Source organism: Lepisosteus platostomus, chromosome 5, assembly GCF_059453375.1.
Source record: "Lepisosteus platostomus isolate fLepPlt1 chromosome 5, fLepPlt1.hap1, whole genome shotgun sequence".
Classification (NCBI taxonomy): domain Eukaryota; kingdom Metazoa; phylum Chordata; class Actinopteri; order Semionotiformes; family Lepisosteidae; genus Lepisosteus; species Lepisosteus platostomus.
In genome coordinates this window covers 4,948,695-6,080,715 of record NC_142615.1, presented here as the reverse complement: position 1 = coordinate 6,080,715, position 1,132,021 = coordinate 4,948,695, and the positions used below count along the sequence as shown (strand labels likewise).

At 46.8% G+C, this 1,132,021-nt stretch overlaps 29 protein-coding genes, 7 long non-coding RNA genes, 49 other non-coding genes and 3 pseudogenes across 171 annotated transcripts; 38 read left to right on the top strand and 50 right to left on the bottom strand.

Annotated features, from left to right (window-relative positions):
• Positions 1-4,829: 4,829 nt before the first annotated feature.
• On the bottom strand, positions 4,830-4,901 carry trnap-agg (transfer RNA proline (anticodon AGG)). Its single transcript has one exon. It is a non-coding gene; the product is annotated as a tRNA-Pro (tRNA).
• Positions 4,902-19,657: 14,756 nt separating this feature from the next.
• Positions 19,658-30,126, top strand: LOC148662709 (uncharacterized). Its single transcript, XM_088632222.1, has 2 exons — positions 19,658-20,263; positions 28,097-30,126. Exons 1-2 carry the CDS (start codon positions 19,882-19,884, stop codon positions 29,521-29,523), a joined length of 1,809 nt encoding a protein of 602 aa, XP_088488348.1. The 5' UTR covers positions 19,658-19,881; the 3' UTR covers positions 29,524-30,126.
• Positions 30,127-40,425: 10,299 nt separating this feature from the next.
• Positions 40,426-40,497, bottom strand: trnat-ugu (transfer RNA threonine (anticodon UGU)). The gene has a single exon. It is a non-coding gene; the product is annotated as a tRNA-Thr (tRNA).
• Positions 40,498-41,969: 1,472 nt separating this feature from the next.
• trnay-gua (transfer RNA tyrosine (anticodon GUA)) lies at positions 41,970-42,057 on the top strand. Its single transcript is given in 2 exon segments — positions 41,970-42,006; positions 42,022-42,057. It is a non-coding gene; the product is annotated as a tRNA-Tyr (tRNA).
• A 23,889-nt stretch (positions 42,058-65,946) lies between these two features.
• LOC148662706 (5S ribosomal RNA) lies at positions 65,947-66,065 on the top strand (annotated as a pseudogene).
• A 7,813-nt stretch (positions 66,066-73,878) lies between these two features.
• On the bottom strand, positions 73,879-73,950 carry trnap-agg (transfer RNA proline (anticodon AGG)). Its single transcript has one exon. It is a non-coding gene; the product is annotated as a tRNA-Pro (tRNA).
• Positions 73,951-82,826: 8,876 nt separating this feature from the next.
• trnan-auu (transfer RNA asparagine (anticodon AUU)) lies at positions 82,827-82,900 on the bottom strand. The gene has a single exon. It is a non-coding gene; the product is annotated as a tRNA-Asn (tRNA).
• A 1,051-nt stretch (positions 82,901-83,951) lies between these two features.
• trnaf-aaa (transfer RNA phenylalanine (anticodon AAA)) lies at positions 83,952-84,023 on the bottom strand. Its single transcript has one exon. It is a non-coding gene; the product is annotated as a tRNA-Phe (tRNA).
• A 2,830-nt stretch (positions 84,024-86,853) lies between these two features.
• On the bottom strand, positions 86,854-86,935 carry trnal-uag (transfer RNA leucine (anticodon UAG)). Its single transcript has one exon. It is a non-coding gene; the product is annotated as a tRNA-Leu (tRNA).
• Positions 86,936-90,514: 3,579 nt separating this feature from the next.
• On the bottom strand, positions 90,515-90,603 carry trnay-gua (transfer RNA tyrosine (anticodon GUA)). The gene is given in 2 exon segments: positions 90,515-90,551; positions 90,567-90,603. It is a non-coding gene; the product is annotated as a tRNA-Tyr (tRNA).
• Positions 90,604-91,349: 746 nt separating this feature from the next.
• On the top strand, positions 91,350-91,655 carry LOC148662700 (histone H4-like; annotated as a pseudogene).
• Positions 91,656-91,961: 306 nt separating this feature from the next.
• On the bottom strand, positions 91,962-92,017 carry LOC148662699 (U7 small nuclear RNA). The gene has a single exon (XR_015939013.1). It is a non-coding gene; the product is annotated as a U7 small nuclear RNA (small nuclear RNA).
• Positions 92,018-102,749: 10,732 nt separating this feature from the next.
• LOC148662698 (uncharacterized) lies at positions 102,750-109,907 on the bottom strand. Its single transcript, XM_088632206.1, has 2 exons — positions 109,276-109,907; positions 102,750-106,037 (listed from the first exon to the last, which is right to left on the bottom strand). The coding sequence occupies exons 1-2, from the start codon at positions 109,661-109,663 to the stop codon at positions 104,050-104,052; spliced, it is 2,376 nt and encodes a 791-aa protein (XP_088488332.1). The 5' UTR covers positions 109,664-109,907; the 3' UTR covers positions 102,750-104,049.
• Positions 109,908-114,398: 4,491 nt separating this feature from the next.
• trnag-ccc (transfer RNA glycine (anticodon CCC)) lies at positions 114,399-114,471 on the bottom strand. The gene has a single exon. It is a non-coding gene; the product is annotated as a tRNA-Gly (tRNA).
• A 449-nt stretch (positions 114,472-114,920) lies between these two features.
• trnae-uuc (transfer RNA glutamic acid (anticodon UUC)) lies at positions 114,921-114,992 on the bottom strand. The gene has a single exon. It is a non-coding gene; the product is annotated as a tRNA-Glu (tRNA).
• A 27,037-nt stretch (positions 114,993-142,029) lies between these two features.
• On the bottom strand, positions 142,030-142,103 carry trnan-guu (transfer RNA asparagine (anticodon GUU)). The gene has a single exon. It is a non-coding gene; the product is annotated as a tRNA-Asn (tRNA).
• Positions 142,104-143,661: 1,558 nt separating this feature from the next.
• Positions 143,662-143,733, bottom strand: trnaw-cca (transfer RNA tryptophan (anticodon CCA)). The gene has a single exon. It is a non-coding gene; the product is annotated as a tRNA-Trp (tRNA).
• A 22,278-nt stretch (positions 143,734-166,011) lies between these two features.
• trnat-cgu (transfer RNA threonine (anticodon CGU)) lies at positions 166,012-166,083 on the bottom strand. Its single transcript has one exon. It is a non-coding gene; the product is annotated as a tRNA-Thr (tRNA).
• Positions 166,084-167,250: 1,167 nt separating this feature from the next.
• Positions 167,251-167,322, bottom strand: trnaa-cgc (transfer RNA alanine (anticodon CGC)). Its single transcript has one exon. It is a non-coding gene; the product is annotated as a tRNA-Ala (tRNA).
• A 15,609-nt stretch (positions 167,323-182,931) lies between these two features.
• Positions 182,932-183,005, bottom strand: trnay-gua (transfer RNA tyrosine (anticodon GUA)). The gene has a single exon. It is a non-coding gene; the product is annotated as a tRNA-Tyr (tRNA).
• A 7,166-nt stretch (positions 183,006-190,171) lies between these two features.
• On the bottom strand, positions 190,172-190,253 carry trnal-uag (transfer RNA leucine (anticodon UAG)). Its single transcript has one exon. It is a non-coding gene; the product is annotated as a tRNA-Leu (tRNA).
• A 3,483-nt stretch (positions 190,254-193,736) lies between these two features.
• On the bottom strand, positions 193,737-193,825 carry trnay-gua (transfer RNA tyrosine (anticodon GUA)). Its single transcript is given in 2 exon segments — positions 193,737-193,773; positions 193,789-193,825. It is a non-coding gene; the product is annotated as a tRNA-Tyr (tRNA).
• Positions 193,826-194,575: 750 nt separating this feature from the next.
• LOC148662688 (histone H4-like) lies at positions 194,576-196,513 on the top strand. The gene is made up of 2 exons (XM_088632339.1): positions 194,576-194,800; positions 196,427-196,513. Exons 1-2 carry the CDS (start codon positions 194,576-194,578, stop codon positions 196,511-196,513), a joined length of 312 nt encoding a protein of 103 aa, XP_088488465.1.
• A 39-nt stretch (positions 196,514-196,552) lies between these two features.
• Positions 196,553-196,608, bottom strand: LOC148662687 (U7 small nuclear RNA). The gene has a single exon (XR_015939066.1). It is a non-coding gene; the product is annotated as a U7 small nuclear RNA (small nuclear RNA).
• A 10,853-nt stretch (positions 196,609-207,461) lies between these two features.
• On the top strand, positions 207,462-207,519 carry LOC148662686 (U7 small nuclear RNA). Its single transcript, XR_015938886.1, has one exon. It is a non-coding gene; the product is annotated as a U7 small nuclear RNA (small nuclear RNA).
• A 32,784-nt stretch (positions 207,520-240,303) lies between these two features.
• On the bottom strand, positions 240,304-241,708 carry LOC148662685 (uncharacterized). Its single transcript, XR_015936873.1, has 3 exons — positions 241,646-241,708; positions 241,138-241,301; positions 240,304-241,009 (listed from the first exon to the last, which is right to left on the bottom strand). It is a non-coding gene; the product is annotated as an uncharacterized LOC148662685 (long non-coding RNA).
• Positions 241,709-283,556: 41,848 nt separating this feature from the next.
• trnaf-gaa (transfer RNA phenylalanine (anticodon GAA)) lies at positions 283,557-283,629 on the top strand. Its single transcript has one exon. It is a non-coding gene; the product is annotated as a tRNA-Phe (tRNA).
• Positions 283,630-293,793: 10,164 nt separating this feature from the next.
• On the bottom strand, positions 293,794-1,076,912 carry LOC148662626 (uncharacterized). 11 transcript variants are annotated; one of them, XM_088632182.1, is made up of 27 exons: positions 1,075,183-1,076,912; positions 1,073,847-1,073,893; positions 1,072,746-1,072,806; positions 1,072,460-1,072,616; positions 1,071,915-1,072,109; positions 1,071,602-1,071,730; positions 1,071,118-1,071,222; positions 1,070,970-1,071,020; positions 1,070,082-1,070,138; positions 1,068,229-1,068,315; positions 1,067,473-1,067,596; positions 1,067,193-1,067,305; positions 1,066,862-1,066,915; positions 1,066,076-1,066,147; positions 1,064,928-1,065,143; positions 1,064,307-1,064,492; positions 1,063,520-1,063,735; positions 1,062,897-1,063,082; positions 1,008,301-1,008,495; positions 992,670-992,885; positions 950,750-950,944; positions 935,119-935,334; positions 893,285-893,479; positions 876,989-877,204; positions 298,628-298,843; positions 295,069-295,284; positions 293,794-294,007 (listed from the first exon to the last, which is right to left on the bottom strand). In XM_088632182.1, the coding sequence occupies exons 3-27, from the start codon at positions 1,072,778-1,072,780 to the stop codon at positions 293,900-293,902; spliced, it is 3,756 nt and encodes a 1,251-aa protein (XP_088488308.1). In that variant the 5' UTR covers positions 1,072,781-1,072,806; positions 1,073,847-1,073,893; positions 1,075,183-1,076,912; the 3' UTR covers positions 293,794-293,899. The 11 variants fall into 11 exon arrangements, 5 of the variants coding, with proteins under 5 accessions (XP_088488308.1, XP_088488309.1, XP_088488310.1 ...); XR_015936827.1 differs by lacking the exons at positions 293,794-294,007; positions 295,069-295,284; positions 298,628-298,843 and adding exons at positions 872,900-872,991; positions 875,689-876,561 and having other exon boundaries at positions 1,075,183-1,076,610; XR_015936826.1 differs by lacking the exons at positions 293,794-294,007; positions 295,069-295,284; positions 298,628-298,843 and adding exons at positions 873,669-875,586; positions 875,689-876,561 and having other exon boundaries at positions 1,075,183-1,076,610.
• LOC148662683 (uncharacterized) lies at positions 314,688-321,767 on the top strand. Its single transcript, XM_088632207.1, has 2 exons — positions 314,688-315,299; positions 318,656-321,767. The coding sequence occupies exons 1-2, from the start codon at positions 314,912-314,914 to the stop codon at positions 320,563-320,565; spliced, it is 2,298 nt and encodes a 765-aa protein (XP_088488333.1). The 5' UTR covers positions 314,688-314,911; the 3' UTR covers positions 320,566-321,767.
• Positions 332,108-332,182, bottom strand: trnan-auu (transfer RNA asparagine (anticodon AUU)). The gene has a single exon. It is a non-coding gene; the product is annotated as a tRNA-Asn (tRNA).
• Positions 339,061-339,153, bottom strand: trnar-ucu (transfer RNA arginine (anticodon UCU)). The gene is made up of 2 exons: positions 339,117-339,153; positions 339,061-339,096 (listed from the first exon to the last, which is right to left on the bottom strand). It is a non-coding gene; the product is annotated as a tRNA-Arg (tRNA).
• Positions 362,590-362,671, bottom strand: trnal-aag (transfer RNA leucine (anticodon AAG)). The gene has a single exon. It is a non-coding gene; the product is annotated as a tRNA-Leu (tRNA).
• Positions 364,358-365,170, top strand: LOC148662679 (uncharacterized; annotated as a pseudogene).
• Positions 373,757-373,850, bottom strand: trnai-uau (transfer RNA isoleucine (anticodon UAU)). Its single transcript has 2 exons — positions 373,813-373,850; positions 373,757-373,792 (listed from the first exon to the last, which is right to left on the bottom strand). It is a non-coding gene; the product is annotated as a tRNA-Ile (tRNA).
• Positions 380,697-380,768, bottom strand: trnat-cgu (transfer RNA threonine (anticodon CGU)). Its single transcript has one exon. It is a non-coding gene; the product is annotated as a tRNA-Thr (tRNA).
• Positions 384,862-384,933, top strand: trnaa-cgc (transfer RNA alanine (anticodon CGC)). Its single transcript has one exon. It is a non-coding gene; the product is annotated as a tRNA-Ala (tRNA).
• On the top strand, positions 386,135-386,207 carry trnak-uuu (transfer RNA lysine (anticodon UUU)). Its single transcript has one exon. It is a non-coding gene; the product is annotated as a tRNA-Lys (tRNA).
• On the top strand, positions 388,603-388,674 carry trnat-cgu (transfer RNA threonine (anticodon CGU)). Its single transcript has one exon. It is a non-coding gene; the product is annotated as a tRNA-Thr (tRNA).
• trnai-uau (transfer RNA isoleucine (anticodon UAU)) lies at positions 392,778-392,871 on the top strand. Its single transcript has 2 exons — positions 392,778-392,815; positions 392,836-392,871. It is a non-coding gene; the product is annotated as a tRNA-Ile (tRNA).
• Positions 407,984-408,071, bottom strand: trnay-gua (transfer RNA tyrosine (anticodon GUA)). The gene is given in 2 exon segments: positions 407,984-408,019; positions 408,035-408,071. It is a non-coding gene; the product is annotated as a tRNA-Tyr (tRNA).
• On the top strand, positions 409,537-409,608 carry trnat-ugu (transfer RNA threonine (anticodon UGU)). The gene has a single exon. It is a non-coding gene; the product is annotated as a tRNA-Thr (tRNA).
• LOC148662670 (uncharacterized) lies at positions 419,880-429,723 on the bottom strand. The gene is made up of 2 exons (XM_088632235.1): positions 429,119-429,723; positions 419,880-421,851 (listed from the first exon to the last, which is right to left on the bottom strand). Exons 1-2 carry the CDS (start codon positions 429,498-429,500, stop codon positions 420,509-420,511), a joined length of 1,725 nt encoding a protein of 574 aa, XP_088488361.1. The 5' UTR covers positions 429,501-429,723; the 3' UTR covers positions 419,880-420,508.
• Positions 459,915-459,988, bottom strand: trnan-guu (transfer RNA asparagine (anticodon GUU)). Its single transcript has one exon. It is a non-coding gene; the product is annotated as a tRNA-Asn (tRNA).
• trnaw-cca (transfer RNA tryptophan (anticodon CCA)) lies at positions 461,691-461,762 on the bottom strand. Its single transcript has one exon. It is a non-coding gene; the product is annotated as a tRNA-Trp (tRNA).
• Positions 467,080-467,161, bottom strand: trnal-uag (transfer RNA leucine (anticodon UAG)). Its single transcript has one exon. It is a non-coding gene; the product is annotated as a tRNA-Leu (tRNA).
• Positions 470,946-471,033, bottom strand: trnay-gua (transfer RNA tyrosine (anticodon GUA)). Its single transcript is given in 2 exon segments — positions 470,946-470,981; positions 470,997-471,033. It is a non-coding gene; the product is annotated as a tRNA-Tyr (tRNA).
• LOC148662665 (histone H4-like) lies at positions 471,811-472,122 on the top strand. Its single transcript, XM_088632337.1, has one exon. The coding sequence runs from the start codon at positions 471,811-471,813 to the stop codon at positions 472,120-472,122; it is 312 nt and encodes a 103-aa protein (XP_088488463.1).
• Positions 472,429-472,484, bottom strand: LOC148662664 (U7 small nuclear RNA). Its single transcript, XR_015939012.1, has one exon. It is a non-coding gene; the product is annotated as a U7 small nuclear RNA (small nuclear RNA).
• Positions 478,136-478,208, top strand: trnav-cac (transfer RNA valine (anticodon CAC)). Its single transcript has one exon. It is a non-coding gene; the product is annotated as a tRNA-Val (tRNA).
• trnaf-gaa (transfer RNA phenylalanine (anticodon GAA)) lies at positions 479,928-480,000 on the top strand. The gene has a single exon. It is a non-coding gene; the product is annotated as a tRNA-Phe (tRNA).
• Positions 480,743-480,814, bottom strand: trnah-gug (transfer RNA histidin (anticodon GUG)). Its single transcript has one exon. It is a non-coding gene; the product is annotated as a tRNA-His (tRNA).
• Positions 482,201-482,272, bottom strand: trnad-guc (transfer RNA aspartic acid (anticodon GUC)). Its single transcript has one exon. It is a non-coding gene; the product is annotated as a tRNA-Asp (tRNA).
• Positions 483,481-483,553, top strand: trnav-aac (transfer RNA valine (anticodon AAC)). The gene has a single exon. It is a non-coding gene; the product is annotated as a tRNA-Val (tRNA).
• Positions 484,128-484,199, bottom strand: trnah-gug (transfer RNA histidin (anticodon GUG)). The gene has a single exon. It is a non-coding gene; the product is annotated as a tRNA-His (tRNA).
• trnav-cac (transfer RNA valine (anticodon CAC)) lies at positions 484,894-484,966 on the top strand. Its single transcript has one exon. It is a non-coding gene; the product is annotated as a tRNA-Val (tRNA).
• Positions 486,592-486,664, top strand: trnaf-gaa (transfer RNA phenylalanine (anticodon GAA)). Its single transcript has one exon. It is a non-coding gene; the product is annotated as a tRNA-Phe (tRNA).
• Positions 486,774-486,846, top strand: trnav-aac (transfer RNA valine (anticodon AAC)). Its single transcript has one exon. It is a non-coding gene; the product is annotated as a tRNA-Val (tRNA).
• Positions 487,421-487,492, bottom strand: trnah-gug (transfer RNA histidin (anticodon GUG)). Its single transcript has one exon. It is a non-coding gene; the product is annotated as a tRNA-His (tRNA).
• Positions 488,187-488,259, top strand: trnav-cac (transfer RNA valine (anticodon CAC)). Its single transcript has one exon. It is a non-coding gene; the product is annotated as a tRNA-Val (tRNA).
• Positions 488,881-488,952, bottom strand: trnad-guc (transfer RNA aspartic acid (anticodon GUC)). Its single transcript has one exon. It is a non-coding gene; the product is annotated as a tRNA-Asp (tRNA).
• LOC148662650 (uncharacterized) lies at positions 493,260-538,028 on the top strand. Of its 7 annotated transcripts, none has more exons than XM_088632191.1 (4): positions 493,260-493,783; positions 509,983-510,414; positions 517,596-517,775; positions 518,244-519,535. In XM_088632191.1, exons 1-4 carry the CDS (start codon positions 493,396-493,398, stop codon positions 519,446-519,448), a joined length of 2,205 nt encoding a protein of 734 aa, XP_088488317.1. In that variant the 5' UTR covers positions 493,260-493,395; the 3' UTR covers positions 519,449-519,535. The 7 variants fall into 7 exon arrangements, with proteins under 7 accessions (XP_088488317.1, XP_088488316.1, XP_088488321.1 ...); XM_088632190.1 differs by having other exon boundaries at positions 517,596-517,904; XM_088632189.1 differs by lacking the exons at positions 493,260-493,783; positions 509,983-510,414; positions 517,596-517,775; positions 518,244-519,535 and adding exons at positions 530,085-531,379; positions 533,206-533,553; positions 533,893-538,028.
• Positions 521,479-527,313, bottom strand: LOC148662651 (uncharacterized). Its single transcript, XM_088632237.1, has 3 exons — positions 526,798-527,313; positions 524,380-524,718; positions 521,479-524,040 (listed from the first exon to the last, which is right to left on the bottom strand). The coding sequence occupies exons 1-3, from the start codon at positions 527,183-527,185 to the stop codon at positions 523,208-523,210; spliced, it is 1,560 nt and encodes a 519-aa protein (XP_088488363.1). The 5' UTR covers positions 527,186-527,313; the 3' UTR covers positions 521,479-523,207.
• On the top strand, positions 581,986-588,699 carry LOC148662649 (uncharacterized). 3 transcript variants are annotated; one of them, XM_088632275.1, is made up of 5 exons: positions 581,989-582,949; positions 586,550-587,038; positions 587,890-587,925; positions 587,962-588,026; positions 588,466-588,699. In XM_088632275.1, exons 1-5 carry the CDS (start codon positions 582,562-582,564, stop codon positions 588,604-588,606), a joined length of 1,119 nt encoding a protein of 372 aa, XP_088488401.1. In that variant the 5' UTR covers positions 581,989-582,561; the 3' UTR covers positions 588,607-588,699. The 3 variants fall into 3 exon arrangements, with proteins under 3 accessions (XP_088488402.1, XP_088488401.1, XP_088488400.1); XM_088632276.1 differs by having other exon boundaries at positions 581,986-582,949; positions 587,910-588,026; positions 588,466-588,481; XM_088632274.1 differs by having other exon boundaries at positions 581,998-582,949; positions 587,890-588,026.
• On the top strand, positions 591,211-592,913 carry LOC148662648 (uncharacterized). The gene is made up of 2 exons (XR_015936877.1): positions 591,211-592,213; positions 592,680-592,913. It is a non-coding gene; the product is annotated as an uncharacterized LOC148662648 (long non-coding RNA).
• LOC148662646 (uncharacterized) lies at positions 599,622-639,692 on the bottom strand. The gene is made up of 3 exons (XR_015936872.1): positions 639,527-639,692; positions 617,506-617,831; positions 599,622-600,001 (listed from the first exon to the last, which is right to left on the bottom strand). It is a non-coding gene; the product is annotated as an uncharacterized LOC148662646 (long non-coding RNA).
• LOC148662637 (uncharacterized) lies at positions 599,622-786,601 on the bottom strand. Of its 5 annotated transcripts, none has more exons than XR_015936832.1 (3): positions 613,119-613,623; positions 602,336-605,300; positions 599,622-602,203 (listed from the first exon to the last, which is right to left on the bottom strand). XR_015936832.1 is itself a non-coding variant. In XM_088632211.1 (3 exons), the coding sequence occupies exon 3, from the start codon at positions 605,206-605,208 to the stop codon at positions 603,295-603,297; it is 1,914 nt and encodes a 637-aa protein (XP_088488337.1). In that variant the 5' UTR covers positions 605,209-605,300; positions 781,748-782,076; positions 785,977-786,601; the 3' UTR covers positions 599,622-603,294. The 5 variants fall into 5 exon arrangements, 4 of the variants coding, with proteins under 4 accessions (XP_088488337.1, XP_088488338.1, XP_088488336.1 ...); XM_088632211.1 differs by lacking the exon at positions 613,119-613,623 and adding exons at positions 781,748-782,076; positions 785,977-786,601 and having other exon boundaries at positions 599,622-605,300; XM_088632212.1 differs by lacking the exon at positions 613,119-613,623 and adding an exon at positions 781,748-782,082 and having other exon boundaries at positions 599,622-605,300.
• LOC148662647 (uncharacterized) lies at positions 618,836-629,715 on the top strand. Its single transcript, XM_088632286.1, has 4 exons — positions 618,836-619,110; positions 621,289-621,621; positions 622,729-622,996; positions 625,120-629,715. Exons 1-4 carry the CDS (start codon positions 619,047-619,049, stop codon positions 625,469-625,471), a joined length of 1,017 nt encoding a protein of 338 aa, XP_088488412.1. The 5' UTR covers positions 618,836-619,046; the 3' UTR covers positions 625,472-629,715.
• On the top strand, positions 632,397-649,400 carry LOC148662645 (globoside alpha-1,3-N-acetylgalactosaminyltransferase 1-like). Of its 5 annotated transcripts, none has more exons than XM_088632278.1 (8): positions 632,398-632,576; positions 635,005-635,065; positions 635,803-635,847; positions 637,037-637,081; positions 639,949-640,047; positions 641,271-641,306; positions 645,987-646,121; positions 646,790-649,400. In XM_088632278.1, exons 2-8 carry the CDS (start codon positions 635,010-635,012, stop codon positions 647,475-647,477), a joined length of 1,104 nt encoding a protein of 367 aa, XP_088488404.1. In that variant the 5' UTR covers positions 632,398-632,576; positions 635,005-635,009; the 3' UTR covers positions 647,478-649,400. The 5 variants fall into 5 exon arrangements, with proteins under 5 accessions (XP_088488407.1, XP_088488404.1, XP_088488409.1 ...); XM_088632279.1 differs by having other exon boundaries at positions 632,400-632,576; positions 640,003-640,047; XM_088632281.1 differs by lacking the exon at positions 645,987-646,121 and having other exon boundaries at positions 632,397-632,576.
• Positions 652,442-658,085, top strand: LOC148662644 (uncharacterized). 3 transcript variants are annotated; one of them, XM_088632215.1, is made up of 4 exons: positions 652,442-653,068; positions 655,242-655,586; positions 655,924-656,073; positions 656,614-658,085. In XM_088632215.1, exons 1-4 carry the CDS (start codon positions 652,681-652,683, stop codon positions 657,660-657,662), a joined length of 1,932 nt encoding a protein of 643 aa, XP_088488341.1. In that variant the 5' UTR covers positions 652,442-652,680; the 3' UTR covers positions 657,663-658,085. The 3 variants fall into 3 exon arrangements, with proteins under 3 accessions (XP_088488341.1, XP_088488340.1, XP_088488342.1); XM_088632214.1 differs by having other exon boundaries at positions 655,924-656,280; XM_088632216.1 differs by lacking the exon at positions 655,242-655,586 and having other exon boundaries at positions 652,443-653,068; positions 655,924-656,280.
• Positions 663,263-716,739, top strand: LOC148662643 (uncharacterized). Of its 3 annotated transcripts, XM_088632203.1 has the most exons (5): positions 663,263-663,414; positions 666,143-666,339; positions 666,440-666,858; positions 668,717-668,788; positions 712,142-716,739. In XM_088632203.1, the coding sequence occupies exons 3-5, from the start codon at positions 666,471-666,473 to the stop codon at positions 714,178-714,180; spliced, it is 2,499 nt and encodes an 832-aa protein (XP_088488329.1). In that variant the 5' UTR covers positions 663,263-663,414; positions 666,143-666,339; positions 666,440-666,470; the 3' UTR covers positions 714,181-716,739. The 3 variants fall into 3 exon arrangements, with proteins under 3 accessions (XP_088488329.1, XP_088488328.1, XP_088488330.1); XM_088632202.1 differs by having other exon boundaries at positions 666,143-666,858; XM_088632204.1 differs by lacking the exon at positions 668,717-668,788 and having other exon boundaries at positions 666,143-666,858.
• LOC148662641 (uncharacterized) lies at positions 721,073-734,787 on the bottom strand. The gene is made up of 3 exons (XM_088632236.1): positions 734,139-734,787; positions 723,455-723,595; positions 721,073-722,874 (listed from the first exon to the last, which is right to left on the bottom strand). The coding sequence occupies exons 1-3, from the start codon at positions 734,515-734,517 to the stop codon at positions 721,748-721,750; spliced, it is 1,647 nt and encodes a 548-aa protein (XP_088488362.1). The 5' UTR covers positions 734,518-734,787; the 3' UTR covers positions 721,073-721,747.
• LOC148662642 (uncharacterized) lies at positions 730,605-732,477 on the top strand. Its single transcript, XR_015936878.1, has 2 exons — positions 730,605-731,575; positions 731,707-732,477. It is a non-coding gene; the product is annotated as an uncharacterized LOC148662642 (long non-coding RNA).
• LOC148662640 (uncharacterized) lies at positions 736,078-749,604 on the bottom strand. 5 transcript variants are annotated; one of them, XM_088632197.1, is made up of 13 exons: positions 748,827-749,604; positions 747,196-747,263; positions 746,781-746,858; positions 746,468-746,536; positions 745,769-745,861; positions 745,396-745,476; positions 744,088-744,168; positions 743,590-743,922; positions 742,088-742,261; positions 740,652-740,879; positions 738,297-738,593; positions 736,654-738,093; positions 736,078-736,277 (listed from the first exon to the last, which is right to left on the bottom strand). In XM_088632197.1, the coding sequence occupies exons 2-12, from the start codon at positions 747,235-747,237 to the stop codon at positions 736,654-736,656; spliced, it is 2,916 nt and encodes a 971-aa protein (XP_088488323.1). In that variant the 5' UTR covers positions 747,238-747,263; positions 748,827-749,604; the 3' UTR covers positions 736,078-736,277. The 5 variants fall into 5 exon arrangements, with proteins under 5 accessions (XP_088488323.1, XP_088488325.1, XP_088488324.1 ...); XM_088632199.1 differs by having other exon boundaries at positions 736,654-738,090; positions 748,827-749,603; XM_088632198.1 differs by lacking the exon at positions 748,827-749,604 and adding an exon at positions 748,408-748,440.
• On the bottom strand, positions 754,172-764,109 carry LOC148662639 (uncharacterized). Of its 2 annotated transcripts, XM_088632180.1 has the most exons (3): positions 763,427-764,109; positions 758,316-759,604; positions 754,172-758,144 (listed from the first exon to the last, which is right to left on the bottom strand). In XM_088632180.1, the coding sequence occupies exons 1-3, from the start codon at positions 764,007-764,009 to the stop codon at positions 755,634-755,636; spliced, it is 4,383 nt and encodes a 1,460-aa protein (XP_088488306.1). In that variant the 5' UTR covers positions 764,010-764,109; the 3' UTR covers positions 754,172-755,633. The 2 variants fall into 2 exon arrangements, with proteins under 2 accessions (XP_088488306.1, XP_088488307.1); XM_088632181.1 differs by having other exon boundaries at positions 754,172-759,604; positions 763,427-764,101.
• Positions 768,666-777,102, top strand: LOC148662638 (uncharacterized). The gene is made up of 2 exons (XM_088632188.1): positions 768,666-769,306; positions 773,562-777,102. Exons 1-2 carry the CDS (start codon positions 768,733-768,735, stop codon positions 776,537-776,539), a joined length of 3,552 nt encoding a protein of 1,183 aa, XP_088488314.1. The 5' UTR covers positions 768,666-768,732; the 3' UTR covers positions 776,540-777,102.
• On the top strand, positions 798,373-804,719 carry LOC148662636 (GTPase IMAP family member 9-like). Its single transcript, XM_088632300.1, has 2 exons — positions 798,373-798,526; positions 801,533-804,719. Exons 1-2 carry the CDS (start codon positions 798,517-798,519, stop codon positions 802,345-802,347), a joined length of 825 nt encoding a protein of 274 aa, XP_088488426.1. The 5' UTR covers positions 798,373-798,516; the 3' UTR covers positions 802,348-804,719.
• Positions 804,873-813,887, top strand: LOC148662635 (macrophage mannose receptor 1-like). Its single transcript, XM_088632277.1, has 7 exons — positions 804,873-806,025; positions 807,391-807,445; positions 808,790-809,176; positions 811,189-811,539; positions 812,384-812,475; positions 812,970-813,069; positions 813,403-813,887. Exons 2-7 carry the CDS (start codon positions 807,409-807,411, stop codon positions 813,438-813,440), a joined length of 1,005 nt encoding a protein of 334 aa, XP_088488403.1. The 5' UTR covers positions 804,873-806,025; positions 807,391-807,408; the 3' UTR covers positions 813,441-813,887.
• Positions 814,672-815,442, bottom strand: LOC148662634 (uncharacterized). Its single transcript, XR_015936876.1, has 2 exons — positions 815,181-815,442; positions 814,672-814,993 (listed from the first exon to the last, which is right to left on the bottom strand). It is a non-coding gene; the product is annotated as an uncharacterized LOC148662634 (long non-coding RNA).
• LOC148662628 (uncharacterized) lies at positions 815,669-1,040,306 on the top strand. Of its 29 annotated transcripts, none has more exons than XM_088632151.1 (34): positions 815,735-816,025; positions 816,847-816,893; positions 818,263-818,323; positions 818,453-818,597; positions 818,956-819,150; positions 819,335-819,463; positions 819,842-819,946; positions 820,045-820,095; positions 820,928-820,984; positions 822,707-822,793; positions 823,357-823,480; positions 823,670-823,782; positions 824,061-824,114; positions 824,722-824,784; positions 825,559-825,774; positions 826,063-826,248; positions 826,761-826,964; positions 827,297-827,512; positions 846,370-846,585; positions 846,952-847,167; positions 866,134-866,319; positions 866,809-867,024; positions 867,558-867,773; positions 868,428-868,643; positions 904,309-904,503; positions 924,181-924,366; positions 924,857-925,072; positions 925,606-925,821; positions 961,860-962,054; positions 981,732-981,917; positions 982,408-982,623; positions 983,157-983,372; positions 1,019,495-1,019,689; positions 1,020,372-1,021,883. In XM_088632151.1, exons 3-34 carry the CDS (start codon positions 818,289-818,291, stop codon positions 1,020,732-1,020,734), a joined length of 5,430 nt encoding a protein of 1,809 aa, XP_088488277.1. In that variant the 5' UTR covers positions 815,735-816,025; positions 816,847-816,893; positions 818,263-818,288; the 3' UTR covers positions 1,020,735-1,021,883. The 29 variants fall into 29 exon arrangements, with proteins under 29 accessions (XP_088488279.1, XP_088488277.1, XP_088488276.1 ...); XM_088632150.1 differs by lacking the exon at positions 1,019,495-1,019,689 and adding an exon at positions 984,027-984,242; XM_088632149.1 differs by lacking the exons at positions 1,019,495-1,019,689; positions 1,020,372-1,021,883 and adding exons at positions 984,027-984,256; positions 985,235-986,164.
• LOC148662633 (uncharacterized) lies at positions 829,770-834,052 on the bottom strand. Its single transcript, XM_088632860.1, has 6 exons — positions 833,981-834,052; positions 833,688-833,845; positions 832,147-832,424; positions 831,238-831,329; positions 830,538-830,637; positions 829,770-830,165 (listed from the first exon to the last, which is right to left on the bottom strand). Exons 1-6 carry the CDS (start codon positions 834,050-834,052, stop codon positions 830,128-830,130), a joined length of 738 nt encoding a protein of 245 aa, XP_088488986.1. The 3' UTR covers positions 829,770-830,127.
• On the bottom strand, positions 878,883-886,549 carry LOC148662632 (RING finger protein 112-like). The gene is made up of 10 exons (XM_088632311.1): positions 886,201-886,549; positions 885,329-885,375; positions 884,218-884,284; positions 883,944-884,088; positions 883,409-883,603; positions 883,194-883,322; positions 882,711-882,815; positions 882,562-882,612; positions 881,381-881,437; positions 878,883-878,996 (listed from the first exon to the last, which is right to left on the bottom strand). Exons 3-10 carry the CDS (start codon positions 884,253-884,255, stop codon positions 878,991-878,993), a joined length of 726 nt encoding a protein of 241 aa, XP_088488437.1. The 5' UTR covers positions 884,256-884,284; positions 885,329-885,375; positions 886,201-886,549; the 3' UTR covers positions 878,883-878,990.
• On the bottom strand, positions 940,941-945,104 carry LOC148662631 (atlastin-1-like). Of its 10 annotated transcripts, none has more exons than XM_088632327.1 (6): positions 944,214-945,104; positions 943,343-943,389; positions 942,398-942,464; positions 942,124-942,268; positions 941,589-941,783; positions 940,941-941,496 (listed from the first exon to the last, which is right to left on the bottom strand). In XM_088632327.1, exons 3-6 carry the CDS (start codon positions 942,433-942,435, stop codon positions 941,266-941,268), a joined length of 609 nt encoding a protein of 202 aa, XP_088488453.1. In that variant the 5' UTR covers positions 942,436-942,464; positions 943,343-943,389; positions 944,214-945,104; the 3' UTR covers positions 940,941-941,265. The 10 variants fall into 10 exon arrangements, with proteins under 10 accessions (XP_088488453.1, XP_088488454.1, XP_088488455.1 ...); XM_088632328.1 differs by having other exon boundaries at positions 940,947-941,502; positions 941,589-941,772; positions 942,152-942,268; positions 944,214-945,095; XM_088632329.1 differs by having other exon boundaries at positions 940,947-941,502; positions 942,163-942,268; positions 944,214-945,095.
• On the bottom strand, positions 998,501-1,002,099 carry LOC148662630 (atlastin-1-like). Of its 8 annotated transcripts, none has more exons than XM_088632316.1 (6): positions 1,001,396-1,001,758; positions 1,000,894-1,000,940; positions 999,949-1,000,015; positions 999,675-999,819; positions 999,140-999,334; positions 998,501-999,053 (listed from the first exon to the last, which is right to left on the bottom strand). In XM_088632316.1, the coding sequence occupies exons 3-6, from the start codon at positions 999,984-999,986 to the stop codon at positions 998,817-998,819; spliced, it is 615 nt and encodes a 204-aa protein (XP_088488442.1). In that variant the 5' UTR covers positions 999,987-1,000,015; positions 1,000,894-1,000,940; positions 1,001,396-1,001,758; the 3' UTR covers positions 998,501-998,816. The 8 variants fall into 8 exon arrangements, with proteins under 8 accessions (XP_088488442.1, XP_088488445.1, XP_088488444.1 ...); XM_088632319.1 differs by lacking the exon at positions 1,001,396-1,001,758 and adding an exon at positions 1,001,765-1,002,099 and having other exon boundaries at positions 998,601-999,053; positions 999,140-999,323; positions 999,703-999,819; XM_088632318.1 differs by lacking the exon at positions 1,001,396-1,001,758 and adding an exon at positions 1,001,765-1,002,098 and having other exon boundaries at positions 998,602-999,053; positions 999,714-999,819.
• On the top strand, positions 1,009,989-1,036,084 carry LOC148662629 (RING finger protein 112-like). 4 transcript variants are annotated; one of them, XM_088632302.1, is made up of 11 exons: positions 1,009,990-1,010,667; positions 1,011,512-1,011,558; positions 1,029,525-1,029,591; positions 1,029,719-1,029,863; positions 1,030,222-1,030,416; positions 1,030,552-1,030,680; positions 1,031,060-1,031,164; positions 1,031,263-1,031,447; positions 1,033,766-1,033,822; positions 1,035,519-1,035,605; positions 1,036,034-1,036,084. In XM_088632302.1, exons 3-9 carry the CDS (start codon positions 1,029,554-1,029,556, stop codon positions 1,033,782-1,033,784), a joined length of 816 nt encoding a protein of 271 aa, XP_088488428.1. In that variant the 5' UTR covers positions 1,009,990-1,010,667; positions 1,011,512-1,011,558; positions 1,029,525-1,029,553; the 3' UTR covers positions 1,033,785-1,033,822; positions 1,035,519-1,035,605; positions 1,036,034-1,036,084. The 4 variants fall into 4 exon arrangements, with proteins under 4 accessions (XP_088488430.1, XP_088488428.1, XP_088488429.1 ...); XM_088632304.1 differs by lacking the exon at positions 1,036,034-1,036,084 and having other exon boundaries at positions 1,009,989-1,010,667; positions 1,031,060-1,031,313; positions 1,035,519-1,035,600; XM_088632303.1 differs by lacking the exons at positions 1,033,766-1,033,822; positions 1,035,519-1,035,605; positions 1,036,034-1,036,084 and adding an exon at positions 1,031,658-1,031,883 and having other exon boundaries at positions 1,031,263-1,031,313.
• On the top strand, positions 1,046,317-1,057,384 carry LOC148662627 (RING finger protein 112-like). 4 transcript variants are annotated; one of them, XM_088632223.1, is made up of 16 exons: positions 1,046,317-1,046,679; positions 1,047,500-1,047,546; positions 1,047,925-1,047,991; positions 1,048,121-1,048,265; positions 1,048,564-1,048,758; positions 1,048,894-1,049,022; positions 1,049,404-1,049,508; positions 1,049,609-1,049,659; positions 1,050,446-1,050,502; positions 1,052,221-1,052,307; positions 1,052,787-1,052,910; positions 1,053,100-1,053,212; positions 1,053,489-1,053,542; positions 1,054,068-1,054,139; positions 1,054,839-1,055,045; positions 1,055,441-1,057,384. In XM_088632223.1, exons 3-16 carry the CDS (start codon positions 1,047,954-1,047,956, stop codon positions 1,055,804-1,055,806), a joined length of 1,743 nt encoding a protein of 580 aa, XP_088488349.1. In that variant the 5' UTR covers positions 1,046,317-1,046,679; positions 1,047,500-1,047,546; positions 1,047,925-1,047,953; the 3' UTR covers positions 1,055,807-1,057,384. The 4 variants fall into 4 exon arrangements, with proteins under 4 accessions (XP_088488349.1, XP_088488351.1, XP_088488353.1 ...); XM_088632224.1 differs by lacking the exon at positions 1,046,317-1,046,679 and adding an exon at positions 1,046,687-1,047,053; XM_088632225.1 differs by lacking the exon at positions 1,047,500-1,047,546.
• Positions 1,076,913-1,077,277: 365 nt separating the features above from the next.
• Positions 1,077,278-1,078,166, bottom strand: LOC148662625 (L-selectin-like). The gene is made up of 2 exons (XM_088633013.1): positions 1,078,151-1,078,166; positions 1,077,278-1,077,654 (listed from the first exon to the last, which is right to left on the bottom strand). Exons 1-2 carry the CDS (start codon positions 1,078,164-1,078,166, stop codon positions 1,077,278-1,077,280), a joined length of 393 nt encoding a protein of 130 aa, XP_088489139.1.
• A 1,889-nt stretch (positions 1,078,167-1,080,055) lies between these two features.
• LOC148662624 (uncharacterized) lies at positions 1,080,056-1,093,163 on the top strand. Of its 2 annotated transcripts, XR_015936866.1 has the most exons (6): positions 1,080,056-1,080,933; positions 1,081,768-1,082,301; positions 1,084,780-1,084,830; positions 1,090,492-1,090,530; positions 1,092,017-1,092,052; positions 1,093,128-1,093,163. It is a non-coding gene; the product is annotated as an uncharacterized LOC148662624 (long non-coding RNA). The 2 variants fall into 2 exon arrangements; XR_015936865.1 differs by having other exon boundaries at positions 1,080,056-1,082,301.
• Positions 1,093,164-1,124,717: 31,554 nt separating this feature from the next.
• Positions 1,124,718-1,129,246, top strand: LOC148662623 (uncharacterized). Its single transcript, XR_015936875.1, has 3 exons — positions 1,124,718-1,124,749; positions 1,126,924-1,126,959; positions 1,129,147-1,129,246. It is a non-coding gene; the product is annotated as an uncharacterized LOC148662623 (long non-coding RNA).
• Positions 1,129,247-1,132,021: the final 2,775 nt, after the last annotated feature.

Genomic DNA, 1,132,021 nt, shown 5'->3' with positions numbered 1-1,132,021 from the left:
CTTCCTTGCTTTTAACAGGGCGTTTCATAATTTCTAACTACGAAAATGATTTAAAATGCGACACCTATCATGAAAAGAAAAAAATACACACCAGTATTCCATTTCTCCCTAAACATTGTAAGCTTCGAAGTCTTTAACTAACGTTATACCGGAGTCAACAAGCATACTTTTAGAATTTGATTAAAAGGGAATATAATATGGAATCGCGTATCTCAAGAATTTAATAACGGTATGATTATATCCGTGTACTGCGGCAGAGCTGTGTAGGGCTGTTTCGCCTGCCTGTTCATGCGAGCTGTCTTGTAGCCTACTGGTCTAGGTGCGTGACTACCAACTGGCAGTTTGTGTGTTTGAATCCAGCTGGTGCTGGACCTTCCAGTTTTATTTATTTATTTTTTAATCGCGTAACATAAACATATTACCGTATGCAAACTGTACTGTATACAATATGTATATGTATATTTAATGTCTTAACTGTGCCCGTTTAAGTATTGGATATTCATATCTAATTTTACCACTGAAGGGAAATCTTAACATAAACATACAGTATATGGCTGGTCTCGGTACTTTAAAGAAAAAAATACACACCAGTATTCCATTTCTCCCTAAACATTGTAAGCTTCGAAGTCTTTAACTAACGTGATACCGGAGTCAACAAGCATACTTTTAGAATTTGATTAAAAGGGAATATAATATGGAATCGCGTATCTCAAGAAATTAATAACGATATAATTATATTCATGTTGCAAAAGAACTGCAACGGACATAAAAACTCCCTTGCATGGTTTCATTACGACCAGAATCGGTCTTGAGATATTTTTAACTTGATTTACAGTTTTTGAGAGGTATGTCTTAACACCGATACTACAGTGCTTAAGTACTGCTCACGTTTATGTTTCTAGGTTTATATTATGCATTTCATACGGTCAAATTACTTTTGAGCAACTAATAAGAAGCGCGAAACGGTATGCGTTTTACTTTCGTTTTGTGCTGGAACCCGTGGATTGATTAGAGATATCAAGTACATACAAGTCATTTTTTAAATGTTGTAGTTCGTCTTGAAAAAATGTTACGAGTACATCATCTATCAACAATCACACAGGTTCTGTTTCCATATTGCGGATTTTGGTTAGGTATTATCAAATCCGGTGGGGCTGTTAGTTTACTGAGTCCCATGTCACATGGTCTGTGATTGAAACCTGTAAAACTGGTTTAATTCATCACAGCCAGCACTCTTCAGGTGTGAGGGTCAAGGGGACAAGGGGATCGTGAGCTGTGTCTAGGTGAATGGTTCCCTCACGAGCTTCTTTCCAGTGACCTTGCCTGGGGGCACCGCCACCTCGTTGATCTACCAATATGCTGACGACACCAGACTGACGTTGGCGGAGATCTCGGCCATTTTAGAGGTGGTGCAGGCCTACTGCGCTGCCTCGGGCGCCAAGGTAAACTTGGAGAAGTCTGAGGTCATGCCGGTGGGGAGGGTAGACCTTGCCCCGCTCTTCGGCTACCCTTTCAGGGTTGAGACGGGTCACCTGAAGGTCCTTGGCGTCTACATTAACGCTGATGAGCAGGCCACTGGGCTTCTCCTGTGGAAGGAGAAGCTCATTAAGATGAGGGCCAATTAAATCGGTGGAGACACAGGTCCCTGACCCTAAAGGGAAGGGTCCTGCTCGTTAACACACTGTGCCTGTCCCTCTTGTGGTACCCATTGTCTGTGATGCCTCTTCCTGAACGGGTAGAGAATGAGATTAGGCAACTGGTGGTTGGATTCGTGTGGGAGGGGAAGCCTCCGCGGGTCACTCATGACATCCTTATTGGGGAAATCTCCAGGGGTGGGCTGAAGCTGTGTGATGTAGGCCTGAAGCTGAAAAGCTTTAGGCTGAAAGTAGTGAAGAAGTTCCTTGACCTGGATAATGTCAGCATTTGGAAGATTGGTATGGCAAGCTACCTCGAGACTTGCGGGGGCTTGGGGCAGGAGACCCTCCTGGTGAGGCTCACTCCGGGGTTGATAAAACATCTGCCCTCCTTTTACAGGGAGGTCCTGCTGGCAAGGGGGTAGTTCATGTCCCAGCATGTCTCCTACACGTCGGAGACCCGGGCCCAGCTTCTGGAACAGCCTCTGTTCCTCAACCCCCTGCTGGTGTCTCGATGGAACAGGCAGCTCTACGGGGCTGGCATATCCAAGGTCAAGGATCTTCTTTATGAAGTAAAGGACGGATTTCTGCCCACCCAGGCTATTGTCGACGCTGTGCGAGAGGTCGACGACGAGCTGCCTGTCAGTAAGATCCGTCAGGATTACGAGCAGCTCAAACTCGGTCTCCCGGACAGTTGGCTGGAGAAGCTCCATCTACAAGACGGGGCAGCAGGCCCGGGCTGGCCGGAGCTGAGGGTGAAGTGGGGGGACCGTGGGGTGGACCTCCTGGGGTGCACCACCAGCATGTTCTACAGGCTGATGATGGCGAAACGCTTCAGAGTGCCGGTCTCAGAGGTGTTCTGGTGTAAGATCTTCCCCCAGCTCGAGCCAGGGCGTACTTGATGGTTCTGCTGGATGGCCTGTTTCGCTCTGTTCGAGGAGCTGTTCTTGACGGGGTGCCCTAGAAAGAGCTGTTCCTCTTTGGGTACCGCGGGTCTGAGGGGGGGGGGGTTAACGCCATTTTAGTGAACCTCCTCCTCAGCCTAACGAGGACAGCTGTCTGGGATAGGAGGAACTTCATGATGTACAATGGCCTGAAGCCAGACCTTGTCAGGCTGTACATTGCCAGGTTGAAGGACTGCTTCTCTCTCAGCCTGGACTACTGCAGGGCTGAAAGGTGGATGGCCGACTTTCGCAGGATCTTCTTAAACAATAACATCTTTGTGGACCTGCGGGAGGAAGGCTTGTACTTCCGGCTCTGAGATGGGGGTGTCCTTGAACAAAAGACACACACGGCTCCACCCTTTTCCACCCCTGAATAGAATTGGACAGTTGAATAGCATTTAATTCACATCGAATAGCATTGGTCCCTGAATAGCATTGGTGAAGCTCAGCAGTGGGCCACTGGGCACAATTTCCCACCGTTTCCATAGTGTAGTGGTTATCACGTTAGCCTCACACGTGCAATATCCCCAGTTCAAAACAGAGCAGCTTTTTTTGTTGCCACGCACACTTTTTGGGGATTCGCCTATGCGCTGTGATCGAACAGACCCACTCACCTCTTAGTGTGGCGGGATCTGCACAGTGCATGTCGCAGTGCTTTCTGCTTTCACTTCAATGTGCTTCCTGATGTCGAGTCGTGTGCTGTGCAGAGGCTCTGAAAGCGAGAGCAATGAAAAGGTGCACAGTGCTGTGAAAGAAAACACAGAGAAGTGAAAGGCAGTCCTTTCTCTAAGACCGGGGTAAAGTTAGCTTGAAGTTCGAAAACGATTTTGGCACACCTGTAGTGCTTTCGCGAAATCTCTTAGAGTTACAAAAACACTTGCTTTGTGTATAAAATGCATTGTGAATGCTTTCTCAGCCTTCACTTTGTCATTTTTATGACTTTTTTTTACCACGCTCAAATATTGTTTTGTCCATATCTTCACAATGGAAGCACAGAACGTCTTCAAACCAAATGCATTTAAAAGACCACAACTTCTGGAAATTTCCACATTCTCTACATCAAACTTTCAGTGAGCTAATTTCGTTTTTCATTGATGCATAATTACGCACTAACTGGAACCCGGGGGACCGCTGTGTGCACATGTTCACAATGCGAGAAATACTGTTCAATACGGCTTCATGCGAAAAACCCGTATATTACCTTAGGAAGCAGAACAGTGCAGTCTCCAATTACCCAGACTGTAAGATGACAAGATGAGTTGATGGAAAGAGCACAAAAGTTCAGCTCGTACAATAGGCAACGAAGGTCCCAGCGTCGTCATCGCACTTGAAAGGACTGCCTTGCAGACCAAGGGCAGTGGGCGGTGCCCGGTAAGAGGGGCAGAGGCGGTAAGACATGATGCCGAGAAGCATGAAGCGAGGAGGATGAGCTCAAATGGTAGAGCGCTCGCTTAGCATGCCAGAGGTAGCGGGATTGATGCCCGCATCCTCCAGGTCTGAGTTTAGAGCTCCAGGAGCCTGGTGCTCTCATTTAGCCTCTGTGACTTCTGACAGGTGCTCCTCCGTTGCGGAGAGAATGTCCTTCAATTGTCAAGCGTTGAAGGGCCACACCTCCTTCCCAACCTCAGTCGGCACTGAGTGCGTCTCCTTCATTTTCTCATCCAATTTGTCAGCTTAGCAAGTGAAAAGTATATCCGAGTGAAAACAGTGCTGATAATACTCTCAGGAATTGTTAGAAGACGTGCTTTTGATCATCGATTGCTTAACAATCACATTCGTTCGACTTGAGCAATCAAGCTCGTAGTTTTCCTTCAAATCTTGAAAGCTCTCAGTGAGAACATCATAGGCTGCAGGACGCCCCGTAACTTGATTACTTCAACAGAAAGAAGAGCAGACAGCTCCACAAATATGCGAGGCGCAGAGAGCGCAAGGCGAGCCGCACACGTTTCGGTGGCTGAGAGAGGGCAGTTTTTGCTTCTGCATTTCCCAAGTAAGGACGCATGACAACAAGCGATCGCGGTGCTCATCTACGACATAGTGGTGATGAGTTTTCAGTACGTGTTCTTTTGAACGAGCAATGAGGTTGCCGCCTCGGACAGCTGACTGCACGCTCTCATTGTGCCACGTGATGAGAATTCACCAGACTCGTTCAGTCATTAGTCACATTCCATCGTTTGCCATAAGCAGACGCTGCGAAGTGATGTGGATATCAGTTCCCAGTCTTGTGGAAGAGGAGGAAAAGAGCACACAAGGGCTCGTCCGGGAGTTGAACCCGGGACCTCTCGCACCCTAAGCGAGAATCATACCACTAGACCAACGAGCCACAGCAGCACTTTCCATTTCAATCTGTCAGCGAGCTTGAGGATGGGGGAGAGGCGTCATTCGCTCGTCCAGTCAGACCTTCATCAATAATTCAAGAAAGCCGCAATTACACGACTGCCTTGTAGACGAAGGGCAGTGAACTGTGCCCGGTAAGAGGGGAACAAGCGGCACTAGGTGACGCCGAGGCATAAGCCCCAGCGAGGGGGGTTGGTTTGTATGGTACAGCGCTTGCTTTGCATGTGGGAGGTAGCAGGATCAATTCCCGCATCCTCCAGGTGTGTGCTTAGAGCTTGATGTGCCAAAAGGTGTCCTTTAGCCTGTGGTCACGCCTTGCATGGAGAGCATCGTGCAGCTGTCAAGCGTTTCGCAGCCACACCCCCTTTTCATCTTCTCTCTGGCTTAAGCGTCTCCGCCACTCTCTCTTGACATTTCATGTCAGCTTGTCAGAAGTCCGAGTGACATTTTTAGTGGCTGAGTGAGGGCACGATGCTGAAGCAGAGAGGCCACTTCAGCCAGAGAGACTTGTGCTAGGTGAGATCTGAAAGACGGACTCGCAACAGAAACAGACCAAAAATGTATCGGTGAGATCAAAAGGCAAATGCAACATTCAGCAGAGGACGTCTAAAGATTAGGGAACGGGCGACTGAAATCCATGTGAGGCAAACTTTCCGGTGTGTGTCCTGCAGCTGGGCTTGTTGGCGTAATTGGTAGTGCGTCAGTCTCGTCATCTGAAGGGCCTGAGTTTGATCCTCACACGGGGCAGGGCTGCTTGCTCTTTTCAAACACTTGCGGCAACTGTTCGCTCATAACCACGTCTGGAATGCCTGACCTTTACAAGGGCGAGAAGCAATGCTGCATCCCTTTTCTAAAGAACATTCACATTCAGAAATAAGTCAAGAAATTTGCCATTACTTTCGCTCGCACTGCTGTTAGTCTGCCCATGTTGCCAAAGAAAGATTCTTTCGGCGTCACCATGATAGAACAGCGATCACTTGAAAACAATGTTCCACACTCCGTAAGCAAGAACTTCAGTGTTTGCAGTCACCCGATATGCCAATAGTCAAAGGAGCGCAAAACACGAAGCGTCAAAAGACAAGATGAGTTGATGGAAAGAGCGTTGAATTGATGAGCACAAAAGTTCAGCTCGTACAAAAGGCAACGAAGGTCTAGGCGTTGTCATCGCATTTGAAAAGACTGGCTTGCAGACTAAGGGCAGTGGGATGTTGCTGTTTTGAGACGGAGGCATTGGGATGGTGGGCCGAGATCTATTCTTCTTAAGGAATTCTTCATCGTGAAAGATCGGTCCACAGGTCATCCAACGAACTCAGGGAATCATGTGCTACTGAAGAGAGTGAAGTGCTGAAACACATGACATGCCCCCTTGATCTCACATGCACAATTCTGCTGCAATATACACAGCTACCGTCCACACCAGGCAGTGGGGCTTCAGCAGAATCTGCTAGGCCATCTGCAATTACATATCCAGCTGCACACATATACATGGCCCTTCTGTCCTTTTCAGGATCTCAAAAAAAAGCATAGCGTGGTTTTCCTGCCACATGATTGACCTCATCTCCCTCAGAATGTGCCCCGCCACATTCATTGCTGAAGCAGGACGGAGGCTAACGGACATGTTCAACGATCTCTCCAAAATATTGTGGTTGTAGTGGAAGAGATATGTTTTAAATTGTACCTTGGTATTTTAAACTCTCTCTAGAATGTTATCCATTTCTATTTTATTTTGACAGGAACTGTTAAAAGGCTAATGACACTAGATGAAAAGAGAAGAAAGAAAACACAACGTTTCAGCTGTGGAGCCTTCTTCAGGTGTGTGGGCTCCACGGCTGAAATGTTGTGTTTTCTTTCTTTTCTTTTAAGCATGGAATAGACCTATTACTTGTTCCTTTGCAGCCTACACATGGTGATGCAGCTCCCCACCTGAACTGCTAATGATACTAGATGCCTGGTAGTTTGTGGTACTTGGTTATTATCTTATGTTTGCTCAAACTGCATATGTGTTGTAGCAGCGAGGCTTATTAATAAGAAAGAATTAAGTGTTCTGAGCCTTCCCAAATGAGGCCCCATCTCTGTTCATCTCTGTGGTGCAGCCACAGAGAAACTATTCATGCAGGCTGATTTAAGGTTTCCTTTGATAAGGGACAGCTCCCAAAGGGGGATGCACTTAGCTAAGCCTGGCTATCCTGATCAATGCTCATCCATTGGCGCCTATCTGTCTAGGGAGTGCCAGATGGACATCTGGACTGCATTCCTAGGTGTCAGGAGTAAATGACTCATATCTCACCTTGATCAACCAATCAGGGACTGGTAGGGCAGAGTAACCCACATGGGACTCTGATGCCCATGGAACTTTCACCAATCAACGAGCTGAAGTTCCTCCAGGTAAAAACAAGAAACACAGAGAGCCTGTAGTAAGATTCAGGAGAATTCTGTGGACTTTTCTAAAGGGAATTCAAAGGAGAATTCCAGGGCAGGACGGCCCAGGAGCAGAAGGCTCCCAAGGGCAGGACATTCTCGCAGAGCGCCTCCTGACCATCCTGAGACTCAGCCCAGACAACCACGGAACGGCCAGTGTGTCCGAGTGCCAGAACTTTCCTTTGTTCTAAAAGTCTAGAGCGGAGGTTGCCAGAGAGTAACCAGAGGATCCACCCGAGGTTAGCACCAGTAGCAGGCCTCGTGAACAGGTTGGAACTGTGGACAGCTGAATCACTATTCAGAACTAGCGCTTCATCAGGAACGAACTGGTCTTCTTCCTGACTTGCTGGGACCCACAGTCATCTTTTCTCCTGTGCGCAAACTTTGCTAGTTAAAGCCAACACTAACTAGCCGGTCAGTGAGCATCAGCAGCGCACCGTTGCAAGCCGCACAGCACAGCCTAGCACCGAGCCAGAGAGCGCGGATTGGACAGCAACAGCCTGCAACTGTTTCTTTGAGTCTGCAGGATATCTGAATCCCCAGAGATTGGATGAGTATTCAACTTCACTGCATTACTGCTCGAGAATTCAATTGTTATCCCAACCAGTTGATATCAATTTAATTCCTAAGAGTTATGTACTTGTTTTGAGTATCTAATGTAGAAGTTATAACCAAGTTCATTTACGAAACGGTCTAAATGAATGATATATTGAACGTATGTCCTTTTGATATGTGTAGCACTTTGTAACTGATTGAATATATACCTTTTGTATTCTGATAACCCTCTCGATAAGATCTGTTAGGTTTATATGCATATTCTATGTATTAATAAATGTATCCTCGTGTATTAGTACCTGTGTGTGTGCGTTGTTTGAGTTATGTCGCATGGTTGGATTCTAAAGCCATCAAAAGAATCAATTTTGTGATTTACTGCTACAATTAATAATTGTCCCAGTAAATGCCCAAACCCTACAGAACTGGTGCCTTCAGAAAGCACACTACAGTGTGATTGCATATTTTTGTGTATTTTCATATGTTAATATTTAATTCACTCACATTCCTGTATGCTTGGAAGGAAGGCAGATTGGATTTAGCACAGGACGCCTGCTCATATATGTTGATCTTTGTTGGGCTGGAAAAACAATGATAAAAAGTGAATGAAAAAAGCTCTCCCCAACATTTCCCTTCTCTTGGCCATTGTTACACTGCCCTTTCTTTCCTTCTTTTGTCCTTCTACAAAGATTCCAGGGCTCTTTATCCACCATAATATCAGAAGCCAAAAATAACCATCTAATGTGTAAACAGCATTTGTAATGTTGGTAGCTGGAAGAGGTTAAGTATGTTTGCAAGACCTAGTTGATTACACCACAGACTTACCTTGTTTTTTTTTCTCTTTTAAAGGCTGTGCTGGACTGTACCACTATCATAGAAGATTTTTTTCAAGACACATCGCAGTTCCATAGTAGAATTTATCAATAGTAGAATTCCATAGGACATTATTTATCAACATCTAACATTACCCAGTGTGAGACTCTGCCAGTAAACCTCAGAGCATTGAGTTCTCCACTGGTGAAGATGGCTTTCTGAAGTCATGAAATCCACTGCTGGGATGCCTGAGAGACAGTGATTGAATCCTGTCTGGAATTAGGCTCTCTGTTAGTGTTGATCTGTGGGAATTATGTGGTAAAAAGGGAAAACTCCTTTACTTTAGTCACTTTGAAAGTTCAAATGTACAGATCTTCAGAAACCCCAGTCTGAAGGATGAAGCAGGTTCTGCTCAAGGAGTTGCCTACGTTTTGCTCAATTCAATCCAAGCAGATAGTCCAACATTTGCCTTCTCTTGGCCATGATTACACTGCCCTTTCTTTCATCTTTGTACTTCTACAAAGATTTCAGGACTCTTAATCCACCATAATATCAGAAGCCAAAATTAACCTTCTAACATGTACAAATCATTTGCAATGAAAGGAGGTGGAAGGGTTTAAGAATGTTTGTAAGACCTGGTTGATTACCACACATAGACATACTTTGTTCTCAGTTTTTTTTCTCTTTGAAAGGCTATAGGAGGGGTGTGATGGACTGTACCACTATCATAGAAGATGTTTTTCTTCTAAGGACACTTCTGTAGCGGCAAGGCGTATTTAAAATACAGGAATTAAGTTTGCTGCTCCCTTGCCAGTCCCTCTCTCCCTCATCTCAGTGCAGCTGGATACAGAGAGGCCATTCCATCTGGTTCACATTTAAGGTGTTTTTCTAGCTGATAGAGTTTCCTGATAAGGAACAGCTCCCAAGGCTGAGATTCACCAGCCACCCTAATAAATGGTCATCTCTGGTGCCTTACTGTCTGGGAGATTCCATGGGAGAGTCTCATCCCAAGGTTTACAACCCTAAAGTCAGAGGTCACTGTTACTCATCCTCCACCTCAATCAGCCAATCAGGAACTGGAAGGGCAGGGTAACCCCACGTGGGTCTCAAATGCCCGCGGAACTTTAAGCCACTGAACTACCGTAGTTCCTCCAGATAAAACAGGCAGCACAATGCCCAGAAGGTGCCCCTCCAGGATGTTCTCAGACTCAGCTCGGACAATCACGTGACGGCCAGTGTGTCCGAGTGCCAGGACTTAACTTTGTTTTAAGAGTCGAGAACGGAGGTTGCCCACGCATAACCAAAGGATCCGCCCGAGGTTAGCCCAGCTGACAGCCTCGTGAACCACCGTTACTCCACCGCCAAAGCTCGCCTGATCAGCGAGTGAACTACGGTTGGAGCTGTCGACAGCTGAATCTCAGGATTCAGGACTAGCGCTACATCGGGAACGAACTGGTCTTCTTCCCATCTAAAGAGTGTGACTTGCTTGGACCCGCAGTCACTTTCGATGTGCACAAGCTCTGCTAGTTTCAGCCAACACTAACTAGCCGGTCTTCAAAGAGCATTAGCAGCGCATCGCAGCAGGAATCTCTCCCTCCTCTCCTTCACGCCAGCCACTCCGGCCACTGCCTGGCACCAAGCCAGAGAGCGCCGATTGCACACAGCAACAGCCTGCCACTGCTTCTTTGTGTCCGTGGGAGATCTGAATCCACACAGATCGGATGAGTATTCAACATTCTGCATTACAGCTCGAGAATTCAATTGTTACCTCAACCACAATTGATATCAATCTAATACCTATGAGTGATGTACTTGCTTTTGAGTATCTAGTGTCGAAGTTGTAATCCCAGTTCATTTACGAAACAGTCTAAATGAATGGTATACTGAATGTATGTCCCTCTTGGTTTGGAACTCTTCGTGATTTAATATATACCTTTTGTATTCTGCTAACCCACACTCTTAAGATCTGTTATGTTTATATGCACATTTTATGTATTAATAAGTGTATTAGTATCTGTGTGTGTGCGTTAATGAGTTAACCCGCAAGGTCGGTTTTCTAATAGCCATCAAAGAATCATTTTGTGACTTACTGCTACAATTAATAATTGTCCAAGTAAATACACAAAACCCCTACACATGCATGGAAACCAATATTTACCTGCTAATCCAGAATGCAGCAGAGAACAGTTGGACAGAAGGTTAGTATTTGTCGATACTGCATCACAGAGGTCAGTCTCTTCCCCCTCATTATGCAGGCTGGCTTGTTCACGATGAACTGTCCTCCAGTGACAGTCAGCTGCAATCACTGAGTCAGAGATGGTGTTGATACACTGATGGCACTTTGGCTGATTTGGTTAACATGCTTTCCTCTTAAACAGGAGATGCTGAATTCAAATCCCAACAGTGCTTTTCTTCCTGTCTTGTCTTACAAAATGTATCACTATGGATGATTATGTACAGCTTGATTTTGTTTAATGCAAGTTTTCATTTTCTTTCTTGAACAACTTGCTTTTCATGAAATTCATACAGCTTGTGAAAGATGAAATACAAATCTTGCCTTGTATATCGCAGGCTGGTAAGAAAGAAGCATTATTTTCTTTTTTTTAATCAGAAGCTTGCAAATGGAGAAAAGGGACACACGTAAGTCTCTGTTAATTGAAAGGTTAGTGGTTTGAGCCCACCCAGAAATGCACTTCTCATTATTGCAATGTAAACCTCATCTCTACTTATTTGGATTTCTTAGCAAAACCTTAACCCACTTCATATTTGCGGGAAATGTGATTCTTTTGTTAAACAATTAAGTATGTAAGTCAATATCACTGGGAATGGCCAATAATGACCATAATTCAAGGACGTCATATTCAGCCATGACTTTGATCTTCGAATGGCTGGCATGAGAATTCATTTATGCTCTCGTTGCACCCTTAGTCAGAATATTTAAAATTACAACACAGATTTGTCCTTTTTTGACAAGCAAAAAAGGACAGTTGAACAGCATGATTATGTTAGGACCATACATTTGTATTTTAATAGTTTTGTATATTTATCTTAATTTTAATATACATGTAACAATAAATGGTGTTCTATGTAAATACATTTTGTTGTATTTTATCATATTTTAGCGGAGGGCACAAGGTTGTCTATTATACCTTGCGAAACTTCCAAGACAACTATAACAGAGACTTATATTTTAAGAAAATTTGCTTTAAAAGAATTTGTACGATATCATCCCTCAATATCGATGTTCAAATGAAGGATTTGAAGAAGCAACAGCGATAGGAAAGTACATTGATCTTGGACCAATGTTTGCATTTGAACAATCCTTCCTGGAAAGGAGGTATGTTTTGAGTCTCTTGATGATGCTCTTCCGGAAAAAAAAAACGTGCAAATTTGTTTCAGATGTATTTTCAGATAAAATTATAACTGTCATCGAAGAGAAATTTGATCAGTTGAGTCCAGTCAAAACTTTCGACATTTTATATGATGACAGGACGTACATTTAGGAATCAGTACCGATAACACCGCTGCTATTGATGGAATAGAAATAAGTGATGTATTGGCAGTTTTATCTGAGGCAAGAAGTACTAGAACACCTCCTATAAAAATGTTAGGATTCAGAGCAAGAAATATTTTTTCACCTCACCCAATGATATTGCATTAACGAGGCTGAAGGTGGCTTCTTATTCGCCAGCTTCTTCTTCTGCCTTAAATGCTGTTGCTGTGATATTATGCCGGCTTTCGCCTGTAGATGGCTCTCTATAGTAATTCTTAAAAGTATTAATCGGGATGGATTACTGTACTTATCCTCAGTAAAGGGGAATATGTAAGTAGTGACTATCCAAATAGCATTTTTGTGTGAAACACATTTCAGAAAATTGTAAACCAATTTTCAAAACTCACAATAACACAAACACAATAAGTAAATAAGACAAAGGCAAAACATAAGTTCACAGGCACTTTCTGCATATTTACCACGACCTTGCCTTCTGATCATAAAAAGTCTTAAAATCTTACATTTTACAAGAACTTTTAATATAAATGGGACATTTAGAACATGGCATATGAGAATATATGGTTAACCGAGGATAAGCAAAGGGTGATGGTGTAACGAACAGTTCTTTCCGGGCCCTATGCGGACGACACGATCCAGAATGGTGAAGACACAAGGGGAAAAATAGTCATGCAGGAAAAGGGTCTGGAGACGGGGGGCATGTCAATGCAGTGCAGGTGACCAGGGGAAGTGAGTCCAGGCGAACAATCCATGTAGGAAATCCAAAAGAGTAATCCGAGACAAAGAGTAGAGTCCAAGGCCAGGGGATCCATCCAGGGAGTTAAAACACGAACCGGGTCGGAACCGGTGAGAGGAACCAGGAACTAGGAACAGAAAGTTAAAAGCATAACGGAGCCAGACGCAGCAAGACCCCGGGCTCTCATGATGTGGAAATCAATGAGGAACCCGGAGTGAGGTCCGCGTCTGGCTTTTAAGGGGGAACGGGAGTAGGGATCAGGTGCAAACAATGGGAGGGAACGAGGAAGGGCAGGAGCTCCCTTAAGAGGAGGGGTTAGCAATCGTGACAGATGGCACTTTCTGCTTATTGCTATAAACCTACCCCCTGGTTATAAAAACATCTCAAAATTCTGACACTGAGGTGTGAGACACAATGTAACAGGCTCTCTTAATCCCGAAATACAAGAAATTTTACTGTACCATTTGAACATGGCATGTCCCTCCTTCCTCATTACCAAAACATCTCAATGTTCCAACACTATTTACATTTGTAATTACAACACTTCACTGTTGCATTTCTGAGTTGTGACATTGTGAACATGGCATGTTAAAGTATATAGAAAATCTAGATCAGAACAGGCTAAATGCAATTCATAGTGATTTATCATTTTCTTACTTTCTAAATGAAAAAAAAAATTCAGTGATTATGACATTTCGGTATGACATAAAATATGCTTCAATGACAGAATAAATAATCATGGAAAATATACCCACAGTGGACATTCATATTTGTGATTATAGGAATGTTAAATATTAGGTGAGTAGCTGCGTTAGCATGCGTAGGGTGCAAATGAACAAGTAAAGGGTTGTTCCATGCTGAAAAGATAAGAAAGGAAACACAACTTGTTGGCCGTGGAGCCTTCTTCAGGTGTGAGAAAGACAGGGCAGTAAGCAAGGATAATTTTCTCTTTATCTTTGCTTACTGCAGTTTATCTTTGATGACAACATCAAAGACATTAAGTAATTTTTACCGCTAACAGCTCAACATCATTTTCCTTTTATATCTAACCTCATCAGATCTCTCAACTCCCAACTCTTCCAGTTTCTCACTTCAGAGAAGGATAAAAAACTCAATCGTCCTCTACAGAGAAAAAACATCCACACCCCTACCACCTCCACCAATCCTAACCTTGTTGTTACTGTACCCTCTGACCTTTCCCTTTCACCCCTTTGCATCCTCAGCTAACATATTTTAATATTACAACACAATAGATTGTATTAATGTTTAAAATTAAGTTAAATATGTCAAAATATCAAAATCCAACTGCACAGTGCTAACGTAACAATGCTTGTTACAATGCTTGTTAACGTAACAAAGTTCTCAAACAAATCTGCATTGTATTTTTAAAATATTTCAGCAGAGGATGTGACGGGAGTATAAATGATGATTCGACAATCATTTTTCTTGTGTGAATATGGTTTTCTGGGGAGTTGAGATGTTGGGCATTATTGGACATTTTTGACACGTGTTGAACACTCGAATTTCCTGCAAATATTAAAATGGCTATGGTTTTGCTGAGAAATCCAATCTACCTATGCGAAGACAATGTTTACATCGCAAAAGAAACCCAGCCCTGGGTGGACTCAAAACACCAACCTTTCGGTTAACAGCCAACCGCACTAACTGATTGCGCCACAGAGACTGGCTACTGGGTTCTCGAATCACAAGTTTCTGGTTAAAAAAAAATCTCTTACCATTCTTTATGCCAGCCGGTAATATTTCTTCTGCACTGATAACCAAGAATTGAATTTCATGCTTTGCAAGCTGTGTGAATTTAATCAAAAGCAAGTTTTCCAGAAAGGAAATGAACACCTGCATTTAACGAAATCAAGCCCTTTGTGAGTGACCAAAATGGTACGTTCTGTACTACAAGATAAGAAGAAATACACAGCTGGGATTTGAACCTATGTTCTTTTGTTTAATAGAAAGGCACTTTAACCAACTAACCTATGATGACAGGACACCTGGCCCCTTTTACAGCCGCTTGGACACACCGCTCTGAGACATCTGCATTCAGAAAGCGCTTAACCTGCTCTCAGAGCAAATTGCCTCTTTTACATACAGTAGCAGCCCCGACACTGAGAAACGAAGAGAACTGGCTTTTATCTGGCATTTTTCATGTCCAATGCGTTTGACATCTCCCAAGGGCGACAGAGTTCTTTTGCAACATTATTTCTTCTTCTTTTTTATTTCTGTACACTTTGATAAAAAATGAGAAATCGTGCAAGGGAAAAATGTCTTTTTTTCATAGAGAAAACGTGGACCGGGAGGTGTTGTGTTGAGAAGAAGTGATTTAACATGATACGTGACCTAATTTATCGGAGCAAATGCTCACCCAGCAAGGTCTGGAGAAGTTGGAGAGTCTGGTGGATGTGATAATTATACGGTGTTGTGGAAGAAAACAGTCTTTATTTGAATTCTCAATCAATCAGAATTTCAGTGCGAAACATAAACCCTTTGTCTGATTTAAAGAGATGATATTTTAAAACTCATAAAAAATCAGAAAACACATGTTTCTCACTTTGAAATTTTAGACGTGGCGGTGTATTACTAGTAGCGGTGCTGAGCACACTATGGGGAAATTCAAGTTTTGTGAAATACCAGCGGTTTAATAAATAACGCATCTGATTTCGGATCATAAGATTGTAGGTTCGACTTCTACCTGGCTCGTGTAAATTTTATTCAAGCTCCTCAGTAATAGATGTCTATTATGTAATGAACCGCACCTGAAAGCAAACATTGGGTCTGTTTCCTTTGTTTTCCAGCCTGAAATAGCAAATCGTTACAAAAAGCACCTGCTAATGTCCAATAGCGGGCTTTTTTTCAAATTACATTTTCAGGCTTCAGACACTATTTAATAAAAGAAAAGTGTCCGAAACTCCCTAACTTTCAGGTTTGCTTGAACCTGTATTTAAAAAAAAAAAATTATCTGAAACTTCCGGGATTCCATTCCCTGATGTACAGTAGCTGTCTCTAAAGTCAGACATGATGTTTAGCAGATGTGAACTGTGCCTTTTCTCTTGTGTTCAAGGCTATTCACTGTGTGAGCTCCACACTGCATGTCCTGTACTGCTCTATTTTGTTTAGATTATCTATGTGGTGTACAGATAGAACTCAACTGCATGGTGTGAATTCCGTGTTCAGGACCAGCATAACCTGAAAAGCTAACAGCTGACCTCAATGTGATTTGAACACGCAGTCTTCTGATCTGGAGTCAGATGCACTACCGTTGCACCACGAGGTCACAGCTACAGCGCCTTTGAATTCCCCAAAGGAGACAAATCAGGGTCACAAAAAAAATTATCCTGTGAAGAGCACCGCTCTTCCGAAGAGAGTCTCTTCTTCCCAGACCACATAACATTCTTCCTGCGCAGCTCTTGTGCAGGTGTTGTTCTCGATAACAGATCCAGGAACACTGATTGTTTTTCTATTTTTTTTTTAATTAAGTACCCCATTGTGCAACGGTAGCATATCTGACTCTAAATCCAGAAGTTAAGTTTTCAAAGTATATCGGAGTCAACTGATACTGATCAGGTTCTGCTGCTACTGAACCCGCAGTCTTCACCTTAAAGTTCAATTCCCCAAGCCTGCTGACCTTATACTGTATATTCAATAACGAAGAGTCACAAACCATGAGGGACATACATTCAGTATACCATTCATTTATACTGATTCGTAAATGAACTTTGATTACAACTTCTACACTAGATACTCAAAGGGAAGTACATCACTCATAGGCATTAAATTGATATCAACTGGGGTTGAGGTAACAATTGAATTCTCGAGCTGTAATGCAGAATGTTGAATACTCATCCAATCTGTGTGGATTCAGATCTCCCACGGACACAAGAGAACAGTGACAGGCTGTTGCTGCATCCAATCGGCATCCTCTGGACCAGCGCCAGGCAGTCCTGGTCTGGCGTGATGTGTGGGAGAAGGAGGGGAGTTAGTCCTGGCTCCACTAGCAGAGACTGTGGACATGAAAAGTGACTGTGGGTCCGCTCTTTCGATGGGAAGAAGACCGTTTCATTCCCAATGTAGTGCTAGCCCTGAATAATAAGATCCAGCTATTGACAGTTCCGACCTTAGTTCACTCGTTGATCAGGCGAGCGTTCGCGGTGGGTTCATGAGGCTTGCTACTGGGCTAACCTCGGGCGGATCCTTTGGTTACACGCGAACGTTCTCCGTTCTCGACTCTTCTGGCATCTTCTGGGCCCTGTGCTGCCTTTTTTATCTGGAGGAACTACGGTTGTTCATTGCTTGAATGTTCCGTGGACATTTGAGACCCATGTGGGGTTACCCTGCCCTACCAGTTCCTGATTAGCTGATCAAGGTGGAGGATGAATAACTATGCTCTCTGACATTAGGGTTGTAAACAACCTAGGATGAGACTCTCCCTTGGAATCTCCCAGACAGTAAGGCACCAGAGATGACCATTTATTAGGGTGGCTGGAGAACCTCAGACTTGGGAGTTGTTCCTTATCAGGAAAAACATAGAAAAAACTCAGATAGAAAAACATCTTAAATCTGAACCAAATGGAATGGCCTCTCTGTGTCCAGCACCACTAGGATGAGGGAGAGCAAGGCAAGGGAGCAGAAAACTTAATTCCTGTATTATTAATAAGCCTTGCCGCTACACCAGCATGGAGCTTGAATTCACAACCCTGGGATTTAGAGTTTCGTATGAGTTGCTCCACAGAAGACTGAAATATCATATTTACTGTATGTTACATACTGCAGGTCCTGTGCTTTACATCACTGAAGAGGTTGGTCTGCTCTCCAGGTTACCAACAATAAGTTCAGACATTACTTATGTGGGGTAGCACTTCAATTCAATGATTATTTTCTGCACATACATGGTTTCCCCCCCTTCACTCAAATAAATATAGAGGAAGCTCTTTGGCTACTGTTCTCGTAAAGGAACACCAATGACAAAGAATGCTTATTAAACAGTTTCAAATAGGAACAGTGAACACAACACAACAACAATAGGATTCTAACCCATGCGTGCAGAGCACAATGGATTAGCAATCATCACCTTAACCACTCAGCCACCTTGTCAGGGCACTGCCACTGGACCAGTCATGAGGTGGTGAGATCAAGATGATCATCTTGTCCTTGTACTTGAGGGTCATTTTCCTCTTCCACCTACAATTTCAACATATTCCTTGGGAGATGTCAAGCTTCTGAGTCTGTGCTGTGCTTCAGTGGCAGCTGTATATGGAAAGCACATTGAAGTCCTTGGACACGAAAATTCCTGGATGGTAAAAGCTTCTCTCAATAAACAGGAAATCCTGTTTCTGAAATCCTGCGGTATCTTTCTTCTTGTTTTGTCCTATAGAATGTATCATAATTATTGAAGATCAAATATGGCTTGATTTGGTTCAATGCAAGTATTCATTTCCTTTTTGGACAACTTGTTTTTCAAAAATTGCATATAACTTGTGAAAGATGAAATACAAATCTTGCTCATTAGTGCAGAAGGAATTCTGCCAGCTAACAAGAAAATCCTGGCGATTTTTTTTTACCAAAAACCTGCGAATGGAGATGTAGAACAAAAATCCACTTGAGACATTTTTTGTTAAGTAGAAGAGGAGTTTATTGAATACATGACCAAGAAGAAGTATCCTCCTTACAGTCAGGAGAGTAATTCTGACAAGAAGAGTTACAGCTGACTTTTTATACACTTACCTGATATGGGAGATTAACAGTTTAAGTCTCAACAAGAAAAACTTCAGTTGTATTTGATTTCTACTGGTTAAGCAGACTCCAAGGTGACTGATCACAAAATGTATATATGACTGAACTGGTATAACACCTAGAAATACAGGTACAGTTTTGGTTAAGCTCTTGCACTAGAACAATTCTTAGAATTATTACAATAGGCATATTTCTTTTCTGCAGGCTCCTAGTCTCACCAACATTGGCTACGCTTACATTTTGGAGGAAGAGCTATTCTGTAGAAACAGATGAACAATATGGGGCCAATCAACCTGTTGGACAGACTGAAGATGAAAACACTGTTTATAGCCTGGAAGGAAAAATAAATCAATTTAAACAAGTATGTGGCCTTGTTGAGACATATTTCATCTAAGATAAACAAAGCTATAAGTATGGAGAGATGTGAGAGATAAAAAAGATTGGGGAAAAAATAGTAAGGAAGGGAAAGAGAGGTGTATAAAGAAAATGAAAGGAAGAAAAAATGTATTTATTAGATAAGATGAATTTGAGTGGGTTGTGGAGGGGCAATAGAAGAATAAAATTTAAATCTGTTAAGTTATTGTCTGCATTCCGTCCTTTCAGTTGGTCTGGCCCAGTTCAGTGACTTATTCAGAGATTGCATTTAATATTATATCACAAAACTGAGCAGAGCAGGTGATTAGTGATGTGTGCTTCGATTTAAAAATAGCTTTACATGAAATCCTGCGCTGATAATAATGTACATTATAGTGTCCTGCAAGTAAAATCTGGAAATACATTTTCTGTTTCAAAAAATTCACACTGCGTAACTCGCAAGTGATTCACTCGTCCTGACTAGATGGCGCTAGCAGGTGTGGTGAGGTTTATATCTGTTGCAGGGGTTGCAGAAATACCTCTGTCTCAAAATTCCTCTCCTCAGTTGTTCTGAAGCTGCGGCAGCCCTAAAGAATGACGTCATCATGCTGCGCGACTCAACACAACAGATATTTCATCCACGCGACAGTGATTGAGTCAGTTGTTTTAGCAAAATAATCAAGAAGAAAGTTATTTTGTTTTTTTTACTATGCTACGAATTGTCAGCTGTGTATAACGGAATACAGGCCTGAATGCAGGATCTGTGAAGAATAAAATAAGAACGTTTTTGCGTTTAAACTCCACAATTTAGCCTTTGTTTCTGACCGACTCTACAGAAGGATGGCGGAGTGTTTGTTGAATCTGCAAACTGAGCTTCACTCTTTCATGCAGGTTTTGCTCAAATCGATCGTGTATGAAGTTTCAGACGTTTTCAGAAACAGGATGTCTGACTCTGAGTTTCAAGACAAACTCCGCAGCGTCTCCCAGGTCCTGGTGAGACGGGCCGTGTTTAAAATCACACAGTGTGTGGAGGACAGTGTTGGGAGTGAAATGGCGCAACTGAAGAAGGAGAACGAGAGCCTGAAGGTGAGATTGCAGCAGTGCGAGAAGGAGTCGGGAGCAGGAGGAGATCAGGGACAGACAGATCGTGTTGGACACACGCTTCCCTGTGAAGTCACTGCAGAAATAAAAGAAGAAATGGACACGAAACTGGAGCTGGCAGGTCAGTGTGGTGACTTGTATGAAGTCAGTGTGTGTGTGAGTTTAAAAACAATGTCCTTAACTTCCTCACTGGTGAGAATATAGTGGAGAGATACAAAGTGAAGTGGAAAGACTTGTGTGATATAGCGACAGGATGCTTTACTGGAAACTGAAATTATTATAATCCGGTTATGATGCTAAAAACAACTCAGCATCTCAGCAGATTCAGCATCTGTTTCTCTAAATCGGTGTGTAATCCGATGTTATTAGGAAATATATATATACAGTATATAATATTACACAATTATTATAATACAAATACAGTATTTGTTTAGCTTTTATATTTGTTTAACATTCCAGTCCACCAGGGTCTGTCTGTAGCAATTCCTCTGGAATATTCTGTCAGGAATATTTGGAATATTCGTGTTTTTATTAACCTTTTTCTCTCAGTGAAGTGTTAATGTACTGTAGTGACCAGTTATGAGAGGTCTGTATTAACCTCTCATTCTCCTCATCCCCTCATCTGTATTTCAGTAACAAGGCCGAGAACACATTGTTTAGACGGTTTTTAGTCTATATCATTCAGTAACTGGAGCAAAAAATGATGAGCTACTGTATTTACATAATTGTTACAGAATACATTAGTATCTTGTTGTTGAATGTTTTTTTTTATCTTTGGAATTATGTTTAATATCTTTTTAATTTATTTAACTTATTTTTAATATAATCTTGGCCAAATGTTTTTTTCAGTGATTTGGGTTTTACAAAAGCAAATAAAATCTGGACATAAACGTGACATTTTAAACAGGATAAAAATGGTCAGTCAGTCGATAGATATATGCATTCTTATGTTTTCTATTGGTCAGGGGTTTGAGGTGCAGGAACAAGTGAATATTGGAATGTCTCTGGTGAGCTGCAGCATATTGGGGTGTTTTAAGTTTGGGGATTCTGCTCTATTCATTGATCTTGGAGGAGTGTCCTGGATTTTTAAGGAATCTCTGTTCCCAGGGTTTTTCTCTTGGTGTTTCTGTGCGACAATGTCTGGACAGTGTTGTCTGCTCTTATTGATCAGTAGAACTGTACCTGTTTAATTCTGCTGCCTCCTCCCACTGTGTGGCTTTTTTCCCCTGTAAAGAGCTTTGAGAAGCCTCTTTTAAAGGTGTTATATAAAATAAAAAGAAAACTTTATTATTATGATTCAATCCACTGTTGTTGTTATTGAGTGTCTTGCACTCGTGTTAGCATTCCCTTCCCTTTCTGCGAGTAAACTCAAAACAACCCTTTCCCTCATATCAAGTAATGACTCAGTGGAAAATCATCCCCGAGTCTCATTTTCTCCCACTGGTTATCTCTGTGCCCTTTTGCCTTTTTTCCCCTCTTTGTTTTTTTTTTTCTGAATCACTAGCTCACCTCTTTCTGTTTCAGCTGGGAGCCTCTCTGTAATTAAACAGTTCTGTATCAGACTGTCTCCCTTCCTGCCTGGTTCATTTGTGCCCCTCTCTGAATTCACTGTCTAAGCCAGTCACTGCTTCTAGAGTTCAACCTTAAACAGCACACTGAGGACTATGCTTGGGCTTTGACCAATCACCACGCTGTTTTCACATTTAAACCTTAACGTGGTTATTAAAAGACTTTGCTGGTCAGTGCTGATTGTTGCGGTCAATAGAGGTATTTGTTACCAACAAATGTAATGTGTGTTTAGAAAAGTTGCTAATTCTGCGTGTTATTTTTCTGTGTATTTGTTTGCAGTGTTAATTTAGTCTCCAGTTTTTGATTTAGTCATAGTCTTAGTCAAGTCAAGTGTCTGTCATAGCCACCTTTTAGTCATCCGTTTTTAATTTAGTCCAGTCAACTCAATTTTCACTATAATAAGTCTTAATAAATTATCTTAATTAAACTGATTAAAACAAAATTAGTCACATTTTAAGCATTTTTATTTATTTGTATAATAAAATGTATAAATGTATAATAAATACTAAATTGCAATAAATAATAAAATGTATGTCTAAAACATATTTAACACATTTTATAAGATTGTCAAAAAGCACAAGTTTTTGTTGCACAGACTAAAGAGTATTGATCCCCAGAAATGTCAAATATCAATACAATAAGTAATTTATTTTTGATTAGTAATAAATAATCTTATAGAGGGACATCGTATGAATCTTTCCTAATAAGTTCTATTTATTACATCACTGTTAATAATTCTGTACTTTTCTATAAATTGTGTTGAAATGATGTTTTCAAAGGAAGTTTTTTCAAAGTTTCAAAGCAACATTATTTTCAGTTTATTTAGTAGAGGCTTCCACCAATACTGAATTTGTAATAACTAAAGGGTAATTACTGCATGAGTTACTTAAAGTACTACCACAGAACAGGAAAAGTAATATACACATTCTTTATCTCACTGATATTATTTATAACTAGGTCTTTTGATGCCATAATAATTCAGTTGAAAAACTGCCATAGTCTAAGAGTAGTGTAAGTGTTATTCATGTTGTGCTAGTATTATGTTAAGTATAAGTATTATGGCAGGCCTGTGTTTCAGTCTATAACAGTGCTTTTTACCATGCTGGGCTAGCAATTTTTTAAAAATAAAAAATAAAATGATTAAAAAATATTATACAATGATGTGTTCCTGTCTAACTTAAATATTGCATGACTTTAAAATCTATATAATTTGTTTAGATAAAAAACACTTTGTATGTGCAACCAATGGGTCAGTTTTCTTCCTTATGATCAGCTTAGAAAATTTGTGTATTCTGTTTTTTACTTTTTAGTTAAACATTTAAAATGATTGAATTTCATAAATGCAACACTCATTTCATGCAGACAAAATCACATTCTTTTCTCTTCTTGTGGTGTGAAGCAGATCATCTGGTCTTTTGTTTCCAATCAGAGGCTGGGAAAATAGCGCACTGCCCTCTGCGCGCTTTCAGGGAGGAAGGCAGTACCAAGACAGAGAGGAGTTGTGGAGCTCATCAATACAGTCTGAGCGTTCTATAGCACAAAGTTAAATGGGCGCCGTCCTTGGGATGAGATGTAAAACCAAGGTTCTGACTCTCTGTCGTCATTAAAAATCCCAGGGGGTTTCTCGAAAAGAGTAGGGGTGTTACCCCGGCATCCTGGCCAAATTTCCTATTGGCCCTTACCAATCATGGCCTCCTAATAATCACCATCTATGAATTGGCTTCATTACTCTACTCTCCTCCCCACTGATAGTGTTCTGGCACACTGTGGCTGCCGTCGCATCCTCCAGTTGGGGCTGCACATTGGTGGTGGTGGATGGGAGTCCCCATTACCTGTAAAGCGCTTTGAGTGGAGTGTCCAGAAAAGTGCTATATAAGTGTAAGCAATTATTATTAAAGTGCAAATGGCACCCATTGCTTCTGCATATATAACTTAGTGTTTAAAACTAAACAATGTGAATTTTCTTTGACTTCTAAGTCCCTTGTATAGATGTATCATTACACATCTTTCTCGCCATCTAAATTTATTTTTGCAGAAGCCTATTGTACTTTCAAATGATTGAATAATGAATGAATGAATGAATAATCAATGTTAACTGTTCATAAAAATCAAATGTCTTAACTAAGGATTAAGATGGCACAGTTGTTAATAATAATAATAATAATAATAATTAATTGCTTACACTTATACAGCGCTTTATTGGACACTCCATTCAAAGTTCTTTATAGGTAATGGGGACCCCCCTCCACCACCACCAATGGTGCCATATTGCGCAAGAACGCTCACCACACTCCAGCTATCAATGGGGGAGGAGAGTAGAGTAATTGCAACAAACTTTTGAAAGGAGCACACAGCTGCGGACTAGTTAATATAGTTCTATCTAGAGATCATCTCCAGCTCTGAGCTCAATTGTAACAAAAAGCCGTGAGGAACAAAGCTGGAGAGCAGCTGAATTTGTGCTCAGGTTTCAACACTGTTGTTTTTCTAATTAACACTAACTGCAGGGGCTCTGAATCAAAGCTTTTCAATTATTCTGGTCAGTGTGTTAATATGTAGGTCATAATCGTTATTTTTCTGTCTCGTTCAAGCATATAACTGTACATTGATATTTTTATTAAACGACGGCATATATTTTAAAATATTGCAGATCTGGGTAAGTTTGCTCTCAAAAGCAAGAAACTTAGAACGAGACTTATTTTCCACATTCAATCTATTGGTGCTTCTTTGCTACACACTGAACCTTTTTATTTTTAGCTTGAACAGAGAAAGCTATGAAGGGGCCTGAATCAAGTGTTCAAAATCCTAAAAGACATCAACAAATCCAAATTATCTACTATTTTACTGGGTTCTAGAGTCTAGTGTCCATTTTTGCTTTAACCTATGCTGGCATAATGATTATGGGTAAATATAGTGAAATATAAACATATCAACTGCAGATGCATGTTATAATAAGAAATCACATTAAAGTCTCCTGGTAAACCAAGGTTTTGAGTTTTACAACTTCAAGTACAACAATTGAATTACAAGAAGAACAAGATTAAGACATTACAAACAAAACAGACACACAATGAAGCCAATTCATAGATGGGGATAATTAGGAGGCCATGATTGGTAAGGGTCAATGGGAAATTTGGCCAGGACACTGGGGTTACACCCCTACTCCTTTCGAGAAACGCCCTGGGAATTTTTAATGACCATAGAGAGTCAGGACCTCGGTTTTACGTCCCATCCGGAGGACTATACTTGGGCATTGGGATCCACACAGAGCGCAGGGTGAGAGCCCCCTACTGGGCCCACTAACACCTTTTCCAGCAGCAACCTCAGTTTTTCCCAGGACATCTCCCATCCAGGTACTGGCCAGGCTCACACCAGTTAGTAGTGAGTTGCAGAGTGATATGGCTGCTGGCCGTATCACTTGTTGTAAGCAATCTTTTTGCATGTTTTCTCACAAATACAACAGTAGCACCAGATGTCTCAGTGGCTTTCAAAATTAAATTATGCGTGCAATTCTTTGAACTAGAAAGATGACTACGCTATCCATCCATTTCTAATTGTGGTGCAGTGGTTAGCATAACTGTTTTGCAGCACTGGGGCCCTCGGTTCAATTACTGGGGTACTATATTTGTGGAGTTTGCATGTTCTCTCTGGGTTCCGTGGGTTGGCTTATGGGAATACTGATCCTCTTGTGAGTGTGTGTTTGTGTCTGTTCGTCTGCCCTGTGATGTGCTGGTGCTGTGTCCAGGGTGTATTCTGTCTTGTGCTTTGTTGCATGCTGGGATAGATTCCAGCTCCTCTGTACTGGATAAAGAGATTAGAAAATGGATGGGATTAACGGCACTTTAACAACTCTATACATAGTGCTAAAACTGCTATGAGATGGCGGGATCTCACTGAGGATAAATTATTTTATAGTGGTAGCTTAAGGAAACAGTCTTTCCACCTCTCTGGCACATCAATATTCATAACTAGTCATTTAAACAAATTGACTCTATATATAAACATCTTAAGATCCTGGCTCCATGGATCAGCTATGTTTGCACATTCCTTCAGTTCACGTGCATCCAACCCACAGTTCAATGCAGAAAATCTAAAATGCAATCCTCATTTCAGTAGCTGTGTAAACATTCTGTCTCATAACTTCATCATCTTCTTCTGCAGTCTATAACATCCATCCATCCTCCTAACCGCATTATCCCATTCGGGGTTGCGGGAAGAGCCGGAGCCTATCTCAGCAAGCAACGAGTGCAAGGCAGGTTACGCCCTGGACAGGGAGCCAGTCCATCGCAGGCCAAGTGTGAGCCAATCATACATGGGGATAGTATGGAGGCCATGGTAAAGGCTAAGGGGGAAATTTGGCCTGGACACTTGGGTAACTTCTTACTCTTCTCGAGAAATGTCTTGGTATCTTTAATGACCACTGAAAGGTAGGACCTCGGTTTTACGTCAAATCTGAAAGACAGTGCCCACTACTGTGTAGTGTCCCTGCCATTATACTAGGGCATTAAGACGCTCATAGACCGCAAGGTGGGCACCCCCCACTGGTCCCAGTAACAGCACTACCAGCAACAACCATAGGTTCCCAGGAGGTATCTTATCCATGTACTGACCAGGCTCAATCCTGCTTAGCTTCAGTGGGCTGCCAGTTGAGAATTGACAGTCTATAACATCTCCTGTCAATTTATCAAAAGTTTGCCTAACCCTTTTAGTAAGTGTTCTTGTTATCAGCGCATTTCTCAGCTTTCCCAAAATTATCTCTTATCTACCTACATCTCTAGTTTTGCATCCTGCAAATAAATCCTCAAAAACTGCTTGTATTAATTTGTTTAATGAATATCGTATGTAAATATTGGTAGTAGCACTCTGCATTGTAGAATATCACACTGATTCCCTTTCTTTTAAAGGGCACAAGACAAACTAAGAAAGGCATTTTTCTAGAATAAATATATGCACATCCTGTTCACTGGGGTAATTAAATCCACACTGAGCAATCTCCAATATTTGGCAGCCAGAATCCTTACTGGGTTGCAATCACATTACGCCTGTCTTCAAGTCCTTGCACTGACTTCCTATCATGTTTTGAGTCAGCTTTAACTTTCTCATCCTTATTCAGTACTTGTCTGGTTTATTATCCATTTACTCCCCACCTTGCAACCTTTGTCCATCTGACTCTGGTCTTCAGGATCATCTACATTTTGTGGGTAACGGGACCTTTTTTAGCTGCACCCCAGAGCTCTATCTTCCCGACTCCATAACTAAAAAGGCAAATAGGAGTGGCCCAAGCAACATACAGAGTTGTGTAACTGACAATTTGAGGTAGCCTATGATGTAAATTACACTTTTTGCCGATAAGTTAAGCTTTCAAAACTCGGCCCCAAAGCCATGTGACATTTCACCCTGTTTCATTGGTTAAAGGCAAGGATCAAATGCACCGCCATGTTAACAGGAATGTGTAGTTTTTTTTAACTGTACTGTCTTTGGATTTGGCCAGGGCTTTAAAGAGATGTCTTAATCCCAGTGTCTGGGTGCTGTAGCTCAGATGGCACTTCAGATCTATTGCAGATTTCAACGCATAATGTGGCTGAGTTCTGTTTATCTTCAGTAATGTTGTACAAGAGTTTTTCTTGGTCTGATTATACATGAAATACTCCTGACTCCAGATCTTTTTTTTTCCCAGCTGAAAGCATGGAGAACCACAAGCATGTCTTTCTTCTCTAGTTTTCAATTTTCTTTAATCTGCTTATTCTAGTGTATACATCTCATTGTGGCAGTCAATTAACACACAATAAGAATTCATGACAGGAGGTGTTGAAAAGACCATCCAGAAATGGGAGACAGTTGTAAAACAGAAGAAGATAGAAAATGGCAGATCCTGATAACTGCGATTCTTACACATCCGTAGCCCTTAGGCAATGCACAGTCCACACACAGCCTCAGACTTAGGATTGTACCTGTTACAGCCAGCCTGCTTTTTGCCAGACAAAAGTAAATACCCAAATGGTGAATCTCATGTTGCAAAATTAATTTCACTTTGAGTTTTACTCCAGTAGGTCATTTTGTCTCATCTTAGTGCACTGAAGCAGAAATGCAAAGCAATCAAGTCCTTGTCACTATCATTGTGGATTATTTTAGTGTTTCATTTTCTTTAAAATTGCAAAACATTTCGTCGTAATTTTTGTCGACTAAATTAACACTGTCGACTAAATGTGTACTATGAAAGGATAAAGTGAACATTGGGGTGTTTTAGTATTCTGTGGTGGTCTGTATAGATGCTAAAAATCCTTATATTGTAACATTTGTTTTCTTGGATCTCCATGTTGTTATTTGCTTTTTAAATACTACTTTCATCCCATGTTAAAGGTCTTGTCCTTGTGTCCTGTATTTGCAGGATTAGAGGCCAGTGCTCTCTCTGACGCTGGGGAAAGGGCTCCTCTTGAACAGCAGCACAGTGAGGAGGAGTGGAGCTCCAGTCTGATGCAGGAGACAGAGCTCACCTCTGCAGAAGGGAAAGAGAAACTCAATCAGCAACCCACAGAGAGCAGACAGAGAGTGGAGGATCTGGACTCTGTGCCCATGATGAAGACAGAGCCTGAGAGTGAGACACCTGGATTCCTACTATCTGATGATTTTATAGAGAAGATTACCAATCTGGACCCATACAATATTACAGAAGGTTGTAGTGGATTCGGCTGTGTGTCTGTACAAGAGCACAGTGAAGAACTGGGTGAGTTTAATCTTCCAGAGCAGGACATGGAGCCCCAGCTGATTGACCCTGCAGGCCAGCAGACTGATGCACCTGTTGATAAGATCAGTACTGAGTTACAAAACACAGAGGAGAGTCAGAACAGGGAAGAACAACAGCAGCTCCAACAGGACTTGATAATAAGACCATTCAGCTGCAGTCAGTGTGGGAAGAGTTTTAGTCAATCATGCTTCTTAAAAAGACACCAGCGCATTCACACAGCAGAGAGACCGTTCAGCTGCTGTCAGTGTGGGAAGAGTTTTAGTCAGTCAAATAACTTAAGAAGACACCAGCGCATTCACACAGGAGAGAGACCGTTCAGCTGCAGTCAGTGTGGGAAGAGTTTTAGTCAATTATACCACTTAAAACAACACCAGCTCATACACACAGCAGAGAGACTGTTCAGCTGCAGTCAATGTGGGAAGAGTTTTAGTCATTCAAGTAACTTAACAGCTCACGAGCGTATTCACACAGGAGAGAAACCGTTCAGCTGCATTCAGTGTGGGAAGAGTTTTAGTCAGTCAAGTACCTTAAGAGCTCACCAGCGCATTCACACAGGAGAGAGACCATTCAGCTGCAGTCAGTGTGGGAAGAGTTTTAGTCAATTATACCACTTAAAACAACACCAGCTCATACACACAGCAGAGAGACTGTTCAGCTGCAGTCAGTGTGGGAAAAGTTTTAGTCACTCAACTAACTTAAGAAGACACCAGCACATTCACACAGGAGAGAGACCGTTCAGCTGCAGTCAGTGTGGGAAGAGTTTTAGTCAGTCAAGTAACTTAATAACCCACCAGCGCATTCACACAGGAGAGAGACCGTTCAGCTGCAGTCAGTGTGGGAAGAGTTTTAGTCAGTCAAGTACCTTAAGAGCTCACCAGCGTATTCACACAGGAGTGAGACCATTCAGCTGCAGTCAGTGTGGGAAGAGTTTTATTGACTCAAGTACCTTAAGAGCTCACCAGTGTGTTCACACAGGAGAGAGACCATTCAGCTGCAGTCAGTGTGGGAAACGTTTTAGTCAGTTAAGGAACTTAAAAAGCCACCAGCACACTCACAAGAGACCTTCATAGTCCACCAGTGCAGTCACACAGGAGAAAGATCATTCAGCTACAGTCACAATGGGAAGAGTTTTATCCACTCTTTATCCAGTGACTTAAAAACACACCAATTTAGTCACCAGTTTGATTTAATCATATTTTTAGTCATGTCAACTAAAATGTCTATTAGTTCAAGTAGGTAGCTGTGTCAGCATGTGATATCCAAAGAAAGCTTCACAGCTGAAACGTTGTGTTGCCTTTTTTCTCTTTTCAGTGTGGAATAAACCTTTACTTGTTCCTAAAATGTTTATTAGTCATAGTCACTTTGTAGTTACCCACTTTTGATTTAGTATAGATCACACGTAACTAAAGTTTTACTTTTACTTATGGTTGACTAAAATGGAATTAGTTCTAGTCGTGAAGTTTAATTTATATGTATAATTAAATGAATACAAGTTTTAGTTTTATACAATTTTAAAATTAAATCTAAATTGAATTAATTATTTCTTTGTAGTTTTGGGATGTTAAGTTTAGTCCTGTTTAATTTACAATTAAGACTGTTCTCATTGGATAGGCTTGTAATTATGTAACAGCTTTTAACTTACCATGTTAAGCAATAAACATGTATAAAACAGATTAGGATCCTTAACTGTCACACTGTCTCATTAAATTCTACCAAAAGTTCAAAGTCTTTGTTGCACAATCTAAAGTGTATTTATCCCCAGAGAGGATAAATATAAAATCCAAGAAAAATATATCCAATAAAGAGGGAAATAATAAAGAATCAAGAGATATTGTATAAATCTGTTCTAATAAGAAAATCTATTTTGGCACCATTACTACTAATTCCATATTTTTATATGTTAAGTTTTGTTTTTTTCAATGCAACTATTTTTTGGTTTAATCTGGAGAGGACAAGCGATATATATATATAAACTTAATGCAATTAAATATTATTTTCTCGTATGAAATGATTCACAGATCCTGCACAGAACCTATGCCATGCCCACCTTTATGAGCATCTTAGCTTTTCTCTCAAATAGAACATTCACTCCAGAAATAAGATGGATTATAAAAGCCGACACATTTTCCAAAGCTTTTAATAGTGTTGTCACCCTGAAGGCATGGGTTTCAATCTTACTCTTGATAAAGAGCTTGCTCTATGGTCCTTCTAGTATTGTGCAAATGAGAAAGGCACTACGATGTAGATAATGCGTTGACATATGTACAAACACACAAAATCTCCCGTTCTTATCCTGTTTCAGCTCATGCTTAATAGGAGTGAAGTAATTCCTCCTTTTTCTTGTAGAAATGTGTCCTGACCACCACAGAACAGAAACCTGTATAGCCTGGTTCTGATTCAAGAACGCCTCGCATGTTCGGCCCTTTCTTTAAAAATTTTACGACTGAACCACCAATACTCAGTGTGATGATCTGTAAAAATATATATTTATACATACAATATATATATAATATATATATATTATATAGTTTATTATATATTATATATATATAAAATAATAACTTATACTTTTTTTTCACTCAGTGCTGGATTTTGGGTGCCAAAGGAAACCTTTGGACAGGTGACAATTTTATCCTGTCTGGAAATTTTATTTTGGAGACTTTTTTCTGCCTGTGTTGTATAGTGCAGCATTCAGGAATATTCCAAAACTGAGTCAGATTAAATGGTTTAAGAAAACCAGTTCAACTGGAACATGGAAGAATAAATAAAATGGCAAAACAGTTCCTATATAAAAACTGAAACAAAACAACAACATAACTGCAGTACATCACACTATAAAACAAAACAACAACAAAAAATAACGTTATGACATAAAAATGTTAAAATATAGAAGCTGTTAAAACATAACAAAAAAAAACTGCTATCTAACATGCAATCAGAATCACATAAAACAGAACCTGAGATCGGTATAGTTTCTTTCTTGCTGGGGTATCAAGCTGGTCACTGGTTGGTCCTTTTCAACAGGGATCCATGAATGGTACCCTCATGTGAAGGCAAATCAACACAGGTGACTGGTCTGCCCAGCACAAGAGCAGGCCCGGTTTTCTTAAGCAGCACTGAGTTACCAGGAGCGATGCAGCTCTGGCCCAAATCAGTGTCCACTGGCTTGTGTCAATACTGCAGTGGGAACTCCCAGATGAGTTGAAAATGGTGCTGTTGTAACTTGCTGCTTGGATTGGGAGAAATGGCAGTGAGGCCATTGCTTTCTGGAGAAAAGATGGATTCAGTATCTTGTCTGCGCCCCTGCTGCAGTGAGGGGGATGGTTCAGGGCTGAAGTCCAGTCCTGGCTCTCCCTGGCAGAGTGGTTTAGTTGTACAGTGATGTGCTAATGGAGCAGTTATTCATGAGAGTGTGTGGGTATTTCACAGAGGCTCAGGACAAACCCCCTTCCTGAAAGTCTCCTGTGTGCATTCAGACAGTCACAGGTCAAGAGCCAGGCAGGCAGGGGAACAATGGACACAACAAAATAAAAAATAAAATAACTACAGTGGTACTAGAAGGTTTGTGAACCCTTTAAAATTTCTGTATGTCTGCATACATTTGACCTAAAATGTGATCAGATATTCGTCTGAGTCATAAAATAGATAAAGAGAACCCAAAAAAACAAATAACATAAAAAGATATACTTTTTCATTTATTTATTGATCAAAAAGTATTTTAGATTCTGGCAGCGTGGGGCCCGATGTAAAATATTTTCACTCGCCCTGATCATGGTACAAAATTTTAATGAGCACCTTTAAATGTTTTTCAAAAGCTGCAACATCTGACAAGCTAATTTTCTGATTCTCTGAAAAAGACAAATCGTGGTGAAATTGCTCAGCCACTTTAATTATCGCATATTCGTGTAGAGAGTATTCATTAAGCCGTACACACAGCCTGCAAAACCCAGATTACTGTCCAGATAATGTAAGTCGACAAGGTGTACCTTCCGTTCTATTACCCTACTGTACAAAATGGATTTAAACCTTCTGTGAGCACCGCCCTCCATATTCCATTATATTGTGACTACTAATCTGAGGGTGTCATCTGTTAGAACATCTGTATGGCTCTGTAAGAGGTCTGAGATGTGATTTTAAAAAATCATTTAATTCATTTAATTCTCTGGGACACCTTCTGAGCGAGAAAAGCAGGTCATTAAACCTGCTGGAAGACAAACATAACTGCACAAAGTCATTAGGACCTACACTTGGTGAAATTTCATCCAGTATTCTTTGGACTGCTCCATGTACAGTGTCTATAGCCACTACATATGAGTCAACTTTGTCAAGATAAACAAAACGAAATTCTTTATAGTTCTCTGATGCCCTAAATTTTTTATCGGTGCTGTCATAACGTTGCACGAGTTCCAGGAAAACTAAGGGGTCTCTATTCGTATCGCCACCGCCACCAACATGATTCTCATCGTTCATCACAACTGGCTCTCAGTTTTCAAAGTTATCGTTATCAGGTTCTACTGCAGCACCCCTGACCATTACATTATTTTCTACTCCAGCATTCTCATTGTGTGGATCGGGTTGGTCATGTGGAATGTTGTGTCTCTCTCTGAATCTTTTGTGTCTCAACAAAAATGCTTTTGCAAGTTTAATTCTTTTATTAACATACTGACGCGTGATGTTGGTAAGAGGTCGGTCTTTTAACCACTTTTAAAATCGCGTGTTTAGTCATTTACATCCATCAGCGTTCGGCGCATTTGTACCATAAAATCCCATTGCCAGGTCGCGAAATGCTGCCTTTTGAGCTAAATACGCTGTTGAAGTTATGTCAAAAAGGAAAGTGGTAAAAGACTGGACATTTTTTGGTAGATCGGGTTGTACATCGGCAAAAACAGATTTTTGGCGCACTAATTTTCTCTTTTTATCCATTTCATTAGTGTTCCCCATAGCTAGTAACTGAGCTATTTAGCTCACACACTTTAAAACATTACCACTCGACAAGTCTCTAAACGCACTATTAGTTCTATCCAAAGGTCTGACATGTTTTGATCCAGACAGCGTTTTGTTAACTACGGCCTTCCGTGATGAAATCACCACTGGGCCTAGCGTCTGCTACCCCATTTCTCCCACATCTTTTTCCACTCTCGAAGATGCCGCGTCTGTGTGAATAAGAAATGGGTATTAAGGATTAGTCAGCAATGCTGAATACATCAAAAACAGAAAACTGCGTAAACTAGGAACTTTTAATTAGTTAACATTCCTCCAAAAGAAGTAACTGTTTAAGTGATATGGATCCAGGTTCATATTTGTTTTTGGGTAACCTTTTAATTGTAACTGATAAAAGAGGTGTTTTACAATACAACTTGGCACCGCTTAATTAATACTAACCTTTTTTCATGGTTGTGCTGTGCCTCACGTTTTGGGCCCCACTAACATTATTTGAAGCCTGAGCAGTGTCTTTACGGATAAGAAAAAAAAGGGTGTTAGGTGTTGACCATGATACCTAATATCACAAATTACCAAGAAAATAGAAAACTTATGTAAGCAGGACATTTTTTAATTAGTTAAACTCTTAAGTAATACGCACCATTTGTCAAAGATTATTTAGAAACGCTCTGCTTCTCTTCCACACGTTAATTCCCCGTCGAGCCTGCTGCCTGCATCTAATCTAATGGACATGCTCTCGTTAGCAATGGTGTTAAGTTCTCTGCAGCTGACACTTGTGACGCCATTTATGTTCGCTACAGCCATTGGCTTATACCCAGACTTTCTCAGAAAGAGAAGAAAGAACACTGTCCACAATACAGATGTACACGGTTGTAATTCTTACCCACTGATGCCGGAGAGTTCTGACGACTCCAACACCACAGATTTATTCCCTGTTGAGCCTATCGCCTGCGTCAGGTGTATATCTGCTGCATGTAATGGAAATGCATCAAACAATGCTGTAATTTCAATTTTAATAAGACGAATGTACATACCCAAGAAAAATTCATCGTCATCCATCAAGTCCTGTAGTGCAAGGCTTCAAAAAAGGGAGTCTTCCACTGTCTGTATCTGCTCTTTGCGTGCCACTGTTCTATTCTTCTGAAGTCCAAAGATCTCCCAAGACTGACAGACTCGGACACTGCAAGCCAAGTCCTTATGTAGGTTTTTAGGTCACTTCACTGTCCACGCCCAAAACCGTAAAGTTCTGAGAGATGTGTTTTTTAGAGATATCAACCCTAACCCTTTTATGACCTAGCAGTTCCAACTGCAGAGAAGTTGTCAGTAAAATGTAAAGATCTAAACATTCCACAAAAGCTTTACATTTTTTAATCTGATATAATTTTGCACATAATTTTCTTTTTCTTCCCCCCAATCATGAGGTTTGTGGTTGGGGTCTACTATAGCACCCCAACCAATTTAAAAGTGTTTATGCTTAAAATTAGCTGGGGTGTCCGATATAAACTACCGACTGAGGTGTCTGGACCAGCCACTGACTGCCGCGAAGATGGCCTCTTTGAATGAGGAACACGTCGTTGAGGAAACTGAAGTGGTACATTATTACAATATTTTCTGATGGGGGTTTGTTGTTTCAATCTATGGTTAGGTATGTTATTTTCAACACTTGGCTTTTTCGCCAGACAGTGCATCAACCCAGATGGACTTCAGATTTCCTGTCTATTCTGAAAGTGATTCCGGTGATGAGGAACTGAGAATATCTGACATGAAAGAGTCACTACAAATGGTAAATATTTTAGGAAAAGGCACAAGTTAAAGTTAAAGTCTTAAAATTTATGAAGACACAGACATCCAATGACTGTATAACTGATTCATTTGTGCCCAGTCACTTGAAGCTTTAATGCGATTCTTTTCCCATCCTTATTTCTTCGTTCCCATGAATTTACTCTATAGTAAAGGAAAAAGAAAGGCTGTCAACTGCAGGTATTCTTTGTCTGTGCTGAACTGCTTGTGCAGAGAGTTATATTTACTTTACAGGGGGTGTAGTTTGGTGGTAAAGCACATGCCTTGCAAGTTTGAGGTTTTGGGTTCAATTCCTGTCATTTCCAGGTGTTTTGTTACCACCGTCACATAGCAAACGTCTTCGCTTGTGTTCAGAGAGACCCAGGTTTATAAAATAAAATCTAGATACTCTCGAAGTGCTACAATGTTGCTCTACTCCTTTAAAGGTACTTCCAATGCATTTAGTCTTGTTAACTATCAAATGATTTTAACTAATTTAACGTAATCTACAAGAAAGCCAGAGAAGGTCTTCGATTTGTCTTGGCTGTTAAAGAAGCACCTGTTTAATCTCAGCCGGGATTTCTTGAGAGCTCGTTCAGCGAGCGAGTCCTCCCTCTGGACTCCACACTGAGCTGAAAACTGCGTGAGCTCCTCACTGCGTGTCCTGTACAGTTACATGTGCTCTTGTGTAGATTAACTACATGCAGCACAGCGACAAGAACACCTTTAACGTGTTCCGTATGGGAAGAAAAATGATAAATAGAACGTGTAAAATATCCATGGTACAAATCAAAAACATGAAGGACAAAACAATGACTTTTGAAGATCACAAGAGATTCAAGAAACACAACCATCCACTTGAATGCTGAACACTTAAGTTAAAAGACTGATTGTTTACCTACAAAGCGAAGGACATGATCTGTAAATCTCTTCATGGTTTATAGTTTACGAAATAAAACAATTTCTTTATTTCTTGCTAGATGATTTATTGAATTTAAACAAAATCACAATTAAAAACCTTTTGTGTTAAACTGTTATACACACACTCTATCGAAGACAAACATTAGTGTCTTCTGATGTGTGCACGCCCATTTCTCCAAAACAAAAAAAAACTTAATTGAATTTAATTTACTTTTTATGCTTGCATCGTTTTTTAATATTTCTGTAAAATCTTGTCTTCTTACTAGTCTTGATATACATTTTTCGAACATGGTGCAATAATTTTGTTATTAGTTTCAGTTTTGGAAAATCGCGGCCAGAAGCTACCGAAACTGGTAATGTTCACATAATAGCAGCATTTTGGGTGGAAAAAGGTATTTCTTCATATGAATCCTAACACTTTTATGGGCGGCATTCTAAAACTTCTCACTTCAGATAAAGCTGTCAATACATCATACATTTCTACTCCATTAATATCAGCAGTACTATTGCTACCGAACGCTAAATATAGATCCTGGCAATACTTCATGAGATCATTTTTAGAAAATTGTTTATTTTAAGTTTTCCAACAAATCTGAACTGTAATTGTGAAATATTACAGCTGAGAATACAAAAGGAATATGAAGATCAAATTCAATGTATGAAAATTATTTTCTTGGAAGTTGCCAACCTAAATGGAGTCACACGTGTTTCCATGGTAAATTTACTCCTGCTCCCAAACCAATATGGTGCAGCGATATCTGAGAATGGCACTGTCACTGCATGTGAGTCACGTGTTCCAGCTGTCAACCTACGATACCATGTTCAACCAATGCTAGTAATATTACTATTGTAATAAAGGAGCAAGAGAGGTGCAGTTGGTAGAGCTGGCGACCCTTAAGTTCAGAATTGTTGATTCAAGGGTCTTTTCTGATCCCTTTAATCTTTTAGTAGGACAGTGCAAGCAGGACGTGATAGTGTACAATGACAACCCAATGTCGTATGTGCTTTGTGTAATTCAAGTTTCTTACTGCTTTGGGGCTTGATTCAGATATCGCTGTGAAAGCAAGGGGTAAGCAAAGGTTTTTTCTAAATCGAGGGTGATCTGCTCACGAGTAAGTATAAACACCTGAGCATTTACTGTTTGAAGATGACACTTTGTTGCAATACTTCTTCTTCTTAATCTCACATAATGGTATTTTGGTGGGGCAAAGAAGTGTAGCCCTTTTACAACTTTGATAACTGATTAGAGCTTTAAGTTACAGCAGCAGGAGTAGCAGTAATGGCAAGATCGTATTTGGAGTCCAGCATTTCTCATTTCTTATGCAGAGCCGTCGACTCTGAAAGCACTGCTGAGCGCAATAAGGAATTGTGGCTTCAGATCGCTGTAACTTAGAGCTGCCTTGGTCTGTTCATGCTGCCTACACACTTTGAATTGCTGGCATTTTCTGCAAACTTTCCATTCTGAGGTTTCATGAAATTTCTTACATTTGAGACAACACTAAAATATTTCATTTGGGTTACCTAATACATAGTGCAAACTGTATCTGCATGGGGATCCTGTGGCTCATGAAGCCATTTGTTATTCTGTTGTGAGGTGTGAGGGGCAGAATGCAAATCGAGTTGGTGAATAGAAAATGAAACAGGAGTCACTTCTTGAGCTACGAATTCCAAATAGTATGAAAACCCATGGATTTTAACAGTGCAGAATACTCTGCAAATTGCACTGAGTTGCTTGCTTACTTCTGCTGCTTTTACAGTCATTCACTGTCAGCAAGCACTGGAACAATTCAAGAGAGGTAAAAACAGAAGTTGTCAGGAGTGGGATTTGAACCCACCCCTCCATTTGGAGACCAGAACACCCAAGCCAGCTAGAAAGACACACATCCTTGAGTTTTGCGCCTTAGACCACTCAGCCATACTGACAAGCCAGAGTAAAAGGTGTGCTGAATGCACCAGTAGTTGACTAAACTGAATTTCTTCCCTGAAATGATTTGCTTGTGAAGAGCCAAGTTGCTTTGAACGGATCTTGGAAATCAAATATACGGATGGATTCAGAGTGTGCTTTCCAAAGTTTGTGTAACATTTTCCTTTGCTAGGGTACAGTTGTCTTCCCAATCTTGATTACCTAAAACCGGGTCCCATCATATAAAACAGCTTTTCTTCCTGGGGAACAAAGGTTGTTTTCAATATTTCTAATTTTGGTTTCAAGATTGCAATTTAGTGTGATTTAAAGAAATTATTTAACATCATACGTGATCTAATTTTCATTTTTCTATTGTAATCTCTTGTGAATGTGTGCATAGGTTTCATGGTTTCAATATAAGACTATAAAATGTCTTCTTTGTATTATTCTGTAGTAATTTGTGAAAAGACAATAAAGTTCTTAACAAATCCCATATATTTGATTTCTGCATTCTGTTAAGGCTATAACAGATAACTTTTCTCTACAATTTTGAGACAGAGTAACAGAGTAAGTAGAGACATTTTGCAAGTTACTTGACAATCTAGATAAAATAACATGGAGGTGAAAAAGGAAGGCACAGTAGGTTTAGAAGACTGATAACTTAGCTCTTGGCCACCATCCCATTGCATTCAAAGTCTCAGCCTACTATACTATGGTGAATCAACGCTAGTAATATTACTGTTGTAATAGAGGAGCAAAAGAGGCGCAGCCAGTAGAGCTGGCGACCTTTAAGTTCAAGATTGTGATTTCAAGGGTTGTTTGTGTCCTTTCTGATCCCTCTAAGCTTTTAGTAGGACAGTGCAAGCAGGACGTTATAGGGTACAGTGACCCCGAGTGCCTTATGACCATTGCCTGATTCAGCTTTCTTTCCATTTTGAGCCTCGATTCAGATATTGCTCTGAAAGCATCGGGCGAGCAAGAGTGTGTCTGACTCGAGGAAGATCTGCTCACAAGTATTAAAAACTTCAGCATTTACTGTTCGAATACCACACTTTGTTAAAACACGGCTGCTTCTTAAGCTAATGGGCAGCGGTTTTTGAGCACGCATTGTATAGTTAATGCTGTTATTAATAAAACCTTAAATTCACATAATGGAATTTTGATGGCGCAAAGTAGTCTAGCTCCTGTACAACTGTACATGCCCGCTGATTAGAGCTTAAAACTACAGTAGCAAGAGTAGCAATAATGGCAACAACGAGTTCGGCATTTATCATGTCTTCTGCAGAGCCATCTTATCTGAATGCACTGCCCGAGACAAAAGAGGACTTGTGGCTTCGTTTTTACAGACTGCTGCGTTGCTCTGTTCATGCAGACTACACGCTTTAAATTTATGACATTTACTGCAAGAGTTGATTTTCCAGGGTTTTTTTTAATTCTTCGCATTTGAGCACGCACTAAAATATTTCATTCAGGTTCGCCGAATACATCATGAAACCGGTATTTCCAACGGTCTTACATGAAACCTTTTTGTTATTCTGTTCTGAAGTTTGAAAATGAAAATGAAAAGGGGGTCACCTTCATAGGCTTGAAAGAAGTCCAAGCCACATAAAAACCCACGAATTCTCACAAATTGCCTTGTGCTGCACCTTTCTTCTGCTGCTTTTATAATTCGGGCTTCAACATTTGAATGCATACCTTATGATAATCACATTCACGTGTTTACGAAGCTTTTTTCTGTCCGTTGTGTTCTTGCGAAGCAGTTTCTCCGTTTTCCTCCTATTGTGATTGTCAGCGAGAACAACAAGACTGGAACAGTGTAAGACAGGGTAAAACGCCTTACTGTCGGGAGTGGGATTTGAACCCGCGCCTCTATTTGGAGAGCGGAACACACAGCTTAAAAGACAAGAATCTATGAAATCGTTATTTTAAACCATTCGACTATCCTGAAGAAATGCATGCTGAATGCACCAGTTGCATCTGATTTTCCGTAACTTTAGGACAATTGACACAACTGGAAGAACACAATTTGTGGCGTTTAGCATGACATAGTCTTGCAGGCAGACAATGTTTTGTCCCACTACTTATATAATTTTATCGTTTACTCGTTTAAAAAAAAAACTCGGTCTTCTCGTTCCTAAGTCAGATTTTTAGTGCTTTTGAACGGTACTTCCAACCAGAGCTCACTCGATCTGTTTGTGATCAGACCATGGAGTGGGGGTTGTACCAAAAGCACGTTCCTTCCCAATGCTGAGACGATCATTCGAAAGATGGGTGTGAAGAGAGACAGGCTTTGTCGACTAAAAAACAGGGCAGGATATGCACGAACACTAATCACTGGCGACAGTTATGTTCTTCTTACTATAGAAACTCCTACATTGCAAATTTTTTAAAGACTTTGAAACTAAAGGAGAGTGGTGACAAATGAAACAGGCACAGGTGGGGCTTGAACCCACGATCTTTGGTTTACAAGACCAACACCTTACCACTTGGCCACCACACCTTCAAGGGTGGATAAATTATTTTTTTCTGAATCTTGTTTACATCGCCTGGAGGCAGCAACAACAAAAAATAGGGATTTTTAACAAGGAGATATGCAGCAGTGGTGTAATCCCAAAAGATGCCCCCGAAGAGACTGGAGCTTTAATCCAGCTCCTTAGAGCGCTCGGCCGCGTTACTCTCGACAGCGGCTCTTCAGCTCTTGTTGTCTGACCTAGTGGTGTTATGATGCATGGAAGCGACTGCAACTTCGTTTTCTGAGATGCTTTCTCTCACGAGGTGAAACCTCGACTTCTTTGGCACCTCTGGATATACTTCTTCTGTAGAGCAGGCTTTCACACCTTAGCTTATAGCACCCTTCAAGTCATTTTATTTTTATAGAAAGATGCATTCCTGTTTTAAAAATGCTTTATGAGGCGTGTTTGATTAAACGGACAGTTTTCTTATTGTAGAATGCAGATCTGTGCAGCAATTGTACTGGATTTGACTGGGATTCTGAAATATTTCTTGCAAAGGTATTTAGACTTTCATGAACCTATACTAAAAAACAGACCTGAAACTCCCTAGCTTCCAATCTCTGATGTTACTGTCTTGAAACTCGGACGTGATGTTCTGCAGACATGCAGTGTCCCTTTACTCTCGTTGTTTTCAAAACGACCTCCGTTGTCGGGCGCAGTTGAAGTGGAACTGGCCTGACTGCACTGGCTCAAAATGTCCTTAATGGGACTAGAATGAAATTCTAATATACGTATATCGTTATAGGTCAATTAGACATCTCTGATTATACAGTATGTCCATTATACATAAATGGTTGAAGTTCTATTATACGGATACATTTAGAGGACTATTATATCTATATAGTTAAAGGTCTATTATACATCAAAGATAGGTTTTATAGGTGTAGAAACTAGTAAATCAAGCCAATGATTTGGTTTAGAAATTTATTCTGAAAATATACAATTATTCACACCTGAAAAATATGTAGTTCCAATTATGCATTTTATACAATATCGTATTAAACATGATAATGTTTATTACAATATTGTTTATTACAATATATCATAAAAAACGCAACTAGTAAACTTCAGCTACAAATTATAGTAACATGGGAATATATATATAGTAATGACAAACACAAACTAATTACATTAACACGCTAATATTTAACTCAAAACAACATTTTGATTCAAATATAAGTTTTAAAAATCACAACTTCTATATTTCCATGAAAATATTTTTAATGTTGCACAAACACTACTTTCTAATAAAGATAGAATTAAACTGTTCTGTGTCTCATGGTGATCCTCCTCTCGATACTGATGAATTGTTTAATATGATCCCTCGAGAAAAAAAAAGTGTCAATATCCGCCTGGAACGATTGATGCCCCATCAAACAATTTTTAATATCCCCGGAAGTTCATACAGTAGAAACCTGCTTCGTGGCTTAAATTCAAGGGAAACAATGCTTCCTACACCCCTTCGATAGCTCAGTTGGTATAGCGGAGGACTGTAGGGGAAATAGTAAGGCATCCTTAAGTCGCTGGTTCGACTCCGGCTCGAAGGAATGTGCTTTTTGTGAACTTTAATCAAAGAGATAAAATAGCAAATCTTTTTCACTCAGACGTTGATCAAAAGCTTAATAAACCACGAAGCAGACCCAGTGGGCAAAAGACGTATAATATACGTCTATTAAACGCATACCTTAGACGTCTAAATGTGGTCTGCAATTCGTCTAGAATGAAATTCTAATATACGTCTAAAGTTATACGTCAATTATACGTCTATGTTTAGACGTTCATTATACATAAATGGTTGGAGTTCTATTATACGGATAAATTTAGAGGACTATTATACATATATGGTTGGAGTTCCGGATAACTTTAGAGGTCTATTATACGGATAACTTTAGAGGTCTATTATACGTATATGGTTAGAGGTCTATTATACGGATAACTTTAGAGGTCTATTATACGTATATGGGTAGAGGTCTATTATACATCAAAGATAGGTTTTATAGGTGTAGAAACAAGTAAACCAAGCCAATGATTAGGTTTAGAAATTTATTCTGAAAATACACATTCACACCTGAAACATATGTGTTTCAAATTATACATTGTATACAATCAATCAACAATCAACATATGGGCAATAATCATAAAAAACACAACTAGTCTTAAACTTCAGCTACAAATTCTGGTAACATGGCAATATACAGTATAGTAATGACAAACAAACTAATTACATTAACACACTAACTCAAAACCACATTTTGATTCAAATATACATTTTAAAATGTACAACTTCTATATTTCCAAGAAAAAAAATATTACAATGGAAGTTAAGACGATTTTTGTCCACTATTTGCAAACCCTGTCTAATTGTCCTAACAGTTAGAACCAAAAACCTATTATTTTCAGTGTCCAGATCTCCTGGCCCCCTGCCTTGCATATGCATTCTTCAAGTAACACATTGCGTGCTCCTTTATTTCTTTTTCTGTTGATGTAGGGTGGGACTTCAGCACCGCAGCTAGGAGAAAATTATATAATATTACTTCCCAAAAAAATGATGATTAATATCTTCTTTAGTATAATCTAAAAAATGAACGGTTTACTAAGCTCAAAGCTGAAATAAATGTATAAAATTTGGCTTGCATCATAGCAGTTGAGCAATAAAGTCTGTCCTAATTAAAGAGTACCCAAAGTTTGAAAGTACAACATAGAATAAGAATAGAGAAACGGCAAAAACGATTTTGTGTCATCTTCCCCATTCACACTATTTTTATGTGCCATTTTTTGCTTATTCACGTACTATTTTAATCAAAATAATATTAAGAAAGATCTGCATGTATTCAGATAGTATTATTATTGTTCATACTTACTCGTCAAAAGAGGATTGCTGAGATATTTGCGGATATACTTCTACGTTTGAAAAACGTGTCCAAAATGGTGACCAACGAATACTAGCAATGCATTGTGGTATATAACCGGAAAATATGCTGGGTTCGATATTTTCTCAACGTATGCGTTTATTAATGTTGTCGATATTATGGTTGAAGTTTAACATTGATAATACATCGCAGCTATGTGCCCCCTGCTATGAGCTGATGTGCAATTTTAACGCATGCAGTTAGTAAGGATCGTACTGTTTTATGGTATTATATATAATGACATTATGGAATAGGATGGGGACAGGCCTGGCATCACGGCGGGGAGGGAGGAGTGTCGCCCCTTCAGTTTTGGGCAAAAAGATTTACCTAACTTAATTTGCGCCCTAAAAAAATAGTTGTACTTTGTCAATGGTCAGACAACACTAAATGACACGAACAGTCACTCAGTCTGTTTGATGGGCAGGAGGGCTATCCGTCCAGGAACTGCACATATCAGTGTCGTTATTGAGTGTCAACATTACGATCCTGTTGGCTCAGGTGGACCGATTCCTTGCAGTAGTTTATCATTATACTTAAAATCGTTATATAATTAGGACTAGTTATAGCAGTCTGTGCTTTCTGTTGGTTTTACAACATTTTTTTCTTAACGATTCAGAACGTCTATGTAGCTGCAAAAATGAACGCTTATGGTACTTTTCGCTCCAGGCAATACAAACCGTGAGAGTGACGAAAAATGTGAAACTGAACTTCATCGCAAATACCAGATTGCTAGTCGTTATCTTCTATCATGAAGCACTAATCAATGGCATAGCTGCGAGATTTCATTTGGGTAGCTGCACCATACAGCTCAGTTTCAACCGAAATATCACCCCCCCCCCCCTCAGAATTTCAGAAGCCCCCCTACAGCTTTTTCCCCGGGCACCGCGCACTGATGGGGGATGGGGTGTCCAGGAAATGGTATCAACTTTTCTCAGGAAAATAAAAATAGAAACTCTATAGGCACTCAAACATTTTACTGTTTTTTTTCAGGCAGGTGGCAAGACCCCCTCAGCAAAACCCTTGTATGCCAAGCTGTGGGCATTGATTCGTCGAATATACGTATATTCACGGCGAAAATACGGCTATACGTATATATACGTCGCTTCGACGTATAATCAACGTCGAATTGCAACCGTAAAATCGACGACATTAATAAACGCATATATAACGTCGAAAACACATCTAACACAGTGCCTGAGGCTTTTTACAGTATGTATCGTGTGTGCCGCAACTAGGAGTATACGGCACTCTGCACAGTGTACAAAGTAAATTATTTTCGCAGTAATTAATTTACACGTGTATAATAAATATAGTAATAAATATAATAAATTAATTACTGCGAAAAAGTAATTAATTTACACGTGTATAATAAATATAGTAATAAATATAATAAATTAACTTCGTACACTGTGCTTTGATATGGATGTTCATTTGAAGGATTTGAGAAAACTATCAAGGATCTCAGAACAACCAAAGATCTATTTGGGCATCTGCTATTGGTAAAGATTAATGAATACAGTAAGTGTGAAGTTTGCACACACACGAGAGAAAAAAAAACATTTTAATTCACTTCATTAAACTGACAGTGTGTATAGCAGAGGATGGTTTCGATCCATCGACTTCTGGGTTATGGGCCCAGCACGCTTCCGCTGCGCCACTCTGCTGACAGCTGTCTTGGTGTGATTCAACACAACTGCTCTATCTTTGCTTTCTAAAAGTGTGCCCGAGATGAAAAGTCTAAACGGTAAACGCAGACGTCACTTTGAGCACTTGGTCTTTTATAGTACAAATATCACACGCTGCACTACATGGGCGTGTCTTCAAGATCGTTGTGAACCAAAGCTTCTGCTTTCCAAGGCAACTGATTCTTTCGTCGTTAATTCCCAAATCTTCAATGAGAATCAGTGAAATGAAAACCAAACACATGTACACACTCGCGTCCTAGCGTGAAAGAAAAAAGATGGAAGCATTTGAGAAATAACAAGAGTAGTCTGAACAGCTCCAGCCTGTCAACTGCTCTACAAAGTGATCACTACCTCCACACCCAGTTTATAACACTGAAAATGATTCAGGAAGCATAGCAAAGGTCTAAAACCAGTGGTTGAAAAGCGTCTTGATACATAAAATGACAATTTCTCAAAAGTAATATCTTCATCTTTGAAATATTGTCATCCATATATTTTCGTTTTTTCTCTTTTTTACATATCACGCTTTCGAGAAATAAACTGTCTTGTAATGAAGGCTGCATTAGAAAATGTGTATCTAGCTTTGTTCAATTAAAACCGGCACATCCCAGTGGGCAAAAGATGTAGAATATACGACTATTAAACCCATACCTTTTAAATTGTAATCAACAAATGGCTAATCATCATAAAAAAACACAACTAGTAAACTTTAGTTACAAATTCTAGTAACATGGCAATATATATATAGTAATGACAAACACAAACGAATTACATGAACACGCTAATATTTAACTCAAAACCACATTTCGATTCAAATATAAATTAAAAAATTTACAACTTCTATATTTCCACGAAAATATTATTAATGTATCACAAACGCTACTTTCTAAAAAAGACAGAATTAAACTGTTTGTTTTGTGTCTCATGGTGATCCTCCTCTCGATATGAATGAAATGTTTAATATGATCCCTCGAGAAAAAAAAAGAGTCCATTTCCGCCTGGAATGATTGATGCCCCATCAAACATTTTGTAATATCCCCGGAAGTTCATACAGTAGAATCCTGGTTCGTGGGTAAACAAGACTAAGGAAACGAGTTGGAAACTTGATGTCGAACTGGGATTTAGATCACCTGAAACATTACGCTACATTGGGCAGTATGTGCCAGAGAGTGGCTTTTTCACTCAGACGTTGATCAAAAGCTCAGTAAACGGCGAAGCAGAGGCTTTTGTTCCGAATTTAGCTCAGGTCTGATTTTCTTGTTTTGGCCAAGATCTGAACTTTGAATTCAGCGACTACTTGGTCTGCTTTGTAATTCAAATATAGATACAAATGTCACGGTTTTTTGTAGATATAAAGGTGTTCTCTGTTTTCAAAGGATAGGTACTTAATTGGCTTTATGATTTGGTTTTGATTTTGTATCATTGTGTTATTAAGTTTGTGCTTTTTGTGTTTTTAACGTATCGTGAACTTATTTTTGAAACAAATGCTGACAAAGGCAAACATGGCACGCATCTGTTTATACCAGCGATTAACCAAGCACTGACTTTATTTAACAACCACACCAAAAACCAAACACAGGATCAACACACACATGAGGAGACTGACGAACACGTACACACATTTAGGGTGGTAATTACCTAACAACACACTATACTTTTACAGGACTACACAGGGCACTAGAATTACTAGGACATTATTTACACAGGTAGGGTCAGCCGCTGGTCATCGTGCTGACCCTCAGACTCTTCCCGGCTACCACTCCCAGCATGCCCAGCGGTACTACGAGCGCCTAGGGGCGCTTCCTCCTTACCACCAGGCGAGGGCGTTACACTGCCCCCACCTGAAGCGTCTGGCGTCTCGCCGTCGTCGAACACCCCCCTCAGGCTGTACTCGTATTCGGCCAACTGCTGCGGAACCCTGCGTGAGCGGCCGCTGCGCCACGGTGACGGCTGGAGATCCACGGACGCCCACTATCGGCCGGCTCCGGCCCCGGCTGCTCCTCTGGAGCCTCCCCACACGGCTCCTCCTCCCGGGCCCGGTAGGGGGCCAGGCGGTCTCGGTGCAGGACCACCACTCTCCCCCGTGTTCGCAACCGGACACGGTAGCAGACCTCGCCCACCACCCCGAGTACCTCAGCGGGCCCCTCCCACGACGGCGCCAGCTTAGGGCTGAGGCCTTTGCGGCGGCGCGGGTTGTACACCTAAACCGAGTCCCCGGGCTGGAAGGCAGGCCCCCTGCAGCGCAGGTCGTAGTACCGCTTCTGCCGGACCCCCGCCTGTGTCAGGTGGGTCCGTGCAAAGCTGTGCACCCGCTGCATCCGCTGCCGCAGGTCCCACTCGTAGTCCGGTCCAGCCGGTGGTGCCGACCCATCTCCGGGCGGCGGGCCGAAGACCAGGTCCACCGGTGTTCGCATTTCCCGGCCCAGCATGAGCGAGGCCGGGGTGCACCCGGTGGATTCCTGGACCGCGGTCCGATACGCCCAGAGCGCAAGGGGGAGGTGGCGGTCCCAGTCCCGTTGGTGCCGGGACACCAGGGTGGCCAGCTGGGTGGCGAGCGTCCGATTAAACCGCTCTACCAACCCGTCGCTCTGGGGATGCAGCGGGGTGGTCCGCGTCTTAGTAATCCCCAGGCGCTGGCACACTCTGGCGAAGACCTGGGACTCGAAGTTACGCCCCTGGTCACTGTGTAACTCCTCCGGCACCCCCAGCCTGGCAAACATCCCCTCCAGCAGTGCATCGGCCACCGTGGGGGCACTCTGGTCCGGAAGGGCATAGGCCTCCGGCCACTTCGTAAAGTAATCCATGGCCACCAAGACGTAGCGGTTCCCGGCCTCGGTGCGCGGAAACGGGCCCAAAACGTCCACTCCCACCCGCTCCATATGAGCCCCCACCTGGTGTTGTTGGAGGGGGGCCCGAGAGCGCTCGGGGGGACCCTTCTGCGCCACGCACACCGCACACGTTCGGCAGTACCGCTCCACGTCCCGGTGGCAAAGACCCCAATAAAAATGGCCTCGGAGACGCTGCAGGGTTTTTTTACCGCCGAAGTGCCCCACACCCGGCTGGCCGTGCAGCGCTCGGAGCACCGCCCCGCGGAGCGACCGAGGCACCACCAGCTGCCACCGTACCTCGCCACTGGAGGGTACCCGCCACCCCCGGCGCAGCACCCCGTCCTTTACCTCCAAGGCCTCCCACAGGGCGCAGAGGGCCTTGACGGACTTCGGGTGCGGGGCGAGCTCCTCTCGCGTAGGCCGCACTCCTGCTGCCCTCCAGCGGAGCACCGGCCCCACGTCAGGATCAGCTGCCTGACGCTGCGCCAGGTCTGGCAGGCCCACCCCCAGCGGCCCCTCCCGGGCCGTGGCCGCGGCGCTCACCCCCGCCACGGTGCGGACAGCCTCCTCACGCTGCTCCCGCCGGGCGCAGTGATGGCAGTCCGCGGCCTCGCAGGGGCGCCGCGAGAGAGCGTCGGCATTGAGATGGCGAGACCCCGCACAGTGCACGACAGTGAAGTCGTACTCCTGCAGGATCTCTATCCATCGCGCCATCTGTCCCTCTGGCTCCTTAAAGTGGAGCAGCCAGGTGAGGGACGCATGGTCGGTCCTCAACCGGAACCGGGTCCCGAACAGGTACGGCCTGAAGTGGTGGACCGCCGCCATCACCGCCAGCAGCTCGCGACGGGTCACGCAGTAGTTCCGCTCAGGCCTAGTCAGAGCCCGACTATAGTAAGCCACTACGCGCTCCCCATCCGGCCCTTCCTGCGCCAACACCGCCCCCACCCCCGAGTCACTCGCGTCGGTGTCGAGAACATACGGCAACCGCGGGTCGGGGTAGGCCAGCACGGGGGCCCCCACCAGAGCTTCACGCAACCGGCCGAAGGCAGTCTCACAGCCCGAGTCCCAGTCAAAACGGCGGCCCTTGTCGGTGAGGCGGTGCAGCGGGGCAGCGATGCTGGCAAAGTCCCGGACGAACCTCCGGTAGTACGAGGCCAACCCCAGAAAGCTGCGGAGCTCTGCGACGGTGCGTGGAGTCGGCCAGCCCCTCACTGCGGCGACCTTACCTGGGTCCGTAGCCACCCCTCGCGGTCCAACAACATGTCCCAGGAAGCTCACCTCCTGCCGCAGGAGCTCGCACTTGCAGGGGTTGAGCCTCAGGTCAGCACGGCGGATGCAGGCCAGCACCGCCTGGAGGTTTGTCAAGGCCTGGTCGAAGCCCAGGGCATGAACCAGCAGATCGTCCAGGTACAGCACACACTGGTTCCGCGGGACCGATGCCAGCACCCTCTCCATCAGCCTCTCGAAAGTTGCCGGGGCATTGCACAGGCCAAAGGGCATGACAGTAAACTGCCAGAGGCCCTGGCCGATGGAAAAGGCCGTCTTTGGTCGAGCATCGGGAGCGAGCGGTACCTGCCAGTAGCCGCAGCGGAGGTCCAGGGAGCTGAACCAGGTCGACCCGGTGATGTAGTCTAGGGCGTCATCTATCCTCGGCAGGGGGTAGGAATCTTTTCGGGTGACCTCGTTCAGCTTGCGGTAGTTGACGCAGAACCTCCACGAGCCGTCTTTTTTTTTTACCAGTACAGCTGGCGCCGACCACGGGCTCGCGGAGGGCTCAATCACCCCCGCTGCGGCCATCTCCTGGATCTTTTCCTCGGCAGCGGTCCACTTGGCGTGAACCATGCGTCCCGGTGGGATGCAGATGGGCCGAGTGTCGCCGGTGTTGATCTCGTGTTGGACCAGGGCAGTGCGGGTGCAGTCCTCATCTATCGCCGCAAAGAGATCCTCGTTCTGGGCGAGTAGCGCCTGGAGCCGCTGCCGCTGGTCCTGATCGAGCCCCTCGCAGCTCCGCTGGTAGAGATCCTCAACGGCGCGCCTCGCTTCCACGCAACGCTCGGCTCCCGCCGCCGCCGCCTTGTCTGGCCCCCCGGCTGACTCGGGAGCAGGATCCAACACGCTCGCTCCCCGGCTCACAGGCCTGGTCTGCCCCCGCGATTGCCGCCGCCGCCACTGCCTCTTTTTCTCCCGGCTCCGGCAAGCCCGTGTCCCTCGGCCTTCGCCGGGCCTGCCCTCCACCAGGTGAAGTCGCTCCCCCTGCCACACCAACTCCTGCCGGCTCAAGTCCAAACTGGCCCCCACTCGCTGCAGTGCATCCAGCCCCAGAATGCAGTCCTCCTGGATGGGTGCAAGGTAGCAGGGGTGGCGCACCATCGCTGCACCTAGACGGAAGGCAAGCACCTGTTTCCCCCGGACTGCAGCGAGCTGTCCCGTCACGGTCCTTAGCCGCAGGCTGGAGGCCTCCCATCCTGGGGGGTTGGTGCCCTCGGTGTCGGGGAGGACGCCCGGCCGGAGTAGGGTTACTGATGAACCGGTGTCGAGTAGGGCCAGGCAGGGTTGGTCCTCGATTTTGCAGTGGAGGTACAGGCCCCGGCTACAGCCGACTCGCCCCACGGTGGCGTGAGGGGCGCTGGTCTTAACAGCGCTCTCCGGAGCGGGGGTTGAGGTGTTCGAGGGGCGGCCTTCCCCACGCTGAGTTGCCCCATTCCCGTTTCCCTACGCCGATCGGGGAGTGCGAGGTTCGGGTGCCCGGCAGAACCGGGCTCGGTGTCCTCTCTTCCCGCAGCGGTTGCAAATCAGCGTGCGGGGCTGTTCCGCGGGGGTCGCTGCCCGGGCTGGCTCCTCTTCCCCCTCGCTGGATTCCTCCGTCGCCGTCTCGGTCATCCGGCAGGGTGCACTGCGTCTGCTGGCACTTCCAGTCAACCCGAACACGGCCTCAGCCCGTGTAACAAGGGCCAAGGCCTGCTCCAGCGATGTTGGCCCGGCCAGCTGCACGTGGCGCCGCAGCTCCTCGGGTGAGAGGGCCTTGAGAAAAGCCTGGAAAGCCATCTCCCACTGCGCCTCCCGGGGGAAAGTTGGGTATCCTCGGCGGGCGAGGAACGCGACATCAGCGGCAACCGGGCCCAGTCGCTCTCCTGGTCGGCGCCGCCACAGGGCCAGCCTCTCCCGCATCAAGTCCAGCGCCTCCTCTACACCGAAACGCAGCTGGAGAGCCGCCGCCAGCGCCGTGTATTCGCCTCTGTCCTCCTCTGGGACGTCCAGGAGCACCTGGCAGGCTACTCCTTCCATCTCCGCCCGGCCCCAGCCATTCGTCCGGGCCGCGAGCTGGAACTGCGCCTCGGAGATTTCCCACGGTGCTTCCCCATTGTAGCGACCTGGTCGCACCCGCGCTGATGGGTGTGGGAATCGCTGATCGGCTCCAGCAGGGAGAGTATCCTCTATCTGGGTTGCCCGCTGACCAGGAGTAGCGGCCAGTCGCCCCAATTCTACCGGCAGAACCACTATTGAATAGCCCTGGGGCTGTGGCCACCTGTCGCACCCAGAAGTTGCTCAGGCTCCCTATGTGCGCTGCCGATGGGTTCTGTTTCTTCCAGCGTCAGCTGGCACTTAACAGAATCAGGTAGTGTCTACCACGAGTTGTCTATTCTGCCCAATGTAGCGTTTGCAGGTTCTTTTCAGAACAAGGACGAGTGGAGCCACGATTAACAAACAAGCATTAGCTTTATTCGTTTACAGCCACACAAAACCAAGCACAGGATCTACGCACACATGAGGAGACTGACGAACACGTACACACATTTAGGGTGGTAATTACCTAACAACACACTATACTTTTACAGGACTACACAGGGCACTAGAATTACTAGGACATTATTTACACAGGTAGGGTCAGCCGCTGGTCATCGTGCTGACCCTCAGACTCTCCCCGGCTACCACTCCCAGCATGCCCAGCGGTACTACGAGCGCCTAGGGGCGCTTCCTCCTCACCACCAGGCGAGGGCGTTACAATATGGACTCCCAGGAGGCTCCCATACTTCGGATTCTTGCGTTCTTATCAGAACATACTGATGCGCAAACATATTCATTACCATATTTCAAAGCATTGGAATAATATATGTCGTACAGCAACACAAAAACAGGAAGACAAGTGTAGATTAAGCCGGTTCAGGGACGCCAAATATGTATTGTTACTGGCTCTCTGAAGGCACCAGTTCTGTAGGGTTTGGGCATTTACTGAGACAATTATTAATTGTAGCAGTAAATCACAAAGTTGATTCTTTTGATGGCTTTAGAATCCAACCATGCGACATAACTCAAACAACGCGCACACACAGGTACTAATACACGAGGATACATTTATTAATACATAAAATATGCATATAAACCTAACAGATCTTATCGAGAGGGTTATCAGAATACAAAAGATATATATTCAATCAGTTACAAAGAGTTACACATATCAAGAGGACATACGTTCAGTATATCATTCATTAAGACCGTTTCGTAAAGTGAACTTGATTACAACTTCTACATTAGATACTCAAACAAGTACTTAACTCTTAGGAATTAAATTGATATCAACTGGTTGGGATAACAATTGAATTCTCGAGCTGTAATGCATTGAAGTTGAATACTCATCCAATCTTTGGGGATTCAGATCTCCTGCGGGCACAAAGAAACAGTTGCAGGCTGTTGCTGTCCAATCCGCGCTCTCTGGCTCCGTGCCAGGCTGTGCTGTGCGGCTTGCGATGGTGCGCTGCTGATGTTCACCGTTGGCTTTAACTAGCAAAGTTTGTGCACAGGAGAAAAGATGACTGTGGGTCCCAGCAAGTCAGGAAGAGGACCGGTTCGTTCCTGATGAAGAGCTAGTTCTGAATAGTAATTCAGCTGTCCACAGTTCCGACCTGTTCACGAGGCCTGCTGCTGGTTACTCTCTGGCAACCTCCACTCTAGACTCTTAGAACAAAGGAAAGTTCTGGCACTCGGACACACTGGCCGTTCCGTGGTTGTCCGGGCTGAGTCTCAGGATGGTCAGGAGGCGCGCTGCGAGAATGTTCTGCCCTTGGGAGCCTTCTGCTCCTGGGCCGTTAGAATTGTTGAATCTGAATCTGAATCCTGTTGAATCTCAATCTGAATCTCTCAGGCTCTCTGTGTTGCCTGTTTTTACCTGGAGGAACTTCAGCTCATTGATTGGCTGAAAGTTCCATGGGCATCAGAGTCCCACGTGGGTTACTCGGCCCTACCAGTCCCTGATTGGTTGATCAAGGTGAGATATGAGTCACTTAGTCCTGACACTTAGTAATGCAGTCCAGATGTCCAACTGGCACTCCCTAGACAGATAGGCGCCAATGGGTGACCATTGATCATGATAGCCAGGCTAAGCTAAGTGCATCCCTCTTTGGGAGCTGTCCTTGGACCTTAAATCACCTTGCATGAATGGTTTCTCTGTGGCTGCACCACAGAGATGAACAGAGAAATGAGGCCTAATTTGGGAAAGCTCAGAAACACTTAATTCTGTCTTATTATTAAGCCTCGCCGCTACATATCCCCCCTTTTTGAAGGCCACGAGGTCCCGAGGCATTGTTGCCTTCAAAACAAAACAGAGTTAAGTGATGTCCCTTGCCATTAGAACATTAACCTTAAATGTCCACATTACTCCTCGAGAATTCATACCGGAACCAGCATTGGGTACAAACAGGATGAATAACATCTGGAGTATGTATAAACATGGTAGGAGACATTATCTAAGTCTAGGAATTACACATCAGGAAGTTCACTGTCAATATCTGATACCTCTGTGGTAGATACTTGGGGAGAAGTCACTTCCTTTCTTTTGACATGCTACCTTTGACTCATTCGTGCTACCCAGAGTACATCTTGATGTGAGAGTACAGCATTCAGAGTACACTGTCAGTCATGATCCAGCTTCCCGGCAGTAGTGTTACAATAACAACAGTTCCTGTTCCCAGCCCCCCGATAAACCACAACACCTGTGTTGGGTATCTGCTAGGGTGATTTGGAGGTTTGTTCCATTAAAGCAAACTAACTACCTGTACCTCTTCAGGGCTTACTGTTTCTTGGATTTCTATCCAATTCCTTAGTGTGGCACCTGAAGGCATCCATGACCTCAAGTTTGGTCTTATATTGTCTGGTTCCAGACCGTACAGTGTTAAGTTACCATGCTGTACTATGGCCTCCTCGGGAACTTACAGGAAAACTGTTTGATTAGGTAGCTGCATTGTGGTAGCTGTATCATGCCTGTCACAAGTCATAGTGTCAGTTAAATGTGGTGTGCTGACCAGCCATTTACTTCCCACCTGCTCTTCATGGGGTTCATTAACCTCCCTCTGCTCGTTAATAGCTTTACACCCTTCATTGGTGAATGGTTTAGACACAGCCAATGGATAGCTTTGGTAGCCATACCCATCTCAAGATTTGGAACCGAATTCAATCTTGGATTGCCTTCTGGGTGAGCTATGAGCGATGGGGTTAATGTCACGCACTCCTCTACTGAGAAGAGTGGAATCAAGTGGGTTGGGAATTGTGCCGTGGTTAGACTGGCTACAGTGGCACTAAACTCCCTTAACAGGTCTTGTGTCAACATTCTGGCCTGTTGCACACAAGCATAAACCCACTGTATAACACCGGCAATCATGTCCACTGTTTGGGGAATAAGGTTTAACCCTGTTGCATAGGAAGTTGCCTGTAGGGTTTTCCCTAAGCTTTCCAACTTTTGCTGCTGTTGATACAGTCTGTCACTACCCTCTGGCATTTCTGACACCTGCCTTCTTGGGGCAGTCAGGGTGAGAGTGCCAGTAGCACACAAACCTACCAGAAATAGCAAATGCACAACAGTGGTGGCAGCAATCAGTCCTCCCAAAAGTCTTTTCGGGTGGCTGATCCCAGTCATCTCCTTCTGAGTGACTGTTGCCTTTCTAAGCTGGCGCGGCGTGTACATGGTGTCTTTCTCAGTATGCCCAGTGGCATCTTGGGCACCAACATCCTGGAAATCTGGGGAGATCTGACGCAGCGGCTGATGCTGCTCCTCCTTTTCCAGGGCATCTGCTTTTTCGATTTGTTCATGCCTGTGCTCTAGGAACCCTGCAGGGGTCGGTGCAGCGGTGGAGCATGCCTGACCCTCGGCTGAGTGGTCATCTGGAGCACCTGAGTGATCTGGGATTGTTACCCCATTCTCACTGTTCAGTTCCACCCTGCACACTTCCTGATTGAGGAATCCCTCTATCGGCATGTTTACAATCGTTCGCTGGGGGTAGGTGTAGGACACCTGCTCGCTCCCCCCTTCCCTCGCTAGGGGTTCAGGGAGCTGCCCCAGCACTGGGATAGCTAGTTCACTGTCTTTGAACTTACTATCACTCACCAGGCCCATGTCAGTGCAGGCTGGGGTTCTGACACCCCTCTTTGCGATGTCCTGCACTGGCAGGCGGGTGGCTTGACCATCCAGCTCCAGTCTGGGTGAACCACTGTTGGTCAGACTCAGACTGACAGACTGAGCTGGTGGCTGTAAGAAAACCGTCTCGGCTTTCATTCCCTGTCCCTTCTGGGGGACTGGGTGTGTTGGCAACCCTGCCGTTGAGGCAGGAACAATCAGGTCAGTCTCACTCACTACCTGGTAGTTGTGAGAAATAATGTTACCTGACTGCAGGTTCCCTGGGTCAAAGCAGAGGGAATCGGCATCTGGGAACAGGTGTGTCCACAGCGCAGTAGTCTCAGCGTCCAGCTGGACCTCCTGTCTAACCTGTGAATGTTGCACCAGGGGCACCTGGCGGTGGCCCTGCGACAGCTGCTCAAGCAGATCCTCACTAATAGAGGACCTCTCAGGGCTAAGGGTGAGGGCTACATCACCAACCTGCTCTCCTGCCATCTGGATCCCTTCCACCACTGCAGGGTGGTGGTCCTGACCCCTCTTGGGTGCCAGGGTGTACAGGGAAAGCTCCTTTTCATCGCCAGGTGGGGAGATCTGCTCCTCTTTAGGGATGTAAAAGGTGTGTGCTTTACCTGGTGGATCAGGCGGCTGCTCGGAGCAGCGCTCCTGTGGCAGGGAGGCTGTTGGGATCTCAGCCGGGACAGGACTTCCCTGTATATCTGGGGAACAAGGAAATATTTTTATTTCTTGTCCAGAGGGAACAGAAGGAATCTCCGCATAGGCTTCTGTGTTCGGTGGGCACTGTGTGAGCACAGTCTGCCTCTTGGCCCCCCTTTCCTTCTGTACAGAAGGCTTAGGAGCCTTGACCTGTTTCCACACCTTGCCTTTCTGGTGATTCACCAAAGGTTCCTCTCTGAGTCGCATGCCCTTTCCTTTTTCTACCCGTTTGAGCTTGCCGTGTGACATCAAACACCTTTCAACCTCAGTGTCAATCAATGTCTCACTGGGTAAGACATCTCCCATGGCAGCCTTGAGGTAAAAGCTTCTTGCTTTTCCTCTGCGTTTTACTGCCTGCTCTGTGACTTCAGGGGTGGAGTCAGCACTCACTTGGGAGTGGCTGACCTTATCCAGGCAGGAACCCTTCCGCTCAATCAGATAGACTGAGGGAGGGAGAGGGGGCGGGTCTCCGCCTCCTCCAGTGGAGAGTATCAGCTCATTCACGCTTCCGGCAGCCTTGGGGAGCGGTTGTCCCTGTCCTAATAAAGCTTGTTCAAGCCTGGCCAGGCGGGCGGCTACTGAATCCTTTTGTTCAGCCTTTTCTAGCCCTTTCCCTCCCCCGGTGTTCTCATGGCACTTAGGACGCTGGGTGCGGTCCTGTGTGAGTGCTTTGGAACGGGGCTTAGCCAGCTCAGGAGCCTGTGCTCCTTCGAGCAGGGGGGAATTAACCCTCCTGGCTCTGACGGCGAACACAGTCGCTTTAACAGCTTTTTGCTCAGAGCGACTTTGGACATCATACTCCCAGGCTTTCTGCACGAATCTCTTAATATCAGTCATTTTCATGGTCTGTGCATCTGTATGCATTAAGATCAGCTTTCTGACTGATGGGTGGAGATTCGCAATGAATAAACCCTTGAAATGTGTGTTCTCTTCGCAACCCTCATCATTTCGCCCTGCAAAATAAGTTCGTCTAAGTCTCTCGTAATATTTGCGAGGGGACTCTGCTCTCTCGTGCTTAATGTTAAGAGCGGCGGCTATCGCAGCAGTCGGGTCAATAAACGCACTGTATTCTTCGATAAGTGCTTGACATAGCTGCTCAAAGTCATTACAGACTTCTTTCATCTGCCTAGCCATCCACTCATGTACAGCTCTGCTGGTAGTTTTCCTGACCAGAAACACTTTCTCCTGTTCTGTGGCGTTTGGCAGGTACTGCAGGTTATACCTGAGGTCCTGAATATAACTCTCGATATTATTCTCTGACACTGCGGGGTCAAATCTCTCTATGTCCTTCGCTAGCTCTCTCAGAGAATGGAGATTTATTCTCCTAGCTTCTCCGCTGACGGAGATATGGAAGAGATCGTGGTCAGACCTGTCGCTGCTAGAGAGAGTGCTTAATAGCGACTCGAATTCAGACCTTTTAGCAACCATCGTTAACTTAAAGAGTATTACTTTTAAGTACGAAATCACAATTTTACCACAGAAAACCACAAGATCAAGTATGCAATCAACCCGGTAGATCGCAAAAGATCACAAAACAATCAAGCACTGCTTAAAGAGCAAGGGGAACTTTTTTCCTTTCGGCTTTCAGCACACTGTATTGTCGTGTATGAAACCCGCGGCGTTTTATATTGAATTATTCCGCTTGGTTGACTCATTTCAGTCTTGCCACGCCCGACCCAGGGACGCCAAATAATGTAGATTAAGCCGGTTCAGGGACGCCAAATATGTATTGTTAGTGGCTCTCTGAAGGCACCAGTTCTGTAGGGTTTGGGCATTTACTGAGACAATTATTAATTGTAGCAGTAAATCACAAAGTTGATTCTTTTGATGGCTTTAGAATCCAACCATGCGACATAACTCAAACAACGCGCACACACAGGTACTAATACACGAGGATACATTTATTAATACATAAAATATGCATATAAACCTAACAGATCTTATCGAGAGGGTTATCAGAATACAAAAGATATATATTCAATCAGTTACAAAGAGTTACACATATCAAGAGGACATACGTTCAGTATATCATTCATTAAGACCGTTTCGTAAAGTGAACTTGATTACAACTTCTACATTAGATACTCAAACAAGTACTTAACTCTTAGGAATTAAATTGATATCAACTGGTTGGGATAACAATTGAATTCTCGAGCTGTAATGCATTGAAGTTGAATACTCATCCAATCTTTGGGGATTCAGATCTCCTGCGGGCACAAAGAAACAGTTGCAGGCTGTTGCTGTCCAATCCGCGCTCTCTGGCTCCGTGCCAGGCTGTGCTGTGCGGCTTGCGATGGTGCGCTGCTGATGTTCACCGTTGGCTTTAACTAGCAAAGTTTGTGCACAGGAGAAAAGATGACTGTGGGTCCCAGCAAGTCAGGAAGAGGACCGGTTCGTTCCTGATGAAGAGCTAGTTCTGAATAGTAATTCAGCTGTCCACAGTTCCGACCTGTTCACGAGGCCTGCTGCTGGTTACTCTCTGGCAACCTCCACTCTAGACTCTTAGAACAAAGGAAAGTTCTGGCACTCGGACACACTGGCCGTTCCGTGGTTGTCCGGGCTGAGTCTCAGGATGGTCAGGAGGCGCGCTGCGAGAATGTTCTGCCCTTGGGAGCCTTCTGCTCCTGGGCCGTTAGAATTGTTGAATCTGAATCTGAATCCTGTTGAATCTCAATCTGAATCTCTCAGGCTCTCTGTGTTGCCTGTTTTTACCTGGAGGAACTTCAGCTCATTGATTGGCTGAAAGTTCCATGGGCATCAGAGTCCCACGTGGGTTACTCGGCCCTACCAGTCCCTGATTGGTTGATCAAGGTGAGATATGAGTCACTTAGTCCTGACACTTAGTAATGCAGTCCAGATGTCCAACTGGCACTCCCTAGACAGATAGGCGCCAATGGGTGACCATTGATCATGATAGCCAGGCTAAGCTAAGTGCATCCCTCTTTGGGAGCTGTCCTTGGACCTTAAATCACCTTGCATGAATGGTTTCTCTGTGGCTGCACCACAGAGATGAACAGAGAAATGAGGCCTAATTTGGGAAAGCTCAGAAACACTTAATTCTGTCTTATTATTAAGCCTCGCCGCTACACAAGTATCACAGCTACTATAATCGGTGTTAGTAACTTAAAGAAAAACATTCCCCCTGGCCCAAACAGTGATTCTAACCAGGAGAGAAATGGGTGAGGCTGTAGAATGAGGCATTAAAGCACATAACAAGATGCATTAAATTTCTTTAACTTTACAGTATGATTTATAAGTTTATACCACAAATTACTCATATCCACCTCATTATCAGTTTCATTCAGCCAGTTTGTATACAAAGAGGCTTCGTATTTAGATTCTTCCTCTTTCTGGGTGGTGACAGGCTTCCACATAAAAAGGAAAAAGGCTGGGCACATCAGTCCCAAGCATGTGATCCCCATCTATCCCTGTGGAGACATCACTCCTGCGCTTTGCTCAGTTCGTTTGTGACCTTTTTACAGTGGGAAGCATGAATTCAGGGCACCCTTTCCGTGACTTTCACAGCAGTTGCAGTGGTCAGCAGCCTTGGTACGGCCCCCTCCACCTGAGTGAACACCACTTCTTTTTCCTGAAGTCTTTCACCAGAAGAGTAATAACTGTTAGAAAAATCTACACATTGTTCCACTGCCTCAGCTGTGCCATTTTGCAGAACAATTGTAGCTAAAGTTGTAAAATTTCTCATTGGCCCGTTCCTGCAAAACATCTTATTATGAACAAACAAATCATAATAATAATGTGCATCTAGGGGAATCACTCCCAAGGGTAACCCCCCCTTAAAACTATATTGTTCTACCCATCAGGTTCTGCCACTAGATAAGAGAACCTTTCCCATGAAATCAATTTTTTGACCTTCATGATCCCTTCAGGGCGTACAATTAGCACAGAAGCAGCAGCTTTAGTCCACATGTTTTTCCAGCAGGATATTAACAGTATGATTATAACGAATAATACCAGACACACAAATATGTATTGAACCAGAGACCCTCTCCAGGATCCTAGCACAGACTGTAGCCATGCACCAATGCCCCAATCATCTGGATTATAATTATGATATATATTTTTCTTCATCATAGATGTGCTTTGCTAAGTCATTAATTTGCTAATAATTGTCTAGAATACAAGTACTGTTTAGTCTTTGCTCACCTAAACAGCTGTCTATCACCCTAATAGAGAATGGCCTAAAACTGTGATTATAGCGAGGAGCATACAGTTAATTCCATTCTAATACATCTGAGTTGCACTCAGACTAAAAGCAGGGCTATTTACCCATGCCAATTAACCTAAATAATCACCTCTACCAAAGGGGATTACTCCCATGAGCATCTTTTATAGCAATACAATCCCAACAGGAGCTCTGATTATTATTTGTGGCTGACTGATAAAGTATTGATTCCATATCCCCATTTATTAAAGTAAAACTCCTTACACTTAACAGGTACACTGTCACCCCCCCTCAGGAAGCTCAACAAACACAGAAACAGTGACAATATAATAATGTTCACTCAGTCTCTGGTGCAGTGGTTCGGTGTCAGCGCAATGCGTAGATCCAGCGATCTCATCCTGTCACTCAGATGGCAGAGTCGGTAGTCAGTTGCACTTGATATGGTCCTTCCCAGCAGGGTTGCAACATCTGGCAGGGTATATCTTCCTCACCCACACCCACTCGCCAGGTATCAGGTCGTGTCTTCCCTCTACTGGAGGTCTCCAAGTGTCCAGCACCTGTTCACCAGCCCCGTGCACCACTTCAATTAACAACCTACAATACTACAATAGAGAATTAGCAAATTCAACAATCCATTAGCCAAATTCATCCCTCTAGGAAGTTTCGTTGATTGGCCTGTGATGATATCAAACAGGCTCTATTACACAGTTCTGTTTGATCCAGCCCGCATCCCATGGTGTTCCTTCAGTCTGATGTCTAGTCAATCTTTTCTGTTCCTTCATTCCACTGTTCTAGCAGACTGAGGGTGATCTTAGTCCATCTCACCCCGAATAATCCAGCCACAGCCTGTCCCTTGATCATAATACATGCGGTAGGGCAGTGCCCACCAAGGGCTTATCTCCATCATCAAGTGTTTGGTAGACACAGAGGCAATGACAGCAACCCACTGGGAAAACAGATTATAAGAGCCAAGGTTGTAAACATTTGGTACTGCATGAAAGGTTTCTCAGGAGCAGGCCTTTTGAGCTGTAGCACCTGCACCTGAACTGTAGTTGAGTTCCTTTGATAAGCATCACATTGAGATGCCACATAAGTGGCTACTGCTTCAAACACGGTCCCCACCCAGGTTTGGGTAACCGGCACACCATTTGACTCACACCCAGGTGTCCGACACAGTGCATTAGTCGAGCTACAAAGGGCATTAGGCTGTGAGGGCATGCAGAGCGTCCAGTGTGCTGGCAGCACCACACTCTTTTCTAACCATGTCCTTTTCTCTGCTTTAGAGGCCTCTGGCTGAATATCCTGTAGCTGTCCCCTTTTCACCAACAGAGGTCTCACAGGGGTCTCAGACTCCTGTTCTACCAGGACTGTGCACCTGACAGCTACATCTGCAAAGTTGTTCCCTCGAGTTACTGGAAACATTTCTTTATTATGTGATTTATACTTTACCACAGCTACTTCAGTCAGTAGCTGCAAAGCTTCTAACAGTTCAGAGACAAACCCAGCTATCTTGATTGGATTCCTTCCGTGTTGGGGAAATCCCTATTCCTTCACTGCCATCCAAAATTGTGGCATACACCAAATGTATATATACATTCTATATAAAATGCTACAATTTTCCATTTAGCATATTTACAAGTTTCAATTAAATATTTTCATTCGGTCTGCTAGTTCTACACCAGATTATTCACAGTTTATACAGCCAGGCAGGTAGCCTGCACAACACATAAACACGGCCCCTTGGCCACCGCATCAAGGGGTCCTGAATAATAATAACCCACCAGACGATGCCTATCTCCATGCTCCTGCACCAGCACAACGGCTCACAACCCATTTCTTTCACTTACAGACAGATTACATACAGATGATCAGTCTGAGGGAATACAGTCCAGGGCCAGTGTCTGCAAGAAAGCTTGTTTCAAAACATCAAAAACGGTTTCTGGTGCAGGGGTCAAGGCAATTTTGTCTTTAGACTGCACTACCCCCCTTAAACCAATAAGTCACTGGACAAGCTCGTTCTGAGAAGGCATTCACCCTGGCTTTATCATGTAGTTGGTTTTATACTCCTTTTTTTCCTCTTTAGATCCAATACTTGAAGTAGCCCGGCCTTATGGATTCCGTAATTAGGTAAAACAATCACAATATCACATAACTCTATTGAGTTAGTTTACATAAATGCTATTTCATGCAGTAATTCCTTATAAAATGCTGCAGTCTGGGCCTAAAATAGGTCTGGGGTGTCCCCCACCCACATCAGTAGTTGAAACTGTACATCTTTTCCCAAGCAGACTGTGACAGCTTATATTTGCTTTAAACACAACCCTTGCACCCCTTCTCCTGTAGCCTCCTGTTACCCGTTAGAAAACTTTATATCACATCTTTATGCTGTTTTAGTCTAAAAACAGGACAGCTGTGCTCCTGTGTCCCCCAGTTACTGCACACTGTAAGATTATTTCACTTTTATTTAAATCCTGAGATAAATTTAGGAAGGCTACAGAGGGGTTTACTAGATTAAAACTGTTAGTTCACGCACAGCTCTCGTTTCAGCTTCTGACATGTTCTTTAATTGTGAAATCAAGCCTCTTTCTTACAATTTCTCCAAAAAACACCTTTTTTTTAGTAACTGTACACCAGCTTATTAGTAGTTTTGTCTTTGGGGTTTTATATCTCGGTATAACATTAAAGTCGCACAATAATTTCAACAAACTGGCGGCTCCCTTTTCTCCTCCTTGGGAGTCTTTTTACCCCATTTGCAGCGCTCGCACTTCTGCATGCATGCTTCACGAGTTATTAAATCAAATCTGTCTCCGCTGTCCGTAATATCAGGAAAGCATAGTTGTACATTCTTGGCAACATCAGGTTTTATCATCAGCAACATCAACCCACTCAAGTAAATTTGTTTTATTACTGTGGAAGTATCTTCATTCACTTCCTTCTCATCGGCTAACCCCGAGTATAATATCCATAAAGCTATAAACCTTTCTGTAAAATCTGAAACATCCTCACTTCCTTCTGCTGACATGCTGTCTAATCAGTTTTCGGTGGGTAATGCTCTTTCAAAAATCTCCACACTAATTCCCACCCTTCTCCTAGATTCTCTCTTAAGGCGTTCTATTTCTTCTTTTGCTGTTTCTTTTTCTGCATATATAACTTCGTTTCGTTCAGCCATTGCTTTTAGCTTTTCCATCAGAGATTTTTGTGTCTCATCTATGATATTCTGTTGAATTCTCAAATATTCCTCTAAATATTGTTTATTTTTATCCAAATGTTCATACACTTTTCTACATTCCTGTTCAGCCTAAATTCCGTCCGACATATTTCTTTGTTTCACTTTGGATTAATCAAACTTTTTTTTTTCTTCACACCAAACCATTTTCACGTCTCCCACGGGGCCCGCGGAATCCCCCAGTCGACACAAACTGACGAACTATCACAATTCGTGAACACGCACCAGGTTCCACATCCTGGCTTTAAACACACAGTTGAATCGAGTTACAATTTTCGGCTCTTCTGCGAGTACAGTTCTAGTTACTACCTTCAGCCGTACTGCAGTCGTGTACCAGGATGCAACACCTGGATTTTTTCGCACGGGCAGGGCGAGACGCTATTCCATCAGCAATCCCTTTTTTTCTACCCCACCTTCACAAAACAGCCATCTAAAAACACATACACCATTAACTCATTTTTCTGTTGTACTTGCTTCAGCACCACAGCAACATGGAGAGGACAAGGGACTTTTTAGAAAAGAGGAGTCCTTACCTCTTTTTAGAAGCGGCCGCCTAACTTTTCCTCTCCATGTCCGTGTGGTTTAATTTAGATGGATACTTCTTCATCATTTGGGTCACGTATCCGCCAATCTGCCTCCTCCTTTTTAGAGGACGTTGTAAACCTTTAGGAACAATATAATCTAGCAACAAGGTTATGTCACTGTAATTAGGCTTAAGACAATCAAGAACAAGGCTTGCCTTTCTTCGAAATTCTTTACGGTCATCAGGCAATTTAGGAAAAGACTTAACTAATGCAAATAATTCACTAGGAGACCAATGTCAATGTACATATGCTGGAGTTCCTTCTGGACCTGTAAAAGTGCACATTAGCATTTCACGAACAAGTGAAAAGGCTTTGGCTCCGGACCGCTTTCTAGTTTCGGTGGAGACTTTTTCTTTTTAGAAGGCATGGCCATGACTTTAGCTGCAGCTTGCTGTTCTTTAGTTTCAAGACTAGTCTTTTTTGAAGCTTCCCATTATTTCTGTGATTCCTCTTTCCATTACATAAGTTTTCCAATTCACTTTATTTCCTTTCTTCTCCTTCTCTTCTAAGTTTCCCCTTCTTCAGGAAACTTCTTTTTCCTAATTCAACTTTCCTCTGTCCATTCTGATTCACTTACAAAGATCCTTCATAGTTATGGGCCCCTAATTATCATATATAAATTATGTGCAAGTTCCCTTACACCTATTACCCTAGCTTTACAGTTCATGAACATAAAACATTTTTTTTACTCTAACCCAGGCTATAATTGTTTCTCTGAATTTGTCGTACATGTACTTTTGCTGGACTGCTCGGTCCCTTTTTCATCTTTGAATTTTAATTTCCCATTTTTACCGATCGGTGCCTTACTTAGAACCTTATCACATCAACTACTCCGCAGAGCAAAAACCACACGTCTGTGTTAAGATAAGTTCTTTATATGAGTCCCAGACTCATCAAACCCGCGTGAGAACACCCCTGTGGCTCACTTCTCAAACTATTAATTTTTAAGGATCACTTACTGGCGTCAGACAGCTGCCAATTCTCCAGACGCGTTTCTGGAAGGATAAACAATTTATCCTTCGAGGTTCGTCCAATTTTGCTAAAATTGTCAGGGTCCGGATGGAGTTTCAGCAGCCGTTCGCGTTCAGGTTTCTGATCCCGGACAAGCCCCCAAATTGTCATGGAACTATCAAGGAAGCCACAAGAGAGAGTTCTCACCTGAGTAAGGTCTTTATTTCAATATTGCAAGCCCTGCTGCCACTTCGCAAAGTGCAACCAGAGACTCAATTTGTTACAAGCAGTACAGGGTTTTTAAAAGACGTTGCGCTGTAAAAAAGCTCAGCGCTTTGTCCCTTCTAAAAGTTCCCCTTTCCCTAAGAGAAAACAGATTACATCAAAAAGCGAGAGAAGAAGCACTAGATTTGTTATTCAAAGCTAATCAGTTACTTTCAGCTAATTCTAACGACCCAGACAGCATATATTGTTTTGGTACATTGTCTTCTAAAGTAACCTAAACAGTGTACTTTGTTGATGCACTGTTTTCTAAAATTCTGCACGTACTGTAGCACAGCATTTACATCCTTGAAATATATTATATTAAAGCACCAATATATTTTTTGCAAAGCTCTCTACATTTTAAGAAACAATTTACTTATTAGATTTCCACTTCAAGACTTGTTCGGCTGGCGTTCGGGGAGTCGCGTTTTTCAGAATTGTATTGAGATTGTTTTCCACCGAGCTCAGATGTCAAAGCACAGCAGCAGCTCTCCACAGCGATCCTCTATAGTGCCCTTTCTCCCGCAGCTCCGTCCTCATTGGAAGGAAGCAAGAGTGAAAGGCTGAAGTGAAATAGAGCGGGGACGAAGGCAGTGAAGAGAGAGAATGTGGGAAGAAGAGAAAAACGCAAGGGAAAAAAAGCAGCGTCATAAAAGAGGTGACGGAGCTGTCCTCTCAATAAGAAGGGTGCAAGCGAGCCTTGCTCTCGCTTACGGCCACACCCCCTTGAGCACACCTGATCTTGTCTGATTTCGGAAGCTAAACAGGGATGGGCCTGGTTAGTACTTGGATGAGAGACGTCCTTGGAATACCAGGTGCTGTAAGCTTTTAAGCGTAGGAGGCGCCCTATCCCCGCTCGCTCGCTCATTCCCTTGTTCACACGTGCAGTGCGGCTTGTCCGTCTGTTTATTTGTCAGCTTTGGCGAGACACGGGTGCTTGTGTATTAGCGTGAGCATTTTTTATTCTATTCTCAGTGAAGAGAGAGAACGTGGAAGAAGAGAAAAACGCAAGGGAAAAAAAGCAGCGTCGTAAAAGAGGTGACGGAGTTGTCCTCTCTATAAGAAGGAGAAGAAGAAGAGGAACAGAGGATTTGTTTGTCTTAAGTAAGACTTTGATTTTTGTGGTTTTTTGGTGTTTTTGGTTGATTTTTGAAGCCCTCCCCTTCAGCCTAGCTCTGTTTGGGGAGGGGAGAGACTTTTGGGGTTTTTTTGTTGCTTTTTTGTTGCTTTCTGAGTCCTGTTTGTGTTTTAATGGAAGGAAAAAACATGGAGGCAGAGGATGTTATTGTAGTCGAGGAGGAGAGTGGTGTAGGAAAGAGAAGGATTAGGAATTCGGACCGACTCCCCCGGCGGGTTTTTGCAAGGGTGCATACTTTTGTGGTGGATGTGAGCGGTGTGGAGAAACCGTGGCGTGGAGATAATAGCGGGTGCTATTATCGCAGCGGTGCACGGCGTCTGTGGGGAGGGCTCTCTTTTTGCCTGCCGCCCCCAGACGCCAAAAGAGTTTGAACTGACTCTGGACTCAAAGGAACATGCAGACACGGTGACTGTGGGGCTGGATGTGCAGGCCACACCCTGCTACTGCCACTGGCTGGAGCGGAAGGAGGTAGTGGTGTCCTTCCTCCACCTCTCGGCATATATCTCAGATTAGACTATCAAGGAGAAGCTGAGTAGCTGGGGGGTGAGAGTGATTTCGGACATCAGGATGCGCCACTACCCCGGGACCACCATTGCTGATGGCACGAGGTTTGTTCGGATTCGCTTTCCCGAGCATGTAGCCTCGTTGCCATACAGCACCCGCTTCGCCACGGCAGAGGGGGGGCAGTACTTCAGGGTCCTCCACGACCAGCAACAAAGGGTGTGTCATGTCTGCCTGGACTCGGGGCACATCGCCAAGGATTGCCCTGAGTTCCTCTTCTATGAGTGCAGACAGCCCGGCCACTGCGCCAGGAACTGCACCGCTGCCAAGTGCCCGGACTGCCTCCATGCGCTCATGAGCTGCAACTGCGAGCCGGAGCCGGAAGATCCAGCCGGAGCAGGAGCAGCTGCCCGCAACGCTGAAGGGGTTGAAGATGGACTACGGGTGGCCGCTGCAGCTGAGCATGGAGAGTTGCCAGCAGCGGCGCCCCAGGACCCCAGTGAGCCAGCAACGCCCCAGCCGGTGATGGGGGAGAGGCAGAGGGAGGCCCCTCCAATCTTGGGTACAGTGCAGCAGAAAGGAGCCGGGGACCAGCCAGCATCTCCACCAGCAGGGGCGCCCCGTTGCCCTAACAATCCTGCTGCATCCCACTCTGTGCCGCAAGAGAAGCAGAGGGAGGTTGCTCCACAACATGCGGCGGTGCAGCGTGGTGCAGCTGAGATCCTACGGGCACCACCACCACCAGAGGCAGCCCCTCAGCGTACCAGTGGGCTTATGACACCCCAGCCTGTGCAGGGAGAGATGCAGAGGGAGGAGGCGACGGCACCAGCACCACCACCACCATCACCGTCAGCGGTTCCCCAGCTTACCGGTGAGCCAGCAGGGCCTTCTTCTGGGCCAGGGGATGAGAAGCCTGCTGGGGTCAGCAAAGGCACTGCTGCGAGGCGTGTGACCAAGCAGCAGCGGCAACGGCGACAAGACCCTGGCAAGGTGGACATAGGCCCAAACGAAGAGATGCCCGAGGACCCAGAGGAGCCTGAGGGGAAGTGCCCAGTTGCCCTGCAGTGGCCACAAGACACCCTGCCAGGTGAGGGAGCCTCTTCAATACTCTGGCAGGCACCGTTGGCAGAGACTGAGGAAGGGGAGTTGGATATGGTCGTGGGAGGAGAGGTAGGGGAAGTGGTGGAAGAAGGAATGGAGGATGGGTGTCTTGAGATGGATGGGGCAGGGACAGAGGAGGGGGAATTACTGAGCATGGAGATGGAGGGGGAAGGGGAGGTGGTGGAGATGGATGGGGTGGAGAGGGAGGACAGGGAGGAGGGGGAGGGGAGTGGGCAAGCCGGGGTACAACCGCCTGGGCCCTCGAAGGCCGGGATCCAGTGGCACCACGTCAGGCCTCAGCCCAACCTCAAGCCCAGTTCAAGAGTTGTCCGCAGACCCATCCCTGATGTCTCTGCGGTGGCGGAGACAGGAGGTGGGGAGGAAGCAGCAAGTGTTGGCAATGAGAATGTGGCAGAAAGGGCGGGGAAACTGTTGTGAGGACCGGAGAATTAACTTCACTCTTATGGCCATATACGTGATGGCATCTTTCGCCTCTTTAAATGCCAACGGGCTGAGGGACAGAGCGAAGCTGGGGGCAGTGTTAGCTCTGCTGGGGCGGATGGATGTTGTCTGCCTCCAGGAGACCTTCTGGGACGAGGAGTGTGTCCGAAAGGTGCGAGCACAGTGGGACTGGGAGCTGTTTTACAGCAACGCCTCCGGCCTGTGCAGGAGGGGGGGTGGCCGTGCTGGTGAGGAGGGGAGTGTACGAGAGCGTAAGGCTCCTGCACCGCGACACGGACGGCCGGCTCCTGCAGGTCTGTCTCGGGTTTCTGGGACAGTCCGTGTTGCTGAGCAACATCTACGCCCCCAATGGGGAAGCTGAGCGGCTCGCCTTCTTCAAGCAGCCAGGGCTGGTCGTCGGAGATTTTAACTGTGCACTGAGTGCGCTCGATGTCGCGGTTGGGATGACCTTTAAGAGCAGCGCTGCTCGCAGCTTCCTGGAGCGCAGTGCGGAGGCTCATGGGTTTGTGGATGCGTGGTGTCAGGCTTATGGTGTGCGAAGGGACTTTTTTCGGCGGCAGGTCGTTGAAGGTGTCTTGAGACAGAGCCGGATCGACCTGTTGCTGGGGCACATGAGTCTCTTCCCGTGCCTGAGCCGGATGCGGTATGTGTTCACGACCCTGAGCGACCATGCTGTGCTTCACTTCTCTGTAGCAGGGGCACAGGAGGACCGGGGCCCCGGCCCCTGGTGCTTTAATAACGCGCTCCTGGGGGAGGCTTCATTGTGTCAGGGCATAGAAGACCTAATCCGGCAGCAGCTGCAGTGTCCCCTGTATAGGTCAGAAAAGCTGGTCAGGTGGGATAATCTCAAGTACGGCATCAAAGAGTTCAGTATCTCGTATGGCCTGTCCCGGGGGCGGGAGAAGGCCAGGCGGGAGAGAGAGCTTCGGGCTCGGATCACCTCAGAGCTCGGGCTCCTGGCAGATCACGGCGGGGGCTGCGAGCTCTTGCTGGAGCTGAGGGGTGAGCTGCAAGCCCTGGAGGAGGAGAAGTGGAGAGGAGCCAGGGTGCGCAGCAGAGCCCAGTATCTGGCCGAGGGCGAGAAGAGCACGAGGTTCTTCTTCGTCCTGGAGGAGGAGAGGCAGCGCAGCTCCTTCATTGAGGAGCTGGTGGGAGAGGACGGTGTGCGGCTCTCTGCCCCCGAGGCCGTTAGGAATGAGGTGTTTTCTTTTTATAGCGTCTTGTTCTGGCCGAAGTGGTGGATGAGCAGCAGACCCGGGCCATGCTGGCTTGGGTGAGTACCCGCCTGTCACAGAGCGATCGTGAGCTCTGTGACAGTGCGCTGAGCTTGGAGGAAGTGCTTGAAGCACTTCGGGGCTCGTCTCCTAACAAGAGCCCAGGGTGGGACGGGCTCTCCTCCGAGCTCTACAGACACTTTCAGCAGTCCCAGGGGCCCCTCCTTCTGGAGGTGTTCCAGGAGATTGCCAGGACCGGCGCTCTGACCCCATCTATGAGAAGGGGGGTGATCTCTCTTGTCTACAAAAAGCAGGGGGATCCCTCCCTTTTGAAAAACTTTCGCCCAATCAGTCTGTTGAACACAGACTATAAGATACTAACTCGTGTTCTCTCCCTCGGGCTCGGGAAGGTTCTGCCCAGGATCCTGTCGCCTTCGCAGACCTACTGCGTCAAGTGGAGAGACATCGCGGACACGGTGTGCTCCATCAGAGATGTTGTGGACCTTATGCGGGAGCAGCCGAGGGGTGGATACGTCCTGAAACTGGACCAGGAGAAGGCCTTCGACAGGGTGGAGCATTCCTTCCTGTTTGAGGTCTTGAAGAGCTTTGGCTTCGGCGAGGCCTTCATCTCCTGGGTGAGGCTCGTGTACAAGGGGATCGTGAGCTGTGTCAAGGTGAATGGTTCCCTCACGAGCTTCTTTCCAGTGACCTTGCCTGGGGGCACCGCCACCTCGTTGATCTACCAATATGCTGACGACACCAGACTGACGTTGGCAGAGGTGGCGGAGATCTCGGCCATTTAGAGGTGGTGCGCTGCCTCGGGCGCCAAGGTAAACTTGGAGAAGTCTGAGGTCATGCCGGTGGGGAGGGCAGACCTTGCCCCGCTCTTCGGTTACCCTTTCAGGGTTGAGACGGGTCACCTGAAGGTCCTTGGCATCTACATTAACGCTGATGAGCAGGCCACTGGGCTTCTCCTGTGGAAGGAGAAGCTCATTAAGATGAGGGCAAATTAAATCGGTGGAGACACAGGTCCCTGACCCTAAAGGGAAGGGTCCTGCTCGTTAACACACTGTGCCTGTCCCTCTTGTGGTACCCACTGTCTGTGATGCCTCTTCCTGAACGGGTAGAGAATGAGATTAGGCAACTGGTGGTGGGATTCGTGTGGGAGGGGAAGCCTCCGCGGGTCACTCATGACACCCTCATTGGGGAAATCTCCAGGGGTGGGCTGAAGCTGTGTGATGTAGGCCTGAAGCTGAAAAGCTTTAGGCTGAAAGTAGTGAAGAAGTTCCTTGACCTGGATAATGTCAGCATTTGGAAGATTGGTATGGGAAGCTACCTCGAGACTTACGGGGGCTTGGGGCAGGAGACTCTCCTGGTGAGGCTGACTCCGGGGTTGATAAAACATCTGCCCTCCTTTTACAGGGAGGTCCTGCTGGCGAGGGGGTAGTTCATGTCCCAGCATGTCTCCTACACGCCGGAGACCCGGGCCCAGATTCTGGAACAGCCTCTGTTCCTCGACCCCCTGCTGGTGTCTCGATGGAACAGGCAGCTCTACGAGGCTGGCATATCCAAGGTCAAGGATCTTCTTTATGAAGTAAAGGACGGATTTCTGCCCACCCAGGCTATTGTCGACGCTGTGCGAGAGGTCGACGACGAGCTGCCTGTCAGTAAGATCCGTCAGGATTACGAGCAGCTCAAACTCGGTCTCCCGGACAGTTGGCTGGAGAAGCTCCATCTACAAGACGGGGAAGCAGGCCCGGCCTGGCCGGAGCTGAGGGTGAAGTGGGGGGACTGTGGGGTGGACCTCCTGGGGTGCACCACCAGCATGTTCTACAGGCTGATGGTGGCGAAACGCTTCAGAGTGCCGGTCTCAGAGGTGTTCTGGGGTAAGATCTTCCCCCAGCTCGAGCCAGGGCGTACTTGACGGATCTGCTGGATGGCCTGTTTCGCTCTGTTCGAGGAGCTGTTCTTGACGGGGTGCCCTAGAAAGAGCTGTTCCTCTTTGGGTACCGCAGGTCTGAGGGGGGGTGTTAACGCCATTTTAGTGAACCTCCTCCTCAGCCTAACGAGGACAGCTGTCTGGGAGAGGAGGAACCTCATGATGTACAATGGCCTGAAGCCAGACCTTGTCAGGCTGTACATTGCCAGGGTGAAGGACTGCTTCTCTCTCAGCCTGGACTACTGCAGGGCTGAAAGGCAGATGGCCGACTTTCGCAGGATCTTCTTAAACAATAACATCTTTGTTGACCTGCGGGAGGAAGGCTTGTACTTCCGGCTCTGAGATGGGGGTGTCTTTGAACAAAAGACACACACGGCTCCACCCTTTTCCACCCCAGAATAGAATTGGACAGTTGAATAGCATTTAATTCACATCGAATAGCATTGGTCCCTGAATAGCATTGGTGAAGCTCAGCAGTGGGCCACTGGGCACAATTTCCCACCGTTTCCATAGTGTAGTGGTTATCACGTTAGCCTCACACGTGCAATGTCCCCAGTTCAAAACAGAGCAGCTTTTTTTGTTGCCACGCACACTGTTTGGGGATTCGCCTATGCGCTGTGATCGAACAGACCCACTCACCTCTTAGTGTGGCGGGATCTGCACAGTGCATGTCGCAGCGCTTTCTGCTTTCACTTCAATGTGCTTCCTGATGTCGAGTCGTGTGCTGTGCAGAGGCTCTGAAAGCGAGAGCAATGAAAAGGTGCACAGCGCTGTGAAAGAAAACACAGAGAAGTGAAAGGCAGTCCTTTCTCTAAGACCGGGGTAAAGTTAGCTTGAAGTTCGAAAACGATTTTGGCATGCCTGTAGTGCTTTCGCGAAATCTCTTAGAGTTACAAAAACACTTGCTTTGTGTATAAAATGCATTGTGAATGCTTTCTCAGCCTTCACTTTGTCATTTTTATGACTTTTTTTTACCACGCTCAAATATTGTTTTGTCCATATCTTCACAATTGAAGCACAGAACGTCTTCAAACCAAATGCATTTAAAAGACCACAACTTCTGGAAATTTCCACATTCTTTACATCAAACTTTCAGTGAGCTAATTTCGTTTTTCATTGATGCATAATTACGCACTAACTGGAACCCGGGGGACCGCTGTGTGCACATGTTCACAATGCCATACTATCCAGAAATACTGTTCAATACGGCTTCATGCGAAAAACCCGTATATGACCTTAGGAAGCAGAACAGTGCAGTCTCCAATTACCCAGACTGTAAGATGACAAGATGAGTTGATGGAAAGAGCACAAAAGTTCAGCTCGTACAATAGGCAACGAAGGTCCCAGCGTCGTCATCGCACTTGAAAGGACTGCCTTGCAGACCAAGGGCAGTGAGCGGTGCCCGGTAAGAGGGGCAGAGGCGGTAAGACATGATGCCGAGAAGCATGAAGCGAGGAGGATAAACTCAAATGGTAGAGCGCTCGCTTAGCATGCCAGAGGTAGCGAGATTGATGCCCGCATCCTCCAGGTCTGAGTTTAGAGCTCCAGGAGCCTGGTGCTCTCATTTAGCCTCTGTGACTTCTGACAGGTGCTCCTCCGTTGCGGAGAGAATGTCCTTCAATTGTCAAGCGTTGAAGGGCCACACCTCCTTCCCAACCTCAGTCTGCACTATGTGTGTCTCCGGCATTTTCTCGTCCAATTTGTCAGCTTAGCAAGTGAAAAGTATATCCGAGTGAAAACAGTGCTGATAATACTCTCACGAATTGTTAGAAGACGTGCTTTTGATCATCGATTGCTTAACAATCACATTCGTTCGACTTGAGCAATCAAGCTCGTAGTTTTCCTTCAAATCTTGAAAGCTCTCAGTGAGAACATCATAGGCTGCAGGACACCCCGTAACTTGATTACTTCAACAGAAAGAAGAGCAGACAGCTCCACAAATATGCGAGGCGCAGAGAGCGCAAGGCGAGCCGCACACGTTTCGGTGGCTGAGAGAGGGCAGTTTTTCCTTCTGCATTTCCCAAGTAAGGACGCATGACAACAAGCGATCGCGGTGCTCATCTACGACATAGTGGTGATGAGTTTTCAGTACGTGTTCTTTTGAACGAGCAATGAGGTTGCCGCCTCGGACAGCTGACTGCACGCTCTCATTGTGCCACGTGATGAGAATTCACCAGGCTCGTTCAGTCATTAGTCACATTCCATCGTTTGCCATAAGCAGACGCTGGGAAGTGATGTGGATATCAGTTCCCATTCTTGTGGAAGAGGAGGAAAAGAGCACACAAGGGCTCGTCCGGGAGTTGAACCCGGGACCTCTCGCACCCTAAGCGAGAATCATACCACTAGACCAACGAGCCACAGCAGCACTTTCCATTTCAATCTGTCAGCGAGCTTGAGGATGGGGGAGAGGCGTCATTCGCTCGTCCAGTCAGACCTTCATCAATAAGTCAAGAAAGCCGCAATTACACGACTGCCTTGTAGACGAAGGGCAGTGAACTGTGCCCGGTAAGAGGGGAACAAGCGGCACTAGGTGACGCCGAGGCATAAGTCCCAGCGAGGGGGGTTGGTTTGTATGGTACAGCGCTTGCTTTGCATGTGGGAGGTAGCAGGATCAATTCTCGCATCCTCCAGGTGTGTGCTTAGAGCTTGATGTGCCAAAAGGTGTTTGATCCTCACATGGGGCAGGGCTGCTTCCTCTCTTGCTCTTTTCAAACACTTGCAGCAACTGTTTGCTCATAACCACGTCTGGAATGCGTGACCTTTACACGGGCGAGAAGCAACGCCGCATCCCTTTTCTAAAGAACATTCACATTCAGAAATAAGTCAAGAAATTTGCCATTACTTTCGCTCGCACTGCTGTCAGCCTGCCCATGTTGCCAAAGAAAGATTCACTTGGCGTCAACATGACAGAACAGCGATCACTTGAAAACAATGTTCCACACTCCGTAAGCAAGAACTTCAGTGTTTGCAGTCACCCGATATGCCGATAGTCAAAGGAGCGCAAAACACGAAGCGTCAAAAGACAAGATGAGTTGATGGAAAGAGCGTTGAATTGATGAGCACAAAAGTTCAGCTCGTACAATAGGCAACGAAGGTCTAGGCGTTGTCATCGCATTTGAAAGGACTGCCTTGCAGACTAAGGGCAGTGGGAGATTGCTGTTTTGAGACGGAGGCATTGGGATGGTGGGCCGAGATCTATTCTTCTTAAGGAATTCTTCAGCGTGAAAGATCGGTCCACAGGTCATCCAACGAACTCAGGGAATCATGTGCTACTGAAGGGAGTGAAGTGCTGAAACACATGACATTCCCCCTTGATCTCACATGCACAATTCTGCTGCAATATACACAGCTACCGTCCACACCAGGCAGTGGGGCTTCAGCAGAATCTGCTACGCCACCTGTAATTACATATCCAGCTGCACACATATACATGGCCCTTCTGTCCTTTTCAGGATCTCAAAAAAAAGCATAGCGTGGTTTTCCTGCCACATGATTGACCTCATCTCCCTCAGAATGTGCCCCGCCACATTCATTGCTGAAGCAGGACGGAGGCTAACGGACATGTCAGAACAGTGAGGTTCAACGATCTCTCCAAAATATTGTGGTTGTAGTGGAAGAGATATGTTTTAAATTGTACCTTGGTATTTCAAACTCTCTCTAGAATGTTATCCATTTCTATTTTATTTTGACAGGAACTGTTAAAAGGCTAATGACACTAGATGAAAAGAGAAGAAAGAAAACACAACGTTTCAGCTGTGGAGCCTTCTTCAGGTGTGAGGGCTCCACGGCTGAAATGTTGTGTTTTCTTTCTTTTCTTTTAAGCATGGAAAAGACCTATTACTTGTTCTTTTGCAGCCTACACATGGTGATGCAGCTCCCCACCTGAACTGCTAATGATACTAGATGCCTGGTAGTTTGTGGTACTTGGTTATTGTCTTATGTTTGCTCAAACTGCATATGTGTTGTAGCAGCGAGGCTTATTAATAAGAAAGAATTAAGTGTTCTGAGCCTTCCCAAATGAGGCCCCATCTCTGTTCATCTCTGTGGTGCAGCCACAGAGAAACTACTCATGCAGGCTGATTTAAGGTTTTCTTTGATAAGGGACAGCTCCCAAAGGGGGATGCACTTAGCTAAGCCTGGCTATCATGATCAATGGTCATCCATTGGCGCCTATCTGTCTAGGGAGTGCCAGATGGACATCTGGACTGCATTCCTAGGTGTCAGGAGTAAATGACTCATATCTCACCTTGATCAACCAATCAGGGACTGGTAGGGCCAAGTAACCCACGTGGGACTCTGATGCCCATGGAACTTTCACCAATCAACGAGCTGAAGTTCCTCCAGGTAAAAACAAGAAACACAGAGAGCCTGTAGTAAGATTCAGGAGAATTCTGTGGACTTTTCTAAAGGGAATTCAAAGGAGAATTCCAGGGCAGGACGGCCCAGGAGCAGAAGGCTCCCAAGGGCAGGACATTCTCGCAGAGCGCCTCCTGACCATCCTGAGACTTAGCCCAGACAACCACGGAACGGCCAGTGTGTCCGAGTGCCAGAACTTTCCTTTGTTCTAAGAGTCTAGAGCGGAGGTTGCCAGAGAGTAACCAGAGGATCCACCCGAGGTTAGCACCAGTAGCAGGCCTCGTGAATAGGTTGGAACTGTGGACAGCTGAATCACTATTCAGAACTAGCGCTTCATCAGGAACGAACTGGTCTTCTTCCTGACTTGCTGGGACCCACAGTCATCTTTTCTCCTGTGCGCAAACTTTGCTAGTTAAAGCCAACACTAACTAGCCGGTCAGTGAGCATCAACAGCGCACTGTCGCAAGCCGCACAGCACAGCCTGGCACCGAGCCAGAGAGCGCGGATTGGACAGCAACAACCTGCAACTGTTTCTTTGAGTCCACAGGATATCTGAATCCCCAGAGATTGGATGAGTATTCAACTTCACTGCATTACTGCTCGAGAATTCAATTGTTATCCCAACCAGTTGATATCAATTTAATTCCTAAGAGTTATGTACTTGTTTTGAGTATCTAATGTAGAAGTTATAACCAAGTTCATTTACGAAACGGTCTAAATGAATGATATATTGAACGTATGTCCTTTTGATATGTGTAGCACTTTGTAACTGATTGAATATATACCTTTTGTATTCTGATAACCCTCTCGATAAGATCTGTTAGGTTTATATGCATATTCTATGTATTAATAAATGTATCCTCGTGTATTAGTACCTGTGTGTGTGCGTTGTTTGAGTTATGTAGCATGGTTGGATTCTAAAGCCATCAAAAGAATCAATTTTGTGATTTACTGCTACAATTAATAATTGTCCCAGTAAATGCCCAAACCCTACAGAACTGGTGCCTTCAGAAAGCACACTACAGTGTGATTGCATATTTTTGTGTATTTTCATATGTCAATATTTAATTCACTCACATTCCTGTATGCTTGGAAGGAAGGCAGATTGGATTTGGCACAGGATGCCTGCTCATATATGTTGATCTTTGTTGGGCTGGAAAAACAATGATAAAAAGTGAATGAAAAAAGCTCTCCCCAACATTTCCCTTCTCTTGGCCATGGTTACACTGCCCTTTTTTTCCTTCTTTTGTCCTTCTACAAAGATTCCAGGGCTCTTTATCCACCATAATATCAGAAGCCAAAAATAACCATCTAATGTGTAAACAGCATTTGTAATGTTGGTAGCTGGAAGAGGTTAAGTATGTTTGCAAGACCTAGTTGATTACACCACAGACTTACCTTGTTTTTTTTTTCTCTTTTAAAGGCTGTGCTGGACTGTACCACTATCATAGAAGATTTTTTTCAAGACACATCGCAGTTCCATAGTAGAATTTATCAATAGTAGAATTCCATAGGACATTATTTATCAACATCTAACATTACCCAGTGTGAGACTCTGCCAGTAAACCTCAGAGCATTGAGTTCTCCACTGGTGAAGATGGCTTTCTGAAGTCATGAAATCCACTGCTGGGATGCCTGAGAGACAGTGACTGAATCCTGTCTGGAATTAGGCTCTCTGTTAGTGTTGATCTGTGGGAATTATGTGGTAAAAAGGGAAAACTCCTTTACTTTAGTCACTTTGAAAGTTCAAATGTACAGATCTTCAGAAACCCCAGTCTGAAGGATGAAGCAGGTTCTGCTCAAGGAGTTGCCTACGTTTTGCTCCATTCAATCCAAGCAGATAGTCCAACATTTGCCTTCTCTTAGCCATGATTACACTGCCCTTTCTTTCATCTTTGTACTTCTACAAAGATTTCAGGACTCTTAATCCACCATAATATCAGAAGCCAAAATTAACCTTCTAACATGTACAAATCATTTGCAATGAAAGGAGGTGGAAGGGTTTAAGAATGTTTGTAAGACCTGGTTGATTACCACACATAGACATACTTTGTTGTCAGTTTTTTTTCTCTTTGAAAGGCTATAGGAGGGGTGTGATGGACTGTACCACTATCATAGAAGATGTTTTTCTTCTAAGGACACTTCTGTAGCGGCAAGGCGTATTTAAAATACAGGAATTAAGTTTGCTGCTCCCTTGCCAGTCCCTCTCTCCCTCATCTCAGTGCAGCTGGATACAGAGAGGCCATTCCATCTGGTTCACATTTAAGGTGTTTTTCTAGCTGATAGAGTTTCCTGATAAGGAACAGCTCCCAAGGCTGAGATTCACCAGCCACCCTAATAAGTGGTCATCTCTGGCGCCTTACTGTCTGGGAGATTCCATGGGAGAGGTTCATCCCAAGGTTTACAACCCTAAGGTCAGAGGTCACTGTTACTCATCCTCCACCTCAATCAGCCAATCAGGAACTGGTAGGGCAGGGTAACCCCACGTGGGTCTCGAATGCCCGCGGAACTTTAAGCCACTGAACTACCGTAGTTCCTCCAGATAAAACAGGCAGCACGATGCCCAGAAGGTGCCCCTCCAGGACGTTCTCAGACTCAGCTCGGACAATCACGTGACGGCCAGTGTGTCCGAGTGCCAGGACTTAACTTTGTTTTAAGAGTCGAGAACGGAGGTTGCCCACGCATAACCAAAGGATCCGCCCGAGGTTAGCCCAGCAGCAAGCCCCGTGAACCGCGGGTACTCCACCTTCAAAGCTCGCCTGATCAACGAGTGAACTACGGTTGGAACTGTCGACAGCTGAATCTCAGGATTCAGGACTAGCGCTACATCGGGAACGAACTAGTCTTCTTCCCATCTAAAGTGTGACTGGCTTGGACCCGTAGTCACTTTCCATGTGCACAAGCTCTGCTAGTTTCAGCCAACACTAACTAGCCGGTCTTCAAAGAGCATCAGCAGCGCATCGCAACAGGAATCTCTCCCTCCTCTCCTTCTCGCCAGCCGCACCGGCCACTGCCTGGCACCGAGCCAGAGAGTGCCGATTGCACACAACAACAGCCTGCCACTGCTTCTTTATGTCCGCAGGAGATCGGTATCCACACAGATCGGATGAGTATTCAACATTCTGCATTACAGCTCGAGAATTCAATTGTTACCTCAACCACAATTGATATCCATCTAATACCTATGAGTGATGTACTTGCTTTTGAGTATCTAGTGTAGAAGTTGTAATCCCAGTTCATTTACGAAACAGTCTAAATGAATGGTATACTGAATGTATATCCCTCTTGGTTTGGAACTCTTCATGATTTAATATATACCTTTTGTATTCTGCTAACCCACACTCTTAAGATATGTTATGTTTATATGCACATTTTATGTATCAATAAGTGTATTAGTATCTGTGTGTGTGCGTTAATGAGTTAACCCGCAAAGTCGGTTTTCTAATAGCCATCAAAGAATCATTTTGTGACTTACTGCTACAATTAATAATTGTCCCAGTAAATACACAAAACCCCTACACACGCATGGAAACCAATATTTACCTGCTAATCCAGAATGCAGCAGAGAACAGTTGGACAGAAGGTTAGTATCTGTCGATACTGCATCACAGAAGTCAGTCTCTTCCCCCTCATTATGCAGGCTCACTGACTCAGACATGGTGTTGATACACTGAGGGCACTTTGGCTGATTTGGTTAACATGCTTTCCTCTTAAACAGGAGATGCTTAAATCCCAGCAGTGCTTTTCTTCCTGTCTTGTCTTACAAAATGTATCACTATGGATGATTACCTACAGCTTGATTTTGTTTAACGGAAGTTTTCATTTTCTTTCTGGAACAACTTGCTTTTCATGAAATTCATACAGCTTGTTAAAGATGAAATACAAATCTTGCCTTGTATATCGCAGGCTGGTAAGAAAAAAGCATTATTTTCTTTTTTTTAAGCTTGCAAATGGAGAAAAGGGACACACGTGAGTCTCTGTTAATTTAAAGGTTAGTGGTTTGAGCCCACCCAGAAATGCACTTCTCATTATTGCAATGTAAACCTCATCTCTACTTATTCGGATTTCTTAGCAAAACCTTAACCCACTTGATATTTGCAAGAAATGTGAATGTTTTTGTTAAACAATTAAGTATGTAAGTCAATATCACTGGGAATGGCCAATAATGACCAACATTCAAGGACATCATATTCAGCCAAGGACTTTGATCTTCGAACGGCTAGCAGAAGAATTCATTTATGCTCTCGATGCATCCTTAGTTAGAATATTTAAAATTACGACAGATTTGTTGGAGAACTTGACAAGCAAAAAAGACAGTTGTACAGCATGATTATGCTAGGACTGTACATTTGTATTTTAATACTTTTGTATATTTATCTTAATTGTAATATACATATAACCATAAATGCTGTTCTATGTAAATACATTTTGTTGTATTTTATCATATTTTAGCTGAGGGCACAAGGGGGTCTATTATACCTTCCGAAACTTCCAAGACAACTATAACAGAGGCTCATATTTTAATATAATTTGCTTTAAAAGAAAACCACAATTTGTACGATATCATCCCTCAATATCGACGTTCAAATGAAGGATTTAAAGAAGCAACAGCGATAGGAGAGTACATTGATTTTGGACCAATGTTTGAATCTGAACAATCCTTCCTCCTGGAAAGAAGAAAAAACAGGTATGTTTTGAGTCTCATGATGATGCTCTTCTGGATTAAAAAAAAAACAGTGCAAATTTGTTTCGGATGTATTTTGGATAAAATTATAACTGTCATCGAAGAGAAATTTGATCAGTTGAATGCAGTCGAAACTTTTGACATTTTATATGATGACAGGACGTACATTTAGGACTCAGTACCGATAACGCTGCTGATATTGATGGAGTAGAAATTAAGTGTATTGGCAATTTTATCTGAGGCAAGAAGTACTAGAACACCTCCTATAAAAATGTTAGGCTGCAAAGGAACAAGTAAAGGGTTATTCCATGCTGAAAAGAGAAGAAAGGAAACACGACGTGTTGGCCGTGGAGCCTTCTTCAGGTGTTAGAAAGACAGGGCAGTATGCACAGATAATTTTCTTTTTATCTTTGCTTACTGCAGTTTATCTTTGATGACAACATCAAAGACATTAAGGAATTCTTACGGCTAACAGCTCCACATCAACTTCCTTTTATAACTAACCTCATCAGATCTCTCAACTGCACTCTTCCAGTTTCTCACTTCAGAGAAGGATAAAAAACTCAATCATCCTCTACAGAGAAAAACCATCAACACCCCTACCACCTCCACCAATCCTAACCTTGTTGTTACTATACCCTCTGACCTTTCCCTTTCACCCCTTTGCATCCTCAGCTAACATATTTTAATATTACAACACAATTACAATAGATTGTACAGTATTTACAGTTTAAAATTAAGGTAAATATGTCCAAATATCAAAATCCAACTGCACAGTGCTAACAAAACAATGCTTGTCAAGTTCTCAAACAAATCTGCATTGTATTTTTAAAATATTTCAGCAGAGGATGTGACGGGAGTATAAATGACGATTCAACGATCATTTTTCTTGGGTGAATATGGTTTTCTGGGGAGTTGCGATGTTGGGCATTATTGGACATTTTTGACAAGTGTTGAACAGTCACATTTCCTACAAATATGAGGTGTGAGAGACAATGGAACAGACTATCAAAATCCTGAACTTTAGGAAATTTTACAGTGCCATTTTTTCAAATATGACCCTGTGAACATGGCATGTCCCTCCTTCCTCATTACCAAAACATCTCAATGTTCCAACACTATGTACATTGGTAATTACAACACTTCAATGTTGCATTTCTGAGTTGTGACATTGTGAACATGGCATGTTAAAGTATATAGAAACTCTAGATCAGAACAGGCTAAATGCAATTCATAGTGATTTATCATTTTCTGACTTTCTAAATGAAAAAAAAATCGGTGATTATGACTTCGGTATGACATAAAATATGCTTCAATGATAGAATAAATAATCATGGAAAAAATACCCACAGTGGACATTCATAGTTGTGTTATAGGAATGTTAAATATCAGGTGAGTAGCTGCGTCAGCATGCGTAGGCTGCAAAGGAACAAGTAAAGGGTTATTCCATGCTGAAAAGAGAAGAAAGGAAACACGACGTGTTGGCCGTGGAGCCTTCTTCAGGTGTTAGAAAGACAGGGCAGTATGCACAGATAATTTTCTTTTTATCTTTGCTTACTGCAGTTTATCTTTGATGACAACATCAAAGACATTAAGGAATTCTTACGGCTAACAGCTCCACATCAACTTCCTTTTATAACTAACCTCATCAGATCTCTCAACTGCACTCTTCCAGTTTCTCACTTCAGAGAAGGATAAAAAACTCAATCATCCTCTACAGAGAAAAACCATCAACACCCCTACCACCTCCACCAATCCTAACCTTGTTGTTACTATACCCTCTGACCTTTCCCTTTCACCCCTTTGCATCCTCAGCTAACATATTTTAATATTACAACACAATTACAATAGATTGTACAGTATTTACAGTTTAAAATTAAGGTAAATATGTCCAAATATCAAAATCCAACAGCACAGTGCTAACAAAACAATGCTTGTCAAGTTCTCAAACAAATCTGCATTGTATTTTTAAAATATTTCAGCAGAGGATGTGACGGGAGTATAAATGACGATTCAACGATCATTTTTCTTGGGTGAATATGGTTTTCTGGGGAGTTGCGATGTTGGGCATTATTGGACATTTTTGACAAGTGTTGAACAGTCACATTTCCTACAAATATTAAAATGGCTATGGTTTAGCTGAGAAATCCAATGGACCTATGTGAAAACAATGTTTACATCACAGAAGAAACCCATCCCTGGGTGGACTTGAACCACCAACCTTTCGGTTAATAGCTAAACACGCTAACCGATTGCGCCACAGAGACTGACTGGTGGAGTCTCTTCTCGAATCAAAAAAAAAAATCTCTTACCGTTTATTTTGCCAGCCGGTAATATTTCTTCTGCACTGATAACCAAGAACTGAATTTCATGTTTCGCAAGCTGTGTGAATTTCATCAAAAACAAGTTTTCCAGAAAGGAAATGAACACATGCATTTAACGAAATCAAGCCCTTTGTGAGTGCCCAAGATGGTACGTTCTGTACTACAAGATAGGAAGAAAGACACAGCTGGGATTTGAATCACAGTTCTTTTGTTCAATAAAGAGGCACTTTAACCAAATAAGCTACGGTGACAGGACCACCATCACCTTTTACAGCCTCTTGGACACACCGCTCTGAGACATCTGCGTTCAGAAAGTGCTGAACCTGCTCTCAGAGCAATTTGCCTCTTTTACATACAGTAGCAGCCCCGACACTGAGAAACGAAGAGAACTGGCTTTTATCTGGCATTTTTCATGTCCAATGCGTTTGACATCTCCCAAGGGCGACAAGGTTCTTCTGATTTTGGATCACAAGATTGTAGGTCCGACTTCTACCTGGCTCGTGTAAATTTTATTCAAGCTCCTCAGTAATAGATGTCTATTATGTAATGAACCGCACCTGAAAGCAAACATTGGGTCTGTTTCCTTTGTTTTCCAGCATGAAATAGCAAATTGTTACAAAAAGTACCTGCTAATGTCCAATAGCGTTTTTTTTTTTCAAATTACATTTTCAGGCTTCAGACACTTTTTAATAAAAAAAAATGTCCGGAAACTCCCTAACTTTCAGGTTTGCTTGAACCTGTATGAAAAGAAGTTATTTGAAACTTCCGGGATTCCATTCTCTGATGTAGCTGTCTCTAAAGACGGATGTGATGTTTCGCAGATGTGAACTGTGCCTTCTCTCTTGTGTTCAAGGGTATTCGCTGTGTGAGATCCTAACTGTATGTCCAGTAGGGCTCTATTTAGTTTAGATTATCTATGTGGTGTACAGATAGAACTCAACTGCATGGTGTGAATTCTGTGTTCAGGACGAGCAGAACCTGAAAAACTAAAAGTAGACCTCAACGTGATTTGAACACGCAGCCTTCTGATCTTTAGTCAGACACGCTACCTTTGCACCACAAGGTCACAACTTCCAGCTAATTTGAATTCCCCAAAGGAGACAAATCAGCTTCACAAAAAAAAGATTTTTTTTCCTCCTGTGAGGAGCGCCGCTCTTCTGAAGAGAGTCTCTTCATCCCAGACCACATTTTATTCTTCCTGCGCAGCTGAAGTGCAGGTGTTGTTCTCAATAACAGATCCAGGAACACTGACTGTTTTTCTATTTTTTTTAATTAAGTACCCCATGGTGCAACGGTAGCACGTCTGACTCTAAATCTCCAAGTTCATTTTCAAAGTATATCAGAGTCAACTGATACTGATCAGGTTTTGCTGCTACTGAACCCGCAGTCTTCACCTTAAAGTTCAATTCCCCAAGCCTTCTGACCTTATATGTCCATCCCTTCTCGTCAAAACTCGTATTTTCACAGAGAACCCTACAGAAATCGCAGTATAGAATTAAAAACTCCAGTAGATCTCGGCCACTGTTGGTGATTTTCCTTTAAAAACAAATTAATCTCCTGAAATTTTAGTGTATCACTTTCACTGAGACCGAGGAGTGTTAAGCTGTACATGAGTCTTTGTGGCTCGGTTGTTAACAAAAAGGGTGGTGGTTTGAGCCCTCCCAGGGACGCTATGAGCCTTTTAATGTACACACCCGTCTCACTTTATCTCCACGGCTGGTCTCCACCACAATCAAATACAGAGCCCGCAGGGGGCAGTAAGCTCGCATATATAGCTCACTGTGTATATAATGAAGAAGCAGAGCTAAGTTTCTTATCTGCGCGTTACAGGGTCTTATGCAACTCGTACCAACAGCTGGGGTTTGATCCCTGCACGGGCTATTAGTTGAAAGGCCATTGTAAATGACATGTAAGAGATTTATAGATAGATACTTTATTCATCCCGTGAGGGAAATTAATCAAGCTTATCCAGCTGGCTTTTATGTTTCACACTAAATTGCGATCTTGAAACCAAAATAGTTAGAAATATGGAACACAACCGTTGTTCCCCAAGAAGGAAAGCTGTTTAACACTGATGTCACACCTTTTTATTTAACCCAGATTGTAAAGACAACTCTGCCCTATCAAAGGAAAATGTTGCACAAAAGTTGGAAAGCACACTCTGAATCCATCTGTACTGTATATTTGATTTCCGCGAACTGTTCAAGGCTGCTTGGTGCTTCGCAAGCAAGTCATTTCAGGGAAGAAACTCAGTTTAGAGAACTACTGGTGCATTTTCACTCATTGAATTTGATCTTTGTACTCTCTTTTCATTCTCAGCTATAATATTTTAAAATTACAGTTCGGATTTGTTGGAAAACTTCAGAGGCATTATTAAGTTAGGACTGTACAATTGTATTTTAATATCTTGTTATATTTACCTTCATTTTAATATGGATGTAACCATAAATGTTGTACTTTTTAAAACATTTTAACTGGGAACGCACGACGACTATTATACCTTGTGATACATGCAAGATATCTGTAAACGAAGATGTAATTACAGTCAAATTGGCAATTAAAAGAAAACCACAATTTGTATAATATTATTTCTCTATGTCGATGATCAGTTGAAGGATTTGAAGAAACAGCAGCAATAGCAGGTGATTTTGGTTTTGAACCCTTTTTTACACCTCAATAATTCATTTGTCCTCGAAAAAGGAAAAGACAGGCATGTTTTGAGTCTCATAATGATCATCTTCTCGATCCAAAGAAACGTATAAATTTGATTCCTTCCGTAGTATTTTGAAGGATTCAGGCTCCTTCTCAGAGATCCTTGCTCGCCAAATAACTTTGCATCTGAGGAAGAGCACCACGGAAAAAACCCAACTCAACAAGAGAGCGCGTTGGTTGCTCTTGCTCTTAATGCAAGGAGCTGTTTTTTTTTCCTCGCAATAATAATTATTAACCAGAAACAGCAGCACAGGTAGGTCGCATTTGTGATTATGTCACTTCTCTGCTTCAGCAAGGTCACAAAATTTGTGATTATGTCACTTCTCTGCTTCAGCAAGGTCAATAAAAGACTCTGAAAGTAGTAAAGCAAAACTGAACTCAAAATCATATTAGGAATTCTGAGCGATATCTCCATACAGGTAATCCAACAGAACGTTGAAATATTTGAGTATCATCTCTCTGTATATTGCGCTGCTTTTATCCCAGAGTAAAACTATTGGATTGAAGGAATGCTAACCGCTGGGTTAAAATGTATAGTTGTTATTTGGAGAAATCTGTAAACTCGTGATCTTATATGTTTTAAAAGACAGCACAGGAAAAAACAGTGCTGATTATTTTCCGGAGACGGAGCACTGATGACCTATCCGAGCTAATCGATAAAACCCACCCAGTGGATACTCTAGCAGAATGTCAAAGAACATTCACCTTTGTATCCAAAGAAACCACAGGAACAACATCAGGAAGCACAATCAATTCCCCTTTTAAATCTTTCCTGTAAGGTATGCTATGTGAATTCATGAAGTTAATCCTCTGATCTCTTTTGATCACGAACAAAGTACTTCTGATGGAGCGCTATGTTCAAAGATTTAATAAGCTTTACCCCTGCCAACGATTCGGCGTGAAGAATTAAAAGTTTCACAGACAAAAGCAGCTCACCACCACAGCCAATATTAAATGTACTTGCCGGTACACTATCATGTGCACTGCCTCAAAAGTGATCTCGGCAGACGTTGTTCCCTACATAAAGCTGAACGTGCCAAAGAGAATTTCTGTTGAGAAAACAAAATATTTTTTCTGCCTTGATGTTAAGCCTGTCTTTTAGAAAGTCTATCTCTAAACACCTCCCGCAGCCTAACAAAAAGCGCTTTTACTGATCGTATTGCAGTTCTTAAAACGTTAACATTTGGCAGCAGTGGGATTCGAACCCACGCCCCCAGAGAGACTGGAGCCTAAATCCAGCGCCTTAGACCGCTCAGCCACGCTACCTTCCTCCATGTCCATCTTCCTCACATTGCTGGCTTGGACTGGGGGGCTTCAGCTCTTGTCGTCGGATCTAATGATATCATGACATGTGGAAGTGACTGCACCTTCATCTTCCGAGATGCTTTCAATAGCACAAACGCTACTTTCCTCGGCACAAACATAGCAATAACGAAGGAGGTGGGTTTCATCCTTTGTGCTGTTCGTAGGGGCGCAACTCTACAGTGATCTACTGAATTGAAGAGCAAAAATCAAAATCCTCTGCTGCTACTATTGCTTTTTTCATAGTTTCTTCAAATCCTTCATTTGAACGTAGATTTTGAAGGATATTGATGATAATACCACATAAATTGTGGTTTTCTTGTGATCGCCAATTTTTTTCAAATACCAGCCTTTTTTACAGTTCGTGTTTCACAAGGTATAATAGCCCCCCTCGCATCCTCAGCTAACATATTTTAAAATTACAATAGATTATACAGCATGCATGTTTACATTTATATTAAAATTAAAGTAAATATACAAGAATACATACAGTGCTAACCCAATAATTCTTGTCAGGTTCTCCAACAAATCTGCGTTGTTATTTTAACATGTTTCAGCTGAGGGTGCAACAGGAGTATAAATGAATTTTCCCACCAGCCATTCAAAGACCAAATTCCATGAGTGAACATTATTTTCTCAGACGTTGCCGGCATTGGACTTTGCCGGTGGTATTGAATTATGTCCACAACTGTTGTAGTAGTTCCTTCTTGAAATTCGACACGTGCAAAGCACTCGTAATATCATAGGTGTTAAAGTTCGCTGAGTCTATTCGAGTCATGGTGTGTATCCCTGCCTATCATTGGGAGACGGGTAGCTTTTTTACACTCAGATTCCAATCTTCAATGCTTTGTGGGAGAGATTACATAACTTTCATTTTCTCACATTTTCTGACGACTGTTCCAAAGGGGCACCCTGTCAATTCCGAAAACTTTTCAAAAATCTGCCTGCATGTTTGATTATTGTCATTTAATTTAGAAAAAGTTCAATATTGATCATAACTAAAGAAAATAATGATCACGAACAAAAAAGGGATAAAGATGCGAGTCGATCTTGAATCACAGCTGGGTGACACGGGCTTCTGTTCTGATATGGTTGTACGAGAAACAGGAGGAATCGCCAATCTCCTATAGAACATGAGTTGAATCAGGAGTGAGACATTTCCTATACTCGTGCATATGTCAATGCCTGACCTACATCGTAAAACTAACATTAAGTTGTCAGAGACATTCATTTATATACAAACAAGAGACAGACCAAGTAATAATTCTACATTAGTTCAGGTGGGTAAACCTGAACTAACTAACTAATAAACCTATTAATAATTCTACATTAACGTGTCCTACACTGTTCAGACTAATTGACATGGTCTGATTCAGAGCCTGTGCAGTTCGTGCTAATTACAACAAGGACAGTTCTGAACTCTCATCACCGAACTGAGCACAAGTTCAGCTGTTCTCCAGTTTTGTTACACATGGTTTTTCATTGCAATTGAGTTCAGAGCTGGAGCTGATCTCCAGACAGTACAGTGTTTTGGGTAAGTTGTCAAAATTCGCATGAGGCTGCAGACAACTTACCCAAAGTGTTTTCTATAGCTTTCAGGTGGAGTTCATTTATATAAAAGAATGTAAGTGGTATAAACGCAACAAGCCAGACGGCAGGCCAACCTATAATTTTCTGACGCGAGGCCTGACGCGTTATTCATTACGCCACTGACCCTGCTATTGCAGTACTAAAAAAAACACATTTTCTACATTTATGTCTGTTTAAAAATCACTCTAAAAAAGACAAAGGGTTTGGGTGTCGCGCTAAAAATCCGCTTCATATCGAATGCAAATAAAAACCGTTTTGTTCCAAGAAATCACAAATTTGTCACATCTTTCATACTATACTTCTCTCTTGTATCAGTAAAGCATTTTGATTTAAACTGAACAATATATGAAAGGTTTCATCTATACATTTACACATAATAAGTATACGAATAAATACTCGGAAGAAGCCGCAGCTCAGGTATTAGAGAGATTTAAAATCGGATCGGAGGATTTAGAGTCCAGACTGCAAACCAACAGCTGACACAGGTCTTTTATAGAACCGTTTTGATTTCCTCTACTTTGTCCCCATGACGTCATTGTCCTGCTCGCAGCCGAGCCCGACACACGTCTGGTTTCTGTCGCTGGGCGCACACCCTGCGGTCCATGCGGGTCCTGATACCCCAGTACAATGACGGGGACACTAAACTGTAAACAGGTGCCGTCCTTCGGCTGAGACATTAAACCGAGGTCCTGAGTCTCTGTGATCATTCAGGAGAATGGTGGTGGTGGAGGGGAGTCCCCATTACCTGTAAAGCGCATTGAGTGGAGTATCCAGAACAGCGCTATATAAGTGTACGCAATAATGATGATGATTATTATTATTGTAATGTAAAATGCAATAAAAAATAAAAAAAATATCAAACTTTGATTCAAAATAGATTAATATAAAACTGATAAAGCTAATGCTTTTTTTCAGGGCTATATCTACTTTTTTTAAAAAAAAGCGAAGTCTGTCGCGACTGAAAGTTAGAGAAGGTATACCAGCGGGTGCCTTCATATCGTGAGCGTCAGTCTCGCCAGTAGCTGCGAGAAGGTTAAAAGCGCACAAGTGATCTGTCTTTCGTCAAAGTAATTGCCGGAGCAGTAAGACTCAGAGCACCATCCAGCAGCTGTAGACGATGTTCGGAGAAGAGCTAATTCTGTTTTTAGCACAGGGAGTGAGAATGAGCTCAGTCCGGCTCCCAGCAGAATCCATCCTGGTTTGGTTACAGTGCGTCTGAGGCTCTTTGGATCGCAACGTAAAAAAAAACAATTGCTCACATCGTGTGACTTCCACGACAGGAAGGAAAGATATCACTTAAAAAAATCAGAACTGAAGATTTGGATCCTGGGCCTCAATTTGATCAAATTATTAAAATAATAATTATCAAAATATCAGATTGTGTTTCTGCAACAATTCGTGCACAGTAGGCCATTTTAATCTAAAACAGTCACAACGAGGGCTTTACACGCAGTCTGGGGTATTTTCCCCTTTTATATTTTTGCCACTTTATATCGAACCTGTTATACTCCCAGAAGTGCACAGTAGCTTGTACTTAATAAAAATGTACAATTCACCGCTGGTATAAACAGATGTGTGCCGTGTTTGCCTTTGTAAGCATTTGTTTAAAAAATAAGTTCACAATACGATAAAAACACAGAAAGCACAAACTTTATAATACAACGATACAAAATCAATACCAAATCATTATGCCAATTAAGTAACTATCCTTTGAAAACAGAGAACACCTTTATATCTACAAAAAACTTGACATTTGTATGTATTTTTGAATTACAAAGCAGACAGTGTAGTCCCTTAATTCAAAGATCAGATCTTGGCAAAAAAAAGACAATCAGACGTGGGCTGAATTCGGAACAGGAGCCTTTGCTTAGTCGATTATTGAGCTTTTGATCAATGTCTGAATAAAACAGAGTCGCTTTTTTAACTCTTTGATTAAATTACATGAAAAGCACCTTCCTTCGAGCCGGAATCAAACCAGCGACCTAAAGATTCCCTGTTGACTCCACTACAGTCCTCCGCTCTACCAACTGAGCTATCGAAGAGATGCAGTGGCATTGCTCTCTGGCACATACTGCCCAATGAAGTAAAATGTGAAATGGGTGATTTAAATCCCACTTCGACATCAAGTTTCCAACTCGTTTCCTTAGTCTCATTTACCTTGAATTTAAGCCACGAACCAGGATTCTACTGTATAAACTTCCAGGGATATTACAAAATGTTTGATGGGGCATCAATCATTCCAGGCGGAAATTGATTCCTTTTTTTTCTCGAGGGATCATATTAAACATTTCATTAGTATCGAGAGGAGGATCACCAGTAGACACAAAACAAACAGTTTCTTTCTGTCTTTATTAGAAAGTAGCGTTTGTGCTACATAATATTTTCGTGGAAATAAAGAAGTTGTAAATTTTAAAAATTTATATTTGAATCGAAATGTGGTTTTGAGTTAAATATTAGCGTGTTCATGTAATTAGTTTGTGTTTGTCATTACTATATTTATTGCCATGTTACTAGAATTTGTAACTGAAGTTTACTAGTTGTTTTTTTTATGATGATTAGACATTTGAATACAATATTGTATATAATGTATAATTTGAACTACATATTGTTCAGGTGTGAATAATTGTATATTTTAAGAATACATTTCTAAAACAAATCATTGGCTTTATTTACTAGTTTCTACACCTATAAAAATCTTTCTTTGATGTATAATAGACATCAAAGAAAGATGTCTATTATACATCAAAGATGAGCAGTGTGTGTCGTGTTCACAGCTGATAACTAGAAGATGTCTGGAAGAGGCAAAGGCGGAAAGGGACTCGGGAAAGGAGGTGCTAAGCGTCACCGTAAGGTTCTCTGCGACAACATCCAGGGAATCACCAAGTCCGCAATCCGCAGCCTGGCTCGCCATTAGGGAGTGAAGCGGATCTCCAGGCTGAACTACGAGGAGACCCGCGGGGTGCTGAAGGTGTTCCTGGAGAACGTCACCTACACAGAGCACGCCAAGCACGCCAAGAGGAAGACCGTCACTGCCATGGACGTGGTGTACGCGCTGAAGCGCCAGGGCCGCACCCTGTACGGCTTCGGAGGCTAAACAGGAGCGGAGCTTCACTACTGGACCCCGACGTATAAACCCAAGTGACACAGTGACATTTGTCACTGCTGAGGTTGCTTTATGGGTCTATTTTCTATACTGTGCTGATCAATTGGAAATCAAATGGCAAAAAAGACCCGTTCCCGCACCTAAGGTCAAATATTAGGAATCAAAACTGCTTGAGTGTATGGAAGCACACAGCTTTATCAAGATTTCCAAGTGCAAGATCTTTTTATTCATAAAAGACCCTATTTATGTTGTATGAGAAATATTAATATTAATACAGAATCCTTTTTCACCAAATAAATGGGGTTCCTGACTTCAGAAAGCCTTCTAGACAAATACTAAAAGAGCAAAAATTCAATTTGGTAAATGAAATAAAAACACATACCCTACCAAACCTTGAGTACAGGCCATTCAGGATGATAATACAAAACCATTTATAATTCAACAAATAAAACCTGTCAACTGGTAATCACCACTTATCATAAAAAAATAAGTAGCAATACACAGTAGGGGACTCTTGGGTGCAAGTTAAATCCATGCAAGAAGGGGTTTAGTGTTATATTTCCAAATCAGATATGCAAATGAGAGATCTGGCCCAGCCAATCTCAAAGCTCCCATGGTATGGAATGGAGCTGCTCCCCTCTTCTAGTTATTCACACTGGAGTTAGGTTACATATTAGCACATTTCATCTAACAGTTGCTCCAGAAACAAAAACGTAAACAAATGATCTGGAATGTGACCACACCTATGAGAATGTAGTTCAACAGATAACTTGTAAACCTTGTCATAAGATGTTTTTTGTTCTACAAAATATACTTTATTCTGCAAAAAAAACATCTCAAAAGGAACATCTCACTCATATTAGCACTCCATGGAATAAAAAACAACGGCGGAACGGAGATTGATTGTCCGTTATCAATCTTTGCGAGTGGGGGCGGATTTGCGCAATTAAGAGAGTCCCTCCAAATCTACCACTTGCTATTGTCCTTTAATCTCTGTATAGGGCCCAAAGTCCATTCCAGCGCTCCCTCGCCGTGGGGAAACCCCATTTGGCGACGTGGTGCTTCGTCCTCCTCCTGAGGTCCGCCAGGATCCTCTTCTCCAGCTCCCTCGCCCCCCACTTTATGTTTTGCCGGATGAGAGTGTTCCTCACCTTCCACAGTCCTTGTTTTGTGAGGGACAGTAGCAGCCCCCACAGGTCCTGTGTCCCCTTGTCCAGTCTGGTGGGTGCCAGCCCCCAGCAGAATGTACTGGTAACTGAGCACTGCATCCTTTCCCAGGAGTTGGATAATGTTGTCCATTCTGCCCCACACCGCCTTGGCGAAGAGGCAGCTCCAGAACACGTGCTCCTGAGTCTCCTCGACAAAACACGTGTCCCGGGGGCAATGCGGATTCCTGGTTAGCGAGTGTCTGTAGAGGACCTCTCTGGTAGCCAGTCTCTTGTGCACAGCCATCCAGTTGAGGTCCTTCAGTTGGTTGTCAAGTTCTTTGGGCTGTGTCCTTTCCCAGACTTGTCTGGGAACCTGCAGCCTTTCGTCAGCGACCAAATGCCCCCTCACCTCTTTGTACAGGGCTCTGTGGTTGGCCTCCTGCTCCACTTGACAGCGTGGGTGTAGAACTTCGGTCGCCTCTCTGCCTTGGGCCCAGTGTTTGACCACTGGACCAAGTGCCTCATCGGGACGGAGAGCCACAGCCTGACAAAGTACTGGTACTTGTGGCCAATGGGCTCCTGCAGCGCCCGACAGAGGTTGCAGTAGAAGATGCAGTCGAGTTTCAGGGGGAAATGTGGGACATCTCGAACCCCTTCCTCGACCGGCTGACACATCCGGTTTTCGAGTGATGTACTCGTACTTGCCACCCCAGACGAGGCCGAAGATAATCCCTTGCAGCGCTCGTCTGAGTCTGGCCGGCAGCGGGTACACCACCGCCAGGTAAACCAAAGCCGGCAGGATGTCTGCTTTCAACACCATCACTTTCCCTGTGTAGGACAGCGACCGCGTTTTCCACAGACCCAGCTTCGCATTCACCTTGGCGATCCTCTCGGTCCAGTTGTTGGTCTCGTTGTCCTGGCTCTGGAAGGAAACCCCCAGTATTTTGAGGGGCTCCGTGCAGAGCTTGAGACCCTCCGGCGCTGTCGTCCTGTGCTTCCAGGGCCCGAAGAACTTCAGTTTTCTCTTTCGGCGGTTGAGTTTCGACCCCGAGGCTCTGGAGTATTGCTCCATGACCTGCAGGGCCCTCCTCAACCCCCTGTCCGACCTCAGGAACAGCGTTGTGTCGTCGGCATACTGGGAGATCTTCAGGGTTTCCCCCGCGCCTCCCGGTATCTCCAGGCCGTCGATGACAGGGTCCCGTCTCACCGTCTCTGCTAAGGGCTCTTGAAGAGGAGATGATGCCCTCCCTCATGGTGTCTCCGAGTTTCCCCCGGCGGAAGATCCACTTCCACCAGATCTGCCGCCAGGGTGTCCCAGAAGCAGGTGTAGAATTCCTTGGGGAGTCCGTCCGGCCCTGGCACCTTGCCATTCTCCATGGACAAGAGCGCCGCCTTCAGCTCCTCGGCCGCGATCAGACCCTCCAAGTCCTCCCTCACCTCCTCCGGTACTCGTGCCTTCAGCTCCTCCAGAAAAGCATCGCCTGCCTCCACCTCCGTCTGCTTTTCTGAAAAGAGCTCTGTGTAGAAAGCGGTGGCCGCTTCTACCTTGTCGCTCTTGTCCAGCACTTCCTCTCCATCTCCCCGTCTCAGGCCGTGGATCACCCTCTTTTTCTGAGCTCCTCGGACCTGATTGAGTTTGCGGAGCCTCTCCTTCAGGTCCCGTGCCCGGGCTGAATTGAAGGCTCCTCCCCCGTTAGCCGAGCTGTACTCCTCCTCTAGTTGTCTCTGGAGTCGTGCAGCTTCCTTCCTCTCCCTGGCCGCCTTCCATCTACAGTACGTCTGCGCCAGGGTTCGGGTCCTGTCTTTCACCGACTCCCACCATTCCACCATGGAGCTGTAGCCGTCTCTCAGATCGACCCAGCTCGCGTAGTCTTTACGGAACAGTGCCTTGAAGTCGTCTTCCTCCAGTATCTCCCGGTTCAGCTTCCAGTACCCACGACCGAATGCTGGCAGGTTGGTGTTAACCACCACCGTCAAGCGCTTGTGGCTGGATTACCACTCCGGGGACACCGTCGCCGACTCCAGGGAGCAGGTCGTGTGCAGAAAGATGTAGTCCAGGCGGCTGCACACTCCCCGGGAGTTTTTCCATGTCGTTCTGGCGTCGTTAGGGCGGCACCGTCTGAAACCGTCTACCAGGGAGAACTGCTTGAGTAGCGACTCCAGCTCTGCCGAGCTAGCGTCGCTCCCCTTCTCCCGGTCGACGTTGAAGTCCCCGCCAAGCACCACCTGTCTGTTGGTGGTGCAGCAGCTGGCCAGGTCAGCAAACACTTCCTTCCGGAGAGAGGGTTCCGTCGGAGCATAGACGTTAATTGCTCTCAACTTCTGCCCCCTCCAGTCGATGTCTGCGACCAGGATCCGGCCCTGCACCACCGAGAAGGAGGAAACCAGCGTCATCTCTGGGTTTCCGAGGAGGATTCCCACTCCGGAAGAGTGGACCCCTCCTACGCTCCAGCATGATTCTCCCTTCGTCCATTCCCTGGTGAATGTCAGCTGGTCGCTTTCATCCTTCAGGTGGACCTCCTGTAAGAACAAACTGAGAAAGACTTTGAGGCCAGATGATGAAAGACTCCCTGTCTTTTCATCGGGTCTCTTAGCCCTCTCACGTTAGTTGTTAGAAAGATAAGTTTCACAGTCATGATTAAACAAGTGAAAGTTGAACCTCCTCTCTTTGTGCTTACAGTGGAAAACTTGGGAGTCTACATCTGTGCACTGTTTAGCCTAGATGTAACTCCTCTCATTCGGGTCCTGGGGGGAATATGCTGGGCTCCCTCCAGGTCTCGCTGGGGACTGAAAGGTAAACATGCTGGACAGGTCCAGCCCTATCATCAGTCCCGGCTCCAGGGCGGCTTCAAAGTAATCCTCGTCTTCCTCGAGGATACTCTCCGCCACTGCTTCGGGAAGGCTTTTTTCTTCCCTTTCTCCAGGAGTTTCGGGGACCTCCAGTTGCTCCTGGGCCTTGGGGGAGGGGGATTCCGACTTCCTGGGCTGCCTCTTCCTGTTGTCCCTGGGCCTCGGGGGAGGGGGTAACCTCTTCCTGGGCTGCCTCCTCCTGTTGTCCGTGGGACTCGGGGGAGGGGGGTTCCATTTCCTGGGCTGCCTCCTCCTGTTGTCCGTGGGACTCGGGGGAGGGGGGTTCCATTTCCTGGGCTGTCACTTCCTGTCGTCTTTGGGCCTCGGGGGGGAGGGTTTCCATTTCCTGGGCTGCCTCCTCCGGTTGTTCCTGGGCCTCGGGGGAAGAAAGTTCCGTTTCCTCTAGGACGAGGAAACGATTCTCCCTTACCACTCTTTTCTTTTGTCCTTCCGAAGGTGGATCCTCTTTCCCTTCTTGCTGGGAGTTATCCAGGGCCCTACCTCTGGTCAGCCATTTTGTCCGTCGTACAAGCGGCCATCTTGTGGCACTGGTGCAGCTGGGGGTGTGGCCTCGGCAGTTTCGGTTCTCTGCGGGGGAGGTGCGGGTTCTTTGTTCTCACCTCTCCCCCTTTGTCTGGATTACTACTAACAAGCGCCGCCGCACGAGTTAACACACCTGCAATTGCTCTACCGTGCGGCACGCCGGGTTATTTATACTATTCGTACCTGATTCCCGTTGCTCGGTATTGAGTTCTCTACTTGTTGCTCAGCCTAGCGTTCTTACACCTCTTTTGCCTTCCTGGAATTCTGCCTGCACCTTTTGCCTTCGGACTTCGGATCTCGTCTCGCCCCTTGGATTGTTTGCTTTCATTGCCTGTTTTGGATTTGACCCTGTAGCTCTCTTTTCGACTACGATTCTGTCTCACGTTTTGGATTGTTCGCCACCAGTGCCTTTACCGGATCTCGACTTACCTTCACCTTCGGACTACGACTCAGCTCCTGGATTTGCTCGGTACGTTTACTTACCTCCCTGCGACTCCTGCATCTGCATCGGATCCTTTTCACCTCTACAGAGCAGCGTTACAGGTACCCCCTGTCGGCTTCGATGTTGACTGTGATGGTCCTCTGGTTTGTCTTCCTCAAAAGACAAACCAGAGAAACCGGGGTGCTTACCTTTTTCTCTGATCATTTTCGTTGCCTTTTCATATGAGGCGTCCATGGCCATGTAGGCCTCCATGTATCTCTCTGCCTTGTTGTCTTGCAGGCAGTAGAGATCTCCGGCCACCAACTGCAGGATCCCTCTCAGGAAGGTAATGAAAAAGGATTTCGCAGTTGGCATCGTCTCTGTTTTCTTGGTCCAGTGGAACCGGATCAGTGTCTTCTTGTCTGCCATCTGGAAAGGAGAAAAAAGAAAAAAGGAGAGAAAGAGAGAGCAAAGTCCTGTGGAGAGGAGGGTTTAGCTGCTAAAGGAGCAGCGAGGGAGCCCTGGCCTTTGTCCTTGTGGGCAAAGCCCAGCTAGGTGCAGGCGCAGGAGAATAGAGAGAGAGGGAGCGGATAGTGCTTCCGAGTCTCGAGGAAGAAAGTAAGCACCGCGGGCAGGCCACGAGTACCTTCTAGACCTTTGGAAAGACAAGAACTGCGGGCATGCCACTTGAACTTGATCTTAGCCAAAAGGCCGATAAAATTGGATTCCAGCTCACTGGTCATAGATGGCAGGTTGCTGTGTGCGGATGTGGAATGGGGGACCATTAACCTGCGGCTAATCAATGTGTATTGCCCTACTGACGTGGGAGGAAGGGTGGAGCTACTCAAGGCACTCTCTCCCCTATTGTTATGTAGCACAGATGTGATAGTGGGAGGGGATTTTAATTGTATCTTAGAGCACACAGATAGGCAGTCTAGCTCTCCGATAAAATTGGATTCCAGCTCACTGGCCCTGCAAAACTTAGTTCAAGACTTTAAACTCTCAGGCACATATAGATGTATATATCCCACAACAGCAGGATATACATGGTCAGGGAGGAATAGCAGCTCCAGAATTGACTATTGCTTTGTCTCAGAGAGAGTGAAAGTTGTAGGGGTCACTCTTCAGCCTGTCTTCTTCTCAGATCATCAGGCTTTAGGGTGTAGAGTGGAACTCCAGGGTGGGACTGCCTTTGGCCCAGGCCTCTGGAAACTGAACACAAAGCTGCTAGAAAACGAGGGGGTAGTATCCTGCTACAAGGATAAACTATCACAGTGGCTGTCCTTGCAGTGTCTGTACGGGTCAGTAGGAGAGTGGTGGGAGGAGGTGAAGGTGAGGACAAAGGCCTTTTTCATGGCTGAGGGAAGGAAGGCTTCTGCCAGACGGAGAGGAGTGCTAGCCAGGAAACAGAGGCAGCTGCAGCGTCTCTACACGATGCTGCACAGTGGCTTCGATGTGCTCGAGGATATCACCCTTTTAAAAATGGACATCCGGAGCATAGCGGAAGAGAGTAGTCGAGGAGTGCTGCTAAGACGCAGAGTGCAGTTCTTGGAAGAAAATGAGAAGTGTACTCGCTTCTTTTTCAGGAAAGTGGTAGGCTCCAAGTCTGTCATGGAAAGTGTAGTTGATGAGGAGGGACGAGAGAGAACAGAGCCGAGTGCTATCCTCTCCTGCACCGAGGCCTTCTACTCAAGACTGTACTGCTCTACAGAGGTAAAGGATGAAGAAATTCATTTTTTTACCTCAAAGCTAGAAAACGTTTTGAGTGAAGAAGATAGGGAAGTACTTGAGAGGGATTTGAAAGTAGAAGAGCTGAGACAAGCTATGGAGAGCTTACAGAAGGGGAAAACTCCGGGTGCTGACGGGTTCCTAAGGAATTTTATTGCACCTTTTGAGATCTGCTTCAGGATCCGCTACTGCTCCTATTCGAGGAAAGCTATAAGACAGAATTGCTGCCTGACTCCTTAAGAGAAGGCACTATCTCTCTCTTGTTTAAGAAAGGAGCAAAGAATGACATAAAGAACTGGAGACCCCTCAGCCTGTTAGGCGTGGACACTAAGATCCTGTCCAAAGCCCTTTTCCTGCGCCTACAAAATGTAGTGGCCTCACTGGTAGGGAAAGAACAGACTTGTGGGATAGCAGGATGCCTGATGAGCGACAACCTGGCCTTGTTGAGGGATGTCTGTCTGTACTCAGAGGATCGCTCTCTCTCTCTGTGCATTTTAGGTGTAGACCTAGAAAAGGCCTTTGACCGCCTAAACCGGCAGTACTTAACATCGGTACTTGAGCACATGAAGTTTGGCCCCATCATGAGAAAGTGGATTAACCTGCTGTACACAGGTAGCAACAGCAGAGTCATGGTTAATGGCAATACATCACGCCCCTTTGAAGTCTGTTCAGGGGTGAGGCAGGGCTGCCCATTATCCCCCTTGTTATTCGTTTTGGCTATGGAGCCCTTAGCCTGTGCCTTGCGCCAGGATCAGGCCATTAATGGGATACCAGTGCCTGGAAGTGGGGGAGGAGAGGTAAAGACATCTCTATACATGGATGACGTCACCCTGCTCCTCTCTGACAATGCCTCAATTAGCAGAGCTCTGCAGTGCTGTGATCGTTTCACTTTGGCTTCCTCTGCAAAAATTAACAAATCTAAGAGTGAGATATTTTTATCAGAACTGGAGGGAGCCAAAAGAAGGACATGATCTCAGGCTGCAAGAGAAGAGAATTAAGGTCCTGGGGGTGTATTTGAGAGAAGAGATGGGAACAGTAAATTGGCAGAACAAATTGCCAATCTTAAACAAAAAACTGATGCAATGGAAGGACCGAGACCTCACCATGACAGGGAAGGTGCTGGTCATCAAAGCTGAGCTCTTGCCTGTCTTGAATTTTCTGGCTTCTACCTTCCCAATCCCACACCGTGTTGCGGCGGTGCTGAGGAGATTGATGTTTCAATTTCTATGGGGTGGGAAGCAGGAAAGACTCAGAAGGGAAATAATGTACAGGTCGCTACTCTCAGGGGGGAAGTCCGTCCCAGATATTGCTACGAAGCTGCTGTGCATTTTCCTGGCCTCTGAGAGGCTTTGCAACAGCACCTGCAGCACGTACCTGGACTTTTTTCCAGGCTCTGGGTAGGTAGGGAGGTGTTCAGAGTGTGGGGTGTCAGACCCAAGCTGGATGTCCCACTCTCTGACACATGCCCTGCAATTTATGGGACAGTTAAAAGTTTTCTAAGATCTCACCCAATTGGCCATATTCCCCTCCAAGATGTCAGCGTCCAAAAACTGGAAGATTTCGTTACACCCCAGAACAATAGGCAGACCCCTGTGGGCATTTTAACATCAGCCCAAACAAGGAAGGTGTGGAAACACACATCCTCTAAGTTTATGTGCAACATTCACAGAGATTTAGCCTGGAGTGTCGTCCACCAGTGCTTACCGGTACGAACTTTCTTGTACCGTAGGGGCCTCACCCCCAGCCCTCGCTGCGTTAGGGTGGGCTGCGATGAGCAGAAGACTGTGACCCATCTCCTGTGGTCCTGCTTTTTTGCTAAGACCTTCTGGGTCCAGTTTGAACACTGGTTGCAAGCTCTCTTGCCCCAATTTTCCCTGACCGCTGCTTTCGTTATATACGGCATCTCTCCTGACAAACTTCCTCCTGACATGTTTGACAGGATCTGGGCCATGGTGAACAGTGGGAAAGACGCTCTGTGGAGAGTGAGGAACATGGGGGTGTTCAAAGGCATCGGGGTCCCAGTCAAGGCAGCAGGTAGCCTGGCCCTGTTCATCACCCGAGAGAACTATTACCTCAGAGATCTGTGGAAAGAAGGGAGGGAGGAAGCAGAAAATCTGTGGGAAATAGAGGGCATAGGACAGTATCTCAAGATGCTTGTGGTAGTGGGGGACTGCGTTCGAGCTCTCCCCCGATGTGCTTGGTCCAATATCAGATACAGAAGATTTCCGACACCACGAATCATGTGCTTGCTATAGGGTCCCAGTTTGAAAGGAATCGATGACACTACTAGTTCTATATAGTTCTATTCTATTATTTACTTATAGGTCCAGAGAACCAATTCAAGCTGGTTACACTACTCCTTCCGGACATTCATTCCCTTTTCAAAGTGAGTCTTTTTGTTGTAGTTTGCATTACTTAGGATGATTATAGAGGTTAGCCTTTATTTGGTCATGGGGGGCCTCGGTACTGTATGCTAATTCTAAAGACAGTTTCACCCATTTTCTGATTGCTAGGATCTGTACCAGTGCAGACATGTCAAACAGTGAATGGCTGTACCTCTATTGTATCCGTGCATCCGTGCTCAATGAATGAAATCAGTAATAAGTGAATATATGTATAGTTATATGAAAAACAAGTGGTTTATTGACTGATATTCATTTACAGATTTAGAGGCAGCTTCGATATTCGTTTTACAAACGGGTTTTTTTATATGTATGAGTCACACACATGCCATAGCAACAAAACATCTCTAGAAATTAGGCTATAGATCACTTTTCTTGGAAATGTTAAATGTCCATACTTCAGGCTTTCCTCCTAAAGCCTACGGCACCAATGGCGACCTCTGCTGGCTGAGAGAGCAAGAGCTTACAGCACCTGGCATTCCCAGGCGGTTTCCCATCGAAATACTAACCAGACCTGACCCTGCTTAGCTTCCAAGATCAGATATGTTCAGGGTGGTATGGCCATAAGCTAAAGCAATGGCACCTGACACGCTACTTGAAGCTGTTTGGCGGGGGTTCTGTGTCCCCTGAGGAGGACTAAAGGATCTTTCATTTGCAATTCTTTGGAAAGGAGCTTCTTTCGAAATCAATGCGTGGCTGGATGTTCGCAAATGTGCACCCTTGTGTTGGCTTGTCCTGCACTGGATAAGGACAAACAGGTATCAGCTTGTTCCCTTCTCCCACCCCTCTCTGTGTACAGTAGAGCCTCCTGTCCTGACTGGAGGACCTCATCCAGCTGTGTCTGAAGAGATACCAAAGTACCAGCTTGATCCACACCCAGGCACGTCTCTGTGTACAGTAGAGCCTCCTGTCCTGAATGGAGGAGCCTATCCAGCTGCGTCTGGAAAGAAGCCAGGGTATCAGCTTGTTCCCTCCTCCCACCCCCCTCTGTGTACAGTAGAGCCTCCTGTCCTGACTTGAGGAGCTCACCCAGCTTTGCCTGGAGAGAAGCCAAGGTATTGGCTTGTTCACCTCTCCCATCCCTCTCTGTGTACAGTAGAGCTTCCTGTCCTGCTTGGAGGATCTCATCCAGCTGTGTTTGGAGAGATGCCAGGTTATCAGCTTGTTACCCCCTCCGGCCCCTCTGCGTACAGTAGAGCCTCCTTTCCTGACTGGAGGAGCTCACCCAGCTGTGTCCAGAGAGAAGCCAGGGTATCGGCTTCAACAACAGGGCTGGGCAGCTTGTTCCCTTCTCCCACCCCACTCTGTGTACAGTTGAGCCTCCTGTCCTGACTGGAGGTGCCCACCCAGCTGTGCCTGCAAAGACACCAGGGTATCAGCTTGTTCCCCTCTCCCACCCCCCTCTGTGTACAGTAGCGCCTCCTGTCCTGACTGGAGGAGCTGATCTAGCTGTGTCTGGAGAGGAGCCAGAGTATCAGCTTGTTCCACACCCCCACAGCTCTCTTTGTACAGTAGAGCCTCCTGTCCTGACTGGAGGAGCTCATCCAGCTCTGTCTGTAGAGAAGCCAGGGTATCGGCTTGTTCCACACCCCCACCTCTCTCTGTGTACAGTAGTGCCTCCTGTCCTGACTGGAGGAGCTCATCCAGCTGTGTTTGGAGAGAAGCCAGGGTATCAACTTGTTCCCCCCTCCCATCCCTCTTTGTGTACAGAAGAGGTTCCTGTCCTTACTGGAGGAGCTCACCCAGCTGTGTCTGGAGAGAAGCCAGGGTATCGGCTTAATCCACACCCCCACCCCTCTCTGTGTACAGTAGAGCCTACTGTCCTGAGTGGAGGAGCTTGAAGGCATCCTCTCACGAGGCACAAATAAATGTAGGTGTCTTGTGCATTTAACAGGACAATTATTAATTGTAGCAGTAAGTCACAAAATGATTCTTTGATGGTTATTATAAGACCGACCCAGCAGGATAACTCAGCAACGCACACACACATGGATACTAATACACGAGAATACATTTATTATTACATAAGATGTGCATATCAACATAACAGATCTTATAGTGAGGGTTAGCAGAATACAAAAGGTATATATTCAATCACAAAGAGTTACAAACCAAGAGGGACATACATTCCGTATATCATTCATTTAGACCGTTTTGTAAATGAACTTTGTTAAAACTTGTACATTAGATACTCAAAAGCAAGTATGTGACTCATAGGAATTAAATTGATATCAACTCAGGTTGAGGTAACAATTGAATTCTCGAGCTGTAATGCAGAATGTTGAATACTCATCCGCTCTGTGGGGATTCAGATCTCCCGCGGACGCAAAGAAGCAGTGGCAGGCTGTTGCTGCATGCAATCGGTGCTCTCTGGCACTCTCTGGCTCTGCTGGTGCCAGGCAGTGCTGGTTCAACGTGAGAGAAGAAGAATAAGAGAGATTTCTGCTGCGGTGCGCTGCTGATGCTCTCTGAAGACTGGCTAGTCAGTGTTGGCTTAAACTAATGAGAGATTGCACACAGAAAAATGACTACAGATCTGAGCAAGTCACACTCTTTAGACAGGAAGAAGACCGGTTCGTTCCCGATGTAGCGCGAGTCCTGAATACTGATATTCAGCTGTCCACAGCTCCGACCGTAGTTCACTCGTTGATCAGGTGAGCGTTTGCGGTGGGTTCACGAGGCTTGCTGCTGGGCTAACCTCGGGTGGATCCTTTGGTTACGCTGGCAACCTCCGTTCTCGACTCTTAGAACAAGGAAAAGTCCTGGCACTCGGACACATTGGCCATTACGTGACTGTCTGAGCTGAGTCTGAGGATGTCCAGGAGGAGCTGGAGTTTTACCTGGAGGAACTACGGTCGCTCATTGGTTGAAAGTTCCATGGGCATTCGAGAATCATTTTGTGACTTACTGCTACAATTAACAATTGGCCCAGTAAATGCACAAGTCCCTACAGTTATTGGTGCCTCGTGAGAGGATGCCTACATTTATTGGTGCCCCGTGTGAGGATGATTAACCATGAACTCTGACCTTGGGGTTGTAAACCACTTGGGATGAGACTCTCCCTTGGAATCTCCCAGACAGTGAGGCACCAGAGATGACCATTAATTAGGGTGGCTGATGTGTCTCAGCTTTGGGAGTTGTTCCTTATCAGAACACTCTATCAGCTAGAAAAACACCTTAAATGTGAACCAAATGGAATGGCCTCTCTGTATCAAGCACCACTTGAGATGAGGGAGAGAGAGACTGGCAAGGGAGCAGCAAACTTAATTCCTGTATTTTAATAAACCCTGCCGCTACAATGGTCTCTCTCCTGTGTGAATGCGCTGGTGGGTTTTTAAGTCACTTGACCGACTAAAACTCTTCCCACACTGACTGCAGCTGAATGGTCTCTCTCCTGTGTGACTGTGCTGGTGTGATTGTAAGGAGTTTTTCCGACTAAAACTCTTCCCACACTGACTGCAGCTGAACGGTCTCTCTCCTGTGTGAATGCGCTGGTGAGTTACTAAGTTACTTGACCGACTAAAACTCTTCCCACACTGACTGCAGCTGAATGGTCTCTCTCCTGTGTGACTGTGCTGGTGTGTTTGTAAGGAGTTTTTCTGACTAAAACTCTTCCCACACTGACTGCAGCTGAATGGTCTCTCTCCTGTGTGAATGTGCTGGTGCCTTTTTAAGTGACTTGACTTACTAAAACTCTTCCCACACTGACTGCAACTGAAAGGTCTCTCTCCTGTGTGAATGTGGTGGTGGGTTTTTAAGTCCCCTGACCGACTAAAACTCTTCCCACACTGACTGCAGCTGAATGGTCTCTTTCCTGTGTGAATGTGCTGGTGGGCTATTAAGCTATTTGACTGATTAAAACTCTTCCCACACTGACTGCAGCTGAACGGTCTGTCTCCTGTGTGAATGCGCTGGTGGACTATTAAGCTACTAGACTGTCTAAAACTCTTCCCACACTGACTGCAGCTGAATGGTCTCACTCCTGTGTGAATGCGCTGGTGGACTATTAAGCTACTTGACTGACTAAAACTCTTCCCACACTGACTGCAGCTGAATGGTCTCTTTCCCGTGTGAATGTGCTGGTGGGCTATTAAGCTACTCGACCGACTAAAACTCTTCCCACACTGACTACAGCTGAATGGTCTCTCTCCTGTGTGAATGTGCTGGTGGGTTATTAAGCTACCTGACTGTCTAAAACTCTTCCCACACTGACTGCAGCTGAATGGTCTCTCTCCTGTGTGAATGCGCTGGTGGACTATTAAGCTACTTGACTGACTAAAACTCTTCCCACACTGACTACAGCTGAACAGTCTCTTTCCTGTGTGAAAGTGCTGGTAGGGTTTTGAAGTGCTAGAATGACAGAAACGCTGCTTCTCCCTTTGCCATAATGGCAGTTTGTCCACTCCATCTGAGCAAGGCCTTGAGTGATTCTTCCTCATCCTCTGATCGTTTTGGGGTCTCTTATTCTGCAAATGCTCCATGGAATGGTCTTGCTCTGTGTGCTGAAACTGAGATTTGTTTTCTCCATTGTGTCCTTCAGTGTGCTGCTCAGAAGTGTGAATCATCTGGGACTCCATCCCCAGCTCTCTGAGACTAAAACCGCCCAGTTCATTCAGTTGTTCCTCTCTTTGCCCAAGAACAGACATACTCTCCAGTTCATTAAAACTTTCAACAATTTTCTCAGTAACCAGATTATTAAACCTGTGTGTAAAGTCATCAGATACTAAGGGATCATATGATTGTTTTAGACTCTGCAGTGACAGTCTCTCCACTTGAACAGAACAAGGCCTAATTATTATCAAGCCCTGTAGGAGCTGCTGTTGCTCCTCCCTGTACTGACTCTCCTCTCGGTGCTGTAACTCAGTACTGTTCTCTTCACCAGGGACATCAGTCTGCTGCTCTGCAGGTTCAATCAACTTGGGATCCATATCCTGCTCTGTAAGATTTAAAACATCCAGTTCTTCACTGTGCTCTTGTACAGAGACACAGCCCAGTTCATTACAACTTTGTGTAATATTGATTGTGTCCAGATTATTCATCTTCTCTGTAAAATCATCACATACTAAGAGCCCCGGTGTCTCACTCTCAGGCTCCGTCTTCATCATGGGCACAGAGTCCAGATCCTTGACACTCTGTTTGCTGTCTGTGTGCTGCTCACTAAGTGCCTCTTTCCCTGCTGCAGCAGTGAGCTCTGTCTCCTGCATCAGACTGGAGCCCCACTCCTCCTGCTGTTCAAGGAGAGCCCTTTCCCCAGTGTCGGAGAGAACACTGGCCTCTGAGCCTGTAAACACAGGACAAGAAGACACAACCTTTATAAGAATAAACTATTTTATAGTTTTATACCTTTAGAGGTGGCTTCTCAAAGCATTTTACAGAATGCCAATTACAAAAAATACACAAAATTAGCACGATGAGAACACACAGTTAGAAGAGACAGTAGACAGTGGTCCTAAGCACAGTAGGAACAGAGGGGTACAGAACAGTTAAATAAAGTCTCTTCTGAAGAAAAAGTTTTTGAGTCTGGATTTGGAGTTTAGAGAAGGTGACTCTCTGATATCCTTGGGGAGAGAGTTCCAGAGCTTGGGGCAAAACAGGAGAAGGCCATGTCACCCATAGAGTGTAGACAGACTGGGGAACAAATAGATGAACACAATTAGAAGAGCGAAGATTGCAAGTTAGGGAGTAGGGTGATAATATCAGACCAGTATGGAGGTGCAAAACCAAGACATGGAGAGTCTTATAGGTGAGCAGGAGGATTTTTAAGTCGATATGAAACTTGACAGGAAGCCAGTGCTAGGACTCCAGGATAGGAGTAATGTGATCATTTGTACTAGACGTGGTCAGGGTTCTGGCTGCTGAATTTTGGACATACTAAAGTTTGTTCAATGTGGATTTAGAAACCCCAGAGAGTAGAGCATTACAGTAGTCCATTCAAGATTAGACAACACTTTTCAGCCACAGTTAGTGATAACATAGGGCGTAGTCGAGGAATATTTCTGAGGTGAATGAAAGATGTTCTGACAACATGCTGCACATGTGGGTCGAACGTCAAATATCATCCCCAAGTTTTTCAATTTAGACTGAAGCTCAAGTACAAGACCATCTGCAGATAGAGTTACACATTGGTTGTACAAAGGTGATGGGTGGTGCCAATAAGCATGACTTCAGTCTTGTCACAGTTAAATGAAGGAAATTTTGAGTCACCCAAGTTTTTATATCGGGGATGCAAATAAATAGAATAGAGACAGCCACATCAGCGTCAGGTTTGGTATGGATGTATATCTGAGTATCATCAGCATAGTAGTGATAGCTGAGGCCATGTGATCTTAAAAGCTTTAAACTACACACACGCTTACAAGTACACTCACAATCAATTTGGGTTGTTTAAACATAGCAGAATATGTGGGTATAAGGGCATGTTCTGATTTAGCTTTGTCAGAAACCTAACTACCATGTAAAAAGTAAGACTACTGTAATAATATCACTATTACATTACATTTACATTGACACTGCACTGAGAGAGAGAGAGGTTAATACAGACACATTGACTGGACACTAAAGCACATTAACACTGCACTGAGAGAGAGAGGGGTTAATACAGACACACTGACTGGACACTACAGCACATTAACACTGCACCGAAACAGAGGTTAATACAGACATGCTGACTGGACCGTACAGTAGATTAACACTGCATTGAGAAAGAGAGGGATCAATGCAGACACACTGACTGACTGGACATTCCAGTACATTAACACTGCAATCAGAGAAAGGGTTTAATACACACACACACACTGACTGGACACTCCAGTGCATTAACACTGCACTGAAAGAGGGATTAATACAGACACACTGACTGGACATAACAGTAAATTAACAGTGCACTGAGAGAGGGGTTAATAGATACATACGGACTAGACACTACAGCACATTAACACTGCACTGAGAGAGAGGGGTTAATACTGACACTGACTGGACACTACAGGACATTAACACTGCACTGAAAGAGAGAGGGGTTAATACAGACACACTGACTGGACACTACAGTACATGAACACTGCACTGAAAGAGAGAGGGGTTAATACAGACACACTGACTGGACACCACAGTACATTAACACTGCACTGAAAGAGAGAGGGGTTAATACAGACATGGACAAACTGGAACTTAGCGCATATTACCACTGCACTGAGAGAGGGGTTAATACAGACACATTGACTGCACAACACAGTACATTAACACTGCATTGAGAGAAAGGGGTTAATAGACACACTGACTGCACATTACATTACTTTAAAACTGCACAGAGAGAGGCAGGTTAATACAGACACTGACTGGACACTGCAGGACATAAAGACTGCACTGAGAGAGAGGGGTGAATACAGACACAGTGACTGGACACTACAGTACATTAACACTGCAATCAGAGAAAGGGGTTAATACAGACACGGTTACTGGGCACTACAGTGCATTAACACTGTACTGAGAGAGAGGGGTTAATACAGACACACTGTGCACACAACAGGATATTAGTACTGCACTGAGAGGGGTTAATACAGACACACTGACTGGACATAACAGTACATTAACACTGCACTGAGAGAGAGGGGTTAATAGATACATACAGACTGGACACTACAGTTCATTAACATTGCACTGAGAGAGGGGTTAACACAGACTGACTGGACACTATAGGACATTAACACTGCAATCAAAGAAAGGTGTTAATACAGACACACTGCACACTACAGGTCATTAACACTGCACTGAGTGAGGGGTTAATACAGACACTTTCTGGACACTACACTAACACTGCATTGAGAAAGAGAGGGGTTAATATAGACACACTGGATTAATATTCAAGGACTCAATACAGACACAGACCCTGGACGACAGTAATACTTAAACCAATTAAATAATGTTTATATACACAATCATTAGTATACTTAGTAAAAATTTAGACCAATACAACGGTAATACAATATTTACAAATTTTCATGTGGATAGCTGCGTCAGCATGCGTAGGCTGCAAAGGGACAAGTAATAGGTTTATTCCATGCTGAAAAAAAGAAGAGAGAAAAAACAAAACGTTTCGGCCGTGGAGCCGTGTTTTTTCTCTCTTCTTTTTTTCAGCATGGAATAAACCTATTACTTGTTCATTTATAAATGTTGTTTCCTAATGACGTTGGAGTACAAATGAATTAAGTGAAAAAATTGTTGAATGTGAACTAGGTGTTTTCAGCACCGTAACCGGACAAAACAGTTCAGTTTCCAATAAAGAATCCCGCTGCTACATCACACAAGTCTTTCCCACGTCACCCTGCATCTCTCCACTATATTCTCACCACTGAGGAAAGTTTTTATGACACTTTGATAGTTTGTTAGATAACGAGAATGTTTACTCTTGCGAAATGTTTTCTTTAAAATAAAGTTTATTTAAAAAAAATCTCACCAGTGAGAAAGTTATAGACACTGGTTTTAAACACACATACTGACTACATACAAGTCACCACACTGACCTGAGAGCTGCAGTTCTGTGTCCATTTCTTCTTTTATTTCTGCAGTGACTTCACAGGGAAGCGTGTGTCCAACACGATCTGTCTGTTCCTTATCTCCTCCTGCTCCCGACTCCTTCTCGCACTGCTGCAATCTCCGCTTCAGGCTCTCGTTCTCCTTCTTCAGCTGCGCCATTTCACTCCCGACACTTTCTTCCACACACTGTGTGATTTTAAACACGGCCCGTCTCACCAGAGTTTGGGAGACGCTGCAGAGTTTGTCTTGAAACTCGTCCTCAGAGTCAGACATCATGTTTCGGAAAACTTCTGACACTTCATACACGATCGATTTGAGCAAAACCTGCATGAACGAGTCAAGCTGGGTTTGCAGATTTAACAAGCACTCCGCCATCCTTCTTCAGAGTCGGTCAGAAACAAAGGCTGACTTCCGAAGTTTAAACAGAACAACTTATTTTTTATTCTTCACAGATCCTGTTGTCAGGGCTGTGCTCTGTTCAAGCATAAACACAGTCGACAAGACGTTACGTATTCAGAACCTGAAGTTATTTTAAAGAAAAACAACAACTTTCTTTATCTAAAGAAAATTATTCAGTCACCCACACGTGGTTGAAGTACATGCAGGGTCGCGCAGTATAATGACGTCATTCGTTAGCGCGACCGCAGCTTCAAAACAATAGAGAAGCGGAGCTGAGAAAGAGGAGTTTCTTCAGCCGGATATAAACTTCTCTGCACCTCCTAGCGCCACCTAGTCAAGAGGAGTGAATCACCTGCGACGTTCGCCGTTCGTAACGGAACAGATGGATTTTTTTGCCCTTCCACAACCATCCCCCCCAACGAAAACTTCTCAAGTGGATTTTTTCAATTGGATTTTTATCTCCCTATGCAGGTTTTTGGTTAAAGAATAGAAGATTTCTCTTTCATATTTCACCAATTGTTAGAAATTCTCGAAAAACAAGTGGTTCCAAGAAAGGAAATAAATACTTGAATTTAACAAAATCAAGCCATATGTGGTCGTCCTTAATGATACATTCTGTATGACAAGACAGGAAGAAAGACACCTCAGGACTTCGGACACAGGATCTCCTGTTTATTGAGAAAAGGTTTAACCATCTGTCAATTTTCATGTCCAAGGAGCTCAATTTGCATTCCGTGTACAACAGCGTGTCTTCTACACCCGCCACTGAAGCACAGCACGGGCTCAGCATCTTGACATCTCCCAAACAGAGACACACAGAGACCTTTTGGTGGGATTGTGGCTCACAAGGGGAGAAGAGACAATTTCCAGAGCAGGATTTGTTACATTTGAGTATCATGAACACAAATCAGTGCCCGCTTGTATTTCTGTGTTTTTTTTTTAAATTTTACAGAAAGTTTAAATGTGACTTTGAAGGCATTATAATTTTCACAACCTTGGCAAAAAATGGTTGTCCATAATTGTTGTTTATGTTTGATTAACAGACAAAATATGACAACCCCTCTACTGAGCATATACTTTATTTTCCTGATGTACAGTACGTTGATTAAACGCATACCTTAGATGTATAAATGTGGTCCGTAATTGGTCTAGAATGAAATTTTAATATACGTATATCATTATATGTCAATTACACATCTCTGATTATTCAGTATGTCCATTATACATAAATGGTTGGAGTTTTATTATACGGATACATTTAGAGGACTATTATACCTATATAGTTAAAGGTCTATTATACATCAAAGATAGGTCTCATAGGTGTAGAAACTAGTAAATCAAGCCAATGATTTGGTTTAGAAATTTATTCTGAGAATATACAATTATTCACCCCTGAAAAATATATAGTTCAAATTATGCATTTTATACAATATTGTAATAAACAAATGGCTAATCATCATAAAAAACCCAAGTATTAAACTTCAGCTACAAATTCTGGTAACATGGCAATATATATATAGTAATGACAAACACAAACTAATTCCATGAACACGCTAATATTTAACTCAAAACCACATTTCGATTCAAATATAAGTTTTAAAAATTACAACTTCTATATTTCCATGAAAATATTATTAATGTAGCACAAATGCTACTTTCTAATAAAGACAAAAAGAAACTGTTTTGTGTCTCATGGCGATCTTCCTCTCGATTCTAATGAAATGTTTAATATGATCCCTCGAGAAAAAAAGGTGTCAATATCCGCCTGGAATGATTGATGCCCCATCAAACATTTTGTAATATCTCTGGAAGCTCATACTGTAGAAACCTGATTCGTGGCTTAAATTCAAGGTAAACAAGACTAAGGAAACGAGTTGAAAACTTGATGTCGAACTGTGATTTAAATCACCCAAAACATTGGACAACATTGGGCAGTATGTGCCAGAAACAGATAGCTCAGTTGGTAGAGCAGAGGACTGTAGTGGAAATAGCGAAGCATCCTTAGGTTGCTGGTTTGACTCTGGCTTGGAGGAATGTGCTTCTTGTGTACTTCAATCAAAGAGTTGAAATAACAAATGTTTTTCACTCAGACGTTGATCAAAAGCTCAATAAACCACAAAGCAGAGGCTCTTGTTCCGAATTCAACTCCTGTCTGATTGTCTTGTTTTGGCCACAATCTGATCTTTGAATTCAGGGACTACTCTGTCTGCTTTGTAATTCAAAAGTATATACAAATGTCACGTTTTTTTTTTTTTGTAGATATAAAGGTGTTCTCTGTTTTCAAAGGATAGGTACTTAATTGGCATAATGATTTGGTATTGATTTTGTATCGTTATATTATTAAATTTGTGTTTTTTGTGTTTTTAACGTATTGTGAACTTATTTTTTAAACAAATGCTTACAAAGGCAAACAAGGCCCACATCTGTTTATACCAGCGGTGAATTGTACATTTTTATTTACAAGCTACTCTGCACTTTTGGGAGTGTAACAGGTTCGATATAAAGTGGCAAAAATATAAAAGGGGAAAATACCCCGGACTGCGTGTAAAGCCCTCGTTGTGACTGTTTTTTTATTGTTAAATACGGCGTCCGGTGCACGAAATGTTGCAGAAACACAATCTGATATTTTAATAACTATTATTTTAATAATTTGATAAGTATGAGGCCCCGGATCCAAATATTCAGTTCTTATTTTTTGTAAGTGATATCTTCCCTTCCTCTCATGGATTTTGAATCAGATTTGATCCTTGTACATTACATTTTACATTGAAAAAAACGAGCATACCTAATCCACCAACGGACAGAGCAATCTTTTATGTTGCCTTCCAGAGCTTCCAGCTTGTGATGGATTTGTATGGGCATCTTTATGATACCACTACAGCACTGGCGCAGGTGTAAAATCCACTTTCTCACGACTTTTTCAGTGTCTTCTCCTCTCACAAATGGTCCGAAGCACAGGAGCCAATATTAAAGAAAACAACAGGTGTTTAAACAGAGTATGTCCAAATGTCTGCGACAACGCATTGTCATTTTGTATAAACGCAAATGGTTCATCATTTAAAAGCCAACAACGTTCTTTTTCTCTCTGGCGCTAATAAGTTACAGAACCACACATGCGAGCTGTTGAGTGAAAGAAAATTCATATGTGCGTAGGAAGGCAGAATAAAATCCAGAACTATACTGGTGATATCGATAAACAGGGCCCATGTTCACAATAAAACGTTATTGTATAAAACGTTAAGATTCATACATATATTTTTTTAATCATGCAAATTGTCTGTTAAACCATTCATGAACGATTTTTAGACAAAAAAACACACCATTATATGAGAAAATATATTTACTATATGTGCATTTAACTTACTTTTTAACAATTTCAATTTCAAGGTCGATGAAAATTGTTGCCCTGCTTTTTTTTTCATAAATACACAAGCTTGTTATGTCTTATGTCAGAAATAAACTGCATGAAATTCGATAAAGCAACAAAAAGTAAGCGCCACAAAGACTACAAACATTTGCGTTTATATTGCACTGTTATCTCGAGCCTTTAAACTTACTTTAAACGCAATTTGTTTTTCTCTGTAGTTCTAAGGCTTTGTCATTTAGGTGTGCTGTTTTTTTGTAAAAAAAGTCACTAAATCATACGAAACATAAAAGCTCCAATTGTAAACAATTGACCATTCATATTCCTGAATTTTAAACCTATGGAGTATTTTAAACCTTGTCTTCGTATTTGTGAATATTAGAGCTTCTTTTCAAAAGCTGTCACTATGGATTAGTGCTTAGGTTTCCTGTTTTTTTACCCAGGCGGTCCAGGTTTGGCTCTTGGTATAGGAGCGCGTCTGTGTTGCCTTCTGGATTTCAAATGACCAGCTCAGTGAAGAAAGGAGCCCGTAGATCAGCATGTACATTTGTCTGGATAGTAGAATTTTCAGAAAGTGTAGTTGGATTATAGCACGTGCCCCTGACGATGTTATTGATACGTCATATGTGCTCTTTTTTGTATAATATTTATTTTTGTTGTTCAAATAAAAAACGGTTTCTCCGTTTTCCTCTTCCTGTCGTTGTCAGCGAGTACAACAAGACAGGGGGGAAAAGGAAGCGGCTGTCAAGAGCCTTCTACCTCCTTTTGCTTTCACTTCTCTGTGTTTCTTTCCACAGCGCCGTGCACCTTTTCATTGCTCTCGCTTTCAGAGCCTCCACACACCACACGACTCGACCTCAGGACGCGCATTGAAGTGAAAGCAGGGAGCGCTGCGACATGCACTGTGCGGATCCCGCCACTCTAAGAGGTGAGTGGGTCTGTTCGATGCACAAAGAACGCTTTGAGAAGCGTCAAAGGCAAGTCATTCCGAGTTGGTCGTTTGTGTTTTCCGTTCAGACGCGAAAAGCTGAAATGATCTCTCGGCTCCTCGGTTGTCATTTCTGCTCCGTAAAGGAATCACAGCACGCGTCGGCTTCCAGCACGGTGGGTCGGGACACGATGCCGGGGGTCGGAGAGAGCGATGTCTTCCTCGTTAGTATAGTGGTGATTATCCCCACCTGTCACGCGGGAGACTGGGGTACATCAGGACGCGCATTGAAGTGAAAGCAGGATGCACTGCGACATGCACTGTGCAGATCCCGCCACACTAAGAGGTGAGTGGGTCTGTTCGATCACAGCGCTAGGCGAATCCCCAAACAGTGTGCGTGGCGACAAAAGAAGCCGGTCTGTTTCTGCCTGGTTTCAAACCAAGGACTTTTCGCATGGGAGGCGAACGTGATAACCACTACACTACGGAAACGGTGGTAAGACGTGCCCAGCGGCCCAGTGCTGAGCTTCGCCAATGCGATTCAGCTGCTTCCAGTGCCTTTATTGGAGTGCGCTGATGGACCGTGCTCTCTCTCCAGAGACCAGCACGCCTGTCATGGACGGAGCAGGAAAGGCGGCGCCACATTCTACAGCCCTCTCCACGCAATCGACGAAATCGGGCTACTGAAGTGGAGAAAATCGCTTCTCCAGAAAGTGCAAATATCATCTTGGAGAGTATAAATCCTATTGCCGAAGGTCAGCCCTGTCTACCAGAGTAACCCTCCCACCTCCTGCAGCGATGATCAGCTCGTCTCACACGCGAGAAGTTTCGGCTGGAAACAAGCGCCCCCTCTTGCACGTTTTGCACGTTCGAGTAGTTTTAATGCGGCTCCTTCGTACACGGCGCTGATCTTTTGGAAAGCAGGAGGCAAAACTGACACGTTCCCATACCGGGAGTCGAACTCGGGCCGCCTGGGTGAAAACCAGGAATCCTAACCGCTAGACCATATGGGAGCGCACATCCCCGCTGTTCCGGGCATCATGCAAGCAAACTACATAAATATGAGAAAACACGCAATAGAGTTGTCACTCAGAGTGTCAAAGGGTCGATGTATACTGGGGCTCAGTTGAAATGCAACGTCAGGACTTTCCCGAATTATGTCACACGAAGAGAGCACAGCCTTTTTCGCCTTGATCGTATAGTGGTCAGTACTTTGCGTTGTGGCCGCAACAACCCCGGTTAGAATCCGGGTCACGGCAGAATAGGGGCTTCTGCTTTTACTACTTGCACGAATGAAGGCAAAAAAAAGTAAATCGATGTGAACGAACGGCGCTTTACAGAGGAGTACTGCCTGACTGGATCGTTGATGAACAACAGAGGCCTCTCCGACCTCTTCTCGGTTTTCTTCAATGACTTACTAAGGATCTTCTTCACATTCGCCCATGCAGGGGAAGCCAGTTACACCAAAGCAAACGCAGGAAAGTGCAATTCAAGCAGAGACCAGGAGGGACTTGTTTACACCGAGAGTGGGCGGAGAATGGAACAATGCGCCCAGCCCTGTTGCTGGAGCCGATTCTTGATGAGATCTTGGGCTCACTAAGAAGCCCCCGCTGGATGCTAATCTTTCTGTTGTTCTTGCGGGTCCTGCGCTGCATTTGAGCCGACAGAGCTTGTCCTGGTCTGTCGGCACAGCCCAATTGCAAATGATCGGCTCCGCGTACAGAAGGAACGTGCGTTTGGTACAAGAGTGCATGAAGGCACCGGAAACACATTGGCAACAAATGACCGGTCGCTCAAGACCTCTGTGAATTACAGGAGCGTGCAAAACGAGGCTGTTTCCGCCCAGTCTCGAACCGGGGACTTTTCAGGTGTTAGGCTGACGTGACAGCCACTACACTACGGAAACCTGCAGGGACTGCTGCTGGTGTCTCGCTTGCGTTTCGGGCTGAGAAAGGGACGCGTCACTTTAGGCAGGGGGCACTGGAGAGAGGAACAAAGGGCGCGATGAAACAAAATGGCGAAACCGGGATCGAACCAGGGACCTTTAGAGCTTCAGTCTAACGCTCTCCACACCCACCTGCTCCAGCCTTCCTGTGTTGCGGCATGAGCGCACCAAGAGGAGCGGGAGAGTGTTGCAGGAACGTCACTCAGAAGGAAAGCCACCCAGCTGTGCCCTCTGAGCTCTGTCCAGCACATCTTCCTCGCATGGACTCCTGCCTGCGACGGGCAGGAAACAATTAGCAAGAACAGAACAACACCCCATGGGTGTCTTATGACCACACCTTAGGTTGTGACACGTGCAGGTGTGAGGGGTTGCCGGGCTACTTTGGAGCAGAGCTTGGGCGGAGGGGGGGCGGGAAAGCAGACAAAGAGGTGACACCTCAAGGTCTGCACGATCACAGCTCTCCGCCGCCCCAGGTTTCCGCTCGATAAGCTACTGGAAACACCCGCCCCTCCTCACACAGACCGTGGAAAAGCCCCCGAGTGGGAGGGCTCTCTCTTCCTCCCAGGAGCTCTTGGACACGACGCACAGACAGAGCGCGGGGAGCCGCCGCCTGCAAACACGGCTCCAGGCAGGACTCCACTCCACAGGAGCCGCAGAGCAGAGCAGAGGAGATGGGGGCAGCTTAGCTCCTGTGCAGAGACCTGAGCTGTTGTTGCTGTGGATGCTGTCTTTTCTGTTCTCGGGGTAGGACATCAGGAAGCACATTGAAGCGCTGCGACATGCACTGTACAGATCCCGCCACTACTGGGCCCGATTTCCCCGGATCGAAACCGGGCGAAAACAGGCCCGTTTCGTTTGTTGCCACACACAATGTTTGGGGATTCGCCTAGCGCTGTGATCGAACAGACCCACTCACCTCTTAGTGTGGTGGGATCTGCACAGTGGATGTCGCAGCGCATCTTGCTTTCACTTCAATGCATGTCCTGATGTACCCTGGTCTCCCGCGTGACAGGTGGGGGTACTTGCCACTATACTAACGAGGAAGACATCGCTCTCTGCTTAGTGTGTAAAACACTTACTTGCAGCATTGTGGGTGCTGTTGTTTAAATGCTATTGGTTTGTGAACAGAATACCCCTATCCCAGTACATTGTGCCACATTAAATAAACACACGAGAAAAAGAGATTCAGAACGCAAAGCTGTGTCAGTGTTCTGTGTAAAAAATCGGTTTGAACATCATGGAAGCTGTTTTTAATAAGCTGCTGAGTAAAGAATATTTTAATCTTCCTGCTGTCAGTACTATTGTGCATATAGTTGACTCTTACCTGAATGAAAACAGGACGTAAAGGAAGGGTTTCAGAATTCAGACAAAGCTTTACTCCCGTGCTTACAGTCTGGGTAATTGGAGACTGCGCTGTTATGCTTCCTATGGTCATATACGGGTTTTTCGCATGAAGCCGTATTGAACAGTATTTCTCGGAGGTTTAAAAAAAAGAGAATTAGCCCACTGATACTTTGATGTAGAGGCTGTGGAAATATCCACGTCGTGGTCTTTAAAATGCATTTGGTTTGAAAGCGTTCTGTGCTTCCGTTGCGAAGATATGGACAAAAGTATATTCGTGCTTGGTCCAAAAAATGTAATATAAACGAAAAAGTAAAGGCTGAGAAAGCATTCACAATGTATTTTATGCACAAAGCAAGTATTCTCGCGATTCTAAGAGGTTTCGTGAAAACGCTACAGGCGTGGCAAAATCGTTTTCGAACTTCAAGCTAACTTTACCCCGGTGTTTTACCCTGCTCTTTTCTACACTGAACTGATCATTTGGACACCGTAAGACAAGAGAGACACATTTCTATGTAATCAGGAAACCAGGAATCCTAACCGTTAGCCCGTTAGTGCCACAGAAAAAAAAAACGTTTCAGCAAGATACAATTGCAGGATAAACACATTTTTTCTTTTTCGTAGCGCTTGTGTTTTGTTTGATTTAGCGAATTTTATACACTTTATTTCTGACACATGACTTAAAAGGCTGGTAGAGTATATTTAATACAAGAGCGCTGAACAACAATTTTTATCTACCGTATTGTCATGTTTTTTAAAAAAGCAAGTTAAATGCATATATAGTAAATGTTTTTTTTCATATAATAGTGTTTATGGTCTGATAAACGTAATTCATTATTTAACGGACATTTGGTATAATTAAAAAAAATACTAATTCACGAATGTAAACATTTTTTACAATAACGTGTTCTATTGTGATCTTGCGCCCCATGCAGCAATATCACCAGACAGTTTAATGGTCTGTCGTCCTTTTACAGTTCTGGGTTTTATTCTGTCTTCAGATGCACCAGATGTATTTTTAAAATACGTAAATAACAATTCTGGTGCTGCGAGGCATTCTGATTAATTCAGATTCACTCTTCACGTGTGTTATAGATATCATATAATGTTTTTGTATCCACGCAAAACCTCGCATGAAGTTGATAAACTTTGCTTGTAACATATTTAACAAGGTACAGTGCCAAACAATTAAAATACATCAGAAAAGTACCCAAACTCATCTAATTTATGTATTTGAAACGAACGGATGGGAGACTTTAATATGGCTTTCTGGAAATTCACTTTTAGGAGTTTTCGGAAGTCTGGACCCAGATATACAGTGAGGGAGGAGTGCTTGACTTCCTGCTTTCAGCTCGTGCATTGTTTCTACTTGTGACCACCAACAGAGAGAGCTTTAGCGGTTCACAGAAACGTCCCAGGAGGTTTCTGGGTTAAGATGGAAGAATAAATTTAATAAATGGAGATGTTATTGCCGCTGGGGAGTATGAAGGCGGTTTAGCGAGGCGGTGGCGTGTGGAGGGAGGAGACGCGCATTCCGCATGGGCAGCGCAGAGCAATGAGTCACACCTGCTGCGCGCTGAGTCCTGTCCTATATAACCGCTGAGCCCGGACACACAGCCTCTCCAGCCAGTGCTGGAGTTTTTTTTTTTTAAATAATACTTCAGAAGGTGCAGAAACGGACACTTTTGCTCAGTTGAGGCTATAGGAATCTGTGTTTCTTTTCAGGCTGTCGGGAATAGCGCTTGTTATATTTTTTTTTTCTCAGACTAAACAGTATCATTGGGCTGAATTTCTATTAAACGCCTAGTTTAGGAAGATCAAGAATGAGTTAGGGAAGACAGAGGTGGAGACTAATGGAAGTTATGAAAGCCATTAATGGGTTGTCTCTGCTTGAGCTTGATCTAGGGGTTAATTGCAACAAACTTAAAGTGAAGTACTAACAGGCGTTCAACCCGTGTTTAGTACGCAGCTGTGGTCTGAAGTTGTGCTCCACCTTAAGTCCAATTGCAACGAACGTTGCTGCTGTGCTTAGTCCACAGCACTGTACTAAACCTGTTCTCAGTTACAACGAACACCAATTAATAGTTGTTGCCCCCTAGAAGTGACTAAACTAGTGAATTATTTTAAACCACCTCTTAATATGGCTTGAGCAACTTAGTACCATACTTGGTGTAACGATTAATTGCATTAGAAGGCTCCAGAATATAGTGGAAATAATAGTTACCACATACTGAATTTATGCATCTGCTTGAAAACATTGTAATACTTAATTAAAATTGCTTAACACTCATACCACATTTATTCATAATGAAGCTGATTAATATGTGTATTTACCAAAGTGACATTTACTAATTATGTTGAATGTTAATCATTACTAGTAGCTGTGAAGTTTAAGGTGCTAGGGAGTGAAGAGAACAGAACTTAAACTATTATTTATATAAATGTAGCGTGAGGCTTTAATGTGTTCTATAAAATCGAGGAGTCAACTGGATAGATTTGTTAAATATTTTAGTGATGGGTCTCATATTTGTGGTTATCAGAGGAAAGCAGGGATGAGGAGGAAATAGGTGGCACCCAAGCATGTTAAAGGAAAAAACTCAGCATCTTAAGTGATTTATGATGGTTTACAGTCCCTTTTCTGTCCTGTGGCTGTGATCCAATGACTGTGTTGAAACAGCCAGGGTTGTGCTAGCTCTTGATGGACTGGTACGCAAACCAAATGACAGACAAGCAAAGCGTTGTTTTACAATTCTGAAAGCTCGTTCAATGTGGCTTCTTGTGTTTTTATGACTCCTGTTATAGCGCTGGTCTTGTAATGTTGTTGGATTGTGCACAGGTGTCAGAAGATACCGTCATAAAGGATAGGCACGACTTGGCAAAACAACACGCCAGCAAGCACTTCCCCACTTTGAAAGGAAGATGCTGGAACTGATTCTGAGAAGGTCAGACGAACAATAATTGTTGTATTTATTTGCTCAGGTAGTTTTATAAGTTTAATTTTCAGTAAAGTTCGGTTAAAAATAAATTAATGTCAAATTAATACAGTAGTGTCCTGTCTCAAGCCCACAGCTGCAGTTCTCATTTGTTTTGTGACTTATTGCAATTGAGTATCCCTCATTTGGTGAATTGTAGCCTCAATGCAATTCTTACATTTTAAAACTATATTTAAACTAAATTTCCTGACTAATTTTAAACAAGAGACAAAGTAATTAGCGTGGTCTATGAATTAACCTAGTTATCAGATTAAATGTTCTGATGCACAGTCCCCTGCAATTCGGGCTAAATAGTACAACAACAATGCTGAGCCCTGTGAACTGGATTAAGCACAAGATGAGCTGAGCTCCAACTTGGTTCCAAATGTTTATTAAGCACAAGTTGAGCTGAACTGAAAGGAAGACATTGGAACTGACTAAAAAATAACTTAATTTGAAATGTACGCTCCTACTGATACAGGAGAGGGAGAAAATCAAAGTTCTGAAAAGTAAGCACAAGGCACACCCTGCTAAAGAAATGTATTGCCTTAAAAAAATGCTTAGGTCAGAGGAACAATTGTTTTTTTTTGCACAAGTTTAATTTCCAGTTCTGTTAAAAATTAAACTTAACTTTACTGGTTATTAGTCGGTGTGTTTTGTAATGATTTAGCTATAACGATGTGTCCACTTATTCATCTGGAGTGTTAAACAAAATTAATGCTGCAATAATACAGTAGTGTTTAATTTCAAATGCACAGCTGCGGTTCTCATTTGTTTCATGACTAATTACAATTGGGTATCTCATTTAATAATGACGTAGCCTCATCAGGTGAATTGTAGCCTAAATGCAATTCTTAAAATTAAAAACTAACTGATTTGTCAGGAAATTTAGTTTGAATATAAAGAAGAAACAGAAAAGTAATTGTATATTAATGTGGCCTATGTATTATTCTACTAATCAGAAGTGTTCTGATGTACAGTCCTCTCCAGTTCGGGCTAATTAGTTTAACAAGGCCAAGCCCTTGGAACCGGATTAAGCACAAGTTGAGCTGAGCTCCATCTTTGTTCCACATGTTTTTGCTGCAATTGAACTCGGAGCGGGAGATGATCTCCAGAATGTACCAAACTAACTTAGCACGCGGCTGTGTTTTAACTTGGGATGTCCATTGCAATTGACCCTGTGGGTTTATATACATGGGTTTCTCTGCATACACTACCATAAGGGAGGAATGGTGAGTTGGAGGGAGGGCACCAGTTTGGTTTATCAAGAATACACCAAACTGAGTAGAACTACAGATCCAACCATTCAAAATGTGCAGTAAATAGCAGTGCTTGTTCTGCAAAGAACTGTAGGATATCGCATGATGTATCAAAGTAGGGTGAAATATCTTGTAAAACCGCCAGGCGGAGCTATGAAAGCTTAATGTCTCATGTGCAGCATTTGCGCTGTTGCTAGAAAATGTTTGGTTTTGAATCCCTGTCAATACTGAGGGACAATCTTTTGTCAATTACAGACTTTAACAGTCTAAACGGTATATACAATTTAATAATTTTAAGCTTTGTAAAACATTGATAAAAATTAAACTGATTAAAAAGTACACTGAAGTGTTATAGAGGACACGCGTTGTGTATTCTCTTACATTTTAAAAAAACATTCATTTTAATGCGATATGAAAGATTAATAAAGAATAATATTGGATAGGCTGTAAGCTCAAAATATTACCATAGTCCACTTTCTTTCTAAACATCTGCATCAATTTGTCTCATTCACCCATGATTACTTAAACATTCTGCCTGCCCTTTTCAGCTATAGCTTTGTTTGAACCCAGCTCCTGGCATGAGTTTTCCTTTAACAAAAACATTTCTTTGAAAAACTAAAATAGTAAAATATATTGATTTGTTGCTATTTCTAAATATCACAAGATGTTCAAAGTTAAGTGATTTATTAATAACAACTAATAATTTCAAACTGCTTGTATTTTAAAATTGTATTTTGTTTGCGGGTGATTTGTCACTGTTTTCACAAACTTCAATTTATTAAACATCTTAGATATGGTGTTCCAGACCTCTGTTTACCTTCTGAAACTCCATCGATATTTCCTGTTTTCACACAGATAAGAATAAACTGCACGTGCAAATCTTTTCACAAGTGTAAAGATGTTCTGTGCTCAATAGCTCTTTAACACAGTACGCATTATGTCATATCTTTAAGCATCAGTTGAAGCATTCTGAAGTCTGACAATCGTAAAAAGTTACCAAATAATATTGGTGAAACTGTTACCTGTCCTGGATAAAGCAATTAGAAAATAGTTGGATTTACACTTGTAAGAAAATTTCTGATTTTAATGGGACATGTTGAGTCTTTTCTTTTCAGCTTGAAATTAACTCTTGCCTACTATGTATATTCCATTGCAGCCATTTTAATGCAACGCAGCTCCATACTTCTCACAAAGTCTAGGCTAGGTGTTACACCCCACTGTGTTTATGTAGATTAGACAGTTCTACTTGGGGAGGGGAAGGAACTTTCAGTTTTCTGGTGTCATTGTTGGCCTTTAACATAAGGCAATCAGCAATCAAATGTCCTGTTTTTTCTTAAGTTGAACAAAGATGTGCCACATGCATACAGTGTCATGTTGTATATTTTTAATGCTACTACAGTACAGCTTGTGGGAAATACATTTGTCCTGTATCAAAGTTTAACTTACCCTACATTACAAACTGAGTGAATTCAACAGAATCGACGGCTAAAAGCAACATGTCAAAATGTTCCCAAAATAACAAAAAGTGAACGAGTTGAGGATTCGATAATAGAGTAATCATAACAATAACTCCCGAGTTGTTTAATGCAATCCAAATGAAAGAAGGACACTTAAATAAACATGAAAAGACTATTTTTTCATTGACGAAAAGTAATGTCGCACTCTCTCTTGTTTAATCTGATGTTTTATTGCTGCAAAGACTAAAACCAGAGAGAAATAGCACCTCTTTCTTTGAAGCATTTTGTTTATCCTATCATGTATCGGTTTCCAATCATACAAAGTAAGTTCTGAGAATCTCCAATTCAACATACCTATGTTTTCCTGGAGAATGCAAAGCCCTTTTGCCTCTGGACCAGTCAAAATTTATGGATGTGGTTCACCCCCAGTCCCAAAATTGCTAAACAGAAGAGTGGCGTAGCGGTCAGCTCTGGCTGTCCCCTTTGTGCCGACACACTGCACATTCAATCCCTCCTTCTCTTGACTGATGGGCAAAAGGTGGACATCTGGGAGAACTGTACGTGGCATCTGTGAGTTCTGCTGTGTAGATGGTGCTTCCTGAGGGGAGAGAGACAGTGGGGACGGCACCAGCCAATTCATTAGTGGTGGTGAGCAGAGAGGACAGGATGGAGTGTCCTGAAGGGGTGTGCTCTGCTGGGGGTGGAGGGTTGTATGGAGATACGCATTGCACCAGGTACAGCAACCTGTGTGGCAGGGAGGGGCACTTTTCAGGAGATGAAGGTCTGTTTGGAGACGGCTGACACCCTAGTGTTTGACTGCTGGAACATACAGATGCAGCCATTCAAAATGCGTGGGTGATACCGCATTATTTTCCGGTACGCTGTACGCAGTCTACCGCGAGTTACCGTAAATTCTCCTATAATACGGCAAGCAAAATTATAGTATCCGGAATTTCCGCAAGGTGGAGCTAATAAAGCTCAACCTCTCATGTTTGAGCTGTCGCCATCAAAGTCTTTAACGAAGATATTACTAATAGTAGTAATAATGAATGACCTTGGACGAGCTGTAAGTGTAAACTCAAAGTATTGGCCTGGTCAACATTCTTTTTTTCATTGACCGTCTTTGTAAAAGTAACACCACAGCATTTCGCAATCATGCATTTGTTTCCAATCATGCAAAGTACAGTAATTTTTGAGAATCAATTCACCATGCCTTTCACATGCTCATAAAAGAGATTGATTTAGGAACCTAAACATATTACCGTATGCAAACTGTACTGTATACAGTATGTATATGTATATTTAATGTCTTAACTGTGCCCTTTAAGTATTGAATATTTATATGGAATTTTACCACTGAAGGGAAATCTTAGTGCCTGAGCATAAAAAGAATAGGAGCATACTGCAACGCGTGTGAAGGCCATAAACGATATTAATTTTTGAACTTAAACATACAGTATATGGCTGGTCTCGGTACTTTAAAGAAAACATACACACCAGTATTCCATTTCTCCCTAAACATTTTAAGCATCGAAGTCTTTAACTAACGTGATACCAGAGTCAACAAGCATACCTTTAGAATTTGATTAAAAGGGAATATAATATGGAATCGCGTATCTCAAGAAATTAATAACGATATGATTATAGTCGTGTACTGCGACAGGGCTGTGTAGGGCTGTTTCGCCTCTCTCTTCATGCGACTTCCCTTGTAGCCCACTGGTCTACGTGCCCGATGACCAACTCACGGGTTGTGTGTTCAAATCCAGCTGGTGCTGGACTTTTCTTTTAACAAACATTTCTTTGAAAAAATAGAATAGCAATATTATGGACAATCAATTGACTTTTATATTTCAAAATATCACAACATGATCGATTCTAAGTCATTTTTGATAACAATGAATAGTCACCTTCTTCCCTTCTGACAACGGTCCCTGCTTCTGCTTCCTGCTTCTATTGTGTGTGTGTGTAATAGAGTAAATTTTTATAGAGAAATGGAGGCTGGAGAGTATGCGTTACAATATAAACATTTATATTTATTTATTTATATTTAAATCGCAAACGCATGTTTAATTATATGTGTTTTTTTAATCATAATCAGACTAATGCAACATAAATTGATACAGTATCTTTGTCTTCTAAGTATCTTAATAAACTTTCAGCATAGCTTTCTACCCATTTAGATTTATTTTTCTTGGGATTTTGGGATCAAACGTGGAAGGATTAGATTGTAATCGTTTTTATTTTTCAAATACGTTTTAGAAAAGTGTAATCTATACCTGCCCAGACTGTACGCCTTCCTAAACCCCGCCCTGACCACTTTCACTCCTGTCCTGCTCTTCCCCGCGCACCCCAGCCGGGCACTCTTCGGCCTCTGCCCGGGACGAATGTATATTTTGATCTTTACACCCGGCATGGCACCGAGGGAGCGTCTGCATTTATAACTTAGTTTTTAAAATTAGTCAAGCAATATGAAGCATCTCCTTTTACTTTTAAGTCCCTTAAATACATTGAGCACAGCTTTTTCACCACTTAAGATTACTTTTGATACCATCCTTACACAAAGCAGAAACTTTCCGATGACATACAGTACAAGTGGAAAGATTACAGATTTTAATCGTCTTTTTTGTTACGTTATACATTTTAGGAACATTTCATCTAAACAAACACCACAAAACTATTCTCGATTGTATTTCTGAATGTTATGTTACATCTACAGTAGTTCACTGCTTTAAATACATCGAATTAAGAAAGTTAGATGTAGCACTTTAGATCTTTTTTTCTGAACCAGGGAAAATCTGATCATGTTTCTCTATAACAATAATAAAATACATTATTTTACATATCACCTTTAAAAGTGGCATCTCAAAGCAAAAAAGTAGATGGGAAAAACAGTTAAAAGGGACCAAAGTAAATACCAGACAAACGCAAACGCGTTTTTAATAAAAATGCTTTTATTCATTCAGCAGAGAGTGAGAGGGACATCCAGCAGAGAGAGACACACACACACACAGGTTTCCATTGACAAAAGTAATTGTTTTTTTACATTCCTCTTGTCTAACAGGAATGTTTTGTTTGTGGACAGACTGTTAGACGAGAGGAAAAGAGCACCTCCTTCTACGAAGCATTTCGTTGATCCGATCACGAATTATTTTCCAGTCGCACAAAGTAAGGGTTGAGAATCTCCGATTCACCATGCTACTAATGGTTTCCCGGAGATTGCAAGGCAAGGCACTTTTGCCTCTGGACCCATCGAAATTTACAGACGTGGTCCACCCCCAGTAAATTTCAAAAGTCACAAGATTTCGAAACATGAGGGTGGCGTAGCGGTCGGCTCTTGTTTTCCTGTCTATGCCGATGCACTGCAAGTACAACCCTCCCTCCATCTCCTGAGTGATGGGTAGCAGTTGGACATCTGGGAGAATTATTTTTCCCACTGGCGTCTGTGACTTCCGCTGTGCTTCCTGGGGGGAGATAGACGACGGGGACAGCATCAACCAATTCCCATGCGGTGGTGAACGGAGAGGCCGGGATGGAGTGTCCTGAGGCGGTGTGTGCTCTGCGGGGGGCAGAGCTTCCGCCAGGCATTGCAACCTGCGCGGCGGGGAGAGGCACTTTTCGGGAGACAGCTGCTCAACTATTTGACTGCTGGAACATACTGTCTCCTTCCTCTGCATTTTCAGGAGTGTCTCTAGCCTCCCAGTCCTCCCCAGTAATGCATCGTACTGCTCCCACTGCTGCCGAAATGTCTCCACACAGGTGCTGCTTCTACAGGTTGGCACCCTGGCCAGTGGCCGAGAGCAGAGACCCATGGCCTGTGGCAAAATAACATAATTCATGTAAGAAATAAAGTCACACAGTAGTATTCATCAGTCGCGGAACAGAAGTCAAAATAAACTTTTCTTTTTTTCCGTCTTACCGCTTTCTTTTTTACTGTCCTGGTGGTAGATCGTTTCGCCCGTGCGGTGTTTTCTTGAAGAACAGGCTACGAAGAAATAATTATAATTGAATTTAAAATTCAAAACGGCAATAATACCTTGTAATATACGCTGTAATCACGTATTTCAGATGAAGTCTGCTGTATTTGCTTACCCTTCGCTCTTTGGAAGCTGGGGCGGCAGAAGCACCCCGTCTCTTCCCGTAAAAGGTCTTGGTCTCCATACTGTACTGTGGTCGCTGTAGTGCAGGTTCGCAGTTTTTTTTGTGATGGGAGCTCACCCAATCCCTTTGTGTATTTATGCTATATTCACATGTACGGCTAGAATGTTCATTGTCTTCCAATGAAAGGCGGGTGCCTCTTGCCGAAGTCAGGAGACATTAGAGGCTTGCCACACCCGGACTGTTAAACCAACGCATTAGCACGTCAAACCCCATTGAGGAGCCGGGCGCAATAATTGTTTTGTCCCTTGATTTACTGATCTGCATTAATTATGGAAATCAAGTTCCTACTCTTTGCAGACGACCTGGTCCCGCTGTCGCCCACAGAACAGAGGCTGCGCCAGAACCTGGCGCTGCTGGAGCAGCACTGTCAGACCTGGGCGCCGACAGTCAATCTGGACAAGACCAGAGTTATGGTTTTAGTACTAAGTACTAAAATACTAGTACCGAGGGAGCGTCTGCATTTATAACTTCGTTTTTAAAATTAGTCAAGCAATATGAAGCATCTCCTTTTACTTTTAAGTCCCTTAAATACATTGAGCACAGCTACTCACCACTTAAGATTGCTTTCTGATACCATCCTTACACAAAGCAGAAACTTTCCGATGACATACAGTACAAGTGGAAAGATTACAGATTTTAATCGTCTTTAATTTTGTTACGTTATACGTTTTAGGAACGTTTCATCTAAACAAACACCACAAAACTATTCTCGATTGTATTTCTGAATGTTATGTTACACCTACAGTAGCTTACTGCTTTAAATACATCGAATTAAGAAAGTTATGTGTAGGACTTTAGATCTTTTTTTCTGAAGCAAGGAAAATCTAATCATGTTTCTCTATAACAATAATAAAAAACTTTATTTTACATATCACCTTTAAAAGTGGCATCTCAAAGCAATACAGTAGATCGAAAAACAGTTAAAAGGGACCAAAGTAAATACCAGACAAACACAAAAGCATTTTTAATAAAATGCTTTTATTCATTCAGCAGAGAGTGAGAGGGACATCCAGCAGAGAGAGACACACACACCGGTTTCCATTGACAAAATTGTTTTTTTTCAATTCCTCTTGTCTAACAGGAATGTTTTGTTTGTGGACAGACTGTCCATAAATGTGAGACTGTCTTTCTCAGACTTACATTCCCGAATGTCCCCCGCCCCGGTCAACAATCCTAGGAAGAACACGAAACAGCCTGTTAATAAAATTTTTACAATTTTGTTCGGTCAGTTCTTCCTCCCAGAATTTATAGATCGCATTGATCAGTTCCTGCTTTGTGCCGGGCTTAGCAGTTTTCCGAACGTAGTCTTTCAACGAATGCCAAACCATCTCTATCAGATTTAGATCTGGGGCTTCGGCTGGAGTTTTTACCCAGTTCACTCCTTCTGCTATAAGCCTCGCCCTTGCTGCTGTGTGTTTTGGATCGTTGTCTTGAAAGAGACGGTGCCTTGATCCAAACTGCTCCCTGATATATGGGGCAGCAGGCTGTGTGACCACAACTTCCTCGAAGAATACACGGTCCATAATTCCTTCGAAAATAAGAAGTGGTCCCGGGCCTCTTCTAGATATACCCCCCCAGACGTGAACCTTCAGTGGATGTTTGGGCTTCGGCTTGTCCACATATCTCCCCTTTTTGCAAAATGCCATTGTTGAAAACTGTTCCAGAGCCACTGTTGTTTCGTCGGTGAAAAGTACATCCTGAAATGCCTCCCCCTGTTCAATCCATTGGAGTGCTTGCTTGAGTCTTTCCTCTTTGTTTTTTAGCCTTATCATGGGTCATGTGTTGGTTTTTCTGTATCTCCATCCAAGCCTTCTTTGTACTCTTCTTATCGATGTCTGGCTAATATTCGCACCGAGGTCAGCCCATAGCCGTCTTTGGACTTGCATCGCCGGTAGCTCATCATTTTCATCGGTCAGTTTGTCGATAGCTCGCACAATAGGACTTGAAAAAAAAGAGAACAGTAGTTAGCTTTAAAAATAATGTGCGTAGTTGTATTTACATGCAAGAAAGGTATTTTTAGAAATTTATTTACCTTTGAATCGTCCTCGGTTTAGATTCTCTTTGCCTCCTCTTCCCTTTATAATGCCGTCTCACTGTGCTTTCAGAAACGAAGATGTCCATCGAAGCCAACTGCTGTACAATGTCCCGTGTTGACTTCCCGTTTCTTTTCATCTTCATTATTTGGTGCGAGAGAGTCTTCGTGATTTTGGTCATTGTCCGTCTCCTTACCAAAGCGATACAGTGGTGCAGCTTGAATTCTGTACCTATATACTGTATGGTATGGTACAGATAAAACTTACACCATACAGATGAGCTAATGCCAGGGAAAGACACTCCTATTTTATTTAAAACACAATACGCCAGGAAATGTGTCTGATGCATTAGCAAGTTAAAACAATTGGGTTGAAAACCTGGGCGTAACACCATTTCCTTTTTCTGATCACTCGCTTTCTGGATACACGTCTCACCTGTCCTGTTCTTTGTTTTCCTGGTTTGCTGATTATGCCTGCTGCAGTCCACTCCTACCCTCACACCTAAAGAATTTTAAATTTCTAAATTTCTTGGTGCAGTTCATTAACCATTGTATGTGCTGTCCGCACCCAAAATGCAATTTAAAAAAAGTCAAAAACTGCGCTCAAAATGCAATTTAGAGCTTTCTGGCAAGAGGAGACACCCAAATCAATGTAACATGCCACAGTTTGTGCATGAACAGGGTTATACTGCCTATTCCCTTTGATACCCGATTAAAAAAATAAAAAATAAAAAAAATAAATATAAAAGAAATAAAAAATGTTTTGAATCCCTGGCGGAATCGGGCATCCATATGAATCAAGTAACAGGTTTATTCCATGCTGAAAAAAAAAAGAAAAAGTTATAAATGCAGACGCTCCCTCGGTGCCGCGCCGGGTGTAAATATCAAAATATACATTCGTCCCGGGCAGAGGCCGAAGAGCGCCCAGCTGGGGTGCGCGGGGAAGAGCAGGACAGGAGTGAAAGGCGGGGTTTAGGAAGGCGTATAGTCTGGGCAGGTATAGATTACACTTTTCTAAAACGTATTTGAAAAATAAAAACGATTACAACCTAATCCTTCCACGTTTGATCCCAAAATCCCAAGAAATATAAATCTAAACGGGTAGAAAGCTATGCTGAAAGTTTATTAAGATACTTAGAAGACAAAGATACTGTATCAATTTATGTTGCATTAGCCTGATTATGATAAAAAAACACATATAATTAAACGTGTTTGCGATTTAAATCAAAACACGATTTAAATCAATATAAATGTTTATATTGTAAAGCATACTGTCCAGCCTCCATTTCTCTATAAAAATTTACTCTATTACACACACACACAATAGAAGCAGGAAGCAGAAGCAGGGACCGTTGTCAGAAGGGAAGAAGGTGACTATTCATTGTTATCAAAAATGACTTAGAATCAATCATGTTGTGATATTTTGAAATAAATTCAATTGATTGTCCATACTATCGCTATTCTATTTTTTTGAAGAAATGTTTGTTAAAAGAAAAGTCCAGCACCAGCTGGATTTGAACACACAACCCGGGAGTTGGTAATCGGGCACATAGACCAGTGGGCTACGAGGGAAGTTGCATGAAGAGAGAGGCGAAACAGCCCTACGCAGCCCTGTCACAGTACACAAATATAATCATATCGTTATTCAATTTTTTAGATATGCGATTCCATATTATATTAGCAGAAAAGCTTAAAACTACCACTTTATCACATGCTATTTCACATGGTAGTTAAATACTTGGATGCTTAAAATCGTTAGGGAGAAATGGAATACCAGTGTGTATTTTTCCTTTAAAGTACCGATTCCTGGAATCTAACTGGCTGACACCCTTCTGAAGTGATTCCATAAAATCTGATATACGGAAAAGAAAGCATTCATACATACAAGTATCTTTTAATACAGTCTTGGCTGTGCTCTTGAGGATCCTTGTGATATTTTGAGCTCTAGTTGAATGATAAGTGTTGCATTTTAAATCATTTTCGTAGTTAGAAATTATGAAACGCCCTGTTAAAAGCAAGGGAGTTTTTATGCCCATTGAAGTAAAAGAAAATGCCTGACAAAGTATGGCTTGGACAGATTCCAAGTGCTTGTACAAATGTGCTAAAGAAATTATACTTTGAGTATACAGCTTGTCCAAAGTCATCCATTATTAATACTATTAGTAATATCTTCAGTAAAGGCTTTGATGCATAAATATTTCTGATAAAGGTAGGTTGTGTACTTTTGTCCAACTGAGCAATCTTGCTTTCATAAAATAGACCAACATTTTAATGACTGATGATTAACATGCTGTAATACACAGTTTAAAATTAAAGGCTCAAATGCTGTACATGAGAGGTTAAGCTCCCCCCGGCGGTTTTACAAGGTGACTCCGGATAGTTTCCGGCGTGACGTCAAATGACACGATTAACCGCGTGATACTGCGTGACATCGCGACACGCCCACCGGGGTATGCCGCGAAATACCCCACCCATTTTGAATGGCTGCATCTGTACTCTTCTCTTTACCGCACGTATGGAGTTTGCGTGAGTGACGAGTAACTAGCTCGATCAGACCCAATCTACTGCTTTCATCCAAAACAGCCCTTTATTTGGCTTTAAACTCCACCTGTTACCCCTCACACTCAATGTTTCAGAAATAGGGTTTTAATTTAAGCTTTGCCCAGCAGTGTTTGTGCAGAGAGAAGAAATAGAAGCGCCATATGCGCCAGTTTAGCATAGTAACCACTAACTCCAATAATCCACTAATAATTATTATTATAAAAGCAAAAGAATCCCAGCTTCTGCATAAAAAAAACACAAATTTAAATTTTAAAGTTTTTATTGATACACAAGCAATAACAACTTACACTATTAAGTTCTACATAAAATTAAATAAGACACAAAAGCAAAGATTAAAGAATAAAAAACACTAGACAGTTTTTGTGCAAGGCAAGAGGCATCACAAAAAAAAGTTTCCAACATGACCTGCTGAAACATGACTTGTGATCCATCACCATTTGATTGCAACATGCTTGGGCCATAATGTCAACTTCCAGACCCTCTCAGTCTCTTTCTCCCCAAATCTTCTCCGGTGGATCAAAATGTAGTCTCTCAAATAAGACACAGGCTTCTGTATCACTGACAGAGGCCGAATTTTTTCCATTCTATATACCAATGTAGATCTAGTCTTCCATAAAGCTTCCCTTAGGCAACAGATGACCTGCCAGGCTTTGCTTTCTTCCGATTTCGATAGCTTCTCAAGTCCATATCCATAGAGCACTACCTGGGGGTCACTTATACCGCAAGCCAGAAAGAACCTTATCCAGCTGTTAGCCAATGTCCACACCTCTTTTGCGATACCACAGTCCCACTGGACGTGCCGGATGGATTCTTCTTGTCCGCATCCTTCCACTGGACACCTTGATGTCTTCCCCATGCCTCTCGAATGCATCACAGCCCTTGTTGGTAAAACTTCATGTGCAATCAACCAGCACATGTCTCTGTGTCTGTTCAACAAAACCGTGTGGCCAACCCTTTTCCAAACATGGCTGGGATCCCCAGCCACAAGGCCACGAATATGACATACTGCACCTCTACCCTGCACAACAAGTTCCAACCTTCTTGCACTTGTCAACACATCCAGTGCCTCATTTTCCAAATTCCATTCCCTTAATTTCTTTATGATAAAATATGAATATGGGAGGTTAAAAGCAACAGGTGCTATTAAAGGGACCTCTAAAACTTTCAATGTCCTTAAATAAAAAACACACAAAAAGCGAGACGTAAAGGATACTTTCCCCCTGTTCCCTACCACTAAAGACAAATGTAATGATACATATTTGTACATTAGGAAAGTGAACAGTTCAGGCATGCCTTTTCCACCCATTTCCACCTTTTTTTCTACAACCACCCTCTTTACTCTCTCCCATTTTGACCTCCAGAATTGTGATTCCCACATTTTCCTCTTCACTCCAGTTTCCATATTGCATCAGCACACATTTATTTTTATTCAGCTTGGCCCCTGATGCGCCGCAAAACTGAGTTGTCACCTCCAAGCTATTTCTGACTCCCTTATAATCTGTACAAAAAACATTTACATCGTCCATGTATAGTGCAGTTCTCACCTCTTGGGCTCCACTCCCAGGGATTTTAATGCCTTCAATCCCATTCTCCATTCTTAAGGCTTGTGCCAGTGGTTCTATGCAGCAAACAAAAAGGAGTGGGGATAACGGACAGCCTTGGCAAACACCGCAATTCACATTAACCACATTTGACATGCTTCCATTAATCATTATTCTACTTCCTATACCCTTATATAATAACCTTACCCAAGTGAGGAACCTGGTTGAAAGCCCCATCTTTTGTAGTACTCTAAACATATACTCATGAGAGACACGATCGTAAGCTTTCTCAAAATCCAAATTTAAGACCGCTAATCCAATATTCCTCTCTCTCGCATAACCTATGGTATCTCTAATCAGTATTAGGCTCTCCGTGATCCTCCTCCCTGCCGCACCACAAGCTTGATCTGGATGAATGACTTCACTCAGGACAGATTTTAATCTAAGCGTTAAACACTTGGAAAACAGTTTAAGATCACAATTCAATAAAGTTATCGGTCGCCAATTTGCCAGGTCTATGCGATCATTCTTTTTGAATAGTAAGATCACAACTCCCGTCTTAAAGCTGTCCGGCAGTTCTTCTAAAAACTCAAATTCTTTAAAAATGGTTAAAAGATCCAATGCTAAAATATCCCAAAAGGCCCTGTAAAACTCAATGGGTAGACCATCCAACCCTGGAGTTTTACCCGTTTTGAAGGTCTTCAAACTTTCCATTAACTCTTCTACAGAAAGGCCTTTTGATAACGCAGTATTGTCTTTTACACTCTTTGGAATGACTTGCACAAATTTTTCTAACAAATCCTTAGACACTTGTTTCTTTCCAAACAACTCCCCATAGAAATCCTCAGCTACAGTCAACATGTCTTCCATACAAGTTTGCAAAACCCCCTCTCGTCCCTTCAATGCTGACATTAGTCCCCTCTCTGCAACCCTTTTCTTGAAAAAGAATTTTGTACATTTTTCACCTTCTTCAAGCTCTTTCACTTTGCTTTGAAACATGATTTTTTTAATCTTTTCTCTAGAGAGATTTAAAAGCTCATTCTTTGATTTCCTCACTGAAGTCCCACCCCTCTTCCAATAACTTAACATACCTCTGCAATCTCTTTTGTAATCCGTTTTCAACCCTTCGTATCCTAGCCTGTTTTCTCCTCCCCATCTCTATGAAGAATGCTTTTGTACGCTCCTTCACCTCCTCCCACCACTGTGCTCTTGTGCCAAACAGGTCATACAAAGACTGCCATTCCTTATCTTTCCCTGAACCTGCTCCTCACTTCCTCATCCTCCAGAAGTGAAATATTCAGCTTCCACACACCCTTCCCCACAGTAACAGCCTTTGGAATAGCAAGTGTACATGACAGTAAACAATGGTCAGAGAAAAAAAACGGGGGTTAAGCCTGCAGTTGTGCAAGTAAAAATGCAAGTGGGCAACTCGGACAATACACATTTAAAAGTTTAAATTTGACATTCATGAAACACAGATACAACACCAGTGCTCTCCCTGGTTTCACCACGAGGTACTGACGTACCTCTACCATCTTATTTTTAATTAAAACAGCTATATCATCAGATTTATTCTCATTGGACCCACTCCAAAGTGATGGGCCCCAATGTCCACAGTTCTTCCATATCCTTATAGCTGTTTTTAAAAGGTAATCCACACGCCTGTAACAACATAATATCAGCATTTACCTTACTCACAAATGATAGTATAGTCCTTGCCCTTAACTTGGATCGAATGCTTCTCACATTTATGGACACAATGTTCAGAGCCATACTTAAAGGTAGACCAGGGAAGACTAAAAGCTCTGGCTAGAATCATTCAGTCTGTGACACCTACTATACAGGCCTTTTTCTTTTTCCATTTGCTCTCCTTGCCTCCTCCTCCACCATCAATAGGATGGTTCTCCACCTGCCCTCCTTGAGTCTCTAGTTCTAAAGCTGGATCAGTAGGATTGGAGAGAACTAATCCCATGGGAGAACCTGCCATCTGAGGACTCTGAAAATGATCTTCCCTCACTTTTCCACTCGGAGTTAGATCACTTTCTAAATCAGATGTCTCAGCAGACCTTTTAGACTGCACCCTCTGTTCTGTACATTCCATTTGAGCGCTTTCAGTCTCCACGGGTGGCAGACGATCAGGAGAGATGCTACCAATCAATTCAGAGTCCACCTCACTTTCCACATCATTATCATTCTCTTCTACCTCAGCCTCATCTCCTTCACTACATTCTGAACCCTCGCTCTCTTTTCCACTACTTTCTTCAACGTCAACCACATCCAGTTCCTGATCCAGAACCACTGCTCCAGCCCTAAATACCTCTTCAAACTCTTCCTGTTTTTGCATTGGTCTTCCCAGTTTTGTTCTATTTGCAAAGGAATTTGGACAGTCTTTAAACACATGACCTTCACACTCACAGAGATTACATTTCCTCACGCTTGTACATTCAATATATGCATGTCCAATTTCCTTGCACTTACCACACACCACCTTTGTACAGGCATCCACAAAGTGACCCAGCTCCCCACACCTCCTGCAGTTTTGGCTGCCCTTGGTAGAACACAAGGCCTCTATTTTCACCTAATCCAATCAAAGAAGGAATGTTTAAATCCACCATAACCATTTTTGTCTTCATGCAACGAAACAGGTACTCTCCATGCACAGTTCCAGATCCCATCATCATCCAAGACTTTCTGAGGCTCACCTTTCACTAAACAATACTTAGACAACCATGTCACAATATCTTCCATCATCACCATCTCATTAAAAATACAAACAATCACAGTCGTATTAGAAAGATCCGTCAGCTTCTGCCATTCAAACATTCTAATCAGACCCACATCTTTTTTCTCTTCTATTTTTCTCCAAATTACATAATTAAATAACTTTGCCAATTTGAAACTAATGTCAAAACCAATTCCCTTCGGCAAAGTAATTAAACAATTGACATCTAATGCCTTAACCTTTAACTCTTTCTATAACACCTTCCTTGAAAAGTCCAACCGTGAAATATCACCCGAGTGAGCCGAGCCCTCACCTCTCTTATACACTAAACGCACGCAAAAGTAACGGCGCATGCCGACCCTACAGGCCGCCATGGCCGTTACAAATGTGCCAAAAGCAAACAAAAAACAAACCAAACCCTATTACCTTAATCTTATACTCGTACACAAACTCTACTCTCAACTTCTAGGCTTTAACCCTGTAAGTCTCCAACACTGGCTGGAGACTCTGTGTGTCCGGGCTCAGCGGTTATATAGAACAGGACTCGGCGAGCTGCAGGTGAAACTCATTGCTCTGCGCTCCCCGTGCGGAATGTGCGTCTCCTATCTCCAGACTCGTCACACCGCCTTCTACAGCGGGGAAAAAAAACAAACTCCCCTCTACTGTCTTCATACATCCCTCTTGAATCCCAGAAACACAGAAACTCAGGGGCGTTTCTGTGAGTCAGTACTGAGTTTCTCTGTTCGAGATTACAAGCAGAAACAATAAAAGCGCTGAAAGCAGGAAGTTAGTTCTGCTCGTAGGCATAAACGTGTAAAAATACATTTTCTGATTCATAAAACCTAATAAAATCCACGTACAGTAAGTCTCCCTTTTGTTCCCAATGCACATAACTGAATATAAACCAGTCAAGTTCAGGTACTTTTCTGCTGAATATGAATACAGTAGTTCTGGTGCAGCTGTTACAACAAAGATACTTACAAACTATTTTTTTCATACGAGCTATTGCCGTTTTTAAATTTAATATTTTTTCAATTCGCTAAATCACACGAAACACCAACAACACTCATCGTAAGCATCTGGCCAATCACATTCCTGAATTTTAAAAGTATTTAGTATTTATTTTTAACTTGTTTTATTTAAAAAGAAAATTATACACCTGTTTTACATATTCTTGCCATTTTTGGCATATTGTAAGTGGATTGTAACTTCAAATTGATAATTCCTGATCTTTATAACTGTATATCTATTATTTTTACCTTGTTTTAATATGTTTTAATTATTTTTGCATTTTATAGAACTTTTTTAATATATTGTGAGCATTTTAGCAAAATTTTAAATAGGACTATCAATGCTCCTGACTTTTAAACCTGTATTTATTCTGACATTATTCTCTCCAACTGCAGATGAGGAGGGATGCATTTGATTTTTAAATTGGTTGATTTTGGGGTAAAATGTACATTAATTTCTTTGTACGTATCATCAGTGGGAAACTTGGCATTTTGGGATGAATTGCACTCTTTACTGCAAGGCCTTCAGACTGATTTAGAAATGACGGGAGATTTAAATGACACGTGTGATAAATCAGTCAGGCACAGAACAACATCAAAAATGGCAGAACCCTCTAAAGTACTGAAATATTTTAGGCACATTCGTAATCTACAAGATGTTTGGTGGTTACTGTGTCCTGCTTCCCTTTCGTATTTTTAGTGTGCATGAATGTGTCCCACTTCTTTTACTAGTTTTTAAAGAAGATTCTGAAATATCTGATAAGAGATCAAGCCAGAAAAAAAATGATGACAATTAGTAGGAAGAAAGATACAATGTATTGACAATGTAATATGCTTTAAAGGATTAAAAGGAAAATAAATACTTTATCTATGCACACTAATTCAACTGAGCTCCTCTAAACACTATAGCCTGAAGAATTGCCAAAGCACAATGTATCATTTTGGGTGACACTAAGGGAAGAGGAACACAACACTCAAAACCACAAACCACTTATTTTCAACAGCAAAAATATGCTTGAAAATATTTGACAAAAAAAAGAAATCTTACACGCATGGAAACCAATATTTATCTGCTAGGGTAGAATGCAGCAGAGAACAGTAGGGCAGAAGGTTAGTGTAACTCTATAGTGCATCACAGAGGCCGGTCTCTTCCCCTCATTATGCAGGCTGACTTGTTCACAGTGAACTGTCCTCCAGCGATCCTCCTCATCAGCTGCAATCACTGACATCAGACATGATGTTAATACTCTGACAGCACTTTGGCTGATTTGGTTAATGTGTTTTCCTATTAAACAGGAGATCTTGAGTTCAAATCCCAGTGTTGCCTTTCTTCCTGTCTTGTCTTATAGAATGTATCACTATGGATGATCACGTGTGGCTTGATTTTGTTAAATGCAAGTTTTCATTTTCTTTCTAGAACAACTTGCTTTTCATGAAATTCATACAGCTTGCGAAAGATAAAACACAGATCTTGCTTATCAGTGCAAAACAAATATCACAGGCCGGCAAAAATAAAGTCTTTTTTTTACCAAAAGCTTACAAATGGAGAAAAGGGTTGCACATGAGTCTCTGGGAGCTGTTAATTGAAAGGTTAGTGCTTTGAGCCCGTTTCTCATTATTCTACTTAATTGGATTTCTTAGTAAAACCTTAACCCACTTGATATTTGCAGGAAATGCAGTTGTTTTGTTTGTCAAACTACAACAAGTAAACAAGTGAGTACATTAGTCATTATCACTGGGAATGACCAGTCATGGCCAACATTCAAGGGAATCATATTCAGCCATGGACTTTGACTTTCAAATGGCTGGCGGGAGAATTCATTTATACTTTCGTTGCACCCTTAGTTAAAATATTTAAAATTACAACACAGATTTTTTGGAGAACTTGAAAAGCGAAAAAGACAGTTGGACAGCATGATTATGTTAGGACTGTACATTTGTATTTCAATACTTTTGTATATTTATCTTAATTTTAATATAGATGTAACCATAAATGCTGTTCTATATATATATAAAGATTGTTGTATTTTATAATATTTTAGCGGAGGGCACAAGGGGGTCTATTATACCTTGCGAAAGATCAAAGACAACTATAATAGAGGCTCATATTTTTAAAAAAGTGCTTTAAAAGAAAACCAAAATTTGTATGATATCATCCCTTAATACCGACGTTCAGTTGAAGGATTTGAAGAAGCAACACCGATAGGTGAGTACATTGATTTTGGACCCATGTTTGCATCTGAATAATCTTTCCTCCTGGAAAGAATTAAAAACAGGTCTGTTTTGAGTCTCATGATGATTCTCTTCTGGATCTGAAAAAAAACAGTGCAAATTTGTTTCCGATGTATTTTTCAATTTTATCAGATTTTTTCAGGTGAATGCAGTCGATACGTTCAAGTTTTTAAATGATGACAGGACCTACACTTAGGGCTCAGTACTGATAACACTGCTGATATTGATGGAGTAGAAATAAGTGATGTATTGGCAGCTTTATCTGAGGCGAGAAGTCCTAGAACACCGATAAAAATGTTAGGATTCAGAGGAAGAAATATTTTTCTACCTCACCCAATCCTGTTGCATTAACGAGGCTGAAGTTGGCTGCTTATTCGCCAGCTTCTTACTCGCGTTTTTTGTTCCACCTTAAGTGCTGCTGCTATGATGTTATGCCGCCTTTCGCCTGTAGATGGCTCTCTATAGTCATTTTTAAAAATACTAATCCGAGTGGATTACTGCACATATAATAATAATAATAATAATAATTGCTTACACTTATATACAAAGTGCTTTACAGGTAATGGGGACTCCCCTCCACCACCACCAATGTGCAGCATCCACCTGGATGATGCGACGGCAGCCATAGTGCGCCAGAACGCTCACCACACATCAGCTATCAGTGGGGAGGAGAGCAGAGTAATGTAGCCAATTCATAGAAGGGGATTATTAGGAGGCCATGATTGGTAAGGGCCAATTGGAAATTTGGCCAGGACACCGGGGTTACACCCCTACTCTTTTCGAGAAGCGCCCTGGGATTTTTAATGATTTTTAATGGCCCTGGGATTTTTAATGACCACAGAGAGTCAGGACCTCGGTTTTACGTCTCATCCGAAGGACGGCGCCTGTTTACAGTATAGTGTCCCCATCACTATACTGGGGCATTAGGACCCACATGGACCACAGGGTGAGCGCCCCCTGCTGGCCCCACTAACACCTCTTCCAGCAGCAACCTTAGTTGATATGGCTGATATGGTTGCTGGCCGGATATCCTCAGTAAAGGGGAATATGTAAGTAGTGATTATCCAAATTGCATTTTTGTATGAAACACATTTCAGAAAATCGAAAACCAATTTTTAAAACTCACAATAACACAAACTGGCATGTTAGACAACCAGTAAATAAGACAAAGGCAAAACGTGAATTCTCAAAGTCTCAAAATCTTGCATTTTGCAAGAAATGTTATTATAGCAGTTTACAATGGGACATTTAGAACATGGCATATGAGAATATATGATTAACGGAGGATGAGCAAAGGGTGATGACACTTTCTGCTTATTGCTATGACCCTCCTTCCTGATTATAAAATCGTCTCACAATTCTGCCACTGAGGTGTGAGACACAATGTAACAGACTGTCAAAATCCTGAACTTCAGGAAATGTTGCCTTACCATTTTTACAATATGACCCTCTGAATATGGCATGAGAGAATTCATTGGGAAAAGCTAATTGCTCTTTCTGTTGTATTGCGATGGCCCCTGTTTAGAAAAAAAACATCTCAGAATTCTGACACAAAGGTGTGAGACACAATGTAACAAATTATGAAAATCATGAAGTATAAGAAAATTTACTGTACCATTTTTTTAAATATGACCCTCTGAACATGGCATGTGAGGATTTATAGTCAACAAATAGCACCCCTTCTGCTGAATTACTTATTCCCTCCTTCCTCGTTACCAGAACATCTTAGTATTCTGACACTAAGGTAAGAGACAAAATCACTCATCACGAACATTTGTAATTACAAAACTTCACTGTTGCATTTCTGTGTTGTGACATTCTGAACATGGCATGTTAAAGTATATAGAAAACCTAGATCAGAACAGGCTAAATGTAATTCATAGCGATTTATATATTTTTAATCCTTTCTAAATGAAAAAAATATGTTTTTCAGTGATTATGACACTTCAGTATTACATAAAATATGCTTCAATGCCAAAATAAATAATAATGGAAAAAATACCCACAGTGGACATTCATAGTTGTGATTATAGGAATGTTATATATCAGGTGGGTAGCTGTGTCAGCATGCGTAGGCTGCAAAGGAAAAAGTAAAGGATTATTCCATGCTGAAAAGAGAAGAAAGGAAACAACATGTTGACCGTGGAGCCTTCTTCAGGTGTGAGAAAGACCTTCTTTATCTTTGCTTACTGCAGTTTATCTTTGATGACAACATCAAAGACGTTAGGAAGTTTTACGGCTAACAGCTCCACATCAACTTCCTTTTATAACTAACCTCATCAGATCCCTCAACTCCCAACTCTTCCAATTTCTCACTTCAGAGAAGGATAAAAAACTCAATCATCCTCTAAAGAGAAAAACCATCAAAACCCCTACCACCTCCACCAATCCTAACCTTGTTTTTACTATACCCTCTGACCTTTCCCTTTCACCCCTTTGCATCCTCAGCTAACATATTTTAAAATTACAATAGACTGTATAGTATTTATGTTTAAAATTAAGGTAAATATGTCAAAATATCAAAATCCAACTGCACAGTGCTATCGTAACAATGCTTGTCAAGTTCTCAAACAAACCTGCATTGTATTTTTAAAATATTTCAGCAGAGGATTCAATTGGAGTATAAATGACTATTCGACGATAATGTTTCGTGGGTGAATATGGTTTTCTGGGGAGTTGCGATGTTGGGCATTATTGGACATTTACAGGTTACCCTGACACGTGTTAAACACTCGCATTTCCTGCAAATATTAAAATGGCTATGGTTTCGCTGAGAAATCCAATCGACTGAAAACAACGTTTACATCGGGGAAGAACCCCGTCCCTGGGTGGACTCGAACCACCAACCTTTCGGTTAACAGCCGAACGCGCTAACCGATTGCGCCACAGACACTAACTGGCGGGTCCTTCTCTCGAATCACAAGTTTTCGGTTAAAAAAATATCTTCCCGTTTATTTCGCCAGCCGGTAATATTTCTTCTGCACTGATAACCAAGAATTGAATTTCATTTTTCGCAAGTTGTGTGAATTTCATCAAAAACAACTTTTCCAGAAAGGAAATGAAGACCTGCATTTAACGAACTTAAGCCCTTTGTGATTGCCCGAAATGATACATTCTGTACTACAAGATAGGAAGAAAGACACAGCTAGGATTTGAATCTCGGTTCTTTTGTTTAATAGAGAAGCGCTTTAACCAACTAGGCTACGGTGACAGGACAAGCATCACCTTTTACAGCCGCTTGGACACACCACTCTGAGACATCTGCGTTCAGTAAGCGCTGAACCTGCGCTCAGAGCAAATTGCCTCTTTTACATAGCAGCCCCGACACTGAGAAACGAAGAGAACTGGCTTTTATCTGCCATTTTCATGTCCAATGCGTTTGACATCTCCCAAGGGCGACAGAGTTCTTTTGCGACACTATTTCTTCTTCTTTTTTATTTCTGTACGCTTTGATAAAAAACGAGAAATCGTGCAAGGGAAAAATGTCTTTTTTTTCATAGAGAAAACGTGCACCAGGAAATGTTGTGTTGAGAAGAAATGATTTAACATGATACGTGACCTAGTTTATCGGAGCAATTGCTCGACCAGCAAGATCTGGAGAGGTTGGAGAGTCTGGTGGATGTGATAATTATACGGTGTTGTGGAAGAAAACAGTCTTTCTTTGAATTCTCAGTCAATCGGAAATTCAGTGCGAAACATAAACCCCTTGTCTGATTTAAAGAGATTATATTTTAAAACTCATAAAAAATCAGAAAACACATGTTTCTCACTTTGAAATTTTAGACGGAGCGGTGCATTACTAGTAGCGGCGCTGAGCACACTATGGGGAAATTCAAGTCATGTGAAATGCCAGCGGTTTAATAAACAACGCGTCTGATTTCGGATCATAAGATTGTAGGTTCGACTTCTACCTGGCTCGTGTAAGTTTTATTCAAGCTCCTCAGTAATAGATGTATATTATGTAATGAACCGCACCTGAAAGCAAACGTTGGGTCTGTTTCCTTTGTTTTCCAGCATGAAATATCAAATCGTTACAAAAAGCACCTGCTAATGTCCAATAGCGTTTTTTTTTTCAAATTACATTTTCAGGCTTCAGACACTTTTTAATAAAACAAAAGTGTCCGGAAACTCATTAACTTTCAGGTTTGCTTGAACCTGTATTAAAAAAAAGTTATCTGAAACTTCCGTGATTCCATTATCTGATGTAGCTGTCTCTAAAGTTGGACGTGATGTTAAGCAGATGTGAACTGTGCCTTTTCTCTTTAAAAAAAACAAAGTTCTTTTTTTCCTCCTCACTCCAATGCTGGAGACTGTAAGCCTGTGTGAGCTCCACACTGCGTGTCCTGTACTGCTCTATTTTGTTTAGATTATCTATGTGGTGTACAGATAGAACTCAACTGCATGATGTGAATTCCGTGTTCAGGACCAGCAGAACCTGAAAAAGTAACAGCGGACCTCGACGTGATTTGAACACGCAGCCTTCTGATCTGGAATCAAACGCGCTACCGTTGCGCCACGAAGTCACGGCTGTCAGTGCCTTTGAATTCCCCATAGGAGACAAATCAGCTTCAAAAAAAAAAATCTCCTATGAAGAGCGCAGCTCTTCCGAAGAGAGTCTCTTCTTCCCAGACCACATTTTATTCTTCCTGCGCAGCTCTTGTGCAGGTGTTGTTCTCAATTACAGATCCAGGAACACTGATTGTTTTTTCTATTTTTTTTAATTAAGTGCCCCAATGGTGCAACGGTAGCACGTCTGACTCTAAATCCCCAAGTTCATTTTCAAAGTATATCGGAGTCAACTGATACTGATCAGGTTCTGCTGCTACTGAACCCGCAGTCTTCACCTTAAAGTTCAGTTCCCCAAGCCTTTTGACCTTATATGTCCATCCCTTCTCGTCAAAACTCGTATTTTCACAGGGTACCCTTCAGAAATCGCAGTATAGAATGAAAAAACTCCAGTAGATCTCGGCCGCTGTTGGTGATTTTCCTTTAAAAATAAAAAATCTCTGGAAATTTTACGGAGTGTATCACTTTCACTGAGACCGAGAAGTGTTAAGCTGTACATGAGTCTTTGTGGTTCGGTTGTTAACCAAAAGGGTGGTGGTTTGAGCCCTCCCAGGGACACTATGAGCCTTTTAATGTACACACCCATCTCACTTTATCTCCACGGCCGGTCTTTTACCGCAATCAAATACAGAGCCCGTAGGAGGCAGTAAGCTCGCATATATAGCTCACTGTGTATATAATGAAAAAGCAGAGGTTAGTTTCTCATCTGCGCATTACAGAGCCTTACGCAACTCGTACTGTACCAACAGCTAGGGTTTGATCCCTGCACGGGCTATTAGTTGAAAAGCCGTTGTAAATGACGTGTAAGAGATTTATAGATACTGTAGATCAGTGGTTCTCAAACTGTGGTACGCGTACCGGCAGTGGTACGTGGAGTGCCACCAGGTGGTACGCCAAATGACCCTGGAACTGTGTAGTGTGCACTGAAAAATCGGGACGGGTTTTCATATTTTGTATTTTAATACTTGTCGAATACGCAGCCTACATACTACGATACAGTGCGTGCTAATACTTCAGTGGACACAAGAGATACTCTGTAATTCTATACCACTCTTTAGGAATGCGTGCTACGGATGCAAGTGACCAATTGTATTTAAAAAAAGCTATTGTATCTCCAGCAAATAGGGAGAAAGGAGAATGTGCGTGATTTTGGAACAATGCCAACATTGTAAACACAGGAATGCATAGAAATACGTGCTACGAACGCAAGCAATCTTGTGAGCACACGAAAGCGTGATAGAAAAATATTTAAGAACTGTTCGAATTTGAGAAAAATACACCGAGCGTCTCTGTGTTTCGCTCCCATGCACATGAAATAAAAACTTTAAATAAATACGGAAATAAAAACGGAAACGCGGAAAAAGCTTGCGGATTGCTAAAGCAGGTAAGCTACACTATTTTTGAAGAACCTTATTTACCGTTGGCAAAAGAGCTGACACGTATTATGTGTGGAAAAAAAGCTGCTAAACAGCTCGACCTGCTGCCCCCCTCCCCCTGAAAGACACAGTCATTCATAGAATTATTGAAATAAAGGATTATATCAAAAGTACACTGATAGAGCGCGTTAAGATGAGCAGATGTTTTTCACTGCAATTAGATGAGTCTGTAGTCGATTTGGCCAATTTGCTCATTTATGTTAGATACGAGTTTGAGGGTATGTCCCATGAAGACTTTCTGTTCTGTAAACCACTACCAACAGGAACTACAGGAGAGCACATATTTCAGCTTCTGAATGAATTTATCGAAGAGAATGACCTCGACTTGATAAAATGCGTCTGAGTTTGTACAGACGGTGCAATGACAAGCCGACATAACGGTGCAGTTGCACGAATTAGAGAGGTTGCTCCAGAAATTAATGTACGCATTACAACATCCACCGCGAGACCTTTGCCGTCAAGAAAATGCCTGACGATTTAATATCTGTTAGACTCTGTTGTGAATTGTATCAAGGCTCGAAAAATTAATTCACATCTCCTTTGCTCAACTAAATAGGCTCACCCCTCTCACTGAAATGGTGCTTTTTTATTAGTTGTTGTTAATGTTTTTTTTCTGTAAAATACTTTGAGAAGCCACCTTTAAAGGCGCTATATCAAATAAAGTTCATTATTATAATATTTATTTCTGGGGTTCCTATGAGATGATGACTTGTAGGTGGTACTTGGATGCTTTGGTTGGATTAGGGGTGGTACTTGGTCCAAAAAGTTTGAGAACCACTGCTGTAGATACTTTATTGATCCCATGAGGGAAATTAATAAAGCTTATCCAGCTAGCTTTTATGTTTCACACTAAATTGCGATCTTGAAACCAAAATAATTAGAAATATGGAACACAACCGTTGTTCTCCAAGAAGGAAAGCTGTTTAACACTGACGTCACTCCTTTTTATTTAACCCAGATTGTGAAGACAACTCCACCCTATCAAAGGTAATTGTTGCACAAAAGTTGGAAAGCACACTCTGAATCCATCTGTACTGTATATTTGATTTCCGCAATCCGTTCAAGGCTGCTTGGTGCTTCGCAAGCAAGTCATTTCAGGGAAGAAACTCAGTTTAGAGAACTACTGGTGCATTTTCACTCATTGAATTTGATCTTTGTACTCTCTTTTCATTCTCAGCTATAATATTTCAAAATTACAGTTCGGATTTGTTGGAAAACTTCACAGGCATTATTAAGTTAGGACTGTACAATTGTATTTTAATATCTTGGTATATTTACCTTCATTTTAATATGGATGTAACCATAAATGTTGTACTTTTGTCGTACATTTTAACTGAGGACGCACGACGACTATTATACCTTGTGATACATGCAAGACATCTGTAAACGAAGATGTAATTACAGTCAAATTGGCAATTAACAGAAAACCACAATTGTATAATATTATTTCTCTATGTCGATGATAAGTTGAAGGATTTGAAGAAACTATATATTATTCCTCGATATCGATGATCAGTTGAAGGATTTGAAGAAACAGCAGCGATAGCAGGTGATTTTGGTTTTGAACCCATCTTTACACCTCAATAATCCATTTGTCCTCGAAAAAAGAAAAGACAGGCATGTTTTGAGTCTCATAATGATCATCTTCTCGATCCAAAGAAACACATAAATTTGATTCCTTCCGTAGTATTTTGGATTTTCTTACGAAGATCTCACGAAGTATTGCCAGGATCTATATTTAGCGTTCGGTAGCGATAACACTGCTGATATTGATTGAGTAGAAATCTATGATGTATTGACAACTTTATCTGAAGCGAGAAGTCCTAGAACGCCTCCTATGAAGTGTTAGGATTCATACCAAGATATACTTTTTGTTTTCAACCCAAAATGCTGCTATTGCATTAATCATTATATGAACTATACCCGTTTTGGTAGCTTCTCTGCATGATTTTTCAAAACTGAAACTAATTACAAAATTATTTAAGATCAACCATGACAAAAAATTATAAATCAGGACTAATATTAATATCAACTGATGTTACTACAGAAAAAAAGATTTAACTGAAATATTAATAAGACTATTTGTGATTATGTCACTTCTCTGCTTCAGCAAGGTCAATATAAGACTCTGAAAGTAGTAAAGCAAAACTGAACTCAAAATCATATTAGGAATTCTGAGCGATATCTCCATACAGGTTATCCAACAGAACATTGAAATATTTGAATATCATCTCTCTGTATATTGCGCTGTTTTTAACCTAGAGTAAAACTATTGGATTGAAGGAATGCTAACCGCTGGGTTAAAATGTATAGTTGTTATTTGGAGAAATCTGTAAACTCGTGATCTTATATGTTTTAAAAGACAGCACAGGAAAAAACAGTGCTGATTATTTTCCGGAGACGGAGCACTGATGACCTATCCGAGCTTATCGATAAAACCCACCCAGTGGATACTCTAGCAGAACGTCAAAGAACATTCACCTTTGTATCCAAAGAAACCACAGGAACAACATCAGGTAGCACAATCAATTCCCCTTTTAAATCTTTCCTGTAAGGTATGCTATGTGAATTCATGAAGTTAATCCTCTGATCTCTTTTGAGCACGAACAAAGTATTTCTGATGGAGCGCTCTGTTCAAAGATAAGCTATTACCCCTGCCAACGATTCGGCGTGAAGAATTAAAAGTTTCACAGACAAAAGCAGCTCACCACCACAGCCAATATTAAATTTACTTGCTGGTACACTATCATGTGCACTGCCTCAAAAGTGATCTCGGCAGATGTTGTTCCCTACATAAAGCTGAACGTGCCAAAGAGAATTTCTGTTGAGAAAACAAAATATTTTTTCTGCCTTGATGTTAAGCCTGTCTTTTAGAAAGTCTATCTCTAAACACCTCCCGCAGCCTAACAAAAAGTGCTTTCACTGATCGTATTGCAGGTCTTAAAACACTAACATTTGGCAGCGGTGGGATTTGAACCCACGCCCCCAGAGAGACTGGAGCCTAAAATCCAGCGCCTTAGACCGCTCGGCCACGCTACCTTCCTCCATGTCCATCTTCCTCACATTCCTGGCTTGGAAAATGCCGGGGGCTTCAGCTCTTGTCGTCGGATCTAATGATATCATGACATGTGGAAGTGACTGCACCTTCATCTTCCAAGATGCTTTCAATAGCACAAATGCTACTTTCACCGGCACAAACATAGCAGTAACGAAAGAGGTGGGTTTCATCCTTTGTGCTGTTTGTAGGGGCGCAACTCTACGTCGATCTACTGACTTGAAGAGCAAAAATCAAAATCCTCTGCTATTACTGTTACTTTTTTCATCGTTTCTTTAAATCCTTCATTTGAACATAGATTTTGAAGGATATTGATGATAATACCACATAAATTGTGGTTTTCTTGTGATCGCCAATTTTTTTCAAATACCAAATTTTTACAGTTCCTTGCGTGTTTCACAAGGTATAATAGCCCCCCTCGCATCCTCAGCTAACATATTTTAAAATTACAATAGCTTATACAGCATGCATGTTTACATTTATATTAAAATTAAAGTAAATATACCAGAATACATACAGTGCTAACCCAATAATTCTTGTCAGGTTCTCCAACAAATCTGCGTTGTTATTTTAACGTTTCAGCTGAGGGTGCAACAGGAGTATAAATGAATTTTCCCGCCAGCCGTTCAAAGACCAAATTCCATGAGTGAACATTATTTTCTCAGAAGTTGCCGGTATTGGACTTTGCCGGTGGTAATGAATTATGTCCACAACTGTTGTAGTAGTTCCTTCTTGAAATTCGACATGTGCAAAGCACTCGTAATATCATAGGTGTTAAAGTTCGCTGAGTCTATTCGAGTCATGGTGTGTATCCCTGCCTATCATTGGGAGACGGGTAGCTTTTTTACACTCAGATTCCAATCTTCAATGCTTTGTGTGAGAGCTTACATAACTTTCATTTTCTCACATTTTCTGACGACTGTACCAAAGGGGCACCCTGTCAATTCCGAATACTTTTCAAAAATCTGCCTGCATGTTTGATTATTGTCATTTCATTTCGAAAAAGTTCAATATTGATCATAACTAAAGAAAATAATGATCACGAACAAAAAAGGGATAAAGATGCGAGTCGATCTTGAATCACAGCTGGGTGACACGGTCTTCTGTTCTGATATGGTTGTACGAGAAACAGGAGGAATCGCCAATCTCCTATAGAACATGAGTTGAATCAGGAGTGAGACATTTCGTATACTCGTGCATATGTCAACGCCTGACCTATATCGTAAAACTAACATTAAGTTGTCAGAGACATTCATTTATATACAAACAAGAGACAGACCAAGTAATAATTCTACATTAGTTCAGGTGGGTAAACCTGAACTAACTAACTAATAAACCTATTAATAATTCTACATTAACGTGTCCTACACTGATCAGACTAATTGACATGGTCTGATTCAGAGCCTGTGCAGTTCGTGCTAATTACAACAAGGACAGTTCTGAACCCTCATCACCGAACTGAGCACAAGCTCAGCTGTTCTCCAGTTTTGTTACGCATGGTTTTTCATTGCAATTGAGTTCAGAGCTGGAGCTGATCTCCAGACAGTACAGTGTTTTGGGTAAGTTGTCAAAATTCACATGAGGCTGCAGACAACTTACCCAAAGTGTTTTCTATAGCTTTCAGGTGGAGTTCATTTATATAAAAGAATGTAAGTGGTATAAACGCAACAAGCCAGACGGCAGGCCAACCTATAATTTTCTGACGCGAGGCCTGACGCGTTATTCATTACGCCACTGACCCTGCTATTGCAGTACTAAAAAAAAACACATTTTCTACATTTATGTCTGTTTAAAAATCACTAAAAAAGACAAAGGGTTTGGGTGTCGCGCTAAAAATCCGCTTCATTTCGAATGCAAATAAAAACCGTTTTGTTCCAAGAAATCACAAATTTGTCACATCTTTCATACTATACTTCTCTCTTTTATCAGTAAAGCATTTTGATTTAAACTGAACAATATATGAAAGGTTTCATCTATACATTTACACATAATAAGTATACGAATAAATACTCGGAAGAAGCCGCAGCTCAGGTATTAGAGAGATTTAAAATCGGATCGGAGGATTTAGAGTCCGGACTGCAAACCAACAGCTGACACAGGTCTTTTATAGAACCGTTTTGATTTCCTCTACTTTGTCCCCGTGACGTCATCGTCCTGCTCACAGCCGAGCCCGACACACGTCTGGTTTCTGTCGCTGGGCGCTCACCCTGCAGTCCATGCGGGTCCTGATACCCCAGTACAATGACGGGGACACTAAACTGTAATCAGGTGCCGTCCTTCGGCTGAGACATTAAACCGAGGTCCTGAGTCTCTGTGATCATTCAGGAGAATGGTGGTGGTGGAGGGGAGTCCCCATTACCTGTAAAGCGCATTGAGTGGAGTATCCAGAACAGCGCTATATAAGTGTACGCAATAATGATGATGATTATTATTATTATTATTGTAATGTAAAATGCAATAAAAAATAAAAAAAATATCAAACTTTGATTCAAAATAGATTAATGTAAAAACTGATAAAGCTAATGCTTTTTTCAGGGCTATATCTACGTTTTTTTTTTTTAAAAGCGAAGTCTGTCGCGATTGTGAAAGTTCGAGAAGGTATACCAGCGGGTGCCTTCATATCGTGAGCGTCAGTCTCGCCCGTAGCTGCGAGAAAGTTAAAGGCGCACAAGTGATCTGTCTTTCGTCAAAGTAATTGCCGGAGCAGTAAGACTCAGAGCACCATCCAGCAGCTGTAGACGATGTTCGAGGAAGAGCTAATTCTGTTTTTAGCACAGGGAGTGAGAATGAGCTCAGTCCGGCTCCCAGCAGAATCCATCCTGGTTTGGTTACAGTGAGTCTGAGGCTCTTTGGATCGCAACGTAAAAAAAACAATTGCTCACATCGTGTGACTTCCTCGACAGGAAGGAAAGATATCACTTAAAAAAAACAGAACTGAAGATTTGGATCCTGGGCCTCAATTTGATCAAATTATTAAAATAATAACTATCAAAATATCAGATTGTGTTTCTGCAACAATTCGTGCACAGTACGCCATTTTAATCTAAAACAGTCACAACGAGGGCTTTACACGCAGTCTGGGGTATTTTCCCCTTTTATATTTTTGCCACTTTATATCGAACCTGTTATACTCCCAGAAGTGCACAGTAGCTTGTACTTAATAAAAATGTACAATTCACCACTGGTATAAACAGATGTGTGCCGTGTTTGCCTTTGTAAGCATTTGTTTAAAAAAATAAGTTCACAATACGATAAAAACACAGAAAGCACAAACTTTATAATACAACGATACAAAATCAATACCAAATCATTATGCCAATTAAGTACCTATCCTTTGAAAACAGAGAACACCTTTATATCTACAAAAAACTTGACATTGTATGCATTTTTGAATTACAAAGCAGACAGAGTAGTCCCTTAATTCAAAGATCAGATCTTGGCCAAAACAAGACAATCAGACGTGGGCTGAATTCGGAACAGGAGCCTTTGCTTCGTCGTTTATTGAGCTTTTGATCAATGTCTGAATGAAACAGATTCGCTTTTTTAACTCTTTGATTAAAGTACACAAAAAACACCTTCCTTCGAACCGGAATCGAACCAGTGACCTAAGGACTCCCTGCTGATTCCACTACACTCCTCCGCTCGAGCGACTGAGCTATTGAAGGGATGGCGGTAGGCTCATTGGCACATACTGCCCAATGTAGTGAAATGTTCCGGGTGATTTAAATCCCAGTTCGACATCAAGTTTCCAACTCGTTTCCTTAGTCTTGTTTACCTTGAATTTAAGCCACGAACCAGGATTCTACTGTATAAACTTCCGGGGATATTACAAAATGTTTGATGGGGCATCAATCATTCCAGGCGGAAATTGACTCCTTTTTTTTCTCGAGAGATCATATTAAACATTTCATTAGTATCGAGAGGAGGATCACCATGAGACACAAAACAAACAGTTTCTTTCTGTCTTTATTAGAAAGTAGCGTTTGTGCTACATTAATAATATTTTTGTGGAAATAAAGAAGTTGTAAATTTTAAAATTTATATTTGAATCGAAATGTGGTTTTGAGTTAAATATTAGCGTGTTCATGTAATTAGTTTGTGTTTGTCATTACTATATATATTGCCATGTTACTAGAATTTGTAACTGAAGTTTACTAGTTGTGTTTTTTTATGATGGTTAGACATTTGTTGATTACAATATTGTATATAATGTATAATTTGAACTACATATTTTTCAGGTGTGAATAATTGTATATTTTAAGAATAAATTTCTAAAACAAATCATTGGCTTTATTTACTAGTTTCTACACCTCTAAAAATCTTTCTTTGTTGTATAATAGACCTTTAACTATATATGTATAATAGTCTTCTAAATGTATCCGTATAATAGAACTCCAACCATTTGTGTATAATAAACATATAATCATAGATGTCTAATTGACGTATAACGATATACGTATATTAGAATTTCATTCTAGACCAGTTACGGAGCACATTTACACGTCTAAAGTATGCGTTTAATAGTCGTATATTCTACATCTTTTGCCCACTGGGATGTGCCGATTTTAACTTGGCAAACCAAGATACACATTTTCTAATGAAGCCTTAATTAAAAGACAGTTTGTTTCTCGAAAGCGTGTTATGTAAAAAAAGAGAAAAACGAAAATATATGGATGGTAATCTTTCAAAGCTGAAGATTTTACTTTTGAAAAATTGACATTTTATGTATGCAGATGCATTCGCTGGTTTTAGAACATTGCTGTACTTCCTGAATCATTTTCAGTATGATAAAGTGGTTGTAGATTTTTTCTTTCAGGTTAGGACGCGAGTGTGTACATGTGTTTGATTTTCGTTTCACTGATTCTCATTGAAGATTTGGGAATTAACGACGAAAGAATCAGTTGCCTCGGAAAGCAGAAGGTTTGGTTCTCAACGATATTGAAGACACGCCCATGTAGAGCAGCGGGTGATGATTTGTGCTATAAAAGACCAAGTGCTCAAAGTGACGTCTGCGTTTACCGTTTAGACTTTTCATCTCGGGCGCACTTTTAGAAAGCAAAGATAGAGCAGTTGTGTTGAACCGCTGTAACAGCTGTCAGCAGAGTGGTGCAACGGGAGTGTGCTGGGCCCATAACCCAGAGGTCGATGGCTCAAAACCATCCTCTGCTATATGCACGATTGATAAGCACACCATCAATTTAATGAAGTGCATCAAAACTGTTTTTCTCTCTCGTGTGTATGAAAGCTTCACACTTAAGGTACTCTTTCATCTTTACCAATAGCAGATGCCCAAATGTATCTTTGGTTGTTCTGCGATCCTTCATAGTTTCCTCAATTCCTTCAAATGAACATTCATATCAAAGCAATTATGTATATATATATTACAATTAAGGTACAGTACATATTAAAAATATCAACGCACATTTGTATAATGCTCATTTAATAATGATTGTCAAGGATTGTCAAGTTCTCCAACAAATCTGTGTTCTAATTTTAAAATATTTTTGCTAAGGATACAATGGGTGTATAAATGAATTCTCCCAACAGCCAGTTAAAGAAAAATTCCACATGTGAAGATGGTTTTCTTGGACATTGACTTAGGTACTTATTTGTTTACTTCTTGTAGTTGCACACGAGTAAAACACGAAGATTTCCTGCAACATTCAAGAGGGTTTGCGAAGAAATCCCTTCAATTTTTATGTTTACATCATCACAATCTGAAGCGCGTCCCTGAGTGCGTTTGACCCACCAGCCCTTTGTTTAACAGCTGCACAGGGACACATTCCCATTGCTTTTCACAATTCACTGGCATTTTTTTGCAGCATTTCTTCTGTCCTGAGAAGCAAGATTTGTATTTTATCTTTTAGAAGTTGTATGAATTTCTTGAAGTTCAGAAACAACTTGTTCCAGAAAAGAAATGAACACTTGCTTCAAAGTAAATCAAGACGTATGTGTCTCTTGCTGTGTGTGCTCTTATCTGTCCATCTCTCTCTCCTCTTCTCTCTGGCAGTCTGTGCAGAGTATCTGAAGGGGATTTAACACCACTTGGAAAAGAAGAAAAATTATCAGGAAAATTCTCAGGCAGAATAAAAAATCATTATTCTCTTCTCAGTCAGATTCACAGCTCTCACAGACCGTCTTATAAATTTACAATTAGATGAAGTCATGTAACAGATTTACAGATAATTTAAATAATCAGACAGCAGTTTTGGCAGTGGATACATCTCCACATGGAAAGAAACTGAAATATATGTGCTCACTGCAAAGTAGGAAGAGGTGGTCAGACAGGCAAAACAACTTTGCAGATAATGTGAAGTGACATTGTTTTGTGTCAATCAGCTCACGGATTTCGCTTCATGTGCCTTAAGCTGTGCAATTTGTATGGTTGTTGAATGAGATTGGTTTCTTCACAAGCCCAGTCAATTGCCAGTGGAGAGCTTGCCGACACACACCTTCATGAAGACTCTCTTTAAGATTTAATTGTCAAGTCGCCTCCTTTGCATACAATAGTAGCACCGACACTAAGAGAAAGGATGAGAAATGGCGTTTATCAAGCGATTGCAGTGTTTGTTTGACTGAGGATCCTTGTGTGCTGAACTGGCCTCTGGAGAAGTGTAGTGCAGTAAAACAGAAGGGTTGTGTCTCTCAAGATTGTAACAGAACAGAACAATACAATTACAATACTTTTAGGAGAGTAAATATTACTGGTGCATCACAGTTCTTATAATGGTGAAAACAGGAGCACCTTCTCTACATTTTTGACTGAAGTATTTAAACGGAAAGAAATACTATCACTATGCAATTCATAAATGCAATTGAGCTCCTCTAAATGTTCTAATCTGATGAAACAATGTATAGAATAAGGTGACAATATCGGAATTCATTCAAATGCACAAGATTAATTTTCAGCAACAAAAAAAGTGCTCGGAAATATTTTACAAGAATGAAACCTTACATTCACCTAAATAAACATTCACCCTCTACATTAGCAGAGAACAGTAGGACAGAAGGTTAGTGTCACTAGACACTACGTCAGAAAAGCCGATCTCTTCTCCCTCATTATGTAGGCTTGCCCACTCATGATGAACTGTCCTCCAGCGATATTCAGCTGCCATCATCGACTCAGACATGATATGAGTAACATGCTTAATATGACACTGCGTTACAATAATTTGATAAAAAAAACTGGTGAAAAAATAATAATCAAATATTTCTTTCCCCCGCGTTTGCGATTTAAATCAAAATGCGATTTAAATCAATATAAATGTTTATATTGTAACGCCTAGGTGACTATTCATTGTTATTAAAATGACTTAAATTCGATCATGTTGTGATATTTAGAAATATAAATTTGTTTGGTGCGAGTGAGGTTTTATTTAATCTCTGACTCAGGGAAACGTTTCATTTTTTCAAAGAAATGTTCGTTAAAAAAAAAGTCATGGCTCCAGCAGGATTTGATCACAGACAAGGAGTCAGGAACCTAACCCACAGTGCCACCAGCAAGGTCACACGCAAAGTGCTGAAAAAGCACTACAGAAACATTATCAACAGACAATGTACAGCGTATAATATTCTTGTGTTGCGGTACATGAATATATCGTTATTAATTTCTTAAGATACGCGATTCCATATTATATTCCCTTTTAATCAAATTCTAAAAGTATGCTTGTTGATTCCGGTATGACGTTAGTTAAAGACTTCGATGCTTAAAATGTTTAGGGAGAAATGGAACACTGGTGTGTATGTTTTCTTTAAAGTACCGAGACCAGCCATATACTGTATGTTTAAGTTCCAAAATTAATATCGTTTATGGCCTTCACACGCGTTACAGTATGCTCCTATTCTTTTTATGTTCAGGTACTAAGATTTCCCTTCAGTGGTAAAATTCCATATAAATATTCAATACTTAAACGTGCACAGTAAAGACATTTACTGTAAATCTTTCTACAACCGACCAACGGACCACGAGTGCCCCTGTCAGTCAACCAATCACGTACTGCAGTATTTTGCTTCATCGCGCGTCACGATGTGCGACGCCGTAGCCAATTTACTCCGGTACGTGTCTGTACAGCGCACTTTGAATGGCTGCATCTGTATAACGTGCCACGTTTTCAGAGAATCGCATTAAATACAGGTCAGAAGAAGGCGACAAAGTGTCCACTAGGCAGTTCAGCGATTTCAACGGTGTTCTCTGTTGTTTGGGTCCAGAATGACACCCGTTACAACCAGGAAACACACAGTGTCAGGCATCAAAAAGACTTCCCAAAACCCTGATCCTCTCCTTGATCCAGTGATGGCATCCAGACATTTCCTGCAACAAAGCCAGGATACGGTCTTCAACAACACGAGTGAAAAGCTAATTCCCAACCTTTGCAATCCTTTGCAAAGAAGGACCGCATGTGCTCAGTGTTAAATGCACTGTTCATTATTAATAATAATAATAATCTTTACATTATATAGCGCCTTTAAAGGTGGCTTTTCAAAGAGCTTTACAGAATGACAACAATAAAGTTAAAAAAATACACAAGATAAGCAGCATGAGAATACACAGTTAGAGGAGACAATAGATGGTGGTATTAAATACAGTAGGAACAGAGGGGTAAAGAATAGTTTATTAAAGGCTCTTCTAAATAAGAGGGTTCTGAGTCTGGATTTGAAGGAGTTTAGAGAAGGTGACTCTCTGATATTCTTGGGGTTAAAGATCCAGAGCTTTGGGGCAAAACAGGAGAAGGCCCTGTCACCCATAGAGTGTAGAGATGGACTGGGGGACAGATAGGAAATCACAATTAGAAGAGCGAAGGTTATGAGGTGGGGAGTAGGGCGATAACCCAGACAGGTATTGAGGTGCCAAGCCATCGAGAGTCTTATAGGTGAGAATGAGGATTTTGAAGTTGACAGGAAGCCAGTGCAAGGACTCCAGGACAGGAGTAATGTGGTCACAGTCCAGTGCTAATTTCTTTCTTGTGGCTGCTGGTTCATTTTCAACTGTGGACTCTTAAGAAGTCCTTTATTTGACTTGATCAACACCAATCCCTAGAGGATTTCGAAAGGTTGAATCAAAATGATCCGTGATTCTGGTGGGACTCAAACCCACAACCTTTGAATGACTTCATTCTATCAAGGCCCAAAAGTCCAACGCACTCTCCGTTGTAGCCATAACTCTACAAAACAGCTACAGAAAGCTGTAACTCATGCTTCTCCCATTGTCTTTAAATTAAGCTCCATAAATATTGACAATGAGTGGCCTGTTGTCTACGAATAGATACCGGTGGGATTCACACCCAGGGTCTCCTGGTTTTTAGTGAGGCGTCTTAACCAGCTAAGCCACGGCGCCAAACCTGCCAAATGTTATCCACAACTTTAAACACCTGTACGCTTGCTGGCTCAACAAATAATCCTTTTCGAAGTTTAAGGAGAGGATTTCTTTGTCAATTCAATTAAACGTTTCAGAAATGCTGAACGATTGATGTGTTTCACGCGCAGCACGGGCTCTCCTTTGCTTACAAATATTTTTTTTTACACCAATTTACTCAACTACGATTTTTGCTGAGCATTTTGTTTGATTGCTTCCTATTTTATACTGCGCTGATTTCTGTATTGTTCAATTTCCCTGTTGATATAAATTTCTTGTTTTGTAAGACAAGAAGACCGGCTGTTCTGACCTTACCTTGCACTGGAGCCGCTCTTTTCTTTCCAAAGGCGCAGAGAGAGATACTACCGCAGGTAACACCCCGTGAGAAACATCATGAGCATCTGTAAAAGCTCTCTACCTGCCCGCTCCCCACACCGACGTGTGTGAGCAGGGATTTATAGGGACATTCTGAAGTGTAGTAACATTTTATCGTTACATACTTTTCTGTGCAGTTAGTTCTCCTTCAACTCTGACCGACAACGGAGGTCGTTTTTAATACAGGAGTAAAGGCACACTGCACATCTGCAAAACATCACGTACAGGTTTAGGGAGAGCGACATCAGTGATTGGAAGGTAGGAAGTTTCAGGTCACTTTTTTATTATAGATTCAAGCAGCCCTGGATACCTTTTCAAGAAACATTTCAGAATCCCAGTCACATCCAGTATGATTGCTACAGAGGTCTACAGAATACAATCAGAATACTGTTTGTGCGTTACATAAAACACACCGCCCAAAACATTTCTAAAACAGGAATTACATGTTTCTGAATGCGCCCTCCTTTATAAATAAAATAAAAGGTCTGAAGCCTGCTCCAAAGAAGCACTATATTCAGAGCTGACAAAGATGTGATAGGAAACATCTCGGAAAACGAAGATGCAGTCATTTCCACGCGTCGCACAACAAGAGCTGAACCCACCCGACGTTCTCCAAAAGAGTAAGGTGTTGGGAGTGTGGCTGGGTGGTCTAAGTGCTGGGTTTGTGCTCCATTTTCTTCGTTGGGTTAGGTTTGAATCTTGCCGCTGCTAAGTGTTGGTGGGTTAAGACCTTCCTTTTATTGCGAGTTCAATGGGTAAAAGCTTTGCTTGACAGTCTGTCGAGAGACTGAACTAGGTGTTTCAAGATAGTCTTTGTCAGCTTAACATCAAGGCATAAAAAAGCCTCATTTTGTGTTCCCAACAGCAATGCTCTTTGGTCCCTTCAGCATTATGCAGGGAACAACATCTGCCGTGATCACTTTTGAGTCAGTGTGAATTGTAGTGTACCGCAATTGTTTTTAAAATTGGTTCTGTAGGCATGGTGCATTTTTCTGTGAAACTTGAATGCTGTGCTTTTTCACGCAGAATCATCGGCAGGAGCAAAGCTTATTCAATCTTTGCGCACAGCGCTCCATCAGAAATACTTTGTCCAAGTTTTTTAGAGATTGTGGGATTCTCTGCACACGTTCACATCGTGTACCTCAGACAACAACACCATTCGATGTGAAATTGATTCTGCTTCTTGCAGTTGTTCCTGTGGTTGTGATAGTTACAAAGTTGCACTTTCCTCCACCTTATGCTATAGTATTCACTGGGTGAGCTTCATCGATTGGCTCAGAAAGGTCAACTGTGCTTCAGAAAAAATCAGCAGCAGTGTGTTTTTAAATCAGGCTAGCGTTAGTCATTTTAATTAACATGAATATACTGTAAGGTCTTGGTACATGGGATTGGATTTCATCCACAATTTAAAAAAGGGCAAATTATATTTACAGGCTTCAGACACTTTTTAATACAAAAGTGACCTAAAACTCTGTAACTTTCAGGTTAGTTTGAACCTGTAATGAAAAAGGGGCCAGAAACTTCCATTCTGTGATGTAACTGTCTCTAAAGTCGGACGTGATGTTTCACGGATGTGCAGTGTGCCTTTTCTCTTGTCATGTTCAAAATGACTTGCTGTGTAATTTCCTGAATGCGTGTCCTGTACTGCTCTGTTATTTCATTTAGATTATCTATGTGGTGTACAGATAAAACCAAACTGCATGGTCTAATTTCTGGGTTCGGCACCAGCTGAACCTGAACATACATCAGCCAATCTCAACATGATTTGAACACACAACCTTTTGATGTGGTATCAGATGCACTACCATTGCACCATGAGGTCACTCCCCATAAGTGCTTTTAATTCCCCCAAGGAGAAAAATCAGCGTCCCTGAAAAATATATATTTTTTTCATTCTCTCCTGTGAGAAGCGCCGCTCTTCCAACGAGGCTCAGCGCACACTGAATGCAGGTGTCTCAGAGCAATTGAGATGTGTCCAAGTGGCTGTGAAAGGGATATTTGATGCCAGTGCCGTGGCTTAGTTCTTCGACGGCAGGCGTAGCGGCGTGCCGGTTGGAGTATTCTCGGTCGCATTTAATGGCAACGTCATGGCAACATCAGCTCAAACCACCAAATGGAGACAGGCGTGCCGACAAGCTGACCCTGCTGATGCGGGATTAACACTAGGATGAGAGAATGCTGTGGTGTAGTTGGTTAACGTGCCTGTTTAGTAAACAGGAGATCCTGGGGTTGAATCCCAGTGGTGCCTGTCTTGCCACACAGTTTATCATTATGGACAGCAACATGCTTCTACATTAAATTTAATGGAAGTGTTCATTTAATTTTTGGAAAAACTTGTTTTTTAAAAAATCCATACAAATTGCGAAAGATAAAATACTCAGTGCAGAGGAATTACTGCCAGCTGGCAAGGAAACTAAAATGATTTTTTTGTCTTTAACCAAAAACCTGTGAATGTAGAAGAAAGGTGATGTGCGTTAGTTTCTATGGCACAGTCAGTCAGCGTATCCTTCAGTTAAACATAACGTTGGTAAATCAAAAGTCCCCAGAGAAGCATTTCAAATTAATCCGACCTCAACACTGTCTCCCCTTAATGTGATGGGTTTCTTTGGATGTCCTTAAGCATCCTGATAGTTGCAGAGATTTCAATTTTTTGGCACAAGTCAAACTACAAGAAGTTAATAGTTGAGCGCCTAAGTCAATATCACCGGGAATGTGACTATGTAAACTTAAATAGTATTCAAAATATTGCAATTTTGTTGTAGTTTAAAAAGATATTTTAGCTGGGGATCCTCAAATGATGAGGGTAGAAAAGAGAACTATTCGACACCATCAGGAGTGCTTAACGTGCGATAAAAGTGTTTTTTAATCACAAAGTGAAAATAGTGAATTTGTCTTTCACTTAGGCGTTCATTAAAAGCTCATTAAACAATGAAGGAGAGGCTCGTGTTCCGAATTCTCTTCGTGTCTCATTGTCTTGCTTTGATTTTTAAAATTTACACTGTTGGCTATTCACTCTTCCTAACACAATTAAAGAGCCGAGTTTAGTTCAGAGGTAAAGCATCTCATGCATCATATGAAGCTGTTTTCTATCACAAGCATCTCCACTCTATGATTTCTTTCGTTTGAATTCCCTCATGTGTGAATTTCAGCGCAACACATAAACACGTTTGTCTGTTTTAAAGAGATGCAATTTTTAAAACAGACAAAATGAAAAACTTATTAACTAAATACACATAGAAAACGTGCACCTAATTGAGAAAATTTGGACTGGGGCGATGTATTATTGTAGCGGCACAAGGTCACAGTGGTGCACTTGAGGAGTGCGGTACAAGGGCCAGTGGTGCATTGGATAACGCATCTGATTACGGATCAGGAGACTGTAGGATCGTAATGCTCTTAAACCCAATAATAATAATTGCTTTTCTGGACACTCCACTCAAAGCGCTTTACAGGTAATGGGGTCTCCCCTCCACCACCACCAATGTGCAGCATCCACCTGGATGATGCGACGGCAGCCATAGTGCGCCAGAACGCTCACCACACACCAGCTATCAGTGAGGAGGAGAGCAGAGAGTAATGAAGCCAATTCATAGATGGGGATTATTAGTTAAGGCCAATGGGAAATTTGGCCAGGACGCCAGGGTTACACCCCTACTCTTTTCGAGAAACGCCCTGGGATTTTTAATGACCACAGAGAGTCAGGACCTCAGTTTTACGTCTCATCCGAAGGACGGCACCTGTTTACAGTATAGTGTCCCCATCACTATACCGGGGCATTAGGACCCACGTGGACCACAGGGTGAGCACCCCCTGCTGGCCCCACTAACACCTCTTCCAGCAGCAACCTTAGTTTTTCCCAGGAGGTCTCCCATCCAGGTACTGACCAGGCTCACACCAGCTTAGCTTCAGTGGGTTGCCAGTTGTGAGTTGCAGGGTGATATGGCTGCTGATAATACCATAACCATATACCAATACCATAACCGTAGTGTGTTCAGTCCTACACAACCTTTCTATCGACTGAATAAGCCTCCTGTTCCATCTCCATCTTCTTCCCACACATTCCGGCTATTTCAGCACCGTTATTGTTGGACCACAGTCACAGATACGTAAGGGACACTATTCTGAAGAAGCGTCTTAAATAAATAACGTTGCAAAAGGTAACAATAATGCTTTCTTAACATAACCTTACATTTGGCCGTACAATACAATTTTCTGTACCCTCAAATAAAAAACAATCTTACTGCTTTCTCCTGAGAAACACAAGTGTAGTGTCAAATCACAATAAATAATACAACAAATATACTAAATTAACACCCAGATATGACAACACACAGCTATGACAGAACACATTGAAGACTTAAAAGCCCTTTAAATTTTTATTTCCTTAATTTACATTCTCTTCCCTCCCCAGGATAACTGAAAACTAACTATAATAAAGACTGTATATGCATTACTTGTAATACAGCTACTAATAAAGATATACATGGAAGTTAATTATTAATAAATAACACTTTTATTAATAAATACGTGTAATGATAACATTCATTGTGAATATTTGTGGTGTCTGGAAAGCAATTTTAGTTAAATATAATAATAATTTTCAAGCAAGTGGTGCATAACCTTGTTACTTAATGAGTACATTATTTCCATTACATTCAAGACAGTTCTAATGTGATCAATTGTTCTGCTTAGTCCGCTACTGAGTTGCTTAAAACCTATGAAGAGGTGGTTTAAGCTAGACTCCTAATGCAGTAACATCTAACGGGCAGCAGCTGTTATTTTAGGTTTGTTGCAATTGAGAACAGGTTTAGTACAGAGTTGCTGACAAATTTCAACGGAGTTTATTGAATATAAGTTTATTGCAATTGACCCATTGTAGCTACCAATCAGCAGCAAGGAAAAACAAACTTCACTTGTGCCTGTCAAAAAAAAGGAAACAGAGTAGTAGTTTATGTGGTAATTTCAGGTACTGTACAATGTAAGAACTAATGTTAACTACTCCCATAGTAATGCGTGGGGTCCTATCAATAGAAAAAAACAATTGTTGTAACCCGAAAATACAACAAACACAAAACAAGAAGTCTTCCAGGAACCTAGGTAAATCCCGGTAGTTGTCTAACAACTACGAAAAAAAAAAACCAAACGCAACAATTTCAAAAGAAAAAGAACATTAAAAACAAATCTGGGGAACAACAAAAACACAGAGTCTAATGCGAGAGCTTTTTCAAGTCTTCAGTGCTCCTCTCGTCTCAGTAGACCTCTCTCATATATTTGTGTACAGGTCAGCTGGAGATACACAGCTGATGGTAATTTAAGTAGGGAGCTGCGTCAGCATGCATGGGCTTCAAAGGAAAAAGTCAAGGTTTATTCCATGCTGAAAAGAGAAGGAAACACAATGTTTCAGCTGCGGAGCCTTATTTGATTGTGACTCGAAGTAAACCTTTACTTCTTCGTTTGATGTTAATTTATCTTCATCAGATACCTGATAGTATCTAAACTTAACAGTTGCTTTCAGTAGCTAAAGACACTGGGTGAGGCTTGAACTCACAACCTCGGCATGACTCCGCTGTGCACTACTGTATAAGTACCGCGCGCTGACCGATTGCGCCACTGGAACTGTGCAAGGTGTGCAGAAACACAGGGTGAAAACGGTTTCGGTTGTGGATCCATCTATACATGGGGAACACTAAAATAGCAAGGAAAATACAAGAAAAGAAACTGAAAGAATTGTGCTAACAGCAAAGGGGGACGGAGGGAGGTGGTCGGACAAGTAAATCAGCCTGGCAGATTATTTGTATCGACATTTTTTGAGTCAATCAGCAAACAGATTTCTCTTCATGTGCCTTAAACTGTGCAGTTTGTATCTTCGTTGTAGATAGGTTTCTTCAGAAGTCCAGTAAACTGACAATAATGGAGAACTAGCTGACGCACCCCGTCGTGAAGACCCTCTGTAAGGTGATTACACGTTTCATTTTCAAGTCGCCTCCTTTACACGCAATTGCAGCCCGGACACTGAGAGAAAGCAGGAGAAATGGCTTCAATTTCAATGTGAAAGCGCAGTACAGGCTCGAAGGCTTCACATCTCCCATCAATCAAATAAAATTGCAGTAAAGCGTTCTAAATATGACTCTGAAGTACTGGGAAAGATGATTATTTTGAGCGTGCCTCCCAGGGTCTGCTACGAGGCTGAAGTTACAGTAGCTTCTTATTCACCAGCTTCTTATGCGTGTTTTTCGTTCCACCTTAAATGGTGCTGCTGTGATGTTATGTCACCTTTTGCCTGTAGATGGCTCTCTTCAATCAGTACTAATCCGGCTGGAATACTGTAAAGCTTAAAACTACAGTAGCAGGAGTAATAATAATGGCAACAACATGTTTGGAGTTCGGCTTTTCATTTATTCTGCGGAAACATCGTATCGGAATGAACTGCCCGAGATAAAAGAGTAATTGCGGCTTCAGATCGTTTTTACAGAGCATTGCGTTGTTCTGTTCATGCTGACTACACGCTTTAGATTTGTCATTTACTGAAAGCGTTGCTTTTCCAGGTTTTTCTGAAATTCCTTGCATTTGAGCCAGCACTAAAATATTTCATTCCCGTCGCTGAATACATCGTGGAAACGGTATTTGCAACGGAATGCTGTCACTCATGAAACCTCTTTGTTATTCGGTTCTGAAGTTTGAAAATGAAAATAAAACGGGGGTCACCTCATATGCTTGAAAGAAGTCCAAGCAGCATAAAAACCCGCGCATTCTCACAAAGGCTGCACCTTTCTTCTGCTGCTTTTATAAATCAGCCTTAAACATTTGAATGCATACCTTACTGCTGCTAATCACATTCACATGTTTACGAAGCTTTTTTTTGTCCGTTCTGTTTTTGCTAAGCAGTTTCTCCGTTTTCCTCGTACTGTGATTGTCAGCGAGCACAACAAGACTGAAACAGTGTAAAGGCAGGTAAAAAGACAGGGTAAAATGCCTGACTGTCGGGAGTGGGATTTGAACCCATGCCTCTATTTGGAGAGCGAAACACAAAGCTTATAAGAAACTGTGAATTTGCTGTTTTAAACTGCTCGACTATCCTGAAAAAATGTGTGCTGATTGCACCAGTCGCATGCGATTTTCCGTAACTTTAGGGCGATAGATACGACTGGACGAACACAATTTGTGGCGTTTAGCATGACATGGAAAACGGTACCGGAGCATTCGGGTCCGGACTACCAGACTCGAAAATAATTTTACCCCCGCACTATCAAACTATTAAACTCCCAGCCTCTCTCACTCTCTCCTCACCTCTCACCTATGATCTGAACCTCACAGTGCCTTCTTTCTTACCAAAAACCCAAACACACATTGAAAATCTATCTCTACCATACATGTCAAAAGCTCACTCCCCATCATTTCTATCCCTTTATTTCATTCTTTTGATGCATGTTTTTGCACATAACCTGCTACATTTTTTGTTGTTTTGCACACTGCCTGTTGTTGTTTTTTGCACATCGGCTGTTGTCTCTGTCTTTCTTTTGTTATACAATTGTATTGTTGTTGTGTTTTTTTCTTTGTACTACTTATGTCCGAGAGCTAGCTAAATAGCATTTCGTTATACCATATACCTGTGTATGAGTATAATGACAATAAACTTGAACTTGAACTTGACATAGTCTTGCAGGCAGTATATTATTTTATCGTTTACTCGTATAAAAAAGCATGGTCTTCTCGTTCCTAAGTCAGATTTTTAGTGCTTTCGAACGTTACTTCCAACCTGGACTGACAGCTCACCCGATCTGTTTGTGATCAGACCATGGAGTCGGGGGCTGTACCAAGCGCACGTTCCTTCCCAATGCTGAGGCGATCATTCGGAAGATGGGTGTGAAGAGAGATAAGCTTTGTCGACTAAAAAACAAGGCAGGATATGCAAAAATACTAATCACTGGCGACAGTTATGCTCTCTTACTATTGAGATCCCTACATTGCGAGTTTTTTTAAGACTTTGAAACTAAAGGAAAGCGGTGACAAATGAAACAGGCACGGGAGGGGTTTGAACCCACGCTCTTCGATTTACGAGACCGACGCCTTACCACTTGGCCACCGCGCCTTCAAGTAAGCATGGGAATAAGGTTGTTCAAATATTTTTTTTCTGAATCCGGTTTACATCGCCAAATGTTAAGCATTTTGACCTTTTTCACATTCAGATTTTTTTCACATTTAATAAAATCTTTTAATCAACAACATTAAAAAGAAAACAAATGGAACATTTTTTGGAACAATAATTAAAAAAATCTTTCAATGCCTTGGTTGTATACGTGTGCACACCCTTTATAAAGGGAGTTGCAACAGTGCTGAAATTTAAAGAGCATTTCTGTAGAGAAAACAGCCTTGATGTTAAGCTTAGGGAGCCTGTCTTTTAGAAATTCTATTTCTTAACACCTTGCACAGCCTCCCGACAGACTAACAAATATTTTTTAGAGAAATTGGCTCACACACCGGAAGACACTAACGTTTATCTACGTTAGAGTATGTGAATAACAGTTTAACCAAAAAAGTTTGTAATTGTGACTGTGTTAAAATTCAATAAATTGTCTATCAACAGTTAGAATTTATTAAGAAATTGTTTTATTTCATAAACTATAAGACAATTCAGAGAGTTTATAGGTCATATCCGTCGCTTATGTTCTTTTAACTCTAGAGTTCAGGATCCAAACCCAGCTGCGGACGATTGTGTTTCTTGAATCTCTTGTAATCATCAAAAGTCGATGTGGAGTCCTTCAGTACTTTCTCGAGTTGTGCCATGGATATTTTATACGATCAATACTTGTCAGGCTCTTTTGCATTTTCCTTAACAAACGGAAAAAGTTCAAAGTGTGTTTATGGCTGTGCTTCACATCTACACGAGAGCACTTGTAACAGTACAGGACACGCAGTGAGGAGTTCGTGAAGCTTTCAGTTTAGTGCGGAGTTCAGGAGGATTCGCTCGCTGAATGATCTCTCAAGAAATCCCGGGTGAGATTCAACAGGTGTTTTCTGCAACAGCCATGACAAGTGTGAAGCAATCTCTGGATTTCCTGAATTTGAACTAAATTATTAGTTCAAATAATTTAGGATTTAACAGAACTAAATGAGGTACATTTAAAACAGCAGCGCAACTCTGGAGCACGTCGAGTGTGCCTGTATTTAATTGTGTAAACCTGTCTCTCTCTGAACACGAGCAAAGAGTTCTCACTCAACAGAAGATTACGATGTGAGTACTGTAACATTAAGCACCTGGAGATGCCAGGGACTGAACCCGGGATCTCATACATGCGAAGCATGCGCTCTACCACTGAGCTACATCCCCGATGAAAAACGTGAAGGAACAGACTTAGAGATGTGCAGATGCTCACTGATCACAATCCACCACTCACGAAGAATGCCTGCAGTTTCCCACTTTCGCGTTTCCTCTACTACAGAGTAAATTCATGGGAATGAAGAAATAAGGAAGGAAAAATAATCGCATTGAAGCTTCAAGAGACTGGGCACAAATTAATCTATTATTTTTGTATCCAGTCACACGTGCGACTGCGGTTAATTCCCAGACGGGGAAGTGCTTTTTTTCTACCTCCTTACTCGACTGTCTTTCAATTCTGTTTTATTTGAAAGCTTTTTGCATCTTTTAGGTGCTCTTGATTAAACTATGCATAGAAAAACAGCACTACTGATGATTTTCATGGACCGATGCACACTTATTCTGTACAACTCGAGTGATAAAACCCTGTCTGCAAATATTGTAGAAGAAAATAAAAGGGTGAAACAACGCCCCAACCAAAGGAATGGTAACAGGAAGGATCGTGTTCTTATTTGATAAGTCCTTTTGAGATGTCTTGTCAATGCACACAGGCGTTAGAGCTGAATAATTTACTTTTAGTGGTGTTTTTAAACAAAGATGGAACATGTTATTTCTATACCAGGAAGAAAGGAGCAGACTTTAACTTTAAGAGGCAAAAACGACACCTTATCAAAGCTAATATTAATTAAAATGACATCACAACAAAAGAGTGGAGACTTGAGTGAATAAAATTAGTTTTCATTGGACGTCTGTGTCTCCATAACTTTGTAGGCGAGAGAGAGGATTGTGATAATTTGCAGGTGCTTCTCGGAAGTGCGTTGGTGGTACAGGCGCCTTCCAAATAATTAAGTCGGGTTTGAATCCCAGCCAGTACAAACCCAAATCTTTTCAAGATAATTTGTGGTCCGCTAACACATCTTTTGAAACACTACAACAGGTAACACCCCGTGTGAAACATCATGAACATTTGTTAAAGCCTGAGTTTTACATACTCTTACGTAAATAAACGTTAGTGTCTTCCGGTGTGTGAGCCAATTTCTCCAAAAAAATATTTGTTAGTCTGCCGGGAGGCTGTGCAAGGTGTTATAAAATAGAATTTCTAAAAGACATTCTCCCTAAGCTTAACATCAAGGCAGAAAAAATGCTGTTTTCTCTACAGAAATGCTCTTTACATTTCAGCACTGTTGCAACTCCCTTAATAAACGCATACAACCAAGGCATTGAAAGTTTTTTTTTAATTATTGTTCCAAAAAATGTTCCATTTGTTTTCTTTTTAATGTTGTTGATGAAAAGATTTTATTAAATGTGAAAAAAAATCTGAATGTGAAAAAAGGTCAAAATGCTATTGAAAAAAATCAGTAATGTGAGGAAAGATGGATTGTGGGAGCCCCTTAACTACCCATGTCATGCTGTATTTCTCACTCATTCTACTGGGAGTGGTGCCGTCGCTTCATGATAAAGTCTCAGTGGTCATTCCAGACGGGTCAGGTATGACTGCTCTTCGGAACAAGAGACACGTGACTTCCGAGGATCCCGACAGTGTCGATTTTCTTTCAGAGCCCGGATAGCTCAGCCGGTGGAGCTTCAGTCTTTTAATCTGAGGGCCCAGGGTTCAAGTCCCTGTTCGGGCGGCTGTGCTGTTCTTCAGTCTATTGTGAATGTCATTCTAAATAGTCTTTTATCTTTCACTCTTCTAGCTGTACTGTGGTTATTTTAAATGTCCATTACTTGTATTTACAGTAGTGTATTTAGTGTTTCATTTCACAAACCGAAAATGTTCAAGTAGATCTTGTCACTCTACTCCACGTACTCATCTAAATTAAATCACAGTAGAGTACAGAACACGAAGGGAGGCGCTCACACAGTGAGTACTCTTGAATACGACAAGAGGAAAGGCACACTGCACATCATCACGCCCGAGTTTACAGTGACAGCAGAGGTTGGAAGCGACGTAGTTTTTAAATACTCTCTCGCTGAACGATCTCTCAAGAAACCTCGGTGGAGATTTAACGGGTGTCTAATAATCACGTTCAAAAAGATGACGATAAGTTTTTTTTTTAACTAGGTAGCCTTAATGGCAACACGGTGTGAGTAGATCTTAAAATCTCACGCCTAATAAAGAGGTCTTTCTCGTTAGAGTAGAAACGATAGAAGCCTTAAGCGGGAAAAAAATCACAACATCTCGCATTTCACGTGTTCAATGTTAACTGTCTCAGTGGTTGCCTCGGTGATTGATGGCTCTTCTCCCTCGCAGGGTGACGGCAAACTTCTTCAGAGAGGGACTCTCCCACGCACGGCTTTTCTTTATCAAGAGCTGAGACAACAGAAACAGACTTCCAACTGACATTAATTACTTCTTGAGCGTTTATGACCGTCTTTAAAAGCTGAAAGCAGGTGAAAAAGTCTTTGGAAATGAGGAAATGACTGCTGACAGTAAACAGAGCTGACGCTCAGCTGCAGACAAGCGCTCCTCTTTAGTATAGTGCTGAGTACCCCCGCTTGTTGCGCGGGAGACCGGGGTACGTTTCTGCGACAGGTCGCTGGTTTAATTTTTTAACAACCTGACCACTTAAAAAGTGTGTACTGTGTACTACGTTTCGGACTAGTTACGGCGGTAGAATATGGAGATCATCTCCAGCTTTGAGCTCAACTGCATCAAGAAGTCATGCTAAATGTAGTATAGTGAGTAGACATCGCGAGACAACAGAACGAGAGAGTAGAAGGCGGGAATATATGGTGTAAGGGGGTGATCTGTGTAGTTAACAAAATAGTTAAAATAATATAAAAACGTCTCTTTATTAAGATACACAACATTTATGGCGACGAGAGATGAGTGGTTGACGGACTCAAAGCGAGCAGAACACTGCAGATTTTAGTTCTCTTGCTGGTAGAAACGAACTTCTGAATTTTCGGACTTTTCGTTTAGCTTGCGCCATGGAAGATATGGCAGCCACGCCGAGAAGGTTTGCTTAGGCTCAGCTTTTTCAACCGCTTCTACTGAACCTCGGAGCTCCGTATCTGAATAAGGAATACAAGATATGGATGGAGTCGTACAGATTATTTTAAATAGCCAGTGGATCTACAGAAGCTCAGGATACCGTGAGACGTGCTGCATTACTGCACTGTATCGGGACTCCCGTGCTGCGGATTTTCGCCAACCTCCCTGGAGAAAAAGGTACATATGAACAGACTGTAGCTGCCTTAGACGCTTATCTTACACCGCGGAGAAATGTGGTTTTGGAACGGCATAAATTTAGTCTCAGGACGAATCTGTTGATGCTTTTGTGACTGCACTAAGAACTGGCTAAATCTTGTGATTTTGGAGTATTGGAAACTGACATGTTAAGAGATCAACTTGTGGAAAAATGTGCACATAAGAGACTATAAATTGCTGCAGGATGAAGGGCTGACTTTCGAAAGAGCTCTTACAGTCGCTAGAATTCATGAAGCAGCTCAAGCAGAATCAAGAATGCTTTCTGACCACAGTGACAAAGTGACACTGATCGGGGCGCTCGCTCAAACTTTACAAACAAAAGCCGAGCAGCAGGACGCAGTCATGCTAGAGATATAGAAGAACAGGGGACGGCTGACATTACATGTTACAGGTGCGGACTAACAACGCACAAAGCAGATGAATGCAGAGCATGAAGAGCAAAATGTCTACTCTGTGAGAAAACAGGACATTATGCACATGTCTGCAGAACATCACGTCCGAGTTTAAGGACAAGTATCCCTTTTATTGTTGTTGCTGCCTCCAGGCGATGTTAACCAGGTTCAGAAAAAATAATTTGAACAACATTATTCCCATGTTTACTTGAAGGCGCTGTGTCGCCAGTGATAAGTATTCTTGCATATCCTGCCTTGTTTTTTAGTCGACAAGGCTTGTCTCTCTTCACACCCATCTTCTGAATGATCGCCTCAGCATTGGGAAGGAACGTGCGCTTGGTACAGCCCCCGACTCCATGGTCTGATCACAAACAGATCGGGTGAGCTGTCAGTCCAGGTTGGAAGTAACGTTCGAAAGCACTAAAAATCTGACTTAGGAACGAGAAGACCATGCTTTTTTATACGAGTAAACGATAAAATAATATACTGCCTGCAAGACTATGTCAAGTTCAAGTTCAAGTTTATTGTCATTATACTCATACACAGGTATATGGAATAACGAAATGCTATTTAGCTAGCTCTCGGACATAAGTAGTACAAAGAAAAAAACACAACAACAATACAATTGTATAACAAAAGAAAGACAGAGACAACAGCCGATGTGCAAAAAAACAACAACAGGCAGTGAGCAAAACAACAAAAGGTAACAGGTTATGTGCAAAAACATGCATCAAAAGAATGAAATAAAGGGATAGAAATGATGGGGAGTGAGCTTTTGACATGTATGGTAGAGGTAGATTTTCAACGTGTGTTTGGGTTTTTGGTAAGAAAGAAGGCACTGTGAGGTTCAGATCATAGGTGAGAGGTGAGGAGAGAGTGAGAGAGGCTGGGAGTTTGATAGTTTGATAGTGCGGGGGTAAAAACTGTTTCTGAGTCTAGTAGTCCGGACCCGAATGCTCCGGTACCGTTTTCCATGTCATGCTAAACGCCACAAATTGTGTTCGTCCAGTCGTATCAATCGTCCTAAAGTTATGGAAAATCGCATGCGACTGGTGCAATCAGCACACATTTTGTCAGGATAGTTGAGCAGTTTAAAACAGCAAATTCACAGCTTCGTGTCTTTTAAGCTTTGTGTTTCACTCTCCAAATAGAGGCACGGGTTCAAATCCCACTCCCGACAATCAGGCGTTTTACCCTGTCTTTTTCACTTGCCTTTACACTGTTTCAGTCTTGTTGTGCTCGCTGACAATCACAGTACGAGGAAAACGGAGAAACTACTTAGCAAAAACATAACGGACAGAAAAAAGCTTTGTGAACACGTGAATGTGATTAGCAGCAGTAAGGTATGCATTCAAATGTTTAAGGCAGATTTATAAAAGCAGCAGAAGAAAGGTGCAGCACAATGCAATTTGTGAGAATTTGCGGGTTTTTATGCTGCTTGGACTTCTTTCAAGCCTATGAAGTGACCCCCGTTTTATTTTCATTTTCAAACTTCAGAACCGAATAACGAAAAGGTTTCATGTGTGACAGCATTCCGTTGCAAATACCGTTTCCACGATGTATTCAGTGACGGGAATGAAATGTTTTAGTGCTTGCTGAAATGCGAAGAATTTCAGAAAAACCTGGAAAAGCAACGCCTGCAGTAAATGACAAATTTAAAGCGTGTAGTCAGCATGAACAGAACAACGCAATGCTCTGTAAAAACGATCTGAAGCCGCAATTACTCTTTTATCTCGGGCAGTTCATTCCGATACGATATTTCCGCAGAATAAATGAAATGCCGAACTTGCCTAGCAAGTTTAATACTTGCTTGTGAACCCTAGATAAATTGGCTGCTGCAATTTCAGCAAGCGGAGTTCTGCTCAGCTGCCTGTAGTACACATTGCTGATTCCTTTTGTGAGGGCACGGGCAATCTTTCAACGATAAGGCTGACGTGCCTGTCGAAATTGTGTTTCCCTTTCACTGTGTTGTATTTGCCCTACTCGTACAACATCAATTGTGATGTCATCATTGCCCATTGGTTTGTGTCTTGTTGTCATTGTGTATTTTACATTACAGGAATTGAAAGTACTGAACTGAAGGTACTGAAGGTAGGAACTGAAAGTACAGACTGCTTTAATTATAAGGAATTTTTTTTTCTGCTGTTCTCTTTCCTGATGTATTGGTATTTGAAGGCTATTGGGCAGCAAGGATTTATCTTCCTGAACTCTCTATATAAGATATGGGTCCATGATCATCTTAGTTTAGATGTACCTTTTAAAGGTGGTATTATTCTCCATTGTTCAGCCTTCAGACATACTTGGAAAGTTTTAGGCACAGACATAATCTTTCTTAATCCCCTTTTATCCTGAGGTGACGTCCCAGGCACGCTTGCCCCCTGGGAATATTCACTGTGCTCTTCAGGATTTTTTTCTGATTCTACACAGATTTTTTCTCCTTCAAACATGTCACCACTGTCTGTGCTGCCGTGTGCAGCCCATGCATCTTCTGTATCTTCTGATGAACTTCTGAGCTCTGTGTTGCCTTCCAAACTATGTCTCTCACTTTGACTTGAAATATGGACTATAGATTGTATACTGTCATCTGGTTTTGAATCCTTACCAATACTCACCTCCTTCTGCGCCCTAAGCACTTGGATTCTTACTTTTTTTCTATCTTCATGCCAAATCACTGATAACCATTTCTTGTTGCTGGAGCAATCCTCTCCAAGGACTCTGTTTGACAGTGTTGACCACATATTGTCATGCCACCTAATTTTTTTTTCTAGCTTAAAAAACTTCAGAAATTCTTTGATCTCACTCCCTACTCCACCAGCCCTTGACCACAGGTCTGGCATCCTACTCCTCTGTCCTCCTTTAACATGTGGCATTGCCAACAATCTGAAAAATAGGGAACACATCTGAATGAAGTGGAAACATAATTGAAATTCAATACCCAATGGATGTTTATAGTGTAGGAGTGCAACAGATGTACAAGTCCATTAAATGTTTTTATTTCTGTGTTTAATTTTTGAGGGACCCTATATTTTGATATAGCATCAATCACAAAACAGCATTCTGTCAATGTCACGACCACCAGCCCGGGGAGATCAACTCACAAAAGAACTAACCAGTACCAGCAGTGGGTTAATAATAACATGTGTTAATCCACCAGTACATGCTCTACTGTGCGGCAAGCAGCATTGTTTTAACCATTCAAACCCGCTTCCCGCTACTCGGTATTGAGTCTTCTCTTTGAGAGCTCTACCTCGCGTTTACTCTGAATCTCGCTTACTGGTTACTGAACTCCCTTTTGCCTCTGGACCTTGGACCTCACCTTCCGATTTGGATTGTTTGCTTCTCTCTGTACTTCAAGTATTTCGATCTACCTTTCACCTAACAATCTCACCTGACGTTCTGGATTGTTCACCTGTCTCAATAACTACTTGCTCCTGCATCTGCATAGGATCTGCATACCTTTTCACTGAGGATTTCTGGCAGTCAAAGCCACATAAAAAAAACTAGAAAAGAAGTATGTGTTTCTTTAAAAAAAATACCCCCAAATTGTTTTTGTTTTTTAAAAGTCAACATATCTGGGTTGTGTTTGCAAGATTTTTAAAAATTCCAAAGTTTGTGTGGGTATGATTGTAAAAAATCAAATCATAACTGAAGAAGTCTCCATGGTCAAAACATTGTGTTTTCTTCTTCTCTTTTCAGCATGGAATAAACCTATTACTTGTTCCTTGGAGATTACCATGTGCCAATAAGATATGATCACTGTATTGACCATATACAATTTCTTGCATTAGGAATTCCTATTTTGCATACCCCAGCTTGCTCTCCTTGAGATACACATACAGGGAGAGTAGCTGGGGGTCAGAGCGCAGGGTCAGCCATTTATACGGCACCCCTGGAGCAGTTGGGGTTAAGGGCCTTGTTCAGGAGCCCAATGGAGTAGGATTCCTCTGCCAACCGTGGGATGTAAACCAGCAACCTTCCAGCCACAGGTGCAGATCCTTAGCCACAGAGCCACCGCTCTGCCAAATGTGCCAATTCTTTAGAAAGAAGTCCAAAAGAATGCAAATTTACTTTTTTAAAATAGCTGTTGTAAATAACATCAGTGGCTATTGAAGAGTACATACAAGCACAGAGACAAGTTAATAAACTTGGAATGACTACTTACAGCTCTGGAAAGACCGAAGATATTGTTTCCGGTTGTTAAGGAACAAGTAATAGGTTTATTCCATGCTGAAAAAAAGAAGAGAGAACAATGTTTCGGCCGTGGAGCGTTCTTCAGGTGTGAGAGAGAGAAGGCAGTAGGCAAAGGTAATGTAGTGGGAGAACAAAGGCTGGGAGGGAGGAGGGGTGAGAGGCGGGAGCAGGGGACAGAAAGAGAGGCCAATCAAGAGGTGTGAAGTCAGAATAGGTGTTGAGAGGTGTGAAATGAAACTTCCAATGAATGGAGAAAATTTAGTAGAATAGTAGTCTGTCGTTTAGAGAAGGGGGAAGGTGTGATCCTAGCTGCAGGATACGTTTGGTTTTGGTATTCCTTCTAATGTATGTGTTCAGAAAACCATCTTTGAGAACACAGACGGAGAGATTAGAGTGGTCATGGCCATCAGAGGTGAAATGAGAAACAATGGTTTTTGGAGAGATCTTTAATCTTCACAGCCCTGACATGTTCTCTGAAGCGGTCTCCAAGTCTCCTTCCTGTTTCTCCAATATAGAGAGAAACTGGGCATTTACTGCAAGAGATACAGTAAATAAGGTTGCTGGAGGTACACGATGCCATCTGGGTGATCCAGAATTGTCCTGAGGGGCCTCGAATGAGTGTGGTGTTGGATGTGTACTTGCAGGCGATACAGTGAGCTCTGTTGCAAGGGAAAGTACCTGGTGTGGATGGTTGCTGAGGGCAGTCAAGGGAGCTGTGAACAAGAAGGTTGTGCAGATTAGGTGATTGGCGATATGAGATGATGGGGCGGTCAGAAAAGAGGGCCCCAACAGAGGGATCATCCTGTAGGATGGAAAAGTTGTCGTTAACAGTCCTGCGGATAGGAAGTGTGTTAGGGAAGCAAAGGAATGCTGTTGTTATGGTGGGAGTTCCTGATTGGGTTGATGGTCCGAGGGGTGTTTTTGGCTCGGGCAAGGGTCCTGTCAATAACACTGCTGGGGTATCCTCTGTTGATGAAAAAGGATTACATTTTGAGGGTTTGGTTCTGGAATTCGATGTCGTCGCTGCATATTTGTTGTAGCCGAAGGAACTGTGAAAAAAGGAGAGATTTTTAGTATGTTTGGGGTGAAATGAGCTATACAAGAGATAGCTGTGTGAATCCGTAGGTTTGTAATAAACAGAAGTGGAGAGTCTGTGGTAGTTGATGTCCAGAAACTCAAGAGTAGTGGAAGATATGTTAACTATATATTTGAGGGACAGGTGGAAGTTGGTGAAATGGTGCAAGAAGCACTTAAGCTGATCATTGGAGTATGTGGCGGCACTGACGCAGTCATCAATATATCGCTTGTAGAGGTCAGGGACATAGCCAGTGTAGGAAGCGAAGAAGCGTTCTTCTACCCAGCCAACAAAGATATTGGCATAGCTGGGTCCCATTCTGGTGCCCATGGCAACTCCACTCACCTGTTGGTAAAAAAGATTATTGAAGGAGAATGCGTTCATTCTGAGAACCAGTGTTTCTGGTTGTTGTCCTTTAATTGATCTGGCACCGAAACATTAATCCTAAACAGTCAAACAAGTCCATGTGATGAAAACCCTTATGCTCTTTAATGTTTTTTTACGCACTAATTTCCCCCCCTCCCACTCATCAGCTTTTGGATGAGAGATTCTGACCACTGTATAAGATCAGAAGCAGTAGAAGAAACGGGCTTCTTTTCTGCTTATTTAACACACTCCTAATGCAAACAACACATTACGAGTACAACGGAAAGGTTGCACCAAATGGGATCAAGCAATTTAAAACATATGTTCAGGGTACAGGAAAGTTGTTATAGAGATGAATGGTATTCATGAAACAAATAATGTTGCAAAAAACTTTGCCAAAAGTCACAACCCATTTAACATTCATCAGACAGGTTGAATCAGTTGGATATCTCTTAGGTTCAAAATGCACTCAACGGCTGTATAATGCAAGCTCAAGAGTCAAAAGAACAGTAGTGAACTACAGTTCTTACAATAATAAACAGCCATTTGATCTTGTGAATGATCTATCATACACCCTTGAAATTATGTTACAGATTTGGAAGTTTGCACAGCTTGTAGTCTTTCTAACTCCATGAGACACACAGACAGGGAGAGAAGCTGGGGGTCAGAGCGGGTCGGCCACTGTGCTCTTGTGCCAAACAGGTCATACAAAGACTGCCATTCCTTATATCTTTCCCTGAACCTGTGTGTCACTTCCTCACCTTCCAGAAGCAAAATATCGAGCTTCCACACACCCTTCCCCACAGTAACAGCCGTTGGAATAAAAATTATACATGACAGCAGACAGTGGTCAGAGAAAAAAAAAACAGGGGTTAGGCCTGTGGTCTTGCAAGTAAAATCACGTATCAAAACAAAATGCGTGAGGCTTGGGTCCCATTAGACTAGTGCCATGTGAAACCTGCCCTCCCCTGACTATGAAGTTTGAAGCCATCTTTCAGTTTAAAATCTTTACATAATGTTTGCAATAATATTGATGATTTATCAAATTGGACCTGTCTCTCGCCCCTCATTCTGCCTTCTCTTTCTAAAAGAGAATTAAAATCCCCAGCTAAAACCACTGGTTCCCATCCCAATAAATATACTCAGTTCCTGAATTAGGACATATCTGTCATGTGAGCAACTCAGACAATATATATTTAAGAGTTTAAATTAGACATTCATGAAACCCAGATACACCACCAGTGCTCTCCCTGGTTTCATTACAGGGTGCTGACGTACCTCTACCATCTTATTTTTAATTAGAACAGCTATACCGTCAGATTTATTTTCTTTGGACCCACTCCAGATTGATGGGCCCAATGTCCAAAGTTCTTCCATATCCTCATAGCAGTTTTTAAAGGGTAACCCACACTCCTGTAACAACACAATATCAGCATTTACCTTCCTCACAAATGATAGTATAGTCCTTGCCCTTAACTTGGAGCGAATGCTTCTCACATTTATTGACACAATATTAAGAGCCATACTTAAAGTAGGACCAGGGGAGACTAAAAGCTCTGGCTACAATCATTCAGTAGGTGACACCTACCCAACAGGCCTCCCCCCCCCTTTTGCTTTAATTGTCTCCTCCTCCACCACCCCCACAATCCATAGGATATTTCACCACCTGCCCTCCTTGAGTCTTTGGTTCTAAAGCTTGGTCAGTAAGATCACATATATTGGAGACATCTAAACCCATGGGAGAACCTACCTGAGGACTCGGAAAATGATCTTCTCTCACTCTTCTACTCGGAGTTCAATCATTTTCTAAATCCAATGTCTCTTTTAGACTGCACCCTCTGTTCTGTACATTTCATTTGAGCACTTTCAGTCTCCACAGGTGGCAGGCTATTGGAAGAGCAATGGTCTTCCCAGTTTTGTTCTATTTGCAAAGGAATTTGGACAGTCTTTAAACACATGACCTTCACACTCACAGAGATTACATTTCCTCGCGCTTGTACATTCAGTATATGCATGTCCAATTTCCTTGCACTTACCACACACCACCTTTGTACAGGCATCCACAAAGTGACCCATCTCCCCACATCTCCTGCACGGTTTTGGTTGCCCTTGGTAGAACACAAGGCCTCTATTTTCACCTAATTCAATCAAAGAAGGAATGCGTTTAAATCCACCATAACCATTTTTTGTCTTCATGCAATGAAACAGGTACTCTCCATGCACAGTTCCAGATGCCATCATCATCCAAGACTTTCTGAAGCTCACCTTTCACTAAACAATACTTAGACAACCATGTCACAACATCTTCCTTCATCACCATCTCATTAAACATGCAAACAGTCACAGTTCTATTAATTAATAATAATTGCTTACACTTATATAGCACTTTTCTGGACACTCCACTCAAAGTGCTTTACAGGTAATGGGGACTCCCCTCCACCACCACCAACAATGTGCAGCATCCACCTGGATGATGCGACGGCAGCCATAGTGCACCAGAACGCTCACCACACATCAGCTATCAGTGGGGAGGAGAGCAGAGTAATGTAGCCAATTCATAGAGGGGGATTATTAGGAGGCCATGATTGGTAAGGGCCAATGGGAAATTTGGTCAGGATGCTGGGGTTACACCCCTACTCTTTTCGAGAAACACCCTGGGATTTTTAATGACCACAGAGAGTCAGGACCTCGGTTTTACATCTCATCCGAAGGACGGCACCTGTTTACAGTATAGTGTCACCGTCACTATACTGGGGCATTAGGACCCACACAGACCACAGGTTGAGGGCCCCCTGCTGGCCCAACTAACACCTCTTCCAGCAGCAACCTTGTTTTTTCCCAGGAGGTCTCCCATCCAGGTACTGACCAGGCTCACACCACATTAGAAAGATCCATCAGCTTCTGCCATTCAAACATTCTAATCAGGCCCACATCTTTTTTTCTCCTCTATTTTCATCCAAAATTCTTCCAGTAACTTCACCAAGTGAAACTAATTTCAAAACCAATTCCCTTCAGCAAAGTGATTAAGCATTTGACATCTAATGCCTTAATCCTTTCTGTAACACCTTCCTTGAAAAGCCCAACTGTGAAATATCACCTGAGTGAGCCAACCCTCACCACCCTTATACACCAAACGTGAGCAAAAGTAACGGCGCATGCCGACTCTACAGGTCGCCATGGCCGTTACAAATGTATCAAAAGCAAACTAAACCTAAACCGAAACCTCTGCTGTGCACCAAACCCCCCAAAACCCTATTCCTTTAATCTTACACTTATACAAAAACTCCATTCCCGAATTCTGGGTTTAACCCTTTACATCTCCAACACTGGTTAGAGACTCAGTGTGTCCCAGGCTCAGCAGTTATATAGGACAGGACTCGGCGAGCTGCAGGTGAATTCGTTGTTCTGTGCTCCCCGTGCGGAATGCGCGTCTCCTCCCTCCAGACTCATCAAACCGCCTTCATACTCTACAGCGGGAAAAAAAACTCCCTTTACTGTCATCATACAGTACATCCCTCTTAAATCCCAGAAACACAGAAACTCTGGGGCGTTTCTGTGAGTCAGTACTGGGTTTCTCTGTTCGAGGTTACAAGCAGAAACAATAAAAGCGCTGAAAGCAGGAAGTTATTTCTGCTCGTAGACATAAACATATAAAAATAAATTTTCTGATTCCTAAAACCTAATAAAATCCATGTAAGTCTCCTTTTCGTCCCCAATGCATATAACTGAATATAAACCAGTCAAGTTCAGGTACTTTTCTGATGTATATGAATACACTAGTTCTGGCGCAGCTGTTACAACAAAGATACATTACGAACTTTTTTTTCATACGAGCTCTTGCCGTTTTTAAATTGAATATTTTTTTAATTTCGCTAAATCACACGAAACACCAACAACACTCATCGTAAGCATCTGACCAATCACATTCCTGAATTTTCAAAGTATTTAGTATTTATTTTTAACTTCTTTTTTAATTTTATACACCTGTTTTACATATTTTTGTATTTCCACTTACAATATTTTGGCATATTGTAAGTGGATTGTAACTTCAAATTGATCATTCCTGAGCTTTATAACTGTGTATCATTTCTTTTAACCTTCTTTTAATATTTTTTAATTATTTTTGCATTTTACAGAACTTTTTAAATATATTGTGAGCATTTTAGCATAATTTTAAAATAGGACTATCAGTGCTCCTGACTTTTAAACCTGTATTTCTTCTGACATTAATCTCTGCACCTGCAGATGAGGAGGGAGGTATTTGATTTTAAATTGGTTGATTTGGGGGGGGGGATGTACATTAATTTCCTTGTGTGTATCACCAATGGGAAACTTTTTGGCATTTTTGGATGAATTGCAATCTATACTGCAAGGCCATCAAACTGATATAGTAATGACTGGAGATTTAAATAACACATTTGATACATCACACAGGAACAGCATAACATCTTAAATGGCAGAATCCTCTAAATCACTGAAAAAATTCAGGCACATTCATAATCTATAAGATGTTTGGTGGTTACTGTGTCCTGCTACCCTTTCATATTTTTTAGTGTGTACGAATCTGTCCCTCTTCTTTTACTAGTTTTTAAGGAATATTCTGAAATCTCTGATTACAAGATCAAGCCAGAAAAAAATGATGACAATTAGTAGGAAGAAAGATACAGTACAATGCATTGAAAATGTAATGTTTTAAAGGATTAAAGGGAAAATAAATACTTTATCTACGCAAACTAATTCAACTGAGCTCCTCTAAACAATATAGCCTGAAGAATTGCCAAAGCACAATGTATCAATTTGGGTGACACTGGGGGAAAAGGATCACAACATTGAGAACCACAAGGCTTATTTTCAACAGCAAACTTTGTGCTTAAAAAATATTTGACAACAAAAGGAATATTACACGCACGGAAACCAATATTTACCACTAGGGTAGAATGCAGCATAGAACAGTTGGATAGAAGGTTAGTGTAACTCTATAGTGCATCACAGAGGTCAGTCTCTTCCCCCTCATTATGCAGGCTGACTTGTTCACAGTGAACTGTCCTCCAGCGATAGTCAGCTGTAATCACCGACGCAGACATGATGTTAATACTCTGACAGCACCTTGGCTGATTTGGTTAAAGTGTTTTCCCCCTGGTTATAAAAACGTTTCAAAATTCTGACACTGAGGTGTGAGACACAATGGAACAGGCCCTCATAATCCCGAAGTACAATACATTTTACTGTATTGTTTTTTAAATTTGATCCTGTGAACATTGCATGTCCCTCCTTCCTCATTACCAAAACATCTCAATGTCACCAACAGTATGTACATTTGTTATTACAACACTTCACTGTTGCATTTCTGAGTTGTGACATTGTGAACATGGCATGTTAAAGTATATAGAATATCTAGATCAGAACAGGCTAAATGCAATTCATAGTGATTTATCATTTTCTTATTTTCTAAATGAAAATAAAAATTTCAGTGATTATGACACTTCGGTATGATATAAATATGCTTCAATGACAGAATAAATAATCATGGAAAAAATACCCACAGTGGTATTCTTATTTGTGATTATAGGAATGTTAAATATCAGGTGAGTAGCTGTGTCAGCATGCGTAGGCTGCAAAGGAACAAGTAAAGGATTATTCCATGCTGAAAAGAGAAAAAAAGAATCACAACGTTTTAGCTGTGGAGCCTTCTTCAGGTGTTAGAAAGACAGGGCAGTAAGCAAAGATAAACTGTAGTCAGCAAAGATAAAAAGAAAATTATCTTTGTTGACAACATCAAAGACATTAAGTAATTTTTACTGCTAACAGCTCCACATCAACTTCCTTTTATATCTAACCTCATCAGATCTCTCAACTCCCAACTCTTCCAGTTTCTCACTTCAGAGAAGGATAAAACATTCAATCATCCTCTAAAGAGAAAAACCATCAACACCCCTACCACCTCCACCAATCCTAACCTTGTTGTTACTATACCCTCTGACCTTTCCCTTTCACCCCTTTGCATCCTCAGCTAACATATTTTAAAATTACAATAGACTGTATAGTATTTATGCTTAAAATTAAGGTAAATATGTCAAAATATCAAAAAATCCAACTGCACAGTGCTATCGTAACAATGCTTGTCAAGTTCTCAAACAAACCTGCATTGTATTTTTAAAATATTTCAGCAGAGGATTCAACTGGAGTACAAATGACGATTCGACGATCATTTTTCTTGGGTGAATATGGTTTTCTGGAGAGTTACGATGTTGGGCATTATTGGACATTTCCTGGTGATCCTGACAGGTGTTAAACACTCGCATTTCTTGCAAATATTAAAATGGCTATGGTTTCGCTGAGAAATCCAATCGACTGAAGACAATGTTTATATCGCAAAAGAAATCCGTCCCTGGGTGGATTCGAACCACCAACCTTTCGGTTTACAGCCGAACGTTCTAACCGATTGCGCCACAGACACTGACTTGTCTTCTCTCGAATCACAAATTTCCGGTAAAAAAAAAATCTCTTACCGTTTATTTTGCCAGCCGGTAATATTTCTTCTGCACTGATAACCAAGAATTAGATTTCATTTTCCGCAAGCTGTGTGAATTTCATCAAAAATAAGTTTTCCAGAAAGGAAATGAACACATGCATTTAACGAAATCAAGCCTTTTGTGATTGCCCAAAATGGTACGTTCTGTACTACAAGAAAGGAAGAAAGACACAGCTGGGATTTGAATTTCGGTTTCTGTGTTTAATAAAGAGGCGCTTTAAGCTACGGTGACAGGACAACCACCACCTTTTACAGCCACTTGGACACACCGCTCTGAGACATCTGCGTTCAGTAAGCACTGAACCTGCTCTCGGAGCAAAGTGCCTCTTTTACATAGCAGCCCCGACACTGAGAAATGAAGAGAACTGGCTTTAATCTGGCATTTTTAATGTCCAATGCGTTTGACATCTCCCAAGGGCGACAGAGTTCTTTTGCGACACTATTTCTTCTTCTTTTTCTTTCTGTACGCTTTGATAAAAACTAGAAATCGTGCAAGGGAAAAATGTACTTTTTTTCATAGAGAAAACGTGCACCAGGAAATGTGTTGAGAAGAAATGATTTAACATGATACGTGACCTGATTTATCGGAGCAATTGCTCACCCAGCAAGGTCTGGAGAGGTTGGAGAGTCTGGTGGATGTGATAATTATACGGTGTTGTGGAAGAAAACAGTCTTTCTTTGAATTCTCAATCAATCGGAATTTCAGTGCGAAACATAAACCCCTTGTCATATTTAAAGAGATTATATTTTAAAACTCATAAAAATCAGAAAACACATGTTTCTCACTTTGAAATTTTAGACGGAGCGGTGCATTACTAGTAGTGACGCTGAGCACACCATGGGGAAATTCAGGTCATGTGAAATGCCAGCGGTTTAATAAATAACGCGTCTGATTTCGGATCATAAGATTGTAGGTTCGACTTCTACCTGGCTCGTGTAAATTATATTCAAGCTCCTCAGTCTGTTATGTAATGAACCGCACCTGAAAGCAAACGTTGGGTCTGTTTCCTTTGTTTTCCAGCATGAAATAGCAAATCGTTACAAAAAGTACCTGCTAATGTCCAATAGCGTTTTTTTTTTCCAAATTACATTTTCAGGCTTCAGACACTTTTTAATAAAACAAAAGTGTCCGGAAACTCATTAACTTTCAGGTTTGCTTGAACCTGTATTAAAAGAAGTTATCTGAAACTTCCGGGATTCCATTCTCTTATGTAGCTGTCTCTAAAGACGGATGTGATGTTTCGCAGATGTGAACTGTGCCTTCTCTCTTGTGTTCAAGGGTATTCGCTGTGTGAGATCCTAACTGTATGTCCAGTAGGGCTCTATTTAGTTTAGATTATCTATGTGTTGTACAGATATAACTCAACTACATGGTGTGAATTCCGTGTTTAGGATGAGCAGAACCTGAAAAACTAAAAGCAGACCTCGACGTGATTTGAACATGCAGCCTTCTGATCTGGAATCAAACATGCCACCTTTGCGCCACGAGGTCACAGCTATCAGCGCCTTTGAATTCCCCAAAGGAGACAAATCAACCACAAAAAAAAAATCTCCTGTGAAGAGCGCAGCTCTTCTGAAGAGAGTCTCTTCATCCCAGACCACATTTTATTCTTCCTGCGCAGCTCTTGTGGAGGTTTTTTTTCCTATTTTTTTTAATTAAGTACCCCATGGTGCAACGGTAGCACGTCTGACTCTAAATCCCCAAGTTCATTTTCAAAGTATATGGGAGACAACTGATACTAATCAGGTTCTGCTGCTACTGAACCCGCAGTCTTCACCTTAAGGTTCAATTCCTCAAGCCTTTTGACCTTATATGTCCATCCCTTCTCGTCAAAACTCGTATTTTCACAGGGTACCCTTCAGAAATCCCAGTATAGAATGAAAAAACTCCAGTAGATCTCGGCCGCTGTTGGTGATTTTCCTTTAAAAATAAATGAATCTCTGGAAATTTTACGGAGTGTATCACTTTCACTGAGACCGAGAAGTGTTAAGCTGTACATGAGTCTTTGTGGTTTTGTGGTTGTTTGTGGTTGTTAACCAAAAGGGTGGTGGTTTGAGCCCTCCCAGGGACACTATGAGCCTTTTAATTTACACACCCGTGTCACTTTATCTCCACAGCCGGTATTGTACCGCAATCAAATAAAGAGCCCGTAGGAGGCAGTAAGCTCGCATATATAGCTCACTGTGTATATAATGAAGAAGCAGAGGTTAGTTTCTCATCTGCGCGTTACAGAGCCTTACGCAACTCGTACTGTACCAACAGCTAGGGTTTGATCCCTGCACGGGCTATTAGTTGAACAGCCATTGTAAATGACGTGTAAGAGATTTACAGATACTGTAGATCAGTGGTTCTCAAACTGTGGTACGCGTACCGGCAGTGGTACGTGGAGTGCCACCAGGTGGTACGCCAAATGACCCTGGAACTGTGTAGTGTGCACTGAAAAATCGGGACGGGTTTTCATATTTTGTATTTTAATACGTGTCGAATACGCAGCCTACGTACTATGATACAGTGCGTGCTAATACTTCAGTGGACACAAGAGATACTCTGTAATTCTATACCACTCTATAGGAATGCGTGCTACGGATGCAAGTGACCACTTGTATTTAAAAATAGCTATTGTATTTCCAGCAAATAGGGAGAAAGGAGAATATGCGTGATTTTGGAACAATGCCAACATTGTAAACACAGGAATGCATAGAAATACGTGCTATGAACGCAGGCAATCTTGTGAGCACACGAAAGCGTGATAGAAAAATATTTAAGAACTGTTCGAATTTGAGAAAAATACACCGAGCGTCTCTGTGTTTCGCTCCCATGCGCATGAAATAAAAACTTTAAATAAATACGGAAATAAAAACGGAAACGCGGAAAAAGCTTGCGGATTGCTAAAGCAGGTAAACTACACTATTTTTGAAGAACCTTATTTACCGTTGGCAAAAGAGCTGACACGTATTATGTGTGGAAAAAAAGCTGCTAAACAGCTCGACCTGCTGCCCCCCTCCCCCTGAAAGACACAGTCATTCATAGAATTATTGAAATGAAGGATTATATCAAAAGTACACTGATAGAGCGCGTTAAGATGAGCAGATGTTTTTCACTGCAATTAGATGAGTCTGTAGTCGATTTGGCCAATTTGCTTGTTTACGTTAGATACGAGTTTGAGGGTATGTCCCATGAAGACTTTCTGTTCTGTAAACCACTACCAACAGGATCTACAGGAGAGCACATATTTCAGCTTCTGAATGAATTTATCGAAGAGAATGACCTCGACTTGATAAAATGTGTCTGAGTTTGTACAGACGGTGCTAGAGCAATGACAAGCCGACATAACGGTGCAGTTGCACGAATTAGAGAGGTTGCTCCAGAAATTAATGTACGCATTACAACATCCACCGCGAGACCTTTGCCGTCAAGAAAATGCCTGACGATTTAATATCTGTTAGACTCTGTTGTGAATTGTATCATGGCTCGAAAAATTAATTCACATCTCCTTTGCTCAACTAAATAGGCTCACCCCTCTCACTGAAATGGTGCTTTTTTATTAGTTGTTGTTAATGTTTTTTTTCTGTAAAATACTTTGAGAAGCCACCTTTAAAGGCGCTATATCAAATAAAGTTCATTATTATAATATTTATTATATGTATGTGCACGTACACTCATGTTGGTCATTGAGAATTTCTGGGGTTCCTATGAGATGATGACTTGTAGGTGGTACTTGGATGCTTTGGTTGGATTAGGGGTGGTACTTGGTCCAAAAAGTTTGAGAACCACTGCTGTAGATACTTTATTGATCCCATGAGGGAAATTAATAAAGCTTATCCAGCTGGCTTTTATGTTTCACACTAAATTGCGATCTTGAAACCAAAATAATTAGAAATATGGAACACAACCATTGTTCTCCAAGAAGGAAAGCTGTTTAACACTGACGTCACCCCTTTTTATTTAACCCAGATTGTGAAGACAACTCCACCCTATCAAAGGAAAATGTTGCACAAAAGTTGGAAAGCACACTCTGAATCCATCTGTACTGTATATTTGATTTCCGCGATCACAGGCATTATTAAGTTAGGACTGTACAATTGTATTTTAATATCTTGGTATATTTACCTTCATTTTAATATGGATGTAACCATAAATGTTGTACTTTTGTCGTACATTTTAACTGAGGACGCACGACGACTATTATACCTTGTGATACATGCAAGACATCTGTAAACGAAGATGTAATTAGTCAAATTGGCAATTAACAGAAAACCACAATTGTATAATATTATTCCTCGATATCGATGATCAGTTGAAGGATTTGAAGAAACAGCAGCGATAGCAGGTGATTTTGGTTTTGAACCCATCTTTACACCTCAATAATCCATTTGTCCTCGAAAAAAGAAAAGACAGGCATGTTTTGAGTCTCATAATGATCATCTTCTCGATCCAAAGAAACATATAAATTTGATTCCTTCCGTAGTATTTTGGATTTTCTTACGAAGATCTCACGAAGTATTGCCAGGATCTATATTTAGCGTTCGGTAGCGATAACACTGCTGATATTGATTGAGTAGAAATCTATGATGTATTGACAACTTTATCTGAAGCGAGAAGTCCTAGAACGCTGTCTATGAAGTGTTAGGATTCATACCATGATATACTTTTTGTTTTCAACCCACAATGCTGCTATTGCATTACACATTATATGAACATTACCAGTTTTGGTAGCTTCTCTGCATGATTTTTCAAAACTGAAACTAATTACAAAATTATTTAAGATCAACCATGACAAAAAAATTATAAATCAGGACTAATATTAATATCAACTGATGTTACTACAGAAAAAAAGATTTAACTGAAATATTAATAAGACTATGCAAGCCTAAAAAGTTGAACAATTCAATTTATATAACTTTTTTTTTTTAGAAATGGGCTCACACACCGGAAGACACTAACATTTCTCTTCGTTAGAGTATGTGAATAACAGTTTAACCCAAAATATTTGGAGTCCAGAGGGAGGACTTGCTCGCTGAATGATCTCTCAAGAAATCCCTGGTGAGATTCAACAGGTGTTTTCTTCAACAGCCACTAAAAGTCTGATGACCTTCTCTGGATTTCCTGAATATGACGTAAAATTAGTTCAAATCATTTGGTAGTTAACCAAACGAAATGCTTTGGAGGTACATTTAAAACAGCAGAGCAAGACTGTAGCACTTCGTGTGTGACTGAATTTAATTGTGTAAACCTGGCTCTCTATGAACACGAGCAAAGAGTTCTTACTCAACAGAAGATTGCGATGTGAGCACAATAATATAAGACATCTGGAGACGCCAGAGATTGAACTCAGGACTTCATACATGAAAAGCATGCACTCTACCACTGAGCTACATCCCCTATGCCACAGATGGTGGAACTGACTTAAATATGTGCATATGTTTACTGACCACAATCCACCCTTCATGAATAATTGAAATGAATAATTTATTTTTATATCCAGTCACATGGGCGACGGTGGTTGATTCTTCAATGGGGGAGTGCGTTTTTCTACCTCCTTACTCGACTGTCTTTCAATTATGTTTTCTTTGAAACCTTTTTGCATCTTTTAAGTGCTTGCGATTAAATTACGCATAGAAAAACAGCAGTACAGTTGATGTTCATGGACTGATGCACACAACTCCAGTGATAAAGCCCTTTTGTAAATATTGTAGAAGAATGTTAAAGGGCGAAACAACGCTCCAACCACGTGAATGGTAACAAGAAGGATCGTGTTCTTATTTAATATGTGCTTTTGAATTGCCTTGTCAATACACACAGGCTTTAGAGATGGACAAATAATTGAGTGAATCAAATTAGTTTTTGTTGGTCGTCTGTGTCTTCATAACTTTGTAGGTGAGAGAGAGGATTGCGAAAATGTGCAGGTGCTTCTCAGAAGTGCGTTGGTGGTATAGGTTCCTTCAAATAACTGAGCCAGTGCATCCCAAATCTTTTCAAGATGATCTTTGATCTGGTAACACATCTCCTGAAACTAACATTCGAGGTAGGAAGTGTGCTCTTAAACACCAAAACACTCAAAAAGGAAGAAGCAGATCTCTGTACACAAGACGGTAGTGCGATATTAGAATTTCAGAGTTCTTGACGGATTCAGGCTCCTTCTCAGAGGTCCTTGCTCGCCAAATAACTTTGCATCTGTGGAAGAGCACCACGGAAAAAACCCAACTCAACAAGAGAGCGCGTTGGTTGCTCTTGCTCTTAATGCAAGGAGCTGTTTTTTTTTCCTCGCAATAATAATTATTAACCAGAAACAGCAGCACAGGTAGGTTGCATTTGTGATTATGTCACTTCTCTACTTCAGCAAGGTCAATAAAAGACTCTGAAAGTAGTAAAGCAAAACTGAACTCAAAATCATATTAGGAATTCTGAGCGATATCTCCATACAGGTAATCCAACAGAACGTTGAAATATTTGAATATCATCTCTCTGTAGATTGCGCTGCTTTTTACCCAGAGTAAAACTATTGGATTGAAGGAATGCTAACCGCTGGGTTAAAATGTATAGTTGTTATTTGGAGAAATCTGTAAACTCGTGATCGACAGTGCTGATTATTTTCCGGAGACGGAGCACTGATGACCTATCCGAGCTGATTGATAAAGCTCACCCAGTGGATACTCTAGCAGAACGTCAAAGAACATTCACCTTTGTATCCAAAGAAACCACAGGAACAACATCAGGAAGCACAATCAATTCCCCTTTTAAATCTTTCCTGTAAGGTATGCTATGTGAATTCATGAAGTTAATCCTCTGATCTCTTTTGATCACGAACAAAGTACTTCTGATGGAGCGCTATGTTCAAAGATTTAATAAGCTTTACCCCTGCCAACGATTCGGCGTGAAGAATTAATGTGCACTGCCTCAAAAGTGATCTTGGCAGATGTTGTTCCCTACATAAAGCTGAACGTGCCAAAGACAATTTCTGTTGAGAAAACAAAATATTTTTTCTGCCTTGATGTTAAGCCTGTCTTTTAGAAAGTTTATATCTTAACACCTGCAGCCTAACAAAAAGCACTTTTACTGATCGTATTGCAGGTCTTAAAACATTAATATTTGGCAGCGGTGGGATTTGAACCCACGCCCCCAGAGAGACTGGAGCCTAAATCCAGCGCCTTAGACCGCTCGGCCACGCTACCTTCCTCCATGTCCATCTTCCTCACATTGCTGGCTTGGACTGGGGGGCTTCAGCTCTTGTCGTCGGATCTAATGATATCATGACATGTGGAAGTGACTGCACCTTCATCTTCTGAGATGCTTTCAATAGCACAAACGCTACTTTCACCGGCACAAACATAGCAATAACGAAGGAGGTGGGTTTCATCCTTTGTGCTGTTTGTAGGGGCGCAACTCTACGTCGATCTACTGACTTGAAGAGCAAAAATCAAAATCCTCTCCTACTACTATTGCTTTTTTCATAGTTTCTTCAAATCCTTCATTTGAACGTCGATTTTGAAGGATATTGATGATAATACCACATAAATTGTGGTTTTCTTGTGATCGCCAATTTTATTCAAATATCAGCCTTTTTTACGGTTCCTTGCGTGTTTCACAAGGTATAATAGCCCCCCTCGCATCCTCAGCTAACATATTTTAAAATTACAATAGCTTATACAGCATGCATGTTTACATTTATATTAAAATTAAAGTAAATATACAAGAATACATACAGTACTAACCCAATAATTCTTGTCAGGTTCTCCAACAAATCTGCGTTGTTATTTTAACATGTTTCAGCTGAGCGTGCAAAAGGAGTATAAATGAATTTTCCCGCCAGCCATTCAAAGACCAAATTCCATGAGTGAGAAGTTGCCGGCATTGGACTTTGCCAGTGGTATTGAATTATGTCCAAACTGTTGTAGTAGTTCCTTCTTGAAATTCGACACGTGCAAAGCACTCGTAATATCATAGGTGTTAAAGTTCGCTGAGTCTATTCGAGTCATGGTGTGTATCCCTGCCTATCATTGGGAGACAGGTAGCTTTTTTACACTCAGATTCCAATCTTCAATGCTTTGTGTGAGAGCTTACATAACTTTCATTTTCTCACATTTTCTGACGACTGTTCCAAAGGGGCACCCTGTCAATTCCGAATACTTTTCAAAAATCTGACATTCATTTATATAAGAGACAGACCAAGTAATAATTCTACATTAGTTCAGGTGGGTAAACCTGAACTAACTAACTAATAAACCTATTAATAATTCTACATTAACGTGTCCTACACTGATCAGACTAATTGACATGGTCTGATTCAGAGCCTGTGCAGTTCGTGCTAATTACAACAACGACAGTTCTGAACCCTCATCACCGAACTGAGCAAGTTCAGCTGTTCTCCAGTTTTGTTACGCATGGTTTTTCATTGCAATTGAGTTCAGAGCTGGAGCTGATCTCCAGACAGTACAGTGTTTTGGGTAAGTTGTCGACGCAGGAGGCTGCAGACAACTTACCCAAAGTGTTTTCTATAGCTTTCAGGTGCAGTTCATTTATATAAAAGAATGTAAGTGGTATAACCTCAACAAGCCAGATGGCAGTCGAACCTATAATTTTCTGACACGAGGCCTAACGCGTTATTCATTACGCCACTGATCCTGCTATTATAGTGTTAAAAAAACGCGTTTTCTACGTCTGTTTAAAAATCACTAAAAAAGACAAAGGGCTTGTGTGTTGCGCTAAAATTCCGCTTCATTTCGAATGCAAATAAAAACCGTTTTGTTCCGTGAAATCATACATTTGTCACATCCTTCATACTATACTTCTCTCTTGTATTAGTAAAGCATTTTGATTTAAACTGAACAATATATTGTAACGCAACAAGGGCTCAGGCGGGCGCCGTCGCCGCATTAGGTCGGCTCCCCACCGTCGGGGGCTCGAACCCGGGACTCCCATGTCTCTCTGGAGCAACCCAGCCCGGTGAGCTGAAGATAGATCTCCCCACAACCCACGGGCTGTGTTCCTGCTATTACACGGAAGGGCAGTGACGTCACCTGCTCTGGTACACCGGCTCTTACACAGTGCCTGTCGGCTGTAAGCGTTACACTATGAAAGGTTTCATCTATACACTTACACATAATAAGTATACGAATAAATACTCGGAAGAAGCCGCTCAGGTATTAGAGAGATTTAAAATCGGATCGGAGGATTTAGAGTCCAGACTGCAAACCAACAGCTGACACAGGTCTTTTATAGAACCGTTTTGAATTCCTCTACTTTGTCCACGTGACGTCATTGTCCTGCTCGCAGCCGAGCCCGACACACGTCTGGTTTCTGTCGCTGGGCGCACACCCTGCGGTCCATGCGGGTCCTGATACCCCAGTACAATGACGGGGACGCTAAACTGTAAACAGGTGCCGTCCTTCGGCTGAGACGTAAAACCAAGGTCCTGACTCTCTGTGATCATTCAGGAGAATGGTGGTGGTGGCGGGGAGTCCCCATTACCTGTAAAGCGCATTGAGTGGAGTATCCAGAACAGCGCTATATAAGTGTAAGCAATAATGATTATTATTATTATGTAAAATGCAATAAAAAATAAAACAAAATATCAAACTTTGATTCAAAATAGATTAATATAAAACTGATAAAGCTAATGCTTTTTTCAGGGCTATATCTACTTTTTTTTTAAAAAAGCGAAGTCTGTCGCGACTGAAAGTTAGAGAAGGTATACCAGCGGGTGCCTTCATATCGTGAGCGTCAGTCTCGCCCGTAGCTGCGAGAAGGTTAAAAGCGCACAAGTGATTTGTCTTTCGTCAAAGTAACTGCCGGAGCAGTAAGATGCAGAGCACAATCCAGCAGCTGTAGACGATGTTCGGGGAAGAGCTAATTCTGTTTTCAGCACAGGGAGTGAGAATGAGCTCAGTCCGGCTCCCAGCAGAATCCATCCTGGTTTGGTTACAGTGAGTCTGAGGCTCTTTGGATCGTAACGTAAAAAAAACAATTGCACACATCGTGTGACTTCCACGACAGGAAGGAAAGATATCACTTAAAAAAATCAGAACTGAAGATTTGGATCCGGGGCCTCATACTTATAAAATTATTAAAATAATAATTATCAAAATATCAGACTGTGTTTCTGCAAAATTTCGTGCACAGTACGCCATTTTTATCTAAAACAGTCACAACGAGGGCTTTACACGCAGTCTGGGGTATTTTCCCCTTTTATATTTTTGCCACTTTATATCGAACCTGTTATACTCCCAGAAGTGCACAGTAGCTTGTACTTAATAAAAATGTACAATTCACCGCTGGTAAAAACAGATGTGTGCCGTGTTTGCCTTTGTAAGCATTTGTTTAAAAAATAAGTTCACAATACGATAAAAACACAGAAAGCACAAACTTTATAATACAACGATACCAAATCATTATGCCAATTAAGTAACTATCCTTTGAAAACAGAGAACACCTTTATATCTACAAAAAACTTGACATTTGTATGTATTTTTGAATTACAAAGCAGACAGTGAAGTCCCTTAATTCAAAGATCAGATCTTGGCAAAAAAAAGACAATCAGACGTGGGCTGAATTCGGAACAGGAGCCTTTGCTTAGTCGATTATTGAGCTTTTGATCAATGTCTGAATAAAACAGAGTCGCTTTTTTAACTCTTTGATTAAATTACATGAAAAGCACCTTCCTTCGAGCCGGAATCAAACCAGCGACCTAAAGATTCCCTGTTGACTCCACTACAGTCCTCCGCTCTACCAACTGAGCTATCGAAGAGATGCAGTGGCATTGCTCTCTGGCACATACTGCCCAATGAAGTAAAATGTGAAATGAGTGATTTAAATCCCACTTCGACATCAAGTTTCCAACTCGTTTCCTTAGTCTCATTTACCTTGAATTTAAGCCACGAACCAGGATTCTACTGTATAAACTTCCAGGGATATTACAAAATGTTTGATGGGGCATCAATCATTCCAGGCGGAAATTGATTCCTTTTTTTTCTCGAGGGATCATATTAAACATTTCATTAGTATCGAGAGGAGGATCACCAGTAGACACAAAACAAACAGTTTCTTTCTGTCTTTATTAGAAATTAGCGTTTGTGCTACATTAATAATATTTTCGTGGAAATAAAGAAGTTGTAAATTTTAAAAATTTATATTTGAATCGAAATGTGGTTTTGAGTTAAGTATTAGCGTGTTCATGTAATTAGTTTGTGTTTGTCATTACTATATATATTGCCATGTTACTAGAATTTGTAACTGAAGTTTACTAGTTGTGTTTTTTATGATGATTAGACATTTGAATACAATATTGTATATAATGTATAATTTGAACTACATATTGTTCAGGTGTGAATAATTGTATATTTTAAGAATACATTTCTAAAACAAATCATTGGCTTTATTTACTAGTTTCTACACCTATAAAAATCTTTCTTTGATGTATAATAGACATCAAAGAAAGATGTCTATTATACATCAAAGATGAGCAGTGTGTGTCGTGTTCACAGCTGATAACTAGAAGATGTCTGGAAGAGGCAAAGGCGGAAAGGGACTCGGGAAAGGAGGTGCTAAGCGTCACCGTAAGGTTCTCCGCGACAACATCCAGGGAATCACCAAGCCCGCAATCCGCCGCCTGGCTCGCCGTGGGGGAGTGAAGCGGATCTCCAGGCTGAACTACGAGGAGACCCGCAGGGTGCTGAAGGTGTTCCTGGAGAACGTCACCTACAGTGCCTTGCGAAAGTATTCAGCCCCCTTGAACTTTTCAACCTTTTGCCACATTTCAGGCTTCAAACATAAAGATATAATTTTTTTATTTTATGTGAAGAATCACCAACAAGTGGGACACAATTGTGAAGTGGAACGAAATCTATTGGATTTTTGAAACTTTTTTAACTAATAAAAAAATGAAAAGTGGGGCGTGCAAAATTATTCGGCCCCTTTACTTTCAGTGCAGCAAACTCACTCCAGAAGTTCAGCGAGGATCTCTGAATGATCCAATGTTGTCCTAAATGACTGATGGTGATAAATAGAATCCACCTGTGTGTAATCAAGTCTCTGTATAAATGCACCTGCTCTGTGATAGTCTCAAGGTTCTGTTGAAAGCGCAGAGAGCATCATGAAGACCAAGGAACACACCAGGCAGGTCCGTAATACTGTTGTGGAGAAGTTTAAAGCCGGATTTGGATACAAAAAGATTTCCCAAGCTTCAAACATCCCAAGGAGCACTGTGCAAGCGATCATCTTGAAATGGAAGGAGTATCAGACCACTGCAAATCTACCAAGACCTGGCCGTCCCTCTAAACTTTCAGCTCAGACAAGGAGAAGACTGATCAGAGATGCAGCCAAGAGGCCCATGATCACTCTGGATGAACTGCAGAGAACTACAGCTGAGGTGGGAGAGTCTGTCCATAGGACAACAATCAGTCTTACACTGCACAAATCTGGCCTTTATGGAAGAGTGGCAAGAAGAAAGCCATTTCTCAAAGATATCCATAAAAAGTCTCGTCTAAAGTTTGCCACAAGCCACCTGGGAGACACCCCAAACATGTGGAAGAAGGTGCTCTGGTCAGATGAAACCAAAATCGAACTTTTTGGCCACAATGCAAAACGATATGTTTGGCGTAAAAGCAACACAGCTCATCACCCTCAACACACCATCCCCACTGTCAAACATGGTGGTGGCAGCATCATGGTTTGGGCCTGCTTTTCTTCAGCAGGGACAGGGAAGATGGTTAAAATTGAGGGGAAGATGGATGCAGCCAAATACAGGACCATTCTGGATGAAAACCTGTTGGAGTCTGCAAAAGACCTGAAACTGGGATGGAGATTTATCTTCCAACAAGACAATGATCCCAAACATACAGCAAAATCTACAAAGGAATGGTTCACAAATAAACGTATCCAGGTGTTTGAATGGCCAAGTCAAAGTCCAGACCTGAATCCAATCGAGAATCTGTGGAAAGAGCTGAAAACTGCTGTTCACAAACGCTCTCCATCCAAGCTCACTGAGCTCGAGCTGTTTTGCAAGGAAGAATGGGCAAGAATTTCAGTCTCTCGATGTGCAAAACTGATACAGACATACCCCAAGCGACTTGCAGCTGTAATCGCAGCAAAAGGTGGCTCTACAAAGTATTAACGCAAGGGGGCCGAATAATTTTGCACGCCCCACTTTTCATTTTTTTATTAGTTAAAAAAGTTTCAAAAATCCAATAGATTTCGTTCCACTTCACAATTGTGTCCCACTTGTTGGTGATTCTTCACATAAAATAAAAAATTTATATCTTTATGTTTGAAGCCTGAAATGTGGCAAAAGGTTGAAAAGTTCAAGGGGGCCGAATACTTTCGCAAGGCACTGTACACCGAGCACGCCAAGCACGCCAAGAGGAAGACCGTCACTGCCATGGACGTGGTGTACGCGCTGAAGCGCCAGGGCCACACCCTGTACGGCTTCGGGGGCTAAACAGGAGCGGAGCTTCACTACCGGACCCCGACCAAATAAATGGGGTTCCTGACTTCAGAAAGCCTTCCAGACAAATACTAAAAGAGCAAAAATTCAATTTGGTAAATGAAATGAAAACACATACCCTACCAAACCTTGAGTACAGGCCATTCAGGATGATAATACAAAACCATTTATAATTCAACAAATAAAACCTGTCAACTGGTAATCACCACTTATCATAAAAAAATAAGTAGCAATACACAGTAGGGGACTCTTGGGTGCAAGTTAAATCCATGCAAGAAGGGGTTTAGTGTTATATTTCCAAATCAGATATGCAAATGAGAGATCTGGCCCAGCCAATCTCAAAGCTCCCATGGTATGGAATGGAGCTGCTCCCCTCTTCTAGTTATTCACACTGGAGTTAGGTTACATATTAGCACATTTCATCTTACAGTTGCTCCAGAAACAAAAACGTAAACAAATGATCTGGAATGTGACCACACCTATGAGAATGTAGTTCAACAGATAACTTGTAAACCTTGTCTTAAGATGTTTTTTGTTCTACAAAATATACTTTATTCTGCAAAAAAAACATCTCAAAAGGAACATCTCACACATATTAACACTCCATGTAATAAAAAACAACGGCGGAACGGAGATTGATTGTCCGTTATCAATCTTTGCAAGTGGGGGCGGATTTGCGCAATTAAGAGAGTCCCTCCAAATCTACCACTTGCTATTGTCCTTTAATCTCTGTATAGGGCCCAAAGTCCATTCCAGCGCTCCCTCGCCGTGGGGAAACCCCATTTGGCGACGTGGTGCTTCGTCCTCCTCCTAAGGTCCGCCAGGATCCTCTCCTCCAGCTCCCTCGCCCCCCACTTTATGTTGTGCCGGATGAGAGTGTTCCTCGCCTTCCACAGTCCTTGTTTTGTGAGGGACAGTAGCAGCCCCCACAGGTCCTGTGTCCCCTTGTCCAGTCTGGTGGGTGCCAGCCCCCAGCAGAATGTACTGGTAACTGAGCACTGCATCCTTTCCCAGGAGTTGCATAATGTTGTCCATTCTGCCCCACACCACCTTCGCGAAGAGGCAGCTCCAGAACACGTGCTCCTGAGTCTCCTCGACAAAACACGTGTCCCGGGGGCAATGCGGATTCCTGGTTAGCGAGTGTCTGTAGAGGACCTCTCTGGTAGCCAGTCTCTTGTGCACAGCCATCCAGTTGAGGTCCTTCAGTTGGTTGTCAAGTTCTTTGGGCTGTGTCCTTTCCCAGACTTGTCTGGGAACCTGCAGCCTTTCGTCAGCGACCAAATGCCCTCTCACCTCTTTGTACAGGGCTCTGTGGTTGGTGCAGAGCTCTGGCTGTCTCGTGGCCTCGTACCTCCTGCTCCACTTGACAGCGTGGGTGTAGAACTTCGGTCGCCTCTCTGCCTTGGGCCCAGTGTTTGACCACTGGACCAAGTGCCTCATCGGGACGGAGAGCCACAGCCTGACAAAGTACTGGTACTTGTGGCCAATGGGCTCCTGCAGCGCCCGACAGAGGTTGCAGTAGAAGATGCAGTCGAGTTTCAGGGGGAAATGTGGGACATCTCGAACCCCTTCCTCGACTGGCTGACACATCCGGTTTCTCGTGATGTACTCGTACTTGCCCCCCCAGACGAAGCCGAAGATCATCCCTTGCAGCGCTCGTCTGAGTCTGGCCGGCAGCGGGTACACCACCGCCAGGTAAACCAAAGCCGGCAGGATGTCTGCTTTCAACACCATCACTTTCCCTGTGTAGGACAGCGACCGCGTTTTCCACAGACCCAGCTTCGCGTTCACCTTGGCGATCCTCTTGGTCCAGTTGTTGGTCTCGTTGTCCTGGCTCTGGAAGGAAACCCCCAGTATTTTGAGGGGCTCCGTGCAGAACTCAAGACCCTCCGGCGCCGTCGTCCTGTGCTTCCAGGGCTTAAAGAACTTCAGTTTGCTCTTTGGCGGTTGAGCTTCGACCCCGAGGCTCTGAAGTATTTCTCCATGACCTGCAGGGCCCTCCTCAACCCCCTATCCAACCTCAGGAACAGCGTCGTGTCGTCGGCGTACTGGGAGATCTTCAGGGTTTCCCCCGCGCCTCCCGGTATCTCCAGGCCGTCGATGACAGGGTCCCATCTCACCGTCTCTGCTAAGGGCTCTTGAAGAGCAGGTAGATGATGCCCTCCCTCATGGTGTCTCCGAGTTTCCCCCGGCGGAAGATCTCCTGCCCCACTTCCACCAGATCTGCCGCCAGTGTGTCCCAGAAGCAGGTGTAAAGTTCCTTTGGGAGTCCGTCCGGCCCCGGCACCTTGCCATTCTCCATGGACAAGAGCGCCGCCTTCAGCTCCACGGCCGCGATCGGACCCTCCAAGTCCTCCCTCACCTCCTCCGGTACTCGTGCCTTCAGCTCCTCCAGAAAAGCATCGCCTGCCTCCACCTCCGTCTGCTTTTCTGAAAAGAGCTCCGTGTAGAAAGCGGTGGCCGCTTCTACCTTGTCGCTCTCGTCCAGCACTTCCTCTCCATCTCCTCGTCTCAGGCCGTGGATCACCCTCTTTTTCTGGGCTCCTCGGACCTGATTGAGTTTGCGGAGCCTCTCCTTCAGGTCCCGTGCCTGGGCTGAATTGAAGGCTCCTCCCCCGTTAGCCGAGCTGTACTCCTCCTCTAGTTGTCTCTGGAGTCGTGCAGCTTCCTTCCTCTCCCTGGCCGCCTTCCGTCTGCAGTACATCTGCGCCAGGGTTCGGGTCCTGTCCTTCACCGACTCCCACCATTCCACCATGGAGCTGTAGCCGTCTCTCAGATCGACCCAGCTTGCGTAGTCTTTACGGAACAGTGCCTTGAAGTCGTCTTCCTCCAGTATCTCCCGGTTCAGCTTCCAGTACCCACGACCGAATGCCGGCAGGTTGGTGTTAGCCATCACCGTCAAGCGCTCGTGGCTGGAATACCACTCCGGGGACACCGTCGCCGACTCCAGGGAGCAGGTCGTGTGCAGAAAGATGTAGTCCAGGCGGCTGCACACTCCCCGGGAGTTTTTTCATGTCGTTCTGACGTCGTTAGGGCGGCACCGTCTGAAACCGTCTACCAGGGAGAACTGCTTGAGTAGCGACTCCAGCTCTGCCGAGCTAGCATCGCTCCCCTTCTCCCGGTCGACGTTGAAGTCCCCGCCAAGCACCACCTGTCTGTTGGTGGTGCAGCAGCTGGCCAGGTCAGCAAACACTTCCTTCTGGAAGAGTGGACCCCTCCTACGCTCCAGCATGATTCTTCCTTCGTCCATTCCCTGGTGAATGTCAGCTTGTCGCTTTCATCCTTCAGGTGGACCTCCTGTAAGAAACAAACTGAGAAAGACTTTGAGGCCAGATCATGAAAGACTCCCCGTCTTTTCACCGGGTCTCTTAGCCCTCTCACGTTAGTTGTTAGAAAGGTAAGTTTCACAGTCATGATTAAACAAGTGAAAGTTGAACCTCCTCTCTTTGTGCTTACAGTGGAAAACTTGGGAGTCTACATCTGGGCACTGTTTAGCCTAGATGTAACTCCTCTCGTTCGGGTCCTGGGGGGAATATGCTGGGCTCCCTCCAGGTCTCGCTGGGGACTGAAAGGTAAACATGCTGGACAGGTCCAGCCCTACCATCAGTCCCGGCTCCAGGGCGGCTTCAAAGTAATCCTCGTCTTCCTCCTCCGCTTCGGGAAGGCTTTTTTCTTCCCTTTCTCCAGGAGTTTCGGGGACCTCCAGTTGCTCCTGGGCCTTGGGGGAGGGGGGCTCCACTTCCTGGGCTGCCTCTTCCTGTTGTTCCTGGGCCTCGGGGGAGGGGGTTCCGACTTCCTGGGCTGCCTCTACCTGTTGTCCCTGGGCCTCGGGGGAGGGGGTTACCTCTTCCTGGGCTGCCTCCTCCGGTTGTTCCTGGGCCTCGGGGGAAGAAAGTTCCGTTTCCTCTAGGACAAGGAAGTGGTTCTCCCTTAACACTCTTTTCTTTTGTCCTTCCGAAGGTGGATCCGCCCTGCATCTCTTCTCCCGCTTTCTCTTTCCCTTCTTGCTGGGAGTTACTAGGGCCCTTCCTCCGGTCAGCCATTTTGTCCGTCGTCCTGGCGGCCATCTTGTGGCACTGGTGCGGCTGGGGGTGTGGCCTCGGCAGTTTAGGTTCTCTGCGGGGGAGGTGCGGGTTCTTTGTTCTCACCTCTCTCCCTTTGTCTTGAGACCGGTTTCTGCCAGCCGGCTTCCACCACCTGCGCAAACGACCTGCGCAGGAGCTCCCAGGAGCTCTTGGACACGACGCACAGACAGAGCGCGGGGAGCCGCCGCCTGCAAACACGGCTCCAGGCAGGACTCCGCTCCGCAGGAGCCGCAGAGCAGAGGAGATGGGGGCAGCTTAGCTCCTGTGCAGAGACCTGAGCTGTTGTTGCTGAGGACGCTGTCTTTTCTGTTCTCTGGGTAGGAGTGAATGTTGAGTTGCCCTTAGAAATGAAGCAGAGCACTTCAACGGCACGGGTGTGTGTGTGTGCGTGCGCCCTGGTGATTCTGGGAGACAGATCGAACCTGGGCTAAAAGAGAGGGGGCTTAGCCCTCTTCCATTTGCTAGTTCAAAGTTGTCCAACCCATTTGTATCTGCTAGGCGGCGCAGTCGTCGTGCACAAAGAACGCTTTGAAAAGCGTCAAAAGCAAGTCATTCCGAGTTGGTCGTTTCTGTTTTCCGTTCAGACGCGAAATGCTGAAATGATCTCTCGGTTCCTCGGTTGTCATTTCTGCTTCGTAAAGGAATCACAGCACGCGTCGCCTTCCAGCACGCTGGGTCGGGACATGATGCCGGGGGTCGGAGAGAAACCGGGGTTCGATTCCCTGGCGGGTAGTTGCTTTTCTTTTACCTCCTTAGAGAAAGGACTGCCTTTCACTTCTCTGTTTTCTTTCACAGCGTCGTGCACCTTTTCATTGCTCTCGCTTTCAGAGCCTCCGCACGGCACACGACTCGACATCAGGAAGCACATTGAAGTGAAAGCAGGGAGCGCTGCGACATGCACTGTGCAGATCCCACCACACTAAGAGGTGAGTGGGTCTGTTCGATGCACAAAGAACGCTTTGATAAGCGTCAAAGGCAAGTCATTCCGAGCTGGTCATTTGAAAGCAGGATGCGCTGCGACATGCACTGTGCAGATCCCGCCACACAAAGAGGTGAGTGGGTCTGCTCGATCACAGCGCTAGGCGAATCCCCAATCCCCTTTTGTGCGTGGCGACAAAAGAAGCCTGTTCCCGCCCGGTTTTGAACCGGGAACCTTTCACGTGTGAGGCGAATGTGAAAACCACTACACTACGGAAAGGTGGTAAGATGTGTCCAGCAGCCAAGCGTGATTCAGCTGCTTTCAGTGCCTTTATTGGAGTGCGCTGATGGACCGTGCTCTCTCTCCAGAGACCAGCACGCCTGTCATGGACAGAGCAGGAAAGGTGGCGCCACATTCTGCAGCCCTCTCCATGCAATCGATGAAATCGGGCTACTGAAGTGGAGAAAAACGCCTCTCCAGAAAGTGCAAATATCATCTTGGAGACTATAAATCCTATTGCCGAAGGTCATCCCTGTCTACCAGAGTAACCCTCCCACCTCCTGCAGCGGTGATCAGCTCGTCTCACACGCAAGAAGTTTCGGCTGGAAACAAGCGCCCCCTCTTCTCGCACGTTTTGCACGTTCGAGTAGTTTTAATGCGGCTCCTTCGTACACGGTGCTGATCTTTTGGAAAGCAGGAGGCAAAACTGACATGTCGCCATACTGGGAATCGAACTCGGACCGCCTGGGTGAAAACCAGGAATCCTAACCGCTAGACCGGAGCACACAACCGGGCATCGTGCAAGCAAACTACATAAATATGAGAAAACACGCAAGAGAGTTGTCACTCAGAGTGTCGAAGGGTCGATGTATACTGGGGCTCAGTTGAAATGCAACGTCAGGACTTTCCCGAATTATGTCACACGAAGAGAGCACAGCCTTTTCCGCCCTGCCACGTGTGTATCAGTAACTCGCCGTGATCGCAGAGGGGTCAGTACTTTGCGTTGTGGCCGTCCTGATGTACCCCGGTCTCCCGCGTGACAGGTGGGGATACTCGCCACTATACTAACGAGGAAGACATCGCTCTCTGCTTAGTGTACAAAACACTTACTTGCAGCATTGTGGGTGCTGTGGTTTAAATGCTATTGGTTTGTGAACAGAATACCCCTATCCCAGTGCATTGTGCCACATTAAATTTAACACAAGAGAAAAAGAAATTCAGAACGCAAAGCTGTGTCAGTGTTCTGTGTAAAAAATCAGTTTGAACATCACGGGAGCTGTTTTTAATAAGCTGCTGAGTAAAGATTATTGAAGCATTTATAGGTTCTTTTCAGAACAAAGGACGAGTGGAGACACGATTAACAAACAAGCATTAGCTTTATTCGTTAACAACCACACAAAACCAAACACAGGATCTACACGCACATGAGGAGACTGACGGAACACGTACACTTCGTTAGGGTGGTAATTACCTAACAACACACTATACTTTTACAAGACTACACAGGGCACTCGAACTATTAGGACATTATTTACACAGGTAGGGTCAGCCGCTGGTCATCGTGCTGACCCTCAGACTCTCCCCGGCTACCACTCCCAGCATGCCCAGCGGTACTACGAGCGCCTGGGGGTGCTTCCTCCTTACCACCAGGCGAGGGCATTACACTGCCCCCACCTGAAGCGTCTGGCATCTCGCCGACGTCGAAAACCCCCCTCAGGCTGTACTCGTACTCGGCCAACTGCTGCGGAACCCTGCGTGAGCGGCCACTGCGCCGCGGTGACGGCTGGCGACCCACGGATGCCCCACTATCAGCCGGCTCCGGCCCCGGCTGCTCCTCTAGAGCCTCCCCACACGACTCCTCCTCCCGGGCCCGGTAGGGGGCCAGGCGGTCTCGGTGCAGGACCACCACTCTCCCCCGTGTTCGCAACCGGACACGGTAGCAGACCTTGCCCACCACCCCGAGTACCTCAGCGGGCCCCTCCCACGATGGCACCAGCTTAGGGCTGAGGCCTTTGCGGCGGCGCGGGTTGTACACCCAAACCGAGTCCCTGGGCTGGAAGGCAGGCCCCCTGCAGCGCAGGTCGTAGTGCCGCTTCTGCCGGACCCCCGCCTGTGTCAGGTAGGTCCATGCAAAGCTGTGCACCCGCTGCATCCGAGGAGCCCAGGAGAAACTGGAGGCCCCCGAAACTCCCCGAGAGAGGGAAGAAAGGAGCCTCCCCGAAGCGGTGGCTGAGAGTATCCTCGAGGACGACGAGGATTATTTTGAAGCCGCCCTGGAGCCCGGACTGATGGTAGGGCTGGACCTGTCCAGCATGTTTTCTTTTCAGTCCCCAGCGAAACCTGGAGGGAGCCCAGTATATTCCCCCCAGGACCCGAACGAGAGGAGTTACATCTAGGCTAAACAGTGCCCAGATGTAGACTCCCAAGTTTCTACTGTAAGTACAGAGAGGAGGTTTACCTTTCACTAGTTTAACCATGACTGTGAAACTAACCTTCTTAACAACTAACGTGAGAGGGCTGAGAGACCCAGTGAAAAGACGGGGAGTCTTTCATGATCTGGCCTCAAAGTCTTTCTCAGTTTGTTTCTTACAGGAGGTCCACCTGAAGGATGAAAGCGACAAGCTGACATTCACCAGGGAATGGACGAAGGGAGAATCATGCTGGAGCGTAGGAGGGGTCCACTCTTCCGGAGTGGGAATCCTCCTCGGGAACCCAGAGATGACGCTGGTTTCCTCCTTCTCGGTGGTGCAGGGCCGGATCCTGGTCGCAGACATTGACTGGAGGGGGCAGAAGTTGAGAGCAATTAACGTCTATGCTCCGACGGAACCCTCTATCCGGAAGGAAGTGTTTGCTGACCTGGCCAGCTGCTGCACCACCAACAGACAGGTGGTGCTTGGCGGGGACTTCAACGTCGACTGGGAGAAGGGGAGCGACGCTAGCTCGGCAGAGCTGGAGTCGCTACTCAAGCAGTTCTCCCTGGTAGACGGTTTCAGACGGTGCCGCCCTAACGACGCCGGAACGACATGGAAAAACTCCCGGGGAGTGTGCAGCCGCCTGGACTACATCTTTCTGCACACGACCTGCTCCCTGGAGTCGGCTACGGTGTCCCCGGAGTGGTATTCCAGCCACGAGCGCTTGACGGTGGTGGCTAACACCAACCTGCCGGCATTCGGTCGTGGGTACTGGAAGCTGAACCGGGAGATACTGGAGGAAGACGACTTCAAGGCACTGTTCCGTAAAGACTACGCGAGCTGGGTCGATCTGAGAGACGGCTACAGCTCCATGGTGGAATGGTGGGAGTCGGTGAAAGACAGGACCCGAACCCTGGCGCAGACGTACTGTAGATGGAAGGCGGCCTGGGAGAGGAAGGAAGCTGCACGACTCCAGAGACAACTAGAGAAGGAGTACAGCTCGGCTAACGGGGGAGGAGCCTTCAATTCAGCCCGGGCACGGGACCTGAAGGAGAGGCTCCGCAAACTCAATCAGGTCCGAGGAGCTCAGAAAAAGAGGGTGATCCACAGCCTGAGACGGGGAGATGGAGAGGAAGTGCTGGACGAGAGCGACAAGGTAGAAGCGGCCACCGCTTTCTACACAGAGCTGTTTTCAGAAAAGCAGACGGAGGTGGAGGCAGGCGATGCTTTTCTGGAAGAGCTGAAGGCACGAGTACCGGAGGAGGTGAGGGAGGACTTGGAGGGTCCGATCGCGGCCGAGGAGCTGAAGGCAGCGCTCTTGTCCATGGAGAATGGCAAGGTGCCAGGGCCGGACGGACTCCCCAAGGAATTCTACACCTGCTTCTGGGACACCCTGGCGGCAGATCTGGTGGAAGTGGATCTTCCGCCGGGGGAAACTCGGAGACACCATGAGGGAGGGCATCATCTCCTCTTCAAGAGCCCTTAGCAGAGACGGTGAGACGGGACCCTGTCATCGACGGCCTGGAGATACCGGGAGGCGCGGGGGAAACCCTGAAGATCTCCCAGTACGCCGACGACACAACGCTGTTCCTGAGGTCGGACAGGGGGTTGAGGAGGGCCCTGCAGGTCATGGAGCAATACTCCAGAGCCTCGGGGTCGAAACTCAACCGCCGAAAGAGAAAACTGAAGTTCTTCGGGCCCTGGAAGCACAGGACGACAGCGCCGGAGGGTCTCAAGCTCTGCACGGAGCCCCTCAAAATACTGGGGGTTTCCTTCCAGAGCCAGGACAACGAGACCAACAACTGGACCAAGAGGATCGCCAAGGTGAATGCGAAGCTGGGTCTGTGGAAAACGCGGTCGCTGTCCTACACAGGGAAAGTGATGGTGTTGAAAGCAGACATCCTGCCGGCTTTGGTTTACCTGGCGGTGGTGTACCCGCTGCCGGCCAGACTCAGACGAGCGCTGCAAGGGATTATCTTCGGCCTCGTCTGGGGCGGCAAGTACGAGTACATCACTCGAAAACCGGATGTGTCAGCCGGTCGAGGAAGGGGTTCGAGATGTCCCACATTTCCCCCTGAAACTCGACTTCATCTTCTACTGCAACCTCTGTCGGGCGCTGCAGGAGCCCATTGGCCACAAGTACCAGTACTTTGTCAGGCTGTGGCTCTCCGTCCCGATGAGGCACTTGGTCCAGTGGTCAAACACTGGGCCCAAGGCAGAGAGGTGACCGAAGTTCTACACCCACGCTGTCAAGTGGAGCAGGAGGTACGAGGCCACGAGACAGCCAGAGCTCTGCACCAACCACAGAGCCCTGTACAAAGAGGTGAGGGGGCATTTGGTCGCTGACGAAAGGCTGCAGGTTCCCAGACAAGTCTGGGAAAGGACACAGCCCAAAGAACTTGACAACCAACTGAAGGACCTCAACTGGATGGCTGTGCACAAGAGACTGGCTACCAGAGAGGTCCTCTACAGACACTCGCTAACCAGGAATCCGCATTGCCCCCGGGACACGTGTTTTGTCGAGGAGACTCAGGAGCACGTGTTCTGGAGCTGCCTCTTCGCCAAGGTGGTGTGGGGCAGAATGGACAACATTATGCAACTCCTGGGAACGGATGCAGTGCTCAGTTACCAGTACATTCTGCTGGGGGCTGGCACCCACCAGACTGGACAAGGGGACACAGGACCTGTGGGGGCTGCTGCTGTCCCTCACAAAACAAGGACTGTGGAAGGCGAGGAACACTCTCATCCGGCACAACATAAAGTGGGGGGCGAGGGAGCTGGAAGAGAGGATCCTGGCGGACCTCAGGAGGAGGACGAAGCACCACGTCGCCAAATGGGGTTTCCCCACGGCGAGGGAGCGCTGGAAAGGACTTTGGGATATACAGGGATTAAAGGACGATAGCGAGTGGTAGGTTTGGAGGGACTCTCTTAATTGCGCAAATCCGCCCCCACTTGCAAAGATTGATAACGGACAATCAATCTCCGTTCCGCCGTTGTTTTTTATTACATGGAGTGTTAATATGTGTGAGATGTTCCTTTTGAGATGTTTTTTTTTTTGTGGAATAAAGTATATTTTGTAGAACAAAAAAATCTTATGACAAGGTTTACAAGTTATCTGTTGAACTACATTCTAATAGGTGTGGTCACAGTCCAGGTCATTTGTTTACGTTTTTGTTTCTGGAGCAACTGTTAGATGAAATGTGCTAATATGTAACCTAACTCCAGTGTGAATAACTAGAAGAGGGGAGCAGCTCCATTCCAGACCAAGGGAGCTTTGAGATTGGCTGGGCCAGATCTCTCATTTGCATATCTGATTTGGAAATATAACACTACACCCCCTTCTTGCATGGATTTAACTTGCACCCAAGAGTCCCATACTGTGTATTGCTACTTATTTTTTTTATGATAAGTGGTGATTAGCAGTTGACAGGTTTTATTTGTTGAATTATAAATGGTTTTGTATTATCACCCTGAATGGCCTGTACTCAAGGTTTGGTAGGGTATGTGTTTTCATTTCATTTACCAAATGGAATTTTTGCTCTTTTAGTATTTGTCTAGAAGGCTTTCTGAAGTCAGGAAGCCCATTTATTTGGTGAAAAAAGATTCTGTATTAATATTAATATTTCTCATACAACATAAATAGGGTCTTTTAGGAATAAAAAGATCTTGCACTTGGAAATCTTAATAAAGCTGTGTGCTTCCATACACTCGAGCAGTTTTGATTCCTAATATTTGACCTTAGGTGTGGGAACGGGTCTTTTTTGCCATTTGATTTCCAATTGATCAGCACAGTATAGAAAATAGACCCATAAAGCAACCTCAGCAGTGACAAATGTGCAAAAAGTGATCACTTGTTTTCGCCCGCTTTCAAACTGAAACCCTTTGGTGTGTTAAGAGACAAACAGACAAACGTGGCAAAGCAACCTGATAAGACCAGGTCCTAGAAGTCACTACTCAGTCAGTTACTACTGCCGAAATGCAAGCCCTTCCTCCAGCCTGAAGAAGTTGATCCTACATTACTCATGAAGAAGATGTATCTACCAAACCTCAGAGAGCTGAGCTGGATCACTCCAGTGGAGGGGGAGAGACAGAGAGGCACCAGGCTGCAGGCTGTGGACTTCTGAGTGAGCTGAAAAGGGACAGGTAGAAACATGTTGAATATTTAGTTTTACAACAATACCTTGAGTTTGGACTGCGATCAGCTTCATTTTGTATTTCAGCTGTGAAAATGCAATTTCAAAAATGCACGCCCCAGTCATGTTAGGTTCAAGTTACAGTTGCATCACAACTCAATACATTTGCAATTCACTTCAAATGTTGTTTTTGTTTGATCCAGTCTGTCCTCACCTAAAGGAGATATCGACTCAGTCTTTGGAATTTGTATATATATATATTTCAGTGATCCCTCAGCCATTCCTTCTGTTTTGTAATTCAATTTCTCTTTTAAAATTCCTTCCCCACTTCTAGGACCTGCAGTTGCTGAACTCCACAATGGCTTCTATTGGAAAGTCTGTGACTGAGACCAAGTAAGTGTTCACTTTTTTATGAAACCATTATTTATTTTGGAGCAATGAGCAATTCTTATATAAATACAATAAAATCATTATGCTCAAACTATGAGAGAGAAAATTAAGGATAATTTAAGAAATCAGTCTTAGCTTGTTTCTATACACAGATGGTATTATTTATTTTCAATGGAAACCCACGAGGATTCCCCTGGTGTGCAAGATGTGCCTGAATACTTTTGATCAGCTTCCTGCTCACTTGAAGAGGGCGTGTATGAAGCACGCCACGGCAGAAGAGATCAGGATGGCCTCTCAACAGGCGAGGAAGGACATGATAAATCACCTGAAGAACATCGTGGATTACAACAGAATAGAGATCGTGTCTGGCGAGGCAAACAGGGCAGTGGTTGTAAGACTGCTGGAGTCCTTGGCATTAGGGACTAAATATACTAAACGTATGATGCTAAAATGTTATTTTCACATATATTAATGTAATAAATGATTGCTTATGCTTTATGCACTACTTCACTGCTTCACTGCTCTATGCTGTCTGGAAATAAATCCTCAGACTGCTTACTGCCCTGGGCATGTACCAATAAATCCGAATGCACATCTGAATCCCAAACAGAATCTCTAGTAAAATATGATCATTTGTGAAACAGGCAAATGACTGTCTCAGGGGCCCATTCCTCATTCTCAAGACACATGTATGTAGTACGTACACCATGCATTGAGCAATAGGGACTGAAGACACCACAGGTAAGGTTAGAAGTCATTCTGAGGTGCCACATGTGAGGGATACAGCTAGGCATCTGAAATGCAGGGTTTGAGAGCCCTTTCAGGAGCACTGCATCCTTTGAGACAGACCCGTGCGTGTTAAACAAATGATCATTTCTTTCAGCATTAGGGACTAAATATACTAAACGTATGATGCTAAAATGTTATTTTCACATATATTAATGTAATAAATCATTGCTTATGCTTTAACAACAAATCTAATTAAAATAAAAGCTTAAGTTTTGTATTTATCTTGTACCATAGAACATGATTTTCTTTGTATTTCATGCCCACAAAGTGTCCAAATGTTCTATGATCATTTCTTTCAGCATTAGGGACTAAATATACTAAACATATGATGCTAAAATCCTGAAAAAAGGATGTGCTCCATCTCGTCAGTAGATTGGATTCCAAAACTGATTTGGGTCAATATACATTACCTTTGAAGATAAGGTACAGTCTACTGTAGGGAACCATCAACGTAGAAAGCATTGGCCTTCCCTGGGGGGCAGGTAGGTGCAAAAGATAAACCTTTATCCTATCTTTATCCTAAGATAAGTGGCCAAGCTCATCATGTTGCCATAGTAGACAAAGTTCTATAAAATGTTAAATAACTTTTAAAAAAAGCATTTTGGTCTTTCAGTACTGTACAAGGTTAATTAAACTGTCCCTGGTAATGCAAAGTAATTAGAAGCATCCCAGAAACTTTATCTCTAGAAACATTAGCTGTTTTATATCATGTAATTTAGTGTGATGTTGTCAGAATTCAAGGACATTATCACACACAGAAATTGGTTCAGTTAAATCTAAAAAACACAGCTAAACATGGGTTTAAATGTAAAATAGAAGTCTTACCTCTTGTCAAAAGATTTAATTCAAGAAGTGAACCTCAGATCCTTTTTTAAAAAAAGTAAGTTCAAATGAAAATGATTGTTAAAAACTGGGCTTTCAATAAATGACAAATTTAATCTAATACTGCTCTGATCATGGTAGCAGGAAGGTGTGAAAATTACTCTGTACCTAGGAGTATTTTGATCCCGAGTTCTGAATCCCAAACAGAATCTCTAGTAAAATAGGAGGCACTGGACTATAAATACCCATCCATGTTATAACACACTCACCAAGGGTTTTTTAGTTTAACTCTGAGCTTTGAGAGATTTAATACCTATGGTACCCATATTCATCCTTTATTTAAGGGAAGTACACATCCTAGACACACAGGAAACCCTCTTGCCCCAAGGGAAGACCGGTACTTTGGATGGTAATGATTGAACCTGGCTTACAACAGACATCTTTTGAAATGGTAATTCTTTCAGGTGGCTTGGCAAACTTCCTGCCCCAGCTAAGACAGGTACTTTGGATGTTAATGCTTGAGACTAGACATCTTTGGAAATGGTAATTCTTTCCGAGGGCTTGGGAAACTCTATTTCTTTGAATGCACCTGCACTGTTGAATATACTTTAAACCCATGCTTAGCCATGTTTTTAAAATTAAATTATAACGATTTCTGTGTTTGATAATGGTAGCAAAGGCTTACTGGATACGAGTGTCAAGTGTCGACACGAGTGTGAGCAGCGTCGATTCGAGTGTGAACAGTGTCAACACGAGTCCTGTTGTTCAGTACAGTGTCAATACGAGTGTGAACAGTGAGTCCTGTTGGTCAGTACAGTGTCAATACGAGTGTGAACAGTGTCGACACGAGTGTGAACAGTGAGTCCCGTTGATCAAAAAAGTATCAATATAAGTGTGAACAGTGAGTCCTGTTGTTCAGTATAGTGTCAATACGAGTGTGAACAATGAGTCCTGTTGGTCAGTACAGTGTCAATACGAGTGTGATAAGTGTCGACATGAGTGTGAACACTGAGTCCTGTTGATCAAAAAAGTATTAATAGAAGTGTGAACGGTGAGTCCTGTTGTTCAGTATAGTGTCAATACGAGTGTGAACAGCGAGTCCTGTTGTTCAGTACAGTGTCAATATGAGTGTGAACAGTGAGTCCTGTTGTTCAGTACAGTGTCAATACGAGTGTGAACAGTGAGTCCGGTTCTGTACAGTGTCAATACGAGTGTGAACAGTGAGTCCGGTTCTGTACAGTGTTAACTCATTGAATTCCCTCTTGCTCTGCACAGTGTTACAGGTGAGAACACGTGTTTTATTCTTTGCAGAATTAACACAGACAGATACTGCTGTTGAATACTCCACAGTCAACAAACCCCGAGCCGCACAAAGTGAGGATCTTTTACTTCTATCTATTAAACTAGCAGAAATAAAACATCATGATAACTTCTTGCTGCTCTGTCCAGTTTAAACACAAGTGTGAACATTTGTAATAATAGTGAGTCCTGCTGTTGTGTACAGCGTGAATACAAGCGTGAACAGTGAGTCCTGTCGTCTGAACAGTGTCAATACGTGTGTGAACAGTGAGTCCTGTTGTTCAGTACAGTGTCAATACGCGTGTGAACAGTGAGTCCTGTTGTCTGTACAGTGTCAATACAAATGTGTGAACAGTGAGCACTGTTGTTTAGTATGGTGTTAATGTAAGTCTTATCCTGTAAAGTATAAGTAAACATAAGTATTGACCTGTATCCTGTTCTCTACAGACATCACACGACCCAACAGTGATGTGGAGTACGCCACCGTCAACAAACCGAGAGCAGCACAAAGTGAGGACTTTTTTAACTCTTTACCACAGTATAGAACCCACAGGAGTAATGAGAAGGACACTAAAAACAACAACACTGATAGTGAACAAGAGATTTTGAACAATACACATTCTAGTCAGATTTAAATACCCACAGACCTGACCATTGGAAGTAGTAAAAAAATGCAAATTATTTATTTTCTGCGTGCAGGTTTTCTAAGAATTGAAGAAAGGTTAAAAACGAGAGAACGCCATTTGGTTTTTCAAGCCTGTCTGGTAGTTAGTGATTAATTGGACCCATGATTTAATCCACCTGTATCTGGAGAGAAGCCAGGGTATCGGCATCAACAACAAGGCTGGGCAGCTTGTTCCCCACCCGCCTCTGTGTAAAGACGCGTCACCCATTCTTGGTTTTATTTTCACCTTTCACTATACGTGAAGAATTCCAAAAGGTGCACAAATGCTCTGGAGCTATTCTGTGGTTCGGCGATGTCTCTGGAGCCTTTTGTCACAGTGTGCGACTTCCCTGTGTGTCTCCCCGAACACAGGGTCTGACTGAAGGGGCACTGACCTGCAGGAATGGGAGGAGACCGAGCTGGGACGGTTCTGCCATGTCAGCGAAACTCTGGACCCCGACTTCATCTGCCAAAGAAACAGCAGCGTCAATTAACTCAGCCAGCGAGTTCAACTGTCGCCTCCCTTCTCTCCATCTCTGTGTGTCCCATCTCTTCATAACCCGTCTCCTATCAATCCTACTGTGTTTCATTTACTCTTCCTCACTCTGTCTCCTGTCCGGTTGTCTGCACTTAAAACTGAGGTATTTCCTGTGATCTCCTCTCTCTCGCTGTGTCTCCTGTCCTGTGTGTTTGTTACTGAGGGATTCTCTGTGATCTCCTCTCTCTCTCTCACTGTGTCTCCTGTCCTGTGTGTTAGTATGTTTGTTACTGAGGTATTTCCTGTGATCTCCTCTCTCTCACTGTGTCTCCTGTTCTTCAGTGTTTTAATTATTTTTAAATTAAAAATAATTTAGCTCATTCCTCTCTCACTCACTGCGACTCCTATCCATTCTGTGTTCAGTTCCTCTGACTTGCCTCTTGCATCAGCGCTAGCAATATCATGCATCTATTTAATTTAAAATTATTGATCTGTCACCTTGATAGTTCGATCTCTGCTACAGTTAGCATAGATGGCACAATTAAAAGGACGATGAGCTCAACATCTGTGCGCATCTAATTAACTGAACCGTACAGAACATTGTGCCTCAGCTAGTCTCTCGCTGGCGGGGACGCCCATCGGCGAGACCACGTCTCCAGGAAATTCTGCGGACTGGACACTGCGGGAGGGTGGGGCTGTGTTTCCGCACGAACGCCGGAAATCACTCAGGATCTCCAGAGAGACTCCTGTAGCCTTACAGCATCACAGTCACAGGCCTCAGCATTGCAACTGTATAATATCAAACGCCCAGACACCCTGAGGTGAGGCCGACCAGTCTGAAGTATTACCTGTAAACACCAGGCACACTGGAACCTGACTTCATTGTCCACTTAGCGCAGAGGTGGGGCGGACAGTCAGTTTTCTGGGGAGAAAAAAAACAACACCAGGAATTTAGCATACTGAAAGGATCATGGAGTGATGATCTGGCTGAACCCGCTTGGCTGAGGGCTCCTGGCCAGAGGACGAGGAGGCTGGGACCCCCCCTGCACAGCGAGGAGGAGTGACCAGGGGGGGCAGCTACACAGGTGGAGACGGGGTGGGAGAGGGACGCGAGGGAGAGAGGGGGATCACGTGCAGTATTGACAGTGTTTCAGGAGAGGAGTCAGGAGTGATTGCTAAAATATCGACAGCCGAGTCTGACCGAACTAGGGTGTGGCCATCCCTCTCGAACTTTCATCACAAACTCCTGTCTTCCTGCGGTGTCGCTGAGGAAGCTACCATTTTTCATTGGCTACTAAGAGGTGGAAGAGGTGTTAGTGGGACAGCAGGGGGGCGCTCACCCTGCGGTCTGATACCCCAGTATAGTGACGGGGGACACTATACTGTAAACAGGCGCTGTCCTTCGGATGAGACGTAAAACCGAGGTCCTGACTCTCTGTGGTCATTAAAAATCCCGGGGCGTCTCTCGAAAAGAGTAGGGGTGTAACCCAGGCGTCCTGGCCAAATTTCCCATTGGCCCTTACCAGTCATGGCCTCCTAATAACCCCCCTCTCTGAACTGGCTTCATCTCTCTGCTCTCCACCCCACTGAGAGCTGGTGTGTGGGGAGCGTTCTGGCGCACTATGGCTGCCGTCGCATCATCCAGGTGGGGGCTGTACATTGGTGGCGGTAGAGGGATACCCCATTCCCTGTGCAGCGCATTGAGTGGGGTGTCCAGAAAAGCGCTATATAAGTGTTAGCAATTATATAGCTCAGCCCCTCAGTAGTTGAGATCTCTGTTATACCCATCTAGAAACATGCAATCAGCATGTTATTGTTGAAGCAATAGTCACAACATTATTCCACACCTGGGTGAGAGGCGGGTTATGATGACAGTCATGCTTTCTACACCTTATACTTAGCTCAGAAATGGACCGAGCGGACATCTCACGAGCAGATCCCTCCGCGTATAAGAAAGGCAACTTGTCTCAGCAAAAATACCACGGATTCACATCCAAAATATGATAAAAAGGCAAAAACCCCACACTTGGAATGCAAACGTACCCTACAAAGGAAACACGGTTTTAAAACCAACTTGATTTTCCCCTGGAGAAACCTTTTTATGACACACATCGCATCTATTACACATGTATAACTAAATATAAAGATAAAACTTAATATAAGAAGTCATGACACATCACACATGACAAAGTCTGGTCCAGAATAAACAGTTTACACTGACCCACCTTTATTTACCCTGGTCACTCACTTCTATTAACTGTTTAATTGGGTAACAAATGAATATTTGTTTCAATTTGGGATCTACACCTGGGAGCCCTGAAATGTTGGCCAGAGGGGAGAAGCTGATATTCAGACGTGAGAATATATTAAAAACAAGGATCTGATCTTGTTTTTCACCTGTCTAATCAAAGCTTGTTCAAAAATGATCTGATTATAGGACACCCGAGTTTATAATCATACTCATTCCACTTTTTAACCCCGTATATATGCACAATATGAAACGTATATACACTAAATCTCACGTGTGACTCCCATAGTATACATTTCTTTACGAAAATTAGTTACACTTATTACAATTATCAACCCCCCATGACGAGGCAATATTTCATACCTTTGTTTCTTTGTGGGTTCAAAGTTCTGTCCTGTCGTTTCACACGTAATGTTTTGGTAGTTATCTCAATTTTCCTTTGCAATTATCTCCAAGATCATCATCAACTTTTTGTAAAACGCTATGCACAACTGATATTTAAAGAAAGTCCTGTACCAAAAGGTCTTCGTAGGGAAAGACAACTTTTTTTTCCTTACGTCAGTCGCTACACGGTTACTCTTAAAATCCATTCATCGCCTTTAAAAAAAAAGTTTCGTTTTTTATTGTGGTTCACTGACATTTCTGTCACAATTCTGAGGGACCCCAAATAAAATTCTTTGCCGGTATAAAGACGCCGGCGAGGTTAAGACAGGTATCGAGCCACCTGCGTATCTAACGGACGTTTAAAATAAAAAAAATGGCGTTTAATGTTGCGAAGGGCTATTGTTTTTTTATAGTTTGTCGATTGTAAGGGACGTGGGCCGCGACAGAAATACTGGTCGGGGTGGGAAAAGGTTTATTGATGGTTTATTGTACCGCAACGGTCACAATTGACTCACCAGCAAAGATGGCGCCAAGGCCACATCGACTCCCTCCCGCCCTGCCTCGCACCGAAGCTCGAGCTGCGGAGCGCGACGCCGAACCGCCGGTCCGCGGGCGCGGGCGCCGGACATAGACGTCTTAACCCCTTCCGAGGCACAGGAATTATAGATCACTGTAGTTTCTTCTAGACCCGGTTTAGGGACAGTGTGCCCTCCGTGAGAGTCTTCTGAGGAAGACAGTGTCTCATGGGTGTCCAGGCTGTCCATCACAGGACACACAAACATACACACTCACACACCCTGGACAGGACACCAGTCCATCACAGGACACACACACACTCACTCACACATCCTGGACAGGACACCAGTCCATCACAGGACACACACACACTCACACACCCTGGACAGGACACCAGTCACTCACAGGACACACACACACACACACACACACACACACACACACACACTCACACTCACACACCCTGGACAGGACACCAGTCCCTCACAGGACACACACACATACAACCTGGATAGGACACCAGTCCCTCACAGGACACACAGACACACACACTCACACACCCTGGACAGGACACCAGTCCATCACATGACACACACAGACTCACTCACACACCCTGGACAGTACAGCAGTCCATCACAGGACACACACACACCAGGGCCAGTTTTCCCAGAAGCCAATTAGCCCAAAAACCTGTCTTTGGACCCGGAGAACACAAGGAGAACATGCAGACTCCACACAAACAGTTCCGAAAGCCCGAAAAGTGGTTGACGTTTTAATTTGGCAACGCCACGATGGATCCCAGTTTTTTTTTATTTTGGAGGCCAAAGAGGGCAAAAAAGGAAACGTCCGGAGTCTTGTAGCGTGAAAAGGGTTTAAATTTCGACTTAAGGAGTTGGCCATCGTTATATTTCGCAAGGTATATAATACAGGGGGAAAAAGAACATTTACATTTATCAATCTACTAGTAATACTGGGTGGATGTCACGTTCCCCAAAGTTCAGTGTCTCTCTCTAATAAAGTAGAAACGCGACATTAAACTCCGTTCGAAACGGGAGAAATCACCAGGACACGATACAGCTGACGTCCGGAAAAGAAAAAAAGAACTCCTATTCCCATTTGTAATGACCCTGTCGTGTTTTTCCCGGTGTACGCTTCTCTTTCGGAGACCGTTTCTCTCTGGTGTTGTTTTGCTGTTGGAATAAATGCCGAGGTGACCCTTCTGTGTGGAGTCTGCGTGTTCTCTCCAGCGGGTCGTTTCCTCCACCGCAGGGGCTGGTCGAACCGGGGTCTCCCAATCGTCACAGAAGTGTGTGTCGTTTTGGGTGGTGGGGGGGTGTGCATCGGGGATACTGCGCCCCGAGGGGGTGGCCTCTCACCTTGCTCCGGACGATGGGAGAAGACCTGTACCTTCACGAGTCCGGGTTGTGAAAACTTCTTCTGACAGTTCAAAACATTTCGAAGGGACTACAGCGCTACCCTGTTTTCCATTTCTATCGTGTATTATTATACAGTCATAAGTATCTGTACTGATCACAGAGTCCCCCTCTCACTGCCAGGACAGGAGCCCAGTGCAGCACGAATAATAATAATAATTAATAAGTCTGGACCCTCCACTCTGAGCTCTTCCCAGGTCAGGGGGATCCCCTCCAGCCCCCCCAGTGTGCAGCCCCCACCTGGATGATGCCCCAGTCCGCTCAGCACATAGCAGCTCTCAGTGGGGAGGAGAGCAGAGGGATGGAGCCAGTTCAGAGAGGGGGGTGATAAGGAGGCCATGATGGGTCAAGACCAGGGGGGGAATCAGGCCAGGACACTGGGGTAACACCCCTACTCTTCTCCAGAGACACCCCGGGATTGTTAATGAGTCTCATTAACGTCTGTTGACGTCTCATCCGAAGGACGGCGCCTGTTTACAGTCCAGTGTCCCCCGTCACTATACTGGGGCATCAGGACCCACACAGACCGCAGGGTGAGAGCGCCCCCTGCTGGCCCCACTCACACCTCTCCCAGCAGCAACTTTGGGGGGGGGGGGGCAGGGAAAAAACCAAAAGCTAAACAGATTTTTTTTTAAAAAATTTATTGATGCTTAACAAAAGGTCATCAGTCCAGTCTGGGGGCCCTCAGCTTCAGTCCAGTGCAGTCTGGGGTCCCTCAGCATCGGTCCAGCACAGTCTGGGGTCCCTCAGCTTCGGTCCAGCACAGACTGGGGTCCCTCAGCTTCGGTCCAGTCTGGGGTCCCTCAGCTTCGGTCCAGCACAGACTGGGGTCCCTCAGCTTCGGTCCAGCACAGTCTGGGGTCCCTCAGCTTCGGTACAGCACAGCCTGAGGTCCCTCAGCTTTGGTCCAGTCCAGTCTGGGGCCTCTCAGCTCCAGTCTAGTCCAGTCTGGGGCCCCTCAGCTCCAGTCCAGTCCAGTCTGGTGTCCCTCAGCTCCAGTGCAGTCCAGTCTGGGGTCCCTCAGCTTCAGACCAGCACAGTCTGGGGTCTCTCAGCTTCAGTCCAGCACAGACTGGGGTCCCTCAGCTTCGGTCCAGCACAGTCTGGGGTCCCTCAGCTTCAGTCCAGACTGGGGTCCCTCAGCTTCGGTCCAGCACAGTCTGGTGTACCTCAGCTCCAGTCCAGTCTAGTGCCTCTCAGCTCCGGTCCAGTCCAGTCTGGTGTCCCTAGGCTCCAGTCCAGTCGTCTGGTGTCCCTCAGCTCCAGTCCAGTCCAGTCCAGTCCAGTCCAGTCCAGTCCAGATGTTAGCAGGCACAGAACCAGGAAAGGAACCTGGAAAGAATATTGTTATTGCAGGTGTGAGGGACATAGACACAGACGTCACCATGACATCAAACAGCAAGAGGAGACTCCTCGTTGAATCACAGACACGACCGGGCGGCGCCCCCCTGTCTGCTCACCTGCCCCTCCTCTTTATCTTCTTGTCCTTCCCGGCAGCCTGCTCCTCCTCTCCCTCGCTCTTCCTCTCCTGACCTACAGTCTCCGCCGCCTCCATCGGCTCGTCCTTATCATCTGTCTCCACCGACATGCAGCTCAGGGAGTTTAAAAAGACCCACCAGCGCTTCTGAAGCAGAGACAGGAGAGTCACGTTTAGAGTCGGACTGGACACTCCAGGACATGAACACTGCACTGAGAGAGAGAGAGGGGTTCATACAGACACATGACTGGACACTCCAGTACATGAACACTGCACTGAGAGAGAGAGGGGTTCATACAGACACACTGACTGGACACTCCAGTACATGAACACTGCACTGAGAGAGAGAGGGGTTCATACAGACACACTGACTGGACACTCCAGTACATGAACACTGCACTGAGAGAGAGAGAGGGGTTCATACCGACACCCTGACTGGACACTGACTGGACACTGGACAGGAGTAAAGAGAGGATCAGAGCATTACCCACCTTCTTTTTCTTCTGTCTCACAAGAGATGGTGATTGGACCTCCTCCAGCTGGAGTCCGAGGAGGGAGAGAGGGGGCAGGAGAGGGACAGCACAGGGAGAGAAAGAGAAAGACAGGTGAGTCAAGTGTCCCAAGAGCACCGAGACTCTGCTGAGATCACACTCGCAGTGAGTGAGCCTGGGTGTAGCCCACTAATACTGACCCACTGGACACCACAGGACAGAGAGGAGGAGAGAGACACACCGCCTGGACACCACAGGACAGAGAGGAGGAGGAGAGAGACACTGACAGACAGGGCTGAAAGAGAGAGAGACAGAGAGGCAGGGACAGGCAGACAGCAGGCCGAGAGAGACACTGACAGACAGGGCTGAAAGAGAGAGAGACACTGAGACCCAGGGACAGACCCAGGGTGGGACCAGCACTGACCTCCTTCCTCTCTCCTGCCGGAGGAGCTGTCTCCACCTCCTCTTCCTCCTGCAAGTCAAGAGACAGGCTGAGAGAGAGACGGGCTGGCGGTACATCGGCGAACAGAGCTGAAGGCAGAGAGCAGAGGAGACAGACCCAGCTGGGACAACGCAGGACAGACAGAGAGACAGACAGGGAGACACAGGGAGAGAGACCCAGCTGGGACAACGGAGGACAGACAGGGAGACATGGAAAGACACAGGGAGAGAGGGACAGACACAGAGAAAAAGAGAGACTCAGACAGAAGGACAGAAAGACAGAAAGAGAGAAGTACAGACGGACAAAAAGACAGAGAAAAGGACAGATGGACTGATGGACAGAAAGAGAGAAAAGGACAGAAAGACAGATGGACAGAAGGACAGAGAAAAGAACAGAAAGTCAGAAGGACAGAAGGACACATGGACAGAGAAAAGAACAGAAAGACAGAAGGACAGTGAAAGGGACAGATGGACAGAAGGAAAGATGGACAGAGAAAAGGACAGACAGACGGACAGACAGACAGACGGACAGACTCTGCCCCACTTGCCTCGTCAGACATCTCAGCCTCTCTCCTTGCCCTCCGCACTGGGGAGCCCCAGGCGGGACCTGGCGGGGCCGGGCGGGCGATGGGGGGCAGGAAGGGCGGGGGCAGGGGCAGGGGCACCGCCCAAGGCAGCAGGGGGGGCTCGAGGGGCATGGCGGGGATGAAGAGGGGGCGGCGGGGCGGGGCGGGCAGGGGCCTGAGGGGGCCGGAGGGGGGGCCGGGGGCGGGTAGCGGAGGGGGCTCTCGGGCGAGGAGGGGGGGGGACACTGAGCGGAACGAGTCGGGCGAGCCCGAGCGGGACGAGCCGGGCGACCCCGGGAGCTCCAGCTGCAGCTCGGCCGCCCTCTCCAGCTTCTGGACGAGCTCGGGGAGACAAGAAGACACCACAGGATTCTGTCCAGCGGGGAGAGGGGGAGACACAACGCAGGGGGGATGAGGAGCAGAGACTACGCCTGGACAGGTGAGTGTGGACAGTGTGTCCAGTGAGAGTGTGGACAGGTGAGTGTGTACAGTGTGTCCAGTGAGAGTCTGGACAGGTGAGTGTGGACAGTGTGTCCAGTGAGAGTGTGGACAGGTGAGTGTGGACAGTGTGAGTCTGGACAGGTGAGTGTGGACAGTGTGTCCAGTAAGAGTCTGGACAGGTCAGTGTGTACAGTGTGTCCAATAAGAGCCGGGACAGGTGAGTGTGGACAGTGTGTCCAGTGAGAGTGTGGACAGGTGGTTGTGTACAGTGTGTCCAGTAAGAGTCTGGACAGGTGGGTGTGTACAGTGTGTCCAGTGAGAGTGTGGACAGGTGAGTGTGTACAGTGTGTCCAGTGAGAGTGTGGACAGGTGAGTCTGTACAGTGTGTCCAGTAAGAGTGTGGACAGGTGAGTGTGTCCAGTGTGTCCAGAAAGAGTGTGGACAGGTGTGTCCAAGAGTAAGAAGCTGTCTTACCCTGTAACCCAGCTCAGGAGTGTTAGGGGGTGCTCTGTCTCCTCCCCAGATCTCACCTTCAGGTCTGGTGAAGTGACGGACCACAAGGAGACGCTGGAAACGAGGACACAAGACAGAGGTCAGGTCCAATGAGCTCACTCAATCACTACAGCAAGCAGAGACCTCTCGGCCATCAGGACTGTGGGGGTCAGAGTGGGGAGCTGTAGGGTATCGGGAGTTTAGGGGTCAGAGTGGGGAGCTGTAGGGTATCGGGAGTTTAGGGGTCAGTGTGGGGAGCTGTAGGGTATCGGGAGTTTAGGGGTCAGTGTGGGGAGCTGTAGGGTATCGGGAGTTTATGGGTCAGTCTGGGGACCTGTAGGGTATCGGGAGTTTAGGGGTCAGTGGGGGGAGCTGTAGGGTAGATGTGGGGCACCGGGCCCACTAAGAGTCTGGACAGGTTAGTCTCTACAGTGTGTCCAGTAAGAGTCTGGACAGGTGAGTCTCTACAGTGTGTCCAGTGAGAGTCTGGACAGGTGAGTGTGTACAGTGTGTCCAGTAAGAGTCTGGACAAGTGAGTCTCTACACTGTGTCCAGTGAGAATCTGGACAGGTGAGTGTGTACAGTGTGTCCAGTAAGAGTCTGGACAGGTGAGTCTCTACAGTGTGTCCAGTGAGAGTCCGGACAGGTGAGTCTCTACAGTGTGTCCAGGAAGAGTGTGGGACGTCCAGAGGCAATCTGTGCTCTCAGAAGGCCATAATGGACCTGCAGCTTGGTTTTCCTCGGACCCGCGACCCTGTCTCTTGAGCCGAGGGGCGTCCTCAGTCAAGATCACCACTGGAAGTGTCTCGTGGACTTACGACGCCTGGCCGGGCCCGGGTCCTGCTGTGACCGCGCATGGCCGTGCGGCATCTCTGTCGGTCCATTGTCCTGCCGAGACAAGCAGAGTCACAGAGGGGAGGGGAGGGGGCGGAGCCACACAGCTGGGCGGCTTGTTCCCCACCCCCGCCCCCCTCTGTGTATAGAAGAGCCTACTGTCCTGACTGGAGGAGCTCACCCAGCTGTGTCTGGAGAGGAGCCAGGGTATCAGCTTTGTTCCACACCCCCACCACCCTCGGCGTACAGAAGAGCCTCCTGTCCTGACTGGAGGAGCTCACCCAGCTGTGTCTGGAGAGAAGCCAGGGTATCAGCTTTGTTCCACAACCCCGCCACTCTCTGTGTACAGTAGACCCTCCTGTCCTGACTGGAGGAGCTCACCCAGCTGTGTCTGGAGAGAAGCCAGGGTATCGGCTTCAACCACAGGGCTGGGCAGCTTGTTCCCCACCCCCACCACTCTTTGTGTAGAGGTGCACCTCCTCTCAATATCGTTTTACAGCATGATCACACCCATAAGAGTGGAGTAACGGGAAAAAAAACAACTTATTTCTCAACTTATTTTGTTTTTTCTCGACAACGGCATTTTTAACTGACTTACCGATTTCACGGGGATACTTCAGAGTGAATCTGAAGCTGAAACTATTATTTGATTGAAGTCGAAGTAACCCGCGAATCTTTTTTGGAAGAAACACGTGTTTAGAAAGCGCTATATAGTCCTTTCCTCCTCCTCTCTCTTCACACCTCTGAGCTCACGGGGCTCCGGCGCTGCCCCCCGCTAGATTCCGCCGCTCTGTGACGTCAGGCGGCTCATTGTGACGCCACCGTGACGTCGCCCCCGACGCGATCACGGCTCGGCCGCGAAACAAAAATGGCCGCCATTTTTCGCGGTTGTTTTTTTTTTTTAGGTGGACATTTTATCTTTCCAACTCTCGGCGGCCAGCCGGGTGTCCCTGTACGACCCCGTTAGTCGCCACCTCGGACAGGCAGGGGAAACGGGTCCAGCTGTTTCCGGCCCAAGGGTTACAAAAGCTGCACTTGAATTTAAAGACAAATTCACGTCGAGGGCGCATTCAGCACCCCCACGTCCAACACGGGTTTCCGTGGGGTGGGGTTCAGTGAAATTAGCAACCCCCCCCTACCCCCAAGTCAAAGAAAGACCAACCTCCACCCCCCTCTAGCGGCCATGGGCGGAAATTTGGGGCCACGCCACGTCCAAAAAACACGGGTCCCCCCCCCCCTGTCCTGCAGGGAAAAGAGACGGCATTTTCTTTTCCGAGCGCTACGTGGGACCTCACGACCCCCCCCCCCCCCAAAAAAAAAAAACGGGCTTCGCAGACGAGAAAAACCAGGCACGTCGACCTCTCTACAACACCACCCGGCTGTTTCTGTTTCAAACCGTGGGAAAAAAATAAATACAATTTCGCCCCTCACCGACCGCTGCGCAAAAAAACACAACTTTACGCTACAGAAACGGCCTGTGTGAGGGGGGGCTCGGGAAAAAAATAAAACCTGCGTGTTTTCGGCAGAGTAAGCTCAGCGGGGAAACTCCCTGAATCTCGGGGTTGCTTCTTGAACCCCGAAAACGACCTTTTTTCTCTCTCTCGTTTTCTTGGTGTCTGGGACGTTCACGAACTCCACCGCGTCGGTGCGATTCCCAGCGGGACTTGAACATAACCCCCCCCGTGGAGCCACAGCGCCCCCGTGTGGCCAAGAGGACCACCAGCAGTCCATCACAGGACACACACACACTCACACACCCTGGACAGGACAGCAGTCCATCACAGGACACACACACACTCACAACCTGGACAGGACACCAGTCCATCACGGGATGTTCAGTGCCTCTCTCTAATAAAGTAGAAACGCGACATTAAACGCGACATTGCTCGGGACGATGGGAGAACACCTGTACCTTCACGAGTCCGGGTTGTGAAAACTTCTTCTGGCAGTTCAAAACGTGTCGAAGAGACTACAGCACTACCCTGTTTTAAATTTTATCAGTGAATGAATTATTATACAGTCATAAGTATCTGTACTGATCACAGAGTCCCCCTCTCACTGCCAGGACAGGAGCCCAGTGCAGCACGAATAATAATAATAATTAATAAGTCTGGACTCTCCACTCATGGCTCTTCCCAGGTCAGGGGGAAACTCCATTCGAAACGGGAGAAATCACCAGGACATGATACACCTTGCTCCGGACGATGGGAGAAGACCTGTACCTTCACGAGTCCGGGTTGTGAAAACTTCTTCTGGCAGTTCAAAACGTTTCGAAGGGACTACAGCGCTACCCTGTGTTCCATTTCTATCGTGTATTATTATACGGTCATAAGTATCAGTCCTGATCACAGAGTCCCCCTCTCACTGCCAGGACAGGAGCCCAGTGCAGCACGAATAATAATAATAATTAATAAGTCTGGACTCTCCACTCAGAGCTCTTCCCAGGTCAGGGGGATCCCCTCCAGCCCCCCCAGTGTGCAGCCCCCACCTGGATGATGCTCCAGTCCGCTCAGCACACAGCAGCTCTCAGTGGGGAGGAGAGCAGAGGGATGGAGCCAGTTCAGAGAGGGGGGGTGATAAGGAGGCCATGATGGGTCAAGACCAGGGGGGGGAATCAGGCCAGGACACTGGGGTAACACCCCTACTCTTCTCCAGAAACACCCCGGGATTGTAAATGAGCACAGAGAGTCAGGACGTCGGTTTGACGTCTCATCCGAAGGACGGCGCCTGTTTACAGTCCAGTGTCCCCGTCACTATACTGGGGCATCAGGACCCACACAGACCGCAGGGTGAGCGCCCCCTGCCGGCCCCACTAACACCTCTCCCAGCAGCAACCTCAGTTTTTCCCAGGAGTCTCCCCTCCAGGTACTGACCAGGCTCCCACCTGCTGGGCTCCAGTGGGGAGGGGGCTGCCAGCTGGGAGCTGCAGGGTGAGATGGCTGCTGGGCAAACGATGGCTTAAGAGCTTCCTAGGACACCCTGGACTTCGTGGTCGACTTCCTTCTCTTCAGATGGAGGAGGTTTGAAATCTGTCTCGTTTCAAGGAGTATTGGACACGATGCCCCCCCCGCTATATCCCCGCCAACTGGTGGCACGCCGATGACGAGGGCTCTCGGCCTCAATCCGTCAACCACAAAAGAGAAAGAGAGAGACAGGTGAGTCAAGTGTCCCTAGAGCACAGAGACTCTGCTGAGATCACACTCGCAGGGAGTGAGCCTGGGTGTAGCCCACTAATACTGACCCACTGGACACCACAGGACAGAGAGGAGGAGGAGGAGAGAGACACACTGCCTGGACACCACAGGACAGAGAGGAGGAGGAGGAGAGAGACACACTGAGGACAGAGAGGAGGAGGAGAGAGACACACTGAGGACAGAGAGGAGGAGGAGAGAGACACTGACAGACAGGGCTGAAAGAGAGAGAGATAGAGAGGCAGGGACAGGCAGACAGCAGGCTGAGAGAGACACTGACAGACAGGGCTGAAAGAGAGAGAGACACTGAGACCCAGGGACAGACAAGACGGCAAAACTCCACCACAGACAGGACAGGAGGCAGGGTGGGACCAGCACTGACCTTCTTCCTCTCTCCTGCCGGAGGAGCTGTTTCCACCTCCTCTTCCTCCTGCAAGTCAAGAGACAGGCTGAGAGAGAGACGGGCTGGCGGGACATCGGCGAACAGAGCTGAAGGCAGAGAGCCGGGGAGACAGGCCCAGCTGGAACAACGCAGGACAGACAGAGAAGCAGACAGGGAGACACACGGAGAGACACAGGGAGAGAGACCCAGCTGTGACAACACAGGACAGACAGAGAGCAGGGAGACACACGGAGAGACACAGGGAGAGAGACCCAGCTGGGACAATGCAGAACAGACAGAGAGCAGGGAGACACATGGAAAGACACAGGGAGAGAGACAGGGAGAGAGGGACAGACACAGAGAAAAAGAGAGACTCAGACAGAAGGACAGAAAGACAGAAATAGAGAAGTACAGACGGACAAAAAAACAGAGAAAATTACAGATGGACTGATGTACAGAAAGACAGAGAAAAGGACAGAAAGACAGATGGAGAGAAGGACAAATGGACAGAGAAAAGAACAGAAAGTCAGAAGGACAGAGAAAAGGACAGAGAGACGGACAGACGGACAGACGGACTCTGCCCCACTTGTCTCGTCAGACATCTCAGCCTCTCTCCTTGCCCTCTGCACCGGGGAGCCCCAGGCGGGGCCTGGCGGGGCCGGGCGGGCGATGGGGGGCAGGAAGGGCGGGGGCAGGGGCAGGGGCACCGCCCCAGGCAGCAGGGGGGGGCTCGAGGGGCATGGCGGGGAGGAAGGGGGGGCGGCGGGGCGGGGCGGGCAGGGGCCGGAGGGGGGGGGGCCGGGGGCGGGGAGCGGATTGGGCTCTCGGGCGAGGAGGGGGGGGACACCGAGCGGGACAAGCCGGGCGACCCCGGGAGCTCCAGCTGCAGCTCGGCCGCCCTCTCCAGCTTCTGGACGAGCTCGGGGAAGCACGAAGACACCACGGGATTCTGTCCAGCGGGGAGAGGGGGAGACACAACGCAGGGGGGATGAGGAGCAGAGATTACGCCTGGTGAGTGTGTCCAGTTTGTCCAGTGAGAGTGTGGACAGGTGAGTGTGTACAGTGTGTCCAGTGAGAGTGTGGACAGGTGAGTGTGTACAGTGCGTCCAGTAAGAGTGTGGACAGGCGAGTGTGTACAGTGTGTCCAGTAAGAGTGTGGACAGGTGAGTCTCTACAGTGTGTCCAGTAAGAGTCTGGACAGGTGAGTGCGTACAGTGTGTCCAGTAAGAGTCCGGACAGGCGAGTTTGTCCAGTGTGTCCAGTAAGAGTGTGGACAGGTGTGTCCAACAGTAAGAAGCTGTCTTACCCTGTAACCCAGCTCAGGGGTGTTAGGGGGTGCTCTGTCTCCTCCTCAGATCTCACCTTCAGGTCTGGTGAAGTGACAGACCACAAGGAGACGCTGGAAACGAGGACACAAGACAGAGGTCAGGTCCACAGAGCTCACTCAATCACTACAGCAAGCAGAGACCTCTCGGCCATCAGGACTGTGGGGGTCAGAGTGGGGAGCTGTAGGGTATCGGGAGTTTAGGGGTCAGTGTGGGGAGCTGTAGGGTATCGGGAGTTTAGGGGTCAGAGTGTGGAGCTGTAGGGTATCGGGAGTTTAGGGGTCAGTGGGGGGAGCTGTAGGGTATCGGGAGTTTAGGGGTCAGAGTGTGGAGCTGTAGGGTATCGGGAGTTTAGGGGTCAGTGGGGGGAGCTGTAGGGTATCGGGAGTTTAGGGGTCAGAGTGGGGAGCTGTAGGGTATCGGGAGTTTAGGGGTCAGTGGGGGAGCTGTAGGGTATCGGGAGTTTAGGGGTCAGTGTGGGGAGCTGTAGGGTATCGGGAGTTTAGGGGTCAGAGTGTGGAGCTGTAGGGTATCAGGAGTTTAGGGGTCAGTGTGGGGAGCTGTAGGGTATCGGGAGTTTAGGGGTCAGAGTGGGGAGCTGTAGGGTATCGGGAGTTTAGGGGTCAGTGGGGGGAGCTGTAGGGTAGATCTGGGGCACCGGGCCCACCACAGGGCGGCCGGTCCAGTCTCGCGGAAGGCGATCGGGTCAGACTTACGGAAAAGCACCGGGACTTGGGCCGGGATCTCTCCCACTGCCAGTCCGGGTTCTGCCTGACCGGTGTGACCTGTGAAGACGCCAAACAGCCCATCTCCGAGACAGCTCTGACCAAATAGCCCAGCCCAGTCGTGTCGAGACTAGAGGCCTTGGGCAGTCTCTACAGTGTGTCCAGTGAGAGTGTGGACAGGTGAGTGTGTACAGTGTGTCCAGTGAGAGTGTGGACAGTGTGTCCAGTGAAAGTCTGGACAGGTGAGTGTGTACAGTGTGTCCAGTAAGAGTCTGGACAGGTGAGTCTGACCAGTGTGTCCAGTGAGAGTCTGGACAGGTGAGTCTGACCAGTGTGTCCAGTGAGAGTCTGGACAGGTGAGTGTGTACAGTGTGTCCAGCAAGAGTCCGGACAGGTGAGTGTGTACAGTGTGTCCAGTAAGAGTCTGGACAGGTGAGTCTGACCAGTGTGTCCAGTAAGAGTCTGGACAGGTGAGTCTCTACAGTGTGTCCAGTAAGAGTCTGGACAGGTGAGTCTGTACAGTGTGTCCAGGAAGGGTCTGGGACGTCCAGAGGCAATCTGTACTCTCAGAAGGGCCATAATGGACCCGCGACCCTGTCTCTTGAGCCGAGGCGCGTCCTCAGTCAAGATCACCACTGGAAGTGTCTCTCCTCGTCTGGAGGTGTTACCGTGAGACCTGGTCTGTCAAGCGCTTTGCGCTGCTATGTGTATGAAAGGTGCTCTATCAGTCAAGTTTATTATTATTATTATTATTATTATAATACAGCGAGCGCTGCTGGGGGTGGAGAGGTCAGTCGGAGGAGGGCTGGACGCTGGACGCTGGATGCTGGACGGCGGGCGGGAGGGGTGGACTTACGACGCCTCGCTGGGCCCAGGTCCTGCTGCGACCGCGCACGGCCGTGCGGCATCTCTGTTGGTGCATCGTCCTGCCGAGACAAGCAGAGTCACAGAGGGGAGGGGAGGGGGCGGAGCCACACAGCTGGGCGGCTTGTTCCCCACCCCCACCCCCCTCTGTGTACAGTAGAGCCTCCTGTCCTGACTGGAGGAGCTCAACCAGCTGTGTCCTGAGAGAAGCCAGGGTATCGGCTTCAACCACACGGGCTGGGCGGCTTGTTCCCCACCCCCACCCCCCTCTGTGTACAGTAGAGCCTCCTGTCCTGACTGGAGGAGCTCAACCAGCTGTGTCCTGAGAGAAGCCAGGGTATCGGCTTCACCCACAGGGCTAGGCGGCTTGTTCCACACCCCTGCCACCCTCTGTGTAGAGGTGCACCTCCTCTCAATATCTTTTTACAGCACGATCACACCAATAAGAGTGGAGTAACGGTAAAAAAAAAAACTTTTTCTCAACTTATTTTGTTATTTCTCACCAGCGGCGCTTTTGAGCGACTTACCGATTTCACGGGGATACTGAAGAGCGATTCTGAAGCTGAAACTAACGATCGAAGTCGAAGTAACTTTATTGGAAGAAACACGTGTTTAGAAAGGACTCTATAGTCCTTTCCTCCTCCTCTCTCTTCACTCCTCTGAGCTCATGGGGCTCCGGCGCCGCCCCCCGCTAGAATCCGCCGCTCTGTGACGTCAGGCGGCTCATTGTGAAGCCCCCGTGACGTCGCACCCAGCCGGGTGTCCCTGTACGACCCCGGTAGTCGCCACCTCGGACAGGCAGGGGAAACGGGTCCAGGTGTTTCCGGCCCAAGGGTTACAAAAGCTGCACTTGAATTTAAAGACAAAATCACGTCGAGGGCGCATTCAGCACCCCCACGTCCAACACGGGTTTCCGTGGGGTGGGGATCAGTAAAATAGACACCCCCCCTACCCCCAAGTCAAAGAAAGACCGACCTCCACCCCCCTCTAGCAGCCAAGGGCGGAAATTTCGGGCCACGCCACGTCCAAAAAACACGAGTCCCCCCCAACGTCCTGCGGGGAAAAGAGACACCATTTTCTTTTCCGAGCGCTGCGTGGGACCTCACGACCCCCCCAAAAAAATGGGTTTCGCAGACGAGGAAAACCAGATACATCGACCTCTCTACAACACCACCCGGCTGTTTTTGTTTCAGACCGTGGGAAAAAAATAAATAAAATTTTGCCCCTCACCGACCGCCGCGCAAAAAAACACAACTTCACGCTACAGAAACGGCCTGTGTGAGGGGGGGCATGGGAAAAAAATAAAACCTGCGTGTTTTCGGCAGAGTAAGCTCAACGGGGAAACTCCCTGAATCTCGGGGTTGCTTCTTGAACCCCGAAAACGACCTTTTTTCTCTCGTTTTCTTGGTGTCTGGGACGTTCACGAACCCCGCCGCGTCGGTGCGATTCCCAGCGGGACTTGAACATAGCCCCCTCCCGTGGGGACACAGTGCCCCCGTGTGGCCAAGAGGACCACCACCTGCAGGGCTGAGCTTTTACTGCCGTGTCCCGCTTTCACTCTGGCGATGAAGGAGGGAATCAAGGAGGAGAATTAATATTGTGATCCACCAGTCCATCACAGGACACACACACACCCTGGACAGGACAGCATTCCTTCACAGGATACCAGTCAATCACAGTACACACACACACCCTGGACAGGACAGCAGTCCATCACAGGACACACACACACTCACACACCCTGGACAGGACAGCAGTCCATCACAGGACACACACACTCACACACCCTGGACAGGACACCAGTCCATCACAGGACACACACACTCACACACCCTGGACAGGACAGCAGTCCATCACAGGACACACACACACTCACACCCTGGACAGTACACCAGTCCATCACAGGATGTTCAGTGCCTCTCTCTAATAAAGTAGAAATGCGACATTAAACTCCGTTCGAAACGGGAGAAATCACCAGGACACGATACACCTTGCTCCGGACGATGGGAGAAGACCTGTACCTTCACGAGTCCGGGTTGTGAAAACTTCTTCTGGCAGTTCAAAACGTTTCGAAGAGACTACAGCGCTACCCTGTGTTCCATTTCTATCGTGTATTATTATACAGTCATAAGTATCTGTACTGATCACAGTGTCCCCCTCTCACTGCCAGGACTGAAGCCCAGTGCAGCACGAATAATAATAATAATAATAATAATAATTATTATTATTATTAATAAGTCTGGACCCTCCAGTCATGGCTCTTCCCAGGTCAGGGGGATCCCCTCCAGCCCCCCCAGTGTGCAGCCCCCACCTGGATGATGCTCCAGTCCGCTCAGCACACAGCAGCTCTCAGTGGGGAGGAGAGCAGAGGGATGGAGCCAGTTCAGAGAGGGGGGGTGATTGGGAGGCCATGATGGGTCAAGACCAGGGGGGGAATCAGGCCAGGACACTGGGGTAACACCCCTACTTTTCTCCAGAAACACCCCGGGATTGTTAATGAGCACAGAGAGTCAGGACCTCGGTTTGACGTCTCATCCGAAGGACGGCGCCTGTTTACAGTCCAGTGTCCTCCGTCACTATACTGGGGCATCAGGACCCACACAGACCGCAGGGTGAGAGAACCCCCTGCTGGCCCCACTCACACCTCTCCCAGCAGCAACCTTAGTTCTTATTGTCAAGAAGGAAAGAATATTAGGAACATGAAAAGGCTGAATGTCTTAAATGCATTTTTTTATACTGAAACAGAGGAGCACACACACGTCATTTCAAACGCACACCCGCACAGAGACGTTCTCAAGTGCCTTGTTCATATTTATGGGCTCCAACAGGAACAAAAAACGCCAGCCTGACAACTCGAGCATTCAAACCAAGAACCCAACACGTACTCACGTTGGCAGCCTGTGCATCCAGAACGTATCATTTCTTGAAAGGGATTGCTGTCCGCATGCACATCTGAATCCCAAACAGAATCTCTAGTAAAATACGATCATTTGTGAAATAGGCAAATGACTGTCTCAGGGGCCCATTCCTCATTCTCAAGACACATGTATGCAGTACGTACACCATGCATTGAGCAATAGGGACTGAAGACACCACAGGTAAGGTTAGAAGTCATTCTGAGGTGCCACATGTGAGGGATACAGCTAGGCATCTTAAATGCAGGGTTTGAGAGCCCTTTCAGGAGCACTGCATCCTTTGAGACAGACCCGTGCATGTTAAACAAATGATCATTTCTTTCAGCATTAGGGACTAAATATACTAAACGTATGATGCTTAAATATTATTTTCACATATATTAATGTAATAAATGATTGCCTATGCTTTATGCACTACTTCACTGCTTCACTGCTCTATGCCGTCTGGAAATAAATCCTCAGACTGCTTACTGCCCTGGGCATGTACCAATAAATTACAGGAGCACATCTATATATCACTGCGTTGAAGCAGGAGACACACAGTCACTGCAAACACATCCTAAATACAGTGTTCCAGCACCTCTGACCTCATCCAGAATGTATCATTTCTTGAAAGGGATTGCTGTCCGAATGCACATCTGAATCCCAAACAGAATCTCTAGTAAAATACGATCATTTGTGAAACAGGCAAATGACTGTCTCAGGGGCCCATTCCTCATTCTCAAGACACATGTATGTAGTACGTACACCATGCATTGAGCAATAGGGACTGAAGACACCACAGGTAAGGTTAGAAGTCATTCTGAGGTGCCACATGTGAGGGATACAGCTAGGCATCTGAAATGCAGGGTTTGAGAGCCCCTCCAGGAGCACTGCATCCTTTGAGACAGACCCGTGCATATTAAACAAATGATTATTTCTTTCAGCATTAGGGACTAAATATACTAAACGTATGATGCTAAAATGTTATTTTCACATATATTAATGTAATAAATGATTGTTTATGCTTAATAAACAAATCTAATTAAAATAAAAGCTTAAGTTTTGTATTTATCTTGTACCATAGAACATGATTTTCTTTGTATTTCAAGCCCACAAAGTTTCCAAATGACACACTACATGATATAAGGAAGATTATCACATGCATATCGGTATTATCTTTCTTATGAAAATGCATTCCTATCATTACCTTTTACTTTTTAAAATGAACTCAAATTGTGTATAATGTAATAATTTAAGTAGAGGACGCCTTCACTGTCCTGACTCTCCGCTGTGTCTCTGATCCTGTCTCTGTCTGTGGCTCTTCTCTCTGTGTATCTGATCTCCTCCATGAGGACGCCTTCACTGTCCTGACTCTCCCCTGTGTCTCTGATCCTGTCTCTGTCTGTGGTTCTTCTCTCAGTGTATCTGATCTCCTCCATGAGGACTCCTTCACTGTCCTGACTCTCCGCTGTGTCTCTGATCCTGTCTCTGTCTGTGGCTCTTCTCTCAGTGTATCTGATCTCCTCCATGAGGACGCCTTCACTGTCCTGACTCTCCACTGTGTCTCTGATCCTGTCTCTGTCTGTGGCTCTTCTCTCAGTGTATCTGATCTCCTCGATGAGGACGCCTTCACTGTCCTGACTCTCTCCTGTGTCTCTGATCCTGTCTCTGTCTGTCTGTGGCTCTTCTGTGAGTTTGACCTTGAGAGATCTGTAATGCTGAGTTCTCACTGGAGCAGTCCGATATGATGGTCAATAAAAGGTCCAGCAAAGTCAAAGCTGGTCGCTCCCAGAACAGGACAACGCAAGCTCAAGTATCAATTCATGAAGTTTGTGGGTTTTAATGGATCCGGCCTGAGCAAGCCTGGTTCAGTTAGCAAACGGGCGGCCCACGATCGGCTTTCAACTCATTTCACAACTGCGGTCTCTCATCCTGTGTTTTGGGTTGTTTCAGAACGCCTGGAGAAAACGGACTCCGACTACTGTCTGGCGCAAACCCCACTCCCAGCTGGTAACGGTGAGATCCGAAGACCTTTTAGAACAGGACTTGTAAATATTCCCCTTCCATCGTCGTCAGAAGTATGAAGTGGCTCTGCGGGTTTTTTTTAAAAACCCAGCGACACCGACTTTGTCTTCACCCGCAGCGGAGCAGGTCAAGGTTTATCCCTGCGCTGAAAGGACAGGAAAAGAGACGCGGCGTTTCGGCCGCGGAGCCTCCTTCGGGCGCGTGAAGCCGGAAAAGACCACAGTCGAAATGTCGCGTCTCTTTCCCCTCTCTCTCGGCCGCGTGGAACGATCCCGTACCTGCTGCCTCTGCGGCCTGCGGGTGGCCAACACGGCCCCCTCCCTGACCGTTATCCCTACCTGCCGCGCGTCTTCAGCAACGCTTCCCTGACCGTTATCTCTCTTTCAGGAACCGCGGCACTGCAGGAATTCCACTACTCCGTGATCCAGGATCCCGGGCCCGCGGGCGGAAGTAGGTTTTGCCTTCTCGCGTGTAAGGGCTCGCAGGGCTCAAACGGCAGCGGCGGGGGGCGGCGAGACGCCTGTGGTACGCAGGCTTGCTAAGTCAGTGCGAGGTGAAGTTGGGGCAGAGCCCCTGGACCCCAGCCCCACCACCGGGAGCTCTGCTAAGTGGTGGGTTGGGCAATCATTACTGGATACGAGTGTCAAGTGTCGACACGAGTGTGAGCAGCGTCGATTCGAGTGTGAACGGTGTCGACACGAGTCCTGTTGGTCAGTACAGTGTCAATACGAGTGTGAACAGTGAGTCCGGTTCTGTACAGTGTTAACTCATTGAATTCCTTCATGCTCTGCACAGTGTTAACGGGTGAGAACACGTGTTTTACTCTTTGCAGAATTAACACAGACAGATACTGCTGTTGAATACTCCACAGTCAACAAACCCCGAGCCGCACAAAGTAAGGATCTTTTACTTCTATCTATTAAACTAGCAGAAATAAAACATCATGATAACTTCTTGCTGCTTTGTCCAGTTTTAACACAAGTGTGAACATTTGTAATAATAGTGAGTCCTGCTGTTGTGTACAGCGTGAATACAAGCGTGATCAGTGAATCCTGTTGTTGTGTACAGTGTCAATACGAGCGTGAACAGTGAGTCCTGTCGTCTGAACAGTGTCAATACGCGTGTGAACAGTGAGCCCTGTTGTTCAGTATGGTGTTAACATAAGTATTGACCCGTATCCTGTTCTCTACAGACATCACACTACCCAACAGTGATGTGGAGTACGCCACCGTCAACAAACCGAGAGCAGCACAAAGTGAGGACTTTTTTAACTCTTTACCACAGTATAAAACCCACAGGAGTAATGAGAATGACACTAAAAACAACAACACTGATAGTGAACAAGAGATTTTGAACAATACACATTCTAGTCAGTTTAAATACCCACAGACCTGACCGTTGGAAGTAGTAAAAAAATGCAAATTATTTATTTTCTGCGTGCAGGTTTTCTAAGAACTGAAGAAAGGTTAAAAACGAGAGAACGCCATTCGGTTTTTCAAGCCTGTCTGGTAGTTAGTGATTAATTGGACCCATGATTTAATCCACCTGTATCTGGAGAGAAGCCAGGGTATCGGCATCAACAACAAGGCGGGGCAGCTTGTTCCCCACCCGCCTCTGTGTAAAGACGCGTCACCCATTCTTGGTTTTATTTTCACCTTTCACTATACGTGAAGAATTCCAAAAGGTGCACAAATGCTCTGGAGCTATTCTGTGGTTCAGCGATGTCTCTGGAGCCTTTTGTCACAGTGTGTGACTTCCCTGTGTGTCTCCCCGAACACAGGGTCTGACTGAAGGGGCACTGACCTGCAGGAATGGGAGGAGACCGAGCTGGGACGGTTCTGCCACGTCAGCGAAACTCTGGATCCCGACTTCATCTGCCAAAGAAACAGCAGCGTCAATTAACTCAGCCAGCGAGTTCAACTGTTGCCTCCCTTCTCTCCATCTCTGTGTGTCCCATCTCTTCATAACCCGTCTCCTATCAATCCTACTGTGTTTCATTTACTCTTCCTCACTCTGTCTCCTGTCCGGTTGTCTGCACTTAAAACTGAGGTATTTCCTGTGATCTCCTCTCTCTCGCTGTGTCTCCTGTCCTGTGTGTTTGTTACTGAGGGATTCTCTGTGATCTCCTCTCTCTCTCTCACTGTGTCTCCTGTCCTGTGTGTTAGTATGTTTGTTACTGAGGTATTTCCTGTGATCTCCTCTCTCTCACTGTGTCTCCTGTTCTTCAGTGTTTTAATTATTTTTAAATTAAAAATAATTTAGCTCATTCCTCTCTCACTCACTGCGACTCCTATCCATTCTGTGTTCAGTTCCTCTGACTTGCCTCTTGCATCAGCGCTAGCAATATCATGCATCTATTTAATTTAAAATTATTGATCTGTCACCTTGATAGTTCGATCTCTGCTACAGTTAGCATAGATGGCACAATTAAAAGGACGATGAGCTCAACATCTGTGCGCGTCTAATTAACTGAACCGTACAGAACATTGTGCCTCAGCTAGTCTCTCGCTGGCGGGGTCGCCCATCGGCGAGACCACGTCTCCAGGAAATTCTGCGGACTGGACACCGCGGGAGGGTGGGGCTGTGTTTCCGCACGAACGCCGGAAATCACTCAGGATCTCCAGAGAGACTCCTGTAGCCTTACAGCATCACAGTCACAGGCCTCAGCATTGCAACTGTATAATATCAAACACCCAGACACCCTGAGGTGAGGCCGACCAGTCTGAAGTATTACCTGTAAACACCAGGCACACTGGAACCTGACTTCATCGTCCACTTAGCGCAGAGGTGGGGCGGACAGTCAGTTTTCTGGGGAGAAAAAAAACAACACCAGGAATTTAGCATACTGAAAGGATCATGGAGTGATGATCTGGCTGAACCCGCTTGGCTGAGGGCTCCTGGCCAGAGGACGAGGAGGCTGGGACCCCCCCTGCACAGCGAGGAGGAGTGACCAGGGGGGGCAGCTACACAGGTGGAGACGGGGTGGGAGAGGGACGCGAGGGAGAGAGGGGGATCACGTGCAGTATTGACAGTGTTTCAGGAGAGGAGTCAGGAGTGATTGCTAAAATATCGACAGCCGAGTCTGACCGAACTAGGATGTGGCCATCCCTCTCGAACTTTCATCACAAACTCCTGTCTTCCTGCGGTGTCTCTGAGGAAGCTACCATTTTTCATTGGCTACTAAGAGGTGGAAGAGGTGTTAGTGGGACAGCAGGGGGGCGCTCACCCTGCGGTCTGATACCCCAGTATAGTGACGGGGGACACTATACTGTAAACAGGCGCTGTCCTTCGGATGAGACGTAAAACCGAGGTCCTGACTCTCTGTGGTCATTAAAAATCCCGGGGCGTCTCTCGAAAAGAGTAGGGGTGTAACCCAGGCGTCCTGGCCAAATTTCCCATTGGCCCTTACCAATCATGGCCTCCTAATAACCCCCCTCTCTGAACTGGCTTCATCCCTCTGCTCTCCACCCCACTGAGAGCTGGTGTGTGGGGAGCGTTCTGGCGCACTATGGCTGCCGTCGCATCATCCAGCTGGGGGCTGTACATTGGTGGCGGTAGAGGGATACCCCATTCCCTGTGCAGCGCATTGAGTGGGGTGTCCAGAAAAGCGCTATATAAGTGTTAGCAATTATATAGCTCAGCCCCTCAGTAGTTGAGATCTCTGTTATACCCATCTAGAAACATGCAATCAGCATGTTATTGCTGAAGCAATAGTCACAACATTATTCCACACCTGGGTGAGAGGCGGGTTATGATGACAGTCATGCTTTCTACACCTTATACTGAGCTCAGAAATGGACCGAGCGGACATCTCACGAGCAGATCCCTCCGCGTATAAGAAAGGCAACTTGTCTCTGCAAAAATACCACGGATTCACATCCAAAATATGATAAAAAGGCAAAAACCCCACACTTGGAATGCAAACGTACCCTACAAAGGAAACACGGTTTTAAAACCAACATGATTTTCCCCTGGAGAAACCTTTTTATGGACACACATCGCATCTATTACACATGTATAACTAAATATAAAGATAAAACTTAATATAAGAAGTCATGACACATCACACATGACAAAGTCTGGTCCAGAATAAACAGTTTACACTGACCCACCTTTATTTACCCTGGTCACTCACTTCTATTAACTGTTTAACTGGGTAACAAATGAATATTTGTTTCAATTTCGGATCTACACCTGGGAGCCCTGAAATGTTGGCCAGAGGGGAGAAGCTGATATTCAGACGTGAGAATATATTATGATGTTGTTTTTCACCTGTCTAATCAAAGCTTGTTCAAAAATGATCTGATTATAGGACACCCGAGTTTATAATCATACTCATTCCACTTTTTAACCCCGTATATATGCACAATATGAAACGTATATACACTAAATCTCACGTGTGACTCCCATAGTATACATTTCTTTACGAAAATTAGGAACACTTATTACAATTATCAACCCCCCATGACGAGGCAATATTACATACCTTTGTTTCTTTGTGGGTTCAAAGTTCTGTCCTGTCGTTTCACACGTAATGTTTTGGTAGTTATCTTCCTTTGCAATTATCTCCAAGATCATCATCAACTTTTTGTAAAACGCTATGCACAACTGATATTTAAAGAAAGTCCTGTACCAAAAGGTCTTCGTAGGGAAAGACAACTTTTTTTTCCTTACGTCAGTCGCTACACGGTTACTCTTAAAATCCATTCATCGCCTTTAAAAAAAAGTTTCGTTTTTTATTGTGGTTCACTGACATTTCTGTCACAATTCTGAGGGACCCCAAATAAAATTAACTTGCCTGTTTGAAGACGCCGGCGAGGTTAAGACAGGTATCGAGCCACCTCCGTATCTAATGGACGTTTAAAATAAAAAAATGGCGTGTAATGTTGCGAAGGGCTACTGTTTTTTTATAGGTTGTCGATTGTAAGGGACGTGGGCCGCGACAGAAATACTGGTCGGGGTGGGAAAAGATTTATTGATGGTTTATTGTACCGCAACGGTCACAATTGACTCACCAGCAAAGATGGCGCCGAGGCCACATCGACTCCCTCCCGCCCTGCCTCGCACCGAAGCTCGAGCTGCGGAGCGCGACGCCGAACCGCCGGACCGCGGGCGCGGGCGCCGGACATAGACGTCTTAACCCCTTCCGAGGCGCAGGAATTATAGATCACTGTAGTTTCTTCTAGACCCGGGTTAGGGACAGTGTGCCCTCCGTGAGAGTCTTCTGAGGAAGACAGTGTCTCATGGGTGTCCAGGCTGTCCATCACAGGACACACAGACATACACACTCACACACCCTGGACAGGACACCAGTCCATCACAGGACACACACACACTCACTCACACATCCTGGACAGGACACCAGTCCATCACAAGACACACACACACTCACACACCCTGGACAGGACACCAGTCACTCACAGGACACACACACACACACACACACTCACACTCACACACCCTGGACAGGACACCAGTCCCTCACAGGACACACACACATACAACCTGGATAGGACACCAGTCCCTCACAGGACACACAGACACACACACTCACACACCCTGGACAGGACACCAGTCCATCACATGACACACACAGACTCACTCACACACCCTGGACAGTACAGCAGTCCATCACAGGACACACACACACCAGGGCCAGTTTTCCCAGAAGCCAATTAGCCCAAAAACCTGTCTTTGGACCCGGAGAACACAAGGAGAACATGCAGACTCCACACAAACAGTTCCGAAAGCCCGAAAAGTGGTTGACGTTTTAATTTGGCAACGCCACGATGGATCCCAGTTTTTTTTTATTTTGGAGGCCAAAGAGGGCAAAAAAGGAAACGTCCGGAGTCTTGTAGCGTGAAAAGGGTTTAAATTTCGACTTAAGGAGTTGGCCATCGTTATATTTCGCAAGGTATATAATACAGGGGGAAAAAGAACATTTACATTTATCAATCTACTAGTAATACTGGGTGGATGTCACGTTCCCCAAAGTTCAGTGTCTCTCTCTAATAAAGTAGAAACGCGACATTAAACTCCGTTCGAAACGGGAGAAATCACCAGGACACGATACAGCTGACGTCCGGAAAAGAAAAAAAGAACTCCTATTCCCATTTGTAATGACCCTGTCGTGTTTTTCCCGGTGTACGCTTCTCTTTCGGAGACCGTTTCTCTCTGGTGTTGTTTTGCTGTTGGAATAAATGCCGAGGTGACCCTTCTGTGTGGAGTCTGCGTGTTCTCTCCAGCGGGTCGTTTCCTCCACCGCAGGGGCTGGTCGAACCGGGGTCTCCCAATCGTCACAGAAGTGTGTGTCGTTTTGGGTGGTGGGGGGGTGTGCATCGGGGATACTGCGCCCCGAGGGGGTGGCCTCTCACCTTGCTCCGGACGATGGGAGAAGACCTGTACCTTCACGAGTCCGGGTTGTGAAAACTTCTTCTGACAGTTCAAAACATTTCGAAGGGACTACAGCGCTACCCTGTTTTCCATTTCTATCGTGTATTATTATACAGTCATAAGTATCTGTACTGATCACAGAGTCCCCCTCTCACTGCCAGGACAGGAGCCCAGTGCAGCACGAATAATAATAATAATTAATAAGTCTGGACCCTCCACTCTGAGCTCTTCCCAGGTCAGGGGGATCCCCTCCAGCCCCCCCAGTGTGCAGCCCCCACCTGGATGATGCCCCAGTCCGCTCAGCACATAGCAGCTCTCAGTGGGGAGGAGAGCAGAGGGATGAAGCCAGTTCAGAGAGGGGGGTGATAAGGAGGCCATGATGGGTCAAGACCAGGGGGGGAATCAGGCCAGGACACTGGGGTAACACCCCTACTCTTCTCCAGAGACACCCCGGGATTGTTAATGAGTCTCATTAACGTCTGTTGACGTCTCATCCGAAGGACGGCGCCTGTTTACAGTCCAGTGTCCCCCGTCACTATACTGGGGCATCAGGACCCACACAGACCGCAGGGTGAGAGCGCCCCCTGCTGGCCCCACTCACACCTCTCCCAGCAGCAACTTTGGGGGGGGGGGGGCAGGGAAAAAACCAAAAGCTAAACAGATTTTTTTTTAAAAAATTTATTGATGCTTAACAAAAGGTCATCAGTCCAGTCTGGGGGCCCTCAGCTTCAGTCCAGTGCAGTCTGGGGTCCCTCAGCATCGGTCCAGCACAGTCTGGGGTCCCTCAGCTTCGGTCCAGCACAGACTGGGGTCCCTCAGCTTCGGTCCAGTCTGGGGTCCCTCAGCTTCAGTCCAGCACAGACTGGGGTCCCTCAGCTTCGGTCCAGCACAGTCTGGGGTCCCTCAGCTTCGGTACAGCACAGCCTGAGGTCCCTCAGCTTTGGTCCAGTCCAGTCTGGGGCCTCTCAGCTCCAGTCTAGTCCAGTCTGGGGCCCCTCAGCTCCAGTCCAGTCCAGTCTGGTGTCCCTCAGCTCCAGTGCAGTCCAGTCTGGGGTCCCTCAGCTTCAGACCAGCACAGTCTGGGGTCTCTCAGCTTCAGTCCAGCACAGACTGGGGTCCCTCAGCTTCGGTCCAGCACAGTCTGGGGTCCCTCAGCTTCAGTCCAGACTGGGGTCCCTCAGCTTCGGTCCAGCACAGTCTGGTGTACCTCAGCTCCAGTCCAGTCTAGTGCCTCTCAGCTCCGGTCCAGTCCAGTCTGGTGTCCCTAGGCTCCAGTCCAGTCGTCTGGTGTCCCTCAGCTCCAGTCCAGTCCAGTCCAGTCCAGTCCAGTCCAGTCCAGTCCAGATGTTAGCAGGCACAGAACCAGGAAAGGAACCTGGAAAGAATATTGTTATTGCAGGTGTGAGGGACATAGACACAGACGTCACCATGACATCAAACAGCAAGAGGAGACTCCTCGTTGAATCACAGACACGACCGGGCGGCGCCCCCCTGTCTGCTCACCTGCCCCTCCTCTTTATCTTCTTGTCCTTCCCGGCAGCCTGCTCCTCCTCTCCCTCGCTCTTCCTCTCCTGACCTACAGTCTCCGCCGCCTCCATCGGCTCGTCCTTATCATCTGTCTCCACCGACATGCAGCTCAGGGAGTTTAAAAAGACCCACCAGCGCTTCTGAAGCAGAGACAGGAGAGTCACGTTTAGAGTCGGACTGGACACTCCAGGACATGAACACTGCACTGAGAGAGAGAGAGGGGTTCATACAGACACATGACTGGACACTCCAGTACATGAACACTGCACTGAGAGAGAGAGGGGTTCATACAGACACACTGACTGGACACTCCAGTACATGAACACTGCACTGAGAGAGAGAGGGGTTCATACAGACACACTGACTGGACACTCCAGTACATGAACACTGCACTGAGAGAGAGAGAGGGGTTCATACCGACACCCTGACTGGACACTGACTGGACACTGGACAGGAGTAAAGAGAGGATCAGAGCATTACCCACCTTCTTTTTCTTCTGTCTCACAAGAGATGGTGATTGGACCTCCTCCAGCTGGAGTCCGAGGAGGGAGAGAGGGGGCAGGAGAGGGACAGCACAGGGAGAGAAAGAGAAAGACAGGTGAGTCAAGTGTCCCAAGAGCACCGAGACTCTGCTGAGATCACACTCGCAGTGAGTGAGCCTGGGTGTAGCCCACTAATACTGACCCACTGGACACCACAGGACAGAGAGGAGGAGAGAGACACACCGCCTGGACACCACAGGACAGAGAGGAGGAGGAGAGAGACACTGACAGACAGGGCTGAAAGAGAGAGAGACAGAGAGGCAGGGACAGGCAGACAGCAGGCCGAGAGAGAGACACTGAGATCGAGGGACAAACAGACTGAGAGACAGGGCTGAAAGAGAGAGAGACAGAGAGGCAGGGACAGGCAGACAGCAGGCCGAGAGAGAGACACTGAGATCGAGGGACAGACAGACTGACAGACGGGGCTGAAAGAGAGAGACAGAGAGGCAGGGACAGACAGACAGCAGGCCGAGAGAGACACTGACAGACAGGGCTGAAAGAGAGAGAGACACTGAGACCCAGGGACAGACCCAGGGTGGGACCAGCACTGACCTCCTTCCTCTCTCCTGCCGGAGGAGCTGTCTCCACCTCCTCTTCCTCCTGCAAGTCAAGAGACAGGCTGAGAGAGAGACGGGCTGGCGGTACATCGGCGAACAGAGCTGAAGGCAGAGAGCAGAGGAGACAGACCCAGCTGGGACAACGCAGGACAGACAGAGAGACAGACAGGGAGACACAGGGAGAGAGACCCAGCTGGGACAACGGAGGACAGACAGGGAGACATGGAAAGACACAGGGAGAGAGGGACAGACACAGAGAAAAAGAGAGACTCAGACAGAAGGACAGAAAGACAGAAAGAGAGAAGTACAGACGGACAAAAAGACAGAGAAAAGGACAGATGGACTGATGGACAGAAAGAGAGAAAAGGACAGAAAGACAGATGGACAGAAGGACAGAGAAAAGAACAGAAAGTCAGAAGGACAGAAGGACACATGGACAGAGAAAAGAACAGAAAGACAGAAGGACAGTGAAAGGGACAGATGGACAGAAGGAAAGATGGACAGAGAAAAGGACAGACAGACGGACAGACGGACAGACAGACAGACGGACAGACTCTGCCCCACTTGCCTCGTCAGACATCTCAGCCTCTCTCCTTGCCCTCCGCACTGGGGAGCCCCAGGCGGGACCTGGCGGGGCCGGGCGGGCGATGGGGGGCAGGAAGGGCGGGGGCAGGGGCAGGGGCACCGCCCAAGGCAGCAGGGGGGGCTCGAGGGGCATGGCGGGGATGAAGAGGGGGCGGCGGGGCGGGGCGGGCAGGGGCCTGAGGGGGCCGGAGGGGGGGCCGGGGGCGGGTAGTGGAGGGGGCTCTCGGGCGAGGAGGGGGGGGGACACTGAGCGGAACGAGTCGGGCGAGCCCGAGCGGGACGAGCCGGGCGACCCCGGGAGCTCCAGCTGCAGCTCGGCCGCCCTCTCCAGCTTCTGGACGAGCTCGGGGAGACAAGAAGACACCACAGGATTCTGTCCAGCGGGGAGAGGGGGAGACACAACGCAGGGGGGATGAGGAGCAGAGACTACGCCTGGACAGGTGAGTGTGGACAGTGTGTCCAGTGAGAGTGTGGACAGGTGAGTGTGTACAGTGTGTCCAGTGAGAGTCTGGACAGGTGAGTGTGGACAGTGTGTCCAGTGAGAGTGTGGACAGGTGAGTGTGGACAGTGTGAGTCTGGACAGGTGAGTGTGGACAGTGTGTCCAGTAAGAGTCTGGACAGGTCAGTGTGTACAGTGTGTCCAATAAGAGCCGGGACAGGTGAGTGTGGACAGTGTGTCCAGTGAGAATCTGGACAGGTGAGTGTGGACAGTGTGTCCAGTGAAAGTGTGGACAGGTGAGTGTGGACATTGTGAGTCTGGACAGGTGAGTGTGGACAGTGTGTCCAGTAAGAGTCTGGACAGGTGAGTGTGTACAGTGTGTCCAATAAGAGCCGGGACAGGTGAGTGTGGACAGTGTGTCCAGTGAGAGTGTGGACAGGTGGTTGTGTACAGTGTGTCCAGTAAGAGTCTGGACAGGTGGGTGTGTACAGTGTGTCCAGTGAGAGTGTGGACAGGTGAGTGTGTACAGTGTGTCCAGTGAGAGTGTGGACAGGTGAGTCTGTACAGTGTGTCCAGTAAGAGTGTGGACAGGTGAGTGTGTCCAGTGTGTCCAGAAAGAGTGTGGACAGGTGTGTCCAAGAGTAAGAAGCTGTCTTACCCTGTAACCCAGCTCAGGAGTGTTAGGGGGTGCTCTGTCTCCTCCCCAGATCTCACCTTCAGGTCTGGTGAAGTGACGGACCACAAGGAGACGCTGGAAACGAGGACACAAGACAGAGGTCAGGTCCACAGAGCTCACTCAATCACTACAGCAAGCAGAGACCTCTCGGCCATCAGGACTGTGGGGGTCAGAGTGGGGAGCTGTAGGGTATCGGGAGTTTAGGGGTCAGAGTGGGGAGCTGTAGGGTATCGGGAGTTTAGGGGTCAGTGTGGGGAGCTGTAGGGTATCGGGAGTTTAGGGGTCAGTGTGGGGAGCTGTAGGGTATCGGGAGTTTATGGGTCAGTCTGGGGACCTGTAGGGTATCGGGAGTTTAGGGGTCAGTGGGGGGAGCTGTAGGGTAGATGTGGGGCACCGGGCCCACTAAGAGTCTGGACAGGTTAGTCTCTACAGTGTGTCCAGTAAGAGTCTGGACAGGTGAGTCTCTACAGTGTGTCCAGTGAGAGTCTGGACAGGTGAGTGTGTACAGTGTGTCCAGTAAGAGTCTGGACAAGTGAGTCTCTACACTGTGTCCAGTGAGAATCTGGACAGGTGAGTGTGTACAGTGTGTCCAGTAAGAGTCTGGACAGGTGAGTCTCTACAGTGTGTCCAGTGAGAGTCCGGACAGGTGAGTCTCTACAGTGTGTCCAGGAAGAGTGTGGGACGTCCAGAGGCAATCTGTGCTCTCAGAAGGCCATAATGGACCTGCAGCTTGGTTTTCCTCGGACCCGCGACCCTGTCTCTTGAGCCGAGGGGCGTCCTCAGTCAAGATCACCACTGGAAGTGTCTCGTGGACTTACGACGCCTCGCCGGGCCCGGGTCCTGCTGTGACCGCGCATGGCCGTGCGGCATCTCTGCCGGTCCATTGTCCTGCCGAGACAAGCAGAGTCACAGAGGGGAGGGGAGGGGGCGGAGCCACACAGCTGGGCGGCTTGTTCCCCACCCCCGCCCCCCTCTGTGTATAGAAGAGCCTACTGTCCTGACTGGAGGAGCTCACCCAGCTGTGTCTGGAGAGGAGCCAGGGTATCAGCTTTGTTCCACACCCCCACCACCCTCGGCGTACAGAAGAGCCTCCTGTCCTGACTGGAGGAGCTCACCCAGCTGTGTCTGGAGAGAAGCCAGGGTATCAGCTTTGTTCCACAACCCCGCCACTCTCTGTGTACAGTAGACCCTCCTGTCCTGACTGGAGGAGCTCACCCAGCTGTGTCTGGAGAGAAGCCAGGGTATCGGCTTCAACCACAGGGCTGGGCAGCTTGTTCCCCACCCCCACCACTCTTTGTGTAGAGGTGCACCTCCTCTCAATATCGTTTTACAGCATGATCACACCCATAAGAGTGGAGTAACGGGAAAAAAAACAACTTATTTCTCAACTTATTTTGTTTTTTCTCGACAACGGCATTTTTAACTGACTTACCGATTTCACGGGGATACTTCAGAGTGAATCTGAAGCTGAAACTATTATTTGATTGAAGTCGAAGTAACCCGCGAATCTTTTTTGGAAGAAACACGTGTTTAGAAAGCGCTATATAGTCCTTTCCTCCTCCTCTCTCTTCACACCTCTGAGCTCACGGGGCTCCGGCGCTGCCCCCCGCTAGATTCCGCCGCTCTGTGACGTCAGGCGGCTCATTGTGACGCCACCGTGACGTCGCCCCCGACGCGATCACGGCTCGGCCGCGAAACAAAAATGGCCGCCATTTTTCGCGGTTGTTTTTTTTTTTTAGGTGGACATTTTATCTTTCCAACTCTCGGCGGCCAGCCGGGTGTCCCTGTACGACCCCGTTAGTCGCCACCTCGGACAGGCAGGGGAAACGGGTCCAGCTGTTTCCGGCCCAAGGGTTACAAAAGCTGCACTTGAATTTAAAGACAAATTCACGTCGAGGGCGCATTCAGCACCCCCACGTCCAACACGGGTTTCCGTGGGGTGGGGTTCAGTGAAATTAGCAACCCCCCCCTACCCCCAAGTCAAAGAAAGACCAACCTCCACCCCCCTCTAGCGGCCATGGGCGGAAATTTGGGGCCACGCCACGTCCAAAAAACACGGGTCCCCCCCCCCCTGTCCTGCAGGGAAAAGAGACGGCATTTTCTTTTCCGAGCGCTACGTGGGACCTCACGACCCCCCCCCCCCCCCAAAAAAAAAAAACGGGCTTCGCAGACGAGAAAAACCAGGCACGTCGACCTCTCTACAACACCACCCGGCTGTTTCTGTTTCAAACCGTGGGAAAAAAATAAATACAATTTCGCCCCTCACCGACCGCTGCGCAAAAAAACACAACTTTACGCTACAGAAACGGCCTGTGTGAGGGGGGGCTCGGGAAAAAAATAAAACCTGCGTGTTTTCGGCAGAGTAAGCTCAGCGGGGAAACTCCCTGAATCTCGGGGTTGCTTCTTGAACCCCGAAAACGACCTTTTTTCTCTCTCTCGTTTTCTTGGTGTCTGGGACGTTCACGAACTCCACCGCGTCGGTGCGATTCCCAGCGGGACTTGAACATAACCCCCCCCGTGGAGCCACAGCGCCCCCGTGTGGCCAAGAGGACCACCAGCAGTCCATCACAGGACACACACACACTCACACACCCTGGACAGGACAGCAGTCCATCACAGGACACACACACACTCACAACCTGGACAGGACACCAGTCCATCACGGGATGTTCAGTGCCTCTCTCTAATAAAGTAGAAACGCGACATTAAACGCGACATTGCTCGGGACGATGGGAGAACACCTGTACCTTCACGAGTCCGGGTTGTGAAAACTTCTTCTGGCAGTTCAAAACGTGTCGAAGAGACTACAGCACTACCCTGTTTTAAATTTTATCAGTGAATGAATTATTATACAGTCATAAGTATCTGTACTGATCACAGAGTCCCCCTCTCACTGCCAGGACAGGAGCCCAGTGCAGCACGAATAATAATAATAATTAATAAGTCTGGACTCTCCACTCATGGCTCTTCCCAGGTCAGGGGGAAACTCCATTCGAAACGGGAGAAATCACCAGGACATGATACACCTTGCTCCGGACGATGGGAGAAGACCTGTACCTTCACGAGTCCGGGTTGTGAAAACTTCTTCTGGCAGTTCAAAACGTTTCGAAGGGACTACAGCGCTACCCTGTGTTCCATTTCTATCGTGTATTATTATACGGTCATAAGTATCAGTCCTGATCACAGAGTCCCCCTCTCACTGCCAGGACAGGAGCCCAGTGCAGCACGAATAATAATAATAATTAATAAGTCTGGACTCTCCACTCAGAGCTCTTCCCAGGTCAGGGGGATCCCCTCCAGCCCCCCCAGTGTGCAGCCCCCACCTGGATGATGCTCCAGTCCGCTCAGCACACAGCAGCTCTCAGTGGGGAGGAGAGCAGAGGGATGGAGCCAGTTCAGAGAGGGGGGGTGATAAGGAGGCCATGATGGGTCAAGACCAGGGGGGGGAATCAGGCCAGGACACTGGGGTAACACCCCTACTCTTCTCCAGAAACACCCCGGGATTGTAAATGAGCACAGAGAGTCAGGACGTCGGTTTGACGTCTCATCCGAAGGACGGCGCCTGTTTACAGTCCAGTGTCCCCGTCACTATACTGGGGCATCAGGACCCACACAGACCGCAGGGTGAGCGCCCCCTGCCGGCCCCACTAACACCTCTCCCAGCAGCAACCTCAGTTTTTCCCAGGAGTCTCCCCTCCAGGTACTGACCAGGCTCCCACCTGCTGGGCTCCAGTGGGGAGGGGGCTGCCAGCTGGGAGCTGCAGGGTGAGATGGCTGCTGGGCAAACGATGGCTTAAGAGCTTCCTAGGACACCCTGGACTTCGTGGTCGACTTCCTTCTCTTCAGATGGAGGAGGTTTGAAATCTGTCTCGTTTCAAGGAGTATTGGACACGATGCCCCCCCCGCTATATCCCCGCCAACTGGTGGCACGCCGATGACGAGGGCTCTCGGCCTCAATCCGTCAACCACAAAAGAGAAAGAGAGAGACAGGTGAGTCAAGTGTCCCTAGAGCACAGAGACTCTGCTGAGATCACACTCGCAGGGAGTGAGCCTGGGTGTAGCCCACTAATACTGACCCACTGGACACCACAGGACAGAGAGGAGGAGGAGGAGAGAGACACACTGCCTGGACACCACAGGACAGAGAGGAGGAGGAGGAGAGAGACACACTGAGGACAGAGAGGAGGAGGAGAGAGACACACTGAGGACAGAGAGGAGGAGGAGAGAGACACTGACAGACAGGGCTGAAAGAGAGAGAGATAGAGAGGCAGGGACAGGCAGACAGCAGGCTGAGAGAGACACTGACAGACAGGGCTGAAAGAGAGAGAGACACTGAGACCCAGGGACAGACAAGACGGCAAAACTCCACCACAGACAGGACAGGAGGCAGGGTGGGACCAGCACTGACCTTCTTCCTCTCTCCTGCCGGAGGAGCTGTCTCCACCTCCTCTTCCTCCTGCAAGTCAAGAGACAGGCTGAGAGAGAGACGGGCTGGCGGGACATCGGCGAACAGAGCTGAAGGCAGAGAGCCGGGGAGACAGGCCCAGCTGGAACAACGCAGGACAGACAGAGAAGCAGACAGGGAGACACACGGAGAGACACAGGGAGAGAGACCCAGCTGTGACAACACAGGACAGACAGAGAGCAGGGAGACACACGGAGAGACACAGGGAGAGAGACCCAGCTGGGACAATGCAGAACAGACAGAGAGCAGGGAGACACATGGAAAGACACAGGGAGAGAGACAGGGAGAGAGGGACAGACACAGAGAAAAAGAGAGACTCAGACAGAAGGACAGAAAGACAGAAATAGAGAAGTACAGACGGACAAAAAAACAGAGAAAATTACAGATGGACTGATGTACAGAAAGACAGAGAAAAGGACAGAAAGACAGATGGAGAGAAGGACAAATGGACAGAGAAAAGAACAGAAAGTCAGAAGGACAGAGAAAAGGACAGAGAGACGGACAGACGGACAGACGGACTCTGCCCCACTTGTCTCGTCAGACATCTCAGCCTCTCTCCTTGCCCTCTGCACCGGGGAGCCCCAGGCGGGGCCTGGCGGGGCCGGGCGGGCGATGGGGGGCAGGAAGGGCGGGGGCAGGGGCAGGGGCACCGCCCCAGGCAGCAGGGGGGGGCTCGAGGGGCATGGCGGGGAGGAAGGGGGGGCGGCGGGGCGGGGCGGGCAGGGGCCGGAGGGGGGGGGGCCGGGGGCGGGGAGCGGATTGGGCTCTCGGGCGAGGAGGGGGGGGACACCGAGCGGGACAAGCCGGGCGACCCCGGGAGCTCCAGCTGCAGCTCGGCCGCCCTCTCCAGCTTCTGGACGAGCTCGGGGAAGCACGAAGACACCACGGGATTCTGTCCAGCGGGGAGAGGGGGAGACACAACGCAGGGGGGATGAGGAGCAGAGATTACGCCTGGTGAGTGTGTCCAGTTTGTCCAGTGAGAGTGTGGACAGGTGAGTGTGTACAGTGTGTCCAGTGAGAGTGTGGACAGGTGAGTGTGTACAGTGCGTCCAGTAAGAGTGTGGACAGGCGAGTGTGTACAGTGTGTCCAGTAAGAGTGTGGACAGGTGAGTCTCTACAGTGTGTCCAGTAAGAGTCTGGACAGGTGAGTGCGTACAGTGTGTCCAGTAAGAGTCCGGACAGGCGAGTTTGTCCAGTGTGTCCAGTAAGAGTGTGGACAGGTGTGTCCAACAGTAAGAAGCTGTCTTACCCTGTAACCCAGCTCAGGGGTGTTAGGGGGTGCTCTGTCTCCTCCTCAGATCTCACCTTCAGGTCTGGTGAAGTGACAGACCACAAGGAGACGCTGGAAACGAGGACACAAGACAGAGGTCAGGTCCACAGAGCTCACTCAATCACTACAGCAAGCAGAGACCTCTCGGCCATCAGGACTGTGGGGGTCAGAGTGGGGAGCTGTAGGGTATCGGGAGTTTAGGGGTCAGTGTGGGGAGCTGTAGGGTATCGGGAGTTTAGGGGTCAGTGGGGGGAGCTGTAGGGTATCGGGAGTTTAGGGGTCAGTGGGGGGAGCTGTAGGGTATCGGGAGTTTAGGGGTCAGAGTGGGGAGCTGTAGGGTATCGGGAGTTTAGGGGTCAGTGGGGGAGCTGTAGGGTATCGGGAGTTTAGGGGTCAGTGTGGGGAGCTGTAGGGTATCGGGAGTTTAGGGGTCAGAGTGTGGAGCTGTAGGGTATCAGGAGTTTAGGGGTCAGTGTGGGGAGCTGTAGGGTATCGGGAGTTTAGGGGTCAGAGTGGGGAGCTGTAGGGTATCGGGAGTTTAGGGGTCAGTGGGGGGAGCTGTAGGGTAGATGTGGGGCACCGGGCCCACCACAGGGCGGCCGGTCCAGTCTCGCGGAAGGCGATCGGGTCAGACTTAAGGAAAAGCACCGGGACTTGGGCCGGGATCTCTCCCACTGCCAGTCCGGGTTCTGCCTGACCGGTGTGACCTGTGAAGACGCCAAACAGCCCATCTCCGAGACAGCTCTGACCAAATAGCCCAGCCCAGTCGTGTCGAGACTAGAGGCCTTGGGCAGTCTCTACAGTGTGTCCAGTGAGAGTGTGGACAGGTGAGTGTGTACAGTGTGTCCAGTGAGAGTGTGGACAGGTGAGTGTGTACAGTGTGTCCAGTGAGAGTGTGGACAGTGTGTCCAGTGAGAGTCTGGACAGGTGAGTGTGTACAGTGTGTCCAGTAAGAGTCTGGACAGGTGAGTCTGACCAGTGTGTCCAGTGAGAGTCTGGACAGGTGAGTCTGACCAGTGTGTCCAGTGAGAGTCTGGACAGGTGAGTGTGTACAGTGTGTCCAGCAAGAGTCCGGACAGGTGAGTGTGTACAGTGTGTCCAGTAAGAGTCTGGACAGGTGAGTCTGACCAGTGTGTCCAGTAAGAGTCTGGACAGGTGAGTCTGACCAGTGTGTCCAGTGAGAGTCTGGACAGGTGAGTCTGACCAGTGTGTCCAGTGAGAGTCTGGACAGGTGAGTGTGTACAGTGTGTCCAGCAAGAGTCCGGACAGGTGAGTGTGTACAGTGTGTCCAGTAAGAGTCTGGACAGGTGAGTCTGACCAGTGTGTCCAGTAAGAGTCTGGACAGGTGAGTCTCTACAGTGTGTCCAGTAAGAGTCTGGACAGGTGAGTCTCTACAGTGTGTCCAGGAAGGGTCTGGGACGTCCAGAGGCAATCTGTACTCTCAGAAGGGCCATAATGGACCCGCGACCCTGTCTCTTGAGCCGAGGCGCGTCCTCAGTCAAGATCACCACTGGAAGTGTCTCTCCTCGTCTGGAGGTGTTACCGTGAGACCTGGTCTGTCAAGCGCTTTGCGCTGCTATGTGTATGAAAGGTGCTCTATCAGTCAAGTTTATTATTATTATTATTATTATTATTATTATTATTATTATAATACAGCGAGCGCTGCTGGGGGTGGAGAGGTCAGTCGGAGGAGGGCTGGACGCTGGACGCTGGATGCTGGACGGCGGGCGGGAGGGGTGGACTTACGACGCCTCGCTGGGCCCAGGTCCTGCTGCGACCGCGCACGGCCGTGCGGCATCTCTGTTGGTGCATCGTCCTGCCGAGACAAGCAGAGTCACAGAGGGGAGGGGAGGGGGCGGAGCCACACAGCTGGGCGGCTTGTTCCCCACCCCCACCCCCCTCTGTGTACAGTAGAGCCTCCTGTCCTGACTGGAGGAGCTCAACCAGCTGTGTCCTGAGAGAAGCCAGGGTATCGGCTTCAACCACACGGGCTGGGCGGCTTGTTCCCCACCCCCACCCCCCTCTGTGTACAGTAGAGCCTCCTGTCCTGACTGGAGGAGCTCAACCAGCTGTGTCCTGAGAGAAGCCAGGGTATCGGCTTCACCCACAGGGCTAGGCGGCTTGTTCCACACCCCTGCCACCCTCTGTGTAGAGGTGCACCTCCTCTCAATATCTTTTTACAGCACGATCACACCAATAAGAGTGGAGTAACGGTAAAAAAAAAACTTTTTCTCAACTTATTTTGTTATTTCTCACCAGCGGCGCTTTTGAGCGACTTACCGATTTCACGGGGATACTGAAGAGCGATTCTGAAGCTGAAACTAACGATCGAAGTCGAAGTAACTTTATTGGAAGAAACACGTGTTTAGAAAGGACTCTATAGTCCTTTCCTCCTCCTCTCTCTTCACTCCTCTGAGCTCATGGGGCTCCGGCGCCGCCCCCCGCTAGAATCCGCCGCTCTGTGACGTCAGGCGGCTCATTGTGAAGCCCCCGTGACGTCGCACCCAGCCGGGTGTCCCTGTACGACCCCGGTAGTCGCCACCTCGGACAGGCAGGGGAAACGGGTCCAGGTGTTTCCGGCCCAAGGGTTACAAAAGCTGCACTTGAATTTAAAGACAAAATCACGTCGAGGGCGCATTCAGCACCCCCACGTCCAACACGGGTTTCCGTGGGGTGGGGATCAGTAAAATAGACACCCCCCCTACCCCCAAGTCAAAGAAAGACCGACCTCCACCCCCCTCTAGCAGCCAAGGGCGGAAATTTCGGGCCACGCCACGTCCAAAAAACACGAGTCCCCCCCAACGTCCTGCGGGGAAAAGAGACACCATTTTCTTTTCCGAGCGCTGCGTGGGACCTCACGACCCCCCCAAAAAAATGGGTTTCGCAGACGAGGAAAACCAGATACATCGACCTCTCTACAACACCACCCGGCTGTTTTTGTTTCAGACCGTGGGAAAAAAATAAATAAAATTTTGCCCCTCACCGACCGCCGCGCAAAAAAACACAACTTCACGCTACAGAAACGGCCTGTGTGAGGGGGGGCATGGGAAAAAAATAAAACCTGCGTGTTTTCGGCAGAGTAAGCTCAACGGGGAAACTCCCTGAATCTCGGGGTTGCTTCTTGAACCCCGAAAACGACCTTTTTTCTCTCGTTTTCTTGGTGTCTGGGACGTTCACGAACCCCGCCGCGTCGGTGCGATTCCCAGCGGGACTTGAACATAGCCCCCTCCCGTGGGGACACAGTGCCCCCGTGTGGCCAAGAGGACCACCACCTGCAGGGCTGAGCTTTTACTGCCGTGTCCCGCTTTCACTCTGGCGATGAAGGAGGGAATCAAGGAGGAGAATTAATATTGTGATCCACCAGTCCATCACAGGACACACACACACCCTGGACAGGACAGCATTCCTTCACAGGATACCAGTCCATCACAGTACACACACACACCCTGGACAGGACAGCAGTCCATCACAGGACACACACACACTCACACACCCTGGACAGGACAGCAGTCCATCACAGGACACACACACTCACACACCCTGGACAGGACACCAGTCCATCACAGGACACACACACTCACACACCCTGGACAGGACAGCAGTCCATCACAGGACACACACACACTCACACCCTGGACAGTACACCAGTCCATCACAGGATGTTCAGTGCCTCTCTCTAATAAAGTAGAAATGCGACATTAAACTCCGTTCGAAACGGGAGAAATCACCAGGACACGATACACCTTGCTCCGGACGATGGGAGAAGACCTGTACCTTCACGAGTCCGGGTTGTGAAAACTTCTTCTGGCAGTTCAAAACGTTTCGAAGAGACTACAGCGCTACCCTGTGTTCCATTTCTATCGTGTATTATTATACAGTCATAAGTATCTGTACTGATCACAGTGTCCCCCTCTCACTGCCAGGACTGAAGCCCAGTGCAGCACGAATAATAATAATAATAATAATAATAATTATTATTATTATTAATAAGTCTGGACCCTCCAGTCATGGCTCTTCCCAGGTCAGGGGGATCCCCTCCAGCCCCCCCAGTGTGCAGCCCCCACCTGGATGATGCTCCAGTCCGCTCAGCACACAGCAGCTCTCAGTGGGGAGGAGAGCAGAGGGATGGAGCCAGTTCAGAGAGGGGGGGTGATTGGGAGGCCATGATGGGTCAAGACCAGGGGGGGAATCAGGCCAGGACACTGGGGTAACACCCCTACTTTTCTCCAGAAACACCCCGGGATTGTTAATGAGCACAGAGAGTCAGGACCTCGGTTTGACGTCTCATCCGAAGGACGGCGCCTGTTTACAGTCCAGTGTCCTCCGTCACTATACTGGGGCATCAGGACCCACACAGACCGCAGGGTGAGAGAACCCCCTGCTGGCCCCACTCACACCTCTCCCAGCAGCAACCTTAGTTCTTATTGTCAAGAAGGAAAGAATATTAGGAACATGAAAAGGCTGAATGTCTTAAATGCATTTTTTTATACTGAAACAGAGGAGCACACACACGTCATTTCAAACGCACACCCGCACAGAGACGTTCTCAAGTGCCTTGTTCATATTTATGGGCTCCAACAGGAACAAAAAACGCCAGCCTGACAACTCGAGCATTCAAACCAAGAACCCAACACGTACTCACGTTGGCAGCCTGTGCATCCAGAACGTATCATTTCTTGAAAGGGATTGCTGTCCGCATGCACATCTGAATCCCAAACAGAATCTCTAGTAAAATACGATCATTTGTGAAATAGGCAAATGACTGTCTCAGGGGCCCATTCCTCATTCTCAAGACACATGTATGCAGTACGTACACCATGCATTGAGCAATAGGGACTGAAGACACCACAGGTAAGGTTAGAAGTCATTCTGAGGTGCCACATGTGAGGGATACAGCTAGGCATCTTAAATGCAGGGTTTGAGAGCCCTTTCAGGAGCACTGCATCCTTTGAGACAGACCCGTGCATGTTAAACAAATGATCATTTCTTTCAGCATTAGGGACTAAATATACTAAACGTATGATGCTTAAATATTATTTTCACATATATTAATGTAATAAATGATTGCCTATGCTTTATGCACTACTTCACTGCTTCACTGCTCTATGCCGTCTGGAAATAAATCCTCAGACTGCTTACTGCCCTGGGCATGTACCAATAAATTACAGGAGCACATCTATATATCACTGCGTTGAAGCAGGAGACACACAGTCACTGCAAACACATCCTAAATACAGTGTTCCAGCACCTCTGACCTCATCCAGAATGTATCATTTCTTGAAAGGGATTGCTGTCCGAATGCACATCTGAATCCCAAACAGAATCTCTAGTAAAATACGATCATTTGTGAAACAGGCAAATGACTGTCTCAGGGGCCCATTCCTCATTCTCAAGACACATGTATGTAGTACGTACACCATGCATTGAGCAATAGGGACTGAAGACACCACAGGTAAGGTTAGAAGTCATTCTGAGGTGCCACATGTGAGGGATACAGCTAGGCATCTGAAATGCAGGGTTTGAGAGCCCCTCCAGGAGCACTGCATCCTTTGAGACAGACCCGTGCATATTAAACAAATGATTATTTCTTTCAGCATTAGGGACTAAATATACTAAACGTATGATGCTAAAATGTTATTTTCACATATATTAATGTAATAAATGATTGTTTATGCTTAATAAACAAATCTAATTAAAATAAAAGCTTAAGTTTTGTATTTATCTTGTACCATAGAACATGATTTTCTTTGTATTTCAAGCCCACAAAGTTTCCAAATGACACACTACATGATATAAGGAAGATTATCACATGCATATCGGTATTATCTTTCTTATGAAAATGCATTCCTATCATTACCTTTTACTTTTTAAAATGAACTCAAATTGTGTATAATGTAATAATTTAAGTAGAGGACGCCTTCACTGTCCTGACTCTCCGCTGTGTCTCTGATCCTGTCTCTGTCTGTGGCTCTTCTCTCTGTGTATCTGATCTCCTCCATGAGGACGCCTTCACTGTCCTGACTCTCCCCTGTGTCTCTGATCCTGTCTCTGTCTGTGGTTCTTCTCTCAGTGTATCTGATCTCCTCCATGAGGACTCCTTCACTGTCCTGACTCTCCCCTGTGTCTCTGATCCTGTCTCTGTCTGTGGCTCTTCTCTCAGTGTATCTGATCTCCTCCATGAGGACTCCTTCACTGTCCTGACTCTCCGCTGTGTCTCTGATCCTGTCTCTGTCTGTGGCTCTTCTCTCAGTGTATCTGATCTCCTCCATGAGGACGCCTTCACTGTCCTGACTCTCCACTGTGTCTCTGATCCTGTCTCTGTCTGTGGCTCTTCTCTCAGTGTATCTGATCTCCTCGATGAGGACGCCTTCACTGTCCTGACTCTCTCCTGTGTCTCTGATCCTGTCTCTGTCTGTCTGTGGCTCTTCTGTGAGTTTGACCTTGAGAGATCTGTAATGCTGAGTTCTCACTGGAGCAGTCCGATATGATGGTCAATAAAAGGTCCAGCAAAGTCAAAGCTGGTCGCTCCCAGAACAGGACAACGCAAGCTCAAGTATCAATTCATGAAGTTTGTGGGTTTTAATGGATCCGGCCTGAGCAAGCCTGGTTCAGTTAGCAAACGGGCGGCCCACGATCGGCTTTCAACTCATTTCACAACTGCGGTCTCTCATCCTGTGTTTTGGGTTGTTTCAGAACGCCTGGAGAAAACGGACTCCGACTACTGTCTGGCGCAAACCCCACTCCCAGCTGGTAACGGTGAGATCCGAAGACCTTTTAGAACAGGACTTGTAAATATTCCCCTTCCATCGTCGTCAGAAGTATGAAGTGGCTCTGCGGGTTTTTTTTAAAAACCCAGCGACACCGACTTTGTCTTCACCCGCAGCGGAGCAGGTCAAGGTTTATCCCTGCGCTGAAAGGACAGGAAAAGAGACGCGGCGTTTCGGCCGCGGAGCCTCCTTCGGGCGCGTGAAGCCGGAAAAGACCACAGTCGAAATGTCGCGTCTCTTTCCCCTCTCTCTCGGCCGCGTGGAACGATCCCGTACCTGCTGCCTCTGCGGCCTGCGGGTGGCCAACACGGCCCCCTCCCTGACCGTTATCCCTACCTGCCGCGCGTCTTCAGCAACGCTTCCCTGACCGTTATCTCTCTTTCAGGAACCGCGGCACTGCAGGAATTCCACTACTCCGTGATCCAGGATCCCGGGCCCGCGGGCGGAAGTAGGTTTTGCCTTCTCGCGTGTAAGGGCTCGCAGGGCTCAAACGGCAGCGGCGGGGGGCGGCGAGACGCCTGTGGTACGCAGGCTTGCTAAGTCAGTGCGAGGTGAAGTTGGGGCAGAGCCCCTGGACCCCAGCCCCACCACCGGGAGCTCTGCTAAGTGGTGGGTTGGGCAATCATTACTGGATACGAGTGTCAAGTGTCGACACGAGTGTGAGCAGCGTCGATTCGAGTGTGAACGGTGTCGACACGAGTCCTGTTGGTCAGTACAGTGTCAATACGAGTGTGAACAGTGAGTCCGGTTCTGTACAGTGTTAACTCATTGAATTCCTTCATGCTCTGCACAGTGTTAACGGGTGAGAACACGTGTTTTACTCTTTGCAGAATTAACACAGACAGATACTGCTGTTGAATACTCCACAGTCAACAAACCCCGAGCCGCACAAAGTAAGGATCTTTTACTTCTATCTATTAAACTAGCAGAAATAAAACATCATGATAACTTCTTGCTGCTTTGTCCAGTTTTAACACAAGTGTGAACATTTGTAATAATAGTGAGTCCTGCTGTTGTGTACAGCGTGAATACAAGCGTGATCAGTGAATCCTGTTGTTGTGTACAGTGTCAATACGAGCGTGAACAGTGAGTCCTGTCGTCTGAACAGTGTCAATACGCGTGTGAACAGTGAGCCCTGTTGTTCAGTATGGTGTTAACATAAGTATTGACCCGTATCCTGTTCTCTACAGACATCACACTACCCAACAGTGATGTGGAGTACGCCACCGTCAACAAACCGAGAGCAGCACAAAGTGAGGACTTTTTTAACTCTTTACCACAGTATAAAACCCACAGGAGTAATGAGAATGACACTAAAAACAACAACACTGATAGTGAACAAGAGATTTTGAACAATACACATTCTAGTCAGTTTAAATACCCACAGACCTGACCGTTGGAAGTAGTAAAAAAATGCAAATTATTTATTTTCTGCGTGCAGGTTTTCTAAGAACTGAAGAAAGGTTAAAAACGAGAGAACGCCATTCGGTTTTTCAAGCCTGTCTGGTAGTTAGTGATTAATTGGACCCATGATTTAATCCACCTGTATCTGGAGAGAAGCCAGGGTATCGGCATCAACAACAAGGCGGGGCAGCTTGTTCCCCACCCGCCTCTGTGTAAAGACGCGTCACCCATTCTTGGTTTTATTTTCACCTTTCACTATACGTGAAGAATTCCAAAAGGTGCACAAATGCTCTGGAGCTATTCTGTGGTTCAGCGATGTCTCTGGAGCCTTTTGTCACAGTGTGTGACTTCCCTGTGTGTCTCCCCGAACACAGGGTCTGACTGAAGGGGCACTGACCTGCAGGAATGGGAGGAGACCGAGCTGGGACGGTTCTGCCACGTCAGCGAAACTCTGGATCCCGACTTCATCTGCCAAAGAAACAGCAGCGTCAATTAACTCAGCCAGCGAGTTCAACTGTTGCCTCCCTTCTCTCCATCTCTGTGTGTCCCATCTCTTCATAACCTGTCTCCTATCAATCCTACTGTGTTTCATTTACTCTTCCTCACTCTGTCTCCTGTCCGGTTGTCTGCACTTAAAACTGAGGTATTTCCTGTGATCTCCTCTCTCTCGCTGTGTCTTCTGTCCTGTGTGTTTGTTACTGAGGGATTCTCTGTGATCTCCTCTCTCTCTCTCACTGTGTCTCCTGTCCTGTGTGTTAGTATGTTTGTTACTGAGGTATTTCCTGTGATCTCCTCTCTCTCACTGTGTCTCCTGTTCTTCAGTGTTTTAATTATTTTTAAATTAAAAATAATTTAGCTCATTCCTCTCTCACTCACTGCGACTCCTATCCATTCTGTGTTCAGTTCCTCTGACTTGCCTCTTGCATCAGCGCTAGCAATATCATGCATCTATTTAATTTAAAATTATTGATCTGTCACCTTGATAGTTCGATCTCTGCTACAGTTAGCATAGATGGCACAATTAAAAGGACGATGAGCTCAACATCTGTGCGCGTCTAATTAACTGAACCGTACAGAACATTGTGCCTCAGCTAGTCTCTCGCTGGCGGGGTCGCCCATCGGCGAGACCACGTCTCCAGGAAATTCTGCGGACTGGACACCGCGGGAGGGTGGGGCTGTGTTTCCGCACGAACGCCGGAAATCACTCAGGATCTCCAGAGAGACTCCTGTAGCCTTACAGCATCACAGTCACAGGCCTCAGCATTGCAACTGTATAATATCAAACACCCAGACACCCTGAGGTGAGGCCGACCAGTCTGAAGTATTACCTGTAAACACCAGGCACACTGGAACCTGACTTCATCGTCCACTTAGCGCAGAGGTGGGGCGGACAGTCAGTTTTCTGGGGAGAAAAAAAACAACACCAGGAATTTAGCATACTGAAAGGATCATGGAGTGATGATCTGGCTGAACCCGCTTGGCTGAGGGCTCCTGGCCAGAGGACGAGGAGGCTGGGACCCCCCCTGCACAGCGAGGAGGAGTGACCAGGGGGGGCAGCTACACAGGTGGAGACGGGGTGGGAGAGGGACGCGAGGGAGAGAGGGGGATCACGTGCAGTATTGACAGTGTTTCAGGAGAGGAGTCAGGAGTGATTGCTAAAATATCGACAGCCGAGTCTGACCGAACTAGGATGTGGCCATCCCTCTCGAACTTTCATCACAAACTCCTGTCTTCCTGCGGTGTCTCTGAGGAAGCTACCATTTTTCATTGGCTACTAAGAGGTGGAAGAGGTGTTAGTGGGACAGCAGGGGGGCGCTCACCCTGCGGTCTGATACCCCAGTATAGTGACGGGGGACACTATACTGTAAACAGGCGCTGTCCTTCGGATGAGACGTAAAACCGAGGTCCTGACTCTCTGTGGTCATTAAAAATCCCGGGGCGTCTCTCGAAAAGAGTAGGGGTGTAACCCAGGCGTCCTGGCCAAATTTCCCATTGGCCCTTACCAATCATGGCCTCCTAATAACCCCTCTCTCTGAACTGGCTTCATCCCTCTGCTCTCCACCCCACTGAGAGCTGGTGTGTGGGGAGCGTTCTGGCGCACTATGGCTGCCGTCGCATCATCCAGGTGGGGGCTGTACATTGGTGGCGGTAGAGGGATACCCCATTCCCTGTGCAGCGCATTGAGTGGGGTGTCCAGAAAAGCGCTATATAAGTGTTAGCAATTATATAGCTCAGCCCCTCAGTAGTTGAGATCTCTGTTATACCCATCTAGAAACATGCAATCAGCATGTTATTGCTGAAGCAATAGTCACAACATTATTCCACACCTGGGTGAGAGGCGGGTTATGATGACAGTCATGCTTTCTACACCTTATACTGAGCTCAGAAATGGACCGGGCGGACATCTCACGAGCAGATCCCTCCGCGTATAAGAAAGGCAACTTGTCTCTGCAAAAATACCAAAATATGATAAAAAGGCAAAAACCCCACACTTGGAATGCAAACGTACCCTACAAAGGAAACACGGTTTTAAAACCAACATGATTTTCCCCTGGAGAAACCTTTTTATGGACACACATCGCATCTATTACACATGTATAACTAAATATAAAGATAAAACTTAATATAAGAAGTCATGACACATCACACATGACAAAGTCTGGTCCAGAATAAACAGTTTACACTGACCCACCTTTATTTACCCTGGTCACTCACTTCTATTAACTGTTTAACTGGGTAACAAATGAATATTTGTTTCAATTTCGGATCTACACCTGGGAGCCCTGAAATGTTGGCCAGAGGGGAGAAGCTGATATTCAGACGTGAGAATATATTATGATGTTGTTTTTCACCTGTCTAATCAAAGCTTGTTCAAAAATGATCTGATTATAGGACACCCGAGTTTATAATCATACTCATTCCACTTTTTAACCCCGTATATATGCACAATATGAAACGTATATACACTAAATCTCACGTGTGACTCCCATAGTATACATTTCTTTACGAAAATTAGGAACACTTATTACAATTATCAACCCCCCATGACGTGGCAATATTTCATACCTTTGTTTCTTTGTGGGTTCAAAGTTCTGTCCTGTCGTTTCACACGTAATGTTTTGGTAGTTATCTCAATTTTCCTTTGCAATTATCTCCAAGATCATCATCAACTTTTTGTAAAACGCTATGCACAACTGATATTTAAAGAAAGTCCTGTACCAAAAGGTCTTCGTAGGGAAAGACAACTTTTTTTTCCTTACGTCAGTCGCTACACGGTTACTCTTAAAATCCATTCATCGCCTTTAAAAAAAAAAGTTTCGTTTTTTATTGTGGTTCACTGACATTTCTGTCACAATTCTGAGGGACCCCAAATAAAATTAACTTGCCTGTTTGAAGACGCCGGCGAGGTTAAGACAGGTATCGAGCCACCTCCGTATCTAACGGACGTTTAAAATAAAAAAATGGCGTGTAATGTTGCGAAGGGCTACTGTTTTTTTATAGGTTGTCGATTGTAAGGGACGTGGGCCGCGACAGAAATACTTGTCGGGGTGGGAAAAGATTTATTGATGGTTTATTGTACTGCAACGGTCACAATTGACTCACCAGCAAAGATGGCGCCGAGGCCACATCGACTCCCTCCCGCCCTGCCTCGCACCGAAGCTCGAGCTGCGGAGCGCGACGCCGAACCGCCGGTCCGCGGGCGCGGGCGCCGGACATAGACGTCTTAACCCCTTCCGAGGCGCAGGAATTATAGATCACTGTAGTTTCTTCTAGACCCGGGTTAGGGACAGTGTGCCCTCCGTGAGAGTCTTCTGAGGAAGACAGTGTCTCATGGGTGTCCAGGCTGTCCATCACAGGACACACAGACATACACACTCACACACCCTGGACAGGACACCAGTCCATCACAGGACACACACACACTCACTCACACATCCTGGACAGGACACCAGTCCATCACAGGACACACACACACTCACACACCCTGGACAGGACACCAGTCACTCACAGGACACACACACACACACTCACACTCACACTCACACTCACACTCACACTCACACTCACACACCCTGGACAGGACACCAGTCCCTCACAGGACACACACACACACAACCTGGATAGGACACCAGTCCCTCACAGGACACACAGACACACACACTCACACACCCTGGACAGGACACCAGTCCATCACATGACACACACAGACTCACTCACACACCCTGGACAGTACAGCAGTCCATCACAGGACACACACACACCAGGGCCAGTTTTCCCAGAAGCCAATTAGCCCAAAAACCTGTCTTTGGACTCGGAGAACACAAGGAGAACATGCAGACTCCACACAAACAGTTCCGAAAGCCCGAAAAGTGGTTGACGTTTTAATTTGGCAACGCCACGATGGATCCCAGTTTTTTTTTTTATTTTGGAGGCCAAAGAGGACAAAAAAGGAAACGTCCGGAGTCTTGTAGCGTGAAAAGGGTTTAAATTTCGACTTAAGGAGTTGGCCATCGTTATATTTCGCGAGGTATATAATACAGGGGGAAAAAGAACATTTACATTTATCAATCTACTAGTAATACTGGGTGGATGTCACGTTCCCCAAAGTTCAGTGTCTCTCTCTAATAAAGTAGAAACGCGACATTAAACTCCGTTCGAAACGGGAGAAATCACCAGGACACGATACAGCTGACGTCCGGAAAAGAAAAAAAGAACTCCTATTCCCATTTGTAATGACCCTGTCGTGTTTTTCCCGGTGTACGCTTCTCTTTCGGAGACCGTTTCTCTCTGGTGTTGTTTTGCTGTTGGAATAAATGCCGAGGTGACCCTTCTGTGTGGAGTCTGCGTGTTCTCTCCAGCGGGTCGTTTCCTCCACCGCAGGGGCTGGTCGAACCGGGGTCTCCCCATCGTCACAGAAGTGTGTGTCGTTTTGGGTGGTGGGGGGGGGTGCATCGGGGATACTGCGCCCCGAGGGGGTGGCCTCTCACCTTGCTCCGGACGATGGGAGAAGACCTGTACCTTCACGAGTCCGGGTTGTGAAAACTTCTTCTGACAGTTCAAAACGTTTCGAAGAGACTACAGCGCTACCCTGTGTTCCATTTCTTTCGTGTATTATTAGACAGTCATAAGTATCTGTCCTGATCACAGAGTCCCCCTCTCACTGCCAGGACAGGAGCCCAGTGCAGCACGAATAATAATAATAATTAATAAGTCTGGACCCTCCACTCAGAGCTCTTCCCAGGTCAGGGGGATCCCCTCCAGCCCCCCCAGTGTGCAGCCCCCACCTGGATGATGCTCCAGTCCGCTCAGCACACAGCAGCTCTCAGTGGGGAGGAGAGCAGAGGGATGGAGCCAGTTCAGAGAGGGGGGTGATAAGGAGGCCATGATGGGTCAAGACCAGGGGGGGAATCAGGCCAGGACACTGGGGTAACACCCCTACTCTTCTCCAGAGACACCCCGGGATTGTTAATGAGTCTCATTAACGTCTGTTGACGTCTCATCCGAAGGACGGCGCCTGTTTACAGTCCAGTGTCCCCCGTCACTATACTGGGGCATCAGGACCCACACAGACCGCAGGGTGAGAGCGCCCCCTGCTGGCCCCACTCACACCTCTCCCAGCAGCAACTTTGGGGGGGGGGGGGGGCAGGGAAAAAACCAAAAGCTAAACAGATTTTTTTTTAAAAAAATTTATTGATGCTTAACAAAAGGTCATCAGTCCAGTCTGGGGGCCCTCAGCTTCAGTCCAGTGCAGTCTGGGGTCCCTCAGCTTCAGTCCAGATTTGGGTCCCTCAGCATCGGTCCAGCACAGTCTGGGGTCCCTCAGCTTCGGTCCAGTCTGGGGTCCCTCAGCTTCGGTCCAGCACAGACTGGGGTCCCTCAGCTTCGGTCCAGCACAGTCTGGGGTCCCTCAGCTTCGGTACAGCACAGCCTGAGGTCCCTCAGCTTTGGTCCAGTCCAGTCTGGGGCCTCTCAGCTCCAGTCTAGTCCAGTCTGGGGCCCCTCAGCTCCAGTCCAGTCCAGTCTGGTGTCCCTCAGCTCCAGTGCAGTCCAGTCTGGGGTCCCTCAGCTTCAGACCAGCACAGTCTGGGGTCTCTCAGCTTCAGTCCAGCACAGACTGGGGTCCCTCAGCTTCGGTCCAGCACAGACTGGGGTCCCTCAGCTTCGGTCCAGCACAGTCTGGGGTCCCTCAGCTTCAGTCCAGACTGGGGTCCCTCAGCTTCGGTCCAGCACAGTCTGGTGTACCTCAGCTCCAGTCCAGTCTAGTGCCTCTCAGCTCCTGTCCAGTCCAGTCTGGTGTCCCTAGGCTCCAGTCCAGTCGTCTGGTGTCCCTCAGCTCCAGTCCAGTCCAGTCCAGTCCAGTCCAGTCCAGTCCAGTCCAGTCCAGATGTTAGCAGGCACAGAACCAGGAAAGGAACCTGGAAAGAATATTGTTATTGCAGGTGTGAGGGACATAGACACAGACGTCACCATGACATCAAACAGCAAGAGGAGACTCCTCCTTGAATCACAGACATGACCGGGCGGCGCCCCCCTGTCTGCTCACCTGCCCCTCCTCTTCCTCTTCTTGTCCTTCCCGGCAGCCTGCTCCTCCTCTCCCTCGCTCTTCCTCTCCTGAGCTACAGGCTCCGCCACCTCCATCGGCTCGTCTTGATCTTCTGTCTCCACCGACACGCAGCTCAGGGACATCAAAAAGACGCATCGGCGCTTCTGAAGCAGAGACAGCAGAGTCACGTTAAGAGTCGGACTGGACACTCCAGTACATGAACACTGCACTGAGAGAGAGAGGGGTTCATACAGACACACTGACTGGACACTCCAGGACATGAACACTGCACTGAGAGAGAGAGGGGTTCATACAGACACACTGACTGGACACTCCAGGACATGAACACTGCACTGAGAGAGAGAGGGGTTCATACACACACACTGACTGGACACTCCAGTACATGAACACTGCACTGAGAGAGAGAGGGGTTCATACAGACACACTGACTGGACACTGGAGAGGAGTAAAGAGAGGATCAGAGCATTACCCACCTTCTTTTTCTTCTGTCTCACAGGAGGTGGTGATTGGACCTCCAGCTGGAGTCCGAGGAGGGAGAGAGGGGGCAGGAGAGGGACAGCACAGGGAGAGAAAGAGAGAGACAGGTGAGTCAAGTGTCCCAAGAGCACAGAGACTCTGCTGAGATCACACTAGCAGTGAGTGAGCCTGGGTGTAGCCCACTAATACTGACCCACTGGACACCACAGGACAGAGAGGAGGAGGAGAGAGACACACTGAGGACAGAGAGGAGGAGGAGAGAGACACTGACAGTCAGGGATGAAAGAGAGAGAGACAGAGAGGCAGGGACAGGCAGACAGCAGGCCGAGAGAGACACTGACAGACAGGGCTGAAAGAGAGAGAGACACTGAGACCCAGGGACAGACAAGACGGCAAAACTCCACCACAGACAGGACAGGGGGCAGGGTGGGACCAGCACTGACCTCCTTCCTTTCTCCTGCCGGAAGAGCTGTCTCCACCTCCTCTTCCTCCTGCAAGTCAAGAGACAGGCTTAGAGAGAGACGGGCTGGCGGGACATCGGCGAACAGAGCTGAAGTCAGAGAGCAGAGGAGACAGGCCCAGCTGGGACAACGCAGGACAGACAGAGAGACAGACAGGGAGACACACGGAGAGACACAGGGAGAGAGACCCAGCTGGGACAACGCAGGACAGACAGAGAGCAGGGAGACACACGGAGAGACACAGGGAGACAGACCCAGCTGGGACAACGCAGGATAGACAGAGAGCAGGGAGAAATGGAAAGACACAGGGAGAGAGACAGGGAGAGAGGGACAGACACAGAGAAAAAGAGAGACTCAGACAGAAGGACAGAAAGACAGAAAGAGAGAAGTACAGATGGACAAAAAGACAGAGAAAAGGACAGAAAGACAGAGAAAAGGACAGAAAGACAGATGGACAGAAGGACAGATGGACAGAGAAAAGGATAGATAGAGTGATGGATAGAAAGACAGAAAAGGACAGAAAGACAGATGGACACAGAAAAGAACAGAAAGACAGAAGGACAGAGAAAAGGACAGAAGGACAGGACAGAGAAAAGGACAGATGGACAGAGGGACAGATGGACTGAAGGATAGACGGACAGATGGACGGACAGACGGACAGAAGGTCAGACGGACAGACGGACTTTGCCCCACTTGCCTCGTCAGACATCTCAGCCTCTCTCCTTGCCCTCCGCACCGGGGAGCCCCAGGCGGGGCCTGGCGGGGCCGGGCGGGCGATGGGGGGCAGGACGGGCGGGGGCAGGGGCAGGGGCACCGCCCCGGGCAGCAGGGGGGGCTCGAGGGGCATGGCGGGGAGGAAGGGGGGGCGGCGGGGCGGGGCGGGCAGGGGCCTGAGGGGGCCGGAGGGGGGGGCCGGGGGCGGGGAGCGGAGGGGGCTCTCGGGCGAGGAGGGGGGGGACACCGAGCGGAACGAGCCGGGCGAGCTCGAGCGGGACGAGCCGGGCGACCCCGGGAGCTCCAGCTGCAGCTCGGCCGCCCTCTCCAGCTTCTGGACGAGCTCAGGGAAACAAGAAGACACCACAGGATTCTGTCCAGCGGGGAGAGGGGGAGACACAACGCAGGGGGGATGAGGAGCAGAGACTACGCCTGGACAGGTGAGTGTGGACAGTGTGTCCAGTGAGAGTGTGGACAGGTGAGTGTGTACAGTGTGTCCAGTGAGAGTCTGGACAGGTGAGTGTGGACAGTGTGTCCAGTGAGAGTGTGGACAGGTGAGTGTGGACAGTGTGAGTCTGGACAGGTGAGTGTGGACAGTGTGTCCAGTAAGAGTCTGGACAGGTGAGTGTGTACAGTGTGTCCAATAAGAGCCGGGACAGGTGAGTGTGGACAGTGTGTCCAGTGAGAATCTGGACAGGTGAGTGTGGACAGTGTGTCCAGTGAAAGTGTGGACAGGTGAGTGTGGACAGTGTGAGTCTGGACAGGTGAGTGTGGACAGTGTGTCCAGTAAGAGTCTGGACAGGTGAGTGTGTACAGTGTGTCCAATAAGAGCCGGGACAGGTGAGTGTGGACAGTGTGTCCAGTGAGAGTGTGGACAGGTGGTTGTGTACAGTGTGTCCAGTAAGAGTCTGGACAGGTGGGTGTGTACAGTGTGTCCAGTGAGAGTGTGGACAGGTGAGTGTGTACAGTGTGTCCAGTGAGAGTGTGGACAGGTGAGTGTGTCCAGTGTGTCCAGAAAGAGTGTGGACAGGTGTGTCCAAGAGTAAGAAGCTGTCTTACCCTGTAACCCAGCTCAGGGGTGTTAGGGGGTGCTCTGTCTCTTCCCCAGATCTCACCTTCAGGTCTGGTGAAGTGACGGACCACAAGGAGACGCTGGAAACGAGGACACAAGACAGAGGTCAGGTCCACAGAGCTCACTCAATCACTACAGCAAGCAGAGACCTCTCGGCCATCAGGACTGTGGGGGTCAGAGTGGGGAGCTGTAGGGTATCGGGAGTTTAGGGGTCAGAGTGGGGAGCTGTAGGGTATCGGGAGTTTAGGGGTCAGTGTGGGGAGCTGTAGGGTATCGGGAGTTTAGGGGTCAGTGTGGGGAGCTGTAGGGTATCGGGAGTTTATGGGTCAGTCTGGGGAGCTGTAGGGTATCGGGAGTTTAGGGGTCAGTGTGGGGAGCTGTAGGGTATCAGGAGTTTATGGGTCAGTCTGGGGAGCTGTAGGGTATCGGGAGTTTAGGGGTCAGTGGGGGGAGCTGTAGGGTAGATGTGGGGCACCGGGCCCACTAAGAGTCTGGACAGGTGAGTCTCTACAGTGTGTCCAGTAAGAGTCTGGACAGGTGAGTCTCTACAGTGTGTCCAGTAAGAGTCTGGACAAGTGAGTCTCTACAGTGTGTCCAGTGAGAATCTGGACAGGTGAGTGTGTACAGTGTGTCCAGTAAGAGTCTGGACAGGTGAGTCTCTACAGTGTGTCCAGTGAGAGTCCGGACAGGTGAGTCTCTACAGTGTGTCCAGGAAGAGTGTGGGACGTCCAGAGGCAATCTGTGCTCTCAGAAGGCCATAATGGACCTGCAGCTTGGTTTTCCTCGGACCCGCGACCCTGTCTCTTGAGCCGAGGCGCGTCCTCAGTCAAGATCACCACTGGAAGTGTCTCGTGGACTTACGACGCCTCGCCGAGCCCGGGTCCTGCTGTGACCGCGCACGCCCGTGCGGCATCTCTGTCGGTCCATTGTCCTGCCGAGACAAGCAGAGTCACAGAGGGGAGGGGAGGGGGCGGAGCCACACAGCTGGGCGGCCTGTTCCCCACCCCCGCCCCCCTCTGTGTATAGAAGAGCCTACTGTCCTGACTGGAGGAGCTCACCCAGCTGTGTCTGGAGAGGAGCCAGGGTATCAGCTTTGTTCCACACCCCCACCACCCTCGGCGTACAGAAGAGCCTCCTGTCCTGACTGGAGGAGCTCACCCAGCTGTGTCTGGAGAGAAGCCAGGGTATCAGCTTTGTTCCACAACCCCCCCACTCTCTGTGTACAGTAGACCCTCCTGTCCTGACTGGAGGAGCTCACCCAGCTGTGTCTGGAGAGAAGCCAGGGTATCGGCTTTGTTCCACACCTCCGCCACTCTCTGTGTAGAGGTGCACCTCCTCTCAATATCGTTTTACAGCACGATCACACCCATAAGAGTGGAGTAACGGGAAAAAAAAAACTTTTTCTCAACTTATTTTGTTTTTTCTCGACAACGGCATTTTTAACTGACTTACCGATTTCACGGGGATACTTCAGAGTGAATCTGAAGCTGAAACTATTATTTGATTGAAGTCGAAGTAACCCGCGAATCTTTTTTGGAAGAAACACGTGTTTAGAAAGCGCTATATAGTCCTTTCCTCCTCCTCTCTCTTCACACCTCTGAGCTCACGGGGCTCCGGCGCTGCCCCCCGCTAGATTCCGCCGCTCTGTGACGTCAGGCGGCTCACTGTGACGCCACCGTGACGTCGCCCCCGACGCGATCACGGCTCGGCCGCGAAACAAAAATGGCCGCCATTTTTCGCGGTTGTTTTTTTTTTTTAGGTGGACATTTTATTTTTCCAACTCTCGGCGGCCAGCCGGGTGTCCCTGTACGACCCCGTTAGTCGCCACCTCGGACAGGCAGGGGAAACGGGTCCAGCTGTTTCCGGCCCAAGGGTTACAAAAGCTGCACTTGAATTTAAAGACAAATTCACGTCAAGGGCGCATTCAGCACCCCCACGTCCAACACGGGTTTCCGTGTGGTGGGGTTCAGTGAAATTAGCAACCCCCCCCTACCCCCAAGTCAAAGAAAGACCAACCTCCACCCCCCTCTAGCGGCCATGGGCGGAAATTTGGGGCCACGCCACGTCCAAAAAACACGGGTCCCCCCCCCCCTGTCCTGCAGGGAAAAGAGACGGCATTTTCTTTTCCGAGCGCTACGTGGGACCTCACGACCCCCCCCAAAAAAAACGGGCTTCGCAGACGAGAAAAACCAGGCACGTCGACCTCTCTACAATACCACCCGGCTGTTTCTGTTTCAAACCGTGGGAAAAAAATAAATACAATTTCGCCCCTCACCGACCGCCGCGCAAAAAAACACAACTTTACGCTACAGAAACGGCCTGTGTGAGGGGGGGGCTCGGGAAAAAAATAAAACCTGCGTGTTTTCGGCAGAGTAAGCTCAGCGGGGAAACTCCCTGAATCTCGGGGTTGCTTCTTGAACCCCGAAAACGACCTTTTTTCTCTCTCTCGTTTTCTTTGTGTCTGGGACGTTCACAAACTCCACCGCGTCGGTGCGATTCCCAGCGGGACTTGAACATAACCCCCCCCGTGGAGCCACAGCGCCCCCGTGTGGCCAAGAGGACCACCAGCCACAAGGCTGAGCTTTTACTGCCGTGTCCCGCTTTCACTCTGGCGATGAAGGAGGGAATCAAGGAGGAGAATTAATATTGTGATCCACCAGTCCATCACAGGACAGGACAGCAGTCCATCACAGGACACACACACACTCACACACCCTGGACAGGACAGCAGTCCATCACAGGACACACACACACTCACACACCCTGGACAGGACAGCAGTCCATCACAGGACACACACACACTCACACACCCTGGACAGGACAGCAGTCCATCACAGGACACACACACACTCACAACCTGGACAGGACACCAGTCCATCACGGGATGTTCAGTGCCTCTCTCTAATAAAGTAGAAACGCGACATTAAACGCGACATTGCTCGGGACGATGGGAGAAGACCTGTACCTTCACGAGTCCGGGTTGTGAAAACTTCTTCTGGCAGTTCAAAACGTGTCGAAGAGACTACAGCACTACCCTGTTTTAAATTTTATCGTGAATTATTATACAGTCATAAGTATCTGTACTGATCACAGAGTCCCCCTCTCACTGCCAGGACAGGAGCCCAGTGCAGCACGAATAATAATAATAATTAATAAGTCTGGACTCTCCACTCATGGCTCTTCCCAGGTCAGGGGGAAACTCCATTCGAAACGGGAGAAATCACCAGGACACGATACACCTTGCTCCGGACGATGGGAGAAGACCTGTACCTTCACGAGTCCGGGTTGTGAAAACTTCTTCTGGCAGTTCAAAACGTTTCGAAGGGACTACAGCGCTACCCTGTGTTCCATTTCTATCGTGTATTATTATACAGTCATAAGTATCTGTCCTGATCACAGAGTCCCCCTCTCACTGCCAGGACAGGAGCCCAGTGCAGCACGAATAATAATAATAATTAATAAGTCTGGACCCTCCACTCAGAGCTCTTCCCAGGTCAGGGGGATCCCCTCCAGCCCCCCCAGTGTGCAGCCCCCACCTGGATGATGCTCCAGTCCGCTCAGCACACAGCAGCTCTCAGTGGGGAGGAGAGCAGAGGGATGGAGCCAGTTCAGAGAGGGGGGGTGATAAGGAGGCCATGATGGGTCAAGACAAGGGGGGGGAATCAGGCCAGGACACTGGGGTAACACCCCTACTCTTCTCCAGAAACACCCCGGGATTGTAAATGAGCACAGAGAGTCAGGACGTCGGTTTGACGTCTCATCCGAAGGACGGCGCCTGTTTACAGTCCAGTGTCCCCGTCACTATACTGGGGCATCAGGACCCACACAGACCGCAGGGTGAGCGCCCCCTGCCGGCCCCACTAACACCTCTCCCAGCAGCAACCTCAGTTTTTCCCAGGAGTCTCCCCTCCAGGTACTGACCAGGCTCCCACCTGCTGGGCTCCAGTGGGGAGGGGGCTGCCAGCTGGGAGCTGCAGGGTGAGATGGCTGCTGGGCAAACGAGGGCTAAAGAGCTTCCTAGGACACCCTGGACTTCGTGGTCGACTTCCTTCTCTTCAGACAGAGGTGGCTTGAAATCTGTCTCGTTTCAAGGAGTATTGGACACGATGCCCCCCCCGCTATATCCCCGCCAACTGGTGGCACGCTGATGACGAGGGCTCTCGGCCTCAATCCGTCAACCACAAAAGAGAAAGAGAGAGACAGGTGAGTCAAGTGTCCCTAGAGCACAGAGACTCTGCTGAGATCACACTCGCAGGGAGTGAGCCTGGGTGTAGCCCACTAATACTGACCCACTGGACACCACAGGACAGAGAGGAGGAGGAGGAGAGAGACACACTGCCTGGACACCACAGGACAGAGAGGAGGAGGAGGAGAGAGACACACTGAGGACAGAGAGGAGGAGGAGAGAGACACACTGAGGACAGAGAGGAGGAGGAGAGAGACACTGACAGACAGGGCTGAAAGAGAGAGAGATAGAGAGGCAGGGACAGGCAGACAGCAGGCTGAGAGAGACACTGACAGACAGGGCTGAAAGAGAGAGAGACACTGAGACCCAGGGACAGACAAGACGGCAAAACTCCACCACAGACAGGACAGGAGGCAGGGTGGGACCAGCACGGACCTTCTTCCTCTCTCCTGCCGGAGGAGCTGTCTCCACCTCCTCTTCCTCCTGCAAGTCAAGAGACAGGCTGAGAGAGAGACGGGCTGGCGGGACATCGGCGAACAGAGCTGAAGGCAGAGAGCCGGGGAGACAGGCCCAGCTGGAACAACGCAGGACAGACAGAGAAGCAGACAGGGAGACACACGGAGAGACACAGGGAGAGAGACCCAGCTGTGACAACACAGGACAGACAGAGAGCAGGGAGACACACGGAGAGACACAGGGAGAGAGACCCAGCTGGGACAATGCAGAACAGACAGAGAGCAGGGAGACACTTGGAAAGACACAGGGAGAGAGACAGGGAGAGAGGGACAGACACAGAGAAAAAGAGAGACTCAGACAGAAGGACAGAAAGACAGAAATAGAGAAGTACAGACGGACAAAAAACAGAGAAAATTACAGATGGACTGATGTACAGAAAGACAGAGAAAAGGACAGAAAGACAGATGGAGAGAAGGACAAATGGACAGAGAAAAGAACAGAAAGTCAGAAGGACAGAGAAAAGGACAGACGGACAGACGGACAGACGGACAGACGGACTCTGCCCCACTTGCCTCGTCAGACATCTCCGCCTCTCTCCTTGCCCTCTGCACCGGGGAGCCCCAGGCGGGGCCTGGCGGGGCCGGGCGGGCGATGGGGGGCAGGAAGGGCGGGGGCAGGGGCAGGGGCACCGCCCCAGGCAGCAGGGGGGGCTCGAGGGGCATGGCGGGGAGGAAGGGGGGGCGGCGGGGCGGGGCGGGCAGGGGCCGGAGGGGGGGGGGCTGGGGGCGGGGAGCGGATTGGGCTCTCGGGCGAGGAGGGGGGGGACACCGAGCGGGACAAGCTGGGCGACCCCGGGAGCTCCAGCTGCAGCTCGGCCGCCCTCTCCAGCTTCTGGACGAGCTCGGGGAAGCACGAAGACACCACAGGATTCTGTCCAGCGGGGAGAGGGGGAGACACAACGCAGGGGGGATGAGGAGCAGAGATTACGCCTGGACAGGTGAGTGTGTCCAGTTTGTCCAGTGAGGGTGTGGACAGGTGAGTGTGTACAGTGTGTCCAGTGAGAGTGTGGACAGGTGAGTGTGTACAGTGCGTCCAGTAAGAGTGTGGACAGGCGAGTGTGTACAGTGTGTCCAGTAAGAGTGTGGACAGGCGAGTCTCTACAGTGTGTCCAGTAAGAGTGTGGACAGGTGAGTGTGTACAGTGTGTCCAGTAAGAGTCTGGACAGGCGAGTGTGTCCAGTGTGTCCAGTAAGAGTGTGGACAGGTGTGTCCAACAGTAAGAAGCTGTCTTACCCTGTAACCCAGCTCAGGGGTGTTAGGGGGTGCTCTGTCTCCTCCTCAGATCTCACCTTCAGGTCTGGTGAAGTGACAGACCACTAGGAGACGCTGGAAACGAGGACACAAGACAGAGGTCAGGTCCACAGAGCTCACTCAATCACTACAGCAAGCAGAGACCTCTCGGCCATCAGGACTGTGGGGGTCAGAGTTGGGAGCTGTAGGGTATCGGGAGTTTAGGGGTCAGTGTGGGGAGCTGTAGGGTATCGGGAGTTTAGGGGTCAGAGTGGGGAGCTGTAGGGTATCGGGAGTTTAGGGGTCAGTGTGGGGAGCTGTAGGGTATCGGGAGTTTAGGGGTCAGAGTGGGGAGCTGTAGGGTATCGGGAGTTTAGGGGTCAGTGTGGGGAGCTGTAGGGTATCGGGAGTTTAGGGGTCAGTGTGGGGAGCTGTAGGGTATCGGGAGTTTAGGGGTCAGAGTGGGGAGCTGTAGGGTATCGGGAGATTAGGGGTCAGTGTGGGGAGCTGTAGGGTATCGGGAGTTTAGGGGTCAGTGTGGGGAGCTGTAGGGTATCGGGAGTTTAGGGGTCAGTGTGTGGAGCTGTAGGGTATCGGGAGTTTAGGGGTCAGTGTGGGGAGCTGTAGGGTATCGGGAGTTTAGGGGTCAGAGTGGGGAGCTGTAGGGTATCGGGAGTTTAGGGGTCAGAGTGGGGAGCTGTAGGGTATCGGGAGTTTAGGGGTCAGAGTGGGGAGCTGTAGGGTATCGGGAGTTTAGGGGTCAGTGTGGGGAGCTGTAGGGTATCGGGAGTTTAGGGGTCAGTGTGGGGAGCTGTAGGGTATCGGGAGTTTAGGGGTCAGTGTGGGGAGCTGTAGGGTATCGGGAGTTTAGGGGTCAGAGTGGGGAGCTGTAGGGTATCGGGAGTTTAGGGGTCAGAGTGGGGAGCTGTAGGGTATCGGGAGTTTAGGGGTCAGTGTGGGGAGCTGTAGGGTATCGGGAGTTTAGGGGTCAGTGGGGGGAGCTGTAGGGTATCGGGAGTTTAGGGGTCAGTGGGGGGAGCTGTAGGGTATCGGGAGTTTAGGGGTCAGTGGGGGGAGCTGTAGGGTATCGGGAGTTTAGGGGTCAGAGTGGGGAGCTGTAGGGTATCGGGAGTTTAGGGGTCAGAGTGGGGAGCTGTAGGGTATCGGGAGTTTAGGGGTCAGTGGGGGGAGCTGTAGGGTATCGGGAGTTTAGGGGTCAGAGTGGGGAGCTGTAGGGTATCGGGAGTTTAGGGGTCAGTGGGGGGAGCTGTAGGGTATCGGGAGTTTAGGGGTCAGTGGGGGGAGCTGTAGGGTAGATGTGGGGCACCGGGCCCACCACAGGGCGGCCGGTCCAGTCTCGCGGAAGGCGACCGGGTCAGACTTACGGAAAAGCACCGGGACTTGGGCCGGGACCTCTCCCGCTGCCAGTCCGGGTTCGGCCTGACCGGTGTGACCTGTGAAGACGCCAAACAGCCCATCTCCGAGACAGCTCTGACCACATAGCCCAGCCCAGTCGTGTCGAGACTAGGGGCCTTGGGCAGTCTCTACAGTGTGTCCAGTGAGAGTCTGGACAGGTGAGTGTGTACAGTGTGTCCAGGAAGAGTCTGGGACATCCAGAGGCAATCTGTGCTCTCAGAAGGCTATAATGGACCTGCGACCCTGTCTCTTGAGCCGAGGCGTGTCCTCAGTCAAGATCACCACTGGAAGTGTCTCTCCTCGTCTGGAGGTGTTACCGTGAGACCTGGTCTGTCAAGCGCTTTGCGCTGCTATGTGTGTGAAAGGTGCTCTATCAGTGAAGTTTATTATTATTATTATTATAATACAGCGAGCGCTGCTGGGGGTGGAGAGGCCAGTCGGAGGAGGGCTGGACGCTGGACACTGGACGCTGGACGGCGGGCGGGAGGGGTGGACTTACGACGCCTCGCCGGGCCCGGGTCCTGCTGCGACCGCGCACGGCCTTGCGGCATCTCTGTCGGTCCATCGTCCTGCCGAGACAAGCAGAGTCACAGAGGGGAGGGGAGGGGGCGGAGCCACACAGCTGGGCGGCTTGTTCCCCACCCCCACCACCCTCTGTGTACAGTAGAGCCTCCTGTCCTGACTGGAGGAGCTCACCCAGCTGTGGCTGGAGAGAAGCCAGGGTATCGGCTTCAACCACAGGGCTGGGCGGCTTGTTCCCCACCCCCACCACCCTCTGTGTACAGTAGAGCCTCCTGTCCTGACTGGAGGAGCTCACCCAGCTGTGTCTGGAGAGAAGCCAGGGTATCGGCTTCAACCACAGGGCTGGGCGGCTTGTTCCCCACCCCCACCACCCTCTGTGTACAGTAGAGCCTCCTGTCCTGACTGGAGGAGCTCACCCAGCTGTGTCTGGAGAGAAGCCAGGGTATCGGCTTCAACCACAGGGCTGGGCAGCTTGTTCCCCACCCCCACCACTCTCTGTGTAGAGGTGCACCTCCTCTCAATATCTTTTTACAGCACGATCACACCCATAAGAGTTGAGTAAGGGTAAAAAAAACAACGTATTTCTCCACTTATTTTGTTATTTCTCGCCAGCAGCACTTTTGACTGACTTACCGATTTCACGGGGATACTGAAGAGCGATTTTGAAGCTGAAACTAACGATCTAAGTCGAAGTAACTTTATTGGAAGAAACACGTGTTCAGAAAAGACTATATAGCGCTTTCCTCCTCTTCTCTCTTCACTCCTCTGAGCTCACGGGGCTCCGGCGCCGCCACCCGCTAAAATCCGCCGCTCTGTGACGTCAGGCGGCTCATTGTGACGCCTCCGTGACGTCGCCCCCGACGCGCTCACGGCTCGGCCGCGAAACAAAAATGGCCGACATTTTTCACGGTTGTTGTTTTTTTTTGGGTGGACATTTTATGTTTCCAACTCTCGGCGGCCAGCCGGGTGTCCCTGTACGACCCCGGTAGTCTAGACAGGCAGGGGAAACGGGTCCAGGTGTTTCCGGCCCAAGGGTTACAAAAGCTGCACTTGAATTTAAAGACAAAATCACGTCGAGGGCGCATTCAGCACCCCCACGTCCAACACGGGTTTCCGTGGGGTTTGGTTCAGTGAAATTAGCACCCCCCCTACCCCCAAGTCAATGAAAGACCAACCTCCACCCCCCTCTAGCGGCCAAGGGCGGAAATTTCGGGCCACGCCACGTCCAAAAAACACAGGTTCCCCCCCTGTCCTGCGGGGAAAAGAGACGGCATTTTCTTTTCCGAGCGCTGCGTGGGACCTCACGACCCCCCCCCCCCCCCCAAAAAAAAACGGGCTTCGCAGACGAGGAAAACCAGGCACGTCGACCTCTCTACAACACCACCCGGCTGTTTCTGTTTCAAACCGTGGGAAAAAAATAAATACAATTTCGCCCCTCACCGACCGCCGCGCAAAAAAAACACAACTTCACGCTACAGAAACGGCCTGTGTGAGGGGGGGCACGGGAATAAAATAAAACCTGCGTGTTTTCGGCAGAGTAAGCTCAGCGGGGAAACTCCCTGAATCTCGGGGTTGCTTCTTGAACCCCGAAAACGACCTTTTTTCTCTCTCTCGTTTTCTTGGTGTCTGGGACGTTCACGAACTCCGCAGCGTCGGTGCGATTCTCAGCGGGACTTGAAAAAGAACATTTATATTTATCAACCTACTAGTAATACTGGGTGGATGTCACGTTCCCCAAAGTTCAGTGCCTCTCTCTAATAAAGTAGAAATGCGACATTAAGCTCCATTCGAAACGGGAGCAATCACCAGGACACCATACACCTTGCTCCGGACGATGGGAGAAGACCTGTACCTTCACGAGTCCGGGTTGTGAAAACTTCTTCTGGCAGTTCAAAACGTTTCGAAGAGACTACAGCGCTACCCTGTTTTCCATTTGTATCGTGTATTATTATACAGTCATAAGTATCTGTACTGATCACAGAGTCCCCCTCTCACTGCCAGGACAGGAGCCCAGTGCAGCACGAATAATAATAATAATTAATAAGTCTGGACTCTCCACTCAGAGCTCTTCCCAGGTCAGGGTGATCCCCTCCAGCCCCCCCAGTGTGCAGCCCCCACCTGGATGATGCTCCAGTCCGCTCAGCACACAGCAGCTCTCAGTGGGGAGGAGAGCAGAGGGATGGAGCCAGTTCAGAGAGGGGGGTGATAAGGAGGCCATGATGGGTCAAGACCAGGGGGGGAATCAGGCCAGGACACTGGGGTAACACCCCTACTCTTCTCCAGAGACACCCCGGGATTGTTAATGAGCACAGAGAGTCAGGACCTCGGTTTGACGTCTCATCCGAAGGACAGCGCCCGTTTACAGTCCAGTGTCCCCCCTCACTATACTGGGGCATCAGGACCCACACAGACCGCAGGGTGAGAGCGCCCCCTGCTGGCCCCACTCACACCTCTCCCAGCAGCAACTTTGGGGGGGGGGGGGGAAACCAAAAGCTAAACAGATTTTTTTAAAAAAAAATTTATTGATGCTTAACAAAAGAACAAAAATTACAAGCTTCAGTCCAGTCCAGTTTGGGGCCCCTCAGCTTCAGTCCAGTCCAGTCTGGGGCCCCTCAGCTCCAGTGCAGTCCAGACTGGGGTCCCTCAGCTTCGGTCCAGCACAGACTGGGGTCCCTCAGCTTCTGTGCAGCACAGACTGGGTTCCCTCAGCTTCGGTCCAGCACAGTCTGGTGTCCCTCAGCTTCGGCCCAGCACAGACTGGGGTCCCTCAGCTTCAGTCCAGACTGGGGCCCTCAGCTTCGGTCCAGCACAGTCTGGGGTCCCTCAGCTCCAGTCCAGTCCAGTCTGGTGTCTCTCAGCTCCAGTCCAGTCCAGTCTGGGGCCCCTCAGCTCCAGTCCAGTCCAGTCTGGGGCCCCTCAGCTCCAGTCCAGTCCAGTCTGGTGTCTCTCAGCTCCGGTGCAGTCCAGTCTGGTGTCTCTCAGCTCCGGTCCAGTCCAGTCTGGTGTCCCTAGGCTCCAGTCCAGTCCAGTCTGGTGTCCCTCAGCTCCTGTCCAGTCCAGTCTGGGGCCCCTCAGCTTCAGTGCAGTCCAGTCTGGCGTCCCTCAGCTCCAGTCCAGTCCAGTCCAGTCCAGTCCAGATCTTAGCAGGCACAGAACCAGGAAAGGAACCTGGAAAGAATATTGTTATTGCAGGTGTGAGGGACACAGACACAGACGTCACCATGACATCAAACAGCAAGAGGAGACTCCTCCTTGAATCACAGACACGACCGGGCGGCGCCCCCCTGTCTGCTCACTTGCACCTCCTCTTCCTCTTCTTGTCCTTCCCGGCAGCCTGCTCCTCCTCTCCCTCGCTCTTCCTCTCCTGACCCACGGTCTCCGCCTTCTCCATCGGCTCGTCCTGATCATCTGTCTCCACCGACACGCAGCTCAGGGAGTTTAAAAAGACGCACCAGCGCTTCTGAAGCAGAGACAGGAGAGTCACGTTAAGAGTCGGACTGGACACTCCAGGACATGAACACTGCACTGAGAGAGAGAGGGGTTCATACAGACACATGACTGGACACTCCAGTACATGAGCACTGCACTGAGAGAGAGAGGGGTTCATACAGACACACTGACTGGACACTCCAGTACATGAACACTGCACTGAGAGAGAGGGGTTCATACAGACACACTGACTGGACACTGACTGGACACTGGACAGGAGTAAAGAGAGGATCAGAGCATTACCCACCTTATTTTTCTTCTGTCTCACAGGAGGTGGTGATTGGACCTCCTCCAGCTGGAGTCCGAGGAGGGAGAGAGGGGGCAGGAGAGGGACAGCACAGGGAGAGAAAGAGAGAGACAGGTGAGTCAAGTGTCCCAAGAGCACAGAGACTCTGCTGAGATCACACTCGCAGTGAGTGACACCGACACTAACCAGCCTCAGGACAGCACTGCTAGAGCACCACAACCCAGACTCAACCACATCACAGCACAGATCAAACAGCAATATCTCACACACTGGGACACACACACACAAACACAACATAAACTGGAATGCTACAGAACCTTAAACAGACAATACACACTAGCTGAATATTTGACCAAAATAAAAAATAACAAACAGAAACAGACCCTGACGAAGTACAGGCTCAGTGACCACAACCTGGCCATAGAAACTGGGCGACACAGGCAGACCTGGCTGCCCAGAGAGGACAGGCTGTGCTCCCACTGCCAGCGGGGAGAAATAGAGACAGAGGTGCACTTCCTACTGCACTTTGACAGATACTCTGGGATTAGAGAAACATTCTTCCCGAAATTCAGAAATCTAATCCCAGAGTTCCCACACCTGCCAGAATCACAACGGGTCCCAATCCTACTGGGAGAGGGATGAGGGAACTCAGTTGATCTGGCAGCCCAGTATGTGATCTCCTGTCACAGCCTGAGGAACAGTGAGTCTGTCTCCCAATAATGCTCCAGCCGCCTACAGTATATGTCAATATTTTATAATATGTCTTTGTTGTAAATGTCTGTAACATGTCTGCTTTACACAGAGAGTGGAGAGGTGGGTGTCAAGGCTATACGACAGTGCTTTCCGCAGAGAGTGGTGGGGGTGTGATGTCAGGGCCATACAACAGTGCTTTACACAGAGAGTGGTGGGGGTGGGATGTCAGGGCCATATGACACTGCTTTACACAGAGAGTGGCGGGGCTAGGATGTCAGGGCCATGTGACACTGCTTTACACAGAGAGTGGTGGGGGTGGGATGTCAGGGCTTGACGACACTGCTTTATGCAGAGAGTGGAGGGGTGGGATGTCAGGGCCATACGACACTTCTTAAAGCAGGGAGTGGCAGGGGTGGGATGTCAGGGCCTGACGATACTACTTTACACAGTTAGTGGTGGGGGTGGGATGTCAGGGCCATACGACACTTCTTTACGCAGAGAGTGGCAGGGCTTGACGACACTGCTTTATGCAAAAAATGGAGGGGTGGGTGTCAGGGCTTTATGACAGTGCTTTCCGCAGAGAGTGGTGGGGGTGTGATGTCAGGGCCATACAGCAGTGCTTTACACAGAGAATGGTGGGGGTGGGATATCAGGGCCTGACAACACAGCTTAACGCAGAGTGTGGAGGGGTGGGTGTCAGGGTTATACGGCAGTGCTTTACGCAGAGAGTGGTGGGGGTGTGATGTCAGGGCCATACGACAGTGCTTTACACAGAGAGTGGCAGGGGAGGGATGTCAGGGCTTGACAACACTGCTTTATGTAGAGAGTGGAGGGGAGGGTTTCAGGGCCATAAGACACTGCTTTATGCAGAGAGTGGCAGGAGTGGGATGTCAGGCCCTGACGATACTACTTTACGTAGACAGTGGCGGGGGTGGGATGTCAGGGCCTGACAACACTGCTTTATTCAAAGAGTGGAGGGTTGGGTGTCAGGGCTATATGACAGTGCTTAATGCAGAGAGTGGAGGGTTGGGTGCCCGGGCTATACGACAGTGCTTTCCGCAGAGAGTGGTGGGGGTGTGATGTCAGGGCCATACGACACTTCTTTACGCAGGGAGTGGCAGGGGTGGGATGTCAGGGCCTGACGATACTTATTTACGCAGAGAGTGGCAGGGGTGGGATGTCAGGGCCTGAAGATACTGCTTTTCGCAGAGAGCGGAGGAGGTGGGATACGACCTATCAGTGGGGCCAGCAGGGGGCACTCACCCTGCGGTCTGTGTGGGTCTTAATGCCCCAGTGTAGTGACGGGCGACACGATCTGGCCCACCAGCGACAAGCAGGTTACCAGATCTAGACAAAGGGGGCAACTCTTAGTCGTATGAGCTTAGTCACACATTGCAGCGATTAAAAAAACAAAACAAACATTATGTCTGTTACTAACAACTTTTTTTTCCTACAGTGAAAGTCTCTTTCCCGGGTGATTTTCTAGCGCGACTGGGGCTCTTCATTTCTCCTCGGTGTCTCATCGCGGGCGGATTTGAAACAGACCACAGAAGGTGGTCACACACTATATTATTATTGAGAGACAGGCTCACTGTACCTCAGACTGGGACAGTAGATCACACTGTATTATTATTATTAAGATTATTGAGAGTCTGGCTCACTGTTCCCCAGGCTGGGACAGGAGATCCCACACTGTATTATTATTATTGAGAGACAGGCTTACTCTCTGTTCCTCAAGCTGAGACAGGACATCACATACTGTATTATTATTGATTGACAGGCTCACTGTTCCTCAGGCTGGGACAGGAGATCACACACTGTATTATTATTATTGAGAGACAAGCTCACTGTCTGTTCCTCAGGCTGGGACAGAGGATCACACACTGTATTATTATTATTTAGAGACAGGCTCACTGTCTGTTCCTCAGAGTTGGACAGGAGATCCCACACTGAATTATTATTATAGAGAGACTGGCTCACTGTATGTTCTCCAGGCTGGGTCAGGAGCTCACACAGTATTATTATAATTATTGAGAGACAGTCTCACTGTCTGTTCCTCAGTCTGGGACAGGAGATCACACACTGTATTATTATTATTGAGAGACAGGCTCACTGTCTGTTCCCCAGGCTGGGACAGGAGATAACACTGTCTGTTCCTCAGGCTGGGACAGAGGATCACACACTGTATTATTATTGAGAGACAGGCTCACTCTCTGTTCCTCAGGCTGGGACAGGAGATCACACATTGGCTTGTTATTGAGAGGCAGGCTCACTGTCTGTTCCTCAGGCTGGGACAGGAGATCACACACTGTATTATTATTATTGAGAGACTGGCTCACTCCTGTCTGTTCCTCAGGTTGGGAAAGGAGATCACACACTGTATTATTATTATTGAGAGACGGGCTCACTGTCTGTTCCTCTGACTGGGGCAGGAGATCACACATTGGCTTGTTATTGAGAGGCAGGCTCACTGTCTGTTCCTCAGGCTGAGACAGGAAATCACACACTATTATTATTGAGAGACAGGCTCACAGTCTGTTCCTCAGGCTGGGACAGGAAATCACACACTCTATTATTATTATTGAGAGACTGGCTCACTCCTGTCTGTTCCTCAGGTTGGGAAAGGAGATCACACACTGTATTATTATTATTGAGAGACGGGCTCACTGTCTGTTCCTCTGACTGGGGCAGGAAATGACACACTGTATAATTAGTATTGAGAGACAGGCTCAGTGTTCCCCAGGCTGAGACAGGAGATCACACACTGTATTATTATTATTGAGTATCTGGTTCACTGTTCCCCAGGCTGGGACAGGAAATCACACACTGTATTATTATTATTGAGAGACAGGCTCACTGTCTGTTCCTCAGGCTGGGGCAGGATATCACACACTGTATTATTAGTATTGAGAGACAGCCTCAGTGTTCCCCAGGCTTGGACAGGAGATCACACACTGTATTATTAGTATTGAGATACAGACTCACTGTCTGTTCCTCCTGCTGGGACTGGAGATCACACACTGTTCTATTATTACTGAGGGACATGCTCACTGTTTGTCCTTCAGACTGGGACAGGACATTCCACACTAGGTTATCATTATTGAGAGACAGGCTGTCTCGCTGTCTGTTCCTCAGGCTAGTACAGGAGATCACGCACTGTATTATTATTATTTAGATACAGGCTCACTGTGTGTTCCTCTGGCTGGGACAGTAGATCACACTATTATAATTATTGAGAGGCTGACTCACTGTTTCCCAGGCTGGGACAGGAGATCATACACTGTATTATTATTGAGAGACAGGCTCACTGTCTGTTCCTCTGGCTGGGGCAGGGAATCACACACTGTATTATTAGTATTATTAAGAGACAGGCTCGCTGTCTGCTCCTCAGGCTGGGACAGGATATCACACACTGTTGTAGTGTTCTCTCACGAGGCACCAGTTCTGTAGGGGTTTGGGCATTTACTGGGACAATTATTTTTTTGGCAGTAAATCACAAAATTGATTATTTTAATGGTCTTAGAATCCAACCATGCGACATAACTCAAACAACGCACACACAGGTACTAATACACGAGGATACATTTGTTAATATATAGAATATGCATGCAAACCTAACAGATCTTATCGTAAGGCTTAACAGAATACAAAAGATATAAATTCATTCAGTTACAAAGAGTTACACATATCAAGAGGACATAAGTATATCATTCATTTAGACCGTTTCGTAATTGAACTTGTTTACAACGTCTACATGAGATACTCAAAACAAGAACATAACCCTTAGGAATTAAATTGATATCAACTGGTTGGGAGCAGTAATCCAATAAGGTTGAATACTCACTGCCGGTGGGGCCCTCTTCTCACCGTTTCCGTAGTGCAGCGGTTATCATGTTTGCCTCACACGCGAAAAATCCCCGGTTCGAAACCGGACGGGAACAGCCTCTTTTTGTACGCTCCTGTACTTCACAGAGGTCTTGAGCGACCGGTCACATGTTCCTTTCCTTCTGAGTGACGTTCCTGCAACACTCTCCCGCTCCTCTTGGTGCGCTCATGCCGCAACACAGGAAGGCTGGAGCAGGTGGCTGTGGGATTTGCCCACCGCCGAAATAGCTCAGCTGGGAGAGCGTTAGACTGAAGATCTAAAGGTCCCTGGTTTGATCCCAGGTTTCGGCATTTTGTTTCATCGCGCCCTTTGTTCCTCTCTCCAGCGCCCCCTGCCTAAAGTGACGCGTCCCTTTCTCAGCCCGAAACGCAAGCGAGACACCAGCAGCAGTCCCTGCAGGTTTCCGTAGTGTAGAGGCTATCACGTTCGCCTAACACGCGAAAGGTCCCCGGTTCGAGACCGGGCGGAAACCGCCTCGTTTTGCACGCTCCCGTACATCACAGAGGTCTTGAGCGACCGGTCATTTGTTCCCAATGTATTTCCGGTGCCTTCGTGCACTCTTGTACCAAACGCACGTTCCTTTTGTACGCGGAGCCGATCATTTGCAATTGGGCTGTGCAGACAGACCAGGACGAGCTCTGTCGGCTCAAAAGCAGCGCAGGACCTGCAAGAACAACAGAAAGATTAGCATCCAGCGGGGGCTTCTTAGTGAGCCCAAGATCTCATCAAAAATCGGCTAAAGCAACAGAGCTGGGCGCATTGTTCCATTCTCCGACCACTCTCGGTGTAAACAAGTCCCTCCTGGTCTCTGCTTGAATTGCACTTTCCTGCGTTTGCTTTGGTGTAACTGGCTTCCCCTGCATGGGCGAATGTGAAGAAGATCCTTAGTAAGTCATTGAAGAAAACCGAGAAGAGGTCGGAGTGGCCTCTGTTGTTCATCAATGATCCAGTCAGGCAGTACTCCTGTGTAAAGTGCCGTTCGTTCACATCGATTGGCTTTTTTTTGCCTTCATTCGTGCAAGTAGTAAAAGCAGACGCCCCTTTAGGGAGCCCGTCAGCACCCGGAGTTTTCCCCTTCTGTAAGCTCTCCATAGCCTCTCAGCTCTTCTACTGTCAAATCCCCCTCAAGTACTTCCCTATCTTCTTCACTCAAAAGGTTTTCTAGCTTTGAGGTAAAAAAATGAATTTCTTCATCCTTTACCTCTGTAGAGCTGTACAGTCTTAAGTAGAAGTGTCATGCTCTCTGCAGCCAGTGGGCGGTATTCTCTGTCCTGTCCCTAGTTTCTGGTCTGCTGTCCTTCCTGTCCCTCTCTTTCCCTTGGGCTATATATTTCCGGGTCTTGCGCTCTGTCCTCGCTCAGCACTGACTTTCGGATGTCCTGAGACCCGCCTAGCACCAGGGCGCACAGGTTTCTATACGGCATTCCTGAACTCTTTGCACTAATGAGCCCGGGCCTTTTTCCCGTCTCGCCGCTACGCATATGGGTCTTTTTCCGCCCTCCTGCTCCCCACGGTTAGTCCCCTTGGACGTCCGTGACAAGAAGGCCTCGATGCAGGAGAGGATAGCACTCAGCTCTGTACTCTCTCTTCCCTCCTCATCAACTACACTTTCCATGACAGACTTGGAGCCTACCACTTTCCTGAAAAAGAAGCGAGTACACTTCTCATTTTCTTCCAAGAACTGCACTCTGCTTCTTAACAGCACTCCTCGACTGCTTTCTTCGGCTATGCTCCGGATGTCCTTTTTTAAAAGGGTGATATCCTCGAGCACATCGAAGCCACTGTGCAGCATCGTGTAGAGACGCTGCAGCTGCCTCTGTTTCCTGGCTAGCACTCCTCTCCGTCTGGCAGCAGCCTTCCTTCCCTCAGCCATGAAAAAGACCTTTGTCCTCACCTTCACCTCCTCCCACCACTCTCCTACTGACCCGTACAGACACTGCAAGGACAGCCACTGTGATAGTTTCTCCTTGTAGCAGGATACTACCCCCTCGTTCTCTAGCAGCTTTGTGTTGAGTTTCCAGAGGCCTGGACCAAAGACAGTCCCGCCCTGGAGTTCCACTCTACACCCTAAAGCCTGATGATCTGAGAAGAAGACAGGCTGAAGAGTGACCCCAACAACTTTCACTCTCTCTGAGACAAAGCAATAGTCAATTCTGGAGCTGCTATTCCTCCCTGACCATGTATATCCTGCTGTTGTGGGATATATACATCTATATGTGTCTGAGAGTTTAAAGTCTTGAACTAAGTTTTGCAGGGCCAGTGAGCTGGAATCCAATTTTATTGGAGAGCTAGACTGCCTGTCTGTGTGCTCTAAGATAAAATTAAAATCCCCTCCCACTATCACATCTGTGCTACATAACAATAGGGGAGAGAGTGCTTTGAGTAGCTCCACCCTTCCTCCCAAGTCAGTAGGACAATACACATTGATTAGACGCAGGTTAACGGTCCCCCATAACCCTCTGAATACTTTTCAATTTGAATGCCCATCCTTTGAAAAGAATGGCCACGCCAGAGGCTCTGTTATTATTGTCTCCTGACCAATCAGAAGGCCCTTTATCCCACCTATCTTCAAAGCTTTTATACCTCTCTTGACAGGCTAAAGCACACTCCTGCAACATCAACACATCTCCCTCTCTCTGCTGGAGGTGATCAAAGACAGACTGGCATTTAACTCTGTCATTGATACCTCTGGTGTTAAGAGAAATTATGTTTAGAGCCATATTACATAAGAAAGTGGAACCAGTCTTTACAAAACACATTTCTCTTCTGTCTCACCTGTTACCTTCTTCTTTTTCTTTTTCTTCTTACCAATTTCCTGCCAGCCATCCTCTGAATGAGCCTTCATCAGGGTGGCAGCAGTAAAAGCGTTCACAGAGTCCATTTCAAGGAAAGGGGTAAAGGGAGGGGTGGAGGGGTTCCAGCTGTCCCCATCACCATGCTCTCCTTCCTCCTCGCTCGGGGAGAAAACAGAGTCATTTTTCCTTTTCCTCAAGTCCAGCTCCTGGGAGCACTGAGGGGAAAGGGGTGCAGCCGATGCACCAGTCTCCTCTTCCCCCTCACCCACCAGCTGCTGCAGATCCTCCGTGATGGACTGGATGGAGGAGAGGAGGGCATCTGTAGCACTTGCAGGTTCTGAGAAAAGCAGCTCCGCTGAATCCTGGGTATCATCGCTGGGCCAGTTCCACTGGGGGACCCCACACTGGCCCTCACTGTTCTCGGGGGTTTTCAAACCCTCGTGCTTGTCTGGTGCAGTCTGCGGTTGTGGGGTCGCAGTGGATTTCTCGTTCTAAGGAGCAGGAGTGGGGGAGGGGTCACTGTTCTCCTCGCTGTTCTCCTCCTTCTTGATCAAGGTATCTCCCCTGCCAGGTAAGTATGAGTTGTACAAGCCCCTGCAAGCGGCCCGCCTCCTGATGTGCCCACTCTTCCGCCACACTAACACTCAAAAGTGTGGGCAAAACGAGAAAACGAGCGCGCCGTTTCCTACACATCTGCAGTCACCATTTTGCATTCGCAGCATGCAATTCGGCCTCATTTGCATAACACCAGACCGGCAGATCGCTACGCAAGCTCGCGACATGCGCCTTCCACACACCAAACAAACACTGGAGCCTTTTCAGCAATTTCCAAAAAACGAGCCTGCTCGCCTGCCCACAAGGCTCCGTCTCTTACCCGCTCTCCAGAGCCTGCTGCCTTCTGTGCTTTTCAAGTGCCGAGAGCTGAGTAATCCTCCTCTTGTATCGTTTCTCCCCGGTGACTAGATCTCACCCTGCGACTCACGACTGCGCTCACCCACGGCAGCCCAGCAGGTGTGAGCCTGGTCTGCACCCGGATAGGAGATTCCCCCCGGAAAAGCTCAGGTTGCAAGAGGTGTTACTGGGACCAGTACGGAGCACTCACCCTGCGGTCTGTGTGGCTTTCTTATGCCCGAGCATCCTGTTGGCGACACTCTACTGTGCAAACAGGTGCCGTCTTTCGGGGGAGGCGGAAAACTGAGGTCCCGACCCTCCTTGGCCATTTACAAATCCCACGGCGTCTCTCAGAAAGAGACACCGGGTTGTTACTCTGGTGTCAGTGTTCCCCTTTACCAATCAGTTGGGGTCTCCTCCTAATCCCCGTCTCATATGTAACAGTCAATGATTATGCCCTCTGTCCCACGATATTGTACTTGTCTCCTGGCCGCTGACTGGTGCCGTGAGATTTAGTACTCATGCAAGAGACTGGGGGCAAAGCGCGAACACAGCCCCCCGCCCCCCTCAAAGTGTGCACTCCAGGTTCTCTCTTGGGGCTCTGCAAAACAGCATCCTTGTAGTATAGTGAGTAGACATCGCAAGACAACAGAAAGAGAGAGTAAAAGGCGGGAAAATATGGTAGAAGGGTGTGATTTGTGTAGTTAATAAAATAGTCAAAATGATATAAGAACGGCTCTTTATTTACATTTATAGCGACAAGAGATGAGTGCTTGACGAACTCAATGCGAGCAGAATACTGCTGACTTTAGTTCTCTTGCTGGTAGAAAAGAACATTTGATTTTTCGGACTGTTCGTTTAGCTTGCGCCATGGAAGATATGGCCGCCGCGCCGAGAAGCTTTGCTTATGCCCAGCTTTCTCCACCGCTTCCACTGAATCTCGGAGCTCCGGATTTGTATACGGAATACAAGATATGGATGGAGTCGTACAGATTTTTTTAAATAGCCAGTGGATCTACAGACGCTCAAGATGCCGTGAGACGGGCTACATTACTGCACTGTATCGGGGCTCCCGTGCAGCGGATTTTCGCCAACCTCCCTGGAGAAAAAGGTACATATTAACAGACTGTAGCTGCCTTAGACGCTTACTTTACACCGCAGAGAAATGTGGTTTTGGAATGGCATAAATTTAGGCAGAGAACTCAGTCTCAGGACGAATCTGTTGATGCTTTTGTGAATGCACTAAGAGAACTGGCTAAATCGTGTGACTTTGGAGTATTGGAAGCTGACATGTTAAGAGATCAACTTGTGGAAAAATGTGCTGCTTGATAAATTGTTGCAGGAGGAAGGGCTGACTTTAGAAAGAGCTCTTACAGTCGCTAGAATTCATGAAGCAGCTCAAGCAGAATCAAGAATGCTTTCTGACCACAGTGACAAAGTGACACTGAACAGGGCGCTCGCTCAAAATTTACAAACAAAAGCCGAGCAGCAGGACGCAGTCATGCTAGAGAAATAGAAGAACAGGGGACGGCTGACGTTACATGTTACAGGTGCGGACTAACAATGCACAAAGCAGATGAATGCGGAGCGTGAACAGCAAAATGTCTACACTGTAAGAAAACAGGACATTATGCATGAGTGTGTAGAAAGAAAGACGGTTCCCATCAGGAAAAGAAACTTAATACAAATAAGGAAGGGACAAAACTACGAACAATTCAAGAACCTTCTTCAGACTCAGATGAATTTGTTAATTCCATTGACCCTGAAGGTAAAGAAACTGTTCGAATAAATGGCCAAGAGATAAAAATGGTGATAGATACAGGAAGTCAAAGAAACTTCATTGGAGTAGAACTTTTCAAGAAAGTGTTTGCACACAGAACAGAACTTCAGCAGACTAAGAAGAAATTTTATGCCTATGCACAAATTAGTCCACTTAAGTGTGTTGGCTACTTCGAGGCACAGCTGAAATGGCAGAAAAATGTAATAAAGGACAAAGCCTATGGAATTGAAGGAAATGTAGAAGCATTGTTCGGAAGAAAAGCTTGTTTTGATCTGAAGATTCTGAATGTAGGAGACACTGTCAATGCAGTTGACCAGTCTTCAGAGAGGTTTAAGCGCTTAGCACAGGAATATGAGTCACTCTTTAAAGGTTTAGGACAGATCAAGGGTTACAGTCACAAGGTTACAGTAGATGAGAAAGTTTCACCAGTAGCTCAAAGTCTGAGATGAGTACCCTATCCAATGATAGAAGCTGTTAATCAAGAGTTAGATAAAATGTTGGATGATGGAATTATTGAAGACGTGAATGAAGGTGCAGAATGGATCTCAAATATTCTGATAATACCTAAAAAAGACACCAAGGAAGTGAGACTGTGTGTGGATCTGCAAGAAGTGAATAAAGCAGTTATCAGAGAGAGACATCCAGTACCAACGGTTGGCAGCATATTGCAAGCAGTGCAAGGAGCCAAAGTTTTTGCAAAGTTAGATGTTCGAAAAGGGTTCTGGCAAGTTGAGTTGGCCCCGGAATCAAGACACCTGACTACCTTCATCACACACAGGGGTTGTTACCATTTCAGAAAAGTTCCCTTTGGCTTGTCTAGTGCCCCAGAGGCCTATCAGAAGGCTATGGACTCAATGTTGTGTGCAATGCCAGGTGTTGTATGGTACAGTATATGGATGATGTTGTAGTACATGCGGAAAATGAAGAACAACTAGAACAGAGGCTCAGGCAAGTATTCCAAAGATTCCAAGACAGAGGCTTAACTTTAAATAAAGATAAGTGTATATTTGGCCTGAAAGAGATCGAGATACTGGGACATTTGGTCACTGCAGAAGGAATAAAACCAGACCCAAAAAAGGTGACAGCTGTTTGCAGTGCGCCGAGACCTGAGAATGTTGCACTTTTGCGCTCATTCTTAGGAACTTGTGGATTTTTTATGAAATTTATTCCTAATTATGCAGATATATCAGAACCCCTTAGAAAACTAACGAGGAAAGGACAGAAGTGGGAATGGACATCCGAAACTGAGAAAGCCATTGCCGAGTTGAAAAGAGCACTTGTAACTGAACCATGTCTGGCATACTTCAAACTAGATGCGCCACCAGTAGTGCTCAGTGACGCGAGTCCTGTAGGACTTGGAGCAGTATTGCTACAAAGACCAGAAGAAGCCAGTGGCATATGCAAGTTGCTCACTTACCCCAACAGAAAGGCATTACTCGCAAGTAGAGCGTGAAGCCTTGGGTTGTGTTTGGGCAGTGGAACATTTTAGGACATATTTATGGGGAGGCAAGTTCACACTTCAAACGGATCATAAACCCCTCATTTACATGATCAATCCCAAAAAGGCAACTTTGTTACCACCCAGGATACAAAGACTTGGATTGAGATTACAGCCATATGATTACAGAATTGAACACATAGTAGGGAAAACCAATGTTGCAGACTCATTGTCACGTCTTCCTTTACCAGACACAGAAGACACTGGTTATGTAGACACCTATGTTGATAAAGTGCTTTCAATCAGCACTTATGAACTGCATGCACTGACACTTGAGGAACATAAACAAGCAACAAACGAAGATGACACATTGAAATTGTTGATGTACATAGTGGAAAAAGGACAATGGCCTAATCCAATTCCAGACGAACTGCAGCCATACCACAGGTGTAGGTTGGAGTTATCTACATATGATGGACTGCTTTTAAGAGGACAGAGGATTGTGTTACCGAAAACAAAAATCAGACAAGCACTGAAAATAGCACATGAGACACATCAGGGTGTAGTTCGTACAAAACAGTACCTGAGAAGCAAATTTTACTGGCCCAACATGAACAGTGATGTTGAAAGACTAGTCAGGAATTGTTCCACTTGTGTGTTGAATCAGCCATTGTAGGAGGATCAACTTCTCCAACCACTTGAATTACCACCAAGGCCTTGGACAAAATTGGGCATTGATCTGGTAGGTCCCATTCAGAATGAATACATATTGACTCTCATAGACTATTATACCTCTTACCCTGAGGTGGTTGTTGTATCAGACATATCTTCAGCCACAGTTATTAGAGAGCTGATGAACATCTTTGCATGATTTGGTTATCCACTAGAGGTAGTACCAGATAATGGCAGGCAATTCAGTTGTTTGAATCATTTCTGACTAACTGTGGAATTAAACACATCCGTGCATCACCTTACTATCCGAGCAGTAATGGCAAAATTTAAAGATTTCACAGATACCTGAAAAAGGCCTTGAGAGCAGCTGCGACAGAAGGAAAAAAATGGAGAGAGGAACTCCCTAAGATTCCGCTGGCTTATTCATCAACACCTCACAGGGCATCTGGAGAAACCCCAGCTAATCGTATCTTTGGACGTGATATCCGGACTAAACTACCAAACGTGGAAAAGAAAGAAGAAGAGCCAAGGGACATTCAATAGACAAAATATTTCCATAGACATCATGAGGAGTACGCACACAAAATGAAATTATATGCAGACGAGACACATCGATTAAAGGGATCACAACTTCAAGGTCGGTGATGTAGTGTTTGTGGCTGGCCTAGACAACGGTAAATTGGATGCCAAGTTCAAAGACACTCGCTATGTGTTATTGAGAAACAGCTCTTGTAAGTCTTTTGAGTTAGTGAATGTGGAAGATGGCTCAAAAATAATGAGAAATGTAAAACATCTTCGACACGCTCCTGTAACGGAGACGGACTGGAATCCGTGGCAGATCTTATAGAAGACCCTATGTGATGCGGTAAGAGCTGGAGAAAACAGGAGGCGTGGTAAAAAGGAACACACAGGGGTTTAATAGTGCACAAAATAATGGTGACAGTCCGTGAGACAGTGTACAGGGGAAGACAAAACAGCATCCAAATCCAAACGGGTCCAAGGGGAGGTCAAAGCACAGTCCAAGAGTCCATCAACTAGAAATCCATCCTGGGACGCGACAAAGTTAAAATCCCCGGGAGGGGGGAGCACACGGACAGACGAGACATGGAGGTCCAAGGGTGACGGGGCGAGATCCTCCAGACCCCGGGCTCAGGAAACGGGAGGTGTCGGGGATGAGGCCTATGCCCTCAGGAGACGGACGTAGGGTTTCCTGGTGCTAGGCGGGCCTCGCGACATCTTACCCTAATGATGAACCCCGAGGACTGGAGGAGCTGGTCTTTAAATAATGACACTAAAAGGCTACACCTGGAGAGCTAAATGACTTGAACAATAATGAGAGCAGTGGAGCGCCCTCTAGGGAGGGATGTCGGGAGTGACAGCTCCTCCATTGGATCTTGATTTTGAATCTGCAGAAACAGAAAATGCTGAGAATACTGGACTTTCTGACGTGCAGGAAGTGCCAAGTTCTCAGACAGTGGAGAGTACATCCATAGGAGAGCAAGTAACTTTGCCCAGAAGTGAAGTAACAACCAGAAGTGGCAGGGTTATCAGGAAACCGGCTCGTTACAGAGACATTTAAAAATATAAGACTTGCATAGCTCTCCAAATGTTAAATTGCCCTTTTTTGTTTGTGTTATCTATGTACAGTAGATGTTGCTTAGACTGCTAGAAATGAGGTGATATTTAGAAGTGACTTAAGTAGAAATTGAACTAAAATTTGAGTTGGTACGCATAGAAATAGTTGAAAAAAAAAGTTGTAGGTGTTGAATAGAAATGGAAGGTTTTACATACATTTTGTTGTAATAGTTAATAACCGTTTACTGTTTGTTGATATAGAATTGTTACAATTGTATGGTAAAGTTATGACTTTAAAAATAACAAAGGAAGGGATGTAGTTTAGTGAGTAGACATTTCGAGACAACAGAACGAGAGAGTAGAAGGTGGGAATATATGGTGTAAGGGCGTGATCTGTGTAGTTAATAAAATAGTTAAAATAATATAAGAACGGCTCTTTATTAAGATACACAACAGAGATATTTCAAAGTTGATGGGAAATTTATTTTTTGACATAGAATCAGATTGAAATAACACAGATGACCGGGATATGTAATATGACTTTAATCTCTGAAAGTCAAAATCAGCTTGACACAAAGTACATAAGGAGTCCTCTCTGCACTAGAGTTCAAAGACCAGTCGGGCAGGCTCATAGTTCCTATTAGCTGTAGACCTGAGAAGAGCTAACCTGCACTAATTAAGACTGTAGACCTGAGGAGTTACTCTGCACCAGTGAGTAAGAAAAATGTTTAAAGGCTTTTTCTGGTTTTGAGTCTCTGTAAGAGGCGAAGCAGACTTGGCTCTTGAATGCGGGAGAGAAATCCAGAGGATTCCTACCCACCCCCCCATCCAGGAAGGCCAATGTACAGGGTGTGAATCCAGCTCTGTAGGGGAATGTTGGGCTCTGTGGACACTGTGGACAGAGAGTCAGCACCAGGAATGGCTACTGGTGGATATTTCCTCATTACTGAAAACTCTGCCAGATGCTGTAGCACCCCCTGGCGTTCACCCATCTCCACAGTGCACAGTGGTTCCCTTGTCTGCACTGGTGCACCCTGTAGCTGTGGCCATAGTCAAGACAGGACACCTGAAGATAAAGAGTGCAGTGCCTCTCTCACCAGCCGTGGCTCAGTGTTTGAGAGGATAGGTATCACTGTTATGGCCTGTTCCTCTTGATCCGCTCGTAGACGGCTGACGCTGCTCTACCCACCCATACACTGGCCGTAGTGCCGACTATAGTTCCTGTGGCGATCCCAGCCTGCACGGTTATAGCGCCCCCGACCAAGAAGGCCCCAGCCACGCCTCCAGCCACACCCCCCAGCCACGGTCAGCACAGGTATGGTCACCACACAGCCCACAGTCAGGCCAAACTTGATCTGATAGATCTGCAGGAACTTCTCACTCTTAGTGGCTGTGTACTCGCAGAGCTCCTAAAACTCCCGCTGGCTGACTTTGTCCTTTACATAGTCCAGCAGTTCTGTCTTCTTTACCTCCAACATCTCCCTCATCTTCTTTGGACGTTTCAGCATGTTATTGCTCTACAGAACATTGAGGGGTAAGTACACTTCAGAGTAAAGGATAGCTCCATATATCTTTTGAACATTCCAGTACACCCCAGAAACTCTTCTCTGAGGAAACAGAGTGCAAGGTCATTTTAGAGCAGAGAGAATCACACTATGGAGTGGATATTTGAAATCTGACACTGAAATTGGTAGCTGTTGCTTTAAGACATGCACGTATGAGTGACGTCAGTGCGCCAGTAATTGTGGAAGTGTACATCGTAAAGTTGAGCTTGGTGTGTGGTTCCGTGTGATGTGAATGCAGAGGTAAATGTTCAGAATTTAGTTGATGGTGTAGCTATCAAAAATGAAATGTATATTGTTGATATATGAGGGGAGGGTGATATATTAGTTAGACAAAAGTGGTGGATGTTTAGGGATGAAGTGATCCCGACTCCCATGAGGTTCCAGTGCTGTGTGAGTGGGTTAGCGGGAATAATGTCCGTAACGGTAAATGGTCATACATTTTTGTTAGTTTGCATTTCTTTAACCATCGTTTGTGGAGGAAATGATTTGTTTTGTTCTTTGAGAATGACCTTATTCTGTTTAAATTGTTCAGAGCGTGTTAAAAGAAGACTGTGATATTCTGTGCGTCTTGGATTAGACGAGATAAAAGGGTGAGTAGTCTAGTTTTTTTATATTTCTGTGATGTAATGGGACCAATGAAGAATGTGGCATTCAGACTAATGTGGAGTATTTCTTTCCTTAGGGAAATTGCCACTACCGTATTTTTTTCTTTCGTCTTTGTTATTTTAGTAGCACTTTGTGCATCCTGCTGTGTGTATATCTCCATGTATATCTATGTAAAGCTTTCGAGTTAAAGGTTATACTGCATCCAATCTAAGTTCTGTAACAGAAAATAATACAACCACTAGTTTTTATGATTTCATGCAGATCCAGAATAAAAAGAATCCCCATTTAAGTTTATTGTAGTACGGTGTGTTCTTTCCCGGGCTACATACACACACTCTCTCACTTCCTCTCAGTTTCTCACTCTCACACTCTCTTTCATACACACGCACTCTCACATACACCCTCACCTGCTCATGCAGAAAGTTTGTGAATTCCTGCATCGCCCTCTTGATGATGAGGAGAGTGTATTCCTTCAGGAATGTCTCACGCTGAGAGTCCAGGATCTCTGAGAGCTCCTGGAAATCCTGCTGACTGACTTCATCCTGCACATGGGACAGCAGCTCGAACTCCTTCTGTTCTACAGTCCTCCTCATCCCCTGTGTGGGGTCGGGCATGAACCTTCTCTGAGGAAACAGAGTGCAAAGTCACTTTAGAGTGGAGGGCATCACACTACACCCTCTGCACTGCTCAGGACTCCCCAGAAACAAAATGGAGCCCACCCAAAGATACCCCAGAAACAAGCAGAAGACATCCCAGTGGCATCCAGTAAAATACACAGACAATGTGACTTACAAACACTCTCTCATACCCTCCTTGTTTGTCACACTTTCACAGCCTCCATGTTTCACACACTAACACACCCTCCTTGTTTCTCTTACACAAACACTCTCACACCCTCAATCACACACACTAACTCCTCATTTCACACACACACCCTTCTTGTTTCTCTCACCCTCACATACCCTTCTTGTGTCTTTCACACTCTCACTCTCACGCACCCTCCTTGTTTCACACACTCACACCCTCCTCATTTCTCATACACACTCCTTGTTTCACACTCATACCCTTCTTTATCACTCTCACACCCTCCTTGTTTCTCACACTCTCACACCCTCCATGTTTCTCCCTCTTACACACCCTCAATGTTTCTCACTCTAACACACTCACACACCCTCCTTGCAAGACTTTAACATATCAAAGGATCCTCAGTTCCTCGCAATATTGTCTCCAAGGTGAACCATTGTAGGGATGTCCGAGAACATTTTTGGGTAATGTTTCTTTCTTGAGGTTTGGGAGCGAGCCATAAACTCTACTGGAGCTTTCAGAGGAGTAAATGGTTTTCTGGAAGTCAGGTTGTCTCAGTATCTAAGACACATAGAGCGCAGAGACAAAGATCTGAGAGAAGTCAGAGAGTAAGATCTGACTTCAAGCAGAACCTTTTCAAATCTTAGGTCCTTTTAAAACCCTGTGTGGTTTTACGGACGGTACAGTACACGACACACATTATCCCACAAGTTACATCTGTTGTGCATCCACTTTCCTGTCAGTTAGCTAGCTCATGAGGGTGCACCCTTGTGGCTTGGCTGGCAGTTTCCCATTTCATACACGCAAAACATTACCAGAATTTATTTTAAAATCGGTTTCCTGTTATCTGTAGTAAATCAGACACAAACACAAACTCTGAAGGGCTAACATTATAATTTCTGTTTATTTGTACTTAGCTGTGTGAGAGAGCTGATAGGGCCTAAGTGTGTTGGGACTCCTGGTTTGTAATTATCAGAGGAAGGGTTTATTATTTTTTGTGTATATTTGTTTCATTTCTTTACTTTTCCACTATATATAATTGTTTGTTGGTTTGTGGGGAGCACTGTCCTAATAAATCATCACTTTTGCACCTAAGTGCTATTGTGGCCGAGCCATTGTTCTGTTTTAAAATAACTAACTTGGGCACCCCTCCTGCCTTCCCTGTGACACCCTGCTCCCTGATATTGTGACAGACAAGAAGTAGGATTGCTTTGTAGTAACAATAATGGAAAATAAAGAAATTCTTACTGATCATAACTGATAATTCTGTTGCTGTATGCTGTAGGTCAGAACCAGTAGGTTCTTGAAATACCTCTAGCAGTCACAGGACTTGAACTGTAATGAAAACATTAGGGGAAAGAAAAACACAGAGAGGACATTGCTGCACAACAGCTTGAAAGCAGGAGTGTGAAAATATCAAATCTTCAGAAAGATGAGGGGACCCATGGTTAGTATCGCTGTCTCGCGCCGCTGGTGCCTTCATATCAGTTCTGGTCCTGGGGCTCTATCTGGGTGGAGTTTGCATGTTCTCCTGTGTTCATGTGGGTTTTCTCTAGGTGCTCCTGTTTCCTCCCAAAGTCCAAAGACATGCTGGTAGATAAATTGGCTTCCCATGCTGGGAGTACCCTGTCTTCTGCCTGCAATCTAAAAATGCTCTTGGAAAACTAGTTTACACAAATCTTGTTGCATGGAACCTAATTATTTTCTGTGACCCCTAATGTAACGTTTATAATGTGCTGGCTGTCTTTGCTGTTTAGTTAATACATTTGATGTTGTTTTGTAATATTTTGCAGAGTCTATATGTATTTGCCCTTCATTGTAGTATTTCGTCTCCGAATAATATACTTCAAAAAAAGAAAACAGAAGGATTATAAGTAGAACACACACACACTTCTTGTTTCATACTCACACCCTTCTTCATCAGTCCCACACCCTCCTTGTTTCTCTCACACACAGCCTCTCAACCCTCCTTGTTTCACACACTCACATGCTCTCCTTGTTTCTCTCACATACTCTCACACCTTCCTTGTTTCACACTCACACGCTCTCCTTGTTTCACACACTCACACGCTCTCCTTGTTTCTCTTACATAGTCTCACACCCTCCTTGTTTCACACACTCACATGCTCTCCTTGTTTCTCTCATGCACTCTCACACCCTCCTTGTTTCTCTCACACACAATTCAATTCAATTCAAGGTGCTTTATTAGCATGACCGATGGGTACAATCAGTGTTGCCAAAGCAAATAAAAATAATAAAATTAACATAGAACAAAACAAAAAATAGAAGTAAAATAAAATCTACAGACATGTTACAGACATTTACAACAAAGACATATTATATAATATTGACATATACTGTAGGCGGCTGGAGCATTATTGGGAGACGGACTCACTGTTCCTCAGGCTCTCTCACACAACTCACACGCTCTCCTTGTTTCTCTCACACACTCTCACACCCTCCTTGTTTCTCTCACACTTTCATGCCCTCCTTGTTTCTCTCACACACTCTCACACCCTCCTTGTTTCTTTCTCACACACTCTCACGCCCTCCTTGTTTCCTCGTTTCTCACTCTCATACCCTTCTTCTTCATCACTCACAGACCCTCCATGTTTCTCACTCTCACACACAAACCTTCCTTGTTTCTCATTCACAAACCCTCGAAGAAAAAAACTCAGTCTTCACTCAGCTTTCCAGACAAGATTGTCAGAAGATTGTCAAACAGAGATCTTTAATTCAATAAGCCGAAGGGGAGCATATCACAGAGAATGGGTTTCTCCTAGCACTCAGTAAGATATGCTCACTTAACTGAAGTTACACTTTCCTTATTATACATTAAAAGTAGGCTAGACTTTAACATATCAAAAAAATATACAGGGAAAAGACAGTGTCAGAAGTCTTTCAAGCATAAACAAAACAGGACAGGAAGATGCCATTTATCTCTAGTTGAATACAGGCTTTAGTTGCAGAAAGACGGCGGTCTTAGGTGCAAACAGAAAACCTTTCCTGCGCATCGTCACTGTCTAAACTCATGTCACTCAGTCTTCCACACCCTCCTTGTTTCTCACCCTCCCCCCTCCAGTTTCTTACATGCACACACACAGTCTCACACCCCCCCAGTTTCTTACACGCACACACACACACTCTCACACACACACTCACCTGCTCATTCAGAAAGTCGGCGAATTCCTGCTTCTCCCTCGTGATGATGAGGAGAGTATATTCTTTCAGGAATGTCTCACGCTCAGAGCCCAGGATCTCCAAGAGTTTCTGGAAATCCTGCTGACTGACTTCACCCTGCACACAGGCCTTCAGCTCAGCCTCTTTCAGCTCCACAGTCCTCCTCATCCCCTGTGTGGTGTTGTGCATGATCATTCTCTGAAGAAAGGGGGAGCAAGGTCAACAAGCCCAGGAGTTCAAACACACACACACTCTCTGACACCTTTATACTAACATTCTCACACACTTTCACACACTGTTACCTGCTCATTCAGAAAGATGGTGAACTCCTGCTTCACATGCCGGAGAGTGAGCTTGTTGAGGGCATGGATTAGCTGGAGGAGGAAGCAAAGGAGTTACCGATTTAATTGACATTGATAGAGATGTTCTGGAATGAAACACACATTTCAAGGAATGATCTATCCTGACAGGCTGAAGGAACTGAGTCTCTGTATTCTGAAGGAACTGAAGACAGGAACAGAGAACAGTTGAAAAGGTTTTCTGGGTCAGCAGGGAAGAGAGGGACACACCTCTGCAGGAGAGGAAATTCTGTATGTGCTTGTGAGAATCACATGTGCCATTTCCTGTGAAGACAAGAACAAGTTCAGTGTGGTTTCATTGTGTAGTGTGGGGTCACAGCTTCACAGTTTCCATCACAGGCTATGCAGGTGCTAGTTACCCCCAGTTCTGTCAAATTGGGACTGACACCTACACAGCTTCTTCCCCCAGGCCATAACTCTTATAAACAAGGACACTTCTCTCATCCCTCCTCTGTGATCAGCTGTATATCTTCATTTGTAGTGCAAAAACAAAATCTACAGATAAAAAGTGATATGTACAATTTAACGATACACACAGTTAAGTAATAAAATGTAAAATTAATACTGTGTATATTTACAGAAAATATCAGTAGAATGTGCCATTAAATATATATATATAGATATTCCTTTTGTGTTATTGGAATTTATGTCAATACCTGCACCAAGAGAAATGTATTGTACTTTTTGTAATAAATGAATAAGGTTTCTGAATTCATTCTCAATAATTGACAGACAACACATCAGAACAACTAACAGTTCATATCACACTGTATCCACTGTATGGCTTGTAGTCCATAGGGCTTTACTGCACTGTACTGGTTTTTAACTTTTTAACATGATCTTTGATGTGTTTTACCCTAGTGGTGTATTGATGGCTGTTGATTGGTTCAATGAATAATGTCTTACCTTGAATATCTCTGCCAGTGTCTTTCCTGTCACAGTTGACTGTATTGTCTGCAGGACCTGGACAATGTGGTTGATGTACTCTTTCAAGCAGTGCTGAAACTGTTCATTCATTTCTTAGAAAAACACGAGAAAACAAATGAGTAATAGAAGCTAGTCTTGAATTTAGACTAGACTACTAATTTTTGCTATTCACAATCCTCACAAACTCTGACACATGCAACCCAGTGGATTTCCTCAAAATGAACACTAAACCACCAACCAGACACAAATGGAAACAAGTGCATTAAAACTGAGAGCAGAAGGCGCATCTTTACACAAAGAGCAGTGAGAGTGTGACACAAGCTATCCAGCTGGATGAGATTCTCAGATCAATGATCTGCTATCTACTACAGAAGCTGGATGTCCTCCTCTTGTTTGTAACCTGTGTGGTGCCATGGGGGTAGTTAACACCACATTGGGCATGATCAGGCTCTCATTCTCCCTGTCACACTCCTTTATAAGCTCTTTGGGGTTTCTTTTCTTTATCATACACACACTTTCCACTGAGGGTGGCAATCACACTAACCACATCATTGAGGTAGCAGGATACATAACTCCATAATCCATTACATCTGGGCCCTTTGACTTCAGAGTCTCCAGTTCATCCGTTTCTCCTCACTGCTAGGAACCTCCTGCTTCCAGACCCCAACACAGAGCCTCATGCTTCTACTCCATTAGGTCACTGTTTCACACTCAACAGGTGCCTCAGATTCCCAGGTCCACCTCCAGCCATGATGTCCTCCCCTGACGCCACCAGGTTGAGTTACAACCTGGTGGCTCACACAAGCTCACACTACCTACATCACAGAGTCTATTCGGCACTACACACTGTGCCGAGACCCAACACACTGTCCCTCTCTAACACACACTCACAACCTCTCTGGTTTCTCACTCTCACACCTTTAGGTAATGAACTCACAGCTGCCAGCGCACCACTGTGTTACACCTACGTAGCTGCCAGCTCACTTCATTGTGCCCAGCCACCACCGCACTATCTCCCAGAGGGTGCAACTAGATAGACCCCACTCGCTTCCCCGATAACAATGTATTGCCAGGGGGAGGGTCCCTCTACCACACAACCCTCTCTGATCCACACACACTAACTCACAACTCACACATACAGTGGACACGACAGCCCTGCTCTCACACACTAGCAGGATGCTGTCCCTTTAAATCTTTCTATGATCTCATAAAGCTCAGTTTCTTCTGTCAGTCTCCTCACAGACTTACGTTTTCACTCTTTTCCCCGCAGGCTATTCCTCTCATAATCCCCGCTGGAATTGTCATTCGTCTCCACCCCCTCACAAGGTTAATTCATCAGCTAATCATTCTTTATTCACTCATACTAGACATGGCGGCACACTCTTCTAACATCGTCCCGACTAGTAGCGGCTCACAGCAGCTCACAGCCGCTACTGTGAAGCTTCAGCCCGGCTCTCCCACAGCAGAGCCTCCACATTTGTCCTTTCACTACTGCAGCCACAGCCACACTATGTTCTTGCTGGATGTCCCCCCCCTTTTAAACCACTTCTACAGCTGCAGTTCATTCACCTATTCAAGTCTGGTGTGGTTTCCATGGCAACGTGTCTTCCTTAATCCGAGTTTCCACCCTCCACACCAAACACTCCCTGCATTGTACCACACATGCTTCCAGGCCATTAACAAACTCACAGCATTGCAGAACTTTACCACCCGGAGCTACCTGTAGCTGGTTTGCTACTCAACAGTACCTCCCTGTGGTTGACCAGAACACCTGTCTACAAGATTAGGGCAGCTGCTCTGGGAGTGGAGCTGTCCGGTTTTTACCTTGCATGGTTCCCTGTTGACTCCAAAGCAGTCGGTCCCCAGGAAAGGGCATGAGGTGGCAGCATGGCCTCTTCTCCCTGAGGATCCTCAGAACCTGTTTGTTTGTCCCTGACTCCTCCAAGCGCTGAAAGCACAGACAGACATGTCGACAGGAAAGGGGTAGGATCCCATCCCTCTGTGTCTAAAATAATGCAGCTCTGAGCCTGAAGGAACAGGCTCTGGAGGGGGTTTCTTTAGTCTTGAGTCCCAAAATGACAGTCTGAAGGAACTGAGTCTCTTTAGTCTGAAGGGTGTGTCCCACACTGCCAAGCTGGAGGAACAGAGTCTTTTTTAATCCAAAAGGAGTGTCCCACACTGACAGACTGAAGGAACTGCTTCTCTTTAGTCTGTGGCCTGTAGTTGTCTGTATGAGGCACTGTTGTAGCTCCTGACCGGTCTAGAGTATCAGTATCTCTCTGCCTTTCTCAGGACGGGTCAGGGTTATATATACAGATGCAGCCATTCAAAATGCGCGGGCGATACCACATTATTTTCCGGTATGCTGTACGCAGTCTACCGCAAGCTACCGGTAAATACCGCGAGTTACCGGTAAATACCGCTAGTTACCGTAAATTCTCCTATAATACGACAAGCAAAATAATAGTATCCGGAATTTCCGCAAGGTGGAGCTAATAAAGCTCAACCTCTCATGTTTGAGCTGTGGCCATCAGTCTTTAACGAAGATATTACTAATAGTATTAGTAATGAATGACCTTGGACAAGCTGTAAGTGTAAACTCAAAGTATTGCCCTGGTCAACATTCTTTTTTTCATTGACCGTCTTTGTAAAAGTAACACCACAGCATTTCGCAATCACGCATTTGTTTCCAATCATGCAAAGTACAGTGATTCACCATGCCTTTCACATGCTCATAAAAGAGATTGATTTAGGAACATAAACATATTACCGTATGCAAACTGTACTGTATACAGTATGTATATGTATATTTAATGTCTCAACTGTGCCCGTTTAAGTATTGAATATTCATATCTAATTTTACCACTGAAGGGAAATCTTAGTAGCTGAGCATAAAAAGAATAGGAGCATACTGCAACACGTGTGAAGGCCATAAACGATATTAATTTTGGAACATAAACATACAGTATATAGCTGGTCTTGATACTTTAAAGAAAAAAATACACACCAGTATTCCATTTCTCCCTAAACATTTTAAGCTTCGAAGTCTTTAACCAACGTGATACTGGAGTCAACAAGCATACTTTTAGAATTTGATTAAAAGGGAAAATAATATGGAATCGCGTATCTCAAGAATTTAATAATGGTATGATTATATTCGTGTACTGCGACAGGGCTGTGTAAGGCTGTTTCGCCTCCCTGTTCATGCGAGTTGTCTTGTAGCCTACTTGTCTAGGTGTGTGACTAACAATGCACAGGTTGTGTGTTCAAATCCAACTGGTGCTGGACTTTTCTTTTAACAAACATTTCTTCGAAAAAATAGAATAGCGATATTATGGACAACCAATTGACTTTTATATTTCAAAATATCGCAACATGATCGATTCTAAGTCATTTTTGATAACAATGAATAGTCACCTTCTTCCTTTCTGACAGCGGTTCCTGCTTCTATTGTGTGTGTGTGCAACAGAGTAAATTTTTATAGAGAAATGGAGGCTGGACAGTATGTGTTACAATATAAACATTTATATCGATTTAAATCGTGTTCTGGACTTCACACGCGTTGCAGTATGCTCCTATTCTTTTTATGCTCAGACACTAAGATTTCCCTTCTGCTTTGTGTAAGGATGGTATCAAAAGCAATCTTAAGTGGTGAGAAAGCTGTGCTCAATGTATTTAAGGGACTTTCGAAACTCTGCCCCAAAGTCATGTGACTGATTTTTCGCCCTGTTTCGTTGGTTAAACGCAATGATCACAAGCACCACCATGGTAACTGGGATGTGTAGTTTTTAATTCGGTTTGAATTATAACTGTACGTACTGTCTTCATATTTGGCCAGGGCTTTAAAGAGAAGGCGCGCCAAAAAATTTTGGTGCCGTCGTCTCCGCTTTAAAGGTACCCCCGTGCTGGAAGAATTTGACCTCGGAACGTTTGCCCAGTGTACTGTTAAACCAATGCATTAGCATGTTAAAGCGATTCTATTGAGGGAGTAGCCCAGCTACCACTTAACACTGTACTTCCTACTTTGAATACCTGTGAGACCGGTTTAATTCGTCACAGCCAGCACTCCGGGAGGGAGGGGGGTTGAGTAGTGGAGGCGGGCGAGATTTCCAGCGAAAGACACCTCCCCCTCAAAAACCCAGTAAGCAGTAATGCTTTAAGTTGAAAACCGAGGTAGATTTTGAGGATGATAAAGAGGGTAAACTGGGATGGGAGGAGGGTTTGGTTTTGCATAAGGGTTTTGCATAAGGGGCACAAGATTTCCCTTCTGCTTTGTGTAAGGGAATTGAGTGTAAGTAAAATTACCTTACACTCAATTTAAACACAAGCTGTCTTTCTGTATGAACCTCTAAGCTGGTTCATACAGAAAATTTAGAAATGCATTAGCCTGATTATGATTAAAAAACACATAATTAAACACGCGTTTGCGATTTAAATCAGAACACGATTTAAATCAATATAAATGTTTATATTGTAACGCATACTGTCCAGCCTCCATTTCTCTATAAAAATTTACTCTGTTGCACACACACACACAATAGAAGCAGGAACCGCTGTCAGAAGGGAAGAAGGTGACTATTCATTGTTATCAAAAATGACTTAGAATCGATCATGTTGCGATATTTTGAAATATAAAAGTCAATTGATTGTCCATAATATCGCTATTCTATTTTTTCGAAGAAATGTTTGTTAAAAGAGAAGTCCAGCACCAGTTGGATTTGAACACAAAACCTGTGCATTGTTAGTCACGCACCTAGACGAGTAGGCTACAGGGGAACTCGCATGAATAGGGAGGCAAAACAGCCTTACACAGCCCTGTCGCAGTACACGAATATAATCATATCGTTATTAAATTCTTTAGATACACGATTCCATATTATATTCCCTTTTAATCTAAATTCTAAAAGTATGCTTGTTGACTCCGGTATCACGTTAGTTAAAGACTTCGAAGCTTAAAATGTTTAGGGAGAAATGGAATACTGGTGTGTATTTTTTTTCTTTAAAGTACCAAGACCAGCTATATACTGTATGTTTATGTTCCAAAATTAATATCGTTTATGGCCTTCACACGCGTTGCAGTATGCTCCTATTCTTTTTATGCTCAGCTACTAAGATTTCCCTTCAGTGGTAAAATTAGATATGAATATTCAATACTTAAACGGGCACAATTAAGACATTAAATATACATATACATACTGTATACAGTACAGTTTGCATACGGTAATATGTTTATGTTCCTAAATCAATCTCTTTTATGAGCATGTGAAAGGCATGGTGAATCACTGTACTTTGCATGATTGGAAACAAATGCGTGATTGCGAAATGCTGTGGTGTTACTTTTACAAAGACGGTCAATGAAAAAAAGAATGTTGACAAGGGCAATACTTTGAGTTTACACTGACAGCTTGTCCAAGGTCATTAATTATTAATACTATTAGTAATATCTTCGTTAAAGACTGATGGCCACAGCTCAAACATGAGAGGTTGAGCTTTATTAGCTCCACCTTGCGGAAATTCCGGATACTGTTATTTTGCTTGTCGTATTATAGGAGAATTTACGGTAACTAGCGGTATTTACCGGTAACTCGTGTTATTTACCGGTAGCTTGCGGGAGACTGCGTACAGCGTACCGGAAAATAATGCGGCATCAACTGCGCATTTTGAATGGCTGCATCTGTATATATCATTACTGTCCAAAATTACAAATTAAAATTATACCGTGATTTAAATTGTAGGCCACATAGCCCAGCCCTACATTCAGCACACACCAGCTCTCAGTGGGGAGGAGAGCAGTGTGATGAAACCAGTTCAGAGATGGGGGTTATTAGGAGGCCATGATGGGTAAAGACCAGGTGGAAATTTGGCCAGGACACCAGGGTAACACCCCTACTCTTTTCAAGAAGTGCCCTGGGATTTTTAATGATCATGTAGAGTCAGAACCTTGGTTTACGTCTCATCCAAAGGACGGCGCCTTTTTACAGTACAGTGTCCCCGTCACTATACTGGGGCATTAGGACCCACACAGACCACAAGATGAGCACCCCCTACTGGCCCCACTAACACCTTTTCCAGCAGCAACCTTAGTTTTTCCCAGGAGTCTCCGATCCGAGTGTTCTGGCGCACTATGGCTGCCGTCGCATCATCCAGGTGGGGCTGCACATTGGTGGTGGTAGAGGGGAGTCCCCACTACCTGTAAAGCACTTTGAGTGGAGTGTCCAGAAAAGCGCTATATGAGTGTAAGCAATTATTATTAATAATTATTATTATTATTATCCAGGTACTGACCAGGCTCACACCTGATTAGCTTCAGTGGGTTGCCACTGTGGCTGCTGGCTAGTAGCTAATAAGGCTTAATGCTAATGGTGTGCTCTGTGAAAGAGAACATTTGCTTGCTGTGTACATAAATAATAAAGCACTCTACAGAAAAAAAATACACAATGAGAGGAGACAACAGAATTACACCATTACAATAAGGGTTTGGAATACAGTGGAAGAGCAAAGCAATTGAATGAAGGTTTAAGTCTTGATTTAATTGTACTCAGAGAAGGTGACTCTCTGGCATCCTTAGGAATAGAATTCCAGAGCTTTGGAGCATCACACCAGAAGGCCCTGTCACCCATAGACAGGCTTGGGGGACAGACAGGAGACCAGAATTAGAAGAGCGAAGGTTGTGAGGTGGGGAGTAGGACAATACTAGCTCAGACTGGTACAAATTCAAGATGGCGCCGTGTTAGTGGCAGCCTGCTACAGCAGCTCTGTGTCTTTTTGTTTCTTTCAGTTAGTTAATGCTAGTGTGTTAGTGTTTTTTCTTCATACCTTTGCCGGCAACTAGATTTGCGATCACAACATAATGGATACTAGGAAGCTGAGAAACTTTTTCTTGTTTTTTCTGATACTCGTACCTCTTTTTCTATCTAATGCCAATAGCTACAGAGGCATTGTCTACACGCGGGACCAGCTGATCGCGCTAGCGCGTCCGGCTCTACTCACTGGAGAAAAGCCATTGGTGCCGGAGGAGCTGAGGAGGAGAAGCCGAGGCGAAAGGCGAAGAGAAGGAGATTTAAACCCTACCTTCCTTCGATCATCCTGGGAAATGTGAGGTCCTTAGCGAACAATATGGACGAACTGGGAGCATTGGTGAGGAGCCAGAGGGAGTATCGTGAATGCAGTATCATGTGTTTCACCGAGACGTGGCTGCAGGAACTTATTCCGGACTCGAACGTTACCATCGGCAGCTTTCAGACGGTGCGGGCGGACAGAAACACCGAGAGCGGCAAGAGGAAAGGAGGGGGGCTCGCGGTGCTTGTCAACAACAGATGTTGTAATCCTGGACATACTCATGTTAAGGAGCGCGTCTGTAACCCGGACATCGAACTGGTAGCCGTAGGACTGCGTCCGTACTATCTGCCGCGGGAGTTTACATGCGCCATCTTTGTTGTTGTTTACATTCCACCTACGGAAAATGCAGAGGTAGCGTGTGACGTCATAAACACAGTCACAGCCAGGCTAAAAACAAAGCACCCTAGCGCTTTTATAGCTATTTCAGGGGACTTTAACCACGTATCTATTTCCACCACTCTGCCTACTTTCCACCAGTTTGTTAAGTGCCCGACCAGAGAAAACAAAACACTGGACTTATTATACGCCAATGCTAAGGATGCATATAGTTCCACAGCCCTTCCCCCCCTCCTGAGAGACTCCTCTCTAGGTTCTTTTGGCCAGGGATCTATAAGGCCATCGAGAAGTACTGTCGGGAATGCCCTGAGTGTCAGAAAAGTGTGCCACAACCTTATTATAGAAACCCTTTGATTCCCCTCCCAATTATTCAAACCCCCTTCGAACGGATTGGGATGGATTTGGTGGGGCCCCTGATCAGAACCACCAAAGGTCACCAGTATATATTAGTAATAGTAGACTATGCTACCAGGTACCCCGAAGCCATTCCGTTGAGAGCTGCCACCGCCAAAAACATAGCTAGGGAGCTAGTACAACTGTTTGCTCGAGTCGGAATTCCTAAAGAGATCCTAACTGATCAAGGTACACCTTTTATGTCTAAAGTCATGCGAGACTTATGTAAGCTACTGGGTATACAGCAGATCAGAACCTCTGTTTATCACCCTCAAACCGATGGTCTAGTAGAACGTTTTAATAAGACCCTGAAAAGCATGCTTAGGAAGACGATGCAAAAGGATGGGAAAAATTGGGATCAGCTGCTCCCGTATCTCATGTTTGCGGTTCAAGAAGTACCGCAGGCTTCGACTGGATTTTCCCCCTTTGAATTATTATACTCTCGGAAACCAAGGGGCCTATTGGACGTGGTCAAAGAATTGTGGGAACATCAACCTTCCCCTTTACAAACTATCATTGAGCATGTGGAACAGATGAGAGAAAGAATAAATGTTATTGTTCCCATAGTGAAAGGAAACCTGGAGAAAGCCCAGGCTCAACAACAACAAATTTATAACAGGGGAGCAGTTGCGAGGGAATTTCAGATTGGGGACAGAGTACTGGTTCTAGTTCCAACCCCAGAGTGTAAATTCTTGGCATCCTGGCAGGGACCTTATGAAGTGGTGGAAAAGGTGGGGCCAGTCAACTATAAGGTCAAGCAACATGACAGAAGACGGCAGCATCAAATCTACCACGTCAATTTGCTGAAAAAATGGCATGGCTCCGAAGTTCTGCTCACCAACTTTTCCCCAGACCCTCTGGAAGAAGAAACGGGTGCGGTAGCCGTGGGAGACCTGGCTCCGGCACAGAAACAGGAACTACAAGAATTCCTAAACCAAAACAAAGATGTTTTTTCCCGGACACCTGGTCGAACCCACCTTATACAACATAAGATTGTCACGGAATCAGGGAAAAAGGTAAGGCTACCCCCGTATCGAGTACCAGAAGCCAAAAGGAAATTGATTAAAGAAGAGGTGGGAAAAATGCTGGAGATGGGAATAATCGAGGAATCCCATAGTGAGTGGGCTAGCCCGATAGTTCTGATCCCAAAGCCGGATGGAACTATTCGATTTTGCAACAATTTCAAAAGGTTAAATGAGATCTTGCGGTTTGATGCATACCCCATGCCCCGTATAGATGAACTAATCGAGCGATTAGGTAACGCTCGATACATCAGCACCCTTGATCTTACGAAGGGATATTGGCAAGTGCTGCTGGCCAAAGAAGATAAAGCCAAAACCGCTTTTGCCACACCTGAGGGACTATATCAGTATAGGGTCCTACCCTTCGGTTTGCATGGTGCTCCCGCAACATTCCAAAGATTGATGGACCGAATTCTGAGACCGTATCAGAATTTTGCAGCCGCCTACTTGGATGACGTCGTAATCCACAGCACGACCTGGGAACAACATCTACAACACCTGGAAGCACTAACTGGAGCGTTGCGAGCAGCAGGATTAACGGCCAACCCAAGTAAATGTTGTCTGGGGGCTAGGGAAGCCAATTACCTGGGTTATACGATCAGGAGAGGATTAATCATGCCCCAAGATCAGAAGGTACACTTAATCAAGAACTGGCCCAAACCAGCTACCAAGAAGCAAATTCAAACGTTTTTGGGACTGGCAAGTTACTATCGACGTTTCATCCCAGGGTTTGCAGCCGTGGCCGCCCCTCTACACGATCTGAAGAAGATGAGCTGTCCGGAGAAAATAAAATGGACCGACTTGGAAGAGAACAACGAACTACTGCAAGGAGAAAGGTTTATGATTTTGGATTACGGACACAGGTTTAGGATACATCTCAGATTGGCTTTATTACGAACTTTTGGAACTCGGAACGGATCAGGACTAAGGGAACGGATTACGGACTGTATTAGGAAGACAGTTATTGGAAGAAACGCCACGGATCTGAGTACAGTAAAGTGTGGTGTAAGTACTACCTTCGTTTACATAAACTATCCCCCGGAAACACCACACTACTTTCAGAGAGTCCTTTATTGACCTTGCTGAAGCAGAGAAGCGACATAATCACAAATGTGACCAGTTTTTCTGCTGTTTCTGGTTAATAATGATTATTATTTTGTATTTTGATTAGTATTTTTCATAGCGTTCTTCCTCAGCTTTTAAGTTATTTGGTGAGCAAGAACCACTGAGAACGAGTCTGAATCAATAAAGAACACATATGGTACTGCTGTCCTGAGTACTACTGCTTCGTCCTAATTGAGCTTTTCAGTGTTGAAGAAGACGTTTCCAGTTTCGATTGCTGGTTTCAGAGGATGTGCTACAAGATCACAGATTCATTTGAAAAGATTTGGAGATGCATTGGCTGGGATTCAAACCTGGCTCAATTGCATGAAGGCACCTATACTCAGCAATGTGAGGAAAGGAGAGGGGGCCAGAGGTAGTGTGGCTGAATGGTCTAATATGCTGGATTTTAGGCTCCACTTTCTCAGGCGTGTGGGTTTAAATCCCACTACTGCCCAATGTTTTAAGACCTTACTTCCTGTGATTTGTAATATGGTCAGTAAAAGCACTTTATGTGAGTATCTCTTACATTAGCGCTCCAAGTCACTTACTGCTCCACAGGCCCAGGGTTCAATCCCTGGCATCTTCAGGTGTTTTATATTACTGTACTCACATCGCAATCTTCTGTTGAGTGAGAACTCTTTGCTCGTGTTCATAGAAAGCCAGGTTTACCTTTTGAAGCTCACCTAGGATTTCCTGAGAGATCATTCAGCGAGCGAGTCCTCCCTCTGGACTCCGCACTGAGCTGAAAGCTGCACGAATTCCTCACTGTGTGTCCTGTACTGTTACAGGTGGTCAAGCGTAAATGTGCAGCACAGTGACATGAACACCTTGAACTTTTTCTGTATGTGAAGGAAAATGCAAAAGAGCATGAAAAATAATGATCGTTTAAAACATCCATGGTACAACTCGAGCAAAAACTGAAGCACAAAACAATGACTTTCGATGATTACAAGAGATTCAAGAAACACAATCGTCTGCAGATGGGTTCAGATCCTGAACACTTAAGTTAAAAGAACAAAAGCGAAGTAAACTCTCTTCATTGTCTTATAGTTTATGAAATAAAACAATTTCTTACTTTCTTAATAATTTCTTACTGTTGATAGACGATTTATTGAATTTTAACAGATTCACAATTACAAACATTTGGGTTAAACTGTAATTCACATACTCTAACGAAGAGAAACGTTATTGTCTTCCGGTGTGTGAGCCCATTTCTCAAAAAATAAAAAAATAAGTTATATAAACTGAATTGTTCTACTTTCTAGGCTTGCATAGTCTTATTCATATTTCAGTTAAATCTTTTCTTCTGTAGTAATTTCAGTTGATATTATATTAATCCTGATTTACAATTTTTGGACATGGTTCATCTTAAATAATTTGTAATTAGTTTCAGTTTTGGAAAATCGCGCCCAGAAGCTACTAAAACTGGTAATGTTTGCATAATGTGTAATGTAATAGTAGCATTTGGGGTGGAAAACAAAGAGTACTTCTTGGTATGAATCCCAAAACTTCATAGGCAGCGTTCTAGGACTTTTTGCTTCAGATAAAGCTGTCAATACATCATAGATTTCTACTCCATCAATATCAGCAGTGTTATCACTCCCGAACGCTAAATATAGATCCTGGCAATACTTTGTGAGATCTTCGAAAGAAAATCCAAAATTCTACTGAAGCAATCAAATTTATACGTTTCTTTTCGATCGAGAAGAGGATCATTCCTCTCAAAACTCAAAACATGCCTGTCTTTTCTTTTTTTCAAAGACAAATGGATTATTGAGGTGTAAAGATGGATTCAAAAAACAAAATCATCTGCTATTGCTGCTGTTTCTTTGATAGTTTCTTCAAATCCTTCAACTGATCATTGATATCAAGGAATAATATCATACAATTGTCGCCGTGCATCCTCAGCTAAAATGTTTTAAAAAGTGCGACAAAAGTACAAAATAACATTTATGGTTACTTCTATATTAAAATGAAGGTAAATATACCAAGATGTTAAAATACAATTGTACAGTGCTAACCTAATAATGCCTGTGAAGTTTTCCAACAAATTTGAACTGTAATTCTGAAATATTATATCTGAGAATTCAAAGAGAGTACAAAGATCAAATTCAATCAGTGAAAATACAACAGTAGTTCACTAAACTAAGTTTCTTCCCTGAAATGATTTGTTTGCGAAGCACCAAGCACCCTTGAATGGATGGCAGAAATCAAATATACAGATGGATTGAGAGTGTGCTTTCCAACTTTTGTGTAACATTTTCTTTTGATAAGGCAGAGTTGTCTTCACAATCTGGATTTTATTAAAAGGAGTGACATCAGTGTAAAACAGCTTTCCTTCATGGGGAACAACGGTTGTGTTCCATATTTCTTATTATTTTAGTTTCAAGATCGCAATTTAGTGTGAAACATAAAAGCCAGCTGGAAAATCTGTTACACGTCATTTACAATGGCCTTTTAACTAATAGCCCGTGCAGGGATCAAACCCCAGCTGTTGGTATGAGTTTCGTAAGGCTCTGCAACATGCAGATGAGAAACTAACCTCTGCTTCTTCATTATATACACAGTGAGCTATATTTGCAAGCTTACTGCCCCGTACAGGCTCTGTATTTGATTGCGGTACAAGACCGCCCGTGGAGAAATGAAGTGAGGAGGGTGTGTTCATTAAAAGGCTCAGCGTCCCTGGGAGGGCTCAAAACACCACCCTTTTGGTTAACACCCGAGCCACAAAGACTCATGTACAGCTTAACACGTCTCGGTCTTAGTGCAAGTGATACACTCCATAAACGTTTCGGAGATTCATTTGTTTTTAAAGGAAAATCACCAACAGCGGCCGAGATTTATTGGAGTTTTTTCATTCTATACTGCAATTTCTGAAGGGTACCCTGTGAAAATACGAGTTTTGACAAGAAGGGATGGACATATAAGGTCAGAAGGCTGGGGAACTGGACCTTATGGCGAAGGCTGCAGGTTCAGCAGCAGAACCTGTTCAGTATCAGTTGACTCCCATGTACTTAAAACACTCAATTTCCGGATTTAGAGTCAGACGTGCTACCGTTGCACCATGGGGTCCTTAATGAAAAAAAAAACAATCAGTGTTCCTGGATCTGTTGTCGAGAACAACACCTGCTCAAGAGCTACGCAGCAAGAATAAAATGTGGTCTGGGAAGAAGAGACTCTGTTTGGAAGAGCGGCGCTCCTCACAGGAGGAAAAAAAAAATCGCGACGCTGATGGGGGCTTAAAAGTAACTCTTTGGCGTGACCTCGTGGCTCAACGGAAGCGCGTCTGACTTCACATCAAAAGGCTACGTCGAGGTTTTTCAGGTTCTGCTTATGCTTAACACGGAATTCACACCATGCAGTTGAGTTCTATCTGTACACCACATAGATTATCTGAACAAAATAGGGTAATACAGATCACGCATTTAGTAGCTCACGCAGCGAATACCCTTGAATACAGGAGAAAAGGCACGGTTCACATCTGCGAATCATCACCTCCGTCTTTAGAGACAGCTACATCAGATCTCAGTTTCAGATTTCCTTTATTACAGAGTAAAACAAACCTGAAAGTTGAAGATTTTAAGGACACTTGTGTTTTATTGAACAGTGTCTTAAACCTGAAAATGTAATTTGAAAAAAAAACCGCTATTAGACATTAGCTGGTGCCTTTTGTAACGATTTGTTATTTCATGCTGGAAAACAAAGGAAACAGACCCAACGTTCGCTTTCAGGTGCGGTTCATTACATAATCTATTACTGAAGAGCCTGATTAAAATTTACACGAACCAGCTAGAAGTCGAACCTACAATCTTAAGATCCGAAATCAGATGCGTTATTTATTAAAACTCTAGTATATCACATAACCTGAATTCCCCCATAGTGTGCTCAGCGCCGCTACTAGTAATACACCGCCCCAATTTCAAAGTGAGAAACATGTGTTTTCTGATTTATTATGAGTTTTATAATATAATATATATTTAAATCAGACAAAGGGTTTATATTTCGCACTGAAATTCCGATTGATTGAGAATTCAAAGAAAGACTGTTTTCTTCCACAATACCGTGAAATTATCACATCCACCAGACTCTCCAAGTTCTCCAGACCTTGCTGGGTGAGCATTTGCTCCGTTAAATAAGGTCACGTATCGTGTTAAATCATTTCTTCTCAACACCACAGTTCCTGGTGCACGTTTTCTCTATGAAAAAAGACATTTTTCCCCTTGCACGATTTCTCGTTTTTTTATCAAAGCGTACAGAAAGAAGATAGAAGTAGAAACAGTGTCGCAAAAGAACTCTGTCGCTGTTGGGATATGTCAAACGCATTGAACATGAAAAATGCTAGATAAAAGTCATTTTCTCTTCGTTTCTCAGTGTCGGGGCTGCTACAGTACATCAGGAAAATAAAGTATATGCTCAATAGAGAGGTTGTCATATTTTGTCTGATAATCAAACATAAAAAACAATTATGGAATATGGACAAATTCAAACAATTTATGAAATATGAAATAGAAATCTTGCTTATCAGTGCAGAAGAAATACTGCCAGTTGGCAAGAAACGACAGCATTGTTTTTCTCTAACCAAAAACCTGCATAGGGAGATCAAAATCCACTTGAAAAAACGGCTAAGGTCGCAGGTGATTCACTCCTCTTGACTAGGTCGCGCTAGGAGGTGCAGAGAAGTTTATATCCGGCTGAAGAAACTCCTCTTTCTCAGCTCCGCTTCTCTATTGTTTTGAAGCTGTGGCCGCGCTAACGAATGACGTCATTATACTGCGCGACTCTGCATGTATTTCACCCACGTGTGGATGACTGAATAATTTTCTTTAAAGAAAGTTGTTGTTTTTCTTTAAAATAACTTCAGGTTCTGAATACGTAACGTCTTGTCGACTGTGTTTATGCTTGAACAGAGCACAGCCCTGACAACAGGATCTGTGAAGAATAAAAAATAAGTTGTTCTGTTTAAACTCCGGAAGTCAGCCTTTGTTTCTGACCGACTCTGAAGAAGGATGGCGGAGTGCTTGTTAAATCTGCAAACCCAGCTTGACTCTTTCATGCACGTTTTACTCAAATCGATCGTGTATGAAGTGTCAGAAGTTTTTGGAAACAGGATGTGTGATTCGGAGGACGAGTTTCAAGACAAACTCCGCAGCGTCTCCCAGATCCTGGTGAGACGGGCCGTGTTTAAAATCACACAGTGTGTGGAGGACAGTGTCGGGAGTGAAATGGCGCAACTGAAGAAGGAAAACGAGAGCCTGAAGTGGAGATTGCAGCTGAGGGAGAAGGAGTCGGGAGCAGGAGGAGATCAGGAACGGACAGACAGTGTTGGACACACGCTTCCCTGTGAAGTCTCTGCAGAAATAAAAGAAGAAATGGACACAGAACTGCAGCTCTCAGGTCAGTGTGGTGACTTGTATGAAGTCAGTATGTGTGTTTAAAACCAGTGTCTATAACTTCCTCACTGGTGAGATTTTTTAAATAACAAACTTTATTTTAAAGAAAACATCTCGCAAGAGTAAACATTCTCGTTATCTAACAAACTATCAAACTGTCATCAAAAAACTTTCCTCACTGGTGAGAATATAGTGGAGAGATGCAGAGTGAAGTGGGAAAGACTTGTGTGATGTAGCAACGGGATACTTTACTGGAAACTGAACTGTTTTGTCCGGTTACGGTGCTGAAAACACCTCGTTCACATTTAACAATTGTTCCACTGAATCAATTTGTAATCCAACATCATTATGAAACAACATTTATAAATATTGTATTGTAAACGTTGTATTGGTCTAGATTTTATATGTATACTAATGATTGTGTATATAAAAATTATTTCAATTGTATTACCGTCCTCCACGGTCTGTGTCTGTATTAACTCGTCTGGAATATTAATCCAGTGTGTCTGTATTAACCTCTCTCTCTAAGTGCATTGTTTATGTACTGTACTGTGCAGTAAGTGTGTGTGAATCAACCCCTCTCTCTCTCAGTGCAGTGTTAATATACCGGAGTGTCCAGTCAGTGTGTCTGTATTAACCCCTCTCTCAGTACAGTGTTAATGTACTGTAGTGTTCAGTCAGCATGTCTCTATTAACACCTCTCTCTCAGTGCAGTTTTAATGTACTGTTATGCCCAATCACTGTCTGTATTTACCCCTCTGTCTTAGTGTAGTGTTAATGTACTGTAATGTGCAAGCAGTTTGTTTGTCAACCCACCTCTCTCTCTCAATGCATTGTTTATGTGCTGTAGTGTACAGTCAGTGTCTGTATTAACCCCTCTCTTTCAGTATAGTGTTAATGCACGGTAGTGTCCAGTCAGTCTGTCTGTGTTCACCCCTCTCTCTTAGTGCAGTGTTGATGTGCTGTAGTGTCCAGTCAATGTTTCTGTATTCACCCCTCTCTCTCAGTGCAGTTTTTATGTCCTGTAGTGTCCAGTCAGTGTCTGTATGAACCCCTCTCTCAGCAGTGTTAATGTACTGTAGTGTTCAGTCAGTGTATGTATTAATCCCTCTCTTTCTCAATACCGTGTTAATGTACTATAGTGTCCAGAAAGAGTCTGTATTAACGTCTCACTCAGTGTAGTGTTAATAGACTGTAGTGTCCAGTCAGTCTGTCTGTATTCACCCCTCTCTCTCAGTGCAGTGTTAATGTGCTGTAGTGTCCAATCAGTGTGTCTGTGTTAACCCCTCTCAGTGCAGTGTTAATGTACTGTAGTGTTCAGTCAGTGTGTATGTATTAATCCCTGTCTCTCTCAGTGCAGTGTTAATATACTGGAGTGTCCAGTAAGTGTGTCTGTATTAACCCCTGTCTCTCTCAGTGCAGTATTAATATACTGGAGTGTCCAGTCAATGTGTCTGTATTAACCCCTCTCTCTCTCAGTGCATTGTTAATATACTGGAGTGTCCAGTCAGTGTGTCTGTATTAACACCTGTCTCTCTCAGTGCAGTGTTAATGCATTGTAGTGTCCAGAAAGTGTCTGTATTAACCTCTCTCTCAGTACAATGTTAATTGTACTGTTAGTGTATGGTCTGTATAAATGCCTCTATCACAGTGTAGTGTTAATGTACAGTAGTGTCCAGTCAGCATGTCTGTATTAACCCCTTTCAGTGCAGTGCTAATATCCTGCAGTGTCCAGTCAGTATTTATCTATTAACACTTATCTCTCAGTGCAGTGTTAATGTACTGTTATGTCCAATCAGTGTCTGTATTTACCCCTCTGTCTCAGTGTAGTGTTAATGTACTGTAGTGTGCAGTCAATTTGTCTGTTAACCCACCTCTCTCTCTCAGTGCATTGTTAGTGTGCTGTAGTGTCCAGTCAGTGTCTGTATTAACCCCTCTCTCTCAGTATAGTGTTAATGCTCTGTAGTGTCCAGTTAGTCAGTGTGTCTGTATTAACCCCTTTCTCTGATTGCAGTGTTAATGTTCTGTGGTGTCCAGTCAGTCTGTATTCATCCCTCTCTCTCAGTGCAGTGTTAATGTACTGTAGTGTCCAGTCAATGTGTCTGTATTAACCCCCCTCTCTCTCTCAGTGCACTGTTAATGTAAATGTAATGTGATTGTGATATTATTACAGTAGACTTACTTTTTACATGGTAGTTAGGTTTCTGACAAAGCTAAATCAGAACACCCCCTTATACCCACTTATTCCGCTGTTTAAACAACCCAAATTGATCGTCAGTGTACTAGTACGCGTTTGTGTAGTTTAAAGCTTTTTAGATCACATGGCCTCAGCTATCACTACTATGCTGATGATACTCAAATATACATCCATACCAAACCTGACGCTGATGTGTCTGTCTCTATTATATTTAGTTGCATCTCCCATATAAAATCTTGGATGACTCAATATGTCCTTCATGTTAACTGTGACAAGACTGAAGTCATGCTTATTGGCACCACCCATCAACTTTGTAAAACCAATGCTGTAACTCTATCTGTAGATTTTCTTATACTTGAGCTTCAGTCTATATTGAAAAACTTGGGGATGATATTTGACGTTTGACCCATATGTGCAGCATGTTGTCAAAACATCTTTCATTCACTTCAAAAATATTGCTCCACTACGCCCTATGTTATCACAAACTGTGGCTGAAAAGAGTTGTCTAATCTTGAATCGACTACTGTAACGCTCTACTCTCTGGGGACTCTAAATCCACATTGAACAAACTTCAGTATGTCCAAAATTCGGCAGCCAGAATCCTGACAAGGTCTAGTGCAAGTGTTCACATTACTCCTATCCTGGAGTCCTTGCACTGGCTTCCTGTCAAGTTGCATGTCGACTTAACAATCCTCCTGCTCACCTATAAGGCTCTCCATGGCTTGGTACCTCAGTACCTGTCTGGGTTATCACCCTACTCCCCACCTCACAACCTTCGCTCTTCTAATTGTGTTCTCCTATCTGTCCCCAAGTCCGACTACAATCAATGGGTGACATGGCCTTCTCCTGTTATGCCCCCAAGCTCTGGAACTCTCTCCCTAAGGATATCAGAGAGTCACCTTCTCTAAACTCCTTCAAATCCAGACTCAAAACCTTCTTCTTTAGAAGACCCTTCATTGAACTATTCTTTACCCCTCTGCTCCTACTGTATTTAGTACCACCATCTACTGTCTCCTCTAACTGTGTGTTCTCATCATGCTTATTTTGTGTATTTTTTGTTGTTGGCATTCTGTAAAATGCTTTGAGAAGCCACCTTTAAAAGTGCTATATAAAATAAAGGTTTTTATTATTATTATAAAGATTTTGTCTTGTTCTGTTTACAGGTTCAGAGGCCAGTGCTCTCTCTGAGGCTTGGGAAAGGGCTCCTCTTGAACAGAAGCACAGTGAGGAGGAGTGGGGCTCCAGTCTGATGCAGGAGACAGAGCTCACTGCTCCAGAAGGGAAAAAGACTCTCAGTGAGCAGCACACAGAGAGCAGACAGATTGTTGAGGTTCTGGACTCAGTGCCCATGATGAAAATGGAGTCTGAGAGTGAGACACCTGGGCTCTTAGTATGTGATGATTTTACAAAGAAGATGAATAATCTGGACTCGAACAATATTACACAAGGTTGTAATGAACTGGGCTGTGTCTCTGTACAAGAGCACAGTGAAGAACTGGATGTCTCTAATCTTACAGAGCAGGACATGGAGCCCCAGTTGATTGACTGTACAGAGCAGCAGACTGATGTACCTGGTGAAGAGAACATTGTTGAGATACAGCACCGAGAGGAGAGTCAGTACAGGGAGGAGCAACAGCAGCTCCTACAGGGCTTGATAATTAGGCCTTGTTCTGTTCAAGTGGAGAGACTGTCATTGCACAGTCTCAAACAATCATGTAATCCCTTAGCATCTGATGACTTTACACACAGGTTTAATAATCTGGTTACTGAGAAAATTGTTGAAAGTTTTAATGAACTGGAGAGTGTGTTTGTTCTTGGGCAAAGAGAGGAACAACTGAATGAACTGGGCGGTTTTAGTCTCAGAGAGCTGGAGAAGGAGCCCCAGATGATTCACACTGCTGAGCAGAAAAGTGAGGGACATAATGAAGAAAACAAATCTCACTTTCATCACACAGAGCAAGACCATTCCATGGAGCATTTGCAGAATAAGAGACCACAGGACGATCAGGGGATGAGGAAGAATCACTCAAGGCCTTGCTCAGATGGAGTGGACAAACTGCCATTATGGCACATGGAGGAGCAGTGTTTCTGTCAGTCTAGCATTTCAAAACCCTATCAGCACCTTCACACAGGAGAGAAACCTTTCAGCTGTAGTCAGTGTGGGAGGAGTTTTAGTCAGTCACATGACTTAAAAAGGCATCAGCGCATTCACACAGGAGAGAGACCATTCAGCTGCAGTCAGTGTGGGAAGAGTTTTAGTCGGAAAAGACACTTACAGTCACACCAGTGCATTGACACAGGAGAGAGACCTTTCAGCTGCAGTCAGTGTGGGAAGAGTTTTAGTCAGTCATATGACTTAAAAAGGCACCAGCACATTCACACAGGAGAGAGACCATTCAGCTGCAGTCAGTGTGGGAAGAGTTTTAGTCGGTCAAGTAACTTAAAAACCCACCAGCGCATTCACACAGGAGAGAGACCATTCAGCTGCAGTCAGTGTGGGAAGAGTTTTAGTTGGTCAAGAGGCTTAATAGCCCACCAGCGCATTCACACAGGAGAGAGACCATTCAGCTGCAGTCAGTGTGGGAAGAGTTTTAGTCAAATAAGCCACTTACAATCACACCAGCGCATTCACACAGGGGAGAGACCATTCAGCTGCAGTCAGTGTGGGAAGAGTTTTAGTCATTTACAACTTTTAAAACGACATCAGCACATTCACACAGGAAAGAGACCATTCAGCTGCAGTCAATGTGGGAAGAGTTATAGTCAGTCAAGTAGTTTAATAGTCCACCAGCGCATTCACACAGGAGAGAGACCGTTCAGCTGCAGTCAGTGTGGGAAGAGTTTTAGTCAGAAAAACCACTTATATTCACACCAGCGCATTCACACAGGAGAGAGACTTTTCAGCTGTAGTCAGTGTGGAAAGAGTTTTAGTCACTCGCACCTCTTAAAACGACATCAGCGCATTCACACAGGAGAGAGACCATTCAGCTGCAGTCAGTGTGAGAAGAGTTTTAGTCAGTCAAGTGACTTAAAAACCCACCAGCGCACTCACGCAGGAGAGAGACCGTTGTAGCAACAAGGTTTATTAAAATACAAGAATTAAGTTTGCTGCTCCCTTGCCAGTCCCTCTCTCCTTCACCTCAGTGGTGCTTGATACAGAGTCCATTCAATTTGGTTCACAATTAAGGTGTTTTTCTAGCCGATAGAGTGTCCTGCTAAGGAACAGCTCCCAAAAGCTGGTACACATCAACCACCTTAGCAAATGTCATTTCTAGTGACTAAAAGTCTGAGATTCCAAGGGAAAATGTCATTCAAAGTTGGTTTATGACCCTAAGGTCAGAGTGCATTATTACTCATCATCAGCCAATCAGGAACTGGTAGGGCAGGTTAACCCCACGTGGATCTCTGATCCCCATAAAACTTTCAACCAATGAGCGACCTGCAGTTCCTCCAGGTCTAAACAGGCAACAAAGAGCCCCTGGGCCGGCTGGACACCTCTCGAGCACAGTTCCCAAGAGCAGGACATTCTCACAGCGCGCCTGCTGGACTTTCAGCCTTGGAGCACCTCCTGAACATCCTCCGACTTGGTCCGGACCTCCACGTAACGGCCACTGTGTCCGAGTGGCAGGACTTTCCTTTGTTCTAAGAGTCGAGGGCGAAAGTTGCCAGCACGTAACCAAAGGATCCACCCGAAGTTAGCATCAGCAGCAAGCCTCATGAACAGGTCGGAACTGTGGACAGCTGAATAAGAATTCAGGACTAGCGCTTCATCAGGAACAAACCGGTCTTCATCCTGACCTGCTGGGACCCGCAGTCACTTTTCCTCCTGTGCACAAACTTTGCTAGTTTCAGCCAACACTAACTAGCTGGTCTTCAGAGAGCCCACTGCTAGAGCATTGCAGGAATCTCTCAGAGCCAGAGAGTGCCGATTGGACACAGGAACAGCCTGCCACTGCTTCTTTGTGTCCACGGGAGATCTGAATTCCCACAGATTGGATGAGTATTCAACAATTCAATTGTTATCCCAACCAGTTGATATCAATTTAATTCCTATGAGTGATGTACTTGTTTTGAGTATCTAGTGTAGAAGTTGTTATCCAAGTTCATTTACGAAACGGTCTAAATGAATGATATACTGAATGTATGTCCTCTTGGTATCTGTAACTCTTCATGATTAAATATATACCTTTTGTATTCTGCTAATCCTCACGATAAGATCTGTTATGTTTATATGCACATTTTATGTATTAATAAATGTATCCTCGTGTATTAGTACCCGTGTGTGTGCGTTGTTCGAGTTATCCCGCAAGGCTGGATTCTAATACCATCAGATTACAGATTAATGTAGCCAATTCATAGAGGGGTTTTAGTAGGAGGCCATGATTAGTAAGGGCCAATTGGAAATTTTGGCCAGGACACCGGGGTTACACCCCTACTCTTTTCGAGAAGCGCCCTGGGATTTTTAATGACCACAGAGAGTCAGGACCTCGGTTTTACGTCTCATCTGAAGGACGGCGCCTGTTTACAGTATAGTGTCCCCGTCACTATACTGGGGCATTAGGACCCACATGGACCACAGGGTGAGTACCCCCTGCTGGCCCCACTAACACCTCTTCCAACAGCAACCTTAGTTTTTCCCAGGAGGTCTCCCATCTAGGTACTGACCAGGCTCACACCTTCTTAGCTTCAGTGGGTTGCCAGTTGTGAGTTGCAGGGTGATATGGCTGCTGCCTTACCCATCATGACCTCCTAATAACCCCCATCTCTGAACTGGCTTCATCACTCTACTCTCCTCCCCACTGAGAGCTGGTGTGTGGGGAGTGGACTGGAGCATCATCATCCAGGTGGGGCTGCACACTGGTGGCAGTAGTGGGATCCCCATGAACTGTAAAGAGCTGCACACTGGTGGGGGTAGTGGGATCCCCATGACCTGTAAAGACCTGCACACTGGTGGCGGTAGTGGGATCCCCATGACCTGTAAAGCACTTTGAGTGGAGTGTCCAGAAAAGCGCTATATATATAACACCTCCGGCTGATGAATCTAAGGTAGAGAGAGAGAGAGAGACAGATCAGGCAGGAGAAATGGAGGAGAGAGGTGATTAAACTGACCCATGTAGCCTCACACAAACTTAGCCCCTCAGTAGTCCAGGGGGACAGCAGAGGACATCGGTGCCCTACGAAGCTTCTGTCACAGTCAGGGAGACACACACACACACACACACACACACACACACACACACACACACACACACACACACACACACACACACACACACACACACAGGTGGGGCTGGACAACACAGGATGTTTAAGTTGCCCTTTCCCCACCCCAGCCACCCTTTGTGAAGCGCCTTCCCAGTCCCGTCCCGACTGGAGGATCTCATCCAGCTGTGTCTTGCGAGGCGCCAGGCGATCCTCTTCAACACCCCAGCTGGGCAGCTTGTTCCCGACCCCTGCCACCCTTTGTGTAAAGTAGCGCCAATCGTTCTCCTTTCCAAAACGCACACCATCTGTGTGTCCACTCCTGCCCCCTGATTCCCATTTCACTGCTGTTTCTGGAATACGACTAGCGAATCTCCACCAGGGGAGAGTGTACCTACACACACGCACACGCACAAACCTGTTTCATGTACATGACCAGATCTTAATATTCGTCTTATCCCCCCCCCCCACGTATTTCTCTACGGCAGGTGGCGAAGACTGCAGCAACCTCGGTCTTTCTATGACGGCAACATCCTGTTCACAGATGCCCCAGTACAGTGCAGAAAGGCGCGTTCGTACACAAGGGTACCTGCTGCAAAACACAAAACCACGCAATGTTCCACCCGCACGCCGCCATAGTTCACACCTTGGTGAGAATGCTGCATGCGATTTTACTCGAAAAGACATCGCTGCTCTGGGATCACATTGGATACATTTCTGTGCTGAAAAGAAGGGATAAGTCACTAGATCTCTTTATTCTCAAACAGAGGAGAATGGGGGGAATGTGATACAAATTTTCAAAATCCTTAAAGGTCACTGGCCAAGTCAGTCCAGCTGGCTTCTTCAGAGTGAATACTGAATCGTGGACCAGAGGGCACAGAGGAAGGGCATTTCAGACAGAGAGCAGGCGGTGCTACTTTGCAAAAAGGGGGGTGGAGGTGGGGAACAAGCTGCCCAGCCCTGTGGTTGAAGCAGATACCCTGGCTTCTCTCCAGACACAGATGGATGGGACCTTCCAGTCAGGACAGGAGGCACATCTTTACACAGTGGGGAACAAGCTGCCCAGCCCTTTGTTTGAAGCCCAAACCCTGGGTTGAGATGAGCTCCTCTAGTCAGGACAGGAGGCGCTTCCGTACACAGAGAGGGGTGGGGGTGGGGAACAAGCTGCCCAGCCCTGTGGTTGAAGCCCATACCCAGGCTTCTCTCCAGACACAGCTGGGTGAGCCCCTGGAACCAATTAACCACTCACGACCCCACAAGACAGACAGGAGTGATTTGTTGTTTGTTTTCTGCGCACAAGAAAGCCCATTTTGTTTACATACATCGGTCATGTTTATTTTTCACGTTTTAATTGGAGGTTCAGTCCTTTTGCATTTCCGCGTGAGAAGCGTTAAAGCATTGGTGGTTTTGTTTTGGTACACGTCCAAACTACCCGTTTTCAGCCACAGATGAACACAGATAAACACGTGCTCCTTTTTTTCATATGACATCTTGCCAGCGGCTCAAAAGTAACAAGAAGTAAAGATTCTCTGGGGGGGAATTTAATTTTTTTTCCCAACGTCAAAAAGTAAGGAACAGGAAGGAGCCCACAATAAGCGAGAACAATTACTGCAGACCCCCGGGAACAGCGCCTTAAAAACCACAGAGTAACATCCTGACTGCTTAGACCACGACAAAGCTCTTCTGCAGAGCAAAGTCTCCTACAGGCAGGTATTTTTTTGTTTTAAACAGAACTGAAGCCCGTCTCTCCTGCAGCCGAGCCTGTCGCGACATTGGGTGTTTCATTTCACACGGAAGGAGCGCGTAGAATCTATAGAAAATGCAGGAATCATAGTAGTAGCACGTTATTGTGTTAAAAATAATCCCCCCCCTTTTTCACCCAGCCCCAGAGCCCAGCGCATTAAACGGCTCGTGTTCAGATCCTTCTTTTTGGTTTTGCATTAAAAAAGAAAGCAAGCAGGTTCGCCGCCAGCCCTCACTCTGACATGCTCTCGACTTCCAGTCAGCTTGCTGGTAAAGAAGAGGCATTTCCTGTGTGTGTGTGTGTGTGTGTGTGTGTGTGTGTGTGTGTGTGTGTGTGTGTGTGTCAGTCAGCCAGCAGGCATGGGGGGATATCATGCTGACCCGCAGCTCTGCGGGTTTGTGCAAGGGCAGATTATATCGTAGAGGGTCCGGTCTACCGAGTTCTGTCTGGTGTTCGGGGGCGTTGGGGGGTAGTTCGGGTCGTCTCAGGAGAAAAAAAATATCGACTGCCGAAGCTGGGATTCTCCCTCATGCCTTTTAGGTCTGTCATCCGCATTTTGCTGAAAACACACAAACAGAAATAAAATGACTTCCCTTTCACTTCGGGTTTACGTCTCTTTAAGTCTATACACAGAAGTGGGACCAAGCCAAACCACAAGCAGTGTGCCATTCAGCACGTCTTTACACAAAGGTTGGTGGGGGTGGGGAACAAGCTGTCCAGCCATGTGGTTAAAGCTGATACCCTGGCTACTCTCCAGGCACAGCTGGATGAGCTCCTCCATTCAGGACAGGTGGCACTTCTGTACACAAAGAGTGGTGGGGGTGGGGAACAAGCTGCCCAGCCATGTGTTTGAAGCTGATACCCTGGCTTCTCTCCAGACACAGCTGGGTGAGCTCCTCCAGTCAGGACAGGAGGCTCTACTGTACACAGAGGGGGGCGGGGGTGGGGAACAAGCCGCCCACCCATGTTGTTAAAGTCGATACCCTGGCTTCTTTCAGGGCACAGCTGGGCAAGATCCTGGCCTACTGAAGCCCCCCATTGGCTGATAATCCACAGGGCGTCACCTTAACAGGGAGGACACAAAATGAAAAAAACGTTGCCCACCCCTCTGAGGAAGACGCAGAAGACGCAGACCGAGGAGAGGAGGGTGGACAGAGGAGGAGCCGTCAGGAGGATCAGCAGGCAAGGAACTGCAGACCCGGGCGAAGCGGGGTGGCGGGGCGGCACGCCAGCGCGTAGTGTAGTACGGGTCCCGCCTCTCGACGTAGTGGAAGCCCTGGCGGCCGGGCTTTCTGCTGGCTGACACAACCAGGGCCAGCGCGTCGTGCTGCTGGACAAACCACAGCGTCTCGTAGCGTGGCTCCAGGTCGCAGGGCAGGGCGGCGGCGGCGGCCCCGCCCGTGCAGGGGACCCGTGTGGGCGCCACGGGCCTCCCATCACCTAGAACCAGGAGATGGGAGGAAGAGCTGAGGTCACGATTTTGGCGAAATAACTTCCTCCACAAGAGTCAAGGGTCCCAGCACTGCTCTCTCTAATCATGCTTTTTAGGTAGGATTCCTTTTTTTTTTTAAATTGATCCTGTTAGAAATGTAAAGGATCAAAAGGTAGGGCCTATGATGTAAGCCTCATTTTCAGCTTTTATAATGGGGAAGTCCTCTGGCTGTGAAGTCTGTCTATTTCTGGATCGGTTTTAATCTTCTGTCTCCTTTTTTTGTATTTCTGGTGTTTAAATTAAAAAAAAAATTAAAAAAGAGCCGCAAAAGGAGGTTTAAAAAAAACTTTTTAAAACTTTTACAGGATATCACCTAATATGAACATAATGAAGCATTCGACTAAATCCAGTGTTAACACCGGTGTCCTGGCCAAATCCCTCCTGGTCTTTACCCATCATGGCCTCCTAATAACCCCCCTCTCTGAACTGGCTTCATCCCTCTGCTCTCCTCCCCACTGAGAGCTGGTTTGTGGGGAGAGGACTGCAGCATCATCCAGGTGGGGCTGCACACTTGTGGTAATAGTGGGATCCCCAGGACCTGTAAAGAGCTCTGAGTGGAGAGTCCAGAAAAGCGCTACAGACGTGTAAGGATGATTGACTATTCTTGTTGTTATTTCAATACAAAACAAAACAGAAAAAGTATGTCAAAAAGTATAAACGCACACACAAAAAAAACAACAATAACACACAACACAATACATTATTATTATTACAAATCAGGACAATGTTGTTTTTCGCTTGCTTAATGTTATTTTTTAATGGGGTTGAAATAATATTGCATTTCCACCTCATACATATGAAAGGACGAAGTAGCGGCGCACTATTTCGTTGTGTGAACGCGACATGTATCCACACGGGGGAAACAAATATAACATATAAATATAAACTATATAAACAAATCCTATTTCTTTCCCACATTAGCTTGCGAGTTATAATGTGATATCAAGCTCCTTATATCGAACACATTTACCTGCTTGAAGGTAAAGGTTTGCAAAACAGCGTTGTAAATGTTTCTGTTTTTGGCTCCACGGCCGAAAAGCTATGTCTCTCTTCTCTTTTCAGCACAGGAATCAACCTCTACTTCTTCCTCGGACGCAGCTCCCTCCTTGAACTTTGTATGTTTATATACACACACAGCGCAGGTGCTCTTGTCCAGCCGAACAGAGCGCACAGACGTCACCTTGCTCACGTCTGCACCCAGAAAGCTGCCCGGTTTTGAGGGGATACAGTTTTTGCACTAAACAGTAAACTCTCTGCTTACATCTGTTTTTTCCCTGTTTACAACTGTTTTTTTTGTGCAATAGATGCCAGGGACTTGTGCAATATATTTATAATGTGCAACACAACTTTTTGTGTACTGTTCTGGTTTGTTCTTTGTATATTCTGGACTGTGAGCTACTCTTCTTTGTGCACTTCTCACTGACTAGACTGATTGGATTGGATTGTTGTATTATTGTATCATTTTGTTACACTGTCGCTGCGTTGACAGTGCTGCTGTCGCAGTGCAATTTCCCTCACGTGATCAATAAAGTATCTATCAGTTAACACGTAACAGGTTTAAATTCCCTGCTGAAAAGAGAAGAAAGAAAACACAACGTTTCGACCATGGAGCCTACTTCAGGTTCGACTCGACTACAGACTCCACACAGAAGGATCGCCGCCTAGTACTCGACCACTCGGGGAAGTGAAAACGGGGCCTCCGGATGGCAGCCGTAACACCCCCTGGTGACACGCCACACCGTCTCCGTCTGCGACTCGACCCCGCTCTCCCAGGCGGGGCGCCAATGAAAGCGTGTCGATGCGTTAGCGCATTATCTTCCCGCACCGGTGTGAGCTGACCACTGCGGAAAATCTCTTCTGAAAAGTGTCGACACTTGAAGCCCGACGTTCAAACACGAAAAGTCCCTGCGGTGATCTATCGACAACCGGCGCTCGGCACGCTCGGCGGCCAGGGGCTCTGGCAGCGGCGACGGAAAAGCCGATTTGCGTCTTGGAAATGACGCGCCCACCCCCCTCCTGATCCGCTCCCTTACTGCTCTTACCGCGTGTTACAACACACAGCCCCGCGCCCCTGCGTGACCTCACATTTCCACCCACCCACCCCAGTCTTCCTCGTCTCCGAGGGTAAAGTTAGCTTGAAGTTTGAAAACGATTTTGGCACGCCTGTACCGTATACACGAAACCTCTTAGAGTTGCGAGAATACTTGCTTTGTGTATAAAATACATTGTGAATGCTTTCTCAGCCTTTACTTATAAGTTTTATGACATTTTTTTGACCAAGCACGAATATTATTTTGTCCATATCTTCGCAATGGAAACACAGAACGACGTCAAACCAAATGCATTTTAAAGACCAAGACTTGTGGAAATTTCCACAGCCTCTACATAATTACATACTAACTGGAACCCGGGGGACCGCTGTGTGCACGTTCACAACGTGAGAAATACTGTTCAATATGGCTTCGTGCGAAAAACCCATATATGACCATAGGAAGCAGAACAGCGCAGTCTCCAATTACCCAGACTGTAAGCACAGGAATAAAGCTTTGTTTGATTTCTGAAACCCTTCCTTTACGTCCTGTTTTCATTCAGGTAAGGGTCAACTATATTGACAATACTACTGACAGCAGGAAGATTAAAATATTCTTTACTTATTAAAAACAGCTCCCATGATGTTCAAACCGACTTTATACACAGAACACTGACAGAGCTTTTGTGTTCTGAATCTCTTTTTCTCGGGCTTTTATTTAATGTGGCACAATGCACTGGGATAGGGGTATTCTGTTCACAAACCAATAGGATTTAAACCACAGCACCCACAATGCTGCAAGTAAGTGTTTTGCACACTAAGCAGGTCCTCTGACTTTTCCCAGCTTTGTTTTGGGTTGTGGAACCTTTATTTTTTATGCTTTTTTGAAAACACTACAGGTAATACACTGGGACAGGTCGTCTTCATGGCTCAATAGCATTTCAAATACAACAGCCACACTGCTGAAACCAAGTGTTTTACACACCAAACAGGCCCCCTAACCTTATACAACCTTGCTGTGGCTGTGCCACTTTCTTTATTTTTTTATGATTTTTTGAAGATAACACAACAGGTGATACACTGGGATAGATGGGTCTTCTTCGTCGCTCAATAGCATTTCAAGTACAACAGCCACACTGTTGAAACCAAGTGTTTTACACACCAGATAGCCCCCCTAACCTTGTACAACCTTGCTGTGGCTGTGGCACCTTTCTTTATTTTTTATGATTTTTTCAATATGGCACCATTAGACAGCCGGTACATGGGGATAGGGGGCTGCTATTCACGAGTCAATAGCTCTTCAAGCACAACAGCCACAGTGCTGCAACCAGGTGTTTTACACACCAGACAGCTCCCCTAACCTTATACAACCTTGCTGTGGCTGTGGCCCCTTTCTTTATTTTTTATGATTTTTTCAATATGGCACCATTAGACAGCCGGTACATGGGGATGGGCGGGTGCTATTCATGAGTCAATAGCTCTTCAAGCACAACAGCCACAGTGCTGCAACCAGGTGTTTTACACACCAGACAGCTTCCCTAAACTTATACAACCTTGCTTTGAGTTGTGGACCATTTCTTTATTTTTTAATTATTTTTTTACTGTGATCAAGTGTTGTGCTCACTAGGCAGGTCACCTGACCTTTCACAGTCATGCTTTGTTGTGTGAAACTTTAATTCTCTTTTTAGGATTTTTTGAACATGGCAACTTCCACCGAGATGTGTAGGGGGTGTGGGGGTGCTCTTCAATAGCTTTTTCATCTATACACACAAACAGATGTAACCAAGACACTCAGAACCTGTCACGCAGGGGCTGAATGCTGAGGATAGGGATCCAATGTGGTGCCCTTGGCAGGGTTTGGCGCGAGACGCAGGCGTAGTCAGAGTAAACAAGCAGGGGTCCGAGTCCGGGAAGGCGTAGTACAGGTGTAGGCACAGAATCGACAGGCGAAGGCATAGTCGAGGGACTGGCAGGGGTCAGAGTCTGGGAAGCCGTAGAAGTTGCGTCGGTGTGGATTCAGAAGGCAGAGGCGTAAACGAAGAGACAGTCTGGGGTCAGGATCCGAGAAACCGTAAAATAGGCGAAGGTACAAAATCGAGTGGCTAAAACGGTAGTCAGAAAAGCGGGGTCGAGGTCCAGGGGAGAAGTCGTAGTAAGGCAAAGGCGTAGTTAGTAGGTAAGCTCCGGGAGAGAATCTCAATCGTGAGCAATGACCGGGGGACAGATGAGGGTTTAAGTAGAGGACTGATTTGCACGTTTGGTGCGGGGAGAGCTCGAGGGAATGCGGGAGCGCTTGCTTGCATGAGGGAGATTCGTGACAGAACCAACAGAATCAACCTGAACTCATAGAAAAACAAGAATGCCCCTGAGACACCTGCACCCCCCTCCTGGACCGCTCTGGTATCAACACCCCCAAACCCATCCATTCCAGCTAACAAGACTCAGAATGGGTGCAACCCTCCAACCTGGACCAAGAACTTCCAATCTCTGATGTTACTGTCTCTAAAGTCGGACGTCATGTTCTGCGGATGTGCAGTGTGCCTTTTCTCTTGTCGTGTTCAAAGTGATTCGTTGCATACGCTCCTGACTGCATGTTCTATATTCCTCTGTTATTTCATTCAGATGACCTATGTGGTGTGATCACAAGGTTCAGCACCAGCAGAACCTGCAGACACATCAGCTGACCTCGACATGATTTGAACACACAATCTTCTGAGCTGGAGTCAGACGCGCTACCGTTGCTCCACAAGGTCACTTGCTACAAGAGCTTTTAATTCCCCCAAAGAGAAAAATCAGCGTCCCTGAAAAAGATTTTGTTTTCATTCTCTCCTGTGAGAAGCGCCGCTCTTCTGAAGAGGGTCTTTTCTTCCCAGACCACAGATTCTTCTTCCTGCCTGGCTCTCACACAGAGAGCAGGCACACCATCTCCACTAATGTGTTTACTATATTTATAGATCTGACCCCCTACAGCCACGATATTCCTGAACAGGATATTTACCACCAGCCTCGTGAACTTCTCATCTTGACCTCTCCCAGGAGGAGCCAATTAACACAGAATCCTCTCTCCATTTAGCAAATAACACAAAACACTGTTTACCTGTCAAGACAGAAAACCTGGCTGCTCCAGGTGAGGCTTAAACTCACAACCTCGGCATGACACCACTGATTATGTCATTTTACATGGCCTGAACCAGGAAAGAGATTGGAACTCAAGAAGTTATGGTGCTGTTTTAATACTTGCCTATTCTTGTAATTTTTCGGTCAAATCTTTTATTTTGGAGTACTTTCAATTGATGTTAATCCTTGTCCCGATGAACGACTCTGGGCCATGGTGAGTCTTGAATAATGTTCTTATAAGCTTCAGTTTGAAAAAGTGCGCTCTCCAGAAGCTACCAAAATCGCTAATGGTTACATAACACTTAATGCAAAAGCTACGTTCGGGGTTGAAAAAGAATATTACTTGCTATGAATACGAACACTGTTACAGGAGGGGTGTTAGAGCTATTTTAGCTTAGATCATCAGTTCTTCTCTGTCTATATCAACAGTGTTATCACTACTGAGTGCTAAAGGCAGGTCCTGGCAATACTTCATGAGATCTTTTTTAGAAAACATTTAAAAAATATATTTCCACTACCATACATAAAGTAAAAGATACCGATTGCAGCTAGAAGCAAATTCCAATCGAAAATGTATCAGCTTTAAAATTTTCTTTTGGATCCATACAACGATCAGCATGAGACTCAAAATATAACTGTGTTTGATTGTACAGCATAGATTGTCCAGCATTTATCTTTATATTTATGTTAAAATTAAGGTAAATATATTAAAATATCAACATCCACCTTCACAGTGCTAACGTAACAATGCTTGTCAAGTTCTCAAACAATTCCTCGTTGTATTTCTAAACGATTTTAGCAGAGGACGCAACAGGAGTATAACTGATATCTCCCGCCAGCCATTCAAATATACTTTTCCATGGGTGAAAATGGTTTTCTGGGGAGTTGCGGTGTTGATCACTATTGGACTTCCCCGGTCTCTAGTGTTGTTGTTAGACACAAGCAAAAGGCTTGCATTTTCTGCAAATATAAAGAGGGTTACGGTTTTGGCTTTAGTGGAGACAGTGTTTACATTGACAATACTAAGAAGGTCATCCCTGGGTGGGCTTGAACCACCAACCTTTCAGTTAATAGCAGAACACGCTCACCGATTGCGCCACAGAGAGTGATGAGAAAAGCTGTTCTCCATTTGCACCTTTCCGGTCAAAAAATAAACATCGCTTGTGTTTTCAAGCCACAACCCATTTGTATCTGCTAGGCGGCACAGTCGTCGTGCACAAAGAACGCTTTGAAAAGCGTCAAAAGCAAGTCATTCCGAGTTGGTTGTTTGTGTTTTGGAAATGCTGTATTGCTGCCAAATGCTGAAATGATCTCTCAGCTCCTAGGTTGTCATTTCTGCTCTGTAAAGGAATAACAGCACGCGTCGGCTTCCAGCACGGTGGGTCGGGACACGATGTTGGGGTTTGGAGAGAGCGATGTCTTCCTCGTAAGTATTGTAACGCCCTCGCCCGGTGGTGAGGAGGAAGAGCACCTAGGCACTCATAGCACCACAGAGCAGGCTGGGAGTTGTAGCTGGGGAGAGTCTGAGGGTCAGCTCGATGACCAGCAGCTGACCCTCCATATATAAATAGTGTCGTAGTAGTTTTAGTGTCCTGTGTAGCCTTATAAGTGTATAGCCTGTTGTTAAGTAATTACCACCCTAAAGATGTGTACGTGTTCCATCAGTCTCCTCATGTGTGTGTAGATCCTACGCTGTTCAGCAGTCTCTCGAGAAAGTAAGCAAAGTGTTTAAAGATACTTTGTCAGCTTGACATCAAGGCAGAAAACAAAAACCTACTTGCGTCCTCTCAACCCAAATGCGCTTTGCCACTTTTTGCGTTATGCAGGGAACGACATCTGCCGAGATCACTTTTGTGTCAATGCAAATCGTAGTGTGCCCTTCGTTTTAATGTTGGTTATGGTGGCGTGCTGCTTCTGTCTGTGAAACTTGAATGTTCTGCTTCTTCACACCGAATCATTGGCGGGGGTTGAGCTTGTTAAATCTTTGCATACAGCGCTCCTTTGGAAGTACTTTGTCCAAGTTCAAAAGCGATCGTGGGATTGACTTCATGCATTCAAAAAACATACCTCTCACGACAGATTTAAATGGAGAATGGAGTCTGCTTCTTGCTGTTTTTCCTGTGGTTGCAGTTACAAAGTTGACCATGCTTTCACATTCTGTTAACAGTATTCACTGGGTGAGGTTTATCAATTGAATCGGAAAGGACATCGCTGCTTCGGCTCCAAAAAATAATCTGTAGTGTGTTTTTTTTCTGTGCTATCTTTTATAGCTTGTAAAAATGCCGGCAAAGTTAATTTTTCTCCTCTTTAAAAGAATAAGGATTGGCTGGGGCGAGCTCCGTTTACCATTCTTTCAGTTAACCGCCGAACTCACAAATTGATTAAACTGCAGAGCCACAGGCGCCTCTCTTTTCTCCATTCTCTGGGTCAGGGTGAAAAAAAACTTTGCTGTATTAGCTGGCCTGCTGGGAGTACCTCTTCTTCACTGATAAGCAAGATTTGTGTTTCATCTTTCGCAAGCTGTATAGATAGCGCTAAATGATTAAAGTGCAGAGCCACCGACACCGTTTTTTTCAATTCGCAGGGTTTAACAATATACATATTTGATCAAACTGAGAAACAGGAACGTATCCTAGCCCGAGCAGATAAATTATAACCTATAGTATTCATACCGGGAACTCAGATGCAGATAAGAGCTACAGCTATCACAACTAGTGTTTAAAATAGTAATAGCTCCTGTCTATTTACACTGTAATTTACACTAGCGTTTCCATAAACAATTTGCTTGTAAGAATGATAAAAAATTAAATGGGTATTCTAAAAAAAAATATTCTGAATCTTTTCGCCATTAACAGTTTAACTGTGACTTTGCAGGTAACACGTCCATTATGAAAATCATCTTTCGAACGCGATCAATAACCGCACCGGAAAATAAATATCGGGGAAAAAATCGTGAAAATCGGCTCTTCAGAAATTGGAAATATATTCCCAAGAGGAGTGCTTTTCTCGACGATTAACACTCTTTGCAGGAGTCACTTCTCCCAACGAACATCTGCAGGTTTCCGTAGTGTGCCTGCAAAGAGTGATTAATTCGAGACTGGCACATGTCCCGATTTTATTTAACAATGCTACAGTAGATATACATTTTCTAATGCAGCCTTCATTACAATACAGTTTATTTATTGAAAGCCTGTTATGTAAAAAAGAGTGAAACAAAAATATATGGATTACAATCTTTCAAAGCTGAAGATGTTACTTAGATAAATTGACATTTTACGTATCCAGACGCTTTTTTTATTATTATTTTTATTTATTTCTTTTTTATTTTATTTTTTTTCAGATGCTTTTCAACCTCTGCTTTTAGAACTTTGCTGTGCTTCCTGAATCATTTTCAGTGTTATAAAATGGGTATAGAGGGAGCGATCTCTTTGTAGAGCAGTTGATAGGCTGGAGCTGTTCAGACTACTCTTGCTATTTCTCAAATGCTTCAATCATTTTTCTTTCGCGCTAGGAAGTGAGTGTGTTTGGTTTTCGTTTCACTGATTCTCAGTGAAGATTTGGGAATTAATGACGAAAGAATCAGTTGCCTAGGAAAGTAGAAGCTTTGGTTCACAACGATCTTGAAGACACGCCAATGTAGAGCAGCTTGTGATGATTCGTACTATAAAAGACCAAGTGCTCAAAGTGACGTCTGCGTTAAGCGTTTAGACTTTTCATCTTGGGCGCACTTTTCGAAAGCAAAGATAGAAAAGTTGTGTTGCATCACACTAAGATAACTGTCAGCAGAGTGGTGCAGTGGAAGTGTGCTGGGCCCATAACCCAGAGGTCGATGGATTGAAACCATCCTCTGCTATGTCCATTTTATGCACGATTGATAAGCACACCATCCGTTTAATGAAGTGCATTAAAACTATTTTTTTCTCTCGTGTGTATGCAAGCTTCACACTTATGGTACTCTTTAATCTTTACCAATAGCAGATGCCCAAATGTATCTTTGGTTGTTCTGCGATCCTTGATAGTTTCCTCAAATTCTTCAAATGAACATCCATATCAAAGCAATTATGTTTATATATATTACAATTAAGGTACATATTTAAAATAGCAACGCACATTTGTATAAAACTTATTTAATAATAATTGTCGAGGACTGTCAAGTTCTCCAACAAATCTGTGTTCTAATTTTAAAATATTTTTGCTAAGGATACAACGGGTGTATAAATGAATTCTCCCAACAGCCAGTTGAAGAAAAATTCCCCATGTGAAGATGGTTTTCTTGGACATTGACTTAGGTACTTAATTCTTTACTTGTAGTTCCACACAAGTAAAACGCACATTTCCTGCGAAGTTCAAGAGGGTTTGGGAAGAAAGCCCATCAATTTTTAGCGAAGGTTATGTTACATCATAACAATCTGAAGCATGTCCCTGAGTGTGCTTGAACCACCAGCTCTTTGTTTAATAGCTGCACAGAGACACATTTTCACCATTCATACGTTTGCAGTTTAAGAAAATAAAATACTGGCATTTTCCTGCCAGCTGGCAGTACTTCTTCTGCACTGACGAAGAATAATCAAGAACTTTATTTCATCTTTCACAGGTTTTTATTTTCATTAAAGGGAGTGAATACTTGTATTAAGCTAAATCAAGACGATGGAGATGCACTGCTGTTGTTTTTCTGCACATTTCGTTAAAATGAGAAAAAATCACTGACATTTTTTTGCAGTATTTCTTCTGTCCTGATAAGCAAGATTTGTATTTTATCTTTCAGAAGTTGTATGAATGTCTTGAAGTTCAGAAACAACTTGTTCCAGAAAGGAAATGAACATTTGCTTCAAAGTAAATCAAGACGTATGTCTCTCTCACTGCGTGTGCTCTTATCTGTCCATCTCTCTCTCTCCTCTTCTCTCTGGCAGTCTGTGTAGAGTATCTAAAGGGGATGTAACACCACCTGGCAAAGAAGAAAAATTCTCTTAGGCAGAATAAAAAATCAATATTCTCTTCTCATTCAGATTCACAGTGTAGACTAACACTCAGACTGAAGCTCAACTCCATACTGCTCGCTATCTTCACAATCCAGGACCAGAAAATATTCAGACAATCAGTGCTGCTTCATGAATTAGATCAGAACAGCCTAGACTCAAGTCACATCTCCCCCTTTTCTCCTTCCTCACAGCCTCTTAGAGACAGAGAAGAGCTCCTGGTTCTCCTCTCTGTGAACTGGGCTCAGGGGTCACTGATCTGGCAGTTGTGGGCTCTGTTCCAGGTCAGAAGCAAGAAGTTTCTATTAACCCTTTCCAGGACTTCCAGCCCTTCAGTATTACTTTCTTTACTGTATGTCAGCCTCCCAAAATTTATAAATGTTTTATAACACACATTTGTGTGGAATTATCTTATTATTTATATATAGTATTTATGTAATAAACACCAGTAGTGACACTATGATCAGTATATTGATTATTTGTAGCCGATGGTCCGATGGTCGTGTCTACAATAGTGACCATTTGACCAGTCTGTAGCTCTGAGCAGTGGGACAGAGCTACACAGCTCTGACAGAAGACCTGTCTGTGTGTGATTCCACACCAGCCCTGGGATTCAGCTACTCTCACAAATGTCTCACAGACTGTCTTATAAATTTACAATTAGATGAAGTCATGTAACAGTTTTACAGATAATTTAAATAATCAGACAGCAGTTTTGGCAGTGGATACATCTCCACATGGGGGAAAGGGACAGTAAAATAGAAAGGAAAATACAAAAGAAGAAACTGAAATATATGCGCTCACTGTAAAGTACGAAGAGGTGGTCAGACAAGCAAAACAGCTTTGCAGATAATGCGAAGCGACATTGTTTTGTGTCAATCAGCTCACGGATTCAGCTTCATGTGCCTTAAGCTGTGCATGCCTTCATGAAGACTCTCTTTAAGATGATTGCACCTTTCATTGTCAAATCGCCTTCTTTGCATACAAAAGTTGCACCAATACTAAGAGAAAGGATGAGGAATGGCTTTTATCAAGCGATTGCAGTGTTTGTTTGACTGAGGATCCTTGTGTGCTGAACTGGCCTCTGGAGAAGTGTAGTGCAGTAAAACAGAAGGTTTGTGTCACTCAAGATTGTTACAGAACAGAACAATACAATTACAATACTTTTGTGAGAGTAAATATTACTGGTGCATCACAGTTCTTATAATGGTGAAAACAGGAGCACCTTCTCTACATTTTTGACTGAAGTATTTAAACGGAAAGAAATACTATCACTATGCAATTCATAAATGCAATTGAGCTCCTCTAAATGTTCTAGTCTGATGAAACAATGTATAGAATTAGGTGACAATATCGGAATTCATTCAAATGCACATTCAAGATTAATTTTCAGCAACAAAAAAAGTGCTCGGAAATATTTTACAAGAATGAAACCTTACATTCACCTAAATAAACATTCACCCCCTACATTAGCAGAGAACAGTAGGACAGAAGGTTAGTGTCACTGGACACTGCGTCAGAGAGGCTGATCTCTTCTCCCTCATTATGCAGGCTTACCCACTCATGATGAACTGTCCTCCAGCGATACTCAGCTGCCATCTTCGACTCAGACATGACGTTCATGTACATATTATACCTTAATATGGCACTGCGTTACAATGATTTGATCAAAACAACTGGTGAAAAAATAATTTTTTCCTTTCTTTTAGTAGCTAAAGACCAAAAAAGAAGCATTTATTCTTTTCCTCTCCTACCAGCCCTTACAAGTCACCCAGTTTTTAGTTTAGAGCTGGATTAAAGCTCCAGTCTCTTTGAGGGTTGAGTTGGAATCCCACAGCTGCCAAATATCTCCAACTATCTCAGTGTTAAGAAGCAAAAAAACTCACATTTGCTGCAGAAGGAACAGGAGAATTCATGCCATTCAGCCTTATAGCGTGATGTCATTTTCTCATTCTCGTTTTTAGATGCTTGTGATCGAATCTATGATCCTTATGAGTGTGGTCACCCTCCATAAAGGTAGCACAGATACAACGTGCCATGTTTTCAGAGAATCGCATGAATTACAGGTCAGAAGAAGGCAACAAAGTGTCCGCTAGGCAGTTCAGCGATTTCAATGGTGTTCTCTGTTGTTTAGGTCCAGAATGACACCCGTTACAACCAGGAAACACACAGTGTCAGGCATCAAAAAGACTTCCCAAAACCCTGATCCTCTCCTTGATCCGGTGATGGTGATGGCATCCAGACATTTCCTGCAACACAGCCAGGATACGGTCTTCAACAACACAAGTGAAAAGCTAATTCCCAACCTTTGCAATCCTTTGCAAAGAAGGACCGCATGTGCTCAGTGTTAAATGCACTGTTCATTATTAATAATAATAATAATAATCTTTACATTATATAGCGCCTTTAAAGGTGGGTTTTCAAAGCACTTTACAGAATGACAACAATAAAGTTAAAAAAATACACTAGATAAGCAGGATGAGAATACACAGTTAGAGGAGACAATAGATGGTGGTATTAAATACAGTAGGAACAGAGAGGTAAAGAATAGTTCATTAAAGGCTCTTCTAAAGAAGAGGGTTTTGAGTCTGGATTTGAAGGAGTTTAGAGAAGGTGACTATCTGATATCCTTGGGGATAAAGATCCAGAGCTTTGGGGCAAAACACGAGAAGGCCCTGTCACCCATAGAATGTAGATGGACTGGGGGACAGATAGGAAAACACAATTAGAAGAGCGGAGGTTGTGAGGTGGGGAGTAGGGCGATAACCCAGACAGGTACTGAGGTGCTAAGCCATGGAGAGCCTTATAGGTGAGCTTGAGGATTTTGAAGTTGACAGGAAGCCAGTGCAAGGACTCCAGGGCAGGAGTGATGTGATCACAGTCCAGTGCTAATTTCTTTCTTGTGGCTGCTGGTTCATTTTCAACTGTGGACTCTTAAGAAGTCCTGTATTTGACTTGATCAACACCAATCCCTAGAGGATTTCGAAAGGTTCAATAAAAATGACACATGACTCTGGTGGGACTCGAACCCACAACCTTTGAATGACTTCATTCTATCAAGGCCTAGAAGTCCAATGCGCTCTCCATTGCGCCACAGAGCCAGCTGTGTGAAAAAGTGTTTGCCCCCTTCCTGATTTCTTATTTTTTTGCATGTTTGTCACACTGAAAGTTTCAGATCATCAAACAAATTGAAATATTAGACAAAGATAACACAAGTAAACACAAAATGCAGTTTTTAAATGAAGGTTTTTATTATTAAGGGGAAAAAAAAATCCAAACCTACATGGCCCTGTGTGAAAAAGTGATTGAGATTTATCAGTCTGGAAAAGTTTATAAAGCCATTTCTAAAGACCAAAATTACCCCAAGAGCACAGCGACGACTCATCCAAGAGGTCACAAAAAACCCCACAACAACATCCAAAGAACTGCAGGCTTCACTTGCCTCAGTTAAGATCAGTGTTCATGACTCCACTATAAGAAAGAGACTGGGCAAAAATGGCCTGCATGGCAGAATTCCAAGACGAAAACCACTGATGAGCCAGAAAACATCTTGATGACCCCCAAGACTTTTGGGAAAATACTCTGTGGACTGACAAGACAAAAGTTGAACTTTTTGGAAGGTGTGTCCCATTACATCTGGCGTAAAAGTAACACAGCATTTCAGAAAAGGAACATCATACCAACAGTAAAATATGGTGGTGGTAGTGTGATGGTCTGGGGCTGTTTTGCTGCTTCAGGACCTGGAAGACTTGCTGTGGTAAATGGAACCATGAATTCTGCTGTCTACCAAAAAATCCTGAAGGAGAATGTCCGGCCATCTGTTCGTGACCTCAAGCTGAAGTGCACTTGGGTTCTGCAGCAAGACAATGATCCAAAGTGGGCAAATTCTATGCCCGCTTTGATGCTCTGAACACCGGCAATGCTGAGAAGACAGCAAGTGTGCAGGGCGAGTTTGTTCTGAAACTCTCAGAGCAGGACGTGCAGAAGACTCTGAGCAGGGTGAAAATCCGTAAGGCTGCAGGGCCTGATGGGATACCACCTCACGTCCTGAGGACATGTGCAGCCCAGCTGACCACAGTGTTTACGGACATCTTTAACTCCTCCCTGTCACAGTCCATGGTCCCCATCTGCTTTAAAAAAAACACTATTGTTCCAACCCCCAAAAAGATAAAAGTGACATGCCTGAATGATTACTGCCCAGTAGCATTAACATCTGTGGTGATGAAATGCCTGGAGAAGCTGGTGTTGTCACACATCAACTCCTCCATCACAGAGTCCCTGGACCCCTTGCAGTTCGCCTACCAGAACAACAGATCAGTGGATGATGCTGTTTCCCTGGCTTTGCATACAACCTTGGAACAACTGGACACTAAGAACTCGTATGTGAGAATGCTGTTTGTGGACTACAGTTTAGCATTCAGTTCCATCATACCCAGTCAACTGGTGACAAAGCTCAGGGGATTAGGTCTGTGCAACTCTGTCTGCAACTGGCTGCTGGACTTTCTTATCGAGAGACCACAGGTGGTGCGGATAGGCAATAAAACATCAACACCACTCACCCTGAGCACTGGAACCCCAAAAGGCTGCTGTCTGAGTCCAAGGTTGTACTCCCTATTTACTCACGACTGCACAGCAAGACACAGCAACAACCGCATCATTAAGTTTGCCGATGACACCACTATAATAGGACTGATCAGTGATGATGACAAGTCTACTTACAGGGATGAAGTTGTACAGCTGCTTAGGTGGTGTCATAGCAATAACCTGGACTTGAACATAAAGAAAATGAAAGAGCTAATAGTGGATTTTCGGAGACACAGGCCATACCCTCACAGCCCACTCAGTATTGATGGAACGGAAGTGGAAACAGTCACCAGCTTTAGGTTTTTGGGAATTCATATTAAAGATCTAACCTGGACTGTGAACACTGACTCTATCATGAAGAAGGCTCAGCAGCACCTTTATTTCGTGAACTTCTACCGCTGCACCATCGAGAGCGTCCTCACCAACGGGATCACTGTGTGGTATGGTAACACCTCTTCGCGAGAAAGAAAGGCACTACAGAGAATGGTCAATATGGCCCAGAAGATCATCGGCTGCGGTCTCACCGAGATTAAACAGCTCTATGAGGACCGCTGCCATGGTAGAATTCTGGCCATCACAGAGGACAGTCACCACCCCGGGCATGAGCTCTTCACCCCACTGCCCTCAGGCAAGAGATATAAGAGCATACGGACACTTACCACTAGATTCTTCAATACCTTCTATCCTCAAGCAGTGAGACTGGCGAACACATTTAGCCATCCCCCTCGGACCACACCTACACCATCACCATCTACCTCTTTATGATTTCTTATCTATTGCACATCTCCAGTCATTGTTTACACGTCTGTATTGTTTACATTCAAACTATCTACATGTTTACTTGCACGTTGTCTATTGTTTGTTTGTACATTGCCTTGATGCACTGTTTGCACTTTGTCTTGTTTTTTACACTTGTTTTACAATCAAGAGACTTTCTGTAAGTAAGAATTCCATTGTACCAGTACCGGTTACATATGGCAATAAAGTTCAAGTTCAAGTTCAAAACACACCAGCAAGTCCACCTCTGAATGGCTTAAGAAAAACAAAATGAAGACTTTGGAGTGGCCTAGTCAAAGTCCTGACCTGAATCCGATTGAGATGTTGTGGCATGACCTTAAAAAAGCGGTTAAGGCTCGAAAACCCTCCAATGTGGCTGAATTACAACAATTCTGCAAAGATGAGTGGGCCAAAATTCCTCCACAGCTTTGTAAAAGACTCATTGCCAGTTATCGCAAACGCTTGATTGCAGTTGTTGCTTCTAAGGGTGGCCCAACCAGTTATTAGGTTTAACTAAATGTTATCCACAACTTCAAACACCTGTGAGAAACGGGCAACTGCAGTGTTACGCCTGCTGGCTCCACAGATAATCCTTTTTTGAAGTTTAAGGAGAGGATTTCTTCAATTCAATTAAACGTTTCAGAAATGCTGAACTATTGATGTGTTTCACACGCAGCACCGGCTCTCCTTTGCTTACAAATATTTTTTTTTACACCAATTTACTCAACTACGATTTTTGCTGAGCATTTTGTTTGCTTGCTTCCTATTGTATACTGTGCTGATTTCTGTATTGTTCAATTTCCCTGTTGATTTTAGTTTCTTGTTTTCTAAGACAATCAGACCAGCTGTTCTGACCTTACCCTGCACTGGAGCCACTCTTTTCTTTCCAAAGGCGTGGAGAGAGATACTACTGCAGGTAACACCCCATGAGAAACATCATGAGTTTCTGGAAAAGCTCTCTACCTGCCCGCTCCCCACACCGACGTGTGTGAGCAGGGATTTAAAGGGACATTCTGAAGTGTAGAAACATTTTATCGTTACATACTTTTTCTGTGCAGTTAGTTCTCCTTCAACTCCGCCCGACAACAGAGGTTGTTTTTAATACAGGAGTAAAGGCACACTGCACATCTGCAAAACATCACGTTAAGGTTTAGGGAGAGCGACATCAGTGATTGGAAGGTACAGATGCAGCCATTCAAAGTGCGCGGTACAGACACGTACCGGAGGTAATTGGCTACGGCGTCACGCATTGTGACTCGCGATGACGCAAAATACCGCGGTACGTGATTGGTTGACCGACAGGGGCACTCGTAGTCCGTTGGTCGGTCGTAGAAAGATTTACAGTAAATGTCTTTACTGTGCCCATTTTAGCATTGAATATTCATATGGAATTTTACCACTGAAGGGAAATCTTAGTACCTGAGCATAAAAAGAATAGGAGCATACTGTAACGCGTGTGAAGGCCATAAACGATATTAATTTTGGAACATAAACATACAGTATATGGCTGGTCTCTGTACTTTAAATAAAAAATACACACCAGTATTCCATTTCTCCCTAAACATTTTAAGCTTCGAAGTCTTTAACTAATGTGATACTGGAGTCAACAAGCATACTTTTAGAATTTGATTAAAAGGGAATATAATATGGAATTGCGTATCTAAAGAAATTAATAACGATATAATTATATTCATGTACCGCAACACAAGAATAGTACATGCTGTACATTGTCTGTTGATAATGTTTCTGTAGTGCTTTTTCAGCACTCTGCATGTGACCTTGCCGGTGGCACTGTGGGTTAGGCTCCTGACTCCTACCTCACATGCTGTGTGTTTGAATCCTGCTGGAGTCATGACTTTTTTTTCAACAAACATTTCTTTGAAAAAATAAAACATTTCCCTGGGTCAGAGATTAAATAAAACCTCACTCGCACCAAACAAATTTATATTTCTAAATATCACAACATGATCGAATTTAAGTCATTTTAATAACAATGAATAGTCACCTATGTGTTACAATATAAACATTTATATTGATTTAAATCGCGTTTTGATTTAAATCGCAAACGCAGGTTTAAATATATGTGTTTTTTGATTCACAATCAGACAAATGCAACATAAATTGATATCTTTGTCTTCTAAGTATCTTAATAAACTTTCAGCATAGCATTCTCCCCGTTTAGATTTATTTTTCTTGGGATCCTGGGATCAAACATGGAAAGATTAGATTGTAATCATTTTTTTTTTTAAATACATTTTAGAAAAGTGTAATCTATACTAAAAAGTTGTACACCACCTGCTATAAAGATACATATTGTAATACTTTCGGGTTCGGATAGGACAGACACGAGAACTCAGACTTGCGTAGTTAAAGCAAGTTAAAGCCTTGATTTTATATATCACCTTTAAAAGTGGCATCTCAAAGCAAAGTAAATACCCAACACTGATTGTACCAATCTGTCATGCTAATACCGAGGTCCTGACTCTCTGTGGTCATTAAAAATCCCAGGGCGCTTCTCGAAAAGAGTAGGGGTGTAACCCCGGTGTCCTGGCCAAATTTCCAATTGGCCCTTACTAATCATGGCCTCCTAATAATCCCCCTCTATGAATTGGCTACATTACTCTGCTCTCCTCCCCACTGATAGCTGATGTGTGGTGAGCGTTCTGGCGCACTATGGCTGCCGTCGCATCATCCAGGTGGATGCTGCACATTGGTGGTGGTGGAGGGGAGTCCCCATTACCTGTAAAGCGCTTTGAGTGGAGTGTCCAGAAAAGCGCTATATAAGTGTAAGCTATTATTATTATTATTATTATTAATAAAGCACCTTGAATTGAGAGAGAGAGAGAAGGGGAGGGCGAGCAAGAGAGAGAGCACAGCCAGGACAGACAGGCAAATAAGATACACTCCACAGACATTCACAACAGCGACATATCATAAAACATTTGCACATATAGTTAAATTATTATTTGTTTTTCAGGAAGTTAAAAAAAACACTTGAATTACTTATCCAGTCTCTCGAAATAAAATTATTTTTCAAGCAATGCAACTAATGTCGGGCAATGTGTTTTTTTTAATCCAACATTGACAGCCACATCTTAAATCTTGTCAGTCAGCTCTTTTTCTCTATTTGAATTGTGGCAATTCAAACAACCTGGGATAACAAGTGGTCTCAAAGTCACAGAGCTCACAGAGCTTTCACAACAGATGACAATTCCCTTAGTCCTTCCTTAGTCTTCCTGAAATTGTCAGATTATGAGTGAACAAAAACATTTTATTAAAAATTTAATAAAAATTATTTTTTAATCGCGTATCTAAGGAAATAGCAGTATAACCTTGTTCATGCAGTGGCATGTTACATTATTAAATATTTTGAGCTCTGGTTGAATGATAAGTGTCGCAGTTTAAATAATTTTCGTAGTTAGAAATTATGAAACGCCCTGTTAAAAGCAAGGGAGTTTTTATGTCCGTTGCAGTAAAAGAGAATGCCTGACAAAGTAGGGCTTGGACAGATTCCAAGTGCTTGTACAAATTTGGTAAAGAAATTATACTTTGAGTTTACAGCTTGTCCAAAGTCATTCATTATTAATACTATTAGTAATATCTTCGGTAAAGGCTTTGATGCATAAATATTTCTGATAAAGGTAGGTTGTGTACTTTTGTCCAACTGAGCAATCTTGCTTTCATAAAATATACCAAATTTTTAATGACTGATGATTAACATGCTGTAATACACAGTTTAAATTTAAAAGCTCAAAATTTATACCGTGAAATACCCCACCCATTTTGAATGGCTGCATCTGTAGGAAGTTTCGGGTCACTTTTTTTGTTATAGATTCAAGCAACCCTAAATACCTTTTCAAGAAACATTTCAGAATCCATGTCACATCCAGTACGATTGCTACACAGGTCTACAGAATACAATCAGAATACTGTTATTTTGAATATAATCAGAATACTATATAAAACACACCGCCCAAAACATTTCTAAAACAGGAATTACACGTTTAGGAATGCGCCCTCCTTTATACATTAAATAAAAGGTCTGAAGCCTGCTCCAAAGAAGAACTATATTCAGAGCTGACAAAGAAGTGATAGGAAACATCTCGGAAAACGAAGGTGCTGTCGTTTTCAAGCGTCGGACACCAAGAGCTGAACCCGGCGTCCTCTGAAAAAAGTAAGGTGTTGGGAGTGTGGCTGGGTGGTCTAAGGTGCTGGGTTTGTGCTCCAATTTCTTCGCAGGGGTAGGTTTGAATTTCGCTGCTGCTAAGTGTTTGTGGGTTAAGACCATCCTTCTATTGCGAGCTCAATGGGTAAAAACTTTGCTTGACAGTCTGTTGAGAGACTGAATTAGGTGTTTCAAGATAGTCTTTGTTAGCTTAACATCAAGGCAGAAAAAAGCCTCATTTTGTCTTCCCGACAGCAATGCTCTTTGGTCCCTTCAGCGTTATGCAGGGAACAACATCTGCCGTGATCACTTTTCAGAGTCAGTGCGAATTGTAGTGTGCCGTAGTTGTTTTTAAAATTGGTTTTGTCGGAATGCTGCATTTGTCTGTGAAACTTTAATGCTGTGTTTTTTCACGCAGAATCGATGGCAGGAGCAAAGCTTATTCAACCTTTGCACTCAGCGCTCAATCAGAAATACAGTATGTATTACTATTAGTGGCACTGAGGTCACTATGGTGCAATTGAGCGATGTAAGACCAATGGCATAATGGATAACGCAACTGACTTCAGATCAGGAAAATGTATGTTTGACTCCTGCCTGGCTTTTGTTGCGTTAAAACGATTTACCTTCCTTTATATAAATTAACTGCACCTTAAAGCTATAGAAAACACTTTGGGTAAATTGTCGAAATTCGCATGAGGCTGCAGACAACTTAACACTACTGTCTGGAGATCAGCTCCTTCTCTGAGCTCCATTGGAATGAAATCCCGTGGGTAGCAAAGATGGAGAGCAGCTCAACTTGTGCTCAGTACGGTGCTGAGGGTTCAGTACTGGTGTCATTCCACACAAACTGCACAGGCTCTGAATCAGACCATTTCAATTAGTTTGGTCATTTCAATTAGTTAGGACACTTAATGTAGAATTATTACTTTGCCTGTCTCTTGTTTGTATATAATTTAATGTCTCTGATAACTTAACGTTAGTTTTTAATTTAGTTTTAGTTTTACGATGTAGGTTAATGCGTTGACATATGCACGAACACGCGAAATGTCTCACTCCTGATTCAGCTCATGCTCCATAGGAGAGAAGAGATTCCTCTTGCTTCTCGTACAACCATATCAGAACAGAAGCCCGTGTCACCCAGCTCTAATTCAAGAGTGACTCGCATCTTCAGCCCTTTTTTTGGTTCGTGATCATTAATTTCTTTAGTTATGATCAATATTGAACTTTTTAAAAATAAAAATAATCAAACATGCAGGCATGTTTTTGAAAAGTATTAGGAGTTGACAGGGCGCCCATTTGGAATAGTCGTCAGAAAATGTGAGAAAAGGAAAGTTACGCAAACTCTCACACACAGCATTAGAGATTGGAATCTGATTGTAAAAAAGCTACCTGTTTCCCCGTCGGTAATCAAACCCCAGTTTCCCGCATGACAGGCAGGGATACACACCATGACACTAACTAGGAGCGCTTGCTAGCTGTTAGGAGGCATTTACTCTTATGGCTACTACTGTTTTGGGTTTCAACTTTTATTTTCATTCCTTCCAGAGGAGCGCATGAAAACGAGTTTCCATCTGCGCCATCCTCACTCCTGCTCTGCTATTGTCACAGCTCCTCCTTGTGCACGACCAACACCCATGGAGTCGGTTCTTTCAGCTTTACTAATTAGGTTTTCAAGGGCTGGAAGTAGGGCACAAGACACACGAACACTAAAAGCATCCTTATCTGCTTTCAGCTGCGAAATGTCATTCGTGGACGCTGAAGAATTTGTTTCCAAGGCAGCGGTTTCAAGCAATTTTGCGCTTTAAAAGTAGAGCAGTGCATTTCCATTTTTATGCAGGCACACGATGACATAAGGAGATTGTCGTAGTCGGCAGGACTTGAACCTGCGCGGGGAGACCCCGATGGACTTCAAGTCCATCGCCTTAACCACAAAAACACAGCAGAACTCTTCAAACCAATTAAAGTCCGATTGAACCGGTCCACCAACCTGTCGTTCTGGGGATCCAGCGGGGTGGTCCGCGTCTTAGAGATCCCCAGGCGCTGGCACACTCTGGCGAAGACCTGGGATTCGAAGTTACGCCCCTGGTCACTGTGTAACTCCTCCGGCACCCCTAGCCTGGCAAACATCCCCTCCAGCAGTGCATCGGCCACGGTGGGGGCACTATGGTCCGGGAGGGCATAGGCCCCCGGCCATTTTGTAAAATAGTCCACCACCACCAGGACATAGCAGTTTCCAGCCTCAGTGCGTGGAAACTGGCCCAAAACGTCAACCACCACCTGCTCCATAGGAGTCCCCACCTGGTGTTGTTGGAGGGGGGCTCCTTCTGGGCCACGCGCACCGCACACGTTCGGCAATACCGCTCCATGTCCCGGTGGCAAGAACCCCAATAAGACCCAATAAGAAGTTTTTTTTACAGCCGAAATGCCCCAAGCCCTTCTGGCCGTGCACCACTCGGAGCACAGCCCTCGTGCAGGACCTCCATCTATCACACCATCTGCCCCTCTGGCTCCTTAAAGTGGAGCAGCCAGGTGAGGGACACATGGTCGGTCCTCAACCGGAATCGGGCCCTGAACAGGCACGGCCTGAAGTGGCGGACCGCCACCATCGCCGCCAGCAGCTCACGACGGGTCACGCAGTAGTTCCGTTCAGCCTTATTCAAAACCCGACTGTAGTAGGCAACTACCCGCTCCCCATCTGGCCCCTCCTGCGCCAACACCGTGTCCAACTCTGAGACACTCGCGTCCGTATCCAGGATATACGGTAACCACGGATCGGGGTAGGCCAGCACGGGGACCCCCACCAGAGCTTCACGTAACCGGCTGAAAGCCGTCTCGCTGCCCGAGTTCAAGTCGAAACGGCGGCCCTTGTCGGTGAGGCGGTGCAGCGGGGGAGCGATGCTGGCAAAGTCCCGGACAAACCTCCGGTAATACGAAGCCAACCCCAGAAAGCTGCGCAGCAGATACAGCATACACTGGTTCCACGGGACCGATGCCAGCACCCTCTCCATCAGCCTCTTGAAAGTCGCCGGGGCATTGCACAGGCCAAAGGCAGTAAACTGCCAGAGGCTTCGAGCGAGTGGTACCTGCCAGTAGCCACAGCAGAGGTCAAGGGAGCTGAACCAGGTCGACCCGGTGATGTAGTCCTTGGCATCGTCTATCCTCGTCAGGGGGTAGGAATCGTTCCAGGTGACCTCGTTCAGCTTGCGGTAGTTTACGCAGAACCTCCACGAGCCTTCTTTTTTTTGGACCAGTACAGCTGGCGCCGAGGGCTCGCGGAGGGCTTAATCACTCCTGCTGCGGCCATCTCCAGGATCTTTTCCTCGGCGGCGGTCCGCTTGGCGTGAGCCATGCGTCCAGGTGGGATGCGGATGGCAGAGGGTCACCAGTCTCGATGTCGTGTTGGTAGAGGTCCTCAACGCCGCGCCTCGCCTCCACGCAACCGCTGCCGCCTTGTCTGGCCCCCCAGCCGACTCGGGGGCAGGATCCGGCACGCTCGCTCCCCGGCTCACAGGCCCGGTCTGCCGCCGCCGCCACTGACTCTTTTTCCCCCGGCTCCGGCAAGCCCGCGTCCCTCGGCCTTCGCCGGGCCTGCCCTCCACCAGGTGAAGTTGCTCCCCCTGCCACACCAACTCCTGCCGGCCCAAGTCCAAACTGGCCCCCACTCGCTGCAGTAGGTCCAGCCCCAGAATGCAGTCCTCCTGGATGGGTGCGAGGTAGCAGGGGTGGCGCACCATCGCTGCACCTAGACGAAAGGCAAGCTCCTGTTTCCCCCGCACTGCGGCGAGCTGTCCCATCACAGTCCTTAGCCTTCAGTAGGGCCAGGCAGGGTTGTTCCTCGATTCGATTCGGCACTGGAGGTACAGGCTATAGCCGACTCGCCCCACAGTGGTGTGAGGGGTGCCGGTCTTCACAGCGCTCTCCGGAGAGGGGGTTGAGGTGTTCAAGGGCGGCCGTCCCCGCGCTGAGTCGACCCGTTCCCGTTTCCCGACACTGATCGCGGAGTGCGAGGTTTGGGTGCCCAGCAGAACCGGGCTCGGTGTCGTCTCTTCCCGCTGCGGTCGCAAAACAGCGTGCGGGGCTGTTCCGCGGGGGTTGCTGCACGGGCTGGCTTCTCTTCCCCCTTGCTGGACTCCTCCGTCGGTGTGGGAATCGCTGGTCAGCTCCGGCAGGGAGGGTATCTTCTCTTTGGGGCATCCACTGGGCGGGAGTAGCAGGCAGTCGCCCCAATTCTACCGGCAGGACCACTACTGGATAGCCCTGGTAAGGGCTGTGGCCACCTGTCGCACCCAGGAGTTGCTCAGGCTCCCTATGTGCGCTGCCCATACAGAATCGGCTAATGTCTGCCAAGATTTGTCCATCCTGCCCGCTTCTGACACCAATGTAGCGTTTACAGGTTTTTCTCAGAACAAAGGACCAGTGGAGACGCGATTAACAAACCAAGCAACAGCTTTATTCTTTAACAACCACAAAACCAAACACAGCATATACACGCACATGAGAAGACTGACGGAACACATACACATCTTTAGGGTGGTAATTACTTAACAACACGCTATACACTTATAAGACTACACAGGGCACTAGAACTACTAGGACATTATTTACACAGGTAGGGTCAGCCGCTGGTCACCGTGCTGACCCTCAGACTCTCCCTGGCTACAACTCCCAGCATGCCAAGCTGTACTATGAGCTCCTAGGGGCGCTTCCTCCTAACCACCAGGTGAGGGCGTTACAATATATATTTTTTTTTCTCTGGTTCTCAGCAGTATCATTGGGCTGAACTCCAGTTAAATGCTTGTCTTAGAAAGATCAAAAGTGAGCGAGGGAAGATGGGTAGAGATTAATGGAAGTTACAAAAGCAATGGGTTGGCTCTGCCTAAGCTTCATTCAGACCTTATTAGGGCAAACTCTATGGGTCAATTGCATCGAACTGAAAGTAGCATACTAACAGGAGTTCAACCCGTGCTTAGAATGCAGATGCCATCTAAACTTGTGCTCCACCTTAAGTCCAATTGCAACGAACTTTGCTGCTGTGCTTAGTCCGCAGTGCCGAACTTAACCTGTTCTCAATTGCAATGAACACAAAGTAACAACTGCAGCACTCCAGAGTAACTAAAGTAGCGGACTAATTTAAACTATGTCTTCATATGGCTTAGTACCGTACTCGGTGTAACGCAGGATTGCATTAGAAGGCTCCCAAATATAGTGGAAATAATCCGTTGCTTGGAAATGTATTGGAATATTAATTAAAATTGCTTTACACTCATACCATATTTATTAATAATGAAGTTTATTAATGTGTGTATTTACAGAAGTGTCATTTACTATTTATGTTTAATGTCAATCATTACTAGTAGCTGTGAGTTTTAAGATATGCTAGGAAGTGAAGAGAACAGAACAGAGCAAATGGTTATATAAATGGAGTGGGAGCCTTTAATATGTTCTATAAAATTTGGGAGTCAACTGAATAGATTTGCTAAGTATTTTATTATGATGGGTCTCTGTATTTGTGGTTATCAGTGGAAAGCAGGGATAATAAGGAAATGGGTGGCACCCAAGCACATGTTAAAGAAAAAAACTTGGCTTCTTAAAAGTGATTATGATAGCCACAGGACAGAAGAGACAGTGCACTGTGGTCCAATAATGACTGTGTTGAAACAGCCAGAGTGTGCTGCATGCCATAGAGATGGAAAATTTAGCTCATTCCAGTCAATCGCAAGGTTGTGTAGGACTGCACATGACCTGATGATGATGGTGCTGGCTCTTGATGGACTGGTATACAAACCAAATGACAGCCAAGCAAAGCGTTAGTTGTTTTACAATTCCGAATTATTGTTCAATGTGGCCTCTTGCACTTTTATGACTCCTGTTATAGCGCTTCTCTTGTAATGTTGTAGGATTGTGCACAGGTGTCAGAAGATATAGTCATAAAGAATACCCACAGGCAAAACAACACGCCAGCTTGCTCCTCCCTACTTTGAAAGGAAGATATTGGAACTGATTAAAGAACTTAATTTGAAATGTAAGTTCCTACTGACACAGGAGAGAGAGAAAATCAAAGTTCTGAAAAGTAAGCACAAGGCACACCGTGGATAAATAAATTTATTAATTTAAAAAAATGCTGAGAAGGTCATAATTGTTGTATTTATTTGCTCAGGTAATTTTATAAGTTTAACTTTCAGTAAAGTTGTGTTAAAAATAAAACTGGTCATTAGTTGGCGTCTTTTGTAACGATTTAGCAATAGTGACATGTCTGCTTATTTGACTGGAGTGTTAAAATTAATACGGTGGCATCCTGTCTCAAGTGCACAGCTGCAGTTCTCATTTGTTTCGTGACAAATTCCAATTGCATTAGTCTGTGTAAAAAGAGACTTCTGCAGCTCCAGTGGTGTGATTGAACTCATGCTGAGATTGAGTTCAAGCCTCACCTGGAGCAGTGTGGCCTGTATCTTCAACTATTTAAACTAACTGACCAGTTTAGGTCCTGTTAAGTATTTGCTGGAGATCAGGTCTAAATTAACATCAAAGGAACAAGTAAAGGTTTGTTCCTTGTCAGACCTAAAGAAGGCTCCAAAGCTCAAACGTTGTTTGCTTCTCTTTTCAGCATGGAATAAAATTTTACTTGTTCCTATGTAGTCCACACATGGTGACACAGCTCCCTACTTAAATTACCATCAGCAATGGACCTCCAGCTGACCAATACACAAATATATGAGAGAGGTCTACTGATACGAGAGGAGCACGATGGAGTACTGAAGACTTGAAAAGCTCTCGCATTAGATTCTGTGTTTTTGTTGTTCCCCAGATTTGTTTTTAATGTTCTTTTTCTCTTTGTTTTGAAGTTGTTCTGTTTTTTTTTTCTTTTTTGGAGTTGTTAGACTACTACAGGGATTTACCTAGGTTCTATGAAGACTTCTTTTATCAAAACATATTTTATTAATAAAAGCGTAATTTCTTAATAATCAACTTTAATGTTATCTTTATTAGTAGCTGTATTACAGGTAATGCATGCACAGCCTTTATTATGCTATAGTGAATTTTCAGGTATCCCATGGAGGGAAGAGAACTAAAATTAAGGAAATACTTATTTAAAGGGGTATAAGTCTTAAAAGTGTTCTGTCACATCTGGGTGTTAATTGAATAGATTTGTTGTATTATTTCATATGATTTGACTCTACACTTGTGTTTCTCAGGAGACAGCAGTAATATTGGGGATTTGCGGGTACAGATAATAAATTATACTATACAAGCAAATGTAAGGTTACCTTAATAAAAAAAACTGTTATCATTACCCTTTTCAGCGTTACTATTTAAGACAGTCTTTTGGAACAGTATTCTCATATTAGGGGCCATAGTCTAATGATAACGGTGGTGAAACAGGCGATATGTGCAGAAAGAATTGGAGATGGAACAGGAGACTCATCCAGTCTATAGAAAGGGCTGCACACGTTACAGTGATGCGAGGCATGTGCTCTACCACTGAACTAAACTCCCGATAGGTACTGTTACCTGCAGCTCTTTGTGTTAGGAAGAGTGAGCAGTCGACATTTTAAAGGTCAAAACTAGACGTGATGAGAATTCAGAACAAGAGGCTGTGCTTCACTCAGCTTTTGATGAATGTTTAAGTGAATGACAAATTTGCTATTTTCACTTTTTGATTAAAGAACATAAAAAGCACCTTTCTTCCAGCCAGATTCAAACCAGAGGCCTGAGCATTCCCAGCTGTTTCTACTACGGTCTTCCACTCTAACAGCTGAGTTATCAAAAACACAGAGAGCACAACTTTTGTCATACAGAAAGCACAATGAAGTGCAGTGTTCCGATTTATTTCAATCCCAGTTCGACATCAAATCTCATTCCAATAGTCTTGTTTAGTTTGAATTTAAGCATTTAACCAGGCTTCTACTGTACAAACTTCCAGAGATATTACAAAATGTTTGAGGGGACATCATTTCAGATGGAATTTGACTTTTTTTCTAGCGGGATCACATTAAACCTTTCTTTTGGTTTGAGAACAGGATCTTTGTGAGACTCAAAACATTTCTGTCTTTGCTTCTTTCGAGGACGAATGGATTATTGAGATGCAAACAATGGTTCAAATCAAAACACAATTGTGCTATACAGTACTTCTGTTTTTATTTTTAGCTACCAAAATTTAGCCTTAGTTGTAAAATGTCATATTAATATTCAATATTAAATGGATTTAAACATGCACATTAGAGAAACAGATTGAATGAAGTAATCGTTTTAATAACATCTAAGTGCAACCTATTGATTGTCTTTGGCCAGTGAAATGCATAAGGCACGGCACAACTTTTACCATATCTAGAAGAAATACCATGTGTTCTGAGAAGCTGCATCTGTATATAATGTTATTCAGACATAAATTTAGGTGGAGGTCAAATTCTTATCTGGCACTTCTGCTTCCCTGCTGATAACAGCTCCCTGGGCACTGCGCACCTCTTTTCTATCCCCTCCCTCTACCGCAACACCACTGCAGCAGGATTTTCTCCCTGGAGAGGGGATGTGAAGACACTGATCTCTGACCTGCACATTATTTCTACAGTTCCATCACCATGGAAACATTATTTGTATAAGTATGTTGTGGAAACACAATGTACTTCCTTTCAAAAGCTCACAGCTGTAGTGCTCTAAAATGTCATTCTAAATCATTGCTAGAGAGAAAAAAAATCTCAGCTTGATACATTGTTGTGCAAGATTCTACTGTCATTTTCACTATTTTATTACTGACCAGGAAAATGACTCTTACCAGATCAATGAAAGTGTTGTAAAAGAAGGAATAAGGTTCTTGATCCTGAGATGAAGTAAAACAGATGAGTTTATTGCATGCAAGGAACAATAAAGCCGAAGTCTTGTTTCCCGCAAGAAACATCAAAACCGAAGTATTGTTCCCCGTACCGGTACAAACTTTTGGGTTATATAGTATCTTCTTCTCCGTTTCTGACGTCACTCGGTCTGATGGTAAAGAGGGGGAATCATGGTATTTGGCCAGTTTACGAGGTCCTGGCCAAATAGTCAGTTTAAGATTACACACAGGGGGGTTCCTAGCTTGCATCTGGAATCCTTATCAGTTAACCCCCTTTCCTACCATAAACCCCAGCTTGTGACTTAGAAGTCTAAACCTCATACAGAAAGGATTAAATTCAAACCCCCGTCTTCACATCTTTCTTCAGTGGCAAGTATCCCCGCCTGTCACGCGGGAGACTGGGGTTTGATTCCCCGACGGGTAGTAGCTTTTCTTTTACCTCCTTAGAGAAAGGACTGCCTTTCACTTCTCTGTTTTCTTTCACAGCGTCGTAAACCTTTTCATTGCTCTCGCTTTCAGAGCCTCCACACGGCACACGTCTCGACATCAGGAAGCACATTGAAGTGAAAGCAGGAAGCGCTGCGACATGCACTGTGCAGATCCCGCCACACTAAGAGGTGAGTGGGTCTGTTCGATCACAGCGCTAGGCGAATCCCCAATCCCCTTTTATGCGTGGAGACAAAAGAAGTCTGTTGTTTTTCCCGCCGGTTTCGAACCGGGGACCTTTCTCATGTGAGACGAACGTGATAACCACTACACTACGGAAACGGTGGTAAGATGTGCCCAGCGGCCCAGTGCTGAGCTTCGCCAATGCGATTCAGCTGCTTCCAGTGCTTTTATTGGAGTGCGCTGATGGACCGTGCTCTCTCTCCAGAGACCAGCACGCCTGTCATGGACGGAGCAGGAAAGGCGGCGCCACATTCTACAGCCCTCTCCACGCAATCGACGAAATCGGGCTACTGAAGTAGAGAAAATCGCCTCTCCAGAAGGTGCAAATATCATCTCGGAGAGTATAAGTCCTATAGCCGAAGGTCAGCCCTGTCTACCACAGTAACCCTCCCACCTCCTGCAGCGATGATCAGCTCGTCTCACACGCGAGAAGTTTCAGCTGGAAACAAGCGCCCCCTCTACTCGCACGTTTTGCACGTTCAAGTAGTTTTAATGCGGCTCCTTCGTACACGGTGCTGATCTTTTGGAAAGCAGAAGGTAAAACCAGGGTGAAAACCAGGAATCCTAACCGCTAGACCATATGGGAACGCACAACCCCGCTGTTCCGGGCATCATGCAAGCAAACTACATAAATATGAGAAAACACGCAAGAGAGTTGTCACTCAGAGTGTCGAAGGTTCGATGTATACTGGGGCTCAGTTGAAATGCAACGTCAGGACTTTTCCGAATTATGTCACACGAAGAGAGCACAGCCTTTTCCGCCCTGCCATGTGTGTATTGGTAACTTGCTGTGATCGTATAGTGGTCAGTACTTTGCGTTGTGGCCGCAACAACCCTGGTTCGAATCCGGGTCACGGCAAAACAGGGGCGTCTGCTTTCACTACTTGCACGAATGAAGGCAAAAAAAAGCCAATCGATGTGAACGAACAGCGCTTTACAGAGGAGTACTGCCTAACTGGATCGTTGATGAACGACAGAGGCCACTCTGAACTCTTCTCGGGTTTCTTCAATGACTTACTAAGGATCTTCTTCACATTCGCCCATGCAGGGGAAGCCAGTTACACCAAAGCAAACGCAGGAAAGTGCAATTCAAGCAGAGACCAGGAGGGACTTGTTTACACCGAGAGTGGTCGGAGAATCGAACAATGCGCCCAGCCCTGTTGCTGGAGCCAATTCTTGATGAGATCTTGGGCTCACTAAGAGGCCCCCGCTGGATGCTAATCTTTCTGTTGTACTTGCAGGTCCTGCGCTGCTTTTGAGCCGACAGAGCTCGTCCTGGTCTGTCGGCACAGCCCAATTGCAAATGATCGGCTCCGGTTACAGAAGAAACGTGCGTTTGGTACTGTTGTAACAGAAGGAATAAGGTTCTTGATCCCAAGATGAAGTAAAACAGATGAGTTTATTGCATGCAAGGAACAATAAAGCCGACGTCTTGTTTCCCGCAAGAAACAACAAAACCGAAGTATTGTTCGATGTGCCGGTACAAACTTTTAGGTTATATAGTCCTTGCTTGCTGCTTCAGACGTCATTCAATGTTATGGTAAGGGGGGGGGTCATGGTATTTGGCCAGTTAAGAGGCCCTGGCCAAATGGTCAGTTTAAGATTATGCCCCCAGGGGGTTCCTTGTTCGCATCCTTATCAGTTAACCCCCTTTCCTGCCATAAACCCCTGTTGCTTAGAAGTCTAATTTTCAGGCAGAACTGACTTAAGTTAACCCTTTTTACATCTTATCTCTTACTTCATTCCCCCCTTATAAAATATGGCATACGTCAGGACTGCCTATTTTTACACATACAATGTCAGGGCAGATCTTTCCTTTTTAGATGTACAGGCATGCATTACCATCACATTGTGTGTTCCACAGTTACAACAAGATGTTATTGATGTTTTTGTACAAGTGATAGTTACAATTATACATATAAAACAACCCTAATCCTACAAATACATAAAGTCCTACTCCAGGACCCAAACGCAGACCTCAGCCATGTGGAGATCTATCGTCAGGATCTTGGAACAGCAAACTGACCCAACTCCGATTATAATTTTTTGGCTTATAGATATGCCAACACCCGGAATGTATTGATACCATATCCCCAGTAATGCTCCTCAGGCCTAACAAGCACACTGTTGGTCTTAGGAAACATCAGACACAGAAACGGTAACAACATCCTTCTTTCTGTTCACTCAGTCTCTGGTGCCGTGGGTCGGTGAAAGTGCGATACGCGGATCCAGCGATCTCATCCTGTCACTCAGATGGCACAGTCAGTAGTTGGTGGCACTTGATATGGTCCCTCCCAGCAGGATTGCAACGTCTGGCAGGGTATCTCTTCTTCACCTACACCCACTCGCCAGGTATCCAGTCGTGTTTCCCCTCTACTGGAGGTCCCCAAGCGTCCGGCACCTGTTCACGAGCCCTGTGCACCGCTTCAGTTAACAAACCTACAATACTTTAATAGAGAGTTAGTTAATTCATCAGTGCGTTAGCCAAACTTGGCCTCCAGGGAGTTTCTTTGGCTGCCTGTGATGATCTCAAATGGGCTCAGTCTCACAGTTCTGTTTGCTCCAGCCCGCAAACCGCACAGGACTGCAGATAGAGCATCTACCCATGGTGTTCCTTCAGTTGATATGTCAACTTAGTTTGTCTTTTAGACTGTGGGTGATGGGGGCAATGTGACTTCCAACTTACCACTAGTGAGGCAATTACAGCCTGGCACACCTTCCCAGTGTAGTATGCCCCTAGATCAGTATCCAAGGGGCAGGTCAGTCCATACCACGGGATCATCTTTGTCATACACTTGGTATGACAGCCCAAATCCCATCATCATACAACCCCACATTCATTACACATTTGTTCTAACCACTACAAAACATCTATTAAAGGCCTCAACCTGAATTCTCCCTTTTCCCCAATAGAGGATTCACAGGCATCTGCATCTGCATGGTTGTTACCTTGAGTTACTGGAATTCTTTATTTATTGTATTATTTACACCTTACTCAAGCTGCTTCTGTCGGCAGCTGTAAAACTACAAATCAGTTCAGAGACAAGCCCAGTATTCTTAACTGGAGTCCCTGCCGTTGTGAGAGAATCCTATTTCTCCATAGCCATCCAGAATTGTGGCCTACATGCAACAAATACATACATTATAAACATATACAGTAACCCTTTGTCCACACTTACATATAAAGGAATGGTTGATCCATCTGAGGAAACCCCAGTCTCAGCACCTGTAAGAGAGCTTGTTTCAAATTATTACAGGCGGCTTTTGCTGCTGGAACCAAGGCAATCTTGTCCTTGTACTGCACTCCCCCCTTAAGCAGATCTGTTAAAAGTTGTGCTCACCCCGTAAAAACATTGCACCCTGGCCCTGTTAAAATTCCACAATGCTCGACACAAAAGGGCCTTATTATAACTGCTTAATATTAGACACTCTAAAGCTGAAGCAACTCAGACTTGTGGGTTTCCTCGTCAGGGGAAGCACTCAGAATACCATCAACATACTGAGTGATCACAGTCAGTTGAAGCCACGTGATACCCTGTTCTGGATAGTCATTCTTTGTAATGCATAATATTCCAACCCAATAGATCTGGGATAAAACCACCCATTAAAATCTGGTACTCGGCAAGTAAAACTTGCTGCCCCAATACTCCTGTGGCTTCCTGCCGTCTCCCCATATACATTACTCTATAGCACACTGTTGAACAGAGGAGTGAAACAAGCATGACAGTAGTGCTCCAGTATCCCCTAACAGAGAAACCAACACTCCATTAACAGTACATTTTTATCCACTGGACTGGGACAGACTTAGGGAGGCTACAAGGGATTTACAGGATCTAATCGTTAGGTAAACAGATCTTCTCACAAGATGTTATTCTCCCCAGTCTCGATTCTAAACCTACAGCGTTTCAGCATGTCTGGTTTCGAGACATTCGAAAAAATCCAAATTGTTTCCACTATTGCAACTAATTGTATAAAAATACAAAAACTGTTTATCTAACTACTTTTACGTCCACCTGTACTGTACTTATACGTTTCAGACGTTTCTTATATTTTCCAATCTCCTTACAGATGCAGCCATTCAAAGTGCGCGGTACAGACACATACCGGAGGTAATTGGCTACGGCTTCGTGCATCGTGACGCGCGATGACGCAAAATACCGCGGTGCGTGATTGGTTGACCGACAGGGGCACTCGTGGTCCGTTGGTCTGTCGTAGAAAGACTTACTGTAAACGTCTTTACTGTGCCCGTTGTAGATATTGAATTTTACCACTGAAGGGAAATCTTAGTAGCTGAGCATAAAAAGAATAGGAGCATACTGTAACGCGTGTGAAGGCCATAAACGATATTAATTTTGGAACATAAACATACAGTATATAGCTGGTCTTGGTACTTTAAAGAAAAAAATACACACCAGTATTCCATTTCTCCCTAAACATTGTAAGCTTCGAAGTCTTTAACTAACGTGATACCGGAGTCAACAAGCATACTTTTAGAATTTGATTAAAAGGGAATATAATATGGAATCGCGTATCTCAAGAATTTAATAACGGTATGATTATATCCATGTACTGCGACAGGGCTCTGTAGGGCTGTTTCGCCTGCCTGTTCACGCGAGCTGTCTTGTAGCTTACTGGTCTAGGTGCATGACTACCACCTGGCAGGTTGTGTGTTCAAATCCAGCTGGTGCATTTTTATTTATTTATTTTTTTTTATTTATTTTTTAATCGCGTAACATAAACATATTACCGTATGCAAACTGTACTGTATACAGTATGTATATGTATATTTAATGTCTTAACTGTGCCCGTTTAAGTATTGAATATTCATATCTAATTTTACCACTGAAGGGAAATCTTAGTAGCTGAGCATAAAAAGAATAGGAGCATACTGTAACGCGTGTGAAGGCCATAAACTATATTAATTTTGGAACATAAACATACAGTATATGGCTGGTCTCGGTACTTTAAAGAAAAAAATACACACCAGTATTCCATTTCTCCCTAAACATTGTAAGCTTCGAAGTCTTTAACTAACGTGATACCGGAGTCAACAAGCATACTTTTAGAATTTGATTAAAAGGGAATATAATATGGAATCGCGTATCTCAAGAAATTAATAACGATATAATTAAATTCATGTTGCAAAAGAACTGCAACGGACATAAAAACTTCCTTGCTTTTAACAGAGCGTTCCATAATTTCTAACTACGAAAATGCCAGGTGAAAGGATTTGTAAACATATTTTGTTAAAGCAAGTCAGTTTTTTCCGCAACACATAAAAGACATTTTTCCAAGAAAATTTAGCCTTTGTCACTAATGAAACCACTAAATAAAGACATAAATATAGAAATCTTAAGATTTGTTTTATTTAATGTTGGTAGCAGGATGAACTGTCAGAGTGTATATTTTGTCGCAGAGTTGCTGCAAGATGTTAACAGTGAAAAAGGTATTTAGAAATGAGTTATTTCAAGATGAAAAAGAAAACATACACGAAACATGGTTTCATTATGACCAGAATCGGTCTTGAGATATTTTTAACTTGATTTACAGTACTTGAAAGGTATGTCTTAACACCGATACTACAGTGCTTAAGTACTGTTCACGTATATGTTTCTAGGTTTATATTATGCATTTCATACGGTCAAATTACTTTTGAGCAACTAATAAGAAGCGCGAAACGGTATGTGTTTTAGTTTCGTTTTGTGCTGGGACCCGTGGATTGATTAGAGATATCAAGTACATACAAGTCATTTTTTAAATGTTGTATTTTGTCTTGAAAAAATGTTACGTGTACATCATCTATCAACAATTACACAGGTTCTGTTTCCATATTGCGGATTTTGGTTACGTAATATTATTTTCTAGATTTCACGTTGTGAATATATGATTTGGGCAAACAGAGCCGCAAAGAAGTTAATTATTGGTTGTTGGTTTTTTTTTGCAGTTTTATCTAGAACAAGCGATGCTTAAACCTTTGTCTGATTCTTGTGAAACTATCCACACGACAGTTACAGTACCTAGGAGTTGACTTCAGTGATGTCACTGATGGGATGTTTCTAAAAATCCATCCTCTGTAAAACGTCTTCTCTAGTTGTCCTGCATATGTATTCGCTAATGAAGCTGTGTGTTCTGAGCCTGGATCTCTACATTTCTGTATGAACCAGCTTAGAGGGCTAAAGACAGCTTGTGTTTAAATTGAGTGTAAGGCAATTTATGCTTCTAAAGTCATGGTCAGCATTTATTTTTGTACTGTGCTGTAAACTTGTTCTGTGCCAAGTCACATTATTTTATAGCGTTTTTATAGCGTTATCAAATCCGGTGGCGCTGTGTGTTAGTTTCCTGACTCCCATGTCACATGGTCTGTGATTGAAACCTGTAAAACCGGTTTAATTCGTCACAGCCAGCACTCTTCAGGTGTGAGGGTCTTCTGCTCAGAATGAAACGCTAAAATGTTTGTGTATATTCTAATGGTAGTGGGGGCAGGGTGTGTGGGAACAGGTTTGGTTGAAATTGCATTGGAGATCTATGTTCTTCACACCTGAAACATTTTCTCTGAAAGCATTTTCTTCGCAGTTTAACCGATCTTGTTACAGAATGTTACAGTTTACTATTATTAACCATATTAATTTTAAGTGCTTAATGTAAAATCTTGTAAAAATATATTTTCATTGTTCCAATATACATTAAGTCTGACTATCATATAATAAGTTAAATACAAAACTAAAGAAAAAATAGGGTTAAATATAATTCAAAATATTTTGCTAACAATGTTAACTGTTTATGAATAATAAAATGTATTAACTAAGGAGTAGGATGGCACAGTTGTTAGTATGTTTTTTGTTTTGTTTCTTTTTCATAAATACAACAGTAGTACTTGATGTCTCAGTGGCTTTCAAAATTAAATTATGCATGCAAACCTGTGAACTAGAAAGATAACTAAGATATCCATCCATTATATTCCATAATATCCATAAAATATATCGCGCTGAAATATGTGTGACACAGTGGTGGCCTGACACGGTGAGGTGCCCTGGCAGCTGTATGATGCAGTGGTGGTCGGGTATGTAGAGGTGTTGTGCGAGGCATGCTTTTTGCATGCATGAAGTAAATCCCATGATCGCTTTTGAACTTGGACAAAGTACTTCCAAAGGAGCGCTATGCGCAAAGATTTAACAAGCTCAACCCCCGCCAACGATTTGGTGTGAAGAAGCAGAACATTCAAGTTTCACAGACAGAAGCAGCACGCCAGCACAGCCAACATTAAAACGGAGGGCACACTACGATTTGCATTGACACAAAAGTGATCTGGGCAGACGTCGTTCCCTGCATAACGGAAAAAGTGGCAAAGCGCTTTTGGGTTGAGAGGACGCAAGAAGGTTTTTGTTTTGTGCCTTGATGTCAAGCTGAGAAAGTATCTTTAAACACTTTGCTTAGTTTCTCGAGAGACTGCCAAAAAGCAGTTCCCTCCCTTTCGTCTGAAGCCAGCTGAAAGGGGGTCTCAACAGAAGCACCTGGCAGCGGTGGGATTCGAACCCACGCCCCCAGAGAGACTGGAGCCTTAATCCAGCGCCTTAGACCGCACGGCCACACTACCTGCTGTGTGCTGTCTCTTTGTCTCATTACTTGCCCGGAGGAAGCCGGGTGGGTTTTGCTCTTGTCGCCCGACTTAGTGGCGTTATGACCGTGGAACTGACTGCACCTGCTTTTTCTGAGATGCTTCCCCTCTCATGGCGAGATCTCGATTTCTTTAACACCTCTGGATAAAGATCTTCTGTGGAGCAGGTTTCAGACCTCTGCGTACAGCACCCTTGATGTCATTTTATTTTTACAGCAGCCGCATCCGGAAAGTTGTGTCTTTTACTTTTAATTTGAACAACAAAAATACATACAATACAAACGAGCACATAAAACGTATCAAGAAAATCGTCAAGGGTTCATGCTTTAATATTGTACTGTTTTCAGGTTCCCTCAGGAAAAGGTCAAGTGGCGACGTGATAGTTAACCAAGCGACAGCTTTATTCTTTTATCGAAACCACACAAAACCAAACACAGGACATACAGACACATGAGGAGACTGATGGAGCACGTTCACATCGTTAGGGTGGTAATTACTTAACAACAGGCTATACACTTATAAGGCTACATGGTACCATGAGTGCCTAGGTGCACTTCCTCCTCACCACCGGGCCAGGGGGGTTACACTGTCCCCACCTGAAGCGTCTGGCGTCCCGCCGACATCGAACACCCCCTCAGGCTATACTCATACTCTGCTAAAGGCTGTGGAACTCTGCGTGAGCAGCTGTTACGAAGCGGTGGTGGCCGGCGGCCCACCGTCACACCCATTGTCGGCCGGCTCTGGCCCTGGCTGCTCCTCCGGAGCCTCCCCGCGGGGCTCCTCCTCCCGGTCCCGGTAGGGGTCTCGGTGCAGAACCATCACTCTCCCCCGGTAGCAGACCTTGCCTACCACCCCGAGGACCTCAGCGGCCCCCTCCCACAAAGGCGCCAGCTTAGGGCTGAGGCCTTTGCGGCGGAGCGGGCTGTACACCCAAACCAAGTCCCAGGGCTGGAAGGCAGGCCCCCTGCAGCGCAGGTCGTAGTTCTGCCGGACTCCCGCCTGAGTCAGATGGGTCCGGGTAAAGCTGTGCACCCGCCGCATCCTCTGCTGCAGGTCCTACTCGTAGTCCAGTCCAGCTGGTGGTGCCGACTCGTCTCCGGGCGGCGGGCCGAAGACCAGGTCCACCAGGGTTTGCATTTCCCGGCCCAGCATGAGTGAGGCCAGGGTACACCCGGTAGATTCCTGGATAAGCCTAGAGCTCGAGGGGGAGGTGGCGGTCCCAGTCCCGTTGATGCCAGGACACCAGGGAGGCCAGCTGGGTGGCGAGCATCCGATTAAACCGCTCCACAAACCCGTTGCTCTGGGGATGCAGCGGGGTGGTCTGAGTCTTAGAGATCCCCAGGCACTGGCACACTCTGGCGAAGACCTGGGACTTGAAGATACGCCCCTGGTCACTGTGTAACTCCTCCGGCACCCCCAGCCTGGCAAACATCCCCTCCAGTAGTGCATCGGCCACCGTGGGGGCAATCTGGTCCGGGAGGGCATAGGCCTCCGGCCACTTCGTGAAATAGTCCATTGCTACCAGGACATAGCGGTTTCTGGCCTCGGCCCAAAACGTCCACCCACACCCGCCCCATAGGAGCCCCTACCTGGTGTTGTTGGAGAGGGGACCTTTCTGCGCCATGCACACCGCTCCACGTCCCGGTGGCAAAGACCCCAATAAAAATGGCCTCGGAGACGCTACTCGTCTACTGTTTTTTTACAGCCGAAATGCCCCACGCCCGGCTGGCCGTGCACCGCTCTGAGCACAGCCGCGCGGAGCGACTGTGGCACCACCAGCTGTCACCGTATCTCGCCACTGGAGGGTACCCGCCACCCCTGGCGCAGCACCCCGTCCTTTACCTCCAAGGCCTCCCACAGGGCGCAGAGGGACTCGACGGACTTTGGGTGTGGGGCAAGCTCCTCTTGCATAGGCCGCACTCCTGCTGCCTTCCAGCGGAGCACCGGCCCCACGTCAGGTTCAGCTGCCTGACGCTGCGCCAGGTCTGGCAGGCCCACCCCCAGCGGCCCCTCCAGGGCAATGGCCGCGGTGCTCGCCTCTGCCACGGTGCGGACAGCCTCCTCACGCTGCTCCTGCCGGGCGCAGTGGTGGCGTTCCGCGGCCTCGCAGGGGTGCCGCGAGAGAGCGTCGGCATTGAGATGGTGAGACCCCGCACGGTTCACAACAGTGAAGTCATATTCCTGCAGGACCTCTATCCATCGCACCATCTGCCCCTCCGGCTCCTTAAAGTGGAGCAGCCAAGTGAGGGATGCATGGTCGGTCCTCAGCTGGAACCGGGTCCCGAACAGGTACGGCCTGAAGTGGCGGACCGCTGCCATCACCACCAGCAGCTCGTGACGGGTCACGCAGTAGTTCCGTTCAGCCCTAGTCAAAGCCCGACTATAGTAGGCAACTACAAGCTCTCCATCTGGCCTCTCCTGCGCCAACACCGCACCCACCTCCGAGTTACTCGCGTCAGTATCTAGGACATACGGTAACCGCGAGTCGGGGTAGGCCAGCATGTAAGCTTCACCTAACCAGCCGAACGCTATCTCACAGCCTGAGTCCCAGTCGAAACGGCAGCCCTTGCGATGCTGGCAAAGTCCCGGACGAACTTCCAGTAATACGAAGCCAACCCCAGAAAGCTGCGCAGCTCTGCAACGTCGCGGGGAGTCAGCCAACCCCTCACTGCAGCGACCTTACCTGGGTCTGTAGCCACCCATCGCGGTCCAACAACATGTCCCAGGAAGGTCACCTCCCGCCGCAGGAGCTCGCACTTGCGGGGGTTGAGCCTCAGGCCAGCACGGTTCTGGAACTGGAGGTTCGTCAAGGCCTGGAACCAGCAAATCGTCCAGATACAGCACACACTGGTTCCACGGTACCGATGCCAGCACCCTCTCCATCAGCCTCTCGAAAGTCGCCGGGGCATTGCACAGGCCAAAAGGCATGACAGTAAACTGCCAGAGGCCCTGGGGAGAAGAAGCCAGAGGGAGCTGAACCAGGTCGACCCAGTGATGTAGTCCAAGGCATCGTCTATCCTCGGCAAGGGGTGGGAGTCTTTCCGGGTGACCTCATTCTGCTTGCAGTACTTAACGCAGAACTTCCATGAGCTGTCTTTTTTTCGGACCAGTACAGCTGGCGCAGACCACAGGCTCACGGAGGGCTCAGTCACTTTTGCTGCGGGTGCAGTCCTCATCTATCGCCGCAAAGAGATCCTCGTTTTGGGTGAGTAGCGCCTGGAGCCACTGCCGCTGGTCCCAATCGAGGCCCTTGCATCTTCGCTGGTAGAGGTCCTCAACGGTGCGCCTAGCTTCCACGCAACGCTTGGCCCCCGCCACTGCCGCCTTGTCTGGCCCCCCGGGTGACTCAGGGGCAGGATCTGGCACGCTCTCTCTCCAGCTCGCAGGCCCAATCCGCCCCAGTGACTGCCGCCGCAGCTGCCACCACTGCCTCTTTTTCTCCTGGCTCCAGCAAGCCCGCGTCCCTCGGCCTTCGCCGGGCCTGCCCTCTACCAGGTGAAGTCGCTCCCCCTGCCACACCAACTCCTGCCGGCTCAAGTCCAAACTGGCCCCCACTCACTGCAGTAGGTCCAGCCCCAGGATGCAGTCCTCCTGGATGGGTGGGAGGTGGCGCACCGTCACTGAACCTAGACGGAAGGCAAGCACCTGTTTCCCCCTGACTGCAGCAAACTGTCCCGTCACGGTCCTTAGCCGCAGGCCGGAGGCCTCCCATCCTGGGGGGGTGGTGCCCTCGGTGTTGGGGAGGACGCCCGGCCGGAGTAGGGTTACCGATGAACCGGTGTCGAGCAGGGCCAGGCAGGGTTGGTCCTCGATTTGGCAGTGGAGCTACAGGCCCTGGCTACAGCCAACTCGCCCCACGGTGGCGTGAGGGGCGCCGGTCTTAACAGCGCTCTCCGGAGTGGGGGTTGAGGTGTTCAAGAGCGGGCAGCCATTCCCGCGCTGAGCCGCCTTGTTCTAGTTTCCCGACGCCGATCGAGGAGTGCGAGGTTCGGGTGCCCAGCAGTACCGGGCTCGGTGTCCCCTCTTCCCGCAGCGGTCGCAAAACAGCATGCGGGGCTGTTCCGTGGCGGTTGCTGCACGGGCTGGCTTCTCTTCCCCCTTGCTGGACTCCTCCGTCGCTGCCTCGGTCTGCTGGCAGGGCGCTTTGCGTCTGCTGGTGCTTCCAGCCACCCCGAACACGGCCTCAGCCCGTGTAGCAAGGGCAAAGGCCTGCTCCAGCAATACCGGCGCATCCAGCTGCACATGGCGCCGCAGCTCCTCGTGTGAGAGGGCCTTGAGAAAGGCCTGGAGAGCCATCTCCCGCTGCGCCTCCCGGGGAAAAGTTGGGTATCCTCGGCGGGCGAGGAACAAGACATCCGCGGCGACCGGGCCCAGTCGCTCTCCTGGTCAGCGGCGCCGCAGGGCCAGCCTCTCCCGCATCAAGTCCGGCGCCTCCTCCACACCGAAGCGCAGCTGGAGAGCTGCTGCCAGCGCCGTGTATTTGCCTCAGTCCTCCTCCGGGACATCCAGGAGCACCTGGCAGGCCGCTCCTTCCAGCGCCGCCGCCAGGTGGCCGGCCACCTCCGCCCGGCACCAGCTGTTCGTCCGGGCCGCGAGCTGGAACTGCGCCTCGTAGGTTTCCCAAGGCGCTGCCCCGTCGTAGCGACCGGTTTGCACCCGCGCTGATGGGTGTGGGAATCGCTGGTCAGCTCCGGCAGGGAGGGTATCTTCTCTTTGGGGCATCCACTGGGCGGGAGTAGCAGGCAGTCGCCCCAATTCTACCGGCAGGACCACTACTGGATAGCCCTGGTAAGGGCTGTGGCCACCTGTCGCACCCAGGAGTTGCTCAGACTCCCTATGTGCGCTGCCGATGGGTTCTGTCTCTTTTAGAGTCAGACAGCACTTGACAGAATCGGCTAATGTCTGCCAAGATTTGTCCATCCTGCCCACTTCTGACACCAATGTAGCATTTACAGGTTTTTCTCAGAACAAAGGACCAGTGGAGACGCATTTAACAAACCAAGCAATAGCTTTATTCTTTAACAACCACAAAACCAAACACAGCATATACATGCACATGAGGAGACTGACAGAACACGTACACATCTTTAGGGTGGTAATTACCTAACAACACACTATACTTTTACAGGACTACACAGGCCACTAGAACTACTAGGACATTATTTACACAGGTAGGATCAGCCACTGGTCATCGTGCTGACCCTCAGACTCTCCCCGGCTACAACTCCCAGCATGCCCAGCGGTACTATGCACGCCTAGGGGCGCTTCCTCCTCACCACCAGGCGAGGGCGTTACAATATATTTATATTTTTTCTCTGGTTCTCAGCAGTATCATTGGGCTGAACTCCAGTTAAATGCTTGGCTTAGAAAGATCAAAAGTGAGCGAGGGAAGATGGGTGGAGATTAATGGAAGTTATAAAAGCAATGGGTTGGCTCTGCTTAAGCTTCATTCAGACCTTATTAGGGCAAACTCTATGGGTCAATTGCATCGAACTGAAAGTAGCATACTAACAGGAGTTCAACCTGTGCTTAGAACGCAGATGCCGTCTAAACTTGTGCTCCACCTTAAGTCCAATTGCAACAAACTTTGCTGCTGTGCTTAGTACGCAGTGCCGAGCTAAACCTGTTCTCAATTGCAATGAAAACAAAGTAACAACTGCAGCACTCCAGAGTAACTAAAGTAGCGGACTAATTTAAATTATGTCTTCATATGGCTTAGTACCGTACTCGGTGTAACGCAGGATTGCATTAGAAGGCTCCCAAATATAGTGGAAATAATCTGTTGCTTGGAAATGTATTGGAATATTAATTAAAATTGCTTTACACTCATACCATATTTATTAATAATGAAGTTTATTAATGTGTGTATTTACAGAAGTGTCATTTACTATTTATGTTTAATGTCAATCATTACTAGTAGCTGTGAGTTTTAAGATATGCTAGGGAGTGAAGAGAACAGAACAGAGCAAATGGTTATATAAATGGAGTGGGAGCCCTTAATATGTTCTATAAAATTTGGGAGTCAACTGAATAGATTTGCTAAGTATTTTATTGTGATGGGTCTCTGTATTTGTGGTTATCAGTGGAAAGCAGGGATAATAAAGAAATGGGTGGCACCCAAGCACATGTTAAAGAAAAAAACTTGGCTTCTTAAAAGTGATTATGATAGCCACAGGACAGAAGAGACAGTGCACTGTGGTCCAATAATGACTGTGTTGAAACAGCCAGAGTGTGCTGCATGCCATGGAGATGGAAAAGATAGCTCATCCCAGTCAATCGCAAGGTTGTGTAGGACTGCACATGACCTGATGATGAAGGTGCTGGCTCTTGATGGACTGGTATACAAACCAAATGACAGCCAAGCAAAGCGTTAGTTGTTTTACAATTCCGAAAGATTGTTCAAAGTGGCTTCTTGCATTTTTATGACTCTTGTTACAGTGCTTCTCTTGTAATGTTGTAGGATTGTGCACAGGTGTCAGAAGATATAGTCATAAAGAATAACCACAGGCAAAACAACATGCCAGCTTGCTCTTCCCTACTTTGAAAGGAAGATATTGGAACTGATTAAAGAACTTAACTTGAAATGTAAGCTCCTACTGACACAGGAGAGAGAGTTCTGAAAAGTAAGCACAAGGCACACTGTGAATAAATAAATGTATTAATTTAAAAAAAGAAATACTGAGAAGGTCAGAGGAACAATAATTGTTGTATTTATTTGCTCAGGTAGTTTTATAAGTTTAACTTTCAGTAAAGTTCTGTTAAAAATAAAACTGGTCATTAGTTGGCGTCTTTTGTAATGATTTAGCAATAGTGACATGTCGGCTTGTTCGACTGGAGTGTTAAACAAAATTAATACAGTAGCGTCCTGTCTCAAGTGTACAGCTGCAGTTCTCGTTTGTTTCGTGACTAATTGCAATTGCATTAGTCTGTGTAAAAAAAGACTTCTGCAGCTCCAGTGGTGTGATCGAACTCATGCTGAGATTGAGTTCAAGCCTCACCTGGAGCAGTGTGGCCTATATTTTCAACTATTTAAACTAACTGACCAGTTTAGGTCCTGTTAAGTATTTGCTGGAGATCAGGTCTAAATTAACATGAAAGGAACAAGTAAAGGTTTGTTCCTTGTCAGACCTGAAGAAGGCTCCAAAGCTCAAACGTTGTTTGCTTCTCTTTTCAGCATGGAATAAAATTTTACTTGTTCCTATGCAGTCCACACATGCTGACACAGCTCCCTACTTAAATTACCATCAGCAATGGACCTCCAGCAGACCTATACACAAATATATGAGAGAGGTCTACTGAAACGAGAGGAGCACGATGGAGTACCGAAGACTTGAAAAAGCACTCACTTTTCTGTGTTTTTGTTGTTACCCAGATTTGTTTTTAATGTTCTTTTTCTCTTTGTTTTGAAGTTGTTTTGTTTTTTTTTTCTTTTTTGTAGGTGTTAGACTACTACAGGGATTTACCTAGGTTCTATTAAGACTTCTTTTATCAAAACATATTTTATTAATAAAAGCGTGATTTCTTAATAATCAACTTTAATGTTATCTTTATTAGTAGCTGTATTACAGGTAATGCATGCACAGCCTTTATTATGCTATAGTGAATTTTCAGGTATCCCATGGAGGGAAGAGAACTGAAATTAAAGAAATACTTATTTAAAGGGGTCTTAAAGTCTTAAAAGTGTTCTGTCACATCTGGGTGTTAATTGAATAGATTTGTTGTATTATTTCATATGATTTGACTCTACACTTGTGTTTCTCAGGAGACAGCAGTAATATTGGGGATTTGCGGGTACAGATAATAAATTATACTATACAAGTGTAGAGGTTTGATGGGTTTACTGAGACAATTATTAATTGTAGCAGTAATCACGAGGTTGTTCGTTGTGGTTTTTAGAAAATCAATCGTCAGAACAACTAACAACGCACACACACGGGTTCAATACACGAGATACATTTATTCATATAAATTGTGCACCAAACATATACTAGTCTGCCTGGATACGAGCAGCAGACATTACTGTGAGGGTTATCAATATACAAAGTATATAATCTCGAAGAGATGCAAACAAAAAGAGATACACAACAGAGAATATATGTCAATATATATCGTTCGGTTACCAAATCGCTAATCAGTGTTATTACCCACTGTTACTCTAAACTCGGAAGTAAATACATTACTCATGAATTAAATTGATAACAACTTGTGTTGAGGTACAATTGAATTCTCGAGACGCAATGTAGAACATGGGGTTTACTTATCCACTGTGTATGGATTTGGAATTTCCCGGCACGAACACCAAACCAGCTGACAGGCTCCGTTGCAGCCTCGGTCCCAGCGGTTGTCCAATGGGCGTTGTCCCGGCGTCCTCTGGCTACTGGCCAACCAGTCGAGGTGCAGCTCGGAGTAGGACGGGCGGAGGAATCTGACTGTGGCGCGCAGGGCAGTCGTTGCTCCGAGGGGATCTACCAGCAGTCCGGCTGGCTAGTAGAAAGTCTCTATGCACTATGCACTCTATGCAGTGTGACGGCTAGTCCTCACAAGTCACTCTTTTGCCAAGGAAGAAGCTGGTTCGTTCCCGGTCCAGCGCTGCTTCTGAATAAGCTATTCAGGTTGTCGACGAGGGTCCAACTGTGGGCTGCCGTTGATCAAGCGGAGCGTTCACGTTGGTAGAATTCTGAGTACGTACGGGATCCTCGGCCCCGCGCTTAGAATAAAGTCCAAGTCCCTTTGCAGACAACAGCCTTTGTCACGTGATTGTCTCTGAGGATGCGCGAAAATGGCCAAGGAGAGCCCTGATCTGAGCTTGCGCTCCCTTTTTGACCAAGACACAGATGTGTTCTGATTGGTTGAGAGTTTGGCGGGCATTGGAGACCCACATGGTGTTACCACACCCTGCCAGTCTCTAATTGGTTGATCAAGGTGAGATACGAGTCACATACTCCTGACACTTAGGAATGCAGTCCAGATGTCCATTTGGCACTCCCTAGACAGATAGGCGCCAATGGATGACCATTGATCATGATAGCCAGGCTTATCTAAGTGCATCCCCATTTGGGAGCTGTCCCTTATCAAAAGAAAACATCTTAAATCAGCCTGCATGAATACTTTCTCTGTGGCTGAACCACAGAGATGGAGAGTGAGATGGGGCCTCATTAAGGAAAGCACAGCAATGCTTAATTCTGTCTTATTACCAAGCATTGCTGCTACAACTGCTTAAATTCAAACTAAACAGGACTATGGGAATGAGATTTGATTTCGAACTGGGTTTTAAATAAATAGGACCGCTGCACTACATTGTGCTTTATGTAAGACAAAAGGTGGGCTTCTTGTGTTTTCGATAACTCAGTTGTAAGAGCGGAGGAATATAGTGGAAACAGCTGGGAACTCTTTGTTCTCTGGTTTGAATTTGGCTGGAAGAAAGGTGTTTTTTATGTTCTTTAAAATTTGTCGTTCACTTAGTTGTCTTATTTTCTAGGCTTGTAGACTCCTCACTCTTCCTAAAAGAAAGTGCTGCAGATAAAGATACAGTAGTTGTCGGAAGTTTGTTCAGTGGTAGAGCACATACAGGCTGTATGTGGTTGTTTTCAATCGCCGGCGTCTCCACTCTGGATTTCTTCCTAAGCACGATATCTTTCCTTACTTGTGTGTGAATTTCAGCGCGACACATAAACCCTTTGTCTGTTTTATAAAGATTATATTTTAAATCAGTTAAAACAAAGAAGTACCTATTACATACACGTAGAAAACACTTGTATCTAATTTGAAAATTTGGGCAATGTATTACTAGTAGTGGAGCTGAGCTCACAGAAGAGCAGTTGATATTGTTAAACCACGTATTATTTTTAAATGACGCTACTAAGCACTGACACGGTGTTAGTGCAGTCCTACCCAAGCTTTCTATCGACTGGATGAGTCTCCTGTTCCATCTCCAATTCTTTCCGCACATTTTGCCTGTTTCACCACCATTATCATTAGACTATAGCCACTAATACGAGATTACTGTTCTGAAAGACTGTCTTAAATAATAATGTTGAAAAGGGTAATGATAAGAGTTTTTTTTCATTAAGGTAACCATACATTTGCCTGTATAGTACAACTTATTATCTGTATCCGCAAATCCCCAATATTAATGCTGTCTCCTGAGAAACACAAGTGTAGAGTCAAATAATATTACAACAAATCTATTCAATTAACACCCCTATGTGACAGAACACATTTAAGACTTACACCCCTTTTAAATATGTATTTCCTTCATTTCAGTTCTCTCCCCGGGATATCTGAAAATTCATTATAGTATAATAAAGTCTGTGCATGCATTACCTGTAATACAGCTACTAATAAAGATAACATTAAAGTTGATTATTAAGATATTACACTTTTATTAATAAAATAAGTATTGATAAAATTCCTTGTGAATAATTGTAGAGTCTGGAAAGCAATTGTTCATTACTTAATGACGATATTATTTCCACTACATTCAGGACAGTTCCAATGTAATCTATTGTTCCACTTCGTCTGCTTAGTCTCCTACTTTAGTAACATCTAATGGGAAGCAGCTGTTATTTTAGGTTTGTTGCAATTGAGAACAGGTTTGCTACAGAGCTGCTGACAAATTTCAGCAGCCAGTTTGTTGCAACTGACCCGTTGTAGCTACCAATCAGAAAAAAAACCAAACGCAACAACTTCAAAAGAAAAAGAACATTAAAAACAAATCTGGGGAACAACATAAACACAGAATCTAATGCGAGAGCTTTATCAAGTCTTCAGTGCTCCTCTTGTCTCAGTAGACCTCTCTCATATATTTGTGTACAGGTCAACTGGAGGTACACAGCTGATAGAAATTTAAGTAGGGAGCTGCATCACAGCATGCGTGGGCTGCAAATGGAAAAGTATAGGTTTATTCCATGCTGAAAATGGAAGTAAACACAACGTTTCAGCTGTGGAGCCTTCTTTGATTGTGACTCGAAATAAATCTTTACCTGTTCGTTTGATGTTAATTTATCTCCATCAAATACCTAACAGTATCTAAACTCGACAGTTGCTCTCAGTAGCTAAAGACACTGCTCCAGGTGAGGCTTGAACTCACAACCTCGGCATGACTCCGCTGTGCACTGCTGTATAAGTACCGCACGCTGACCGATTGCACCACTGGAGCTGTGCAAGTCGTGCTCCTCATACAGACTGACGCTGCAGAAACACAGGGTGAAAACGGTTTCGGTTGTGGATCCATCTATACATGGGGAACACTAAAATAGCAAGGAAAATACAAGAAAAGAAACTGAAAGAATTGTGCTAACAGCAAAGGGGAACTGAGGGAGGTGGTCAGACAAGTAAATCAGCCTGGCAGATTATTTGTATCGACATTTTTTGTGTCAATCAGCAAACAGATTTCTCTTCATGTGCCTTAAACTGTGCAGTTTGTATCTTCGCTGTAGATAGGTTTCTTCAGAAGTCCAGTAAACTGACAATAATGGAGAACTAGCTGACGCACCCCGTCGTGAAGACCCTCTGTAAGGTGATTACACGTTTCAATTTCAAGTCGCCTCCTTTACACTTAATTGCAGCCCCGAAACTGAGAGAAAGCATGAGAAATGGCTTCAGTTTCAATGTGAAAGTGCAGTACAGGCTCGATGGCTTCACATCTCCCATCAATCAAATAAAATTGCAGTAAAGCGATCTAAATATGACTCTTAAGTACTGGGAAAGATGATTATTTTGAGCGTGCCTCCAAGGGTCTGCTACGAGGCTTAAGTTGGCTTCTTATTCGCCAGCTTCTTATGCGTGTTTTTCGTTCCACCTTAAATGGTGCTGCTGTGATGTTATGTCGCCTTTCGCCTGTAGATGGCTCTCTTCGATCAGTACTAATCCGGCTGGAATACTGTAGACATCTTCACTGAAAAGGAATATCCAAATAAATAGCGACTGTCCAAATTATATTTTTGTATGGAATATATTTCAGAAAATCGCAAACCAATTTTAAAAACTCACCACAACACGGACTTACACTGGGAAAAGGTAACTGCACTTTCTGCTTATTGCTACGGCCTTCCCCCCGATTATGAAAATGTCTCACAGTTCTGACACCGCCGTGTGAAAGACAATGTAACAGACTATCAAAATCCTGAAGTACAAGAAATTTTAATGCACCAGTTTTTTAAATATGACCCTCTGATCCTGGCATGTCAGTATACATTTCGAAAAAGTATGGCACCAATCGCACGAATTGCAATGGCACAAATTGTTGAGAATATCACTGACCTTGCCGATATTTGCAGGGGATACGAATGTTTTGCACATGTTGAACTACAACACGTAAAAATTGAGCTTCTTAGTCAATATCATCGGGAATGTCCAATAATGACGAACATCAGTAGCTTCAAGGAAACTTTGACTCGCACATGGAGTTTTATCTTCAAATGGAGGGTGGGAGAATTTATTTGTACTCTCGTTGCTCATTAGCTAAACTATTTTAAAAATATGACACAGATTTGTTCGAGAAACTTGTAATCGCCTTAAAGAGAGTCTTCTTGAAGATGTGCACCAGCTAGCTCTCCACTGTCAATTGACAGGACTTTAGGAGAAACTGTTCTCATACAACCAACATACAAATTACACATCTTAAGGAACATGAAGAGAAATCCGTGTACTAAATAACATAAAATTGTCACTGTAAATTATCACCAAGCTGTTTCATGTGTCTGACCACCTCTTTCCTACTTTGCAGCGAGCACAAATCTTTCTGTTTCTTCATCGCAATTTTACTCTTTCCCCCATGTGGAGATAGATCCACAGCTGAAACTTTAGGTCAGTTCCTGTTACTCTGTCCGATTGAAAGAGCTGTATTAAAGGCACTCCCATCTCTGCAGGAAAGTTATTGCTGCTCTCAACACAATATACTGCAGCCAAATATAGCGATACTGTCACTGCCTGTGGGCCACGTGTTCCTGCTGGCAGTCTATTATGTCATGTTCATCCACACCCAGAAACATTACTTCATCGCTATTTTACTGTCCCCCATGTGGAGATGGATCCACAGCCGAAACTTTAGGTCAGTTCCTGTTACTCTGTCCGATTGAAAGAGCTGTATTAAAGGCACTCCCATCTCTGCAGGAAAGTTAATGCTGCTCTCAACACAATAGACTGCAGCCAAATATAGCGAAACTGTCACTGCCTGTGGGCCACGTGTTCCTGCTGTCAGTCTATAATGTCATGTTCATCCACACCCAGAAACATTACTGCTGGAGCACAAGAGTTATATAGGCGCAGTCCATAGAGCAAGAATCTCTTAATCTCAGAACTGTGGGTTCAGCCCCCACATTGGGTCCCTCTGTGTCAATTTCATCCCCCCAATCCTCCTAGCATGACCTGATGGCGTAACAGTGATACCCAGTACCCAGCGTAATTCAGCTTTCTTTCCACTTGATTCAGATTTTGATCTGAAATCATCAGCCGAACAAGAGTTTGTCTAAATCGAGGGAGATCTGCTCACAAGCAAGTATTAAACACTTCAGCATTTTCTGTTCGAATACCACACTTTGTCAAAACACTGCCGCTTCTTAAGCTAATAAGTAACGGTTTTTGAGCACGCATTGTATTGTTAATGCTTATATTAAAAAAGCATAAATTCACATAGTGAAATTTGGACTGAACAAAGTAGTCCAGCCCTTTTACAACATTACATACCCACTGATTAAAGCTTAAAACTACAGCAGCAGGAGTAACAATAATGGCAACAACATGTTTGGAGCTCGGCATTTCATTTATTCTGCGGAAACGTATCGGAATGAACTGCCCGAGATAAAAGAGTAATTGCGGCTTCAGATCGTTTTTACAGAGCATTGCGTTGTTCTGTTCATGCTGACTACACGCATTACATTTGTCATTTACTGCAAGTGTTGCTTTTCCAGGTTTTCTGAAATTCCTCGCATTTGAGCCAGCACTAAAATATTCCCAGTGGGCAAAAGACGTATAATATACGTCTATTAAACGTATACCTTAGACGTCTAAATGTGGTCTACAATTCGTCTAGAATGAAATTCTAATATACGTCTAAAGTTATACGTCAATTATACGTCTATGTTTAGACGTTCATTATACATAAATGGTTGGAGTTCTATTATACGGATAAATTTAGAGGACTATTATACATATATGGTTGGAGTTCCGGATAACTTTAGAGGTCTATTATACGGATAACTTTAGAGGACTATTATACGTATATGGTTAGAGGTCTATTATACGTATAACTTTAGACGTCTATTATACGTATATGGTTAGAGGTCTATTATACGTATAACTTTAGACGTCTATTATACGTATATGGTTAGAGGTCTATTATACGGATAACTTTAGACGTCTATTATACGTATATGGTTAGAGGTCTATTATACGGATAACATTAGAGGTCTATTATACATCAAAGATAGATTTTATAGGTGTAGAAACAAGTAAACCAAGCCAATGATTAGGTTTAGAAATTTATTCTGAAAATACACATTCACACCTGAAACATACGTATTTCAAATTATACATTGTATACAATCAATCAACAATCAACATATGGGCAATAATCATAAAAAACACAACTAGTCTTAAACTTCAGCTACAAATTCTGGTAACATGGCAATATACAGTATAGTAATGACAAACACAAAACTAATTACATTAACACACTAACTCAAAACCACATTTTGATTCAAATATACATTTTAAAATGTACAACTTCTATATTTCCAAGAAAAAAAATATTACAATGGAAGTTAAGACGATTTTTGTCCACTATTTGCAAACCCTGTCTAATTGTCCTAACAGTTAGAACCAAAAACCTATTATTTTCAGTGTCCAGATCTCCTGGCCCCCTGCCTTGCATATGCATTCTTCAAGTAACACATTGCGTGCTCCTTTATTTCTTTTTCTGTTGATGTAGGGTGGGACTTCAGCACCGCAGCTAGGAGAAAATTATATAATATTACTTCCCAAATAAATGATGATTAATATCTTCTTTAGTATAATCTAAAAAATGAACGGTTTACTAAGCTCAAAGCTGAAATAAATGTATAAAATTTGGCTTGCATCATAGCAGTTGAGCAATAAAGTAATAATAATAATAATAATAATTATAATAATTGCTAACACTTATATAGCGCTTTTTCTGGACACTCTACTCAAAGCGCTTTACAGGTAATGGGGACTCCCCTCCGCCACCACAAAGTCTGTCCTAATTACCCAAAGTTTGAAAGTACAACATAGAATAAGAATAAGAGAAACGGCAAAACGATTTTGTGTCATCTTCCCCTTTCAAAATATTTTCTGTGCCATTTTTTTGCTTATTCACGTAATATTTTAATCAAAATAATATTAAGAAAGATCTGTATGTATTCAGATAGTATTATTATTGTTCATACTCGTCAAAAGAAGATTGCTGAGATATTTGCAGATATACTTCTACGTTTGAAAAACGTGTCCAAAATGGTGACCAACGAATACTAGCAATGCATTGTGGTATATAACCGGAAAATATGCTGGGTTCGATATTTTCTCAACGTATGCGTTTATTAATGTTGTCGATATTATGGTTGAAATTTAACATTGATAATACATCGCGGCTATGTGCCCCCTGCTATGAGCTGATGTGCAATTTTAACGCATGCAGTTAGTAAGGATCGGTCACTGTTGTATGGTATTATATATAATGACATTATGGAATAGGATGGGGACAGGCCTGGCATCACGGGGGGAGGGGGGAATGTCGCCCCTTCAGTTTTGGGCAAAAAGATTTACCTAACTTAATTTGCGCCCTAAAAAAATAGTTGTACTTTGTCAATGGTCAGACAACACTAAATGACACGAACAGTCACTCAGTCTGTTTGATGGGCAGGAGGGCTATCCGTCCAGGAACTTCACATATCAGTGTCGTTATTGAGTGTCAACATTACGATCCTGTTTGCTCAGGTGGACCGATTCCTTGCAGTAGTTTATCATTATACTTAAAATCGTTATATAACTAGGACTAGTTATAGCAGTCTGTGCTTTCTGTTGGTTTTACAACATTTTTTTCTTAACGATTCAGAACGTCCATGTAGCTGCAAAAATGAACGCTTATGGTACTTTTCGCTCCAGGCAATACAAACCGTGAGAGTGACGAAAAATGTGAAACTGAACTTCATCGCAAATACCAGATTGCTAGTCGTTATCTTCTATCATGAAGCACTAATCAATGGCATAGCTGCGAGATTTCATTTGGGTAGCTGCACCGTACAGCTCCGTTTCAACCGAAATATCACTCCCCCCTCAGAATTTCAGACGCCCCCCTACAGATTTTTCCCCGGGCACCGCGCACTGATGGGGGACGGGGTGTCCAGGAAATGGTATAAACTTTTGTCAAGAAAATAAAAATAGAAACTTTATAGGCACTCAAACATTTTACTGTTTTTTTTCAGGCAGGTGGCAAGACCCCCTCAGCAAAACCCTTGTATGCCAAGCTGTGGGCATTGATTCGTCGAATATACGTATATTTACGGCGAAATTACGTCTATACGTATATATACGTCGCCTCGACGTATAATCAACGTCGAATTGCAACCGTAAAATCGACGACATGAATAAACGCATATATAACGTCGAAAACACATCTAACACAGTGCCTGAGGCTTTTTACTGTATGTATCGTGTGTGCCGCAACTAGGAGTATACGGCACTCTGCACAGTGCACGAAGTAAATTATTTTGGCAGTAATTAATTTACACGTGTATAATAAATATAGTAAATATAATACATTAATTACTGCCAAAATAATTTACTTCGTGCACTGTGCCGTATACTCCTAGTTGTGCCTGTTTTTCTGTCCGTTATGTTCTTGCTAAGCAGTTTCTCCGTTTTCCTCGTACTGTGATTGTCAGCGAGCACAACAAGACTGAAACAGTGTAAAGGCAGGTAAAAAAGACAGGGTAAAACGCCTGATTGTCGGGAGTGGGATTTGAACCCGTGCCTCTATTTGGAGAGTGAAACACAAAGCTTAAAAGACACGAAGCTGTGAATTTGCTGTTTTAAACCGCTCGACTATCCTGAAGAAATAGGTGCTGACTGCAGCAGTCGCATCCGATTTTCCGTAATTTTAGGACGATTGATACGACTGGACTAACACAATTTGTGGCGTTTAGTATGACATGGAAAACGGTACCGGAGCATTCGGGTCCGGACTACTAGACTCAGAAACAGTTTTTACCCCCGCACTATCAAACTATTAAACTCCCAGCCTCTCTCACTCTCTCCTCACCTCTCACCTATGATCTGTACCTCACAGTGCCTTCTTTCTTACCAAAAACCCAAACACACATTGAAAATCTACCTCTACCTTACATGTCAAAAGCTCACTCCCCATCATTTCTATCCCTTTATTTCATTCTTTTGATGCATATTTTTGCACATAACCTGTTACCTTTTTGTTGTTTTGCACGCTGCCTGTTGTTTTTTGGACATCGGCTGTTGTCTCTGTCTTTCTTTTGTTATACAATTGTATTGTTGTTGTGTTTTTTTCTTTGTACTACTTATGTCCGAGAGCTAGCTAAATAGCATTTCGTTATACCATATACCTGTGTATGAGTATAATGACAATAAACTTGGACTTGAACTTGACATAGTCTTGCAGGCAGTATATTATTTTATCGTTTACTCGTTTAAAAAAACACGGTCTTCTCGTTCCTAAGTCAGATTTTTAGTGCTTTCGAACGTTACTTCCAACTTGGACTGACAGCTCACCCGATCTGTTTGTGATCAGACCATGGAGTCGGGGGCTGTACCAAGCGCACGTTCCTTCCCAATGCTAAGGCGATCATTCGGAAGATGGGTGTGAAGAGAAACAAGCTTTGTCGACTAAAAAACAAGGCAGGATATGCAAGAATACTAATCACTGGCGACAGTTATGTTCTCTTACTATTGAGATCCCTACATTGCGAGTTTTTTTAAGACTTTGAAACTAAAGGAAAGCGATGACAAGTGAAACTGGCACGGGTGGGGCTTGAACCCACGCTCTTCGGTTTACGAGACCGACGCCTTACCACTTGGCCTCCGCGCCTTCAAGTAAGCATTTGAATAAGGTTGTTCAAATTATTTTTTTCTGAATCTGGTTTACATCGCCAAATGTAAACCGGAGGCAGCAACAACAATAAAAGGGATACTTGTCCTTAAACTCGGACGTGATGTTCTGCAGACATGTGCACAATGTCCTGTTTTCTTGCAGTGTAGACATTTTGCTGTTCACGCTCCGCATTCATCTGCTTTGTGCGTTATAAGTCCGCACCTGTAACATGTAATGTCAGCCGTCCCCTGTTCTTCTATATCTCTAGCATGACTGCGTCCTGCTGCTCGGCTTTTGTTTGTAAAGTTTGAGCGAGCGCCCCGTTCAGTGTCACTTTGTCACTGTGGTCAGAAAGCATTCTTGATTCTGCTTGAGCTGCTTCATGAATTCTAGCGACTGTAAGAGCTCTTTTTAAAGTCAGCCCTTCCTCCTGCAGCAATTTATAGTCTCTTATGTGCACATTTTTCCACAAGTTGATCTCTTAACATGTCAGTTTCCAATACTCCAAAGTCACAAGATTTAGCCAGTTCTCTTGGTGCAGTCACAAAAGCATCAACAGATTCGTCCTGAGACTAAGTTCTCTGCCTAAATTTTATGCCACGGTGTAAAGGAAGCGTCTAAGGCAGCTACAGTCTTTTTCTCCAGGGCAAAAATCCGCTGCACGGAAGCCCCGATACAGTGCAGTAATGTAGCACGTCTCACGGCATCCTGAGCTTCTGTAGATCCACCGGCTATTTAAAAAACATCTGTACGACTCCATCCATATCTTGTATTCCGTATACAAATCCGGAGCTCCGAGGTTCAGTAGAAGCGGTGGAAAAAGACGGGCATAAGCAAAGCTTCTCGGCGCGGCTGCCATATCTTCCAATGGGCAAGCTAAACGAAAAGTCCGAAAATTCAGAAGTTCGTTTCTACCAGCAAGAGAACTAAAATCTGCAGTGTTCTGCTCGCTTTGAGTCCGTTAACCACTCATCTCTCGTCGCCATAAATGTTGTGTATCTAAATGTAGAGACGTTTTTATATTATTTTAACTATTTTATTAACTACACAGATCACGCCCTTACACCATATATACCTGCCTTCTACTCTCTCGATCTGTTGTCTCGCGATGTCTACTCACTATACTACATTTAGCATGACTTCTTGTTGCAGTTGAGCTCAAAGCTGGAGATGATCTCCATATTCTACCGCACTAACTAGTCCGAAACGTAGTACACAGTACACACTTTTTAAGTGAAGTCAGGTTGTTAAAAAATTTAAACCAGCGCCTTGTCACAGAAACGTACCCCAGTCTCCCGCGCAACAAGCGGGGGTACTCAGCACTATACTAACGAGGAGCGCTTGTCTGCAGCTGAGCGTCAGCTCTGTTTACTGTCAGCAGTCATTTCCTCATTTCAAAAGACTTTTTCACCTGCTCTCAGCTTTTAAAGACAGTCTCAGCTCTTGATAAAGAAAAGCCATGCGTGGGAGACTCCCTCTCTGAAGAAGTTTGCCGTCACCCTGCGAGGGAGAAGAGCCATCAATCACCGAGGCAACCACTGAGACAGTTAACATTAAACACGTGAAATGCGAGATGTTGTGATTTTTTTCCCGCTTAAGGCTTCTATCGTTTCTACTCTAACGAGAAAGACCTCTTTATTAGAAGTGAGATTTTAACAAACGTCTCCAGGGTTAACTGCGACCTGAACGCAACACCTAAGACCACCAGCCATCTTGCCTGTGGTACTAACAATGAAGTATATATTTTATTTCTTTCTACTCGTTGATAAGAAAAAAAAGTGAAATCATGTAATTAGGGATACGCTTTTTTTTTCATGGGGAAAACTAGCCCGAGCAAATGTAAAGTTTAGAGCAGCGCTCAATAAAAATGATCAGAACCCGAAAGCGCTTCTTATGCGGATCAGTATATTCCGATACCCCTGGTTCTGCAGAAGAAATAAGAAAGGCCGAACTCAAAGCACTGTGTTGCCATTACGGGTACTCTGTCTGCTGCTGCTTTAAGATCTACTCACACCGTGTTGCCATTAAGGCTACCTAGTTAAAAAAACGTATCGTCACCTTTTTGAACGTGATTATTAGACACCCATTAAATCTCAACCGAGGTTTCTTGAGAGATCGTTCAGCGAGCGAGTAATAAAAAAACTACTTCGCTTCCATCCTCTGCTGTCACTGTAAACTCGGACGTGATGATGTGCAGTGTGCCTTTCCTCTTGTCGTATTCAAGAGGTCTCACTGTGTGAGCTCCTCACTGCGTGTTCTGTACTCTACTGTGATTTAATTTAGATGATTACGTGGAGTAGAGTGACAAGATCTACTTGAACATTTTCGGTTTGTGAAATGAAACACTAAATACACTACTGTAAATACAAGTAATGGACATTTAAAATAACCACAGTACAGCTAGAAGAGTGAAAGATAAAAGACTATTTAGAATGACATTCACAATAGAATTAAAAACGGCACAGCCGCCCGAACAGGGACTTGAACCCTGGGACCTCAGATTAAAAGGCTGATGCTTCACCGAATGAGCTAGCCGGGCTCTGGAAGAACGCCGACACTGTCGGGATCCTCGCAAGTCATGTGTCTCTTGTGCCGACGAGTAGTCATACCTGACCCGTCTGGAATGACCACTGACAGACTTTATCCAGAAGCGACGGCACTACTCCCAGTAGAATGAGTGAGAAATACAGCATGACATGGGTAGTTAAGGGGCTCCCACAATCCATCTTTCCTCACATTACTGATTTTTTTCAATAGCATTTTGACCTTTTTTCACATTCAGATTTTTTTCACATTTAATAAAATCTTTTAATCAACAACATTAAAAAGAAAACAAGTGGAACATTTTTTGGAACAATAATTAAAAAAAAATATTTCAATGCCTTGGTTGTATACGTGTGCACACCCTTTATAAAGGGAGTTGCAACAGTGCTGAAATGTAAAGAGCATTTCTGTAGAGAAAACAGCATTTTTTCTGCCTCGATGTTAAGCTTAGGGAGCCTGTCTTTTAGAAATTCTATTTCTTAACACCTTGCACAGCCTCCCGGCAGACTAACGAATATTTTTTTGGAGAAATTGGCTCACACACCGGAAGACACTAACGTTTATTTACGTTAGAGTATGTAAAACTCAGGCTTTAACAGATGTTCATGATGTTTCACACGGGGTGTTACCTGTTGTAGTGTTTCAAAAGATGTGTTAGCGGACCACAAATTATCTTGAAAAGATTTGGGTTTGTACTGGCTGGGATTCAAACCCGACTCAATTATTTGGAAGGCGCCTGTACCACCAACGCACTTCCGAGAAGCACCTGCAAATTGTCACAATCCTCTCTCTCACCTACAAAGTTATGGAGACACAGACGTCCAATGAAAACTAATCTTATTCACTCAAGGCTCCACTCTTTTGTTGTGATGTCATTTTAATTAATATTAGCTTTGATAAGGTGTCGTTTTTGCCTCTTAAAGTTAAAGTCTGCTCCTTTCTTCCTGGTATAGAAATAACATGTTCCATCTTTGTTTAAAAACACCACTAAAAGTAAATTATTCAGCTCTAACGCCTGTGTGCATTGACAAGACATCTCAAAAGGACTTATCAAATAAGAACACGATCCTGCTTGTTACCATTCCTGTGGTTGGGGCGTTGTTTCACCCTTTTATTTTCTTCTACAATATTTGCAGACAGGGCTTTATCACTCGAGTTGTACAGAACAAGTGTGCATCGGTCCATGAAAATAATCAGTAGTGCTGTTTTTCTATGCATAGTTTAATCAAGAGCACTTAAAAGATGCAAAAAGCTTTCAAATAAAACAGAATTGAAAGACAGTCGAGTAATGAGGTAGAAAAAAAGCACTCCCCCGTCTGGGAATTAACCACCGTCGCACGTGTGACTGGATACAAAAATCATGGATTAATTTGTGCCCAGTCTCTTGAAGCTTCAATGCGATTATTTTTCCTTCCTTATTTCTTCATTCCAATGCATTTACTCTGTAGTAGAGGAAACGCGAAAGTGGGAAACTGCAGGCATTCTTCGTGTGGTGGATTGTGATCAGTGAGCATCTGGACAAGTCTGTTCCGTTACCGTTTCCATCGGGGATGTAGCTCAGTGGTAGAGCGCATGCTTCGCATGTATGAGGTCCCTGGTTCAATCCCTGGCATCTCCAGGTGCTTTATATTACAGTACTCGCATCGCAATCTTCTGTTGAGTGAGAACTCTTTGGTTGTGTTCAGAGAGAGCCAGGTTTACACAACTAAATGCAGGCACGCTCGACGTGCTGCAGAGTTGCGCTGCTGTTTAAAATGTATCTCATTTAGTTCTGTTAAATCCTAAATTATTTGAACTAATCATTTAGTTCAAATTCAGGAAATCCAGAGATTACTTCACACTTGCCGTGGCTGTTGCAGAAAACACCTCTAGGATTCAGCGAGCGAATCCTCCTTCTGAACTCCGCACTAAACTGAAAGCTTCACGAACTCCTCACTGCGTGTCCTGTACTGTTACAAGTGCTGTCGTGTAGATGTGAAGCACAGCCATAAACACACTTTGAACTTTTGCCGTTTGTTAATGAAAATGCAAAAGAGCATGACAAGTATTGATCGTATAAAATATCCATGGCACAACTCGAGAAAGTACACAACCGTTTATGACCTATAAACTCTCTAAATTGTCTTATAGTTTATGAAATAAAACACTTTCTTAATAATTACTTACTGATAATAGACGATTTATTGAATTTTAACAAAATCACAATTACAAACTTTTTCGGTTAAACTGTTATTCACATACTCTAACGTAAATAAACGTTAGTGTGTTTTGGTGTGTGAGCCAATTTCTCCCAAAAATATTCGTTAGTCTGCCGGGAGGCTGTGCAAGGTGTTAAGAAATAGAATTTCTAAAAGACAGGCTCCCTAAGCTTAACATCAAGGCAGAAAAAATGCTGTTTTCTCCACAGAAATGGTCTTTACATTTCAGCACTGTTGCAACTCCCTTTATAAAGGGTGTGCACACGTATACAACCAAGGCATTGAAAGTTTTTTTTTAATTATTGTTCCAAAAAATGTTCCATTTGTTTTCTTTTTAATGTTGTTGATTAAAAGATTTTATTAAATGTGAAAAAAAATCTGAATGTGAAAAAAGGTCAAAATGCTATTGAAAAAAATCAGTAATGTGAGGAAAGATGGATTGTTGGAGCCCCTTAACTACCCATGTCATGCTGTATTTCTCACTCATTCTACTGGGAGTAGTGCCGTCGCTTCTGGATAAAGTCTGTCAGTGGTCATTCCAGACGGATCCGGTATGACTGCTCTTCGGAACAAGAGACACGTGACTTTCGAGGATCCCGACAGTGTCGACTTTCTTTCAGAGCCCGGATAGCTCAGTCGGTAGAGCATCAGACTTTTAATCTGAGGGTCCAGGGTTCAAGTCCCTGTTCGGGCGGTTGTGCAGTTCTTAAGTCTATTGGGAATGTCATTCTAAATAGTCTTTTATCTTTCACTCTTCTAGCTGTACTGTGGTTATTTTAAATGTCCATTACTTGTATTTACAGTAGTGTATTTAGTGTTTCATTTCACAAACCGAAAATGTTCAAGTAGATCTTGTCACTCTACTCCACGTAATCATCTAAATTAAATCACAGTAGAGTACAGAACACGCAGTGAGGAGCTCACACAGTGAGTACTCTTGAATACGACAAGAGGAAAGGCACACTGCACATCTGCAGAACATCACGTCCGAGTTTACAGTGACAGCAGAGGTTGGAAGCGACGTAGTTTTTTATTACTCGCTCGCTGAACGATCTCTCAAGAAACCTCGGTGGAGATTTAACGGGTGTCTAATAATCACGTTCAAAAAGGTGACGATAAGTTTTTTTTTAACTAGGTAGCCTTAATGGCAACACGGTGTGAGTAGATCTTAAAGCAGCTGCAGACAGAGTACCCGTAATGGCAACACAGTGCTTTGAGTTCGGCTTTTCTTATTTCTTCGGTAGAACCAGTGGTATCGGAATATACTGATCCGGATAAGAAGCGCTTTCGGTTTCTGATCATTTTTATTGAGCGCTGCTATGGTCTTAGGCGTTGCGTTCAGGTCGCAGTTAACCCTGGAGACGTTTGTTAAAATCTCACTTCTAATAAAGAGGTCTTTCTCGTTAGAGTAGAAACGATAGAAGCCTTAAGCGGGAAAAAAATCACAACATCTCGCATTTCACGTGTTTAATGTTAACTGTCTCAGTGGTTGTCTCGGTGATTGATGGCTCTTCTCCCTCGCAGGGTGACGGCAAACTTCTTCAGAGAGGGAGTCTCCTACGCACGGCTTTTCTTTATCAAGAGCTGAGACAACAGAAACAGACTTCCAACTGACATGAATTACTTCTTGAGCGTTTATGACTGTCTTTAAAAGCTGAGAGCAGGTGAAAAAGTCTTTGGAAATGAGGCAATGACTGCTGACAGTAAACAGAGCTGACGCTCAGCTGCAGACAAGCGCTCCTCTTTAGTATAGTGCTGAGTACCCCCGCTTGTTGCGCGGGAGACTGGGTGTACGTTTCTGTGACAGGGCGCTGGTTTAATTTTTTAACAACCTGACTTCACTTAAAAAAGTATGTACTGTGTACTACGTTTCGGACTAGATAGTGCGGTAGAATATGGAGATCATCTCCAGCTTTGAGCTCAACTGCAACAAGAAGTCATGCTAAATGTAGTATAGTGAGTAGACATCGCCAGACAACAGAACGCGAGAGTAGAAGGCAGGAATATATGGTGTAAGGGCGTGATCTGTGTAGTTAATAAAATAGTTAAAATAATATAAAAACGTCTCTTTATTAAGATACACAACATTGAAGGCGACGAGAGATGAGTGCTTGACGGACTCAAAGCGAGTGCAGTGCAGATTTTAGTTCTCTTACTGGTAGAAACGAACTTCTGAATTTTCGGACTTTTCGTGTAGCTTGCGCCGTGGAAGATATGGTAGCCGCGCCGAGAAGCTTTGCTTATGCCCAGCTTTTTCCACCGCTTCTACTGAACCTCGGAGCCCCGGATTTGTATACGGAATACAAGATATGGATGGAGTCGTACATATTTTTTTTAAATAGCCGGTGGATCTACAGAAGCTCAGGATGCCGGGAGACGTGCTACATTACTGCACTGTATCGGGGCTCCCATGCAGCGGATTTTCGCCAACCTCCCTGGAGAAAAAGACTGTAGCTGCTTTAGACGCTTCCTTTACACCGCGGAGAAACGGCATAAATTTAGGCAGAGAACTTAGTCTCAGGACGAATCTGTTGATGCTTTTGTGACTGCACTAAGAGAACTGGCTAAATCTTGTGACTTTGGAGTATTGGAAACTGACATGTTAAGAGATCAACTTGTGGAAAAATGTGCACATAAGAGACTATAAATTGCTGCAGGAGGAAGGGCTGACTTTAAAAGAGCTCTTACAGTCGCTAGAATTCATGAAGCAGCTCAAGCAGAATCAAGAATGCTTTCTGACCACAGTGACAAAGTGACACTGAACGGGGCGCTCGCTCAAACTTTACAAGCAAAAGCCGAGCAGCAGGACGCAGTCATGCTAGAGAAATAGAAGAACAGGGGACGGCTGACATTACATGTTACAGGTGCGGACTAACAATGCACAAAGCAGATGAATGCGGAGCGTGAACAGCAAAATGTCTACACTGCAAGAAAACAGGACATTGTGCACATGTCTGCAGAACATCACGTCCGAGTTTAAGGACAAGTATCCCTTTTATTGTTGTTGCTGCCTCCGGTTTACATTTGGCGATGTAAACCAGATTCAGAAAAAAATAATTTGGACAACCTTATTCCCATGCTTGCTTGAAGGCGCGGTGGCCAAGTGGTAAGGCGTTGGTCTCGTAAACCGAAGAACGTGGGTTCAAACCCCACCCGTGCCAGTTTCACTTGTCATCGCTTTCCTTTAGTTTCAAAGTCTTAAAAAAACTCGCAATGTAGGGATCTCAATAGTAAGAGAACATCACTGTCGCCAGCGATTAGTATTCTTGCATATCCTGCATTGTTTTTTAGTCGACAAAGCTTGTTTCACACCCATCTTCCGAATGATCGCCTCAGCATTGGGAAGGAACGTGCGCTTGGTACAGCCCCCGACTCCATGGTCTGATCACAAACAGATCGGGTGAGCTGTCAGTCCAGGTTGGAAGTAACGTTCGAAAGCACAAAAAATCTGACTTAGAAACGAGAAGACCGTGTTTTTTTTTTAAACGAGTAAACGATGAAATAATATACTGCCTGCAAGACTATGTCAAGTTCAAGTTTAAAGTTCAAGTTTATTGTCATTATACTCATACACAGGTATATGGTATAACGAAATGCTATTTAGCTAGCTCTCGGACATAAGTAGTACAAAGAAAAAAACACAACAACAATACAATTGTATAACAAAAGAAAGACAGAGACAACAGCCGATGTCCAAAAAACAACAGGCAGCGTGCAAAACAACAAAAAGGTAACAGGTTATGTGCAAAAACACGCATCAAAAGAATGAAATAAAGGGATAGAAATGATGGGGAGTGAGCTTTTGACATGTATGGTAGAGGTAGATTTTCAATGTGTGTTTGGGTTTTTGGTAAGAAAGAAGGCACTGTGAGGTTCAGATCATAGGTGAGAGGTGAGGAGTGAGCGAGAGAGGCTGGGAGTTTGATAGTTTGATATTGCGGGGGTAAAAACTGTTTCTGAGTCTAGTAGTCCGGACCCGAATGCTCCGGTACCGTTTTCCATGTCATAATAAACGCCACAAATTGTGTTAGTCCAGTCATATCAATCGTCCTAAAATTACGGAAAATCGGATGGGACTGGTGCAGTCAGCACCTATTTCTTCAGGATAGTCGAGCGGTTTAAAACAGCAAATTCACAGATTCGTGTTTCACTCTCCAAATAGAGGCACGGGTTCAAATCCCACTCCCGAGAATCAGGCGTTTTACCCTGTCTTTTTTACCTGCCTTTACACTGTTTCAGTCTTGTTGTGCTCGCTGACAATCACAGTACGAGGAAAACGGAGAAACTGCTTAGCAAAAACATAACGGACAGAAAAGAGCTTCGTAAACACGTGAATGTGATTAGCAGCAGTAAGGTATGTATTCAAATGTTTAAGGCTGATTTATAACAGCAGCAGAAGATAGGTGCAGCCTTTGTGAGAATTCGCGGGTTTTTATGCTGCTTGGACTTCTTTCAAGCCTATGAAGTGACCCCCGTTTTATTTTCATTTTCAAACTTCAGAACCGAATAACAAAGAGGTTTCATGAGTGACAGCATTCCGTTCCAAATACCGTTTCCACAATGTATTCAGCGACGGGAATGAAATATTTTAGTGCTGGCTCAAATGCGAGGAATTTCAGAAAAACCTGGAAAAGCAACGCTTGCAGTAAATGACAAATGTAATGCGTGTAGTCAGCATGAACAGAACAACGCAATGCTCTGTAAAAAACGATCTGAAGCCGCAATTACTCTTTTATCTCGGGCACTTCATTCCGATACGTTTCCGCAGAATAAATAAAATGCCGAGCTCCAAACATGTTGTTGCCATTATTGTTACTCCTGCTACTGTAGTTTAAAGCTTTAATCAGTGGGTATGTAATGTTGTAAAAGGGCTGGACTACTTTGTTCAGTCCAAATTCCACTATGTGAATTTATGCTTTTTTAATATAAGCATTAACAATACAATGCGTGCTCAAAAACCCTTACTTATTAGCTTAAGAAACGGCAGTGTTTTGACAAAGTGTGGTATTCGAACAGAAAATGCTGAAGTGTTTAATACTTGCTTGTGAGCAGATCTCCCTCGATTTAGACAAACTCTTGTTCGGCTGATGATTTCAGATCAAAATCTGAATCAAGTGGTGATTAAGAGATTCTTGCTCTATGGACTGCGCCTATATAACTCTTGTGCTACAGCGGTAATGTTTCTGGGTGTGGATGAACATGACATTATAGACTGACAGCAGGAACACGTGGCCCACAGGCAGTGACAGTTTCGCTATATTTGGCTGCAGTCTATTGTGTTGAGAGCAGCATTAACTTTCCTGCAGAGATGGGAGTGCCTTTAATACAGCTCTTTCAATCGGACAGAGTAACAGGAACTGACCTAAAGTTTCGGCTGTGGATCCATCTCCACATGGGGGACAGTAAAATAGCGATGAAGTAATGTTTCTGGGTGTGGATGAACATGACATAATAGACTGCCAGCAGGAACACGTGGCCCACAGGCAGTGACAGTATCGCTATATTTGGCTGCAGTATATTGTGTTGAGAGCAGCAATAACTTTCCTGCAGAGATGGGAGTGCCTTTAATACAGCTCTTTCAATCGGACAGAGTAACAGGAACTGACCTAAAGTTTCAGCTGTGGATCTATCTCCACATGGGGGAAAGAGACAGTAAAATAGCGATGAAGAAACATAAAGATTTGTGCTCGCTGCAAAGTAGGAAAGTGGTGGTCAGACACATGAAACAGCTTGGTGATAATTTGCAGTGACAATTTTATGTTATTTAGTACACGGATTTCTCTTCATGTTCCTTAAGATGTGTAATTTGTATGTTGGTTGTATGAGAACAGTTTCTCCTAAAGTCCTGTCAATTGACAGTGGAGAGCTAGCTGGTGCACATCTTCAAGAAGACTCTCTTTAAGGCGGTTACAAGTTTCTCGAACAAATCTGTGTCATATTTTTAAAATAGTTTAGCTAATGAGCAACGAGAGTACAAATAAATTCTCCCACCCTCCATTTGAAGATAAAACTCCATGTGCGAGTCAATGTTTCCTTGAAGCTACTGATGTTCGTCATTATTGGACATTCCCGATGATATTGACTAAGAAGCTCAATTTTTACGTGTTGTAGTTCAACATGTGCAAAACACTCGTATCCCCTGCAAATATCGGCAAGGTCAGTGATATTCTCAACAATTTGTGCCATTGCAATTTGTGCGATTGGTGCCATACTTTTTCGAAATGTATACTGACATGCCAGGATCAGAGGGTCATATTTAAAAAACTGGTGCATTAAAATTTCTTGTACTTCAGGATTTTGATAGTCTGTTACATTGTCTTTCACACGGCGGTGTCAGAACTGTGAGACATTTTCATAATCGGGGGGAAGGCCGTAGCAATAAGCAGAAAGTGCAGTTACCTTTTCCCAGTGTAAGTCCGTGTTGTGGTGAGTTTTTAAAATTGGTTTGCGATTTTCTGAAATATATTCCATACAAAAATATAATTTGGACAGTCGCTATTTATTTGGATATTCCTTTTCAGTGAAGATGTCTACAGTATTCCAGCCGGATTAGTACTGATCGAAGAGAGCCATCTACAGGCGAAAGGCGACATAACATCACAGCAGCACCATTTAAGGTGGAACGAAAAACACGCATAAGAAGCTGGTGAATAAGAAGCTACTGTAACTTCAGCCTCGTAGCAGACCCTTGGAGGCACGCTCAAAATAATCATCTTTCCAAGTACTTAAGAGTCATATTTAGATCGCTTTACTGCAATTTTATGTGATTGATGGGAGATGTGAAGCCATCGAGCCTGTACTGCACTTTCACATTGAAACTGAAGCCATTTCTCATGCTTTCTCTCAGTTTCGGGGCTGCAATTGAGTGTAAAGGAGGCGACTTGAAATTGAAACGTGTAATCACCTTACAGAGGGTCTTCACGACGGGGTGCGTCAGCTAGTTCTCCATTATTGTCAGTTTACTGGACTTCTGAAGAAACCTATCTACAGCGAAGATACAAACTGCACAGTTTAAGGCACATGAAGAGAAATCTGTTTGCTGATTGACTCAAAAAATGTCGATACAAATAATCTGCCAGGCTGATTTACTTGTCTGACCACCTCCCTCAGTTCCCCTTTGCTGTTAGCACAATTCTTTCAGTTTCTTTTCTTGTATTTTCCTTGCTATTTTAGTGTTCCCCATGTATAGATGGATCCACAACCGAAACCGTTTTCACCCTGTGTTTCTGCAGCGTCAGTCTGTATGAGGAGCACGACTTGCACAGCTCCAGTGGCGCAATCGGTCAGCGCGCGGTACTTATACAGCAGTGCACAGCGGAGTCATGCCGAGGTTGTGAGTTCAAGCCTCACCTGGAGCAGTGTCTTTAGCTACTGAGAGCAACTGTCGAGTTTAGATACTGTTAGGTATTTGATGGAGATAAATTAACATCAAACGAACAAGTAAAGATTTATTTCGAGTCACAATCAAAGAAGGCTCCACAGCTGAAACGTTGTGTTTACTTCTAGTTTCAGCATGGAATAAACCTATACTTTTCCATTTGCAGCCCACGCATGCTGTGATGCAGCTCCCTACTTAAATTTCTATCAGCTGTGTACCTCCAGTTGACCTGTACATAAATATATGAGAGAGGTCTACTGAGACAAGAGGAGCACTGAAGACTTGATAAAGCTCTCACATTAGATTCTGTGTTTATGTTGTTCCCCAGATTTGTTTTTAATGTTCTTTTTCTTTTGAAGTTGTTGCGTTTGGTTTTTTTTCTGATTGGTAGCTACAACGGGTCAGTTGCAACAAACTGGCTGCTGAAATTTGTCAGCAGCTCTGTAGCAAACCTGTTCTCAATTGCAACAAACCTAAAATAACAGCTGCTCCCCATTAGATGTTACTAAAGTAGGAGACTAAGCAGACGAAGTGGAACAATAGATTACATTGGAAGTGTCCTGAATGTAGTGGAAATAATATCGTCATTAAGTAATGAACAATTGCTTTCCAGACACTACAATTATTCACAAGGAATTTTATCAATACTTATTTTATTAATAAAAGTGTAATATCTTAATAATCAACTTTAATGTTATCTTTATTAGTAGCTGTATTACAGGTAATGCATGCACAGACTTTATTATACTATAATGAATTTTCAGATATCCCGGGGAGAGAACTGAAATGAAGGAAATACATATTTAAAAGGGGTGTAAGTCTTAAATGTGTTCTGTCACATAGGGGTGTTAATTGAATAGATTTGTTGTAATATTATTTGACTCTACACTTGTGTTTCTCAGGAGACAGCATTAATATTGGGGATTTGTGGATACAGATAATAAGTTGTACTATACAGGCAAATGTATGGTTACCTTAATGAAAAAAAACTCTTATCATTACCCTTTTCAACATTATTATTTAAGACAGTCTTTCAGAACAGTATTCTCGTATTAGTGGCTATAGTCTAATGATAATGGTGGTGAAACAGGCAAAATGTGCGGAAAGAATTGGAGATGGAACAGGAGACTCATCCAGTCGATAGAAAGCTTGGGTAGGACTGCACTAACACCGTGTCAGTGCTTAGTAGCGTCATTTAAAAATAATACGTGGTTTAACAATATCAACTGCTCTTCTGTGAGCTCAGCTCCACTACTAGTAATACATTGCCCAAATTTTCAAATTAGATACAAATGTTTTCTACGTGTATGTAATAGGTACTTTTTTGTTTTAACTGATTTAAAATATAATCTTTATAAAACAGACAAAGGGTTTATGTGTCGCGCTGAAATTCACACACAAGTAAGGAAAGATATCGCGCTTAGGAAGAAATCCAGAGTGGAGACGCCGGCGATTGAAAACAACCACATACAACCTGTATGTGCTCTACCACTGAACAAACTTCCGACAACTACTGTATCTTTATCTGGAGCACTTTCTTTTAGGAAGAGTGAGGAGTCTACAAGCCTAGAAAATAAGACAACTAAGTGAACGACAAATTTTCACTTTTTGATTAAAGAACATAAAAAACACCTTTCTTCCAGCCAAATTCAAACCAGAGAACAAAGAGTTCCCAGCTGTTTCCACTATATTCCTCCGCTCTTACAACTGAGTTATCGAAAACACAGGAAGCCCACCTTTTGTCTTACATAAAGCACAATGTAGTGCAGCGGTCCTATTTATTTAAAACCCAGTTCGAAATCAAATCTCATTCCCATAGTCCTGTTTAGTTTGAATTTAAGCAGTTGTAGCAGCAATGCTTGGTAATAAGACAGAATTAAGCGTTGCTGTGCTTTCCTTAATGAGGCCCCATCTCACTCTCCATCTCTGTGGTTCAGCCACAGAGAAAGTATTCATGCAGGCTGATTTAAGATGTTTTCTTTTGATAAGGGACAGCTCCCAAACGGGGATGCACTTAGATAAGCCTGGCTATCATGATCAATGGTCATCCATTGGCGCCTATCTGTCTAGGGAGTGCCAAATGGACATCTGGACTGCATTCCTAAGTGTCAGGAGTATGTGACTCGTATCTCACCTTGATCAACCAATTAGAGACTGGCAGGGTGTGGTAACACCATGTGGGTCTCCAATGCCTGCCAAACTCTCAACCAATCAGAACACATCTGTGTCTTGGTCAAAAAGGGAGCGCAAGCTCAGATCAGGGCTCTCCTTGGCCATTTTCGCGCATCCTCAGAGACAATCACGTGACAAAGGCTGTTGTCTGCAAAGGGACTTGGACTTTTCTAAGCGCGGGGCCGAGGATCCCGTACGTACTCAGAATTCTACCAACGTGAACGCTCCGCTTGATCAACGGCAGCCCACAGTTGGACCCTCGTCGACAACCTGAATAGCTTATTCAGAAGCAGCGCTGGACCGGGAACGAACCAGCTTCTTCCTGGGCAAAAGAGTGACTTGTGAGGACTAGCCGTCACACTGCATAGAGTGCATAGTGCATAGAGACTTTCTACCAGCCAGCCGGACTGCTGGTAGATCCCCTCGGAGCAACGACTGCCCTGCGCGCCGCAGTCAGATTCCTCCGCCCGTCCAACTCCGAGCTGCACCTCGACTGGTTGGCCAGTAGCCAGAGGACGCCGGGACAACGCCCATTGGACAACCGCTGGGACTGAGGCTGCAACAGAGCTTGTCAGCTGGTTTGGTGTTCGTGCTGGGAAATTCCAAATCCATACACAGTGGATAAGTAAACCCCATGTTCTACGTTGCGTCTCGAGAATTCAATTGTACCTCAACACAAGTTGTTATCAATTTAATTCATGAGTAATGTATTTACTTCCGAGTTTAGAGTAACAGTGGGTAATAACACTGATTAGCGATTTGGTAACCGAACGATATATATTGACATATATTCTCTGTTGTGTATCTCTTTGTGTTTGCATCTCTTCGAGATTATATACTTTGTATATTGATAACCCTCACAGTAAGGTCTGCTGCTCGTATCCAGGCAGACTAGTATATGTTTGGTGCACAATTTATATGAATAAATGTATCTCGTGTATTGAACCCGTGTGTGTGCGTTGTTAGTTGTTCTGACGATTGATTTTCTAAAAACCACAACGAACAACCTCGTGATTACTGCTACAATTAATAATTGTCTCAGTAAACCCATCAAACCTCTACACTTGTATAGTATAATTTATTATCTGTACCCGCAAATCCCCAATATTACTGCTGTCTCCTGAGAAACACAAGTGTAGAGTCAAATCATATGAAATAATACAACAAATCTATTCAATTAACACCCAGATGTGACAGAACACTTTTAAGACTTTAAGACCCCTTTAAATAAGTATTTCCTTAATTTCAGTTCTCTTCCCTCCATGGGATACCTGAAAATTCACTATAGCATAATAAAGGCTGTGCATGCATTACCTGTAATACAGCTACTAATAAAGATAACATTAAAGTTGATTATTAAGAAATCACGCTTTTATTAATAAAATATGTTTTGATAAAAGAAGTCTTAATAGAACCTAGGTAAATCCCTGTAGTAGTCTAACACCTACAAAAAAGAAAAAAAAAAACAAAACAACTTCAAAACAAAGAGAAAAAGAACATTAAAAACAAATCTGGGTAACAACAAAAACACAGAAAAGTGAGTGCTTTTTCAAGTCTTCGGTACTCCATCGTGCTCCTCTCGTTTCAGTAGACCTCTCTCATATATTTGTGTATAGGTCTGCTGGAGGTCCATTGCTGATGGTAATTTAAGTAGGGAGCTGTGTCAGCATGTGTGGACTGCATAGGAACAAGTAAAATTTTATTCCATGCTGAAAAGAGAAGCAAACAATGTTTGAGCTTTGGAGCCTTCTTCAGGTCTGACAAGGAACAAACCTTTACTTGTTCCTTTCATGTTAATTTAGACCTGATCTCCAGCAAATACTTAACAGGACCTAAACTGGTCAGTTAGTTTAAATAGTTGAAAATATAGGCCACACTGCTCCAGGTGAGGCTTGAACTCAATCTCAGCATGAGTTCGATCGCACCGCTGGAGCTGCAGAAGTCTTTTTTTACACAGACTAATGCAATTGCAATCAGTCACGAAACAAACGAGAACTGCAGCTGTACACTTGAGACAGGACGCTACTGTATTAATTTTGTTTAACACTCCAGTCGAACAAGCCAACATGTCACTATTGCTAAATCGTTACAAACGACGTCAACTAATGACCAGTTTTATTTTTAACAGAACTTTACTGAAAGTTAAACTTATAAAACTACCTGAGCAAATAAATACAACAATTATTGTTCCTCTGACCTTCTCAGTATTTCTTTTTTTAAATTAATACATTTATTTATCCACAGTGTGCCTTGTGCTTACTTTTCAGAACTCTCTCTCCTGTGTCAGTAGGAGCTTACATTTCAAGTTAAGTTCTTTAATCAGTTCCAATATCTTCCTTTCAAAGTAGGGAAGAGCAAGCTGGCATGTTGTTTTGCCTGTGGTTATTCTTTATGACTATATCTTCTGACACCTGTGCACAATCCTACAACATTACAAGAGAAGCACTATAACAGGAGTCATAAAAATGCAAGAAGCCACTTTGAACAATCTTTCAGAATTGTAAAACAACTAACCCTTTGCTTGGCTGTCATTTGGTTTGTATACCAGTCCATCAAGAGCCAGCACCATCATCATCAGGTCATGTGCAGTCCTACACAACCTTGCGATTGACTGGGATGAGCTACCTTTTCCATCTCCATGGCATGCAGCACACTCTGGCTGTTTCAACACAGTCATTATTGGACCACAGTGTACTGTCTCTTCTGTCCTGTGGCTATCATAATCACTTTTAAGAAGCCAAGTTTGTTTCTTTAACATGTGCTTGGGTGCCACCCATTTCCTTATTATCCCTGCTTTCCACTGAAAACCACAAATACAGAGACCCATCACAATAAAATACTTAGCAAATCTATGCAGTTGACTCCCAAATTTTATAGAACATATTAAAAGCTCCCACTCTATTTATATAACCATTTGCTCTGTTCTGTTCTCTTCACTTCCTAGCATATCTTAAAGCTCACAGCTACTAGTAATGATTGACATTAAACATAAATAGTAAATGACACTTCTGTAAATACACACATTAATAAACTTCATTATTAATAAATATGGTATGAATGTAAAGCAATTTTAATTAATATTCCAATACATTTCCAAGCAACGGATTATTTCCACTATATTTGGGAGCCTTCTAATGCAATCCTACGTTACACCGAGTACGGTGCTAAGCCATATGAAGACAGTTTAAATTAGCCCGCTACTTTAGTTACTCTGGAGTGCTGCAGTTGTTACTTTGTGTTCATTGCAATTGAGAACAGGTTAAGTTCGGCACTGCGGACTAAGCACAGCAGCAAAGTTTGTTGCAATTGGACTTAAGCTGGAGCACAAGTTTAGACGGCATCTGCGTTCTAAGCATGGGTTGAACTCCTGTTAGTATGCTACTTTCAGTTCGATGCAATTGACCCATAGAGTTTGCCCTAATAAGATCTGAATAAAGCTTAAGCAGAGCCAACCCATTGCCTTTATAACTTCCATTAATCTCCACCCATCTTCCCTCGCTCACTTTTGATCTTTCTAAGACAAGCATTTAACTGGAGTTCAGCCCAATGATACTGGTGAGAACCAGAGAAAAAATATATATATATATTGTAACGCCCTCGCCTGGTGGTGAGGAGGAAGCGCCCCTAGGCGTGCATAGTACCGCTGGGCATGCTGGGAGTTGTAGCCGGGGAGAGTCTGAGGGTCAGCACGGTGACCAGCGGCTGACCCTACCTGTGTAAATAATGTCCTAGTAGTTCTAGTGCCCTGTGTAGTCTTATAAGTGTATAGCGTGTTGTTAAGTAATAACCACCATAAAGATGTGTACGTGTTCTGTCAGTCTTCTCATGTGCATGTATATGCTGTGTTTGGTTTTGTGGTTGTTAAAGAATAAAGCTATTGCTTGGTTTGTTAATCGTGTCTCCACTGGTCCTTTGTTCTGAGAAGAACCTGTGAATGCTATATCGGTGTCAGAAGCGGGCAGGATGGACAAATCGTGGCAGACACTACCCGATTCTGTCAAGTGCCGGTTGACTCTAAAAGAGACAAAACCCACCGGCAGCACACATAGGGAGCCTGAGCAACTCCTGGGTGCGACCGGTGGCCACGGCCCTTACCAGGGCTACTCAGTAGTTGTCCCGCCGGTAGAATTGGGGCGACTGACCGCTACTCCTGGCCAGTGGGTGCCCCTGAGAGAGGATACCCTCCCTGCCGGAAACGACCAGTGGCGCGGGTGCGACCCAGTCACTACAACAGGGAAGTGCCTTGTGAAACCTACGAGGCGCAGTTCCAGCTGGCGGCCCAGAAGAATGGCTGGAGCCGAGCGGAGATGGTGGCGGCTCTGGAAGGATCGGGCTGCCAAATGCTCTTGGATGTCTCGGAGGAGGACAGAGGCGAATACACGGCGCTGGCGGCAGCTCTCCAGCTGCACTTCGCCGTGGAGGAGCCGCTGGACCTGATGCGGGAGAGACTGGCCCTGCAGCAGCGCCAACCAGGAGAGCGACTGGGCCCGGTTGCCACTGATGTCATGTTCCTCGCCCGCCGAGGATACCCAACTTTTCCCCGGGAGGCGCAGCGGGAGATGGCTCTCCAGGCCTTTCTCAAGGCCCTCTCACCCGAGGAGCTGCTGCGCCACGTGCAGCTGGCCGCGCCAACATCGCTGGAGCAGGCCTTGGCCCTTGCTACACGGGCTGAGGCCGTGTTCGGGGTGACTGGAAGCGCCAGCAGACGCAGTGCACCCTGCCGGCTGACCGAGGCGACGACGGAGGAGTCCAGCGAGGGGGAAGAGGAGCCAGACCTTGCAGCGACCCCTGACGAACAGCCCCACACGCTGCTTTGCGACCGCTGCAGGAAGAGGGGACTCCGAACTCCTCGATCGGCGTCGGGAAACGGGAACGGGACAGCTCGCTGCAGTCCGGGGGAAACGGGTGCTTGCCTTCCGTCTGGGTGCAGCGACGGTGCGCCACCCCTGCTACCTTGCACCCATCCAGGAGGACTGCATTCTGGGGCTGGACCTACTGCAGCGAGTGGGGGCCAGGTTGGACTTGGACCGGCAGGAGTTGGTGTGGCATTGCGTGGAAGCGAGGTGTGCCGTTGAGGACCTCTTCCAGCGGAGCTGCGAGGGCCTCGATCAGGACCAGCGGCAGCGGCTCCAGGAGCTTCTCGCCCAGAACGAAGACCTCTTTGCGGCGAGAGATGAGGACTGCACCCGCACTGCCCTGGTCCAACACGAGATCAACACCGGCGACGCTCGGCCCATCCGCATCCCACCGGGACGCATGGTCCATGCCAAGCGGACCGCCGCCGAGGAAAAGATCCGGGAGATGGCCGCAGCGGGGGTGATTGAGCCCTCCGCGAGCCCGTGGTCGCCGCCAGCCGTACTGGTTAAAAAAAAAGACTGCTCGTGGAGGTTCTGCGTCAACTACCGCAAGCTGAACGAGGTCACCCGGAAAGATTCCTACCCCCTGCCGAGGATCGATGATGCCCTGGACTACATCACCGGGTCGACCTGGTTCAGCTCCCTGGACCTCCGCTGCGGCTACTGGCAGGTACCGCATGCTCCCGATGCTCGCCCGAAGACGGCCTTAACCATCGGCCAGGGCCTCTGGCAGTTTACTGTCATGCCTTTTGGCCTGTGCAATGCCCCGGCGACGTTCGAGAGGCTGATGGAGAGGGTGCTGGCATCGGTCCTGATCGGTCCTGACGATCTGCTGGTTCATGCACGGAGTTACGACCAGGCCTTGACGAACCTCCAGGCGGTGCTGGCCTGCATCCGCCGTGCTGGCCTGAGGCTCAACCCCCGCAAGTGCGAGCTCCTGCAGCGGGAGGTGACCTTCCTGGGACATATTGTTGGACCGCGAGGGGTGGCTACGGACCCAGGTAAGGTCACCGCAGTGAGGGGCTGGCCGACTCCACGCACCGTCGCGGAGCTCCGCAGCTTTCTGGGGTTGGCCTCGTACTATCGGAGGTTCGTCCGGGACTTTGCCAGCATCGCTGCCCCGCTGCACCGCCTCACCGACAAGGGCCGCCGTTTTACTGGGACTCGGGCTGTGAGACTGCCTTTGGCCGGTTGCGTGAAGCTCTGGTGGGGGCCCCCATGCTGGCCTACCCCGACCCGCGGTTGCCGTATATTCTCGACACCGACGTGAGTGACTCGGGGGTGGGGGCGGTGTTGGCGCAGGAAGGGCCGGATGGGGAGCGCGTAGTGGCTTACTATAGTCGGGCTCTGACTAGGCCTGAGCGGAACTACTGCGTGACCCGTCGCGAGCTGCTGGCGGTGATGGCGGCGGTCCACCACTTCAGGCCGTACCTGTTCGGGACCCAGTTCCGGTTGAGGACCGACCATGCGTCCCTCACCTGGCTGCTCCACTTTAAGGAGCCAGAGGGACAGATGGCGCGATGGATAGAGATCCTGCAGGAGTACGACTTCACTGTCGTGCACCGTGCGGGGTCTCGCCATCTCAATGCCGACGCTCTCTAGCGGCGCCCCTGCGAGGCCACGGACTGCCACCACTGCGCCCGACGGGAGCAGCGTGAGGAGGATGTCCGCACCGCGGCGGGGGTGAGCGCCGTGGCCACGGCCCGGGAGGGGCCGCTGGGGGTGGGCCTGCCAGACCTGGCGCAGCGTCAGGCAGCTGATCCTGACGTGGGGCCGGTGCTCCGCTGGAGGGCAGCTGGAGTGCGGCCTACGCGAGAGGAGCTCGCCCCGCACCCGAAGTCTGTCAAGGCCCTCTGCGCCCTGTGGGAGGCCTTGGAGGTAAAGGACGGGGTGCTGCGCAAGGGGTGGCGGGTACCCTCCAGTGGCAAGGTACGGTGGCAGCTGGTGGTGCCTCGGTCGCTCCGCGGGGCGGTGCTCCAAACGTCTCCGAGGCCGTTTTTATTGGGGTCTTTGCCACCGGGACGTGCAGCGGTACTGCCGAACGTGTGCGGTGTGCGTGGCGCAGAAGGGTCCCCCGAGCGCTCTCGGGCCCCCCTCCAACAACGCCAGGTGGGGGCTCCTATGGAGCGGGTGGGGGTGGACGTTTTGGGCCCGTTTCCACGCACCGAGGCCGGGAACCGCTACGTCTTGGTGGCCATGGATTATTTAATGAAGTGGCCGGAGGCCAACGCTCTCCCAGACCAGAGTGCCCCCACGGTGGCCGATGCACTGCTGGAGGGGATGTTTGCCAGGCTGGGGGTGCCAGAGGAGTTACACAGTGACCAGGGGCGTAACTTCGAGTCCCAGGTCTTCGCCAGAGTGTGCCAGCGCCTGGGGATCACTAAGACGCGGACCACACCGCTGCATCCCCAGAGCGACGGGTTGGTGGAGCGGTTTAATCGGACTCTCGCCACCCAGCTGGCCACCCTGGTGTCCCGGCACCAACGGGACTGGGACCGCCACCTCCCCCTTGCGCTCTGGGCGTATCGGACCGCGGTCCAGGAATCCACCGGGTGCACCCCGGCTTCGCTCATGCTGGGCCGGAAATGCGAACACCGGTGGACCTGGTCTTCGGACCGCCGCCCGGAGATGGGTCGGCACCACCGGCTGGACCGGACTACGAGTGGGACCTGCGGCAGCGGATACAGCGGGTGCACAGCTTTGCACGGACCCACCTGACACAGGTGGGGGTCCGGCAGAAGCGGTACTACGACCTGCGCTGCAGGGGGCCTGCCTTCCAGCCCGGGGACTCGGTTTGGGTGTACAACCCGCGCCGCCGCAAAGGCCTCAGCCCTAAGCTGGCGCCGTCGTGGGAGGGGCCCGCTGAGGTACTCGGGGTGGTGGGCGAGGTCTGCTACCGTGTCCGGTTGCGAACACGGGGGAGAGTGGTGGTCCTGCACCGAGACCGCCTGGCCCCCTACCGGGCCCGGGAGGAGGAGCCGTGTGGGGAGGCTCCAGAGGAGCAGCCGGGGCCGGAGCCGGCCGATAGTGGGGCGTCCGTGGATCACCAGCCGTCACCGCGGCGCAGCGGCCGCTCACGCAGGGTTCCGCAGCAGTTGGCCGAATACGAGTACAGCCTGAGGGGGGTGTTCGACGTCGGCGAGACGCCAGACGCTTCAGGTGGGGGCAGTGTAACGCCCTCGCCTGGTGGTAAAGAGGAAGCGCCCCTAGGCGCTCGTAGTACCGCTGGGCATGCTGGGAGTGGAAGCCGGGAAGAGTCTGAGGGTCAGCACGATGACCAGCGGCTGACCCTACCTGTGTAAATAATGTCCTAGTAATTCTAGTGCCCTGTGTAGTCCTGTAAAAGTATAGTGTGTTGTTAGGTAATTACCACCCTAAATGTGTGTACATGTTCGTCAGTCTCCTCATGTGTGTGTTGATCCTGTGTTTGGTTTTTGGTGTGGTTGTTAAATAAAGTCAGTGCTTGGTTAATCGCTGGTATGTGTGCCATGTTTGCCTTTGTCAGCATTTGTTTCAAAAATAAGTTCACGATACGTTAAAAACACAAAAAGCACAAACTTCATAACACAACGATACAAAATCAAAACCAAATCATAAAGCCAATTAAGTACCTATCCTTTGAAAACAGAGAACACCTTTATATCTACAAAAAAACCGTGACATTTGTATCTATATTTGAATTACAAAGCAGACCAAGTAGTCGCTGAATTCAAAGTTCAGATCTTGGCCAAAACAAGAAAATCAGACCTGAGCTAAATTCGGAACAAAAGCCTCTGCTTCGCCGTTTACTGAGCTTTTGATCAATGTCTGAGTGAAAAAGCCACTCTCTGGCACATACTGCCCAATGTAGCGTAATATTTCAGGTGATCTAAATCCCAGTTCGACATCAAGTTTCCAACTCGTTTCCTTAGTCTTGTTTACCCACGAACCAGGATTCTACTGTATGAACTTCCAGGGATATTACAAAATGTTTGATGGGGCATCAATCATTCCAGGCGGAAATGGACTCTTTTTTTTTCTCGAGGGATCATATTAAACATTTCATTCATATCAAGAGGAGGATCACCATGAGACACAAAACAAACAGTTTAATTCTGTCTTTTTTAGAAAGTAGCGTTTGTGATACATTAATAATATTTTCGTGGAAATATAGAAGTTGTAAATTTTTTAATTTATACTTGAATCGAAATGTGGTTTTGAGTCAAATATTAGTGTGTTCATGTAATTAGTTTGTGTTTGTCATTACTATATATATATTGCCATGTTACTAGAATTTGTAACTAAAGTTTACTAGTTGTGTTTTTTTATGATGATTAGCCATTTGTTGATTACAATTTAAAAGGTATGGGTTTAATAGTCGTATATTCTACATCTTTTGCCCACTGGGATGTGCTGGTTTTAATTGAACAAAGTTAGATACACATTTTCTAATGCAGCCTTCATTACAAGACAGTTTATTTCTCGAAAGCGTGATATGTAAAAAAGAGAAAAACGAAAATATATGGATGACAATATTTCAAAGATGAAGATATTACTTTTGAGAAATTTTCATTTTATGTATCTAGACGCTTTTCAACCTCTGCTTTTAGAACTTTGCTGTGCTTCCTGAATCATTTTCAGTGTTATAAACTGGGTGTGGAGGTAGCGATCACTTTGTAGAGCAGTTGACAGGCTGGAGCTGTTCAGACTACTCTTGTTATTTCTCAAATGCTTCCATCTTTTTTCTTTCACGCTAGGACGCGAGTGTGTACATGTGTTTGGTTTTCATTTCACTGATTCTCATTGAAGATTTGGGAATTAAAGACGAAAGAATCAGTTGCCTTGGAAAGCAGAAGCTTTGGTTCACAACGATCTTGAAGACACGCCCATGTAGTGCAGCGTGTGATATTTGTACTATAAAAGACCAAGTGCTCAAAGTGACGTCTGCGTTTACCGTTTAGACTTTTCATCTCGGGCACACTTTTAGAAAGCAAAGATAGAGCAGTTGTGTTGAATCACACCACGACAGCTGTCAGGAGAGTGGCGCAGCGGAAGCGTGCTGGGCCCATAACCCAGAGGTCGATGGATCGAAACCATCCTCTGCTATACGCACCGTCAGTTTAATGAAGTGAATTAAAACGGGTTTTTTTCTCTCGTGTGTGTGCAAACTTCACACTTACTGTATTCATTAATCTTTACCAATAGCAGATGCCCAAATGTATCTTTGGTTGTTCTGAGATCCTTGATAGTTTCCTCAAATCCTTCAAATGAACATCCATATCAAAGCACAGTGTACGAAGTTAATTTATTATATTTATTACTATATTTATTATACACGTGTAAATTAATTACTTTTTCGCAATAATTAATTTATTATATTTATTACTATATTTATTATACACGTGTAAATTAATTACTGCGAAAATAATTTACTTCGTACACTGTGCAGAGTGCCGTATACTCCTAGTTGCGGCACACACGATACATAATGTAAAAAGCCTCAGGCACTGTGTTAGATGTGTTTTCGACGTTTTATATGCGTTTATTAATGATTATATTTGATTATACGTCGAGGCGACGTATATATACGTATAGCCATATTTTCGCCGTGAATATACGTATATTCGAGGAATCAATGCCCACAGCTTGGCATACAAGGGTTTTGCTGAGGGGGTCTTGCCACCTGCCTGAAAAAAAACAGTAAAATGTTTGAGTGCCTATAGAGTTTATATTTTTATTTTCTTGAGAAAAGTTGATACCATTTCCTGGACACCCCGTCCCCCATCAGTGCGCGGTGCCCGGGGAAAAAGCTGTAGGGGGGCTTCTGAAATTCTGAGGGGGGAGTGATATTTCGGTTGAAACGGAGCTGTATGGTGCAGCTACCCAAATGAAATCTCGCAGCTATGCCATTGATTAGTGCTTCATGATAGAAGATAACGACTAGCAATCTGGTATTTGCGATGAAGTTCAGTTTCACATTTTTCGTCACTCTCACAGTTTGTATTGCCTGGAGCGAAAAGTACCATAAGCGTTCATTTTTGCAGCTACATGGACGTTCTGAATCGTTAAGAAAAAAATGTTGTAAAACCAACAGAAAGCACAGACTGCTATAACTAGTCCTAATTATATAACGATTTTAAGTATAATGATAAACTACTGCAAGGAATCGGTCCACCTGAGCAAACAGGATCGTAATGTTGACACTCAATAACGACACTGATATGTGCAGTTCCTGGACGGATAGCCCTCCTGCCCATCAAACAGACTGAGTGACTGTTCGTGTCATTTAGTGTTGTCTGACCATTGACAAAGTACAACTATTTTTTTAGGGCGCAAATTAAGTTAGGTAAATCTTTTTGCCCAAAACTGAAGGGGCGACACTCCTCCCTCCCCCCCGTGATGCCAGGCCTGTCCCCATCCTATTCCATAATGTCATTATATATAATACCATAAAACAGTACGATCCTTACTAACTGCATGCGTTAAAATTGCACATCAGCTCATAGCAGGGGGCACATAGCCGCGATGTATTATCAATGTTAAATTTCAACCATAATATCGACAACATTAATAAACGCATACGTTGAGAAAATATCGAACCCAGCATATTTTCCGGTTATATACCACAATGCATTGCTAGTATTCGTTGGTCACCATTTTGGACACGTTTTTCAAACGTAGAAGTATATCCGCAAATATCTCAGCAATCCTCTTTTGACGAGTAAGTATGAACAATAATAATACTATCTGAATACATACAGATCTTTCTTAATATTATTTTGATTAAAATAGTACGTGAATAAGCAAAAAATGGGACATAAAAATAGTGTGAATGGGGAAGATGACACAAAATCGTTTTTGCCGTTTCTGTATTCTTATTCTATGTTGTACTTTCAAACTTTGGGTACTCTTTAATTAGGACAGACTTTATTGCTCAACTGCTATGATGCAAGCCAAATTTTATACATTTATTTCAGCTTTGAGCTTAGTAAACCGTTCATTTTTTAGATTATACTAAAGTTTATATTAATCATCATTTTTTTGGGAAGTAATATTATATAATTTTCTCCTAGCTGCGGTGCTGAAGTCCCACCCTACATCAACAGAAAAAGAAATAAAGGAGCACGCAATGTGTTACTTGAAGAATGCATATGCAAGGCAGGGGGCCAGGAGATCTGGACACTGAAAATAATAGGTTTTTGGTTCTAACTGTGAGGACAATTAGACAGGGTTTGCAAATAGTGGACAAAAATCGTCTTAACTTCCATTGTAATATTTTTTTTCTTGGAAATATAGAAGTTGTACATTTTAAAATGTATATTTGAATCAAAATGTGGTTTTGAGTTAGTGTGTTAATGTAATTAGTTTGTTTGTCATTACTATACTGTATATTGCCATGTTACCAGAATTTGTAGCTGAAGTTTAAGACTAGTTGTGTTTTTTATAATTATTGCCCATATGTTGATTGTTGATTGATTGTATACAATGTATAATTTGAAACACATATGTTTCAGGTGTGAATGTGTATTTTCAGAATAAATTTCTAAACCTAATCATTGGCTTGGTTTACTTGTTTCTACACCTATAAAACCTATCTTTGATGTATAATAGACCTCTACCCATATACGTATAATAGACCTCTAATGTTATCCGTATAATAGACCTCTAACCATATACGTATAATAGACCTCTAAAGTTATCCGTATAATAGACCTCTACCCATATACGTATAATAAGCCTCTAAAGTTATCCGTAAAATAGACCTCTAAAGTTATCCAGAACTCCAACCATATATGTATAATAGTCCTCTAAATTTATCTGTATAATAGAACTCCAACCATTTATGTATAATGAACGTCTAAACATAGACGTATAATTGACGTATAACTTTAGACGTATATTAGAATTTCATTCTAGACAAATTGCAGACCACATATAGACGTCTAAGGTATGCGTTTAATAGACGTATATTATACGTCTTTTGCCCACTGGGTCTGCTTCGTGGTTTATTAAGCTTTTGATCAACGTCTGAGTGAAAAAGATTTGCTATTTTATCTCTTTGATTAAAGTTCACAAAAAGAACATTCCTTCGAGCCGGAGTCAAACCAGCGACCTAAGGATGCCTTACTATTTCCCCTACAGTCCTCCGCTATACCAACTGAGCTATCGAAGGGGTGTAGGGAGCATTGTTTCCCTTGAATTTAAGCCACAAAGCAGGTTTCTACTGTATGAACTTCCGGGGAAATTAAAAATTGTTTGATGGGGCATCAATCGTTCCAGGCGGATATTGACACTTTTTTTTTCTCGAGGGATCATATTAAACAATTCATCAGTATCGAGAGGGGGATCACCATGAGACACAGAACAGTTTAATTCTATCTTTATTAGAAAGTAGTGTTTGTGCAACATTAAAAATATTTTCGTGGAAATATAGAAGTTGTGATTTTTAAAACTTATATTTGAATCGAAATGTTGTTTTGAGTTAAATATTAGCGTGTTAATGTAATTAGTTTGTGTTTGTCATTACTATATATATATTCCCATGTTACTATAATTTATAGCTGAAGTTTACTAGTTGCGTTTTTTATGATATATTGTAATAAACAATATTGTAATAAACATTATCATGTTTAATACAATATTGTATAAAATGCATAATTGGAACTACATATTTTTCAGGTGTGAATAATTGTATATTTTCAGAATAAATTTCTAAACCAAATCATTGGCTTGATTTACTAGTTTCTACACCTATAAAACCTATCTTTGATGTATAATAGACCTTTAACTATATAGGTATAATAGTCCTCTAAATGTATCCGTATAATAGAACTTCAACCATTTATGTATAATGGACATACTGTAAAATCAGAGATGTCTAATTGACCTATAACAATATACGTATATTAGAATTTCATTCTAGTCCCATTAAGGGACATTTTGATCCAGTGCAGTCAGGCCAGTTCCACTTCAACTGCGCCCGACAACGGAGGTCGTTTTGAAAACAACGAGAGTAAAGGGACACTGCAGAACATCACGTCTGAGTTTCAAGACAGTAACATCAGAGATTGGAAGCTAGGGAGTTTCAGGTCTGTTTTTTAGTATAGGTTCATGAAAGTCTAAATACCTTTGCAAGAAATATTTCAGAATCCCAGTCAAATCCAGTACAATTGCTGCACAGATCTGCATTCTACAATAAGAAAACTGTCCATTTAATCAAACACGCCTCATAAAGCATTTTTAAAACAGGAATGCATCTTTCTATAAAAATAAAATGACTTGAAGGGTGCTATAAGCTAAGGTGTGAAAGCCTGCTCTACAGAAGAAGTATATCCAGAGGTGCCAAAGAAGTCGAGGTTTCACCTCGTGAGAGAAAGCATCTCAGAAAACGAAGTTGCAGTCACTTCCATGCGTCATAACACCACTAGGTCAGACAACAAGAGCTGAAGAGCCGCTGTCGAGAGTAATGCGGCCGAGCGCTCTAAGGAGCTGGATTAAAGCTCCAGTCTCTTCGGGGGCATCTTTTGGGATTACACCACTGCTGCATATCTCCTTGTTAAAAATCCCTATTTTTTGTTGTTGCTGCCTCCAGGCGATGTAAACAAGATTCAGAAAAAAATAATTTATCCACCCTTGAAGGCGCGGTGGCCAAGTGGTAAGGTGTTGGTCTTGTAAACCAAAGATCGTGGGTTCAAGCCCCACCCGTGCCTGTTTCATTTGTCACCACTCTCCTTTAGTTTCAAAGTCTTTAAAAAATTTGCAATGTAGGGGTTTCTATAGTAAGAAGAACATAACTGTCGCCAGTGATTAGTGTTCGTGCATATCCTGCCCTGTTTTTTAGTCGACAAAGCCTGTCTCTCTTCACACCCATCTTTCAAATGATCGTCTCAGCATTGGGAAGGAACGTGCGTTTGGTACAACCCCCACTCCATGGTCTGATCACAAACAGATCGAGTGAGCTGTCAGTCTAGGTTGGAAGAACCGTTCAAAAGCACTAAAAATCTGACTTAGGAACGAGAAGACCGAGTTTTTTTTTTAAACGAGTAAACGATAAAATTATATAAGTAGTGGGACAAAACATTGTCTGCCTGCAAGACTATGTCATGCTAAACGCCACAAATTGTGTTCTTCCAGTTGTGTCAATCGTCCTAAAGTTACGGAAAATCAGATGCAACTGGTGCATTCAGCATACATTTCTTCAGGATAGTCGAATGGTTTAAAATAACGATTTCATAGATTCTTGTCTTTTAAGCTGTGTGTTCCGCTCTCCAAATAGAGGAGCGGGTTCAAATCCCACTCCCGACAGTAAGGCGTTTTACCCTGTCTTACACTGTTCCAGTCTTGTTGTTCTCGCTGACAATCACAATAGGAGGAAAACGGAGAAACTGCTTCGCAAGAACACAACGGACAGAAAAAAGCTTCGTAAGCACGTGAATGTGATTATCATAAGATATGCATTCAAATGTTGAAGCCCGAATTATAAAAGCAGCAGAAGAAAGGTGCAGCACAAGGCAATTTGTGAGAATTCGCGGGTTTTTATGTGGCTTGGACTTCTTTCATGCCTATGAAGGTGACCCCCTTTTCATTTTCATTTTCAAACTTCAGAACAGAATAACAAAAAGGTTTCATGTAAGACCGTTGGAAATACCGGTTTCATGATGTATTCGGCGAACCTGAATGAAATATTTTAGTGCGTGGTCAAATGCGAAGAATTAAAAAAAACCCTGGAAAATCAACTCTTGCAGTAAATGTCATAAATTTAAAGCGTGTAGTCTGCATGAACAGAGCAACGCAGCAGTCTGTAAAAACGAAGCCACAAGTCCTCTTTTATCTCGGGCAGTGCATTCAGATAAGATGGCTCTGCAGAAGACATGAGAAATGCCGAACTCGTTGTTGCCATTATTGCTACTCTTGCTACTGTAGTTTTAAGCTCTAATCAGAGGGCATGTACAGTTGTACAGGAGCTAGACTACTTTGCGCCATCAAAATTCCATTATGTGAATTTAAGGTTTTAATAATAACAGCATTAACTATACAATGCGTGCTCAAAAAACGCTACCCATTAGCTTAAGAAGCAGCCGTGTTTTAACAAAGTGTGGTATTCGAACAGTAAATGCTGAAGTTTTTAATACTTGTGAGCAGATCTTCCTCGAGTCAGACACACTCTTGCTCGCCCGATGCTTTCAGAGCAATATCTGAATCGAGGCTCAAAATGGAAAGAAAGCTGAATCAGGCAATGGTCATAAGGCACTCGGGGTCACTGTACCCTATAACGTCCTGCTTGCACTGTCCTACTTAAAGCTTAGAGGGATCAGAAAGGACACAAACAACCCTTGAATCCACAATCTTGAACTTAAAGGTCGCCAGCTCTACTGGCTGCGCCTCTTTTGCTCCTCTATTACAACAGTAATATTACTAGCGTTGATTCACCATAGTATAGTAGGCTGAGACTTTGAATGCAATGGGATGGTGGCCAAGAGCTAAGTTATCAGTCTTCTAAACCTACTGTGCCTTCCTTATTCACCTCCATTTTATTTTATCTAGATTGTCAAGTAACTTGCAAAACGTCTCTACTTGTTACTCTGTCTCAAAATTGTAGAGAAAAGTTATCTGTTATAGCCTTAACAGAATGCAGAAATAAAATATATGGGATTTGTTAAGAACTTTATTGTCTTTTCACAAATTACTACAGAATAATACAAAGAAGACATTTTATAGTCTTATATTGAAACCATGAAACCTATGCACACATTCACAAGAGATTACAATAGAAAAACGCATTTGCTCAGGAAAATTAGATCACGTATGATGTTAAATAGTTTCTTAAAATCACACTAAATTGCAATCTTGAAACCAAAATTAGAAATATTGAAAACAACCTTTGTTCCCCAGGAAGAAAAGCTGTTTTATATGATGGGACCCGGTTTTAGGTAATCAAGATTGGGAATACAACTGTACCCTAGCAAAGGAAAATGTTACACAAACTTTGGAAAGCACACTCTGAATCCATCCGTATATTTGATTTCCAAGATCCGTTCAAAGCAACTTGGCTCTTCACAAGCAAATCATTTCAGGGAAGAAATTCAGTTTAGTCAGGTGTGCATTCAGCACACCTTTTTACTCTTGCTTGTCAGTATTGCCGAGTGGTCTAAGGTGCAAAACTCAAGGATGTGTGTCTTTCTAGCTGGCTTGGGTGTTCTGGTCTCCAAATGGAGGGGTGGGTTCAACTCCCACTCCTGATAGCTTCTGTTTTTACCTCTCTTGAATTGTTCCAGTGCTTGCTGACAGTGAATGACTGTAAAAGCAGCAGAAGTAAGCAAGCAACTCAGTGCAATTTGCAGAGTATTCTGCACTGTTAAAATCCATGGGTGTTCATACTTTTTGGAATTCATAGCTCAAGAAGTGACTCCTGTTTCATTTTCTATTCACCAACTCGATTTGCATTCTGCCCCTCACACCTCACAACAGAATAACAAATGGCTTCATGAGCCACAGGATCCCCATGCAGATACAGTTTGCACTATGTATTAGGTAACCCAAATGAAATATTTTAGTGTTGTCTCAAATGTAAGAAATTTCATGAAACCTCAGAATGGAACGCTTGCAGAAAATGCCAGCAATTCAAAGCGTGTAGGCAGCATGAACAGACCAAGGCAGCTCTAAGTTACAGCGATCTGAAGCCACAATTCCTTATTGCGCTCAGCAGTGCTTTCGGAGTTGACGGCTCTGCATAAGAAATTAGAAATGCTGGACTCCAAATACGATCTTGCCATTACTGCTACTCCTGCTGCTGTAACTTAAAGCTCTAATCAGTTATCAAAGTTGTACAAGGGCTACACTTCTTTGCCCTGCCAAAATACCATTATGTGAGATTAAGAAGAAGAAGTATTGCAACAAAGTGTTATCTTCAAACAGTAAATGCTCAGGTGTTTATTCTTACTCGTGAGCAGATCACCCTCGATTTAGAAAAACCTTTGCTTGCCCCTTGCTTTCACAGCGATATCTGAATCAAGCCCCAAAGCAGTAAGAAACTTGAATTACACAAAGCACATACGACATTGGGTTGTCACTGTACACTATCACGTCCTGCTTGCACTGTCCTACTAAAAGATTAAAGGGATCAGAAAAGACACAAACGACCCTTGAATCCACAATTCTGAACTTAAGGGTCGCCAGCTCTACCAACTGCACCTCTCTTGCTCCTTTATTACAACAGTAATATTACTAGCATTGGTTGAACATGGTATCTTAGGTTGACAGCTGGAACACGTGACTCATATGCAGTGACAGTGCCATTCTCAGATATCGCTGCACCATATTGGTTTGGGAGCAGGAGTAAATTTACCGTGGAAACACACGTGCCTCCATTTAGGTTGGCAACTTCCAAGAAAATAATTTTCACACATTGAATTTGATCTTCATATTCCTTTTGTATTCTCAGCTGTAATATTTCACAATTACAGTTCAGATTTGTTGGAAAACTTAAAATAAACAATTTTCTAAAAATAATCTCATGAAGTATTGCCAGGATCTATATTTAGCGTTCGGTAGCAATAGCACTGCTGATATTAATGGAGTAGAAATGTATGATGTATTGACAGCTTTATCTGAAGTGAGAAGTCCTAGAATGCCGCCCATAAAAGTGTTAGGATTCATATGAAGAAATACCCTTTTCCACCCAAAATGCTGCTATTATGTGAACCAGTTTCGGTAGCTTCTGGCCGCGATTTTCCAAAACTGAAACTAATAACAAAATTATTGCACCACGTTCGAAAAATGTATATCAAGACTAGTAAGAAGACAAGATATTACAGAAATATTAAAAAAAACGATGCAAGCATAAAAAGTAGATCAATTAAATTCAATTAAGTTTTTTTTTTGTTTTTGAGAAATGGGTATGCACACATCAGAAGACACTAACGTTTGTCTTCGATAGAGTGTGTGCATAACAGTTTAACACAAAAGGTTTTTAATTGTGATTTTGTTAAATTCAATAAATCATCTAGCAAGAAATAAAGAAATTGTTTTATTTCGTAAACTATAAACCATGAAGAGATTTACAGGTCATGTCCTTCGCTTTGTAGGTAAACAATCAGTCTTTTAACTTAAGTGTTCAGCATTCAAGTGGATGGTTGTGTTTCTTGAATCTCTTGTGATCTTCAAAAGTCATTGTTTTGTCCTTCATGGTTTTGATTTGTACCATGGATATTTTACATGTTCTATTTATCATTTTTCTTCCCATACGGAACACGTTCAAGGTGTTGTTGTCACTGTGCTGCATGTAGTTAATCTACACAAGAGCACATGTAACTGTACAGGACACGCAGTGAAGAGCTCACGCAGTTTTCAGCTCAGTGTGGAGTCCAGAGGGAGGACTCGCTCGCTGAACGAGCTCTCAAGAAATCCCGGCTGAGATTAAACAGGTGCTTCTTTAACAGCCAAGACAAATCTAAGACCTTCTCTGGCTTTCTTGTAGATTACGTTAAATTAGTTAAAATCATTTGATAGTTAACAAGACTAAATGCATTGGAAGTACCTTTAAAGCAGTAGAGCAACATTGTAGCACTTCGAGAGTATCTAGATTTTATTTTATAAACCTGGCTCTCTCTGAACACAAGCGAAGACGTTTGCTATGTGAGGGCGGTAACAAAACACCTGGAAATGCCAGGAATTGAACCCAGAACCTCAAACTTGCAAGGCATGTGCTTTACCACCAAACTACACCCCCTGTAAAGTAAATATAACTGTCTGCACAAGCAGTTCATCACAGACAAAGAATACCTGCAGTTGCCAGCTTTTCCTTTTCCTTTACTATAGAGTAAATTCATGGGAAAAAAGAAATAAGGATGGGAAAAGAATCGCATTAAAGCTTCCAGTGACTGGGCACAAATGAATCAGTTATACAGTCATTGGATGTCTGTGTCTTCATAACTTTTAAGACTTTAACTTGAACTTGTGCCTTTTCCTAAAATATTTACCATTTGTAGTGACTCTTTCATGTCAGATATTCTCAGTTCCTCATCACCGGAATCACTTTCAGAATAGACAGGAAATCTGAAGTCCATCTGGGTTGATGCACTGTCTGGTGAAAAAGCCAAGTGTTGAAAATAACATACCTAACCATAGATTGAAACAACAAACCCCCATCAGAAAATATTGTAATAATGTACCACTTCAGTTTCCTCAACGACGTGTTCCTCATTCAAAGAGGCCATCTTCGCGGCAGTCAGTGGCTGGTCCAGACACCTCAGTCGGTAGTTTATACCGGACACCCCAGCTAATTTTAAGCATAAACACTTTTAAATTGGTTGGGGTGCTATAGTAGACCCCAACCACAAACCTCATGATTGGGGGGAAGAAAAAGAAAATTATGTGCAAAATTATATCAGATTAGAAAATGTAAAGCTTTTGTGGAATGTTTAGATCTTTACATTTTACTGACAACTTCTCTGCAGTTGGAACTGCTAGGTCATAAAAGGCTTAGGGTTCATATTTCTAAAAAACACATCTCTCAGAACTTTACGGTTTCGGGCGTGGACAGTGAAGTGACCTAAAAACCTACATAAGGACTTGGCTTGCAGTGTCTGAGTCTGTCAGTCTTGGGAGATCTTTGGACTTCAGAAGAATAGAACAGTGGCACACAAAGAGCAGATACAGACAGTGGAAGACTCCCTTTTTTGAAGCCTTGCACTACAGGACTTGATGGATGACGATGAATTTTTCTTGGGTATGTACATTCGTCTTATTAAAATTGAAATTACAGCATTGTTTGATGCATTTCCATTAGATGCAGCAGATATACACCCGACGCAGGCGATAGGCTCAACAGGGAATAAATCTGTGGTGTTGGAGTCGTCAGAACTCTCCGGCATCAGTGGGTAAGAATTACAACCGTGTACATCTGTATTGTGGACAGTGTTCTTTCTTCTCTTTCTGAGTGAGTCTGGGTATAAGCCAATGGCTGTAGCGAACATAAATGGCGTCACAAGTGTCAGCTGCAGAGAACTTAACACCATTGCTAACGAGAGCATGTCCATTAGATTAGATGCAGGCAGCAGGCTCGACGGGGAATTAAAGTGTGGAAGAGAAGCAGAGCGTTTCTAAATAATCTTTGACAAATGGTGCGTATTACTTAAGAGTTTAACTAATTAAAAAATGTCCTGCTTACATAAGTTTTCTATTTTCTTGGTAATTTGTGATATTAGGTATCATGGTCAACACCTAACACCCTTTTTTTTTTCTTATCCGTAAAGACACTGCTCAGGCTTCAAATAATGTTAGTGGGGCCCAAAACGTGAGGCACAGCACAAACATGAAAAAAGGTTAGTATTAATTAAGCGGTGCCAAGTTGTATTGTAAAACACCTCTTTTATCAGTTACAATTAAAAGGTTACCCAAAAACAAATATGAACCTGGATCCATATTACTTAAACAGTTACTTCTTTTGGAGGAATGTTAACTAATTAAAAGTTCCTAGTTTACGCAGTTTTCTGTTTTTGATGTATTCAGCATTGCTGACTAATCCTTAATACCCATTTCTTATTCACACAGACGCGGCATCTTCGAGAGTGGAAAAAGATGTGGGAGAAATGGGGTAGCAGACGCTAGGCCCAGTGGTGATTTCATCACGGAAGGCCGTAGTTAACAAAACGCTGTCTGGATCAAAACATGTCAGACCTTTGGATAGAACTAATAGTGCGTTTAGAGACTTGTCGAGTGGTAATGTTTTAAAGTGTGTGAGCTACATAGCTCAGTTACTAGCTATGGGGAACACTAATGAAATGGATAAAAAGAGAAAATTAGTGCGCCAAAAATCTGTTTTTGCCGATGTACAACCCGATCTACCAAAAAATGTCCAGTCTTTTACCACTTTCCTTTTTGACATAACTTCAACAGCGTATTTAGCTCAAAAGGCAGCATTTCGCGACCTGGCAATGGGATTTTATGGTACAAATGCGCCGAACGCTGATGGATGTAAATGAATAAACACGTGATTTTAAAAGTGGTTAAAAGACCGACCCCTTACCAACATCACGCGTCAGTATGTTAATAAAAGAATTAAACTTGAAAAAGCATTTTTGTTGAGACACAAAAGATTCAGAGAGAGACACAACATTCCACATGACCAACCCGATCCACACAATGAGAATGCTGGAGTAGAAAATAATGTAATGGTCAGGGGTGCTGCAGTAGAACCTGATAACGATAACTTTGAAAACTGAGAGCCAGTTGTGATGAACGATGAGAATCATGTTGGTGGCGGTGGCGATACGAATAGAGACCCCTTAGTTTTCCTGGAACTCGTGCAACGTTATGACAGTACCGATAAAAATTTTAGGGCATCAGAGAACTATAAAGAATTTCGTTTTGTTTATCTTGACAAAGTTGACTCATATGTAGTGGCTATAGACACTGTACATGGAGCAGTCCAAAGAATACTGGATGAAATTTCACCAAGTGTAGGTCCTAATGACTTTGTGCAGTTGTGTTTGTCTTCCAGCAGGTTTAATGACCTGCTTTTCTCGCTCAGAAGGTGTCCCAGAGAATTAAATGAATTAAATGATTTTTTAAAATCACATCTCAGACCTCTTACAGAGCCATACAGATGTTCTAACAGATGACACCCTCAGATTAGTAGTCACAATATAATGGAATATGGAGGGCGGTGCTCACAGAAGGTTTAAATCCATTTTGTACAGTAGGGTAATAGAACGGAAGGTACACCTTGTCGACTTACATTATCTGGACAGTAATCTGGGTTTTGCAGGCTGTGTGTACGGCTTAATGAATACTCTCTACACGAATATGCGATAATTAAAGTGGCTGAGCAATTTCACCACGATTTGTCTTTTTCAGAGAATCAGAAAATTAGCTTGTCAGATGTTGCAGCTTTTGAAAAACATTTAAAGGTGCTCATTTTTTTGTAAAATTTTGTACCATGATCAGGGCGAGTGGAAATATTTTACATCGGGCCCTACGCTGCCAGAATCTAAAATACTTTTTGATCAATAAATAAATGAAAAAGTATATCATTTTATGTTATTTGTTTTTTTGGGTTCTCTTTATCTATTTTATGACTCAGACGAAGATCTGATCACATTTTAGGTCAAATGTATGCAGACATACAGAAATTTTAAAGGGTTCACAAACCTTCTAGTACCACTGTAGTTATTTTATTTTTTATTTTGTTGTGTCCATTGTTCCCCTGCCTGCCTGGCTCTTGACCTGTGACTGTCTGAATGCACACAGGAGACTTTCAGGAAGGGGGTTTGTCCTGAGCCTCTGTGAAATACCCACACACTCTCATGAATAACTGCTCCATTAGCACATCACTGTACAACTAAACCACTCTGCCAGGGAGAGCCAGGACTGGACCTCAGCCCTGAACCATCCCCCTCACTGCAGCAGGGGCGCAGACAAGATACTGAATCCATCTTTTCTCCAGAAAGCAATGGCCTCACTGCTATTTCTCCCAATCCAAGCAGCAAGTTACAACACCACCATTTTCAACTCATCTGGGAGTTCCCACTGCAGTATTGACACAAGCCAGTGGACACTGATTTGGGCCAGAGCTGCATAGCTCCTGGTAACTCAGTGCTGCTTAAGAAAACCGGGCCTGCTCTTGTGCTGGGCAGACCAGTCACCTGTGTTGATTTGCCTTCACATGAGGGTACCATTCATGGATCCCTGTTGAAAAGGACCAACCAGTGACCAGCTTGATACCCCAGCAAGAAAGAAACTATACCGATCTCAGGTTCTGTTTTATGTGATTCTGATTGCATGTTAGATAGCAGTTTTTTTTGTTATGTTTTAACAGCTTCTATATTTTAACATTTTTATGTCATAACGTTATTTTTTGTTGTTGTTTTGTTTTATAGTGTGATGTACTGCAGTTATGTTGTTGTTTTGTTTCAGTTTTTATATAGGAACTGTTTTGCCATTTTATTTATTCTTCCATGTTCCAGTTGAACTGGTTTTCTTAAACCATTTAATCTGACTCAGTTTTGGAATATTCCTGAATGCTGCACTATACAACACAGGCAGAAAAAAGTCTCCAAAATAAAATTTCCAGACAGGATAAAATTGTCACCAGTCCAAAGGTTTCCTTTGGCACCCAAAATCCAGCACTGAGTGAAAAAAAAGTAAAAGTTATTATTTTATATATATATAATATATAATATACTATATAATATATATATATATTATATATATTGTATGTATAAATATAGATTTTTACAGATCATCACACTGAGTATTGGTGGTTCAGTCATAAAATTTTTAAAGAAAGGGCCGAACATGCGAGGCGTTCTTGAATCAGAACCAGGCTATACAGGTTTCTGTTCTGTGGTGGTCAGGACACATTTCTACAAGAAAAAGGAGGAATTACTTCACTCCTATTAAGCATGAGCTGAAACAGGATAAGAACGGGAGATTTTGTGTGTTTGTACATATGTCAACGCATTATCTACATCGTAGTGCCTTTCTCATTTGCACAATACTAGAAGGACCATAGAGCAAGCTCTTTATCAAGAGTAAGATTGAAACCCATGCCTTCAGGGTGACAACACTATTAAAAGCTTTGGAAAATGTGTCGGCTTTTATAATCCATCTTATTTCTGGATTGAATGTTCTATTTGAGAGAAAAGCTAAGATGCTCATAAAGGTGGGCATGGCATAGGTTCTGTGCAGGATCTGTGAATCATTTCATATGAGAAAATAATATTTAATTGCATTAAGTTTATATATATCGCTTGTCCTCTCCAGATTAAACCAAAAAATAGTTGCATTGAAAAAAACAAAACTTAACATATAAAAATATGGAATTAGTAGTAATGGTGCCAAAATAGATTTTCTTATTAGGACAGATTCATACAATATCTCTTGATTCTTTATTATTTCCCTCTTTATTGGATATATTTTTCTTGGATTTTATATTTATCCTCTCTGGGGATAAATACACTTTAGATTGTGCAACAAAGACTTTGAACTTTTTGGTAGAATTTAATGAGACAGTGTGACAGTTAAGGATCCTAATCTGTTTTATACATGTTTATTGCTTAACATGGTAAGTTAAAAGCTGTTACATAATTACAAGCCTATCCAATGAGAACAGTGTTAATTGTAAATTAAACAGGACTAAACTTAACATCCCAAGACTACAAAGAAATAAAGAATTAATTCAATTTAGATTTAATTTTAAAATTGTATAAAACTAAAACTTGTATCCATTTAATTATACATATAAATTAAACTTCACGACTAGAACTAATTCCATTTTAGTCAACCATAAGTAAAAGTAAAACTTTAGTTACGTGTGATCTATACTAAATCAAAAGTGGGTAACTACAAAGTGACTATGACTAATAAACATTTTAGGAACAAGTAAAGGTTTATTCCACACTGAAAAGAGAAAAAAGGCAACACAACGTTTCAGCTGTGAAGCTTTCTTCGGATATCACATGCTGTCATGTTGACATGACTAAAATATGATTAAATCAAACTGGTGACTAAATTGGTGTGTTTTTAAGTCACTGGATAAAGACTGGATAAAACTCTTCCCATTGTGACTGTAGCTGAATGATCTTTCTCCTGTGTGACTGCACTGGTGGACTATGAAGGTCTCTTGTGAGTGTGCTGGTGGCTTTTTAAGTTCCTTAACTGACTAAAACGTTTCCCACACTGACTGCAGCTGAATGGTCTCTCTCCTGTGTGAACACACTGGTGAGCTCTTAAGGTACTTGACTGACTAAAACTCTTCCCACACTGACTGCAGCTGAACGGTCTCTCTCCTGTGTGAATGCGCTGGTGGGTTATTAAGTTACTTGACTGACTAAAACTCTTCCCACACTGACTGCAGCTGAACGGTCTCTCTCCTGTGTGAATGAGCTGGTGTCTTCTTAAGTTAGTTGAGTGACTAAAACTTTTCCCACACTGACTGCAGCTGAACAGTCTCTCTGCTGTGTGTATGAGCTGGTGTTGTTTTAAGTGGTATAATTGACTAAAACTCTTCCCACACTGACTGCAGCTGAATGGTCTCTCTCCTGTGTGAATGCGCTGGTGAGCTCTTAAGGTACTTGACTGACTAAAACTCTTCCCACACTGACTGCAGCTGAACGGTTTCTCTCCTGTGTGAATACGCTCGTGAGCTGTTAAGTTACTTGAATGACTAAAACTCTTCCCACATTGACTGCAGCTGAACAGTCTCTCTGCTGTGTGTATGAGCTGGTGTTGTTTTAAGTGGTATAATTGACTAAAACTCTTCCCACACTGACTGCAGCTGAACGGTCTCTCTCCTGTGTGAATGCGCTGGTGTCTTCTTAAGTTATTTGACTGACTAAAACTCTTCCCACACTGACAGCAGCTGAACGGTCTCTCTGCTGTGTGAATGCGCTGGTGTCTTTTTAAGAAGCATGATTGACTAAAACTCTTCCCACACTGACTGCAGCTGAATGGTCTTATTATCAAGTCCTGTTGGAGCTGCTGTTGTTCCTCCCTGTTCTGACTCTCCTCTGTGTTTTGTAACTCAGTACTGATCTTATCAACAGGTGCATCAGTCTGCTGGCCTGCAGGGTCAATCAACTGGGGCTCCATGTCCTGCTCTGGAAGATTAAACTCACCCAGTTCTTCACTGTGCTCTTGTACAGACACACAGCCGAGTCCACTACAACCTTCTGTAATATTGTATGGGTCCAGATTGGTAATCTTCTCTATAAAATCATCAGATAGTAGGAATCCAGGTGTCTCACTCTCAGGCTCTGTCTTCATCATGGGCACAGAGTCCAGATCCTCCACTCTCTGTCTGCTCTCTGTGGGTTGCTGATTGAGTTTCTCTTTCCCTTCTGCAGAAGTGAGCTCTGTCTCCTGCATCATACTGGAGCTCCACTCCTCCTCACTGTGCTGCTGTTCAAGAGGAGCCCTTTCCCCAGCGTCAGGGAGAGCACTGGCCTCTAATCCTGCAAATACAGGACACAAGGACAAGACCTTTAACATGGGATGAAAGTAGTATTTAAAAAGCAAATAACAACATGGAGATCCAAGAAAACAAATGTTACAATATAAGGATTTTTAGCATCTATACAGACCACCACAGAATACTAAAACACCCCAATGTTCACTTTATCCTTTCATAGTACACATTTAGTCGACAGTGTTAATTTAGTCGACAAAAATTAAGACGAAATGTTTTGCAATTTTAAAGAAAATGAAACACTAAAATAATCCACAATGATAGTGACAAGGACTTGATTGCTTTGCATTTCTGCTTCAGTGCACTAAGATGAGACAAAATGACCTACTGGAGTAAAACTCAAAGTGAAATTAATTTTGCAACATGAGATTCACCATTTGTATATTTACTTTTGTCTGGCAAAAAGCAGGCTTGCTGTAACAGGTACAATCCTAAGTCTGAGGCTGTGTGTGGACTGTGCATTGCCTAAGGGCTACGGATGTGTAAGAATCGCAGTTATCAGGATCTGCCATTTTCTATCTTCTTCTGTTTTACAACTGTCTCCCATTTCTGGATGGTCTTTTCAACACCTCCTGTCATGAATTCTTATTGTGTGTTAATTGACTGCCACAATGAGATGTATACACTAGAATAAGCAGATTAAAGAAAATTGAAAACTAGAGAAGAAAGACATGCTTGTGGTTCTCCATGCTTTCAGCTGGAAAAAAAAGATCTGGAGTCAGGAGTATTTCATGTATAATCAGACCAAGAAAAACTCTTGTACAACATTACCGAAGATAAACAGAACTCAGCCACATTATGAGTTGAAATCTGCAATAGATCTGAAGTGCCATCTGAGCTACAGCACCCAGACACTGGGATTAAGACATCTCTTTAAAGCCCTGGCCAAATCCAAAGACGGTACAGTTAAAAAAAAACTACACATTCCTGTTAACATGGCGGTGCATTTGATCCTTGCCTTTAACCAATGAAACAGGGTGAAATGTCACATGGCTTTGGGGCCGAGTTTTGAAAGCTTAACTTATCGGCAAAAAGTGTAATTTACATCATAGGCTACCTCAAATTGTCAGTTACACAACTCTGTATGTTGCTTAGGCCACTCCTATTTGCCTTTTTAGTTATGGAGTCGGGAAGATAGAGCTCTGGGGTGCAGCTAAAAAAGGTCCCGTTACCCACAGAATGTAGATGATCCTGAAGACCAGAGTCAGATGGACAAAGGTTGCAAGGTGGGGAGTAAATGGATAATAAACCAGACAAGTACTGAATAAGGATGAGAAAGTTAAAACTGACTCAAAACCTGATAGGAAGTCAGTGCAAGGACTTGAAGACAGGCGTAATGTGATTGCTTGCTTGCAACCCAGTAAGGATTCTGGCTGCCAAATATTGGAGATTGCTCAGTGTGGATTTAATTACCCCAGTGAACAGGATGTGCATATATTTATTCTAGAAAAATCCCTTTCTTAGTTTGTCTTGTGCCCTTTAAAAGAAAGGGAATCAGTGTGATATTCTACAATGCAGAGTGCTACTACCAATATTTACATATGATATTCGTTAAACAAATTAATACAAGCAGTTTTTGAGGATTTATTTGCAGGATGCAAAACTAGAGATGTAGGTAGATAAGAGATAATTTTGGGAAAGCTGAGAAATGCGCTGACAACAAGAACACTTACTAAAAGGGTTAGGCAAACTTTAGATAAATTGACAGGAGATGTTATAAACTGTGCCAGCGGCCAAATCACCCTGCAGCTCTCAACTGGCAGCCCACTGAAGCTAAGCAGGATTGAGCCTGGTCAGTACATGGATAAGATACCTCCTGGGAACCTATGGTTGTTGCTGGTAGTGCTGTTACTGGGACCAGTGGGGGGTGCCCACCTTGCGGTCTATGAGCGTCTTAATGCCCTAGTATAATGGCAGGGACACTACACAGTAGTGGGCACTGTCTTTCAGATTTGACGTTAAACCGAGGTCCTACCTTTCAGTGGTCATTAAAGATACCAAGACGTTTCTCAAGAAGAGTAAGAAGTTACCCAAGTGTCCAGGCCAAATTTCCCCCTTAGCCTTTACCATGGCCTCCATACTATCCCCATGTATGATTAGCTCACACTTGGCCTGCGATGGACTGGCTCCCTGTCCAGGGTGTAACCTGCCTTGCACTCGTTGCTTGCTGAGATAGGCTCCGGCTCTTCCCGCAACCCCAAATGGGATAATGCGGTTAGGAGGATGGATGGATGTTATAGACTGCAGAGGAAGATGATGAAGTTAAGAGACAGAATGTTTACACAGCTACTGAAATGAGGATTGCATTTTAGATCTTCTGCATTGAACTGTGTGTTGGATGCACGTGAACTGAAGGAATGTGCAAACATAGCTGATAGCTGATCCATGGAGCCAGGATCTTAAGATGTTTATATATAGAGTTAATTTGTTTAAATGACTAGTTATGAATATTGATGTGCCAGAGAGGTGGAAAGACTGTTTCCTTAAGCTACCACTATAAAATAATTTATCCTCAGTGAGATCCCGCCATCTCATAGCAGTTTTTATCACTATGTATAGAGTTGTTACAGTGTCGTTAATCCCATCCATTTTCTAATCTCTTTATCCAGTACAGAGGAGCTGGAATCTATCCCAGCATGCAACAAAGCACAAGACAGAATACACCCTGGACATAGCACCAGCACATCACAGGGCAGACGAACAGACACAAACACACACTCACAAGAGGATCAGTATTCCCATAAGCCAATTAAATCATATCACCTGAAGAAAACCCACGGAACCCAGAGAGAACATGCAAACTCCGCAAATATAGTACCCCAGTAATTGAAACTAGGGCCCCAGTGCTGCAAAACAGTAATGCTAACCACTGCACCACAATTAGAAATGGACGGATAGCGTAGTCATCTTTCTAGTTCAAAGAATTGCATGCATAATTTAATTTTGAAAGCCACTGAGACATCTGGTGCTACTGTTGTATTTGTGAGAAAACATGCAAAAAGATTGCTTACAACAAGTGATACGGCCAGCAGCCATATAAGTCTGCAACTCACTACTAACTGGTGTGAGCCTGGCCAGTACCTGGATGGGAGATGTCCTGGGAAAAACTAAGGTTGCTGTTGGAAAAGGTGTTAGTGGGCCCAGTAGGGGGCTCTCACCCTGCGCTCTGTGTGGATCCTAATGCCCAAGTATAGTCCTTCGGATGGGACGTAAAACCGAGGTCCTGACTCTCTATGGTCATTAAAAATTCCCAGGGCGTTTCTCGAAAGGAGTAGGGGTGTAACCCCAGTGTCCTGGCCAAATTTCCCATTGACCCTTACCAATCATGGCCTCCTAATTATCCCCATCTATGAATTAGCTTCATTGTGTGTCTGTTTTGTTTTTAATGTCTTAATCTTGTTCTTCTTGTAATTAAATTGTTGTACTTGAAGTTGTAAAACTCAAAACCTTGGTTTACCAGGAGACTTTAATGTGATTTCTTATTATAACATGCATCTGCAGTTGTTATGTTTATATTTCACTATATTTACCCATAATCATTATGCCAGCATAGGTTAAAGCAAAAATGGACACTAGACTCTAGAACCCAGTAAAATAGTAGATAATTTGGATTTGTTGATGTCTTTTAGGATTTTGAACACTTGATTCAGGCCCCTTCATAGCTTTCTCTGTTCAAGCTAAAAATAAAAAGGTTCAGTGTGTAGCAAAGAAGCAGCAATAGATTGAATGTGGAAAATAAGTCTCGTTCTAAGTTTCTTGCTTTTGAGAGCAAATTTACCCAGATCTGCAATATTTTAAAATATATGCCGTCATTTAATAAAAATATCAATGTCCAGTTATATGCTTGAACGAGACAGAAAAATAACGATTATGACCTACATATTAACACACTGACCAGAATAATTGAAAAGCTTTGATTCAGAGCCCCTGCAGTTAGTGTTAATTAGAAAAACAACAGTGTTGAAACCTGAGCACAAATTCAGCTGCTCTCCAGCTTTGTTCCGCACGGCTTTTTGTTACAATTGAGCTCAGAGCTGGAGATGATCTCTAGATAGAACCATATTAACTAGTCCGCAGCTGTGTGCTCCTTTCGAAAGTTTGTTGCAATTACTCTACTCTCCTCCCCCATTGATAGCTGGAGTGTGGTTAGCGTTCTTGCGCAATATGGCACCATTGGTGGTGGTGGAGGGGGGTCCCCATTACCTATAAAGAACTTTGAATGGAGTGTCCAATAAAGCGCTGTATAAGTGTAAGCAATTAATTATTATTATTATAATTAACAACTGTGCCATCTTAATCCTTAGTTAAGACATTTGATTTTTATGAACAGTTAACATTGATTATTCATTCATTCATTATTCAATCATTTGAAAGTACAATAGGCTTCTGCAAAAATAAATTTAGATGGCGAGAAAGATGTGTAATGATACATCTATACAAGGGAATTAGAAGTCAAACAAAATTCACATTGTTTAGTTTTAAACACTAAGTTATATATGCAGAAGCAATGGGTGCCATTTGCACTTTAATAATAATTGCTTACACTTATATAGCAGTTTTCTGGACACTCCACTCAAAGCGCTTTACAGGTAACGGGGACTCCCATCCACCACCACCAATGTGCAGCCCCAACTGGAGGATGCGACGGCAGCCACAGTGTGCCAGCCATCAGTGGGGAGGAGAGTAATGAAGCCAATTCATAGATGGGGATTATTAGGAGGCCATGATTTTAAATGTTTAATTAAAAAGTAAAAAACAGCATACACAAATTTTCTAAGCTGATCATAAGGAAGAAAACTGACCCATTGGTTGCACATACAAAGTGTTTTTTGTCTAAACCAATTATATAGATTTTAAAGACCTAGTTATAAATAATATCAGTGAGATAAAGAATGTGTATATTACTTTTCCTGTTCTGTGGTAGTACTTTAAGTAACTCATGCAGTAATTACCCTATAGTTATTACAAATTCAGTATTGGTGGAAGCCTCTACTAAATAAACTGAAAATAATGTTGCTTTGAAACTTTGAAAAAACTTCCTTTGAAAACATCATTTCAACACAACTTATAGAAAAGTACAGAATTATTAACAGTGATGTAATAAATAGAACTTATTAGGAAAGATTCATACGATGTCGCTCTATAAGATTATTTATTACTAATCAAAAATAAATTACTTATTGTATTGATATTTGACATTTCTGGGGATCAATACTCTTTAGTCTGTGCAACAAAAACTTGTGCTTTTTGACAATCTTATAAAATGTGTTAAATATGTTTTAGACATACATTTGATTATATATTGCAATTTAGTATTTATTATACATTTATACATTTTATTATACAAATAAATAAAAATGCTTAAAATGTGACTAATTTTGTTTTAATCAGTTTAATTAAGATAATTAATTAAGACTAATTATAGTGAAAATTGAGTTGACTGGACTAAATTAAAAACGGATGACTAAAAGGTGGCTATGACAGACACTTGACTTGACTAAGACTATGACTAAATCAAAAACTGGAGACTAAATTAACACTGCAAACAAATACACAGAAAAATAACACGCAGAATTAGCAACTTTTCTAAACACACATTACATTTGTTGGTAACAAATACCTCTATTGACCGCAACAATCAGCACTGACCAGCAAAGTCTTTTAATAACCACGTTAAGGTTTAAATGTGAAAACAGCGTGGTGATTGGTCAAAGCCCAAGCATAGTCCTCAGTGTGCTGTTTAAGGTTGAACTCTAGAAGCAGTGACTGGCTTAGACAGTGAATTCAGAGAGGGGCACAAATGAACCAGGCAGGAAGGGAGACAGTCTGATACAGAACTGTTTAATTACAGAGAGGCTCCCAGCTGAAACAGAAAGAGGTGAGCTAGTGATTCAGAAAAAAAACAAAGAGGGGAAAAAAGGCAAAAGGGCACAGAGATAACCAGTGGGAGAAAATGAGACTCGGGGATGATTTTCCACTGAGTCATTACTTGATATGAGGGAAAGGGTTGTTTTGAGTTTACTCGCAGAAAGGGAAGGGAATGCTAACACGAGTGCAAGACACTCAATAACAACAACAGTGGATTGAATCATAATAATAAAGTTTTCTTTTTATTTTATATAACACCTTTAAAAGAGGCTTCTCAAAGCTCTTTACAGGGGAAAAAAGCCACACAGTGGGAGGAGGCAGCAGAATTAAACAGGTACAGTTCTACTGATCAATAAGAGCAGACAACACTGTCCAGACATTGTCGCACAGAAACACCAAGAGAAAAACCCTGGGAACAGAGATTCCTTAAAAATCCAGGACACTCCTCCAAGATCAATGAATAGAGCAGAATCCCCAAACTTAAAACACCCCAATATGCTGCAGCTCACCAGAGACATTCCAATATTCACTTGCTCCTGCACCTCAAACCCCTGACCAATAGAAAACATAAGAATGCATATATCTATCGACTGACTGACCATTTTTATCCTGTTTAAAATGTCACGTTTATGTCCAGATTTTATTTGCTTTTGTAAAACCCAAATCACTGAAAAAAACATTTGGCCAAGATTATATTAAAAATAAGTTAAATAAATTAAAAAGATATTAAACATAATTCCAAAGATAAAAAAAAACATTCAACAACAAGATACTAATGTATTCTGTAACAATTATGTAAATACAGTAGCTCATCATTTTTTGCTCCAGTTACTGAATGATATAGACTAAACAACGTCTAAACAATGTGTTCTCGGCCTTGTTACTGAAATACAGATGAGGGGATGAGGAGAATGAGAGGTTAATACAGACCTCTCATAACTGGTCACTACAGTACACTTCACTGAGAGAAAAAGGTTAATAAAAACACGAATATTCCAAATATTCCTGACAGAATATTCCAGAGGAATTACTACAGACAGACCCTGGTGGACTGGAATGTTAAACAAATATAAAAGCTAAACAAATACTGTATTTGTATTATAATAATTGTGTAATATTATATACTGTATATATATTTCCTAATAACATCGGATTACACACCGATTTAGAGAAACAGATGCTGAATCTGCTGAGATGCTGAGTTGTTTTTAGCATCATAACCGGATTATAATAATTTCAGTTTCCAGTAAAGCATCCTGTCGCTATATCACACAAGTCTTTCCACTTCACTTTGTATCTCTCCACTATATTCTCACCAGTGAGGAAGTTAAGGACATTGTTTTTAAACTCACACACACTGACTTCATACAAGTCACCACACTGACCTGCCAGCTCCAGTTTCGTGTCCATTTCTTCTTTTATTTCTGCAGTGACTTCACAGGGAAGCGTGTGTCCAACACGATCTGTCTGTCCCTGATCTCCTCCTGCTCCCGACTCCTTCTCGCACTGCTGCAATCTCACCTTCAGGCTCTCGTTCTCCTTCTTCAGTTGCGCCATTTCACTCCCAACAGTGTCCTCCACACACTGTGTGATTTTAAACACGGCCCGTCTCACCAGGACCTGGGAGACGCTGCGGAGTTTGTCTTGAAACTCAGAGTCAGACATCCTGTTTCTGAAAACGTCTGAAACTTCATACACGATCGATTTGAGCAAAACCTGCATGAAAGAGTGAAGCTCAGTTTGCAGATTCAACAAACACTCCGCCATCCTTCTGTAGAGTCGGTCAGAAACAAAGGCTAAATTGTGGAGTTTAAACGCAAAAACGTTCTTATTTTATTCTTCACAGATCCTGCATTCAGGCCTGTATTCCGTTATACACAGCTGACAATTCGTAGCATAGTAAAAAAACAAAATAACTTTCTTCTTGATTATTTTGCTTAAACAACTGACTCAATCACTGTCGCGTGGATGAAATATCTGTTGTGTTGAGTCGCGCAGCATGATGACGTAATTCTTTAGGGCTGCCGCAGCTTCAGAACAACTGAGGAGAGGAATTTTGAGACAGAGGTATTTCTGCAACCCCTGCAACAGATATAAACCTCACCACACCTGCTAGCGCCATCTAGTCAGGACGAGTGAATCACCTGCGAGTTACGCAGTGTGAATTTTTTGAAACAGAAAATGTATTTCCAGATTTTACTTGCAGGACACTATAATGTACATTATTATCAGCCCAGGATTTCATGTAAAGCTATTTTTAAATCGAAGCACACATCACTAATCACCTGCTCTGCTCAGTTTTGTGATATAATATTAAATGCAATCTCTGAATAAGTCACTGAACTGGGCCAGACCAACTGAAAGGACAGAATGCAGACAATAACTTAACAGATTTAAATTTTATTCTTCTATTGCCCCTCCACAACCCACTCAAATTCATCTTATCTAATAAATACATTTTTTCTTCCTTTCATTTTCTTTATACACCTCTCTTTCCCTTCCTTACTATTTTTTCCCAATGTTTTTTATCTCTCACATCTCTCCATACTTATAGCTTTGTTTATCTTAGATGAAATATGTCTCAACAAGGCCACATACTTGTTTAAATTGATTTATTTTTCCTTCCAGGCTATAAACAGTGTTTTCATCTTCAGTCTGTCCAACAGGTTGATTGGCCCCATATTGTTCATCTGTTTCTACAGAACAGCTCTTCCTCCAAAATGTAAGCGTAGCCAATGTTGGTGAGACTAGGAGCCTGCAGAAAAGAAATATGCCTATTGTAATAATTCTAAGAATTGTTCTAGTGCAAGAGCTTAACCAAAACTGTACCTGTATTTCTAGGTGTTATACCAGTTCAGTCATATATACATTTTGTGATCAGTCACCTTGGAGTCTGCTTAACCAGTAGAAATCAAATACAACTGAAGTTTTTCTTGTTGAGACTTAAACTGTTAATCTTCCATATCAGGTAAGTGTATAAAAAGTCAGCTGAAACTCTTCTTGTCAGAACTACTCTCCTGACTGTAAGGAGGATACTTCTTCTTGGTCATGTATTCAATAAACTCCTCTTCTACTTAACAAAAAATGTCTCAAGTGGATTTTTGTTCTACATCTCCATTCGCAGGTTTTTGGTAAAAAAAAATCACCAGGATTTTCTTGTTAGCTGGCAGAATTCCTTCTGCACAAATGAGCAAGATTTGTATTTCATCTTTCACAAGTTATATGCAATTTTTGAAAAACAAGTTGTCCAAAAAGGAAATGAATACTTGCATTGAACCAAATCAAGCCATATTTGATCTTCAATAATTATGATACATTCTATAGGACAAAACAAGAAGAAAGATACCGCAGGATTTCAGAAACAGGATTTCCTGTTTATTGAGAGAAGCTTTTACAATCCAGGAATTTTCGTGTCCAAGGACTTCAATGTGCTTTCCATATACAGCTGCCACTGAAGCACAGCACAGACTCAGAAGCTTGACATCTCCCAAGGAATATGTTGAAATTGTAGGTGGAAGAGGAAAATGACCCTCAAGTACAAGGACAAGATGATCATCTTGATCTCACCACCTCATGACTGGTCCAGTGGCAGTGCCCTGACAAGGTGGCTGAGTGGTTAAGGTGATGATTGCTAATCCATTGTGCTCTGCACGCATGGGTTAGAATCCTATCGTTGTTGTGTTGTGTTCACTGTTCCTATTTGAAACTGTTTAATAAGCATTCTTTGTCATTGGTGTTCCTTTACGAGAACAGCCAAAGAGCTTCCTCTATATTTATTTGAGTGAAGGGGGGGAAACCATCTATGTGCAGAAAATAATCATTGAATTGAAGTGCTGCCCCACATAAGTAATGTCTGAACTTATTGTTGGTAACCTGGAGAGCAGACCAACCTCTTCAGTGATGTAAAGCACAGGACCTGCAGTATGTAACATACAGTAAATATGATATTTCAGTCTTCTGTGGAGCAACTCATACGAAACTCTAAATCCCAGGGTTGTGAATTCAAGCTCCATGCTGGTGTAGCGGCAAGGCTTATTAATAATACAGGAATTAAGTTTTCTGCTCCCTTGCCTTGCTCTCCCTCATCCTAGTGGTGCTGGACACAGAGAGGCCATTCCATTTGGTTCAGATTTAAGATGTTTTTCCTGATAAGGAACAACTCCCAAGTCTGAGGTTCTCCAGCCACCCTAATAAATGGTCATCTCTGGTGCCTTACTGTCTGGGAGATTCCAAGGGAGAGTCTCATCCTAGGTTGTTTACAACCCTAATGTCAGAGAGCATAATTATTCATCCTCCACCTTGATCAGCTAATCAGGAACTGGTAGGGCAGGGTAACCCCACATGGGTCTCAAATGCCCACGGAACATTCAAGCAATGAACAACCGTAGTTCCTCCAGATAAAAAAGGCAGCACAGGGCCCAGAAGATGCCCCTCCAGGACATTCTGACTCAGCTCGGACAATCACGTGATAGAGTCGAGAACGGAGAACGTTCGCGTGTAACCAAAGGATCCGCCCAAGGTTAGCCCAGTAGCAAGCCTCATGAACCCACCGCGAACGCTCACCTGATCAACGAGTGAACTAAGGTCGGAACTGTCAATAGCTGGATCTTATTATTCAGGGCTAGCACTACACTGGGAACGAAACGGTCTTCTTCCCATCGAAAGAGCGGACCCACAGTCACTTTTCATGTCCACAGTCTCTGCTAGTGGAGCCAGGACTAACTCCCTCCTTCTCCCACACATCACGCCGGACCAGGACTGCCTGGCGCTGGTCCAGAGGATGCCGATTGGATGCAGCAACAGCCTGTCACTGTTCTCTTGTGTCCGTGGGAGATCTGAATCCACACAGATTGGATGAGTATTCAACATTCTGCATTACAGCTTGAGAATTCAATTGTTACCTCAACCCCAGTTGATATCAATTTAATGCCTATGAGTGATGTACTTCCCTTTGAGTATCTAGTGTAGAAGTTGTAATCAAAGTTCATTTACGAAACAGTATAAATGAATGGTATACTGAATGTATGTCCCTCATGGTTTGTGACTCTTCGTTATTGAATATACAGTATAAGGTCAGCAGGCTTGGGGAATTGAACTTTAAGGTGAAGACTGCGGGTTGAGTAGCAGCAGAACCTGATCAGTATCAGTTGACTCCGATATACTTTGAAAACTTAACTTCTGGATTTAGAGTCAGATATGCTACCGTTGCACAATGGGGTACTTAATTAAAAAAAAAATAGAAAAACAATCAGTGTTCCTTGATCTGTTATCGAGAACAACACCTGCACAAGAGCTGCGCAGGAAGAATGAAATGTGGTCTGGGAAGAAGAGACTCTCTTCGGAAGAGCGGTGCTCTTCACAGGATAATTTTTTTTGTGACGCTGATTTGTCTCCTTTGGGGAATTCAAAGGTGCTGCAGCTGTGACCTCGTGGTGCAACGGTAGTGTGTCTGACTCCCGATCAGAAGGCTGCGTGTTCAAATCACATTGAGGTCAGCTGTTAGCTTTTCAGGTTATGCTGGTCCTGAACATGGAATTCACACCATGCAGTTGAGTTCTATCTGTACACCACATAGATAATCTAAACAAAATAGAGCAGTACAGGACACGCAGTGTGGAGCTCACACAGCGAATAGCCTTGAACACAAGAGAAAAGGCACAGCTCACATCTGCTAAACATCATATGTGACTTTAGAGACAGCTACTGTACATCAGAGAATGGAATCCCGGAAGTTTCAGATAATTTTTTTTTAAATACAGGTTCAAGCAAACCTGAAAGTTAGGGAGTTTCGGACACTTTTCTTTTATTAAATAGTGTCTGAAGCCTGAAAATGTAATTTGAAAAAAAACCCGCTATTGGACATTAGCAGGTGCTTTTTGTAACGATTTGCTATTTCATGCTGGAAAACAAAGGAAACAGACCCAACGTTTGCTTTCAGGTGCGCTTCATTACATAATAGACATCTATTACTGAGGAGCTTGAATAAAATTTACACGAGCCAGGTAGAAGTCGAACCTACAATCTTATGATCCGAAATCAGATGCGTTATTTATTAAACCGCTGGTATTTCACATAACCTGAATTTCCCCATAGTGTGCTCAGCACCGCTACTAGTAATACACCGCCACGTCTAAAATTTCAAAGTGAGAAACATGTGTTTTCTGATTTTTTATGAGTTTTAAAATATCATCTCTTTAAATCAGACAAAGGGTTTATGTTTCGCACTGAAATTCTGATTGATTGAGAATTCAAATAAAGACTGTTTTCTTCCACAACACCGTATGATTATCACATCCACCAGACTCTCCAACCTCTCCAGACCTTGCTGGGTGAGCATTTGCTCCGATAAATTAGGTCACGTATCATGTTAAATCACTTCTTCTCAACACAACATTTCCTGGTGCACGTTTTCTCTATGAAAAAAATACATTTTTCCCTTGCACGATTTCTCGTTTTTTATCAAAGCGTACAGAAATAAAAAAGAAGAAGAAATAGTGTTGCAAAAGAACTCTGTCGCCCTTGGGAGATGTCAAACCCATTGGACATGAAAAATGCCAGATAAAAGCCAGTTCTCTTCGTTTCTCAGTGTCGGGGCTGCTACTGTATGTAAAAGAGGCAATTTGCTCTGAGAGCAGGTTCAGCGCTTACTGAACGCAGATGTCTCAGAGCGGTGTGTCCAAGTGGCTGTAAAAGGGGACAGGTGTCCTGTCACCATAGGTTAGTTGGTTAAAGTGCCTTTTTCTTAAACAAAAGAACCTAGGTTCAAATCCCAGCTGTGTATTTCTTCTTATCTTGTAGTACAGAACGTACCATTTTGGTCACTCACAAAGGGCTTGATTTTGTTAAATGCAGGTGTTCATTTCCTTTCTGGAAAACTTGCTTTTGATTAAATTCACACAGCTTGCAAAACATGAAATTCAATTCTTGGTTATCAGTGCAGAAGAAATATTACCGGCTGGCATAAAGAATGGTAAGAGATTTTTTTTTAACCAGAAACTTGTGATTCGAGAACCCAGTAGTCAGTCTCTGTGGCGCAATCAGTTAGTGCGTTTGGCTGTTAACCGAAAGGTTGGCGTTTCGAGTCCACCCAGGGCTGGGTTTCTTTTGCGATGTAAACATTGTCTTCGCATAGGTAGATTGGATTTCTCAGCGAAACCATAGCCATTTTAATATTTGCAGGAAATTCGAGTGTTCAACACGTGTCAAAAATGTCCAATAATGCCCAACATCTCAACTCCCCAGAAAACCATATTCACACAAGAAAAATGATCGTCGAATCATCATTTATACTCCCGTCACATCCTCTGCTGAAATATTTTAAAAATACAATGCAGATTTGTTTGAGAACTTGACAAGCATTGTTACGTTAGCACTGTGCAGTTGGATTTTGATATTTTGACATATTTACCTTAATTTTAAACATTAATACAATCTATTGTAATTGTGTTGTAATATTAAAATATCTTAGCTGAGGATGCAAAGGGGTGAAAGGGAAAGGTCAGAGGGTACAGTAACAACAAGGTTAGGATTGGTGGAGGTGGTAGGGGTGTTGATGGTTTTTCTCTGTAGAGGACGATTGAGTTTTTTATCCTTCTCTGAAGTGAGAAACTGGAAGAGTTGGGAGTTGAGAGATCTGATGAGGTTAGATATAAAAGGAAGATGATGTTGAGCTGTTAGCGGTAAAAATTACTTAATGTCTTTGATGTTGTCATCCACGGCTCCACGGCCAACAAGTTGCGTTTCCTTTCCTATCTTTTCAGCATGGAATAACCCTTTACTTGTTCATTTGCAGCCTACGCATGCTAACGCAGCTACTCACCTGATATTTAACATTCCTATAATCACAAATATGAATGTCCACTGTGGGTATATTTTCCATGATTATTTATTCTGTCATTGAAGCATATTTTATGTCATACCGAAGTGTCATAATCACTGAATTTTTTTTTTCATTTAGAAAGTAAGAAAATGATAAATCACTATGAATTGCATTTAGCCTGTTCTGATCTAGATTTTCTATATACTTTAACATGCCATGTTCACAATGTCACAACTCAGAAATGCAACAGTGAAGTGTTGTAATTACAAATGTACATAGTGTTGGAACATTGAGATGTTTTGGTAATGAGGAAGGAGGGACATGCCATGTTCAAATGGTACAGTAAGATTTCTTGTATTTCGGGATTAAGAGAACCTGTTACATTGTGTCTCACACCTCAGTGTCAGAATTTTGAGACATTTTCATAATCAAGAGGGAGGGCCATAAATACAGTAGAAAGTGCATTCCCAATGCATTCTCTCATGCTTTGTTCCGAGGGTCATATTTAAAAAATGTTACAGTAAAATTTCCTAAAGTTCAGGATTTTGATAGTCTGTTCCATTGTCTCTCACACCTCAGTGTCAGAATTTTGAGATGTTTTTATAACCAGGGGGTAGGTTTATAGCAATAAGCAGAAAGTGCCATCTGTCACGATCGCTAACCCCTCCTCTTAAGGGAGCTCCAGCCCTTCCTCGTTCCCTCCCATTGTTTGCACCTGATCCCTATTCCCGTTCCCCCTTAAAAGCCATACGCGGACCTCACTCCGGGTTCCTCATTGATTTCCACATCATGAGAGCCCGGGGTCTTGCTGCGTCTGGCTCCGTTATGCTTTTAACTTTCTGTTCCTAGTTACTGGTTCCCCTCGCCGGTTTTAACTCCCTGGATGGATCCCCTGGCCTTGGACTCTACTCTTTGTCTCTTTTGGATTTCCTACATGGATTGTTCACCTGGACTCACTTCCCCTGGACGCCTGCACTGCATTGACACGCCCCCCGTCTCCAGACCCTTTTCCTGCATGACTATTTTTCCCCTTGTGTCTTCACTATTCTGGATCGTGTCGTCCGCATAGGGCCCGGAAAGAACTGTTCGTTACACCATCACCCTTTGCTTATCCTCGGTTAACCATATATTCTCATATGCCATGTTCTAAATGTCCCATTTATATTAAAATTTCTTGTAAAATGCAAGATTTTAAGACTTTTTATGATCAGAAGGCAAGGTCGTGGTAAATATGGAGAAAGTGCCTGTGAACTTATGTTTTGCCTTTGTCTTATTTACTTATTGTGTTTGTGTTATTGTGAGTTTTGAAAATTGGTTTACAATTTTCTGAAATGTGTTTCACACAAAAATGCTATTTGGATAGTCACTACTTACATATTCCCCTTTACTGAGGATAAGTACAGTAATCCATCCCGATTAATACTTTTAAGAATTACTATAGAGAGCTATCTACAGGCGAAAGCCGGCATAACATCACAGCAGCAGCATTTAAGGCAGAAGAAGAAGCTGTCGAATAAGAAGCCAGCTTCAGCCTCGTTAATGCAATATCATTGGGTGAGGTGAAAAAATATTTCTTGCTCTGAATCCTAACATTTTTATAGGAGGTGTTCTAGTACTTCTTGCCTCAGATAAAACTGCCAATACATCACTTATTTCTATTCCATCAATAGCAGCGGTGTTATCGGTACTGATTCCTAAATGTACGTCCTGTCATCATATAAAATGTCGAAAGTTTTGACTGGACTCAACTGATCAAATTTCTCTTCGATGACAGTTATAATTTTATCCAAAATACATCTGAAACAAATTTGCACGTTTTTTTTTATCCAGAAGAGCATCATCAAGAGACTCAAAACATACCTCCTTTCCAGGAGGAAGGATTGTTCAAATGCAAACATTGGTCCAAGATCAATGTACTTTCCTATCGCTGTTGCTTCTTCAAATCCTTCATTTGAACATCGATATTGAGGGATGATATCGTACAAATTCTTTTAAAGCAAATTTTCTTAAAATATAAGTCTCTGTTATAGTTGTCTTGGAAGTTTCGCAAGGTATAATAGACAACCTTGTGCCCTCCGCTAAAATATTATAAAATACAACAAAATGTATTTACATAGAACAGCATTTATTGTTACATGTATATTAAAATTAAGATAAATATACAAAACTATTAAAATACAAATGTACAGTCCTAACATAATCATGCTGTTCAACTGTCCTTTTTTGCTTGTCAAGTTCTCCAACAAATCTGTGTTGTAATTTTAAATATTCTAACTAATGGTGCAACGAGAGCATAAATGAATTCTCCTGCCAGCCATTCGAAGATCAAAGTCCATGGCTGAATATGACGTCCTTGAATTATGGTCATTATTGGCCATTCCCAGTGATATTGACTTACATACTTAATTGTTTAACAAAAGAATCACATTTCCCGCAAATATGAAGTGGGTTAAGGTTTTGCTAAGAAATCCAAATAAGTAGAGATGAGGTTTACATTGCAATAATGAGAAGTGCATTTCTGGGTGGGCTTAAACCACTAACCTTTCAATTAACAGAGACTCACGTGTGTCCCTTTTCTCCATTTGCAAGCTTCTGATTAAAAAAAAGAAAATAATGCTTCTTTCTTACCAGCCTGCGATATACAAGGCAAGATTTGTATTTCATCTTTCACAAGCTGTATGAATTTCATGAAAAGCAAGTTGTTCCAGAAAGAAAATGAAAACTTGCGTTAAACAAAATCAAGCTGTACATAATCATCCATAGTGATACATTTTGTGAGACAAGACAGGAAGAAAAGCACTGTTGGGATTTGAATTCAGCATCTCCTGTTTAAGAGGAAAGCATGTTAACCAAATCAGCCAAAGTGCCATCAGTGTATCAACACCATCTCTGACTCAGTGATTGCAGCTGACTGTCACTGGAGGACAGTTCATCGTGAACAAGTCAGCCTGCATAATGAGGGGGAAGAGACTGACCTCTGTGATGCAGTATCGACAAATACTAACCTTCTGTCCAACTGTTCTCTGCTGCATTCTGGATTAGCAGGTAAATATTGGTTTCCATGCATGTGTAGGGGTTTTGTGTATTTACTTGGACAATTATTAATTGTAGCAGTAAGTCACAAAATGATTCTTTGATGGCTATTAGAAAACCGACCTTGCGGGTTAACTCATTAACGCACACACACAGATACTAATACACTTATTAATACATAAAATGTGCATATAAACATAACAGATCTTAAGAGTGTGGGTTAGCAGAATACAAAAGGTATATATTAAATCACGAAGAGTTCCAAACCAAGAGGGACATACATTCAGTATACCATTCATTTAGACTGTTTCGTAAATGAACTGGGATTACAACTTCTACACTAGATACTCAAAAGCAAGTACATCACTCATAGGTATTAGATTGATATCAATTGTGGTTGAGGTAACAATTGAATTCTCGAGCTGTAATGCAGAATGTTGAATACTCATCCGATCTGTGTGGATTCAGATCTCCCACGGACACAAAGAAGCAGTGGCAGGCTGTTGCTGTGTGCAATCGGCGCTCTCTGGCTTGGTGCCAGGCAGTGGCCGGTGCGGCTGGCGTGAAGGAGAGGAGGGAGAGATTCCTGCTGCGATGCGCTGCTAATGCTCTTTGAAGACCGGCTATTTAGTGTTGGCTGAAACTAGCAGAGCTTGTGCACATGGAAAGTGACTGCGGGCCCAAGCAAGTCACACTCTTTAGATGGGAAGAAGACCAGTTCGTTCCCGATGTAGCGCTAGTCCTGAATCCTGAGATTCAGCTGTCGACAGTTCCAACCCTAGTTCACTCGTTGATCAGGCGAGCTTTGGCGGTGGAGTAACGGTGGTTCACGAGGCTGTCAGCTGGGCTAACCTCGGGCAGATCTTTTTGTTATGCACGGGCAACCTCTGTTCTCGACTCTTAGAACAAAGGAAAGTTCTGGCACTCGGACACACTGGCCGTTCCGTGGTTGTCCGGGCTGAGTCTCAGGATGTGAGAATGTCCTGCCCTTGGGAGCCTTCTGCTCCTGGGCCGTCCTGCCCTGGAATTCTCCTTTGAATTCCCTTTAGAAAAGTCCACAGAATTCTCCTGAATCTTACTACAGGCTCTCTGTGTTGCCTGTTTTTACCTGGAGGAACTTCAGCTCGTTGATTGGCTGAAAGTTCCATGGGCATCAGAGTCCCACGTGGGTTACTCGGCCCTACCAGTCCCTGATTGGTTGATCAAGGTGAGATATGAGTCATTTACTCCTGACACCTAGGAATGCAGTCCAGATGTCCATCTGGCACTCCCTAGACAGATAGGCGCCAATGGATGACCATTGATCATGATAGCCAGGCTTAGCTAAGTGCATCCCCCTTTGGGAGCTGTCCCTTATCAAAGGAAACCTTAAATCAGCCAGCATGAATAGTTTCTCTGTGGCTGCACCACAGAGATGAACAGAGATGGGGCCTCATTTGGGAAGGCTCAGAACACTTAATTTTTTCTTATTAATAAGCCTCGCCGCTACAACACATATGCAGTTTGAGCAAACATAAGACAATAACGAAGTACCACAAACTACCAGGCATCTAGTATCATTAGCAGTTCAGGTGGGGAGCTGTGTCACCATGTGTAGGCTGCAAAGGAACAAGTAATAGGTCTATTCCATGCTTAAAAGAAAAGAAAGAAAACACAACATTTCAGCCGTGGAGCCCTCACACCTGAAGAAGGCTCCACGGCTGAAACGTTGTGTTTTCTTTCTTCTCTTTTCATCTAGTGTCATTAGCCTTTTAACAGTTCCTGTCAAAATAAAATAGAAATGGATAACATTCTAGAGAGAGTTTGAAATACCAAGGTACAATTTAAAACATATCTCTTCCACTACAACCACAATATTTTGGAGAGATCATTTAACCTCACTGTTCTGACATGTCCGTTAGCCTCCGTCCTGCTTCAGCAATGAATGTGGCGGGGCACATTCCGAGGGAGATGAGGTCAATCAGGTGGCAGGAAAACCACGCTATGCTTTTTTTTGAGATCCTGAAAAGGACAGAGGGGCCATCTATATGTGTGCAGCTGGATATGTAATTGCAGGTGGCTAGCAAATTCTGCTGAAGCCCCACTGCCTGGTGTGGACGGTAGCTGTGCATGTTGCAGCAGAATTGTGCATGTGAGATCAAGGGGGCATGTCATGTGTTTCAGCACTTCACTCCCTTCAGAAGCACATGATTCCCTGAGTTCTTTGGATGACCTGTGGACCGATCTTTCACGATGAAGAATTCCTTAAGAAGAATAGATCTCGGCCCACCATCCGAATGCCTCCGTCTCAAAACAGCGACCTCCCACTGCCCTTGGTCTGCAAGGCAGTCTTTTCAAGTGCGATGACGACGCCGGGACCTTCGTTGCCTATTGTACGAGCTGAACTTTTGTGCTCATCAATTCAACGCTCTTTCCATCAACTCATCTTGTCTTTTGACGCTTCGTGTTTTGCGCTCCTTTGACTATCGGCATATCGGGTGACTGCAAACACTGAAGTTCTTGCTTACGGAGTGTGGAACATTGTTTTCAAGTGATCGCTGTTCTGTCATGTTGACGCCGAGTGAATCTTTCTTTGGCAACATGGGCAGGCTGACAGCAGTGCGAGCGAAAGTAATGGCAAATTTCTTGACTTATTTCTGAATGTGAATGTTCTTTAGAAAAGGGATGTGGCGTTGCTTCTCGCCCGTGTAAAGGTCACGCATTCCAGACGTGGTTATGAGCGAACAGTTGCCGCAAGTGTTTGAAAAGAGCAAGAGAGGAAGCAGCCCTGCCCCGTGTGAGGATCAAACTCAGGCCCTTCAGATGACGAGACTGACGCACTACCAATTACGCCAACAAGCCCAGCTGCAGTACACACACCGGAAAGTTTGCCTCACATGGATTTCAGTCGCCCGTTCCCTAATCTTTAGACGCCCTCTGCTGAATGTTGCATTTGCCTTTTGATCTCACCGATACATTTTTGGTCTGTTTCTGTTGCGAGTCCGTCTTTCAGATCTCACCTAGCACAAGTCTCTGTGGCTGAAGTGGCCTCTCTGCTTCAGCATCGTGCCCTCACTCAGCCATTAAAAATGTCACTCGGACTTCTGACATGCTGACATGAAATGTCAAGAGAGAGGGGCGGAGTGACGCTTAAGCCAGAGAGAAGATGAAAAGGGGGCGTGGCTGCGAAACGCTTGACAGCTGCACGATGCTCTCCATGCAAGGCGTGACCACAGGCTAAAGGACACCTTTCGGCACATCAAGCTCTAAGCACACACCTGGAGGATGCAGGAATTGATCCTGCTACCTCCCACATGCAAAGCAAGCGCTGTACCATACAAGCCAACCCCCCTCGCTGGGACTTATGCCTCGGCGTCACCTAGTGCCGCTTGTTCCCCTCTTACCGGGCACAGTTCACTGCCCTTCGTCTGCAAGGCAGTTGTGTAATTGCGGCTTTCTTGACTTATTGATGAAGGTCTGACTGGACGAGCGAATGGCGCCTCTCCCCCATCCTCAAGCTCGCTGACAGATTGAAATGATAAGTGCTGCTGTGGCTAGTTGGTCTAGTGGTATGATTCTCGCTTAGGGTGTGAGAGGTCCCGGGTTCAACTCCCGGACGAGCCCTCGTGTGCTCTTTTCCTCCTCTTCCACAAGACTGGGAACTGATATCCACTGGGAACTGATATCCACATCACTTCGCAGCGTCTGCTTACGGCAAACGATGGAATGTGACTAATGACTGAACGAGCCTGGTGAATTCTCATCAAGTGGCACAATGAGAGCGTGCAGTCAGCTGTCCAAGGCGGCAACCTCATTGCTTGTTCAAAAGAACACGTACTGAAAACTCATCACCACTGTGTCGTAGATGAGCACCGCGATCGCTTGTTGTCATGCGTCCTTACTTGGGAAATGCCACCGAAACGTGTGCGGCTCGCCTTGCGCTCTCTGCGCCTCGCATATTTGTGGAGCTGTCTGCTCTTCTTTCTGTTGAAGTAATCAAGTTACGGGGCGTCCTGCAGCCTATGATGTTCTCACTGAGAGCTTTCAAGATTTGAAGGAAAACTACGAGCTTGATGGCTCAAGTCGAACGAATGTGATTGTTAAGTAATCGATGATCAAAAGCACGTCTTCTAACAATTCGTGAGAGTATTATCAGCACTGTTTTCACTCGGATATACTTTTCACTTGCTAAGCTGACAAATTGGACGAGAAAATGCCGGAGACGCACTCAGTGCAGACTGAGGTTCGGAAGGAGGTGTGGCCCTTCAACGCTTGACAACTGAAGGACATTCTCTCCGCAACGGAGGAGCACCTGTCAGAAGTCGCAGAGGCTGAATGAGAGCACCGGGCTCCCGAATCTCCAAACTCAGACCTGGAGGATGCGGGCATTGATCCCGCTACTTCTCGCATGCTAAGCGAGCGCTCTACCATTTGAGCTAATCCCCCTCGCTTCATGCTTCTTGGCATCATGGCTTACCGCCTCTGCCCCTCTTACCGGGCACCGCCCACTGCCCTTGGTCTGCAAGGCAGTCCTTTCAAGTGCGATGACAACGCTGGGATCTCCGTTGCCTATTGTACGAGCTGAACTTTTGTGCTCTTTCCATCAACTCATCTTGTCATCTTACAGTCTGGGTAATTGGAGACTGCACTGTTCTGCTTCCTAAGGTCATATACGGGTTTTTCTCATGAAGCCGTATTGAGCAGTATTTCTCGCATTGTGAACATGTGCACACAGCGGTCCCCCGGGTTCCAGTTAGTGCGTAATTACGCATCGATGAAAAACGAAATTAGCTCACTGAAAGTTTGATGTAGAGAATGTGGAAATTTCCACAAGTTGTGGTCTTTAAAATGCATTTGGTTTGAAGACGTTCTGTGTTTCCATTGTGAAGATATGGACAAAACAATATTTGAGCGTGGTAAAAAAAGTAATAAAAATGGCAAAGTGATGGCTGAGAAAGCATTCACAATGCATTTTAATCACAAAGCAAGTGTTTTTGTAACTCTAAGAGATTTCGCGAAAGCACTACAGGTGTGCCAAAATCGTTTTTGAACTTCAAGCTAACTTTACCCCGGTCTTAGAGAAATGACTGCCTTTCACTTCTCTGTGTTTTCTTTCACAGCGCTGTGCACTTTTTCATTGCCTCGCTTTCAGAGCCTCTGCACAGCACACGACTCGACATCAGGAAGCACATTGAAGTGAAAGCAATAAGAGGTGAGTGGGTCTGTTCGATCACAGTGCTAGGCGTATCTCAAACAGTGTGCGTGGCAACAAAAAAAGCTGCTCTGTTTTGAACTGGGGACATTTCACATGTGAGGCTAACGTGATAACCACTACACTATGGAAACAGTGGGAAATTGTGCCCAGTGGCCCAGTGCTGAGCTTCGCCAATGCTATTCAGGGGCTATTCAGGGGCCAATGCTATTCGATGTGAATTGAATGCTATTCAACTCACCAATGCTATTCAGGGGTGGAAAAGGGTGGAGCCGTGTGTGTCTTTTGTTCAAAGACACCCCCATCTCAGAGCCGGAAGTACAGGCCTTCCTCCCGCAGGTCCACAAAGATGTTATTTTTTAAGAAGATCCTGCGAAAGTCGGCCATCCGCCTTTCAGCCCTGCAGTAGGCCAGGCTGACAGAGAAGCAGTCCTTCACCCTGGCAATGTACAGCCTGACAAGGTCTGGCTTCAGGCCATTGTACATCATGAGGTTCCTCCTCTCCCAGACAGCTGTCCTCGTTAGGCTGAGGAGGAGGTTCACTAAAATGGCGTTAACCCCCCTCTCAGACCCGCGGTACCCAAAGAGGAACAGCTCTTTCCAGGGCACCCCGTCAAGAACAGCTCCTCGAACTGAGCGAAACAGGCCATCCAGCAGATCCGTCAAGTACGCCCTGGCTCGAGCTGGGGGAAGATCTTACCCCAGAACACCTCTGAGACCGGCACTCTGAAGCGTTTCGCCAACATCAGCCTGTAGAACATGCTGGTTGTGCACCCCAGGAGGTCCACCCCACGGTCTCCCCACTTCACCCTCATCTCCGGCCAGGCCGGGCCTGCTGCCCCGTCTTGTAGATGGAGCTTCTCCAGCCAACTGTCCGGGAGACTGAGTTTGAGCTGCTCGTAACATCCAACATTCTGATGGATGTTACTGACTGGCAGCTCGTCGTCGACCTCTCGGACAGCGTCGACAATAGCCTGGGTGGGCAGAAACCCGTCTTTTACTTCATCAAGAAGATCCTTGACCTTGGATATGCCAGCCTCGTAGAGCCGCCTGTTCCATCGAGACCCCAGCAGGGGGTTGAGGAACAGAGGCTGCTACAGAAGCTGGGCCCGGGTCTCCGGCGTGTAGGAGACATGCTGGGACATGAACTCCCCCCACTCCAGCAGGACCTCCCTGTAAAAGGGGGGCAGATGTTTTACCAGCCCCGGAGTCAGCCTCGTCAGGAAGTCTCCTGCCCTAAGCCCCCACAAGTCTCGAGGGCCCGGGCGGTTGTACCCCGGCTCGCCCACTCCCCTCCCCTCCCCCACCTCCCTGTCCTCCCTCTCCACCCAATCCATCTCCACCACCTCCCCTTCCCCCTCCATCTTCATGCCCTGTAATTCCACCTCCTCCGTCCCTGCCCCATCCATCTCCAGACACCCATCCTCCATTCCTACTTCCACCACTTCCCCTACCTCCTGTGTAGTTGAAAAGTGAAATTAATTCTCCGGCCCGCGTGACAGTTTCCCCGCCCTTTCTGCCACATTCTCATTGCCAACACTTGCCGCTTCCTCCGCACCTCCTGTCTCCGCCACCGCAGAGACATCAGGGATGGGTCTGCGGACAACTCTTGAACTGGGCTTCAGGTTGGGCTGAGGCCTGACGTGGTGCCACTGGATCCCAGCCTTCGAGGGCCCAGGCGGTTGTACCCCGGCTTGCCCACTCCCCTCCCCCTCCTCCCTGTCCTCCCTCTCCACCCCATCCATCTCCACTACCTCCCCTTCCCCCTCCATCTTCATGCCCTGTAATACCCCTCCTCCGTCCCTGCCCCATCCATCTCCAGACACCCATCCTCCATTCCTACTTCCACCACTTCCCCTACCTCTCCTCCCACGACCATATCCAACTCCCCTTCCTCAGTCTCTGCCAACGGTGCCTGACCGAGTATTGAAGAGGCTCCCTCACCTGGCAGGCCGGTGTCTTGTGGCCGCTGCAGGGCAACCGGGCGCTTCTCCTCAGGCTCCTCTGAGTCCTCGGGCGTCTTTTCGTCTGGGCCTATGTCCACCTTGCCAGGGTCTTTTCGCCGTTGCCGCTGCCGCTGCCGCTCGGTCACACGCCTCGCAGCAGCGCCTTTGCTGACCCCAGCAGGCTTCTCATGCCTGGACCCAGAGGAGGGCCCTGCTGGCTCACTGGTAAGCTGGGGAACCGCTGACGGTGATGGTGGTGGTGGTGCTGGTGCCGTCGCCTCCTCCCTCTGCCTCTCTCCCTGCACAGGCTGGGGTGTCAAAAGCCCACTGGTACGCTGAGGGGCCGCCTCTGGTGGTGGTGGTGCCCGTAGGATCTCAGCTGCACCACGCTGCACCGCCGCATGTTGTGGAGCAACCTCCCTCTGCTTCTCTTGCGGCACAGAGTGGGATGCAGCAGGATTGTTAGGGCAACGGGGCGCCCCTGCTGGTGGAGATGCTGGCTGGTCCCCGGCTCCTTTCTGCTGCGCTGTACCCAGGATTGGAGGGGCCTCCCTCTGCCTCTCCCCCATCACCGGCTGGGGCGTTGCTGGCTCACTGGGGTCCTGGGGCGCCGCTGCTGGCAACTCTCCATGCTCAGCTGCAGCGGCCACTCGTAGTCCATCTTCAACCCCCTCGGCGTTGCGGGCAGCTGCTCCTGCTCCGGCTGGATCTTCCGGCTCCGGCTCGCAGTTGCAGCTCATGAGCGCATGGAGGCAGTCCGGACACTTGGCAGCGGTGCAGTTCCTGGCGCGGTGGCCGGGCTGTCTGCACTCATAGCAGAGGAACTCGGGGCAGTCCTTGGCAATGTGCCCCGAGTCCAGGCAGACATGACACACCCTTTGTTGCTGGTCGTGGAGGACCCTGAAGTACTGGTCCCCCTCTGCCGTGGCGAAGCGGGTGCTGTATGGCAACGAGGCTACATGCCATCAGCAATGGTGGTCCCAGGGTAGTGGCGCATCCTGATGTCCGAAATCACTCTCACCCCCCAGCTACTCAGCTTCTCCTTGATAGTCTCGTCTGAGATATATGCCGGGAGGTGGAGGAAGGAAACCACTACCTCCTTCTGCTCCAGCCTGCGGCAGGGTCCGCGTGTTCTTTTGAGTACAGAGTCAGTTCAAACTCTTTTGGCGTCTGGGGGCGGCAGGCAAAAAGAGAGCCCTCCCCATAGACGCCATGCACCGCTGCGATAATAGCACCCGCAGATGGTTTCTCCACACCGCTCACATCCACCACAACAGTATGCGCCCTTGCAAAAACCCGCCGGGGGGGTCGATCCGAATTCCTCATCCTTCTCTTTCCTACACCACTCTCCTCCTCCACTACAATAACATTCTCTGCCTCCATGTTTTTTCCTTCCATTAAAACACAAACAGGACTCAGAAAGCAACAAAAAAGCAACAACAAAAAACCAAAAGTCTCTCCCCTCCCCAAACAGCGCTAGGCTGAAGGGGAGGGCTTCAAAAATCAACCACAAATTCACAAAAAACCACAAAAAACAAAGTCTTACTTGAGACAAACAAATGCTCTATTCCTCTCCTTCTTCCTGCTCTCACGCTGACCACGGCCCCTGTGACGTCAGAGGGCGTGCTCAAGGGGGTGTGGCCGTAAGCGAGAGCAGGGCTCAATGGCACCTTTCTTATAGAGAGGACAGCTCCGTCACCTCTTTTACGACGCTGCTTTTTTCCCTTGCGTTTTTCTCTTCTTCCCACGTTCTCTCTCTTCACTGCCTTCGTCCCCACTCTATTTCACTTCAGTCTTTCACTTGTAGCGGCAATGCTTGTTAATAAGACAGAATTAAGTGTTGCTGTGCTTTCCCAAATGAGGCCCCATCTCTCTGTTCATCTATGTAGTGCAGCCAATGAGAAGCTATTCATGCAGGCTGATTTAAAGATGTTTTCTGTTGATAAGAGACAGCTCCCAAATGGGGATGCACTTAGCTAAGACTGGCTATCATGATCAATGGTCATCCATTGGCGCCTATCTGTCTAGGGAGTGCCAGATGGACATCTGGACTGCATTCCTAAGTGTCAGGAGTAAGTGACTCATATCTCACCTTGATCAACCAATCAGGGACTGGTAGGGCCGAGTAACCCACGTGGGTCTCTGATGCCAATGAAACTTTCAGCCAATGAACAAGCTGAAGTTCCTCCAGGTAAAAACAGGCAACACAGAACTATTCAAAGGAGAACTCCAGGGGTGCGAGACAGTTCCAAGGCAGGACAGCCCAGGTGCAGAAAGGCTCCCAAGGGCAGGACATTCTCGCAGCGCGCTTCCTGACCATCCTGAGACTCAGCCCGGACAACCACGGAACGGCCAGTGTGTCAGAGTGCCAGAACTTTCCTTTGTTCTAAGAGTCTAGAGTGGAGGTTACCAGAGAGTAACCAGAGGATCAACACGAGGTTAGCACCAGCAGCAGGCCTTGTGAACAGGTCAGAACTGTGGACAGCTGAATCACTATTCAGAACTAGCGCTTCATCAGGAACGAACCGGTATTCTTCCTCACCTGCTGGGACCCACACTTATCTTTTCTCCTGTGCACAAACTTTGCTAGTTAAAGCCAACACTAACTAGCCGGTCAGTGAGCATCAGCAGCGCACCGTCGCAAGCCACACAGCACAGCCTGGCACGGAGCCAGAGAGCCCGCAGGATATCTACATCCCCAGAGATTGGATGAGCATTCAACTGCACTGCATCACAGCTCGAGAATTCAATTGTTATTCCAACCAGTTGATATCAATTTAATTCCTAAGAGTTATGTACTTGTTTTGAGTATCTAATGTAGAAGTTATAACCAAGTTCATTTACGAAACGGTCTAAATGAATGATATACTGAACGTATGTCCTCTTGATATACGTAACTCTTCGTAACTGATTGAATATATACCTTTTGTATTCTGATAACCCTCTCGATAAGATGCACATTTTATGTATAAATATTTTATGTATAAATATTTTATTAATAAATATTTCCTCGTGTATTAGTACCTGTGTGTATGCGTTGTTTGAGTTATATCGCATGGTTGGATTCTAAGGCCATTAAAAGAATCATTTTATTATTTACTGCTACAATTAATAATTGTCCCAGTAAATGCCCAAACCCTACAGAACTGGTGCCTCGTGAGAGCACACTACAACTGTATTATTATTATTATTATTATTATTATTATTATTATTATTATTATTGAAAGACAGGCTCACTGTCTGTTCCTCAGGCTGGGACAGGAGATCACACACTGTATTTTTATTATTGAGAGACAGGCTCACTGTTCCTCAGGGTGGGACAGGAGATGACATACTGAATTATTATTATTGAGAGACAGGCTCACTGTATGTATTTTTATTACTGAGAGAGAGGTTCACTGTCTGTTCCTAATGCTGGGAAAGGAGATCACACACTGCATTATTATTATTGAGAGACAAGCTCACTGTTCCTCATGCTGGGACAGGAGATCACACTGTATTATTATTATTGAGAGCCTGCTCACTGTTCCCCAGGCTGGGAGAGGAGGTCACACACTGTATTATTATTATTGAGAGACAGGCTAACTGTCTGTTCCTCAGGCTGGGACAGGAGATCACACACTGTATTTTTATTATTGAGAGACAGGTTCACTGTTCCTCAGGCTGGGACAGGAGATCACACTGTATTATTATTATTGAGAGACAAGCTCACTGTCTGTTCCTCAGGCTAGGACAGGAAGTCATACACTGTATTATTATTATTGAGAGACAGGTTCACTGTCTGTTCCTCAGGCTGGGAGAGGAGATCACACACTGTATTTTTATTATTGAGAGACAGGCTCACTGTTCCTCAGGGTGGGACAGGAGATGACATACTGAATTATTATTATTGAGAGACAGGCTCACTGTATGTATTTTTATTACTGAGAGAGAGGTTCACTGTCTGTTCCTAATGCTGGGAAAGGAGATCACACACTGCATTATTATTATTGAGAGACAAGCTCACTGTTCCTCAGGCTGGGACAGGAGATCACACTGTATTATTATTATTGAGAGTCTGGCTCACTGTTCCCCAGGCTGGGAGAGGAGGTCACACACTGTATTATTATTATTGAGAGACAGGCTAACTGTCTGTTCCTCAGGCTGGGACAGGAGATCACACACTGTATTTTTATTATTGAGAGACAGGTTCACTGTTCCTCAGGCTGGGACAGGAGATCACACTGTATTATTATTATTGAGAGACAAGCTCACTGTTCCTCTGGGTCGGAGAGGAGGTCACACACTGTATTATTATTATTGAGAGACAGGCTCACTGTCTGTTCCTCAGGCTAGGACAGGAAGTCACACACTGTATTATTATTATTATTATTGAGAGACAGGCTCACTGTCTGTTCCTCAGGCTGGGACAGGAGATCACACACTGTATTTTTATTATTGAGAGACAGGCTCACTGTTCCTCAGGCTGGGACAGTAGATCACACTCTATTATTATTATTGAGAGACAGGCTCACTGTCTGTTCCTCAGGCTGGGAAAGGAAGTCACACACTGTATTATTATTATTGAGAGACTGGCTCACTCCTGTCTGTTCCTCAGGCTGGGACAGTGGATCACACGACGTTGCGCTGCTGATGCTCTCTGAAGACCGGCTAGTTAGTTTTGGCTGAAACTAGCGAAGTTTGTGACAGGAAGTCATACACTGTATTATTATTATTGAGAGACAGGTTCACTGTCTGTTCCTCAGGCTGGGAGAGGAGATCACACACTGTATTATTATTATCGAGAGACCTGCTCTTTCCTGACTGTTCCTTAGGCTGGGACAGGAGATGATAATCTGCTTTATTATTATTGAGAGACTGGCTCACTCCTGTCTGTTCCTCAGGTTGGGACAGGAGATCACACACTGTCTTATTATTGAGAGACGGGCTGACTGTCTGTTCCTCAGGCTGGGACAGTGGATCACATACTATATTATTATAACTGAGAGACAGGCTCACTTTCTATTCCCCAGACTGGGACAGAAGATCACACACTGTATTATTTTTATTGAGAGACAGGCTCACTGTCTCTTCCTCAGGCTGGGACAGGAGGTCACACACTGTATTATTATTATTATTGAGAGACAAGCTCACTGTCTGTGCCTCAGGCTGGGACAGGAGATCACACTTTATTATTATTATTATTGAGAGACAGGCTCACTGTCTGTTCCTCATGCTGGGACAGGAGATCACACTCTGTATTATTATTATTGAGAGATAGGTTCACTGTCTGTTCCTCCGACTGGGACAGGAGATCACACGGTTTATTAATATTATTGTTGAGAGACATGCTCACTGTCTGTTCCTCTGGCTTTGGCAGGAAATGACACACTGTATTATTAGTAATGAGAGACAGGCTCAGTGTTCCTCATGCTGGGACAGGAGATCAACAACTGTATTATTATTATTATTGAGAGACAGGCTCACTGTCTGTTCCTCAGATTTGGACAGGAGATCACACACTGTATTATTATTATCGAGAGACTTGCTCTTTCTTGACTGTTCCTTAGGCTGGGACAGGAGATGATAATCTGCTTTATTATTATTGAGAGACTGGCTCACTCCTGTGTGTTCCTCAAGATGGGACAGTGGATCACACACTATATTATTATTACTGAGAGACAGGCTCACTTTCCATTCCCCAGACTGGGACAGAAGATCACACACTGTATTATTATTATTGAGAGACAGGCTCACTGTCTGTTCCCCAGGCTGGGACAGGAGATCACACAATGTATTATTATTATTATTGAGATACAGGCTCACTGTCTGTTCCTCAGACAGGGACAGGAGATCACACAGTTTATTAATATTATTGTTGAGAGACATGATCACTGTCTGTTCCTCAGACTGGGACAGGATATTCCACACTGGATTATTATTATTGAGAGACAGGCTCACTGTCTGTTCCCCAGGCTGGGACAGGAGATCACACAATGTTTTATTATTATTATTGAGATACAGGCTCACTGTCTGTTCCTCAGACAGGGACAGGAGATCACACAGTTTATTAATATTATTGTTGAGAGACATGATCACTGTCTGTTCCTCAGACTGGGACAGGATATTCCACACTGGATTATTATTATTGAGAGACAGGATCACTGTCTGTTCCTCAGGCTAAGACAGGAGATCACACACTGGATTATTATTATTGAGAGACAGGTTTAGTGTCTGTTCCCCAGGCTGGGACAGGAGATCAAAAACTGTTTTATTATTATTGAGAGACAGGCTCACTGTCTGTTCCACAGGCTGGGACAGGAGATCACACAGTTTATTTATATTATTGTTGAGAGACATGTTCACTGTCTGTTCCTCTGGCTGGGGCAGGAAATGACACACTGTATTATTATTATTGAGAGACAGGCTCGCTGTCTGCTCCTCAGGCTGGGACAGGAGATCACACACTGTATTATTATTATTGAGAGACAGGCTCACTGTCTTTTCCTCAGGCTGGGAAAGGAAGTCACACACTGTATTATTATTATTGAGAGACTGGCTCACTCCTGTCTGTTCCTCAGGTTGGGACAGGAGATCACACACCGTATTATTATTATTGAGAGACGGGCTCACTGTCTGTTCCACAGGCTGGGACAGGAGATCACACAGTTTATTTATATTATTGTTGAGAGACATGTTCACTGTCTGTTCCTCTGGCTGGGGCAGGAAATGACACACTGTATTATTATTATTGAGAGACAGGCTCGCTGTCTGCTCCTCAGGCTGGGACAGGAGATCACACACTGTATTATTATTATTGAGAGACAGGCTCACTGTCTTTTCCTCAGGCTGGGAAAGGAAGTCACACACTGTATTATTATTATTGAGAGACTGGCTCACTCCTGTCTGTTCCTCAGGCTGGGACAGTGGATCACACGACGTTGCGCTGCTGATGCTCTCTGAAGACCGGCTAGTTAGTTTTGGCTGAAACTAGCGAAGTTTGTGCACAGGAGAAAAGATGACTGTGGGTCCCAGCAGGTCAGGAAGAAGACCAGTTCGTTCCTGATGAAGCGATAGTTCTGAATAGTGATTCAGCTGTCCACAGTTCCGACCTGTTCACGAGGCCTGCTGCTGGTGCTAACCTCGGGTGGATCGTTTGGTTACTCTCTGGCAACCTCCGCTCTCGACTCTTAGAACAAAGGAAAGTTCTGGCACTCGGACACACTGGCCGTTCCGTGGTTGTCCAGGCTGAGTCTCAGGATGGTCAGGAGGCGCGCTGCGAGAATGTTCTGCCCTTGGGAGCCTTTCTGCTCCTGGGCCGTCCCGCCCTGGAATTGTCTCACAGCCCTGGAATTCTCCTTTGAATTCCCTTTAGAATAGTCTTGGAGCTCTGTGTTGCCTGTTTTTACCTGGAGGAACTTCAGCTCGTTTATTGGATGAAAGTTTCATGGGCATCAGAGACCCACGTGGGTTACTCGGCCCTACCAGTCCCTGATTGGTTGATCAAGGTGAGATATGAGTCACTTACTCCTGACACTTAGGAATGCAGTCCAGATGTCCATCTGGCACTCCCTAGACAGATAGGCGCCAATGGATGCCCATTGATCATGATAGCCAGACTTAGCTAAATGCATCCCCATTTGGGAGCTGTCCCTTATCAAAAGAAAACATCTTTAAATCAGCCTGCCTGAATAGCTTCTCTGTGGCTGCACCACAGAGATGAAGAGAGAGATGGGGCCTCATTTGGGAAAGCACAGCAACACTTAATTCTGTCTTATTAACAAGCATTGCCGCTACAATTAGTAGGAAGAAAGATACAATATTTTGAAAATGTAATATGTTTTAAAGGATTAAAGGGAAAAGAAATACTTTATATACGCAAACTAATTCTACTGAGCTCCTCTAAACAATATCGCCTGAAGAATTGTCAAAGCACAGTGTATCAATTTGGGTGACAGTGGGGGAAAAGGATCACAACATTGAAAACCACAAGGCTTATTTTCAACAACAAAATTTGTGCTTGATAATATTTGACAAAATAATGAATATTACACGCACGGAAATCAATATTTACCATTAGGGTAGAATGCCGCATAGAACAGTTGGATAGAAGGTTAGTGTAACTCTATAGTGCATCACAGAGGCTGGTCTCTTCCCCTCATTATGCAGGCTGACTTGTTCACAGTGAACTGTCCTCCAGCGATAGTCAGCTGTAATCACTGATGCAGACATGATGTTAATACTCTGACAGCATCTTGGCTGATTTGGATAAAGTTTTTTCCTATTAAACAGGAGATTCTGCGTTCAAATCCCAGCAGTGTCTTTCTTCTTGTCTTGTCTTACAAAATGTATCACTATGGATGATTACATGCAGCTTGATTTTGTTTAATTCAAGTTTTCATTCCCTTTCTGATGGCTCTCTACAGTAATTTTTAAAAGTACTAATCGGGATGGATTACTGTACATATCCTCAGTAAAGGGGAATATATAAGTAGTGACTATCCAAATTGCATTTTTGTGTGAAACACATTTCAGAAAATCGAAAAACAATTTTCAAAACTCACAATAACAAGACAAAGGCAAAACATAAGTTCACTTGCACTTTATGCATATTTACCACAACCTTGTCTTCTGATCATAAAAAGTCTTAATTTTAATATAGCAGTTTTAAATGGGACATTCAGAACATGGCATATGAGAATATATGGTTAACCGAGGATGAGCAAAGGATGATCGCACTTTCTGCTTATCGCTATGAACCTACCCCTGGTTATAAAAATGTCTCAAAATTCTGACACTGAGGTGTGAGACACAATGTAACAGGCTCTCATAATCCCGAAAAACAAGAAATTTTACTGTAGCGTTTTATAAATTTGACCCTGTGAACATTGCATGTCCCTCCATCCTCATTACCAAAACATCTCAATGTCCCGACACTATGTACTTTTGTAATTACAACAATTCACTGTTTCATTTATGAGTTGTGACATTGTGAACATGGCATGTTAAAGTATTTAGAAAATCTAGATCAGAACAGGCTAAATGCAATTCCTAGTGATTTATCATTTTCTTACTTTCTAAATGAAAAAAATATTTTTTCAGTGATTATGACACTTCAGTATGACATAAAATATGCTTCAATGACAGAATAAATAATAATAATAAATAATCATCGAAAAAATACCCAAAGTGGACATTCATAGTTGTGATTATAGAATGTTAGATATCGGGTGAGTAGCTGCGTCAGCATGCGTAGGCTGCAAAGGAACAAGTAAAGGACTACTCCTGCTGAAAAGAGAAGAAAAGAATCACAATGTTTCGGCTGTGGAGCCTTCTTACATAACTAACCTCATCAGATCCCTCAACTCCCAAGTCTTCCAGTTTCTCACTTCAGAGAAGGAAAAAAAACTCAAAATCCTCTACAGAGAAAAACCATCAACACCCTTATCACCTCCACCAATCCTAACCTTGGTGTTACTACACCCTCTGACCTTTCCCTTTCACCCCTTTGCATCCTCAGCTAACATATTTTAATAGTACAACAAAATTACAATAGATTGTACAGTATTTATGTTTAAAATTAAGGTAAATATGTCAAAATATCGAAGTCCAAATGCACGGTGCTAATGTAACAATGCTTGCATGTTCTTAAACAATTCTGCATTGTATTTTTAAAATATTTCAGCAGAGGATGCAACGGGGGTATAAATGACGACTCGACTTTTTCTTGGGTGAATATGGTTTTCTGGGGAGTTGCGATGTTGGGCATACAGTAATTGGACATTTCCCGGTGATTCTGACACCTGTTAAGCACTCGCATTTCCTGCAAATATTAAAATGGTTAAGGTTTCGCTGAGAAATCCAATCGACCTTTGCGAAGACAATGTTCACATCACATAAGAAACACGTCTCTGGGTGGACTCGAACCACCAACCTTTCAGTGAACAACCGAACGCGCCACACAGATGGAATGGTGGGTCCGTGTCTCGCATCACAACTTTCAGGTTAAGCTGGTAATATTTCTTCTGCACTGATAATCAAGAATTGAATTTCATTTCTCGCAAGCTGTGTGAATTTCTTGAAATACAAGTTTTCCAGAAAGGAAATGAATACATGCATTCAACGAAATCAAGCCCTTTGTGATAGTCTGAAATGGTACGTTATGTACCACAAGATAGAAAAAAAAACATGACTGGGATTTTAACCTACGTGACCTACGGTACCAGACCGGAGTAAAGTTAGCTTGGAGTTCGAAAACGATTTTGGCACGCCTGTAGCGTTTACACGAAACGTCTTAGAATCGCGAGAATACTTGCTTTGTGTATAAAATACATTGTGAATGCTTTCTCAGCCTTTACTTTTTCGTTTATATGACATTTTTTTGACCAATCACGAATATTCTTTTGTCCATATCTTCGCAACGGAAGCACAGAACGCCTTCAAACCAAATACATTTTAAAGACCACGACGTGGATATTACCACAGCCTCTACATCAAAGTATCAGTGAGGTAATTATCTTTTTTTAAACCTCCGGTTTTTCATCGATGCGTAATTACGCACTAAGTGGAACCCGGGGGACCGCTATATACACAAGATCACAACACGAGAAATACTGTTCAATACGGCTTCATGTGAAAAACCCGTATATGACTATAGGCAACAGAATAGTGCAGTCTCCAATTACTCAGATTGTAAGCACGCGAATAAAGCTTTGTCTGAATTCTGAAACCCTTCCTTTACGTCCTGTTTTCATTCAGGTAAGAGTCAACTATATGCACAATACTACTGACAGCAGGAAGATTAAAATATTCTTTACTCAGCAGCTTATTAAAAACGGCTCCCATGATGTTCAAACCGATTTTTTACACAGAACACTGACACAGCTTTGCGTTCTGAATCTCTTTTTCTCGTGTGTTTATTTAATGTGGCACAATGCACTGGGATAGGGGTATTCTGTTCACAAACCAATAGCATTTAAACCACAGCACCCACAATGCTGCAAGTAAGTGTTTTGCACACTAAGCAGAGAGCGATGTCTTCCTCGTTAGTATAGTGGCGAGTATCCCCACCTGTCACGCGGGAGACCGGGGTACATCAGGACATGCATTGAAGTGAAAGCAGGATGCGCTGCGACATCCACTGTGCAGATCCCGCCACACTAAGAGGTGAGTGGGTCTTTTAGATCACAGCGCTAGGCGAATCCCCAAACAGTGTGCGTGGCAACAAACGAAACAGGCCTGTTTCCGCCCGGTTTCGATCCGGGGAAATCGGGCCCAGTAGTGGCGGGATCTGTACAGTGCATGTCGCAGCGCTTCAATGTGCTTCCTGATGTCCTACCCCGAGAACAGAAAAGACAGCGTCCGCAGCAACAACAGCTCAGGTCTCTGCACAGGAGCTAAGCTGCCCTCATCTCCTCTGCTCTGCGGCTCCTGCGGAGTGGAGTCCTGCCTGGAGCCGTGTTTGCAGGCGGCGGCTCCCTGCACCCTGTCTGTGCGTCGTGTCCAAGAGCTCCTGGGAGGAAGAGAGAGCCCTCCCACTCGGGGGCTTTTCCACAGTCTGTGTGAGGAGGGGCGGGTGTGTCCAGTAGCTTATCGAGCGGAAGCCTGGGGCGGCGGAGAGCTGTGATCGTGCAGACCTTGAGGTGTCACCTCTTTGTCTGCTTTCCCGCCTCCCCTCCGCCCAAGCTCTGCTCCAAAGTAGCCCGGCAACCCCTCACACCTGCACGTGTCACAACCTAAGGTGTGGTCATGAGACACTCATGGGGTGCCGTTCTGTTCTTGCTTATTGTTTCCTGCCCATCGCAGGCAGAAGTCCATGCGAGGAAGATGCTCTGGACAGAGCTCAGAGGGCGCAGCTTGGTGGCTTTCCTTCTGAGGGACATTCCTGCAACACTCTCCCGCTCCTCTTGGTGCGCTCATGCCGCAACACAGGAAGGCTGGAGCAGGTGGCTGTGCACTGAATGCAACGCCGAAATTGCTCAGTTGGGAGAGCATTAGACTGAAGATCTAAAGGTCCCTGGTTCGTTCCCTTGTTTTGGCATTTTGTTTCATCGCGCCCTTTGTTCCTCTCTCCAGCGCCCCCTGCCTAAAGTGACGCTTCCCTTTCTCAGCCCGAAACGCAAGCGAGACACCAGCAGCAGTCTCTGCAGGTTTCTGTATTGTAGCGGCTATTATGTTCGCCTAACACGCGAAAGGTCCCCGGTTCGAGACCGGGTGGAAACAGCCTCGTTTTGCACGCTCCTGTACTTCACAGAGGTCTTGAGCGACCAGTCATTTGTTCCCAATGTATTTCCGGTGCCTTCATGCACTCTTGTACCAAACGCACGTTCCTTCTGTACGCGGAGCCGATCATTTGCAATTGGGCTGTGCCGACAGACCGGGACGAGCTCTGTCGGCTCAAAAGCAGCACAGGACCTGCAAGAACAACAGAAAGATTAGCATCCAGCGGGGGCCTCTTAGTGAGCCCAAGAGCTCATCAAGAATCGGCTCCAGCAACAGGGCTGGGCGCATTGTTCCATTCTCCGCCCACTCTCGGTGTAAACAAGTCCCTCCTGGTCTCTGCTTGAAATGCACTTTCCTGCGTTTGCTTTGGTGTAACTGGCTTCCCCTGCATGGGCGAATGTGAAGAAGATCCTTAGTAAGTCATTGAAGAAAACCGAGAAGAGGTCGGAGTGGCCTCTGTCGTTCATCAACGATCCAGTCAGGCAGTACTCCTCTGTAGAGCGCAGTTCGTTCACATCGATTGGCTTTTTTTTTGCCTTCATTCGTGCGAGTAGTAAAAGCAGACGCCCCTATTCTGCCGTGACCTGGACTCAAACCGGGGTTGTTGCGGCCACAACGCAAAGTACTGACCACTATACGATCACAGCGAGTTACCGAGACACACGCGGCAGGACGGAAAGGGCTGTGCTCTCTTCGTGTGACATAATTCGGAAAAGTCCTGACGTTGCATTTCAACTGAGCCCCAGTATACATCGACCCTTCGACACTCTGAGTGACAACTCTCTTGCGTGTTTTCTCATATTTATGTAGTTTGCTTGCATGACGCCGGTGAAGTGGAAATCTAATAAGTAAATTGATTCTTAAAAATGTAGAGAGCTTTGAAAAAATATATTGGTGCTTTTAGATAATATATTTCAAGGATGTAACTGCTGTGCTACAGTGCGTGCAGAATTTTAGAAAACAGTTTGTCAACAAAGTACACTGTTTAGGTTAGTTTAGAAGACAATGTACCAAAACAATATATGCTGTCTGGGTCATTAGAATTAGCTGAAAGTAACTGATAAGCTTTGAATAACAAATCTAGTTTTTCTTCTCTCGCTCTATGATGTAATCTGTTTTCTCTTAGAGAAAGGGGAAGTTTTAGAAGGGACCAAGTGCTGAACTTTTTTACAGCGCAACGTCTTATAAAAACCCTGTACTGCTTGTAACAAATTGAGTCTCTGGTTGCACTTTGCAGGGCTCCCAATATTGCAATATTGAAATAAAGACCTTACTCAGGTGAGAACTCTCTCTTGTGGCTTCCTTGATAGTTATATTTCCATGACAATTTGGGGGCTCGTCCGGGATCACAAACCTGAGCGCGAACGGCTGCTGAAACTCCATCCGGACCCGGACAATTTTAGCAAATTGGACGAACCTCGGAGGATAAACTGTTTATCCTTCCAGAGACGCGTCTGGAGAATTGGCAGCTGTCTGACGTCAGTAAGTGATCCTTTAAAATTAATAGTTATATTTCCATGACAAGAGAAAAACCATCAACACCCCTACCACCTCCACCAATCCTAACCTTGTTGTTACTACACCCTCTGACCTTTCCCTTTCACCCCTTTGCATCCTCAGCTAACATATTTTAAAATTACAATAGACTGTATAGTATTTATGTTTAAAATTAAGGTAAATATGTCAAAATATCAAAATCCAACTGCACAGTGCTATTGTAAGAATGCTTGTCAAGTTCTCAAACAAACCTGCATTGTATTTTTAAAATATTTCAGCAGAGGATTCAACTGGAGTATAAATGAAGATTCGACGATAATTTTTTTTGAGTGAATATGGTTTTCTGGGGAGTTGCAATGTTGGGCATTATTGGACATTTCCCGGTGACCCTGACACGTGTTAAACACTCGCATTTCCTGCAAATATTAAAATGGTTAAGGTTTCGCTGAGAAATCCAATCGACTGCAGACAATGTTTATATCGCAAAAGAACCCCGTCCCTGGGTGGACTCGAACCACCAACCTTTCGGTTAACAGCCGAACGCGCTAACCGATTGCGCCACAGAGACTGACTGGTAAGGTCATTTCTCGAATCACAAGTTTTCGGTTAAAAAAAAATCTCTTCCCGTTTATTTTGCCAGCCTGTAATATTTCTTCTGCACTGATAACCAAGAATTGAATTTCATTTTTCGCAAGCTGTGTGAATTTCATCAAAAACAAGTTTTCCAGAAAGGAAATGAACAGATGCATTTAACGAAATCAAGCCCTTTGTGATTGCCCGAAATGATACGTTCTGTACTACAAGATAGGAAGAAAGACACGGCTGGGATTTGAATCTCGGTTCTTTTGTTTAATAGAGAAGCGCTTTAACCAACTAGGCTACAGTGACAGGGTACCCATCACCTTTTACAGCCGCTTGGACACACCGCTCTGAGACATCTGCGTTCAGTAAGCGCTGAACCTGCGCTCAGAGCAAATTGCCTCTTTTACATAGCAGCCCCGACACTGAGAAACGAAGAGAACTGGCTTTTATCTGCCATTTTCATGTCCAATGCGTTTGACATCTCCCAAGGGCGACAGAGTTCTTTTGCGACACTATTTCTTCTTCTTTTTTATTTCTGTACGCTTTGATAAAAAACGAGAAATCGTGCAACGGAAAAATATCTTTTTTTCATAGAGAAAACGTGCACCAGGAAATGTTGTGTTGAGAAGAAATGATTTAACATGATACGTGACGTAATTTATCGGAGCAATTGCTCGACCAGCAAGATCTGGAGAGGTTGGAGAGTCTGGTGGATGTGATAATTATACGGTGTTGTGGAAGAAAACAGTCTTTCTTTGAATTCTCAGTCAATCGGAATTTCAGTGCGAAACATAAACCCCTTGTCTGATTTAAAGAGATTATATTTTAAAACTCATAAAAAATCAGAAAACACATGTTTCTCACTTTGAAATTTTAGACGGAGCGGTGCATGACTAGTAGCGGCGCTGAGCACACTTTGGGGGAATTCAGGTCATGTGAAATGCCAGCGGTTTAATAAACAACGCGTCTGATTCCGGATCATAAGATTGTAGGTTCGACCTATACCTGGTTCGTGTAAATTTTATTCAAGCTCCTCAGTAATAGATGTATATTATGTAATGAACCGCACCTGAAAGCAAACGTTGGGTCTGTTTCCTTTGTTTTCCAGCATGAAATAGCAAATCGTTACAAAAAGCACCTGCTAATGTCCAATAGCGGGTTTTGTTTTCAAATTACAGTTTCAGGCTTCAGACACTTTTTAATAAAACAAAAGTGTCCGGAAACTCATTAACTTTCAGGTTTGCTTGAACCTGTATTAAAAAAAGTTATCTGAAACTTCCGGGATTCCATTATCTGATGTAGCTGTCTCTAAAGTTGGACGTGATGTTAAGCAGATGTGAACTGTGCCTTTTCTCTTAAAAAACTCATTAACTTTCAGGTTTGCTTGAACCTGTATTAAAAAAAGTTATCTGAAACTTCCGGGATTCCATTATCTGATGTAGCTGTCTCTAAAGTTGGACGTGATGTTAAGCAGATGTGAACTGTGCCTTTTCTCTTAAAAAAAAAAAAACAAAGTTCTTTTTTCCCCTCCACTCCAATGCTGGAGACTGTAAGCCTGTGTGAGCTCCACACTGCGTGTCCTGTACTGCTCTATTTTGTTTTGATTATCTATGTGGTGTACAGATAGAACTCAACTGCATGGGGTGAATTCCGTGTTCAGGACCAGCAGAACCTGAAAAAGTAACAGCTGACCTCGACATGATTTGAACACGCAGCCTTCTGATCTGGAGTCAGGCGCGCTACTGTTGCGCCACGAAGTCACGGTTGTCAGAGCTGTTGAATTTCCCAAAGGAGACAAATCAGCTTCACAAAAAAAAAAATCTCCTGTGAAGAGCGCAGCTCTCCGAAGAGAGTCTCTTCTTCACAGACCACATTTTATTCTTCCTGCGCAGCTCTTGTGCAGGTGTTGTTCTCAATTACAGATCCAGGAACACTGATTTTTTTTCTATTTTTTTTAAATTAAGTACCCCATGGTGCAACGGTAGCACGTCTGACTCTAAATCCCCAAGTTCATTTTCAAAGTATATCGGAGTCAACTGATACTGATCAGGTTCTGCTGCTACTGAACCCGCAGTCTTCACCTTAAGGTTCAATTCCTCAAGCCTTTTGACCTTATATGTCCATCCCTTCTCATCAAAACTCGTATTTTCACAGAGTACCCTTCAGAAATCGCAGTATAGAATGAAAAAACTCCAGTAGATCTCGGCCGCTGTTGGTGATTTTCCTTTAAAAATAAATGAATCTCTGGAAATTTTACGGAGTGTATCACTTTCACTGAGACCGAGAAGTGTTAAGCTGTACATGAGTCTTTGTGGTTCGGTTGTTAACCAAAAGGGTGTTGGTTTGAGCCCTCCCAGGGACACTATGAGCCTTTTAATGTACACACCCGTCTCACTTTATCTCCACGGCCGGTCTTGTACCGCAATCAAATACAGAGCCCGTAGGAGGCAGTAAGCTCGCATATATAGCTCACTGTGTATATAATGAAGAAGCAGAGGTTAGTTTCTCATCTGCGCGTTACAGAGCCTTACGCAACTCGTACTGTACCAACAGTTAGGGTTTGATCCCTGCACGGGCTATTAGTTGAAAAGCCATTGTAAATGACGTGTAAGAGATTTATAGATACTGTAGATCAGTAGTTCTCAAACTGTGGTACGCGTACCGGCAGTGGTACGTGGAGTGCCACCAGGTGGTACGCCAAATGACCCTGGAACTGTGTAGTGTGCACTGAAAAATCGGGACGGGTTTTCATATTTTGTATTTTAATACTTGTCGAATACGCAGGCTACATACTACGATACAGTGCGTGCTAATACTTCAGTGGACACAAGAGATACTCTGTAATTCTATACCACTCTATAGGAATGCGTGCTACGGATGCAAGTGACCAATTGTATTTAAAAAAAGCTATTGTATCTCCAGCAAATAGGGAGAAAGGAGAATTAGCGTGATTTTGGAACAATGCCAACATTGTAAACACAGGAATGCATAGAAATACGTGCTACGAACGCAGGCAATCTTGTGAGCACACGAAAGCGTGATAGAAAAATATTTAAGAACTGTTCGAATTTGAGAAAAATACACCGAGCGTCTCTGTGTTTCGCTCCCATGCGCATGAAATAAAAACTTTAAATAAATACGGAAATAAAAACGGAAACGCGGAAAAAGCTTGCGGATTGCTAAAGCAGGTAAGCTACACTATTTTTGAAGAACCTTATTTACCGTTGGCAAAAGAGCTGACACGTATTATGTGTGGAAAAAAAGCTGCTAAACAGCTCGACCGGCTGCCCCCCTCCCCCTGAAAGACACAGTCATTTATAGAATTATTGAAATGAAGGATTATATCAAAAGTACACTGATAGAGCGCGTTAAGATGAGCAGATGTTTTTCACTGCAATTAGATGAGTCTGTAGTCGATTTGGCCAATTTGCTCGTTTACGTTAGATTCGAGTTTGAGGGTATGTCTCATGAAGACTTTCTGTTCTGTAAACCGCTACCAACAGGAACTACAGGAGAGCACATATTTCAGCTTCTGAATGAATTTATCGAAGAGAATGACCTCGACTTGATAAAATGCATCTGAGTTTGTACCATTGTTCTCCAAGAAGGAAAGCTGTTTAACACTGACGTCACTCCTTTTTATTTAACCCAGATTGTGAAGACAACTCCACCCTATCAAAGGAAAATGTTGCACAAAAGTTGGAAAGCACACTCTGAATCCATCTGTACTGTATATTTGATTTCCGCGATCCATTCAAGGCTGCTTGGTGCTTCGCAAGCAAGTCATGTTCAGGGAAGAAACTCAGCTTAGAGAACTACTGGTGCATTTTCACTCATTGAATTTGATCTTTGTACTCTCTTTACATTCTCAGCTATAATATTTCAAAATTACAGTTCGGATTTGTTGGAAAACTTCACAGGCATTATTAAGTTAGGACTGTACAATTGTATTTTAATATCTTGGTATATTTACCTTCATTTTAATATGGATGTAACCATAAATGTTGTACTTTTGTCGTACATTTTAACTGAGGACTCACGACGACTATTATACCTTGTGATACATGCAAGACATCTGTAAACGAAGATGTAATTAGTCAAATTGGCAATTAACAGAAAACCACAATTGTATAATATTATTTCTCTATGTCGATGATCAGTTGAAGGATTTGAAGAAACTATATATTATTCCTCGATATCGATGATCAGTTGAAGGATTTGAAGAAACAGCAGTGATAGCAGGTGATTTTGGTTTTGAACCCATCTTTACACCTCAATAATCCATTTGTCCTCGAAAAAAGAAAAGACAGGCATGTTTTGAGTCTCATAATGATCATCTTCTCGATCCAAAGAAACATATAAATTTGATTCCTTCCGTAGTATTTTGGATTTTCTTACGAAGATCTCACGAAGTATTGCCAGGATCTATATTTAGCGTTCGGTAGCGATAACACTGCTGATATTGATTGAGTAGAAATCTATGATGTATTGACAACTTTATCTGAAGTGAGAAGTCCTAGAACGCTGTCTATGAAGTGTTAGGATTCATACCAAGATATACTTTTTGTTTTCAACCCAAAATGCTGCTATTGCATTACACATTATATGAACATTACCAGTTTTGGTAGCTTCTCTGCATGATTTTTCAAAACTGAAACTAAATACAAAATTATTTAAGATCAACCATGACAAAAAAATTATAAATCAGGACTAATATTAATATCAACTGATGTTACTACAGAAAAAAAGATTTAACTGAAATATTAATAAGACTATGCAAGCCTAAAAAGTAGAACAATTCAATTTATATAACTTTTTTTTTTAGAAATGGGCTCACACACCGGAAGACACTAACGTTTCTCTTCGTTAGAGTATGTGAATAACAGTTTAACCCAAAATATTTGGAGTCCAGAGGGAGGACTTGCTCGCTGAATGATCTCTCAAGAAATCCCTGGTGAGATTCAACAGGTGTTTTCTTCAACAGCCACTAAAAGTCTGATGACCTTCTCTGGATTTCCTGAATATGACGTAAAATTAGTTCAAATCATTTGGTAGTTAACACAACGAAATGCTTTGGAGGTACATTTAAAACAGCAGAGCAAGACTGTAGCACTTCGTGTGTGACTGAATTTAATTGTGTAAACCTGGCTCTCTATGAACACGAGCAAAGAATTCTTACTCAACAGAAGATTGCGATGTGAGCACAATAATATAAGACATCTGGAGACGCCAGAGATTGAACTCAGGACTTCATACATGAAAAGCATGCACTCTACCACTGAGCTACATCCCCTATGGCACAGATTGTGGAACTGACTTAAAGATGTGCATATGTTTACTGACCACAATCCACCCTTCATGAATAATTGAAATGAATAATTTATTTTTATATCCAGTCACATGGGCGACGGTGGTTGATTCTTCAATGGGGGAGTGCGTTTTTCTACCTCCTTACTCGACTGTCTTTCAATTATGTTTTCTTTGAAACCTTTTTGCATCTTTTAAGTGCTTGCAATTAAATTACGCATAGAAAAACAGCAGTACAGTTGATGTTCATGGACTGATGCACACAACTCCAGTGATAAAGCCCTTTTGTAAATATTGTAGAAGAATGTTAAAGGGCGAAACAACGCTCCAACCACGTGAATGGTAACAAGAAGGATCGTGTTCTTATTTAATATGTGCTTTTGAATTGCCTAGTCAATACACACAGGCTTTAGAGATGGACAAATAATTGAGTGAATCAAATTAGTTTTTGTTGGTCGTCTGTGTCTTCATAACTTTGTAGGTGAGAGAGAGGATTGCGAAAATGTGCAGGTGCTTCTCAGAAGTGCGTTGGTGGTATAGGTTCCTTCAAATAACTGAGCCAGTGCATCCCAAATCTTTTCAAGATGATCTGTGATCTGGTAACACATCTCCTGAAACTAACATTCGAGGTAGGAAGTGTGCTCTTAAACACCAAAACACTCAAAAAGGAAGAAGCAGATCTCTGTACACAAGACGGTAGTGCGATATTAGAATTTCAGAGTTCTTGACGGATTCAGGCTCCTTCTCAGAGGTCCTTGCTCGCCAAATAACTTTGCATCTGAGGAAGAGCACCACGGAAAAAACCCAACTCAACAAGAGAGCGCGTTGGTTGCTCTTGCTCTTAATGCAAGGAGCTGTTTTTTTTTCCTCGCAATAATAATTATTAACCAGAAACAGCAGCACAGGTAGGTCGCATTTGTGATTATGTCATTTCTCTGCTTCAGCAAGGTCAATAAAAGACTCTGAAAGTAGTAAAGCAAAACTGAACTCAAAATCATATTGGGAATTCTGAGCAATATCTCCATACAGGTAATCCAATAAGAACGTTGAAATATTTGAATATCATCTCTCTGTAGATTGCGCTGCTTTTTACCCAGAGTAAAACTATTGGATTGAAGGAATGCTAACCGCTGGGTTAAAATGTATAGTTGTTATTTGGAGAAATCTGTAAACTCGTGATCGACAGTGCTGATTATTTTCCGGAGACGGAGCACCGATGACCTATCCGAGCTAATTGATAAAGCTCACCCAGTGGATACTCTAGCAGAACGTCAAAGAACATTCACCTTTGTATCCAAAGAAACCACAGGAACAACATCAGGAAGCACAATCAATTCCCCTTTTAAATCTTTCCTGTAAGGTATGCTATGTGAATTCATGAAGTTAATCCTCTGATCTCTTTTGATCACGAACAAAGTACTTCTGATGGAGCGCTATGTTCAAAGATTTAATAAGCTTTACCCCTGCCAACAATTCGGCGTGAAGAATTAAAAGTTTCACAGACAAAAGCAGCTCACCACCACAGCCAATATTAAATGTACTGTACTTGCCGGTACACTATCATGTGCACTGCCTCAAAAGTGATCTTGGCAGATGTTGTTCCCTACATAAAGCTGAACGTACCAAAGAGAATTTCTGTTGAGAAAACAAAATATTTTTTCTGCCTTGATGTTAAGCCTGTCTTTTAGAAAGTCTATCTCTTAACACCTCCTGCAGCCTAACAAAAAGCACTTTTACTGATCGTATTGCAGGTCTTAAAACACTAACATTTGGCAGCGGTGGGATTCGAACCCACGCCCCCAGAGAGACTGGAGCCTAAATCCAGCGCCTTAGACCGCTCGGCCACGCTACCTTCCTCCATGTCCATCTTCCTCACATTGCTGGCTTGGACTGGGGGGCTTCAGCTCTTGTCGTCGGATCTAATGATATCATGACATGTGGAAGTGACTGCACCTTCACCTTCCGAGATGCTTTCAATAGCACAAACGCTACTTTCACCGGCACAAACATAGCAATAACGAAGGAGGTGGGTTTCATCCTTTGTGCTGTTTGTAGGGGCGCAACTCTACGTCGATCTACTGACTTGAAGAGCAAAAATCAAAATCCTCTCCTACTACTATTGCTTTTTTCATAGTTTCTTCAAATCCTTCATTTGAACATCGATTTTGAAGGATATTGATGATAATACCACATAAATTGTGGTTTTCTTGTGATCGCCAATTTTATTCAAATATCAGCCTTTTTTACGGTTCCTTGCGTGTTTCACAAGGTATAATAGCCCCCCTCGCATCCTCAGCTAACATATTTTAAAATTACAATAGCTTATAAAGCATGCATGTTTACATTTATATTAAAATTAAAGTAAATATACAAGAATACATACAGTACTAACCCAATAATTCTTGTCAGGTTCTCCAACAAATCTGCGTTGTTATTTTAACATGTTTCAGCTGAGGGTGCAAAAGGAGTATAAATGAATTTTCCCGCCAGCCATTCAAAGACCAAATTCCATGAGTGAACATTATTTTCTCAGAAGTTGCCGGCATTGGACTTTGCCGGTGGTATTGAATTATGTTCAAACTGTTGTAGTAGTTCCTTCTTGAAATTCGACACGTGCAAAGCACTCGTAATATCATAGGTGTTAAAGTTCGCTGAGTCTATTCGAGTCATGGTGTGTATCCCTGCCTATCATTGGGAGACGGGTAGCTTTTTTACACTCAGATTCCAATCTTCAATGCTTTGTGTGAGAGCTTACATAACTTTCATTTTCTCACATTTTCTGACGACTGTTCCAAAGGGGCACCCTGTCAATTCCGAATACTTTTCAAAAATCTGCCTGCATGTTTGATTATTGTCATTTCATTTAAAAAAAGTTCAATATTGATCATAACTAAAGAAAATAATGATCATGAACAAAAAAGGGATAAAGATGCGAGTCGATCTTGAATCACAGCTGGGTGACACGGGCTTCTGTTCTGATATGGTTGTATGAGAAACAGGAGGAATCGCCAATCTCCTATAGAACATGAGTTGAATCAGGAGTGAGACATTTCGTATACTCGTGCATATGTCAACGTCTGACCTACATCGTAAAACTAACATTAAGTTGTCAGAGACATTCATTTATATACAAACAAGAGACAGACCAAGTAATAATTCTACATTAGTTCAGGTGGGTAAACCTGAACTAACTAACTAATAAACCTATTAATAATTCTACATTAACGTGTCCTACACTGATCAGACTAATTGACATGGTCTGATTCAGAGCCTGTGCAGTTCGTGCTAATTACAACAACGACAGTTCTGAACCCTCATCACCGAACTGAGCACAAGTTCAGCTGTTCTCCAGTTTTGTTACGCATGGTTTTTCATTGCAATTGAGTTCAGAGCTGGAGCTGATCTCCAGACAGTACAGTGTTTTGGGTAAGTTGTCAAAATTCACATGAGGCTGCAGACAACTTACCCAAAGTGTTTTCTATAGCTTTCAGGTGCAGTTCATTTATATAAAAGAATGTAAGTGGTATAAACTCAACAAGCCAGATGGCAGTCGAACCCATAATTTTCTGACACGAGGCCTAACGCGTTATTCATTACGCCACTGACCCTGCTATTATAGTGTTAAAAAAACGCGTTTTCTACGTCTGTTTAAAAATCACTAAAAAAGACAAAGGGCTTGTGTGTTGCGCTAAAATTCTGCTTCATTTCGAATGCAAATAAAAACCGTTTTGTTCCGTGAAATCATACATTTGTCACATCCTTCATACTATACTTCTCTCTTGTATTAGTAAAGCATTTTGATTTAAACTGAACAATATATTGTAACGCAACAAGGGCGCATTAGGTCGGCCCCCCACCGTCGGGGGCTCGAACCCGGGACTCCCATGTCTCTCTGCAGCAACCCAGCCCGGTGAGCTGAAGAGAGATCTCCCCACAACCCACGGGCTGTGGTCCTGCTATCACAGGGAAGGGCAGTGACGTCACCTGCTCTGGTACACCGGCTCTTACACAGTGCCTGTCGGCCGTAAGCGTTACACTATGAAAGGTTTCATCTATACACTTACACATAATAAGTATACGAATAAATACTCGGAAGAAGCCGCAGCTCAGGTATTAGAGAGATTTAAAATCGGATCGGAGGATTTAGAGTCCAGACTGCAAACCAACAGCTGACACAGGTCTTTTATAGAACTGTTTTGATTTCCTCTACTTTGTCCCCGTGACGTCATTGTCCTGCTCGCAGCCGAGCCCGACACACGTCTGGTTTCTGTCGCTGGGCGCACACACTGCGGTCCATGCGGGTCCTGATACCCCAGTACAATGACGGGGACGCTAAACTGTAAACAGGTGCCGTCCTTCGGCTGAGACGTAAAACCAAGGTCCTGACTCTCTGTGATCATTCAGGAGAATGGTGGTGGTGGCGGGGAGTCCCCATTACCTGTAAAGCGCATTGAGTGGAGTATCCAGAACAGCGCTATATAAGTGTAAGCAATAATGATTATTATTATTATGTAAAATGCAATAAAAAATAAAACAAAATATCAAACTTTGATTCAAAATAGATTAATATAAAACTGATAAAGCTAATGCTTTTTTCAGGGCTATATCTACTTTTTTTTTTAAAAGCGAAGTCTGTCGCGACTGAAAGTTAGAGAAGGTATACCAGCGGGTGCCTTCATATCGTGAGCGTCAGTCTCGCCCGTAGCTGCGAGAAGGTTAAAAGCGCACAAGTGATTTGTCTTTCGTCAAAGTAACTGCCGGAGCAGTAAGATGCAGAGCACAATCCAGCAGCTGTAGACGATGTTCGGGGAAGAGCTTATTCTGTTTTCAGCACAGGGAGTGAGAATGAGCTCAGTCCGGCTCCCAGCAGAATCCATCCTGGTTTGGTTACAGTGAGTCTGAGGCTCTTTGGATCGTAACGTAAAAAAAACAATTGCTCACATCGTGTGACTTCCACGACAGGAAGGAAAGATATCACTTAAAAAAATCAGAATTGAAGATTTGGATCCGGGGCCTCATACTTATAAAATTATTAAAATAATAATTATCAAAATATCAGATTGTGTTTCTGCAAAATTTCGTGCACAGTACGCCATTTTTATCTAAAACAGTCACAACGAGGGCTTTACACGCAGTCTGGGGTATTTTCCCCTTTTATATTTTTGCCACTTTAAATCGAACCTGTTATACTCCCAGAAGTGCACAGTAGCTAGTACTTAATAAAAATGTACAATTCACCGCTGGTATAAACAGATGTGTGCCGTGTTTGCCTTTGCAAGCATTTGTTTAAAAAATAAGTTCACAATACGATAAAAACACAGAAAGCACAAACTTTATAATACAACGATACAAAATCAATACCAAATCATTATGCCAATTAAGTAACTATCCTTTGAAAACAGAGAACACCTTTATATCTACAAAAAACTTGACATTTGTATGTATTTTTGAATTACAAAGCAGACAGTGTAGTCCCTTAATTCAAAGATCAGATCTTGGCCAAAAAAAGACAATCAGACGTGGGCTGAATTCGGAACAGGAGCCTTTGCTTAGTCGATTATTGAGCTTTTGATCAATGTCTGAATAAAAAAGATTCGCTTTTTTAACTCTTTGATTAAATTACATGAAAAGCACCTTCCTTCGAGCCGGAATCGAACCAGCGACCTAAGGATTCCCTGTTGACCCCACTACAGTCCTCCGCTCTACCAACTGAGCTATCGAAGGGATGCTGTGGCATTGCTCTCTGGCACATACTGCCCAATGAAGTAAAATGTGAAATGGGTGATTTAAATCCCACTTCGACATCAAGTTTCCAACTCGTTTCCTTAGTCTCGTTTCCGAGTTCCTTAACTCGTTCCTAATTTACCTTGAATTTAAGCCACGAACCAGGATTCTACAGTATAAACTTCCAGGGATATTACAAAATGTTTGATGGGGCATCAATCATTCCAGGTGGAAATTGATTCCTTTTTTTTCTCGAGGGATCATATTAAACATTTCATTAGTATCGAGAGGAGGATCACCAGTAGACACAAAACAAACAGTTTCTTTCTGTCTTTATTAGAAAGTAGCGTTTGTGCTACATTAATAATATTTTCGTGGAAATAAAGAAGTTGTAAATTTTAAAAATTTATATTTGAATCGAAATGTGGTTTTGAGTTAAATATTAGCGTGTTCATGTAATTAGTTTGTGTTTGTCATTACTATATATATTGCCATGTTACTAGAATTTGTAACTGAAGTTTACTAGTTGTGTTTTTTATGATGATTAGATATTTGAATACTATATTGTATATAATGTATAATTTGAACTACATATTGTTCAGGTGTGAATAATTGTATATTTTAAGAATACGTTTCAAAAACAAATCATTGGCTTTATTTACTAGTTTCTACACCTATAAAAATCTTTCTTTGATGTATAATAGACATCAAAGAAAGATGTCTATTATACATCAAAGATGAGCAGTGTGTGTCGTGTTCACAGCTGATAACTAGAAGATGTCTGGAAGAGGCAAAGGCGGAAAGGGACTCGGGAAAGGAGGCGCTAAGCGTCACCATAAGGTTCTCCATGACAACATCCAGGGAATCACCAAGCCCGCCATCCGCCGCCTGGCTCGCCGTGGGGGAGTGAAGCGGATCTCCGGGCTGATCTACGAGGAGACCCGCGGGGTGCTGAAGGTGTTCCTGGAGAACGTCATCCGCGACGCCGTCACCTACAACGAGCATGCCAAGAGGAAGACCGTCACCGCCATGGACGTGGTGTACTTGCTGAAGCGCCAGGGCCGCACCCTGTACGGCTTCGGAGGCTAAACAGGAGCGGAGCTTCACTACCGGACCCCGACGTATAAACCCAAGTGACCCAGTGACATTTGTCACTGCTGAGGTTGCTTTATGGGTCTATTTTCTATACTGTGCTGATCAATTGGAAATCAAATTGCAAAAAAGACCCGTTCCCGCACCTAAGGTCAAATATTAGGAATCAAAACTGCTTGAGTGTATGGAAGCACACAGCTTTATCAAGATTTCCAAGTGCAAGATCTTTTTATTCATAAAAGACCCTATTTATGTTGTATGAGAAATATTAATATTAATACAGAATCCTTTTTCACCAAATAAATGGGGTTCCTGACTTCAGAAAGCCTTCTAGACAAATACTAAAAGAGCAAAAATTCAATTTGGTAAATGAAATGAAAACACATACCCTACCAAACCTTGAGTACAGGCCATTCAGGATGATAATACAAAACCATTTATAATTCAACAAATAAAACCTGTCAACTGGTAATCACCATTTATCATAAAAAAATAAGTAGCAATACACAGTAGGGGACTCTTGGGTGCAAGTTAAATCCATGCAAGAAGGGGTTTAGTGTTATATTTCCAAATCAGATATGCAAATGAGAGATCTGGCCCAGCCAATCTCAAAGCTCCCATGGTATGGAATGGAGCTGCTCCCCTCTTCTAGTTATTCACACTGGAGTTAGGTTACATATTAGCACATTTCATCTAACAGTTGCTCCAGAAACAAAAACGTAAACAAATGATCTGGAATGTGACCACACCTATGAGAATGTAGTTCAACAGATAACTTGTAAACCTTGTCATAAGATGTTTTTTGTTCTACAAAATATACTTTATTCTGCAAAAAAAACATCTCAAAAGGAACATCTCACACATATTAACACTCCATGTAATAAAAAACAACGGCGGAACGGAGATTGATTGTCCGTTATCAATCTTTGCGAGTGGGGGCGGATTTGCGCAATTAAGAGAGTCCCTCCTAACCTACCACTTGCTATTGTCCTTTAATCCCTGTATATGGCCCAAAGTCCTTTCCAGCGCTCCCTCGCCGTGGGGAGACCCCATTTGGCGACGTGGTGCTTCGTCCTCCTCCTGAGGTCCGCCAGGATCCTCTCCTCCAGCTCCCTCGCCCCCCACTTTATGTTGTGCCGGATGAGAGTGTTCCTCACCTTCCACAGTCCTTGTTTTGTGAGGGACAGTAGCAGCCCCCACAGGTCCTGTGTCCCCTTGTCCAGTCTGGTGGGTGCCAGCCCCCAGCAGAATGTACTGGTAACTGAGCACTGCATCCTTTCCCAGGAGTTGGATAATGTTGTCCATTCTGCCCCACACCGCCTTGGCGAAGAGGCAGCTCCAGAACACGTGCTCCTGAGTCTCCTCGACAAAACACGTGTCCCAGGGGCAATGCGGATTCCTGGTTAGCGAGTGTCTGTAGAGGACCTCTCTGGTAGCCAGTCTCTTGTGCACAGCCATCCAGTTGAGGTCCTTCAGTTGGTTGTCAAGTTCTTTGGGCTGTGTCCTTTCCCAGACTTGTCTGGGAACCTGCAGCCTTTCGTCAGCGACCAAATGCCCCCTCACCTCTTTGTACAGGGCTCTGTGGTTGGCCTCCTGCTCCACTTGACAGCGTGGGTGTAGAACTTCGGTCGCCTCTCTGCCTTGGGCCCAGTGTTTGACCACTGGACCAAGTGCCTCATCGGGACAGAGAGCCACAGCCTGACAAAGTACTGGTACTTGTGGCCAATGGGCTCCTGCAGCGCCCGACAGAGGTTGCAGTAGAAGATGCAGTCGAGTTTCAGGGGGAAATGTGGGACATCTCGAACCCCTTCCTCGACCGGCTGACACATCCGGTTTTCGAGTGATGTACTCGTACTTGCCGCCCCAGACGAGGCCGAAGATAATCCCTTGCAGCGCTCGTCTGAGTCTGGCCGGCAGCGGGTACACCACCGCCAGGTAAACCAAAGCCGGCAGGATGTCTGCTTTCAACACCATCACTTTCCCTGTGTAGGACAGCGACCGCGTTTTCCACAGACCCAGCTTCGCATTCACCTTGGCGATCCTCTCGGTCCAGTTGTTGGTCTCGTTGTCCTGGCTCTGGAAGGAAACCCCCAGTATTTTGAGGGGCTCCGTGCAGAGCTTGAGACCCTCCGGCGCTGTCGTCCTGTGCTTCCAGGGCCCGAAGAACTTCAGTTTTCTCTTTCGGCGGTTGAGTTTCGACCCCGAGGCTCTGGAGTATTGCTCCATGACCTGCAGGGCCCTCCTCAACCCCCTGTCCGACCTCAGGAACAGCGTTGTGTCGTCGGCGTACTGGGAGATCTTCAGGGTTTCCCCCGCGCCTCCCGGTATCTCCAGGCCGTCGATGACAGGGTCCCGTCTCACCGTCTCTGCTAAGGGCTCTTGAAGAGGAGATGATGCCCTCCCTCATGGTGTCTCCGAGTTTCCCCCGGCGGAAGATCTCCTGCGCCACTTCCACCAGATCTGCCACCAGGGTGTCCCAGAAGCAGGTGTAGAATTCCTTGGGGAGTCCGTCCGGCCCCGGCATCTTGCCATTCTCCATGGACAAGAGCGCAGCCTTCAGCTCCTCGGCCGCGATCGGACCCTCCAAGTCCTCCCTCACCTCCTCCGGTACTCGTGCCTTCAGCTCTTCCAGAAAAGCATCGCCTGCCTCCACCTCCATCTGCTTTTCTGAAAAGAGCTCTGTGTAGAAAGCGGTGGCCACTTCTACCTTGTCGCTCTCGTCCAGCACTTCCTCTCCATCTCCCCGTCTCAGGCCGTGGATCACCCTCTTTTTCTGGGCTCCTCGGACCTGATTGAATTTGCGGAGCCTCTCCTTCAGGTCCCGTGCCCGGGCTGAATTGAAGGCTCCTCCCCCGTTAGCCGAGCTGTACTCCTCCTCTAGTTGTCTCTGGAGTCGTGCAGCTTCCTTCCTCTCCCTGGCCGCCTTCCGTGTGCAGTACGTCTGCGCCAGGGTTCGGGTCCTGTCTTTCACCGACTCCCACCATTCCACCATGGAGCTGTAGCCGTCTCTCAGATCGACCCAGCTCGCGTAGTCTTTACGGAACAGTGCCTTGAAGTCGTCTTCCTCCAGTATCTCCCGGTTCAGCTTCCAGTACCCACGACTGAATGCCGGCAGGTTGGTGTTAGCCACCACCGTCAAGCGCTCGTGGCTGGAATACCACTCCGGGGACACCGTCGCCGACTCCAGGGAGCAGGTCGTGTGCAGAAAGATGTAGTCCAGGTGGCTGCACACTCCCCGGGAGTTTTTCCATGTCGTTCCGGCGTCGTTAGGGCGGCACCGTCTGAAACCGTCTACCAGGGAGAACTGCTTGAGTAGCGACTCCAGCTCTGCCGAGCTAGCGTCGCTCCCCTTCTCCCGGTCGACGTTGAAGTCCCCGCCAAGCACCACCTGTCTGTTGGTGGTGCAGCAGCTGGCCAGGTCAGCAAACACTTCCTTCCGGATAGAGGGTTCCGTCGGAGCATAGACGTTAATTGCTCTCAACTTCTGCCCCCTCCAGTCGATGTCTGCGACCAGGATCCGGCCCTGCACCACCGAGAAGGAGGAAACCACCGTCATCTCTGGGTTCCCGAGGAGGATTCCCACTCCGGAAGAGTGGACCCCTCCTACGCTCCAGCATGATTCTCCCTTCGTCCATTCCCTGGTGAATGTCAGCTTGTCGCTTTCATCCTTCAGGTGGACCTCCTGTAAGAAACAAACTGAGAAAGACTTTGAGGCCAGATCATGAAAGACTCCCCGTCTTTTCACTGGGTCTCTCAGCCCTTTCACGTTAGTTGTTAAGAAGGTTAGTTTCACAGTCATGGTTAAACTAGTGAAAGGTAAACCTCCTCTCTGTACTTACAGTAGAAACTTGGGAGTCTACATCTGGGCACTGTTTAGCCCAGATGTAACTCCTCTCGTTCGGGTCCTGGGGGGAATATACTGGGCTCCCTCCAGGTTTCGCTGGGGACTGAAAAGAAAACATGCTGGACAGGTCCAGCCCTACCATCAGTCCGGGCTCCAGGGCGGCTTCAAAATAATCCTCGTCGTCCTCGAGGATACTCTCAGCCACCGCTTCGGGGAGGCTCCTTTCTTCCCTCTCTCGGGGAGTTTCGGGGGCCTCCAGTTTCTCCTGGGCTCCTCGGATGCAGCGGGTGCACAGCTTTGCACGGACCTACCTGACACAGGCGGGGGTCCGGCAGAAGCGGCACTACGACCTGCGCTGCAGGGGGCCTGCCTTCCAGCCCAGGGACTCGGTTTGGGTGTACAACCCGCGCCGCCGCAAAGGCCTCAGCCGTAAGCTGGTGCCATCGTGGGAGGGGCCCGCTGAGGTACTCGGGGTGGTGGGCAAGGTCTGCTACCGTGTCCGGTTGCGAACACGGGGGAGAGTGGTGGTCCTGCACCGAGACCGCCTGGCCCCCTACCGGGCCCGGGAGGAGGAGTCGTGTGGGGAGGCTCTAGAGGAGCAGCCGGGGCCGGAGCCGGCTGATAGTGGGGCATCCGTGGGTCGCCAGCCGTCACCGCGGCGCAGTGGCCGCTCACGCAGGGTTCCGCAGCAGTTGGCCGAGTACGAGTACAGCCTGAGGGGGGTTTTCGACGTCGGCGAGATGCCAGACGCTTCAGGTGGGGGCAGTGTAATGCCCTCGCCTGGTGGTAAGGAGGAAGCACCCCCAGGCGCTCGTAGTACCGCTGGGCATGCTGGGAGTGGTAGCCGGGGAGAGTCTGAGGGTCAGCACGATGACCAGCGGCTGACCCTACCTGTGTAAATAATGTCCTAATAGTTCGAGTGCCCTGTGTAGTCTTGTAAAAGTATAGTGTGTTGTTAGGTAATTACCACCCTAACGAAGTGTACGGGTTCCGTCAGTCTCCTCATGTGCGTGTAGATCCTGTGTTTGGTTTTGTGTGGTTGTTAACGAATAAAGCTAATGCTTGTTTGTTAATCGTGTCTCCACTCGTCCTTTGTTCAGAAAAGAACCTATAAATGCTTCAATAATCTTTACTCAGCAGCTTATTAAAAACAGCTCCCGTGATGTTCAAACCGATTTTTTACACAGAACACTGACACAGCTTTGCGTTCTGAATTTCTTTTTCTCTTGTGTTAAATTTAATGTGGCACAATGCACTGGGATAGGGGTATTCTGTTCACAAACCAATAGCATTTAATCCACAGCACCCACAATGCTGCAAGTAAGTGTTTTGTACACTAAGCAGAGAGCGATGTCTTCCTCGTTAGTATAGTGGCGAGTATCCCCACCTGTCACGCGGGAGACCGGGGTACATCAGGACGGCCACAACACAAAGTACTGACCCCTCTGCGATCACGGCGAGTTACTGATACACACGTGGCAGGGCGGAAAAGGCTGTGCTCTCTTCGTGTGACATAATTCGGGAAAGTCCTGACGTTGCATTTCAACTGAGCCCCAGTACACATCGACCCTTTGACACTGAGTGACAACTCTCTTGCGTGTTTTCTCATATTTATGTAGTTTGCTTGCACGATGCCCGGTTGTGCGCTCCGGTCTAGCGGTTAGGATTCCTGGTTTTCACCCAGGCGGTCCGAGTTCGATTCCCAGTATGGCGACATGTCAGTTTTGCCTCCTGCTTTCCAAAAGATCAGCACCGTGTACGAAGGAGCCGCATTAAAACTACTCGAACGTGCAAAACGTGCGAGAAGAGGGGGCGCTTGTTTCCAGCCGAAACTTCTTGCGTGTGAGACGAGCTGATCACCGCTGCAGGAGGTGGGAGGGTTACTCTGGTAGACAGGGATGACCTTCGGCAATAGGATTTATAGTCTCCAAGATGATATTTGCACTTTCTGGAGAGGCGATTTTCTCCACTTCAGTAGCCCGATTTCGTCGATTGCGTGGAGAGGGCTGTAGAATGTGGCGCCGCCTTTCCTGCTCCGTCCATGACAGGCGTGCTGGTCTCTGGAGAGAGAGCACGGTCCATCAGCGCACTCCAATAAAGGCACTGGAAGCAGCTGAATCGCATTGGCGAAGCTCAGCACTGGGCCGCTGGGAACATCTTACCACCGTTTCCGTAGTGTAGTGGTTATCACGTTCGCCTCACACGCGAAAGGTCCCCGGTTCGAAACCGGGCGGAAACAGACATCTTTTGTCGCCAGGCACAAAAGGGGATTGGGGATTCGCCTAGCGCTGTGATCGAACAGACCCACTGGACCCACCTCTTAGTGTGGCGGGATCTGCACAGTGCATGTCACAGCGCATCCTGCTTTCACTTCAAGGCGCGTCCTCATGTACCCCAGTCTCCCGCGTGACAGGTGGGGACAGGTGACAGGTCCTATACTAACGAGGAAGACATCGCTCTCTCCGACCCTCGGCATCGTGTCCCGACCCACCGTGCTCGAAGCCGACGCGTGCTGTGATTCCTTTACGGAGCAGAAATGACAACCGAGGAGCCGAGAGATCATTTCAGCATTTCGCGTCTGATCGGAAAACACAAACGACCAACTCGGAATAACTTGCCTTTGACGCTTCTCAAAGCGTTCTTTGTGCATCGAACAGACCCACTCACCTCTTAGTGTGGCGGGATCTGCACAGTGCATGTCGCAGCGCTTCCTGCTTTCACTTCAATGTGCTTCCTGATGTCGAGTCGACTGCCGTGCGGAGGCTCTGAAAGCGAGAGCAATGAAAAGGTGCACGACGCTGTGAAAGAAAACAGAGAAGTGAAAGGCAGTCATTTCTTTAAGGAGGTGAAAGAAAAGCTACTCCCCGTCGGGGAATCGAACCCCGGTCTACCGCGTGACAGGCGGGGATACTTGCCACTATACTAACGAGGAAGACATCGCTCTCTCCAACCCCCGGCATCGTGTCCCGACCCAGCATGCTGGAAGCCGACGCGTGCTGTGATCCCTTTACGGAGCAGAAATGACAACCGAAGAGCCGAGAGATCATTTCAGCATTTCGCGTCTGAACGGAAAACACAAACGACCAACTCGGAATGACTTGCCTTTGACGCTTTTCAAAGCGTTCTTTGTGCACGACGACTGCGCCGCCTAGCAGATACAAATGGGTTGTACAACTTTGAACTAGCAAATGGAAGAGGGCTAAGCCCCCTCTCTTTTAGCCCAGGTTCGATCTGTCTCCCAGAATCACCAGGGCGCACACACACACACACCCCCGTGCCGTTGAAGTGCTCTGCTTCATTTCTAAGGGCAACTCAACATTCACTCCTATCCCGAGTGCAGAAAAGACAGCATCCACAGCAACAACAGCTCAGGTCTCTGCACAGGAGCTAAGCTGCCCTCATCTCCTCTGCTCTGCGGCTCCTGCGGAGTGGAGTCCTGCCTGGAGCCGTGTTTGCAGGCGGCGGCTCCCCGCGCCCTGTCTGTGCGTCGTGTCCAAGAGCTCCTGGGAGGAAGAGAGAGCCCTCCCACTCGGGGGCTTTTCCACGGTCTGTGTGAGGAGGGGCGGGTGTGTCCAGTAGCTTATCGAGCGGAAGCCTGGGGCGGCGGAGAGCTGTGATCGTGCAGACCTTGAGGTGTCACCTCTTTGTCTGCTTTCCCGCCCCCCCTCCGCCCAAGCTCTGCTCCAAAGTAGCCCGGCAACCCCTCACACCTGCACGTGTCACAACCTAAGGTGCGGTCATGAGACACCCATGGGGTGTCGTTCTGTTCTTGCTAATTGTTTCCTGCCCGTCGTAGGCAGGAGTCCATGTGAGGAAGATGCGCTGGACAGAGCTCAGAGGGCGCAGCTGGGTGGCTTTCCTTCTGAGTGACGTTCCTGCAACACTCTCCCGCTACTCTTGGTGCGCTCATGCCACAACACAGGAAGGCTGGAGCAGGTGGCTGTGGGCTTTGCGCACCGCCGAAATAGCTCAGTTGGGAGAGCGTTAGACTGAAGATCTAAAGGTCCCTGGTTCGATCCCGGGTTTCGGCATTTTGTTTCTTTCGGCCCTTTGTTCCTCTCTCCAGCGCCCCCTGCCTAAAGTGACGCGTCCCTTTCTCAGCCCGAAACGCAAGCGAGACACCAGCAGCGGTCCCTGCAGGTTTCTGTAGTCTAGCGGCTATCACGTTCGCCTAACACGCGAAAGGTCCCCGGTTCGAGACCTCGTTTTGCACGCTCCTGTACTTCACAGAGGTCTTGAGCGACCGGTCATTTGTTCCCAATGTATTTCCGGTGCCTTCGTGCACTCTTGTACCAAACGCACGTTCCTTCTGTACGCGGAGCCGATCATTTGCAATTGGGCTGTGCCGACAGACCAGGTCGAGCTCTGTCGGCTCAAAAGCAGCGCAGGACCTGCAAGAACAACAGAAAGATTAGCATCCAGCGGGGGCCTCTTAGTGAGCCCAAGAGCTCATCAAGAATCGGCTCCAGCAACAGGGCTGGGCGCATTGTTCCACTCTCCGCCCACTCTCGGTGTAAACAAGTCCCTCCTGGTCTCTGCTTGAAATGCACTTTCCTGCGTTTACTTTGGTGTAACTGGCTTCCCCTGCATGGGCGAATGTGAAGAAGATCCTTAGTAAGTCATTGAAGAAAACCGAGAAGAGGTCGGAGTGGCCTCTGTCGTTCATCAACGATCCAGTCAGGCAGTACTCCTCTGTAAAGCGCCGTTCGTTCACGTCGATTGGCTTTTTTTTGCCTTCATTCGTGCGAGTAGTAAAAGCAGACGCCCCTATTCTGCCGTGACCCGGATTCGAACCGGGGTTGTTGCGGCCACAACGCAAAGTACTGACCACTATACGATCACAGCGAGTTACCGAGACACACGCGGCAGGGCGGAAAGGGCTGTGCTCTCTTCGTGTGACATAAATCGGAAAAGTCCTGACGTTGCATTTCAACTGAGCCCCAGTATACATCGACCCTTCGACACTCTGAGTGACAACTCTCTCGCGTGTTTTCTCATATTTATGTAGTTTGCTTGCATGATGCCGGGAACAGCATGGTTGTTCGCTGCCATATAGTCTAGCGGTTAGGGTTCCCGGTTTTCACCCAGGCGGTTCGACTCGGTTTTGCCTCCTGCTTTCCAAAAGATCAGCACCGTGTACGAAAGAGCCGCATTAAAACTACTCGAACGCGCAAAACGTGCGAGAAGAGGGGGCGCTTGTTTCCAACCGAAACTTCTCGCGTGTGAGACGAGCTGATCATCGCTGTGGGAGGGTTACTCTGGTAGACAGGGCTGACCTTCGGGAATAGGATTTATAGTCTCCAAGATGATATTTGCACTTTCTGGAGAGGCGATTTTCTCCACTTCAGTAGCCCGATTTCGTCGATTGCGTGGAGAGGGCTGTAGAATGTGGCGCCGCCTTTCCTGCTCCGTCCATGACAGGCGTGCTGGTCTCTGGAGAGAGAGCACGGTCCATCAGCGCACTCCAATAAAGGCACTGGAAGCAGCTAAATCGCATTGGCGAAGCTCAGCGCTGGGCCGCTGGGCACGTCTTACCACCGTTTCCATAGTGTAGTGGTTATCACGTTCGCCTCACACGCGAAAGGTCCCCGGTTCGAAACCAGGCGGAAACAGACATCTTTTGTCGCCAGACACAAAAGGGGATTGGGGATTCGCCTAGCGCTGTGATCGAACAGACCCACTGGGTGACTCTTAGTGTGGCGGGATCTGCACAGTGCATGTCACAGCGCATCCTGCTTTCACTTCAAGGCGCGTCCTGATGCACCCCAGTCTCCCGCGTGACAGGTGGGGACAGGTGACAGGTCCTATACTAACGAGGAAGACATCGCTCTCTCCGACCCCCGGCATCGTGTCCCGACCCACCGTGCTGGAAGCCGACGCGTGCTGTGATTCCTTTACGGAGCAGAAATGACAACCGAGGAGCCGAGAGATCATTTCAGCATTTCGCGTCTGAACGGAAAACACAAACGACCAACTCGGAATGACTTGCCTTTGACGCTTCTCAAAGCGTTCTTTGTGCATCGAACAGACCCACTCACCTCTTACTGTGGCGGGATCTGCACAGTGCATGTCGCAGCGCTTCCTGCTTTCACTTCAATGTGCTTCCTGATGTCGAGTCGACTGCCGTGCGGAGGCTCTGAAAGCGAGAGCAATGAAAAGGTGCACGACGCTGTGAAAGAAAACAGAGAAGTGAAAGGCAATCATTTCTCTAAGGAGGTGAAAGAAAAGCTACTCCCCGTCGGGGAATCGAACCCCGGTCTCCCGCGTGACAGGCGGGGATACTTGCCACTATACTAACGAGGAAGACATCGCTCTCTCCAACCCCCGGCATCGTGTCCCGACCCAGCATGCTGGAAGCCGACGCGTGCTGTGATCCCTTTACGGAGCAGAAATGACAACCGAGGAGCCGAGATATCATGTCAGCATTTCGCGTCTGAACGGAAAACACAAACGACCAACTCGGAATGACTTGCCTTTGACGCTTTTCAAAGTGTTCTTTGTGCACGACGACTGCGCCGCTTAGCAGATACAAAGGGGTTGTACAACTTTGAACTAGCAAATGGAAGAGGGCTAAGCCCCCTCTCTTTTAGCCCAGGTTCGATCTGTCTCCCAGAATCACCAGGGCGCGCACACACACACACACCCGTGCCGTTGAAGTGCTCTGCTTCATTTCTAAGGGCAACTCAACATTCACTCCTACCCCGAGTGCAGAAAAGACAGCATCCACAGCAACAACAGCTCAGGTCTCTGCACAGGAGCTAAGCTGCCCTCATCTCCTCTGCTCTGCGGCTCCTGCGGAGTGGAGTCCTGCCTGGAGCCGTGTTTGCAGGCGGCGGCTCCCCGCGCCCTGTCTGGGCGTCGTGTCCAAGAGCTCCTGGGAGGAAGAGCGAGCCCTCCCACTCGGGGGCTTTTCCACGGTCTGTGTGAGGAGGGGCGGGTGTGTCCAGTAGCTTATCGAGCGGAAGCCTGGGGCGGCGGAGAGCTGTGATCGTGCAGACCTTGAGGTGTCACCTCTTTGTCTGCTTTCCCGCCCCCCCTCCGCCCAAGCTCTGCTCCAAAGTAGCCCGGCAACCCCTCACACCTGCACGTGTCACAACCTAAGGTGCGGTCATGAGACACCCATGGGGTGTCGTTCTGTTCTTGCTAATTGTTTCCTGCCCGTCGCAGGCAGGAGTCCATGCGAGGAAGATGCGCTGGACAGAGCTCAGAGGGCGCAGCTGGGTGGCTTTCCTTCTGAGTGACGTTCCTGCAACACTCTCCCGCTACTCTTGGTGCGCTCATGCCACAACACAGGAAGGCTGGAGCAGGTGGCTGTGGGCTTTGCGCACTGCCGAAATAGCTCAGTTGGGAGAGGGTTAGACTGAAGATCTAAAGGTCCCTGGTTCGATCCCGGGTTTCGGCATTTTGTTTCATCGCGCCCTTTGTTCCTCTCTCCAGCGCCACCTGCCTAAAGTGACGCGTCCCTTTCTCAGCCCGAAACGCAAGCGAGACACCAGCAGCAGTCCCTACAGGTTTCCGTAGTGTAGCGGCTATCACGTTCGCCTAACACGCGAAAGGTCCCCGGTTCGAGACCGGGCGGAAACAGCCTCGTTTTGCACGCTCCTGTACTTCACAGAGGTCTTGAGCGACCGGTCATTTGTTCCCAATGTATTTCCGGTGCCTTCGTGCACTCTTGTACCAAACGCACGTTCCTTCTGTACGCGGAGCCGATCATTTGCAATTGGGCTGTGCCGACAGACCAGGTCGAGCTCTGTCGGCTCAAAAGCAGCGCAGGACCTGCAAGAACAACAGAAAGATTAGCATCCAGCGGGGGCCTCTTAGTGAGCCCAAGAGCTCATCAAGAATCGGCTCCAGCAACAGGGCTGGGCGCATTGTTCCATTCTCCGCCCACTCTCGGTGTAAACAAGTCCCTCCTGGTCTCTGCTTGAAATGCACTTTCCTGCGTTTGCTTTGGTGTAACTGGCTTCCCCTGCATGGGCGAATGTGAAGAAGATCCTTAGTAAGTCATTGAAGAAAACCGAGAAGAGGTCGGAGTGGCCTCTGTCGTTCATCAACGATCCAGTCAGGCAGTACTCCTCTGTAAAGCGCCGTTCGTTCACGTCGATTGGCTTTTTTTTGCCTTCATTCGTGCGAGTAGTAAAAGCAGACGCCCCTATTCTGCCGTGACCCGGATTCGAACCGGGGTTGTTGCGGCCACAACGCAAAGTACTGACCACTATACGATCACAGCGAGTTACCGAGACACACGCGGCAGGGCGGAAAGGGCTGTGCTCTCTTCGTGTGACATAATTCGGAAAAGTCCTGACGTTGCATTTCAACTGAGCCCCAGTATACATCGACCCTTCGACACTCTGAGTGACAACTCTCTTGCGTGTTTTCTCATATTTATGTAGTTTGCTTGCATGATGCCGGGAACAGCATGGTTGTTCGCTGCCATATAGTCTAGCGGTTAGGGTTCCTGGTTTTCACCCAGGCGGTTCGACTCGGTTTTGCCTCCTGCTTTCCAAAAGATCAGCACCGTGTACGAAAGAGCCGCATTAAAACTACTCGAACGTGCAAAACGTGCGAGAAGAGGGGGCGCTTGTTTCCAACCGAAACTTCTCGCGTGTGAGACGAGCTGATCATCGCTGTGGGAGGGTTACTCTGGTAGACAGGGCTGACCTTCGGCAATAGGATTTATAATCTCCAAGATGATATTTGCACTTTCTGGAGAGGCGATTTTCTCCACTTCAGTAGCCCGATTTCGTCGATTGCGTGGAGAGGGCTGTAGAATGTGGCGCCGCCTTTCCTGCTCCGTCCATGACAGGCGTGCTGGTCTCTGGAGAGAGAGCACGGTCCATCAGCTCACTCCAATAAAGGCACTGGAAGCAGCTAAATCGCATTGGCGAAGCTCAGCGCTGGGCCGCTGGGCACGTCTTACCACCGTTTCCGTAGTGTAGTGGTTATCACGTTCGCCTCACACGCGAAAGGTCCCCGGTTCGAAACCGGGCGGAAACAGACATCTTCTGTCGCCAGGCACAAAAGGGGGATTCGGCTAGCGCTGTGATCGAACAGACCCACTGGACCCACCTCTTAGTGTGGCGGGATCTGCACAGTGCATGTTACAGCGCATCCTGCTTTCACTTCAAGGCGCGTCCTGATGTACCCCAGTCTCCCGCGTGACAGGTGGGGACAGGTGACAGGTCCTATACTAACGAGGAAGACATCGCTCTCGCCAACCCCCAGCATCGTGTCCCAACCCAGCATGCTGGAAGCCGACGCGTGCTGTGATTCCTTTACGGAGCAGAAATGACAACCGAGGAGCCGAGAGATCATTTCAGCATTTCGCGTCTGAACGGAAAACACAAACGACCAACTCGGAATGACTTGCCTTTGACGCTTCTCAAAGCGTTCTTTGTGCATCGAACAGACCCACTCACCTCTTAGTGTGGCGGGATCTGCACAGTGCATGTCGCAGCGCTTCCTGCTTTCACTTCAATGTGCTTCCTGATGTCGAGTCGTGTGCCGTGCGGAGGCTCTGAAAGCGAGAGCAATGAAAAGGTGCACGACGCTGTGTAAGAAAACAGAGAAGTGAAAGGCAGTCATTTCTCTAAGGAGGTGAAAGAAAAGCTACTCCCCGTCGGCATCGTGTCCCGACCCAGCATGCTGGAAGCCGACGCGTGCTGTGATCCCTTTACGGAGCAGAAATGACAACCGAGGAGCCGAGAGATCATGTCAGCATTTCGCGTCTGAACGGAAAACACAAACGACCAACTCGGAATGACTTGCCTTTGACGCTTTTCAAAGTGTTCTTTGTGCACGACGACTGCGCCGCCTAGCAGATACAAAGGGGTTGTACAACTTTGAACTAGCAAATGGAAGAGGGCTAAGCCCCCTCTCTTTTAGCCCAGGTTCGATCTGTCTCCCAGAATCACCAGGGCGCACACACACACACACCCGTGCCGTTGAAGTGCTCTGCTTCATTTCTAAGGGCAACTCAACATTCACTCCTACCCCGAGTGCAGAAAAGACAGCATCCACAGCAACAACAGCTCAGGTCTCTGCACAGGAGCTAAGCTGCCCTCATCTCCTCTGCTCTGCGGCTCCTGCGGAGTGGAGTCCTGCCTGGAGCCGTGTTTGCAGGCGGCGGCTCCCCGCGCCCTGTCTGGGCGTCGTGTCCAAGAGCTCCTGGGAGGAAGAGCGAGCCCTCCCACTCGGGGGCTTTTCCACGGTCTGTGTGAGGAGGGGCGGGTGTGTCCAGTAGCTTATCGAGCGGAAGCCTGGGGCGGCGGAGAGCTGTGATCGTGCAGACCTTGAGGTGTCACCTCTTTGTCTGCTTTCCCGCCCCCCCTCCGCCCAAGCTCTGCTCCAAAGTAGCCCGGCAACCCCTCACACCTGCACGTGTCACAACCTAAGGTGCGGTCATGAGACACCCATGGGGTGTCGTTCTGTTCTTGCTAATTGTTTCCTGCCCGTCGCAGGCAGGAGTCCATGCGAGGAAGATGCGCTGGACAGAGCTCAGAGGGCGCAGCTGGGTGGCTTTCCTTCTGAGTGACGTTCCTGCAACACTCTCCCGCTACTCTTGGTGCGCTCATGCCACAACACAGGAAGGCTGGAGCAGGTGGCTGTGGGCTTTGCGCACTGCCGAAATAGCTCAGTTGGGAGAGCGTTAGACTGAAGATCTAAAGGTCCCTGGTTCGATCCCGGGTTTCGGCATTTTGTTTCATCGCGCCCTTTGTTCCTCTCTCCAGCGCCACCTGCCTAAAGTGACGCGTCCCTTTCTCAGCCCGAAACGCAAGCGAGACACCAGCAGCAGTCCCTACAGGTTTCCGTAGTGTAGCGGCTATCACGTTCGCCTAACACGCGAAAGGTCCCCGGTTCGAGACCGGGCGGAAACAGCCTCGTTTTGCACGCTCCTGTACTTCACAGAGGTCTTGAGCGACCGGTCATTTGTTCCCAATGTATTTCCGGTGCCTTCGTGCACTCTTGTACCAAACGCACGTTCCTTCTGTACGCGGAGCCGATCATTTGCAATTGGGCTGTGCCGACAGACCAGGTCGAGCTCTGTCGGCTCAAAAGCAGCGCAGGACCTGCAAGAACAACAGAAAGATTAGCATCCAGCGGGGGCCTCTTAGTGAGCCCAAGAGCTCATCAAGAATCGGCTCCAGCAACAGGGCTGGGCGCATTGTTCCATTCTCCGCCCACTCTCGGTGTAAACAAGTCCCTCCTGGTCTCTGCTTGAAATGCACTTTCCTGCGTTTGCTTTGGTGTAACTGGCTTCCCCTGCATGGGCGAATGTGAAGAAGATCCTTAGTAAGTCATTGAAGAAAACCGAGAAGAGGTCGGAGTGGCCTCTGTCGTTCATCAACGATCCAGTCAGGCAGTACTCCTCTGTAAAGCGCCGTTCGTTCACGTCGATTGGCTTTTTTTTGCCTTCATTCGTGCGAGTAGTAAAAGCAGACGCCCCTATTCTGCCGTGACCCGGATTCGAACCGGGGTTGTTGCGGCCACAACGCAAAGTACTGACCACTATACGATCACAGCGAGTTACCGAGACACACGCGGCAGGGCGGAAAGGGCTGTGCTCTCTTCGTGTGACATAATTCGGAAAAGTCCTGACGTTGCATTTCAACTGAGCCCCAGTATACATCGACCCTTCGACACTCTGAGTGACAACTCTCTTGCGTGTTTTCTCATATTTATGTAGTTTGCTTGCATGATGCCGGGAACAGCATGGTTGTTCGCTGCCATATAGTCTAGCGGTTAGGGTTCCTGGTTTTCACCCAGGCGGTTCGACTCGGTTTTGCCTCCTGCTTTCCAAAAGATCAGCACCGTGTACGAAAGAGCCGCATTAAAACTACTCGAACGTGCAAAACGTGCGAGAAGAGGGGGCGCTTGTTTCCAACCGAAACTTCTCGCGTGTGAGACGAGCTGATCATCGCTGTGGGAGGGTTACTCTGGTAGACAGGGCTGACCTTCGGCAATAGGATTTAAAGTCTCCAAGATGATATTTGCACTTTCTGGAGAGGCGATTTTCTCCACTTCAGTAGCCCGATTTCGTCGATTGCGTGGAGAGGGCTGTAGAATGTGGCGCCGCCTTTCCTGCTCCGTCCATGACAGGCGTGCTGGTCTCTGGAGAGAGAGCACGGTCCATCAGCGCACTCCAATAAAGGCACTGGAAGCAGCTAAATCGCATTGGCGAAGCTCAGCGCTGGGCCGCTGGGCACGTCTTACCACCGTTTCCGTAGTGTAGTGGTTATCACGTTCGCCTCACACGCGAAAGGTCCCCGGTTCGAAACCGGGCGGAAACAGACATCTTTTGTCGCCAGGCACAAAAGGGGATTGGGGATTCGCCTAGCGCTGTGATCGAACAGACCCACTGGACCCACCTCTTAGTGTGGCGGGATCTGCACAGTGCATGTCACAGCGCATCCTGCTTTCACTTCAAGGCGCGTCCTGATGCACCCCAGTCTCCCGCGTGACAGGTGGGGACAGGTGACAGGTCCTATACTAACGAGGAAGACATCGCTCTCTCCGACCCCCGGCATCGTGTCCCGACCCACCGTGCTGGAAGCCGACGCGTGCTGTGATTCCTTTACGGAGCAGAAATGACAACCGAGGAGCCGAGAGATCATTTCAGCATTTCGCGTCTGAACGGAAAACACAAACGACCAACTCGGAATGACTTGCCTTTGACGCTTCTCAAAGCGTTCTTTGTGCATCGAATAGACCCACTCACCTCTTAGTGTGGCGGGATCTGCACAGTGCATGTCGCAGCGCTTCCTGCTTTTACTTCAATGTGCTTCCTGATGTCGAGTCGACTGCCGTGCGGAGGCTCTGAAAGCGAGAGCAATGAAAAGGTGCACGACGCTGTGAAAGAAAACAGAGAAGTGAAAGGCAGTCATTTCTCTAAGGAGGTGAAAGAAAAGCTACTCCCCGTCGGGGAATCGAACCCCGGTCTCCCGCGTGACAGGCGGGGATACTGGCCACTATACTAACGAGGAAGACATCGCTCTCTCCAACCCCCGGCATCGTGTCCCGACCCAGCATGCTGGAAGCCGACGCGTGCTGTGATCCCTTTACGGAGCAGAAATGACAACCGAGGAGCCGAGAGATCATGTCAGCATTTCGCGTCTGAACGGAAAACACAAACGACCAACTCGGAATGACTTGCCTTTGACGCTTTTCAAAGTGTTCTTTGTGCACGACGACTGCGCCGCCTAGCAGATACAAAGGGGTTGTACAACTTTGAACTAGCAAATGGAAGAGGGCTGAAGTAAGAGACAAGATGTAAAAAGGGTTAACTTAAGTCAGTTCTGCCTGAAAATTAGACTTCTAGGCAACAGGGGTTTATGGCAGGAAAGGGGTTTTACTGATAAGGATTCCAGATGTGAGGGGGCATAATCTTAAACTGACCATTTGGCCAGGGTCTCTTAACTGGCCAAATACCATGACCCTCCCCCCCTTACCATAACACCGAATGACGTCTGAAGCAGCAAGGAAGGACTATATAACCTAAAAGTTTGTACCGGCACATCGAACAATACTTCGGTTTTGTTGTTTCTTGCGGGAAACAAGACTTCGGCTTTATTGTTCCTTGCATGCAATACACTCATCTGTTTTACTTCATCTCGGGATCCAGAACCTTATTCTTTCTGTTACAACAAATTTGGCTTAGTCTTCGGATGCTCCAGAAGGCGCAGAACTTCCCATCGGTAGGAGAGACGGTCAGCGCTCACATTACTAAGAGGTATGGACTCCTCTTTTTTTAAAAAAAAAGTCCCGACTCTCTCTGATCGATTGGGAAATCTCTGCTCCCTGCGAGAATCGCCTGAGATGACGGAGTAAACGTGAGTTCCTGAATTCCTCTGGCCCGGGGAAGACACCGGTGTATGTAATGGGTGGTTTGCTGTAAGCCCAGAATTTGGTCTGGCAGGCGGTCCGCGGTATTGTGTACAGGCGTTCGAAGCTGGTGCAGGCGTCCCACACTGACAGATTGAAGAAACTGAGTCTCTTTAGTCTGAAGGGAGTGTCTCACACTGACAGGCCGGAGGAACTGAGTCTCTTTAGTCTGAAGGGGGCGTCCCACACTGACAGATTGAAGAAACTGAGTCTCTTTAGTCTGAAGGGAGCGTCCCACACTGACAGATTGAAGAAACTGAGTCTCTTTAGTCTGAAGGGAGTGTCTCACATTGACAGGCCGAAGAAACTGAGTCTCTTTAGTCTGAAGGGAGCGTCCCACACTGACAGATTGAAGAAACTGAGTCTCTTTAGTCTGAAGGGGGTGTCTCACACTGACAGATTGAAGAAACTGAGTCTCTTTAGTCTGAAGGGAGCGTCCCACACTGACAGATTGAAGAAACTGAGTCTCTTTAGTCTGAAGGGAGCGTCCCACACTGACAGATTGAAGAAACTGAGTCTCTTTAGTCTGAAGGGAGTGTCTCACATTGACAGGCCGGAGGAACTGAGTCTCTTTAGACTGAAGGGGGTGTCTCACACTGACAGATTGAAGAAACTGAGTCTCTTTAGTCTGAAGGGAGTGAACCCAGGTGAGCCAGGATCAGGGTGGAGTGGCGATTGCCATGATCCGGCGAGCACAAAGCTTCATCAGCTGCCCTTTGCCACAGGAGGTAAGAGGATGTCCAGTGATGACGTGCTTCCCTGTCCGTCGTGGCAGTGAACAGGTCCTGGTTACAGGACCTCTAAAAAAGGAAATAAAGACTGAAATCAGATCCGACCCACCATGCTGCCACGGCGACGGTGCACTGCCCAGTGAAAGTGGCAGCCTGTCCCTGGACTGTGGGTGGAAACTGGAGCACCTGGAGGAAACCCCCACAGACCAGGGAGAGAACATGCAAACTCCACACAGACAGCACCCACACCCCAGGTCCGGCACTGTGAAGCATGCCCGACGATGCGGAAGGGCTTTTACAAATGAGTGTGTAACTCACACTGGTGCCCAGGATGGCCTGCTACCGGAACGCAACCTAATTTTCTTCATGCAGTTTGTTCGAAGCGGTTTGCAGGAGCTGGAGGTGAGGACTGAGCTGGGGTCCAGTGTGCGAGAGTGACTGCTGATGTCACGTGTGTGTGTGTGTGTGTGTGTGTGTGTGTCTGGATCATTGTGAGCGCCGTCAGGTTTGTGTATTTGTTTAAACAAGAGGACGTCTCTGTGCGGGTCTGACTCTGTGTGAAGGTGCAGCTCTAACTGTGTCTATCTCTCTAGCTGTGAGCGCGCGGGCCTGTCTATCTCTACAATGCATGAGGGGCTAAATCTGCCTCCGAGAACTCGACTTTTCAGAAGAAAAATCTATGAAAAGGCACGGCCTGGCCCTCTTCTCTTGCTCCCGACGTATAACACACTGGGGGATGAAGCTGGTGTCTTCAGCTGTAACCCTAGCTATTTATGCAAACAGCTCTTTTAGCTTTAGACAAGAGGAACAGATTAAACAAATCTTGGATTTATGGCTTATTCAAAGCAGACTGAGCGCTGCTATACTGTATGTAGGAGCCAGAGATGAAGAATGAGCTATTTAAGGAAATCAGGAGTGTGAGAGAGGGAGAGTGTGTTTTTCCTCCCAATAGAGAAGGCTTGTGGTTCTTTATGCTTTTTTCCACAGGCTGCCAAGGTGAGTACGTGTTGGGTTCTTGGTTTGAATGCTCGAGTTGTCAGGCTGGCGGTTTTTGTTCCTGTTGGAGCCCATAATTGTGAACAAGGCGTTTGAGGACGTCTCTGTGCGGGTGTGCGTTTGTAATGACGTGTGTGTGCCTCTCTGTTTCAGTATAAAAAAATGCATTTAAGACATTCAGCCTTTTCATGTTCCTAATAGTCTTTCCTTCTTGACAATAATAACTAAGGTGGCTGCTGGAAGAGGTGTTAGTAGGGCCAGCAGGGGGTGCTTACCCTGCGGTCTGTGTGGGTCCTGATGCCCCAGTATAGTGACAGGGACACTGGACTGTAAACAGGCGCCGTCCTTTGGATGAGACGTAAAACCGAGGTCCTGACTCTCTGTAGTCATTAACAATCCCGGGGTGTCTCTGGAGAAGAGTAGGGGTGTTACCCCAGTGTCCTGGCCTAATATCCCCCCCCTGGTCTTTACCCATCATGGCCTCCTAATCACCCCCAGTCTCTGAACTGGCTCTATCCCTCTGTTCTCCTCCCCACTGAGAGCTGCTGTTTGCTGTACATTCCTCCTGCGGTGGGGGAAACGACCCGCTGGAGAGAACACGCAGACTCCACACAGAAGGGTCATCTCGCAAGGTACACACCACGTAATTGTACAAATTTGCACCGGTTTTGAACGCATTTTAATTGCAAGAATACCCGCTAACCTAATCAGAAAAAACGGGTTTTATACGTTTGTAAATGATCTATTTTTTTAACTTCATAAAATCTCTTTTTTTTTAATCAATCTAACGGTTCGAATCCATCGGAGATTACAGTAACAGCGACGATAATACACGCGTCTCTTTATTTTTTATTTTTATTTATGCTTAACAGAATAACAACAATGACAATACAAACAAGAGTACATATAACAATTCAAGACAGAAAGACAGAAAGATCGTCAGGGGTCCGCATTACTACATAAATTCAAGCTATGAAAAAAGATTAAACACATTAAATAAAAAAAAAATGATGTCCGCATCGCTTTCATATTTTTGCACTTCGAAATAGTCCGCAAATACCCCCCCTTACATTTTAAAATGCTCAAACACAGGGTACTTCCCAGACCACTTCATTTTATGTCTATAATAACGTGCCGTTATAATCTTTCAATGTATGACAAACGAAATTTTAATGTTGTTTTCGATGGGGCTGAGACTTAACATAACATTTGTTTTCATCAAAACAAATAGCACTGTTGGTTTCTTTTTTTAATAGAAGTCCGTGCTTTATTATTTCTCACATTTTTAATAGAATTTAAATAGTGTTTCAGCTCCACCTCAAAAGAACTAAAAAGGGGAGTATTATTAGACCATTTGGATTTATGGATGTGAAATTTACCAAGATTGATTCATAAATTGACTATAAATAAATGCTCTTTTTCCAAATTTTCTACTAAACAGTACAATAAAATGTCAAAATCCTTCAATCTAAAAAACACCTTTAACTGCCTGCAAACAAAACTCTGTAAATCCGTCCAAAACCTACACCTAACAAATAAATGCACCAAAGATTCCTTTTCCGCCGGACAAAAAATACACATATCATCCTGCTCATGCTTAAATTTACATGCTGAATAGTTAAGCGCCTCTTTAACGACGGCGCGTAGCAACAGTCACTAAGGAAGCGCCGCCTGACCCGGAACCAGTTCTCAAGAGCGACGCTCTGTTCCTGTTCCGAGCAGCAGGAGCGGGTCTCAGCTCCGCTGTGTTTTCCCAATCCCGGGTTTGAGCCTCGGCGGCAATCAGCTCTTTCTTTCCGCGTCGTCTCCGGAGACGAGATGGCGGATTGCCCGTTGGGTCTGGAGAGCGAGCTCCACGCCTTCATGGAGGTGTTGCTGCGATCGATCGTGTACGAGGTGTCGGAAGTTTTCCGGAACGGGATGGCCGACGCCGAGGACAAGTTTCAGAGCAAACTCCGGGGCATCTCGCAGGTCCTGGTGAGACGGGCGGTGGTGAAGATCACCCAGTTCGTCGAGGACAGTGTCGGGGGCGAAATCGCGCAGATGAAGAGGGAAAACGAGAGGCTGAAGGTGAGATTGCGGTTCTGGGAGAAGGAGTCGAGAGCAGGAGGAGATCGGGGACAGACAGATCGTGATGGACACACGCTTCCCTGTGAAGCCCCTGCAGAGATAAAGGAAGAAACGGACACGGAACCGGAGCTGTCAGGTCAGTGGGGTGACTTCTGTGAAATAACAGTGCCTTGTGTGTTTAAAACCAGTATCTTGAACGTCCTCACTGGTGAGAATCCAGTGCAGAGATGCAGAGTGAAGTGGGAGACCTGTGTGATGTAGCGACAGGATTCTGGACCGGAAACCGCAGCTTTTGTTTTCCCTCCGGTTGTGGTGCTGGAAACATCTGTAATACAGCAACAGGGCTGAAGACTGTTCGGCCTCAGTTATTGTGGACCTGAATCAGTTTTGTGTCATGTGGCGTCGTCGTGTATGCTTATACTTACAAATACTTGTCAGTAATTTGATTTGCTCTTGGTTCAATTGCGGACCTGGTGTGCGATCTGCGTGCCTTTGGTATGTTTTGGACACACTGGTTTCCTACGGGTGTTCCGGTCCAGAAACATGCTGTTTCTTGTGTGTAGTACATGTAATTAATAATAATTGCTTACACTTATATAGCGCTTTTCTGGACACTCCACTCAAAGCGCTTGACAGGTCATGGGGAATCCCACTACCGCCACCAATGTGCAGCCCCCACCTGGATGATGCGACGGCAGCCATAGTGCGCCAGAACGCTCCCCACACACCAGCTCTCAGTGGGGAGGAGAGCAGAGGGATGGAGCCAGTTCAGAGAGGGGGGTTATTAGGAGGCCATGATGGGTAAGGGCCAATGGGAAATTTGGCCAGGACACAGGGGTAACACCCCTACTCTTTTCGAGTCACCCTGCAGCTCCCAGCTGGCAGCCCCCTCCCCACTGGAGCTCAGCAGGTGTGAGCCTGGTCAGTACCTGGAGGGGAGACTCCTGGGGAAAAACTAAGGTTGCTGCTGGGAGAGGTGTTAGTGGGGCCAGCAGGGGGCGCTCTCACCCTGCGGTCTGTGTGGGTCCTGATGCCCCAGTATAGTGACGGGGGACACTGGACTGTAAACAAGCGCCGTCCTTCGGATGAGACGTCAAACCGAGGTCCTGACTCTCTGTGGTCATTGGCACTGTCCTGATGAGCCATCACTCTGTTTTAAAAGGACTCACCCTGTGACGTATATTAACATCTGGGAAAACCAGCCCTGATGTGCTTGTCCGTGTGTCTGCCCTGGGATGGGTCGTAGCCTGCTCTGTGCCCATTGCTAACGGTGATTTTTAAGACTGCTCTCCCCTGCGAATTTGAAATGGAAGAAGCGGTTCGGAAACGGACAGCTGTCTGTGTCCGTATCCGGTTAATTTCTCCATCTGATGTATTGGTGCTCATTCAATATGAAACTTCATTTTCTCCCCACAGCAGAGAAACGCTTTAATGCACAAAGGTAGTTCTACTTTTCTCCCCACCTCTCACTCTCAGAATAGCGCAGTAATTAGTAACCTGCATTATGACCTCTGATTAATAATGAACAGTACACTCTCAATGTGCTGTAGTATCTAGCTAGTCAGCGTCTCTCCCAGTTCAGTGTTAATGTATTGTACCGTCCAGTCAATGTCTGTATTAATTCCCTAAAAATGTACATTTTTAACGTACTGTAGGGTCTGCTCAGTCACTATTTCTGTATTAACCCCTCTATTTCTCAGTGCAGTGCTGATATACTGTACGATCTACTTCGCCACTGCCTATATTAACCATTTACTCTCAGTGCAGTGCTGTTGTACTTGTAGTACAATATAGTATAGTGTCCAGTCAGTCACTGTGTCTGAATTAACCCCTCTCTCTCTTTGCAGTGATCATGCACTGTCGTATCCAGTCACTGTGTTTGTATAAACCCCTCTCATGGTTTATTTTGAATGTATTGTAACATCTAGTTGTTCACTGTCTGTATCAATACCTCACTCTTAGTGCAGTGTTAATGTACTTTAGTAATCAAGTCACTGTGTGTATTAACCCATCTATTTCTCAGTGCAGTGCTAATCCACTGTAGCACTTAATAATTTTATAAAGCACTCTCAATGCAGTGTTAATGTATTTTAGAGACCAGTCAGTCTGTATGTTTGTATTAAACTCTCTCTCAGTGCACTATTAATATACCTGTCTTCACTCAGTCTTTGTGTTTGTATTGATGCTTCTCTCTCTCAGTGCAGTGTTACAGTAAAGAAGTTTTCAGTCACTGTCTGTATTAACCTCCCCCTCTCTCTCAGTGCAGTGTTAATGTACTGGAGTGTCCAGTCAGTGTGTCTGTATGAACCCCTTTCTCAGTGCAGTGTTAATGTACTGGAGTGTCCAGTCAGTCACTGTGTCTATATTAACCCCTCTGTCTCCCAGTGCAGTGTTAATGTACTGGAGTGTCCAGTCAGCGTGTCTGTATGAACCCCCCTCTCTTTCTCAGAGCAGTGTTAGTATACTGGAGTGTCCAGTCAGTGTGTCTGTATGAACCCCTCTCTCTCAGTGCAGTGTTAATGTACTGGAGTGTCCAGTCAGTCACTGTGTCTATATTAACCCCTCTGTCTCCCAGTGCAGTGTTCATGTACTGGAGTGTCCAGTCAGTGTGTTTGTATTAACCCTTCTCTCTCTCAGTGCAGTTTTAATGTACTGGAGTGTCCAGTCAGTGTGTCTGTATTAACCCGTCTCTCTCTCAGTGCAGTGTTAATGTACTGGAGTGTCCAGTCAGTGTGTCTGTGTGAACCCCTCTCTCTCTCAGTGCAGTGTTCATGTACTGGAGTGTCCAGTCAGTGTGTCTGTGTGAACCCCCCTCTCTCTCAGTGCAGTGTTCATGTACTGGAGTGTCCAGTCAGTGTGTCTGTAGAAACCCCTCTCTCTCTCAGTGCAGTGTTAATGTACTGGAGTGTCCAGTCAGTATGTCTCTATGAACCCCTCTCTCTCTCTCAGTGCAGTGTTAATGTACTGGAGTGTCCAGTCAGTGTGTCGGTATTAACCCCCCTCTCTCTCAGTGCAGTGTTAATGTACTGGAGTGTGCAGTCAGTGTGTCGGTATGAACCCCTCTCTCTCTCAGTGCAGTGTTATGTACTTGAGTGTCCAGTCAGTGTGTCTGTATTAACCCCTCTCCCTCTCTCAGTACAGTGTTAATGTACTGGAGTGTCCAGTCAATCAGTGTGTCTGTATTATGTATTATGTATTATGACCACAGAGAGTTTGGTTTGACGTCTCATCCGAAGGACGGCGCCTGTTTACAGTCCAGTGTCCTCTTTCACTATACTGGGGCATCAGGACCCCCACAGACCGCAGGGTGAGAGCGCCCCCTGCTGGCCCCACTAACACCTCTCCCAGCAGCAACCTTAGTTTTTTCCCAGGAGTCTCCCCTCCAGGTACTGACCAGGCTCACACTTGCTGGGCTCCAGTGGGGGGGGGGGAGGGGCTGCAGGGTGATACAGCTGCTGGCAAAGTCTGATCGGAGATGCCAGGGATTGAACCCAGGGCCTCATGTATGTGGCTGAACATTTCCTTTTTTGCTGGCGGGTCCAGAACCCCACCTGGACAGACAGACGTGGATGAAATCTGCTTCCATCGGAGTGTCCTGATTTACTTATTGTTTTCATCCCTGTTTCGTGTGCTCTGTGTTTTGACAACCGGTGAATCTCAGGCTTGAAAGTGAGCTTTAACATCCTAATTAAGACTCGGTTTTTAAAATATGTTTCTTTGCCGTCTCAAATTTGTTTTTGTTTTTTCTGGGGAATATTCTCTTCCGCACCTGACGGTCTTGTCCTCCTGTCCTGTGTCTTGCAGGGTCAGAGGTCAGCGCTCTCCCTGACGCTGGGGACAGGGCTCCTCTTGAACAGCAGCACAGTGAGGAGGAGGAGGAGGGTAGATGTTTAATTGATCTTAATTATAATCCCAATTCTTCTTTGGTCTTCATTTGTTGATGATTATTCAGTTATCGCTACGTGAAACGTTCTCTCGGAGAAGGTCTTGACCTTTACTCTCAGCCCATGTTAAAGGTCTTGTTCTCTTGTCCTGTGTCTTGCAGGGTCAGAGGTCAGCGCTCTCCCTGATGCTGGGGACGGGGCTCCTCTTGAACAGCAGCCCAGCGAGGAGGAGGAGGAGGAGGAGGAGGAGGGGGGCTCCCGTCTGATGCAGGAGACAGAGCTCGCCTCCGCACACGGGAAAGAGAGACTCAGTGAGCAGCAGCACACAGAGAGCAGGCAGAGGGTGGGGGATCTGGACTCTGTCCACGTGATGAAGACCGAGCCTGAGACAGAGACACCTGGGCTCTTAGCATCTGACGGCTTTACGGACGCGATTAACCATCCAAATGCTGAGGATATTGCCGACAGTGTTGCTGACCTGAATTGCGTATCGGTTCCCTGGCCTAGAGAAGAGGAGCCGGATGAACTGGACGCGTTCCACATCATCAAGTTGGAGGAGGAGCCTCGCGCGATCGACGCCCCCGAGCGGCCCCCCGAGGGACGGGACGAAGAGGGCCCGGCTTGGCCGCCGGGCCCGACGCACAGTGAGCGAGTGCAGCACAACCAGGAGACCGGCCAGCGTCAGTCGGGGCCCGGCTCGGACGGTGGGGCCGCGCGGTCGCCGCAGCCTCCGCCCGGCCCCCCCCGGCGCCGCGCGGGGGAGAGGCCCTTCACCTGCGGCCACTGCGGCAGGGGCTTCAACACGTCGAGCCAGGTCAAGAGCCACCTGCGCGTCCACACGGGCGAGCGCCCCTTCGCCTGCCGCCAGTGCCCGAAGGCCTTCAACCACCTGAGCACCCTGAGGCGCCACCTGCGCGTCCACACGGGCGAGCGCCCCTTCGCCTGCCGCCAGTGCGGCAAGGGCTTCGGCGACCGGGGCAACCTGCGCAAGCACCAGCGCGTCCACACGGGCGAGCGCCCCTTCGTCTGCGGCCAGTGCGGCCGGGCCTTCAGCTGGTCGGCCCGCCTCGAGACCCACCGCCTCGTCCACGCCGGGGAGAAGCCCTTCCCCTGCGGCCAGTGCGGCCGGGGCTTCGGCACGGCCAGCCACCTGAAGAGGCACCAGCGCATCCACGCCGGCGAGAGGCACCCCTGCCCCCAGTGCGGGAAGAGCTTCAGCCGGCCCGGCGACCTGAGGGCCCACCAGCTCGTCCACACGGGCGAGAAACCGTTCAGCTGCGCCCAGTGCGGGAAGGGCTTCAACCACGCCTGCACCCTCAAGACCCACCAGCGCCTCCACACGGGGGAGCGGCACACCTGCGCCCAGTGCGGGAAGGGTTTCGGCCGCCCCCGCGACCTGAGGACCCACCAGCTCATCCACACGGGCGAGAAACCGTTCGGCTGCGCCCAGTGCGGGAAGAGCTTCAACCAGCTCAGCACCCTGAGGACCCACCAGCGCATCCACACGGGGGAGAGACCCTTCGGCTGCGCCCAGTGCGGGAAGAGGTTCATCAAGTCGGGCAGCCTGAAGACCCACGAGCGCACCCACACGGGGGAGAGGCCCTTCGGGTGCGCCCAGTGCGGGAAGAGATTCGGCGAGATGAGCAAGCTGAGGAGACACCAGGCCGTCCACACCCGAGACCGTCCAGCTGCGGGACGAGATCTGGACACTCAGGCATCTTAAAAAAGAAAACACACACACACACGCACGCAAATACCAACTTCTTCAGCCGCCAGAGTTGGGTTTAAACGCTCGGACGCCTTATGACATCGGTATGACATCCTTCCCGGGAGAGGAACCACGTTCCATACTGGAAAACCCAGGGCGGGAAGAGATTCGGCGAGATGAGCAAGCTGAGGAGACACCAGGCCGTCCACACCCGGGATGAGATCTGGACACTCGGGCATCTTAATAAAGAAAACACACACACACACGCACACAAATACCAACTTCTTCAGCCGCCAGAGTTGGGTTTAAACGCTCGGACGCCTTATGACATCGGTATGACATCCTTCCCGGGAGAGGAACCACGTTCCATACTGGAAAACCCAGGGCGGGAAGAGATTCGGCGAGATGAGCAAGCTGAGGAGACACCAGGCCGTCCACACCCGGGACGAGATCTGGACACTCGGGCATCTTAAAAAGGAAAACACGCACACACACGCACGCAAATACCAACTTCTTCAGCCGCCAGAGTTGGGTTTAAACGCTCGGACGCCTTATGACATCGGTATGACATCCTTCCCGGGAGAGGAACCACGTTCCATACTGAAAAACCCAGGGCGGGAAGAGATTCGGCGAGATGAGCAAGCTGAGGAGACACCAGGCCGTCCACACCCGGGACGAGATCTGGACACTCGGGCATCTTAAAAAGGAAAACACGCACACACACGCACGCAAATACCAACTTCTTCAGCCGCCAGAGTTGGGTTTAAACGCTCAGACGCCTTATGACATCGGTATGACATCCTTCCCGGGAAAGTCGTCATAGAAAGGGGCTTGCTCGATTCTTCCTGACACTGAATCGATCCCGTTTCGAGTGACGCGTTTTGTGGTCTTGACAGTCTTATTCGCCCCTTTTTTCCATACTGGAAAACCCAGGGCGGGAAGAGATTCGGCGAGATGAGCAAGCTGAGGAGACACCAGGCCGTCCACACCCGGGACGAGATCTGGACACTCGGGCATCTTAAAAAGGAAAACACGCACACACACGCACGCAAATACCAACTTCTTCAGCCGGCAGAGTTGGGTTTAAACGCTCGGACGCCTTATGACATCGGTATGACATCCTTCCCGGGAGAGGAACCACGTTCCATACTGAAAAACCCAGGGCGGGAAGAGATTCGGCGAGATGAGCAAGCTGAGGAGACACCAGGGCGTCCACACCCCGGACCGGCCTGCTGCGGGACGAGATCTGGACACTCAGGCATCTTAATAAAGAAAACACACACACACACACACACGCACACAAATACCAACTTCTTCAGCCGCCAGAGTTGGGTTTAAACGCTCGGACGCCTTATGACATCGGTATGACATCCTTCCCGGGAGAGGAACCACGTTCCATACTGAAAAACCCAGGGCGGGAAGAGATTCGGCGAGATGAGCAAGCTGAGGAGACACCAGGGCGTCCACACCCGGGACCGTCCAGCTGCGGGACGAGATCTGGACACTCAGGCATCTTAATAAAGAAAACACACACACACACGCACGCAAATACCAACTTCTTCAGCTGCCAGAGTTGGGTTTAAACGCTCGGACGCCTTATGACATCGGTATGACATCCTTCCCGGGAGAGGAACCACGTTCCATACTGGAAAACCCAGTGCGGGAAGAGATTCGGCGAGATGTAAAACCGAGGTCCTGACTCTCTGTGATCATTAACAGTCCCGGGGCGTCTCTCGAAAAGAGTAGGGGTGTTACCCCGGCGTCCTGGCCAAATTTCCCATTGGCCCCTTACCCATCATGGCCTCCTAATAACCCCCCTCTCTGAACTGGCTCCATCCCTCTGCTCTCCTCCCCACTGAGAGCTGCTGTGTGGGGAGCGTTCTGGCGCACTATGGCTGCCGTCGCATCATCCAGGTGGGGGCTGCGCACTGGTGGCGGTAGTGGGATTCCCCCTGACCTGTCCAGCGCTTTGAGAGTGGAGTGTCCAGAAAAGCGCTCTAGAAGTGTCAGCAATAATTATTATATCAATGTAACACGCCTTACTTTGGTAGCAAGGAGATGTTGTTCATTACCAGTGTAGCAGCAAAGAATACTTTTCCTGCAAGAGAAGAAATCCCGTGTTCACAAACCAATGGGTAGTTTTGCCTGATGAAATTAAGGCCATGGGGCATCCTGAATCTCCAGGTGGTTTCAGTTCAAAGCGATGGCCGAGATGCGCAGAGTTTCTCCCACCCAACCGTCTTTCAGAACCCTCAGAATCAAAGTCAAGCATGCTTTCCTGAGTTCACAGAGGGAACTCTCAACGGGGGATAATCCAGTTTAAAGCCACCTAAAATCGGAGCAGCATGCTACAGAAAGTGGAACTGGTAAATGCCTTTAAAATTGAACTGGATCGCGTCACCCAAGAAGATATGAGGCCGGGTGGTACTCATATCGTCGAGGTGGCCTTTCGCCGAGCGAGGTTCAGAGCCACCTGCCTAGAGACCTGATGTAAGTATCATTTGGGGCATGGGTGGACAGGTGCCTGACGCTGCCATTGGTGGCTAAATCATGACCAGTGGGCTAGTCTGGATGTTACTCTCAAGCATCAGGACTTTACAGGACGGACTAAGTAGATTTAGAGGTATGATTGAACATCTTGATACTTTGTAATACCGTTGGTTGGCTCTATATATAACGTATATGTTAGCCATATATGCTAAATGAAGCTTATTAATAGACCGTTATCTACCTATAGAAATGTAACTTGTATCCTATTGCGTATCCTAAGTGTACCGTGTATCCTCTCTGTATAAATGTTTTGTTCGGTGCCCTCCCTGAGTTCTCGAGAATCGATGTGAATATCGAGTGTCGGCCCTTGATGTGAACACCACTTGAATCTCTTTGTGGTTTGAAGGACACCCACGTCTCGGGACGGTGTGGCCTTCAGAAAGTCGGAGGGGGCTATGTGGTGGTAAGGCATATCATTACACTTAAAGTAAAAAAAAAAATGAAGTGTTATGAAAGATCTTTCCGTTGCTTTGACAAAGCCGTCGGAGGAATGGGGCTAAGAAGAGGCATATTTGTTAAGAAAGATGTTCGGGGTCTGGAACGCAGATCAGGATTTCAGAAAAGCTGTGATCATCCTAAAGTATCCTGATGAGGCGTGGCGCAGTTTCCCTCCATTCGCCAAAGTTCACTGTCACTCAAAGGGTATCCACCAATGAGGGACCTGCAGGGTTGTACCAGCAGCCTTATCACCCTGCAACTCCCAGCTGGCAGCCCCCCCCCCCACTGGAGCTCAGCAGGTGGGAGCCTGGTCAGTACCTGGAGGGGAGACCTCCTGGGGAAAAACTAAGGTTGCTGCTGGAAGAGGTGTTAGTGGGGCCAGCAGGGGGCGCTCTCACCCTGCGGTCCATGTGGGTCCTAATACCCCAGTATTGTGACGGGGGACACTGGACTGTAAACAGGCGCCGTCCTTCGGATGAGATGTAAAACCGAGGTCCAGACTCTCTGTGGTCATTAACAATCCCAGGGCGTTTCTCGAAAAGAGTAGGGGTGTAACCCCGGCGTCCTGTCCAAATTTCCCATTGGCCCTTACCAATCATGTCCTCTTAATAATCCCCATCTCTGAACTGGCTTCATCACTCTGCTCTCCTCCCCACTGAGAGCTGCTGTGTGGGGAGCGTTCTGGCGCACTATGGCTGCCGTCGACTCATCATTCCAGGTGGGGGCTGCACATTGGTGGCGGTAGTGGGATTTCCCATGACCTGTGAAGCGCTTTGAGTGGAGTGTCCAGAAAAGTGCTATATAAGTGTAAGCAATTATTCATTATTATTATTATACCTGATTACACCCTAACCAATCATACTTGACCAACCTTGTGTCTGCCAGCAGTGAGGACATAATTCTCTAACATTACGTAACATTTCTAACAGACATAACATTTCTATTAAGTTGCCAGGCTGAGAGAATGAGTCCGTTAAAAAGCAGTATTCTGCCCCCAAAATATTCTTTCTGAACCTTGTGTTCATGAGCCCACCGTTATTTTTGCCTGATACTGACATCCTGAATATCCAGGTATATTCAGTAAAAAAATATATAGTCAAGGTGACTCCCTCCTCCAGCTAACTACAGGCAGAAGTTTCCTTGGAAATGCTAGGCAAAGCCCTCTCCCTTTCTCTCTGCACTGGGATATGCACAGGCCAGCTCTGTGTTTCCAACAGTAAACTTCATTATTCGCATTATAATTCTCGAGTTGAGCTATTGTTCCGAACATGTTTGTTAGTTTCTGGAGGTAAGTGCTGTTTTGCTCGTATCTGAGAATATGCGATTTAACTACGCGAGACTGATATGAAACGCACGAGGTAGATCATAACGTACATCTAGTTGATTTATTTCATGTATTTCATCTCAAACGTTCTTAATTCTTATTTTGTAACCCTCGAGTGAATGATCAGCCTTTTCTATCCCAGCACATCATTTCACTTATATATCCTGTTACTTTTGTGGTTATGCATGCTTAACTGTACTATCAATAAATTATTTAGAAATCTGTGTGGGAGTATGTAAATTATTGTGTGTTTCATTCCGAAGTCTTCAAAGCACTGTTGAAGTGTACCGTTACAAATGAATTGTTATAGTAAATTAAAACCCTCACATTGCTATAGTACAGAACCTGTTTTTCCATTCCAAACTGTGTGAATGTGAGGGACGCAGGTGCTAAACGAACAGCGAATTGTATGAAACTGTATTGTATGAATTGTATACTGAATCTGCAAGCATTCATGATGGTACAAGCGAGATAGAGAAGGTATTTTCAAAAACAAGGCCGCAGATTACCCTGAGGTATGAACGAAAAGCACTTCCACAGCCACAGGACAGGAAGAACGCTGAATACACATGTTTGCCTCAATTCATCTTTATTTGTCATGATACTTACACAGGTGCATGGTAGAGTGAAAAGTGTTTCTCATGAGTCACTCGGGCGCAGTATATAAATAGGACAGAAGATGAGACGGTAGACAGTAACACAATAACAATAACAGCGTAACAACATGTAATCAAAACTGTGCGAAATCCGCCAACAAAGAAACGGGACAAGAACAGTGCAAGGTCATTCTTGGAACAGTGCAAAAATAGTACGGTGATTTATAAATATTCCGACTAATACAGTTTTCCTGAGCTACCGGAAGAACAGTACAATTTCGGCTTACACTCGGTTGTCGTGGGTGTGGTGGTGTAGGAGTACAGTCATTGGGGGTACAGGAAGTGAGAGTATGATGGGAAGGAGTGGGGGCGTCACCAGCTTGGCGGCTCGGGGGGGGAGAAGCTCTTTTGGAGTCTAGTTGTGTGCGACTGGAGCTAATTCCAAGTTTGTTTACCTAATTACCAATTAGGTAATTACCTATTAGGAATGACCTAATTCCACGTTTGTTTCCCTAATTACCAATTAGGTAATTACCTATTAGGAATGACCTAATTCCAAGTTTGTTTACCTAATTACCAATTAGGTAATTACCTATTAGGAATGACTTAATTCCAAGTTTGTTTACCTAATTACCTATTAGGTAATTACCTATTAGGAATGACCTAATTCCATGTTTGTTTACCTAATTACCTATTAGGTAATTACCTATTAGGAATGACCTAATTCCATGTTTGTTTACCTAATTACCAATTAGGTAATTACCTATTAGGAATGACCTAATTCCAAGTTTGTTTACCTAATTACCAATTAGGTAATTACCTATTAGGAATGACCTAATTCCAAGTTTGTTTACCTAATTACCTTTTAGGTAATTACCTATTAGGAATGACCTAATTCCAAGTTTGTTTAACTAATTACCAATTAGGTAATTACCTATTAGGAATGACCTAATTCCAAGTTTGTTTAACTAATTACCAATTAGGTAATTACCTATTAGGAATGACCTAATTCCACGTTTGTTTACCTAATTACAGTGGGACACGAAGCAGAAGTCATAAATGGATTCCGCCGGGAAGGGTGTTTTAAAACAGAGGACAGGAGGCACCCATATAGGGAAAGGGGGGTAGGGAGAGGGGTGGCGCAGGAGTTGGCATTGGTTCCGAAATCTTTGTGGCTAAGGATCTGTGTCTGTGGCTGGAAGGGTTTGCTGGTTCAAATCCCGCGGCCGGCAGAGGAATCCTACTCCGTTGGGGCCCCCCTGAGCGAGGCCCTGAACCCCAGCTGCTCCAGGTGGTGCTGTACAATGGCCGACCCTGCGCTCTGACCCCCAGCTTCTCTCTCTCCCTGTCTGTGTGTCTCCTGGAGAGCCAGCTGGGGTCTGCGACAAGACCAATTCCTCGTGCAAGAAATTGTATTGGGCCAATAAAGAAACATTATCACATTGTTGTTCACGCAGCGCTGGGGGCCTGGAGGAGCAACATGACCGACTGGCGTCTTATCCAGGATGTGTCCTGTCTGGCTTTTGTTGCCCCGTGACTCTGTACTGGATAAAGCAGTAAGGAAATGGAGAGAGGGTTTGTTTTGTGGGGACTGTAACACACAAGTCTCATCCATCCATTGAAGCCAACACTCTGTAAACAACATATTGTTTACAGCAGCAGCCCTCTCACCCTGCAGCTCCCAACTGGCAGCCCCCCCCCACTGGAGCTCAGCAGGTGTGAGCCTGGCCAGTACCTGGAGGGGAGACCTCCTGGGAAAAACTAAGCCTGCTGCTGGGAGAGGTGTAAGTGGGGCCAGCAGGGGGCACTCACCCTGCGGTCTGTGTGGGTCCTAATGCCCCAGTATAGTGACGGGGACACTAGACTGTAAACAGGCGCCGTCCTGCGGATGAGACGTCAAACCAAGGTCCTGACTCTCTGTGGTCTCTGTGGTCACCACATAGCTGGTGTGTGGGGAGCGTTCTGGCGCACTATGGCTGCCGTCGTATCATCCAGGTGGGGGCTGCACATTGGTGGCGGTAGTGGGATTCCCCATTACCTGTAAAGTGCTTTGAGTGGAGTGTCCAGAAAAAGTGCTATATTAGTGTAAGCAATTATTATTATTATAAGCATTTAATTAGAGTTTTTTTTTTTAATTTTAGAGTCCAGGAGTGTGTTGTGGAACAGATAATTGTGTAGATCACAAAATCCCCTTTTGTTTTAAAAAAAAGGGTATTGTTAGAAACACTACAACAACACAACAACAAGTCTGTATCAGAGCACAGTATACATCACATAGTGTTGTTTTTTTCCCGCCTGCTTGTGTCGAAGAAAAGTCTTCACTCGGGTTAGGGGTGGTCAAGCAGAGTCCTGTATTCATGCGCAGGGGGAGGATATAATCATGCAGATCTGAGAGTAACCTCTCATACTGATCTGAGAGTAACCTCTCATACTGATCTGAGAGTAGCCTCTCATACTGATCTGAGAGCAGCCTCTCATACTGATCTGAGAGCAGCCTCTCATACTGATCTGAGTGTAACCTCTCATACTGATCTGAGAGTAACCTCTCATACTGATCTGAGAGCAGCCTCTCATACTGATCTGAGAGTAACCTCTCATACTGATCTGAGTGTAACCTCTCATACTGATCTGTGAGTAACCTCTCATACTGATCTGTGAGTAACCTCTCATACTGATCTGAGAGCAGCCTCTCATACTGATCTGAGTGTAACCTCTCATACTGATCTGTGAGTAACCTCTCATACTGATCTGAGAGCAGCCTCTCATACTGATCTGAGAGTAACCTCTCATACTGATCTGAGTGTAACCTCTCATACTGATCTGAGTGTAACCTCTCACTGATCTGTGAGTAACCTCTCATACTGATCTGAGAGCAGCCTCTCATACTGATCTGAGTGTAACCTCTCATACTGATCTGTGAGTAACCTCTCATACTGATCTGAGAGCAGCCTCATACTGATCTGAGAGCAGCCTCTCATACTGATCTGAGAGCAGCCTCTCATACTGATCTGAGTGTAACCTCTCATACTGATCTGAGAGTAACCTCTCATACTGATCTGAGTGTAACCTCTCATACTGATCTGTGAGTAACCTCTCATACTGATCTGAGAGCAGCCTCTCATACTGATCTGAGTGTAACCTCTCATACTGATCTGTGAGTAACCTCTCATACTGATCTGAGAGCAGCCTCTCATACTGATCTGAGAGTAACCTCTCATACTGATCTGAGTGTAACCTCTCATACTGATCTGAGAGCAGCCTCTCATACTGATCTGTGAGTAACCTCTCATACTGATCTGAGAGTAACCTTTCATACTGATCTGAGAGCAGCCTCTCATACTGATCTGAGAGTAACCTCTCATACTGATTTGAGAGCAGCCTCTCATACTGATCTGTGAGTAACCTCTCATACTGATCTGAGAGTAACCTCTCATACTGATCTGTGAGTAACCTCTCATACTGATCTGAGAGTAACCTCTCATACTGATCTGAGAGTAACCTCTCATACTGATCTGAGAGTAACCTCTCATACTGATCTGTTAGTAACCTCTCATACTGATCTGAGTGTAGCCTCTCATACTGATCTGAGAGCAGCCTCTCATACTGATCTGTGAGTAACCTCTCATATTGATCTGAGAGTAACCTCTCATACTGATCTGAGAGCAACCTCTCATACTGATCTGTGAGTAACCTCTCCAAAGAGATGGCAAATGCAATGAGTTTTATACAGTAAACACACACAGGAAAGCCCATTCTGAATTTCCATACGAGGAGTTGTTTTTTCTCTCCACAAAAGATGTCTTTGTCATTGACCACGTCCTTCTTAAGAAGTAATTTCATCTGGTCTATAGACAAGAGGAAGTAAGTAAACCGCAGGTGTGAAACGAGCTGGACATTCTGCGGTTGTAGCACTAATAATAATAATAAACTTTATTTTATATAGCGCCTTTAAAGGTGGCTTCTCAAAGCGCTTTACAGGATGACAACAATGATAAATAAGAAGAATACACCAGATAAAACACAATTACAATATAAACAGGAGACAGGGGATGATGGTACTAAGAGAAGCAGAGGGGTGAAGAACAGAACCAGTTCAGTAAAGGCTCTTCTGAAGAAGAGGGTTTGGAGTCTGGAGTTGAAGGAGTTTAGGGAAGGTGACTCTCTGATATCCTTGGGCAGAGAGTTCCAGAGCTTGGGGGGGCACAACAGGAGAAGGCCCTGTCACCCCTAGAGTGTAGATGGGCTTGGGGGGACAGTAAAGAGGGCAGAATTTAAAGAGCGGAGGTTGCGAGGTGGGGAGTAGGGCGATGATAGCTCAGACAGGTACTGAGGCGCCCAGCCACGCAGAGCCTTATAGGTGAGCAGGAGGATTTTAAAGTCCACATGGAATTTGACCGGAAGCCAGTGCAGGGACTCCAGGATAGGAGTAATGTCAACACTTGCACTAGACCTGGTCAGGATTCTGGCTGCTGAATTCTGGGCCTACTGCAGTTTGTTCACAATAGATTTACATACTACCCCCAGCCACTTCATAAGAATGAATCGCAAACACGTTTTCTCTCAGTCCTGCCTGACCACACTGAATGGCCATTCATACATTCTACCTCTCATAACTCAGGGCTCTGGTCTTCAGCAGAGGTCTCAATCGCAGAACAAATATCATAGATTTCACAGGTGAGGAGTCTAACTCTATCGGGGCTCTGCTCTGTATTACAGAAGACAGCTAATTCATTTTACCAGGTGAGGAGAGCATGTTACTGGATAGGAAAAGGATTATGTATCGTACGCTACATAAAAAAAAACGTCAACTAAGACAATAATGCATTTGGATCACCATTTTATTGTCCAGATTATGGTTTATGTATGTAAGAAAAACAGTTTGAACAGATTACTAAAGTACAGTATGTGGTGGCTCTGTGGCTCAGGATTTGTGTCTTTGGCTGGAAGGTTGCTGGTTCAAATCCTGTGGCTGTTGGGGCCCCTGAGCAAGGCCCTGAACCCCAACTGCTCCCAGGGGTGCTGTATAAATGGCTAGCAGGGTGAAATGAATTCTTAAAGGCAAGAGTGAAACTATGAAGATTATCCCGTAGCTGCAGGGCACATATCCCTTTTCAGAAACTGTAATGGAAATGGATTCGCTCGTTATAACAACCCCTACAGGTTTTGCTCAGTCATGTTTGGTTTAAAACATTTCCAACTCAATCAACTGCAAAGCCAACTTATTACTGCAGAGACGGTATGACTTTCTGGCCATGCAGTCTTAGCATGTCGCAGTTGTGCAGTTTAATTGACATATCTAGACAGTTTGCACTCTGTCCTTTATCTCAGATCTGACCATGAATTTCATCTGAACTGCAGCTCTTTCCATTGTTTATTGTGCAGTGGTGATCAGCACAAATGTTCTAAGAGATTAGTTTGTAGATATTTAAATCGGCTTCAAATATCAGGTAACTCCACAACAATGTAATTGTTCTATTTCTCGAGGTGAAATCTTTTTTTTTTTTAGATTTGTAGCCTTTTTGCGCCGACTGACAAGACTTAGGGGTGGAAATGATTTGAGCAGAGCTGACAAAAAAAAACTACATTGCGCGGCGAAGATTGTATTCTGTCACTGAAACGTCTTTTTTTTCCCAGGTTTTTTAGAACATTAAATAATACAAGCAAATAAGAACAAATAAAGTGTTTATTTGAATGTATAAAGTGTCGTTTTGATAGGATAAAACACGTCAACAATTAATCCAGCCGCTCTGTAAACCCCGGCTCTTCAGCCGTTTGAAAGCCGCGGCGCAGCTGAGCAGGCGCGATCTGATGACGTATTTCCTGCCGACCTCCTAGGCGACCCGACCGCTTCCTTTGTTTCGGATCGGCTCTGGAGCAAGATGGCGAGCTGTTCGTTAATAATGCAAGGCGAGCTCCACGCCTTCATGGAGGTGCTGCTCAAGGCGATCGTGTACGAAGTGGCGGAGGTTTTCCGCGACGGGAAGGCCGACTCCGAGGACGGGCGTCAACACAAACTCCGCGGCGTCTCCCACATCCTGGTGAGACGGGCGGTGGTGAAGATCACCCAGTGTGTGGAGGAGACTTTCGGGAGTGAGATGGCGCAGCTGAAGGAGGAAAACGAGAGGCTGAAGGTGAGATTGCGGTTCTGGGAGAAGGAGCCGGGAGTAGGAGGAGATCGGGGACAGACAGATCGTGATGGACACACGCTTCCCTGTGAAGCCCCTGCAGAAGTAAAGGAAGAAATGGACACGGAACCGGAGCTGTCAGGTCAGTGGGGTGACTTGTCACTCAGTGTGTGTGTGTTTTAAAATCGTGCCTTTAACGTCCTCACTGGTGAGAATCCAGTGGAGGGATGCAGAGTGAAGTGGGAGAGTTTTGTGTGATGTAGCGACAGGAGTCTTTACTGGAAACTGAAGCATCCGTCATAACAGTGACAGGGCTTAAGAGACACGTCGTTTCAGCCTGGAGTATGGTGTCACTGAATCTTTTAACTCTTTAGCTAAACGCTTGTAAATGTCGTTTACAAATGCCAGTCCTCTGTGATCTACTTGTGGTTGTCTAATAATGACAATTTTGTCAGTGATTAAAGTGCATATTGATCCGTTGTCATTTTCACATTCTTGTGAATTAAATGCTCTTTCTTGTTGGTTGGGCAACCTAAGCTGAAAAGACACAAACAGATCAAGCTTATCTAGAGGGTTCAGCATTCACCCTTTAATGGGGATGTTTAATATTAACCCCTCTCCCTCTCAGTGCAGTGTTCATGTACTGGAGTGTCCAGTCAGTGTGTCTGTATGAACCCCTCTCTCTCTCGGTGCAGTGTTAATGTACTGGAGTGTCCAGTCAGTGTGTCTGTATGAACCCCTCCCTCTCAGTGCAGTGTTAATGTACTGGAGTGTCCAGTCAGTGTGTCTGTATGAACCCCTCTCTCTCTCGGTGCAGTTTTAATGTACTGGAGTGTCCAGTCAGTGTGTCTGTATGAACCCCTCTCTCTCTCGGTGCAGTGTTGATGTACTGGAGTGTCCAGTCAGTGTGTCTGTATGAACCCCTCTCTCTCTCAGTGCAGTGTTAATGTACTGGAGTGACCAGTCAGTGTGTCTGTATGAACTCCTCTCTCTCTCAGTCCAGTGTTCATGTCCTGGAGTGTCCAGTCAGTGTGTCTGTATGAACCCCTCCCTCTCTCAGTGCAGTGTTAATATACTGGAGTGTCCAGTCAGTCAGTGTGTCTGTATGAACCCCTCTCTCTCTCAGTGCAGTGTTAATGTGATGTACTGTCAGTGTGTGAATAGTTTTATTTTAATTATTTGTGAAGATGTTAAAAAATTGAAACGAGACTTGAACGCTACTTATTTTTTCTGTGATGATTTTTGTGTCTGGCAACAACATCTCTGTAGCTGTCACCTGATAACGTTTATAGCACAAGAACTCCCATTGGTCATTTTTTATACAGTACCTAAAAGCCATATATCTGTTTGGGAAAGGAATAGGGGAAGAACTCATAGACATGCAAGCTGTGCAGGATATTGCTCCAACATATGTCCCCTTTTCCGGTTATTCAGGAAACAAAACAAAATGATTATATTGTCTTGACATGCATGATTTAAAAGTCTGTCCACTCCACACTGGCCTTTTCGCCCACATTTTATCCAGCAGCCAGATCACCCTGCAACTCACCACTGACAGCCCTCCCCTACTGGAGCTCAGCAGGTGTGAGCCTGGTCAGTACCTGGAGGGGGATTATTAAGGGGCCATGATTGGTAAGGGCACTATACTGGGGCATTAGGACCCACACGGACCGCAGGGTGAGAGCGCCCCCTGCTGGCCCCACTAACACCTCCTCCCAGCAGCAACCTTAGTTTTTCCCAGGAGGTCTCCCCATCCAGGTACTGACCAGGCTTGTAGAAAATATACGCGGCCTTCCTTCTCACAATTCATAGACGCGTGGATGCGAGTTTGCGACGACACCTTACTGTACTTTCACAAAGTTCGAGATTTTGTGCTCAATTTTAAATTTAATAATAATAATAATAATAATTGCTTACACTTCTAGAGCGCTTTTCTGGAGACTCCACTCAAAGCCCTTTACAGGTAATGGGGAATCCCACTACCGCCACCAGTGTGCAGCCCCACCACCTGGATGATGCGACGGCAGCCATAGTGCGCCAGAACGCTCCCCACACACCAGCTCTCAGTGGGGAGGAGAGCAGAGGGATGAAGCCAGTTCAGAGAGGGGGATTATTAGGAGGCCATGATGGGTAAGGGCCAATGGGAAATTTGGCCAGGACGCCGGGGTTACACCCCTACTCTTTTCGAGAAACACCCCGGGATTGTTAATGACCACAGAGAGTCAGGACCTCGGTTTTACATCTCATCCGAAGGACGGCGCCTGTTTACAGTCCAGTGTCCCCCGTCACTATACTGGGGCATCAGGACCCACACAGACCGCAGGGTGAGAGCGCCCCCTGCTGGCCCCACTCACACCTCTCCCAGCAGCAACCATAGTTTTTCCCAGGAGGTCTCCCCTCCAGGTACTGACCAGGCTCACACCTGCTGAGCTCCAGTGGGGGGGGGCTGCCAGTTGTGAGTTGCAGGGTGATCTGGCTGCTGCCCATACCTTCCCCTTTTAAATTTAAAGTGTTTACTCTCCCCAGCGTCACAAACGTGATCTAAAATGTAAGAGACACTTCAAAGTCCCTTACAAAGGCTTTCACAATCGGTACACAATAAGTTTTAAAGTTTCTGGATGGAGGAAACTCGTTGAGCCCCAGGTGTTCTTTAAAGGGTATCGTGTTTTAGAATCGCAGGATGTGGCGCTGGGGAATTCAGCAATTTTTGGGATGTAAAAGTGGACGTTTTCAGTGTCACTGTGTGCATTTTAATTCCCTGTGGTTTGGAATGCACTCATTCAGTGCTAATCCTTGATCTCACTGGGCTGCACTCCACTGTCTTGTGCTTTTACTACAATCTCACTGGGCTGTACCGCGCTGTCCTGTGTTTTTACCTTGATCTCACTGGGCTGTACTGCGCTGTCCTGTGTTTTTACCTTGATCTCACTGGGCTGTACTCCACTGTCTTGTGCTTTTACTACAATCTCACTGGGCTGTACTGCACTGTACTGTGTTTTTACCTTGATCTCACTGGGCTGTACTGCGCTGTACTGTGTTTTTACTACAATCTCACTGGGTTGTACTGCGCTGTCCTGTGTTTTTACCCTGATCTCACTGGGCTGTACTGCGCTGTCCTGTGTTTTTACCCTGATCTCACTGGGCTGTACTCCACTGTCTTGTGCTTTAACTACAATCTCACTGGGCTGTACTGCGCTGTACTGTGTTTTGACCTTGATCTCACTGGGCTGCACTCCACTGTCTTGTGCTTTTACTACAATCTCACTGGGCTGTACCGCGCTGTCCTGTGTTTTGACCTTGATCTCACTGGGCTGTACTGCGCTGTCCTGTGTTTTTACCTTGATCTCACTGGGCTGTACTGCGCTGTACTGTGTTTTGACCTTGATCTCACTGGGTGGTACTGTGTTTTGACCTTGATCTCACTGGGCTGTACTCCACTGTACGGTGTTTTTACTACAATCTCACTGGGCTGTACTGCACTGTCCTGTGTTTTTACCCTGATCTCACTGGGCTGTACTGCGCTGTCCTGTGTTTTTACCCTGATCTCACTGGGCTGTACTGCGCTGTCCTGTGTTTTTACCCTGATCTCACTGGGCTGTACTGCGCTGTCCTGTGTTTTTACCCTGATCTCACTGGAATGCAGTACTGCGCTGTCCTGTGTTTTTACCCTGATCTCACTGGGCTGTACTGCGCTGTCTTGTGCTTTAACTACAATCTCACTGGGCTGTACTGCACTGTCCTGTGTTTTGACCTTGATCTCACTGCGCTGTACTGCGCTGTCCTGTGTTTTGACCTTGATCTCACTGGGCGGTACTGTGTTTTGACCTTGATCTCACTGGACTGTACTCCGCTGTCCTGTGTTTTTACTAGATGTGAGAGGAGGTTCACTGTAGCAAGCTTAAAACTTGATGTATGTGTACTTGATTTAACTGAATTTTATTTATTTATTAAATAAGTTCAAGTTTATCGTCGTTATACTCATACACAGGTATATGGTATAACGAAATGGGCTGTACTGTGCTGTACTGTGTTTTTACTACAATCTCATTGGCTGTACTGCACTGTACTGTGTTTTTACCTTGATCTCACTGGGCTGTACTGCGCTGTCCTGTGTTTTGACCTTGATCTCACTGGGCTGTACTCCACTGTACTGTGTTTTTACTACAATCTCACTGGGCTGTACTGCACTGTACTGTGTTTTTACCTTAATCTCACTGGGCTGTACTGCGCTGTCCTGTCTTTTTACCTTGATCTCACTGGGCTGTACTCCACTGTCCTGTGTTTTTACCTTGATCTCACTGGGCTGTACCACGCTGTACTGTGTTTTGACCTTGATCTCACTGGGCTGTACTGCGCTGTACTGTGTTTTGACCTTGATCTCACTGGGCTGTACTCCACTGTCTAGTGCTTTTACTACAATCTCACTGGGCTGTACTGCACTGTACTGTGTTTTTACCCTGATCTCACTGGGCTGTACTGCACTGTACTGTGTTTTTACCTTGATCTCACTGGGCTGTACTGCACTGTACTGTGTTTTTACTACAATCTCACTGGGCTGTACTGCGCTGTCCTGTGTTTTTACCTTGATCTCACCGGGCTGTACTGCACTAAAGTGCACTATACCCTAGTTTCTCTGAAGCCACAGATATTTTAATTTCAAGTTCAGGTTCAAGTTTATCGTCATTATACTCATACACAGATCTATGGCATAACCCAATGCTATTTAGCGAGCTCTCAGACATTAAGTAGTACAAAAAAAACAACAACGATACAATTGCACAAGAAAAGAAAGACAAAGACAACAGGCAGTGTGGAAAAACCCAACAACAGGTGATGTGCAAAACAACATCAGATGTGCAAAATCATACATCAGCAGAATGAAATAAAGGGATATAAATGAAGGTCGATTTCAATGTGTGTTTGAGTTTTGATAAAGAGAGAAGGCACTGTGAGGATTCAGATCGCAGGCGAGAGAGGCTGGGAGTTTCACAGTTTGATAGTGTGGGGGTGAAAACTCTCTCTGAGTCTGGTAGCCCGGGCCCGAATGCTCCGGTACCGTTTTCCAGATGGTAGAGGGTCATACAGTCTGTAGCTGGGGTGTGTGGAGGTCTTTGATGATGCTCGGAGCTTTCCTCAAGCCCCGTCTGTCATAAATGCCCCGTATAGATGGGAAGGGCCACCCCAGTGATGGACTGGGCAGTTTTCACCCCCCGCTGTAGGGCTTTGCGGTCAGCAGCACTGCAACTGCAGTATAATTTAGTCGTCCTAATACAATCACATACAAATACAATCACAAGCTACAAGAGCAAAAAAAATCCCATCCAGGAAATATACAACACCAGGAGTCTGAAAAAAGCCACCAAAATTATGTCTGACCCCACTCACCCCGGTCATAACTTGTTTGTTCCCCTACCATCTGGCAGAAGGTTCTGGTCACTCCAGTCGCACACAACTAGACTCCAAAATAGCTTCTTCCCCAGAGCTGTCAAGTTGGTGATGCCCCCACTCCCTTCCACCTTATTATGATCTCTCCAACATCCTTCTGTACCCACAACCACTGTACTCCTACACCACCACACACACATGTAAGCCAAAATTGTACTGTCCCCTCGATAGCCCAGTAAAATTGTAACAGGCATAATAATATTCAATATTAATTAACCATACTACTTTTAACCACACTATTTTTTTGCACTGTTCCAAGAATTACCTTGCACTGTTTTTGTCCTGTTACATTTTCTCTGTTTGCAGAATTTTGCACAGTTTTCGATTACTTGATTACGTTATTTATGTTATGTTATTACATATTACTATTATTGCTATTGTGTAACTGTCTTATTGTGTAACTGTCTATTGTCTCATCTTCTGTCCTATTTATATACTGCACCTGAGTGACTAATGAGAAACACTTTTCATTATACTATGCACCTGTGTAAGTTTAATGCCAATAAAGTTGAACTGAATAGTCTTAGTTGACCGAAATGTCTGTCCTATTGAGGCATGCGCTTTTTAATTTAGTCTACTGATTTGGTTCAGTTTCGTTAAACAGGAGGAAAAAAATGCCTCAAAGAGATTAGCAACCCAGCCTAAGAACTGTCCATTTAAAACGGCTACAAATCATGAAAAATGTTAAAAATTGAATTATTTCACTCTTAGATGGTCTGTACTGAGTTGGAATAACATTGTTTTCACTCTGCCTACCTTCTCCTGCGATGACATTCATTGTCTTCTAAGTTTTAGCCAAACAGGTGATTCCGTCTTGTCCTCATTTTTTTTTCCAGATCATGCAGAGCTGTTGAACATTCATTTTCATTCAGGATTACATTTGCAGGCTCTTCGGTATCGGCGACAAACATGGGAAAAACAGTTGAAAACGTATTTTTCACCTGCGATCTGAAGCTCACAGTGCCTTCTCTCTTACCAATAACTCAAACACACATTGAGATCGACCCCTACGTCCCATGTCAAGAAGCTCACTCCCCATAATTGTCTATCCTTTTATTTCATTCTGTTGATGTATGTTTTTGCACATCTGATGTTGTTTTGCACACTGCCTGTTGTCTCTGTCTTTCTTTTCTTATACAATTGTATTGTTGTGTTTTTGTACTACTGATCGTCTGAGAGCTCGCTAAATAGCATTGCGTTATCCCACATACCTGAAATGTGAGTATAATGACGATAAACACTGACACACTGACAGGCTGGAGGAAGTGAGTGTCTTCAGTCTGAAGGGATTGTCCCGCACTGACAGGCTGGAGGAACTGAGTCTCTTTAGTTTGAAGGGAGTGTCCCACACTGACAGACTGAAGGAACTGAGTCTCTTTGGTTGGAAGGGAGTGTCCCACACTGACAGGCTGGAGGAACTGAGTCTCTTTAGTCAGAAGGGAGGCTCCCACATTGACAGGCTGAAGAAACTGAGTCTCTTTGGTTGGAAGGGAGTGTCCCACACTGACAGGCTAGAGGAACTGAGTCTCTTTAGTCTGAAGGGAGTGTCCCACACTGACAGGCTGAAGGAACTGAGTCTCTTTAGTCTGAAGGGAGTGTCCCACACTGACAGGCAGAAGGAACTGAGTCTCTTTAGTCTGAAGGGAGTGTCCCATACTGACAGGCAGAAGGAACTGAGTCTCTTTAGTCTGAAGGGAGTGTCCCACACTGACAGGCTGAAGGAACTGAGTCTCTTGAGTCAGAAGGGAGTGTCCCACACTGACAGGCTGAAGGAACTGAGTCTCTTTAGTCTGAAATTGACTTTTTTTTTCTCTGAGGTTATTTTGCTGGGGAAAGCCCATTTTAAAGGTCTTTTTTCTCTTGTCCTGTGTTTTTCAGCTACAGCGGCTCCTCTTGACCACCAGTGCAGTGAGGAGGAGTGGGACTACCGTCTGAGACAGTACACAGAGCTCACTGCTGCCGAAGGGAAAGAGACGCTCAGTGAGCAGCAGCACACAGAGAGCAGACAGAGGGTGGGGGATCTGGACTCTGTGCCCGTGATGAAGACCGAGCCTGAGAGTGAGACACCTGGGCTCTTAGTATCTGATGATGTTACAGTGACGATGAACAATCTGGACACCAAGAATATTGCAGCACACTGTATTGAACTGGGCCGTGTCTCTGTACAAGAGCTGAAAGAAGAACTGGGTGAGTTTAATCTTACAGAGCAGGACATGGAGCCCAACTTGATTGACCCTGCAGATAAACTAATCCATGCATACATAAACTAAAGTCATCCATGAACTGAAATATCTTAGCTCTCTTCTTTTGTGTGCATGGCATGTATAGTCGTGTGCTTGTGCCTTTGCATGGCTTCTAATCTGGTAGATGTTTTATTGATCTTGATTATCATCACAATTCTTCCTTTGGTCTTCATTGTTTATGATTATTCAGTTATTGCTACGTTAAACGTTCTCTCGGAGAAGGTCTTGACCTTTACACTCAGCCCATGTTAAAGGTCTTGTTCCCTTGTCCTGTGTCTTGCAGGGTCAGAGGTCAGCGCTCTCCCTGACGCTGGGGACAGGGCTCCTCTTGAACAGCAGCCCAGCGAAGAGGAGGAGGAGGAGGAGGAGGAGGAGGAGGGGGGGGGCTCCCGTCTGATGCAGGAGACAGAGCTCGCCGCCGCACACGGGAAAGAGAGACTCGGCGAGCAGCAGCACACAGAGAGCAGACAGAGGGTGGAGGATCTGGACTCTGTTCCCGTGATGAAGACCGAGCCCGAGAGTGAGACACCTGGGCTCTTAGCATCTGATGGCTTGAATCATCTGGACAGTAAGAGTATTACAGAACTAGGATCTTTGTCTCTCAACGGGCTCAAAAAAGAGGAGCTGACTGACGTGGATGTCGGCGTCTCGGCCCAGCACGCCGTGTCCCGGACCCCCCACCCCGCGGGGCAGCAGGCCGACGCCGCTGGTGGGGAGTTCCAGCACCCGGATGATGGGGGTCGGGACGGAGAGGGACCTCCGGCAGACCGGGGGGCCGGGGCGGAACCGGCCCGGCCCCCCGCCCCGCCACGGAGCGCGAGCCGGAAAGACCCCCCCGGACCCCCCCCGAAGGAGCGGCCCTTCGCCTGCCCCCAGTGCGGGAAGGGCTTCCCCCACTCGAGCACCCTGAAGAGGCACGAGCGCATCCACGCCGGGGCGAAGCCCTTCCGCTGCGCCCAGTGCGGGAGGGCCTTCCGCCAGTCCTGCCACCTGAAGACCCACCAGTACACCCACGGCGCGGGGCGGCGGCCCCTCGGCTGCCCCCAGTGCGGCAAGGGCTTCAGCCTGCCGGGCCCCCTGAGGACCCACCTGCGCACCCACACGGGCGAGCGGCCCTTCCGCTGCCCGCAGTGCGGCAGGGGCTTCAACGAGGCGGGCAACCTGAAGAGGCACGAGCGCACCCACGCCGCCCGCCGGCCCTTCGTCTGCCCCCAGTGCGGCAGGGGCTTCATCCAGCGGGGGGACCTGCGGCGGCACGAGCTCTCCCACTCGGGCGAGCGGCCCTTCCGCTGCCCCCAGTGCGGGAAGGGCTACACCCAGCCGGCCGACCTGCGGCGGCACCAGCGGGTCCACGCGGAGGAGCGGCCCCTCGGCTGCGCCCAGTGCGGGCGGCGCTACGGCCACCCGGCCGACCTGCGGCGGCACGAGCTCTCCCACTCGGGGGCTGCCCCCAGTGCGGGAAGGGCTTCAGCCTGCCGGGCTCTCTGAAAGCCCACCAGCTGGTGCACACGGGGGAGAGACCCGGGCGCACTCGCGCGGGGTGGGACGGTGCCCCTGCCGCCGCCATCCGCGCGGGGTGGGACGGTGCCCCTGCCGCCGCCACCCGCGTGGGAGGGGTTTTAGAGCCGCGCGGGCTTTAGAGACGCCCCCGCCGCGGTCCCGCAGGGGGAGTCGGTGAAGGGATCTCGGCGGATGTTGGCGTCGCAGGACGCGGTATCCCAGATCACCCCTGCCCCCCCGAAGAGCAGCAGCCCCACACAGCTGGTGGGGAGAAGGTACCGCGCTTCAGCCCGCCAGGCACCCCTGAGGACCCACCTGCGCACCCACACGGGCGGGAGGCTGTTCGGCTGCCCCCAGTGCAGGAGGGGTTTCAGCCTGCCGGGCTCTCTGAAAGCCCACCAGCTGGTGCACATGGGGGAGAGACCCGGGCGCACTCGCGCGCGGGGTGGGACGGTGCCCCTGGTGCCGCCCGCGCGGGAGGAGTCTTAGCGCCGCGCGGGCTTTAGAGACGCCCCCGCCGCGGTCCAGCAGGGGAGAGAGAGGGTCCGGGGGGGGGAGTCGGTGAAGGGATCTCGGCGGATGTTGGCGTCCCAGGACGCGGTATCCCAGATCACCCCTGCCCCCTGTAGAGCAGCAGACCCACGCAGCTGGTGGGGAGAAGGAACGGTACCGCGTTCCGGCACCCGGATCCGACTTGGGGACGGAGAGGGATCTCCGCCAGACCAGGGGGGCCGGGGGAAGAACCCCTGCCCCGCTACGGAGCGCAGGTCGGCGTCCGGAAAGACCCCTCCGGACCCCCAGCGCAGACGCTGCAGCCCTTTGCCTGCAGCCAGTGGGGTGTTCAACCCACTCGATTACCCTGAAGTGGGGGGAGAGAGGGACAGTCCGGCGGCAGTCTGTGAAGGGTTTTAATCGGGCATCCGAGGGGGAAGGGACATCAGCAGAGACCCGGTTCGTCCCCAGTCGGCGTTGGAGGAGAGTTATCTTTCCGCTTCACAGCAAGATCTGAGCGATTCAGGAGGTGAAGCACAGAGGGTCTTGTCCCGATGTCTTTGCCATGCTGTCTGTGGGGAGGGGAGGAGGGGCAGGGAAAGGTGTATTTGATAACGGGGTGTTCCCCCCGTGCACTATTTAATCAACCTCACGGTCAGTCACGGGGACCGTCTTAATAAACCGTTAACATTCAGCAGGGGCTGCTAGGGCGTCTACAGGAAAGAATCGCAACTTAAATACGGGGAAGCAACCACAAAACGGACAGAAAATGCGAGAGGAATGAGCGCCGTCTTTGGACTTGACCCATTTCTGGCTCGGTAATCTTTTTTTTTTTTAATAGAGCTTGCCGTCTTCTTTATTTTAGGGAATAGTTGCTTTATGTCTTGTGGAATCTCTCTTATGTAATAATAATCATTCTTACACTTGTATAGCGCTTTTCTGGACACTCCACTCACAGCGCTTTACAGGTCATGGGGAATCCCACTACCGCCACCAGTGTGCAGCCCCCACCTGGATGATGCGACGGCAGCCATAGTGCGCCAGAACGCTCCCCACACAGCAGCTCTAAGTGGGGAGGAGAGCAGAGGCCTCCTAATAACCCCCCTCTCTGAACTGGCTTCATCCCTCTGCTCTCCTCCCCACTGAGAGCTGGGGTGTAGGGAGCGTTCTGGCGCACTATGGCCGCCGTCGCATCATCCAGGTGGGGCTGCATATTGGTGGCGGTAGTGGGATTCCCCATGACCTGTAAAGCGCTTTGAGTGGAGTGTCCAGAAAAGCGCTCTAGAAGTGTCAGCAATTATTCTGAGCAATAGTCAAAAGTTCTAGCGAATTAATAAATAATATAGCGATTAATAAACGGTATATTTTAAAAAAAGTCTATTCTTGCCGAGATTTCATCAAATCACGTTGTGCTTGCGAGTACAGCGCATACCTCACGCCCCACAGATCTCTCCTCCCCGCTGGTCCGAGAACCTGCTCGCTGTGGTTTCATTGTTCGTAGGGAGTCAACATCACACAGCTTGGACTGCACTGAATATCGACTTTATTGTTCCTAAGGGACTCGGTCTCGCACAGCAAGAGCTGATCACATAGATGACAATAATCCAGTACAGCACCATGATATGCCTAACCCTAACCCTAATATTTCACCACATTGCTCGGCCCCGAACTCAAGCCAGATTAAAAAATGGACGATTTGCTGGTACAACAGCAGCAGCAATCAGATCTGTACCCCCAAAAACCACCTTTTCATTTTCTCACCATTGAATTCTTTAAGGTATAAATGAAGTAAATGCTTGCTTAGTCGTTATACAGAGGGTAGGAGGACTATATTTAAAAAAGAATACGCAGAAATGGCTAAAAAAAAGGTGCTAGATTCAAAATATGTTGCTCTGTGAGACGTTTTGTCGTGTGCAAGCATGCAGCAGTAACCCTTTCACCAGTTTTGAACACCTACATGTTTGTGCTGTAAGGACAAGGCACCTACCCAACTCAGAATACACCAGGTTAGAATGCTCTGAATAAATCTCTTATAAAAAAAGTGTCAGCGCTGTGCTTTCTACATTAAAACACCTCAATTTCCTTAAAAAAAAAAAACACCACCACCTTTGTCGCACCTTGAAATACCTCCCATCTTCTTTCCAGTGTTCAGACTTTATGGATATATCCTTTATAATAATAATTAATACTTACATAGCTCTTTTCTGGACACTCCACTCAAAGCGCTGTACAGGTCAGGGGAAATCCCACTACCGCCACCAGTGTGCAGCCCCCACCTGGATGATGCGACGGCAGCCATAGTGCGCCAGAACGCTCCCCACACACCAGCTCTCAGTGGGGAGGAGAGCAGAGGGATGAAGCCAGTTCAGAGAGGGGGGTTATTAGGAGGCCATGATTGGTAAGGGCCCATGGGAAATTTGGTCAGGACGCCGGGGTTACACCCCTACTCTTTTCGAGAAACACCCTGGGATTTTTAATGACCACAGAGAGTCAGGACCTCGGTTTGACGTCTAGTCTACTTTTTAGTCCTTCTCAGTTTTAGCCCTAAAGGTCTTTCTCACCAGGAAGACAACCTCTCGCGGTACAGTTATTTATCATCTGCCAACATATCTTCAGTCTTTTTCTTGATGGAGGGGGTCTATAAATAGGACTTAAACTGCATTTTGACCCCTCTTCGTCCACAGAGCCCAAACGTGCCTTTTAAAACACAAATGCTTGTTTTAAAATCTTCACATACCACAGATACTAAATGTACTGCTAGGCCTGCCTTAGGAGAACAGCCGGTTTAGTTCATCAAAATAGAACAACAGATTCTATGCATATCTCCATATCTCTGTGTCGGAGAACATCTGAAGCCGAACATCCTTCGGATGAGACGTCAAACCGAGGTCCTGACTCTCCGTGCTCATTAAAAATCCCAGGGCGTCTCTCGAAAAGAGTAGGGGTGTAACCCCGGCGTCCTGGCCAAATTTCCCATGGGCCCTCACCCATCACGGCCTCCTAATAACCCCCCTCTCTGAACTGGCTTCATCCCTCTGCTCTCCTCCCCACTGAGAGCTGGTGTGTGGGGAGCGTTCTGGCGCACTATGGCTGCCATCCCATCATCCAGGGTGGGGGGGGCTGCACATTGGTGGCGGTAGTGGGATTCCCCATGACCTGTGCAGCGCTTTGAGTGGAGTGTCCAGAAAAGCGCTCTATAGAAGCGGCGGCGATTATCATTCATTCGAGGAAACGGACGAAGGGGGAAGTGGGGGGTCAGACCAGCCCCCCGGCGTGAACGTGCTGGTGCCGCCTTAACCCGCCGGCCTTGTTGAACCTCCGCCCGCACTCCGGGCAGCCGAAGGGCCTGTCGCCCAGGTGGGTGCGCCGGTGGGCCCTCAGGGTGCTGGCGTCCCGGAAGCTCTTCCCGCACTGAGGGCAGGCGAAGGGCTTGGCCCCCGTGTGGATGTGCAGGTGGGTCTTCAGGGTGTTGGAGTGGGTGAAGCTCTTGCCGCACTGGGGGCAGGCGAAGGGCCGCTCCCCGGTGTGGACCCGCAGGTGGGTCTTCAGGGTGTCCGGGCGGCCGAAGCTCCTGCCGCACTGGGCGCAGGAGTAGGCCCGCTCCCCGGTGTGGACCCGCCGGTGGATGGCCAGGTGGGCCGGGCGGCTGAAGCCCCGCCCGCACTGGGAGCAGCCGAAACGTTTCTCGGCCGCCGCCCTGCTGCGCTGGGGGACCCCGGGGCCCACCTCGGGGTGCGCCGCCGTCAACCGAGGGTCCCGCTGGGTCAGACCGAAGCCGGCCGGTTCCCCCCCGGGACGCGCTTCTGCGAAGCAGGCGTCCGGATGTCTCCTCGTCTCTGTCAAATCAGATAGTAGGAACCCAGGTGTCTCTGTCTCGGGCTCGGTCTTCATCACGGGCACAGAGTCCAGATCCCCCACCCTCTGTCTGCTCTCTGTGTGCTGCTGCTCACTGAGTGTCTCTTTCCCGTGTGCGGCGGTGAGCTCTGTCTCCTGCATCAGACGGGAGCCCCCCTCCTCCTCCTCCTCGCTGTGCTGCTGTTCAAGAGGAGCCCTGTCCCCAGCGTCGGGGAGAGCGCTGACCTCTGACCCTGCAAGACACAGGACAGGAGAACAAGACCTTTTACATGGGCTGAGAGTAAAGGTCAAGACCTTCTCCGAGAGAACGTTTCATGTGGCAATAACTGAATAATCATCAACAATGAAGACCAAAGGAAGAATTGTGATTAGAATTAAGATCAATAAAACATCTACCAGATTAGAAGGCATGCAAAGGCACAAGCACATGACTATACATGCCATGCACACAAAAGAAGAGAGCTAAGATATTTCAGTTCATGGATGACTTTAGTTTATGTATGCATGGATTAGTTTATCTGCAGGGTCAGTCAAGTTGGGCTCCATGTCCTGCTCTGTAAGATTAAACTCACCCAGTTCTTCTTTGAGCTCTTGTACAGAGACACGGCCCAGTTCAATACAATGTGCTGCAATATTCTTGGTGTCCAGATTGTTCATTGTCACTGTAAAATCATCAGATAGTAGGAACCCAGGTGTCTCTGTCTCAGGCTCTGTCTTCATCACGGGCACAGAGTCCAGATCCTCCACCCTCTGTCTGCTCTCTGTGCGCTGCTGCTCACTGAGTGTCTCTTTCCCGTGTGCGGCGGCGAGCTCTGTCTCCTGCATCAGACGGGAGCCCCCCTCCTCCTTACTGGGCTGCTGTTCAAGAGGAGCCCTGTCCCCAGCGTCAGGGAAAGCGCTGACCTCTGACCCTGCAAAACACAGGACAGGAGGACAAGGCCTTTAAGGGGGGCTGAGAGTACAGTTCAAAAGGAATTGATCCGCGCAGAAAAAGCGTGTTTGAGAGAGAGCACAGAAACGGATCATTAATGATTTATCAATACTTTCATAACTGCCTTGAAATGAAGACGCTAAAGCCCATTTTCCAACCTGACGCACATGAAAGGTGAAAAACAAACCGTAAAAAACACCCACGAGCTCTTTGACCTCAGAGTGGAAAAGGAACAATCATTAAAAAAAAAGGCAGATTTCACCCAAGTCTCTGTCCAGGTGGGGTTCCGGACAAAACAGCAAACGGAAAAGTTCAGCCACATACGTAAAAAAAAATCCTAGATGAAACTATTCAGAAGAATAAAAAACATTGACAAGAGAGAATAATAAAAAAAACAAGGAGATCAAACTGACAGAACACACTGTCCTTTAAATTTTCCTGCAAGTCCACTTCAGCTACAAGCAGGGAGTGCTCACTGAAAGCAGAGTCATTTCATCTTAAACCTTATAGCATCTTATAGCATCTAAACAGAGCACTAGCCTCACCCAAATAATGCCGGACGAAAATAAATGGAGATTATTCATGGTTTAAAAAGGAATATCCACTAAAATAGCGACGCTTAAAGAATGGGGTAGAAATATTCTTCAATACCTTAGAGTGAAATTACAATGTGGATGCACTTTGAAACTGAATTTTCACCAGCCAAAAAGAAATACACCGGTTCAGTTCAAACAAAGAAAGTGGGTGGAATGTGGGTGAAGAGACGACTATAAAAAAAATCATCACACTCAGCCAAAATCAGAGAGACCAACCTGGCAGGACAGTTTGTCCTTGACATTAACCTGCTGATCCAGAAAGAAACAGGACTACGTCTCCAGAAATGAAACAGTGTCAAGTGAAAAGAGTGGGTTCCCTTAACCTCCAGAGACAGGTTCATACAGACACACAGACTGGACACTCCAAAACATTAACACTGCACTGAAAGAGAGAGGGGTTCATACAGACACACTGACTGGTCACTCCAGTACATTAACACTGCACTGAGAGAGAGAGGGGTTCATACAGACACACTGACTGGACACTCCAGTACATTAACACTGCACTGAAAGAGAGAGGGGTTCATACAGACACACTGACTGGACACTCCAGTACATTAACACTGTACTAAGAGAGAGAGGGGTTCATACAGACACACTAACTGGACACTCCAGTACATGAACACTGCACTGAGAGAGAGAGGGGATTCATACAGACACACTGACCGGACACTCCAGTACATGAACACTGCACTGAGAGAGAGGGGTTCATACAGACACACTGACTGACACTACAGTACATTAACACTGCACTGAGAGAGAGGTCAACACAGACACACTGACTGAACACTGCAGGACATTAAGAGGACTGAGAAAGGGGTCAATACACAGACACTGCCTGAGTAGACACAAACATTGTACCAACAGGAATTGATACAGACACACCGACTGGACACTACATTGCAACGCTTGGAGCGTCACAGAAGCATTTCGACGCACAGCTCATAAACAGACAATCTGCAGTTTCCAGTGTGCATCCAATCGGCACAACTAGTATTTAAAAAGTTTTTGCGTTCTCTGCAAGCCGTCCTGTCATTCCTCTATGGGCCCTCGTTTTGACAGTCAAAATATCACATCATAAAATGATCTTTTATTACTTTTAGTAAGATAAACCAGATTAAACCTGTATAATCAAGTACGTTCGAGTATGCCTTTATTATAAGGAGGCGTGAAGAATGTTAATATAAACAAAACGAAAAAACACAGATAGCTTTCCTCTTTGATCGCTATGAAGTCTTGTTAACTTGCTCTCTGCCCTCTGGAAAAATCTGTCCTTTAGGGGGGAAAATGAAGTTGAACAAGCACTTATATACATATATAAGCATTAGAATATCTCCAAAAATCTCATCGAAATACAACTGCTGCTCATAAAGACGCCTGAGTGTCGTGACGTTAAATTCAGACAATTACAGTTTTGAGTTCGAACCGATGTTTACTTTATACAACAAGTCACCCTCACTGACCTGACAGCTCCGGTTCCGTGTCCATTTCTTCCTTTATCTCTGCAGGGGCTTGACAGGGAAGCGTGTGTCCATCACGATCTGTCTGTCCCCGATCTCCTCCTGCTCTCGACTCCTTCTCCCACAGATGCAATCTCACCTTCAGCCTCTCGTTTTCCTCCTTCATCTGCGCCATCTCAATCCCGAAAGTCTCCTCCACACACTGGGTGATCTTAAACACGGCCCGCCTCGCCAGGAGCTGGGCGACGCCGCGGAGTTTGCGTTGAAACTCGCCGTCGGCGGCGGCCGCCCCGTCGCGGAAAACCTCCGCCACTTCCCACACGATCGCCTTGAGCAGCACCTCCATGAAGGACTGGAGCTCGGACTGCAGCAGGGGCAGGCAGCCCGCCATCTTCTCGGCGAAGGCGACCCGAGAGGGAGAGCTAATCCGTGCGAACTGCAGCTCTGACACACGGACCGGTGTTTAAAAACAAGGCGGGGGTCGCGGTTTGCCGCTGTTGCGCCTCACAGGAAAACACGGGGCCGCTCTTCCATACTGGTTCCGGGTCAGACGCCTCGCTTCCTGGGCGACCGGTGGGCCTGCGGGGTAAACGAGGGACTCCGGTATAGTTCTTTAATAAAATTAGATAACGCAGAAGAGAACGAGCACCTGACGGAGAGAAAAATATAAAATCCAAATTTAAAAAAAAGGAACTAGGAGAGGGGGGTTCATACAGACACACTGACTGGACACTCCAGTACATGAACACTGCACTGAGAGAGAGAGGGGTTCATACAGACACACTGACTGGACACTCCAGTATATTAACACTGCACTGAGAGAGAGGGGTTCATACAGACACACTGACTGGACACTCCAGTACATTAACACTGCACTGAGAGAAAGGGGGGTTAATACAGACACACTGACAGGACACTCCTGTACATTAACACTGCACTGAGAGAGAGAGGGGTGCATACAGACACACTGACTGACTGAACACTCCAGTACATTAACACTGCACTGAGAGAGAGAGGGGTTAATACAGACACACTGACTGACTGGACACTCCAGTACATTAACACTGCACTGAGAGAGAGGGGTTCATGCAGACACACTGACTGGACACTCCAGTACATTAACACTGCACTGAGAGAGAGAGAGGGGTTCATACAGACACACTGACTGGACACTCCAGGACATTAACACTGCACTGAGAGAGAGAGGGGTTCATACAGACACACTGACTGGACACTCCAGTACATTAACACTGCACTGAGAGAGAGAGGGGTTCATACAGACACACTGACTGGACTCTCCAGTACATTAACACTGCACTGAGAGAGAGAGGGGTTAATACAGACACACTGACTGGACACTCCAGTACATTAACACTGCACTGAGAGAGAGAGAGAGGGGTTCATACAGACACACTGACTGGACACTCCAGTACATTAACACTGCACTGAGAGAGAGAGGGGTTAATACAGACACACTGACTGGACACTCCAGTACATTAACACTGCACTGAGAGAGAGAGAGAGAGGGGTTAATACAGACACACTGACAGACTGAACACTACAGTACATAACACTGCACTGAGAGAGGGGGGGGTTCATACAGACACACTGACTGGACACTCCAGTACATTAACACTGCACTGAGAGAGAGAGGGGTTCATACAGACATGCTGACAGACTGGATTGCGCACTAGATTAATATTGCATAGAGAGAGGTGTTAATATACACCCTCATTGACTGAACACTACAGTATATTAGCACTGCACTACGAGAGGGTTTGCCATTCATATTCACTTTGAACTCTTGAGACATGCACAGTACATTACAACACAGTAAATAACAGAAATTACTGTAAAATAAATGACAATATCTTTCAACTGGTAGCACAGAACACCGTAAAACTGCACCGAGAAAGGTTTTAATTTTCACACACTGCCTGACTGGACACCACAGTACATTAACATTGTGCTGAGAGAAAGAGAGGGGTTAATACCCACCCTGACTGTTACTAACTTCTAGTCTAAAAGAATTATTGTAGCGCTGCGTTACTCAAAGCCTGCACTCTGCTTCAATCTGTCAGCATCGCTAGTTGGTCAATTTCTCTCAGTACGTTCTGTGTAGTAGTGTGCAGTTTTCTCAGTAGGTGTGAGCCTGGCCAGTACCTGGATGGGAGACCTCCTGGGAAAAACTCAGGTTGCTGCTGGAAGAGGTGTTAGTGGGGCCAGCAGGGGGCACTCACCCTGTGGTCTGTGTGGGTCCTAATGCCCCAGTATAGTGACGGGGGACACTGGACTGTAAACAGGCGCCGTCCTTCGGATGAGACGTCAAACCGAGGTCCTGACTCTCTGTGGTCATTAAAAATCCCAAGGCGTTTCTCGAAAAGAGTAGGGGTGTAACCCCGGCGTCCTGTCCAAATTTCCCATTGGCCCTTACCAATCATGGCCTCCTAATAACCCCCCTCTCTGAACTGGCTTCATCACTCTGCTCTCCTCCCCACTGAGAGCTGGTGTGTGGGGAGCGTTCTGGCGCACTATGGCTGCCGTCGCATCATCCAGGTGGGGCTGCACATTGGTGGCGGTAGTGGGATTCCCCATGACCTGTAAAGCGCTTTGAGTGGAGTGTCCAGAAAAGCGCTATATAAGTGTAAGCAACCTATTTGTTATTTTAGCCTTTTAGTGAACATGGTATTATACAAGTAATAGGTTTATTCCATGCTGAAAAAAAGAAGAAAGAGAACACAACGTTTCGGCCGTGGAGCCTTCTTCAGGCGTGAGAGAGACAGGGCAGTAGGCAAAGGTACAGTAGCAGGAGAACAAAGGCTGGGAGGGAGGAGGAGTGAGAGGCGGGAGCAGGGGACAGAAAGAGAGGCCAAACAAGAGGTTTAAAGTCAGAATGGGTGCAGAGAGGTGTGAAATGAAACTTCCAATGAATGGAGAAAATTTAAAAGAACAGTAGTTGTTAAGGGAAGGGAGAATGTTTGATCCTAGCTGCAGAATCATTTTAGTTTCGGTGGTCTTTCTGATGTATGAGTTCGGAAAACCGTCTTTGAGAACACAGACGGAGAGATTAGAGTGGTCGTGGCCGTCAGAGGTGAAATGAGAAACAATGGGCTTGGAGAGATCTTTAATCTTCACAGCCCTGACGTGTTCTCTGAAGCGGTCTCCGAGTCTCCTTCCTGTTTCTGGTATTATACAGTATATGTTAAAGGTATTATGGTATTATACAGGATATGTTACAGGTCTCAGGCAGAGACACGTGTAGTGATTATTGTTATTGTTAGACGAAATATGAGTGGAATTAGTTGGTCTTCCACATTTACTCCCGAAGGAAATATCATTTCTTAACATTGTTTTACATAGGTTTCCTTGGAATACAATATGTGTCTTCATTTTTTTCAGCTCGACAATATATATATATAAAAGCTTCCACAATCAAAACGTAACGTTTAAAGCGTCTCACGACACTTCATTGATTCCTCCCGTACACGGGGAAAAAAAAAACAAGTAATTAAACATTTTTGCACCGGTATAAGATGCGTTTAAATTTTCTCTTTTAAGTACCCGCAATCGTATTTTTTTACGTTTCAAAGCATCTTCTTTGATTAATCGAACTGTTCGCATCCACCAGGGAGGCATTTACAGCAATACAAACGTGGTTTTCTGGACTAAGTTGCAGACTTCTATTAAAAAAGAGACCAATATTAGGATTTGTTTTGATGAAAAAGATGCTAAGTTTCAGCCCCCATCGAAAACAATATTAAAATTTCGGTTGTAATAAACTTAATGATTATTATGGCACGCTATTATATACATAAAATGAAGTGTTCCGGGAAGAACCCTTTGTCTGAGCATTTGAAACTGGATGTACGGGGGGTATTTGCGGACTATTTCGAAGTGCAAAAATTTGAAAGCGGTGCGGACATTATTTTTATTGAATTTGTTTCATCTTTTTTCATAACTTGAATCTATGTAGTAATATGTCCCCCTGGCAATCTTTTTGACGTGAATTGTTATATGTGCTCTTGTTTGTATTGTAATTTTTGTACTTTGTTAAGCATAAATAAGTTTTTCTTTAAAAAAAAGGCAAAACAAACGCGGAAAGGTGTGCGGTGCATAGCAACAGTCACTAAGGAAGCGGGGTCAGACCCGGAACCAATATGGAGGAGCTGTTCCTGTTGGGTTGTTGTTGCGGATTGCCTTTGAAAGATGGAGAATCGCCTGCCGATCCTGGAAAGCGAGCTCCACTCTTTCATGCAGGTGCTGCTCCGATCGATCGTGTACGAAGTGGAAGACGCTTTCGGCAACAGGACGCCTGACTCGGAGGACGAGTTTCAACGCAAACTCCGCGGCGTCTCCCAGCTCCTGGTGAGACGGGCCGTGTTTAAGATCACCCAGTGTGTGGAGGAGACTTTCGGGAGTGAGATGGCGCAGCTGAAGGAGGAAAACGAGAGGCTGAAGGTGAGATTGCAGTTCTGGGAGAAGGAGTCGGGAGATCAGGGACAGACAGATCGCGTTGGACACACGCTTCCCTGTGAAGCCACTGCAGAAGTAAAGGAAGAAACGGACACGGAACCGGAGCTGTCAGGTCAGTGGGGTGACTTGTATGAAGTCAGAGTGTGTGTTTAAAACCAGTATCGTTAACGTCCTCACTGGTGAGAATCCAGTGGAGAGATGCGGAGTGAAGTGGGAGAGACCCGTGTGATGCATCAACGGCACTCTTAACTGGAAACTGAAGTGTTGTTATGGAGCTAAAAGTACATTAACGGGACAAAACACGTCGTTCAGACTCCGTAATCGTAAGACATATTAGAGTTGACTATCGTAGCGTTGAACGGACGTTCATACAGACACTACCTGACTGGTCATAGTATGTATATATGGATATGGTTGTAATACTATATTGATTCCTCTCTCATTGCAGTGTTAATGTAATAAACAGTGTTCTGTCAGTGCAGTTTTAATGTACTACAGTGAACTGTAATGTAGTGTACAGTGACTAAGTGTGTCTGTGTTTTATATCTCTCTCTTTTCATGTACTGGAATGTCCAGTCAGTGTGTAGGTCTGTATTCAACTGCCTCTGTCTAATTACAGTGTAAATGTACTGTGTTTGTCTAGTCAGTAATTGTCTGTATTAACCCCTTTCTCTCTCTCTCAGTGCAGTGTTAATGTACTGGAGTGTCCAGTCAGTGTGTCTGTATGAACCCCCCTCTCTCTCTCTCAGTACAGTGTTAATGTACTGGAGTGTCCAGTCAGTGTGTCTGTATGAAACCCTCTCTCTCTCAGTGCAGTGTTCATGTACTGGAGTGTCCAGTCAGTGTGTCTGTATTAACCCCTCTCTCTCAGTGCAGTGTTAATGTACTGGAGTGTCCAGTCAGTGTGTCTGTATGAACCCCTCTCTTTCTCAGTGCAGTGTTAATGTACTGGAGTGTCCAGTCAGTGTGTCTGTATGAACCCCTCTCTCTCTCAGTGCAGTGTTAATGTACTGGAGTGTCCAGTCAGTGTGTCTGTATGAACCCCTCTCTTTCTCAGTGCAGTGTTAATGTACTGGAGTGTCCAGTCAGTATGTCTGTATGAACCCCTCTCTCTCTCAGTGCAGTGTTCATGTACTGGAGTGTCCAGTCAGTGTGTTTGTATTAACCCCTTTCTCTCTCAGTGCAGTGTTAATGTACTGGAGTGTCCAGTCAGTGTGTCTGTATGAACCCCTCTCTTTCTCAGTGCAGTGTTAATGTACTGGAGTGTCCAGTCAGTGTGTCTGTATGAACCCCTCTCTCTCTCAGTGCAGTGTTAATGTACTGGAGTGTTCAGTCAGTGTGTCTGTATGAACCCCTCTCTCTCAGTGCAGTGTTAATGTACTGGAGTGTCCAGTCAGTCAGTGTGTCTGTATGAACCCCTCTCTCTCTCTTAGTGCAGTGTTAATGTACTGGAGTGTCCAGTCAGTGTGTCTGTATGAACCCCTCTCCCTCTCAGTGCAGTGTTAATGTACTGGAGTGTTCAGTCAGTGTGTCTGTATTAACCTGTCTCTGGAGGTTAAGGGAAGTCACTCTTTTCAGTTTACACTGTTCATTTCTGGAGACGTAGTCTTGTTTCTTTCTGGATCAGCAGGTTAATGTCAAGGACAAACTGTTCTGCCAGGTTGGTCTCTCTGATTTTGGCTGAGTGTGATGATTTTTTTTATAGTCGTCTCTTCACCCACATTTCACCCACTTTCTTTGTTTGAACTGAACTGGTGCGTTTCATTTTGGCTGGTGAAAATTCAGTTTCAAATTGCATCCACATTGTAATTTCACTCTAATGTATTGAAGAATATTTTTACCCTATTCTTTAAGCGAAGTAATTTTAGTGGATATTCCTTTTTAAACCATGATTAAACGACATGTTAAAGGTCTTGTTCTCTTGTCCTGTGTTTGCAGGGTCAGAGATCAGCGCTCTCCCTGACGCTGGGGACAGGGCTCCTCTTGAACAGCAGCCCAGCGAGGAGGAGGAGGAGGAGGGGGGCTCCCGTCTGATGCAGGAGACAGAGCTCACCGCCGCACACGGGAAAGAGACGCTCAGTGAGCAGCAGCACGCAGAGAGCAGACAGAGGGTGGAGGATCTGGACTCTGTGTCCGTGATGAAGACCGAGCCTGAGGCAGAGACACCTGGGTTCCTACTATCTGATGATTTTACAGTGACGATGAACCATCTGGACACCAAGAATATTGCAGCACATTGTATTGAACTGGGCCGTGTCTCTGTACAAGAGCCCAAAGAAGAACTGGGTGAGTTTAATCTTACAGAGCAGGGCATGGAGCCCAAATTGACTGACCCTGCAGATAAACTAATCCATGCATACATAAACTAAAGTCATCCCTGAACTGAAATATCTTAGCTCTCTTCTTTTGTGTGCATGGCATGTAAAGTCTTGTGCTTGAGCCTTTGCATGGCTTCTAATCTGGTAGATGTTTTATTGATCTTGATTATCGTCACAATTCTTCCTTTGGTCTTCATTGTTGATGATTATTCAGTTATTGCTACATGAAACGTTCTCTCGGAGAAGGTCTTGACCTTTACTCTCAGCCCATGTAAAAGGTCTTGTTCTCCTGTCCTGTGTCTTGCAGGGTCAGAGGTCAGCGCTCTCCCTGACGCTGGGGACAGGGCTCCTCTTGAACAGCAGCCCAGCGAGGAGGAGGAGGAGGAGGAGGAGGGGGGCTCCCGTCTGATGCAGGAGACAGAGCTCGCCGCCGCACACGGGAAAGAGACGCTCAGTGAGCAGCAGCACACAGAGAGCAGACAGAGGGTGGAGGATCTGGACTCTGTGCCCGTGTTGAAGACCGAGCCCGAGACAGAGACACCTGGGCTCTTAGCAGAGGACCTGACAGAGAAGTTTAATAATCTAAACACCGAGAATGTTTCTGAAACTTGTAACGAAGCGGCCTCTGGATCTGTTAACTGGTACAAAGAGGGCAGGCTGAATGAGCTTCAGGTAACTCAAAATGATGCTTTTAATCCTTTAAAGCTGGAGAAGGAACCCCAGGCGATTCAGCACGCAGGGGGACACGAGGAAGAGAGCCCAGCTCGGGGTCGGGGCACAGCACAGGATCATCACAGGGAGCAACTGCACAGTGCGCGAGCACGGCACAACCAGGGGATCGGGACCCCCCGTTCGAGGTCCGGCTCGGATGGAGGGGACCAACGGTCACAACAGCAGGGGCGGGGGAGGCGTCTGTCTCCGTCCAGCCCCTCGAGATCCCGTCCGCGCCTCCACGCGGGAGAGAGGCCGTTCAGCTGCAGTCAGTGCGGTAGGAGTTTTGGCACGCCGAGCCTGTTGAAGAGGCACCGCCTCGTGCACTCGGGGGAGAGGCCCTTCGTCTGCAGCCAGTGCGGGAAGAGTTTTAAACACCGGAGCAACCTAAAAACCCACCAGAGCCTTCACACGGGGGAGCGACCTTTCGTCTGCAGCCAGTGCGGGAAGAGTTTCAGTCACTCGTGCCACCTGAGAAGCCACCAGCTCGTGCACACGGGCGAGAGGCCGTTCCGCTGCAGCGGGTGCGGGAAGAGTTTCAACAGGATCGGGCGCCTCAGAGTCCACCGGCTCATTCACACGGGGGAAAAGCCGTTCCGCTGCAGTCAGTGCGGGAAGGGTTTGAGCACGCCGGACAACCTGAAGAGGCACCAGCTCACCCACACGCCGGGGCGCTACACCTGCTCCCGGTGCGGGAAGAGTTTGAGCACGCCGGACAACCTGAAGAGGCACCAGCTCACCCACACGCCGGGGCCCTACACCTGCTGCCGGTGCGGGAAGAGTTTCGGGCGGTCCAGTGAACTGAAAACACACCAGCTCGTCCACACAGGGGAGAAACCGTTCAGTCGTAGTCGGCGCGGGGAGGGTTTCGAACGCGCGCGCGCCCCGGAGACGCGCCGGCGCGTTCACGCCGGGGAGGGGTACAGCTGCGGTCAGTGCCGGAAGACGTTCAGCCGCCCGAGCGGCTTAAAGGCGCACCAGCGCACCCACGCGGGCGAGAGGCCGTTCAGCTGCAGCCAGTGCGGGAGGAGGTTCAGTCACTCGGGCAACTTGAAGACCCACCAGCGCACCCACACGGGAGAGAGGCCCTTCGTCTGCGCGCAGTGCGGGAAGGGTTTTGTGAAATCGAGCAGCTTGAAGACCCACGAGCGCGTCCACACGGGAGAGAGGCCCTTCGGCTGCGCCCAGTGCGGGAAGAGCTTCAGCGAGATGAGCAAGCTGAAAAAGCATCGGGGCGTCCACACCCGAGACCATCCACAGCCGCCGTGTGAGACCGGGGGTCTCTGTGGCTCAGGATCTGGTCCAGGGTTTGCTGGTTCAAATCCCGCAGCCGGCAGAGGAATCCATCGCCCCAGCCGCTCCCAGGTGGCGCCGTATACAATGGCCGACCCTGCGCTCTGACCCCCCCCTCCAGCTTCTCTCCCTCCCCCTGTCTGTGTGTCTCCTGGAGAGCCAGCAGGGGTCTGCGACAAGATATGGACAAGATATGGCCAGCAGCCATATCACCCTGCAACTCACAACTGGCAACCCACTGAAGCTAAGCAGGTGTGAGCCTGGTCAGTACCTGGAGGGGAGACCTCCTGGGAAAAACTAAGGTTGCTGCTGGAAGAGATGTTAGTGGGGCCAGCAGGGGGCGCTCTCACCCTGCGGTCTGTGTGGGTCCTAATGCCCCAGTATGGTGACGGGGGACACTGTACTGTAAACAGGCGCCGTCCTTCGGATGAGACGTCAAACCGAGGTCCTGACTCTCTGTGGTCATTAAAAATCCCAGGGCGTCTCTCGAAAAGAGTAGGGGTGTAACCCCAGCGTCCTGGCCAAATTTCCCATTGGCCCTTACCCATCATGGCCTCCTAATAACCCCCCTCTCTGAACTGGCTCCATCCCTCTGCTCTCCTCCCCACTGAGAGCTGGTGTGTGGGGAGCGTTCTGGCGCACTATGGCTGCCGTCGCATCATCCAGGTGGGGGCTGCACACTGGTGGTGGTAGTGGGATTCCCCATGACCTGTACAGCGCTTTGAGTGCAGTGTCCAGAAAAGCGCTATATAAGTGTAAGCAATTCTTCTTCTTATTATTATTATTATTATTAAGACCAATTCCTCAGGCAAGAAACTGTATAGGGCCGACAAAGCAGCGTGATCATTACGACATCAAGAGAGGATTTCTTCAGCTGTAATTGGTGGGGAAATGATCCAGTTTTAAAAACGCCTTCAAAAGTCCCTGTTCCATCCGCGCAGGAGAGAAACCACTCCCTTTCAATGCGGGGGGCTCTTCCTGCCATTGAATTTAGGAACGTTTCGATACCCTTTTTGTACAATGCCCGTAGAAAGTCTACACGCCCTTGCCCAAAAGTCCCACACATTTTGGTGCTCTTTAAAAAAACTGCAAGAGGTTTTTATTCTGTTTCCCTGGCGTAGCTCGCCTGTCTCTCACTGTTCCTCTGCATAGGCCTTTTCCGACCTACGCGGGTCAGCTGGTTCTCCTTGGCGGCCATCTTGCTGAGGTCTATACCGAGCATATTCAGTGTTGCGTCAGAAATGACCCTTCCACCCCCCGGTCCTCTCACACAGCTTGAAGTGAAGACGCCTTCAATCAGAACGTGTTTGGCCTTGCGCGTCGCAATATATATATGAAACGGAATCGGCTGAAAGCCATTGCGAAAGGAAACCTTTAAAGATGAGGGTCTGGGCAAGTGTCCAGTCCCGGTACTTTTTGGTACCTTTTGCGTCTCTTATCGCCATCATTCTGTTTCGGTTTGCCCATTCCTCTCTTTAGGGAAATACTTGACTGGCGCTTGAGTAGGTTCGATGAGAAATACTCTGGTAAGTTGATGCTGCCACATCCCAGTGGAAGATGGTGTCCTTCGGGCGATGTGCTGCGCTGACTTTGTGCCACACGGCATACTCTGCATTTCGGGAAACGAAAGCTCTTTCTAGTTCCGTCAGAGCGCAGATCTTTTTGCCCAGGGACAAGTAATCGGCTGATTCCGGGCCGGAAAGAGAAGAAACGACGTTTCGGCCAGGTGGGCCTTCTTCGGGGGCGAAAAGAAAAAAAAACAGATGTTGCCAGCAGCCGGATCGCTCCGCGACTCGCAGATGGCTCTCTCTTTCAGCAGTCACGTGTGTAATCGAGTAATTTGTCACGTTTTTCATTCGTCCGCAGACAGATCACCCTGCCACTCCCAGCTGGCAGCCCCCTCCCCCACTGGAGCCCAGCAGGTGGGAGCCTGGTCAGTACCTGGAGGGGAGACTCCTGGGAAAAACTAAGGCTGCTGCTGGGAGAGGTGTTAGTGGGGCCAGCAGGGGGCGCTCTCACCCTGCGGTCTGTGTGGGTCCTGATGCCCCAGTATAGTGACGGGGGACACTGGACTGTAAACAGGCGCCGTCCTTCGGATGAGACGTCAAACCGAGGTCCTGACTCTCTGTGCTCATTAACAATCCCGGGGCGTCTCTCGAAAAGAGTAGGGGTGTAACCCCGGCGTCCTGGCCTAATTTCCCATTGGCCCTTACCCATCATGGCCTCCTAATAACCCCCCTCTCTGAACTGGCTTCATCCCTCTGCTCTCCTCCCCACTGAGAGCTGGTGTGTGGGGAGAGGACTGGAGCATCATCCAGGTGGGGGCTGCACACTGGTGGCGGTAGTGGGATTCCCCCTGACCTGTACAGCGCTTTGAGTGGCGTGTCCAGAAAAGCGCTCTAGAAGTGTAAGCAATTATTAAATTATTATTGTTATGTTTGCAGTGTCACATTAATGCTCTGTTGCTTGGTTTTCTTCAGTATCGGCTTGTTTCTTGCCCGCCTGCCATACAGGCCAGATCCATGGAGTGCTAGAAATATTGTTATCGTTGACCACACTTGGCCAGACAACATGTAGCTCTTTCAAGGTGGTTATTAATGTCTTGGTAGCCTTGTCCTGGTCTCTGACCCATCTTTTCTTTGCTCAGTCAACCATTTGTGAGGGACAACCTGATCTGGGCAAGGTCTTATTAGTGCTATACACTTTACATTTCCTAATGATAGTCTTGATTGTGTTCCAAGTGAGCTTTAATAATAATAATAATAATAATAATAAACTTTATTTTATATAGCGCCTTTAATGTGAATTGGCTTCATCCCTCTGCTCTTCTCCCCACTGAGAGCTGGTGTGTGGGGGGCGTTCTGGCGCACTATGGCTGCCGTCGCATCATCCAGGTGGGGCTGCACATTGGTGGCGGTAGTGGGATTCCCCCTGACCTGTACAGCGCTTTGAGTGGAGTGTCCAGAAAAGCACTCTATAAGTGTAAGCAAGTATTAGTATTATTATTATTATTATTATTATTATTATTATTTAAAGGTGGCTTCTCAAATCGCTTTACAGGATGACAATAATAATAAATAAGGAGAATACACCCGATAAAACACAATGACAATACACAGAGGAGAGCGTGGATGGTGGTACTAAGAGAAGCAGAGGGGTGAAGAACAGAACCAGTTCAGTAAAGGCTCTTCTGAAGAAGAGGGTTTGGAGTCTGGATTGGCAGGAGTTTAGAGAAGGTGCCTCTCTGATATCCTTGGGCGGAGAGTTCCAGAGCTTGGGGGGGCACAACAGGAGAAGGCCCTGTCACCCCTAGAGTGTAGATGGGCTTGGGGGGGACAGTACGGAGGGCAGAATGAAGAGCGGAGGTTGCGAGGTGGGGAGTAGGGCAATGATAGCTCAGACAGGTACTGAGGCGCCCAGCCACGCAGAGCCCTATAGGTGAGCAGGAGGATTTTAAAAGTCCACAGGGAATTTGACCGGAAGCCAGTGCAGGGACTCCAGGATAGGAGTAATGTGATCACTTGCACTAGACCTGGTCAGGAGTCTGGCTGCTGAATTTTGGAAATACGGCAGTTTGTTCAGAGAAGATTAAGATACCCCCAGCGAGTAGAGCATTACAGTAGTCAATTCAAGAGAACACAGATGTGCTGATCAGCTTTTCAGCCACAGTTAGTGACAGCATAGGGCGTAGTCGAGCGATATTTCTGAGCTGAAAAACTAATTATATGAATAATAAACAGGTAACGGTTTAATACACGCTGAAAGGAAACGACACACGACGTTTAGGCCGCGATGTGTGTGTGTGAGTGAGAGAGAGAGAGAGCGAGAGAGTCACCTTCCCTAAATTCAGAAATCGAGTCCCAGAGTTCCACACCTCCCAGAATCACAACAGGTCCCGATCCTACTGGGAGAGGGAGGAGGGAACTCAGTTGAACTGGCAGCCCATTATGTGATCTCCTGTCCCAGCCTGAGGAACAGACAGTGAGCCTGTCTCTCAATAATAATAATCCAGTGTGTGATCTCCTGTCCCAGCCCGAGGAACAGACAGTAAGCCTGTCTCTCAATAATAACAATACAGTGTGTGATCTCCTGTCCCAGCCTGAGGAACAGACAGTGAGCCTATCTCTCAATAAAACAATACAGTGTGTGATCTACTGTCCCAGCCTGGGGAACAGACAGATTATTATTATTGAGAGGCAGGCTCGCTTTCTCCTCCTTCAATTTGTACTCCTCCTCTCTTTCCCTCCCTCACCTCCTTGAATTTGTACTCCTCTCTCCATCTCCGTCCAACTCCCTCTCTCACCTCTCTCCCTCCATCTCTATCTCTCTCTTCTCCCTCTGTCTCTCACCTCTCTCTCGCTCATCAGTCCCTGATGTCCTTCCCCCGCCACTCTCTGTGTAAAGCACTGTCGTATGGCCCTGACACCCCACCCCACCACTCTCTGTGTAAAGCAGTGTCGTCAAGCCCTGACACCCCACCCCTGTCACTCTCTGCGTAAAGCACTGTTGGCAGGCTCTGACATCCAACCCCCACCACTCTCTGCGTAAAGCACAGTATTATGGGCCTAACACCCACCACTCTCTGCGTAAAGCAGTGTCGTCAGGCTCTGACATCCCACCCCCTCAATTCCTGCGTTAAGCACTGTTGGCAGGCTCTGATATTCTACCCCCGCCACTCTCTGCGAAAAGCACTGTCGTATGACCCTGACATGCCTCCTCCACAACTCTTTGCGTAAAGCACTGTCGTATAGCCCTGACACCCCACCCCCACCACTCTCTGCATAAAGCAGAGCCGTCAGCCCTGACATCCCACCCCCCCACTCTCTGCGTAAAACACTGTTGTATGGCCCTGACACACCACCCCCGCCACTCTCTGCGTAAGGCAGTGTCGTATGGCCTTGACACACCACCCCCGCCACTCTCTGCGTAAAGCTGAGACTTATGGCCCTGACACCCGCCCCCGCCACTCTCTGTGTAAAGCAGTGTCATATGGCCCTGACACCCCACCCCCACCACTCTCTGCGTAAAGCACTGTCGTCAGGCCCTGACACCCCACCCCAGCCACTCACTGCGTAAAGCAGAGTCTTATGGCCCTGAGACCCACCCCCGCCACTCTCTGCGTAAAGCACTGTCGTCAGGCCCCGACACCCCACCCCAGCCACTCACTGCGTAAAGCAGAGTCTTATGGCTCTGAGACCCTACCCCCACCACTCTCTGCGTAAAGCAGTGTCGAAAGGCCCTGACATCCCTCCCCCGCCACTCTCTGCGTAAAGCAGTCTTATGGCCCTGACACCCACCCCCGCCACTCTCTGCATAAGGCAGTGTCGTATGGCCCTTACACCCCACCCCCACCACTCTCTGCGTAAAGCAGAGTCTTATGGCCCTGACACCCTACCCCCACCACTCTCTGCGTAAAGCAGTGTCGAAAGGCCCTGACACCGAACCCCCACCACTCTCTTCGCAAAGCAGAGTCTTATGGCCCTGACATGCCACCCCCACCACTCTCTGCGTAAATCACTGTCGTAAGGCCCTGACACCCCACACTCACCACTCTCTACGTAAAGCAGTGTCGTATGGCGATGACACTCCACCCCCACCACTCTCTGCTTAAAGCACAGTCAGCCCTGAAATCCCACCCCGCCACTCTTTGCGTAAAGCACTGTCGTATTGCCCTGACACCCCACCCCCGCCACTCTCTGCGTAAAGCACTGTCGTAAGGCCCTGACACCCCACCCTCACCACTCTCTACGTAAAGCAGTGTCGTATGGCGATGACACTCCACCCCCACCACTCTCTGCGTAAAGCACAGTATTATGGTCCTGACACTCACCCCCGCCACTCTCTCCGTAAAGCAATGCCGTATGGCCCTGACACCCCACCCCACCACTCTGTGTAAAACAATGTCGTCAGGCCCTGACACCCAACCCCTGCCACTCTCTGCGTAAAGCAGAGTCTTAAGGCCCTGACACCCATCCCTGCCACTCTCTGCGTAAAACAGTGTCGTCAGCCCCTGACACCCCACCCCCGCCACTCTCTGCGTAAAACATTGTCGTCAGCCCCTGACACCCCACCCCCGCCACTCTCTGCGTAAAGCAGTGCCTTATGGTCCTAACACCCACCCCCGCCACTCTCTGCGTAAAGCAGTGTCGTCAGGCCCTGACACCCCAACCCGGCCACTCTCTGCGTAAAGCAGTGACGTATGGCCCTGACACCCCACCCCCACCACTTTCTGCGTAAAACAGAGTCGTATAGCCCTGACACCCCACCCCAACCACTCTCTGCGTAAAGCAAAGTATTATGGTCCTGACACCCACCCCCGCCACTCTCTGCGTAAAGCAGTGTCGTCAGGCCCTGACACCCCAACCCGGCCACTCTCTGCGTAAAGCAGTGTCGTATGGCCCTGACACCCCACCCCCGCCACTCTCTGCGTAAAGCAGTGCCTTATGGTCCTAACACCCACCCCCGCCACTCTCTGCGTAAAGCAGTGTCGTATGGCCCTGACACCCCACCCCCACCACTCTCTGCGTAAAGCAGAGTCTTAAGGCCCTGACACCCATCCCTGCCACTCTCTGCGTAAAGCAGTGTCGTCAGGCCCTGACACCCCAACCCGGCCACTCTCTGCGTAAAGCAGTGTCGTCAGGCCCTGACACCCCACCTCCACCACTCTCTGCGTAAAACAGAGTCGTATAGCCCTGACACCCCACCCCAACCACTCTCTGCGTAAAGCAAAGTATTATGGTCCTGACACCCACCCCCGCCACTCTCTGCGTAAAGCAGTGTCGTCAGGCCCTGACACCCCAACCCGGCCACTCTCTGCGTAAAGCAGTGTCGTATGGACGTGACACCCCACCCCCACCACTCTCTGCGTAAAACAGAGTCGTATAGCCCTGACACCCCACCCCCACCACTCTCTGCATAAAGCAAAGTATTATGGTCCTGACACCCACCACCGCCACTCTCTGCGTAAAGCACAGTATTATGGTCCTGACACCCACCCCCGCCACTCTCTGCGTAAAACAGTGTCGTATGGTCCTGACACAAACCCCCGCAACTCTGCATAAAACAATGTCATCAGGTCCTGACACCCCACCCCCGCCACTCGTTGCGTAAAGCAGTGTCGTATAACCCTGTCACCCCACCCCCGCCACTCTCTGCGTAAAGCAGTGTCGTCAGGCCCTGACACCCCAACCCGGCCACTCTCTGCGTAAAGCAGTGTCGTATGGCCCTGACACACCACCCCCACCACTCTCTGCGTAAAACAGAGTCGTATAGCCCTGACACCCCACCCCCACCACTCTCTGCGTAAAGCAAAGTATTATGGTCCTGACACCCACCCCCGCCACTCTCTGCGTAAAGCAGTGTCGTCAGGCCCTGACACCCCAACCCGGCCACTCTCTGCGTAAAGCAGTGTCGTATGGCCCTGACACCCCACCCCCACCACTCTCTGCGTAAAGCACTGTCGTATGGTCCTGACACCCACCCCCGCCACTCTCTGCGTAAAGCAGAGTCTTATGGCCCTAACACCCACCCCCGCCACTCTCTGCATAAAGCAGTGTCGTATGGCCCTCATATCCCACCCCCACCAATCTCTGCGTAAAACATTGTCGTCAGGCCCTGACACCCCACCCCTGCCACTCTCTGCGTAAAGCAGTGTCGTATGGCCCTGACACCCCACCCCAACCACTCTCTGCGTAAAGCACTGTTGTATGGTCCTGACACCCACCCCCGCCACTCTCTGCGTAAAACAGTGTCGTCAGGCCCTGACACCCCACCCCTGCCACTCTCTGCGTAAAACAGTGTCGTCAGGCCCTGACACCCCACCCCTGCCACTCTCTGCGTAAAGAACTGTCGTATGGCCCCGACACCCCACCCCCACCACTCTCTGCGTAAAGCAGAGTCTTAAGGCCCTGACACCCACCCCCGCCACTCTCTGCATAAAGCAGTGTCGTATGGCCCTCATATCCCACCCCCACCAATCTCTGCGTAAAACATTGTCGTCAGGCCCTGACACCCCACCCCTGCCACTCTCTGCGTAAACCAGTGTCGTATGGCCCTGACACCCCACCCCAACCACTCTCTGCGTAAAGCACTGTCGTATGGTCCTGACACCCACCCCTGCCACTCTCTGCGTAAAACAGAGTCGTCAGGCCCTGACACCCCACCCCCGCCACTCTCTGCTTAAAGCAGTGTCAAATAGCCCTGACATCCCACCCCTGCCACTCTCTGCGTAAAGCACTGTCGTATGGTCCTGACACCCACCCCCGCCACTCTCTGGGTAAAGCAGTGTCGTATAGCCCTGACATCCCACCCCCGCCAGTCTCTGCGTAAAGCACAGTATTATGGTCCTGACACCCACCCCCGCCACTCTCTGCGTAAAACAGTGTCGTCAGGCCTTGACACCCCACCCCCACCACTCTCTGCGTAAAGCAGTGTCGTCAGGCCCTGACACCCCACCCCCACCACTCTCTGCGTAAAGCACAGTATTATGGTCCTGACACCCACCCCCGCCACTCTCTGAGTAAAACAGTGTCGTCAGCCCCTGACACCCCACCCCCGCCACTCTCTGCGTAAAGCAGTGCCTTATGGTCCTAACACCCACCCCCGCCACTCTCTGCGTAAAGCAGTGTCGTCAGGCCCTGACACCCCAACCCGGCCACTCTCTGCGTAAAACAGTGTCGTATGGCCCTGACACCCCACCCCCACCACTCTCTGCGTAAAACAGAGTCGTATAGTCCTGACACCCCACCCCCACCACTCTCTGCGTAAAGCAAAGTATTATGGTCCTGACACCCACCTCCGCCACTCTCTGCGTAAAGCAGTGTCGTCAGGCCCTGACACCCCACCTCCACCACTCTCTGCGTAAAACAGAGTCGTATAGCCCTGACACCCCACCCCCGCCACTCTCTGCGTAAAACAGTGTCGTCAGGCCCTGACATCCCACCCCCGCCAGTCTCTGCGTAAAGCACTGTCGTATGGTACTGACACCCACCCCCGCCACTCTCTGCGTAAAGCACTGTCGTATGGCCCTGACAGACCACCCCCACCACTCTCTGCGTAAAGCAGAGTTTTAAGGCCCTGACACCCATCCCCGCCACTCTCTGCATAAAGCACTGTCGTATGGCCCTGACATCCCACCCCCGCCAGTCTCTGCGTAAAGCAGAGTCTTATGGCCCTAACACCCACCCCCGCCACTCTCTGCGTAAAGCAGTGTCGTATGGCCTTGACACCCCACCCCCGCCACTCTCTGCGTAAAGCAGTGTCGTCAGGCCCTGACACCCCAACCCGGCCACTCTCTGCGTAAAGCAGTGTCGTCAGGCCCTGACACCCCACCTCCACCACTCTCTGCGTAAAACAGAGTCGTATGGCCCTGACACCCCACCCCCACCACTCTCTGCGTAAAACAGAGTCGTATAGCCCTGACACCCCACCCCCACCACTCTCTGCGTAAAGCAGAGTCTTATGGCCCTAACACTCACCCCCGCCACTCTCTGCGTAAAGCAGTGTCGTCAGGCCCTGACACCCCACCTCCACCACTCTCTGCGTAAAACAGAGTCGTATAGCCCTGACACCCCACCCCCACCACTCTCTGCGTAAAGCACAGTATTATGGTACTGACACACACCCCCACCACTCTCTGCGTAAAGCAGTGTCGAAAGGCCCTGACATCCCTCCCCCGCCACTCTCTGCGTAAAGCAGTCTTATGGCCCTGACACCCACCCCCGCCACTCTCTGCATAAGGCAGTGTCGTATGGCCCTTACACCCCACCCCCACCACTCTCTGCGTAAAGCAGAGTCTTATGGCCCTGACACCCTACCCCCACCACTCTCTGCGTAAAGCAGTGTCGAAAGGCCCTGACACCGAACCCCCACCACTCTCTTCGCAAAGCAGAGTCTTATGGCCCTGACATGCCACCCCCACCACTCTCTGCGTAAATCACTGTCGTAAGGCCCTGACACCCCACACTCACCACTCTCTACGTAAAGCAGTGTCGTATGGCGATGACACTCCACCCCCACCACTCTCTGCTTAAAGCACAGTCAGCCCTGAAATCCCACCCCGCCACTCTTTGCGTAAAGCACTGTCGTATTGCCCTGACACCCCACCCCCGCCACTCTCTGCGTAAAGCACTGTCGTAAGGCCCTGACACCCCACCCTCACCACTCTCTACGTAAAGCAGTGTCGTATGGCGATGACACTCCACCCCCACCACTCTCTGCGTAAAGCACAGTATTATGGTCCTGACACTCACCCCCGCCACTCTCTCCGTAAAGCAATGCCGTATGGCCCTGACACCCCACCCCACCACTCTGTGTAAAACAATGTTGTCAGGCCCTGACACCCAACCCCTGCCACTCTCTGCGTAAAGCAGAGTCTTAAGGCCCTGACACCCATCCCTGCCACTCTCTGCGTAAAACAGTGTCGTCAGCCCCTGACACCCCACCCCCGCCACTCTCTGCGTAAAACATTGTCGTCAGCCCCTGACACCCCACCCCCGCCACTCTCTGCGTAAAGCAGTGCCTTATGGTCCTAACACCCACCCCCGCCACTCTCTGCGTAAAGCAGTGTCGTCAGGCCCTGACACCCCAACCCGGCCACTCTCTGCGTAAAGCAGTGACGTATGGCCCTGACACCCCACCCCCACCACTTTCTGCGTAAAACAGAGTCGTATAGCCCTGACACTCCACCCCAACCACTCTCTGCGTAAAGCAAAGTATTATGGTCCTGACACCCACCCCCGCCACTCTCTGCGTAAAGCAGTGTCGTCAGGCCCTGACACCCCAACCCGGCCACTCTCTGCGTAAAGCAGTGTCGTATGGCCCTGACACCCCACCCCCGCCACTCTCTGCGTAAAGCAGTGCCTTATGGTCCTAACACCCACCCCCGCCACTCTCTGCGTAAAGCAGTGTCGTATGGCCCTGACACCCCACCCCCACCACTCTCTGCGTAAAGCAGAGTCTTAAGGCCCTGACACCCACCCCCGCCACTCTCTGCGTAAAGCAGTGTCGTCAGACCCTGACACCCCAACCCGGCCACTCTCTGCGTAAAGCAGTGTCATATGGCCCTGACACCCCACCCCCACCACTCTCTGCGTAAAACAGAGTCGTATAGCCCTGACACACCACCCCCACCACTCTCTGCGTAACGCAAAGTATTATGGTCCTGACACCCACCCCCGCCACTCTCTGCGTAAAACAGAGTCGTATAGCCCTGACACCCCACCCCCACCACTCTCTGCGTAAAGCACAGTATTATGGTCCTGACACCCACCCCCGCCACTCTCTGAGTAAAACAGTGTCGTCAGGCCCTGACACCCCACCTCCACCACTCTCTGCGTAAAACAGAGTCTTATAGCCCTGACACCCCACCCCCGCCACTCTCTGCGTAAAGCAGTGCCTTATGGTCCTAACACCCACCCCCGCCACTCTCTGCGTAAAGCAGTGTCGTCAGGCCCTGACACCCCAACCCGGCCACTCTCTGCGTAAAGCAGTGTCGTATGGCCCTGACACCCCACCCCCACCACTCTCTGCGTAAAACAGAGTCGTATAGCCCTGACACCCCACCCCCACCACTCTCTGCGTAAAGCAAAGTATTATGGTCCTGACACCCACCCCCGCCACTCTCTGCGTAAAGCAGTGTCTTCAGGCCCTGACACCCCAACCCGGCCACTCTATGCGTAAAGCAGTGTCATATGGCCCTGACACCCCACCCCCACCACTCTCTGCGTAAAACAGAGTCGTATAGCCCTGACACACCACCCCCACCACTCTCTGCGTAAAGCAAAGTATTATGGTCCTGACACCCACCCCCGCCACTCTCTGCGTAAAGCAGTGTCGTCAGGCCCTGACACCCCACCTCCACCACTCTCTGCATAAAACAGAGTCGTATAGCCCTGACACCCCACCCCCGCCACTCTCTGCGTAAAGCAGTGTCGTCAGGCCCTGACACCCCACCTCCACCACTCTCTGCGTAAAACAGAGTCGTATAGCCCTGACACCCCACCCCCGCCACTCTCTGCGTAAAACAGTGACGTCAGGCCCTGACACTCCACCCTCACCACTCTCTGCGTAAAGCACATTATTATGGTCCATACACCCACCCCCGCCACTCTCTGCGTAAAACATTGTCGTCAGGCCGTGACACCCCACCCCCGCCACTCTCTGGGTAAAGCAGTGTCGTATAGCCCTGACATCCCACCCCCGCCAGTCTCTGCGTGAAGCACAGTATTATGGTTCTGAAACCCCACCCCCGCCACTCTCTGCGTAAAGCAGTGTCTTATGGTCCTAACACCCACCCCCGCCACTCTCTGCTTAAAGCAGTGTCGTATGGCCTGGTATCCCACCCCCACCACTCTCTGCGTAAAACAGAGTCGTATAGCCCTGACACCCCACCCCCACCACTCTGTGCGTAAAGCACAGTATTATGGTCCTGAAACCCACCCCCACCACTCTCTGTGTAAAGCAGTGTTGTATAACTCTGTCACCAAACCCCCGCCAGTCTCTGCGTAAAGCACTGTCGTATGGTACTGACACCCACCCCCGCCACTCTCTGCGTAAAGCACTGTCGTATGGCCTTGACAGACCACCCCCACCACTCTCTGCGTAAAGCAGAGTCTTAAGGCCCTGACACCCATCCCCGCCACTCTCTGCATAAAGCACTGTCGTATAGCCCTGACACCCCACCCCCGCCACTCTCTGCGTAAAACAGTGACGTCAGGCCCTGACACTCCACCCTCACCACTCTCTGCGTAAAGCACATTATTATGGTCCATACACCCACCCCCGCCACTCTCTGCGTAAAACATTGTCGTCAGGCCGTGACACCCCACCCCCGCCACTCTCTGGGTAAAGCAGTGTCGTATAGCCCTGACATCCCACCCCCGCCAGTCTCTGCGTGAAGCACAGTATTATGGTTCTGAAACCCCACCCCCGCCACTCTCTGCGTAAAGCAGTGTCTTATGGTCCTAACACCCACCCCCGCCACTCTCTGCTTAAAGCAGTGTCGTATGGCCTGGTATCCCACCCCGACCAATCTCTGCGTAAAACAGAGTCGTATAGCCCTGACAGCCCACCCCCACCACTCTCTGTGTAAAGCAGTGTTGTATAACTCTGTCACCAAACCCCCGCCAGTCTCTGCGTAAAGCACTGTCGTATGGTACTGACACCCACCCCCGAAACTCTCTGCGTAAAGCACTGTCGTATGGCCTTGACAGACCACCCCCACCACTCTCTGCGTAAAGCAGAGTCTTAAGGCCCTGACACCCATCCCCGCCACTCTCTGCATAAAGCACTGTCGTATGGCCCTGACGTCCCACCCCCGCCAGTCTCTGCGTAAAGCAGAGTCTTATGGCCCTAACACCCACCCCCGCCACTCTCTGCGTAAAGCAGTGTCGTATGGCCTTGACACCCCACCCCCGCCACTCTCTGCGTAAAGCAGTGTCGTCAGGCCCTGACACCCCAACCCGGCCACTCTCTGCGTAACGCAGTGTCGTCAGGCCCTGACACCCCACCTCCACCACTCTCTGCGTAAAACAGAGTCGTATAGCCCTGACACCCCACCCCCGCCACTCTCTGCGTAAAACAGTGTCGTCAGGCCCTGACACCCACCCCCGCCACTCTCTGCGTAAAACAGTGATGTCAGGCCCTGACACTCCACCCCCACCACTCTCTGCGTTAAGCACATTATTATGGTCCATACACCCACCCCCGCCACTCTCTGCGTAAAACAGTGTCGTCAGTTCCTGACACCCCACCCCCACCACTCTCTGTGTAAAGCAGTGTCGTATAACCCTGTCACCCCACCCCCGCCACTCTCTGCATAAAGCACTGTCGTATGGCCCTGACATCCCACCCCCGCCAGTCTCTGCGTAAGGCACTGTCCTATGGTACTGACACCCACCCCCGCCACTCTCTGCGTAAAGCAGAGTCTTATGGCCCTGTCACCCAACCACTGCCACTCTCTGCATAAAGCACTGTCGTATGGCCCTGACAGACCACCCCCACCACTTTCTGCGTAAAGCAGAGTCTTGAGGCCCTGACACCCACCCCTGCCACTCTCTGCGTAAAGCAGTGTCTTATGGCCCTGACATCCAACCCCCTCAACTCTCTGCAGAAACCACTGTCGTAAGGCCCTGACACCCCACCCCCACCACTCTCTTCGTAAAGCAGTGTCGTATAACCCTGACACCCCACCATCACCACTCTCTGCGTAAAGCACAGTATTATGGTCTTGACACCCACCCCCACCACTCTCTACCTAAAACAGTGTCGTCAGCCCCTGACACCCCACCCCCGCCACTCTCTGCGTAAAGCAGTGCCTTATGGTCCTAACACCCACCCCCGCCACTCTCTGCGTAAAGCTGTGTCGTCAGGCCCTGACACCCCAACCCGGCCACTCTCTGCATAAAGCAGTGTCGTATGGCCCTGACACCCCACCCCCACCACTCTCTGCGTAAAACAGAGTCGTATAGCCCTGACACCCCACCCCCACCACTCTCTGCGTAAAGCAAAGTATTATGGTGCTGACACCCACCCCCGCCACTCTCTGCGTAAAGCAGTGTCGTCAGGCCCTGACACCCCAACCCGGCCACTCTCTGCGTAAAGCAGTGTCGTATGGCCCTGACACCCACCCCCGCCACTCTCTGCGTAAAACAGAGTCGTCAGGCCCTGACACCCCACCCCCGCCACTCTCTGGGTAAAGCAGTGTCGTATAGCCCTGACATCCCACCCCCGCCAGTCTCTGCGTAAAGCACAGTATTATGGTCCTGACACCCCACCCCCGTCACTCTCTGCGTAAAACAGTGTCGTCAGGCCCTGACACCCCACCTCCACCACTCTCTGTGTAAAACAGAGTCGTATAGCCCTGACACCCCACCCCCGCCACTCTCTGCGTAAAGCAGTGTCGTCAGGCCCTGACACCCCAACCCGGCCACTCTCTGCGTAAAGCAGTGTCGTATGGTCCTAACACCCACCCCCGCCACTCTCTGCGTAAAGCAGTGTCGTCAGGCCCTGACACCCCAACCCGGCCACTCTCTGCTTAAAGCAGTGTCGTCAGGCCCTGACACCCCACCTCCACCATTCTCTGCGTGAAACAGAGTCGTATAGCCCTGACACCCCACCCCCGCCACTCTCTGCGTAAAACAGTGTCGTCAGGCCCTGACACCCACCCCCGCCACTCTCTGCGTAAAACAGTGATGTCAGGCCCTGACACTCCACCCCCACCACTCTCTGCGTAAAGCACATTATTATGGTCCATACACCCACCCCCGCCACTCTCTGCGTAAAACATTGTCGTCAGGCCGTGACACCCCACCCCCGCCACTCTCTGGGTAAAGCAGTGTCGTATAGCCCTGACATCCCACCCCCGCCAGTCTCTGCGTGAAGCACAGTATTATGGTTCTGACACCCCACCCCCGCCACTCTCTGCGTAAAGCAGTGTCTTATGGTCCTAACACCCACCCCCGCCACTCTCTGCGTAAAACATTGTCGTCAGGTCCTGACACCCCAACCCTGCCACTCTCTGCGTAAAGCAGTGTCGTATGGCCTTGACACCCCACCCCCACCACTCTCTGCGTAAAGCACTGTCGTATGGTCGTGACACCCACCCCCGCCACTCTCTGCGTAAAGCAGAGTCTTATGGCCCTAACACCCACCCCCGCCACTCTCTGCAGAAACCACTGTCGTAAGGCCCTGACACCCCACCCCCACCACTCTCTTCGTAAAGCAGTGTCGTATAACCCTGACACCCCACCATCACCACTCTCTGCGTAAAGCACAGTATTATGGTCCTGACACCCACCCCCACCACTCTCTACCTAAAACAGTGTCGTCAGCCCCTGACACCCCACCCCCGCAACTCTCTGCGTAAAGCAGTGCCTTATGGTCCTAACACCCACCCCCGCCACTCTCTGCGTAAAGCTGTGTCGTCAGGCCCTGACACCCCAACCTGGCCACTCTCTGCGTAAAGCAGTGTCGTATGGCCCTGACACCCCACCCCCACCACTCTCTGCGTAAAACAGAGTCGTATAGCCCTGACACCCCACCCCCACCACTCTCTGCGTAAAGCAAAGTATTATGGTGCTGACACCCACCCCCGCCACTCTCTGCGTAAAGCAGTGTCGTCAGGCCCTGACACCCCAACCCGGCCACTCTCTGCGTAAAGCAGTGTCGTATGGCCCTGACACCCACCCCCGCCACTCTCTGCGTAAAACAGAGTCGTCAGGCCCTGACACCCCACCCCCGCCACTCTCTGGGTAAAGCAGTGTCGTATAGCCCTGACATCCCACCCCCGCCAGTCTCTGCGTAAAGCACAGTATTATGGTCCTGACACCCCACCCCCGTCACTCTCTGCGTAAAACAGTGTCGTCAGGCCCTGACACCCCACCTCCACCACTCTCTGCGTAAAACAGAGTCGTATAGCCCTGACACCCCACCCCCGCCACTCTCTGCGTAAAGCAGTGTCGTCAGGCCCTGACACCCCAACCCGGCCACTCTCTGCGTAAAGCAGTGTCGTATGGTCCTAACACCCACCCCCGCCACTCTCTGCGTAAAGCAGTGTCGTCAGGCCCTGACACCCCAACCCGGCCACTCTCTGCTTAAAGCAGTGTCGTCAGGCCCTGACACCCCACCTCCACCACTCTCTGCGTAAAACAGAGTCGTATAGCCCTGACACCCCACCCCCGCCACTCTCTGCGTAAAACAGTGTCGTCAGGCCCTGACACCCACCCCCGCCACTCTCTGCGTAAAACAGTGATGTCAGGCCCTGACACTCCACCCCCACCACTCTCTGCGTAAAGCACATTATTATGGTCCATACACCCACCCCCGCCACTCTCTGCGTAAAACATTGTCGTCAGGCCGTGACACCCCACCCCCGCCACTCTCTGGGTAAAGCAGTGTCGTATAGCCCTGACATCCCACCCCCGCCAGTCTCTGCGTGAAGCACAGTATTATGGTTCTGACACCCCACCCCCGCCACTCTCTGCGTAAAGCAGTGTCTTATGGTCCTAACACCCACCCCCGCCACTCTCTGCGTAAAACATTGTCGTCAGGTCCTGACACCCCAACCCTGCCACTCTCTGCGTAAAGCAGTGTCGTATGGCCTTGACACCCCACCCCCACCACTCTCTGCGTAAAGCACTGTCGTATGGTCGTGACACCCACCCCCGCCACTCTCTGCGTAAAGCAGAGTCTTATGGCCCTAACACCCACCCCCGCCACTCTCTGCATAAAGCAGTGTCGTATGGCCCTCATATCCCACCCCCACCAATCTCTGCGTAAAACATTGTCGTCAGGCCCTGACACCCCACCCCTGCCACTCTGCGTAAAGCAGTGTCGTATGGCCCTGACACCCCACCCCAACCACTCTCTGCTTAAAGCACTGTTGTATGGTCCTGACACCCACCCCCGCCACTCTCTGCGTAAAACAGTGTCGTCAGGCCCTGACACCCCACCCCCGCCACTCTCTGCGTAAAACAGTGTCGTCAGGCCCTGACACCCCACCCCTGCCACTCTCTGAGTAAAGAACTGTCGTATGGCCCCGACACCCCACCCCCACCACTCTCTGCGTAAAGCAGAGTCTTAAGGCCCTGACACCCCACCCCCACCACTCTCTGCTTAAAGCAGTGTAAAATAGCCCTGACATCCCACCCCCGCCAGTCTCTGCGTAAAGCACAGTATAATGGTCCTGACACCCACCCCCGTCACTCTCTGCATAAAACATTGTCGTCAGCCCCTGACACCCCACCCCGGCCACTCTCTGCGTAAAGCAGTGTCGTATGGCCCTGACACCCCACCCCCACCACTCTCTGCGTAAAGCAAAGTATTATGGTCCTGACACCCACCCCCGCCACTCTCTGCGTAAAGCAGTGTCGTCAGGCCCTGACACCCCAACCCGGCCACTCTCTGCGTAAAGCAGTGTCGTATGGCCCTGACACCCCACCCCCACCACTCTCTGCGTAAAGCAAAGTATTATGGTCCTGACACCCACCCCCGCCACTCTCTACGTAAAGCAGTGTCGTCAGGCCCTGACACCCCACCTCCACCACTCTCTGCGTAAAACAGTGTCGTCAGGCCCTGACACCCCACCCCCGCCACTGTCTTCGTAAAACAGTGACGTCAGGCCCTGACACCCCACCCCCACCACTCTCTGCGTAAAGCACATTATTATGGTCCATACACCCACCCCCGCCACTCTCTGCGTAAAACATTGTCGTCAGGCCGTGACACCCCACCCCCGCCACTCTCTGGGTATAGCAGTGTCGTAAAGCCCTGACATCCCACCCCCGCCAGTCTCTGCGTGAAGCACAGTATTATGGTTCTGACACCCCACCCCCGCCACTCTCTGCGTAAAGCAGTGTCTTATGGTCCTAACACCCACCCCCGCCACTCTCTGCTTAAAACATTGTGGTCAGGTCCTGACACCCCAACCCTGCCACTCTCTGCGTAAAGCAGTGTCGTATGGCCTTGACACCCCACCCCCACCACTCTCTGCGTAAAACAGAGTCGTATAGCCCTGACACCCCACCCCCACCACTCTGTGCGTAAAGCACAGTATTATGGTCCTGAAACCCACCCCCACAACTCTCTGTGTAAAGCAGTGTCGTATAACCCTGTCACCAAACCCACGCCACTCTCTGCATAAAGCACTGTCGTATGGCCCTGAAATCCCACCCCCGCCAGTCTCTGCGTAAAGCACTGTCGTATGGTACTGACACCCACCCCCGCCACTCTCTGCGTAAAGCACTGTCGTATGGCCCTGACAGACCACCCCCACCACTCTCTGCGTAAAGCAGAGTCTTAAGGCCCTGACACCCATCCCCGCCACTCTCTGCATAAAGCACTGTCGTATGGCCCTGACGTCCCACCCCCGCCAGTCTCTGCGTAAAGCAGAGTCTTATGGCCCTAACACCCACCCCCGCCACTCTCTGCGTAAAGCAGTGTCGTATGGCCTTGACACCCCACCCCCGCCACTCTCTGCGTAAAGCAGTGTCGTCAGGCCCTGACACCCCAACCCGGCCACTCTCTGCGTAAAACAGAGTCGTATAGCCCTGACACCCCACCCCCGCCACTCTCTGCGTAAAACAGTGTCGTCAGGCCCTGACACCCACCCCCGCCACTCTCTGTGTAAAACAGTGACGTCAGGCCCTGACACTCCACCCCCACCACTCTCTGCGTAAAACAGAGTCGTATAGCCCTGACACCCCACCCCCACCACTCTCTGCGTAAAGCACATTATTATGGTACATACACCCACCCCCGCCACTCTCTGCGTAAAACAGTGTCGTCAGTTCCTGACACCCCACCCCCACCACTCTCTGTGTAAAGCAGTGTCGTATAACCCTGTTACCCCAGCCCCGCCACTCTCTGCATAAAGCACTGTCGTATGGCCCTGACATCCCACCCCCGCCACTCTCTGCGTAACGCAGAGTCTTATGGCCCTGACATCCACCCCCGCCACTCTCTGCATACAGCACTGTCGTATGGCCCTGACAGACCACCCCCACCACTCTCTGCGTAAAGCAGAGTCTTGAGGCCCTGACACCCACCCCCGCCACTCTCTGCGTAAAGCAGTGTCTTATGGCCCTGACATCCAACCCCCTCAACTCTCTGCAGAAACCACTGTCGTAAGGCCCTGACACCCCACCCCCACCACTCTCTGCGTAAAGCACAGTATTATGGTCCTGACACCCACCCCGCCACTCTCTGCGTAAAGCAGTGTCGTCAGGCCCTGACACCCCACCCCCACCACTCTCTGCGTAAAACAGAGTCGTATAGCCCTGACACCCCACCCCCACCACTCTCTGCGTAAAGCACAGTATTATGGTACTGACACACACCCCCGCCACACTCTGTGTAAAGCACTGTCGTCAGGTCCTGTCACCCCACCCCCTCAACTCTCTGCAGAAAGCACTGTCATAAGGCCGTGACACCCCACCCCCACCACTCACCTCGTAAAGCAGTGATATATAGCCCTGACACCACACCCCCGCCACTCTCTGCATAAACCACTGTCATATGGCCCTGACAGACCACCCCCGCCACTCTCTGCGTAAAGCAGTTTCGTATGGCCCTGACACCCCACCCCCGCCACTCTCTGCGTAAAGCACTGTCGTATAGCCCTGTCACCCCACCTTCCACCACTCTCTGCGTAAAGCAGAGTCTTATGGCCCTGACACCCACTCACGCCACTCTCTGCGTAAAGCAATGCCGTATGGCCCTGACATCCCACCACCGCCACTCTCGCCGTAAATCACTGTCGTAAGGTCCTGACACCCACCCCCGCCACTCTGTGTAAAACACTGTCGTCAGGCCCTGACACACACCCCCGCCACTCTCTGCGTGAAGCAGTGTCGTATGGCCCTGACACACCACCTCCAGCACTCTTTGCGTAAATCAGAGTCGTATAGCCCTGACACCCCACCACCACCACTCTCTCCGTAAAACAGAGTCTTAAGGCCCTAACACCCACCCCCGCCACTCTCTGCATAAAGCAGTGTCGTAAAGCTGTGACACCCCACCCCCACAACTCTCTGCGTAAAGCAGAGTCTTAAGGCCCTGACACCCACCCCTGCCACTCTCTGCGTAAAGAAGGGTCGTATGGCCTTGACACCCCACCCCCACCACTCTCTTCGTAAAGCAGTGTCGTATAACCCTGACACCCCACCATCACCACTCTCTGCGTAAAGCACAGTATTATGGTCCTGACACCCACCCCCGCCACTCTCTGCGTAAAACAGTGTCGTCAGGCCCTGACACCCCACCCCTGCCACTCTCTGCGTAAAGAACTGTCGTATGGCCCCGACACCCCACCCCCACCACTCTCTGCGTAAAGCTGAGTCTTAAGGCCCTGACACCCACCCCCGCAACTCTCTGCGTAAAACAGTGTCGTCAGGCCCTGACACCCCACCTCCACCACTCTCTGCGTAAAACAGAGTCGTATAGCCCTGACACCCCACCCCCACCACTCTCTGCGTAAAGCACAGTATAATGGTCCTGACACCCACCCCCGCCACTCTCTGAGTAAAACAGTGTCGTCAGCCCCTGACACCCCACCCCCGCCACTCTCTGCGTAAAACATTTTCGTCAGCCCCTGACACCCCACCCCCGCCACTCTCTGCGTAAAGCAGTGCCTTATGGTCCTAACACCCACCCCCGCCACTCTCTGCGTAAAGCAGTGTCGTCAGGCCCTGACACCCCAACCCGGCCCCTCTCTGCGTAAAGCAGTGACGTATGGCCCTGACACCCCACCCCCGCCACTATCTGCGTAAAACACTGTCGTATAGCCCTGTCACCCCACCCCCACCACTCTCTGCGTAAAGCAGAGTCTTATGGCCCTGACACCCACTCACGCCACTCTCTGCGTAAAGCAATGCCGTATGGCCCTGACATCCCACCCCCGCCACTCTCTGCGTAAATCACTGTCGTAAGGTCCTGACACCCACCCCCGCCACTCTGTGTAAAGCACTGTCGTCAGGCCCTGACACACACCCCCGCCACTCTCTGCGTGAAGCAGTGTCGTATGGCCCTGAGAACCAACCCCGCCACTCTCTGCTAAAGCAGTGTCGTATGGCCCTGACAGCCACCCCCGCCACTCTCTGCATAAAGCAGAGTCTTAAGGCCCTAACACTCACCCCCGCTACTCTCTGCATAAAGCAGTGTCGTATGGCCCTGACACCCCACCCCCACAACTCTCTGCGTAAAGCAGAGTCTTAAGGCCCTGACACCCACTCCAGCCACTCTCTGCGTAAAGCAGGGTCGTATGGCCCTGACACCCACCCCCAACACTCTCTGCATAAAGCAGAGTCTTATGGCCCTGAGAACCAACCCCGCCACTCTCTGCTAAAGCAGTGTCGTATGGCCCTGACACCCACCCCCGCCACTCTCTACATAAGGCAGTGTTGTATGGCCCTTTCAGACCACCCCCACCACTCTCTACGTAAAGCAGTCTTAAGGCCCTGACACCCACCCCTGCCACTCTCTGCGTAAAGAAGGGTCGTATGGCCCTGACACCCCACCCCCACCACTCTCTTCGTAAAGCAGTGTCGTATAACCCTGACACCCCACCATCACCACTCTCTGCGTAAAGCACAGTATTATGGTCCTGACACCCACCCCCGCCACTCTCTGCGTAAAACAGTGTCGTCAGGCCCTGACACCCCACCCCTGCCACCCTCTGCGTAAAGAACTGTCGTATGGCCCCGACACCCCACCCCCACCACTCTCTGCGTAAAGCTGAGTCTTAAGGCCCTGACACCCACCCCCGCCACTCTCTGCGTAAAGCAGTGTCGTCAGGCCCTGACACCCCAACCCGGCCCCTCTCTGCGTAAAGCAGTGACGTATGGCCCTGACACCCCACCCCCGCCACTCTCTGCGTAAAACACTGTCGTATAACCCTGTCACCCCACCCCCACCACTCTCTGCGTAAAGCAGAGTCTTATGGCCCTGACACCCACTCACGCCACTCTCTGCGTAAAGCAATGCCGTATGGCCCTGACACCCACCCCCGCCACTCTGTGTAAAGCACTGTCGTCAGGCCCTGACACACACCCCCGCCACTCTCTGCGTGAAGCAGTGTCGTATGGCCCTGACACACCACCTCCACCACTCTTTGCGTAAAACAGAGTCGTATAGCCCTGACACCCCAGCCCCACCACTCTCTCCGTAAAACAGAGTCTTAAGGCCCTGACAGCCACCCCCGCTACTCTCTGCATAAAGCAGTGTCGTAAGGGTGTGACACCCCACCCCCACCACTCTCTGCGTAAAACAGAGTCGTATAGCCCTGACACCCCACCCCCACCACTCTCTGCGTAAAGCAAAGTATTATGGTCCTGACACCCACCCCCGCCACTCTCTGCGTAAAGCAGTGTCGTCAGGCCCTGACACCCCACCCCCGCCACTCTCTGCGTAAAGCAGTGTCGTCAGGCCCTGACACCCCAACCCGGCCACTCTCTGCGTAAAGCAGTGTCGTCAGGCCCTGACACCCCACCTCCACCACTCTCTGCGTAAAACAGAGTCGTATAGCCCTGACACCCCACCCCCGCCACTCTCTGCGTAAAACAGTGTCGTCAGGCCCTGACACTCCACCCCCACCACTCTCTGCGTTAAGCACATTATTATGGTCCATACACCCACCCCCGCCACTCTCTGCGTAAAACAGTGTCGTCAGGCCCTGACACCCCACCCCCACCACTCTCTGTGTAAAGCAGTGTCGTATAACCCTGTCACCCCACCCCCGCCATTCTCTGCATAAAGCACTGTCGTATGGCCCTGACATCCCACCCCCGCCAGTCTCTGCGTAAAGCACTGTCCTATGGTACTGACACCCACCCCCGGCACTCTCTGCGTAAAGTAGAGTCTTATGGCCCTGACATCCACCCCCGCCACTCTCTGCATAAAGCACTGTCGTATGGCCCTGACAGACCACCCCCACCACTTTCTGGGTAAAGCAGAGTCTTGAGGCCCTGACACCCACCCCTGCCACTCTCTGCATAAAGCAGTGTCGTATGGTCCTCGTATCCCACCCCCACCAATCTCTGCGTAAAACATTGTCGTCAGGCCGTAACACCCCACCCCCGCCACTCTCTGGGTAAAGCAGTGTCGTATAGCCCTGACATCCCACCCCCGCCAGTCTCTGCGTGAAGCACAGTATTATGGTCCTGACACCCCACCCCCGCCACTCTCTGCGTAAAGCAGTGTCTTATGGTCCTAACACCCACCCCCGCCACTCTCTGCGTAAAGCAGTGTCGTATGGCCTTGACACCCCACCCCCACCACTCTCTGCGTAAAACAGAGTCGTATAGCCCTGACACCCCACCCCACCACTCTGTGCGTAAAGCACAGTATTATGGTCCTGAAACCCACCCCCACCACTCTCTGTGTAATGCAGTGTCGTATAACGCTGTCACCCCACACCCGCCACTCTCTGCATAAAGCACTGTCGTATGGCCCTGACATCCCACCCCCGCCAGTCTCTGCGTAAAGCACTGTCGTATGGTACTGACACCCACCCCCGCCACTCTCTGCGTAAAGCACTGTCGTATGGCCCTGACAGACCACCCCCACCACTCTCTGCGTAAAGCAGTGTCTTATGGCCCTGACATCCAACCCCCTCAACTCTCTGCAGAAACCACTGTCGTAAGGCCCTGACACCCCACCCCCACCACTCTCTTCGTAAAGCAGTGTCGTATAACCCTGACACCCCACCATCACCACTCTCTGCGTAAAGCACAGTATTATGGTCCTGACACCCACCCCCACCACTCTCTGCCTAAAACAGTGTCGTCAGTCCCTGACACCCCATCCCGCCACTCTCTGTGTAAAGCAGTGTCGTATAGCCCTGACATCCTACCCCCACCACTCTCTGCGTAAAGCAGAGTCTTATGGCCCAGACACCCACCCCCGCCACACTCTGTGTAAAGCACTGTCGTCAGGTCCTGTCACCCCACCCCCTCAACTCTCTGCAGAAAGCACTGTCATAAGGCCGTGACACCCCACCCCCACCACTCTCCTCGTAAAGCAGTGTTATATAACCCTGACACCACACCCCCGCCACTCTCTGCATAAACCACTGTCATATGTCCCTGACAGACCACCCCCGCCACTCTCTGTGTAAAGCAGTTTCGTATGGCCCTGACACCCCACCCCCGCCACTCTCTGCGTTAAGCACTGTCGTATAGCCCTGTCACCCCACCCCCACCACTCTCTGCGTAAAGCAGAGTCTTATGGCCCTGACACCCACTCACGCCACTCTCTGCGTAAAGCAATGCCGTATGGCCCTGACATCCCACCCCCGCCACTCTCTGCGTAAATCACTGTCGTAAGGTCCTGACACCCACCCCTCCACTCTCTGCGTGAAGCAGTGTCGTATGGCCCTGACACACCACCTCCACCACTCTTTGCGTAAAACAGAGTTGTATAGGCCTGACACCCCACCCCCACCACTCACTCCGTAAAGCAGAGTCTTAAGGCCCTGACAGCCACCCCCGCCACTCTCTGCATAAAGCAGAGTCTTAAGGCCCTAACACCCACCCCCGCCACTCTCTGCATAAAGCAGTGTCGTAAGGCTGTGACACCCCACCCCCAGAACTCTCTGCGTAAAGCAGAGTCTTAAGGCCCTGACACCCCACCCCCAACACTCTCTGCATAAAGCAGAGTCTTATGGCCCTGAGAACCAACCCCTCCACTCTCTGCTAAAGCAGTGTCGTATGGCCCTGACACCCACCCCCGCCACTCTCTACATAAGGCAGTGTTGTATGGCCCTTTCAGACCACCCCCACCACTCTCTACGTAAAGCAATCTTAAGGCCCTGACACCCACCCCTGCCACTCTCTGCGTAATGAAGGGTCGTATGGCCCTGACACCCCACCCCCACCACTCTCTGCGTAAAGCAGAGTCTTAAGGCCCTGACACTCACCCCCGCCACTCTCTGCATAAAGCAGTGTCGTATGGCCCTGGGATCCCACCCCCACCACTCTCTGCGTAAAGCAGAGTCTTAAGGCCCTGACACGCCACCCCTGCCACTCTCTGCGTAAAGCAGTGTCGTATAGCCCTGACATCCCACCCCCACCACTCTCTGCGTAAAGCACAGTATTATGGTCCTGACACCCCACCCCCACCACTCTCTGCGTAAAGCACAGTATTATGGTCCTGACACCCACCCCCGCCACTCTCTGCTTAAAGCAGTGTCGTATGGCCCTGACACTCCACCCCCGCCACTCTCTGCGTAAAACAGTGTCGTCAGGCCCTGACACCCCAACCCTGCCACTCTCTGCTTAAAACAGTGTCGTATGGTCCTGACACAAACCCCCGCAACTCTGCGTAAAACAATGTCATCAGTTCCTGACACCCCACCCCCGCCACTCGTTGCGTAATGCAGTGTCGTATAACCCTGTCACCCCACCCCCGCCACTCTCTGCATAAAACATTGGCGTCAGCCCCTGACACCCCACCCCCGCCACTCTCTGCGTAAAACATTGTCGTCAGCCCCCGACACCCCACCCCCGCCACTCTCTGCGTAAAGCAGTGCCTTATGGTCCTAACACCCACCCCCGCCACTCTCTGCGTAAAGCAGTGTCGTATAGCCCTGACATCCTACCCCCACCACTCTCTGCGTAAAGCAGAGTTTTAGGGCCCTGACACCCCACCCCCACCAGTCTCTGCGTAAAGCAGAGTCTTAAGGCCCAGACACCCGCCCCCGCCACTCTCTGCGTAAAGCAGTGTCGTATGGCCCTGACACCCACCCCCGCCACTCTCTGCCTAAAACAGTGTCGTCAGGCCCTGACACCCCACCCCCGCCACTCTCTGTGTAAAGCAGAGTCTTATGGCCCTGAGAACCAACCCCGCCACTCTCTGCTAAAGCAGTGTCGTATGGCCCAGACAACCACCCCCGCCACTCTCTACATAAAGCAGTGTCGTCAGGCCCTTTCAGACCACCGCCACCACTCTCTACGTAAAGCAGTCTTAAGGCCCTGACACCCACCCCTGCCACTCTCTGCGTAAAGAAGGGTCGTATGGCCCTGACACCCCACCCCCACCACTCTCTGCGTAAAGCAGAGCCTTAAGGCCCTGACACTCACCCCCGCCACTCTCTGCATAAATCAGTGTCGTATGGCCCTGACAACCCACCCCCACCACTCTCTGCGTAAAGAAGGGTCGTATAGCCCTGACACCCCACCCCCACCACTCTCTGCGTAAAGCAGAGTCTTAAGGCCCTGACGCCCCACCCCTGCCAGTCTCTGCGTAAAGCACTGTCGTATGGTCCTGACACCCACCCACCCCCACTCTCTGCGTAAAGCAGTGTCGTCAGGCCCTGACACCCCACCTCCACCACTCTCTGCGTAAAACAGAGTCGTATAGCCCTGACACCCCACCCCCACCACTCTCTGCGTAAAGCACAGTATTATGGTACTGACACACACCCCCGCCACTCTCTACGTAAAACAGTGACGTCAGGCCCTGACATCCCACCCCCGCCACTCTCTGCGTAAAGCAGTGTGGTATGGCCCTGACACTCCACCCCCACCACTCTCTGCATAAAGCAGATTATTATGGTCCTGACACCCACCCCCGCAACTCTCTGCGTAAAGCAGTGTCGTATAACCCTGTCACCCCAACCCCACCGCTCTCTGCATAAAGCACTGTCGTAGGGCCCTGACATTCCACCCCCGCCAGTCTCTGCGTAAAGCAGATTCTTATGGCCCTAACACCCACTGCGTAAAGCAGTGTCGTCAGGCCCTGACACCCCAACCCGGCCACTCTCTGCGTAAAGCAGTGTCATCAGGCCCTGACACCCCACCTCCACCACTCTCTGCGTAAAACAGTGTTGTCAGGCCCTGACACCCACCCCCGCCACTCTCTGCGTAAAACAGTGACGTCAGGCCCTGACACCCCAACCCTGCCGCTCTCTGCGTAAAGCAGTGTCGTATAGCCCTGACAATCCACCCCCACCACTCTCTGCGTAAAGCACATTATTATGGTCCTTACACCCACCCCCACCACTCTCTGCGTAAAACAGTGTCGTCAGGCCCTGACACCCCAACCCTGCCACTCTCTGCATAAAGCAGTGTCATATGGCCCTCGTATCCCACCCCCACCAATCTCTGCGTAAAACATTGTCGTCAGGCCCTGACACCCCACCCCCGCCACTCTCTGCATGAAGCATAGTATTATGGTCTTGACACCCCACCCCCGCCACTCTCTGCGTAAAACATTGTCGTCAGGCCCTGACACCCCAACCCTGCCACTCTCTGCGTAAAGCAGTGTCGTATAGCCCTGACATCCCACCCCCGCCATTCTCTGCGTAAAACAGTGTCGTATGGCCCTGACACCCCACCCCCAACACTCTCTGCGTAAAGCACAGTATTATGGTCCTGACACCCACCCCTGCCACTCTCTGCGTAAAGCAGTGTCGTATGGCCCTGACATCCCACCCCCGCCACTCTCTGAGTAAAGCACTGTCGTATGGTCCTGACACCCACCCCCGCCACTCTCTGGGTAAAGCAGTGTCGTATGGCCCTGACACCCCACCCCCACCACTCTCTTCGTAAAACAGTCTTATGGCCCTGACGTCCACCCCCGCCACTCTCTGCATAAGGCAGTGTCGTATGGCCCTTACAGACCACCCCCACAACTCTCTGCGTAAAGCAGAGTCTTAAGGCCCTGACACCCACCTCTGCCACTCTCTGCGTAAAACAGAGTCGTATAGCCCTGACACCCCACCCCCACCACTCTCTTCGTAAAACAGAGTCTTATGGCCCTGACGTCCACCCCCGCCACTCTCTGCATAAGGCAGTGTCGTATGGCCCTGACACCCCACCCCCACCACTCTCTGCGTAAAGCAGAGTCTTAAGGCCCTGACACCCCACCCCTGCCACTCTCTGCGTAAAGCAGTGTCGTATAGCCCTGACATTCAACCCCCACCACTCTCTGCGTAAAGCACAGTATTTTGGTCCTGACACCCCACCCCCGCCACTCTCTGCGTAAAGCAGTGTCGTATAGCCCTGACATCCCACCCCCGCCACTCTCTGCGTAAAGCACTGTCGTATGGTCCTGACACAAACCCCCGCCACTCTCTGCGTAAAGCAGTGTCGTTTAACCCTTTCACCCAACCACCGCCACTCTCTGCATAAAGCACTGTCGTATGGTCCTGACACCCACCCCCGCCACTCTCTTCGTAAAGCAGAGTCTTATGGCCCTGACACCCACCCCCGCCACTCTCTGCATAAAGCACTGTCGTCAGGCCCTGACACCCCACCTCCGCCACTCTCTGCGTTAAGCAGAGTCTTAAGGCCCTGACACCCCACCCCCACCACTCTCTGCGTAAAGCAGTGTAAAATAGCCCTGACATCCCACCCCCACCACTCTCTGCACAAAGCACTGTCGTATGGCCCTGACATCCCACCCCTGCCAGTCTCTGCTAAAGCAGTGTCGTATAGCCCTGACACCCCACCCCCACCACTCTCTTCTTAAAACAGAGTCTTATGGCCCTGACGTCCACCCCCACCACTCTCTGCGTAAAGCAGAGTCTTAAGGCCCTGACACCCCACCCCTGCCACTCTCTGCGTAAAGCAGTGTCGTATAGCCCTGACATTCAACCCCCACCACTCTCTGCGTAAAGCACAGTATTTTGGTCCTGACACCCCACCCCCGCAACTCTCTGCGTAAAGCAGTGTCGTATAGCCCTGACATCCCACCCCCGCCACTCTCTGCATAAAGCACTGTCGTATGGTCCTGACACCCACCCCCGCCACTCTCTTCGTAAAGCAGAGTCTTATGGCCCTAACACCCACCCCCGCCACTCTCTGCATAAAGCACTGTCGTATGGCCCTGACACCCCACCCCCACCACTCTCTGCGTTAAGCAGAGTCTTAAGGCCCTGACACCCACCCCCGCCACTCTCTGCATAAAGCACTGTCGTATGGCCCTGACACCCCACCCCCACCACTCTCTGCGTTAAGCAGAGTCTTAAGGCCCTGACACCAACCCCCGCCACTCTCTACGTAAAACAGTGTCGTCAGGCGCTGACACCCCACCCCCGCCACTCTCTGCTAAAGTAGTGTCGTATGGCCCTGACACCCCACCCCCAACACTCTCTTCTTAAAACAGAGTCTTATGGCCCTGACGTCCACCCCCACCACTCTCTGCGTAAAGCAGAGTCTTAAGGCCCTGACACCCACCTCTGCCACTCTCTGCATAAAGCAGTGTCGTATAGCCCTGATACCCCGCCCCCGCCACTCTCTGCGTACAGCACTGTCGTATGGTCCTGACATCCCATCCCCGCCACTTTCTGCGTAAAGCACTGTCATATGGTCCTGACACCCACCCCCGCCACTCTCTCCGTAAAGCAGAGTTTTATGGCCCTGACACCCATCCCCGCCACTCTCTGCGTAAAGCAATGTCGTATGGCCCTGACACCCACCCCCGCCACTCTGTGTAAAACAATGTCGACAGGCCCTGACACCCACCCCCGCCTCTCTCCGCGATAAGCAGTGTAGTATGGCCCTGACACCCCACCCCCAACACTCTCTTCATAAAGGAGTGTCAAACCCCCACCAATCTCTGCGTAAAACATTGTCGTCAGGAACTGACACCCCACCCCCGCCACTCTCTGCGTAAAGCAGTGTCGTATGGCCCTGACACCCACCCCCGCCACTGTCTGCGTAAAGCAGTGTCGTATGGCCCTGACACCCCACCCCCAACACTCTATGCATAAAGCAGAGTCTTATGGCCCTGACACCCCACCCCCACCACTCTCTCCGTACAGCAGAGTCTTAAGGCCTTAACACCCACCCCCGCCACTCTCTGTATAAAGAAGTGTCGTAAGGCTGTGACACCCCACCCCCACCACTCTCTTCGTAAAGCAGAGTCTTAAGGCCCTGACACCCAACCCCCAACACTCTCTGCATAAAGCAGAGTCTTAAGGCCCTGACACCCACCTCTGCCACTCTCTGCGTAAAGAAGGGTCGTATGGCCCTGACACCCCACCCCCACCACTCTCTGCGTAAAGCAGAGTTTTAAGGCCCTGACACCCCACCCCTGCCACTCTCTGCGTAAAGCAGTGTCGTATAGCCCTGACATCCCACCCCCACCACTCTCTGCGTAAAGCACAGTATTATGGTCCTGACACCCACCCCCGCCACTCTCTGCGTAAAGCAGAGTCTTAAGGCCCTGACACCCCACCCCCGCCACTCTCTGCGTAAAGCAGTGTCGTATAACCAAGTCACCCAACCACTGCCACTCTCTGCATAAAGCACTGTCGTATGGACCTGACACCCCACTCCCACCACTCTCTGCGTAAAGCAGAGTCTTAAGGCCCTGACACCCCACCCCCGCCACTCTCTGCGTAAAGCAGTGTCGTATAACCCTGTCACCCAACCACTGCCACTCTCTGCATAAAGCACTGTCGTATGGCCCTGACATCCCACCCCCACCACTCTCTGCGTAAAGCAGAGTCTTAAGGCCCTGACACCAACCCCCGACACTGTCTGCATAAAGCAGTGTCGTATGGCCCTGACACCCCACCACCACCACTCTCTGCACAAAGCACTGTCGTATGGCCCTGACATCCCACCCCCGCCAGTCTCTGCGTAAAATAGAATCTTATGGTCCTGACACCCACCCCCGCCACTCTCTGCGTAGAGCAGTGTCGTCAGGCCCCGACACCCCAACCCCGCCACTCTCTGCGTAAAGCTCTGTCATATGGCCCTGACACCCCAACCCCACCCCTGCGTAAAGCAGAGTCGTATGGCCCTGACACCCACCCCCGCCACTCTCTGCGAAAAGCAGTGTCGTATGGCCCTGACACACCACAACCACCACTCTCTGCGTAAAGCAGTGTCGTATGGCCCTGTCACCTCACCCTCGCCACTCTCTGCATAAAGCACTGTCGTATGGCCCTGACACCCCACCCCCACCACTCTCTGCGTAAAGCAGAGTCTTAAGGCCCTGACACCCACCCCCGCCACTCTTTTCATAAAGCAGTGTCGTATGGTCCTGGTATCCCACCCCCACCAATCTCTGCGTAAAACATTGTCGTCAGGACCTGACACCCCACCCCTGCCACTCTCTGCGTAAAACAGTGTAGCAGTGTCATATGGCCCTGTCACCCCACCCCGAACACTCTCTGCATAAAGCAGAGTCTTATGGCCCTGAGAACCAACCCCGCCACTCTCTGCCTAAAGCTGTTTCGTATAGCCCTGACACACCACCTCTGCCACTCTCTGCGTAAAGAAGTGTCGTATGGCCCTGACACCCACCCCCGCCACTCTCTGCGTAAAGCAGTGTCGTTAGGCCCTTACACCCCACCCCAGCCACTCTTTGCGTAAAGCAGTGTCATATGGCCCTGACACCCCAGCCCACCACTCTCTGCCTAAAGCTGTTTCGTATAGCCCTGACACACCACCTCTGCCACTCTCTGCGTAAAGAAGTGTCGTATGGCCCTGACACCCCACCCCCACCACTCTCTGCGTAAAGCAGTGTCGTCAGGCCCTTACACCCCACCCCAGCCACTCTTTGCGTAAAGCAGAGTCTTAAGGCCCGGACACCCACCCCCGCCACTCTCTGCGTAAAGCAGTGTCGTATGGCCCTGACACCCACCCCCACCACTCTCTGCCTAAAGCAGTGTCGTCAGGCCCTTACACCCCACCCCAGCCACTCTCTGCGTAAAGCAGAGTCTTATGGCCCTGACACCCCACCCCCACCACTCTCTGCGTAAAGCAGAGGCGTTATGCCCTGACACCCACCCCCGCCACTCTCTGCGTAAAGCACTGTCGTATGGCCCAGGCATCCCACCCCCACCACTCTCTGCGTAAAGCAGTGTCTTATGGCCCTGACACCCACCCCTGCCACTCTCTGCGTAAAGCAGTGTCGCCAGTCCCTTACACCCCACCCCATCCACTCTCTGCGTAAAGCAGAGTCTTATGGCCCTGAAACCCCACCCCCACCACTCTCTGCGTAAAGCAGAGGCGTTATGCCCTGACACCCACCCCCGCCACTCTCTGCGTAAAGCAGTGTCTTATGGCCCTGACACCCTATCCCTGCCACTCTCTGCGTAAAACAGTGTCGTATGGCCCTGACACCCCACCCCCACCACTCTCTGCGTAAAGCAGTCTTATGGCCCTGACACCCAGCCCCAGCACTCTCTGCGTAAAGCAGTGTCGTATGACCCTGACACCCCACCCCCACCACTCAATGCGTAAAGCAGAGTCTTATGGCCCTGACACCCATCCCCACCACTCTCTGCGTAAAACAGTGTTGTCAGGCCCTGACACCCCACCCCTGCCACTCTCTGTGTAAAGCAATGTCTTATGGCCCTGTCACCCCACCGGCACCACTCTGCGTAAAGCAGAGTCTTATGGGCCTGACACCCAGCCCCGCCACTCTCTGCGTAAAGGAGTGTCGTATTGCCCTGACACCCCACCCTCACCACTCTCTGCGTAAAGCACTGTCATATGGTCCTGACACCCACCCCCGCCACTCTCTGCATAAAGCACAGTCGTATGGCCCTGACAGACCACCCCCACCACTCTCTGCGTAAAGCAGAGTTTTTAGGCCCTGACACCCCACCCCCGCCACTCTCTGCGTAAAGCAGTGTCGTATGGCCCTAACACCCCACCCCCACCACTCTCTGCGTAAAACAGAGTCGTATAGCCCTGACACCCCACCCCCACCACTCTCTGCGTAAAGCAGAGTCTTAAGGCCCTGACACCAACCCCCGCCAGTCTCTGCGTAAAATATTTTCGTCAGGACCTGACACTACACCGCCGCCACTCTCTGCGTAAAACAGTGTCGCCAGGCCCTGACACCCACCCCCGCCACTCTCTGCATAAAGCACTGTCGTATGGCCCTGACAGACCACACCCACCACTCTCTGCGTAAAGCACAGTATTATGGTCCTGACACCCACCCCAGCCACTCTCTGCGTAAAACAGTGTCGTCAGGCCCTGACACCCCACCCCCGCCACTCTCTGCGTAAAGCAGAGTCTTATGGCCCTGACACTCAACCACGCCACTCTCTGCGTAAAGCAGTGTCGTATGGCCCTGAAACACCACCTCCACCACTCTCTGCGTAAAACAGAGTCGTATAGCCCTGACACCCCACCCCCACCACTCTCTGCGTAAAACAGAGTCTTAAGGCCCTGACACCCCACCCCTGCCAGTCTCTGCATAAGCACTGTCGTATAGCCCTAAAACCCCACCCCCACCACTCTCTACGTCCTGACACAAACCCCCGCAACTCTGCGTAAAACAAATGTCGTCAGGTCCTGACACCCCATCCCCGCCACTCTCTGCGTAAAGCAGTGTCGTATAACCCTGTCACCCCAACCCCGCCAGTCTCTGCGTAAAGCAGTCGTATGGTCCTGACACCCACCCTCGCCACTCTCTGCATAAAGCACTGTCGTATAGCCCTGACAGACCACTCAAATCACTCTCTGCTTAAAGCAGTCTTAAGGCCCTGACACCCACCCCCACCAATCTCTGCGTAAAACATTGTCGTCAGTTCCTGACACCCCACCCCTGCCACTGTCTGCGTAAAGCAGTGTCGTATGGCCCTGACACCCCACCCCCACCACTCTCTGTGTAAAGCACTGTCGTATGGTCCTGACACCCACCCCCGCCACTCTCTGCGTAAAGCAGTGTCGTATAGCCCTGACATCCCACCCCCGCCAGTCTCTGCGTAAAGCACAGTATTGTGGTCCTGACACCCACCCCCGCCACTCTCTGCGTAAAACAGTGTCGTATAGCCCTGACATCCCACCCCCGCCAGTCTCTGCGTAAAGCACAGTATTGTGGTCCTGACACCGACCCCCGCCACTCTCTGCGTAAAGCAGAGTGTTATGGCCCTGACACCCACCCCCGCCACTCTCTGCAGAAAGCACTGTCGTATGGCCCTGACAGACCACCCCCACCACTCTCTGCGTAAAGCAGAGTATTGAGGCCCTGACACCCACCACTGCCACTCTCTGCGTAAAGAAGTGTCGTATGGCCCTGAAACCCCACCCCCACCACTCTCTGCGTAAAGCAGAGTCTTAAGGCCCTGACACCAACCCCCGCCACTCTCTGCGTAAAACAGTGTCGTCAGGCGCTGACACCCCACCCCCGCCACTCTCTGCGTAAAGCAGTTTCGTATGGCCCTGACACCCCACCCCCACCACTCTCTGCATAAAGCAAAGTCTTATGGCCCTGACACCCCACCCCCACCACTCTCTGCATAAAGCAAAGTCTTATGGCCCTGACACCCCACCCCCACCACTGCGTAAAGCAAAGTCTTATGGCCCTGACACCCCACCCCCACCACTCTATGCATAAAGCAGAGTCTTAAGGTCCTGACACCCCACCCCCCCTACTCTGCGTAAAGCAATGTCGTTTACACTGACAGACCACCCCCGCCACTCTCTGCGTAAAGCAGTGTCGTATGGCCCTGACACCCCACCTCCACCACTCTCTGCGTAAAACAGACTCTTATGGCCCTGACACCCACCCCCGCCACTCTCTGCGTAAAGCAGTGTCGTTTGGCCCTGACACACCACCCCCACCACTCTCTGCGTAAAACAGACTCTTATGGCCCTGACACCCACCTCCGCCACTCTCTTTGTAAAATAGTGTCGTATTGCCCTGTCACCCCACCCTCGCCACTCTCTGCGTAAAGCAGTGTCATATGGCCCTGGTATCCCACCCCCACCACTCTCTGCATAAAGCAGAGTTCTATTGCCCTGACACCCACCCCTGCCACTCTCTGCGTAGATCAGTGTCGTATGACCCTGACACCCCACCCCCACCACTCTCTTCGTAAAGCAGTGTCGTATGGGCCTGACATGCCACCCCCGCCACTATGTGCATGAAGCACTGTAGTACGGCACTGACATCCCACCCCCTCCACACTCTACGTAAAGCACTGTCGTTTGGCCCTGACACCCCACCCCCACCACTCTCGGCGTAAAGCAGAGTCTTAAGGCCCTGACATCCTCCCCCGCCACTCTCTTCATAAAGCAGTGTCGTATGGCCCTGGTATCCCACCCCCACCAATCACTGCGTAAAACATTGTCATCAGGACTTGACATCCCACCCCTGCCACTCTCTGCGTAACGCAGAGTTTTATGGCCCTGACACCCCACCCCCGCCACTCTCTGCGTAAAGCAGCGTCGTATAACCCTGTCACCACACCCCAGCCACTCTCTGCATAAAACACTGTCGTACGGCCCTGACAGACTACCCCTGCCACTCTCTGCGTAAAGCAGTGTCGTATGGCCCTGACAAACCACCCCCACCACTCTCTGCATAAAGCAGAGGCGTTATGCCCTGACACCCACCCCCGCCACTCTCTGCGTAAAGCACTGTCGTATGGCCCTGGCATCCCACCCCCACCACTCTCTGCGTAAAGGAGAGTCTTATGGCCCTGACACCCCACCCCCACCACTCTCTGCGTAAAGCAGAGGCGTTATGCCCTGACACCCAGCCCCGCCACTCTCTGCGTAAAGCACTGTCGTATGGCCCTGGCATCCCACCCCCACCACTCTCTGCGTAAAGCAGTCTTATGACCCTGACACCCAGCCCCAGCACTCTCTGCGTAAAGCAGTGTCTTATGGCCCTGACACCCCATCCCTGCCACTCTCTGCGTAAAGCAGTGTCGTATGGCCCTGACACCCCACCCCCACAACTCTCTGCGTAAAGCAGAGTCTTATGGCCCTGACACCCGTCCCCACCACTCTCTGCGTAAAACAGTGTTGTCAGGCCCTGACACCCAACCCCTGCCACTCTCTGTGTAAAGCAATGTCTTATGGCCCTGTCACCCCACCGGCACCACTCTGCGTAAAGCAGAGTCTTATGGGCCTGACACCCAGCCCCGCCACTCTCTGCGTAAAGGAGTGTCGTATTGCCCTGACACCCCACCCTCACCACTCTCTGCGTAAAGCACTGTCATATGGTCCTGACACCCACCCCCGCCACTCTCTGCATAAAGCACAGTCGTATGGCCCTGACAGACCACCCCCACCACTCTCTGCGTAAAGCAGAGTTTTTAGGCCCTGACACCCCACCCCCGCCACTCTCTGCGTAAAGCAGTGTCGTATGGCCCTGACACCCCACCCCCACCACTCTCTGCGTAAAACAGAGTCGTATAGCCCTGACACCCCACCCCCACCACTCTCTGCGTAAAGCAGAGTCTTAAGGCCCTGACACCAACCCCCGCCAGTCTCTGCGTAAAATATTTTCGTCAGGACCTGACACTACACCCCCGCCACTCTCTGCGTAAAACAGTGTCGCCAGGCCCTGACACCCACCCCCGCCACTCTCTGCATAAAGCACTGTCGTATGGCCCTGACAGACCACACCCACCACTCTCTGCGTAAAGCAGAGTTTTAAGGCCCTGACACCCACCCCTGCCACTCTCTGCGTAAAGAAGTGTCGTATGGCCCTGACACCCCACCCCCACCACTCTCTGCGTAAAGCACAGTATTATGGTCCTGACACCCACCCCAGCCACTCTCTGCGTAAAACAGAGTCTTATGGCCCTGACACTCAACCACGCCACTCTCTGCGTAAAGCAGTGTCTTATGGCCCTGAAACACCACCTCCACCACTCTCTGCGTAAAACAGAGTCGTATAGCCCTGACACCCCACCCCCACCACTCTCTGCGTAAAACAGAGTCTTAAGGCCCTGACACCCCACCCCTGCCAGTCTCTGCGTAAGCACTGTCGTATAGCCCTAAAATCCCACCCCCACCACTCTCTACGTCCTGACACAAACGCCCGCAACTCTGCGTAAAACAAATGTCGTCAGGTCCTGACACCCCATCCCCGCCACTCTCTGCGTAAAGCAGTGTCGTATAACCCTGTCACCCCAACCCCGCCAGTCTCTGCGTAAAGCAGTCGTATGGTCCTGACACCCACCCTCGCCACTCTCTGCATAAAGCACTGTCGTATAGCCCTGACAGACCACTCAAATCACTCTCTGCTTAAAGCAGTCTTAAGGCCCTGACACCCACCCCCACCAATCTCTGCGTAAAACATTGTCGTCAGTTCCTGACACCCCACCCCTGCCACTGTCTGCGTAAAGCAGTGTCGTATGGCCCTGACACCCCACCCCCACCACTCTCTGTGTAAAGCACTGTCGTATGGTCCTGACACCCACCCCCGCCACTCTCTGCGTAAAGCAGTGTCGTATAGCCCTGACATCCCACCCCCGCCAGTCTCTGCGTAAAGCACAGTATTGTGGTCCTGACACCCACCCCCGCCACTCTCTGCGTAAAACAGTGTCGCCAGGCCCTGACACCGACCCCCGCCACTCTCTGCGTAAAGCAGAGTGTTATGGCCCTGACACCCACCCCCGCCACTCTCTGCAGAAAGCACTGTCGTATGGCCCTGAAAGACCACCCCCACCACTCTCTGCGTAAAGCAGAGTATTAAGGCCCTGACACCCACCCCTGCCACTGTCTGCGTAAAGCAGTGTCGTATGGCCCTGACACCCCACCCCCACCACTCTCTGCGTAAAGCAGAGTCTTAAGGCCCTGACACCAACCCCCGCCACTGTCTGCGTAAAGCAGTGTCGTATGGCCCTGACACCCCACCCCCACCACTCTCTGCACAAAGCACTGTCGTATGGCCCTGACATCCCAACCCCGCCAGTCTCTGCGTAAAATAGAATCTTATGGTCCTGACACCCACCCCCGCCACTCTCTGCGTAAAACAGTCGTCAGGCGCTGACACCCCACCCCCGCCACTCTCTGCGTAAAGCAGTTTCGTATGGCCCTGACACCCCACCCCCACCACTCTCTGCATAAAGCAAAGTCTTATGGCCCTGACACCCCACCCCCACCACTGCGTAAAGCAAAGTCTTATGGCCCTGACACCCCACCCCCACCACTCTATGCATAAAGCAGAGTCTTAAGGTCCTGACACCCCACCCCCCGTACTCTGCGTAAAGCAATGTCGTTTACACTGACAGACCACCCCCGCCACTCTCTGCGTAAAGCAGTGTCGTATGGCCCTGACACCCACCTCCGCCACTCTCTTTGTAAAATAGTGTCGTATTGCCCTGTCACCCCACCCTCGCCACTCTCTGCGTAAAGCAGTGTCATATGGCCCTGGTATCCCACCCCCACCACTCTCTGCATAAAGCAGAGTTCTATTGCCCTGACACCCACCCCTGCCACTCTCTGCGTAGATCAGTGTCGTATGACCCTGACACCCCACCCCCACCACTCTCTTCGTAAAGCAGTGTCGTATGGGCCTGACATGCCACCCCCGCCACTATGTGCATGAAGCACTGTAGTACGGCACTGACATCCCACCCCCACCACTCTCTACGTAAAGCACTGTCGTTTGGCCCTGACACCCCACCCCCACCACTCTCGGCGTAAAGCAGAGTCTTAAGGCCCTGACATCCTCCCCCGCCACTCTCTTCATAAAGCAGTGTCGTATGGCCCTGGTATCCCACCCCCACCAATCACTGCGTTAAACATTGTCATCAGGACTTGACACCCCACCCCCACCACTGCGTAAAGCAAAGTCTTATGGCCCTGACACCCCACCCCCACCACTCTATGCATAAAGCAGAGTCTTAAGGTCCTGACACCCCACCCCCCCTACTCTGCGTAAAGCAATGTCGTTTACACTGACAGACCACCCCCGCCACTCTCTGCGTAAAGCAGTGTCGTATGGCCCTGACACCCCACCTCCACCACTCTCTGCGTAAAACAGACTCTTATGGCCCTGACACCCACCCCCGCCACTCTCTGCGTAAAGCAGTGTCGTTTGGCCCTGACACACCACCCCCACCACTCTCTGCGTAAAACAGACTCTTATGGCCCTGACACCCACCTCCGCCACTCTCTTTGTAAAATAGTGTCGTATTGCCCTGTCACCCCACCCTCGCCACTCTCTGCGTAAAGCAGTGTCATATGGCCCTGGTATCCCACCCCCACCACTCTCTTCGTAAAGCAGTGTCGTATGGGCCTGACATGCCACCCCCGCCACTATGTGCATGAAGCACAGTAGTACAGCACTGACATCCCACCCCCTCCACACTCTACGTAAAGCACTGTCGTTTGGCCCTGACACCCCACCCCCACCACTCTCGGCGTAAAGCAGAGTCTTAAGGCCCTGACATCCTCCCCCGCCACTCTCTTCATAAAGCAGTGTCGTATGGCCCTGGTATCCCACCCCCACCAATCACTGCGTAAAACATTGTCATCAGGACTTGACATCCCACCCCTGCCACTCTCTGCGTAACGCAGAGTTTTATGGCCCTGACACCCCACCCCCGCCACTCTCTGCGTAAAGCAGCGTCGTATAACCCTGTCACCACACCCCAGCCACTCTCTGCATAAAACACTGTCGTACGGCCCTGACAGACCACCCCTGCCACTCTCTGCGTAAACCAGTGTCGTATGGCCCTGACAAACCACCCCCACCACTCTCTGCATAAAGCAGAGGCGTTATGCCCTGACACCCACCCCCGCCACTCTCTGCGTAAAGCACTGTCGTATGGCCCTGGCATCCCACCCCCACCACTCTCTGCGTAAAGGAGAGTCTTATGGCCCTGACACCCCAACCCCACCACTCTCTGCGTAAAGCAGAGGCGTTATGCCCTGACACCCAGCCCCGCCACTCTCTGCGTAAAGCACTGTCGTATGGCCCTGACACCCACCCCTGCCACTCTCTGCGTAAAGCAGTGTCGTCAGTCCCTTACACCCCACGCCAGCCACTCTCTGCGTAAAGCAGAGTCTTATGGCCCTGAAACCCCACCCCCACCACTCTCTGCGTAAAGCAGTGTCTTATGGCCCTGACACCCCTTCCCTGCCACTCTCTGCGTAAAGCAGCGTCGTATAACCCTGTCACCACACCCCAGCCACTCTCTGCATAAAACACTGTCGTACGGCCCTGACAGACCACCCCCGCCACTCTCTGCGTAAAGCAGAGTGTTATGGCCCTGACACCCACCCCCGCCACTCTCTGCAGAAAGCACTGTCGTATGGCCCTGACAGACTACCCCCACCACTCTCTGCGTAAAGCAGAGTATTAAGGCCCTGACACCCACCCCTGCCACTCTCTGCGTAAAGAAGTTTCGTATGGCCCTGACACCCCACCCCCACCACTCCCTGCGTAAAGCAGAGTCTTATGGCCCTGACACCAACCCCCACCACTCTCTGCACAAAGCACTGTCGTATGGCCCTGACATCCCACCCCCGCCAGTCTCTGCGTAAAATAGAATCTTATGGTCCTGACACCCACCCCCGCCACTCTCTGCGTAAAACAGTGTTGTCAGGCGCTGACACCCCACCCCCGCCACTCTCTGCGTAAAGCAGAGTCTTATGGCCCTGAAACCCCACCCCCACCACTGCGTAAAGCAAAGTCTTATGGCCCTGACACCCCACCCCCACCACTCTATGCATAAAGCAAAGTCTTATGGCCCTGACACCCCACCCCCACCACTGCGTAAAGCAAAGTCTTATGGCCCTGACACCCCACCCCCACCACTCTATGCATAAAGCAGAGTCTTAAGGTCCTGACACCCCACCCCCACTACTCTGCGTAAAGCAATGTCGTTTACCCTGATAGACCACCCCCGCCACTCTCTGCGTAAAGCAGTGTCGTTTGGCCCTGACACACCACCCCCACCACTCTCTGCGTAAAACAGACTCTTATGGCCCTGACACCCACCTCCGCCACTCTCTTTGTAAAATAGTGTCGTATGGCCCTGACACCCCACACCCACCATTCTCTGCGTAAAGCAGTGTCGTATGGCCCTGACACCCCACCTCCACCACTCTCTGCGTAAAACAGACTCTTATGGCCCTGACACCCACCCCCGCCACTCTCTGCGTAAAGCAGTGTCGTTTGGCCCTGACACACCACCCCCACCACTCTCTGCGTAAAACAGACTCTTATGGCCCTGACACCCACCTCCGCCACTCTCTTTGTAAAATAGTGTCGTATTGCCCTGTCACCCCACCCTCGCCACTCTCTGCGTAAAGCAGTGTCGTATGGCCCTGGTATCCCACCCCCACCACTCTCTGCGTAAAGCAGAGTTCTATTGCCCTGACACCCACCCCTGCCACTCTCTGCGTAGATCAGTGTCGTATGGCCCTGACACCCCACCCCCACCACTCTCTGCGTAAAACAGACTCTTATGGCCCTGACACCCACCCCCTCCACACTCTACGTAAAGCAGTGTCGTACGGCCATGACACCCCACCCCCACCACTCTCTGCGTAAAGCAGTGTCGTATTGCTTTATCACCCCACCCTCGCCACTCTCTGCGTAAAGCAGAGTTCTATTGCCCTAACACCCACCCCTGCCACTCTCTGCGTAAAGCACTGTAGTACGGCACTGACATCCCACCCCCTCCACACTCTACGTAAAGCAGTGTCGTATTGCCCTGTCACCCCACCCCCGCCACTCTCTGTGTAAAGCAGTGTCGTTTGGCCCTGACACCCCACCCCCACCACTCTCGGCGTAAAGCAGAGTCTTAAGGCCCTGACATCCACCCCCGCCACTCTCTTCATAAAGCAGTGTTTTTATGGCCCTGGTATCCCACCCCCACCAATCACTGCGTAAAACATTGTCATCAGGACTTGACACCCCACCCCTGCCACTCTCTGCGTAAAGCAGAGTCTTATGGCCCTCACACCCACCCCCACCACTCTCTGCGTAACGCAGAGTTTTATGGCCCTGACACCCCACCCCCGCCACTCTCTGCGTAAAGCAGCGTCTTATGGCCCTGACACCCCACCCCCACCACTCTCTGCGTAAAGCAGAGTCTTATGGCCCTGACACCCCACCCCCACCACTCTCTGCGCAAAGCAGAGGCGTTATGCCCTGGCACCCACCCCCGCCACTCTCTGCGTAAAGCACTGTCGTATGGCCCTGGCATCCCACCCCCACCACTCTCTGCGTAAAGCACTGTCGTATGGCCCTGACATCCCACCACCGCCAGTCTCTGCGTAAAACAGAGTCTTATGGTCCTGACACCCAGCCCCGCCTCTCTCTGCGTAAAGCACTGTCGTATGGCCCTGGCATCCCACCCCCACCACTCTGCGTAAAGCAGTGTCTTATGGCCCTGACACCCACCCCTGCCACTCTCTGCGTAAAGCAGTGTCGTCAGTCCCTTACACCCCACCCCAGCCACTCTCTGCGTAAAGCAGTCTTATGGCCCTGAAACCCCACCCCCACCACTCTCTGCGTAAAGCAGAGGCGTTATGCCCTGATACCCACCCCTGCCACTCTCTGCGTAAAGCAGTGTCTTATGGCCCTGACACCCCATCCCTGCCACTCTCTGCGTAAAGCAGTGTCGTATGGCCCTGACACCCCACCCCCACCACTCTCTGCGTAAAGCAGTCTTATGGCCCTGACACCCAGCCCCAGCACTCTCTGCGTAAAGCAGTGTCGTATGGCCCTGACACCCCACCCCCACAACTCTCTGCGTAAAGCAGAGTCTTATGGCCCTGACACCCATCCCCACCACTCTCTGCGTAAAACAGTGTTGTCAGGCCCTGACACCCCACCCCTGCCACTCTCTGTGTAAAGCAATGTCGTATGGCCCTGACACCCACCCCCACCACTCTCTGCGTAAAGCAGTGTCGTATGGCCCTGACACACCACCCCCACCACTCTCTGCGTAAAACAGACTCTTATGGCCCTGACACCCACCTCCGCCACTCTCTTTGTAAAATAGTGTCGTATGGCCCTGACACCCCACACCCACCACTCTCTGCGTAAAGCAGTGTCGTATGGCCCTGACACCCCACCTCCACCACTCTCTGCGTAAAACAGACTCTTATGGCCCTGACACCCACCCCCGCCACTCTCTGCGTAAGGCAGTGTCGTTTGGCCCTGACACACCACCCCCACCACTCTCTGCGTAAAACAGACTCTTATGGCCCTGACACCCACCTCCGCCACTCTCTTTGTAAAATAGTGTCGTATTGCCCTGTCACCCCACCCTCGCCACTCTCTGCGTAAAGCAGTGTCGTATGGCCCTGGTATCCCACCCCCACCACTCTCTGCGTAAAGCAGAGTTCTATTGCCCTGACACCCACCCCTGCCACTCTCTGCGTAGATTAGTGTCGTATGGCCCTGACACCCCACCCCCACCACTCTCTGCGTAAAACAGACTCTTATGGCCCTGACACCCACCCCCTCCACACTCTACGTAAAGCAGTGTCGTACGGCCATGACACCCCACCCCCACCACTCTCTGCGTAAAGCAGTGTCGTATTGCCCTGTCACCCCACCCTCGCCACTCTCTGCGTAAAGCAGAGTTCTATTGCCCTAACACCCACCCCTGCCACTCTCTGCGTAAAGCACTGTCGTATGGCCCTGACATCCCACCACCGCCAGTCTCTGCGTAAAACAGAGTCTTATGGTCCTGACACCCAGCCCCGCCACTCTCTGCGTAAAGCACTGTCGTATGGCCCTGGCATCCCACCCCCACCACTCTCTGCGTAAAGCAGTGTCTTATGGCCCTGACACCCACCCCTGCCACTCTCTGCGTAAAGCAGTGTCGTCAGTCCCTTACACCCCACCCCAGCCACTCTCTGCGTAAAGCAGTCTTATGGCCCTGAAACCCCACCCCCACCACTCTCTGCGTAAAGCAGAGGCGTTATGCCCTGATACCCACCCCTGCCACTCTCTGCGTAAAGCAGTGTCTTATGGCCCTGACATCCCATCCCTGCCACTCTCTGCGTAAAGCAGTGTCGTATGGCCCTGACACCCCACCCCCACCACTCTCTGCGTAAAGCAGTCTTATGGCCCTGACACCCAGCCCCAGCACTCTCTGCGTAAAGCAGTGTCGTATGGCCCTGACACCCCACCCCCACAACTCTCTGCGTAAAGCAGAGTCTTATGGCCCTGACACCCATCCCCACCACTCTCTGCGTAAAACAGTGTTGTCAGGCCCTGACACCCCACCCCTGCCACTCTCTGTGTAAAGCAATGTCGTATGGCCCTGTCACCCCACCGGCACCACTCTGCGTAAAGCAGTGTCGTATGGCCCTGACACCCCACCCCCGCCACTCTCTGCGTAAAGCAGTGTCGTTTGGCCCTGACAACCCACCCCCACCACTCTCTGCGTAAAGTAGTGTCGTCAGGCCCTGACACCTCACCCCTGCCACTCTCTGCGTAAAGCAATGTCGTAAAGCACTTCGTAAAGCACTGTCGGACGGCCCTGATATCCCACCCCCGCCACTCCCTGCGTAAAGCACTGTAGTATGGCACTGACATCCCACCCCCCCCACTCTCTGCGTAAAGCAGTGTCGTCAGGCCCTAACATCCCACCCCCGCCACTCTCTGCGTAAAGCACTGTCATATGGCCCTGACTTCCCACCCCCACCACTCTCTGCATAAAGCACTGTCGTAATGCTCTGAAATCCCACCCCCACCACTCTCTGCGTAAAGCAGTGTGGTATGGCCCTGAAAAGGAGGCAACTTGCTCGGCGAACAGGCCCAGCGCTCACCGAACACAGGTGTCTTAGAGCAATGCGTCCAAGCGGCTGTAATGAGTCAGTGCTGTGCCGGCGCCCTGCCTTGGTTGCTTAAATCGCTTTCTCTAATAAACAGGAGAGTCTGGGTCTGAATCCCAGCGCTGTCTCTCTTCCTGTCCTCTCTTACAGAATGCATCATGATGGACAACCACATGAGGCCTGATTTAGCTGAATGCAAATAATTCATTTCCCTTCTGAGACCACCGTTTTTCAAGAAATGCACACAGCTTGCGAAAGATGCAATACAATTCTTGGCCATCAGGACAGAAGAAATATTACCGCCTCCCAAAAAAAACAAAACAAAACAAAACGTGATTTGTTGTTTTTTTTAACCCAAAAGTTCAGAAATTGTGAAAAAAACTTTAACAATTGTGCCACTAACCAAATGTTACTATCGCATGTCTGACAGAATATATACTTTTATTTTTCACTTTAATCATTTCTGTGCCAATTATGTATCGCGAATCACAAGGGATTAACTGATAATTACATCTGACACTCATATATACTCTTGGATACTTCGATTTAACTATATTTTACACATATTTTTTAACAAAAGCTGGCGAGAAAGAGATCAAATAAACGTATCTGAACACATGACTGTATTTGAGCATGTTACTTATCTGCATGAATGTTCTTCAAGTAAAAGATTGTACATAATTATGTCCTTGAAGGCGCAGCATGTGGAAGTAACATTTTTAACCGCACGGAATTCACACACACGAGCAGTGTAGCTTACGAAAAAAGATTAAACACATTAAATAAAAATGTGTTTCCGCACCTTTTCATATGTTTGCGCTTCGAAATAGTCCGCAAATACCCCCTTACATCCATTTAAAAATGCTCAAGCAAAGGGTTCTTCCCAGACCACTTCATTTTATGTATATAATAACGTGCCATTGTAATCATTGAATGTGTAACAAACGAAAATTTTAATATTGTTTTCGATGGGGCTGAAACTTCACATAGCATCTTTTTCCCTCAAAACAAATATCACTATTGGTTTCTCTTTTTTAATAGAAGTCTGCAGTTTAGTCCAGAAACGTTTTACCCTGGGACATAACCAAAACAAATGCTGAATAGTTTCAGGGCATCTGTCACAAAAAAAAAAAACACATTTGTCATCTATATTCATTTTAAAACGCTGGGTAATAAAAGTCTTAACTGGGTAAATTCGATTGATTATTTTGTGTGAAACCTCCTTCACCTTATTGGTTATACAATATTGATTGGGCATCATCCAGATTGTTTTCCAATCAATGCGTTTTTCCAAATGAGGAATTCCAATATTTTGTAACCGCAAGTAAATGATCATTTTTCAACAGGGATCTTTAAAAAAACTGGTTATTACATCCACAAATATCCTTTCCTTTTCCAGTTTTTGAAAATGTATTTTCCCTGTAGTCTAACGTGAGCTGTAAATTCCTCCGACGTTTCTTACTGCTCCTTAAAATAGTTCATATTTCCCCAGAAAGCGCGTTAATTACAGTGCAATACCGATCAAAATCAATAGAAATATTCTATCTATTAACAAACTCGGTGTTACTATACATTTCACCATCGGCATTGATTAATTGTTTAAAATTATACCATTCTTGACCCCATTTTCAAAAAACAAGGTTTTATTTCTAACTTTTATATATCTGTTGCGCCAAATAGTAAATCTATGAGGTGGGGAATTATGTTTATACATAAGCGACCGCGTTAGAAGTCCATGTTGATGAAAACTAGCAAGTTTCAAGGGGATTTTTCCCGTGTCAAAGTTACACTTTAATAAAAAAATGCTGTACAGCAACAGCAGCGGCGCCGCCAAATGACGTCATCACGCGGCGCGCTAAGGAGCAGACATTGCGATTGGATCGGCGGCTTTAGATCAATAATACACAAGAACATTGTTCTGTTAAAAAAATATATATATATATCTATTTTTTCAACTCGTGAAAACCCAGCTTTATTTTGCAGCAGGTCCGTCCAGAGCCCGCCGCTCGGCAAAAACGATGGCGAGTTGCCTGTCACGTCTGCAAACCGAGCTTCAATCTTTCATGCAGCTTTTGCTCAAATCGATCGTGTACGAAGTGGCAGGCGTTTTTGGAAACAGGACGTCTGACTCCGAGGACGAGGTTCAAGACCAACTTCGCAATATCGCCCAGATCCTGGTGAGACGGGCCGTGTTTAAGATCACCCAGTGTGTGGAGGAGACTTTCGGGAGTGAGATGGCGCAGATGAAGAGGGAAAACGAGACCCTGAAGGTGAGATTGCGGTTCTGGGAGAAGGAGCCGAGAGCAGGAGGAGATCGGGGACAGACAGATCGTGATGGACACACGCTTCCCTGTGAAGTCACTGCAGAGATAAAGGAAGAAACGGACACGGAACCGGAGCTGTCAGGTCAGTGTGGTGACTTGTATGATGTCAGTGTGTGTGTGTTTAAAACCAGTATCTTTAACTTCCTCGCTGGTGAGAATCTAGTGCAGAGATGCGGAGTGAAGTGGGATGTAGCAACGGGATAATCTGACTGGAAACTGAACTGTTATTATCCAGTTCTGGTGCTGAAAACATCTGTGATACAGCAACAGGACGGAGGACCTGTTGTTCTGTCACAACACGTGTATCACTGAACTGCCGTCGTACGATTCGCGTCGTTAAGAGACACGCGTGATCTCCATACTCATGTTTTCAGTGTGTTTTCGACACACTGTTTTCGTTTTCTAAAGCGAAGAAACCTTCAGGATCAGAATAGACTAGAGATCAGATCCAAATCTAATGATCGCTCTCTTAAAGGCAGATGGTAGCGAAATATCCCCGTTAAGCTCCGCCGCCCCGTTATTTTCTGACACCTGATCAAATCCCGTTTGTTTTTGACGCTACTCTTGAGAAATTCAAGCCAGAGATCTTTGAGATGTATATGAAAGTTTGCTTTGCCATAGGGTTTGAGTGCTCATTTCACACATTTTATTTGAAGTGTTTTCTTCACTACCAGTAGTATGTTTTTTAGTTAAGAGATTGTGTATAATGTATCTGTAATGATATTGCCGGCAGCCATATTGCCCTGCAACTCACAACTGGCAGCCCCACTGGAGCTCAGCAGGTGTGAGCCTGGTCTGTGTGGGTCCCAATGCCCCAGTATAGTGACGGGGGACATTAGACTGTAAACAGGCGCCGTCCTTCGGATGAAACGTCAAACCGAGGTCCTGACTCTCTGCGGTCATTAAAAATCCCAGGGCGTTTCTGGAAAAGAGTAGGGGTGTAACCCCGGCGTCCTGGCCAAATTTCCCATTGGCCCTTACCACTCATGGCCTCCTAATAACCCCCCTCTCTGAACTGGCTTCATCCCTCTGCTCTCCTCCCCACTGAGAGCTGGTGTGTGGGGAGCGTTCTGGCGCACTATGGCTGCCGTCGCATCATCCAGGTGGGGGCTGCACACTGGTGGCGGTAGTGGGATTCCCCCTGACCTGTAAAGCGCTTTGAGTGGAGTGTCCAGAAAAGCGCTATATAAGTGTAAGCAATTATTATTATTATTATTATTATTATCTATCTTTTGTTACTTATTCTCTGGGGATTTCAGTAGTGTAACATCCTTGCCTTCTGGCCATTCCTCACCTTACATTTTATATTCGGTCTAAAATGAAAATTACGGCAAAAAATATATTTAATATGTATTTTTCTTTTCTTTTTTTTTTGTTCAGATTAAGGACCATTTCCCTTTTTATTTTATTATTTAAACCAGATAAGCATTTTGGGGGGAATTCTGTCAATTCTAAAATATAGACAGTTGTTTCTGTTGCTGTTGGGTGGAATTTAAATTGGTACAATTAGAAGGTAGCTCTTTTTGAGACTTTTACATTTGTTGCAATGTAATGTTTCGTAGCCTGTAGTGTTAGATGACGTTTTTTAATCAAATATCATGCTTTTTCTTACTACAAATATTAAAAGAAGGCTTAAATGGAAATTCATGCTCAGTCTAAATTCTGCTCAAAAATTTAGAATTTGCTTATCTCATATGTACGTGTGGTTTGAGGAGCAGAAGGAAGTGATTATGAAGTCTCAGTGCTCTGTACTGGTCTGTCGAGGTGCTATAAACTCCTGTAGCTTCAGGTGCAGGATAAACTGAATTTCTGGGTCGCTAGTGCTCTGTACTGGTTGATCACCCTGCAACTAACAACCCACTGAAGCTCAGCGGGTGTGAGCCTGGTCAGTACCTGGAGGGGAGACCTCCTGGGAAAAACTAAGGCTGCTGCTGGGAGAGGTGTTAGTGGGGCCAGCAGGGGGCGCTCTCACCCTGCGGTCTGTGTGGGTCCTAATGCCCCAGTATTGTGACGGGGACACTGTTCTGTAAACAGGCGCCGTCCTTCGGATGAGACGTAAAACCGAGGTCCTGACTCTCTGTGCTCATTAACAATCCCAGGGTGCTTCTCGAAAAGAGTAGGGGTGTAACCCACGGCGTCCTGGCCAAATTTCCCATTGGCCCTTACCAATCATGGCCTCCTAATAACCCCCCTCTCTGAACTGGCTTCATCCCTCTGCTCTCCTCCCCACTGAGAGCTGCTGTGTGGGATGAGGACTGGCGCATCATCCAGGTGGGGGCTGCACACTGGTGGCGGTAGTGGGATCCCCATGACCCGGAAAGAGCTGCACACTGGTGGAGGTAGTGGGATCCCCATGACCCGGAAAGAGCTGCACACTGGTGGCGGTAGTGGGATCCCCATGACCCGTAAAGAGCTGCACACTGGTGGCGGTAGTGGGATCCCCATGCCCTGTCAAGCGCTGTGAGTGGAGGGTCCAGAAATGTTATACAAGTGGAAGGAAAGGGGTGTAGAAGTGTAAGTCCTGCCAGTTGAGACTGTTTCGCGCTCAGGCGGTTTTTTTAAGTCCAGTTCTTTGAAGTCGATCTTTCTCTGGACAGCGCAGTTAGGAGCTGATCACGTACAGCTTCTTTCGCAGCATGAATTCTTGAGATACTTTAACATATCGTGGGCCAGTTTCACAACTGATGCGAAGCTTTATAATGAACACGTTGTAACGAACAGTTCTTTCCGGACCCTATGCGGACGACACAATCCGACGGAGTGGGGAAACACTGGGGAAACGTCATGCAGGAAGACGGGGCTGAAGACGGGGGGGGCGTGTCCAAGGTGCGCTGGTGCACGGGGGAGGCTTGGCCGAGGCGAACAATCCCAAAGAGAAGTCCTTAGAGAGAATCCAAAACACAAGGGTAAGTCCAAAACCAGGAGATCCATCAGAACGCGGAATTAAAACCACGAAGGCCGGGTCGGAACCGGCGGACGGGGAACAGGAACGGGGACCGAGATTAAAACCTTAATGGGACCAGGCACTTCCAGGTCCCGGACTCGCACGATACGGAAATCAGATGCAGAGCCCGGATGAGCGTCAGCGCCTGGCTTTTAAGGTGGGCTGGGAATGGGAATCAGGTGCGCAGAATAAAGTCTTAAGTGAAAGGGCTGGAGCACCCTTAAGGAGGGGGGACTATAATCGTGACACACGTACTGCCAATTATGACATCCATATTCAGTAATGACACTGTAGCCTGCAGTATGTGCTGATACAGTATGTGTCCCAGTACAGTTTTAAATCAAGCTTGAATAGGTAAAGTTTTAATGGAGGCTAGTTATTAAAATAGGGTGTTTTTTTAATATATCTTAACATTTTCATTTTGTTTTGATGCTTGTTTTTGAACTCTAGTCAAAGCCCGTGTTAAAGGCCTTGTCCTCCTGTCCTGTGTTTTGCAGGGTCAGAGGCCAGCGCTCTCCCTGACGCTGGGGACAGGGCTCCTCTTGAACAGCAGCACAGTGAGGAGGAGGAGGGGGGTAGATGTTTTATTGATCTTGATTATCATCACAATTCTTCCTTTGGTCTTCATTGTTGATGATTATTCAGTTATCGCTACATGAAACACTCTCTCGGAGAAGGTCTTGACCTTTACTCTCAGCCCATGTTAAAGGTCTTGTTCTCTTGTCCTGTGTCTTGCAGGGTCAGAGGCCAGCGCTCTCCCTGACGCTGGGGACAGGGCTCCTCTTGAACAGCAGCCCAGCGAGGAGGAGGAGGAGGAGTGGGGCTCCCGTCTGATGCAGGAGACAGAGCTCGCCGCCGCACACGGGAAAGAGACACTCGGTGAGCAGCAGCACACAGAGAGCAGACAGAGGGTGGAGGATCTGGACTCTGTGTCCGTGATGAAGACCGAGCCTGAGTGTGAGACAGCTGGGGTTTCAGTCACTGAGGACTTGACGGAAAGGATTCATAATCAGGATACTTGGAGTATCCCACAGAGCTGTAACGGACTGGACTGCGTCTCTCTGCAAGAGCACAAAGAGGAACTCGCCGATTTGAGCCTCGCAGATCAGGACGGGGTGTCCCAGCTGATCGACCCTGCCGAGCAGCGGAGAGACGTACCTGCTGGAGAGAACAGCGCTGGGCTTCGGCACCCAGAGAAGGGTCAGGACAGGGAGGAACTGGGAAGGGGTAAATAGTGACTCCTATTGGGCTTGATAATAATTATTATTATTATAATAATAATTACTTACACTTATAGAGCGCTTTTCTGGACACTCCACTCACAGCGCTAGACAGGTCATGGGGAATCCCACTACCGCCACCAATGTGCAGCCCCCACCTGGATGATGCGACGGCAGCCATAGTGCGCCAGAACGCTCCCCACACAGCAGCTCTCAGTGGGGAGGAGAGCAGAGGGATGAAGCCAGTTCAGAGAGGGGGGGTTATTAGGAGGCCATGATGGGTGAGGGCCCTTGGGAAATTTGGCCAGGATGCCGGGGTTACACCCCTACTCTTTTCGAGAGACCTCGGATTTTTAATGACCACAGAGAGTCAGGACCTCGGTTTGACGTCTCATCCGAAGGACGGCGCCCGTTTACAGTCCAGTGTCCCCCGTCACTATACTGGGGCATCAGGACCCACACGGACCGCAGGGTGAGAGCGCCCCCTGCTGGCCCCACTCACACCTCTCCCAGCAGTAACCTTAGTTTTTCCCAGGAGTCTCCCCTCCAGGTACTGACCAGGCTCACACCTGCTGTAATGCCCCTGTATATTGATGCCCCTCTCTCTCTCCCCCTCCCTCTCTCTGGGGACGTTCCTGATGGTGCAGCAGTAGAAGTTCGCCCCCCCCCGATGCTTGAGGCACCTCAAGAAATAGAGATGCTGCCGAGCGATCGGGTCCGTGTGCACAGCACAGGGTTAGATCTTTAGAGACGGGAGTTCCCAAACACCTAAAGCTGGGGACTGCAGGAGTCCAGAGAAAGTCGTCTCTGGAACTGCTGGACAATCCTTTGAATGAAAATGTGCCCTGATTTGAGCAGAGACGACGTTGTCTGAGCAGACTGGAGGAGGGGACCCCGACTCCGGACGCCACCCCCGCAGAGGAGCAGCCCTCGAGCACATCCAGGGTCACCCAGTCCTGGCCGGCATCCTGGACCCAGAGGAGTTTGACACCCGTGTAAGTTCCAACCTGGTATCTTGTACAGGGGGAGCCATGTTGGATGGTGTGTGATCGCATGAGGCTTCGGTGTCGGTGGACCTGCCAGCTGGTTGTTCCCACATAGGGCTGCAGGGCTATCCCAGCAAGGTACTGAGGTGCCCAGGAGGATTTTAAAGTCCACACGGAATTTGACCGGAAGCCAGTGCAGGGACTCCAGGATAGGAGTAATGTGATCAATTGCACTAGACCTGGTCAGGATTCTGGCTGCTGAGGTTTTGGACATCATAACAGGGCAGGAAAGACCTCTAGACCTCATGAGACAAAGTCCCAGTGATCAGGTCCATAGAGAGATCCAAGTGATCGGAATGGCCTGGACGAGGGCGAAGCATGATGGGATTGTGTGTGGCATGACGGAATGGTGTCGTTAATGGCGCCGTCTTCACCGATGGATTTTCAGAGTGCTGGCAGCAGGAGCCTCTCCGCGGTGTCGCTGCAGGAGCAGACGGGCTACTACAGGCTGAAGAGGAGGAAGGTGGAGCTGGGGATCGAACTCCTGGAGACCCAGCTGGACGCGAGTGTGGACACCGCGCCGAGGTGACTGAGTGAGGAGTGGTTTGGGGGGGGGGGCGGACTCCTTTTGTACCCCAACATAGGAATCATGGACACAATAAAGATGTTTCTTTTCAATCGATTGGGCTATGCGCTTATTTCCAAACAGTGTGTGGTGTGAATCACTATGTTGTTCTCTTTCATAAAAAAAAAGTATTGAGCCAGGTCAAAATCTTTTGTACCACATTTTCCCCCCCATCATGGGAGTTGTTACATCCCTGAGCTGCACACTGGTGGCAGAGTGGGATCCCCATGACCCGGAAAGAGCTGCACACTGGTGGCGGTATTAGGATCCCCTTGACAGGGAAAGAGCTGCACACTGGTGGCGGTAGTGGGATCCCCATGACCTGCAAAGAGCTGCACACTGGTGGCGGTAGTGGGATCCCCATGACCTGCAAAGAGCTGCACACTGGTGGCGGTAGTGGGATCCCCATGACCTGTCAAGCACTTTGAGTGGTGACTGGAGGGTCCAGAAACGTGCTATATAAGTGGAAGCAATTATTATTATTATTTAGTCGATGAAAACTATGACGAAAGGTTCATCAGCAACCCACTGTTTTTCACTTTAAAGACAAAACGCTCCCGAAAATAATCCACAATGACAAAGACTTCGGATTTTTGTTTGAGTGCATTAAGATGAGACAAAAGGACGTGTTGGAGTACACACAAAATTCATTTCCAAAACAACTGGCCAAAATGACTGACAGGTGCCACTTGCGGTGCCTTAGCTGTTAGTTAAAACGACTGCTTCTCTTTATTGTGCTTGTTTAAATCCACTTAATATCGAATAATATGGAATATGGGGATCCCACTACCGCCACCAGTGTGCAGCTCTTTACAGGTCAGGTCATACACATTGACAAAGACTTTGGATTTTTGTTTGAGTGCATTAAGATGAGACAAAAGGACTAGTTGGAGTACACACAAAATTCATTTCCAAAACAACTGGCCAAAATGACTGACAGGTGCCACTTGTTGTGCCTTAGCTGTTAGTTAAAACGACTGCTTCTCTTTATTGTGCTTGTTTAAATCCACTTAACATGGAATATTAATGTGGAATTGTACACCTAAAGGGAGGTTTTGGTAGCTCAGCATGAAAATAAGATGAGCATAAGGTCTCTGAACATCATAACCGATATTAATGTAGGAATATAACTATATTATACAAACTGCATATGGCTGGTTCTGGTATTTGAAATAAAAAATACAGTATTCCACTTTCTCCCTGACCGTTTTCTGCAGCAAAGTCTTATACCCGGTCACTTACTGTGGTTCTTTTTGACATTCTGACTATTCTGAGTGTTATCCCAGTTAAAAAAAAGTGGACTTTTTAAAATCTGCTAAATAGGGACTATAATACGGAATTGCATTTCTAAGGAAATTCATAATGATATTAATTTAAGGATCTAAATAAGACTATTTATTTCTATACCTGTAAGGATCACGTAGTCCACTTTCTTTGTAAACGTTTTATTTTGAACGGATTCGATTGCTTTTGAAACATTTGTAAGCTGTTTGATCCACTGACCTGAGTTCAATACCTGCTTAGGCACAGGTTTTTCCTCTAACAAAGTCTCCATTTAAACAAAAAAAAATAGTCAATATTATATTTGAATGTGTTTTTTTATACATCACAACATATTCAACACTTAGTGATATTAATAGTGAATTAGCGAACGGGAATACGAATTCAGTGGGGCAGTGGAACAGATGCCTCAAGCCTTAAAACAAAGTTGTATACAGTGCCTTGCGAAAGTATTCGGCCCCCTTGAACTTTTCAACCTTTTGCCACATTTCAGGCTTCAAACATAAAGATATAAATTTATTTTATGTGAAGAATCACCAACAAGTGGGACACAATTGTGAAGTGGAACGAAATCTATTGGATTTTTGAAACTTTTTTAACTAATAAAAAATCTCTGATCAGTCTTCTCCTTGTCTGAGCTGAAAGTTTAGAGGGACGGGCAGGTCTTGGTAGATTTGCAGTGGTCTGATACTCCTTCCATTTCAAGATGATCGCTTGCACAGTGCTCCTTGGGATGTTTGAAGCTTGGGAAATCTTTTTGTATCCAAATCCGGCTTTAAACTTCTCCACAACAGTATTACGGACCTGCCTGGTGTGTTCCTTGGTCTTCATGATGCTCTCTGCGCTTTCAACAGAACCTTGAGACTATCACAGAGCAGGTGCATTTATACAGAGACTTGATTACACACAGGTGGATTCTATTTATCACCATCAGTCATTTAGGACAACATTGGATCATTCAGAGATCCTCGCTGAACTTCTGGAGTGAGTTTGCTGCACTGAAAGTAAAGGGGCCGAATAATTTTGCACGCCCCACTTTTCATTTTTTTATTAGTTAAAAAAGTTTCAAAAATCCAATAGATTTCGTTTCACTTCACAATTGTGTCCCACTTGTTGGTTATTCTTCACATAAAATAAAAAATTTATATCTTTATGTTTGAAGCCTGAAATGTGGCAAAAGGTTGAAAAGTTCAAGGGGGCCGAATACTTTCGCAAGGTACTGTATATTGTAATTAGAATCGCGAATAACAAAGCGGTATTACAAATACCACTTATCATCCACATCACTTTATTAACCCTTAATAATAATAATAATTGCTTACACTTATATAGCGCTTTTCTGGACCCTCCACTCAAAGCGCTGGACAGGTCAGGGGGAATCCCACTACCGCCACCAATGTGCAGCCCCACCTGGATGATGCGACGGCAGCCATAGTGCGCCAGAACGCTCCCCACACAGCAGCTCTCAGTGGGGAGGAGAGCAGAGGGATGAAGCCAGTTCAGAGAGGGGGGTTATTAGGAGGCCATGATTGCCAAGGGCCCATGGGAAATTTGGCCAGGACGCCGGGGTTACACCCCTACTCTTTTGGAGAGACGCCCTGGGATTTTTAATGACCACAGAGAGTCAGGACCTCGGTTTGACGTCTCATCCGAAGGACGGCGCCCGTTTACAGTCCAGTGTCCCCCGTCACTATACTGGGGCATTAGGACCCACACGGACCGCAGGGTGAGAGCGCCCCCTGCTGGCCCCCACTAACACCTCTCCCAGCAGTAGCCTTAGTTTTTCCCAGGAGTCTCCCCTCCAGGTACTGACCAGGCTCACACCTGCTGTAATGCCCCTGTATAGTGATGCCCCTCTCTCTCTCTCTTCCCTCCCTCTCTCCCCCTCCCTCTCTCCCTCTTCCTCTCTCCCCCTCTCTCTGGGGACGTTCCTGATGGTGCAGCAGTAGAAGTTCGCCCCCCCCGACGCTTGAGGCACCTCAAGAAATAGAGGCGCTGCCGAGCGATCGGGTCCGTGTGCACACCACAGGGTTAGATCTTTAGAGACGGGAGTTCCCAAACACCTAAAGCTGGGGACTGCAGGGGTCCAGAGAAAGTCGTCTCCGGAACTGCTGGACAATCCCTTGAATGAAAATGTGCCCTGATTTGAGCAGAGACGACGTTGTCTGAGCAGACTGGAGGAGGGGACCCCGACTCCGGACGCCACCCCCGCAGAGGAGCAGCCCTCGAGCACATCCAGGGTCACCCAGTCCTGGCCGGCATCCTGGACCCAGAGGAGTTTGACACCCGTGTAAGTTCCAACCTGGTATCTTGTACAGGGGGAGCCATGTTGGATGGTGTGTGATCGCATGAGGCTTCGGTGTTGGTGGACTTGCCAGCTGGTTGTTCCCACATAGGGGTGCAGGGCTATCCCAGCAAGGTACTGAGGTGCCCAGCCACGCAGAGCCCTATAGGTGAGCAGGAGGATTTTAAAGTCCGCACGGAATTTGACCGGAAGCCAGTGCAGGGACTCCAGGATAGGAGTAATGTGATCAATTGCACTAGATCTGGTCAGGATTCTGGCTGCTGAGGTTTTGGACATCATAACAGGGCAGGAAAGACCTCTAGACCTCATGAGACAAAGTCCTAGTGATCAGGTCCATAGAGAGATCCAAGTGATCGGAATGGCCTGGACGAGGGCGAAGCATGATGGGATTTTGTGTGTTCATGACGGAATGGTGTCGTTAATGGCGCCGTCTTCACCGATGGATTTTCAGAGTACTGGCAGCAGGAGCCTCTCCGCGGTGTCGCTGCAGGAGCAGACGGGCTACTACAGGCTGAAGAGGAGGAAGGTGGAGCTGGGGATCGAACTCCTGGAGACCCAGCTGGACGCGAGTGTGGACACCGCGCCGAGGTGACTGAGTGAGGAGTGGTTTGGGGGGGGGGGCGGACTCCTTTTGTACCCCAACATAGGAATCATGGACACAATAAAGATGTTTCTTTTCAATCGATTGGGCTATGCGCTTATTTCCAAACAGTGTGTGGTGTGAATCACTATGTTGTTCTCTTTCATAAAAAAAAAGTATTGAGCCAGGTCAAAATCTTTTGTACCACATTTTCCCCCCCATCATGGGAGTTGTTACATCCCTGAGCTGCACACTGGTGGCAGAGTGGGATCCCCATGACCCGGAAAGAACTGCACACTGGTGGCGGTATTAGGATCCCCTTGACAGGGAAAGAGCTGCACACTGGTGGCGGTAGTGGGATCCCCATGACCTGCAAAGAGCTGCACACTGGTGGCGGTAGTGGGATCCCCATGACCTGCAAAGAGCTGCACACTGGTGGCGGTAGTGGGATCCCCATGACCTGTCAAGCACTTTGAGTGGTGACTGGAGGGTCCAGAAACGTGCTATATAAGTGGAAGCAATTATTATTATTATTTAGTCGATGAAAACTATGACGAAAGGTTCATCAGCAACCCACTGTTTTTCACTTTAAAGACAAAACGCTCCCGAAAATAATCCACAATGACAAAGACTTCGGATTTTTGTTTGAGTGCATTAAGATGAGACAAAAGGACGTGTTGGAGTACACACAAAATTCATTTCCAAAACAACTGGCCAAAATGACTGACAGGTGCCACTTGCGGTGCCTTAGCTGTTAGTTAAAACGACTGCTTCTCTTTATTGTGCTTGTTTAAATCCACTTAATATGGAATAATATGGAATATGGGGATCCCACTACCGCCACCAGTGTGCAGCTCTTTACAGGTCAGGTCATACACATTGACAAAGACTTTGGATTTTTGTTTGAGTGCATTAAGATGAGACAAAAGGACTAGTTGGAGTACACACAAAATTCATTTCCAAAACAACTGGCCAAAATGACTGACAGGTGCCACTTGTTGTGCCTTAGCTGTTAGTTAAAACGACTGCTTCTCTTTATTGTGCTTGTTTAAATCCACTTAACATGGAATATTAATGTGGAATTGTACACCTAAAGGGAGGTTTTGGTAGCTCAGCATGAAAATAAGATGAGCATAAGGTCTCTGAACATCATAACCGATATTAATGTAGGAATATAACTATATTATACAAACTGCATATGGCTGGTTCTGGTATTTGAAATAAAAAATACAGTATTCCACTTTCTCCCTGACCGTTTTCTGCAGCAAAGTCTTATACCCGGTCACTTACTGTGGTTCTTTTTGACATTCTGACTATTCTGAGTGTTATCCCAGTTAAAAAAAAAGTGGACTTTTTAAAATCTGCTAAATAGGGACTATAATACGGAATTGCATTTCTAAGGAAATTCATAATGATATTAATTTAAGGATCTAAATAAGACTATTTATTTCTATACCTGTAAGGATCACGTAGTCCACTTTCTTTGTAAACGTTTTATTTTGAACGGATTCGATTGCTTTTGAAACATTTGTAAGCTGTTTGATCCACTGACCTGAGTTCAATACCTGCTTAGGCACAGGTTTTTCCTCTAACAAAGTCTCCATTTAAACAAAAAAAAATAGTCAATATTATATTTGAATGTGTTTTTTTATACATCACAACATATTCAACACTTAGTGATATTAATAGTGAATTAGCGAACGGGAATACGAATTCAGTGGGGCAGTGGAACAGATGCCTCAAGCCTTAAAACAAAGTTGTATACAGTGCCTTGCGAAAGTATTCGGCCCCCTTGAACTTTTCAACCTTTTGCCACATTTCAGGCTTCAAACATAAAGATATAAATTTATTTTATGTGAAGAATCACCAACAAGTGGGACACAATTGTGAAGTGGAACGAAATCTATTGGATTTTTGAAACTTTTTTAACTAATAAAAAATCTCTGATCAGTCTTCTCCTTGTCTGAGCTGAAAGTTTAGAGGGACGGGCAGGTCTTGGTAGATTTGCAGTGGTCTGATACTCCTTCCATTTCAAGATGATCGCTTGCACAGTGCTCCTTGGGATGTTTGAAGCTTGGGAAATCTTTTTGTATCCAAATCCGGCTTTAAACTTCTCCACAACAGTATTACGGACCTGCCTGGTGTGTTCCTTGGTCTTCATGATGCTCTCTGCGCTTTCAACAGAACCTTGAGACTATCACAGAGCAGGTGCATTTATACAGAGACTTGATTACACACAGGTGGATTCTATTTATCACCATCAGTCATTTAGGACAACATTGGATCATTCAGAGATCCTCGCTGAACTTCTGGAGTGAGTTTGCTGCACTGAAAGTAAAGGGGCCGAATAATTTTGCACGCCCCACTTTTCATTTTTTTATTAGTTAAAAAAGTTTCAAAAATCCAATAGATTTCGTTTCACTTCACAATTGTGTCCCACTTGTTGGTTATTCTTCACATAAAATAAAAAATTTATATCTTTATGTTTGAAGCCTGAAATGTGGCAAAAGGTTGAAAAGTTCAAGGGGGCCGAATACTTTCGCAAGGTACTGTATATTGTAATTAGAATCGCGAATAACAAAGCGGTATTACAAATACCACTTATCATCCACATCACTTTATTAACCCTTAATAATAATAATAATTGCTTACACTTATATAGCGCTTTTCTGGACCCTCCACTCAAAGCGCTGGACAGGTCAGGGGGAATCCCACTACCGCCACCAATGTGCAGCCCCACCTGGATGATGCGACGGCAGCCATAGTGCGCCAGTACGCTCCCCACACAGCAGCTCTCAGTGGGGAGGAGAGCAGAGGGATGAAGCCAGTTCAGAGAGGGGGGTTATTAGGAGGCCATGATTGCCAAGGGCCCATGGGAAATTTGGCCAGGACGCCGGGGTTACACCCCTACTCTTTTGGAGAGACGCCCTGGGATTTTTAATGACCACAGAGAGTCAGGACCTCGGTTTGACGTCTCATCCGAAGGACGGCGCCTGTTTACAGTCTAGTGTCCCCCTCACTATACTGGGGCATTAGGACCCACACAGACCGCAGGGTGAGAGCGCCCCCTGCTGGCCCCACTCACACCTCTTCCAGCAGCAACCTTAGTTTTTCCCAGGAGGTCTCCCCTCCAGGTACTGACCAGGCTCACACCTGCTGAGCTCCAGTGGGGGGGGCTGCCAGTGGTGAGTTGCAGGGTGATATGGATTTATGAAAGGAGAAAGCACAGGACCCCGCCCTTGAGGTTCTGTTCTCCGTTTAGTAGAATGTCCTAGCATCTTCAAACCTTTGTCTAAAACAGTGCGCCGATTCGGTTTTCTGTTGAGTCATGTTGTTTTAATGCGCTGTACGGAAGAGAAAACCCCCGCTGTCTCGACAGCTTTCTTATCAGTATCTGCTTGCGGCACAGGTCCCTCACACTCTCTCCCCCACGTTTAGGAACCCCTAACGCAAACCGACCTGGGGCTTTTCAATGGTTTTCAAAGGATTTCTGCTTGAATCCAAAGTCGGGTCGCTGGTTGTTTGATTTTCTCTTGAGAGAGTTTGTAAGGAGAGTCAGTCCTTTATGAATGGCCAGCGATGTCTATTATATCTCTTTGAAGAGCGGATTATAACTCCAATCAAGTTTGTGCCCGTGTGGTTAATGTGAACCAAAAAGCACATTTTCCATGCAAGGTTGAGTAGTTACACCGAAGTCAAGAAACGTTCGTGAACTTTAGTACACTAACGTGCCCACACTAGTGCACTCCAGCTGTCACTGTGGAACCACTTATAGAACACACCTAGACTGACGTCCAAGTGAGAATGGGCCTCTCACCCTCTGCCAGTTAGACAATTTGATGAACTAATGATCGTATAGAGAAGTGAACTCTACTGGCAGGTTAGCTGAAACCACACTTACCCACAATATTTAAGTGATTTTGTAGTACGTGATTTGGAATGTGATCGGTTAAAAATGAACACGGTTACAAACCCCCCCCCCCCCCCACACGTGTGCGCACACTTGTGCGACCAAGGCATTTGTATTCATTTTTTTAATTCGAATTATTTTTCCTAAAAACGACCCATTCGCTTTTCAGTGAAACATGGCTGGTTACAAGATAATAATCATTTCTGGACACTCCCGTTCAAAGCGCTGGACAGGTCAGGGGGAATCCCACTGCTGCCACCAATGTGCAGCCCCCACCTGGATGATGCGACGGCAGCCATAGTGCGCCAGAACGCTCCCCACACAGCAGCTCTCAGTGGGGAGGAGAGCAGAGTGATGAAGCCAGTTCAGAGAGGGGGGGTTATTAGGAGGCCATGATTGGTAAGGGGCCATGGGAAATGTGGCCAGGACGCCGGGGTTACACCCCTACTCTTTTCCAGAAACGCCCCGGGATTGTTAATGACCTCAGAGAGTCAGGACCTCGGTTTTACGTCTCATCCGAAGGACGGCGCCTGTTTACAGTCTAGTGTCCCCCGTCACTATACTGGGGCATCAGGACCCACACGGACCGCAGGGTGAGAGCGCCCCCTGCTGGCCCCACTAACACCTCTCCCAGCAGCAACTTTAGTTTTTTCCCAGGAGTCTCCCCTCCAGGTACTGACCAGGCTCACACCTGCTGAGCTCCAGTGGGGGGGGGGGGGGGGGGGCTGCCAGTGGTGAGTTGCAGGGTGATATGGATTTATGAAAGGAGAAAGCACAGGACCCCGCCCTTGAGGTTCTGTTCTCCGTTTAGTAGAATGTCCTAGTATCTTCAAACCTTTGTCTAAAACAGTGCGCCGATTCGGTTTTCTGTTGAGTCATGTTGTTTTAATGCGCTGTACGGAAGAGAAAACCCCCGCTGTCTCGACAGCTTTCTTATCAGTATCTGCTTGCGGCACAGGTCCCTCACACTCTCTCCCCCACGTTTAGGAACCCCTAACGCAAACCGACCTGGGGCTCTTCAATGGTTTTCAAAGGATTTCTGCTTGAATCCAAAGTCGGGTCGCTGGTTGTTTGATTTTCTCTTGAGAGAGTTTGTAAGGAGAGTCAGTCCTTTATGAATGGCCAGCGATGTCTATTATATCTCTTTGAAGAGCGGATTATAACTCCAATCAAGTTTGTGCCCGTGTGGTTAATGTGAACCAAAAAGCACATTTTCCATGCAAGGTTGAGTAGTTACACCGAAGTCAAGAAACGTTCGTGAACTTTAGTACACTAACGTGCCCACACTAGTGCACTCCAGCTGTCACTGTGGAACCACTTATAGAACACACCTAGACTGACGTCCAAGTGAGAATGGGCCTCTCACCCTCTGCCAGTTAGACAATTTGATGAACTAATGATCGTATAGAGAAGTGAACTCTACTGGCAGGTTAGCTGAAACCACACTTACCCACAATATTTAAGTGATTTTGTAGTACGTGATTTGGAATGTGATCGGTTAAAAATGAACACGGTTACAAACCCCCCCCCCCCACACGTGTGCGCACACTTGTGCGACCAAGGCATTTGTATTCATTTTTTTAATTCGAATTATTTTCCCTAAAAACGACCCATTCGCTTTTCAGTGAAACATGGCTGGTTACAAGATAATAATCATTTCTGGACACTCCCGTTCAAAGCGCTGGACAGGTCAGGGGGAATCCCACTGCTGCCACCAATGTGCAGCCCCCACCTGGATGATGCGACGGCAGCCATAGTGCGCCAGAACGCTCCCCACACAGCAGCTCTCAGTGGGGAGGAGAGCAGAGGGATGAAGCCAGTTCAGAGAGGGGGGTTATTAGGAGGCCATGATTGGTAAGGGCCGATGGGAAATTTGGCCAGGACACTGGGGTTACACCCGTACTCTTTTCGAGAAACGCCCTGGGATTTTTAATGACCACAGAGAGTCAGGACCTCGGTTTGACGTCTCATCCGAAGCACGCCGCCTGTTTACAGTCTAGTGTCCCCCGTCACTATACTGGGGCATCAGGACCCACCCAGACCGCAGGGTGAGAGCGCCCCCTGCTGGCCCCACTCACCCCTCTTCCAGCAGTCCTTTGAGCAACATCTTCTTAATGGTGAAGAGGGGTGCGACTTGATTTGTCTTCAGCGTTTACCATCCACAAAAACTGAAATTTTAATAAGGGTGTGTAGACATTTGCTATCCACTGTATGTAGATTTCCAGAGGGTCTCTGATAAGGTTTCTCATGAAAACTAGATTCTAGGACTTAAAAGAATGTCCTGCACGGACAGGCTGAAAGACTGAACTAGTCCGGAATACACACCATTGCAAAGTGACTTTTATACCAGCAATCAACACTCTGAATAGTGACAAAACCAACCCGGTTTGACACACAAACTAGGATGCAAGAGTAAACTATATGAAACTATATGTTTAACTATATATTAAACTTTACACCAAGAACAGGAGACAATTCCTTACCTGACATTTCCTGGGAGAAGGCGGCGAGCTATTTTCCGAGTTTATATGTGTATCTCTCCATGAAACTTGACAAAGAAAACCGAGAGAGGAAACAAATCAAAAATCAATATTCCAATGATAATGTAATACTAATGTTACATATCACTATTATCTTATTATGCTAAGCCATCATTGTGAAACGTCACAATTATCCCATTATACAGCAATATTGTCGTGAAACGTCACAATTATCCCATTATACAGCAATATTGTCGTGAAACGACACTATTATCCCATTATACAACAAAATTGTCGTGAAATGACACTATTATCCCATTATACTGCAATATTATTGTGAAATTACACAAACGCATCTCATAATACCATCACTGTTGTCTCAATGCATCTCAGACAAAAGAAAAAAGAACATATGATTTAACCTTCATTTATTAATCCTTTATTTAAAATCAAAACACAATCTGATGCAGTCGGGAAAATCATTTTGTTTTTTAAAAAGCACTCTTTAAATCTTTTATAGCACAAGACACTCCACAAAGACTCCATAAAAACAAACTAAGAGAGAAAAACAGAACAGAAAAAAATTGTAACGGCAGGAAACGCGAAAATAATTCGTTAGAAACAACACCGAAAAAGTATGTTGGGACATTAAGAAAACACTTCAAACTGGTGGCGTGAATTTTTACACTTCAAGCATCACTGACGTGTGAGGAAAACACACACAGGTCAAGACTTAAACTCTGTCACTATTCACAGCAGCCAGATCACCCTGCAACTCACAACTGGCAGCCCCCCCACTGGAGCTCAGCAGGTGGGAGCCTGGTCAGTACCTGGAGGGGAGACCTCCTGGGAAAAACTAAGGCTGCTGCTGGAAGAGGCGTGAGTGGGGCCAGCAGGGGGCGCTCTCACCCTGCGGTCTGTGTGGGTCCTGATGCCCCAGTATAGTGACGGGGGACACTAGACTGTAAACGGGCGCCGTCCTTCGGATGAGAAGTAAAACCGAGGTCCTGACTCTCTGTGGTCATTAAAAATCCCAGGGTGTTTCTCGAAAAGAGTAGGTGTGTAACCCCAGTGTCCTGGCCAAATTTCCCATTGGCCTTTACCAATCATGGCCTCCTAATAACCCCCCTCTCTGAACTGGCTTCATTACTCTGCTCTCCTCCCCCACTGAGAGCTGGTGTGTAGGGAGCGTTCTTGTGCACTATGGCTGCCGTCGCATCATCCAGGTGGGGCTGCACACTGGTGGCGGTAGTGGGATTCCCCATGACCTGTAAAGCGCTTTGAGTGGAGTGTCCAGAAAAGCGCTATATAAGTGTAAGCAATTATTAATAACGGCTTCATGGGGGGTCAGCTGTTCTTACTGGTTACGATTTTTAAACAATTTCGTATATTGTATAGAAACCTCATATGAAACACATATTAATCTCAATCACAGACTACAGACCTGAACTGGTCGGGATGCCGATTCGGTATTATCAAATTGCTGGGGAAGGAAGGCAGTGAGCAGGGCAGAGACTGGGACAGTACCGGGCGAACTGACAGGGATGGAGATTCACTGTGAAACGGATGGCAGTGTTTAGGGTCACAGCAAAACGGATCTAAGAAAAATCCCGAATGGGGAAAAAGCAGTGCAGACAAACGATCTTCACACCTTGTTATAATTCTTTGAAACGTCTATATTTAAATTTCAAAACAAATGAGATTACAGTAGACTGTTACTGCGGATCATATACCATAGCTGTAGAGAATAATAATCAACTTGATTTTATATAGCGCCTCTAAAGGTGGCTCCTCAAAGCGCTTTACAGGATGACAACAATGATAAATAAGGAGAATACACCCGATAAAACACAATGACAACACACAGAGGAGAGTGTGGAGGGTGGTACTAAGAGAAGCAGAGGGGTGAAGAACAGAACCAGTTCAGTAAAGGCTCTTCTGAAGAAGAGGGTTTGGAGTCTGGATTGGCAGGAGTTTAGAGAAGGTGCCTCTCTGATATCCTTGGGCAGAGAGTTCCAGAGCTTGGGGGGCACAACAGGAGAAGGCCCTGTCGCCCCTAGAGTGTAGACGGGCTTGGGGGGGACAGTAAGGAGGGCAGAACTAGAGGAGTGAAGGTTGCGAGGTGGGGAGTAGGGCGATGATAGCTCAGACAGGTACTGAGGTGCCAAGCCATGCAGAGCCCTATAGGTGAGCAGGAGGATTTTAAAAGTCCACTCGGAATCTGACCGGAAGCCAGTGCAGGGACTCCAGGATAGGAGTAATGTGATGACTTGCACTAGACCTGGTCAGGATTCTGGCTGCTGAATTTTGGACAGACTGTCCAATACGCACACTACTGCAGTAAAACTATGCTTTGGACATGTTGGATCCCTGACCTGAATTATTTTTAACATACACTGCCCGGTACGTCGTCCTCAACTCTGATCTAACATTCAGCAGAAATGTTCCATATCCGGAGTATATCCTCTGACCCTTTGAACTTTGTATCAGTTACGAGAAAAAAAAATGTAGCTCTGTGGACCTGGGGTGGTGGATGGACAGAAAAACCTTGAAGTTTCCCCACCACTCATCAGAACCTCTTTGTCTAGGTCTTCATTGGTAATCACTTTTTCAGAACGTCTGAGCATCACCTACCAGGGCGGAGGGTTTCTGGGTTCCTGACTGGTTGGTCATGCGACCTGCGATTAAGACCACTGTCCAGATGGGCCCGTGTCTCTCTGCTAGATATCCAGGCTCCAGGGCTGGATATCCATCTAGTGAAGCACTGGTCTCTGTGTATCCTGGGAAATGCTGCTCTACACTAACGCTAAAAGAGTAACTAACTAAAAAGTTCATCTCCGCTACGTTCTAAGCATGCAAGAGTCACTAGGTGACTCAGTAGGGTAAGACCAAAGAGAGGGTCACTGGGAATCCACAGCATGGCTGCTACAGGCCCAAACCCAACATCACATCACCCACAGAATCACATTCGTATGTGGTGGCAGCATCATTGTACTGCGATGTTTCTCATGGGCACGACTGGGGCACGACTGGGGCACGACTGGGGCACGACTGGGGCACGACTGGGGCACGACTGGGGCACGACTGGGGCACGACTGGGGCACGACTGGGGCACGACTGGGGCACGACTGGGGCACGACTGGGGCACGACTGGGGCACTGGTCAGGGGAAATGAACAGAGAATACTGCGGAAGACGCTTGAAAAACCCGTTGCTGTCTGCAAGAAGGCTGAAAGTGGGACAGAGGGTAAGCTTTCGGTGTGACAGTGACCTAAAGCACACTGAAACAGCACGAGGGGGGCTGCAAAAGAACAGGAATGGTTTAATGTCCTCGACTGGCCTGGTCAGAGCCTTGAGCTCAATGCAACTAAAAATCTCTCAGGTGAAAGGTTTCTTTTAGGAGAAATGCGCCACTGTCGTCAAGTCTAGGTGTGAAACATTGGCTTTAGACGCATTAAAACAGAATTCTGGTTGTCAAGCAAGTATCGCCACCTATCCAACCCGTGTTTTCTAGGTTTTCGACTGTAATTGATTTTCACAATGCTTGAGCGGCTGTTTTCACCTGGATGCCGTCGGTGACAATGGGTAAACGAAGGTGAAAAGTTAACGAGTGTTGATTTCGGGCCGTTACTTCGGAAAGGGGCGTCACACATACAGGAAAAGTGGAAAAGCAGGGTCAGGAAGAATTCAACCGGGGCTTTCTTTGAGAACTCTCCCTACATTAACAGTTGAACAGCTTCTCTCCTGGATGGATTTCACTTCAAATCTTTCGTGTCATGATCACAGCCGGGTAAACGCAAGGTAAAATAAATGAAAAGCGAACGAGTGTTGATTTCGGGCTGTTAGGCCAAAAAAAAAAGGCCGTTACACATACAGAAAAAGTGGAAAAGTGGAAAAGCAGGGTCAGGAAGAATTCAACCGGGGCTTTCTTTGAGAACTCTCCCTACGTTGACAGTTGAACAGCTTCTCTCCTGGATGGGTTTCATTTCAAATCTTTCATACCATGATTACAGCTGAGCCACCCCCGCAGGACAGTGATGGCGTTCGCTCGTCGCGGAAACACCTTCCCCGGATCAAAGACCCCCGCCGCGCGCCACTCAACTCCCCCCCGGCGCCGAGGCTGAAGCCGCAACCCCCCCGCCCGGGTGAGCGCGCAGGTGCCTCCGCAGACTGCTGGGGGCGCCGAAACCCTTCCCGCACAGCCGGCAGCCGAACGGCCTCTCTCCCGTGTGGACGAAGGCGTGGGTCCGCAGGCGGTCGGCCCGGGCGAAGCCCCTCCCGCAGCGACTGCAGCGGAACGGCCTGGCGGCGGCGGCGGCGCCGCCGGCGGCGTGGACGAGCTGGTGGCTCTTCAGGTGCCAGGCGTGGCCGAACCGCTTGCCGCACTGGCCGCAGCTGAAGGGCTTCTCCCCCGTGTGCACGCGCTGGTGCTTCTGCAGGTTGCCCAGGACGCCGAAGCCCTTGCCGCACTGGGCGCAGGCGAACGGTTTCTCCCCCGTGTGCACGCGCTGGTGCTTCTTCAGGTTGCCCGGGTCACTGAAGCTCTTCCCGCACTGAGTGCAGCTGAACGGCTTCTCCCCCGTGTGGGTAAGCTGGTGGGTTTTTAAGCTGTCTAAGCGACTGAAACACCGGCCACACTGACCGCAGCTGAACGGCTTCTCTCCCGTGTGGATGCGCCGGTGGACCCGCAGGGCGCTCGGGTCGCCGAAGCTCCTCCCGCACTGATCGCAGCAGAAGGGCCGCTCCCCCGTGTGCACGCGCTGGTGGGTGGTCAGGTGGCAGGACTTGCGGAACCCCTTCCCGCAGTGGCCGCAGACGAACGGCTTCTCCCCCCCGTGCACGCGCAGGTGTGTCTGGAGGTACCGCCGCTGTCCGAAGCCCTTCCCGCACTGCGGGCAGCCGAAGGGCCGCTCCGCCGCGTGGGTGCGCTGGTGGACGCGCAGGACGCTCGGGAGAGCGAAGCTCTTCCCGCACTGGCTGCAGCTGAACGGCTTCTCCGCGGCGTGCACGAACTGGTGGCTGCGGAAGTTGCTGACGTGGCTGAAGCTCTTCCCGCAGTGCGCGCAGGTGAACGGCCTCTCTCCCGTGTGGATGCGCTGGTGGGTCTTCAGGGTGCCGAGCTGGTTGAAGCCCTTCCCGCACTGAGCGCAGACGAACGGCCTCTCGCCCGTGTGGAGGCGCTGGTGGGCCCTCAGGGCTTTGGAGACTCGGAAACTCTCCCCGCACTGCGCGCAGCTGAACGGCCTCTCTCCCGTGTGGAGGCGCTGGTGGGTCTTCAAGGTGCCGAGCTGGTTGAAACTCCTGCCGCACTGGGCGCAGCAATACGGTCTCTCGCCCGTGTGGACGCGCTGGTGGGCTTTCAAGTCGCCCGACCAACTAAAACTCCTGCCACACTGAGCGCAGCTGTAGGGCCTCTCTCCCGTGTGAGTGCGCTGGTGTCTCTTCAGGCTGCTCGGCGTGCTAAAACTTTTCCCACACTGACTGCAGCTGAGCGGTCTCTCTCCCGCGGCGAGGCGCTGTCGGGGTTCTGGGGTGCCAGACCGACCGCGACGCTGCTCTGGTGCCCCGGGCTGCGACGACGACGGCGCGTCCACTCCCTCCCGGCAGGGCCTGGACGGATTCTTCGTCGTCTTCTGTCCCCGCGGTGGTTTCCCAGAATGCTCCCAGCAGCGATCCGGCTTTGGGCGGGGAACGCGGGCCGTATCCTCTTCATCGGCGTGAAGCTTCTCCTCCAGCTTCAGAAGGCTAAAAGCATCCTCTTCTTCTTCTTTGCACCCGAGAACAGACCCAGATCGCATTTCCTTCAAACCTTCTCCAGTGTTAAATGTTTTAAGCTTATTCATCTTCTCTGTAAAGTCATCAGATACTAAGAGCCCAGGTGTCTCTGTCTCAGGCTCTGTCTTCATCACGGGCACAGAGTCCAGATCCTCCACCCTCTGTCTGCTCTCTGTGTGCTGCTGCTCACTGAGTGTCTCTTTCCCGTGTGCGGCAGCAAGCTCTGTATCCTGCATCAGACGGGAGCCCCCCTCCTCCTCCTCCTCGCTGGGCTGCTGTTCAAGAGGAGCCCTGTCCCCAGCGTCAGGGAGGGCGCTGACCTCTGACCCTGCAAATACAGGACAAGAGAAAAAAGTGGGTAAAACAAAAAACACAGAAAAACAAAATGTACAGTATATATTAAAGAAACAAAGATCACTTTCAGCAATGGGCAACAGATGCTTATCTTCAGATATTTCAAGAAATGGTGATGTCATCCACGTTTATAGTACAAATGAGTATGAAGGAACATAAAATGTTTTGACTATGGAGTCGATGTTAAAACACTGCATCCCAATATTCAAACCACACGCAAAAAAATACATTTAAAACAAATACACAAGGCATAACTTTTTGATGATGTCATAAAACATTACAAGTATCAGCAACGTCCATTTATTCTACAGATATCAAATAAGTTCAGCGGGATTTTTTTTGTTTAAAAACATCCTGCTGAACTTGAAAAGAGACAAGTAGAAACCCTACATACATGTAAATCTCACAATATTAAAAGCAAATACTCCAATACTTGCCAAAGCATTTCAATTTGTAACTAAATAATAATAATAATAATAATAATAATTGGTTACACTTATAGAGCGCTTTTCTGGACACTCCACTCAAAGCGCTTTACAGGTCATGGGGAATCCCACTACCGCCACCAATGTGCAGCCCCCACCTGGATGATGCGACGGCAGCTATAGTGCGCCAGAACGCTCCCCACACACCAGCTCTCAGTGGGGAGGAGAGCAGAGGGATGGAGCCAGTTCAGAGAGGATGATTATTAGGAGGCCATGATGGGTAAGGGCCAATGGGAAATTTGGCCAGGACGCCGGGGTTACACGCCTACTCTTTTCGAGAAGAGCTATATAAGTGTAAGCAATTATTATGATTAATAGGAACAAGTAATAGGTTTATTCCCTGCTGGAAAAAAGGAAGAAAGAGAACACAACGTTTCGGCCATGGAGCCTTCTTCAGGCGTGAGAGAGACAGGGCAGTAGGCAAAGGTACAGTAGCAGGAGAACAAAGGCTGGGAGGGAGGAGGAGTGAGAGGCGGGAGCAGGGGACAGAAAGAGAGGCCAATCAAGAGGTGTGAAGTCAGAACGGGTGCAGAGAGGTGTGAAATGAAACAGTTTCCCTATAGATCTCAAAAACGAACAAGAAAAAATACAATTTTTCAGAGCGCAATCACTGTGTTGTGGGCTGTAGGAGTGTTGTATACAGGCTGGTGAGGTGTGAGAGACGCTGAGGGCTGTAGGAGTGTTGTATACAGGCTGGTGAGGTGTGAGAGAGATGCTGAGGGCTGTAGGAGTGTTGTATACAGGCTGGTGAGGTGTGAGAGAGACGCTGAGGGCTGTAGGAGTGTTGTATACAGGCTGGTGAGGTGTGAGAGATGCTGAGGGCTGTAGGAGTGTTGTATACAGGCTGGTGAGGTGTGTGAGAGATGCTGAGGGCTGTAGGAGTGTTGTATACAGGCTGGGGAGGTGTGAGAGAGACGCTGAGGGCTGTAGGAGTGTTGTATACAGGCTGGGGAGGTGTGAGAGAGACGCTGAGGGCTGTAGGAGTGTTGTATACAGGCTGGTGAGGTGTGAGAGAGATGCTGAGGGCTGTAGGAGTGTTGTATACAGGCTGGTGAGGTGTGAGAGATGCTGAGGGCTGTAGGAGTGTTGTACACAGGCTGGTGAGGTGTGAGAGAGGCTGAGGGCTGTAGGAGTGTTGTATACAGGCTGGTGAGGTGTGTGAGAGATGCTGAGGGCTGTAGGAGTGTTGTATACAGGCTGGGGAGGTGTGAGAGAGACGCTGAGGGCTGTAGGAGTGTTGTATACAGGCTGGTGAGGTGTGAGAGATGCTGAGGGCTGTAGGAGTGTTGTATACAGGCTGGTGAGGTGTGAGAGAGATGCTGAGGGCTGTAGGAGTGTTGTATACAGGCTGGTGAGGTGTGAGAGAGGCTGAGGGCTGTAGGAGTGTTGTATACAGGCTGGTGAGGTGTGAGAGATGCTGAGGGCTGTAGGAGTGTTGTATACAGGCTGGTGAGGTGTGTGAGAGACACTGAGGGCTGTAGGAGTGTTGTATACAGGCTGGTGAGGTGTGTGAGATACTGAGGGCTGTAGGAGTGTTGTATACAGGCTGGTGAGGTGTGAGAGAGATGCTGAGGGCTGTAGGAGTGTTGTATACAGGCTGGTGAGGTGTGAGAGATGCTGAGGGCTGTAGGAGTGTTGTATACAGGCTGGTGAGGTGTGAGAGAGATGCTGAGGGCTGTAGGAGTGTTGTATACAGGTTGGTGAGGTGTGAGAGAGGCTGAGGGCTGTAGGAGTGTTGTATACAGGCTGGTGAGGTGTGAGAGATGCTGAGGGCTGTAGGAGTGTTGTATACAGGCTGGTGAGGTGTGTGAGAGACACTGAGGGCTGTAGGAGTGTTGTATACAGGCTGGTGAGGTGTGTGAGATACTGAGGGCTGTAGGAGTGTTGTATACAGGCTGGTGAGGTGTGAGAGAGATGCTGAGGGCTGTAGGAGTGTTGTATACAGGTGTGAGAGATGCTGAGGGCTGTAGGAGTGTTGTATACAAGCTGGTGAGATGTGAGAGATGCTGAGGGCTGTAGGAGTGTTGTATACAGGCTGGTGAGGTGTGTGAGATACTGAGGGCTGTAGGAGTGTTGTATACAGGCTGGTGAGGTGTGAGAGAGATGCTGAGGGCTGTAGGAGTGTTGTATACAGGCTGGTGAGGTGTGAGAGAGGCTGAGGGCTGTAGGAGTGTTGTATACAGGCTGGTGAAGTGTGAGAGATGCTGAGGGCTGTAGGAGTGTTGTATACAGGCTGGTGAGGTGTGTGAGAGACACTGAGGGCTGTAGGAGTGTTGTATACAGGCTGGTGAGGTGTGTGAGATACTGAGGGCTGTAGGAGTGTTGTATACAGGCTGGTGAGGTGTGAGAGAGATGCTGAGGGCTGTAGGAGTGTTGTATACAGGTGTGAGAGATGCTGAGGGCTGTAGGAGTGTTGTATACAAGCTGGTGAGATGTGAGATATGCTGAGGGCTGTAGGAGTGTTGTATACAGGCTGGTGAGGTGTGAGAGATGCTGAGGGCTGTAGGAGTGTTGTATACAGGCTGGTGAGGTGTGAGAGATGCTGAGGGCTGTAGGAGTGTTGTATACAGGCTGGTGAGGTGTGAGAGAGACGCTGAGGGCTGTAGGAGTGTTGTATACAGGCTGGTGAGGTGTGAGAGAGACGCTGAGGGCTGTAGGAGTGTTGTATACAGGCTGGTGAGGTGTGAGAGAGATGCTGAGGGCTGTAGGAGTGTTGTATACAGGCTGGTGAGGTGTGAGAGACGCTGAGGGCTGTAGGAGTGTTGTATACAGGCTGGTGAGGTGTGAGAGACGCTGAGGGCTGTAGGAGTGTTGTATACAGTCTGGTGAGGTGTGAGAGAGATGCTGAGGGCTGTAGGAGTGCTGTATACAGGCTGGTGAGGTGTGAGAGAGATGCTGAGGGCTGTAGGAGTGTTGTATACAGGCTGGTGAGGTGTGAGAGACGCTGAGGGCTGTAGGAGTGTTGTATACAGGCTGGTGAGGTGTGAGAGATGCTGAGGGCTGTAGGAGTGTTGTATACAGGCTGGTGAGGTGTGAGAGATGCTGAGGGCTGTAGGAGTGTTGTATACAGACTGGTGAGGTGTGAGAGAGATGCTAAAGGCTGTAGGAGTGTTGTATACAGGCTGGTGAGGTGCGAGAGACGCTGAGGGCTGTAGGAGTGTTGTATACAGGCTGGTGAGGTGTGAGAGAGATGCTGAGGGCTGCAGGAGTGTTGTATACAGGCTGGTGAGGTGTGAGAGAGACGCTGAGGGCTGTAGGAGTGTTGTATACAGGCTGGTGAGGTGTGAGAGAGATGCTGAGGGCTGTAGGAGTGCTGTATACAGGCTGGTGAGGTGTGAGAGAGATGCTGAGGGCTGTAGGAGTGTTGTATACAGGCTGGTGAGGTGTGAGAGACGCTGAGGGCTGTAGGAGTGTTGTATACAGGCTGGTGAGGTGTGAGAGATGCTGAGGGCTGTAGGAGTGTTGTATACAGGCTGGTGAGGTGTGAGAGATGCTGAGGGCTGTAGGAGTGTTGTATACAGACTGGTGAGGTGTGAGAGAGATGCTAAAGGCTGTAGGAGTGTTGTATACAGGCTGGTGAGGTGCGAGAGACGCTGAGGGCTGTAGGAGTGTTGTATACAGGCTGGTGAGGTGTGAGAGAGACGCTGAGGGCTGTAGGAGTGTTGTATACAGGCTGGTGAGGTGTGTGAGATACTGAGGGCTGTAGGAGTGTTGTATACAGGCTGGTGAGGTGTGAGAGAGATGCTGAGGGCTGTAGGAGTGTTGTATACAGGTGTGAGAGATGCTGAGGGCTGTAGGAGTGTTGTATACAAGCTGGTGAGATGTGAGAGATGCTGAGGGCTGTAGGAGTGTTGTATACAGGCTGGTGAGGTGTGTGAGATACTGAGGGCTGTAGGAGTGTTGTATACAGGCTGGTGAGGTGTGAGAGAGATGCTGAGGGCTGTAGGAGTGTTGTATACAGGCTGGTGAGGTGTGAGAGAGGCTGAGGGCTGTAGGAGTGTTGTATACAGGCTGGTGAAGTGTGAGAGATGCTGAGGGCTGTAGGAGTGTTGTATACAGGCTGGTGAGGTGTGTGAGAGACACTGAGGGCTGTAGGAGTGTTGTATACAGGCTGGTGAGGTGTGTGAGATACTGAGGGCTGTAGGAGTGTTGTATACAGGCTGGTGAGGTGTGAGAGAGATGCTGAGGGCTGTAGGAGTGTTGTATACAGGTGTGAGAGATGCTGAGGGCTGTAGGAGTGTTGTATACAAGCTGGTGAGATGTGAGATATGCTGAGGGCTGTAGGAGTGTTGTATACAGGCTGGTGAGGTGTGAGAGATGCTGAGGGCTGTAGGAGTGTTGTATACAGGCTGGTGAGGTGTGAGAGATGCTGAGGGCTGTAGGAGTGTTGTATACAGGCTGGTGAGGTGTGAGAGAGACGCTGAGGGCTGTAGGAGTGTTGTATACAGGCTGGTGAGGTGTGAGAGAGACGCTGAGGGCTGTAGGAGTGTTGTATACAGGCTGGTGAGGTGTGAGAGAGATGCTGAGGGCTGTAGGAGTGTTGTATACAGGCTGGTGAGGTGTGAGAGACGCTGAGGGCTGTAGGAGTGTTGTATACAGGCTGGTGAGGTGTGAGAGAGATGCTGAGGGCTGTAGGAGTGCTGTATACAGGCTGGTGAGGTGTGAGAGAGATGCTGAGGGCTGTAGGAGTGCTGTATACAGGCTGGTGAGGTGTGAGAGAGATGCTGAGGGCTGTAGGAGTGTTGTATACAGGCTGGTGAGGTGTGAGAGACGCTGAGGGCTGTAGGAGTGTTGTATACAGGCTGGTGAGGTGTGAGAGATGCTGAGGGCTGTAGGAGTGTTGTATACAGGCTGGTGAGGTGTGAGAGATGCTGAGGGCTGTAGGAGTGTTGTATACAGACTGGTGAGGTGTGAGAGAGATGCTAAAGGCTGTAGGAGTGTTGTATACAGGCTGGTGAGGTGCGAGAGACGCTGAGGGTTGTAGGAGTGTTGTATACAGGCTGGTGAGGTGTGAGAGAGATGCTGAGGGCTGCAGGAGTGTTGTATACAGGCTGGTGAGGTGTGAGAGAGACGCTGAGGGCTGTAGGAGTGTTGTATACAGGCTGGTGAGGTGTGAGAGATGCTGAGGGCTGTAGGAGTGTTGTATACAGGCTGGTGAGGTGTGAGAGAGACGCTGAGGGCTGTAGGAGTGTTGTATACAGGCTGGTGAGGTGTGAGAGATGCTGAGGGCTGTAGGAGTGTTGTATACAGGCTGGTGAGGAGTGAGAGAGATGCTGAGGGCTGAAGGAGTGTTGTATACAGGCTGGTGAGGTGTGAGAGAGATGCTGAGGGCTGTAGGAGTGTTGTATACAGGCTGGTGAGGTGTGTGAGACGCTGAGGGCTGTAGGAGTGTTGTATACAGGCTGGTGAGGTGTGAGAGAGACGCTGAGGGCTGTAGGAGTGTTGTATACAGGCTGGTGAGGTGTGAGAGATGCTGAGGGCTGTAGGAGTGTTGTATACAGGCTGGTGAGGTGTGTGAGACGCTGAGGGCTGTAGGAGTGTTGTATACAGGCTGGTGAGGTGTGAGAGAGACGCTGAGGGCTGTAGGAGTGTTGTATACAGGCTGGTGAGGTGTGAGAGAGACGCTGAGGGCTGTAGAAGTGTTGTATACAGGCTGGTGAGGTGTGAGAGATGCAGAGGGCTGTAGGAGTGTTGTATACAGGCTGGTGAGGTGTGAGAGATGCTGAGGGCTGTAGGAGTGTTGTATACAGGCTGGTGAGGTGTGAGAGAGATGCTGAGGGCTGCAGGAGTGTTGTATACAGGCTGGTGAGGAGTGAGAGAGATGCTGAGGGCTGCAGGAGTGCTCATACAGGCTGGGCTGCGAGCGAGAGAGATGCTGGGGCCTACAGGAGTGTTGAATAAAGGCTGATCTGGAAGGGAGAGGGATGCTTGTGGGACACAGGATCGTCATATACCTGCATATATGGGAGGGAGATTTAAGGAGGAGCTTTGTAGGAAGACTGGTGAGGTGTGAGAAAGAAGCCAGTAGGATGCAGGAGTGTTTAAGAAAGACTGGCCTGGGAAAGAGAGGGACACTAGGGGCTTGCAGGACTGTCATATATAAGGGGGCCAGGTAGTGAGAGAGACAATGAGGGTGAAGGAGAAATGTATACCAGCCAGCAGCCATATCACCCTGCATCTCACCACTGGAGCTCAGCAGGTGTGAGCCTGGGCACTACCTGGGAAAAACTAAGGTTGCTGCTGGGAGAGGTGTTAGTGGGGCCAGCAGGGGGCGCTCTCACCCTGCGGTCTGTGTGGGTCCTGATGCCCCAGTATAGTGACGGGGGACACTGGACTGTAAACAGGCACCATCCTTCGGATGAGACATAAAACCGAGGTCCTGACTCTCTGTGGTCATTAAAAACCCCGGGGTGTTTCTCGAAAAGAGTAGGGGTGTAACCCCGGCGTCCTGGCCAAATTTCCCATTGGCCCTTACCCATCATGGCCTCCTAATAACCCCCCTCTCTGAACTGGCTTCATCCCTCTGCTCTCCTCCCCACTGAGAGCTGGTGTGTGGGGAGCGTTCTGGCGCACTATGGCTGCCGTCGCATCATCCAGGTGGGGGCTGCACACTGGTGGCGGTAGTGGGATTCCCCCTGACCTGTGAAGCACTTTGAGTGGAGTGTCCAGAAAAGCGCTCTATAAGTGCAAGCAATTATTATTATTACTTCTCTTCTCTGTGAGTGTGCTTTGTGGGATTCCCTTTCTGGAGTGTGTAGAGATGATACTGACCCTGTAGCTAGAACAATAACATTTTTGACTCCAGGGTCCGATAGTCTGTGTGGGGTTGAGGAGTCCTGACACTGCTATCACTAGAGTTCAGTCTTACCCTTCTAAATACCAGACTTTCACAATAAGAACTACCGCTGTAGGTGTAGGTCAGTTTTCACCCAGGGCGGTAGTTCTGAAGACAAAGTCCGACAAGGAAACGTTTCGATCGCTCAGCTGCTCATCCCCATCACTTCGGGAATTACAGCCAGGAGAAATTCCTCTCTCTGTTTTTGCAACACCTGAAGCGCTGGCAACACACTGACATGTCACATATGGATTCGATGTCGTCCCATTCGGCAAGATATACAGAACATTCCCAAATCGAAGAATATTTTCAGCGAATTAACCGGACAACAGTTTAGTTTTCCCGTTACATCACACAAGTATCTCCCACTTCACTCGGCATCTCTCCGCTAGATTCTCACCAGCGAGGAAGTTAAAGACACGGGTTTTAAACACACAGACACTGTGATTTTATAGAAGTCACCCCCACTGACCTGAGAGCTCCGGTTCCGTGTCCATTTCTTCTTTTATCTCTGCAGGGGCTTCACAGGGAGGCGTGTGTCCATCACGATCTGTCTGTCCCCGATCTCCTCCTGCTCTCGACTCCTTCTCCCAGAACCGCAATCTCACCTTCAGCCTCTCGTTTTCCCTCTTCAGCTGCGCCATTTCTCTCCCGAAAGTCTCCTCCACACACTGGGTGATCTTAATCACGGCCCGTCTCACCAGGATCTGGGAATCGCCGCGGGGCTGCTCCTGCAAACTGTCCTCGGAGTCGGTCACCCTATTTCGGGGAAAACTTCCGCCACTTCATTCACGATCGCTTTAACCACAGCCACCAGGAAAGAGTGGAGCTCGGTCTCCAGTCGGAGCAACCAGTCCGACATCCCTACTTGATCATCGTTTCGTAAAACAGCGAGGACTGACGCCGCCGCGTCTCTCCCCAGGCGCCCAGCATTTAAACAAAGAGCAAAGGACGCCTCTCGCCCTCAAACAGGAAGAGATTCCCTCTCCTACACCGAGCAGTTCCGGGTTAAACTGCGCTTCCTTAGTGACCGTTTCCAAGGAGCAGTAAAAAAAGGGGTTTCATCGAATTTACCCAGTTAAAACACCGAGTTTGTGAATAGATACACCATTTCTATTCATTTTGATCAGTAGTTTCACTGTCATTAACGCCATTTCTGGGGAAATATGAACCCTTTTAAGGAGTAGGAATAGTAGTCCTTTAGAAAAAAGAATTTACAGCTCACGTTAGACTACAAGGAAAGGCTATTCTGAGTTGTGGATGTCATACCCAATTTTTGAGATCCCTGTTGAAAAATGAGAATTTACTTGTGCTAGCAATATATTGGAATTCCTCAGTTGGAAAACGCATTGATTGGGGAAAAAAAAGATTGGATGATGCCCAATAAATATTGTATATCTAATAAGGTTAAGGAGGTTTCATACAAAATAATTAATCGAATTTACCCAATTAAGACTCTTGTTACCCAGCGATTTAAAATTAATATGGATGACAAATGTGTTTTTTGTGTGTGTGACAATAACCCTGAAACTATTCAGCATTTGTTTTGGTTATGTCCCAGGGTAAACATTTTCCGGACTAAGTTGCAGGCTTATATTAAAAGAGAAACCAATAGTGATATTTGTTTTGATGAAAAAGATGTTAAGTCGCAGCCCCATCGAAAACAATATTAAAATTTCGGTTGTAATAAATTAAATTATTATAACGGCACGTTATTATATGCATAAAATGAATTGGTCTGGGAAGAACCCTTTGAGCATTTTAAACTGGATGTACGGGGGTATTTGCGGACTATTTCGAAGTGCAAAAATATGAAAGCGGTGCGGACATCATTTTTTATTTAATTTGTTTAATCTTTTTTCATAACTTGAATTTACGTAGTAATATGTACCCCTAACGATCTTTCTGTCTTGAATTGTTATATGTACTCTTGTTTGTATTGTCATTCTTGTTATTCTGTCAGCATAAATAAATAAAAAAAATAAAAAATGTAAAAAGGTGTTACTGTCTTACAGTTCTACACCATCAGCATTTTTTCTTTCGACAGCATTCCCAAAACACTTTTATGCCCTCAGCTTCTCTTCTTTTATTTTTTTCCTTGTTTTTTTTTTTGTATTGATATTGTCTATCTCTTACCTTGTGCTTATCTATTTATTTCTTAAAACCTACTGCCTAGCCTTTTGATACATTTGACACATCTAGCGAAGCTATTACAGTAGCATTAAATGAAATTATGTTTTGTGTGTACAGCACAAATCGTTGAACACTATCTATGCTCTAAGCGCAGTGGTCTTTCCATTATTAAAAAAAATGCTTTTAATATGACGAGACAGAGATGCAGAACTAGTCATTAATTGTTCAGACCTGTGTCAATCATAGTGGCACTTTTGATAAATGTGCGAGTAGCGGTTTGAAACTGGCTTACATTTAGAGAAACGCAATATTCTCAAGCAAGGTAACGGATTATCGTGTAATGGATATATTTACTTCTTATTATATTGGCCATATATATATAAATCTGTATTCTGTGTCTTTAAAATCTACTGTATTCAGCCACAACTCGATCAATCTATTGATACAGTCATTTTTCGTACTGTAACGCTTACGGCCGACATGTACTGTGTAAGAGCCTACAAAATCTTACAAAAACTACAAAAACTTTCTTATTTTAGTCATTTAATCAGATTAAAAGTACCAATATTTGGTTGACAATGTAAAAGCATTCTCTATTGGTGTCTCATCCTTGACAAAGGTAAAGAGAACACAAATAATCTAATAATTTCGACGTTTTGGGTTTTTGGTTAGCTTTGTGAAACCACAATTTTGAAATCAAATTTGAAAACACCGTCCAAAAAAGCATTTGTAGTGCATAGCAACATTCACCGAGGAAGCGCTGGTTAACCCGGAATTCCTGTCTCAGAACTGGGCAAGAAATACTGATCGTTTCCAGGTTGAGCCGCTTTAAAATGTCATGTATTCCTGTCATGTACTGTCCGACGGCTGTGTTCAAACCCTGGGCGCTTTTTTAGAGCTTCAGTGGTCTTTTCTGCCCTCTCCATGTGGATCGTGTATAGAGAAATAGATTAAATTGGATGGCCGAGCTCAAATCTTTCTTGGATGTTTTTTTTTTTTATGCGGTTATTTCAAGGGCTCGCTTCCAAGCAAGCTCATACATTCTGTTGAGACGAGCCGTGTAAAAACCACACAAGTGTGTCGACGACAGTTTCTGCACGGAAACAGCCCAGATAACGAAAATGAGACCCTAAAGGAGGGATTGCAGTTCTGGGAGAAGGAGTAGGGAGCAGGAGGAGATCGGGGACAGACAGATCGTGTTGGACACACGCTTGCCTGTTAAGTGACTGCAGAGATAAAATGATTGTCCAGAAAAGCGCTATATAAGTGTAAGCAATTATTATTATTACTGATATTACCAGAGAAGTGTCAGAGAATAAAAATAACTCTCATTTGACTTTTTTGTGATTATTTTATTTTCTATTTTTGGACATAAACATAAAACAACCCCAAGCACATGAAATATTAGTTCAATACTGTTGAATACAGAATACACTACATATGGATTTATTATTTTAGGAAGCACGCATATTTCTAATAGCTGTGTAAATCCCTTCCCAAGACTGGATTGTTTTTGGGGGACTTGTCTCATTTTACTCAAAAGGATCTGCAACGCTATTTTTATATTTCAGGGTTAGGAAGAATCTGCGTTGATGAGTGCATTTCAAACCACAATAGAAGTCAAACATACACATTTACTAGTAAAACCTCCAGTTTACATCGCAAAATAGACCAAATTTCCAGGTAGGCGCAGCACCATATTGTGTGATTCATAACAAGTGAACAAATTTCCCAGTGATGTGTTACGGCCTTATTATATTGTAAACACAATTTACAATTTAATCCAACACAAATACTGCCCTCGATTTTGAAACGGTTTCGGAGACAAATACTGAAGTGGGACATGTATAGATCTCACTTATCCAGCATCACAGTATCGCCACTTAAGCACAATGTGAGAGGTGTGTTGCTGGGGTCTGTTAATTTAGCCCTCAACAAAAGTTACACTAAGATGCCATGGAGCTGATTTGCTTTAGCAGCCCCAGTGGCTTAACGCTACACAATAAACAACACCCACAAACAGGATAAAGCAGACCAATGTCTGCTGCACATCGAAGGACAGAACTTAGAGCAAGACAGAGCAGGACAGGAAGTAATTACGTATCAAAGAACAGGACAAGCACTCAGATTGTGAACCAAACTTTCTCCTCGCTGTATATATAAGAGCTGGGAAACCCTTGCAGTTTGGCTGTTCTGCGGGGCAGACCCGGCACGCGTGTTGTCGGACTTATTGAGCCCAATAAAACTGAATCTGCACAATTCTGTGCCCTGCTCCCCCGATGAGGAATTTCCCACAACCAATATTGTTAACTCCTCATGCAGATCGTGTTGGAACATTTCCGAGGTGAAATGTCTGCGGCACTTATTTGCTCGTCCATCCTATTGCATTACAGTGACTAGCGAGCAGGAAGGGCTCCATTTGTGGGGACTCGGATGTGAGGCTTACAGTACTTGCACAAGGTTCATGCTTTTCTGCTTAATTATTGTGGGGTGATATGGCTGCTGGCCAACATAGCGAACAAAGAACCATTTTGTCTTTTTTTGTGTGTGTGTGTGAAATACTCCGACACGGAAAAGCCTTTTGGTCGGAATTTGGAGGGAGAATGTGATGCAGCTGCCCCCATGATGAGCCTACTCAAAAATTGTACACAGCATCACAGCATCCTGTTAACAGCGCCAGCAGCCAGATCACCCTGCCACTCACAGCTGGCAGCCCCCCCCCCCACTGGAGCTCAGCAGGTGTGAGCCTGGTCAGTACCTGGAGGGGAGACTCCTGGGAAAAACTAAGGTTGCTGCTGGAAGAGGTGTTAGTGGGGCCAGCAGGGGGCGCTCTCACCCCGCGGTCCATGTGGGTCCTAATGCCCCAGTATAGTGACGGGGGACACTAGACTGTAAACAGGCGGCGTCCTTCGGATGAGACGTCAAACCGAGGTCCTGACTCTCTGTGCTCATTAACAATCCCAGGGCGTCTCTCGAAAAGAGTAGGGGTGTAACCCCAGCGTCCTGGCCAAATTTCCCATTGGCCCTTACCAATCATGGCCTCCTAATAACCCTCTCTGCCTCTCTGAAGGCCTCTCTGAACTGGCTTCATCACTCTGCTCTCCTCCCCACTGAGAGCTGGTGTGTGGGGAGCGTTCTGGCGCACTATGGCTGCCATCGCATCATCCAGGTGGGTGCTGCACATTGGTGGCGGTAGTGGGATCCCCCCTGACCTGTCAAGCGCTTTGAGTGGAGTGTCCAGAAAAGCGCTATATAAGTGTAAGCAATTATTATTATAATTATTATTATTTGGGGGGAAGGGGGGCGAAGAGGGCAATTAGTCGATTAAGAAAATACAATCAATCAGTCAAAGTGTATTGATCAAATGCACAACAATACAGCGTGCAGCAGTAGTTGCTGGCACTGAAACGTCTTTTCTACGAGCTCACCGGGAGGAGGTAAAAATCACAAAATTAAGGTTACAAAAAATAAGGTGACATCATAATAGATAATAATGTAATATAAATTAAATTAAATAAACACAGACGAAACTCAATATAGAGCTGTGATGCGTCCAGGGGGTATGCAGTACATTATGTCCAAGTGGTGCAGTTATGCTGAATACAGTGAAACCTGTGTGTCCCTGTAGCCATTATGGGTGATTTGCTGAAGGAGCTACAGGTGGGCTGTTTAGCAGTCTTACTGCCTGGAGGTAGAAACGGTTCCGTAGTCTGCTGGACTTGGACCGAATGCTTCGGTACCGTTTACCGGACGGGAGGAGGGACAACAGTTTGTGACTGGGATGACTGGGGTCCTTTAGAACGGACCTGGACTTAAGACATCTAGCTGAGTAGATCTCCTGGATGTCTGGTAGCTCACAGCCGGCAGTGAGACTAGATTGTCGTTGTTTTTTTTTTAGGTACAACTAGTCGATTACATCGTCACATGACCTAGTTGAAACGAGCGTGAGGGAACAAGAATAGAAAACGACCATTAACCCAACAAGCCCCCCAAAAAACCTATCTCGTTTCCCTTTTCGGCTTTATCCTTCTCTCTCCTTCGCCGGTCTACCCGGAAGTGTCCCCCCCCACCCCCGACCAATCGTGTGCCTCTCCGGTGGTCAGGTGACTGAGGGTGAAAGGTCACGCCGCATGGCTTTCTGGGAAAAAATGTCATTCAGTTCTGAGACGGCGCGGAGGAGGCCTGTTTAAAATCTCTCGTTTTTTTTTTTTAAAGCGCCCGATTTTGTTTTCTTTTTTATTTTCCAGCGTCTCTCGCTGCTAAAGGAATGGGCGCGTACGCCCGCGGTCTCCTGGTGCTGGCCTTCCTCCTGGCAGTAGTGTTGCCACCGGGTAGGTAAAAAGCGAACAGCATCCGTGTGCAGCGTCCGAAAACTTTTTTACTAACTTTCTGCTGTAGTTATTTGTTTTACCTTTGAACTCGGTGTAGTTTTACGACGCGAGGCGCCTACGTTTTCTTTCGCCCAGAAACCCCACAGGATCGATCGTAGCGATTGATCGTCACGTAACGTTCATGTCTGTGCCGAAGTCGTCCGCAAAGGAAGCAGCTGCTTCAGAAATATAATGAAACAACATCGTGCCGGAAAATTCAGTCGTTCCGCTGCCGGAGAGCCTTCGTGTAGCTAGCTAATAGTTAGAGGATGAACCTCCCTCCCTTGTCCAAAATAAAAATAAAAAAAATCGTCGGCGAAAACACAGAACATTTTCCCCGTTCTTTTCTTTTTTTAAATTTTTATTTATGCTTACCAAAAGAATAAACATTACAATACAACCAAGAGTACATATAACAATTCCAAACAAAAATATCGTCAGGGGGTACATACTACTACATCAATTCAAGTAATGAAAAAAGATTAAACAAATTAAATGAAAAATAATGTCCGCACCGCTTTCATATTTTTGCATTTCGAAATAGTCTGCAAATACCCCTTTACTTCCATTTTAAAATGCTCAAACACAGGGTACCTCCCAGACCACTTCATTTTATGTATGTGATAACGTGCCAATATAATAATTAAATGTATTACAAAAAAAATTTGTATATTGTTTTCACTGGGGCTGAAACTTAACATAATATCTTTTTCAACAAAAACATCAATATTCGTCTCTTCTTTTATATAATTCTGCAACTTAGTCCAGAACATTTTTACCCTGGGACATAACCAAAACAAATGCTGAATAGTTTCAGGGCTATTGTCACAAAAAACACGTTTGTCATCTATATTAATTTAAAATCGTTAGGTAACAAGAGTTTTAACTGGGTAAATTCGATGAATTATTTTGTATGAAACCTCCTTCATTTTATTGGTTATACAATATTTATTGGGCATCATCCAAATCTTTCTCCAATCAATGCGCTTTCCAAAGGCGGAATTCCAGTAGTCGCAAGTAAATTATCATTTTTTAACAAGGATCTCAAAAATTGGTTATTACATCCACAACTCACAATATCCTTTTCCCCGTTCTGCACAGCCTCCGTTTCTGAACATTCCAGCAGGCCGACGAGTCAAAGGGCGATGCGTACGGAGTAGATACGATCAGATCACATTATTAGCCAGATACAGTTTCTTGCGTGAGGAATTGGTCTTGTCGCAGACCCCAGCTGGCTCTCCGTGAGACACACAGGCAGGGAGAGAAGCTTGGGGGGGTCAGATGGGGTTAAGGGCTTTGCTAAGGGAGTAGGATTCGAACCGGCAAACCCTTCCAGCCCCAAGCGCAGATCCTGAGTCACAGAGCCACCTGCTCCCTTCCTTAAGCAATAATACAATGTTCCTATTTCCCTTGAGGACGTCCAGTGCGATATATTCCTCGGTGTTTCAGCAGTAAGAGGGCCAGACCTGAGTGCTGAAGTCTACGTGGGTCCTGATGCCCCAGTATAGTGACGGGGGACACTGGACTGTAAACAGGCGCCGTCCTTCGGATGAGACATCAAACCGAGGTCCTGACTCTCTGGGGTCATTAACAATCTCAGGGCGTCTCTCGAAAAGAGTAGGGGTGTAACCCCGGCGTCCTGGCCAAATTTCCCATGGGCCCTTACCAATCATGGCCTCCTAATAACCCCCCTCTCTGAACTGGCTTCATCCCTCTGCTCTCCTCCCCACTGAGAGCTGCTGTGTGGTGAGCGTTCTGGCGCACTATGGCTGCCGTCGCATCATCCAGGTGGTGGGGCTGCACACTGGTGGCGGTAGTGGGATTCCCCCTGACCTGTCCAGCGCTTTGAGTGGAGTGTCCAGAAAAGCGCTCTAGAAGTGGAGGCAATTATTATCATAATTATGATACTCTTACTGCGTTTGAAACGCGCTCGTCGGCGACGGTTCTTTTTCACCTTGCGAGGTGAAAATAGCGTTGCAGCGTCCCTGGGGCGCAAGAAAACGAGCAAAGATTACGAGCTGTTATCTGGAGTTTTCTTCGGGGATAGACAGGCCGTCCTCTCTGAGGTAGAAATAGGGTTGTTTTTTTTTAGGAGGTCCCCCCACTGCAGCGCCTGATGTTTCCCCGATGTTTCCTTAGGCGTCACGCCCCCTCCTGCGGATCCCGCCGTGAAATTCGGGGAGACGGCCTCTCTCCCCTGCGACGGGTTGGCCTACAGCCACCTCCCCGCGGGGCAGATCTACTTCCTGTGGAAGACCCCGACCCGGAAGGTCTTGTTCTTCCACGAGGGCCGCGGACGTCCTCAGGCGGGTTTCGAGCGCCGGGCCGAGGTGTCGCCGGAGCGGGTTAGGCACTTCGACTTCTCCCTGACCCTCCGGGACACCTCGTTCGAGGACGACGACCAGTACGAGTGCATCTTCATCCATCAGGGAGAACGGGTCTTCCTGGGAAAACAGAGGCTCCGCGTTTCAGGTACCAACGTCTGCGCCCTGACGGCTTTCTCACTCTGCCTTGTGTTCGTCCTCCCAGGCAGGCGCTCTGCTAATTAAAGCTCGTTAATTGGATCCGGCTCCGCATTCGGCACCACGGGTTTCGGTAGTTGCGATGAAGATGAAGGGAGTAAAAGAAAGTTGGCAAGACGCGGCTGGGTGAGATTCTTCAGTCGGGGAAGGGAGGTGCCACTTTGCACAGAGGGGGGTGGGGGTGTGGAACAAGCTGCCCAGTCTTGTCTTTGAAGCCGATAGCCTGGCGTCTCTCCAGACGCAGCTGGGCGAGCTCCTCCAGTCAGGACAGGAGGCTCTACTGTACACAGAGGGTGGTGGGGGTGGGGAACAAGCTGCCCAGTCTTGTTTTTGAAGCTGATAGCCTGGCTTCTCTCAGGACGCAGCTGGATGAGATTCTTCAGTCAGGACAGGAGGTGCCACTTTACACAGAGGGGGGTGGGGGTGGGCAACAAGCTGCCCAGTCTTGTTTTTGAAGCTGATAGCCTGGCTTCTCTCAAGACGCAGCTGGGTGAGCTCCTCCAGTCAGGACAGCAGGGTCTACTGTACACAGAGAGGGGTGGGAGAGGGGAACAAGCTGATACCCTGGCTTCTCTCCAGACACAGCTGGGTGAGCTCCTCCAGTCAGGACAGGGGGCACTACTGCACACAGAGAGGGGTGGGAGAGGGGAACAAGCTGATACCCTGGCTTCTCTCCAGGCACAGCTGGGTGAGCTCCTCCAGTCAGTACAGGAGGCACTACTGTACACAGAGGGTGGCGGGGGTGGGGAACAAGCCGCCCAGCCCTGTGGTTGAAGCCGATACCCCGGCTTCTCTCCAGACACAGCTGGGTGAGCTCCTCCAGTCAGGACAGGAGGCACTACTGCACACAGAGAGGGGTGGGAGAGGGGAACAAGCTGACACCCTGGCTTCTCTCCAGACACAGCTGGGTGAGCTCCTCCAGTCACGACAGGAGGCACTACTGCACACAGAGAGGGGTGGGAGAGGGGAACGAGCTGATGTACTGCGATGGCCGAACACATAAGTACCAGCTGTGCCGCGGACGTTTCGCTCAGAGACGCGCCTTTGCCGTTCCCAGGGCACGAGGAGGAGCTGAGGGCGCGGCCCGGGGGCGACGCCTCGTTCCCGCTACGCACGCGGGCCGCCGTGGAGGTGCTCTTCCCCAACTCCTCGGCGTGCGAAGTGGCGGACGGCGCGGCCAGCTGCCCGGGGCCCTATGAGGGGCGCGTCTCCGTGGGCGGGGGGGGCGCTGACCCTGCACGGGCTGAGCGGAGCCGATCGGGGCGTCTACGTGGTCCGGGACCGGCAGGGACGGAACATCACCACGGTCCTCCTCTCGGTGGAAGGTGAGTGACGCACGCGCCTGGTGGGGGGAGGTGCCGGGTTCTCCTGTGATCCTTGGGCTGGGTCTGGAGTGGCCCTGCGGCAGCGCCCTTTAGTGACCTCTCCCTGTGCTGATTGGCCAGCAGCCCCCCCCACACTGGAGCTCAGCAGGTGTGAGCCTGGTCAGTACCTGGAGGGGAGACCTCCTGGGAAAAACTAAGGCTGCTGCTGGGAGAGGTGTTAGTGGGGCCAGCAGGGGGCGCTCTCACCCTGCGGTCTGTGTGGGTCCTGATGCCCCAGTATAGTGACGGGGGACACTGGACTGTAAACAGGCGCCGTCCTTCGGGTGAGACGTCAAACCGAGGTCCTGACTCTCTGTGGTCATTAACAATCCCAGGGCGTTTCTCGAAAAGAGTAGGGGTGTAACCCCGGCGTCCTGGCCAAATTTCCCATTGGCCCTTACCAATCATGGCCTCCTAATAACCCCCCTCTCTGAACTGGCTTCATCCCTCTGCTCTCCTCCCCACTGAGAGCTGGTGTGTGGGGAGCGTTCTGGCGCACTATGGCTGCTGTCGCATCATCCAGGTGGTGGGGCTGCACATTGGTGGCGGTAGTGGGATTCCCCCTGACCTGTCAAATGCTTTGAGTGGAGTGTCCAGAAAAGCGCTCTTATCAGTGTAAGCAATTATCAATAATTAGCATTATTATCCAGGCGGGCGCCACATATTGGTGTTGGTGGTGGAGGGGGGGTCCCCATTATCGGTAAAGTGTAAGGAATGATTACTGTTAGTGACACTCCAGATCTGGTAGTTTTTAGCACTGGATCACTGTGAGACTGCACTATCCTGCGGACAGCCGGAGCCGAGTTCTCCAAAAACTTCCTGAGGGACAGGCTCTCTTTCTGGCTCTGGAGTGTCTTGTGGCCACTCCCAGTACTGACACTCAAGATCCCAATGCAGCAGCAGCAGGGAGGTATTGGGAAAGGGTAATAATAATAATCAACTTTATTTTATATAGCGGCTTTAAAGGTGGCTTCTCAAAGCGCTTTACAGGATGACAACAATGATAAATAAGAAGAATAGACCAGATAAAACACAATGACAACACACAGAGGAGACTAGCAATGGTGGTACTAAGAACAACAGAGGGGTGAAGAACAGAACCAGTTCAGTAAAGGCTCTTCTGAAGAAGAGGGTTTGGAGTCTGGATTGGCAGGAGTTTAGAGAAGGTGACTCTCTGACATCCTTGGGCAGAGAGTTCCAGAGCCTGGGGGGGCACAACAGGAGAAGGCCCTGTCACCCCTAGAGTGTAGACGGGCTTGGGAGGACAGTAAGGAGAGCAGAGTTAGAAGAGCGAAGGTTGCGAGGTGGGGAGTAGGGCGACGATAGCTCAGACAGGTACTGAGGTGCCCAGCCATGCAGAGCCTTATAGGTGAGCAGGAGGGTTTTAATGTCCACACGGAATTTGACCGGCAGCCAGTGCAGGGACTCCAGGATAGGAGTAATGTGATCACTTGCACTAGACCTGGTCAGGATTCTGGCTGCCGAATTGTGGACATAATGAAGTTTGTTCAAAGTAGTTATAGATACCCCAGCGAGTAGAGCAGTACAGAAGTCAACTCGAGAGAACACAAATGTGTTGATCAGCTTTTCAGCCCCAGTTAGTGACAGCAGAGGGCGTAGTCGAGCGATGTTTCTGAGGTGAAAAAAAAAGATGTTTTGACAATATGCTGCACATCTGGGTCGAATGTTAAACCAGAATCAAATATTGCCGCCAGATTTTTCAATTTAGACTGAAGCTCAAGTACAGGGGGACAGTAAGGAGAGCAGAATTGGAAGAGCGAAGGTTGCGAGGTGGGGAGTAGGGCGATGATAGCTCAGACAGGTACTGAGGCGCCCAGCCATGCAGAGCCTTATAGGTGAGCAGGAGGGTTTTAAAGTTCACACGGAATTTGACCGGCAGCCAGTGCAGGGACTCCAGGACAGGAGTAATGTGTGGAGAAGGATCTGTGACTGAGAGGCAGAATCGTGCAGGAGAGCCGATGTCGCGGCCACGTTCATCTTTGCTGCCAGGCTAGTCCCGCGTGGGCGCATAAAACGTTTCGGGGCAGAAAAGCAGCCCGATTTCTCTTCTCGTGTCTCTGCAGACGTCCCTCCCCCCGCCTTCTGGTACTGGATCTTCATTGTCATCCCGGCGGTGGTGGCTGGGCTCCTCCTCCTCTGCTCCCGGCCGCTTCTGCTCTGCTGGCGGGGGGCAGCCAACCCCCTCTGCCCCGGGGGCCAGGATCTCGACACCCAGAAGCCTCTGCCGCCCTGGAAGAACCGCCGAGCTCCGGGCGGGAGGGGGACGGACGAGCCGGACCGGAACTGGAGACCGCCCAACTCGGAACCGCAGAGCCGGGAGGAAGACGGCAGCCTGGAGGAGGAGGAGGAGGAAGAAGAGAACCGGTCTCAGACTCCCGCCCCCCTGCTCGGCCACCGCGCCGGAGAGCTGGATGAGTAGGGCAGGGAGACCCCTCCCCGAAGGGGAGGACCCCGACACCCCGTTGTCCATCTTGGACTGCTCTGACATTTCGAAACATCGTTAAGCTCCCCCTTCTGTCCTCCTACCTCTCCCCCTTTATTGAATGCTAATAGACTATAGATATATACTAATACAAGTTGAGAATCCCTCATCCAAAATTCCTGGGACAAGAAAGTGTTGCGGATTTCGGATTGTTTGGGATTGCGGAATATTTTCCTATTTAAAATGGGACAGCGTTGGGGGGGGATAGGACCCACGTCGAAACGCGATATCCATTTACATTGCCTGAGATAAATCACTGTGAGCCGGAACGTTCCGGATTTGGGAGGGTTTCGGAGTTTGGGAATTTCGGATAAAGGATTTTCACGTAGTTTTATATGCAGTTTTAATCATTACAACTGCAGCAGGTCCGAGCAACTCGAGGGAGAGGGTACGTCGGCGATGACATCACTGCGAGCCGGAACGTTCCGGATTTGGGAGGTTTTCGGAGTTTGGGAATTTCGGATGAAGGATTTTCACGTAGTTTTATACGCATTTTTAATCATTACAACTGCAGCAGGTCCGAGAAACTTAAAGGGGGAGGGTACGCCGTCGATTACATCACTGCGAGCCAGAACGTTCCGGATTTGGGAGGTTTTCGGAGTTTGGGAATTTCTGATAAAGGATTTTCATGTAGTTTTATACGCATTTTTAATCATTACCACTGCAGCAGGTCCGAGAAACTCGAGGGAGAGGGTACGTCGTCGATGACATCACTGGGAGCCGGAACGTTCCGGATTTGGGAGGTTTTCGGAGTTTGGGAATTTCGGATGACGGATTTCGGTGTAGTTTCATACGCGTTTTTAATCATTACAACTGCAGCAGGTCCAAGAAACTTAAAGGGGGAGGGTGCGCCGTCGATGACAGCACTGGGAGCCGGAAAGTTCCGGATTGGGGAGGTTTCCGGAGTTTGGGAATTTTCGGCCTGGATTCGTGCCTGACCTAGTCCTGAGTGAGTGTGACATTTCCCAAAGAGCTGAAAGGCAGGGGGGGGGAGAGCATTATCAGAAACAGGCAGGGCGCCATCTGTGGAAGTATATCATGTGTGGTTCAAGTACAAATGAAATGGTCAGTCATGAACTGCCATTCACAGTCACAAGGTGACCAGTGCTGTACCTGAACTGTAAAAATAATAATTGCTGACACTTATAGCACTTTTCTGGACCCTCCACTCAAAGCACTTTATAGGAAAGGGGACTCCCCCTCCACCAGCACCAGTGTGCAGCCCCCACCTGGACCAGTAGAGTCAGAACGCTCCCCACACAGCAGCTCTCAGTGGGGAGGAGAGCAGAGTGATGAAGCCAGTTCAGAGAGGGGGGTTATTAGGAGGCCATGATGGGTGAGGGCCAATGGGAAATTTGGCCAGGACGCCGGGGTTACACCCCTACTCTTTTCGAGAGACGCCCAGGGATTGTTAATGACCACAGAGAGTGTGGAGCAAAACTGTCAGCAGGACATTTCCCAGGTTTATCGTCATCCAGTTTTTGCTATGCTTGGGGCGAGGGTCTCTGCGAACTGTGGACATATTTTTTTTTTTTAAAGCTGAATAATGTGAATATTCAGAACTGCCTGACGCACCTGGGAGCTGGACTGCGTTGTGTTCCAAGTATTCGATTCGGAGCGCTGAACTGTTGCCCGCAGTGTGCTGAAGTAGTAAAAACCTCTGTGCCGAACTCTCAGGTGTACTATGCTTGATTACTCTGGCACACTTGGGTGAAGAACTCTTAATACGTACAGTTGTACTGAACTCGGTACACTGTACTATAATACTCGGACACATCGGTGAACTGGATTCTCAACTGCGCGGCGCTTGAATAATTAAGGGCAGTGTGATCTGTGTGCTGTGCTGTTTTTTTATCACTTGATGACAAGCAGTATTCCGAACCCTTGCCTGTAGTATACTTGAATACTCAATGACAAAGGGGCATTCCGGACCCTTGCCTGTAGTATACTTGAATACTCAATGACAAACCGGTATTCCGAACCCTTGCCTGTAGTATACTTGAATACTCAATGACAAACCAGTATTCCGAACCCTTGCCTGTAGTATACTTGAATACTCAATGACAAAGGAGTATTCCGAACCCTTGCCTGTAGTATACTTGAATACTCAATGACAAACCAGTATTCCAAACCCTTGCCTGTAGTATACTTGAATACTCAATGACAAACCGGTATTCCGAACCCTTGCCTGTAGTATACTTGAATACTCAATGACAAACCGGTATTCCCGAACCCCTTGCCTGTAGTATACTTGAATACTCAATGACAAACCAGTATTCTGAACCCTTGCCTTTAGTGTAATGCTGTACTCCGTAACCCACCAGTGTGGTGAAGTCTCACCTGTTTAAGACTTCGCCTGTAATATCGTCTAATACTCAAACCTGTGCGCTGAACTCCTAACTTTCTGAGACCAGGTATTAAATCTTGGTGACAAAATGCATTTTGGAACACACAGGGTAGGCTGTGTAATTCTACATTACGTTACATAGGAATGCGTGCTTTGAAACAAAGCGAGTAATTGTGTTAAAAGAAGTCATTTTGCCAAAGAGGAAGATGAGGGTGATCTTGGATTGCTGTCAATCTGATAAGCAGGGGGAGGCGTGATAGAAAATATTGAATCACCGAGAAATATACACCGAGCATCTCTGTGTGTTCTGCTCCCGTGCGCATGAAATAAAAACTTCTTTTAACTTTGGAGACGGACTCCTGGCTACTCATTAAACAGGAAGCAGGAAACTTTCTGCAGCATACTTGAGTTCCTGAAAAGACTTAATAATTACTTACACTTATATAGTAATGGGGAATCCCACTACCACCACCAGTGTGCAGCCCCCACCTGGATGATGCGACGGCAGCCATAGTGCACCAGAACGCTCCCCACACACCAGCTCTCAGTGGGGAGGAGAGCAGAGTAATGTAGCCAATTCATAGAGGCAACAAATGTCCTGCTGACAGTTTTGTGGAGCAAAACTGTCAGCAGGACATTTCCCAGGTTTATCGTAATCCAGTTTTTGCTATGCTTGGGGCGAGGGTCTCTGCGAACTGTGGACATATTTTTTTTTTTTTAAAGCTGAATAATGTGAATATTCAGAACTGCCTGACGCACCTGGGAGCTGGACTGCGTTGTGTTCCAAGTATTCGATTCGGAGCGCTGAACTGTTGCCCGCAGTGTGCTGAAGTAGTAAAAACCTCTGTGCCGAACTCTCAGGTGTACTGTGCTTGATTACTCTGGCACACTTGGGTGAAGAACTCTTAATACGTACAGTTGTACTGAACTCGGTACACTGTACTATAATACTCGGACACATCGGTGTGCTGGATTCTCAACTGCGCGGCGCTTGAATAATTAAGGGCAGTGTGATCGGTGTGCTGTGCTGTTTTTTTTATCACTCGATGACAAGCGGTATTCCGAACCCTTGCCTGTACTATACTTGAATACTCGATGACAAAGCGGTATTCCGGACCCTTGCCTGTAGTATACTTGAATACTCAATGACAAACCAGTATTCCGAACCCTTGCCTGTAGTATACTTGAATACTCAATGACAAACCGGTATTCCGAACCCTTGCCTGTAGTATACTTGAATACTCAATGACAAACCGGTATTCCGAACCCTTGCCTGTAGTATACTTGAATACTCAATGACAAACCAGTATTCCGAACCCTTGCCTGTAGTATACTTGAATACTCAATGACAAACCGGTATTCCGAACCCTTGTCTGTAGTATACTTGAATACTCAATGACAAACCAGTATTCCGAACCCTTGCCTTTAGTGTAATGCTGTACTCCGTAACCCACCAGTGTGGTGAAGTCTCACCTGTTTAAGACTTCGCCTGTAATATCGTCTAATACTCAAACCTGTGCGCTGAACTCCTAACTTTCTGAGACCAGGTATTAAATCTTGGTGACAAAATGCATTTTGGAACACACAGGGTAGGCTGTGTAATTCTACATTACGTTACATAGGAATGCGTGCTTTGAAACAAAGCGAGTAATTGTGTTAAAAGAAGTCATTTTGCCAAAGAGGAAGATGAGGGTGATCTTGGATTGCTGTCAATCTGATAAGCAGGGGGAGGCGTGATAGAAAATATTGAATCACCGAGAAATATACACCGAGCATCTCTGTGTGTTCTGCTCCCGTGCGCATGAAATAAAAACTTCTTTTAACTTTGGAGACGGACTCCTGGCTACTCATTAAACAGGAAGCAGGAAACTTTCTGCAGCATACTTGAGTTCCTGAAAAGACTTAATAATTACTTACACTTATATAGTAATGGGGAATCCCACTACCACCACCAGTGTGCAGCCCCCACCTGGATGATGCGACGGCAGCCATAGTGCGCCAGAACACTCCCCACACAGCAGCTCTCAGTGGGGAGGAGAGCAGAGGGATGAAGCCAGTTCAGAGAGGGGGGTTATTAGGGGGCCATGATTGGTAAGGGCCAATGGGAAATTTGGCCAGGACGCCGGGGTTACACCCCCAACTCTTTTCGAGAGACACCCTGAGATTGTTAATGACCACAGAGAGTCAGGACCTCGGTTTGACGTCTCATCTGAAGGACAGCGCCTGTTTACAGTCCAGTGTCCCCCGTCACTATACTGGGGCATCAGAACCCACACAGACCGCAGGGTGAGAGCGCCCCCTGCTGGCCCCACTCACACCTCTCCCAGCAGCAACCATAGTTTTTCCCAGGAGTCTCCCATCCAGGTACTGGCCGGGCTCACACCTGCTGAGCTCCACTGGGGGGGGGCTGCCAGTTGTGAGCTGCAGAGTGATCTGGCTGCTGGCTCTCGTGAGAGGAATATGGCTTGGGCCTTTCTCCCAGAAGGCCCGGTGGCGGGTGGTGGGCCTGTTTCTAAAGGGTCGCTTCCTGTTGGTGGGGGGCCGATAGGTCATTCCAGACGAAACGGGTGTGGTGCTTAAGGTCATCGGTCTCAACCTCGGGGGGAGGGGTGTCGGTGACAAATTCATCATCGTCTTCTTCATCAGCTACTGCTGCCACCTCCAAGATGTCTAAGACGAAGTAACGACGAAAGAGCAGATATTGAGCCCAACTCTCACCACTGAGGACAGACACAGGCTTTATTTTTATTAATTTTGATAAATAAATGAAAACATGGGTGCTAGTTGTGTTTTGTTTTTTAAGATGAGATCACTTTATCAGCCCTATACAATTTCTTGCATGAGGAATTGGTCTTGTCGCAGACCCCAGCTGGCTCTCCAGGAGACACTTAGACGGGGAGAGAGAGAAGCTGGGGGGTCAGACGCGCCTGTTGGGAGTGTTTCCCGGACCCTGCCGATGCGGGATTAACGCTAGGCAAGAGAGAGTCACCTCACACATCCCAACTAACACGAACCACACACATACTATAGTATGCAAATAGTGGACAAAAATCGTCTTAACTTCCATTGTAATTTTTTTTTTCTTGGGAAAAAAAAAAGTTGTACATTTTAAAATGTATATTTGAATCAAAATGTGGTTTTGAGTTCGTGTGTTAATGTAATTTGTGTTTGTCATTACTATACTGTATATTGCCATGTTACCAGAATTTGTAGCTGACGTTTAAGACTAGTTCTGTTTTTTATGATTATTGCCAATATGTTGATCGTTGATTGATTGTATACAATGTATAATTTGAAATACATATGTTTCAGGTGTGAATGTGTATTTTCAGAATAAATTTCTAAACCTAATCATTGGCTTGGTTTACTTGTTTCTACACCTATAAAACCTATCTTTGATGTATAATAGACCTCTACCCATATACGTATAATAGACCTCTAATGTTATCCGTATAATAGACCTCTAACCATATACGTATAATAGTCCTCTAAAGTTATCCGTATAATAGACCTCTAAAGTTATCCGGAACTCCAACAATATATGTATAATAGTCCTCTAAATTTATCCGTATAATAGAACTCCAACCATTTATGTATAATGAACGTCTAAACATAGACGTATAATTGACGTATAACTTTAGACGTATATTAGAATTTCATTCTAGACGAATTGTAGACCACATTTAGACGTCTAAGGTATGCGTTTAATAGACGTATATTATACGTCTTTTGCCCACTGGGTAAACGAGCGTCCACTGATCCTCTATTCGTAAGTACCGGAGCATTTCTCTTTGCAAAATATACATGCCAGAACCTACAGCTGAAACGGTCACTTTTTTTTTAACGCCGCAAAGAGCTGGTAAAAGGCTGGCCTCTCTGTAAAACGACCACTAAGATCTAAACACTGTCTCGTTTCATGAAAGTACCCGCAATCCTCCGACTACCAGCTACAACCAGTACACCGCCACTTTTTAATTAGGGACGATACTAATTAATGAGTGAACCCTCTACGATAATGTTGCTTTATCGGCCCTATACGATTTCTGGCATGAGGAATCGGTCTTGTCGCAGACCCCTGCTGGCTCTCCAGGAGACACACAAGACGGGGAGAGAGAGCAGCTGGGGGGGTCAGGGCGCAGGGTCAGCACCCCTAGAGCAGCTGGGGTTCAGGGCCTCGCTCAGGGGGGGGGCGGCAACGGAGTAGGATTCCTCTGCCGGCTGCGGGATTTGAACCGGCAAACCCCTCCCAGCCCCGGGCGCAGATCCTGAGCCCCAGAGCCGCCTCTACATAACCGAGGAGCCCGATCTCGCAGAGGAGACGGAGACTATGATTGTGCCGATCCGTTTCATCTTTGCGTTACCTTGGCGCTGTCTGCCAGGACCTACAGACCAGATGAAAACAGACCTCCCCAGGCGCTGGGGGCGGTCTCTGAGGACGAACGTCAGCAGGAGCACGGCGCCTGCGGGCGAGGGGCGAGGGGCGTGGGGCTGTCGGCTCGGAGAGTGCGGGGTTTCTTCACGCAGAAAGCTGTAACCACGGCGAGAGGCGTGCAGTTTTCTCCGATATCCTGATCCGCAGTTTGGTTTTTTCTCACCCCTCCAACAAGACGACAGAGCTGTTGCCGAGGAACAGGAGCAGCTGGAGATCACCGGGGCGGACGTCTACCTACCCACACCCCAACCAGCGACAGGTGAGGACCTCTGGCTGTTGCCTTTCCATGCGGTTTTTTTTTTTTGTTGTTGTTTAAATTAAAACAATTAAAAATTATTATTCGAGACGGTTTGGGTTAACAGTAAATCAGAAACAAGCATACAAAAAAAAAAACAAACAAACCCCGCACCCATCAGCCCAAGAACAGCCGAGACACTGAACCAAAAAAAAATAAATATTGAAACTTGACGTTTAACAGTTCTCCTCGTTGAGGGGGGAAAAACGATTCTCGTCCACGGATCCCGGCAGCTGATAGCGCAGCTTGTCTTTTTACCGGAGTGAGCAGCAGAAAGTATCATGAGCGTTAAGTTAAGATCCGTTAGTTAATCATTATCAGGCACCGTGCTGAAGGAATCATCTTTTAGGTATGGTAACTCAGGTTACAGTTGAACTTTGCGCTCGAATTCCAGCTCTTGGTCGAGAAGTTAAAAATTCACCAGTTTTCAGGTCGCAAATCTTTACTGTGGTATTTCATTCTTCTACGGTAACGCTGATGATAATACTAGAAACGGCTTTGGATAATTGCTATAATTAATAATTGGGTACTCTTATAGAGCGCTTTTCTGGACACTCCACTCAAAGCGCTTGACAGGTCAGGGGGAATCCCACTACCGCCACCAGTGTGCAGCCCCCACCTGGATGATGGCTGCTAGCTCTTGATCTCTATGTAGACTTTTATTTGAATTTGTGGTTGGCTTTTTCCTAATGGGGTTTTAAAACGGACAGCGACGGGGCTTCAGTGCGCGGCCGGACTTTTTTTAAAAAATGGCGAAACCGGTTTGCGGCTGGAGAGATGCACCAAGCTTTTAAAGAGGAGACGTTTTAACGCTAGCCCGGTGTTTCTCGAGAACTGTTCAGGAGAGTCACAGGGGGGTCTGTTTCTGTCTATTTCTTTCTCTCCATTTGCGCTGAAAACGCACTGAGCGCGGTCTTCACAGGCGGCAGCCGATATCGCCGAGCAATTTGGCACGCAGCTGTTCAAAAGGATCTTGCGCTTACTTTAATGCTACATACAGTGTTCCGTCGCCTTCCTGGTGATGTCCTGCAAGAATCTCAGAACGGGGTTCCGAGATCATGCGGATGGATTTTCAGATTTAGTATTTTTAAGCGAATATCATGATTTTAGCTTTTCGGACGAGGGCGTAGCGTGAGGTGAGGTGTTCTGGAGTGAGCAACAAAAATGACCTTGAGCGTTAAGTTAAGATCCGTTATTTAATCATTATCAGGCACCGTGCTGAAGGAATCATCTTCTAGGTATGCAAAGGAACAAGTAATAGGTTTATTCCATGCTGAAAAAAAGAAGAAAGAGAACACAACGTTTCGGCCGTGGAGCCTTCTTCAGGTGTCAATAAACCTATTACTGGAATAAACCTATTACTTGTTCCTTTGCAGCCTACGCATGCTGACGCAGCTCCCCACCTGAACTACTATCTTCTAGGTATGACGAAGAGATAGTATCTTCTAGGTATGTTTCGCTGACGGCGCCTCAGGTTACAGTTGAACTTTGCGCTCGAATTCCAGCTCTTGGTCGAGAAGTTAAAAATTCACCAGCAAATCTTTACTGTGGTATTTAATTCTTCTACGGTAATGCTGACAATACTAGAAACGGCTTTTGATCTCTGTGTAAACTTGTATTTGAGTTTTGGTAGCTTTTTTCTCATGGGTTTTTAACGGATATCAACAGGGCTTCAGTGCGCGTCTGGACTTTTAAAATTGTGAACGGGGTTCCGAGATCATGCGGATGGATTTTCAGATTGAGTATTTTTAAGCGAATATCATGATTTTAGCTTTTCTGACAAGAGCGTAGCTAGGACGACACCGCCGCAGGTGAGTTGTCCTCCTTATGAATACCGTTTTGGCAGCGCAAAACGAGAAATTGTCTTGGAAAAGAAAAAAAACAGCTATACATCTTAAAAATTAACAATCCCAGGGCGTTTCTCGAAAAGAGTAGGGGTGTAACCCCGGCGTCCTGGCCAAATTTCCCATGGGCCCTTACCAATCATGGCCTCCTAATAACCCCCCTCTCTGAACTGGCTCCATCCCTCTGCTCTCCTCCCCACTGAGAGCTGGTGTGTGGGGAGCGTTCTGGTGCACTATGGCTGCCGTCGCATCATCCAGGTGGGGGCTGCACATTGGTAGCGGTAGTGGGATTCCCCCTGACCTGTCAAGCGCTTTGAGTGGAGTGTCCAGAAAAGCGCTCTATAAGTGTAAGCAATTATTATTATTGTTAAAGTTGATGTCCTTCGTCTGGACGAACTCTCGGTATTTTAATGATTCTCAGTACATCTGCAGTCTTGTTCGAAGAGCTTGGCTTCCTTGTGGAGCCTCGTTCCCTTGTCTTGACGTTAATGAAGAGCTCAGGGCTGCGAATTGTTTTTTCTCATTTATATGTTTTTCTTTTTATGCAGGGAGAATGGGGACCTGCAAATTTTTGCCATATTTTCTAGCTGGAGTGGCGTTTTCACTAGGGTAAGTGTGATTAAAACTTTCTTTTACTTCTGTGTCTGTTACACTTATATAGCGCTTGCTATAATGGCTTACACTTATAGAGCGCTTTTCTGGACACTCCACTCAAAGCGCTTGACAGGTCAGGGGGAATCCCACTACCGCCACCAATGTGCAGCCCCCACCTGGATGATGCGACGGCAGCCATAGTGCGCCAGAACGCTCCCCACACACCAGCTCTCAGTGGGGAGGAGAGCAGGGGAGGATGAAGCCAGTTCAGAGAGGGGGGTTATTAGGAGGCCATGATTGGTAAGGGCCCATGGGAAATTTGGCCAGGACGCCGGGGTTACACCCCTACTCTTTTCGAGAGACACCCCGGGATTGTTAATGACCACAGAGAGTCAGGACCTCGGTTTTACATCTCATCCGAAGGACGGCGCCTGTTTACAGTCTAGTGTCCCCCATCACTATACTTGGGCATCAGGACCCACACAGACCGCAGGGTGAGAGCGCCCCCTGCTGGCCCCCACTCACACCTCTTCCAGCAGCAGCCTCAGTTTTTCCCAGGAGGTCTCCCCTCCAGGTACTGACCAGGCTCACACCCGCTGAGCTCCAGTGGGGGGGGCTGCCAGCTGGGAGTTTCAGAGTGATAGGGGCTGCTGGGGTCAGTGAGTTGACCACAGGTGGGATGAGATCTGTCTCCTGTTGGGCTGATGATGGAAGAGATAACTGTTGTTCTCTTTTTCTTCCCCCACTCACAGGGGCCTCTGGATGCACCAGACCTTCCCCACCTCTCCGTTGCGGAGGTAGGGGCTACGGGACGAGCCGGAACTAGGAACCCCAAAGTTCCTTGAAGGAACAGCAGTGAAACTAGCGGCCATGTTCCTGTCCTCTGTCTGGCAGAACAAGGAACAAATCTAATTAAGTAATTAAGGACTCGGGTACAAGGAGAACCAGAAGCCTCTTGGGCTGCCAGGATGTGAGGTCTTGTCCCCCCCCCCCCCTCCCCAACACACATCTCCAGGTTAAACAGTTTCTGTCATGGGCACTAGGAGCTCATTTTGGAATTAAGACCGTACAGGTGACAAGCTAGAGGAGACCAGTTTGGTCCAACGGTCTCGAATTGGGGTTTGTTGGTAATGGGAGGAGCTCACCCAGCTGTGTCTGGAGAGGAGCCAGGGTATCGGCTTCAACCACAGGGCTGGGCAGCTTGTTCCCCACCTCCACCACCCTTGGCGTACAGTAGTCTGCCCGGATTGGAGAATCTCATCCAGCTGTGTCTTGAGAGAAGCCGGGGTACTGGCTTCAACCACATGGCTGGGCAGCTTGTTCCCCACCCCCACCACCCTTGGTGTACAGTAGTCTGGCCGAATTGGAGACTCTCATCCAGCTGTATCTGGAGAGAAGCAACGGTATCAGCTTCAACAACATGTTGGGCATCTTGTACACCAAGGGTGGTGGGGGTGGGGAACAAAATGGCTTCTCTCAAGACACAGCTGGGTGAGCTCCTCCAATCTGGAGAGACTACTGTACACCAAGGGTGGTGGGGGTGGGGAACAACCTGCCCAGCCATGTGGTTGAAGCCAATACCCTGGCTTCTCTGAAGACACAGCTGGATGAGATCCTCCAATCCGGGCAGACTACTGTTCCCCACCCCCACCACCCTTGGTGTACAGTAGTCTGCCCAGATTGGAGGATCTCATCCAGCTGTGTCTGGAGAGAAGCCAAGGTATCGGCTTGAACTACATGGCTGGGCAGCTTGTTCAACCCCCTCCACCCTTGATGGCTGATGTCGTGTCACATACAACAACAGGTGTCGCTTCAAAAAATGCTCTCAAGCCAGAACCAGATATCTACAACAGTGACAAATACTGCTTGCAGAAAAATACACTTTTTTTGGTACATCTGTCAGAACTGTTTCCCCATTTGTGATGGAACAGAAAAGACTTTGAGATCGACCAGTGTTACAGATATGCTTGATTTTTTCCTCAACAGATATCTGGATGTATCCCTGCTGGAAATTCCCCATCGCTCTGCAGAGTATGTATGCTTTTCTACATTTGTTATACAGCGAACAAGCACCTCTCTCTCTCTCTCTCTCTCTCTCTCTCTCTCTCTCTCTCTCTCTCTCTCTAATAACAGATGATTCACTTAAATGTTCACCATAACTCCCTAAATGTTATCTAGATTCTCTGGTAGCGCAGAGTGCTACTCTGAAAGTAGGGTATGTAAATCCGAGATGGAAGTATTTCGATCATTTCAAAACATGGTTTTGCAAGTTAACTTTCACGGTAGGGTTTGCGAAAATGCTTTATTTCTCGCACGAGAGATCTTGGCACCCCGGTCTCAGTTAAGGGGTAGGAAGGCTAATTGTTCAAAGAGTCGATGAGCCCTGTGGTGAAACAAGATTTCTCAGCAAGCGCCGCGCGATGGATCCGCTGTGTTCCTGAAGCATTTCACTTGCAACCCACTGGTTACTGAGAGTGATCCTATCTACCTTGGCCTTGGGTTCTGTGGGTTTGTGGATTTGGCTCCTCCAACTTGAATGAAGCTGCTGTCGGTACCCTACACAAGTGACTTCGCCTCAGCAGCGGGTGCCGTCAAAATACCCCAGCTGCAGAAATAGGCGCAAAAATTGTCGTGGAATTTGATCAAAGAAGAGTCAGGAGAGGTATTCTCATTCCCTCAGTAAGGTCTTGATTCATATTGCCATACAGTAATAATTGCTTACACTTCTAGAGCGCTTTTCTGGACACTCCACTCGAAGCGCTGGACAGGTCAGGGGGAATCCCACTACCGCCACCAGTGTGCAGCCCCCACCTGGATGAGGCGACGGCAGCCATAGTGCGCCAGAACGCTCCCCACACAGCAGCTCTCAGTGGGGAGGAGAGCAGAGGGATGAAGCCAGTTCAGAGAGGGGGGTTATTAGGAGGCCATGATGGGTAAGGGCCAATGGGAAATTTGGCCAGGACACTGGGGTAACATCCCTACTCTTTTCGAGAAACGCCCTGGGATTTTTAATGACCACAGAGAGTCAGGACCTCGGTTTGATGTCTCATCCGAAGGATGGCGCCTGTTTACAGTCCAGTGTCCCCCGTCACTATACTGGGGCATCAGGACCCACACAGACCGCAGGGTGAGAGCGCCCCCTGCTGGCCCCACTCACACCTCTTCCAGCAGCAACCTGAGTTTTTCCCAGGAGTCTCCCCTCCAGGTACTGACCAGGCTCACACCTGCTGAGCTTCAGTGGGGGGCTGCCAGCTGGGAGTTGTGGAGTGATAGGGCTGCTGGTAATATGGGAAAAAGCCATCACTGGTCTGTGCAGAGAAGTGAAAGCTGATTCAAAAGCAAGCAGGGAGAGCACCTTGTTTTATATCTTTATTTTAAGCTGATGCAACACTTCAGGGACAGGCGAAGCAGTCATTTTTCATTCCTGATTGGTTTCTGCTTTAAGCAGAGAAGAGCAGTTATTCACATAGTTTCTCATACTCTGTTCTTCAGGCAGCAGAGATAAACTTTGTTTTAAACACCCCGTGCCCTTGACGAGCTGGGGGTGCTCTCACACTGTGTTCTAAGTATCTGGCTGCTTCTGTAGCACAGTTCTGTCCCCCAAACGACATTTTGAGGATGAAACACTTGTTCTCCCCAACTTTCCATTACAAAATGCAAATCCCTTTGGATCCAAGTGTTGGTATTGGGTGGAAAAAAATCGGAAAACTGTTTTTGCTGAAGAATTCCAAAGGGTTCCGAATTTTGTGCTCCAAGAAACGGAACAACAGGTCCTGTTCTTAGAATAGCTGATAGCTACAGTTGCACGCGACTCTCTTTTATCAGGGGAGAGATAGTCCGTTGTGAAACGAAATGTTCCCTTAGGGCACCAACAACCGAAATCGCCTCAGAAAATATCTTGTAGACTTTTTTGTTTTTCTGCTGGAATATCTGCTATTGTTTCGGCTTGTATGAATAAATTGGTGTGCATCTCGCTGTATAAAAAGGGGGAAAACTGCTGTGTTCAATTTGAGCTTAATTCAGAACTGTATTCTGTACTGTGCTCCTGTATGCATACTGTACATAAGGATCTGCTTTCCTGCTCACCTCAAGAACCTGATCTGAGCCAGCGGCCATATCACCCTGCAACTCACAACTGGCAGCCCCCCCCACTGGAGCTCAGCAGGTGGGAGCCTGGTCAGTACCTGGAGGGGAGACCTCCTGGGAAAAACTAAGGTTGCTGCTGGAAGAGGTGTTAGTGGGGCCAGCAGGGGGCGCTCACCCTGCGGTCCGTGTGGGTCCTAATACCCCAGTATAGTGACGGGGGACACTGGACTGTAAACAGGCACCGTCTTTCGGATGAGACGTAAAACCGAGGTCCTGACTCTCTGTGGTCATTAAAAATCCCAGGGTGTTTCTCGAAAAGAGTAGGGGTGTAACCCCGGCGTCCTGGCCAAATTTCCCATTGGCCCTTACCCATCATGGCCTCCTAATAACCCCCCTCTCTGAACTGGCTTCATCCCTCTGCTCTCCTCCCCACTGAGAGCTGCTGTGTGGGGAGCGTTCTGGCGCACTATGGCTGCCGTCGCATCATCCAGGGTGGGGGCTGCACATTGGTGGCAGTAGTGGGATTCCCCCTGAGCTGTACAGCGCGTTGAGTGGAGTGTCCAGCAAAGCGCTCTATAAGCGTGAGCAATTATTACTGTCGTTGTGTGGTTTCCACTACACATTGCTATCCTGTCTAGCCATAATTAAGGAGGCAAACGAGCGCTTGGTCATTCGTACTGCAATGAGCACCCTGCACTCAAGAGGGCTAAAGACGAATTTGATGAAGCTGTGAGACCGGATAATAAGCGAGAGTAAAACTGAGAATAAACTGAGAGGGCTGATTTTGACCCCTGACCTCTGCACGACCTTAGCTACACGCGACACCCCAGCAATGCGGCTCACGGCTGTCATTTTGAATTCAACAGAAGAGGGTGTGACGACGTCCAAGGGATCAGTGTCAGTCCGGAGGGGTGAGTGCCTCGGTTTGTCCGCCGAGAAACCTGTCCAGCGCCTTTCTGATCAACTGGAGCTGCCAGTTTAAGTCGTATCTGTTGAATTCAGAAACGTAACTCGGGTTCAGATCGAGAGGGGAGTCTTTATTGTGTACACATGGCGCAAGCACATACAGTAGCAGATTAGCAAAGTGGAGCTCAAATTGCAGTGGGTCTTGCTCGCTTATGTATGGTATTGTAAGCAGGCTGGGGGGGGGAGATCATTATCGCTAGCGTCGCTAAGCAACAGAGTGGTCAGCAGGAGTCCAAGGGCGAGAAATAAGGAAAACAAGGGCATAGCAGAATTAGCAAGGAGTACTCCCAGAACCTTGGGGCCTGTGTGACTACGGAACTGGAAAACCTTTTGTCGCTCGGTAGAAACCTTTGAACTCTTTATCACCTCATATCCACCTCAGTGCCAGCAGCTGTATCACTCTGTAACTCCCAGCTGGCAGCCCGCCCCCCCCCCCCCCCCCCACTGGAGCTCAGCAGGTGTGAGCCTGGTCAGTACCTGGAGGGGAGACCTCCTGGGAAAAACTATGGTTGCTGCTGGGAGAGGTGTGAGTGGGGCCAGCAGGGGGCGCTCTCACCCTGCGGTCCGTGTGGGTCCTGATGCCCCAGTATAGTGACGGGGGACACTGGACTGGAAACAGGCGCCGTCCTTCGGGTGAGACGTCAAACCGAGGTCCTGACTCTCTGTGCTCATTAACAATCCCAGGGCGTCTCTCGAAAAGAGTAGGGGTGTAACCCCGGCGTCCTGGCCAAATTTCCCATTGGCCCTTACCAATCGTGGCCTCCTAATAACCCCCCCTCTCTGAACTGGCTTCATCACTCTGCTCTCCTCCCCACTGAGAGCTGCTGTGTGGGGAGCGTTCTGGCGCACCATGGCTGCCGTCGCATCATCCAGGTGGGGGCTGCACACTGGTGGCGGGAGTGGGATTCCCCATGACCTGTAAAGCACTGTGAGTGGAGTGTCCAGAAAAGCGCTCTATAAGTGTAAGCAATTATTATTTTTATTACCTGGACAAGTTGTCTCCTTCATTTCCAGAGCTACAAAGCCCTTCCTTCCAGAGTCAGGGGAAGAAAAGAGGAACTGGTCTGCTTGTCTGAGCAGTAGTAATGAACGAACACGTGGAACAGAATTCTACAGGCCTGCGCTTTTCAAATTTCCGGACCTAAAATATGTCTCTTCCTTTTTCCAGGTTGGTTTACAAACAGAGGAGAGTGATGGATCCCCCGTGAGTACCCTCTTGTCGAGGCGAGACCCTTCAGATCCGATTTCAAAGGGAAAAAAAAAGCCGGTTTTTGGAGAACCTGCTAAGAACGTCTCCACTGGTCTCCGTCGAGCAAGTCTTCCGCGCTCCCTTCACATGTGGTGGTGTGAAAAAGCGTTTCCCACCTCCCTTCCTGATTTCTGATTTTTTTTGCGCGTTGGTCACACTGCAATGTCGCAGCTCAGCGAACAAATTGAAATACTCGACCAAGAGAACACAAGTAAACCACAAAGTGCAGTTTTTTTTAAATGAAGGTTTTTATTATTAAGGGGTGGGGGGGCGGGAACCCCAAACCTACATGGCCCTGTGGGGAAAAAGTGATCGTCCCCTCTGTTATATCTTCAAACTTCGGCTTGAGGTTCACGAACAATTACTCCGTTTCTCATTTGTGCCCGAATTTCGTTGGATCGCGGCACGACGTCTGGCTTTTGAGGATCTTTTGGTCCGCTTCACTTCGTCAGGCGGGTCCTATCGAAGTGATTTCTTGATTGGGAACGGGTGTGGCGGTAATCAGGCCTGGGTGTGGCTAGAGACATTGAACTCGGCTTTCCAAGGATGATTTATGTTTTAACAGGGCTGGGTGGCAATCACTTTTTCACACAGGGCCGTGTACAAGTAGATTTGGATTTTTTTCCTCCCCCTTAATATTAAAAACCTTCGTTTAAAGAAAACTGCATTTTGTGTTTCCTTGTGTTCTCCTTGTCAAATATGTCAATTTTTTGGGGACGATCTGAAACATTTCAGTGTGACCAACCTGCAAAAAAGAAATCAGGAAGGGGGCAAACACTTTTTCACACCACTGGACCTCCATAGCTTTTCTCACACAGTCTATCCATCTCTTTCTAGGCCTGCCTCTTCCTCTATCACCTTCCACCTCAGATCCCATCGCCCTTTTTGTTACTTCCTCAACGTCCCTCCTCGCGATCTGTCCGTACCGCCGTAACCTCGCCTCTCGCATCTTCTCCACCACATCCACATGATTTCCTCATTTCTGATCTTACCCTTCATTGAAATCTGCAGAATCCGTCTCAACAGCCTTTGTTGTTTAGCAGCCATGTCACCCTGCAACTCACAATTGGCAGCCTCCTCCCCACTGGAGCTCAGCAGGTGGGAGCCTGGTCAGTACCTGGAGGGGAGACCTCCTGGGAAAAACTGAGGTTGCTGCTGGGAGAGGTGTGAGTGGGGCCAGCAGGGGGCGCTCTCACCCTGCGGTCTGTGTGGGTCCTGATGCCCCAGTATAGTGACGGGGGACACTGGACTGTAAACAGGCGCTGTCCTGCGGATGAGACGTCAAACCGAGGTCCTGACTCTCTGTGGTCATTAACAATCCCAGGGCGTTTCTCGAAAAGAGTAGGGGGTGTAACCCCGGCGTCCTGGCCAAATTTCCCATTGGCCCTTACCCATCATGGCCTCCTAATAACCCCCCTCTCTGAACTGGCTCCATCCCTCTGCTCTCCTCCCCACTGAGAGCTGCTGTGTGGGGAGCGTTCTGGCGCACTATGGCTGCCGTCGCATCATCCAGGTGGGGCTGCGCACTGGGGGCGGTAGTGGGATTCCCCCTGACCTGTACAGCGCTTTGAGTGGAGTGTCCAGAAAAGCGCTGTATAAGTGTCAGCAATTATTATTATTATTATCCTCAATTCAGTTCTTCTCCTCAAGTTCCCTTCCCTCTTTCCCAACTGCCGAGCAATCAGCTCCACACAGTAGTACGGGTCTAATCAGGGTCTTGTACATTTTGCATTTTGTCTAGGAATTTTCCTGTCACCGATTAATCCAGTCATTTCTCTCCACCTGTTCCATCCAGCTTTCACTCGCCGAAAACTAAAAAAAAAGATTGTTTTTTGAGGGTGCACACTGGGAATCAGATCTCCGTGACAAAAGGCATGCGCTGACATTCTAGGGCCAAAACACGACCCGTTTCAAATCAAGCGCCAAGGCGTGCACTCTTGTGAAAGCTCAGTAGAGTCGCCACGTTGGTCCTGTGACTTGTGACCCTTCCTGCTCACTAGTCACTGTGCACGAGCGAATACGGACAGCGGACATTTCGCCACGGAGATGGCCTAACGCGACCTGCAAGAAGTGTTTGCCGGCCAATGGCGTCTCGAAATCGAGGGCAAGGTTTCCCTTCGCTGTCGTGGGATTTTCTCGAAGAAGAGCCGGGAGGGGTGTTCTCCTTCACTCGGCGAGGTCTTGATTCGTATTGCAATGTGGGAAAAAGCCGTCTGTGCAGAGAAGTGAGGGCTGATTCGAAAGCAAGCAGGGAGAGCTCCTTGTTTCAGATCTCTTTTTCAGCTGATGCACCTGGCGAAGAAAGGTCTTCACTCGGGTGAGGGGTGGTCAAGCAGAGTCCTGTATTCATGCGCATGGGGAGGATATAATCATGCAGATCTGAGAGCAGCCTCTCATACTGATCTGAGAGTAACCTCTCGTACTGATCTGAGAGTAACCTCTCGTACTGATCTGAGAGTAACCTCTCGTACTGATCTGAGTGTAACCTCTCGTACTGATCTGTGAGCAACCTCTCGTACTGATCTGAGAGCAACCTCTCGTACTGATCTGAGAGTAACCTCTCGTACTGATCTGAGAGCAGCCTCTCGTACTGATCTGAGAGCAGCCTCTCGTACTGATCTGAGAGCAGCCTCTCGTACTGATCTGAGAGCAGCCTCTCGTACTGATCTGAGAGCAGCCTCTCGTACTGATCTGAGAGCAGCCTCTCGTACTGATCTGAGAGCAGCCTCTCGTACTGATCTGAGAGCAGCCTCTCGTACTGATCTGAGAGTAACCTCTCGTACTGATCTGAGAGTAACCTCTCCTACTGATCTGAGAGTAACCTCTCGTACTGATATGAGTGTAACCTCTCGTACTGATCTGAGAGCAGCCTCTCGTACTGATCTGAGAGCAACCTCTCGTACTGATCTGAGAGTAACCTCTCGTACTGATCTGAGTGTAACCTCTCGTACTGATCTGAGAGTAACCTCTCATACTGATCTGAGAGCAGCCTCTCGTACTGATCTGAGAGCAGCCTCTCGTACTGATCTGAGAGTAACCTCTCGTACTGATCTGAGAGTAACCTCTCGTACTGATCTGAGAGCAGCCTCTCGTACTGATCTGAGAGCAGCCTCTCGTACTGATCTGAGAGCAACCTCTCGTACTGATCTGAGAGCAACCTCTCGTACTGATCTGAGAGTAACCTCTCGTACTGATCTGAGTGTAACCTCTCGTACTGATCTGAGAGTAACCTCTCATACTGATCTGAGAGCAGCCTCTCATACTGATCTGAGAGTAACCTCTCATACTGATCTCAGAGCAGCCTCTCATACTGATCTGAGAGTAACCTCTCATACTGATCTGAGAGTAACCTCTCATACTGATCTGAGTGTAACCTCTCACACTGATCTGAGTGTAACCTCTCACACTGATCTGAGAGCAGCCTCTCGTACTGATCTGAGAGTAACCTCTCGTACTGATCTGAGATAAACCTCTCGTACTGATCTGAGAGCAGCCTCTCGTACTGATCTGAGAGCAACCTCTCGTACTGATATGAGTGTAACCTCTCGTACTGATCTGAGAGCAACCTCTCGTACTGATCTGTGAGCAGCCTCTCGTACTGATCTGAGAGCAGCCTCTCGTACTGATCTGAGAGTAACCTCTCGTACTGATCTGAGAGTAACCTCTCGTACTGATCTGAGAGTAACCTCTCATACTGATCTGAGAGCAGCCTCTCATACTGATCTGAGAGTAACCTCTCATACTGATCTGAGAGCAGCCTCTCATACTGATCTGAGAGTAACCTCTCATACTGATCTGAGAGCCACCTCTCATACTGATCTGAGAGCAGCCTCTCATACTGATCTGAGAGTAACCTCTCATACTGACCTGAGAGCAGCCTCTCCACCGAGATGATAAACGCAATGAGTTTTATACAGCACACTCACACAGGAAAGCTCATTCTGAGTTTCCATATTAGGAGGTGTTTTTCTCCCCACCACCATTTCTTTGTGATTGACCACGTTCTTCATAAGAAGCAGTTTCACCTTGCATACAGACGAGAAGACGTGTATAAATAAAAGGTGTGAAACGAGCTGGAAATTCTGCTGTTGTAGCATTGATATCAAAAAGTCAGATAATACGCTCGCAATTGGTCTTTCATACTGTGGCTGGGTGAAAGGCATTTTTCAAAGCCAGCTGGTCACCATCTTATACACTTTAAAAGAGGTAAATGCTAAAATTCTCCCTCACAACGCTTCAAGGACAGGTGAAGCAGCCATTTTCCATTCCTGATAGGTGTTTGCTTGAAGCAAAGAAGAGCAGTTAATCAAACAGTTTCTCGCACTCCCTTCTTCAAGCAGCAGAGAGAAACTTTATTTAAACACGCTGTGACGTGCTCTTGACGAGCTGGGGGTCCTCTCACACTCTGCTCTAAGCATCTGGCTGCTTCTGCGGCACAGCTCTGTCCCTAAAGGGCCCTTTTAAAGGATAAAAGCCAAGTAACTTTCCATTACAGCGTGGTAAAAGCCATCATCTCCCAACGAATGCGTCAAGGGTCCGGGACATCCTGTTAGTGGGTTAGAGAGGGGAGACAGGCCGCCTGCCGTGGAATGATGGAGCCTTTCCAGACTTCTGATCGTCCCTCTTGTGTCCCAGGAGGAGAGACGTGCTGACCGTCACCCCCTGGCTGGCCCCCATCGTCTGGGAAGGGACCTTTGACCCCTTGATCGTCGACGGCCTCTACAAGCCCCTCGATCTGACCATCGCGACCACTGTCTTCGCGGTCGGCAAGTAAGACGTTTGTATCGCCACCAGCCTTTCTCTTGTATAATAATAATAATAATAATAATTGCTTACACTTCTATAGCGCTTTTCTGGACACTCCACTCAAAGCGCTTTACAGGTCAGGGGGAATCCCACTACCGCCACCAGTGTGCAGCCCCCACCGGGATGATGCGACGGCAGCCATAGTGCGCCAGAACACTCCCCACACAGCAGCTCTCAGTGGGGAGAAGCTCAGTTCAGAGAGGGGGGTTATTAGGAGGCCATGATGGGTAAGGGCCAATGGGAAATTTGGCCAGGACACCAGGGTAACACCCCTACTCTTTTCGAGAAACGCCCTGGGATTGTTAATGACCACAGAGAGTCAGGACCTCGGTTTGACGTCTCATCCGAAGGACGGCGCCTGTTTACAGTCTAGTGTCCCCCGTCATTATACTGGGGCATCAGGACCCACACAGGCTGCACACTGGTGGTGGTAGTGGGATCCCCATGACCTGCAAAGCGCTTTGAGTGGACTGTCCAGAAAAGCGCTCTATAAGTGCAAGCAATTAAATTAAATTAATATTCATTGGCCCGTTTCATCGTTATGACAATTTGACCGCACTGCCGAAATGTCCCCCCCCCCCCCTCGTTCAACAGCACCATTCCCAGACTCTGCCATTTTGCTCTTTTCCCAGGTACATGCGCTTCCTGAAGGGGTTCCTGGAGTCGGCGGAGAAGCACTACCTGGTGGGGTTCCGGGTGCACTACTACGTCTTCACCGACCAGCCGGGCGAGGTGCCGAAGGTGTCCCTGGCCCCCGGGAGGAACCTCACCACCCTCCGGGTGCCCAAGTTCGACCGCTGGCAGGAGATCTCCCTGCGGCGGATGGAGATCATCCGGAAGACCATCGAGGAGCAGATCCGGCGGGAGGCCCGGTATATCTACTGCCTGGACGTGGACATGTTCTTCCACGAGCGCGTGGGGGCGGAGGTGCTGGGCGAGCTGGTGGCCGCCCTCCACGCGTGGTTCTACCAAGAGGACCGCAACCGGTTCCCCTACGAGCGCCGGCCGGCCTCCGCCGCCAACGTCCCCCTTGACCAGGGTGATTTCTACTACCAGGCGGCCGTCTTTGGGGGTCTCGTGGACAATGTTTACCAGCTGGTCAAGACCTGCGAGGAGAACCTGCTGGTGGACAAGAGGAACGACATCGAGGCGGCCTGGCAGGAGGAGAGCCACCTCAACAAGTACCTGATCCGCCACAAGCCCACCAAGCTGCTCTCCCCCGAGTACATGTGGGACGACAACAAGCAGCGAGGGAATGAGGTCAAGGTCATCCGCTTCTCCACGCTCAACAAAAACCTGGCGGAAGTGCGGGACAACTAGACCAGACTAGATGATTCCGATTCACCCAATGCGCGTTGCTCTCCTCCGGGTACATGTGGGACGACAACAAGCAGCGCGCGGGCGAGGTCCAGCTCATCCGCTTCTCGACGATCAATAAAAACCTGGCGGAAGTGCGGGACAACTAGACCAGACTAGACGACTCCGATTCACCCGATGCGCGTTGCTCTCCTCCGAGTACATGTGGGACGACAACAAGCAGCGCGGGGGCGAGGTCCAGCTCATCCGCTTCTCGACGATCAATAAAAACCTGGCGGAAGTGCGGGACAACTAGACCAGACTAGACGATTCCAATTCACCCGATGCGTGTTGCTCTCCTCCGAGTACATGTGGGACGACAACAAGCAGCGCGCGGGCGAGGTCCAGCTCGTCCGCTTCCCGACGATCAATAAAAACCCGGCGGAAGTGTGGGACAACTAGACCAGACTAGACGATTCCAATTCACCCGATGCGTGTTGCTCTCCTCCGAGTACATGTGGGACGACAACAAGCAGCGCGCGGGCGAGGTCCAGCTCATCCGCTTCTCGACGATCAATAAAAACCTGGCGGAAGTGCGGGACAACTAGACCAGACTAGACGACTCCGATTCACCCGATGCGCGTTGCTCTCCTATGAGTACATGTGGGACGACAACAAGCAGCGTGCGGGCGAGGTCCAGCTCGTCCACTTCTCGACGATCAATAAAAACCTGGCAGAAGTGCGGGACAACTAGACCAGACTAGACGATTCCGATTCACCCGATGCGTGTTGCTCTCCTCCGAGTACATGTGGGACGACAACAAGCAGCGCGCGGGCGAGGTCCAGCTCATCCGCTTCTCGACGATCAATAAAAACCTGGCGGAAGTGCAGGACAACTAGACCAGACTAGACGATTCCGATTCACCCGATGCCCTTTGCTCTCCTCCGAGTACATGTGGGACGACAACAAGCAGCGCGCGGGCGAGGTCCAGCTCGTCCGCTTCCCGACGATCAACAAAAACCTGGCGGAAGTGCGGGACAACTAGACCAGACTAGACGATTCCAATTCACCCGATGCGTGTTGCTCTCCTCCGAGTACATGTGGGACGACAACAAGCAGCGCGCGGGCGAGGTCCAGCTCGTCCGCTTCCCGACGATCGACAAAAACCTGGCGGAAGTGCGGGACAACTAGACCAGACTAGACGATTCCGATTCACCCGATGTGCGTTGCTCTCCCATCGCTGCAGCTGATACCTGCCCAACCTGGAAATCCGACGGTAATACCGCGTCACGAGAGAGAGAGAGTCCAGTCATCCCTCTGCTCCCCAAATCATGTGTCTTGTTGTTTCGTCAGCACATGCACACATGAGTATGTGTGTGTGGTTATGGATGTTTTTGGTGGAGGTTAACTTCTTTTAATGTCTCATTTTCTGGAACTGAGCCTGTTAAAATTTACTGAAGTGTAAAAGCACGGGATAAAAAGCTTACAAACTCGTCCGTTGTTCGAAACCTGCCTTCTGCGGATGGTGTGGAGTAAGAACTTTCTCTGCAGCCCACGATCAGTCCCACAAAGCAGTTGGCCTTCACTCTTGTTTCTAGAACTTGTTAATGTCATCTGCTACTTTCTTTTTCCCAGTTAACACCAGCTTGTGAAATTTCCCCCATTGTCTCTGCTCACACGGACAATCTCAGACCCCACCTCCCCACCCCTAATCTCTGGACAGGACCTGGAAATTGCAAAGAACAGGAGACTGTAGTTAGGAGCTAACTGATCTCAGGATCTCATCCAGATCCCTACTAGAATCCTTTAGTCTTTAGCTTTCAGAATGGTTCAGAATATCCAAGTATAAAATGGGATTCGGTGGCAATATACTGTAGTATACAGCCCAAGCAGCTTGCGTTAAAAGGCACTGTTTTTATAACGTCTGTATAAAAGCCTGAACTGCTTACTGTATGAGTGTCTTTATACACAGGACTGTATGTCGTTGTGAATACAGATGCATTTTTAATCTGTCCTCCGATTTGGAGATAGGCATCCATCTAATCCCCAGTGTGATGGGATTGACCAAAGATGAATATGATGGATTTCTAGAGGTCTGCAGTGGCTTAACTTTGATTTCACATCATTAAAATTAAAAGATGTGATGCCCCTCTATTTTCTATCCACTTAATCCAATTTAGAGGGACAGGGGAGCCAGACCCTATCCCAGCGACCAACGGGCACAAGATGGGGTACAACTAGGACGAGACCCCAGTCAATGGCAGGGCAGGGCCGATTTTCCCAGAAGCAACTGGGAAATGTGCCAGTGGGAGGAAGGGACGGGGCCAATTTTCCCAGAAGCCACTGGGAAATGCGCCAGTGGGAGGAAGGGGTGGGGGCCAATTTTCCCAGAAGCCACTGGGAAATGTGCCAGTGGGAGGAAGGGGCGGGGGCCAATTTTCCCAGAAGCCACTGGGAAATGTGCCAGTGGGAGGAAGGGGCGGGGGCCAATTTTCCCAGAAGCCACTGGGAAATGCGCCAGTGGGTGGAAGGGGCGGGGGCCAATTTTCCCAGAAGCCACTGGGAAATGTGCCAGTGGGAGGAAGGGGAGGGGGGAGGGGGGGGGCAATTTTCCCAGAAGCCACTGGGAAATGTGCCAGTGGGAGGAAGGGGAGGGGCCGATTTTCCCAGAAGCCACTGGGAAATCTGCCTGTTGAAGATGGTACCGGGACGAAACCCATGTGCACACGGAGCGAACATACACACTGCACACCGACAACACGCCAGGAATCGAACCTAGGGCGCCAGGGTGCCAGAACTGGGAGGCAACAGTGCTAACCGCTGCACAGTCCTGCTGCCATATAGTTTGAAACTTAATCATAAATCGTGCAAATTAACTGTCCTCTCACGATACAGATTGGATCCGTATTACCTGAAATATGATTTTAGTCTGTGAATTGTTTTAAAATGTAGCCACAGGAAGTTAGAAAGGAAACCACAGATCATAGCTAACTAGGGTGATTATTTATTTGTTTTTGACCATACCTGAAGTTGTGTTTTGATGCTTTTTTTAATAATAATAATAGTTCCTTACACTTATATAGCGCTTTTCTGGACACTCCACTCAAAGCGCTTGACAGGTCATGGGGAATCCCACTACCGCCACCAATGTGCAGCCCCCACCTGGATGATGCGACGGCAGCCATAGTGCGCCAGAACGCCCCCCACACACCAGCTCTCAGTGGGGAGGAGAGCAGAGGGATGAAGCCAGTTCAGAGAGGGGGGTTATTAGGAGGCCATGATGGGTAAGGGCCCATGGGAAATGTGGCCAGGATGCTGGGGATACCAGTAAGATTTCACGCCCTGCCGCACTCATTCTGCTTGTTCTTTCAAGTTTGGTCTCTTAGGGACTGTGACCGTGTATAAATTGGGTGACTTTGTCTTGGGAGACGACGTGTATGAAATTGTCACGGTTGCTTCGGGCTAGTGATCCTGGTCATTCGGAGACGCTGTGATGTCATGCGGATGTCAACTCTTAACTGGATGGGTGAGGCGACACGGGAACGATGCCCAGATAACACCTTGTCGCATGGGGAAAACAGCCAGATTCCATCTTATTGCCCATCGCTGATAGAAGATTCCTAATCTAGATTAAGTTCACTAAAATAGTTTAACACACAATTAGGAGTAGATCCAGACTGATTTAAACTCATTTATTAATATTAAAAAATAAAAATAGGTTACAAAAACATCGGAGAGGAAAGCCACTCCAACCATGGATTGTGTGCATCAGGGTTATAATAATAATAATAATTGCTTACGCTTATATAGCGCTTTTCTGGACACTCCACTCAAAGCGCTTTACAGGTCATGGGGAATCCCACTACCGCCACCAATGTGCAGCCCCCACCTGGATGATGCGACGGCAGCCATAGTGCGCCAGAACGCTCCCCACACAGCAGCTCTCAGTGGGGAGGAGAGCAGAGGGATGAAGCCAGTTCAGAGAGGGGGGTTATTAGGAGGCCATGATTGGTAAGGGCCAATGGGAAATTTGGCCAGGACGCCTGGGTTACACCCCTACTCTTTTCGAGAAACGCCCTGGGATTTTTTAATGACCACAGAGAGTCACAACCTCGGTTTTACGTCTCATCTGAAGGACGGCGCCTGTTTGCAGTCCAGGGTCCCCGTCACTATACTGGGGCATCAGGACCCACACAGACTGCAGGGTGAGAGCACCCCCTGCTGGCCCCACTAACACCTCTCCCAGCAGCAACCTTAGTTTTTCCCAGGAGGTCTCCCCTCCAGGTACTGACCAGGCTCCCACCTGCTGAGCTTCAGTGGGGTGCCAGAGCTGAGCTAATTCCCCATTACAGTTCAAAAGATTTCAAAGCTGCACTCCTTGGTTGTGTGTTTTTTTTTTAATTTATTAAACGTATAAAGAATTTACAAATACAACTAGAGGAGCAGAAACCAATAAGAGAGAAAAAAAAGATACAATCAGAAAGAAAAAAAAACTAACTGCCAGAGAGATAATGTAAGTAAGTTATAGAGCCAAATTACTTTTGACATGTAACAAATGTTAACTTGCTCGTGCATTTTTCACATTTTTACAAAATTTAAAATACATGTTTCAACTACAATACTAAAAAAAAAGACTAAAAAAAGTATGATTGGACCATTTTAATTGATAAATATTAGCTTTACCCAAATAAATAAATGCTTCCCCCCCAAAAAAAAATCTTATTACAACAAAATATCAAAATCCTTAAATCTAAAAAACACCTTTAAATGCCTACAAACAAAACTGTCCAAAATAACTTCACACACACAAAAAAAAGACACAAATCTTCCTGCCCATGCTTACATTTGTGCTGTGTTAGCTGGATAAAACTTACGAACAATTTTAAACAATATCTTTAACCTTATTTGTATTATAATAATATCTATCAGGAGTCCTGGTTGTGTCGAAGCTGCGGCGGCGCTGAGGACTGACGTCATCACGATGCGCGGCTTTCACCCTCGTGGCAGTGGATTGAATCAGCTAGTTGAGCTAAATGATCGAGAGGAAAGTTCTTGTTTTTTTTTTAAAAAAAAAACATTTTCGTGTCACGTTCGGAATGCGTGAGGCTTTTACCGGCTGTGTTGATGCTTGAACAGATCACAGGACTAAGCTCAGGAGCAAAAATACAGCAGAAAGTGGGTTTTAAAACTCCGCAAAGCAGCCTGTGTTTCTGACGGACTCGGAGGATGGCGGAGAGCTTGTTAGATCTGCAAACCGAGCTCCACTCTTTCATGGGGGTGGTGCTCAAATCGATCGTGTACGAAGTGGCCGAAGTCTTCCGAAACAGGACGTGTGACTCGGAGGACGAGTTTCAAGACAAACTCCGCGGCGTCTCCCACATCCTGGTGAGACGGGCCGTGTTTAAGATCACCCAGTGTGTGGAGGAGACTTTCGGGACTGAGTTGGCGCAGATGAAGAAGGAAAACGAGACCCTGAAGGTGAGATTGCGGTTCTGGGAGAAGGAACCGGGAGCAGGAGGGGATCGGGGACAGACAGATCGTGTTGGACACACGCCTCCCTGTGAAGCCCCTGCAGGGATAAAAGAAGAAATGGACACGGAACCGGAGCTGTCAGGTCAGTGGGGTGACTTGTATGAAGTCACTGTGTGTTTAAAAACGTCCTCCCTGGTGTGAATATCATGGAGAGATGCAGAGTGAAGTGTGTCATTCTGCAAAGCGCTTTGAGATGCCACCTTTAAAGGCGCTAGATAAAATAAAGTTGATTATTACTGTGTGAGGTGGCAACGGGTTATGGTGCTGAAAACATCTGTAAGACAGTAGCAGGGCTGAAAACATGTCGTTCGGACTAAGATCGACTCAAATATTTACTTAGAGAAACACTGCACATCACTGATGTCAACTGCTCGTTATCGTGGTTGTTGGGGCATCTCGTTCAGAAAACGTAATAATATAATTATTATATTTTAAACCCTCGCTATAAACGTACTTGATTTATATCTGTTGTGCTGGAATGAAGTCACAAAATGTGAAAACTGCATCCTCATAACATAAAAGCAAAGATCCGAATGCCAAGATGAGCTTAATAATAATAACATCACTTTATTAACCCTTGACAATTTCTTGCAGTAGGAATTATCTTTTCGCAGACCCCAGCTTGCTCTCCAGGAGACACACAGACAGGGAGAGAGAGAAGCTGGGGGTCAGAGCGCAGGGGCAGACATTGTACGGCGCCACCTGGAGCAGCTGGGGTTCAGGGCCTCGCTCAGGAGCCCAACGGAGTAGGATTCCTCTGCCGGCTGCGGGATTTGAACCGGCAAACCCCTTCCAGCCCCAGGCGCAGATCCTGAGCCCCAGAGCCACCACTCCGCCCCAGAGACATACCAGGATCTGTACCGGTCTGTCATGATGCTGTACCATCCCTTCTCTCTCTGTGGATTTTGTTTTGCTTTTGAAAATATTCTATTAGTGTTTTTTTTTTTAGCATCTGTGCTCTCCGAGTTCCTGGGAAATCGGGACTAAGATAAGGGGGCGGAGTGGTGTCTCTGGGGCTCAGGATCTGCGCCTGTGGCTGGAAGGGTTTGCCAGTTCAAATCCCACAGCCGGCAGAGGAATCCTACTCCGTTGGGGCCCCCCCTGAGCGAGGCCCTGAACCCCAGCTGCTCCAGGGGCGCTGTACAATGGCTGACCCTGCGCTCTGACCCCCCAGCTTCTCTCTCTCCCTGTCTGTGTGTCTCCTGGAGAGCCAGCTGGGGTCTGCGAAAAGTTAATTCCTAATGCAAGAAATTGTCAAGGGTTAATAAAGTGATGTTATTATTATTAAGCTCATCTTGGCATTCAGATCTTTGCTTTTATGTGGGCCTCAAGTTATGAGGATGCAGTTTTCACATTTTAACTTTGAATCAGTTATTAGAACGCTTTGCTGGGCGTTGATCATGTCAGTAGAGATCTACGATACCAACAATACTTAATCTCTGTGAACAAAAGTGGTTAATTTGGAGTGTACTTTAGCAGCCATATCACCCTGCAACTCACAACTGGCAGCCCCCCCCACTGGAGCCCAGCAGGTGTGAGCCTGGTCAGTACCTGGAGGGGAGACTCCTGGGAAAAACTAAGGTTGCTGCTGGGAGAGGTGTTAGTGGGGCCAGCAGGGGGCGCTCTCGCCCTGCGGTCAGTGTGGGTCCTGATGCCCCAGTATAGTGACGGGGACACTAGACTGTAAACAGGTGCTGTCCTTCGGATGAGACGTCAAACCGAGGTCCTGACTCTCTGTGGTCACTAAAAATCCCAGGGCGTCTCTCGAAAAGAGTAGGGGTGTTACCCCAGTGTCCTGGCCAAATTTCCCATTGGCCCTTACCCATCATGACCTCCTAATAACCCCCCTCTCAGAACTGGCTTCATCCCTCTGCTCTCCTCCCCACTGAGAGCTGCTGTGTGGGGAGCGTTCTGGCGCACTATGGCTGCCGTCGCATCATCCAGGTGGGGGCTGCACACTGGTGGCGGTAGTGGGATTCCCCCTGACCTGTAAAGCGCTTTGAGTGGAGTGTCCAGAAAAGCGCTCTATAAGTGTAAGCAATTATTATTATTATTATTATTATTATTATTATGTCTACGTGCTATAAAGTGAATATCATCATGTCTTAAGTACTCTTTACTGGTCTGTCTTGATGCTGTAAAATCCCTGCATCTTAAAGATTTTAATCTTTCTCTGTGTTTTTTTTTTTTGCCTTCAAAAGGACACTACTCTTAGCCCATGTTAAAGGTCTTGTTCCCTTGTCCTGTGTTTACAGGCTCAGAGGCCAGTGCCCTCCCTGACGCTGGGGACAGGGCTCCTCTTGAACAGCAGCCCAGTAAGGAGGAGGAGGAGTGGGGCTCCCGTCTGATGCAGGAGACAGAGCTCACCGCTGCACACGGGAAAGAGACACTCAGTGAGCAGCAGCACACAGAGAGCAGACAGAGGGTGGGGGATCTGGACTCTGTGCCCGTGATGAAGATAGAGCCCGAGAGTGAGACACCTGGGCTCTTAGTATCTGATGATTTTACAGTGACGATGAACAATCTGGACACCAAGAATATTGCAGCACATTGTATTGAACTGGGCCGTGTCTCTGTACAAGAGCCCAAAGAAGAACTGGGTGAGTTTAATCTTACAGAGCAGGACATTGCCCAAATTGACTGACCCTGCAGATAAAATAATCCATGCATACATAAACTAAAGTCATCCATGAACTGAAATATCTTAGCTCTCTTCTTTTGTGTGCATGGCATGTATAGTCTTGTGCTTGTGCCTTTGCACGCCTTCTAATCTGGTAGATGTTTTATTGATCTTGATTATCATCACAATTCTTCCTTTGGTCTTTATTGTTGATGATTATTCAGTTATTGCTACATTAAACGTTCTCTCGGAGAAGGTTTTGATCTTTACTCTCAGCCCATGTTAAAGACCTTGATCTTTTGTCCTGTGTTTTTCAGGGTCAGAGGTCAGCGCTCTCCCTGACGCTGGGGACAGGGCTCCTCTTGAACAGCAGCCCAGCGAGGAGGAGGAGGAGGAGGAGGAGGAGGGGGGCTCCCGTCTGATGCAGGAGACAGAGCTCGCCGCCGCACACGGGAAAGAGACACTCAGTGAGCAGCAGCACACAGAGAGCAGGCAGAGGGTGGGGGATCTGGACTTTGTGTCCGTGATGAAGACCGAGCCTGAGAGTGAGACACCTGGGCTCTTAGTATCTGATGATTTTACAGAGAAGATTAATCATCTGGACATGAACAATAATTCACAAGGTTGTAAGGAACTGGGCCGTGTCTCTGTACAAGAGCACAAGGAAGAACTGGGTGAGTTTAATCTTACAGAGCAGGACACGGAGCCCCAGTTGACTGACCCTGCAGAGCAGCAGACTGCTATACCTGGTGAAGAGAACAGTACTGAGTCACGGCACCCAGAGGAGAGTCAGTACAGGGAGGAGCAAGAGCAGCACCTACAGGGCTGGATAATAATTAGGCCTTGTTCTGTTCAGGTGGAGAGCAGAAGTGTCATATGATCCCTTAGTACCTGATGACCTTACACACAGGCTCAGTAATCTGGTTACTAAGAAAACTGTTTTGATGAACTGGAGTGTGGGCACAGAGAGGAACAACTGAATGACCTGAATGGTTTTTGTCTTTCAGAGCTGGAGAAGGAGATCCACGCTTCTGTGCAGCCCACTGGGGGACGCAATGGAGAAAATGCAGCTCAGTTCCGGCACCCAGAGCCAGACCCTTCCAGGGAGCGTTCGCAGAACCAGGGACCCCGGCACGATCAGAGGACGATCTGTCAGTCAAGCATTTCGCCCCCCGGCCAGCACCTACAGACAGAAGAGAAACCTTTCAGCTGCAGCCAGTGCGGGAAGGGTTTCGGTCAGCGACCCAACCTGAAACAACACCTGCGCACGCACACGGGAGAGAAACCGTTCCGCTGCAGCGAGTGTGGGAAGGGTTTTCTGGGCTCGCGTTCCTTTAGGGCCCACCAGCGCACTCACACTGGAGAGAGGCCCTTCAGCTGCAATCAGTGCGGGAAGAGCTTTAACCAGTCCAACAACTTGAAGAGACACCAGCGCCTCCACACGGGAGAGAGGCCGTTCACCTGCGCGCAGTGCGGGAAGGGCTTCACGCACTCGTACTATTTAAAGAGACACCTGCGCGTGCACACGGGAGAGAGGCCCTTCAGCTGCAGTCAGTGCGAGAAGAGTTTTACCGACTCGAGCACCTTGATGACCCACCAGCGCATCCACACGGGAGAGAAGCCGTTCAGCTGCAGTGAGTGTGGGAAGCGGTTTCGATTCGTGAGCACCTTGATAGCCCACCAGCGCCTCCACACGGGAGAGAGGCCGTTCGTCTGCGCTCAGTGCGGGAAGAGCTTCGTCCAGTCGATCCACCTGAAGACCCACCAGCGCCTCCACACGGGAGAGAGGCCGTTCGTCTGCGGCCAGTGCGGGCGGAGCTACGCGTACCCGAACCACTTGAAACAACACCTGCGCGCGCACACGGGAGAGAGGCCGTTCGGCTGCCGCCAGTGCGGGAAGAGTTTCGGCGACTCGCGCACTCTGAAGAGACACCAGCGCGTGCACACGAGAGAGAGAGGCCGCTCAGCCGGCGTGGGGGAGAGTTTTATCCCGTCGGGTGACTTGACAAAAACGCAACAGTGTAGCCACCAGTTGTTGACTCGATCGCAGTCTTAACGCGGTCTAAAACTGTATTCGTTCGAGAAGGTAGCGGCGTCGGCACGACTAAATCGGAGATCGCTCTCGTCGTGCAGGTTTAATTTATGTTTTCGAGGGAAATGTAGAAAGGTTTTAGTTTCATTCAGTTTGAAAATGGACGTCTTCAGTTTATTTCTCGGAACGTCATGTTTAGTCCTGTTCATTTATGATTGAGACCGTTCTCTCCTTTGGTTAGGCTCGTGTTACAGCATTTAATTCGCCATGTAGAACAAAGACGTGTGTATGAAACTGATTAGGATCCTTAATTTTCATTCTAAGGGGGGAATCACACATCTGATTAATATCTACCCGAAACCTTGTCCACCAAATGGGTCCTGGTTGCAGAATCTTAAGCGAGGATAAAAATCAAAGACAATAAATATTTATGCAATAAAGGGTAAATGAGTTATTGTATGAATCTCTCTCGATAAGAAAATCTGTTTTTGCGCCTATACTGGTAAATATGGAAGCCCGTTTCCGCCAGGGAGTAAAAAAAAAACGCGCTATGGTATCTCAGAATTACGACTTAGTAAGTCAGAATTCCGACTTAGTATCTCAGAATTGCGACTTAGCAACTCAGAATTCCGACTTAGTATCTCAGAATTGCGACTTAGCAACTCTCACATTTGTGACTTCGAAATAGCCATATTTCATTGTCTGTCCTTTTGTTATTGTAACGGATTCGGGTTCTAGGGATTGTGCCCTCGCCGCTCCCACCCTTGTTCGTGCCTCGCTGCACTGGCTCGAACCTGAGTCTTGCCAGCTGAGCTAAAGAAGACCTTCTTTTTTAAGTAAAAAAGGACATACAATGGAAATACGTAAAAAGTATGTTTCAGCTTTTATAATTGTGAATTCTTCTGGATGTGAAGTGCCTATTTCTGTATCTTATTTCATATTCTGTCTACGTAAATAAAAATTATTTTAAAAAGCCCACCATGCACTATTCCATCCGGGTACTATGGAAGCCTCACTGGCGGAAATGGGATTCTATAAAAATTAGAGTAATTAATTTGATTTTTATCAGGGCACTGTACAGGACAAGTCTTCAGGCTTATAGATCCTATGATCCTGTACGATTCATGAAAATAGTGTAACGGAACGGCCGACATACAGGTTGTACGATCTGGTTGCAGTACACCACCCTCCCCTGCGCATAACAGGGATGCTGGCCGCCGGGGTTAAAGAAAGTGAGCCAGTGCAGCGAGGCACGAACAAGGGTGGGAGCGGCGAGGGCACAAGCCCTAGAACCCGAATCCGTTACAATAACAAAAGGACAGACAATGAAATATGGCTATTTCGAAGTCACAAATGTGAGAGTTGCTAAGTCGCAATTCTGAGATACTAAGTCGGAATTCTGAGTTGCTAAGTCGCAATTCTGAGATACTAAGTCGGAATTCTGACTTACTAAGTCGCAATTCTGAGATACTAAGTCGGAATTCTGAGTTGCTAAGTCGCAATTCTGAGATACTAAGTCGCAATTCTGAGATACTAAGTCGCAATTCTGAGATACTAAGTCGCAATTCTGAGATACTAAGTCGGAATTCTGAGTTGCTAAGTCGCAATTCTGAGATACTAAGTCGGAATTCTGACTTACTAAGTCGCAATTCTGAGATACTAAGTCGGAATTCTGACTTACTAAGTCGCAATTCTGAGATGGTAAGTCGCAATTCTGAGATACCATAGCGCGTTTTTTTTTTCCTTCCTGGCGGAAACGGGCTTCCATAGGTAAATCCCTAGTGTTGGTTTTTAATTTTTTTTTCCCCCCAATGCAAATCTTTGTTTTTTTTAACCCAAAGGGGGCAAGCGTTTTGTATTGTTCCACGGTCCCCATACACAAATGCAATTAAACGTTATCGCCCGAGGGCCTCGTATGAATCCGATCCCCGGGCTCTGCGGCTCGGGATCTGCGCCCGGGGCTGGAAAGGGGTTTGCCGGTTCGAATCCCGCGGCCGGCAGAGGAATCCTACTCCGTTGAGGCTCCCCCCCTGAGCGAGGCCCTGAACCCCAGCTGCTCCAGGTGGTGATGTATACAATGGCTGACCCTGCGCTCTGACCCCCAGCTTCTCTCTCTCCCCCTGTCTGTGTGTCTCCCGGAGAGCTAGCTGGGGTCTGCGACAACACCAGCTCCTCATGCAAGAGGATTAATAAAGCGATGTTCTGTTAGGAATGTGATTCACAGTTCCTGGATACCCAGACCCTATACCACGCCCACCTGCGCGAGCATCTTTGCTTTGCTCTCCACTGCGACGTCCCTCCCACAAAGCAGGTGGCTTAGACATGCCCAGACGTTTTCCAAACGTTGAATGCTGGCTGCGAAGGAACAAGTAACCTGGGCTGAAAAAAAAACCACAACGTTTCGGCCGTGGAGCCTTCTGCGGGCGTGAGAGAGACGGGGCAGGAAGCAGAGGCGATGTAGCCACCTCGTCTCTTTCGCGCCCGAAGAAGACGTTCTCCGAAACGTTGTTGTTGTTTTCTTTCTTGAATAAACCTGTTACTTGTTCCTTTGCAGCCTACGCCTGCTGATGCAGCTCCCCCGCCACCTGAGCTGTTTAATACTGGTGTCGCATTGGAGCCTTGGTGTACGAGAGAGGAGCTCAGGGTGGTGTCTGATGCACTTTCTTGAGTAAAAAGGCGGACAGGCAGGTGTCATTTTGGTGTTCTGTCGTCGAAAGCATCGCGCGCTGCTCTGCACAGGTGCGTCTTCCAGATCGCCGAGGAGCGAAGCTGCCGATCCTGTTCATCGGAAATCCCCTCGTCGTCGATGACAATCGGTGCAGCTCGCGTCCTAGCGTGAAAGCAGTATGATAGTATGGAGGATCTCGATTTCCTTCTCCCTCACACAGCTCGTGTAACGTTTCTAAAGCTGCGACAGAATAGGGTCAAAGCACTTTTTAAAAAAAATGTTTTTCGTGTCTTTGATTTCCAACTGTACTGTATATAAGACCTTGGGACCCTCAGTAGTGTGTCTGTCCTGCAGGACAGTCCCAGCGCTGTGTTACTGTGCGTATTGAGCTCAATACAGACTGAATCTGCACTGACTGTCTCCTGTATCACGTCTGTCTGTACTGTATATAAGAGCTGGGAGACCCCAGCTGTGTGTCTGTCCTACAGGACAGTCCCATCGCTGTGTTACTGTGTGTATTGAGCTCAATACAGACTGAATCTGCACTGACTGTCTCCTGTATCACATGTATCTGTACTGTATATAACAGCTGGGAGACCCCAGCAGTTTGTCCTGCAGGACATTCCCAGCGCTGTGTTACTGTGTGCATTGAGCTGAATAATGATAGAGTCTGCACTGACTGTCTCCTGTATCACATGTATCTGTACTGTATATAACAGCTGGGAGACCCCAGCAGTTTGTCTGTCCTGCAGGACCTGTCCTGTCTTTCACACACCTGTCCTGTCTATTAATCACCTGCTCTGTCCTTTACATACCTGTCCTATAGTTCACAAACCTGTCCGGTCTATTAAAAACCTGCTCTGTCCTTTACATACCTGTCCTATAGTTCACACACCTGTCCGGTCTATTAAACACCTGCTCTGTCCTTTACACACCTGTCTTATAGTGCACACACCTGTCCCGTCTATTAATCACCTGCTCTGTCCTTTACACACCTGTCCTGTCCTTTACACACCTGTCCTATAGTTCACACACCTGTCCCGTCTATTAATCACCTGCTCTGTCCTTTACACACCTGTCCTGTCCTTTACACACCTGTCCTATAGTTCACACACATGTCCTGTCTATTAATATAGTGCACACACCTGTCCCGTCTATTAATCACCTGCTCTGTCCTTTACATATCTGTCCTGTCCTTTACACACATGTCCTATAGATCACACACCTGTCCGGTCTATTAAACACCTGCTCTGCCCTTTACATACCTGTCCTGTATTTCACACACGTATTTCACACACTGTCCTGTATTTCACACACGTGTCCCGTCTATTAATCACCTGCTCTGCCCTTTACACACCTGTCCTGTCCTTTACACACCTGTCCTATAGTTGACACACCTGTCCGGTCTATTTATCACCTGCTCTGTCCTTTACATACCTGTCCTGTCTTTCACACACCTGTCCTATAGTTCACACACATGTCCTGTCTATTAATCACCTGCTCTGCCATTTACATATCTGTCCTGTCCTTTACACACCTGTCCTATAGTTCACACACCTGTCCGGTCTATTAAACACCTGTCCTGTCCTTTACATACCTGTCCTGTCTATTGAACACCTGCTCTGTCCTTTACATATATGTCCTGTCCTTTACACACCTGTCCTATAGTTCACACACCTATCCCGTCTATTAATCACCTGCTCTGCCCTTTACATACCTGTCCTGTCTTTCACACACCTCTCCGGTCTATTAAATACCTGTCCTGTCTTTCACACACCTGTCCTGTCTATTGAACACCTGCTCTGTTCTTTACATATCTGTCCTGTCTTTCACACACCTGTCCTATAGTTCACACACATGTCCTGTCTATTAATCACCTGCTCTGCCATTTACATACCTGTCCTGTCCTTTACACACCTGTCCTATAGTTCACACACCTGTCCGGTCTATTAAACACCTGTCCTGTCCTTTACATACCTGTCCTGTCTTTCACACACCTGTCCTGTCTATTGAACACCTGCTCTGTCCTTTACATATCTGTCCTGTCCTTTACACACCTGTCCTATAGTTCACACACCTGTCCCATCTATTAATCACCTGCTCTGCCCTTTACATACCTGTCCTGTCTTTCACACACCTGTCCGGTCTATTAAACACCTGTCCTGTAGTTCACACACCTCTCCGGTCTATTAAACACATGCTCTGTCCTTTACATATCTGTCCTGTCCTTTACACACCTGTCCTATAGTTGACACACCTGTCCTGTCTATTAAACACCTGCTCTGTCCTTTATACACCTGTCCTGTCTTTCACACACCTGTCCCGTCTATTAATCACCTGCTCTGTCCTTTACATATCTGTCCTGTCCTTTACACACCTGTCCGGTCTATTAATCACCTGCTCTGTCCTTTACATATCTGTCCTGTCCTTTACACACCTGTCCTATAGTTGACACACCTGTCCGGTCTATTAAACACCTGCTCTTTCCTTTACACACCTGTCCTGTCTTTCACACACCTGTCCGGTCTATTAAACACCTGCTTTTTCCATTACATACCTGTCCTGTCCTTTACACACCTGTCCTATAGTTGACACACCTGTCCTGTCTTTCACACACCTGTCCTGTCTATTAATCACCTTCTCTGTCCCTTACACACCTGTCCTATAGTTCACACACCTGTCCGGTCTATTAAACACCAGTCCTGTCTTTCACACACCTGTCCTGTCTATTGAACACCTGCTCTGTCCTTTACATATCTGTCCTGTCCTTTACACACCTGTCCTATAGTTCACACACCTGTCCGGTCTATTAAACACCTGCTTTGTCCTATACACCTGTCCTGTCTTTGACACACCTGTTCTGTGTTGTGAACACCTGCCATGTACTTTACACATCACAACCACCACTGGAGAACACCCGAGGCAGTAAGGGGCTGAAAACAGGAACAACCTGTTTGTCCAGGTTTTTAGAATACAAAAGTAACTTGGGTCGTTCACACAGTCACAGAGTCAGAAGGTCTCTTCACTCCCACAGGTTAATATTCACTTCAACTGGTGTCTCGGAGGAGAGTGTGTCTGGCCAGTCTGCTGCTGGACTCTGTGTCCCAGGTGAGTCTGAATGATCTTTTGTACACACTGTGTAAGGCACACAAACACAGGAGACATTGCACACACACAGAGAGTCTATTTGCACACACTCATTCACTCCTCTTAGACACACACACAGTAGACACTACACACACTCAGAGTGGACACTGTACAGACACACACTAGATTGAATTCTCTTTTACTCCTCTCAGACACACACAGTAGACACTACGCACACTCAGAGTGGACACTGTACAGACACACACTAGATTGAATTCTCTTTTACTCCTCTTAGACACACACACAGTAGCCACTACGCACAAACGGAGTGGACACTGTATAGAGACGCGCTGGACTAATTGATATTTCACTCCTCTCAGACACACACACAGCAGACACTACACACACTCAGAGTGGACACTACAGACACACACTAGGTTGAATTCTCTTTTACTCCCCTTAGACATACACACAGTAGACACTACGCACAAACAGAGTAGACACTGTATAGAGACACACTGGACTAATTGATATCTCACTCCTCTCAGACACACACACAGCAGACACTACACACACTCGATTGAATTCTCTTTTACTCCTCTTAGACACACACAGTAGACACTACACACACTCGGAGTGGAACTGTACACTGGACTGAATTCTCCTTTTTCATCTTTATTCTGCACCTGAACTGTTCTATAGTTTCCCCTTCACTGTTATTTAATCTACAATGCTGTACATCATTAAAACAAAAGTGCTACAGACTTTGTACAGGTGGACACCTCTCCCTGTTCCACATTTGTTAACACACACACACTGATTTCAATCATCGAATTTGAATTGCTCTGAAATTTGTTGTCATATTGCACTAAAATCTGATCACAATCGAATCAAACCACATCTCATGATCTAATTATAAAGACATGACCTAACGGCTCTGATGTGTTCTGGGAAACAGGAGGAGGTCGGTATGATCCTGCAGGAGGAGGAACTGAAATGAGGAACAGTCATATTAGACAGATCTGTGATTCTTACTGCTCTGACATGACTACTGAATTCAATTCAATTCAATTCAACTTTATTTGTCATTATACTCACACAGGTGCATAGTATATTGAAAAGTGTTTCTCATGAGTCACTCAGGTGCATTATATAAATAGGACTGACGATAAGACAATAGACAGTAACACAATAGCAATAACAGTAACATGTAATAACAACATAAATAACATGGAATCAAGTCATCAAAACTGTGCAAAATTCCGCAAACAGAGGAAATATCACAGGACAAAAACAGTGTGAGGTAATTCTTGGAACAGTGCAAAAATAGTATGGTTAAAAATAGCATGGTTAATTAATAAATAGTAAATATTATTACGACCAGTTCAGTTTTACTGGGCTATCGAGGGGACAGTACGATTTCGGCTTACATGTGTGTGTGGTGGTGTAGGAGTACAGTCATTGGGGGTACAGGAAGACGTTAGGAGGGATCATAATATAATAATAATAATAATAATAATAATAATAGCTTACACTTATATAGCACTTTTCTGGACACTCCACTCAAAGTGCTTTACAGGTAATGGGGACTCCCCTCCACCACCACCACTGTGCAGCAACAGCAGCCATAGTGCACCAGAACACTCCCCACATAGATATTGTAACACTACAGGGTTCACACAGACACCCTTGCCTGCTGCCACCACATCAGGGACTTGAACCCAGGCCTCTGGCATCGCTCAACAGGGACCCAGCCTGTTGAGCTAAAGGGAGATCTCCCCCCAGCTCTTACACACTCACTGGTGGCCGTGAGCATTACGATGTATACAAAACTTACTCGGTTAGAGAGGTAAAGTGCGAGTGGTGTTTACCTTCCCCCTCCCCCCCACAATTAACTGCAGTGTTCCCTCGCCTTCGGAGTTCATTTGATTTTTTTTTTATGCTGGAGTCTATGGTTTTGTCCAGCTGGAGAAACCAAGATAGCTCCGGGGAAACTTGAAAGTTTCAACTGCCACTTCAGCGGAATGGAGTGGAGGTTCACCTTAAAAGGCCAGGTTACCAGGAGGTCTTGTACAATTCACTGAGTTTATATCTTACTTTGTCTGGCCGCTTCGTTTTCAAAAAGAAACTAAAGTAATTCACGGATTTCCCCCCCATCTGTAGAACGATACTACGATGCTTTATGATCCTGCACTCAGTGCAAGTGGATGCGTTAAAGCTGAAGCTGCATTAGGAGCTGGGAAAGTTCAGTGTTGATCTCTTGAAGAAACGGGGATACCGAAGGAGCTCTTGTGTTTTTCCCCCCAAACCGCTTGTGTATTACAGGGTTCCAATAAAGATATTTCAGTACGAAACCCGTGTTCAGAGTTTATTTTAATGAAGGCAGGGCCCACCCATTCAGCCAGTGAATTTGTCGCTGTAGGAGGGGAACCGGATGGAGATGGATATACATTCGTTTTTTTATCAGTTTATTTCTCCACATTTCCGCAGTAGGCTGCGTTCCTACTCTCTGTATTCCATGATCTCTCCCTTTCCTCGTCCCCTTATCCCGAATAACCAATCCGAAAACAAAGACATGCGTATTCATGTAACCTGTTTACAAACGTATATTGTACTGTGCTTTTTTTTTAAGAAAGGACACCCTGTCTGTGTCTGATGGAGAGCAAGCTGGGGTCTGTGAAAAGATCATTCCTAGTGCAAGAAATTGTGAAGGGTTAATAAAGTGATGTTTTGTTCTTATAACTCTCAGGCGATTCACTCTTCCTGACTGGGTGGCGCTAGAAGATGCAGTGAGGTTTATTTCAAGGGTGAAGAATCTCCTCTTTCTCGGCTCCGCTCCTCGGTTGTTTTGAAGCGGCGGCGACGGCGCCGAGAAATTACGCCATCACGCTGCGCGGTGGTGCCGGCATTTCAACTCCTGGCCCTGATAGAACCCGCTGTTTAAAGGTGAATAATCAAGATTAAAGGTACTGTGTTTTTTTTTAAATACCTCCTCATCTCGTCTTTCTTGCACGCCGGATCTTTTTTTTTTTTGCTGCTGCTGCAGATCCGTGCACACTCTGCGAGTCAGTGAGAAAATGGCGGATTCCCTGCTCACTCTGCAAACCGAGCTCCAGTCCTTCATGGAGGTGTTGCTCAAGTCGATCGTGTGGGAAGTTTCCGAGTTTTTACGAAACGGGGTGTCTGATTCTGAGGACGGGTTTCAAGACAAACTTCGCGGCGTCGCCCAGCTCCTGGTGAGACGGGCCGTGTTTAAGATCACCCAGTGTGTGGAGGAGACTTTCGGGACTGAGATGGCGCAGCTGAAGAGGGAAAACGAGATCCTGAAGGTGAGATTGCGGTTCTGGGAGAAGGAGCAGGGAGCAGGAGGAGATCGGGGACAGACAGATCGTGATGGACACACGCTTCCCTGTGAAGCCCCTGCAGAAGTAAAGGAAGAAATGGACACGGAACCGGAGCTGTCAGGTCAGTGGGGTGACTTGTATGAAGTCAGAGTGTGTTTAAAACCAGTGTCTTTAACGTCCTCACTGGTGAGAATCCAGTGGAGGGATGCAGAGTGAAGTGGGAGAGATTTGTGTGATGTAGCAACGGGAGTCTTAACTGGAAACTGAACTGTTTTGTCCGGTTACGGTGCTGAAAACATCGGTACATCGGGTGACAACAGCACGTTTAGACTCAATACTCTCATCGTTGGATCACTAGCAACAAATATATATATATATTTTTTGCATTTCTAAATTCAGATTGCCGACACATATAATGTGAAACTGTATTCTGGAACTATACTTTTTGGTCGTTGGTATGTAATTAATCTGACTATAAAAATTATTATAGACGCAATAATTGTGTAACTGAATCAATCAATATAATTTAGCGTCATTACCGAACGTATTGTATTTGTATAACAATACTATACTGAAATTATAATAATACATATAATGTATAATAATAATACAAGATATAGTATTAATCTTTAGGTTCGTTGAAAAAATACCAGATTAGTATTTTAAACGTAAGTGTGTCTGTATTAACCCCTCTCTCAGTGCAGTGCTCATGTCCTGGAGTGTCCAGTCAGTGTGTCTGTATTAACCCCTCTCTCTCTCTCAGTGCAGTGTTCATGTCCTGGAGTGTCCAGTCAGTGTGTCTGTATGAACCCCTCTCTCTCTCAGTGCAGTGTTCATGTACTGGAGTGTCCAGTCAGTGTTTCTGTATGAACCCCTCTCTCTCTCTCAGTGCAGTGTTCACGTACTGGAGTGTCCAGTCAGTGTGTCTGTATGAACCCCTCTCTCTCTCAGTGCAGCGTTCATGTACTGGAGTGTCCAGTCAGTGTGTCTGTATGAACCCCTCTCTCTCTCTCAGTGTAGTGTTCATGTACTGGAGTGTCCAGTCAGTGTGTCTGTATGAACCCCTCTCTCTCAGTGCAGTGTTCATGTACTGGAGTGTCCAGTCAGTCAGTGTGTCTGTATTAACCCCTCTCTCTCTCAGTGCAGTGTTAATGTACTGGAGTGTCCAGTCAGTGTGTCTGTGTGAACCCCTCTCTCTCTCAGTGCAGTGTTCATGTACTGGAGTGTCCAGTCAGTGTGTCTGTATGAACCCCTCTCTCTCTCAGTGCAGTGTTAATGTACTGGAGTGTCCAGAACTGTTGCCTCTTATGGCGTTTAAAATACCTATAATACAGTAACAGGACTTTTAGAAATAAACATATTTCGAACAGGCCATAAATAATCAAAATATTGATAACCAAGTTTTTTTTGTAGAGTTTTGCAATATCCCGTGTGTTAAATATCCCTGTTAGAAACAGTGACGTCAACTTTCTGCCTGGTGTTGTCTGATTTCGGTGCAGAAAACATTTGTGATAACACTAACAGGGTAGAGAACACGTCGTTCAAATTTAAATTGACTTAATTTCAATGTTTTAATACTAGAAGAAGCACTGTAAATCAGGGGTGTCAAACTCTCGTTCTTGCGGTCCAGTTTATACAATCTTAAAATAACAAGAAATATGAATTTCATTTGAAATTGTTTGCATTATTGGTGTTTGTTTTAGCTGATCGATGCCTTCTGATATGCACCCTCCACGGAATGACCAGCAGAACCTACTCATTACCCTGTGAACGTGATTAAAGAAACTGTCAAAACGATTTATGTAGTGAGCAATCTTTTTTTGTTCTTGTTAAGAGGTATCTGGTGAAGCAATTTGGAAAAATAAATGAGGAAATAAGAAATGAGGTGCGATATTTCTACCCGATACTACAGAAAAAAAGGAAGGAATTTCTCCTGTGAAAACTAAATGTAACCGATTTTAAATTTACTGCTGTCCCAGGTGAAACGAGGCTCATCAGCAGTCATGAAAATGCAGTCGTGTCTCTTACTGTGATGGTCCAGGACTCTAAAGGTGAGACTGAGTTGCTCTCATGATTCTAGTGATTGTACCGGTATCAGCACTGTATACAACACTCCTATAGCCCTCAGCCTCTCTCTCACACCTCACCAGCCTGTATACAACACTCCTACAGCCCTCAGGGTCTCTCTCACACCTCACCAGCCTGTATACAACACTCCTACAGCCCTCAGCATCTCTCACACCTCACCAGCCTGTATACAACACTCCTACAGCCCTCAGCATCTCTCACACCTCACCAGCCTGTATACAACACTCCTACAGCCCTCAGCCTCTCTCTCCCACCTCACCAGCCTGTATACAACACTCCTACAGCCCTCAGCATCTCTCACACACCTCACCAGCCTGTATACAACACTCCTACAGCCCTCAGCATCTCTCACACCTCACCAGCCCTCAGCGTCTCTCACACCCCACCAGCCTGTATACAACACTCCTACAGCCCTCAGCATCTCTCTCACACCTCACCAGTTTGTATACAACACTCCTACAGCCCTCTGCATCTCTCTCACACCTCACCAGTTTGTATACAACACTCCTACAGCCCTCAGCGTCTCTCACACCTCACCAGCCTGTATACAACACTCCTACAGCCCTCAGCATCTCTCACACCTCACCAGCCTGTATACAACACTCCTACAGCCCTCAGCATCTCTCTCACCTCATCAGCCTGTATACAACACTCCTACAGCCCTCAGCGTCTCTCTCACACCTCATCAGCCTGTATACAACACTCCTACAGCCCTCAGCGTCTCTCTCACACCTCACCAGCCTGTATACAACACTCCTACAGCCCTCAGGGTCTCTCTCACACCTCACCAGCCTGTATACAACACTCCTACAGCCCTCAGCATCTCTCACACCTCACCAGCCTGTATACAACACTCCTACAGCCCTCTGCATCTCTCTCACACCTCACCAGTTTGTATACAACACTCCTACAGCCCTCAGCGTCTCTCACACCTCACCAGCCTGTATACAACACTCCTACAGCCCTCAGCATCTCTCACACCTCACCAGCCTGTATACAACACTCCTACAGCCCTCAGCATCTCTCTCACCTCATCAGCCTGTATACAACACTCCTACAGCCCTCAGCGTCTCTCTCACACCTCATCAGCCTGTATACAACACTCCTACAGCACTCAGCGTCTCTCTCACACCTCACCAGCCTGTATACAACACTCCTACAGCCCTCAGGGTCTCTCTCACACCTCACCAGCCTGTATACAACACTCCTACAGCCCTCAGCATCTCTCACACCTCACCAGCCTGTATACAACACTCCTACAGCCCTCAGCATCTCTCAAACCTCACCAGCCTGTATACAACACTCCTACAGCCCTCAGCCTCTCTCTCCCACCTCACCAGCCTGTATACAACACTCCTACAGCCCTCAGCATCTCTCACACACCTCACCAGCCTGTATACAACACTCCTACAGCCCTCAGCATCTCTCACACCTCACCAGCCCTCAGCGTCTCTCACACCCCACCAGCCTGTATACAACACTCCTACAGCCCTCAGCATCTCTCTCACACCTCACCAGTTTGTATACAACACTCCTACAGCCCTCAGCATCTCTCTCACACCTCACCAGTTTGTATACAACACTCCTACAGCCCTCAGCATCTCTCTCACACCTCACCAGTTTGTATACAACACTCCTACAGCCCTCAGCGTCTCTCACACCTCACCAGCCTGTATACAACACTCCTACAGCCCTCAGGGTCTCTCTCACACCTCACCAGCCTGTATACAACACTCCTACAGCCCTCAGCATCTCTCACACCTCACCAGCCTGTATACAACACTCCTACAGCCCTCAGCATCTCTCAAACCTCACCAGCCTGTATACAACACTCCTACAGCCCTCAGCCTCTCTCTCCCACCTCACCAGCCTGTATACAACACTCCTACAGCCCTCAGCATCTCTCACACACCTCACCAGCCTGTATACAACACTCCTACAGCCCTCAGCATCTCTCACACCTCACCAGCCCTCAGCGTCTCTCACACCCCACCAGCCTGTATACAACACTCCTACAGCCCTCAGCATCTCTCTCACACCTCACCAGTTTGTATACAACACTCCTACAGCCCTCAGCATCTCTCTCACACCTCACCAGTTTGTATACAACACTCCTACAGCCCTCAGCATCTCTCACACCTCACCAGCCTGTATACAACACTCCTACAGCCCTCAGCATCTCTCTCACCTCATCAGCCTGTATACAACACTCCTACAGCCCTCAGCGTCTCTCTCACACCTCACCAGTTTGTATACAACACTCCTACAGCCCTCAGCATCTCTCACACCTCACCAGTTTGTATACAACACTCCTACAGCCCTCAGCGTCTCTCACACACCTCACCAGCCTGTATACAACACTCCTACAGCCCTCAGCATCTCTCACACCTCACCAGCCTGTATACAAAACTTATACAGCCCTCAGCGTCTCTCACACCTCACCGGCCTGTATACAACACTCCTGCAGCCCTCAGCATCTCACTCACACCTCACCGGCCTGTATACAACACTCCTACAGCCCTCAGCGTCTCACACTCCTCACCGGCCTGTATACAACACTCCTACAGCCCTCAGCGTCTCACACTCCTCACCGGCCTGTATACAACACTCCTACAGCCCTCAGCGTCTCACACCTCACCAGCCTGTATACAACACTCCTGCAGCCCTCAGCATCTCTCTCACACCTCACCAGCCTGTATACAACACTCCTACAGCCCTCAGCGTCTCACACCTCACCAACCTGTATACAACACTCCTACAGCCCTCAGCGTCTCACACCTCACCAGCCTGTATACAACACTCCTACAGCCCTCAGTGTCTCTCTCACACCTCACCAGCCTGTATACAACACTCTTACAGCCCTCAGCATCTCTCTCACACCTCACCAGCCTGTATACAACACTCCTACAGCCCTCAGCATCTCTCTCACACCTCACCAGCCTGTATACAACACTCCTACAGCCCTCAGCATCTCTCTCACACCTCACCAGCCTGTATACAACACTCCTACAGCCCTCAGCATCTCTCTCACACCTCACCAGCCTGTATACAACACTCTTACAGCCCTCAGCATCTCTCTCACACCTCACCAGCCTGTATACAACACTCTTACAGCCCTCAGCATCTCTCTCACACCTCACCAGCCTGTATACAACACTCCTACAGCCCTCAGCATCTCTCTAACACCTCACCAGCCTGTATACAACACTCCTACAGCCCTCAGCATCTCACTCACACCTCACCAGCCTGTATACAACACTCCTACAGCCCTCAGCATCTCTCTCACACCTCACCAGTCTGTATACAACACTCCTACAGCCCTCAGGGTCTCTCTCACACCTCACCAGCCTGTATACAACACTCCTACAGCCCTCAGCATCTCTCACACCTCACCAGCCTGTATACAACACTCCTACAGCCCTCAGCATCTCTCAAACCTCACCAGCCTGTATAAAACACTCCTACAGCCCTCAGCCTCTCTCTCCCACCTCACCAGCCTGTATACAACACTCCTACAGCCCTCAGCATCTCTCACACACCTCACCAGCCTGTATACAACACTCCTACAGCCCTCAGCATCTCTCACACCTCACCAGCCCTCAGCGTCTCTCACACCCCACCAGCCTGTATACAACACTCCTACAGCCCTCAGCATCTCTCTCACACCTCACCAGTTTGTATACAACACTCCTACAGCCCTCAGCATCTCTCTCACACCTCACCAGTTTGTATACAACACTCCTACAGCCCTCAGCATCTCTCACACCTCACCAGCCTGTATACAACACTCCTACAGCCCTCAGCATCTCTCTCACCTCATCAGCCTGTATACAACACTCCTACAGCCCTCAGCGTCTCTCTCACACCTCACCAGTTTGTATACAACACTCCTACAGCCCTCAGCATCTCTCACACCTCACCAGTTTGTATACAACACTCCTACAGCCCTCAGCATCTCTCTCACACCTCACCAGCCTGTATACAACACTCCTACAGCCCTCAGCGTCTCTCACACACCTCACCAGCCTGTATACAACACTCCTACAGCCCTCAGCATCTCTCACACCTCACCAGCCTGTATACAAAACTTCTACAGCCCTCAGCGTCTCTCACACCTCACCGGCCTGTATACAACACTCCTGCAGCCCTCAGCATCTCACTCACACCTCACCGGCCTGTATACAACACTCCTACAGCCCTCAGCATCTCTCACACCTCACCAGCCTGTATACAACACTCCTGTAGCCCTCAGCATCTCTCTCACACCTCACCGGCCTGTATACAACACTCCTACAGCCCTCAGCGTCTCACACTCCTCACCGGCCTGTATACAACACTCTTACAGCCCTCAGCGTCTCACACTCCTCACCGGCCTGTATACAACACTCCTACAGCCCTCAGCGTCTCACACCTCACCAGCCTGTATACAACACTCCTGCAGCCCTCAGCATCTCTCTCACACCTCACCAGCCTGTATACAACACTCCTACAGCCCTCAGCGTCTCACACCTCACCAGCCTGTATACAACACTCCTACAGCCCTCAGTGTCTCTCTCACACCTCACCAGCCTGTATACAACACTCTTACAGCCCTAAGCATCTCTCTCACACCTCACCAGCCTGTATACAACACTCCTACAGCCCTCAGCATCTCTCTCACACCTCACCAGCCTGTATACAACACTCCTACAGCCCTCAGCATCTCTCTCACACCTCACCAGCCTGTATACAACACTCCTACAGCCCTCAGCATCTCTCTCACACCTCACCAGCCTGTATACAACACTCTTACAGCCCTCAGCATCTCTCTCACACCTCACCAGCCTGTATATAACACTCCTACAGCCCTCAGCATCTCTCTAACACCTCACCAGCCTGTATACAACACTCCTACAGCCCTCAGCATCTCACTCACACCTCACCAGCCTGTATACAACACTCCTACAGCCCTCAGCGTCTCTCACACCTCACCAGCCTGTATACAACACTGCTACAGCCCTCAGCGTCTCTCACACCTCACCAGCCTGTATACAACACTCCTACAGCCCTCAGCATCTCACACCTCACCAGCCTGTATACAACACTCCTACAGCCCTCAGCATCTCTCTCACACCTCACCAGCCTGTATACAACACTCCTACAGCCCTCAGCATCTCTCTCACACCTCACCAGCCTGTATACAACACTCCTACAGCCCTCAGCATCTCTCTCACCTCATCAGCCTGTATACAACACTCCTACAGCCCTCAGCATCTCTCTCACACCTCACCAGCCTGTATACAACACTCCTACAGCCCTCAGCGTCTCTCACACCTCACCAGCCTGTATACAACACTCCTACAGCCCTCAGCATCTCTCACACCTCACCAGCCTGTATACAACACTCCTACAGCCCTCAGCATCTCTCTCACCTCATCAGCCTGTATACAACACTCCTACAGCCCTCAGCGTCTCTCTCACACCTCACCAGTTTGTATACAACACTCCTACAGCCCTCAGCATCTCTCACACCTCACCAGTTTGTATACAACACTCCTACAGCCCTCAGCATCTCTCTCACACCTCACCAGCCTGTATACAACACTCCTACAGCCCTCAGCATCTCACACCTCACCAGCCTGTATACAACACTCCTACAGCCCTCAGCGTCTCTCTCACACCTCACCAGCCTGTATACAACACTCCTACAGCCCTCAGGGTCTCTCTCACACCTCACCAGCCTGTATACAACACTCCTACAGCCCTCAGCATCTCTCACACCTCACCAGCCTGTATACAACACTCCTACAGCCCTCAGCATCTCTCAAACCTCACCAGCCTGTATACAACACTCCTACAGCCCTCAGCCTCTCTCTCCCACCTCACCAGCCTGTATACAACACTCCTACAGCCCTCAGCATCTCTCACACACCTCACCAGCCTGTATACAACACTCCTACAGCCCTCAGCATCTCTCACACCTCACCAGCCCTCAGCGTCTCTCACACCCCACCAGCCTGTATACAACACTCCTACAGCCCTCAGCATCTCTCTCACACCTCACCAGTTTGTATACAACACTCCTACAGCCCTCAGCATCTCTCTCACACCTCACCAGTTTGTATACAACACTCCTACAGCCCTCAGCATCTCTCTCACACCTCACCAGTTTGTATACAACACTCCTACAGCCCTCAGCATCTCTCACACCTCACCAGCCTGTATACAACACTCCTACAGCCCTCAGCATCTCTCTCACCTCATCAGCCTGTATACAACACTCCTACAGCCCTCAGCGTCTCTCTCACACCTCACCAGTTTGTATACAACACTCCTACAGCCCTCAGCATCTCTCACACCTCACCAGTTTGTATACAACACTCCTTCAGCCCTCAGCATCTCTCTCACACCTCACCAGCCTGTATACAACACTCCTACAGCCCTCAGCGTCTCTCACACACCTCACCAGCCTGTATACAACACTCCTACAGCCCTCAGCATCTCTCACACCTCACCAGCCTGTTTACAAAACTTCTACAGCCCTCAGCGTCTCTCACACCTCACCGGCCTGTATACAACACTCCTGTAGCCCTCAGCATCTCACTCACACCTCACCGGCCTGTATACAACACTCCTACAGCCCTCAGCGTCTCACACTCCTCACCGGCCTGTATACAACACTCCTACAGCCCTCAGCGTCTCACACTCCTCACCGGCCTGTATACAACACTCCTACAGCCCTCAGCGTCTCACACCTCACCAGCCTGTATACAACACTCCTGCAGCCCTCAGCATCTCTCTCACACCTCACCAGCCTGTATACAACACTCCTACAGCCCTCAGCGTCTCACACCTCACCAGCCTGTATACAACACTCCTACAGCCCTCAGTGTCTCTCTCACACCTCACCAGCCTGTATACAACACTCTTACAGCCCTCAGCATCTCTCTCACACCTCACCAGCCTGTATACAACACTCCTACAGCCCTCAGCATCTCTCTCACACCTCACCAGCCTGTATACAACACTCCTACAGCCCTCAGCATCTCTCTCACACCTCACCAGCCTGTATACAACACTCCTACAGCCCTCAGCATCTCTCTCACACCTCACCAGCCTGTATACAACACTCTTACAGCCCTCAGCATCTCTCTCACACCTCACCAGCCTGTATACAACACTCCTACAGCCCTCAGCATCTCACACCTCACCAGCCTGTATACAACACTCCTACAGCCCTCAGCATCTCTCTCACACCTCACCAGCCTGTATACAACACTCCTACAGCCCTCAGCATCTCTCTCACACCTCACCAGCCTGTATACAACACTCCTACAGCCCTCAGCATCTCTCTCACACCTCACCAGCCTGTATACAACACTCCTACAGCCCTCAGCATCTCTCTCACACCTCACCAGCCTGTATACAACACTCCTACAGCCCTCAGCATCTCTCTCACCTCATCAGCCTGTATACAACACTCCTACAGCCCTCAGCATCTCTCTCACACCTCACCAGCCTGTATACAACACTCCTACAGCCCTCAGCGTCTCTCACACCTCACCAGCCTGTATACAACACTCCTACAGCCCTCAGCATCTCTCACACCTCACCAGCCTGTATACAACACTCCTACAGCCCTCAGCATCTCTCTCACCTCATCAGCCTGTATACAACACTCCTACAGCCCTCAGCGTCTCTCTCACACCTCATCAGCCTGTATACAACACTCCTACAGCCCTCAGCGTCTCTCTCACACCTCACCAGCCTGTATACAACACTCCTACAGCCCTCAGGGTCTCTCTCACACCTCACCAGCCTGTATACAACACTCCTACAGCCCTCAGCATCTCTCACACCTCACCAGCCTGTATACAACACTCCTACAGCCCTCAGCATCTCTCAAACCTCACCAGCCTGTATACAACACTCCTACAGCCCTCAGCCTCTCTCTCCCACCTCACCAGCCTGTATACAACACTCCTACAGCCCTCAGCATCTCTCACACACCTCACCAGCCTGTATACAACACTCCTACAGCCCTCAGCATCTCTCACACCTCACCAGCCCTCAGCGTCTCTCACACCCCACCAGCCTGTATACAACACTCCTACAGCCCTCAGCATCTCTCTCACACCTCACCAGTTTGTATACAACAGTCCTACAGCCCTCAGCATCTCTCTCACACCTCACCAGTTTGTATACAACACTCCTACAGCCCTCAGCATCTCTCTCACACCTCACCAGTTTGTATACAACACTCCTACAGCCCTCAGCATCTCTCACACCTCACCAGCCTGTATACAACACTCCTACAGCCCTCAGCATCTCTCTCACCTCATCAGCCTGTATACAACACTCCTACAGCCCTCAGCGTCTCTCTCACACCTCACCAGTTTGTATACAACACTCCTACAGCCCTCAGCATCTCTCACACCTCACCAGTTTGTATACAACACTCCTACAGCCCTCAGCATCTCTCTCACACCTCACCAGCCTGTATACAACACTCCTACAGCCCTCAGCGTCTCTCACACACCTCACCAGCCTGTATACAACACTCCTACAGCCCTCAGCATCTCTCACACCTCACCAGCCTGTTTACAAAACTTCTACAGCCCTCAGCGTCTCTCACACCTCACCGGCCTGTATACAACACTCCTGTAGCCCTCAGCATCTCACTCACACCTCACCGGCCTGTATACAACACTCCTACAGCCCTCAGCGTCTCACACTCCTCACCGGCCTGTATACAACACTCCTACAGCCCTCAGCGTCTCACACTCCTCACCGGCCTGTATACAACACTCCTACAGCCCTCAGCGTCTCACACCTCACCAGCCTGTATACAACACTCCTGCAGCCCTCAGCATCTCTCTCACACCTCACCAGCCTGTATACAACACTCCTACAGCCCTCAGCGTCTCACACCTCACCAGCCTGTATACAACACTCCTACAGCCCTCAGTGTCTCTCTCACACCTCACCAGCCTGTATACAACACTCTTACAGCCCTCAGCATCTCTCTCACACCTCACCAGCCTGTATACAACACTCCTACAGCCCTCAGCATCTCTCTCACACCTCACCAGCCTGTATACAACACTCCTACAGCCCTCAGCATCTCTCTCACACCTCACCAGCCTGTATACAACACTCTTACAGCCCTCAGCATCTCTCTCACACCTCACCAGCCTGTATACAACACTCCTACAGCCCTCAGCATCTCTCTCATCTCACCAGCCTGTATACAACACTCCTACAGCCCTCAGCATCTCACACCTCACCAGCCTGTATACAACACTCCTACAGCCCTCAGCATCTCTCTCACACCTCACCAGCCTGTATACAACACTCCTACAGCCCTCAGCATCTCTCTCACACCTCACCAGCCTGTATACAACACTCCTACAGCCCTCAGCATCTCTCTCACCTCATCAGCCTGTATACAACACTCCTACAGCCCTCAGCATCTCTCTCACACCTCACCAGCCTGTATACAACACTCCTACAGCCCTCAGCGTCTCTCACACCTCACCAGCCTGTATACAACACTCCTACAGCCCTCAGCATCTCTCACACCTCACCAGCCTGTATACAACACTCCTACAGCCCTCAGCATCTCTCTCACCTCATCAGCCTGTATACAACACTCCTACAGCCCTCAGCGTCTCTCTCACACCTCATCAGCCTGTATACAACACTCCTACAGCCCTCAGCGTCTCTCTCACACCTCACCAGCCTGTATACAACACTCCTACAGCCCTCAGGGTCTCTCTCACACCTCGCCAGCCTGTATACAACACTCCTACAGCCCTCAGCATCTCTCACACCTCACCAGCCTGTATACAACACTCCTACAGCCCTCAGCATCTCTCAAACCTCACCAGCCTGTATACAACACTCCTACAGCCCTCAGCCTCTCTCTCCCACCTCACCAGCCTGTATACAACACTCCTACAGCCCTCAGCATCTCTCACACACCTCACCAGCCTGTATACAACACTCCTACAGCCCTCAGCATCTCTCACACCTCACCAGCCCTCAGCGTCTCTCACACCCCACCAGCCTGTATACAACACTCCTACAGCCCTCAGCATCTCTCTCACACCTCACCAGTTTGTATACAACACTCCTACAGCCCTCAGCATCTCTCTCACACCTCACCAGTTTGTATACAACACTCCTACAGCCCTCAGCATCTCTCTCACACCTCACCAGTTTGTATACAACACTTCTACAGCCCTCAGCGTCTCTCACACCTCACCAGCCTGTATACAACACTCCTACAGCCCTCAGGGTCTCTCTCACACCTCACCAGCCTGTATACAACACTCCTACAGCCCTCAGCATCTCACACCTCACCAGCCTGTATACAACACTCCTACAGCCCTCAGCATCTCTCTCACACCTCACCAGCCTGTATACAACACTCCTACAGCCCTCAGCATCTCTCTCACACCTCACCAGCCTGTATACAACACTCCTACAGCCCTCAGCATCTCTCTCACCTCATCAGCCTGTATACAACACTCCTACAGCCCTCAGCATCTCTCTCACACCTCACCAGCCTGTATACAACACTCCTACAGCCCTCAGCGTCTCTCACACCTCACCAGCCTGTATACAACACTCCTACAGCCCTCAGCGTCTCTCACACCTCACCAGCCTGTATACAACACTCCTACAGCCCTCAGCATCTCTCTCACCTCATCAGCCTGTATACAACACTCCTACAGCCCTCAGCGTCTCTCTCACACCTCATCAGCCTGTATACAACACTCCTACAGCCCTCAGCGTCTCTCTCACACCTCACCAGCCTGTATACAACACTCCTACAGCCCTCAGGGTCTCTCTCACACCTCACCAGCCTGTATACAACACTCCTACAGCCCTCAGCATCTCTCACACCTCACCAGCCTGTATACAACACTCCTACAGCCCTCAGCATCTCTCAAACCTCACCAGCCTGTATACAACACTCCTACAGCCCTCAGCCTCTCTCTCCCACCTCACCAGTCTGTATACAACACTCCTACAGCCCTCAGCATCTCTCACACACCTCACCAGCCTGTATACAACACTCCTACAGCCCTCAGCATCTCTCACACCTCACCAGCCCTCAGCGTCTCTCACACCCCACCAGCCTGTATACAACACTCCTACAGCCCTCAGCATCTCTCTCACACCTCACCAGTTTGTATACAACACTCCTACAGCCCTCAGCATCTCTCTCACACCTCACCAGTTTGTATACAACACTCCTACAGCCCTCAGCATCTCTCTCACACCTCACCAGTTTGTATACAACACTCCTACAGCCCTCAGCATCTCTCACACCTCACCAGCCTGTATACAACACTCCTACAGCCCTCAGCATCTCTCTCACCTCATCAGCCTGTATACAACACTCCTACAGCCCTCAGCGTCTCTCTCACACCTCACCAGTTTGTATACAACACTCCTACAGCCCTCAGCATCTCTCACACCTCACCAGTTTGTATACAACACTCCTACAGCCCTCAGCGTCTCTCACACACCTCACCAGCCTGTATACAACACTCCTACAGCCCTCAGCATCTCTCACACCTCACCAGCCTGTATACAAAACTTCTACAGCCCTCAGCGTCTCTCACACCTCACCGGCCTGTATACAACACTCCTGTAGCCCTCAGCATCTCACTCACACCTCACCGGCCTGTATACAACACTCCTACAGCCCTCAGCGTCTCACACTCCTCACCGGCCTGTATACAACACTCCTACAGCCCTCAGCGTCTCACACTCCTCACCGGCCTGTATACAACACTCCTACAGCCCTCAGCGTCTCACACCTCACCAGCCTGTATACAACACTCCTGCAGCCCTCAGCATCTCTCTCACACCTCACCAGCCTGTATACAACACTCCTACAGCCCTCAGCGTCTCACACCTCACCAGCCTGTATACAACACTCCTACAGCCCTCAGTGTCTCTCTCACACCTCACCAGCCTGTATACAACACTCTTACAGCCCTCAGCATCTCTCTCACACCTCACCAGCCTGTATACAACACTCCTACAGCCCTCAGCATCTCTCTCACACCTCACCAGCCTGTATACAACACTCCTACAGCCCTCAGCATCTCTCTCACACCTCACCAGCCTGTATACAACACTCCTACAGCCCTCAGCATCTCTCTCACACCTCACCAGCCTGTATACAACACTCTTACAGCCCTCAGCATCTCTCTCACACCTCACCAGCCTGTATACAACACTCCTACAGCCCTCAGCATCTCACACCTCACCAGCCTGTATACAACACTCCTACAGCCCTCAGCATCTCTCTCACACCTCACCAGCCTGTATACAACACTCCTACAGCCCTCAGCATCTCTCTCACACCTCACCAGCCTGTATACAACACTCCTACAGCCCTCAGCATCTCTCTCACACCTCACCAGCCTGTATACAACACTCCTACAGCCCTCAGCATCTCTCTCACCTCATCAGCCTGTATACAACACTCCTACAGCCCTCAGCATCTCTCTCACACCTCACCAGCCTGTATACAACACTCCTACAGCCCTCAGCGTCTCTCTCACACCTCACCAGCCTGTATACAACACTCCTACAGCCCTCAGGGTCTCTCTCACACCTCACCAGCCTGTATACAACACTCCTACAGCCCTCAGCATCTCTCTCACACCTCACCAGCCTGTATACAACACTCTTACAGCCCTCAGCATCTCTCTCACACCTCACCAGCCTGTATACAACACTCCTACAGCCCTCAGCATCTCACACCTCACCAGCCTGTATACAACACTCCTACAGCCCTCAGCGTCTCTCACACCTCACCAGCCTGTATACAACACTCCTACAGCCCTCAGCATCTCTCACACCTCACCAGCCTGTATACAACACTCCTACAGCCCTCAGCGTCTCTCGCACCTCATCAGCGTGTATACAACACTCCTACAGCCCTCAGCGTCTCTCTCACACCTCACCAGCCTGTATACAACACTCCTACAGCCCTCAGGTTCTCTCTCACACCTCACCAGCCTGTATACAACACTCCTACAGCCCTCAGCATCTCTCACACCTCACCAGCCTGTATACAACACTCCTACAGCCCTCAGCATCTCTCAAACCTCACCAGCCTGTATACAACACTCCTACAGCCCTCAGCCTCTCTCTCCCACCTCACCAGCCTGTATACAACACTCCTACAGCCCTCAGCATCTCTCACACACCTCACCAGCCTGTATACAACACTCCTACAGCCCTCAGCATCTCTCACACCTCACCAGCCCTCAGCGTCTCTCACACCCCACCAGCCTGTATACAACACTCCTACAGCCCTCAGCATCTCTCTCACACCTCACCAGTTTGTATACAACACTCCTACAGCCCTCAGCATCTCTCTCACACCTCACCAGTTTGTATACAACACTCCTACAGCCCTCAGCATCTCTCTCACACCTCACCAGTTTGTATACAACACTTCTACAGCCCTCAGCGTCTCTCACACCTCACCAGCCTGTATACAACACTCCTACAGCCCTCAGGGTCTCTCTCACACCTCACCAGCCTGTATACAACACTCCTACAGCCCTCAGCATCTCACACCTCACCAGCCTGTATACAACACTCCTACAGCCCTCAGCATCTCTCTCACACCTCACCAGCCTGTATACAACACTCCTACAGCCCTCAGCATCTCTCTCACACCTCACCAGCCTGTATACAACACTCCTACAGCCCTCAGCATCTCTCTCACCTCATCAGCCTGTATACAACACTCCTACAGCCCTCAGCATCTCTCTCACACCTCACCAGCCTGTATACAACACTCCTACAGCCCTCAGCGTCTCTCACACCTCACCAGCCTGTATACAACACTCCTACAGCCCTCAGCATCTCTCACACCTCACCAGCCTGTATACAACACTCCTACAGCCCTCAGCATCTCTCTCACCTCATCAGCCTGTATACAACACTCCTACAGCCCTCAGCGTCTCTCTCACACCTCATCAGCCTGTATACAACACTCCTACAGCCCTCAGCGTCTCTCTCACACCTCACCAGCCTGTATACAACACTCCTACAGCCCTCAGGGTCTCTCTCACACCTCACCAGCCTGTATACAACACTCCTACAGCCCTCAGCATCTCTCACACCTCACCAGCCTGTATACAACACTCCTACAGCCCTCAGCATCTCTCAAACCTCACCAGCCTGTATACAACACTCCTACAGCCCTCAGCATCTCTCAAACCTCACCAGCCTGTATACAACACTCCTACAGCCCTCAGCATCTCTCACACACCTCACCAGCCTGTATACAACACTCCTACAGCCCTCAGCATCTCTCACACCTCACCAGCCCTCAGCGTCTCTCACACCCCACCAGCCTGTATACAACACTCCTACAGCCCTCAGCATCTCTCTCACACCTCACCAGTTTGTATACAACACTCCTACAGCCCTCAGCATCTCTCTCACACCTCACCAGTTTGTATACAACACTCCTACAGCCCTCAGCATCTCTCTCACACCTCACCAGTTTGTATACAACACTCCTACAGCCCTCAGCGTCTCTCACACCTCACCAGCCTGTATACAACACTCCTACAGCCCTCAGCATCTCTCACACCTCACCAGCCTGTATACAACACTCCTACAGCCCTCAGCATCTCTCTCACCTCACCAGCCTGTATACAACACTCCTACAGCCCTCAGCATCTCTCTCACCTCATCAGCCTGTATACAACACTCCTACAGCCCTCAGCATCTCTCTCACACCTCACCAGCCTGTATACAACACTCCTACAGCCCTCAGCGTCTCTCACACCTCACCAGCCTGTATACAACACTCCTACAGCCCTCAGCATCTCTCACACCTCACCAGCCTGTATACAACACTCCTACAGCCCTCAGCATCTCTCTCACCTCATCAGCCTGTATACAACACTCCTACAGCCCTCAGCGTCTCTCTCACACCTCATCAGCCTGTATACAACACTCCTACAGCCCTCAGCGTCTCTCTCACACCTCACCAGCCTGTATACAACACTCCTACAGCCCTCAGGGTCTCTCTCACACCTCACCAGCCTGTATACAACACTCCTACAGCCCTCAGCATCTCTCACACCTCACCAGCCTGTATACAACACTCCTACAGCCCTCAGCATCTCTCAAACCTCACCAGCCTGTATACAACACTCCTACAGCCCTCAGCCTCTCTCTCCCACCTCACCAGCCTGTATACAACACTCCTAGAGCCCTCAGCATCTCTCACACACCTCACCAGCCTGTATACAACACTCCTACAGCCCTCAGCATCTCTCACACCTCACCAGCCCTCAGCGTCTCTCACACCCCACCAGCCTGTATACAACACTCCTACAGCCCTCAGCATCTCTCTCACACCTCACCAGTTTGTATACAACACTCCTACAGCCCTCAGCATCTCTCTCACACCTCACCAGTTTGTATACAACACTCCTACAGCCCTCAGCATCTCTCTCACACCTCACCAGTTTGTATACAACACTCCTACAGCCCTCAGCGTCTCTCACACCTCACCAGCCTGTATACAACACTCCTACAGCCCTCAGCATCTCTCACACCTCACCAGCCTGTATACAACACTCCTACAGCCCTCAGCATCTCTCTCACCTCATCAGCCTGTATACAACACTCCTACAGCCCTCAGCCTCTCTCTCCCACCTCACCAGCCTGTATACAACACTCCTACAGCCCTCAGCATCTCTCACACACCTCACCAGCCTGTATACAACACTCCTACAGCCCTCAGCATCTCTCACACCTCACCAGCCCTCAGCGTCTCTCACACCCCACCAGCCTGTATACAACACTCCTACAGCCCTCAGCATCTCTCTCACACCTCACCAGTTTGTATACAACACTCCTACAGCCCTCAGCATCTCTCTCACACCTCACCAGCCTGTATACAACACTCCTACAGCCCTCAGCATCTCTCTCACACCTCACCAGCCTGTATACAACACTCCTACAGCCCTCAGCATCTCTCTCACCTCATCAGCCTGTATACAACACTCCTACAGCCCTCAGCATCTCTCTCACACCTCACCAGCCTGTATACAACACTCCTACAGCCCTCAGCGTCTCTCACACCTCACCAGCCTGTATACAACACTCCTACAGCCCTCAGCATCTCTCACACCTCACCAGCCTGTATACAACACTCCTACAGCCCTCAGCATCTCTCTCACCTCATCAGCCTGTATACAACACTCCTACAGCCCTCAGCGTCTCTCTCACACCTCATCAGCCTGTATACAACACTCCTACAGCCCTCAGCGTCTCTCTCACACCTCACCAGCCTGTATACAACACTCCTACAGCCCTCAGCATCTCTCACACCTCACCAGCCTGTATACAACACTCCTACAGCCCTCAGCATCTCTCAAACCTCACCAGCCTGTATACAACACTCCTACAGCCCTCAGCCTCTCTCTCCCACCTCACCAGCCTGTATACAACACTCCTACAGCCCTCAGCATCTCTCACACACCTCACCAGCCTGTATACAACACTCCTACAGCCCTCAGCATCTCTCACACCTCACCAGCCCTCAGCCCTCAACACTCCTACAGCCCTCAGCATCTCTCTCACCTCATCAGCCTGTATACAACACTCCTACAGCCCTCAGCATCTCTCTCACACCTCACCAGCCTGTATACAACACTCCTACAGCCCTCAGCGTCTCTCACACCTCACCAGCCTGTATACAACACTCCTACAGCCCTCAGCATCTCTCACACCTCACCAGCCTGTATACAACACTCCTACAGCCCTCAGCATCTCTCTCACCTCATCAGCCTGTATACAACACTCCTACAGCCCTCAGCGTCTCTCTCACACCTCACCAGCCTGTATACAACACTCCTACAGCCCTCAGGGTCTCTCTCACACCTCACCAGCCTGTATACAACACTCCTACAGCCCTCAGCATCTCTCACACCTCACCAGCCTGTATACAACACTCCTACAGCCCTCAGCATCTCTCAAACCTCACCAGCCTGTATACAACACTCCTACAGCCCTCAGCCTCTCTCTCCCACCTCACCAGCCTGTATACAACACTCCTACAGCCCTCAGCCTCTCTCACACACCTCACCAGCCTGTATACAACACTCCTACAGCCCTCAGCATCTCTCGCACCTCACCAGCCCTCAGCGTCTCTCACACCCCACCAGCCTGTATACAACACTCCTACAGCCCTCAGCATCTCTCTCACACCTCACCAGTTTGTATACAACACTCCTACAGCCCTCAGCATCTCTCTCACACCTCACCAGTTTGTATACAACACTCCTACAGCCCTCAGCATCTCTCTCACACCTCACCAGTTTGTATACAACACTTCTACAGCCCTCAGCGTCTCTCACACCTCACCAGCCTGTATACAACACTCATACAGCCCTCAGGGTCTCTCTCACACCTCACCAGCCTGTATACAACACTCCTACAGCCCTCAGCATCTCACACCTCACCAGCCTGTATACAACACTCCTACAGCCCTCAGCATCTCTCTCACACCTCACCAGCCTGTATACAACACTCCTACAGCCCTCAGCATCTCTCTCACACCTCACCAGCCTGTATACAACACTCCTACAGCCCTCAGCATCTCTCTCACCTCATCAGCCTGTATACAACACTCCTACAGCCCTCAGCATCTCTCTCACACCTCACCAGCCTGTATACAACACTCCTACAGCCCTCAGCGTCTCTCACACCTCACCAGCCTGTATACAACACTCCTACAGCCCTCAGCATCTCTCACACCTCACCAGCCTGTATACAACACTCCTACAGCCCTCAGCATCTCTCTCACCTCATCAGCCTGTATACAACACTCCTACAGCCCTCAGCGTCTCTCTCACACCTCATCAGCCTGTATACAACACTCCTACAGCCCTCAGCGTCTCTCTCACACCTCACCAGCCTGTATACAACACTCCTACAGCCCTCAGGGTCTCTCTCACACCTCACCAGCCTGTATACAACACTCCTACAGCCCTCAGCATCTCTCACACCTCACCAGCCTGTATACAACACTCCTACAGCCCTCAGCATCTCTCAAACCTCACCAGCCTGTATACAACACTCCTACAGCCCTCAGCCTCTCTCTCCCACCTCACCAGCCTGTATACAACACTCCTACAGCCCTCAGCATCTCTCACACACCTCACCAGCCTGTATACAACACTCCTACAGCCCTCATTATCTCTCACACCTCACCAGCCCTCAGCGTCTCTCACACCCCACCAGCCTGTATACAACACTCCTACAGCCCTCAGCATCTCTCTCACACCTCACCAGTTTGTATACAACACTCCTACAGCCCTCAGCATCTCTCTCACACCTCACCAGTTTGTATACAACACTCCTACAGCCCTCAGCATCTCTCTCACACCTCACCAGTTTGTATACAACACTCCTACAGCCCTCAGCGTCTCTCACACCTCACCAGCCTGTATACAACACTCCTACAGCCCTCAGCATCTCTCACACCTCACCAGCCTGTATACAACACTCCTACAGCCCTCAGCATCTCTCTCACCTCACCAGCCTGTATACAACACTCCTACAGCCCTCAGCATCTCTCTCACCTCATCAGCCTGTATACAACACTCCTACAGCCCTCAGCATCTCTCTCACACCTCACCAGCCTGTATACAACACTCCTACAGCCCTCAGCATCTCTCACACCTCACCAGCCTGTATACAACACTCCTACAGCCCTCAGCATCTCTCTCACCTCATCAGCCTGTATACAACACTCCTACAGCCCTCAGCGTCTCTCTCACACCTCATCAGCCTGTATACAACACTCCTACAGCCCTCAGCGTCTCTCTCACACCTCACCAGCCTGTATACAACACTCCTACAGCCCTCAGGGTCTCTCTCACACCTCACCAGCCTGTATACAACACTCCTACAGCCCTCAGCATCTCTCACACCTCACCAGCCTGTATACAACACTCCTACAGCCCTCAGCATCTCTCAAACCTCACCAGCCTGTATACAACACTCCTACAGCCCTCAGCCTCTCTCTCCCACCTCACCAGCCTGTATACAACACTCCTACAGCCCTCAGCATCTCTCACACACCTCACCAGCCTGTATACAACACTCCTACAGCCCTCAGCATCTCTCACACCTCACCAGCCCTCAGCGTCTCTCACACCCCACCAGCCTGTATACAACACTCCTACAGCCCTCAGCATCTCTCTCACACCTCACCAGTTTGTATACAACACTCCTACAGCCCTCAGCATCTCTCTCACACCTCACCAGTTTGTATACAACACTCCTACAGCCCTCAGCATCTCTCTCACACCTCACCAGTTTGTATACAACACTCCTACAGCCCTCAGCGTCTCTCACACCTCACCAGCCTGTATACAACACTCCTACAGCCCTCAGCATCTCTCACACCACACCAGCCTGTATACAACACTCCTACAGCCCTCAGCATCTCTCTCACCTCATCAGCCTGTATACAACACTCCTACAGCCCTCAGCGTCTCTCTCACACCTCACCAGTTTGTATACAACACTCCTACAGCCCTCAGCATCTCTCACACCTCACCAGCCTGTATACAACACTCCTACAGCCCTCAGCATCTCTCTCACCTCATCAGCCTGTATACAACACTCCTACAGCCCTCAGCGTCTCTCTCACACCTCATCAGCCTGTATACAACACTCCTACAGCCCTCAGCGTCTCTCTCACACCTCACCAGCCTGTATACAACACTCCTACAGCCCTCAGGGTCTCTCTCACACCTCACCAGCCTGTATACAACACTCCTACAGCCCTCAGCATCTCTCACACCTCACCAGCCTGTATACAACACTCCTACAGCCCTCAGCATCTCTCTCACCTCATCAGCCTGTATACAACACTCCTACAGCCCTCAGCGTCTCTCTCACACCTCACCAGCCTGTATACAACACTCCTACAGCCCTCAGGGTCTCTCTCACACCTCACCAGCCTGTATACAACACTCCTACAGCCCTCAGCATCTCTCACACCTCACCAGCCTGTATACAACACTCCTACAGCCCTCAGCATCTCTCAAACCTCACCAGCCTGTATACAACACTCCTACAGCCCTCAGCCTCTCTCTCCCACCTCACCAGCCTGTATACAACACTCCTACAGCCCTCAGCATCTCTCACACACCTCACCAGCCTGTATACAACACTCCTACAGCCCTCAGCATCTCTCACACCTCACCAGCCCTCAGCGTCTCTCACACCCCACCAGCCTGTATACAACACTCCTACAGCCCTCAGCATCTCTCTCACACCTCACCAGTTTGTATACAACACTCCTACAGCCCTCAGCATCTCTCTCACACCTCACCAGTTTGTATACAACACTCCTACAGCCCTCAGCATCTCTCTCACACCTCACCAGTTTGTATACAACACTCCTACAGCCCTCAGCATCTCTCACACACCTCACCAGCCTGTATACAACACTCCTACAGCCCTCATTATCTCTCACACCTCACCAGCCCTCAGCGTCTCTCACACCCCACCAGCCTGTATACAACACTCCTACAGCCCTCAGCATCTCTCTCACACCTCACCAGTTTGTATACAACACTCCTACAGCCCTCAGCATCTCTCTCACACCTCACCAGTTTGTATACAACACTCCTACAGCCCTCAGCATCTCTCTCACACCTCACCAGTTTGTATACAACACTCCTACAGCCCTCAGCGTCTCTCACACCTCACCAGCCTGTATACAACACTCCTACAGCCCTCAGCATCTCTCACACCTCACCAGCCTGTATACAACACTCCTACAGCCCTCAGCATCTCTCTCACCTCACCAGCCTGTATACAACACTCCTACAGCCCTCAGCATCTCTCTCACCTCATCAGCCTGTATACAACACTCCTACAGCCCTCAGCATCTCTCTCACACCTCACCAGCCTGTATACAACACTCCTACAGCCCTCAGCGTCTCTCACACCTCACCAGCCTGTATACAACACTCCTACAGCCCTCAGCATCTCTCACACCTCACCAGCCTGTATACAACACTCCTACAGCCCTCAGCATCTCTCTCACCTCATCAGCCTGTATACAACACTCCTACAGCCCTCAGCGTCTCTCTCACACCTCATCAGCCTGTATACAACACTCCTACAGCCCTCAGCGTCTCTCTCACACCTCACCAGCCTGTATACAACACTCCTACAGCCCTCAGGGTCTCTCTCACACCTCACCAGTTTGTATACAACACTCCTACAGCCCTCAGCCTCTCTCTCCCACCTCACCAGCCTGTATACAACACTCCTACAGCCCTCAGCATCTCTCACACACCTCACCAGCCTGTATACAACACTCCTACAGCCCTCAGCATCTCTCACACCTCACCAGCCCTCAGCGTCTCTCACACCCCACCAGCCTGTATACAACACTCCTACAGCCCTCAGCATCTCTCTCACACCTCACCAGTTTGTATACAACACTCCTACAGCCCTCAGCATCTCTCTCACACCTCACCAGTTTGTATACAACACTCCTACAGCCCTCAGCATCTCTCTCACACCTCACCAGTTTGTATACAACACTCCTACAGCCCTCAGCGTCTCTCACACCTCACCAGCCTGTATACAACACTCCTACAGCCCTCAGCATCTCTCACACCTCACCAGCCTGTATACAACACTCCTACAGCCCTCAGCATCTCTCTCACCTCATCAGCCTGTATACAACACTCCTACAGCCCTCAGCGTCTCTCTCACACCTCACCAGTTTGTATACAACACTCCTACAGCCCTCAGCATCTCTCACACCTCACCAGCCTGTATACAACACTCCTACAGCCCTCAGCATCTCTCTCACCTCATCAGCCTGTATACAACACTCCTACAGCCCTCAGCGTCTCTCTCACACCTCATCAGCCTGTATACAACACTCCTACAGCCCTCAGCGTCTCTCTCACACCTCACCAGCCTGTATACAACACTCCTACAGCCCTCAGGGTCTCTCTCACACCTCACCAGCCTGTATACAACACTCCTACAGCCCTCAGCATCTCTCACACCTCACCAGCCTGTATACAACACTCCTACAGCCCTCAGCATCTCTCAAACCTCACCAGCCTGTATACAACACTCCTACAGCCCTCAGCCTCTCTCTCCCACCTCACCAGCCTGTATACAACACTCCTACAGCCCTCAGCATCTCTCACACACCTCACCAGCCTGTATACAACACTCCTACAGCCCTCAGCATCTCTCACACCTCACCAGCCCTCAGCGTCTCTCACACCCCACCAGCCTGTATACAACACTCCTACAGCCCTCAGCATCTCTCTCACACCTCACCAGTTTGTATACAACACTCCTACAGCCCTCAGCATCTCTCTCACACCTCACCAGTTTGTATACAACACTCCTACAGCCCTCAGCATCTCTCTCACACCTCACCAGTTTGTATACAACACTTCTACAGCCCTCAGCGTCTCTCACACCTCACCAGCCTGTATACAACACTCCTACAGCCCTCAGGGTCTCTCTCACACCTCACCAGCCTGTATACAACACTCCTACAGCCCTCAGCATCTCACACCTCACCAGCCTGTATACAACACTCCTACAGCCCTCAGCATCTCTCTCACACCTCACCAGCCTGTATACAACACTCCTACAGCCCTCAGCATCTCTCTCACACCTCACCAGCCTGTATACAACACTCCTACAGCCCTCAGCATCTCTCTCACCTCATCAGCCTGTATACAACACTCCTACAGCCCTCAGCATCTCTCTCACACCTCACCAGCCTGTATACAACACTCCTACAGCCCTCAGCGTCTCTCAAACCTCACCAGCCTGTATACAACACTCCTACAGCCCTCAGCATCTCTCACACCTCACCAGCCTGTATACAACACTCCTACAGCCCTCAGCATCTCTCTCACCTCATCAGCCTGTATACAACACTCCTACAGCCCTCAGCGTCTCTCTCACACCTCATCAGCCTGTATACAACACTCCTACAGCCCTCAGCGTCTCTCTCACACCTCACCAGCCTGTATACAACACTCCTACAGCCCTCAGGGTCTCTCTCACACCTCACCAGCCTGTATACAACACTCCTACAGCCCTCAGCATCTCTCACACCTCACCAGCCTGTATACAACACTCCTACAGCCCTCAGCATCTCTCAAACCTCACCAGCCTGTATACAACACTCCTACAGCCCTCAGCCTCTCTCTCCCACCTCACCAGCCTGTATACAACACTCCTACAGCCCTCAGCATCTCTCACACACCTCACCAGCCTGTATACAACACTCCTACAGCCCTCAGCATCTCTCACACCTCACCAGCCCTCAGCGTCTCTCACACCCCACCAGCCTGTATACAACACTCCTACAGCCCTCAGCATCTCTCTCACACCTCACCAGTTTGTATACAACACTCCTACAGCCCTCAGCATCTCTCTCACACCTCACCAGTTTGTATACAACACTCCTACAGCCCTCAGCATCTCTCTCACACCTCACCAGTTTGTATACAACACTCCTACAGCCCTCAGCGTCTCTCACACCTCACCAGCCTGTATACAACACTCCTACAGCCCTCAGCATCTCTCACACCTCACCAGCCTGTATACAACACTCCTACAGCCCTCAGCATCTCTCTCACCTCATCAGCCTGTATACAACACTCCTACAGCCCTCAGCGTCTCTCTCACACCTCACCAGCCTGTATACAACACTCCTGCAGCCCTCAGCATCTCACTCACACCTCACCGGCCTGTATACAACACTCCTGCAGCCCTCAGCATCTCACTCACACCTCACCGGCCTGTATACAACACTCCTACAGCCCTCAGCGTCTCACACTCCTCACCGGCCTGTATACAACACTCCTACAGCCCTCAGCGTCTCACACTCCTCACCGGCCTGTATACAACACTCCTACAGCCCTCAGCGTCTCACACCTCACCAGCCTGTATACAACACTCCTGCAGCCCTCAGCATCTCTCTCACACCTCACCAGCCTGTATACAACACTCCTACAGCCCTCAGCGTCTCACACCTCACCAGCCTGTATACAACACTCCTGCAGCCCTCAGCATCTCTCTCACACCTCACCAGCCTGTATACAACACTCCTACAGCCCTCAGCATCTCTCTCACACCTCACCAGCCTGTATACAACACTCCTACAGCCCTCAGCATCTCTCTAACACCTCACCAGCCTGTATACAACACTCCTACAGCCCTCAGCATCTCTCTCACACCTCACCAGCCTGTATACAACACTCCTATAGCCCTCAGCATCTCTCTCACACCTCACCAGCCTGTATACAACACTCTTACAGCCCTCAGCATCTCTCTCACACCTCACCAGCCTGTATACAACACTCCTACAGCCCTCAGCATCTCTCTAACACCTCACCAGCCTGTATACAACACTCCTACAGCCCTCAGCATCTCACTCACACCTCATCAGCCTGTATACAACACTCCTACAGCCCTCAGCGTCTCTCACACCTCACCAGCCTGTATACAACACTGCTACAGCCCTCAGCGTCTCTCACACCTCACCAGCCTGTATACAACACTCCTACAGCCCTCAGCATCTCACACCTCACCAGCCTGTATACAACACTCCTACAGCCCTCAGCATCTCTCTCACACCTCACCAGCCTGTATACAACACTCCTACAGCCCTCAGCATCTCTCTCACACCTCACCAGCCTGTATACAACACTCCTACAGCCCTCAGCATCTCTCTCACCTCATCAGCCTGTATACAACACTCCAACAGCCCTCAGCATCTCTCTCACACCTCACCAGCCTGTATACAACACTCCTACAGCCCTCAGCATCTCTCACACCTCACCAGCCTGTATACAACACTCCTACAGCCCTCAGCAGCTCTCTCACCTCATCAGCCTGTATACAACTCTCCTACAGCCCTCAGCGTCTCTCTCACACCTCATCAGCCTGTATACAACACTCCTACAGCCCTCAGCGTCTCTCTCACACCTCACCAGCCTGTATACAACACTCCTACAGCCCTCAGGGTCTCTCTCACACCTCACCAGCCTGTATACAACACTCCTACAGCCCTCAGCATCTCTCACACCTCACCAGCCTGTATACAACACTCCTACAGCCCTCAGCATCTCTCAAACCTCACCAGCCTGTATACAGCACTCCTACAGCCCTCAGCCTCTCTCTCCCACCTCACCAGCCTGTATACAACACTCCTACAGCTCTCAGCATCTCTCACACCTCACCAGCCCTCAGCGTCTCTCACACCCCACCAGCCTGTATACAACACTCCTACAGCCCTCAGCATCTCTCTCACACCTCACCAGTTTGTATACAACACTCCTACAGCCCTCAGCATCTCTCTCACACCTCACCAGTTTGTATACAACACTCCTACAGCCCTCAGCGTCTCTCACACCTCACCAGCCTGTATACAACACTCCTACAGCCCTCAGCATCTCTCACACCTCACCAGCCTGTATACAACACTCCTACAGCCCTCAGCATCTCTCTCACCTCATCAGCCTGTATACAACACTCCTACAGCCCTCAGCGTCTCTCTCACACCTCACCAGTTTGTATACAACACTCCTACAGCCCTCAGCATCTCTCACACCTCACCAGTTTGTATACAACACTCCTACAGCCCTCAGCATCTCTCTCACACCTCACCAGCCTGTATACAACACTCCTACAGCCCTCAGCATCTCTCACACACCTCACCAGCCTGTATACAACACTCCTACAGCCCTCAGCATCTCTCACACCTCACCAGCCCTCAGCGTCTCTCACACCCCACCAGCCTGTATACAACACTCCTACAGCCCTCAGCATCTCTCTCACACCTCACCAGTTTGTATACAACACTCCTACAGCCCTCAGCATCTCTCTCACACCTCACCAGTTTGTATACAACACTCCTACAGCCCTCAGCATCTCTCTCACACCTCACCAGTTTGTATACAACACTCCTACAGCCCTCAGCATCTCTCTCACACCTCACCAGTTTGTATACAACACTCCTACAGCCCTCAGCATCTCTCTCACACCTCACCAGTTTGTATACAACACTCCTACAGCCCTCAGCATCTCTCTCACACCTCACCAGTTTGTATACAACACTTCTACAGCCCTCAGCGTCTCTCACACCTCACCAGCCTGTATACAACACTCCTACAGCCCTCAGGGTCTCTCTCACACCTCACCAGCCTGTATACAACACTCCTACAGCCCTCAGCATCTCACACCTCACCAGCCTGTATACAACACTCCTACAGCCCTCAGCATCTCTCTCACACCTCACCAGCCTGTATACAACACTCCTACAGCCCTCAGCATCTCTCTCACACCTCACCAGCCTGTATACAACACTCCTACAGCCCTCAGCATCTCTCTCACCTCATCAGCCTGTATACAACACTCCTACAGCCCTCAGCATCTCTCTCACACCTCACCAGCCTGTATACAACACTCCTACAGCCCTCAGCGTCTCTCAAACCTCACCAGCCTGTATACAACACTCCTACAGCCCTCAGCATCTCTCACACCTCACCAGCCTGTATACAACACTCCTACAGCCCTCAGCATCTCTCTCACCTCATCAGCCTGTATACAACACTCCTACAGCCCTCAGCGTCTCTCTCACACCTCATCAGCCTGTATACAACACTCCTACAGTCCTCAGCGTCTCTCTCACACCTCACCAGCCTGTATACAACACTCCTACAGCCCTCAGGGTCTCTCTCACACCTCACCAGCCTGTATACAACACTCCTACAGCCCTCAGCATCTCTCACACCTCACCAGCCTGTATACAACACTCCTACAGCCCTCAGCATCTCTCAAACCTCACCAGCCTGTATACAACACTCCTACAGCCCTCAGCCTCTCTCTCCCACCTCACCAGCCTGTATACAACACTCCTACAGCCCTCAGCATCTCTCACACACCTCACCAGCCTGTATACAACACTCCTACAGCCCTCAGCATCTCTCACACCTCACCAGCCCTCAGCGTCTCTCACACCCCACCAGCCTGTATACAACACTCCTACAGCCCTCAGCATCTCTCTCACACCTCACCAGTTTGTATACAACACTCCTACAGCCCTCAGCATCTCTCTCACACCTCACCAGTTTGTATACAACACTCCTACAGCCCTCAGCATCTCTCTCACACCTCACCAGTTTGTATACAACACTCCTACAGCCCTCAGCGTCTCTCACACCTCACCAGCCTGTATACAACACTCCTACAGCCCTCAGCATCTCTCACACCTCACCAGCCTGTATACAACACTCCTACAGCCCTCAGCATCTCTCTCACCTCATCAGCCTGTATACAACACTCCTACAGCCCTCAGCGTCTCTCTCACACCTCACCAGCCTGTATACAACACTCCTGCAGCCCTCAGCATCTCACTCACACCTCACCGGCCTGTATACAACACTCCTGCAGCCCTCAGCATCTCACTCACACCTCACCGGCCTGTATACAACACTCCTACAGCCCTCAGCGTCTCACACTCCTCACCGGCCTGTATACAACACTCCTACAGCCCTCAGCGTCTCACACTCCTCACCGGCCTGTATACAACACTCCTACAGCCCTCAGCGTCTCACACCTCACCAGCCTGTATACAACACTCCTGCAGCCCTCAGCATCTCTCTCACACCTCACCAGCCTGTATACAACACTCCTACAGCCCTCAGCGTCTCACACCTCACCAGCCTGTATACAACACTCCTGCAGCCCTCAGCATCTCTCTCACACCTCACCAGCCTGTATACAACACTCCTACAGCCCTCAGCATCTCTCTCACACCTCACCAGCCTGTATACAACACTCCTACAGCCCTCAGCATCTCTCTAACACCTCACCAGCCTGTATACAACACTCCTACAGCCCTCAGCATCTCTCTCACACCTCACCAGCCTGTATACAACACTCCTATAGCCCTCAGCATCTCTCTCACACCTCACCAGCCTGTATACAACACTCTTACAGCCCTCAGCATCTCTCTCACACCTCACCAGCCTGTATACAACACTCCTACAGCCCTCAGCATCTCTCTAACACCTCACCAGCCTGTATACAACACTCCTACAGCCCTCAGCATCTCACTCACACCTCATCAGCCTGTATACAACACTCCTACAGCCCTCAGCGTCTCTCACACCTCACCAGCCTGTATACAACACTGCTACAGCCCTCAGCGTCTCTCACACCTCACCAGCCTGTATACAACACTCCTACAGCCCTCAGCATCTCACACCTCACCAGCCTGTATACAACACTCCTACAGCCCTCAGCATCTCTCTCACACCTCACCAGCCTGTATACAACACTCCTACAGCCCTCAGCATCTCTCTCACACCTCACCAGCCTGTATACAACACTCCTACAGCCCTCAGCATCTCTCTCACCTCATCAGCCTGTATACAACACTCCAACAGCCCTCAGCATCTCTCTCACACCTCACCAGCCTGTATACAACACTCCTACAGCCCTCAGCATCTCTCACACCTCACCAGCCTGTATACAACACTCCTACAGCCCTCAGCAGCTCTCTCACCTCATCAGCCTGTATACAACTCTCCTACAGCCCTCAGCGTCTCTCTCACACCTCATCAGCCTGTATACAACACTCCTACAGCCCTCAGCGTCTCTCTCACACCTCACCAGCCTGTATACAACACTCCTACAGCCCTCAGGGTCTCTCTCACACCTCACCAGCCTGTATACAACACTCCTACAGCCCTCAGCATCTCTCACACCTCACCAGCCTGTATACAACACTCCTACAGCCCTCAGCATCTCTCAAACCTCACCAGCCTGTATACAGCACTCCTACAGCCCTCAGCCTCTCTCTCCCACCTCACCAGCCTGTATACAACACTCCTACAGCTCTCAGCATCTCTCACACCTCACCAGCCCTCAGCGTCTCTCACACCCCACCAGCCTGTATACAACACTCCTACAGCCCTCAGCATCTCTCTCACACCTCACCAGTTTGTATACAACACTCCTACAGCCCTCAGCATCTCTCTCACACCTCACCAGTTTGTATACAACACTCCTACAGCCCTCAGCGTCTCTCACACCTCACCAGCCTGTATACAACACTCCTACAGCCCTCAGCATCTCTCACACCTCACCAGCCTGTATACAACACTCCTACAGCCCTCAGCATCTCTCTCACCTCATCAGCCTGTATACAACACTCCTACAGCCCTCAGCGTCTCTCTCACACCTCACCAGTTTGTATACAACACTCCTACAGCCCTCAGCATCTCTCACACCTCACCAGTTTGTATACAACACTCCTACAGCCCTCAGCATCTCTCTCACACCTCACCAGCCTGTATACAACACTCCTACAGCCCTCAGCGTCTCTCACACACCTCACCAGCCTGTATACAGCACTCCTACAGCCCTCAGCATCTCTCACACCTCACCAGCCTGTATACAAAACTTCTACAGCCCTCAGCGTCTCTCACACCTCACCGGCCTGTATACAACACTCCTGCAGCCCTCAGCATCTCACTCACACCTCACCGGCCTGTATACAACACTCCTACAGCCCTCAGCGTCTCACACTCCTCACCGGCCTGTATACAACACTCCTACAGCCCTCAGCGTCTCACACTCCTCACCGGCCTGTATACAACACTCCTACAGCCCTCAGCGTCTCACACCTCACCAGCCTGTATACAACACTCCTACAGCCCTCAGCGTCTCTCTCACACCTCACCAGCCTGTATACAACACTCCTACAGCCCTCAGGGTCTCTCTCACACCTCACCAGCCTGTATACAACACTCCTACAGCCCTCAGCATCTCTCACACCTCACCAGCCTGTATACAACACTCCTACAGCCCTCAGCATCTCTCAAACCTCACCAGCCTGTATACAGCACTCCTACAGCCCTCAGCCTCTCTCTCCCACCTCACCAGCCTGTATACAACACTCCTACAGCTCTCAGCATCTCTCACACCTCACCAGCCCTCAGCGTCTCTCACACCCCACCAGCCTGTATACAACACTCCTACAGCCCTCAGCATCTCTCTCACACCTCACCAGTTTGTATACAACACTCCTACAGCCCTCAGCATCTCTCTCACACCTCACCAGTTTGTATACAACACTCCTACAGCCCTCAGCGTCTCTCACACCTCACCAGCCTGTATACAACACTCCTACAGCCCTCAGCATCTCTCACACCTCACCAGCCTGTATACAACACTCCTACAGCCCTCAGCATCTCTCTCACCTCATCAGCCTGTATACAACACTCCTACAGCCCTCAGCGTCTCTCTCACACCTCACCAGTTTGTATACAACACTCCTACAGCCCTCAGCATCTCTCACACCTCACCAGTTTGTATACAACACTCCTACAGCCCTCAGCATCTCTCTCACACCTCACCAGCCTGTATACAACACTCCTACAGCCCTCAGCGTCTCTCACACACCTCACCAGCCTGTATACAGCACTCCTACAGCCCTCAGCATCTCTCACACCTCACCAGCCTGTATACAAAACTTCTACAGCCCTCAGCGTCTCTCACACCTCACCGGCCTGTATACAACACTCCTGCAGCCCTCAGCATCTCACTCACACCTCACCGGCCTGTATACAACACTCCTACAGCCCTCAGCGTCTCACACTCCTCACCGGCCTGTATACAACACTCCTACAGCCCTCAGCGTCTCACACTCCTCACCGGCCTGTATACAACACTCCTACAGCCCTCAGCGTCTCACACCTCACCAGCCTGTATACAACACTCCTGCAGCCCTCAGCATCTCTCTCACACCTCACCAGCCTGTATACAACACTCCTACAGCCCTCAGCGTCTCACACCTCACCAGCCTGTATACAACACTCCTGCAGCCCTCAGCATCTCTCTCACACCTCACCAGCCTGTATACAACACTCCTACAGCCCTCAGCATCTCTCTCACACCTCACCAGCCTGTATACAACACTCCTACAGCCCTCAGCATCTCTCTCACACCTCACCAGCCTGTATACAACACTCCTACAGCCCTCAGCATCTCTCTCACACCTCACCAGCCTGTATACAACACTCCTACAGCCCTCAGCATCTCTCTCACACCTCACCAGCCTGTATACAACACTCTTACAGCCCTCAGCATCTCTCTCACACCTCACCAGCCTGTATACAACACTCCTACAGCCCTCAGCATCTCTCTAACACCTCACCAGCCTGTATACAACACTCCTACAGCCCTCAGCATCTCACTCACACCTCATCAGCCTGTATACAACACTCCTACAGCCCTCAGCGTCTCTCACACCTCACCAGCCTGTATACAACACTGCTACAGCCCTCAGCGTCTCTCACACCTCACCAGCCTGTATACAACACTCCTACAGCCCTCAGCATCTCACACCTCACCAGCCTGTATACAACACTCCTACAGCCCTCAGCATCTCTCTCACACCTCACCAGCCTGTATACAACACTCCTACAGCCCTCAGCATCTCTCTCACACCTCACCAGCCTGTATACAACACTCCTACAGCCCTCAGCATCTCTCTCACCTCATCAGCCTGTATACAACACTCCAACAGCCCTCAGCATCTCTCTCACACCTCACCAGCCTGTATACAACACTCCTACAGCCCTCAGCATCTCTCACACCTCACCAGCCTGTATACAACACTCCTACAGCCCTCAGCAGCTCTCTCACCTCATCAGCCTGTATACAACACTCCTACAGCCCTCAGCGTCTCTCTCACACCTCATCAGCCTGTATACAACATTCCTACAGCCCTCAGCGTCTCTCTCACACCTCACCAGCCTGTATACAACACTCCTACAGCCCTCAGGGTCTCTCTCACACCTCACCAGCCTGTATACAACACTCCTACAGCCCTCAGCATCTCTCACACCTCACCAGCCTGTATACAACACTCCTACAGCCCTCAGCATCTCTCAAACCTCACCAGCCTGTATACAGCACTCCTACAGCCCTCAGCCTCTCTCTCCCACCTCACCAGCCTGTATACAACACTCCTACAGCTCTCAGCATCTCTCACACCTCACCAGCCCTCAGCGTCTCTCACACCCCACCAGCCTGTATACAATACTCCTACAGCCCTCAGCATCTCTCTCACACCTCACCAGTTTGTATACAACACTCCTACAGCCCTCAGCATCTCTCTCACACCTCACCAGTTTGTATACAACACTCCTACAGCCCCCAGCATCTCTCTCACACCTCACCAGTTTGTATACAACACTCCTACAGCCCTCAGCGTCTCTCACACCTCACCAGCCTGTATACAACACTCCTACAGCCCTCAGCATCTCTCACACCTCACCAGCCTGTATACAACACTCCTACAGCCCTCAGCATCTCTCACACCTCACCAGCCTGTATACAACACTCCTACAACCCTCAGCCTCTCTCTCCCACCTCACCAGCCTGTATACAACACTCCTACAGCCCTCAGCGTCTCTCTCACACCTCACCAGCCTGTATACAACACTCCTACAGCCCTCAGGGTCTCTCTCACACCTCACCAGCCTGTATACAACACTCCTACAGCCCTCAGCATCTCTCACACCTCACCAGCCTGTATACAACACTCCTACAGCCCTCAGCATCTCTCAAACCTCACCAGCCTGTATACAACACTCCTACAGCCCTCAGCCTCTCTCTCCCACCTCACCAGCCTGTATACAACACTCCTACAGCCCTCAGCATCTCTCACACACCTCACCAGCCTGTATACAACACTCCTACAGCCCTCAGCATCTCTCACACCTCACCAGCCCTCAGCGTCTCTCACACCCCACCAGCCTGTATACAACACTCCTACAGCCCTCAGGGTCTCTCTCACACCTCACCAGTTTGTATACAACACTCCTACAGCCCTCAGCGTCTCTCTCACACCTCACCAGCCTGTATACAACACTCCTACAGCCCTCAGGGTCTCTCTCACACCTCACCAGCCTGTATACAACACTCCTACAGCCCTCAGCATCTCTCACACCTCACCAGCCTGTATACAACACTCCTACAGCCCTCAGCATCTCTCACACCTCACCAGCCTGTATACAACACTCCTACAGCCCTCAGCCTCTCTCTCCCACCTCACCAGCCTGTATACAACACTCCTACAGCCCTCAGCGTCTCTCTCACACCTCACCAGCCTGTATACAACACTCCTACAGCCCTCAGGGTCTCTCTCACACCTCACCAGCCTGTATACAACACTCCTACAGCCCTCAGCATCTCTCACACCTCACCAGCCTGTATACAACACTCCTACAGCCCTCAGCATCTCTCAAACCTCACCAGCCTGTATACAACACTCCTACAGCCCTCAGCCTCTCTCTCCCACCTCACCAGCCTGTATACAACACTCCTACAGCCCTCAGCATCTCTCACACACCTCACCAGCCTGTATACAACACTCCTACAGCCCTCAGCATCTCTCACACCTCACCAGCCCTCAGCGTCTCTCACACCCCACCAGCCTGTATACAACACTCCTACAGCCCTCAGCCTCTCTCTCCCACCTCACCAGCCTGTATACAACACTCCTACAGCCCTCAGCGTCTCTCTCACACCTCACCAGCCTGTATACAACACTCCTACAGCCCTCAGGGTCTCTCTCACACCTCACCAGCCTGTATACAACACTCCTACAGCCCTCAGCATCTCTCACACCTCACCAGCCTGTATACAACACTCCTACAGCCCTCAGCATCTCTCAAACCTCACCAGCCTGTATACAACACTCCTACAGCCCTCAGCCTCTCTCTCCCACCTCACCAGCCTGTATACAACACTCCTACAGCCCTCAGCATCTCTCACACACCTCACCAGCCTGTATACAACACTCCTACAGCCCTCAGCATCTCTCACACCTCACCAGCCCTCAGCGTCTCTCACACCCCACCAGCCTGTATACAACACTCCTACAGCCCTCAGCATCTCTCTCACACCTCACCAGTTTGTATACAACACTCCTACAGCCCTCAGCATCTCTCTCACACCTCACCAGTTTGTATACAACACTCCTACAGCCCTCAGCATCTCTCTCACACCTCACCAGTTTGTATACAACACTCCTACAGCCCTCAGCGTCTCTCACACCTCACCAGCCTGTATACAACACTCCTACAGCCCTCAGCATCTCTCACACCTCACCAGCCTGTATACAACACTCCTACAGCCCTCAGCATCTCTCTCACCTCATCAGCCTGTATACAACACTCCTACAGCCCTCAGCGTCTCTCTCACACCTCACCAGTTTGTATACAACACTCCTACAGCCCTCAGCATCTCTCACACCTCACCAGTTTTTATACAACACTCCTACAGCCCTCAGCATCTCTCTCACACCTCACCAGCCTGTATACAACACTCCTACAGCCCTCAGCGTCTCTCACACACCTCACCAGCCTGTATACAGCACTCCTACAGCCCTCAGCATCTCTCACACCTCACCAGCCTGTATACAAAACTTCTACAGCCCTCAGCGTCTCTCACACCTCACCGGCCTGTATACAACACTCCTGCAGCCCTCAGCATCTCACTCACACCTCACCGGCCTGTATACAACACTCCTACAGCCCTCAGCGTCTCACACTCCTCACCGGCCTGTATACAACACTCCTACAGCCCTCAGCGTCTCACACTCATCACCGGCCTGTATACAACACTCCTACAGCCCTCAGCGTCTCACACCTCACCAGCCTGTATACAACACTCCTGCAGCCCTCAGCATCTCTCTCACACCTCACCAGCCTGTATACAACACTCCTACAGCCCTCAGCGTCTCACACCTCACCAGCCTGTATACAACACTCCTGCAGCCCTCAGCATCTCTCTCACACCTCACCAGCCTGTATACAACACTCCTACAGCCCTCAGCATCTCTCTCACACCTCACCAGCCTGTATACAACACTCCTACAGCCCTCAGCATCTCTCTAACACCTCACCAGCCTGTATACAACACTCCTACAGCCCTCAGCATCTCTCTCACACCTCACCAGCCTGTATACAACACTCCTACAGCCCTCAGCATCTCTCCCACCTCACCAGCCTGTATACAACACTCCTACAGCCCTCAGCATCTCTCACACACCTCACCAGCCTGTATACAACACTCCTACAGCCCTCAGCATCTCTCACACCTCACCAGCCCTCAGCGTCTCTCACACCCCACCAGCCTGTATACAACACTCCTACAGCCCTCAGCATCTCTCTCACACCTCACCAGTTTGTATACAACACTCCTACAGCCCTCAGCGTCTCTCTCACACCTCACCAGCCTGTATACAACACTCCTACAGCCCTCAGGGTCTCTCTCACACCTCACCAGCCTGTATACAACACTCCTACAGCCCTCAGCATCTCTCACACCTCACCAGCCTGTATACAACACTCCTACAGCCCTCAGCATCTCTCACACCTCACCAGCCTGTATACAACACTCCTACAGCCCTCAGCCTCTCTCTCCCACCTCACCAGCCTGTATACAACACTCCTACAGCCCTCAGCGTCTCTCTCACACCTCACCAGCCTGTATACAACACTCCTACAGCCCTCAGGGTCTCTCTCACACCTCACCAGCCTGTATACAACACTCCTACAGCCCTCAGCATCTCTCACACCTCACCAGCCTGTATACAACACTCCTACAGCCCTCAGCATCTCTCAAACCTCACCAGCCTGTATACAACACTCTTACAGCCCTCAGCATCTCTCTCACACCTCACCAGCCTGTATACAACACTCCTACAGCCCTCAGCATCTCTCTAACACCTCACCAGCCTGTATACAACACTCCTACAGCCCTCAGCATCTCACTCACACCTCATCAGCCTGTATACAACACTCCTACAGCCCTCAGCGTCTCTCACACCTCACCAGCCTGTATACAACACTGCTACAGCCCTCAGCGTCTCTCACACCTCACCAGCCTGTATACAACACTCCTACAGCCCTCAGCATCTCTCTCACACCTCACCAGCCTGTATACAACACTCCTACAGCCCTCAGCATCTCTCTCACACCTCACCAGCCTGTATACAACACTCCTACAGCCCTCAGCATCTCTCTCACCTCATCAGCCTGTATACAACACTCCAACAGCCCTCAGCATCTCTCTCACACCTCACCAGCCTGTATACAACACTCCTACAGCCCTCAGCATCTCTCACACCTCACCAGCCTGTATACAACACTCCTACAGCCCTCAGCAGCTCTCTCACCTCATCAGCCTGTATACAACACTCCTACAGCCCTCAGCATCTCTCAAACCTCACCAGCCTGTATACAACACTCCTACAGCCCTCAGCCTCTCTCTCCCACCTCACCAGCCTGTATACAACACTCCTACAGCCCTCAGCATCTCTCACACCTCACCAGCCCTCAGCGTCTCTCACACCCCACCAGCCTGTATACAACACTCCTACAGCCCTCAGCATCTCTCTCACACCTCACCAGTTTGTATACAACACTCCTACAGCCCTCAGCATCTCTCTCACACCTCACCAGTTTGTATACAACACTCCTACAGCCCCCAGCATCTCTCTCACACCTCACCAGTTTGTATACAACACTCCTACAGCCCTCAGCGTCTCTCACACCTCACCAGCCTGTATACAACACTCCTACAGCCCTCAGCATCTCTCACACCTCACCAGCCTGTATACAACACTCCTACAGCCCTCAGCATCTCTCACACCTCACCAGCCTGTATACAACACTCCTACAGCCCTCAGCCTCTCTCTCCCACCTCACCAGCCTGTATACAACACTCCTACAGCCCTCAGCGTCTCTCTCACACCTCACCAGCCTGTATACAACACTCCTACAGCCCTCAGGGTCTCTCTCACACCTCACCAGCCTGTATACAACACTCCTACAGCCCTCAGCATCTCTCACACCTCACCAGCCTGTATACAACACTCCTACAGCCCTCAGCATCTCTCAAACCTCACCAGCCTGTATACAACACTCCTACAGCCCTCAGCCTCTCTCTCCCACCTCACCAGCCTGTATACAACACTCCTACAGCCCTCAGCATCTCTCACACACCTCACCAGCCTGTATACAACACTCCTACAGCCCTCAGCATCTCTCACACCTCACCAGCCCTCAGCGTCTCTCACACCCCACCAGCCTGTATACAACACTCCTACAGCCCTCAGCATCTCTCTCACACCTCACCAGTTTGTATACAACACTCCTACAGCCCTCAGCATCTCTCTCACACCTCACCAGTTTGTATACAACACTCCTACAGCCCTCAGCGTCTCTCACACCTCACCAGCCTGTATACAACACTCCTACAGCCCTCAGCATCTCTCACACCTCACCAGCCTGTATACAACACTCCTACAGCCCTCAGCATCTCTCTCACCTCATCAGCCTGTATACAACACTCCTACAGCCCTCAGCGTCTCTCTCACACCTCACCAGTTTGTATACAACACTCCTACAGCCCTCAGCATCTCTCACACCTCACCAGTTTGTATACAACACTCCTACAGCCCTCAGCATCTCTCTCACACCTCACCAGCCTGTATACAACACTCCTACAGCCCTCAGCGTCTCTCACACACCTCACCAGCCTGTATACAGCACTCCTACAGCCCTCAGCATCTCTCACACCTCACCAGCCTGTATACAAAACTTCTACAGCCCTCAGCGTCTCTCACACCTCACCGGCCTGTATACAACACTCCTGCAGCCCTCAGCATCTCACTCACACCTCACCGGCCTGTATACAACACTCCTACAGCCCTCAGCGTCTCACACTCCTCACCGGCCTGTATACAACACTCCTACAGCCCTCAGCGTCTCACACTCCTCACCGGCCTGTATACAACACTCCTACAGCCCTCAGCGTCTCACACCTCACCAGCCTGTATACAACACTCCTGCAGCCCTCAGCATCTCTCTCACACCTCACCAGCCTGTATACAACACTCCTACAGCCCTCAGCGTCTCACACCTCACCAGCCTGTATACAACACTCCTGCAGCCCTCAGCATCTCTCTCACACCTCACCAGCCTGTATACAACACTCCTACAGCCCTCAGCATCTCTCTCACACCTCACCAGCCTGTATACAACACTCCTACAGCCCTCAGCATCTCTCTAACACCTCACCAGCCTGTATACAACACTCCTACAGCCCTCAGCATCTCTCTCACACCTCACCAGCCTGTATACAACACTCCTACAGCCCTCAGCATCTCTCTCACACCTCACCAGCCTGTATACAACACTCTTACAGCCCTCAGCATCTCTCTCACACCTCACCAGCCTGTATACAACACTCCTACAGCCCTCAGCATCTCTCTAACACCTCACCAGCCTGTATACAACAATCCTACAGCCCTCAGCATCTCACTCACACCTCATCAGCCTGTATACAACACTCCTACAGCCCTCAGCGTCTCTCACACCTCACCAGCCTGTATACAACACTGCTACAGCCCTCAGCGTCTCTCACACCTCACCAGCCTGTATACAACACTCCTACAGCCCTCAGCGTCTCTCACACCTCACCAGCCTGTATACAACACTGCTACAGCCCTCAGCGTCTCTCTCACCTCATCAGCCTGTATACAACACTCCTACAGCCCTCAGCATCTCACACCTCACCAGCCTGTATACAACACTCCTACAGCCCTCAGCATCTCTCTCACACCTCACCAGCCTGTATACAACACTCCTACAGCCCTCAGCATCTCTCTCACACCTCACCAGCCTGTATACAACACTCCTACAGCCCTCAGCATCTCTCTCACCTCATCAGCCTGTATACAACACTCCAACAGCCCTCAGCATCTCTCTCACACCTCACCAGCCTGTATACAACACTCCTACAGCCCTCAGCATCTCTCACACCTCACCAGCCTGTATACAACACTCCTACAGCCCTCAGCAGCTCTCTCACCTCATCAGCCTGTATACAACACTCCTACAGCCCTCAGCGTCTCTCTCACACCTCATCAGCCTGTATACAACACTCCTACAGCCCTCAGCGTCTCTCTCACACCTCACCAGCCTGTATACAACACTCCTACAGCCCTCAGCATCTCTCACACCTCACCAGCCTGTATACAACACTCCTACAGCCCTCAGCATCTCTCAAACCTCACCAGCCTGTATACAACACTCCTACAGCCCTCAGCATCTCTCAAACCTCACCAGCCTGTATACAACACTCCTACAGCCCTCAGCCTCTCTCTCCCACCTCACCAGCCTGTATACAACACTCCTACAGCCCTCAGCATCTCTCACACCTCACCAGCCTGTATACAACACTCCTACAGCCCTCAGCGTCTCTCTCACACCTCACCAGCCTGTATACAACACTCCTACAGCCCTCAGCATCTCTCACACCTCACCAGCCTGTATACAACACTCCTACAGCCCTCAGCATCTCTCTCACACCTCACCAGCCTGTATACAACACTCTTACAGCCCTCAGCATCTCTCTCACACCTCACCAGCCTGTATACAACACTCCTACAGCCCTCAGCATCTCTCTCACACCTCACCAGCCTGTATACAACACTCTTACAGCCCTCAGCATCTCTCTCACACCTCACCAGCCTGTATACAACACTCCTACAGCCCTCAGCATCTCTCTAACACCTCACCAGCCTGTATACAACACTCCTACAGCCCTCAGCATCTCACTCACACCTCACCAGCCTGTATACAACACTCCTACAGCCCTCAGCGTCTCTCACACCTCACCAGCCTGTATACAACACTGCTACAGCCCTCAGCGTCTCTCACACCTCACCAGCCTGTATACAACACTCCTACAGCCCTCAGCATCTCACACCTCACCAGCCTGTATACAACACTCCTACAGCCCTCAGCATCTCTCTCACACCTCACCAGCCTGTATACAACACTCCTACAGCCCTCAGCATCTCTCAGACCTCATGAGCCTGTATACAACACTCCTACAGCCCTCAGCATCTCTCTCACACCTCACCAGCCTGTAAACAACACTCCTACAGCCCTCAGCATCTCTCACACCTCACCAGCCTGTATACAACACTCCTACAGCCCTCAGCATCTCTCACTCCTCACCAGCCTGTATACAACACTCCTACAGCCCTCAGTGTCTCTCTCACACCTCACCAGCATGTATACAACACTCCTACAGCCCTCAGCATCTCTCTCACACCTCACCAGCCTGTATACAACACTCCTACAGCCCTCAGCATCTCTCAGACCTCATGAGCCTGTATACAACACTCCTACAGCCCTCAGCATCTCTCTCACACCTCACCAGCCTGTAAACAACACTCCTACAGCCCTCAGCATCTCTCACACCTCACCAGCCTGTATACAACACTCCTACAGCCCTCAGCATCTCTCACTCCTCACCAGCCTGTATACAACACTCCTACAGCCCTCAGTGTCTCTCTCACACCTCACCAGCATGTATACAACACTCCTACAGCCCTCAGTGTCTCTCTCACACCTCAGCAGCATGTATACAACACTCCTACAGCCCTCAGTGTCTCTCTCACACCTCAGCAGCCTGTATACAACACTCCTACAGCCCTCAGCGTCTCTCTCACATCTCACTAGCCTGTATACAACACTCCTACAGCCCTCAGCATCTGTCACACACCTCACCAGCCTGTATACAACACTCCTACAGCCCTCAGCATCTCTCACACCTCACCAGTCTGTATACATCACTCCTACAGCCCTCAGCATCTCTCACACCTCACCAGCCTGTATACATCACTCCTACAGCCCTCAGCATCTCTCACTCCTCACCAGCCTGTATACAACACTCCTACAGCCCTCAGCATCTCTCTCACACCTCACCAGCCTGTATACAACACTCCTACAGCCCTCAGCGTCTCTCTCACACCTCACCAGCCTGTATACAACACTCCTGCAGCCCTCAGCATCTCTCTCACACCTCACCAGCCTGTATACAACACTCCTGCAGCCCTCAGCATCTCTCTCTCTCACCAGCCCCTCATGCTGTGTCGTTGAGAGTGTATCTGTAATGACTGTGTGCAGTGGTCAGTATCAGTTATTATTTAATATGAAATTGAGTTGTTGCAGTGCGTATTAGGGTAGGGTATTCTTCTGTCTTATATGTGATTCACAGGTGTAGATGTTCTTCTTGTCTTTGTGTTTCGTGATTATCTGTAGATGTTTAAAACAAGATAGATAGATAAGACTTTATTGATCCCTAGGGGAAAATTGATGAAAAACAACTTACAATAATTGGAATTACAATAATTCGACTTTGATGATGTGTAAGACAATTGTGTTATGATGCAATTGCTTTGTGATTGAATTGCTTTCAAATACAATTAGTGTCTTGGATTCAGTATGGCTTTTATTTTTACTTTTGAATGGGATTTGAGTATTTGGATGTAGAGTTTTAACTGACTCGGTAATTGAAACATTTTGCGTCTTCATTTGTGACTATTTCACTTCAATCTGTGACCTCTATGGTACTTCAAATACCCGAAGTTAACATTTCTTGAAATTTCTCGTTTTGTTTATTGATATGCAGGTACGTTATATTTTTTTTCTGTGAGGGTCTTATGAATCTGATTCATTGGGCTTTATGAAACAGACAAATAAGCTCTGGATCCCAAGGTGAAGTTTAAACAACTGAGTTTATTGCATGCAATGAGACCAAAGTATTGGATGGGAGACCTCCTGGGAAAAACTAAGGTTGCTGCTGGGAGAGGTGTTAGTGGGGCCAGCAGGGGGCGCTCACCCTGTGGTGCATGTGGGTCCTAATGCCCCAGTATAGTGACGGGGACACTAGACTGTAAACAGGCGCCGTCCTTCGGATGAGACGTAAAACCGAGGTCCTGACTCTGTGGTCATTAACAATCCCAGGGCGTTTCTCGAAAAGAGTAGGGGTGTAACCCCGGCGTCCTGGCCAAATTTCCCATTGGCCCTTAACCATCATGGCCTCCTAATAACCCCCCTCTCTGAACTGGCTTCATCACTCTGTTGTCCTCCCACTGAGAGCTGGTGTGTGGGGAGCGTTCTGGCGCACTATGGCTGCCGTCGCATCATCCAGGTGGGGGCTGCACATTGGTGGTGGTAGTGGGATTCCCCATGACCTGTCAAGCTCTTTGAGTGGAGTTTCCAGAAAAGCGCTATATAAGTGTAAGCAATTATTATTATTATAATTATTATTGTTCGGAATAAAGGCACAAAACGCACAGTTTATATAGCACATCACAGCTGCCTCAGATGTAGGGCGATAATAGTTCAGACAGGTACTGAGGTTCCAAGCCATGCAGAGCCTTATAGGTGAGCAGGAGGATTTTGAAGTCCACACAGAATTTGACAGGAAGCCAGTGCAGGGACTCCAGGACAGGAGTAATGTGAACACTTGCACTAGACCTGGTCAGGATTCTGGCTGCTGAATTCTGGACATACTGCAGTTTGTTCAGAGGAGATTTAGATACCCCCAGCGAGTAGAACACTACAGTAGTCAATTCGAGAGAACACAAATGTGTTGATCAGCTGTACAGTGGTGTAGGAGTACAGTCATTGGGGGGACAGGAAGAAGTGAGGAGAGATCAGAGTATGATGGGAGGGAGTGGGGGGGCGTCACCAGTTGACGGCTCTGGGGAAGATGCTTTTTTAAAGTCTAGTTGTGTGCAACTGGAGCGTCTGGAATCTTCTACCAGATGGTAGGGGGGACACACAAGTTATGACTGGGGTGCGTGGGGTCAGACATAATTCTGGGGGCTTTGTTCAGACTCCTGGTGTTGTAGATTTCCTGGATGGATGGTAAGGCACTGCCGACGATGTGTTGGGCAGTTATGATATTATTATTATATTATTATATTAGTATTATAGCAGTTGCCGTACCAGACTATGATGCAGCTGGTCAGTATGCTCTCCAACGCACATCTGTAGAAGTTGGTGAGGATCCATGGACAGGTGAATGCATGTATTGCATTTGTGCTTGTTCCTTTTTCTAAGAAAGCCCGGGTACTGACATTTGGTTGTCTTGTCAGTTGAAAGATTTGACTTTTTTTTAATGTCTAGCACAATCATCTTTATCTTCACAATTTCTGAAGTTCTTCCTTATTATTCAGAATTGATCATTATTGCTAGATGGAGGTGAATAGACTGTTTTTTACTATTGGTATTGTCCATTTTTTTTTCCTATACCCTACTTAAATCCCTTGTTAAAGGTTTTGCTCTCTTGTCCTGTGTCTGCAGGGTCAGAGGCCAGCGCTCTCCCTGACTCTGGGGACAGGGCTCCTCTTGAACAGCAGCCCAGCGAGGAGGAGGAGGAGGAGGAGGAGGGGGGCTCCCGTCTGATGCAGGAGACAGAGCTCGCCGCCGCACACGGGAAAGAGACACTCAGTGAGCAGCAGCGCACAGAGAGCAGACAGAGGGTGGAGGATCTGGACTCTGTGCCCGTGATGAAGACCGAGCCTGAGAGTGAGACACCTGGGCTCTTGGTATCTGATGATTTTACAGAGAAGATTAATCTGTACACTAACAATATTACAGAACGTTGTAATGCACTGGGGTCTGTAGCTGTACATGTGCACAAAGAGGAACTGGGTGAGTTTAATCTTACAGAGCAGGATATGGAGCCCCAGTCGACTGACCCTGCAGAGCAGCGGACTGCTGTACCTGGTGAAGAGAACAGTACTGAGTCACAGCACCCAGAGAAGAGACATTACAAGGAGGAGCAACAGCAGCACCTACAGGGCTGGATGATAACAAGGCCTTGTTCTGTTCAAGTGGAGAGACTGTCATTGCAGAAGTGCTTGAAACAGTCATATGATCCCTCAGTATCTGATGCCTTTACACACAGGAATCTTAGGAATCTGGTTGCTGAGAAAAGAGTTGAAAGTTTTAACGAACTGGAGACTGTGTCCGTTCTTGGGCACAAAGAGGAACAACTGAGTGAACCGGACGGTTTTAGTCGCAGAGAGCTGGAGAAGGGGCCCCGGGTGATTCACACTGCTGAGCAGCACCCCGAGGGGCGTGACGAGGAGAGCTCGGCTCGGGTTCAGCACCCGGAGCAAGACCATTCCGTGGAGCACCCGCAGAACAGGAGACCGGGGCACGATCAGAGCACGGGGAAGAGTCAGTCGGGGTCTTGCTCGGATGGAGTGGACGAACCCCCGCCGTTGCACAGTCAGTCCAGCATTTCACAACCCGACCAGTGCCATCAGATAGGAGCGAGACCTCTCAGCCACGTTCAGTTCGGGAAGAGTTGTAGTCAGTTGAGTACCTTAACAGCCCGCCCGCGCGTTCACACGGGAGAGAGACCGTTCACCTGCAGTCAGTGTGGGAAGAGTTTTAGGTACCCAAGTAACTTAACAGCCCACCAGCTCGTTCACACAGGAGAGAGACCGTTCAGCTGCGCTCAGTGCGGGAAGAGTTTTAAGTACTCGACCAGCTTAACAGCCCACCAGCGCCTTCACACGGGAGAGAGGCCGTTCAGCTGCGCCCAGTGTGGGAAGACCTTCCGGCAGTCCAAGACCTTAACGGCCCACCGGCGCATCCACACGGGCGAGAGGCCGTTTGGCTGCGCGCAGTGCGGGAGGCGGTTCACCTTCTCGCACGACCTGAAAAGGCACCAGCGCGTGCACACGAGCGAGAGGCCGTTCAACTGCAGTCAGTGCGGGAAGGGCTTCAGGAAATCGAACAGCTACATAGCCCACCAGCGCGTCCACACGGGAGAGAAGCCGTTCCGCTGTTCTCAGTGTGGGAAGAGTTACAGTTACCCCCACGACTTTAAAAGGCACCAGCTGGTACACACGGGAGAGAGGCCCTTCGGCTGCAGCCAGTGTGGGAAGACGTTTGGCCGGTTAAACGCTTTGAGGGCCCACCAGCGCCTCCACACGGGAGAGAAGCCGTTCAGCTGCTCTCAGTGCGGGAAGAGCTTCAGCCAGTCCCACTTCCTGAAGAGACACCTGCGCGTGCACACGGGAGAGAGGCCCTACAGCTGCGGCGAGTGCGGGAAGACCTTCCGGAACTCGAGTTGCTTAAGGGCCCACCGGCGCGTCCACACGGGGGAGAGGCCGTTCAGCTGCGCGCAGTGCGGGAAGAGCTTCGCCCGTTCGGGCAACCTGAGAGCCCACCGGCAGGTCCACACGGGGGAGAAGCCGTTCAGCTGCAGCGAGTGTGGGAAGCGGTTCAGCGCCTCTAGGAGCTTAAGGACCCACCAGTGCCTCAACAAGGGAGAGAGACCGTTCAGCTGCACTCGGCTGTGGGAAGAGTTTTGCCCGGGCAGGTGACTCAATAACGCCAATGTAGCCACCGGTTTCTCGTTTAATCACAGTCAACTAAAATGTCTATTCGTTCACGTAGGTAGCTGCGTCGGAATGTAACACCCACCGAAGGCTTCACAGCTGGAATATTGTTTCCTCTATTCTCTTTTCAGCGTGGAATAAACCTTCGCTTGTAACCAAAATGTCTAGTATTCACAGTAGCTTTGTAGTCACCTGCTTTTGGATTTAGTCTAGTCAAATACATTACTCTTCCGGCGGACTAAAACGGAATTAGTTCTAGTCTTGCGGTTTAATAATAAAGTGGTTTCAGTTTTATTCCATTTTGAATTGTCTAAATTGCATTAATTCTTTAGTCTTATTTCTGTATAGCCTTGGAATGCTCGCTTGAGCCCGGTTTCATTTACAATTAAGACTGTTCTCATGGGTTAGACTTAGAATTGTGTAACAGTTTTAACTTACACACTAAAACAGATGAGGATGATTCGTTTTCACGCCAAGAAAAAAGAAATCACAAACCGTTTTGCGATTTAAAAGAAAAAATCAAAAATCTTTAAAAAAAAAAATGAAAAGGCTCCTAAAGGCTCAAAGTCTTTTGTTGCCCAATCTAAAGTGTGTTTGTCCCTTGAGACCATCGATATCAAATACAAGAAATATTTCTGCAATAAAGGGTAAAGAATCAGAGGTTGTATGAATCTCTCTAAAAAAAAAAATCTATTTTTGACCATTACTAATAATTCCATATTTGTATATGTTTTTTTTTTCAATGCACCTTTTTTAAAACCCAGACAGGACATGCTTTATATATATATATATTCATCTGATACCTCACCTTACACTTGAAGAAGTTATACGCGGCCGAAACATGGTGTTTTCTTTCTTCTCTTTTCAGCAGGGAATAAACCTATTTATATGTATTCTTTAACAGCTACAAGCTAGGGAAAAAAAGCAAACCTAATGCAAGACTTGGAAAAAACGTTCTGAAATAAAAAAACAAAAAAACACGTTTGGAGCGTTTCCTTCTCATTAAAGGAAATTGCAAGAGCTGCCTGACCAGCTCCAGACCTTTCAGCTGTTTTCCAAAGTGATCGGCGACTCATTACCCAGTTTAGAAGGCTGAAAGTGATACTGGAACTGAAATCCAGGTGGAAATATATTCCTTTTCTGGAAAGGTCAACGCTCCCTGCAAGAGTCACTTCTCCCAACTCGCACCCCCACCGTTTTCCAAAGTGTGCCTGAAGGAAAAATGGTGGCCAGCAGCCATATCGCCCTGGAACTCACAGCTGGCAGCCCCCACTGAAGCTCAGCAGGTGTGAGCCTGGTCAGTACCTGGAGGGGAGACTCCTGGGAAAAACTAAGGCTGCTGCTGGAAGAGGTGTGAGTGGGGGCCAGCAGGGGGCGCTCTCACCCTGCGGTCTGTGTGGGTCCTGATGTCCCAGTATAGTGACGGGGGGACACTGGACTGTAAACAGGCGCCGCCGTTCGGATGAGACGTCAAACCGAGGTCCTGACTCTTATGTGGTCATTAAAAATCCCAGGGTGTTTCTCGAAAAGAGTAGGGGTGTAACCCCGGCGTCCTGGCCAAATTTCCCATTGGCCCTTACCAATCACGGCCTCCTAAAAATCCCCATCTATGAATTGGCTTCATCCCTCTGCTCTCCTCCCCACTGAGAGCTGCTGTGTGGGGAGCATTCTGGCGCACTATGGCTGCCGTCACATCATCCAGGTGGGGCTGCACACTGGTGGTGGTAGTGGGATTCCCCATTACCTGTAAAGCGCTTTGAGTGGAGTTTCCAGAAAAGCGCTATATAAGTGTAAGCCATTATTAGAAGTAGTGAAGTCTCAATTCACAACTGTAGACCTGGGTAGAAGTTACCTTGCACCAGTGAAGTCTCAATTCACAACTGTAGATCTGGGGAGAAGTTACCCTGCACCAGTGAAGTCTCAATTCACAACTGTAGATCTGGGGAGAAGTTACCCTGCACCAGTGAAGTCTCAATGCACAACTGTAGTGAAGTTGCCTTGTGCTAATGAACGCTCAATTAATGAAGGCCTGAGGAAAAAATAGGCTATGGATGCTGTCATCCAGGTGGGGGCATCCATCACTGGTGGCGGTAGTAGGATTCCCCATGACCTGTAAAGCGCTTTGAGTGGAGTGTCCAGAAAAGCGCTATAGAAGTGTAAGCACTTCTTATTATTGCTTATATTGTAGAATCCTTAGGCTAAAAACATTCTCTCCGAGCTGCTGTTTCACTTTTAGATGTGGGGGCAATTCATATATAGGGAGATTGAGTTCTGAATTGGAGCCATTTTTATTAGGAAACAGTATTTCTGCCTTTGGGCTGTTTTGTGGTGTCATTGTGGTTTTGAATTGCAGGGGTAGTATCCTGGGTGTCTACGCCTATAGTAAGTAAGACTCTGTAATGCAGGGATTGTACGCGTGTGTATATTTTTGTAAATCACTGCATAGTCATTTCAGTCGTAGTGTTTTCCCTCTGATGTTGGAACCCTAGTTATTATTCCCATGTCCTGAGCTGTGCCAAACGTAATAAAAGCCATAAACTCTTGTTTTACTTTGTGATCATCATCTGTCCATTTTAAATCACTTTATCCAATACAGGATCACACTGGAACTGAAGTCTATCACCCTGATAGACTTATCATATCACCCTGCAACTCACAACTGGCAACCCCAAAACTAAGGTTGCTGCTGGAAGAGGTATTAGTGGGGCTAGCAGGGGGCGCTCTCACCCTAGGGTCCATGTGGGTCCTAATGCCCCAGTATAGTGACGGGGGACACCGGACTGTAAACAGGCGCCGTCCTTCGGATGAGACGTCAAACCGAGGTCCTGACTCTCTGTGGTCATTAACAATCCCGGGGTGTTTCTCGAAAAGAGTAGGGATGTTACCCCAGTGTCCTGGCCAAATTTCCCATAGGCCCTTACCAATCATGGCCTCCTAATAACCCCCCTCTCTGAACTGGCTTCCATCCCTCTGCTCTCCTCCCCACTGATAGCTGGTGTGTGGGGAGCGTTCTGGCGGACTATGGCTGTCGTCGCATCATCCAGGTGGGGGCTGCACACTGGTGCTGGAGGAGGGGAGTCCCCATTACCTGTAAAGCGCTTTGAGTGGAGTGTCCAGAAAAGCGCTATATAAGTGTAAGCAATTATTATTATTATCCAGGTGGGAGCTGCACATTGGTGGCGGTAGTGGGATTCCCCATTACCTGTAAAGCGCTTTGAGTGGAGTGTCCAGAAAAGCGCTATATAAGTGTAAGCAATTATTATTATTATTATTATCCAGGTGGGAGCTGCACATTGGTGGTGGTGGTGGGATTCCCCCTGACCTGTCAAGCGCTTTGAGTGGAGTGTCCAGAAAAGCACTCTAGAAGTGTCAGCAATTATTATAATTATTTTTAAATAACAAACACCAGGAGCTAACTGAAGAACGCAGGCTGCTGTATGCGAATGTCGGTAAGAAGTCATTGAAACCGTAAAACAGAGACATCGCAAACATAGAAGACCCAAACAACAAAAAAAACAGGTATTAAAATGTCTTAAAATAAACTAGTAGTAACAGAATACAAACCCTATTGCCTGTCCTTAACTAAAAAAAAATAATTAGACAAAAAAAACTACTGTCAAGGACATTAAAAAAGAGAACATTAGCACACTAAAATAAAAAAAAAACAGAACAGAAATAGTCTCTGTACTTAACACGGAACAAATATTCATAAGACAAAACTGTAGTGCAACACAACTACACAAGTGTCCATCCTGGGGTATTAAGCCAGTCACTGGTTGTTCTTCTCATGAATGCATGAACAGTTCTCTCAGTAAGGGCAACACCAGGCAGGAGGGTCAGGTCTGTCCAGCACCAGAGCAGGGCTTCTCCAGCACAGCTGGACGACTGGGAGTGATACTGGTACGACCCCAGTCAGAGTCCACTGTCTCCTGTTGGCACTGCAGTACCGACACAGAGGAGCTCGGAGTGGAGCTGCTGAATAAAGAGCTCTCCGGAGGAGTACTGGAGTGAAAGTCCAGGGGAATATCAGAGCCAGTGTTTGGGGATTTGAAGGAATACCGGAGTTGATGTCTGGAAATTTGGATGAATACTGGAGCCGATTTCCTGCGATTCAAAGAAATATGGGAGCTGATCTCGGGGAATACTGGAGCTGATGTCCAGGGATTCAGGGGAATATCAGAGCAATTGTTGGGGATTTGAAGGAATAACGGAGCAAAATACTTAATTTCAGGTATAACTTTCACTTTTTGCCTACTAAGCAACTGTATAAAGCCCCTCATTGATGGGCATATCTAGCTGTCCTAGATCATCTCCGTTGCTATATTTATAGATACTGTTGCACCGAACTCAATTCTACCACTGAAAAGGATTACTCTTCACATAAAAACTATTAAAAACCAGAGAATCCCACTTAAAATACTCACTAGGGATTCGGTTGATATACTATTATACAGCTGGGATCTTTGTTCCCTGATACAGCTTTGGAAAAGGGGCAAAACACAACAGGAGAGACCAGTTTTTGACTTGAGGATTCATTATACTCATTCTCTCGCTGTTAACATGATCTTCCCCGATATGTTTAATTGAGATGCCTTATCTAGTGCAGAGGTCATTCAACAGATTAAGGACATGTAACGTTTCTGCCTTAACATGAAATATACCCAGCAACTGTATTCCAGATTTACAAGAATCTTACACTGACCCAGATTAAAGTGTTTCGAACTTGTTTTACCTAAGGCATTGATAAAGCGGATTTATCATTACTTTTCAGAACGTCAGAGCATTTGTTATGTACTTGGAGTGTTACCATATGTAAATAAATGTCAAATAAATTCTCTTAATGTCTCTTGGTTTCATGGTCTTAAGCCACAAAACGCGATACTTCGGAAAAGTTGGGTAATAATAATTGCTTACACTTATAGAGCGCTTTTCTGGACACTCCACTCAAAGCGCTTTACAGGTCATGAGGAATCCCACTACCGCCACCAGTGTGCAGCCCCCACCTGGATGATGCGACGGCAGCCATAGTGCGCCAGAACGCTCCCCACACACCAGCTCTCAGTGGGGAGGAGAGCAGAGGGATGGAGCCAGTTCAGAGAGGGGAGTTATTAGGAGGCCATGAAATGGGAAATTCGGCCAGGACCCCGGGGTTACACCCCTACTCTTTTCGAGAGACGCCCTGGGATTTTTAATGACCCCAGAGAGTCAGGACCTCGGTTTTACGTCTCATCCGAAGGAAGGGGCCTGTTTTACAGTATAGTGTCCCCCCGTCACTATACTGGGGCATTAGGACCCACATGGACCGCAGGGTGAGAGCGCCCCCTGCTGGCCCCCACTAACACCTCTTCCAGCAGCAACCAAAATTGGGTAGGAACTCTAGTCCATCAGTGTTCATTTCCTCGGCGATAATGTTGGTCAGTAAATTGTCTCTCTTGTTTTTTAGTCAATGAGGACAAAACATTCACAGCAATGACCAGGACTAAATTGCTTTTCGACTTTTTTTTGCGTAAATTAAGAGGAGACAAAATTACGCTCGATTATGTTTGACTCAGACTGAAATTAATTGAGTCACCTTGAGGTTCACCTTTGGCCATTTACTTTCAGTCTGGCACACTGTGGTTGTAGTAATTAGATTTTAAAGGAGAGCACCTTGATTAGAAAAAGAGAAGGCACAGCATGCAACGATTACTTGTAGTACTCCTTGCTTTGACCTGGAAGAAGATCTAGGAGAGAGATCACCTTACTGGCCCATCTTGCATGAGGAACTGGTCTTGTCGCAGACCCCAGCTGGCTCTCCAGGAGACACACAGACAGGGAGAGAGAGAGAGAAGCTGGGGGTCAGAGCGCAGGGTCGGCCATTGATACGGCGCCCCTGGAGCAGCTGGGGTGAAGGGACCCTCGCTCGGGGGCCCCAACGGAGTCGGATTCCTCTGCTGGCCGCGGGATTCGAACCGGCAAACCCCTTCCAGCCACAGAGCCACAGCTCCGCCCCCAGTTCTTGGGCTGTTAGCAACAGTGATGAGTCAGGAGTGAGGTGGACCATCTCACCAGACGCCAATCTAGCTCTGAATGTCGCCAGGACCCAAGAACCCATCGTGCGCTTCCTCACATTCCTTTGACTGCGGAGTCGGAATAAGGCACAGTCTGCATCGGCACTTTCTGCGGGGCTTAAAGAAACATGGTATGGGGAAGCAGAAGCAGAGCAGCAAGCTCTGTGGGCCACAGGATTTGAACTGGCAACCCTTCTAGCCCCCTGACCAGGGGGTCAGGCAGTACCTCATGCATGACGAGCATAGGAGGAAGCTCTTATAATCACTGAAGATAAAGAAACATAATGGGCTCTCATTACTAGTTAAAAAACGACGACAAATTTGAATCACAGCCCCCAGACACCATTGCACAGATAAGACATCCATTTTTTTTTTATACTGTAGCTAGCGAACAAATGAAAAAGAAGCTCAAAATAAACATATTTTTTAGTTCGCATATTGGGAAATTATTCGCGATGTCTTGGCTGGAGATGAATGCGGAAGCTACTCTTTTGAAATGCGACTTAGTTACACACGCTGTGCGCGCGCACGCTGCATTTCCACTTCAAAATAGAGCTTGGTCAGAAATAATGTGGAAAAAAAAAAGTTGCCTTTGTTCATTTTCTTAAAGGTAACAGTGAGCCTGTAAAATGCGTTTGTGGACGGTTCATTTCAAGGCATGCAATAATCAGAAAATACCGTTTAATTGTATTTAGTTTATGTGGCTGTTAAAGCATATATATATATAGCTTGTCCTGTCTGGTTTTTAAAAAAATTTAAAAAATATGGAATTATTAGCAATGGTGCCAAAATAGATTTTCTTATAAAAAAAAGATTCATACAATATCTTATTCTTTATGATTTACCATTTATTGCATTTGATAGTTGTCCTCTCTGGGGATAAATACACTTTAGGTTGTGCAACAAAGACTTTAGGTAGAATTGAATCAGATGTGTGACCTTGTTTTTTCTTGAAAGTTAAGGATCTGCTCTAATCACATTTCTTGCTTAACATGGTAAGTTAGAAGGTGTTACACCATTACACGCCTATCCAATGAGAACAGTCTTAATTGTAACTTACACAGGGCTAAGCCTAACATTCCAAGACCACATAGGAATATAAAGACTATAAAAAATTATTCAGACTTAATTCATTTTAAAATGGAAGAGAACCTAAAAACGCTACACATTTTACTGTAAATTTCGTTGACTAGACTCACTTAAAAGTGGGCGGCTACAAAGCAACTATGACTAATAAGACATTTCGGGAACGAGTGAAGGTTTGTCCCATGCTGAAAAGAGAAGAAAAGAAACGTTTTCAGCTGCGGAGCCTTCTTCGGATGACGCAGCTACCAACTTGAACTAAAAGACGTTTTAGTGGCCTTGACTAAGTCGATGAATCAATCAAAAGCTGGTGACCAAATTGGTGCCTCTTCAAATCACCTGACTGGGAAGAAAACTCTTCCCACAGTGCCTTTAGCCGAACGGTCTCCTGTGCGAACGTGCCGGTGAGCTCCCCCCCACTAACTGCTGCTAAACGGTTTATCTCCTGTGTGAAGGCGCTGGTGCTGTTTCAAGGGGTACGACTGACTAAAACTCTTCCCGCACTCGCCGCAGCTGAACGGTTTCTCTCGCGTGTGGATGCGCTCGTGGGCCCTTAAGGTACTCGACTGGCTAAAGTTCTTCCCGCACTGGCTGCAAACGAAGGGCCTCTCTCCCGTGTGCACGCGCAGGTGATCTCTCAAGGTACTGGGGTCGCCGAAGCTCTTCCCGCACTGGCTGCAGTAGAACGGCCTCTCGCCCGTGTGGACGCGCTGGTGCGACCTCAAGTTGCACAACAGGCTGAAACTCTTGGCGCACTGGCCGCAGCCGAAGGGTTTCTCTCCCGTGTGCACGCGCAGGTGTCTCTTCAGGAAGTGGGACTGGCTGAAGCTCTTCCCGCACTGCGCGCAGCTGAACGGCCTCTCTCCCGTGTGGATGCGCTGGTGGGCCCTTAGGTTACTCGCGTCACTGAAACTCTTCGCGCACTGGCTACAGCTGAACGGCCTCTCTCCCGTGTGGATGCGCTGGTGTCTCCTCAAATGGTATACGAAAGTAAAGCACTTCCCACACTGGCTGCAGTTGAATGGTTTCTCTCCCGAGTGAATGCGCTGGTGGGTCTTCAAGGTGCCTAGATGGGTAAAGCTTCTACCACACTGACTGCAGCTGAACGGCCTCTCTCCCGTGTGGATGCGCTGGTGGGCTTTTAAGGCACTTGGGTCACTGAAGCTCTTCCCGCACTGAAGACAGCTGAATGGCTTCTCTCCCGTGTGGATGCGCTGGTGGGCCCTTAAGGCACTGGCGTCTCGAAAACCCTTCCCGCACTGGTCGCAGCTGAAGGGCCTCTCTCCCGTGTGGATGCGCAGGTGTCGCCTCAGGTGGTGCAGCTGACTAAAACTCTTCCCGCACTGGCTGCAGATGAAAGGCCTGTCTTCCGCCTGCAGGTGCGGGTAGGGTTGGGAAATGCTGGACTGACAGAAAGGCTGCTCCTGTCCCTGCCATAAGGGCAGTATGTCCACTCCATCTGAGCAAGACCTGGACTGATCCTCTCCATCGTGTCCCCCAGTGGACTGCACAGAAGTGTGGATCATCTGGGGCTCCTTCTCCAGCTCTGAAAGACAAAACCCATCCAGGTCATTCAGTTGTTCCTCTCCGTGCCCAAGAACAGACACGCCAAACCAGTTCATTAAATTCATTTTCTCAGTAACCAGATTATTAAACCTGTGTGTAAAGTCATCAGATACGAAGGGATCGTATGATTGTTTTCGGACTCTGCAACGACAGCCTGTCCACTTGAACAGAACAAGGCCTGCTTATCCTCAAGCCCTGTAGGTGCTGCTGTTGTTCCTTTCTGTCCTGACTCTCCTCTGGGTGCTGTGACACATTCCTGATCTCTTCACCAGGGACATCAGTCTGCTGCTCTGCAGGGTCAGTCAACTGGTCAGTCCTATTATCCAGGTCCTGCTCTGTAAGATTAAATGCTCTGTGCTCTGTAAGAACATCCAGTTCTTCGCTGTGCTCTTGTAAAGTGACAAGAGCCCAGTTCATAATATTGTATGGGTCCAGATTGGTCATCTTTTCTATAAAATAATAAGATACTAAGAGCCCAGGTGTCTCTCTCTCTGTCTTCATCACGGGTACAGAGTCCAGATCCTCCACCCTCTGTCTGCTCTCTGTGTGCTGCTGCTCACCAAGTGTCTCTTTCCCGTGTGCGGCGGTGAGCTCTGTCTCCTGCATCAGACTGGAGCCCCACTCCTCCTCCTCCTCCTCAGTGTGCTGCTGTTCAAGAGGAGCCCTGTCCCCAGCGTCAGGGAGAGCGCTGGCCTCTGACCCTGAAAAACACAGGACAAAAGGACAAGACCTTTAACATGGGATGAAAGTAGAATTTAAAAAGCAAATAACACTGCAGAGAGACAAGAACACAAACTGTAAGATCTAGGGGATTTTTAGCATCTAGACAGACCACCACAGAATACTAAAGCAGCCCAATGTTCACTTGAACCTTTCATAAGGTGTTAATTTAGTCGACAAAAATGACGACAGAATGTTTTGTCAGCAAATTCCAAAATAATCCACAACGATAATGACAAGGACTTGATTGCTTTGCATTTCTGCTTCGGTGCACTAAGATGAGACAAAATAATAATAATAACATCACTTTATTAACCCTTGACAATTTCTTGCATTAGGAATTATCTTTTCGCAGACCCCAGCTGGCTCTCCGTGAGACACACAGACAGGGAGAGAGAAGCTGGGGGTCAGAGCGCAGGGTCGGCCATTGTACGGCGCCCCTGGAGCAGCTGGGGTTCAGGGCCTCGCTCAGGGGGCCCAACGGAGTAGGATTCCTCTGCCGGCTGTGGGATTTGAACCGGCAACCTTCCAGCCACAGGCACAGATCCTGAGCCAACAGTGCCACCGTTCCGCCCAAAAAAATGACCTACTGGATTAAAACTCAGAGTGAAATTAATTTTGCAACATGAGATTCACTATCAGCGTATTTACTTTGGCAAATAGCAGGCTGGCTGTAATGGGTACAACCCTAAGTCTGAGGCTGTGTGTGGACTGTGCAGTGCCTAAAGCCGACGAATCTGTAAAAATCGCTGATATCAGGATGTGCCACTTTCCATCTTTTTCCAACTGTCTCCCATTTCTGGATGGTCTTTTCAACACCTCACGTCAGGGTGGCAAAACGAGATGTAGACACTAGGCTCACCAGATTCAAGACAACAAAAAACTTTAGAGGAGACAGACACGCTTGCGGTTCTCCGCGCTCTCAGCTGGAAGAAAGAGATCTGGCAGAATTTAGTGGATAATTAAACCAAAAAAAAAACTCTTGTACAACATTACTGAAGATCGACAGAACTCAGCCCGTCACAGGGAGGGCAGGAGGTGTGAGTCCTTTTAAAACCAAATGATGGCTCAGCCACAATTGCACTTAGGTGCAAAGATGATGGTATATTATGACAATGCTCCCCACAGACAATTTATATATAGCAACAAAAAAAAACCACGAAGTTGAACTAGTACACACACAAAAAAAAAACAGTTCTACCACACTTAGGTCCTATCAGCTCCACACTGTACTGATAACGAGACTAAAACCCAGTTAGATCTCCCCCCCCTTCCTAAATAGGTACCATATAGCCCTCCCCCTTTGGACTGTTACAAAATTATGGAGCTGCATTTCACCCCAGATAAACGAATTTCCCTAACGTGGGAATTCCTTCTTTCTTTTAAAGAATAGTGTAAACAGAATGTAAAAACAAAACACCAACCCTGAATACATTTTACTTATTTTTCTGGAGACTCCCCTCAAAGCGCTTTACAGGTAATGGGGAATCCCACTACCGCCACCAATGTGCAGCCCCCACCTGGATGATGCTCCAGTCCGCTCCCCACACACCAGCTCTCAGTGGGGAGAAGAGCAGAGTGATGGAGCCAGTTCAGAGAGGGGGGTTATTAGGGGGCCATGATTGGTAAGGGCCAGGACACTGAGGTAACACCCCTACTCTTTTCGAGAGACGCCCTGGAATTTTTAATGACCACAGAGAGTCAGGACCTCGGTTTTACGTCTCATCCGAAGGACAGCGCCTGTTTACAGTCCAGTGTCCCCCGTCACTATACTGGGGCATTAGGACCAACATGGACCGCAGGGTGAGAGCGCCCCCTGCTGGCCCCACTAACACCTCCTCCAGCAGCAACCTTAGTTTAACCATTTTAACAGTTCTGTGTCTGAATCGCTGCCGGCGTACAGAAAAAAAGTGAATCCCAACTACAATTGCAAAAGCTTAGGTATACAAAAAAAAGAAAAATCATAGAAAGCTGTGTGTTACAAAATAACATGCGAACCTGAAGCAGATGTGGCATAGAGTGAGGATCTTGAATAATCAGGTGCATTTCTGGCAGTTTGAAGAGTATGAAGGTTTGAAAGGATAGGGAGCCAGAAATTCAGCTCACAGGACAAACAGAGCAATTCGGTCAGAGAGCCCTGTATGAATTAATAGCAAACATGGTTTCATGAAAGGCTTCTCAATGAGTTGAGCATTCAGGTAGATTGTCAGGGTAAAGATCGGGCGGAGCAGTGGCTCTGTGGCTCAGGATCTGCCCCTGTGGCTGGAAGGGTTTGCCAGTTCAAATCCCACAGTCATCAGAGGAATCCTACTCCGTTGGGGCCCCTGAGCGAGGCCCTGAACCCCAGCTGCTCCAGGGGCGCTGTACAATGTCTGCCCCTGCGCTCTGACCCCCAGCTTCTCTCTCTCCCTCTCTGTGTGTCTCCTGGAGAGCCAGCTGGTAATTACCTATTAGGAATGACCTAATTCCAAGTTTGTTTCCCTAATTACCAATTAGGTAATTACCTATTAGTAATGACTTAATTCCAAGTTTGTTTACCTAATTACCTATTAGGTGATTACCTATTAGGAATGACCTAATTCCAGGTTTGTTTCCCTAATTACCTATTAGGTAACTACCTATTAGGAATGACTTAATTCCAAGTTTGTTTACCTAATTACCTATTAGGTAATTACCTATTAGGAATGACCTAATTCCACGTTTGTTTACCTAATTACAGTGGGACACGAAGCAGAAGTCATAAATGGATTCCGCCGGGAAGGGTGTTTTAAAACAGAGGACAGGAGGCACCCATATAGGGAAAGGGGGGTAGGGAGAGGGGTGGCGCAGGAGTTGGCATTGGTTCCGAAATCTTTGTGGCTAAGGATCTGTGTCTGTGGCTGGAAGGGTTTGCTGGTTCAAATCCCGCGGCCGGCAGAGGAATCCTACTCCGTTGGGGCCCCTGAGCGAGGCCCTGAACCCCAGCTGCTCCAGGGGCGCTGTACAATGTCTGCCCCTGCGCTCTGACCCCCAGCTTCTCTCTCTCCCTCTCTGTGTGTCTCCTGGAGAGCCAGCTGGGGTCTGCGACAAGACCAATTCCTCATGCGAGAAATTGTCAAGGGTTAATAAAGTGATGGTATTATTAAAGGATTTAAAAATATATTTTGTTAAAGCACATCGGTTCTCTTTTTTTATTTGCAACACATAAAACATTTTCCCCAAGCAACACAGAGACATCCCCCCCCCCCCACAAAGTAATTTAGCCTTCGTCACTAATGGAACCACAAAGACATAATCTAAAGATTTTTAATTCAATGCTGGTAGCAGGATGAACTCGGGACTCGGCAGCTGTCAGGTTGAGCTCAGTGCAGATTTGGTTGCAAAATGTCAACAGGGGAATCAGGTCTTTAGAAATAACTCACTCCGAGAAGGAGATTTTCCAGAAGAAGCATAAATCCAGCAGGATAGAGAAAGCCCATGAAATAGGTAGTCGGATTGATCGGATTAGTACGCAAAGCCCTTTAGCACAGAGAGTGTGATCAGAGAGGAAAAAACGGTTTACTTTAGATCTTTTTTTTCTGAACCAGGGAAAACCTGATCGTGTTTCTCTATAGCAATAACGTTTTTTTGTTATTTTATATAGCACCTTTAAAATTAGCATCTCAAAGCGATACGCTAGGTGTAAAGAGATAAGTTCACCTTATGAACCCTTTACAATTTCTTGCATTAGGAATGATCTTTTCGCAGACCTCAGCTGGCTCTCCAGGAGACACACAGACAGGGAGAGAGAGAGAAGCTGGGGGTCAGAGCGCAGGGTCAGCCATTTATACAGCGACACCTGGAGCAGCTGGGGTGAAGGGCCTCGCTCAGGGGGCCCCAACGGAGTAGGATTCCTCTGCTGGCTGTGGGATTTGAACTGGCAAACCCTTCCAGCCACAGGGGCAGATCCTTAGCCACAGAGCCACCACTCCATCTGGTGCAATGCTTACAAAAACAGTTATAAGGGCCTTACAAATTACAAAGTAGATGTAAGAAAGACAAGCAGTTCGACGTGCCCCCGAAATTAGAAAACGAAGCAGATACAGACATTATGTCTTCTGAAAAGAAAGGTTCTGAGGTTAGATTTAAATGCACTCAGGGCGGGTGACATATCCCTGGGGACACCGATTCAGAGCTCTGGGGTGCAGCTAGAGAAGGGCCCTGTGTCACCCACAGAAGTTAGATGATCTTGAAGACCAGAGTCGGACGAACAGAGGTCGCAAGGTGGGGAGTAGATCGATAATAAACCAGACAGGTCCTGAAGGAGGATGAGGATGTTGAGGTGGACTCGCAACCCGACAGGCAGCCAGGACAAGGACTTGAAGACAGGCGTAATGTGCTTGCTTGCTAGCGACCCGGTCAGGATTCTGGCTGTCAAATGCTGAACAGATTTGGAGATAGCTCAGTGTGGATTGAATTACCCCCCAGTGAACAGGATGTGCATTTATGAATTCTAGAAAAAAAAAACAACCTCTCTTAGTTCGTTCTGCTCCCTTGAAAAACAGAAAACCCATCGAATTCCATCCCTTTTCTAATCTCTCTATCCAATACAGACAAGCTGGAATCTATCCCAGCATGCCACAAACACAAGACACCCTGTACGTAGCCCCAGTCCATCACAGGGCAGGCACACAGACACAAACACACACTCACAATAGGATCAGTATCCCCCATAAGCCAATTAAATAATATCACCTGGAGAAATCCTACGGATCACAGAGAGAACATGCAAACTCCACACATAGTACCCCAGTATTTGACCCTGCAAGACAGTACTGCTCACCACTGTACTACCATCAGAAATGGATGGAAATCTTAGTCATCTGTCTAGTTTAAAGAACTGCAAGCATAATTTCATTTTGAAAGCCACTGAGACAACTGTTGTATTTGTGAGAAGACATACAAAAAGAATCATAACAACAACTGTGCCATCTTATTCCTTAGTTAAGACATTTGATTTTTATAAACAGTTGACACTGATTATCCAATCATTTGGAAGAACAAATGGCTTCTGCAAAAATAAATCTAAACGGTGAGAAAGATGTCTCATGATAATGGACTTAGAAGTCAAAGAGAAATAACATTGTTTAATTTTAAACACTAAGTTATATACGCAGAAGCAATAATAATAATAATGGTTGCTTACACTTATATAGCGGTGTTCTGGACACTCCACTCAAAGCGCTTGACAGGTCATGGGGAATCCCACTACCGCCACCAGTGTGCAGCCCCCACCTGGATGATGCGACGGCAGCCATAGTGCGCCAGAACGCTCCCCGCACAGCAGCTCTCAGTGGGGAGGAGAGCAGAGTGATGAAGCCAGTTCAGAGAGGGGGGTTATTAGGAGGCCATGATTGGCGAGGGCCAATGGGAAATTTGGCCAGGACACAGGGGTAACACCCCTACTCTTTTCCAGAAACGTCCTGCGAATTTTTAATGACCACAGAGAGGCGGGACCTTGGTTTTACATCTCATCCGATGTTTAACTCGGTACTGCCTTCCTCCCTGAGAGCGCACAGAGGGCGGTGCGCTATTTTCCCAACCTCTGAATTGGAAACAAAAGACCTGATGACCTGCTTCACACCACAGGAAGAGAGGAGGAATGTGATTTTTGGCTGAACGAAACGCATGTTACATTTATGAAATTCAAGAATTGTAAACGTTAAATTCAAAAAGTCTAAAACCGACCGCATACACAAATTTTCTAAGCTGATCATAGGGAAAATAATTTCCCATTGGTTGCACATACAAAGTGTTTTTTTTTAATCTAAACCCATCTTTATAGCTTTTAAAGTCATGCAATGTTTAAGCTGGGCAGAAACACGTCATTGTATATTATTTTTTTTATCTAAAAAGCATGGTAAAAAACACTAAGACTGAAACAAAGGCAGGTCACAACATTTATACTTAACATAATACTTATGTTATCATAATACTAGCACAACTTGATTAACACTTACACTACTCTTAGACTAGGGCAGGTTTTCAACTGAATTATTATGGCATCAAAACACCTAGTTATTAATAATATCAGTGAGATAAAGATTGTGTATATTACGTTTTCTGTTCTGTAGTAATATTTTAAGTACCTCATTCAGTACTTACCCTATAGTTATGACAAATTCAGTATTATTGGAAGCCCATACTAAATAAACTGCAAATCATGTTGCTTTGAAACTTTGAATAAACGTCCTTTGAAAAAATAATTTCAGCACAACTTATAGGAAAGTACAGAATTATTAACAGTGATGTCATAAACAGATCTTCTTATAGAGGGACATCGTATGAATCTTTCCTAATAAGATTTATTACTAATCAAAAAGAAATGGCTTACTCTACCGATATTTGACATTTCTGGGGGATCAATACTCTTTAGACTGTCCAACAAAAACTTTTTGAAAAACTTAGAAAAATGTGTTACCCATTTTCTTAGATACCCTAAATCGTAATAAATAAAATAAATGTAATTATTTTACCTTTATACATTTTATTTCACAAATAAATTAAAATACTGTGGCTAAAACTCATTTGGTTTTAATTGATTTAATTAAGACTAATTCTCGAGTCTTTAGACTGTGCGACAAAACCTTGTGATTCTTGACAAAATCTTACAAAATGTGTTAAATATTTATTTAATACATTTATTATTTATTACAATTTAGTATTTATTATACCTTTATTTTAAAGTACTTGTGTAATAAAATGTATATTTAAAATGCGATTAAACTAATTTTGTTTTAAGCACTGTAATTAAGCTAATTAAGACCAATTAGAGTGAAGACTGGGTTGACTGGACTCAATTAAAAATGGATGACTGGATGGTGGCTATGACTAACAGACACTTTCGTTGACTCGGCTAAGACTATATAAAAAACTGGAGACTAAATTAACACTGCAAACAAGTACACAGAAAAATAAAACTCAGAATTAACAACTTCAAATACCTCTATGGACAGTGACAACCAGCAATGACCAGCAAAGTGGTTGGCCAGCAGCCATCTCACCCTGCAACTCACAACTGGCAGCCCCCCCACTGGAGCTCAGCAGGTGTGAGCCTGGTCAGTACCTGGAGGGGAGACTCCTGGGAAAAACTGAGGTTGCTGCTGGGAGAGGTGTTAGTGGGGCCAGCAGGGGGCGCTCTCACCCTGCGGTCTGTGTGGGTCCTGATGCCCCAGTATAGTGACGGGGGACACTGGACTGCAAACAGGCGCTGTCCTTCGGATGAGACGTCAAACCGAGGTCCTGACTCTCTGTGGTCATTAACAATCCCAGGGCGTTTCTCGAAAAGAGTAGGGGTGTAACCCTGGCGTCCTGGCAAAATTTCCCATTGGCCCTCACCCATCATGGCCCCCTAATAACCCCCCTCTCTGAACTGGCTTCATCCCTCTGCTCTCCTCCCCACTGAGAGCTGCTGTGTGGGGAGCGTTCTGGCGCACTATGGCTGCCGTCGCATCATCCAGGTGGGGGCTGCACACTGGTGGCGGTAGTGGGATTCCCCATGACCTGTACAGCGCTTTGAGTGGAGTGTCCAGAAAAGCGCTATATAAGTGTAAGCAATTATTATTATTATTATTATTATTATTATTAAAGTCTTTTAATAACCACGCCAAGGATTAAATGTGAAAACAGCGTGGGGATTGGTCGAAGCCCAAGTGCTATTTAAGGTTGGAACTCTAGAGGCAGTAAAGGGATAGGTAACAGGTTTATTCCACGCTGGAAAAAGAGAAGCGAGAAAACACAACGTTTCGGCCGTGGAGCCTTCTTCAGGTGCGTCAGGGGAACTAAATGCAGGGAATAAACCTCTTACTTGTTCCTTTGCAGCCTACGCCTGCTGACGCAGCCCTCCCACCACCTGAACTCTAGAGGTGGTGACTGGCTTAGACAGTGAATTCAGAGAGAGATGGCAGCCCAGTATGTGATCTCCTGTCCCAGCCTGAGGAACAGTGAGTCTGTCTCCCAATAATGCTCCAGCCGCCTACAGAATATGACAATATTTTATAATATGTCTTTGTTGTAAATGTCTGTAATATGTCTGTAGATTTTATTTTACTTTTATTTTCTGTTTTGTTTAAAGAAAGAGAAACAGACCAAGTACAGGCTCAGTGACCACTGGGCGACACAGGCAGACCAGGCTGACCAGAGAAGACAGGCTCAGGGACCACAGCCTGGACAGAGAAACTGGACATAGGCAGACCTGGCTGTCCAGAGAGGACAGGCTCAGTGCCCACAGCCTGGACAGAGAAACTGGACACAGGCACACCTGGCTGTCCAGAGAGGACAGGCTCAGTGCCCACAGCCTGGACAGAGAAACTGGACACAGGCACACCTGGCTGTCCAGAGAGGACAGGCTCAGTGCCCACAGCCTGGACAGAGAAACTGGACACAGGCAGACCTGGCTGCCCAGAGAGGACAGGCTGTGCTCCCACTGCCAGCGGGGAGAAATAGAGACAGAGGTGCACTTCCTACTGCACTGTGACAGATACTCTGGGATTAGAGAAATATTCTTCCGCAAATTCAGAAATCTAATCCCAGAGTTCCCACACCTGCCAGAATCACAACGGGTCCCAATCCTACTGGGAGAGGGAGGAGGGAACTCAGTTGAACTGGCAGCCCAGTATGTGATCTCCTGTCCCAGCCTTAGAAACAGTGAGCCTGTCTCCCAATAATGCTCCAGCCGCCTACAGTATATGTCAATATTTTATAATATGTCTTTGTTGTAAATGTCTGTAGATTTTATTTTACTTCTATTTTTTTGTTTTGTTTAATGTAAATATCATTACTTTCATTTGCTTTGGCAACACTGATTGTACCCATCGGTCATGCTAATAAAGCATCTCGAATTGAACTGAATTGATGAACCAGGCAGGAAGGGAGACAGTCTGATACATAGCTGTTCAATTACAGAGGGGCTCCCAGCCGAAACAGCAAGAGACATTAGTGGACTTTCCACTGAGACATTACTTGATAGGATAAGGGACGAAAAGTGATGTTTTGAATTTACTTGCATTAAGGAAAGAGAACGCTAACACAAGTGTGAGACACTCACTAACAACAACAGCGGATTGAATCATCATCATAAACGGAGAACATTATTTTATATAGCGCCTTTAAGAGGGGCTTCTCAAAGGCCTTTACAGAGACAAAAGGCGACACAGTTTTGAGGAGGCAGGAGAATTCAACGGGTAAGGTGAGGCTTCGGAAGGGGGCAATAGGGAGTCTGATCAAACCGATTGAGATCCTGATTGGAAAATCCAATCCAATCCCCCCCACACCCCCAAAGACCCAAACAAACAGACGATCTGAACCTGGTTCTTTCGAAAGCAGAGAGCACAGATTCTAAAAAAGAAAAAAACCCACAAATATCAAATTTAATCTAGTGCATCTAGATACAGCAGGTGACAGATGGTACCGTTACCATCTGGAAAACGGTACCGGAGCATTCGGGCCCGAACTACCAGACTCAGAGACAGTTTTTACCCCCGCCACTATCAAACTGTTAAATTCCCAGCCTCTCACCTCACAGTGCCTTCTTCCTCTCCGACTGGACACTCCAGTACATTAACACTGCACTGAGAGAGAGGGGTTCATACAGACACACTGACTGGACACTCCAGTACATGAACACTGCACTGAGAGAGAGAGGGGTTCATACAGACACACTGACTGGACACTTCAGTACATTAACACTGCACTGAGAGAGAGAGGGGTTCATACAGACACACTGACTGGACACTCCAGTACATTAACACTGCACTGAGAGAGAGGGGTTCATACAGACACACTGACAGGACACTCCAGTACATGAACACTGCACTGAGAGAGAGGGGGGTTCATACAGACACACTGACTGGACACTCCAGTACATTAACACTGCACTGAGAGAGAGAGGGGTTCATACAGACACACTGACTGGACACTCCAGTACATGAACACTGCACTGAGAGAGAGAGGGGTTCATACAGACAAACTGACTGACTGGACACTACGGTACATTAACACTGCACTGAGAGAGAGAGAGAGAGAGAGGGGTTCATACAGACACACTGACTGGACACTCCAGGACATGAACACTGCACTGAGAGAGAGGGGTTCATACAGACACACTGACTGGACACTCCAGGACATGAACACTGCACTGAGAGAGAGGGGTTCATACAGACACACTGACTGGACACTCCAGTACATGAACACTGCACTGAGAGAGAGAGAGGGGTTAATACAGACACACTGATTGGACATTTGTATTATAATAATGTTATATTTTATACCGTATATATATATATTTCCTAATAACGTCGGATTTAAAGAAACAGATACTGAATCTGAACGAGTCGTTTTCAGCACCCTAACCGGACAATAACAGTTTCAGTTTCCAGTTAAGACTCCTGTCGCTACATCACAAAAAATCTCTCCCACTTCACTCTGCATCTCTCCACTGGATTCTCACCAGTGAGGAAGTTTTTAAACACACACACACACTGACTTCATACAAGTCACCCCACTGACCTGACAGCTCCGGTTCCGTGTCCGTTTCTTCTTTGATTTCTACAGTGACTTCCCAGGGAAGCGTGTGTCCATCACGATCTGTCTGTCCCTGATCTCCCGACTCCTTCTCCCAGAACCGCAACCTCACCTTCAGCCTCTCGTTTTCCCTCTGCAGCCGCGCCATCTCCCCCCCGACACTGTCCTCCACACACTGGGTGATCTTAAACACGGCCCGTCTCACCAGGAGCTGGGAGACGCCGCGGAGTTTGTCCTGAAACTCGTTCTCGGAGTCAGACTTCCTGTTTCGGAAGACGTCCGCCACTTCGTACACGATCGATTTGAGCACCACCTGCATGAACGAGTCAAGCTGGGTTTGCAGATCCAGCAGATACTCCGCCATCCTTCGTCAGAGCCGGTCGGCAACAAAGGCGGAACTGCGGAGTTGAAGCGCAAAAACGAACGGTCTTAAGTTTTTATTCTTCACAGATCCTGTGTTCAGGCCCGTATTCCGAAAAAGCATAAGCCCAGCCGACAAATCGTAGCGTGGTAAGAAAGAAAAAAAAAGCAAAATAACTTTCTTCTTGATTATTTAGCGCAAACAACTAACTCGCTCGACGCCACGTGTGTGGGATATTTGTTGAGGCGCGCAGCGTGATGGCGTCATCCTCGGGCGCCGCTGCCGCTTCAAAACAACGGAGGAGCGGTGATTGAGACCGAGATGTTTCTGCCACCAGATATAAACCTCCTCACACTTGCTAGCGCCCTCTACTCAGGAGGAGTGAATCACCTGCCAGTTACGCAGTTTAGTGTGAATTTTGCGAAACTGAACATTGATTTCCACGTTTTACTTGCAGGACACTCTGATGTACATTATTAATCCGCGCAGGATTTCATGTGAAGCTCTTTTTAAGTCGAAGCACGCATCACGGATCGCCTGCTCTGCTCGGTTTCGTGATAAAATATTAAAGCAATGTCTGAATAAGTCACTGAACTGACTTAGTTTCAGACCCAACTGAAAGGCGGACAATAATTGAACAGATTTGATCCTTCTCTTGCCCCTCCACCACCCACCCAAATTCATCTGATCGAACGAATACATTTTCAGTTCCTTTCATTTTCTTTATAAGTTGCGTTCAGTGTTGTTTTGTTGTTGTTGTCATTTTCTTCCTCTTGTATTTTTCTTGCTGTTTTACTGTCTCTTCCCACCCCCAGGCAGAGATGGAAAACATGCCGAAACCCTGTTTTCACCCTGTGTTTGGGCAGCGTCAGTCTGGGCAGGGAAAGTAAATTACCCAGCCCCAGTGGCGCAATTGGTCAGCGCGTGTTACTTATAATAATAATAATTACTGACACTTATATAGCGCTTTTCTGGACACTCCACTCAAAGCGCTTTACAGGGAATGGGGAATCCCCTCCACCACCACCAATGTGCAGCATCCACCTGGATGATTCGACGTCAGCCATAGTGCGCAAGAACGCTCCCCACACAGCAGCTCTCAGTGGGGAGGAGAGCAGAGTGATGAAGCCAGTTCAGAGAGGGGGGTTATTAGGAGGCCATGATTGGTAAGGGCTGATAGGAAATTTGGCCAGGACACAAGGGTTACACCCCTACTCTTTTCGAGAAACGCCCCGGGGTTTTTAATGACCACAGAGAGTCAGGACCTCGGTTTGACATCTCATCCGAAGGACGGCGCCTGTTTACAGTATACTGTCCCCGTCACTATACTGGGGCATCAGGACCCACGTGGACCGCAGGGTGAGAGCGCCCCCTGCTGGCCCCCACTAACACCTCTCCCAGCAGCAACCTTAGTTTTTCCCAGGAGGTCTCCCATCCAGGTACTGGCCAGGCTCACACCTGCTGAGCTTCAGTGAGGGGGCTGCCAGTTGTGAGTTGCAGGGTGAGATGGCAATACTAACCCTGACAGATATAATATCGAATAAATCCACAACACAAGTCATGTTGATCTCCTTTCCTCCTTTATTTCTTATCTACACTCTGGTTTATCGATTTTTCCTCTTTTCCTCGTGCGGAGACTCCTTTCCTCTGGATTCTCAACTTTATTTCTGTATTGTTTTTCCCAGCTCCTTTCTTCTCTTCATTCGAGTCTGGCGAGGTGTCGGGCTCCCCCGAAACAATAGCTTGAGCAGTTTCTCTGCAATCTGCAAACATGAAGAAGAAAAATCATACATTCTGCTCTTCCTACGAATTATAGCACTCCTGCTGCTGCTTACAACAGTAAAATCCCCCCTTCCGTTTATAGTACTGTAACGCAGATGTCACCGCCCTCCCCTGTGATGGCAGGACACACAGCCGCTGGGCTGGGGGGAGATCTCCCTTTAGCTCAACAGGCTGGGTCCCTGTTGAGTGACGCCGGAGGCCCCCGGGTTCGAGCCCCCCCCCCCCCCATGGTGGTGGGGGGCCAACCTGACGCGGCGGCAGGCGAGGGCGCCCGCCTGAACCCCGTAGCGGCGTTACATTGGTGTCAGCAGTGGGATGGGATAGCCCTTCGCCGAGGACGACGGAGTCTGGACTTACCTAGAGGCTGCTCCTCTCCTCCTTCGCTCTCGTCTTCTGAGCTTTCGCTTCTCTCTTCTTCTCTTTCCCCACCGCCTGCTTCAACTGTGCCTTCTCCTCCTTTCTCAAGAGATTCCTCCTCTTCTCCTCCTCTTCTTCCAAACGTCTCCTCCTCTTCATCTCCTCCTTCTCCATGATTTTCCTCCTCTGCTGCTCCTGCTTCAGCTGCTCCTTCTCCTCCTTTTCCAAGATTTTCCGCCTCTCCTCCTCTTTCTCCAGAACTCTCCTCCTCTGCGACTCCTCCTTTCCCACGATTTTCCTCCACTTTTCCAACTCTTTTTCAAAAGCTCTCTCCCTCTCCCTCTCCTCCTTCTGCGCGATTTTCCTCCTCTTCCCCTCCTCTTTTTCCAAAACTCTCCTCCTCTCCCTCTCCTCCTTTTCTGCGATTATCCTCCTCTCCTCCTCCTGCTTCCTCTGCTTCTTTTCCTCCTTTTCCGTAATTTTCCTCCTCTCCTCCTCCCGCTTCCTCCGCTCCTTCTCCTCCTTTTCCAGGATTCTCCTCCTCTCCTCCTCCTCCTGTTCCAAAGCTCTCCTCCTCTCCATCTTCTCCTTCAGCTGTTGCTTCTCCGAGACTCTCCTCCTTTCCTCCTCCTCCTCCAGCCGTTTCTTTTCCTCCTTTTTACAGACTCTCCTCCTCTCCTTCTCCTCCTCCGCCTCTTTCTTCTTCTGCTTCCTCAACAGCATCATCCTCTCCCTCTCCTCCTTCGCTTGTTTCCTCTCCTGCTCTTCCCAAACCCTCCTCCTCTCCTTCTCCTCCTCTGCCCGTTTCTGATTCTCCTCCTCAAGCCAGTTCCTCCTCTCCTCCTCCTGAGCTCGCCTCCACGCCTCCCTTGCCTTCTGCCTCCTCTCCTCCTCCTGCTGCAGGCGTTTCTCCATCCCCCGAGCAAAGGCCTTCCAGCTCCTCCGCTCCTTCTCCTCCTGTCTCCCCTCCTGCTTCTGCTGCTCCCTCCTGTTTTCCTCCGCCTCCCGGGCACGTCTCCTCTCCTCCTTGTCCACTGTCCTCCTCATCGCGTTTGCCGCCTTGGTACGTTTCCTCTGCTGCTTCTCCTCAGTCTTTCTCCTCTGCTCCTCCTCCTTCTCCTGTCTCCTCTTCTCCTCCTCCAGCGCCTTCCTCCTGGCCTCCTCCTCCTTCTCCCATTTCCTCTGCTGTTTCTCAAACACTTTCCTCCTCACCTCCTGCACCTTCCTCCTCTCCTCCTCCAGCTTCCTCCTCTCCTTCTCCTCCTGCGCCTCCCGTCTCTGTTCCATCAACCTCCCTTCCCACTTCTGTCTCCTCTCCTCATCCTGCTCCTGGGTGTTCAAGGACCCATGCCTTCTCTTCAGCTCTGTAGAGTCACTCTCATCCTCATCGACCCCAGAACAGCACAGCATCCTGGTGAAGGAACGGGAGGAGCTGACCTGCTGAGAGAGAGAGGAGTTACTACAGACACACTGACTGGACACTCCAGTACATTAACACTGCACTGAAAGAGAGAGAGGGGTTCATACAGACACACTGACTGTCTGGACACTCCAGTACATTAACACTGCACTGAAAGAGAGAGAGAGAGAGGGGTTCATACAGATACACTGACTGGACACTCCAGTAAAGGTTCACTCCTCACCTCTCCTGGAGTCTCAGGAGCTACAGCTCCAGGAGGCTTGTCTCCAGGGCGTGGGTCCTCCTGCCTCTCCTGCCTCCCCTGCCCCTTCTTCCTCTTCCTCTTAGTCTTCTTCACCCCAGCCTTCTCCTGGGAGGTGATGGGAGGGAGGCGAGGGAGGGGTCTGGGGACAGGCAGCTGGCTGGACAGTGGGGCAGTGACCTGGGGCGGGTCAGCGTCAGGATGGGAAGAGGCGGACACGTTGTCCTCTTCGTCTTTGTCAGGGTCCACTTGGAAAGCACGCCCCCCGGAACCTGGGCACTGAAGACAGACACAGGACTGCTGGGGACAGTTCTTGACTTCTTATTATTAATATACCCTCAGTATACAGCATTGCGGCTGTAATAAGGTCCTGTACAGGTGAGTCTGTACAGTGTGTCCAATAAGAGTCTGTACAGGTGAGTCTATACAGTGTGTCCAATAAGAGTCTGTACAGGTGAGTTTGTACAGTGTGTCCAATAAGAGTCTGTACAGGTGAGTCTGTACAGTGTGTCCAATAAGAGTCTGTACAGGTGAGTTTGTACAGTGTATCCAATAAGAGTCTGTACAGGTGAGTCTATACAGTGTGTCCAATAAGAGTCTGTCCAAATGAGACTATACAGTGTGTCCAATAAGAGTCTGTACAGGTGAGTCTATACAGTGTGTCCAATAAGAGTCTGTCCAAATGAGACTATACAGTGTGTCCTAATAAGAGTCTGTCCAGGTGAGACTATACAGTGTGTCCAGTAAGCGTCTGTCCAGATGAGACTATACAGTGTGTCCTAATAAGAGTCTGTCCAGGTGAGACTATACAGTGTGTCCAGTAAGCGTCTGTCCAGATGAGACTATACAGTGTGTCCAATAAGAGTCTGTACAGGTGAGTCTGTACAGTGTGTCCAATAAGAGTCTGTACAGGTGAGTCTATACAGTGTGTCCAATAAGAGTCTGTACAGGTGAGTTTGTACAGTGTATCCAATAAGAGTCTGTACAGGTGAGTCTATACAGTGTGTCCAATAAGAGTCTGTACAGGTGAGTCTATACAGTGTGTCCAATAAGAGTCTGTACAGGTGAGTTTGTACAGTGTGTCCAATAAGAGTCTGTACAGGTGAGTCTCTACAGTGTGTCCAATAAGAGTCTGTACAGGTGAGTCTGTACAGTGTGTCCAATAAGAGTCTGTACAGGTGAGTTTGTACAGTGTATCCAATAAGAGTCTGTACAGGTGAGTCTATACAGTGTGTCCAATAAGAGTCTGTACAGGTGAGTCTATACAGTGTGTCCAATAAGAGTCTGTACAGGTGAGTCTGTACAGTGTGTCCAATAAGAGTCTGTACAGGTGAGTCTGTACAGTGTGTCCAATAAGAGTCTGTACAGGTGAGTCTATATAGTGTGTCCAATAAGAGTCTGTACAGGTGAGTCTATACAGTCTGTACAGGTCTATTTATATAGTGAGTCCTAATAAGAGTCCAGATGAGACTATACAGTGTGTCCAATAAGAGTCTGTCCAAATGAGACTATACAGTGTGTCCAATAAGAGTCTGTACAGGTGAGTCTATACAGTGTGTTCAATAAGAGTCTGTCCAGATGAGTCTATACAATGTGTCCAATAAGAGTCTGTCCAGGTGAGACTATACAGTGTGTCCAGTAAGAGTCTGTCCAAATGAGACAATAGAGTGTGTCCAATAAGAGTCTGTACAGGTGAGTCTGTACAGTGTGTCCAGTAAGAGTCTGTACAGGTGAGTCTGTACAGTGTGTCCAGTAAGCGTCTGTCCAGATGAGACTATACAGTGTGTCCAATAAGAGTGTACAGGTGAGTCTGTACAGTGTGTCCAGTAAGCGTCTGTCCAGATGAGACTATACAGTGTGTCCAATAAGAGTCTGTCCAAATGAGACTATACAGTGTGTCCAATAAGAGTCTGTACAGGTGAGTCTATACAGTGTGTCCAATAAGAGTCTGTCCAGATGAGTCTATACAATGTGTCCAATAAGAGTCTGTCCAGGTGAGACTATACAGTGTGTCCAGTAAGAGTCTGTCCAAATGAGACTATACAGTGTGTCCAATAAGAGTCTGTACAGGTGAGTCTGTACAGTGTGTCCAGTAAGAGTCTGTCCAGATGAGACTATACAGTGTGTCCAATAAGAGTCTGTCGAGATGAGTCTACACAGTGTGTCCAATAAGAGTCTGTACAGGTGAGTCTGTACAGTGTGTCCAGTAAGCGTCTGTCCAGATGAGCCTATACAGTGTGTCCAATAAGAGTCTGTACAGGTGAGTTTGTACAGTGTGTCCAATAAGAGTCTGTACAGGTGACCCACACAAGGACAGAGGTTCTGTTTTCTTCTCACCTGTCTCTGAGTCTCAGGAACTCCCAAGTTCCTCAAAGGAGGGGGCTCCTCCGGGGGTTGATGGCAGTAGCATGGCACAGTCAGGGGGTTCCCTGAGCTCAGCAGGGTCACAGACGATTGAGGAGGGAGGGCCCAGGGGCGCGGAGGTCCAGGAGAGGGAGGGGTGGACAGCTCGGTTTCTTTAACAGGCTCGCCCAGCTGGATCGTGCGTCTCCTGAGCTGTGGAGACTGAAGACACACAGAAGAGTGTGTCCAGATGAGACTATACAGTGTGTCCAATAAGAGGCTGTACAGGTGAGTCTGTACAGTGTGTCCAATAAGAGTCTGTACAGGTGAGTCTATACAGTGTGTCCAATAAGAGTCTGTACAGGGGAGTCTGTACAGATGAGTCTATACAGTGTGTCCAATAAGAATCTGTACAGGTGAGTCTATACAGTGTGTCCAATAAGAGTCTGTCCAGATGAGACTATACAGTGTGTCCAATAAGACTCTGTACAGGTGAGTCTATACAGTGTGTCCAATAAGAGTCTGTACAGGTCTGTTTATATAGTGTGTCCAATAAGAGTCTGTACAGGTGAGTCTATACAGTGTGTCCAATAAGAGTCTGTCCAGATGAGTCTATACAGTGTGTCCAATAAGAGTCTGTCCAGGTGAGTCTATACAGTGTGTCCAATAAGACTCTGTCCAGGTGAGACTATACAGTGTGCCCAATAAGACTCTGTACAGATGAGACTATACAGTGTGTCCAATAAGAGTCTGTACAGGTGAGTCTATACAGCGTGTCCAATAAGAGTCTGTACAGGTGAGTCTATACAGTGTGTCCAATAAGAGCCTGTACAGGTCTGTTTATATAGTGAGCCCTAATAAGAGTCTCTCCAGATGAGACTATACAGCGTGTCCAATAAGACTCTGTACAGGTGAGTCTATACAGTGTGTCCAATAAGAGTCTGTACAGCTGAGTCTATACAGTGTGTCCAATAAGAGTCTGTACAGGTGAGTCTATACAGTGTGTCCAATAAGAGTCTGTACAGATGAGACTATACAGTGTGTCCAATAAGAGCCTGTACAGGTCTGTTTATATAGTGAGCCCTAATAAGAGTCTCTCCAGATGAGACTATACAGCGTGTCCAATAAGACTCTGTACAGGTGAGTCTATACAGTGTGTCCAATAAGAGTCTGTACAGCTGAGTCTATACAGTGTGTCCAATAAGAGTCTGTACAGCTGAGTCTATACAGTGTGTCCAATAAGAGTCTGTACAGGTGAGTCTATACAGTGTGTCCAATAAGAGTCTGTACAGATGAGACTATACCGTGTGTCCAATAAGAGCCTGTACAGGTCTGTTTATATAGTGAGCCCTAACAGGTCACTATATAAACAGGTCAGACTGTCCTAAGACTGCTACAGAGAGGAAAAACTGAACCTGCGATTCACAGACCTCGGCCACAGCGTCTCCCAGGTACTTCTGCAGGATGAGGTCGAGCTCGGCCGCAGCCTGGCGGAAGCACTCGTCCACCTCGGAGAAGTCACACTGGGCCTTCATGTTCTCGAAGTAGGACTTCAGTGTCTCCTTCGCCTCCTCGTAGTCGTCCTGCTTCATGATTCCTGCGCCCTGCAGCAGAACGAGGGGGGAAGGGAGGATCAGGCAAAGCTGTCCTGACCCCAGGTCCGGGGGGTGCTGTCAAACCACACCCCCCCCCCCCCGTTATCAGAGCTTCGCCGTTTCAATTTTGGGATTGGGTTCAAGTTTCTGATCATCTCCACCCTGAAACCCCACTAACTCAGTACCCACTCCTGTACCAGAGAGGGAGAACAAGCACAGTGAACCATCAGCATATCTCAAAAATGCTCCACAGTGCCAGGCAGGGGGACAAGGGGTGGAACTGTGGTGTCTCTCTGACATAATTACCAGTAGAGAGCCAAGAGTCACCCCACTCTTGAGAGAGCCAATAGAGAGAGGCGGAGGGTCACCCCACTGTTGAGAGAGCCAATAGAGAGAGGGGGAGGGTCACCCCACTGTTGAGAGAGCCAATAGAGAGAGGGGGAGGGTCACCCGACTGTTAATAGAGCCAATAGAGAGAGGGGGAGGGTCACCCCACTGTTGAGAGAGCCAATAGAGAGAGGAGGAGGGTCAGCCCACTGTTGAGAGAGCCAATAGAGAGAGGGGGAGGGTCACCCCACTGTTGAGAGAGCCAACAGAGAGAGGGGGAGGGGTCACCCCACTGTTGAGAGAGCCAATAGAGAGAGGAGGAGGGTCAGCCCACTGTTGAGAGAGCCAATAGAGAGAGGGGGAGGGTCACCCCACTGTTGAGAGAGCCAACAGAGAGAGGGGGAGGGGTCACCCCACTCTTGAGAGAGCCAATAGAGAGAGGCGGAGGGTCACCCCACTGTTGAGAGAGCCAATAGAGAGAGGGGGAGGGTCACCCGACTGTTAATAGAGCCAATAGAGAGAGGGGGAGGGTCACCCCACTGTTGAGAGAGCCAATAGAGAGAGGGGGAGGGTCACCCCACTGTTGAGAGAGCCAATAGAGAGAGGGGAGGGTCACCCCACTGTTGAGAGAGCCAATAGAGAGAGGGGGAGGGTCACCCCACTGTTGAGAGAGCCAATAGAGAGAGGGGGAGGGTCAGCCCACTGTTGAGAGAGCCAATAGAGAGAGGGGGAGGGTCACCCCACTGTTGAGAGAGCCAATAGAGAGAGGGGGAGGGTCACCCCAATAGAGGGGGGTGTCACCGTGCTGTTGCCATCGATGACCAAGAGTCTCACCACCCACTGTATGATGCCCCCTAGTGGTGACCTGCAAGCGGTGCGTCTTTCACCCACCCACTTGAAATCACAATAACCGAGAGGGGGTGATCTTGGAAAGCTGAGGGGGACAGGAGTGTCAGCCCAGCCCCTGTGTACCGCAGCGCGAGCAAGGTGGGGGGGTTCCAGGGACTCACCGATCCCTCCGATCCAAACTCGGCCAGGACCTCGTCGTACAACTCCAGGCAGTCCAGCTGGACAGAGGACATGGCGTTCTGAGCCCAGGTGCGCACCTGGCCCTCCTCCGCCTGGAGCAACCCCTCCATCTCGACCCGCACTCCTTCCCTGAGCCGCCACAGGGCCGCCTGGGCAGTGCTGGGGCCAGGGGGTGTGCGAGGGGGCACGTGAGGGCGTACGGGGGTGTCCAAGGAGGAGGTCCGCGCCCTGTCCCTCTGGAGATCCCTCTCCGGGCCTTTCGGGCTGTCCACCGGCTGGGTCTCGGTCTCCTGCCGGGCGGTTGGTTGGCTGGCCTGAGGGGACAGGGGCGCAGAGAGAGGGCAATGAGGAGGACAGACAGAGGACCTTCTCGAGGAGGACAAGCTCTGGTCTCCCGGCAATCCCAGTCCCCCCCATCATTACAGCTGAGAGAAAACGTTCCGACAGATGTCGCAGACACGTCAGGCTCACGGACTCACAGCTCTCGGCTGCCTGGGGCGAGAGGCGGGGGGAGTCTGGTCCCTCTTCCTCCGACAGTCCGCAATCGTCTCCTGATGGATCTGCAGGAGGAGAGATACTGTCCCATCAGATGACAGCAGCGGACCTGACCCAACCCCACCTCCCCTTTCACACACACACCCACACACAGAGGCATGACTGTGTCCCCTTCATCATCACCTCCACCATCACAACCCCCACTGTCTTCATCACCATCATCACAACCTGCACCATCACAAGATCCACTATCTTCATCATCATCATCATCATCTGCACCATCACAACCCCCACTGTCTTCATCACCATCATCATCATCTGCACCATCACAACCCACACTGTCTTCATCACCATCATCATCACCTGCAGCATCACAAGCTCCACTATCTTCATCATAATCACCTCCACCATCACAACCCCCACTGTCTTCATCACCATCATCACCACCTGCACCATCACAAGCTCCACTATCTTCATCATAATCACCTCCACCATCACAACCCCCACTATCTTCATCACCATCATCACCACCTGCACCATCACAAGATCCACTATCTTCATCATCATCATCTGCACCATCACAACCCCCACTATCTTCATCACCATCATCATCACCTCCACCATCACAACCCCCACTATCTTCATCACCATCAACATCACCTGCACCATCACAAGCTCCACTATCTTCATCATGATCACCTCCACCATCCCAATCTCTACTATCTGTATCACCATCATCACCTGCACCATCCCAATCTCTACTATCTTCATCATCATCACCTCCACCATCACAACCCCACTATCTTCATCACCATCATCATCATCTGCATCATCACAAGCTCCACTATCTTCATCATCATCACCTCCACCATCACAACCCCCACTATCTTCATCACCATCATCACCACCTCCACCATCTTCATTATCATCACCTGCACCATCACAACCCCCACTACCTTCATCACCGTCATCATCACCTGCACCATCACATCCCCCACTATCTTCATCATCATCACCTGCAGCATCCCAATCCCCACTATCTTCATCACCATCACTTCCACCGTCCCAATCTCTACTATCTTCATCGCCATCATCACCACCTGCAGCATCACAAGCTCCACTATCTTCATCACCATTCTAAAAACCGATCAACTCCACTCACTTCATCGTGACCACCATTATGTCCACCATCATCAGCAGCAGCTCCTTCATCAAGACCATCACCCCTCAAGACCACCACTATCATCCGCATCCCCATCATCATCCTGAGCAGAACCCGCTGGTTGTCTTACTCTGGAAGAGTCTTTGCTCACAGCCTCAGCGTTGGTCGCCCCTCTCCGGCCTTTCAGGGCCACGCCCGTCTCTACTTTAGTCTCACCAGCAGAAGCCGACCAAGTTTATATGTCTCAGGACAGGCTTATTTTTAGTCAAACGGTATCAAACATTTGGGAAAGAGCATTTAAAACTGAGCAGGGCAGCAGGAGGCACGTCTTTACATAGAGGGTTGCGGGGGTGTGGAACGAGCAGTCGAGTCATGTTGTTGAAGCCGATATCCTGGCTTATCTCATGAGGCCCCATGGTCAGGACAGGAGGCACTGCTGTACACAGAGGGTGGTGGGGGTGTGGAACAAGCCACCCCACCACGTTATTGAAGCCAAGACTCACGTTTCTCTGGGATCTGCCCCAGGCCTCGGTGCAACTCCCCACTCTCAGCCTGGCCAGCTCATTCTCATCTTGAGCGAGTCTCTCCCGGCGGCGCTGGGGAGGAGGAAACAGAGTTGCCAGCCAGTCACCCAAACACATCTTTGTCATAATAATCATCATCATCATCATCATCATGGCCTAAGATGACCCTACATGACAGTCGTCCTCGATCTAGAAGCAGTGTCCAACCCTCAGCTATCCGGCTTCATGATCCCCCCAACATCCCAGCTGAGACCTGTTGATGGGCCAGTTCTCCCAGACCAGGAGTCTCAAGCCCCATTCCAGTCCCTAGAGAGCCAGGTGCATCTCCAGGTTTTCTTTCGAACTGGGGCTAGCCAATTAACCAATTAAGCTCATTATCTTCTTAAGTAAGATGTGGAAATAACGTGTTCAATGATATCTTTTATCTGCTGACGACTCCAAAAGCTTCAAGGCACAGATAAATATTGTAGCCCTGTGAAAAGGTCGTTTTTGTTGAATTAAAAAAAAAAAATAGATACACTTTGGAACAGAGATCTTGGGTGGACAGAAAACCAGGAGACGGACCAGATCCTCTAAGAATGAGAGTTTGAGAGCCCCCCTGTCTCACACACACACACCCTCTCACGCCTAATAATAATAATAATAATAATAATAATAATAATAATAATGCAGACTCACTGTTCTTGGGGACTTTCGTCTGGCTCCACAACCTGCATCGGCTGAGTCTCCTGCTACCTCCTTCCTGATCTGGGGGATGTCAGACACAGTTCTGTTACAGACAGGGGCTGGACCAGACTCACAAGCGCACACACACAGCCTCAGACAAACACACTTCCACATACTGACACACGCGCAGATCCCCACAGGGAGAGTCTTTCTCTTCCCCAAGAGAGGACGGCAGAGCCCCCGCTACTGCGGTGGGCTGTCACTTCAGGAGGAGGAGGAGGAAGAGGAGGAGGCACAATATGTAGAAGACCAGCAGTGGACTCACAGCTCTCTGGGCTTGGGACCTGACTCTCGAACCCGTCTCCAGTCTCTGGACATCTTCCCCGCTCGCCGCTGTTGACATCTGTGGACAGGGCAGTCCCATTGGACGAACGAGTTCGACCAGACTTCACTCTCACAGTCAATCAATCAATCAATCAATCAATTAATCAATCAATCAATTGTTTCTTATATTGTGCCTTTTAATCCAGAGCATCTAGAAAACTAGAGTCTAAGTATGTTATGCTGTAGATTCTGAAGTAACTGCTTGGATAATCCAACTACCATTGTTGTTACTGCTGCTACTGCTACTATTCCTACTACAACCATTACATCAGATTATTATCCTTATTCTGAGACTAATACTCCTGCTACTATACTGCTGTCATTACTACTAATAGTGATAAAAACAGGGCACTCACAGCTCTCTGGACTTTGGTCCGGACTCTAAAAAGTGGCTCCATTCGCAAGCGGCTCTGGACCTCAACACCTGTTGATGGGTCACTTCTGTCAGACACAGCAGTGGAACCCAAGCCCACCTACACACACACTCACACACACTGACAGATATACACCCACACACTCACACACATTAAAAGTAGCTCTATCATCACTAATTCTCAAATGAATACTAGTATTATTAGTACAACTACCAGATGTACTCTTAGTAAAATTAACATGAATACTAGCAATAAATTAAAACTATCAGTAGTGCTATCTTCATTAATACTCACATAGACACAGAGACACTTCACATACTCACAGACACACACCCACACACTCACACACATCCCACACTTACAAACACCCACACACTCACACATATCCACACACTCACAGACACCACACACGCTAATTGTGATAAAAACACAACACTCACAGATTTCTGTTAATTGGTCTGGACTCTAGAAAGTTCTAAAGTGCTCTAGAAATTCACAAGTGACTCTGGGCCTCAACACCTGTTGATGGGTCACTTCTGTCAGACACAGCAGTGGAGTCCAAGCCCAGCTACACACACATAACCTACACACTCACACACATGATCACACACACACTCAGACCCATTCACACGCAGCCAGTACACACACTCAGACAGATATACACCCACACGCTCACAGACACCACACACACGTATACACACAGACGCTCACACACATACTCGCACCCATTCACAGACACACACATAGACACTACTAGTACTTACAGACCCACACCCCCACACTGATAGATACCACACACTTGCAGACACACACCCACGCACTAACAGACAAATCACACCTACACACTGACATATCACACTAACAGACACACATTTACACAATGACAAAACACCATACACTCACAGACACACTCCACATACACTCATAACTACAAATACACTATAACTAAACCCTAACACAAATACCACTCATATTACAATAGTAACACTATCACTAAGACTTACACTATCATCATCATAAAACTGACATAAACTACTACTAAACTACTTAAACTATTAATAACAGTAATGCTATCACTAAAACTAACATGACTACTAGTGTAAATAATCTACCAGTAACTCTAAAATTATCACTAATATTAACATGAATACCAGCATTAAAACTATCAGTAGGGCTATCATCATTACTACTCACATGAACACGAGCATTAATATTAAAACTACCGATTGTACTCTCACTAATAATCACACGAAGACACTAGTACCAGTGGCTGTCCGTGACGTCACACCGCTCTTTGTGACGCAGGCGAGACACCTCCGTCGCCATGGTTACCATACTTATGATTTATAAACAGTGGGAAAATGCATTTAAACTGTTACTTACACCCATTTATCAACTTGGAATATAATTTTCTAGCTCTAGAATACAATTCCGAAATAATAATAATAATAATAATAATAATAATAATAATAATAATAAAAAATTGAATAATCATTCTTTAATTTCGGAATGAATATTATCCATACTAAACGTACTATGGTAACTGATCGATACAGGCAGTTTCCTAGATATTTCAAACAGGGTCAAGAACGGGGGAAGGAGTCAGTACTCACCAATCGGTGACGTGAATCGATTATTCTACGGTTCTCCGGTTGAATGAATTGATTCGTCGGTAGATAAGTGATCGATAACTCTGCTCCGGGCGCTCCGCGCACCTCCCCGCGGTCTCGCCGTCTGATCCCGGCGTTCTGGCTGCTGTCTGTGACGTCACAGCGCTCCATCTGACGGAGCGGAGTGCGTCACCGCCGGAGGAGACTCCTGACCCTAATTGGGATGGGGGGGGGGGGTTCTTACAGATATAACATCTCCAAAAATAAAAATAAAAACCTACCGGGCGTGTGAGGAGAGGCGGTTCATAACCGCTGGAGAAGGAGAGCGACGAGCCGAGGAATGAAATTAATTCAACAGAAAAAAAAAAACGAGTCGACTTCATACACTAAATAAAACGTTGTATAGCGTCCTCCCGCAGAGCAGGAGAGACTGTCCCGGTAAATCAGCGCTTTTACGCGTTAAGACACAGAATACAAACCCGGAGGATCAGCCCTGGTTTGATTTCCACCCGAGCCCCTCAGTTCCTCACCCGTTTCGGCGATTTAAGTAACTGTATACGCTGTTTAAAGAGGTTTGGGTGTCGCGCCAAAATCCCGAACGCAAATAAAAGCCGTTTTTTTCCCAGAACTCCTAGCTTGGTCACCTGCTTCTGCTTCTAGATCACACTTTTAGATATGATATATCAGTCTTTATATTGTTACATATTAGATATCATTCTAGATGTTATCCGCCTTGCGTCTGGGCAGAGGCAACATCGACAGTGACCTGTTTCTGGCCTGAACACGTCTACAGATCTACTGCGACATCGGTTCTCTTTCTTTTCCCCGTTTACAACCGTTTTGGGGGGCACTATACGCCAGGGACCCGTGCAATACATTTATATTTATATCTATATTTATATTCATATGGGCAAAACGATTTTTCTGCGTACTGTTCTGTTCTGGTTTGCACTTTGTGTGTCCTGGTCTGTGAGTAGTGCACCCCTCACTGTACTGATTGTACTGTATTATTATTATTATTATTATTATTATTATTGTATAATTCGTTACACTGTGGCTGTGTTGTCTGTGCTAAGCTGCTGTTGCACTGCAATTTCCCTCATGGGATCAATAAAGTATCTATATATTTTGTTATTTCTATCATATGATTATAAGGTGATTCCCGAGATGCATTGTGGACGCCAATCGGGAGAGAGAGAGAGACACTTAGCGTGTGTAACGCCCACGTGTTTTATGTCCTATAATTAATAATAATAATTGCCTACACTTATATAGCGCTTTTCTAGACACTCCACTCAAAGCGCTTTACAGGTCATGGGGAATCCCACTACCACCACCAATGTGCAGCATCCACCTGGATGATGCGACGGCAGCCATAGTGCGCCAGAACGCTCCCCACACAGCAGCTCTCAGTGGGGAGGAGAGCAGAGGGATGAAGCCAGTTCTGAGAGGGGGGTTATTAGGAGGTCATGATGGGTAAGGGCCAATGGGAAATTTGGCCAGGACACTGGGGTAACACTGGGGTAACACCCCTACTCTTTTCGAGAAATGCCCTGGGATTTTTAGTGACCACAGAGAGTCAGGACCTCGGTTTGACGTCTCATCCGAAGGACGGCGCCTGTTTACAGTCTAGTGTCCCCCGTCACTATACTGGGGCATCAGGACCCACACAGACCGCAGGGTGAGAGCGCCCCCTGCTGGCCCCACTAACACCTCTCCCGGCAGCAACCTTAGTTTTTCCCAGGAGTCTCCCCTCCAGGTACTGACCAGGCTCACACCTGCTGAGCTCCAGTGGGGGGGGGCTGCCAGTTGTGAGTTGCAGGTGATATGGCTGCTGGCCATATCAGGCCATATAAGGAAATAAAATCGCAGACCTCTACCTGGTGTGCCTGGGCGTCCCCTTTGACACAACGCAGAGCAAGCCGTCCGCGACACTTCATACGATACTTCTCTCTTGTGGTCGTAAAGCGTTTTGATTTCAACCGATCAAAACTTTAAAGGTTTCATCCATACGCGTTGACTTAACGAGCCCGAGTCCCGAAAACGTCTTAAGTTACAAAAAAAACAACCCGTCTGTTTAAACATATCATATCTTTTTAAAAGGGCAATGGCTTTGAGTGTCGCGCTAGAGTCTTGAACCGTTTTCTTCCAAGAAATCATACATTTGTCGCAGCCTCCACACCATACGTCTCTCACGTGGAAGAAAAGCATTTTGAGTTAAACCGAACAATATAGCAGAGGAACGCGTAATAGGTATTATAATAATAATAATAATAACATCACTTTATTAACCCTATACAATTTCTTGCATGAGGAACTTGTCTTGTCGCAGACCCCAGCTGGCTCTCCAGGAGACACACAGACAGGGAGAGAGAGAAGCTGGGGGGTCAGAGCGCAGGGTCAGCCATTGTACAGCGCCCCTGGAGCAGCTGGGGTTCAGGGCCTCGCTCACGGGGGCCCCAACGGAGAAAGATTCGTCTGCCGGCCGCGGGATTTGAACCGGCAAACCCTTCCAGCCCCAGGCGCAGATCCTGAGCCCCAGAGCCACCAGCTCCATCCGTATATTCCCTGCTGAAAAGAGGAGGGAGACACAACACAACGTGTTTTTCTCTTTTCAGCAGGGAATAAACCTATTACTTGTTCCGTTGCAGAGACGCATGCTGACGCAGCTCCCCCCCACCTGAATATATTCAAGATTTCATCGATACACTTTCGATTAACCTAATGCTCTCCGAAAGAAGCCGCAGCTCAGGTGTTAAGAGAGATTTGAAATCGGATCGGTGGATTTAAGAGTCCAGACTGACTGCAAACCGACAGCTGACGCAGGTCTTTTATAGACCCGTCTTGATTTTCTCCGTGTCCCCGTGACGTCATTGCCCTGCTAACGCCGCAGTGCAGCCGAGCCCGGCACGCGGTACCGTCCGGTTTCAGCCTCACAGACACGTCCGGACCCCCCCGCCACCCCCACCACTGAACGATCACCGATCAATAGCAATGCCAGCAGCCATATCCCCCTGCAGCTCCCAGCTGGCAGCCCCCCCCCCCCCCACTGGAGCTCAGCAGGTGTGAGCCTGGTCAGTACCTGGAGGGGAGACCTCCTGGGGAAAAACTCAGGTTGCTGCTGGGAGAGGTGTTAGTGGGGCCAGCAGGGGGCGCTCACCCTGTGGTCCACATGGGTCCTAATGCCCCAGTATAGCGATGGGGGACACCAGACTGTAAACAGATACCGTCCTTCGGATGAGACGTCAAACCGGGGTCCTGATTCTCTGTGGTCATTAACAATCCCGGGGCGTTTCTCGAAAAGAGTAGGGGTGTAACCCCGGCCAAATTTCCCGGTCCTGGCCAAATTTACCATCGGCCCTTACCAATCATGGCCTCCTAATAACCCCCCTCTCTGAACTGGCTTCATCCCTCTGCTCTCCTCCCCACTGAGAGCTGCTGTGTGGGGAGCGTTCTGGCGCACTATGGCTGCCGTCGCATCATCCAGGTGGGGGCTGCACATTGGTGGCGGTAGTGGGATTCCCCATGACCTGTAAAGCACTTTGAGTGGAGTGTCCAGAAAAGCGCTCTATAAGTGTAAGCAATTATTATTATTATTATTATTCGAACTCTGAGATAAAAGCTCTTGAGCTCCAGTTCATTTGTGAGAGGAGAAGAGACTGAAAAATTAGTGTGAAAGTGGATCTTGGCACCTGCGCCAGTGCTGTAGTGGTATCATACAGACGCCCATACAAATCCACCACAAGTTGGAAACACTGGAAGGCAACGTAAAATATTGCTCTGCCCCTTGCTAGATAAGGTATGCATGTTTTCTTTCGATGTCCAATGCAACGTAAAGAGATCAAAGTGGATTCAAAAGCGATTCATTTTCAAAACGAATACAGTTAATGCTCTTTTCAGGGTTATGCCTGGTTTTTAAAAGGTCTATCGCGATTGTGCAATTTGGAGACGATGTCCCAGCAGGCGCCTCATCATATCTACTTTCTTTTTTTTTTTAAAAAGAGAAGTCTATTTCGATCGTGAAATTGATGTACCAGCGGGTGCCTTCATATCCCCCACCTTCAGTCTCGCCTGTCGCTGCGAGAAAGTTAAAAACGCACAGGTGATCCGTCTTTCGTCAAAGGAATTGCCGGAGCAGCAGGACGCAGGGCACCATCCAGCAGCTGTAGACGGTGCTCGGGGAAGAGCTGATCCTGTTTTCAGCACAGGGAGCGAGAACGAGCTCAGTCCGGCTCCCAGCAGAATCCATTCTGGTTGGGTTACTGTCAGACTGGGTGTCTGAGGCTCTGTGGATCGCAACGTGGAAAAAACAATTGCTCACATTGTGCGACTTCAAGGACAGGAAGAGAAGATATCACTTAAAAAAAAACAGAACTGAAGATTTGGATCCGGGGCCTCATACTTATCGAATTATTAAAATAATAATTATTAACATATCAGATTGTGTTTCTGCAACATTTCGTGCACAGCATTTCATATTTATCCAACAATAAAAACAACAGTCACAAGGAGGGATTTACACGCAGTCTGGGGGTATTTTCCCCTTTTCTATTTTTGCCACTTTATATCGAACCTGTTATAACTCCCAAAAGTGCGCAGTCGCTCGTACTTAATTGAAAATGTACCATTCACCGCTGGTGTAAACAGATGTGTGACGTGTTTGCCCTTGTAAGCACTTGTTTCAAAACTAAGGTCCCCAATACGATAAAAATAGAGAAAGCACAAATGTAATAATATAACAATTACAAAAATCAAACCAAATCATAAATCTATGAACTGGCTACATCACTCTGCTCTCCTCCCCACTGAGAGCTGCTGTGTGGGGAGCGTTCAGGCGCACTATGGCTGCCGTCGCATCATCCAGGTGGGGCTGCACACTGGTGGCGGTAGTGGGATTCCCCATTACCTGTCAAGCGCTTTGAGTGGAGTGTCCAGAAAAGCGCTATATAAGTGTGAGCAATAATTATTATTATTATTATTATTATAAGGTGAAGCGTTTCGGGCGTGACGGGCAGGGAATCTTCCAGCATGACGATACTCCCCACCCCGTCCACCAGTCACGAGCGCTCACCGGAGGCTGGACGAGCCGGAAAACGATCCAAACGCTGTCCGAGTTCGCGTGCAGAACGCTCCACGCAAGACCGTCAAAGAAAAAACCAGTAACGGAAAGAAGAGAGATCCCACCTCAGCCGTTTTGGGTAACGATGCAATATTATAAGATGACGTTATTTCACAACCTCATAGCGATTTTACTGCTCAGTAACACTATATGACCTTGTTATAAAACATGACGGGTTCTGTGTGAATGAAGAAGACGAGAAACAATAAATGAACATACGACACAAACATTTCTTTGACCCATTTTTATTAGGATTAGGAGGCAGGCTATGCACACCTTATCGGCAACATAAAATCATTTCTTGCTTTCAAAACCAAGACACCTTACACTTTCGAGGAAAACTATAAAAACTCTTGCATCAATAATTAATGAGACAAAACTTTGCCCCGCTATCGTCACAATCACTTCAATTTCTATGTACACTTTAACGTGGACCGGGGTACGCAGATTACGGAGTAAAAACAAAAGTTCGGACAACTGAGCGTTATTCACTCCAAAAGAAATTCACCTGTTTGTGCTGTGGCTGTTGTGACGCTGGGAGTCACCTGGTGCACGCTGGAAGACGACGGACAGATAATTCCCCCAATCACATCGCCTGCATCTCTCTAGCCCCTCCCTTATTCTCTCTGCTTTTCGCAGACACGATTTCTCAGTGGGCACGGCTAAGACTCTCGAGTTCCGTAAACGGCCAGCCAGCACACAAATCGCCTTCCTCCTTTCCTCGCGGGACTGAAGCGCCGTGTTCCTGGAGTTACCCCCTTTTCCCTTTCGCCGCGTTTGAGGAAAACAAAAAAAACCGGCATCTTCCTTTGAATTCACCCCAGCGTGACGCACAAACCCCCCCACCAGTGAACAGCTCAAACGTTCTGAAAGGTCAGCCCAGAAAGGGTGGGGGTGTAGGCTTTCGCCGGGCACTGTAGAGAGACACAGCAGCAGAAAAAAGAAATTACATGTTGGGTAGAATCAAACTGGAGCTCTCGCCATGCGCTCGAGATGAGAACTCTCCAAACACCGAAACTGAATCGCTTCCCTACTGGACGGACGCGACGGCGTCTTTTTAAGGTGTTGAGGCATTTAACAGCTCAAAGGACTGGTCTTACCTGAATATACTGGTGTGTTTTTTTGCAGATTCCCAAATCCTTACATCTCTTCTCACACAGAATACAACTGAGCCGTCTCCTGTATGGATGTGACGGCGCTTTTCCATTTGCCCAAGTCACTCAAGCCTTACCCACAGGGAGTATGAATTAAGTTTCTCTCACGCGCGCAAGCACTGGGGCTTTTTCCAGCTGCCCGACGAATTCGATCTCCCCCCCCCACTGATCACTGGCAACTCTACAATATGAAAGCTCCGGTGTCGTTTCAAGATGGCCAAGTCACTAAAACTCTCCCCACGAGGTCTTCCTCCTGCGCGAACTCCTTCGTTGTACCATCTCCCTTCAGGCACTGACTGTCACCAAAGGGTCTCTCTCTCTTGCTGACGTGTGCCGGTCTCTTTTGAAAATTGCCCGCCCGAATCAAATTCTTTCAACGCCGACCGCAGCTCTTTAGCGCGGGCGTTTTGGCGACTTTTTAAGTGGCTCGATGATCTAAAACCCACAGTGGCTACAGAAGTCGTTCCTGTATGAAGGCGCTGGTACTTTTTGTTTTTTTAACAGGATTGATGTACTCTCTTTCTTGGGTGAATCTATCTATCTAATCCGCTTCCCGGATGGACGGTCTCTCTTCTCGTGAACGGACTGGTGTCTACCGAGGTTACTCCTCGCACGAAACCTCTTCCCACGCTGCCTGCGGCCGAACGGTTTCTCTCCTGCGTGAATGAGCTGGTGGGCTTTGAAGCGTGCTGGCTGGGTAAAACGCTGCCCACCCGGACGGCATGTGTCGCCCCTGTGAAGGACCTGGTGCCGTTTCAGCTTCTCTGCTGTACTAAAAGCCTTCTCGCACCGACTGCAACTAAAGCTCTCGCTCGTGTGAATGTGCTTGTGCCTTGTTAAGGAGATTTTGTATCTAAATGCCTTCCCACACTCACTGCAGCTGAAGGGCTTCTCCTCTGTGTGGATCCTCTCGTGGTATTTTAGCTGAACCGAGGTCGTAAAGCTTTTCCCACACTGCCTGCAGCTGAACGGCTTCTCTCCCGAGTGGATGCGCAGGTGAATTTTTAGACTACCTGACCGAGTGAACCGCTTCCCGCACTGAGAGCAGCTGAAAGGCCTCTCCCCCGTGTGGCTGCGCTGATGGCTCTTCAAGTGCTCCGACCGAGTGAAACTCCGCCCGCACTGCCCGCAGCTGAACGGCCTCTCTCCCGTGTGAAGGCGCTGGTGGACTTTCAAGTGCCCCGGCGCCCAGAAGCCCTTCCCACACGCGCTGCAGCTGAATGGTCTCTCCCCGGTGCCCGTGTGCATGCGCAGATGCCTTTTTAAGGTGGATGAGCAGGAGAAACGCTTCCCACACGCGATGCACCCGAACGGTTTCTCTCCCGTGTGAAGCCGCTGGTGTATTCTTAAGCCCCCCGACGTCTTAAACGCCTTACCACACTGGCTACAGACGAATGATCTCTCCCTTCTCGTGTGAAGGCGCTCGTGGCGTCTCAGGTTCTCCAAACAATGAAATGTCTTCCCACACTGGCTACAGATGAACCGTCTCTCTGTTGCGTGACGGAGCTCATGTCTTTTTAAGGTTACTAAAACTTTAAATGACTTCCCGCACTGACTACAGACGAATGGCCTCTCTTCTGTGTGACAACGCTCGTGCTGTTTTAAGCCATTTAAACAACTAAATGACTTCCCACACTGACTACAGTTTAATTCTGCATGACGACGCACGTGAGCTTCTAAGTTTCCTGAGGTCTTAAATGACTTCCCACACTTACTACAGACGAATGGTCTCTCCCCTCCAGGGTGAAGGCACTTGTGGCGTCTCAAGTTTTCTAAACAATGAAACGCCTTCCCACACTGGCTACAAATGAACCGTCTCTCTGTTGCGTGACGGAGCTCATGACTCTTTAAGGTTCCTAAAACTTTAAATGACTTCCCACACTGACCACAGACGAATGGCCTCTCTTCTGTGTGACGACGCTCGTGCATCTTTAAGGCTTTTAAACAATTAAATGACTTTCCACACTGACTACAGTTTAATGGTCCGTCCTCTGCGTGACGACGCTCGTGAGCTTCTAAGTTTCCTGAGGTCTTAAATGACTTCCCACACTGACCACAGACGAATGATCTCTCCCCTCCAGGGTGAAGGTGCTCGTGGCGTTTCAGGTTCTCCAAACAATGAAACGCCTTCCCACACTGGCTGCAGATGAACCGTCTCTCTGTTGCGTGACGGAGCTCATGACTCTTTAAGGCTCCTAAAACTTTAAATGACTTCCCACACTGACCACAGACGAATGGCCTCTCTTCTGTGTGACGACGCTCGTGCATCTTTAAGGCTTTTAAACAATTAAATGACTTCCCACACTGACTACAGTTTAATGGACCGTCCTCTGCGTGACGACGCTCGTGAGCTTCTAAGTTTCCTGAGGTCTTAAATGACTTCCCACACTTACTACAGACGAATGGTCTCTCCCCTCCAGGGTGAAGGCACTTGTGGCGTCTCAAGTTTTCTAAACAATTAAACGCCTTCCCACACTGGCTACAAATGAACCGTCTCTCTGTTGCGTGACGGAGTTCATGTCTTTTTAAGGCTCCTAAAACTTTAAATGACTTCCCACACTGACCACAGACGAATGGCCTCTCTTCTGTGTGACAACGCTCGTGCCTCTTTAAGGCTTTTAAACAATTAAATGACTTTCCACACTGACTACAGTTTAATGGACCGTCCTCTGCGTGACGACGCTCGTGAGCTTCTAAGTTTCCTGAGGTCTTAAATGACTTCCCACACTGACCACAGACGAATGATCTCTCCCCTCCAGGGTGAAGGTGCTCGTGGCGTCTCAGGTTTTCCAAACAATGAAACGCCTTCCCACACTGGCTACAGATGAATCGTCTCTCTGTTGCGTGACGGAGCTCATGACTCTTTAAGGCTCCTAAAACTTTAAATGACTTCCCGCACTGACCACAGACGAATGGCCTCTCTTCTGTGTGACGACGCTCGTGCCTCTTTAAGGGTTTTAAACAATTAAATGACTTTCCACACTGACTACAGTTTAACGGTCCGTCCTCTGCGTGACGACGCTCGTGAGCTTCTAAGTTTCCTGAGGTCTTAAATGACTTCCCACACTGACTACAGACGAATGATCTCTCCCCTCCAGGGTGAAGGTGCTCATGGCGTCTCAGGTTTTCCAAACAATGAAACGCCTTCCCACACTGGTTACAGATGAACCGTCTCTCTGTTGCGTGACGGAGTTCATGTCTTTTTAAGGTTACTAAAACTTTAAATGACTTCCCACACTGACCACAGACGAATGGCCTCTCTTCTGTGTGACAACGCTCGTGCCGTTTTAAGCCATTTAAACAAAGAAATGACTTCCCACACTCACTACAGCCGAACGGTCTCTCTCCCGCGTGAACGCGTTGGTGACTTCTTAACAGGTTCGGCATACTAAAGCTCTTGTCGCACCGACTGCACGTGAACGACTGACCGCTGGTGAACTGTTTCTCTCCCGCGTGCACGAGCTGGTGGGTTTTTAAGTCGCTCGGGCAAATAAAACTGGCCCCGCACTGGCCGCAGACAAATGGTCTCTCTCCGGCGTGAAGGTGCTGGTGTTCTTTTGAATTGTTGGACTGACATAAGCGGGGTATCCGCTGCAATGAATTTTTGTCCACCCCATCTGAGCCAGGCCTCGGATCACTCCTCCGGCTCCTCGGGCCTCGCTGGGGTTTCTCACTCTGCGGACGCTCCCCCTGACGATCCTGCTCTCCCCCCCCAAACGGACCTGCGTTCTCTCCCTCGTGACCCCCAGTGGGAGTCGTTCGGGGTCTCTCATCTGCAGCATTCGAAACGGCCAGTTCATTCCCTTGGGGCACACGAGGAGAGACAGAATCCGGTTCAATAAACCTCTCGGCAATTTCCTTCGCACGCACATTATTAAACTGGCCTGCAGAGTCCCCAGTTATTAAGGGTCCAGGTGTCTCTCTCTCAGGCTCCATGTTCATCGCGAGCACAGTCTGTCTCCGTCTGCTCTCTGTGTGCTGTTCCCCAGGAGTCTCTTTCCCTTGTGCGCCGGTGAGCTCTGTCTGCTGCATCAGACTGGAGCCCCACTCCCCCTCCCCTTTTAGACTCTTCAATGACAGTCTCTCCAATTGAACAGAACAAGGCCTAATTATCATCACGCGCTGTAGGTGCTGCTGTTGCTCCTCCCTGTCCTGACTCTCCTCTGGCTGCTGTGACTCAGTACTGTTCTCTTCACCAGGTACAGCGGTCTGCTGCACTGCAGGGTCAGTCAACTGGGGCTCCTTCTTCAGCTCTCCGAGACTAAAACCGTCCAGTTCATTCAGTTGTTCCTCTCTGTGCCCAAGAACTGACACAGACCCCAGTTCAATAAACCTCTCGGCAATTTCCTTCGGACTCACATTAATAAACTGGCTTGCAAAGTCCCCAGTTATTAGGGGTCCAGGTGTCTCTCTCTCAGGCTCTATGTTCACCGTGGGCACAGTCTGTCTCCGTCGGCTCTCTGTGTGCTGTTCCCCAGGAGTCTCTTTCCCCACTGCAGCAGGGAGCTCTGTGCAAAGAAAAGAGAGTTTATTATAACACCGCAGCTTGTGAACGCGCCTCTTGCAGTTTTACACCCATGCAGAAAATCTAAAGGTCAATTCTGGTGGCTGAATATAAAAAAAGTAGTGTCATGTAAATACACACCTAATGTACACACAGTAGATGATAGTGGTAGATAAATATAAAAAAGGAACACAACCTTTCATAAATATTTTACACTGTAACTGGGTGAATGTGCAGTGGGTTCTGGTATTAATGGGCTTGTTCCAACATTCGAAAGTTTCTATACTGTACTGTACTATAGTTTTAGTGGCGTTTTTAATACCACTGTGTTATTCTCGGATATAATAATAGATACGATTATAATTGTGTGCTTGCTGTGAGGGCCTGTGGTTCAATGACCCCACTGAATAAAGTGTTTTGAATTGAGTTGAAATAAACCAGCTGAACTGGCGCTTACTCCCTCTGTTAACAGTACAGGTAGCCCTCGACTTACAACGGGGGTTAGGCTCCGACGATGTTCCTTAGAATGAAGACGCGTTATCTGTCTGGCAGTTTTTTTAACTATGTGATCCAGATCACAGTATGGCTGCCAGCCAGATCACCCTGCAGCTCCCAGCTGGTAGCCCCCCCACTGGAGCTCAGCAGGTGTGAGCCTGGTCAGTACCTGGAGGGGAGACTCCTGGGAAAAACTAAGGTTGCTGCTGGGAGAGGTGTTAGTGGGGCCAGCAGGGGGCACTCACCCTGCGGCTCATGTGGGTTCTAATGCCCCAGTGTAGTGAGATGTAAAACCGAGGTCCTGACTCTCTGTGGTCATTAAAAATCCCAGGGCGTCTCTCGAAAAGAGTAGGGGTGTAACCCCGGCATCCTGGCCAAATTTCCCCCTTCGGCCTTTATCAATCATGGCCTCCTAACAATCTCACTCTGTGAACTGGCTTCATCCCTCTGCTCTCCTCCCCACTGAGAGCTGGTGTGTGGGGAGCGCTCTGGTGCACTATGGCTGCCGTCGCATCATCCAGGTGGGGGCTGCGCACTGGTGGCGGTAGTGGGATTCCCCCTGACCTGTAAAGCGCTTTGAGTGGAGTGTCCAGAAAAAGCGCTATATAAGTGTAAGCGATTATTATTATTATTATTATTACTGTAAGCTGTCCCAGTGTGTGAGTCACTCTAAGCACTATTGTAAGGCGACGTGCAAAGGGAATAAGCACAGGCTGGGCAAGTTCCAAAGTGATCGAGCACGTTGTGCTCGCCGGCAAAACTCTCTCCCAGTTGGGAACGACTCTTCCTTTCCGATTAAAAGAGCCGGACCCTTGAGCCTGCTTGGCGGACAGCGCCAGAGGGCCGCTTCCCCTCCCCAGGAGTCTCGCTGTCTCGTTCCGCGTCGCGGGGCAAACCCGGACATGTTGTCCATTTTGTGATGGGAAACTGTAACGTGTAAAACCTTCAATTCACCCTTTTTCACTCATCAACCCCCTACTGCTCTTCCTAACCCCGATATTTTAAAATAGGACATACGCTGCCAAGAAAAAAAATCAACCGCAAACCAGAGCGATGCTTTTTTGCTCCCCTCTTTCCTTCATAGTAATATACCATATGACGTCTTTTATATCAGTGCTAGATTATTTTTAGGACCACCTGGAGGCGTTAAACAAGGCTGTGCGAAATATGCAGGAACAACACACCTGCACTTATGTTGCAAAGCACCTTATTCAACTTAACGTTTCTGATATAGCGCTGCAGATGAGGTCAGACCACTTTATTGGCCCTATACAATTTCTCGCATGAGGAATTGGGCTTTTTCGCAGACCCCAGCTTGCTCTCCATGAGACACACAGGCAGGGAGAGAAGCTTGGGGTCAGAGCGCAGGGTCGGCCATTTATACAGCACCCCTGAGGCAGTTGGGGTTAAGGGCAACCTTCCAGGCACAGATCCCTACCCACAGTGCCACCGCTCTGCCCAAGGGAGTGTTTCTGTGCCTGGGCAGTGCATTGTGGGGAGAGAAACTAGGCATGGGGCTCTTATTTTCCCCAATCTCTGTCATCAATACGCATTCCCAACAGTCACCGATGCAGCTTTAGCTCAGGAACTACAACTCCCATGAACCCTGCAGGACAACTTCCTGGGAGGGGTAGGGCAACTTCCTGTAGCGCCTGGTTACTAATGCACTTAACTGTAAGGCACGTTACGGAACGCGACCAATTCATTCAAGGGACTACTCAAAAACTTTGCCCCTCTACCGAGCATATACTTTCTTTTCCTGATATAGGAAACAGAACAAATAAAAGAATTACCATTTAATCACATGCAATACCAAATGCAATCTCTTACCATCTTGAGAGCAAGAGTTCACATGACAGCACATCAAAACCTGATAGTTTCCCCCAAAAAGTGTCTCTTGCGGGACAAATATTCAGGAAGCCGCTACAAATTATCATCAAGTATGTATATCACCATTCTCTCTTGTGTGTTAGACTTTCAGCGAGGAAAAGTATTTTTTTTTTACGATCCAGAACCTTGAATTACAACAGAAAATGGTTTTATATATACTATGTACCAAGATCTCTCAGTAACAAAACAACAATAATGTTATAAGAAGAAAAAGGATACATGCTCTCCTAGCTCTGTGACAACCATATATATAGAACAAAGAATATGCAAAAACTTTGTTTTAATCTGAAACTGGATATACAAAGATTTTAAAGCCACTACGTACAATAGATTTTTATAATTATAATCATTCCCTGATGATAACTTCTCATGAGTATGTATATTATATTGACATTTATATTAGTTATATTCACAAATCACAGCATGTTAAATATTCACTTTAAATTCATGAGCTCTTCAGCCCTGTCTGGCAGTGAGGACGAATCAGATGTTGAACTGAGGAAGGGAGACAGTAGCTTGAGCCCCACCCCCCAGACAGACTGAGAAAGGGTTCACTGTCACACAGATGAGCACTTTTGTAAGACAATGTGAGGCTCTGAACAGCAGCAGCCACAAATCCTGCTCCTGTAAGACATTGTAAGACTGAGAGAGAGAGAGGGGTTCATACAGACACACTGACTGGACACTCCGGTACATTAACACTGCACTGAGAGAGAGGGGTTCATACAGACACACTGACTGGACACTTCAGTACATTAACACTGCACTGAGAGAGAGGGGTTCATACAGACACACTGACTGGACACTCCAGGACATGAACACTGCACTGAGAGAGAGAGGGGTTCATACACACACACTGACTGGACACTCCAGTACATGAACACTACAGAGAGAGAGAGGGGTTCATACAGACACACTGACTGGACACTCCAGTACATGAACACTGCACTGAGAGAGAGAGGATAATACAGACACACTGACTGGACACTCCAGTACATTAACACTGCACTGAGAGAGAGGGGAGGTTAATACAGACACTTTAATGTACAATTGTCACTGCTTTACTGAACAATGCGGTACATTAACACTGCACAGAAGAGATAGTTACCGCTACGTCGATAAATAACCTGCCCACAAACCTATTTCCGAGACTCTTATATCTCCTAAATTGGTTTTCACACAGAGAAAGTGTATCAATCGACGACAAATTAAATCATACTTAGACAAAACCGAGTTTCTGTCCACATTCAAAGAACAGCAACAGCCTTAATGAGAATATAACCGGACCACAACAGCTCCGTCTGCAGCAAACCAACCCTCTGCAACATCACAAACCTCTCCTACCTCGCTCTGCATCTCTCCACTACAGTTTCAACAGTAAGGAAGTTAAAAACATCGTTTTTAAACATAGACATTACTACAGGAAAGTCACTCCACGTACCTGAGAGCTCCGTTTCTTCCTTTACTTCTGCAGTGATTTCACAGGGAGGCGGGTGTCCAACACGATCTGTCTGCCCCCGATCTCCTCCTGCTCCCGGCTCCTTCTCCCACAGATGCAATCTCACCTTCAGGCTCTCGTTTTCCTCCTTCAGCTGCGCCATCTCAGTCCCGAAACTCTCCTCCACACACTGGGTGATTTTAAACACGGCCCGTCTCACCAGCATCTGGGAGACGCTGCGGAGTTTGTCCTGAAACTCGTCCTCCGAGTCGGACGTCCTGTTTCGGAAAACCTCTGAAACTTCGTACACGAAGGATTTGAGCAAAACTTCCATGAAACAGCGAAGCTCGTTTTCCTGCTTCGTCTGCGCGATTTCGGTCCCGAAACCGTGGTCGACCGACGTGATTTTAATCACGACCCGTCTCGCCAGAACCTGGGAGATCCGGCGGAGTTTGTCTTCAATCGGCTTCTCGGAATCATCTGTCCGGTTTCGGAAAACCCCCGAAACTTCGTGCACGATCGATTTAAACACAGTCTCCATGAAAGAGTGCGCCTCGGTTCTCAGATTAAGCAGCTGATTCTCCATCTCTTCAGAATCGATCTGAAAGACACAAACAACTGCAGCGGCTGCAAACACGCGGATTTGAACACACAGGAAGCAAAACGTGGTCAAACCGGAACAACAGAGGACTTCCGGGTTATCAGACGCTCTTCCTTAGTGGCCGTTGCTATAAACCGCAAAAATATGAATCGAATAGTAATAATAATAATAATCTGAAAAAAAAATAGTCCAGAATAGATGTTTACGTTATATTATAGTGCAACGTATACGGCCGACATTACAGTTTTTATGAAATGTATAAAGAATTTACAAATACAACTAGAGGAGCAGAAACAGATACAAGAGAAAAAAAACACAAACAGAAAAAAAAAATAACTGCCAGAGGTTATGAAGTAAATTATTATGTGACCAAATTATATTTTTTACATATATCAAACGTTTTCCTTGCTTTAGCATTTTTTCCATTTTTTTATAGAATTTAAATAATGTTTCAACTCCATCTCAAAAGTACTAAAACGGGTAGTATTATTGGACCATTTTGATTTCTGAATGTGATATTTACCCAGAATGACTAATACATTTACTATAAATAAATGCTCTTTTTTCCGTCTTTTCTCTTACACGGTACAATATCAAAATCCTTAAACCTAGAAAAACACCTTTAAATGCCTACGAACAAAACTCTGCAAGTCCATCCAAAACAACTTCACAAACACACACCTTACAACTAAATGTACCAAAGACTCCCTTTCAGCCCGACAAAAAAACACACACAATTCATTCTGCTCATGCTTACATTTAGAGAGTACTAATTTAACTGGATAAAACCAATGAACAATTTTAAACCATAGATCTTTAACTTTATTTGTAATGCAATATCCAGCAGGAGTTGTCCAAACTCATTTCCAATTTGTATTTTCAAACCGTGCATTCCAAAAACATCAACTTGACGTGCACTCAGCACTCATTTGGTTTTTACAAAACAAATCTCTTTTCCTTTTACACCATAACCAGCTCTAAGAAGAGATAAATTATTGCGTTTTCCCAAGAACCAGAACTACAACAATCCTTAAAACATGACTACAACATTCCAAACCAACACTCAATAAACACTAGCATAGGCTGCTATAACAAATCTAATCAAACGTAACAATCATTAACTGAGCAGTCACTGGGAGTGAATCTCCTTCCCGTCTACAAAAGCCCTCTCTCCCACAAAGTCGGCTTTCCTCCCCTCTCTTCTTGGGGCCACAGTTGGTTCCTGTATCAGTGAGGAGGAGAGCAGAATAATAAAACCAATTCAGAGAGGGGATTATTAGGAGGCCATGATTGGTAAGGGCCAATGGGAAATTTGTCCGGGTTACACCCCTTCTCTTTTCGAGAAACGCCCTGGGATTTTTAATAACCACAGAGAGTCAGGACCTCGGTTTTACGTCTCATCCGAAGGACGGCGCTTGTTTACAGTTCAGTGTCCCCCGTCACTATACTGGGGCATTAGGACCCACACGGACCGCAGGGTGAGCGCCCCCTGCTGGCCCCACTAACACCTCTCCCAGCAGCAACCTTAGTTTTTCCCAGGAGGTCTCCCCTCCAGGTACTGACCAGACTCACACCTGCTGAGCTTCAGTGGGGGGGGCTCCCAGCTGTGAGTTGCAGGGCGATAGGGCTGCTGGTGTGAGGAACCTCTCCAACGAGATGGTAAAGGCAGTAAGTTTTATCCGGCAAATTCACACAGGGAAGCCCGTTTTTCTCTCTCTACAAAGCACTTCTTTGTAATTGACCACTGTAACAGAGGAGCCTGTCACGAGGTCCAGATAGTCCGGAAAACACAACATTCAGACCACCTTCTGTTGAGGGGTTTGCTAGATAAGTTCTTGAGGGTGCACACTCCGGGCTTGACTAGTAACTGCTGTGACTTAATTTCATATACATTCACGGACATAAACATACCTAATTCCATACACATTCAAATACTTAAACAAAGGTATGAGTGAGTACTGTGGTGTGAATGGAGAGCGCTCTCCAGGTGGATGTTACTCACTGTTTGTTTGGTGTCGGTACTTCTGGGGTGGAGTCAGCCTACGGTGGCCTCAGGAGGCCAAACCTAACCCCACTTCTCAAGGGTTATCTAAGGACACGGGGGAAAAAAACATTTTGAAGTAGAGAAATTGTTTGTTCCAGAGGTGGAGGGGCTTACAAGCTATTTAAGCTGGCTCCTCAGCCTAAGGGGTTGTTGGTGGCTAGTATGTTATGTAGTGTCATTGAAAACAGAGAGAGAGAGAGCATGTAGATAATGAGGATTTACCTTTATTTGAATAATTCGTTTTGTTTCTTTTTTGGGGTTTTGTTTTCCAGTGTGGGGGACTGGGAGCACTGTAAATAGATTGTTTTGCTTGGGTGCTTTTGCAGCGGAGCCAGTCTGAGATAAAACAGACCTACTTTGGCCTTGCAACTCACAACTGGCAGCCCACTGAAGCTAAGCAGGTGTGCTAAGCTACGCCCGGTCAGAAACTTTATGATTCAAAAGCAAATATCCCCCCCACCAAAAAAAAAGAAGCTTAAAACTGAGACAGGAAAGAAAAATACTGGAATAACAGAGTCTGCATTAAGATGTGAGATCAAGCCTGGTAAAAACACCACTGAGCTGTTGGAAGACAGAGAAAGTGAGAAGTGGGAAAAGTTTAATAAAAAAGGTGGGGTTCTGGACCCCCAAAACAAAGAAGATAGCATGCCCGAAACTCCATCATCTGAAAGCCACATCATTCTACAAGAAGAACACAAAACACCAAGAGAGACAAACCTGGCGACATAGCTGGTCTCTAAAATTCCCTGCCAATCCCGATACAACAAGACTACTTCCCCGACGAGCTGGAAGTGCTCATTGAAAGCAGCAGGATCCCTTAACCTCAAACCACGGAGAGTTTATAGCACACGGACAGACCAGTGCAGAGCACTAGAGACACCTCGATATTCAATTTATTCTGTACCTCAAACCACTGGGAGTTTATAGCACTCGGACAGACCAGTGCAGAGCACTGGAGACACCTTGATATTCAATCTATGCTGTACCTCAAACCACTGGGAGTTTATAGCACTCGGACAGACCAGTGCAGAGCACTAGAGACACCCCGATATTCAATTTATCCTGTACCTCAAACCACGGAGAGTTTATAACACTTGGACAGACCAGTACAGAGCACTAGAGACACCCCGATATTCAATTTATCCTGTACCTCAAACCACGGAGAGTTTATAGCACACGGACAGACCAGTACAGAGCACTGGAGACACCCCGATATTCAATTTATCCTGTACCTCAAACCACAGGGAGTTTATAGCACTCGGACAGACCAGTGCAGAGCACTAGAGACACCCCAATATTAAATTTATCCTGTACCTCAAACCACGGAGAGTTTACAGCACTCAGACAGACCAGAGCACTGGAGACACCTTGATATTCAATCTATGCTGTACCTCAAACCACGGAGAGTTTATAACACTTGGACAGACCAGTACAGAGCACTAGAGACACCCCGATATTCAATTTATCCTGTACCTCAAACCACGGAGAGTTTATAGCACACGGACAGACCAGTACAGAGCACTGGAGACATCCCAATATTCAATTTATCCTGAACCTCAAACCACTGGGAGTTTATAGCACTCGGACAGATCAGTGCAGAGCACTAGAGACATCCCAATATTCAATTTATCCTGTACCTCAAACCACGGAGAGTTTATAGCACTCAGACAGACCGGTGCAGAGCACTGGAGACACCTTGATATTTAATTTATCCTGTACCTCAAACCACTGGGAGTTTATAGCACTCGGACAGACCAGTGCAGAGCACTGGAGACACCCTGATATTCAATTTATCCTGAACCTCAAACCACTGAGAGTTTATAGCACGGAGACAGACCTGTACAGATTACTAGAGACACCTCGATATTCAATTTATCCTGTACCTCAAACCACTGGGAGTTTATAGCACTCGGACAGACCAGTGCAGAGCACTAGAGACACCCTGATATTCAATTTATCCTGTACCTCAAACCACTGAGAGTTTATAGCACCGAGACAGACCAGTACAGAGCACCGGAGACACCGGAGACACCTTGATATTCAATTTATCCTGTACCTCAATGGATGGACTTGCAGAGTTTTGTTCGTAGGCATTTAAATGTGGTTTTTTAGGTTTAAGGATTTTGATATTGTACTGTGAGAGAGGAAATTTGGAAAAAAAGAGCATTTATTTATAGTAATAATTAAGAGTAATAATACTCTCTTTTTTAGTACTTTTGAGATAGAGTTCTATTCTATTTAAGTAAATTAAAAAATGCTGAAGCAAGTAAAACATTGGATATACAAATATATATATACAAAAAAAACATGTAATGTCAGCCGTATACGTTACACTATAATATAACGCAAACATCTATTCTGGACTATTTTTTTTTCCAGATTATTATTATTCTTCGAATAATATTTTTGTGGTTTAAAGCAACATTTCTTTTATTTATATATGCTTAACAGAATAACAAAAATACAATACAAACAAGAGTAGATATAACAAGACGAAAAGATGGTCAGGGTGGCTTATAGCAACCGTCACTAAGGAAGTGCATCTGATGACCCGGAAGTCCTCTGTTTAACCAGTTTTCACATCCGGTGTGTTCAAACCCACGTGTTTACAGCCGCTGCAGCTGCATCAATTGTCCGTGTCTTCCGGATCGACTCCGGAGAACAATGGACGATCTGTTGCTTAATCTGAAAACCGAGGCGCACTCTTTCATGGAGACTGTGCTTAAATCGATCGTGCACGAAGTTGCGGGAGTTTTCCGAAACCGGACAGATGATTCCGAGAAGCTGATTAAAAAAAAACTGCGCCGGATCTCCCAGGTGCTGGCGAGACGGGCCGTGATTAGAATCACGTCGGTCGACCACGGTTTCGGGGCCGAGATCGCGCAGATGAAGCAGGAGAACGAGCTTCACTGTTTCATGCAGGTTCTGCTCAAATCGTGCGTGTACGAAGTTTCGGAGGTTTTCCGAAACGGGATGTCTGACTCGCCGGACGCGATTCAAGACGACCTCCGCGGCGTCTCCCAGATCCTGGTGGGTCGGGCCGTGATGAATATCACCCAGTGGGTCAAGGGCAGTTTCGGGACAGGAAGAACGCGAATGAAGGAAAACGAGACTTTTAAAGTGGGATTGGAGCTGTGGGAGTCGGGAGCAGGAGGAGATCGGGGACAGACAGATCGTGTGGGACTCATGCCCCCCTGTGAAATCACCGCAGAAACAGATGAAGAAGCGGAGCTCTCAGGTACGCGCAGTGACTTGTATGTAAGAGTGTCTGTGTTTAAAAACGGTGTTTTTAACCTCCTCACTAGTGAAACTGTAGTGGAGAGATGCAGAGCGAGGTAGGAGAGGTTTGTGATGGTGCAGAGGGTTGGTTTGCTGCAGACGGAGCTGTTGTGGTCCGGTTATATTCTCATTAAGGCTGTTGCTGTTCTTTGAATGTGGACAGAAACTCGGTTTTGTCTAAATCTTATTGAATTTGTCGTCGATTGATACACTTTCTCTGTGTGAAAACTGTGTGTCTTGGAAATATGTTTGTGGGCACATTATTTATCGACGTAGCGGTAACTATCTCTTCTGTGTAGTGTTAATGTACTTGAATGTCCATTCAGTATGTCTGTATTAATCTCTCTCTCAGTGCAGTGTTAATGTACTGGAGTGTCCAGTCAGTGTGTCTGTATGAACCCCCCCCTCTCTCCCAGTGCAGTGTTAATGTACTGGAGTGTCCAGTCAGTGTGTCTGTATGAACCCCCCCTCTCTCTCAGTGCAGTGTTAATGTCCTGGAGTGTCCAGTCAGTGTGTCTGTATTAACCCCTCTACCTCTCTCTCAGTGCAGTGTTAATGTACTGGAGTGTCCAGTCGGTGTGTCTGTATGAACCTCTCTCTCTCAGTGCAGTGTTAATGTACTGGAGTGTCCAGTCAGTGTGTCTGTATGAACCCCCCTCTCTCTCTCAGTCTTACAATGTTAGCGAATAGGGAGGACAAGTTAGGCCATGAATCAATTAAAAAAATGCACGTCGAATGTCTTATAACCCCTCTAACATTGACACAGGAGCAGGATTTGTGGCTGCTGCTGTTCAGAGCCTCACATCGTCTTACAGATGTGCTCATCTGTGTGACAGTGAACCCTTTCTCAGTCTGTCTGGGGGGTGGGGCTCAAGCTACTGTCTCCCTTCCTCAGTTCAACATCTGATTCGTCCTCACTGCCAGACAGGGCTGAAGAGCTCATGAATTTAAAGTGAATATTTAACATGCTGTGATGTGTGAATATAACTAATATAAATGTCAATATAATATACATACTCATGAGAAGTTATCATCAGTGAATGATTATAATTATAAAAATCTATGGTACATAGTGGCTTTAAAATCTCTGTTCATACAGTTTTTGCATATTTTGTTCTTTATATATGTGGTTAAGTCGCGGAACCAGAAGAGCACGTCTCCTTCTTCGTCTTATAATATTATTGTGGTTTTGTTACTGAGAGATCTTGGTGCATAATGTATATATATTTAAAACCATTTTCTGTTGTAATTCAAGGTTCTGGATTGTAAAAAAAAAAATAATACTCAGGGCGTCTCTCGAAAAGAGTAGGGGTGTCACCCCGGCGTCCTGGCCAAATTTCCCATGGGCCCTTACCAATCATGGCCTCCTAATAACCCCCCTCTCTGAACTGGCTTCATCCCTCTGCTCTCCTCCCCACTGAGAGCTGCTGTGTGGGGAGCGTTCTGGCGCACTATGGCTGCCGTCGCATCATCCAGGTGGGGGCTGCACACTGGTGGCGGTAGTGGGATTCCCCATTACCTGTAAAGCGCTTTGAGTGGAGTGTCCAGAAAAGCGCTATATAAGTGTAAGCAATTATTATTATTAAAGAAGCGAGGTCACATGGGAAGTGACTTCATTCCAGCAAAACACATAAAAGTACATTTATAGCGAGGATTTAAAATATAATAATTATATTATTACGTTTTCTGAACGAGATGCCCCAACAACTTCTTAACAGAACAGATTATTGCTCACCACACAAATCACTTTTTTTTTCATTAACCACGCCTAATAAACGCTAAAACATCGCACTTTCACAGGAAAATTAGTTAAGTCTTCCCGGTCGCACAGTGATGAGCACACATCAAAAGGCAACATTCCGTTAAAACAGATACCAATGCTGAAGAAAACATTTCAAATAAAATGTATAATCCTTGCTAAAATTCCCCCAAAACATCTAAAGCGGACCACCATTACGAGCAGTTGACATCGGTGATGTGCAGTGTTTCTCTAATATAAGTAAATATTTGAGTCGATGTTAGTCGAGGTCATTCTTGCCTTCAGCCATCAGACTGTACAATGCCTCCACCTTGCGTCTGGGCAGAGGCAACATCGACAGGGACCTGTTTCTGGCCTGAACGCATCTACACATCTACTGCGACATCTGTTCTTTCTTTTTCCTTTCCCGTCTACAACCGTTTTTTGTGCACTATATGCCAGGGACCTGTGCAATACATTTATATCTATATCTATATTTACATCTATATTTATATTCATATGTGTGCTACGATTTTTCTGCGTGCTGTGCTGTTCTAGTTTGTTCTTTGTGTGTCCTGGACTGTGAGAAACTTTTAGTCCACCCCTCACTGTACTGATTGTATTGTATTGTACTATTATTATTATTGTATCACACTGTGGCTGTGTTTTCTGTGTTAAGCTGCTGTTGCACTGCAATTTCCCTCACGGGATCAATAAAGTATCTATCTTAGTCCGAACGACATGTTTTCAGCCCTGCTACTGTCTTACAGATGTTTTCAGCCCCATAACCCGTTGCCACCTCACACAGTAATAATCAACTTTATTTTATCTAGTGCCTTTAAAGGTGGCCTCTCAAATCATGGCCACCTATTTCGAGAACCGCCCTGGGATTGTTAATGACCACAGAGAGTCAGGACCTCGGTTTGGCGTCTCATCCGAAGGACGGCGCCTGTTTACAGTCCAGTGTCCCCCGTCACTATACTGGGGCATCAGGACCCACACAGACCGCAGGGTGAGAGCGCCCCCTGCTGGCCCCACTAACACCTCTCCCAGCAGCAACCTTAGTTTTTCCCAGGAGTCTCCCCTCCAGGTACTGACCAGGCTCACACCTGCTGAGCTCCAGTGGGGGGGGCTGCCAGCTGGGAGTTGCAGGGTGATCTGGCTGCTGGTGTGAGGAACCTCTCCAAAGAGATGGTAAATGCAATTAGTGTTATACAGCAGATTCACACAAGAGAGCCCATTATAAGTTCCCATATTTGAAGTTGTTTTTTTCTCTCTACAATAGATTTCTTTCTAATTGACCACGTTCTTCTTAAGAACCAATTTTACCCTGTATACAGACAAACAGAAATAAGAGAACAGAAGATGTGAAATGAGCTGGCCATTCTGTGGTTGTAGCCTTCATGTCAAAAGATCAATTCATATGCTTGAATGATCCTTTTATACTGTTGCTAAGCAAAAGGCGTATGAGCAAAGGCAGATAGTTCACTGTGTTATATACTTGATAAAAGATAAATGCTAAAATTTTTCCTCAGTTGCCAAACCAGCAAGGGAAGCAGTTTGTGAAGACACTTTCAATAAATGATTTGTTGAAAACGGTGAGAATAGTTGTCTCTACCTTAAAGTAGCTGAGTTTCCTAAGAAAGAAGAGTCTCTGTTGGCCTTTTTTTATAGATCATGTCACAACATTTGTCCCATTTCAGGTTTTTGGGTCAGTGACCAGTCCCAGCAGCCAGATCACCCTGCCACTCCCAGTTGGCAGCCCCCCCCACTGGAGCTCAGCAGGTGTGAGCCTGGTCAGTACCTGGAGGGGAGACCTCCTGGGAAAAACTAAGGTTGCTGCTGGAAGAGGTGTTAGTGGGGCCAGCAGGGGGCGCTCTCACCCTGCGGTCCGTTTGGGTCCTGATGCCCCAGTATAGTGACGGGGACACTGGACTGTAAACAGGCGCCGTCCTTCGGATGAGACGTAAAACCGAGGTCCTGACCTTCTGTGGTCATTAACAATCCCAGGGTGTTTCTCGAAAAGAGTAGGGGTGTAACCCCGGCGTCCTGGCCAAATTTCCCATTGGCCCCTTACCAATCATGGCCTCCTAATAACCCCCCTCTCTGAACTGGCTTCATCACTCTGCTCTCCTCCCCACTGAGAGCTGCTGTGTGGGGAGCGTTCTGGCGCACTATGGCTGCCGTCGCATCATCCAGGTGGGGGCTGCACATTGGTGGCGGTAGTGGGATTCCCCATGACCTGTAAAGCGCTCCGACGTGTAAAATATTTGTGAAAGGTGGTTGTGTACTTTTTTTTTATATTTAGCTACCACTTCCCATCTACTGCGCGTACATTAGGTGTGTATTACATGACACTACTGTTTTTATATTCAGCTACCAGAATTGACCTTTAGATTTTCTGTATGGGTGTAAACCTGCAAGAGGCGCGTTCACAAGCTGCGGTGTTATAATAAACTCTCTTCTCTTTGCACAGAGCTCCCTGCTGCAGAGGGGAAAGAGACTCCTGGGGAACAGCACACAGAGAGCCGACAGAGACAGACTGTGCCCACGGTGAACATAGAGCCTGAGAGAGAGACACCTGGACCCTTAATAACTGGGGACTTTGCAGGCCAGTTTAATAATGCGAGTCCGAAGGAAATTGCCAAGAGGTTTATTGAACCGGATTCTGTCTCTCCTCGTGGGCCCCAAGGGAATGAACTGGCTGTCTCGGATGCTGCAGATGAGAGACCCCGAACGACTCCCACTGGGGGTCACGAGGGAGAGAACGCAGGTCCGTTTGGGGGGGGAGAGCAGGATCGTCAGGGGGAGCGTCCGCAGAGTGAGAAACCCCAGCGGGGCCCGCGGAGCCAGGGGAGTCCCCTGAAGCCTGGCTCGGAGGGGGTGGACAAAAATTCATTGCAGCAGATACCCCGTTTATGCCAGTCCACCAATTCAAAAGAACACCAGCACCTTCACGCCGGAGAGAGACCATTCGTCTGCGGCCAGTGCGGGGCCAGTTTTATTTGCCCAAGTGACTTAAAAACCCACCAGCTCGTGCACGCGGGAGAGAAACAGTTCACCAGCGGTCAGTTGTTCACCTGCAGTCGGTGCGACAAGAGCTTTAGTACGCCGAACCTGTTAAGAAGTCACCAATGTGTTCACGCAGGAGAGAGACCATTCAGCTGTAGTGAGTGTGGGAAGTCGTTTAAACATTTAGGATTCTTAGAGAAGCACGAGCGTCTTCACGCAAGAGAGAGACCGTTGATCTGTAGTCAGTGTGGGCAGTCGTTTCGTTGTTTAAAAGCCTCCAAAAGGCACGAGCGTCTTCACACGAGAGAGAGACCGTTAATCTGCGGTCAGTGTGGGAAATCATTTAAATATTTGGGAAACCTAAGAACTCACGAGCGTCTTCACACAGAAGAGAGACCATTCATCTGCAGTCAGTGTGGAAAGTCATTTCGATATTTGGGAAACCTAAAAACCCACGAGCGTCTTCACACAGAGGAGAGACCATTAATCTGCAGTCACTGCGGGAGGTCTTTTAAGTATTTAAAAGCCTTCAAAAAGCATGAGCTCCTTCACACAGAAGAGAGACCATTCGCCTGTAGTCCGTGTGGGAAGTCGTTTCAATATTTGGGAAGCTTAAAAACGCACGAGCGTCGTCACGCAGAAGATGGACCATTAAACTGTAGTCAGTGTGGGAAGTCATTTAATTGTTTAAAAGCCTTAAAACAGCACGAGCGCTGTCACACAGAAGAGAGGCCATTCGTCTGTGGTCAGTGTGGGAAGGCATTTAAAGTTTTAGTAACCTTAAAGAGTCATGAGCTCCGTCACGCAACAGAGAGACGGTTCATCTGTAGCCAGTGTGGGAAGGCGTTTCATTGTTTGGAAAACTTGAGACGCCACGAGCACCTTCACCCTACAGGAGAGAGACCATTCATCTGTAGTCAGTGTGGGAAGTCATTTAAGACCTCAGGAAACTTAGAAGCTCATGAGCGTCGTCACGCAGAGGACGGACCATTAAACTGTAGTCAGTGTGGAAAGTCATTTAATTGTTTAAAAGCCTTGAAGAGGCACGAGCGTCGTCACACAGAAGAGAGGCCATTCGTCTGTGGTCAGTGTGGGAAGTCATTTAAAGTTTTAGGAGCCCTAAAGAGTCATGAGCTCCGTCACGCAACAGAGAGACGGTTCATCTGTAGCCAGTGTGGGAAGGCGTTTCATTGTTTGGAGAACCTGAGACGCCACGAGCACCTTCACCCTGGAGGGGAGAGACCATTCGTCTGTGGCCAGTGTGGGAAGGCATTTCATTATTCAGGAAACTTAAAAATCCACGAGCGTCGTCACGCAGAAGACCGGCCATTAAACTGTAGTCAGTGTGGGAAGTCCTTTAGTTGTTTAAATGCCTTAAAGAGGCACGAGCGTCGTCACACAGAAGAGAGACCATTCGTCTGTACTCAGTGCGGGAAGTCATTTAAAGTTTTAGGAGCCCTAAAGAGTCACGAGCTCCGTCACGCAGGGGAGAGACGGTTCATCTGCAGCCAGTGTGGGAAGGCGTTTCATTGTTTGGAGAACCTGAGACGCCACGAGCGCCTTCACACGAGAAGGGAGAGATCATTCGTCTGTAGCCAGTGTGGGAAGGTGTTTAAGACGTCGGGGGGCTTAAGAACACACCAGCGGCTTCACACGGGAGAGAAACCGTTCGGTTGCATCGCGTGTGGGAAGTGTTTCTCCTGCTCGTCCACCTTAAAAAGGCATCTGCGCACGCACACGGGCACGGGGGAGAGACCATTCAGCTGCAGCGCATGTGGGAAGAGCTTCCGGGCGCCGGGGGACTTGAAAGTCCACCAGCGCCTTCACACGGGAGAGAGGCCGTTCAGCTGCAGTCAGTGCGGGCGGAGTTTCACCCGGTCGGAGCACTTGAAGAGCCATCAGCGCAGCCACACGGGGGAGAGGCCTTTCAGCTGCTCTCAGTGCGGGAAGCGGTTCACTCGGTCAGGTAGTCTAAAAACGCACCTGCGCATCCACTCGGGGGAGAAGCCGTTCAGCTGCAGGCAGTGTGGGAAAAGCTTTACGACCTCGGTTCAGCTAAAATGCCACGAGAGGATCCACACAGAGGAGAAGCCCTTCAGCTGCAGTGAGTGTGGGAAGGCATTTAGATACAAAATCTCCTTAACAAGGCACGAGCACATTCACACGAGCGAGAGCTTTAGTTGCAGTCGGTGTGAGAAGGCTTTTCGTACAGCAGAGAAGCTGAAACGGCACCAGGTCCTTCACAGGGGCGACACATGCCGTCCGGGTGGGCAGCGTTTTACCCAGCCAGCACGCTTGAAAGCCCACCAGCTCATTCATGCAGGAGAGAAACCGTTCGGCTGCAGGCGGCGTGGGAAGAGGTTTCGTGCGAGGAGTAACCTCGGTAGACACCAGTCCGTTCACGAGAAGAGAGACCGCTCATCCGGGAAGCGGATTAGATAGATAGATTCACCCAAGAAAGAGAGTACATCATGCCGGTTAAAAAAACAAAAAGTACCAGCGCCTTCATACAGGAACGACTTCTGTAGCCACTGTGGGTTTTTGATCATCGAGCCGCTTAAAAAGTCGCCAGAACGCCCACGCTAAAGAGCTGCGGTCTGCGTTGAAAGAATTTGATTCGGGCGGGCGATTTTCAAGAGACCGGCAGGCGCCAGCAAGAGAGAGAGAGACCCTTTGGTGACAGTCAGTGCCTGAAGGGAGATGGTACAACGAAGGAGTTCACGCAGGAGGAAGACCATATCGGTAGTCCTTGTGGGGAGAGTTTTAGTGACTTGGCCATCTTGAAATGACACCAGAGCTTTCATATAGTAGAGTCGCCAGTAATCAGTGGGGGGAAAAGATCAAATTCATTGTTGCAACATTGTTACAAGAGTTTTTATAGTTTTCCTCGATCGTGTACGGTGTCATGCACAATGTATTAAATGCGGCGTTTTGAAAGCAAGAAATGTTGTCAATAAGGTGTGCATAGCCTGCCTCCTAATCCTAATAAAAATGGGTCAAAGAAATGTTTGTATTGTATGTTCATTTATTTTTTTCTCCTTTTACATTCACAAAGGTCCTGACTCTCTGTGGTCATTAAAAATCCCAGGGCGTTTCTTGAAAAGAGTAGGGGTGTAACCCCGGCGTCCTGGCCAAATTTCCCATTGGCCTTTACCCATCATGGCCTCCTAATAACCCCCCTCTCTGAACTGGCTCCATCACTCTGCTCTCCTCCCCACTGAGAGCTGCTGTGTGGGGAGCGTTCTGGCGCACTATGGCTGCCGTCGCATCATCCAGGTGGGGCTGCACATTGGTGGCGGTAGTGGGATTCCCCATTACCTGTAAAGTGCTTTGAGTGGAGTGTCCAGAAAAGCGCTATAGAGGTGTAAGCAATTATTATTATTATTATTATTATAGTCAAGGAGGGGAGCAAGAGGGCTGTGTTCCTCATCTTCTTGGGCCCTCTAGAGGTGACGATCAGAACTGCAGCATGAGGGATTCCTCTGCTCTGTCATATAAATCTACTAATTGTCCGATTAAGTCCTGCGGCGGAGCCGGTGGCTCTGTGGCTCAGGATCTGCGCTTGTGGCTGGAAGGGTTTGCCGGTTCAAATCCCGCAGCCGGCAGAGGAATCCTACTCCGTTGGGCCCCTGAGCGAGGCCCTTCACCCCAGCTGCTCGAGGGGCGCTGTACAATAGCTGACCCTGTGCTCTGACCCCCAGCTTCTCTCTCTCCCCGTCTGTGTGTCTCCTGGAGAGCGAGCTGGGGTCTGCGACAAGACCAATTCCTCATGCCAGACATTGTACAGGGCTAATAAAGTGATGTTATTATTAGACCAGAGCCCTGCTACCATGACTCTCTCACCCGCCAAGAGGGTCTCAGGGCTCTGGTCTCTCATAGAGGGCACGGTCACAGCACGCAGTACATTTCGGCAGGTGAAAAGAGTGTGGAACGCTCAATGCAGACTGTCCATGAAAAGCAGTAACAGAAAGAGAAAAGAAATACTACCTCCGCTGTTGTGGGTAATGATGCAGTAGTATAATATTGCGTTATTTCGCAATCTCCCACTAAGGCCACTTCCTTGCCAAATAACACACTATCGCCTTAGAATAAGACATTATGACACCTGCGAACATAAAAGAGAAAAAGAAATTAGCACATGGCACGAACAGCTATTTAACCCATTTTTATTAAGAGGAGGCGGGCAGGTAATGTGGACCTCCCGGCGACTGGCAAAATAAAAATCAGTTTTTTTAATCATGATCTAATACATCTTGCACGGCCGAGCCACGTTATGCGATGCGTAGCTTCTCGCGAAGAAAACTAGAAAGAAAAGGAATCGGGCAGAGTTAAAATAATTACAGCATAAAGGTCAAACTACGATTCAAACAAGAAAACACATCTCAAATGATTTAAACCCAAGAGAAGCATCCATTTGAAAGACGAGACATCAGGAAAAAAACGAAATTGGTGCCTTTTATTTGAACGTGGAATGCAGCTTTCTCTACTGTTGGGATAAGGTTGATCTAAAACGTTTACTCGGGTTACCACGGCAGAAAAAGTCCGGTCCGTTATCGGCGTTCCCCAAGCCTGTCCGAGGCCTTAAATCTCTTTCCACAAAAGACGCCGCGACTCGGCGGTCTCCTGTGTGAACGCGCCGCTGCTTTTTCCATTTTCCCGAGGCTGCCTGCCCTCCCCCCCCTCCGCCGACTCCAGCCGAACGGTTTCGCTCATGTGGAGGAACGCGCCGCGGGAAATCGCTCCCGCCCCGACCCGCGGAGAGTCTCTCCGCCGCACGACTCCAGCTCTCGCGCGCGGACACGACGACGACGATGGCGGCGGCGGCTCGACCCTCAGGTTGCCGGGCTGCCGCCGCCGGCAAACGGGCTCTCTTCTTGTGTCCGAGAGAACCCTGGTGGCGCCGGAGGTAAGCGGGCCGCCGGAAGCTCTCCCCACACTGCCCGCAGCCGAACGGCTTCTCCCCCGTGTGGGTGGCCTCGTGGGACTTCCTGTGGCTCAACTTGGCGAAGGCCCTCCCGCACCGCCGGCAGCTGAAGGGCTTCAGGCCGGCGTGCACGCTCTGGTGGGCCTTCAGGTAGGCCGCCTGCCCGAAGCCCTTCCCCGCACTGGACATAGGGCCTCCCGCCCGCGTGGAGGCCCAGGTGCGTCTTCAGCCGGCCGGCGGCGCTGAAGAGCTGCTGGCACAGGCGGCAGGCGAACGCGTCCCGGGCGTGAAGACGCCGGTGCTTGTCGGCGCAGGCCCGCCGGGTGAACCGCCTGTCGCACAGGCCTCAGGCGAAGGGCTTCCCCCCCCCCCCCCGTGTGGCGGACCTGGTGCCCCTTCAGGTGGCTCGAGGTGAAGAAGCGCTTCCCGCACAGGCCGCAGGCGAAGGGCCTCTCCCCCACGTGGGTGCGCCCGGGGGGGGGGGCGCGCAGGCCGCCCGCCGTCGAGAGGCTCTTCCCGCACTGGCCGCAGCGGAACGGCTCCCCCGCCCCCCGCGCGGAGCCGCTCGTGGCCCCTCAGCCCCTTCTCGCTGCCGAGCCTCTTCCCGCCCTGGCCGCGGGCGAACCGCCGCTCGCCCGCGTTGAGCCGCTGGTGCGCTCTCGCGCGGGTGAGGGCCGCGTGACGGCCTTCCCACACAGGTCGCGGCCGAACGGCCCCTCGCCGGCGGCTCTTCAGATGGGTGGCCGAGAAGAACCTCTTCCCGCCCGCGGCCCGGCCGAACCGCCTCTCCCCGGCGTGGCGGCGCTCGTGATACTTTAAGGAGCTCGGAGAGGCAAACGTCTTCCCGCACTCGCCGCAGCCGAGCGGTCTCTCCCCCGTGTGAACGCGCCCAAGCGACCGCAAGCCCCTTAATTCCAGAAACGCCTTCCCACACTCGCTACACGTGAACCGTCTGCTCGCGTGAACCCGCCGGTGACTCTTTAAGTCCGCCTCGCTGCGGAACGCTTTCCCGCACTGACCGCAGCTGAACGGTCTCTCCCCCGTGTGAACGCGCTGGTGGGCTGTCAGCCGGCTCGGTATAGCAAAGCTCTTCTCGCACCGATCGCAAGCGTGACGCTTTCTGGGGGGCGCGGGGGGGGGGGCGCGTCGCCGAGCCGTTTGACGGAGTTAAACTCTGCCCGCTGCCGAACGCTTCCCCCCCCTGAGTGCTCGAGCTGGTGGGCTTTTAAGTCACTCGAGCAAATAAAACTGGTCCCGCACTCACTGCAGCTGAACGGTCTCTCCCCCGTGTGAACGCGCCCATGCGACCGCAAGCCCCTTAATTCCAGAAACGCCTTCCCACACTCGCTACACGTGAACCGTCTGCTCGCGTGAACCCGCCGGTGACTCTTTAAGTCCCTCTCGCTGCGGAACGCTTTCCCGCACTGACCGCAGCTGAACGGTCTCTCCCCCGTGTGAACGCATTGGTGACTTCTTAACAGGTTCGGCGTACCAAAGCTCTTGTCGCACCGACTGCACGTGAACAACTGGCGGCTGCTGAACTGGTTCTCTCTCGAGTGCACGAGCTGGTGGGTTTTTAAGTCAATCGGGTAAATAAAACCGGCCCCGCACTGGCCGCAGACGAACGGTCTCTTCCCCGCGTGAAGGTGCTGGCGTTGTTTTGAACCGCTGGACGGACATAAAACCGGTAGCTGCTGCGAGGAATTTTTGCCCACCCCCTCCGAGCCAGGCCTCAGATCACCCCCCTGGCTCCTCGGGCCTCTCTGGGGTTTCTCACTCTGCGGACGCTCCCCGTGATGATCTTGCCCTGTGCCCCCAAACGGACCTGCGTTCTCTCCCTCGTGACCCCCAGTGGGAGTCGTTCGGGGTCTCTCATCTACAGCATTCGAAACGGCCAGTTCATTCTCTTGGGGCCCCACGAGGAGAGACAGAATCCAGATCATTAAACCTCTCGGCAATTTCCTTCGCACGCACATTATTAAACTGGCCTGCAGAGTCCCCAGTTATTAAGGGTCCAGGTGTCTCTCTCTCAGGCTCCATGTTCATCGCGAGCACAGTCTGTCTCCGTCTGCTCTCTGTGTGCTGTTCCCCAGGAGTCTCTTTCCCTTGTGCGCCGGTGAGCTCTGTCTGCTGCATCAGACTGGAGCCCCACCCCTCCTCCCCTTTTAGACTCTGCAATGACAGTCTCTCCACTTGAACAGAACAAGGCCTAATTATCATCATGCGCTGTAGGTGCTGCTCTTGCCCCTCCCTGTCCTGACTCTCCTCTGGGTGCCGTGACTCAGTACTGTTCCCTTCACCAGGTACATCAGTCTGCTGCTCTGCAGTGTGAATCAACTGGGGCTCCCTCTCCAGCTCTCCGAGACTAAAACCGTCCAGATCATTCAGTTGTTCCTCTCTGTGCCCAAGAACAGACACACACCCCAGTTCATTTAATCTTTCAACACTTTTCTCAGTAGCCAGATTATTAAACCTGCGTGTGAAGTCATCAGATACTAAGGGATCGTATGAATGTTTTAGACTCTGCAATGAGAGTCTCTCCACTTGAACAGAACAAGGCCTAATTATCATCATGCGCTGTAGGTGCTGCTGTTGTTCCTCCCTGTCCTGACTCTCCTCTGGCTGCTGTGACTCAGTACTGTTCTCTTCACCAGGTACAGCAGTCTGCTGCTCTGCAGGGTCAGTCAACTGGGGCTCCATGTCCTGCTCTGTAAGATTAAACTCACCCAGTTCTTCTTTGGGCTCTTGTACAGAGACACGGCCCAGTTCAAACAATGTGCTGCAATATTCTTGGTGTCCAGATTGTTCAGTGTCACTGTAAAATCATCAGATAGTAGGAACCCAGGTGTCTCTGTCTCAGGCTCTGTCTTCATCATGGACACAGAGTCCAGATCCTCCACCCTCTGTCTGCTCTCTGTGTGCTGCTGCTCACTGAGTGTCTCTTTCCCGTGTGCGGCGGCGAGCTCTGTCTCCTGCATCAGACGGGAGCCCCCCTCCTCCTCCTCCTCCTCCTCCTCGCTGTCCCCAGAGTCAGGGAGAGCGCTGACCTCTGACCCTGCAAACACGGGACAAGAGAACAAGACCTTTAACACCAGCTTTGCAAAGGGTTCAAAAGCCAACATCCCATTAAAAAAAAAAGCTGAAAAACATAAAATCCGAGCCAGGAAAGAAACTTACTTTACGGATGGAGGCTATATTGGCAAGCCTGATGGCCACAAAACAGTCAAACAACACATGAGCTGTTCGATCCCAGAGAAAGTGAATGAAAATACAAATAAAAGGAGGCAAGGAGGCACACCTCTGTCCAAGTGAGGTTCTGGAAACTACAGGAAACCCAAAAGGTTAGCCCTAAACACCAAGAACGCCGACATGAAACCCCAGTGTCTGTAGTCAACTTCCAAGGCAAAGTTATACTCTGGGAAGGACAGATTACCCTGTAAGCACATTGCAGGCAAACAAAGATACACCTTGCAGGACATTTTGTCTGCTCAATTTTCCTGCCGTTGGAATTTTTGGGGGACAGAAAAGGCACCTAGACACGGTCCAGACAGACACATCAATAAAAGAGACTAGGAGGAATCACAAATTGCCCATAAATTACAATAAAGGAGGAAATGCCCATTAATTTGAATACAGTAACACCATGGCATCATCTTTGTGCGTCTTGACCAAGGCAGCATGGTGCCTCTCTCTAAACACAGGGAAATGTAACTAAAGAGGCCCCCTCTGATAAGAGACATCACAAAGATGTATCAAAGCCGAACAATGGAATAATATATGATGCAAATGGGCTCCAGCCAGTCTGTTTCCTTTCCTAGACCATGCATTGCCCAAAGGAAGGCCAATTGGTGATGCGGTCTCTTAAAAACTGTCAACGAGCTCATTTTTGTTAGGTTTACTCACTGGCTCCTCATCTCTCTCCAACTAAAACTGGCAATCAGACTTTTCCCCAACCATGTGACTGCAAGCAGTCCTACCCAGGACCTTAACTCTTCAAGACTCCAGGCAAACTGAGGCCAAGATGTCCTTTCGGCAACAGAAGAAATCTTATTTTCACCTGATGAACGGAATTAGACAGTTGGGACTCTTTTGGTCAACATAGCTCTCTGTTCTGTCTGCAGAACCCTCCCAGATTGGGGACCCTCCCAGAATACAGCCACTGCCATCTCGGACCATGGACCAACCCCAAGTTCCCTCTTATTTAAGCCCAAGCAAAGACTTGTCCAATGGATCTTTGAGTATAATACTTCTTTAATCACTTTACAACTCTTAAGAGTTGAACTATGATTCCAAACCTGTTTAATGTTTAGCTCACGGGAGTAAAAGCATATTTACTTGTAGTTCAGGCGGGTAGCCGTGTAAGCATGCGTCAGCTGAAAAGGAACACAAAGTGAAACCCCGCCCAAAGAAGGCTTCACAGCTGAAACGTTGTACTTCCTTTCTTCTCTTTTCAGCATGGAACAAACCCAGTACTAGTTCCATTGCATATTAACTTGTATTTGAGAATACATGTGATAGAATTATATTTGTTACAGCTACGGTTACGGGGGACTAGGATATGTCTGTAAGAAGTCAAATAAAGCATCTGAGGCCTGACAGAGTAAACATTTCCCATTTCAAAGCTGAGAGGACGTCTGCTGAGATGTGGGGGTCCCCTGATAAAAAAAAATGAATTGGAAATTTGACTTTGGTGTACCTCAATTAAATTGTGGGCTAATGACTGACAATGATCAGTCCACAAGGCACACCACATAAGATCCCATTTAGAAACAGAAGAGAAGAGAGAGGAAAACAGAGGTCAGGAGAAGGTGGAACTTGAAGCTTGTGCCATGCCCTACATCATGATCATCCAAACCCACATGAAACATAAATATTTGAACCTTGCTAGAGAGAGACCGCGTGCTATTCTGTATTTCTAGGGAACTTGGGTTTCCTTGGTAAAAGATACCTTAGAGTCGTCTTTCCTGCTTATGGATGCATTTTTAGAATAGCGAGACAGTCTTCCATGCATTTTGTGGCATTTGGGTTTGCAGAGAGAGATTTAACTACAAGCTCTATTACATTTACTGAGAAGCCTGTCTGTTACGGTGGCCTCTGTGGGCATTACTTAAGAGCTCAATACTAACAAGAAGTCTGAGGTTATCTCAGTGGTTAGGATGTAAGGCCTCTGAAACGTCTTGTTTGTACATACTGTAAATATATTAACGCGTGTGTGGAATTGTTGTGTGTAGCGTACAGTTTGTCCCGTCATTGTTAATAAAGACTTGTTTAACCAACTGTGCCTAAATTACTCTCTTCACCAAAGTTAATTAAGAATTCACCTGCCTCTAATGACACCAACCACTCAGGTATAATCACTAACAAGTTTGGGGGTGATGAATAGTTATTTGACTTATTGACTAAACCACTTGGTCAATTTCTGATATTCACCATTTGGATCAGTGTTATACAAGTAGACCGTAAACAGATTTAATTTCCGATGTTCAATTGCTGCCTAAAAGTCATCTCAGAATCTGCCATTACTACTTCCAATTCCAATCAAGGGGGAAAAAAAGCCCACATCACCGACAATGACACTTAAAATAAAACCCATAAACCATATTTAGGAACTGAAATCTTAACAGCATGAATAACTTGGGTTGTTAATACCCTGAACTACAAAGTGCACGGTGATATGCTGCTTTATTGAATAGCTGACATCCCTTAAACCTCCAATTATAATTAATATTACTCACATTTCACCTCTAAAACACAACACGCTATGGTGCAAAATGCTTCACATTTAAATGCTGTGAGTAAACCTCTTCCCCAAACCAGTGGCTTTTACACATTTGCTACATACTTTGTAAAGTCACATGGGCCGGCCCAGGATCTAATCCCACTGGAGCACTATTCCATTCATGTCATTTTTATATAGCGCCTTTCACAACAAGGGTGCCCCAGAGTCGCTTAACCAAGCAAGCGCCCATCCGTGTTGTGGATACAGAACAGAAGACCTGAAGACGACGGAGAAGAGGCACCAAAAACTCCTTAGTAAGGAGAAACAAAACCTCTGGGGGTCCACCCTTCGGGCATGCTAACATTATAGAATTATAAAAAAGCCCCGACGTGGGCCCATGGCCCCCAACACACATGTGGGCTCTTGTCTTTAGCAAGGGGTTTTCAAGCATCTACTTTGTTCTGCAATCTGAGAGAGAGAGGGGTTCATACAGACACCCTGCCTGGACACTCCAGTACATGAACACTGCAGTGAGAGAGAGAGAGGGGTTAATACAGACACACTGACTGGACACTCCAGTACATTAACACTGCACTGAGAGAGAGAGAGAGAGAGGGGTTCATACAGACACACTGACTGGACACTCCAGGACATTAACACTGCACTGAGAGAGGGGTTCATACACACACACTGACTGGACACTCCAGGACATTAACACTGCACTGAGAGAGGGGTTCATACACACACACTTACTGGACACTCCAGTACATTAACACTGCACTGAGAGAGAGAGGGGTTAATACAGACACTTTAATGTACAATTGTCACTGTTTTAATGTACAATGCGGTACATTAACACTGCACAGATGACATAACGACCTGGCTTTTGTGTTAAATGGATACATAATCCCCCTACCAACGTCTTTCCAATTCATCTAAGAAGTTTAATTGTTTTCACATCGAGAAAGCGTGTAAATTGATTAGAAAACTATAAAAATAAAGACAGCAATAATACTTGGGCCAATCTTAACAGAGTTTCTGCCCAAACGCACACAACAGCAACTATTATCATATTACCAGACCACAACAGCTCAGTCTGCAGCAAACCAACCCTCTGCAACATCACAAACCTCTCCTACCTCGCTCTGCATCTCTCAACTACAGTTTCAACAGTGAGGAAGTTAAAAACACCGTTTTTGAACACAGACACTACTACATACAAGCCACTGCACGTACCTGAGAGCTCCGTCTCTTCTTTTATCTCTGCAGTGATTTCACAGGGAAGCGTGTGTCCAACACGATCTGTCTGTCCCCGATCTCCTCCTGCTCCTGGCTCCTTCTCCCAGAACCGCAATCTCACATTCAGCCTCTCGTTTTCCTCCTTCAGCTGCGCCATCTCAGTCCCGAAAGTCTCCTCCACACACTGGGTGATCTTAAAACACGGCCCGTCTCACCAGGATCTGGGCGACGCCGCGGAGTTTGTCTTGAAACTCGTCCTCCGAGTCAGACACCCCGTTTTGGAAAACCTCCGAAACTTCATACACGATCGATTTGAGCAACACCTCTATGAGACAGCGAAGCTCGTCTTCCTGCGTCGTCTGCGCGACTTCGGTTCCGAAACCGTGGTCGACCGACGTGATTTTAATCACGACCCGTCTCGCCAGAACCTGGGAGATCCGGCGGAGTTTGTCTTCAATCGACTTGTCGGAATCATCTGTCCGGTTTCGGAAAACTCCCGAAACTTCGTGCACGATAGATTTAAGCACAGTCTCCATGAAAGAGTGCGACTCAGTCTCCAGATTAAGCAGCAGATTCTCCATCTCTTCAGAGTCGATCCGGACGACACAGACAATTGATGCAGCGGCTGTACACACATGGGTTTAAACTCAGAGGAAGCGAAACTTGGTCAAACAGGAACAACAGAGGACTTCCGGTTTGTCAGCGTCACTTCCTTAGTGACTGTTGCTATGAGCGACAAAAAATCAGTTCAGCAAATAATAATAATAATAATAATAATAATAAATTAACCCCTCAAAGCGCTTTACAGTAACAAAAAACATTGATAGGAAATAAAAGAGTTTGCTCAATTACAAAACAAGGGTTTAGAGAGCCCTACACCCTACATTGAGGCAGACAGTAAAAGGGTTTACTGCTTATTACAGGGCACACACACACACACACCAGGGCCTATGTCCCCAGAAGCCCTTTCACACTTCGGTACCAGTATGTTTTTGGACCGCGGTAGGAGACCAGGCCACCATGGGGAGAACATGCAAACTCCCCACAGATAATACCCCAGTTCCCAGACAGCAACTGACCTCTTGGAGGTCTGCTGTCTAACTGTGTCTCTGAGAGTGAACATTGTCATGAGAACCTGGGCTTCACAAGTCACACACACACACACACACACACACACACACACACACACACACACACACACAGGACCGAGTTGACACAGGCCTGCACAACTGATCTGAGCATCTAGATTAGCAATGCATACCACTCTCTTCTTAGATCATCTTTTTTTTTACAGCATGGGTCTATATTAGCAATCCCCAGATTAGATAGCCCCACAGAAATGGAACAAAATTTAAAAAAATAAAGAAAAGAAAACTTGAGAAATGGTCTTTGGATTGTTTGGGGTTCTTTTAGAAACAAAGGTGAAGCCTGCATCCAGATGCGATTTACACATTGTGTACAGTGTTGGGCCAGCGGTAAGTCTCTGAACCCATGACAGATGGGTTGCGGGTTCAAGTCCATGCCACAGTCACCCCCCCGTTCAGTCAACCCAACTGGGACAGAAATTCCTATTTGTTACAAGGAGTTTTTAAACAGGTAGTGTTGAACTCGGAGGTTATTGTTTTTGCCCGTTAATGCTTGTATCTCTGATTTCTCATTTCGTTTCTAAATCTGAGCATTATTGTCTGTAGAGAATGCCTGTCGTCTGTGAGCGGCTGTGCCTCTGTTAGTTAGCAGTGAAGTTCAATGAAGGCATCTTTGGACTCTATGTAAATAATTTGCGGATAATCAGGTGTGGTTTCTAATTATTGTTAATAAAATTATTTTTGCCTGATGTTTGTCTCCAGTCTTATTACTCTGCGATTAGTCTGAGCCTGGAAAGAACTGGTGAACAGCTGGTCCAGTGGTTCAGGTCCAGTCTTGTTAGACCAGGAGGACAGCTGGTCCAGTGGTTAAGGTCCAGTCTTGTTAGACCAGGAGGACAGCTGGTCCAGTGGTTCAGGTCCAGTCTTGTTAGACCAGGAGGACAGCTGGTCCAGTGGTTCAGGTCCAGTCTCTTTACACCAGGAGGACAGCTGGTCCAGTGGTTCAGGTCCAGTTTTGTTAGACCAGGAGGACAGCTGGTCCAGTGGTTCAGCTCCAGTCTTCTTAGACCAGGAGGACAGCTGGTCCAGTGGTTCAGGTCCAGTCTCTTTACACCAGGAGGACAGCTGGTCCAGTGGTTCAGGTCCAGTCTCTTTACACCAGGAGGACAGCTGGTCCAGTGGTTCAGGTCCAGTCTTGTTAGACCAGGAAGACAGCTGGTCAAGGGTTCATTTCCAGTCTCTCTACACCAGGAGAACAGCTGGTCCAGTGGTTCAGCTCCAGTCTTGTTAGACCAGGAAGACAGCTGGTCCAGTGGTTAAGGTCCAGTCTTGTTAGATCAGGAGGACAGCTGGTTTAATGGTTCAGGTCCAGTCTTGTTAGACCAGGAGAACAGCTGGTCCTGTGGTTCAGGTCCAGTCTTATTAGACCAGGATGACAACTGGTCCTGTGGTTCAGGTCCGGTCTGACCCCCAGTTTCTCTCTCTCTCCCGGTCTGTGTGTCTCACGGAGAGCAAGCTGGGGTCTGCGACAAGACAAATTCCTCATGCAAGAAACTGTACAGGGCCAATAAAGTGATCTGATCTTATCAGTCAGGTGAGGCGTGACGGAGCAGAGAAACTTCGCTTCACAAAATGTACTTGTCGTCCTGCGATACCGCTGATCCCCACTAGAGGGCAGCCCAGAACCAGCACATGCAGCCCTCTGTCTCTCTCCACCTCCGATATCCGCGCGAGAATGCGTCTCATTTCGTGAGCACCAACGGTGCCGCTAATTCAGTAAATACTCCCGCAGCTGCCTGGGCGTGGGGCTCAGAAACACGCCAACGGCTCTTCTAGCTCAGGCGCAGAGTTTCCTTCCCTGTCAACTAGAGAATGTGTTGTTTTTTTTCGTCGTCTCTTCCTTGGAGTTTTAACGTTCGCTGTTCACGGGAGAAGAATTAAAATCCTCTCCAGCTACGCGGGAGGATATGATGTCGAGCCACGTTGACGCTGAGTGTTAGGTGCAAGGGGAACACTGTGTGGGTAATTCTGGCCTGCACACTAGACTTTACTGTGAGACTGTGGGTAATTCTGACCTGCACACTAGACTTTACTGTGAGACTGTGTGGGTAATTCTGACCTGCACACTAGACTTTACTGTGAGGCTGTGTGGGCGATTCCGACCTGCACCTTAGACATTACTGTGAGACTGTGGGTAATTCTGACCTGCACACTAGACTTTACTGTGAGACTGTGGGTAATTCTGACCTGCACACTAGACTTTACTGTGAGAGTGTGGGTGATTCTGACCTGCACACTAGACTTTACTGTGAGACTGTGGGTAATTCTGACCTGCACACTAGACTTTACTGTGAGACTGTGTGTAATTCTGACCTGCACACTAGACTTTACTGTGAGGCTGTGTGGGCGATTCCGACCTGCACCTTAGACATTACTGTGAGACTGTGGGTAATTCTGACCTGCACACTAGACTTTACTGTGAGACTGTGGGTAATTCTGACCTGCACACTAGACTTTACTGTGAGAGTGTGGGTGATTCTGACCTGCACACTAGACTTTACTGTGAGACTGTGGGTAATTCTGACCTGCACACTAGAATTTACTGTGAGACTGTGGGTAATTCTGGCCTGCACACTAGACTTTACTGTGAGACTGTGTAATTCTGACCTGCACACTAGACTTTACTGTGAGACTGTGTAATTCTGACCTGCACACTAGACTTTACTGTGGGACTGTGGGTAATTCTGACCTGCACACTAGACTTTACTGTGAGACTGTGGGTAATTCTGACCTGAACACTAGACTTTACTGTGAGACTGTGTGGGTAATTCTGACCTGAACACTAGACTTTACTGTGAGACTGTGGGTAATTCTGGCCTGCACACTAGACTTTACTGTGAGACTGTGTGGGTAATTCTGACCTGAACACTAGACTTTACAGTGAGACTGTGTGATTCTGACCTGCACACTAGACTTTACTGTGAGACTGTGGGTAATTCTGACCTGCACACTAGACTTTACTGTGGGACTGTGGGTAATTCTGACCTGCACACTAGACTTTACTGTGAGACTGTGTGTAATTCTGGCCTGCACACTAGACTTTACTGTGAGACTGTGTGGGTAATTCTGACCTGCACACTAGACTTTACTGTGAGACTGTGTGTAATTCTGACCTGCACACTAGACTTTACTGTGAGACTGTGTGGGTAATTCTGACCTGAACACTAGACTTTACTGTGAGACTGTGTGGGTAATTCTGACCTGCACACTAGACTTTACTGTGAGACTGTGTGGGTAATTCTGACCTGCACACTAGACTTTACTGTGGGACTGTGGGTAATTCTGACCTGCACACTAGACTTTACTGTGAGACTGTGTGGGTAATTCTGACCTGCACACTAGACTTTACTGTGAGACTGTGTGTGTAATTCTGACCTGCACACTAGACTTTACTGTGAGACTGTGTGTAATTCTGACCTGCACACTAGACTTTACTGTGAGGCTTTGTGTAATTCTGAGCTGCACACTAGACTTTACTGTGAGACTGTGTGGCTAATTCTGACCCGAACACTAGACTTTACTGTGAGACTGTGGGTAATTCTGACCTGCACACTAGACTTTACTGTGAGGCTGTGTGGGCAATTCCGACCTGAACACTAGACTTTACTGTGTGTAATTCCGACCTGAACACTTGACTTTACTGTGAGACTGTGTGGGTAATTCTGACCTGCACACTAGACTTTACTGTGAGACTGTGGGTAATTCTGACCTGCACACTAGACTTTACTGTGAGACTGTGTGTGATTCTGACCTGCACACTAGACTTTACTGTGAGACTGTGGGGAATTCTGACCTGCACACTAGACTTTACTGTGAGACTGTGTGGGTAATTCTGGCCTGCACACTAGACTTTACTGTGGGACTGTGTGTAATTCTGACCTGCACACTAGACTTTACTGTGAGACTGTGTGGGTAATTCTGACCTGAACACTAGACTTTACTGTGAGACTGTGGGTAATTCTGACCTGCACACTAGACTTTACTGTGAGACTGTGTGTAATTCTGACCTGCACACTAGACTTTACTGTGAGACTGTGTGGGTAATTCTGACCTGTACACTAGACTTTACTGTGAGACTGTGGGTAATTCTGACCTGCACACTAGACTTTACTGTGAGACTGTGGGTAATTCTGACCTGCACACTAGACTTTACTGTGAGACTGTGTGGGTGATTCTGACCTGCACGCTAGACTTTACTGTGAGACTGTGTGGGTAATTCTGACCTGTACACTAGGCTTTACTGTGAGACTGTGTGGGTAATTCTGACCTGTACACTAGGCTTTACTGTGAGACTGTGTGGGTGATTCTGACCTGCACACTAGACTTTACTGTGAGACTGTGTGTAATTCTGAGCTGCACACTAGACTTTACTGTGAGACTGTGTGGGTAATTCTGACCTGCACACTAGACTTTACTGTGAGACTGTGGGTAATTCTGACCTGCACACTAGACTTTACTGTGAGACTGTGTGTAATTCTGACCTGCACACTAGACTTTACTGTGAGACTGTGTGGGTAATTCTGACCTGCACACTAGACTTTACTGTGAGACTGTGGGTAATTCTGACCTGAACACTAGACTTTACTGTGAGACTGTGTGTAATTCTGACCTGCACACTAGACTTTACTGTGAGACTGTGTGTAATTCTGACCTGCACACTAGACTTTACTGTGAGGCTTTGTGTAATTCTGACCTGCACACTAGACTTTACTGTGAGACTGTGTGGGTAATTCTGACCTGCACACTAGACTTTACTGTGAGGTTGTGTGTAATTCTGACCTGCACACTAGACTTTACTGTGAGACTGTGTGGGTAATTCTGACCTGCACACTAGACTTTACTGTGAGACTGTGTGTAATTCTGACCTGCACACTAGACTTTACTGTGAGACTGTGTGGGTAATTCTGACCTGCACACTAGACTTTACTGTGAGACTGTGGGGAATTCTGACCTGCACACTAGACTTTACTGTGAGACTGTGTGTAATTCTGACCTGCACACTAGACTTTACTGTGAGACTGTGGGTAATTCTGACCTGCACACTAGACTTTACTGTGAGACTGTGTGGGTAATTCTGACCTGCACACTAGACTTTACTGTGAGACTGTGGGTAATTCTGACCTGAACACTAGACTTTACTGTGAGACTGTGTGTAATTCTGACCTGCACACTAGACTTTACTGTGAGACTGTGTGTAATTCTGACCTGCACACTAGACTTTACTGTGAGGCTTTGTGTAATTCTGACCTGCACACTAGACTTTACTGTGAGACTGTGTGGGTAATTCTGATCTGCACACTAGACTTTACTGTGAGACTGTGTGGGTAATTCTGACCTGCACACTAGACTTTACTGTGAGACTGTGGGTAATTCTGACCTGCACACTAGACTTTACTGTGAGACTGTGTAATTCTGACCTGCACACTAGACTTTACTGTGAGACTGTGTGGGTAATTCTGGCCTGCACACTAGACTTTACTGTGAGACTGTGGGTAATTCTGACCTGCACACTAGACTTTACTGTGAGACTGTGTGGGTAATTCTGGCCTGCACACTAGACTTTACTGTGAGACTGTGTGGGTAATTCTGACCTGCACACTAGACTTTACTGTGAGACTGTGTGGGTAATTCTGACCTGCACACTAGACTTTACTGTGAGACTGTGTGTGATTCTGACCTGCACACTAGACTTTACTGTGAGACTGTGTGTGATTCTGACCTGCACACTAGACTTAACAGTGAGACTGTGTGTAATTGTGACCTGCACACTAGACTTTACTGTGAGACTGTGTGGGTAATTCTGACCTGCACACTAGACTTTACTGTGAGACTGTGTGGGTAATTCTGGCCTGCACACTAGACTTTACTGTGAGACTGTGGGGAATTCTGACCTGCACACTAGACTTTACTGTGAGACTGTGTGGGTAATTCTGACCTGCACACTAGACTTTACTGTGAGACTTTGTGGGTAATTCTGGCCTGCACACTAGACTTTACTGTGAGACTGTGGGTAATTCTGACCTGCACACTAGACTTTACTGTGAGACTGTGTGGGTAATTCTGACCTGCACACTAGACTTTACTGTGAGACTGTGGGGAATTCAGATCTGCACACTAGACTTTACTGTGAGACTGTGTGTAATTCTGACCTGCACACTAGACTTTACTGTGGGACTGTGGGTAATTCTGACCTGCACACTAGACTTTACTGTGAGACTGTGTGTAATTCCGACCTGAACACTAGACTTTACTGTGTGTAATTCCGACCTGAACACTTGACTTTACTGTGAGACTGTGTGTGTAATTCTGACCTGCACACTAGACTTTACTGTGAGACTGTGGGTAATTCTGACCTGCACACTAGACTTTACTGTGAGACTGTGGGGAATTCTGACCTGCACACTAGACTTTACTGTGAGGCTGTGTGTAATTCTGAGCTGCACACTAGACTTTACTGTGAGGCTGTGTGTAATTCTGAGCTGCACACTAGACTTTACTGTGAGACTGTGTGGGTAATTCTGACCTGCACACTAGACTTTACTGTGAGACTGTGGGTAATTCTGACCTGCACACTAGACTTTACTGTGAGACTGTGTGGGTAATTCTGACCTGCACACTAGACTTTACTGTGAGACTGTGGGTAATTCTGACCTGCACACTAGACTTTACTGTGAGACTGTGGGTAATTCTGACCTGCACACTAGACTTTACTGTGAGACTGTGTGGGTAATTCTGACCTGCACACTAGACTTTACTGTGAGACTGTGGGTAATTCTGACCTGCACACTAGACTTTACTGTGAGACTGTGTGGGTAATTCTGACCTGCACACTAGACTTTACTGTGAGACTGTGGGTAATTCTGACCTGCACACTAGACTTTACTGTGAGGCTGTGTGTAATTCTGAGCTGCACACTAGACTTTACTGTGAGACTGTGGGTAATTCTGACCTGCACACTAGACTTTACTGTGAGACTGTGGGTAATTCTGGCCTGCACACTAGACTTTACTGTGAGACTGTGGGTAATTCAGATCTGCACACTAGACTTTACTGTGAGACTGTGGGTAATTCTGAGCTGCACACTAGACTTTACTGTGAGACTGTGTGGGTAATTCTGACCTGCACACTAGACTTTACTGTGAGACTGTGGGTAATTCTGACCTGCACACTAGACTTTACTGTGAGACTGTGTGGGTAATTCTGACCTGCACACTAGACTTTACTGTGAGACTGTGGGTAATTCTGACCTGCACACTAGACTTTACTGTGAGACTGTGTGATTCTGACCTGCACACTAGACTTTACTGTGAGACTGTGGGTAATTCTGACCTGCACACTAGACTTTACTGTGAGACTGTGGGTAATTCTGACCTGCACACTAGACTTTACTGTGAGGCTGTGTGTAATTCTGACCTGCACACTAGACTTTACTGTGAGACTGTGTGTAATTCTGAGCTGCACACTAGACTTTACTGTGAGACTGTGTGGGTAATTCTGGCCTGCACACTAGACTTTACTGTGGGACTGTGGGTAATTCTGACCTGCACACTAGACTTTACTGTGAGACTGTGTGGGTAATTCTGGCCTGCACACTAGACTTTACTGTGAGACTGTGGGTAATTCTGACCTGCAAAGTAGACTTTACTGTGAGACTGTGTGGGTATTTCTGATCTGCACACTAGACTTTACTGTGGGACTGTGGGTAATTCTGACCTGCACACTAGACTTTACTGTGAGACTGTGTGGGTAATTCTGACCTGCAAACTAGACTTTACTGTGAGACTGTGTGGGTAATTCTGACCTGCACACTAGACTTTACTGTGAGACTGTGGGTAATTCTGACCTGCACACTAGACTTTACTGTGAGACTGTGTGGGTAATTCTGACCTGCAAACTAGACTTTACTGTGGGACTGTGGGTATTTCTGACCTGCACACTAGACTTTACTGTGAGACTGTGGGTAATTCTGACCTGCACACTAGACTTTACTGTGAGACTGTGGGTAATTCTGACCTGCACACTAGACTTTACTGTGAGACTGTGTGGGTAATTCTGACCTGAACACTAGACTTTACTGTGAGACTGTGTGTAATTCTGACCTGCACGCTAGACTTTACTGTGAGACTGTGGGTAATTCAGACCTGCACACTAGACTTTACTGTGAGACTGTGTGGGTAATTCAGATCTGCACACTAGACTTTACTGTGAGACTGTGTGGGTAATTCTGACCTGCACACTAGACTTTACTGTGAGACTGTGGGTAATTATGACCTGCACACTAGACTTTACTGTGAGACTGTGTGGGTAATTCTGACCTGAACACTAGACTTTACTGTGAGACTGTGTGTAATTCTGACCTGCACACTAGACTTTAGTGTGAGACTGTGGGTAATTCTGGCCTGCACAATAGACTTTACTGTGAGACTGTGGGTAAATCTGGCCTGCACACTAGACTTTACTGTGAGACTGTGTGTCTGTCACTCTGTCTATCTTACCAGCTATCCTTAAAACTGTGGCTTACAGCCCTCAGACGTGAAGGTGATCTTTTCATTTTTTGATGCTGTTTAATGTTGTGTTGCATTGTGAAATTCACGTGGAGAAGTGGCGGAGCTGAGCTGGAAACTGTGGTCGGAAGGTACCAACCGCAGCGTGTGAAGAGACCGAGATTAACCGCTGAACCTCACAAATGTTCACAGGATGGGGGTGGGGTGGTGGGAGAGTTGTAAGAAAGATGCAGCAAAGGAGAAATCGATCACTTTCCACTGCAATTTCTTCAGGAGAAGAGTCCCCAGTTACACTGTCCTCGGACGACACTGTCCTTCTGTCCTACTGTCCCCAGTTACACTGTCCTTCTGGCCTACTGTCCTCAGAAGACACTGTCCTACTGTCTCCAGTCATGCTGTCCTCAGGAGACACTGTCCTTTTCTGCTACCGTCCCCAGTTACACTGTCCTCAGGAGACACTGTCCTTCTGTCCCCAGTTACACTGTCCTCAGGAGACACTGTCCTTTTCTGCTACTATCCCCAGTTACACTGTCCTCAGGAGACAGTCCTTCAGTCCTACTATCCCCAGTTACACTGTCTTCAGAGGACACTGTCCTTCTGTCCCCAGTTATACTGTCCTCAGAGGACACTGTCCTTCTGTCCCCAGTCACACTGTCCTCAGGAGACACTGTCCTTTTCTGCTACTGTCCCCAGTTACACTGTCCTCAGGGGACACTGTCCTTCTGTCCCGAGTTACACTGTCCTCAGGAGACACTGTCCTTTTCTGCTACTGTCCCCAGCTACACTGTCCTCAGGATGTCAAATGTCCTTTTCTGTTCCTTAATTCCTCTACCTTTTAATACTCCAAAGATTCTTCATTTACTTAAAATGAAGTTAGCGTTATGCACAAAACAACGGCATTTGACCACGTTTAGCTGTTACAATTGATCTTTAAAAGAAAATACTCGGATGAACAAAATGCAAACATTTAAAACGCGAATAAATACATTTAATGTACCGTTTGATCATTTAAACAGAATCAGAATATTTCTTCAGTTCATGCAAAATCTGTGTTACGAGTTATACATACTGCATTACGTCACTGAACATAGTGTGTATATGATATTTTTTTTGTATTTCCCTGTTCTTTAAGTTGAACTCGTCTTCCAATGATGAATAAACCTAATATTACAATTATGTTCAAAAACAGCAGTTTTTCTATTCTAGAAGACCGCATGTTAAGTTTGGTGGGTACTGTATTTCTTGTATGTCTGTGATTAGTAAGAATAGTTAGTTTTTTATAGTTTTAGTTTCACTGTGTTCTACATTTTCAGAGGACTGCTTTGAGTACACCTGAAGGTGATTTGAGTTCATATTATTATTCATATTAGTGAGCTGCAGCTTCCTAGCATAATAAGTTATCTTTAATGGGGAAAAAATGGTCCCCAATTGTCTATTATTTGTTTGTCAAAATGACAGCCTGCGTGCTATGTGTTATGTTGAATATTTTCAAGCCGTAAGTAACTTTGTGATCCGAACCGCAGGTGAAATTATTACTGCACATGCGGCTTATTGATGACATTATTAAAGTTCAGCACGAGTGACGTCTTTGCCTCTAGAGAATTCGTTCCGTTGGTCTGGAGAACTCCGCTTTTCTCCGTCTCCTGTTTTTAATGTTTGGGAACTATTGAATGTGGCGCTACCTATCACATTCTTTTCACGAGTAGGTGTTGAATTGCGATATTATTATTTTTTTTCCGGAAAGCTTTGCTGAAAGTACACCGTCTGAAAACATGATTAGTTTTGATTTGGCCTGGAACTGCGTGAGAGAGAGATTCTCTCTCTCCTCATTAAACAACAACAACAAAAATAAAAACTGAGCCAACCTGTTCAGCTGCTCAGAGCTGTCCTCGCCGGTTGAAGGCAGCTCTTTGTCATGCGCTGACCAATAATGTAAAACCACGTTTTAGAAATTCCTTATATGTTAATAGCGCACCTGACCAGAACATCTTGAGAAATCGTAACAGCTTAAGGGAAACGGGCAGATAGATTTTTTTCACGGAGACGAGCAGGAACCGACTAAACCAAGCACTAATGATTGATTTGATCGATGGAGGCGTTTATCCAGAGCAACATACTGTACACTTGACCCTATTTCTATAGTGGGGGGGGGGGTATATTAGGGAGGCAATGTGCGCCCTGCTCCGGGGTGCCACAGCACTGTCCCACTGAGGATTTGAACCTGCAACCCTGTAGCTAGATCCCCGATCGCTGCCCCTTGAAGAGACCTGTACCAGTAGAGAGCACAGTATACACGGTATAAACTGGGATGGGACGGTTTTCCTTAATAGCAAACCAGTTCCTTTATGTCCTCTGGGAAGCTGTTCAAAAAGTCCTTTTTTTTTTTTGTTTTGTTCCGGGCTGCTTTCTGTCCGGGTCGGACATAATTGTCATTGTTTTTCGTTTTTTTTAAAAAAAATTATTGTCCGTGTTTAATATTTGCGACTTCACAAATGTGACTTTTATTTATTTTTTCCTCCCGGAGACCAGAAGTGTCCCCCACCCCCCACTCGTGGGTACTATTAAATCGTCAGATTTTATTTTATTTTTTTCCCCTGCAACCTTTCCGGAAGGGCACAATGAGAGGGGAGAAACAGTGTCAAACGCAGAGCTCCGACTGGAATGAGTTCAAGATTCTCCTCAACTGGACCAACCCGTTCAGATCGTCTGAGCCGGGCAGTCGCCAGTATGAAAGTAGGTGACATACTTTCACTCACCCAAACACCTAATCACACAGTCCCAACCACTCCCCCTTCACAATTCGATCAGCAGTGTGTGTGTGTGTGTTTTTTTACCTGCGGAGACTGACTTTCCCAGCAGTCGCGAAACCCGATAACAGTGGAGCGGTGATGGAGAACAGTAAGTTGTTTTTTTTTTAAATCTGTCCTGGAATTATACCTGTCAAGGAAGCCACGAGAGAGTGCTCTCACCTGAGTAAGGTCTTCATCTCAGTATTGCAATACCGGGAGCCCTGCCGTCACTCTCTGCAGAGTGCGTCGGAGACTCAACTTGTTATGGGCTTTTTAGAAAGATGTTTTAATGCAAGGGAAAGAAAACAGATCACACCATAGAAACGAAAGAAGAAGCGCCAATATATATTTTGCCAAGCTTAGCAGTTACCCTCGGCTAATTTAGTCATCTAGACGGTACGTACTGTGTTTACAAACTGTCTTCTATCTGCACGTAGCACAGCAGTTGAACCCTTGTTATAGATTTCCCTAAAGCTCTTTTACCTTTTAAGAATCGATTTACTTATTCGATTTCCATTTCAAACCACCGTTTCTCAGCGTTGGTATGCTCTCGTCGATATTGTTTCAGGCGATGTGAACCGGGGTTTTTTTTTCTAAAAGCGTATCATCGGGAGACCCTTCGAGGTGTGATGAAGCGCCGCGGACACCATCCGTGCCGATAGATGAAGAAACAGTCCCGCGGTTATTAACGAGGGGCGGGTGCGTCGCTAACAAAGGATTAGATCCGATAGGCACGGAGATGCATTGATTTCATGTATATGACGTGCCGCGAAGCCCCCCGTTTTTTTCATCGTACTGTGGGGCTTGAGCCAGTTTTAATCGGCAAAGGTAGATACTTTATTGATCCCATGAGGGAAATTGCAGTGCAACAGCAGCTTAACACACACAACACAGCCACAGTGTGACGAATGATACAATAATAATAATACAATACAATCAGTACAGTGAGGGGTGCACTAAAAGCGTTACAGTCCAGGACGCACGAAGAACAAACTAGAACAGAACAGCACGCAGACAAATCGTATCGCACATATGAATATAAATATAGATGTAAATATAAATGTATTATTGCACGGGTCCCTGGCGTATAGTGCCCCCCCAAAAAAACGGTTGTAAACGGGGAAAAGAAAGAGAACCGATGTCGCAGTAGATGTCTAGATGCGTTCAGTCCAGAAACGGGTCCCTGTTAGTGTGGCCTCTGCCCAGACGCAAGGCAGAGGCGTTGTACAGTCTGAGGGCAGGAGGCCAGAATGACCTCCTGTAGCGCCCCCTGTCGCACCGGGGGTGGATCAGCCTATTGCTGAACGTGCTCTTGTGCTATTTTAATTTAAAAAAAACCTCCAGTCGATACTCTGGCCGCTCCCAAATCACTAGAAAGATCTGCTGCTCAGGATCTGCGCTCTGTGGCTGGGAGGGGTTTGCCAGTTCAAATCACGCAGCCGGCAGAGGAATCCTACTCCGTTGGGGCCCCCCCTGAGCGAGGCCCTGAACCCCAGCTGCTCCAGGTGGCGCTGTACAATGGCCGACCCTGCGCTCTGACCCCCAGCTTCTCTGTCTCTCTCTCCCCGTCTGTGTGTCTCAGGGAGAGCCATCTGGGGTCTGCGAGAAAGACGAGTTCCTCATGCCAGAAATGTTTTTTTTTTAAAAAAAGCGATCTGATCTTATCAAACATCTCATCTCAGGGAGGAAACCGCATTCCTGAACTGCTCCTTTTTTTTTTTTGCTGAAAACAACCGCAACAGAGCGACACTTTGCAACGGAGAGTCACAGCCACGAGCACAGAAATGCAGACGATTTGCAAAATCCCGCGATTTTCTCTCCCTTTTTTAAAAAAAACCGCAGCAGTCCAAATATGTTTCGTTACCTACCCAGGTGGGGGTGGTGGTAGGGGGGGGCAGTTAAGAAGTGGGTTCAAATCCCAGTCCTGAGGGGCTGGTCTTTAGCCCAGTTGCTCCAGTCCACACAGCTACGGAAATGCACAATGGGCTAATATGCTGTCTCCTTGCAGAGATGCAGTTCCCGAGCTAGGAAACAGGAGGGTGTTTAGGGGGCGGAGTGGTGGCTCTGTGGCTCAGGATCTGCGCCTGTGACTGGAAGGGTTTGCCAGTTCAAATCCCGCAGCTGGAAGAGGAATCCTACTCCGTTGGGGCCCCCCCTGAGCAAGGCCCTTCACCCCAACTGCTCCAGGGGCGCTGTATAAATGGCTGGCCATGCGCTCTGACCCCCAGCTTCTCTCTCTCCCCGTCTGTGTGTCTCCTGGAGAGCCAGCTGGGGTCTGCGACAAGATAATTCCTCATGCAAGAACCTTTCTAGGGTTAATAAAGTGACGTTATTATTCTTGAAACCACAGGCAGGGCAAGGAGAATGAGGAACTGTTCGGGGTACATTCCTCTGACATACCTGAGTTCATACCTCAGTCACAGGTAGGCGTGGTAGTTACATGCAGGAGAAACACGCCCTCCCCCCCCTGCAAACCTATCGATGCTCGACAAGTTTCTGTCTCCAGAAGCTCGGATAGCCAGAAAATCTCAAAGTCCCATTCCAGCGGTGAAAATCCAGGTGATCTAGGTGAAACACGAATGAGTGTGTTTAGTTCCTATGGTGTTGATTCACTCAGCATCCATTACGGTGTAGTGGATGAGCTCAAGTTATAGTAATTCCTTACACTTGTAGGGCGTTTTTCTGGACACTCCACTCAAAGCGCTTTACAGGTCATGGGGAATCCCACTACCGCCACCAGTGTGCAGCCCCCACCTGGATGATGCGCCAGTCCGCTCGGCACACAACATTTGGCGTCCTGGCCAAATTTCCCATCAGCCTTTATCAATCATGGCCTCCTAATAACCCCCCTCTCTGAACTGGCTCCATCCCTCTGCTCTCCTCCCCACTGAGAGCTGGTGTGTGGGGAGCGTTCTGGCACGCTATGGCGCACATCCAGGTGGGGGCTGCACATTGGTGGCGGTAGTGGGATTCCCCCTGACCTGTCAAGCGCTTTGAGTGGAGTGTCCAGAAAAGCGCTCTATAAGTGTAAGCAATTGTCATTATTATTATTATAATAAGGGACGAACACAATAATCAAAGTCTCTATTGTTTTCCCTCTTTGTAATTGCACCAGCTCACCTGCGGGTGGTGCTGTTGGGCAGGCGGGGCACGGGGAAGAGCTCGGCGGGGAACACCCTGCTGGGCAGGACGGAGTTCCCCTCGGTGCTGAGCTCCACTGCCGTGACGACGCGGTGCGGGAGCGCCCACGCGGCCGGCGCCGGCGGGAGACGGCTCCACGTCGTCGACACCCCGGACCTCTTCGACGAAGGTCTCCCCGATCGCCAGGCCCACATCCGGGACTGCCTGGCCCTGTCGGCCCCGGGGCCCCACGCCTTCCTGCTGGTGCTGCAGCTGGGGCGCTTCACCGAGGGGGAGAAGAGGATCGGGGGGCAGATGAAACAGGCCTTCGGGCCCGGGGTCACCCGGCACGCCGTGGTCCTGTTCACCTACGGCGACGACCTGGGAGGGGCCCCCGTCGAGGACTTCCTGCGGGGGGCCCAGGCGGAGCTGAAGGCGCTGCTGGAGGCCTGCGGGAACCGGTACCACGTCTTCAACAACCGGGACGCCGGCGACCACCGGCAGGTCAGCCAGCTGCTGGACAAGATCGAGGGGCTGGTGCGGGAGAACGGGGGCGCCTACTACACCCAGCGGACGGGCCCCGGGAGACGCGAAGAAGACCCCGCCGCGGACGGGCGCCCCCTCATCGAGGAAGAGAACCCCGGCGAACCTGGACGGGGGGGGCCGCCGTCTCGGGACCCGGAGGAAGGGAGCAACCCGATCAGGAAATTCTTCCGCCGATGCGTCGCGTGCCTGCGGTCCTTCAGAAGGAGGAAATGTCCCGGGAGGAGAAGGCAGCAGGGACTCAATCTGTTGTGCTGGAAGAATTAAACGCGGAAAAGGAAACTGGTCTGTTGGTGCTGCTTTTGCACGTGCGCCCCACCCAAAACTGCTTTCTAACGTTTGAACCCGTTCTCGTTTTTTTCCCCTGTCCTGCGTCCTAATGATCGCATTCCAGAAATCCGTGAACCGCCGTGAATCCGTGATTTTAAATGAATGTTGTTGTGTTTTTTTTTGTTGTGGTTTTTTTACTCCTGTATAAAGTGTGCCTGGTATCGTTTCGGGCCACAGATGCCCCCGCTACCCGCTCGTACGAGCATGTATGTGTTGTGGAAACCCGATATTGTGTCTGCCGATCCGAGAGAGAGAGAGAGAGAGAGAGAGAGGTTCATACAGACACAATGACTGGACACTCCAGTACATTAACACTGCACTGAGAGAGAGAGAGGGGTTCATACAAACACACTGAGAGGAAGGATTTGGATAATTGTTTCCAGTGGTGGATGTTATTGGGGTTTTTTCTCCTCTTTCCTAGCCCACCCGAGCTGTGTTCGTAGAAGGCTTCTTCCCCGTGCAAAGGGGCGCAGAAGGGGTCTCGGCAACGCCCCCCCCCCCAAAAAAAAAAAAACGGCACAAGGTGGGAGAGGTCTGGGAGGAGAAGCCGGATGATCACAGGACAGACAGACAGAGAACGCACACTCTTAGGGGGCTGGTTTTCCTAACAGCTCCTACCTCCAGCAATAAGATTGCTGAACAGCCCACCTGCAGCTCCTTCAGCAAATCACCTGTAATGGCTACAGGGACTCACAGTTTTCACTGTATTCAGCATAACTGCACTACTTGGACATAACGTACTGCACACCCCCTGGACAGATCGCAGCTCTGTTGATATTGAGCCCGGTTCATTTTATTCAGTTTCTATTGCGCTCTTATGGTCACGGTCCCCATCCTCTCCGCCAGAGGGCGCTCCAACCTCCTCGCATTAGTTCTCTTAATGAGTGCCTGCGGTTTTACCTGGTGTGCCTTGTTTCAGCTTCACTATTTAAGTATACTCCCCCGCCCCCAACCTCCTGTTAATGCTTCTCGATCCACTGAGCTCTGTATTTCTTGGTCTCTGGTTGTCTCCCGATGGATGTCCCGGCTATGGACTGCTTCCTGGTTTCCCTTTGGACGTCCCTGGATATCTTTGCCTACGGATTTTCCCTACTTCACCGTAAGCCCCAATAACCCCCCCCCCGTGTGTGTCTTCCCTGAACCCTGTCTTTTTCCCGAATCGCCGCCTGGCGTGGGGGGGGGGGTCTAAACTCCACTCTCCACGGGAAACCGACCCGGCTTCCGTGACGATCATGTCTTCTGTAACCTCCTTTTGTAACTTTTTAAACTTGTGACAATAGCCCTGAAACTATTCAGCATGTGTTTTGGTTATGTCCCGGGGTAAAAAATTGTTCTGGATTAAGTTGCAGACTTCTATTTAAAAAAAAGAGACCAATAGTGATATTTGTTTTGATGGGAAAAGTTTCAGCCCCATCGAAAACAATATTAAAATTGTTTGTAATAAATTTAATTATTATAACGGCACGTTATTATATACATAAAATGAAGTGGTCTGGAAAGAACCCTTTGTTTGAGCATTTTAAACTGGATGTACGGGGGTATTTGCAGATTTCGAAGTGCAAAAATCTGAAAGCGGTGCGGGCATTATTTCAATTTAATGCGTTTAATCTTTTTTCATAGCTTGAATCTATGTAGTAATATGTACCCCTGACGATCTTTTTGTCTTGAATTGTTATATGTACGCTTGTTTGGATTGTAATTTTGTGTTCTTTTGTTAAGCATAAATAAAAACCACTTTAAGTTTGTCCCCCTCCACCGGTGAGCCCGCAGAAAAGACGTTTCGTTGCCCGCAAACTACTGCTGCCCGCTGTGTCGTTGTGCAGTTAATTAAACTTTGGCAAAAAAAAGTAACCCCGATTACTGAACCTCCGCCATGCTTCACTGTAGGGAAGGTGTTTGAAGGCTTCATTTTGTTTTCTGTAAACCGGGAGGCGGCTCTAATCTGGTCTCATCTGTTCACCGGACCCGCTCTTCCTCCTCCCAGGAGGATTTTAGTATATTCAGGTGTGTTTTGGCAAATTGCACTCCGGCTTTTTGGGGGGTTCGTGTAGTAGTGGGGGGAACCTGCAGTCTGGGATCTGTTCTACAAAATACTCAACCGAATCAAAGTGCGACTTTTTTAACGTTTGGTATTTTCCGTCGATCATTTAATTGCTATTTTTTTTGGTGCCGTTTTAGTTTGTTCTGTTGTGCGTCGTCAAAACGTGTGATGGGTTAAGTCCACGCTGAAAAGAGGAGAAAGAAAACGGCACCTTTTTCGGCTTTGGGGCCGCCCTCGGCAGTAGGAAATAAAACGTTTTCTTTCAGAAGCCTAAGGTGTGTTTCTTCTATTTTTAAAAGCAGTTTTGCAAACTTAAAAAAAAAAGTTCTGCTGACCGAAAATAGTGTCCCAGACCAACAACCTCAACAATATTTTATTTCTTCTGGGCAGAACCGGTTCTAAATATCCGCCTTCTCAGCAGGACTGGCCTACGTCTGGATCAGAACCAGGTGAAACAGCCAGGCTTCTCCTGCACATCACAGACACAGCCTTTCATACTCATATCTTGTCCCCCCTATTATCTGGCAGAAGGTTCCGGATGCTCCAGTCGCACACAGCTCGACTCCAAAATAACTTCTTCCCCCGAGCCGTCAAGCTGGTGACGCCCCCACTCCCTCCCATCGTCCTCTGATCTCTCCTCGCTTCCTGTACCCCCAATGACTGTACCACTACACCCACGACAACCGAGTGTAAGCCGAAATTGTACTATTTATCAATCGCTACTATTTCTGCACTGTTCGCCCAATTGCTTTTGCCCCGTTTGTCTACTTTTCTCGGTTTGTGCATTTGCGCAGTTTCTGGCAGTTGTGCACTGGCACCAGACTGTCGTTTACACTGTTATTGTTCCTGTCTGCTGTTCAAATCGAAGTGTATTGATCCAATGCACAACAATACGGCATGCAGCAGCAGCAACAGTAGTAGTTGCTGGCAATAAAATGTCTCTTTCTGTGAGCTCATAAGAATCACAAAGTTGAGGTAACATTTTTTTAAATTGAATAAAACTCAATATGAATAGAGCTGATGTGTGTGTGTGTGTGTGCAATATATACATGTAGTGCGGTTATGCTGAATACAGTGAAAACTGTGAGTCCCTGTAGTCATTACAGGTGATCTGCTGAAGGAGCTGCAGGTGGGCTGTTCAGCAGTCTGACTGCTGGAGGTAGGAGCTGTTCCGTAGTCTGTTGGACTTGGACCGAAATGCTTCAGTACCGTTTATGGGATGGGAGGAGGGACAACAGTTTGTGACTGGGGGTCCTTGAGAACGGACCTGGCCTTCTTCAGCCGTCTGTTCTATTTATACACTGAGACACTAATGAGAAACACTATTCACTATACTCGTGTAAGTATGATTCACTATAGTGGTGTAAGCACTCGTGTAAGGACGATGACAAAGTTCAACTGGAATCCTCCGTCCTGAAGAAGCAGGATAGCCAGGGGTCAGACTTCTCCATGATTTGACCTCCACATGCTGGGCAGGCCTGAGGAAGATCCGGTCCAGTGAGGAGGGGGGGGGGGGAGGTCTGTCCATCTCGGGAGTGATCGCAACCAGGTCCTCTTAATCGCTCCTATAACCGGTAGGTTGTCTAGTGTTTTCTTCATTTCTTTTGAATTTTTTTTTCTCTCTTCGCTATACACCAAGTGGCTGGAGAGGGGAAAGTAGTCCTTATCACTTGGAACAAGTAAAGGTTTTCTCTTCCCTTTTCAGCATTGAATAAAACTTTTACTTGTTCCTTTGCAGTCCACTTATGCTACTTGAATAATTAATAATTCTATATTCATTAATTGTATATTATGTTAATATTATACTGTCTTTATAGAAGTATTATATACTTATATAAAGCCTACTTATGCTACTTGAAGAAGAATGATTGTATATTATTGATTTTAATTATATATTATTATACTGCCTTTATTTTATATTATATACTTACATAAAGCCTACTTATGCTACTTGAATGATAATTGTCTAATTGATTTTAATTATTATATATCATGTTGATATTATACTGTCTTTATTTTATATTATATACTTACATTTATATTATGTACCTGCACAAAGTCTACCTAGGCTACTTGAATAATAATTGTCTAATTGATTTTAATTTTTATATATTATGTTAATATTATACCGTCTTTTTATATAAGTATTACGAATAAGAAGACTTTTATTCAAGAAACCAGCTCAACACGGAGAAAAACAATAACACACTTGATCACTCCGCCTCTTCACTCTATCCCAGGAGAAACTCAGAGAGCTTGAGAGTGAAGGATTAATAGGCTGAGCTCTTTTCCCAGGATCACAGATTGTCCAGGCCCTGACCTCCACTCAACCCCTAGGCTGTTAGAAAGAGGTTCTTTGCCCTAATTGGGTGATTTGAATGTGACGGTAGCAGACCAATGCGATTTGAATAGGCTACCCTAAAGGAGACCATAGAATTTGAATAGAGCAGATATATGAAGGCAGGTTACTTTTACACCAGAGTCTGGGATTAAGAGGTTCTGAGAACTGATAGGACTTTAAGGGCTCAAGGGTCAGTGAGATGATATCACACTGACGTAAATCCCAGAGCTGGGAGAGAGACAACGTTCTTCTCAGATGGAGACAGGGAGTGGGATCGAGACAGTTCGTTCCTAAGAGGGCAGAGGGACAGAAAGCTCGACACAGATGGGTAATTCCTAGAAAAACAGCGATGGTGGGCTTCTTTTTCTGCTGTTGACTGGAAACTAGAAATGGCATTGCTGCCAGTGACAGAGGTTTAAAATGAGGCTGCATTTGACAACACGCAACAAAACTACAGAGACATGCTGTGCTGTAATTAAAAATCAATCGGTTCTGTTGATATAACAGCATGTACACTTAAACCATTTAGTCAACATACCGTGCTCTTTTATTCAGTGCATGTGAACCTAGTCCTAACCTAATTTATCTGTGTTTGCAGGTCCGGGGGCTCAGAATCATGTTGAGGAATGTATATCTCACCCTGCTTTGTACAGGTCAGTGTCACCTATTATTGACCTTTTCATTCTTGATTATAATAATAATGATAATTGCTTACACTTATATAGCGCTTTTCTGGCCACTCCACTCAAAGCGCTTTACAGGTCATGGGGATCCCCTCCACCACCACCAGTGTGCAGCCCCACCTGGATGATGCGACGGCAGCCATAGTGCGCCAGAACGCTCCCCACACACCAGCTCTCAGTGGGGAGGAGAGCAGAGGGATGAAGCCAGTTCATTTATATCTTGTAATGATCCCCCTGAGAAGGAACTTGATACTGAAGTCCTATTCTTGTGACATCACTTTATGAAACCAGTATGACCTCCGTCCTAACCAGTACAACTGCAGACAAGTAAGAATCTCCCCCATGAACACAAGAAGGAGGAAGACCTGACCAGATCACTGGAGTTAATCCTGTTTTTTCCAGTCCTGTGTGATGGCTTGAATTGGTCACGCATGACTTTCTATTCCCTGTATGCGGGCCAGCTTTGAGCAGAAACCACAATGCTGTCATTGTGTCAACACTCAGACACCGAACTTTGCAAATCTTTATGGCTTCACAGCTGAATATTAAATGCAAATTGGAAGTTATTTGCATCCTGCAAGCTCCAAGAGTAGATTGCATAGATGCTCAAAATAAAGTCCTGCTTGAAACTCTTAATGTTAAGCTCAGACGTTGGGGATGAATACTTTGATGAGGTTTATATCGATGATCATCAGCAATGAGTCCACTAGCCACCTGATTAGTCCAGATCGCACCCAATTCAGAGGATTAGCAGACTGTCCAAGCAGCAGAGGAAATAGATTCAGTTCCATATGATGATGACGACAGAAGAGGTTGAACATGGACGAGATGTGGGGTCTGCAGGGCAGGCAACACACCCAAACAAAGCCAAATGGGGAAGGCCGAGCCAGGAGAGGCTGCTTATGGAGAAGACTGAGGGGTGGATGTTGACACACAGTTAGAAACCGAACGCAATGCTAGGATACGAAGTTAAAAGCACAGAATTAAAATCGCGGGCAGTGGTATGTTTATATTGTACAACAGACTAGTAAGACAGTACTAAGGCGCTCTGGTATCGGTCTAGGAGGGATTTACCAGATCCATCCCGGGGAGTGTGTTGAAGGAACTGAATCTTTTCGGTCTTGAATATCGATGACCACGACGGGCCCCGATGCAAGGATTCAAGATCTGCAAGGGCATCGGGGCGTTGAGAGAGACTCGCAGGAAGATCCATGCACTTAATATCAACGCTTGCTCGAGTCCTCCTCTGTGTCTCTGGAGGGTTTGGGGTCCCTGATGTGTCCTGTGTGTGTGTGTCTCTCTCTCTCTCTCCAGGGCTCTGGGGTGTCCCCTCCTGCTGCGCTCGTCAGTATCATTTTGTGAGCCTGGAGAAGAACTGGACCGAAGCCCAGAGTTACTGCAGGGAGAACTACACTGACCTGGCTGTGATTGACAGCCCAGAGGACAACGAGCAACTCCTCCAGACTGCGGGGAATCCTCTTCAATATGCCGGCTGGATAGGACTGTATTGGGACCAGTGGAGCTGGAAGTGGTCCATGGGGAACATCCGTCTTGACAACCAGAATGGATCGGATTTCACCAGCTGGGCTACAGGACAGCCAGAGAATTATGGAGGGAAAGAAAACTGTGGGATCATGGCAAGCAGGGGGCTGTGGCACGACTATCCTTGCAGCTGCTCCTTTTATTTCATTTGCTATCAAGGTGCGTTGCACGCGGCACAATCTGAGTTTGGGCCCGTTCTGAGGGGAGTTGTGCACGGTCTCCCATGGCTCATCTGGCTCCTCGGTTTGTCTAGGGGGGCGATTCGGATGGCGGTCACCTTCTGGGTGGAGTTTGCATGTTCTGTCCAGGTCCTCCCTGGCGCTGGCCTGGTGAACTGGTGTCTGCAAACTGCCTGTGTGTGTGTGTGTGTCTGTGTGACCTGCAATTATCCGCTCAGGCTACAGTCCAATAATAGTCGAATAGCAATAGTAATAGTGAGTACAGTAATAGTGAGTCGAATGATGGAAGACAAGTTGAATTTCCCTCACCTGTGGCCCACTGCTGTGAGCTTTTGCAATTTGTTCTGTATTTAAGACACTTCCCTGGTGCAGTAAGAGTCCAAACGTTTGTATGAGATGCTGGCTGGGTGAACTGGTGTGTGTGTGTGTGTTGCGATAATTGGAAAGAGTAGCATGATGGGAGAACTGAATTTCACCTTTTGCCCGCTGCTGTGAGCTGCAGAGATTGTCTTCAAAACCATATAAAGCACTTCCCTGCTGAAATAAGAGCCTGTGCGCTTGAATTGACGTGACAATTACTGCACGCAAAGGCTTAACCCTTCAGTTGCTGGCTGCTTCCTTGGTGCTAAAGTGCTCATAAAAAAAAAAAAATCACTCTCTGTATGTGGCCACTTGTACAAATCTTAATGGCCCATTTTTTTCCTGCAGCTCCTACAGTTGTGACTCCTATCTTTCCGACGCGTCAGTTGACAGAACTGACGCCAGGAGGGTCATTTCGGGGAGTTTAGGCTCCTCGGTTCTGGTTCGTAGCTTGGGGTGATCCAAAGAGATACTTCCTGAATCGACGCGACCAAGACCGTTACTCTCGCGAAACATTCTGACGCAGCGGTTGGAATGAATTTGAAGAGTCTGGATCCTTTAGACCAGGGGTGGGGAACCTTTTTTTCTGCCAAGGGCCATTTGGATATTTTATAACATCATTTGCGGGCCATTCAAAATTAGCCTGCTATATTTGGTCAAACATCTAATTAACTCACCCCTAATGGGATGGCTGGAGCTGCTTCTCTTTGGCGAGGCGTGCGATGTTAGCTGGCATTGATGATGTTGCTGCTCGCAACTGCTTTTCCGGGTTTGCGTCGGTCAGTCTGGAGCGCAGTCCATCAAACGGCCACTTGCTATCATTGAGTTCCCCGACGGGTTTTCCCTTCACCTCCATGAACTGCTTGACTTCATCCCGCAGTTCGTAAAACACAGTGTGTTAACACTTTCGCAACCTGTACACTCCCAGCCTGCCTGGCACTTACTGTCCTCTGAGTCACCGCAATACAGGCAGATGGGCCGCAGGCAGCTGGCGAGAAGCATGCGTGTCTGTTCCGTCATGTACTCGTATGTGTCCTGTCTATTCTGTAATGGACGTTCCTTGCTTGTCCCTCAAAATTTACGTTATGATTCACTTAATATAAATTTGTTGCTATGAAAAAAGCTTCTAGGTTTATTGAATTTCAAGTCCCGCCTGTGTAGGGCTGGGCAATATGGCCAAAACCATTATTCCGATAAGTTTCATATCGGTCGATATCGATTTTTATCACGGTAAATGTCAAATCATTATTTCTTTCAAGTTTAAAGGCAGATTTTTTTTTTCCTCCTGAGTGAAAGTTGAAGAAACCAGACAGTTAATTGGTAAATGAAACAACTCTTTTATTTTAAGAACGCAACACTTGCCAAACAGCAGAAACATGAAACAAATCTGTTAGCTGCCCGGTCTGCAACACACACGCGCGCAGTATTTTGGGCACATGCGCATATCCTGCGCAACGCGTGAACATTCATCGAACTTTTGTTAAAATTATATCGCGGTAATTATCGTCATCGAAATTATCGCCAAGCTCTACACCTGTGGTTGCCTTGGTAGGGCCAGACCAGATGGATGGGCTGGACGTTCCCCACCTCTGATTTCGACTCTCGGGTTTTGGTTCGGACTTGTTTTCACAGAGGGCAGCGACGCTGCAGGGAGCTACTTCCTGATAGAAACGAACAAGAACTTCACCGCAGCCCAGAGGTCCTGCCGGGAGCACCACACGGACCTGGCCAGCGTGAGGAACCGGAGCGAGAACGAGGAGATCCGACTGACGGCGCGGGGTAACTACGTCTGGATCGGCCTGTTCATGGAGCCCTGGAAGTGGTCGAGCCCGAGCAACCCCGCTTTCCGCAACTGGGCAGACGGCGTCCCTGACAATGCTGCTGGAAACGAGGACTGTGCTTCACTGTTGATGGCGGGCAGCTCGGCAGGGTACTGGAACGGCACCGGCTGCGATCAGAGGCTGCCCTTCTTCTGCTTCAGCGGTGATTCGATCGAGGGGTTGACGTGAGGGAGGGAGGACACAGCTGGTGTGATCTTGGGTGGGGGGGGGGGTCAATCTCGCGTTGTCGTGCATCTCGCTTCATCCAGGGAAATCTCACTCTTCCCCATCAGACCTCGCTTCAGCTCTCCAGTGATCTTTCTGGGTCTCTTACCCCCAAGGATATCAGAGAGGCACCTTCCCGAAACTCTTTCAGATCTGGACTCAAAACCTTCATTGGAAGGGCCTTTAATTAAAGGGGTTCTGTCATACACCCCCCTGCTCCTACTGTATTCATTGTTTCTTGTTCTTGGTTCTTGTTTCTGGGTTCTCTCATTGTGTATTTTCTTGGTTCTTGTTTCTGGGTTCTCTCATTGTGTATGTTCTTGGTTCTTGTTTCTGGGGTCTGGGTCAAGTGCTTTTGTTCTCTGCTGGTCACTGTAGGGGGTGATCGTGACTCTCTCTGGTCCTCAGCCCTCCTTGTTGTCTGGATGCCGGAAAACAGATAAACTATCAAGCACAGTTCTTCCTTGATCTGTACATCGCCATATTTATCTTGTTCTCTCACGTTTTCTTCCTCAACGAGAAGTGCCCTTATCCACTTCTCAGGGGTTTGATAATGCTGAGCTGGATCTTAAGACCCTGAACAAATCGGTTGCAGAATTAAGCGCCAAAATTCCCATCATTCCCAGGAGTGTGGGGTTTTCAGACGCATCTAAATCCTGAGTCATTTCAAATGGTCTGGATCCGAACGGTCTCGACAGATGGCAACTGCAGTATCATAAAGTGCATCAGAGTGCTTCAGTAATTCTGAGAGGCTGGTTACCTGTCCATCTCTACCTCCACAGAGAAGAAGAGAGTGGTGATGCGTGTGGGACTCCAATTGGAGAAAGGGAAGAACCCTAATGAACCTGGAGTGAGAGAATCTCTCTTAAACCAGGTAGGTGCTGCCAGCCTTCAGAGCCAGGAATCCTGATCAGGGTTTTTATGTGCTTAAGTGTGACAGAGCTTGGACAGGGCTCATGTCTAACCTGGGTTAAGAGAGACCCCACTGAGTGTATTGAGTTGGCTAGTGTACAGTGTGTAGAATTATATATCTATATAATAAAGACAGTTTGAATATTACTGGATCAGTGATCAGTGTGGAGAATTATATATCTGTAATGATCAGGACTGTGCGAATATTACCGGATCAGTGTACAGTGGGGAGAATGATATATATATATAATGATCAGGACTGTGTGAATATCACTGGATCAGTGTACAGTGTGGAGAATTATATATCTATAATGATCAGGACTGTGTGAATATTACTGGATCTGTGTACAGACTGTACTAGTTACACTCAGGGTGATGGATCAGTATTGCTGGCTGGTGCTCCAGTCCAGATCCAGCCCTGCTCTCAGGCAGTCTGTGCTGTTCTTCTCTGTCCAGATGAGGGGGCTGCTGTCCAGGCACACTGTGATGGACAGAACCAGTTTGAAATGGAAAGAGCAGAAGGATGGGCTGGTTTTCCACCCTGAGAAAGACAAAGGTGAGATATGGGACCCCAGGTTCACACAGTCACTGCAGAGTGTCTTTGTGGTGCTGAGTGTGGACTCACCACACTTTGATTACTGGTTTGTCTGGCTCTTCCAGTACTGAGTGTGTGTTTGCTCTCTCTGTTCAAGGTGTGTGTAATCTATAGCTCTATCATTAAGGTGTGTGTTGGGTCCTGTTCTCTCAGTGAAGTATGTGTAGTGTGTAGCTCCCTCAGTACAATTGTCAAGGTGTACAGTCCAGCTCTCTCAGTATAATGTGTGTAAAATCTTTCACTTTTTTTACTGGTGAAGTTGCCAATCTGTGTTGTTGTGTGTTGTGTCCACAGGGCAGTGTGACTGCAGGGGAGACAGTGCTCCAGTCTGACTGCAGTCTCCTCACTCTGGCTGTCTGGGATTGCTCTGGGATAACTGGAACACTGTTCTTTCATCTAACACTAAGAGAACGCTTTTATTTGGTGATAGTTTGATATTTTGTTAGATGTCTTATTTATAACGTGTTTTTTTTAATAGAAAACAAAATCTGTTAGACTGTGCTCCAGATAACACGCAGGAAAAGAGAAGAAAAGAAACACTTTCACTTGTTCCTGTAACGTCCATCAGCCATAGTCAATTTATTCACCCACTTTTAACTTAGTCAAGCTGACTGAGCTTATTTAGTCACATTTTAGTTCTGCAGTGTAATGTTTGTATGAATAATGCATGCAGTAATAGTAAAGTAAAATAAAATGTATTTCTAAGAAATCGTTTAACAGATCAGATTCTAGCACAAAAGGCACCAGTCTTTTGTTGCACAATAAAAAGTGTATTGATATCTGTGGTCAAATAATTGTGCAATAAAGGGTTAAATGCAAACAGATTTAGATTAAATTGAAACCCAGAGATCACCTGGAAGGTTACATTTAAAACTAGACAAGTGAGGGGCTTTCAATAAGATTGTAATCTACGAAAGGCTGAATGCGATACAGCAGGCTTGTAACTGTCACACACCTCTTTCACCTGTTTCACTTCCTTTCTCAGACAACAGGAAGCTCAACGTGCAGCACATCTTTCTGTGGGTTACTTCTTCTGTACTGAGGCCCCCAGGCCTGCGTTCTTGCACGTCTCCACACCTCACCCCCAGTTATTGCTCAGAAGTGCTGTCATTTCTCAGAATCATCTGTCTGTTCACTCTTCATAAGATCCTCTGTAGCTGCCATCTCGTCTGGTGATGTCCCACTCCTCCAGACACTGGTGGCTCCTGCCAGGCCTGTGGCTCGGAGAACACTTCTCCACTGGGCTTGACAGCTGAGCTTTCCCAGAATACACCTGTACTTTGACGCTCCAGCAACCTTTCTCCTGTCTAATTCATGTCATCAGCCACCTCAGGCCTCAGCCTAGTCCAGCTCCACACAGATCCCCTGGTTCCTGTCCTGAGGAATCTTCACATTTTTCAAGTTTTGTTAAGACGCTGTGCCAGCAAGAGTGTTTCTTGTAGGTCTTTGTCACAGTGTAGGTCGATAGATGGAATAAATGTTTGGATTTTAGTACAGAAATGCATAATGCGATCTCTTATTGTATAGCAACAACACAAAAACGAAACAGTGGACACCAGCAGATCATGTGCAGTACAACATTTAATCTAGACGGAAGACTGTGTGTGACTCGACCCAGTTCTACAGCTTACAATTATAATAATAATTGCTTACACTTACAGTATGTAGCGCTTTTCTGGACACTCCACTCAAAGCGCTTTACAGGTAATGGGGAATCCCACTACCGCCACCAATGTGCAGCCCCACCTGGATGATGCGACGGCAGCCATAGTGCGCCAGAACGCTCCCCACACACCAGCTCTCAGTGGGGAGGAGAGCAGAGGGATGAAGCCGCACTCTTGAAGGGGAAGCTTGTGTCGTTTTAATTTTTCCAGATGATCACCACCTGTAGACCGATTTATGCGACAGCTTTACTCATTGAATGTTAAGGTTGACGATTTGTGTTGAAATGCCACATACCATCTCGCAAGACCCCTAAAACGGAGGGATTTTTTTTTTAACTTCAGATTTTGGATATTAAGACACTTTCTGGATGTATTTGGTTAGCCCGTGACGCTGGGCGCTGTACGCACCTGTTGAAAACGACCATCCCATTCCTGTCGGAGAATTGACGCTGTCTGATCGGACAGTATTGACAAAATGTATCGTCAATTGTATCGTTAAGCACCTTCGGGCAACCTTGTTGTGAAAGGCGCTATATTAAAATAAATTGAATTCAATTAATAAGGGCAGTGTGCACATGGTCCTTCATAGCTCACAGTATTTGCCCATCCACAACAAACACAGGAAATATTGCCTGAAGACGGAAAATTACTTTAGTTTTAGCCCTGCTAATCCGTATCTGTACACTACGTTGTTCTGTGGGCCTGGGATTCCTCACGCTGCTACAGTTGAAACATTTCAGGGCTTGAACGGCTTATGCAGACCAAGTTTTCAACCAGATCTGAAACTTTTCCATCTCATTTAGAAAAAAAAATAAATAAGACTTCCACCTTTCGATTTGACGTCTTGGTTTTTTTGTTGTTCTGTGCTTCCTGCTGCACATTCCTGCTTGTGCTGTGTGGTCAGTTCAGGAGCTTGCAAGCTGTTGAACGGCAGATGCGTCTTCACCGCCAGCATCAAGAAGAATTAAATGGTGGGTTATCAACAGAAAACAGAGTAAAAAAAAAAGTGTCTTCTCCTGCTGTACCCTCCCGTGTTGGAGTTGGTTCTCCCAGAGATTTTACGGTCGTTTCGGATAAAAGGAAACGTGTGATTGATCCAATCAGAAACCAACCCATGAGAATCGGGTGAATTAATGAGTCCGAATTAACAAACTGAGGGAGGTGGTGGCTGATCCGATGACCTGAGGCCAGACGTTAGGGATTTGTGAGGTACTGTGAGTCCTCAGGAATCACCAGGAGTGTTGGAACAGCCGGTAAGATTGTATTCATTCACTGCGATATTTATTTACGTGTTCTAATTGAAATCAATCAATCAATCAGGGTTTATTTATTGATCAATTCACGAACAGTGCGGCATACAGCGGTGTTGTCGGCAATGAAGTGTTTTGGAAGAAGTCATAGGTTTATTCTCTGCTGAAAACAGAAGAAAGAAAACACACAACGTTTCGGCTGTGAAGCCTTCTTCAGGTGTTTTAATTGTGTTATACAGTCATAATAAAGTACATAAAGTAATCTGACAAAAACATATTTTGAAGTGAATGCTTGAAAAACATGAAAAAAACAAAAACAAAACCTTTTTCATAATGGTTACACACATGACTACAACCCGGACTGATTTGTCGCAGATGTAAGTAGAAATTAAATGTTTTTTTTTCTAATGCAGTGTTGCTGTGAGTAATGACCAAAAAACCAACAACTTCAGGCTAAAATTTAGTGATGTAACAGTGAAGGTAGAAAAAAAGGTGTGAAAAAAAAAGTTAAAAAGGATGACAGGCCTTGATATTACAAGGGGTTATTGAAAATACTGCCTAGGAATGAAGAATGTACAGGTTTGAATTTATTTCTACATATACAGGACCTTTCAAAAGTATTCAGACCCTTGACCAATTCTCTCATTTGACCGAATTACAAATCCTACATTGAAATTGAGTTCTCTGTGATATTTATATTTCTAAGCACTGAAACGCAAAATTAATTATTTTAATTTGACACTGTTTTATGTTAGGAAATACTCTTAAGAAAAATAAAAAAAAAACTGAAATCTGTTTGTATAACACATTTTAATATTTTGTAGAGCCGCCTTTTACAACAATAACCAGGACAGAAGCAGGACAGAAACAGGTAATATAATATACAAGATCACTGATTGCTACTGTTTCCCTGCTCTGATCCGTCAGTGTGTGATTGATACTGTGTGTTACCCTGCTCTGATCTGTCAGTGTGGATTGATACTGTGTGTTACCCTGCTCTGAGCTGTCAGTGTGTGATTGATACTGTGTGTTACCCTGCTCTGAGCTGTCAGTGTGTGATTGATACTGTGTGTTACACTGCTCTGATCTGTCAGTGTGTGATCAGTACTGTGTGTTACCCTGCTCTGATCTGTCAGTGTGTGATCAGTACTGTGTGTTACTCTGCTCTGATCTGTCAGTGTGTGATTGATACTGTGTCTTACACTGCTCTGATCTGTCAGTGTGTGATGAGTACTGTGTGTTACACTGCTCTGATCTGTCAGTGTGTGATCAGTACTGTGTGTTACCCTGCTCTGATCTGTCAGTGTGATTGCTACTGTGTTACCCTGCTCTGATCTGTCAGTGTGTGATCGATACTGTGTGTTACCCTGCTCTGAGCTCTCAGTGTGTGATCGATACTGTGTGTTACCCTGCTCTGAGCTGTCAGTGTGTGATCGATACTGTGTGTTACCCTGCTCTGAGCTGTCAGTGTGTGATCGATACTGTGTTACCCTGCTCTGAGCTGTCAGTGTGTGATTGATACTGTGTGTAACCCTGCTCTGAGCTGTCAGTGTGTGATCGATACTGTGTGTTACCCTGCTCTGAGCTGTCAGTGTGTGATCGATACTGTGTGTTACCCTGCTCTGAGCTGTCAGTGTGTGATCGATACTGTGTGTTACCCTGCTCTGAGCTGTCAGTGTGTGATCGATACTGTGTGTTACCCTGCTCTGAGCTGTCAGTGTGTGATCGATACTGTGTTACCCTGCTCTGAGCTGTCAGTGTGTGATCGATACTGTGTGTTACCCTGCTCTGAGCTGTCAGTGTGTGATTGATACTGTGTGTTACCCTGCTCTGAGCTGTCAGTGTGTGATTGATAGTGTGTGTTACCCTGCTCTGAGCTGTCAGTGTGTGATCAGTACTGTGTGTTACCCTGCTCTGAGCTGTCAGTGTGTGATCGATACTGTGTTACCCTGCTCTGAGCTGTCAGTGTGTGATCGATACTGTGTGTTACACTGCTCTGAGCTGTCAGTGTGTGATCAGTACTGTGTTACCCTGCTCTGATCTGTCAGTGTGTGATCAGTACTGTGTTACCCTGCTCTGATCTGTCAGTGTGTGATTGCTACTGTGTGTTACCCTGCACTGTTCTATCAGTGTGTGATCTGTACTGTGTGTTACGCTGCTCTCATCTGTCAGTGTGTGTATTTATTTATGCAATCATGCTTGAATTGGTCCTTGTTCCTGTTTTTTCTTTGTCTAAACAGGATTATTGTGACTTTGGACAGCAGTCATGGGTAATTCTAATTCTCAGAGCCTGGAGAGAAGGTACTATTACGATTTAAACTCAAATGCATCTCTGGTCCAGGACAGCCGGTCCGGCCATTCAAGTCCTGTGCTGTCTTTGGCTCTGGAGTGGCTCTGATCGCGTCTCAGTCTCTCTCTCCTTTGCTCCAGCACGTCTTTAGACCCCCTGATTCGTGAGCCTGAGCAGGAGGAGGTAGAGAGCCCCCTGCTGTCAGAGCCTCAGTGCTCCAGCTCCTTGGGCAGTTCCTCCATGCCTGAAATTATCCAGTGTGACCACGAGTTCACGAGAGAGGAGGTGAGTTGTGGTTTTGTTTTCTGCTGGGTGACGCAGAGGCTGGCTTATAGAAAGCTGCTTCTCTTCTTGATGACACCACTAGCCTGCCAACCAGGCTACAGGGGGCATTTTGAAACCCAGATGCTCTTGCGCCGCCCTGCTGGGGAATCCTGGTGTTGCAGGTACACAGTGTACACCGTGGGATGGGTGGACATTAACTGACCTGTGATCCTCGTGCAGTGGCAAGCACTCTAACCAGGGTAATATCAGAGAGAGGTGCCCTTCCAGTGAGCATCAGCACTCTGCTCCACATTCCCACTACCCTCTGTGTAAAGTTAAATGCCTCCTGGTCTCAGTTTTAAATGTGTTCCACCTCCAGGGCCCTGGCAGGCCCATTCAGCTGGTTGAGGTCAGCTCTGATGGCACCCTCCTGTTCCAAGAGGACGTGCTTCGGCAGTGCTTCCTGTGCTCAGATGTGAGGGAGACTCCGGTCTGCGTGGTGTCTATTGTCGGGCAGAGGAGGAAGGGCAAGTCCTTCCTCCTCAACTACCTCCTGCGCAAGCTGTCTAACATGGTGAGAGCACCCCACCCCCTCCACTCTCTGTGTAAAGCAGGGTCTTATGGCCCTGACATCCCACCCCCACCACTCTCTGTGTAAAGCAGGGTCTTATGGCCCTGACATCCCACACCCTCCACTCTCTGTGTAAAGCAGGGTCTTATGGCCACGGTTGTGAAAGCTCCCTTTCTTGTGGACTCAGGACAAGTGGGACAGGATGAGTGACAGTGAGCCTCTGCGAGGGTTCGAGTGGCGGCCTGGAGCTGAGACCATGACGAAGGGTGTGTTCATCTGGAGCCAGCCTCTGTTCCTGGAGACGCAGGAGGGCAAGGCAAGCACCGTCCGAGCTGGGAATTTGTCTGTTGTAGGGGGTACGACTCGATGGCTCAGACAGGCGCTGGTCCAACTCAGTCTTTCACAGACCCTGCAGGCATCCTGAATAGGCAGGAACAAGAGCTCTTCTGCCCCTCACCAGCCCCTGGGACCCCCTTGTCCACACTCGGGGTATCTGTGTGACAAACCGGAAACCGTTCTCTGCTCAAGAGTGGGAAGATTCAGGTCATTGAGCCATTGGCTGGGCAGCTTGCTCCACACTCCCCCCACCCTTTGTGTAAAGCTCTTCCAGCTGTGTCTTGGTACTGGAGGGGAGGGGGAGACAGATGACCACTGCAGCTCTGCTCTGAACACTGTCTCTGTCCCCTCTGTCCAGTTGGCTGTCTTCCTGGTGGACACTGAGGGCTCCGTGGATCTGTCGCGGGAGGTGGAGCTGAGCGTGAAGCTGTGTGCCCTGAGCGTCTTTCTCAGCTCGCACGTGGTGAGAATTGTGGGGCCTTGTCCCACCTTCCGGGGTGACTGTGAGCCCCTTGCTGCGTCCCAGAGAGCTCACGTGTCCCCCCCTGTCCTCTCTCCCAGATCTTCAACGTTCCCTCTGATGTGACGACAACAGACCTGGACTACCTGGAGGTACAGCGCTCGGCCGCGGTCTTATCCCCCGATGTGCCGCGCAGCACCTGCGCAAGGGAGCTGTGGTGCAGCTGGGGGCTGAAACCAGGAGCCTCTCGGTATCACAGGTCCTTCAGCTGGGACTGTGGACCGGGGTGTGAGTTCGCCCCCTGCTGGTGACATGTGGCATGATCGCAGCACTGCATGACTCGAGGTGCTGTTGTGTGTGATGCTCTGTGCTGCCTGGTTTCCCTCACACGGCTATACCAGTAGGCCAGTCTCATCTTTCCCAATAATGAAAATGTTAATGATAATATTGCTTTATTAGCCCCCTATACAGTTTCTTGCGTTAGGAATTCATCTTTTTGCATACTCCAGCTTGCTCTCCAGCAGACACAGACAGGGAGAGATGCTGGGGGTCAGAGCACAGGGTCAGCCATTGTGCAGCACCCCTGGAACAGCTGGGGTTAAGGGCCTTGCTCAGGGGCCCAACGGAGTAGGATTTCTCTGTTGGCTGCAGCATTTGAACCGGCAACCTCACAGTCACAGATCCTGAGCCACAGAGCCACCACTCCGCCCAATGCAGGGTCTTCAGTACAGTACAGTATGTGATTGTATTTGTATTTGTTTTATATGTGCAACCATGTTTGTTTTTATGAGTGCCTGTGTCTCAATCAGACTGTCTGACAGGTTCAAATTGTGTCTCAGGATTATTGCCATGAGTGGTAAATTACACTGTTGCCAAAACAGAGATAATTAACTCTGCAATTACAGACAGTGTTAATAGAGAGAACCGATGTCTGTCTCTCTCTGTCTCTGAATAACGGATGGCCTGTGTTTACTCTGTTTGCAGCTGCTGCATCTTGTGGCACAAAAGGGGGGAGCCGCCTTTGACCTGCGGCATTTTCAGGTACGAACTTTACTCTTCAGTGAACAGAAAAAAGATCAGATCTGTTTTATCACCTGCAAACCAGGTGATGTCTCTCTTACCTGGACATGTAAAAATAACATGTTATAATAAACTTTTACCTATAAATTTAAATTAACCCTATTTTCTGTAAAGGAACAAGTAATAGGTTAATTCCAGGCTGAAAAGAGAAGAAAGAAAACACAACGTTTCTGTTTTCTCTCTTCTCTTTTCAGCAGGGAATAAACCTGTTACTTGTTCCTTTGCAGCCTACACATGCTGACACAGCTACCCACCTGAACTACTTTATTTTATGTAGCATGATTTAAAAGTATCATCTCAAAGTTCTTAACTTTAGAAAACCCTTATAAGCAAATGCCAAAGTATATAAAATAACAAATAAGTAAGACAGGTGGTTCGAGGTGCAGCAGTAGTCACTAATTAAGTAAAAGTAAGTAATTGGTTCAATAAAAGCCTTTCAGAACAGAAAGGTTTTGATTCTAGATTGGAAAGAGCTCAGGGAGTGTGATTCTCTGATGTACTTGGGGATACATTTCCAGAGCTCTGGGGCAGAGCAGGAGAGGCCTTGTCACCCACAGAGTGTAGACTTGCTTGGGCGACAGTTAGGAGAGCAGAGTTAGAAGAGCGAAGGTTGCGAGGTGGGGAGTAGGGCGATGATAGCTCAGACAGGTACTGAGGTGCCAAGCCATGCAGAGCCTTATAGGTGAGCAGGAGGATTTTGAAGTTGATATGAAACCTGACAGGAAGCCAGTGCAGGGACTCCAGGATAGGAGTAATATGATCACTTGCACCTGATCAGGAAGTCAAGCTAGGGTCACTCCTAAATTTCTCAATTTTGATTGAAATTCCAGCACAGTGCTGTCCACATACTGGCTTTACCATAGTAGTACACAGGTGCTGAGCAGCATGACTTCAGTCTTGTTGTAGTTTAAGCTAAGGAAATTTGGAGTCACCCAGGCTTTTATATTAGAGATGCAGTCAGTGCAGAGACACCCACTTCAGTGTCAGGCTTAGTACAGATAGATTTAAACATCATCAGCGTAGAAATGATAGATCAGACCATGTGATCTTAATAATTGACCACGTAGATACAGGTCAATGCTGAATAGTAGAGACCCCAGCATCAGATAAGACCTGAACCATTTGGGAGCAGTGTCAGAAACTGCAAACACAGTCTCAACACGAGAGAGTAAGATCTCATGGTTAACAGTGACGAAAGCAGCAGTGAACTCTAGAAGTATAAGGATAGGATGAGAAACAGAGTCTGAAGCCATAAACAGATTGTTAGGGACTTTGACCAGGGCAGTTTCTGTGCTGTCTGACTGTCTTATAAGGGTTTGAAGAGGTTATTGTGTTGAGGACAATAGGGCAGGGAGAGAAGAAACAGGATTGAAATAAAACACAAGTAATGGAGGGTATGTAGGCAGACTCATAGGCAGCTGGTGGATTTAATGAGCAATACCAGTTTACTAAGGCATGCAGTGTCCACTTGGAAGAAAGCAGACATGCAGGCATCATAACAGCAGTCAGAATTCACTCAGAGTATTGATTAAGCTAATCAATCTCTTGGGACAAGAAGGATTTCAATCATTCTCATGCACGTGTTATTACTTGAGCTGACATAGGCTCTTCTATAGAGCTTGATAAGATTTCATGACTTTGTGCGGTGAGCTGATATGAGATCTTTCTCAATCTCTAATAAAGGGATTTGAGTTCCTGGTGCGGGACTGGACACAAACTCAGGAATTTGGACAGTCTGGAGGATCCCAACACCTGGAGAGAATCATCCAGGTAGGAGAAGTATTATGGACCTTATATATATAGCCCTGACTTGTACTGAGAAAGAAAGATAGGTACTGATTCTCTAGACTGATCAGGAGCTGCAACAGTGCCACCTACAGGCCACTACAGGCCACAGACTAAAGAGACTCAGTTCCTCCAGCCTGTCAGTGTGGGACACTCCCTTCAGACGAAAGAGACTCAGTTCCTTCAGGCTGAGAGCTGTATTGTTAATGTTTCATTATTAGCCCTATACAATTTCTTGCATTAGGAATTCGTCTTTTCACATACCCCAGCTTTTCTCCATGGAGACACAGACACACAGACAGGGAGAGAAGCTTGGGGTCAGAGCGCAGGGTCTGCCATTGTACGGCGCCCCTGGAGCAGTTAGGGTTAAGGGCCTTGCTCAGGGGCCCAACGGAGTAGGATTCCTCTGCCGGCTGGATTCCTTAGCACAGAGCAACCTTCCAGTCACAGGCGCAGATCCTTAACCACAGAGCCACCGCTCCGCCCCAGACACAGAGGGCTGGCATCCTACCCCTTTCCTGAATCGACATGTCTGTCTGTGCTTTCAGCGCCTGGAGAAGTCCGGGACAAACAAGCAGGCTCTGAGAATCCTCAAGGAGAAGAGGCCACTCTGTCACCTTATGCCCTTTCCTGGGAAAAAACTGCTTTGGAGCCAACAGGGAACCATGCGAGGTAAAAACCAGACAGCTCCACTCCCAGAGCAGCTGACCTGATCCCATTGACAAGTGTCACTGAGGAGCCACAGGGAGGCGGTGTTGAGCTGTGAAAATTAGATCCCCTAGTAGTCCAGTCTAAGTTCAAGACTATAGAGCTTCAGGATCTTCAGTTGACTCATCTGTTTCCTTGTTGTGTGTTTCTAAGAAATGGATGAAGAGTTTCAGCACTGCCTGAAAGAGTTCATCAACCACATTGGCCAGGTCCTGCAGACGACACGGTCAACCGTGACAGGAAAGACACTGGCAGGGAAATTCAAGGTAAGACATTATTCACTGAAGCAATCAACATCCATCACTACACCACTAGGGTACAACACCTCAAAGAGCAGCGTAGAAACCAGTACAGTGCAGTAAAGCCCAGTGAGATCATGGTAGAAACACCGTACAGTGCAGTAAACTTCAAGTAATTCAGTGTGTACAGGGTGATGTCAGCCATCAGTTGTTCTAATGTGATTTCTGTCAGTGGTTGAGAATGAATGGTCACAGAAAGAGTTAAGCCCAGTGTAGCCTCACTTACCTTATTATTTTCTCTGTAGGAGATGGCACATATGATTCTGAAAAACAACTACAGAATTTCCTCTCCTGCAGAGGTGAGTCTCTCTCTTTCCTGCTGACCCAGAAAATCTATTAATCCTTTCTCTGTTGCCGTCTTCAGTCCATTCAGAATAAGGAGACACAGTTCCTCCAGCCTGTCAGCATAGGACACTCCCTTCAGACTAAAGAGACTCAGTTCCTCCAGCCTGTCAGTGTGCGACACTCCCTTCAGACTAAAGAGACTCAGTTCCTCCAGCATGTCAGTGTGAGACACTCCCTTCAGACTAAAGAGACTAAGTTCCTTCAGCCTGTCAGCGTGAGACACTTCCTTCAGACTAAAGAGACTCAGTTCCTTCAGCCTGTCAGCGTGAGACCCTCCCTTTAGACTAAAGAGCCTCAGTTCCTTCAGCCTGTCAGTGCGGAACACTCCTTTCTGACTAAAGAGACTCAGTTCCTTCAGCCTGTCAGTGTGAGACCCTCCCTTCAGACTCAAGAGACTCAGGTCCTCCAGCCTGTCAATGTGAGACCCTCCCTTCAGACTCAAGAGTTCCTTCAGCCTGTCAGGGTAGATTACTCCTTGAAACATGTTTCTGGGCGTCTATGATTCCAGAATACTTGTATCAATATCAGTTCTATCTGTAACCCCTTTGCTTCCTCCCCCAGTTCATCAACCTGCTCACTATCCAGCAGCTGAAGCTGGAGTTCACCATCTTTCTGAGTGAGCAGGTAAGAGTGTGTGTGAGAGACAAAGGGTGTAAGTATTAGGGTGTGAGAGTGTGTGTACATATGTGTGTGTTTGAGCGCCTGACCTCACACAGGGGATGAGGAGGACTGTGGTACAGAAGGAGGAAGAGCTGCTGGCCCGTGTGCAGGGTGAAGTCAGTCCACGGGATTCCCAGGAGCTCTCACAGTTCTTGAGCTCTGAGCGAGAGAAGTTCCTGAAGGAATACAATCTTCTCATCATCAAGAGGGCGAATGAGGACTTCACCAACTTTCTGAATGAGTGTGTGCGTGTGAGAAACTGGGAGGGTGAGTGTGTGTGTGTGTGTGAGAAACTGGGAGGGTGAAAGGGTGTGTGTGTTTGTGTGAGAAATGGGAAGGGTGTGAGAGAGTGTGGGAGAGAAACTTTGTAAGGTGTGAGAGAGTGTGTGTCATCATTTGTGTGTATAAAAGAGAGATTGTGTGTGAGAGAAATAGGAAGGATGTGAGTGTGTGTGAGAAACGGAGGGTGTGAGAGTGTGTGTGAAAGAGTGTGTGTGAGGGAAACAGGGAGGGGTTGTGAATGTGAGAGAGTGTTTGTCAGTGACAGTGTGTGTGTAATCTACTGGGCTCCACTGGGGTGTCTTCTGCTTGTGTCTGGGGTATCTTGAGGTGGGCTCCATCTTGTGTCTGGGGTATCTTGAGGTGGGCTCCTGCTTGTGTCTGGGGAGCCCTGAGCAGTTTGGGGGGCGTAGTGTGATGCCCTCTGCTCTAAAGTGACCCTGTGCTCTGTTTCCTCAGAGATCGATCATGCACGACACCACACTGGGGATAAAGGGGAATGTGGAGCAGAAGGAGAAAGAGCTGCTGACCCGTGTGCAGGGTGAAGTCAGTCCACAGGATTCCCAGGAGCTCTCTCAGTTCTTGAGCTCTGAGCGAGTGAAGTTCCTGAAGGAATACACTCTCCTCATCATCGAGAAGACGAAGAAAGAATTCATCAACTTTCTGAATAAGCAGGTGAGTGTGTGTGTGTGAAACTGGGAGGGTGAGAGAGTATGTATGTGTGAGAAACAGGGAGGGGTTGTGAATGTGAGAGTTTTTGTCAGTGACAGTGTGTGTGTGTAATCTACTGGGCTCCACTGGGGTGTCTTCTGCTTGTGTCTGGGTTATCTTGAGGTGAGCTCCTGCTTGTGTCTGGGGTATCTTGAAGTGGGCTCCTTCTTGTTGCTGGGGAGCCCTGAGCAGTTTGGGGGGCGTAGTGTGATGCCCTCTGTTCTAAAATGACCCTGTGCTCTGTTTCCTCAGAGAAGGATCATTCACAACTGCACACAGGGGATGAGGAGGACTGTGGAGCAGAAGGAGAAAGAGCTGCTGGCCTGTGTGCAGGGTGAAGTCAGTCAGGAGGATTTCCAGGAGCTCTCACAGTTTCTGAGCTCTGAGCAAGAGAAGTTCATCATCAAGAAGGAATTCACCGACTTTCTGAATGAGCAGGTGTTTGTGTGTGTGAGAGAAACTGGGAGGGTGAGAGAGTGTGGAAGAGAAACTTGTAAGGTGTGGGAGAATGTGTGTGATCGTTTGTGTGTATGAGAGTGTGTGTGTGTGTGTGAGACTGTGAGAGAAATGGGAAGGGTGTGAGAGAGAGTGTGTGCGAGAGAAATGGGGAGGGTGTGAGAGTGTGTGTGTGTGAAAGAGTGTGTGTGAGAGAAACAGGGAGGGGTTGTGAATGTGAAAGCGTGTCGGTGACAGTGTGTGTGTAATCTACTGGTCTCCACTGGGGTGTCATCTGCTGGTTTCTGGGGTATCTTTGGGTGGTCTCCTGCTGGTTTCTTGGGTATCTTGAGGTGGGCTCCATCTTGTTTCAGGGGTATCTTGAGGTGAGCTCCTGCTGGTTTCTGGGGTATCTTGAGGTGGGCTCCTGCTTGTGTCAGGGGAGCCCTGAGCAGTTTGGGGGGCGTAGTGTGATGCCCTCTGCTCTAAAGTGACCCTGTGCTCTGTTTCCTCAGAGAACGATCATGTATGACACCACACTGGGGATAAAGGGGAATGTGGAGCAGAAGGAGAAAGAGCTGCTTGCTCGTGTGCAGGGTGAAGTCAGTCAGCAGGATTCCCAGTTCTTGAGCTCTGAGCGAGAGAAGTTCCTGAAGGAATACACTCTCCTCATCTTCAAGAAGGCCAAGGAGGACTTCACCAACTTTTTGAATGAGCAGGTGTGTGTGTGTGTGTGTGTGTGTGTGTGTGTGTTTGTGTGTGTGTGAGAGAGAGAGAGAAACTGGGAGGGTGAGAGTGTGTATGAGAGAGAAACTGGGAGGGTGTGAGAATGTGAAAGAGTGTTTGTAAGTGACAGTGTGTGTGTGTTTAATCTACTGGGCTCTACTGGGGTGTCTTCTGCTTGTGTCTGGGGTATCTTGAGGTGGGCTCCTGCTTGTGTCTGGGGTATCTTGATGTGGGCTCCTGCTTGTGTCTGGGGAGCCCTGAGCAGTTTGGGGGACGTAGTGTGATGCCCTCTGCTCTAAAGTGACCCTGTGCTCTGTTTCCTCAGAGAACGATCATGTATGACACCACACTGGGGATGAGGAGGACTGTGGTACAGAAGGAGAAAGATCTGCTGGCCCGTGTGCAGGGTGAAGTCAGTCCGCAGGATTACCAGGAGCTCTCACAGTTCCTGAGCTCTGAGCGAGAGAAGTTCCTGAAGGAATACACTCTCCTCATCATCGAGAGGGCGAAGGAGGACTTCACCAACTTTCTGAATGAGCAGGTGAGTGTGTGAGTGTGTGAGAATTTGGGAGGGTGAGAATGTGCGTGCGTGCGTGCATGTAACGGGGATGGTGTGAGAGTGTAAGTGTGTGAGACACGGGGAGGGTGTGAGAGTGTGAGAGAGTGTTTTTCAGTGAAAGTGTGTGTGTGTGTGTGTATAATCTACTGGGCTCCACTGGGGTGTCTTCTGCTTGTGACTGGGGTATCTTGAGGTGGGCTCCTGCTTGTATCTCGGGTAACTTTGTGTGGGCTCCTGCTGGTTTCTGGGGTATCTTGAGGTAGGCTCCTGCTGGTTTCTGGGGTATCTTGAGGTAGGCTCCTGCTTGTGTCTGGGGTATTTTGAGGTGGGCTCCTGCTGGTGTCTGGGGTATCTTGAGGTGGGCTCCTGCTTGTGTTTGGGGTATCTTGAGGTGGGCTCCTGCTTGTGTTTGGGGTATCTTGAGGTGGGCTCCTGCTTGTGTCTGGGGTATCTTGAGGTGGGCTCCTGCTTGTGTCTGGGGTATCTTGAGGTGAGCTCTGAGCAGTTCAGAAGACGTAGTGTGCTGCCCTCTGCTGTAAAACGACCTTGCACCCCGTTTCCTTAGAGAGAGATCAAGCAGAGAAAGACCTGCTTGTTTTGGGGGTGTCCTGGGCAGCGAGCTCCTGCTTATTTCTGAGGTGTCCGGTGGAAGGTCAGAGGATGTAGGGACGACCGTTTGCACTGAAGTGACCTTGCTCCCCCTTTTCCATAGGGAAAGGTACAGATGAAACGTCCGAAGAAGATGAAGGAGACAGTGGAGGGAAAGAAGGAGGAGCTGCTGTGCTACATGCAGGACCAAATCGAATCCAGACAGGATTTGGAGGAGTTTGAAAAGTATATGGGTGCTGAGTGCAAGACGTTCCTGAAGAAACACAAAACAAAGTTTCGCCTGAAGGTGGGCTGTATAGTGGCCGGGTCTGTGCTGACCGCGACTGCGGGTGTGGCCGGAGGCCTGGTTGTCGGTGGCATTATTGTTGCGGAGGTTGGGGTTGGGCTAGTAACTGGCGTGGGGGCGTTGGTGTTCCCAGCCATCAAGTTGTTCACGAAGAAGAAGCCGGAACAGTGACACCCACCCTCTCGAACCCCGAGCCAGAGCCGCAGAGAGACTATCGAATCCATTCTTTATCCTCAGGTGTCTTTTCTTCACTAGTGACCACAGGTACAGGGTGCAGACATGGGAATCACTGTGCGCCGTGCAGAGGGGTGAACAGTAGGGGGCGCTACAGCCTCAGGTGGAGTTTTCAGTAATGAGGAAATTCCTGGATATGCACTAGAGGCCATTGGTGCAGATGACTCCCTCTCTGTGTCCACAGTGCCCAACGTTCTCCTACAGAACTTGATATGAGCCCTGTCCAGCAGCCCTCCTGCTGTGGTGGGAACAGAAATCATCTGGATTTCTCTCCTTCCCCTGTTACAGAGACTCAAACCAGCACAAGCCCTTAAACACTTTGCTCAGTCAGGTGGGTTTGAGTCCTCTATATGACTCTATAAAGCTGCACAGCACCTATAACAAAGAAATAATTAGCTATTTTTTCCTCAGGCCTTCATTAATTGAGCGTTCATTAGCACAGGGCAACTTCACTACAGTTGTGAATTGGGACTTCACTAGTGCAGGGTAACTTCTCCCCAGTTGTACAGTTGTTAATTGAGACTTCACTGGTGCAGGGTAACTTCTCCCCAGATCTACAGTTGTGAATTGAGACTTCACTGGTGCAGGGTAACTTCTCCCCAGATCTACAGTTGTGAAGTGAGACTTCACTGGTGCAGGGTAACTTCTCCCCAGATCTACAGTTGTTATGAATCATCTCTAGTGGAGAGTAATGTCTCCTCAGGCCTACAGCTAGCAGGACCTATAAGCCTGCCTGACAGGTTTTTGAACTTGGGTTCAGACAGGACTCTTTGTGTACTTCATGTTTCAGGATGATTGTGTAGGTTTTTGAACTTGGGCTCAGACAGGACTCTTTGTGTACTTCATGTTTCAGGATGATTGTGTCTCTCAGCGATTAAAATGAATAAAAACTACATATCTCAGGTGTCTGTGGGTTTTCAGTCTGACTCCAGCAATTTCCAGTCAACTTTGAAATATCTCTGAAATAAACTACAACTCCATTCTACCCACAATCCTCCCGTTTCCTTTTTGGAAAGGGCACCCAGAAGAAGCCCACATGACCACAGTAGAACATGCAAACTCCACCCAGATAACACCCCAGGACCAGACCTGAAATCAAGGCACCAGCGCCTCAAGACAGCAATAAAAACCATGTCTTGGTTTAAGATTTGATGTTTTCACACTCCTGCATTCAAGCTGTTGTGCAGCAAAGCCCTCTCTGTCAGAATTGTATTTCAAGTCTAAGTTCTGAAACTAATTGTCTCTCCTAGAAAATCAAACTGCAATTAAAATGCTGCCAAACCTGTTGAGTCAATTTAGTCAAACAGAAAACATACACTTGATGCATATCTATACACATCTGCATTTATAATATTGGGGAACTATGAAAAAAATAAAGGAGACAGTAATCTCTTGGTATAAGTTGAAAGACCAGTGTCCCAGTTAACCCAGAGCAATTCCAGACAGCCTGAGTGAGGAGACTCTGCAGTCACACTGGAGCACTGTCTCCCCTGCAGTCACACTGCCCTGTGGACACAACACACAACAACACAGTTTGGCAATTTCACCAGTAAAAAAAGTGAAAGATTCTACACACCTTGTACTGGGAGAACTGGACTCTACACACACCTTGTACTGGGAGAACTGGACTCTACACACACCTTGACAATTGTACTGAGGGAGCTACACACTACACATACTGTACTGACAGAACAGGACTCTACACACACCTTACTGATAGAGCTATAGATTAAACACACCTTGAACAGAGAGAGCAAACACACACTCAGTACTGGAAGAGCCAGACAAGCAAGTAATCAAACAAGTGTGGTGAGTCCACACTCAGCAGCACAAAGACACACTGCACTGATTGTGTGAAACTGGGGTCCTATATCTCACCTTCGTCTTCCTTGGGGTGGAAAACCAGCCCATCCTTCTGGTCTTTCCATTTCAAACTGGTTCTGTCCATCACAGTGTGCCTGGACAGCAGCCCCCTCATCTGGACAGAGAAGAGCACAGACTGCCTGAGAGCAGGGCTGGATCTGGACTGGAGCACCAGCCAGCAATACTGATCCATCACCCTGAGTGTAACTAGTACAGTCTGTACACTGATCCAGTAATATTCACACAGCCCTGATCATTATATATATATAATTCTCCACACTGTACACTGATCCAGTAATATTCACACAGTCCTGATCATTATAGATATGTAACTGTACACACTGTACACTGATCCAGTGATATTCACACAGTCCTGATCATGATAGATATATAACTGTACACACTGTACACTGATCCAGTAATATTCACACAGCCCTGATCATTATAGATATATAATTCTCCACACTGTACACTGATCCAGTAATATTCACACAGTCCTGATCTATATAGATATATAATTCTACACACTGTACACTGATCCAGTAATATTCACACAGTCCTGATTATAGATATATAATTCTACACACTGTACACTAGCCAACTCAATACACTCAGTGGGGTCTCTCTTAACCCAGGTTAGACATGAGTCCTGTCACACTCAAGCACATAAAAACCCTGATCAGGATTCCTGGCTCTGAAGGCTGGCAGCACCTACCCGGTTTAAGAGGTATTCTCTCACTCCAGGGTCATTAGGGTTCATCCCTTTCTCCAATTGGAGTCCCACACTCATCACCACTCTCTTCTTCTCTGTGAAGACAGAGATAGACAGGTAACCAGCCTCTCAAAATTACTGAAGCACTCTGATGCAGTTTATGATACTGCAGTTGGTATCTGTGCCTGATCTGTGTCAAGACCGTTCGGATCCATACCATTTGAAATGACTCAGGATTTAGATGCGTCTGAAAACCCCAGACTCCTTGGAATTATGGGAATTTGGGCGCTTAATTCTGCAACCGATTTGTTCAGGGACGTAAGATCCAAATCAGCATTATCAAAACCCCTGAGAAGTGGATAAGGGCACCTCTCGTTGAGGACAAAAACGTGAGAGAACAAGATAAATATGGCGACGTACAGATCAAGGAAGAAACGTGCTTGATAGTTTATCTGCTTTCTGGCATCCAGACAACAAGGAGGGCTGAGGACCAGAGAGAGTCACGATCACCCCCTACAGTGACCAGCAGAGAACAAAAGCACTTGACCCAGAACCCAGAACAGGAACCAGGAACCAGGAAACAATGAAAATACACAATGATAGGGACAGTGAATGGAGGGCATTGAATACAGTCTGAGCAGAGGGGTGTATAACAGAACCCCTTTAATTAAAGGCCCTTCGAATGAAGGTTTTGAGTCCAGATCTGAAAGAGTTTCAGGAAGGTGCCTCTCTGATATCCTTGGGGGTAGAGACCCAGAAAGATCACTGGAAAGCTGAAGCGAGGTCTGATGGGGAAGAGTGAGATTTCCCTGGATGACGCGAGATGCGTGACAACACAAGATGGACCCCCCCCCCCCCAAACCACACCAGCTGTGTCCTCCCTCCCTCACGTCAACCCCTCGATCGACTCACCACTGAACCAGAAGAAAGGCAGCCTCTGATCACAGCCGGTGTCACTCCAGTACCCCGTGGAGCTGCCCGTTATCAACAGTGAAGCACAGTCCTCGTTTCCAGCAGCGTTGTCAGGGACGCTGTCTGCCCAGTTGTAGAAAGCAGGGTTGCTCGGGCTCAACCACTTCCAGGGCTCCACGAACAGGCCGATCCAGACGTAGTTACCCCGCGCCGTCAGTCGGATCTCCTCGTTCTCGCTCTGGGCTGCGGTGAAGTTCTTGTTTGTTTCTGTTGTGTATCTTAATAAAAAGCCATTCTTATATCATTTTTGACTATTTTATTAACTTCTAAAGTCCCACGATTTAGCCAGGTCTCTTAGTGCATTCACAAAAGCATCAACAGAATCGTCCTGAGACTGAGTTATCTGCCTACATTTATGCCGTTCCTGTCTTGTTTCTTGTACACATATAGTGTAGAAATTAACAACCCAGGACGACGATGTGACACTCGAACAAACTCTTTATTATTTGACCTGTAACTCCGAACACGTTAGCTCCTACCTTCACTCTGGCCTGTGACCCTGAGTAACCGTTATTCCCGCTCAGCCCTCCGCCAATCAACATGCAGTTTCACTGCTGACGCACACAAATATCACATCCCCTTTCTTTTCATTTGAGTTAGGGACCAACACAAGAATAACTACCTCTTGTAGTCCTAATGAGCTTCCTTTGCAAAAAATTACCTAAGCAACGCTTACTGCGCGCTTCACTTAACATCAGGATCATAATGCTATAAAAACAAACAATAACTTAACATGGCTATCCCTCAGCTACTTGCTGACATCAGTATATTTCAACTCCCATGTAATGACTTAAACCCTTTCAACAACAACCACCAAAACATTTCATAACCTACCAGCACAGTTGCAATTGCAATGTTTTGTTATTATGATTATGGCAGCGATCCGCCTACACCCTTTACATTTATAGGTCCAGTACGGTTCTGGGCTTCACCTCGCGTCCGGATTTAGTGCGGTAATAGGCGGAGTGTGAATCTGTCTCTGGCACTTCTGGGATGAGCGGCTCAGCGTCTGTGTACTGCGGGTTGCCCTGCCGCCATAACCTGACAAGTCTGCGAGTCGTGGGCTGCAGCACAGCGTCACTTTTAAACGTGTCATATTCAAGCAGAGGAACGACGTTAACTTGAGCACCTGTATCTAACTTCAACTTTATTACCGTCTGTGCTGTAACGCTTACGGCCATCAGTGGTGTGTAAGAGCCGGCTTACCAGAGCAGGTGACGTCACCGCCCTTCCCTGTAATAGCAGGGCTACAGCCACTGGGCTGTAGAGAGATCTCTCTTTAGCTCACCGGGCTGGGTCCCTGTTGAGTCCCGGGTTCGAGCCCCCGACGGGGCGGGGCCGACCTGAGGCGGCAGGGGCCACATGTTAGGCGCCGCTTGCCTTCTGCCGGGCAAACGTCCTGTTCGCCGTGAGCCTTATGTGGCACTGGGCTCCCCACTCCGGTCTAGCGCCTCCTGCTCGGGCGGGTTTCTCAGCTGAACTGCGAGTCCCTGCGCTCTCGCGCGGGCTGCGCGCGCTGCTGCTGCTGCTGCTGCCCCTCGTTCTCGGCTGGGTTTTGCGCCGAGTCGTGAGACCCAACGACGCCTATGGCCCCGTCTGGCGTCAATTCCGAACCGACGCTCGACGGCTTTTCTCTTCCCTGTCGGTGAACGTACTCCGGAAACGATGCGGTCCCTTACCACCCCCCGTTTACTATCCGAGTAACTCCAGTCCTTCGACAGGGAGCCGCGGCTCTGTCACAAAACTGTCCGACCGGTTCGTCGGCTCCCCGTACTCTCTCGTGAAATCTATATCGAGCAAAACGTAACGTTCGTTTTCGGCTGAACGTGCGCTTCAAAACGGTCATGATAGGTTTCGGGTACCTTCGCCTCCTCCGCGTCGGGTGTCCGTGTGTTGTGTACGTCTCTGCCCTTCTCTCCGACCCCCAGGAGAAGATACCCGCAGAGCTCTTCCTGTCCTGTCGTCTTGAGCCCGTTAGCTCCTGCGTCCACTCTGGCCTGTTACCCTGAGCAACCGTTATTCCCGCTCAGCCCTCCACCAATCAACATGCAGTTTCACTGCTGACGCACACAAACATCACATCCCCTTTCTTTTCATTTGAGTTAGGGACCAACACAAGAATAACTACTTCTTGTAGTCCTAATGAGCTACTTTGCAAAAATTTGGTTTCAATGTCAACGCTTACTGCGCGCTTCACTTAACATCAGGATCATAACGCTATAAAAACAAACAATAACTTAACATGGCTATCCCTCAGCTACTTGCTGACATCAGTATATTTCAACTCCTATGTAATGACTTAAACCCTTAAACATAAACAACAACCACCAAAACTTTTCCTAACATATCAGTACAGTTGCAATTACAATGTTTTGTTATTATGATTAGGGCAGCGATCTGGTTTTCCACCCTGAGGAAGATGAAGGTGAGATATGGGACCCCAGTTTCACACAATCAGTGCAGTGTGTCTTTGTGGTGCTGAGTGTGGACTCACCACACTTGTTTGATTACTGGCTTGTCCGGCTCTTCCAGTACTGAGTGTATGTTTGCTCTCTCTTTTCAAGGTGTGTGTAATCTACAGCTCTATGAGTAAGGTGTGTTTTGGGTCCTGTTCTCTCAGTAAAGTATGTGTAGTGTGTAGCTCCCTCAGTACAATTGTCAAGGTGTGTGTAGAGTCCAGATCTCTCGGTACAAGGTGTGTGTACAGTCCAGCTCTCTCAGTATAATGTGTGTAGAATCTTTCACTTTTTTTACTGGTGAAATTGCCAAACTGTGTTGTTGTGTGTTGTGTCCACAGGGCAGTGTGACTGCAGAGGAGACAGTGCTCCAGTCTGTCTGCAGTCTCCTCACTCTGGCTGTCTGGGATTGCTCTGGGATAACTGGAACACTGTTCTTTCATCTAACACTAAGACACTAACGCTTTTATTTGGTGATAGTTTGAAATTTTGTTAGATGTCTTATTTATAATGTTTTTTTATAGAAAACAAAATCTGTTAGACTGTGCTCCAGATAACACGCAGGAAAAGAGAAGAAAAAAAACACTTTCACTTGTTCCTGTAACGTCCATCAGCCATAGTCACTTTATTCACCCACTTTTAACTTAGTCAAGCTGACTGAACTTATTTAGTCACATTTTAGTTCTGCAGTTTAATGTTTGTATGAATAATGCATGCAGTAATAGTAAAGTAAAATAAAATGTATTTCTAAGAAATCGTTTAACAGATCAGATTCTAGCACAAAAGGCACCAGTCTTTTGTTGCACAATATAAAGTGTATTGATATCTGTGGTCAAATAATTGTGCAATAAAGGGTTAAATGCAAATAGATTTAGATTAAATTAAAACCCAGAGAACACTTGGAAGGTTACATTTAAAACTAGACAAGTGCAGGGCTTTCAATACGATTGTAAACTACGAAAGGCTAGATTCGATACAGCAGGCTTGTAACTGTCACACACTTCTTTCACCTGTTTCACTTCCTTTCTCAGACAAAAGGAAGCTCAGCGTGCAGCACATCTTTCTGTGGTTTCTGTGGGTTTCTTCTTCTGTACTGAGGCCCCCAGGCCTGTGTTCCTTCACACCTCCACACCTCTCACCCTGTTATCTCTCAGAAGTGCTGTCATTTCTCAGAATCATCAGTGTGTTGACTCTTCATAAGATCCTCTGTAGCTGCCATCTCGTCTGATACCCCCACTCCTCCAGAAACTGATTGCTCTTGCCTGGCCTGTGGTTCAGAGAACACTTCTCCACTGGGCCTGACAGCTGAGCTTTCCCAGAATACACCTGTACTTTGACGCTCCAGCAACCTCTATCCTGTCCCCACCCCACCCAGGCCTCAGCCTAGTCCAGCTCCACACAAATCCCCTAGTTCCTGTCCTGAGGAATCTTCACATTTTTCAAGTTTTGTTAAGACGCTGTGCCAGCAAGAGCTCTAAGGAGTGTTTCTTGTATGTCTTTGTCACAGTGTAGGGCGATAGATGGAATAAATGTTTGGATTTAGTACAGAAATGCATAATGCGTTCAGTACAATCTCTTATTGTATAGCAACAAAACAAAAATGGAACAGTGGACACCAGCAGATCATGCGCAGTACAACATTTAATCTAGACGGAAGACTGTGTGTGACTCGACCCAGTTCTACAGCTAACAATTATAATAATAATTGCTTACACTTACAGTATGTAGCGCTTTTCTGGACACTCCACTCAAAGCGCTTTACAGGTCATGGGGAATCCCACTACCACCACCATTGTACAGCCCCCACCTGGATGATGTGACGGCAGCCATAGTGTGCCAGAACGCTCCCCACACAGCAGCTCTCAGTGGGGAGGAGAGCAGAGGGATGAAGCCGCACTCTTGAAGGGGAAGCTTGTGTCGTTTTAAATTGTCCAGATGATCACCACCTGTAGACCGATTTATGCGACAGCTTTACTCATTGAATGTTAAGGTTGACGATTTGTGTTGAAATGCCACACATGTGGCTGTCTCTATTCTATCTAATTGCATCTCTGACATAAAAATTTGGATGACTCAAAACTTCCTTCATCTTAACTGTGACAAGACTGGAGTCATGCTTATTGGTACCCCCCACCAACTTCGTAAAGCCAGTCCTGTAACCCTGTCTGTAGATGGCTCTGTACTTGAGCTCCAATCAAAATTGAAAAACCTTGGGGTTATATTCGATTCTGGCTTAACATTCGACCCACATGTACAGCATACTGTCAAAACATCTTTTTTTCACCTTAGAAATATCGCAAGACTACGCCCTATGCTATCATTAACTGTGGCTGAAAAGCTGATCAACATATTTGTATTCTCTCGAATTGACTACTGCAATGCTCTGCTCCCTGGGGTATCTAAATCTACTCTGAACATGCTGCAGTATGTCCAAAATTCAGCAGCCAGAATCCTGACCAGATCTAGTGCAAGTGTTCACATTACTCCTATCCTGGAGTCCTTGCACTGGCTTCCGGTCAAATTCCGCGTAGACTTTAAAATCCTCATGCTCACCTACAAGGCTTTACATGGCTTGGCACCTCAATACCTGTCTGAACTTTTATCGCCCTACTCCCCACCTCGCAACCTCCGCTCTTCAAATTCTGCCCTCCTTACTGTCCCCCAAGCCCGTCTACATTGTATGGGCGACAGGGCCTTCTCCTGCTATGCCCCCAAGCTCTGGAACTCCTTGCCCAAGGATATTAGAGAGTCACCTTCTCTAAACTCCTTCAAATCCAGACTCAAAACCCTCCTTTTCAGAAAAGCCTTTACTTAACTGGTTCCATTCTTCACCCCTCTGCTCTTCTTAATACCATCTTCCACGGTCTCCTCTATTGTTATTGTTGTATTGTTGTAATTATAATTGTGTCCTGTCTTGTGAAATTTTCTTATTTATTGTTGTAGTCTTCTTATTTATTGTTATTGTCATCCTGTAAAGCGCTTTGAGAAGCCACCTTTAAAGGCGCTATATAAAATAAAGTTTATTATTATTATTATTATCTCGCAAGACCCCTAAAACGGAGGGATTTTTTTTTTTAACTTCAGATTTTGGATATTAAGACACTTTCTGGATGTATTTGGTTAGCCCGTGACGCTGGGCGCTGTACGCACCTGTTGAAAACGACCATCCCATTCCTGTCGGAGAATTGACACTGTCTAATCGGACAGTATTGACAAAATGTATCGTTAAGCGCCTTGGGGCAACCTTGTTGTGAAAGGCGCTATATAAATTGAATTGAATTAATAAGGACAGTGTGCACATGGTCCTTCATAGCTCACAGTATTTGCCCATCCACAACAAACACAGGAAATATTGCCTGAAAACTGAAAATTACTTTAGTCTTAGCCCTGCTAATCCGTATCTGTAAACAGTGTTGATCTGTGGGCCTGATATTCCTCACGCTGCTACAATTTCAACATTTCAGGGGTTGAACAGTTGACCAAGTTTTCAACCAGATCTGAAACTTTCCGATCTCATTTAAAAAAAAAAAACCAAGACTTCGACCTTTCGCGTTGACGTCTTGTTTTTTTTGTTGTCGCTCTGTGCTTCCTGCTGCACCTTCCTGCTTGTGCTGTGCGGTCAGTTCAGGAGCTTGCAAGCTCTTGAACAGCAGCTGCGTCTTCACCGCCAGCATCAAGAAGAATTAAATGGTGGGTTATCAACAGAAAACAGAGTAAAAAAAAAAGTGTCTTCTCCTGCTGTACCCACCCGTGTTGGAGTTGGTTCTCCCAGAGATTTTACGGTCATTTCGGATAAAAGGAAATATGCAGTTGATCCGGTCAGAAACCAACCCGTGAGAATCGGGTGGATTAAAGAGTCCAAATTAACAAACTGAGGGAGGAGGAGGCTGACTCGATGACCGGAGGCCAGACATTACGGATTTGAGAGGTATTTTGAGTCTTCAGGAATCACCAGGATTGTTGGAACAGCTGGTAAGATTGTATTCATCCACTGCGATATTTATTGATGTGTTCTAATTGAAATCAATCAATCAATCAGGGTTTATTTATTGATCAATGCACGAACAGTGCGGTATACAGCGGTGTTGTCGGCAATGAAGTGCTTTGGAAGAAGTAATAGGTTTATTCTCTGCTGAAAAGAGAAGAAAGAAAACGCACAACGTTTCGGCTGTGAAGCTTTCTACAGGTGTTTTAATTGCGTTATACAGTCATAATAAAGTACATAAAGTAATCTGACAAAAACATATTTTGAAGTGAACGCTTGAAAAACCTGAAAAAAACAAAAACAAAACCTTTTTCATAATGGTTACACACATGACTACAACCTGGACTGATTTGTCGCAGATGTAAGTGGAAATTAAATGTTTTTTTTTCTAATGCAGTGTTGCCGTGAGTAATGACCAAAACAACTTCAGGCTAAAATTCACTGATGTAACTGTGAAGGTAGAAAAAAAGGTGTGAAAAAAAAAGTTAAAAAGGATGACAGGCCTTGATATTCCAAGGGGTTATTGAAAATACTGCCTAGGAATGAAGAATGAACAAGTCTGAATTTATTTCTACATATACAGGACCTTTCAAAAGTATTCAGACCCTTGACCAATTCTCTCATTTGACTGAATTACAAATCCTACATTGAAATTGAGTTCTCTGTGATATTTATATTTCTAAGAACTGAAATGCAACATTAATTATTTTAATGTGACACTGTTTTATGTTAGGAAATATTCTTAAGAAAAATAAAAAAAATGAAATCTGCTGTTTGTATAAATATTCAATCCCCACATTTTAACATTTTGTAGAACCGCCTTTTACAACAATAAACAGGACAGAAGCAGGACAGAAACAGGTAATATAAGATACAGGATCACTGACTGATACGGTGTTACCCTGCTCTGATCTGTCAGTGTGTGATTGATACTGTGTGTTACGGTGCTCTGAGCTGTCAGTGTGTGATTGATACTGTGTGTTACACTGCTCTGATCTGTCAGTGTGTGATTGATACTGTGTGTTACACTGCTCTGATCTGTCAGTGTGTGATTGATACTGTGTGTTACCCTGCTCTGAGCTGTCAGTGTGTGATTGATACTGTGTGTTACCCTGCTCTGATCTGTCAGTGTGTGATCAGTACTGTGTGTTACCCTGCTCTGAGCTGTCAGTGTGTGATGAGTACTGTGTGTTACTCTGCTCTGATCTGTCAGTGTGTGATGAGTACTGTGTGTTACCCTACTCTGATCTGTCAGCGTGTGATTGCTACTGTGTGTTACCCTGCTCTGTTCTGTCAGTGTGTGATGAGTACTGTGTGTTACCCTACACTGATCTGTCAGCGTGTGATTGCTACTGTGTGTTACACTGCTCTGATCTGTCAGTGTGTGATCAGTACTCTGTGTTACGCTGCTCTGATCTGTCAGTGTGTGTATTTATTTATGCAGTCATGCTTGAATTGGTCCTTGTTCCTGTTTTTTCTTTGTCTAAACAGGATTATTGTGACTTGGGACAGTAGCAGTCATGGGCAATTCTGATTCTCATAACCTGTGGGAGAGAAGGTACTATTACGATTTAAACTCAAATGCAAATGCGTCCAGGACAGCTGGTCCGGCCATTCAAGTCCTGTGCTGTCTTTGGCTGTGGAGTGGCTCTGATCGCGTCGCGGTCTCTCTCTCCTCTGCTCCAGCATGTCTTTAGACCCCCTGATTCCTGAGCCTGAGCAGGAGGAGGTAGAGAGCCCCCTGCTGTCAGAGCCTCAGTGCTCCAGCTCCTTGGGCAGTTCCTCCATGCCTGAAATTATCCAGTGTGACCACGAGTTCACGAGAGAGGAGGTGAGTTGTGGTTTTGTTTTCTGCTGGGTGACACAGAGGCTGGCTTATGGAACGCTGGGTCTCTTCTTCATGACGCCACCAGCCTGCCAACCAGGCTACAGGGGGCATTTTGAAACCCAGATGCACTTGCGCCGCCCTGCTGGGGAATCCTGGTGTTGCAGGTGCACAGTGTACACCGTGGGATGGGTGGACATTAACTGACCTGTGATCCTCGTGCAGTGGCAAGCACGCTAACCAAGGTGATATCTGAGAGAGGCGCCCTTCCAGTGAGCATCAGCACTCTGCTCCACACTCCCACTGCCCTCTGTGTAAAGTTAAATGCCTCCTGGTCTCAGTTTTAAATGTGTTCCACCTCCAGGGCCCTGGCAGGCCCATTCAGCTGGTCCAGGCCAGGCCTGATGGCTCCCTCCTGTTCCAAGAGGACGTGCTTCGGCAGTGCTTCCTGTGCTCAGATGTGAGGGAGACTCCGGTGTGCGTGGTGTCTATTGTTGGGGAGAGGAGGAAGGGCAAGTCCTTCCTCCTCAACTACCTCCTTCGCAAGCTGTCTAACATGGTGAGAGCACCCCACCCCCTCCAGTCTCTGTGTAAAGCAGGGTCTTATGGCCCTGACATCCCACCCCCACCACTCTCTGTGTAAAGCAGGGTCTTATGGCCCTGGTTGTGAATGCTCCCTTTTTTGTGAACTCAGGACGAGTGGGACAGGATGAGTGACAGTGAGCCTCTGCGAGGGTTCGAGTGGCTGCCTGGAACTGAGACCATGACGAAGGGTGTGTTCATCTGGAGCCAGCCTCTGTTCCTGGAGACGCAGGAGGGCAAGGCAAGCACCGTCCGAGCTGGGAATTTGTCTGTTGTAGGGGGTACGACTCAATGGCTCAGACAGGCGCTGGTCCAACTCAGTCTTTCACAGACCCTGCAGGCATCCTGAACAGGCAGGAACAAGAGCTATTCTGCCCCTCACCAGCCCCTGGGACCCCCTTGTCCACACTCGGGGTATCTGTGTGAAACCGGAAACCGTTCTCTGCTCAACAGTGGGAAGATTCAGGTCATTGAGCCATTGGCTGGGCAGCTTGCTCCACACTCCCCCCACCCTTTGTGTAAAGCTCTTCCAGCTGTGTCTTGGTACTGGAGGGAAGGGGGGGACAGATGACCACTGCAGCTCTGCTCTGAACACTCTGTCTCTGTCCCCTCTGTCCAGTTGGCCGTCTTCCTGGTGGACACTGAGGGCTCCCTGGATCTGTCGCGGGAGATGGAGCTGAGCGTGAAGCTGTGTGCCCTGAGCGTCTTTCTCAGCTCGCACGTGGTGAGAATTGTGGGGCCTTGTCCCACCTTCCGGGGTGACTGTGAGCCCCTTGCTGCATCCCAGAGAGCTCACCTGTCCCCCCCTGTCCTCTCTCCCAGATCTTCAACGTCCACGCTGATGTGAAGATAACAGACCTGGACTACCTGGAGGTACAGCGCTTGGCCGCGGTCTTATCCCCCCGATGTGCTGCCCAGCGCCTGGGCAAGGGAGCTGTGGTGCAGCTGGGGGCTGAAACCAGGAGCCTCTCGGTATCACAGGTCCTTCAGCTGGGACTGTGGACCGGGGTGTGAGTTCGCCCCCTGCTGGTGACATGTGGCATTGAGTGCAGCACTGCATGACTCGAGGTGCTGTTGTGTGTGATGCTCTGTGCTGCCTGGTTTCCCTCACACGGCTATATGAGTAGGCCAGTCCCATCTTTCCCAATAATGATAATGTTTCTTTATTAGCCCCTATACAATTTCTTGCATTAGGAATGTGATTGTATTTGTATTTGTTTTATATGTGCATCCATGTTTTTATGAGTGCCTGTGTCTCTATCAGATTGTCTGACAGGTTCAAATTGTGTCTCAGGATTATTGCCATGAGTGGTAAATTACACTGTTGCCAAAACAGAGATAATTAACTCTGCAATTACAGACAGTTTTAATAGAGAGAACCGATGGCTGTCTCTCTCTGTCTCTGCCTGCCTCTGACACACAGATGGCCTGTGTTTACTCTGTTTGCAGCTGCTGCATCTTGTGGTACAAAAGGGGGGAGCCGCCTTTGACCTGCAGCATTTTCAGGTTCGAACTTTACTCTTCAGTGAACATAAAAAAGATCAGATCTGTTTTATCACCTGCAAACCAGGTGATGTCTCTCTTACCTGGACATGTAAAAATAACATGTTATAATAAACTTTATTTTATGTAAAGAAACATATAATAGGTTAATTCCAGGCTGAAAAGAGAAGAAACCTTTCTGTTTTCTCTCTTCTCTTTTCAGCAGGGAATAAACCTGTTACTTGTTCCTTTGCAGCCTACGCATGCTGACACAGCTACCCACCTGAACTACTTTATTTTATGTAGCATGTTTTAAAAGTATCATCTCAAAGTTCTTAACTTTAGAAAACCATTATAAGCAAATGACAAAGAATATAAAATAACAAATAAGTAAGACAGGTGGTTCGAGGTGCAGCAGTAGTCACTAATTAAGTATAAGTAAGTAATTAGTTCAATAAAAGCCTTTCAGAACAGAAAGGTTTTGATTCTAGATTAGAAAGAGCTCAGGGAGTGTGATTCTCTGATGTACTTGGGGATACATTTCCAGAGCTCTGGGGCAGAGCAAGAGAAGACCCTGTCACCCATAGAGTGTAGACATGCTTGGGAGACAGTTAGGAGACCAGAGTTAGAAGAGCGAAGGTTGTGAGGTGGGGAGTAGGGCGATAATAGCTCAGACAGGTACTGAGGTGCCAAGCCATGTAGAGCCTTATAGGTGAGCAGGAGGATTTTGAAGTTGATCTGAAACCTGACAGGACGCCAGTGCAGGGACTCCAGGATAGGAGTAATGTGATCACTTGCACCTGATCAGGAAGTCAAGCTAGGGTCACTCCTAAGTTCCTCAATTTTGATTGAAATTCCAGCACAGTGCTGTCCACATACAGGGCTACTACACTGGCTTTACCATAGTAGTACACAGGTGCTGAGCAGCATGACTTCAGTCTTGTTGTAGTTTAAGCTAAGGAAATTTGGAGTCACCCAGGCTTTTCTATTAGAGATGCAGTCAGTGCAGAGACAGCCACTTCAGTGTCAGGCTTAGTACAGATATAGCTTTAAGCATCATCAGCGTAGAAATGACAGATCAGACCATGTGATCTTAATAACTGACCACCTAGATACAGGTCGATGCTGAATAGTAGAGCCCCCAGCATCAGATAAGACCTGAACCATTTGGGAGCAGTGTCAGAAACTGCAAACACAGTCTCAACATGAGAGAGTAAGATATCATGGTTAACAGTGACGAAAGCAGCACTGAAGTCTAGAAGTATAAGGATAGGATGAGAAACAGAGTCTGAAGCCATAAACAGATTGTTTGCATGCAGTGTCCATTTGGAAGAAAGCAGACTTGCAGGCATCATAACAGCAGTCAGAATTAACTCAGAGTAGTGATTAAGCTAATCAATCTCTTGGGACAAGAAGGATTTCAATCATTCTCATGCACGTGTTATTACTTGAGCTGACAGAGGCTCTTCTATAGAGATAGATAAGATTTCATGACTTTGTAAGGTGAGCTGATATGAGATCTTTCTCAATCTCTAATAAAGGGATTTGAGTTCCTGGTGCGGGACTGGACACAAACTCAGGAATTTGGACAGACTGGAGGATCCCGACACCTGGAGAAAATCATCCAGGTAGGAGAAGTACTGTGGACCTTATATATATATAGCCCTGACCTGTACTGAGAAAGAAAGATAGGTACTGATTCTCTAGACTGATCAGGAGCTGCAACAGTGCCACCTACAGGCCACAGACTAAAGAGACTCAGTTCCTCCAGCCTGTCAGTGTGGGACACTCCCTTCAGACTGAAGAGACTCAGTTCCTCCAGCCTGTCGGTATGGGACACTCCCTTCAGACTAAAGAGACTCAGTTCCTTCAGGCTGAGAGCTGTATTGTTTCAGACACAGAGGGCTGGCATCCTACCCCTTTCCTGAGTCGACATGTCTGTCTGTGCTTTCAGCGCCTGGAGGAGTCTAGGACAAACAAGCAGGCTCTGAGGATCCTCAAGGAGAAGAGGCCACGCTGTCACCTTATGCCCTTTCCTGGGGACATACTGCTTTGGAGCCAACAGGGAACCATGCAAGGTAAAAACCAGACAGCTCCACTTCCAGAGCAGTGTCACTGAGGAGCCACAGGGAGGCGGTGTTGAGCTGTGAAAATTAGATCCCCTAGTAGTCCAGTCTAAGTTCAAGACTATAGAGCTTCAAGATCTTCAGTTGACTCATCTGTTTCCTTGTTGTGTGTTTCTAAGAAATGAATGAACAGTTTCAGCACTGCCTGAAAGAGTTCATCAACCACATTGGCCAGGTCCTGCAGACGACACGGTCAAACCTGACAGGAAAAACACTGGCAGGGATATTCAAGGTAAGACATTATTCACTGAACCAATCAACATCCATCACTACACCACTAGGGTACAACACCTCAAAGAGCAGCGTAGAAACCAGTACAGTAAAGTAAAGCCCAGTGAGATCATGCTAGAAACACAGTACAGTGCAGTAAACTACAAGTCATACAATGTGTACAGGGTGATGCGAACCATCAGCTGTTCTAATGTGATTTCTGTCAGTTGTTGAGAATGAATTGTCACAGAAAGAGTTAAGCCCAGTGAAGCCTCACTTACCTTATTATTTTCTCTGTAGGAGATGGCACATGTGATTCTGAAAAGCAACTACAGAATTTCCTGTCCTGCAGAGGTGAGTCTCTCTCTTTCCTGCTGACCCAGAAAATCTTTTAATCCTTTCTCTGTTGCTGTCTTCAGTCCATTCAGAATAAGGAGACTCAGTTCCTCCAGCCTGTCAACATAGGACACTCCCATCAGACTAAAGAGACTCAGTTCCTCCAGCCTGTCAGTGTGAGACACTCCACTCAGACTAAAGAGACTCAGTTCCTCCAGCCTGTCAGTGTGGGACACTTCCCTCAGACTTAAAGAGACTCAGTTCCTCCAGCCTGTCAGGGTAGATTATTACTTGAAACGTGTTTCTGGGCATCTCTGATTCCAGAATACCCCTTTGCTTCCTTCTCCAGCTCATCTATGCCCTCTACCAGAAAACTCTCCAGCGGGTGAAGCAGGAGTTCACCATCTTTCTGAGTGAGCAGGTAAGAGAGTGTGTGATAGACAAAGAGTGTGACAGTGTAAGTATTAGAGTGTGAGAGAGTGTGGGTACGTATGTGTGTGTTTGAGTGCCTGGGCTTGAATATGCCCGACCCCACACAGGGGATGAGGAGGACTGTGGTACAGAAGGAGGAAGAGCTGCTGGACCGTGTGCAGGGTGAAGTCAGTCCACAGGATTCCCAGCAGCTCTCACAGTTCCTGAGCTCTGAGCGAGTGAAGTTCCTGAAGGAATACAATCTCCTCATCATCGAGAGGGCGAAGGAGGACTTCACTAACCTGTGTGTGTATGAGCGAGACAGTGTGTGAGAAACTGGAGTGGGGGGGTGTGAGAGAGTGTGCAGGGGAGAGTCTATGTCCGTGAGTGTGTGTGTGTATGAGCGAGAGACAGTGTGTGAATGAGAGAGAGTATGTGAGAAACTGGGGAGAGGAGAGTATGTGTGCGTGTGAGAGAGAAACAGGGAGGATGTGAGAGTGTAAGTGTGTGACAAACGTAAAGGGTGTGAGAGCGTGTGTGTGTGAGAAACAGGGAGGGTGTGAGAGTGTGTGAGAGTGTTTGTCAGAGACAGTGTGTGTGTAATCTACTGGGCTCCACTGGGGTGTCTTCTGCTTGTGTCTGGGGTATCTTGAGGTGGGCTCCTGCTTGTGTCTGGGGAGCCCTGAGCAGTTTGGGGGGCGTAGTGTGATGCCCTCTGCTCTAAAGTGACCCTGTGCTCTGTTTCCTCAGAGAAAGATCATGCACGACCCCACACTGGGGATAAAGGGAAATGTGGAACAGAAGGAGAAAGAGCTGCTGGCCTGTGTGCAGGGTGAAGTCAGTCCGCAGGATTCCCAGGAGCTCTCACAGTTCTTGAGCTCTGAGCGAGAGAAGTTCCTGAAGGAATACACTCTCCTCATCATCGAGAGGGCGAAGGAGGACTTCACCAACTTTCTGAATGAGCAGGTGAGTGTGTGAGTGTGTGAGAATCTGGGAGGGTGAGAATGTGTGAGAGTGTAAGTGTGTGAGAAACAGGGAGGATGTGAGAGTGTGAGAGAGTGTTTGTCAGTGACAGTGTGTGTGTAATCTACTGGGCTCCACTGGGGTGTCTTCTGCTGGTTTCTGGGGTATCCTGAGGTGGGCTCCTGCTTGTGTCTGGGGTATCTTGAGGTGGGCTCCTGCTTGTGTCTCGGGTATCTTGAGGTGAGCACCTGCTGGTTTCTGGGGTATCTTGAGGTGGGCTCCTGCTTGTTTCTGGGGAGCCCTGAGCAGTCTGGGGGGTGTAGTGTGATGCCCTCTGCTCTAAAGTGACCCTGTGCTCTGTTTCCTCAGAGATCGATCATGCACGACCCCACACTGGGGATAAAGGGGAATGTGGAGCAGAAGGAGAAAGATCTGCTGTCCCGTGTGCAGGGTGAAGTCAGTCAGCAGGATTCCCAGGAGCTCTCACAGTTCCTGAGCTCTGAGCGAGAGAAGTTCCTGAAGGAATACAATCTCCTCATCATCGAGAAGGCGAAGGAGGACTTCACCAACTTTCTGGATGAGCAGGTGAGTGTGTGTGTGTGTGTGAGAAACTGGGAGGGTGAGAGAGTGTGGGAGAGAAACTTGGAAGGTGTGAGAGAATGTGTGTGATCGTTTGTGTGTATGAGAGAGAGATTGTGTGTGTCTGAGACATGGGGAGGGTGTGAGAGAGTTTGTGAGAAACGGGGAGGGTTTGTGAATGTGAAAGAGTGGTTGTCAGTGACAGTGTGTGTGTAATCTACTGGGCTCCACTGGGGTGTCTTCTGCTTGTGTCTGGGGTATCTTGACGTGAGCCCCGAGCAGTTCAGGACGTAGTGTGCTGCCCTCTGCTGTAAAACGACCTTGCGCCCTGTTTCCTTAGAGAAAGATCAAGCAGAGAAAGACCTGCTTGTTTTTGGGGTGTCCCGGGGGAGCCACTTGCTTATTTCTGAGGTGTCCGGGGGAAGGTCAAAGGATGTAGGGACGACCGTTTGCACTGAAGTGACCTTGCTCCCTCTTTTCCATAGGGAAAGGTACTGCTGAAACTTCCAAACAAGATGAAGGAGACAGTGGAGAGAAAGGAGAAGGAGCTGCTGGACTGCGTGCAGGATCAAATCGAATTCAAACTGTATTTCGAGGAGTATACAGAGTATAAAGCGTTTATGGCTGCTGAGCGTAAGAAGTTCCTGCAGAATTACAACATAGAGTTTGGCGTGAAGGTGGGCTGTATAGTGACCGCGACTGTGCTGACCACGACTGCGGGTGTGGCCGGAGGCCTGATTGTCGGTGGCATTATTGCTGCGGAGGTTGGGGTTGGGGTGGCAACTAGTGCGGGGGTGGGGGCGTTGTCAGCCATCGTCAAGTTCTTCACGAAGAAGAAGCCGGAACAGTGACACCCACCCTCTCGAACCCCGAGCCAGACCCACAGAGAGACTATCGAATCCATTCTTTATCCTCAGGGGTCTTTTCTTCACTAGAGACCACAGGTACAGGGTGCAGACAAGGGAACCACTGTGTGCTGTGCAGAAGGGTGAACAGTAGGGGGCGCTACAGCCCCAGGTGGAGTTTTCAGTAATGAGGAAATTCCTGGATATGCACTAGAGGCCATTGGTGCAGATGACTCCCTCTCTGTGTCCACAGTGCCCAACGTTCTCCTACAGACCTTGATATGAACCCTGTCCAGCAGCCCTCCTGCTGTGGTGGGAACAGAAATCATCTGGATTTCTCTCCTTCCCCTGTTACAGAGACTCAAACCAGCACAAGCCCTTAAACACTTTGCTCAGTCAGGTGGGTTTGAGTCCTTTATATGACTCTACAGCACCTATAACAAAGAAATAATTAGCTATTTTTTCCTCAGGCCTTCATTAATTGAGCGTTCATTAGCAAAGGGCAACTTCACTACAGTTGTGAATTGAGACTTCACTGGTGCAGGCTAACTTCTCCCCAGGTCTACAGTTGTGAAGTGAGACTTCACTGGTGCAGGGTAACTTCTCCCCAGATCTACAGTTGTGAAGTGAGACTTCACTGGTGCAGGGTAACTTCTCAGGTCTACAGTTGTGAATTGAGAATTCACTGGTGCAGGGTAACCTCTCCCCAGGTCTACAGTTGTTATGAATCCTCACTAGTGGAGTGTAATGTCTCCTTAGGCCTACAGCTAGCAGGACCTATAAGCCTGCCTGACAGGTTTTTGAACTCGGGATCAGACAGGACTCTTTGTGTACTTCATGTTTCAGGATGATTGTGTCTTTCAGAGATTAAAATGAATAAAAACTACATATCTCAGGTGTCTGTGGGTTTTCAGTCTGACTCCAGCAATTTCCAATCACCTTTGAAATATCTCTGTGCTTCGTCACTAAACTACAACTCCATTCTACCCACAATCCTCCCAGAAGAAGCCCACATGACCACAGGAGAACATGCAAACTCCACCCAGATAACACCCCAGGACCAGAACTGAAATCAAGGCACCAGAGCCACGAGACAGCAATACTAACAACGGCTTGGTTTAAGATCTGATGTTTTCACACTGCTGCCTTCAAGCTGTTGTGCAGCAAAGTCCTCTCTGTCAGAATTGTATTTCAAGTCTAAGTTCTGAAACTAATTGTCTCTTCTAGAAAATCAAACTGCAATTAAAATGCTGCCGAGCCTGTTGAGTCAATTTAGTCAAACAGAAAACATACAGCTGGTGCATATATATATATACATCTGCATTCATAATATTGGGAACTATGAAAAAAAATAAAAGAGACTAATCTCTTGGTATAAATTGAAAGACCAGTGTCCCAGTATTCCCAGAGCAATCCCAGACAGCCTGAGTGAGGAGACCCTGCAGTCAGACTGGAGCACTGTCTCCCCTGCAGTCACACTCCCCTGTGGACACGACACATAACAACACAGCTTGGCAATTTCACCAGTAAAAAAAAGTGAAAGATTCTACACACATTATACTGAGAGAGCTGGACTGTACACACACCTTATACTGGGAGAACTGGACTCTACACACACCTTGTACTGAGAGAACAGGACTCTACACACACCTTGTACTGAGAGATCTGGACCCTACACACAACTTGTACCGAGAGAACAGGACTCTTGACACAACTTGTACCGAGAGATCTGGACTCTACACACAACTTGTACCGAGAGATCTGGACTCTACACACAACTTGTACCGAGAGAACAGGACTCTACACACACCTTGTACCGAGAGATCAGGACTCTACACACACCTTGTACTGAGAGAACAGGACTCTACACACAACTTGTACTGAGAGAACAGGACTCTTGACACACCTTGTACTGAGAGAACAGGACCCTACACACAACTTGTACTGAGAGATCTGGACCCTACACACAACTTGTACTGAGAGATCTGGACTCTACACACACCTTGTACTGAGAGAACAGGACTCTACACACACCTTGTACTGAGAGAACAGGACTCTACACACACCTTGTACTCATCCATCCACGGTGAGGACATGTCCCAAGTAGCTGACTTCAGTGGCGCAGATCGTGCTTTTCTCTGGGTTGAGTTGGACTCCTCGCTATCGGGACCGTTGTAGCACAGTGCGAAGGTCCCTGTCGTGTTCCTCCTTGGTTCTCCCATAGACCAAGATGTCATCAACAATCGCTGTCACGCCTTCGAGTCCTTCACATGTCTCATGGATTTTCCGCTGAAACTCGTCTTGAGCTGAAATTACCCCAAAGGGCAGGCGTAGGAATCTGTAGCGCCCAAACAACGTGTTGAACGTAGTTAGTTTTGATGACTCTTCTGTGAGCTTGACAGCCCAATAACCTGACCTACAGTAGCATCCAGGACACTGAAATAGCGCGCTCCAGCCAACTTTGGTGTAATGTCCTCAAACGTCAGCAAGGGGTAGTGTGGACGTTTGAAAGCCTTGTTCAGATCCCTTGGATCAAGGCATACTCGGAGTTTACCCGTGCGAGGTTTCTCCACCACCACAAGTGCATTAACCCATTCCATTGGCTCTGTGACTCGGCCAATGATGCCGGACTTCTCCATGTTGTGCGACTCCTCCTTAAGACGGCTCCGCAGTGCATGAGGTATGCGTCTCGGTGGGTATACTACAGGAAGTGCATTTGGTTTGAGGTGGATAGTGCATTCACCTGCAAAAAGCCCAATTCCTGTAAAGACATCTGCAAAATCTTGTAAGATTGGCTTTGTCTCAGTGGGAGGGGTGGTCACAGATAAGACTAGTTTAATAAGGTCCATGTCTAAACATGCTTTTAGTCCGAGTACTGGAGGTGCATGAGTGTCTACAATATAAAAGTCCAGACACATTTCTCTGTCCTTGTACTTGCATTTCAGGGTGCATGCGCCTTTTACAGCCAGTTACTATCCGCCAGAACCTGACAGTCTGCGAGACGTGGGCTGCAGCACAGCGTCACTTTTAAACTTGTCATATTCAAGCAGAGGAACGACGCTAACCTGAGCACCTGTATCTAACTTCAACTTTATTACCGTTTGTGCGTTTCCTTTGATGTCTACCAAAACCTGTTCAATGGCGGAGCTCGGGTTTTTCGTGCGACACACCGAGTCGACGCACATCTCCACGTCTTCGGATTCCGGGCTTTTTCCCCAAACCCCTTTCCCTCGTCTGGAGCGGCTCGCTTTTGCAAAGTGGTTCAATTTCCCCACACGTTAGGCGCCACTTGCCTTCTGCCGGGCAAACGTCCTGTTCGCCGTGAGCCTTATGTGGCACTGGGCTCCCCACTCCGGTCTAGCGCCTCCTGCTCGGGCGGGTTTCTCAGCTGAACTGCGAGTCCCTGCGCTCTCGCGCGGGCTGCGCGCGCTGCTGCTGCTGCCCCTCGTTCTCGGCTGGGTTTTGCGCCGAGTCGTGAGACCCAACGACGCCTATGGCCCCGTCTGGCGTCAATTCCGAACCGACGCTCGACGGCTTTTCTCTTCCCTGTCGGTGAACGTACTCCGGAAACGATGCGGTCCCTTACCACCCCCCGTTTACTATCCGAGTAACTCCAGTCCTTCCACAGGGAGCCGCGGCTCTGTCACAAAACTGTCCGACCGGTTTGCCGGCTCCCCGTACTCTCTCTTGAAATCTATATCGAGCAAAACGTAACGTTCGTTTTCGGCTGAACGTGCGCTTCAAAACGGTCATGATGGGTTTCGGGTACCTTCGCCTCCTCCGCGTCCGGTGTCCGTGTGTTGTGTACGTCTCTGCCCTTCTCTCCGACCCCCAGGAGAAGATACCCGCAGAGCTCTTCCTGTCCTGTCGTCTTGAGCCCGTTAGCTCCTGCGTCCACTCTGGCCTGTTACCCTGAGCAACCGTTATTCCCGCTCAGCCCTCCACCAATCAACATGCAGTTTCACTGCTGACGCACACAAATATCACATCCCCTTTCTTTTCATTTGAGTTAGGGACCAACACAAGAATAACTACCTCTTGTAGTCCTAATGAGCTTCCTTTGCAAAAATTGACCTAAGCAACGCTTACTGCGCGCTTCACTTAACATCAGGATCATAACGCTATAAAAACAAACAATAACTTAACATGGCTAGCCCTCAGCTACTTGCTGACATCAGTATATTTCAACTCCTATGTAATGACTTAAACCCTATCAACAACAACCACCAAAACTTTTCATAACCTATCAGTACAGTTGCAATTACAATGTTTTGTTATTATGATTAGGGCAGCGATCCGCCTACACTCCTCCAAATATTACAAATATTACAGTTCCAAAACCACACTTCTCCGCGGTGTAAAGGAAGCGTCTACGGCAGCTACAGTCTGGTCATATGTACCCTTTTCTCCATCCATATCTTGTATTCCGTATCCAAATCCGGAGCTCCGAGGTTCAGTGGAAGCGGTGGAGAAAGCTGGGCGTGAGCAAAGCGTCTCGACGCGGCGGCCGTCTCTTCCGTGGCGCAACAAAACAGTCTGAAAATTCAAGAGTTCGTTTCCACCCGGCGAGAGAACTAAAATGTGCAGCGTCCTGCTCGCTTCGAGTTCGTCAAGCACTCATCTCTCGTCGCCATAAATGCTGCGCATTTTAATAAAGAGCCGTTCTTCTATTATTCTGACTATTTTATTAACTACACAGATCACGTCCTTACACCATATATTCCCGCCTTCTGCTCTCTCGCGGTGTCGACTCACTGTAACACAGTTTCTAGCAGGAAGTAGCTCCCTGCAGCGTCTCTGCCCTCTGTGAAAACAAGTCGGAACCAAAACCTGAGAGTCTAAAGGGTCCAGACTCGTCAGATTCATTCCAACCGCTGTGTCGGAAGGTTCGTGAGATTCCAACAGCGGTTGGAATGAATTTGACGAGTCTGGATTCTGTTTTACACCCCTCTGTGTCTCAGAACCTTCATTCGAAGGGCCTTTAATTAAAGGGGTTCTGTTTTACACCCCTCTGCTCCGACTGTATTCAATGCCCTCCATTTGCTGTCTCCTCTCATTGTGTATTTTCATGGTTTCCTGTTTCTGGGTTCTGGGTCAAGTGCTTTTGTTCTCTGCTGGTCACTGTAGGGGGTGATCGTGACTCTCTCTGGTCCTCAGCCCTCCTTGTTGTCTGGATGCCAGAAAGCAGATAAACTATCAAGCATGTTTCTTCCTTGATCTGTACGTCGCCATATTTATCTTGTTCTCTCACGTTTTCTTCCTCAATGAGAAGTGCCCTTATCCACTTCTCAGGGGTTTTGATAATGCTGAGCTGGATCTTAAGTCCCTGAACAAATGTGTTGCGGAATTAAGCGCCAAAATTCCCATCATTCCCAGGAGTCTGGGGTTTTCAGACGCATCTAAATCCTGCATCATTTCAAATGGTCTGGATCCGAACAGTCTCGACACAGATCAGGCACAGATGCCAACTGCAGAATCATAAACTGCATCAGAGTGCTTCAGTAATTCTGAGAGGCTGGTTACCTGTCTGTCTCTATCTCCACAGAGAAGAGGAGAGTGGTGATGCGTGTGGGACTCCAATTGGATAAAGGGATGAACCCTAATGACACTGGAGTGAGAGAATATCTCTTAAACCAGATAGGTGCTGCCAGCCTTCAGAGCCAGGAATCCCGAAAGGGCTTTTATGTGCTGGAGTGCGACAGAGTCTGCACAGGACTCATGTCTAACCTGGGTTAAGAGAGACCCCACTGAGTGTATTGAGTTGGCTAGTGTACAGTGTGTAGAATTATATATCTATATAATAAAGACAGTTTGAATATTACTGGATCAGTGTACAGTGTGGAGAATTATATATCTGTAATGATCAGGACTGTGTGAATATTACTGGATCAGTGTACAGTGTGGAGAATTATATATCTATAATGATCAGGGCTGTGTGAATATTACTGGATCAGTGTACAGACTGTACTAGTTACACTCAGGGTGATGGATCAGTATTGCTGGCTGGTGCTCCAGTCCAGATCCAGCCCTGCTCTCAGGCAGTCTGTGCTCTTCTTGTCTGTCCAGATGAGGGGGCTGCTGTCCAGGCACACTGGGATGAACAGAATCAGTTTGAAATGGAAGGAGCGGAAGGATGGGCTGGTTTTCCACCCTGAGGAAGACGAAGGTGAGATATGGGACCCCAGTTTCACTAAATCACTGCAGTGTGTCTTTGTGCTGCTGAGTGTGGACTCACCACACTCATTTGATTACTGGCTTGTCCGGCTCTTCCAGTACTGAGTGTGTGTTTGCTCTCTCTGTTCAAGGTAAGGTGTGTGTAGGGTCTTGTTCTCTCAGTACAGTATGTGTAGTGTGTAGCTCCCTCCTTACAGTTGTCAAGGTGTGTGTAGAGTCCAGATCTCTCAATACAAGGTGTGTGTGTAGAGTCCTGTTCTCTCAGTACAAGGTGTGTGTAGAGTCCATATCTCCTAGTACAAGGTGTGTGTCACGATTATAGTCCCCCCTCCTTAAGGGTGGTCCAGCCCTTACACTTTAGACTTAATTCTGTGCACCTGACCCCTTTTCCCAGCCCACCTTAAAAGGTCCCGTTAAGGTTTTAATCTCTGTTCCCGTTCCCTGTCCACCGGTTCCGACCCGGTTCATGGTTTTAATTCCTTGTTTGGATGGGTCACCTGGCTATGGACTTATTCTTGTGTTTTTCGATTCCCTCTATGGATTACTTCTGGATTGTTTGCCTCGGCCACACCTCCCCCGTGCACCAGCGCACTTTGGACACGCCCCCCTGTTTTCAGCCCCGTATCCCTGCATGACCTTTTCCCTGTGTTTCCCACTTCTTCGGATTGTGTCGTCCGCATAGGGTCCGGAAAGAACTGTTCGTTACAGTGTGTGTAGAGTCCAGATCTCTCAGTACAAGGTGTGTGTGTAGAGCCAGATCTCTCAGTACAAGGTGTGTGTGTGTAGAGTCCAGATCTCTCAGTACAAGGTGTGTGTAGAGTCCTGTTCTCTCAGTACAAGGTGTGTGTAGAGTCCAGATCTCTCAGTACAAGGTGTGTGTAGAGTCCTGTTCTCTCAGTACAAGGTGTGTGTGTGTACAGTCCTGTTCTCTCAGTACAGGGTGTGTGTAGAGTCCAGATCTCTCAGTATAAGGTGTGTGTAGAGTCCAGATCTCTCAGTATAAGGTGTGTGTAGAGTCCAGTTCTCCCAGTATAAGGTGTGTGTACAGTCCTGTTCTCTCAGTACAAGGTGTGTAGAATCTTTCACTTTTTTTTTTACTGGTGAAGTTGCCAAACTGTGTTGTCGTGTGTTGTGTCAACAGGGCAGTGTGACTGCAGGGGAGACAGTGCTCCAGTCTGACTGCAGAGTCTCCTTACTCAGGCTGTCTGGGATTGCTCTGGGATAACTGGGACACTGGTCTTTCATCTAACACTGAGAGAACGCTTTTATTTGGTGATATTTTGATATTTTGTTAGCATGTTTAATATTGTGAGATGTCTTATTTACAAATACTCCTTCATTTGTTCCTGCAATTTCCATCAGCCATAGTCACTTTATTCACCAACTTTTAATTCAGGTGGGGAGCTGCGTCAGCATGCGTAGGCTGCAAGGGAAGAAGTAACAGGTTCATTCCCCGCTATAAAAAAAGAAGAGAGCACAACGTTTCGGCCGTGGAGCCTTCGCTGACTGAACTTATTTAGTCACATTTTACTTCTGCAGTTTAATGTTTGTATGAATAATGCATACAGTTATAATAAAGTCAAATAAAATGTATTTCTAGGAAATCATTTAACACAAGATTCTAGCACAAAAGGCACAAGTCTTTTGTTGCAATATAAAGTGTATTGATACCTGTGGTCAAATAAGAGAAATAATTGTGCAATAAAGGGTTAAATGCAAACAGATTTAGATTAAATCAAAACCCAGAAATCATCTGGAAGGTTACATTTAAAAACTAGACAAGTGCAGGGCTTTCAATAAGATTGTAAACTACAAAAAGCTGAATGCGAGACAGCAGGCTTGTAATTGTCACACATCTCTCCTGTTTCACTTTCATTCTCAGACAAAAGGAAGCTCAGCGTGCAGCACGTCTCTCTGTGATTTCTGTGGGTTACTTCTTCTGTACTGTGGTCCACAGACCTTTGGTCCTGCACCTCTTCACTCTTCATAAGATCCTCTGTAGCTGCCATCTCGCCTGGTGATACCCCCACTCCTCCAGACACTGAAGGCTCTTGCCTGGCCTGTGGCTCGGAGAACACTTCTCCACTGGGCTTGACTGCTGAGCTTTCCCAGAATACACCTGTACTTTGATGCTCCAGCAACCTCTATCCTGTCCCCCCCCCACCCAGGCTTCAGCCTAGTCCAGCTCCACACAAATCCCCTAGTTCCTGTCCTGAGAGAGGCCAGTGAGTCCCCACACAATCACCCACCTGTCCAGATGTCTCTGTACAGCATCTGTTGTTGTTGATGTTGTTTAGTCAGGAACACCTCTCCTTCCCAGACAGCTCTTCTATCCCACTCAGTCACTCAGCGGTGTGAGGCCCTGTCCTAGCTGCTGGTGGCTTTCTCTCTAATAAACACACACAAGAGGACAGGAGACACAGTGAGAGAGAGGAGATCACAGAGAATCCCTCAGAAATAAACACACACAACGGGACAGGAGACACAATGAGAGAGAGGAGATCACAGAGAATCCCTCAGTCAGAAACACACACGACACAGACCAAGTTTTAAACTAATCTGAAACTTTCCGATCTCATTTAAAAAAAAAACAAGACTTTGACCTTTCGATTTGACGTCTGTTGTTGTTTTTGTTGTTCTGTGCTTCATTCCGCACATGCCTTCCTGTAAAACCGAGCGGAGTACAACAGTTTCCTGTAAAACCGAGCTGAGTAAAACCGGTTTCTGTAAAACCGGTTTCTGTAAAACCGTACGAGTAGCTTGCTTGTAATCTGTGCTTAGTTCATGAGCTTGCAAGTTGTTGAACAGCAGCTCCACCAGCATCAAGAAGAATTAAATGGCAGCTTATCAACAGAAAACAGAGTAAAAAAAAAAGTATCTTCTTCTACCCACCTGTGTTGGAGTTTGTTCTCCCAGAGATTTTACGGTCAATAGTGTGGTTGATCCAGACAGACGTGTCCAGTCAGAAGCTGACTCGTGAGAATTGGGTGAATTAATGTCCGAATTAACAAACTGAGGGAGGAGGAGGCTGACTCGATGACCTGACACCAGACGTTACGGATTTGAGAGGTATTGTGAGTCTTCAGGAATCACAAGGAGTGTTGGAGCAGCTGGTAAGGTTGTATTCATCCACTGCGATATTTATTGACATGTTCTAATTGAAATCAATCAATCAATCAAGGTTTATTTATTGATCAATGCACGAACAGCATAGCATACAGCGGTATTGTCGGCAGTGAAATGCTTTGGAAGAAGTATTAGGTTTATTCCCTGCTGAAAAGAGAAGAAAGAAAACACAACGTTTCAGCTGTGGAGCCCTTTTCAGGTGTTTTAATTGTGTTATACAGTCGTAATAAAGTGCATCTGACGAAAACATATTCGGAAGTGAATACACTCTCAAAAATTTTTTTTCATAATGGTTACACACATGACTAAAGCCTGGACTGGTTTGTCGCAGATGTAAGTAGAAATTAAAGGTTTTTTTTTTCTAATGCAGTGTTGCCGTGAGTAATGACCAAAAAAACCAACAACTTCAGGCTAAAATTCACTGATGTGACTGTGAAGGTAGAGATTTGAAATAAAAAAAGTTATTACAAGGGGTTATTGAAAATACTGCCTAGGAATGAAGAATGAACAAGTCTGAATTGATTTCTACATATACAGGGCCTTTCAAAAGTATTCAGACCCTTGACCAATTCTCGCATTTGACTGAATTACAAGTCCTACATTGAAATTGAGTTCTCTGTCATATTTATATTTCTAAGCACTGAAATGCAAAATGTATTATTTTAATGTGACACTGTTTTATGTTAGGAAATATTTAAAGAAAAATAAAAAAACTGAAGTCAGTTTGTATAAATATTCAATCCCCACATTTTATTATTTTATAGAGCCACCTTTTACAATAACCAGGACAGAAACAGGTAATATAAGATACAATATCACTGATTGATACTATGTGTTACCCTACTCTGAGCTGTCAGTGTGTGATTGATACTGTGTGTTACCCTGCTCTGATCTGTCAGTGTGTGATTGATACTGTGTGTTACCCTGCTCTGAGCTATCAGTGTTTGATCAGTACTGTGTGTTACACTGCTCTGAACTGTCAGTGTGTGACTGATACTGTGTTTTACCCTGCTCTGATCTGTCAGTGTATGATTGATACTGTGTGTTACCCTGCCCTGATCTGTCAGTGTGTGATTGATACTGTGTTACACTGCTCTGAGCTGTCAGTGTGTGATTGATATTGTGTGTTACACTGCTCTGATTTGTCAGTGTGCGATTGATACTGTTACCTTGCCCTGATCTGTCAGTGTGTGATTGATACAGTGTGTTACCCTGCTCTGAGCTATCAGTGTTTGATCAGTACTGTGAGTTACACTGCTCTGAGCTGTCAGTGTGTGACTGATACTGTGTTTAACCCTGCTCTGATCTGTCAGTGTATGATTGATACTGTGTGTTACCCTGCTCTGAACTGTCAGTGTGTGATTGATACTGTGTGTTACCCTGCTCTGAGCTATCAGTGTTTGATCAGTACTGTGTGTTACACTGCTCTGAGCTGTCAGTGTGTGACTGATACTGTGTTACACTGCTCTGAGCTGTCAGTGTGTGACTGATACTGTGTGTTACCCTGCTCTGAGCTGTCAGTGTGTGAGTGATACTGTGTTTTACCCTGCTCTGATCTGTCAGTGTATGATTGATACTGTGTGCTACCCTGCTCTGATCTGTCAGTGTGTTCATTGATATTGTGTGTTACACTGCTCTGATCTGTCAGTGTGTGATTGATACTGTTACCCTGCCCTGATCTGTCAGTGTGTGATTGATACAGTGTGTTACCCTGCTCTGAGCTATCAGTGTTTGATCAGTACTCTGTGTTACCCTGCTCTGAGCTGTCAGTGTGTGATTGATACTGTGCGTTACCCTGTTCTGATCTGTCAGTGTGTGATTGCTACTGTGTGTTACCCTGCTCTGAGCTGTCAGTGTGTGATTAATACTGTTATACTGATCTGATCTGTCAGTATGTGATCAGTACTGTGTGTTACACTGCTCTCATCTGTCAGTGTGTGTATTTATTTATGCAATCATGCTTGAATTGGTCCTTGTTCCTGTTTTTTCTTTGTCTAAACAGGATTTTTGTGACTTGGAACAGTAGCAGTCATGGGCAATTCTGATTCTCAGAGCCTGTGGGAGAGAAGGTACTATTACGATTTAAACTCAAATGCATCTCAGGTCCAGGACAGCCGGTCCGGCCATTCAAGTCCTGTGCTGTCTTTGGCTCTGGAGTGGCTCTGATCGCGACTCGGTCTCTCTCTCCTCTGCTCCAGCACGTCTTTAGACCCCCTGATTCCTGAGCCTGAGCAGGAGGAGGTAGAGAGCCCCCTGCTGTCTGAGCCTCAGTGCTCCAGCTCCTTGGGCAGTTCCTCCATGCCTGAAATTATCCAGTGTGACCACGAGTTCACGAGAGAGGAGGTGAGTTGTGGTTTTGTTTTCTGCTGGGTGACACAGAGGCTGGCTTATAGAACGCTGGGTCTCTTCTTCATGACGCCACCAGCCTGCCAACCAGGCTACAGGGGGCATTTTGAAACCCAGATGCTCTTGCGCCACCCTGCTGGGGAAACCTGGTGTTGCAGGTGCACAGTGTACACCGTGGGATGGGTGGACATTAACTGACCTGTGATCCTCATGCAGTGGCAAGCACGCTTACCAGGGTAATATCAGAGAGAAGCGCCCTTCCAGTGAGCATCAGCACTCTGCTCCACACTCCCACTACCCTCTGTGTAAAGTTAAATGCCTCCTGGTCTCAGTTTTAAATGTGTTCCACCTCCAGGGCCCTGGCAGGCCCATTCAGCTGGTTGAGGTCAGGCCTGACGGCTCCCTCCTGTTCCAAGAGAACGTGCTTCAGCAGTGCTTCCTGTGCTCAGATGTGAGGGAGACTCCGGTCTGCGTGGTGTCTATTGTCGGGGAGAGGAGGAAGGGCAAGTCCTTCCTCCTCAACTACCTCCTGCGCAAACTGTCTAACATGGTGAGAGCACCCCACCCCCTCCACTCTCTGTGTAAAGCAGTGTCTTATGGCCCTGACACCCCACCCCCACCACTCTCTGTGTAAAGCAGGGTCTTATGGCCCTGGTTGTGAAAGCTCCTTTTCTTGTGAACTCAGGACGAGTGGGACAGGATGAGTGACAGTGAGCCTCTGCGAGGGTTCGAGTGGCAGTCTGGAACTGAGACCATGACGAAGGGTGTGTTCATCTGGAGCCAGCCTCTGTTCCTGGAGACGCAGAAGGGCAAGGCAAGCACCGTCCGAGCTGGGAATTTGTCTGTTGTAGGGGGTACGACTCGATGGCTCAGACATGTGCTGGTCCAACTCAGTCATTCACAGACCCTGCAGGCATCTTGAACAGGCAGGAACAAGAGCTCTTCTGCCCCTCACCAGCCCCTGGGACCCCCTTGTCCACACTCGGGGCATCTGTGTGACAAACCGGAAACCGATCTCTGCTCAGGAGTGGGAAGATTTAGGTCATTGAACCATTGGCTGGGCAGCTTGCTCCACACTACCCCCACCCTTTTTGTAAAGCTCTTCCAGCTGTGTCTTGGTACTGGAGGGGAGGGGGGGGGGGACAGATGACCACTGCAGCTCTGCTCTGAACACTCTGTCTCTGTCCCCTCTGTCCAGTTGGCTGTCTTCCTGGTGGACACTGAGGGCTCTGTGGATCTGTCGCGGGAGATGGAGCTGAGCGTGAAGCTGTGTGCCCTGAGCGTCTTTCTCAGCTCGCACGTGGTGAGAATTGTGGGGCCTTGTCCCACCTTCCGGGGTGACTGTGAGCCCCTTACTGCTCCCAGAGAGCTCACGTGTCCCCCCCTGTCCTCTCTCCCAGATCTTCAACGTTCCCTCTGATGTGACAACAACAGACCTGGACTACCTGGAGGTACAGCGCTCGGCCGCGGTCTTATCCCCCGATGTGCCGCGCAGCACCTGCGCAAGGGAGCTGTGGTGCAGCTGGGGGCTGAAACCGGGAGACTCTCGGTATCACAGGTCCTTCAGCTGGGACTGTGGACCGGGGTGTGAGTTCGCCCCCTGCTGGTGACATGTGGCATCAGCGCAGCACTGCATGACTCGAGGTGCTGTTGTGTGTGACGCTCTGTGCTGCCTGGTTTCCCTCACACAGCTATATGAGTAGGCCAGTCCCATCTTTCCCAATAATGAAAATGTTAATGATAATATTGCTTTATTAGCCCCTATACAGTTTCTTGCATTAGGAATTCACCTTTTTGCATACTCCAGCTAGCTCTCTATCAGACACAGACAGGGAGAGATGCTGGGGGTCAGAGCACAGGGTCAGCCATTGTGCAGCACCGCTGGAAGAGCTGGGGTTAAGGGCCTTGCTCAGGGGCCCAACGGAGTAGGATTTCTCTGTTGGCTGCAGCATTTGAACCGGCAACCTCCCAGTCACAGGCGCAGATCCTTAGCCACAGAGCCACCACTCTGCCCAATGCAGGGTCTGCAGTACATTACAGTATGTGTTTGTATTTGTATTTGTTTTATATGTGCATCCATCTTTGTTTTTAAGGGTGTCTTTGTCTCTATCAGACTGTCTGACAGGTTCAAATTGTGTCTCAGGATTATTGCCATGAGTGGTAAATTACACTGTTGCCAAAACAGAGATAATTAACTCTGCAATTACAGACAGTTTTAATAAAGAGAACCGATGGCTGTCTCTCTCTGTCTCTGCCTGCCTCTGACACATGGATGGCCTGTGTTTACTCTGTTTGCAGCTGCTGCATCTTGTGGTACAAAAGGGGGGAGCCGCCTTTGACCTGCAGCATTTTCAGGTACGAACTTTACTCTTCAGTGAACACAAAAAAGATCAGATCTGTTTTATCACCTGCAAACCAGGTGATGTCTCTCTTACTTGGACATGTAAAAAAAACATGTTATAATAAACTTTATTTTATGTAAAGGAACAAGAAATAGGTTAATTCCAGGCTGAAAAGAGAAGAAACGTTTCTGTTTTCTCTCTTCTCTTTTCAGCAGGGAATAAACCTGTTACTTGTTCCTTTGCAGCCTACACATGCTGACGAAGCTCCCCCACCTTAACTACTTTATTTTATGTAGCATGTTTTAAAAGTATCATCTCAAAGTTCTTATCTTTAGAAAACAATTATAAGCAAATGCCAAAGTATATAAAATAACAAAAATATGTAAGACAGGTGGTTCGAGGTGCAGCAGTAGTCACTAATTAAGTAAAAGTAAGTAATTGGTTCAATAAAAGCCTTTCAGAACAGAAAGGTTTTGATTCTAGATTGGAAAGAGCTCAGGGAGTGTGATTCTCTGATGTACTTGGGGATACATTTCCAGAGCTCTGGGACAGAGCAGGAGAGGCCTTGTCACCCATGGAGTGTAGACATGCTTGGGAGACAGTTAGGAGAGCAAAGTTAGAAGAGCGAAGGTTGTGAGGTGGGGAGTAGGGCGATAATAGTTCAGACAGGTACTGAGGTGCCAAGCCATGCAGAGCCTTATAGGTGAGCAGGAGGATTTTGAAGTTGATGTGAAACCTGACAGGAAGCCAGTGCAGGGACTCCAGGATAGGAGTAATGTGATCACTTGCACCTGATCAGGAAGTCAAGCTAGGGTCACTCCTAAATTCCTCAATTTTGATTGAAATTCCACCACAGTGCTGTCCACAGATAGGGCTACTACACTGGCTTTACCATAGTAGTACACAGGTGCTGAGCAGCATGACTTCAGTCTTGTTGTAGTTTAAGCTAAGGAAATTTAAAGTCATCCAGGCTTTTATATTAGAGATGCAGTCAGTGCAGAGACAGCCACTTCAGTGTCAGGCTTAGTACAGATATAGCTTTAAGCATCATCAGCGTAGACATGATAGGTCAGAACATGTGATCTTAATAATTGACCACGTAGATACAGGTCAATTCTGAATAGTAAAGACCCCAGCATCAGATAAGACCTGAACCATTTGGGAGCAGTGTGAGAAACTGCAAACACAGGCTCAACACGAGAGAGTAAGATCTCATGGTTAACAGTGACGAAAGCAGAACTGAACTCTAGAAGTATAAAGACAGGAAGAGAAACAGAGTCTGAAGCCAAAAACAGATTGTTAGGGACTTTGACCAGGGCGGTTTCTGTGCTGTCTGATTGTCTTATAAGGGTTTGAAGAGGTTATTATGTTGAGGACAACAGGGCAGGGAGAGGAGAGACAGGATTGAAATAAAACACAAGTAATGGAGGGTATGTAGCAGACTCGTAGGCAGACTCATAGGCAGCTGGTGGATTTCATGAGCAATACCAGTTTACTAAGGCATGCAGTGTCCACTTGGAAGAAAGCAGATTTGCAGGCATCATAACAGCAGTCAGAATTCACTCAGAGTATGACTAAGCTAATCAATCTCTTGGGAGAAGAAGGATTTCAATCATTCTCAAGCACGTGTTATTACTTGAGCTGCGCCATAGGACGGTGACAGAGGCTCTTCCATAGAGCTAGATAAGATTTCATGACTTTTTAAGGTGAGCTAATATGAGATCTTTCTCAATCTCTAATAAAGGGATTTGAGTTCCTGGTGCGGGACTGGACACAAACTCAGGAATTTGGACAATCTGGAGGATCCCAACACCTGGAGAGAATCATCCAGGTAGGAGAAGTACTGTGGACCTTATATATATATAGCCCTGACCTGTACTGAGAAAGAAAGTTAGGTACTGATTCTCTAGACTGATCAGGAGCTGCAACAGTGCCACCTACAGGCCACTACAGGCCACAGACTAAAGAGACTCCGTTCCTCCAGCCTGTCAGTGTGGGACACTCCCTTCAGACTGAAGAGACTCAGTTCCTCCAGCCTGTCGGTGTGGGACACTCCCTTCAGACAAAAGAGACTCAGTTCCTCCAGCCTGTCAGTGTGGGACACTCCCTTCAGACGAAAGAGACTCAGTTACTCCTGCCTGTCAGTGTGGGACACTCCACTCAGACTAAAGAGACTCAGTTCCTTCAGGCTGAGAGCTGTATTGTTTCAGACACAGAGGGCTGGCATCCTACCCCTTTCCTGAGTCGACATGTCTGTCTGTGCTTTCAGCGCCTGGAGAAGTCCGGGACAAACAAGCAGGCTCTGAGGATCCTCAAGGAGAAGAGGCCACGATGTCACCTTATGCCCTTACCTGGGAACAAACTGCTTTGGAGCCAACAAGGAACCATGCGAGGTAAAAACCAGACAGCTCCATTCCCAGAGCAGTGTCACTGAGGAGCCACAGGGAGGCGGTGTTGAGCTGTGAAAAATAGATCCCCTATTAGTCCAATCTAAGTTCAAGACTATAGAGCTTCAAGATCTTCAGTTGACTCATCTGTTTCCTTGTTGTGTGTTTCTAAGAAATGGATGAACAGTTTCAGCACTGCCTGAAAGAGTTCATCAACCACATTGGCCAGGTCCTGCAGAGGACACAGTCAACCGTGACAGGAAAGACACTGGCAGGGAAATTCAAGGTAAGACATTATTCACTGAACCAATCAACATCCATCACTACACCACTAGGGTACAACACCTCAAAGAGCAGCATAGAAACCAGTACAGTGCAGTAAAGCCCAGTGAGATCATGGTAGAAACACAGTACAGTGCAGTAAACTACAAGTCATTCAGTGTGTACAGGGTGATGTCAGCCATCAGCTGTTCTAATGTGATTTCTGTCAGTTGTTGAGAATGAATTGTCACAGAAAGAGTTAAGCCCAGTGAAGCCTCACTTACCTTATTATTTTCTCTGTAGGAGATGGCACATGTGATTCTGAAAAGCAACTACAGAATTTCCTCTCCTGCAGAGGTGAGTCTCTCTCTTTCCTGCTGACCCAGAAAATCTTTTAATCCTTTCTCTGTTGCCGTCTTCAGTTCATTCAGAATAAGGAGACACAGTTCCTCCAGCCTGTCAGCATAGGACACTCCCCTCAGACTAAAGAGACTCAGTTCCTCCAGCCTGTCAGTGTTGGACACTCCCTTCAGACTAAAGAGACTCAGTTCCTCCAGCCTGTCAGTGTGGGACACTCCCTTCAGACTGAAGAGACTCAGTTCCTTCAGCCTGTCAGTGTGAGACACTCCCTTCAGACTAAAGAGACTCAGTTCCTTCAGCCTGTCAGTGTGGGACAGTCCCTTCAGACTCAAGAGTTCCTTCAGCCTGTCAGGGTAGATTACTCCTTGAAACATGTTTCTGGGCGTCTATGATTCCAGAATATTTTAATATCAATATCAGTTCTATCTCTAACCCCTTTGCTTCCTCCCCCAGCTCATCCATACCCTCAACATGCTCACTATCCAGCAGCTGAAGCAGGAGTTCACCATCTTTCTGAATGAGCAGGTAAGAGCGTGTGTGTGAGACAAAGGATGTAAGTATTAGGGTGTGAGAGTGTGTGTACATATGTGTGTGTTTGAGCGCCTGACCTCACACAGGGGATGAGGAGGACTGTGGTACAGAAGGAGGAAGATCTGCTGGCCTGTGTGCAGGGTGAAGTCAGTCCACAGGATTCCCAGGAGCTCTCTCAGGAGCTCTGAGCGAGAGAAGTTCCTGAAGGAATACAATCTCCTCATCATCAAGAGGGCGAAGGAGGACTTCACCAACTTTCTGAATGAGTGTGTGTGTGTGAGAAACTGGGAGGGTGTGAGAGTGTTTCTCAGTGACAGTGTGTGTGTAATCTACTGGGCTACACTGGGGTGTCTTCTGTTTGTGTCTGGGGTATCTTGAGGTGGGCTCCTGCTGGTTTCTGGGGTATCTTGAGGTGGGCTCCTGCTTGTGTCTGGGGTATCTTGAGGTGGGCTCCTACTTGTGTCTGGGGTATCTTGAGGTGGGCTCCTGCTTGTGTCTGGGGTATCTTGAGGTGGGCTCCTGCTTGTTTCTGGGGAGCCCTGAGCAGTTTTGGGGGCGATGCCCTCTGCTCTAAAGTGACCCTGTGCTCTGTTTCCTCAGAGATCGATCATGCACAACAGCAAACTGGGGATGAGGAAGACTGTGGTACAGAAGGAGGAAGATCTGCTGGCCCGTGTGCAGGGTGAAGTCAGTCCACAGGATTTCCAGGAGCTCTCACAGTTCTTGAGCTCTGAGCGAGAGAAGTTCATCATCAAGAAGGAATTCAACGACTTTCTGAATGAGCAGGTGAGTGTGTGTGTGTGAGAGAAACTGGGAGGGTGAAAGTGTGTGTGTGTTTGTGTGAGAAATGGGAAGGGTGTGAGAGAATGTGGGAGAGAAACTTTGTAAGGTGTGAGAGAGTGTGTGTCATCATTTGTGTGTATAAAAGAGAGAGTGTGTGTGAGAGAAATAGGAAGGGTGTGAGTGTGTGTGAGAAACGGAGGGTGTGAGAGTGTGTGTGTGAGAGAAACGGGAGGGGTTGTGAATGTGAGAGAGTGTTTGTCAGTGACATTGTGTGTGTAATCTACTGGGCTCCACTGGGGTGTCTTCTGCTTGTGTCTGGGGTATCTTGAGGTGAGCTCCTGCTTGTGTCTGGGGTATCTTGAGGTGGTCTCCTGCTGGTTTCTGGGGTATCGTGAGGTGGACTCCTGCTTGTGTCTGGGGAGCCCTGAGCAGTTTGGGGGGCGTAGTGTGATGCCCTCTGTTCTAAAGTGACCCTGTGCTCTGTTTCCTCAGAGATCGATCATGCACGACACCACACTGGGGATAAAGGGGAATGTGGAGCAGAAGGAGAAAGAGCTGCTGGCCCGTGTGCAGGGTGAAGTCAGTCAGCAGGATTACCAGGAGCTCTCTCAGTTCCTGAGCTCTGAGCGAGAGAAGTTCCTGAAGGAATACACTCTCCTCATCTTCAAGAAAGCGAAGAAGGAATTCATCAACTTTCTGAATGAGCAGGTGAGTGTGTGAGTGCGAGAGAGGGTGTGTGAGAAACTGGGAGGGTGAGAGTGTGTGTGTGCATGAGAGAAACTGGGAGGGTGAGAGTGTGTGTGTGTGAGAAACGTAGAGGGTGAGAGTGTGTGTGTGTGAGAAACGTAGAGGGTGTGAGAGTGTGTGTGTGTGTGACAAACGGGGAGGGTGCGAGAGTGTGTGTGTGACAAACGGGGTGTGAGAGTGTGTGTGTGTGTGACAAACGTAGGGGGTGTGAGAGTGTGAGAGAGTGTTTGTCAGTGACAGTGTGTGTAATCTACTGGGCCCACTGGGGTGTCTTTTGCTGGTTTCTGGGGTATCTTGAGGTGGGCTCCTGCTTGTGTCTGGGGTATCTTGAGGTGGGCTCCTACTTGTGTCTGGGGTATCTTGAGGTGGGCTCCTGCTTGTGTCTAGGGTATCTCGGGGTGGGCTCTTGCTTGTTTCTGGGGAGCCATCAGCAGTTTGGGGGGCGTAGTGTGATGCCCTCTGCTCTAAAGTGACCCTGTGCTCTGTTTCCTCAGAGATCGATCATGTATGACACCACACAGGGGATGAGGAGGACTGTGGTACAGAAGAAGGAAGATCTGCTGGCCCGTGTGCAGGGTGAAGTCAGTCCACAGGATTCCCAGGAGCTCTCACAGTTCCTGAGCTCTGAGCGAGAGAAGTTTCTGAAGGAATACACTCTCCTCATCATCGAGAGGGCGAAGGAGGACTTCACCAAGTTTCTGAATGAGCAGGTGAGTGTGTCTGTGTGAGAGTGTGTGTGTGTGAGAGAAACTGGGAGGGTGAGAGTGTATTGGAGAGAAACTGGGAAGGTGTGAGAGAGTGTGTGTGATCGTTTGTGTGTATGAGAGAGAAAGTGTGTGTGTGAGAATCTGGGAGGGTGTGAGACTGTGTGAGTGAGAGAGAATGTGTGTGTGAGAAACAGGTAGGGTGTGAGAGTGTGTGTGTGAGAGAAACAGGGAGGGTGTGAGAGTGTGTGAGAGTGTGTGTGTGATCATTTGTGTGTATGAGAGAGTGTGTGTGTGAAACAGGGAGGGTGTGAGAGAGTGTTTGTCAGTGACAGTGTGTGTGTGTAATCTACTGGGCTCCACTGGGGTATCTTCTGCTTGTGTCTGGGGTATCTTGAGGTGGGCTCCTGCTTGTGTCTGGGGTATCTTGAGGTGGGCTCCTGCTTGTGTCTGGGGTATCTTGAGGTGGGCTCCTTCTTGTTTCTGGGGTATCTTGAGGTGAGCTCCTGCTTGTGTCTGGGGTATCTTGAGGTGGGTTCCTGCTTGTGTCTGAGGTATCTTGAGGTGGGCTCCTGCTTGTGTCTGGGGAGCCCTGAGGAGTTTGGGGGACGTAGTGTGATGCCCTCTGCTCTAAAGTTACCCTGTGCTCTGTTTCCTCAGAGATCGATCATGTATGACACCACACTGGAGATGAGGAGGACTGTGGTACAGAAGGAGGAAGATCTGCTGGCCCGTGTGCAGGGTGAAGTCAGTCCACAGGATTCCCAGGAGCTCTCACAGTTCCTGAGCTCTGAGCAAGAGAAGTTCCTGAAGGAATACACTCTCCTCATTATCGAGAAGGCGAAGGAGGACTTCACCAACTTTCTGAATGAGCAGGTGAGTGTGTGTGTGTGAGAGGGTGTGTGTGTGAGAGAAACTGGGAGGGTGAGAGTGTGTGTGTGTGAGAAACTGGGAGGGTGAGAGTGTGGGTGTGTGAGAAACAGGGAGGGTGTGAGAGTCTGTGAAAGAAACAGGGAGGGTGTGAGAGTGTGTGAGAGAGTGTGTGTGATCGTTTATGTGTATGAGAGAGAGAGTGTGTCTGAGAGAGAAACAGGGAGGGTGTGAGAGTGTGTGAGAGTGTGTGTGTGATCATTTGTGTGTATGAGAGAGTGTGTGTGTGGAAACATGGGGAGGGTGTGTGAGAGTGTTTGTCAGTGACAGTGTGTGTGTGTGTAATCTACTGGGCTCCACTGGGGTGTCTTCTGCTTGAGTCTGGGGTATCTTGAGGTGAGCTCCTGCTCATTTCTGGGGTCTCTTGAGGTGGGCTCCTTCTTGTGTCTGGGGTATCTTGAGGTGGGCTCCTGCTGGTTTCTGGGGTATCTTGAGGTGAGCTCCTGCTTGTTTCTGGGGTATCTTGAGGTGGGCTCCTTCTTGTTTCTGGGGTATCTTGAGGTGGGCTCCTGCTTGTGTCTGGGGTATCTTGAGGTGGGCTCCTGCTGGTTTCTGGGGTATCTTGAGGTGGGCTCCTGCTTGTGTCTGGGGTATCTTGAGGTGAGCTCCTGCTTGTGTTTGGGGTATCTTGAGGTGGGCTCCTGCTTGTGTCTGGGGTATCTTGAGGTGAGCTCAGAGCAGTTCAGAAGACGTAGTGTGCTGCCCTCTGCTGTAAAACGACCTTGCACCCCGTTTCCTTAGAGAGAGATTAAGCAGAGAAAGACCTGCTTGTTTTGGGGGTGTCCTGGGCAGAGAGCTCCTGCTTGTTTTTGGGGTGTCCTTGGGCGGCCACTTGCTTATTTCTGAGGTGTCCGGGGGAAGGTCAAAGGATGTATGGACAACCGTTTGCTCTGAAGTGACCTTGCTCCCCCTTTTCCATAGGGAAAGGTACTGCTGAGACTTCCAGACACGATGAAGGAGACAGTGGAGGGAAAGAAGGAGGAGCTGCTGGGCTACGTGCAGGACCAAATCGAATCCAGACAGGATTTCGAGGAGTTTGAAAAGTATATGGCTGCTGAGTGCGAGACGTTCCTGCAGAAACACAAAACAAAGTTTGGCGTGAAGGTGGGCTGTATAGTGGCCGGGTCTGTGCTAGCCGCGACTGGGGGCGTGGCCGGAGGCCTGGTTGTCGGAGGCGTTATTGCTGTAAACGTTGGGGTTGGGATGGCAACTACTGCGGGGGTGGGGGCGTTGTCAGTTATCATCAAGTTCTTCAAGACAAAGACAAAGACAAAGACGAAGTCACAGTGACAGCCACCCTCTCGAACCCCGAGCCAGACCCACAGAGAGACTATCAAATCCATTCTTTATCCTCAGGTGTCTTTTCTTCACTAGAGACCACAGGTACAGGGTGCAGACAAGGGAACCACTGTACGCCGTGCAGAGGGGTGAACAGTAGGGGGCGCTACAGCCCCAGGTGGAGTTTTCAGTAATGAGGAAATTCCTGGATATGCACTAGAGGCCATTGGTGCAGATGACTCCCTCTCTGTGTCCACAGTGCCCAACATTCTCCTACAGACCTTGATATGAACCCTGTCCAGCAGCCCTCCTGCTGTGGTGGGAACAGAAATCATCTAGATTTCTCTCCTTCCCCTGTTACAGAGACTCAAACCAGCACAAGCCCTTAAACACTTTACTCACTCAGGTGGGTTTGAGTCTTTTATATGATTCTACAGCACCTATAACAAAGAAATAATTAGCTATTTTTTCCTCAGCCCTTCATTAATTTCATTAGCACAGGGCAACTTCACTACAGTTGTGAATTGAGACTTGACTAGTGCAGGGTAACTTCTCCCCAGGGCTACAGTTGTGAATTGAGACTTCACTAGTGCAGGGTAACTTCTCCCCAGATCTACAGTTGTGAATTAAGACTTCACTGGTGCAGGGTAACTTCTCCCCAGATCTACAGTTGTGAATTAAGACTGCACTGGTGCAGGGTAACCTCTCCCCAGATCTACAGTTGTTATGAATCATCTCTAGTGGAGAGTAATGTCTCCTCAGGCCTACAGCTAGCAGGACCTATAAGCCTGCCTGACAGGTTTTTGATCTTGGGTTCAGACAGGACTCTTTGTGTACTTCATGTTTCAGGATGATTGTGTCTTTCAGCGATAAAAATAAATAAAAACTACATATCTCAGGTGTCTGTGGGTTTTCAGTCTGACTCCAGCAATTTCCAGTCAACTTTGAAATATCTCTGAAATAAACTACAACTCCATTCTACCCACAATCCTCCCGTTTCCTTTTTGGAAAGGGCACCCAGAAGAAGCCCACATGACCACAGGAGAACATGCAAACTCCACCCAGATAACACCCCAGGAACAGAAGTGAAATCAAGGCACCAGCGCCTCAAGACAGCAATAAAAACCATGTCTTGGTTTAAGATTTAATGTTTTCACACTCCTGCATTCAAGCTGTTGTGCAGCAAAGCCCTCTCTGTCAGAATTGTATTTCAAGTCTAAGTTCTGAAACTAATTGTCTCTCCTAGAAAATCAAACTGCAATTAAAATGCTGCCGAGCCTGTTGAGTCAATTTAGTAAAACAGAAAACATACAGCTGATGTATATCTATACACATCTGCATTAATAATATTGGGAACTATGAAAAAAAATAAAGGAGACTGGAATCCCTTGGTATAAATTGAAAAACCAGTGTCCCAGTTAACCCAGAGCAATCCCAGACCACCTGAGTGAGGAGACTCTGCAGTCAGAATGGAGCACTGTCTCCCCTGCAGTCACACTGCCCTGCGGACACAACACACAACAACACAGATTGGCAATTTCACCAGTAAAAAAAGTGAAAGATTCTATACACCTTGTACAGAGAGAACTGGACTGTACACACACCTTATACTGGGAGAACTGGACTGTACACACACTTTGTACTGGGAGAACTGGACTGTACACACACTTTGTACTGGGAGAACTGGACTCTACACACACCTTGTACTGAGATCAGGATTCTACATACACCTTGTACTGAGAGATCTGGACTCTACATATACCTTGTACTGAGATCAGGACTCTACACACACCTTGTACTGAGAGATCAGGACTCTACACACACCTTGTACTGAGATCAGGACTCTACACACAACTTATACTGAGATCAGGACTCTTCACACACCTTGTACTGAGAGATCTGGACTCTACATACACCTTGTACTGAGATCAGGACTCTACATACACCTTGTACTGGGAGATCTGGACTCTACATACACCTTGTACTGAGAGATCTGGACTCTACACACACCTTATACTGAGATCAGGACTCTTCACACACCTTGTACTGAGAGATCTGGACTCTACACACACCTTGCACTGAGATCAGGACTCTGCACACACCTTATACTGAGAGATCAGGACTCTACACACACCTTGTACTGAGAGATCTGGACTCTACACACACCTTGTACTGAGATCAGGACTCTACACACACCTTATACTGAGAGATCAGGACTCTACACACACCTTGTACTGAGAGATCTGGACTCTACACACACCTTGACAATTGTACTGAGAGAGCTACACACTACACATACTGTACTGAGAGAACAGGACCCTACACACACCTTACTGATAGAGCTATAGATTACACACACCTTGAACAGAGACAGCAAACACACTCTGGAAGAGCCGGACAAGCCAGTAATCAAACAAGTGTGGTGAGTCCACACTCAGCAGCACAAAGACCCACTGCACTGATTGTGTGAAACTGGGGTCCCATATCTCTCCTTCGTCTTCCTCAGGGTGGAAAACCAGCCCATCCTTCTGCTCCTTCCATTTCAAACTGGTTCTGTTCATCAGTGTGCCTGGACAGCAGCCCCCTCATCTGGACAGAGAAGAAGAGCACAGACTGCCTGAGAGCAGGGCTGGATCTGGACTGGAGCACCAGCCAGCAATACTGATCCATCACCCTGAGTGTAACTAGTACAGTCTGTACGCAGATCCAGTAATATTCACACAGCCCTGATCATTATAGATATATAATTCTCCACACTGTACACTGATCCAGTAATATTCACACAGTCCTGATCATGATAGATATATAATTCTCCACACTGTACACTGATCCAGTAATACTCACACAGCCCTGATCATTATAGATATATAATTCTCCACAGTGTATACTGATCCAGTAATACTCACACAGTCCTGATCAGTGTACAGTTCCTGCACCAATGAAGTCTCAATTCACAACTGTAGACCTGGGGAGAAGTTACCCTGCACCAGTGAAGTCTCACTTCACAACTGTTGATCTGGGGAGAAGTTTTCCTTGTCGAAGAAAAGTCTTCACTCAGGTTAGGTGTGGTCAAGTCCTGTATTCATGCCCATGCGGAGGATATAATCATGCAGATCTGATAGCAGCCTCTCATACAGATCTGTGAGTAACCTCTCCACCGAGATGAGAAATGCAGTGAGTTTTATACAGCACATTCACACAGGAAAGCTCATTCTAAATGTCCATATTAGGAGTTGTTTTTCTCTCTACCGACATTTCTTTGTGATTGACCACGTTCTTCTTAAGAAGCAGTTTCACCTTGCATACAGACAAAAGGACGTATATAAATAAAAGGTGTGAAATGAGCTGGACATTCTGCTGTTGTACCATTAATATCAAAAAGTCAAATAATATGCTTGCAATTGTTCTTTCATACTGTGGCTGGGTGAAAGGCATTTTTCAAAACCACCTAGTCACTATCTGATACACTTTAAAAAAGGTAAATGCTAAAATTAGTCTCTGCACCAATGAAGTCTCAATTCACAACTGTACACCTGGGGAGAAGTTACCCTTGTAGGCAACCTCTCACGAGGCACCAATAACTGTAGGGGTTTGTGCATTTACTGGGACAATTAGTCACAAAAATGATTCTTTTGATGGTATTAGAATCCAACCTTGTGGGATAACTCAAACAACGCACACACATGGATCCTGTAACATGAGAATACATTTATTAATACATAAAATGTGCATATAAACATAACAGATCTTATCGAGAGGGTTAGCAGAATACAAAAGGTATATTCAATCATGAAGAGTTACAATCACCAAAAGGGACATACAGTACATTCAGTATATCATTCATTTTGACCGTTTCGTAAATGAACTTGGTTTACAACTTCTACACCAGATACTCAAAAGCAAGTACATGACTCATAGGAATAATAATAATAATAATAATAATAATAATAATAATAATAATAATAATAATAATAATAATAATAATAGCTTACACTTATAGAGCGCTTTTCTGGACACTCCACTCAAAGCGCTTGACAGGTCATGGGGAATCCCACTACCGCCACCAGTGTGCAGCCCCACCTGGATGATGCGGCAGCAGCCATAGTGCACCAGAACGCTCCCCACACACCAGCTCTCAGTGGGGAGGAGAGCAGAGTGATGAAGCCAGTTCAGAGAGGGGGGTTATTAGGAGGCTATGAGGGGTAAGGGCCAATGGGAAATTTGGCCCGGACAACGGGGTTACACCCCTACTCCTTTCGAGAAACGCCCTGGGATTTTTAATGACCACAGAGAGTCAGGACCTCGGTTTTACGTCTCATCTGAAGGACGGTGCCAGTTTACAGTCTAGTGTCCCCATCGCTATACTGGGGCATTAGGACCCACATGGACCGCAGGGTGAGAGCGCCCCCTGCTGGCCCCACTCACACCTCTCCCAGCAGCAACCTTAGTTTTTCCCAGGAGGTCTCCCCTCCAGGTGCTGACCAGGCTCACACCTGCTGAGCGTCAGTGGGGGGGGCTGCCAGTTGTGAGTTGCAGGGTGATATGGCTGCGGGCTCCAGTTGATATTAAATTGATATCAACTGGCGTTGAGGTAACAGTTGAATTCTCGAGCTGTAATGCAGAATGCTGAATACTCATCCAATCTCTGTGGGTTCAAGTGGCGGGCTTGTTGCTGTGTCCAATCGACGTTCTCTGGCCCGGTGCCAGGCAAGCCTGGTGCGGATGGCTGTGTGGGAGAAGGAGGGAGAGATTCCTGCTGCGATGCGCTGCTGATGCTCTCTGAAGACCGGCTAGTTAGTGTTGGCAGAGTTGGCAGAGAAACTAGCAGAGTTGTGCACATGGAAAGTGACTGAGGGTCCAAGCCAGTCACACTCTTTAGACGGGAAGAAGACCGGTTCGTTCCCGATTTCACGCTAGTCCTGAATCCTGAGATGCAGCTGTCCACAGTTCCGACCGTAGTTCACTTGTTGATCAGGTGAGCGTCCGCGTTGGGTTCACGAGGCTTGCTGCTGATGCTAACCTCGGGTGGATCCTTTGGGTACACGAGGGCAACCTCTGTTCTTGACTCTTAGAACAAAGGAAAGTCCTGGGACTCGGACACACTGGCTGTTGCGTGATTGTCCGAGCTGAGTTGGAGAATGTCCAGCAGGAGCCTGGAGAATGCGAAGCCCTGTGCTGCCTGTTTTAACTGGAGGAACTATGGTCGTTCATTGGTTGAAAGTCTCATGGGCATCAGAGACCCAAGTGGGGTTACCCTGCCCTACCAGTTCCTGATTGGCTGAGGATGAGTAACAATGCACTCTGACCTTAGGATTGTAAACCAACTTGGGATGAGACTCTCCCAGAATCTCCCAGACAGTAAGGCGCCAGAGATTACCATTTATGAGGGTGGCTGATGTGTCTCAACTTTGGGAGTTGTTCCTTATCAGGACACTATCGGCTTGAAAAACAACTTAAATGTTAACCAAATGGAATGGCCTCTCTGTATCAAGCACCACTGAGATGAAAGAGAGAGGGACTGGCAAGGGAGCAGCAAACTTAATTACTGTGTTTTTAATAAGCCTTGCCACTACACCCTGCACCAGTGAAGTCTCAATTCACAACTGTAGACCTGAGGAGAAGTTCCCCTGCACTAGTGAAGTCTCAATTCACAACTGTACACCTGGGGAGAGGTTACCCTGAACTAGTGAAGTCTCAATTCACAACTGTACACCTGGGGAGAAGTTACCCTGTGCTAATGAACGCTCAATTAATGAGGGCCTGAGGAAAAAATTAACTTGTACTAGCTAATTATTTCTTTGTTATAGGTGCTGTAGAGTCATATAAAAGACTCAAACCCACCTGAGTGAGCAAAGTGTTTAAGGGCTTGTGCTGGTTTGAGTCTCTGTAACAGGGGAAGGAGAGAAATCCAGATGATTTCTGTTCCCACCACAGCAGGAGGGCTGCTGGACAGGGTTCATATCAAGGTCTGTAGGAGAACGTTGGGCACTGTGGACACAGAGGGGGAGTCATCAGCACCAATGGGCTCTAGTGCATCTCCAGGAATTTCCTCATTACTGAAAACTCCACCTGGGGCTGTAGCGCCCCCTACTGTTCACCCTTCTGCACGGCGCACAGTGGTTGCCTTGTCTGCACCCTGTACCTGTGGTCTCTAGTGAAGAAAAGACACCTGAGGATAAAGAATGGATTCGATAGTCTCTCTGTGGGTCTGGCTCGGGGTTCGAGAGGGTGGGTGTCACTGTTCCGGCTTCTTCGTGAAGAACTCGATGGCTGGGAACACCAACGCCCCCACGCCAGTTACTAGCTTAACCCCAACGTCCGCAGCAATAACGCCTCCGACAACCAGGCCTCCGGCCACACCCGCAGTCACGGTCAGCACAGACCCGGCCACTATATAGCCCACCTTCAGACGAAACCCTTTGCTGTAATTCTGCAGGAACGTCTCGCACTCAGCGTCCATATACTTTTTATACTCCTCGAAATCCTGTTTGGATTCGATTTGGTCCTGCATGTAGCACAGCAGCTCCTCCTCCTTTCCCTCCACTGTCTTCTTCATCTTGTCTGGAAGTTTCAGCCGTACCTTTCCCTATGGAAAAGGGGGAGCAAAGTCACTTCAGAACAAACGGTCGTCCCTACAGCCTCTGACCTACCCCCGGGCACCTCAAGTGTCCCAGGACACCCCAAAACAAGCAGGTCTTTCTCTGCTTGATCTTCCTCTAAGGAAACGGGGTGCAAGGTCGTTTTACAGCAGAGGGCAGCACACTACGTCTTCTGAACTGCTCAGAGCTCACCTCAAAATACCCCAGACACAAGCAGGAGCCCACCTCAAGATACCCCAGACAAAAGCAGGAGCCCACCTCAAGATACCCCAGACACAAGCAGAAGTCGCCCCAGAGGAGCCCGTCTCTCACCCTCCCAGTTTCTCTCTCACACACACTCTCACCCTCCCAGTTTCTCTCTCACACACACACACACTCTCACCTTCCCAGTTTCTCTCACACACACACACTCACCTGCTCATTCAGAAAGTTGGTGAATTCCTCCTTCGCCCTCTCGATGATGAGGAGAGTGTATTCCTTCAGGAACTTCTCTCGCTCAGAGCTCAAGAACTGACAGAGCTCCTGGAAATCCTGTGGACTGACTTTACACAGCACACGGGCCAGCAGATCTTTCTCCTTCTGCTCCACAGTCTTCCTCATCCCCATTGTGGTGTCGTGCATGTTCTTTCTCTGAGGAAACAGAGCGCAAGATCACCTTAGAGCAGAGGGCATCACCCTACACCCCCCAAACTGCTCAGGGCTCCCCAGACACAAGCAGGAGCCCACCTCAAGATACCCCAGACACAAGCAGAAGACACCCCAGTGGAGCCCAGTAGATTACACACACACAATTTCACTGACAAACACTCTTTCACATTCTCACACCCTCCCTGTTTCTCACACACACACACTCTCTCATACATTCCTCAATTTCCCTCAATAACATCTTATCTATCTACACAGAAACGATCACACACTCTCTCTCACACACATTCACACCCTCCCTGTTTCTCTCACACACACTCTCACACCCTTCCCATTTCCCTCACACTCACACACTTTCTCACACACTCACACTATCTCATACACACAAACGATCACATACTCTCTCTCATTCACACACTGTCTCTCGCTCATACACACACACATTCTCAAGGACATAGACTCTCCCACGCCTCCCCACCCCAGTTTCTCGCTCATACACACACAGGTTAGTGAAGTCCTCCTTCGCCCTCTCGATGATGAGGAGAGTGTATTCCTTCAGGAACTTCACTCGCTCAGAGCTCAGGAAATGTGAGAGCTCCTGACTTCACCCTGCACACGGGCCAGCAGATCTTCCTCCTTCTGTACCACAGTCCTCCTCATCCCCAGTGTGGGGTCGGGCGCTCAAACACACACATATGTACACACACTCTCACACCCTAATACTTACACCCTTTGTCTCACACACACTCTCTTACCTGCTCACTCAGAAAGATGATGAACTCCTGCTTCAGCTGCTGGATAGTGAGCAGGTTGAGGGTATGGATGAGCTGGGGGAGGAAGCAAAGGGGTTAGAGATAGAACTGATATTGATACAAGTATTCTGGAATCAAAGACGCTCAGAAACACGTTTCAAGGAATAATCTACCCTGACAGGCAGAAAGAACTCTTTAGTCTGAAGGGAGTGTCTCACACCGACAGACTGGAGGAACTGAGTCTCTTTAGTCTGAAGGGAGTGTCTCACACTGACAAGCTGGAGGAACTGAGTCTCTTTAGTCTGAAGGGAGTGTCCCACACTGACAGACTGAAGGAACTGAGTCTCTTTAGTCTGAAGGGGGTGTCCCACACTGACAGGCTGGAGGAACTAAGGCTCTTTAGTCTGAAGGGAGTGTCCCACAATGACAGGCTGGAGGAACTGAGTCTCTTTAGTCTGAAGGGAGTGTCCTATGCTGACAGGCTGGAGGAACTGAGTCTCAATATTCTGAATGGACTGAAGACAGCAACAGAGAAAGGATTAAAAGATTTTCTGGGTCAGCAGGAAAGAGAGAGACTCACCTCTGCAGGAGAGGAAATTCTGTAGTTGCTTTTCAGAATCATATGTGCCATCTCCTACAGAGAAAATAATAAGGTAAGTGAGGCTTCACTGGGCTTAACTCTTTCTAAGACCATTCATTCTCAACAACTGAAAGAAATCACATTAGAACAACTGATGGCTGACATCACCCTGTACACACTGAATGACTTGTAGTTTACTGCACTGTACTGTGTTTCTACCATGATCTCACTGGGCTTTACTGCACTGTACTGGTTTCTACGCTGCTCTTTGAGGTGTTGTACCCTAGTGGTGTAGTGATGGATGTTGACTGATTCAGTGAATAATGTCTTACCTTGAATTTCCCTGCCAGTGTCTTTCCTGTCACGGTTGACCGTGTCGTCTGCAGGACCTGGCCAATGTGGTTGATGAACTCTTTCAGGCAGTGCTGAAACTGTTCATTCATTTCTTAGAAACACACAACAAGGAAACAAATGAGTCAACTGAAGATCCTGAAGCTCTATAGTCTTGAACTTAGACTGGACTACTAGGGGATCTAATTTTCACAGCTCAACACCGCCTCCATGTGGCTCCTCAGTGACACTGCTCTGGGAGTGAAGCTGTCTGGTTTTTACCTTGCATGGTTCCTTGTTGGCTCCAAAGCAGTTGGTCCCCAGGTAAGGGCATAAGGTGACAGCGTGGTTTCTTCTCCTTGATGATCCTCAGAGCCTGCTTGTTTGTCCCGGACTTCTCCAGGCGCTGAAAGCACAGACAGACATGTCGACTCAGGAAAGGGGTAGGATGCCAGCCCTCTGTGCTTGAGTGGAGTGTCTCACACCGACAGGCTGGAGGAACTGAGTCTCTCCAGTCTGAAGGGAGTGTCCCACACTGACAGGCTGGAGGAACAGAATCTCTTCAGTCTGAAGGGAGTGTCTGTTGGTGGCACTGTTGTACCTCCTGACCAGTCTAGAGAATCAGTAATTCTTTGTCGTTCTCAGTACAGGTCAGGGCTATATATATAAGGTCCACAGTACTTCTCCTACCTGGATGATTCTCTCCAGGTGTCGGGATCCTCCAGTCTGTCCACATTCTTGAGTTTGTGTCCAGTCCCGCACCAGGAAATAGAACCCCTTTATTAGAGATTGAGAAAGATCTCATATCAGCTTACCTTACAAAGTCATGAAATCTTATCTAGCTCTATAGAAGAGCCTCTGTCACCGTCCTATGGCGCAGCTCAAGTAATAACACGTGCTTGAGAATGATTGAAATCCTTCTTCTCCCAAGAGATTGATTAGCTTAATCAATACTCTGAGTGAATTCTGACTGCTGTTATGATGCCTGCAAATCTGCTTTCTTCCAAGTGGACACTGCATGCCTTAGTAAACTGGTATTGCTCATTAAATCCACCAGCTGCCTATGAGTCTGCCTACGAGTCTGCTACATACCCTCCATTTCTTGTGTTTTATTTCAATCCTGTCTCTCCTCTCCCTGCCCTGTTGTCCTCAACATAATAACCTCTTCAAACCCTTATAAGACAATCAGACAGCACAGAAACCGCCCTGGTCAAAGTCCCTAACAATCTGTTTATGGCTTCAGACTCTGTTTCTCTTCCTATCCTTTTAGACTTCAGTGCTGCTTTCGTCACTGTTAACCATGAGATCTTACTCTCTTGTGTTGAGACTGTGTTTGCAGTTTCTGACACTGCTCCCAAATGGTTCAGGTCTTATCTGATGCCAGGGGCTCTACTATTCAGCATTGACTTGTATCTACGTGGTCAATTATTAAGATCACATGGTCTGATCTATCATTTCAACGCTGATGATGCTTAAAGCTATATCTGTACTAAGCCTGACACTGAAGTGGCTGTCTCTGCACTGACTGTATCTCTAATATAAAAGCCTGGGTGACTCCAAATCTCCTTATCTTAAACTACAACAAGACTGAAGTCATGCTGCTCAGCACCTGTGTTACACTAAGGTAAAGCCAGTGTAGTAGCCCTATCTGTGGACAGCGCTGTGCTTGAATTTTAATCAAAATTGAAGAATTTAGGAGTGACCCTAGCTTGACTTCCTGCTCAGGTGCAAGTGATCACATTACTCCTATCCTGGAATCCCTGCAGTGACGTCCTGTCAGGTTTCATGTCAACTTCAAAATCCTCCTGCTCACCTATAAGGCTCTACATGGCTTGGCACCTCAGTACCTGTCTGAACTATCATCACCCTACTCCCCACCTCACAACCTTCGCTCTTCTAACTCTGGTCTCCTAATTGTCTCCCAAGCATGTCTACACTCCATGGGTGACAGGGTCTTCTCCTGCTCTGCCCCAGAGCTCTGGAAATGTATCCCCAAGTACATCAGAGAATCACACTCCCTGAGCTCTTTCCAATCTAGAATCAAAACCTTTCTGTTCTGAAAGGCTTTTATTGAACCAATTACTTACTATTACTTAATTAGTGACTACTGCTGCACCTCGAACCACCTGTCTTACTTATTTGTTATTTTATATACTTTGGCATTTGCTTATAATGGTTTTCTAAAGTTAAGAACTTTGAGATGATACTTTTAAAACATGCTACATAAAACAAAGTAGTTCAAGTGAGGGAGCTGCGTCAGCATGTGTAGGCTGCAAAGGAACAAGTAACAGGTTTATTCCCTGCTGAAAAGAGAAGAGAGAAAACAGAAACGTTTCTTCTCTTTTCAGCCTGGAATTAACATATTTGTTCCTTTACATAAAATAAAGTTTATTATAACATGTTATTTTTACATGTCCAGGTAAAAAAGACATCACCTGGTTTGCAGGTGATAAAACAGATCTGAACTTTTTTCTGTTCACTGAAGAGTAAAGTTCGTACCTGAAAATGCTGCAGGTCAAAGGCGGCTCCCCCCTTTTGTACCACAAGATGCAGCAGCTGCAAACAGAGTAAACACAGGCCATCCGTGTGTCAGAGGCAGGCAGAGACAGAGAGAGACAGCCATCGGTTCTCTTTATTAAAACTGTCTGTAATTGCAGAGTTAATTATCTCTGTTTTGGCAACAGTGTAATTTACCACTCATGGCAATAATCCTGAGACAGAATTTGAATCTGTCAGACAGTCTGATAGAGACAGAGGTAATAATAATAATTGCTTACATTTATAGCGCTTTTCTGGACACTCCACTCAAAGTGCTTTACAGGTAATGGGGAATCCCACTACCACCACCAGTGTGCAGCCCCACCTGGATGATGCGACGGCAGCCATAGTGCGCCAGAACGCTCCCCACACACCAGCTCTCAGTGGGGAGGAGAGCAGAGTGATGAAGCCAGTTCAGAGAGGGGGGTTATTAGGAGGCCTTGATTGGTAAGGGCCAATGGGAAATTTGGCCAGGACACCGGGGTTACACCCCTACTCTTCTCGAGAAACGCCCTGGGATTTTTAATGACCACAGAGAGTCAGGACCTCGGTTTTACGTCTCATCTGAAGGACGGTATCTGTTTACAGTCTAGTGTCCCCCTCACTATACTGGGGCATTAGGACCCACACAGACCGCAGGGTGAGAGCGCCCCCTGCTGGCCCCACTAACACCTCTTCCAGCAGCAACCTTAGTTTTTCCCAGGAGTCTCCCCTCCAGGTACTGACCAGGCTCACACCTGATGAGCTTCAGTGGGGGGGGCTGCCAGTTGTGAGTTTCGGAGTGATATGGATGCTGGTACTCAAACATGGATGCACATATAAAACAAATATACAAATCCAATCACATCCAATCACACAGGCAGACACACATTGGGAAAGATGGGACTTGCCTACTCATATAGCTGTGTGAGGGAAACCAGGCAGCACAGAGCATCACACACAACAGCACCTCGAGTCATGCAGTGCTGCACTCATGCCACATGTCACCAGCAGGGGGCGAACTCACACCCCGGTCCACAGTCCCAGCTGAAGGACCTGTGATACCGAGAGGCTCCTGGTTTCAGCCCCCAGCTGCACCACAGCTCCCTTGCTCAGGCGCTGCCCAGCACATCGGGGGATAAGACCGCGGCCGAGCGCTGTACCTCCAGGTAGTCCAGGTCTGTTGTCTTCACATCAGTGTGGACGTTGAAGATCTGGGAGAGAGGACAGGGGGGGACACGTGAGCTCTCTGGGAGGCAGCAAGGGGCTCACAGTCACTCCGGAAGGTGGGACAAGGCCCCACAATTCTCACCACGTGCGAGCTGAGAAAGACGCTCAGGGCACACAGCTTCACGCTCAGCTCCATCTCCCGCGACAGATCCACGGAGCCCTCAGTGTCCACCAGGAAGACAGCCAACTGGACAGAGGGGACAGAGACAGTGTTCAGAGAAGAGCTGCAGTGGTCATCTGTCCCCCCCTCCCCTCCAGTACCAAGACACAGCTGGAAGAGCTTTACACTAAGGGTGGGGGGAGTGTGGAGCAAGCTGCCCAGCCAATGGTTCAATGACCTAAATCTTCCCACTCCTGAGCAGAGATCGGTTTCCGGTTTGTCACACAGATACCCCGGGTGTGGACAAGGGGGTCCCAGGGGCTGGTGAGGGGCAGAAGAGCTCTTGTTCCTGCCTGTTCAAGATGCCTGCAGGGTCTGTGAATGACTGAGTTGGACCAGCGCCTGTCTGAGCCATAGAGTCGTACCCCCTATAACAGACAAATTCCCAGCTCGGACGGTGCTTGCCTTGCCCTCCTGCGTCTCCAGGAACAGAGGCTGGCTCCAGATGAACACACCCTTCGTCATGGTCTCAGTTCCAGGCCGCCACTCGAACCCTCGCAGAGGCTCACTGTCACTCATCCTGTCCCACTCGTCCTGAGTCCACAAGAAAGGGAGCTTTCACAACCAGGGCCATAAAACGCTGCTTTACACAGAGAGTGGAGGGGGTGGGGTGCTCTCACCATGTTAGACAGCTTGCGAAGGACGTAGTTGAGGAGGAAGGACTTGCCCTTCCTCCTCTCCCCGACAATAGACACCACACAGACCGGAGTCTCCCTCACATCTGGGCGCAGGAAACATTGCCGAAGCACGTCCTCTTGGAACAGGAGGGAGCCATCAGGCCTGGCCTGGACCAGCTGAATGGGCCTGCCAGGGCCCTGGAGGTGGAACACATTTAAAACTGAGACCAGGAGGTCTTTACACAGAGGGTAGTGGGAGTGTGGAGCAGAGTGCTGATGCTCACTGGAATGGCGCCTCTCTCCGATAGAGTGCTTGCCACTGCACGAGGATCACAGGTCAGTTAATGTCCACCCATCCCACGGTGTACACTTTGCACCTGCAGCACCAGGATTCCCCAGCAGGGCGGCGCAAGTGCATCTGGGTTTCAAAATGCCCCCTGTAGCCTGGTTGGCAGGCTGGTGGCGTCATGAAGAAGAGACCCAGCGTTCCATAAACCAGCCTCTGTGTCACCCAGCAAAAAACAAAACCACATCTCACCTCCTCTCTCGTGAACTCGTGGTCACACTGGATAATTTCAGGCCTGGAGGAACTGCCCAAGGAGCTGGAGCACTGAGGCTCTGACAGCAGGGGGCTCTCTACCTCCTCCTGCTCAGGCTCAGGAATCAGGGGGTCTAAAGACATGCTGGAGCAGAGGAGAGAGAGACTGAGACGTGATCAGAGCCACTCCAGAGCCAAAGACAGCACAGGACTTGAATGGCCGGACCAGCTGTCCTAGACCTGAGATGCATTTGAGTTTAAATCGTAATAGTACCTTCTCTCCGACAGGTTATGAGAATCAGAATTGCCCATGACTGCTACTGTCCCAAGTCACAATAATCCTGTTTAGACAAAGAAAAAACAGGAACAAGGTCCAATTCAAGCATGATTGCATAAATAAATACACACACTGACAGATGAGAGCAAAGTAACACACAGTATCAATCACACACTGACAGATCAGAGCAGGGTAACACATAGTACTGATCACATATTGACAGATCAGAGCAGTGTAAAGCATAGTTCTGATCACATATTGACAGATCAGAGCAGTGTAACGCATAGTTCTGATCACATATTGACAGATCAGAGCAGTGTAACGCATAGTACTGATCACATATTGACAGATCAGAGCAGGGTAAGACATAGTACTGATCACATATTGACAGATCAGAGCAGTGTAACGCATAGTACTGATCACATATTGACAGATCAGAGCAGTGTAACGCATAGTACTGATCACATATTGACAGATCAGAGCAGTGTAACACACAGTAGCAATCACACACTGACAGATCAGAGCAGCATAACACAGTACTCATCACACACTGACAGATCAGAGCAGTGTAACACACAGTAGCAATCACACACTGACATATCAGAGCAGGGTAACACAAAGTAGCAATCACACACTGACAGATCAGAGCAGGGTAACACACAGTACTCATCACACACTGACAGATCAGAGCAGTGTAGCAGAGTGTCAATCACACACTGACAGATCAGAGCAGGGTAACACACATTATCAATCACACTCTGACAGATCAGAGCAGGGTAACACAGTACTGATCACACACTGTCAGATCAGAGCAGGGTAACACACAGTACTGATCACACACTGACAGATCAGAGCAGGGTAACACACAGTACTCATCACACACTGACAGATCAGAGCAGTGTAACACATAGTAGCAATCACACACTGACAGATCAGAGCAGTATAACACCCAGTACTGATCACACACTGACAGATCAGAGCAGTGTAACACACAGTAGCAATCACACACTGACAGATCAGAGCAGTATAACACCCAGTACTGATCACACACTGACAGATCAGAGCAGGGTAACACAGTATCAGTCAGTGATCTTGTATCTTATATTACCTGTTTCTGTCCTGCTTCTGTCCTGGTTATTGTTGTAAAAGGTGGCTCTATAAAATGTTAAAATGTGGGGATTGAATATTTATACAAACAGCAGATTTCAGTTTTTTTATTTTTCTTAAGAATATTTCCTAATATAAAACAGTGTCACATTAAAATAATTAATGATGCATTTCAGTTCTTAGAAATATAAATATCACAGATAACTCAATTTCAATGTAGGTTTTGTAATTCAGTAAAATGCCAGAATTGGTCAAGGGTCTGAATTCTTTTGAAAGGTCCTGTATATGTAGAAATAATTCATACTTGTACATTCTTCATTCCTAGGCAGAATTTCCAATAACCCCTTGTAATATCAAGGCCTGTCATCCTTTTTAACTTTTTTTTTCACACCTTTTTTTCTACCTTCACAATTACATCAGTGAATTTTAGCCTGAAGTTGTTTTGGTCATTACTCACGGCAACACTGCATTAGAAAAAAAAACATTTAATTTCTACAGTACTTACATCTGTGAAGAATCAGTCCAGGTTGTAGTCATGTGTGTAAGCATTATGAAAAAGGTTTTGTTTTTTTTCATGTTTTTCAAGCATTCACTTCAAAATATGTTTTTGTCAGATTACTTTATGTACTTTATAACGACTGTATAACACAATTAAAACACCTGTAGAAAGCTTCACAGCCGAAATGTTGTGTGTTTTCTTTCTTCTGTTTTCAGCAGAGAATAAACCTATACTTCTTCCAAAGCACTTCATTGCCGACAACACCGCTGTATGCCACACTGTTCGTGCATTGATCAATAAATAAACCCCGATTGATTAATTTATTGCAATTAGAACACGTCAATAAATATCGCAGTGGATGAATACAACCTTACCAGCTGCTCCTACACTCCTAGTGATTCCTGAAGTCTCACAATACCTCACAAATCCTTAACGTCTGGTGTCAGGTCATCGACTCAGCCACCACCTCCCTCAGTTTGTTAATTCGGACTCGTTAATCCACCCGAATCTCACGGGTTGGTTTCTGATTGGATCAACCACACGTTTCCTTTTATCCGAAATGACCGTTAAATCTCTGGGAGAACCAACTCCAACATGGGTGGGTACAGCAGGAGAAGAGACTTTTTTTTTTACTTTGTTTTCTGTTGATAACCCACCATTTAATTCTTCTTGATGCTGGCGGTGAAGACGCAGCTGCCGTTCAACAGCTTGCAAGCTCCTGAACTGACCGCAGAGCACAAGCAGGAAGGTGCAGCAGGAAGCACAGAGCGACAACAAAAAAAAACAACACGTCAAATCGAAAGGTCGAAGTCTTGGGTTTTTTTTTTTAAATGAGATCGGAAAGTTTCAGACCTGGTTGAAAACTTGGTCAACTGTTCAACCCCTGAAATGTAGAAATTGTAGCAGCGTGAGGAATATCAGGCCCACAGATCAACGCTGTGTACAGAAACGGATTAGCAGGGCTAAAACTAAAGTAATTTTCCGTTTTCAGGCAATATTTCCTGTGTTTGTTGTGGATGGGCAAATACTGTGAGCTATGAAGGACCATGTGCACGCCGCCCTTATTAATTCAATTCAATTTATTTTTATATAATATAATCACAACAAGGTTGCCCCAAGGTGCTTAACGATACAATTGACGATACATTTTGTCAATACTGTCCGATTAGACAGTGTCAATTCTCCGACAGGAATGGGATGGTCGTTTTCAACAGGTGCGTACATCGCCCAGCGTCACGGGCTAACCAAATACATCCAGAAAGTGTCTTAATATCCAAAATCTTTAAAGTTAAAAAAAAAAAATCGCTCCGTTTTAGGGGTCTTGCGAGATGGTGTGTGGCATTTCAACACAAATCGTCAACCTTAACATTCAATGAGTAAAGCTGTCGCATAAATCGGTCTACAGTTGGTGATCATCTAGAAAATTTAAAACGACACAAGCTTCCCCTTCAAGAGTGCGGCTTCATCCCTCTGCTCTCCTCCCCACTGAGAGCTGGTGTGTGGGGAGCGTTCTGGCACACTATGGCTGCCGTCGCATCATCCAGGTGGGGCTGCACATTGGTGGCGGTAGTGGGATTCCCCATTACCTGTAGAGCGCTTTGAGTGGAGTGTCCAGAAAAGCGCTACATACTGTAAGTGTAAGCAATTATTATTATAATTGTAAGCTGTAGAACTGGGTCGAGTCACACACAGTCTTCCGTCTAGATTAAATGTTGTACTGCACATGATCTGCTGGTGTCCACTGTTCCGTTTTTGTTTTGTTGCTATACAGTAAGAGATTGTACTGAACGCATTATGGATTTCTGTACTAAATCCAAACATTTATTCCATCTATCGACCTACACTGTGACAAAGACAAGAAACACTCCTTAGAGCTCTTGCTGGCACAGCGTCTTAACAAAACTTGAAAAATGTGAAGATTCCTCAGGACAGGAACTAGGGGATCTGTGTGGAGCTGGACTAGGCTGAGGCCTGGGTGGGTTGGGGACAGGATAGAGGTTGCTGGAGCGTCAAAGTACAGGTGTATTCTGGGAAAGCTCAGCGGTCAAGCCCAGTGGAGAAGTGTTCTCCGAACCACAGGCCAGGCAGGAGCCACCAGTGTCTGGAGGAGTGGGGGTATCACCAGATGAGATGGCAGCTACAGAGGATCTTATGAAGAGTGAAGAGGTGCAGGACCAAAGGTCTGTGGACCACAGTACAGAAGAAGTAACCCACAGAAATCACAGAGAGACGTGCTGCACGCTGAGCTTCCTTTTGTCTGAGAATGAAAGTGAAACAGGAGAGGTGTGTGACAATTACAAGCCTGCTGTCTCGCATTCAGTCTTTTGTAGTTTACAATCTTATTGAAAGCCCTGCACTTGTCTAGTTTTAAATGTAACCTTCCAGGTGATCTCTGGTTTTTGATTTAACCACCAGTGTCTGGAGCAGTGGGACATCACCAGACGAGATGGCAGCTACAGAGGATCTTATGAAGAGTCAACACACTGATGATTCTGAGAAATGACAGCACTTCTGAGAGATAACAGGGTGAGAGGGGTGGAGACGTGCAGGAACACAGGCCTGGGGGCCTCAGTACAGAAGAAACTCACGGAAACCACAGAAAGATGTGCTGCATGCTGAGCTTCCTTTCTTCTGAGAATGAAAGTGAAACAGGAGAGGTGTGTGACAGTTATAAGCCTGCTGTATCGCATTCAGCCTTTCGTAGTTTACAATCTTATTGAAAGCCCCGCACTTGTCTAGTTTTAAATGTAACCTTCCAGGTGATCTCTGGTTTTTGATTTAATCTAAATCTGTTTGTATTTAACCCTTTATTGCACAATTATTTCTCTTATTTGACCACTCAATACACTTTATATTGCAACAAAAGACTGGTGCCTTTTGTGCTAGAATCTTATGTGTTAAATATAGAAATACATTTTATTTTACTTCATTATAAATGCATGCATTATTCATACAAACATTACACTGCAGAAGTAAAATGTGACTAAATAAGATCAGTCGGCTTGATAAATTAAAAGTGGGTGAATAAAGTGACTATGGCTGATGGACGTTACAGGAACAAATGAAGGAGTATTTATAAATGTTATAAATAAGACATCTCACAATAGTAAACATGCTAAGAAAATATCAAACTATCACCAAATATAAGCGTTCTCTTAGTGTTAGTTGAAAGACCAATGTCCCAGTTAACCCAGAGCAGTCCCAGACAGCCTGAGTGAGGAGACCCTGCAGTCAGACTGGAGCACTGTCTCCTCTGCAGTCACACTGCACCGTGTATTAAACTAGTCTTATCTGTGACCACCCCTCCCACTGAGACAAAGCCAATCTTACAAGATTTTGCAGATGTCTTTACAGAAATTGGGCTTTTTGCAGGTGAATGCACTATCCACCTCAAACCAAATGCAGTTCCTGTAGTATACCCACTGAGACGCATACCTCATGCACTGCGGAGCCGTCTTAAGGAGGAGTCGCACAACATGGAGAAGTCCGGCATCATTGCCCGAGTCACAGAGCCAACGGAATGGGTTAATGCACTTGTGGTGGTGGAGAAACCTCGCACGGGTAAACTCTGAGTATGCCTTGATCCAAGGGATCTGAACAAGGCTTTCAAACGTCCACACTACCCCTTGCCGACGTTTGAGGACATTACACCAAAGTTGGCTGGAGCGCGCTATTTCAGTGTCCTGGATGCTAGGTCAGGTTATTGGGCTGTCAAGCTCACAGAAGAGTCATCAAAACTAACCACGTTCAACACGTTCAACAGATTCCTACGCCTGCCCAGCTCAAGACGAGTTTCAGCGGAAGATCCATGAGACATGTGAAGGCCTCGAAGGTGTGACAACGATTGTTGATGACTTCTTGGTCTATGGGAGAACCAAGGAGGAACACGACAGGGACCTTCGCACTATGCTACAACGGTCCCGAGAGCGAGGAGTCCGACTCAACCCAGAGAAAAGCACGATCTGCGCCACTGAAGTCAGCTACTTTGGACATCTCCTCACCGTGGATGGATGAGTACAAGGTGTGTGTAGAGTCCAGATCTCTCAGTACAAGGTGTGTGAAGAGTCCTGTTCTCTCAGTACAAGGTGTGTGTAGAGTCCAATTCTCTCAGTACAAGGTGTGTGTAGAGTCCTGTTCTCTCAGTACAAGGTGTGTGAAGAGTCCTGATCTCTCAGTACAAGGTGTGTGTAGAGTCCTGTTCTCTCGGTACAAGTTGTGTGTAGAGTCCAGATCTCTCGGTACAAGTTGTGTGTAGAGTCCAGATCTCTCGGTACAAGTTGTGTCAAGAGTCCTGTTCTCTCGGTACAAGGTGTGTGTAGAGTCCAGATCTCTCAGTACAAGGTGTGTGAAGAGTCCTGTTCTCTCAGTACAAGGTGTGTGTAGAGTCCTGTTCTCTCAGTACAAGGTGTATGTAGAGTCCTGTTCTCTCAGTATGATGTGTGTAGAATCTTTCACTTTATTTTACTGGTGATGTTGCCAAGCTGTGTTCTATTGTGTTGTGTCCGCAGGTCAGTGTGACTGCAGAGGACACAGTGCTCCAGTCTGACTGCAGGGTCTCCTCACTCAGGCTGTCTGGGATTGCTCTGGGAATACTGGGACACTGGTCTTTCAACTTAAACCAATAGATTACTGTCTCCTTTCTTTTTATCATAGTTCCCAATATTATGAATGCAGATGTTTATATATATATATGCATCAGCTGTATGTTTTCTGTTTGACTAAATTGACTCAACAAGCTCGGCAGCATTTTAATTGCAGTTTGATTTTCTAGAAGAGACAATTTGTTTCAGAACTTAGACTTGAAATACAATTCTGGCAGAGAGGGCTTTGCTGCACAACAGCTTGAAGGCAGCAGTGTGAAAACATCAGATCTTAAACCAAGCCGTTGTTAGTATTGCTGTCTCATGGCTCTGGTGCCTTGGTTTCAGTTCTGGTCCTGGGGTGTTATCTGGGTGGAGTTTGCATGTTCTCATGTGGTCATGTGGGCTGCTTCTGGGAGGATTGTGGGTAGAATGGAGTTGTAGTTTATTTCAAAGATAGTTGAGTGGAAATTGCTGGAGTCAGACTGAAAACCCAAAGACACCTGAGATATGTAGTTTTTATTCATTTTAATCTCTGAAAGGCACAATCATCCTGAAACATGAAGTAAACAAAGAGTCTTGTCTGAACTCGAGTTCAAAAACCTGTCAGGCAGGCTTATAGGTCCTGCTAGCTGTAGACCTGAGGAGACGTTACTCTCCACTATTGAGGATTCATAACAACTGTAGATCTGGCGAGACGTTACCCTGCACCAGTGAAGTCTCAGTTCACAACTGTAGATCTGGGGAGAAGTTACCCTGCACCAGTAAAGTCTCAGTTCACAGCTGTAGACCTGGGGAGAAGTTACCCTGTACCAGTGAAGTCTCAATTCATAACTGTACACCTGGGGAGACGTTACCCTGCACCAGTGAAGTCTCAATTCACAACTGTACACCTGGCTAGAAGTTACCCTGCACCAGTGAAGTCTCAATTCACAACTGTAGACCTGGGGAGAGGTTACCCTGCACCAGTGAAGTCTCAATTCACAACTGTAGATCTGGGGAGAAGTTACCCTGCACCAGTGAAGTCTCAATTCACAACTGTAGATCTGGGGAGAAGTTACCCTGCACTGGTGAAGTCTTAATTCACAACTGTAGATCTGGGGAGAAGTTACCCTGCACCAGTGAAGTCTCAATTCACAACTGTACACCTGGCTAGAAGTTACCCTGCACCAGTGAAGTCTCAATTCACAACTGTAGATCTGGGGAGAAGTTACCCTGCACCAGTGAAGTCTTACTTCACAACTGTAGATCTGGGGAGAAGTTACCCTGCACTGGTGAATTCTCAATGCACAACAGTAGACCAGAGATGAAGTTACCCTGCACTAGTGAAGTCTCAATTAATGAAGGCCTGAGGAGAGAATGAACCTGGACTAGCTAATTAGGTCTCAATTAACAAGCTTGTGTTTGTGTATTTCTTTGTTATAGGTGCTGTGACTCTATGTAGAGTCATATAAAAGACTCAAACCCACCTGAGTGAGTAAAGTGTTTAAGGGCTTGTGCTGGTTTGAGTCTCTGTAACAGGGGAAGGAGAGAAATCCAGATGATTTCTGTTCCCACCACAGCAGGAGGGCTGCTGGACAGGGTTCATATCAAGGTCTGTAGGAGAATGTTGGGCACTGTGGACACAGAGAGGGAGTCATCAGCGCCAATGGGCTCTACTGCATATCCAGGAATTTCCTCATTACTGAAAACTCCACCTGGGGCTGTAGCGCCCCCTACTGTTCACCCCTCTGCACAGCGCACAGTGGTTCCCATGTCTGCACCCTGTACCTGTGGTCTCTAGTGAAGAAAAGACACCTGAGGATAAAGAATGGATTCGATAGTCTCTTTGTGGGTCTGGCTCGGGGTTTCGAGAGGGTGGCTGTCACTGTGACTTCGTCTTTGTCTTTGTCTTGAAGAACTTGACGATGGCTGACAACGCCCCCACCCCCGCACTAGTTGCCACCCCAACCCCAGTGTTTACTGCCATAATGCCTCCGACAACCAGGCCTCCAGCCACGCCCGCAGTCGCGGTCAGCACAGACCCGACCACTACACAGCCCACCTTCACGCCAAACATGATGTTGTGTTTCTGCAGGAACTTCTTACGCTCAGCAGCCATAAACTCTTTATACTCCTTGAAATACGATTCAATTTGGTCTGGCACGCAGTCCAGCAGCTCCTTCTCCTTTCTCTCCACTGTCTCCTTCATCGTGTCTGGACGTGTCAGCAGTACCTTTCCCTATGGAAAAGGGGGAGCAAGGTCACTTCAGTGCAAACGGTCGTCCCTACGTCCTCTGACCTTCCCCCGGACACCTCAGAAATAAGCAAGTGGCTGCCCAACGACACCCCAAAAACAAGCAGAAGCTCGCTGCCCAGGACACCCCAAAAACAAGAAGGTATTTCTCTGCTTGATCTCTCTCTAAGGAAACGGGGTGCAAGGTTGTTTTACAGCAGAGGGCAGCACACTACGTCTTCTGAACTGCTCAGAGCTCACCTCAAGATACCCCAGACACAAGCAGGAGCCCACCTCCAGGTACCCCAGACACAAGCAGGAGCCCACCTCCAGGTACCCCAGACACAAGCAGGAGCCCACCTCAAGAGACCCCAGAAACCAGCAGGAGCCCACCTCAAGAGACCCCAGACACAAGCAGAAGACACCCCAGTGGAGCCCAGTAGATTACACACACACACGACACTGACAAGCACTCTCTCACATTCTCACACCCTCCCCGTGTCTCACACACACACACTTTCTCTCTTATACACACAAACGATCACACACACTCTCTCACAGCTTCCAAGTTTCTCTCCCACACTCTCTCACACCCTTCCCATTTCTCACACAAACACACACATACTCTCACCCTCCCAGTTTCTCTCACACACACACACTCACCTGCTCATTCAGAAAGTCGGTGAATTCCTTCTTTGCCCTCTCGATGATTAACTTCTGTCTCTCAGAGCTCAAGAACTGTGAGAACTCCTGGAAATCCTGTGGACTGACTTCACCCTGCACACGGGTCAGCAGCTCTTTCTCCTTCTGCTCCACATTCCCCTTTATCCCCAGTGTGCTGTTGTGTATGATCGATCTCTGAGGAAACAGAGCACAGGGTCACTTTAGAGCAGAGGGCATCACACTACGTCCCCCAAACTTCTCAGGGCTCCCCAGAAACAAGCAGGAGCCCACCTCAAGATACCCCAGACACCAGCAGGAGCCCACCTCAAGATACCCCAGAAACCAGCAGGAGCCCACCTCAAGATACCCCAGAAACCAGCAGAAGACACCCCAGTGGAGCCCAGTAGATTACACACACAGTTACTGACAAGCACTCTCTCACACTCTCACACCCTCCCCGTTTCTGTGGTTTCCGTGGGTTTCTTCTTCTGTACTGAGGCCCCCAGGCCTGTGTTCCTGCACGTCTCCACACCTCTCACCCTGTTATCTCTCAGAAGTGCTGTCATTTCTCAGAATCATCAGTGTGTTCACTCTTCATAAGATCCTCTGTAGCTGCCATCTCGTCTGGTGATACCCCCACTCCTCCAGACACTGGTGGCTCTTGTCTGGCCTGTGGCTCAGAGAACACTTCTCCACTGGGCCTGACCGCTGAGCTTTCCCAGAATACACCTGTACTGTGACACTCCAGCAACCTCTATCCTGTCCCCACCCCCCCCAGGCCTCAGCCTAGTCCAGCTCCACACAGATCCCCTGGTTCCTGTCCTGAGGAATCTTCACATTTTTCAAGTTTTGTTAAGACGCTGTGCCAGCAAGAGTGTTTCTTGTAGGTCTTTGTCACAGTGTAGGTCGATAGATGGAATAAATGTTTGGATTTTAGTACAGAAATGCATAATGCGTTCAGTACAATCTCTTATTGTATAGCAACAAAACAAAAACGGAACAGTGGACACCAGCAGATCATGTGCAGTACAACATTTTCTGGACACTCCACTCAAAGCTCTTTACAGGTAATGGGGAATCCCACTACCGCCACCAATATGCAGCCCCACCTGGATGATGCGACAGCAGCCATAGTGCGCCAGAACGCTCCCCACACACCAGCTCTCAGTGGGGAGGAGAGCAGAGGGATGAAGCCGCACTCTTGAAGGGGAAGCTTGTGTCGTTTTAAATTTTCTAGATGATCACCAACTGTAGACCGATTTATGCGACAGCTTGACTCATTGAATGTTAAGGTTGACGATTTGTGTTGAAATGCCACACACCATCTCGCAAGACCCCTAAAACGGAGCGATTTTTTTTAAACTTCAGATTTTGGAGATTAAGACACTTTCTGGATGTATTTGGTTAGCCCGTGACGCTGGGCGATGTACGCACCTGTTGAAAACGACCATCCCATTCCTGTCGGAGAATTGACACTGTCTGATCGGACAGTATTGACAAAATGTATCGTCAATTGTATCGTTAAGCGCCTTGGGGCAACCTTGTTGTGATTATATTATATAAAAATAAATTGAATTGAATTAATAAGGGCAGCGTGCACATGGTCCTTCATAGCTCACAGTATTTGCCCATCCACAACAAACACAGGAAATGTTGCCTGAAAACGGAAAATTACTTTATTTTTTGCCCTGCTAATCCGTATCTGTACACAGCGTTGATCGGTGGGCCTGGCATCCCTCACGCTGGTACAATTGAAACATTTCAGGGGTTGAACGGCTAACGCAGACCAAGTTTTCAACCAGATCTGAAACTTTCCCATCTCATTTAAAAAAAAAAAAACAAGACTTCGACCTTTCGCTTTGACGTCTTGTTTTTTTTTGTTTTCGCTCTGTGCTTCCTGCTGCACCTTCCTGCTTGTGCTGTGCGGTCAGTTCAGGAGCTTGCAAGCTGTTGAACGGCAGCTGCGTCTTCACCGCCAGCATCAAGAAGAATTAAATGGTGGGTTATCAACAGAAAACAGAGTAAAAAAAAAAAGTCTCTTCTCCTGCTGTACCCACCCGTGTTGGAGTTGGTTCTCCCAGAGATTTTACGGTCATTTCGGATAAAAGGAAACGTGTGGTTGATCCAATCAGAAACCAACCCGTGAGATTCGGGTGGATTAACGAGTCCGAATTAACGAACTGAGGGAGGTGGTGGCTGAGTCGATAACCTGACACCAGACATTACGCATTTGTGAGGTATTGTGAGTCTTCAGGAATCACCAGGAGTGTAGGAGCAGCTGGTAAGGTTGTATTCATCCACTGCGATATTTATTGACGTGTTCTAATTGAAATCAATCAATCAATCAGGGTTTATTTATTGATCAATGCACGAACAGTGCGGCATACAGTAGTGTTGTCAGCAATGAAGTGCTTTGGAAGAAGTAATAGGTTTATTCTCTGCTGAAAAGAGAAGAAAGAAAACGCACAACGTTTCGGCTGTGAAGCCTTCTTCAGGTGTTTTAATTGAGTTATACAGTCGTAATAGAGTACATAAAGTAATCTGACAAAAACATATTTTGAACTGAATGCTTGAAAAACATGAAAAAAAAACAAAAACAAAACCTTTTTCATAATGCTTACACACATGACTACAACCTGGACTGATTTGTCGCAGATGTAAGTAGAAATGAAATGTTTTTTTTTTTTCTAATGCAGTGTTGCCGTGAGTAATGACCAAAACAACTTCAGGCTAAAATTTAGTGATGTAACAGTGAAGGTAGAAAAAAAGGTGTGAAAAAAAAAGTTAAAAAGGATGACAAAAAAAAAGGATGAGGCCTTGATATTACAAGGGGTTATTGGAAATACTGCCTAGGAATGAAGAATGTACAAGTTTGAATTTTGTTTCTACATATACAAGACCTTTCAAAAGCATTCAGACCCTTGACTAATTCTCTCATTTGACTGAATTACAAATCCTACATTGAAATTGAGTTCTCTGTGATATTTATATTTCTAAGAACTGAAATGCAACATTAATTATTTTAATTTGACACTTTTTTATGTTAGGAAATATTCTTAAGAAAAAACAAACTGAAATCTGCTGTTTGTATAAATATTCAATCCCCACATTTTAACATTTTGTAGAGCCACCTTTTACAACAATAACCAGGACAGAAGCAGGACAGAAACAGGTAATATAAGATACAGGATCACTGACTGATACTGTGTTACCCTGCTCTGATCTGTCAGTGTGTGATTGATACTGTGTGTTACGCTGCTCTGAGCTGTCAGTGTGTGATTGATACTGTGTGTTACACTGCTCTGATCTGTCAGTGTGTGATTGATACTGTGTGTTACCCTGCTCTGAGCTGTCAGTGTGTGATTGATACTGTGTGTTACCCTGCTCTGATCTGTCAGTGTGTGATCAGTACTGTGTGTTACCCTGCTGTGATCTGTCAGTGTGTGATTGATACTCTGCGTTACCCTGCTCTGATCTGTCAGTGTGTGATTGATACTGTGTGTTACACTGCTCTGATCTGTCAGTGTGTGACTGATACTGTGTGTTACCCTGCTCTGATCTGTCAGTGTGTGATTGCTACTGTGTGTTACCCTGCTCTGATCTGTCAGTGTGTGATTGCTACTGTGTGTTATCCTGCTCTGAGCTGTCAGTGTGTGATGAGTACTGTGTGTTACCCTGCTCTGATCTGTCAGTGTGTGATGAGTACTGTGTGTTACCCTACTCTGATCTGTCAGCGTGTGATTGCTACTGTGTGTTACCTTGCTCTGATCTGTCAGTGTGTGATGAGTACTGTGTGTTACCCTACACTGATCTGTCAGCGTGTGATTGCTACTGTGTGTTACACTGCTCTGATCTGTCAGTGTGTGATCAGTACTGTGTGTTACGCTGCTCTGATCTGTCAGTGTGTGATCAGTACTGTGTGTTACACTGCTCTGATCTGTCAGTGTGTGTATTTATTTATGCAGTCATGCTTGAATTGGTCCTTGTTCCTGTTTTTTCTTTGTCTAAACAGGATTATTGTGACTTGGGACAGTAGCAGTCATGGGCAATTCTGATTCTCATAACCTGTCGGAGAGAAGGTACTATTACGATTTAAACTCAAATGCATCTCAGGTCCAAGACAGCTGGTCCGGCCATTCAAGTCCTGTGCTGTCTTTGGCTCTGGAGGGGCTCTGATCGCGTCTCGGTCTCTCTCTCCTCTGCTCCAGCATGTCTTTAGACCCCCTGATTCGTGAGCCTGAGCAGGAGGAGGTAGAGAGCCCCATGCTGTCAGAGCCTCAGTGCTCCAGCTCCTTGGGCAGTTCCTCCATGCCTGAAATTATCCAGTGTGACCACGAGTTCACGAGAGAGGAGGTGAGTTGTGGTTTTGTTTTCTGTTGGGTGACACAGAGGCTGGCTTATGGAAAGCTGGGTCTCTTCTTGATGACGCCACCAGCCTGCCAACCAGGCTACAGGGGGCATTTTGAAACCCAGATGCTCTTGCGCCGCCCTGCTGGGGAATCCTGGTGTTCCAGGTGCACAGTGTACACCGTGGGATGGGTGGACATTAACTGACCTGTGATCCTCGTGCAGTGGCAAGCACGCTAACCAAGGTGATATCTGAGAGATATTCCAGTGAGCATCAGCACTCTGCTCCACACTCCCACTACCCTCTGTGTAAAGTTAAATGCCTCCTGGTCTCAGTTTTAAATGTGTTCCACCTCCAGGGCCCTGGCAGGCCCATTCAACTGGTCAAGGTCAGCTCTGATGGCGACCTCCTGTTCCAAGAGGACGTGCTTCGGCAGTGCTTCCTGTGCTCAGATGTGAGGGAGACTCCGGTCTGCGTGGTTTCTATTGTCGGGGAGAGGAGGAAGGGCAAGTCCTTCCTCCTCAACTACCTCCTGCGCAAGCTGTCTAACATGGTGAGAGCACCCCACCCCCTCCACTCTCTGTGTAAAGCAGGGTCTTATGGCCCTGACATCCCACCCCCACCTCTCTCTGTGTAAAGCAGGGTCTTATGGCCTTGGTTGTGAAAGCTCCCTTTCTTGTGAACTCAGAACGAGTGGGACAGGATGAGTGACTGTGAGCCTCTGCGAGGGTTCGAGTGGGGGTCTGGAACTGAGACCATGACGAAGGGTGTGTTCATCTGGAGCCAGCCTCTGTTCCTGGAGACGCAGGAGGGCAAGGCAAGCACCGTCCGAGCTGGGAATTTGTCTGTTGTAGGGGGTACGACTCTATGGCTCAGACAGGTGCTGGTCCAACTCAGTCTTTCACAGACCCTGCAGGCATCCTGAACAGGAAGGAACAAGAGCTCTTCTGCCCCTCACCAGCCCCTGGGACCCCCTTGTCCACACTCGGGGTATCTGTGTGACAAACCGGAAACCGTTCTCTGCTCAGGAGTGGTTTAGGTAGTTAGTACTGTAGCTCATTGAGCCATTGGCTGGGCAGCTTGTTCCACACTCCCTCCACCCTTTGTGTAAAGCTCTTCCAGCTGTGTCTTGGTACTGAAGGGGAGGGGGAAGACAGATGACCACTGCAGCTCTGCTCTGAACACTCTGTCTCTGTCCCCTCTCTCCAGTTGGCTGTCTTCCTGGTGGACACTGAGGGCTCCGTGGATCTGTCGCGGGAGGTGGAGCTGAGCGTGAAGCTGTGTGCCCTGAGCGTCTTTCTCAGCTCGCACGTGGTGAGAATTGTGGGGCCTTGTCCCACCTTCTGGGGTGACTGTGAGCCCCTTGCTGCGTCCCAGAGAGCTAACGTGTCCCCCCCCCCGTCCTCTCTCCCAGATCTTCAACGTCCACGCTGATGTGAAGACAACAGACCTGGACTACCTGGAGGTACAGCGCTCGGCCGCGGTCTTATCCCCCCAATGTGCCGCGCAGCACTCGTCCTGAGGTGCAGCTGGGGGCTGAAGCCAGGAGCCTCTCGGTATCACAGGTCCTTCAGCTGGGACTGTGGACCGGGGTGTGAGTTCGCCCCCTGCTGGTGACATGTGGCATGAGCGAAGCACTGCATGACTCGAGGTGCTGTTGTGTGTGATGCTCTGTGCTGCCTGGTTTCCCTCACACAGCTATATGAGTAGGCCAGTCCCATCTTTCCCAATAATGATAATGTTACTTTATTAGCCCCTATACAATTTCTTGCATTCAGAATTCCTCTTTTCGCAGACCCCAGCTTGCTCTCCATGAGACACAGACAGGGAGAGAAGCTGGGGGTCAGAGTACAGGGTCAGCCATTGTGCAGCGCCCCTGTAACAGCTGGGGTTAAGGGCCTTGCTCAGGGGCCCAACGGAGTTGGATTCCTCTGTCGGCTGGATTCCTTAGCCACAGAGCCACCACTCCGCCCAATTCGGGGTCTGCCTGTGTACAGTATGTGATTGTATTTGTAGATTTGTTTTATATGTGCATCCATGTTTGTTTTTATGAGTGCCTGTGTCTCTATCAGACTGTCTGACTGACAGGTTCAAATTCTGTCTCAGGAGTATTGGCATGAGTGGTAAATTACACAGTTGCCAAAACAGAGATGATTAACTCTGCAATTACAGACAGTTTTAAGAGAGAGAACCGATGGCTGTCTCTCTCTGTCTCTGAATAACGGATGGCCTGTGTTTACTCTGTTTGCAGCTGCTGCATCTTGTGGTAGAAAAGGGGGGAGGCGCCTTTGACAAGCAGTATTTTCAGGTACGAACTTGACTCTTCAGTGAACAGAAAAAAGATCAGATCTGTTTTATCACCTGCAAACCAGGTGATGTCTCTCTTACCTGGACATGTAAAAAAAACATGTTATAATAAACTTTATTTTATGTAAAGGAACAAATAATAGGTTAATTCCAGGCTGAAAAGAGAAGAAACGTTTCTGTTTTCTCTCTTCTCTTTTCAGCAGGGAATAAACCTGTTACTTGTTCCTTTGCAGCCTACACATGCTGACGCAGCTCCCCCACCTGAACTACTTTATTTTATGTAGCATGATTTAAAAGTATCATCTCAAAGTTCTTAACTTTAGAAAACCATTATAAGCAAATGCCAAAGTATATAAAATAACAAATAAGTAAGACAGGTGGTTCGAGGTGCAGCAGTAGTCACTAATTAAGTAAAAGTCAGTAATTGGTTCAATAAAAGCCTTTCAGAACAGAAAGGTTTTGATTCTAGATTGGAAGAAGAGCTCAGGGAGTGTGATTCTCTGATGTACTTGGGGATACATTTCCAGAGCTCTGAGGCAGAGCAGGAGAGGCCTTGTCACCCATAGAGTGTAGACATGCTTGGGAGACAGTTAGACCAGAGTTAGAAGAGTGAAGGTTGTGAGGTGGGGAGTAGGGCGATGATAGCTCAGACAGGTACTGAGGTGCCAAGACATGCAGATCCTTATAGGTGAGCAGGAGGATTTTGAAGTTGATATGAAACCTGACAGGAAGCCAGTGCAGGGACTCCAGGATAGGAGTAATGTGATCACTTTTGCATCTGATCAGGAAGTAAAGCTAGGGTCACTCCTAAATTCCTCAATTTTGATTGAAATTCCAGCACAGTGCTGTCCACAGATAGGGCTACTACATTGGCTTTACCATAGTAGTACACAGGTGCTGAGCAGCATGATTTCAGTCTTGTTGTAGTTTAAGCTAAGGAAATTTGGAGTCACCCAGGCTTTTATATTAGAGATGCAGTCAGTGCAGAGACAGCCACTTTAGTGTCAGGCTTAGTACAGATATAGCTTTAAGCATCATCAGCGTAGAAATAATAGATCAGACCATGTGATCTTAATCATTGATCACGTAGATAGAGGTCAGTGCTGAGTAGTAGAGACCCCGGCATCAGATAAGACCTGAACCATTTGGGAGCAGAAACTGCAAACACAGGCTCAACACGAGAGAGTAAGATATCATGGTTAACAGTGACGAAAGCAGCACTGAACTCTAGAAGTATAAGGATAGGATGAGAAACAGAGTATGAAGCCATAAACAGATTGTTATCTGTGCTGTCTGATTGTCTTATAAGGGTTTGAAGAGGTTATTGTGTTGAGGACAACAGGGCAGGGAGAGGAGAGACAGGATTGAAATAAAACACAAGAAATGGAGGGTATGTAGCCGACTCGTAGGCAGACTCATAGGCAGCTGGTGGATTTCATGAGCAATACCAGTTTACTAAGGCATGCAGTGTCCACTTGGAAGAAAGCAGACTTGCAGGCATCATAACAGCAGTCAGAATTCACTCAGAGTACTGATAAAGCTAATCAATCTCTTGGGAGAAGAAGGATTTCAATCATTTTCAAGCACGTGTTATTACTTGAGCTGCGCCATAGGACGGTGAGAGGGGCTCTTCTATAGAGCTAGATAAGATTTCATGACTTTGTAAGGTGAGCTGATATGAGATCTTTCTCAATCTCTAATAAAGGGGTTATATTTCCTGGTGCGGGACTGGACACAAACTCAAGAATGTGGACAGTCTGAAGGATCCCAACACCTGGAGAGAATCATCCAGGTAGGAGACGTACTGTGGATCTTATATATATATATAGCCCTGACTTGTACTGAGAACGACAGAGAGGTACTGATTCTCTAGACTGGTCAGGAGGTACAACAGTGCCACCTACAGACCACAGACTAAAGAAACTCAGTTCCTCCAGCCCGTCAGTGTGGGACACTCCCTTCAGACTAAAGAGACTCAGTTCCTCCAGCCTGGGGGTGTGATATATCCCCTTCAGACTGAAGGGACTCAGTTCCTCCAGCCTGTCGGTGTGGGACACTCCCTTCAGACTAAAGAGACTCTGTTCCTCCAGCCTGTCAGTGTGGGACACTCCATTCAGACAAAAGAGACTCAGTTCCTTCAGGCTGAGAGCTGTATTGTTTCAGACACAGAGGGCTGGCATCCTACCCCTTTCCTGAGTCAACATGTCTGTCTGTGCTTTCAGCGCCTGGAGAAGTCCGGGACAAACAAGCAGGCTCTGAGGATCCTGAAGGAGAAGAGGCCACGCTGTCACCTTATGCCCTTACCTGGACAAAAACTGCTTTGGAGCCAACAGGGAACCATGCAAGGTAAAAACCGGACAGCTCCACTCCCAGAGCAGCTGACCTGATCCCATTGACAAGTGACACTGAGGAGCCACAGGGAGGCGGTGTTGAGCTGTGAAAATTAGATCCCTTAGTAGTCCAGTCTAAGTTCAAGACTATAGAGCTTCAGGATCTTCAGTTGACTCATTTGTTTCCTTGTTGTGTGTTTCTAAGAAATGGATGAAGAGTTTCAGCACTGCCTGAAAGAGTTCATCAACCACATTGGCCAGGTCCTGCAGACGACACAGTCAACCATGACAGGAAAGACACTGGAAGGGAAATTCAAGGTAAGACATTCTTCACTGAACCAATCAACATCCATTTCTACACCACTAGGGAACAACACCTCAAAGAGCAGCGTAGAAACCAGTACAGTGAAGTAAAGCCCAGTGAGATAATGGTAGAAACAGTACAGTGCAGTAAACTACAAGTCATACTGTGTGTAGAGGGTGATGCGAACCATCAGTTGTTCTAATGTGATTTCTGTCAGTTGTTGAGAATGAATTGTCACAGAAAGTGTTAAGCCCAGTTAAGCCTCACTTACCTTATTATGTTCTCTGTAGGAGATGGCGCATCTGATTCTGGGAAGCAACTATAGAATTTCCTCCCCCGCAGAGGTGAGTCTCTCCCCTTCCTGCTGACCCAGAAAATCTTTTAATCCTTTCCCTGTTGCTGTCTTCAGTCTGTTCAGAATATTGTCAACCTGTCAGTGTGAGACACTCCCTTCAGACTAAAGAGACTCAGTTCCTTCAGCCTGTCGGTGTGAGACACTCCCTTCAGACTAAAGAGACTCCGTTCCTCCAGCCTGTCGGTGTGAGACACTCCCTTCAGACTAAAGAGACTCAGTTCCTCCAGCCTGTCGGTGTGAGACACTCCCTTCAGACTAAAGAGACTCAGTTCCTTCAGCCTGTCAGTGTGGGACAATCCCTTCAGACTGAAGAGACTCAGTTCCTTCAGCCTGTCAGTGTGGGACAGTCCCTTCAGACTGAAGAGTTCTTTCTGCCTGTCAGGGTAGATTACTCCTTGAAACATGTTTCTGGGCGTCTTTGATTCCAGAATACTTGTATCAAGATCAGTTCTATCTGTAACCCCTTTGCTTCCTCCTCCAGCTCCTCCATGCCCTCTACCAGAATACTCTCCAGAAGCTGAAGCAGGAGTTCACCATCTTTCTGAATGAGCAGGTAAGAGTGTGTACGAGTGTGACAGTGTAAGTATTAGGGTGTGAGAGAGTGTGTGCACACACTGTATGTGTGTGTTTGAGCGCCTGGGCTTGATCATGCACGACATCACACTGGGGCATAGGAAGACTGTGGGTACAGAAGGAGGAAGATCTGCTGGCCCGTGTGCAGGGTGAAGTCAGTCCGCAGGATTTCCAGGAGCTCTGTCAGTTCTTGAGCTCTGAGCAAGAGAGGTTCCTGAAGGAATACACTCTCCTCATCATCGAGAGGGTGAAGGAGGACTTCACTAACCTGTGTGTGTATGAGCAAGAAACTGGGGTGGGGAGGCGTGGGAGAGTCTATGTCCTTGAGAGTGTGTGTGTATGAGCGAGAGACAGTGTGCGAAAGAGAGTATGTGAGAAACAGGGAGGGTGTGAGAGAGTGTGTGTGTGATTGTGTGTATGAGAGAGAGAGAGTGTGAGAGAAACTGGGAGGGTGTGACAGTGTTTGTGAGAAACGGAGGGTGTGAGAGTGTGAGTGTATGAGAGAGTGTGTGTGAAACGGGGAGGGTGTGTGAGAGTGTTTGTCAGTGACTGTGTGTGTAATCTACTGGGCTCTACTGGGGTGTCTTCTGCTTGTGTCTGGGGTATCTTGAGGTGGGCTCCTGCTGGTTTCTGAGGTATCTTGAGGTGGGCTCCTGCTGGTTTCTGGGGTATCTTGAGGTGGGCTCCTGCTTGTGTTTGGGGTATCTTGAGGTGGGCTCCTGCTTGTGTCTGGGGAGCCCTGAGCAGTTTGGGGGGTGTAGTATGATACTCTCTGCTCTAAAGTGACCCTGTGCTCTGTTTCCTCAGAGAAAGAACATGCACAACACCACACTGGAGATGAGGAAGACTGTGGTACAGAAGGTGAAAGATCTGCTGGACCGTGTGAAGGGTGAAGTCAGTCCACAGGATTTCCAGGAGCTCTCTCAGTTCTTGAGCTCTGAGCGAGAGAAGTTCATCATTGAGAGGGCGAAGAAGGAATTCACCAACTTTCTGAATGAGCAGGTGAGTGTGTGTGTGAGAGAAACTGGGAGGGTGAGAGGATGTGTGTGTTTGTGTGAGAAATGGGAAGGGTGTGAGAGAGTGTGGGAGAGAAACTTGGAAGCTGTGAGAGAGTGTTTGTGATCGTTTGTGTGTATGAGAGAGAGAGAGTGTGTGTGAGACACGGGGAGGGTGTGAGAATGTGAGAGAGTGCTTGTGTGTGTGTGTGTGTGTGTGTGTGTGTGTGTGTGTGTGTGTGTGTGTGTGTGTGATCTACTGGGCTCCACTGCGGTGTCTTCTGCTTGTGTCTGGGGTATTTTGAGGTGAGCTCCTGCTTGTGTCTGGGGTATCTTGAGGTGGGCTCCTACTTGTGTCTGGGGTATTTTGAGGTGAGCTCCTGCTTGTGTCTGGGGTATCTTGAGGTGGGCTCCTACTTGTGTCTGGGGTATCTTGTGGTGAGCTCTGAGCAGTTCAGAAGACGTAGTGTGCTGCCCTCTGCTGTAAAACGACCTTGCACCCCGTTTCCTCAGAGAGAGATCAAGCAGAGAAAGATCTGCTTGTTTTGGGGGTGTCCTGGGCAGCGAGCTCCTGCTTGTTTTTGGGGTGTCCTGGGGCGGCCACTTGCTTATTTCTGAGGTGTCAGGGGGAAGGTCAGAGGATGTAGGGACGACCTTTTGCTCTGAAGTGACCTTGCTCCCTCTTTTCCATAGGGAAAGGTACTGCTGAAACTTCCAAACAAGATGGAGGAAACAGTGGAGGGAAAGGAGAAGGAGCTGCTGGGCTGCGTGAAGGGCCAAATCAAATCCAAACAGGATTTCGAGGAGTATAAAAAGTATATGGCTGCTGAGCGTAAGAAGTTCCTGCAGAAATACAACATCATGTTTGCCGTGAAGGTGGCCTCTATAGTGGCCGGGTCTGTGCTGACCGCGACTGCGGGTGTGGCTGGCGGCCTGGTTGTGGGAGGCGTTATTGCTGTAGAGGTTGGGGTTGGGGTGGCAACTGGTGCGGGGGTGGGGGCGTTGTCAGCCATCGTCAAGTTCTTCAAGACAAAGACAAAGACGAAGTCACAGTGACACCCACCCTCTCGAAACCCCGAGCCAGACCCACAAAGAGACTATCGAATCCATTCTTTATCCTCAGGTGTCTTTTCTTCACTAGAGACCACAGGTACAGGGTGCAGACAAGGCAACCACTGTGCGAAGTGCAGAGGGGTGAACAGTAGGGGGCGCTACAGCCCCAGGTGGAGTTTTCAGTAATGAGGAAATTCCTGGACATGCACTAGAGGCCATTGGCGCTGAGGACTCCCTCTCTGTGTCCACAGTGCCCAACATTCTCCTACAGACCTTGATATGAGCCCTGTCCAGCAGCCCTCCTGCTGTGGTGGGAACAGAAATCATCTGGATTTCTCTCCTTCCCCTGTTACAGAGACTCAAACCAGCACAAGCCCTTAAACACTTTGCTCACTCAGGTGGGTTTGAGTCTTTTATATGACTCTACAGAGAGTCACAGCACCTATAACAAAGAAATACACAAACACAAGCTTGTTAATTGAGACCTAATTAGCTAGTCCAGGTTCATTCTCTCCTCAGGCCTTCATTAATTGAGACTTCACTGGTGCAGGGTAACTTCATCTCAGGTCTACAGTTGTGCATTGAGAATTCACCAGTGCAGGGTAACTTCTCCCCAGATCTACAGTTGTGAATTGAGACTTCACTGGTGCAGGGTAACTTCTCCCCAGATCTACAGTTGTGCATTGAGAATTCACCAGTGCAGGGTAACTTCTCCCCAGATCTACAGTTGTGAATTGAGACTTCACTGGTGCAGGGTAACTTCTCCCCAGATCTACAGTTGTGAATTGAGACTTCACTGGTGCAGGGTAACTTCTCCCCAGATTTACAGTTGTGAATTGAGACTTCACTGGTGCAGGGTAACTTCTCCCCAGGTGTACAGTTGTGATTTGAGACTTGACTAGTGCAGGGTAACTTCTCCCCAGATCTACAGTTGTGAAGTGAGACTTCACTGGTGCAGGGTAACCTCTCCCCAGGACTACAGTTGTTATGAATCCTCAGTAGTGGAGTGTAATGTCTCCTCAGGCCTACAGCTAGCAGGACCTATAAGCCTGCCTGACAGGTTTTTGAACTCGAGTGCAGACAGGACTCTTTGTGTACTTCATGTTTCAGGATGATTGTGTCTTTCAGAGATTAAAATGAATAAAAACTACATATCTCAGGTGTCTGTGGGTTTTCAGTCTGACTCCAGCAATTTTCAGTCACCTTTGAAATATCTCTGTGCTTCGTCACTAAACTACAACTCCATTCTACCCACAATCCTCCCAGAAGAAGCCCACATGACCACAGGAGAACATGCAAACTCCACCCAGATAACACCCCAGGACCAGAACTGAAATCAAGACACCAGAGCCACAAGACAGCAATACTAACAACGGCTTGGTTTAAGATCTGATGTTTTCACACTGCTGCCTTCAAGCTGTTGTGCAGCAAAGTCCTCTCTGTCAGAATTGTATTTCAAGTCTAAGTTCTGAAACTAATTGTCTCTTCTAGAAAATCAAACTGCAATTAAAATGCTGTCGAGCCTGTTGAGTCAATTTAGTCAAACAGAAAACATACAGCTGGTGCATATATATATATACACATCTGCATTCATAATATTGGGAACTATGATAAAAAGAAAAGAGACAGTATAAGTTGTCTCTTGGTATAAGTTGAAAGACCAGTGTCCCAGTATTCCCAGAGCAATCCCAGACAGCCTGAGTGAGGAGACCCTGCAGTCAGACTGGAGCACTGTCTCCCCTGCAGTCACACTGCCCTGTGGACACAACACACAACAACACAGCTTGGCAATTTCACCAGTAAAATAAAGTGAAAGATTCTACACACATCATTTTGAGAGATCTGGACTCTACACACACCTTATACTGGGAGAACTGGACTCTACACACACCTTGTACTGAGAGATCTGGACTCTTCACACACCTTGTACTAAGAGAACAGGACTCTACACACAACTTGTACTGAGAGAACAGGACTCTACACACACCTTGTACTGAGAGATCTGGACTCTACACACACCTTGTACTGAGAGATCTGGACTCTTCACACACCTTGTACTGAGAGATCTGGACTCTACACACACCTTGTACAGTACTGAGAGAACAGGACTCTTCACACACCTTGTACTGAGAGATCTGGACTCTTCACACACCTTGTACTGAGAGAATTGGACTCTACACACACCTTGTACTGAGAGATCTGGACTCTACACACACCTTGTACTGAGAGATCTGGACTCTACACACACCTTGTACTGAGAGAACAGGACTCTACACACACACCTTGTACTGAGAGAACAGGACTCTACACACACCTTGTACTGAGAGAATTGGACTCTACACACACCTTGTACTGAGAGAACAGGACTCTACACACACACCTTGTACTGAGAGAACAGGACTCTTCACACAAGCCTTGTACTGAGAGAACTGGACTCTACACAAGCCTTGTACTGAGAGAACTGGACTCTACACACGCCTTGTACTGAGAGATCTGGACTCTACACACGCCTTGTACTGAGAGATCTGGACTCTACACACACCTTGTACTGAGAGAACAGGACTCTACACACACACCTTGTACTGAGAGAACAGGACTCTACACACACACCTTGTACTGAGAGAATTGGACTCTACACACACCTTGTACTCATCCATCCACGGTGAGGAGATGTCCCAAGTAGCTGACTTCAGTGGCGCAGATCGTGCTTTTCTCTGGGTTGAGTCGGACTCCTCGCTCTCGGGACCGTTGTAGCATAGTGCGAAGGTTCCTGTCGTATTCCTCCTTGGTTCTCCCATAGACCAAGTTGTCATCAACAATCGCTGTCACGCCTTCGAGGCCTTCATATGTCTCATGGATTTTCCGCTGAAACTCGTGTTGAGCTGGGCAGGCGTAGGAATCTGTTGAACGTGTTGAACGTAGTTAGTTTTGATGACTCTTCTGTGAGCTTGACAGCCCAATAACCTGACCTAGCATCCAGGACACTGAAATAGCGCGCTCCAGCCAACTTTGGTGTAATGTCCTCAAACATCGGCAAGGGGTAGTGTGGACGTTTGATAGCCTTGTTCAGATCCCTTGGATCAAGGCATACTCGGAGTTTACCCTTGCGAGGTTTCTCCACCACCACAAGTGCATTAACCCATTCCATTGGCTCTGTGACTCGGGCAATGATGCCGGACTTCTCCATGTTGTGCGACTCCTCCTTAAGACGGCTCCGCAGTGCATGAGGTATGCGTCTCGGTGGGTATACTACAGGAACTGCATTTGGTTTGAGGTGGATAGTGCATTCACCTGCAAAAAGCCCAATTCCTGTAAAGACATCTGCAAAATCTTGTAAGATTGGCTTCGTCTCAGTGGGAGGGGTGGTCACAGATAAGACTAGTTTAATAAGGTCCATGTCTAAACATGCTTTTAGTCCGAGTACTGGAGGTGCATGAGTGTCTACAATATAAAAGTCCAGACACATTTCTCTGTCCTTGTACTTGCATTTCAGGGTGCATGCGCCTTTTACAGCCAGTTACTATCCGCCAGAACCTGACAGTCTGCGAGACGTGGGCTGCAGCATTAAACTTGTCATATTCAAGCAGAGGAACGACGCTAACTTGAGCACCCGTATCTAACTTCAACTTTATTACCGTTTGTGCGTTTCCTTTGATGTCTACCAAAACCTGTTCAATGGCGGAGCTGGGGTTTTTCGTGCGACACACTGAGTCGACGCACAGCTCCACGTCTTCGGATTCCGGGCTTTTTCCCCAAACCCCTTTTCCCTCGTCTGGAGCGGCTCGCTTTTGCAAAGTGGTTCAATTTCCCCACACGTTAGGCGCCGCTTGCCTTCTGCCGGGCAAACGTCCTGTTCGCCGTGAGCCTTATGTGGCACTGGGCTCCCCACTCCGGTCTAGCGCCTCCTGCTCGGGCGGGTTTCTCAGCTGAACTGCGAGTCCCTGCGCTCTCGCGCGGGCTGCGCGCGCTGCTGCTGCTGCCCCTCGTTCTCGGCTGGGTTTTGCGCCGAGTCGTGAGACCCAACGACGCCTATGGCCCCGTCTGGCGTCAATTCCGAACCGACGCTCGACGGCTTTTCTCTTCCCTGTCGGTGAACGTACTCCGGAAACGATGCGGTCCCTTACCACGCGTTTACTATCCGAGTAACTCCAGTCCTTCCACAGGGAGCCGCGGCTCTGTCACAAAACTGTCCGACCGGTTCGCCGGCTCCCCGTACTCTCTCGTGAAATCTATATCGAGCAAAACGTAACGTTCGTTTTCGGCTGAACGTGCGCTTCAAAACGGTCATGATGGGTTTCGGGTACCTTCGCCTCCTCCGCGTCCGGTGTCCGTGTGTTGTGTACGTCTCTGCCTTTCTCTCCGACCCCCAGGAGAAGATACCCGCAGAGCTCTTCCTGTCCTGTCGTCTTGAGCCCGTTAGCTCCTGCGTCCACTCTGGCCTGTTACCCTGAGCAACCGTTATTCCCGCTCAGCCCTCCGCCAATCAACATGCAGTTTCACTGCTGACGCACACAAACATCACATCCCCTTTCTTTTCATTTGAGTTAGGGACTAACACAAGAATGACTACCTCTTGTAGTCCTAATGAGCTTCCTTTGCAAAAATTGACCTAAGCAACGCTTACTGCGCGCTTCACTTAACATCAGGATCATAACGCTATAAAAACAAACAATAACTTAACATGGCTAGCCCTCAGCTACTTGCTGACATCAGTATATTTCAACTCCTATGTAATGACTTAAACCCTATCAACAACAACCACCAAAACTTTTCATAACCTATCAGTACAGTTGCAATTACAATGTTTTGTTATTATGATTAGGGCAGCGATCCGCCTACACTCCTCCAAATATTACAAATATTACAGTTCCAAAACCACACTTCTCCGCGGTGTAAAGGAAGCGTCTAAGGCAGCTACAGTCTGGTCATATGTACCCTTTTCTCCATCCATATCTTGTATTCCGTATCCAAATCCGGAGCTCCGAGGTTCAGTGGAAGCGGTGGAGAGAGCTGGGCGTGAGCAAAGCGTCTCGACGCGGCGGCCGTCTCTTCCGTGGCGCAACACAACAGTCCGAAAATTCAAGAGTTCGTTTCCACCCGGCGAGAGAACTAAAATCTGCAGCGTCCTGCTCGCTTCGAGTTCGTCAAGCACTCATCTCCCGTCGCCATAAATTCTGCGCATCTTAATAAAGAGCCGTTCTTCTATTATTCTGACTATTTTATTAACTACACAGATCACGTCCTTACACCATATATTCCCGCCTTCTGCTCTCTCGCGGTGTCGACTCACTGTAACACAGTTTCTAGCAGGAAGTAGCTCCCTGCAGCGTCTCTGCCCTCTGTGAAAACAAGTCGGAACCAAAACCTGAGAGTCTAAAGGGTCCAGACTCATCAGATTCATTCCAACCGCTGTGTCGGAAGGTTCGTGAGATTCCAACAGCGGTTGGAATGAATTTGACGAGTCTGGATTCTGTTTTACACCCCTCTGTGTCTCAGAACCTTCATTCGAAGGGCCTTTAATTAAAGGGGTTCTGTTTTACACCCCTCTGCTCCGACTGTATTCAATGCCCTCCATTTGCTGTCTCCTCTCATTGTGTATTTTCATGGTTTCCTGTTTCTGGGTTCTGGGTCAAGTGCTTTTGTTCTCTGCTGGTCACTGTAGGGGGTGATCGTGACTCTCTCTGGTCCTCAGCCCTCCTTGTTGTCTGGATGCCAGAAAGCAGATAAACTATCAAGCACGTTTCTTCCTTGATCTGTACGTCGCCATATTTATCTTGTTCTCTCACGTTTTCTTCCTCAATGAGAAGTGCCCTTATCCACTTCTCAGGGGTTTTGATAATGCTGAGCTGGATCTTAAGTCCCTGAACAAATGTGTTGCGGAATTAAGCGCCAAAATTCCCATCATTCCCAGGAGTCTGGGGTTTTCAGACGCATCTAAATCCTGCATCATTTCAAATGGTCTGGATCCGAACAGTCTCGACACAGATCAGGCACAGATGCCAACTGCAGAATCATAAACTGCATCAGAGTGCTTCAGTAATTCTGAGAGGCTGGTTACCTGTCTGTCTCTATCTCCACAGAGAAGAGGAGAGTGGTGATGCGTGTGGGACTCCAATTGGATAAAGGGATGAACCCTAATGACACTGGAGTGAGAGAATATCTCTTAAACCAGATAGGTGCTGCCAGCCTTCAGAGCCAGGAATCCCGAAAGGGCTTTTATGTGCTGGAGTGCGACAGAGTCTGCACAGGACTCATGTCTAACCTGGGTTAAGAGAGACCCCACTGAGTGTATTGAGTTGGCTAGTGTACAGTGTGTAGAATTATATATCTATATAATAAAGACAGTTTGAATATTACTGGATCAGTGTACAGTGTGGAGAATTATATATCTGTAATGATCAGGACTGTGTGAATATTACTGGATCAGTGTACAGTGTGGAGAATTATATATCTATAATGATCAGGGCTGTGTGAATATTACTGGATCAGTGTACAGACTGTACTAGTTACACTCAGGGTGATGGATCAGTATTGCTGGCTGGTGCTCCAGTCCAGATCCAGCCCTGCTCTCAGGCAGTCTGTGCTCTTCTTGTCTGTCCAGATGAGGGGGCTGCTGTCCAGGCACACTGGGATGAACAGAATCAGTTTGAAATGGAAGGAGCGGAAGGATGGGCTGGTTTTCCACCCTGAGGAAGACGAAGGTGAGATATGGGACCCCAGTTTCACTAAATCACTGCAGTGTGTCTTTGTGCTGCTGAGTGTGGACTCACCACACTCATTTGATTACTGGCTTGTCCTGCTCTTCCAGTACTGAGTGTGTGTTTGCTCTCTCTGTTCAAGGTAAGGTGTGTGTAGGGTCTTGTTCTCTCAGTACAGTATGTGTAGTGTGTAGCTCCCTCCTTACAGTTGTCAAGGTGTGTGTAGAGTCCAGATCTCTCAATACAAGGTGTGTGTGTAGAGTCCTGTTCTCTCAGTACAAGGTGTGTGTAGAGTCCATATCTCCTAGTACAAGGTGTGTGTCACGATTATAGTCCCCCCTCCTTAAGGGTGGTCCAGCCCTTACACTTTAGACTTAATTCTGTGCACCTGACCCCTTTTCCCAGCCCACCTTAAAAGGTCCCGTTAAGGTTTTAATCTCTGTTCCCGTTCCCTGTCCACCGGTTCCGACCCGGTTCATGGTTTTAATTCCTTGTTTGGATGGGTCACCTGGCTATGGACTTATTCTTGTGTTTTTCGATTCCCTCTATGGATTACTTCTGGATTGTTTGCCTCGGCCACACCTCCCCCGTGCACCAGCGCACTTTGGACACGCCCCCCTGTTTTCAGCCCCGTATCCCTGCATGACCTTTTCCCTGTGTTTCCCACTTCTTCGGATTGTGTCGTCCGCATAGGGTCCGGAAAGAACTGTTCGTTACAGTGTGTGTAGAGTCCAGATCTCTCAGTACAAGGTGTGTGTGTAGAGCCAGATCTCTCAGTACAAGGTGTGTGTGTGTAGAGTCCTGTTCTCTCAGTACAAGGTGTGTGTAGAGTCCTGTTCTCTCAGTACAAGGTGTGTGTAGAGTCCAGATCTCTCAGTACAAGGTGTGTGTAGAGTCCTGTTCTCTCAGTACAAGGTGTGTGTGTGTACAGTCCTGTTCTCTCAGTACAGGGTGTGTGTAGAGTCCAGATCTCTCAGTATAAGGTGTGTGTAGAGTCCAGTTCTCCCAGTATAAGGTGTGTGTACAGTCCTGTTCTCTCAGTACAAGGTGTGTAGAATCTTTCACTTTTTTTTTTACTGGTGAAGTTGCCAAACTGTGTTGTCGTGTGTTGTGTCAACAGGGCAGTGTGACTGCAGGGGAGACAGTGCTCCAGTCTGACTGCAGAGTCTCCTTACTCAGGCTGTCTGGGATTGCTCTGGGATAACTGGGACACTGGTCTTTCATCTAACACTGAGAGAACGCTTTTATTTGGTGATATTTTGATATTTTGTTAGCATGTTTAATATTGTGAGATGTCTTATTTACAAATACTCCTTCATTTGTTCCTGCAATTTCCATCAGCCATAGTCACTTTATTCACCAACTTTTAATTCAGGTGGGGAGCTGCGTCAGCATGCGTAGGCTGCAAGGGAAGAAGTAACAGGTTCATTCCCCGCTATAAAAAAAGAAGAGAGCACAACGTTTCGGCCGTGGAGCCTTCGCTGACTGAACTTATTTAGTCACATTTTACTTCTGCAGTTTAATGTTTGTATGAATAATGCATACAGTTATAATAAAGTCAAATAAAATGTATTTCTAGGAAATCATTTAACACAAGATTCTAGCACAAAAGGCACAAGTCTTTTGTTGCAATATAAAGTGTATTGATACCTGTGGTCAAATAAGAGAAATAATTGTGCAATAAAGGGTTAAATGCAAACAGATTTAGATTAAATCAAAACCCAGAAATCATCTGGAAGGTTACATTTAAAAACTAGACAAGTGCAGGGCTTTCAATAAGATTGTAAACTACAAAAAGCTGAATGCGAGACAGCAGGCTTGTAATTGTCACACACCTCTCCTGTTTCACTTTCATTCTCAGACAAAAGGAAGCTCAGCGTGCAGCACGTCTCTCTGTGATTTCTGTGGGTTACTTCTTCTGTACTGTGGTCCACAGACCTTTGGTCCTGCACCTCTTCACTCTTCATAAGATCCTCTGTAGCTGCCATCTCGCCTGGTGATACCCCCACTCCTCCAGACACTGAAGGCTCTTGCCTGGCCTGTGGCTCGGAGAACACTTCTCCACTGGGCTTGACTGCTGAGCTTTCCCAGAATACACCTGTACTTTGATGCTCCAGCAACCTCTATCCTGTCCCCCCCCCACCCAGGCTTCAGCCTAGTCCAGCTCCACACAAATCCCCTAGTTCCTGTCCTGAGAGAGGCCAGTGAGTCCCCACACAATCACCCACCTGTCCAGATGTCTCTGTACAGCATCTGTTGTTGTTGATGTTGTTTAGTCAGGAACACCTCTCCTTCCCAGACAGCTCTTCTATCCCACTCAGTCACTCAGCGGTGTGAGCCCCTGTCCTAGCTGCTGGTGGCTTTCTCTCTAATAAACACACACAAGAGGACAGGAGACACAGTGAGAGAGAGGAGATCACAGAGAATCCCTCAGAAATAAACACACACAACGGGACAGGAGACACAATGAGAGAGAGGAGATCACAGAGAATCCCTCAGTCAGAAACACACACGACACAGACCAAGTTTTAAACTAATCTGAAACTTTCCGATCTCATTTAAAAAAAAAACAAGACTTTGACCTTTCGATTTGACGTCTGTTGTTGTTTTTGTTGTTCTGTGCTTCATTCCGCACATGCCTTCCTGTAAAACCGAGCGGAGTACAACAGTTTCCTGTAAAACCGAGCTGAGTAAAACCGGTTTCTGTAAAACCGGTTTCTGTAAAACCGTACGAGTAGCTTGCTTGTAATCTGTGCTTAGTTCATGAGCTTGCAAGTTGTTGAACAGCAGCTCCACCAGCATCAAGAAGAATTAAATGGCAGCTTATCAACAGAAAACAGAGTAAAAAAAAAAGTATCTTCTTCTACCCACCTGTGTTGGAATTTGTTCTCCCAGAGATTTTACGGTCAATAGTGTGGTTGATCCAGACAGACGTGTCCAGTCAGAAGCTGACTCGTGAGAATTGGGTGAATTAATGTCCGAATTAACAAACTGAGGGAGGAGGAGGCTGACTCGATGACCTGACACCAGACGTTACGGATTTGAGAGGTATTGTGAGTCTTCAGGAATCACAAGGAGTGTTGGAGCAGCTGGTAAGGTTGTATTCATCCACTGCGATATTTATTGACATGTTCTAATTGAAATCAATCAATCAATCAAGGTTTATTTATTGATCAATGCACGAACAGCATAGCATACAGCGGTATTGTCGGCAGTGAAATGCTTTGGAAGAAGTATTAGGTTTATTCCCTGCTGAAAAGAGAAGAAAGAAAACACAACGTTTCAGCTGTGGAGCCCTTTTCAGGTGTTTTAATTGTGTTATACAGTCGTAATAAAGTGCATCTGACGAAAACATATTCGGAAGTGAATACACTCTCAAAAATTTTTTTTCATAATGGTTACACACATGACTAAAGCCTGGACTGGTTTGTCGCAGATGTAAGTAGAAATTAAAGGTTTTTTTTTTCTAATGCAGTGTTGCCGTGAGTAATGACCAAAAAAACCAACAACTTCAGGCTAAAATTCACTGATGTGACTGTGAAGGTAGAGATTTGAAATAAAAAAAGTTATTACAAGGGGTTATTGAAAATACTGCCTAGGAATGAAGAATGAACAAGTCTGAATTGATTTCTACATATACAGGGCCTTTCAAAAGTATTCAGACCCTTGACCAATTCTCGCATTTGACTGAATTACAAGTCCTACATTGAAATTGAGTTCTCTGTCATATTTATATTTCTAAGCACTGAAATGCAAAATGTATTATTTTAATGTGACACTGTTTTATGTTAGGAAATATTTAAAGAAAAATAAAAAAACTGAAGTCAGTTTGTATAAATATTCAATCCCCACATTTTATTATTTTATAGAGCCACCTTTTACAATAACCAGGACAGAAACAGGTAATATAAGATACAATATCACTGATTGATACTATGTGTTACCCTACTCTGAGCTGTCAGTGTGTGATTGATACTGTGTGTTACCCTGCTCTGATCTGTCAGTGTGTGATTGATACTGTGTGTTACCCTGCTCTGAGCTATCAGTGTTTGATCAGTACTGTGTGTTACACTGCTCTGAACTGTCAGTGTGTGACTGATACTGTGTTTTACCCTGCTCTGATCTGTCAGTGTATGATTGATACTGTGTGTTACCCTGCCCTGATCTGTCAGTGTGTGATTGATACTGTGTTACACTGCTCTGAGCTGTCAGTGTGTGATTGATATTGTGTGTTACACTGCTCTGATTTGTCAGTGTGCGATTGATACTGTTACCTTGCCCTGATCTGTCAGTGTGTGATTGATACAGTGTGTTACCCTGCTCTGAGCTATCAGTGTTTGATCAGTACTGTGAGTTACACTGCTCTGAGCTGTCAGTGTGTGACTGATACTGTGTTTAACCCTGCTCTGATCTGTCAGTGTATGATTGATACTGTGTGTTACCCTGCTCTGAACTGTCAGTGTGTGATTGATACTGTGTGTTACCCTGCTCTGAGCTATCAGTGTTTGATCAGTACTGTGTGTTACACTGCTCTGAGCTGTCAGTGTGTGACTGATACTGTGTTACACTGCTCTGAGCTGTCAGTGTGTGACTGATACTGTGTGTTACCCTGCTCTGAGCTGTCAGTGTGTGACTGATACTGTGTTTTACCCTGCTCTGATCTGTCAGTGTATGATTGATACTGTGTGCTACCCTGCTCTGATCTGTCAGTGTGTTCATTGATATTGTGTGTTACACTGCTCTGATCTGTCAGTGTGTGATTGATACTGTTACCCTGCCCTGATCTGTCAGTGTGTGATTGATACAGTGTGTTACCCTGCTCTGAGCTATCAGTGTTTGATCAGTACTCTGTGTTACCCTGCTCTGAGCTGTCAGTGTGTGATTGATACTGTGCGTTACCCTGTTCTGATCTGTCAGTGTGTGATTGCTACTGTGTGTTACCCTGCTCTGAGCTGTCAGTGTGTGATTAATACTGTTATACTGATCTGATCTGTCAGTATGTGATCAGTACTGTGTGTTACACTGCTCTCATCTGTCAGTGTGTGTATTTATTTATGCAATCATGCTTGAATTGGTCCTTGTTCCTGTTTTTTCTTTGTCTAAACAGGATTTTTGTGACTTGGAACAGTAGCAGTCATGGGCAATTCTGATTCTCAGAGCCTGTGGGAGAGAAGGTACTATTACGATTTAAACTCAAATGCATCTCAGGTCCAGGACAGCCGGTCCGGCCATTCAAGTCCTGTGCTGTCTTTGGCTCTGGAGTGGCTCTGATCGCGACTCGGTCTCTCTCTCCTCTGCTCCAGCACGTCTTTAGACCCCCTGATTCCTGAGCCTGAGCAGGAGGAGGTAGAGAGCCCCCTGCTGTCTGAGCCTCAGTGCTCCAGCTCCTTGGGCAGTTCCTCCATGCCTGAAATTATCCAGTGTGACCACGAGTTCACGAGAGAGGAGGTGAGTTGTGGTTTTGTTTTCTGCTGGGTGACACAGAGGCTGGCTTATAGAACGCTGGGTCTCTTCTTCATGACGCCACCAGCCTGCCAACCAGGCTACAGGGGGCATTTTGAAACCCAGATGCTCTTGCGCCACCCTGCTGGGGAAACCTGGTGTTGCAGGTGCACAGTGTACACCGTGGGATGGGTGGACATTAACTGACCTGTGATCCTCATGCAGTGGCAAGCACGCTTACCAGGGTAATATCAGAGAGAAGCGCCCTTCCAGTGAGCATCAGCACTCTGCTCCACACTCCCACTACCCTCTGTGTAAAGTTAAATGCCTCCTGGTCTCAGTTTTAAATGTGTTCCACCTCCAGGGCCCTGGCAGGCCCATTCAGCTGGTTGAGGTCAGGCCTGACGGCTCCCTCCTGTTCCAAGAGAACGTGCTTCAGCAGTGCTTCCTGTGCTCAGATGTGAGGGAGACTCAGGTCTGCGTGGTGTCTATTGTCGGGGAGAGGAGGAAGGGCAAGTCCTTCCTCCTCAACTACCTCCTGCGCAAACTGTCTAACATGGTGAGAGCACCCCACCCCCTCCACTCTCTGTGTAAAGCAGTGTCTTATGGCCCTGACACCCCACCCCCACCACTCTCTGTGTAAAGCAGGGTCTTATGGCCCTGGTTGTGAAAGCTCCTTTTCTTGTGAACTCAGGACGAGTGGGACAGGATGAGTGACAGTGAGCCTCTGCGAGGGTTCGAGTGGCAGTCTGGAACTGAGACCATGACGAAGGGTGTGTTCATCTGGAGCCAGCCTCTGTTCCTGGAGACGCAGAAGGGCAAGGCAAGCACCGTCCGAGCTGGGAATTTGTCTGTTGTAGGGGGTACGACTCGATGGCTCAGACAGGTGCTGGTCCAACTCAGTCATTCACAGACCCTGCAGGCATCTTGAACAGGCAGGAACAAGAGCTCTTCTGCCCCTCACCAGCCCCTGGGACCCCCTTGTCCACACTCGGGGCATCTGTGTGACAAACCGGAAACCGATCTCTGCTCAGGAGTGGGAAGATTTAGGTCATTGAACCATTGGCTGGGCAGCTTGCTCCACACTACCCCCACCCTTTTTGTAAAGCTCTTCCAGCTGTGTCTTGGTACTGGAGGGGAGGGGGGGGGGGACAGATGACCACTGCAGCTCTGCTCTGAACACTCTGTCTCTGTCCCCTCTGTCCAGTTGGCTGTCTTCCTGGTGGACACTGAGGGCTCTGTGGATCTGTCGCGGGAGATGGAGCTGAGCGTGAAGCTGTGTGCCCTGAGCGTCTTTCTCAGCTCGCACGTGGTGAGAATTGTGGGGCCTTGTCCCACCTTCCGGGGTGACTGTGAGCCCCTTACTGCGTCCCAGAGAGCTCACGTGTCCCCCCCTGTCCTCTCTCCCAGATCTTCAACGTTCCCTCTGATGTGACAACAACAGACCTGGACTACCTGGAGGTACAGCGCTCGGCCGCGGTCTTATCCCCCGATGTGCCGCGCAGCACCTGCGCAAGGGAGCTGTGGTGCAGCTGGGGGCTGAAACCGGGAGACTCTCGGTATCACAGGTCCTTCAGCTGGGACTGTGGACCGGGGTGTGAGTTCGCCCCCTGCTGGTGACATGTGGCATCAGCGCAGCACTGCATGACTCGAGGTGCTGTTGTGTGTGACGCTCTGTGCTGCCTGGTTTCCCTCACACAGCTATATGAGTAGGCCAGTCCCATCTTTCCCAATAATGAAAATGTTAATGATAATATTGCTTTATTAGCCCCTATACAGTTTCTTGCATTAGGAATTCACCTTTTTGCATACTCCAGCTAGCTCTCTATCAGACACAGACAGGGAGAGATGCTGGGGGTCAGAGCACAGGGTCAGCCATTGTGCAGCACCGCTGGAAGAGCTGGGGTTAAGGGCCTTGCTCAGGGGCCCAACGGAGTAGGATTTCTCTGTTGGCTGCAGCATTTGAACCGGCAACCTCCCAGTCACAGGCGCAGATCCTTAGCCACAGAGCCACCACTCTGCCCAATGCAGGGTCTGCAGTACATTACAGTATGTGTTTGTATTTGTATTTGTTTTATATGTGCATCCATCTTTGTTTTTAAGGGTGTCTTTGTCTCTATCAGACTGTCTGACAGGTTCAAATTGTGTCTCAGGATTATTGCCATGAGTGGTAAATTACACTGTTGCCAAAACAGAGATAATTAACTCTGCAATTACAGACAGTTTTAAGAGAGAGAACAGATGGCTGTCTCTCTCTGTCTCTGCCTGCCTCTGACACATGGATGGCCTGTGTTTACTCTGTTTGCAGCTGCTGCATCTTGTGGTACAAAAGGGGGGAGCCGCCTTTGACCTGCAGCATTTTCAGGTACGAACTTTACTCTTCAGTGAACACAAAAAAGATCAGATCTGTTTTATCACCTGCAAACCAGGTGATGTCTCTCTTACTTGGACATGTAAAAAAAACATGTTATAATAAACTTTATTTTATGTAAAGGAACAAGAAATAGGTTAATTCCAGGCTGAAAAGAGAAGAAACGTTTCTGTTTTCTCTCTTCTCTTTTCAGCAGGGAATAAACCTGTTACTTGTTCCTTTGCAGCCTACACATGCTGACGAAGCTCCCCCACCTTAACTACTTTATTTTATGTAGCATGTTTTAAAAGTATCATCTCAAAGTTCTTATCTTTAGAAAACAATTATAAGCAAATGCCAAAGTATATAAAATAACAAAAATATGTAAGACAGGTGGTTCGAGGTGCAGCAGTAGTCACTAATTAAGTAAAAGTAAGTAATTGGTTCAATAAAAGCCTTTCAGAACAGAAAGGTTTTGATTCTAGATTGGAAAGAGCTCAGGGAGTGTGATTCTCTGATGTACTTGGGGATACATTTCCAGAGCTCTGGGACAGAGCAGGAGAGGCCTTGTCACCCATGGAGTGTAGACATGCTTGGGAGACAGTTAGGAGAGCAAAGTTAGAAGAGCGAAGGTTGTGAGGTGGGGAGTAGGGCGATAATAGTTCAGACAGGTACTGAGGTGCCAAGCCATGCAGAGCCTTATAGGTGAGCAGGAGGATTTTGAAGTTGATGTGAAACCTGACAGGAAGCCAGTGCAGGGACTCCAGGATAGGAGTAATGTGATCACTTGCACCTGATCAGGAAGTCAAGCTAGGGTCACTCCTAAATTCCTCAATTTTGATTGAAATTCCACCACAGTGCTGTCCACAGATAGGGCTACTACACTGGCTTTACCATAGTAGTACACAGGTGCTGAGCAGCATGACTTCAGTCTTGTTGTAGTTTAAGCTAAGGAAATTTAAAGTCATCCAGGCTTTTATATTAGAGATGCAGTCAGTGCAGAGACAGCCACTTCAGTGTCAGGCTTAGTACAGATATAGCTTTAAGCATCATCAGCGTAGACATGATAGATCAGAACATGTGATCTTAATAATTGACCACGTAGATACAGGTCAATTCTGAATAGTAGAGACCCCAGCATCAGATAAGACCTGAACCATTTGGGAGCAGTGTGAGAAACTGCAAACACAGGCTCAACACGAGAGAGTAAGATCTCATGGTTAACAGTGACGAAAGCAGAACTGAACTCTAGAAGTATAAAGACAGGAAGAGAAACAGAGTCTGAAGCCAAAAACAGATTGTTAGGGACTTTGACCAGGGCGGTTTCTGTGCTGTCTGATTGTCTTATAAGGGTTTGAAGAGGTTATTATGTTGAGGACAACAGGGCAGGGAGAGGAGAGACAGGATTGAAATAAAACACAAGAAATGGAGGGTATGTAGCAGACTCGTAGGCAGACTCATAGGCAGCTGGTGGATTTCATGAGCAATACCAGTTTACTAAGGCATGCAGTGTCCACTTGGAAGAAAGCAGATTTGCAGGCATCATAACAGCAGTCAGAATTCACTCAGAGTATGACTAAGCTAATCAATCTCTTGGGACAAGAAGGATTTCAATCATTCTCAAGCACGTGTTATTACTTGAGCTGCGCCATAGGACGGTGACAGAGGCTCTTCCATAGAGCTAGATAAGATTTCATGACTTTTTAAGGTGAGCTAATATGAGATCTTTCTCAATCTCTAATAAAGGGATTTGAGTTCCTGGTGCGGGACTGGACACAAACTCAGGAATTTGGACAATCTGGAGGATCCCAACACCTGGAGAGAATCATCCAGGTAGGAGAAGTACTGTGGACCTTATATATATATAGCCCTGACCTGTACTGAGAAAGAAAGTTAGGTACTGATTCTCTAGACTGATCAGGAGCTGCAACAGTGCCACCTACAGGCCACTACAGGCCACAGACTAAAGAGACTCCGTTCCTCCAGCCTGTCAGTGTGGGACACTCCCTTCAGACTGAAGAGACTCAGTTCCTCCAGCCTGTCGGTGTGGGACACTCCCTTCAGACAAAAGAGACTCAGTTCCTCCAGCCTGTCAGTGTGGGACACTCCCTTCAGACGAAAGAGACTCAGTTACTCCTGCCTGTCAGTGTGGGACACTCCACTCAGACTAAAGAGACTCAGTTCCTTCAGGCTGAGAGCTGTATTGTTTCAGACACAGAGGGCTGGCATCCTACCCCTTTCCTGAGTCGACATGTCTGTCTGTGCTTTCAGCGCCTGGAGAAGTCCGGGACAAACAAGCAGGCTCTGAGGATCCTCAAGGAGAAGAGGCCACGATGTCACCTTATGCCCTTACCTGGGAACAAACTGCTTTGGAGCCAACAAGGAACCATGCGAGGTAAAAACCAGACAGCTCCATTCCCAGAGCAGTGTCACTGAGGAGCCACAGGGAGGCGGTGTTGAGCTGTGAAAAATAGATCCCCTATTAGTCCAATCTAAGTTCAAGACTATAGAGCTTCAAGATCTTCAGTTGACTCATCTGTTTCCTTGTTGTGTGTTTCTAAGAAATGGATGAACAGTTTCAGCACTGCCTGAAAGAGTTCATCAACCACATTGGCCAGGTCCTGCAGAGGACACAGTCAACCGTGACAGGAAAGACACTGGCAGGGAAATTCAAGGTAAGACATTATTCACTGAACCAATCAACATCCATCACTACACCACTAGGGTACAACACCTCAAAGAGCAGCATAGAAACCAGTACAGTGCAGTAAAGCCCAGTGAGATCATGGTAGAAACACAGTACAGTGCAGTAAACTACAAGTCATTCAGTGTGTACAGGGTGATGTCAGCCATCAGCTGTTCTAATGTGATTTCTGTCAGTTGTTGAGAATGAATTGTCACAGAAAGAGTTAAGCCCAGTGAAGCCTCACTTACCTTATTATTTTCTCTGTAGGAGATGGCACATGTGATTCTGAAAAGCAACTACAGAATTTCCTCTCCTGCAGAGGTGAGTCTCTCTCTTTCCTGCTGACCCAGAAAATCTTTTAATCCTTTCTCTGTTGCCGTCTTCAGTTCATTCAGAATAAGGAGACACAGTTCCTCCAGCCTGTCAGCATAGGACACTCCCCTCAGACTAAAGAGACTCAGTTCCTCCAGCCTGTCAGTGTTGGACACTCCCTTCAGACTAAAGAGACTCAGTTCCTCCAGCCTGTCAGTGTGGGACACTCCCTTCAGACTGAAGAGACTCAGTTCCTTCAGCCTGTCAGTGTGAGACACTCCCTTCAGACTAAAGAGACTCAGTTCCTTCAGCCTGTCAGTGTGGGACAGTCCCTTCAGACTCAAGAGTTCCTTCAGCCTGTCAGGGTAGATTACTCCTTGAAACATGTTTCTGGGCGTCTATGATTCCAGAATATTTTAATATCAATATCAGTTCTATCTCTAACCCCTTTGCTTCCTCCCCCAGCTCATCCATACCCTCAACATGCTCACTATCCAGCAGCTGAAGCAGGAGTTCACCATCTTTCTGAATGAGCAGGTAAGAGCGTGTGTGTGAGACAAAGGATGTAAGTATTAGGGTGTGAGAGTGTGTGTACATATGTGTGTGTTTGAGCGCCTGACCTCACACAGGGGATGAGGAGGACTGTGGTACAGAAGGAGGAAGATCTGCTGGCCTGTGTGCAGGGTGAAGTCAGTCCACAGGATTCCCAGGAGCTCTCTCAGGAGCTCTGAGCGAGAGAAGTTCCTGAAGGAATACAATCTCCTCATCATCAAGAGGGCGAAGGAGGACTTCACCAACTTTCTGAATGAGTGTGTGTGTGTGAGAAACTGGGAGGGTGTGAGAGTGTTTCTCAGTGACAGTGTGTGTGTAATCTACTGGGCTACACTGGGGTGTCTTCTGTTTGTGTCTGGGGTATCTTGAGGTGGGCTCCTGCTGGTTTCTGGGGTATCTTGAGGTGGGCTCCTGCTTGTGTCTGGGGTATCTTGAGGTGGGCTCCTACTTGTGTCTGGGGTATCTTGAGGTGGGCTCCTGCTTGTGTCTGGGGTATCTTGAGGTGGGCTCCTGCTTGTTTCTGGGGAGCCCTGAGCAGTTTTGGGGGCGATGCCCTCTGCTCTAAAGTGACCCTGTGCTCTGTTTCCTCAGAGATCGATCATGCACAACAGCACACTGGGGATGAGGAAGACTGTGGTACAGAAGGAGGAAGATCTGCTGGCCCGTGTGCAGGGTGAAGTCAGTCCACAGGATTTCCAGGAGCTCTCACAGTTCTTGAGCTCTGAGCGAGAGAAGTTCATCATCAAGAAGGAATTCAACGACTTTCTGAATGAGCAGGTGAGTGTGTGTGTGTGAGAGAAACTGGGAGGGTGAAAGTGTGTGTGTGTTTGTGTGAGAAATGGGAAGGGTGTGAGAGAATGTGGGAGAGAAACTTTGTAAGGTGTGAGAGATGTGTGTGTCATCATTTGTGTGTATAAAAGAGAGAGTGTGTGTGAGAGAAATAGGAAGGGTGTGAGTGTGTGTGAGAAACGGAGGGTGTGAGAGTGTGTGTGTGAGAGAAACGGGAGGGGTTGTGAATGTGAGAGAGTGTTTGTCAGTGACATTGTGTGTGTAATCTACTGGGCTCCACTGGGGTGTCTTCTGCTTGTGTCTGGGGTATCTTGAGGTGAGCTCCTGCTTGTGTCTGGGGTATCTTGAGGTGGTCTCCTGCTGGTTTCTGGGGTATCGTGAGGTGGACTCCTGCTTGTGTCTGGGGAGCCCTGAGCAGTTTGGGGGGCGTAGTGTGATGCCCTCTGTTCTAAAGTGACCCTGTGCTCTGTTTCCTCAGAGATCGATCATGCACGACACCACACTGGGGATAAAGGGGAATGTGGAGCAGAAGGAGAAAGAGCTGCTGGCCCGTGTGCAGGGTGAAGTCAGTCAGCAGGATTACCAGGAGCTCTCTCAGTTCCTGAGCTCTGAGCGAGAGAAGTTCCTGAAGGAATACACTCTCCTCATCTTCAAGAAAGCGAAGAAGGAATTCATCAACTTTCTGAATGAGCAGGTGAGTGTGTGAGTGCGAGAGAGGGTGTGTGAGAAACTGGGAGGGTGAGAGTGTGTGTGTGCATGAGAGAAACTGGGAGGGTGAGAGTGTGTGTGTGTGAGAAACGTAGAGGGTGAGAGTGTGTGTGTGTGAGAAACGTAGAGGGTGTGAGAGTGTGTGTGTGTGTGACAAACGGGGAGGGTGCGAGAGTGTGTGTGTGACAAACGGGGTGTGAGAGTGTGTGTGTGTGTGACAAACGTAGGGGGTGTGAGAGTGTGAGAGAGTGTTTGTCAGTGACAGTGTGTGTAATCTACTGGGCCCACTGGGGTGTCTTTTGCTGGTTTCTGGGGTATCTTGAGGTGGGCTCCTGCTTGTGTCTGGGGTATCTTGAGGTGGGCTCCTACTTGTGTCTGGGGTATCTTGAGGTGGGCTCCTGCTTGTGTCTAGGGTATCTCGGGGTGGGCTCTTGCTTGTTTCTGGGGAGCCATCAGCAGTTTGGGGGGCGTAGTGTGATGCCCTCTGCTCTAAAGTGACCCTGTGCTCTGTTTCCTCAGAGATCGATCATGTATGACACCACACAGGGGATGAGGAGGACTGTGGTACAGAAGAAGGAAGATCTGCTGGCCCGTGTGCAGGGTGAAGTCAGTCCACAGGATTCCCAGGAGCTCTCACAGTTCCTGAGCTCTGAGCGAGAGAAGTTTCTGAAGGAATACACTCTCCTCATCATCGAGAGGGCGAAGGAGGACTTCACCAAGTTTCTGAATGAGCAGGTGAGTGTGTCTGTGTGAGAGTGTGTGTGTGTGAGAGAAACTGGGAGGGTGAGAGTGTATTGGAGAGAAACTGGGAAGGTGTGAGAGAGTGTGTGTGATCGTTTGTGTGTATGAGAGAGAAAGTGTGTGTGTGAGAATCTGGGAGGGTGTGAGACTGTGTGAGTGAGAGAGAATGTGTGTGTGAGAAACAGGTAGGGTGTGAGAGTGTGTGTGTGAGAGAAACAGGGAGGGTGTGAGAGTGTGTGAGAGTGTGTGTGTGATCATTTGTGTGTATGAGAGAGTGTGTGTGTGAAACAGGGAGGGTGTGAGAGAGTGTTTGTCAGTGACAGTGTGTGTGTGTAATCTACTGGGCTCCACTGGGGTATCTTCTGCTTGTGTCTGGGGTATCTTGAGGTGGGCTCCTGCTTGTGTCTGGGGTATCTTGAGGTGGGCTCCTGCTTGTGTCTGGGGTATCTTGAGGTGGGCTCCTTCTTGTTTCTGGGGTATCTTGAGGTGAGCTCCTGCTTGTGTCTGGGGTATCTTGAGGTGGGTTCCTGCTTGTGTCTGAGGTATCTTGAGGTGGGCTCCTGCTTGTGTCTGGGGAGCCCTGAGGAGTTTGGGGGACGTAGTGTGATGCCCTCTGCTCTAAAGTTACCCTGTGCTCTGTTTCCTCAGAGATCGATCATGTATGACACCACACTGGAGATGAGGAGGACTGTGGTACAGAAGGAGGAAGATCTGCTGGCCCGTGTGCAGGGTGAAGTCAGTCCACAGGATTCCAAGGAGCTCTCACAGTTTCTGAGCTCTGAGCAAGAGAAGTTCCTGAAGGAATACACTCTCCTCATTATCGAGAAGGCGAAGGAGGACTTCACCAACTTTCTGAATGAGCAGGTGAGTGTGTGTGTGTGAGAGGGTGTGTGTGTGAGAGAAACTGGGAGGGTGAGAGTGTGTGTGTGTGAGAAACTGGGAGGGTGAGAGTGTGGGTGTGTGAGAAACAGGGAGGGTGTGAGAGTCTGTGAAAGAAACAGGGAGGGTGTGAGAGTGTGTGAGAGAGTGTGTGTGATCGTTTATGTGTATGAGAGAGAGAGTGTGTCTGAGAGAGAAACAGGGAGGGTGTGAGAGTGTGTGAGAGTGTGTGTGTGATCATTTGTGTGTATGAGAGAGTGTGTGTGTGGAAACATGGGGAGGGTGTGTGAGAGTGTTTGTCAGTGACAGTGTGTGTGTGTGTAATCTACTGGGCTCCACTGGGGTGTCTTCTGCTTGAGTCTGGGGTATCTTGAGGTGAGCTCCTGCTCATTTCTGGGGTCTCTTGAGGTGGGCTCCTTCTTGTGTCTGGGGTATCTTGAGGTGGGCTCCTGCTGGTTTCTGGGGTATCTTGAGGTGAGCTCCTGCTTGTTTCTGGGGTATCTTGAGGTGGGCTCCTTCTTGTTTCTGGGGTATCTTGAGGTGGGCTCCTGCTTGTGTCTGGGGTATCTTGAGGTGGGCTCCTGCTGGTTTCTGGGGTATCTTGAGGTGGGCTCCTGCTTGTGTCTGGGGTATCTTGAGGTGAGCTCCTGCTTGTGTTTGGGGTATCTTGAGGTGGGCTCCTGCTTGTGTCTGGGGTATCTTGAGGTGAGCTCAGAGCAGTTCAGAAGACGTAGTGTGCTGCCCTCTGCTGTAAAACGACCTTGCACCCCGTTTCCTTAGAGAGAGATTAAGCAGAGAAAGACCTGCTTGTTTTGGGGGTGTCCTGGGCAGAGAGCTCCTGCTTGTTTTTGGGGTGTCCTTGGGCGGCCACTTGCTTATTTCTGAGGTGTCCGGGGGAAGGTCAAAGGATGTATGGACAACCGTTTGCTCTGAAGTGACCTTGCTCCCCCTTTTCCATAGGGAAAGGTACTGCTGAGACTTCCAGACACGATGAAGGAGACAGTGGAGGGAAAGAAGGAGGAGCTGCTGGGCTACGTGCAGGACCAAATCGAATCCAGACAGGATTTCGAGGAGTTTGAAAAGTATATGGCTGCTGAGTGCGAGACGTTCCTGCAGAAACACAAAACAAAGTTTGGCGTGAAGGTGGGCTGTATAGTGGCCGGGTCTGTGCTAGCCGCGACTGGGGGCGTGGCCGGAGGCCTGGTTGTCGGAGGCGTTATTGCTGTAAACGTTGGGGTTGGGATGGCAACTACTGCGGGGGTGGGGGCGTTGTCAGTTATCATCAAGTTCTTCAAGACAAAGACAAAGACAAAGACGAAGTCACAGTGACAGCCACCCTCTCGAACCCCGAGCCAGACCCACAGAGAGACTATCAAATCCATTCTTTATCCTCAGGTGTCTTTTCTTCACTAGAGACCACAGGTACAGGGTGCAGACAAGGGAACCACTGTACGCCTTGCAGAGGGGTGAACAGTAGGGGGCGCTACAGCCCCAGGTGGAGTTTTCAGTAATGAGGAAATTCCTGGATATGCACTAGAGGCCATTGGTGCAGATGACTCCCTCTCTGTGTCCACAGTGCCCAACATTCTCCTACAGACCTTGATATGAACCCTGTCCAGCAGCCCTCCTGCTGTGGTGGGAACAGAAATCATCTGGATTTCTCTCCTTCCCCTGTTACAGAGACTCAAACCAGCACAAGCCCTTAAACACTTTACTCACTCAGGTGGGTTTGAGTCTTTTATATGATTCTACAGCACCTATAACAAAGAAATAATTAGCTATTTTTTCCTCAGCCCTTCATTAATTTCATTAGCACAGGGCAACTTCACTACAGTTGTGAATTGAGACTTCACTGGTGCAGGGTAACTCCTCCCCAGATCTACAGTTGTGAATTAAGACTTCACTTGTACAGGGTAACTTCTCCCCAGGGCTACAGTTGTGAAGTGAGACTTCACTGGTGCAGGGTAACTTCTCCCCAGGGCTACAGTTGTGCATTGAGACTTCACTGGTGCAGGGTAACTTCTCCCCAGATCTACAGTTGTGAATTGAGACTTTACTGGTACAGGGTAACTTCTCCCCAGGGCTACAGTTGTGAATTGAGACTTCACTAGTGCAGGGTAACTTCTCCCCAGATCTACAGTTGTGAATTAAGACTTCACTGGTGCAGGGTAACTTCTCCCCAGATCTACAGTTGTGAATTAAGACTGCACTGGTGCAGGGTAACCTCTCCCCAGATCTACAGTTGTTATGAATCATCTCTAGTGGAGAGTAATGTCTCCTCAGGCCTACAGCTAGCAGGACCTATAAGCCTGCCTGACAGGTTTTTGATCTTGGGTTCAGACAGGACTCTTTGTGTACTTCATGTTTCAGGATGATTGTGTCTTTCAGCGATAAAAATAAATAAAAACTACATATCTCAGGTGTCTGTGGGTTTTCAGTCTGACTCCAGCAATTTCCAGTCAACTTTGAAATATCTCTGAAATAAACTACAACTCCATTCTACCCACAATCCTCCCGTTTCCTTTTTGGAAAGGGCACCCAGAAGAAGCCCACATGACCACAGGAGAACATGCAAACTCCACCCAGATAACACCCCAGGACCAGAAGTGAAATCAAGGCACCAGCGCCTCAAGACAGCAATAAAAACCATGTCTTGGTTTAAGATTTAATGTTTTCACACTCCTGCATTCAAGCTGTTGTGCAGCAAAGCCCTCTCTGTCAGAATTGTATTTCAAGTCTAAGTTCTGAAACTAATTGTCTCTCCTAGAAAATCAAACTGCAATTAAAATGCTGCCGAGCCTGTTGAGTCAATTTAGTAAAACAGAAAACATACAGCTGATGTATATCTATAGACATCTGCATTAATAATATTGGGAACTATGAAAAAAAATAAAGGAGACTGGCATCCCTTGGTATAAATTGAAAAACCAGTGTCCCAGTTAACCCAGAGCAATCCCAGACCACCTGAGTGAGGAGACTCTGCAGTCAGAATGGAGCACTGTCTCCCCTGCAGTCACACTGCCCTGCGGACACAACACACAACAACACAGATTGGCAATTTCACCAGTAAAAAAAGTGAAAGATTCTATACACCTTGTACAGAGAGAACTGGACTGTACACACACCTTATACTGGGAGAACTGGACTGTACACACACCTTGTACTGAGATCAGGATTCTACATACACCTTGTACTGAGAGATCTGGACTCTACATATACCTTGTACTGAGATCAGGACTCTACACACACCTTGTACTGAGAGATCAGGACTCTACACACACCTTGTACTGAGATCAGGACTCTACACACAACTTATACTGAGATCAGGACTCTTCACACACCTTGTACTGAGAGATCTGGACTCTACATACACCTTGTACTGAGATCAGGACTCTACATACACCTTGTACTGGGAGATCTGGACTCTACACACACCTTATACTGAGATCAGGACTCTTCACACACCTTGTACTGAGAGATCTGGACTCTACACACACCTTGCACTGAGATCAGGACTCTGCACACACCTTATACTGAGAGATCAGGACTCTAAACACACCTTGTACTGAGAGATCTGGACTCTACACACACCTTGTACTGAGATCAGGACTCTACACACACCTTATACTGAGAGATCAGGACTCTACACACACCTTGTACTGAGGGATCTGGACTCTACACACACCTTGACAATTGTACTGAGAGAGCTACACACTACACATACTGTACTGAGAGAACAGGACCCTACACACACCTTACTGATAGAGCTATAGATTACACACACCTTGAACAGAGACAGCAAACACACTCTGGAAGAGCCAGACAAGCCAGTAATCAAACAAGTGTGGTGAGTCCACACTCAGCAGCACAAAGACCCACTGCACTGATTGTGTGAAACTGGGGTCCCATATCTCTCCTTCGTCTTCCTCAGGGTGGAAAACCAGCCCATCCTTCTGCTCCTTCCATTTCAAACTGGTTCTGTTCATCAGTGTGCCTGGACAGCAGCCCCCTCATCTGGACAGAGAAGAAGAGCACAGACTGCTTGAGAGCAGGGCTGGATCTGGACTGGAGCACCAGCCAGCAATACTGATCCATCACCCTGAGTGTAACTAGTACAGTCTGTACGCAGATCCAGTAATATTCACACAGCCCTGATCATTATAGATATATAATTCTCCACACTGTACACTGATCCAGTAATATTCACACAGTCCTGATCATGATAGATATATAATTCTCCACACTGTACACTGATCCAGTAATACTCACACAGCCCTGATCATTATAGATATATAATTCTCCACAGTGTATACTGATCCAGTAATACTCACACAGTCCTGATCAGTGTACAGTTCCTGCACCAATGAAGTCTCAATTCACAACTGTAGACCTGGGGAGAAGTTACCCTGCACCAGTGAAGTCTCACTTCACAACTGTTGATCTGGGGAGAAGTTTCCCTTGTCGAAGAAAAGTCTTCACTCAGGTTAGGTGTGGTCAAGTCCTGTATTCATGCCCATGCGGAGGATATAATCATGCAGATCTGATAGCAGCCTCTCATACAGATCTGTGAGTAACCTCTCCACCGAGATGAGAAATGCAGTGAGTTTTATACAGCACATTCACACAGGAAAGCTCATTCTAAATGTCCATATTAGGAGTTGTTTTTCTCTCTACCGACATTTCTTTGTGATTGACCACGTTCTTCTTAAGAAGCAGTTTCACCTTGCATACAGACAAAAGGACGTGTATAAATAAAAGGTGTGAAATGAGCTGGACATTCTGCTGTTGTACCATTAATATCAAAAAGTCAAATAATATGCTTGCAATTGTTCTTTCATACTGTGGCTGGGTGAAAGGCATTTTTCAAAACCACCTAGTCACTATCTGATACACTTTAAAAAAGGTAAATGCTAAAATTAGTCTCTGCACCAATGAAGTCTCAATTCACAACTGTACACCTGGGGAGAAGTTACCCTTGTAGGCAACCTCTCACGAGGCACCAATAACTGTAGGGGTTTGTGCATTTACTGGGACAATTAGTCACAAAAATGATTCTTTTGATGGTATTAGAATCCAACCTTGTGGGATAACTCAAACAACGCACACACATGGATCCTGTAACATGAGAATACATTTATTAATACATAAAATGTGCATATAAACATAACAGATCTTATCGAGAGGGTTAGCAGAATACAAAAGGTATATTCAATCATGAAGAGTTACAATCACCAAAAGGGACATACAGTACATTCAGTATATCATTCATTTAGACCGTTTCGTAAATGAACTTGGTTTACAACTTCTACACCAGATACTCAAAAGCAAGTACATGACTCATAGGAATAATAATAATAATAATAATAGCTTACACTTATAGAGCGCTTTTCTGGACACTCCACTCAAAGCGCCTGACAGGTCATGGGGAATCCCACTACCGCCACCAGTGTGCAGCCCCACCTGGATGATGCGGCAGCAGCCATAGTGCGCCAGAACGCTCCCCACACACCAGCTCTCAGTGGGGAGGAGAGCAGAGTGATGAAGCCAGTTCAGAGAGGGGGGTTATTAGGAGGCTATGAGGGGTAAGGGCCAATGGGAAATTTGGCCCGGACAACGGGGTTACACCCCTACTCCTTTCGAGAAACGCCCTGGGATTTTTAATGACCACGGAGAGTCAGGACCTCGGTTTTACGTCTCATCCGAAGGACGGCGCCTGTTTACAGTCTAGTGTCCCCATCGCTATACTGGGGCATTAGGACCCACATGGACCGCAGGGTGAGAGCGCCCCCTGCTGGCCCCACTCACACCTCTCCCAGCAGCAACCTTAGTTTTTCCCAGGAGGTCTCCCCTCCAGGTGCTGACCAGGCTCACACCTGCTGAGCGTCAGTGGGGGGGGCTGCCAGTTGTGAGTTGCAGGGTGATATGGCTGCTGGCTCCAGTTGATATTAAATTGATATCAACTGGCGTTGAGGTAACAGTTGAATTCTCGAGCTGTAATGCAGAATGCTGAATACTCATCCAATCTCTGTGGGTTCAAGTGGCGGGCTTGTTGCTGTGTCCAATCGACGTTCTCTGGCCCGGTGCCAGGCAAGCCTGGTGCGGATGGCTGTGTGGGAGAAGGAGGGAGAGATTCCTGCTGCGATGCGCTGCTGATGCTCTCTGAAGACCGGCAGAGTTGGCAGAGAAACTAGCAGAGTTGTGCACATGGAAAGTGACTGAGGGTCCAAGCCAGTCACACTCTTTAGACGGGAAGAAGACCGGTTCGTTCCCGATTTCACGCTAGTCCTGAATCCTGAGATGCAGCTGTCCACAGTTCCGACCGTAGTTCACTTGTTGATCAGGTGAACGTCCGCGTTGGGTTCACGAGGCTTGCTGCTGATGTTAACCTCGGGTGGATCCTTTGGGTACACGAGGGCAACCTCTGTTCTTGACTCTTAGAACAAAGGAAAGTCCTGGGACTCGGACACACTGGCTGTTGCGTGATTGTCCGAGCTGAGTTGGAGAATGTCCAGCAGGAGCCTGGAGAATGCGAAGCCCTGTGCTGCCTGTTTTAACTGGAGGAACTATGGTCGTTCATTGGTTGAAAGTCTCATGGGCATCAGAGACCCAAGTGGGGTTACCCTGCCCTACCAGTTCCTGATTGGCTGAGGATGAGTAACAATGCACTCTGACCTTAGGATTGTAAACCAACTTGGGATGAGACTCTCCCAGAATCTCCCAGACAGTAAGGCGCCAGAGATTACCATTTATGAGGGTGGCTGATGTGTCTCAACTTTGGGAGTTGTTCCTTATCAGGACACTATCGGCTTGAAAAACAACTTAAATGTTAACCAAATGGAATGGCCTCTCTGTATCAAGCACCACTGAGATGAAAGAGAGAGGGACTGGCAAGGGAGCAGCAAACTTAATTACTGTGTTTTTAATAAGCCTTGCCACTACACCCTGCACCAGTGAAGTCTCAATTCACAACTGTAGACCTGAGGAGAAGTTCCCCTGCACTAGTGAAGTCTCAATTCACAACTGTACACCTGGGGAGAGGTTACCCTGAACTAGTGAAGTCTCAATTCACAACTGTACACCTGGGGAGAAGTTACCCTGTGCTAATGAACGCTCAATTAATGAGGGCCTGAGGAAAAAATTAACTTGTACTAGCTAATTATTTCTTTGTTATAGGTGCTGTAGAGTCATATAAAAGACTCAAACCCACCTGAGTGAGCAAAGTGTTTAAGGGCTTGTGCTGGTTTGAGTCTCTGTAACAGGGGAAGGAGAGAAATCCAGATGATTTCTGTTCCCACCACAGCAGGAGGGCTGCTGGACAGGGTTCATATCAAGGTCTGTAGGAGAACGTTGGGCACTGTGGACACAGAGGGGGAGTCATCAGCACCAATGGGCTCTAGTGCATCTCCAGGAATTTCCTCATTACTGAAAACTCCACCTGGGGCTGTAGCGCCCCCTACTGTTCACCCTTCTGCACGGCGCACAGTGGTTGCCTTGTCTGCACCCTGTACCTGTGGTCTCTAGTGAAGAAAAGACACCTGAGGATAAAGAATGGATTCGATAGTCTCTCTGTGGGTCTGGCTCGGGGTTCGAGAGGGTGGGTGTCACTGTTCCGGCTTCTTCGTGAAGAACTCGATGGCTGGGAACACCAACGCCCCCACGCCAGTTACTAGCTTAACCCCAACGTCCGCAGCAATAACGCCTCCGACAACCAGGCCTCCGGCCACACCCGCAGTCACGGTCAGCACAGACCCGGCCACTATATAGCCCACCTTCAGACGAAACCCTTTGCTGTAATTCTGCAGGAACGTCTCGCACTCAGCGTCCATATACTTTTTATACTCCTCGAAATCCTGTTTGGATTCGATTTGGTCCTGCATGTAGCACAGCAGCTCCTCCTCCTTTCCCTCCACTGTCTCCTTCATCTTGTCTGGAAGTTTCAGCCGTACCTTTCCCTATGGAAAAGGGGAAGCAAGGTCACTTCAGAACAAACGGTCGTCCCTACATCCTCTGACCTACCCCCGGGCACCTCAAGTGTCCCAGGACACCCCAAAACAAGCAGGTCTTTCTCTGCTTGATCTTCCTCTAAGGAAACGGGGTGCAAGGTCGTTTTACAGCAGAGGGCAGCACACTACGTCTTCTGAACTGCTCAGAGCTCACCTCAAAATACCCCAGACACAAGCAGGAGCCCACCTCAAGATACCCCAGACAAAAGCAGGAGCCCACCTCAAGATATCCCAGACACAAGCAGGAGCCCACCTCAAGATACCCCAGACACAAGCAGAAGTCGCCCCAGAGGAGCCCGTCTCTCACCCTCCCAGTTTCTCTCTCACACACACTCTCACCCTCCCAGTTTCTCTCTCACACACACACACACTCTCACCTTCCCAGTTTCTCTCACACACACACACTCACCTGCTCATTCAGAAAGTTGGTGAATTCCTCCTTCGCCCTCTCGATGATGAGGAGAGTGTATTCCTTCAGGAACTTCTCTCGCTCAGAGCTCAAGAACTGACAGAGCTCCTGGAAATCCTGTGGACTGACTTTACACAGCACACGGGCCAGCAGATCTTTCTCCTTCTGCTCCACAGTCTTCCTCATCCCCATTGTGGTGTCGTGCATGTTCTTTCTCTGAGGAAACAGAGCGCAAGATCACCTTAGAGCAGAGGGCATCACCCTACACCCCCCAAACTGCTCAGGGCTCCCCAGACACAAGCAGGAGCCCACCTCAAGATACCCCAGACACAAGCAGAAGACACCCCAGTGGAGCCCAGTAGATTACACACACACAATTTCACTGACAAACACTCTTTCACATTCTCACACCCTCCCTGTTTCTCACACACACACACTCTCTCATACATTCCTCAATTTCCCTCAATAACATCTTATCTATCTACACAGAAACGATCACACACTCTCTCTCACACACATTCACACCCTCCCTGTTTCTCTCACACACACTCTCACACCCTTCCCATTTCCCTCACACTCACACACTTTCTCACACACTCACACTATCTCATACACACAAACGATCACATACTCTCTCTCATTCACACACTGTCTCTCGCTCATACACACACACATTCTCAAGGACATAGACTCTCCCACGCCTCCCCACCCCAGTTTCTCGCTCATACACACACAGGTTAGTGAAGTCCTCCTTCGCCCTCTCGATGATGAGGAGAGTGTATTCCTTCAGGAACTTCACTCGCTCAGAGCTCAGGAAATGTGAGAGCTCCTGACTTCACCCTGCACACGGGCCAGCAGATCTTCCTCCTTCTGTACCACAGTCCTCCTCATCCCCAGTGTGGGGTCGGGCGCTCAAACACACACATATGTACACACACTCTCACACCCTAATACTTACACCCTTTGTCTCACACACACTCTCTTACCTGCTCACTCAGAAAGATGATGAACTCCTGCTTCAGCTGCTGGATAGTGAGCAGGTTGAGGGTATGGATGAGCTGGAGGAGGAAGCAAAGGGGTTACAGATAGAGCTGATATTCATACAAGTATTCTGGAATCAAAGACGCTCAGAAACATGTTTCCAGGAATAATCTACCCTGACAGGCAGAAAGAACTCTTTAGTCTGAAGGGAGTGTCTCACACCGACAGACTGGAGGAACTGAGTCTCTTTAGTCTGAAGGGAATGCCCCACACTGACAAGCTGGAGGAACGGAGTCTCTTTAGTCTGAAGGGAATGCCCCACACTGACAAGCTGGAGGAACTGAGTCTCTTTAGTCTGAAGGGAGTGTCCCACACTGACAGACTGAAGGAACTGAGTCTCTTTAGTCTGAAGGGGGTGTCCCACACTGACAGGCTGGAGGAACTAAGGCTCTTTAGTCTGAAGGGAGTGTCCCACAATGACAGGCTGGAGGAACTGAGTCTCTTTAGTCTGAAGGGAGTGTTCTATGCTGACAGGCTGGAGGAACTGAGTCTCAATATTCTGAATGGACTGAAGACAGCAACAGAGAAAGGATTAAAAGATTTTCTGGGTCAGCAGGAAAGAGTGAGACTCACCTCTGCAGGAGAGGAAATTCTGTAGTTGCTTTTCAGAATCATATGTGCCATCTCCTACAGAGAAAATAATAAGGTAAGTGAGGCTTCACTGGGCTTAACTCTTTCTAAGACCATTCATTCTCAACAACTGAAAGAAATCACATTAGAACAACTGATGGCTGACATCACCCTGTACACACTGAATGACTTGTAGTTTACTGCACTGTACTGTGTTTCTACCATGATCTCACTGGGCTTTACTGCACTGTACTGGTTTCTACGCTGCTCTTTGAGGTGTTGTACCCTAGTGGTGTAGTGATGGATGTTGACTGATTCAGTGAATAATGTCTTACCTTGAATTTCCCTGCCAGTGTCTTTCCTGTCACGGTTGACCGTGTCGTCTGCAGGACCTGGCCAATGTGGTTGATGAACTCTTTCAGGCAGTGCTGAAACTGTTCATTCATTTCTTAGAAACACACAACAAGGAAACAAATGAGTCAACTGAAGATCCTGAAGCTCTATAGTCTTGAACTTAGACTGGACTACTAGGGGATCTAATTTTCACAGCTCAACACCGCCTCCATGTGGCTCCTCAGTGACACTGCTCTGGGAGTGAAGCTGTCTGGTTTTTACCTTGCATGGTTCCTTGTTGGCTCCAAAGCAGTTGGTCCCCAGGTAAGGGCATAAGGTGACAGCGTGGTTTCTTCTCCTTGATGATCCTCAGAGCCTGCTTGTTTGTCCCGGACTTCTCCAGGCGCTGAAAGCACAGACAGACATGTCGACTCAGGAAAGGGGTAGGATGCCAGCCCTCTGTGCTTGAGTGGAGTGTCTCACACCGACAGGCTGGAGGAACTGAGTCTCTCCAGTCTGAAGGGAGTGTCCCACACTGACAGGCTGGAGGAACAGAATCTCTTCGAATCTCTTCGTCTGTTGGTGGCACTGTTGTACCTCCTGACCAGTCTAGAGAATCAGTAATTCTTTGTCGTTCTCAGTACAGGTCAGGGCTATATATATAAGGTCCACAGTACTTCTCCTACCTGGATGATTCTCTCCAGGTGTCGGGATCCTCCAGTCTGTCCACATTCTTGAGTTTGTGTCCAGTCCCGCACCAGGAAATAGAACCCCTTTATTAGAGATTGAGAAAGATCTCATATCAGCTTACCTTACAAAGTCATGAAATCTTATCTAGCTCTATAGAAGAGCCTCTGTCACCGTCCTATGGCGCAGCTCAAGTAATAACACGTGCTTGAGAATGATTGAAATCCTTCTTCTCCCAAGAGATTGATTAGCTTAATCAATACTCTGAGTGAATTCTGACTGCTGTTATGATGCCTGCAAATCTGCTTTCTTCCAAGTGGACACTGCATGCCTTAGTAAACTGGTATTGCTCATTAAATCCACCAGCTGCCTATGAGTCTGCCTACGAGTCTGCTACATACCCTCCATTTCTTGTGTTTTATTTCAATCCTGTCTCTCCTCTCCCTGCCCTGTTGTCCTCAACAAAATAACCTCTTCAAACCCTTATAAGACAATCAGACAGCACAGAAACCGCCCTGGTCAAAGTCCCTAACAATCTGTTTATGGCTTCAGACTCTGTTTCTCTTCCTATCCTTTTAGACTTCAGTGCTGCTTTCGTCACTGTTAACCATGAGATCTTACTCTCTTGTGTTGAGACTGTGTTTGCAGTTTCTGACACTGCTCCCAAATGGTTCAGGTCTTATCTGATGCCAGGGGCTCTACTATTCAGCATTGACTTGTATCTACGTGGTCAATTATTAAGATCACATGGTCTGATCTATCATTTCAACGCTGATGATGCTTAAAGCTATATCTGTACTAAGCCTGACACTGAAGTGGCTGTCTCTGCACTGACTGTATCTCTAATATAAAAGCCTGGGTGACTCCAAATCTCCTTATCTTAAACTACAACAAGACTGAAGTCATGCTGCTCAGCACCTGTGTTACACTAAGGTAAAGCCAGTGTAGTAGCCCTATCTGTGGACAGCGCTGTGCTTGAATTTTAATCAAAATTGAAGAATTTAGGAGTGACCCTAGCTTGACTTCCTGCTCAGGTGCAAGTGATCACATTACTCCTATCCTGGAATCCCTGCAGTGACGTCCTGTCAGGTTTCATGTCAACTTCAAAATCCTCCTGCTCACCTATAAGGCTCTACATGGCTTGGCACCTCAGTACCTGTCTGAACTTTTATCACCCTACTCCCCACCTCACAACCTTCGCTCTTCTAACTCTGGTCTCCTAATTGTCTCCCAAGCATGTCTACACTCCATGGGTGACAGGGTCTTCTCCTGCTCTGCCCCAGAGCTCTGGAAATGTATCCCCAAGTACATCAGAGAATCACACTCCCTGAGCTCTTTCCAATCTAGAATCAAAACCTTTCTGTTCTGAAAGGCTTTTATTGAACCAATTACTTACTATTACTTAATTAGTGACTACTGCTGCACCTCGAACCACCTGTCTTACTTATTTGTTATTTTATATACTTTGGCATTTGCTTATAATGGTTTTCTAAAGTTAAGAACTTTGAGATGATACTTTTAAAACATGCTACATAAAACAAAGTAGTTCAAGTGAGGGAGCTGCGTCAGCATGTGCAGGCTGCAAAGGAACAAGTAACAGGTTTATTCCCTGCTGAAAAGAGAAGAGAGAAAACAGAAACGTTTCTTCTCTTTTCAGCCTGGAATTAACATATTTGTTCCTTTACATAAAATAAAGTTTATTATAACATGTTATTTTTACATGTCCAGGTAAAAAAGACATCACCTGGTTTGCAGGTGATAAAACAGATCTGAACTTTTTTCTGTTCACTGAAGAGTAAAGTTCGTACCTGAAAATGCTGCAGGTCAAAGGCGGCTCCCCCCTTTTGTACCACAAGATGCAGCAGCTGCAAACAGAGTAAACACAGGCCATCCGTGTGTCAGAGGCAGGCAGAGACAGAGAGAGACAGCCATCGGTTCTCTTTATTAAAACTGTCTGTAATTGCAGAGTTAATTATCTCTGTTTTGGCAACAGTGTAATTTACCACTCATGGCAATAATCCTGAGACAGAATTTGAATCTGTCAGACAGTCTGATAGAGACAGAGGTAATAATAATAATTGCTTACATTTATAGCGCTTTTCTGGACACTCCACTCAAAGTGCTTTACAGGTAATGGGGAATCCCACTACCACCACCAGTGTGCAGCCCCACCTGGATGATGCGACGGCAGCCATAGTGCGCCAGAACGCTCCCCACCCACAAGCTCTCAGTGCGGAGCAGAGTGATGAAGCCAGTTCAGAGAGGGGGGGTTATTAGGAGGTCATGATGGGTAAGGGCCAATGGGAAATTTGGCCAGGACACCGGGGTTACACCCCTACTCTTCTCGAGAAACGCCCTGGGATTTTTAATGACCACAGAGAGTCAGGACCTCGGTTTTACGTCTCATCTGAAGGACGGTATCTGTTTACAGTCTAGTGTCCCCCTCACTATACTGGGGCATTAGGACCCACACAGACCGCAGGGTGAGAGCGCCCCCTGCTGGCCCCACTAACACCTCTTCCAGCAGCAACCTTAGTTTTTCCCAGGAGTCTCCCCTCCAGGTACTGACCAGGCTCACACCTGCTGAGCTTCAGTGGGGGGGGCTGCCAGTTGTGAGTTTCGGAGTGATATGGATGCTGGTACTCATAAAAACAAACATGGATGCACATATAAAACAAATATACAAATCCAATCACATACACAGGCAGACACACATTGGGAAAGATGGGACTTGCCTACTCATATAGCTGTGTGAGGGAAACCAGGCAGCACAGAGCATCACACACAACAGCACCTCGAGTCATGCAGTGCTGCACTCATGCCACATGTCACCAGCAGGGGGCGAACTCACACCCCGGTCCACAGTCCCAGCTGAAGGACCTGTGATACCGAGAGGCTCCTGGTTTCAGCCCCCAGCTGCACCACAGCTCCCTTGCTCAGGCGCTGCCCAGCACATCGGGGGATAAGACCGCGGCCGAGCTCTGTACCTCCAGGTAGTCCAGGTCTGTTGTCTTCACATCAGTGTGGACGTTGAAGATCTGGGAGAGAGGACAGGGGGGGACAGGTGAGCTCTCTGGGAGGCAGCAAGGGGCTCACAGTCACCCCGGAAGGTGGGACAAGGCCCCACAATTCTCACCACGTGCGAGCTGAGAAAGACGCTCAGGGCACACAGCTTCACGCTCAGCTCCATCTCCCGCGACAGATCCACGGAGCCCTCAGTGTCCACCAGGAAGACGGCCAACTGGACAGAGGGGACAGAGACAGAGTGTTCAGAGCAGAGCTGCAGTGGTCATCTGTCCCCCCCCCCTCCCCTCCAGTACCAAGACACAGCTGGAAGAGCTTTACACAAAGGGTGGGGGGAGTGTGGAGCAAGCTGCCCAGCCAATGGCTCAATGACCTGAATCTTCCCACTCCTGAGCAGAGAACGGTTTCCGGTTTGTCACACAGATGCCCCGAGTGTGGACAAGGGGGTCCCAGGGGCTGGTGAGGGGCAGAAGAGCTCTTGTTCCTGCCTGTTCAAGATGCCTGCAGGGTCTGTGAATGACTGAGTTGGACCAGCACCTGTCTGAGCCATCGAGTCGTACCCCCTACAACAGACAAATTCCCAGCTCGGACGGTGCTTGCCTTGCCCTTCTGCGTCTCCAGGAACAGAGGCTGGCTCCAGATGAACACACCCTTCGTCATGGTCTCAGTTCCAGGCCGCCACTCGAACCCTCGCAGAGGCTCACTGTCACTCATCCTGTCCCACTCGTCCTGAGTCCACAAGAAAGGGAGCTTTCACAACCAGGGCCATAAAACGCTGCTTTACACAGAGAGTGGAGGGGGTGGGGTGCTCTCACCATGTTAGACAGCTTGCGAAGGAGGTAGTTGAGGAGGAAGGACTTGCCCTTCCTCCTCTCCCCGACAATAGACACCACGCAGACCGGAGTCTCCCTCACATCTGAGCAGAGGAAGCACTGCCGAAGCACGTCCTCTTGGAACAGGAGGGAGCCATCAGGCCTGGCCTGGACCAGCTGAATGGGCCTGCCAGGGCCCTGGAGGTGGAACACATTTAAAACTGAGACCAGGAGGTCTTTACACAGAGGGTAGTGGGAGTGTGGAGCAGAGTGCTGATGCTCACTGGAATGGCGCCTCTCTCCGATAGAGTGCTTGCCACTGCACGAGGATCACAGGTCAGTTAATGTCCACCCATCCCACGGTGTACACTTTGCACCTGCAGCACCAGGATTCCCCAGCAGGGCGGCGCAAGTGCATCTGGGTTTCAAAATGCCCCCTGTAGCCTGGTTGGCAGGCTGGTGGCGTCATGAAGAAGAGACCCAGCGTTCCATAAACCAGCCTCTGTGTCACCCAGCAGAAAACAAAACCACATCTCACCTCCTCTCTCGTGAACTCGTGGTCACACTGGATAATTTCAGGCCTGGAGGAACTGCCCAAGGAGCTGGAGCACTGAGGCTCTGACAGCAGGGGGCTCTCTACCTCCTCCTGCTCAGGCTCAGGAATCAGGGGGTCTAAAGACATGCTGGAGCAGAGGAGAGAGAGACTGAGACGTGATCAGAGCCACTCCAGAGCCAAAGACAGCACAGGACTTGAATGGCCGGACCAGCTGTCCTAGACCTGAGATGCATTTGAGTTTAAATCGTAATAGTACCTTCTCTCCGACAGGTTATGAGAATCAGAATTGCCCATGACTGCTACTGTCCCAAGTCACAATAATCCTGTTTAGACAAAGAAAAAACAGGAACAAGGTCCAATTCAAGCATGATTGCATAAATAAATACACACACTGACAGATGAGAGCAAAGTAACACACAGTATCAATCACACACTGACAGATCAGAGCAGGGTAACACATAGTACTGATCACATATTGACAGATCAGAGCAGTGTAACGCATAGTTCTGATCACATATTGACAGATCAGAGCAGTGTAACGCATAGTTCTGATCACATATTGACAGATCAGAGCAGTGTAACGCATAGTACTGATCACATATTGACAGATCAGAGCAGGGTAAGACATAGTACTGATCACATATTGACAGATCAGAGCAGTGTAACGCATAGTACTGATCACATATTGACAGATCAGAGCAGTGTAACGCATAGTACTGATCACATATTGACAGATCAGAGCAGTGTAACACACAGTAGCAATCACACACTGACAGATCAGAGCAGCATAACACAGTACTCATCACACACTGACAGATCAGAGCAGTGTAACACACAGTAGCAATCACACACTGACAGATCAGAGCAGGGTAACACACAGTACTCATCACACACTGACAGATCAAAGCAGTGTAGCAGAGTGTCAATCACACACTGACAGATCAGAGCAGGGTAACACACAGTATCAATCACACTCTGACAGATCAGAGCAGGGTAACACACAGTACTCATCACACACTGACAGATCAGAGCAGCATAACAACCAGTACTCATCACACACTGACAGATCAGAGTAGTGTAACACACAGTATCAGTCACACACTGACATATCAGAGCAGGGTAACACATAGTAGCAATCACACACTGACAGATCAGAGCAGGGTAACACAGTATCAGTCAGTGATCTTGTATCTTATATTACCTGTTTCTGTCCTGCTTCTGTCCTGGTTATTGTTGTAAAAGGTGGCTCTATAAAATGTTAAAATGTGGGGATTGAATATTTATACAAACAGCAGATTTCAGTTTTTTTATTTTTCTTAAGAATATTTCCTAATATAAAACAGTGTCACATTAAAATAATTAATGATGCATTTCAGTTCTTAGAAATATAAATATCACAGAGAACTCAATTTCAATGTAGGTTTTGTAATTCAGTAAAATGCCAGAATTGGTCAAGGGTCTGAATTCTTTTGAAAGGTCCTGTATATGTAGAAATAATTCATACTTGTACATTCTTCATTCCTAGGCAGAATTTCCAATAACCCCTTGTAATATCAAGGCCTGTCATCCTTTTTAACTTTTTTTTCACACCTTTTTTTCTACCTTCACAATTACATCAGTGAATTTTAGCCTGAAGTTGTTTTGGTCATTACTCACGGCAACACTGCATTAGAAAAAAAACATTTAATTTCTACAGTACTTACATCTGTGACAAATCAGTCCAGGTTGTAGTCATGTGTGTAACTATTATGAAAAAGGTTTTGTTTTTTTTCATGTTTTTCAAGCATTCACTTCAAAATATGTTTTTGTCAGATTACTTTATGTACTTTATAACGACTGTATAACACAATTAAAACACCTGTAGAAAGCTTCACAGCCGAAATGTTGTGTGTTTTCTTTCTTCTGTTTTCAGCAGAGAATAAACCTATTACTTCTTCCAAAGCACTTCATTGCCGACAACACCGCTGTATGCCACACTGTTCGTGCATTGATCAATAAATAAACCCTGATTGATTGATTGATTTCAATTAGAACACGTCAATAAATATCGCAGTGGATGAATACAACCTTACCAGCTGTTCCAACACTCCTGGTGATTCCTGAAGACTCACAATACCTCACAAATCCGTAACGTCTGGCCTCAGGTCATCGACTCAGCCACCTCCTCCCTCAGTTTGTTAATTAATTCACCCGATTCTCACGGGTCGGTTTCTGATTGGATCAACCACACGTTTCCTTTTATCCGAAATGACCGTAAAATCTCTGGGAGAACCAACTCCAACACGGGTGGGTACAGCAGGAGAAGAGACTTTTTTTTTACTCTGTTTTCTGTTGATAACCCACCATTTAATTCTTCTTGATGCTGGCGGTGAAGACGCAGCTGCTGTTCAACAGCTTGCAAGCTCCTGAACTGACCGCACAGCACAAGCAGGAAGGTGCAGCAGGAAGCACAGAGCAACAACAAAAAAACAAAGACGTCAAATCGAAAGGTGGAAGTTGTTTTGTTTTAAATGAGATGGGAAAGTTTCAGATCTGGTTGAAAACTTGGTCTGCGTAAGCCGTTCAACCCCTGAAATGTTTCAATTGCAGCAGCGTGAGGGATGCCAGGCCCACAGAACAACGCGGTGTACAGATACGGATCAGCAGGGCTAAAACTAAAGTAATTTTCTGTTTTCAGGCAATATTTCCTGTGTTTGTTGTGGATGGGCAAATACTGTGAGCTATGAAGGACCATGTGCACACTGCCCTTATTAATTCAATTCAATTTATTTTTATATAATATAATCACAACAAGGTTGCCCCAAGGCGCTTAACGATACAATTGACGATACATTTTGTCAATACTGTCCGATCAGACAGCGTCAATTCTCCGACAGGAATGGGATGGTCGTTTTCAACAGGTGCGTACATCGCCCAGCGTCACGGGCTAACCAAATACATCCAGAAAGTGTCTTAATATCCAAAATCTGAAGTTAAAAAAAAATCGCTCCGTTTTAGGGGTCTTGCGAGATGGTGTGTGGCATTTCAACACAAATCGTCAACCTTAACATTCAATGAGTAAAGTTGTCGCATAAATCGGTCTACAGGTGGTGATCATCTGGAACATTTAAAACGACACAAGCTTCCCCTTCAAGAGTGCGGCTTCATCGCTCTGCTCTCCTCCCCACTGAGAGCTGGTGTGTGGGGAGCGTTCTGGCGCACTATGGTTGCCGTCACATCATCCAGGTGGGGCTGCACACTGGTGATGGTAGTGGGATTCCCCATGACCTGTAAAGCGCTTTGAGTGGAGTGTCCAGAAAAGCGCTATATAAGTGTAAGCAATTATTATTATAATTGTAAGCTGTAGAACTGGGTCGAGTCACACACAGTCTTCCATCTAGATTAAATGTTGTACTGCACATGATCTGCTGGTGTCCACTGTTCCATTTTTGTTTTGTTGCTATACAATAAGAGATTGTACTGAACGCATTATGCATTTCTGTACTAAATCCTATCCATCTATCGCCCTACACTGTGACAAAGACCTACAAGAAACACTCCTTAGAGCTCTTGCTGGCACAGCGTCTTAACAAAACTTGAAAAATGTGAAGATTCCTCAGGACAGGAACTAGGGGATCTGTGTGGAGCTGGACTAGGCTGAGGCCTGGGTGGGGGGGGGACAGGACAGAGGTTGCTGGAGTGTCAAAGTACAGGTGTATTCTGGGAAAGCTCATCGGTCAAGCCCAGTGGAGAAGTGTTCTCCGAACCACAGGCCAGGCAAGAGCCACCAGTGTCTGGAGGAGTGGGGGTATCACCAGACGAGATGGCAGCTACAGAGGATCTTATGAAGAGTGAACACACTGATGATTCTGAGAAATGACAGCACTTCTGAGAGATAACAGGGTGAGAGGTGTGGAGACGTGCAGGAACACAGGCCTGGGGGCCTCAGTACAGTAACCCATGGAAACCACAGAAGGATGTGCTGCACGCTGAGCTTCCTTTCTTCTGAGAATGAAAGTGAAACAGGAGAGGTGTGTGACAGTTATAAGCTTGCTGTCTCGCATTCAGCCTTTCGTAGTTTACAATCTTATTGAAAGCCCCGCACTTGTCTAGTTTTAAATGTAACCTTCCAGGTGATCTCTGGTTTTTGATTTAATCTAAATCTGTTTGCATTTAACCCTTTATTGCACAATTATTTCTCTTATTTGATCACTCAATACACTTTATATTGCAACAAAAGACTGGTGCCTTTTGTGCTATAATCTTATGTGTTAAAATAGAAATACATTTTATTTTACTTCATTATAACTGCATGCATTATTCATACAAACATTACACTGCAGAAGTAAAATGTGACTAAATAAGTTCAGTCGGCTTGATAAATTAAAAGTGGGTGAATAAAGTGACTATGGCTGATGGACGTTACAGGAACAAATGAAGGAGTATTTATAAATGTTATAAATAAGACATCTCACAATAGTAAACATGCTAAGAAAATATCAAACTATCACCAAATATAAGCGTTCTCTTAGTGTTAGTTGAAAGACCAATGTCCCAGTTAACCCAGAGCAGTCCCAGACAGCCTGAGTGAGGAGACCCTGCAGTCAGACTGGAGCACTGTCTCCTCTGCAGTCACACTGCACCGTGTATTAAACTAGTCTTATCTGTGACCACCCCTCCCACTGAGACAAAGCCAATCTTACAAGATTTTGCAGATGTCTTTACAGGAATTGGGCTTTTTGCAGGTGAATGCACTATCCACCTCAAACCAAATGCAGTTCCTGTAGTATACCCACCGAGACGCATACCTCATGCACTGCGGAGCCGTCTTAAGGAGGAGTCGCACAACATGGAGAAGTCCGGCATCATTGCCAGAGTCACAGAGCCAATGGAATGGGTTAATGCACTTGTGGTGGTGGAGAAACCTCGCACGGGTAAACTCCGAGTATGCCTTGATCCAAGGGATCTGAACAAGGCTTTCAAACGTCCACACTACCCCTTGCCGACGTTTGAGGACATTACACCAAAGTTGGCTGGAGCGCGCTATTTCAGTGTCCTGGATGCTAGGTCAGGTTATTGGGCTGTCAAGCTCACAGAAGAGTCATCAAAACTAACCACGTTCAACACGTTCAACAGATTCCTACGCCTGCCCAGCTCAAGACGAGTTTCAGCGGAAGATCCATGAGACATGTGAAGGCCTCGAAGGTGTGACAACGATTGTTGATGACTTCTTGGTCTATGGGAGAACCAAGGAGGAACACGACAGGGACCTTCGCACTATGCTACAACGGTCCCGAGAGCGAGGAGTCCGACTCAACCCAGAGAAAAGCACGATCTGCGCCACTGAAGTCAGCTACTTTGGACATCTCCTCACCGTGGATGGATGAGTACAAGGTGTGTGTAGAGTCCAGATCTCTCAGTACAAGGTGTGTGAAGAGTCCTGTTCTCTCAGTACAAGGTGTGTGTAGAGTCCAGATCTCTCAGTACAAGGTGTGTGAAGAGTCCTGTTCTCTCAGTACAAGGTGTGTGTAGAGTCCTGTTCTCTCAGTACAAGGTGTATGTAGAGTCCTGTTCTCTCAGTATGATGTGTGTAGAATCTTTCACTTTATTTTACTGGTGATGTTGCCAAGCTGTGTTCTATTGTGTTGTGTCCGCAGGTCAGTGTGACTGCAGAGGACACAGTGCTCCAGTCTGACTGCAGGGTCTCCTCACTCAGGCTGTCTGGGATTGCTCTGGGAATACTGGGACACTGGTCTTTCAACTTAAACCAATAGATTACTGTCTCCTTTCTTTTTATCATAGTTCCCAATATTATGAATGCAGATGTTTATATATATATATGCATCAGCTGTATGTTTTCTGTTTGACTAAATTGACTCAACAAGCTCGGCAGCATTTTAATTGCAGTTTGATTTTCTAGAAGAGACAATTTGTTTCAGAACTTAGACTTGAAATACAATTCTGGCAGAGAGGGCTTTGCTGCACAACAGCTTGAAGGCAGCAGTGTGAAAACATCAGATCTTAAACCAAGCCGTTGTTAGTATTGCTGTCTCATGGCTCTGGTGCCTTGGTTTCAGTTCTGGTCCTGGGGTGTTATCTGGGTGGAGTTTGCATGTTCTCATGTGGTCATGTGGGCTGCTTCTGGGAGGATTGTGGGTAGAATGGAGTTGTAGTTTATTTCAAAGATAGGTGAGTGGAAATTGCTGGAGTCAGACTGAAAACCCAAAGACACCTGAGATATGTAGTTTTTATTCATTTTAATCTCTGAAAGGCACAATCATCCTGAAACATGAAGTAAACAAAGAGTCTTGTCTGAACTCGAGTTCAAAAACCTGTCAGGCAGGCTTATAGGTCCTGCTAGCTGTAGACCTGAGGAGACGTTACTCTCCACTATTGAGGATTCATAACAACTGTAGATCTGGCGAGACGTTACCCTGCACCAGTGAAGTCTCAGTTCACAACTGTAGATCTGGGGAGAAGTTACCCTGCACCAGTAAAGTCTCAGTTCACAGCTGTAGACCTGGGGAGAAGTTACCCTGTACCAGTGAAGTCTCAATTCATAACTGTACACCTGGGGAGACGTTACCCTGCACCAGTGAAGTCTCAATTCACAACTGTAGATCTGGGGAGAAGTTACCCTGCACCAGTGAAGTCTCAATTCACAACTGTAGATCTGGGGAGAAGTTACCCTGCACTGGTGAAGTCTTAATTCACAACTGTAGATCTGGGGAGAAGTTACCCTGCACCAGTGAAGTCTCAATTCACAACTGTACACCTGGCTAGAAGTTACCCTGCACCAGTGAAGTCTCAATTCACAACTGTAGACCTGGGGAGAGGTTACCCTGCACCAGTGAAGTCTCAATTCACAACTGTAGATCTGGGGAGAAGTTACCCTGCACCAGTGAAGTCTCAATTCACAACTGTAGATCTGGGGAGAAGTTACCCTGCACCAGTGAAGTCTTAATTCACAACTGTAGATCTGGGGAGAAGTTACCCTGCACCAGTGAAGTCTCAATTCACAACTGTAGATCTGGGGAGAAGTTACCCTGCACTGGTGAATTCTCAATGCACAACTGTAGACCTGAGATGAAGTTACCCTGCACCAGTGAAGTCTCAATTAATGAAGGCCTGAGGAGAGAATGAACCTGGACTAGCTAATTAGGTCTCAATTAACAAGCTTGTGTTTGTGTATTTCTTTGTTATAGGTGCTGTGACTCTCTGTAGAGTCATATAAAAGACTCAAACCCACCTGACTGAGCAAAGTGTTTAAGGGCTTGTGCTGGTTTGAGTCTCTGTAACAGGGGAAGGAGAGAAATCCAGATGATTTCTGTTCCCACCACAGCAGGAGGGCTGCTGGACAGGGTTCATATCAAGGTCTGTAGGAGAATGTTGGGCACTGTGGACACAGAGAGGGAGTCCTCAGCACCAATGGCCTCTAGTGCATGTCCAGGAATTTCCTCATTACTGAAAACTCCACCTGGGGCTGTAGCGCCCCCTACTGTTCACCCCTCTGCACGGCGCACAGTGGTTCCCATGTCTGCACCCTGTACCTGTGGTCTCTAGTGAAGAAAAGACACCTGAGGATAAAGAATGGATTCGATAGTCTCTCTGTGGGTCTGGCTCGGGGTTCGAGAGGATGGGTGTCACTGTGACTTCGTCTTTGTCTTTGTCTTTGTCTTGAAGAACATGGCGAAGGCTGACAATGCCCCCACCCCCGCACTAGTTGCCACCCCAACCCCAGTGTTTACTGCCATAACGCCTCCGACAACCAGGCCTCCAGCCGCGCCCGCAGTCGCGGTCAGAACAGACCCGGGCACTATACAGCCCACCTTCACGCCAAACATGATGTCGTGTTTCTGCAGGAACTTCTTACGCTCAGCAGCCATAAACTCTTTATACTCCTTGAAATACGATTCAATTTGGTCCGGCACGCAGTCCAGCAGCTCCTTCTCCTTTCTCTCCACTGTCTCCTTCATCGTGTCTGGACGTGTCAGCAGTACCTTTCCCTATGGAAAAGGGGGAGCAAGGTCACTTCAGTGCAAACGGTCGTCCCTACGTCCTCTGACCTTCCCCCGGACACCTCAGAAATAAGCAAGTGGCTGCCCAACGACACCCCAAAAACAAGCAGAAGCTCGCTGCCCAGGACACCCCAAAAACAAGAAGGTATTTCTCTGCTTGATCTCTCTCTAAGGAAACGGGGTGCAAGGTTGTTTTACAGCAGAGGGCAGCACACTACGTCTTCTGAACTGCTCAGAGCTCACCTCAAGATACCCCAGACACAAGCAGGAGCCCACCTCCAGGTACCCCAGACACAAGCAGGAGCCCACCTCCAGGTACCCCAGACACAAGCAGGAGCCCACCTCAAGAGACCCCAGAAACCAGCAGGAGCCCACCTCAAGAGACCCCAGACACAAGCAGAAGACACCCCAGTGGAGCCCAGTAGATTACACACACACACGACACTGACAAGCACTCTCTCACATTCTCACACCCTCCCCGTGTCTCACACACACACACTTTCTCTCTTATACACACAAACGATCACACACACTCTCTCACAGCTTCCAAGTTTCTCTCCCACACTCTCTCACACCCTTCCCATTTCTCACACAAACACACACACACTCACCTGCTCATTCAGAAAGTCGGTGAATTCCTTCTTTGCCCTCTCGATGATGAACTTCTGTCTCTCAGAGCTCAAGAACTGTGAGAACTCCTGGAAATCCTGTGGACTGACTTCACCCTGCACACGGGTCAGCAGCTCTTTCTCCTTCTGCTCCACATTCCCCTTTATCCCCAGTGTGCTGTTGTGTATGATCGATCTCTGAGGAAACAGAGCACAGGGTCACTTTAGAGCAGAGGGCATCACACTACGTCCCCCAAACTTCTCAGGGCTCCCCAGAAACAAGCAGGAGCCCACCTCAAGATACCCCAGACACCAGCAGGAGCCCACCTCAAGATACCCCAGAAACCAGCAGGAGCCCACCTCAAGATACCCCAGAAACCAGCAGAAGACACCCCAGTGGAGCCCAGTAGATTACACACACAGTTACTGACAAGCACTCTCTCACACTCTCACACCCTCCCCGTTTCTGTGGTTTCCGTGGGTTTCTTCTTCTGTACTGAGGCCCCCAGGCCTGTGTTCCTGCACGTCTCCACACCTCTCACCCTGTTATCTCTCAGAAGTGCTGTCATTTCTCAGAATCATCAGTGTGTTCACTCTTCATAAGATCCTCTGTAGCTGCCATCTCGTCTGGTGATACCCCCACTCCTCCAGACACTGGTGGCTCTTGTCTGGCCTGTGGCTCAGAGAACACTTCTCCACTGGGCCTGACCGCTGAGCTTTCCCAGAATACACCTGTACTGTGACACTCCAGCAACCTCTATCCTGTCCCCACCCCCCCCAGGCCTCAGCCTAGTCCAGCTCCACACAGATCCCCTGGTTCCTGTCCTGAGGAATCTTCACATTTATCAAGTTTTGTTAAGACGCTGTGCCAGCAAGAGTGTTTCTTGTAGGTCTTTGTCACAGTGTAGGTCGATAGATGGAATAAATGTTTGGATTTTAGTACAGAAATGCATAATGCGTTCAGTACAATCTCTTATTGTATAGCAACAAAACAAAAACGGAACAGTGGACACCAGCAGATCAAGTGCAGTACAACATTTAATCTAGATGGAAGACTGTGTGTGACTCGACCCAGTTCTACAGCTTACAATTATAATAATAATTGCTTACACTTATATAGCGCTTTTCTGGACACTCCACTCAAAGCTCTTTACAGGTCATGGGGAATCCCACTACCGCCACCAATGTGCAGCCCCACCTGGATGATGCGACAGCAGCCATAGTGCGCCAGAACGCTCCCCACACACCAGCTCTCAGTGGGGAGGAGAGCAGAGGGATGAAGCCGCACTCTTGAAGGGGAAGCTTGTGTCGTTTTAAATTTTCTAGATGATCACCAACTGTAGACCGATTTATGCGACAGCTTGACTCATTGAATTTTAAGGTTGACGATTTGTGTTGAAATGCCACACACCATCTCGCAAGACCCCTAAAACGGAGCGATTTTTTTTTAACTTCAGATTTTGGATATTAAGACACTTTCTGGATGTATTTGGTTAGCCCGTGACGCTGGGCGATGTACGCACCTGTTGAAAACGACCATCCCATTCCTGTCGGAGAATTGACACTGTCTGATCGGACAGTATTGACAAAATGTATCGTCAATTGTATCGTTAAGCGCCTTGGGGCAACCTTGTTGTGATTATATTATATAAAAATAAATTGAGTTCAATTAATAAGGGCAGTGTGCACATGGTCCTTCATAGCTCACAGTATTTGCCCATCCACAACAAACACAGGAAATGTTGCCTGAAAACGGAAAATTACTTTATTTTTTGCCCTGCTAATCCGTATCTGTACACAGCGTTGATCGGTGGGCCTGGCATCCCTCACGCTGGTACAATTGAAACATTTCAGGGGTTGAACGGCTAACGCAGACCAAGTTTTCAACCAGATCTGAAACTTTCCCATCTCATTTAAAAAAAAAAAAACAAGACTTCGACCTTTCGCTTTGACGTCTTGTTTTTTTTTGTTTTCGCTCTGTGCTTCCTGCTGCACCTTCCTGCTTGTGCTGTGCGGTCAGTTCAGGAGCTTGCAAGCTGTTGAACGGCAGCTGCGTCTTCACCGCCAGCATCAAGAAGAATTAAATGGTGGGTTATCAACAGAAAACAGAGTAAAAAAAAAAAGTCTCTTCTCCTGCTGTACCCACCCGTGTTGGAGTTGGTTCTCCCAGAGATTTTACGGTCATTTCGGATAAAAGGAAACGTGTGGTTGATCCAATCAGAAACCAACCCGTGAGATTCGGGTGGATTAACGAGTCCGAATTAACGAACTGAGGGAGGTGGTGGCTGAGTCGATAACCTGACACCAGACATTACGCATTTGTGAGGTATTGTGAGTCTTCAGGAATCACCAGGAGTGTAGGAGCAGCTGGTAAGGTTGTATTCATCCACTGCGATATTTATTGACGTGTTCTAATTGAAATCAATCAATCAATCAGGGTTTATTTATTGATCAATGCACGAACAGTGCGGCATACAGTAGTGTTGTCAGCAATGAAGTGCTTTGGAAGAAGTAATAGGTTTATTCTCTGCTGAAAAGAGAAGAAAGAAAACGCACAACGTTTCGGCTGTGAAGCCTTCTTCAGGTGTTTTAATTGAGTTATACAGTCGTAATAGAGTACATAAAGTAATCTGACAAAAACATATTTTGAACTGAATGCTTGAAAAACATGAAAAAAAAACAAAAACAAAACCTTTTTCATAATGCTTACACACATGACTACAACCTGGACTGATTTGTCGCAGATGTAAGTAGAAATGAAATGTTTTTTTTTTTTCTAATGCAGTGTTGCCGTGAGTAATGACCAAAACAACTTCAGGCTAAAATTTAGTGATGTAACAGTGAAGGTAGAAAAAAAGGTGTGAAAAAAAAAGTTAAAAAGGATGACAAAAAAAAAGGATGAGGCCTTGATATTACAAGGGGTTATTGGAAATACTGCCTAGGAATGAAGAATGTACAAGTTTGAATTTTGTTTCTACATATACAAGACCTTTCAAAAGCATTCAGACCCTTGACTAATTCTCTCATTTGACTGAATTACAAATCCTACATTGAAATTGAGTTCTCTGTGATATTTATATTTCTAAGAACTGAAATGCAACATTAATTATTTTAATTTGACACTTTTTTATGTTAGGAAATATTCTTAAGAAAAAACAAACTGAAATCTGCTGTTTGTATAAATATTCAATCCCCACATTTTAACATTTTGTAGAGCCACCTTTTACAACAATAACCAGGACAGAAGCAGGACAGAAACAGGTAATATAAGATACAGGATCACTGACTGATACTGTGTTACCCTGCTCTGATCTGTCAGTGTGTGATTGATACTGTGTGTTACGCTGCTCTGAGCTGTCAGTGTGTGATTGATACTGTGTGTTACACTGCTCTGATCTGTCAGTGTGTGATTGATACTGTGTGTTACCCTGCTCTGAGCTGTCAGTGTGTGATTGATACTGTGTGTTACCCTGCTCTGATCTGTCAGTGTGTGATCAGTACTGTGTGTTACCCTGCTGTGATCTGTCAGTGTGTGATTGATACTCTGCGTTACCCTGCTCTGATCTGTCAGTGTGTGATTGATACTGTGTGTTACACTGCTCTGATCTGTCAGTGTGTGACTGATACTGTGTGTTACCCTGCTCTGATCTGTCAGTGTGTGATTGCTACTGTGTGTTACCCTGCTCTGATCTGTCAGTGTGTGATTGCTACTGTGTGTTATCCTGCTCTGAGCTGTCAGTGTGTGATGAGTACTGTGTGTTACCCTGCTCTGATCTGTCAGTGTGTGATGAGTACTGTGTGTTACCCTACTCTGATCTGTCAGCGTGTGATTGCTACTGTGTGTTACCTTGCTCTGATCTGTCAGTGTGTGATGAGTACTGTGTGTTACCCTACACTGATCTGTCAGCGTGTGATTGCTACTGTGTGTTACACTGCTCTGATCTGTCAGTGTGTGATCAGTACTGTGTGTTACGCTGCTCTGATCTGTCAGTGTGTGATCAGTACTGTGTGTTACACTGCTCTGATCTGTCAGTGTGTGTATTTATTTATGCAGTCATGCTTGAATTGGTCCTTGTTCCTGTTTTTTCTTTGTCTAAACAGGATTATTGTGACTTGGGACAGTAGCAGTCATGGGCAATTCTGATTCTCATAACCTGTCGGAGAGAAGGTACTATTACGATTTAAACTCAAATGCATCTCAGGTCCAAGACAGCTGGTCCGGCCATTCAAGTCCTGTGCTGTCTTTGGCTCTGGAGGGGCTCTGATCGCGTCTCGGTCTCTCTCTCCTCTGCTCCAGCATGTCTTTAGACCCCCTGATTCGTGAGCCTGAGCAGGAGGAGGTAGAGAGCCCCATGCTGTCAGAGCCTCAGTGCTCCAGCTCCTTGGGCAGTTCCTCCATGCCTGAAATTATCCAGTGTGACCACGAGTTCACGAGAGAGGAGGTGAGTTGTGGTTTTGTTTTCTGTTGGGTGACACAGAGGCTGGCTTATGGAAAGCTGGGTCTCTTCTTGATGACGCCACCAGCCTGCCAACCAGGCTACAGGGGGCATTTTGAAACCCAGATGCTCTTGCGCCGCCCTGCTGGGGAATCCTGGTGTTCCAGGTGCACAGTGTACACCGTGGGATGGGTGGACATTAACTGACCTGTGATCCTCGTGCAGTGGCAAGCACGCTAACCAAGGTGATATCTGAGAGATATTCCAGTGAGCATCAGCACTCTGCTCCACACTCCCACTACCCTCTGTGTAAAGTTAAATGCCTCCTGGTCTCAGTTTTAAATGTGTTCCACCTCCAGGGCCCTGGCAGGCCCATTCAACTGGTCAAGGTCAGCTCTGATGGCGACCTCCTGTTCCAAGAGGACGTGCTTCGGCAGTGCTTCCTGTGCTCAGATGTGAGGGAGACTCCGGTCTGCGTGGTTTCTATTGTCGGGGAGAGGAGGAAGGGCAAGTCCTTCCTCCTCAACTACCTCCTGCGCAAGCTGTCTAACATGGTGAGAGCACCCCACCCCCTCCACTCTCTGTGTAAAGCAGGGTCTTATGGCCCTGACATCCCACCCCCACCTCTCTCTGTGTAAAGCAGGGTCTTATGGCCTTGGTTGTGAAAGCTCCCTTTCTTGTGAACTCAGAACGAGTGGGACAGGATGAGTGACTGTGAGCCTCTGCGAGGGTTCGAGTGGGGGTCTGGAACTGAGACCATGACGAAGGGTGTGTTCATCTGGAGCCAGCCTCTGTTCCTGGAGACGCAGGAGGGCAAGGCAAGCACCGTCCGAGCTGGGAATTTGTCTGTTGTAGGGGGTACGACTCTATGGCTCAGACAGGTGCTGGTCCAACTCAGTCTTTCACAGACCCTGCAGGCATCCTGAACAGGAAGGAACAAGAGCTCTTCTGCCCCTCACCAGCCCCTGGGACCCCCTTGTCCACACTCGGGGTATCTGTGTGACAAACCGGAAACCGTTCTCTGCTCAGGAGTGGTTTAGGTAGTTAGTACTGTAGCTCATTGAGCCATTGGCTGGGCAGCTTGTTCCACACTCCCTCCACCCTTTGTGTAAAGCTCTTCCAGCTGTGTCTTGGTACTGAAGGGGAGGGGGAAGACAGATGACCACTGCAGCTCTGCTCTGAACACTCTGTCTCTGTCCCCTCTCTCCAGTTGGCTGTCTTCCTGGTGGACACTGAGGGCTCCGTGGATCTGTCGCGGGAGGTGGAGCTGAGCGTGAAGCTGTGTGCCCTGAGCGTCTTTCTCAGCTCGCACGTGGTGAGAATTGTGGGGCCTTGTCCCACCTTCTGGGGTGACTGTGAGCCCCTTGCTGCGTCCCAGAGAGCTAACGTGTCCCCCCCCCCGTCCTCTCTCCCAGATCTTCAACGTCCACGCTGATGTGAAGACAACAGACCTGGACTACCTGGAGGTACAGCGCTCGGCCGCGGTCTTATCCCCCCAATGTGCCGCGCAGCACTCGTCCTGAGGTGCAGCTGGGGGCTGAAGCCAGGAGCCTCTCGGTATCACAGGTCCTTCAGCTGGGACTGTGGACCGGGGTGTGAGTTCGCCCCCTGCTGGTGACATGTGGCATGAGCGAAGCACTGCATGACTCGAGGTGCTGTTGTGTGTGATGCTCTGTGCTGCCTGGTTTCCCTCACACAGCTATATGAGTAGGCCAGTCCCATCTTTCCCAATAATGATAATGTTACTTTATTAGCCCCTATACAATTTCTTGCATTCAGAATTCCTCTTTTCGCAGACCCCAGCTTGCTCTCCATGAGACACAGACAGGGAGAGAAGCTGGGGGTCAGAGTACAGGGTCAGCCATTGTGCAGCGCCCCTGTAACAGCTGGGGTTAAGGGCCTTGCTCAGGGGCCCAACGGAGTTGGATTCCTCTGTCGGCTGGATTCCTTAGCCACAGAGCCACCACTCCGCCCAATTCGGGGTCTGCCTGTGTACAGTATGTGATTGTATTTGTAGATTTGTTTTATATGTGCATCCATGTTTGTTTTTATGAGTGCCTGTGTCTCTATCAGACTGTCTGACTGACAGGTTCAAATTCTGTCTCAGGAGTATTGGCATGAGTGGTAAATTACACAGTTGCCAAAACAGAGATGATTAACTCTGCAATTACAGACAGTTTTAAGAGAGAGAACCGATGGCTGTCTCTCTCTGTCTCTGAATAACGGATGGCCTGTGTTTACTCTGTTTGCAGCTGCTGCATCTTGTGGTAGAAAAGGGGGGAGGCGCCTTTGACAAGCAGTATTTTCAGGTACGAACTTGACTCTTCAGTGAACAGAAAAAAGATCAGATCTGTTTTATCACCTGCAAACCAGGTGATGTCTCTCTTACCTGGACATGTAAAAAAAACATGTTATAATAAACTTTATTTTATGTAAAGGAACAAATAATAGGTTAATTCCAGGCTGAAAAGAGAAGAAACGTTTCTGTTTTCTCTCTTCTCTTTTCAGCAGGGAATAAACCTGTTACTTGTTCCTTTGCAGCCTACACATGCTGACGCAGCTCCCCCACCTGAACTACTTTATTTTATGTAGCATGATTTAAAAGTATCATCTCAAAGTTCTTAACTTTAGAAAACCATTATAAGCAAATGCCAAAGTATATAAAATAACAAATAAGTAAGACAGGTGGTTCGAGGTGCAGCAGTAGTCACTAATTAAGTAAAAGTCAGTAATTGGTTCAATAAAAGCCTTTCAGAACAGAAAGGTTTTGATTCTAGATTGGAAGAAGAGCTCAGGGAGTGTGATTCTCTGATGTACTTGGGGATACATTTCCAGAGCTCTGAGGCAGAGCAGGAGAGGCCTTGTCACCCATAGAGTGTAGACATGCTTGGGAGACAGTTAGACCAGAGTTAGAAGAGTGAAGGTTGTGAGGTGGGGAGTAGGGCGATGATAGCTCAGACAGGTACTGAGGTGCCAAGACATGCAGATCCTTATAGGTGAGCAGGAGGATTTTGAAGTTGATATGAAACCTGACAGGAAGCCAGTGCAGGGACTCCAGGATAGGAGTAATGTGATCACTTTTGCATCTGATCAGGAAGTAAAGCTAGGGTCACTCCTAAATTCCTCAATTTTGATTGAAATTCCAGCACAGTGCTGTCCACAGATAGGGCTACTACATTGGCTTTACCATAGTAGTACACAGGTGCTGAGCAGCATGATTTCAGTCTTGTTGTAGTTTAAGCTAAGGAAATTTGGAGTCACCCAGGCTTTTATATTAGAGATGCAGTCAGTGCAGAGACAGCCACTTTAGTGTCAGGCTTAGTACAGATATAGCTTTAAGCATCATCAGCGTAGAAATAATAGATCAGACCATGTGATCTTAATCATTGATCACGTAGATAGAGGTCAGTGCTGAGTAGTAGAGACCCCGGCATCAGATAAGACCTGAACCATTTGGGAGCAGAAACTGCAAACACAGGCTCAACACGAGAGAGTAAGATATCATGGTTAACAGTGACGAAAGCAGCACTGAACTCTAGAAGTATAAGGATAGGATGAGAAACAGAGTATGAAGCCATAAACAGATTGTTATCTGTGCTGTCTGATTGTCTTATAAGGGTTTGAAGAGGTTATTGTGTTGAGGACAACAGGGCAGGGAGAGGAGAGACAGGATTGAAATAAAACACAAGAAATGGAGGGTATGTAGCCGACTCGTAGGCAGACTCATAGGCAGCTGGTGGATTTCATGAGCAATACCAGTTTACTAAGGCATGCAGTGTCCACTTGGAAGAAAGCAGACTTGCAGGCATCATAACAGCAGTCAGAATTCACTCAGAGTACTGATAAAGCTAATCAATCTCTTGGGAGAAGAAGGATTTCAATCATTTTCAAGCACGTGTTATTACTTGAGCTGCGCCATAGGACGGTGAGAGGGGCTCTTCTATAGAGCTAGATAAGATTTCATGACTTTGTAAGGTGAGCTGATATGAGATCTTTCTCAATCTCTAATAAAGGGGTTATATTTCCTGGTGCGGGACTGGACACAAACTCAAGAATGTGGACAGTCTGAAGGATCCCAACACCTGGAGAGAATCATCCAGGTAGGAGACGTACTGTGGATCTTATATATATATATAGCCCTGACTTGTACTGAGAACGACAGAGAGGTACTGATTCTCTAGACTGGTCAGGAGGTACAACAGTGCCACCTACAGACCACAGACTAAAGAAACTCAGTTCCTCCAGCCCGTCAGTGTGGGACACTCCCTTCAGACTAAAGAGACTCAGTTCCTCCAGCCTGGGGGTGTGATATATCCCCTTCAGACTGAAGGGACTCAGTTCCTCCAGCCTGTCGGTGTGGGACACTCCCTTCAGACTAAAGAGACTCTGTTCCTCCAGCCTGTCAGTGTGGGACACTCCATTCAGACAAAAGAGACTCAGTTCCTTCAGGCTGAGAGCTGTATTGTTTCAGACACAGAGGGCTGGCATCCTACCCCTTTCCTGAGTCAACATGTCTGTCTGTGCTTTCAGCGCCTGGAGAAGTCCGGGACAAACAAGCAGGCTCTGAGGATCCTGAAGGAGAAGAGGCCACGCTGTCACCTTATGCCCTTACCTGGACAAAAACTGCTTTGGAGCCAACAGGGAACCATGCAAGGTAAAAACCGGACAGCTCCACTCCCAGAGCAGCTGACCTGATCCCATTGACAAGTGACACTGAGGAGCCACAGGGAGGCGGTGTTGAGCTGTGAAAATTAGATCCCTTAGTAGTCCAGTCTAAGTTCAAGACTATAGAGCTTCAGGATCTTCAGTTGACTCATTTGTTTCCTTGTTGTGTGTTTCTAAGAAATGGATGAAGAGTTTCAGCACTGCCTGAAAGAGTTCATCAACCACATTGGCCAGGTCCTGCAGACGACACAGTCAACCATGACAGGAAAGACACTGGAAGGGAAATTCAAGGTAAGACATTCTTCACTGAACCAATCAACATCCATTTCTACACCACTAGGGAACAACACCTCAAAGAGCAGCGTAGAAACCAGTACAGTGAAGTAAAGCCCAGTGAGATAATGGTAGAAACAGTACAGTGCAGTAAACTACAAGTCATACTGTGTGTAGAGGGTGATGCGAACCATCAGTTGTTCTAATGTGATTTCTGTCAGTTGTTGAGAATGAATTGTCACAGAAAGTGTTAAGCCCAGTTAAGCCTCACTTACCTTATTATGTTCTCTGTAGGAGATGGCGCATCTGATTCTGGGAAGCAACTATAGAATTTCCTCCCCCGCAGAGGTGAGTCTCTCCCCTTCCTGCTGACCCAGAAAATCTTTTAATCCTTTCCCTGTTGCTGTCTTCAGTCTGTTCAGAATATTGTCAACCTGTCAGTGTGAGACACTCCCTTCAGACTAAAGAGACTCAGTTCCTTCAGCCTGTCGGTGTGAGACACTCCCTTCAGACTAAAGAGACTCCGTTCCTCCAGCCTGTCGGTGTGAGACACTCCCTTCAGACTAAAGAGACTCAGTTCCTCCAGCCTGTCGGTGTGAGACACTCCCTTCAGACTAAAGAGACTCAGTTCCTTCAGCCTGTCAGTGTGGGACAATCCCTTCAGACTGAAGAGACTCAGTTCCTTCAGCCTGTCAGTGTGGGACAGTCCCTTCAGACTGAAGAGTTCTTTCTGCCTGTCAGGGTAGATTACTCCTTGAAACATGTTTCTGGGCGTCTTTGATTCCAGAATACTTGTATCAAGATCAGTTCTATCTGTAACCCCTTTGCTTCCTCCTCCAGCTCCTCCATGCCCTCTACCAGAATACTCTCCAGAAGCTGAAGCAGGAGTTCACCATCTTTCTGAATGAGCAGGTAAGAGTGTGTACGAGTGTGACAGTGTAAGTATTAGGGTGTGAGAGAGTGTGTGCACACACTGTATGTGTGTGTTTGAGCGCCTGGGCTTGATCATGCACGACATCACACTGGGGCATAGGAAGACTGTGGGTACAGAAGGAGGAAGATCTGCTGGCCCGTGTGCAGGGTGAAGTCAGTCCGCAGGATTTCCAGGAGCTCTGTCAGTTCTTGAGCTCTGAGCAAGAGAGGTTCCTGAAGGAATACACTCTCCTCATCATCGAGAGGGTGAAGGAGGACTTCACTAACCTGTGTGTGTATGAGCAAGAAACTGGGGTGGGGAGGCGTGGGAGAGTCTATGTCCTTGAGAGTGTGTGTGTATGAGCGAGAGACAGTGTGCGAAAGAGAGTATGTGAGAAACAGGGAGGGTGTGAGAGAGTGTGTGTGTGATTGTGTGTATGAGAGAGAGAGAGTGTGAGAGAAACTGGGAGGGTGTGACAGTGTTTGTGAGAAACGGAGGGTGTGAGAGTGTGAGTGTATGAGAGAGTGTGTGTGAAACGGGGAGGGTGTGTGAGAGTGTTTGTCAGTGACTGTGTGTGTAATCTACTGGGCTCTACTGGGGTGTCTTCTGCTTGTGTCTGGGGTATCTTGAGGTGGGCTCCTGCTGGTTTCTGAGGTATCTTGAGGTGGGCTCCTGCTGGTTTCTGGGGTATCTTGAGGTGGGCTCCTGCTTGTGTTTGGGGTATCTTGAGGTGGGCTCCTGCTTGTGTCTGGGGAGCCCTGAGCAGTTTGGGGGGTGTAGTATGATACTCTCTGCTCTAAAGTGACCCTGTGCTCTGTTTCCTCAGAGAAAGAACATGCACAACACCACACTGGAGATGAGGAAGACTGTGGTACAGAAGGTGAAAGATCTGCTGGACCGTGTGAAGGGTGAAGTCAGTCCACAGGATTTCCAGGAGCTCTCTCAGTTCTTGAGCTCTGAGCGAGAGAAGTTCATCATTGAGAGGGCGAAGAAGGAATTCACCAACTTTCTGAATGAGCAGGTGAGTGTGTGTGTGAGAGAAACTGGGAGGGTGAGAGGATGTGTGTGTTTGTGTGAGAAATGGGAAGGGTGTGAGAGAGTGTGGGAGAGAAACTTGGAAGCTGTGAGAGAGTGTTTGTGATCGTTTGTGTGTATGAGAGAGAGAGAGTGTGTGTGAGACACGGGGAGGGTGTGAGAATGTGAGAGAGTGCTTGTGTGTGTGTGTGTGTGTGTGTGTGTGTGTGTGTGTGTGTGTGTGTGTGTGTGTGATCTACTGGGCTCCACTGCGGTGTCTTCTGCTTGTGTCTGGGGTATTTTGAGGTGAGCTCCTGCTTGTGTCTGGGGTATCTTGAGGTGGGCTCCTACTTGTGTCTGGGGTATTTTGAGGTGAGCTCCTGCTTGTGTCTGGGGTATCTTGAGGTGGGCTCCTACTTGTGTCTGGGGTATCTTGTGGTGAGCTCTGAGCAGTTCAGAAGACGTAGTGTGCTGCCCTCTGCTGTAAAACGACCTTGCACCCCGTTTCCTCAGAGAGAGATCAAGCAGAGAAAGATCTGCTTGTTTTGGGGGTGTCCTGGGCAGCGAGCTCCTGCTTGTTTTTGGGGTGTCCTGGGGCGGCCACTTGCTTATTTCTGAGGTGTCAGGGGGAAGGTCAGAGGATGTAGGGACGACCTTTTGCTCTGAAGTGACCTTGCTCCCTCTTTTCCATAGGGAAAGGTACTGCTGAAACTTCCAAACAAGATGGAGGAAACAGTGGAGGGAAAGGAGAAGGAGCTGCTGGGCTGCGTGAAGGGCCAAATCAAATCCAAACAGGATTTCGAGGAGTATAAAAAGTATATGGCTGCTGAGCGTAAGAAGTTCCTGCAGAAATACAACATCATGTTTGCCGTGAAGGTGGCCTCTATAGTGGCCGGGTCTGTGCTGACCGCGACTGCGGGTGTGGCTGGCGGCCTGGTTGTGGGAGGCGTTATTGCTGTAGAGGTTGGGGTTGGGGTGGCAACTGGTGCGGGGGTGGGGGCGTTGTCAGCCATCGTCAAGTTCTTCAAGACAAAGACAAAGACGAAGTCACAGTGACACCCACCCTCTCGAAACCCCGAGCCAGACCCACAAAGAGACTATCGAATCCATTCTTTATCCTCAGGTGTCTTTTCTTCACTAGAGACCACAGGTACAGGGTGCAGACAAGGCAACCACTGTGCGAAGTGCAGAGGGGTGAACAGTAGGGGGCGCTACAGCCCCAGGTGGAGTTTTCAGTAATGAGGAAATTCCTGGACATGCACTAGAGGCCATTGGCGCTGAGGACTCCCTCTCTGTGTCCACAGTGCCCAACATTCTCCTACAGACCTTGATATGAGCCCTGTCCAGCAGCCCTCCTGCTGTGGTGGGAACAGAAATCATCTGGATTTCTCTCCTTCCCCTGTTACAGAGACTCAAACCAGCACAAGCCCTTAAACACTTTGCTCACTCAGGTGGGTTTGAGTCTTTTATATGACTCTACAGAGAGTCACAGCACCTATAACAAAGAAATACACAAACACAAGCTTGTTAATTGAGACCTAATTAGCTAGTCCAGGTTCATTCTCTCCTCAGGCCTTCATTAATTGAGACTTCACTGGTGCAGGGTAACTTCATCTCAGGTCTACAGTTGTGCATTGAGAATTCACCAGTGCAGGGTAACTTCTCCCCAGATCTACAGTTGTGAATTGAGACTTCACTGGTGCAGGGTAACTTCTCCCCAGATCTACAGTTGTGCATTGAGAATTCACCAGTGCAGGGTAACTTCTCCCCAGATCTACAGTTGTGAATTGAGACTTCACTGGTGCAGGGTAACTTCTCCCCAGATCTACAGTTGTGAATTGAGACTTCACTGGTGCAGGGTAACTTCTCCCCAGATTTACAGTTGTGAATTGAGACTTCACTGGTGCAGGGTAACTTCTCCCCAGGTGTACAGTTGTGATTTGAGACTTGACTAGTGCAGGGTAACTTCTCCCCAGATCTACAGTTGTGAAGTGAGACTTCACTGGTGCAGGGTAACCTCTCCCCAGGACTACAGTTGTTATGAATCCTCAGTAGTGGAGTGTAATGTCTCCTCAGGCCTACAGCTAGCAGGACCTATAAGCCTGCCTGACAGGTTTTTGAACTCGAGTGCAGACAGGACTCTTTGTGTACTTCATGTTTCAGGATGATTGTGTCTTTCAGAGATTAAAATGAATAAAAACTACATATCTCAGGTGTCTGTGGGTTTTCAGTCTGACTCCAGCAATTTTCAGTCACCTTTGAAATATCTCTGTGCTTCGTCACTAAACTACAACTCCATTCTACCCACAATCCTCCCAGAAGAAGCCCACATGACCACAGGAGAACATGCAAACTCCACCCAGATAACACCCCAGGACCAGAACTGAAATCAAGACACCAGAGCCACAAGACAGCAATACTAACAACGGCTTGGTTTAAGATCTGATGTTTTCACACTGCTGCCTTCAAGCTGTTGTGCAGCAAAGTCCTCTCTGTCAGAATTGTATTTCAAGTCTAAGTTCTGAAACTAATTGTCTCTTCTAGAAAATCAAACTGCAATTAAAATGCTGTCGAGCCTGTTGAGTCAATTTAGTCAAACAGAAAACATACAGCTGGTGCATATATATATATACACATCTGCATTCATAATATTGGGAACTATGATAAAAAGAAAAGAGACAGTATAAGTTGTCTCTTGGTATAAGTTGAAAGACCAGTGTCCCAGTATTCCCAGAGCAATCCCAGACAGCCTGAGTGAGGAGACCCTGCAGTCAGACTGGAGCACTGTCTCCCCTGCAGTCACACTGCCCTGTGGACACAACACACAACAACACAGCTTGGCAATTTCACCAGTAAAATAAAGTGAAAGATTCTACACACATCATTTTGAGAGATCTGGACTCTACACACACCTTATACTGGGAGAACTGGACTCTACACACACCTTGTACTGAGAGATCTGGACTCTTCACACACCTTGTACTAAGAGAACAGGACTCTACACACAACTTGTACTGAGAGAACAGGACTCTACACACACCTTGTACTGAGAGATCTGGACTCTACACACACCTTGTACTGAGAGATCTGGACTCTTCACACACCTTGTACTGAGAGATCTGGACTCTACACACACCTTGTACAGTACTGAGAGAACAGGACTCTTCACACACCTTGTACTGAGAGATCTGGACTCTTCACACACCTTGTACTGAGAGAATTGGACTCTACACACACCTTGTACTGAGAGATCTGGACTCTACACACACCTTGTACTGAGAGATCTGGACTCTACACACACCTTGTACTGAGAGAACAGGACTCTACACACACACCTTGTACTGAGAGAACAGGACTCTACACACACCTTGTACTGAGAGAATTGGACTCTACACACACCTTGTACTGAGAGAACAGGACTCTACACACACACCTTGTACTGAGAGAACAGGACTCTTCACACAAGCCTTGTACTGAGAGAACTGGACTCTACACAAGCCTTGTACTGAGAGAACTGGACTCTACACACGCCTTGTACTGAGAGATCTGGACTCTACACACGCCTTGTACTGAGAGATCTGGACTCTACACACACCTTGTACTGAGAGAACAGGACTCTACACACACACCTTGTACTGAGAGAACAGGACTCTACACACACACCTTGTACTGAGAGAATTGGACTCTACACACACCTTGTACTCATCCATCCACGGTGAGGAGATGTCCCAAGTAGCTGACTTCAGTGGCGCAGATCGTGCTTTTCTCTGGGTTGAGTCGGACTCCTCGCTCTCGGGACCGTTGTAGCATAGTGCGAAGGTTCCTGTCGTATTCCTCCTTGGTTCTCCCATAGACCAAGTTGTCATCAACAATCGCTGTCACGCCTTCGAGGCCTTCATATGTCTCATGGATTTTCCGCTGAAACTCGTGTTGAGCTGGGCAGGCGTAGGAATCTGTTGAACGTGTTGAACGTAGTTAGTTTTGATGACTCTTCTGTGAGCTTGACAGCCCAATAACCTGACCTAGCATCCAGGACACTGAAATAGCGCGCTCCAGCCAACTTTGGTGTAATGTCCTCAAACATCGGCAAGGGGTAGTGTGGACGTTTGATAGCCTTGTTCAGATCCCTTGGATCAAGGCATACTCGGAGTTTACCCTTGCGAGGTTTCTCCACCACCACAAGTGCATTAACCCATTCCATTGGCTCTGTGACTCGGGCAATGATGCCGGACTTCTCCATGTTGTGCGACTCCTCCTTAAGACGGCTCCGCAGTGCATGAGGTATGCGTCTCGGTGGGTATACTACAGGAACTGCATTTGGTTTGAGGTGGATAGTGCATTCACCTGCAAAAAGCCCAATTCCTGTAAAGACATCTGCAAAATCTTGTAAGATTGGCTTCGTCTCAGTGGGAGGGGTGGTCACAGATAAGACTAGTTTAATAAGGTCCATGTCTAAACATGCTTTTAGTCCGAGTACTGGAGGTGCATGAGTGTCTACAATATAAAAGTCCAGACACATTTCTCTGTCCTTGTACTTGCATTTCAGGGTGCATGCGCCTTTTACAGCCAGTTACTATCCGCCAGAACCTGACAGTCTGCGAGACGTGGGCTGCAGCATTAAACTTGTCATATTCAAGCAGAGGAACGACGCTAACTTGAGCACCCGTATCTAACTTCAACTTTATTACCGTTTGTGCGTTTCCTTTGATGTCTACCAAAACCTGTTCAATGGCGGAGCTGGGGTTTTTCGTGCGACACACTGAGTCGACGCACAGCTCCACGTCTTCGGATTCCGGGCTTTTTCCCCAAACCCCTTTTCCCTCGTCTGGAGCGGCTCGCTTTTGCAAAGTGGTTCAATTTCCCCACACGTTAGGCGCCGCTTGCCTTCTGCCGGGCAAACGTCCTGTTCGCCGTGAGCCTTATGTGGCACTGGGCTCCCCACTCCGGTCTAGCGCCTCCTGCTCGGGCGGGTTTCTCAGCTGAACTGCGAGTCCCTGCGCTCTCGCGCGGGCTGCGCGCGCTGCTGCTGCTGCCCCTCGTTCTCGGCTGGGTTTTGCGCCGAGTCGTGAGACCCAACGACGCCTATGGCCCCGTCTGGCGTCAATTCCGAACCGACGCTCGACGGCTTTTCTCTTCCCTGTCGGTGAACGTACTCCGGAAACGATGCGGTCCCTTACCACGCGTTTACTATCCGAGTAACTCCAGTCCTTCCACAGGGAGCCGCGGCTCTGTCACAAAACTGTCCGACCGGTTCGCCGGCTCCCCGTACTCTCTCGTGAAATCTATATCGAGCAAAACGTAACGTTCGTTTTCGGCTGAACGTGCGCTTCAAAACGGTCATGATGGGTTTCGGGTACCTTCGCCTCCTCCGCGTCCGGTGTCCGTGTGTTGTGTACGTCTCTGCCTTTCTCTCCGACCCCCAGGAGAAGATACCCGCAGAGCTCTTCCTGTCCTGTCGTCTTGAGCCCGTTAGCTCCTGCGTCCACTCTGGCCTGTTACCCTGAGCAACCGTTATTCCCGCTCAGCCCTCCGCCAATCAACATGCAGTTTCACTGCTGACGCACACAAACATCACATCCCCTTTCTTTTCATTTGAGTTAGGGACTAACACAAGAATGACTACCTCTTGTAGTCCTAATGAGCTTCCTTTGCAAAAATTGACCTAAGCAACGCTTACTGCGCGCTTCACTTAACATCAGGATCATAACGCTATAAAAACAAACAATAACTTAACATGGCTAGCCCTCAGCTACTTGCTGACATCAGTATATTTCAACTCCTATGTAATGACTTAAACCCTATCAACAACAACCACCAAAACTTTTCATAACCTATCAGTACAGTTGCAATTACAATGTTTTGTTATTATGATTAGGGCAGCGATCCGCCTACACTCCTCCAAATATTACAAATATTACAGTTCCAAAACCACACTTCTCCGCGGTGTAAAGGAAGCGTCTAAGGCAGCTACAGTCTGGTCATATGTACCCTTTTCTCCATCCATATCTTGTATTCCGTATCCAAATCCGGAGCTCCGAGGTTCAGTGGAAGCGGTGGAGAGAGCTGGGCGTGAGCAAAGCGTCTCGACGCGGCGGCCGTCTCTTCCGTGGCGCAACACAACAGTCCGAAAATTCAAGAGTTCGTTTCCACCCGGCGAGAGAACTAAAATCTGCAGCGTCCTGCTCGCTTCGAGTTCGTCAAGCACTCATCTCCCGTCGCCATAAATTCTGCGCATCTTAATAAAGAGCCGTTCTTCTATTATTCTGACTATTTTATTAACTACACAGATCACGTCCTTACACCATATATTCCCGCCTTCTGCTCTCTCGCGGTGTCGACTCACTGTAACACAGTTTCTAGCAGGAAGTAGCTCCCTGCAGCGTCTCTGCCCTCTGTGAAAACAAGTCGGAACCAAAACCTGAGAGTCTAAAGGGTCCAGACTCATCAGATTCATTCCAACCGCTGTGTCGGAAGGTTCGTGAGATTCCAACAGCGGTTGGAATGAATTTGACGAGTCTGGATTCTGTTTTACACCCCTCTGTGTCTCAGAACCTTCATTCGAAGGGCCTTTAATTAAAGGGGTTCTGTTTTACACCCCTCTGCTCCGACTGTATTCAATGCCCTCCATTTGCTGTCTCCTCTCATTGTGTATTTTCATGGTTTCCTGTTTCTGGGTTCTGGGTCAAGTGCTTTTGTTCTCTGCTGGTCACTGTAGGGGGTGATCGTGACTCTCTCTGGTCCTCAGCCCTCCTTGTTGTCTGGATGCCAGAAAGCAGATAAACTATCAAGCACGTTTCTTCCTTGATCTGTACGTCGCCATATTTATCTTGTTCTCTCACGTTTTCTTCCTCAATGAGAAGTGCCCTTATCCACTTCTCAGGGGTTTTGATAATGCTGAGCTGGATCTTAAGTCCCTGAACAAATGTGTTGCGGAATTAAGCGCCAAAATTCCCATCATTCCCAGGAGTCTGGGGTTTTCAGACGCATCTAAATCCTGCATCATTTCAAATGGTCTGGATCCGAACAGTCTCGACACAGATCAGGCACAGATGCCAACTGCAGAATCATAAACTGCATCAGAGTGCTTCAGTAATTCTGAGAGGCTGGTTACCTGTCTGTCTCTATCTCCACAGAGAAGAGGAGAGTGGTGATGCGTGTGGGACTCCAATTGGATAAAGGGATGAACCCTAATGACACTGGAGTGAGAGAATATCTCTTAAACCAGATAGGTGCTGCCAGCCTTCAGAGCCAGGAATCCCGAAAGGGCTTTTATGTGCTGGAGTGCGACAGAGTCTGCACAGGACTCATGTCTAACCTGGGTTAAGAGAGACCCCACTGAGTGTATTGAGTTGGCTAGTGTACAGTGTGTAGAATTATATATCTATATAATAAAGACAGTTTGAATATTACTGGATCAGTGTACAGTGTGGAGAATTATATATCTGTAATGATCAGGACTGTGTGAATATTACTGGATCAGTGTACAGTGTGGAGAATTATATATCTATAATGATCAGGGCTGTGTGAATATTACTGGATCAGTGTACAGACTGTACTAGTTACACTCAGGGTGATGGATCAGTATTGCTGGCTGGTGCTCCAGTCCAGATCCAGCCCTGCTCTCAGGCAGTCTGTGCTCTTCTTGTCTGTCCAGATGAGGGGGCTGCTGTCCAGGCACACTGGGATGAACAGAATCAGTTTGAAATGGAAGGAGCGGAAGGATGGGCTGGTTTTCCACCCTGAGGAAGACGAAGGTGAGATATGGGACCCCAGTTTCACTAAATCACTGCAGTGTGTCTTTGTGCTGCTGAGTGTGGACTCACCACACTCATTTGATTACTGGCTTGTCCTGCTCTTCCAGTACTGAGTGTGTGTTTGCTCTCTCTGTTCAAGGTAAGGTGTGTGTAGGGTCTTGTTCTCTCAGTACAGTATGTGTAGTGTGTAGCTCCCTCCTTACAGTTGTCAAGGTGTGTGTAGAGTCCAGATCTCTCAATACAAGGTGTGTGTGTAGAGTCCTGTTCTCTCAGTACAAGGTGTGTGTAGAGTCCATATCTCCTAGTACAAGGTGTGTGTCACGATTATAGTCCCCCCTCCTTAAGGGTGGTCCAGCCCTTACACTTTAGACTTAATTCTGTGCACCTGACCCCTTTTCCCAGCCCACCTTAAAAGGTCCCGTTAAGGTTTTAATCTCTGTTCCCGTTCCCTGTCCACCGGTTCCGACCCGGTTCATGGTTTTAATTCCTTGTTTGGATGGGTCACCTGGCTATGGACTTATTCTTGTGTTTTTCGATTCCCTCTATGGATTACTTCTGGATTGTTTGCCTCGGCCACACCTCCCCCGTGCACCAGCGCACTTTGGACACGCCCCCCTGTTTTCAGCCCCGTATCCCTGCATGACCTTTTCCCTGTGTTTCCCACTTCTTCGGATTGTGTCGTCCGCATAGGGTCCGGAAAGAACTGTTCGTTACAGTGTGTGTAGAGTCCAGATCTCTCAGTACAAGGTGTGTGTGTAGAGCCAGATCTCTCAGTACAAGGTGTGTGTGTGTAGAGTCCTGTTCTCTCAGTACAAGGTGTGTGTAGAGTCCTGTTCTCTCAGTACAAGGTGTGTGTAGAGTCCAGATCTCTCAGTACAAGGTGTGTGTAGAGTCCTGTTCTCTCAGTACAAGGTGTGTGTGTGTACAGTCCTGTTCTCTCAGTACAGGGTGTGTGTAGAGTCCAGATCTCTCAGTATAAGGTGTGTGTAGAGTCCAGTTCTCCCAGTATAAGGTGTGTGTACAGTCCTGTTCTCTCAGTACAAGGTGTGTAGAATCTTTCACTTTTTTTTTTACTGGTGAAGTTGCCAAACTGTGTTGTCGTGTGTTGTGTCAACAGGGCAGTGTGACTGCAGGGGAGACAGTGCTCCAGTCTGACTGCAGAGTCTCCTTACTCAGGCTGTCTGGGATTGCTCTGGGATAACTGGGACACTGGTCTTTCATCTAACACTGAGAGAACGCTTTTATTTGGTGATATTTTGATATTTTGTTAGCATGTTTAATATTGTGAGATGTCTTATTTACAAATACTCCTTCATTTGTTCCTGCAATTTCCATCAGCCATAGTCACTTTATTCACCAACTTTTAATTCAGGTGGGGAGCTGCGTCAGCATGCGTAGGCTGCAAGGGAAGAAGTAACAGGTTCATTCCCCGCTATAAAAAAAGAAGAGAGCACAACGTTTCGGCCGTGGAGCCTTCGCTGACTGAACTTATTTAGTCACATTTTACTTCTGCAGTTTAATGTTTGTATGAATAATGCATACAGTTATAATAAAGTCAAATAAAATGTATTTCTAGGAAATCATTTAACACAAGATTCTAGCACAAAAGGCACAAGTCTTTTGTTGCAATATAAAGTGTATTGATACCTGTGGTCAAATAAGAGAAATAATTGTGCAATAAAGGGTTAAATGCAAACAGATTTAGATTAAATCAAAACCCAGAAATCATCTGGAAGGTTACATTTAAAAACTAGACAAGTGCAGGGCTTTCAATAAGATTGTAAACTACAAAAAGCTGAATGCGAGACAGCAGGCTTGTAATTGTCACACACCTCTCCTGTTTCACTTTCATTCTCAGACAAAAGGAAGCTCAGCGTGCAGCACGTCTCTCTGTGATTTCTGTGGGTTACTTCTTCTGTACTGTGGTCCACAGACCTTTGGTCCTGCACCTCTTCACTCTTCATAAGATCCTCTGTAGCTGCCATCTCGCCTGGTGATACCCCCACTCCTCCAGACACTGAAGGCTCTTGCCTGGCCTGTGGCTCGGAGAACACTTCTCCACTGGGCTTGACTGCTGAGCTTTCCCAGAATACACCTGTACTTTGATGCTCCAGCAACCTCTATCCTGTCCCCCCCCCACCCAGGCTTCAGCCTAGTCCAGCTCCACACAAATCCCCTAGTTCCTGTCCTGAGAGAGGCCAGTGAGTCCCCACACAATCACCCACCTGTCCAGATGTCTCTGTACAGCATCTGTTGTTGTTGATGTTGTTTAGTCAGGAACACCTCTCCTTCCCAGACAGCTCTTCTATCCCACTCAGTCACTCAGCGGTGTGAGCCCCTGTCCTAGCTGCTGGTGGCTTTCTCTCTAATAAACACACACAAGAGGACAGGAGACACAGTGAGAGAGAGGAGATCACAGAGAATCCCTCAGAAATAAACACACACAACGGGACAGGAGACACAATGAGAGAGAGGAGATCACAGAGAATCCCTCAGTCAGAAACACACACGACACAGACCAAGTTTTAAACTAATCTGAAACTTTCCGATCTCATTTAAAAAAAAAACAAGACTTTGACCTTTCGATTTGACGTCTGTTGTTGTTTTTGTTGTTCTGTGCTTCATTCCGCACATGCCTTCCTGTAAAACCGAGCGGAGTACAACAGTTTCCTGTAAAACCGAGCTGAGTAAAACCGGTTTCTGTAAAACCGGTTTCTGTAAAACCGTACGAGTAGCTTGCTTGTAATCTGTGCTTAGTTCATGAGCTTGCAAGTTGTTGAACAGCAGCTCCACCAGCATCAAGAAGAATTAAATGGCAGCTTATCAACAGAAAACAGAGTAAAAAAAAAAGTATCTTCTTCTACCCACCTGTGTTGGAATTTGTTCTCCCAGAGATTTTACGGTCAATAGTGTGGTTGATCCAGACAGACGTGTCCAGTCAGAAGCTGACTCGTGAGAATTGGGTGAATTAATGTCCGAATTAACAAACTGAGGGAGGAGGAGGCTGACTCGATGACCTGACACCAGACGTTACGGATTTGAGAGGTATTGTGAGTCTTCAGGAATCACAAGGAGTGTTGGAGCAGCTGGTAAGGTTGTATTCATCCACTGCGATATTTATTGACATGTTCTAATTGAAATCAATCAATCAATCAAGGTTTATTTATTGATCAATGCACGAACAGCATAGCATACAGCGGTATTGTCGGCAGTGAAATGCTTTGGAAGAAGTATTAGGTTTATTCCCTGCTGAAAAGAGAAGAAAGAAAACACAACGTTTCAGCTGTGGAGCCCTTTTCAGGTGTTTTAATTGTGTTATACAGTCGTAATAAAGTGCATCTGACGAAAACATATTCGGAAGTGAATACACTCTCAAAAATTTTTTTTCATAATGGTTACACACATGACTAAAGCCTGGACTGGTTTGTCGCAGATGTAAGTAGAAATTAAAGGTTTTTTTTTTCTAATGCAGTGTTGCCGTGAGTAATGACCAAAAAAACCAACAACTTCAGGCTAAAATTCACTGATGTGACTGTGAAGGTAGAGATTTGAAATAAAAAAAGTTATTACAAGGGGTTATTGAAAATACTGCCTAGGAATGAAGAATGAACAAGTCTGAATTGATTTCTACATATACAGGGCCTTTCAAAAGTATTCAGACCCTTGACCAATTCTCGCATTTGACTGAATTACAAGTCCTACATTGAAATTGAGTTCTCTGTCATATTTATATTTCTAAGCACTGAAATGCAAAATGTATTATTTTAATGTGACACTGTTTTATGTTAGGAAATATTTAAAGAAAAATAAAAAAACTGAAGTCAGTTTGTATAAATATTCAATCCCCACATTTTATTATTTTATAGAGCCACCTTTTACAATAACCAGGACAGAAACAGGTAATATAAGATACAATATCACTGATTGATACTATGTGTTACCCTACTCTGAGCTGTCAGTGTGTGATTGATACTGTGTGTTACCCTGCTCTGATCTGTCAGTGTGTGATTGATACTGTGTGTTACCCTGCTCTGAGCTATCAGTGTTTGATCAGTACTGTGTGTTACACTGCTCTGAACTGTCAGTGTGTGACTGATACTGTGTTTTACCCTGCTCTGATCTGTCAGTGTATGATTGATACTGTGTGTTACCCTGCCCTGATCTGTCAGTGTGTGATTGATACTGTGTTACACTGCTCTGAGCTGTCAGTGTGTGATTGATATTGTGTGTTACACTGCTCTGATTTGTCAGTGTGCGATTGATACTGTTACCTTGCCCTGATCTGTCAGTGTGTGATTGATACAGTGTGTTACCCTGCTCTGAGCTATCAGTGTTTGATCAGTACTGTGAGTTACACTGCTCTGAGCTGTCAGTGTGTGACTGATACTGTGTTTAACCCTGCTCTGATCTGTCAGTGTATGATTGATACTGTGTGTTACCCTGCTCTGAACTGTCAGTGTGTGATTGATACTGTGTGTTACCCTGCTCTGAGCTATCAGTGTTTGATCAGTACTGTGTGTTACACTGCTCTGAGCTGTCAGTGTGTGACTGATACTGTGTTACACTGCTCTGAGCTGTCAGTGTGTGACTGATACTGTGTGTTACCCTGCTCTGAGCTGTCAGTGTGTGACTGATACTGTGTTTTACCCTGCTCTGATCTGTCAGTGTATGATTGATACTGTGTGCTACCCTGCTCTGATCTGTCAGTGTGTTCATTGATATTGTGTGTTACACTGCTCTGATCTGTCAGTGTGTGATTGATACTGTTACCCTGCCCTGATCTGTCAGTGTGTGATTGATACAGTGTGTTACCCTGCTCTGAGCTATCAGTGTTTGATCAGTACTCTGTGTTACCCTGCTCTGAGCTGTCAGTGTGTGATTGATACTGTGCGTTACCCTGTTCTGATCTGTCAGTGTGTGATTGCTACTGTGTGTTACCCTGCTCTGAGCTGTCAGTGTGTGATTAATACTGTTATACTGATCTGATCTGTCAGTATGTGATCAGTACTGTGTGTTACACTGCTCTCATCTGTCAGTGTGTGTATTTATTTATGCAATCATGCTTGAATTGGTCCTTGTTCCTGTTTTTTCTTTGTCTAAACAGGATTTTTGTGACTTGGAACAGTAGCAGTCATGGGCAATTCTGATTCTCAGAGCCTGTGGGAGAGAAGGTACTATTACGATTTAAACTCAAATGCATCTCAGGTCCAGGACAGCCGGTCCGGCCATTCAAGTCCTGTGCTGTCTTTGGCTCTGGAGTGGCTCTGATCGCGACTCGGTCTCTCTCTCCTCTGCTCCAGCACGTCTTTAGACCCCCTGATTCCTGAGCCTGAGCAGGAGGAGGTAGAGAGCCCCCTGCTGTCTGAGCCTCAGTGCTCCAGCTCCTTGGGCAGTTCCTCCATGCCTGAAATTATCCAGTGTGACCACGAGTTCACGAGAGAGGAGGTGAGTTGTGGTTTTGTTTTCTGCTGGGTGACACAGAGGCTGGCTTATAGAACGCTGGGTCTCTTCTTCATGACGCCACCAGCCTGCCAACCAGGCTACAGGGGGCATTTTGAAACCCAGATGCTCTTGCGCCACCCTGCTGGGGAAACCTGGTGTTGCAGGTGCACAGTGTACACCGTGGGATGGGTGGACATTAACTGACCTGTGATCCTCATGCAGTGGCAAGCACGCTTACCAGGGTAATATCAGAGAGAAGCGCCCTTCCAGTGAGCATCAGCACTCTGCTCCACACTCCCACTACCCTCTGTGTAAAGTTAAATGCCTCCTGGTCTCAGTTTTAAATGTGTTCCACCTCCAGGGCCCTGGCAGGCCCATTCAGCTGGTTGAGGTCAGGCCTGACGGCTCCCTCCTGTTCCAAGAGAACGTGCTTCAGCAGTGCTTCCTGTGCTCAGATGTGAGGGAGACTCAGGTCTGCGTGGTGTCTATTGTCGGGGAGAGGAGGAAGGGCAAGTCCTTCCTCCTCAACTACCTCCTGCGCAAACTGTCTAACATGGTGAGAGCACCCCACCCCCTCCACTCTCTGTGTAAAGCAGTGTCTTATGGCCCTGACACCCCACCCCCACCACTCTCTGTGTAAAGCAGGGTCTTATGGCCCTGGTTGTGAAAGCTCCTTTTCTTGTGAACTCAGGACGAGTGGGACAGGATGAGTGACAGTGAGCCTCTGCGAGGGTTCGAGTGGCAGTCTGGAACTGAGACCATGACGAAGGGTGTGTTCATCTGGAGCCAGCCTCTGTTCCTGGAGACGCAGAAGGGCAAGGCAAGCACCGTCCGAGCTGGGAATTTGTCTGTTGTAGGGGGTACGACTCGATGGCTCAGACAGGTGCTGGTCCAACTCAGTCATTCACAGACCCTGCAGGCATCTTGAACAGGCAGGAACAAGAGCTCTTCTGCCCCTCACCAGCCCCTGGGACCCCCTTGTCCACACTCGGGGCATCTGTGTGACAAACCGGAAACCGATCTCTGCTCAGGAGTGGGAAGATTTAGGTCATTGAACCATTGGCTGGGCAGCTTGCTCCACACTACCCCCACCCTTTTTGTAAAGCTCTTCCAGCTGTGTCTTGGTACTGGAGGGGAGGGGGGGGGGGACAGATGACCACTGCAGCTCTGCTCTGAACACTCTGTCTCTGTCCCCTCTGTCCAGTTGGCTGTCTTCCTGGTGGACACTGAGGGCTCTGTGGATCTGTCGCGGGAGATGGAGCTGAGCGTGAAGCTGTGTGCCCTGAGCGTCTTTCTCAGCTCGCACGTGGTGAGAATTGTGGGGCCTTGTCCCACCTTCCGGGGTGACTGTGAGCCCCTTACTGCGTCCCAGAGAGCTCACGTGTCCCCCCCTGTCCTCTCTCCCAGATCTTCAACGTTCCCTCTGATGTGACAACAACAGACCTGGACTACCTGGAGGTACAGCGCTCGGCCGCGGTCTTATCCCCCGATGTGCCGCGCAGCACCTGCGCAAGGGAGCTGTGGTGCAGCTGGGGGCTGAAACCGGGAGACTCTCGGTATCACAGGTCCTTCAGCTGGGACTGTGGACCGGGGTGTGAGTTCGCCCCCTGCTGGTGACATGTGGCATCAGCGCAGCACTGCATGACTCGAGGTGCTGTTGTGTGTGACGCTCTGTGCTGCCTGGTTTCCCTCACACAGCTATATGAGTAGGCCAGTCCCATCTTTCCCAATAATGAAAATGTTAATGATAATATTGCTTTATTAGCCCCTATACAGTTTCTTGCATTAGGAATTCACCTTTTTGCATACTCCAGCTAGCTCTCTATCAGACACAGACAGGGAGAGATGCTGGGGGTCAGAGCACAGGGTCAGCCATTGTGCAGCACCGCTGGAAGAGCTGGGGTTAAGGGCCTTGCTCAGGGGCCCAACGGAGTAGGATTTCTCTGTTGGCTGCAGCATTTGAACCGGCAACCTCCCAGTCACAGGCGCAGATCCTTAGCCACAGAGCCACCACTCTGCCCAATGCAGGGTCTGCAGTACATTACAGTATGTGTTTGTATTTGTATTTGTTTTATATGTGCATCCATCTTTGTTTTTAAGGGTGTCTTTGTCTCTATCAGACTGTCTGACAGGTTCAAATTGTGTCTCAGGATTATTGCCATGAGTGGTAAATTACACTGTTGCCAAAACAGAGATAATTAACTCTGCAATTACAGACAGTTTTAAGAGAGAGAACAGATGGCTGTCTCTCTCTGTCTCTGCCTGCCTCTGACACATGGATGGCCTGTGTTTACTCTGTTTGCAGCTGCTGCATCTTGTGGTACAAAAGGGGGGAGCCGCCTTTGACCTGCAGCATTTTCAGGTACGAACTTTACTCTTCAGTGAACACAAAAAAGATCAGATCTGTTTTATCACCTGCAAACCAGGTGATGTCTCTCTTACTTGGACATGTAAAAAAAACATGTTATAATAAACTTTATTTTATGTAAAGGAACAAGAAATAGGTTAATTCCAGGCTGAAAAGAGAAGAAACGTTTCTGTTTTCTCTCTTCTCTTTTCAGCAGGGAATAAACCTGTTACTTGTTCCTTTGCAGCCTACACATGCTGACGAAGCTCCCCCACCTTAACTACTTTATTTTATGTAGCATGTTTTAAAAGTATCATCTCAAAGTTCTTATCTTTAGAAAACAATTATAAGCAAATGCCAAAGTATATAAAATAACAAAAATATGTAAGACAGGTGGTTCGAGGTGCAGCAGTAGTCACTAATTAAGTAAAAGTAAGTAATTGGTTCAATAAAAGCCTTTCAGAACAGAAAGGTTTTGATTCTAGATTGGAAAGAGCTCAGGGAGTGTGATTCTCTGATGTACTTGGGGATACATTTCCAGAGCTCTGGGACAGAGCAGGAGAGGCCTTGTCACCCATGGAGTGTAGACATGCTTGGGAGACAGTTAGGAGAGCAAAGTTAGAAGAGCGAAGGTTGTGAGGTGGGGAGTAGGGCGATAATAGTTCAGACAGGTACTGAGGTGCCAAGCCATGCAGAGCCTTATAGGTGAGCAGGAGGATTTTGAAGTTGATGTGAAACCTGACAGGAAGCCAGTGCAGGGACTCCAGGATAGGAGTAATGTGATCACTTGCACCTGATCAGGAAGTCAAGCTAGGGTCACTCCTAAATTCCTCAATTTTGATTGAAATTCCACCACAGTGCTGTCCACAGATAGGGCTACTACACTGGCTTTACCATAGTAGTACACAGGTGCTGAGCAGCATGACTTCAGTCTTGTTGTAGTTTAAGCTAAGGAAATTTAAAGTCATCCAGGCTTTTATATTAGAGATGCAGTCAGTGCAGAGACAGCCACTTCAGTGTCAGGCTTAGTACAGATATAGCTTTAAGCATCATCAGCGTAGACATGATAGATCAGAACATGTGATCTTAATAATTGACCACGTAGATACAGGTCAATTCTGAATAGTAGAGACCCCAGCATCAGATAAGACCTGAACCATTTGGGAGCAGTGTGAGAAACTGCAAACACAGGCTCAACACGAGAGAGTAAGATCTCATGGTTAACAGTGACGAAAGCAGAACTGAACTCTAGAAGTATAAAGACAGGAAGAGAAACAGAGTCTGAAGCCAAAAACAGATTGTTAGGGACTTTGACCAGGGCGGTTTCTGTGCTGTCTGATTGTCTTATAAGGGTTTGAAGAGGTTATTATGTTGAGGACAACAGGGCAGGGAGAGGAGAGACAGGATTGAAATAAAACACAAGAAATGGAGGGTATGTAGCAGACTCGTAGGCAGACTCATAGGCAGCTGGTGGATTTCATGAGCAATACCAGTTTACTAAGGCATGCAGTGTCCACTTGGAAGAAAGCAGATTTGCAGGCATCATAACAGCAGTCAGAATTCACTCAGAGTATGACTAAGCTAATCAATCTCTTGGGACAAGAAGGATTTCAATCATTCTCAAGCACGTGTTATTACTTGAGCTGCGCCATAGGACGGTGACAGAGGCTCTTCCATAGAGCTAGATAAGATTTCATGACTTTTTAAGGTGAGCTAATATGAGATCTTTCTCAATCTCTAATAAAGGGATTTGAGTTCCTGGTGCGGGACTGGACACAAACTCAGGAATTTGGACAATCTGGAGGATCCCAACACCTGGAGAGAATCATCCAGGTAGGAGAAGTACTGTGGACCTTATATATATATAGCCCTGACCTGTACTGAGAAAGAAAGTTAGGTACTGATTCTCTAGACTGATCAGGAGCTGCAACAGTGCCACCTACAGGCCACTACAGGCCACAGACTAAAGAGACTCCGTTCCTCCAGCCTGTCAGTGTGGGACACTCCCTTCAGACTGAAGAGACTCAGTTCCTCCAGCCTGTCGGTGTGGGACACTCCCTTCAGACAAAAGAGACTCAGTTCCTCCAGCCTGTCAGTGTGGGACACTCCCTTCAGACGAAAGAGACTCAGTTACTCCTGCCTGTCAGTGTGGGACACTCCACTCAGACTAAAGAGACTCAGTTCCTTCAGGCTGAGAGCTGTATTGTTTCAGACACAGAGGGCTGGCATCCTACCCCTTTCCTGAGTCGACATGTCTGTCTGTGCTTTCAGCGCCTGGAGAAGTCCGGGACAAACAAGCAGGCTCTGAGGATCCTCAAGGAGAAGAGGCCACGATGTCACCTTATGCCCTTACCTGGGAACAAACTGCTTTGGAGCCAACAAGGAACCATGCGAGGTAAAAACCAGACAGCTCCATTCCCAGAGCAGTGTCACTGAGGAGCCACAGGGAGGCGGTGTTGAGCTGTGAAAAATAGATCCCCTATTAGTCCAATCTAAGTTCAAGACTATAGAGCTTCAAGATCTTCAGTTGACTCATCTGTTTCCTTGTTGTGTGTTTCTAAGAAATGGATGAACAGTTTCAGCACTGCCTGAAAGAGTTCATCAACCACATTGGCCAGGTCCTGCAGAGGACACAGTCAACCGTGACAGGAAAGACACTGGCAGGGAAATTCAAGGTAAGACATTATTCACTGAACCAATCAACATCCATCACTACACCACTAGGGTACAACACCTCAAAGAGCAGCATAGAAACCAGTACAGTGCAGTAAAGCCCAGTGAGATCATGGTAGAAACACAGTACAGTGCAGTAAACTACAAGTCATTCAGTGTGTACAGGGTGATGTCAGCCATCAGCTGTTCTAATGTGATTTCTGTCAGTTGTTGAGAATGAATTGTCACAGAAAGAGTTAAGCCCAGTGAAGCCTCACTTACCTTATTATTTTCTCTGTAGGAGATGGCACATGTGATTCTGAAAAGCAACTACAGAATTTCCTCTCCTGCAGAGGTGAGTCTCTCTCTTTCCTGCTGACCCAGAAAATCTTTTAATCCTTTCTCTGTTGCCGTCTTCAGTTCATTCAGAATAAGGAGACACAGTTCCTCCAGCCTGTCAGCATAGGACACTCCCCTCAGACTAAAGAGACTCAGTTCCTCCAGCCTGTCAGTGTTGGACACTCCCTTCAGACTAAAGAGACTCAGTTCCTCCAGCCTGTCAGTGTGGGACACTCCCTTCAGACTGAAGAGACTCAGTTCCTTCAGCCTGTCAGTGTGAGACACTCCCTTCAGACTAAAGAGACTCAGTTCCTTCAGCCTGTCAGTGTGGGACAGTCCCTTCAGACTCAAGAGTTCCTTCAGCCTGTCAGGGTAGATTACTCCTTGAAACATGTTTCTGGGCGTCTATGATTCCAGAATATTTTAATATCAATATCAGTTCTATCTCTAACCCCTTTGCTTCCTCCCCCAGCTCATCCATACCCTCAACATGCTCACTATCCAGCAGCTGAAGCAGGAGTTCACCATCTTTCTGAATGAGCAGGTAAGAGCGTGTGTGTGAGACAAAGGATGTAAGTATTAGGGTGTGAGAGTGTGTGTACATATGTGTGTGTTTGAGCGCCTGACCTCACACAGGGGATGAGGAGGACTGTGGTACAGAAGGAGGAAGATCTGCTGGCCTGTGTGCAGGGTGAAGTCAGTCCACAGGATTCCCAGGAGCTCTCTCAGGAGCTCTGAGCGAGAGAAGTTCCTGAAGGAATACAATCTCCTCATCATCAAGAGGGCGAAGGAGGACTTCACCAACTTTCTGAATGAGTGTGTGTGTGTGAGAAACTGGGAGGGTGTGAGAGTGTTTCTCAGTGACAGTGTGTGTGTAATCTACTGGGCTACACTGGGGTGTCTTCTGTTTGTGTCTGGGGTATCTTGAGGTGGGCTCCTGCTGGTTTCTGGGGTATCTTGAGGTGGGCTCCTGCTTGTGTCTGGGGTATCTTGAGGTGGGCTCCTACTTGTGTCTGGGGTATCTTGAGGTGGGCTCCTGCTTGTGTCTGGGGTATCTTGAGGTGGGCTCCTGCTTGTTTCTGGGGAGCCCTGAGCAGTTTTGGGGGCGATGCCCTCTGCTCTAAAGTGACCCTGTGCTCTGTTTCCTCAGAGATCGATCATGCACAACAGCACACTGGGGATGAGGAAGACTGTGGTACAGAAGGAGGAAGATCTGCTGGCCCGTGTGCAGGGTGAAGTCAGTCCACAGGATTTCCAGGAGCTCTCACAGTTCTTGAGCTCTGAGCGAGAGAAGTTCATCATCAAGAAGGAATTCAACGACTTTCTGAATGAGCAGGTGAGTGTGTGTGTGTGAGAGAAACTGGGAGGGTGAAAGTGTGTGTGTGTTTGTGTGAGAAATGGGAAGGGTGTGAGAGAATGTGGGAGAGAAACTTTGTAAGGTGTGAGAGATGTGTGTGTCATCATTTGTGTGTATAAAAGAGAGAGTGTGTGTGAGAGAAATAGGAAGGGTGTGAGTGTGTGTGAGAAACGGAGGGTGTGAGAGTGTGTGTGTGAGAGAAACGGGAGGGGTTGTGAATGTGAGAGAGTGTTTGTCAGTGACATTGTGTGTGTAATCTACTGGGCTCCACTGGGGTGTCTTCTGCTTGTGTCTGGGGTATCTTGAGGTGAGCTCCTGCTTGTGTCTGGGGTATCTTGAGGTGGTCTCCTGCTGGTTTCTGGGGTATCGTGAGGTGGACTCCTGCTTGTGTCTGGGGAGCCCTGAGCAGTTTGGGGGGCGTAGTGTGATGCCCTCTGTTCTAAAGTGACCCTGTGCTCTGTTTCCTCAGAGATCGATCATGCACGACACCACACTGGGGATAAAGGGGAATGTGGAGCAGAAGGAGAAAGAGCTGCTGGCCCGTGTGCAGGGTGAAGTCAGTCAGCAGGATTACCAGGAGCTCTCTCAGTTCCTGAGCTCTGAGCGAGAGAAGTTCCTGAAGGAATACACTCTCCTCATCTTCAAGAAAGCGAAGAAGGAATTCATCAACTTTCTGAATGAGCAGGTGAGTGTGTGAGTGCGAGAGAGGGTGTGTGAGAAACTGGGAGGGTGAGAGTGTGTGTGTGCATGAGAGAAACTGGGAGGGTGAGAGTGTGTGTGTGTGAGAAACGTAGAGGGTGAGAGTGTGTGTGTGTGAGAAACGTAGAGGGTGTGAGAGTGTGTGTGTGTGTGACAAACGGGGAGGGTGCGAGAGTGTGTGTGTGACAAACGGGGTGTGAGAGTGTGTGTGTGTGTGACAAACGTAGGGGGTGTGAGAGTGTGAGAGAGTGTTTGTCAGTGACAGTGTGTGTAATCTACTGGGCCCACTGGGGTGTCTTTTGCTGGTTTCTGGGGTATCTTGAGGTGGGCTCCTGCTTGTGTCTGGGGTATCTTGAGGTGGGCTCCTACTTGTGTCTGGGGTATCTTGAGGTGGGCTCCTGCTTGTGTCTAGGGTATCTCGGGGTGGGCTCTTGCTTGTTTCTGGGGAGCCATCAGCAGTTTGGGGGGCGTAGTGTGATGCCCTCTGCTCTAAAGTGACCCTGTGCTCTGTTTCCTCAGAGATCGATCATGTATGACACCACACAGGGGATGAGGAGGACTGTGGTACAGAAGAAGGAAGATCTGCTGGCCCGTGTGCAGGGTGAAGTCAGTCCACAGGATTCCCAGGAGCTCTCACAGTTCCTGAGCTCTGAGCGAGAGAAGTTTCTGAAGGAATACACTCTCCTCATCATCGAGAGGGCGAAGGAGGACTTCACCAAGTTTCTGAATGAGCAGGTGAGTGTGTCTGTGTGAGAGTGTGTGTGTGTGAGAGAAACTGGGAGGGTGAGAGTGTATTGGAGAGAAACTGGGAAGGTGTGAGAGAGTGTGTGTGATCGTTTGTGTGTATGAGAGAGAAAGTGTGTGTGTGAGAATCTGGGAGGGTGTGAGACTGTGTGAGTGAGAGAGAATGTGTGTGTGAGAAACAGGTAGGGTGTGAGAGTGTGTGTGTGAGAGAAACAGGGAGGGTGTGAGAGTGTGTGAGAGTGTGTGTGTGATCATTTGTGTGTATGAGAGAGTGTGTGTGTGAAACAGGGAGGGTGTGAGAGAGTGTTTGTCAGTGACAGTGTGTGTGTGTAATCTACTGGGCTCCACTGGGGTATCTTCTGCTTGTGTCTGGGGTATCTTGAGGTGGGCTCCTGCTTGTGTCTGGGGTATCTTGAGGTGGGCTCCTGCTTGTGTCTGGGGTATCTTGAGGTGGGCTCCTTCTTGTTTCTGGGGTATCTTGAGGTGAGCTCCTGCTTGTGTCTGGGGTATCTTGAGGTGGGTTCCTGCTTGTGTCTGAGGTATCTTGAGGTGGGCTCCTGCTTGTGTCTGGGGAGCCCTGAGGAGTTTGGGGGACGTAGTGTGATGCCCTCTGCTCTAAAGTTACCCTGTGCTCTGTTTCCTCAGAGATCGATCATGTATGACACCACACTGGAGATGAGGAGGACTGTGGTACAGAAGGAGGAAGATCTGCTGGCCCGTGTGCAGGGTGAAGTCAGTCCACAGGATTCCAAGGAGCTCTCACAGTTTCTGAGCTCTGAGCAAGAGAAGTTCCTGAAGGAATACACTCTCCTCATTATCGAGAAGGCGAAGGAGGACTTCACCAACTTTCTGAATGAGCAGGTGAGTGTGTGTGTGTGAGAGGGTGTGTGTGTGAGAGAAACTGGGAGGGTGAGAGTGTGTGTGTGTGAGAAACTGGGAGGGTGAGAGTGTGGGTGTGTGAGAAACAGGGAGGGTGTGAGAGTCTGTGAAAGAAACAGGGAGGGTGTGAGAGTGTGTGAGAGAGTGTGTGTGATCGTTTATGTGTATGAGAGAGAGAGTGTGTCTGAGAGAGAAACAGGGAGGGTGTGAGAGTGTGTGAGAGTGTGTGTGTGATCATTTGTGTGTATGAGAGAGTGTGTGTGTGGAAACATGGGGAGGGTGTGTGAGAGTGTTTGTCAGTGACAGTGTGTGTGTGTGTAATCTACTGGGCTCCACTGGGGTGTCTTCTGCTTGAGTCTGGGGTATCTTGAGGTGAGCTCCTGCTCATTTCTGGGGTCTCTTGAGGTGGGCTCCTTCTTGTGTCTGGGGTATCTTGAGGTGGGCTCCTGCTGGTTTCTGGGGTATCTTGAGGTGAGCTCCTGCTTGTTTCTGGGGTATCTTGAGGTGGGCTCCTTCTTGTTTCTGGGGTATCTTGAGGTGGGCTCCTGCTTGTGTCTGGGGTATCTTGAGGTGGGCTCCTGCTGGTTTCTGGGGTATCTTGAGGTGGGCTCCTGCTTGTGTCTGGGGTATCTTGAGGTGAGCTCCTGCTTGTGTTTGGGGTATCTTGAGGTGGGCTCCTGCTTGTGTCTGGGGTATCTTGAGGTGAGCTCAGAGCAGTTCAGAAGACGTAGTGTGCTGCCCTCTGCTGTAAAACGACCTTGCACCCCGTTTCCTTAGAGAGAGATTAAGCAGAGAAAGACCTGCTTGTTTTGGGGGTGTCCTGGGCAGAGAGCTCCTGCTTGTTTTTGGGGTGTCCTTGGGCGGCCACTTGCTTATTTCTGAGGTGTCCGGGGGAAGGTCAAAGGATGTATGGACAACCGTTTGCTCTGAAGTGACCTTGCTCCCCCTTTTCCATAGGGAAAGGTACTGCTGAGACTTCCAGACACGATGAAGGAGACAGTGGAGGGAAAGAAGGAGGAGCTGCTGGGCTACGTGCAGGACCAAATCGAATCCAGACAGGATTTCGAGGAGTTTGAAAAGTATATGGCTGCTGAGTGCGAGACGTTCCTGCAGAAACACAAAACAAAGTTTGGCGTGAAGGTGGGCTGTATAGTGGCCGGGTCTGTGCTAGCCGCGACTGGGGGCGTGGCCGGAGGCCTGGTTGTCGGAGGCGTTATTGCTGTAAACGTTGGGGTTGGGATGGCAACTACTGCGGGGGTGGGGGCGTTGTCAGTTATCATCAAGTTCTTCAAGACAAAGACAAAGACAAAGACGAAGTCACAGTGACAGCCACCCTCTCGAACCCCGAGCCAGACCCACAGAGAGACTATCAAATCCATTCTTTATCCTCAGGTGTCTTTTCTTCACTAGAGACCACAGGTACAGGGTGCAGACAAGGGAACCACTGTACGCCTTGCAGAGGGGTGAACAGTAGGGGGCGCTACAGCCCCAGGTGGAGTTTTCAGTAATGAGGAAATTCCTGGATATGCACTAGAGGCCATTGGTGCAGATGACTCCCTCTCTGTGTCCACAGTGCCCAACATTCTCCTACAGACCTTGATATGAACCCTGTCCAGCAGCCCTCCTGCTGTGGTGGGAACAGAAATCATCTGGATTTCTCTCCTTCCCCTGTTACAGAGACTCAAACCAGCACAAGCCCTTAAACACTTTACTCACTCAGGTGGGTTTGAGTCTTTTATATGATTCTACAGCACCTATAACAAAGAAATAATTAGCTATTTTTTCCTCAGCCCTTCATTAATTTCATTAGCACAGGGCAACTTCACTACAGTTGTGAATTGAGACTTCACTGGTGCAGGGTAACTCCTCCCCAGATCTACAGTTGTGAATTAAGACTTCACTTGTACAGGGTAACTTCTCCCCAGGGCTACAGTTGTGAAGTGAGACTTCACTGGTGCAGGGTAACTTCTCCCCAGGGCTACAGTTGTGCATTGAGACTTCACTGGTGCAGGGTAACTTCTCCCCAGATCTACAGTTGTGAATTGAGACTTTACTGGTACAGGGTAACTTCTCCCCAGGGCTACAGTTGTGAATTGAGACTTCACTAGTGCAGGGTAACTTCTCCCCAGATCTACAGTTGTGAATTAAGACTTCACTGGTGCAGGGTAACTTCTCCCCAGATCTACAGTTGTGAATTAAGACTGCACTGGTGCAGGGTAACCTCTCCCCAGATCTACAGTTGTTATGAATCATCTCTAGTGGAGAGTAATGTCTCCTCAGGCCTACAGCTAGCAGGACCTATAAGCCTGCCTGACAGGTTTTTGATCTTGGGTTCAGACAGGACTCTTTGTGTACTTCATGTTTCAGGATGATTGTGTCTTTCAGCGATAAAAATAAATAAAAACTACATATCTCAGGTGTCTGTGGGTTTTCAGTCTGACTCCAGCAATTTCCAGTCAACTTTGAAATATCTCTGAAATAAACTACAACTCCATTCTACCCACAATCCTCCCGTTTCCTTTTTGGAAAGGGCACCCAGAAGAAGCCCACATGACCACAGGAGAACATGCAAACTCCACCCAGATAACACCCCAGGACCAGAAGTGAAATCAAGGCACCAGCGCCTCAAGACAGCAATAAAAACCATGTCTTGGTTTAAGATTTAATGTTTTCACACTCCTGCATTCAAGCTGTTGTGCAGCAAAGCCCTCTCTGTCAGAATTGTATTTCAAGTCTAAGTTCTGAAACTAATTGTCTCTCCTAGAAAATCAAACTGCAATTAAAATGCTGCCGAGCCTGTTGAGTCAATTTAGTAAAACAGAAAACATACAGCTGATGTATATCTATAGACATCTGCATTAATAATATTGGGAACTATGAAAAAAAATAAAGGAGACTGGCATCCCTTGGTATAAATTGAAAAACCAGTGTCCCAGTTAACCCAGAGCAATCCCAGACCACCTGAGTGAGGAGACTCTGCAGTCAGAATGGAGCACTGTCTCCCCTGCAGTCACACTGCCCTGCGGACACAACACACAACAACACAGATTGGCAATTTCACCAGTAAAAAAAGTGAAAGATTCTATACACCTTGTACAGAGAGAACTGGACTGTACACACACCTTATACTGGGAGAACTGGACTGTACACACACCTTGTACTGAGATCAGGATTCTACATACACCTTGTACTGAGAGATCTGGACTCTACATATACCTTGTACTGAGATCAGGACTCTACACACACCTTGTACTGAGAGATCAGGACTCTACACACACCTTGTACTGAGATCAGGACTCTACACACAACTTATACTGAGATCAGGACTCTTCACACACCTTGTACTGAGAGATCTGGACTCTACATACACCTTGTACTGAGATCAGGACTCTACATACACCTTGTACTGGGAGATCTGGACTCTACACACACCTTATACTGAGATCAGGACTCTTCACACACCTTGTACTGAGAGATCTGGACTCTACACACACCTTGCACTGAGATCAGGACTCTGCACACACCTTATACTGAGAGATCAGGACTCTAAACACACCTTGTACTGAGAGATCTGGACTCTACACACACCTTGTACTGAGATCAGGACTCTACACACACCTTATACTGAGAGATCAGGACTCTACACACACCTTGTACTGAGGGATCTGGACTCTACACACACCTTGACAATTGTACTGAGAGAGCTACACACTACACATACTGTACTGAGAGAACAGGACCCTACACACACCTTACTGATAGAGCTATAGATTACACACACCTTGAACAGAGACAGCAAACACACTCTGGAAGAGCCAGACAAGCCAGTAATCAAACAAGTGTGGTGAGTCCACACTCAGCAGCACAAAGACCCACTGCACTGATTGTGTGAAACTGGGGTCCCATATCTCTCCTTCGTCTTCCTCAGGGTGGAAAACCAGCCCATCCTTCTGCTCCTTCCATTTCAAACTGGTTCTGTTCATCAGTGTGCCTGGACAGCAGCCCCCTCATCTGGACAGAGAAGAAGAGCACAGACTGCTTGAGAGCAGGGCTGGATCTGGACTGGAGCACCAGCCAGCAATACTGATCCATCACCCTGAGTGTAACTAGTACAGTCTGTACGCAGATCCAGTAATATTCACACAGCCCTGATCATTATAGATATATAATTCTCCACACTGTACACTGATCCAGTAATATTCACACAGTCCTGATCATGATAGATATATAATTCTCCACACTGTACACTGATCCAGTAATACTCACACAGCCCTGATCATTATAGATATATAATTCTCCACAGTGTATACTGATCCAGTAATACTCACACAGTCCTGATCAGTGTACAGTTCCTGCACCAATGAAGTCTCAATTCACAACTGTAGACCTGGGGAGAAGTTACCCTGCACCAGTGAAGTCTCACTTCACAACTGTTGATCTGGGGAGAAGTTTCCCTTGTCGAAGAAAAGTCTTCACTCAGGTTAGGTGTGGTCAAGTCCTGTATTCATGCCCATGCGGAGGATATAATCATGCAGATCTGATAGCAGCCTCTCATACAGATCTGTGAGTAACCTCTCCACCGAGATGAGAAATGCAGTGAGTTTTATACAGCACATTCACACAGGAAAGCTCATTCTAAATGTCCATATTAGGAGTTGTTTTTCTCTCTACCGACATTTCTTTGTGATTGACCACGTTCTTCTTAAGAAGCAGTTTCACCTTGCATACAGACAAAAGGACGTGTATAAATAAAAGGTGTGAAATGAGCTGGACATTCTGCTGTTGTACCATTAATATCAAAAAGTCAAATAATATGCTTGCAATTGTTCTTTCATACTGTGGCTGGGTGAAAGGCATTTTTCAAAACCACCTAGTCACTATCTGATACACTTTAAAAAAGGTAAATGCTAAAATTAGTCTCTGCACCAATGAAGTCTCAATTCACAACTGTACACCTGGGGAGAAGTTACCCTTGTAGGCAACCTCTCACGAGGCACCAATAACTGTAGGGGTTTGTGCATTTACTGGGACAATTAGTCACAAAAATGATTCTTTTGATGGTATTAGAATCCAACCTTGTGGGATAACTCAAACAACGCACACACATGGATCCTGTAACATGAGAATACATTTATTAATACATAAAATGTGCATATAAACATAACAGATCTTATCGAGAGGGTTAGCAGAATACAAAAGGTATATTCAATCATGAAGAGTTACAATCACCAAAAGGGACATACAGTACATTCAGTATATCATTCATTTAGACCGTTTCGTAAATGAACTTGGTTTACAACTTCTACACCAGATACTCAAAAGCAAGTACATGACTCATAGGAATAATAATAATAATAATAATAGCTTACACTTATAGAGCGCTTTTCTGGACACTCCACTCAAAGCGCCTGACAGGTCATGGGGAATCCCACTACCGCCACCAGTGTGCAGCCCCACCTGGATGATGCGGCAGCAGCCATAGTGCGCCAGAACGCTCCCCACACACCAGCTCTCAGTGGGGAGGAGAGCAGAGTGATGAAGCCAGTTCAGAGAGGGGGGTTATTAGGAGGCTATGAGGGGTAAGGGCCAATGGGAAATTTGGCCCGGACAACGGGGTTACACCCCTACTCCTTTCGAGAAACGCCCTGGGATTTTTAATGACCACGGAGAGTCAGGACCTCGGTTTTACGTCTCATCCGAAGGACGGCGCCTGTTTACAGTCTAGTGTCCCCATCGCTATACTGGGGCATTAGGACCCACATGGACCGCAGGGTGAGAGCGCCCCCTGCTGGCCCCACTCACACCTCTCCCAGCAGCAACCTTAGTTTTTCCCAGGAGGTCTCCCCTCCAGGTGCTGACCAGGCTCACACCTGCTGAGCGTCAGTGGGGGGGGCTGCCAGTTGTGAGTTGCAGGGTGATATGGCTGCTGGCTCCAGTTGATATTAAATTGATATCAACTGGCGTTGAGGTAACAGTTGAATTCTCGAGCTGTAATGCAGAATGCTGAATACTCATCCAATCTCTGTGGGTTCAAGTGGCGGGCTTGTTGCTGTGTCCAATCGACGTTCTCTGGCCCGGTGCCAGGCAAGCCTGGTGCGGATGGCTGTGTGGGAGAAGGAGGGAGAGATTCCTGCTGCGATGCGCTGCTGATGCTCTCTGAAGACCGGCAGAGTTGGCAGAGAAACTAGCAGAGTTGTGCACATGGAAAGTGACTGAGGGTCCAAGCCAGTCACACTCTTTAGACGGGAAGAAGACCGGTTCGTTCCCGATTTCACGCTAGTCCTGAATCCTGAGATGCAGCTGTCCACAGTTCCGACCGTAGTTCACTTGTTGATCAGGTGAACGTCCGCGTTGGGTTCACGAGGCTTGCTGCTGATGTTAACCTCGGGTGGATCCTTTGGGTACACGAGGGCAACCTCTGTTCTTGACTCTTAGAACAAAGGAAAGTCCTGGGACTCGGACACACTGGCTGTTGCGTGATTGTCCGAGCTGAGTTGGAGAATGTCCAGCAGGAGCCTGGAGAATGCGAAGCCCTGTGCTGCCTGTTTTAACTGGAGGAACTATGGTCGTTCATTGGTTGAAAGTCTCATGGGCATCAGAGACCCAAGTGGGGTTACCCTGCCCTACCAGTTCCTGATTGGCTGAGGATGAGTAACAATGCACTCTGACCTTAGGATTGTAAACCAACTTGGGATGAGACTCTCCCAGAATCTCCCAGACAGTAAGGCGCCAGAGATTACCATTTATGAGGGTGGCTGATGTGTCTCAACTTTGGGAGTTGTTCCTTATCAGGACACTATCGGCTTGAAAAACAACTTAAATGTTAACCAAATGGAATGGCCTCTCTGTATCAAGCACCACTGAGATGAAAGAGAGAGGGACTGGCAAGGGAGCAGCAAACTTAATTACTGTGTTTTTAATAAGCCTTGCCACTACACCCTGCACCAGTGAAGTCTCAATTCACAACTGTAGACCTGAGGAGAAGTTCCCCTGCACTAGTGAAGTCTCAATTCACAACTGTACACCTGGGGAGAGGTTACCCTGAACTAGTGAAGTCTCAATTCACAACTGTACACCTGGGGAGAAGTTACCCTGTGCTAATGAACGCTCAATTAATGAGGGCCTGAGGAAAAAATTAACTTGTACTAGCTAATTATTTCTTTGTTATAGGTGCTGTAGAGTCATATAAAAGACTCAAACCCACCTGAGTGAGCAAAGTGTTTAAGGGCTTGTGCTGGTTTGAGTCTCTGTAACAGGGGAAGGAGAGAAATCCAGATGATTTCTGTTCCCACCACAGCAGGAGGGCTGCTGGACAGGGTTCATATCAAGGTCTGTAGGAGAACGTTGGGCACTGTGGACACAGAGGGGGAGTCATCAGCACCAATGGGCTCTAGTGCATCTCCAGGAATTTCCTCATTACTGAAAACTCCACCTGGGGCTGTAGCGCCCCCTACTGTTCACCCTTCTGCACGGCGCACAGTGGTTGCCTTGTCTGCACCCTGTACCTGTGGTCTCTAGTGAAGAAAAGACACCTGAGGATAAAGAATGGATTCGATAGTCTCTCTGTGGGTCTGGCTCGGGGTTCGAGAGGGTGGGTGTCACTGTTCCGGCTTCTTCGTGAAGAACTCGATGGCTGGGAACACCAACGCCCCCACGCCAGTTACTAGCTTAACCCCAACGTCCGCAGCAATAACGCCTCCGACAACCAGGCCTCCGGCCACACCCGCAGTCACGGTCAGCACAGACCCGGCCACTATATAGCCCACCTTCAGACGAAACCCTTTGCTGTAATTCTGCAGGAACGTCTCGCACTCAGCGTCCATATACTTTTTATACTCCTCGAAATCCTGTTTGGATTCGATTTGGTCCTGCATGTAGCACAGCAGCTCCTCCTCCTTTCCCTCCACTGTCTCCTTCATCTTGTCTGGAAGTTTCAGCCGTACCTTTCCCTATGGAAAAGGGGAAGCAAGGTCACTTCAGAACAAACGGTCGTCCCTACATCCTCTGACCTACCCCCGGGCACCTCAAGTGTCCCAGGACACCCCAAAACAAGCAGGTCTTTCTCTGCTTGATCTTCCTCTAAGGAAACGGGGTGCAAGGTCGTTTTACAGCAGAGGGCAGCACACTACGTCTTCTGAACTGCTCAGAGCTCACCTCAAAATACCCCAGACACAAGCAGGAGCCCACCTCAAGATACCCCAGACAAAAGCAGGAGCCCACCTCAAGATATCCCAGACACAAGCAGGAGCCCACCTCAAGATACCCCAGACACAAGCAGAAGTCGCCCCAGAGGAGCCCGTCTCTCACCCTCCCAGTTTCTCTCTCACACACACTCTCACCCTCCCAGTTTCTCTCTCACACACACACACACTCTCACCTTCCCAGTTTCTCTCACACACACACACTCACCTGCTCATTCAGAAAGTTGGTGAATTCCTCCTTCGCCCTCTCGATGATGAGGAGAGTGTATTCCTTCAGGAACTTCTCTCGCTCAGAGCTCAAGAACTGACAGAGCTCCTGGAAATCCTGTGGACTGACTTTACACAGCACACGGGCCAGCAGATCTTTCTCCTTCTGCTCCACAGTCTTCCTCATCCCCATTGTGGTGTCGTGCATGTTCTTTCTCTGAGGAAACAGAGCGCAAGATCACCTTAGAGCAGAGGGCATCACCCTACACCCCCCAAACTGCTCAGGGCTCCCCAGACACAAGCAGGAGCCCACCTCAAGATACCCCAGACACAAGCAGAAGACACCCCAGTGGAGCCCAGTAGATTACACACACACAATTTCACTGACAAACACTCTTTCACATTCTCACACCCTCCCTGTTTCTCACACACACACACTCTCTCATACATTCCTCAATTTCCCTCAATAACATCTTATCTATCTACACAGAAACGATCACACACTCTCTCTCACACACATTCACACCCTCCCTGTTTCTCTCACACACACTCTCACACCCTTCCCATTTCCCTCACACTCACACACTTTCTCACACACTCACACTATCTCATACACACAAACGATCACATACTCTCTCTCATTCACACACTGTCTCTCGCTCATACACACACACATTCTCAAGGACATAGACTCTCCCACGCCTCCCCACCCCAGTTTCTCGCTCATACACACACAGGTTAGTGAAGTCCTCCTTCGCCCTCTCGATGATGAGGAGAGTGTATTCCTTCAGGAACTTCACTCGCTCAGAGCTCAGGAAATGTGAGAGCTCCTGACTTCACCCTGCACACGGGCCAGCAGATCTTCCTCCTTCTGTACCACAGTCCTCCTCATCCCCAGTGTGGGGTCGGGCGCTCAAACACACACATATGTACACACACTCTCACACCCTAATACTTACACCCTTTGTCTCACACACACTCTCTTACCTGCTCACTCAGAAAGATGATGAACTCCTGCTTCAGCTGCTGGATAGTGAGCAGGTTGAGGGTATGGATGAGCTGGAGGAGGAAGCAAAGGGGTTACAGATAGAGCTGATATTCATACAAGTATTCTGGAATCAAAGACGCTCAGAAACATGTTTCCAGGAATAATCTACCCTGACAGGCAGAAAGAACTCTTTAGTCTGAAGGGAGTGTCTCACACCGACAGACTGGAGGAACTGAGTCTCTTTAGTCTGAAGGGAATGCCCCACACTGACAAGCTGGAGGAACGGAGTCTCTTTAGTCTGAAGGGAATGCCCCACACTGACAAGCTGGAGGAACTGAGTCTCTTTAGTCTGAAGGGAGTGTCCCACACTGACAGACTGAAGGAACTGAGTCTCTTTAGTCTGAAGGGGGTGTCCCACACTGACAGGCTGGAGGAACTAAGGCTCTTTAGTCTGAAGGGAGTGTCCCACAATGACAGGCTGGAGGAACTGAGTCTCTTTAGTCTGAAGGGAGTGTTCTATGCTGACAGGCTGGAGGAACTGAGTCTCAATATTCTGAATGGACTGAAGACAGCAACAGAGAAAGGATTAAAAGATTTTCTGGGTCAGCAGGAAAGAGTGAGACTCACCTCTGCAGGAGAGGAAATTCTGTAGTTGCTTTTCAGAATCATATGTGCCATCTCCTACAGAGAAAATAATAAGGTAAGTGAGGCTTCACTGGGCTTAACTCTTTCTAAGACCATTCATTCTCAACAACTGAAAGAAATCACATTAGAACAACTGATGGCTGACATCACCCTGTACACACTGAATGACTTGTAGTTTACTGCACTGTACTGTGTTTCTACCATGATCTCACTGGGCTTTACTGCACTGTACTGGTTTCTACGCTGCTCTTTGAGGTGTTGTACCCTAGTGGTGTAGTGATGGATGTTGACTGATTCAGTGAATAATGTCTTACCTTGAATTTCCCTGCCAGTGTCTTTCCTGTCACGGTTGACCGTGTCGTCTGCAGGACCTGGCCAATGTGGTTGATGAACTCTTTCAGGCAGTGCTGAAACTGTTCATTCATTTCTTAGAAACACACAACAAGGAAACAAATGAGTCAACTGAAGATCCTGAAGCTCTATAGTCTTGAACTTAGACTGGACTACTAGGGGATCTAATTTTCACAGCTCAACACCGCCTCCATGTGGCTCCTCAGTGACACTGCTCTGGGAGTGAAGCTGTCTGGTTTTTACCTTGCATGGTTCCTTGTTGGCTCCAAAGCAGTTGGTCCCCAGGTAAGGGCATAAGGTGACAGCGTGGTTTCTTCTCCTTGATGATCCTCAGAGCCTGCTTGTTTGTCCCGGACTTCTCCAGGCGCTGAAAGCACAGACAGACATGTCGACTCAGGAAAGGGGTAGGATGCCAGCCCTCTGTGCTTGAGTGGAGTGTCTCACACCGACAGGCTGGAGGAACTGAGTCTCTCCAGTCTGAAGGGAGTGTCCCACACTGACAGGCTGGAGGAACAGAATCTCTTCGAATCTCTTCGTCTGTTGGTGGCACTGTTGTACCTCCTGACCAGTCTAGAGAATCAGTAATTCTTTGTCGTTCTCAGTACAGGTCAGGGCTATATATATAAGGTCCACAGTACTTCTCCTACCTGGATGATTCTCTCCAGGTGTCGGGATCCTCCAGTCTGTCCACATTCTTGAGTTTGTGTCCAGTCCCGCACCAGGAAATAGAACCCCTTTATTAGAGATTGAGAAAGATCTCATATCAGCTTACCTTACAAAGTCATGAAATCTTATCTAGCTCTATAGAAGAGCCTCTGTCACCGTCCTATGGCGCAGCTCAAGTAATAACACGTGCTTGAGAATGATTGAAATCCTTCTTCTCCCAAGAGATTGATTAGCTTAATCAATACTCTGAGTGAATTCTGACTGCTGTTATGATGCCTGCAAATCTGCTTTCTTCCAAGTGGACACTGCATGCCTTAGTAAACTGGTATTGCTCATTAAATCCACCAGCTGCCTATGAGTCTGCCTACGAGTCTGCTACATACCCTCCATTTCTTGTGTTTTATTTCAATCCTGTCTCTCCTCTCCCTGCCCTGTTGTCCTCAACAAAATAACCTCTTCAAACCCTTATAAGACAATCAGACAGCACAGAAACCGCCCTGGTCAAAGTCCCTAACAATCTGTTTATGGCTTCAGACTCTGTTTCTCTTCCTATCCTTTTAGACTTCAGTGCTGCTTTCGTCACTGTTAACCATGAGATCTTACTCTCTTGTGTTGAGACTGTGTTTGCAGTTTCTGACACTGCTCCCAAATGGTTCAGGTCTTATCTGATGCCAGGGGCTCTACTATTCAGCATTGACTTGTATCTACGTGGTCAATTATTAAGATCACATGGTCTGATCTATCATTTCAACGCTGATGATGCTTAAAGCTATATCTGTACTAAGCCTGACACTGAAGTGGCTGTCTCTGCACTGACTGTATCTCTAATATAAAAGCCTGGGTGACTCCAAATCTCCTTATCTTAAACTACAACAAGACTGAAGTCATGCTGCTCAGCACCTGTGTTACACTAAGGTAAAGCCAGTGTAGTAGCCCTATCTGTGGACAGCGCTGTGCTTGAATTTTAATCAAAATTGAAGAATTTAGGAGTGACCCTAGCTTGACTTCCTGCTCAGGTGCAAGTGATCACATTACTCCTATCCTGGAATCCCTGCAGTGACGTCCTGTCAGGTTTCATGTCAACTTCAAAATCCTCCTGCTCACCTATAAGGCTCTACATGGCTTGGCACCTCAGTACCTGTCTGAACTTTTATCACCCTACTCCCCACCTCACAACCTTCGCTCTTCTAACTCTGGTCTCCTAATTGTCTCCCAAGCATGTCTACACTCCATGGGTGACAGGGTCTTCTCCTGCTCTGCCCCAGAGCTCTGGAAATGTATCCCCAAGTACATCAGAGAATCACACTCCCTGAGCTCTTTCCAATCTAGAATCAAAACCTTTCTGTTCTGAAAGGCTTTTATTGAACCAATTACTTACTATTACTTAATTAGTGACTACTGCTGCACCTCGAACCACCTGTCTTACTTATTTGTTATTTTATATACTTTGGCATTTGCTTATAATGGTTTTCTAAAGTTAAGAACTTTGAGATGATACTTTTAAAACATGCTACATAAAACAAAGTAGTTCAAGTGAGGGAGCTGCGTCAGCATGTGCAGGCTGCAAAGGAACAAGTAACAGGTTTATTCCCTGCTGAAAAGAGAAGAGAGAAAACAGAAACGTTTCTTCTCTTTTCAGCCTGGAATTAACATATTTGTTCCTTTACATAAAATAAAGTTTATTATAACATGTTATTTTTACATGTCCAGGTAAAAAAGACATCACCTGGTTTGCAGGTGATAAAACAGATCTGAACTTTTTTCTGTTCACTGAAGAGTAAAGTTCGTACCTGAAAATGCTGCAGGTCAAAGGCGGCTCCCCCCTTTTGTACCACAAGATGCAGCAGCTGCAAACAGAGTAAACACAGGCCATCCGTGTGTCAGAGGCAGGCAGAGACAGAGAGAGACAGCCATCGGTTCTCTTTATTAAAACTGTCTGTAATTGCAGAGTTAATTATCTCTGTTTTGGCAACAGTGTAATTTACCACTCATGGCAATAATCCTGAGACAGAATTTGAATCTGTCAGACAGTCTGATAGAGACAGAGGTAATAATAATAATTGCTTACATTTATAGCGCTTTTCTGGACACTCCACTCAAAGTGCTTTACAGGTAATGGGGAATCCCACTACCACCACCAGTGTGCAGCCCCACCTGGATGATGCGACGGCAGCCATAGTGCGCCAGAACGCTCCCCACCCACAAGCTCTCAGTGCGGAGCAGAGTGATGAAGCCAGTTCAGAGAGGGGGGGTTATTAGGAGGTCATGATGGGTAAGGGCCAATGGGAAATTTGGCCAGGACACCGGGGTTACACCCCTACTCTTCTCGAGAAACGCCCTGGGATTTTTAATGACCACAGAGAGTCAGGACCTCGGTTTTACGTCTCATCTGAAGGACGGTATCTGTTTACAGTCTAGTGTCCCCCTCACTATACTGGGGCATTAGGACCCACACAGACCGCAGGGTGAGAGCGCCCCCTGCTGGCCCCACTAACACCTCTTCCAGCAGCAACCTTAGTTTTTCCCAGGAGTCTCCCCTCCAGGTACTGACCAGGCTCACACCTGCTGAGCTTCAGTGGGGGGGGCTGCCAGTTGTGAGTTTCGGAGTGATATGGATGCTGGTACTCATAAAAACAAACATGGATGCACATATAAAACAAATATACAAATCCAATCACATACACAGGCAGACACACATTGGGAAAGATGGGACTTGCCTACTCATATAGCTGTGTGAGGGAAACCAGGCAGCACAGAGCATCACACACAACAGCACCTCGAGTCATGCAGTGCTGCACTCATGCCACATGTCACCAGCAGGGGGCGAACTCACACCCCGGTCCACAGTCCCAGCTGAAGGACCTGTGATACCGAGAGGCTCCTGGTTTCAGCCCCCAGCTGCACCACAGCTCCCTTGCTCAGGCGCTGCCCAGCACATCGGGGGATAAGACCGCGGCCGAGCTCTGTACCTCCAGGTAGTCCAGGTCTGTTGTCTTCACATCAGTGTGGACGTTGAAGATCTGGGAGAGAGGACAGGGGGGGACAGGTGAGCTCTCTGGGAGGCAGCAAGGGGCTCACAGTCACCCCGGAAGGTGGGACAAGGCCCCACAATTCTCACCACGTGCGAGCTGAGAAAGACGCTCAGGGCACACAGCTTCACGCTCAGCTCCATCTCCCGCGACAGATCCACGGAGCCCTCAGTGTCCACCAGGAAGACGGCCAACTGGACAGAGGGGACAGAGACAGAGTGTTCAGAGCAGAGCTGCAGTGGTCATCTGTCCCCCCCCCCTCCCCTCCAGTACCAAGACACAGCTGGAAGAGCTTTACACAAAGGGTGGGGGGAGTGTGGAGCAAGCTGCCCAGCCAATGGCTCAATGACCTGAATCTTCCCACTCCTGAGCAGAGAACGGTTTCCGGTTTGTCACACAGATGCCCCGAGTGTGGACAAGGGGGTCCCAGGGGCTGGTGAGGGGCAGAAGAGCTCTTGTTCCTGCCTGTTCAAGATGCCTGCAGGGTCTGTGAATGACTGAGTTGGACCAGCACCTGTCTGAGCCATCGAGTCGTACCCCCTACAACAGACAAATTCCCAGCTCGGACGGTGCTTGCCTTGCCCTTCTGCGTCTCCAGGAACAGAGGCTGGCTCCAGATGAACACACCCTTCGTCATGGTCTCAGTTCCAGGCCGCCACTCGAACCCTCGCAGAGGCTCACTGTCACTCATCCTGTCCCACTCGTCCTGAGTCCACAAGAAAGGGAGCTTTCACAACCAGGGCCATAAAACGCTGCTTTACACAGAGAGTGGAGGGGGTGGGGTGCTCTCACCATGTTAGACAGCTTGCGAAGGAGGTAGTTGAGGAGGAAGGACTTGCCCTTCCTCCTCTCCCCGACAATAGACACCACGCAGACCGGAGTCTCCCTCACATCTGAGCAGAGGAAGCACTGCCGAAGCACGTCCTCTTGGAACAGGAGGGAGCCATCAGGCCTGGCCTGGACCAGCTGAATGGGCCTGCCAGGGCCCTGGAGGTGGAACACATTTAAAACTGAGACCAGGAGGTCTTTACACAGAGGGTAGTGGGAGTGTGGAGCAGAGTGCTGATGCTCACTGGAATGGCGCCTCTCTCCGATAGAGTGCTTGCCACTGCACGAGGATCACAGGTCAGTTAATGTCCACCCATCCCACGGTGTACACTTTGCACCTGCAGCACCAGGATTCCCCAGCAGGGCGGCGCAAGTGCATCTGGGTTTCAAAATGCCCCCTGTAGCCTGGTTGGCAGGCTGGTGGCGTCATGAAGAAGAGACCCAGCGTTCCATAAACCAGCCTCTGTGTCACCCAGCAGAAAACAAAACCACATCTCACCTCCTCTCTCGTGAACTCGTGGTCACACTGGATAATTTCAGGCCTGGAGGAACTGCCCAAGGAGCTGGAGCACTGAGGCTCTGACAGCAGGGGGCTCTCTACCTCCTCCTGCTCAGGCTCAGGAATCAGGGGGTCTAAAGACATGCTGGAGCAGAGGAGAGAGAGACTGAGACGTGATCAGAGCCACTCCAGAGCCAAAGACAGCACAGGACTTGAATGGCCGGACCAGCTGTCCTAGACCTGAGATGCATTTGAGTTTAAATCGTAATAGTACCTTCTCTCCGACAGGTTATGAGAATCAGAATTGCCCATGACTGCTACTGTCCCAAGTCACAATAATCCTGTTTAGACAAAGAAAAAACAGGAACAAGGTCCAATTCAAGCATGATTGCATAAATAAATACACACACTGACAGATGAGAGCAAAGTAACACACAGTATCAATCACACACTGACAGATCAGAGCAGGGTAACACATAGTACTGATCACATATTGACAGATCAGAGCAGTGTAACGCATAGTTCTGATCACATATTGACAGATCAGAGCAGTGTAACGCATAGTTCTGATCACATATTGACAGATCAGAGCAGTGTAACGCATAGTACTGATCACATATTGACAGATCAGAGCAGGGTAAGACATAGTACTGATCACATATTGACAGATCAGAGCAGTGTAACGCATAGTACTGATCACATATTGACAGATCAGAGCAGTGTAACGCATAGTACTGATCACATATTGACAGATCAGAGCAGTGTAACACACAGTAGCAATCACACACTGACAGATCAGAGCAGCATAACACAGTACTCATCACACACTGACAGATCAGAGCAGTGTAACACACAGTAGCAATCACACACTGACAGATCAGAGCAGGGTAACACACAGTACTCATCACACACTGACAGATCAAAGCAGTGTAGCAGAGTGTCAATCACACACTGACAGATCAGAGCAGGGTAACACACAGTATCAATCACACTCTGACAGATCAGAGCAGGGTAACACACAGTACTCATCACACACTGACAGATCAGAGCAGCATAACAACCAGTACTCATCACACACTGACAGATCAGAGTAGTGTAACACACAGTATCAGTCACACACTGACATATCAGAGCAGGGTAACACATAGTAGCAATCACACACTGACAGATCAGAGCAGGGTAACACAGTATCAGTCAGTGATCTTGTATCTTATATTACCTGTTTCTGTCCTGCTTCTGTCCTGGTTATTGTTGTAAAAGGTGGCTCTATAAAATGTTAAAATGTGGGGATTGAATATTTATACAAACAGCAGATTTCAGTTTTTTTATTTTTCTTAAGAATATTTCCTAATATAAAACAGTGTCACATTAAAATAATTAATGATGCATTTCAGTTCTTAGAAATATAAATATCACAGAGAACTCAATTTCAATGTAGGTTTTGTAATTCAGTAAAATGCCAGAATTGGTCAAGGGTCTGAATTCTTTTGAAAGGTCCTGTATATGTAGAAATAATTCATACTTGTACATTCTTCATTCCTAGGCAGAATTTCCAATAACCCCTTGTAATATCAAGGCCTGTCATCCTTTTTAACTTTTTTTTCACACCTTTTTTTCTACCTTCACAATTACATCAGTGAATTTTAGCCTGAAGTTGTTTTGGTCATTACTCACGGCAACACTGCATTAGAAAAAAAACATTTAATTTCTACAGTACTTACATCTGTGACAAATCAGTCCAGGTTGTAGTCATGTGTGTAACTATTATGAAAAAGGTTTTGTTTTTTTTCATGTTTTTCAAGCATTCACTTCAAAATATGTTTTTGTCAGATTACTTTATGTACTTTATAACGACTGTATAACACAATTAAAACACCTGTAGAAAGCTTCACAGCCGAAATGTTGTGTGTTTTCTTTCTTCTGTTTTCAGCAGAGAATAAACCTATTACTTCTTCCAAAGCACTTCATTGCCGACAACACCGCTGTATGCCACACTGTTCGTGCATTGATCAATAAATAAACCCTGATTGATTGATTGATTTCAATTAGAACACGTCAATAAATATCGCAGTGGATGAATACAACCTTACCAGCTGTTCCAACACTCCTGGTGATTCCTGAAGACTCACAATACCTCACAAATCCGTAACGTCTGGCCTCAGGTCATCGACTCAGCCACCTCCTCCCTCAGTTTGTTAATTAATTCACCCGATTCTCACGGGTCGGTTTCTGATTGGATCAACCACACGTTTCCTTTTATCCGAAATGACCGTAAAATCTCTGGGAGAACCAACTCCAACACGGGTGGGTACAGCAGGAGAAGAGACTTTTTTTTTACTCTGTTTTCTGTTGATAACCCACCATTTAATTCTTCTTGATGCTGGCGGTGAAGACGCAGCTGCTGTTCAACAGCTTGCAAGCTCCTGAACTGACCGCACAGCACAAGCAGGAAGGTGCAGCAGGAAGCACAGAGCAACAACAAAAAAACAAAGACGTCAAATCGAAAGGTGGAAGTTGTTTTGTTTTAAATGAGATGGGAAAGTTTCAGATCTGGTTGAAAACTTGGTCTGCGTAAGCCGTTCAACCCCTGAAATGTTTCAATTGCAGCAGCGTGAGGGATGCCAGGCCCACAGAACAACGCGGTGTACAGATACGGATCAGCAGGGCTAAAACTAAAGTAATTTTCTGTTTTCAGGCAATATTTCCTGTGTTTGTTGTGGATGGGCAAATACTGTGAGCTATGAAGGACCATGTGCACACTGCCCTTATTAATTCAATTCAATTTATTTTTATATAATATAATCACAACAAGGTTGCCCCAAGGCGCTTAACGATACAATTGACGATACATTTTGTCAATACTGTCCGATCAGACAGCGTCAATTCTCCGACAGGAATGGGATGGTCGTTTTCAACAGGTGCGTACATCGCCCAGCGTCACGGGCTAACCAAATACATCCAGAAAGTGTCTTAATATCCAAAATCTGAAGTTAAAAAAAAATCGCTCCGTTTTAGGGGTCTTGCGAGATGGTGTGTGGCATTTCAACACAAATCGTCAACCTTAACATTCAATGAGTAAAGTTGTCGCATAAATCGGTCTACAGGTGGTGATCATCTGGAACATTTAAAACGACACAAGCTTCCCCTTCAAGAGTGCGGCTTCATCGCTCTGCTCTCCTCCCCACTGAGAGCTGGTGTGTGGGGAGCGTTCTGGCGCACTATGGTTGCCGTCACATCATCCAGGTGGGGCTGCACACTGGTGATGGTAGTGGGATTCCCCATGACCTGTAAAGCGCTTTGAGTGGAGTGTCCAGAAAAGCGCTATATAAGTGTAAGCAATTATTATTATAATTGTAAGCTGTAGAACTGGGTCGAGTCACACACAGTCTTCCATCTAGATTAAATGTTGTACTGCACATGATCTGCTGGTGTCCACTGTTCCATTTTTGTTTTGTTGCTATACAATAAGAGATTGTACTGAACGCATTATGCATTTCTGTACTAAATCCTATCCATCTATCGCCCTACACTGTGACAAAGACCTACAAGAAACACTCCTTAGAGCTCTTGCTGGCACAGCGTCTTAACAAAACTTGAAAAATGTGAAGATTCCTCAGGACAGGAACTAGGGGATCTGTGTGGAGCTGGACTAGGCTGAGGCCTGGGTGGGGGGGGGACAGGACAGAGGTTGCTGGAGTGTCAAAGTACAGGTGTATTCTGGGAAAGCTCATCGGTCAAGCCCAGTGGAGAAGTGTTCTCCGAACCACAGGCCAGGCAAGAGCCACCAGTGTCTGGAGGAGTGGGGGTATCACCAGACGAGATGGCAGCTACAGAGGATCTTATGAAGAGTGAACACACTGATGATTCTGAGAAATGACAGCACTTCTGAGAGATAACAGGGTGAGAGGTGTGGAGACGTGCAGGAACACAGGCCTGGGGGCCTCAGTACAGTAACCCATGGAAACCACAGAAGGATGTGCTGCACGCTGAGCTTCCTTTCTTCTGAGAATGAAAGTGAAACAGGAGAGGTGTGTGACAGTTATAAGCTTGCTGTCTCGCATTCAGCCTTTCGTAGTTTACAATCTTATTGAAAGCCCCGCACTTGTCTAGTTTTAAATGTAACCTTCCAGGTGATCTCTGGTTTTTGATTTAATCTAAATCTGTTTGCATTTAACCCTTTATTGCACAATTATTTCTCTTATTTGATCACTCAATACACTTTATATTGCAACAAAAGACTGGTGCCTTTTGTGCTATAATCTTATGTGTTAAAATAGAAATACATTTTATTTTACTTCATTATAACTGCATGCATTATTCATACAAACATTACACTGCAGAAGTAAAATGTGACTAAATAAGTTCAGTCGGCTTGATAAATTAAAAGTGGGTGAATAAAGTGACTATGGCTGATGGACGTTACAGGAACAAATGAAGGAGTATTTATAAATGTTATAAATAAGACATCTCACAATAGTAAACATGCTAAGAAAATATCAAACTATCACCAAATATAAGCGTTCTCTTAGTGTTAGTTGAAAGACCAATGTCCCAGTTAACCCAGAGCAGTCCCAGACAGCCTGAGTGAGGAGACCCTGCAGTCAGACTGGAGCACTGTCTCCTCTGCAGTCACACTGCACCGTGTATTAAACTAGTCTTATCTGTGACCACCCCTCCCACTGAGACAAAGCCAATCTTACAAGATTTTGCAGATGTCTTTACAGGAATTGGGCTTTTTGCAGGTGAATGCACTATCCACCTCAAACCAAATGCAGTTCCTGTAGTATACCCACCGAGACGCATACCTCATGCACTGCGGAGCCGTCTTAAGGAGGAGTCGCACAACATGGAGAAGTCCGGCATCATTGCCAGAGTCACAGAGCCAATGGAATGGGTTAATGCACTTGTGGTGGTGGAGAAACCTCGCACGGGTAAACTCCGAGTATGCCTTGATCCAAGGGATCTGAACAAGGCTTTCAAACGTCCACACTACCCCTTGCCGACGTTTGAGGACATTACACCAAAGTTGGCTGGAGCGCGCTATTTCAGTGTCCTGGATGCTAGGTCAGGTTATTGGGCTGTCAAGCTCACAGAAGAGTCATCAAAACTAACCACGTTCAACACGTTCAACAGATTCCTACGCCTGCCCAGCTCAAGACGAGTTTCAGCGGAAGATCCATGAGACATGTGAAGGCCTCGAAGGTGTGACAACGATTGTTGATGACTTCTTGGTCTATGGGAGAACCAAGGAGGAACACGACAGGGACCTTCGCACTATGCTACAACGGTCCCGAGAGCGAGGAGTCCGACTCAACCCAGAGAAAAGCACGATCTGCGCCACTGAAGTCAGCTACTTTGGACATCTCCTCACCGTGGATGGATGAGTACAAGGTGTGTGTAGAGTCCAGATCTCTCAGTACAAGGTGTGTGAAGAGTCCTGTTCTCTCAGTACAAGGTGTGTGTAGAGTCCAGATCTCTCAGTACAAGGTGTGTGAAGAGTCCTGTTCTCTCAGTACAAGGTGTGTGTAGAGTCCTGTTCTCTCAGTACAAGGTGTATGTAGAGTCCTGTTCTCTCAGTATGATGTGTGTAGAATCTTTCACTTTATTTTACTGGTGATGTTGCCAAGCTGTGTTCTATTGTGTTGTGTCCGCAGGTCAGTGTGACTGCAGAGGACACAGTGCTCCAGTCTGACTGCAGGGTCTCCTCACTCAGGCTGTCTGGGATTGCTCTGGGAATACTGGGACACTGGTCTTTCAACTTAAACCAATAGATTACTGTCTCCTTTCTTTTTATCATAGTTCCCAATATTATGAATGCAGATGTTTATATATATATATGCATCAGCTGTATGTTTTCTGTTTGACTAAATTGACTCAACAAGCTCGGCAGCATTTTAATTGCAGTTTGATTTTCTAGAAGAGACAATTTGTTTCAGAACTTAGACTTGAAATACAATTCTGGCAGAGAGGGCTTTGCTGCACAACAGCTTGAAGGCAGCAGTGTGAAAACATCAGATCTTAAACCAAGCCGTTGTTAGTATTGCTGTCTCATGGCTCTGGTGCCTTGGTTTCAGTTCTGGTCCTGGGGTGTTATCTGGGTGGAGTTTGCATGTTCTCATGTGGTCATGTGGGCTGCTTCTGGGAGGATTGTGGGTAGAATGGAGTTGTAGTTTATTTCAAAGATAGGTGAGTGGAAATTGCTGGAGTCAGACTGAAAACCCAAAGACACCTGAGATATGTAGTTTTTATTCATTTTAATCTCTGAAAGGCACAATCATCCTGAAACATGAAGTAAACAAAGAGTCTTGTCTGAACTCGAGTTCAAAAACCTGTCAGGCAGGCTTATAGGTCCTGCTAGCTGTAGACCTGAGGAGACGTTACTCTCCACTATTGAGGATTCATAACAACTGTAGATCTGGCGAGACGTTACCCTGCACCAGTGAAGTCTCAGTTCACAACTGTAGATCTGGGGAGAAGTTACCCTGCACCAGTAAAGTCTCAGTTCACAGCTGTAGACCTGGGGAGAAGTTACCCTGTACCAGTGAAGTCTCAATTCATAACTGTACACCTGGGGAGACGTTACCCTGCACCAGTGAAGTCTCAATTCACAACTGTAGATCTGGGGAGAAGTTACCCTGCACCAGTGAAGTCTCAATTCACAACTGTAGATCTGGGGAGAAGTTACCCTGCACTGGTGAAGTCTTAATTCACAACTGTAGATCTGGGGAGAAGTTACCCTGCACCAGTGAAGTCTCAATTCACAACTGTACACCTGGCTAGAAGTTACCCTGCACCAGTGAAGTCTCAATTCACAACTGTAGACCTGGGGAGAGGTTACCCTGCACCAGTGAAGTCTCAATTCACAACTGTAGATCTGGGGAGAAGTTACCCTGCACCAGTGAAGTCTCAATTCACAACTGTAGATCTGGGGAGAAGTTACCCTGCACCAGTGAAGTCTTAATTCACAACTGTAGATCTGGGGAGAAGTTACCCTGCACCAGTGAAGTCTCAATTCACAACTGTAGATCTGGGGAGAAGTTACCCTGCACTGGTGAATTCTCAATGCACAACTGTAGACCTGAGATGAAGTTACCCTGCACCAGTGAAGTCTCAATTAATGAAGGCCTGAGGAGAGAATGAACCTGGACTAGCTAATTAGGTCTCAATTAACAAGCTTGTGTTTGTGTATTTCTTTGTTATAGGTGCTGTGACTCTCTGTAGAGTCATATAAAAGACTCAAACCCACCTGACTGAGCAAAGTGTTTAAGGGCTTGTGCTGGTTTGAGTCTCTGTAACAGGGGAAGGAGAGAAATCCAGATGATTTCTGTTCCCACCACAGCAGGAGGGCTGCTGGACAGGGTTCATATCAAGGTCTGTAGGAGAATGTTGGGCACTGTGGACACAGAGAGGGAGTCCTCAGCACCAATGGCCTCTAGTGCATGTCCAGGAATTTCCTCATTACTGAAAACTCCACCTGGGGCTGTAGCGCCCCCTACTGTTCACCCCTCTGCACGGCGCACAGTGGTTCCCATGTCTGCACCCTGTACCTGTGGTCTCTAGTGAAGAAAAGACACCTGAGGATAAAGAATGGATTCGATAGTCTCTCTGTGGGTCTGGCTCGGGGTTCGAGAGGATGGGTGTCACTGTGACTTCGTCTTTGTCTTTGTCTTTGTCTTGAAGAACATGGCGAAGGCTGACAATGCCCCCACCCCCGCACTAGTTGCCACCCCAACCCCAGTGTTTACTGCCATAACGCCTCCGACAACCAGGCCTCCAGCCGCGCCCGCAGTCGCGGTCAGAACAGACCCGGGCACTATACAGCCCACCTTCACGCCAAACATGATGTCGTGTTTCTGCAGGAACTTCTTACGCTCAGCAGCCATAAACTCTTTATACTCCTTGAAATACGATTCAATTTGGTCCGGCACGCAGTCCAGCAGCTCCTTCTCCTTTCTCTCCACTGTCTCCTTCATCGTGTCTGGACGTGTCAGCAGTACCTTTCCCTATGGAAAAGGGGGAGCAAGGTCACTTCAGTGCAAACGGTCGTCCCTACGTCCTCTGACCTTCCCCCGGACACCTCAGAAATAAGCAAGTGGCTGCCCAACGACACCCCAAAAACAAGCAGAAGCTCGCTGCCCAGGACACCCCAAAAACAAGAAGGTATTTCTCTGCTTGATCTCTCTCTAAGGAAACGGGGTGCAAGGTTGTTTTACAGCAGAGGGCAGCACACTACGTCTTCTGAACTGCTCAGAGCTCACCTCAAGATACCCCAGACACAAGCAGGAGCCCACCTCCAGGTACCCCAGACACAAGCAGGAGCCCACCTCCAGGTACCCCAGACACAAGCAGGAGCCCACCTCAAGAGACCCCAGAAACCAGCAGGAGCCCACCTCAAGAGACCCCAGACACAAGCAGAAGACACCCCAGTGGAGCCCAGTAGATTACACACACACACGACACTGACAAGCACTCTCTCACATTCTCACACCCTCCCCGTGTCTCACACACACACACTTTCTCTCTTATACACACAAACGATCACACACACTCTCTCACAGCTTCCAAGTTTCTCTCCCACACTCTCTCACACCCTTCCCATTTCTCACACAAACACACACACACTCACCTGCTCATTCAGAAAGTCGGTGAATTCCTTCTTTGCCCTCTCGATGATGAACTTCTGTCTCTCAGAGCTCAAGAACTGTGAGAACTCCTGGAAATCCTGTGGACTGACTTCACCCTGCACACGGGTCAGCAGCTCTTTCTCCTTCTGCTCCACATTCCCCTTTATCCCCAGTGTGCTGTTGTGTATGATCGATCTCTGAGGAAACAGAGCACAGGGTCACTTTAGAGCAGAGGGCATCACACTACGTCCCCCAAACTTCTCAGGGCTCCCCAGAAACAAGCAGGAGCCCACCTCAAGATACCCCAGACACCAGCAGGAGCCCACCTCAAGATACCCCAGAAACCAGCAGGAGCCCACCTCAAGATACCCCAGAAACCAGCAGAAGACACCCCAGTGGAGCCCAGTAGATTACACACACAGTTACTGACAAGCACTCTCTCACACTCTCACACCCTCCCCGTTTCTGTGGTTTCCGTGGGTTTCTTCTTCTGTACTGAGGCCCCCAGGCCTGTGTTCCTGCACGTCTCCACACCTCTCACCCTGTTATCTCTCAGAAGTGCTGTCATTTCTCAGAATCATCAGTGTGTTCACTCTTCATAAGATCCTCTGTAGCTGCCATCTCGTCTGGTGATACCCCCACTCCTCCAGACACTGGTGGCTCTTGTCTGGCCTGTGGCTCAGAGAACACTTCTCCACTGGGCCTGACCGCTGAGCTTTCCCAGAATACACCTGTACTGTGACACTCCAGCAACCTCTATCCTGTCCCCACCCCCCCCAGGCCTCAGCCTAGTCCAGCTCCACACAGATCCCCTGGTTCCTGTCCTGAGGAATCTTCACATTTATCAAGTTTTGTTAAGACGCTGTGCCAGCAAGAGTGTTTCTTGTAGGTCTTTGTCACAGTGTAGGTCGATAGATGGAATAAATGTTTGGATTTTAGTACAGAAATGCATAATGCGTTCAGTACAATCTCTTATTGTATAGCAACAAAACAAAAACGGAACAGTGGACACCAGCAGATCAAGTGCAGTACAACATTTAATCTAGATGGAAGACTGTGTGTGACTCGACCCAGTTCTACAGCTTACAATTATAATAATAATTGCTTACACTTATATAGCGCTTTTCTGGACACTCCACTCAAAGCTCTTTACAGGTCATGGGGAATCCCACTACCGCCACCAATGTGCAGCCCCACCTGGATGATGCGACAGCAGCCATAGTGCGCCAGAACGCTCCCCACACACCAGCTCTCAGTGGGGAGGAGAGCAGAGGGATGAAGCCGCACTCTTGAAGGGGAAGCTTGTGTCGTTTTAAATTTTCTAGATGATCACCAACTGTAGACCGATTTATGCGACAGCTTGACTCATTGAATTTTAAGGTTGACGATTTGTGTTGAAATGCCACACACCATCTCGCAAGACCCCTAAAACGGAGCGATTTTTTTTTAACTTCAGATTTTGGATATTAAGACACTTTCTGGATGTATTTGGTTAGCCCGTGACGCTGGGCGATGTACGCACCTGTTGAAAACGACCATCCCATTCCTGTCGGAGAATTGACACTGTCTGATCGGACAGTATTGACAAAATGTATCGTCAATTGTATCGTTAAGCGCCTTGGGGCAACCTTGTTGTGATTATATTATATAAAAATAAATTGAGTTCAATTAATAAGGGCAGTGTGCACATGGTCCTTCATAGCTCACAGTATTTGCCCATCCACAACAAACACAGGAAATGTTGCCTGAAAACGGAAAATTACTTTATTTTTTGCCCTGCTAATCCGTATCTGTACACAGCGTTGATCGGTGGGCCTGGCATCCCTCACGCTGGTACAATTGAAACATTTCAGGGGTTGAACGGCTAACGCAGACCAAGTTTTCAACCAGATCTGAAACTTTCCCATCTCATTTAAAAAAAAAAAAACAAGACTTCGACCTTTCGCTTTGACGTCTTGTTTTTTTTTGTTTTCGCTCTGTGCTTCCTGCTGCACCTTCCTGCTTGTGCTGTGCGGTCAGTTCAGGAGCTTGCAAGCTGTTGAACGGCAGCTGCGTCTTCACCGCCAGCATCAAGAAGAATTAAATGGTGGGTTATCAACAGAAAACAGAGTAAAAAAAAAAAGTGTCTTCTCCTGCTGTACCCACCCGTGTTGGAGTTGGTTCTCCCAGAGATTTTACGGTCATTTCGGATAAAAGGAAACGTGTGGTTGATCCAATCAGAAACCAACCCGTGAGATTCGGGTGGATTAACGAGTCCGAATTAACGAACTGAGGGAGGTGGTGGCTGAGTCGATAACCTGACACCAGACATTACGCATTTGTGAGGTATTGTGAGTCTTCAGGAATCACCAGGAGTGTAGGAGCAGCTGGTAAGGTTGTATTCATCCACTGCGATATTTATTGACGTGTTCTAATTGAAATCAATCAATCAATCAGGGTTTATTTATTGATCAATGCACGAACAGTGCGGCATACAGTAGTGTTGTCAGCAATGAAGTGCTTTGGAAGAAGTAATAGGTTTATTCTCTGCTGAAAAGAGAAGAAAGAAAACGCACAACGTTTCGGCTGTGAAGCCTTCTTCAGGTGTTTTAATTGAGTTATACAGTCGTAATAGAGTACATAAAGTAATCTGACAAAAACATATTTTGAACTGAATGCTTGAAAAACATGAAAAAAAAACAAAAACAAAACCTTTTTCATAATGCTTACACACATGACTACAACCTGGACTGATTTGTCGCAGATGTAAGTAGAAATGAAATGTTTTTTTTTTTTCTAATGCAGTGTTGCCGTGAGTAATGACCAAAACAACTTCAGGCTAAAATTTAGTGATGTAACAGTGAAGGTAGAAAAAAAGGTGTGAAAAAAAAAGTTAAAAAGGATGACAAAAAAAAAGGATGAGGCCTTGATATTACAAGGGGTTATTGGAAATACTGCCTAGGAATGAAGAATGTACAAGTTTGAATTTTGTTTCTACATATACAAGACCTTTCAAAAGCATTCAGACCCTTGACTAATTCTCTCATTTGACTGAATTACAAATCCTACATTGAAATTGAGTTCTCTGTGATATTTATATTTCTAAGAACTGAAATGCAACATTAATTATTTTAATTTGACACTTTTTTATGTTAGGAAATATTCTTAAGAAAAAACAAACTGAAATCTGCTGTTTGTATAAATATTCAATCCCCACATTTTAACATTTTGTAGAGCCACCTTTTACAACAATAACCAGGACAGAAGCAGGACAGAAACAGGTAATATAAGATACAGGATCACTGACTGATACTGTGTTACCCTGCTCTGATCTGTCAGTGTGTGATTGATACTGTGTGTTACGCTGCTCTGAGCTGTCAGTGTGTGATTGATACTGTGTGTTACACTGCTCTGATCTGTCAGTGTGTGATTGATACTGTGTGTTACCCTGCTCTGAGCTGTCAGTGTGTGATTGATACTGTGTGTTACCCTGCTCTGATCTGTCAGTGTGTGATCAGTACTGTGTGTTACCCTGCTGTGATCTGTCAGTGTGTGATTGATACTCTGCGTTACCCTGCTCTGATCTGTCAGTGTGTGATTGATACTGTGTGTTACACTGCTCTGATCTGTCAGTGTGTGACTGATACTGTGTGTTACCCTGCTCTGATCTGTCAGTGTGTGATTGCTACTGTGTGTTACCCTGCTCTGATCTGTCAGTGTGTGATTGCTACTGTGTGTTATCCTGCTCTGAGCTGTCAGTGTGTGATGAGTACTGTGTGTTACCCTGCTCTGATCTGTCAGTGTGTGATGAGTAGTGTGTGTTACCCTACTCTGATCTGTCAGCGTGTGATTGCTACTGTGTGTTACCTTGCTCTGATCTGTCAGTGTGTGATGAGTACTGTGTGTTATCCTGCTCTGAGCTGTCAGTGTGTGATGAGTACTGTGTGTTACCCTGCTCTGATCTGTCAGTGTGTGATGAGTAGTGTGTGTTACCCTACACTGATCTGTCAGCGTGTGATTGCTACTGTGTGTTACACTGCTCTGATCTGTCAGTGTGTGATCAGTACTGTGTGTTACGCTGCTCTGATCTGTCAGTGTGTGATCAGTACTGTGTGTTACACTGCTCTGATCTGTCAGTGTGTGTATTTATTTATGCAGTCATGCTTGAATTGGTCCTTGTTCCTGTTTTTTCTTTGTCTAAACAGGATTATTGTGACTTGGGACAGTAGCAGTCATGGGCAATTCTGATTCTCATAACCTGTCGGAGAGAAGGTACTATTACGATTTAAACTCAAATGCATCTCAGGTCCAAGACAGCTGGTCCGGCCATTCAAGTCCTGTGCTGTCTTTGGCTCTGGAGGGGCTCTGATCGCGTCTCGGTCTCTCTCTCCTCTGCTCCAGCATGTCTTTAGACCCCCTGATTCGTGAGCCTGAGCAGGAGGAGGTAGAGAGCCCCATGCTGTCAGAGCCTCAGTGCTCCAGCTCCTTGGGCAGTTCCTCCATGCCTGAAATTATCCAGTGTGACCACGAGTTCACGAGAGAGGAGGTGAGTTGTGGTTTTGTTTTCTGTTGGGTGACACAGAGGCTGGCTTATGGAAAGCTGGGTCTCTTCTTGATGACGCCACCAGCCTGCCAACCAGGCTACAGGGGGCATTTTGAAACCCAGATGCTCTTGCGCCGCCCTGCTGGGGAATCCTGGTGTTCCAGGTGCACAGTGTACACCGTGGGATGGGTGGACATTAACTGACCTGTGATCCTCGTGCAGTGGCAAGCACGCTAACCAAGGTGATATCTGAGAGATATTCCAGTGAGCATCAGCACTCTGCTCCACACTCCCACTACCCTCTGTGTAAAGTTAAATGCCTCCTGGTCTCAGTTTTAAATGTGTTCCACCTCCAGGGCCCTGGCAGGCCCATTCAACTGGTCAAGGTCAGCTCTGATGGCGACCTCCTGTTCCAAGAGGACGTGCTTCGGCAGTGCTTCCTGTGCTCAGATGTGAGGGAGACTCCGGTCTGCGTGGTTTCTATTGTCGGGGAGAGGAGGAAGGGCAAGTCCTTCCTCCTCAACTACCTCCTGCGCAAGCTGTCTAACATGGTGAGAGCACCCCACCCCCTCCACTCTCTGTGTAAAGCAGGGTCTTATGGCCCTGACATCCCACCCCCACCTCTCTCTGTGTAAAGCAGGGTCTTATGGCCTTGGTTGTGAAAGCTCCCTTTCTTGTGAACTCAGAACGAGTGGGACAGGATGAGTGACTGTGAGCCTCTGCGAGGGTTCGAGTGGGGGTCTGGAACTGAGACCATGACGAAGGGTGTGTTCATCTGGAGCCAGCCTCTGTTCCTGGAGACGCAGGAGGGCAAGGCAAGCACCGTCCGAGCTGGGAATTTGTCTGTTGTAGGGGGTACGACTCTATGGCTCAGACAGGTGCTGGTCCAACTCAGTCTTTCACAGACCCTGCAGGCATCCTGAACAGGAAGGAACAAGAGCTCTTCTGCCCCTCACCAGCCCCTGGGACCCCCTTGTCCACACTCGGGGTATCTGTGTGACAAACCGGAAACCGTTCTCTGCTCAGGAGTGGTTTAGGTAGTTAGTACTGTAGCTCATTGAGCCATTGGCTGGGCAGCTTGTTCCACACTCCCTCCACCCTTTGTGTAAAGCTCTTCCAGCTGTGTCTTGGTACTGAAGGGGAGGGGGAAGACAGATGACCACTGCAGCTCTGCTCTGAACACTCTGTCTCTGTCCCCTCTCTCCAGTTGGCTGTCTTCCTGGTGGACACTGAGGGCTCCGTGGATCTGTCGCGGGAGGTGGAGCTGAGCGTGAAGCTGTGTGCCCTGAGCGTCTTTCTCAGCTCGCACGTGGTGAGAATTGTGGGGCCTTGTCCCACCTTCTGGGGTGACTGTGAGCCCCTTGCTGCGTCCCAGAGAGCTAACGTGTCCCCCCCCCCGTCCTCTCTCCCAGATCTTCAACGTCCACGCTGATGTGAAGACAACAGACCTGGACTACCTGGAGGTACAGCGCTCGGCCGCGGTCTTATCCCCCCAATGTGCCGCGCAGCACTCGTCCTGAGGTGCAGCTGGGGGCTGAAGCCAGGAGCCTCTCGGTATCACAGGTCCTTCAGCTGGGACTGTGGACCGGGGTGTGAGTTCGCCCCCTGCTGGTGACATGTGGCATGAGCGAAGCACTGCATGACTCGAGGTGCTGTTGTGTGTGATGCTCTGTGCTGCCTGGTTTCCCTCACACAGCTATATGAGTAGGCCAGTCCCATCTTTCCCAATAATGATAATGTTACTTTATTAGCCCCTATACAATTTCTTGCATTCAGAATTCCTCTTTTCGCAGACCCCAGCTTGCTCTCCATGAGACACAGACAGGGAGAGAAGCTGGGGGTCAGAGTACAGGGTCAGCCATTGTGCAGCGCCCCTGTAACAGCTGGGGTTAAGGGCCTTGCTCAGGGGCCCAACGGAGTTGGATTCCTCTGTCGGCTGGATTCCTTAGCCACAGAGCCACCACTCCGCCCAATTCGGGGTCTGCCTGTGTACAGTATGTGATTGTATTTGTAGATTTGTTTTATATGTGCATCCATGTTTGTTTTTATGAGTGCCTGTGTCTCTATCAGACTGTCTGACTGACAGGTTCAAATTCTGTCTCAGGAGTATTGGCATGAGTGGTAAATTACACAGTTGCCAAAACAGAGATGATTAACTCTGCAATTACAGACAGTTTTAAGAGAGAGAACCGATGGCTGTCTCTCTCTGTCTCTGAATAACGGATGGCCTGTGTTTACTCTGTTTGCAGCTGCTGCATCTTGTGGTAGAAAAGGGGGGAGGCGCCTTTGACAAGCAGTATTTTCAGGTACGAACTTGACTCTTCAGTGAACAGAAAAAAGATCAGATCTGTTTTATCACCTGCAAACCAGGTGATGTCTCTCTTACCTGGACATGTAAAAAAAACATGTTATAATAAACTTTATTTTATGTAAAGGAACAAATAATAGGTTAATTCCAGGCTGAAAAGAGAAGAAACGTTTCTGTTTTCTCTCTTCTCTTTTCAGCAGGGAATAAACCTGTTACTTGTTCCTTTGCAGCCTACACATGCTGACGCAGCTCCCCCACCTGAACTACTTTATTTTATGTAGCATGATTTAAAAGTATCATCTCAAAGTTCTTAACTTTAGAAAACCATTATAAGCAAATGCCAAAGTATATAAAATAACAAATAAGTAAGACAGGTGGTTCGAGGTGCAGCAGTAGTCACTAATTAAGTAAAAGTCAGTAATTGGTTCAATAAAAGCCTTTCAGAACAGAAAGGTTTTGATTCTAGATTGGAAGAAGAGCTCAGGGAGTGTGATTCTCTGATGTACTTGGGGATACATTTCCAGAGCTCTGAGGCAGAGCAGGAGAGGCCTTGTCACCCATAGAGTGTAGACATGCTTGGGAGACAGTTAGACCAGAGTTAGAAGAGTGAAGGTTGTGAGGTGGGGAGTAGGGCGATGATAGCTCAGACAGGTACTGAGGTGCCAAGACATGCAGATCCTTATAGGTGAGCAGGAGGATTTTGAAGTTGATATGAAACCTGACAGGAAGCCAGTGCAGGGACTCCAGGATAGGAGTAATGTGATCACTTTTGCATCTGATCAGGAAGTAAAGCTAGGGTCACTCCTAAATTCCTCAATTTTGATTGAAATTCCAGCACAGTGCTGTCCACAGATAGGGCTACTACATTGGCTTTACCATAGTAGTACACAGGTGCTGAGCAGCATGATTTCAGTCTTGTTGTAGTTTAAGCTAAGGAAATTTGGAGTCACCCAGGCTTTTATATTAGAGATGCAGTCAGTGCAGAGACAGCCACTTTAGTGTCAGGCTTAGTACAGATATAGCTTTAAGCATCATCAGCGTAGAAATAATAGATCAGACCATGTGATCTTAATCATTGATCACGTAGATAGAGGTCAGTGCTGAGTAGTAGAGACCCCGGCATCAGATAAGACCTGAACCATTTGGGAGCAGAAACTGCAAACACAGGCTCAACACGAGAGAGTAAGATATCATGGTTAACAGTGACGAAAGCAGCACTGAACTCTAGAAGTATAAGGATAGGATGAGAAACAGAGTATGAAGCCATAAACAGATTGTTATCTGTGCTGTCTGATTGTCTTATAAGGGTTTGAAGAGGTTATTGTGTTGAGGACAACAGGGCAGGGAGAGGAGAGACAGGATTGAAATAAAACACAAGAAATGGAGGGTATGTAGCCGACTCGTAGGCAGACTCATAGGCAGCTGGTGGATTTCATGAGCAATACCAGTTTACTAAGGCATGCAGTGTCCACTTGGAAGAAAGCAGACTTGCAGGCATCATAACAGCAGTCAGAATTCACTCAGAGTACTGATAAAGCTAATCAATCTCTTGGGAGAAGAAGGATTTCAATCATTTTCAAGCACGTGTTATTACTTGAGCTGCGCCATAAGACGGTGAGAGGGGCTCTTCTATAGAGCTAGATAAGATTTCATGACTTTGTAAGGTGAGCTGATATGAGATCTTTCTCAATCTCTAATAAAGGGGTTATATTTCCTGGTGCGGGACTGGACACAAACTCAAGAATGTGGACAGTCTGAAGGATCCCAACACCTGGAGAGAATCATCCAGGTAGGAGACGTACTGTGGATCTTATATATATATATAGCCCTGACTTGTACTGAGAACGACAGAGAGGTACTGATTCTCTAGACTGGTCAGGAGGTACAACAGTGCCACCTACAGACCACAGACTAAAGAAACTCAGTTCCTCCAGCCCGTCAGTGTGGGACACTCCCTTCAGACTAAAGAGACTCAGTTCCTCCAGCCTGGGGGTGTGATATATCCCCTTCAGACTGAAGGGACTCAGTTCCTCCAGCCTGTCGGTGTGGGACACTCCCTTCAGACTAAAGAGACTCTGTTCCTCCAGCCTGTCAGTGTGGGACACTCCATTCAGACAAAAGAGACTCAGTTCCTTCAGGCTGAGAGCTGTATTGTTTCAGACACAGAGGGCTGGCATCCTACCCCTTTCCTGAGTCAACATGTCTGTCTGTGCTTTCAGCGCCTGGAGAAGTCCGGGACAAACAAGCAGGCTCTGAGGATCCTGAAGGAGAAGAGGCCACGCTGTCACCTTATGCCCTTACCTGGACAAAAACTGCTTTGGAGCCAACAGGGAACCATGCAAGGTAAAAACCGGACAGCTCCACTCCCAGAGCAGCTGACCTGATCCCATTGACAAGTGACACTGAGGAGCCACAGGGAGGCGGTGTTGAGCTGTGAAAATTAGATCCCTTAGTAGTCCAGTCTAAGTTCAAGACTATAGAGCTTCAGGATCTTCAGTTGACTCATTTGTTTCCTTGTTGTGTGTTTCTAAGAAATGGATGAAGAGTTTCAGCACTGCCTGAAAGAGTTCATCAACCACATTGGCCAGGTCCTGCAGACGACACAGTCAACCATGACAGGAAAGACACTGGAAGGGAAATTCAAGGTAAGACATTCTTCACTGAACCAATCAACATCCATTTCTACACCACTAGGGAACAACACCTCAAAGAGCAGCGTAGAAACCAGTACAGTGAAGTAAAGCCCAGTGAGATAATGGTAGAAACAGTACAGTGCAGTAAACTACAAGTCATACTGTGTGTAGAGGGTGATGCGAACCATCAGTTGTTCTAATGTGATTTCTGTCAGTTGTTGAGAATGAATTGTCACAGAAAGTGTTAAGCCCAGTTAAGCCTCACTTACCTTATTATGTTCTCTGTAGGAGATGGCGCATCTGATTCTGGGAAGCAACTATAGAATTTCCTCCCCCGCAGAGGTGAGTCTCTCCCCTTCCTGCTGACCCAGAAAATCTTTTAATCCTTTCCCTGTTGCTGTCTTCAGTCTGTTCAGAATATTGTCAACCTGTCAGTGTGAGACACTCCCTTCAGACTAAAGAGACTCAGTTCCTTCAGCCTGTCGGTGTGAGACACTCCCTTCAGACTAAAGAGACTCCGTTCCTCCAGCCTGTCGGTGTGAGACACTCCCTTCAGACTAAAGAGACTCAGTTCCTCCAGCCTGTCGGTGTGAGACACTCCCTTCAGACTAAAGAGACTCAGTTCCTTCAGCCTGTCAGTGTGGGACAATCCCTTCAGACTGAAGAGACTCAGTTCCTTCAGCCTGTCAGTGTGGGACAGTCCCTTCAGACTGAAGAGTTCTTTCTGCCTGTCAGGGTAGATTACTCCTTGAAACATGTTTCTGGGCGTCTTTGATTCCAGAATACTTGTATCAAGATCAGTTCTATCTGTAACCCCTTTGCTTCCTCCTCCAGCTCCTCCATGCCCTCTACCAGAATACTCTCCAGAAGCTGAAGCAGGAGTTCACCATCTTTCTGAATGAGCAGGTAAGAGTGTGTACGAGTGTGACAGTGTAAGTATTAGGGTGTGAGAGAGTGTGTGCACACACTGTATGTGTGTGTTTGAGCGCCTGGGCTTGATCATGCACGACATCACACTGGGGCATAGGAAGACTGTGGGTACAGAAGGAGGAAGATCTGCTGGCCCGTGTGCAGGGTGAAGTCAGTCCGCAGGATTTCCAGGAGCTCTGTCAGTTCTTGAGCTCTGAGCAAGAGAGGTTCCTGAAGGAATACACTCTCCTCATCATCGAGAGGGTGAAGGAGGACTTCACTAACCTGTGTGTGTATGAGCAAGAAACTGGGGTGGGGAGGCGTGGGAGAGTCTATGTCCTTGAGAGTGTGTGTGTATGAGCGAGAGACAGTGTGCGAAAGAGAGTATGTGAGAAACAGGGAGGGTGTGAGAGAGTGTGTGTGTGATTGTGTGTATGAGAGAGAGAGAGTGTGAGAGAAACTGGGAGGGTGTGACAGTGTTTGTGAGAAACGGAGGGTGTGAGAGTGTGAGTGTATGAGAGAGTGTGTGTGAAACGGGGAGGGTGTGTGAGAGTGTTTGTCAGTGACTGTGTGTGTAATCTACTGGGCTCTACTGGGGTGTCTTCTGCTTGTGTCTGGGGTATCTTGAGGTGGGCTCCTGCTGGTTTCTGAGGTATCTTGAGGTGGGCTCCTGCTGGTTTCTGGGGTATCTTGAGGTGGGCTCCTGCTTGTGTTTGGGGTATCTTGAGGTGGGCTCCTGCTTGTGTCTGGGGAGCCCTGAGCAGTTTGGGGGGTGTAGTATGATACTCTCTGCTCTAAAGTGACCCTGTGCTCTGTTTCCTCAGAGAAAGAACATGCACAACACCACACTGGAGATGAGGAAGACTGTGGTACAGAAGGTGAAAGATCTGCTGGACCGTGTGAAGGGTGAAGTCAGTCCACAGGATTTCCAGGAGCTCTCTCAGTTCTTGAGCTCTGAGCGAGAGAAGTTCATCATTGAGAGGGCGAAGAAGGAATTCACCAACTTTCTGAATGAGCAGGTGAGTGTGTGTGTGAGAGAAACTGGGAGGGTGAGAGGATGTGTGTGTTTGTGTGAGAAATGGGAAGGGTGTGAGAGAGTGTGGGAGAGAAACTTGGAAGCTGTGAGAGAGTGTTTGTGATCGTTTGTGTGTATGAGAGAGAGAGAGTGTGTGTGAGACACGGGGAGGGTGTGAGAATGTGAGAGAGTGCTTGTGTGTGTGTGTGTGTGTGTGTGTGTGTGTGTGTGTGTGTGTGTGTGTGTGATCTACTGGGCTCCACTGCGGTGTCTTCTGCTTGTGTCTGGGGTATTTTGAGGTGAGCTCCTGCTTGTGTCTGGGGTATCTTGAGGTGGGCTCCTACTTGTGTCTGGGGTATTTTGAGGTGAGCTCCTGCTTGTGTCTGGGGTATCTTGAGGTGGGCTCCTACTTGTGTCTGGGGTATCTTGTGGTGAGCTCTGAGCAGTTCAGAAGACGTAGTGTGCTGCCCTCTGCTGTAAAACGACCTTGCACCCCGTTTCCTCAGAGAGAGATCAAGCAGAGAAAGATCTGCTTGTTTTGGGGGTGTCCTGGGCAGCGAGCTCCTGCTTGTTTTTGGGGTGTCCTGGGGCGGCCACTTGCTTATTTCTGAGGTGTCAGGGGGAAGGTCAGAGGATGTAGGGACGACCTTTTGCTCTGAAGTGACCTTGCTCCCTCTTTTCCATAGGGAAAGGTACTGCTGAAACTTCCAAACAAGATGGAGGAAACAGTGGAGGGAAAGGAGAAGGAGCTGCTGGGCTGCGTGAAGGGCCAAATCAAATCCAAACAGGATTTCGAGGAGTATAAAAAGTATATGGCTGCTGAGCGTAAGAAGTTCCTGCAGAAATACAACATCATGTTTGCCGTGAAGGTGGCCTCTATAGTGGCCGGGTCTGTGCTGACCGCGACTGCGGGTGTGGCTGGCGGCCTGGTTGTGGGAGGCGTTATTGCTGTAGAGGTTGGGGTTGGGGTGGCAACTGGTGCGGGGGTGGGGGCGTTGTCAGCCATCGTCAAGTTCTTCAAGACAAAGACAAAGACGAAGTCACAGTGACACCCACCCTCTCGAAACCCCGAGCCAGACCCACAAAGAGACTATCGAATCCATTCTTTATCCTCAGGTGTCTTTTCTTCACTAGAGACCACAGGTACAGGGTGCAGACAAGGCAACCACTGTGCGAAGTGCAGAGGGGTGAACAGTAGGGGGCGCTACAGCCCCAGGTGGAGTTTTCAGTAATGAGGAAATTCCTGGACATGCACTAGAGGCCATTGGCGCTGAGGACTCCCTCTCTGTGTCCACAGTGCCCAACATTCTCCTACAGACCTTGATATGAGCCCTGTCCAGCAGCCCTCCTGCTGTGGTGGGAACAGAAATCATCTGGATTTCTCTCCTTCCCCTGTTACAGAGACTCAAACCAGCACAAGCCCTTAAACACTTTGCTCACTCAGGTGGGTTTGAGTCTTTTATATGACTCTACAGAGAGTCACAGCACCTATAACAAAGAAATACACAAACACAAGCTTGTTAATTGAGACCTAATTAGCTAGTCCAGGTTCATTCTCTCCTCAGGCCTTCATTAATTGAGACTTCACTGGTGCAGGGTAACTTCATCTCAGGTCTACAGTTGTGCATTGAGAATTCACCAGTGCAGGGTAACTTCTCCCCAGATCTACAGTTGTGAATTGAGACTTCACTGGTGCAGGGTAACTTCTCCCCAGATCTACAGTTGTGCATTGAGAATTCACCAGTGCAGGGTAACTTCTCCCCAGATCTACAGTTGTGAATTGAGACTTCACTGGTGCAGGGTAACTTCTCCCCAGATCTACAGTTGTGAATTGAGACTTCACTGGTGCAGGGTAACTTCTCCCCAGATTTACAGTTGTGAATTGAGACTTCACTGGTGCAGGGTAACTTCTCCCCAGGTGTACAGTTGTGATTTGAGACTTGACTAGTGCAGGGTAACTTCTCCCCAGATCTACAGTTGTGAAGTGAGACTTCACTGGTGCAGGGTAACCTCTCCCCAGGACTACAGTTGTTATGAATCCTCAGTAGTGGAGTGTAATGTCTCCTCAGGCCTACAGCTAGCAGGACCTATAAGCCTGCCTGACAGGTTTTTGAACTCGAGTGCAGACAGGACTCTTTGTGTACTTCATGTTTCAGGATGATTGTGTCTTTCAGAGATTAAAATGAATAAAAACTACATATCTCAGGTGTCTGTGGGTTTTCAGTCTGACTCCAGCAATTTTCAGTCACCTTTGAAATATCTCTGTGCTTCGTCACTAAACTACAACTCCATTCTACCCACAATCCTCCCAGAAGAAGCCCACATGACCACAGGAGAACATGCAAACTCCACCCAGATAACACCCCAGGACCAGAACTGAAATCAAGACACCAGAGCCACAAGACAGCAATACTAACAACGGCTTGGTTTAAGATCTGATGTTTTCACACTGCTGCCTTCAAGCTGTTGTGCAGCAAAGTCCTCTCTGTCAGAATTGTATTTCAAGTCTAAGTTCTGAAACTAATTGTCTCTTCTAGAAAATCAAACTGCAATTAAAATGCTGTCGAGCCTGTTGAGTCAATTTAGTCAAACAGAAAACATACAGCTGGTGCATATATATATATACACATCTGCATTCATAATATTGGGAACTATGATAAAAAGAAAAGAGACAGTATAAGTTGTCTCTTGGTATAAGTTGAAAGACCAGTGTCCCAGTATTCCCAGAGCAATCCCAGACAGCCTGAGTGAGGAGACCCTGCAGTCAGACTGGAGCACTGTCTCCCCTGCAGTCACACTGCCCTGTGGACACAACACACAACAACACAGCTTGGCAATTTCACCAGTAAAATAAAGTGAAAGATTCTACACACATCATTTTGAGAGATCTGGACTCTACACACACCTTATACTGGGAGAACTGGACTCTACACACACCTTGTACTGAGAGATCTGGACTCTTCACACACCTTGTACTAAGAGAACAGGACTCTACACACAACTTGTACTGAGAGAACAGGACTCTACACACACCTTGTACTGAGAGATCTGGACTCTACACACACCTTGTACTGAGAGATCTGGACTCTTCACACACCTTGTACTGAGAGATCTGGACTCTACACACACCTTGTACAGTACTGAGAGAACAGGACTCTTCACACACCTTGTACTGAGAGATCTGGACTCTTCACACACCTTGTACTGAGAGAATTGGACTCTACACACACCTTGTACTGAGAGATCTGGACTCTACACACACCTTGTACTGAGAGATCTGGACTCTACACACACCTTGTACTGAGAGATCTGGACTCTACACACACCTTGTACTGAGAGAACAGGACTCTACACACACACCTTGTACTGAGAGAACAGGACTCTACACACACCTTGTACTGAGAGAATTGGACTCTACACACACCTTGTACTGAGAGAACAGGACTCTACACACACACCTTGTACTGAGAGAACAGGACTCTTCACACAACTTGTACTGAGAGAACTGGACTCTACACAAGCCTTGTACTGAGAGAACTGGACTCTACACACGCCTTGTACTGAGAGATCTGGACTCTACACACGCCTTGTACTGAGAGATCTGGACTCTACACACACCTTGTACTGAGAGAACAGGACTCTACACACACACCTTGTACTGAGAGAACAGGACTCTACACACACACCTTGTACTGAGAGAATTGGACTCTACACACACCTTGTACTCATCCATCCACGGTGAGGAGATGTCCCAAGTAGCTGACTTCAGTGGCGCAGATCGTGCTTTTCTCTGGGTTGAGTCGGACTCCTCGCTCTCGGGACCGTTGTAGCATAGTGCGAAGGTTCCTGTCGTATTCCTCCTTGGTTCTCCCATAGACCAAGTTGTCATCAACAATCGCTGTCACGCCTTCGAGGCCTTCATATGTCTCATGGATTTTCCGCTGAAACTCGTGTTGAGCTGGGCAGGCGTAGGAATCTGTTGAACGTGTTGAACGTAGTTAGTTTTGATGACTCTTCTGTGAGCTTGACAGCCCAATAACCTGACCTAGCATCCAGGACACTGAAATAGCGCGCTCCAGCCAACTTTGGTGTAATGTCCTCAAACATCGGCAAGGGGTAGTGTGGACGTTTGATAGCCTTGTTCAGATCCCTTGGATCAAGGCATACTCGGAGTTTACCCTTGCGAGGTTTCTCCACCACCACAAGTGCATTAACCCATTCCATTGGCTCTGTGACTCGGGCAATGATGCCGGACTTCTCCATGTTGTGCGACTCCTCCTTAAGACGGCTCCGCAGTGCATGAGGTATGCGTCTCGGTGGGTATACTACAGGAACTGCATTTGGTTTGAGGTGGATAGTGCATTCACCTGCAAAAAGCCCAATTCCTGTAAAGACATCTGCAAAATCTTGTAAGATTGGCTTCGTCTCAGTGGGAGGGGTGGTCACAGATAAGACTAGTTTAATAAGGTCCATGTCTAAACATGCTTTTAGTCCGAGTACTGGAGGTGCATGAGTGTCTACAATATAAAAGTCCAGACACATTTCTCTGTCCTTGTACTTGCATTTCAGGGTGCATGCGCCTTTTACAGCCAGTTACTATCCGCCAGAACCTGACAGTCTGCGAGACGTGGGCTGCAGCATTAAACTTGTCATATTCAAGCAGAGGAACGACGCTAACTTGAGCACCTGTATCTAACTTCAACTTTATTACCGTTTGTGCGTTTCCTTTGATGTCTACCAAAACCTGTTCAATGGCGGAGCTGGGGTTTTTCGTGCGACACACTGAGTCGACGCACAGCTCCACGTCTTCGGATTCCGGGCTTTTTCCCCAAACCCCTTTTCCCTCGTCTGGAGCGGCTCGCTTTTGCAAAGTGGTTCAATTTCCCCACACGTTAGGCGCCGCTTGCCTTCTGCCGGGCAAACGTCCTGTTCGCCGTGAGCCTTATGTGGCACTGGGCTCCCCACTCCGGTCTAGCGCCTCCTGCTCGGGCGGGTTTCTCAGCTGAACTGCGAGTCCCTGCGCTCTCGCGCGGGCTGCGCGCGCTGCTGCTGCTGCTGCCCCTCGTTCTCGGCTGGGTTTTGCGCCGAGTCGTGAGACCCAACGACGCCTATGGCCCCGTCTGGCGTCAATTCCGAACCGACGCTCGATGGCTTTTCTCTTCCCTGTCGGTGAACGTACTCCGGAAACGATGCGGTCCCTTACCACGCGTTTACTATCCGAGTAACTCCAGTCCTTCGACAGGGAGCCGCGGCTCTGTCACAAAACTGTCCGACCGGTTCGCCGGCTCCCCGTACTCTCTCGTGAAATCTATATCGAGCAAAACGTAACGTTCGTTTTCGGCTGAACGTGCGCTTCAAAACGGTCATGATGGGTTTCGGGTACCTTCGCCTCCTCCGCGTCCGGTGTCCGTGTGTTGTGTACGTCTCTGCCCTTCTCTCCGACCCCCAGGAGAAGATACCCGCAGAGCTCTTCCTGTCCTGTCGTCTTGAGCCCGTTAGCTCCTGCGTCCACTCTGGCCTGTTACCCTGAGCAACCGTTATTCCCGCTCAGCCCTCCACCATTCAACATGCAGTTTCACTGCTGACGCACACAAATATCACATCCCCTTTCTTTTCATTTGAGTTTGGGACTAACTCAATCTGTTAGACTGTGCTCCAGATAACACGCAGGAAAAGAGAAGAAAAGAAACACTTTCACTTGTTCCTGTAACGTCCATCAGCCATAGTCAATTTATTCATCCACTTTTAACTTAGTCAAGCTGACTGAGCTTATTTAGTCACATTTTAGTTCTGCAGGGTAATGTTTGTATGAATAATGCATGCAGTTATAGTAAAGTAAAATGAAATGTATTTCTAAGAAATCATTTAACAGATCAGATTCTAGCACAAAAGGCACCAGTCTTTTGTTGCATAATATAAAGTGTATTGATATCTGTGGTCAAATAATTGTGCAATAAAGGGTTAAATGCAAATAGATTTAGATTAAATTAAAACCCAGAGATCACCTGGAAGGTTACATTTAAAACTAGACAAGTGCGGGGCTTTCAATAAGATTGTAAACTACGAAAGGCTGAATGCGATACAGCAGGCTTGTAACTGTCACACACTTCTTTCACCTGTTTCACTTCCTTTCTCAGATAAAAGGAAGCTCAGCGTGCAGCACATCTTTCTGTGGTTTCCGTGGGTTTCTTCTTCTGTACTGAGGCCCCCAGGCCTGTGTTCCTGCACGTCTCCACACCTCTCACCCTGTTATCTCTCAGAAGTGCTGTCATTTCTCAGAATCATCTGTGTGTTCACTCTTCATAAGATCCTCTGTAGCTGCCATCTCATCTGGTGATGTCCCACTCCTCCAGACACTGGTGGCTCTTGCCTGGCCTGTGGCTCGGAGAACACTTCTCCACTGGGCTTGACCGATGAGCTTTCCCAGAATACACCTGTACTTTGACGCTCCAGCAACCTTTCTCCTGTCTAATTCATGTCATCAGCCACCTCAGGCCTCAGCCTAGTCCAGCTCCACACAGATCCCCTGGTTCCTGTCCTGAGGAATCTTCACATTTTTCAAGTTTTGTTAAGACGCTGTGCCAGCAAGAGTGTTTCTTGTAGGTCTTTGTCACAGTGTAGGTCGATAGATGGAATAAATGTTTGGATTTTAGTACAGAAATGCATAATGCGTTCAGTACAATCTCTTATTGTATAGCAACAAAACAAAAACGGAACAGTGGACACCAGCAGATCATGTGCAGTACAACATTTAATCTAGACGGAAGACTGTGTGTGACTCGACCCAGTTCTCCAGCTTACAATTATAATAATAATTGCTTACACTTACAGTATGTAGCGCTTTTCTGGACACTCCACTTAAAGCTCTTTACAGGTAATGGGGAATCCCACTACCGCCACCAATATGCAGCCCCACCTGGATGATGCGACAGCAGCCATAGTGCGCCAGAACGCTCCCCACACACCAGCTCTCAGTGGGGAGGAGAGCAGAGGGATGAAGCCGCACTCTTGAAGGGGAAGCTTGTATCGTTTTACATTTTCTAGATGATCACCAACTGTAGACCGATTTATGCGACAGCTTTACTCATTGAATGTTAAGGTTGACGATTTGTGTTGAAATGCCACACACCATCTCGCAAGACCCCTAAAACGGAGCGATTTTTTTTTAACTTCAGATTTTGGAGATTAAGACACTTTCTGGATGTATTTGGTTAGCCCGTGACGCTGGGCGATGTACGCACCTGTTGAAAACGACCATCCCATTCCTGTCGGAGAATTGACACTGTCTGATCGGACGGTATTGACAAAATGTATCGTCAATTGTATCGTTAAGCACCTTGGGGCAACCTTGTTGTGATTATATTATATAAAAATAAATTGAATTGAATTAATAAGGGCAGCGTGCACATGGTCCTTCATAGCTCACAGTATTTGCCCATCCACAACAAACACAGGAAATGTTGCCTGAAAACGGAAAATTACTTTATTTTTTGCCCTGCTAATCCGTATCTGTACACAACGTTGATCGGTGGGCCTGGCATCCCTCACGCTGGTACAATTGAAATATTTCAGGGGTTGAACGGCTAACGCAGACCAAGTTTTCAACCAGATCTGAAACTTTCCCATCTCATTTAAAAAAAAACAACTTCGACCTTTCGCTTTGACGTCTTGTTTTTTTTGTTTTCGCTCTGTGCTTCCTGCTGCACCTTCCTGCTTGTGCTGTGCGGTCAGTTCAGGAGCTTGCAAGCTCTTGAACGGCAGCTGCGTCTTCACCGCTAGCATCAAGAAGAATTAAATGGTAGGTTATCAACAGAAAACAGAGTAAAAAAAAAGTCTTTTCTCCTGCTGTACCCACCCGTGTTGGAGTTGGTTCTCCCAGAGATTTTACGGTCATTTCGGATAAAAGGAAACGTGTGGTTGATCCAATCAGAAACCAACCCGTGAGAATCGGGTGGATTAACGAGTCCGAATTAACGAATTGAGGGAGGTGGTGGCTGAGTCGATAACCTGACACCAGACGTTAAGGATTTGTGAGGTACTGTGAGTCTTTAGGAATCACTAGGAGTGTTGGAACAGCTGGTAAGATTGTATTCATCCACTGCGATATTTATTGACGTGTTCTAATTGAAATCAATCAATCAATCAGGGTTTATTTATTGATCAATGCACGAACAGTGCGGCATACAGCGGTGTTGTCAGCAATGAAGTGCTTTGGAAGAAGTAATAGGTTTATTCTCTGCTGAAAAGAGAAGAAAGAAAACGCACAACGTTTCGGCTGTGAAGCTTTCTTCAGGTGTTTTAATTGAGTTATACAGTCGTAATAGAGTACATAAAATAATCTGACAAAAACATATTTGAACTGAATGCTTGAAAAACATGAAAAAAAAACAAAAACAAAACCTTTTTCATAATGCTTACACACATGACTACAACCTGGACTGATTTGTCGCAGATGTAAGTAGAAATGAAATGTTTTTTTTTTCTAATGCAGTGTTGCCGTGAGTAATGACCAAAACAACTTCAGGCTAAAATTCAGTGATGTAACAGTGAAGGTAGAAAAAAAGGTGTGAAAAAAAAAGTTTAAAAGGATGACAGGCCTTGATATTACAAGGGGTTATTGGAAATACTGCCTAGGAATGAAGCATGTACAAGTTTGAATTTTGTTTCTACATATACAGGACCTTTCAAAAGTATTCAGACCCTTGACCAATTCTCTCATTTGACTGAATTACAAATCCTACATTGAAATTGAGTTCTCTGTGATATTTATATTTCTAAGAACTGAAATGCAACATTAATTATTTTAATGTGACACTGTTTTATGTTAGGAAATATTCTTAAGAAAAATAAAAAAAACTGAAATCTGCTGTTAGTATAAATATTCAATCCCCACATTTTAACATTTTGTAGAACCGCCTTTTACAACAATAAACAGGACAGAAGCAGGACAGAAACAGGTAATATAAGATACAGGATCACTGACTGATACGGTGTTACCCTGCTCTGATCTGTCAGTGTGTGATTGATACTGTGTGTTACGGTGCTCTGAGCTGTCAGTGTGTGATTGATACTGTGTGTTACACTGCTCTGATCTGTCAGTGTGTGATTGATACTGTGTGTTACACTGCTCTGATCTGTCAGTGTGTGATTGATACTGTGTGTTACCCTGCTCTGAGCTGTCAGTGTGTGATTGATACTGTGTGTTACCCTGCTCTGATCTGTCAGTGTGTGATCAGTACTGTGTGTTACCCTGCTCTGATCTGTCAGTGTGTGATTGATACTCTGCGTTACCCTGCTCTGATCTGTCAGTGTGTGATTGATACTGTGTGTTACACTGCTCTGATCTGTCAGTGTGTGACTGATACTGTGTGTTACCCTGCTCTGATCTGTCAGTGTGTGATTGCTACTGTGTGTTACCCTGCTCTGATCTGTCAGTGTGTGATCAGTACTGTGTGTTACCCTGCTCTGATATGTCAGTGTGTGATTGCTACTGTGTGTTACCCTGCTCTGAGCTGTCAGTGTGTGATGAGTACTGTGTGTTACTCTGCTCTGATCTGTCAGTGTGTGATGAGTACTGTGTGTTACCCTACTCTGATCTGTCAGCGTGTGATTGCTACTGTGTGTTACCCTGCTCTGTTCTGTCAGTGTGTGATGAGTACTGTGTGTTACCCTACACTGATCTGTCAGCGTGTGATTGCTACTGTGTGTTACACTGCTCTGATCTGTCAGTGTGTGATCAGTACTCTGTGTTACGCTGCTCTGATCTGTCAGTGTGTGTATTTATTTATGCAGTCATGCTTGAATTGGTCCTTGTTCCTGTTTTTTCTTTGTCTAAACAGGATTATTGTGACTTGGGACAGTAGCAGTCATGGGCAATTCTAATTCTCAGAGCCTGCGGGAGAGAAGGTACTATTACGATTTAAACTCAAATGCATCTCAGGTCCAAGACAGCTGGTCCGGCCATTCAAGTCCTGTGCTCTTTGGCTGTGGAGTGGCTCTGATCGTGTCTTGGTCTCTCTCTCCTCTACTCCAGCATGTCTTTAGACCCCCTGATTCGTGAGCCTGAGCAGGAGGAGGTAGAGAGCCCCCTGCTGTCTGAGCCTCAGTGCTCCAGCTCCTTGGGCAGTTCCTCCAGGCCTGAAATTATCCAGTGTGACCACGAGTTCACGAGAGAGGAGGTGAGTTGTGGTTTTGTTTTCTGCTGGGTGACACAGAGGCTGGTTTATGGAAAGCTGGGTCTCTTCTTGATGACGCCACCAGCCTGCCAACCAGGCTACAGGGGGCATTTTGAAACCCAGATGCTCTTGCGCCGCCCTGCTGGGGAATCCTGGTGTTGCAGGTGCACAGTGTACACCGTGGGATGGGTGGATATTAACTGACCTGTGATCCTCGTGCAGTGGCAAGCACGCTAACCAAGGTGATATCTGAGAGAGGCGCCATTCCAGTGAGCATCAGCACTCTCCTCCACACTCCCACTACCCTCTGTGTAAAGTTAAATGCCTCCTGGTCTCAGTTTTAAATGTGTTCCACCTCCAGGGCCCTGGCAGGCCCATTCAGCTGGTTGAGGTCAGGCCTGACGGCTCCCTCCTGTTCCAAGAGGACGTGCTTCGGCAGTGCTTCCTGTGCTCAGATGTGAGGGAGACTCCGGTCTGCGTGGTGTCTATTGTTGGGGAGAGGAGGAAGGGCAAGTCCTTCTTCCTCAACTACCTCCTGCGCAAGCTGTCTAACATGGTGAGAGCACCCCACCCCCTCCAGTCTCTGTGTAAAGCAGGGTCTTATGGCCCTGACATCCCACCCCCACCAGTCTCTGTGTAAAGCAGGGTCTTATGGCCACGGTTGTGAAAGCTCCCTTTCTTGTGAACTCAGGACGAGTGGGACAGGATGAGTGACAGTGAGCCTCTGCAAGGGTTCGAGTGGGGGTCTGGACCTGAGACCATGACGAAGGGTGTGTTCATCTGGAGCCAGCCTCTGTTCCTGGAGACGCAGGAGGGCAAGGCAAGTACCGTCCGAGCTGGGAATTTGTCTGTTGTAGGGGGTACGACTCGATGCTCAGACAGGCGCTGGTCCAGCTAAGTCTTTCACAGAATAGGCAGGAACAAGAGCTCTTCTGCCCCTCACCAGCCCCTGGGACCCCCTTGTCCACACTCGGGGCATCTGTGTGACAAACTGGAAACCGTTCTCTGCTCAGGAGTGGGAAGGTTTAGGTAGTTAGTACTGTAGCTCATTGAGCCATTGGCTGGGCAGCTTGCTCCACACTCCCCCCACCCTTTGTGTAAAGCTCTTCCAGCTGTGTCTTGGTACTGGAGGGGAGGGGGGAGACAGATGACCACTGCAGCTCTGCTCTGAACACTCTGTCTCTGTCCCCTCTGTCCAGTTGGCTGTCTTCCTGGTGGACACTGAGGGCTCCGTGGATCTGTCGCGGGAGGTGGAGCTGAGCGTGAAGCTGTGTGCCCTGAGCGTCTTTCTCAGCTCGCACGTGGTGAGAATTGTGGGGCCTTGTCCCACCTTCCGGGGTGACTGTGAGCCCCTTGCTGCGTCCCAGAGAGCTCACCTGTCCCCCCCTGTCCTCTCTCCCAGATCTTCAACGTCCACGCTGATGTGAAGACAACAGACCTGGACTACCTGGAGGTACAGCACTCGGCCACGGTCTTATCCCCCGATGTGCCACGCAGCACCTGCGCAAGGGAGCTGTGGTGCAGCTGGTGGCTGAAACCGGGAGCCTCTCGGTATCACAGGTCCTTCAGCTGGGACTGTGTACCGGGGTGTGAGTTCGCCCCCTGCTGGTGACATGTGGCATGAGTGCAGCACTGCATGACTCGAGGTGCTGTTGTGTGTGACACTCTGTGCTGCCCGGTTTCCCTCACACGGTTATATGAGTAGGCCAGTCCCATCTTTCCCAATAATGATGATGTTACTTTATTAGCCCCTATACAGTTCCTTGCATTAGGAATTCATCTTTTTGCATACTCCAGCTTGCTCTCCATCAGACACAGACAGGGAGAGATGCTGGGGGTCAGAGCACAGGGTCAGCCATTGTGCAGCACCGCTGGAAGAGCTGGGGTTAAGGGCCTTGCTCAGGGGCCCAACGGAGTAGGATTTCTCTGTTGGCTGCAGCATTTGAACCGGCAACCTCACAGTCACAGATCCTGAGCCACAGAGCCACCACTCCGCCCAATGCAGGGTCTGCAGTACAGTACAGTATGTGATTGTATTTGTATTTGTTTTATATGTGCATCCATGTTTGTTTTTATGAGTGCCTGTGTCTCTATCAGACTGTCTGACAGGTTCAAATTGTGTCTCAGGATTATTGGCATGAGTGGTAAATTACACTGTTGCCAAAACAGAGATAATTACAGTGCCTTGCGAAAGTATTCGGCCCCCTTGAACTTTTCAACCTTTTGCCACATTTCAGGCTTCAAACATAAAGATATAAATTTTTTATTTTATGTGAAGAATCACCAACAAGTGGGACACAATTGTGAAGTGGAACGAAATCTATTGGATTTTTGAAACTTTTTTAACTAATAAAAAAAATGAAAAGTGGGGCGTGCAAAATTATTCGGCCCCCTTGCGTTAATACTTTGTAGAGCCACCTTTTGCTGCGATTACAGCTGCAAGTCGCTTGGGGTATGTCTCTATCAGTTTTGCACATCGAGAGACCGAAATTCTTGCCCATTCTTCCTTGCAAAACAGCTCGAGCTCAGTGAGGTTGGATGGAGAGCGTTTGTGAACAGCAGTTTTCAGCTCTTTCCACAGATTCTCGATTGGATTCAGGTCTGGACTTTGACTTGGCCATTCAAACACCTGGATACGTTTATTTGTGAACCATTCCTTTGTAGATTTTGCTGTATGTTTGGGATCATTGTCTTGTTGGAAGATAAATCTCTGTCCCAGTTTCAGGTCTTTTGCAGACTCCAACAGGTTTTCATCCAGAATGGTCCTGTATTTGGCTGCATCCATCTTCCCCTCAATTTTAACCATCTTCCCTGTCCCTGCTGAAGAAAAGCAGGCCCAAACCATGATGCTGCCACCACCATGTTTGACAGTGGGGATGGTGTGTTGAGGGTGATGAGCTGTGTTGCTTTTACGCCAAACATATCGTTTTGCATTGTGGCCAAAAAGTTCGATTTTGGTTTCATCTGACCAGAGCACCTTCTTCCACATGTTTGGGGTGTCTCCCAGGTGGCTTGTGGCAAACTTTAGACGAGACTTTTTATGGATATCTTTGAGAAATGGCTTTCTTCTTGCCACTCTTCCATAAAGGCCAGATTTGTGCAGTGTAAGACTGATTGTTGTCCTATGGACAGACTCTTCCACCTCAGCTGTAGTTCTCTGCAGTTCATCCAGAGTGATCATGGGCCTCTTGGCTGCATCTCTGATCAGTCTTTTCCTTGTCTGAGCTGAAAGTTTAGAGGGACGGCCAGGTCTTGGTAGATTTGCAGTGGTCTGATACTCCTTCCATTTCAAGATGATCGCTTGCACAGTGCTCCTTGGGATGTTTGAAGCTTGGGAAATCTTTTTGTATCCAAATCCGGCTTTAAACTTCTCCACAACAGTATTACGGACCTGCCTGGTGTGTTCCTTGGTCTTCATGATGCTCTCTGCGCTTTCAACAGAACCTTGAGACTATCACAGAGCAGGTGCATTTATACAGAGACTTGATTACACACAGGTGGATTCTATTTATCACCATCAGTCATTTAGGACAACATTGGATCATTCAGAGATCCTCGCTGAACTTCTGGAGTGAGTTTGCTGCACTGAAAGTAAAGGGGCCGAATAATTTTGCACGCCCCACTTTTCATTTTTTTATTAGTTAAAAAAGTTTCAAAAATCCAATAGATTTCGTTCCACTTCACAATTGTGTCCCACTTGTTGGTGATTCTTCACATAAAATAAAAAATTTATATCTTTATGTTTGAAGCCTGAAATGTGGCAAAAGGTTGAAAAGTTCAAGGGGGCCGAATACTTTCGCAAGGCACTGTAACTCTCCAATTACAGACAGTGTTAATAGAGAGAACCGATGGCTGTCTCTCTCCGTCTCTGAATAACGGATGGCCTGTGTTTACTCTGTTTGCAGCTGCTGCATCATGTGGTAGAAAAGGGGGGAGGCGCCTTTGACAAGCAGTATTTTCAGGTACAAACTTTACTCTTCAGTGAACTCAAAAAAGATCAGATCTGTTTTATCACCTGCAAACCAAGTGATGTCTTTCTTACCTGGACATGTAAAAATAACATGTTATAATAAACTATTTTATGTAAAGGAACAAATATGTTAATTCCAGGCTGAAAAGAGAAGAAACGTTTCTGTTTTCTCTCTTCTCTTTTCAGCAGGGAATAAACCTGTTACTTGTTCCTTTGCAGCTTACACATGCTGACGAAGCTCCCCCACCTGAACTACTTTATTTTATGTAGCATGATTTAAAAGTATCATCTCAAAGTTCTTAACTTTAGAAAACCATTATAAGCAAATGCCAAAGTATATAAAATAACAAATAAGTAAGACAGGTGGTTCGAGGTGCAGCAGTAGTCACTAATTAAGTAAAAGTAAGTAATTAGTTCAATAAAAGCCTTTCAGAACAGAAAGGTTTTGATTCTAGATTGGAAAGAGCTCAGGGAGTGTGATTCTCTGATGTACTTGGGGATACATTTCCAGAGCTCTGGGGCAGAGCAGGAGAGGCCTTGTCACCCATAGAGTGTAGACATGCTTGGGAGACAGTTAGGAGACCAGAGTTAGAAGAGCGAAGGTTGTGAGGTGGGGAGTAGGGCGATGATAGCTCAGACAGGTACTGAGGTGCCAAGCCATGCAGAGCCTTATAGGTGAGCAGGAGGATTTTGAAGTTGACATGAAACCTGACAGGACGCCAGTGCAGGGACTCCAGGATAGGAGTAATGTGATCACTTGCACCTGAGCAGGAAGTCAAGCTAGGGCACTCCTAAATTCTTCAATTTTGATTAAAATTCAAGCACAGTCCTATCCACAGATGACCTACTACACTGGCTTTACCTTAGTGTAACACAGGTGCTGAGCAGCATGACTTCAGTCTTGTTGTGGTTTAAGATAAGGAAATTTAGAGTCATCCAGGCTTTTATATTAGAGATGCAGTCAGTGCAGAGACAGCCACTTCAGTGTCAGGCTTAGTACAGATAGATTTAAACATCATCAGCGTAGAAATTATAGATCAAACCATGTGATCTTAATAATTGACCACGTAGATACAGGTTAATGCTGAGTAGTAGAGACCCCGGAATCGGAAAAGACCTGAACCATTTGGGAGTAGAAACTGCAAACACAGGCTCAACATGAGAGAGTAAGATCTCATGGTTAACAGTGACGAAAGCAGCACTGAAGTCTAGAAGTATAAGGATAGGAAGAGAAACAGAGTATGAAGCCATAAACAGATTGTTATCTGTGCTGTCTGATAAGGGTTTGAAGAGGTTATTGTGTTGAGGACAACAGGGCAGGGAGAGGAGAGACAGGATTGAAATAAAACACAAGAAATGGAGGGTATGTAGCCGACTCGTAGCCGACTCGTAGGCAGACTCATAGGCAGCTGGTGGATTTCATGAGCAAAACCAGTTTACTAAGGCATGCAGTGTCCACTTGGAAGAAAGCAGACTTGCAGGCATCATAACAGCAGTCAGAATTCACTCAGAGTACTGATAAAGCTAATCAATCTCTTGGGAGAAGAAGGATTTCAATCATTTTCAACACGTGTTATTACTTGAGCTGCGCCATAGGACGGTGAGAGGGGCTCATCTATAGAGCTAGATAAGACTTCATGACTTTGTAAGGTGAGCTGATATGAGATCTTTCTCAATCTCTAATAAAGGGGTTATATTTCCTGGTGCGGGACTGGACACAAACTCAAGAATGTGGACAGTCTGGAGGATCCCAACACCTGGAGAGAATCATCCAGGTAGGAGACGTACTGTGGACCTTATATATATATAGCCCTGACTTGTACTGAGAAGGACAGAGAGGTACTGATTCTCTAGACTGGTCAGGAGGTACAACAGTGCCACCTACAGACCACAGACTAAAGAAACTCAGTTCCTCCAGCCCGTCAGTGTGGGACACTCCCTTCAGACTAAAGAGACTTAGTTCCTCCAGCCTGGGGGTGTGATATATCCCCTTCAGACTGAAGGGACTCAGTTCCTCAAGCCTGTCGGTGTGGGACACTCCCTTCAGACTAAAGAGACTCTGTTCCTCCAGCCTGTCAGTGTGGGACACTCCATTCAGACAAAAGAGACTCAGTTCCTTCAGGCTGAGAGCTGTATTGTTTCAGACACAGAGGGCTGGCATCCTACCCCTTTCCTGAGTCAACATGTCTGTCTGTGCTTTCAGCGCCTGGAGAAGTCCGGGACAAACAAGCAGGCTCTGAGGATCCTGAAGGAGAAGAGGCCACGCTGTCACCTTATGCCCTTACCTGGCCAAAAACTGCTTTGGAGCCAACAGGGAACCATGCGAGGTAAAAACCGGACAGCTCCACTCCCAGAGCAGCTGACCTGATCCCATTGACAAGTGACACTGAGGAGCCACAGGGAGGCGGTGTTGAGCTGTGAAAATTAGATCCCCTAGTAGTCCAGTCTAAGTTCAAGACTATAGAGCTTCAGGATCTTCAGTTGACTCATTTGTTTCCTTGTTGTGTGTTTCTAAGAAATGGATGAAGAGTTTCAGCACTGCCTGAAAGAGTTCATCAACCACATTGGCCAGGTCCTGCAGACGACACAGTCAACCATGACAGGAAAGACACTGGAAGGGAAATTCAAGGTAAGACATTCTTCACTGAACCAATCAACATCCATTTCTACACCACTAGGGTACAACACCTCAAAGAGCAGCGTAGAAACCAGTACAGTGCAGTAAAGCCCAGTGAGATCATGGTAGAAACAGTACAGTGCAGTAAACTACAAGTCATACTATGTGTAGAGGGTGATGCGAACCATCAGTTGTTCTAATGTGATTTCTGTCAGTTGTTGAGAATGAATTGTCACAGAAAGTGTTAAGCCCAGTTAAGCCTCACTTACCTTATTATGTTCTCTGTAGGAGATGGCGCATCTGATTCTGGGAAGCAACTATAGAATTTCCTCCCCCGCAGAGGTGAGTCTCTCCCCTTCCTGCTGACCCAGAAAATCTTTTAATCCTTTCCCTGTTGCTGTCTTCAGTCTGTTCAGAATATTGTCAACCTGTCAGTGTGAGACACTCCCTTCAGACTAAAGAGACTCAGTTCCTTCAGCCTGTCGGTGTGAGACACTCCCTTCAGACTAAAGAGACTCCGTTCCTCCAGCCTGTCGGTGTGAGACACTCCCTTCAGACTAAAGAGACTCAGTTCCTCCAGCCTGTCGGTGTGAGACACTCCCTTCAGACTAAAGAGACTCAGTTCCTTCAGCCTGTCAGTGTGGGACAATCCCTTCAGACTGAAGAGACTCAGTTCCTTCAGCCTGTCAGTGTGGGACAATCCCTTCAGACTGAAGAGTTCTTTCTGCCTGTCAGGGTAGATTACTCCTTAAAACATGTTTCTGGGCGTCTTTGATTCCAGAATACTTGTATCAATATCAGTTCTATCTGTAACCCCTTTGCTTCCTCCTCCAGCTCCTCCATGCCCTCTACCAGAATACTCTCCAGAAGCTGAAGCAGGAGTTCACCATCTTTCTGAGTGAGCAGGTAAGAGTGTGTACGAGTGTGACAGTGTAAGTATTAGGGTGTGAGAGAGTGTGTGCACACACTGTATGTGTGTGTTTGAGCTTGGGCTTTATCATGCACGACATCACACTGGGGCATAGGAAGACTGTGGGTTCAGAAGGAGGAAGATCTGCTGGCCCGTGTGCAGGGTGAAGTCAGTCCGCAGGATTACCAGGAGCTCTCTCAGTTCCTGAGCTCTGAGCAAGAGAGGTTCCTGAAGGAATACACTCTCCTCATCATCGAGAGGGCGAAGGAGGACTTCACTAACCTGTGTGTGTATGAGCAAGAAACTGGGGTGGGGAGGCGTGGGAGAGTCTATGTCCTTGAGAGTGTGTGTGTATGAGCGAGAGACAGTGTGCGAAAGAGAGTATGTGAGAAACAGGGAGGGTGTGAGAGAGTGTGTGTGTGATTGTGTGTATGAGAGAGAGAGAGTGTGAGAGAAACTGGGAGGGTGTGACAGTGTTTGTGAGAAACAGAGGGTGTGAGAGTGTGAGTGTATGAGAGAGTGTGTGTGAAACGGGGAGGGTGTGTGAGAGTGTTTGTCAGTGACTGTGTGTGTAATCTACTGGGCTCTACTGGGGTGTCTTCTGCTTGTGTCTGGGGTATCTTGAGGTGGGCTCCTGCTGGTTTCTGAGGTATCTTGAGGTGGGCTCCTGCTTGTGTTTGGGGTATCTTGAGGTGGGCTCCTGCTTGTGTCTGGGGAGCCCTGAGCAGTTTGGGGGGTGTAGTATGATACTCTCTGCTCTAAAGTGACCCTGTGCTCTGTTTCCTCAGAGAAAGAACATGCACAACACCACACTGGAGATGAGGAAGACTGTGATACAGAAGGTGAAAGATCTGCTGGACCGTGTGAAGGGTGAAGTCAGTCCACAGGATTTCCAGGAGCTCTCTGAGTTCTTGAGCTCTGAGCGAGAGAAGTTCATCATTGAGAGGGCGAAGAAGGAATTCACCAACTTTCTGAATGAGCAGGTGAGTGTGTGTGTGAGAGAAACTGGGAGGGTGAGAGGATGTGTGTGTTTGTGTGAGAAATGGGAAGGGTGTGAGAGAGTGTGGGAGAGAAACTTGGAAGCTGTGAGAAAGTGTGTGTGATCGTTTGTGTGTATGAGAGAGAGAGAGTGTGTGTGAGACACGGGGAGGGTGTGAGAATGTGAGAGAGTGCTTGTGTGTGTGTGTGTGTGTGTGTGTGTGTGTGTGTGTGATCTACTGGGCTCCACTGCGGTGTCTTCTGCTTGTGTCTGGGGTATTTTGAGGTGAGCTCCTGCTTGTGTCTGGGGTATCTTGAGGTGGGCTCCTACTTGTGTCTGGGGTATCTTGAGGTGAGCTCTGAGCAGTTCAGAAGACGTAGTGTGCTGCCCTCTGCTGTAAAACGACCTTGCGCCCTGTTTCCTTAGAGAGAGATCAAGCAGAGAAAGATCTGCTTGTTTTGGGGGTGTCCTGGGCAGCGAGCTCCTGCTTGTTTTTGGGGTGTCCTGGGGCGGCCACTTGCTTATTTCTGAGGTGTCCGGGGGAAGGTCAGAGGATGTAGGGACGACCTTTTGCTCTGAAGTGACCTTGCTCCCTCTTTTCCATAGGGAAAGGTACTGCTGAAACTTCCAAACAAGATGGAGGAGACAGTGGAGGGAAAGGAGAAGGAGCTGCTGGGCTGCGTGAAGGGCCAAATCGAATCCAAACAGGATTTTGAGGAGTTTAAAATGTATTTTGCTGCTGAGCGTAAGACGTTCCTGCAGAAATACAACATCATGTTTGGCGTGAAGGTGGCCTCTATAGTGGCCGGGTCTGTGCTGACCGCGACTGCGGGTGTGGCTTGCGGCCTGGTTGTCGGAGGCGTTATTGCTGTAGAGGTTGGGGTTGGGGTGGCAACTGGTGCGGGGGTGGGGGTGTTGTCAGCCTTCGCCAAGTTCTTCAAGACGAAGCCAGAGCCGGAACAGTGACACCCACCCTCTCGAACCCCGAGCCAGACCCACAGAGAGACTATCGAATCCATTCTTTATCCTCAGGTGTCTTTTCTTCACTAGAGACCACAGGTACAGGGTGCAGACAAGGGAACCACTGTGCGCCGTGCAGAGGGGTGAACAGTAGGGGGCGCTACAGCCCCAGGTGGAGTTTTCAGTAATGAGGAAATTCCTGGATATGCACTAGAGGCCATTGGTGCTGAGGACTCCCTCTCTGTGTCCACAGTGCCCAACGTTCTCCTACAGACCTTGATATGAACCCTGTCCAGCAGCCCTCCTGCTGTGGTGGGAACAGAAATCATCTGGATTTCTCTCCTTCCCCTGTTACAGAGACTCAAACCAGCACAAGCCCTTAAACACTTTGCTCACTCAGGTGGGTTTGAGTCTTTTATATGACTCTACAGAGAGTCACAGCACCTATAACAAAGAAATACACAAACACAAGCTTGTTAATTGAGACCTAATTAGCTAGTCCAGGTTCATTCTCTCCTCAGGCCTTCATTAATTGAGACTTCACTGGTGCAGGGTAACTTCATCTCAGGTCTACAGTTGTGCATTGAGAATTCACCAGTGCAGGGTAACTTCTCCCCAGATCTACAGTTGTGAATTGAGACTTCACTGGTGCAGGGTAACTTCTCCCCAGATCTACAGTTGTGAATTGAGACTTCACTGGTGCAGGGTAACTTCTCCCCAGGTGTACAGTTGTGATTTGAGACTTGACTAGTGCAGGGTAACTTCTCCCCAGATCTACAGTTGTGAAGTGAGACTTCACTGGTGCAGGGTAACCTCTCCCCAGGACTACAGTTGTTATGAATCCTCAGTAGTGGAGTGTAATGTCTCCTCAGGCCTACAGCTAGCAGGACCTATAAGCCTGCCTGACAGGTTTTTGAACTCGAGTGCAGACAGGACTCTTTGTGTACTTCATGTTTCAGGATGATTGTGTCTTTCAGAGATTAAAATGAATAAAAACTACATATCTCAGGTGTCTGTGGGTTTTCAGTCTGACTCCAGCAATTTTCAGTCACCTTTGAAATATCTCTGTGCTTCGTCACTAAACTACAACTCCATTCTACCCACAATCCTCCCAGAAGAAGCCCACATGACCACATGAGAACATGCAAACTCCACCCAGATAACACCCCAGGACCAGAACTGAAATCAAGACACCAGAGCCACAAGACAGCAATACTAACAACGGCTTGGTTTAAGATCTGATGTTTTCACACTGCTGCCTTCAAGCTGTTGTGCAGCAAAGTCCTCTCTGTCAGAATTGTATTTCAAGTCTAAGTTCTGAAACTAATTGTCTCTTCTAGAAAATCAAACTGCAATTAAAATGCTGCCGAGCCTGTTGAGTCAATTTAGTCAAACAGAAAACATACAGCTGGTGCATATATATATACACATCTGCATTCATAATATTGGGAACTATGATAAAAAGAAAAGAGACAGTAATCTCTTGGTGTAAGTTGAAAGACCAGTGTCCCAGTATTCCCAGAGCAATCCCAGACAGCCTGAGTGAGGAGACCCTGCAGTCAGACTGGAGCACTGTCTCTCCTGCAGTCACACTGCCCTGCGGACACAACACACAACAACACAGCTTGGCAATTTCACCAGTAAAATAAAGTGAAAGATTCTACACACATCATTTTCAGAGATCTGGACTCTACACACACCTTATACTGGGAGAACTGGACTCTACACACACCTTGTACTGAGAGATCTGGACTCTTCACACACCTTGTACTGAGAGAATTGGACTCTACACACACCTTGTACTGAGAGATCTGGACTCTACACACACCTTGTACTGAGAGATCTGGACTCTACACACACCTTGTACTGAGAGAACAGGACTCTACACACACCTTGTACTGAGAGAACAGGACTCTACACACACCTTGTACTGAGAGAACAGGACTCTACACACACCTTGTACAGTACTGAGAGAACAGGACTCTTCACACACCTTGTACTGAGAGATCTGGACTCTACACACACCTTGTACTGAGAGATCTGGACTCTACACACACCTTGTACTGAGAGAACAGGACTCTACACACACACCTTGTACTGAGAGAATTGGACTCTACACACACCTTGTACTCATCCATCCACGGTGAGGAGATGTCCCAAGTAGCTGACTTCAGTGGCGCAGATCGTGCTTTTCTCTGGATTGAGTCGGACTCCTCGCTCTCGGGACCGTTGTAGCATAGTGCGAAGGTTCCTGTCGTATTCCTCCTTGGTTCTCCCATAGACCAAGATGTCATCAACAATCGCTGTCACGCCTTCGAGGCCTTCATATGTCTCATGGATTTTCCGCTGAAACTCGTGTTGAGCTGGGCAGGCGTAGGAATCTGTTGAACGTGTTGAACGTAGTTAGTTTTGATGACTCTTCTGTGAGCTTGACAGCCCAATAACCTGACCTAGCATCCAGGACACTGAAATAGCACTCTCCAGCCAACTTTGGTGTAATGTCCTCAAACGTCGGCAAGGGGTAGTGTGGACGTTTGATAGCCTTGTTCAGATCCCTTGGATCAAGGCATACTCGGAGTTTACCCGTGCGAGGTTTCTCCACCACCACAAGTGCATTAACCCATTCCGTTGGCTCTGTGACTCGGGCAATGATGCCGGACTTCTCCATGTTGTGCGACTCCTCCTTAAGACGGCTCCGCAGTGCATGAGGTATGCGTCTCGGTGGGTATACTACAGGAACTGCATTTGGTTTGAGGTGGATAGTGCATTCACCTGCAAAAAGCCCAATTCCTGTAAAGACATCTGCAAAATCTTGTAAGATTGGCTTTGTCTCAGTGGGAGGGGTGGTCACAGATAAGACTAGTTTAATAAGGTCCATGTCTAAACATGCTTTTAGTCCGAGTACTGGAGGTGCATGAGTGTCTACAATATAAAAGTCCAGACACATTTCTCTGTCCTTGTACTTGCATTTCAGGGTGCATGCGCCTTTTACAGCCAGTTACTATCCGCCAGAACCTGACAGTCTGCGAGAAGTGGGCTGCAGCACAGCGTCACTTTTAAACTTGTCATATTCAAGCAGAGGAACGACGCTAACCTGAGCACCCGTATCTAACTTCAACTTTATTCCCGTTTGTGCGTTTCCTTTGATGTCTACCAAAACCTGTTCAACGGCGGAGCTGGGGTTTTTCGTGCGACACACTGAGTCGACGCACAGCTCCACGTCTTCGGATTCCGGGCTTTTTCCCCAAACCCCTTTTCCCTCGTCTGGAGCGGCTCGCTTTTGCAAAGTGGTTCAATTTCCCCACACGTTAGGCGCCGCTTGCCTTCTGCCGGGCAAACGCCCTGTTCGCCGTGAGCCTTATGTGGCACTGGGCTCCCCACTCCGGTCTAGCGCCTCCTGCTCGGGCGGGTTTCTCAGCTGAACTGCGAGTCCCTGCGCTCTCGCGCGGGCTGCGCGCGCTGCTGCTGCTGCTGCTGCCCCTCGTTCTCTGCTGGGTTTTGCGCCGAGTCGTGAGACCCAACGACGCCTATGGCCCCGTCTGGCGTCAATTCCGAACCGACGCTCGACGGCTTTTCTCTTCCCTGTCGGTGAACGTACTCCGGAAACGATGCGGTCCCTTACCACCCCCCGTTTACTATCCGAGTAACTCCAGTCCTTCCGACAGGGAGCCGCGGCTCTGTCACAAAACTGTCCGACCGGTTCGCCGGCTCCCCGTACTCTCTCGTGAAATCTATATCGAGCAAAACGTAACGTTCGTTTTCGGCTGAACGTGCGCTTCAAAACGGTCATGACGGGTTTCGGGTACCTTCGCCTCCTCCGCGTCCGGTGTCCGTGTGTTGTGTACGTCTCTGCCCTTCTCTCCGACCCCCAGGAGAAGATACCCGCAGAGCTCTTCCTGTCCTGTCGTCTTGAGCCCGTTAGCTCCTGCGTCCACTCTGGCCTGTTACCCTGAGCAACCGTTATTCCCGCTCAGCCCTCCGCCAATCAACATGCAGTTTCACTGCTGACGCACACAAACATCACATCCCCTTTCTTTTCATTGGAGTTAGGGACCAACACAAGAATGACTACCTCTTGTAGTCCTAATGAGCTTCCTTTGCAAAAATTGACCTAAGCAACGCTTACTGCGCGCTTCACTTAACATCAGGATCATAACGCTATAAAAACAAACAATAACTTAACATGGCTATCCCTCAGCTACTTGCTGACATCAGTATATTTCAACTCCTATGTAATGACTTAAACCCTTAAACGTAAACAACAACCACCAAAACTTTTCCTAACATATCAGTACAGTTGCAATTACAATGTTTTGTTATTATGATTAGGGCAGCGATCTGGTTTTCCACCCTGAGGAAGATGAAGGTGAGATATGGGACCCCAGTTTCACACAATCAGTGCAGTGTGTCTTTGTGGTGCTGAGTGTGGACTCACCACACTTGTTTGATTACTGGCTTGTCCGGCTCTTCCAGTACTGAGTGTATGTTTGCTCTCTCTTTTCAAGGTGTGTGTAATCTACAGCTCTATCAGTAAGGTGTGTGTTGGGTCCTGATCTCTCAGTAAAGTATGTGTAGTGTGTAGCTCCCTCAGTACAATTGTCAAGGTGTGTGTAGAGTCCAGATCTCTCGGTACAAGGTGTGTGTAGAGTCCAGATCTCTCGGTACAAGGTGTGTGTACAGTTCAGCTCTCTCAGTATAATGTGTGTAGAATCTTTCACTTTTTTTACTGGTGAAATTGCCAAACTGTGTTGTTGTGTGTTGTGTCCACAGGGCAGTGTGACTGCAGAGGAGGCAGTGCTCCAGTCTGTCTGCAGTCTCCTCACTCTGGCTGTCTGGGATTGCTCTGGGATAACTGGAACACTGGTCTTTCATCTAACATTAAGAGAACGCTTTTATTTGGTGATAGTTTGATATTTTGTTAGATGTCTTATTTATAACTTTTTTTTATAGAAAACAAAATCTGTTAGACTGTGCTCCAGATAACACGCAGGAAAAGAGAAGAAAAGAAACACTTTCACTTGTTCCTGTAATGTCCATCAGCCATAGTCACTTTATTCACCCACTTTTAACTTAGTCAAGCTGACTGAACTTATTTAGTCACATTTTAGTTCTGCAGTTTAATGTTTGTATGAAAAATGCATGCAGTAATAGTAAAGTAAAATAAAATGTATTTCTAAGAAATCGTTTAACAGATCAGATTCTAGCACAAAAGGCACCAGTCTTTTGTTGCACAATATAAAGTGTATTGATATCTGTGGTCAAATAATTGTGCAATAAAGGGTTAAATGCAAATAGATTTAGATTAAATTAAAACCCAGAGAACACTTGGAAGATTACATTTAAAACTAGACAAGTGCAGGGCTTTCAATACGATTGTAAACTACGAAAGGCTAGATGCGATACAGCAGGCTTGTAACTGTCACACACTTCTTTCACCTGTTTCACTTCCTTTCTCAGAAAAAAGGAAGCTCAGCGTGCAGCACATCTTTCTGTGGTTTCTGTGGGTTTCTTCTTCTGTACTGAGGCCCCCAGGCCTGTGTTCCTTCACACCTCCACACCTCTCACCCTGTTATCTCTCAGAAGTGCTGTCATTTCTCAGAATCATCAGTGTGTTGACTCTTCATAAGATCCTCTGTAGCTGCCATCTCGTCTGGTGATACCCCCACTCCTCCAGACACTGATGGCTCTTGCCTGGCCTGTGGTTCAGAGAACACTTCTCCACTGGGCCTGACAGCTGAGCTTTCCCAGAATACACCTGTACTTTGACGCTCCAGCAACCTCTATCCTGTCCCCACCCCACCCAGGCCTCAGCCTAGTCCAGCTCCACCCAAATCCCCTAGTTCCTGTCCTGAGGAATCTTCACATTTTTCAAGTTTTGTTAAGACGCTGTGCCAGCAAGAGCTCTAATGAGTGTTTCTTGTATGTCTTTGTCACAGTGTAGGGCGATAGATGGAATAAATGTTTGGATTTAGTACAGAAATGCATAATGCATTCAGTACAATCTCTTATTGTATAGCAACAAAACAAAAATGGAACAGTGGACACCAGCAGATCATGCGCAGTACAACATTTAATCTAGATGGAAGACTGTGTGTGACTCGACCCAGTTCTACAGCTTACAATTATAATAATAATTGCTTACACTTACAGTATGTAGCGCTTTTCTGGACACTCCACTCAAAGCGCTTTACAGGTAATGGGGAATCCCACTACCGCCACCAATGTGCAGCCCCACCTGGATGATGCGACGGCAGCCAAAGTGCGCCAGAACGCTCCCCACACACCAGCTCTCAGTGGGGAGGAGAGCAGAGGGATGAAGCCGCACTCTTGAAGGGGAAGCTTGTGTCGTTTTAAATTTTCCAGATGATCACCACCTGTAGACCGATTTATGCGACAGCTTTACTCATTGAATGTTAAGGTTGACGATTTGTGTTGAAATGCCACACACCATCTCGCAAGACCCCTAAAACGGAGCGATTTTTTTTTTAACTTCAGATTTTGGATATTAAGACACTTTCTGGATGTATTTGGTAAGCCCGTGACGCTGGGCGCTGTACGCACCTGTTGAAAACGACCATCCCATTCCTGTCGGAGAATTGACACTGTCTAATCGGACAGTATTGACAAAATGTATCGTTAAGCGCCTTGGGGCAACCTTGCTGTGAAAGGCGCTATATAAATTGAATTGAATTAATAAGGGCAGCGTGCACATGGTCCTTCATAGCTCACAGTATTTGCCCATCCACAACAAACACAGGAAATGTTGCCTGAAAACGGAAAATTACTTTATTGTTTGCCCTGCTAATCCGTTTCTGTACACTGCGTTGATCGGTGGGCCTGGCATCCCTCACGCTGGTACAATTGAAACATTTCAGGGGTTGAACAGTTGACCAAGTTTTCAACCAGATCTGATACTTTCCGATCTCATTTAAAAAAAAAAAAACAAGACTTCGACCTTTCGCGTTGACGTCTTGGTTTTTTTGTTGTCGCTCTGTGCTTCCTGCTGCACCTTCCTGCTTGTGCTGTGCGGTCGTCAGTTCAGGAGCTTGCAAGCTGTTGAACGGCAGATCCGTCTTCACCGCCAGCATCAAGAAGAATTAAATGGTGGGTTATCAACAGAAAACAGAGTAAAAAAAAGAGTCTCTTCTCCTGCTGTACCCACCCGTGTTGGAGTTGGTTCTCCCACAGATTTTACGGTCATTTCGGATAAAAGGAAACATGTGGTTGATCCAATCAGAAACCAACCTGTGAGAATCGGGTGGATTAACGAGTCCGAATTAAACTGAGGGAGGTGGTGGCTGAGTCGAAGACCTGAGGCCAGACGTTACGGATTTGAGAGGTATTTTGACTCTTCAGGAATCACCAGGAGTGTTGGAACAGCTGGTAAGGTTGTATTCATTCACTGCGATATTTATTGACGTGTTCTAATTGAAATCAATCAATCAATCAGGGTTTATTTATTGATCAATGCACGAATAGTGTGGCATACAGCGGTGTTGTCGGCAATGAAGTGCTTTGGAAGAAGTAATAGGTTTATTCTCTGCTGAAAACAGAAGAAAGAAAACGCACAACGTTTCGGCTGTGAAGCCTACTTCAGGTGTTTTAATTGTGTTATACAGTCGTAATAAAGTACATAAAGTAATCTGACAAAAAACATATTTTGAAGTGAATGCTTGAAAAACATGAAAAAAACAAAAAAAAACCTTTTTCATAATGGTTACACACATGACTACAACCTGGACTGATTTGTCGCAGATGTAAGTAGAAATTAAATGATTTTTTTTTTCTAATGCAGTGTTGCCGTGAGTAATGACCAAAACAACTTCAGGCTAAAATTCACTGATGTAACTGTGAAGGTAGAACAAAAGGTGTGAAAAAAAAAGTTAAAAAGGATGACAGGCCTTGATATTACGAAGGGTTATTGGAAATACTGCCTAGGAATGAAGAATGTACAGGTTTGAATTTATTTCTACATATACAGGACCTTTCAAAAGTATTCAGACCCTTGACTAATTCTCTCATTTGACTGAATTACAAATCCTACATTGAAATTCAGTTCTCTGTGATATTTATATTTCTAAGAATTGAAATGCAACATTAATTATTCTAATGTGACTGTTTTATGTTAGGAAATATTCTTAAGAAAAATAAAAAATCTGCTGTTTGTATAAATATTCAATCCCCACATTTTAACATTTTGTAGAGCCACCTTTTACAACAATAACCAGGACAGAAGCAGGACAGAAACAGGTAATATAAGATACAGGATCACTGACTGATACTGTGTTACCCTGCTCTGATCTGTCAGTGTGTGACTGATACTGTGTGTTACACTGCTCTGAGCTGTCAGTGTGTGATTGATACTGTGTGTTACCCTGCTCTGAGCTGTCAGTGTGTGATTGATACTGTGTGTTACCCTGCTCTGATCTGTCAGTGTGTGATCAGTACTGTGTGTTACACTGCTCTGATCTGTCAGTGTGTGATTGCTACTGTGTGTTACCCTGCTCTGATCTGTCAGTGTGTGATCAGTACTGTGTGTTACCCTGCTCTGAGCTGTCAGTGTGTGTATTTATTTATGCAATCATGCTTGAATTGGTCCTTGTTCCTGTTTTTTCTTTGTATAAACAGGATTATTGTGACTTGGGACAGTAGCAGTCATGGGCAATTCTAATTCTCATAACCTGTCGGAGAGAAGGTACTATTACGATTTAAACTCAAATGCATCTCAGGTCCAGGACAGCTGGTCCGGCAATTCAACTCCTGTGCTGTCTTTGGTTCTGGAGTGGCTCTGATTGCGTCTCGGTCTCTCTCTCCTCTGCTCCAGCATGTCTTTAGACCCCCTGATTCCTGAGCCTGAGCAGGAGGAGGTAGAAAGCCCCCTGCTGTCAGAGCCTCAGTGCTCCAGCTCCTTGGGCAGTTCCTCCATGCCTGAAATTATCCAGTGTGACCACGAGTTCACGAGAGAGGAGGCGAGTTGTGGTTTTGTTTTCTGCTGGGTGACACAGAGGCTGGCTTATGGAACGCTGGGTCTCTTCTTGATGACGCCACCAGCCTGCCAACCAGGCTACAGGGGGCATTTTGAAACCCAGATGCACTTGCGCCGCCCTGCTGGGGAATCCTGGTGTTGCAGGTGCAAAGTGTACACCGTGGGATGGGTGGACATTAACTGACCTGTGATCCTTGTGCAGTGGCAAGCACGCTAACCACTACCCTCTGTGTAAAGTTAAATGCCTCCTGGTCTCAGTTTTAAATGTGTTCCACCTCCAGGGCCCTGGCAGGCCCATTCAGCTGGTTGAGGTCAGCTCTGATGGCACCCTCCTGTTCCAAGAGGACGTCCTTCAGCAGTGCTTCCTGTGCTCAGATGTGAGGGAGACTCCGGTCTGCGTGGTGTCTATTGTCGGGGAGAGGAGGAAGGGCAAGTCCTTCCTCCTCAACTACCTCCTGCGCAAGCTGTCTAACATGGTGAGAGCACCCCACCCCCTCCAGTCTCTGTGTAAAGCAGGGTCTTATGGCCCTGACATCCCACCCCCACCACTCTCTGTGTAAAGCAGGGTCTTATGGCCCTGGTTGTGAAAGCTCCCTTTCTTGTGAACTCAGGACGAGTGGGACAGGATGAGTGACAGTGAGCCTCTGCGAGGGTTCGAGTGGGGGTCTGGAACTGAGACCATGACGAAGGGTGTGTTCATCTGGAGCCAGCCTCTGTTCCTGGAGACGCAGGAGGGCAAGGCAAGTACCGTCCGAGCTGGGAATTTGTCTGTTGTAGGGGGTACGACTCGATGGCTCAGACAGGCGCTGGTCCAGCTAAGTCTTTCACAGAATAGGCAGGAACAAGAGCTCTTCTGCCCCTCACCAAACCCCTGGGACCCCTTTGTCCACACTCGGGGCATCTGTGTGACAAACCGGAAACCGTTCTCTGCTCAAGAGTGGGAAGGTTTAGGTAGTTAGTACTGTAGCTCATTGAGCCACTGGCTGGGCAGCTTGCTCCACACTGCCCCCACCCTTTGTGTAAAGCTCTTCCAGCTGTGTCTTGGTACTGGAGGGGAGGGGGGAGACAGATGACCACTGCAGCTCTGCTCTGAACACTCTGTCTCTGTCCCCTCTGTCCAGTTGGCTGTCTTCCTAGTGGACACTGAGGGCTCCGTGGATCTGTCGCGGGAGGTGGAGCTGAGCGTGAAGCTGTGTGCCCTGAGCGTCTTTCTCAGCTCGCACGTGGTGAGAATTGTGGAGCCTTGTCCCACCTTCCGGGGTGACTGTGAGCCCCTTGCTACGTCCCAGAGAGCTCATGTGTCCCCCCCCCCGTCCTCTCTCCCAGATCTTCAACGTCCACGCTGATGTGAAGACAACAGACCTGGACTACCTGGAGGTACAGCGCTCAGCCGCGGTCTTATCCCCCCAGTGTGCCGCGCAGCACTCATCCTGAGGTGCAGCTGGTGGCTGAAACCAGGAGCCTCTCGGTATCACAGGTCCTTCAGCTGGGACTGTGGACCGGGGTGTGAGTTCGCCCCCTGCTGGTGACATGTGGCATTGAGTGCAGCACTGCATGACTCGAGGTGCTGTTGTGTGTGATGCTCTGTGCTGCCTGGTTTCCCTCACACGGCTATATGAGTAGGCCAGTCCCATCTTTCCCAATAATGATAATGTTTCTTTATTAGCCCCTATACAATTTCTTGCATTCAGAATTCCTCTTTTCGCAGACCCCAGCTTGCTCTCCATGAGACACAGACAGGGAGAGAAGCTGGGGGTCAGAGTACAGGGTCAGCCATTGTGCAGCGCCCCTGTAACAGCTGGGGTTAAGGGCCTTGCTCAGGGGCCCAACGGAGTTGGATTCCTCTGTCGGCTGGATTCCTTAGCCACAGAGCCACCACTCCGCCCAATGCGGGGTCTGCCTCTGTACAGTATGTGATTGTATTTGTAGATTTGTTTTATATGCGCATCCATGTTTGTTTTTATGAGTGCCTGTGTCTCTATCAGACTGTCTGACTGACAGGTTCAAATTGTGTCTCAGGAGTATTGGCATGAGTGGTAATTACACAGTTGCCAAAACAGAGATAATTAACTCTGCAATTACAGACAGTTTTAAGAGAGAGAACCGATGGCTGTCTCTCTCTGTCTCTGAATAACAGATGGCCTGTGTTTACTCTGTTTGCAGCTGCTGCATCTTGTGGTAGAAAAGGGGGGAGGCGCCTTTGACCTGCAGTATTTTCAGGTACGAACTTGACTCTTCAGTGAACAGAAAAAAGATCAGATCTGTTTTATCACCTGCAAACCAGGTGATGTCTCTCTTACCTGGACATGTAAAAAAAACATGTTATAATAAACTTTATTTTATGTAAAGGAACAAATAATAGGTTAATTCCAGGCTGAAAAGAGAAGAAACGTTTCTGTTTTCTCTCTTCTCTTTTCAGCAGGGAATAAACCTGTTACTTGTTCCTTTGCAGCCTACACATGCTGACGCAGCTCCCCACCTGAACTACTTTGTTTTATGTAGCATCTCAAAGTTCTTAACTTTAGAAAACCATTATAAGCAAATGCCAAAGTATATAAAATAACAAATAAGTAAGACAGGTGGTTCGAGGTGCAGCAGTAGTCACTAATTAAGTAAAAGTAAGTAATTGGTTCAATAAAAGCCTTTCAGAACAGAAAGGTTTTGATTCTAGATTGGAAAGAGCTCAGGGAGTGTGATTCTCTGATGTACTTGGGGATACATTTCCAGAGCTCTGGGGCAGAGCAGGAGAGGCCTTGTCACCCATGGAGTGTAGACATGCTTGGGAGACAGTTAGGAGAGCAGAGTTAGAAGAGCGAAGGTTGTGAGGTGGGGAGTAGGGCGATAATAGCTCAGACAGGTACTGAGGTGCCAAGCCATGCAGAGCCTTATAGGTGAGCAGGAGGATTTTGAAGTTGATATGAAACCTGACAGGAAGCCAGTGCAGGGACTCCAGGATAGGAGTAATGTGATCACTTTTGCATCTGATCAGGAAGTCAAGCTAGGGTCACTCCTAAATTCCTCATTTTTGATTGAAATTTCAGCACAGTGCTGTCCACAGACAGGGCTACTACACTGGCTTTACCATAGTAGTACACAGGTGCTGAGCAGCATGATTTCAGTCTTGTTGTAGTTTAAGCTAAGGAAATTTGGAGTCACCCAGGCTTTTATATTAGAGATGCAGTCAGTGCAGAGACAGCCACTTCAGTGTCAGGCTTAGTACAGATAGATTTAAACATCATCAGCGTAGAAATGACAGACGAGACCATGTGATCTTAATAACCGACCACGTAGATAGAGGTCAATGCTGAATAGTAGAGACCCCAGCATCAGATAAGACCTGAACCATTTGGGAGCAGTGTCAGAAACTGCAAACACAGGCTCAACATGAGAGAGTAAGATCTCATGGTTAACAGTAACGAAAGCAGCAGTGAACTCTAGAAGTATAAGGATAGGAAGAGAAACAGAGTCTGAAGCCATAAACAGATTGTTAGGGACTTTGACCAGGGCAGTTTCTGTGCTGTCTGACTGTCTTATAAGGGTTTGAAGAGGTTATTGTGTTGAGGACAACAGGGCAGGGAGAGGAGAGACAGGATTGAAATAAAACACAAGAAATGGAGGGTATATAGCAGACTCGTAGGCAGACTCATAGGCAGCTGGTGGATTTAATTAGCAATACCAGTTTACTAAGGCATGCAGTGTCCACTTGGAAGAAAGCAGACTTGCAGGCATCATAACAGCAGTCAGCATTCAATAACAGCAGTCAGCATTCAATCAGAGTATTGATTAAGCTAATCAATCTCTTGGGACAAGAACGATTTGAATCATTCTCAAGCACGTGTTATTACTTGAGCTGACAGAGGCTCTTCTATAGAGATAGATAAGATTTCATGACTTTGTAAGGTGAGCTGATATGAGATCTTTCTCAATCTCTAATAAAGGGGTTATATTTCCTGGTGCGGGACTGGACACAAACTCAAGAATGTGGACAGTCTGGAGGATCCCAACACCTGGAGAGAATAATCCAGGTAGGAGACGTACTGTGGACCTTATATATATATAGCCCTGACTTGTACTGAGAACGACAGAGAGGTACTGATTCTCTAGACTGGTCAGGAGGTACAACAGTGCCACCTACAGACCACAGACTAAAGAAACTCAGTTCCTCCAGCCCGTCAGTGTGGGACACTCCCTTCAGACTAAAGAGACTCAGTTCCTCCAGCCTTGGGGTGTGATATACCCCCTTCAGACTGAAGGGACTCAGTTCCTCCAGCCTGTTGGTGTGGGACACTCCCTTCAGACTAAAGATACTCTGTTCCTCCAGCCTGTCAGTGTGGGACACTCCATTCAGACAAAAGAGACTCAGTTCCTCCAGCCTGTCAGTGTGGGACACCCCCTTCAGACTAAAGAGACTCAGTTCCTTCAGGCTGAGAGCTGTATTGTTTCAGACACAGAGGGCTGGCATCCTACCCCTTTCCTGATTAGACATGTCTGTCTGTGCTTTCAGTGCCTGGAGAACTCCGGGACAAACAAGCAGGCTCTGGGGATCCTGAAGGAGAAGAGGCCACTCTGTCACCTTATGCCCTTACCTGGACACGAACTGCTTTGGAGCCAACAAGGAACCATGCGAGGTAAAAACCGGACAGCTCCACTCCCAGAGCAGCTGACCTGATCCCATTGACAAGTGACACTGAGGAGCCACAGGGAGGCGGTGTTGAGCTGTGAAAATTAGATCCCCTAGTAGTCCAGTCTACGTTCAAGACTATAGAGCTTCAGGATCTTCAGTTGACTCATTTGTTTCCTTGTTGTGTGTTTCTAAGAAATGGATGAAGAGTTTCAGCACTGCCTGAAAGAGTTCATCAACCACATTGGCCAGGTCCTGCAGACGACACAGTCAACCATGACAGGAAAGACACTGGAAGGGAAATTCAAGGTAAGACATTCTTCACTGAACCAATCAACATCCATTTCTACACCACTAGGGTACAACACCTCAAAGAGCAGCGTAGAAACCAGTACAGTGCAGTAAAGCCCAGTGAGATAATGGTAGAAACAGTACAGTGCAGTAAACTACAAGTCATACTGTGTGTAGAGGGTGATGCGAACCATCAGTTGTTCTAATGTGATTTCTGTCAGTTGTTGAGAATGAATTGTCACAGAAAGAGTTAAGCCCAGTGAAGCCTCACTTACCTTATTATGTTCTCTGTAGGAGATGGCACATGTGATTCTGAAAAGCAAATACAGAATTTCCTCCCCTGCAGAGGTAAGTCTCTCTCTTTCCTGCTGACCCAGAAAATCTTTTAATCCTTTCCCTGTTGCTGTCTTTAGTCTGTTCAGAATATTGAGACTCAGTTCCTTCAGCCTGTCAGTGTGAGACACTCCCTTCAGACTCAAGACACTCCCTTCAGACTCAAGAGACTCAGTTCCTCCAGCCTGTCAGTGTGAGACACTCCCTTCAGACTAAAGAGACTCAGTTCCTCCAGCCTGTCGGTGTGAGACACTCCCTTCAGACTAAAGAGACTCAGTTCCTCCAGCTTGTCGGTGTGAGACACTCCCTTCAGACTAAAGAGACTCAGTTCCTTCAGCCTGTCTGTGTGAGACACTCCCTTCAGATTAAAGAGACTCAGTTCCTTCAGCCTGTCAGTGTGGGACAGTCCCTTCAGACTGAAGAGTTCTTTCTGCCTGTCAGGGTAGATAACTCCTTGAAACATGTTTCTGGGTGTCTTTGATTCCAGAATACTTGTATCAATATCAGTTCTATCTGTAACCCCTTTGCTTCCTCCTCCAGCTCCTCCATGCCCTCTACCAGAAAACTCTCCAGAAGCTGAAGCAGGAGTTCACCATCTTTCTGAGTGAGCAGGTAAGAGAGTGTGTGTGTGAGACAAAGGGTGTAAGTATTAGGGTGTGAGAGTGTGTGAGAGATTGTGTGCACACACTGTGTATGTTTGAGCGCCTGGGCTTGATCATGCCCGACCCCACACAGGGGATGAGGAGGACTGTGGTACAGAAGGAGGAAGATCTGCTGGCCCGTGTGCAGAGTGAAGTCAGGAGCTCTCACAGTTCTTGAGCTCTGAGCGAGAGAAGTTCCTGAAGGAATACAATCTCCTCATCATCAAGAGGGCGAAGGAGGACTTCACCAACTTTCTGAATGAGTATGTGTGTGTGAGAAACTGGGAGGGTGTGAGAGTGTTTCTCAGTGACAGTGTGTGTGTAATCTACTGGGCTCCACTGGGGTGTCTTCTGCTTGTGTCTGGGGTATCTTGAGGTGAGCTCCTGCTGGTTTCTGGGGTATCTTGAGGTGGGCTCCTGCTGGTTTCTGGGGTATCTTGAGGTGGGCTCTTGCTGGTTTCTGAGGTATCTTGAGGTGGGCTCTTGCTGGTTTCTGGGGTATCTTGAGGTGGGCTCCTGCTTGTGTCTGGGGTATCTTGAGGTGGGCTCCTGCTGGTTTCTGGGGTATCTTGAGGTGGGCTCCTGCTGGTTTCTAGGGAGCCCTGAGCAGTTTGGGGGACGTAGTGTGATGCCCTCTTCTCTAAAGTGACCCTGTGCTCTGTTTCCTCAGAGATCACTCATGCACGACACCACACTGGAGATAAAGGGGAATGTGGAGCAGAAGGAGAAAGATCTGCTGGACCGTGAAGTCAGTCCGCAGGATTTCCAGGAGCTCTCACAGTTCTTGAGCTCTGAGCGAGAGAAGTTCCTGAAGGAAAACACTCCCCTCATCATCAAGAAGGCGAAGGAGAAATTCATCAACTTTCTGAATGAGCAGGTGAGTGTGTGTGTGTGCATGAGAGAAACTGGGAGGGTGAGAGTGTGTGTGTTATCTACTGGGCTCCACTGGGGTGTCTTCTGCTTGTGTCTGGGGTATCTTGAGGTGAGCTCTGAGCAGTTCAGAAGACGTAGTGTGATGCCCTCTGCTGTAAAACGACCTTGCACCCCGTTTCCTTAGAGAGAGATCAAGCAGAGAAATACCTGCTTGTTTTTGGGGTGTCCTGGGCAGCGAGCTCCTGCTTGTTTTTGGGGTGTCCTGGGCAGCGAGCTCCTGCTTGTTTTTGGGGTGTCCTGGGGCAGCCACTTGCTTAATTCTGAGGTGTTCGGGGGAAGGTCAGAGGATGTAGGGACGACCGTTTGTTCTGAAGTGACCTTGCTCCGCCTTTTCCACAGGGAAAGTTACTGCTGACACGTCCAGGCACGATGAAGGAGACAGTGGAGAGAAAGGAGAAGGAGCTGCTGGACTGCGTGCCGGAACAAATCGAATCCAGACAGGATTTCGAGGAGTTTGAAAAGTATATGGCTGCGGAGTGCGAGACGTTCCTGAAGAAACACAAAACAAAGTTTCGCCTGAAGGTGGGCTGTATAGTGGTCGGGTCTTTTCTGACCGCGACTGCGGGCGCGGCTGGAGGCCTGGTTGTCGGAGGCATTATTGCAGTAAACACTGGGGTTGGGGTGGCAACTAGTGCGGGGGTGGGGGTGTTGTCAGTCATCGTCAAGTTCTTCAAGACGAAGACGAAGCCAGAGCTGGAACAGTGACACCCACCCTCTCGAACCCCGAGCCAGACCCACAGAGAGACTATCGAATCCATTCTTAATCCTCAGGTGTCTTTTCTTCACTAGTGACCACAGGTACAGGGTGCAGAGGCAGTCAGCTGACCAGTGCAGACATGGGAACCACTGTGCGCTGTGCAGAGGGGTGAACAGTAGGGGGCGCTACAGCACCAGGCGGAGTTTTCAGTAATGAGGAAATTCCTGGACATGCACTAGAGCCCATTGGTGCTGATGACTCCCTCTCTGTGTCAACAGTGCCCAACGTTCTCCTACAGACCTTGATATGAACCCTGTCCAGCAGCCCTCCTGCTGTGGTGGGAACAGAAATCATCTGGATTTCTCTCCTTCCCCTGTTACAGAGACTCAAACCAGCACAAGCCCTTAAACACTTTGCTCAGTCAGGTGGGTTTGAGTCTTTTATATGACTCTACAGCACCTATAGCAAAGAAATAATTAGCTAGTACAAATTAATTTTTTTCCTCAGACCTTCATTAATTGAGCGTTCATTAGCACAGGGTAACTTCTCCCCAGATCTACAGTTGTGAAGTGAGACTTCACTGGTGCAGGGTGTAGTGGCAAGGCTTAGAGAGGCCACTCCATTTGGTTCACAATTAAGGTGTTTTTCTAGCTGATAGAGTGTCCTGATAAGGAACAAGTCCAAAAGCTGAGACACCACCCTAATAAATGGTAATCTCTGGAGCCTTACTGTCTGGGAGATTCTGGGAGAGTCTCATCCCAAGTTTGTTTACAACCCTAAGGTCAGAGTGCATTGTTACTCATCCTCAGCCAATCAGGAACTGGTAGGGCAGGGCAGGGAAGCTCAGTAGGTATAAGCCTGGTCAGTACCTGGAGGAGAGATCTCCTGGGAAAAACTAAGGTTGCTGCTGGGAGAGGTGTTAGTGGGGCCAGCAGGGGGCGCTCACCCTGCGGTCCGTGTGGGTCCTAATGCCCCAGTATAGCGACTGGGACACTATAGTGTAAACAGGCGCTGTCCTTTGGATGAGACGTAAAACCGAGGTCCTGACTCTCTGTGGTCATTGAAAATCCCAGGGCGTCTCCCGAAAAGAGTAGGGGTGTAACCCCGGCGTCCTGGCCAAATTTCCCATTGGCCCTTACCAATCTGGCCTCCTAATAATCCCCCATCTCTGAACTGGCTTCATCACTCTGCTCTCCTCCCCACTGAGAGCTGCTGTGTGGGGAGCGTTCTGGCGCACTATGGCTGCCGTCGCATCATCCAGGTGGGGCTGCACATTGGTGGTGGTAGTGGGATTCCCCATGACCTTTGAGTGGAGTGTCCAGAAAAGCTCTATATAAGTGTAAGCAATTATTATTATTATTCCTATGAGTCATGTACTTGCTTTTGAGTGTCTGGTGTAGAAGTTGTAACCAAGTTCATTTACGAAACGGTCTAAATGAATGATATACTGAATGTACTGTATGTCCCTTTTGGTGATTGTAACTCTTCATGATTGAATATACCTTTTGTATTCTGCTAACCCTCTCGATAAGATCTGTTATGTTTATATGCACATTTTATGTATTAATAAATGTATTCTCAAGTTATAGGATCCATGTGTGTGCATTGTTTGAGTTATCCCACAAGGTTGGATTTTAATACCATCAAAGAATCATTTTTGTGACTAATTGTCCCAGTAAATGCACAAACCCCTACAGTTATTGGTGCCTCATGAGAGGTTGCCTACAAGGGTAACTTCTCCCCAGGTGTACAGTTGTGAATTGAGACTTCATTGGTGCAGAGAAGAATTTTAGCATTTACCTTTTTTAAAGTGTATCAGATAGTGACTAGGTGGTTTTGAAAAATGCCTTTCACCCAGCCACCGTATGAAAGAGCAATTGCAAGCATATTATTTGACTTTTTGATATTAATGCTACAACAGCAGAATGTCCAGCTCATTTCACACCTTTTATTTATACACGTCCTTTTGTCTGTATGCAAGGTGAAACTGCTTCTTAAGAAGAACGTGGTCAATTACAAAGAAATGTCGGTAGAGAGAAAAACAACTCCTAATATGGACATTTAGAATGAGCTTTCCTGTGTGAATGTGCTGTATAAAACTCATTGCATTTATCATCTCGGTGGAGAGGTTACTCACAGATCTGTATGAGAGGCTGCTCTCAGATCTGCATGATTATATCCTGCATTCCTGTCTCCTTTATTTTTTATTATTTTTCATAGTTCCCAATATTATTAATGCAGGTGTGTATAGATATACATCAGCTGTATGTTTTCTGTTTTACTAAATTGACTCAACAAGCTCGGCAGAATTTTAATTGCAGTTTGATTTTCTAGGAGAGACAATTAGTTTCAGAACTTAGACTTGAAATACAATTCTGACAGAGAGGGCTTTGCTGCACAACAGCTTGAATGCAGGAGTGTGAAAACATCAAATCTTAAACCAAGCCGTTGTTAGTATTGCTGTCTCGTGGCTCTGGTGCCTTGAGTACACAGACGCTGAGCCGCTCATCCCAGAAGTGCCAGAGACAGATTCACTCTCCGCCTATTACCGCACTAAATCCCGACGCGAGGTGAAGCCCAGAACCGTACTGGACCTATAAATGTAAAGGGTGTAGGCGGATCGCTGCCATAATCATAATAACAAAACATTGTAATTGCAACTGTACTGATAGGTCATGAAAAGTTTTGGTGGTTGTTGTTGAAAGGGTTTAAGTCATTACATAGGAGTTGAAATATACTGATGTCAGCAAGTAGCTGAGGGCTAGCCATGTTAAGTTATTGTTTGTTTTTATAGCGTTATGATCCTGATGTTAAGTGAAGCGCGCAGTAAGCGTTGCTTAGGTAACTTTTTGCAAAGTAGCTCACTAGGACTACAAGAGGTAGTTATTCTTGTGTTGGTCCCTAACTCAAATGAAAAGAAAGGGGATGTGATGTTTGTGTGCGTCAGCAGTGAAACTGCATGTTGATTGGTGGAGGGCTGAGCGGGAATAACGGTTGCTCAGGGTAACAGGCCAGAGTGGACGCAGGAGCTAACGGGCTCAAGACGACAGGACAGGAAGAGCTCTGCGGGTATCTTCTCCTGGGGGTCGGAGAGAAGGGCAGAGACGTACACAACACACGGACACCGGACGCGGAGGAGGCGAAGGTACCCGAAACCCATCATGACCGTTTTGAAGCGCACGTTCAGCCGAAAACGAACGTTACGTTTTGCTCGATATAGATTTCACGAGAGAGTACGGGGAGCCGGCGAACCGGTCGGACAGTTTTGTGACAGAGCCGCGGCTCCCTGTCGAAGGACTGGAATTACTCGGATAGTAAACGGGGGCTGGTAAGGGACCGCATCGTTTCCGGAGTACGTTCACCGACAGGGAAGAGAAAAGCCGTCGAGCGTCGGTTCGGAATTGACGCCAGACGGGGCCATAGGCGTCGTTGGGTCTCACGACTCGGCGCAAAACCCAGCAGAGAACGAGGGGCAGCAGCAGCAGCAGCAGCGCGCGCAGCCCGCGCGAGAGCGCGGGGACTCGCAGTTCAGCTGAGAAACCCGCCCGAGCAGGAGGCGCTAGACCGGAGTGGGGAGCCCAGTGCCAAATAAGGCTCACGGCGAACAGGACGTTTGCCCGGCAGAAGGCAAGCGGCGCCTAACGTGTGGGGAAATTGAACCACTTTGCAAAAGCGAGCCGCTCCAGACGAGGGAAAGGGGTTTGGGGAAAAAGCCCGGAATCCGAAGACGTGGAGCTGTGCGTCGACTCAGTGTGTCGCACGAAAAACCCGAGCTCCGCCATTGAACAGGTTTTGGTAGACATCAAAGGAAACGCACAAACGGGAATAAAGTTGAAGTTAGATACAGGTGCTCAGGTTAGCGTCGTTCCTCTGCTTGAATATGACAAGTTTAAAAGTGACGCTGTGCTGCAGCCCACGTCTCGCAGACTGTCAGGTTATGGCGGATAGTAACTGGCTGTAAAAGGCGCATGCACCCTGAAATGCAAGTACAAGGACAGAGAAATGTGTCTGGACTTTTATATTGTAGACACTCATGCACCTCCAGTACTCGGACTAAAAGCATGTTTAGACATGGACCTTATTAAACTAGTCTTATCTGTGACCACCCCTCCCACTGAGACAAAGCCAATCTTACAAGATTTTGCAGATGTCTTTACAGGAATTGGGCTTTTTGCAGGTGAATGCACTATCCACCTCAAACCAAATGCAGTTCCTGTAGTATACCCACCGAGACGCATACCTCATGCACTGCGGAGCCGTCTTAAGGAGGAGTCGCACAACATGGAGAAGTCCGGCATCATTGCCAGAGTCACAGAGCCAATGGAATGGGTTAATGCACTTGTGGTGGTGGAGAAACCTCGCATGGGTAAACTCCGAGTATGCCTTGATCCAAGGGATCTGAACAAGGCTATCAAACGTCCACACTACCCCTTGCCGACGTTTGAGGACATTACACCAAAGTTGGCTGGAGCGCGCTATTTCAGTGTCCTGGATGCTAGGTCAGGTTATTGGGCTGGCAAGCTCACAGAAGAGTCATCAAAACTAACCACGTTCAACACGTTCAACAGATTCCTACGCCTGCCCAGCTCAAGACGAGTTTCAGCGGAAAATCCATGAGACATGTGAAGGCCTCGAAGGCGTTACAGCGATTGTTGATGACATCTTGGTCTATGGGAGAACCAAGGAGGAACACGACAGGGACCTTCGCACTATGCTACAACGGTCCCGAGAGCGAGGAGTCCGACTCAACCCAGAGAAAAGCACGATCTGCGCCACTGAAGTCAGCTACTTTGGACATCTCCTCACCATGGATGGATGAGTACAAGGTGTGTGTAGAGTCCAATTCTCTCAGTACAAGGTGTGTGAAGAGTCCTGTTCTCTCAGTACAAGGTGTGTGAAGAGTCCTGTTCTCTCAGTACAAGGTGTGTGTAGAGTCCTGTTCTCTCAGTACAAGGTGTGTGTAGAGTCCAGATCTCTCAGTACAAGGTGTGTGTAGAGTACAGTTCTCCCAGTACAAGGTGTGTGTAGAGTACAGTTCTCCCAGTACAAGGTGTGTGTAGAATCTTTCACTTTTTGTACTGGTGAAATTGCCAATCTGTGTTGTTGTGTGTTGTGTCCGCAGGGCAGTGTGACTGCAGGGGAGACAGTGCTCCAGTCTGACTGCAGGGTCTCCTCACTCAGGCTGTCTGGGATTGCTCTGGGAATACTGCGACACTGGTCTTTCAACTTATACCAAGAGATTACTGTCTCTTTTCTTTTTATCATAGTTCCCAATATTATGAATGCAGATGTATGTATATATATATATGCATCAGCTGTATGTTTTCTGTTTGACTAAATTGACTCAACAGGCTCGGCAGCATTTTAATTGCAGTTTGATTTTCTAGAAGAGACAATTAGTTTCAGAACTTAGACTTGAAATACAATTCTGACAGAGAGGGCTTTGCTGCACAACAGCTTGAAGGCAGCAGTGTGAAAACATCAGATCTTAAACCAAGCCGTTGTTAGTATTGCTGTCTCGCGCCACTGGTGCCTTGATTTCAGTTCTGGTCCTGGGGTGTTATCTGGGTGCAGTTTGCATGTTCTCCTGTGGTCATGTGGGCTTCTTCTGGGAGGATTGTGGGTAGAATGGAGTTGTAGTTTAGTGACGAAGCACAGAGATATTTCAAAGTCCAGTGGAAATTGCTGGAGTCAGACTGAAAACCCACAGACAACTAAGATATTTCGTTTTTATTCATTTTAATCTCTGAAAGGCACAATCATCCTGAAACATGAAGTACACAAAGAGTCCTGTCTGCACTCGAGTTCAAAAACCTGTCAGGCAGGCTTATAGGTCCTGCTAGCTGTAGGCCTGAGGAGACATTTCTCTCCACTATTGAGGATTCATAACAACTGTAGACCTGAGGAGAAGTTACCCTGCACTATTGAAGTCTCAATTCACAACTGTAGACCTGGGGAGAAGTTACCCTGCACCAGTGAAGTCTCAATTCACAACTGTACACCTGGGGAGAAGTTACCCTGCACCAGTGAAGTCTCAATTCACAGCTGTAGATCTGGGGAGAAGTTACCTTGCACCAGTGAAGTCTGAGGAGAAGTCTCTCTGTGGCTCTGGCTCGGGGTTCCGAGAGGATGGGTGTCACTGTGACTTCGTCTTTGTCTTCGTCTTGAAGAACTTGATGATGGCTGACAACGCCCCCACCCCTGCATTAGCTGCCACCCCAACCCCAACCTCCGCAGCAATAACGCCACCGACAACCAGGCCTCCGGCCACACCCCCAGTCGCGGTCAGCACAGACCCGGCCACTATACAGGCCACCTTCACGCCAAACTTTGTTTTGTGTTTCTTCAGGAATGTCTTGCACTCCGCAGCCATATACTTTTCAAACTCCTCGAAATCCTGTCTGGATTTGATTTGGCCCTTCACACAGTCCAGCAGCTCCTTCTCTTTTCTCTTCACTGTCTTCTTCATCTTGTTTGGAAGTTTCAGCCGTACCTTTCCCTATGGAAAAAGGAGAGCTAGGTCACTTCAGAGCAAACGGTCATCCCTACGTCCTCTGACCTTCCCCCGGACACCTCAGAAATAAGCAAGTGGCTGCCCCAGGACACCCCAAAAACAAGCAGGAACTCGCTGCCCAGGACACCACCAAAAACAAGCAGGTCTTTCTCTGCTTGATCTTTCTCTAAGGAAACAGGGCGCAAGGTCGTTTTACAGCAGAGGGCAGCACACTACGTCTTCTGAACTGCTCGGGGCTAACGTCAAGATACCCCAGACACAAGCAGGAGCCCACCTCAAAATACCCCAGACACAAGCAGAAGACACCCCAGTGGAGCCCAGTAGATTACACACACACTGTCACTGACAAACACTCTCTCACATTCACAACCCCTCCCTGTTTCTCTCACACACACTCTTTCACACACACACTCTCACACCCTCCGTTTCTCACACACACTCTCTCTTTAATACACACAAATGATGACACACACTCTCTCACACCTTACAAAGTTTCTCTCCCACACTCTCACACCCTTCCCATTTCTCACACAAACACACACACTCCCTCACCCTCCCAGTTTCTCTCTCACACACACACTCACCTGCTCATTCAGAAAGTCGGTGAATTCCTTCTTGATGATGAACTTCTCTCGCTCAGAGCTCAAGAACTGTGAGAGCTCCTGGAAATCCTCCTGACTGACTTCACCCGTCACATGGGCCAGCAGCTCTTCCTCCTTCTGTACCATAGTCCTCCTCATCCCCTGTGTGCAGTTGTGAATGATCCTTCTCTGAGGAAACAGAGCACAGGGTCACTTTAGAACAGAGGGCATCACACTACGCCCCCCAAACTGCTCAGGGCTCCCCAGACACAAGCAGGAGCCCACCTCAAGATACCCCAGAAACAAGCAGGAACCCACTTCAAGATACCCCAGAAACAAGCAGGAGCCCACCTCAAGATACCCCAGACACAAGCAGAAGACACCCCAGTGGAGCCCAGTAGATTACACACACACTGTCACTGACAAACACTCTCTCACTTTCACAAACCCTCCCCGTTTCTCACAAACTCTCTCACACCCTCCCCATGTCTCACACACACACACACTCTCTCTCATACATACAAACGATCACACACACTCTCTCACACCTTCCAAGCTTCTCTCCCACACTCTCTCACCCTCCCAGTTTCTCTCACACACACACCCTCTCACACAGACACACTCACCTGCTCATCCAGAAAGTTGGTGAAGTCCTCCTTCGCCCTCTCGATGATGAGGAGATTGTATTCCTTCAGGAACTTCTCTCGCTCAGAGCTCAGGAACTGTGAGAGCTCCTGGGAATCCTGCTGACTGACTTCACCCTGCACACGGGCCAGCAGATCTTTCTCCTTCTGTACCACAGTCCTCCTCATCCCCAGTGTGGTGTCATACATGATCGATCTCTGAGGAAACAGAGCACAGGGTCACTTTAGAGCAGAGGGCATCACACTACACCCCCCAAACTGCTCAGGGCTCCCCAGACACAAGCAGGAGCCCACCTCAAGATACCCCAGACACAAGCAGGAACCCACCTCAAGATACCCCAGAAACAAGCAGGAACCCACTTCAAGATACCCCAGACACAAGCAGGAGCCCACCTCAAGATACCCCAGACACAAGCATGAGCCCACCTCAAGATACCCCAGAAACCAGCAGGAACCCACATCAAGATACCCCAGACACAAGCAGAAGACACCCCAGTGGAGCCCAGTAGATTACACACACACTGTCACTGACAAACACTCTCTCACATTCACAACCCCTCCCTGTTTCTCTCACACACACTCTTTCACACACACACTCTCACACCCTCCGTTTCTCACACACACTCTCTCTTTAATACACACAAATGATGACACACACTCTCTCACACCTTACAAAGTTTCTCTCCCACACTCTCACACCCTTCCCATTTCTCACACAAACACACACACTCCCTCACCCTCCCAGTTTCTCTCTCACACACACACTCACCTGCTCATTCAGAAAGTCGGTGAATTCCTTCTTGATGATGAACTTCTCTCGCTCAGAGCTCAAGAACTGTGAGAGCTCCTGGAAATCCTCCTGACTGACTTCACCCGTCACATGGGCCAGCAGCTCTTCCTCCTTCTGTACCATAGTCCTCCTCATCCCCTGTGTGCAGTTGTGAATGATCCTTCTCTGAGGAAACAGAGCACAGGGTCACTTTAGAACAGAGGGCATCACACTACGCCCCCCAAACTGCTCAGGGCTCCCCAGACACAAGCAGGAGCCCACCTCAAGATACCCCAGAAACAAGCAGGAACCCACTTCAAGATACCCCAGAAACAAGCAGGAGCCCACCTCAAGATACCCCAGACACAAGCAGAAGACACCCCAGTGGAGCCCAGTAGATTACACACACACTGTCACTGACAAACACTCTCTCACTTTCACAAACCCTCCCCGTTTCTCACAAACTCTCTCACACCCTCCCCATGTCTCACACACACACACACTCTCTCTCATACATACAAACAATCACACACACTCTCACACCTTCCAAGCTTCTCTCCCACACTCTCTCACCCTCCCAGTTTCTCTCACACACACACCCTCTCACACAGACACACTCACCTGCTCATCAAGAAAGTTGGTGAAGTCCTCCTTCGCCCTCTCGATGATGAGGAGATTGTATTCCTTCAGGAACTTCTCTCGCTCAGAGCTCAGGAACTGTGAGAGCTCCTGGGAATCCTGCTGACTGACTTCACCCTGCACACGGGCCAGCAGATCTTTCTCCTTCTGTACCACAGTCCTCCTCATCCCCAGTGTGGTGTCATACATGATCGATCTCTGAGGAAACAGAGCACAGGGTCACTTTAGAGCAGAGGGCATCACACTACGCCCCCCATACTGTTCAGGGCTCCCCAGACATAAGCAGGAGCCCACCTCAAGATACCCCAGACACAAGCAGGAACCCACCTCAAGATACCCCAGAAACAAGCAGGAACCCACTTCAAGATACCCCAGACACAAGCAGGAGCCCACCTCAAGATACCCCAGACACAAGCATGAGCCCACCTCAAGATACCCCAGAAACCAGCAGGAACCCACATCAAGATACCCCAGACACAAGCAGAAGACACCCCAGTGGAGCCCAGTAGATTACACACACACACACACACACACACACACACACACCCTTCCAGTTTCTCACACACACACTCTCATACCCTCCCTGTTTCTCACACACACACACACTCTCACACCCTCTACGTTTGTCACACACACTTACACTCTCACATCCTCCCAGTTTCTCTCTCTCACACACACACACACTTTCCACTTCCCTGTTTCTCACATACTCTCTCTCTTTCACACACTGTCTCTCGCTCATACACACACACTCTCACGGACATAGACTCTCCCCTGCACACTCTCTCACACCCCCCCCAACCCCAGTTTCTCACACACAAAATGTCTCGCTCATACACACACAGGTTAGTGAATTCCTCCTTCGCCCTCTCGATGATGAGGAGAGTGTATTCCTTCAGGAACTTCACTCGCTCAGAGCTCAAGAACTGTGAGAGCTCCTGGGAATCCTGTGGACTGACTTCACCCTGCACACAGGCCAGCAGCTCTTCCTCCTTCTGTACCACAGTCCTCCTCATCCCCTGTGTGGGGTCGGGCATGATCAAGCCCAAACTCAAACACACACATAGAGTGTGTGCACACACTCTCTCACACCCTAATACTTACACTGTCACACTCGCACACACTCTTACCTGCTCATTCAGAAAGATGGTGAACTCCTGCTTCAGCTTCTGGAGAGTTTTCTGGTAGAGGGCATGGAGGAGCTGGGGAAGGAAGCAAAGGGGTTACAGATAGAACTGATATTGATACAAGTATTCTGGAATAATAGACGCCCAGAAACACGTTTCAAGGAATAATCTACCCTGACAGGCTGAAGGAACTGAGTCTCTTTAGTCTGAAGGGAGTGTCCCACACTGACAGGCTGAAGGAACTGAGTCTCTTTAGTCTGAGTGGAGTGTCCCACACTGACAGGCTGAAGGAACTGAGTCTCTTTAGTCTGAGTAGAGTGTCCCACACTGACAAGCTGGAGGAACTGAGTCTCTTTATTCTGAGTGGAGTGTCCCCACTGACAGGCTGAAGGAACTGAGTCTCTTTAGTCTGAAGGGGGTGTCCCACACTGACAGGCTGAAGGAACTGAGTCTCTTGAGTCTGAAAGGAGTGTCCTACACTGACAGGCTGGAGGAACGGAGTCTCTTGAGTCTGAAGGGAGTGTCCTGCACTGACAGGCTGGAGGAACGGAGTCTCTTGAGTCTGAAGGGAGTGTCCTGCACTGACAGGCTGGAGGAACGGAGTCTCTTGAGTCTGAAGGGAGTGTCCTGCACTGACAGGCTGGAGGAACGGAGTCTCTTGAGTCTGAAGGGAGTGTCCTATGCTGACAGGCTGGAGGAACTGAGTCTCCTTATTCTGAACAGACTGAAGACAGCAACAGAGAAAGGATTAAAAGATTGTCTGGGCCAGCAGGAAAGAGAGAGACTCACCTCTGCAGGAGAGGAAATTCTGTTGTTGCTTTTCAGAATCATATGTGCCATCTCCTACAGAGAAAATAATAAGGTAAGTGAGGCTTCACTGGGCTTAACTCTTTCTGTGACAATTCATTCTCAACAACTGACAGAAATCACATTAGAACAGCTGATGGTTCGCATCACCCTGTACACACTGTATGACTTGTAGTTTACTGCACTGTACTGTGTTTCTATCATGATCTCACTGGGCTTTACTGCACTGTACTGGTTTTACGCTGCTCTTTGAGGTGTTGTACCCTAGTGGTGTAGTGATGGATGTTGACTGGTTCAGTGAATAATGTCTTACCTTGAATTTCCCTTCCAGTGTCTTTCCTGTCACGGTTGACCGTGTCATCTGCAGGACCTGGCCAATGTGGTTGATGAACTCTTTCAGGCAGTGCTGAAACTGTTCATCCATTTCTTAGAAACACACAACAAGGAAACAGATGAGTCAACTGAAGATCTTGAAGCTCTATAGTCTTGAACTTAGACTGGATTACTAGGGGATCTAATTTTCACAGCTCAACACCGCCTCCCTGTGGCTCCTCAGTGACACTGCTCTGGGAGTGGAGCTGTCTGGTTTTTACCTTGCATGGTTCCCTGTTGGCTCCAAAGCAGTTTGTTCCCAGGTAAGGGCATAAGGTGACAGCGTGGCCTCTTCTCCTTGAGGATCCTCAGAGCCTCCTTGTTTGTCCCGGACTTCTCCAGGCGCTGAAAGCACAGACAGACATGTCCACTCAGGAATGGGGTAGGATGCCAGCCCTCTGTGTCTGAAACAATACAGCTCTCAACCTCAAGGAACTGAGTCTCTTTAGTCTGAGTGGAGTGTCCCACACTGACAGGCAGGAGTAACTGAGTCTCTTTTGTCTAAAGGGAGTGTCCCACACTGACAGGCTGGAGGAATGGAGTCTCTTTAGTCTGAGTGGAGTGTCCCACACTGACAGGCTGGAGGAACTGAGTCTCTTTAGTCTGAAGGGAGTGTCCCACACTGACAAGCCGGAGGAACTGAGTCTCTTTAGTCTGAAGGGAGTGTCCCACACTGACAGGCAAGAGGAACTAAGTCTCTTTAGTCTGAAGGGAGTGTCCCACACTGACAGGCTGGAGGAACTGAGTCTCTTTAGTCTGAAGGGAGTGTCCTACACTGACAAGCCGGAGGAACTGAGTCTATTTAGTCTGAAGGGAGCGTCCCACACCGACAGGCTGGAGGAACTGAGTCTCTTTAGTCTGTGGCCTGTAGGTGGCACTGTTGAAACTCCTGACTGGTCTAGAGAATCAGTACCTCTCTGTCGTTCTCAGTACAGGTCAGGGCTATATATATATAAGGTCCACAGTACTTCTCCTACCTGGATGATTCTCTCCAGGTGTTGGGATCCTCCAGTCTGTCCAAATTCCTGAGTTTGTGTCCAGTCCCGCACCATGAAATCAAATCCCTTTATTAGAGATTGAGAAAGATCTTATATCAGCTCACCTTACAAAGTCATGAAATCTTATCTATCACTATAGAAGAGCCTCTGTCACCATCCTATGGCGCAGCTCAAGTAATAACATGTGCTTGAGAATGATTGAAATCCTTCTTGTCCCAAGAGATTGATTAGCTTAATCAATACTCTGTGTGAATGCTGACTGCTGTTATGATGCCTGCAAATCTGCTTTCTTCCAAGTGGACACTGCATGCCTTAGTAAATTGGTATTGCTCATGAAATCCACCAGCTGCCTATGAGTCTGCATACGAGTCTGCTACATACCCTCCATTACTTGTGTTTTATTTCAATCCTGTTTCTTCTCTCCCTGCCCTATTGTCCTCAACACAATAACCTCTTCAAACCCTTATCAGACAATCAGACAGCACAGAATCTGCCCTGGTCAAAGTCCCTAACAATCTGTTTATGGCTTCAGACTCTGTTTCTCTTCCTATCCTTATACTTCTAGACTTCAGTGCTGCTTTCGTCACTGTTAACCATGATATCTTACTCTCTCATGTTGAGACTGTGTTTGCAGTTTCTGACACTGCTCCCAAATGGTTCAGGTCTTATCTGATGCCGGGGTCTACTACTCAGTATTGACCTCTATCTACATGGTCAATTATTAAGATCACATGGTCTGATCTATCATTTCTACGCTGATGATGCTTAAAGCTATATCTGTACTAAGCCTGACACTGAAGTGGCTGTCTCTGCACTGACTGCATCTCTAATATAAAAGCCTGGGTGACTCCAAATTTCCTTAGCTTATACTACAACAATACTGTAATCATGCTGCTCAGCACCTGTGTACTACTATGGTAAAGCCAGTGTAGTAGCGCTATCTGAGGACAGCACTGTGGTGGAATTTCAATCAAAATTGAGGAATTTAGGAGTGACCCTAGCTTGACTTCCTGATCAGGTGCAAAAGTGATCACATTACTCCTATCCTGGAGTCCCTGCACTGGCTTCCTGTCAGGTTTCATGTCAACTTCAAAATCCTCCTGCTCACCTATAAGGCTCTGCATGGCTGGGCACCTCAGTACCTGTCTGAGCTATTATCGCCCTACTCCCCACCTCACAACCTTCGCTCTTCTGATTCTGGTCTCCTAACTGTCGCCCAAGCAAGTCTACACTCCATGGGTGACAAGGCCTCTCCTGCTCTGCCCCAGAGCTCTGGAAATGTATCCCCAAGTACATCAGAGAATCACACTCCCTGAGCTCTTCTTCCAATCTAGAATCAAAACCTTTCTGTTCTGAAAGGCTTTTATTGAACCAATTACTTACTTTTACTTAATTAGTGACTACTGCTGCACCTCGAACCACTTGTCTTACTTATTTGTTATTTTATATACTTTGGCATTTGCTTATAATGGTTTTCTAAAGTTAAGAACTTTGAGATGATACTTTTAAAACATGCTACATAAAATAAAGTAGTTCAGGTGGGGGAGCTGCGTCAGCATGTGTAGGCTGCAAAGGAACAAGTAACAGGTTTATTCCCTGCTGAAAAGAGAAGAGAGAAAACAGAAACGTTGTGTTTTCTTTCTTCTCTTTTCAGCCTGGAATTAACCTATTACTTGTTCCTTTACAGAAAATAGGGTTAATTTAAATTTATAGGTAAAAGTTTATTATAACATGTTATTTTTACATGTCCAGGTAAGAGAGACATCGCCTGGTTTGCAGGTGATAAAACAGATCTGATCTTTTTTGTGTTCACTGAATAGTAAAGTTCCTACCTGAAAATGCTGCAGGTCAAAGGTGGCTCCCCCCTTTTGTACCACAAGATGCAGCAGCTGCAAACAGAGTAAACACAGGCCATCTGTGTGTCAGAGGCAGGCAGAGACAGAGAGAGACAGCCATCGGTTCTCTCTATTAAAACTGTAATTGCAGAGTTAATTATCTCTGTTTTGGCAACAGTGTAATTTACCACTCATGGCAATAATCCTGAGACACAATTTGAACCTGTCAGACAGTCTGATAGAGACACAGGCACTCATAAAAACAAAGATGGATGCACATATAAAACAAATACAAATACAATCACATACTGTACTGTACTGCAGACCCTGCATTGGGCGGACCGGTGGCTCTGTGGCTCAGGATCTGCGCCTGTGACTGGGAGGTTGCCGGTTCAAATGCTGCAGCCAACAGAGAAATCCTACTCCGTTGGGCCCCTGAGCTAGGCCCTTAACCCCAGCTGTTCCAGGGGTGCTGCACAATGGCTGACCCTGTGCTCTGACCCCCAGCATCTCTCCCTGTCTGTGTCTGCTGGAGAGCAAGCTGGAGTATGCAAAAAGATGAATTCCTAACGCAAGAAACTGTATAGGGGCTAATAAAGTAACATTATCATTATTGGGAAAGATGGGACTGGCCTTCTCATATAGCGGTGTGAGGGAAACCAGGCAGCACAGAGCATCACACACAACAGCACCTCGAGTCATGCAGTGCTGCACTCATGCCACATGTCACCAGCAGGGGGCGAACTCACACCCCGGTACACAGTCCCAGCTGAAGGACCTGTGATACCGAGAGGCTCCTGGTTTCAGCCCCCAGCTGCATCACAGCTCCCTTGCGCAGGTGCTGCGTGGCACATCGGGGGATAAGACTGCGGCCGGGCGCTGTACCTCCAGGTAGTCCAGGTCTGTTGTCGTCACATCAGAGGGAACGTTGAAGATCTGGGAGAGAGGACGGGGGGGACACGTGAGCTCTCTGAAACGCAGCAAGGGGCTCACAGTCACCCCGGAAGGTGGGACAAGACCCCACAATTCTCACCACGTGCGAGCTGAGAAAGACGCTCAGGGCACACAGCTTCACACTCAGCTCCATCTCCCGCGAAAGATCCACGGAGCCCTCAGTGTCCACCAGGAAGACAGCCAACTGGACAGAGGGGACAGAGACAGAGTGTTCAGAGCAGAGCTGCAGTGGTCATCTGTCCCCCCTCCCCTCCAGTACCAAGACACAGCTGAAAGAGCTTTACACAAAGGGTGGGGGGAGTGTTGAGCAAGGTGCCCAGCCAATGGCTCAATGACCTAAATCTTCCCACTCTTGAGCAGAGAACAGTTTCCGGTTTGTCACACAGATGCCCCGAGTGTGGACAAGGGGGTCCCAGGGGCTGGTGAGGGGCAGAAGAGCTCTTGTTCCTGCCTGTTCAGGATGCCTGCAGGGTCTGTGAAAGACTGAGTTGGACCAGCGCCTGTCTGAGCCATAGATCCGTACCCCCTACAACAGACACATTCCCAGCTCGGACGGTGCTTGCCTTTCCCTCCTGCGTCTCCAGGAACAGAGGCTGGCTCCAGATGAACACACCCTTCGTCATGCTCTCACTTCCAGACTGCCACTCGAACCCTCGCAGAGGCTCACTGTCACTCATCCTGTCCCACTCGTCCTGAGTTCACAAGAAAGGGAGCATTCACAACCATGGCCATAAGACAGCATTTTACACAGAGAGTGGTGGAGGTGGGATGTCAGGGCCATAAGACCCTGCTTTACACAGAGAGTGGTGGGGGTGGGATGTCAGGGCCATAAGACACTGCTTTACACAGAGAGTGGAGGGGGTGGGGTGCTCTCACCATGTTAGACAGCTTGCGAAGGAGGTAGTTGAGGAGGAATGACTTGCCCTTCCTCCTCTCCCCAACAATAGACACCACGCAGACCGGAGTCTCCCCCACATCTGGGCGCAGGAAACACTGCCGAAGCACGTCCTCTTGGAACAGGAGGGAGCCATCAGAGCTGACCTTGACCAGCTGAATGGGCCTGCCAGAGCCCTGGAGGTGGAACACGTTTAAAACTGAGACCAGGAGGCATTTAACTTTACACAGAGGGTAGTGGGAGTGTGGAGCAGAGCTCACTGGAAGGGCACCTCTCTCTGATATCACCCTGGTTAGCGTGCTTGCCACTGCACGAGGATCACAGGTCAGTTAATGTCCACCCATCCCACAGTGTACACTGTGCACGTGCAACACCAGGATTCCCCAGCAGGGCGGCGAAAGACCATCTGGGTTTCAAGATGCCCCCTGTAGCCTGGTTGGCAGGCTGATGGCATCATCAAGAAGAGAAGCAGCTTTCTATAAGCCAGCCTCTGTGTCACCCAACAGAAAACAATATCACAACTCACCCCCTCTCTCCTGACTGTACTCGTGAACTCGTGGTCACACTGCATAATTTCAGGCCTGGAGGAACTGCCCAAGGAGCTGGAGCACTGAGGCTCTGACAGCAGGGGGCTCTCTCCCTCCTCCTGCTCAAGCTCAGGAATCAGGCAGTCTAAAGACGTGCTGGAGCAGAGGAGAGAGAGATCGAGACGCGATCAGAGCCACTCCAGAGCCAAGGACAGCACAGGACTTGAATGGCCGGACCAGCTGTCCTAGACCTGAGGTGCATTTGAGTTTAAATCGTAATAGTACCTTCTCTCCAGGCTCTGAGAATTAGAATTGCCCATGACTGCTGTCCCAAGTCACAATAATCCTGTTTCGACAAAGAAAAAACAGGAACAAGGACCAATTCAAGCATGATTGCATAAATAAATACACACACTGACAGCTCAGAGCAGGGTAACACACAGTAGCAATCACACACTGACAGATCAGAGCAGTGTAACACACAGTACTGATCACACACTGACAGATCAGAGCAGTGTAACACACAGTACTGATCACACACTGACAGATCAGAGCAGTGTAACACACAGTAGCAATCACACACTGACAGATCAGAGCAGGGTAACACACAGTAGCAATCACACACTGACAGATCAGAGCAGTGTAACACACAGTAGCAATCACACACTGACAGATCAGAGCAGGGTAACACACAGTAGCAATCACACACTGATAGATCAGAGCAGGGTAACACACAGTAGCAATCACACACTGACGGATCAGAGCAGGGAAACACACAGTATCAATCACACACAGATCAGAGCAAGGTAACACACAACAGCAATCACACACTGATAGATCAGAGCAGGGTAACACACAGTATCGATCACACACTGACAGCTCAGAGTAGTGTAACACACAGTATCAATCACACACTGACAGCTCAGAGCAGGGTAACACACAGTAGCAATCACACACTGACAGATCAGAGCAGTGTAACACACAGTAGCAATCACACACTGACAGATCAGAGCAGTGTAACACACAGTAGCAATCACACACTGACAGATCAGAGCAGGGTAACACACAGTAGCAATCACACACTGATGGATCAGAGCAGGGTAACACACAGTAGCAATCACACACTGACGGATCAGAGCAGGGTAACACACAACAGCAATAACACACTGACAGATCAGAGCAGTGTAACACACAGTACTGATCACACACTGACAGATCAGGGCAGGGTAACACACAGTATCAATCACACACTGACAGCTCAGAGTAGTGTAACACAGTATCAATCACACACTGACAGATCAGAGCATTTTAACACAGTATCAATCACACACTGACAGCTCAGGGCAGGGTAACAGTATCAATCAGTGATCTTGTATATTATATTACCTGTTTCTGTCCTGCTTCTGTCCTGGTTATTGTTGTAAAAGGTGGCTCTACAAAATATTAAAATGTGTTATACAAACAGATTTCAGTTTTTTTTATTTTTCTTAAGAATATTTCCTAACATAAAACAGTGTCAAATTAAAATAATTAATTTTGCGTTTCAGTGCTTAGAAATATAAATATCACAGAGAACTCAATTTCAATGTAGGATTTGTAATTCAGAAAAATGCGAGAATTGGTCAAGGGTATTTATTTAGAAATACATTCAAACTTGTACATTCTTCATTCCTAGGCAGTATTTTCAATAACCCCTTGGAATATCAAGGCCTGTCATCCTTTCTAACTTTTTTTTTAAACTTTTTTTTCTACCTTCACAGTTACATCAGTGAATTTTAGCCTGAAGTTGTTTTGGTCATTACTCACGGCAGCACTGTATTAGAAAAAAAAAACATTTCATTTCTACTTACATCTGCGACAAATCAGTCCAGGCTTTAGTCATGTGTATAACCATTATGAAAAAGGTTTTTTAAATGTTTTCAAGCATTCTCCTCAAAATATGTTTTTTGTCAGATTACTTTATGTACTTTATTACGACTTTATAACACAACTAAAACACCTGAAGAAAACTTCACGGCCGAAACGTTGTGTGTTTTCTTTCTTCTCTTTTCAGCAGGGAATAAACCTATGACTTCTTCCAAAGCATTTCATTGCTGACAACACCACTGTATGTCGCACTGTTCGTGCATTGATCAATAAATAAACCCTGATTGATTGATTTCAATTAGAGCACGTCAATAAATATCGCAGTGGATGAATACAACCTTACTGTCACGACCACCAGCCAGCGGAGATCAACACGTAAGCGAGCCAATCAGCACCAGCAGCGGATTACTACTAACAAGCGCCGCCGCACGAGTTAACACACCTGCAATTGCTCTACCGTGCGGCACGCCGGGTTATTTATACCATTCTTACCTGATTCCCGTTGCTCGGTATTGAGTTCTCTACTTGTTGCTCAGCCTAGCGTTCTTACCCCTCTTTTGCCTTCCTGGAATTCTGCCTGCACCTTTTGCCTTCGGACTTCGGATCTCGTCTCGCCCCTTGGATTGTTTGCTATCATTGCCTGTTTTGGATTTGACCCTGTAGCTCTCCTTTCGACTACGATTCTGTCTCACGTTTTGGATTGTTCGCCACCAGTGCCTTTACCGGATCTCGACTTACCTTCGCCTTCGGACTACGACTCAGCTCCTGGATTTGCTCGGTACGTTTACTTACCTCCCTGCGACTCCTGCATCTGCATCGGATCCTTTTCACCTCTACAGAGCAGCGTTACACTTACCAGCTGTTCCAACACTCCTGGTGATTCCTGAAGACTCACAGTACCTCACAAATCCCTAAAGTCTGGCCTCCGGTTATTGACTCAGCCACCTCCTCCCTCAGTTTGTTAATTCGGACTCGTTAATCCACCCGATTCTCATGGGTTGGTTTCTGATTGGATCAACCACACGTTTCCTTTTATCCGAAACGACCGTAAAATCTCTGGGAGAACAAACTCCAACACAGGTGGGTAGAAGAAGAGACCTTTTTTTTTTACTCTATTTTCTGTTGATAAGCCGCCATTTAATTCTTCTTCCAAGCTCATGAACTGACCACACAGCACAAGCAGGAAGCACAGAGCAACAACAAAAAAAACCAAGATGTCAAATCGAAAGGTGGAAGTGGTTGTGTTGTGTTTTGTGGAGAAGAGAGAAGGGCTGCTGTCTGGATGAAAATAAAGTTTTGCAATACTGTTCTGTTGATGTGAAGTTCTGCCAGTGCTGCCCCATGTCTCAGAGGAGTGTGGGCAGGGTGTGACTTGTGGTGCTGTATCTTGCCCTGGAGCTGTAATTGCAAGCACAGCATCAAACAATCGAGCAATCACGTTTTATACGTTGATGTTTAATAGGAGTGCTGTTAGTTTTTTCCTGCTCCAGTTTTGGTTAGTGGGGCCCTGGATCTGGGGTTTATAAACCCATCTCTGACCTTGGGCCACAGAAGATTTGGGAAACACTGGAAGAGAAGATAACTGCTTTGGCCTCTTTCATCCCTGTCAATTTACATAGAAGAAATGAGTCCTGAAAGAGTGTGATGTATTATTTAACTGGCATTTTTACGAATGTTCAGACCTCTTCCTGTTGAGTTATTTCCTCCCAGCCTGCAAGTCTGACTGCCTTCTCCACTGCCAGGCAGCTTTGAGAGCGAACCCAGGCTCTGTTACACATTTTAGGCAGATCCTGCCCATTTTAACAGTCCAGAGAGAATTATAAGATGTAGAACTGGGTTGAGTCACACACAGGATTAACAGTCGCCTCTCTTCTGTCTAGATTAAATGTTGTACTGCACATGATCGGCTGGTGTCCAGTTTTGTTCTCTAAAGTGTTCCGTTTTTGCTTTGTTGCTATCCAATAAGACAATGTACTGAAAGCATTATGCATTTCTGTACTAAATCCAAACGTTTATTCCATCCATCGACCTACACCGTGACAAAGACCTACAAGAAACACTCTTTACAGCTCTTGCTGACACGGCGTCTTAACAAAACTTGAAAAATGTGAAGATTCCTCAGGACATGTACTAGGGGATTTGTGTGGAGCTGGACTAGGCTGAGGCCTGGGTGGGGTGGGGAAAAGAGAATGGTTGCTGGAGCGTCAAAGTACAGGTGTATTCTGGGAAAGCTCAGCGGTCAAGCCCAGTGGAGAAGTGTTCTCCGAGCCACAGGCCAGGCAAGAGCGATCAGTGTCTGGAGGAGTGGGACATCACCAGACGAGATGGCAGCTACAGAGGATCTTATGAAGAGTGAACACACAGATGATTCTGAGAAATGACAGCACTTCTGAGAGAGGCATCCAGATAACAAGGAGGGCTGAGGACCAGAGAGAGTCATGATCACCCCCTACAGTGACCAGCAGAGAACAAAAGCGCTTGACCCAAAACCCAGAAACAAGAACCAAGAACTAAGAAAATACACAATGAGAGAACCCAGAAACAAGAACTGAGAACAAGAACAAGAAAGAAGAAAGAAAGAAGAAAGAAAAAACAGAAACAGAAACAGAAACAAGGAACAACGAACAACGAACAACGAACAACGAACAAGAAACAAGCAGAAAATACACAATGAGAGGAGACAGCAAATGGAAGGCATTGAATACAGAGGGGTGTATAACAGAACCCCTTTAATTAAAGGCCCTTCGAATGAAGGTTTTGAGTCCAGATCTGAAAGAGTTTCGGGAAGGTGCCTCTCTGATATCCTTGGGGGAAGAGACCCAGAAAGATCACTGGAGAGCTGAAGCGAGGTCTGATGGGGAAGAGTGAGATTTTCCTGGATGACGCAAGATGCGTGACAACGCGAGATTGACCCCCCCCCCCAAGACCACACCAGCTGTGTCCTCCCTCCCTCACGTCAACCCCTCGATCGACTCACCGCTGAAGCAGAAGAAGGGCAGCCTCTGATCGCAGCCGGTGTCGTTCCAGTACCCTGCCGAGCTGCCCGCCATCAACAGTGAAGCACAGTCCTCGTTTCCAGCAGCATTGTCAGGGACGCCGTCTGCCCAGTTGTAGAAAGTGGGGTTGCTCGGGCTCGACCATTTCCAGGGCTCCACGAACAGGCCGATCCAGACGTAGTTACCCTGCGCCGTCAGTCGGACCTCCTCGTTCTCGTTCCGGTTCCTCACGCTGGCCACGTCCGTGTGCTGCTCCCGGCAGGACCTCTGGGCTGCGGTGAAGTTCTTGTTCGTTTCTATCAGGAAGTAGCTCCCTGCAGCGTCTCTGCCCTCTGCGAAAACAAGTCGGAACCAAAGCCTACGAGTCTAAAGGGTCCAGACTCGTCAGATTCATTCCAACCGCTGTGTCTGAATGTTTGTGAGACTTTTGTGTGAGAGTAACGTTATTGTCGCGTCAAACAGGAAGTATCTCTTTGGCTCTCCACAATCTACGAGCCAGCAGCCATATCACCCTGCATCCTTGCATTGGGGCCCGTCGTGGTCATCGATATTCAAGACCGAAAAGATTCAGTTCCTTCAGCACACTCCCCAGGATAGATCTGGTTAATAGACTTCTAGACTGAGCACCTTTCTGACTAGTCTGTTGTTCGATATAAACATACCACTGCCCGTGATTTGAATTCTGTGCTTTTAACTTCGTATCCTAGCATTGTGTTCAGTTTCTAACTGTGTGTCAACATCCACCCCTCCGTCTTCTCCATAAGCAGCCTCTCCTGGCTCGGCCTTCCTCATTTGGCTTTGTTTGGGTGTGTTGCCTCCCCTGCAGACCCCACATCTCGTCCATGTTCAACCTCTTCTGTCGTCATCATCATATGGAACTGAATCTCTGTGTATTTCCTCTGCTGCTTGGACAGTCTGCTAATCCTCTGAATTGGGTGCCATCTGGACTAATCAGGTGGCTCGTGGACTCATTGAACCAGCATCTAGATCAGCGACATAAACCTCATCAAAGTATTCATCCCCGACGTCTGAGCTTAACATAAAGACGTTGTGGGCAGAGTGGTGGTTCTGTGGCTCAGGATCTGTGCTTGTGACTGGAAGGTTGCCGGTTCAAATCCTGCGGCTGCCAGAGGAATCCTACTCTGTTGGGCCCCTGAGTGAGTCCCTTCACCCCAGCTGCTCCAGGTGGCGCTGTACAATGGCTGACCCTGTGCTCTGACCCCAAGCTTCTCTCTCCCTGTCTGTGTGTCTAATGGAGAGCAAGCTGGGGTATGTGAAAAGATGAATTCCTCATGCAAGAAATTGTATAGGGTTAATAAAGAAACATTAACATTAGGAGTTTCAAGCAGGACTTTATTTTTAGAATCTATGCAGTCTACTCTTGTGAGTTTGCAGGATGTAAATAACTTCCCATTTGCTTTTAATATTCAGCTGTGAAGCCATAAGGATTTGCAAAGTTCGGTGTCTGAGTGTTGACACAATGACAGCGTCGTGGTTTCTGCTCAAAGCTGGCCCGCACACAGGGCATAGAAAGACATGTGTGACCAATTCAAGCCATCACACACAGGACTGGAAAAAATGGGATTAACTCCAGTGATCTGGTCAGGTCTTCCTGCTTCCTGTGTTCATGGGGGAGATTCTTACTTGTCTGCAGTTGTACTGGTTAGTACGGAGGTCATACTGGTTCCATAAAGTGATGTCACAAGAATAGGACGTCAGTATCAAGTTCCTTCTCAGGGGGATCATCACAAGATATAAATGAACTGGCTTCATCCCTCTGCTCTCCTCCCCACTGAGAGCTGCTGTGTGGGGAGCGTTCTGGCGCACTATGGCTGCCGTCGCATCATCCAGGTGGGGGCTGCACAATGGTGGCGGTAGTGGGATTCCCCATGACCTGTCAAGCGCTTTGAGTGGAGTGTCCAGAAAAGCGCTATATACTGTAGGTGTAAGCAAATACTATTATTAAAACTGTTTAAAACGAGATTTAAACCGCCAGAGGGCAGTGTAGCAATGCATTCCTCGTAGAGATCAGCGAACTGGCTGCACCTGGGTAGAGCCCTATAAACGCGTTTCCTAAAGCGGCGCCGGTGGTTGGCTAGGAGGAAGCAGCACGTATTGAAGAGCTCAGGGCGTGAGCGTTTCGGGGGACTTGTCTAGTTTGCATGTGCTGAGCTGCTCTGCTCTCGTCCGGCATATTCACTTAACTTTGGACCAATGAAACCCTTCGCCAGACTTTTCAGGTGCAAAACGTTTGATTTTGTTTTCCTGTTTCACATCTGTTGCGTTATGTTCAAAATGAGGAGAGACAACGAAAGATCTTTTGTAGGAAATTGCATGCTTAGCGCTCGTTCTAGGATGCTAAAAGACCAAGCAAGGAATAGCAAGACGGTGACCGTCCCGCAGTGTCAGCGGGGACTGAGAATCGAATTTTATCGTCTGTTTTATATTGATTGGATCGATTCAACGCAAGCAACGTTTTTTTTTCTTCCAAATGCCAAAGCTGTGCTTCCGCGGGTTAACGGCCGAAGAACATTCATATCGAGTACAGTAAGTGTTAACAGCCAGCCTGATAACGTTTCCTTTTCGGACGTTGTTGATGAAGTAGTTTAAACTCTTTAGTGGATTAAAACCGAGCTTGGGATTTTCGCAAGACGGTATTGCAAAGATGAGGCTTCACCGGTGCAAAAATAATGCTTTTATAATGCTGAAACAGTAAACACTGCAGGCTTAACATTAAATATAGTGTGTGTGTGTGTCCTACGATAGACTGGCTACGACGCTGAATCGGATCCAAGGGGCGAGAGAAGGGATGAATTAAGGTTGTGCGTCTCAGTGTCGGTGCGTGTCGTCCTGCGACGTTGCTTGCTGGGATCGACTCCGGCTCTCCGCTGACCCCCAACTGGGAGCCCCCGCCCCCCCACTCGCGGTGGGGAAACCTCACTTTTCTGTGCGCTTTAAGACACCTCCGAAGGTTGACTGGCTTCTGGGGGAAAACTGGCGCCGCTGTGAGCGTGCGTCAGTCCTGCCATGGCCTGGCGTCCTGTCCAGGATGTACCCTGCCTTGTGCCCATTGCTTGGCAGGACTATGGTAACTATAGCGTTTCTGTGCGACGATATACCTTATGCCTAAGTCTCCAGTGATTCTTTTTAAGCGGCACAGAATAGGAGACACCTGCATGCGTTTTATAACTGAGATACAGCTTATCATGGGTTAGTAAGCACATGTGCAATGAGTAAAACAGACCCTATTACTTACAAATGAAAGTCTGACAACCGTATTAGAGCTTCAACAACAAGTGTTAACCAGGGTGTCGGAGCAGAGTGAGAGCAATGATTTCGTTGCATGTTTCACAGCAGGGGGGTTAACATGCTGCAGTACTACAACTGGCCAGCAGGTGTCTCCAGCAAGCAGGTAAGGTAGACCGTGCTATCCTCTCCGATTTTCCTTACTTCCTTCCACTCTGGACACTCCACTCTAAAGGTAAAGGGGACTCTCCTCCACCATCACCAGTGTGCGGCCCCCACCTGGATGATGCGACGGCAGCCGTAGTGCGCCAGAACGCTCCCCACACACCAGCTCTCACTGGCCAGTAGGCATTTCCGTCAAGCAGGTAAGGTAGAGCGGTGTGGATCACCTGTGGGTGGGAAGGGTTTGCCGGTTCAAATCCCGAGACCATCAGAGGAATTCTACTCTGAGCGAGGCCCTTCACCCCAGCTGCTCCAGGGGCGCCGTGTAAATGGCCGACCCTGCGCTCTGACCCCCAGCTTCTCTCTCTCCTTGTCTGCGTGTCTCCTGGAGAGTAAGCTGGGGTCTGTGAAAAGACGCATTCCTCATGCAAGAAATTGTATAGGGCCAGTAAAGTGATCTTCTTTTAAGATTCTGACTCTCCCACAACGCTGAACTGGATGACTAAAGAGATTTGTAAAATCATTTGAAAAAGAGTGCAGCTCAAAGTTTTGGAAAGTGTATAGAAAAAGCTGATGAGGGATGGAAAGGAAATATATTCAGAACAACTTAGGGATACATTCGTCTCAAGACATGAGCAATCCAAAATCCTTTTTGAGTTTTGGGCAACTGGGTGTAGACTGGTCAAGGAACGTCTTGACCTGATGCCCTTTAAGAGGGAGAGGAGCACGCTTCTCATGTCAAAAGGAAATGGAACAAGGAGATTTGTGGGGAATGGACTGGATTACTCGCGTGCAGGAACAGAGCCAGAACTTGCAGCGCTTTGCCAGCGAAGCAGTAAGAAATGAATTAGATGGTGCTTTCAGACTTTCAGTTCCCTGGGTGACAGAAATGACATCTATGGATGGAAGGAGGAACTGAAGACCTGTTCTTGCGTTTGTGATTTCTTTGTCTTTTTTTCCCCCGAAGAGTTGCCCCATGGAGAGGAAGACGAGGGGCTCTTGTGTGCCTGTGAACCCCCCGTTTGTGTTTTTCACAGGCAGGTAGGAGCTGAAAAAGTCGCTGAGGTGCTCCTATTTCCTCCCAGCCTTCCTGGACACCCTGATGGAGACCATGCAAACTCCACACAGAAGGTGCCCCCTCCTGGGATTCAACTCCCAGGAGCCACAAGGCCCTCAAAAACTTCAGCGCCACCCGAGTGTCCCCATATCGTAAGCACAAGAATGCGAAAATGAATGTTTGTGACGATGGGTGGAGATTGGACAAATTATCTTTAGTTACACATGCGTCAATCAAGATAAGGGTGAAACACCATCATTTCCCCTGATGAGTATCATCTACAGATGGAAGGAGGTGCCACAGGAGGAGCTGAAGACCTGTTCCTGTTCTCTATAAGCGCTCTAGATCTCCTCTGCTGCTCTGTGACTCTGCTCCAGGGTGGTGGCCAGTCCTGTGGACTCTGTTTGTCTGGGATCTCGCTCTGCTCTGAGAGAGGCTGGTCAGTCCCGGCGAAGGATGGAGAAGATCCCGTCTGTCTTCTCCCTGGCTGCCCTGCTCCTGCTCTCCTCAGCTGGTAAGTGTCCCACAGCTGTCGAACAGCCGCGGGTCGGAGATCTTCTACTTGAAGACGCATTCAGTAGTGACAGGGGCAGGAGGAGGTCGTTTATTTCCTACCTGAAGATGCGATCGGGGGTTATGGCGACAGGAAAGGCGGCTCGGCACCGTTTTGGGTCGTTTAGGAACCAGGGGGTCGTGGGTTCAAATCCAAGCTGTGCCACCATTTGTACCTTTTGAGCGAAGCGTTTAGCTTGGGTTTGCAGTGAGGACTCGGGGGGGGGTAAAAGCATCTCGATGCGAAAGGGGATTCGTTCGCCGTGGATATGCCTAGCAAAATAAAAACAAAAACACCTTTTAAGAATGAAGATGCAACGTTTCTAGTGGCATTTCTCAAGATCTCTTGTGAGGTGTGTGTGTGCGTGTGGGGAAATATCCTGAATTTCATTTTAATATCTTTCTCTCCAGCGCCGAACCGCCAATTTAGTTATTGCTAGAGTTTAAAAAAAATAATAATTGTGATTTCGTTTTGATATACGCATTGATAAAATCACCCAAAAGGTATGATCAATAAAATAGCACAGTGAAACACTGATTTTTTTTTTGTTACAACATCTAAAAAAAAAGGAAAACCTTCTTGCAAATTAGTAAGTTTTGCACACAATAAAAAAACTTTCTGAACGGCAGCGATTGTCTATTATCAATCTGTGCAAGTGGACAACGGGGCCAGATTTTTTGCACTTAAAGATTCCTTCCAAGCTCTATCACTTGCTTTTGTCCATTAATAATAATAATAATAATAATAATAATAATTGCTTACACTTATATAGCACTTTTCTGGACACTCCACTCAAAGCGCTTTTACAGGTAATAGGGAATCCCACTGCCGCCACCAATGTGCAGCCCCACCTGGATGATGTGAGGGCAGCCATAGTGCGCCAGAACGCTCCCCACACAGCAGCTCTCAGTGGGGAGGAGAGCAGAGGGATGAAGCCAGTTCGGAGAGGGGGGTCATTAGGAGGCCATGATTGGTAAGGGCCAATGGGAAATTTGGCCAGGACCCCGGGGTTACACCCCTACTCTTTTTCAAGAAACGCCCTGGGATTTTTAATGAGCACAGAGAGTCAGGACCTCGGTTTGACGTCTCATCCGAAGGACAGCGCCTGTTTACAGTCCAGTGTCCCCCGTCACTATACTGGGGTATTAGGACCCACACAGACCGCAGGGTGAGAGCGCCCCCTGCTGGCCCCACTCACACCTCTCCCAGCAGCAACCTTAGTTTTTCCCAGGAGGTCTCCCCATCCAGGTACTGACCAGGCTCACACCTGCTGAGCTCCAGTGGGGGTGGGGGCTGCCAGTTGTGAGTTGCAGAGTGATATGGCTGCTGGCTGTTAGTCCCTGTATGGGGCCCAAAAGTCCTTTCCAGCGCTCTCTCACCGTAGAGAAGGCCCATTTCGCAACATCGTGCTTCATCCTCCCTCTGAGGTCCGCCAGTATCCTCTCCTCCAGCCCCCTCGCTCCCCACTCCGCGTTGTGCTGGGTGAGAGTGTTCCTCGACTCCCACAGGCCTTGTTCTGCGAGGGACAGCAGCACCCACAGTAGGAAGTGCGTCCTCTTGTCCAGTCGGGTGGGTGCCAGCCCCCGCCCCCCCCCCCCCCAGCAGAATGTACTGGTGACTGAGCACCACTCTCAGGAGGTGAAACGCAGCTATGCCACTGGTGATCTCACCAGCATCTCCTCCGACATCTGTGAGCAAATAATCGCTTATCTTCCAGCTGCAGCAGCAGCCCAGGATGTGGGCAGAAGTTGGTAGCTTGTTGCTTCAGGCTCTGCATTTCCTTTTTCTAAACCCCCAACCATAAAACAAACTCGGCTCTCCCCCCCATATCTAACGAGTGCTCTTTAAAAAGATCCAAATGTGGTAATATTTGAGTGGTGGCTTTTGCATCGACGCAGCTATGTTTTACACACAGGGAGCCTTACAGGAACGAACGCTAAGAGTGCCAACAAACATGAGACATTTCCCCCCCCCCCCATACAAACTGCAGTATGTCCAAAATTCAGGATCCTGATTTATTATAAAAACCTTTTATAATATGTGCAGAATGAAGTTGAAACGCAGATAGGCCACTAGTGATCTCAGCTCCAGTTTCACCAGAATCTCCACAGACATCTGTGAGCAAATGATCGCTGATCTCCCAGCAGCAGCAGCCCAGGATGTGGGCAGAAAGTCAGTAGCTTCTTGCTTCAGGCTCTGCATTTCCTTTTTCTAAACCCCCAACCATAAAACAAACTCGGCTCTCCCCCCATATCTAACAAGTGCTCTTTAAAAAAAAATCCAAATGCGAGAACATTTGACTGGTGGCTTTTGCATCGACGCAGCTACGTTTTACACACAGGGAGCCTTACAGGAACGAAGGATCCTGATTTATTATTAAAAAAACCTTTTATAATATGTGCAGAAAGACCGAATCCACCTAATCCTGTTGTCTTTCAGGAACCGGTACCGGACCTCGCAGGAGATCTACAGACAGCAACCTCTACGAATGCAAGTTTTCCATTAAATTGTCTTTCGGTTACATTCTTCTTTAAGCTCTTTAAGATCAGACCACTTTATTCTCCCTATACCACTTCTTGCATGAGGAATTGGTCCTGTCGCAGACCCCAGCTGGCTCTCCAGGAGACACACAGACAGGGAGAGAGAGAAGCTGGGGGTCAGGGCGCAGGGTTGGCCATTTCTACAGCACCCCTGGAGCAGCTGGGGTTCGGGGCCTCGCTCAGGGGGGGCCCCAACGGAGTAGGATTCCTCTGCCGGCCGCGAGATTTGAACCGGCAACCTTCCAGCCACAGGCGCAGATCCTTAAAACCTTACCGGTTAGCTTTTTAGAATGATCATATACAGATGCTGCCATTCAAAATGCGCAGACGATAACGCATTATTTTCCGGTACGCTGTACGCAGTCTACCGTGAGTTACCGGTAAATACCGTGAGTTACCGGTAAATACCGCGAGTTACCGTAAATTCTCCTATAATACGACAAGCAAAATAATAGTATACGGAATTTCCGCAAGGTGGAGCTAATAAAGCTCAACCTCTCATGTTTGAGCTGTGGCCATCAGTCTTTAACGAAGATATTACTAATAGTATTAATAATGAATGACCTTGGACAAGCTGTAAACTCAAAGTATTGCCCTGGTCCACATTCTTTTTTTCATTGACCGTCTTTGTAAAAGTAACACCACAGCATTTCGCAATCACGCATTTGTTTCCAATCATGCAAAGTACAGTAATTTTTGAGAATCGATTCACCATGCCTTTCACATGCTCATAAAAGAGATTGATTTAGGAACATAAACATATTACCGTATGAAAACTGTACTGTATACAGTATGTATATGTATATTTAATGTCTTAACTGTGCCCGTTTAAGAATTGAATATTCATATCTAATTTTACAACTGAAGGGAAATCTTAGTAGCTGAGCATAAAAAGAATAGGAGCATACTGCAACGCGTGTGAAGGCCATAAACGATATTAATTTTGGAACATAAACATACAGTATATTGCTGGTCTCGGTACTTTAAAGAAAACATACACGAAACATGGTTTCATTATGACCAGAATCGGTCTTGAGATATTTTTAACTTGATTTACAGTATTTGAGAGGTATGTCTTGACACTGATACTACGTAAATACTGCTCACGTATATGTTTCTAGGTTTATATTATGCATTTCATACGGTCAAATTACTTTTGAGCAACTAATAAGAAGCGTGAAACGGTATGCCCAGGGCGTTTTAGTTTCGTTTTGTGCTGGGACTCTGCTTTTAACAATGTCGCCGTGGATTGATTAGAGATATCAAGTACATACAAGTCATTTTTTAAATGTTGTAGTTCGTCTTGAAAAAATGTTACGAGTACATCATCTATCAACAATTACACAGGTTCTGTTTCCATATTGCGGATTTTGGTTACGTAATATTATTTTCTAGATTTCACGTTGTAAATATATGATTTGGGCAAACAGAGCCGCAAAGAAGTACATTATGGGTTGTTGGTTTTTTTGCAGTTTTATCTAGAACAAGCGATGCTTAAACCTTTGTCTGATTCTTGTGAAACTATCCACACGACAGTTACAGTACCTAGGAGTTGACTTCAGTGATGTCACTGATGGGATGTTTCTAAAAATCCATCCTCTGTAAAACGTCTTCTCTAGTTGTCCTGCATATGTATTCGCTAATGAAGCTGTGTGTTCTGAGCCTGGATCTCTACATTTCTGTATGAACCAGCTTAGAGGGCTAAAGACAGCTTGTGTTTAAATTGAGTGTAAGGCAATTTATGCTTCTAAAGTCATGGTCAGCATTTATTATTGTACTGTGCTGTAAACTTGTTCTGTGCCTAGTCACATCATTTTATAGCGTTTTTATAGCGTTATCAAATCTGGTGGAGCTGTGTTAGTTTCCTGACTCCCATGTCACATGGTCTGTGATTGAATCCCATGGAACTGACTTTATTTTTTAACAAACATTTCTTTGAAAAAATGAAACTTTTCCCTTGGTCAGAGATTAAATAAAACCTCACTCGCACCAAACAAATTTATATTTCTAAATATCACAACATGATCGAATTTAAGTCTTTTTAATAACAATGAATAGTCACCTATGCGTTACAAAATAAACATTTTATATTGATTTGAATCGCGTTGTGATTTAAATCATAAACGCGTGTTTAAATATATGTGTTTAAAGGCGATATACTGTATAAAAGCGCTGATTCTTATGGAGTGTGTTCCGCCGGGGATTCAAAAAAAATTTTTTTTAATCGCGTATCTAAGGAAAATTGCAGTATAACTTTGTTCATGCACAAACAGTGGCATGTTACATTATAATTTGGGTGTCTCCTCTTGCCAGAAAGCTCTAAATTGCATTCTGAGTGCGGTTTTTGACTTTCTAAATTGCAAACCATAAATAAAGCTGATAAAGCTTAGACTAACTGTATTCTAAACTGTATTACAACAGCACATTGGACAATGCAACGTAAATTGCAAAAATGCACTTGGAATCTGTCCAAGCCCTCCTACGAAAATTATTTAAACTGCGACACTGATCATTCATCTCTAAATAAACTTTATTTTATATAGCGTTTTAAGCGAATAGGTAATTAGATTGCTCATAAACCTAATCGCTTTTTCTACATAAACACAGCGTGACTGCTCTCTGAAAATGCTTTTCCTTTATATTTAGGCTCAGATTTCAACTATAGATCATATTATTATAAACTTTCTTGGAAAAATGTATTTTATGTAAACCATGTTTGCTATTAATTCATTTAGGACTAAAATACGTTCATTGTCTTCCAATCGAGTCGAGTTGTCATTGGAAGCTTGCCACACCCGGACTGTTAAACCAACGCATTAGCACGTCAAAGCCCATTGAGGGTATTGAGCTAGTATTGGCTTTGGTATTAGCCATACAGAACATTAAAGTTCCCCTTTTCCATTCGGCGGGTGCCTGAGCCGCTGTGTCCTATCTTCTGACAGTCGCCGTTGTGAATGTCTGTAGAGTGTATCTTATTTTTAGTACTATATTTTTGTATTATATTCCCTATTAATCAAACTCTAAGAGTATGTATCGGCTTGTCCCCTCCTCCCGCCCCTCTCTGTGTACAGTGGAGCCTCCTGTCCAGCCAGCACATGTCCACAGACATTCACAACAGCGACATATCATAAAACGTTTGCACATATAGTTAAATTATTAGTTGTTTTTCAGGAAGTTAAAAAAAAACACTTGAATTACTTATCCAGTCTCTCGAAATAGTTATTTTTCAAGCAATGCAACAAACGTCGGGCAATGTGTTTTTTTTTAATCCAACATTGACAGCCACATCTTAAATCTTGTCAGTCAGGTCTTTTTTTCCTCTATTTGAATTGTGGTTTACACATCGCACGGCTTTAAAAGCTAGAAAGACAGGTTTTGATTCACATTAGCTGGCGAACCTTGTTAACAAAAAAAAAAAAACATACCCTTGGAGGGGGAGGTCAAGCCAGAGAGAGTTTTTTACCCTCTGTCTAAAAACCCAAATAAACCGGGGCAGAGACTCCGGGGGGATCATTGCGTGGTACAGAGCGGAGCTCAGTCAATTCTTATGGAATGTGTTTTCTTTCTTCTTTTTTTCAGCATGGAATAAACCTGTTACTTGATTCATATGGATGCCTGGTTCCGCCGGGGATTCAAAACATTTTTTTTTTTTTTTAATCGGGTATCAAAGGGAATAGGCAGTATAACCCTGTTCATGCACAAACTGTGGCATGTTACATTGATTTGGGTCTTTCCCTGGCATTAGCTCATCGGTATGGTGTAAGTTTACCCTTACTTCGTGCGACTGGAAAATAATTCGTGATCGGATCAACGAAATGCTTCGTAGAAGGAGGCGCTCTTTTCCTCTAGTCTAACAGTCTGTCCACAAACAAAACATTCCTGTTAGACAAGAGGAATTGGGGAAAAAAAAACAATTTTGTCAATGGAAACCGGTGTGTGTGTCTCTCTCTGCTGGATGAATAAAAGCATTTTATTAAAAACGCGTTTGCATTTGTCTGGTATTTACTTTGGTCCCTTTTAACTGTTTTTCAATCTACTGTATTGCTTTGAGATGCCACTTTTAAAGGTGATATGTAAAATAAAGTTTTTTATTATTGTTATAGAGAAACATGATCAGATTTTCCCTGGTTCAGAAAAAAAGATCTAAAGCGCTACACAACTTTCTTAATTAGATGTATTTAAAGCGGTGAACTACTGTAGGTGTAACATAACATTCAGAAATACAATCACGTATTTGACAAATAAAAATGATTACAATCTAATCCTTCCACGTTTGATCCCAAAATTCCAAGAAATATAAATCTTAACGGGTAGAAAGCTATGCTGAAAGTTTAAGATACTTAGAAGACAAAGATACTGTATCAATTTATGTTGCATTAGCCTGATTATGATTAAAAAACACATAATTAAACACGCGTTTGCGATTTAAATCAATATAAATGTTTATATTGTAACGCATGCTGTCCAGCCTCCATTTCTCTATAAAAATTTACTCTATTGCACGCACACACACACACACAATAGAAGCAGGAAGCAGAAGCAGGGACCGTTGTCAGAAGGGAAGAAGGTATCAAAAATGACTTAGAATCGATCATGTTGTGATATTTTGAAATATAAAAGTCAATTGATTGTCCATAATATCGCTATTCTATTTTTTCGAAGAAATGTTTGTTAAAAGAAAAGTCCAGCACCAGCTGGATTTGAACACAACCTGTGAGTTGTTAGTCACGCACGTAGACCAGTAGGCTACAAGACAACTCGCATGAACAGGGAGGCGAAACAGCCCTACACAGCCCTGTCGCAGTACACGAATATAATCATATCGTTATTAAATTCTTTAGATACGCGATTCCATATTATATTCCCTATTAATCAAATTCTAAAAGTATGCTTGTTGACTTCGGTATCTCTTTAGTTAAAGACTTCGATGCTTAAAATGTTTAGGGAGAAATGGAATAATGGTGTGTATTTTTTACTTTAAAGTACCAAGACCAGCCATATACAGTACTGTATGTTTATGTTCCAAAATTAATATCGTTTATGGCCTTCACACGCGTTACAGTATGCTCCTATTCTTTTTATGCTCAGCTACTAAGATTTCCCTTCAGTGGTAAAATTCAATATCTACAACGGGCACAGTAAAGACGTTTACTGTACTGTACAGTAAATCTTTCTACGACAGACCAACGGACCACGAGTGCCCCTGTCAGTCAACCAATCACGTACTGCGGTACCCCGCGTCATCTTGCGTCATGATGCGCGATGCCGCAGCCAATTACCTCCGGTACGTGTCTGTACCGCGCACTTCCTGTGGATTCATGTGGGAGTGCATCTTATGCGGTTTTTGCTTCAGTGAATAAAGACGACTGTCAGCGTCGTCTTTGGAGTCTTGCGCGCAAGAGCAAGGCTCCCGTATGCATGTGAAATAGACGATTTTCAACACGCAAGCTCTCGGCTGATGCCCTTTGTTTGGCACAACGGACTACAGGACGAAACCCGACTGAATATGGAAAGAACTGGAAAAACTCCACACAGATACCACCCCTAACGGAACATTGGGCCCCAGCGCTACAAGGCAGCAATGCTAACACTTGTTTCTTTTTTCTTTTAGGGTGTAACCTTCACTACTATAATAGAAGTGGACAAGAAGGTAAGAGTTTCATCTGTCTTCTAGTCATTATCTTTTATAAAGCCAAGAGGAGGGGACATAGGCTGGAAAAAGACACTCGACTCCAGCACATCCACAACGTTTACAGTGCAGTGCAGAATTATTGGCTGCTCATTAGAACTGTGATTCGTTATAGCACATCGACCCCCGGGGCTGAATCTTCAAAACGGTCTGAAAGAGGAGATTCTGGAGACCAGACGTCTGCCGAGAGACGCTGTATTGTTTGAGGAGAGCAGCAGTAAAGTCATGGACTATTTTACAGTACGTTGCTGTTGTTCCAGGGCATGCTTAACAACACGATGGAGTTTATTTTCAAGGACTGGCCAGGTTAATTGGACTTAAAGTGAAGTAAAAAAGACATTTTCAATAGAAACTGTATCAGATATTTAAATGGGTGTTGGATGAAATTATTTGATAGTAGAAATATCAGTCAGACTACAGAACTGAAATTTCCCTTAACTCCCAAATAACCTTTTAATCTGATCCAGGAATGTTTCACGTTTCAGCACAATTTGTTTAATTTGAATGGCAGATCACTCCTTGCCTCCATGCTGTATATCATCAACTTACTAAAGCCAGGTTGTCATCTGACGTGCAGTCTGTTACTTGTGCCGGTTGTGTCTCTGATGCTTCGGCTGTAATTACATACGTACCACATACTTCCTTTCTCCTATCATTGGATCTGTGGGTTTCTAGTAAATCGTTCAATCTTACAATCTAAAAAAAAAAGAGATTACGCTCTGAAGAGTTCTCCCAGTCTCTGACAGGGTGTTATCTTTGACATCTCCAGCTTTCAAACAGGGAGGGATCTTTCTTTTACTTTCAAAGGCTTGCTTCTCCGATTGCATCCCCTCCTACCTTTTTAGAATAATAATAATTAATAATTGCTTACACTTTTATATAGCGCTTTTCTGGACACTCCACTCCAAGCGCTTTACAGGTCATGGGGAATCCCACTACTGCCACCAGTGTGCAGAATCCACATAGATGATGTGACGGCAGCCATAGTGCACCAGAACGCTCCCCACACATCAGCTCTCAGTGGGGAGGAGAGCAGAATGATGAAGCCAGTTCAGAGAGGGGGGGTTTTTAGGAGGCCATGATTGGTAAGGGCCAAATTTGGCCTGGACGCCAGGGTTACACCCCTACTCTTTTCGGGAAACACCCTGGGATTTTTAATGACCACAAACAGTCAGGACCTCGGTTTTACGTCTCATCCAAGGACGGCGCCTTTTTACAGTATAATGTCCCCGTCACTATACTGGGGCATTAGGACCCACATAGACCGCAGGGTGAGAGCCCCCTGCTGGCCCGAATAACACCTCTTCCAGCAGCCACCTTAGTTTTTCCCAGGAAGTCTCCAGGGTGTTGCAGGGTGCAGGGTGACATGGCTGCTGGCATAGCTGTGTTTATATCCGTTTTTTTTTCCTCACCACACAGCAGCATTATGTATGTTTTGCTTTTTCAGCGATCTCTAAAGTGACAAAGCCCCAAGATGAAATCGGTAAGAGAGGTTTCATGTCATCGTGCCTTATGTTTTACATGTTCATAAAACTCAGCTATAATGAGTGGGGTGGACATTAGGACACGCTGCATGCAGAGCAGCGCTTAATGCTTGTCAGCTCTGACATTTCTTTTCAGGTATTTGAAAAGTGCGATAGTACCTTGAGCGATTTTCAAATGAAACCAAGGTGAACCTAAAACAAAAAAAATGAAAAAGAGGAGAGATGCAGTTGAAAAGTTCTCAAAATGTTAGCTCAGGGGTGGATGGGGTCCTAGTTTAATCCATCATTATTGGTTCCTAAGTATAAGTAAAGAATGGCTAATTCCGTTTTTTGTTTTCAAAGCTGACACTGGTCTCCATCTTCAAGAAGAGATTCCAGTGTGGGAATATTGAAGGGTTGAACTAGTCTAAAGAATCCTTAAGAGAAACTGAAAAGAGTTAATGTAAGATTAATACATAGCAGATATTTGTTTATTAAGGTAGCTGCAGACTATGATGACACCACTATCTTACGTGTCTTCTAATAACTACATGGTAAGATACAATAAGTGTTCACGTGTAAATTATGAAGCTTAAAGACTTCAAGCAACATTAAAGCTCATTTTTCTTTCAAACTGGCAGCATGGCCAAAGTCTGATACAATTAATCTAAAGGGGTGCGAGGTAATTATTTTCTGGAGGGAAAAAATATATATTTCTGAGCTACAATAAGTAATTTTGAGAAAAACCGTTTGATATTGAAAGATAGGGGAAAAAAACAAACACAGAGCAATGGATCTCTTAAAATCATGACATGAGTTGGATGGGGGCGTCTTCATCCCAAAAGTTAGTTTAACATTTTCTACACATTGCATATTAAGTACAGCGTACCATTTTGGTCAGCTGTGTCTGTGGTCAGATCATTGACTGTGACCACTTTTGTGACATCCAGGTACTGACCAGGCTCACACCTGCTGAGCTTCAGTGGGGCTGCCAGCTGTGAGTTGCAGGGTGACAAAGCTGCTGGCATAGTTGTGTTTATAGCTGTTTTTTTTTCCTCACCACACAGCAGCGTTATGTATGTTTTGCTCTTTCAGTGATCCCCAAAGTGACGAAGCCCCAAGATAAAATAGGTAAGAGGGTTTCATGTCATCGTGCCTAATGTTTTACATGTTCATAAAACTCAGCTATACTGAGTGGGGTGGACATTAGGACACGCTGCATGCAGAGCAGCGCTTAATACTTGTCATCTCTGACATTTCTTTTCAGGTATTTGAAAAGTGCGATAGTACCTTGAGCGATTTTCAAATGAAACCAAGGTGAACTTAAAACAACAAAACTTAAAAAGAGGAGAGCTGCTGTTGAAAAGTTTTCAAAATATTAGCTTAGGGGTGGATGGGGTCCTACTTTATCCCATCGTTTTTGGTTCCTAAGTATAAGTAAAGAATGGCTAATTCCGTTTTTTGTTTTCAAAGCTGACACTGGTCTCCATCTTCAAGAAGAGATTCCAGTGTGGTGTAGTGGTTTGATGGGTTTACTGAGACAATTATTAATTGTAGCAGTAATCACGAGGTTGTTCGTTGGGGCTTTTAGAAAATCAATCGTCAGAACAACTAACAACGCACACACACGGGTTCAATACACGGGATACATTTATTAATATAACTGTGCACCAAACATATACTAGTCTGCCTGGATACGAGCGGCAGACCTTACGGTGAGGGTTATCAATATACAAGGTATATAATCTCGAAGAGATGCAAACACAAAGAGATACACAACAGAGGATATATGTCAATATATATCGTTCGGTTACCAAATCGCTACTCAGTGTTATTACCCACTGTTATTCTAAACTCGGAAGTAAATACATTACTCATGAATTAAATTGATAACAACTTGAGGTACAATTGAATTCTCGAGACGCAATGTAGAACATGGGGTTTACTTATCCACTGTGTTTGGATTTGGAATTTCCCGGCACGAACACCAAACCAGCTGACAGGCTCTGTTGCAGCCTCTGTTCCAGCGTTTGTCCAATTGGCGTTGTGACGGCGTCCTCTGGCTACCGGGCAACCAGTCGAGGTGCAGCTTGGAGTAGGACGGGCGGAGGAATCTAACTGCGGCGCGCAGGGCAGTCGTTGCTCCGAGGGGATCTACCAGCAGTCCGGCTGGCTAGTAGAAAGTCTCTATGCACAGAGTGTGACCGCGAGTCCTCACAAGTCACTCTTTTGCCTGGGAAGAAACTGGTTCGTTCCCGGTCCAGCGCTGCTTCTGAATAAGCTATTCAGGTTGTCGACGAGGGTCCAACTGTAGGCTGCCGTTGATCAAGCGGAGCATTCACGTTGGTAGAATTCTGAGTACGTACGGGATCCTCGGCCTCGCGCTTAGAACAAAGTCCAAGTCCTTTTGCAGACAACAGCAGTTGTCACGTGATTGTCTCTGAGGATGCGCGAAAATGGCCAAGGAGAGCCCAGAACTGAGCTTGCGCTCCCTTTTTGATCAAGACCCAGATGTGTGCTGATTGGTTGAGAGTTTGGCGGGCATTGGAGACCCACGTGGTATTACCACGCCCTGCCAGTCCCTGATTGGTTGGTCAAGGTGAGATATAAGTCACTTGCTCTTGACACTTAGGAATGCAGTCCAGATGTCCATTCGGCACTCCCTAGACTGATAGGCGCCAATGGATGACCATTGATCATGATAGCCAGGCTCAGCTAATTGCATCCCCGTCTGGGAGCTTGTTTCTTATCACAAGAAAAACACTCTTAAATCAGCTTGCATGAATTCTTTCTCTATGGCTGCACCACAGAGCTGGAGGGTGAGATGGGCCTCTTTTAGGAGCATACCAACGCTTAATTCTGTCTTATTAACAAGCATTGCCGCTACAGTGGGAATATTGAAGGGTTGAACTAGTCTAAAGAATCCTTAAGAGAAACTGAAAAGAGTTAATGTAAGATTAATACATAGTCAGATATTTGTTTATTAAGGTAGCTGCAGACTATGATGACACCACTATCTTACGTGTCTTCTAATAACTACATGGTAAGATACAATAAGTGTTCACGTGTAAATTATGAAGCTTAAAGACTTCAAGCAACATTCAAGCTCATTTTTCTTTCAAACTGGCAGCATGGCCAAAGTCTGATACAATTAATTTAAAGGGGTGCGAGGTAATTATTTTCTGGAAGGAAAAAATATATATTTCTGAGCTACAATAAGTAATTTTGAGAAAAACAGTTTGATATTGAAAGATAGGGGAAAAAAACCAAACACAGAGCAATGGATCTCTTAAGATCACGACATGAGTTGGATGGGGGCGTCTTCATCCCAAAAGTTAGTTTAACATTTTCTAAACATTGCATATTAAGTGCAGCGTACCACATTGGTCAGCTGTGTCTGTGGTCATATCATTGACTGTGACCACTTTCGTGACATCCAGGTACTTACCAGGCTCACACCTGCTGAGCTTCAGTGGGGCTGCCAGCTGTGAGTTGCAGGGTGACATGGCTGCTGGCATAGCTGTGTTTATAGCTGTTTTTTTTTCCTCACCACACAGCAACGTTATGTATGTTTTGCTCTTTCAGTGATCCCCAAAGTGACGAAGCCCCAAGATAAAATAGGTAAGAGGGTTTCATGTCATCGTGCCTTATGTTTTACATGTTCATAAAACTCAGCTATAATGAGTGGGGTGGACATTAGGACACGCTGCATGCAGAGCAGCGCTTAATGCTTGTCAGCTCTGACATTTCTTTTCAGGTATTTGAAAAGTGCGATAGTACCTTGAGCGATTTTCAAATGAAACCAAGGTGAACCTAAAACAAAAAAAATGAAAAAGAGGAGAGCTGCTGTTGAAAAGTTCTCAAAATGTTAGCTCAGGGGTGGATGGGGTCCTAGTTTAATCCATCATTATTGGTTCCTAAGTATAAGTAAAGAATGGCTAATTCCGTATTTTGTTTTCAAAGCTGACACTGGTCTCCATCTTCAAGAAGAGATTCCAGTGTGGGAATATTGAAGGGTTGAACTAGTCTAAAGAATCCTTAAGAGAAACTGAAAAGAGTTAATGTAAGATTAATACATAGCAGATATTTGTTTATTAAGGTAGCTGCAGACTATGATGACACCACTATCTTACGTGTCTTCTAATAACTACATGGTAAGATACAATAAGTGTTCACGTGTAAATTATGAAGCTTAAAGACTTCAAGCAACATTAAAGCTCATTTTTCTTTCAAACTGGCAGCATGGCCAAAGTCTGATACAATTAATTTTAAGGGGTGCAAGGTAATTATTTTCTGGAAGGAAAAAATATATATTTCTGAGCTACAATAAGTAATTTTGAGAAAAACAGTTTGATATTGAAAGATAGGGAAAAAAAACAAACAGAGAGCAATGGATCTCGTAAATTCACGACATGAGTTGGATGGGGGCGTCTTCATCCCAAAAGTTAGTTTAACATTTTCTAAACATTGCATATTAAGTACAGCGTACAACATTGGTCAGCTGTGTCTGTGGTCAGATCATTGACTGTGACCACTTTTGTGACATCCAGGTACTGACCAGGCTCACACCTGCTGAGCTTCAGTGGGGCTGCCAGCTGTGAGTTGCAGGGTGACATAGCTGCTGGCATAGTTGTGTTTATAGCTGTTTTTTTTTCCTCACCACACAGCAGCGTTATGTATGTTTTGCTCTTTCAGTGATCCCCAAAGTGACGAAGCCCCAAGATAAAATAGGTAAGAGGGTTTCATGTCATCGTGCCTTATGTTTTACATGTTCATAAAACTCAGCTATACTGAGTGGGGTGGACATTAGGACACGCTGCATGCAGAGCAGCGCTTAATACTTGTCAGCTCTGACATTTCTTTTCAGGTATTTGAAAAATGCGATAGTACCTTGAGCGATTTTCAAATGAAACCAAGGTGAACTTAAAACAACAAAACTTAAAAAGAGGAGAGCTCCTGTTGAAAAGTTTTCAAAATGTTAGCTCAGGGGTGGATGGGGTCCTAGTTTAATCCATCATTATTGGTTCCTAAGTATAAGTAAAGAATGGCTAATTCCGTTTTTTGTTTTCAAAGCTGACACTGGTCTCCATCTTCAAGAAGAGATTCCAGTGTGGGAATATTGAAGGGTTGAACTAGTCTAAAGAATCCTTAAGAGAAACTGAAAAGAGTTAGTGTAAGATTAATACATAGTCAGATATTTGTTTATTAAGGTAGCTGCAGACTATGATGACACCACTATCTTACGTGTCTTCTAATAACTACATGGTAAGATACAATAAGTGTTCACGTGTAAATTATGAAGCTTAAAGACTTCAAGCAACATTAAAGCTCATTTTTCTTTCAAACTGGCAGCATGGCCAAAGTCTGATACAATTAATCTAAAGGGGTGCGAGGTAATTATTTTCTGGAGGGAAAAAATATATATTTCTGAGCTACAATAAGTAATTTTGAGAAAAACCGTTTGATATTGAAAGATAGGGAAAAAAAACAAACAGAGAGCAATGGATCTCTTAAAATCATGACATGAGTTGGATGGGGGCGTCTTCATCCCAAAAGTTAGTTTAACATTTTCTACACATTGCATATTAAGTACAGCGTACCATTTTGGTCAGCTGTGTCTGTGGTCAGATCATTGACTGTGACCACTTTCGTGACATCCAGGTACTGACCAGGCTCACACCTGCTGAGCTTCAGTGGGGCTGCCAGCTGTGAGTTGCAGGGTGACATGGCTGCTGGCATAGCTGTGTTTATAGCTGTTTTTTTTTCCTCACCACACAGCAACGTTATGTATGTTTTGCTCTTTCAGTGATCCCCAAAGTGACGAAGCCCCAAGATAAAATAGGTAAGAGGGTTTCATGTCATCGTGCCTTATGTTTTACATGTTCATAAAACTCAGCTATAATGAGTGGGGTGGACATTAGGACACGCTGCATGCAGAGCAGCGCTTAATGCTTGTCAGCTCTGACATTTCTTTTCAGGTATTTGAAAAGTGCGATAGTACCTTGAGCGATTTTCAAATGAAACCAAGGTGAACTTAAAACAACGAAACTTAAAAAGAGGAGAGCTGCTGTTGAAAAGTTTTCAAAATATTAGCTTAGGGGTGGATGGGGTCCTACTTTATCCCATCGTTTTTGGTTCCTAAGTATAAGTAAAGAATGGCTAATTCCGTTTTTTGTTTTCAAAGCTGACACTGGTCTCCATCTTCAAGAAGAGATTCCAGTGTGGTGTAGTGGTTTGATGGGTTTACTGAGACAATTATTAATTGTAGCAGTAATCACGAGGTTGTTCGTTGGGGCTTTTAGAAAATCAATCGTCAGAACAACTAACAACGCACACACACGGGTTCAATACACGGGATACATTTATTAATATAACTGTGCACCAAACATATACTAGTCTGCCTGGATACGAGCGGCAGACCTTACGGTGAGGGTTATCAATATACAAGGTATATAATCTCGAAGAGATGCAAACACAAAGAGATACACAACAGAGAATATATGTCAATATATATCGTTCGGTTACCAAATCGCTACTCAGTGTTATTCCCCACTGTTACTCTAAACTCGGAAGTAAATACATTACTCATGAATTAAATTGATAACAACTTGAGGTACAATTGAATTCTCGAGACGCAATGTAGAACATGGGGTTTACTTATCCACTGTGTTTGGATTTGGAATTTCCCGGCACGAACACCAAACCAGCTGACAGGCTCTGTTGCAGCCTCTGTTCCAGCGGTTGTCCAATGGGCGTTGTGACGGCGTCCTCTGGCTACCGGCCAACCAGTCGAGGTGCAGCTCGGAGTAGGACGGGCGGAGGAATCTAACTGCGGCGCGCAGGGCAGTCGTTGCTCCGAGGGGATCTACCAGCAGTCCGGCTGGCTAGTAGAAAGTCTCTATGCACAGAGTGTGACCGCGAGTCCTCACAAGTCACTCTTTTGCCTGGGAAGAAACTGGTTCGTTCCCGGTCCAGCGCTGCTTCTGAATAAGCTATTCAGGTTGTCGACGAGGGTCCAACTGTAGGCTGCCGTTGATCAAGCGGAGCATTCACGTTGGTAGAATTCTGAGTACGTACGGGATCCTCGGCCTCGCGCTTAGAACAAAGTCCAAGTCCTTTTGCAGACAACAGCAGTTGTCACTTGATTGTCTCTGAGGATGCGCGAAAATGGCCAAGGAGAGCCCAGAACTGAGCTTGCGCTCCCTTTTTGATCAAGACCCAGATGTGTGCTGATTGGTTGAGAGTTTGGGGGGCATTGGAGACCCACGTGGTATTACCACGCCCTGCCAGTCCCTGATTGGTTGGTCAAGGTGAGATATAAGTCACTTACTCTTGACACTTAGGAATGCAGTCCAGATGTCCATTCGGCACTCCCTAGACTGATAGGCGCCAATGGATGACCATTGATCATGATAGCCAGGCTCAGCTAATTGCATCCCATTCTGGGAGCTTGTTTCTTATCACAAGAAAACACTCTTAAATCAGCTTGCATGAATTCTTTCTCTATGGCTGCACCACAGAGCTGGAGGGTGAGATGGGCCTCTTTTAGGAGCATACCAACGCTTAATTCTGTCTTATTAACAAGCATTGCCGCTACAGTGGGAATATTGAAGGGTTGAACTAGTCTAAAGAATCCTTAAGAGAAACTGAAAAGAGTTAATGTAAGATTAATACATAGTCAGATATTTGTTTATTAAGTCAGCTGCAGACTATGATGACGCCACTATCTTACGTGTCTTGTAATAACTACATGGTAAGATACAATAAGTGTTCACGTGTAAATTATGAAGCTTAAAGACTTCAAGCAACATTAAAGCTCATTTTTCTTTCAAACTGGCAGCATGGCCAAAGTCTGATACAATTAATTTAAAGGGGTGCAAGGTAATTATTTTCTGGAAGGAAAAAATATAAATTTCTGAGCTAAAATAAGTAATTTTGAGAAAAACAGTTTGATATTGAAAGATAGGGAAAAAAAACAAACACAGAGCAATGGATCTCTTAAAATCACGACATGAGTTGGATGGGGGCGTCTTCATCCCAAAAGTTAGTTTAACATTTTCTAAACATTGCATATTAAGTACAGCGTACAACATTGGTCAGCTGTGTCTGTGGTCAGATCATTGACTGTGACCACTTTTGTGACATCCAGGTACTGACCAGGCTCACAACTGCTGAGCTTCAGTGGGGCTGCCAGCTGTTAGTTGCAGGGTGACATGGCTGCTGGCATACCTGTGTTTATAGCTGTTTTTTTTTCCTCACCACACAGTAACGTTATGTATGTTTTGCTCTTTCAGTGATCCCCAAAGTGACGAAGCCCCAAGATAAAATAGGTAAGAGGGTTTCATGTCATCGTGCCTTATGTTTTACATGTTTATAAAACTCAGCTATAATGAGTGGGGTGATCATTAGGACACGCTGCATGCAGAGCAGCGCTTAATGCTTGTCAGCTCTGACATTTCTTTTCAGGTATTTGAAAAGTGCGATAGTACCTTGAGCGATTTTCAAATGAAACCAAGGTGAACCTAAAACAAAAAAAATGAAAAAGAGGAGAGCTGCTGTTGAAAAGTTTTCAAAATGTTAGCTCTGGGGTGGATGGGGTCCTAGTTTAATCCATCATTATTGGTTCCTAAGTATAAGTAAAGAATGGCTAATTCCGTATTTTGTTTTCAAAGCTGACACTGGTCTCCATCTTCAAGAAGAGATTCCAGTGTGGGAATATTGAAGGGTTGAACTAGTCTAAAGAATCCTTAAGAGAAACTGAAAAGAGTTAATGTAAGATTAATACATAGCAGATATTTGTTTATTAAGGTAGCTGCAGACTATGATGACACCACTATCTTACGTGTCTTCTAATAACTACATGGTAAGATACAATAAGTGTTCACGTGTAAATTATGAAGCTTAAAGACTTCAAGCAACAATAAAGCTAATTTTTCTTTCAAACTGGCAGCATGGCCAAAGTCTGATACAATTAATTTTAAGGGGTGCAAGGTAATTATTTTCTGGAAGGAAAAAATATATATTTCTGAGCTACAATAAGTAATTTTGAGAAAAACAGTTTGATATTGAAAGATAGGGAAAAAAAACAAACAGAGAGCAATGGATCTCGTAAATTCACGACATGAGTTGGATGGGGGCGTCTTCATCCCAAAAGTTAGTTTAACATTTTCTAAACATTGCATATTAAGTACAGCGTACAACATTGGTCAGCTGTGTCTGTGGTCAGATCATTGACTGTGACCACTTTTGTGACATCCAGGTACTGACCAGGCTCACACCTGCTGAGCTTCAGTGGGGCTGCCAGCTGTGAGTTGCAGGGTGACATAGCTGCTGGCATAGTTGTGTTTATAGCTGTTTTTTTTTCCTCACCACAAAGCAGCGTTATGTATGTTTTGCTCTTTCAGTGATCCCCAAAGTGACGAAGCCCCAAGATAAAATAGGTAAGAGGGTTTCATGTCATCGTGCCTAATGTTTTACATGTTCATAAAACTCAGCTATACTGAGTGGGGTGGACATTAGGACACGCTGCATGCAGAGCAGCGCTTAATACTTGTCAGCTCTGACATTTCTTTTCAGGTATTTGAAAAGTGCGATAGTACCTTGAGCGATTTTCAAATGAAACCAAGGTGAACTTAAAACAACAAAACTTAAAAAGAGGAGAGCTGCTGTTGAAAAGTTTTCAAAATATTAGCTTAGGGGTGGATGGGGTCCTACTTTATCCCATCGTTTTTGGTTCCTAAGTATAAGTAAAGAATGGCTAATTCCGTTTTTTGTTTTCAAAGCTGACACTGGTCTCCATCTTCAAGAAGAGATTCCAGTGTGGTGTAGTGGTTTGATGGGTTTACTGAGACAATTATTAATTGTAGCAGTAATCACGAGGTTGTTCGTTGGGGCTTTTAGAAAATCAATCGTCAGAACAACTAACAACGCACACACACGGGTTCAATACACGGGATACATTTATTAATATAACTGTGCACCAAACATATACTAGTCTGCCTGGATACGAGCGGCAGACCTTACGGTGAGGGTTATCAATATACAAGGTATATAATCTCGAAGAGATGCAAACACAAAGAGATACACAACAGAGAATATATGTCAATATATATCGTTCGGTTACCAAATCGCTACTCAGTGTTATTCCCCACTGTTACTCTAAACTCGGAAGTAAATACATTACTCATGAATTAAATTGATAACAACTTGAGGTACAATTGAATTCTCGAGACGCAATGTAGAACATGGGGTTTACTTATCCACTGTGTTTGGATTTGGAATTTCCCGGCACGAACACCAAACCAGCTGACAGGCTCTGTTGCAGCCTCTGTTCCAGCGGTTGTCCAATGGGCGTTGTGACGGCGTCCTCTGGCTACCGGCCAACCAGTCGAGGTGCAGCTCGGAGTAGGACGGGCGGAGGAATCTAACTGCGGCGCGCAGGGCAGTCGTTGCTCCGAGGGGATCTACCAGCAGTCCGGCTGGCTAGTAGAAAGTCTCTATGCACAGAGTGTGACCGCGAGTCCTCACAAGTCACTCTTTTGCCTGGGAAGAAACTGGTTCGTTCCCGGTCCAGCGCTGCTTCTGAATAAGCTATTCAGGTTGTCGACGAGGGTCCAACTGTAGGCTGCCATTGATCAAGCGGAGCATTCACGTTGGTAGAATTCTGAGTACGTACGGGATCCTCGGCCTCGCGCTTAGAACAAAGTCCAAGTCCTTTTGCAGACAACAGCAGTTGTCACTTGATTGTCTCTGAGGATGCGCGAAAATGGCCAAGGAGAGCCCAGAACTGAGCTTGCGCTCCCTTTTTGATCAAGACCCAGATGTGTGCTGATTGGTTGAGAGTTTGGGGGGCATTGGAGACCCACGTGGTATTACCACGCCCTGCCAGTCCCTGATTGGTTGGTCAAGGTGAGATATAAGTCACTTACTCTTGACACTTAGGAATGCAGTCCAGATGTCCATTCGGCACTCCCTAGACTGATAGGCGCCAATGGATGACCATTGATCATGATAGCCAGGCTCAGCTAATTGCATCCCCGTCTGGGAGCTTGTTTCTTATCACAAGAAAACACTCTTAAATCAGCTTGCATGAATTCTTTCTCTATGGCTGCACCACAGAGCTGGAGGGTGAGATGGGCCTCTTTTAGGAGCATACCAACGCTTAATTCTGTCTTATTAACAAGCATTGCCGATACAGTGGGAATATTGAAGGGTTGAACTAGTCTAAAGAATCCTTAAGAGAAACTGAAAAGAGTTAATGTAAGATTAATACATAGTCAGATATTTGTTTATTAAGTCAGCTGCAGACTATGATGACGCCACTATCTTACGTGTCTTGTAATAACTACATGGTAAGATACAATAAGTGTTCACGTGTAAATTATGAAGCTTAAAGACTTCAAGCAACATTAAAGCTCATTTTTCTTTCAAACTGGCAGCATGGCCAAAGTCTGATACAATTAATTTAAAGGGGTGCAAGGTAATTATTTTCTGGAAGGAAAAAATATATATTTCTGAGCTACAATAAGTAATTTTGAGAAAAACAGTTTGATATTGAAAGATAGGGAAAAAAAACAAACACAGAGCAATGGATCTCTTAAAATCACGACATGAGTTGGATGGGGGCGTCTTCATCCCAAAAGTTAGTTTAACATTTTCTAAACATTGCATATTAAGTACAGCGTACAACATTGGTCAGCTGTGTCTGTGGTCAGATCATTGACTGTGACCACTTTTGTGACATCCAGGTACTGACCAGGCTCACAACTGCTGAGCTTCAGTGGGGCTGCCAGCTGTTAGTTGCAGGGTGACATGGCTGCTGGCATACCTGTGTTTATAGCTGTTTTTTTTTCCTCACCACACAGTAACGTTATGTATGTTTTGCTCTTTCAGTGATCCCCAAAGTGACGAAGCCCCAAGATAAAATAGGTAAGAGGGTTTCATGTCATCGTGCCTTATGTTTTACATGTTTATAAAACTCAGCTATAATGAGTGGGGTGATCATTAGGACACGCTGCATGCAGAGCAGCGCTTAATGCTTGTCAGCTCTGACATTTCTTTTCAGGTATTTGAAAAGTGCGATAGTACCTTGAGCGATTTTCAAATGAAACCAAGGTGAACCTAAAACAAAAAAAAATGAAAAAGAGGAGAGCTGCTGTTGAAAAGTTTTCAAAATGTTAGCTCTGGGGTGGATGGGGTCCTAGTTTAATCCATCATTATTGGTTCCTAAGTATAAGTAAAGAATGGCTAATTCCGTTTTTTGTTTTCAAAGCTGACACTGGTCTCCATCTTCAAGAAGAGATTCCAGTGTGGGAATATTGAAGGGTTGAACTAGTCTAAAGAATCCTTAAGAGAAACTGAAAAGAGTTAATGTAAGATTAATACATAGCAGATATTTGTTTATTAAGGTAGCTGCAGACTATGATGACACCACTATCTTACGTGTCTTCTAATAACTACATGGTAAGATACAATAAGTGTTCACGTGTAAATTATGAAGCTTAAAGACTTCAAGCAACATTAAAGCTCATTTTTCTTTCAAACTGGCAGCATGGCCAAAGTCTGATACAATTAATCTAAAGGGGTGCGAGGTAATTATTTTCTGGAGGGAAAAAATATATATTTCTGAGCTACAATAAGTAATTTTGAGAAAAACCGTTTGATATTGAAAGATAGGGAAAAAAAACAAACAGAGAGCAATGGATCTCGTAAATTCACGACATGAGTTGGATGGGGGCGTCTTCATCCCAAAAGTTAGTTTAACATTTTCTAAACATTGCATATTAAGTACAGCGTACAACATTGGTCAGCTGTGTCTGTGGTCAGATCATTGACTGTGACCACTTTTGTGACATCCAGGTACTGACCAGGCTCACACCTGCTGAGCTTCAGTGGGGCTGCCAGCTGTGAGTTGCAGGGTGACATAGCTGCTGGCATAGTTGTGTTTATAGCTGTTTTTTTTTCCTCACCACACAGCAGCGTTATGTATGTTTTGCTCTTTCAGTGATCCCCAAAGTGACGAAGCCCCAAGATAAAATAGGTAAGAGGGTTTCATGTCATCGTGCCTAATGTTTTACATGTTCATAAAACTCAGCTATACTGAGTGGGGTGGACATTAGGACACGCTGCATGCAGAGCAGCGCTTAATACTTGTCAGCTCTGACATTTCTTTTCAGGTATTTGAAAAGTGTGATAGTACCTTGAGCGATTTTCAAATGAAACCAAGGTGAACTTAAAACAACAAAACTTAAAAAGAGGAGAGCTCCTGTTGAAAAGTTTTCACAATGTTAGCTCAGGGGTGGATGGGGTCCTAGTTTAATCCATCATTATTGGTTCCTAAGTATAAGTAAAGAATGGCCAATTCCGTTTTTTGTTTTCAAAGCTGACATTGGTCTCCATCTTCAAGAAGAGATTCCAGTTTGGGAATATTGAAGGGTTGAACTAGTCTAAAGAATCCTTAAGAGAAACTGAAAAGAGTTAGTGTAAGATTAATACATAGTCAGATATTTGTTTATTAAGGTAGCTGCAGACTATGATGACACCACTATCTTACGTGTCTTCTAATAACTACATGGTAAGATACAATAAGTGTTCACGTGTAAATTATGAAGCTTAAAGACTTCAAGCAACATTAAAGCTCATTTTTCTTTCAAACTGGCAGCATGGCCAAAGTCTGATACAATTAATCTAAAGGGGTGCGAGGTAATTATTTTCTGGAGGGAAAAAATATATATTTCTGAGCTACAATAAGTAATTTTGAGAAAAACCGTTTGATATTGAAAGATAGGGGAAAAAAACAAACACAGAGCAATGGATCTCTTAAAATCATGACATGAGTTGGATGGGGGCGTCTTCATCCCAAAAGTTAGTTTAACATTTTCTACACATTGCATATTAAGTACAGCGTACCATTTTGGTCAGCTGTGTCTGTGGTCAGATCATTGACTGTGACCACTTTCGTGACATCCAGGTACTGACCAGGCTCACACCTGCTGAGCTTCAGTGGGGCTGCCAGCTGTGAGTTGCAGGGTGACATGGCTGCTGGCATAGCTGTGTTTATAGCTGTTTTTTTTTCCTCACCACACAGCAACGTTATGTATGTTTTGCTCTTTCAGTGATCCCCAAAGTGACGAAGCCCCAAGATAAAATAGGTAAGAGGGTTTCATGTCATCGTGCCTTATGTTTTACATGTTCATAAAACTCAGCTATAATGAGTGGGGTGGACATAAGGACACGCTGCATGCAGAGCAGCGCTTAATGCTTGTCAGCTCTGACATTTCTTTTCAGGTATTTGAAAAGTGCGATAGTACCTTGAGCGATTTTCAAATGAAACCAAGGTGAACCTAAAACAAAAAAAATGAAAAAGAGGAGAGCTGCTGTTGAAAAGTTCTCAAAATGTTAGCTCAGGGGTGGATGGGGTCCTAGTTTAATCCATCATTATTGGTTCCTAAGTATAAGTAAAGAATGGCTAATTCCGTTTTTTGTTTTCAAAGCTGACACTGGTCTCCATCTTCAAGAAGAGATTCCAGTGTGGGAATATTGAAGGGTTGAACTAGTCTAAAGAATCCTTAAGAGAAACTGAAAAGAGTTAATGTAAGATTAATACATAGCAGATATTTGTTTATTAAGGTAGCTGCAGACTATGATGACACCACTATCTTACGTGTCTTCTAATAACTACATGGTAAGATACAATAAGTGTTCACGTGTAAATTATGAAGCTTAAAGACTTCAAGCAACATTAAAGCTAATTTTTCTTTCAAACTGGCAGCATGGCCAAAGTCTGATACAATTAATTTTAAGGGGTGCAAGGTAATTATTTTCTGGAAGGAAAAAATATATATTTCTGAGCTACAATAAGTAATTTTGAGAAAAACAGTTTGATATTGAAAGATAGGGAAAAAAACAAACAGAGAGCAATGGATCTCGTAAATTCACGACATGAGTTGGATGGGGGCGTCTTCATCCCAAAAGTTAGTTTAACATTTTCTAAACATTGCATATTAAGTACAGCGTACAACATTGGTCAGCTGTGTCTGTGGTCAGATCATTGACTGTGACCACTTTTGTGACATCCAGGTACTGACCAGGCTCACACCTGCTGAGCTTCAGTGGGGCTGCCAGCTGTGAGTTGCAGGGTGACATGGCTGCTGGCATAGCTGTGTTTATAGCTGTTTTTTTTTCCTCACCACACAGCAACGTTATGTATGTTTTGCTCTTTCAGTGATCCCCAAAGTGACGAAGCCCCAAGATAAATTAGGTAAGAGGGTTTCATGTCATCGTGCCTTATGTTTTACATGTTCATAAAACTCAGCTATAATGAGTGGGGTGGACATTAGGACACGCTGCATGCAGAGCAGCGCTTAATGCTTGTCAGCTCTGACATTTCTTTTCAGGTATTTGAAAAGTGCGATAGTACCTTGAGCGATTTTCAAATGAAACCAAGGTGAACTTAAAACAACGAAACTTAAAAAGAGGAGAGCTGCTGTTGAAAAGTTTTCAAAATATTAGCTTAGGGGTGGATGGGGTCCTACTTTATCCCATCGTTTTTGGTTCCTAAGTATAAGTAAAGAATGGCTAATTCCGTTTTTTGTTTTCAAAGCTGACACTGGTCTCCATCTTCAAGAAGAGATTCCAGTGTGGTGTAGTGGTTTGATGGGTTTACTGAGACAATTATTAATTGTAGCAGTAATCACGAGGTTGTTCGTTGGGGCTTTTAGAAAATCAATCGTCAGAACAACTAACAACGCACACACACGGGTTCAATACACGGGATACATTTATTAATATAACTGTGCACCAAACATATACTAGTCTGCCTGGATACGAGCGGCAGACCTTACGGTGAGGGTTATCAATATACAAGGTATATAATCTCGAAGAGATGCAAACACAAAGAGATACACAACAGAGAATATATGTCAATATATATCGTTCGGTTACCAAATCGCTACTCAGTGTTATTCCCCACTGTTACTCTAAACTCGGAAGTAAATACATTACTCATGAATTAAATTGATAACAACTTGAGGTACAATTGAATTCTCGAGACGCAATGTAGAACATGGGGTTTACTTATCCACTGTGTTTGGATTTGGAATTTCCCGGCACGAACACCAAACCAGCTGACAGGCTCTGTTGCAGCCTCTGTTCCAGCGGTTGTCCAATGGGCGTTGTGACGGCGTCCTCTGGCTACCGGCCAACCAGTCGAGGTGCAGCTCGGAGTAGGACGGGCGGAGGAATCTAACTGCGGCGCGCAGGGCAGTCGTTGCTCCGAGGGGATCTACCAGCAGTCCGGCTGGCTAGTAGAAAGTCTCTATGCACAGAGTGTGACCGCGAGTCCTCACAAGTCACTCTTTTGCCTGGGAAGAAACTGGTTCGTTCCCGGTCCAGCGCTGCTTCTGAATAAGCTATTCAGGTTGTCGACGAGGGTCCAACTGTAGGCTGCCATTGATCAAGCGGAGCATTCACGTTGGTAGAATTCTGAGTACGTACGGGATCCTCGGCCTCGCGCTTAGAACAAAGTCCAAGTCCTTTTGCAGACAACAGCAGTTGTCACTTGATTGTCTCTGAGGATGCGCGAAAATGGCCAAGGAGAGCCCAGAACTGAGCTTGCGCTCCCTTTTTGATCAAGACCCAGATGTGTGCTGATTGGTTGAGAGTTTGGGGGGCATTGGAGACCCACGTGGTATTACCACGCCCTGCCAGTCCCTGATTGGTTGGTCAAGGTGAGATATAAGTCACTTACTCTTGACACTTAGGAATGCAGTCCAGATGTCCATTCGGCACTCCCTAGACTGATAGGCGCCAATGGATGACCATTGATCATGATAGCCAGGCTCAGCTAATTGCATCCCCGTCTGGGAGCTTGTTTCTTATCACAAGAAAACACTCTTAAATCAGCTTGCATGAATTCTTTCTCTATGGCTGCACCACAGAGCTGGAGGGTGAGATGGGCCTCTTTTAGGAGCATACCAACGCTTAATTCTGTCTTATTAACAAGCATTGCCGATACAGTGGGAATATTGAAGGGTTGAACTAGTCTAAAGAATCCTTAAGAGAAACTGAAAAGAGTTAATGTAAGATTAATACATAGTCAGATATTTGTTTATTAAGTCAGCTGCAGACTATGATGACGCCACTATCTTACGTGTCTTGTAATAACTACATGGTAAGATACAATAAGTGTTCACGTGTAAATTATGAAGCTTAAAGACTTCAAGCAACATTAAAGCTCATTTTTCTTTCAAACTGGCAGCATGGCCAAAGTCTGATACAATTAATTTAAAGGGGTGCAAGGTAATTATTTTCTGGAAGGAAAAAATATATATTTCTGAGCTACAATAAGTAATTTTGAGAAAAACAGTTTGATATTGAAAGATAGGGAAAAAAAACAAACAGAGAGCAATGGATCTCGTAAATTCACGACATGAGTTGGATGGGGGCGTCTTCATCCCAAAAGTTAGTTTAACATTTTCTAAACATTGCATATTAAGTACAGCGTACAACATTGGTCAGCTGTGTCTGTGGTCAGATCATTGACTGTGACCACTTTTGTGACATCCAGGTACTGACCAGGCTCACACCTGCTGAGCTTCAGTGGGGCTGCCAGCTGTGAGTTGCAGGGTGACATAGCTGCTGGCATAGTTGTGTTTATAGCTGTTTTTTTTTCCTCACTACAAAGCAGCGTTATGTATGTTTTGCTCTTTCAGTGATCCCCAAAGTGACGAAGCCCCAAGATAAAATAGGTAAGAGGGTTTCATGTCATCGTGCCTAATGTTTTACATGTTCATAAAACTCAGCTATACTGAGTGGGGTGGACATTAGGACACGCTGCATGCAGAGCAGCGCTTAATACTTGTCAGCTCTGACATTTCTTTTCAGGTATTTGAAAAGTGCGATAGTACCTTGAGCGATTTTCAAATGAAACCAAGGTGAACTTAAAACAACAAAACTTAAAAAGAGGAGAGCTGCTGTTGAAAAGTTTTCAAAATATTAGCTTAGGGGTGGATGGGGTCCTACTTTATCCCATCGTTTTTGGTTCCTAAGTATAAGTAAAGAATGGCTAATTCCGTTTTTTGTTTTCAAAGCTGACACTGGTCTCCATCTTCAAGAAGAGATTCCAGTGTGGTGTAGTGGTTTGATGGGTTTACTGAGACAATTATTAATTGTAGCAGTAATCACGAGGTTGTTCGTTGGGGCTTTTAGAAAATCAATCGTCAGAACAACTAACAACGCACACACACGGGTTCAATACACGGGATACATTTATTAATATAACTGTGCACCAAACATATACTAGTCTGCCTGGATACGAGCGGCAGACCTTACGGTGAGGGTTATCAATATACAAGGTATATAATCTCGAAGAGATGCAAACACAAAGAGATACACAACAGAGAATATATGTCAATATATATCGTTCGGTTACCAAATCGCTACTCAGTGTTATTCCCCACTGTTACTCTAAACTCGGAAGTAAATACATTACTCATGAATTAAATTGATAACAACTTGAGGTACAATTGAATTCTCGAGACGCAATGTAGAACATGGGGTTTACTTATCCACTGTGTTTGGATTTGGAATTTCCCGGCACGAACACCAAACCAGCTGACAGGCTCTGTTGCAGCCTCTGTTCCAGCGGTTGTCCAATGGGCGTTGTGACGGCGTCCTCTGGCTACCGGCCAACCAGTCGAGGTGCAGCTCGGAGTAGGACGGGCGGAGGAATCTAACTGCGGCGCGCAGGGCAGTCGTTGCTCCGAGGGGATCTACCAGCAGTCCGGCTGGCTAGTAGAAAGTCTCTATGCACAGAGTGTGACCGCGAGTCCTCACAAGTCACTCTTTTGCCTGGGAAGAAACTGGTTCGTTCCCGGTCCAGCGCTGCTTCTGAATAAGCTATTCAGGTTGTCGACGAGGGTCCAACTGTAGGCTGCCATTGATCAAGCGGAGCATTCACGTTGGTAGAATTCTGAGTACGTACGGGATCCTCGGCCTCGCGCTTAGAACAAAGTCCAAGTCCTTTTGCAGACAACAGCAGTTGTCACTTGATTGTCTCTGAGGATGCGCGAAAATGGCCAAGGAGAGCCCAGAACTGAGCTTGCGCTCCCTTTTTGATCAAGACCCAGATGTGTGCTGATTGGTTGAGAGTTTGGGGGGCATTGGAGACCCACGTGGTATTACCACGCCCTGCCAGTCCCTGATTGGTTGGTCAAGGTGAGATATAAGTCACTTACTCTTGACACTTAGGAATGCAGTCCAGATGTCCATTCGGCACTCCCTAGACTGATAGGCGCCAATGGATGACCATTGATCATGATAGCCAGGCTCAGCTAATTGCATCCCCGTCTGGGAGCTTGTTTCTTATCACAAGAAAACACTCTTAAATCAGCTTGCATGAATTCTTTCTCTATGGCTGCACCACAGAGCTGGAGGGTGAGATGGGCCTCTTTTAGGAGCATACCAACGCTTAATTCTGTCTTATTAACAAGCATTGCCGATACAGTGGGAATATTGAAGGGTTGAACTAGTCTAAAGAATCCTTAAGAGAAACTGAAAAGAGTTAATGTAAGATTAATACATAGTCAGATATTTGTTTATTAAGTCAGCTGCAGACTATGATGACGCCACTATCTTACGTGTCTTGTAATAACTACATGGTAAGATACAATAAGTGTTCACGTGTAAATTATGAAGCTTAAAGACTTCAAGCAACATTAAAGCTCATTTTTCTTTCAAACTGGCAGCATGGCCAAAGTCTGATACAATTAATTTAAAGGGGTGCAAGGTAATTATTTTCTGGAAGGAAAAAATATATATTTCTGAGCTACAATAAGTAATTTTGAGAAAAACAGTTTGATATTGAAAGATAGGGAAAAAAAACAAACACAGAGCAATGGATCTCTTAAAATCATGACATGAGTTGGATGGGGGCGTCTTCATCCCAAAAGTTAGTTTAACATTTTCTAAACATTGCATATTAAGTACAGCGTACAACATTGGTCAGCTGTGTCTGTGGTCAGATCATTGACTGTGACCACTTTTGTGACATCCAGGTACTGACCAGGCTCACAACTGCTGAGCTTCAGTGGGGCTGCCAGCTGTTAGTTGCAGGGTGACATGGCTGCTGGCATACCTGTGTTTATAGCTGTTTTTTTTTCCTCACCACACAGTAACGTTATGTATGTTTTGCTCTTTCAGTGATCCCCAAAGTGACGAAGCCCCAAGATAAAATAGGTAAGAGGGTTTCATGTCATCGTGCCTTATGTTTTACATGTTTATAAAACTCAGCTATAATGAGTGGGGTGATCATTAGGACACGCTGCATGCAGAGCAGCGCTTAATGCTTGTCAGCTCTGACATTTCTTTTCAGGTATTTGAAAAGTGCGATAGTACCTTGAGCGATTTTCAAATGAAACCAAGGTGAACCTAAAACAAAAAAAAATGAAAAAGAGGAGAGCTGCTGTTGAAAAGTTTTCAAAATGTTAGCTCTGGGGTGGATGGGGTCCTAGTTTAATCCATCATTATTGGTTCCTAAGTATAAGTAAAGAATGGCTAATTCCGTTTTTTGTTTTCAAAGCTGACACTGGTCTCCATCTTCAAGAAGAGATTCCAGTGTGGGAATATTGAAGGGTTGAACTAGTCTAAAGAATCCTTAAGAGAAACTGAAAAGAGTTAATGTAAGATTAATACATAGCAGATATTTGTTTATTAAGGTAGCTGCAGACTATGATGACACCACTATCTTACGTGTCTTCTAATAACTACATGGTAAGATACAATAAGTGTTCACGTGTAAATTATGAAGCTTAAAGACTTCAAGCAACATTAAAGCTAATTTTTCTTTCAAACTGGCAGCATGGCCAAAGTCTGATACAATTAATTTTAAGGGGTGCAAGGTAATTATTTTCTGGAAGGAAAAAATATATATTTCTGAGCTACAATAAGTAATTTTGAGAAAAACAGTTTGATATTGAAAGATAGGGAAAAAAAACAAACAGAGAGCAATGGATCTCGTAAATTCACGACATGAGTTGGATGGGGGCGTCTTCATCCCAAAAGTTAGTTTAACATTTTCTAAACATTGCATATTAAGTACAGCGTACAACATTGGTCAGCTGTGTCTGTGGTCAGATCATTGACTGTGACCACTTTTGTGACATCCAGGTACTGACCAGGCTCACACCTGCTGAGCTTCAGTGGGGCTGCCAGCTGTGAGTTGCAGGGTGACATAGCTGCTGGCATAGTTGTGTTTATAGCTGTTTTTTTTTCCTCACCACACAGCAGCGTTATGTATGTTTTGCTCTTTCAGTGATCCCCAAAGTGACGAAGCCCCAAGATAAAATAGGTAAGAGGGTTTCATGTCATCGTGCCTAATGTTTTACATGTTCATAAAACTCAGCTATACTGAGTGGGGTGGACATTAGGACACGCTGCATGCAGAGCAGCGCTTAATACTTGTCAGCTCTGACATTTCTTTTCAGGTATTTGAAAAGTGTGATAGTACCTTGAGCGATTTTCAAATGAAACCAAGGTGAACTTAAAACAACAAAACTTAAAAAGAGGAGAGCTCCTGTTGAAAAGTTTTCACAATGTTAGCTCAGGGGTGGATGGGGTCCTAGTTTAATCCATCATTATTGGTTCCTAAGTATAAGTAAAGAATGGCCAATTCCGTTTTTTGTTTTCAAAGCTGACATTGGTCTCCATCTTCAAGAAGAGATTCCAGTTTGGGAATATTGAAGGGTTGAACTAGTCTAAAGAATCCTTAAGAGAAACTGAAAAGAGTTAGTGTAAGATTAATACATAGTCAGATATTTGTTTATTAAGGTAGCTGCAGACTATGATGACACCACTATCTTACGTGTCTTCTAATAACTACATGGTAAGATACAATAAGTGTTCACGTGTAAATTATGAAGCTTAAAGACTTCAAGCAACATTAAAGCTCATTTTTCTTTCAAACTGGCAGCATGGCCAAAGTCTGATACAATTAATCTAAAGGGGTGCGAGGTAATTATTTTCTGGAGGGAAAAAATATATATTTCTGAGCTACAATAAGTAATTTTGAGAAAAACCGTTTGATATTGAAAGATAGGGGAAAAAAACAAACACAGAGCAATGGATCTCTTAAAATCATGACATGAGTTGGATGGGGGCGTCTTCATCCCAAAAGTTAGTTTAACATTTTCTACACATTGCATATTAAGTACAGCGTACCATTTTGGTCAGCTGTGTCTGTGGTCAGATCATTGACTGTGACCACTTTCGTGACATCCAGGTACTGACCAGGCTCACACCTGCTGAGCTTCAGTGGGGCTGCCAGCTGTGAGTTGCAGGGTGACATGGCTGCTGGCATAGCTGTGTTTATAGCTGTTTTTTTTTCCTCACCACACAGCAACGTTATGTATGTTTTGCTCTTTCAGTGATCCCCAAAGTGACGAAGCCCCAAGATAAAATAGGTAAGAGGGTTTCATGTCATCGTGCCTTATGTTTTACATGTTCATAAAACTCAGCTATAATGAGTGGGGTGGACATAAGGACACGCTGCATGCAGAGCAGCGCTTAATGCTTGTCAGCTCTGACATTTCTTTTCAGGTATTTGAAAAGTGCGATAGTACCTTGAGCGATTTTCAAATGAAACCAAGGTGAACCTAAAACAAAAAAAATGAAAAAGAGGAGAGCTGCTGTTGAAAAGTTCTCAAAATGTTAGCTCAGGGGTGGATGGGGTCCTAGTTTAATCCATCATTATTGGTTCCTAAGTATAAGTAAAGAATGGCTAATTCCGTTTTTTGTTTTCAAAGCTGACACTGGTCTCCATCTTCAAGAAGAGATTCCAGTGTGGGAATATTGAAGGGTTGAACTAGTCTAAAGAATCCTTAAGAGAAACTGAAAAGAGTTAATGTAAGATTAATACATAGCAGATATTTGTTTATTAAGGTAGCTGCAGACTATGATGACACCACTATCTTACGTGTCTTCTAATAACTACATGGTAAGATACAATAAGTGTTCACGTGTAAATTATGAAGCTTAAAGACTTCAAGCAACATTAAAGCTAATTTTTCTTTCAAACTGGCAGCATGGCCAAAGTCTGATACAATTAATTTTAAGGGGTGCAAGGTAATTATTTTCTGGAAGGAAAAAATATATATTTCTGAGCTACAATAAGTAATTTTGAGAAAAACAGTTTGATATTGAAAGATAGGGAAAAAAACAAACAGAGAGCAATGGATCTCGTAAATTCACGACATGAGTTGGATGGGGGCGTCTTCATCCCAAAAGTTAGTTTAACATTTTCTAAACATTGCATATTAAGTACAGCGTACAACATTGGTCAGCTGTGTCTGTGGTCAGATCATTGACTGTGACCACTTTTGTGACATCCAGGTACTGACCAGGCTCACACCTGCTGAGCTTCAGTGGGGCTGCCAGCTGTGAGTTGCAGGGTGACATGGCTGCTGGCATAGCTGTGTTTATAGCTGTTTTTTTTTCCTCACCACACAGCAACGTTATGTATGTTTTGCTCTTTCAGTGATCCCCAAAGTGACGAAGCCCCAAGATAAAATAGGTAAGAGGGTTTCATGTCATCGTGCCTTATGTTTTACATGTTCATAAAACTCAGCTATAATGAGTGGGGTGGACATTAGGACACGCTGCATGCAGAGCAGCGCTTAATGCTTGTCAGCTCTGACATTTCTTTTCAGGTATTTGAAAAGTGCGATAGTACCTTGAGCGATTTTCAAATGAAACCAAGGTGAACTTAAAACAACGAAACTTAAAAAGAGGAGAGCTGCTGTTGAAAAGTTTTCAAAATATTAGCTTAGGGGTGGATGGGGTCCTACTTTATCCCATCGTTTTTGGTTCCTAAGTATAAGTAAAGAATGGCTAATTCCGTTTTTTGTTTTCAAAGCTGACACTGGTCTCCATCTTCAAGAAGAGATTCCAGTGTGGTGTAGTGGTTTGATGGGTTTACTGAGACAATTATTAATTGTAGCAGTAATCACGAGGTTGTTTGTTGGGGCTTTTAGAAAATCAATCGTCAGAACAACTAACAACGCACACACACGGGTTCAATACACGGGATACATTTATTAATATAACTGTGCACCAAACATATACTAGTCTGCCTGGATACGAGCGGCAGACCTTACGGTGAGGGTTATCAATATACAAGGTATATAATCTCGAAGAGATGCAAACACAAAGAGATACACAACAGAGAATATATGTCAATATATATCGTTCGGTTACCAAATCGCTACTCAGTGTTATTCCCCACTGTTACTCTAAACTCGGAAGTAAATACATTACTCATGAATTAAATTGATAACAACTTGAGGTACAATTGAATTCTCGAGACGCAATGTAGAACATGGGGTTTACTTATCCACTGTGTTTGGATTTGGAATTTCCCGGCACGAACACCAAACCAGCTGACAGGCTCTGTTGCAGCCTCTGTTCCAGCGGTTGTCCAATGGGCGTTGTGACGGCGTCCTCTGGCTACCGGCCAACCAGTCGAGGTGCAGCTCGGAGTAGGACGGGCGGAGGAATCTAACTGCGGCGCGCAGGGCAGTCGTTGCTCCGAGGGGATCTACCAGCAGTCCGGCTGGCTAGTAGAAAGTCTCTATGCACAGAGTGTGACCGCGAGTCCTCACAAGTCACTCTTTTGCCTGGGAAGAAACTGGTTCGTTCCCGGTCCAGCGCTGCTTCTGAATAAGCTATTCAGGTTGTCGACGAGGGTCCAACTGTAGGCTGCCATTGATCAAGCGGAGCATTCACGTTGGTAGAATTCTGAGTACGTACGGGATCCTCGGCCTCGCGCTTAGAACAAAGTCCAAGTCCTTTTGCAGACAACAGCAGTTGTCACTTGATTGTCTCTGAGGATGCGCGAAAATGGCCAAGGAGAGCCCAGAACTGAGCTTGCGCTCCCTTTTTGATCAAGACCCAGATGTGTGCTGATTGGTTGAGAGTTTGGGGGGCATTGGAGACCCACGTGGTATTACCACGCCCTGCCAGTCCCTGATTGGTTGGTCAAGGTGAGATATAAGTCACTTACTCTTGACACTTAGGAATGCAGTCCAGATGTCCATTCGGCACTCCCTAGACTGATAGGCGCCAATGGATGACCATTGATCATGATAGCCAGGCTCAGCTAATTGCATCCCCGTCTGGGAGCTTGTTTCTTATCACAAGAAAACACTCTTAAATCAGCTTGCATGAATTCTTTCTCTATGGCTGCACCACAGAGCTGGAGGGTGAGATGGGCCTCTTTTAGGAGCATACCAACGCTTAATTCTGTCTTATTAACAAGCATTGCCGATACAGTGGGAATATTGAAGGGTTGAACTAGTCTAAAGAATCCTTAAGAGAAACTGAAAAGAGTTAATGTAAGATTAATACATAGTCAGATATTTGTTTATTAAGTCAGCTGCAGACTATGATGACGCCACTATCTTACGTGTCTTGTAATAACTACATGGTAAGATACAATAAGTGTTCACGTGTAAATTATGAAGCTTAAAGACTTCAAGCAACATTAAAGCTCATTTTTCTTTCAAACTGGCAGCATGGCCAAAGTCTGATACAATTAATTTAAAGGGGTGCAAGGTAATTATTTTCTGGAAGGAAAAAATATATATTTCTGAGCTACAATAAGTAATTTTGAGAAAAACAGTTTGATATTGAAAGATAGGGAAAAAAAACAAACACAGAGCAATGGATCTCTTAAAATCACGACATGAGTTGGATGGGGGCGTCTTCATCCCAAAAGTTAGTTTAACATTTTCTAAACATTGCATATTAAGTACAGCGTACAACATTGGTCAGCTGTGTCTGTGGTCAGATCATTGACTGTGACCACTTTTGTGACATCCAGGTACTGACCAGGCTCACAACTGCTGAGCTTCAGTGGGGCTGCCAGCTGTTAGTTGCAGGGTGACATGGCTGCTGGCATACCTGTGTTTATAGCTGTTTTTTTTTCCTCACCACACAGTAACGTTATGTATGTTTTGCTCTTTCAGTGATCCCCAAAGTGACGAAGCCCCAAGATAAAATAGGTAAGAGGGTTTCATGTCATCGTGCCTTATGTTTTACATGTTTATAAAACTCAGCTATAATGAGTGGGGTGATCATTAGGACACGCTGCATGCAGAGCAGCGCTTAATGCTTGTCAGCTCTGACATTTCTTTTCAGGTATTTGAAAAGTGCGATAGTACCTTGAGCGATTTTCAAATGAAACCAAGGTGAACCTAAAACAAAAAAAAATGAAAAAGAGGAGAGCTGCTGTTGAAAAGTTTTCAAAATGTTAGCTCTGGGGTGGATGGGGTCCTAGTTTAATCCATCATTATTGGTTCCTAAGTATAAGTAAAGAATGGCTAATTCCGTTTTTTGTTTTCAAAGCTGACACTGGTCTCCATCTTCAAGAAGAGATTCCAGTGTGGGAATATTGAAGGGTTGAACTAGTCTAAAGAATCCTTAAGAGAAACTGAAAAGAGTTAATGTAAGATTAATACATAGCAGATATTTGTTTATTAAGGTAGCTGCAGACTATGATGACACCACTATCTTACGTGTCTTCTAATAACTACATGGTAAGATACAATAAGTGTTCACGTGTAAATTATGAAGCTTAAAGACTTCAAGCAACATTAAAGCTAATTTTTCTTTCAAACTGGCAGCATGGCCAAAGTCTGATACAATTAATTTTAAGGGGTGCAAGGTAATTATTTTCTGGAAGGAAAAAATATATATTTCTGAGCTACAATAAGTAATTTTGAGAAAAACAGTTTGATATTGAAAGATAGGGAAAAAAAACAAACAGAGAGCAATGGATCTCGTAAATTCACGACATGAGTTGGATGGGGGCGTCTTCATCCCAAAAGTTAGTTTAACATTTTCTAAACATTGCATATTAAGTACAGCGTACAACATTGGTCAGCTGTGTCTGTGGTCAGATCATTGACTGTGACCACTTTTGTGACATCCAGGTACTGACCAGGCTCACACCTGCTGAGCTTCAGTGGGGCTGCCAGCTGTGAGTTGCAGGGTGACATAGCTGCTGGCATAGTTGTGTTTATAGCTGTTTTTTTTTCCTCACCACACAGCAGCGTTATGTATGTTTTGCTCTTTCAGTGATCCCCAAAGTGACGAAGCCCCAAGATAAAATAGGTAAGAGGGTTTCATGTCATCGTGCCTAATGTTTTACATGTTCATAAAACTCAGCTATACTGAGTGGGGTGGACATTAGGACACGCTGCATGCAGAGCAGCGCTTAATACTTGTCAGCTCTGACATTTCTTTTCAGGTATTTGAAAAGTGTGATAGTACCTTGAGCGATTTTCAAATGAAACCAAGGTGAACTTAAAACAACAAAACTTAAAAAGAGGAGAGCTCCTGTTGAAAAGTTTTCACAATGTTAGCTCAGGGGTGGATGGGGTCCTAGTTTAATCCATCATTATTGGTTCCTAAGTATAAGTAAAGAATGGCCAATTCCGTTTTTTGTTTTCAAAGCTGACATTGGTCTCCATCTTCAAGAAGAGATTCCAGTTTGGGAATATTGAAGGGTTGAACTAGTCTAAAGAATCCTTAAGAGAAACTGAAAAGAGTTAGTGTAAGATTAATACATAGTCAGATATTTGTTTATTAAGGTAGCTGCAGACTATGATGACACCACTATCTTACGTGTCTTCTAATAACTACATGGTAAGATACAATAAGTGTTCACGTGTAAATTATGAAGCTTAAAGACTTCAAGCAACATTAAAGCTCATTTTTCTTTCAAACTGGCAGCATGGCCAAAGTCTGATACAATTAATCTAAAGGGGTGCGAGGTAATTATTTTCTGGAGGGAAAAAATATATATTTCTGAGCTACAATAAGTAATTTTGAGAAAAACCGTTTGATATTGAAAGATAGGGGAAAAAAACAAACACAGAGCAATGGATCTCTTAAAATCATGACATGAGTTGGATGGGGGCGTCTTCATCCCAAAAGTTAGTTTAACATTTTCTACACATTGCATATTAAGTACAGCGTACCATTTTGGTCAGCTGTGTCTGTGGTCAGATCATTGACTGTGACCACTTTCGTGACATCCAGGTACTGACCAGGCTCACACCTGCTGAGCTTCAGTGGGGCTGCCAGCTGTGAGTTGCAGGGTGACATGGCTGCTGGCATAGCTGTGTTTATAGCTGTTTTTTTTTCCTCACCACACAGCAACGTTATGTATGTTTTGCTCTTTCAGTGATCCCCAAAGTGACGAAGCCCCAAGATAAAATAGGTAAGAGGGTTTCATGTCATCGTGCCTTATGTTTTACATGTTCATAAAACTCAGCTATAATGAGTGGGGTGGACATAAGGACACGCTGCATGCAGAGCAGCGCTTAATGCTTGTCAGCTCTGACATTTCTTTTCAGGTATTTGAAAAGTGCGATAGTACCTTGAGCGATTTTCAAATGAAACCAAGGTGAACCTAAAACAAAAAAAATGAAAAAGAGGAGAGCTGCTGTTGAAAAGTTCTCAAAATGTTAGCTCAGGGGTGGATGGGGTCCTAGTTTAATCCATCATTATTGGTTCCTAAGTATAAGTAAAGAATGGCTAATTCCGTTTTTTGTTTTCAAAGCTGACACTGGTCTCCATCTTCAAGAAGAGATTCCAGTGTGGGAATATTGAAGGGTTGAACTAGTCTAAAGAATCCTTAAGAGAAACTGAAAAGAGTTAATGTAAGATTAATACATAGCAGATATTTGTTTATTAAGGTAGCTGCAGACTATGATGACACCACTATCTTACGTGTCTTCTAATAACTACATGGTAAGATACAATAAGTGTTCACGTGTAAATTATGAAGCTTAAAGACTTCAAGCAACATTAAAGCTAATTTTTCTTTCAAACTGGCAGCATGGCCAAAGTCTGATACAATTAATTTTAAGGGGTGCAAGGTAATTATTTTCTGGAAGGAAAAAATATATATTTCTGAGCTACAATAAGTAATTTTGAGAAAATCAGTTTGATATTGAAAGATAGGGAAAAAAAACAAACAGAGAGCAATGGATCTCGTAAATTCACGACATGAGTTGGATGGGGGCGTCTTCATCCCAAAAGTTAGTTTAACATTTTCTAAACATTGCATATTAAGTACAGCGTACAACATTGGTCAGCTGTGTCTGTGGTCAGATCATTGACTGTGACCACTTTTGTGACATCCAGGTACTGACCAGGCTCACACCTGCTGAGCTTCAGTGGGGCTGCCAGCTGTGAGTTGCAGGGTGACATAGCTGCTGGCATAGTTGTGTTTATAGCTGTTTTTTTTTCCTCACCACACAGCAGCGTTATGTATGTTTTGCTCTTTCAGTGATCCCCAAAGTGACGAAGCCCCAAGATAAAATAGGTAAGAGGATTTCATGTCATCGTGCCTAATGTTTTACATGTTCATAAAACTCAGCTATACTGAGTGGGGTGGACATTAAGACACGCTGCATACAGAGCAGCGCTTAATACTTGTCAGCTCTGACATTTCTTTTCAGGTATTTGAAAAGTGCGATAGTACCTTGAGCGATTTTCAAATGAAACCAAGGTGAACTTAAAACAACAAAACTTAAAAAGAGGAGAGCTCCTGTTGAAAAGTTTTCAAAATGTTAGCTCAGGGGTGGATGGGGTCCTAGTTTAATCCATCATTATTGGTTCCTAAGTATAAGTAAAGAATGGCCAATTCCGTTTTTTGTTTTCAAAGCTGACATTGGTCTCCATCTTCAAGAAGAGATTCCAGTTTGGGAATATTGAAGGGTTGAACTAGTCTAAAGAATCCTTAAGAGAAACTGAAAAGAGTTAGTGTAAGATTAATACATAGTCAGATATTTGTTTATTAAGGTAGCTGCAGACTATGATGACACCACTATCTTACGTGTCTTCTAATAACTACATGGTAAGATACAATAAGTGTTCACGTGTAAATTATGAAGCTTAAAGACTTCAAGCAACATTAAAGCTCATTTTTCTTTCAAACTGGCAGCATGGCCAAAGTCTGATACAATTAATCTAAAGGGGTGCGAGGTAATTATTTTCTGGAGGGAAAAAATATATATTTCTGAGCTACAATAAGTAATTTTGAGAAAAACCGTTTGATATTGAAAGATAGGGGAAAAAAACAAACACAGAGCAATGGATCTCTTAAAATCATGACATGAGTTGGATGGGGGCGTCTTCATCCCAAAAGTTAGTTTAACATTTTCTACACATTGCATATTAAGTACAGCGTACCATTTTGGTCAGCTGTGTCTGTGGTCAGATCATTGACTGTGACCACTTTCGTGACATCCAGGTACTGACCAGGCTCACACCTGCTGAGCTTCAGTGGGGCTGCCAGCTGTGAGTTGCAGGGTGACATGGCTGCTGGCATAGCTGTGTTTATAGCTGTTTTTTTTTCCTCACCACACAGCAACGTTATGTATGTTTTGCTCTTTCAGTGATCCCCAAAGTGACGAAGCCCCAAGATAAAATAGGTAAGAGGGTTTCATGTCATCGTGCCTTATGTTTTACATGTTCATAAAACTCAGCTATAATGAGTGGGGTGGACATTAGGACACGCTGCATGCAGAGCAGCACTTAATGCTTGTCAGCTCTGACATTTCTTTTCAGGTATTTGAAAAGTGCGATAGTACCTTGAGCGATTTTCAAATGAAACCAAGGTGAACCTAAAACAAAAAAAATGAAAAAGAGGAGAGCTGCTGTTGAAAAGTTCTCAAAATGTTAGCTCAGGGGTGGATGGGGTCCTAGTTTAATCCATCATTATTGGTTCCTAAGTATAAGTAAAGAATGGCTAATTCCGTTTTTTGTTTTCAAAGCTGACACTGGTCTCCATCTTCAAGAAGAGATTCCAGTGTGGGAATATTGAAGGGTTGAACTAGTCTAAAGAATCCTTAAGAGAAACTGAAAAGAGTTAATGTAAGATTAATACATAGCAGATATTTGTTTATTAAGGTAGCTGCAGACTATGATGACACCACTATCTTACGTGTCTTCTAATAACTACATGGTAAGATACAATAAGTGTTCACGTGTAAATTATGAAGCTTAAAGACTTCAAGCAACATTAAAGCTCATTTTTCTTTAAAACTGGCAGCATGGCCAAAGTCTGATACGATTAATCTAAAGGGGTGCGAGGTAATTATTTTCTGGAGGGAAAACATATATATTTCTGAGCTACAATAAGTAATTTTGAGAAAAACAGTTTGATATTGAAAGATAGGGAAAAAAAACAAACACAGAGCAATGGATCTCTTAAAATCATGACATGAGTTGGATGGGGGCGTCTTCATCCCAAAAGTTAGTTTAACATTTTCTACACATTGCATATTAAGTACAGCGTACAACATTGGTCAGCTGTGTCTGTGGTCAGATCATCGACTGTGACCACTTTTGTGACATCCAGGTACTGACCAGGCTCACACCTGCTGAGCTTCAGTGGGGCTGCCAGCTGTGAGTTGCAGGGTGACATAGCTGCTGGAATAGCTGTGTTTATAGCTGTTTTTTTTTCCTCACCACACAGCAACGTTATGTATGTTTTGCTCTTTCAGTGATCCCCAAAGTGACGAAGCCCCAAGATAAAATAGGTAAGAGGGTTTCATGTCATCGTGCCTTATGTTTTACATGTTCATAAAACTCAGCTATAATGAGTGGGGTGGACATTAGGACATGCTGCATGCAGAGCAGCGCTTAATACTTGTCAGCTCTGACATTTCTTTTCAGGTATTTGAAAAGTGCGATAGTACCTTGAGCGATTTTCAAATGAAACCAAGGTGAACTTAAAACAACAAAACTTAAAAAGAGGAGAGCTCCTGTTGAAAAGTTTTCAAAATATTAGCTCAGGGGTGGATGGGGTCCTAGTTTAATCCATCATTATTGGTTCCTAAGTATAAGTAAAGAATGGCTAATTCCGTTTTTTGTTTTCAAAGCTGACACTGGTCTCCACCTTCAAGAAGAGATTCCAGTGTGGGAATATTGAAGGGTTGAACTAGTCTTAAGAATCCTTAAGAGAAACTGAAAAGAGTTAGTGGAAGATTAATACATAGTCAGATATTTGTTTATTAAGTCAGCTGCAGACTATGATGACGCCACTATCTTACGTGTCTTGTAATAACTACATGGTAAGATACAATAAGTGTTCACGTGTAAATTATGAAGCTTAAAGACTTCAAGCAACATTAAAGCTCATTTTTCTTTCAAACTGGCAGCATGGCCAAAGTCTGATACAATTAATCTAAAGGGGTGCGAGGTAATTATTTTCTGGAGGGAAAAATATATATTTCTGAGCTACAATAAGTAATTTTGAGAAAATCAGTTTGATATTGAAAGATAGGGAAAAAAAACAAACAGAGAGCAATGGATCTCGTAAATTCACGACATGAGTTGGATGGGGGCGTCTTCATCCCAAAAGTTAGTTTAACATTTTCTAAACATTGCATATTAAGTACAGCGTACAACATTGGTCAGCTGTGTCTGTGGTCAGATCATTGACTGTGACCACTTTTGTGACATCCAGGTACTGACCAGGCTCACACCTGCTGAGCTTCAGTGGGGCTGCCAGCTGTGAGTTGCAGGGTGACATAGCTGCTGGCATAGTTGTGTTTATAGCTGTTTTTTTTTCCTCACCACACAGCAGCGTTATGTATGTTTTGCTCTTTCAGTGATCCCCAAAGTGACGAAGCCCCAAGATGAAATAGGTAAGAGAGGTTTCATGTCATCATGCCTTATGTTTTACATGTTCATAAAACTCAGCTATAAGGAGTGGCGTGGACATTAGGACACGCTGCATGCAGAGCAGCGCTTAATACTTGTCATCTCTGACATTTCTTTTCAGGTATTTGAAAAGTGCGATAGTACCTTGAGCGATTTTCAAATGAAACCAAGGTGAACCTAAAACAATAAAATGGAAAAGAAGAGAGCTGCTGTTGAAAAGTTCTCAAAATGTTAGCTCAGGGGTGGATGGGGTCCTAGTTTAATCCATCGTTTTTGGTTCCTAAGTATAAGTAAAGAATGGCTAATTCCGTTTTTTGTTTTCAAATCTGACTCTGGTCTCCACCTTCAAGAAGAGATTCCAGTGTGGTAATATTGAAGGGTGGAACTAGTCTAAAGAATCCTTGAGAGAAACTGAAAAGAGTAAGTGTAGGATAAATACAGTGTCAGATATTTGTTTATTAAGGTAGCTGCAGACTATGATGACACCACTATCTTACGCATCTTCTAATACCTACATGGTAAGATACAGTAAGTGTTCACGTGTAAATTATGAAGCTTAAAGACTTCAAGCAACATTAAAGCTCATTTTTCTTTAAAACTGGCAGCATGGCCAAAGTCTGATACGATTAATCTAAAGGGGTGCGTGGTAATTATTTTCTGGAGGGAAAACATATATTTCTGAGCTACAATAAATAATTTTGAGAAAAACAGTTTGATATTGAAAGATAGGGAAAAAAAACAAACACAGAGCAATGGATCTCTTAAAATCATGACATGAGTTGGATGGGGGCGTCTTCATCCCAAAAGTTATTTTAACATTTTCTAAACATTGCATATTAAGTGCAGCGTACCACATTGGTCAGCTGTGTCTGTGGTCAGATCATTGACTGTGACCACTTTTGTGACATCCAGGTACTGACCAGGCTCACACGTGCTGAGCTTCAGTGGGGCTGCCAGCTGTGAGTTGCAGGGTGACATGGCTGCTGGCATAGCTGTGTTTATAGCTTTTTTTTTTCCTCACCACACGGCAATGTCTAGTATGTTTTGCTCTTTCAGTGATCCCCAAAGTGACGAAGCCCCAAGATAAATTAGGTAAGAGGGTTTCATGTCATCGTGCCTTATGTTTTACATGTTCATAAAACTCAGCTATAATGAGTGGGGTGGACATTAGGACATGCTGCATGCAGAGCAGCGCTTAATACTTGTCAGCTCTGACATTTCTTTTCAGGTATTTGAAAAAGTGCGATAGTACCTTGAGCGATTTTCAAATGAAACCAAGGTGAACCTAAAACAAAAAAATGGAAAAGAAGAGAGCTGCTGTTAAAAAGTTTTCAAAATATTAGCTTAGGGGTGGATGGGGTCCTAGTTTAATCCATCATTATTGGTTTCTAAGTATAAAGAATGGCTGATTCCATTTTTTGTTTTCAAATCTGACTCTGGTCTCCACCTTCAAGAAGAGATTCCAGTGTGGTAATATTGAAGGGTGGAACTAGTCTAAAGAATCCTTGAGAGAAACTGAAAAGAGTAAGTGTAGGATAAATACAGTCAGATATTTGTTTATTAAGGTAGCTGCAGACTATGATGACACCACTATCTTACGCATCTTCTAATACCTACATGGTAAGATACAGTAAGTGTTCACGTGTAAATTATGAAGCTTAAAGACTTCAAGCAACATTAAAGCTCATTTTTCTTTAAAACTGGCAGCATGGCCAAAGTCTGATACGATTAATCTAAAGGGGTGCGTGGTAATTATTTTCTGGAGGGAAAACATATATTTCTGAGCTACAATAAATAATTTTGAGAAAAACAGTTTGATATTGAAAGATAGGGAAAAAAAACAAACACAGAGCAATGGATCTCTTAAAATCACGACATGAGTTGGATGGGGGCGTCTTCATCCCAAAAGTTAGTTTAACATTTTCTAAACATTGCATATGAAGTACAGCGTACCACATTGGTCAGCTGTGTCTGTGGTCAGATCATTGACTGTGACCACTTTTGTGACATCCAGGTACTGACCAGGCTCACACCTGCTGAGCTTCAGTGGGGCTGCCAGCTGTGAGTTGCAGGGTGACATGGCTGCTGGCATAGCTGTGTCTATAGCTGTTTTTTTTCCTCACCACACATCAACATTATGTATGTTTTGCTCTTTCAGTGATCACCAAAGTGACGAAGCCCCAAGATGAAATAGGTAAGAGAGGTTTCATGTCATCATGCCTTATGTTTTACATGTTCATAAAACTCAGCTATAAGGAGTGGGGTGGACATTAGGACACGCTGCATGCAGAGCAGCGCTTAATGCTCATCAGCTCTGACATTTCTTTTCAGGTATTTGAAAAGTGCGATAGTACCTTGAGCGATTTTCAAATGAAACCAAGGTGAACTTAAAACAACTAAACTTAAAAAGAGGAGAGCTCCTGTTGAAACGTTCTCAAAATGTTAGCTCAGGGGTGGATGGGGTCCTAGTTTATTCCATCGTTTTTGGTTCCTAAGTATAAGTTAGGAATGGCTAATTCCATTTTTTGTTTTCAAATCTGACACTGGTCTCCATCTTCAAGAAGAGATTCCAGTGTGGTAATATTGAAGGGTGGAACTAGTCTAAAGAATCCTTGAGAGAAACTGAAAAGAGTTAGTGTAGGATAAATACAGAGTCAGATATTTGTTTATTAAGGTAGCTGCAGACTATGATGACACCACTATCTTACGCATCTTCTAATAACTACATGGTAAGATACAATAAGTGTTCACGTGTAAATTATGAAGCTTAAAGACTTCAACCAACATTAAAGCTCATTTTTCTATAAAACTGGCAGCATGGCCAAAGTCTGATACAATTAATCTAAAGGGGTGCGAGGTAATTATTTTCTGGAGGGAAAAAATATATATTTCTGAGCTACAATAAATAATTTTGAGAAAAACAGTTTGATATTGAAAGATAGGAAAAAACAAACAAACACAGAGCAATGGATCTCTTAAAATCACGACATGAGTTTGATGGGGGCGTCTTCATCCCAAAAGTTAGTTTAACATTTTCTAAACATTGCATATTAAGTACAGCGTACCACATTGGTCAGCTGTGTCTGTGGTCAGATCATCGACTGTGACCACTTTTGTGACATCCAGGTACTGACCAGGCTCACACCTGCTGAGCTTCAGTGGGGCTGCCAGCTGTGAGTTGCAGGGTGACATGGCTGCTGGAATAGCTATGTTTATAGCTGTTTTTTTTTCCTCACCACACAGCAACGTTATGTATGTTTTGCTCTTTCAGTGATCCCCAAAGTGACGAAGCCCCAAGATAAAATAGGTAAGAGGGTTTCATGTCATCGTGCCTTATGTTTTACATGTTCAAAAAACACAGCTATAATGAGTGGGGTGGAAATTAGGACACGCTGCAGGCAGAGCAGCGCTTAATACTTGTCAGCTCTGACATTTCTTTTCAGGTATTTGAAAAGTGCGATATTACCTTGAGCGATTTTCAAATGAAACCAAGGTGAACTTAAAACAACGAAACTTAAAAAGAGGAGAGCTGCTGTTGAAAAGTTTTCAAAATATTAGCTTAGGGGTGGATGGGGTCCTACTTTATCCCATAGTTTTTGGTTCCTAAGTATAAGTAAAGAATGGCTAATTCCGTTTTTTGTTTTCAAAGCTGACACTGGTCTCCATCTTCAAGAAGAGATTCCAGTGTGGGAATATTGAAGGGTTGAACTAGTCTAAAGAATCCTTAAGAGAAACTGAAAAGAGTTAGTGTAAGATTAATACATAGTCAGATATTTGTTTATTAAGGTAGCTGCAGATTATGATGACACCACTATCTTACGTGTCTTCTAATAACTACATGGTAAGATACAATAAGTGTTCACGTGTAAATTATGAAGCTTAAAGACTTCAAGCAACATTAAAGCTAATTTTTCTTTAAAACTGGCAGCATGGCCAATGTCTGATACAATTAATCTAAAGGGGTGCGAGGTAATTATTTTCTGGAGGGAAAAAATATATATTTCTCAGCTACAATAAGTTATTTTGAGAAAAACCGTTTGATATTGAAAGATAGGGAAAAAAAACAAACACAGAGCAATGGATCTGTTAAAATCACGACATGAGTTGGATTGGGGCGTCTTCATCCCAAAAGTTAGTTTAACATTTTCTAAACATTGCATATTAAGTACAGCGTACCACATTGGTCAGCTGTGTCTGTGGTCAGATCATTGACTGTGACCACTTTTGTGACATCCAGGTACTGACCAGGCTCACACCTGCTGAGCTTCAGTGGGGCTGCCAGCTGTGAGTTGCAGGGTGACATAGCTGCTGGCATAGCTGTGTTTATAGCTGTTTTTTTTCCTCACCACACAGCAACATTATGTATGTTTTGCTCTTTCAGTGATCACCAAAGTGACGAAGCCCCAAGATGAAATAGGTAAGAGAGGTTTCATGTCATCATGCCTTATGTTTTACATGTTCATAAAACTCAGCTATAATGAGTGGGGTGGACATTAGGACACGCTGCATGCAGAGCAGCGCTTAATGCTCATCAGCTCTGACATTTCTTTTCAGGTATTTGAAAAGTGCGATAGTACCTTGAGCGATTTTCAAATGAAACCAAGGTGAACTTAAAACAACAAAACTTAAAAAGAGGAGAGCTCCTGTTGAAAAGTTTTCACAATGTTAGCTCAGGGGTGGATGGGGTCCTAGTTTAATCCATCATTATTGGTTCCTAAGTATAAGTAAAGAATGGCTAATTCCGTTTTTTGTTTTCAAATCTGACACTGGTCTCCACCTTCAAGAAGAGATTCCAGTGTGGTAATATTGAAGGGTGGAACTAGTCTAAAGAATCCTTGAGAGAAACTGAAAAGAGTTAGTGTAGGATAAATACAGAGTCAGATATTTGTTTATTAAGGTAGCTGCAGACTATGATGACACCACTATCTTACGCGTCTTCTAATAACTACATGGTAAGATACAATAAGTGTTCACGTATAAATTATGAAGCTTAAAGACTTCAACCAACATTAAAGCTCATTTTTCTATAAAACTGGCAGCATGGCCAAAGTCTGATACAATTAATCTAAAGGGGTGCGAGGTAATTATTTTCTGGAGGGAAAAAATATATATTTCTGAGCTACAATAAATAATTTTGAGAAAAACAGTTTGATATTGAAAGATAGGAAAAAACAAACAAACACAGAGCAATGGATCTCTTAAAATCACGACATGAGTTGGATGGGGGCGTCTTCATCCCAAAAGTTAGTTTAACATTTTCTAAACATTGCATATTAAGTACAGCGTACCACATTGGTCAGCTGTGTCTGTGGTCAGATCATCGACTGTGACCACTTTTGTGACATCCAGGTACTGACCAGGCTCACACATGCTGAGCTTCAGTGGGGCTGCCAGCTGTGAGTTGCAGGGTGACATGGCTGCTGGCATAGCTATGTTTATAGCTGTTTTTTTTTCCTCACCACACAGCAACGTTATGTATGTTTTGCTCTTTCAGTGATCCCCAAAGTGACGAAGCCCCAAGATAAAATAGGTAAGAGGGTTTCATGTCATCGTGCCTTATGTTTTACATGTTCAAAAAACTCAGCTATAATGAGTGGGGTGGACATTAGGACACGCTGCAGGCAGAGCAGCGCTTAATACTTGTCAGCTCTGACATTTCTTTTCAGGTATTTGAAAAGTGCGATAGTACCTTGAGCGATTTTCAAATGAAACCAAGGTGAACTTAAAACAACAAAACTTAAAAAGAGGAGAGCTCCTGTTGAAAAGTTTTCACAATGTTAGCTCAGGGGTGGATGGGGTCCTAGTTTAATCCATCATTATTGGTTCCTAAGTATAAGTTAAGAATGGCTAATTCCGTTTTTTGTTTTCAAATCTGACACTGGTCTCCACCTTCAAGAAGAGATTCCAGTGTGGTAATATTGAAGGGTGGAACTATTCTAAAGAATCCTTGAGAGAAACTGAAAAGAGTTAGTGTAGGATAAATACAGAGTCAGATATTTGTTTATTAAGGTAGCTGCAGACTATGATGACACCACTATCTTACGCGTCTTCTAATAACTACATGGTAAGATACAATAAGTGTTCACGTGTAAATTATGAAGCTTAAAGACTTCAACCAACATTAAAGCTCATTTTTCTATAAAACTGGCAGCATGGCCAAAGTCTGATACAATTAATCTAAAGGGGTGCGAGGTAATTATTTTCTGGAGGGAAAAAATATATATTTCTGAGCTACAATAAATTATTTTGAGAAAAACAGTTTGATATTGAAAGATAGGAAAAAACAAACAAACACAGAGCAATGGATCTCTTAAAATCACGACATGAGTTGGATGGGGGCGTCTTCATCCCAAAAGTTAGTTTAACATTTTCTAAACATTGCATATTAAGTACAGCGTACCACATTGGTCAGCTGTGTCTGTGGTCAGATCATCGACTGTGACCACTTTTGTGACATCCAGATACTGACCAGGCTCACACCTGCTGAGCTTCAGTGGGGCTGCCAGCTGTGAGTTGCAGGGTGACATGGCTGCTGGCATAGCTATGTTTATAGCTGTTTTTTTTTCCTCACCACACAGCAACGTTATGTATGTTTTGCTCTTTCAGTGATCCCCAAAGTGACGAAGCCCCAAGATAAAATAGGTAAGAGGGTTTCATGTCATCGTGCCTTATGTTTTACATGTTCAAAAAACTCAGCTATAATGAGTGGGGTGGAAATTAGTACACGCTGCAGGCAGAGCAGCGCTTAATACTTGTCAGCTCTGACATTTCTTTTCAGGTATTTGAAAAGTGCGATAGTACCTTGAGCGATTTTCAAATGAAACCAAGGTGAATTTAAAACAACGAAACTTAAAAAGAGGAGAGCTGCTGTTGAAAAGTTTTCAAAATATTAGCTTAGGGGTGGATGGGGTCCTACTTTATCCCATCGTTTTTGGTTCCTAAGTATAAGTAAAGAATGGCTAATTCCGTTTTTTTTTTTCAAAGCTGTCACTGGTCTCCATCTTCAAGAAGAGAATCCAGTGTGGGAATATTGAAGGGTTGAACTAGTCTAAAGAATCCTTAAGAGAAACTGAAAAGAGTTAGTGTAAGATTAATACATAGTCAGATATTTGTTTATTAAGGTAGCTGCAGACTATGATGACACCACTATCTTATTCGTCTTCTAATAACTACATGGTGAGATACAATAAGTGTTCACGTGTAAATTATGAAGCTTAAAGACTTCAAGCAACATTAAAGCTAATGTTTCTTTCAAA

What these genes read in the sequence shown, in the direction of transcription:
- LOC148662627 (XM_088632225.1), top strand. Translation starts at nt 1,047,954, where the DNA reads ATGGGCAATTCTAATTCTCATAACCTGTCGGAGAGAAG. An exon ending in ACGAGTTCACGAGAGAGGAG is followed by an intron (nt 1,048,266 to 1,048,563) that starts GCGAGTTGTGGT and finishes TTCCACCTCCAG; the next exon opens with GGCCCTGGCAGGCCCATTCA. An exon ending in TGCGCAAGCTGTCTAACATG is followed by an intron (nt 1,048,759 to 1,048,893) that starts GTGAGAGCACCC and finishes TTGTGAACTCAG; the next exon opens with GACGAGTGGGACAGGATGAG.
- LOC148662670 (XM_088632235.1), bottom strand. Translation starts at nt 429,500, where the DNA reads ATGGCGGAGTGTTTGTTGAATCTGCAAACTGAGCTTCACTCTTTCATG. An exon ending in CACGAAACTGGAGCTGGCAG is followed by an intron (nt 421,852 to 429,118) that starts GTCAGTGTGGTG and finishes CTGTATTTGCAG; the next exon opens with GATTAGAGGCCAGTGCTCTC.
- LOC148662651 (XM_088632237.1), bottom strand. Translation starts at nt 527,185, where the DNA reads ATGGCGGGCTGCCTGCCCCTGCTGCAGTCCGAGCTCCAGTCCTTCATG. An exon ending in CACGGAACCGGAGCTGTCAG is followed by an intron (nt 524,719 to 526,797) that starts GTCAGTGAGGGT and finishes TGTGTTTTGCAG; the next exon opens with GGTCAGAGGTCAGCGCTTTC. An exon ending in AGAGCTCAAAGAAGAACTGG is followed by an intron (nt 524,041 to 524,379) that starts GTGAGTTTAATC and finishes TGTGTCTTGCAG; the next exon opens with GGTCAGAGGTCAGCGCTCTC.
- LOC148662665 (XM_088632337.1), top strand. Translation starts at nt 471,811, where the DNA reads ATGTCTGGAAGAGGCAAAGGCGGAAAGGGACTCGGGAAAGGAGGCGCT.
- LOC148662631 (XM_088632326.1), bottom strand. Translation starts at nt 942,435, where the DNA reads ATGGGCAATTCTGATTCTCATAACCTGTCGGAGAGAAG. An exon ending in ACGAGTTCACGAGAGAGGAG is followed by an intron (nt 941,784 to 942,123) that starts GTGAGATGTGGT and finishes TTCCACCTCCAG; the next exon opens with GGCCCTGGCAGGCCCATTCA. An exon ending in TTCGCAAGCTGTCTAACATG is followed by an intron (nt 941,503 to 941,588) that starts GTGAGAGCACCC and finishes TTGTGGACTCAG; the next exon opens with GACGAGTGGGACAGGATGAG.
- LOC148662650 (XM_088632189.1), top strand. Translation starts at nt 531,001, where the DNA reads ATGGAGAATCGCCTGCCGATCCTGGAAAGCGAGCTCCACTCTTTCATG. An exon ending in CACGGAACCGGAGCTGTCAG is followed by an intron (nt 531,380 to 533,205) that starts GTCAGTGGGGTG and finishes CTGTGTTTGCAG; the next exon opens with GGTCAGAGATCAGCGCTCTC. An exon ending in AGAGCCCAAAGAAGAACTGG is followed by an intron (nt 533,554 to 533,892) that starts GTGAGTTTAATC and finishes TGTGTCTTGCAG; the next exon opens with GGTCAGAGGTCAGCGCTCTC.
- LOC148662645 (XM_088632278.1), top strand. Translation starts at nt 635,010, where the DNA reads ATGGGGACCTGCAAATTTTTGCCATATTTTCTAGCTGGAGTGGCGTTT. An exon ending in CCCACCTCTCCGTTGCGGAG is followed by an intron (nt 635,848 to 637,036) that starts GTAGGGGCTACG and finishes TTTCCTCAACAG; the next exon opens with ATATCTGGATGTATCCCTGC. An exon ending in ATTCCCCATCGCTCTGCAGA is followed by an intron (nt 637,082 to 639,948) that starts GTATGTATGCTT and finishes GCACGACCTTAG; the next exon opens with CTACACGCGACACCCCAGCA.
- LOC148662683 (XM_088632207.1), top strand. Translation starts at nt 314,912, where the DNA reads ATGGCGGAGTGCTTGTTAAATCTGCAAACCCAGCTTGACTCTTTCATG. An exon ending in CACAGAACTGCAGCTCTCAG is followed by an intron (nt 315,300 to 318,655) that starts GTCAGTGTGGTG and finishes TTCTGTTTACAG; the next exon opens with GTTCAGAGGCCAGTGCTCTC.
- LOC148662630 (XM_088632317.1), bottom strand. Translation starts at nt 999,986, where the DNA reads ATGGGCAATTCTGATTCTCATAACCTGTCGGAGAGAAG. An exon ending in ACGAGTTCACGAGAGAGGAG is followed by an intron (nt 999,335 to 999,674) that starts GTGAGATGTGGT and finishes TTCCACCTCCAG; the next exon opens with GGCCCTGGCAGGCCCATTCA. An exon ending in TTCGCAAGCTGTCTAACATG is followed by an intron (nt 999,054 to 999,139) that starts GTGAGAGCACCC and finishes TTGTGGACTCAG; the next exon opens with GACGAGTGGGACAGGATGAG.
- LOC148662637 (XM_088632210.1), bottom strand. Translation starts at nt 613,290, where the DNA reads ATGGCGCAGCTGAAGAGGGAAAACGAGAGGCTGAAGGTGAGATTGCGG. An exon ending in CACGGAACCGGAGCTCTCAG is followed by an intron (nt 605,301 to 613,118) that starts GTCAGTGGGGGT and finishes CTGTATTTGCAG; the next exon opens with GGTCAGAGGTCAGCGCCCTC.
- LOC148662649 (XM_088632274.1), top strand. Translation starts at nt 582,562, where the DNA reads ATGGCGAGTTGCCTGTCACGTCTGCAAACCGAGCTTCAATCTTTCATG. An exon ending in CACGGAACCGGAGCTGTCAG is followed by an intron (nt 582,950 to 586,549) that starts GTCAGTGTGGTG and finishes TGTGTCTTGCAG; the next exon opens with GGTCAGAGGCCAGCGCTCTC. An exon ending in CAGGGAGGAACTGGGAAGGG is followed by an intron (nt 587,039 to 587,889) that starts GTAAATAGTGAC and finishes TGATTTGAGCAG; the next exon opens with AGACGACGTTGTCTGAGCAG.
- LOC148662628 (XM_088632149.1), top strand. Translation starts at nt 818,289, where the DNA reads ATGGGTAATTCTAATTCTCAGAGCCTGGAGAGAAG. An exon ending in CCAACTTTTTGAATGAGCAG is followed by an intron (nt 826,965 to 827,296) that starts GTGTGTGTGTGT and finishes CTGTTTCCTCAG; the next exon opens with AGAACGATCATGTATGACAC. An exon ending in CCAACTTTCTGGATGAGCAG is followed by an intron (nt 847,168 to 866,133) that starts GTGAGTGTGTGT and finishes CTGTTTCCTCAG; the next exon opens with AGATCGATCATGCACAACAG.
- LOC148662632 (XM_088632311.1), bottom strand. Translation starts at nt 884,255, where the DNA reads ATGGGCAATTCTGATTCTCATAACCTGTCGGAGAGAAG. An exon ending in TTCGCAAGCTGTCTAACATG is followed by an intron (nt 883,323 to 883,408) that starts GTGAGAGCACCC and finishes TTGTGGACTCAG; the next exon opens with GACGAGTGGGACAGGATGAG. An exon ending in TCTTTCTCAGCTCGCACGTG is followed by an intron (nt 882,613 to 882,710) that starts GTGAGAATTGTG and finishes CCTCTCTCCCAG; the next exon opens with ATCTTCAACGTCCACACTGA.
- LOC148662633 (XM_088632860.1), bottom strand. Translation starts at nt 834,052, where the DNA reads ATGACCGTTTTGAAGCGCACGTTCAGCCGAAAACGAACGTTACGTTTT. An exon ending in CGAGAGCGCAGGGACTCGCA is followed by an intron (nt 832,425 to 833,687) that starts GTTCAGCTGAGA and finishes CTTTTTATTAAG; the next exon opens with ATACACAACAGAAACAAACA. An exon ending in CCACCCCAAGGAAGACGAAG is followed by an intron (nt 830,166 to 830,537) that starts GTGAGATATAGG and finishes TTGTGTCCACAG; the next exon opens with GGCAGTGTGACTGCAGGGGA.
- LOC148662635 (XM_088632277.1), top strand. Translation starts at nt 807,409, where the DNA reads ATGTTGAGGAATGTATATCTCACCCTGCTTTGTACAG. An exon ending in TTATTTCATTTGCTATCAAG is followed by an intron (nt 809,177 to 811,188) that starts GTGCGTTGCACG and finishes TTGTTTTCACAG; the next exon opens with AGGGCAGCGACGCTGCAGGG. An exon ending in GAGAATCTCTCTTAAACCAG is followed by an intron (nt 812,476 to 812,969) that starts GTAGGTGCTGCC and finishes TTCTCTGTCCAG; the next exon opens with ATGAGGGGGCTGCTGTCCAG.
- LOC148662638 (XM_088632188.1), top strand. Translation starts at nt 768,733, where the DNA reads ATGGACGATCTGTTGCTTAATCTGAAAACCGAGGCGCACTCTTTCATG. An exon ending in TGAAGAAGCGGAGCTCTCAG is followed by an intron (nt 769,307 to 773,561) that starts GTACGCGCAGTG and finishes CTCTTTGCACAG; the next exon opens with AGCTCCCTGCTGCAGAGGGG.
- LOC148662629 (XM_088632301.1), top strand. Translation starts at nt 1,029,554, where the DNA reads ATGGGCAATTCTAATTCTCAGAGCCTGCGGGAGAGAAG. An exon ending in ACGAGTTCACGAGAGAGGAG is followed by an intron (nt 1,029,864 to 1,030,221) that starts GTGAGTTGTGGT and finishes TTCCACCTCCAG; the next exon opens with GGCCCTGGCAGGCCCATTCA. An exon ending in TGGAGACGCAGGAGGGCAAG is followed by an intron (nt 1,030,681 to 1,031,059) that starts GCAAGTACCGTC and finishes CCCTCTGTCCAG; the next exon opens with TTGGCTGTCTTCCTGGTGGA.
- LOC148662626 (XM_088632182.1), bottom strand. Translation starts at nt 1,072,780, where the DNA reads ATGGGCAATTCTAATTCTCAGAGCCTGGAGAGAAG. An exon ending in CAGACCTGGACTACCTGGAG is followed by an intron (nt 1,070,139 to 1,070,969) that starts GTACAGCGCCCG and finishes CTCTGTTTGCAG; the next exon opens with CTGCTGCATCTTGTGGTACA. An exon ending in CCGACTTTCTGAATGAGCAG is followed by an intron (nt 1,008,496 to 1,062,896) that starts GTGAGTGTGTGT and finishes CTGTTTCCTCAG; the next exon opens with AGATCGATCATACACAACAG.
- LOC148662647 (XM_088632286.1), top strand. Translation starts at nt 619,047, where the DNA reads ATGGGCGCGTACGCCCGCGGTCTCCTGGTGCTGGCCTTCCTCCTGGCA. An exon ending in ACAGAGGCTCCGCGTTTCAG is followed by an intron (nt 621,622 to 622,728) that starts GTACCAACGTCT and finishes TGCCGTTCCCAG; the next exon opens with GGCACGAGGAGGAGCTGAGG. An exon ending in GGTCCTCCTCTCGGTGGAAG is followed by an intron (nt 622,997 to 625,119) that starts GTGAGTGACGCA and finishes GTGTCTCTGCAG; the next exon opens with ACGTCCCTCCCCCCGCCTTC.
- LOC148662643 (XM_088632203.1), top strand. Translation starts at nt 666,471, where the DNA reads ATGGCGGATTCCCTGCTCACTCTGCAAACCGAGCTCCAGTCCTTCATG. An exon ending in CACGGAACCGGAGCTGTCAG is followed by an intron (nt 666,859 to 668,716) that starts GTCAGTGGGGTG and finishes CTGCTGTCCCAG; the next exon opens with GTGAAACGAGGCTCATCAGC. An exon ending in GATGGTCCAGGACTCTAAAG is followed by an intron (nt 668,789 to 712,141) that starts GTGAGACTGAGT and finishes CTGTGTCTGCAG; the next exon opens with GGTCAGAGGCCAGCGCTCTC.
- LOC148662698 (XM_088632206.1), bottom strand. Translation starts at nt 109,663, where the DNA reads ATGGCGGAGTGCTTGTTAAATCTGCAAACCCAGCTTGACTCGTTCATG. An exon ending in CACAGAACTGCAGCTCTCAG is followed by an intron (nt 106,038 to 109,275) that starts GTCAGTGTGGTG and finishes CTGTGTTTACAG; the next exon opens with GCTCAGAGGCCAGTGTTCTC.
- LOC148662640 (XM_088632197.1), bottom strand. Translation starts at nt 747,237, where the DNA reads ATGGAGCCACTTTTTAGAGTCCGGACCAAAGTCCAGAGAGCT. An exon ending in AGTTTGGATCGGAGGGATCG is followed by an intron (nt 742,262 to 743,589) that starts GTGAGTCCCTGG and finishes GTTCTGCTGCAG; the next exon opens with GGCGCAGGAATCATGAAGCA. An exon ending in TTCCTGAGACTCAGAGACAG is followed by an intron (nt 738,594 to 740,651) that starts GTGAGAAGAAAA and finishes GTCTGTCTTCAG; the next exon opens with TGCCCAGGTTCCGGGGGGCG.
- LOC148662641 (XM_088632236.1), bottom strand. Translation starts at nt 734,517, where the DNA reads ATGGCGGAGTATCTGCTGGATCTGCAAACCCAGCTTGACTCGTTCATG. An exon ending in CACGGAACCGGAGCTGTCAG is followed by an intron (nt 723,596 to 734,138) that starts GTCAGTGGGGTG and finishes TGTGTTTTTCAG; the next exon opens with GGTCAGAGGCCAGCGCTCTC. An exon ending in ACACGGGAAAGAGACACTTG is followed by an intron (nt 722,875 to 723,454) that starts GTGAGCAGCAGC and finishes TTTGTCTTTCAG; the next exon opens with AGCTGGAGAAGGAGCCCCAG.
- LOC148662644 (XM_088632214.1), top strand. Translation starts at nt 652,681, where the DNA reads ATGGCGGAGAGCTTGTTAGATCTGCAAACCGAGCTCCACTCTTTCATG. An exon ending in CACGGAACCGGAGCTGTCAG is followed by an intron (nt 653,069 to 655,241) that starts GTCAGTGGGGTG and finishes CTGTGTTTACAG; the next exon opens with GCTCAGAGGCCAGTGCCCTC. An exon ending in AGAGCCCAAAGAAGAACTGG is followed by an intron (nt 655,587 to 655,923) that starts GTGAGTTTAATC and finishes TGTGTTTTTCAG; the next exon opens with GGTCAGAGGTCAGCGCTCTC.
- LOC148662709 (XM_088632222.1), top strand. Translation starts at nt 19,882, where the DNA reads ATGGCGGAGTGTTTGTTGAATCTGCAAACTGAGCTTCACTCTTTCATG. An exon ending in CACGAAACTGGAGCTGGCAG is followed by an intron (nt 20,264 to 28,096) that starts GTCAGTGTGGTG and finishes CTGTATTTGCAG; the next exon opens with GATTAGAGGCCAGTGCTCTC.
- LOC148662688 (XM_088632339.1), top strand. Translation starts at nt 194,576, where the DNA reads ATGTCTGGAAGAGGCAAAGGCGGAAAGGGACTCGGGAAAGGAGGTGCT. An exon ending in GTGCCTTGCGAAAGTATTCA is followed by an intron (nt 194,801 to 196,426) that starts GCCCCCTTGAAC and finishes GAGCACGCCAAG; the next exon opens with CACGCCAAGAGGAAGACCGT.
- LOC148662639 (XM_088632181.1), bottom strand. Translation starts at nt 764,009, where the DNA reads ATGGAGAATCAGCTGCTTAATCTGAGAACCGAGGCGCACTCTTTCATG. An exon ending in GGAAGAAACGGAGCTCTCAG is followed by an intron (nt 759,605 to 763,426) that starts GTACGTGGAGTG and finishes TTCTTTGCACAG; the next exon opens with AGCTCCCTGCTGCAGTGGGG.